General features: G+C 38.5%; 2 protein-coding genes across 2 annotated transcripts; both read right to left on the bottom strand.

Moving 5' to 3' along the window:
• Window positions 1-211,003: 211,003 nt before the first annotated feature.
• Window positions 211,004-212,905, bottom strand: sty (sprouty signaling antagonist). The gene has a single exon (XM_090370554.1). The coding sequence runs from the start codon at window positions 212,505-212,507 to the stop codon at window positions 211,602-211,604; it is 906 nt and encodes a 301-aa protein (XP_090226680.1). The 5' UTR covers window positions 212,508-212,905; the 3' UTR covers window positions 211,004-211,601.
• A 326,898-nt stretch (window positions 212,906-539,803) lies between these two features.
• On the bottom strand, window positions 539,804-1,149,634 carry eIF5B (eukaryotic translation initiation factor 5B). Its single transcript, XM_090369319.1, has 23 exons — window positions 1,149,383-1,149,634; window positions 1,108,593-1,108,709; window positions 1,089,806-1,089,902; window positions 1,075,914-1,077,041; window positions 1,061,950-1,062,031; window positions 1,057,885-1,057,982; window positions 1,039,374-1,039,490; window positions 1,020,596-1,020,746; window positions 995,081-995,188; window positions 962,586-962,992; window positions 931,952-932,059; window positions 928,799-928,909; window positions 915,776-915,843; window positions 893,877-894,018; window positions 879,860-879,991; window positions 865,574-865,756; window positions 805,261-805,422; window positions 790,379-790,510; window positions 770,740-770,871; window positions 661,914-661,990; window positions 611,797-612,100; window positions 561,221-561,382; window positions 539,804-540,512 (listed from the first exon to the last, which is right to left on the bottom strand). Exons 1-23 carry the CDS (start codon window positions 1,149,427-1,149,429, stop codon window positions 540,405-540,407), a joined length of 4,173 nt encoding a protein of 1,390 aa, XP_090225445.1. The 5' UTR covers window positions 1,149,430-1,149,634; the 3' UTR covers window positions 539,804-540,404.
• Window positions 1,149,635-1,153,433: the final 3,799 nt, after the last annotated feature.

Below are 1,153,433 nucleotides of genomic sequence, written 5' to 3'. Positions count from 1 at the left end.
TGCCGACAGAGGACGACCAAGATCTACGACTCCTGAAGTAGAGGAGGAGATTTTGGATGTTATGCATGCCACTCCTGGAATCAACACACGCAGAACAGCAATGCAACTAGCTGTTCAACGTTCGACTATTTGGAGAGTGTTGCGAGAACACCAACTGTATCCTTACCATCTGCAACGGGTACAGGCTTTGTCACCAGCAGATTACCCTGCGCGTGTAATGTTCTGCCAGTGGTTCTTCCAGCAGTGTGGTACAACTCCTCACTTTCGTGCCTTAGTGATATTCACAGATGAAGCACAGTTCACACGAGACGGAATCCAAAACTTTCATAATCAACACGTATGGGACAATACGAAACAAGCCAGGAATTTGGCATCGCCTTCGCGAGTCCATGGGACGTCGATGTGAGGCCTGGTGGACATTTTTAACAATTACTATAAGGTGATATAAACAGTTAAGTGTCATAGACAAACCTTCAAAATTCGAAAACCAAGCATTTCCGGGACTATGTTGATATAAAATATTTTTATTGTCTACATATGAGGAACTCATTCCTGAAGTTATGCCGTGTATTTTTGAGACACACTGTATAATTTGTATTATGAAATGTAATTTTTATAATTATATTATTGTAATAAATATAATATAACATACCTATATATTTTTTAATATTACCGTATTTCCCCATGTATAAGACGCACCTTAATTATTAGGCCCGAAATTTGCAAAAAAAAAAATGTAGTTCATAAAGTTATTGAACTCAAGTTTTATTCATCATAAAATTCATACAACTCATCACTGTTAAAACTCCCATCCATTAGCTTGTCCTCATCTGTGTCTGATGACGAATCACTGTCTTCATATATTGCCTCGTCCTCAGTTCCATCTATGGCATTTTAAATGCCACACTTCTTAAATGACTTGACAACGATCTCAATCTTGATATTATCCCAGGATCTTTTCACCCAGGTACGAACTTCTCCTATAAATGGTTTCTTCATTCTTCCTGCTGGTGTCAAATTGTCCCCAGAAGACTTCATCCATTGGTTCCATTCGTCTCTCATGTCAGCTTTGGAGGGTTTGTTAATGCTGACATCAAGGGGTTGGAGCTGGGATGTCAAAGTATGAGGCAAGTTTTGTTTTTTGCTCTGCAGCAATCTTCTTTGTATTTTTTGTTATGTGTGCCCTGAACTGATCAAGCACCAATAGGGCAGGTTTACATAAGAGCCCACCTTGTCTCCCGCTCCAAACTTTCTCAAACCAGATCTTCATCCCATCCTGATCCATCCAACCCTTGTCATGAACGTGGACAATCACTCCTCGAGGAATGTCTTCTTTTGGCATTGTTTTGCGTTTGAAAATCAGCATAGGAGGCAGCTTGGTTCCGTCGGCACAACAAGCTAGAACAACTGTATAATGGCTCTTTTCATGTCCACTTGTCTTCACAGTTACAGTTTTCAACCCCATTCTTATCAACAGTTCTGTTACTTGGGACATAAAATTGAAGGGGGACTTTGTCCATATTTTCAATCTGTCCCAACTCAAACTGATGTGTCTTCCGACATTGAATGACAAAACGATGAAATTCAAGGACCTTCTGCTCATAGCTTTTAGGCATCTTTTGGGCAAATCTGGTGCGTGTACGCATGCTTAGTCCATTCCGTTTCATGAACCTGAAGCACCAACCGTGTCCTCCTTTGAAATCAATAACTTCTTTTTCATCAGCAATTCTTCTTGCCTCTTGCTGAACCATCTTTGTGGATACAGGAATTCCAATTGCCCTTTGCTCCTCAATCTATATCTTCAATTCCCTCTCTAAATTAGACCATTTTGCTGACTTGCCTCTTATGGCCTTCTTCTGCCGTTGCGTTTTCAGTAGGGTTTCTTCTTTCCGTAGCCAGTCTCGGATTGTTTTCTCAGTTGGAGGAGGACCAAACTTACGTTCAGCAGCACGATTTCCATTCACTTTTGCAAACTGGATCACTTTTAACTTGAATTCAGCACTGTACGAAAATCTTTTCTCAGCCATTTCTGGGCAGAACGTGGCAAAACGTAACCTAATATACCGGTAACAAGTGCGAAACACTGAGCGCAAAGACAACAAGCGCGATAAAACGGAAATGCAAGTAAAAAAAATCTACAACCACTGTATAAGACGCACCCAGTTTTTATACCCCAAATTTTTCGAAAGAAAGGTACGTCTTATACATGGGGAAATACGGTATATATATATATATATATATATATATATATTGAGAAAATTGAGTAGGGGTGCCGCAAAATAAAATAAATTACTTAGGGGTGCCGTTATTAAAAAAAGGTACTGTATACTGTACATTAATTTGGTCAAAAGTACAAGATCATTAAAATAATGATAAAAATACAATATATAAAAAGTTAATGTCACTTTAAATAGAAAGCATACGGTGATGAAATTAGCTGTAAAATGTCGAAAAGCACTAAGTTTCAGTTACTTGTTTTTCCATGCTCCCTTTTTTTTTTTTTTTTTTTTTTTTGTAATAAACATTTTACATGAGCGGACAAACAACTGGAGATATTACTAGAAATACAGTATTTGAACGCATTGAAGAGAAAGAGAGAGAATCTTTATTGCAACTAGATAAATACAATGTAGCTAAATAAGTGAAGTTACAACTGTCCCGTATTTTCCCTCCCATTTGTTAACAGAATTCATTTTTCTTTTGATTTCTGGCTGATGGCAAAAAGTTTAGTAATTAATAATTACTAAATTATTAAAATTATTATTTGGCCGTCACGGACAAAGGCTACTAGGGACTTAAATCTGAAATGTGCCCCTTCCCCTTTTAATAGCCGCATTGTTTACAATGTCCAGCCCAGTGAATTATATCTCCAAAATATCTAGAATCTAAGTATTTTAGAGATACTGTACTGTATACATAATTATTCGATAATCTAGCTTCTCTCAATCACCTTGGATTTCTATTGATTTACTTTCTTTCAACTCTCCACTCCCTATATTATTTACATGTATTTATTAAATCTGTTTGTTGCTCTGCTCAAGAGCAACCCCCTGGACAGCGGTAAGCTAGGTGGGGGGTGATATATACATTCAAAGGTTAAGGCAGGGACATGTGTCCGGCGGTTACATGGACCACATGTATGCTTAACCCGAAATGGTACAGGGTTTACAGTGTTTATTATTTTACAAATTTAAAGTTGTGTAATACCGAAGTGTCCCAAATTAAATAATATTAATTTATCAAAAGTGCTGTAAATTACAAAACATGGGAAATCGGTACAAAAATACAAACGATTGAAGCAGTCCATCACCGGTTGTTTCCCGTGGTATCTCTTCAATGTTCACTGTCTTAGTGCTCACAGTCAGTTGTCTTTGGAGTAAAAGATGCCAAGAGAGAGGACAAGTGACGTCTCCACTTACTTTTATTTTAAATTAATCGTGTCATGGGAATCATTGTCGTGCCAATTTTCGTTCTGGTGATCTGTCATAACTGTAAGTTTGTATATGTGTCCGTTAGCTACTGGCGTCTGTACATATGCTGCTCGCAGAATTTGTCCAGGTCGATCGCTAGATTGTTGATCAAATCTACCACGTTTCCTGGGAACATGCGTCTCAAGCCTTTCAAGTTGTTGAAATTGATTCTGAGTGGGAGCCTTGGGTCTATTTGATTTCTTCCGGCGATTCGGGGAGTTTTTATCAGATCAGTGATGTCAGGGGCGTCGAGTAGTCCTGTGATTAGTCTGGCAAGTGTAAGAAGGTTTGCTGCCATAATCTGTTGTTTCCATGGGTTGACTTCCAGATTTATGTAGAGTTGGGCCCTAGAAATGGTGTATTGGTTGCCAGTTTGCCAGTTGAGCCATTTCAGGAACCAGTATTCCAGGCTGAGGAACTTGTTGAAGTGTGTTGTGGAGGCAGAGGATCAAATTGTAGCTGCATAAAGAGGTATGGGATAGACACATCGGACAACATATTTCTTTACCAGTTCGGCGTCATGAATTCCAGTTAGTTCCTGGCGGATCGCCCACATAGCGGAGTACATTTTGGTTTTTGCGTTCAGGAGGTGAGCCTGGAATGTTAGCCACTCATCCCAAACTAATCCGAGATCCTTGTGTGTTTTAAGATTCTGAATGGGTGATCCATTGACGGTAAGATTGATATCATTGCGTGACTTCTTCCAAGTGAAAGACATTTGAGCTGTCTTTGCTTGATTAATTTGTAATCCGATGGAAGCCAGTATTGTTGAAGGTTATGGATAGTTTTACTTGCCTGCAAGGTAGTGCTAAGAGCCTGAGTTTGGTCGGAAGATGTGATGTAAAGTTTCATGTCATCAGCATATGATTGGAAGTCAGTTTTGGATGCCAGGAAGGGCTCCAGCGCTGTGGCAAATAGGGTTGATGATAGGATCCCCCCCCCTTGTGGGACATCTCAATTAGTAATGCAAGTTTTCCTAAAGTTGCGATGTGAGATGATGAGATGTCTATGCTCCAGGATTGATTTAATGATGCTGAGAGTTCTTTCTGTGATGTTGAAGTAATGCTGGAGAATGGAGATTAGAGTTGTTATGTCTATTTTGTCATAGGCAGCTTTTATGTCAAAGAAAATAACATCAAGCCGTGTCCTGTCGTTGAGGGCTTTCTGGATTCTGGTAAGGGTGTCCAGGAGATTGCTATTAGTAGATCTCCCCTTAATCACGGTGTGGAGGTACGGAGGTCTGTGATTGAAACAGTGGTCTGCAATGGTGGGCTGGATTGCTTTCTCAAATATCTTTAGGAACCCACAGCTGATGGCAATAGGCCTGAAATCTTGAGGGCGCTTGGGGTCCCTGCATTTAGGGACTGGCCGAACAAATTATGTGTTCCATATATTTGGAACCTCTCCACTTTCTAAGATTTTATTGAAAATATGGACTAAGGCGTCTATAATATATGAACTATAGATTTTGATTAGAAACAGAGGAAACCGGTCGGGACCCACTACAGCTTTCAGTGGAAGTGTTTTGACGATCTCCATCAGATGGCTTCGGGTTATGGTTAGGAGTGATATTGGAGGTTTGCAGGAGTGACAAAAATGTAAACGGGGTTGTTCATGTGTCTGGTTGGTCTGTTGAAAAGTGAGCTCAGTCCATTCTTTAAATATGTCTTCCTTCATAGTGATTTGCTTGTGGTTCGGTTTCTGGAGTATTTTAGATCTTTTCAGCTTATCCAGAGCAAGTTGGTTGCAGACAAGTCGTTTTTGTCTTAAGAAGAGAGCCCTTGCCTTTTTATAGGCGCTGAAGTCTTCGGCATCAGATGATTTTCTCCATCTTTGGTAGGCCTTCTGCTTCTGGAGGAAAGTTTGCTTGATTGTTCGATAAAACCATACAGAGTTTCTGGAGGTGATGCGTATTTCTTTTGCAGCTCCCTCTTTGGCTATTCCATAAAGCTCTTCGGCTATGTGGCTTAGGGCTACGTCACGAGGGACAGTAAACAGATGTGTCCAATTGAATTATCTGAGATGTCCGAGGATGATTTCTGGTTTCAGGAATTTTGTAGAAAAGTTTAGTTCTCTCTCAGGTTGGTTTTCTTTCCTGGGCAAGTGATGATTGTGATTTTTTTGTAAGGCGATTTCACATGTGATAGGGCTGTGGTCAGAATAGAATTTAAAAGAAAAGGCGATCATAGAGATGCTGTCAAGATTATGGAATACGAGGTCGAGTGTGCTATTACCTTTGGTTGGGCTCGTAACAATTTGCACGAGGCCCAGGGAAGCAAATATGGCGTCCACTTCTTTCCTAGCTTCTTCATGGCGTGGTGTAGGCATGTTGAAGTCACCTGTCACTATGGTTTTGAGGCTTGTTTCCAAGTTTGTTGCTATCCAGTTGCGTAGCTCCTCTCTTGAATCAAAGTATAATCTGGGGGAAAAATATTACACAGTCTTGAATCTGGGTATCTTTGAACGATAACACTGTGGAAAGAGCTTCAAAGTTCGGCGTTTGGCTGGTTTTAATTTTTTATTGGGTTGAAAATGTTCTCTGAAGACCAGGGCGACTCCACCTCCTCGTCTGACTTCTCTGGAATTCTCTAGAGAGCTATACCTTGTCGGCTGCGTGAGTGTATCTAGGTGATTGCTCTTGGGTAACCACGTTTCTGTAATACAAATGATTTCATAGTCTTCCATGAGGAGCAGGGATTGAAGTGTATTTAGTTTATTGGTTAGACTTCTGACGTTTTGGATGAAGCAAATGAGCTGAAGGTATTTTTGGTTCATATGTTCCTGGTCTGTTGGTTGCTGTGTTTATTAGGTGTCTAGTCATATGGGCATCATGTCTTTGAGACTGGAAAACTCGCGGGCGTGTGTGTGTTCATAGTAGAGACGAAAATATATATTCTGGTACCTCCACCCGCCAGACTGCTGAACGAACTCCACATAACCTTTAACAACTAACCATATAGAATGGTCGGTCGGATTCCCCGCAAGCGGTGGCGGACATGGCGATGTGTTAGAGTCGCCATTGGTTCACGGGCAGATATGTATGCTGAGCGTGCAGAAAACACGAATAACATATGAAAGCTCTGCTCCATCTATCTTGGATCGGCTAATTACAGTCAGATTGAAGAGACTTAAAGAACGCCTCCAGTCACATGTGGGAATCAGATAGAGTCCTTTACGAGGACATGCATTATAATCAATTTAGAGAAAGTTTGTTAGGTGTGTGTTAAGCACCAAAGCAACTCGTAAGGTTATGACAGTATATTGTTCTTTTAATTGCATGTACGTGCTGTCGGTGGGTTTGCTGTTTTGATGACCATGCAACCTTTGCCTGAAACCGACTAAATCAGCCAAGTTGTGAAAACAGCCCGTAAAAATTCCAATGTCATTGACAGGATTCAAAGGGGCTATTTTTCGCACAGTGTGGGAAGGACGGTGATTATACTGGATCCTCTGCAAGGATGTGATGGGCCAAAAGAGAAAATTTGCACCAACTGCTCTTGCAAAACGAACATAAAGATGAAGTATCTCCTCTAGAAACGCCACTGCCCTAAGACTTACTTGCGGGAACACAAGGAAATATTTTCTGCCATTAAGAGTGAATAAGCCCACACCATTAGATCACCACCTGCAAACGTCCTCTTTATGCTATTTTAGAAGGCAGATGTTTACTCGTTCCCTCCAGTTGAAATAGGTCCGAGTCTGACTGAAGGCTGTACTCTGTTCATCAGCGAAGTGCATTATTGCCCCTGGTTTCAGGGAATACAGTATACTGTCGACACTAATTCAAACTGGTTGTTTTGTGTATAAGGGCAAAGATACCACACAGTTGGTATTTTTGGATAAAGACTCCACTCACTAGTTCAGCGGTTTTCAACCGGGGTGACACGGCACCCTAGCCGCCGCAACAACATTCCAGGGGTGCCACGTAATTTGGGTTTAAGTTACTTATACTTATTATTATTTTTTAATTTATATGTTTGTTTCATTATAAAAAAGGTATAGATTATCTTTTTAATTTTGTGATGATCTATAATTAATGTTTACTTAGTACCTCTATATAAAGAATAAAATTATATACCGTATATATATAATTTGTATTATGAAATGTAATTTTTATAATTATATTATTTATATTTTATATATATATATATGAGAGAGAGAGAGAGAGAGAGAGAGAGAGAGAGAGAGAGAATCGGATCTAACAGGCAGAAAATTGAGTAGGGGTGCCGCAAAATAAAATAAATTACTTAGGGGTGCCGCAAAATAAAATAAATTACTTAGGGGTGCCGTTATTAAAAAAAGGTTGAAAACTACTGCACTAGTTCTGTAGATAAATTTCCTAGACGCAAGCTCCTGTAAACAGTATGCCTAGATTAGGGTTACCTGACCTAGCTAGGACAAAATTGGAAAAAAATATGACTTCTTTAGTGTCAAAAACGAGGATTCTGGAAAAAATAGAAAATGTATACATACTGAGCAATTTTTAAAAGCTGGGAACATACTTCGGAACTCTTGCATTGATTAAAATATATACAGCCCACTTCCTAAGGGCTGATAAGTTTTCCCAATTATTATCTTTCTTTTTCTCAGAAACAAATTCCGTAAAATTCATAAATTGGTCAAATAATCTACTATCATCGATTTTCAATTAGACAAATGATGATAGTACAATCTACTTGTGTAATTTTTGGATAATGATAAAAAAAATGCAAACTGCAGCCATTATCAATCGACTGCAGGATGGAAGCCTCCTCAACAATTCATGTTGAGGGAAATGAACCATAATCTGCCACTCTGATCCAGTGCGGGTTGGCAGATCGACCGTATTTAGCAGTCAGGGGCTTGAACCCAGTTCTACCCAAAGAACGTGTGCTGCTGCTGCCGCAGTCCACTAAATGCAACCAGCGCATTGGTTTTATTTATTCTGTTGTATTATCTTCGTAGAGAAACAATGTTCTGAATTTAATGAATTTACTTCTAGCCGAAGTTTCTTGAAGTATTAGCATTAGAATTGGCAAATGATGCAAGAAAGCAAGCTTATACAGCACCGCCACAAAAAAAAAAAAAAAGTCTCCCATTTCACCTATTCATTACCTCCAATAGTTTCTCTAGTTTTCATTGAATTCATTTACGCTATCGATTTTCACAATAATGGAAGTTTGTTCCAGCAATCAACCACCTGCTGGCTTTTGCCTTAGGCAAAGTCAGCATTAAACTTGCTTAAGGTTCAAGCCTTAAACACTTCAATCAGATTATCTGGCAGGTGCCTAGTCTCCAGACTCTGCAATTTGCAGAACTTCAGCCTTTCTTGGTAAGACCATCCCTTTGTTCCCCTCGCCAATCTCGTTGGCCTTCTCTGTACTCTTCCAGCAGCTCTGTATCCTTCCTAAAATGAGGCCTCCAGACCTGTATGCAGTACTGAAGGTGTGGTCTGACCATTGCCTTATACAATGGAATAATCGCCTACTTATCGCTGCTAGCGAAATTCCTGTATATCATTGACAAAACCGCGTGAGCTGTCCTGGCAGCCTGTCTGCATTGCTCAGAGAACATTATATCGGGATGCACAATTACCTCCAGGTCTTTATCATTTTCCACTTCTCTGAGTGTAGTTCACACAGTTTGTTCGTTATTCTGGGGTTACTGCTTCCCATATGTAGTACTTTGCATTTATCAGTTATTCAGCAAGAAAGGATTGGGAATTATTTCGAAGAAAGCTATAACTTATCGCTAAGTTCATAAATACGAAGACCTCATTTTCGTTTTTATTTTATATTTCCTTCTAGTATTTAAAGTTGTAATGAACCGTATATGATTTTAAAGATATCTGGGTAATTTTCAGCTCTGTGGAGTAGAAAATAATTATAATTATAGTAATATAATTACATAATTATAGTAATATAATCACATAATTATAGCAACAAAATGATTAAACTACTGTATTAGATTTAGAAATTTCGGTCTAGTTGCATCAGAGCCAATGAGATATATATGCATTTCTTTTTGAATGCAATGTTCTTTTTATTTAACAAAATAGCGAGAAGGGAAACACTTGTTCCTGCCCTAATATTGGATATACGTACTAATATCTGAGTTTCCTAATAGTGGATATATCCGATACCTCTAAGAGGCTGAATTGGAAAAGATTAGTTATTCTCCTACTAGGCTGTATAATGTTGATGGCACAGGTATTAACAAAAGTACAAAATAAATATCCAACAACATGTTCCAAACAACCTTGACATCCGCAGAGCATGACTCTTAGTAACTGTAGGTTTTTTGTTGTTTTGTTGTTTTGTTTTCCATCTATCATTATGTTTCCTAGAAAAAATCATGAAAGCAGAGCGGGTGGGTTTTTTTTTTTTTTAATTACTATGATAAAGGTCTTTAAAGTAGAATGATATAACTTCAGTATAGTTTCAGAAACTGAATCCGATAATAGGTTACTTTTATTTATTATACTAAATTACGAATTTTAATCTTTTGATTTTTTTAATCCTGAATTATTATACATCCCATGAATTTTGATGAGCTAAGTCCAAATCTGAGATCAGATATTGCCTAGCATCCACAAATATAGAGAAAAATTCAGGTTACACAGAATTTTAACAAATATTACAATAAACGTCGTAAAAATATAGTCTTTTTTTTTTTTTTTGTTTGTTTGCTTTTTCTGTGTTCAGGAGCCTCTCTGATCAATGTAGAGCAATTGTCTACCAGTGCATTGGTTCTACCTTCCTTGGTAACATTTCTGTGTGCAGAAATATTTTGATTTTTAAGCTTTCAGTTCCAAAGAATTTAATACCCTTTCAAACTTTTAATTTTCTGTAACTCTGATCTGTGGACCGATGAATACACCTTTGAATTTGGTATCACTGTGAGGAAGTCTTTGTGTTAAAGTTTGAAAGCCATCTCCATTCCTGTCCGAGCCTTCGGTCTTCGTGAGGAGCATAATGGTTATATAATCACCGTTCTCCCCATGACGAGTGGAAAAGGGCCAGGACGAATTTTTCTGAGCTATTTTTCACTCCGTGGCTGAATTATTCGGTCTCAGGCATGAATAATAAGGGTACTTTGGTATCCTTATTATTATGCCTGAATAAGGGTACCTCCCCCGGAAATTCGAATTTTTTCGTTCACCAAAACAGGCAAACCGATCACAGAACGTATGCAATTTACAGACATAATACAAGCGTGTAGATAATTCTCGGTTGGCTCTAATATGACAGTTTGGCCACAGCTTTTATGAAATTCTTCATTAGACCTAACTTTATGTGAAGCGATAGTAAAAATTTTGTGTTAGTACGATCCACTAGTGGTTTATAGATCACATTTTTCTTTACAGGTAAAGGATTCATACGGGAAGGGTAAATCTTAGCTTCATAATGAATGGTTTTGGCTCGACTATCTATCCTACTCGCACAAAAAGCAACAAAAGTATTTTGTACTGCCAAATTCTAGACATAAAGTATTCCAGTAACTCGGAAATCTCCGCAGATATGCCATTTGAATTTATGTACTGTACTTAAAAGAAAATTCCATGTTCTCATAGGTTTCTTTCATGTGTACAGCATGTCCTATTGATAGAGATCGATGTTTATACTCAACGATCACTAAATTTTGATTATCTACCTAATGTTGGACAACTATTTGCAGGATAACAGTCGTTATTCGCCTAGCCATTAACTCCACTAGATGCCTGAAGACGTCAGTACGGATCTGAAGCCATGCTGCCTGCAAGGCATTAGCATAGTTGAGGCATATGATGCAAGAAAGCAAGCTTATATAGCATCTTATATATAGTTTGTTCCAGCAATCAACTACCCGTTGGTTAAAAGCAAATTTCTGCACATCTATTCTACAACGACGGCCTCCGTAGCCGAGTGGTCAGGAGCGGGAGTGGAGTAGCACACGCTCTTTGAGTAGACCGGAGTTCAAGTCCCTGACTGCTGAATACGGTCGATCTACCAACCCGCACTGGACCAGCGTGGCAGATTATGGTCCAATTCCCTCAGCATGAATTGTTGAGGAGGCTTCCATCCTGCAGTGGGTTGATAATGGCTGCACTTTACTTTTTTTTTTTTTTTTTTTTATTCTACAACTGTCTTTCCTCAATTTGAATCTATGCCCCCCAGGTTCTTAGTCTGAGCAAGCGGAAGTATCTCGTCAGCATTAAGCCTGCTCAAACCATTCAAGGCCTTATACACCTCAATCAGATCACCTCGCAGGTGCCTAGTCTCCAGATGCTGCAACTTGCAGAACTTAAGCCTTTCTTCATAAGCGCACTCCTTTGTTTCTCTGACCAATCTTGTTGCCCTTCTTTGTACTCGTTCTAGCAACTCTACATCCTTCCTAAAATGAGGCCCCAGACCTGTATACAGTACTCAAGATCGGGTCTCACCATTGCCTTATACAAAGGGATAATCACCTCCTTATCTCTGCTAGCAAAATTCCTATATATATCATAGACAAAACTCCATGACCTACTCTGGCCGCCCGTCTGCACTGCTCAGAGAACTTCATATCTGACTGCACAGTTACCCTCAGGTCTTTTCCATTCTCCACCTCCCATGCGTAGTACCACACAGTTGCTACGTTTCTCTTGGATTACTGCTACCCATATGCAGTACTTTGCATTTGTCAATGTTAAACTTCAGTTGCCACTTCTCAGCCCATCTGCCTAACTTTTCTAGATTCTGGTGCAGTAGCATACTGTCTTTAGTGTAATTAATAACCCTGCTAACCTTTGTATCATCTGCAAACTTGGACATTAAACCTGATATACCTTCATCGATATCATTGATAAATACACAAAACAAAAACAATTCACCCAGCACCGAACCCTGGGGGACCCCGCTAATAACATTAATCCACGTAGAGCAGTGTCCATTTATTACCACTCTCTGCCGTCGCCCACTCAACCATCCCTTTACCCATTGCAGTAACTGGCCATAATGCCATACCGCTCCAATTTGTACAACAGTCTTCCATGTGCAACGGTATCAAAAGCTTTCCTGAAATTCAAGAATATGATATCAAAATTATTTTTTGCATCCAGTTCCTTTGTGACCACATCGTAGAATTCAATCAAATTGGTCAGACAAGACTTCCTCTTAACAAACCCATGCTGTGTCTGAACTATTCCTGCTGTTTTGTCTAGGTGATCCTGTATCACATCTTTAACCCGTAACTCCATTATTTTACGCGGAACAGAAATTAAACTAACAGGTCTATAATTATTTGTGTCACTCTTTGAACTCCCTTTGTGAATTGGGGATACATTTGTACATCTCCAGTGGCGCCTCCGTAGCCCGGTGGGCAGGAGCAGCAGTATAACACACGCTTCTTGATTAGACCGGGGTTCGAGCCCGTGACCACCAAATTTATTTCTTGAAAGCTTATAGATTATACCCCAAGGGTCAGCATTTCCTGTTTCCTTCACCAGACGTTGTCATCCAGTACTAGGAGTAGTACTGGATGACAACAACTCTTTCATACCGCATTGTGACTTCATCAAGAAAAAAATCAAGAATATAACTGGGAAGATGGCTAGAATCACGTGGAGGGATTGGGGGTCTTAAACCCTGTACTCTCCGGATCTACTACGAATCTCTTCCTGCCTGTTCTGGCCTTTTGTGCTGGTGCATGGGGACACTGCATTGAGAACAAGTCTATTCAGAAAAAGCTAACTCAAGCACAAAGGATAATCCTCCTAACAGTGTCCAGAGCCTGCAGAACTGTCTCCGCCCTGGCATTGAAACCTATTTGTGGAAAATTGCCCATCCAACTAAAGATCATGCATTCATATCTCAAAATATCACCTGAGAATTGGAAATCCAGCAGAAATAAATGGTGTCTCTTTGGACATGACTGTAACACTGGCAACTGAAATGAGGAGGATCCGTGCCCAGTTTGTCAGAAATTTGGCAACAGAACTGGAACAACAGCCTACTGGGTAGAACCACATTCCACTTCATCTCTTCAGTCAGGGAGCTTAATAAACAGTTCCTCTCCTTGTTCAACCCAGGACTATATGCGACGTATATCCTCACTGGACGCGGTAGCCTGAATGCCAAGCTGCATAGCTTCTACCTCTCTCAAACCCCCTATAGCACATGTGGTTCCCAAGACACGGCAGAGCACATACTACTAGAATATCCACACTATGCTGATCTTCGGCCACCACTTCAGTTTCTAACTGAAGTTTATTCACTTCAAGAAGCTGTTTGTTAGACTCCAGGGAAAGCTACAATGCTTTCCCATACTATGCCAACAAAGTCTTCAAAGGAAGTCATCTGATGCTGAACAACACCACATAACCCTGAATGAATTCTCATGGATATTCTGTGTCTTTACAGAGGATATACATGCCTTCTCCACACGGATTGACAAATACTATCCGAAGAGACCCACCTGGACTGGATTACATATGGCAAACTTCGATATCCACATAGACTGCCTTTGCTATCCATTTTAATTGTGCTTACCAACCAGCACACTCCACTGTAAACAATGATCCAAAAAGATACTGACCTGAGACTTCACCACCTATAATGACACACCCAGAGAGACTTCTCACTGAACTGAAATTTTGATCCACTTCAGTTCACCTGGACTTGTCAACTGACCCCTACCTCCACAGGTGGGAATTCTCTCCTGTTTATCCAGCTGGGTTGGGATCTTTGCTGGTTCTGACGCTCGGCTCAGAGCGGGAATATAGACAACCCTCTTAGAGACCAGCTCACCTCGGTAGCCTGAAGGGACCCTTCTGCGGACCCCTTCGGGGGTGGGATTAACGGACACCACTGTCCAGACTTTCTTTGCTTTTACTTTCTTTCATTAATCTTGTAACTTCTACTTTTCTTGGGGATGTCTCCTCCTTTCTTCCCGTACCTTTCTGTCTACTCTCTCCCCCTTCCATTTTACCCCACTCTTCACCAATTATTTCCTCTTCTGTTCAATGTTTCTTTTGGACTTCTCTAGAATTTTCTGGAAAGTCCGATGCGAGACCCGTTCTGGATAGTTTCTGGCGCGCCTCCACGTGGCTGAAGTTGGGAGGCAAGGGGCAGACGAACCAGGTGTCTGCTGCCCCCTGGCTGTGAAGTCGCCAGGTGCCAGCACACAACAAATATAACACTTGCAAACCTACATTACACTTACACAGCCGGCTTTGGAATTTGCCTAATACAAATAAAGCGGTGTATGGGGGAAATCCTGGAGACCGCAAAAAAAGAACAAGAAACGCACAAAAAAAAAAAAAAAAAAAGACCTCACCAGTGAAACATTGGGCCATACGCACTAGGGGTATTAGTTCTTGCCAGCAAAACATGTCCCATATTAAAATAACCACCGCCACCTGCCTGGATAGTGGGCGCCATGGACTCGTGTTGCTTGCGCCACACACGAAGGCGTCCGTCCGCCTGTTGCACCTGGTATTTGGGCTTATCCGACCAGCACACTCGTTTCCAGTCCTCCAGTGTCCACGACACCAGGTTGTTGAAACCACAGTATTCGCCGTCGACGATGATCAGGGGTGTGGAGCGGATGTCTCTTGGGTCGTCTGCTGTGGAACCCCATACGTCTGAGTGTGGCAATTACGATTTGTATTGCATGTTACACGCATTGCAGAAAAGTTTCGGCATTTTGTGAACATGATTGCTAGTCAAGAGAAAGGAGTATGGAAAGGAATGCTATATGACTGTGTCTTCCTAACAACTGTCACCAATGCAACGCATGTTTGGTTAGACTGTGCATTGCAAAAAATAAATATCATGAAAATGTGCTCTCTCTGTACATCGAAAGATGTTATTGAAGCTGTCCATGTCGTGCCGAACTGTATCAAATGATGCGCTGCAGATTGTAATTGGACGTGTGCCTATAGATTTGATTCTTATTTTTAAAGGTATGTATTACAGATTGATGAATAAATTTAAATACATTCGTAAACCTGCGGCGACAAATCCCCTATGAAGGAATATGCATTGAGATAGACTGCAAGGCGGGTTATAAACAGGGGAAAAACCGTATCTGGACCTTAGTGGTGTCTACTTGATAGGACTGATGGAATGATAGTACAAAAGGAAATATCACTAAAAAATTCGTTCCTGCCGTGAACACAGAAGATAGAGGAATGCCACGTTGGTTCAGCCCACCTCTACAGACTACGTTCTTTCTTAAGGTCATAAGTTACATGAAATAGGGCTATATGAGTGTATAGCGCTGCGTTTGTGGACTTAGAAAGGATTGGGAATATGTCTTATATGTGTATCAGGAATGGAATTTATTAACTCTTGAATGAAATAGATAAAAAGGCTTTGTTGAGCAGACCTCACACTTGAAATTCTTGGAGCCTTGCCTTCCCTTACGCTGATATGGATCGCCTCCATATTGCAGATAGATTCCTGCTTGCCTAAATGCTATAGGCAGCACAAGGCCTGGATGCAGATCTGAAACGCTTTGTGGAGTATCCTGGCATAATTTCTGCCAGGATAGGAGAGCTATCCTGGCAGAAATGATATGATTATGTGATTCCCCCCCCTCCACCGTATAATTGTGTGCTATGTCCAAGCCGAATTTAAAAGTGAGTTGTACTTTGTAAAACACCTAGGTGTACAGCTGTGAGGGAATATTGTGTATTGTGTATACTATAGGAACTATACAATAAAGATATCAAACTAGATATCCTGTTTAGAAACGGGTGGGGGAGTTAATGAAAGTACTGAATATCGTTACAATATTCAACAAATAGTGCTTCGGAATAGATGCAGAGGTTAAGCGATAGTCATTAGAGCTCGAGTGGATATCTTTACAAATTTTGGATGAGTTTTTAATAATTATAGATTTGGAAAATTATCTAGAACAATCAGCAGTCACCACATTTCCAGAACAGGAATGTAATTTATTAACTCTTGAATGAAATAGATAAAAAGAAAACGAATTAAGATTACATTGGTTGCATTTAATAGGGTTTTATATTCTTTATTCTTTTACAGCTAATGATGCTGCTTGAAGTTTGCTTGCGTCATTTTGTTAATAAAAAAAGAATTCGAAAGGAAAATGTCTTTTATTTGTACAGTAATGCACTCCGTGAGAATTTGAATGCCAATATTGAAAAATATTTTTGTTAGTGAGGAAAAATTCTGTTACTATTAACATTTTTTAGATGTAAAGGTTCTGAAGCTCTTCTAATTTAACCCATGTTTTTTTAGTACAAATCAAATGGAGAGAGAGAGCGAGAGCATATCCTACCATGAATGCGCCCGAGTCATGAACGAGACCCCCCAAAGAGAAAATTCTATATTCTCCATTGTGATTCACCTGAATGTCAAATATGTCGCCTTCTTTATTAACATGTGAAATATCCGTAGTAAAATGAAATGCCTAAAATAGCGACCCAAGTTATTAATAGAAAATACTGCAGCTCATTTGCTATTACTCTTACTGCAATTCATAGTTCCAGCAGCCGGAGACCTCCACTCCCGCCAAAATGAGACGTTGTGCCTGCGAAACAAGTCAATGTCCTGTTCCCGGCAGGGAAATTTAGCAACTGGCTTTATGAGAGATGGATGGCATCATCCCGTTTTCTTGAACATGTGGCTCTCTTTCTGTGGAATGCATAATAGTTAATGGCGTCCTGCAGCCGGCATTAATTTTTCTTATGGACAGTTAGGATCACAGAAAATTTTCCTCCAAAAAAAAAAAAAATAAAAATAAATAATAATAATAAATAAATAAAATAAAAAAACAGTTTCTGAAATTGCTAATTTCAAAAAAGCTGCTCACATGGGGATTAATATCATTAGCTACTTGTATATTAATTTTAACTGTCGATATAATATTGTTAATGTTAAAGTTCCATTAAGTAGCGTATTTTATGGAAATGCTAATCGAAAATGTTCATGTAGACATTTTCAATGTTCAGTCAATTTTCAGTGTTCAATCGGAAATGTTCATGGATGGAAAATAATATACCTGAAGTCAAAACAACAGACAAGCATTATTTTTTAGCTGAATTATGATTACGATCCAGTGGAACTCAGTGTTAATGTGAAAAGCATGACTTGATTTGAATAATATTTTAATTTTATGAGAACTGACGCTGTAGTATTATCTGATCGATATATATATATATGCACGCCATAACCCTTTATCACAGCAGTTCCGACTTTTTTTGGACTTGCGATATTCTTATCGCTGTCCGAGTTCGCGACATCCCACCTCGGCCTAATTACAATAAATACATTTGAAATTATATGTAATATAAGTCCAATTTCTTTGTCGATGACCTGAAATTTGTAGTCAAGCGCAAAGGTACAGTAGTACACCCAATTGAGCTGACCGTGGTTTAAGCTCAAGTGAATGCGAAATGCAGCGATGTTTTTGTATTCTATGTATCTAGCGAACTCCTCCGATCTTATCTGGTCGTGTCGGCGTATATATATATCTTTCTTTACAGCTAATGGGGGAACTCCTGGGGTACGCTTCGCAACACTTGAAATATCTTTCTTCAAGTGATAGCGCTGCACTATAGCATTGCTTGGTTGATCACATAAAAACTCGTATCACTAAAGTTTGCTAAATAATGTATTTGGTACTAGATCTAAGCAGAATTCTTTAATGCGTTCTAATTATTTCAGTCATGGTAAAGCTATAAACTACATCGACTTCGTTGTTTCCTTAGATATATGTTTCAGATTTGATCACCATGATTCTCTTCAAGTCTCGCTTGTAGCCTTGCATGCTTTCAACTTCATGAGTCTAAACAAACCAATAAATCTGATCATAGAGTGTATTTTTTCTATGGCTGTTTCTCTTATTCTCTACAAGCAACCGGAACTCCCCCACCCCCGATCCTCACTGTTATGACGCAATTTGGTCTTCCCATCTCAATTAAGTAATAAACAACTTAGAAGAAAATGTTAAACACAAACTTGTAAAATATTTGTATTTTTGCACCCATTTCGCTTACCATTGTTTTGAATATTTACACCTCTCCAAGCGCTTTAGCTTACGATCCCCTAGCTGCCTGTAGAACAACTCAGGAAACTCATTTTATATACGTACAAAATACTGTACTTCATTTAAACTTTATTCTTCTAATTTGCTTCTGTCTCAAAAGATGACACACATAGACGGGTTACTTTCGACAAGTTATTAATAGAAAATACTGCAGCTCACTTGCTATTACTCTTACTGCAATTCATAGTTCCAGCAAATTCCAATTTGTTGCTTGTTGTGGAAGTTCCACAACTGGCGAACCTCAGGGATAGATAATTTTCCAACTCCTGGTACAAGAAATTAAGCTGCACACACACACACAGGCACATAGTAGAACAATTTACTCAGATGATACCTTGACACACTTCCAGAGTCTCTGACTCAAGGAATCAGTTATCTGAAAGCTAAGAACAGTGACACCACAAACCCGGCGAAGTATAGACTAATCACCTATCTTCTAACAATGTACAAGATCCTGACAAGCTGCATAACCAAGAAGATATCAGACCACTTAGCCAGAACATCATGGCCAAAGCAGTAGAGAGGATATAAGCAGATGAACAAAGTACGCAAGGAACAAATTGACCATGTACGCTGCAGTTATGGAGCGGCTTACCGCAACCTGTACACGGCGTACATCTACTACCTTCGACTCCATGTCCCATAGCTGGCTGTTAGAGACAGTGAAGATTTACAATGTTAACCCGACACTGACACATTTCCTAAAAAGAAACCGTGGTGGTCCTCCATTTCACTACTCCATTTCTGGTCGAGAATGTCACGACTAGACCGATCCCAATCATTAAAGGAATCTTCCAGGGAGATGTCCTGAGCTCATTACTGTTCTGTCCAGCACTCAGCCCACTATACACCATGCTCAATAACAGCAAGTACAGACATACCCTAAAAGAAGAGAGGAAGAACCTGTACATACCTGTCTTTCACCTGATGTTCAGGAATGACATGAAACTCTACGCTGCAACCGAGAATTAACTCCAACAGATACTCCAATCACCGAAGAGTTCAGCACTAATATCAGAATGCAATTTGGCCTAGACAAATGCAAGAGTTTTGGATTGCATCATGGAAATTCAGTTGGCCAAAACGACATAGCTGAAGATCGGTGAAGGGATTGAAGCCATGACAAAGGGAGAGACCTGCAAATATCTGGGGATGATGCAGGCTCACCAGATAGAGTACAAGAGATCAAGGCCCACCTGACTGAGAAATATAATCACAAACTGAGGAGCCTGCAAAAATAAGCTGAATGGCAAGAACATGGTCAGAGCCATAAACACCTACCCAGTCCCAGTACTAACGTACTCCATTAGGATCATAATTGGATCAATACCGAGCGGGAGGATATGATGACCAAGAGCCAACAACACCACCCGAAGTCGGCCATCGAGAGACTGACCATAGCCCGGAAAGAAAGAGGGACGGGTTTGACTGACTTCATTGAACAAGAGGAAAAGAAGGCGATTAAAAACGTGTGCGATTACTCTGAAGAAAACACGCATTATTATACTAAGCCCTAATAAAGATATACAAATGATTTGCCAGGCTTTCTAATGAGTCGCAGCAAGGCCACTTTCCATGCCTTGGAAAAAACTCCCTCGAGTAGGCATTTGTTGTAGAGCAGCTGGAGATGTAGAGGCCTAAGCTTGAACAAGCGAAGGACAAAATCGTAATCAGTGAGGTCCATTCTTGGACATTTATGAGGATTGATCCTGTTTGGGACTGTTATAAGCTCTTCCATTGCAAAGGGATTGGTTTTTTTTGTCTCAGAACCATAGGTTTGATTAGCTGATCGTATCGCTGTGTGCTCAGGTAGATAGTCTGCTGGGTTATCTTCAGAAAACAGTCTGTCAAGTGTGGAGTTGATGTAGTCTGTCGAGTCCGCTATATACATACATACACTGGTGTTCAAAGAAAGTGCATCGCTCCTTAAAATTATAACTGTCGTCCGAATAACGTAAGTATATGGCAATATTTCTTACAGATTGCATCAGATAAGATTGACACGCGTAAGTAATGACGTAATATTGTATCAGCTGTTACTTTCAGCTATATAAGCACGCTGCAAGAGTTACAGTCATTCCTTGTTTGTGTCAGGATTGCGAGTTACGTGCAGTTGATGCCACGAAGAAACAGTGCTATTGTTGCTTTACGTGAAGAAGGATGTTCTCCCCTTCATATTGCTTATAGAGTGTCTTGTAATCAGTCGACAGTGAGTAGATTTCTTTCCAAACTTAAGAATACTAGTTCTGCTAATAGGAAAAAAGGAACCGGATGCAAACGAGCCTTTGCGCCAAAACAGGACCGCGTTTTGAAGCGCTTATGCCTTAAAAACCGTAAAGCTTCTTCGTCTGGGCTGAAAAGAGAATGGGAAGAACATACAGGAGTGGTAGCAAGTGCAGTAACAGTCAGAAGCCGCCTCTTCAAAAATGGACTTGTAGCCCGTCGTCCTAAGAAGAAGCCCCTCCTCACACAAAAAATGAAAAGGCCCGATTAATTTGGTGTAAGGAGCATGTCAAACGGACCGCCGAGCAGTGGAAATCAGTTATTTTCTCTGATGAGAAGAAATTCAATCTGCATGGCTCTGATGGGAGACAAACGATTCGCCGTAGACGTGGAGTAGGTCACTTGCAGTTTATAAAAGGTTCCGTAAATGCCAATGGATACCTGGTTATATTGGAAGGCAAATTGCTGCCAACCATTTCAACCTGCCAAGTAACTGCATCTTTCAGAACGACTCTGCTCCTTGTCATCGGGCGAAAAGTGTAAGTAAGCACTTCTATAGTTACTTTAGCTTCATTTCTGCATTAGAGGTTCGACAGTAATGTGTTTACATTTGTTTCAGGTGAAAAATGGTTGGAAGAACGGTCCATTACAACTGTTAGCTGGCCAGGAAACAACCCGGACCTGAATCCTATAGAGAACTGTTGGCATCATGTGGAATCTGCAGTTGCCAGAAAGAAACCAAAGACCCTTCGTGAACTTCAGGAAGCCATAATTCGTGTTTGGAACCACGAACTATCAGTTGATTATCTCCAGAAATTGATCTTGTCAATGCCTCGACGGTGTGCTGCTTTCATCAGGGCAAGAGGCGGTTCAACTAAATATTAAGTTGCACCTGGTGAACTTTTCATTTTGTTTTCCATTTAAAAGGATAAACTAAAGCAAATTGAGGGCTTCTGATAATATTTAAACCATAATTGTCGTGTTTACCAAAACTGTTGTATAAAGGTTGCAAATGCTCGTTTTGGAACATTTTGAGAGCACCTATCAAATATTACTTAGCTTTACCTTAACTATTAATAAATATCTTTTGTTTATATTTCTATTTGTGATGCTAGTCATTAATGTTACAAACATCGCGAAAAAGGGTTAGAAATGTGAAATTCCTAGGTGATGCACTTTCTTTGAATACCAATGCACATGTATATAGCGGAGTTGCCAGTTTCTGGCTAGGGGCCGCTTGCTAATAAAAATGAAAAAATTAAAATGAATGTCGAGGTCGAGTTAGAGGTCTCGGCATTCTCAGTGGTTACAGTGCCAAAGATGTCACGCATGAAAGTCTTTTTCCTCCCTATTTTATATAGAAGACCCCAGCGGTTGGAGTTTCCCTTGTCTCGGACAAACTCTGACCAGGTGATTTTCTTCTTGACGGCAATGGCTTTGGTGTATTCGTTCTCTTTAGCGATATAATTGCTGTGGAGTCTAGCTACTTCACAGGGGACTATTCAAGATGTCGTTGATAAAGCCGGCGGGCTCGATGGATCTCTTTGCGGAGCGCATTGTGTTCTCGGCATCACCAAGAGCAGGCAGCGGGATGGATAGATTTTTTCCTGGCCGATCTGTAGGAGGCCTTCAACAACACTTGCTGCATCATGTCTGCATTTCAGTGGCTGTACAGGAGGTCAGGTGGTTCTGTTCGCATGGAGTAGTCTTTGAGTACAGAGTCATAAAACGAGGACCAGTCAACGCTCTTGATATTTCATTTAATTTTTTTTTGTTATTTACACAGAAAATACAGCCTCGAGATCAAAATATATACAAGATATATTTACATATAATTAAATGCTCTGGACATATCTATTAACCTGTGTGTGTGTGTGTGTGTGTGTGTGTGTGTGTGTGTGTGTGTGTGTGTGTGTGTGTGTGTGTGTGTGTGTGTGTGTGTGTGTGTGTGTGTGTGTTCTTGATTCCAGGCATATAACCCCAACTCCACCTTTGATAGTGTAGAATCTTTACAGAGTGGGCCTGGTAAAAGTATATTGTGTGACTTTGGTCTACTGTCACTGTATTGCAATTCGCACGTGAAATCCCACACCCACCAGAAGTAGTGCAATAATGGTGTGTGCCAGCAATCCCGTTCCCTGGTTGCTCATTCCAGGGAGCCAGAAAAAAAAGAACTATTATTCTGCTATTATAATTATTAACTATAAAAACTATTGTAATCATTAGTCTATTCTTCTATGGAGGGCACAACCACACACTTCAAGTTGAATCCCCCAGAGCCATGATCGAAACTCTAAAATATATCTTCATTTTCTGTCCCGCAATCACTGGAATAACAAAGTCAAATAAAAATACCATCCAGCAGTTGTCCAAGTGTCCACCGTTGAAAACAGAACCACTAGAGCACCAGATCCGATACAATGAATCAGGTCCAGCACCCCAAAATCCGGAAGTATTCCTGTTCGTAGCACAAAAGACAACTAACCAGAGCACTAGACCCAACACCGTGAATCAGATCCAGCCGCCAGCCAGAATTAGAATCCAATAAGTGAAGGCAATGTTCTTCAAAATGTCAGATTTGAAACAAGGAATCAAGTCAACAAGATGCTCCATAAAGACAATCCATTCATCAGGTTAGCCCCTCAAAGAAAGGCTCTAAGAACAGTTCTTTTAGCGAAAACAGCAGCTGAAAAATCCTGAAACACATTAAGGCAGTCTCGATTTGCAATAAGTATCACACCCTAAAAAAAAAAAAAAACTAACTATTATATTAGCCCCCCCCCTCCGAATATTTAGATTCATGTGCCGTGTTGTGTGTCTTATGTCTATTAATTGCGTGTGTTCTATGGCCGATTTGCTCTTTTGCTGGACGAAAAAATCGCATTTTCTGGGAGAAAAACCTTGCTATCTGCGCCTGAGATTGACTAACTCAGCCACGGAGTGGAAAAAGCCCTTTAAAGTTCCTCGCATCATCGATGGGATTCGAACCCGGTGTGGGGAGGACGGTGACGATACCACTGTGCTACTCGCGCAGAGTGTATCACACGTTAAGCCAGGAATGTGTTCCATCAATGTCTACCTCTGGTGTTCATACTGCCGACATAAGAAAATTACTTGCATCCAAGTCTTCTATGCGCCACATGTACAAAAAGGATCAGTTTCCTATCCTCTTTAATATAATTTGGCTCTAAATGAACCATGTCTTGTTATCAAAAAAGGAAGTAGGCACAAACCAAGATACCACAGATTGTGACAATACATAGTTCACCTGGTAAATTTATTTCCTCATGACAACTCCAACATCACTACTTTTCCATCTGGTCTCCCAGAGTTCCATTAATTTATTCCATATTCGTTCTTTGTCTGTTTTAATATTATTCTCCAGATAAATTGTGATGTCCAAAAACGTTAACGACATACCCTTTTTCAATCTGTACAAAAAAAACCTCTGCAAACAATAAACAAATCCAATGATATGGTTCCAGAAATTACCTGTAGGACATTTGTAGAAGCAGTTCTAAGTACTGATAGTAAGGTTAATAATATAGAGCGCTGAGGTGACAAATGTTTCAATTGAATCTTGGTTTTAGTTACCACAGTAAACCAAGCAACAGCTGCATATGCCACTATCGGGAGAAAAATAGTCTTATAACACAATGACAACACTTTCTTATACAATCCCACTCCTTACGAGAAATCCTAGCAAAGGAGGGAGTAAATTTTCTTTTTCATTCAGATGTGAAACTTGTGGCAAAAAGGAAAGCTTGTCATCTATGATTAATCCCAAATACTTAGTCCTAGACACATAAGGAATCTGAACTCCAACTAAAAGAACTCTAGGTCTGCCATAATGAAATTGTTTCTTGAAAACCATAAAACAGGTCTTACTTGCAGAGATCTTCCATTTGTTCAACTTGGCCTACTGCATTAAATCATCTAAAACTACCTGTATGTTTCCTCCCATATATGTCTGGAGTGCCCAGAAACTCCAATCACAAGGTCATCAGCATAAGCTATCTTAACAAGCTCTGTACCCTTCTTAAGCCAATGATCCAAGACTGCATTCCAAAACAGAGGTCCCAGAACCGCGCCCTGAGGACAACCTCTAAAGACACCGGCACTATATGACAGTTGATGTGCATGCACCTTAATAAATCTGACCTGAAAATAAGATCTCATTTTATTAAATATATAACTATTACACTGTGCAAGCACAAGAGATCTTAGGGCACTTTCCCACCATACTGAATAAAATGCTCCATCAAAGTCTATAAAGACCATAAGAACATATTTATCAGAAGAATCCTTGATGTACAGTGTGCTGCAACTTTATTAGGTACACCTTCCTAGTGGCGTGTTGAGCCTTCAAAACAGCCTCAATTCGTCTAAGCATGGATTGAACAAGATGCTGAAAATGTTGTGCAGGAATGGAATACCATGCAGACATGAGTGTGTCACGCAGTTCCTTGAGATCGGACGGAGGAGTACGCCTGCAGTGAACAGCCCTTTCCAGCTCATCCCAAGAATGTTCAATAGGATTGAGATCCACAGACTGGGCAGGCCACTGCAGCAAAGAAAAGTGATTGTCATGTTCCTGGAATCATTCAATAATGATTCGGGATTTGTGCAGCGGCGCATTATCCTGCCGGAACCATCTGAATGAGGATAAACTGTCAACATGAACGGATGCACTTGGTCAGCAACGATGCCTTGAGTGACCGGGGTTCAAACCCGTGACTGCTGAATACGGTGACCGTTTGGTCGTCCCAGAGTATAAACAGAAAAATTATTTATTATTTATTATGTTTAGGTACGATATGGCATTCAGACGTGAATCTGTGGGTTTCAATGGATCCAACGTGTGCCAAGAAAACATTCCCCACACCATAACACTACCCCGACCACCTTGCACTGTAGTCGTCAGACATAACGGGTCCATGGATTCATGTTGTTTTTGCCAAATTCTGAGCCTTCCATCAACATGATGCACCAGGAACTTTGACTCGTCAGACCAAGCAACTGTTTTCCAATCGTCGATAGTCCAGTGCTGGTGTTGCTGTGCCCACAGGAGGCGTGGTCTCTTGTTCTTCATTGATAACAAAGGTACGTGATGTGGCGGTCGGCTGTTGTAGCCCATTCGCGACAAAGTACGACTATTGGTCCGTTGCGATATTTTGTTCTGCGCACCAAGGTTGTATTCTGACGTGATGTGCGACATTCTGGCCCGTCTGTTTGCTTGCACAATTCTAGCCATCCTCCCCGGGAGCTGCAGACCCTTAGGAAGGAGGTCACAAATAGAAGGAAACAATTCCAAAGAGCCCGCAGGTCTTGGCCGCAGGCTGAGGTAGAGGCCTTAAGACAACGCTATAGGGAGGCAAGAAATCTATACACAGACAAAATCCAAAAGAGTAAAAGAAAATCCTGGGAGTTACTTGTCTCCACAGCTGGAAATGCGGATCCCTGGGTGGTTATATACAAAGTAACTACGAATAAACTCCCCAGGGGAGAAGTCCTCACGACGACTCGAACTCCACAAGGCACTCTAACAACAACGTGGGAGGAATCAGTCAACAACCTCCTAAACGCAATACTGAAGGAACCAGCACAGCCAACCAGTGAACAACAACTCAAGCTGTGCAAAGAAAATGAAGAATACCTCACGGAACAGATAGAACAACCATTTACAATGGAGGAACTTCAAGAAGCGACTGCCCGGATTAGGCCCAAAAGATGCCCTGGAAGAGATATGCTTGAACCTGAAATCATAAAGAAGGTTGCTGACCTAGAACCCGAACTTCTCTTAAGGCTGTACAATTGCTGCCTGGAGGCTGGCTACTTCCCTATGGAGTGGAGAACAGCAAATGTCAAATTAATTCTCAAAGCCCCAAACAAAAATCCGGCATTCCCGGAATCATATCGACCCATAGCGCTCCTAACAGTTTTAAGTAAGCTATATCAACGGTTCCTTCATAGACGGATACAACACTACTACTCCACTGCCAACCTTGAGGCAAAAAACCAATTCGGATTCAAGCCAGGTCACTCGACTGTCGATGCGATGAGAAACCTACTGATATCAGTGAATGATTGCCAACAGAAGTACTTTCTCGCTATTGCAGTGGATTTTGCCGGGGCGTTCGACTCACTTTGGTGGCCGAGCGTCCTGGGCAGGCTCAGAATGGCACAGGTCCCAAGCAACCTTTATAATAATATCAAAAGCTACCTCTCACACCGAAAAATAGAAGTGAAAGTACCATACCAACAGATCAGCAGGAACATCCACAGGGGGTGCCCCCAGGGTTCCGTGCTCGGTCCACTGCTGTGGAATATAGTATTTGATGATTTTCTGAACACCGGCCTTGGGGAGGTGGTAACCCAAGCATTTGCGGATGATTTAATTCTCACTGTTACGGCAGATAATAGGACACAACTTGAGATTCGAGCAAATCAAGCTCTGTATACTCTACAGCGGTGGGCTACGGAGAACTTTCTACAGATCTCACCTGCCAAAACGACTTCCATCTTGCCTAAGGGAACATTGGACATAAGGAGGCCACCGCAAATTAAAATAAATTGCGCTACAATCAAATTCGCCCAACAAATGAAATACCTCGGGATCATTTTTGACAGCAAGCTCACATTCCAACCGCATCTCAGGCAACTCAGGACGAAGATTAGGAACTACTCAGGCCTGATTGCGCGAGTCTCACGCAAGGACTGGAGACTGAGTAAACAAACCATGTTGCTATACTACAAGACTACTTTTCTCCCAGCGATCACATACGGTGCACCAATATGGTACCATAGAACCAGACTGACCACCAACAAAAGAATACTGGACTCAACACAACGAACAATATTGCTCAAAACAACCCGAGCCTGCAATACTGTGAGCACGGAGGCGCTCCAGGTTCTTACTGGATCCTTACCCCTGGATCTCGAAGTGATCAGATGCGGACTAGCATACTACATATCAAAAGGAATCTCTGTGACCTACTCGGGCTTTACGATTGAACCCACACACAATATAAAAATGGAAAAGGCTCGGCTCTTGGCACACTTAAAACAGGAATGGCAAAACAGGTGGACAGACTCAACCAAAGGAGAGGTGACACGACGCTTCATACCTGATGTAGACAGGTTTTTCCCAAAACGACCTGTATGGTTCCACCCAGGCCTATATGCCACCTACTTATTGACGGGTCACGGCCCCTTCAACGAGAAACTAACATCTCTGGGCCTCCTCCAAGACCCCAACTGTTCATGTGGCGAACCGGAAAGCTGGACCCACCTCATGCACGAATGTACAAACTACGAGGACCTACGTGGAAATCTAATAACAAGATTGACCTACGTGCCGCGAGGCCAGGAGCATCATCTCTTGGACACAAGCGAAGAATATAAGAACCTCACCAGATTTGCACAGGAACTCTTTGCCAGAAGAAGAACCTGTTCTGCGATCAGGAACTAAGGGCACAGTATGCCTTGTAGCAGACATTAAACTTCCACAACACCGGACTATAAGCAGCACTAGACCACCCTTCCTGATGATGGAAACAGGATCAACGGACCAGACCCATCCGGGATGCAAAAGAGACACTCTACGAGATTACCCTGGTCGTGTATATAACCCATAAATGTGACTGGCCTCAACTTACCTGGATGGACACATAGCCAATGAATGACATCGGGGAACTGGTTCCGACTGCTTCGTTGGACCCATATCTTTTTCCCCACCTTGAACAGCAGATTTGCTGCCAGTGCGCCAACTAGCGACCGAGCTGGGCACTCTTTCCTGGCTTTCTTTCCACTCCACTTCCCTGGCAGAGGGGGAGGTGCCTGTCCTATTGTCTCCTCCCTTCCTCGCCACCGCCATTTTCCCTTCTGGTGGGGCATGGGCATGCCTCACTGACACCAGTTTTCTGTCTCTCCCCCCCTTCTTCAGTCTCCCTCCCCTACTCTATCTGTACACAAGCGATTGCCCTACACGTCCAAATTTAATCATGTCCAAATTACTGTTTGCCAATAGTTTCGGCCTTTCAAATCCTAGCGCTCTTAATGCCCCCCCAAGCGAAAGATCAAAAAAATTTTTTTTTTTTTTTTTTTTTTAGGTCCTAGCCACTGAAATCTCAGGAAATTAGGTGGCAGGACCTGCCAGAGTAATTAATTATAATGCTGATATACCTGGCCTGCCTCCACGGGGCTGAGTGTGGACAACGTTGGGCCTCAGCAGGGGTCCAGCGGCTAAATGGCCAGAAGAACAACGGTACATAGCACTATACATATACAATATCCACACACTTTTAAATCTCTGGCCTTTCCAGTGAACTGGCACACCTACAATGAAAGGAACGCGGAGATGGGGGAAACCCCTGGTGCCGCTTGACACTAAATACACTCTACACTCTACACTCTCATCAACAAGCGATTTTATTCCACAGGAGTGCCGTTGAGAGGATGTTTTCTGTTCGTTGCACCATTCTCGATACACCCTTGAACTGTTGTGCGTGAAAAGGTCAGGAGAACTGCCGTTTCAGAGAAGCTTTGTCCAGCACGTCTTGCACCTACTACCATGCCATGTTCGAAGTCCGTTACATCACTCCTTTTCCCTATTCTTGCTACGGTTTGTACGCTTAACCGATACTAGAAAGCTTGTTCTGCTGCATTTATATCCACAACTGTGGTCATGTGACTTGCAACGTTGTGGGGCACACCATTTGTGTGCACAGCAGGGATGTACCTAATAAAGGGGCAGCCCAATGCAGTTTAAAAGCGATGTTATGGCGTTCTCTCTAGAGTGTCCCTTCTTAAATCCATGCTGATTTGTGTTTTGCTGGTTTAACATCTCTTGAATTCTGGGAGCAAGTAGCCGTTCATAAACCTTACCCATGTTTGCCAAGTGAGAAATTGGTCTGTATGCTCTGAGATCAGTGTTCGGCTTACGTTTATGCAGTATCTTTAACAGTACCAGCTTACACGGCCTTGGAAAAATACCCTCAGTGAAACATTTATTAAATAAATTTAACAGAATTTGAGGAAAATAATCAAAAAAATTAATGATTACTTGATTTTCAATTAGGTCCAAACCCGGACATCTGAATTACCGATCTCATTAACCAAATTTTGCCAACAAATTCTCTTGCTCTCGGCTATAGCCTTATGAAAAGTGTTTCTTTGTGTGCATTTTTAAGATTCCACATCAAAACTAGAGAAATGGTTATTTCTTTGATATACTTTCCTAGCCTGGCATGCTTGAGATCTAAGAGCAGACAAAATTGGAGGCCACCACTGGACTGACAATTTCTTAGTCTTTTTCCTCCTGGTGGAATGCATAGAAGCCTGGAAAATATGATGCTGTACATAGTTTACATATTCATAAGCTGGCATCAGAGGCGTATTCAGGGGTGGGTAGAGAGGGCAATGCCCCCCCTAACCAAAAATTTTAAATTAAAGAAACAGACCGCATGAGGCGTTCTAAAAAAAAAAAAAAAAAAGCCTGGTCGCCCATTCCCTCTTACGATGACACCCGCATACGCCACTGGCTGTCATAGCATTTAAACTCTCACCAGGTTCCATGCTATTATCACTATAGAAAGCTGTATTCAATTAATTTTTAAATCCATACAAATTCTAGAGAGATCACTCATAGCCAAACCCTGTTGCCCACCTCCCAAACATAGACCAAACGAAATTGCATGGTGATCACTATTTACTAAGCCAGATTGACTTCCCATTTCAAAATAGAATCGCACATACGAAAGATGTCACAGTAACATAAATATTAGACTCTCCATTCACAGTTGAAAAAGTAAATGGCTTATTTGGAAGGTTTTGGACAACAAGATTATGAGACAATATGAGGTCTTCAAACTGGATTCCTCTCACACTAGTAAAACCACTATGCGAAAAATGTGATTTTGCGTTAAAATCAGCAGTCAAAATTAGGTTATGGGATGCATATCTCAAACAAATACATGTATTTTCTAGTTTATGAAGAGCTATCTGAATCACAGAGAACCGCACTAGTGCAGGTGGTCTGGGCATCCTGGATGGATTAAAGCGAATGGCCAGATTTTTGTAGTAGACGTCATCTAAAACTTCATTAAACCAATCCTTGGGAGTATCATAGATGAATACTGATGGATTAGCTTTCTTTGGTGGCGCTGCCAGGACACCAGCAGAGGAAAGGGAACTACTGGAAGAGATGTTGTTCAGGTCCTATTCAGTCGTAGTTTCAAGGATGACTCCCCGTTCCTGATGGGTCTAAGCGATTTGACTTTGACCTTTCGATTATCAGTCTTTAGCGTGTTAGAAACCATCTCCTTCACTTCAGCACTGGTCTTGAGGTTCACTTCACTAGCACGGAGTAGTAGCACATGCTGCATCTTCCTATCAGCATTTGAGGGGCGCAGCAGTTGCTACTTTTCAGCCTTCGCATGGGTTACTGTCCTAGCTTTCACTACTTCCGCATAAGAGAGGGGCGTGGGAGTAGGTGTACCCAGAGTCAGGCCATTCATCCCGAGATAGGAAACCAGGTCAGGAGATGGCGAGAGTTTGGAAAGGGTATCCACCACCTTCTCAAGTATAGTTGTTCTTGTCTTCAGCTCGGAGTTTCTCGTTATCTATTATTAATCCTGTCCCTATCGATTACAATTTAGTCCAGAATTCCTGGACATAATTACCAGCCATTTTAGTAATCCGGTTGGTGTTGTAATTCATGAAGAAGACAAGTATGGAGCGGAACTTGGAGGTAGTTTGATATTCTAGGTTTATCAGAGGTTTCGCAGTCAGTTGGCCGCAAAAAGGATGGGATGCCAGTCGGTCAGAAGATTTTAGACCCATTACAACCATCTGGTCAAGGGCTGAAGGTGGGAGCGTAGGGATTGATAGTTTGGGTGAGGAACCGTGAATGTGGAAGCTGTCAAACCTGCAGTACCACATTGGGTCTCATCAGGATCTGAGTCAGGGGAATTATGAACTACAGAAAATACATCGGCAAGGGTCCTAGAGTGTAAGATGATACGTGTTGATGATGCCACCTGGCCTCAGAAACAAACCAGCACGTCACCACGGGATGCAGGGTGATCTAGACGGGTACTCTCATAGTGGGCTTACAAGTAGAACACAGGTAGCCGCTTACCGAAACAAGCAGCGACATGCAACTGAAACTTCTCACTGGCTATGAACACACAGAAAGCAGTTGACCAGTACAAATTCTCGGTATGCGATGGGGATACGTTTTGCACTACTTTCTATGTGTTGTTCATAGGCAGTGAGAAACTTCCGCTGCATGTCGCTGCTAGTTTCCGGTAAGCAGCTACCTGCGTTCTACGTGTAAGCACCCGTAGACACTACTAGGCCGCCAGGATAATACAGTACATCAGAAGCTAGCGTAAAAATACCAGGCGATCAAAGAAAGTGTACCGTATTATAAGTACGAATCACGCTACACAAGAGACCCCTACTCACAAACTATACTGAGACCACACCATAATAACGGACAAGACAAGCCCGAAAAACAGAGCAGACATAACCCTCAGCGACAAGAAAGAAATTGCTAACTTTCTGATCGACAGAGCGATGATCATCGCCAGCAACTTTCAGAAAACCTATGAGGAAAAGATCAGGAATTATAAAGACCTAAGACAGGAAGTGAAAGAAATGTGGTATACGGAACAAGTAATGACCATCCTGATTTCCGTGTCAACCACTTTCATAGTGCCAAAGAGCCACCATAAGAACCTAGTAGCAATGGGTCTCCCAGATAATAGGTACTTATGGAACCGCAGAAAGCTGTGATCCTGAACACCTGTAGGATAGTCAGAGAGTTCCTCAAACAACGACAATAATAATAGTTACCGGACACAGCCAACCAGCCCTCGTGGGTAGTACAGTTGGTAGGATCGTCATCCTCTCCGATACCGGGTGAAAAAGACCTGAGTTAGTTGGTCTAAGGCAAGGTAGCATGGTGTTTTCTCCCGGAAACTCGAATTTTTCCGTCCAGCAAACATTTGTTGTTATTATTATTGGGATTTTATGAGCATCAGCGACTAAGGCCATGCTACCCCATGTGTATTGTCTGTGTTCTGCGGTCGATTTTCTGTTCGCTCGACGAAAAACCCGATTTTCTGAGTAAAAAACCATGTTACTCTCATCTGAGACCGACTATTCAACCAAGTTGTGAAAAATACCCATAAAAATTCCTCCCGTAATCGACAGGATTCAAACTCAAGTCTTTTCCACCCGGTGTGGGGAGGATGGCGATCCTACCAACTGTGCTACCCCACAAGGGCCCATCAAACAGAAAATCAACCTCAGAACACACGCAATTTATAGATAATATATCGGGAGCAATATGGCGTTAGCTGCCGATGCTCCTAAAACCCTACTACAGCAAAAACAAACAACCACCCCATTCACTTGGTACCACCCGTCATGGGGTAGAAAAAATCTCATAAGTGGAAAAGTTATAATAATATGAACTCAGGCGCGCGGGTGCATAAGTACACGTGCCTTGAGTGTTTTGGGTTCAAGGCCGTGACTGCTGAATACGGTGCTGTTTCTTGTATTCTGTCTATCTTGTGAACTCCTCTGACCGTTTGGTCGTCCTGCAGTATAAACAGAAAATTTATTTATTACAATAACAGAAATGAGGATACATCAATGTGCCCAGAGGCACTGGCGGCGTAGACAACTCACAAGCCTAGACTAAACTATAAATTCTCACCGCCCCCTCCCTGCTAGATTGTATATAAGATATGTATTAAAGCATATTTCACATCGAGCAAAATAATACACATATATTTTATAATGGATATAAAATTTGTGCTATCTGATACAATAAAACATACAATGCAGTACACACTATATCAACAAAAGCATTCGGAGACACATACGGATACTGTAGCTTTTAATAAAAATACCTATTACATAATGGGGCCTATTACAAAAACCTATTACATTACTTTGGCCTCAACATTACTGTTGAGGCCAAAGTAATGTAATAGGTAATACTTTTTACCAAACTCTAATACTTTTTACCAAACTCCGGCAGGTGGCGGTTAGAATTCCTCTCCATTCTTCTTATTAACCAGCTTACCATAGCTAGTCCGGGAGAAGGCCGTTTTGGCCACAACTTAATTCACTGCTCCAATTTATTTGGCATTGTTCTTTGGGATTGAAGTGTGGGCTCTGACGTGACCAGTCAATTTTTGATGTCCTTGTTCATGAACTAGTAATGTATGGCAATTGCAATATTACATGGAGTATTGTCTGGTAATACTAACAGTGCTTGTTTCCACAGTACTCTTAGTGTAAGATAGTGTATAATCGTCCAAAATCCAAGTATAAGGTATAAGGTATAAGGTATGTTAGTGTCTAACGGCTCCTGGGATTTCTCCCATCTCCGCGGGTGTACATTGTATCGGGGCCAGAGATTTGAAGTGTGTGGGGGTCATGTGCTGTATATTGTGTTGTGCCCTTTGTTCCTCCGGTCTATTAGCCGCCGAGCCCCTAGTGGGACCCGACGCTACCACACCATGCCACGGGGAGGCTGACCGGGTGTACCACTGTAGCTAGAGTACTCTGGCGGGTCCTGCCACCTACTTTCCTGGGATTTCAGTGGCTAGGACCAGATTTGAGAATGAGATGATCGCTGTTTCTTGAGCAACGGTTGTAATTTTAACAGAGCGTAGGGTTGTTCGCTGATAACTTGTTCTAGGGCCAAATAGGTCGGGCAGTAATTTTGATGTTTTTAGATTTAGACCTGTGGGGCATGCGTGTGCGTGTATATATAAATATATATATATATATATACACACACACGCACACACACACACATATATATATATATATAAACTAAATTAAAAAAAAAACAAAAAAAAAAAAACGTTGTGCAAGAGAAAAGTAAGGGAGGAAGGCAGAAAACTGGAGGGTAGGAAACAGAAGAAAGGGGCCAATAGGGAAGATGGCCCCTGATGATAGTGTGGCATGCCCAGTGCCTCACCAGAGAGAGGAGTGGGGTGGTGGGTGGACGAAAACCACCACCCCATAAAAAAAAAAATCATTCTGTAAGAGAAAAATAGGGGGGGGGGAGTAAAAGAACGGATGGCAGGAAACAGAAGAAAGAAGCTGGGGAAAAAAAAAAAAAATGAGAGAGAGATATACCCCGCAAGTTCAGGGTAGGTACAGCTAGCACGGCCAGTCAGTTGGAGCCAACAACTTGCTGGAAATCCAGCAGTGTGAGTGCTGCTATGGTGGATGGGTCATGTTCAGTAAGGTCTAGTTCAGGTGCTGTCATTGGGACTCCATTTGGTGAGTCTGTGTCGCATCCAGACTGAAGGCTGGTCCAGTAGTCCATCAGAACGAACAGTGGGGGTGGTCAAAACCGGGAGTCCAAGATTGATGGTCAAGTCCAGGGATCGATGCTAGGCCTCTTCTTGATGAGATGTGTCACATCTGGTCGAGAGAAGTTTGTCCAGAAATCAATGATGAGAAATTTGTCAAGGTATGTGCGGACCCTGTCTTTTATTGCGCTGCTGGTCAAGTCTTGTGCAAGTTGGTCCAAGGCGTTAGCATCCATGGCTCAATGATGCGTAGCAACAATTGGCAGTCATGGTTGTTATGACCTATTGATTCGGATACTAAGGTGGTGGTAGCGCTTTCTGCCTGGTAAATAAGTCTATTGCAAATTGAGTCAGAGCTCGGTAAGTTTCTTCATTCTGTAGGGTGAGGTATTCTTCATTTTGGTAGTTGAAGCGTAGTTTTGTTATTAGGATCCTCCTGAAGTCCTCGTAGATTTCACAGCTGTGGGCAAGGTGCTCCCACGTCTGATCCTCTCCACAGTGGCAGCGGGGTGAGTCTGAAATTCTGAAGTCATGTAGTTTTTTCTGGAAGGAGCCATGTCCAGTGAGGAGGTAGGTAGCATAGAGTCCTGGTGAAAACCAGACAGGTGTGAGGGGGTAGGAGGCCCTGACATCAGGGAGGAATCTTTTGGTGACAGCGCCTTTAGTTGATGTCTGTCATCTTTCTTGCCAGGTGTCTGTTAGATGTTCATTAAGTCTCTTCTTTTCAGCGTTTCTATTATTTGCTGGGTCAGTGGTGAAACCTGCACAAGTAACTGCTCTTCCTTTGGCTATTTGGTAGAGCAACCCATGACGAACAATCTCCAGGTCCAGTGGAAGAGATCCAATGAGGACCTGGAGCGCATGGGTGCTGACAGTGCTACAGGCACGCGACGACAGGAGGAGAAGAGAGCGCTGGATAGTTCCTAGGCGCGATCTGTTTACTACGGTATTGGCCTTCTTGTACCAGACTCCAGGAGCATAGGTGATAACCGGGATGAAAACTGCCTTATAGAAGAGTGACAGCGTTCTCTTCTTTAAGCCCCAGTCCTTCCGGGCAACTCTTGAGTCTTGGGCAGCATACTTACTGATCTTAATCCTGAGTTGGTCTAGATGAGGAGTGAAGGAAAGGTTTTGTCTAAGATCAGACCTAGATATTTAAGCTCTGTTTTTAGTTTTACTGTAACACCATTGACCTTGATTTGGGGTGGTCTTCTCAAATCAAGGGTGCCTTTTAGTAGGATCGAATTGGTTTTCTCTGGGGAGATCTTTAGGTTGTTATGCTCTGCCCAAGCTTGAAGGGTGGAGATGGCCTGGTTGGCAGTTGCTTCTAGTTGGGTTCTGTTATTGGCAGAAAAGAGCATGACCAGGTCATCTGCATAGGCCTGGGTTTGTACATTGTTGAGTTTGGTGTTCAGGAAATCATCCAGCACCAGATTCCAGAGGAGAGGCCCCAGGACAGATCCCTGAGGGCATCCCCTGAAGACTGGTCTGGAGACACTGCAGTGGGGAGCAAACACGACAACTCGCCGGTCCTGGAGATAGGTCTTGATGCATCTATATAAGTTTTCTGGGACATGCGCTCTTCGGAGCCTGCCCAGGATGCTGGGCCACCAGAGGGAATCGAAGGCACCAGCAAAGTCAAAGGAGATTAGTAGAAAGTATTTGGAGTTGCAGTTGGTAGCAGCTTCAGTGATTGTTTCCAGTGCATCAATCGTGGAGCGTCCTTTCCAGAAACCGTACTGCTTAGGTGAGGAGAGACCAGCGTCATTATAGTGGGCTTCTATTCTATGGGAGATCATTCGTTCGAGAAGTTTGCTGAAGACTGTCTGTAGTGCAATGGGCCAGTAAGATTGTGGCAGATCATGTGGTTCGGTTGCATTCTTCAATATAAGTCTAAGGATTGCAGTCCTCCATTGTGTGGGGAAGAATCCTTGCCAAAATCCAAGTAGGTCATGACCTGAATTCTGATACAACTACCAATCGATCAGATCGGACCAAATGAAACATCTCCATACCATCAACCGACCACCTCCGCCAAATTCCATGGTCAAGATGATACACTCTTACAGGAAATGCTCTCTGGGCAGCCTACATACCCAAACACGTCCATCGAAGAAAAAACATTGTTGGCGAGATTCATCACTCCATAGCACACCTTTTGCCACAGTTCTACTCTGTGAACGCTGGAAAAGACACACCATTCCAAACACCGTTTTGCATTGTGATCGCGATATTTCTGTTTTAATGCCATTTCTTTGTCACAATGACAAAGTTCACAATACTTGTAACTTCCTCTTCCATTATATATCATATTACCCCCCGGTCATATAGTGCGGTTTAGAGAACTGCATACTTTAGATTGATGTGCATAATTTAGACTCAATGGTAGAACAACTGCCCTAACATTGAATCCAAGGCCATTGAGCTCATTAGTCTGCGCCGTAGCACAGTGGTATCGTCAACGTCCTACCCACACCGAGTGGAAAAGGCCCAGGTTCGAATCTCGTCAATGACGCGAGGAACTTTTATGGGCTTTTTTCACTCCGTGGCTGAGTTAGTCGGTCTCAGGCGTAGATAGCAAGGTTTACGCCCCATAAACTGGGGGTTTTCGTCCGCAAAACAGGCAAATCAACCAGAGAACACTCGCAATTTACAGACACGATACACACGGGTATATGTGATAACTTACCACGTGACTCTAATGTAATAGTTTATAGAGCTCAACAGATGGTTAGCAATACTGACAGATATTTCTGAAACCTTAGCCTGGTCTGCGATATTTTCTGCAAATGATATGTATCGGGCACAAACCGTCCTCCTTTATATCTTTGAATAGGATCAGCTACAGTAGATTTATGAGGTTCAGACCGGCGGCAATTGCTTGAAATGTCGCATCAGTAACATTGCACAGAAATGTTACTGATGTCAAATTAAACAATGACCTCACGTTAAGAGCCTGTGAGTTCCGATCCACTACTCATCATCATCATCATCATCAGCCATTTTCAATCCACTGCAGGATGAAGGCCTCTCCAGCAACTTTCCAGTTCCTTCTGTTTTGAGCACTGGCCATCCATTTACTACCCAAAAACTCATGAATTTCATCTATCCATCTCGGCCTTTGTCTTCCAGGTTTTCTTCTAGCTCCTCTTGGGTACCATTCTGTTATTTTCTTAGTCCATCTGTCATCATGTCTTCGAGCTATGTGTCCTGCCCAAGACCATTTTGGTTCTTTAGTTTTGATAAGAATGTCCTCTACTTGAGTTTGCTGCCTAATCCATGTGTTTCTCTTCTTATCTAACAGTCTGATTCCCAATATAATTCGTTCCATTCTTCGCTGTGTAGTTCTCAGCTTCTCTTCCATTCTTTTGGTGAGTACCCCAAGTTTCACTTCCATAAGTCATGGTGGGGAGTATATATTGGTTCATTATTTTACGTTTCAGACAAACTGGGATATTGCTCTTCAGTATGTGACTATATTTCCTGAATGCTATCCATCCAAAATTTATTCTTCTCTTGACTTCCAGCCATTTATCATTATTACAGCTAATAACTTGTCCCAGATAAGTATATGACTCCACCTTTTCAATTACTGCTCATTCAATCATTATTTCCCTTTCTGTGGCATACTTGTTCATCATTACTTTTGTTTTAGCCATATTCATCTTTAGTCCAAAATCCTTACTAACTGTGCATAACTGATTAAGATTTTCCTCTAATTCTTTGGGATCGTGGCTTATGACCACAATGTCATCTGCAAGTCGTAAATGGTTTAGGTACTCTCCGTTCACATTGACTCCTTTCTGCGACCACTCTAATCTTCTGAAAGCTTCCTCAAGGGCATCAGTAAACAGCTTCGGAGATATTGTGTCTCCTTGTCGAACTGCTTTCTCCATTTTAAATTTCCTACTGTTTTTGTCTAGTCTAATAAAGGAGGTAACACTCTCATATATTTTCTTCAAAATCATAATATATGGGGTATCTATGCCTTGTCTTTCCAGTGCCCGAAACATTGCCTTATGCTGTATGGAGTCAAATGCCTTTTCATAATCCACAAATGCCAGGCATAATGGTGTTTTTCATTCATTTGCTTTCTCCATTAGCTGTGATATTACGTGAAGGTGATCCATAGGTGAGAATCCTGTCCTAAAGCCAGCTTGCTCTTTCGGTTGATTCTCATCAAGTATTCTTTCTAATCTGTTAGTAATGACCCTTGTGAACAACTTGTAGATGTGGGATAACAAGCTAATTGGTGTATAATTTCCAATTTCTGATTCATATTGACTTCTAATGTACTGGTTCTGCATAGGCAGCTCCCGGGCATATAGTGCAGTTTCGAGCAGGGCCGGTCCGAGGTATATTGCCTTTCTATCTGGAAGGGGAAGCAGGAATGCCTCCTCGGGCTAGGAGGCATTCCTGCTCCTCCTAGATGGAAAGAAATTTAAGAAGGTGTTTTTATTGAGTTAATATTTTTATTTTTGCTAGAGAAAAGTTAAAAAGAAAAAGACAAAGATGCTTACAGAATAAATATAGATTTTACATTACATTACAAGTTACATCGAAGCTTTTTAAAAATACAAAACAAAAATTTAAGAATTTTTTGCTATTAACACCCAATGTCATATTTTTATCGAGTGTCAAACGAAATTCCTTTAATGCATTCCTTTCCTTGATTTTATATCAGAAAATTTATTAATGATATTGGCAAAATCCAAATTTGCAGCTACATCATTTTCAATCGATAGTATTTCTAATGAATTTAACCTTGCCCACGACATTGATGATCGCAGATATGTTTTAATTAGCTTTAATTTGCTGAAACTCCTTTCCCCACTTGCTACAGTTAGTGGAACTGTCAGCTTAACTCTCAATGCTACCCATAAATTTGGCAACGTATCTTATAATTTATTGTTATTTATAACTTTCAAAATACTCAAGTCTTTATCAGGTGTCAATATTGATTCTTAGCGGTGAAAGAATATGACGTTTTCACTGTAGACTACTAAACACAAACCAAAAAAGAGCGTTTCCTTCTTGCTGACAACAAACACACTTATAGTTAGAAGCTTCTTGAACGAATGCACGGAAATAAGTGATCGCTATTTCAGCAAAAATGTAAACGGAAATGCAAGAAGGGAGCAATAAACTCTAGTCCGCAGTAAGGATACTTGAAAAATAAAATCCTCGTGGCTACAAATAGGTTGAGATACGAATGTAATAATGGACATATGTTTTTCTCAAGACATATATATTAACCAGCCTGTTCCCTGATACCTCTTTCAGAGTAGAGCCTGAAAGAACGCAATAAAAGCGCTCCTTTCAAGGGAACTGCCATTGTTTCGCAAACTTAGTCCATCTCTGGGGGGTGTGAGAGAAAATTTTCGGTTGTCTGGTATTCCCGGGTTCTCTATCCGTTTTCGCTAAAATCTTTGAAAGGCGGAGGGCCTTTGCATCGGACGCATGCCAAGTGGCTGATGCATTTTCGACTGTTTACTGCACTATAGAGAAAGGGCCTCCACATCTTTCCCCAAATCTTTCGTTTTCCCCCCTCCACGAAGCAGATGCGCCCTTTCAAACCTTCGACAACCCCAATGTCATGCCCCCAAAGCGTGAGCACCCCGGGGGGGGACACCGCCTGGTTCACTCGTAAGTCGGGCCGACCCTGGAACTTTCGAGAAGTGCATACTTTAGATTGATGTGCATAATTTAGACCCAATGATAGCACAGCTGCCCTGTCGCATAGATTTATATTGGTATATCTGAGCCAGTATGCATGCTTGTGGGACTTCTTGTACTTCATACGATATTCATGGAGGAACGTCCATATGTTTTGGCCATATAGTGTATGTTCCTTATTTATTTAACAACTGAATCATCCAGAATTGCAATCTCCTGTGGAACCAACATCTTCTTCCCCTGGTGATCAACCTGCAAATTCCTGCGTGGGAATAGCCATCCGTGTTAATTAAATAAATTTTATTTATTCTCTAGACGACTGAGGCCAGAAGAGTCTTCAAATTCATTGTGACTACTACATATTGAATTATTAAGGGCAACCTGATTCTCAGTTCCAAGACGCAATGGTTCGTGCATTTTTGTGGCAGTGTACGAGCTCGAACCTGCGACCTCCTCCTTGCTTGTCATGGCCGTAAATAGTGGGTCCCTCCCTCTACGAGTACCTGATGAGTCTCTGGTTTAATTTTCCTCAGGGAATCAACTCTTATCCTTGGGAATTCAGTCTCGTCCATCAAAACGCGCGAAATTTTAAGTTAATTTCCTTACTTACTTTGCGCCCACGCACATAGGGGTCTTTTATGTCATCTTTACACCCTGCTACAGGCAGCCCCAAATAGATACCACAATCGATACAAAATAAGATCTTTCCCATAGGAGAATTGTCTGCAGAAATTCAACCCTGAGTCACGGCACCATGAGGTATGCTAACTTTTTGCTGTATCTAGTTCCAAACCATAATTATAACTAAAATATGTAAACTAAATTTACCAAACACTGCAGTGTACTATACTGTGATGCGATATAGCCAATAACACATATTAAAAATACGATGAAGTACTTTTTAACATGCGACACTACAATTTGAAATACGTATAGATATGCGACACCGATCAGAATATACCATATATTATCGCGCAACTTTTTAGCTATTTCTCTAATTAACTGTTCAAAACTATAAATGTATAACAATCTATAAACAAATTACAGTACTAGTTAAGTAAAATATGTTATTTACTGCAAGTATTTGTACTTCTTAAAAATTCGCAAAACTAGCAAGCAAATACTGTATGTACTTAGCTAATACGTTAAAGGTCTAAAGCTCATGCATGAATTTCAATTTTAATTTTAATCTAACTTTTGAATTACTCTTGATATAAAAAATTAAACACAATTCCAGGGCCCTAAGACCTGAAAGAAATGCAATTAGTATTGGTCGAGGGCCCCCGCATCCTTAGTTTTAGGGCCTCTAAAAATATGGGCGCTTGGGCTCCAGACCATTTAAATCCGACAGTGTCCCACCATTCGGGAGAACTGGGTATCCCCGGATATTTATTTTAATATATAACTAGGGGGAGGAGCCCCCTAGTTATAGAAAAGTCAAATCTTTTCTCCGTAAAAGACACACCTGTCGAAACGCAATGATCGATATCTAATCTAATATATAAAAGAAAGTAGAAAGTGTAAGAAAAAACTATAAATATTGAAATTGTGTAAATGAAAGTTATTATTAATTGCATGTTCTATCTTAGCTTCTTCACTGGACAGAGTGATGGCTATGCAGGCCCTCATGGTTATCCAAGCTGACACATGCTGTAGCTTTTCCTAGCTGGCATGGTGTGGGATGCTGACACTGGCCATTATGGTAACCCCAGGCCAGTGTGGGACAGAGCTGCAAAACCACGCTTCACCATAGGAATCTCTTTCCCTATCTTCTGTGTTCTTTTATTCCTACACCTGGGGTGGTTGAGTCTCCCTCCCCAATCCCCTTCCCCCCACCCTGTGTGGCCCTATCCCCTTTTGCCTGGTGGCTCACCCCACCACCTACTTTCAACTTCCACCCTCTGGACCAGGATGAGCATCCTGTACCAGGGGTACTCTTACTGTCTCCCCTTTTAAATCAGGCGAGTGCCTTAACTACTGCCCCCCTCTGTTCTCTACTCCTTTTATCCCACTCTCTTCCTATACCCCCATTATCTCCTTTCCAATATATATATATATATTTTTTTTTTTTTTGGGCTCTCCATGGATGCCTAGGCAACCTCAGGATTTTCCCCGCCAGAGCTTACTTCTCTCCTAATGTGTCCTGGCCTGTCTCCCTAAGGCAGTGATAGAAAGTGAGGGTGTTAGTGGCTCTCCACAGGCCCCCAGGCTAAGTGGCCAGAGGAACAACACAACCCACACTAATACTTCACAAAGCACACACTAACACGCACCCTGCCCTTATGCAGAGTATTGTATTGTATACAGAGTAAAAATGCGGAGTTGGGAGACCCCCGGTGCCACCAGACAAAAAACACTATGTCACTATGATCGATATATAATCAGGAAATGACCTATGTAATTATTTACCTGTGCATTTGTAGTGTGCGGTATTCTCAGTCGGATAAATATCACTATGTAATTATTTACCTGTGTTTACATAGGTTGCTTAGGAAAATGTCTTTTGCTTCGGTTTTCATAATGCATGAGGAATATCGTTGCATCCCAAAGAGCAGGACTAAAATATTTAACTGAAATATTTACAAACTATACAAATATTTAACTGATATATTTACAAACTATACAAATATTTAACTGAAATATTTACAAACTATACAAATATTTAACTTTTACAAACTATACAAATATTTAACTTTTACAAACTATACAAATATTTAACTTTTACAAACTATACAAATATTTAACTTTTACAAACTATACAAATATTTAAAATATTTACAAAATACTAAACTATTTACAAACTATACAAATATTTAACTTTTACAAACTATACAAATATTTAAAATATTTACAAAATACTAAACTATTTACAAACTATACAAATATTTAAAATATTTACAAAATACTAAACTATTTACAAATATACAATATTCATTAATATACAAAAACGTTACAATGGAACATCAAATAGACAGTGAGGCACGTGGACGAGGTTGATGAACGTTATAGAGGCAGTTGTCAATAATTAATTGCATTTGTAGTAGTAGTAATAGTAGTAGTGGCACATGATGCAAGAAAGCAAGTGTAGGAGCTTATGCAGCATCAGCCAAAAAAAAAAAAAAAAAAAAAAAAATCACACCATTCCCTCCAAATGCCTGTCCAGTTCCTCCTTAAATTTATTTAACCTATCAACTTCTACAACGACAGATGGAAGTTTGTTCCAGCAATTAACCACCCGCTGGCTAAAGGCAAATTTCCGCACATCTATTCTACATCTGTCCTTTCTTAATTTGAACTTATGTCCCCGTAGGTTGGTAATCTGAACAAGTGGAAGGATCCCATCAGAATTCAGCGTGCTCAACCCATTCAAGGCCTTATAGACCTCAATCAGATCACCGCGCAGGTGCCTAGTCTCCAGCCACTGCAATTTGCAGAACTTAAGCCTCTCTTGGTAAGAGAATCCCTTCATTCCCCTCACCAATCGTGTTGCTCTTCTCTGTACACGCTCAAGCAAATCTACATCCTTCCTAAAATGAGGCCTCCAGACCTGTACGCAGTACTCAAGGCGTGGCCTGACCATTGCCTTATACAGAGGGACAATCACCTCCTTTTCCCTGCTAGCAAAATTCCTATATATCATTGACAAAACCCCATGACCCGCCCTAGCAGCCTGTCTGCACTGCTCAGAAAACTTCATATCTGACTGCACAATTACTCCCAGGTCTTTTTCATTTTCTACCACCTTAAGTGTAGTACCACACAGTTGGTACGTTTCTCTGGGGTTACTTCTACCCATATGCAGTACTTTGCATTTGTGAAGGTTGAACTTCAGTTGCCACTTCTTAGCCCATCTGCCCAAATTATCTAGATCCTGTTGCAGTAGCACACTGCCATTACTGTCATTAACAACCCTACCAACCTTTGTGTCATCTGGTTAGCAACCAACTTAATGCCTAAAATTCCAACTGTTGTAGCAGGTGACTTTAACTTGCCACTGCCCAGGCATGGGAATGCTCTCGAGGGCCTTGAGGCCACTCTTCGGGCCTTTAACCTTACACGGTTAGTGACGCAACCAACTAGAGCGTGTCAAGCGCTGGACCTAATCTTCCACAACTTAAAAGATATCAAACTCCTACTTGGCAACTTTCGATTCCAAGCTGATCACTCGCCAATTGCATGTAAACTATCCTTACAGAGCAATTCCCTTGGGTTACCTGACAAGTACTCTGCTGAACTGCCTAGGATAACTTTCTCTACCAAATACCTGAAGCCAGAGATCATTCTCCAATGCTTGATTGGGTTTGACTGGGGGCGTCTCTATTCTGAGCCGTTGGAGGATGCCATTATGCTCTTGTCGGAACAAATGAAGTTAATTGCACTACATGGTGCAGCCAGAATCACCAGGAGTGGTAACAGGTCGAATCGGGGTTTCAATAAGGAAACTAAGATGGCTTTCATCAAGAAGCAGAAGGCCTACCGGAAATGGCAGAAAACTCAACTTCCCTCAGACCATTCCATCTTTAAGAAAGAAAGAGCTTGCTTCTTGAAAAAGAAAAGGCTGGTCCTTAACCAAGCTGTTCTCAATAGGTTGAAGAGTGGTAGAAGGATCCTTTCGAATCATCATCCTCTAGCCATTGACAAAAAGCTTGTCCAGGAATGGGCACAGTGCAGCTTACAGCAGGCAGATTTTCCTGACTCTGATTCCTTTCTCTCGCAGGAGGACTGGTTACCTAGGGCACACTTGTCTGAAATAGAAATAACTAGAGAGACCCTAATTGATGTCATCAATAAACTACCCAACAAAGCCACTGTAGGTCCGGATGGTTTCCCACTCTTTATTATCAAAATTTGCAGCCCATATATAGTCGACCTTCTCCTTCACCTTTTCAGACAAATCCTGCAATCTGGAATAGTTCCTTCAATTTGGAAAACTTACCATGTTAAGCCCATTCCAAAGATCAAGAAACCGAAATCTCCTAAAGACCTGAGACCAATATCCATCAGCTGTTCTTTACTCAAAATTTTCGAAAAAGTAATTCAGCCAACAATTGCCCAGCATTGCTTTGCACACAGGCCCGAGTACCTCCATACCGTTCTACAAAGGAGATCGACAACTACCAATCTTCTTGATACCCTCTTCAGAATTCAGCACACTCTTAACAACAAATCACAGATTGACATCATATTCCTCGACATAAAATCGGCTTATGACAGAATACACCTCCCAGCTCTTTTTACCATTCTGAAACACTACTTCGGCCTGGCGGAAATCTTACTTCAAATTTTGAAGTCTATTTTACTTCCTAGACATCTGTCTGTGACCCACAATGACTTTCAAGTAACTATTGACGTCTCAAGAGGCATTCCACAAGGAAGTGTACTGTCAGCTATCCTGTTTGCAGCAGTTTTGGAGCCTTTCCTTGCTCAAAATCCGAACTTTGTTTCTTATGCCGACGATCTGAAGTTCTACGTGAGCTCAGATCATAATCATCAGACTCATTATATCAACCAACAAGCTTCTAGGCAGATATCGAGCTTGGAAAGTTATCTGGCCACAATAGGACTGCATCTGAGCCCTTCCAAATCAGCACAACTGACGATAACCAAGAAGAAAGCCAAAAATGATATCCAAATCTTTGTGAGTGGGGAACCAGTGCAAAAGGTGACCTCTCATACTGATCTTGGCCTCACCTGGGACGTTGGGCTCACATTTCAGCCTCACTTTGCCAGGATGAGGCAGAAGACGTACGCTGCTCTTTGGGCAGTGCGTCAAGAGCTCGTTGGTGTGCATCAGCCAGCGCTGCTTGTTCGGCACACCCTGAGGTGTATTACGCCGATTCCTCTCTATGCTTCTGAAATTTGGTCATCTGCCCCTGCCTCATACCTTCATTATCTTAGTTTAGCGTACTGGTTGCTTAGATGGATGAACAGGGTGGTAGGCCATCCCCTAACTATCTCCAGATCTATCCTACAAGCAAATCTAGGCACCACTCCCTGGAGACATATCATCATGACAAAAAATGTTCTCACGCTTGTACGGCTTATAACGAGGCGAATTGATGCTCCATCAGTATCCGCATTAATCTCTGGCCCGAGAAGGGCAAGGGGGGAGCACCCCGACTCCTGTTTCCCTCTACGTCTTATGCTGTCAAACATCGATTCCCTGAGGAACATGTTTCCAGCCAATTGTCTTCGGATCTTCAATAAATTTAGGATCCACCCTGATAGGTTCTGTGAAGACAAGCCCTACAGGAAGGAAATAATCAAGAACTGTTACCAGATTATGAACCTATAATACTCACCTGCTCCTGGACAGACCTTTTTTTTTATTTATTATTATTTTATTTATTATTTTTTTTTAACTTGCCTCTTTGTATATGACAAAGACTTTCTGTCTTCAAGTAATCATGTATATTACTGTATATTTTGTACATTTTTGTTTATTTAATCTGTAAAAGTCTCGGGTCGAGCACGAATGTACCCTTGTTTATTGTACATTGTGTTCCTCGCACCTTAGTCTGTATTCACACCCTTCTGGCATAGAGCCGTCCCGGGGTGACCCAAGGTTTTTGGGAAATAAACTGATTTTAATAAATAATAATAATAATAATAATAATCTGCAAACTTCGACATTAAGCCTGATATACCTTCATCAATATCATTGATAAATACACAAAACAACAGTGGACCCAACACCGAACCCTGTGGGACTCCACTAATAACATTAGTCCACGAAGAGCAGCACCCATTGATTACCACCCTCTGTCTTCTCCCACTTAACCATCCTTTTATCCATTGTAGCAACTTACCCTTAATACCATTCTGCTCCAATTTGTACAGTAGTCTTCCATGCGCAACAGTGTCAAAAGCTTTCCTGAAATCCAAGTATATGATATCAAAATTATTTTTTGCATCCAGTTCCTTTGTGACCACATCATAATAACCAATCAAATTTGTCAGACAAGACTTTCCCTTAACAAACCCATGCTGTGTTTGAATTATTGCTGCAGTCTTGTCTAGATGATCCTGCAATGCATCTTTAACCAGCGACTCCATTATTTTACCCGGAACAGAAGTTAAACTAACTGGTCTGTAATTACTCGTGTCACCCTTCGATCCACCTTTGTGAATTGGGGACACATTTGCACATCTCCAGTCCATGGGAACCTCCCCTGAGTCCAAAGATGCTCTCATAATTATGGCTAAGGGTTTGCTTAGTTGCTTTGCCGCCTCCTTTAAAATAACTGGATAGATCCCATCCACCCCAGGTGCCTTTCTTATGTTTAACTTCAACAATTTCTCCTCCACTTTGCTCTCAGTTATTACAAAATCATTAAGCACACTGCTACAATTTGATAACCTTCTTCCATTTTCAAATTGTAATAATTCCTCACGTGTGAATGTAGATGCAAAATACTCATTCAGTTTGTTTGCTATCTGAGCAGGATCATCAACAGTCGAACCATCGATGTCAAGTGGACCAATCATATTCATCCCCTTCCTTTTAGAGTTTATATAAGTAAAGAAATCCTTGCTGTTTTTCTTAGCATCTTTTGCCAAAGATTTCTCGTAATCTGCCTTCGCCTGCCGAACCTCCTTTGTGACCTGATTACAGACTAGCTTATATCTGCCACAGGCTTCTGCGTCACCTGATAATTTATATGCATCCCATGCATTTTTCTTCTCTGTCACGAGTCTCATTAGTTCATTTGATAACCATTTAGGCCTAAACCTTGAACGATATTTCTTAATCGGTATATAAAGTCTAGTAGCTTCCACGATTAATTCTTTGAATGCTTCCCACTTAGAATTTACTGTTTGTAACATCGTCAGTTGATCCCACTGTACAGAATTTAAAAACTGTCTGAGACCACTGTACTCCCCTTTACGGAAGCAAAAACCCTTTCCTTTACCCCTGACGGTAGTTACCTCTTTGAGTAAATCCCACTTCAGCACACTGTGATCACTGCCACCTAGTGGTTCCTTTATCTGCAAATTCTTAATACACGAATGATCACTGCTGATAACCAGATCAAGAGTGTTACTTTCTCTGGTTGCCTCTCGAACATGCTGCTGCAGAAAACAAAGTGACGAAATTTCCTCGCTCTCTTCTCCCATTGGCTCGAATAAATATCACTAGGAGGAAAACTTTTTTAATGTACAAAGAGATATACATAACAGGCATGCACCCAGTTAAAGTGTATAACAGAACAAAAATTGTACAAAACATAAAAATAAATAGACCTTCTGTCTATTTATTTTTACGCATACACTTTGTACAGTAAGTGTAAGTGTGTTTAGGGTCAAGCGGCACCAGGGGCTTCCTCCATCTCCGCGTAGTTTACATTGTGGTGTCTGTAAATGCCAGAGATTTAAAAGTGTCTTGGATCGTTTAGTGTCGTGTGCCGTTGTTCTTCTGGTCATTTAGCCGCTAAAGTGAACTTTGTACATTTAAAGTTCATTCAAACGAGAAAAGTCCAATTCAAGGAAATAAAAAAATCTTTATGACATCAAGTGCAGGTTTCAGAGAGCAGGTAGCTGCAGAAGACATCATCACACACACACACATGAGGACATCTTTAACCCGGAACTCATCCACCGGCCAGTCAACTTACTGCAAATAGTTCTGTGAAACTCTTTCCTGTTCACAGCCATATCCAGATCAAACTTGTTCATGAGTGCCAATGTGCTTTTGAAGAAGGAGTTCCTGGATATCTCTAGTCTGGAGTTACCGATGTGGAATGTAGTCTTCTGTCTGGTAGCCACCGCTGGAGCGTGAAGATCAATATGGCATAGAAGATACGGCAGGTAAGTTGAACCAGCGAAGATATGGTACAACGGTTTTAGATCGTAAACAGTTCGTCGAGTTTTCAAAGATTGAAGCTTGAAGTAGGACTATTTATAACCTATGTAAAAAGGTGGTAAAATATGAGATTACGTCTGGAAAGATAGTGGATGAATTTAATCTGCAGCGATTCTATTTTCTAAATCAAGTATGCATAGTGTAGGTTTCATATAGGAGAAGCAACCTTCAGTATAGGGAGTATTGTTTTGAAAAGGAGCACAGAGAACTGAGGATCTTGAAATCTGTATGTCTGTTGTTTAATGAAGCCAATTTGTTTTTTCGCTTAGTTTAATATATTTCTAACATGTTTATCAAACCCGCATCCAGGGGTAAAAGTAACTCCCATACCTTTAACTTGGACAACTCTGGAAATCGGACATGGACAAAGATGGTACTCCTCTAGATGGAAAAAATTCACTTGAGATTTCCTGTCCGATGATCACCCTATGTTTTCGATAGGAAATATAATTCATCAGTCAGGACAGTAGAGAGTCAAGTATTCCATAGCGGCTTAGTTATTTAGCAAGTTGATTGCGCTGGATACTATCAAAAGCCTTATTAAGGTCTGTGGAGATCATATCAACTTGTCCTCCACAATCGCCGGTGTCTAGAACCTGCTGCCCGATAGTGAGAAGATTAGTGATAATTGAGCGGCCTCTGGTGAAGCCATGTTGGCTGTGGCAGATGAAGTGCTGAAAATATTTCATTAATCGGTTGTGAATGTTGGTGTCCAGAATTTTTGCCAGCGAGTTCAGAAGGTAGATGGAACGGTAATTCTCTAGAGAGTGGATAGCATTGACTGGTTCGAAGTGGGGGGGGGGGGAAATACCAGTCTTAACAGAAAGATTGAATATATGCAATATTATATATTTTAAGTTGTGGAAAGCATTTCTTCTACAAGATAAATGGAATCTTATCTGCGCCAGCTGAAAAATCTTTTGTAAGTTTCCAAAGTGCTTGAATGATATCGGCTGTGTCCACCGAGAGATTATTGAGTGTATCATCCTTAATGACTTGAAATTGATAAATTGAAGCAGCCGTAGCTACAGTTTTCTCGGAAAACGAGGAGAAAAAGGTCGCAAAAAGATCTGCTTTAGTTTTGTCACGGGTTGTAGGCCCGTGACAAAATCGGAATCAGAATCAATGATAACGATCCTGGTTCCTGTTGAGCAGTTATTAGAATATTTAAGGATGTTCCAAAATGACTTCAGGTCTCCATTCACGGTAAAACTGCGTTGAACTGATTGATTATAACGCGTGTACTGATTTCTGATCATCCTTTTAATTTTGCTTCTCTGTTCCTGGAACAGTGACATATATGCGTCATCATGTGTCGCCCTGAAGTGTTTTCTGCACTGCTCTTTGGCTCGGATAATCGCAATTATGTCTGTCGTGAACCAACGAGGGAATCTGTTCCTGTAGTTTTTACTGAGAGGTACGAAGTTTTGAATAATAGAGGAGATTGTGCTAATAAGATGATCGGTGACTGCGTCAAGATCAATCTGTGGGAATGAGAACCAATCAATGTAATCAAGTTCACGTCCTAATAATTGCCAGTCTGCTCTCCTAAAGTTCAGCATGGTTGGGACAAGGGTAGTGCACCTACTTTTCTGTGATATGTTTATTGGACAGCTTGAAACCTTGTGATCAGACGGCAGAAATGAAACTACTTTTAAATAAGGATCTGCTTGGATGCAAAAATGAGATTCAGCAACGCCTTGCCTCTAATACAAGCATTGTTATACTGCTTGAAGCCCAGTTCAGGCATGATGTCATATAGTAGCCTAGTAATAGCGGATGACTTCTCAATGCCTAATGTTGAGTGTTGAATATTGAAGTCTCCAAACAAGTAAACCTGGTCCGACTGGTGAAAAAACGTTTCAAACTCACAAAGCGCTTGCGACAGCCTCTCCATAACAAGAAGATCGACTGGGGGGGGGGAAGGTAGATAGCAGCAATGAGAACCGTTTTTTTATTATTATTATTATTATTGTTATTAATAACAAGATACACAACAAGTAACCATTAACAGTGTATCTGAGATCAGAACAATGAACACAAAACAATAATAAGAGATCCAACAGGAAGATAAACATTGATATAGATTCAAACATTAAAATCATGTGTACAAAAGAGGATTGCATTAAGTTAAGTTACCGGTAAAACAAGTAATAATTAATCAGTTAGAGAATAGAAAAATAATAAAACAAATAATAATAATAAACTACAATAATTAGATCAGAGCTAGTCACTTTGCAGTTTAAGAGAAGAGGCAAACTTGTGGATGGAGTTCATCAGTGGTTCGGAATTGTCAAAGAAATCAATGAGAGAGTCATTTCCTGATTCTGTTTAGTGGACTGAACTTCATAAAGTTCGTGGTGGCATTGTCAAGGCGAAACAGTTTAAGGTTCCTGACTTGTCTACAAGGAGCATTGAAGTTGATTTTACGAAGGATATCAGATGCTTCATAAGTCCAGTGATTACTTTGGCTAGAAGGGTGATGTCAGCAATAACTCTTCTAGTGCACAGAGGCCTCAGATGAAAGTAATCACACAGAGATTCATAATACACTGAGTGATAGAATAGAGGATTACGGTACGTAAGGTAACGGACAAACGTTTTTGGACTGCTTCAGTTTTGTTAGTTAGTCTTTGTGTGATGATTCCAGATGGGTGAACTGAATTCAAGGATTGGCAGAACAATAGTTTTAGAAAGGATTACCGTATATCTATAGTTTTTTTTTTAACTTGTAAGTGTTCCGTTTGATGAATCCCAGTGTTTTGAATGCTTTGCTGGTGATTTTAAGGACATGGGCATCGAATTTAGCACTGCTGGAGAAAAGAATCCCCAAGTCGTTAACTTGGTCACACCTTTCGATGATCACAGAGTTAATAGTGTACTCCGTATTTATTAGTTGTGGAGATCTGCCGGATGAGAAAGAGATTACTTTGCACTTCGAGAGGTTAGCACACAAGCCATTCAGAGATAGCCACAGAGAGAATTTATTGAGAGCACATTGAAGCTTTTGAGAATCGGTAATCTCCTTCACTGCTGAGACGATTTTAAGATCATCTGCATAGAGAGCAACTTGAACATTGGAGGTGTAGATGAAAGAAGGAAGATCATTTACGAAAACAATGAAAAGTAGAGGACCTAAGGGGGAGCCTTGAGGTACTCCACTTAGTGGTATAAAACTGCCTGAGTTCACTTGATTGATGATAACGGTCAAGGAACGATGCTTAATATAGCTGCGTAGCCATGAGAGAAAAGGATCACGGATACCATGTAGCTTAAGTTTTTCCAGAAGTTGTTCGTGCGGGACTTTATCAAATGCCTTAGATATATATGTGTAGACTGCATCAACTACATCATGTTATGAACCTTCAGCTGACAAAAAATTCCTTCTATATTGTGGAAAGGCCTGTGCATTGTTACTACAAATTGGTTTCAGATAATGATCGCGACACCATCTCCCCTAGATCCCCTGTCTCTTCTGAGGACAGTATAGTTCACTTCCGAAAAATGTATGTACAGTATATGTATTCATTTCTAGGGTGGCTCTCAGACTTTCGTTTATCTACACCTGTATATCCTGTATTTACGCAGAACAGCTGCGAAGCGGGCCTGAAAAGTGTTAGTATAGTGTGTGATATGTTGTTCTGTTGTTACTATTCTGTCAGTGCGTAATGCACTAAAATCCCGCACCCACCGGAGGTAGTGCAATATCAGTGGGTGCCAGCAATCGCGCTCCAGGCTGCCCAACCCTGGGAGCCATAAAAAAAATAAATAATAAACAGTAAAAATAAATAGAATAATTAATATATATATATGGTATATAAAATAAAAAAAATAATAATAAATAATCCCGCACTCATTCATGGGAGGCCTGAGCGCCAGCAAAAAAAAAAAAAAAAAATAAAAATAAATATAAATAAAAATAAATAAAAATAATAAAAATTAAAAATCATCCCGCACCCAGATCCTAATCATAAGAATAAGACTGGGTGCCTGCAAAAAAAAAAAAAAAAAAAAAACCCACTCCAGAGCGCAAATCAAGATTCTAAATTTGTCACTTTTATTTACTAGACTCCTACAGTTCTGATAATATATATGAAGAGATTGCTGATAGCCATTATCGCCCGTCCCTGTATGGACAGAAACAGTAGAAGCCTGCAAAAGAGCAAACAAGAGTTGTTTCTGCACCATGATTGCTAACTATCATTCTTGAAATCTAACGTCTGATAAGATATGACAGTACAATCCCAACTTAAAATTTAGTTCATCGTCTCTAGCATACCATTTGCGAACCTTTGGAGAAATTTCATTTAACCGTCTAGTTGTGGCATTTAATTTTAGTGTTTCAGCCTCTTTGGCAGACAGAAGTAAAACTTTAGTAGCTTGGTACGTCAAATTTGGTAAATGAAATTACATAGAGTAGACTTTCTGAAGAGCGGCACCTTCGGGGATTCAAGGTGCCGTTATTTTGATTTTTACATTGTCTAGAAAGTTTTATTTTTAATGTATTTAATGCAGAAATAATGAGGCCAAATAAGAAATAGGAAGAATAAGAACGCAATTTTATTAACTGCACATAAAAAAAGAAACGTGTTGACGAACCAATATAATTTTCTGCCATTAATACATTTCTGTTTACGCCCAGTTCTATTTTCTTTATTATATCAAGTTTAGTTTTCGCCTGTAGCACAATGGTATCGTCATCGTCCTTCCCATAGTGGGTGACGAAGGCGCGGATTCAAATCCCGTCGATAACGCGAGGAACTTTTATAGGCTTTTTTTTCTCTCCGTGACTGCGATAACGGGTCTCAGGCATACATAGCAAGGTTTTTTCATCCAGCAAAACAGGCAAATCGACCAGAGAACACGCAATTTACAGACTCAATATATGAATTAACATTCCGGATGACTCTAATGTAATTGTTTGTCACGAAGCTTTAATGTTGTTTTTCTTTTCTGCATGAGGTTTATTAACTTTAGGAGACAGAGTGAGGGGTTTTTAATTTAAAATAAATGTAAAACAGCGGCATAATCCGTAATATCAGTACAGAATTCGTTTTGAAAATGGCGAACGTAAACAAATGCAATAATCATGTGACTTGCCGTTTTCTTTTTTCGGCACTGCAAGACATCTGCGCTATATGTATACATCCGATCTCAATGTGCCGTTATTTCGAATATGCCGTTATTTGGGGTGCCGTATTTCGACAGTCTACTGTAATATATTTTTATAAACGAGTTTTTATAATATTTTGTGTTCGCAGCGTTAATAATTCTGCCATTCACTACTTTATGTTAATGGTGTTCAAATAGGTAGCATCTGACAGTTCAAAATGTGGTAGCCCACAGAGAGGAAAAGGTTTAACTTATTATCTCAATTTATGGATATTTTACGTATTTTATTTATTGATGCAGGTAAAAAGTTCAGAAGGCTTAAATTCAAGGGAAGGTTAACCATCAGGCGTTCCTTGAGGTGCATACACCATGAAAAATGCATTATATAATGTTTTACCTCTGAGATTAACTTAGGTCTAACAACATTACATAATCAACTTAAACAATAAAGAAAATGATGAGAGGCTCTAAGAATAAGTGCATTGAAGAAATATTAAAGAATTTATCTACACTGTGTGAGGCTAGCAATAGAAAGAGCACAGCTAGAAAAAGGAAAGCTCTAAAAAGTGAAATCCTGACTTAATGGTATAATTCTAGCTTGAACTGATATAATTCTAGCTTAAAGTAAACACCTGTAAGATTTTTTTTTTTTTGGTAGTTGTTGGCGCATCGGCTTCTGTGGCCATAATGCACCTCCAAAGGTTTTTGCAGTACTTTGATCCAAGCCCGAGGCGGGATTCGAACCCGCGACCTTTGAGTTGCCAGTCAGGCACTTCACCCACCTGGCTAGCCCGGTCGGCTCACTTGTAAGAACCAGTGGATTCTGAAAACTCAGAATGTATTGCTGTATTGTTATATAGCGATAACAATACAGCAGAAAATTTAATGACAAGAATTTTAATGACAAGACTACATTAGATGTGAAGAAGAAGATGAATCCTGTCCCTTTCCCTGAATCCCAGCACCTAAACGTTTATACGAGACAGTTCATTATTTGAAGAGAAATAGTTGCAGAATAAAAATGGATTCAATACTGCACTTGCAAATACTGAGCACATAAAGAACGTGCTGATTCTGAACCAAATGATCTTTATTACCACTGCGAATACTGTATTGTGAAAACGAATGATTTAAAATAATTAAATTTACAGTGTCCAGGAGAAAACCCTCTCTGCCTTACAAGTCAAAAAAAAAAAAAAAAAAAAATTGTAATTTATCACTCAACACAAATTTATTGTTCTATTATTGTTTAAGTGTTCTAAACTCACTGGCCAAAAAATAATTAGCAATTGGCACGGTCAAAAGTTCCTTGATATTAGATAAGCACTGTACGCTTTCCTAGTGCTTCTTAGTCGATCCGATCTTAGGTAAGACATGTGATCTTTCCGATTTTCAGAAAGTTGTTATCGTTGTATTATGTTTAGCAGGAGCCACTATTGAGAAAACGAAGGAAATCACTGGTGTGTCGAAAGCGACTATCAGAGAAGTACATAATGAGGAGAACGCAAAAGGAGAATACATCTCTAAAAGGAAGAAATGCAGCAGAAAATCGATTCTCCAAAAACGATATTGCAGGAATTTAAAGCGAATTAGGCGTCAGAATAGAAGGTCCAATGTCCAGCGAATGACTGAAAATTTTAATTTACGCAAACAGAGACCCATTTTAAATCGAATTTGGTAGTCGTGCGCCTATACGAAAGCTACTTCTTTCTGTAAAAAATCGACAGATTCGACTGGACTACAACTCCATATTGGAGTTGTAGAGCCAACGCCAAGACTGGACCACGGAACAAAATGTGTTAGTTGTCTCACGGCACCAGGGATTCCCCCCCATCTCCGCTTGGAACAGCGAAAAAAGATCACGAACTGATGAGTCTCGATTTTCATTTTTTACACCAATGGTAGGGTGAAAGTGGGGCATGAACCTCATGAAGCTAGCATCCAGACTGTCTCATGTGCACTACTCACGCGGCTGGAGGTGGTATCGTGGTATGGGGTATGTTCCGTTGGTCCGGATTGAGTCCAGTCATACCGTGAGAAGATCATTTCACCTCCAGTGAATATCTTTGTTATCGGACCAATTTCATTCTACAATGCTACATTTCTACCCAGATTGGGCTGGGTTCTTTCAAGGCGACAACGCAATTAAAATTGTATGAGTGGATCAAGGAAAATTCCCAAAATTTCTAATATCTACCCTGGACGTTTAATTTTCCACATCTGAATCCAGTTGAAAATGTCCTGGATACGTTGGAAAGGGCACTTCGGCTCTAGCGATAACAATACAGCAACTGACATATACCCTGATGGATAAATGGTCAAATCTAAAGCTAAAATCCCTTAGACGCCTATTGGAATCCATGCCACAACATGTACTAGCTGTAATTCAAGAAATAAAGGAGGCTCTACTAGATATTAAATAAAGATTTCTAATGTTTTGGTCAGTGAGTGTATTTTAGTTTCTCATGCGTTGACTATTATTTACTTCTTTATTAAATATATTTTTGAAGGAATAATATAAATATTTCTCTGAGTGTCCGGGCTACCAAGTTCTTCTCTAATATGAATGATAAAAACTAAAACTGTACAAAGTTGTACAGTTGTAGTGTTCTGAAAAAGAAATGGCGATTGCAGTCTAGGTTATTCCTCAAAATGTATATATTTATGATACGTTTTTTATCTTTACTAACTTCTCATGCGATTTGCATTTTGGGAGAATGTAGCAGCATGGATTTCGTCTTGAAAATTCAAATCGTAATTGAGTGAATTATAGATATCCCTGTTTATTTATTTATTTCGTATGGCAAAATGAGGACACATTTGTAACAGACAATATCAAAAAATATAAAAAAAATTACAATAAGCCTAAAAACAATATTTACAGAGAAAATTATAGATAACATTTTGATGAATTAAAATGTAATGTCCAGTTTATTCAGCCAGTTGATAACATCGTCAGTAACACTATGTAGATCTTGAATGGGTCCTTCAAATCTCCTCTTTGGGCACTCCGAGACGACATGCTGGATAGTCTGAGGCACACTGTCACAGTCACAGAATGGGTTTTCAGTTTTTACCCACTTGTGCAGCCAGAACTTGCGGCGCCTCCGTAGCCAGGTGGGAAGGAGCAGCAGTGCGTAGCACATGTTTCTTGATTAGACCGGGGTTCGAGCCCGTCACCACCAAATACGGAGGATGCGGAAAGGTCAGGAAATGACCACCGCATATCCCGGAGCAATATGGCCTTAGTTGCTAATGCTCCTAAAAACCAAATAACAACAACAACAACCAGAACTTGCATCTTCCGTGGCTTGTTCGGATTCTGTTCAGGGATGTACATTCTTTTCTTGGTAAGTTGAAACCAGGTACAGCTCTGCATGGATCATTGCCTAAGCCCAGGTGATCGGGGTTTGAAGTGGTCCATTCTTCACGCCAGGTCTGATCATTGTTATTGTTATTTGGTTTTTAGGAGCAGTAGCAACTAAGGCCATATTGCTCCGGGAATATGCGGTGGTCATTCCCTGACCTTTCCGCATCCTCCGTATTTAGTGGTGACGGGCTCGAACCCCGGTCTAATCAAGAAGCGTGTGCTACGCACTGCTGCTCCTTCCCACCTGGTTACGGAGGCGCCAGATCTGATCAGCATTAAAACGTGACTTAATAAGTTTCTCACCTGGGTTCCTGGATTTCAATCTCTCCGGCTTCTGGGGTTTGCAGTCCTGATGTATAGGCAATTGAGGTTTTCTGTGACATTTTTGCCATTCTTTCAGCAAAGCTGTTTCTCTTCTTATATGAGGGGGATGGATGTTAGATAACACTGGTAACCATTTTAAAGGTGTCGATTTAATGGTACCTGATATTGTCCTCATTGTGTCATTCAGTTGCGCATCAACTTTTACAGTGTGTGCACTATTAAGCCATACGGGACAGCAGTATTCTGCAACTGGGTAGACTAAGGCAAGGGCTGATGTTCGTAGCACCGTTGCGTTTGCTCCCCAGCCTGTTCCACTGAGTTTGTGCAAGATGTTATTCCTAGTTTTTATCTTTGCTGCAATATTACAAAGGTGTTTATACGTCAGTGTTCGGTCCATTGTGATTCCCAGATATTTTGGGCAGGGGTTGTATTTCAGTCGTTGGCCTTTATATTCCACTGGAGGCATATAATTAGCCCTTTGATTATCCAGATGAAAGCAGCTAACTTCAGTTTTATTTAAGTTAGGTTTAAGTCGCCATGTATGAAAATATTTATTCAGGTTATGAAGATCCTTTGTAAGTACAATTTCGGCTGTTTTGAAGTCAGTAGACTGGGCAGTCAGAGCTATGTCATCTGCGTACATGAATTTCCTAGAAGCAGTTGCTGGAAGATCTGCAGTATAGATATTAAATAATAATGGAGCAAGAACTGATCCCTGTGGTAAACCATCATTTAATATATAAGGCTTGCTCACTCTGCCGTTTAAATGTACTTCAAACATTCTATTGCATCATATTGTTAAGTAGGATCACGAGGGTCTTAAAAGGACTTGCATCTCGTGCAAGTCCTTTTGCCGCTAGTGTCTCCACTAGCCGCCCGTGAGTTGCACGGGCGGCTAGTGGAGACACCATTAAATAAATAAATAGTGCTGTAACTACTTTTTGAGTGTAAGGCAGCATATATTGGAAAGAGAAGAGGGGAATATTACTGGAAATGCAAGAGAAAGCTGATTAAGAAAACAAATCTGGTAATTATGATGCAAATGATGAGGAACATCTTTTAAGATGTTCACAAAAGTTTGTGGAGAAGAGAAAAGTGAGGAAAAATGTAAACAGGCTGGCAGAAAGTTAAGGATTAAAAGATCACATAACAAGAGACTACATTCGCATTTTAAACCTGATGTAATCTCAGCTTAATTACATTTTACATTAGGATTATAAAATCGCTTCACGCGGAAAAGATTCTTGCAAAGAGAAGAAGCTATGACCTTCCAAAATAAGACGGTACTTGCGATTAGACATATTTAAGTGAGAGGGGCAAACTTTAATGTGTCTACTATTTCGCCATTGCTAATAGATACTATATTTATATCCACATTTGCCATATCTCTGAAATTACTTATTAATACACGGTAGTCTATTTTGCTATGGCTTGTTCAAGAAGACCTTGGTATCAGACCGTGATACGAATGTGTAAAGAATGAATGGATCCATTCACCAAATGCATTCAGCTGAACGGTCGTAATGTAATAACTTCTCCCAAGTGACCTTCTTTGAGGTCTCTTCTCCATGAAAATTGGAGTAACCTAACTTTCTTTAATATTATGATCGGTAGCTTGTTCACCAGCGTGCTGCAAGTGCGCGCTTCCAGCTGTCACGTTGTTTTAGAACATCCACTGTAATTTATTACACGCTTCACGGGGAAATCGTCACAGGTTGCCTGGCAACAGAGAACGGATGTTCGCGAACTTGGGCGACAATTCTTGGAAAGGCCCAGTTCTCAATGTGGGCACGGCTTGCACTACAGGGTTAGGCCTAACCCACTACGTCCGCCCGCCCGCCCGCGCGTCTCATGCCCGCTTCAGCCTTGGCGTTTCTGCTGCCTCGGGCAAGGCAAATTCTGGTAATTATCATAAAGCTGCTAGACCATGCTATAGCTAAGCCCTGTCTCTCGCACGCGTACCTACCTGTTTTTTAAACTGGCTGTTATTTGGGATAGGCCTAACGGTTGGGAAGGCCAGACAACGCAGGGGTGAGGTTAGTGTCGCGTTCCAAGCTCGTGCCTGCCTGTGATTAACGTGTTATGTGTTTTACGCCCCCACACCCCTCACTTAAAGTTGTATCAAGAAAAGAAATACAACAATAACAAAATTAAAAAATAAATAAGAAAACAAAATTTGAAAAAGCTAAATTTCATGAAGAACGCTTTCCCTTCCTTACCTAGAGGAATAAAATAAGAAATGTATGATAGTGTTGAGATAGCTTTTGAGGCTCTCTCTCACACACACAGGGTTTTTTTAACCAAATTCGTGTTCGGTTATTAAAACAGTATAAGAAAGTAAGAGAAGCAGTGTGAAAGGATACTGTGCAAACATTAAAATAACAATAAAAAACAAAATAAAATGAAAACAGGGAGAAAACAGATTAGGTTGGAAGCAGAAAATTAAAATGTCACAAGAACGAATTAAACCGAAAGAATTCTTCAAATTCATTTTATTTCTGTTAATAAAAAGATAACATATTTTATCTTAAATCTTTTAACGATTTACTTTCGTATCTTACGAAAGACAGAAATATGGTTCAAGCCCGTGACTGCTGAATACGGTGCTGTTTCTTGTACTCTGTGTATCTTGTAAACTCCTCTGACCGTTTGGTCGTCCCGGAGTATAAACAGAAAATTTATTTTATTTTATTTATTTATAAGGAAATATTCATAGACAGAAATTATACGGAAATTTATATTTATACCATATTTACACTATATTTACAAATTACATAATTTGTCTGTAGAAACCAAAGGAGTCCTCAAAGAAGGTCATTTTGGAGAAGTTATTGCATTACGACTGTTCAGCTGATTGAATCTGCTGAATGAATTTATTCATTCCTTACACATCCGCATCACGGCCTGATACGTTCAAGGCCTTCTTGAACAAGCAGTAGCAAAATGGACTTGAATTAAACTGTTTTTTGCAATGAATGGTGTTTTCATTACTTGTTATCTTCAAGATATATTCGTGACTGCTAAGAAAGTCCAATTAAATAAGGCTGGGAATGTTAGCGAACTGAAGTACTATACTATATATATACAGTACTTCAGAAATCTTGGCGTATTTGGCAAATCTTGGTTTCATTTATCCATGCTACATAATACCATTTCGCGTTTGCCAAGGACAATGGAACAGCTTCCGTTCTGCCAAGAACAGAGGCTGCATCGTTGACTAATAAAGTTTCTCTTGGGAAAAACTTTTTAAATCGCACGCATAAATTATATTTACATTATTTCAATTTCATGTAAAATATACTAATGTCTCATTAAAGTCAATCAGAATTAGAATCATGACATTCCATCCCCCCCCCCCAGTATTAGCTAATTACAGACATATGCAATAAGAGAGTAATTGCTTAGTCATATGTTTCTCTCATATGAATAGTACTACAAGAATTGGTAAGGAAACCTATTTGAGTTTCAGTGCTGTTAGATATATTTCTCTACAGCAGACTAGAGCACTGTTTCAGTTATTCGAATACCAGTTGTCCAAAATTTCATTTATCCATGCTACATAATACCATTTCGCGTTTGCCAAGGACAATGGAACAGCTTCCGTTCTGCCAAGAACAGAGGCTGCTAACTTGCTAACCTTTCTGGAGAAGTCCGGGTTAGAGTTCCACTGATAACACAAAAGTTTTATTGAGTCCCTTCTGAAATAGAATTGAGTTAACCAATTTCAGAGGAAGGTGTAGAAGAAGCTAGCATTCTGAAATGTAGTTAAAGGACATGATGACTAACGCAGAAAATAAAAAATTGCTGGGGAAAAAAAAAAAAGAAAAAAAAAAGCAATTACATTAGAAAAGTACATTTAAATAGTTTAATAAATTAACAATTAAATTAAAAAAAGCATAGTTTACATAGTTTCTGAGGGCTGTGGCCGCTCCTGTGGTAACATAAGATAAAACAGTAATGACATTATGTGCCATTATTCTACACAAATTACCATTTTACTAGCCGTGCTTTGTGACCCTGACCGTTCTTGATACGTTGTTACCTATGCTGATTATGGTAACAGTTCGTATGCTGTTATGCTTTGGATAGGGGTAGTATGGCTCTATCCAATCCAAAGAATTTTTATCACTGGAAACTAGTGAAACAAGTCCAAGCCGCTTGAAATAGACCAGTGGTTTTCACCTTGGGTGCCGCGGCACTTTAGGCTGTCGCAACAACATTCTTGGGGTGCCGCGTAATTTCGGTTTAAGTTACTTAAAGTTATTATTATTTATTTTATTTTTTTGAAATTTATACATTTATTTCATATAAAAAGGTGTACGGTTTCCATTGTACCGTATATTTTTAATTTTGTGGTGATCTATAATTGATCTTTATTTAGTACCTCTATATAAAGAATAAAATTATTATATAGGTATATATTAAAAGGTCGAAAACCACTGGTATTAAACCACTGTGTTAAACCACTAGGTATTTCTTTAGGCCTAGGGGTGCCGTAAAAAAATTACTGGGACACAAAGGGCGCTGTGAACCGAGAAAGTTTGGGAACCTCTGAAATAGACCCATACCATTATACTACTGCTGCCGACCTTCATTGTTGGTGCAGTACAATCGCCTTCGTGGGTAGCACAGTTGGTAGAATCGCCGTCCTTCCCACACTGGGTTGAAAAGACCCGAGCTCGAGTCCCGTCGATGACGTGAGGAATTTTCACAAACGTGGCTGTGTCAGTCGGTCTCGGGAGAGGGTAGCATGGTTTTCTCTCCCGGAAATTCGGGTTTTTCGTCCAGCAAACAGAAAATCGACCACAGAACACACTCAATTTACAGACAGTATACACATTGCAATATGGCCTTAGTCGCTGATGCTCCTAAAACCTTACAACAACAACAGCGGTACAAACAGGATGAAACCGATCTTTGGGCGTACGGTATCCTCAGGTGCGTAAATCTGATTCCTGGAATGTGGCATTACTCATCACTCAGTCATGTTCTGACACTGAGAAACGTATGTGGTACTATTAAAGAGAAACGTACCAACTGTGTGGTACTACACTCAGGGAGGTGCAGAATGAAAAAGACCTGGAGATAATTGTGCAGTCAGATATGAAGTTCTCTGAGCAGTGCAGACGGGCTACCAGAGCAGGTCATGGAGTTCTGTCGATGATATATAGGAATTTTGCTAGCAAGGACGAGGTAATTATCCCTTTGTAATCTTGTATTTGGAATCTTGTTTTTGACTCTTGGCTTAACAGAAGATTTGAAGCAATCAAATTGATTCCATATGCTGATGACCTTACCCTTCTTGTGCAGGGAAACTCAAGGACAGCTTTGGAGGTTATGGCCAATCACGTACTGTAGGAACTTTCCACTTGGTCTGAAATACACAAACTGCAGGTCTCAACTTCCAAAACACCTTAGACGTTGCTGAAGGGTAAGCTAGATGGGGGAGGGGGCGTCCTCCATTGACAGTTTCGAGGGCAGTTTATTAAGTATAATTCCACAACTAAGTACTTAGGTATCTATCTTGATGATACCTTAAGCTTTCTGCCCCATGTAAGGTACATAAAGGAAAGATGTAAATCAATTCTAGCAAGATTATGATTAGTAACCAGAAAGGAGTTGGAGTCTGAGAGGTCATTCTCTCAGACTATATTACAATTGTGTCTTTTTGTCTATTATTACCTATGGTGCCGGTGCATGGGGCTATAGAGCTAATAAATCTGCTGTGATTAAACAGTTGTTACAGGCCCAGTGTGCTGCCCTCCTGATGATGTCTAGAGCACATAGAACTATATCTACTGTAGCTTTACAGGTTCTGTTGGGAAAACTACTAGTACATTATGAAATCCAATACAGATACATGAATTATCATCTCAAGGAAGCACACCCTGTTTCCTTGGAAGATGTGCAGCTTCATTTGAGTGTTTTTTTGGCTTCTGAAAGGAAAAGACTGCATTCTATCTACATTGCAAAGAGATTGGAATACCTCAGATCTTGGTTGTGTAACGAGAGAAATTTTACCATTAATTAGAGAGTTTAAGAAGAAAGAATTTTTATGGTTTTCTCCAGGATTGCACTGCACATTCCTGCTGTTAGGTGATGGCAGCATTAATAGTAAACTGTTTAAACTAGGACTGCCTCCTATTACACTTTTCCTAACATAGCCGAGTGGTAAGGAGCTCGAGTGCAGTAGCACACGCTCTTTGAGTGGATTGAGGTTCAAGCCTGTGATTGCTAATTACGATTAATGTTTGTGTTGATGAGTTACTGTAAATCCCACTGACCTGGTGGTCGTGCCGGAGCATAAACAAGAACATTCTTGTCAGTGTGGTGCTGAAGGGAACGTGGATGATATCTTATTTGAATGTCACTACTATTTGGACTCTTGACAAGAACTTCAACTTATTGCAGGACACTTCACTAGTAAAAATAAACCTTTACTTATTCGATCTCAGATTGTATTTAATGCTCTTAATACATTTGCTACACGTGTCTTCAAGAGGGGAGATGAACTTCGATCAGTTAACTCAAGATAGACTGTTGTTCTTGTGACTCTTTGTACTTCAGGTGTGGTGTATAGAAAAGTGACTTCTAACTACGAGTTCTCACAGTGATTACTTGTATTAGAGGGTAACAATATTATTATTATAAATTAGAACTGTATTTCTACTACCTCTGAAGATTCTTCCTTTTGATCCTTGGAAATGCTACTCCAGTGGATTATCCTTTTGGACCTGTATTGTTTGGTGAACTGTTGAAACCAACTTGGACTTGCTATTGATTGTACATAGTACACATATTTGTTAATGATAAATCTTTCCCTATTAATGGAGCTTGATGGGGTAAAAATTGGTCCATGATATTTAGACTCTTTCCTCAAAGAATACAGGAATGTCCTTGAGGAGCTTCCTCTGTTTGCTGATCCTGGTACTAGGATAGGACTTTTGGTAAAGTGCCCGGTGCCAGTCACAGAACATAACAGCAGAACAGAGCACAAATTTACACACAAAACATTACACGCGCGTTACCGGTTGTGGCTCAAGCCTCAGCACGAGAAGTATAAAAGTGGCTAAGGGGGAAACCCTGGGGTCCGCAGCAACTACATTTAAATATTTCATACTTAATTCTATTTTTGCGGAATTTTTCTTCAGGCTTAAAAAAATGATTCTATGGCTGATACAACAGCTTCATTTTTTAAATTTTTTTTTTGTCCAGCTAAATGACGTAGCTGAATGGTGGAGCGAGAGTGCAGTAGTGCATACATTTGGTCGTGCCGGTGTTAAAACAGAAATTCAAGTTTGAACAAAAAGAAATCTATTGGGGAAAGAGCTCATTAATAAGATGGGTGCGGCAGCAATTCGTGCTCATGCTGATGTATTTTATTCATTGAGACTGCTAGTATGTGAGCAAGAGTAGGATCAATAGGAGTAAAAGGTGTCTAAATGAAACACCTTTTGCATCTCTCAGTTTTCGTAACAGGTTAGCATGCTATACTTCTGTTGCAGTTTGACGTTTTTTTTTTTTTTTTTAATTTATTATACTAGGCGTTCTCTGTGAAAAACTGGCATCCCCACCCTATTATACACAGAGTGGACAGAAATCAATGGTTGCCTACCTAGTAACGGGTAGGCCCACCTTTGGCTCGGATAAGGGCAGTCACACGGCGAGTTATCGAGTCCACTAGTTCACGCAAGCGTTCTACAGATATTTCCATTCATGCGTGCTGTACTGCTGTCCATAATTCCGTTGCATTCCTGGGTGGAGGATCCAAAGCTCGAACAGACCTTTCCACAGCATCCCAAATATGCTCCACAAGGGGTTCATGTCCGATGAACGGGAGACCATTCTAGGTGGTAAAAATCTGCGGAATGCTCTTCGAACCATGTTCTAGTCACCACGGCTCTGTGGGGAGGCGCATTGTCCTGCCGGAAGAGTCTATTACCCTGTGGGTGCACGATGACGTGACGGGATGCAGATGGTCTGCAAGGATGGACACGTAACCTGGACCGTTCAGAGATGCGTGTAGATGTACCAGAGATCCCAACTTGTGCAAGTTAAACACACCCCAAACCATTATCGACTGTCCACCTGCCTTAACAGTTCCTTGAGGACATAACGGGTGCATAGATTCGTGTGGTTTCCGCCAGATAGGCACCCTCCTGTCTGCTCGAAATAACTGAAAACTGGCTCATCGGACCAGGAGACCCGTCTCCAATCATCCAAGGTTTAGTGCCGATGTTCTTTCGCCCAGTTGAGGAGTAGAGTCCTCTGTCGTGATATTAGCACTGGGACTCTGGTGGTTTGGCGGCTCCCATAACCTATTGCAGCTAATGATCGCCTGATCGTTGTGGTGGAGACGTTTCTAGCACCTCCCTCGTGAAGTGGGCGGTAATGAGATGTTATTCCGGATGTGGCGTATTCCCGACACACACTCTTGATACTTTCGAACGGCCATAGTGCAATTTCTGTACCACCTCCGCGATATAGCGACCCATGCGTCCGGCACCCACTATCATCACTCTTCCAAAGTCGGTTAACTCACGACTTTTATCCATACTCACATACTCACATCGAATTACCGTCTACGTGAATGCAGAGTACCTATATACCTGCCAAGCGGTGGGTTCTTCCACTAGCGAGAGGGGTGACAGCGTCGCGTTGCCCACGAACCAGAATGAATTCTGTCCTTTCAGTGTACAACACCCTACTTAATGACATAGATACACAAATCCACTTATACAATACATGAATACATAAATCCATATATTTAGTATATAGATCCACTTAGTCCATTGTCCAGTAGGCAATGTAGTGAATGATATTCCAATAAGTCTCAAAGACCCTCAGGAACTACAATCCCATTAGAAAGGAAACGCATTACAAAGGCATCAGGCCATCAATTATAAAAAAGTTCACACTGATCAAGTTCAGATTTAAGGAAGATGCCACCAGAAAGAACAATCCGCGTTAGTTGACTTCATTTAATGAAGTCTAAAAGAAGTAGATTCACCAAAGATATGCTTTCCAAACTGTAGACTGCAAACATTGTTAGCAGCAAATTCAGGTAAACCAAATTAAGTGCACCCGACATCTGCAGTCATCAAGTACGTGTGATCACTAAATCAGAACAATGGAGTGCAAACTGAAAGTCTTGGAAGCATACAGCTCGACAGAGGTGAATAGCAGACATTGGGAGTTGGAGAAGAGAGCAGAAAAGACTTCCACCAATAATCAGAACAGCGCTCACATCCTACGACTACTCTGCTAGTAAATATTAATCTGTTCTGTTGCACAGCCTGTGATGCGCAGCTGCTCTAATTGGAGCATTTTTTAAATATATTTATTTATTTATTGTACTAGGATCCTGCGAAATTTGGGCAACCTCGCCGTATATTACTTTATTTGTTTTTTTTTTTTTTTTTTTTTTTAGGAGCATTAGCAACTAAGGCCATATTGCCCCGGGATATGCGGTGATCATTCCCTGACCTTTCCGCATCCTCCGTATTTGGTGTGACGGGCTCGAACCCCGGTCTAATCAAGAAGCGTGTGCTATGCACTGCTGCTCCTTCCCACCTGGCTACGGAGGCGCCCCGTATATTTCAATACCATACAATATAGTGTTACAAATACAATTCATAATATTGTACAGAGAATGAGGTACATTCTCTGTACGATAATAATGTCCAAAGTCTGTCTGCACAATGTATACTCCCACCTATAATTAGAACGGTACCGCATACCCTATTGAAATACTGAAATCCTTTCTAACGATTAACCAACCTTATTGATTTCCAGTCAGCCACAAGGCCTCATTACATCATTACACACTGTTAAAAAAAAAAAAAAAAAAAAAAACCCTTCAAACTATTATATCTATAATTTCATATATATACCCATATATACTGTATATACACCGATGAGCCAAAACATTATGACCAGCGAGTCGTTATGCAAATCGAAGCAACTGCAGGTGAACTGCGGCGCGTGCGCGGGTCGGGACACGGTATAAAAAACACCTGATACTGAGCTCCGTTAATCAGTGTTACTCTTGTTCTTCAGATGGGAAATGCAGCGGGTTAAAGCGAGTTTGACAAAGGCCAAATTGTAATGTCCAGACGACTGAATCCAGAGCATATCTGAAACGGCATGGCTGGTGGGATACACACGGTGAGCTGTGGTTAGTAACCTACCGAAAGTGGTCCGAGGAGGGGGAACCCACGAACCGTTGGCGAAGTGTTGGACAAGCACGGCTCATCGATGCTCCAGGTGAGCGAAGGCTCTCACAGATGGCACGTGGCAACAGAAGGAAGGGCGACTGTGGTGCTACTATCCGGTAATTGGAATCCTGCTGAGGGGAGTAATGTGTCATAACACATAGTACATCGAACTCTGCTGAAAATGGGGGTGCATGTCCGTAGGCTGCTCCGAATGCCCATTCTAACCACGGTTCACCGGCGACAGCGCCTACAATGGGCATGCGAACATCGAAACTGGACCTTGAGTGATTGGAAACAGGTTGTATGGCCCGATGGATCACGTTTCCTGTTGCACCATGTGGACGGCCGGGTACGTGTTCGTCATTTATCTGGGGAAGTGATGGCGCCTGGATGCACCGTGGGACGAAAAGAAGCCGGTGGCGGCAGTGTCATGCTTTGTCAGTCATCTATGTGCTGCGCACTCTGACGTCTACCACCTACCTAAACATCATTGCTGACCAGGTACACTCTTTCATGGCAACAGTCTTTCCCTCTGCTGGTGCCGTCTTTCAGCAGGATAATGTACCATGCCACACCGCCCGATTTGTTCGAGACTGGTTCGCGGAACATGAGGAAGACTTCCAGGTATTGCCCTGGCCTCCATATTCCCCAGACATCAATCCCATCGAGCATCTGTGGTTTATTTTGGAACAGCAACTTCGATCTGCGGCGTCTCAACCACGGATCTTACAGGAGTTATAGGAGATGCTGGTTACGTGTTAGTACCAGATACCACAAGATGCATTTAGAAATCTTGTAACGTCCATGCCTCGCCCGGTACGAGCTGTTTTGGCTGCACGTGGAGGACCAACATCATATTAGGTAGGTGGTCATAATGTTTTGGCTCATCGATGTATATTATGTCTGTAAAGCGCATGTATTCTCTGGTCGATTTGCCTGTTTTACAGGATGAAAACCCCCTGTTTATGGGAGAAAAAACCTTGTTATCTATGCCTGATTAATTCAGTCACGGAGTGAAAAAAGCCCATTAAAATTTCTACCATCATCGATGGGATTCGAACCCGGGCCTTTTCCACCCGGCGTGGGGAGGAAGGTAACGATACCACTATGCTACCCGCGCAGACAATGCAACAATTAATTTCTTTGCTCCTCTGTTTGTAACATGATTAACCATCTTGAAATATCTGGACAGCAAACTCTTGAAGGATTTGAAATCTGCCTCTGTTCCTACCAGAAGTTGTTCACATCCAGGATTCAACGCATGTAGATTCGGCGACCCTGCTGTTAAATCTTCCATACGATCGGACTAATCATAACAGTCATATAATATATGTCTCAAGTTTCATCTTTCTCACAGACGCAAGCAGAACGGTCCACAATATCTAACTTGTGTAACTTTATAAAAAATTATCTATGTCCTGTCAAGAGGAAGGTGTCGTGTAAATTTGGACTAAACCATGTGGACCAAACTTTACCATTAATATTTACACTCGGAAGGAATTTATTTGTAATGCGACCCTTAGTACTAACATTCCATCTCTCCTACCACTGATCACGAAGAGAGCCCAGATATGATTCTTCTCTTCTTTGTATGCACCAGCGCAATCAATTGCAATTCATAGACGCCCGTATGGTACGCTTCGCTTTAGGTGTAAACGCATCGACACGAAAACTATATGTAAGTCTAGAGGTAGCCATCTCGTCACGATCTGCGATGCGTCGTTTGAGACAGTTCTGCAAGCCGCACTTAGCTTCAATAACATTGCACGCTCTATTGCAAACAGCTTCCTGACGTTCGCTTTTTGCAGCTCAGTGTCTAACCATACATATACATAACAATTGGTAAGAAAATGCAGTCATAGAACAAATTTAGCGTTCTTCCTTTTATTCCCCATTCCTTTCTCGTTATCCGTGCAATCATTAGAAGAAATTTCTGAATCTTATCTGCTATGTAAGTATGGGAGAAGAAACGTAGCTACCTATCAATTAGGATCCGTAAGTATTTTATCGTTTTCGCAGACTGGAGATGATTCTACCTAAAGAATCCACTTGGTTCCTGGTCACTGACAGGTGCCGTTTCAATAACACAGTTTTACTTTTTTGGTGTGGACACTGTCTGTATGCAGTTTGCACCATTGATGTAGTTCCGATAGAATCAACCACACACCTGACAGGCAGGGTGCCAGTAATGGACAGCGACTGGAGGAGTTCATTCCGAGCGCTTCCATAGCTGTACTAAACAGACCAACCCAAATGCCAAAATTTTGTAATCTGAGATGGGAAGCGACCATCAGTGTCTCCCTCGCCACTCGAAATATAGCGGGTAACATTTCTGATTGGACGGTGCAGAATGCCTGGACCACGTTCGACCACAGGGTACTCACCTTCCAACTCAATAGGAACCTCCACAGGCAGCCAACAGCAGGAAGAATTCTCCACCGCTACACGCTCCATACTGCAAACTGGGATCTATTTAAGGAGACCCTAAATGCTAACAAAAACAGAAGACCAATGGACCTAGAAAACGCCAGAAGCCAGATGAATTGCAAAGGGCAATCACAGGTTTCATTGCCGACGCTGCCAACACTGCAATAAAAAGAAAACGACCTACACCTAGCGCTGTGCCGTGGTGGACCCATGAGTTTCAACGACTCCGTAAAGAAGTCTAAAACAGGAGGAAAAACTTCCAAAGATCGAGACGGACTTGGTCCGCAAAGGAAGTGGAGACACTCAGAGAACTCTATAGAGAGGCACGGAATTCATACACTGCTCTCATACGGAAAAATAAACAAGAATCATGGGAACGATTTGTGATTAACATGGGGAGTGCTGCCCCCTGGAGCGCTGTTTATAAAATCGTCACGAACAAATTCCCCAGGGGGGGAGGTAATAACAATCACGATCACACCACAAGGTGTTGCAACGTGTTGCTGAGACGCATCAACAAACAACATCCTGGATAATGCCTTCCGCCTTCATAAAAGGTAAAGTGCAGCCATTATCAACCCGCTGCAGGATGGAAGCCTCCTCAACAATTCATGCTGAGGGAAATGGACCATAATCTGCCACGCTTGTCCAGTGCGGGTTGGCAGTTCGACCGTATTCAGCAGTCAGGGGCTTGAACCCCGGTCTACTCAAAGAGCGTGTGCTACTGCACTCCCGCTCCTGCCCACTCGGCTACGGAGGCCCTTCATATGGACCCACAAACAGAGAAACAGATTAGGACCTGTCGGGAAAATTACGCTTATCAAACTGACGATGTGGAGCCACAATTTTCTAAAGAGGAGTTCTTCCACAGGCTGCATCACATATAACTGCTAGAAAATGCCTGGGCCCGGACCTCCTGGAGCCAGAGATCATTAAGAAGGTCATTGAAATTGACCCTGATCTATTGCTCCAACTGTTCAACCAATGCCTGCTAGACGGATCCTTCCCACTCGACTGGAAGATAGCCAATGTAAAACTTATAATCAAAAATCCGAACAAACCACCTGAACATAAATTCAAATTGAGGAAAGACAGTTGTAGAATTGATGTGAGGAAATATGCTTTTAGCCAGCAGGTGGTTGATTGCTGGAAAAAACTTCCATCTGACGTTGTAGAAGTTGACAGATTAAATAAATTCACGTAAGAACTAGACAAACATTTGAAATGAATGGATGGGGAAACGGGAAGGCTTTTTTTTTTTTTTTTTTTGCTGATGTTAAATAAGCTTGCTTTCTTGCACCCTTTGTCTCTACTAATACTAATGCTAATTTAGGCTTCGTTTTTCCAGTCTTTTTTATGGTTGTTGCAACGGGATTTACGAGTTGTTGATAACCACTAATTATAAACCATAGCTACGGCCCCCATCCCTTAATACATTTCCTCTAGAACATCATTAATGATGATACTATGCAGCTCTACTTATAACTAAGTGTAGTTTTTATGCATTCCTATGACAGCACTTAGTGACCAAGTATTTGATTAAATAGATGCTCGCATATGGGGCTCTCCAGTTCTCTAATAGTTTGGTAAGGCAGTGTACAAATCATGTATTTATGGATATAATATTATAAAAAATGTATATTCATCTGCTACGATAAAATTTCCATCGATATTAAAACGAGGCTTAATTTCCGTATTCGGTTCAGGCACTGAAAGCACTGTGTCTAATTATTTGGATTATCGTTCTCGCAGTTTTAACAAGCGGTTTGTGTTACATACATATATGAATTCTTTAGGAAACCTAAGCTTTCTTAATTAACGAAACTGTGTATGTGTGAGCGAGAGAAAAAGAGACGCGAGTGTTAACCTGCACGCATATTTTTTTTTTCTTTCACTCAAGACTCTTAAAACCCGGTTACGCGATAGCTATCAAATACATTTCGACACGCAGACTTAGGCAACACGCAAAGTCACTACAGTAATAATGATTATATATCACGCAATCAGATGGACTTCGATTCGAACCTTAGTTAAATAACCTTAACACTTACCTTTCAACAAAAACAAGGTACTCTGATACAGAACAGAGACTTCAGAACATGGTGACAATAGTCTTCCAAGCACATCTTATCGCTAACCTGGTTTTTACGGTATTTATCTATTAGCGCAAATAATATAATATGTTATTAGAGGAAAAGACAGCTGTCTACCTAGTTCACTATTTGTTTGCAGTTTGTCGATGAAAGAATCGATACATATACGAGTAGATAATTTTGGTAAAATAATTCACTGATATATGGGCAGGAATATTTGAGGAGTGGAAATGAAAGAGAGAAAAATAATAGGAAAGTGTTAATTGTCTGGCGGCACCGGGGGGTCTCCCCCAACAATAATAGGAAAGTGTAAAGTGCGTTTAGGGTCTGGCGGCACCAGTGGTTTCCCCCCCCCCATCTCCGTGTAGTATACATAACATATTACACACACTTTACACTGCAGGCCCATTAGTAGAATACTTGAACACAGAATATACTGGTGGACATGGACGTTAGTCTGGGTGCCACCATAGACAAGTACATATATAATGAATAATGGAAATGGAAATGTAGTATACATTGTCGTGTGTTACAGTACACTGTGAGGCGCCTCCGTAGCCAGGTGGGAAGGAGCAGCAGTGCGTAGCACACGCTTCTTGATTAGACCGGGGTTCGAGCCCGTCACCACCAAATATGGAGGATGCGGAAAGGTCAGAGAATGACCACCGCATATCCCTGAGCAATATGGCCTTAGTTGCTAATGCTCCTAAAAAAAAAACCAAATAACAGTACACTGTACAGGCCAGAGATTTAAAAGTGTATGGATATTGTACCGTTGTTCATCTGGCCATTTAGCCGTTGGACCCCTATTGTTGCCCACACTTGGCTCTGTGGAGGCAGACCAGGTATACCAGTATTTTAAGTAAGTACTCTGGCAAGTCCTGCCACCTAGTTTCCTGAGATTTCAGTGGCTAGCACCTATATATAAAAAATAAAAAAAAACGCGGTAGGATTGAGCGCTGAAAGGGTTAGAGGCCGAGAGGAATACTTGTACTGTACAATGGAATTTGAAAGTTTTAAATTTAGACGATGCTGTGAAAGTGAACAGAGTAGGGGATAGATTGAAGGCTGGGGTCGATAGAGGAGGTGACCCCTGTGGCCAGTGGGACAGGCCCATGTCCCACCAGGAGGAAAAGGGGGAGGAAAAGGGGATGAAAAGGGGGAGGAAACCATCTCCTCCCCCCGGGGGAAGTGGAAAGAAAGTACCGTGCAAGAGAGCTCAGGTATAGGATCGCCTACGGCATTGGCAGCAGAGATGCATTGCGGTCAAGTCCGTGTAGTTCTATTTATAGGTTGGTCGTTGGCAATGGTTCTCGATGGCTAGGGTTGAGGGTCACTCCTGAGACCTCATGTGGACCCACAAACAGAGAAACAGATTAGAAAATGTCGGGAAAATTACGCTTATCAAACTGACGATGTGGAACCACAATTTTCTCAAGAGGAGTTCTTCCACAGGCTGCATCACATATAACTGCCAGAAAATGCCCGGGCCCCCCGGGCATTTTCTAGCAGTTATATGTGATGGATCACTTACTGTCGTGTTCCTGTCCAGGGTAGGTTGTTGTATGGTGGTGGATAAAAGAGTAGCTTTTCCCAGCACGCAGTGCTATGGGTCGCTCGTGGGACAAAGTCCTGTCCAGGGTAGTTATAATCATTGAGTCTCATCAAGGGTAGTTGTGGTCACAATAGGTTTGTAAGTAATGATAGGCTGTTTTAGTGGCAGTTTTGATGCTATTTAGGTTGCGGATAGGTCCGTCTCCTGATGAAGAGGTCCTGAGCATATTGTGCGAATACTTTATAGTTTCTCCTCCATAAGGATTAGGTGTTCCTGGTTTCTTGGGTTATCAGGTGGCAGCGAAGGTCGTTCTACAGGCTGCAGTTGTACATTAAGTGTTCCCATGATTCGAGTTCACCACAGAAGCAAAAGTGGGGTTTCACTGAGCCCAAATCCCACTAGTTTTTCCCTGATAGCACTATGCCCTGTAAGTAAATACGTGACTAGGAGCCCTGGTTAAAACCAGCTTGGATGCTTGGGATACGTCATCTGTACGTTGGGTAGGGATTTTTTTGTGATTGCCCCCTTCATTGATGTTTCCCAGCGTGTCTGCCACGTGTTTTGCAGATGCTCGAATAGGCGTCTTTTCTCTAGTTTTGGTTCATTTGCAGAATTTGCCGTGAAATCTAGAAAGTCGGTTTCCTGGCCTCTAGAGAGACATAAGAGCAGCCCTCGATGGACAATCTTGAGGTCTAGGGGTAGGGCCCGGCCAGAACCTTGAGCGCATGGGCGCTCACAGTGTTGCAGGCTCTTGAAGTTGTTAGACGCATGTAACATTGGATTGTTTCAAGCTTTGCTCCATTTACAGCGGTGGTGGCCTTCCTGAACCAAACCCCTGCTGCGTAGGTGATAACGGGTAAGAAGGCGGCCTTATAGAAGAGTTCCAGCGTTCTTTTCTGAGACCCCATTCCTTGTGGGTAATCCTCACAAATAGCGCAGAGTAGCTCCTGACTTTCTTTTGGAGGTAGGCCAAGTGTGGTGTGAAAGACAGGTTTTTGTCTAAAACAACGCCGAGTTGTTTAAGTTCAATCGCAAGCTTTATTGTGGTTCCTTGAATACGGATCTGGGGAGGTCTCCTAATGTCCAGAGTTCCCTTCAGTAGGATGGAGCAAGTTTTGTTCGGGGATATTTGTAGTTATTTTGTTTTGCCCAGCTTTGTAGTATGGCGATTGCATGGTTTGTCGAAGTCTCCAACTGTGCTCTGAATCTTCTGCAAGCATCAGGACCTGATCATCGGCGTAGGCTTGTGATACGACGTTACCAAGGTCCAGCGTGAGAAAGCCGTCGAGGACCACGTTCCAGAGGAGTGGACCAAGGACAGACCCTTGCGGGCATCCTCTGTGAATTCGGCGCGAGACTGTGCAGTGAGGAACTTGGACCATGACAGCTCTGTCAGAGAGGTATGTCTTGATACAGTTAAACAGATTTATAGGCAGGTTAGCCTCCCGGAGTCTTCCGAGGACGCTTGGCCACCACAGGGTGTCAAACGCCCCGGCGAAGTCAACCGCTGCGAGAAGGAAATATTTGAGGTCTGTGGTTGTTTCTTGGTTGAGGATATTTTCTAGTGCATCTTGAAATAAATCCTTACTGATTTTATGTTTGTAGGCCAGCATTTGAGTAATGGGTTCCAACCCAATTACAGAGGAGGTGTTCCAGTAATTTACTTAATACTGAGAGGAGTGCAATAGGTCTATCGACCCCGGGATAAGACCCCAGGAGGTCCTGTTGTTTAGTTGGGCTCTTGAGGATGAGACGCAGTTTTTCCTTTCTCCACTCTAGCGGGAAGAAACCTTCTCTAAGGCAGTGGTTGAAGAGATTGAGAATCTCCTCTGGAATGGTCTCGACGGATTTTTTAATTATCTCGAGTTCAAGGTAGACGGCTCCCGGAGTCTTTTTGTTCTTTAATATTCCAGCAGCAATGTCCAGTTTAGTTTGAGTGAAGGGGTTCTCAGTCACAGTTGTGTTGTAAGCATTGTTTAGTTGGCAGAGTACATCTTGGTCCGGGGTACGTGGAGCGAGATGTCCGAGAAACATGGTGTCGAGAATATTGGTGGTAGTTTCTTGCCATGTTTTCGTGCAGGAGTGACCTCCCCCCTGGGGAAGTTATGGTAGCCTGTATACAAGTGCCGACCGGGCTAGCCGAGTGGGTAAAGTACCTGCCCGGTAACCCAAAGGTCGCGGGTTCGATTCCCGCCTCGGGCTTGGATCAAAGTACTGCAAAAACCTTGGGAGGTGCAATATGGCCACAGAAGCCGATGCGCCAACAACTACCAAATCAAAAAAAAAAAAAAAAAAAAGTATACAAGTCCCCAGGGATCATCATTTCCGGTTGTGGAGGAAACTATAATAGGAAAGTGGAAGAAATTACAAGTCAACTGTTTAAAGCGAAACAGGTAAAATTAACTGCGATGAAAAACTAAAACGATGAAAAGGAACTGCGCCAGCTATACAGATACAACCGAGATGTCACTTGATTGCCATTAATGACAACAATATTTGTTGTTTTTAAATGGTAAGGAAACCCATCAGAGGCGGTCTCAGGATTTTTCTAAAGGGAGGGGCTAAGGCTTAATAAGCTTTAATCGTCATAGGGCAGTAAAAAGTCCACATTATTTTGATCACGTGGGGGAGATTAAGCCCTTTTAGCTCCTATCTGGACTGACCCTGAAGCCCATTTACAAAAACACGATGAATATGAAGTGATTACTATTTTCAGAATATCTCCAGTCTCCAGATGAATAATGTTTTAGTAAAGCGACCTCACAGTTCTTTAAACTGCAACCGAGCCGGTGAATACTAATTATGGAACTCGTGTAAGTGCACCTCAAGACGGTGATTAACTGCAGCTGAATTTTCGTTATCAAAGCACAAATACAGACGAATGCGCTATTAAAAAAAAATTGCTGAATTTGTACCACAAGCATTCATCATATGAAACACCTGTCCTCTGCGAAAACTCCAAAAGATCAAATATAGGTACCCCTCCTTCTTTTCTCTCTGGATTCAGTTGGTACAGTATTATTATTCTTTTGACAAGTGTTAAATTTCGATGTATATCAATTTAATACACTGTAAAGATAGTGTATCGCAATCGTGCTAAACCGCACAGATTAATATACACACGCTGTGGCATCTACGTAAGGGCATCTACATTATGTTCAAACAAGTTCGTAATGTATGTAATGTTCTAATGCTTGAGAATAAGTAACAATAGTCTTCTCCTATGGTGAAGCGTTACTTATTCGATACCTCGAATAAGTAACGCTTAATGATGCCAATTTATAACTAATTAACGATGCCAATTTATAACTAATTAACGATGCCAATTTATTTCTGTACGTAGCCAACTTAAGTAGTGGGCTACGTACAGAAATGATTCAGTTGCACTAACTTTACGTTCGTAATGTATACAGTGCGTTAGATCAGTGGTTTTCAACAGGGGTGCCGCGGCATCTGAGGGTGCCGCAACAACATTCCACAGGTGCCACGTAATTTTGGGTTTAAATTACTTAAACTTATTATTATTTTTTAATTTATATGTTTATTTCATTATAAAAAAGTGTACAGTATCTTTTTAATTTTGTGGTGATCTATAATTGATGTTTACTTAGTACCGCTATATAAAGAATAAAATTATATACTGTATATATATATAATTTGTATTATGAAATGTAATTTTTATAATTATATTATTGTAATAAATATCATATAACATATATTTTTTTAATATTATATATATATATATACAGAGAGAGAATCGGATCTAACAGGCAGAAAATTGAGTAGGGGTGCTGCAAAATAAAATAAATTATTTAGGGGTGCCGTTATTAAAAAAAAAGGTTGAAAACCACTGCGTTAGGTTAAGCTCATGTGTTACAGCATATTTAATCATAGTGCATACACATATTGCATATTTAATCATAGTGCATACACATACTGCATATTTAATCAAAAATTAGATAGCATTTCATCCTACAGAAGTATTTAGTTCAATTACGTTTGTATCGTTTATTTATGATGTGGAAAGAGGGGGTTGGGTCATACGCTCTTAAGTGTACCTTTTTCCATTTATTTATTTCTGATTCATATCCATTCATATCATATCAGATTTTTTTCTAATTTATTATCCCAAATCCAAATATTGTCCTTAATTTTAATAATCTTTGGTTCTAATGGTTGTTCGTTTCGGAAAACAAATAGGTTGTTTGCTTGATTGCTACGCAGTTCTTATCTCTGTAGCAACACACACACACACACACACACACACACACACACACACACACACACACACACACACACACACACACACACACAGCTGTTTTGGCCCAACTTCCACAAGCTAAAAACTACTGGATTAGTCAAGGACAGAAAAAAAATTACAAATTAAAAAAAATACGGACAACAGCCTTGTCGAGATCACGTTTGCTTCTCAAGTACCGCCGGATGTTACCTCGGCACGCGGGCTGTGGTGGCTCTGTTTGCTCAAGCCGCCCTCTTGATAAGTGCTCTCCCAAGACAGATAACGTCAGCAGAAAGTATGACGATGGAACTCTAAACTCCAATCTCATCGCTAAGTTTTTTTTTCCCCGTGTGTGCCTCAATGTCGACTGTCTTTTGGCCTCTCTGCACTCTTTTGGTTATCATGAACATGAAACTAGCTTCTGGAACAACGTCTACAGATATCTATAACCACAGTAATTCATTTCATTGCCACATGAGCAATTACGGTAACGAATAACAGTATATGTGATTTTTTTTTTTTTTAATACAAAGATGAAATAAATTGTTCAAGGATGAAACATGAACGCAAAACGGAAATATTTAAGAAATCCACTCACAACCACCGTAGTTAAATGCATTTATCAGTTTCGATTTTGTGAAGCGCCATAAGAGTTCTATTTTACATTATAAGTGTTAGAGGTTGATTCAAAACGATGGAATATGGTACGAAGCATTCCTTGAAACGAAAAGAGAAAGAGAGAGAAAGAGAAATGTCCTGATCAACTGCAAAATGTGGAGATAATTGGCATAAGAACGATATTGATTCGGCGGTTGGTTTAAGATTCTTTTTTGGTTTTTTTTTGGCACTTCAACTACTCTGCTCATGCGCCAATGATATAGTGCAGTACATTGAACTTGGCTGCTCCTGTTTAATGAAATTAGGAGTTCTTTGGACATCTCATTGTGCTTTATACTGATTTTATGCATTCGCTAACGTAAACTTTTTTTCTATATTTATGTTTTTCTGTTCGTGACTTTTTTATATATTATGTACTTGATTTTTTTTTTTTTTTATTATTAGCTTATTCTTATGTATACTGTTTATTCCCATACACTAATATTTATCATTCCAAATACTATCCTTCATAATTTTAATAATATCCTTCCCATTTAAAAATGTGCTGTTGTTTGTTAGTTTTTGTGCCGAGGAAATTAAGGCCACGAGGTGTTAGTATTATGTGTTTATGAACTGTGCATTCGGTGGCAGGTTTGCCTGCTTTACCGAATGAAACCCATTTTCCGGAACAAACTATGCAATCCTCGTCAGAGGCTGACTAACAATGTCCACGCTGTGACCGTTAACTCAGTGGTATTGCACTACCTCCAGTGGGTGCGGGATTTCATGCGCGAATTGCGCTACAGTAAAATCAGACCCAGAGTAATTTAACATACTTTTCCAGGCCTGCTTTGTAACGAATACATATTTACAAGTTTTCAAGGTAGAGTTTGGCTTATGCCTGGGAGCTACCCTGATTAAAGAACACACTTACACACACACACATACACGAGTGTTTAATTATATGTACACAGCATATAATTATTGTAAATATATCTTGTATATAAATCATCTATAAACTTTGATGTACATAATCTTGAGACTGTATATTGTATGTAATTAATAAATGAATGGAAAGAAAATGTGGCCGTTATTAGTCGGCCTCTGACATCGAAGTAAAAGCCTATAAAAGTTCCTCCCATCTAGATGTGATTCGAACTGAGGGAGAACTCGAACGGTGCAGAAAGATAGTGATCGTAACCGCTGTTAGCAACAAGGGTTATAAACATGCTTTTTATTCAGAAATAGATGCCCCTATGAAATGTTTCTGCATATGTTTATATTGATGAATTCAGAAATTGTATATACAATATATGCATATAAATATCTCTTTTCTTATATAATAACACTGTTGCTCAAAGCAGAAAAGATTCCTTAATCTATGCTTCGTTTTGCTTTCGTAGGGTTGAAGTGGCTCATTTTAGTACCTTCCACTTCACCGTAATCTCCAATGTCCTGACAATGACTGTCAATGACGATGTCAATGATGTTCAACAACTGATATCAGGTATCACCAGTTCAAACTTATCTAAATGAAAAGTGGATGGATGCTCTCTCTCTCTCTCTCTCTCTCTCTCTCTCTCTCTCTCTCTCTCTCTCTCTCTCTCTCTCTCCGTATGTGTTATTTGTGTTGCAAGTATTACATCATTAATGCACACTGAAACCTCATAATAATTTTAAAAAACCAGAAAACTAGTGGAAAGTTTTTAATTGTAAAATGGTCATTATTAACAAGCAACAGAAACACCAAAAGAGATATTCCTTACATGAAAATATCACTCTAAGTATTTATCTGGACATGACTACAGCTAAAACTACAATTATTATCTTATAACTAATTTTTGATTTTTGTTTTATTTTGCGTCTGACCTTGATTATGGATATTTATTAAATATTTCAAACATTTCCCAGCAGCATATGAGGAGGATTCAAATTTCACAAGGACATTCGAAATACTGCGAATATACAGAGGAACGTGGTTTCTGTTCTTTCCTCAAGAAAAGCTGCCAATTGAGGTAGAGTAATTTAAGGAGTAATTTACGTAGTAATTTAAGAAGTAAAAATTTAAGTAATTACTGTAAGAGGTACAGTAATTTGATTTGTCAAAATATTGTACTCCAAATTTGCTTGGATTACAAATTACTTGGTTACACGTTTAACAGTCTAACCAAGTAAAATTGGAATACTGTTTTAAATCTTCCAATTCTAATGTTTACTCGGATCTACGCCACCGTAGCTGAATGGTCGAAGTCAAATACATTAATTTTAGTTGTTTTAGTTGAGACCCGCTCAACTAAAACACGCGTTTTAGTTGAGCGGGTCTCAAGCCCGCTTGATTTCTGCATAGTGATGTTATTGAATTCCTCCGTCTTGTGAGCTCCTGATCCTATATGGCCATCCCGGAGTATAAAATAAAGATTTATTTTATACTCCGGGATGATGTTTCTTGTAGGGGATATCCTTTATTACACATTCCACTCTAAAATAAAAATATCTTCCTTTATCTAAACCTTGGTTTTCCAATAAATGTGCTGACTATTTTTAAGATAAGAATGCAGCATATCGCGATTGGCTTCTATCCAAATCTCAAGCTTCATTTTCTGCTTATACTAAAGCTCGTAACAATTGCAAAGAAAGGTTTTAATCAATCCAAATTCGATTTTGAACGGTTAAGAGTAAGAAACTTCTTTCTTTCCCAAATGGTAGTGGAACCTTTTGGTCTCTGGCCAGAGCTATTGGCTGCAACCTCTATCCAACCATACTTTCACATCCTTACAATCTGATGGTTCTGTTGCCTTCTAATTTAAAGATAAGGCTGAATTATTGGCATCCTACTTTCCCTCTAACTCTCACATTAATGATCTTGGTAAATCACCTCCTACCATGCCAAGTACATTCCCCATTTAATGCCTCCAGTAGTCGGCCAAAAAAGAAATTAGAAAAATTCTGGACTATTTTGATGCAGGAAGTCTCTCATAGCTTGTCCTGTTTTACGTCGCCTTTAAAAAGTCAAAATTCCTTATACCAGCAGTTCCTAAAAAGAGTGATAAATATTTCCTTTCAAATTATAATCCCAAAGCATTTACCACTAGTCTCTCCAAATTAATGGAGAATCCGACAATAGCCAACTCTTACACTCTCTTAAAACCTTCCATCTGATCAATGGTCACAATATCATTCAGTCAGTGTCAATCCATTGATGATCTTGATTCATCTTTGGACAGCTCCTTTATCGCTGTGAAGATTATGACGAATGCCTCTACAATGGGCTCACAAGTACGAATTCCTTATGTGAGTGTTCAGTTTATCTCTTTTTTATTGGAACAAGAGGGAGGCAAAATTTTTAAATAACTAGATAATCAGTATTTGTATCGTATGTTAGGGAAAATACTAGAGGCGAGTATATTCTAGATCTAATCATTACTTACTAAACAGATGACATCACAGGTATGACAGTACAAGAACTACACTGCTCGAGAACACGTAGAAAACGTGTTGTAACTCGTTAACTCGTGCAGCTTGCGATGATGCAGGACAAAATTTGGTATGGTAGTACCATAGAATAACGATGAATTGAGGGAACAGCGAGAAACTTCGGACAGGTATAAGGGTATAAGGGCATTTATAAGAATTACCAAAACGGTCACATTACAGAAGTCGATACAAAATGCTCGAAAATATGGCCCTATGACATCAGTAAGGCGTATAATCCCCTCCAAAGTCTGACATCACAAAGTGTGTGATGTCAGAATTTGCAGATGATGGTGATGTCAAGATTGGAAGAGTGGTTAATGATCAGTACTCCTTGGGGTAGACTTGTACAGGATTCAAGGATGACCAGAAGAGAAGCGACTATATTTTGATGCAACAAATGCATAGTTATTATACTTGGGAACAGTAGCCCCAAAATAACTTATATGGGTTTTATTTCAACATCTGGACTGCAAAACCAGGAACATCTCATCCTGGAAGAAGAAGACGGACCTTCCCCCAGCCGCAACCACCGCAATGAAGAGAATGCAAGTGCCCATCAAAGCTGCCAAAATCTGAAAAAACAATTTGACCACTAAGGACCACCAGAACAAATCAAACCCGCAGGGATCCGGCCTCATAGCAGAAGGACCAAAACAAAATAACAAATGTACATCCAAACTGACTGGACTAAATAACTTCAGACGGGACCCTAACCCATGAATGGCTACAAAATAAACTGGACTTTTGGAAACCTCGGACGGGACAATGTCGCAGAAATGACATTCCACCAACTGAAGAAACTGCAGAGACTCTCTGCACACTAGCATTATTAGCGATCTGAGCCGGCGCCCTTGCCTGGCCCACTTTTTCTTCCCTTTCCCTGGCCGGGGGGAGGTGACGGTCCTTCTTTCTCCTCCCCTCCTTTCCACCCACACTTTCCCTTATGGTGGGGCATGAGCATGACCAACCAAATCTTGGAGTCACCCTCCCTATCGACTCCATTCTTCTGTCTGTCTCCCTCCCACTCTACCTGCACGTAAGCGAAAGCCCCACATCCAAATTTAATTACAGCCAAATTAGAATCGCCCACAATTTTCAGCCTCACAATTCTAGCGCCACCACCATGCTTCACTTCTCAATATTTTATTTATTTTTTTTAATTTATTATTTATTTTTTAGTTCTTGGCCACTGAAATCTCAGGAAACTAGGTGGCAGGACCTGCCAGAGTACTTATTTAAAATATTTGTGTACCTGGTCTGCCTCCACGGGACGAAGTGCGGCAACGTCGGGCCTCAGCAGAGGCCTGGCGGCTAAATGGCCAGAATAACAACGGTACATGACATTACACACTACAATATCCATACACTTTTAAATCTCTGGCCTTTACAGTGTACTGTATCACACGACAATATAAACTATGCGGAGATGGAGGAAACCCCTGGTGCCGTTTGACCCCAAACACACTTGACACTTTTACCTGGAGGGTAGACCTCCCCACAGGTACACCTCTGCACTAAAATGAGAAACTATACTTCTATCATTGCACCGGTGAACTGACGTGATTTTGGACTGAACCGGCGCACTCTTGAACTTTTGTATAAGTTCATCTTCCTTCTCTTCATAACGTATGGATCTGAAGTGTGGTTCCACAGGGTAACTCTCTACAACAACCAATGTAAACTAGGAACCATCTAGCTCACCATCCTTCTCACTATTACCAGGGCCTCTGCCTGGTTAGTATCACAGCCCTTCAGGTCATCGAGGCCGTCCTTCTGCTCGACCTGGCGATTATTCGCCGGGCCCTCATTACTGTTTATCAAGGGGCACACCACCAACTATCCTCGACACTTCATCAATAACTTAAACGAAATCAAACAGGAAAGGCAACAAATTGCCACTCTACTTCTTCAGACCTGGCAAGAAAGATGGGCTGCTACGACAAGGGCCCCATCACTAAGAAATTTATACTTGATGTAAATTCTGTAATACCCAAGTCTACAAATTGGTTCTCTCCCGATCTTTATCCTACTTACCTCATTACTGGGAACGGATCAATAAACCACAAGCTAACATCCATGGGAATCAGAGACAACCGCTACTGTGCATATGGTGAAATAGAAGACTGGAACCACTGGTATATACCTGTTCGTTACGAGGACCTCCACAGCATCCTTTTTACACGTACAAGACATCCCTTAAGGAAATGAACACTTACACATCACAAAAGAAAACTACTACAGTACTACTAGTTTACTAAGTTTACGCAAGCATTTTTCTCCATTTAGCCTGGCGGGTTGAACTGAAAACAGTTGATAAAGAAGGGGATTTGGGTGTCACTATACAACGGATATGATTTTTATGTGATTTGATTCAATGGCGCTTTGGCAGCTAAGCCAAAATGCGCCAAGTCGAAGGCGGATATGACGTTCTTTATGTGCAGTGTAGACAGGCAGCAAGGATAGCCCATGTTGTTCTCTCAGTGATTTATCGAACATTGGTTTGGAAAGATAGAGGAGTCACAATCGCACTGAATAAGGCAGTTACAAGACTGAACTTTGGTGCACACATATAATTAAAACTACGAATATGTGGGTTACGGAATGGTTACCAAGTAACTTAGAGGAATTCAGCTTTAAGATTCTGAGAGGGTATAATAAAATGAATGAAGACAAAATTTTCGCTGATATAAATGATTCCAGAACTACAGGCCATATATTCAAATACGAGGAAAGAGTTTTACGCTGAATTATAGGAAATTTTCTTTCAGCTAGCAAGTTGTTAATTACTGGAATAAGTTATCTCCGTGGGTTGGTTGGTCTTTGTATGGTTTGAAGCTCATCAGTAACTTTAGTCTATATTGCACCGTATATAATTTCTGTAAATTACATGTGTTCTATGGTCTGTTTGCTGGACGAAAAGCCCGAGTTTCCGGGAGAAAAAAACATGTTACCCTCGCCTGAGTCCGACTAACTCAGCCAAATTGTGAAAAAGACCCATAAAAATTCCTTGCTTCATCGACTGGATTCGAATGCCGGTCTTTTCCACCCAGTGTGAGAAAGACGATGATTTTACCAACTGTGCTGGTTAAGAGCGCCCTCCGTGGGTAGTTGAAGCAGACTGGGAGTTTGAGGAAATTTGAACGTCAACCGGACAGTTGTGATTTCCTTCTCATATAGGTGACGTTCATAAGGAGGGAAGTAATTTATTTTTTAACTTTACTTTTATTATTAATTAAGTAATTTATTTATTTATTATTATAATTTTGTACTATTTAGCTAATACTAATACAGTGATGTGCAAAACTTAGTATTTCTAAAGGTTACAACGACAAAATCTTTACTTAAGGTACTTTACTGATGAGAGTAGATTCAGTCTGCAGCGATTCTGGACGTCAGCTAATCTGGCGAGAGGTTGGCACACGGTATCACCCCTCAAACATCACTGAAAGGGATCGATATGGCGGTCGAGGTGTTTTCGTCTGGGGAAGCGTTATCGTGGATGGACGTACACAACTCTAGATACTGGAAGGCGGTATTGTAACGGGTGCACGCTACTGTACTGGGGAAATCCTTCCCCATGTGCGTCTGTTCCGAGGTGCCATTGGTGCCGAGTTCGTGTTTATGGATGATAACGCCACACCCCATCGCAATGCAGCTGTTGATATGCTTTTGGAAAGTGAGGACATTGTTCGTATGGATTGGATTTCCCCTTTTCGCCCGATCTAAACCCTCGAACACACATGGGACGCTCTGGGGAGACGCCTAGTGGCACGTCCACACCCACCAGAAAATGTTCACCAGCTGAAGATGGCGCTGACAGAGGAATGGACGATGTTACCGCAAGAAATTATCAACAACCTTGTTCTAAGTATGCACAGGCGGTGCAAAGCCTGCATCGACATTAGGGGTGGCCATATCTGCTACTGATGACCACCTTTTCCCTTTGTTACATTTTTGGCAGTGATGCATCTGTATCATGGCAGCCAGTACTACGTTGCCATTTTTGATAAAGTCCCTCTGTACCGTTTTGTTTCCGTTGTTGCGTCGGTGTTGTTTCCTTTATCATTTCTGTACGTCGTGAGGTTCCTTTGGTATGCTTTCCCCATAACCAGGCCACTCTGACAGAATCTCAGTTATCAGTTGATTCAACTACTGCTCATCTCAGATGCCCAAATTATTCGCTGTATGATTCCTGTTTTCTGACAGAATCTCAGTTATCGGTTGATTCAACTACTGCTCATCTCAGATGCCCAAATTATTCGCTGTATGATTCCTTTCGCCTCAAAGGTGGTACTTGTGCATATGTCCGTTCTAATATTCCCTGTCAGAGACTTCGCAATTTGGAATCTCCTCTCTTTGATCTTCTCAAGCTTAAAATCTCTCTACCTCATTGTGTCAAATTCATCTGTTGTCAAATTCATCTGTTGTCTACCGTTCTCCCAACTCCACTAATCACTTGGAGCTCTTTGACTTCCTCTCTTTGCAACTTGACTTTCTCCAGTCCAACTTTCCTAACAGTGAGGTAATTTTCCTTGGTGATTTTAATGTTCACAACTCCAGCTGGCTTCCGTTTTCTAGTCACACCGACCCAGCTGGTCGAGATGCTGAGGCTTTTGCAATTACTAATGACCTACCAAAGATTGTTCATTCACCTACAAGAATACCGGACAATCCTAATCATACAGCCAATACGCTTGATCTTTTTCTTACAAACAACCCTTCTAAGTACACGGTAGAAGTGAGAGGTCCTTTAGGCACTTCAGATCACAACTTGGTGATCGTCTCTTTTCCAATGGAGCCTTTATCTCATGGCTATTCTCAACCTCGTGTTGTTTGGCATTACAAGAATGCAAAATGGGATGACCTGTGACTCTTCTTTTCTTCTTTTCCTTGGTTGGATTACTGTTTCAAAACTTCTGATGTCAACGTTTGCTCAGATCGTGTCAGTGAAATTATTCTTGCAGGAATGGAATCCTTTATCCCACACTCCACTTTAAAATCTCGTCCTTTATCTAAACCTTGGTTTTCCAATAAATGTGCTAAGGCTGTTCTAGAGAAGAATTTGCATATCGTAATTGGCTTGCTTCTAATTCTTCAGTTTCATTTTCTGCCTACACCAAAGCTCGCAACAATTGTAAAGCAGTTATTAATCAGTCCAAACTTGAGTTTGAACAGGCTAAGAGTAGAAAACTGGCTTCTTGCCCTAATGGTAGCCGAGCATTCTGGTCTCTTGCCAAAGCTATTGGCCGCAACTTTTGCCAATCTCTGCTCCCACCTCTGTCCAAACCAGATGGTTCTGTTGTCACTTCAGCCAAGGATAAAGCTGACCTGCTAGCATCCCATTTTTCTTCCAGTTCATGATAAAGCTCAAGATCTTGGTAAAACACCTCCCACCATTCCCAACACGCTCCATTCAATGCCTCCTGTGGTCTTCCGTCAAAAGGATATCAGAAGGATTTTGATGAAAATTGATGCTAAGAAAGCTCCAGGTCCCGATGGTATTTCTCACTTGTTCTCAAAACCTGTGCTCCTGAACTTACTCCTATTCGTTGCCGCCTTTTTTCACTTTCTTATTCCAAAGGTGTTTTTCCTTCTGCTTGGAAATTTGATCATATCCAGCCAGTTCCTAAAAAGGGTGACAAGTCCCTCCCATCTAATTATTGTCCCATTGCAATTACTTCTACTCTTTCTAAAGTACTGGAGAAATCAATTAACCACCAACTCTTAAACAACATAGAAACCTTCCGTCTGATCAACGATCGCCAGTATGGATTCCGTCAGTGTCGATCCACTGGTGATATTCTCGCTTATATTACCATTTATGGACTAATTCAATGGAAAGGTTCGGTGAAACACAAGTAGTTGCTCTTGACATCTCAAAGGCTTTTGATCGTGTTTGGCATAAAGGTCTTCTAAACAAGCTTCCATCTTATGGTTTGCCAACTGTTTTTAGTAATTGGTTATCCAGTTTTCTCTCTGATCGCTCACTGAGGGTGATGGTAGATGGCTCTCTGTCTTCTAACTTCTCCACTAATGCCGGTGCCCCCCAAGGTTCAGTTCTTTCCCCCACTCTTTTCCTGTTGTATATTAATGACCTTCTTCTGTTGACCGGAAATCCAATCCATAGTTTTGCCGATGATAGCACATTGAATTCCACTTTCCATTTTGAGAAACCTTGTCCTGCTCAATCAGCTTCAACTTCTCGAAAATCTGCTACCAATTCCTTAAATGCCGATCTTCAGGTAATTCTCCAGTGGGGCAAAGACAACTTAGTTGATTTTAACCCTTCTAAAACTCAGTCTTTTCTTATATCTCGCAAAAAGGATTCTTCTGCTCCTATGCTTATCTTTAGTGACACTCCGATTTCTAGGCAAAATGATATATCTCTTTTGGGAATTACCCTGACTTCTAATCTCTCTTGGCACAAGCACATTACAAATATTGTTTCCTCTGCATCTAAAAAAACTTGGTTTTCTCTTTCTCTCTCGGTGTCACTTTTCTTCCAAACAGCTGTCCACTCTGTATAAATCGCAAATCCGCCCTGCCATGGAATATTGTTCCCACATCTTGGGTGGTGCCCCCAAAACCTCTCTCTCCCAGGCTTCTTGATTCCATTCAGAAGAGGGCAGTTAGGTTAATTAATGATTCATCTCTAACAGAGTCTCTCCACTCGCTTTCTCATAGACGTACTGTTTCTGCTGCATGCCTCTTCTACAGATACTTCCATGGGCACTGTTCTTCTGAATTGGCTTCTATAATTCTCGCTCTCTCTTTCAAAACAGTCCGAACACGTGCCGCCACCAGCCAACATCCACTTACTGTCCAACTTCAAACCCACAGAACCAACTTTTCATCTTCCTCATTTATTCATTCAGCTACCGTTTTCCGGAACAACCTTCCTTCATACGTATTTCCTGAAAATTACAATCTACAGAAGTTCAGGTCCAATGCCAACAAATATCTTCTTTCGTCTTCTCAAACTCTAACCCAAGCACGGTACAAAATACTATAGGTTTTAAAACCTCTCGTGTTTGGGGTTCACATAAAAAAAAAAAAAAACACTTGTATCAGAAGCTACAGGTAAGAACCTGACTGGTCCTTGAATTTTGCACACCAGTGTAGTAATACAAATTTGATGGAAAAATCCCGTAAAATCCACGTAGCCCCGGCAGTTGCTATTGACATTTCGAAGTGGCGTAATTTGGTTTAGGTCGGTGATGCACCTAACACCCAACAAGAACAAGAAAGAAGGCTTCTGATCATGTTTAGCATAAAGAAGCTTCCTTCTTATGGTTTACCTTCTGCTTGTTGCAAATGGATAGCCACTTTTCTTTCCAGCCGCCGTTGTGCATAATGGTAGATTGCTCTCTATCAACTAATTTCTCAAACGAATGCCGATGTGCCCTCGTGGGTAGCATATTTGGTTGAATCGCCGTCCTCCCCACACCGGGTGGAAGAGACCTGAGTTCGAATTGTCAGTGACGTGAGGAATTTTTATGGGCCACCTTCACAACATGGCTGAGTCAGTCTCAGGCGAGTGTAGCATGGTTTTTTGTTCATTAAACAGCAAATTGACCACAGAACACATGCAATTTACAAACATTATACAGGGTGTCTCAAAAATATTGGCACAAACGTTTAGGGGAGGTAGGTAACATCTAAAGGAACGTGAATCGTATAGAAACCCATAACCAGAACCGTCACCGTAAGTCGGTAGACGGCGCTGTTCATCAATTCGCGTGAGGGAAAATTTCTGGTTTACTCATTCAAGCAGTAGTCGCCGCACGAAGAGCATGCATCGATATACGAACTATGAGCTGGCAGACATGCACCTAGTGTATAGATTAGCAGAGGGCAATGGACGAGCCGCTCAACGAATTTATGGAGAACGCTTCCCAGACAGACATGTACTGGACCACCGTTTGTTTGCGCGTGTGCATCAAAATTTGTGCGATCATGGGTCATTTAGAGGCAACAGGAGTAGTGCGGGCAGACCACGTTCGACGCGAACTCCCGCCATGGAAGAAAGTGTGTTGAATGCCGTCCAGAATAATCCTACTACCAGCACACGTGCCGTTGCCTCTGCATTAGGATTGTCTCGTTACAGTGTACAGCGTGTTTGGCACGACGATTCCTTACACCCCTTTCATCTGCAAAGGGTTCAGTTACTGCTCCCCCAAGATCATCCTGCACGTGTGGCTTTTGCGCAGTGGTTTCTCCAAGAAAGTGTTCAAGACTTGAAATTTCCAGCCTATGTTTTGTTCACGGATGAGGCTTATTTCACTCGGGAAGGCTTATTCAATCAACACAATGCTCATGTGTGGGCTCACGACAACCCATACGGTGTGCGCCCCCATGCGGCACAACATCGCTTCGCAATAAATGGGTAGGTATGGTCGGTGACTGCTTAGTCGGCCCATACCTGTTACCATCCCGCATGAACTTCGCTAAATATCGGATCTTTCTTGAACAAGTTCTACCAGGGTTACTTGACGATGTTCCAGCAAATGTGAGACGCAACATTTGGTTTCAACATGATGGGGCGCCTGCCCATTATGGAAGGTGTGTTCGTGACCATTTGAACAGGCGTTTTGGGCGTTGATGGATTGGCCGTGGTGGACCCGTTGCCTGGCTCCCACGCTCACCTGATTTATTGAGCCTTGATTTCTTTCTGCGGGGGGGGGGGGCTCTCGTGTATGAATCACATGTGGAGATGGAAATGGATCTCGTGGCGAGACTCGTCTGCGGTGCTGCTACTGTCAAAGAAACTCCAGGTGTGTTCGACCGTGTCCGCCAATCCATGCTGCGTCGGTGTCACGCATGCATCGCGTCTCATGGTGGAACCTTCGAGCATCTGTTGTGACATCATGAAATGCATCATCCATCTCGTACTCCGTTGTTAATATTGTGTCAAATAAATGTTTGCCACTAATTACTGTCTTGTGTCCTTTCTGCTTCTTGTGCCTCTACTACTTTCCCGTGACGTTTCCGGTTATGGGTTCCTATGCGATTCACATTCCTTTAGATGTTACCTACCTTCCCTAAACGTTTGTACCAATATTTTTGAGACACCCTGTATACACGGCGCAATATGGCCTAAGTTGCTGATGAGCTTTAAAAAAAAAAAAAAAAACAGGGTGTTCCCTACTTTTACTCTTGGCTATTGTTGACCTTCTTCCAATACTTACTGGAACCTACCCATCGTTTTGTTGATAATAGCACTCTACATTCTAACCTTGCCCTGCACAAACAGTTTCGACTTCTGGAATATTCCCTGCCAATTGCGTAAAAGCCGATCCCCTGGTAATTCTTCAGTGGGGCTAAGATAACTTAGTTAACTTCAATCCTTCAAAAACTCGGTCCCGTCTTTCTCGCAAAGTAATTTTTATTGCTGTCCTGCTCATCTTCGACAAAATCACGTATCTTTGTTGAGCATTACCGTAACGTCTAATCTCTTTAGCATAAATGCATCACAAATAATCGTTCCTCTGCATCAAAAACCTGGGTTTTCTTTTTCGCTCTGGGCATTACTTTTTCTATAAACAGTTGCTGATTCTACAAATAACAAATCCGTACGACCATGGAATATTGTTGTCACATCTTGGGCGGTGCCATGATAACCTCTTTCAAGCTTCTAGACTCTGTTCAAAAGAGGGCAGTAAAGTTAATTAATGACCCGTCTCTTACGAAGGCTCTCCACTCTCGTTTTATAGACCTTCTATGCTGCATGTCTTTTCTATTGATATATCCATGGGTACCGTTTTTCTTATATGGCATCTGAAATTTCACTGCTTTCTTCTAAACCATACTGAACATGTCTCTACCAGTCAAGATTCATTCACTTTCCGTCTCCAAATTCACACAACTAATTTTCTTCTTCCTTATTTATCTCTTCTACTTCTTCCCTCTGATTTGTTTCAGAGGACAGAAGTGTAAGAGATACTCCTTCTTTCATGTATTTCCGAGAAATTACAACCGGCAATTAATAGGTGGTAGATGATTTTCATCAACCGGTGAAATACCACCACTTTGCTTATTGGAGGCTTGAAGTGGCGAAACCCATGTTTAGTCTCTAAAACAAAGTTTCCGGCACCCCACTTCCCCCATATTTCTCCTTCAACCCATGCACGGTACTAAGTACTATAGGTTTTGATACCTTTCGTGTTTGGGGTTTTCATTTAAAAAAAATCAAGTCTAATGTCAATAAGTAACTACTATCCTCTCAATCTTCAACCCAGACACGGTACTAAAATAATATAGGGTTATATACATTTCGTACTTGGGACTATTGTATCTTAAATTAAAGAAAAAACAAACAACAAAAAATAAAAAGATGGCATGATTGATTGTCGGGAACGTTGTTGCCGAAACAAGTCAAGCTCGCTTCTTCAGAATGATTTCTACAAATTGTCAGAGAAACGGCAGTTGCGTTTTATTCCTGTGAAATGTCAAGTTAAAAAGTTGAGAAACAACGTGAAACGATACCATCAGATAGTATCTGATCTGATACACCATATCTATGGTGATTATATCATATATACAGGACCACTCGATAAGAATGGTATTCCTAATGGATCACAGCATAAGTTCGTGAAGGGGAAGTTTTGCCTGATCAACCTGGATTAGTAATGTGACGAATAAAAACAAGTATACATTAAATTCTTCATATATCGTATAAAAATGTTTAATTTGAGACATTATTATAAAGCTGTCATAAAACGCTTGGATCCATGAAACAACTTTGGCATTATTTACTTTAGTAAAATTTTTGATGCGGTTCCGCATGAAAAATATATAAACTGGAACTAATCGGAATTGTTGATATGGTCCCTGAGATCAGGGGTTACCTGAAGGATGTGGTCATAAATGGACGCTCTTTAGGATGGACCAGCAAGCGGAATTCCTCAGGGAGCAACGTTAGGGTTTTCCACCTGTTTCTAATGTTCCTAATAATATTCAAGAGGGAGTGCAGGGGAAGCTGTCAAACTTTGCTGATGATTTGAAGGTAAGAAAGATGGTTAGCGACCAGAGCAAGGCTATGTTGCTTCAAAATGACATAGATCGGTCAGATATGGTCTGAAAAATGAAAAAATATAAGGTTTTGCACTTGGGGAACAGAAATCCAGGAGTTACTTATAAGCAAATGGGAGAGGAGTTAAAAGTAGTTCGAGATGAAAAGAGTTGCAGTTTTGATACAAACTAGGAAAAGTAGGAATGATGGGGATTTTTCCTCTTTTTTTGGCAGATGCAATAACGCCAATTTCTTTGCATCATTTGATACTAATAAAAACATTACATTTATCAGAAGAAGCAATGTAAGTTACAACATGCTGTTTTAAGATTGTGATTGACAGTTTTAAATCAAGCAAAGTCTCCTGTGAGCAAGAGTTTCTCAGCCGACCACTTTGCCAACTTAAGGTTCAATGAAATTGTCGACTTTTGCAGTAGGCGAGATGCTCCGGGTTTTCATTTTGCTTTTTTTTTTTTTTTTTATGGATGAAGCATATTTCGTAAATTGGGGGTAGGGTAAATTAACATTTGCTGAGACAATCTGAAATTTTTGGAATAGAAATCTTTCACCATTTTGAAAAACTTTTGGAGGATAGGAAATATAGAAAATAATCCGCATGGGAACATACATCATGAAAAAATAGTGTCAAAGGTGTTAGAAAACATTATAAACTTCACAAGACACAAAACTACTTTACTTTTAAAATTGCCTTCTATAGAACTTTTGAGTTGCTAGAAAAGTGAAATTTCTCACCACTAGCGCTATATTATTCTAGAAGGCAAAGGAAACTTTACACTTCTGGAAAGACTTTATCACCAAAAATGGCATTCTTTTATAAATATTGTAACTGTGAATTGTTAGCACAGCAAGTTAAAACTGCTTTTCACATGCTTTGCATTAGACATTAGTTTAATATGAGTCAAAGAGACACTTTTCCCAGCCATAGCTGGGAAATATGATCTGAAAAATATAAGCTGAGTTACATGATCCGGTAGTGTGTGTGTGTGTGTACAGGAAACATTGATCTAATGTACTACAGGTATTGCAATATGGATCTTAGACTGGGTATTGCGCTCCAATTACTTTTATAGTGTAATCAGTTTCATAACTAGTACGCTTATCGATTGTGATCTGGTACTGAATTGCACTTTCAAAACGTTCTATAATGTTCAACAAGCGCTTTTCTCCGATTGATAAAGTTTTTCCACATTCAAACCTCAGATCTGATTTCTGCGTGTGTGTGCGTGGGAACACAAAACTGGCACCCTTCCCTGCACAGATGACGCATTCGCGTCATTGTTGGCGCACCCATTGTTGTAAATGGATTATCCATTTTGAACGACTAACAGACGTAGTTATTTCTGTTTGCTATGAATTTTTACACATAATGATTAATTACTGTCTGTAATTAAATTAGTGAAATGTTATTGACTGTAACTCAAAGTGATTAAATAATTGTCACTGGAAATAAATATCGAAATGCACCAATGGTAGCTTCAAAGGCGGAAAAGCTTATCTTTGGTCGATTTGAGGGAAACACCCTCCAATGCTTCCTTACTTCAGTTGTTACTCTGGGTGCGATAATGATTGAAGGAGTTTAAGGAAGCAGTTTAATCGATTCCTACATTTCCAGTCACCTACACGCGGTGCTGGTCAACTGAGCAATTCTGAGACAAGAAGAACATTTCTCATTTGGCAGAAGTAATGCTAACCTGAAGGTTACGAACCAGTGAGAAGGGCGGAGTGACATTTTCCAGCTTAGCGGGTGTAGCACAGCAGTAGTAGTGTGGGCTGATCAGCACGTGCTTTGTATGTAACCACCAACTTTAAGATGGCGTGGACGTTTTGTGCGTAGTATCTTCGCAGTTTCCTTAAGACTGTTACGGTATTCGTCATTCACAGTCCCACCCATTGGAAGGTGTAATACCCTCTGTACTCAAAATAAAAAGAGAGTATGCAAAAGGCATTTTTGTTGAAGATTCGAAAGTTCGTGTTGGGCGGAAATCATTTGGAAGTCGTCTTGTGGATAAAACAGCCGTTTGTAAATCTAAATATGGAGAATGCCATTTTATACTTGTCTTAACAATCATAAAGCGAAATTCAAACCCTCTATAATACTTGATATCTAATAGGTACTAAATCTACCATCCCCTTTAATCACGCACCATTTGCACTTCAGTTATTTCTTGGTATGAAGTTATCAATCTTATCCAAATGTTTTCCATTTTTTTTTTCATTATAATTTAACGCTTTTATTTATCTTCGTTCTATTCTTTTAACATTGTTTTCTCTCATTATCTAGTCATTCCAATTCGACAGAGAGAGAGAGAGAGAGAGAGAGAGAGAGAGAGAGAGAGAGCGAAATATAACGATTTTCTACTAGGTGCTTGCTTTTGTTCAGGTTTGCCTATTCCTTTCGAATTGTCCTAAAAGTGAATGAATTCAAATCCAAGAAATAAATAAAACCGTTAACCTGAACAGAATAAATAAATTGTCAAAAGCGGGCAGGCTGAATCCAGAGTTCTCATCCGACCACTTGATTTCTAAATTAAAGATCAAATGACGATGCACTATGGTTTGCTATGGATTGCTCAGTACTTGTGGGCGTGGGGGTGGGATGAACACTAGTCTTAGACCAGCGATTGGGAACCCGTGGCTCCTGAGCCGCATCCGGATCTTATTTTGTATGCTGAATAGGATAAAAAAAATCAAATATTTTCTCTCAGCCATTGATATAATTAAACAAAATAAAAAGTCATATTATAACAAATTATCTTGTGTTGTTATTATCTTGTTTACTTCTTTTTAAATAATCCTGAAGGTCCCAAAATCTCCCGATTTCGTTTTTCGCTGATTTGACTCTTTAATCATAAAAAGGTCCCGACTCCTGCTCTAGACCAATGGGTGTGCGTTTAATAACCTTCTTTCCTGCTTTCACTGTCCGATTACAGTCCAGTTCCAAATAAATGGTGTTTATATTTTGACTTGCCAGCTGGAAGCAAGATAGCCGCCACTTAAAATTATAAGCGGCATTCAAATACAACTATCTGTTTACAGTTTAGATTCAATTAATTCTAAGTAGAACTATGGATTCTAATGATTTATTTATTATTATTATTAGTAGTAGTAGTATGGAGGCATGTGATGCAAGAAAGCAAGCGTATCAGCTTATGTAGCATCAGCCAAAAAAAAAAAAAAAAAAAAACCCCAATTTTACACATCCATTCCTTCAAAACGTTTGTCCAGTTCCTCCTTGAATTTATCCAACTTACACAACGACAGATGAAAGTTTGTTCCGGCAATTAACCACCGGCTGGCTAAAGGCAAATTTCCGCACATCTATTCTACAATTGTCTTTCCTCAATTTGAATTTATGCCCACTCCGTTTCGTAATCTGAGCCAGCGGAAGAATCCCATCAGAATTCAGCGTGCTCAACCCATTCAAGGCCTTACCGCAGGTGACTAGTCTCCAGCCGCTTCAATTTCAGAACTTAAGCCTTTCTTGGTAAGACCATCCCTTCGTTCCCCTCATCAATCTTGTTGCCCTTCTCTGTACACGCTCAAGCAAATCTACATCCTTCTTAAAATGAGGCCTCCAGACCTGTACGCAGTATTCAAGGCGTGGCCTGACCACTGCCTTATACAGAGGAATAATCATCTTCTTTTCACTACTAGCAAAATTCCTGTATATCATTGACAATACCCCACGATCTTCTTTGATAGCCTGTCTGCATTGCTCAGAAAACTTCATATCTGACTGCACAATTACTCCCAGATCTTTTTCATTTCATACCACCCTAAATGTAGTACCACACAGTTAGTACGTTTCTCTGGGATTACGTCTAACCATATATATGCAGTACTTTGCATTTGTCAATGTTAAACTTCAGTTGCCACTTCTCAGCCCAACTGCCCAACTTTTCTAGATCCTGTTGCAGTAGCACACTTCCATTACTGGAAAAAAATAATAATAATAAATAATATATATATATATATATATACAGGGTGTCTCAAAAATACACAACTTCAGGAATGAGTTCCTCATATGTAGACAATAAAAATATTTTATATCACCATAGTTCCGGAAATGCTTGGTTCCCGAGTTATCAACTGGAATGTCTTATCTCCCGCAGGTGATTTCCTTCATCATAAGGTACTGACAGAATTTGGTGGTTTTCCATTCCGACCACGTACTCAAATCAGGAGCAAGCGGATATGCACTTTATGTACGGTTTGGCGGACGGCAATACTCTGGAGGCTCGTCGTTTGTACCACGAAAGATTCCCAGAACGAAGATGTCCAGACAGGAAAACGTTTGAAGGTATCCATCGCCGCCTTTGTGAACATGGGACCTTTACACCTCGTGCTGCCGACAGAGGACGACCAAGATCTACGACTCCTGAAGTAGAGGGGTGGGCCACCTGCCTGGCCTCCACACTCAGCTGAGTGTGGAGGCCATATCTAGATTTCTTCTTATGGGGTTATTTAAAGTCATTGGTGTATTCGACTCCGGTAGCTGATGTGGAAGCTCTCTGCAATCGAATTGTGGCAGGTTGCGAGACAATACGAAACATGCCAGGAATTTGGCATCGTCTTCGCGAGTCCATGAAACGTCGATGTGAGGCCTGTATTCAGGCAGAAGGTGGACATTTTGAACAGTTAAGTGTCATAGATAGACCTTCAAAACTCGGAAACCAAGCATTTCCGGAACTATGTTGATATAAAATATTTTTATTGTCTACATATGAGGAACTCATTCCTGAAGTTATGCCGTGTATTTTTGAGACACCCTGTATATATAATAAAATTGTTGGTATGTTTATTTTTTCTGGTTATATATTTTGGGCTGCAGTAGCAGTCCCATGCTACAATTTTGCACTGCAGATGGAGAAAGAAAACAGTTATTATTATATTATTGAAGAAGATACAGTATGTATTACTGATAATCTAAATATTGAATGACAATATTCGTAAGCATATTCCTGCGTGGATGCATTTTGTTAGACCCGCACCTGATTCGCACTCGCAGTAGCCGTTACTGCATCCGAATCGCATTGTGTCTACCCGCAACTTGACCCGAAAGTAGCAAAACTAAAATAAAAAAGGACATATTAAAAAAATGGACTTAAATTTGTGTCCAAGTATGGACACAATATTGTATGTCTAAGACGGGGCAGAATATTGTCTGAAACGGGACACAATACAGTCCATTGGCTAAAGCGAGACTCACCAGAGAACAGAACTCTACCCCATTTGTTAGTCTTTCAAATTACATGTTCATGGCACCAGTGTCGACGAGTTCTGCGGTGGTTTGTGGTTAATGAGACACAACCCATTGGCTTCCTTGCGTAGAGTCCACTTGAATTGAGCCTTCTTAACACGGTCCGGTCGGAAATGTTTTCAGCTGTAGCCGCATCAACCACAAAGAAACAGTTGATGACAGGACATCGTAGGGTTCCGTCTTGTTGTTAGAGCCAGATATCGGTCTGTTCTGGTTGACGTAACCATCGGGCGATCTTGGCCAGCTCTTTTAATAACGGTTACTGTCTTCTAAAACTTCTTCCTTAGTGCCGAGACGACACTGCGTGATACATTAAGCCAATGTGCCACTCCGCCTGTGACTGCCCGGTTTCAAGTCGTCCAACAGCCTGCCATCTCGAAGAATCATCTAAACGACAATGACTTGCCATCCTGAGTACTGGAGATGTGGCTGTCCCAGTGAACAAGCCAAAAAATGGGAATTAAGTAATGTGGTCACAACCCGTGTTTTTATAGTGATGAATAATTTGCGGCTCTGTAAGGTGGTAGATCGATTTCTATTGGATACTCGCAGTTTGCATGCCAGGATGCGTATTATATCAAATATTCGCCTTCGGCAACACTGTTCACAATAAAATATTCATGAAAAACATTTTATTCGGTTAATTTTGTCGAGTAATGTATATGTGTGAAATTTAACTTCAGATGACACTTGTATTTGTGTGCATCGGTCAGGAGAACAGAAATTATCTGCACATTAATCATCAAAAAGAATGGCAAAGTTTTTGGTTTTGGAAATCGGCAACAAAAAGCAAATTGAAATTCTATATAGATACCACCATGAAAACGTCGACCAAGTTGGGACTTCACTCTAATCTGACAAGTACAAACTTTAAAATACTTTTCTTGATGTACGAAGTATAAGTAATTTACTCTTCATATGCAATGCTACTAGCTGCATCTCCGGTCAATTTGGATAGTGTAATGAAATTATACTGTTGTCATTATTACCATAATAATAACAATGATATTTAGAATGATATTACATTGGCGCAACAACAGTAAAACAGGATATTTCAAAGAAATGATGCTCCCAGAAACGAAATCTTGCGTATAACGATTTTCTGACCGCGGGTATGGCGAAATGTCGGACCAGCCACAAAAAAATCGAATTTTTCCTAGTCAAAACGCTGTCCAACACCCAATACCACTTTCCATTGTGGATAGAGGACTGGAATTTATGTGTATCTGGCAATATACTGTATGACTTCACTACTTAAGAGGCGACGAGTACATTCTTCATTCTTGCGGGAAAGTGGTTACATCACACTGGATATCATGTCACCTCCCTAAGTATGGAGTTATTGTATGGCGTCATACTTAGGGAGGAGCACATAATTACTGTTATATGAATTTGTCGTGTGCGACCGAGCTGATAGTCTTTTTCTTGTAGGCTTTCTTGGTAAAAAACGTACACTGAGTGGACAGATATCATGGGATACCTACCTAGTAACGGGTAGGCCCACCTTTCGCCCGGATAAGGGTAGTCACACGGCAAGGCATTGAGTCCACTACTTCACAAAAGCATTCCACGGATATTTCCATCCATGCTTGCTGCACCGATCTCCATAGTTCCGTTACATTCCTGGATGGAGAATCCAAAGCTCGAACGGACCTTTCCACAGCATCCCAAAAATGCTCCACAGGGTTGATATCCAGTGAATGGGAAGGTCATTCCGTGGTGGTAAAATCTGTGGAATGCTCTTCGAACCATGTTCTTGTGACCACGGCTCTGTCGGGAGGTGTATTGTCCTGCTGGCAAAGTCCATTGCCCTGTGAGTGCACGATGACCATCAAGGGATGCAGATTGCCTGCAAGGATGGACACAACCTGGACCATTCAGAGATGCATCTAGAGTCTCAGAGGTCCCAACGTTTGCCAGTTGCACACGTTCCAGACCATTACCGACCGTCCACCTGCCTGAACAGTTCCTTGTTGACATGACGGCTGCATAGTTTCGTGCTGTTTACTCCCCCAGGAGTAAACAGCACGAAGTTAAACAGGTAGCTGTTTGCTACATGTTTACATGTAGCGTTGCTGTGTTTCTGATCGGAACGATGTTCAGATATGCTATGGCATTCATGGCGCCGCTTCAGCGGCGCCATGAATCAGGAGACCAAGAATATGTCAGGAAAACATTTCCCCATCGTTACATCTCTTACAGCAGCTGTACCGTCAATATACATGATCTGCGCGGGTTTCACAGTGGTATCGTCACCGTCCTCCCACACCGGGTGGAAAAGGCCCGGGTTCGAATCCCGTGGATGACACGAGGAACTCTAATGGGCTTTTTTCACGCCGTGGCTGAGTTAGTCGGTCTCAGTCGTAGATAGCAAGGTTTTCATCCCAGAAACTGTAGTTTTTCTTCCAGCAAAACAGACAAATTGACCATAGAACACACGCAACTAACGGACATAAAACACACAGCATGGCATATTAATTTAATTATTGGGGTGGCCTAAAACTAATATTGGGGATTAACAACATGTTTCAGTGCCCTGTGCTGTTTATTACACATGTATACTCTTCGATCTTGGCTGAAAAGCGTAAATCAGGAGTCGTCGGACTCTCCTCCTGTGTCAAGCCTTTATGTTATTGGTACCAACACAGCCATATTTTCCAGTTAGTGTTCGAGATTTGTGACTTTCGTGAAGATTATCTACTCCCGTAGTATATTATTTGTAGGCTTCTTTGTATAGCGCGGTTACTGATGATGCGACGTTTGCTCATTAAATGGAGACATTCATTCTTCTGTTGTTTGGCGATGATTATACTTAATTCACTCCAGACATCGGACACTGCGCTCCGTCACCTTACATTTTTGGCATCCATTCACGTTCTCTGAAGCAGTTTCATCCATTCACATTCTCAAGTTTCTTGCGCTTAACCATTCGTTAAAGACTCAGATGACGCTGGTCTTTGTACACAAGAACTGTAATCAACGAATGGCTTGCCCAGTATATAACTACTATATAACGGCTGTACAGAGTCGGGACCAAATCTTTGTCTCCAGATTAAATTCAAAAACCACTATTCAGTCAATCATAGAAATGTATTGGAAGGAATACTCCATCAAAGTAGATGTAAGACCACTACGTACGAGGCACGCATATTATGCCTCTTTCATTATTTCAAAGCCAGTCGATCCCAACCAACCGCTAATCAGCTTGGACCCGTGGCTTCGAAACACCTAATCAAACCTTTCGAAGACAAAAAAGCTCGTCTGCTCCAGAGGGGAAATAATAATACTCATGCATAGCAACTACAGTGCCCCAGCCACACCCGCATTAATAATTATCAGATTCATAACATAAGGGGCATAAGTTGCAAACTCAATACACTGCAGGCTATTATTCTCCTTGCTGCAGAATATGATATTGTTTGTTTAATGGAGACATGGCTGAACCACAACAGATCTATCGACACCATTTGCCTCCCATTAAACTATGCTGCTCAATGTAATGGACGGTCCATTCGCCGCGATAGTGGAGTTGCAACAATATTTAAAAATTTCTTTGCTCTGCATAGGACCGAGTCAAGTACCTCTGAAAACTTTGAAGCCAACTCTGTAAACCTTGACCTGGAGAAAATTAGAACACAGGCCTGCAGTGTCTACCTGCCTCCAGAACCCACTCTAGAGGTTAGAACGGAACTAGGAGCCTAGATTACTACTAACCTCCAACCCAACGTCTCTACTATTCTCGTAGGGGATTTCAACATGCCTTGCCCAGGTACTCAATGGATCGGTCTTCTCTGGTATACATGCTATATATGCTCGCCCTTCATCCCCTTCAACCCCCCCCCCCACCAACTCGGGGAAATTAGCAACTGACTTCATTTTTCACATCCCTCATGCCAACAGTCTCTTTCAATTCAGACCCTCAACCATTGCACTGTGAATTTTATGCCCACTCTAATCTCTCTAGTCCCACGGTTGAAGGATGTGACCCGCAGCATACGAGAAGAATCTTTTCAACCAAGTTCATAAAGCAAGAAATAATCCTCCACTGCCTCACTTGGTATAAATGGAATTTCTGTTAGAAAGGTCAGGGCCTGAAGCCACTTCCATCCTGACCGAAGAATTATTTCAAATAGCTTGTGTCGGTGCGTCTAAGGAGTTCGGATCACACATCTGCCTAACTGGTGATTTAACAAAAACATCAAGGTAGTCTTTGTAAGAAAACAAAAGGCTCACAGAAAATGACAGAAAACCAAAACCCCTGAAGACTACATCGCTTACAAAAAAAAAGAACGGGCTTGTTTCTTAAAGCACAAACGCTAAGAGTACAACTTCGCTGTTTCTAAGCTTAAACAGTCTAAAAGAATCAATAACCACAAAAATTCCAACTTCACCATGGACGAAATCTTATTTAGGGAATGGACGAGCAGTACCTACGGAACCTCTACAGATTCTAAACTAAAGTTTAGAATCTTAACTCTCCCGGAGCAGCAATACCAGTTGGCTGATAAATTGCATCAACAGCATGACTCCATCCGAATCCAACCTTGATAATAGACGTCTCCTTACAGAAATCACCATAACCAAAGAAAATGTAATTCAGACATTAAATATTCTCCCAAATAAATCTACTTCTGGCCCTGATTTGGTCCCCCTCTTCATCATGAAAGTAAGCACTCCATTTATCATTGAGGTCTTGATACATATTTAGAAAAATCCTTCATACTGCAGTTATCCCTGGAATATGGAACTAAAGTTTATATTGTAAAACCAGTGCCTAAAGTCAAACAAAAAAGACCAGAACTTTCGCCACATCTCTATAAGCTGCCGTCACCACCAAATACGGAGGATGCGGAAAGGTCATTCAGGGAATAACCACCGCATATCCCGGAGCAATATGGCCTTAGTTGCTAATGCTCCTAAAAACCAAATAACAAACAAACAAACAAACTATAAGCTGCAATTTATTAAAACTGTTCGAGAAGATTCTGCTGGCAATTCTTGTCATGCATTGTTCCCGGAAAAGATCTCCTTATTTACACACTGTGATTCCAAAGAGATCGACTGTCACAAATTTAATAGACACCCTATTTCGGATTCAACGACTCTGAATGCCAAAGAGCACATTGAAGTAATCTTTTTAGACATTAAAGCTGCCTTCGACAATGTCCCAATCAATGCCCTGATGACAATTTTTGAAAGGAATTTTAAAATTCAGGGAGGCATATTAAAAGTCTTCCTCTCCATTCTCAAACAGAGGCATTTGGATTGAACACAGGACCTTCCAAGAGAACCACAGCATCTACAGAGGAGTCATGAAAGGTGGTGTCCTTTCTGCTCTATTTTTTTGCTGCCGCTCTAGACCCCTTTCTTTCTACGCATCCTGATTGCAACACTTACTCAGATGATATAAAACTGTTCATCTCGTCCAAACATGGAGACAAATCTGATGCTATCAAAGCCCATGCCACTGCCTTAATAGAACTTAACCTTTATCTTCAGAATATTGGCCTATCCATAAACCCGACGAAGTGAGCTCAAATATTTTTCACCAACTTGAAGAAAAAGATGAACATAGACATATTCATCAACGGTGTTAGGGTGCAGAAGGTCTCGCATCACACTGATCTAGGGCTTACATGGGATGAAGGCCTTACATTCCAACAGCACTTCGACAACACTAAGACACAAACTCTGTCAGCAATGTGGACGATAAGACAAGAAATTACTGGTGTAAACAATCACAAACTTTCTACTCACTATATACAAACATGCCAACATGTCTTGTTCCGATTCCCATGTATGCCTCAACGATCTGGTCCTCTGCTTCCCTCACTAACATCGAAAAAATCATGGGTATTGAGTACTGGATTTTGGATTTTAACCGCATTCCTGTCCTATTCTGTGGCTGTACCGTCTTAATGGCCACCCTTTCACCATCTCGCGATCTATAAAAAAAAATTCTGATATTAGGGTTACCCGTAAATGATTATTTGTACCCATATATTTATTTTGTCTGTAAATCATGTGTGTTCTCTGGTTGATTTGCCCGTTTTGCTGGACGAAAATTACCCTGTTTCTGGGGGGGGAACCTTGCTATCTACGCCTGAGACCGACTAACTCAGCCACTGAGTGAAAAAAGCCCATTAAAGTTCCTCGCGCCATCGACGGGATTCGAACTCGGGCATTTTCCACCCGGCGTGTTCTACCACTGTGCTACCGCGTAGATTCTTGCGATCTATAATGTATGCAAACCTTGACTGCATCCCTTGGAATCAGTTGCTCATGGCAGAACGTGTGTATGTGGACATGTGTTTTTGTAAAGGGCAGCACCTAGAACGTCTGTTCAACTCCGCCTCGTGTCACTGTGAAGAGCAGAATCAACTGTAAAAGGGCCAGAAATGTGTTGGTGTAGGTTTGTGTGTATTATGTGTGTGTTCTGTTCTGGCCGCTTGGCTACCCAGAAGCATCAATCACCTGGAGAGATGATTCTGGGTACTCGTCCACACCACGGGAAGGTGGGCCAGTCCCAGTAAAGCACGTACTGTCTTAAAAGAGACTCTGGCCCACCTGGTGTTGCCAGCAGGTGGGCCAGGATCCTCTGGGGGCCCATTCCAGAGGGACAGACAAAATAGAGAAGAGGAAAAAAAAAACCACCCGTGGTGCAGGCTATGAAAAAATAATAATAATAAATAAATAAAACTACACTGGAGTGGCTGACTCCAAACAGAAAGGGGAGGGGGAGAAAAATTTACACGAGAGAGAGAGAGACGGAAAAATAAAAGAAAAAAAAAATAAAATAAAATGACATAGCTACACTTGAAGGGGGGAAAGATAAAACAAAGGAGGAAGAAGAAGAAGAAGAGAGAGAGAAACCCTTTATCTAATCCATTTCAGGCCCAATAATGGGAGTGTTGACCACTCTATATGATCTCCTCCTTCGAGCAAAGACTTCCGTAGCAAAGTTGTGAACAGCAGATAAACGTTCAGGGGTTGGGAGTAACTGATCCAATTGATTTTCAGATATTGGGATGGTGTTCACTAAACCTTGCCTCAGATCTTCGTACAGAATACAGTCAAAAAGGAGGTGCCTCCAGTTTTCCTTGCCTCCGCAATAGCACAGGTCAGTCATGCAGAGGTCTAGTTGGTCAGTTTTTCATTAAGAGAGCCATGCTCTGTAACCAGGAAGGAAGTCTCCATGGTGAGGGAAAGCCAGGATTGGACAGAATTAGAGGAGGTAAAGGTGACATCAGGAAGGAATCCTCTGGTAACCATCCCAAACGGGGATGTAGTCCAGATGTTCACTAACACATTGTAGCATCTGGCTTTCTCAGCTTTTGGGTCGGCGTCAAAATAAAGCTCGATGTCGAGGAACTTAGTGGGGATGTTTTTTTTTTAATTCTAAATACTAGTCCTCTGTAGGTGGCATACAGATCCAGAGGAAGAGTTCCAGGTATGACCTGGATGGCTGCTGTTTATACTGTTCTGCAAACTCTAAGGGTTGCCAGTAGCAGTGTATGTTGGATGGAACTCAATCTGTCTCTCATCTTGACCGAGTCAACTCGGTGAAACCAGGCACCGGCCGCATATATATCGATTGGCAGGAAGACTGCTTTATAGTAGAGACGAAGCGTCCTCTTGGAAAGGCCCAGTCATTCCTGGAGATACGAATAATGGAGCCGGAGAGCTTCTTGCCTTTTGATCTAAGATGGGTGAGGTGTGGCAGGAAGCTCAGTTTGTGGTCAATAACTACTCCGAGAATTTCAGTTTCAGTAACTATGGATTCCAGAGATTTTAACCTGTGGTGGACGCCTGAGGTCTAGCTTGTGCTTAAAGAGCATCATTTTGGTTTTACTTGGGTTAATGCGGAGTTTGTTCAAGGCTGCCCAAGAGGAAAGATCGGACATACCAGATTGGTATTATGTTCAATGGCACTCCTAGATTTTCCAGACACAACGATCGTAAGGTCATCGGTAAAGGCTATAACTTTGGTGTTCTCAAAGGAGAGGGGAAGCCAATCCTGTAGAACCATATTCCACACTACAGGCCCCAATACCGACCCCTGGGGGTATACCCAAGAGACAGCCCTGAGGACATGTTGATACTTGGATTTTAGGATAACAGTTCTTTCAGAGAAGTAGCTAAAGAAAAGTTTATATAGTTGATGGGAACAGGAGTCAGACCGGAGGCGCTCCAAGGCGTTGTCCTACCGGACAGTGTCGAACGCTCCCTCAAAATCGACAAAAATTGCCAATTCAAACTTGGCCTCGGAGTTTTCTATATGTAACACCAGGTAGAAAAGGGCCTCTTCACAGGAGCGTCCTGGTTTTAAGCCATATTGATGTGGAGAGATTAGATTTTTTTGCCTGGAAAAGCGCCGAGACTCTTAGGACCCTGAAACGTTCGAGAATTTTCCCTAGATTTGCCAAGAGTGCAATGGGATGGTAGGCGCGAGGATCTGAAGGTGGCTTATCAGGTGCAGAAGAGCAGTTTTCCAGGCCTTGCTCGTGGCAGGAGAGCTATGCAACTTCTGTCAGCTGCCCCAAATGTCCACAAACTTATTGCGGACCCTAGGCTGTCCCGCGTCCTTTGCAATGACGCGTGGATTCCCCTAAGAAGCTCACTACAGAATTTAACCATGATTCGAAGATTTTTTCCGGCTAACATCCTCCAAACGTGAAACACCCTGAAGATTGACCCCTACAAGTTCTGTGATGATAAAGTACAGGTCTTAGAAGATACAGGACATGTACTATCACATACAACTGTAGCAGTTTCCTGATTATCCCTTTCACGATGGAATCTCTGTTTAATTAACCCTACTTTGCTCCTCTGCTGAGGAGAATTAATTTGTTTTAAATTATTTGTATGTATTATTATGTATATGTATGTTAGTTGTATATATTACGATGCGTATGTGTTTATATGTCTATCCTTTTGTTTGTGTCACTGTATATATCTGTATGTGCTATATTTACTCGAATTGGATGTTACTTGTATTATTTTATAGAAAGTAATGTTTATGTATGCGCGACTTGTATGCTTACTGTCTAAGTTATATTGTACAACTGTATATAGGCACCTTTCTAGCTGAAGACTGTTCAGGGGTGAAGCATAAGCAATAAATTGAGTAAATAAATAAAATAAAAATAAACTGTCCCGTACTCTCTTCTGGAACCTGCTGAAAGTACACTGGCAATCATACCTCTTTGAAAGTTCATCAGATCATGTCCATTTCCCACTGCCAGTAAGCGGATTTAAGTCCTAGTCGGTTTACCCGCCGTGATAACGCTTTTCATGTGTCACACACACCACATGTTCACTTCGATTTACTCTACATATTTTTGCTCAGTTTTTGCATATAGCCCAAACCTGCACAGTTTAAAGTGGCCAGACTGCGTACATATGCGACCTCAGTATGAAATTCATATTGAATCGTGCAATATGTAATTCAAAATAAATACTTATATTAAACATATAATGGAACTATATGTTTTTAACACTAGAAAGAATATAATGTTTTTAACACTAGAAATTTCTGTAACGTGGTATAGTTTTATTTATTGCAATGCTAGTGACAATATCTTTTCTTCTCTTGGAAATTGTATTATGTAAGTTTCAATTTAATTGTTAGGTGTGTGTGCGCGCGGGTGTTAAGCGCCAAAGCAACTAAGGCTATAAGTCTATGCATTCAGTATATTATGTCTGTAATTGTATTCTTCGGTCGGTTTACTCTTTGCTGGACGAAAAATCCGAGTTTCGAGGTGGAGGGGGGGTCACACAGGTGTATTGTTAAAAAAAATAGTACCGTAACGCTCGTCGTAAAAAAAATAGTACCGGAACGCTCGCTCTCCAGAAGACTACAGTGAAACTTCCCTTTAAGGGACAGCCATGGGGAATGAAAATCTGTCCGTTAGAGAGAAGTGTCCGCTAACAAGAAGTCTGAGGGAGAAAAAAAAAAGAAAGAAAGAAAAATCGTTAAATCGTTAAACGTTTAATGTAAAATTAAATTAAAATATATACAAATTTTGAACAATATTTTTGTAAATAATATACAATTACATACACAAGAGATAAAGAAAAATCGTTAAACGTTTAATGTAAAATTAAATTAAATTATATACAGATTTTGCACAATATTTTTGTAAATAATATACATACAATTGTGCTATGCATATTATGACTTTATCTTAAGAAAAATACATACAGTAATCACTTATTTTCTTCTGCACCTTCTTCCGGCTGATAATTTTGTTTTCAACATTTGTTTGGAGTGAAGAAACCATCGAAAGTACTGCAGTATCTTCTTCAGTGGCGAAAAACATTTTTAAACGATTGATTTGTATGAGCGCTTCTTCTATTTTCATCGGTGGTTCGTCGTTAATATGTTCTTCGACAGAATGACCTCCTTCCATTTCTTCATCCTCATGAGGAACTTCTTGAAAATTATCGATGATAATGTCGTTGATATCTAGAGCACCATCTTTTGTAGTGAGGTTCGAGTCTATATCTTTGTAGCCAGGGTCACTTGTAACTGAAGTATCGTACATTACCAATAGATGTTGAAGTTCTTGCTCTTCTTGGTGCTCCACATTGCTGTTCACAATTTCAATTTTTGCGTTTGAGAAGCCAGACTTTACAAAACAGTTCACGACAGTTTGTTTTCTAATTGCGTTTACTGAAGAGGAAATCCATTGAATCCCATCTAGGATGCCGAGTTTCTTTGCAAGGTCACTCGCACGTTACATCGTTCATGTTTGCAATGAGATGTCTTAAAACACGTTTTCTGTAGTGAAGTTTAAATTTTTTTATTATCCCTTGATCCAAGAGCTGACACTCTGCAGATGTGTTTGGTGGCAGAAAAACGATTTGAATGTTGGACAATTCAATGTGCGGGTGAGATGCAGCATTATCCATGAAAAGAATAATTTTTCTGTTTTGACGAATCATGTTTTGGTTAAAGTGACTTATCCATTCGCTGATGATATCTCGTGTCATCCACGTCATTCAAAAGATTCAACTTTATGCCCTTGAAACAACGAGGATTTTGCGGTTTTCCTATAACAAGAGGTTGTTCAAAGTCTCCCAGCATATTTGTACACAATAGTACAATCAAGCGTTCCTTAGAAATGTTTCCGCCCTGGCACTTTTCGTTTTTTAGACTCATTGTTTTTTCAGGAAGAGCTTTAAAAAACAACCCTGTTTCGTCACAGTTGTAAATATCCTTAGCTTCAAAATCACGACATAAATTTTCCAATTTGACGGTCCATTCTGTTACAACCCCAGTATCAACAGATCCACCTTCACCACTTACGGTTTTCCAAGAAATTTTATGCCGAGTTTTGAACTTGTCTAGCCATCCCGCAGAAGCTTTGAACTCATTTACTCCCATAGATTTTGCAACCTCCAAAGCCTTTTCCCTAATAATAGGCCCATTAATGGGAATTTTTTTTAGCACGTGCGCGACGAATTTGAAGTCCAACAGTTTTCGGGAATGATTTTTGAACCTGATCATTTCCGTGTTGCCAAAATTGTTTAAGCAGTTCATTTTTTTTCTTTAGGATGTCGCTTACCTGCGTCTTCCCGATTTTGAATTTTGCAGCGAGATTGAGAACACTTTTGCCGATCATACGCATTAATGAGTTCGACTTTATCTTTTAAAGTTAAAATGTTTACGAGAAGACATTGTGCACTTCACACGACACTGAACAAAACTGAAAACTGAAACTGAAAAGACGAAAGGCCGACCATATCCCCCCCCCCCCGTGCACACACCGAATTCATCAGAAGTTTTACACGTGCTTTAAAATTCTTGAAAAAGGGTTTAGAACCGCGACGTAAACCTTGATAAAATTCAGAGAATCCGAAATAGAAAATAAACACACGATTGAGGCAATATGTGGAAGAAACGTTTCTAGAAAAAGGGCCGTGAGCTCGCCCGCTGTCCGTTATGGGGAGATCAAATTAAGTGCTAACCTAAACGAAACAGTGCAGATTGCCTGTTCGCGTCCGTTACAGAGAATGTCCGCTAGACAGAAGCTGAAAACACGTTAAAACCAATGGAGGTGAGTTGGGGAATTTGAAAATATCCGTTGTAGAGAGATGTCCGTTAACGAGAGGTGTCCGTTAGGAGAAGTTTCACTGTATATGATAACGCCACATCGACTGTACAGTAACTGAATCAGACTTCAAACTCACGGTTCATAGAACAACCAGTTCTAGCGTTCAGCTCATGGCGAATCAAAATGAAGCGTTTGCACGCATCACAGTATATCTAATTCGTTGGATCTCTTTATCTGAAGTGAAGTGGGAAATTATCGACCTGTCAGTCTGACTTCAGTAGTAGGGAAAATCATGGAGGCATTGATCAAGGGTGGAATTCAGGATCATTTGGATCGAATTGAAATTCTCAAGGATACTCAGCATGGTTTTGTAAAGGGAAAATCATGTTTAACAAATCTGGTTCGCTATTTCGAAAGGGTCACTCACGAGCTGGATTTAGGGAATAATTTCGACATTGTTTATTTAGATTTCAGCAAAACTTTTGACTCAGTCCCACATGAGCGGTTGCTTTATAAGCTGGAACAGGTTGGAATCACTGGGAAAATCCTTAGATGGATAGAAGGATGGCTTCAGGGCAGGAGGCAGAGGGTTGTGATAAATAGCTATTCCTCAGATTGGGTTGATGTAAGAAGTGGGGTTCCACAAGGATCAGTATTAGGACCACTGTTGTTTTTAATTTTCATAAACGACATTGATGAAGGGATAGAGGGCGTGATGTCTAAATTTGCAGATGATGTTAAAATTGGTAGAGTAGTTAATGATCACTGTCAAGCTGAGCTTCTTCAGAGAGACCTCGATAGACTTCAAGAATGGTCAGAAAAATGGCAGCTGTGCTTTAATCCAACAAAGTGTAAGGTATTACACCTGGGAAACAGTAATCCCAAAATAACTTATTCACTTGGTGGAGTTCAACTAAACCCAGTACTGGAGGAAAGGGACTTGGGTGTTACGATACGGTCAGACATGAAATTCTCTGAGCATTGTAAACAGGTTGCAAGGAAGGCCCATGGTGTCCTATCGATGATCTATCGAACTTTTGCAAGTAGAGATAGGGACGTGATAATCCCATTATATAAGGCCTATGTTAGACCACACTTGGAATACTGTGTTCAAGTATGGAGACCGCACCTAAAGAAAGACATCGAGCTTCTTGAAAGGGTGCAAAGAAGGGTAACTCGCCTGGTGAGATCGGCAAAAGGGCGTCCTTATGAAGAAAGACTTCGAATATGTGGGTTGCAGAGTTTGGAAACTAGACACCTTAGAGGAGATTTGATTGAGGTGTTTAAGGCTCTGAGAGGCATCAGTAAAATGAATGAGGACAAAATTTTCAAGATTATAAATGATGCTAGAACTAGGGGACATAAATTCAAGTTACGCGGGGAAATGTTTAGATTGGACTGCAGGAAGTTTTATTTTAGCCAGCGAGTTATAAATTACTGGAATAAGTTGCTTTCATGGGTGGTAGAGGCCGACAGTTTGGGGAAATTCAAAGGTCATCTGGATAGTACTTTCGGGTAAGGGAAGCGCATAGGATGATAGGATTAATTTCCTTTTTATTTAATTTTTAATTTCATTTTATTATTTTTATTTATTTATTAATTATTATTAATTATTTATTTAATTTTTGTTTTTATCATTGTTTTGTTCGGATTTTTTTTTTTTTTTTTTTGGCTGGGGCAGCATAAGCCATAGGCTTTCTTGCACCATACGGCCGTTACTAATACTAATACTAATCTAACACATTGTACTTTGGTAAGAAACGTTCAAGTTTCATTGCGAAATTTATATTTTTGTGTTTAAATAGATTTTTAAAGAAATCTATTAATTTTAAAGATTACTATTAATGTATATTTTTAGTAGAAATGGGTAAAACAGATATTTCTCCCTCCCCTTTGATTATGCCATTGTTTCATAATATTAGGTGTATAAATTTAATAATTTCCTATTGACATTTAGAAAAAAGTACCGGAATATCGTTCCGGCTCGAATACACCACTGGGGGGGGGGGAAGACTATGCGACTTTCAACTGACTGACTAACTCAGCAAAGTAGTGAAAAAAGCCATAAAAAATTCCACGCGTCATTGAAGGGATTTAAACCCAGGCCACCGTTTCTATCCAGTGTGAAAGGCCGGTAATTATAACCACTGTGCAGTTCAATGTGTGTGTGAGAGAGAGAGAGAGCGAGCGAGTGGGGCAGGGGGAGGGAGATCTGCTTAGGATATACCTCTTCCCCCCGCCCCTCGAAACTCGGATTTTTCATCCAGCAAAGAGTAAACCAACCGAAGAATACAATTTGTAACGCATTTTATTTTATTGATTTCCTTAAATATGGAAATAATACCCTTGATAGATTTTTAGATTTATGGCTAATAGATAGATTTCTATACTGAATATCAATTTCAAATTGCTGAGAACAAAATCCTTTTGCAACAAATCTTTAATAAATATATCTTTCGTTTAAAATATGAATATTTTTATTTCCACTTTTATTTACAAAAGCAAAGAGTACCGAAATTTCATATTTAGGATAATGATGTAAGATGTGTTTGGCATACATTAGACTTGTTCGCTATGAAATAAGTTTCTTTTTCATTTAAATATATCTGAAACAAAACTACTAAAGCAAAGGGTGGGGGGGGAACCATTTTCGATGTCATTTTCCGGTTACAATTGAAAAAATATAGGCGACCTCAAACACACATCAATATTGTCATCGACAAGGACGTTACTCCGATGGTTTTCACCGAACACCGCTGCCTCCGAAAATAAAAACATACTTTAATGAATCGCAGCCTTCGCTGTCGAGGCCGTACGAACATAAAAACTCCGGAAGTGAAAGCGTAAGACGCCATATGTAGTACTCCACTAAGATAGAAAAGTCCACCAACAACAAAAGCAACCAGTCGTACAAAAACAGAATGAAGAGCCAATAAGAAAGAAAGGAAAAAAAAAAAAGTTGTATTCTCTAGTGTAGCATTAGACTGCCAAAAACAAGTAGCGAGAGGAGTGACTCTTTCTGTATGCAATTGTCGGCCAGTTTGCTGCAGCTGGGCTATTAATGGCGCAAGTTCACATCTAACAATACACAGACGTTAGCATGAATGAAACTACAGGTTGGGCTATGAATGAGAGAATAACTCTATTGTTTCTGCTTCGCATTTTACATACACAGACATACCAGTTTGCTCACAAAAATGCACGTGCACGCTCCAGGAAGCAATCTGTATGCGCCAATCTCTAAGCTTCATCTATACACAGGAATCCTGTGCGCCAGATGTAGCCAAGCATATTTCCTGTTCACTAATAAGTACCGTCTTTCGTGCATACCTCCTAGGGTGTGTGACGACCGGAAATGCGGGCTCGGCTTTGGCGGGAAGGAACGTGAGAACTGCTACGTGGCCTTAGTTCGACTACGCAGTCTTATACAGAATGATATGCACTATATAATTTTGTATTTATGTGGTGTTTAAACTGTGCGTAGATCAAGTTTAATGAAACAGTGGCGAATGGCAACTGATTAATGTATACATTTCAGTTTCATTGAGATCTGAAATTACTTCAACAGAATAAGTGCGAAAAATCGTATAACACTTACGTTATAATAATAATCTCGATCCACTCACAAACGACTAAGTAAAAGAAAGGCGCAATATCTCAACACAGATTGTTAGGCAATAGATTTGCTCAAGAGAAAAAAAACCTTTTACGCACGTCCCATGGAATACTAATGGTGCATAGAATGACCTTCTTTTGTATTGAAACGAGAGGTTTTTCATTTCAACAGTTACTTATCCTGCACTGATTAACACATTCCTTACCCATCCCCTACAAAGAACTATCACGCATTGAAAAGTCAGCTGCGTGGGGGATAGAGACCACCTGGGTGTATTGTTTAATCTCCGCTAGAAAATTCTGTAACTAAAGGCTGAAGACACCGTGATGAAATACTAGTCTGTGATGTTGCCTTTGGCAAAATGGCTGGTGTTTGAACAAGACTTTTTTAGTGTGTGTTTTACTCCCTTCTTCACATATAAGAAGTTTGAAGATATAAAATCCTAATAGGGTATATTCAAGTTTCTCTCTTTCTCAAAAAATCTAATATTAAAGTTATATTTATAAGTTAATTTTAACTGATTTGCGCCTTAGTTTAAGCAAAAAAGACTATGAAATGTCAGTGTAAATTCTATGGCTAGCTTGCCTGCTTTTCTAGATGGAGGGAAAAAAAAAAAAAAAAAGAAAACTCAACTTTCCCGGAAAAAATCACGCAATGCTCGCTGAGAAACTCAGCTGCGGTATGGAGAAGGGAGAGAGAGAGAGAGAGGAGAGAGGGGGGGGGGATAAAAAGAGTTCCTACCGTCGAGAAAAAATTCCAAACCTTTCCACAGTGTGGAAGGAAGAAGATTATAACCACTGTGCTAATCATGAGGGCTCCATATTTGAGAAAGAGCCGTCATATTTGTTTAAGTTTAGGAGAAGAAAAGCTGTTTGCGTTTCTTCAATTTTTGTATGCATTTTATATACAGAGAAATTTCCGTTTCTTACAAAAATTTGAAATTAGAGTACATTGTGGATATGAATGAAACAGCTTCTATTTATATATGAAATGGTATTACTATCCATGTAATGTATAAATGTTACGGGTACTTTTTTTCAGTACATTATGCTAGTCTGTATTTTGTACTGAAGTGATTAAGACATACGGAAAGGCATCAACAAATTCAACATAAAAAATTTATTGCAATTACCTTCGATAATTCTGATGCCTCTTTGGTACAAATTAAAACAAAACCATATCTCAGGCAATAGTTATATACACTAAATTTAAAACACCTAAAAAAGTTCATAAATTGTACAAATACATACTGTGTATTTATTTTTCAGAGCCAAGTGGGTATTAATCCGCACTGTAAAGCTCTAAAATGGGCTAAATATACATTACGTATAAAGTTATGCAATGCATTATAATACTGCCCATTCTTGCCCAATAGCCAGTACGCTAATATACTATATTTGGTAAACTTTTCTGTCATTAAATATTTGAGTGCAAATACTCTTTTGAGTTTGACACCCCTCAAAAAAAAAAAAAAAAAAGAAAAAAAAGAAAAAAGTGCTCTTTATTAAATATACTACGCATACTGGTCAAGACAGGTGAAGGTGGGGGGCAGAGAAAATGATGGAAATCTGTGACATGTTCTCCGCACTATTCTTGCACGATGCACTGTTCCATTGTCATCCATAAAGGGGCCATCACCTTCGGGATAAAAGTGTAACATTGCAGAAAGCAGTAGATCTGATACAAAATTCATGTACTCCCTGGATGACGTTCGACCTTCCACCCGTATCAATGGATCCAGTCCGTGCCGACAAAACATTCCCCGTACCACGATACCACCTTCAGATTCTTGGGTTCTCTTAACAAATCAAGCAGAGTTCCTCGCTTTGTGAGGTTCTCGCCACACTCTCTGCCTGCCGTCAGTGCAAAACAAAGTGTTCTCGATTCGTCTGACCATATGACTTTCTTCCATTGTTCCACTGCACTCTTCCTCCAGGCTGGGGACTCCTTCCGATTCTGGGAATGCAGAAAATAAGTCTTCAGGATGTTCCCCACCGCCACCGGATCATCTCTAAGCTGTATAAAGAACTGATATCTTTTATTAATTGCAATTCTAACGGATTCACAGAAACAGCAGCGAACTACATCCATAACTTGTGATCAAACCTGGAGAAAATTTTCACGGAGCTGCTAATCGACAACGAGAAACTACGCGCCGTCAACGATGAGCTACGATCCAGAGCAATCATCCTCGAAAAAGTCTTAGACACTTTCACTATAAACCCACCTTCATCTTCATATATCCCAGATCCCACTCCATCATTTGCAGAAGGTCTGAGGAAGGGCATCTCCCCATCTTCTTCTGGTACCAACAAATCTTCCACAGCCTCGGCCTCAAACAGCCTTCAACTTGGCCCCAAAACCCAAACAACACAGAATGTCCTTCTCCTGGGAGCCAATGACACCAGCGAACTGAAAACTAACCACGAGGTGAAGGAGTTTGTTCAAAACGCTCAAAAGCGTGTTCAAGATGGTTAAATTAAAATATCTCAGAGTGATAAGGAATCTAGACAAATTTGAGTGATAAGGAATCGCGGAGTCATCATGGAAACCGCGTCCAAGCAAGATCTCAATACTATCTACTCATCTGCGTCATTCTCTGCTGCTGGCGTCACCACTTCTGCTCCAAAAAGATCAGATCCTGCAATTATATTCTATGGCGTTCCAAAGGACTACGCAAATGAGGACTTCTTAGAGGACCTTTTCTTTAAGAACCTCATTGATTTAGGATTCTCATACGAGGTTTGTTGTTTGGTTTTTAGGAGCATTAGCAACTAAGGCCATATTGCTCCGGGATATGCGGTGGTCATTCCCTGACCTTTCCGTATCCTCAGTATTTGGTGGTGACAGGCTCGAACCCCGGTCTAATCAAGAAGCGTGTGCTACGCACTGCTGCCCCTTCCCACCTGGCTACGGAGGCGCCTCTCATACGAGGAAATAAAGAAGGGCACTACGTTCCGGTTCAAGACCAAGTCAAACTCATCCTCAACTAATCATGTGGTGGTCAGCTTTATACCAAAGATCTATAAAGAAGTACTACCCCGTGAACGGGTGTCCCTTGGCTATGCCCCACAAGTTTAGAGCATTCACAATAATAACTAAATGTTTTCTTTGTCTAGGCTACGGGCACACCACACATTGCACTCACAGCTCTCCAACCTGCAGTCACTGTGCTCATAGTGGGTACGTCATTGCAGAGTGCCCACACGAAGAGGAGCAGCCTGTCTACATTAATTGCAAGAGGCGCAAGAGGGCTTCACAGCACTCGATGAGAGATACCTGCCCTGGAAATGATACGGCTCAGAACTACTGATGGAGAGTAACCCGAAAACCTCTGCATTTCAGGTGAATCAGAATAAAACGTCTTCTGATTATTTTCACTCTCATTCTTTCTCTTGCACTCCACAAAACCTTAAACTTAAAGTTCTTCAAATCAACGGCCATAGGTCACGAATCGTCGCGGATGAGATTCGGCTGGCTGCAGAACAAAACGCTGTGGACGTCATCTCTATCCAGGAGCCCTACTTCTCGAAGGGGCAGTTTGGGCATATCTCCAAGATTATGGAGATTATGGGCTATTCCATTTATGCTCGAGTGGTACAACCTGTGCCCCAATACCCTAAAACATGCAGCATCGTTTTAAACAGAAATTTAGATGTTGTTGTTGTTCATGGTCTCTGCAAGAAACTGGTGAGTTGTGTGCAAATCACCTCATCTCTCTCCTTCTGTCTTTTGTCAATCTACTATCCTCCTTCTGCAGACTTCAACGACTTATTAAACTTGGAGTTCGCACTTAACTTCCTTGGCTCTAGGAATATCCTCATTACCTCAGGTGTCAATGCAAAATCCAATTTCTGGTTCAGTGCTGTTTCTGACGCCCGAGGTCTTCTTCTTGAGGACTTTATTTTAAGTCATAATCTTGCAGTCCATAATCGACCAAGCCAACTCTCCACCTATTGCAGTCGAACATTGACGTTACACTCACCAGTGTGCCATTCTTAAATTCACGCATCAGAGACAGGGTTACAATCCCAGACTGGACACTCAGCGATCACAGAGACATTGTGTTCCACATCTCTGTCGATGCATCTACTAACTGCAACTCATCTAGAACACCAGACTTCGTCTGGTTGTGCACAAAAGCTGTTGACTGGGACTCTTTTGATGCCTCCATCACTACTGACTTTCCATCAAACCACCCAGACAGCTTCAGCTTAACTTCTGCAGAAAATCTAGCCAAACTTATTCAACAGTCTCTTATAAAAGCCTCCTATAAATCAGCAAAGGAAGAAAACCATCCTCTCTAAAGTCCGTTTCTGGTGGTCCCAGGACCTTACTGCTCTTCGTATATCAGTTCACCGCGCTCGACGGTTATATCAGCGACACCGCAACTGGCCTGCTAACGACGTTATGCGATTATATGATGACTACGTGGTCAAAAAAATGCCTTTAGTAAAGTAATTGGAACGAGAAAAAGAAAAACCTGGACCGTCTTTGTAAAATAATCCAACAGTAAAAATCCATGGGGCCTCATGTACAAGATAGCTCGGGAGAGAACATTTACCTCTGATGTCCTCGACACAGTTATCACCAAGACTCATGAAACCTCTGGACAGACTCTATCAACCAAATTCTTGACAACTTATTTCCTATGGATAATCCTTCCGAATATTCTTGAGCATACGGCAATTCGGGAGGCAAATAACAAGTACACCACTGAAGAACGTACCGAACCATTTACTTTAGAGGAACTTACCTCGGTGGTCAAGAAGAGCAACGTGAAGAAGTGTCCAGGGCTGGATATGATTGAATATGTGTTCATTCTCTGGCTGTTAAAATTATGACCTCTCTACTTGCTCTTGCTCTTCAATAAATGAATGCCTCATGGAAGGTATCTTACCTCTGTTTGGAAGGTTTCTTTGCTCCGTCTTATCAAAAAGCCAGATAAGCTTGCCTCAAATCCACGTACCTCTTGGCCAATAGCGCTGCTTGCTAATTTTGGGAAGATCTTGGAGCAGCTTATGTCTCTTCGACTAACAGCTCTGTTTCAACAGCACAATCTCTTTTCCGCCTGTCAATATGGCTTCACCCCCAGGTCATTCTTGCGAGGAGGCCTTGTCCAACTTTGTCTGGCACATTGTAAGTTCTAAATACAAATTTGAACTAGCTATTATGGTCGACTTCGAGGGCGCCTTCGACACTATCTGGTGGGGCAGCACCGTTGAACGTCTCTGGTCTGCCAGATGCTCCTTTCATATGTACAAATTATTTCAAAGCTATTTCTCTGACTGCTCAATAATTGTCAAATCTAAATTTTTCGAAATCTCTAGGAAGGTCTTTCGAGGGTGCCCCCAAGGTTCAGTCTTGGGGCCCCTTATCTGGAACATTGTGCTTCAAGACTGGCTCAGCCGGTCGCTCCATAATTGTAAAATTTTTGCTTTCACCGATGACCTGACAATTGTGGTCCAGGCAGTTCTCGTGCGGTGTTGGAGGTGAATGCAAACCAGATTTTAACTGATCTTTCCACCTGGTCATTGGCTAACAAACTCAAAATCAATCCAGCAAAAACAAAAACGATGCTTTTTAAATCCAAGTTGGATCTCAGGCGGCCTCCCCAAATCAAAATGTTTGGCAAGCGGCTCCCTATACTCATTGAGGCAAAACTCCTTGGGGTCATTATTGACCATAAGCTTTCCTTCTATCCTCATCTGATTCACATAAGTACTAAAATCAAAAAATTCACAGGGTCAATTATTAGAATTTCCAGACGGTTGTAGAGTCTCTCTAGGAAGTCACTCTTTCTCTACTATAATACTGTTTTCCTGCCCATAGTCATTTATGCGACAGGAACTTGGTTTCACAGGGCCACCAATTCGAAAATGAGGTTAAAACTGAATTCCATTCAGCGGAGCATGCTGCTCTCTATTCTCAGAGTCTGTAGAACAGCTTCCATCGCTGAAGTGCAAGTTATTGTGGGATCCCTTCTGTTGGATCTATTTGTCATCTATCGTGGCCTCTGCTTTCGACACAAAAAACAAATATCTTCAGAATTACTTGGCATCCAGCTAAATTTAAATGAAGATTCTAAAAAAGAGAAATTCAGATGCTTTAACGAGCTGATTAGCATCTGCCAGATGCTAATTATCTCGTTAAAGCATCTGGACCAATTTTAATGGGACACTACCCCACTTAGAGAGGCCACAAGAAATTTCCTGCCTAATGTGACCTTCTTACTCTCTAGATCGATTAAAACCTGGTGCTCCTTAACTATGGAAACTTCCTTTCTGGTAACTGGACATAGCTCTCTAAGTCAAAACCTCATCAGTTTCGCTTGCATCACACCGATCTCTGCAGCTGCGGAAATACAGAAGATTGGGTCACCTACTCTTTAACTGTGCAATCTACGACGATCTTAGGGGGGGAAGCTCCGAATTGACGTTCCAAAACTCTCCGGGGCGGGAGGAATTGCTTCTGCAGAATAAGAACCATTTCTCAGCTCTTCAGAACTTTGCCTCCGAGATGTTTGCTCGCAGAAAGAGAATCAACGCCGGAGTAGCGAACCAAAACAATCCACCAAATACACCTGTGTAAACGGGACAATAGTTTGCTTCTCTGCGATCCTGGATGACAAAACATGTACTTTCAGGGAACACTCAGATATTTCTCTGCAGTGCTGAGCTGCTCATGAATTAAGCATAATTGCATAAAAACTCGATGTATTTTCTTCTATGGTTGTACACAACAATTGTCTTTGCACTGATCCTAAAGGTCACCAGTTCCAGATCTGAAGTATCCTGGATACAAGAGTACTTATTGAAGACTACTTTTCTCTTCTTTATTTTAGTCAACTAGCACCGTGTTTTTTTTTTTTTTTTTCCAGCACCACTCTCTCTCTCTTTTTATTTTATTTTACCAGCACCAGCCTCTTTTGTTTTTGTTTTTTTTTTTATTATTTGTTTATTATTATTATTTTTTTTTATCCCAACTATCACCAGTGTGTATTTTTTCCCTCTCTCTCTCCCTCCCCTTCCTTTTCCTCTGGAGTGGGTTCCAGAGGATCCTGGCCCACCTTTTGGCATCACTAGGTTGGTCAGAGTCTCTTTTGAAACATTACTTGCTCTACTGGAACTGGCCCACCTTCCCGTGGTGTGGACGAGTACCCAGAAGTCCAGGCGACTGATGCTTCTGGGTAGCCAAGCAGCCAAAACATAACAACAGGACACACACACACACAGAATGCACACAAACCTACACCAACATATTTCTGGCCCATTTACAGTTGATTCTGCTCTTCACAGAGACACGAGGCGGAGTTGAACAGACGTTCTAGGTGCCGCCCTATACATATACACATGTAGTGGATATTGCCATCATTCTCTCTGCTATGTGTAAAAGGTTCGTTGTGGTTAACAGCCGAAGTCACTATGGCTGAGTTACTCGGTCTCCAGGGAGTCACAGTTTTTTGTTTTGTTTTTTGCCCAGAAACTCATATTCTCATTCCTCAAAAACACAGACCAACCATACTGATGCCTTATTACCTCGGCATAAAATTCTAAACTGAACGAAAAATCTCTCTCTCTCTCTCTCTCTCTCTCATGGTTTTATTGTCCATCTACCTGAGACATAATATTCTAAAACGAATACCAAAGTGCATGGCTACTTACTGGTAAAAAAAAAAATAAAATAATAATAAAAATATATCTGAATCTTTGAAACTCAGTCTTATCGCCAAAGGAAACGATTCTTTTCATCGTTAATAGAAATTGACACAAAATATTATGACAATATATTAGAAAATATATTGTCATAATCTCGTCAATAAAAAGAGAAATTTTTATGGATATTTTTCATAACGTGGCTGAATTAATCGGTCTCAGGCGAGAATGGCATGGTTTAACGTCTAGAAAATATAAAATCGACCACAGAACACACACAGTTTACAGACAAAATATACTGCACAATATGGTATAAGTCGTTGATATGCTCAGATACCAACAACAATGACCATTTCTCAACGTTTTGCCTTTTTTATTTTCTGTAATTGTTCTTCTCTGTAAAGTGTAAAGTGTGTTTAGGGTCAAGCGGCACCAGGGGTTTCCCCATCTCCGCGTAGTTTACATTGTTGGTGAACCAGTTGACTGGAAAGGTCAGAGATTTAAAAGTGTATGGACTTTGTATATGTGTGATGCCTTTTACCGTTGTTCATCTGGTCATTTAGCCGCCAGTCCCCTACTGAGGCCCGACTTTGTCCCACTTTCGCCCCGTGGAGGCAGACCAGGTACTCACTAGTATATAGTTCACTCTGGCAGGTCCTGACACCTAATTTCCTGAGATTTCAGTAGCTAGGACCTAAAAAAAAAAAATCGCGTACACGTCGCGGGAAGCGCTAGGAGAAGTCCAAAATGTTGGGCAAAATTAATTTCGATTGGTGATTTTAGATTGTGTGGGGCGTGTTTACGTTGCTCTCAGATAGAGTGGGATGAAGGCTGAAGACTGGGGGGAGATAGACAGAAATATGGAGCCGAAAGGGAAGGCAACTCCAGTTTACAGTGGGGCATACCCATGCCCACCAGAGGGAAGAAATAGGGTGGCATGGGGCAGCAAACTGTCCCCTCCCCACCCTGCCAGGAAGAGGTGAGATAGTGAGCCGGCTCAGGTTGCCAATGTGGCCTGTGTGCATGGGTGGAAGCAAACCAAACCGCAGGGTCAAGTCCGCACCATCCAGAAAACGTGAGGCCCAGCAGAGGCGATCCAATGTTGGTTTAGCTGAATAGGTTGTGCAAAATGTCATAGTTGGGAGTCATTCATGGGACTGTTGTCCCGTCCGGTAGTCAATGTTCTGGGAAGTGGAGTTTTGTCACTTCTCAGAATTCCAGTTTTGTCCTGCATGAAGGATCAAGCAGTCAAACATGACGTCTGGTTGGGGGTCTCTGAGAAGCTTTGTTTGACACGTCTATTCGAAGTTTGCATGCAGAGGAATGGTCAATCGTCTGGCATACAGATTCTGGGAAAACTTGGTGAATGCTATATATGAGACTTCATCTTCCAGTAAGTAGTGTTCCCGGTTTTTGGGATTAAAGCGCACTTGGATGATTAATTCAACACGAAGATCTTCATAAAGTTCGCAGTCATACATCTGGTGTCCCCAGGTCTCCACAGAGTGGGGCATACCCATGCCCACCAGACCGAAAACAACCCAATGCATACATTGGGTTGTTTTCGAGTCCGAAAAGGTGTAATTTCGGATTGTGGCGGATCGCTCCATGTCCTGTTAGGAGATACGTGCTGTACAATCCAGGGCAAAGCCATGCCGGATACTGTGGGTATATTTGTTGTAGATCGGGGAGGAACCTCCGCGTGACTTCCCCTTTTGTGGAGGTCATCCAGCGCTGCTGCCATATTGATCGCAAATAGATCTAGAGTCTTTTCTTCTCCACTGTCCGATTTGCAGTTGGGTCTGTGGTGTGATCCTGGAAGGTAGTTGGATTTCCGCGTCTGAGCTGCTGTAACATGCCGTTCTTCTCTGTAATGTAATTTCAAATATTGAAACAGACAACCGCTTAAATTATAAAATGGACATTTAATTATTTTACCCTAAACACGGAGTTGCGCCGAATACCAGTGCTTATAATTTCGCTCTGTACACTGGTACGTTCTCATGGTGAAGTCATATACTTCGGGAAGCTTTTCAACTTTCTCCTTTATTGCCCGACGTAATTTTGGTATTAATTAGTTGAAATAATCTAACTGCCGTGTTTTGGATTGTTAGCTATAAATATACCTTTAACGTCACCCAAAAAAATATCAACTGATATTCAAGCTTGTGACTTTGTACCAATTTTCTTGGGTAAAACAAACTAGTATGAACCCACTGCCTTGACTCATATTTGGTTTCAGATGCAACAAACCACAGTCGAGCATTCAGCGTAAAAGTATAGGGTCCTCATGGGTAAATGGTTAAGATCATCGAGTCACACAATGTGTTAAAAAAAGCTTGGATTGGATTCCAACCCAGGGAGGAATTTTTATAGACTTCTTTTATAAGTGTGAATGGGTGAGTTACTCGATCTCGCGCAGAGAGATCGAGTAAGTTTCCGGAAGATAGAAAACTGCGCGAGCCCTCGGGCAGTTTTCTATCTTCCGGAAACTCGGATTTCCCGTCCAGCAAAGCAGGCAAACCGATCGAAGAATGCGCGCTATTACATATACAATATCGAGGCTCGGAATAGACCGAAGTACACCGAAATGCCGTTCCTATTCGCCACATGCATCAGTAATGTCATGTGCATACTGTATTGATTATTAAAAATAAGATACTGTACTTTATTAGCGTTCCGTTTCGTAAAATTTTCCATTTTGACTCCTGTTCAGTATACTGATGCTTCTGGCCTTAGTTGCCTTAGAAACACGCACACAGCGTGTTTCAGATCCGTAGTCCGCGTAATACTACAAAATACATTAATGTTCTCGTGGTTATCTGTCCGCTGACCCTATTATGGCCGTTCCGGAATAAGGGATATGGACAGAATTTTTTATGTTATCTCGATTTTCATTGCCAGTAACTACATGACAAATTCGTCTAAATGGTTATAAGATTTTCCAATATTTCCTTGATGTATTGATCCTCTGATGTCGTTCATGAATTTTCACGAATTTATCTTGCAGCCACTCTGGAGGTGATATAATGATGATAAGGGATGATATTCTCATTACTGAAGTCTCGCATATCTTTCAGTCTCTGCCACCGTCATTCGACCGTCAGCCATGTGTGTCTAAGGACTAAATGTGAGCATAACTACAAGGCTGTTTGGTTCAGTACAGATCCATGTTCACCTAGAAGAACCCTTAGCAACAGAAAATGAAACCAGGCATGACACATTTCTGCCACAGATGCGTAGGCTACCGGTGGAAACTTATTATAAAAACTTCTGGTCGTCTTTGATTCATTCTTAAAAATCAATGCTTCTTCTTGGGGAAAATTTTAGTTGATGAAAAAAAAAATTGGGGTGGGTTGTGTACGGGAACACAACCGCAATCGAATCGTTTAAGGCGTGAACCCGTCTTTGTGTTATTAGAGGAAGGGTAAGATGTAAATGAATAAAGTCTTGGTGGTTATAAGTGAAGTATAATTTTATTTATCAAAGGCCGATGATAGGAGAAGTAAGATACATATGGCATAATAGTAGTAGTGGCACGTGATGCAAGAAAGCAATGTGTCTTACAAAGGTTAAAGCTATACAAGTGTTGCCCAGAGTAGTGGGCGATGTAGAAATGTACTTCAAGTTGAACTTTTGAATTTTTTTTTCAATGATATAAGTTTCTTACATTTCTGTTCATATTTCCTTTGAAATTTTTTCGACATTATGAAAATTTTCTTCAACTCAACACATTATCGGCTTATAACTTTACAAATTTTATTTTATCGATTATTATTGCTAAATCCTGTTATTCTCTACAAATCGACACCAATTTCAACGTCCTATCTCTTCGCAATCCAAAGTTACACTACCCAAACGCCGCGCAGCGTCGCCATTTTCAGCGTTCACGCGCAAGCGTTACCCCCCACTCACCGCTGCTCACCCCCACTATCCACCATTTTAGATATGGACATAAACCCTGTATCCAACAAAATTTAAATTATTAGATTATCATTTATAGTTTACGAGATATAAGCGCGACAAATCTTGCCATTTTTTTGGTCGCTAGAGTTTTCGTAGAGACCCCCTATACCGGACCGAATTTAAAGACGTATTCACGTCAAAAAAACAACGACTTCAAAAGTTGAAAGAGAAAGAAATCTAAAAGTACGAGATGCAAACGAATGGGATGCATTCGGAAAATTTTCAAAGCCACACTGGCTTGCCACCCGTGTTGTAAAATGTGAATTGTATGCACCAGCATAATCGTATAATGATAATGTATGGATTTTGTTGTGTGAGAGTGTGTAAACTTAATTGTAAACTCAACAGTGACTATATTCAAGAAGCAGCTTGAGGAGTTACTCGGACCTCAATTGGACTACCTGTATGTTTGGGGTAATACGTTACTGATCAGAAACTATCTTTTTTTTTTTTTTCTTTCTTTTTCCTTTTCTCCGTATGATTTTGTAAATACGGCGGGTTTGCCAAAGGTTGGCTTACACCGCCTAATACAATAAATAAATAAATAAATATATATATATATATATATATATATAAGCAGTATTATCATGGAGTGACAGAAAACCTTTGATCAGCGTCACTCACCGTTTTTCGTTAACAACTGCACACAAACGGAACAGTCTGTTGCAGTGGTATATTCTGGTGATAACAGTTGGCATTTAAAATTATCTAGTGTAGATCACACTGATCCCAGAAAACCGACAATATCATCTTTCAGGGCAGTGGCTGAAAATATCTCCGCTGTTTCGAACTGTAAAATAAAACAATTCTGAATTTTTATAATATTCCAATTTTTCTGCACACCTCGGAAGAAATATCTTCGATTTGAGACCACTTTCAGCCCAATCGGTTAGGCCTATCATTCACAATGGCCATCTCAAGAAAACGGCTTCCGTATTAATATATAGATAATTTTAAGAGCATTTTCCCATAAATTTAAAAATAACGTAGGATACGAAGTCTAAAATTTTTGATATATATTCAATGGACTTTTCAGGTTGGGACGAACGGGTAGGGGATATCCCACCGGGCTCAAACTCAAACAGACCCCCATCAAACTCCTTTTCATATTTTGATATTTGATATTCACATAAAAATATGTTGTACATGTACACCCGCGAGATAATCCAAAAAAATAAAAATAATAATAAATAAATAAAATATAAAAAAATAAATAAACTTAAAAAATAATAATTGTTGAAACGAGCAGCTCCAAGCTGACATTAAAATAAACAAATTTCAAAATCCGATTTCATAATCAATCATCACATTTACGTCACTCGAATCTAGGAGGTGAAAACAAGACTTGAAACGGTTATATGCACTACTCTCCAAAATTGAAAATTATCTGGATAGACATCGGTTTCCCAGTGATTGTCATCCATTCGTCACTCCATAGAACCGGTTTACACTGCTCAATGGACCAATCATGGCGTTTTTTGCACCATGCAAGGCGAGACCGCTGATTACAATTAGTCATTTGGCTTATGAACTGCGCTCTTCTATGAAATCTGAAGCTGTGGAGTTTCGTGCGTAGTGTGTTCGTACAGACCACGAACCCCGTTGCCCCTTTGAAACTCCTGGTTGATGTTTTTGCAGGGATATCTGAAGGAATTGTCGTACTAACCTTCGAGTACCCTCTGGTCACGTTTGTTGAGCATCGGTCGTCTTCTATTGGTGGACGGTAGTAGTACAGTCGCACTTACATATGATAACATCACCGACAATCAACTTTGGATGTTGTAGAGTAGACTGTCAGCAATTGCACGAATCGAAAAACTAGCAGTGGGACATTCGACAATAACATCCCTTTTCAAATCATTCAACTGGGTTCTTTGTGCCATGAACAGAACAATTGACTTGGCTCTCAGTATACATTTCCTATTTCCTAAAAATTGATTCACAGTAGTCCAAGTGCGATGTCAACAAATTTCTTTTAGCTTCTCAAGCTTGAAGTGGAGTTATCCCCGCTACAGGTTTGATACAAAGTTACGTGTAACGGTACGACTCCTGGGGCAGGGTGTTAGATCGAATTGTCTCTAGTTCATTAAGAAATTCATATTGCTAATATTTAGACATATAGAAAAGGTATGTCTTACCGAATTGTTTGGGAACGAAATGAGCTCTGCCTCCTGCTTGCTTAGCGTTTTTATTTTTATTATTTTATTTCGTTCACCTACCAAAGGCTGGGTTAAAACGCATTTAAATAGTATAAAAATAAACAAAAGAAACAGCGTTAAAAATTGTCTTTGGCGAATCAACTATTGATTTCATTCTTCTCCTTCCCGAAATTACCCCCCCCCCCAAAAAAAAAACCGGCTGAAGAGTTCAAAGTATCTTCGTGACATAACCAAAGCAGAAGCTATTATAGAAAATATATTTGCACAAAAGTCCATAGAAATTCTCTTTGACGGAATTCAAAGTAACTACTGGGGCTGTTGTCTTTTTCTTTAACAAGCGGTGCTTCCAATATATATATATATATATATACATATATATATCTGATAATTAAAATAAATATGATATTTAAAATAAAAAACATCAGCCAGTAGTACGGCAAAAATGCAGAGCGAAACAAAACGCAAAATAATATAAAATAAACAAACAGAGAAGGGAAAGTAGAGATAATAAGACAAAAAGTAGTCGATAATCCCCTGTATAATTTAGTCATTAAACCCAATTAATAAAAACGATGTAAATTTAAAATAATACCAATTATATATAATTTAGCCGTACCCCCCCCCCCCCCATTGAAGGTACCAGTTCCAAAAGACGTGAAATATCACCAAAAAGAGGTTAAAGAAACTACAAAAACTCAAATATCAAAATAATAGACTGACCATTATGCCCCATATCGACAGAAGGCGGAAATATCGAAGAACCAAACCACCCTTCCATTCTCAGATAGATAAACCAATGCAGAGGATTTGTATATATATATATATATATATATATATATATATATATATATATATAAAATTATCCAATAGCTTTGTTGTTGTTATTGGCTTTTAGGAGCATCGGCAACTAGGGCCACATTTCTCCGGGTATAATTGCGTGTTCTGAGATCGATTTTCCGTTTGCTGAACGAAAAAACCATGTTCCCTCGCCTGAGACCGACTAACTCAGCTATTTGTGAAATAATACCCATAAAAATTCCTCCCGTCATCGATGAGATTCGAATTCAGGTCTTTTCCACCCGGTGTGGGGGAAGACGGCGATTCTACCAAGTGTGCTACCCACGAGGGCCCAATTGATTTACTTCGATGTTACTAAAGGGACGTACAATATCAAATAGTTGAATTTTTGAATAAAATTATTAATCGCTACCGTTATTATAAATCAGTTATTATGCCTTCCTACCTTTAAAAGTGTGATCTTGACATTGCAAACTGAAGTCCTTTTATAGCAAAATATGCATCCGAATTACGGAAGACATTTCAAAATTTCATGGCTGTGAATACTTTGATTATAAAAAATTTAATTAATTTTTATGTAATTCATAATACTGCTAGAAATGCATGTCAAGCATTTTCTGAATTGTCAACAGTGAAAAAAAAAAAAAAAAAAAAAAAGAAAGAAAGAAAAATATTATAGGTTTCAACGGCTTCTGCTGTTGAGGGCGTGTAGGTGGTCATAAAATCTAATGAACAATATATTTGATAGCCTTTATTATATTCGGAGAGGAAGAGATAATTTTAAATATGTTCACAAAATGAAAGGGACATTTGATGCTGTAACAAACGTTTAAAACAAAAAAAAAAAAAAAAAATTAACAAAAATTGTGGAAACTAAATGTAATGCACACTACCACTCGTCGTGTGGTAGAGTGCATGTTCAAAGATACGCACTGTTGAAATCAGCAATACGCGCAAAAGGAAATATGTGCTTGTCGTCGTATGGCTGTCCTGAAATATAAACAATAAACAAACTTTTTCCTTTAATTTTAATAATCATTTCATTATTCCATTTTTAAATGCGTTTTAAGTAGTATTTTATTACTTTAGTACTTTTTATTGACTATACCAAGTGTAAACAATAAAGATAAATTTTAACATATAAAATTGAGTAAATTTGATGAAATATACATTAGAACTATAACGTGTGTACAGATACACGATAAAGCGAGAATAAAAAATTAATGCAAAAATTAACGGGACAGGAAAACAAGTTGTATAGTCTTAAAACTTTCCGATAATTCCCTTCTCTAATAATAATAATGCTTATGTAAAGTTTATTTCCTATATGTTGCTTTTATTTTATCACTCAACATATGCAATATGCTGGCCCTCTGAGTATGGAGCTAAGATGGATTTTATTCAACATTTTATTCAAACGTGGACTTGATTCAGCAACGCATTATATACTGTATATTCAAAAATAAAAGACAATTATATTATTAACAGTTCAACCGAAATATAAAACTTCAAAATAATCTAAAATCTTCACAATTAGTGATTCCTGCAAGTGAAGATGTAACTCATTCTCCTCAGGTTTTGAATGAGGCATTTCGTGCCAAAAAATATTTTTAACTTAGGCAACTACATTAAATGAGTTGTAGTAATTATGGTGTGGAAATTGTACAGGAATGAAAATGAACTATACATGAAGAAAGAAGGAAGGGGAGAAAAACGTAGACATAAACGCCCTACACGCGCTTGAAATCACGCTTGCCATCTCGCGCGAGAAACTAAAGTGGAAACCAACGCTACTGCTTACTGGTTTGTCTTTCAGAATGACCTTCAGGTGACTTTGAGTAGAGTAGCTCGACTTGATACGACGTTGATGTTTGCTAACCATCTAGGCTCACTGCACGTGTTTGAATTTAACGCAGTCATTCAAAATTTTGTTTCACGTGCGCTCATCATTAAAACACTTTAAGAACCCATCACTGATTTATTCATTTCTTCCAGGCATGAAATTACAAAATTCTAATCTCACTAAAATTCTAGAAACGTTGCATCCCCGCTGGAACGTACCTGCCGTGCGTGAATGGGAATTTCTAGCTGCTATAACTTATCTAACTGTACAAACTTATAAAAGGGTAAATGTAAAGATGTTAAAAGGCTAAATGTATAGGGAGAGATGAAATATATAATAATAAAACTTAAGGTTAAATCCAAAACCTTGTCTCTAATGGTTGCTGTAACCATGGTAACGCAGACTTTCAATAATATGAAGCTTACGTGTGCCTTTTTTTCTTGACTGCAGCGGCGAAGCGACAGTGAATGAATGAATGATGTAATTGTAATTAACGTGTTGTATGAAGTTGTGTGTGTGTGTGTGTGCGCGCGCGTTTTATACTTATCAATAATGTCAAGTAACACTCGTATTTCTAATTAGATAGCAACAAGTTTAACTTAAGCAGTTAACTATAACCACAGTTCATAACTCATAAAAATAAATCAGGCATACCTCGATTAACGAATAGGATGCGTTCCACGAAATTACTTCGTTAAGCGAAACTTCGTTTTCAGAGGTAAAAATACTATGGCCAGAATAGGGATACGTTCCTACGTAAAGAAAATGAAAAGCTTTTTTTCGAACAAAGAAAAGTTTTATTAAATAAACAGTCAACTTACATACAAAGTGAAATCACATTTTAAAATATGAGGTTAAAGTCGATTGTTTATGCTTTTTTTCTCTTTCATAATTGCCTATACGGAGTTATTGCATTTAACACTGATCGCGTAACAATAACACTTCTTCCTAAATCAGGATCATTTTCACTAAAAAAATTTAAAACGTTTTCAATATCATTTAAGCACCTTTTTAAATCTTTGGTTGTTAACACTTTTTCGGCAGGAACTTCTTTAACTTCGCATTCATTATCTTTGTCTTCGTTGCTAACAAGGCTTTCTAAATCTTCCACTGAAAAACCATCATCTTCTACATTCAATAAATTTCTAACATCCTCTTCATCGACATTTTCGAAACCTATTGATTGAGCCATCTGGATAACTTCATTTCTAATTTCTTGGATGTTATTTTCTTCTTCTAGTACAACTTCTGGCCATATCATATTTTGCGCCAAACTCCATTTAAGCATTTCTTAGTGACTTCTTTCCAAGAACTATCAATGCTTTCTTGCGTTTTTAATGGTGTAGTTTTTCCAAAAAGCTTTAACTGTCATTTCCTCTTTATCCTCTAGTTCAGTTAAATTGCTTAAAGTTCGACGCAGATAATAAGCTTTAAATGATGCTATTACTCCCTGATCCAATGGTTGAATCAGGGAAGTTGTGGTTGCTGGAAGAAACACAACTTTGACAGGAATGCATGTGTCCAACGTGTTAAGATCAGTAGGATGTCCCGGAGCATTGTCTAACAACAAAAGAGCTTTTTCTTCAAAGTTGTTTTTTTGACAATATGTACTGTTTTACTCCAGGACAAAAGTGGTTAACAAACCAATCAGTAAATAACTCCTTGGTAACCCACGCTTTTCTATTTGCTTTCCATATTACAGGTAAATTCATTTTTATGTTACCTTTTAACGCCCTCGGATTTTCTGAATGGTAAACTAATAACGATTTTAATTTATAATCGCCAGAGGCATTTGATCCAAAGAGTAACGTTAAACGGTCTTTGGCTGCTTTGAACCCAGCAGCTGATTTTTCTTCAATAGAAATGAAGCTTTTTGTTGGTAGCCGTTTCCAGAACAAACCGCTTTCGTCAACATAACACCAAATTTGGTGGAAAATTTTCACGTTTAATTGTTTCCTTTAGTTTTTCTGGAAACTTATTTGCAGCTTCAACATCTGCACTTGCAGTTTCTCCTGTTAATTTTACACTATGAATCCTGGCCCGTTTTTTAAATTTCTCGAACCAACCACGAGAAGCCCCAAATGTTTCCGTAATTTCTTCAGTTTGTTTAGATTTCAGGTGATTAAACAAAAATGGAATATTTTTTATGTTAAATGGGGCTTGAAATTGCGGACTTCGTTATAGCGAGGCTTCGTTATCAGAGGTAACGTTAACCGAGGTATGCCTGTATATTATAAACTTCTATTAAAAGGTGCAATTTTCGACGAAGGCTATTATGCCCTTTACCTTCATTCACTGCAAACGTCAGCTGTCAAGAATATATATTATTATTATTATTTTTTATTTGCTAAATTTGCCATATTCTTCTTATTTTTTTATATATTATTTTTTATTACTTTTACCTGCACAACTAGCTTTTTCATTATTATCATTTATTATTATTATTTTTAATTAACTAATTATTTATTATTATTATTTTATTTATTTATTTTTTACCTACACTGTTTTCCCCCCTCCTCGTCTCTCTTCCCTCTGGAATGGGCTCCCAGAGGATCCTGGCCCACCTGGCAACACCAAGTGGATCAGCGTCTCTTTTTGGACGGTACGTGTTTTTCTAGGACTGGCCCACCTTCCCGTGGTGTGCACGAGTATCCAGAATCATCTGTCCAGGTGACCATGCTTCTGAGTAGCCAAGAGGCCAGAACGTAACACACAAATAGTACACACAAACCTACGTCATTCACACATCTGGACCATTTGTAGTGATACTGTTCTTCACAGAGATACGAGACGGAGTTAAACAAACGTTCTAGGTGCCGCCATTACATATACACGTTTACTTGAATATAAAAACAACATTCGGTCCAAATACGACAATTGTACTTCCTATATAAAGGTCAATATGTCATGGTATCATTCGGAAGTGTTTTATTTATTTATTTTTTGAATCTGATTTTTGTATGAAAACGAGATCTCCTTTTCTCACCATAAACTGTAAAAAATTCACATTTTCTCTTTTGAAACTTATTTTACGAAAATAGTAATAAAAAAAAATACTGAATTGTTTATACGTTTTCATTATTAGACGGTTTGTACTGTTTCTGAAAAAAGATGAAGCTTAATTATATATATATACAGCCACTCCCCGGCTTACGGAAATTCGACTTTACTTAAGTTTTTGCCGGCCGGTGCAAATTTAAAAAAAATCGTGGAAACGTATTTTGCATCCCGTAGGAATAAATGGAGGTATCGTGAAAATATCGTAATGTGAACCCAATAAGACATTAGTTTTTTTAATAATTCGTTCCAAGACCTCGGAAGTCAATTTTCGCTATGTAACTAAGCTATTTATCTCTAAAAGGTCATTTTTATAATGGAAATTGCACACTTCATCGTTATCATATTTTCCGTTATAAAAATCAATTTTGAACGTCTTTGTGATATTTTTCTAAAACCATTTCTGGAGGTCACTACCATAAAACAAAAACAATTTTCACTTTCCGGTTTATCGGGCTTTTCTGTTAGCGAACTCGATCTTGTTGCATTTGCGATAATACAGATAACTGGAATTCTGTGAGTGGGTTTTTACGTTACGGTATTATGGTGCAATGAGTTCCCCTTCACTGAAATCTTCAATCATATAAAAAACATCAATCAATTTTCAGAATCTTCTCTTCATTCCTCTTTACTTAGTTGGTCCCTTTCCCTTCACCTTATTAGAATGGTGAAGGGAAAGGGACCAACGGAAAGTGCAAGTGCTGGCAGTGCTAGGAAACGAAACAAAATTGATTTAGTAATGAAGATGATTAAGAAGTACGAAGCAGGCCAAAGTTTGTCATCCATTGCACGGAATTAGGTCTCGCTGCTTCAACAGTGAATACTATTTTAACTAAGGGACAGTGCGCGTATAAAAGAAAATGTTAAAGGATCAACCAACGCATTTAAGATCAACAGTGATCACAAAACAGCGTTCATATCGAAGATGAAAAGGCTATTAATAATATGGAATGAAAATCATTTTCAGAAGCGAGTGCCCCTGAGTCCAATGGCCATTCAAGCAAAAGCAAGAAGTATTTATGAAGATATTAAGGATAAGTACGGCGAACCCCAAGCCAAGCTCGTGCCAAGCAACGGGTGGTTTAATAGGTTCAAGCTGGTTTCCAAAACATTAAAATATGCGGTGAAGTCGGCAGTGCCGATGCTGCAGCTGCAGAGAAATTTTGTGATGTGTTGAAAAAACCCCCCTTTTAAATCTGCACAGCCCTCAACTTCCACAGCGGCATGCTTATCAGCTAGAGAGTTAATTCTGGCAACGATGCTCGAAAGGTAAAACTTGCTGACGTTATGCCTGCCTCCTCTCTCTTTTTGTAATTTTATAATTTTGAAATTTTTGTAATTTTTCCTGCGCATGAGATAAAAAAAAAAAAAAAAAAAAGAATAAATAAATTTATTTACATGTTCATCGAACATTTCTTTTTTGCTTCAATCAAATTTGAGAGTGCTGCATAAGCATTTATAGAAATTCCGACTCCGCAGAACGCAGAGAAATATATATATAATCTGCAGCCATTGCAGGATGGAGGCCTCCACACACACACTCTGCATTTCTTTTTTCTTTATTGATTCCTTTCCAGAATGTCAGTATGATATATTGCAGAGAAATAATTTTCTATTGGTAGACCGAATGCGAATGGTAGACCTAAGCAGTACATCTACTACCAAATGAAACTGCTTTTGTTACGCCCGAAAAACCACGTCATGTCCCTTTTGGAAATTTAATAGACGTTTGCTACTTGTCTTAAATCCTTTGTGTTAAAATCGTTAGCAAACTATTTGGCCAAATACCTATTCCACTTAAAGTTTAAAAGAACTTTTTTTTGTCTGCACTGAGAAAACCATTTGGACATACACTGGCCTATATTTAATTAACCTGCACCTCTCATCTTACTTCTAAGGGATTGGGTGTGTTCTGTTCTGTCCACTTACAAATTGCTCCTTTCTTTCTTTCCGAAATAAGCTGAGAATGTATTAGGAGGAATCCCAAATGTAGTCTGACAAATTTGATTGGAGACTGTGGTGTGGTCACAAAGGAACTGGATGCAAAGAATAATTTTGATATCATATACATGGATTTAAGGAAAGCTTTTGATACTGTGGCACGTGGAAGACTACTGTACAAATTGGAGCAGTATGGTATTAAGGGCAAGTTGCTACAATGGATAAAAGGATGGTTGAGTGGGAGAAGACAGAAAGTGGTTATCAATAGACACTGCTCCTCATGGACTAATGTTATTAGTGGAGTTCCCCAGAGTTCGGTGCTGGGCCCATTGTTGTTTTCGGTATTTATCAACGATACTGATGAAGGTATATCAGGGTTAATGTCTAAGTTTGCAGATGATACGAAGGTTGGCAGGATTGTTAATGACAGTAATGATAGTACGCTACTGCAACAGGATCTGGAAAAGTTAAGCAGATGGGCTGAGAGAGATGGCAACTGAAGTTTAACATTGACAAATGTAAAGTACTGCATATGGGTAGCAGTAACCCCAGAGTAACGTAGCAACTGAATGGAACTACACTTAGGGTAGTGGAGAATGAAAAGGACCTGGGGATAATTGTGCAGTCAGATATGAAGTTTTAGAGCACTGCAAAAAAAGGCTGCAAGAGTAGCTCATGGTGTTGTCAATGATATACAGGAAGTTTTCTAGCAGGGATAAGGGGGTGATTGTCTTGCCCCCTTGTATAAGGCAATGGTCAAGCCACACCTTGAGTACTGTATACAGGTCTGGAGGCCTCCTTTTAGGAACGAGTACAGAGAAGGGCAACGAGATTGGTGAGTGGAACAAAAAGTTGGTGCTACCAAGAAAGGGTTAAGTTCTGCAAATTGTAGCTTCTGGAGACTAGGCACCTGCGAGGTGATCTAATTAGGTGTATATGGCCTGGAAGGGATTGAGCAAGCTCAATGCTAATGGGATTCTCCTTCTTGCTCATATTACTCACCTGAGAGGGCATAAATTCAAATTAAGGAAAGACAGTTGTGGAATAGATGTTCGGAAATTCGCCTTTAGCCAGTGGGTAGTTGATAGTTGGAACAAACTTCCATCTGTTGTAGTGGAGATCAGCAACTTAAATAAGTTCAAGGCAGAACTAGACAAACATTTGGAGTGAACGGATGGGTGAAATGGGAAGGATTTTTTTTTGACTGATGCTATGTAAGCTTGCTTTCTGGCATCATATGTCTCTACTAATGCTCATGCTAGTAGAGTAGTTAGAGAGTTCTTCTTATCACCCTTTTCTGTAGCCTGAAGGACTAATATTTTCCGCAGTTGAAGAATCTACTCCAAAAACGAAATTGAATCCAAAACAGGCTAAATTGAAAACGCGCTTGCAGCACTCATTGTGTCAATGCACGTATGTGTGTGTGTGTGTGTGTGTGTGTGTGTGTGTGTGTGTGTGTGTGTGTGTGTGTGTGTGTGTGTGTGTGTGTGTGTGTGTGTGTGTGTGTGTGTGTGTGTGTCGTGAACTGGTGTAAGGAACGTACTACTGACATGTTTCCTGTCCACTTCTGTAGAGAGAGAGAAAACGCAACTAGATCTTAAGCTGGAGTTTCTAATTCGACCCATTGAGTCGAGTTAGAGTTCTGTTACGTTGGGATTTTTTAAGGGTTAGTTCGGTGGTGATTGTTCTATAGGCTTAATAAATAAATAAATAAATTTTCTGTTTATACTCCGGGACGACCACACGGTCAGAGGAGTTCACAAGATCGAAAGAACACAAGAAAAGCATCGTATTTACTAGTCACGGGCTTGAACTCTGGTCCCTCAAAGCACGTGTACTTATATACGCTCTGGCTTGACCGGCTACGGCAATTGTAAAAGGAAAGGAACACTGGAAATGAAATTAGTCGTTCACAATAGTATGACAACTGTTGTTTAGAATAAAGTTTCATCTTAACAGATAACTACGACACTGACCACAAGTTTAACCGAGGGCTAACTAAGAGTTTTAAATGTTATATTCGTTTTTCTCATGCTGAAATTAAGAAGAATTGACTATTTTCAAGCCAGAAACATTTTTGGTGTTGATCAGTGTAATTTGTGTTAGCATCGTATTTATTTTAGAATTATTATTTTATTTATTTCATGTTAATTCTCTAATCTACAATTGTCTTAAAACAAAATTTTACAGAATTAAATTTGATAATTACTAGCTGATTGTGCACAAGAACCCTGTTCATAAAGCAACTTGGTAAAAATAATGAAATACAAATATAAAATATCTACTGCATATAATTAAAAAAAAAAAACCAAATGCAATATTTAAGCAAATATCCAGTATAAGCCCAACTATCCTGTACCATCTATCCATTATTTTAAAAATCATATATTATAAATGACAGTTGCACAACCTACCTACTTACCCGATATCAAAAATTAGACTGTGGATGATGTTAATCAAATAGACTGTGAATTAAACATATATCAAAAATGCATTAAATTAAAATAATAATGTTTAACGAAACAGTATCTATATGATAAAAATTGGAAAGTAATTTATTGTTATTAATTATTTACATTGATCAGAAGCACTGTCGCCATCCGTCTATACAGAAAATATCAGAAAGTTGGTGAAAAACGTAGAAGTGTTTTTAATCTTTTTTTTTTTTTTGTTAGCGCATATATATATATATATATATATATATATATATATATATCTTTTTATATATATATATATATATATCTTTTTATATATATATATATAAAAAGATATATATATATATATATATATATATATATATATATCTTTTTATATATATATATATATATATATATATATATATATATATATATATATATATATCTTTTTATATATATATATATATATATATATATAAAAAGAGAGAAACTGGATATTGTAGAACACTAGAAAACACGGTGAAAGCAGTAATGTATTTATATGGAATGGGCATGATATTTACTCTTCAACAATTTATGATATAAAAGCACGATCAATGCTAAGTTTTCAGTGATAAAGAAACGTTTTAAAATTAAGCCAAAGGAAATAAAGTATAGTGTATGCCAGAGGTTACCTTTCTTCGCGGTCCGTATAATAAGAAAATATGTAACTCATGCTGTCGAGATCAATTTTAGCATAAAATTGATCTCGACAGCATGAGTTACATATCGATCTCGATCAATTTTAGAATAAAATTGATCTTGTAATGAAAGGAAATAAAAATGTTATCATGTTATGATAACATCTTGTAATGAAAGGAAATAAAAATGTTATCATGTTATGATAACATCTTGTAATGAAAGGAAATAAAAATGTTATCATGTTATGATAACATTTTTATTTCTTTTCATTACAAGAACACTTAGTTATTATCACAAAATACGAAAAAAGGTACTAGAAAATGAAATGCACAATTCCTTATGGGTTTTGATAAGTAACTATATAAAATCGGTGTAGATACACCATAGTTAACCCATAAATTTGAACTACGTATGTAGTTAATTACCAAAATCCATAACGAATTATGCCTTGTGCATTTCGTTTTCTAATACATTATTACCAACACCCTTTGGCATCTCTCATATTTTGGAAATAACTTCGCAACTGTGATGGCATGTTGCATTACCTGGGTATCTGCCCGCCCACTGATGATAGACCAATAGTCTTGAAACATGTCTGGGGAGCCTGATATTCACGGAGTTTCAGAGAATGGGTAACAACAGTCTTCTCTACTGGGGAAGCGTTACCTATTGGAGGAATTTGAGTTTTTGAGTGGTGTGAGTTAAAGAGTTACTGTCCCTTTCATTCTTCGACATATTTCTTTTCCTCTTCCACTACTACTACTATTACTTTCCCTCTACCTTTTTGCTTTTCTAAGTCTAATAGGGACAAATGGTTTGAATTTTATAATTCATTTGTTTGATCTGGTCCAATGGGTTTTTTTCACATTAAATTCACAATAGTCTTGAAACGGTCGCCAGGGGAACCAGATAATCACGGAGTTTCCGAGAATAGGTAACAACAGTCTTCTCTACTGGAGAAGCGTTGCCTATTCGAGGAATTTATGAGTTTTTCAGTGGTGTGAGTTGAAGGAGTTACTGTCCCTTTCATTCTTCTGAATCGTTTCGTTTCCTCTTCCCCTCCTACTATAACTTTCCCTCTACTTTTTGCTTTTCTAAGTCTAATAGGGACAAGTGGATAATCGAGTAGATATTCACATACATACATACACTAGCTTCGAAACGATCGTCTGGGTGGTGGTATCCCCTGAAAATAAATAACAGTAGTCTTCTCTACTAGAGAAGCGTTATTTATTTGAAGTAGTGCAATACCAGCTATCTCGTTGCGAAGGCAACCACAATATGAGATACTGTACAATTAAAACGATGCCCTTTACACTACATACGTAGTTCAAATTTATGGGTTAACTATGGTGTATCTACACCGATATTATATAGAAAAAAGGTACATTCGATATAGGGCGTGAAAAATCGTTGGGGGAGGGCTTCCGCCAGTTCTCTAATTGACGATCCCTGGTTGTGTATAACCAGGGGTCGTCAATTAGAGGTTATTGGAGTGTATAAAGCTTAACTGCATATTACGTCATTTCTTTTTATAGTGCAAGTACCTATATGAACAATGTTAATCAACTGGCATCACCCAGTCCGCGCAGATGGATAACTGGGCTTATACTTACTTGTATATATATAGAGTGTGTGTGCGCGCATATATATATATATATATATATATATATTTTTTTTTTTTTTTTCATTGAACATCTGTACTAAAGTTCCCGTAAGTACTGCATTAGGCTGAACAGTCCAGCATTATCATATACTGTCCAGCAATGGAGAATGTCCAAGAAAATGTCCAGCATTCTAAATTTGTCAAAAAAAGGTATGAGAAATACGTGTAGTTAAATTTATCCATTTACGGAATTGTACACATTTCAGTGGTAATGTTTAAAAATTGCAAATCATAGCAGTAGGTTGAGAAAGCATCATAGGGACTTCATTTTTCATCTCCCAGAGGCCATGATTTAGAAGAAATCGAGCTTTTTCCATAAAATTTATGTAAAAATAAATAAATAAATAAATTTTATTCCAAAAATACAATGGAGAAAAACTGCCTACAGGTGTGAGATACGTTGAAGTATACGAGCAATTTTAATTATGATAATGTGTCCTACAAAAATGTTTTAAAAATTAGTCGAATTTTGCTCTGCAGTTACCTCAAACGAATACCGTCGTCAAAAAACTAGTTTCGTTAGTAATGAACCATAAAAAACTCAGAAACGACACAAGAGAGGCCATTCTTGTTGTTAAATGCAATTTGGCCAACTCTTGTGAAGAGTTTCTCAATGAAATATCGAACAAGGACGATATATACAGTAACTAAAACAATCATGTGTCGACAAATATATTTAATTTTTTATATTGATTAAAATTATTGTTGTTTTTCGGAACTGTTATTTGTTTCAGCGAAATGTTTGTTTCTGTAAAAAAAGAAAAATAATAATAAAAAAAAAAAAAAAAAGAAAAACAAGGACGATATATACAGTCAGTAACTAAAACAATCATATGTCGACAAATATATTTAATTTTTTATATTGATTAAAATTATTGTTGTTTTTCGGAACTGTTATTTGTTTCAGCGAAATGTTTGTTTCTGTAAAAAGAGAAAAATAATAATAATAATAAAAAAAAAGAAAAATAAAGAAAAGAAACAGAATACGTCCCCCCTCCCTCATTTCGTCCAGCATTGAGATTTTTTTAAAATCTGGTCACTTTAAACTGTTCGTGATGAATTTTGTAAATGGTCTTCTCTTCGATTTCATCTTTAACCAAGAACCTGCAGTACGGTTTGGAACATTTTAAAAATAGCTTTAATAAAATAATTAATTATTTTACACCGAGAGTACTGAAAACCGTTGCATAAACTTTCTCTTGTGCATGACCTCCCCATCACAAGTTTGCATCCCCACATTCCAGACTTAATTATCTACAGCTTAGTGAAACATCTATCCTAAGACTGGTTGTGATGCTTAAGATTCATGAAACGTTTATAACTGTGCCAACGGCTGTATATTCCCCTCTATCTCCCCCCCCTCTCTTCCATACAGTTGTTTCACGTCCAGCATGGCGCACAAGCAACAGGCGTACAGTGTCTTATTTTCTTACTACGATTACTTGAGCCAATCACAACGATCAGGAAGTAGCACATAATTTTATCAATGATTCTATATAAGGAACTGCGGGAAGCAACTATTCGGAAACAAAGCTAGTTATAGGACATTCTGGATAGTAGTTCAGGCCTCATGTCAGTGACCCAGTAGCTGAAACGTGTAGGCAGGCATGACTGCAAATCAAAAGAGCTATTACCGATATGTAAAAGAAGTAAAAACTATTCTGGAGGAAGCCCAAGATACTTGGGACAAAAAAAAAAAAAAAAACTCCTAACTTATTCCATAGTGAAAGCGAAATATGTTCAGCCGACTAGAACACAAAGTGTGAACGAATCACACACCCAAAGCGAGAAGTACAATATCGATAAAATCTCTAGAAGTTATCCCAGAGAGATAGAAATTTGCGAATAGAAAACAAATTTACTCAACAGTAAAGTTTTCTATTCCATTAAGACGAACTGATATCTAACTATATTTAGTTTTGAAGCGAAGGTCACACTCGTCGTTGAAACGAAGGTCAAAACCGTCGAGCGATGCAGCCGCATCCGGTTTTATGTTCTGAATGAGTCCCACTGTTTTACGATTAGCTTTAATTTGCTATTTTTTATTAGTTGTAGAATAATATTTCAATGATCTCAGGAGTGATACTGTTTTGAACTTGTGTACCGGAAGGCGCATTTCTAAAGAAGTATTATTCCCATTTAGTTTTGTAATACTGATTCTAGTTACTTATTTAAAATATTCTTCTTAAAGTCATCATGTATTGATGGGAATTTCAAAACCTACTGTTTATATAAAAATTGTTCATCTGTGTCAGTTGAGTGGGTACGGTATTCTACCACTCGGATTCGTGTGGAGAGGTCTGGGTTCGCCTGGAGGAATTTCTAAAGGCTTCTTCAATCGAGGCTAAATTAACCGATCTTAGGCGAAGGAATCTGACAAAACAACAGAATACCCGTGAGGTATTCTGTTGTTTTTTCAGCATACAAATCTGTCTCAGAACACACACACGGACTGTAGAGTAATAAGATACATAAATCTATGTGAAGCTCGGCAAGCCGGTACCAAATATTAAAAGTGCTAATAACACAGCTGACTCGAGCTTGGTTGGAAAAAGACAACAGTAATAGACTTTTTCAACAGGAATTGTTTTTATAAAAACTATTTTTTTCTACAGGGTGTTCCATAATGAATTGCGTTTTTGAAAATATCATAATGGGAAAAAAAAAAAAAAAAGTGTCGGCGCGTCTTAATGGAAAATTATTTTCTAAAAATCAGATCATCGAGATGACGTCCCTCACGACGAGGACACTCTTCAAACCTAACCCTCAAATTTTGGAAGACGCGCCAACACATTGCCGGCGGAATGCTTGCGATTCCGTGGTGGATATTTTCTTTTAATTGATCCCTTGTTGTTGAATTATTGGAGTAAACACGGTTCTTGAGGTATCCCCACAAACAAAAATCAGGACTTCTTGGAGGCCAGTTGATGTCACCTCTAATGAAATGAGTTTTTCTGGAAACAGCGAACCACTAGTAATGTTGCATTCGATGTGTGACAAGTCGTCCCATTTGCTGGAACCATGTCCTAGTATTGTATCCTGGAAATTCCTGCAGTTGTGGGGTCAGAAAATCTCTCAGCATTGGAACATAGCGTCCAGAATTAAACTTGTGCATTACAGCGTGGTCGCGCCAGTCCTCAAAGAAGTACGTGCCGATTATTCCAGAAGCTGACATTACAGCCCAAACAGTAGGAAAATTCTTCCCAAACTTTAGGAAAATCCAGTGCTCTCTGGTGTTTCAGTCTTGGATTATTCTCACTCCAATAACGACAGTTTTGTTTGTTTACGTGTCCATTCAAATGAAAATGAGCCACATCAGCGAACGAAATGTTGCCAAATTCGGTAAATCTTTCGAACATTTCATTGGCGTAATTTACCCTTGCAATGAAGTCAGACTCTTAAATCTTGAACCAATAGGATTTTGTAAGGGTGCAGAGTCAAATCTTTCTTCAATATTCGGTGTACAGATGTTCGGGGCAAGTTTAATTCTGCAGCATGCTTCCGAACTGATTGGCGGTAGTGATCACGAAATCTACGTCTAACGGTAATGATCGAATTAATTCTTTTTGTAAAACGGACGTACACAAAACGCGTGCTCTGTCCCGTAAAGCGATCCATTGCTACTAAATTTCCGAGAACTAGTCTAACGGTAGGGACTAGCCGCGCGCTCTCCCCACCACTCGTTTTCGAGTTATAAAGAAAACCAAAGTGCAGTTCATTATAGGACATCCTTTATATCCAAAAGAGGAGGTAATATGCACCCTAAAATCGGAACTGAATGCCTTCATCTATTTTTATCTGTGTATACACTGCATCATAGTAGTCGACAGTTCAGCATCAAAGTAGAGTTACTCACGTTGTGTTCGAATTCACGCCATACCATAAAAATACGGAGATATCTTGTAGTTATTTACTATTTGCGTATTGTAACAATAAGTAAGCAAAAAGAAAATCATTTGAATCAATTACAATGTTTGCTCGGATGGTGTCCAGTGAAATTACTGTTGTAGGGATGAAATCCGTTATTCCACACTCCACCTTAAATTCTTTCCATTATCTAAAACCTTGGTTTTCCAATAAATGTGCTAAGGCTGTTCAAGATAGAAAACTGCATATCGCAATTGGCTCGCTCCAAATCTCCAGTTTCATTTTCTGCCTATACTAAAGGTCAAAAAGAAGTTATTAATCAGTTAAAAAGCAATTACAACAGATCGTCGATAATCCGAACTAATTGGGACCGGGGATTGTTCGGACTTCCGATTTGTTCAGGTTTTCGAACTTATCAAAAATACTGTTTTGGAGACAAAAAAAGTTTAGCAAGTTTAGAAATAAAAACGCCAAGTTGTACTTACGTTTTTTTTTTTTTTTTTTTCATAGATGACAAAACAAATGGAACTTTCATCCACAATAACACATATGTATAGGCCTTTTAAGAAAATAATTACTTATTTTTTACTATATAATATTGGTGTAAACACACCATAGACAACTCTTAAACAAAAAAACTACATCGATAGTTTGAAGGGCATGTACTTATAAGTAACAATAGTCTTCTCTTTTAGTGAAGCGTTACTTATTCGAGGTAGTGCAAGACATGGCAACTCGTTGTGAAGGAAGAGCACAATATGAGATACAGATAAAATGATGCCTTTCAAACTACTAATATAGTTTTTTTTTTTTTTTTAAGTTGTCTATGGTGTGTTTATACCAATATTATATAGATTATTATACTCTTAAAGATGTGATGCCTTGTTGCATTTAAGTTTACTTAAATATTATTTTTTACTGTACTATTTTCTTCACTGCAAAATCTCTTACTATTTTCAGCAAGAGTAGTTGAGTTGGACAGCATTCAGTTTGTTGATCGTTTGTCGATTCAGCATCCAGTTTGTCGATTTTCATGTATCATTTAATTTTGTTAATTGGTAAGGTAATAAAAGTGCAAATTTGTGCTTTATATCTTCATTTTTATAGCCTGTGGAAAATATTCCTCCGATTTTCGCTTATTAGAATTGCAGTTGAATAGAATCAACATGAATTGTTGAGGAGGCTTTCATCCTGCAGTGGGTTGATAATGGCTGCAGTTCACCTTTTTAGAATCAAAATTCAATTCGCAAACGTGATCACAATATCTGGCGTTTACAGTAATTATTTTATGGCACCAACATAAAAAAAATTAAATGCTGGCACGTTCGGATTTTCGACACTCTACTGTATTATTTTATTTTTTTTTATTTATTTACATAAATACATAAACAAACTCTATTTACAATCATTCGAACCTGTGTAAGAAACTCCAGCAGAAAATGGGGCTTCCCTTAAAGTTGTAAAACGCAAGAAAACTCTTAAAGACGCAAAAGTAAAAGAAACGCAGGTTTGCACACTCAATGACATTTATGTATGTGGCGGCTCCAGGACATGGATCCATCTTCGCAAATTGTCTCTGTCTTTACTACAGAATCTGTGTAAACAGGGCCTCAAATGTGAGCAGCCAACACCTGAGCAACTGCTGCCTGATGCCCGTCCCAAGACACGTGGAGCCGAGCATAATCTATTATCTGCGCCTCCAATAGTGCGTTAAAGTCAAGCATCCACTGGAGGTAGTGCAATACCAGTGAATGCCAGCAATCCTGTATTCAGGATGTCCGGCCCTGAGTACCAGCATAAAAAAAAATAAATAAATAAAAATGATAAATAAATAAAATAAAATTAATTAATAATAATAAAAAAACCAATAAAAAAACACCACCAGTGGTTTACATCTCAGAACCTCAGATATGAAAAGAATTCAAGTCCAGGATGGCTGGTAGGTGACACAGGGAACAGCTCAGCAAGAACTTGTTGAATTATTCAGTGTGGTCAAACATCTGCATTCTTCTGCTGAAGACGTCGTTGGTGAAGATTTGAAGGGCTTGAAAGTTAGTCTCATTTTCAATTGTTGTTTGTTGTTTGGTTTTTAGGAGCATTAGCAACTAAGGCCATATTGCTCCGAGGATATGCGGTGGTCATTCCATGACCTTTTCGCATCCTCCGTGTTTGGTGGTCACGGGCTCTACCCCGGTCTAATCAAGAAGCGTGTGCTACGCACTGCCGCTCCTGCCCACCTAGCTACGGAGGCGCCCCCATTTTCAATTAAGGCTTTAAGATTGACTTCTGAGATGTACTGAACCTTACTTTTAAGTATTGTCCGTTGTTCTTTGTAGCTAGGGCAGGACAATAGGATTTGGTTCCAGGATTCCTCTTGCCCACAGGAGCAATCAGGATTTGTCGCCAGTCCGAACTGGAACTGTTTCACTTTAAGAGCACCATTCCTGTTAGGATGTAGGACGTGCTCATGGATGGGTAGAACCAATTATAATGCAGCTTATTCATGGCAAAAGTGACATCCGGGATAAAAAGTCTGGTGACCTCGCCAGTAAGACTTTCATCCCATCTGACCTGCCAAAGGGAGAGGAGTTTATTCCATAGGTTTTTTTCCCCCGTTTGATATTTGTATCAGGATTGCAGTCTATTCCAAGGAGTGAGGTTGGTAGGCTTTTCTGTGTTTGTAAATGCAGCCTCTACAAGCTATGTATAGGTCCAATCAGCAGCAATAAAAGGAACAGCATCAGAACGGCGAAGCATTTTCGTATAGTTCCGTTATCTGAAAAAGAACAACAAGTTAGCAGATTACAACCCTCGTGTAGTGGGTAGTTTCAGTAGTGTTAATGCATTGCAAAGATACAAAGTTACCCCGACATATCGTGAAAGAGTACTTGGGTAGTCAGCTGACATGTTTGGAATAGGCCGCAAAGAGTTAATTTTCCGAGGAACAAAATTATAGTTCCAGGATTTCACCATACAGTTCAGTGTGATTTAGCAGAAGTTTCCAATCTATCTAAAGAGAATGGAGGTACAGTATATGTTATCTTCTTGTTTGTATCGATTGCTTTTCGAGATACGTCAGGGTAAGAGCTATTAAAAATAAGACTTCAAAAGAGATGGTAAAGGCATTCAAGACGATTTTCAAAGGAGAAACACCCTTCAATGTCAACACCGATCAAGATGAGTTTACAAATAAAGATGTAAGGGCTTTATTTAAGTCTCTTGATATGAACTTCTACACAACTAGATCGGAAAAAAGGCAGCTATAGAAAAACGCTTCACCAGAATCCTGAAATATAAAAACTTTAAATGGATAACTTATTCTAAAAGCAAGAAATGTTTACAAGGGCTTCCCAATACTGTCGACACTTATAATCGAACACCACATTGTACCATTGGGATGCTGCCTGTTTAAGGAAGACTGTATCAAAAATTGTACTTGAAAAACCCAAACAACAGATTCCTAAATTTAAAGTCAGTGATCATGACGTGCTCAGCAGAAGTTCTCATCCATTCCACAAAGGATTCTGGGGTACCCGGAGTCGAGAAGTCTTTAAAATTTCTCAAGTTTTGAAACGAAGACAGCCAGTAGTGTACAAAAACCAATTATATTAGGGTCCCCTCTAACTGATTACATCTACCCATATTTATTTTGTCTGTAAATTGCGTGTGTTCTCCGGTCGATTTGCCTGTTTGCTGGACGAACCCCCCCCAAGTTTTTGGGGGTAAAAACCTTGATATCTACACCTGAGACCGAATAACTCAGCCACGGAGTGAGAAAAGCCCACTAAAGTTCCTCGCGTCATCGAGGGGATTCGAACCTGGGCCTTTTCCACTCGGTGTGGGGAGGGTGGTGACGATACCACTGTGCTACCCACGCAGACAGCCAGTAGTGTACAGAGTAAAAGACCGTCTAGGCAAAACAATCAAAGGAACATTCTATGAACAGCAAATGCAGAAAGTTAATCTCAAAGACTTAACTGCTGTCAGATGTTTTCCTGATCGAGAAGATGCTTAAGGAGCAAACGAGAAGTGGTCAGCATCAATTGCTCATCAAGTGGAGCGGATATTCAGTCTTGTATAAATTCTGGATTAGTGGCAACGATGTTCTTCATGACGATTCCAAGTAATGTTTGTATGGATTTATCCTGAAAACATTCAGTGAAATTTTACTGTTGTTTAGCCTACTGCTAGTATGCTAATCGGTAAGTGGGAAGTGCGTTAGCAGAAATCCAGGTTCCTAATTTTGGAATAATATTTCCGAAGGCTGGGCCGAATTTACAGTTTTCCAGAATAGTTTTTTACCCCAATGAACAGAATTTTACATTTTGGATCCAGAGTACAAAAATTCTTCCAAACTGACTGAACACGTGTAGTCTTAACAACAACAGAGCTGAAAGTTGTTCAGACCGAGTTAAGAGAAAGATTTATATTGTAGGTCAAGAAAGGAAGTGAGTTGGTGATTCCCTTACGAAGGATATGCCTCCGTAGCCAGGAGCAGAAGTGCGTAGCACACGCTTTTTGATTAGACTGGGATTCGAGCCCATGACCACCAAATACAGAGGATGCGGAAAGGTCAGGGAATGACCACCGCATATCCCCGGAGCATATGGCCTTAGTTGCTAATGCTCCAAATAACAAACAAACAAACAAACACCCTTACGAAGGGCCAAAGTTATAGGTTCGGGCTGGAAATCAAAGATGAGGAATGAGATCGATACCAAATACAGAACTTTTTGTATGTCACATTGGAAAATGGATTCCTAAAGGTAAAATTATGCTTTTACCGAAACCAGACTGAAAAGGAGAATAGTGCTTGGTGGGCCTTCGAGCAAGTGCCCAAGGAGAGTGTAAAATTCTTCACGGCAATTACGACAGTGTTCCGAAATCCTACAGGCTATGATGATTATTGTTCGCAAAATTAAGGAAAGTGTAAATAACCATGGTTTTGTTTCTCTCAAAATCGAAAGTAGCGTGTATCTTTGCTTCCCAAAGGCAGGATTAGGGAAGTTAGTAGGCAAACTCGGGCTGCGACTTTGAAGGAACTGTGTTCTAGATATCCGAGCAATATAAATAGGGGCATCAACTCATACTTTGTATACAATAGCACGATTGAAGACCAGATTGTTGGCAATACCAAGGCGCCCCTCTTGCGAGTTGTACCATTCGGAAACAGAGGTGAATTAATCTATTTAAATATGCACAGCAGCCACCTTTTTCCGTTCAGAGGAGGGAAAACGCTAATTAAGCTATCCATAAGCTATCGATGAATGCTTATGGTCAATACTACAGTGTACAGGCAGGTGGAACTCCATACTTCGCTGGGCCCCTGATCCAGAGAAGCCGCGGGCTAGGAAGTCTTTTCTGTTCTGCCTATATATTTTTCTCCTCTTCTGGAACCTGCCGTAAGGTTCATCAGCCACCAGGTGCTGTCCGCAGGGCATAATATGGTCCACAATGTTATTTCTGGGGTGTCCAGAAAGAACATCTGTCCCACGGGGTGTCCAGAAATAACATTTCTGGACACCCCGTGGGACAGATGTTTTCCCAGACACCGCAAAGCAAGCATTTATAAATCGTGCGTCCGAAGTTGGTCAAGCCATTAAGCAAAAAAGTCCCCATTCAGAAAGGAGGTAGACATCGGAAATACTAAGATATTTTTCAGTAATTGAGCTCGTGATGTCAGAACTGCATCCGTTTGCCCAACCTGCAACTAATCTCTGTGTTCATCATTTTTCCTACATGACGTTTCTACCTATTACTACGGTAGACACGACAGGGCCGATTGAATTTTCCATGCTGGGAACGTCGAAGGAATAGACCCAGGAAAATGTTATTTGCTGCATCTCAAAGTACAGGTTTCACAGATCGATGGTAAAGACGTGCAAGAGAACGTGGGAGTTGTTAATAATTTCCTCCACTCTGTTTGTCCACAGTGATCTTTTTGTGCAAGGCAAACTTGTTAACCCTGCCTCAGGCACGCACACTTATAGAGCTTATTTAGAAAAGCTTCTGAACTTTGACAGTGTTGCTAAAACTCCCAACTTAGTACAGAGGTGTTTGTTAAAGACAATGTTTTGATGTGGGACCGTCTAGGCAAAAGTGATAGTCTTGCCTAGACGGTCTGATAAACTGATAGTTGTATGCATAAGTGGATAAAGTTCTTTTCAAACATGAAGACTGTATAACTGCTGGGTCGTCTCAGACTAGATTTGTACCATCAAGCCAAATGTATCATTAACAACTTGTCACTTTGCCTGAGAATGGTTTGCAGTTTCCCGAAATTTTGCCTACTATCTCTAGTCTGTATGGCAAAAATACAATTGAACACTCGAGAAGCATGTCTTTTTGTGTGCAAAGTTACAAACTTAACCCTCAGATTCAGCTAGCCCACGGGAGTGTTCTAGAAAAGCACCCACTTGTGTATCCAATTAAGAGTAAACGTTACTTATTTTTGTGTTCCCCAAGGGATGAGTGATTTGACCCGAGACAGTATTTATCTGGGCCAGATTCCAGCAAGTCTAATCATAGGTATTGTGTCCAGTGAAAGCTTCAATGGTTCTTTTAAAATCAACCTGTTTAATTTTTCCCACTACAACTTGTGTTACTTGTGTCTTCTGACTGCCGACAGTGTTTAGTATCCTTCCATACCACTTATTCCCAATTTCAAACATGGGCAGTAAACAAGACTCTATCTGTCGCTTTTTACAGCTCTAAACAACTGGAACTTAGAGTCTGGGAATGACATTTCATATTTGCAATATTTCTTGTTGTCAGTGAGATTCATCGTATCAAAGATCGGCTCGATGCACTCTCGATTTGCGCGCGAAACAACACGCTGCTTCGGTCAGCACATCGTGCACAAAAGCATCAGAATTGGCATTTCATGCCGTCAATGAAGACCACGTGTTCTAATTTAATGAAGCAGAAATCTTAAACATACAACATAAAATTATTAATTACTGAGACCCTTGAAATGAAGCATCATTCAAGTTCTATCAACGTGCGCCATCCTTACCTAATTTCGGATTTCTGGTCTTCTTTTATGCATTCGCCAATACAAATCTCTCCAATTAAGAGCTTAAGACACACACACACAGTTATTTCCAACCCGTGATTAAGACGAATAGTCGAAAAGCGTTGTCTGCTTAAGGAGGAAAATACAGTAAATTTCATTTAATTTGTATGTCTATGTGTTTATCCGAATTTTATAAACATATTTTACAATCCATTTTTATTATTTATTCTCGTATACAGTTTTCCAACTTAAACAATTTTAATTATTCTGACAGAATGTCTTTTCACACTCATGGTTTTTTCTGAGTTAGTTTGATGTGTTTCAGGGTTGGGCTGGGCCTCTCCGCTTTCCATTCCATTGTGCATTTGATTCTACATGTCTCTATGAGTGAAAGAATTCTTTAAAATCATTTTATCCATTTATTTTATGTTTTACATTTGGAGTGCACTGACTGGAAGCATTCTACGCAAAAGATTGAGGTAATCTCTTACTCTTTTAAATATATTGTTAGAACATAGAAGTTAGTTATTGAGCCTAGTAGCTCTGTTTTTCACAAATATTTGGAATACATAGAAGGCAATGTTCTTTATACTTTCGATTTAACTCTGGATCAGAATGCAGTTTCCAAGCATGTGAGCTCTATGCACCGCAGAAATTTGTGCATTAAAATGAAATTTGTGCATTTAAACGAAATTTGTATCCCCTCTTCATGAGAACATAACTGTGATTTTGTATTCAGAGTTTGAAAATATTCTTTTTGTGACTAAACACCGATCCATACTCATTGACTATGAACAATGAACAGATCGTAAGTCTTAGAAGCTGACAGCGGATTGGGGAAACTTTTAATTGGTGTGTGTGTGCTCGTGACAGTCAAGAATACGCCGAAAGCCAGCCCTACTTGGTGAATATGGACTATTCGGACCAGCCAGGAACCCACTGGGTGTGTATATTCCTAGGTAAAGCTGAAAGCCAATACATTGATAGTTTTGCTCTTCCTCCACCAGTGAATATTGCTGCCTTTCTAAACAAACAGAAGAAGAAATGGACTTATAACAAAGTGTTAATTCAACATCCAGAATCTATGGTCTTCACTGTATATTTTTCTTAACGGATTGTTGTAGAAGCATATCTATGCCAAAGATTGTAAACCAGTATTATTGTACAGAATTGTGGGCGAAAGATGTAATCACTTTAGATATAATTCATCATTTACTACCCAAATAAAAAATGTTAAAAAACAGTCTTTATTGAAAATCATACTTACATTCCAATCCAGCTGTATTTGCTTCTCAGGTGGCAAGGCGAAATGAGTTTACTGTTTTTCCTTTTTCTCTCCGTTTCATTTCTATAACTTGTGACTGTTGTTGCTCCTCAGCAGGTATGTTGGGTAGCAATATGGACTTCTGTATAGCCGTGTTGTTTACAGGTCTAAATAAGATTGACGAGTCTGGATATACATTTTAATTTTTGACTGCGCAGGTAGTTAGGTCTTGCCTTTTTACAATCGACGACATCTGTTCGTCTAAAGGCACGAGTTGCTGCTGTTCGGGTGTGATTGTAACAAGCAGGAATTTGTGGAAAGACTCGTTCAACTTCTTAATAAACTCACAACAAGCAGTACTATCAGGCTACCCAAAAGAGGAACCAAGTGCTGCCTTGCTGGTGAATTAATCTCTGCCAGGTTTTAAACGCTGCTTTTTTATCTGGAAGTTTCCCAAGAAGATTTTTCTTGCATTTCTCTCGAGGCATGACAGGGATGTTTCCACGAATCACATTCTTGCAAATTTCACAATGCAAAGTAAGCTGAGCTGAGCTGGCAATGAGGTCTTCAAAAGAGCTGTGGCTTGCTGGGCATTCGCTTCTGAGAGATATTTGATGAAATTAGTGTTACGCTTTAATCTACTAGTTGCGAAGGTAAATATACAATTGTGTCCCCTTCATTGGGTAAAACGTGTATGCACAAGTGTAATATATCGTCGATGCTCTGACAGAAGTCAAATAGTAGGTACCAATGCAGTTCTCGTGTAGCCTCTTTAGAAATATATATACAAGGACACGATCAGCCTGGGAACACCTGCATAGCCAAATGCGTGATCTGCCTGGAGTCTCGTGGGTTTTTTGAACACTACCAAAAGTGCGAATTCAAACTGATGGTTCTAAACTGTGATCCCTGATGAACAAGTTTTGATTAAGTAAAATAATGCTTAGATTTCTATGGCGAGACCCTTTATTGAAAACTTTGGCCAATAGGGTGCCATTCTTTGCCTGGGGTCATCAAGAAGTAGTAAATTGTTCACTCGTGTTAAATTCGGGTATGTTTAAACCTACTACGAACTCGATTTGTGGGTACCATATGAACCTTTCCTGATGTTCTGAAAAACAATATACAATTCTTTGAGGAGGTAAAATTAAAGTTTGACTCTACTCAAATAATGGACAAGACAAACGTTTTTCCTAATTGGGTTGCTCTGGATGCTATGCAGGTGAACAGTTGAGTAAACATTGTGTGCTCGTGTGAGTTTGGACTCAGTATTTATGCAACTATGGGTGGGCTAGCATCGATAAAGACAGAAGGTGATGTCTCCTAAAAAATAATGTGTTGTCCCCGATTTAAACGTTTCACCTAATTTTATATACTAAAATTTTTAGTCTGTGGCATTTGGTTCCATTTGTTTTTAAAGTTTTAAGTTTTACATCCATTCTAAATTTCCACTTCCACATAAAAAAGAGTGTGGTTTGACATTAAAGTTCTTACTTCTTAAGTTTCTAAACAAGCCCATAGAATTAGCTTTTGTAATGGCTTTTTTGATTTTTAAAAACCACTCTTCCTTCCTGTCATCACTTTGTGATGGAAAGGGTAAAGGTAAAGGGTAAAATTACACTTTCCCTTTCCATCACTTCATGATGGAAAGTGTAATATCAGGTGGTTAGCCTATGCTGGGTATTGTGGAAATTTCCATATGGGAAGGTGTGTGTGTGTGTTGTCTCCAACCACAAGTTTAGTAAAGGTATAGCTAAACCTCTGTTACGGAGCTCCCAAGGAGATTAGAAGTTCGTTTGTCTCTTCGGACAGAAAACAGTACATAAATGGAGACATTTACAGGTTGGCCTTTTGCTGCAGCTGTCATAACACCCAAATTGACTAACCTGGCATTTTGGGCATTCAGTCATACCCTTGCATTTTGTCACCATTCTTCCTCATTGGGTACTGAAGGAGTAAGACTTGGGACCAGTGGAAGTGAACTCGACAGTGTGGTCACCATCTAGTTGGTCTGCGAGCTCCCCAAGTGAGTGAGTGATCAGTGGACTTTCGTTGCCCAGTTTACAGGTGAATATCATACTATCTGTATCACAATAAAGTAAGCGGTGGCATAGAGTGCCCATGGCCTTGTGGAGTGTTATCTGGTCATAGGAAACAACAACAGCAAGAGAATCCCTACTAGCATGGCCTTGTGAATGGCTTTAGTGTCATCTAAGAAAACCTCTACAATGCTTTTGTATGTCACAAACTTTAGTGCTATTCCTGTTTGTTCTGATGGCGAGGTGCCCCTCCACAGAGAATTCAAACATAATTTACCAAGTGCAACCCTTGTGGGGTTGGCCTTTATTTGGTGGCTGTCCATACATATATGATGCCATCTTTTTTCTCTGTCTTCGATGTATGCATTTGGGTCCACCCCTCAGGCCATCCTGATGCTTTCTGCTTAATTTTCAAGGTGCCTATAGAGCCACCAAATAAAGACTCGTGCCTCTCTTTGAAATGTCAAACTTCATAGTTTTGTATCTGCTCTCGATTTCTAGGTAAAACTTGGGCATACAACAAATCCCTGAAAAGCTTGTCCTTGTGGTTAAATTTGGGCAACATCTCCTCCGCACAAGCACTGCATAGCAGGAAAACAAGCTTGCCATTGGTTGATATTGCAAGGACAGGCAAAAAAGCTTCTCTACCACAAGCACCCTGGCATGGATGATACCAAGATATGTCTCTGAATGGTTGAAAAAAGTTGCTAAGGATCACTTTAGGGTGCCCACGAGGAAAGATGTCGTATTTACAAACTCAACGGTACAACGAACAGAAATCGACATAACGAATCTCTTTGTTACCTGCCACCTGGTGGTACAGTTTAAAGCAGTCAACTCTACCACCACTGAGAGCACTACGGGCTGTAATTGGTTTGTGCATTGTAAAAGCTGCAACAAACTCTTTCATGGCAGTATTGTCTTTCTCTTGAGTGTAAAAATTGGCATTCCCAGATAGAAACTTCTTCGCACCTTTTGAGCCTTGATGAATGACTCACAGTCCATAGTTTCTTCATACAGGTCACCCATCATCTTATTTCTTTGTGTCTATAGTGTTAGGTCGGAAACATTTCTTGCACACGTGACAGTAACATAACTTGTAGGTAGTGTTACCATGCACCCCATCTATCGAAAAAGGACCCACCCAAACTTCCCCTCCCTGTGAATACAAGTGTTGATTTTTACTGCTGTTCTGTTGTTCTTGCCATGAAAGCCAGGCCAAGGCTTTACAACTCTGTGTTACTGCCCATGTACCCACCTTGGGGGTAGGACTGCCATTGTGTTTGGCTCTAAGAGGTTGCGGGCAAAGACCCTGTTACAGGTCCCAGATAGTTATGTCATGACAGAATGGATCAACTCCCATCACCACCAAATACGGAGGATGCGGAAAGGTCAGGGAATGACCACTGCATATCTCGGATCAATATGGCTTTAGTTGCTAATGCTCCTAAAAACCAAATAACAATGGATCAACTTGCAAGATGGCACAAAGAGAGATCGAAATTTGTTGCATGATTCTCACAATACTCTACATCATCAATGGCATATCAAACGCTTCAACTTGAGACTATGTTTCACATGACTTCTGGTATCATAACTCGAATTCTGTTCGGGTCTATTTTGTCATGAATTCTGGCTTAAAATACTTTTGGTCTGGAATTGCACCCATGTATCTTAAACATTGCCGGCAGTTTTCGGCCTGGCTCTTAAAGGAAAGAGTATGAATCCAAGAACATGTTTTACAACCAAGAAAAATGCACAAAATCTTCAACCATTCATAAATCACATGGTTTCATGATTTGAGAAGAGATAAGAAATTACGAAGTACCCGTCAAAACTGCGGAGGTTATGCGCCATTACTTGTATATTCTTATAGCTTGCTTCGATATGGCAAATTTTTTGGCTATCACTGGCACGTTTAATTGTCTCTTGGTCCCCAAACATCTCGTCCAAAAACTCGGTCACGCAAGATCCGCCCCAGTACATAAATTTTTTATCCCCAAAAGAAGCAACACAAAGTACAGCCACGTGTTCGCCATTTAATAAGATTGTTTCTGTATCTAAATAAATTACAGAAACTGAATTTTTTGGTTCCTCCAGTTTTTTAATATAAGTGTTGAGACTTGTACAGTCTTGCAGTGGCTATAAAATTCGGGAAATCTCGCAATTGTCCCCTTTGTTCATGGGAAATGTGCAGGGCAGCGATGCAGGGCAGCGCTGCAGATAAACAGGGCAGCGATGCAGTTCCAAGCAAGTTTTGTTAGCCTGGTGACACTCCAAGAACTTGCTGTCTTTGAAATACCTGTTGAAGTCATTGCAAAAAAGAAGGTTGCTTTTACTATGATGGGTATGGGCCCTGCACCTATTACATCTGAATGAGCATGTGTGAGTGGAGAAGGTTAGTGATTTCTAAAAATTTTCAAACAGAGTGGACAATTATAATTGGCACCTAGCAGGGCCTTCAGAGAGTGCACCATATCATAATGTTCATCATGATGGAGAAGGAAAATCTGCTTGTGGCCTTGGGCCCCAATAAAATCGGTACAAAACCGCACTCGGCAAAAATAACCGCATAATAAATAAACAATCTGAAAATCGGGGTTGAGGACACGCTGAACCATTTCCACTTCGGCCAGACCACAGATTCCTAAAGGAACCCCTGAAACTCTATATCCCTTGTTTGTTTGTTATTTGGTTTTTGGGAGCACTAGCAACTAAGGCCATATTGCTCTGGGGATATGCGGTGGTCATTCCCTGACCTTTCCGCATCCTCTGTATTTGGTGGTGACGGGCTCGAATCCCGGTCTAATCAAGAAGCGTGTGCTACACACTGCTGCTCCTGCCCACCCGGCTACAGAGGTGCCTATAGCCCTTGTAGTTTGCATACTGTGTTTATCTTCCCACTTTTTTTTTGGCGCAGTATAACCGTAGTCGTTTTTGCACAAATAAAATCAAAATCAACCAACCATCTTCCCACACTTGTTGGGAGGTTTGGGACAATATTAGAGTTTTAAATAAACTCGACGGTGGAAGTACACAGCATCAAGAAAAAACACGCATATATTTTTATTAAAAATATACACGTGTATATTTTTAATAAACGCATGAGCACATCTGTTTTCTGTGAGAATCAAAATTGTTAAATGAACAGACTTGTTGATTTTATTCTAGCTTTACACAAAGCCAAGTGAATTTTATATTTTCAAAAGCTAGCTACAGACAATAAGTGAAACGAATGTAAAAAATTTCCCCATAATGTGTTTTTTTCAATGGAAAAAAAAATCTATTTCATTCTGAAGAACGAAAATATGTATATCGATCCACGTTCCAATCAGTCAGAAACCCTTGTCTTTGGAAATAAATGGATGTTTACAGAGAGAGATCGAATGTGGGTTATCAGGCGAGGAGAAAGTTCCAGAAGCATGTATCGTCAGGTGGAAGTGCCAGAGGAAATGAGTCATGTGTGGTCAGTTTAATTTTATCACTGAAAAGACATGCCCGGGCTTGTTTTGCTTGAACGCTAGAATATACACATATGAGCCTCAACTGGGAAAGAGGTCAAATTAATCACAAATATAGTCATGTGGGGATCGAGACTGCTGTGCATGTCACATCCGACGTTTGCTCTTAGTCGGTTAAGAAAGTCATTGATCTCTGTTTGTGCGGTTGATAAGATGGTGCTGCTAAGTACGATGTGTCCTGCTCAGGGAAGAAAAATGTTTTTTATAGATACTTGGGTATGCACTCAATGCTCTGAGTTACCTTTTTCGATTTCCAATCTGATTGAACACTCTAAAGCTTACATAAGGCTGTCCAAAAGGCAGGAGCTGAAAGAAAAACTTAAAGAAAATTTACTTAACTTTACATCTTTACAGTCGAAACTGGTAATTCCAACACAACTTTAGGATGGTTCACTGACATTGGTAAGGCTGAAGTGAAATTAACTCTTGATATTTCAGAATTGGAACTTTTATCAATTAAAAATTCCATTTATTGATGATTTCCTACACACATTGGAATCAGAAAAACCAATATTTCACTTAATGGAAACCACTGTGATGGAAGATCTAGGTGAAATGCAAGAGCGACTGAGAGCAGAATATTTTCCGGCATCATTCGAAGTTCCGTTTTACCCTGTCTACGAACACTATATTAGGAAAGTGGTAACTTTTAATACGGTGAAATTTTTTTTTTAGCTAAATGTAAGAGGGAGGATAGACCTCCATATTCAATTCCTACGGTATCTTCCAGGCTGCCGTTGCTATGATCCGAGAGTTAGATGCTGGCTTTTCTCTCAAATATAGCGCATTTCCATCCAACTAATTGAAAAGGACAGAAAAAATGTGTCTCGGTAAAAATTATGTGCGTAGTTATATATATTGAAATGAATTTCACATTCTGTTGTTAGCTTAGAAATAATTTTTGTATGCTTACTGCTACATATGATATGGCAAGTGAGATGGAATTCTTCGACCAAAGGTACAGTGACTAAATGTTTATCCCTGATATTAAATTCACTAACTCAAAAAGCAATCAACTTTGGTTCTACCCAAGCCTTCTTACATCATACATTTTAACTGGCCATGGTTCTTTGAAGGCTAGTCTTTTTCAATTCAATCTAGCTACATCAGATGCCTGTTTCTGCGGAACCTCTGAAGACTGGAGTCATGTCTTAATCTTTTGCTCAGTTTATCAAGATTTAAGACAAACATTATCTAGTACAGTACATAATTTTTCTCCTGAAAATGAAAGCTATCTTCTTGCAAAGCAAAATGCCTCGTCAGCTCTACAGGAATTTGCTACACAGGTTTTTTAACAGACTACGTGGATTACTGAATTACTTCTGTACTCAATAAAACTACTTTTACAGCCTTTCTGTGTTGAATTTCAGCTTTATTTACTTGTGCTTCATTACTTCCTTAGGGTAGTGTTAACCTTTATTATCTCTCTTTTTTTTCTTTAGTTTTTCTTTAATAATAATAATTATTATTTTAGTAGTTTATTTATTATTATTATTTAAATATTTAAAAAATTAAATAAAAATTTTTAAAATTTTAAAATATATTTTTTTTAATTTAAAATAAAAAAATTAAAATAAAAAAATTGAAACTAATTATTATTTTATCCATTTAAATATATTTTTTCCAAAATTGTTAATTATGCTGTCCCTTTGGAATTGGGTTGCTTTTTTTTTATGCTAGACCCTTCGAGGGCAGGATTCACTGATCTGCAGGTTTATTAGAGACGGCATTTTCACCCGCAGATTTTTAGGCTTCTTGGGTATGGGAACTGCTGGCATCCACCGGTACTGCACTATCTCCAGTTGTTGCAGGATTCTTTGTGATCTTCACCACCTTACTAGAATATAGGAGACTGCTGCACCTATACGACTTGCACTTTGTCTTATGGGTGCTGGTAATAACACATTTAGTTTAGTACATGTATAGATGAGCCCCCCTCTCTGTGGTGTGGATGGGTGTTGGGAAGCAGAGATCACCAGGCAGGCTACTTCCCTGGTAGCTAAGTGACCAGAAAGAACTAAACACACTGCACAAACATTGCATTATACTCATTTCCGGCCATTGTACAGAGTTTTGTATGTCATCACAGAGAACCATGGCGAAGTTGAACTAACGTTTAGGGGCCACCTTACATAAGACACAACGCATGTCCAAATGTCTACATATTGCTGGTGTTCCCACAATTCAATTCCTTCTCCCACTCCCACTCTTTTCCTCTTGTATATCAATGACCCTCTTCCACTGAGTGGAAATTGCATCCATAGTTTTACTGACGACAGCACATTGCATTACACTTTCCAGTTTGAGAAACATTGCCCTGCACAAACAGCTTAAACTTCTCGAATATCCACCATCAATTCCTTAGGAGGCGCCACCTCAGATGTTCCCACATCTGAGGTGGCGCCTCCAGAACCCCTCTCAGGCTTCTGGACTCCATTCAAAAGAGGCCGGGGTGTTAATTAATGACCTGCCTCTTACAAGGTCTCTCCATTCTCTGTCACATATACGTTCTGTTTGTGCTGCAGGCCCTTTTCTATAGATACTTTTATGGGTATTGTTCTTCTGAATTGGTTTCTGTAATTCCCCCTCTCTTACAAACCAATCCAACACTTGCTACAACTAGTCCACATCCATTTACTATCCAACTTCAAACTCACAGAACCAACTTTTTTTATTCCTCATTTATCCTTCAACTTCAGCTTTCTGGAACAATCTCCCTTCACATGCACTTCTGAAAATTATGATCTACAGAAATTCTAGTCTAATATCAACAAGTACTTCTGTTGTCTTCCCAACCTTCAACCCACGTATGGTACTAAAAACAGTAATGTAGGTTCTAACATCTTTCGTGTTTGGAGTTTCATAAAAAATTCAAGTTAATTTGCTAATAACAATAGTAATTGTCACTAAAATGAGTTGCAATATAAGGAAGATAATTAGAATTTTATTATTCCAAGTCTAAGTAACTCTGACCATTTCAGACTGTTTCTAAAACTTACGACTTCTTACCTTTCCATTAAAGTATTGTATTCTCTCTCTATCGTTATAAAAAAGTAATCTTTTTATTTTAAAATATTTTTTTATGGTGCAATAGCAATTGCTGTATTCTGAGAGCTAACCTTTTTTTTTTAGTAGAGAGGCAATTATATTATCTCATTTTTGATAGTCTTCTGTTCTATAATACATATAAACAATTCAAATCAAAAACAGTGTTAACTCTCAAGGGGAAATATACTCTTTAAGGTTCCACATATAGCTGTGAAAATCGTAAGTGTAATTATGCTCAATATTATGCAGCAACAATGTTCTCATTAAAAATTTTCAATGCAGTACTTGAAAGCTTCTAATGAGAACTTTGTGGCATGCATTTTATAATTTTGATACAAACTGTTCACTAATTTGATTCAATGTTTCTCTTACGGCACACCAAAATTGTTATATTTTTGTTTTAATTGATTTTTGGCACGCAGGCCGAAAAAGTTAAATTTTTATTAACCCTTTTTACGCTTTTACCTTTAAGATTTTTTCCTTCTTTTATAACTTTAGAAATATTATCTTGAGAGTATATGTTGGGTGTGGGAGGCTTTACCGGATTTGTAGTGGGTACTTGTATACAGCATAAAATTTGCGTTTTTGTCTTCGTTTGAGATTCTTCAGAAAATTTTCTGCATTAGATTTTCTGCAATTGCTGTATTCTGCCTGTTAACATTTTTTTTTAGAAGAGAGGCAATTATATTATAGCATTTTGATAGTCTTCTGTTTATAATACATATAAGCAATAATTAAAATCAATCAGTCTTAACTCTCAAGGGGAAATATACTCTTAAGATCATCCGCAAATTATCTAAAGCAAAAAGTGGGAGGTTCAATAAAACGAATGACACTTTACGAACGTTGGACAACAGGAATTTTCATAAAAATAGATGCAACTTGAACTGGAGTACTGTATTTCGCTTACTTAATAATTGGTTGTGGGGGGAGGACAAAACTGTTTTTATGATCATATAGGAAGGTAGGGTATTAAAAAAAAGTTTTAAAAAATCGTACTACCCAATTACAGAATGGTCCCTAATGAGCTTATTAGGGCATATGTATACTTATTATTTTCCCTTTATATTTCTTAAAACAAATATGACGTTTCGTTCTGCTAATGTGCTCCGCATTTATCAGTATTTACTTATATATTGTTCTTTTCATTATCTATTAATTTATCATGTATAAATCAATAAGAAGTTAATTACAAATTTACCTTGATAATTATTCAGAAAACCGCATTTTACATGTTAAATATGACTAATAAACTTACAAAATTAACTTTACAAAAATAAAATTACAAAATAAAGAAATAAACAATGAATTCTCCCACCGATTAGTTTTTCATTCCGCATTTATTTCTGTTTTAGTGAATCAAATTCGTACTACATATAAACTTGTTAGTGAATCAATTAGTAAGAAAAGTTCCTTCTATCAATATATAGTCTTCAGATTTAGGGATCAAAATTGCCTCATTTCTAAACTAGATGTTTGATGGTTTGAGCTCCAGTCTAGAGATTGGAGCTCAAACCATCAAACGAAATCTTTGAGCTCCGATCTAGAGTCAAAACTCTAGCCTTTGCATACATGATGGAAATTGTACTGATTTCTCTGAAAATAACGGTCTTAGTAGAAATGCAACAGACGATCATCCTAATTCCCTTAGGTGTCTAAGGGAATTATATTCATTAAGATAACTTAATGAATATACGAGTAAATCCCATGTGCTGAAAAATATATGAGGGCTTTACCTGATTTATAGTACATACTTGTATAGTATAATTTTAAGTGGTTTTTTTTTTTTTTTTTTATTAGTTTGACGTTCTTCAGGAAGTTTTTGGAACGTTTGATGAAAGTGAATTGTTTTGCATAGAAATATAACGAGAACATTTTACATTTTTGATATGAGCTTCCAATGAATCTTTATAACTACTGTAATTTGTAAACTGTTTTGGCCTCGGCCTCTAAAAAATAAACGAAAAATTTAGTTATATTAGTACATACAGAAAGAGGTAGGTTACTAATTTTTTATTATTATTTTTTTTATTTCAAGGTTCTTTCAATGAAGGCAAAGATCGAATTTCACACAAAGTATAATAATGACATGTAAATAAAAAATGACATGAAAATAAGCTTCATTCCGGATTTATTTTTTAATGTTCCTCATAAATTGGAGCGATTCTGCGCGCAGCGAGCAGAGCTAAAAAAAAAAAACACAGGAAGATGGCATTCTTCTCCTTTACACCACTGGTTCAATCTGACACACACACACAACTCGTAACGGATAATTTCTTTGTCGATATAATTCTTATAAACAAATATATTTAGACAACTTCTTGTAAAATTAACTAATTACTAAAGTGAAAATTGCACTGAATGTGCAATTTTCACTTTAGTAAATAAAAAAATATATATATAATAAATCAAAATTCTGAAATGAAAAAAAATGCAGAACTTTCATTTGTTCTGTGTTTTTGAAACTGTAGCTAATACGCCATTTAACGAGTACCGTATTTTCGAAGCATTCTTCGAAATACTACAGAATGAATGTAAAAATGGCAGAAGCTAGAGAGGATGGGGAGTTTTAGTCAATCAGCCAACGATGTCAATAGGGCTTGGCACAGTTACGAAGCAAGTAGTGGGTAGTGTCGAGGGATATCTTGCAGGAAACTGGCACAACAGGGCTGTCACCTGATAACAACCCGCAGGAATCCCACCTACACTACAAGGCTGCTGCATTAGCTATCTCCATGAAGCCCCCACATCATTAATATTGCACAACTGAAATAATATTACTCCACATTTGCTAGAATGTGGACGAAAGGGGCCTCGGTAGGAGGACCACCTCCTACTTATTACACGAAGAAACAAGTTAATAAAATCATATATTTTTGGACAAGGAAAGAAAGATCCAGCAAGGTAAAAAGTAGGTTAAAAACCAAATCTTGTCTTCACATACGTAAAGGAATTTGAGTCCTTTTAAAGTGTTGAACAATGTCACTGTCACGGAGATCACTACATTTTTATTGCCTTTTCAAGGAAATGGAATTCGCACATTAATCGTAGACGATAATGCTCGAATTCAAAAGGTGCTTGAGTGCACCACACAAATTTCATCCAAACTATTTAAAATAAACTATAATTTCTTTCTTCTAAGTTTAACCATATCCTGATAGAACCGCTGCTGAGAGACCAGAGATTTATGTAATGTTACACTTAAACTTGCTGTTAGAGGATCTCTTTATATCTGGCAAAACAACATTCCGGTAGTATCGCTACTTTATTCCTGCACTCCGCCTCGGTTCCTCTTTCTTCCTTCTCTCCTAAACTGAAAGCTCGGCTTTAAGGAAGATTTGAAAATAGGGAGGACATTATTGAAAACAAAATTCTAAGCGCTGTTCTGAAACAAGAGTTCCAGGTATATTTCAGTTAGTGGCAGAATCATTTACCATTTCTATATTCGTCTTATATGCAACATAAGATACTGCTTCCTGGACTATGTCGTAGTCACCAGTAATATTCATACGATCTCCCAATTGGTAAAGGGTTAATGATGCATCATCTCTTGAAATATTCTAGACAAGAACACGCAACGACATGAACTTGTTCTGGAAACTTGCGATGAAAAACATGCTGATACTAAATAGGATGTATCCCCATTAACACAATTAAACTAAGTAAGGTTATGTGTGTGTTAAGCGCCAAAGCAACTGAGGCTATAAAGCATCAGTATATTGTCCCTAACTGCATGGGCGGCGAAAAAAAAAAAAGTTTCCAGGAGAAAAAACATCATACAACTGAATAATTTGGCCACATTGTGAAAAAAACTCGCAAAAATTCCTAGTGTTATTGATGAGATTCGAACTTAGGTCTTTTCCACCTGTTCTGTAAAAGGCCTAACCGTGATGCAGAAGCATATGTCGGTCTGCAATTGTGAGGGAAGGCATTGGACAATGAAGAAGTTCGGCTGAGGCAGAACTATATACAGGATGTCTCAAAAATACAGCATAATTTCAGAAATGAGTTCCTCATATGTAGACAATAAAAATATTTTATATCAACATAGTTCCAGAAATGCTTAGTTTCCGAGTTTTGAAGGTCTGTCTATGACACTTAACTGTTCACATCACCTTATAGTAATTGTTCAAGATGTCCACCTTCTGCTTGAATACAGGCATCACATCGACGTCTCATGGACTCGCGAAGACGATGCCAAATTCCCGTTGGCATCGTCGTACCCGTTGCAGATGGTAAGGATACAGTTCCTTGCCATCTGCAAAGGGTGTTCATAATACAGTTGAACAGCCAGTTGCATTGCTATTCTGCGTGTGCTGATTCCAGGAGTGGCATGCATAACATCCAAAATCTCCTCCTCTATTTCAGGCGTCGTCGATCTTGGTCGTCCTCAGTCGACAGCACGAGGTGTAAAGGTCCCATGTTCACAAAGGCAGTGATGGATACCTTCAAACGTTTTCCTGTCTGAACATCTTCGTTCTGGGAACCTTTCGTGTTACAAACGACGAGCCTCCAGAGCATTGCCGTTCGCCAAACCGTACATAAAGTGCTTATCCTCATGCTCCTGATTTGAGTACATGGTCGGAATGGAAAACCACCAGATTCTGTCAGTACCTTTTGATGAAGGAAATCACCTGCGGGAGATAAGACATTCCAGTTAATAACTCGGGAACCAAGCATTTCCGGAACTACGTTGATATAAAATATTTTTATTGTCTACATATGAGGAACTCATTTCTGATGTTATGCCGTGTATTTTTGAGACACCCTGTATATCTAACATCTCATTCATGAAATTTGCTAAAGAACCGAACATCGAACTACTCTTTCGAGGTTCTGCAGCAATGACTATGATATAGTGTGAACTCAAAAGAAGATAACATGAAATACGTCTATAAGTTACACTAAAGGGGGATACATTTGAATAGCGTAAGTATCTCTTTTTATTATTGAATCAGTCTTAGAACTTGATAGATTCTCGAAATATAATAAAACTTGTTTAAGTATCGCATAATTTCTAATAGATTTATATATTTGCAGATAGAAAGGAGGGTAATGACGAGTCTTTCCCAATAGGAAAATGAGAATACTTGCTTATTATTTCTGAATACAAAGTACATAAAGGGATAAGACGGTAATTATCCCAGTGTATAAGGCGGTAGTTAGGCCACATGTTGAGCACTGCTTACAGGTCCGCAAGCCTCGTTTTAGGAAGGATGTGGATTTTTTTAAACGGGTGCAGAGAACAGCAATGAGATTAATGAGGGGAACAAAAGGGAACTCTTACCAAGAAAGGCTTAAGTTCTGAAAATCGCAGCATATGGAAACTAGGTAAGTGAGAAATCTGATTGAGGTATTGAAGACTATGAATGGTTTAGTTCTTGAGTAACCTAAATGCTAATGGCATCCTTATAGCCGTTGTGGGTAGCACAGTTGGTAGAATCGCCATCCTCCCCACACCGGATGGAAAACACCCGAGTTCGAGTCCCGTCGATGACATGAGGAATTTTTATGGATCTTTTTCACAACGTGGCCGAGCTAGTTGGTCTCAGGTTAGAGTAGTATGATTTTTTTTATCCCGGAAACTCGGGTTTTTCGTCCAGCAAACAGAAAATCGACCCCAGAACACACGGAATTTACAAACAATATACATGGAACAACATGGCCTTAGTCGGCCATGCTCCTTACAAAAATAAATAAATAAATAAAAAAATTAAAAAAAACCAATCCACCATCTTTATTTTTCCTAAACACATGGAAAGAGGCATAAATTTAAACTGGGGATAGATGGTTGAAGGACAGATGTTCTGATAGTTGCTTTCAGACACCTGGTAGTTGATTCTTGGAACAAATTTCCATCTAAGCCAACTCCATTGTCTATCAACAAGATAACGCGCCATGGCACAAGGCCCGGCAGGTTGCTAACTGGCTTTAGTTATATGACAATGAATTCTCCCAACTCACTAGATTTTAATCCAATAGAGCATATTTAGTACCTAATGAAAAAAAAAAAAGGACATCAGATGCTACGACCATCCACCCGATAATGTACGGGCATTACTGGACATACTATACAACGCATGGGTAGCTCTACTACAGAACACCCTGTAACAACCTCGTGGAGTCCACGCCAAGATGTGTATGGCTGAATTAGGTAGGCGTTGTTAATGAAAAACAATTCAGTGTATATAGTCCGTTTTTTTTTTTTTTGTTTTTACAAATATAGAAAAACTAGAAAATAAAGTGCTTAAAAATATAAAATAAACTTAAAATAGTTATATAAGTACGGTATAATTTGAGTTTAATTCATTTGCGGGTTATTGTGTGACACGTGTGTCAGCGATTCGCCACTACAGGATATCAAATACAGTATTCGTGTAGAAATGATGAGACCTTATAAGTGCTCTTCTGTTTGCTTCGAGGAAGGAACAGAGGAGGCGGATAATCGTTTGGCAATAGATGTCCATGCCAAGATGGAGGCAGAATAATTCTTTTATGAATGAATGTGCATTTGTATATATATCTTGGGGCGTATTTCTGATCAAAGGGACTTGATCTATGAGGGGTGGTCGAAACAGTTCTGAAAACGGAATATATCAAACATATGTAACATTTTTTTTTTTTAATTTATTCACCCCGAAGTTCGATACACTTATTGTAGTTAACCTGCAAAGAATCCAATCGTTCAAAAAAAAAAAAAAACTAGGTCGGGATCAGACGAGGCTTCCACAGTTGCTTTTGGCTCCATCTTTAAAATGAGTTCCGTGAAGATGAGAAGCGAGGTTTCTGAACAAATAGTAGTCACTCGGGGACTAAATCTGGGCTGTACGGGGAAGGTTTAATTTTTCAAATCCATATTCATGAATTTTAGCAACTCTACCTTTGTGCACTGGCGCACTGTCATGGAGAAGTAAAATCCGATGACCAAACTTGACTCGTACTTTTTCTCGAATTTAAACTTGTAATTTAGGCATAAGACTGGCATACGGTTCCCCTGTTATTATAGTTTTAGGTGCAAAGTAATCAATTAACAACAGTCGTTTTGTATCCCAGAAAATTAAGGGCAAAGGTTTCATCTTTCCACCTAAGTATTTCCAAACAATTTACTGATATTAGTATTGGAATTAGTATTACCACATCACAAGAATTCGAAACCAGCAAAGTAATCATAACAGCTTAATCCTTTGAATTTCAAAACAACCTAACATTTTTTTATCAACTATTCAGTTCAGCAGTAAAGCTGATCGCAGTTATGAACACCCTACAATTGATTATTTCATGGAAGAAAGCGATCTTTCAGTAAGAGTGTCACTTGTTCGTACCAATCTTTCGTCTTGCCCATTCATTGTGAGAATGGGCAAGACGAAAGATTTAAGTGATTTGAAAGTAGCATAGTAGTTGGAGCCAGACGCAGGTACGAGTATTTCGCAAATTGCAACCCTGCTTAGGTTTTCGCGTTTCGAGTGCATCCAGATTGGTCCAATAACCAAATAATATCCAGTCAACGACGATCCTGGGGTCGGAAACAGCTCATTGATGCAGGTGGCCAATGTAAGCTGAGAGGACTTGTGCATGATAACAGAAAGGCCACAGTCATTCAAATAACAACCCAATACAATACAACAGTGGTAAACCAAAGATTCATCTCAGAACGCACAACTCGTACTTTGTCATGGATGGAATATCGCAGCAAAATACAATTATAGTGGGTTGACGAACACTAACCTTCATGGGTAGCACATTTGCTAGAATCGCCGTCCTCCCCACTCCGGGTGGAAAAGACCTGGGTTCGAATCCCGTCGATGATGAGAGGAATTTTTATGGGCCTTTTTCCCAACGTGGCTGAGTTAGTCGGTCTCAGGCGAGGGTACCATGATTTTTCCTCCCGGAAACTCGGGTTTTTTGTCCAACAAACAGAAAATCGACCACAGAACACATGCAATTTCAGACAGTATATAAGGAGCAATATGGCCTTAGTCGCTAATGCTCCTAAAACCCAACAACATCACGAACACTAACAGTGGAGTGTAAAAATTTCCTGCGAATATCCTAGTTCCTGATAATTTCACGCTGATGGGATGCAGGTGGTAACGATGCAGGTCAGTGTAATTGTGTGCGCGGGGGGGGAGTTCATAATGAATGAACTCCCCCCCTTGATATTAACAGAATAAATTATCTTAATATTCACGTAGTATAAGAGCGGTCATCACTAAAGGCACAGTATTATCTTTTTATAATGTTGTACCTGTTTGTCACACTAACATTGTTATTTGGCATTTGCATTTTAATTAGCGCATCATTTGGATACCATAAGTTATCTGGAAAATTTTTCTGAGCAGTTGCATCCGTTCATGGCTGCGGTATATCTATCTATCTGTGATCGGCTTCTTCCAACAGGATAATGCGCCATGTCATAAGACCACGAATGGTTCCAGGAACACGAGAGTGAATTTGGCCTACTGCAGTGGCATTTTCAGTCGCCAGATCTCAATCCATTTGAGCACTGTGGGAGGAAGTGAAATGCACTCTCCTTATTTCAGTTAGGGCATTTGCATTTTAAGCTTATTCTTTTTTTAATATAGTTCGGGAAGGACGTTACGTTGCGATTTTCCATAAAATTATACTTTTAGACTATGTATATAAAGTGCTTAGCATCATAATACACAGCCATTTCTGAATAAACAGAAAATTTTTAAGGTGGCATCGTTTTAGGTTATATCTCATATTGTGAATGCCTTCACAACGAGTTGCCATGATATTGCACTACTTCGAATAAGTAACGCTTCACCTAAGGAGAAGACTAGTGTTACTTATTCTCAGATAGGTACCACCACCCAGACAGCACTGTTTCAGGGCTATTTATGTATGTATGTGAATATCTACTCGAATATCCACTTGTCCCTATTAGACTTAGAAAAGCAAAAAGGTAGAGGGAAAGTTATAGTAGGAGTGGAAGAGGAAAAGAAACAGTGTAGAAGAATGAAAGGGACAGTAACTCCTTCAACTCACACCACTCAAAAACTCATGAACTCCTCGAATAGGCAACGCTTCCCCAGTGGAGAAGGCTGGTGTTACCTATTCTTGGAAACTCCGGACATCATCAAGCTCCCCCTAGCAGCACTGTTTCAGGGCTATTTGGCCCTTCGTCAGTGAGTGGGTAGGTACCCAAGTGATGCAATGATGGCAAAAACAGTTATGAAGTATAACTCCACAATATGAGAGATGCCTGATGGTGTATGATGTATTTAGACTAAGGCGCATTTAGGGCTAGAGCCTCAAGCTGCGAACAAATTTAGACTATGTATATAAAGTGCTTAGCATCATAATACACAGCCATTTCTGAATAAACAGAAAATTTTTAAGGTGGCATCGTTTTAGGTTATATCTCATATTGTGAATGCCTTCACAACGAGTTGCCATGATATTGCACTACTTCGAATAAGTAACGCTTCACCTAAGGAGAAGACTAGTGTTACTTATTCTCAGATAGGTACCACCACCTAGACAGCACTGTTTCAGGGCTATTTGGCCCTTCGTCAGTGAGTGGGTAGGTACCCAAGTGATGCAATGATGGCAAAAACAGTTATGAAGTATAACTCCACAATATGAGAGATCATACACCATCAGGCATCTCTCATATTGTGGAGTTATACTTCATAACTGTTTTTGCCATCATTGCATCACTTGGGTACCTACCCACTCACTGACGAAGGGCCAAATAGCCCTGAAACAGTGCTGTCTGGGTGGTGGTACCTATCTGAGAATAAGTAACACTAGTCTTCTCCTTAGGTGAAGCGTTACTTATTCGAAGTAGTGCAATATCATGGCAACTCGTTGTGAAGGCATTCACAATATGAGATATAACCTAAAACGATGCCACCTTAAAAATTTTCTGTTTATTCAGAAATGGCTGTGTATTATGATGCTAAGCACTTTATATACATAGTCTAAATTTGTTCGCAGCTTGAGGCTCTAGCCCTAAATGCGCCTTAATTATACTTTTAGTAATGACGACTCTTATACGTCACTTGCATATTAAGATAGGTTATTCAGTTAATAACTATTCCTATATATTAAGGTGACGTTTCAGGAACATTGACCTTACCCATCATGAGACTGTATATTGGCTCTCCAGAGGTCGAAACGCTCGGCAAGCAAGGGGCTGACAACAGCCAATATATATAGTCTGATGATGGGTGCAGTCAAGGTTCACGAAACGTCACCTTAATGTATACGAATTTAGTTATTAACTGAATAAACTATCTTAGTATTCACTTGGTATAAGTGTGGTCATTACTAAGAATATTCTTTTTATAATACTGTACCTATTGTCATATTCTAACATTGTTATTTATATATAGTTCATCAATACTACCTGTGAGTCGTAGAATATATTATAAATAACATGACGTAATTGAACATTGCCTATAATTTTGTAAATATTTAGCTGATTCCTACTTCATTTTATGTGCTCTGCTCTCCATGTAATTATTTGTATGTACAATGGCAGACTAAAAACAGCATCACTTGTGAATTTTGAAAATGTGTTTTCCGCTGCATTGTGGGTTGCACAAATGTTCGAAATGCATTTGTTAGATGGGATATATATCTCTGAATGAAATCCAATAAAAAAAGATTCCCTGATATACCTAATTGCCATAAATATCTTCCCAAAGGTTACCCTTTGGGAAGATATTTATGCGTAATTGATGAAAATATGGCAATCACAACAACAAAATATACATTTTATTGTAGTTACATGTACAAACTGAAATGACAAGTTAAAGTAATAGTATTATATACTATAAATCAGCAAAATAAGTACTCAATATTTTGTTGTTCCTCCTCGAGCTACAATTACAGCCTTGCAACGATCTGGCATAGAGTTAATCAGCTTCTGGATATGCGGTTGCCCAATTTCGTGGTACCACCCTTACAGTGCTCTCCTGCAACTGAATCTTACTTGTTGGCTTCTTCTAAGCAATTTTAGATGACATTATGTACCAGCAATTTTCAATAGGGTTCAAATCTGACTGTTCCCGGGCCAGTCCAGCACTGTAATGCCAGCATGTCTGAGGTATGACTGCACCTTAAGGGAGAAAAACGAAGGAAAACATTGGTGTAAGTATGTTGTAAGCCTTGTGAGACAAGAAGACAAACTCATCATTAAATTTAAAAGCATAAAACTTACCAATTTTGCTGTGTGGCAAGGTGCTGAGTCTGTTGAAAAATGCAGTTTTGGACGTCTGCGTGGTGATCCCTAATACCGGGTTTCAGGCATTCCAAGATAGCAGCTTAGGTTTCTGCATTCACCGTTCCGTTAATAAACTTAATTCGCCCCGCCCGTTCGCTTGTTATGCATCCCCAGACCATCTGACCGCAGGGGAACTTTACAGTCGGTGTTATGCAGTCAGGATGGTATGCCTCCGATTTTCGTCTTCTGACATATCACTTCCCATCCGAGCCATGAAGGTTGAATTTTGATTCGTCAGAAAAGATGACTGTGTCCAATTACTCTTTTGTCCATAAAACATTCCGAAAGCCGTCTTTGGAGAGTTCGTGCACTTGTTTCAACACCAGAGGCCATCTCAAAGTCAAGTTTTAGATCAGCATGACGATTACGAAGGCATAGCCGTTTCAAATATTGATCTTGGGAAGGCATAGTCAATCTCTTACGGCCTGATCCAGGTCTTCTCTTCACATCACCGGTTTCACGCTTTAATTTCAGCACCCTGGGATACTGTTGACTGGTGGCAGCATACTTTATCAGCGATAGCACGCATAAAAAGTCCTTCCTGGGACAGAGCAACAGCTACACTTTTTTTCTTGGTGTCAACTAAACATATGGAGCCATGCTTACACCTCCACAAAACAAGATACTAATGAGCGTGTATACCCTTCCAACGCCGTATTTATAGAAACGGCTGATGCAATACCTTGCAATTACTGTCTGATGCAATAGAAGAGTTATCTGACGCAATACATGTGCTTTTCGACAAACAAAATGACTGTAATCAAACAATATCTTACACATTTGACTACAAATGTTACTTTTTTTTAAGGTGATGCAGTTTTTTTGTCCGCCACTGTAAATTTGATATTTGGTTGTTAATACGCGCAGTGTAATGAAAATTTTATTTGTGATGATTGCATGGGTATACACACAATACATTTCACTACACAGTGAATGTATTGAAATCTGAAGTCATTAACTATGAATGTGCTCCTTGCTTATAACCTCCCTTAACATGTCAGTGCGTGTGAGAATATTATATGCATGCCACACATTTCCCTCCATATACAAGTTCGTTTACTGTAATTGCTGCAAAACCTCTAACATCTGCTTGCTGTAATGGGAAATATTGTGTGAGGCTTTCGTCCTTCAGACAATTAAATACAGTAGTTTTATTAGTGTGATCCATATGGGTGCTAGAAAGCCACTGGCTTTTGCTGCAGAAACCATAAAAAAAAAAAAAAAAATACCTCTGTATTTCTCTCACCACATAGGCGTCAGTTCAGCTGACCTCTGAATTTCCTCAAGCTGTTAGCCTTCACTACCTATGAAGGTAGTTGTGGCTAAGGGTACGGTTGAAAGAAGAAAACTTTCTACAATCCAGTGTAAACTGCTTCTGTAATTTGAATTTGTGGCCCCTAGTTCTGGAATCATTTATAACAGTGAAAACTTTGTCTTCATTCATTACTATTTCCTCTCAGAACCTTATAGACCTCAATCCGGTCCCTCCTCCCCCAGGTTCCCGAATACCAAGCTCTGAGTCCACATAATTCGAAGTCTGAAAATTTGGGCACCCTTTTGCCAATGTCACAGGGCATTGCCCGTGCATGGACCTTTTCAAGAAGCTTGAGATATATATATATATATATATATATACAAATTTGTATTTTTTTTTGTGCGGTTTCCACACTAGACAAAGTATTCCGAGTCCAATCTTACTACTGCCTTATACAATAGGATTATTAAGTCGAGGACTGTCTCTGAAGACAATCCCTGACTTACGTAAGGGTATTGTCCCCCCCCCCCCACAAGTGTTGGATTTACATTAGTCAGGGATCGCATGAAATCATATAAATATGCACTAGTGTGCTAATATGATGGCCAATGAAGACTAATACATTTCTTACATCAACCAGAAATATGAAATACATAAAATACTAATAAAAATCATAAAGCTGCAGCGAACATTGCATACCTTAATTTGGAGAGAGTTAACTGCGTAGTAGTTTTTTTTTTTTTTTTTTTTTTCCATTTTACATAATGTAGATGGCCTTATAAGAAGCGAGACCATCTTGGATAGCTCTGATGACTTTGGCAAATCTGGTGGCATTCAGGTCCAGCTTGCCAAGGGCTGCATTACCTTTGTATTGCAAAGTGCTTTGCTGGTTTCAATTCGTCATCATTTTCCCATCACATTATCACCAAGGGGCAGAGTGTGACGATTCCTAGCCGCCTTAAAACGTATCACTATCTTTTATTCTTTAGCAATGTACAGACGGTAAGCCATGCTTTTCCAAAGTAAGCGTTTCATCAATATTAAACACTTTTCCCATCAAATTCGGATTTGCCCGAACTTTAAATGGGCTTAATCATCCACTGCTCGCAACAAAACACCTCTCTATTTCACCCATATTCACTTTCAAATGTTTGTAAAACTTTTATCATTTTCCTTCATTGCCAGATGCATCGTTGAATTTGAAACTACATTCCACACAATCTGAAATTTTTCCATCTCGGCTACTGCAACAGAATCTTCCTTACTAACGACAGTCATCTTCAGTGGTACTGAACCTTTCACTTGTTCTTTAGCCCTCGTGAGTGGCACAGCTGGTAGAACGCCGTCCTCCCACACCGGGTGGAAAAGACCTGAGTTCGAGTCCCGTCAATGACGGGAAGAATTTTTACTGCCTTTTTTTCACAACATGGCTAAGTTAGTCGGTCTCAGGAAAGGACAGCATGATTTTTATCCCGGAACTCGGGTTTTTCGTCCAGCAAACAGAAAAACGACCTGAGAACACATGCAATTGTTTACAGACCATGTACACTGAGCAATATTGCCTTAGTCGCTGATTCTCCTAAAACTCTACAACAACAATTCCACAGCAGTGTAATTAAACAAATTGTTGTTTAATTACACTATGGAAACGCAGTATAATTAAACAATAATTAATGCAGAAATGAGGAGACAGCGAGAAACTTCGAACAGATATGAGACATTTATAGGGGTTGTATAATTCCCAAAAAAGGTCATATTACGGAAGTCGATAACAAGATACTGTACTCGAAAATATGGTCATATGACATCAGTATGGTGTATGATCCCATCCAACGACTAATTAGGCCTGGCAGCGTTGAACCATGCTCGATATAAGGGCGTCTATGAGATTCTGTGGCAACAAATCCCATTCTTCCACCAGCGCAGACCTTAGTTAACCAAATGACCGAGGAGTTGGCTGTCGGTGTGCAATGCGACTCCCAAAGGCGTCCCATGTATGTTCGATCGGATACAAGTCTGCTGATCGTGCTAGCCACGGCAATCGTTGGATATCTTCAGTTTCAAGATATTCCTCCACCACTTGAGCTCTATGTGCAGTGGCGTTGTGCCCGAAAAGAAAATCTGGTCCAACCGCACCCCTAAAAAGTCACACATAGGGTTCGAAGATCTGTTCTCGGTACCTCTGCTCAGTTACGGTCCCCTTCTCAAAAACATAAAGAGGGGTACGGCCGTTGATCATTAATTCGCCCCACACGAGAACACCGCCTACCCACCTTTCATCTGTAGGTAAGGACGAATGGTAACGCATTCGTCGTTACCTACAGATGAAATGGCGTCTAGAATCTGTTTATAGGCTAAAACAGGACTCATTAGAGAACAGAACCGTATTACATTTGTCAAGGCTCCAAGTCACATGTTCACGGCACCAGTTTCGGTTAATGGATATTCTTCAGTGATCTATGGGATCCCGCTTCTGATATTATACCACTCTGAAGAATATCCATTAACCATAACCTTTTCCCTTCTGCCCTGCAGCCACCCTGCGATCCATCTTAACATATTTCCAGGAGTCCCAACATGCTCCAGCTTATATAGTAACCTCTCATGAGGAACTGAATGAAATGCCTCGCTAAAATCCAAATAAATTATGTCGAAATTGTTCTCTACGTCCGGCTCATGAGTAACTGTCAAAATAGCTTGTCAGGTCAGTTAAACACGATTTTGCCTTAACAAAACCATGTGTGTCTTTAAGAACGCCATTTATATCTAAATGTCCCTGGATTGCACTCTGAATCGTCACTTCCAAGATTTCCCTACCACTGGTCTGACTAACCGGTCTGTAGTTACTGACTTCCCTCTTAGAACCGCCTTTATGTATTCGCGAAACGTTGGTACTTCTTCAATCCACAGGAATCTCTTTCGAGTCCAACCACGTCCTCATAATTAACCTCAATGTGCTCTGGTCCCCTTCCTTGGCTTTAGGTTCGAAAGTTTTTCTAATAAACAGTCATCTGTAATTTCGAAGTAATTAATTTAATGTCTCAATCACACTCACATAACTTCTGATCTGGTGGTGATCTTTCGCTGTGGTGTTTATTGAAGATGCATAAAACCCAAGAGCACATAAGTGCTGGACTCACCGCTGTCATGCCTTTGTATCATATGATAATTCTCTTAAAGACTAATGGTCCATAATTTTTAGCAGCATTAGCACCTTTAGAATCACTGCGTTATTTCTCCGCCATGGTTAGAACACAGGAAATGCACCTTATCTTGAAATAAAAAAAAGCTCTCGTAGTTTGCAAATGCCTTACCTTGAAATTTAAAAACTGCTGTCTTATGATGTGTTGTCTATTTGTGATGTTCTTCGGGTATCTAGACCTGATCTTTATTGGTTTCCAGAGAAGTTGTGAGCCACAATGAGACACACATATATTGAATTCTTTCCCCAATGAAAGAATTCCGTGGTTTATTATTATTGTTGCTCTTATATTATTTCTCCCTGACTGTGGGGTTCCAACCCATGACAGGTATTGCTACTAAGTACACAGTGGTTGTTATGCCTGGTCAAGGAACTCTGACTATCCTACAGGTGTTCAGGATTGCAAAGTTCTAGAGTTTCTCGTAGATGTTCTCCGAGAGACCTATTGCTCCTAGGCTGTTATGTAGGGTCTTTGGCACCATATCGGTGTTTGACACGATGATCGGTACTTATTGCGTATGCCACATCTTTGATCTCCAGTCTTAGGTTTGTGTACTTCCTGATATTTTTCCTCGTGAGTTTTCTGGAGGTTGCCAATGTTGGGCACCGCTATATCAATCAGATAGGTAGCCTTTTCTTCTTGTTGACAAGGATTATGTCCGGTCTGTTGTTTTGGATTGTCTTGGCCGTTATTATGGCACAGTCCCAGTACAACTTGTGGGTTGGGGTCTCTAGTACTGGCTGGGGTTCATACTGGTAGTACGATACACTTTCTTTGATCAACTGGTATTTCCTCGCTAGCTTCTGATTTATTTTCGTGGCTAACTGGTCGTGTCTGCGATTTTATTCAGTGTAGGTGATCGATTACCTTGCATCCCGCAGTGATATGTTGAATCGATTCTGTCGCATGTCGACAATGCCACCTGTTGGATCGACAGGTGGCATTGTCGACATGCGTCATCTGACAATCTGGACTCCTTGGTGATGTATTTTCTATAGTTTCTCATGTTGATTACCTAGTGTTGGACGGCACACTTGAATCCTTCAGTCTCGGGGAAGAGCGTAATGCTCGTGAGCCATGCATTGGAAGCCATTTTATCTATGTGACCTGGATGGAGATCTTTCTAGCTCCGTTTGTGCCGTCTGTGCGGGAGAGGACTCCTCGCTTAGATTAAATGGGGTATGCCACTTGACTATCTTGTGGAGAGCTGCTATGTTTTTCTGGAATTACTTCCTTCAGGTTAGCTATCGCTATTTTCTGTTGCTCGATGAGGTCTATCAGGCCTTATCCTCCCACTTTCCGAGCTATTATCAGTCTCTCCACTGCTAACTTCGGGTGGTGTTGGCGGCTCTTGGTCATCATTGTTCTTTTCTTTCTCATGATATTCTCCAGCTTGATGTTAGTCCAATTTATGACCCGAAATAGTATGTTAGCACCGGGAACACAGTTAAAGCAATAAACATAGGTTTTTATTGCTTTAACTGTGTTCCCTCCGTTCAGCTTTCCTTTCAGCAGGCTTCTGAGTCTCTGGTGGTATTTCTCGGTCAGGCAGGCCTTGATTTCCTTGAGCTGTAACTGCTGAGCCTGCATTATCCCCAGATATTTGTAGGTCTCTCCCTCCGCCATGGCTTCGATGTCTTTACCAGTCTGCAGCTGGTAGTTTTTCATGACTAATTTTTCTCTGATGCAATCCGTGGATCTTGCATTTATCTAGACCAAATTCCGTACTGATATCACTGCTTAATTCTTCGGTGATCCCGAGTAGTTGCCGCGTAGAGCTTGATATCATCCATGTACATCAGATGGGTGGGGTGTACAGGTTTTCCTTCCTTCTTTGAGGTTATATCCATACTTGCTGCTGTTATCCACCGTCTGCGCGGGTAGCACAGTGGTATCGTCATCGTCCTCCCCACACCGGGTGGAAAAGGCCCAGGTTCGAATACCGTCGATGACGTGAGGAACTTTAATGGGCTTTTTTCACTCCATGGCCGAGTTGGTCGGCCTTAGGCGTAGATAGCAAGGTTTTTTCGGGGGTTTTTCGTCCAGCAGACAGACAAATCGACCATAGAACACCCGCAATTAACAGACATAAGACAGCACGGCAAATGAATTTAATTATCGGGTGGCCTAAATATATTAGTTTGCTGTTATCCACCATGCTCAGCAGCAGCATCGTGGATATTAATCAGAAGTGAGTGGGCAGGAAAGGTACCAGAAGAATCAGAAGGCCTGGTAGATCCTTGTTGTTTATGATCATGAAGGACCATTCTATATTCTCGCGGGGGAGGCTGCGTAGTTACACCTTTACTGTTGCATCTGATATACCAGGGCTGCAGCTAGAGAGGTAACCTACGAATTCTGAATTCCCCCCACGAGAACTGCTAAAGAATATAAAATAAATAATATGTTCTGGTTATATTCGGGTGACATGGTCAGAGTTATGATGGGCATAATCAAGTCATAATCGAAATATTTGATTATGGCATTTTCATAATTAGTTATTTGCAAATTAGGGGATTACATAATCGAAGAAGAAAGTTGAATAAGCAAAAAAAAAAATATATATATATATATTGAAACTAAGTTGCTGTTACTCGGGCGTTCATTCTATATAAAATATATAATATTTTTCCAACTAATTTGCATATAATCGATCATTAATCATTCAGTAATGAAAATCATTCGACTATGCCCATCACTAGGTCAGAGTAGTTCATAAGATGGAGAGATACTGCAAGCAACAGCACCGTATTAGCAGACACGCGAGGTTGAACTGCATGTATAGTACTTATGCACCTACGCGTCTGACCACTACATTTCAATTTTTCATTAACATATATACAAATATACATGCGCTTTTCTTATACAATCATCCGGTTCTGCAGGGATACTCCTGATTAGAGATCATCTCATACCAATCCATGAATAAAAATAAAACACTCAGACTAAAGAAAAACATGTAAGTGTGTATACATGTAACTATTCAGTGTAGCGGTGGCACCTGGAACAGAGTTCAACTCCGCCAGTTACCATCGTATTGTTTACAGAATGCTGCAGTTTGGCCAAATAAATCATATGTGATTTTTATGTGTCACCTTAACCGGGGGCAGCAGCAAAGCTGTACCCATTCTCAGCACGAGGAGGTGGGCCTGTATTAACTTCATTGCCCAAAAAAGGGGCTGATCCTGCACCCACCCAAGGCAGTGCTAAATCGGTCAGTGCCAGTAGATTTCTCTAGTTGCCCAAACTAGAGGCAAAAAAAGAAAAAAAAAAGAAAAAGAAATAAGTCACTGAAGGCTTCGCGAATACTACTAAGTACCTCAGTACTACTAAGGATTATGTTGAAAGGCAAGCAGGATGCGAGATGAAAGTATCCATTCTTAATTATGCGTCGTTGGAAGTCGTGGAAGTTGTCAGTGACTTCCTTCTGTCGAAAACTTCAATAGAAAATGGTTGAAATTGGAGACAGTTTCAATCAAAACCTTTTCATTGTCAAATGGGAACTACAGAACTTTTTTCCAGTAAGGAATTTCTAAAGTCACAGTAATAAGGACAGTGGAAGACAACGTGCGTCCACTCTTCTCGCTGCTGACAAAAGCAAGTGTCATTTTCTAAACCCAACTTAACAAGTTTCGATTTGATAGAACCGTGCCCAGTGATGAGAAAAGACGTGTAGATATTTGGAGAGAACCAAGATGAAATTTGCCGATCAGAAGCAAACAGTACATTATCGAAAATCTTGCATGTGATTCTATCATTGAGTGACATGGTCCAACGATCTTGCCAGATGTTGATAAGCTCCGACTAGATACGACGTTTTTCCTGCCTTATATCATTCAAAGAGTTTTCGGTAATACCGGCAAATTCCATTGGCAATGCATGCTTGAGATGATAACAGAACGATCTAAATATAAGATGAAGATCTAACGGCAATGTCCCACCTATTAAAAAAAAATAATAAATTTTCTCGGGACGACCAAACGGTCAGAGGAGTTTGCAAGATAGATAGAATACAAAAAACAGCGCCGTATTCAGTAGTCACGGGCTTGAACCCCGGTCACTCAAGGCACGTGTACTTATTGCACCCGCGCGCCTGACCACTAGGCTACGGCGGCTTGTACGGTATCCGTAGAAACTGTCCTGCAGGTATGTCTGACCACTACAGAAGCAGCAGTTTAGTCCTTCCCAAGCTGGAATTTGTTTCCGAAATCTGGAATCCTCACCGATCTTAATAAAACAATCAGGAAAAAGAGCAGAAATGATTTATAAGAAACTTAACCGTGGTGTTATGTTGTACCACTCTGAAAATACTTCGAGCTTCAACCATTAGTGGAACGTAGACATCAATGTAGAACATAAAACGTAGACGTCCTCGACATCAGAATCGTCAGTGGCATCGTTAGCATTCCATTGCTTCTATAGCTAATCCAATTCTATACCTTACCATTCTCAGGCAAACAACAAGAAACGTTTAACACCAGTAAAGTACACTCGGACTATGAAAACCAACTTTCTCAAAAGAAGTACGAAGATGACTAAGACTTCAGATTCTTCTTCAGAAGAAATACTTAAATGCTTTGTCAAAGACATTACTATTTTACAAAGTATTTGAATAATTGACTATCAGGCCTAACAAGCAGCTTACTCGTACCTCAGCAACAGCAGTGATTTGTATTTTTACTTGATTTAGAATTTTTATCTTAATAAAATCAACATTGTTATTGGACATTCCTGTTTAACTAAATAGAAAAATAAAATAGTTACAGTGAAGCTGCCCAACTCCTCTGGCTGCATGCAATATATAAATAAAAATATTTATTTTATTTTAAAATGTGAAAAAGATTCATATAAAAAACGAGATATTGGAAAGAACATTGCTTAATTTTCTCTCAGTGATTTGAGTCCATCTTCTCCGTTTTATCCAGATTTATAAACTCCCCAGATCCCCATTGGCAAGATAATTATACATTCAACATTAATTTCTTTAAAATACTACAGACACACACACCAGTAAAAAAAAACAAAAAAACATGAACCTTTCTATTAGGACAGTCAGAGATAGAAGAAATGCAAATAATGCAAAGAGAACTGTGATGTGGAGTGATGACGTGTTGTCTCGTTGAGAATAAAGACCACGCAGGCTGTTCGACTGCAGTAATCTGAAGCCGGAACGGGAAAAACGCGCGATCTATCAGACTTTGAAAAAGGACTTATTATGGGTTCAGCAGGAGCCACGATTCAAGAAACGAAAGACATAACTGGTTTCTCGAAAGCATTCATCTCAAAGGCTTTTAAAGACTGGAAAGAAGCGGTTCTTCCACATTTCAAAGTTGTAAATGTAGCAGAAAAACAAAATTTCAAGAGCGAAGCCGTCGTACTCTAAGGAGGACTGTATGGAAAAATAGAATGTCCAGTGTGCAGAGGATAACATCTGAACAGAATGTTCTATTTCAACAGCTACCACACGCAGGGAACTGAGGAAATTCGGCATTGACAGTCGCCTGCTATTAGGAAGCCACTTGTTTCAGAGAAAAATAGAAATATACGTTTGCAGTGGTGCCGAAAACGTTGTGATTGGACAGTGAAACAATGGGGGGGGAGTCGTGATCAGACGAATCACGATGCACTTTGTTTTGCCTTCTGGTAGGCAGAGAGCATGGAGAGAACCTCACTAAGCGATGGACCCTATTTACCTTATTAAAACACCAAGCATCTGGAAGTGCATGGTTTGGGGAATGTTTTTTGGCATGGATTGGATCCGTTGATACCGGTGGAAGATCGAATGCTATCCAAAGAGTAACTAAATTTTGCATCAGATCTACTGCACCTCGCATGTTACACTTTTATCCAGAAGGTGATGGCCACTTTACGGATGACAATGGAACAGCTCATCGTGCCAGAATGGTTCGGAGAACACGACACAGATTTTCACCCCCCCCCCAACATTTACCCTGATCTCAGTCCTGATGACCATATGTGAGATATGCTGGAGAGAGCTATTCGGCAACGAAGTCGCAGCCTTCGTTGTCGCAGCTGCACGATATTTTTCCGGAAGAATGGTTACAATTAGACCAAAACACCTTATACAATCCATGCCTCGCTGCACACTTGTTGCTATTAGAAACAAAAGGTGGTCCGATTCGATACTGGATAAAGGTTCGTATTTTTTTGGCCAGTGTGTGTGTGTGTGTAGTTCTCAACTAGAGGCTCGAAACCTCTCATCAAAAAGGCTTTTTGAAGCGCCAGTGTGTCCTGTTTCCGTGAAGAGCAGAGGTGCAACTTATTGTTCAGAACATCTGAAGAAACTTTCCTAGTGATTGTAAACCTTTAGGGATGAAATGTACTAAAATACTCGCATTACATCTGAAAAATACATATTGAAACTACCAGAGAAACATTTTATCCATGAAACATTGTGAATCTTTATTACTATCTGTCAGACTAAAATCAATAACTCTCTCGGTAATCTTGGAATTTGTGACTCTTGTTTACACTGTGTGATAGTGAGATCCGAAATATCCGCCCCCACTCTGTGCACATACCCTATTCATATACGGGTTCATATACAAAATATCAAATTGGAAACAAAACTAAATGGAAAACTGTTAAACACAATCTTAGACACGGCCTCGAAGATACATACTGCAAATCAAATTCTGTATTCACTATATGATAAATGGTCTAATTTATGTTCACTTTTTGTTTTTCTCTCTTTTGACTTGAAGTCTGAATATCAGACTTAAAAGGAAACTAGCTTTTCCTAATAACGATAAAACAATCAGACTGTCACTGTCAGCGTTTGGCATACGATTGTTATAAATGCTATGGGTAAAATGCTAATTTACGTTCAACGATTAAGGATTTTAAAAAATTCAAAGTAGAACTATTATTTTTGGATAAAAAAAAGTATACATGCGCACAGTATCACCTTTGAAATATCTTAACCTTAACAGTTAATAATCACCATGAAAAGCCTCGCCATTTAAAATTTTATGTAAATGATCTTCGTGTCACGTGTTAAGAAAACGATACTCCCATCTGAAGCATTTCCGGTCGGGGAAAGACGGGATGTCACGAAGCCTAACGACAACTGACGACAGAAGCCTTGAAAAGTCTCACTTGGTCAGCAGCATTGCCATTCATCATGAAGAGGGGGAGGGGCAATTTGAGCCCTTGGCTACCGCGGTAATCCGCAGCTTCCTGCTAGAATTATCTGCCATTAGGCCTCGCTGGAGACCGGAAACTAGCACTGGCTGCTCGAAATAATATCGCTCTGCAGCAAAAACATATGTGCGCCCGCACCCACCATCGCCTGACAACGCAGCCGACATTCGGCGTCAGAACGCCACTAGAGCGTTTCTGCAGCCACAGCCAAATGGCAGCATCTTCAGGACATGGAACCATGAATCATTCAAGCACAACCAATTAATTTTTCTTTTATATCGTAATGTAAGATTACTACAGCTGATGGTAGCAGAGTAATAGCGATGAAACATTACTTGATTGGAATAGCAAGTTCTGTTCTTCAGCATCACCGAATAACGCCAGTTTCTCGTTTTATGAAATAGTAAATCTTCGAAATACACAAAAGAGGAGTATTTTTAAAGATATAATGCAGCGTTTTTTTGAATTAGAGTCAACAGAGGTTTCATAGTCCACAAATAATGGAAAAATATCTTAAAAAGTATGAATATTTACAGCATAGAAACAGTTTCGTTACAGTGAACTATTTATCAAGAATTTTCATATAAAGCATCTCAAAGCGCACTGAATTCAAGTCCTATTATATTCAAATTAGTTTAAACCCTTAAGAGAAGGCCTTTGACAGCAATATCGAATTTATAGGAAAGTTTCGTGCAATGAATAACAACAGCAATTCTCTCAACAAAATCGTTGGTTCAACGAGGCGATTTTCATATCAAGTGGACATATTGATCTGCATAATTAGGTATAGGCTGGAAATCGTCATGTTCAAATTGTAAAAAAAATTAAATCTGCCGTAATTGTTTCAGAAGGAATATCATCTGAGGAAGTATCTAACCCGTTTTCTTCGATGCATTACGTTTACTGCAGACGCGTACTAAGCATTTATTCACAACTTCAAGGATACATACACAGGATAGTGTCCTTCCAGCGGCTGAAACTACAAATTCTGCCCTCCTCCCCTCCCCTCCCACGAGATTCACAAACGGGTATTCCTGTGCTCTTTAACAACTATGCCAAACCACCCCTCCGGTCCCACTGCGGTAGCGGACTTGGTGGTGTGGTGGTTTTGCCACTGTCTCTAGTTATACAACAATATATGGACGAAATATTTTCTGAAAATGGGCTATTTTACGTCATGGACCTATCGGCCGTCTACCAGGGTCCCCATATTTAACCTCTGCAGTATTTTTGGGGTAATCTGAAAGGTAAAATGTAAATCTATGAAAATTAATATGGCCCGACATTAAAGTTTGCCAAAAACATGCATTAATCATACTAATACTTTGAATCATTAAATTTTAGTGTGTTTTATTGCACTGTCATAGTTATGTAATCAATTGCTTGCACATTAAAAAGAATAAAAAGAAAGTGTCATGACCAGCATCCCCCTTCCCCAACCTCTGTAACGAGTATTGTATTTAAAATATTCAGTGTTTGAAACATTTTACTTATAACAAATTCATAGATAAAATTGCCGGCATCTTTATGATTTTCTTAGTCCATAAACATACAAATTTCTTCTGACTGAGCACATGCATTGTAGATCATTCATTATTTACAAACGAGATAGAGACTTCTTTACAAAGTTAACTCGCCTTTTGATTATGCTTATTTAAATTCCACATGGACGGCATTATTTTCTTCTCCTAATTTCAACCTTCCGTATGGAATTTAAATAAGCAGAATTAAGAGATGTGTTGTCTTTGTAGAGTATCTCATTTGTGATTTGGATAATTAGAAACCATTTTATGCTAAAATTATCGTGTTCATTATTTACTTAAATCTCATATAAAAACATAGCTATCATTCGTTATAATTAAAATTCAATAATTGTTACACATTCATAAAGAAATAAAATTACCAGAAACTACTTACATATACTCAAATCACAAAGTGGGGAGTGGAGTAATAAAGGAGTGGGGAGGAGTAGCGAAAAACAACATAACGCTACGGCAGAAGTTGATGGGTTTGTCCAGATACATTGTATTTGATACGTCAGCAATCCCTTAACAGAATATGATCTGCTGCCGAGAAGTGTGTGGAGGAGGGGGATAATTATATAAAAATTTAATTACAGCACAGTTCGTCTGTTTTTTAAAGTTGTAACTCAGAACAGTAAACGATAATCAACGTATAATATGCATTATCGACTAAACTCGCCATCTTATTAAAAAAGTTTAATATGGAAAGTTTGACAGGGCAGCATGCACAGACGTGCATGCTGCCCTGTCCATAGATCATAGATCTATGGACAGGGCAGCTAGTACTAACATCGCTGTGGATTCGCCATGAGGTATGTTTGCTCTGGTATTGCACTGCAGTCATAACACGATTTTATGGTGAGAATTGAACTGATTATAAAATTATAAAAAATGTAAGCACTTTTCCTAAGTTTCTTTGGCAGGTTATTCGGCGATCAATTTACAAAAACGTTTATAAGCAACTTATATCTCCTCCGAAGACGGTCACTTAAAAAAAATGAATAAAAAACTACGAATAATAAACATAACATCGTTCATGGTTACTTATATAAAGATAATTAAAAATACCTTTCAAACTAAAACAAACTAATTTTGTTTTATTTCGATTGGCGAAATTTTTAATATAAAAATTAATTTATATTAAAGGAGTTCAGTTCAGGCTGCGATTATAATATAACTTCTTTAGAAAACGCATGTTCTGCAAATAGTAATAAGAACACATGCTACAACAGTTCCCCCCCCCCACACTATATATATAACCGGGTTAGGTAGATTAGATTAATAGATTTAAACACACAGCCTACAGCTGTATACTGATAGGTGTAATTTTATTCCCGACGCTAAAACGGTCAGCAAGTTAACTTCGAAGAATAAGTTATGTCGGGATGGGTGATGCGTAAAACATACAAATAACCACGCACGTTTCAGTGAGTAATGCTGTTCTTACATATTTTGCTATAAGCTAAACACCATATTAATATCAGGAATGTATTATCCCTCCTGAATTAAAATGAGTGGGGGGAATAATAATAACAACATAGCATATTACAATTAATGTCAATTCAAAATAGTATTAAATTAAAGCAAACCTCACTGACAAGAAATGAATATTAGCAATCTTCAATATTTTACAAGATAAAATGAACTAATAAACGTTACCGATGTGAGGGTAACTATAATTAATTTACTGGCATATTTGAAGAGACAGTTCTACACAGGAATACACATACTATCGGGCAGGAAATTCCAATGAATTCTCACCACTTCTAAGATAATTATCTTACTTAACACGCTTTCAACTTGGGAAAAATTTGTATGCTACATTAAGATAATAACTCCTCCGTCTAACGCAGACAACAGTCAGTCCTAGAACGCATTTAGCTGGTGGCCGTCAGCTGTGACACCTAGAAAAAGTTGGCCCAGCTAATAACTTCCTGTGCACCAATGACCTCGCGTTCTTCACTAGGATTGCTAGATCCAGTCATTAACCCCGGGATGGCCAAATTTTCTCTCCACCCACGTGACTTGCCACGATATCGGTTTGCAACCCATAACACAAAAATGTGCAATATTTATCTACTTTTGTGGATATCAATCAATGATTTGCGTACCTATCTAAACACTTAAACTAACAAAACTTTTACTGCTCCCTTCCCCCTTCCCTAGTCTGCTCACGAGAGAGAGAGAGACCTGAAAATAATCAAGACGCTGAGGCATAGCAAGATCAGTGACGAATTGATGTTATTCAAGGACATGGCTTGGTAGCTTGGCTCAACTAGGTTTTTTAACCACATGGCATATATTTTTAGATTATCTGTAGTCAGTGTACTCTTTATGTCGTTAGCCAATTATGTTTCACGTGCATCTATTTATATAATGAGAGTATGATTGTGTAAGAAACAGATTCAATCGCCATGATGGATCGCAGTGGCAAATGCTAATATTGTTAGAAGATCAAATTAGTAATATCAGTATTAATACATGAAAATATTATCATAATAATAATAAATCGTAGTCTACATCCACATAAAATTTAAGGCTTTATAATATAAGAAGCACTGAATCATGTAACGTATACTCAAAAAATTGCTACATATTAATAAGTGTGGATTATAACCCTATTTCAACACAAAAGTATTCCATTAAGTACGTATATAGAACTTAACATTTGTATTGGAACGATGTTAACATTTTTGTATTCATATCGGAGAAATATTTTGACTAATATATGCGCGCAATTAGTGCTTAAATCTTATCTCAAAAATCATTACCACTTGCTCTGAATTCACAAACTTTAAATTTTACTATCGCAAGAAAACAATTTCAAAGAATAATATAAGGTTATATTATAGTATTAGTGTTTGAAATTTGTTACAAGGAGGAAAGAGCGTCATCAGCGAGTGTGATAGTGTTTTCTCATATAACACCTATTCTTTTCCCTCCTTCCAACATATTTCACTAAGAATTAAAAATTATTTTAAAATAGATTGGATCTTAAATCTATAGCCAAACTAAAATAAACCACAATAATCTCGCAGATTCACTCCAAATTTATCGAGATTCTGTTCGAAAATGGAATATACTACCTTGCAACTAGCGCCATGTTTAAAAAAAAGCCTGCAATATGCATATATTATTTGCTTTGTCTAGTAGAAATACGCTTAAAAAATGCGGGTTGTTTTTTTTTTTCATTCTTCTAATCTATGTGCAAAGAAGATAGTACATTGCACCGAAGACGTATAAAACTGTATAAACTATGGCGTCACTTGCACTTTTTTATTCTTGGACAAGTAACAGTTTGTTTTGCTTCCCTTCGCTATCTATATTGTAGTACGCATGTTTTGTTTACTTTTTATGATATTCTGTAAGCAGAATATGAATTCCACAATGGATAAAGACATCTGCAAAATCATCAGATTTCCATTCCATTATAACATAGTATATAAAGGAAACAAACGCATCTGGAGGAAATGACATCCAGCGACGACTGATGTAGTCAGGATGGTATAAAAGGAGGATCGCCCAGAATTTTAGACACAATTATACTGTATATTACGTCAAACCTTTTTATCATGTTAAATTTAAATAAATTTTCTGTTTATACTCCTGGACGACCAAACAGTCAGAGGAGTTAACAAGATAGACAGAATACAAGAAACAGCACCGTATTCAGCAGTCACGGGCTTGAACCCCGGTCACTCAAGGCACGTGTACTTATGCACCCGCGCGCCTGACCACTAGGCTACGGCGGCCTTGGTTGACAGGCACGGCTTAATAATACATCCCCTTCACCAAATGTCTGCTTATCTTAAAGAAAGTAATTGTAAAATTAGAAACGTATCCCACCATTTTTTAAAATAAATATAATTAATTCAAACTTTAAAAAAAAAACAAAAAAAAAAAAAAACTAGACTATAAACTATTCAAATTCTATACTTATAAATTGTACTGTTAGAATACCATAAATATTATCTTTCTGGTCTTAACCAGTATTTTTTATTTTATATTTTGTCGTCAGCTTTCGAAATTCCACTGTTCATTCTTCATAACATAACGGATCAAGTAGCCAAATATATTATCCTTTTAAATAACAAATTTCCTTAATCACAGATAAGGTCATAAGTGCTGCCAAAACGAAAAACAAAGCTCTAAGTGGTTTAAAATCACAAAAGAGATTAAAGAAAAAACACTTAAGTATAAATTTAATGAAATCTGACTTTTCGAAAGATCGGATACAAAGAAAGTTCCGACATTTAGTGCATATCGAAATACAGGGTAGCGTATCATCTTTTAAATTACTCCCACATAATCATAAAACTGTGGGGAATTGAAGAGTAAAGAGACAGATAAAGAATAAAGACAGGTGTAATACTGTAAATCTCACACAGAAAAACATGATAGAAATTTTATTCGGCTTTTCCTTCAATTTTAAGTGATGTATAAATACAAATTTTCGCATAATTATAAGTTTTTTCTGTTCGACTCTCGAATTCTGAACACAATATTTAACCATTTTATGATTTATGAACGTATTCTATTAAAAAAATAATTTTGAATGTGAAGGGGAGGAGGAACTATTCTAGTGTTTTTCTTTCTGTGATTAATGTAAACAGAATAAATATAAACATGGGTTGAACAAAGTGCATTCATTCCTAATGAATTAGTGCATAATTCCAATTCTTTAAAGTCTTCATCCCTACAGAGGGCGCATTTTAATGCACGTTTGCTATTCACATTATTATCATATTCTTCAGAAGTACAACACAACTACTTATATTAAATCAGAACAACTCGTTGCGAACCACATGACGCCTCACATTACAGCCACTGCTGTAAGGGTTAAGGTGCATCAAGCCACCGCTCTTTTCAAATGTACCACTGAGCAGGCGATCGGTTAGTCTCGCCAGGCAAGCCACAACCCCTAACCCACCTTTCAAGGACGAACTGGGATGTGGTCGCGCGTGTACTCTCCCCATCCCCCACTGGCCCACAGCAGCAGCAGCAGCAGCAGCTACCGTACATTGACACGTGCGTCTGCAAATCCCCCTCCCTGTTTCAACCCCTCCTCGTACGCCAACTGGCTCAATTCTACAACACCCTTAGTCCGTCATTTAGTCCGTCGCACATGGCAACTCGCAGCCTGAGTCTACTTGATTACCACGTGGCCTGCCGTCACAGTGAAATTCTATCTGTGCCGACCACTGGAAATATCAGGTCGTTAGGATTTGCCATGTTCAGTAACAAGGCCACAATAAACAGTGAAGGCAGCTTATCGCCAAAGGGTCGGTAGCGGGGCCACTAACCTGAGAGATGGTCATTCATCTACCTAACAGACCTCAGGCTGTAGTAAGAAAACTACACATTTCTGGCAAGAATCTTTGTAACCTATTTCACTTTTGTGGGAAGGGGGATTAGCAGCACTCTTCCCCGTTTCTGTCTTTATTTTCTGGTTTTGTTGGTTACTTGGGATACAATTTATTTATTTTTAAATTGTCTCTTAAATTATTAAGACTAACGTACAACTACATAACATATTCATATCGACGATTTACTCCAGAAATATATTTCATTTCAATTAAGTGAAACTTCTTGTCACTGAGTTGGACTATACGAAATATCACGATTCACATCACTGGAAGTAAGGCATTAAAATCAACATTAACTATCACGATGACAGTTAAAATGAGTTGAACAAACCAAGAAAGTAATCTAAATTGTACCAACACAAATATTGAAGCTGACAGAAAATCTAGTAACATGCAAGCTCACGAGACAAAAGCCAGTCTCTGCCAAATTTCCAATGACTATTTTAAAATTTCACATTAAGACTGGTGAAAAATATGTCTGAACTCAATTTTAATAACCTCAGTTCCTGATGCCAATTTTATTGTGGAGCTGCTTTACCTTCAACAAAAATTTATATATATATAGCCCAAACTATTGAATCACCAAAGGCGTATATAAGCATTAAGATGAGGATAGAAATGCCATGAGCAAGAACCGCCCTCAGCGACAGGAAGTTGTGATGAAAACGCCTAAGCTCTCACACCTTCTCCACCCAAAGGAAGGTTGCCTTACGCACACTATTAGGACGGCTGCTTTTCCACACTAGCGACAGACAGAATATTATGTGTATCCACATTGAACCTGTACAAATCATAAACAGAATAGAAATTGATAATATCATAAGTTTTCCATAGGAATATTGTCTGAACTAAAAAAAAATCCTTCATCTATTTGTGGCATTCAGTGGTACATTTCCGTTTTTACTCTTTCAGTCTCTTTAATTCTTATTCTAAAGATTAAAAACAGGAAAAATACTATACGACCTTCAAAACCATGGTTAGCGCAAGCCTGAAGCCAACTAAAGAGCCAACTTTCAAATCTTTCTCTTCTTTATCACTGCCGAGAAGCGCTCCTGATAAACCCCAACAAGCCTTGGAAAGATTTGAAATTCATAATAAATAAATAGTGATGCAAGATTCTCATAATTATTATATGTATCAAGATCATACAACTTTTATAATTCGGGTAATCAGATGTATAGATACCAGCGATACAACAGCTCCATATTGAGTTTATCAAGTTAAAAATCGAAATAGACACAAAAAAAAAAAAACAATGTATATATTTATTTGGACAACTGTTGTAAACAATATCAATATTGCTAATAAGTGGGATGCACAGCAGCTAGGTTCTCCTCCTGCATCCCGTGAGTAACCTTTTTTTGGTGAAACGGAAGCTGCTATTAGCAAGTCAAATCCAAGTGATCTTGGCTAGAACAAAGATGTGTGCTTTACGTATTCATTTTATTTTGTAAATTTTGTGCACGCATCTTTGTACTTAATGCACTCGAAATAAATAAATTGCTAATAAGTCTAGTAATTTTGCGAACGTTGTTTGGTAACTGAGTGGTTCCAAAGTTATGTTTATTTAGACACGTGTAGTGACAGTGTGTCGACTACAGGGAGCAAAGGGAGCCTCCCCTTCCGAAAAATGTAAACTGCATGACTCAGATAGATTAAACTTATTCTGAAAATTGTACTGCTTTTGGAAATGGCAGATAAAAGTGAATGAAATCGAATTTGAAGAAGTGCGCCTCCGTAGCCAGGTGGGAAGGAGCAGCAGTGCGTAGCACATGCTTCTTGATTAGACCGGGGTTCGAGCCCGTCACCACCAAATACGGAGTATGCGGAAAGGTCAAGGAATGACCACCGCATATCCCGGAGCAATATGGCCTTAGTTGCTAATGCTCCTAAAAACCAAATAACAACAACAATTTGAAGAAAGGCAAACTTTATGGGTTCAAGCCTAGCCTCGACCCGAAGAATTTCTCATGGCCTTTTCACTTGGAGTTTGTGTTAGCCAGTCTCCGCAAAAAGTTTTCTTTCTTTCGTTTCTCCTTTTCATAAGTTATTCCCTTTTTTTTTTTTTTTTTTTTTCGCCCTTGAGAACGAGCCTTGAAACACACGGAACTGCAGGCCTGTAGTCGCGAAAGGCCATAACATATAGTCTTGTATAATCCTCAGGGTTACGAATCTGTGCTCGAGCGGCAAAATATTTATTGTCATATATTTATTTATATAAACTAATTTTTTATATAAATATAAGGTAGGTAGAATTTTCTGTTTATAACTGAAAGGTGTGATACTATTTGAAATCACCGTTTGGATTAGTTACAATGCCAGTTCTGTGATCTCGCGATTTTTCTCTTCTTTATTATATATATATATATATATATATATATATATATTATTTTTATTTTTTTTTTTTTGAGGACCAGAATTGTATAATTCTATAACTTTTTAAGTCTGTGTGTTTATGCATATTTCAGATTTAAATTTAATTAAAACAAAGTTAAAGTAGAAATTCAAATAACAGCCAAAATTACTTAAAGCATTATTCGTACGAGTTGGAGGTGTTGAGACGACGTCCTATACGGTCGAATAGCTGCTATCTTGAAATTTAACAGTTTACACATTCTGAGAGTTACTTCTCTGGATTGGGGGAAAATAACAAAAAGGATAGCACGTAACTATTTTTCGGTAATAGAATCCGGATCTTGATTATTTCTGATTAAGCTAGTTTTCAGATTAAAAAAAAAAAAGAAAATCTGAAAGTACTATTTTGGAAATATTTAAAATAATCTTAATTTAATTTAAGTTTTTATAATAAAATAAAAATAATTAAACAAACAAATTTATTACTTTTTATGACTGCCGATGAAACCTGCATCCAGTAACACACGGTGAAATGGCAGGCCATAGGTCAATATCTCTGCGTGAACAGTCTTCTGAAAATCAATTACCACTTCGGTTAGGTTCAAAAAACACCTTTCCTTATAGCTTGAAAATGCCAATTCGTAGGATCCAACTGATTATCAGAGAGTAAGCAAAATAAAAAAGCGATATAAAACCCACATATGTAACCATGATGTATTTAGACTAAGGCGCAGATGATGCTAAGCACTTTATATACATAACCATGATGTGTAAAAAGCTGTTGGAAAACTATGTGCCATATTAAAGTGCCGCAGAAGAGAGAGAGAATACAGGATATTAAATTGGTTGCACGGAAGAGAAATTATATATATATATTTATTTATTTATTAGCACCGTCATTATGTAAACAAAACTTTACCCAAACACTTTCAAGATGTATACCGCCATGTATTTCGTTTCGCCTAGTCCTTGTGCTATTATTGTATACAATTCATACTAGTTTTTAAAAATGTTCTAATTTTAATATCACAAAAAAAATTTCCAGTTACCAACTACATTTGTTGGAGAAGTAAGTTTTTAATACTAAAAACGTAGTATTATAAAATGAACAGTACGAAATTATTTAAAAAAACTAAGTAGTACAAGAAATTGCATTTTTAAAATATTTTATCAGTTAAGAAAGAAGAGACCCTGACGTAATAATAGGTTACCTGAAGGATCTATAAGGAAAGCAGTATATGAAACTCACTGAATTTTTTCTGGGTGTCAGCGTACAGGTTAGCAAGTGAGGATTCAATCTTGTAAAACCACATTATTAAATAATTACAGTGTGTTGTATCTGTGGTGTGGAGAAAAGATTGAGCTATATTTGATTAGCCAGCACTATATATTGTTGACAGTCATTCCAAATATATTACAATTCCAAATATATTACAACATCTAATCAGTTGTGAATGTGCCATAACAAATATACTACAGTAGTTAGTCATTTGCTTTTTAAGTAATTTTGCAAGAAATATAAAATGTTTACAAAGGCGATGAGTAGTTAACACGTCAGCCATTGAGGAGAGAGAGCAGTATGAGTAGACCATATTAAATTGGAGGTCCACCTATTATAAGCATACTCTAAAATACAATTATTTTGTTGCTGATTATTTTATTTTTATTTTTTTTTTTTTTTGCAGAAACGCAAACTGAAATGCAGGTCGCCTGATTATGAGAATGGTAAATCGTACTATGAGAAGTTTCAAACTGGGTAGTTAATTAGAAATACGAGTTCTAAGCTTACAGTCATAAAATAACATTTAAATAAATATTATTTAAATGCAGAAATTTGAAGTTCGAAATAGCAATATCAACTTATGCATGTACTAAGAATTTCTGAATCAGTTTTAAAGGTTCAGTCTGGATATCAATTTTGCAGCATATCACATGAAATTTTGATAACATTAAATACTTTATAATCGAAGGAAATATTGCACTCAATATTGCATTCTTTTTATCCCCTTTTATTCCTACTTGCTGGGGAAGTTCACAGCCACTGGATGCCACTGTCATTCAAAATGTAATTGAATGTTTCCCATGCTATATAGGGTTTCAGTAAAATAAGTTTTTTCAATCGATATATCAGTAAATTTTAAGTGTAACTTAGTTCAATTCATATATAAACTTGTATAGATAAAATATTTTGTTTTTGGCTTTACAATTTCATAAACGTAAAACATTAAGTTAATAAGAGTACATGAAAAAGAAATGACTATAAATTGTGAGTAACTTTTTAAGAGAAATAAATATTTTGTGACTTGATTTATAAAATAAAATACTAACCTCTTATCCTTTTAAAAATGTTAAGTATTTTAAATATAATTATCAAATACCAGTGGTTTTCAACCGGGGTGCCACGTAATTTGGGTTTAAGTTACTTAAACTTATTTTTTTTTAAAATTTGTTTACTTAGTACCTCTATATAAAAAATAAAATTATTATATACTGTATATATATATATAATTTGTATTGTGAAATGTAATTTTTTTAACTATATTATTGTAATAACTATCATATAACATATATATATTTTTTTAATATCACACACACACGGAGAGAATCGGATCTAACAGGCAGAAAATTGAGTAGGGGTGCCGCAAAATAAAATAAATTACTTAGGGGTGCCGTTATTAAAATGGTTGAAAACCACTGTATTATACTTATAAGAAAATTAATTAATAATTATAATTCAGTTAAATTCTTGGCTAATCAGCCTTATAAGGATTCAATGATAATCATTAACATTATATATTTCAATCGCTTACTGTAACCCCATAACTAAGCATTGCATGATACGTATTAAAATTTTAAATTTCTATTCCCTAAAATGCTCATGAACATCTTTAAACTTCTGCATTACAGATGTCAATAACTTTTTGAAACATTTGTCGTTGAACGGAAGAGTGAAGATAAGGGGAAGAAGGGAAGAGAAACAGACGAGGGGATTTGATGCCATCTGTTAGTCTTAGGCGGAAGGGGATGGGGGAGTGCACCATACATCCGCAGTTGAGGAAGGAGAGCAAACACGACGATGAGAGATAAAATTAGCAAGGAGGTCGGTGCCAGCAGTTGGCATGCGGTCTCCTGGCAACGATATTACGTCTGTCTCCTAGCCCCTTTCGGTACCTTGTCTACCTCCACAACTGTTGCTTATTCTCAACCTCACTTCAATTGAGAAATAAGATTGGCCCTAAATGCACGCAAAATTTAGGTTCAAGTAATTCAAAGTAATTCCAAAATAAGGGTGTTTTACGGGAGAACAGCCACCCTTCCGCGGAAATTGGGCGGGGAGGAATAAAATACAGATAGTTTATACTGTGCAATTTAATATTTATCAATAAATACTCCATATGTTGTGAAATTTTAATAACAAAACACGTTTCTTCAGGGTTTATTAAGCAGTGTAATTTTTGGTTTACTTCATCTAGTTTTTTTTTTTTTTTTTTTTTTTTTGTGGATGTCCCGCGAGGAACATTTAACAAAAGGAATACGGATGAAAATTTAAACTTAGTTATAGTGCTCTTAGTAAATATTTCTTAGTTCTTGTGGAATCTTATAACCTATGTCAGACTTTAGTTATATACATATTTCAAGTGTTACCGAACTTTCTTTTAGTCTGTTTTATTCAATTTTACTTTATTTCAGCTAGCTTTAACTGCATTGCAAATCTGCTAAGGGTGCTGTTTTTTCTGTTTTATTTATTATTTTTGCCCGACTTGTGACTGGTCTTGTTTTTTTTTTAATTGCATGAGACATAAAAGAAAAGATAAATACTTTGTCAAAGTTTCGCGTGAATGTTTTGTGCATAAGTTGGAGAGGTGTGGAACTGAAAATAGGCACATACAGTGAATAAATGGATAATTCACTGGTAGATGGAAGGAAAAAAAAAAAAAAAAAAAAACCTGATTATAACAGAAGATTCGGAAAGGATGAATGTTATGAGTAAGGTCTTTTGGGGTTCTATGCTAGAACCTTTGCTTATAATTTCGTTACTGAGATGGTATTGCAAGTTGCATGTAAAAAAATTGACGATTTTAACATGGCCATGGTTGTTAATGAGAACTGGGGAATACCGCTACATCTAGACATATAAAATAGGGTTTTGCACGTAAGTTGCAGTAACTCAATTTAAATTATCAACCTATGGCCAGGAGGTGGGGGAAAGAACACATTCAGTAATGTTGAAGACGAAAAGGATACAGTCTGGTGTGAAGTTTAGTGTAGTAGAGCTGTTAGGAACATAGGGTACTGACAATGATATATAGGAATTTTCTAGTAGAGATTATGAGTTAATTTATCTTACTCTGCTGCAAATCAGTGGTCAGAATACTGGTACATATTAATTATGTATAAGGAACTGCACAAAGATCTCATTTCAGAAAAATTGGTAGTTTATTTGAAAGATACAAAGGAAGGGAAGCAAGGTTAGTTGTGAATGCAAACAAATATTTTCTAAGAAGAAACTCTAGTTCAGTAAACTACAAAGTTTGGAAACTGAACACCTGCATGGGGATCTGATTGAGGTGTTTAAGACCTTAAAAATCTTAGCAAATTCATGATGGAGGATGTTTCTATTTCTGGGATGACACAAACGAAATGGAGATAGATTCAAATTACAGAAAGATAACCACAGACTGAATAAAGGAAAATTCTTTTAGTCAAAGAGTAATCAACTATTTGAACGAGTTACCACATAGCCTTGTAGAAATAGAGGGCTTGTGCAGATTTAAAGAGAGGGTAGATAAAGATTTGGAAGAAGCAGATAAAATGTAAAACTAGGGAGATATTTTATTTATTTCTTGATGACAGATGCTACCAAGTTTGGCTTCCTGGCATTTTTCTATCAATAATTGCTTGCTGTGGTCACAGCAGAACTGAACAAAGATCACAGAGAATCCCTTTTACTGTTCAGAGAAAAAATTAAACTGCACTGGTATGAAATCTAAAATGAGTTAAATAGAATATCATTTTACAGAGCAAGATTCTTCTGTGTGCTTATAGCATACCATAACTACATGACATGTTATGAAGTTAATTAAAACTTTGTAGTGTACGTCAAAATCAGAAGTAGGAGATACAGGTCGTGTCCATCTTGTTCTATGTTGTCAGTAACATATTAGGTTATTAGAATAGAAACTCATAATTCAATAATTTCAGAAATGGAATGGTTAAAGCGTTGAGGAATAAACTTGCAGAATCACTGGAGGAGTATAAAGAAAAAAGGCGCCTCCGTAGCCAGGTGGGCAGGAGCAGCAGTGCGTAGCACACGCTTCTTGATTAGATCGGGGTTCGAGCCCATGACCACCAAATATGGAGGATGCGGAAAGGTCAGGGAATGACCACTGCATATCCCCGGAGCAATATGGCCTTAGTTGCTAATGCTCGTAAAAACCAAACAACAACAACATAAAGGGAAAAAAAAAAAATTACTATTTTATGCTAACCAAACAGATGGCTTCAAATAAAATCAGTAAAATAGGCAATAGAGTGAACAGCTCCCGCTGGAAGAAATATCATTAGGACCTATGTTACACTCCAAAATTGAACCGAGAACATCTTTTTGTGAAAGTAAAACTGCAGCAGCTAATATAAAGTATAATAAACATTCTTATGTGATAAATAACGTTCAGCATGTATTTTATGAAAGATGTGAAAATTTTAAATATCATAACTTTAAAAAAATAACGGCTAACATACTATTTGACAAATAGTATGTTAACAGTTACAAAGAACTATAAAAAACATGAAAAACATAATGAAAAGAGCTTTATTACGAGTGAATATATTGTAAATAGTAGAAAATGAACTGCCAGTGGACCAATATTAAAATAAAGAGTAAACAGAAGAACAGAAAAACAAGTTGCCTTAAACTAAATCCGCTAAACAAAACAAGCAGAGCTTGCACACTCACCCTCCCATCCAGATGTGTCTAAAATAAAGAAAAAGTGTAGCCACATTTACTTATCTAAAATAATTACCAGTGGCAAAGTCAATCTTGTTATAACTATATTTCAAAAACCTGATGAAGAACAATTTTTTCTATACAAATGGCAACCACATGAAAGTACACAATGCAACACTGAAATTCATGTTGTATACAGAATTTCTGTTCTTTGATCAGGTCAAAGTTGAAAATCTCAAAAATTAAAAGAACTAAACTGTTTTTTTTTTTGTTTGCTGGTATGTGTTAAGTTTGTGCAACAACCAGTTTGTTTGCTGGATGAAAAACCTAAGTTTCCATCAGATAAAAACATGCAACCCTTTGCCTACCACTAACCACCAAATTTCTTTCCACCTAGAAGGTATTCAAACCCATGCCTTTTTCATCAGAATGATGGCTGCAATCAGTATGTTAGTGATGAGGAGAAGGACTACATGGAACCTATCCAAAACAAAGGCAAGTCTAACCACCAAATTTCTTTCCACCTAGAAGGTATTCAACCCATGCCTTTTTCATCAGAATGATGGCTGCAATCAGTATGTTAGTGATGAGGAGAAGGACTACATGGAACATATCCAATGCTTCTAAATTTTAAGTCTTTCCAACTGACATTTGGCAGGTGTATCTGCATTTATTTTTTAAGTACAAAACAAAGGCAAATCTCTTTCAAATAACAGATGAAAGCTTCGGCAGGCTTCGCAAAAGAAATATTTAATTAACCTATTACTTATCAGGTTGCATTGTGTATTAATTTTAAAATTATTTAGCATTTTTCTGATGAAAAGGATGATATTTTGATATTGAAAATAATTCTTCATAAAGTGAAAATTTTCACTTGTGCAAATAATGTAAAGGACATACTTTTATGCAGGAATACACATATTAAGAGCATAATTCACCAAGTAATATATATGATACATTTTTTAATGGGATGTGGAGTTATAAGATATACTAATTAAATTAAAGACTAAGAGGAAATAACCAAAGAGGTTCTGGAAGTGTTTATTAGTGTAATAATTAATTTTTTAAACTATTTTACATTAAAGTTAGAATAATTAATAACAATGCATGCAACTATATTGAACTGTATGGAGGCTGCTAATCTGAATATACCATATATAAAATAGTGTAAAAGTTTTATTCATTCCCGCTTAAGGAGGCCCCAGCAGGGGGTTCTATATATAGCCTTTCCAATTTAATTTAATTTAATTCAATTTAAATTAGAATATTAATGTTGCAGCATAAAATCTCATTAAATGCAGCTGCATCTATATTTGCAATAAAGTCTGGTTTCTTATCATTAATCTTTATTTTCAACAGATTAAATTTAAAGTTAAATGTTCATGTGTATTCTTTTTTCTATTATCGGTCCCACTAATTATTCTTCATCATATTACATTAATGAAAGTATGTGCTATCAAAATTTCATCAGCAGTTCATATAATTTTTCTTAATTAGTTTAGCAAAAGCAATTTTTTTTTTTCAAATGCTTCCTAATCTTGCTGCCTGGATCAGCTTAAGCTTTATGAAGCTTATACATTTTTATACAATATATACTTATACATTCAATGTGCATAAATATTATACCATAAAGCATAATGACATACACACTGAATGTTGGTAGCCTCTTCATTATTTGCAACATATACTTAAGGGAATACAAATAGTGTTAGTTGCAGTGTTCAGCTATTCATAAAACAATTTATGGGCAAGAGATGTTAAAATATTTTTGAAGGTTTGTACATGTATGGCTGAATGGCAGTTTGCTCCCATTTCAAAAAAAAAACAAAAAAACTTGATAACATGGTTGATCTTACTACACTCACACAAGTTACATGAAAAATAAATGCCTTTAAATCATCTAGTTGAAGCACTATAATGGATAAATTTACTGCATGTGTGCAAATAAACTTGTCTCTTACATATTACATGCAAGAAACGTGAAAAGTTTCACCTCTCTTACATACTTAAAATTGTAATGGAATTTTTTTTTAATATTTGGTAAAAATATAATAAGGAGATATGATTCAATTCCTGTTGGTAGAAGCAATTTGTTCTGCTAAAAAACTTATTTGGTAAATTCTATATTTTCTCTTAACTTATACAGAATCATTAGAAACCGAAAACTGGTAGGAAAATCGGTTATAATTCTCATAACAACAACAACAACAAAAAAAGGTATTTACACTGCATATTTTGATGCTTTAAATGTGCTTTTGCACAAATTTATTCATATAAATCAGCAAAATAAATTACCTGATGGAATTATAAAAAATAAAATAATTTAGGCAAGGTCTTAATTTACATTTTAAATATAAATAGAAATACAAAATGAATATGACCTTGTACTGGAAATGATGTGTCCAGATCTTCTGCCATTTTCACACATCATTTAAAAAAAAAAAAAAAAAAGAGTTCTTTTTATACTCCGGCAAGACCACCAGGTCAGTAGAGTTTACAATAAATCAATCAATACAAATATTTAGCAGTCACGGGCTCGAACCCCAGGCCACTCAAAGAGCATGTGCTACCACCCTCGCGCTCCTGACCTCTCGGCTACGTCAGGCCTCACATGCAAATAAAATAAGATATTTTTTTCAGACTAGAGTAAGAGAAAGGAGAAATTTGAAGGAAAAAAATTGTTCTCCGCACATGAAGGGGAGACATTGGTTAGGGTAGTAAAACGAATCTTTGAATGCACAGTAATGGAACACAAGGCATAGCCATTGATGAATAAGGAACTGCAGTAATACTGTGGTAAAATAAAAAATGAAAAGTACCAGAACAGGTGTTTTATGGAATACTTTAGTTTTTTTTAAAAGGCATGGGGGACAAAGGAAAAATAATTAAACAGTTTCTAATGCAAATTCTAGCCTAAATTACTTCTGAGATGCAAACTGGGGACTTACTATCTTTTATTTAGACAATACTGCCCTCCAAATACTTCAAAATACTTGTTTCTTGCTAGAAAGTACATTTGTAATTAAGAAACAAGGCTTCCTCTCTATCATCCTTTCAGAAACACTGTTATGATACTGTGTTATATGAGTGAAACAACACAGCAAAATTGTAACTTAAAAAGCATTTATGTTAGTGTGCATAGTTCAACTATGTTGCTGAAACTGAGATGTTCATGAATAGATTACTGAAATCAGTAATATTCATTTTAAGTGTTTATAACAATTTTGTTTTTTCATTTATTCAGATAGCTGCACTGATAAAATCTTAGTTTCTCTACTCATCACTTTGGAAAAGTATGCACTGATTCCTATCATAGATTTAAAGAAACTAATAAATGTTTCATTTCATTTTTAACTTAAAAGGTGCAGTTATCTTGGCTCATGTGAAAGTTTTAGAGTTTTCCCATAGTTATTCTGTTTTTCATCCCACAGACATGTACACCTGTACTGTGAACTCATGCTTTGCTAAAATGATTGCAACAGACTTCTACTTACACCCATATTGGAACTGCTATTTCGCTCTTTAGGTAGAGAAATAATAGTAATAAATAAATGATGAGTACTGTTATCAGTAGAAAAGTATAATGTTCTCAGATGATTTAGATGTAGTGAACTAAACAAATCCAGTCAGCAATCCATTTTTAAGATTATAACTAGGTGTGTTGCCACATTACAAAAAAATTCCCTTCCAACAATATTAACAAGTCATTAATGAATTATAGTAGTCATTCATAAAATATCACTTAAAAATAATTAACTTATAAAATTAGTATTTATATGATTAAACAATAGTGAAATATTTCTTAAAATTATAAAAAAATATTAAATTATAAAACTTTATAACTATTTATATTTTTTATGATATATGAGAATCATATGTTGTAATTAATAGGCAATAGTTATTGATAATATCTTAGAGAGATATTTAAATATTATTTCTTCACGATAATATTCCAAAGAACATATACATACCAATTCTCTTACACCCAGTCTGATTAGTAAAATAAAATGAGTTTGACCGTGAAAGATGCCTTGATAAGGCCAATCAGCAGTTATGCTTTTAAATGTCAAAATAATTCTAAATATACTCATTTTATACTAAACTGCATTGAGACTTGAAATTACCTGACACTTGAATATAATCAAATTACCCATTTTTGCATATTATTTAAACATGCACTTCTAAGAAAGTTGGTAGCCACTTCCATTTTTTAATGCTAATAAATTGGCCTGACTTAAATTATTCCCTTTATTGATCTTCAATACTGAGAGATAAATAAAGGGAAAGAATAAATAAAGACAGAATATACAAAAGTTATTCTTTAAATTATTCTAACTAATTAGATTTAGTCCATACTATGATATTCCTGGCACAAGTATTTTATCCAGCAAATCTGCTAAAAATGAAAATATATTGAAAAAACAGAAATTTTATTGTGTAATACAAGGATGGCTAACAGCCTAATGTGAATTGCATGGAACCCATTTAAGAATTTCTCGTTTTGTCTACTTTCTGATCAGAGATCTGGTGACAGGGGAGAAAAATCTCATATGTCGGATCAACATTTCAAATATTTATCTGACAATTTCCCCTTCTTCATGGAGTTTGCTTATTTATTCACTAATCATTAAATTTTGTTGGCTTTCTTTTTCTTTATATTATATGTAAAAATTTCTTTTTCTTTATATTATATGTAAAGCAGTAATAACTATCAGAAACAGATAGGACAGGGGAGAGAAAAAAAACAACCTTCTCAAAACTGGCTTTCAAATATATCATGTACTACTTTCAATAAGTTTGAACGATCTCAAGATTATCATTACATATTTGTAAATTTTTACAGTATCTTTGAATCGGGCTATATCTGATAATGGTTTATAGAGAAATATCTACATAAACCTTTCAAAATTTGATTGATATATAACATGAGCCTACATAAGATAATAACAACATAAAAAAAAAAACCAGAAATGAAGTGCTGAACAGTACTGACAAATCCAATTAGTATCTTTGTAAACTTCTGCTGACAATTATTACTAACCAAGTAAAACCAGAGGAGAAATTCATCTTATTAACAGTATATTGTTCTTAGTAGTTAATATTAATGTTTAATAAACTTATAAAGACTGTTGAGAAATACATTTAACTCAATTTAAAAACTATGAACTTTTGCATATTTCTTTATATGCAAAATTCACATAGAAATTAACCAAATATACCTATCATATTATGAAGGATTTCTGAAGTTAAAAACATTTAGCAAAATAAGATTTAAAACTCCAACCAGAAATATATAACTATATGTATAAAAGTATGGCAAAAAAACTGTTACATTGATATTTTATATTATATTTATGTTCCAACTGTACCCACATTATTAGCAGAACTTACTAATTATAACTGAACCACAACCAGAACTGATTAAATTTCCTTTAAAATTATTAACAAAAATTTTCTGTAAAACATTTAGTCCAATACATCAAAAAAAGGACTTTTGAAAGATCTCTTTACATGACTTTTTATGATGGCAACAATATTAAATTCTTTCAATGAATAGGAATGAAAGAAACTGTTAATCAGGAATTTATTGCCAGTTAAGTTGCTAAGGGTGAAAGAAAAATCCTTGATGGGGGTATAAGGGGAAAAATATATAAAATTTTCCCATAATTTCCAAGTAGCTCAAAACCTTTTCCCAATCTTTATTTAATCTGGTTTTTTTTTTTTTTTTTTGACTGTCTATTTTCAATTTATTTTTAGGTATTTCAAATAAACAATGTTTGGATGAAATAATTATATCTTCCAAACGTTTATGTTTATTACAAATTTTTAATCCCGTACTAATTTCCTTAGAAAGTAAAGGCTATATTTCGGTTTTATTTTAGTTTGAAAAAAAAAAAAAAAAAAAAAGAATTACAATACTAATTTAGTCCATACTATACTATTCCTGGCACAAGTGTTTTCTCCAGCAAATCTGCTAAAAATAAAAATATATTGAAGAAACAGAAATTTTATTGTGTAATACAAGGATGGCTAACAGCCTAATGTAAATTGCATGGAACCCATTTAAGAATTTCTGGTTTTGTCTACTTTCTGATCAGAGATCTGGTGACAGGAGAAAACAATCTCATATGTCAGATCAACATTTCAAATATTTATCTGACAATTTCCCCTTCTTCATGTAGTTTGCAATCTTTTAGAACAAATTCCACTTTGTAATGTTAAATGCCTGTCGTTGCTACAGCATCCACGTGGAAAGTAACCTTGTTCTTAAATTATGAACAACCCTACTGGGGCTATGCTCGGCGTTTTATACTCGAATCGCTAATATTTATTACACAACGTGAATTTGGAGGAATCACTTAAATTTCAAACGTTGACTTCTTTTCAAGTTAAATTTAATATCGCTGCATGAGAAAAACATCAAACATTTGAGATTAAATTCACTGAACAAGTAATATAAATTCCAGGTATGATTCAAGTGAGCGATCAACATAAGCTTCCAGTTAACAGGACAGGCTTGCCTCACCTGCCAACCACGCCATCAGTCTACATGAAATAGCCAGCAGCTATCCAGACGCCATTTCCACTCCTTGCGTACAAGTCATTGGCTCCGCGTGGACTCGCCAAGGTCCTTCCAGCCCCTACTCACTGAATGGAGTAGCCTAATTGGCCCAGGCTTACAAATTCTTGGCCATCATCACCACTTCCTGTCCCTCAGGCCAGCGGCTGTTTGGAGCCACTTTCTAGAAATTTATTTTCTTAAGTCTGCCTTCCAACCAAAACAAATAACCTAAACAGAAATTAAAGTCTTGAATAAAATGAATTAAAATTGCCTGGTAGAGAAACCTTACACTACAATCATTTATTGGCGGTTAAAAGTAACCTAAGCCATCATCACTTTTGTTATTACGTTTCGCTTAAGCTGGTAACGTCAGACTCCCGCTGACAAAATGAAAGCTTCTTTGAAAAAAAAAAAAAAAAGAAGAAAAAAAAAAAAAGACATTAAAAATGTTTATGTAATATAATGTTCATGAGTTTGTTTGTTTTTGTAATGTTCAGTTAATTCAATCTACAGTATTTAATATGCCAAAAGCATATTAAAAAGCGAAAGTTTCATTTTGGATGGAATTTTTTGTTGGCAGTTACATACTTAATTTTGTTCTATATATTACATGTTTCGTTAGGAACACTGCTTACTTTTTTTTTCCAACCCTTTAAATGGGATGAAAATCAGTTTTTGAGAAATTATATCATAAATGTATTGAGCACATTTCAAAACCTCAATTCTGTTAAATTATCACTTTAAATAATGCTCATTCTAATTAGACTTCTTTAGAAAAGATTTTACTTCTTTTCTATATACAAAATGTCAATTTATTTCTTTAAAGTTTAGCAATCGCACGTCAATAATGATAGGGTCCTACTTTCTTCCCACGCACGAAGCTTGAATCAGCCGCAGATGGGGCGTCCAAACCTGCACAATAGGGCTATGCAACGAAGCATACCAGGCCATGACGATTCAAGTCGGACAATTGGTTCCGCTGGCTTGTGCCGAGTTTGAAGCTGTTGTTCAGCCTCCAGGGCACACTGCGAGAGTCGCAAGAATAGTCCTATAAGCGGGTCCCCACCTACAAGAATGGGTTTCTCCCCACCCCTTCTTTCTTTCTGTCTTCTGTCTTTCAACAAAATATCTTCTGCCAATCCTTGCCTACGCACAATAAGCAAACGTGAATGAATGACGAATGAATGAAAGTTTTTATTATGGAAATTTCTACACATAGATTTAAATACGATTTTAAACAGAATTTATTTCTGTAAAATGTTCTGGTGATGGTCTCTACTGCAAAATGCATCCCGTTCCTAATATCAAATTAATAATAAACACTTTCAAAGTCATCGTGCGATGATTTTGAAAGTGTTTACGTATTGTATTTTCGGAAACAAGGTGGGGAAGTAACGATACTTTTCAAAAGGGAAGAACAATTTTGCATCTTTTTAAATGGGAATTTAATGACTGTAAGTGTATGATAAATGATTTAATTTGGGGAGACCAAATATTGACACTCTTTTAACTAACCTAACTTTATTAAATTTTAATCTAACATTACACTTTAATCTACATTTTAACCTCACTTTAATCAAAAAGTTTAATATAATGCTGACACATAATTTTCTAGGAATTTAATAACAACGCTTTATGTGAGAATGTCAAATTGTGGATTTTCAGATTCTTTAAAATAGTCTTTCTAATCACAAAAAAAATTAATATTAATTATTTAAAAAGTTCGTTTGCTTAATTTGTAACTCACTTAGAGCAACTAAATTTTATTGATATATGGGTTGTGATAGAGTTTATAATAAACTAGTTTATATAATAAACGAGCATGTCACTCAGTTAAATCAAATTCTGCCAAGCATGTGCACAGTACAACAGAAACACAAAATATAAATTTGCTCATGTTTTGTGGTCATACTTGAATACCAATTAACTACTGACATCGCGCATGATATAATATGAATATCTCGAATTACGTATTTGTTATTTATGATAATTATTATATTTATTATTTTTTGTTAAGAACAATTAAGTGTATAAAAATTAATATGTCATATATTAAATTTTGTTTAATTAAAAAAAGACAGTTCACTATACAGATTCTTCAAAGGCTTAATTTCCACATATTTTTGTTATTTACTAACAGCTTGCATATTTATGAAAACTGGATAAAAATTTTAAATTAAAAAAAAAAAAAAAAAAACTAATGAGCATAATAAATATATTATGGACGTATTTATATATTGCATCATTTGCAATTCTTGGTTCGGTTATTGTTAGTATTCTTTGAATTCTAGCTTGGTTATAGAAAATAGCGAATTAACTACTATGAACAGATTAGTTAAAAATTGCACAAGTGGCCCCGTTACGCACGCTAAAATTTCATATATTGTTTGAATGCAGTTCATGAAATATAATACCTGAATATGAAAATGAAAGTAATTTTATTTTAAACCATGGAATATTAAAATCACCTCATTTCTCTGTACTGTGTTGATCAAAGTGCATCATAATTAAGTGTGGAGCAGCGTAAAGTGAGTTTGTAATATTCCTTTTGTGAATTACTAGAAATATGCATGGATATTCTGAAATTTTTGGAAAGTTGGAAAATGAAGGGAAAAAAAAAAACAAATTTCATGTGAAGATGAAGGCGACTGTTTGTATACAGTGCTCAGTTCATTGAACGCAGAAATCATATTCCTATATATAAGAAGAAATAGTAATTACTATTTATTTAGGTATATTATTTGTATGCTTCTGTATAATAGGAATGTATATATTTAAAATTGAGTTAATGCATAGTCACCTTGTGTGCTACGCGAAATAAATCACAGCACACGGGCCTATTTCGAGACTACAGTAGACTTTATTGACAATTCGGTTATTTTTTACCAGCAACATTTTTGTACCTTTGGAAATAAATAACATACTTTCTTATATAAAATAGTCTGCCATATAGGTGAGATATCAAACAATAAATACCTTTCCACAAATACACAAGTCAGTAATTGGCTAGGTCATGTCAAGCTACATGTATTATATACAAACTTAACCTGAAGCCAATTTTCAACCTGACCATGACATGACCACAACGGCACAATTAGTTCGTCTGTTGCTGTTCAGCAAAATGCAAGATTTTACAGAATAGCATAAGTTTAGCCACTATACAAGTACTCAAGTATACACATTTTAACTACGTACCGATTTTTACAATTGAGTTACAATTCTTCGTCATTTATTATTATTATTCAACGAAAATACAGAATGAACGATGAGGAAAATTTTAATTGAAACTGAAACTTTATTACATTGGAGGTGGGGACCACGGTCACACTCACAAAAATGGAACGTCATCAGCGTGAAATATTTTATAATTATATAGATATTTCAGCAACGATAAGCAAACTATATAGTTCTGCAAAATATAATGATCTGTATTTTTCACACTGCCTTATTCGTTATTTATCATTGATTCTAATGTGTCCCGTACTTCCAGGAGTGAGAAGCTATAACCATCTTTTTGATTGATAAGCATACTAAACCAGGTAAAGAGATTATCATGAAGAGAAATTACTAAAATTATTCCAAGTGAAGATGATCATTAAGTTCAACAACAGTTTGCTCAGAATCACTCACTCCTCCCTGTATCAGATTCATTGTACTAGAAATTTCTAAATTAGCAAACTAATGAAATGATATAATGTAATATATTTATATATATTTTTAAGCTCGTTCGAATTTCATCTGTTATACACAGATGAAATTCTGTTATACACAGATGAAATTCAAACCATCAACAGCTACTAAAGAAAAGAAAAAAAAAAAAAAAAAAATCCAGATACAGTAAATTCACTGCTATATTAATGAAATATCATTCATAATAAAGAGTAGAAAAAAATATATTCGTCCTGAGCAAACTGCCTCTTAATAATACATAAAATTAAGAATGGATTGGCGAGGCCAAATTAACAGTAAATGGGATGAGACATAATTGAATAATGTCGTTTCTTGAAATCAAACTATTTTTCAGTTGGCTTTTAGTATAGAACAAAATGCCCCATTAGCAATCATCTGCCTATAATAAACATAAGCGCTAATAAGAATTACAGAAAAGAACTTAACAATATCAAGTGAAATTAATTTATTCTTAATCTTTTAAATAAAAATGTTTGATTTGTTATAAACTACACATTTGATACATCACTGTCTTAAATATTAACAATTAGTTCAGTTATAAACTGAAAACATTGGGCAGAAAGAGCGTGAATTTTTAGTCTGAATAGGCCTACGAACAAGAAAAAATCGCATCTTATTGAACTGGTGGTGTAAATGTATTACATCAATTATGAGGAAGGTCCAAAAGGATTTAAGAAAAATATCTCAATTTAAAACGGCATCTGAAAAAATGAATACTAAATAAGAGCATATATATACATATATACATAATATATATATATATATATATATATGAAAATAAAGTTCGTAGGCCTAATGCTAAGTAACTGATACGTATAATGAAGCGTTGTCCTATTTATCAACCATGTATGACTGCAAATTTAATACAGAAAACTTACTCTTGTGAGCTATTAGCGAAGGTACAATGGCTCAGAAAGGTAATATGCTTGGTTATGCTTGTTTAGCCTACTGCCGAAAGGAAAAAAATGAAATGGAAAGAAAAAAAGAAAGAAAACACTGATTCTTGCACCGTTCTTCGTCGTTTGGCCCCACTCTTCAAGCCACAGACAGCATGGGCGGAGGAGCCAGTGATTTGCGCTTCACACACATATATATATATATATATATATACCCTATTTCCCTCCAAGACTTTCACCTCGCTTTACCACGACACTGCTGGTCAAACCAACCGACGTTTCTCCTACCTTCCGTACACAAACACAACACGAGACGGTTAACATCCAAATCGTCTTCTTAAGGTAAAAGGTAACACCGGTTGCGAGGCACACGTTGAAAGTGTCGTCTTTGGTACGAAGCTGCTCCGCCAGAAGTGTCATCCGTGATGTAAGGTGACTCCAATTCTGACTGTTCCACGATGACTCTGATCCTGACTGTTCAGCAGTCAGAATTAGAGTCAAGAAGTCTTTTGTCGGGCGCCTGTTCAGCTGGCAATGCAGTCCGCCTTTGAGAACACCGACAACCGTGTCCGGAACATTCCGAGTAGCACACTTCGCAAAGTTTCACACAGCCTCGCATTGGCCAGTAACCACAGAGACAAGGTAAGACCAGAGACAGCAGCCCTAAGCATCCCCACCTCAAACAACGCTTATGAGGGACACAAGAACAAGGTTGATCTGCACAAGAAACATCACTGTCCATTTCGTAGTCTTTAGCCCAGTGATAAAACATACCTTTCACGCAACATAGACACGAACAATAATCCACAACAGACTGTGCAGAGCACAGGCATTTATCATTGCAAATCCACTTTGATGGCAGCGACCGTGGATTCCGACAAGCCTCACACTTGCACCTGCCACACTGTTGGCATATTATAGAATCACTGTGAGAATCTTCTACGATATCTGATCCGTCACTGTTTGTGTCCGAAGATTTCTCCTTTTTGAATGTTGCGACGGTAGGTTGTGCAGTGATAGGCAGTTGAGTATTAAAACGACTGATGTTGCTTCGAGCAGTTCCACTGCGACCATACGGTCGGTGAATGCCGGGCAGAGCTAAGCCTGGCGCCGAATTGGGAGCATCACCGCTGTTAGTGGATATTGTATGGGTTACATCTTTTAACCTCGGCTTACCACCACCTTTACAAGCCGGCAACTGTGGCCTGAGAGGTGTTTCGATGTATTCATTCTGTTTACGAGCACCTCCTGGCCTCGGCTGTGCCAACGTTATGAAGTCACTACGATGAATAGAAGCCGGCGGTGAAGTCTCTGTTCGTGCCGCCGGCCTCGCTGGTTGGGTAGCCACAACACGCACTGATAGTCCTCCGCCATCTTGAGCCATCAAGGCAACTGGGAGTTCTCGCTGCTGTGAACGAACACTTTTACATCGTCTTTCTTCACAAATATAAATCAGTTATCCATAAAGCAGTACTCCATCTATCCTCTTCAACTCTTAATGACGTAAGAAGAATAAAAGCAGAAAATATATTTCGGAATGTACGAACTTATCTGCAGCACTTACAACGATCTTATCACAGCACTTCCAACGGTCACTAGAAGCGAAAGCACACTTTCAAGTATTCACAATAAAGCTTGTAAATAAAAATCAATCGAAATAACCAGATATACACATCACCGAACGCCGAATATATATAATAATGTGCGTAATCTATCCATAGGTGAAAGGAAATTCTAGCACAGAGCACATAACGCTACCAAGCGCGCCAGTAGACTGGCTCGAATGGCTACAGCGCCCAGAGTCCTTACGATCGTGCGCAAGAAATGGACCAACGAAAATCGCGCGTTCCTGCTGACGTTTTTATGAATGGATGACATGTTTAGTGAATGAAATCGTCACTCACGTTAGTAAATCCCTACAGTACTTACCCGTACAACGTTAGGCAGGTTCTATACACATGGCTTGGTATATTTTGTGATTTTAGATCGCAATGTATATAATAGAAACAGTATATTATCGCCACACACACTTAATATAACTTCTAAAATGCAGATAACCACTACTAACTGCAATCAATGGTTTGCCTAAAATGGCAGTGCCGTTGTAATTTGACACTAAAAGCCAACCTTCCCATTTCGACTTCCGGAAGAGTTCATTTTAAGTTGTAAGGTAGGTACGGTTACGATGAGAAGATAATTAGAGGAATAAAAGCTATTGCAACAAATGTTTATAAAACTTTGCATAATACGTGTCTTGACACGTATTATGTTCCAGCGAACTCAAAAGTCCAGCATAAATATAAGTAAATTTTTAATTTCACTTATATTTATGCCTTTCGGAATATCACCTTTATTCTAAAATTTTTATATAGGTCTATATATTAAATAAGTGAGAGCAGACATGTGCTCAATAATATCCTACGTTGTATTAGTATTTAAGAATAAACAAGGAATTATCTTTTATTCCGTCGGAATAAAAGGTAAGGAATTCTTCTTGATCAACTCTCCTTTTTGTGAATTATAAAATAATAAAACAAATTGTCGTTAAATTAATCTAAAAATAATTAAAAACTCATAACGTGTTCCATACTATGAGTCCACGAGTAATCCAACACCCCCAGGAATATCAAACCCCCATGTAACCGCTAGTACTGGAAAACATTTTGTTAAAATCGCGAATCTAAATAGAAGTAAAATATTCTTAAGAGCGATAAAATTGACGAGATTAGTATGTACGGGAATTTATAAATCGGAGACTAATCTTTGGTACGCATGTGTTCAAATGACCACGAATCAGAAATGAGGAATGGCCGACGGATATTCATAGAATTTCTTTGTAATTTCATTCCAAGGTTTCGGCAATTAATAGCTTAGTATAATCATGTTGTATATTTAAAATTCTGGCTTCGTTGAAAAGGAATGTGTGATTTTCATTCACGCGATATATGAAAATCACACATTCCTTTTCAACGAGGCCAGAATTTTAAATATACAACATGATAATACTGCAAAAAAATAAAATAAACGTTTATGATAAGTTCAAAAACAAGTTTTCAAAAACTAATTAATACTAAGCTATTAATTGCCCAAATCTTGGAGTGAAATTACAAAGAAATTCTATCAATAGCCGTCGGCCATTCCTCATTTCTGATTCGTGGTCATCTGAACACATGCGTACAAAATATTAGTTTCCGATTTATAAATTCCCGTACAGACTAATCTCGTCAGTTTTATTCCGCACTGTGAACACGACGCTTGTCGAAAAGTTTTGGTCCGCTTAAGGTTTTATCGCTCTAAAGAATATTTTACTTCTATTTAGATTCGCGATTTTGAAAAAATGTTTTCCAGTACAGTATTAGAGGTTACATGGGGGTTTGATATTCCTGGGTTCGGTTTGAGGTGTGCCGTGCCGATCCTGGGGATGTTGGATTACTTGTGGACTGATAGTATGGAACACGTTAAGAGTTTTAAATTATTTTTAGATTAATTTAACGACAATTTGTTTTATTATTTTATAATTCACAAAAAGGAGAGCTGATCAAGAAGAATTCCTTCCGACGGAATAAAAGGTAACTCCTTGTTTATTCTTAAATAGGTCTATATATAATTTTCTCGTTGGACTGTTTATTAGAATACTGTATATACATAAACATATAACAATTCAAACTATTGCTCATAACGGCGTGATATTTATTTATTATATAAAGCGTAAATACATACCTGGGATGATATACTCGTAAGAAAATATTCAACCAGTATAACAGCCACTGCAAAAAAATAAAATAAACGTTTACGATAAGTTCAAAAACAAGTTTTCAAAAACTAAGAGCCAAATCAAGACAGCTTAGAAAGATAACTGATATAAACTAGGAGTGAAGATGACAAATAAATATATATTGCTATATTTTAATTTACTGTTTATTGAAAAAGTTGATGCTCAGTGGGTTTTATATATACGTATAGTGTTTCAGTATAGCTAGATGAATGGTCCTACGTAGCAGAGTGGGCAAACAAAAGAATGCAGAGGCGTTTAAATGAACCGGGATTTAAACACGCGTGACTGCTCATGATTTTAATATTTTGTAAGAAAGACATTACATACGAACTTAAGAAAGTAATATAATAATAAAAAAATAATAATAAATATATATATATATATTTTTTTTTTTATATATATATATATATATATATATATATATATATATATATATATATATATATATATATATATATATTATAGTTTTATTCCATTTTACTTGTTATTTGAATCCACTTTTACTTGTTATTTGAATCCACTACTCTTATTATAGTAGTTTCAAGAGAATTATAATATTTATACAATATGCAAAATATAAATACATGAGTATTCCTACTCAAATACAGTACTTACTAACTAGTTGAATAAATGAATGAATATTCCTTTACAATCTAGGTCCGCAACATAGAGTCAGAGGAATTTTTTTTTTCTATGAATCTCCCAAGCCTGAGAGGTTCCAAAACCTATAGTACTTAGTATCCTGCGTGGTTTGAAGGTTGAGAAGATGAAAGAAGATACTTGTTAACGTTAGACTTGAATTTCTGTGGATTTTAATATTCAAAAAATGCGTATGAAGGGAGGTTGTTCCAGAAAACGGAAGTTGAATGAATAAATGAGGAAGAAGATAAGTTGGTTCTGTGAGGTTGAAGTTGGACACTAAAAGGAAGCTAACTGATTGCGGCATGTGTTCGGACAGATTTGGAGGAGAGAGAGCGAGAATTATAGAAGCCAATTCAGAAGAACAGTGCCCGTGGATGTATCTACAGAAAAGGCATGCAGTAGAAACAGATCGTCTATGAGACAGAGAGTAGAGAGACTTTGTTAGAGGAGTCAATAATCAATCTAACTGCTCCTCTTTTGAATGGAATTTAGAAGCCTGACAGAGGTTGTGGGGGCTCCGCCCCAGGTGTGGGAACAATATTAAATCGTAGGACAGATTTACGATTTGTACAGACTGAACAGCAGTATGAAAGAAAAGTAACACCAAGAGAGAAAGAGAAAACACAGTGTTTCAGATGAAGAGAAAGCAATATTTTATGTGCTTATGCCAAGAGGGGTTAGAAGTCAGGTAATTTCTAATAGATATGTGAGGTCATCGAAATTAAGCACAGTAGCAGAAGAATCCTTTTTTAGCGACATATAACATAGGGCTGAGTTTTAGAAGGATTGAAAGCAACTAAGTTATCTTTGCCTGACTAGAATTACCTGGAGTCAGCATTTATGGAAAGGTAGTTGTTATTCGAGAAGTTGAAGCTGTTTGAGTAGAGCAAGGTTTCTCAAACTGGAAGGCGAAATGCAATGTGCTATCATCAGCAAAACAGTGATAGGATTTCCGGTCAATGGAAGAAGGTGGTTAATATACAAAAGGAAAGGAGTGCAAGAGAGAGCTGAACCTTGGGAACACCTGCATTAATGGAGAAGTTAGAAGACAGAGTGGCATCCACGATCACCCTCAGTGATCAGTCAGAGAGAAAACTGGATACCCAATTACAAAAAAACAGTTGTTAAACAGTTGGTTTTCCAAATAAGCTTATTAAGAAGACCTTTATGCCAAACACGATCAAATGATTTTGAAATGTCGAGAACTGCTTCAGTTTCACCAAACTTTCCCACTGAATTTGTCCATTGATGGGTAACTTGAGCCAGAATATCACCAGCGGATCGACACTTGCGGAATCCATACTGGCAATCATTGCTCCAATGGAAGGTTTCTAGGTAATTTAAGAGTTGGCGGTTAATAGATTTCTCCATTGCTTTAGAAAGAGTAGGAGTAAGTGCAATGGGATCATAATTGGATGGGAGGGATTTTTCACCCTTTTTTGGAACTGGTTGGATATGCCCAAATTTCCAAGCAGAAGGTAAATGTGGAATAAGAAATTGAAAAAAGGCGAAACAGAAAGGGAGCAAGCTCAGGAGCGCAGGTTTTGAAAACCAGTGGAGAAATACCATCAGGACTGGTGCGTTCTTAGCATAACGACTGCGCAGAATTCTTCTGACATCCTTTTGATGGAAGACCACAGGAGGCATTGAATGAAGTGTACTGGGAATGGTAGAAAGTGGTTTACCAAGATCATCAATACAACAGTTAGAAGAAAAGTATGATGCTAGCAGGTCAGCTTTATCTTTGGCTGAAGTGCCAATCGAACCATCTGGTTTTGAAAGAGGTGGAAAGAGAGAAAGGCAAGAAATGTGTCCAATAGCTTTGGTAAGAGACGAGAATTCTGTCATTTGGACAAGAAGAAAGCTTTCTACTCTTAGCCTGGTCAAAATAAGTAGCCACTAACCGCTTTACAATTGTTGCGAGATTTGGTGAAGGCAAAAAATGAAGCTGGAGATTTGGATATAAGCCAACTGCGATATGCAATATTCTTATCTTGAACAGACTTGGGATATTTAATGGAAAACCAAAGTTTAGATAAAGAACGAGGTTTTTATTTGCGAGTATGGAATAAAGGATTTCATCCATACAAGAATAATTTCACTGATACAATGTGAGAAAATGGAAAAAGAGATATGACCAAGGTAAAAAAAAAAAAAAAAAAAAAAAAAAACTTTGCAGATCATCCCATTTTACATTCTTGTAATGCCAAACAACACGAGGTTGAGAATGGCCACTAGAGATGGCCTCCATTGGAGAAGAGACCATCACCAATTTTGATCTGAGGTACCTAGGGGGGCCATTCATCTCGACGTTTGTGAGGAAAAGAATAAGCGTGTTCGCTGTGTGATTATGATTGTCTAGTATTCTCGTAGGTAAATGAACAATCTGTGTGAAGTCATTAATTGCAAAAGCCTCAGCATCTCGAACACATAGATCGTGTGACTAGAACTTGGAAGCCTGGAGTTGTGAACATTAAAATCGCAAAGGAAAATTACTTCACTATTAGGAAAGTTGCAGTGGAGAAAGTCAAGTTTCAAAAAATCGAAGTCAGAGTTCCAAGTGATTAGTGGAGTTGGGATGTGCTGATGCTGTAGTTGGGTTCTAGAAGCATTGTCGACTAAGGCCATATTTCCATATAAAACCCGAGTTTCCGGGAGGAAAACTATGCTGCCCTCGCCTGAGACCGACTAACTCAGTCATGTTGTTAAAAGGCCCCATTAAATCTCATCACGTCATCAACGGAACTCGAACTCGGTCTTTTCCACCCGGTGTTGGGAGAACGGCGATTCTACAGTCTATGCAACCCACGAGGGCATTGGGTGAAAGATTGAGCAACAGATGAATTTGACAGAATATGGTAGAGAGGTGTTAAACCAGAGAAGATCGAAAAGAAAAGATTCCAAATTACTGCCTTTGCAGGTTATATCAGAGCAGACTTATGCACAAGTACTACCTTTGAAGCAAAAAGAATCATACCCCGAATAATTAGGGCAACTGATATGAGCAGAGATTGAATCAATCAATAATTGGGATTCTCTCAGAAATTAAATATTTGAGGTTTGGCAGATCGTATGTGGAAATGGACATGATTGAGATTGAAACTGATAACGCGTATATATGTGTAATGCACAAGGAAGTTTTAGAGGAGGTTTAGATCTTTTCTAAGTAGTGTGTATGCGGTGGACATTGTTGAGGCTACGTTATGTCAAGGAGCTGGGTATATTCTTGCGGTATGTACGCCATATCTAAAAATTTCATTACTTACATACGACATGGCCTCCTCACGGTTTCTAACAACTGAATACATCAAGAATAGTCAAACTAATAGGAAAAAACTTATCTGAGGGAGTAAAACTTATCTTATACACTATTTGATCCGGAAGCCTCCCAGAGCAGCGTTTCCCAAACTGGGTTCCACGGACCCCTGGGGTAGACCAGTTCCAGAGGGGCTGCGCGTTTAGCACAGTGGTATCGTCACCGCCCTCCCCACACCGGGCGGAAAATATCCGGGTTAGAATTCTGGCGATGAGGCGAGGAACTTTATTGGGTTTTTTCTACTCCGTGACTGAGTTAGTCGGTCTCAGGCGTAGATAGCAAGATTCCCCCCCCCCCAGAAACTGGGGTTTTTCTTGAAGCAAAACAGGCAAATCGACCAGAGAACACACGCAATTTACAGGCACAAATACAGGTTTATGTAAGAAATTATGAGTGATCTTAATACAATAAATAATAGTTCAAGAGGGTCCGCGAAAGATTCAGAAGGTATCAAGTACTGTAATGTGTTTATTTTCTTAAAAAATATATTGATAGAATCACAACGAATGTCGTTAGAGCACATTATTTATTTTCGATACGACTAGTATATATAATCGTATACATATTTCAAATTATATATAATATAATTTGAAATATATACACTGCCCTACCATTAATAACCGGACACCTGCCTTTAGACAAAAAAAAAAAAGAAAAAAAAAAAAAAAGAGCTTTTCTTGTGTCATATATTTTGTGCTGAAACCTTTTGTTTTTGATGGCCTTCAATCTTAGCGGCATACTCTCAACCAACTTTTTATAAATGTCAGGCGATATGTTCCTCTACTCGGCCTTTAAGGAAACCACCAGTTAAGCCTTGTTCTTTGGGCGATCTCGACGTGCACGTACCAGACGATCCAATTAATCCTAAAGGTGCTCGATAGGGTTCAGATCACCACTCTGGGCTGGCCAGTCCAACTTTTCCGCACCCATGTCCTCAAACCACTGCTACAAACCGAGCAGTATGGCAAGGCGCGTTGTCATGCGGATATAGGTATGGGCCTTCCCCGAAGTATTGCCATAACGTTGGAAGTGCATAATTTTCCAGGTTGTCTTCGTATTGCATAGCATTCATGGTTTTGTCGATAACAACTAATGGGTCCAAGCCAAACCATGAAAGTAGCCTCATGCCATGACACTGCATCCACCAAACTTCATTGTTGTGAGGATAGGATACAATCAGGAAGGAACCGTTATCCTGGCATCAGCCATACCCCGGAACGGCCATCAGACTGGTAGAGTGCGAACCTCGATTCGTCTGTCCATAGGACTGTTTTACACTGTACTACAGTGTAAATTTCGGGCTCCTTACACCATGTTAATCAGCGTCTAGCATTTTTTTAGGTGATCAATTCTGTTGAACCGTTGAGGTAATTCTGTTGAACATGTCATCTTGCATGCCCACTTTTGCAATTGTCTGTTCGAAGCACAGTGTGCATATTTATAGCAGGTTCTGTGACGTCTTGAATGCATAGGACCTGTTTTCCCATCCATGGTGGGGCGTCCGGATATTAATGGTAGGGCAGTATATATATATGCACTGAGTGATCACTGAATTATGACCACCTACCTAATGCTTCGTAGGTCCTCCTTTTGCCCTCAGTACAGCAGCTGTCCAACGTGGCATTGATTCAACAAGATGTCGGAAGCGGTATGCGGTCAGAAATGCAGGTATGGAGGTGACTGGTGTATCCAAACGCCTGATATGCCTTTCCATAGTGTTCTAAAAGTGCTCTATGAGATTGATATCGAGGGAGTTCGGAGGCCAATCGATATGCTGGAAATCAGAACTGTGTTCCTCAAACCATTCCTGCACATCACGTGCCCGATGGCTCGGCGTGTTGTCATCTTGAAAGACACCATCGCCATTCGGGAAAAAGTGTAATATAGCCAGGTGTATACAGTCAGCAAGCAGTTGACGATAGCGAACACAACTGATACGTTGTTCTACATACAACAGGGGTCTAAGTTGCTGCCATTGAAACATGTCCCACACCATACAACCGCCTCCAACGGCCTGCACTTTTGATACCATGCATGATGGATCAAGAGCCTCATGTTGTTGACGCCAAATCCGTACACGGATGAGTCACGTTATTTACTCCACGGTGCGGAGTAAATAACGTGACTCATCCGACCAGCACACTTTCTGCCAGTCTCCTAACGTCCAACTTGCATGCTCTTCGCACCAGGCGAGTCTTTTGCGCCAATGAACCTTGGTTAGCAGATGATGCCGTAGGGGTCGTCTGCTGGTATAGCCCATTCGTGCGAGCGTGCGACGCAGGGTCATGCCAGATATTGTTCCGGGTTGGCCCATGTTGTATTGGGTAGTCAACTCTTCAACAGTGCCGCGTCTGTTCGCCTGTAGGAGTCATCGGAACCGGCGCTCACCTCTAATATCAACCTTTCGCTGACCTTTGCAGTTTTGAAGTCGGGTCGTTGTTTGACCATTTTGACGCCAGTCCTGGTACACTTTACCTACGGCGGCTCTCGAACACCCCACCAGTTCGGCCATTTGGGGAATCGAGGCACCAGCTTGTCGAGCACCCACAATCTGTCCTTTATCAAAGTCCGATAAATCCTTCCTTTTACTCATCAGGCGCTGAATTTTACTACCTGCTGAAACTTATCTAAGCTACGTAGGTCGACGAACTGCGCACTCTTGTACCTCACGTGGTCAACGGTCGCATTCAGTTTTCATAGAACCCCTATATATATATATATTTTGTATATATATACAGGTCCGCAAACTTGTTTTGATTTTTGAAAGGGTCCATAAATCTCAGTAGTTCCGTGAAATAGGTGAATTAGGGTTGAATTTGAAAGTATCTACAATTCTGCCCAGACACGATAGGAGGAAATATATGATCAGAGCCTTGCCGATTAATTCAGCCCTGGAAAGACTGTGCAAGGGGTAGAATTTTTCTCAGCCTGGTCTGTACTTGTTAACAGGAGAGACTGCTTCTACAGGGATGGGATACACTTAAATAGAAAGGGTGCAAGAATATTTGCTGATGGTATCGAGGCAGTGTTAGGTGGGTCGTAAAACTGCTAGCTTGGGGGGGGGGATACAGGGACTAATAGATTAACAGTAGCCACTGGCAGAAGTGAAAGTGATTCTTGCACTGCTTCTATTGGAATGAGCAGAAGCCTGAAAAACAAGATGCAGGATATTTCAGAGACTGCTGGGAGTCATTGCGGTACACGTAAACACATGGGTTGTGTTAGGGTAGCTAAGAATAGGAACAGGCGCATGTATACTTGAGTGTACACCAATGCTAGGAGTTTGGTAAATAAATTTGATGAATTTGAGGTATTGCTCAAAGCATCAAAGGCGGATATTGTTGGGATATCAGAGACGTGGTGTCACACAGATATAAGGAATGCAGAACTGGAATTTGGGGAGTACAACGTCTACAGAAAGGATAGACAGGATAGGAAGGGAGGAAGGGTTATGCTATTAGTTAAGAAGCACATAAAATCCAAGGACGTGAAGCCAGTCGACGTCGCTGGACAGTGCAGTGTCGAGTCAGTTTGGTGTGACATAAGCATTGGGAGATCAAAATTGAGAGTAAGAGCGTGCTATAGGCCTAATGATTCTGATGAGTATAATAAGAAACTGTACAGGGAAATTGAGTGGGCCAGTAAATCAGAGCGTCTTATAATGGGGGATTTTAATTTCCCAGATATTGTCTTGAATTTGTGGGTTGGTCACTCACACACTAGCAAGGCTTTTGTGGATTTATTGGATGATTGTTTTCTACATCAGCATGTTCGGGAGGCCACTAGAGGGAGTAATACTCTTGATTTGATTATAGGTAGTGATTCTTCATGCATTTAGAATCTGCAGATAAATGAACCACTAGGTGGCAGTGATCACAGTGTGCTGAAGTGGGATTTACTCAAAGAGGTAACTACCATCAGGAGTAAAGGGAAGGGTTATTGCTTTCGAAAAGGCAACTACGATGGTCTGAGACAGTATTTAAATTCTATACAGTGGGACCAACTGATGATGTTACCAACAGCAAATTCAAAATGGGAAGCATTCAAAGAACTTATCTTGGAAGCTACTAGGCTTTACATACCAACTAAGAAATATTGTTCAAGGTTTAGGCATAAATGGATGTCAGATGAACTAATGAGACACATGAAAGAGAAGAAAACTGCACGGGATACATATAAATTAGCACGTGACACAGAAGCCTATGATAGATATAAGCTGGTCTGTAACCAAGTCACAAAGGAGGTTAGGCAGGCAAAGGCAGATTATGAGAAATCTTTGGCAAAGGATGCAAAGAAAAACAGCAAAGAGTTCTTTACTTATGTAAACTCTAGAAGGAAGGGGAAGAATCAGATTGGTCCACTTGATATCGATGGTTCAGCTGTTGATGATCCTGCTCAGGTAGCTAACAAACTAAATGAATATTTTGCATCGACATTCACACATGAGGGGTTATTCAACGAGGGGAATGCCAGAGGTGTATTCAACTCTGGCAGTAAGCTAGATAATCTTGTAATAACTGAGAGTAAAGTGGAGGAGAAATTGTTGAAGATAAAAACAAGAAAGACACCTGGGGTGGATGGGATCTATCCAGTTATATTAAAGGAGGCAGCAAAGGAAGTAAGCAAACCCTTAGCCATAATTATGCGAGCGTGGACTCAGGGGAGGTACCCATAGACTGGAGTTGTGCAAATGTGACCCCAATTCACAAAGGAAGATCAAAGGCTGACACAAGTAATTATAGAACTGTGAGTTTAACTTCTGTTCCAGGAAAATTAATGGAGGCACTTGTTAAAGAAGCACTGCAGGATCATCTAGACAAGACTTCAGTTATAGCTCGGACACAGCATGGTTTTGTTAAGGGGAAGTCTTGTCTGACCAATTTGATTGGATACTATGATGTGGTAACAAAGGAACTGGATGCAGGGAATAACTTTGATATCATATATTTGGATCTTAGAAAGGCTTTTGATACTGTTGCACATGGAAGACTGCTGCACAAATTGGAGCAGTGTGGCATTGGAGGCAAATTGCTGCTATGGATAAAGGGGTGGTTGAGGGGGAGAAGACAGAGAGTGGTAATCAATGGACACTGCTCATCGTGGACTAATGTTATTAGTGGAGTCCCTCAGGGTTCAGTGTTGGGTCCATTTTTGTTTTCTGTATTTATAAATGATATTGATTATGGTATATCAAGCTTAATGTAAAAGTTTGCAGACGATACAAAGGTTGGCAGGGTTGTTAAGGACACTACTGACACTATGCTGCTGCAACAGGATCTGGAAAGGTTGAGCAGATGGGCTGAGAGGTGGCAAATGAAGTTTAACATTGACAAATGTAAAGTACTACATATGGGAAACAGCAACCCCAGAGCAACGTATCAACTATGTGGTACTACACTGAGAGTGGCAGAGAATGAAAAGGACCTGGGGGTAATTGTGCAGGAAGATATGAATTTCTCTGAGCAGTGCAAACGGACTGCAACAGTAGCTCATGGTGTCTTGTCAATGATATACAGGAATTTTTCTAGTAGGGATAAGGAGGTGATTATCCCCTTGTATAAGGCAATGGTCAGGCCACACCTTGAGTACTCTGTACAGGTCTGGAGGCCCTATTTTAAGAAGGATGTAGAGCTGCTGGAACGAGTACAGAGAAGGGCAACAAGATTAGTGAATGGAACAAAGGGGTGCTCTTTCGAAGAAAGGCTTAAGTTTTGCAAATTACAGTGTCTGGAGACTATGCACCGGCGAGGTGATCTGATAGAGGTGTATAAAGCTTTGAATGGTTTGAGCATGCTCAATGCTGATGGGATTCTTCCTCTTGCTCAGAATAATCATCTGAGAGGGCATAAATTCAAATTGAGGAAAGAGAGATGTAGGATAGATGTGCGGAATTGCCTTTAGCCAGCGGGTAGTTGGTTGGTGGAACAGATTTCCATCCCTTGTTGTAGAAGTTGATAGCCTAAATAAATTTAAGGCTCAGCTGGACAGGTATTTCGTACGAACGGAGGGGTGAAGTGGAAGTTTTTTTCTTTGGCTGATGCTGCATAAGCTTGCTTTCTTGCATCATATGCCTCTACTAATGCTAATGCTAATGTTAATGCTAGTTTGGGAACAGCTGTCCTAGTGCTTTATCAATAGATTCGGTACAGTGAGCAGTCTAATGGCCTGCGAACACCGTTTTAGAGCTGTTCCTTCGAAATGTAAGCAAGATTGAATCACCCATGATGTTCATCATAACCTCAAAAGAAATCAATCATATTGCATGATGGAAGAGATGGTTGTTGCTGGTGCTTTGCTCTGGAGACTAAACATGAGTTCGATCCCTTCAAGCCTCCAACGAGCAAAGTGGTGGTACGCGACCAGTTGATGATAATCATCTACCACCTACTATTGCCTGGAACACAGAAGGGCGGCATTTCTCCGTGTGGTATGGGCACTACAGCTCGTCCCCTGTTTACGTTGGTTCGTACCTAGGTGATCATCTCCAGTATACTAGGTCCGTATTGAAGGAATGCACATGGGTGTTATACCCATAGCTACTAACCGTCCTACCATCGTGAATGTGTAAGAAGATGATTTGTCAGTGACAGAACGACCGGACTTCGCTGAAATTCAGTCCATTTGACTTGAGTGTCTCCTGCATATCAGTTCCATTACTGTTTTAGATTTCCAGGTAGCAAGCTCAGCTTGACATACCTTAGAGAGCATGTGACGGTCTCAAGAAACTTGTCTTACACGACAAGTTTACAAGAGACTACAGGACCATACCCTATTTTGTGGCGGTACATATCCGCAAGTTTATACTATGGCCTTATCACGGTGATATTGTGTTTTTGTGATATGATTTATGGTGATATTGTGAAAAACTTCTTTTCCCCATTAAGCATTTTGATTGTTGGATTTAGGACTAATAGGTTGCATTAATAGGTTGCATTGTACATTGTTTCCTAATTTCCTCACTTTTAACTTTATATATTGTTTTATTTGTTTAACATTTTCATTTCAATAGTTTCATTTGCTTCTTTTATTTATGCTATTCCTCTTGTTACTGCTGCATAGTTATCATAGGTCTTCCTATAATTTTTACACTGAGTGGCTGAATTATGACCACGTTCCTAATACCGCGTTGGGCCACCGTTCGCAAGGAAAACAGCTGCTATTCGCCTAGGCATTGACTTCATTAGATATGTGAAAACGTCTGTAAGGATCTACAGCCAAGCTGCCTGAAAGACTTTCCACAGTGTCCAAAGAGATGACAGTTGCTTGTTCATATTTATTTATTTATTTATTTATTATTCAATTTATTCCATATGCTTCACCCCTGAACAGCCTTCAGCTAGGAGGGTGCCTATATACATTTGTACATTTTGACTTAGACAGCAAACATAGAAGTCGTACATAAATTACACATATTATTATTATTTCTGTTTTATAGAAACAGTTTCTATATAATATTATGAACATTAGTTTCTTTATCCAACAAACATCTAAAGTGAGCAAATATAGCGGATAAAAATATATACAGTGACACGAGCAAAAGGTAGAGACATATAAACACATACGCGTCCTAATGTGTGCACATACAGCCAATACATATACATACAAAACACATAATGATTTAAAACAAATTAATTCTTCAGCAAAGTAGAGTTCATGGGAGATTCCATCCTGAAGGAGATAATCAGGAAACTTCTACAGTTGTATGTGGTGGTACATGTCCTGTATCTTCTCAGATCTGTACGCTTTCTCATCACAGAACTTGTGGGGATCAATCTTCAGGGTGTTGTACGTTTGGAGGATGTTAGACGGAAAACATCTAAGCATAGTTAAATTCTGTAATAAGCTTCTTAGGGGAATCCATGAACTATTGCAAAGGACGCGGGAAAGCCTAGGACCTGCAACAAGATTATGGACATTTGGAGCGTCAAAGCGATCGGTGAGGAGTTGACAGAGATTACGCAGATTTCCTGTAATCAGCAACTGATTCCAAGGGGTGCAACCGAGGTTAGCATACATGATTGATCTCGAGATGGTGAAAGGGAGGCCATTAACACGGTTCAACCACCTTAAAATCCAGTACTCGATACCCATGAATTTTTTGATGTTAGTGAGGGAAGCAGAGGACCAGATCGTCGAGGCATACATGGGAATGGGAACAAGACATGTTTGTATGTAGTGAGTGGCAAGTTTTTGGTTGTTTACTCCAGTAAGTTCCTGTCTTATCGCCCACATTGCTGACAGAGTTTTTGCTTTAGTGTTGGCAAAGTGCTGTTGGAAGGTCAGGCCTTCATCCCAGGTGAGCCCTAGATCAGTGTGATGAGAAACCTTTTGCACTCTAATACCATTTATGTAGATGTTTATGTTCATCTTCTTCTTCAGGTTGGTGAAAGACATTTGTGCTGACTTGGTCGGATTTATGGATAGGCCAATATTCTCAAGATAATGGACAAGTTCTTCTATTAGGGCAGTGGTATGGGCGTTGATTGCTTCAGATTTGTCACCGTGTTTTGACGAGATGAAGAGTTTTATATCATCTGCGTAAGAGCTGCAGTCAGGATGCGTAGATAGGAAGGGGTCCAAAGCGGCAGCAAAAAATAGTGCGGAAAGGACGCCACCTTGGGGGACTCCTCTGTAGACGACGTGGTTCGATTGGAAGGTTCTATGTTCTACTCTCAAATGCCTTTGTTTGAGAATGGAAACGATGACTTTTAATAGGCCTCCCTGTATTCTGAAGTGCCTTTCAAGTATTGTCATCAAGGAATTGATTGAGACATTATCGAAAGCAGCTTTAATGTCTAAAAATACTACATCAATCTGTTCTTTGGCGTTCAGAGTCATTTGGATCCGAAATAGGGTGTCCATTAGATTAGTCACAGTTGATCTCTTTGGAATCACAGTGTGTAAATATGGTGGTCTTTTATGGAAAAAATGCATAACAAGAATTGGCAGCAGAGTCTTCTCGAACAATTTTAGTAAATTGCAGCTTATAGAGATTGGACGAAAATCCTTCTTGTCTTTCGGATGTTTGACTTTAGGCACAGGTTTACAATATAATGTTTCCATATTTCAGGGATAATTCCAGTGTGTAGGGTTTCTCTAAATATGTGTAGCAAGACCTCGATGATGAATGGACTGCTTACTTTCATGATGAAGAGGGGGAACATATCAGGGCCAGAAGTGGATTTATTTGGGAGACTATTTAATGCCTGAATTACATTTTCTTTGGTTATGGTGATTTCTGTTAGTAGAGGTCTGATATCAAGATTGGATCCGGATGGAGTCATGTTATTCATGTAATTTACCAGCCAACTGGTATTGTCTGGTGCGAGAGAGTTATTCTTTAAATTAGGGTCTGGAGAGATTCCGAAGATACTGTTCGCCCATTCCCTAAATAAAGTTTCATCCATGGTGAAGTTGGTATTCTTGTTGTTATTGATTCTTTTAGACTGTTTAAGCTTTTTAGAAATTGCAAGGTTGTACTCTTGGCGTTTGTGCTTTAAGAAACAGGCTCGTTCTTTTTTGTAAGCGATGTAGTCTTCAGCGGTTCTGGTTTTCTGCCATTTTCTGTAAGCCTTTTGTTTTCTTACAAACACAACCTTCATATTGTTGTTAAACCACCAGTTAGATCGATGTGAGATCCGAATCTCCTTAGACGCACCAACACAAGCTATTTGAAATAATTCTTCAGCCAGGATGGAAGCGGCTTCAGGCCCTGACTTTTCTAACAGACAGTTCCATTTATACGTAGTGAGGCGATGGAGGATTATTTCTTGCTTAATGAACTTGTTTGAAAAGACTCTTCTCGTATGCAGCGGGCCACATCCTTCAACCGAGGCATTAGAGAGGTCGGAATGGGCATAAAATTCACAATCTAACGGTTGATGATCTGATTTGAAGAAGATGGTTGGTTGGATATGTTCCGCATGAGGTATGTTGTGAAAAATGAGGTCGAGCTGCTGATTTCCGCGAGTTGGGGGAGTTTGAAGAGGATGAAGGTCGAGCATATGTAGCATGTTTTCCAGAGAAGACCGAGCCGTTGAGTACCTTGGCAGGGGCATGTTGAAGTCCCCTACGAGAATAGTAGGGACGTTGGGTTGGAGATTGGTAGTAATCCAGGTCGCTAATTCCGTTCTAACCTCTAGGGTGTGTTCTGGAGGGAGGTAGACAGTGCAAACCTGTATTCTAATTTCATTGAGGTCAAGGATTACAGAGATGGCTTCAAAGTTTTCGGAACTACTTGAGTTGGTCCTATGTCGAGAAAAGGAATTTTTATAGATAATTGCAACTCCACCACCGCGGCGAATGGCGCGTCCATTAACTTGAGAAGCATAGTTCAAAGGGAGGCAAAGAGTGTCAATACATCTATTGTGGTTCATCCAGGTCTCCATTAAACAAATAATATCGTACTCTGCAGTAAGGAGAATAGATTGAAGTGTATGGAGTTTGCAACTTATGCCTCTTATGTTATGAATGTAGCATCTGATAGTTACAGATGCCAGTGTGGATGGGACACTCTGTAATTGCTATACCTGAGTATTATTATGCCCCCTCTGGAGCACGCTAGCTTTTCTGTTTTCATAAGGTTTAATTAGAGTATTTTGTGGCCATGGGTCCAAGCTTATTAGGGGTTGGCAGGGGTCAGCTGGCTTTGAGACAATGAAAGAGGCATAAGATGCGTGCCGCGTACGTAGTTGTCTAACATCTACTCTGATGGAGTATTCCTTCCAATACATTTCTATGATTGCCTGAGTAGTGGTTTTTGGATTTAATCTTGATACAAAGATTTGGTCCCCAGTCAGTACAGCCGTTATGTTATAGTTATGTGCTGGGCAAGTCTTTCGTTGATTGGGTTTCTGATTATGTCTTATGATACCCTTTTCATTGATGTTTGTTAGAGATGGAGGGATATACGACACAGCGCTGGGATTAAGAGGTTGGTTCTCTTCGTGGGTGCTGTTTTGATTGTCTCTACCTTTGGGTCGGATGCCAGTTGGGCTGATAGCGGTAACGTCGGCATAAGACCGCCAAAACGATTGTTTTTGCTGTGGCGGGTTTGGGCAGCAGCCGACTACCTCATTGACTGTATCTACTGAATTAGTGCCAGCAAGTGTTACACCCCTTATCTTCTGAGTATCCTTTTTCAACGTATGCTCTGTTGTCTTTTTTTTCACTGTATGAATTTCAGATGAGGAGTTTTTATGCATTGAGATGCAGCTCTGAGAGGAAACGGTTGCACTGTTATGCGGATGCTTATCGATTTTTTCCTGTTCGAAGGTGACAAAACATTCTTCAGCTTGCGGTATGTGTCCATTTGTTGCTGAGGTCATCACTGGGAACTGTTTGCTACACGTGGATACTGGTACTCTCTCTGGCTCTAGTGTGATACTGCTATCAGTGACCCGTTGTCGAGTTTCTGTTGAGATCGCGTCTGAATCATGATATTCATTATCCTGTTGTTTGTACTTGCCATATGCTGTACTTTCAGGTCTCCTTGTATGTTCTGATAAATTCATTATGACTTGCTTGAGGGTGAATAGCTCTTGAGAGATTTCTATATTTTGCCCTCGAAGTATTTGGTTTTCGTCAATCAAAACCGCTAGATTTTCTTGAACGTTCTTCAGATTCAGAGCTATACTTTCTATTGCTGCTGAGAGTTGTTCAGGGGCTTTTCTTGTGTTCTGAAAATCCGTATTTACCGTTAGCAGTGCATGACTACTCTCGGCATTGCTTATACTTTCAGTTTGAGTACTTTTATTCAGAGAACGTGTACTGATTTCCTGATTGTCGGAGGCCCGATAGGACTCTAGATCTGAGTAATCTTGAGTGCTCAGAGGAAATTGTGTAAAATTATCATCATCCAGCGATTCATTTGTTTCTTCATTCATTTTTGAAGCTATTTCTAACGTGTGGTCATTCTCAGGAGTATCGGCATCGATATCCGTTAGAGTTACAGGGTGTTTATTTTGTGGTTCTTGAATGAGAGCTTCATCTGGCGCCTTATAGGAAGTTATTTGTTTCGTATTTTCTTTACACTGATCGCAAATAAATAGCCGTCTTTTAGCTTTGGGCAGTTTAGTTAGGTTTATCTTGGTACAAGAATTACATATCAACCCGAGGCATTTAATGCATTTGATAATCGTTTCTTCATTATGTCCACAAATTTTACATATTAATAGACCCGGAATGATTTCTTTCTGATCCATAATGTGGACTAAATATGCAATTCTGTATAGTTCTGAAATTCCTCCGCTGCCTTTAGTGCACTTTTAAACTTACTAGTACTTTCAGTGATTAAGAGATTATTGTGCCACCTGTGGGGTGGTACATTGTTTGACCATTATTGCTTGCGGCATTGTCTTGAGATTATCTGAAGCACTCGTCTTACTTCTTAGTTGACTACCTACGTAGGCAGCATTTACACGTGGTGAATCCCAAGGGGTTTATCCCGACAGCGATATATCCTGAAGGTTCTTGTTGTTGGTAATTAATGTGCACAGCTCAGAGAACTGCCTATTTTCATCTTAAAATACAAATAATATATTACCTGGATAAATCCAATATTTGAGTGATGTATCCTCTTGTTCAGCTCACAATGATGAATCCAACCATACTAAATTATAAGTTAAACTTTACGGAAAAGTTAGTAGAAATACCTGAAAAACGAAGAGCACTAAAATCGGGCGACTGCATATGCCTCACTTCCCGTTCCAAAACATCCCATAAATGTTTAATTGGACTGGTCAGGTGAATTTAGTGGCCAATTAAGATGGATGATATCTTCACTATGTTTCTCGAACCACTTGTGCACAGTGCGGGCCCGATGACAAGGCACATTATGGTTTTGGAAGATCCCGTTTCTATCCGTGAAAAAATGCAACATGGCAGTGTGCATGTGGTCTCGTAAGAATTGCCAGTAGATCTCCGGCACTGCAGGCTATCTGTTGAAAATTGCCCATCAACCTTGAGATCATGCATTCATATCTCAAATATCACCTGAGAATTAGAAGTCCGGCAGAAATAAATGGAGTCTCTTTGGACCTGACTCGCCCCTAGGTCTGAGATGAGGATCAGTGTTCAGTTTGTCCGAATATGGCAGCAGAAATGGAACAACACCCGTACTTGGCAGAACCACGTTCCACTTGATCTGTACAGTCAGAGAGCTTAATAAACAGTTCTTTTCCTGGTTCACCCAGGATTATATGCAACGTATATCCCCACTGGGCATGGTAGCTTGAATGCCAAGTTGCACAGCTTCCACCTCTCTCAAACTAACTCTTGCACCTGTGGCTCCAAGGAAATGGCAGAGCACATACCACTAGAATGTCCACACTATGCCGATCTTTGGCAACAACTTTAGTTGCTAACTAAAGTTTGTCAGATATAATCCAGTCCAGGTGGATCTCTTTGGATAGTGTTTATCGCGTCCATGTGGAGAAGGCACACTTCAAGAGGCACCCTCTTTGTTAGACTGCAGGGAAAACTACATTGCTTTTTCACACTATGCCAACAAAGTCTCCAAAAGAAGTAATCTGATGCTGAACAACACTACATAACTCTGAATGAATTCTTCTGTATTCTGTGTCTAAACAGTGTGCCTTCAGCAGATGGACGCGACAAACACTATCCGAAGAGACCCACCTGGACTGGATTATATCTGATAAACTTGCTACCCACATAGAGAAACTTCGCTCCCCATATTACTTGTGCTAAATGTGCATACCAAAGCGGTAGACTCCACTACCAACATTAATCCACAAAGATACTGATCTAAGACTTCACCTATAATGACACCCCCTGACTTGTCAACTGCTGACCTCTACCTCCAGGGATGGGAACTCTGCAAGAACTGTTCGCCCCTGTTTACCCAGCAAACCAGCTGGGTTGGGATCTATGCTGGCTCTGATGCTTTGCTCAGAGCGGGATGATAGACAACCCTCTTGGGGATCTGCTGACCTCGGAGTAGCCCGAGGTGGGACCCTTCTGCTGACCATATCAGGGGTGGGATTAACGGACTCCTGTCCAGACTTTCTTTGTTTTTACTTTTCGCTGATATTGTAACTTCTACTTTTCTTGGGAATGTCACCTTACTTCCCCTATCTTTCTGTCTACTTTCCGTCCTCCATTTATCTCACTCTTCACGAACTATTTCCTCTTCTGTTCAATGTTTCTTTTGGAACCTCTCCAGAATTTTTTGGAAAGTTCGGTGCAAAACCCGTCCTTGATAGTAGTTCCACGTGGCTGGGGTTGGGAGGCTTGGGGCAGCCGACCAGATGTCTGCTGCGAAGTCGCCAGGACCGGCACGCAACACTCAACACAATGAACATAACACTTACAGACCTACATTACACTTACACAGCCGGATTTGGCATTTGATAAGTACAGACAATATAGCGGCATATGGGAGAAATCGCTGGAGACCGCAAACATCGTGCCTGGTACCATGCATGATGGGTCCATGAACTCGTGTTGCTTGCGCCATACACGAAGGCGTCCGTCGGCGTGTTGCACCAGGTATTTGGACTCATCCGACCAGCATACTCGTTTCCAGTCCTCCAGTGTCGATCAGCGTGTTGTTGACATCACAGCATCCATCGACGATGATGAGAGGTAAGGAGAGGATGTCTCTTGGATTGTGTGCTGTGGAGCCCATACGTCTGAGTGTGTGGCGCATCGTCATTTTGGACATTGTTCTTGCATTTTCCCATATTGTATGGCGATGTCAATTGTCGCACAGTGACCTGCTGTTGAACCTGTACAACCCGCTGCACCCTTCGCTTACTACAAACATCCTTGCATCATCCTTTACAATTCTGTCGGCCGGAGGTGGTTTGTTTGATATAACTAAAGAAAAAACTCGGTGTTTCAACGAGCTCGTCAAAGTGTGGCAGACCAGATGGGATACCTCGAACCCCGGGACTGTGACTAAAAGATTCCTCCTAGACGTAATATTTACAATGAATAAAGTAGTGGGAAGGTGGTTCTCACTGAGCCTTGAAACGTCTTAACGGGGCACGGCTCCCTTAATGAGAAGCTATTTCATCTGGGACTCTCAAATACGGATCGATGCAGGTGTGGGGGAAAAAGAGAACTGGTTCCATACAATCTTCGACTGCACTCAATATGAAGAGCAGCGAGCACAACTAAAAACTATTGTGACAAACCTTGACCCTAGCCATATTGACCTACTTATTACGATGACTGACGGCCTTCCAAACATTTGCTAAGGAAGGTTTCTCCAGACGCAGACACCTAAACCTGACTAGAACTAATGACCACCAAACTAGGACATGAGCTGACTACAAAATGATAAATGTCCTATCATAACTTTTTTTTTTTTTGCTCTCTTTTTCTCTTCGCGTTCTGCTTTGGGTCTGGGACTAGTTCCTGGATCCGGAGTAGCAATAGCACTTTCCTGCTACTCTTTCCCTCTTTATCTCACACGGGATGAAAAATTTTTCTTTTCTTTTTTTTATTAGTATTATTTATTTATTTTTCTCCCTATCTACCTGTTGCTGGCACCTGATCGATTCTCCCTTCCTTTCCCCGATCGGGATGCGGCATTTAAAGATTTTTTTTTTTGTTTTCGTGTTCTGCCCTGGTTTGGGGCTCCCCAGGTCAGGCTAGCAACCTCTCACCCTCTCTCTCTTTTTTTTTATCATTATTTTTTTCCCTAACAATTTATCCTGGACTGGGACTCTCCTGGGCCGGGGGAGTCCCTCTCCTCTTTCGTCTTTCCCCCTCTTCACCTTACTCTAGTTTTCTTTACCTGCCTGGGAAACTCGTTCCCCAAGGAGGAGGGCAAGCAGATAGTAGAGAAGGCCTTGCCTTCCCGTGGCTAGGGACGAGTACCTGGAAGCGGAAGTCTAGGTGAGGACTGCTTCCAGGTAGTCAAAAGGCCAATACACAACACTACACTACAGAACACACACAAGCTCACAGACAAAATTTTTCTGTCCTATCACTTTCTCCCGTGCGGGATGAAAAACGTTTCCCCCCTCCCCCTCTCTTTGCTTCCTTTTCTCCTATCCCAGTTCAACTGGCACAGAACCCTCCGTCCTGTGCGGGATGAATTTTTTTTATTTATTATTTTTCTTTTTATTACACGACACACACTGGCTTTACCTTGACAGAGTCTGTAAAAACTGAACAGAGCAACGAGGCAGAGATGAACTTCTGTTCTAGGAGGCACCCATACAAAAATACAAGGCGCCTCCGTAGCCAGGTGGGCAGGAGCAACTCTTTTTCTCTCTCTCTCTCTGTTTCCTTTTCTCCTATCCCAGTTCAACTGGCACAGAACCCTCCGTCCTGTGCGGGATGAATTTTTTTTATTTATTATTTTTATTACACGTCACACACTGGCCTTACCTTGACAGTGTCTGTAAAAACTAAACAAAGCAATAAGGCGGAGATGAACTTCTGTTCTAGGAGCCACCCATACAAAAATACAAGGCGCCTCCGTAGCCAGGTGGGCAGGAGCAACAATGCGTAGAACACGCTTCTTGATTAGACTGGGGTTCGAGCTCGTGACCACCAAATACGGAGGATGCGGAAAGGTCAGGGAATGACCACCGCATATCTCCGGAGCAATATGGCCTTAGCTGCTAATGCTCCTAAAAACTAAATAACAAACAAACAACAAAAATACAAAATAGACAAAATATAGTATCCAGTTGAGATTTAACGGTAAGAAGGCTGGTCCTTTGAAACCAAATACAAGAGGCATATGATAGAATTGGGATAAAGACGGTACGATACAAGATACGGAGAATATTTTTTGTTCTCCCCACTCTTTCCTAGAAATTCTGAAGAGCACTGATGTAAAGTTCTTAATCTTTTTAGAGAGATGCTGTAAGTGTGACGAGAAGGCTAGACGGTCATCTAGGAGAACACCAAGGTGTTTGTGTGGACACTAGAGGAAGTGAATTTCCTTGATATTTTATTACTGGTGGCCTACCATAATTTAGTCTTCCCTTAAAGATCATCATTTTTGTTTTTGTCACTTAAACGGTGAGCTTGTTTTGAGTGGCCCAGTCGGATAGTCTGGAGAGAATATTATTTGCAGAAGTTTCTAGATCCCTTCTGGATTTCCCGTGGACAAGAATGGATAAGTCATCGGCGTAAGCTATTGTATTTATATTAGTCAGGTCATCATTGAGGAGAAGCCAATCATTAAGGACTAAGTTCCATACTAGGGGTACAAGAATAGACCTTTGAGGGCAGCCACGAGTAATATGTCTGGAAAAAAACTGGTCTTTAGTTTGTATCAAGACAGAGCGATTACTAAAATAGTCCTTTATGAGAAGGTATACTAAATGAGGGCAATTTGCAACTCTAAAACAACGAAGGATATCCCCCACCATAGTGTATCGAAAGCACCTTCGAAGTCTATAAATAAAATTAGAGTATATTTAAATGTGGATTCATCTATGAGCTTTTTCATTTGAAACAGTGCATCTTCACAGCTCCGGCATGGTGTAAAGCCAAAATGAAGAGATGAATTTAAGTTGGCCTCCGCAAGCAGGGAAGTAAATAAATAAATTTTCTGTTTATACTCCGGGACGATCAAACGGTCAGAGGAGTTCACAAGATAGACAGAATACAAGAAACAGCACCGTATTTAGCAGTCACTGGCTTGAACTCCCGTCACTCAAGGCACGTGTACGTAACACCCTCGTAGTTGACCACTCGGCTACGGCGACCATTTCAATTATGACTGATTAAACGTTCAAGTAGTTTTCCTAAGAGAAAGAGCAAGGCAATTGGCCTGTAAGGTTTTGGGTGAGGTTTTCCTGGTCTTGGTAAAATTTTCAATAAAGCTGACTTCTAGTTAACAGGAAAGGTACTAAATTCTATTCATTTCTTAAACAGGAAAAGCATGTGATTTGGTCGTAGCTCATAGAAGCGTTTAAGAAAAATACATTCCAGTAGATCTAGCCCAGGACATTTGTTCTTTTTCATTAAATTAACTGCGGATTTTAATTCATCAATTGAGAAAGGCAACGTTGAAGTAGGAGTGAAATATGATTCATTTAAATTTCTGAATTCAGCCTGCACAGGGAAACAAGGATAGGATCATCCAGCAGGAAGAGCCTGTCTAGTATTGGTCTAGTTTAAAGAGTCTTCAGTATTTGTTATAACTGTATTAAGGATATCTTCTGGATTTATTTTGTTTCTGCAGATTTTGTAAATCAAACCCCATGGATCCGCGTTACCAGCAGTTTTTGCCAAAATTTGCCAGGATTCCAACTTATTTTTTGACATATAGTTTTTTAGTATTTTTAAATTCTTGGTGTAGTCTTGAGAGGTCTGATGGTAAGATGTTGTTTTTTCGGGCTTTTTGAAAAGTTTTTCTAGCTCGATGAACTTTACGTCTTAGTATCGTGAGTTCCTGTGACCACCAAGGAGTGGTTTTGGTGGTCAAGAACTTCATCCTTGTTGATTTGGAAGTCTGTTTCAGAACTGTCTTTTGAATGAGAAGTGCTAATTCTTCAGGATTATAGTCAGAAATATCGTCTGAAGAAAATTCCTGGACTATTGATTTTTCAAAGTTGCTCCAATGAATATTATAAAGCGAATATCTCACGTTGGAGGTTGCCTCGAAACTTTAGCTGTTTTTTCTAATAGGAAAGAGTTGACCCTATGTTCAGATGTAGTCAGATCAGTGTTTACCTCCCAGTTATGAATAAGTGAGAGTAGGTTGTTAGTTACCAATGTAATGTCTACATTTGATTGTCCTAAAGAGTTGGAAAAGGTAAAAATTAAAAACAGTAGTGGAGGAGGAAAAAAATCTGGGAGTTACAATACGGGCAGATATGAAGTTTTCCGAGCAGCGACCTCGTGGGTAGCACAATTAATAGAACCGCCATCCTCCCATACTGTGTTGAAAAGACCTGAGTTCGAGTCTTGTCGATGAAGTAAGGAATTTTTATGGGCCTTTTTCAGGAGGTCGCTTAGATAGTCGGTCTCAAGCGAGGACAGCATGGTTTTTTCTGCCGAAAACTTGGGTTTTTCTTCCAGCAAACAGAAAATCGACCACAGAACACAAGCAATTTACAGACAGTATATACGGAGCAATTTGGCCTTAATCGCTGATGCTCCTAAAACCTTACTACCACATAACACATTCTGAGCAGTGCAGCCAGGAAAGCCCATGGTGTCCTACCGATGACTTATCGAATGTTATCCTGTACAGATTGGGAGGTCATAATCCCATTGTATAAGGCAATTACAACACCACATTTGGAATAATCTGTTTACGTATGCAGAATACATCTGGAAAAAAAACCACATTGAACTTCTTGAAAGGGTCCAAAGACGGGCAACTCGAATGGTGAGATCGGCAGAAGGACGACCGTATGAGGAAAGACTATGTGGGCTACAGAGCTTGGCAACCAGGCACCTCAGAGGTGATCTGATTAAGGTTTACTAGGCTCTGAGAGGAATTAGCAAAATGAGTGAAGGTGGTATTCTCACTGTTATAAACAATTCCAGAACTAGCGGTTCATAAATTCAAATTACAGGGGATGAGGTTTATATTAGATTGTAGGAAGTTTTCTTTTATCTGGCTAGTCATTGATTGCTGGAACAAGTTGCCTTCGCACGTAGTTGGGGCTGACAGTTTGAATACATTCAGAGGTCAACTGGATACTTACTTATGTGACGAGGGAAGCATACACCGATGAGTCAAAACGCTATGACCAGCGAGTCGTTATGCAAATCGAAGCAACTGCAGGTGAACTACTGCGCGTGCGCGGGTTGCGACATGGTATAAAAAAACACCTGATATGAGCTCTGTTAATCAGTGTTATTGTTGTTCTTCAGATGGGAAAGGCAGCAGACTTAAGCGAGTTTGACAAAGGCCAAATTTTAATGACCAGACGACTGTGCCAGAGCATATCCGAAACGGCACGGCTGGTGGTGCTCACGGTCAGCCGTGGTTAGTATCTACCTAAAATGATCCGAGGAGGAGAAACCCATGAAGCGCTGGCGAGGTGTTGGGCGACCACGGATGCTCGAGGTGCGCAAAGGCTCTCAAGGATGGTACGTGGCAACAGAAGGGCGACTGTGGCGCAACTAACCGGTAATTGGAATGCTGGTGGTGGGATTAATGTGTCACAATACACTGTACATTATGGAATCCTGCTGAAAATGGGGCTGCTTAGCCGCAGGCTGCTCCGAATGCCCATGCTAACCACGGTTCACTGGCAACAGCGCCTAAAATGGGCACGCAGCATCGAAACTGGACCTTGAGTGTTCGGAAGGTCGTCTGGTTCAATGAATCACGTTTCCTGTTGCACCATGTGGACGGCAGGGTACGTGTGCATCGTTTACCTGGGGAAGTGATGGTGCTTGGATGCACCATAGGACAAAAACAAGACGGTGGCTGCAGTGTCATGCTTTGGGTAATGTTATGCTGGGATACCCTAGGTCTAGTCATCCATGTGCCAGGCACTCTGGCATGTGTATATGTACATGTTACACACACACACATATATATTTTATATTAGTGTGTGTGTGTATTTATATATAAATTTTTTTTTAAGTCCTAGTTGCTGAAATCTCAGGAAATTAGGCAGCAGGACCTGCCTCCATGGGGCAATGTTGGGCCTCAGCAGGGGGTCTAGTGGCTAAACAACCAGATGAACAATGGTACACGACATAACACAAATTCAATACCCACACACTTTTAAATCTCTGGCTTTCTCAGAAAACTGGCACACCCACAGTATAAACAACGCGGAGGTGGGGAAACCCCTGGTGTCGCTAGACATCAACACACTTTACCTAAGAGTGCAGGAAAAATCTATTAGTCATTTCAGTCGATTTTGCCGGGGCGTCCGACTCCCTTTGGTGGCCAAGCGTCCTAAGCAGACTGAGAGAAGCTGCAGTACCCATTAACTTATACAAAGCAATGGAAGACAACCTTTCAGGTAGAAGAGTGCAAATAAATACAAATTATCAAAAGATCACAAGAAACGTACATAGGGGCTGTCTGCAGGGGTCTGTCTCGGGGCACTCCTTTGGAACATGGTCTTGGACGAATTCCTGTGCCAGGACCTGGGGCTGGCCGAGGCCCAGGCCTTTGCGGATGATCTCATTGTTACTACTGAGGCAGATTCCAGAGATCAACTGGAAAACATCGGTAATCAAGCAATGCAGAAATTACAATACTGGGCCACCAAAACCAGCTAAAAATTGCACCGACAAAAACCATATCCATCCTGCTGAAAGAAACCCTTCAGATATGACACACGCACCAAATAAAAATAAATGGCCTGACCATCAAACTCACCAACCAAATAGTAGTAGTAGTAGTAGTAGTAGTAGTAGTAGTGGCACTTGATGCAAGAAAGCAAGTGTAGGAGCTTATGCAGCATCAGCCAAAAAAAAAAAATAAATAATAAATAAATAAATAAATAAAAATAAAAAAATCACACCATACCCTCCAAATGCCTGTCCAGTTCCTCTTTAAATTTATTTAACCTATCAACTTCCACAACGACAGATGGAAGTTTGTTCCAGCAATTAACCACCCGCTGGCTAAAGGCAAATTTCCGCACATCTATTCTACATCTATCCTTTCTTAATTTGAACTTATGTCCCCGTAGGTTCGTATTCTGAACAAGTGGGAGGATCCCATCAGAATTCAGCGTGCTCAACCCATTCAAGGCCTTATAGACCTCAATCAGATCACCGCGCAGGTGCCTAGTCTCCGGCCACTGCAATTTGCAGAACTTAAGCCTCTCTTGGTAAGAGGATCCCTTCATTCCCCTCACCAATCGTGTTGCTCTTCTCTGTACACGCTCAAGCAAATCTACATCCTTCCTAAAATGAGGCCTCCAGACCTGTACGCAGTACTCAAGGCGTGGCCTGACCATTGCCTTATACAGAGGGACAATCACCTCCTTTTCCCTGCTAGCAAAATTCCTATATATCATTGACAAAACCCCATGACCTGCCCTAGCAGCCTGTCTACATTGCTCAGAAAACTTCAAATCTGACTGCACAATTACTCCCAGGTCTTTTTCATTTTCTACCACCTTAAGTGTAGTACCACACAGTTGGTACGTTTCTCTGGGGTTACTTCTACCTATATGCAGTACTTTGCATTTGTCAAGGTTAAACTTCAGTTGCCACTTCTTAGCCCATCTGCCCAAATTATCTAGATCCTGTTGCAGTAGCACACTGCCATTACTGTCATTAACAACCCTGCCAACCTTCGTGTCATCTGCAAACTTCGACATTAAGCCTGATATACCTTCATCAATATCATTGATAAATATACAAAACAACAGTGGACCCAACACCGAACCCTGTGGGACTCCACTAATAACATTAGTCCACGAAGAGCAGCACCCATTGATTACCACCCTCTGTCTTCTCCCACTTAACCATCCTTTTATCCATTGTAGCAACTTACCCTTAATACCATTCTGCTCCAATTTGTACAGTAGTCTTCCATGCGCAACAGTGTCAAAAGCTTTCCTGAAATCCAAGTATATGATATCAAAATTATTTTTTGCATCCAGTTCCTTTGTGACCACATCATAATAACCAATCAAATTTGTCAGACAAGACTTTCCCTTAACAAACCCATGCTGTGTCTGAATTATTGCTGCAGTCTTGTCTAGATGATCCTGCAATGCATCTTTAACCAGTGACTCCATTATTTTACCCGGAACAGAAGTTAAACTAACTGGTCTGTAATTACTCGTGTCACCCTTCGAACCTCCTTTGTGAATTGGGGATACATTTGCACATCTCCAGTCCGTGGGAACCTCCCCTGAATCCAATGATGCTCTCATAATTATGGCTAAGGGTTTGCTTAGTTGCTTTGCCGCCTCCTTTAATATAACTGGATAGATCCCATCCACCCCAGGTGCCTTTCTTATGTTTAACTTCAACAATTTCTCCTCCACTTTGCTCTCAGTTATTACAAAATCATTAAGCACACTGCTACAATTTGATAACCTTCTTCCATTTTCAAACTGTAATAATTCCTCACGTGTGAATGTAGATGCAAAATACTCATTCAGTTTGTTTGCTATCTGAGCAGGATCATCAACAGTCGAACCATCGATGTCAAGTGGACCAATCATATTCATCCCCTTCCTTTTAGAGTTTATATAAGTAAAGAAATCCTTGCTGTTTTTCTTAGCATCTTTTACCAAAGATTTCTCGTAATCCGCCTTTGCCTGCCGAACCTCCTTTGTGACCTGATTACAGACTAGCTTATATGTGCTACAGGCTTCTGCGTCGCCTGATAATTTATATGCATCCCATGCATTTTTCTTCTCTGTCACGAGTCTCATTAGTTCATTTGATAACCATTTAGGCCTAAACCTTGAACAATATTTCTTCATCGGTATGAAAAGTCTAGTAGCTTCCACGATTAATTCCTTGAATGCTTCCCACTTAGAATTTACTGTTTGTAACATCGTCAGTTGATCCCACTGTACAGAATTTAAAAACTGTCTGAGACCACTGTACTCCCCTTTACGGAAGCAAAAACCCTTTCCTTTACCCCTGACGGTAGTTAGCTCTTTGAGTAAATCCCACTTCAGCACACTGTGATCACTGCCACCTAGTGGTTCCTTTATCTGCAAATTCTTAATACACGAATGATCACTGCTGATAACCAGATCAAGAGTATTACTTTCTCTGGTTGCCTCTCGAACATGCTGCTGCAGAAAACAATCATCCAATAAATCCACAAAAGTCTGACTAGTGTGTGAGTGACCAACCCACAAGTTCCAGTCAATATCTGGGAAGTTAAAATCCCCCATTATAAGACATTCTGATTTACTGGCCCACTCTGTTTCTCTGTACAATTGTTCATTGTACTCATTCGAGTCATTAGGCCTATAACACACTCCTACTCTTATTTTTGCTTTCGCAGTGCTTATGTCACACCAAACTGACTCAACAGTGCACTGTCCATCTATATCAACTGGATGCACTTCTTTTGATTTTATGTTTTTCTTAATTAACAGCATAACACCTCCTCCCTTTCTGTCCTGTCTATCCTTTCTGTACAGATTGTACTCCCCAAATTCCAGTTCTGCATTCCTTATATCTTTGTGACACCACGTCTCTGCTATCCCAACAATATCCGCCTTTGATGTCTTGACCAACACTTCAAATTCATCAAATTTATTTACTATACTTCTAGCATTGGTATACATGCAAGCATACATGCTCCTATGCCTATTCCTTGTTACCCTAACACATCCCATATACCCAACTATTCCAGGATGACTGCCATCCGTCCCTGAAACCCCCAACACCCCTCGCTCCAGGTCGCTTCTTATTCTAATAGAAGTTGTGCAAGAATCACCTTCACCTCTGCCTGCGGTTACTGTTAAACTATTAGTCTTTGTATCCCCCCAAGCTAGCAGTTTTCCGACCCACCTAACACTGCCTCGATAGCATCAGCAAATATTCTTGCACCCTTTCTATTTAAGTGTATCCCATCCCTGTAGAAGCAGTCTCTCCTGTTAACAAGTACAGTCCAGGCTGAAAAAAATTCTACCCCTTGAGCCTTGCACAATCTTTCCAGGGCCGAATTGATCGACAAGGCTCTCATCATATACTCCCTCCTATCGTGTCTGGGCAGAATTGCAGACACTTTCAAATGCAACCCTAATTCTCGGCTTTTTTTCAACAGTGACCTGTACTTGTTGAGTAATTCTGCCGGTCTCCTACTCTTAATATCATTAGTGCCAACGTGTACAACTATATCACCTTTTGTGCCCTTGAAGTACTTAGGAGTTATCTTAGATAATAACCTATCCTTCATAGCCCACCTAAAATACATAAGAACGAAAATAAGAAGATACTCAGCCCTAGTGGCTAGGATTACGAGGAAGGACTCGGAAATGGAAAAAAAAAAAAAAAAAAAACACGAACTCTAATGCTATATTATAAGCCAACCTTCATCCTAGCAATAACCTATGCAGCTGCAGTATGGTACACCAAAACATCACTAGTAACCAAGAAGAAAATCTTGGATATGACACATAGGACCATCCTATTGACAACCACATGAGCTTGCTTCATGGTAAGCACACCTGCGCTGCAGGTGTTTGCTGGCGTGCTCCCCCCTGCTTTAAAAGCTGTGAAAGCAGGACTGCTCTACCTGCACTCAAAGGGAGTGGCCACAAATCATCAGGACTTCACAATCAACCCAGCAAGCAGTCAAAAAACGGAAAGAGCCCGACTACACACCTACCTTCTTCAGGAGTGGCACAAAGATGGACAGAGAAGACAAAAGGCGAGATCACTCATAATTCTATCCAGAACTGAACAAAACAGACCCAAAACAACTGGGCTTGCACCTGACCTCGTTACTCACAGGACATGAACCCTTCAACCAGAAACTGTTCGGCTTCAGCCTCACTGATGACCCAAATTGCACGTGCGGGGAGATCGAAAACTGGCACTACCTGCTTTACGACTGCCCACAATACAAAGATCTCAGATGCACCCTCATCACGAAAATCCATTACCTCCCCAAAGAACTTGAACATCACTTCATTGACACGGAAGAGGAGTACTGAGCGCTTTCCCAGTACGCACAGGACCTCTTCACTAGGAGAAAGGTTTTAATTGCCATACATTGAGACTGATAGTACAATATCATAAACAAATCGCATAAGACAGAGAAACCACAAAGACAACTCTTGGAAAAAGAAAATTGTGGAAGAACAAGAAAGGAAAGGGAATGAAGGGAAAAAGGGATAAAGAAATGAAAAGAAGGAAAGTAAAGAAAAAAAAAAAAAAAAAGAACGGGGCTTGTCCCATGTGCGTCCCAACCTGAATTAAGTGGACAAGAATAGGGAGAACAAACCGCAGCCAAGCTGCCAAAGCCTTACGGCAGCCTGAAGAGAGCACCCTAGCCTCCTTCACCTTTAAACCCTACTTCCCAGGGGGGACGTTTCTTTCATCCTCACCCTCATTTCTACTCTGGTGGGCTATGGGAATTCCCCACTGAAACTTGGCTGTCTTCCCTATTGGCCCCATACTTCTGTCTTTCTCTCCCTCAGTCTTCAGCCTCCCCGCTTCTATCTTCACGCTAGCGAAGCCCTCACACACCTAAATCTAAACACATCCAAAATATCTTCACCCACGTCCCGGCCTATCAACTCAAGCGACATCAACCCCCACGATTGAAGTTGGTATGTGTATGCACGTTGTGTGTGTGTGTGTGTGTGTATATAATATAATATAAAAATACCTTTTTTTTTTTTTTTTTAGGCCCTAGCCACTGAAATCTCAGGAAATTAGATGACAGGACCTGCCAGAGTGAAACTAAAACTACTGGGTTCCTGGTCGGCCTCCACAGGGCGAAGGTGGGGCAACATTGGGCCTCAGCAGGGGTTCAGCTGCTAAACGACCAGATGAACAACGGTACACGACACTACACATATACAACTTTAAATCTCTGGCATTTCCAGCGAACTGGTACACCCAAATAATAACTACGCGGAGATGGGGGAAACCCCTGGTGCCATCTGACACTAGACACACCTTACACCTTACCTAAACATCACCCATCATCTGAAAATATTATCGGACAAAACCTCCTCAATCCTGCTTAAGGGATCCCTGGACCTCAGGCGGCTCCCACAAATAAAAATAGAAAACAGGACTGGCAGGTTGAGAAACCAACTTAAATATCTGGGAGTTATTCTGGATTCAAACCTTTCCTTGAAACACCACTTGAGCTATATTAGAGCCACACTTGTGTCTGGAATAACAAGAGGGAATTGGGGATTTAGCAAGTGCACTCTGTCTCTATACTACAAAACGACATTCCTCCCAGCAATAGCCTATGCCTCTCCGATTTGGTTTCGTAAAACCATAATGGCTGTCAACTGGCGAACCTTGGACGTCATCCAAAGGACAGTACTACTCACCATCACCCATGCCTGCCGTACGACCTGTACAAACGCTCTCCAGGTCCTGGCAGGGTCCCTCCCTCTGGATCTGGAAATCATCTGCTGTGCCATTTCCTACCACATTACCAAAGGACTACACCGCACCTTCATGAACTTTTCAGTGGACTTTACAGCTAACCCAAAAGCGGAAAAAACCAGACTCCAAAGATATCTGCAGCAGATATGGCAAGGTCGACAACACCTACGGGAGAAATCACAAAAAAGTTCCTATCCAACCTTGACAGGGTGTACCCTGAGCTCCCAACTTGGTTCAAACCCGGCCTCTATACGACCTACCTGCTAACGGGTCACAGTGCATTCAATGCGAAACTGAACTCCTTTAGGATCATGGACCAACCACGCTGCATTTGTGGCGAGGCTGAAACATGGCCTCAGATCATGCATGACTGTACACACTACGAAGACCTCCATTGCAGGCTAATAACGGAAATTACACATCTCCCGAGGAACCAAGCGATGCATCTACTGGACTCACTGGAGGAATATAAGGCTCTGACCAGATACGCGCAAGAACTGTTCACTAGACGCAGAACCCTAAACGCAATCAAGAGGGAACACTAACTAGAACCTTCTGAGCCAACATCTAGGCTTTTGACAGTGACAAAACTAAACGACAAAGCTACACCGAGCACATACCACCTACCTGCACCTGAAAGAATAAACCTGCACAGGTCAGAAAACCATGCTTGAATAAGTCCCTGAAGAGACACAGACTACCTGACAGACTCAACCTTGTACTTTGCACGGTCTTGTACCCAAGAGTAGCACTGGATAGAGCCTACCTGGATTGGACATTTCTTTGATCATGACTGTAGCACTGCTGCCACATTGCCGGCTGGCGATCTGGACTGGACACCTTGCCTGGCGCACTTTCTTTCCCTATCCTGGAGGGGAGGAGACGGTCTCTCCGTCTCCTCCCCTCCCCTCCCCGCTGCCCCCGTATTTTCCTTCTGTTGGGGCATAGGGCTAACCCATTTAGGCATATAGAAAATACCTGAGGCATGCCCATGCCCCATAGGTGATATACCTGAGGATTTCTTTATTGAACCCATATGGCTGTCTTTCCCCCCCCCCCCCCCACAGCCTTCAGTCTCTCTCTTCCCACTATTTCTAAACACCACAGCGTATGCCCCACACAACCAAAATTTAAATTCAAAATTAAACTGCTTAGCCGTGCATCACTCTTTTGGACTCCTAATCTCATTAACGTCTTAGCTAAACATCTTTCCTAGCATTTTCAGCCGAACGCGTCCAATTTTAACAACAGAGTTGTTAAAATTAAAGTATCCCTATGTAGAGGGCTCTGAACCGAATTCTAAGGCTTGTACTGAAGAGAAATTTTGACAATACGTACAATAAAGAATGCGCTCGCCATTAATCGAAAAAAAAAAAAAAAAAAAAAATTAGTTACAAAATTTGTCACTGTATGGCGCGTAACTATCTTAGTTACTATTATGCAAACCACAGCGCCACTACTCAGTTCTACTGTACTGTATAAAAGCAAAGCAATCTCTTCAAAATCATACAGTAGAAGTTTGCCTGCCGCGATGTCAACAACGTTGCAGGAAGAGGCGCTATTAGTGAAGCTGTACTATCAGAACAGCAACAATGCAGCTGGGACTATGACAGGATTCCGGCATCAGAAGGCCGACGTGAAGCTATCACTGTTTGTGCTGTCCGCAAAATGATTGCGAAATTTGAAGCGACAGTACATCTTGGTGTTCAACTAAAAACAGGTCGAAAACGAGTGGACTCCTCTCATGTTGAAGATGTGGCTATGGCTGTCGTGCATTTATCAAGTCAATCTTCGTGTGGTAGCGCAAGTGTGCCATCTGTTTCTCGTGAAGTGGACATGCCGTATTCCACTGTAAGGCTAGTAATGCGTCAGGTGTTGCGGTAATATCCTTATAAGATGCACATGCTACAGCAGCTAAAGCATGGTGATGCAGATATTCGTTTCACATACGCACTTCATTTTCTGGCGCGAATTACAGTGGCTATCACTTGGCTATGGAACATCCTTTGGAGTGATGAAGCCCACTTCTGCTTAAATGGACAAGTGAATACGCACAACTGTCGCATTTGGGCAACAGAAAACCCTCGAGTTATCCAAGAAGTCCCGTTGCATTCTCTAAAAGTAAGAGTGTCGTGTGGATTTACGGCCACATTCATGATTGAGCCATATTTTTTTGAACAGGTAACACCGACTGGATCCAGCATCTTTTCCGTCAGTGGAGAGCGATATAATGAAATGTTGGCAAATTTGGCAATACCAGAGCTGCAACAACGTAAATACAATATTCATGCAAGATGGTGCGCCACCCCACATCCACCGATGTGTACAAAGATTGCTAAGGCAACACTTTACAGACGAACGGATCATCAGCCGTTGTTTCCAGACATCTTGGCCACCTCGATTACCGGACCTCACCCCATGCGACTTCTGGTTTTGGGGTTTTTTTAAGAACCAGATGTATCAGGAAGGATGTCAAACTCTGGCAGATCATGTGCTGGCTGTTCCAGTTGACATGTTACGTTCTGCTGTAGAAAATGCTGTTCTTCGCATGGAAACTGTTGTTGACCAAAATGGAGGACACATTGAACAATGGTAACTCTGCTCAAGCGATTTGTATTGCCACAGCGCCATATAGTGACAAATTTTGTAATTTTTTTTCCCAAAAAATGGCGAGCGCATTCTTTATTGTACCTGTCGTCCAAATTTCTCTTCAGTACGAGCCTTAGAACTCGCTCCAGCGCCCTCTACATAAGGATACTTTAATTTTAACAACCCTCTATCTTTTTTCATCTTCTCAACCTTCAACCTTACTAAGTACTATAGGTTCTAATATCTTTTGTGCATGGGATTTTCATATATACAGCACAGTCCCGACCAGTTTATTCTTCATTTCCTGCATTCTCTTTTGTTTCCCTCAGTTGAGTGATGCCGACTGAGGGAAACAAAAGAGAATGCAGGAAATGAAGAATGAACTGGTCGGGACTGTTTTTGCTCCTGTTATGTTTATATTGGACGTCTTGTCTTTCTGTGAACTCGCTGTAAATAGTGCTGTAGATGTGAACATTCTCTAATTCCTTGTAAAATTGTAAATTATGTTTGTGCTCTCTTTCTATCTGCCAGTCATGTAAAATAAGGCAATGATGTGTATAATATAATTAATTAGACAATGTATGATTTAGAAATGTATAATTTAGACATTGTATAATTTGTATAATTTAGACATTGTATAATTTGTATAATTTAGACATTGTATAATTTATAAAGACTGATTTGTATAAATTATAAATAGATAATTATGTATATAAATTATATTTGCATATATGAATGTGCATCCCCTGGTTAATAGCTGTAAGCGAGTGTCTCTTAGGAGAAAATAAAGATAATAATAATAATTGTATACGTAGGTTGTCATTACATTTTTTTTTTTTTTTTTTGTAATTATTACATTTCTACATTTTCGGCTATCTTCCTTCTGGCTTTCCGGACGTTACGTACTACCATTATCTTTATTTCCTATAATATCCTTATATATATATATATATATATATATATATATATATATATATATCCAATATTTCAAAATAAAATAAAATAAAATATAAGCCAGTAGTACTGCAAAAACTGTAGAGCGATAATTAACATAAAAATAACCAAAATAAAACGATTGCTGCCTCTAATGAAAGCTCGATATTTATTTTATTATATTTTAACTTTTTTGTCATTATTTAAATATATATATATATACTATGAAAAATTAACTTGCCTTAACAACTGTTTCCTTTGCATGCTCGGATGTACCTGAATGACCACATATACAGTCCATCTTTACAATTCGCGAGGGTTCGTTCCTGGGATAGAGAAGAAAAATAATGAAATTCGCGAATAAGGTTATGGGACCGAGATATTTCCTTTAAATGAATTACTTACACACTAAGTAGTACTGCAGGCTCTTTAATAAAATTGCGTTTAAAATAAAATGCTATCTTCAAAGATAGGCTTCGCTTGCCACTAGTCATATGCCTTGTGTTCAGCATACGACTTAAAAATTAAATTTACACAAAGAAACCCTTCTCAACTGAATTTTGCGGCGAGAATTGAAGAATCTGGCATTTGGTAGAGTTGTCCCTAAAACGTATCCACTTCTTTCTGTAAAAAAAGTGAAAAATTCGATGGAATGGTGCCGTTAAGAGTGTGGTGTGGACTGGACTGTGGAAAAATGGAGAAAGATCATATGATCTAACGAGTCTCGATGTACACTTTTTTTGCACCGATGATAGGGTGAAAATGTGAAGTGAACCACATGAAGCCACGCTTGGTTGGTTGTAGTTGGGTTTTAGGGGAATCGGCAACTAAGGCCATGTTGCTCCGTGTAAATTGTCTGTAAATTGTGTGTGTTCTGAGGTTGATTTTCTGTTTTCTGGACGAAAAACCCGAGTTTCCGGAGAAAAAACTATGCTACCCTCGTCTGAGACTGACTAACTCAGCCACGTTGTGAAAAAAACCCATAAAAATTCCTCCCGTCATCGACGGGATTCGAACTCAGTCTTTTCAACCCAGTGTACGGAATGAAGCCATGCATCCAGACTGTCTTGTGTCCACCACACAATCGGCTGGAAGTGGTATGTTCCGTTGGACGCAATACTTCTCAGCAGTATGAACAGATTGGGTCTGCTCACATCGATAGAAGGTAGAAATTCATCCAAGGAACATCTTTCCTTTCTTTCTTGTCGCACCCTGCAATGCATCATCTTTACACGGATTGCGACGGATTCTTTGAAGACGAAAACACAACTATCCATGGTGCAAAATTTGTATCTGAATGGTTCGAGGAACGTTCCCAAGATTTCCAACATCTTCCTCGGGTGCCTAATTCTTCAAATCTGAATCCAATTGAGAATGTCTGGGATATGTTGGAAAGCCATATAGCTATGCAGTTCTGTACTGATTACAATGCAACAGCTGGCAAATATCCTAATGGAAGAGTGGTCAAATCTGGAACTAGACTTCCTTAGACACCTAGTGGAATCCACGCCACAACACACACGGGTTCTAATTTGGGCAAAAGATTGTCCTACTTGATACTGAATAAAGTTTTCTAATATTTTGGCTAGTGAGTGTACATTTTTAAAACCGTTGAATGTATGTTTCTTCACACAATTGGTTTCGAGTTTTGCAACTACAAAGATAAATGATATATCATTAGAAACATCTCCTCCAGGAATCGGGTTCATGATATTAAACAATTTAATTTTTTTATTACGGTTTTAGGAGCATCAGGGACTGAGGCCATAATTGCTCCGTGTGTATTGTCTGTAAATTGCGTGTGTTCTGTGGTCGATTTTATGTTTGCTGGACGAAAATCCGAGTTTCAGGAAGAAAAACCATGCTACCCTTGCTTGAGACCGACTAACTCAGCTGCGTTGTGAAAAAGGCACATCAAAATTCCTCCGTTATCGACGGTAATCGAACTCAGGTCTTTTCCACCCGGTGTGGAGAGGACAGCGGTTCTACCAACTGTGGGCAAACAATTTAATGAGTTAAAATTTAAATAACTATTTGAGTAATTGATGTGTTTGCGCAAATGAGTAATCAGCATTGGAAATCAGGATATTATAAGCCCAATGATAACAGGTGGATGAGTAAAGAGTAAAAGGCTATGACTCGTCAGTAAATCTATCTATATTTTTGTGTATTCTTCAGTCGGTTTGCTGGATGAAAATTTCGAATTTTCGGGAGAAAAAAACATGCAACCCTCGCCTGAAACCGGTAAAGGTCTTTTCAACCCAGTGTGGGAGGATGATTATAAACTGTGTACCGAGTACAGAGAAATACTTTAAAAATCAGTGGTAGTAGAATGCATAAAAATCAAAAATAAGTACTGTAAATCTCAAAACAAGTAAAAAATAAGAGTGTATATAATAACCATGAAAAACGCATTTAGGACCGTATTCAGAAAAGAATGCATCATTATTGTATAACATTACTGTTTTATGTGCAGCCGGGCTAGAACAACTTCGGCTTTACGATTCCTGTGCAGACTAGGCTGCCGTATTTTGACTACAGGCTGAATCTTGTATAATTTTTTGAAAACTGCGCAAGCAGTTTTCAAAAAAAAAAAAAAAAAAAAAAGACATGAATGTTGCTATTGAAAAAACAATTTCTTATTACTTGAGGATAGTCTGTATTGGTGTAACATTCAGGGGTTATTTTGGAACATTCCTGATTTGGCTATGATGTCGCTCAAATCATTTTCTCTGTTATCAAGGTAACACTATCTGCGCGAGTAGCACAGTGGTACTGTCACCGTCCTCCCCACACCCGGTGGAAAAGAACCGGTTCGAATCCCGCGATGACACGAGGAATGGGCTTTAATGGGCTTTTTTCACTCCGGGGCTGAGTTAGTCGGTCTCAGGCGTAGTTAGCAAGGTCCCCCCCCCCCAGAAACTGAGGTTTTTTCGTCCAGCAAAATAAGCAAATCGACCGTAGAACGCACGCAATTAACAGTCATAATACATAAATAGGTATATAGGGTGTCTCAAAAATATTGGTACAAATGTTTAGGAGAGGTAGGTAACATCTAAAGGAATGTGAATCTCATAGGAACCCATAACCGGAAACGTCACGGGAAAGCAGTAGCAGAGGCACAAGAAGCAGTAATTAGTGGCAAACATTTATTTGACATAATATTAACAATGGAGTACGAGATGGATGTATTTCATGATGTTACAACAGATGCTCGAAAGTTCCACCATGAGACGCGATGCATGCGTGAAACCGACGCAGCATGGATTGGCAGACACGGTCGAACACACCTGTAGTTTCTTTGACAGTAGCAGCAGCGCAGACGAGTCTCGCCATGAGATCCATTTCCGTCTCCACAGGCGATTCATACACGATAGATTTGAGGGCCCCCCCACAGAAAGAAATCAAGGCTCGATAAATCAGGTGAGCGTGGGGGCCAGGCAACGGGTCCACCATGGCCAGTCCATCGACGCCCAAAACGCCTGTTCAAATGGTCACGAACACACATTTCATAATGGGCAGGCGCCCCGTCATGTTGAAACCAAATGTTGCGTCTCACATTTGCTGGAACATGGTCAAGTAACACTGGTAGAACTTGTTCAAGAAAGATCCGATATTTAGCGGAGTTCATGCGGGATGGTAACCGGTATGGGCCGACTAAGCAGTCACCGACCATACCTGCCCACACATTTATTGCGAAGCGATGTTGTGGCGCATGGGGGCGCACACCGTGTGGGTTGTTGTGAGCCCACACATGAGCATTGTGCTGATTGAATAAGCCTCCCCGAGTGAAATAAGCCTCATCCGTGAACAAAACATAGGCTGGAAAATTCGTGTCTTGAACACTTTATTGGAGAAACCACTGCGCAAAAGCCACACGTGCAGGATGATCTTGTGGGAGCAGTAACTGAACCCTTTGGAGATGAAAGGGGTGTAAGGAATCGTCGTGCCAGACACGCTGTACACTGCAACAAGACACTCCTAAGGCAGAGGCAACGGCACGTGTGCTGGTAGTAGGATTATTCTGGACGGCATTCAACACACTTTCTTCCATGGCGGGAGTTCGCGTCGAACGTGGTCTGCCCGCACTACTCCTGTTGCCTCTAAATGACCCATGATCGCACAAATTTTGATGCACACGCGCAAACAAATGGCGGTCCGGTACATGTCTGTCTGGGAAGCGTTCTCCATAAATTCGTTGAGCGGCTCGTCCATTGCCCTCTGCTAATCCATACACTAGGTGCATGGATCTGCCAGCTCATAGTTCGTATATCGATGCATGCTCTTCGTGCGGCGACTGCTGTTTGAATGAGTAAACCAGAAATTTTCCCTCTCGCGAATTGATGAACAGCGCCGTCTACCGACTTACGGTGAAGTTTCCGGTTATGGGTTCCTATGCGATTCACATTCCTTTAGATGTTACCTACTTCCCTTAAACGTTTGTACCAATATTTTTGAGACACCCTGTATACAAGAAATTATGTGTGGCCCTAATATAATAGTTTAAGTTTTTTTTTGTTATCAATATAACAGGAGATCCAGTAAAATCGTATATGGAAATCTAATTACAAAAGATGATGTAACCTCTGCTATACCAAAGACAGTCTTGGATAACGATTATACCTCATCGTTGATAAGGCATGCATTGAAGGGAAAGTTGCAATACTTAACCTTGTAACCAGTTACAGTCAAATGTTGCAATAAAGACTCCTCTCTCTCATTTGTGTATGTAATAAATTGTTTGTAGTGGTGGGTTTGAACGTTATTCAAAGCTAGTTCTATAGTGTGCAATTTTGCAGTGTATAAGCTGCATTTAGGGAGAATCTGCTCGGATATGGTAGTGTCGGAAAGAAGCATTAGATCCCACAGATAGTTCTGACTTCGAACCATCTGTGTAACTATCCAGAAGTCAAAATGTTTGTGCTATTTGCTGAGTAGAGCTGCAGGTAGACAGAATATGGGGTATCTGCCTTCCTCCAAATGTTAAGAAGGAACTCACATGCTGGTACATGAGTATGCCAGAGTGGAGAGGGGTGCCTTGATGATGGGACAATCTTGTCCCATCATCTGTCGTGATATGTATATCCCTGAATAACTCTTGGACACGAATATCTAAAAGGATGGTGACAGTCTGATGGATGCTATGAAGATTTTCCCAGCATGGCTCAAAAAAGGATATCCTCGTGGGGTGGTCCGGCAGGGGTTTTAGTTTGAAAGCATACTGTAGGTTCAAAACAAAATATGGATGGTTCATTGGCTTTCACATGGACATTTGTTGTGCCTTATGTAGGGTGACTCGTGAACGTTTATTCAACTCTGCAGTGGTTCATTGTGACGATACATGATTCTGTAAACGCCAGAAATGACTATAGTGTTGTATTTGTGCTGTGTCTTGTATTGTTTAGCTGTTTCTGGATAACTTGTTACCAGGACTCGTGATCACCAGAAAGTGTGCATCCATTCACATCATAAGGAGGCGGACCACTACGGTTCATGTAATGTACTACTAAACGGATTGGACTAATGCGATTCCGCACTTACAGAAAGGCAGAAGCTAAACCAGCAAGCCCGTGCCCAAGGAGGCATCACGGAAAGAGGAGATGTAAAATGAATACAATACTTGGGAAAATTCGTCCAAGTAATCCAATTTCAACAGGAACAATTCAATCAAAATGAAGCAGATCGGCCATCACAAAGAAACCTTCCTGGAAGACTGGAACAAAATATCCGTGGTCGGCAAAAACAATCAAGTCAGTATTTATGTCAAGTCAGAACCATAATATCAAAATTGGGGTATGATGTTCGGTATATAGCATCAGTAAGAATTCCTTAAAGACGGCAATATATACTAAAGAGTCTGTATTAAAACTCTTGGAAGTTAATGTCTTCAGTACTAGGAAAAATCATTCAAGTTATCCAAAATTAACAGGAACATGCCCCGCCATCACAAAGAAGAGTTCCTGGAAAGCTGGAAATAAATGTCCGAAGCCTCCAGATCGTCAAGTCCAGTTCTTATTATCTATGTCAAATCCAATTCATATTTTCAAATTTTGGGAGTCAGTCTCCGGTAAATACCTTCAGTTCGGATTCTTTAAAGATAAAAAACCTTTGAAGAATCTCAACATCATGAAAGATTCTTAATAATTCTGAAACTGCAGCACTAATGTGCTGTAGTTTTAGCATTAATAATATTATATTACTGTTACCATTTGGTAACTACCTGAATATAACAGTAATATATGTTAATAGTAGTAGTTACCAGTCAACAGTTACCTGAATACGTTATATGCTGTAGGTTCAGCATGATTAATTTCGCATAGTTCAAGAATGATTACAGTACTTTAATTAACTCTGTATTTCTCGGTTGTCATGTTCATTATGTAACATCAGTAACATCAGTTCTTGGTGGGAGGTAACTGGAACGTATTATTTAAAAAAATAAATAAATAAAAAAAACATGCAAAAACCCTACAGTTTCCAAGTTACTGTTCAGTGATATTTGTTGGGTCGGAAATAGAATAGAACAGAACAGTATAAGATGAATACAATTAAACCTATCACGACATGGTGGTGCCGGGGGTTTACAAATACATATATAATTTAATAATTGCAATAAATTAATAAATAATTACATAAACTGGCACTGATATATTATTGTAGTGGAATAAACTGGCAATTATATATTGTTGTAGTGGAATAAACTGGCAATTATATATTATTGCAGTGGAAAGTAGCTGTTCACCATGTGTGCTGGGCTCACCGTTCTCTCTTTACGGAACGTTGTACGGTGCAGATGTATGGGCAACATTCGGGTTTCAGATAAGTTTCCTGCAGACAGAGAAAAACCTGCTGATACGGCTTATATTTCTGTATAAATAGATGAACGTCATCCAGATTTTTATGAAAATTTTGCAATTTCACCGAACTACTATAGTCATTATTTGGATTTGGTTTATTATCCTTCGGTTTATTTCCGAAGAAGAGTGGAAATAAACCGAATTTTTTTTTTTTTTGCGCTTTTCGGTTTTGGTTCCTCTTTCTTTGGGAATTATGATTTATAATTTGTGGAAGTTCTCCACTAATAATTCACTTGTTGGTACCCACTGGTATTACACTACATCCGGTGGGTGCGGGACTTGTGCATTCGGCACAAAGAGATAACGTAAACCCGGACCTAGAGAAGGGCTAGCTTTGTAGAGTTTCTACGCCAAAATAGGTATCTTCTTGTAACTAGGTGGAGATGGGCTTTTGCCTAGGAGCCACCCTTGATTCTGGGATACACCTCCGCAATGCACCAGGAGGTCAAATATAAATGCTTATATAAAAATGCGTATATATGTGTAACGAGAATGTTAATGTATATAAAACTGGGCTGCAAGAGTAGCTCATGGAGTATTGTCAATGATATACAGGAATTTTTCCAGCAGGGATAAGGAGGTGATTATTCCATTGTATAAGGCAATGGTCAGGCCACACCTAGAGTACTGTATACAGGTCTGGAGGCCTCATTTCAAGAAGGATGTAGAGCTGCTGGAACGAGTACAGAGAAGGGCAACAAGATTAGTGAATGGAACAAAGGGGTGCTCTTACGAAGAAAGGCTTAAGTTTTGCAAATTACAGTGTCTGGAGACTAGACACCAGCGAGGTGATCTGATAGAGGTGTATAAAGCCTTGAATGGTTTAAGCATGCTCAATGCTGATGGGATTCTTCCTCTAGCTCAGAAAAATCACCTGAGAGGGCATAAATTCAAATTGAGGAAAGACAGATGTAGGATAGACGTGCGGAAATTTGCCTTTAGCCAGCGGGTGGTTGGTTGGTGGAACAGACTGCCATCCCTTGTGGTGGAGGTTGATAGCCTAAATAAGTTTAAGGCTCAGCTGGACAGGTATTTTGAACGAACAGAGGGGTGAAGTGGAAGTGGGGTTTTTTTTTTTTTTTTTTTTGGCTGATGCTGCATAAGCTTGCTTTCTTGCATCAAATGCCTCTACTAATGCTAATGCTAACTGTATGTACACTGGTGTGCAAAATTTAAGGACCAATCAGGTTTTCACCTGTAGCTTCTCATAGGAGTGGCCTGGATATGGGAAATGCATACCAAAGGAACCTCGTGAGTTACAGAAATGATGAAAGAAACAACACCGACACAACAACGGAAACAAAATGGTACAGAGGGACGTTATTCAAAAATGGCAACATAGAACTGGCTGCCATGATACAGATGCATCACTGCCAAAGATGGAACAAAGGGAAGACTGGTCCTCAGTAGGAGATATTGCCACCCCTAATGTCGATGCAGGGTTTGCGCCTGCCTGTACTTAGAAAAATGTTGTTGATAAGTTCTTGCGGTAATGCGGTAACATCGTCTATTCCTTCGTCAGCGCCATCTTCAGCTGGTGAACATTTTCTGTTGGGTGTGGACGTGCCGCTAGGCGTCTCCCCAGAGCGTCCCATGTGTGTTCAATAGGATTTAGATTGGTGGAACAGCCAGGCCAATCCATACGAACAATATCCTCACTTTCCAAAAGCATATCAACAGCTGCAGTGCGATGTGGTGTACCGATATCATCCATAAACACGAACTCGAGGCCAATGGCACCTCGGAACAGACGCACATGGGGAAGGATTACCTCAGTACAGCAGCGTGCACCGGTTACAGTACCGCCTTCCAGTGTCTGGAGTTGTGTACATCCATCCAAGATAACGCCTCCACAGACGAGAACACATCGACCGCCATATAGATCCCTTTCAGTGATGTTTGTGGGGTGATACCGTGTGCCAACCTCTCGCCAGATTAGCTGACGTTTAGAATCGCTGCTGAGACTTAAGAGTACCTTAAGTAAAGATTTTGTGGTTGTAACCTTTAGAAAAGTGGTGGTCCTTAAGTTTTGCACATCAATGTATATCTTCTTGTAAGTATTGTATATATATATGTAATAATTGTGTGTACAAATAAATGGAAATGGAATGGAATGGGAGACCTATTGCTGCCAGACTCTTAGGTAGGGTCTTTGACACTACACCGGTAGTTGACATGGTGATCGGGACAGTCGTTACTTGTTCCGTACGTCACATCTCTTTGATCTACTGTCTTAGGTCTGTGTACTTCCTGATCTTTTTCTTGTAGGGTTTCTGGAAGTTGCCAGTGTCGATCACCGCTAAGATATGTCGATCAGATAGGTAGCGTTTTCCTTCTTGTCGACGAGGGTTATGTCACGTCTATTGTACTGTCATTATGGCGCGGTCCCAGTACAATTTGTGGATTGGGGTCTCCAGTACAGCCTGAAGTTCGCACTTGTAATACGATACATTTCCTTTGATCAATTGGTATTTCTTCGCTAGCTTCTCATGTATTATCTTGGCGATCCGGTCATGCCCGTGAGCTCACTACGTCTGGATGAGCACTCTGCATGCTGCGGTGATGTGTAGGATTGTTTTTGAGGACAGGTGGCATTGTCGACATGTATCATCGGACACTCCAGGTTCCTTGGTGATGCCTTTTTATAGTTTCTGATGTTGACTAAGTCTTGGATGTCGAGCATGAATCCTTCAGTCGTGGGGAAGAGCATCTTGCTCATGAGCCATGCCTTGGAAACCATTTTACATATGTGGATTTGATGGAGGACATTATAGTCTGCCCTGGTGTGTCTGCTTTGCCTGTCTTTCTTTCTTCGTCTGTTCCATCTGGATTGGAGGAATTTCTTCACTCAGGTTGAGTAGGATCTGCCTCTTGTCTATATTCCGAATCGCCTGGTAGAGTGGCGCTGTGTTTTTCTGGAAGTAATACTTCAGGTTCTCTATAGCTTTCTTTTGTTGCTCGATGAAGTCTATCAAGCCCTTAACTCCTTCTTTCTGAGCTATAGTCAGTCTTTCTCTATGGTCGATTTCGGGTGGCGTTGGTGGCTCTTGGCCATCATTGTCCTTATCTTTATCATGATCTCCTCCACTCAGTGTTAGTCCAGTCTATGATTCCGAAGGAGTATGTGAGCGCTGGGGCTGCATGCGTGTTCATGCCTTTAGCTGCGTTCCCTTCATTTAACTTTGCTTTGAGCATACGTCATGGTATTTTTCAGTCAGGCAGGCCTTGATCTCCTTGTGCTCTACTGCTGAGCCAGCATCATCCTCCGGAATTTGTAGGTGTCTCGTTCTGTCATTTCTTTCTGTCTCACATTATTCGCTCACATCCTGCATGATTTTTTTCAAGATTACAGCAGCTATCAGATTCTTCTTGACGATGGTCCGTCTCTGGTCTGCTGTTCGCTGTTCGGTAACCTGAACAGTGGGATTCGTTCCAATCACATGATGTGTAGTTTCGCCCTGTTCATTGTCATGTCTGTCTCTAGCTTCCTTCGTAGGACGCGTGTATTCATTTCGTTGCTTCACTTCATGCGTTGGCTTCTACCTTCCTGGGTGGCTACTAGCACAGTTATGTAGGAAGCACTTCTGATTATTGGGTTTGATGGTCTTTTCCTTGAGTTGCGGTAATCATATGAGAGACAGCATCACGCTCTCCACTATCCGATGGGGACTGTCTCCGACCTTTCGAACAGTACCCTCTGCCTAAGGAGTGAACGCGAGTGACTTTATCCTGCGGCACACTCGATGCAGTATGTTAAATTTTTCTACTTCTCATCTTAATCCAGCTCTGTAGGTGGATTTGTTTTAGTTTTGGCTTTTGCATCCAGCGCGTGGTATTTACGGGAGCAACACCAAATGGTGACGCACTTTCTGCCTCAGCTGTCACTTCACCTCGGGGGTAGTAGATCCGATTAAGCAACTTTCGCGATATATTTTTCTCTCGTGGCAATTTTTCCCCCTTCGCTATGGGATTCGAACCCCCGGTCCGTGACATTGCGGTCCGGCTTCGTAACCACTGGGCTAATCATGTTCCTTATTATTATTAGAACCACTGGGCTAGTCATGGCCCTAATTATTATTAGACGATTTCTAAAAACCCTGCAATCACTATCTTTCACACCAGCAGTCAGATTTCACCAATGCTATTTTAGGTATTTATTTAAAAGATTTTGTGTCAGTCTCAAGAAAAGTTCTCTATTTTCTTTCTACACAGAAGAAGAATCATCTTTATTTTATAGCAAGGAATAAAACAGTAAACATCACAACACAAATACCCACGATAGCATGACGCGAGCGTTTTTTTTTTTTTTTTTAAATGAAAACTCCTCGCACGAGAGAGGTATTAGAACCTATAGTATTTAGTAACGTGAAAGGGTTGAGCAGATGAAAGAACATACTTTCACCAGACGAAAGGTTGACTTTAGACTTGAATTTCTGTAAATTGTAATTGACAGGAAATACGTATGAAAAGAGGTTATTCCAGAAAGTGGAAGCTGAAGGAATTAATGAGGAAGAAGAAAATTTCGTTCTGTGAGTTTGAACTTGGACATAGTGTACAGTATTAATTGTAACGCGGCTCCGGGGGTTTCCCCAACTCCGCATCGAGCAATGTGATGAATACAAAACTCTGTAAAGGCCAGATTTATGTAGGTTAGTGAGTGTTAATCTAGTGTTGTGGTGTTCATCCAGCCTCTTAGCCAGTGTTTTCACACAAAAACCCTCTAGTTCTCTAGTTTACCCTCTAGCGCCACGAGGAGGCGGGTCGAGTAGTAGGGAGGGTAAAGCACTGGCGGGGCGAACCCTGTGGCAGCCAAGGTTACAGACAGGGAGAGCCCAGTTAAAAAAAAAATGAAAGTTAGAAGATAGGAAGTGGGGAAAAGCGGAATGAAGTTTGAGGGGGGTCAGCAGTGGAGAACCCGCCAAGTGAAGGGAGGGGTGCAGAAGGGCGTCTCCAGGTCAGGATGCTCAACCTGCTCTGGGAGGGGGATATGATGGCTGGTAGGGGAGAAACCCACCAGGTGAAGGGGAGAAGGCGCCACCCAGATTGGGGGGGGGGGTGGAAGGGGATGGATAGTAAGAGATCAACCAACCCAGATGGCAGGAATGAAAGAACATAGGGAAAGAGTCCCTATATAGAGCGCCTGCATTGGCGCTCTATCCCACACTGACAGGGGCAAGCCACCAGCCAGTGTCAGCATCCCTACGCCACGCTGGCTGAGTAGACACGGGATGTGTCTGTTTGGATGGGCAGGGGGCCTAGGCCATCCGCCTATCATCCTATCTAGAGGGGGGGGGAACACACACTTGCTGCTTCATTCATATCCACATTTACACTCTACTTTCATTCTGTTTTGTTTTTTTTTCTTACATTTTACGCAAATTTTTTAAACTTTTTTCTTATATTTTGTGCTAAGTTATATGTTTTTTTTCCACTCACTCACTCATTCATCCTTTTCACACATCCGGGGGGATGCAATGGTGTGTAATGTAATTTAATATACTAATACATAAGGTTATTATTAAATTAATACTACTCTTATACCAAGTAAAATTAATAATACAGTTTATTAGGCTGTTCGTCTACGTTACTATACATTAAAGTGACGTTTCGGGTATCTTACCGAAACCCATCATCAGACCATACTAATACATAATTAAGCTGAATAAGTAAGAATATTAAAGATTAAACTAGGGTTAGTGTATACCTAACTGTAACATTTATGGTTTGTGTTCTTTCTCTCACACATTTACACTCATCATTTATTCTTCTGGCTTTCATTTCACTTGTTTTACTCTTGGTTTCTGCATTGCACTCTCTGAGCCCTCAACTTACTATTATTTTTCAGTTATAGTACAGGCACAGCTGTAAGTTTTGCAGGCCAGGGGAAAATGCAGTGAGTGTGTTTGTGCTGTTAGTAAATATTTGTTACTATATATAAACTAATGTGAGTTATTATTAAGTTTGTATTCATTCAGCCAATTACATTCGCTCTTTCACTCATTCCAATTTACCATAACACTCATTCACTCTAGCTTTCCCTCATACTGGGTCACTCTCCTTCACCAGAACTAACATTTATTCTCTTTTATCATATTTCCAATTCACTCTTTCACTCAGTGCCCATTCTTCTTTCTATCTTTCATCATTCTTCTTTCATTCTAGCTTACTAATATTTTTAAGCTAGTGTGCTTCCCTGGCTGCCTGTACATTTCCCTCCACTATATGGTTACTTATTTGGTGAGCCCCCAGGTTCCTACACAAAACAGGGTAGTCCTGCGGGGAGCTATCCATGTCAATCCGGTTTTGTCATGTCAGGGCGCTGAATACAGCTATCCTGACAGTTTTTAAAGTCATCATCTGGGCGTGGTGACAGACATGGGCAATTTTAGCTATTGGTTATTGTTTAACTGCTGGGGGTGCTGAATTGCCCTTCTTTGGACAGTTCGAATACTTTATGTGTGAAGGTTGTGAAAGCTTTATAACTTTCCTCTTCTATTATGAATAGATGTTCTTCTCTCCTGGGAAGGGGGCAATCTGTGCTATTAACTGTGTTCTGGGGATGTCATAAATTATATATTCATGTTTGTTTGTTTGTTTTGTTTGGTTTTTAGGAGCATTAGCAACTAAGGCCATATTGCTCCAGGATATGCGGTGGTCATTCCATGACGTTTCCGCATCCTCCGTTTTTGGTGGTGACGGGCTCGAACCCCGGTCTAATCAAGAAGAGTGTGCTACGCACTGCTGATATATTCATGTAGAATGTGTGCCCAGTCATCATTCTCGCTACAGGTGCAGTTTGGATCTTCAGTCAGCCCTAAGGTGGTTAGTTTTGCCTTTAGGGAGCCGTGACCTGTCAATATAAATGTTGTGAAAAGTCCAGTCCAGGGGCATACCATTTAGGTGACTTTGGGCTGACCACTGCCACCAGTAGCAGAACCCTTTCAGTAACCAGATCTCTGGTTTCCTGCACCCAATTCGTTTGCCCTAGCTCACTGACTTCTGTGACTATTCTTTTTCTTTCAGCCTTGATGGTGTTGGCTGTATCAAGGACTATTATTAATTATTAAATTATTATTTTAGGGTTGCCCGTAATTGCATACATTAACCCGTATTTGTGTCTCTAAATTGCGTGTGTTCTATGGTCGATTTGCCTGTTTTGTTGGACGAAAAAACCTGGGGAGAAAAACCTTGCTATCTACGCCTGAGACCGATTAACTCAGCCATGGACTGAAAAACCCCCATTAAAGTTTCTCGCGTCATGGACGGGATTCGAACCCGGGCCTCTCCCACCCGATGTGGGGAGGACGGTGACGATACCACTGTGCTACCCTATCCCCAGGAATTCTGGGGGTATGCCCTTTTGTAGTCTGTAATATAAGCCTTTTTTTCGCTACTTCCAAGTAAAGTGGGACGGCGCCAGCCAGCCAGCAACTGCAGTGCAGGTGTGCTTACAGTGCAGCACGCTCTGGTAATAGTGAGAACTATATTCTTCTGAATTGATTCTAATTTATTCCTGTTTCTACCATGCCGAGCGAATGAACGCACCGGCTCCAGTGCTCGGTATATGATTGCAGGATCCTTCTTTAACCCAGTCAGCTCGACCGATCGTGGCAATCATGCCTGCTTAGTTTCTCACTTTTTTTTTGCGAAGTACAGTTGTGCCCCCCTATCCGCTGATTAACCGTGGTATACGTGGTTAACTACGAAAAAAAAAAAAAAACAAACGAAAACATTTAACACGTACTAGTCGCGTGTCCAATATAACGCTTCCCTTTCTTCCCTTTATTTTTTACGATGTCGATTTTAAATCGAATAGCTTCCCTTTATTTTTTCCAATGTCGCGTATGGTTTGGTCACCAACATTATAATGTTTCTTTAAAGAGTGCATGCTAACATATGCATCGTTTTCCAACTTTTGAATAATTTCAAATTTTTGTTTAATTTTAAAGCACAACTCTTGCGGTTGCCCATCATTTTCGCGATTTCTGAACAAAAAAAAAAAAAAAAAAAAGGAAAGAAAAGTTGCTATAAAAAAAAAAATAATAAAAATCCGACATCCCTTACATAAATGACGAAACAAAATTTTTCGCACTAAATCAAACTACATGTAAACATTTGGTCTTTTTTGTTTGTTTGTTTTGAGCGGTAGGCGTGAAGACAGCGGGGGTTGCAAGATAATAGGTACACTAATCTCCGAATGACGACTGGTTCTTGTCGTTTATTTACGACTTGCAAAATATCTGTTTATACCTATTCTAGTTATTACTTGAATTTTATGATTTCTGGTCGATTTTTTTATTTATTTTTTTTTTTAAATTTGGAGTCTTGAAGTTTCCCGGTAAATCGAGAGTCTACTGTACTTTATTATTACCGTATTTAATATTGGTAATGTCGTACTGTGTGTTTAATTTATCAATTAAACTTTATTATACGCATGTATGTACAAGAAAATCACATAGGCGCCTCCGTAGCTAGGCGGGAAGGAGCAGCAGTGCGTAGCACACGCTTCTTGATTAGACCGGGGTTCGAGTCCGTCACCACCAAATACGGAGGATGCGGAAAGGTCAAGGAATGACCACCGCATATCCCCGAGAAATATGGCCCTTAGTTGCTAATGCACCTAAAAACCAAATAACAACAAGAAAATCACATTATATATGGGGTTAGCAGGTGTTCGCTTATATCCGCGTTAGGTCTTGGAATGTATCCCCCACGGATATGGTGGTCTTAAAAAAAAGGTAAACTGCAGCCCTTATCAACCCAATACAGGATGGAACCCTCCTCAAATTCTGAGGGGAAATGTACCATAATCTGCCACGCTGGTCCAGTGCGGATTGGCAGATCGATCGTATTTAGCAGTCAGAGGCTTGAACCCCCAGGCTACTCAAACAGCGTGTGCTACTGCATTCCCGCTCCTGACCACTCGGCTACGTTTTTGTTTGTTTTGTTATTTGGTTTTTAGGAGCATTAGCAACTAAGGCCATATTGCTCCGGGGATATGCGGTAGTCATTCCCTGACCTTTCCGCATCCTCCGTATTTGGCGGTCACGGACTCGAAACCCAGTCTACTCAAGAAGCGTGTGCTACGCACTGCTGCTCCTGCCCACCTGGCTACGGAGGCGCCACTTGGCTACGGAGGCCAGTGGTCTTACTGTACACCAAATGGGAATAAAAGTTAATTTTGAGTGAAAAACAACCCTTAGGCATTTTATTTCTGATACCATTTTTACGGTTTATCCATTAATTTTAATTTGAGGGGATCTCCTTAGGTTTCCTTTCAAAAGTATTGATTTAGTTTTAGCATGTGCATTTGTGCCCACTCCTGTAGTTGCATTAGGGTGCACTATCTTTGCTCTACTACCACTCTAGTGTTTCCTTTTACTAGGATAATCAAATTGTCCACAAAACGTTAATGAAATCGTCTGTCCAACGGGCCCAGATTTGGACCAAGGCCAGAAATTTATCCAAAACAATTGTCCAGAAGAATGGGCCAAGGATTGAGCCCTGTGGGCATTCCTTTTGTACAGGGCGTGTCAACTCCTGGAATCTTGTGCGAACAGAGACATTTCTGTCAGTGAGGTAGTCTTTAATTACCTGATATAGTTTTTGTGGGACATTTGTCTGGCGGAGCCTCCTACGGATGTTATACCACCAGAGTGAATAAAATGCCCCAGCGAAGTCAATGGATAGGGCCAACATGTATTTTTTTTATTCCGTGTTTCGTTTTTTATTTATTTTTTTATCATTATTTATTTACTTATTATTATTATTTTTAATTTTTATTTTATTTTATTATTATTTGTTTCTTTTATTTTGTTTTTTGTTATTATTATTTTTATGATTATTTTTTAAAAATTATTTTTATTTTTATTTTATTTATTTATTTATTTATTTTTTTTTTGCTGGCTCACAAGGTATGGACAACCTGGGAGCGGGATTGCTGGTACCCGCCGGTATTGCACTACATTCGGCGGGTGCGGGATTTTATTGCGCTGAGCATTGACAGTGAATAATGGACCCGGACCTGGCTCCTCGAGCTTGGGACGGGCAATAGGCGGCAGCTGCCCAGGTGTTGGCTGCTCGCCAGTTCGAAGAGGCCGGACACTTTTTTCAGGCCGTTTCACAGAGATTTTGTGTTGTCGCAGGTGTTCAAGGTGGAGATGGGCATTTGCCTAGGCTCAAGAACATATATAAAAAAAAAAAAAAAAAAAAAAATTCGTGTTTCGTACTTACACACACTTGCCGGCCTTGGCCTTATGCCTTTTCAGATGCTACAACGGCATATAGGGGAAACCCTGCAGACAGTAATTAAAACAAACACACCTTGTTTTTTTTTTTTGGTAGTTGTTGGCGCATCGGCCTCTGTGGCCTTGGATCAAAGTACTGCAAAAACCTCCCAAGGTTTTTGCAGTACTTTGATCCAAGCCCGAGGCGGGATTCGAACCCGCGACCTTTGGGTTGCCCAACAGGCACTTTACCCACCCGGCTAGCCCGGTCGGCAACAACACACCTTGTGTTTTGTACTGTAGTCAGAAGGTGGTGCATGGCATGCTCTGCAGAGTTACCCTGCTTAAATCCGAATTGATTGTCTGGTTCGCTGTAATAGGTAGACATCCTGTTGTATATCACTCTTTCATATATTTTGCCCAGTACAGGGAGAAGAGCTATTGGCCTGTATGACTTGGGTTCTGTAGATGGTTTTTCAGGATTCCTAAGCCTGAAAAACCACCTGAAAAAAAATAGAAGTACTGCTATTTTCAATGTTTGGGGAATTTGCCTTCGATTAAACAATGGTTATACTGTTCTGTGCGCTTTTCTGGTGCGATTTATACGAATTGTTTAAATAATTTATGCCTCTAGGAGATCATGCCCAGTACATTTATTATTATTTTTTTTTTTAGTAGGGCAGTTTGCAGTTGTTCTGTTGTGAATAATGGTACTATGGTGGCATTTGTATTCAGCATTTTCCTTGATTATTACACTCCGAGTAGGGTAGTAATCCCCAGTCTCAATCTGGATGATATTATCTTGTATATTATTGACAGTCTGCTCAACACATGTTTGTGGTTCCGATTCCTCTTATTGTGGTCTCAATTACATCTCTTCTTGGCAGCTTATTCTGTGCACGACTTCCCATGGATCGGTGTTTGCAGAAGTCCCTACCAAGTGCTGCCAGGATTCTTTCTTCTTCTGTCTTATGAGGGCAGTTATGAGTTCCTGAGGGTCCTATAAGTATCTCTCATTTTTTAGTTCCAGCAAAACAAGTAAATCGACCAGAGAACACACGAAATTCACAGACAAAATACATATATGGGTATATTGATCAATTACGGATGACCATAATATAATAATTTGATTTTTTGTAGGTATCTCTCAGGGCGTCAACCTCATTTTGGGGCCAAGTTGTTCGGGCCCTTTGAAAGTGTTTTTTGCCTCGTGGACAATTTTCCTGAGTTTCAGGTCGGACAGTAAAAGGATGCTGACTAGCTGTGGCACGTGTTCGGACGGTTTAGAAGAGATAGCGGGAATTATAGAAGCTAATTCAGAAGAACAGCACCCATGGAAGTATCTAAAGAAAAGACATGCAGCAGAAACACAACGTCTATGAGAGAGAGAGACTGGAGATAATTTGTTAGAGATGGGTCATTAATTAACCTAACTACCCTCTTTGGAATGGACTAGAGAAGTTCTCTTTTGAATGGACTCTAGAAGCCTGAAATCGGAAATCCGCCCTACCATGGAATATTGTTCCCACATTTGGGGGAACAGTATTCCATGGTAGGGCGTATTTGCGATTTGTACAGAATGAATATTTGTTTTTAAATGTAATGCCGGGAGCGGAAGAGAAAACCCATTTTTTTAGATGCAGAGTAAGCAATATTTGTGAAGTGCTTATGCAAAGAGAAAGAGAGAGAGAGATTACGGCGCAACCACTCACTAATGGTGTGGGCAGTGTGTGGAGTTGCGTTGTCAACCCCTTGGCGACCCCAGAACACTGTGGCCATGACTTTCGGACACTGGGAACAGTTTTGAATTTTTTTCGCACAGGAGATTGTGGATGTTTCCAGATCATGGAGTCTTGTTTGCTCTCCGGGGTAAAGTGATAAACCCACGTTTAGTCTGCTGTGACTATGCGAGCGAGAAAATCCTCTCCTTTCTCGCTGTATCGCAACAGGTTCTCCAGACACATCCCCATGCGTTTTGCTTTGTCCTCCTCTGACAATTGTTGGGGCACCCAGCAGCAGCACACCTTTCGAAAGCCAAGGACATCGTGAACAGTTGACTTCCTCACGTTCACTATTTGTCCAATTTCACTCGCCTGTTTTTAAGAACGAGGCCCTTAATGCGCAATGATGTCTTCTGTCTTGCTCGATGAAAGCCTGTCTGCCCGTGTCAATCTTCAATGTCAACACGACCCGCTTTAAAGATTCATTGCACCAAAAACACACCTGCTTCTTTGTCATCACCTTTTCGCCACACACAGCAACCAGTTCACGGTGAATGTCACTTGGTGAAGACCCTTTTGCTTGAAAAAAGCGAATAACTCACGAACGTGTGTTTTGGATCACACTCGCACATTTTTCAACCGGAAACTGCTAAACCGGTAGCCGCCATTTTGCAACTGGAAACTGCTGTGAGGCGACAGTACTGCACTGGCGGTATTTTTGAACGTCATTAACAGGTCTCTCTGTCCACCGCATTCCCTTTCACCATTATTAAGAAAAAAAATGTGTTACCTTACTTTTCGGAAACCCGTCTTAAGACTCAGTTGTAGAAGGATTTAAATCAGGTAAGTTATTTTTGCCACACTGGAAAATTACCTGAAGTCAGCATTTATTTAGCTTGTTTAGAAAACCTTTAATCCAAACATGAACAAAAGCCCTTGAAATGTCAAGCGCAACTGCTTGAATTTCACTAAACTTTTCCATTGAATTTGTCCACAGATGGGTAACATAAGCCAGTATACCACCAGTGAATCGACACTGTCGGAATCCATACTGGCAATCATTGATCAGATGGAAGGGTTCTAGATAGTTTGGCGGTTAATAGATTTGTCCATTACTTTAAAAAGAATAGAAGTAAGTGCAACAGGACGATAACTGGATGGTAGGGATGTGTCACCCTTTTTAGGAACTGGCTGCATATGACCAAATTTCCAAGCAGAAGGGAAAACAACTCTGGAATAAAAAAGTGAAATAAGGTGTTTCAGAACAAGAGTAAGCTCAGGAACATAGGTTTTGAGAACAAGTGGAGAAATACCATCAGGAACTGGTGCTTTCTTGTGTTCCATATTCTTCTGACATCCTTTAGATGGAACACCACAGGAGGTATTGAATGGATTGTACTGGGAATGGTAAGAGGTGGTTCATCAAGATCATCAATACACGACTTAGAAGAAAAGTAGGATGCCAGCAGATGAGCTTTATCTTTGGCTGAACTGGCAATAGAGTCATCTGGTTTGGACAGAAGTGGTGAGGTGACAAAGGCTGAGGCTGATGTCAACGTTTAAGCAGACATTTGATAATGATAAATATTTAAGGGATTACGGTACTATTATAATATAAAATACTTTCAGAAATGCATGATTGATTTATAGCTAGGCTGGTGAAACCGCAAAAGAAATGAACCTATTTGCTCTTTGGAATAGTAAGGAACCAATCAGATTAATTATTTATCCTGAAAGCTATTTGATTGTGAGCCAAGGTAATTGCAACCAGCATGATATAATCGGATATAGACTAAGATATACACTGCTTGACCACCGAATTATGATCACCTACCTAATACTTCGTAGGTCCTCCTTTTCCCTCAGTACAGCGGCTATCCGACGTGGCATTGATTCAACAAGATGTCGGAAGCGTTCGGGAGGTATGGCCAACCAAGCTGTGTAATGCGGTCAGCAATCCAGGTATGGAGGTGATTGGTGTATCCAGAAGCCTGATATGACTTTCCATAGTGTTCTAAAAGTGCTCTATGGGATTGATATCGAGGGAATTCGGAGGTCAATCGATACACAATCGGGCACTTTATGTGCAGGAATGGTTTGAGGAACTGTGTTCCTCAAACCATTCCTGCACATAAAGTGCCCGATGCTCGGCGAATTGTCATCTTGGAAGATACAATCGCCATTCGGAAAAAAGTGTAACATAGCAGAGTGTACACTGTCGGCAAGCAGTTGAAGATAGCGGAGACCACTGATACGTTGTTTCACATGCACCAAGGGTCTAAGTTCCTGCCAGTGAAACATGCCCAACACCATACAACTGCCTCCACCGGTCTGCACTTTTGATACCATGCATGATGGATCAAGAGCCTCATGTTGTTGACGCCAAATCCGTACACGACATCCACGGTGTGGAGTAAATAACGTGATTCATCCGACCAACACACCTTCTTCCAGTCTTCTAATGTCCAACTTGCATGCTCTTTGTACCACGTGAGTCTTTTATGCTGATAAACCTTGATTAGGAGAGGATGCCATAGGATGTAATAAATATGAACCAAACAATACTGAAGCAAAACACTGAGAACCCCTTTTGTGCATTGATGTATTCTTTGTAGAGATGCATGTCTGCGCGGGTAGCACAGTATCGTGCCCAGGCCTTTATCGTACCCGCACAGTGATATCGCACCCGGGCCTTTTCCACACCTGGTGGAAAAGGCCCGGGTTCGAATTCCGTCGACGACGCGAGGAACTTTAATGGGCTTTTTTCACTCCATGGCTGAGTTAGTCGGTCTCGGGCGTAGATAGCAAGGTTTTCCCCCCAGACTCTGGGGTTTTTTCGTCCAGAAAAACAGGCAAATCGATCAGAAAACAGACACAAATACAGGTTCATGTAAGAAATTACGGGTGACCTTAATATAATAATTTGAATTTGAATTTGTACACATGCATCACTATTGAGTGAACGGCTCCTTATCTTGGTGACTTAGCTTTCAAGTTTGCTCTTGGATAACCCTTTTTAAAAATTGTTTTTTTGCCATCCCCCCCCCCGCCTAAAAAATGTATACAAAAAGAACATGACGTTCTGGTGAGTCAGAAGATGCTATTTTTATAGCTGATTGTTTTGTATTCTCCATTCTTGAAGTGATACAATTTTCCGTTATTGCTTTGGTTGTTTTGTATATACTTTTACATAATTGCTGCCATTATATGTTTTGCTTGAAACTGTCAGCTGTACATTATTGATTGTGTTGGCTGTCTACCCCAGATTCTGTGGGCTAGATACAAAATAATTATATTATTGGACACATGGGCGGCTGCACATCGTCGGGGTGCACATTTCGGACTTATTGACGGCCTGTTTCGTGGCCTGGGAATTTTTTTCTGTAACATTAGCTTTATGCGGAATACAATGGTCTTAATGGTTAAGACTGCCATCTTGCCTTCTTCATCAGTTTCAACTGTAATGCCGTAAACGCGCGGCGTACTTTTGGTGCAATTTTACTTACAGGAGGCTGCCATATTGTCAGGACATCACAGTGAATGTGAAATACTATTGGCCAAACTTGTATATTGTCTTAACATATTTTGAGTTCTGGTTTTGCAAATATGGACTCATATTGTCTTGGCGTCTCTGCGCGTTAATTCTGGCGGGTTTTACATTTAGGAGGCTGCCATATTGTCTCTGGAAGCTGCCATTTTGTGTGGAGGTCCAATTGTGTTGAACTGATATTCAAGTTAAATATATAGCAATAGAGAAAATATTAGCTTTGCATTAAAGAATGTTTATTATGGATATAAATGTGTATTTTATGGTTATATGGCCTAGGTTAAGGGCCCTGGTACCCGTTCCTATGTAAAAATATCAATAATTATTGATTTTTAGCAATTTTGAGCCTTCTGTCCAGTCACAGGGTCTACTTGGGTTGGACCTCGCAATCTGTTAAAGACTACACCATCGTGGCTAGGTGCTTCAAGTGCCTAGGTAATGGACATTCTGCACGCATTTGCTCTCAGGAAAAGCAAATATGTGGTCTTATAGGTCATAACTTTCATGAATGTACCACCAAAGATAAGATAAACCGCCTGAAGGTTCAAACTACAGAAAACGTAAGAGAAATTGTACCCATTCTTACCGAGATACTAAATGCCAGGAGTACTTGAAAGCCTTGGAGGTAATTAGATCAATAACTTGTTATGAATAACACACCAATTACTGGAAATTCTACTGGTGGTGTTAATACTACAAAGATTAAATTTATGCAACAAAATTGCATGAGGTCTATCTCGGTAATGAACGCCTTAACAACCATCATCTTGGGGCATGGAATCCAGGATCTTGCCATATAAGAACCGTAGACCTTTAAAGGTCTGGTTAAAGGTCTACCTTTGTGGTTTAGAGTTGTTCTCTCGAGCCCCATTGTTACAGGAGCCTGCAGGAATGCCAGAAGAGTATGGGCTGCAGTTGTTATCCGTGACCAATCGATTACTGTTACTCGGTTATCTCATTAGTGCTCTGGACATGCGGTGTGTGCGTCCATTGACGGCGCCTTTGGACAATTGTATGTGGTTTCACTTTACTGCCATTGTGCACAATATCAAGATCCTATCCAGCCCTTTGTAGAGTATATTGAAAAAGTGCTTCAAATACTTCAAGGTAAGAAAATTTTAATTCTTATGGATGTAAATGCCAATTACATCTTCTGGAACAGTTCTCAGACAGACTGATGAAAAGGGTTTGCTGCTGGAGGATTTGATCCTTGCTCGCCGTTTGAAAGTGTTCAATATGTATGGCCGTATTCCAACAGGCGTTACTCCTCGAGGTTCTTCCACATTGATGTGTCCTTGGTAACCTCCTCTGTTGCTTCTGATATTATTGACTGGTTCGTTCACTCTAGCTGGTCAACGAGTGACCATAACGCAATTACATTCGCCTTTTGTAGTGACACTCTTCCTTCAAGATCTGACCACCTTGACTTTGCCAGATTCCACACTAGACGCAAATTGGAGTTCATTTGAGGCGTAACTGAAGCAATCTCTTTCCTCATTTAATCTTGCTGGCTTTGACTCTCTTAGAGTTGAAGATCAAGTCAAATTTCTCCAAGGCAGTATACTTCAGGCCTGCGACGACCACATTCCTTTCAGGAGAAAGAAATCCTACCATGTCCGTGGTGGTCCACGGACTTGTCTCGTCTGAAGTCATCTACTCGTTTGGCCCGGCGTGAATATCAAAAGGCTAAGCGAGATAGAAATCGTAATCCTCTGGATGTCATTACCTTGCAGAACCGATATAAAAATGCTCGAAGAGTCTATCATCAAAAGATTTACAACAGTAAGAAAGCATCGTAGGAAAATCTTGTTAACACTCAGGGAAACAATGACCCCTGGGGCTTGATATGCAAGTTAATTAACAACAAGCTTTTTCTAGGTGAAGTTTTTTATTATCATTAAACTGGATAATGGATTGGAAACACTTTCCTGTTCTTCTTCTCTAAATAAAATCCTGGATGTTAATCATTCATCAGATGAAGGTTCCATCGAATATGAAGATCAAGCTGCTATTGTTGATGGTAATTGTTCTTATGCTGATGTGGTGTACATGACTCCCCCATTGAGCCGCCTTTCTCTAGAGAAGAGGTTGATTTAGCTGTCTCCATGTTGAAATCTGGGAAATGCCAAGGTATCAATGGGCTGGAGGTTCATGTCTTAAAGCGTGCTTGGCGAATCGTTCCTGATGCCATACTTCTTATGTTCAACTCACGTCTTAACACCGGTGTTTTTCCAAAAACTTGGACGCATGCTCTACTGAAAATCCTGATAAAAATTCATAACAAACCTGCTAAGGATCCCCTTTCATACAGGGCTATTGCCTTGCTGCCTGTTATGGGAAAGGCCTTTGAGAAATTGATTGCTACTAGGTTGCTTACAGCGTATTCTGTCAGTGAACTTCTTCTCAGTTTAGATTCGTTAAAGGCCGTGGAACGAAAGATGCTGTCTGCCAACTGCTTAGTTACTGTAACCAGAGTTCTTCTAGATGCCTTGTGGGTCTTTTCGTGGACTGAAAAAGGGTCCTTTGACACCTTTTGGTGGCAAAGCGCCCTGCCGAGGTTCCGAGAGGTCCAGGTATCTCTTCCTCTATATAAAATTCTGAAAAGTTATTTCTCTGACCATAATGGTTAGATGTGGTGTACATGAAATCTCGAGATCTGTTACAAGAGGTTGCCCGCAAGGGTCTATCTTAGGACCCATTTGTTGGGACATTGTGTTTGACGTTTGGCTTGGTAGGAACTTTCCAAACATTGGCATGGTTACTTATGCCAAAGACCTTACCATCTTAGTCAATGGAAACTCTAGAAAGATGTTAGAAGATATTGCTAATATGGTACTCTGTGATCTGTATAAATGGACTCAAACTCATAAACTGCAAGTCTCAATTAATAAAACATCAGATGCTATTGAAAGGAAGGCTTGACCCAGGACGTCCACCCATTATCAAGTTCCGTCAGTTCTCCATTCGATACTCGTCAACGGTCAAGTATTTTGGCATCCTTTTGGATGATCACGTAAATTTTATCCCACATGTAAAGTTTGTAAAGGATAAAAGCAAAATCTTATTAGCCAGACACAAACAAATCTAAACAAGAATGGGGCTTAAAAGCTGATGTTGAGATATTATAGTTGTATTTTCTTAGTTGTTGTAACATATGGTGCTGGAGCTTGGGGCAGCTCCCACTCCATTATGAAGTCCAGTTCAGATTTTTGAAATATCGATTGAAGAAAAATATATCTGCTTCAATTGGAGAATTTCATCTTGATCTCAGTGCTAACCTAGTGCAGGAAAAGAAAAGAATCCGTACCTTTCTAATCTCTAATTGGCAACAGGACTGGAGCTCGTCCAACGTTGGATCTGTTACTAGAGAATATTTCCCAACAGTCAAAGAATTTATTCAGGATTCCCTCTGGTTGTCACCTAGTCTTTATGGCATGTTCTTGCTTACAGGGCATGGTAGCTTGAACTCCAAACTTTTCAAGCTTGGCATATCAACAACTTATTTGTGTCACTGTGGGGCTGAGAAAACAGCAGACCATGTACTTTATGATTGTCCCACGTATTCTGATCTTAGATTGGATCTGGAGGTTAACATTGAAAATTTTTCTTGTCGGAGCAAATTGGCCTTAGTTCAATCACAGAACAACTTTGTTGTCTTCAATGCTTTTGCAGGCAGAGCTTTCAAAAGAAGATATTGATTGGCCCCTGCACAATAATGCGTTAGTTGTATGCTTGATTGATCTGTTTGGCAGTCTTTGTGAACCAACAACTCTGATTTGTATAATTGTAAAATTAGTTTCCTTTATACCTCATGAACTTTTAAATTTTGGAAGACATGGGGTATGTTACTCTCTCTCTCTTTATGTGATGATTATTGTATTATTGTTTTTAGATTAATTTTATTGCTTTGCTGCTTTAATAGCATATTTTCTTTAATCAGAAAAAGCCTGATTTAATTTAAACTGTATATGTTGTATACTTTTATGTTGTTTTGACTAGATTCCAACGATCGTTCTGGTCTTAACTGCTTAATCTGTGTTTATTACCTTGATCTGTAGATTTTGTTTAGATTTGTGTTTTTGCGTTACTCATTCTTCCGGATCTATGATGCTTTAATTTATTATTTTGTAGTGTATATTCTGTGCTAAATTGTGCACTATATTGGGCTTTTTGTAACTTGATGCCTTTTTGTCGTTGACCTGATGAAATAGAATCTGTATTAGTTAACTGGAGTTTAAAGATTTTAATTGTATCTATTACTAGGTATTGCCTCTGGCACTTGAATGTTTGTGAATAAATTAAAATTTTATTAGTTAAAAAGTTTTTAATACTGTTGTATATACTGCTTGGATTGATATTGGAAATTGAAAGTTTCTGATTGTTAACTTATTTAATTTTGTTTATAGATTTTGATACCTGTTGCTGTAGAAATTCATTCTTTTACACATTGGTGTTTAAGCTTTTGTTAATGATTTAAGTTTAAACTTAAATGTTTAAAATTTGCTAATGTTAGGGTATTTTATGGTTTTAAATGCTTATAATCTCACGGTGTATATATATAGCATGATCTTGGTTTTCTGTACAGTTGTTTTAGTGCTAAAATTGATACTGATTTTCTTTTTAGCACTTTGTAACTTCTGGCATGAAGTTTTTCTAAATTGCTGGAAATGTTTTCTCCACACTAGTATTCTTTCTTGCTATATTCTTACTTTTACTCTTATTTTTCTGATTCCTGCTGGACCCCTCTGTCGGTCCTTCACTTTACTTTATTTCCAACCACGTCCAGTTCCAATTCCCTACTTCTCCTGTCTAATCTTCCTTCTTTTCCTCTATGTACATCTACTCAGGTTTTCCTGGGTTGATGTAGCATGATGCAATAGATCCTGGCCACCTCCACGTGGCGGGGATGGGAGGTGGGACGTGGTGACCAGGTGTTGCCACTTCCCACCTGCTAAGAGCCAGGTACCGGCCGAGAACATAACAACAGAAAACATCATAACATTTACACAACCAACACACTATATACAAATGACCGTTTTGGCATAAGCTTCAACATAAGAAGTACAATAACGGCTAATGGGGGAACCCTGGGGTCCGCCGCAACAACACATGAATATCCCTGAATATCCCCCCCCCCTGTACAAATGCATCAAACACTAAGAAAAAGTGAATGCACGTCCACACGAGCAAGTTGAACACGTCCAACACATTCTATAACTAATTATTTCGTTTGCTTTAATTAAATTCGTTATTTGTTTTTAATAAGATTTTGTTGTATTGAAAGCTGGATTGCAATTTTTTAATTATTTGCCCATTATGGCAAATGGGTTGCATTTAGTGAGGGGCGGTAATAAATGTCCAGATGAAGAACGGCTTTGAAGATATGGTTGTAAACTTTGCATGTGGACATCTCAGGGATGTGTGCGTTTGTGTGGGGCGGTGGGAACCTAATAACAGAAGACCGAATCTCATAACATTTACTTTCGGGTGTTACAGCGTGTTTCACGGCTCATGGATTAAATTGCCTGTCAATCTATGCTAATAAATTACTAGCCACGGTGGAGAGCTTGGTGAAATTCAATGCGAATTGGATGATCGCATTTTTTGACGATAGGGACAGTACCAGTGAATGGAGGTTTTTTAATTTTTATCTATTTATTGCCTGCAGCATAATTTTTTATTATTTTTTGGCAGGGAAAAGCCCGCGTCCAGGCATTATTTAGATTTAGCCCTTCTAATATTAATACTAATTTTATGTGGATAGCCTTATATAAATAATTTGATTTAAAGATGAAATGCACAAGGCATAATTATATATGGGTTTTAAATAATTAACTATATAATATCGGTGTAGATATTTACCCATAAATATCTACATACCCAGAGCTTATCCATAAATTTAAACTACGTATGTAGTGTAAAAGGCATCGTTTTAATTGTATCTCACAATGTGGCTGCTTTCACAACGAGATACCAGGTATTGCACTACTTTGAATAAGTAACGCTTCTCTAGTAGAGAAGACCACTGTTATTTATTCTTATTGGATACCACCACCCAGACGGCACCGTTTTGAAATATGGTATGGGATAAAGTTCTCGGTTATCCTCATACTATCCCTATTAGACTTAGAAAAGAGATAAAGATGATAGTAGGAGAGGTAGAGGAAGGAAATGCCGTAGAAGGAAGAAAGAAAGGGACAGTTGCTCCCTCAGCTCACACTCAAAGCTGATATATTCCTCGAATAGGCAACGCTTCCCCAGTAGATAAGACTGTTGTTACCTATTCGAGGAAACTCAGTGGCCATCAGGCCCCCCAGACGGCACCATTTCAAAGCTAAATGCCTATCATTGGTGGGTGGGAAGGTACCCTGGTAATACAACATGCCATCATAGTTGCGAAGTGATTCCACAATATGAGAGATGCCAAATGGTGTACAGATAATGTATTTAAGGATGAAATGCACAAGGCATAATTATATTTATGCTTATTTTTTCATATAATTATTAAGTATCAGCGGAATTTTTTTTTTTTTTTTGAAGCGTTAAGTCAGAGTGTCCTACCAGTTTTTTGTAGCCGATTTATTACGTAATTTCCGTGTGCAAGCGTCCGGTTTAAGCGTTTCTTAAATAGAGGTAACAGAATGGAGACAAGCAAGGAAGCACACACACAAAATAGCGAATACCTCTTGTTGGTGTTATTGAGCAACAGCTCTTTCACGGATTTTCAGTGTCTGACTACAACGCAAAAAAAAGACTGTCAGTAATACTATACAGTTTTTCAACGACTTTGTTGTCATGCTGATAGAAGGCAAAAAGTTAGTCCTTAATTAGTATCGGATTTAAAAACGCCAAAATGTTTCTCTTTTAATGATATAAATAACTTTCATCGGATGCAGTATAAAGATGAACGTTACGAGTACCGAAATAAGGATTTAAGAAATAAGAAAACTGTCACATTTTCATTTTTATTCAGAACAACTCTAGCTAGTGCGGTTTATGTTTTGGAAAAAAAAAAAAAAAAAAATCAACATAATAAAATTATAGTTCACAAAATAAATAAATAAGCATATATGCATATACAGAACCTCATAAAATATGCACAAGTTACACAACCACTAACTAGAATGCAAAATGTTACAAGCGGAGTGACCATTTATGGTCAAGTTAGGAAAGGATCTTAAGGATATTATAATTTTAATATAGGGATCAATTTAATCTCTCTCGCCCTTTCTATTAAAGTTGGGGGATTTTAAGGGAGGGTGAAATGGTAGGTTTAGTTTAGCATGAGTTTACTAGTTGATGCAGAAATATATCTATTATTAAATTTATATATATACTCTTATATATATCTGTTTGTATGTATGACTGTACTACTCCGTTGTCCTGATAGCCACTGCTATTCAGGGACATGTGCCATCTACTAAACTGAATAAATAAATAAATAAATATATAATATCTTTGGCAATGTTTCTGGGGTCGTAGCTGGGACAACTACCACGTGCCTGCTATTGCTTTTTCAATGAGGATATCCACTTTGCTAAATGAAATAAAATAAATAAATTTTCTCGGTATATTGCGGGATGGCCACATGCGGTTAGAGAAATTTACCAGATATAAGAATATTGTCGTATCTTGTGGCATCGCGTGAATTCGAACAAGCGGCATAACTAATTCGGTATAGTCATACTGATCACGTGGCCATCTACAGTCGTGTGAAGTAGAAATTAACTAAATCGACAAGAACACCAATGTATGTATGTATTTAGGTAGGGGACTCCTAGAAAGTCCATTCAAATCCGTCTCGTTTCCTTGTAATTTTTAACGGTCTCTGCAAAATAGATCAGACATGTAGTAGTGTTATGTTTGTGTATTTAGTGCGTGTTGTGTTGTTGTGCTGTGCTGTGCTAGCCTCTTGGAACGCTGCTTCCAAGTACTCGTCGATACCACGGGAAGGTGGGCCAGTTCCAGTAGATGGGACGTCTATGGTCTCAGTTTATAACACAATAAAGAAAAAAAAAAAAAAAAAACTCCCTCCACCACAATCGTTCAAGAGCAGCCAGCATCCATCAGGTCTACATATACAAAATAAGATTAATTCAATACTCATTCTAACAAGCTACTTCTGTGTGTATGTTTTCGAAAACTCCTGGAATGCACGAAAGATACGTTCATTAGAAAGGAGTAATATTCTAAGAATATGCTCCAATATGCTAAGAATAATCAGAGGTCGGAGCATAGCACATTTCTGATAGTGAATGAGGAATCGAATATTGATATCGCACTTTAAATTATAAGAGGCTCCAAGCCCATAACGAGCTGGAACGTTGAGCCTGACTAGGTCTCCAGTGATCATAGTGATCAGGTTTCAGATAACGGAAAATATTACTCGTCAACCTAGGTATATGCAGGGCCAATTGCGACGATTCTCTGTCCGTACTGCTAACTGGGATCTGTTTGGCTGAGAATTACGCAAACAGAAGGCTGCAGCGTCAGCCCATGTGTTAAACGATTTGGGTGGAATGCACGAGTTCAGCTGGTGCAGGGTTGCACCAGCTGAACGGCATAATACACGGCATAACTTCAGGAATGAGTTCCTCATATGTAGATAATAAAAATATTTTATATCCACATAGTTCCGGAAATACTTGGTTTCCGAGTTTTGAAGGTCTGTCTATGACACTTAACTGTTCACATCAGCTCATAGTAATTGTTCAAAATGTCCACCTTCTGCCTGAATACAGGCCTCACATCAACATCTCATGGACTCGCGACGACGATACCAAATTCCCGGCATGTTTCGTATTGTCTCACAACCTGTCACGGGGCGCCTCCGTAGCCAGGTGGGAAGGAGCAGCAGTGCGTAGCACAAGCTTCTTGATTAGACCGGGGTTCGAGCCTGTCATCACCAAATACGGAGGATGCGAAAAGGTCAGGGAATGACCACCGCATATCCCGGAGCAATATGGCCTTAGTTGCTAATGCTCCTAAAAGCCAAATAACAGCATTAACTAACAACAACCTGTCACAATTTCGATTGTGGAGAGTTTCCACATCAGCTACCGGAGTCGAATACACCAATGACTTTAAATGGCCCTACAAGAAGAAATCTAGTGAGTTTAAATCAGTGAGCGTGGAGGCCAGGCAGTTGGTCCACCTCTACCTATCCACCGACCAGGAAACCTTCGATTCAGGTAATTGCAGACTAGGTGGCTGAAATGTGCGGGACGGCTATCGTGCATGAAGTGTGCTTGTTGACGAATGATCAGTGGCGTGTCGTCCAAGAAATCAGGCATGTTGTTTTCCAGAAAGTTTCTGTACGCCTGCTCTGTGAGTTTGTTCGGAAGTACATGGGGCCCAAATAACTTATCACCAAAAACACCCGCCCAGATGTTGAGGCTGAACCGCTGTTGGTGATGTGATGAAAGAATTGCATGTGGATTTTCCTCAGCCCATACATGCTGATTGTGAAAGTTTTGGATTCCGTCTCTTGTGAATTGTGCTTCCTCTGTGACACTAAGGCAGGAAAGTGAGGAGTTGTACCACACTGCTGCAAGAACCACTGGCAGAACATTACTCGCGCAGGGTAATCTGCTGGTGACAAGGCCAGTACCCGTTGCAGATGGTAAGGATACAGTTGGTGTTCTCGCAACACTCTCCAAATCCAAATAGTCGAACGTTGAACAGCCAGCTACATTGCTATTCTGCGCATGTTGATTCCAGGAGTGGCATGTACAACATCCAAAATCTCCTCCTCTACTTCAGGAGTCGTAGATCTTGGTCGTCCTCTGTCGGCAGCACGAGGTGTAAAGGTCCCATGTTCACAAAGGCGGCGATGGATACTTTCAAACGTTTTCCTGTCTGGGCATCTTCGTTCTGGGAACCTTTCGTGGTACAAACCACGAGCCTCCAGAGCATTGCCATCCGCCAAACTGTACATAAAGTGCATATGCGCTTGCTCCTGATTTGAGTACATGGTAGGAATGGAAAACCACCAGATTCTGTCATTACCTTGTGATGAAGGAAATCACCTGCAGGAGATAAGACATTCCGGTTAATAACTCGGGTACCAAGCATTTCCAATTACGACGTTCTCGTAATTGGTCGTCGTAATTGGTCTAATTACGACGTTCTCGGCACCACTGGAAGCCGATTTTTCTGTTTTTCTCTGAAACAAGTGGCTTCCGAATAGGCAGGTTACCCAATTTCCCCCAATACCCAATGTCTTCAATTCCCTGCACATAGTCAGGGTTGAAATAGGCCAGTTATGGGCTTGGTTGAATTCAGATGTTATTTGCTGCACACTGGATGTCCTATTTTTATGTACAATCCTACTTAGAGTATGATGGCTTCGTTCTTGAAGTATTGTTTTTCTGCACATTTACGCCTTTGAGATGTGGAAGAACGCTTGCTTTGCAGTCATTAAAAACGTTTAAGACGGATACTTTTGAGAAACCAGTTGTCTTTCGTTTCTTGAATCGTGGCTCCTGTTAAACATGCAGGCACGATAAGACCTTTTTAAAAGTCTGACAATCGCGCGTTTTCCTCATTCTGGCTTCAAATTACTGAAGTCGAACAACCAGATTTTATACTCAACAAGGCAACACATCACCCCACGTCACATTTTTTTTTTTTTATCTATTTGCATTTCTTCTGTCTGAATACAAAGATTAGTATTTTTTGGGCAGTGTGCGCAGAATGTACATTAAAAAACGAAGGTGATAGCATGCTCCATCAAAAATATCACGAACGGTATCATGATCATTAAGCTCACTATTTGCAGCAAGGTCTATTAAAACTTTGCATTTTCTGTTTTGCTTTGCCATACCCCGAAAGCTCCCAAAGAATTCACCGAATCGTCGTACTCACTGAATTGTCGTATCCGCCAATTGTCTTTCACCAAATTGTCATTTAGCAAAATGTCATTTACTAAATTGTCAAACAGCAAACTGTCATTCATCAAATTGTCAGGCACCGAATTGTCGCATACAGCGAACTGCCGTACAACGAATTGACGTGATCTCCGTCAATCCTCATCGATACTGCCAATCAGGAGTTCAGCTAGGCCACTAGAACTGATATACTGCAAGGACGATACGTAGGGAGCCGCACAGTTCAATTTTAAGGAAGAGCTGAAGAGCACAAACCAAACATTAGAGCATAGAATGCACAGCGTCGATTTGCCCGCTGCACAATCCATCGTGATTAGCTCCTGAAACGCTTGGAAATCTGGGTCATTGAGTGATGAATCACGGTACACAGTTTCCAATCTGATGGGCTTGTTTAAGTTTGGTGGATGCTCTGAGAATGTTATTTTACTAGAGCCGCTTCATTCCAACTGTGAAGTTTGGTTGAGGTGCTGTCACTGTCTGAGGTTGTTTCTCGTGGTTTGGGCTTTACATCACTGGTCATCGTTCCTGAAACAATAGATGTCATGCGGTACTTTCAAATTGCGAACAGTTCTGCTCTTCCCACACTGCAGCAGAAGGGCCCCTTTTCTGTTATTTTCGCTGCATCTTGTCATATTGTATTGTCTGTAGTTACTTGGTATGAAGACATGAGCAAAAAAATCTCATTGGTTTGCCCTGAGCTCCGATCTTAATCCCAATAAACACCTTTGGGATGAACTGAAACACAGGCTTCGAGCCAGGCCAACGCGTCTGCAATCAGTAACTGAATTGACAACCGTGCTGAAGAAGGAATGGACCAAAATTTCGCCTTCCTGTTATCAAAAATTGGTTGGAAGTCTACTGGCAAGGATACGGTGTGTAATTATAGCCGAAGGTGGGCCTACACGTTATTAAGTGTTGTACCATTCAAAGGTTCTTTGCAACATGCAGGCGTCCAGTTACTTTTGGCAATTAGTGCATATTGCCATTGAACATAATAAAACAAATTTTGCGTATATATGGGGAAAAATTATTTATTTTGACAATTTAAAATCATCGAAAATGTATATAAATTATGTTAAACTTTACTACGTATTCCTTTAAGAAAACAATCTGTTTTCATAAAGGAATACGGTTCGCATGATTATTATTTTCCAAATGCTGTATATTTGTACACTTTGCCATGCAATATATTCTTTCTTTATTAAAATTCCCCTGTTACCTTATACCTTGAAAATATGCAGTACCTATGCATAATGAAATTATCAAAATTTATATAAATGGAAGTGCCTTGACATTAAATTGTCTTGTAATGTCATCACACTCTAGAAATTCTAAAAACGACTGCTCTTTATTTGCAGAGGAACGCGTAACAGATCGGACATTAACAGCAATGAACTATGAAAACCGGATTTTCCTTCCTTTCGTCGTTTTCCTCCTTTGAAGCCGGGCTTAGTACATGATGAGTGTCATGAATTATTTCTTCCGTGAATGAGTGAGCCTTTATGAATGAAAATGGCAGTGCTCATGAACCGTGCGCTGTGCCGTGACGTACGTTGTCAATGAAAATGAATAACAAAACATCTACGACTATTGGCTGCAGAAGAGCCATCTTGTGGCAGCATAAAATTAATTCCGTGTATTTGAAATTCGTTAAGTAAACAAGCAGTGGAAACAGCGAGTGGAGAAATTTAAATAGTACCGCAAAATATTTAACAGAAATTAGGGACTTGTATCATCCTATTGCATTCAACTCATTAATGTATTTAAAAGCCATATTGAAGCGATATTTTGTAACATACAGCAAATGTGTCAGAATGTTCTGAATGGTTTTCTTATCAGGGATAATAAACGTTAATAAATGCTGAAAAGTCTTATAGTTGAAAAATGTATTGACTTCAAAAACAAGCTGCGAAAAATGCTAATGCAAATGGTAAGCAAAAGAAGAAAAAAAAAAAAAAAAAAAAAAACTAAAACAGAACCGAAACGAACACTGTACTGTAATTTGAAAGTTCAATTAAATAAGTTATCAAGTGACATAAGAATATGGACAGATTTTTTTTTTTTACTCCCTGCAGAAACATCCTCTGTAATTGGAAATCATCACGGATACAATGAGCGACTTGAATATAAAAAGTAAAGTGCAGCCATTATCAACCCACTGCAGGATGGAAGCCTCCTCAACAATTCATGCTGAGGGAAATGGACCATAATCTGCCACGCTGGTCCAATGGGGGTTGGCAGATCGACCGTATTCAACAGTCAGGGGTTTGAACCCCAGTCTACTTCAAAGAGCGTGTGCTACTGCACTCCCGCTCCTGCCCACTCGGCTACAAGCACAGAGCTCTCATATTTTTGATTTCTTCAAAGAGCGTGTGCTACTGCACTCCCGCTCCTGCCCACTCGGCTACAAGCACAGAGCTCTCATATTTTTGATTTGTACGAAACAACTCCGGTTTTGAGCTCTTGTTTCAATGTCCCAGATAGTTTATAATCCTGCCCAGGAGATATGGTTAGTTTACTTAAAAAGAATAATGAAACTGGAAGTACTATTAATGAGACATACAGATAGATTATAGTAGATATTAGCAGCTTATTTTTGATGAATTAATTTTTGCAAAGCGATTCAGGTCCAATTGCATGAGTAAAAAAGACTGCATATATATGGGGAAGTGAAACTGGATACACGGAGAGGAAATGAACAGTTGTGAAGACAAATGAGTTCAACTTTTAATCACTTTAAAGAATAAAACAGTTTAGTTATTAGGGTCTACTCTTATCGCGAGTTACTAATTTATTTTTTGTATACTTCATACTACAACTACGGCAGAACGATTGTTAACTGTGAACACCGTTTAGTCACTAGTTCGAAGATACACTGGAAGAACACTACTGATTATCAGTAGTGATTCTTCATGCATTAAGAATCTGCAGATAAATGAACCACTTGGTGGCAGTGATCACAGTGTGCTGAAGTGGGAGTTACTCAAAGAGGTAACTACCATTAGGGGTAAAGGGAAGGGGTATTGCTTTCGTAAAGGCGACTACAATGGACTGAGACAGTATTTAAATTCTATACAGTGGGATCAACTGATGATATTGCCAACAGCAAATTCAAAATGGGAAGCATTCAAAGAACTTATCGTGGAAGCTACTAGGCTTTACATACCAACTAAGAAACTACGAATCGAGCTACACTCACGGAATTTTGTGAGAGAATTAAGAATGAGACAAAATTTATAGATATTGTACTTTCTAATGATAAACCAAGTTGTCAGGCGTAGATACAAAGTTATCACCTATGGACGATTGATTCGATGTGATATCACAAAAATACGGTAAAAAATTCGCATGACAAGAAACAATGGTTCAGGAGAATCAGATATCATTCAAATACGCTTTTAAAGAAAAAAAAAAAGACAAACAAAATATAAAACAGATATTGGTCAAATGTAAAACTGATAAAATACAGAGAAAAATTTAGGAATGCAAGAAACAGATTTTACAATTGTGATAAAAATAATAAGACTATCCTACCATATAATAGAAGCATTGAACATCAGACTGCCTCAAGGAAGGAGGGAAGGGGATGCCTCATGTATTCAAAAGCGATATGACCCTTCTACATCTAATATTTATAGAAGAGAAAGCAATCATGTAGGAAGGATTCTCTGGGTTAAATGTAGCACGTGCACGGTGTACAAGGTGAGTTAGATCGAGGCCCAAGCAAGGGCAGGACTCTTGCAGCCAACTATTTTCCATATATCTAAGGCAAATAATTTGCCTCAGATATATGGGAGCAAGCGAGCCACTTCTGTCTGATCATATCCGGGAGCCTTTTCAGCCAAAGAGCACGGGCAATGGTCATCCTGAGTTGATTGGGGGAAGTGGGGAATTCTTCGAGATGGTCTATTTTAACAGCCAGAAATCGGCGAATAGTGGCTTTAATGTGAAAATCGAAGCAGAGATCCAGATTTCTAATCCATAGAGGATAACTTGATAAATTTGCATGTTAACGTATTTTCTATTTAAAGTTGTTTTTTTTTTTTTTTTTTTTCACGTAAAGGAAGTGTTCTTTAGTTAGCCACCTGTTTCTTTTTCAGTTGCACTTTTAACTGGTTAATGTGGTAGGTGAAACGAAGCTTGGTGTCGAACAAGATGTTTATTATGCTGGGGATTTGGATACCGTCGTTTTCACGCATCATAGCAGTTGTTTTTGTTTGAGGAAGCAAACCATGTAGGTTAATCCTAGCGCATTATAATCTTTGATGGATGTTTTTGCACCATTAAAACCAAAAATCAAATCAAATCCATGTTGGTTGATTTGCTGGTCATAAGTTTTTAATCCGCAGTCATAAGTTTTGGAGGTGCCTATCTGTGTTAGTAATTCTTATATTGATCTCATATACGGAATTCGGTTACTACCTTAAGGTCATCGACATACGTGACAATGTTCCCTCGATTGTACCCAGGGGGCGATGATGACTGCAAATATAATTCCAAAGAGAGAGAACTCGTTTTTGTATCACCTGAAATTAATTTTCCCTGCATAGATTTTGCACCTGTCAGTTGGATGCTTCAAATATTAAGTAGCTCCTTCAAAAAATCGAGCATTTGGTCATTAATTATAAAATTACAGACGTAGCTTTAATAGTGATAAAATGCGGATGCTATCAAAGGTTGCTCCAATGCCCAGATACGTAATTATGATTTCAGATTGTTTTCTATTGTAGTGAGGATAGTGCTGGTGTTCACGGGCAGATTGTAATGGTGGATTTATCTTTCATGGCATAGTGGCGGCATCGCAGCTAGCACAGTGGTTTAATCACCGTTCTTTCACAACATGCGGAAACGGTCTAGGTTCGAATCCGTTGAGAAAGAAGGAATTTTTATGGGCCGTTTTTCACACTGTGGTAGAGTAAGTTGGTCTCAGGCGATGCAAGGTTTTATCTCTCGGAAACTCGGATTTTTCGTCCAACAAACATTCAAATACAGACAAAATACGCTGACACGTTGTGGTCTTAGTTGTGTTGGTATTTAACACACAACCAGATGAAAGCTTATAGATGATGAACAAGATGAAAGCTTTGGCATAGCGACACAGGTGTCGCTAGGCCAAAGTATATCTAAATCCATATCGGCCTATATAAAATATTAAATAATCTGAAGAGCAGAAAAGTTTATAACGAGTAGAAGAAAACATAGTAACATAATAATAATAATAATAATAATAATAAAACAGGTTCGCCATACAGAGCTAGCGGAGATTTAATTTAATGTATAACCTGGCACCCTTGCTATTTTAAGAGTAGATTGATATAACTATATAGTCAGTTCAGTACATGAGAATGGACTTACCATATATCTTTCTATACATTAAAATAATTTTCCTCTTAGTGATATTTATTCAGCCAATGGGAGAAGAGAGATGCGGGTTACGTGGTAATATGTAAGAAATACAAAAATACGTTTTACCACAGTAAAACAAGCTTCTGTTTAGGCGTGGTCACGCGCGCTATGTTTATCTAACATGACCACGCGGTACCATTCTTGATTTCCATATGTAACGTATTTATTTAAATAAACCAAATGCAACGAGGCATAATATTTTAAGAGTGTAAGGTTGTACATCTATATAATATCAGTGTAGCTACACCATAGCCAACTCTTAAAGAAAAACTACAATCGTAGTGTGAAAGGCACCCACCCATGAAGAGCCAACTAGCTTTGAAACGGTGCAGTCTGGGTGATGATGGCCACCGAAAATAAGTGATGGTCTTCTCTATTAGTGAAGCGTTACTTATTCGAGGTAGTGCAATACATGGTAACTCGTTGTGAAGGATGAGCACAATATGGGATACAGATGAAATGATGCTTTTCACACTACGAAATGATCCTTTTCCTTTAAGAGTTGTCTATGGTGTATCTACACCGATATTATAAAGATATCATATTTATGTATTCATAGCTGAGGAAGAGACACACACACAGTCGAAAGCTTCTTGGGTTTTTTATTTTATTTTATCAAAAGAAGTGAGCGCAGCCCCCTAGTATAGTATTAAAGAAGCATTTCCCCCTCGGCCCTGCAGTTTGCAGGACAGAATGGAAAATAACTGCGCGGGGTCTCAATTAGTATCCAAAAAGATATTTAATAAATCAGTGAAATAACAGCATACTTGTTATCATTAAGGTAAGGTAAAATTATAAACTTAAAAACTGAATATACAAAATAAAATACAACCCTTTAGAGTAGTAGTAGGAGCAGTAGTAGTGGCATGTGATGCAAGAAAGCAGATTATGCAGCATCAGCCAAAAAAAAAAAAAAAAAAAAAATTACAAAACAATCCCCTCTAAATATTTGTCCAGTTCCTCCTTAAATTTATTTAACCTATCAACTTCCACAACGACAGATGGAAGTTTGTTCCAGCAATTAACCACCCGCTGGCTAAAGGCAAATTTCCGCACATCTATTCTACATCTGTCCTTCTTCAATTTCGATTTATGCCCCCTTAGGTTCGTAATCAGAACAAGTGGAAGAATCCCATCAGAATTCAGCGTGCGCAACCCATTCAAGGCCTTATGCACCTCAGTCGGATCACCTCGCAGGTGCCTAGTCTCCAGCTGCTGCAATTTGCAGAATTTAAACCTCTCCTAGTAAGAGGATCCCATCATTCCCATCACCAACCTTGTTGCCCTTCTCTGTACACGCTCAAGCAAATCTACATCCTTCCTAAAATGAGGCCTCCAGACCTGCACCCAGTACTCAAGGCGTGGCCTGACCACTGCCTTGTACAGAGGGACAATCACCTCCTTTTCAAAATTCCTGTATATCATTGACAACACCCCATGACCTGCCCTGACAGCCTGTCTGCATTGCTCAGAAAACTTCATATCTGACTGCACAATTACTCCCAGTATTTTTCATTTTCTACCTCATTAAGTGTAAAACCACACAGTTGGTACTTTTCTCTACGGTTACTTCTATCCATATGCAGTACTTTGCATTTTTCAATGTTAAAACTTCAGTTGCCACTTCTCAGCCCATCTGCCCAAATTTTCTAGATCCCGTTGCAGTAACACACTGCCATTACAGTCATTAACAACCCTGTCAACCTTTGTATCATTTGCAAACTTCGATACTAAGCCTGATATACCTTCATCAATATCTTGATAAATATACAAAACAACAGTGGACCCAACACCGAACCCTGTGCGACTCCACTAATAACATTAGTCCATGAAGAACAGCACCCATTGATTACCACCTTCTGTCTTCTCCCACTCAACCATCCTTTTATCCATTGTAGCAACTTACCCTTAATACTATTCTGCTCCAATTTGTACAGAAGTCTTCCATGCGCAACTGTGTCAAAAGCTTTCCTGAAATCCAAGTATAAGATATCAAAATTATTTTTTGCATCCAGTTCCTTTGTAACCACATCATAATAACCAATCAAATTAGTCAGACAAGACTTTCCCTTAACCAACCCATGCTGTGTCTGAATTATTGCTGCAGTCTTGTCTAGATGATCCTGAATGCATCTTTAACCAGTGACTCCATTATTTTACCCAGAACAGTAGTTAAACTAATTTGCCTGTAATTACTCCTGTCACCGTTCGATCCCCCCCCTTTGTGAATTGGGGATACATTTGCACATCTCCAGTCCACGGGACCTCCCCTGAGTCCAAGGATGCTCTCATAATTATGGCTAAGGGTTTGCTTACTTCCTTTGCCGCCTCCTTTAATATAACTGGATAGATCCCATCCACCCCAGGTGCCTTTCTTATGTTTAATTTCAACAATTTCTCCCCCACTTTGTTCTCAGTTATTACAAAATCATTAAGCACCCTGTTACAATTTGATAACCTTCTGGCATTTTCAAACCTTAATAACTCCTCGTGTGAATGTAGATGCAAAATACTCATTCAGTTTGTTTGCTATCTGAGCAGGATCATCAACAGTCGAACCATCGATATTAAGTGGATCAATCAGATTCATCCCCTTCCTTTTAGAGTTTATATGAGTAAAGAAATCCTTGCTGTTTTTCTTAGCATCCTTTGCCAAAGATTTCTCGTAATCTGCCTTCGCCTGCCTAACCTCCTTTGTGACTTGATTACAGACTAGCTTATATATATCATAGGCTTCTGTGATACCTGATAATTTATATGCATCCCATGCATTATATATAGGAACATGCATTATATATAGAGTATATAGAACAAGCGTTAATTTAGAAAAAAAAAGGGGGGGGACAATTATAACCGACGCAAAATGCTTCATGGACGAAGCCGTCATATACGTTATGTTCGTAGAGAGGTGCGGTAACTTTTCGCATTCGTTTAGAACCGTCCCTACCGACGCATGGATGCCATTGAGAGGGAAGGATTTACTTAATACATTTGCGCCTCTATCCGCCTCCGCACACTTCCTCCCTAATACATGGAACCAGTACATACAAATACTGCAAGTAAATACTGTTTTACAGTATCAGAGAAAAACCCAGCCCCCCCCCCCCTTCCAAAGAAGACATGTGACTGACACTTGATTACTGAAATCCGACAACCGGAAATGGCAGCTCACTTGGTCAAAGGCGGAAATGTCACCCACTCTCGGTAAGAACTTCGGATACCAGCTGGCGAAACGTGACTTGAGATAGTTCACAGATTACGCTACTGACATTAAACAGATATATAAATACTTTTCTCTTTGGGGGAAGGAAAACAGCTAATTAAGAAATTTACGAAACGTTGGACAGCAAATAGGTGAAACAAATTGGGTTACAAATTTTCATTTCAAAGATGCAAAGGAGGCATGTGGATTTTCAATTAAAACCAAATGACAGTTAATGGGCACGAATATTCCACCACAAGACAGAATCACATCATTCGGAATCAACTGCTACAATAAAAATATGCGGTTATAACTGGCATAGTTAAAACTTTTAGAACAAGCACTTGTAATGATATAGTAATTCAGAACAATGAGGATCATTTACAAAAATACACTACTCGGCAAAATTAACAGAAAATGTAGAAAATGCGTGTAACTGGTAAAGCTTGCAATGGAGCGAAACAAAATTTGGTACGGTGGTGTACCATAGAGTAACCATGAAATGAGGAGACAGCGAGAAACTTCGGGCAGGTATAAGGGATATTTATAGGGGTTGTATAAGAATTACTAAACAGGTCATATTACAGACAGTTGATACAACATGCTCGGAAATATGGTCATATGACATCAGCACGGCGTATGATCCCCTCCAATCGCTAAATTGGGCTGAAATGGTAAGTTCACCAAGTGACCGAGGGGTTGGCTGTTGGCGTGCAATGCAACGCCCAAAGGCTTCCCACACATGTTCGATCGGATTTAAGTCTGATCGGAAATCGGATTTAAACAGTACTCGGCGACACAGTTCAAAATAAAATATTCATGAAAAATATTTTGTTCTCTTAATTTTGTCCAGCAGTGTATAATGAAAGACGAAGCACAAATAACCGAAATATTCATTTAAGAAATTCATTAATTTACGAAAATATAGGGAAGGCCAGTCCACAAATAATCAAAAATATTAGGCAGAATTAAAGATCTGTATTATTAAAGGACCAATCAGTATTCCATGATTGTGGAAAAAAAAAAAAAAAAAAAAAAACCTAAGGGAAAGATTTTTGCATGGATTAACTTCTTTCAATATGATGCTATCACTTTAGAAAAGTAATTGATTTGAGCAACTTTAAAATAAATAATTCTCCCCAAGTGAGACAGAACTGCTATTTATTTATTTAAAAGTGTGCCCTCACTCGGTCGATCAACTGTTTCAGTGTTATGTCAAGGTCCAACTATGGAAAGGAAAAAAGGGGAGAGTTCCCATCGCCTGGTTGGTCAGAAGTGAAGAAGGGAGCCAAAAAAAATTTGCCTCCTTTAAAACACAAGTCTTTAAGAGCGCTTTAATGTGTGCTTGTATCTGCCAACCCGCACTGGACCAGCGTGGCAGATTATGGTCCATTTCCCTCAGCATTAAATGTTGAGCAGGCTTCCATTTTGCAGTGGGTTGATAATGGTACTTTACTTTTTTTTTTTTTTTTTTTGTACCTGGACCCATAAATTCATGGTTGAGTCCTGATTATGTCATCATATCAAAAAGTAGTGCTACACTGTTAGTACTGTTAATATCTTTCATTCACTGGCTTATCTTTTCTTTTATTTTCATACGTGTATTTCGAGGACCACTTGTTTTCTCTAATAATTTTTTGTGAGTAGATTTATTGGATTATTTGCTAGTTCCCGTGGTGTTACGTCTCAACAATCTTGATGAAGTCTCAGGGTCCTGATGGCTTTTCTCCTCTTGTTCTTAAAATGTGCTTTAGAACGCTCTCAACTGAAGTCATAACCAATGTATGTAAGAAAGCAAGGTTATACAGATTCAGACAAAAAAAAAAAAAAAAAACTTTCTCCTGTCCGTCCCCTCTCGAATTCTTCCTTAAATTTATTCAAACTACATCTTTCGCAATACCAGATGAAAGTTAGTTCCAACAATCATCTGATCTCTCGGTGAATAAAAATTTCCGCACATGTATCCTGTAACCATTCTTCCTCAATTTAAATGTATATCCCCTTATGAATGATGTCTGAATAAGAGTATGGATGCCATCAACATTAAGCTTACTCAAATTTATTTATTTAAAGCCTTAAACACCTCAATCGGATCTCTTTATGTTACCCATCTTCAAGCTAGTCGAACAAGTTCGTTGGAAAGTTTGAAAACCAAACAGTTGCTCTTGATATTTCCAAGCTTTTCATCGTGTTTAGCAAAAGTTTTCTAAACAAGCCTCCTATAATTTGCCTTTCTGTTTTTTGCAATTTAGCAGTCAGTTTTCTTTCCAACTTTATTTCCTTTTGTATATTAATAATCTTCTATGCGGAGATGGGGGAAACCCCATCTCCGCATAGTTCACATTCTGTGGTGATACAGAGGTGAGAACCTCTGTATCACCACACATTATTTTCAGTGAGAGCGATTGTCCCTCGCTCCAGCCGAACTGTTATATCCGTATAATACGGACACACCAGCAACAAGCGGAGACCAGTCTCTGGTTCTCCACAAGCACATTGCTCCCTCGAAGACAACCCCAAGTGAATCAGCCTTGACCCCAGGCCATGCCCAGTGAAAACAGCACAAGCTAAGAGCCCAAATCGGAGCTAGGAGCGTCGCTCTTGGCTCAGGACTCTAACTGAAGGCATGTAAATGCCAACCTTTCTCAGAATTGGTCCACTGCAATTCTAGATGACCTCCAATCTATCATTGATTCACCTTTGTTCCGCTGACAAATCGAGCATCACAGCCGCCTGCCCCACCGGCCACGACCAGATGCCAAAAATCATTCTAGAGATCCCTCTCTTCAAGGCGAACCGCAAAGAATACTGCGCCACCACGAGCTCAGATGGCATCTTACCAGCGAGCACGCATAAAACGTCAGTGGCCACTTTCTTGCAGGCTCTAGTGATTCCTAGGAGAGCAAACATCTGTGCAGAAGATGATCCTTCGGATGTGAGAATGTTCAATTGACCCTCCCCAAGCCCCAGCTGCATAAGGCAAGATTGGGATAAAGATGTTATCATAAAGGAGGTGGGGGGCACTCCCCTTTATACTCCAATCTATACGACTCCCTCGCTGGAGCTTGGCATACAACCATTTCACTTTGTCTTTGATATATGTAGCATGTGTTACAAAGGTCATATGCTCTCCCAGGCAAACACCCAGGTACATTGTTCTCTTCGCTACTCTAAGAGAAACCCCCCCCCCAGAGCGACAAACAGGCGGCCTATTCCAACTAAGGCGTCCCCTCAGCAAAACGGCAACAGATTTTTTCTCATAGACCTGCAGCTTATGCAGACCCGCCCAACTCAAAAGCTGGGCCAGGGAAGCTTCGACTCGCTCCTCTAAAGTCCAGCGTAAGTCTCCACTGACCAGAAAAACTAAATCATCTGCATAAGCCACAGCCCCAGTGCCTTCCACTCAATACAAACTAAGGTACTCATCTAGTACCCAGTTCCAAAGAGTTGGCCCAGGACTGAACCCTGTGGACAGCCTCTTGACACCTCCTTAACACATTCAGTGAAGGAAGTTCTTACCATCACTTGCCTTTCCTGAAAATAGTCTTTCAGAAGGCGATAAATATTTCCCAGACAGAGATATGCTCTACCCTGTTCAGAACACTGGCCAACCACAGAGCATCAAACTCCCCCTAAAGTCAATGAACAAGACCAGGATATATCGGCCAGGCTGTTCATTAGTCCACTTCATCAGACCACTAATGGCATCCTCCGAAGAGGACCCCACTTTAAATCTATACTGGTTGCTGGCCACCAGTCTTTTTTTTTTTTTTATGAAAACCCTAAACACGAAAGGTATCAAAACCTATAGTACTTAGTACCGTGCATGGGTTGAAGGAGAAGTATGGGGGGAGGGGGATGCCGGAAACTTTGCTCTAGAGACTAAACATGGGTTTCACCACTTCAAGCCTCCAATAAGCAAAGTGGTGGTATTTCACCGGTTGATGAAAGTCATCTACCACCTCTAATCTTGCGCACCATAGTGGGCCACCAGGTGCGCCAAGAACCAGCCTCTCCAGCAACTTACCCAATACGGGCAATAAAGCTATAGGGCGATATGAACAAGACTCATTCATGGGCCTCTCGGAACTTTTGAGGATAACCCTCAACACCGCCTTCTTCCAGACAGAATGGAAATCCCTTCTGAAAGGCAGGAATTATATAGGTCAAGCATTATGTCAGGACTCACTCGACACACTTGCTTCACAACTGCCGTCTCAATTTGATCTAGCCCCGGAGCTTTCCCATCTTTGGTCTGCTGTATAGCATATCCCAGCTCAACGGGAGTCTGGCTCTCTTCTGTATCATAATTTTCATTTAAATTTGCAATTTATGTTTACTGTACATTGTTCATGGAATCCTCCATGAATAAGTTGTCTAAAACACATGAGACAGAATCCGCCCATCCCACAGTCTCCATCTCTGATGTCACCACAGTGGAGATCATATCACCACTGAAGATTTTATCCATGATCAGCTTATAGACCGCAGACCAGGGATCAGCCGATCTCCTCTCACTCACAAAAGCCTACCACGATGCCTTCTTTAATTGAGTTATTCTCTTGGCATAATTATTTCTCTTCCTCTGGTACTGTCTCTTCAGTTCGTCCACGAGTCCGGAGAAGAAATTTCTTCTCTCCCTCTGGAACATCTTTCGTGCACTTTGACCATCACGTCTCAAGTTGGTCAACTCGGCAATCCATCAAGGGACAGCCCTCTGAGGCCGACGTTTCTTTCGAAGACACACACCATTTATATGTGTTAGCACATTTGTAACTACATTGGCCTTTCTTGGGTCACGCCATAAATCCCATTCTCTTATTGAAGAATGCCAGAGGGCGAGAAACCGCACCCAGACCGCACCTTGCATCCGTAATCTCCCGGTTTTGTTCCAACATCTCGATGGAGCTTCAGTTGTTACACTGTAGGTGATCGCTCTGTGATTACTGGTCGTTAAGTGCTCATGCACTGTCCACCATTTAACCGCTCTTAATATGGACTTCGAACACACTGTGACATCAATATATGACTCCCTCACTACTGACGAGAAGGTAGGCAGCTGCTCAGGATCATTGATGACAACCATCACCAAAGAAGCCCGGAAATCTTTCAGATTTTGTCCTCTTTCATTAGAGCCCTGACCTCCCCATAGAGTAGATCCTGCATTTGCATCCATGCCCAGTATTTTATGAGTTTGACCCGCGCGTGCACCACCTGTTAAAGGTACCGCACCATTACTTCCATGTATTCAGAAGGGCGACAATACAGAGATACAAAATATATTCTTCCTATCACCCCCAATGACCTCAGCACGGACACCATGCTCAGTACATAGTGATGAGACCACAGTAACCGTTAGGTCTGGGTCTGTTATTATTGCTGAAAATGGGGTTCTAGGAGCAGCCAGCAACCCGATTCTGTGGTACATAAGGCTCTTGCAACAACACTAGGTCAACTCCCATCTCATCAATAACCTGTGCCAACTGCGAGGCCACATTTATAGCCCTCTGACCATTAATCTGCATTATGGAGTAAGTTGTGTTAATACTCATAATCCGTTCTTCGCTTAACGATATCCAATGCCCGAGCAAACTCAGTGCAAATCTTGTCAGCTGCAGAATGGTCAGAAGGAAACTTCCTCCTCCAGCAATTGACACATTTGGAAGTCATCACGATTCTCACAGTCTCTGTAAGAGTGTCCTTTCTTGGAGCAATTACCACAGAACGACTCATTCCTACAGTGCTTCGCCACATGACCAAAAGCCATGCATCTATAGCACTATGTCGGAGCGTGAGATCCCTCACCCTGTGGGAACTCCAATTTACAAAAATTCTCGTCCAGGAGATGAGGATTCTCCTGATCTCAACAGATGTCTGAATAATGAAATTAAAACCTGGTCTACCCCTAGCTTTATTTCTTGTCAATATAACAGTGTCCTTATGGAACCGTTCCTCCGTTACCTCAGAGTCACTCGGGTTATGAGTCCAAAGTTCGTCCATAAAATGTTCTTGGACTACTTCCTGCTCAAGGTCGAAGACCACCATTTTAGGCTTTCATTTCAGCACTTTTTCGACTTCTAGGCCCAACTCGCCTAGTTGTCGACAGTTCATGATTTGATCCATATCTCTCAGATGCGGCTTCCAATGCGACCCACTGATATCTAATTGGCCTTATGCCAATAACTTTCATGTCTCTTAAGGCTGAACGTAGGGTCTTCATAAGCCCAGACTTCACATCCTCGTTCGTTTTGAACTCCTGCGAGACTGCCTTTATGATTACCGTCTTTGACTTTTCTTTAGACTCTGATGCCGACTTCGCAGCTTGAGAGTATGATCTTACCACAGATTGACTGTCTGTCGTTCTGGTCTCAAGCTTAGCCTTCAACATAGAATTTTCCAGAATCTTATCTTGGAGAGCATTCTCCAAGCGGTCCCACAAGGACAAAACCTCTCCAATGACCCTACAGGCAGTCCCTGCCCTAGGATCAAAGTTCATAAACTTGCTTTAACTTCACGAAGTTCTTCAATCCCACTCGGGGGAGAAGCATAGTGTAAATCTTTCCGAACCGTATCTATCGATACCTGTTCTTGAATAACACCATCAGCGTCAATCGCCGCACCAGTAGTTCTAGTCCTTGAAGATCTTTTAGAACGATCACCACTCACGCCATCATCTTCCATCGCCTTCTTCACTGTCCTCGCCAGCGGTTTAGGTCTTACTTTAACTTTCTTCTTCTTCTGGTCTTCTACACTGGGCCCAGAGTCATTCTGTTCTTCCCGTGAAACCAAATCTTGTAACACGACTATCGGTGAACCACGTCGTGGAACATCAGTCACCATCTCTAATTTCTGCTCTTCCTCTGAATCTCCCATCTGGGGATCAGAGAAGGTAACCCTCTTAGTGGCAATAAGACAAACCCAAAAACTACACCACTAATTAACTAACTTAACACTAACTTATAATAGTAATCATATTATTAATAGAATGATATGAAAGCTCAAACAAATATATGAAACGATAATAATCGAAAACCAAAACCACAAATATGAAATTTAGATAGGTCAATCTAAAAAGCTCACTCTGCCCGTTGGGGTTGCCCCCAGCTGCTCGGGCTAAATGACCTCTAAAAAAGGGCTAAATGACCCCTAAGGCCAAGATTATGGATATTTTTTTAGAATTCCAAATCTCGAAGCCGTGTCATACGCTTTTTCCATATCAAAGAAAATTGACACCTGGTGCTCGCCTTTCAGGAAACCATCTCGGATTGATGTTTCCAATCGTATTAGATGGTCGAATGTTGACCTGTTCCTTCGGAGCCCCATTGTACTTTGGAAAGGAGGTCATTTGCATCTAAATACCACAAACCGTGCATTGACCATCCTTTCCAGGATCTTGAGTAAGCAGCTTGTCAGAGCGATAGGACGATAGCTATTCGGAATTTTGAGATCCTTTCCTGACTTAGGAAAGGCAGGAACGATTGCCTTATACCAGGAGTCCGGAAACTGGTCTTCCAGATAGATTCTATTGTAAAGAAATAGCAGCCGATCCACAGAATGAGATAAAAGATGTTTAACCATCTCATAATGGATATCATCTGGCCCAACGGCACTCGCTTAGGACATAGATATTTCCACTTTCAGTTCATGTTTTGTAAATGGTTGGTTGTAGGCCTCAGAGTTTTTTGAAGATAACTTCAACGGCAATCTTTCAGCTTTTTGTTTAAGGGCCAGGAAATCAGGAGTGTTAGAGGTTTTTGCAGATACTTTGGCAAATGCCTCCCCTAGTGTTTGCAATTGCAGTTGGAGCTGCAAGTACGTATCCATTATGTTCTAGGATCGATATATATTTTTACGACGTGTATCTGCCCTTCATTTTCCGGACTTTATCCCAGACGACTTTTGGTGACGGCATCTGGGAAACAGAAGTAGTGAAGCGGATCCAAGATTCCTTCTGGTTCTGACGTCTAACATAACATGCTTTTGCTCGTGCACATTTGAAGGCTATTAGGTTATTTGTAGTGGGGTAACGGCGAAATATACCACATGCTTTGTTTTGAGCCTTTTGTGCTGCTGTACAATCTCCATTCCACCAGGGTTTAGTAAGTCGTGGAAACTGCGACGCAGTCTTTGGAATTGCAATTGCCGCTGCTTGGACGACTCTTTCTGTGATGTACATAACTGTGTCATTTATAGGTTCTTGGCTGACTGTGATGGTATTAAACGTTGCCAGATGTCCGAAGGCAACCCAGTCAGCATAATCGAGCTTCCACCATGGTATCCTACACGGATGGCATTGTCTCCCACTGAAGAGGGTAGATAATATGGGGGAAGTGATCACTACCGTAAATGTTATTATCCACCTCCCATATACAAAGAGGAAGGATTGACGGGGAGCATACAGACAGATCTATTGCAGTAAATGTACGGGTAGACATGTGGAAGGTGTTAGGACCCACATTTAGGAGCGCCAGATCATTATCTTCAAGCATATGCTCGATAATCTGACCATCCTATTGATGTCAGTGCTACTCCACACACAGAGTATTGTGTCCATTAAAATCCACTAATAATAAAAAACGGGGGTGGCAACTGCTTAATGAGATCAAGGGCAGCCTGAGATATATCATTCCCAGCTGGCAAATAAATGGAACAAACAGTTAGGAGGAACCTTACTCTAATACGAATTGCTACAACTTCTAAGGTGGTATTAATTGGCGTAGCTTGGAAGGGGACATGGTTGTTATTTGTTATTATGTTTGTTTGTTATTTAGTTTTTAGCAGCATTAGCAACTAAGGCCATATTGCTCGGGGGATATGCGGTGGTCATTCCCTGACCTTTCCGCATCCTCCGTATTTAGTGGTCACGTGCTCGAACCCCAGTCTAATCAAGAAGCGGTGCTACGCACTTCTGCTCCTGCCCACCTGGCTACGGGGGGGGGACATGGTTGCCCACAAGGATAGCGACTCCTTCATGGGCAGGTCTATCCCAGCTCTGTCTCTGTGAGTAATTGAAAAATTACGCAAGTACGGGTCCTCATTTGCCTTTAAATATGTCTCCTTCAAGCAAAAGCAAATTGGCTCATGCTTAAGCAGAAGTGCCTTGATGTCATCGCTATTCCGACAAAATTGACGACAGTTCCATTATAGAAATTTGAATGCACCCATTACAGATTCAGGTTTATTGGGTCCATCCGGTGGCTTCCAAAGGGCTGAGGGCTTGCTTTTCTGTCCTAGCTTTAGGAAGAAATTACGTTGACCTGTGTCCATATCTTCTTCCGATGTAAAGAGTTCCAGGACTGAGTCATCCTGTATCTCCTTTTCCTCGACATCCGTTGTTTCTTGTATTGCAGGTGGCAATTCCGATATTTGTGCCTTTTCTTTACCACTTGGTTTTGGTGGTGGTGGAGCATTAGGAGGTACAGAAATAGTGGCAGCTGACTGTGTTTTTTGGGTGGGCTTTTGTGAACGCAACAAATAGCGTGCAATCGGAGTAAATTACTCCGATTGCACGCTATTATACAGTCATCTCAGTTTGTGTACCGATGGTGCACTTTGCAAACCTTCTGGGCGTATGAAGATTTCCTGCTATTTATTAGTTAAATGCGTTTTCTGGCCTCCTGACAGGATATGTTCAGCTCTGTTTTTATTTTTTGAATTTCCTTTTCAACCTTCCACTGCTGGCATGTTCTTGAGTAGGCGGGATGCTCTCCTTGGCAATTTACACAGTTTGGATTGGAAACTGAACATTCCTTGCTCTCATGGTCCTTTGCACCACATCAAGCACAGGCAGGATTACCACGACAAGCTGTTTGTGAGTGGCTGTATTTTTGACATCTGAAACACCTCAGTGGGTTTGGGATGTAAAACCTCACCGGGCAGTTTAAGTAGCCTGCCTTGATGGAACTTGGAGCCGTGGGGTATTGAATGTTAGGATGAGAACTCGGGTAGGGACGAGATTCCTATCCTTCCACATTGATATTTTCTTGACAGCCGTCACTCCTTGGTCTTTTAGTTTAGGGCAGATCTCTTCTTCAGAGACACGAAGTTCCCACGCTGAAATGGCACCTCGTGAAGAGTTCAGAGCTTTGTGGGTGTTACACTCATCGGTATTCCCCCTATGGATGTCACTTTCAAATTTCTTTCCGCTTACTTTATGCTTGAAGCTTCGACTAAAAGATCGCCAGAACGCAGCCATTTTAAGGATTTTGGTGATCCTGCCAACCCTTCTAATCCTTTCTGGATGAAGAAGGGTGACATCTTCCCGATCGACTTCTCTCCGGTGGAATAGAGAATGAGGAAAAGCGGTGTTATAGATGGTGTTTTATCCTCAGTTCTGGCTCTTTTGACAAAATTAGTGTCATTCTGATCTGATCGATTAGGTAGGGGCCTTGTTGGGGCCCCAGAAGTAGCATTTAAAATACTCATAGGAGTAAAATAAAAATTTCAGATGCCCTAAGTACATCATCCACCACGGAGCCCTATGAGGGGATGCCCACTCGTGAACTAGCAGGTACTGCGTTCACGAATGGGACGCCAAGTTTGCTCATTTGCATCATACCCACGTTTCCAATAAGCCTTGATCCTGTCCCACGACCAAAGGGAGGGAGATTTATTGGAACGCAGTTAACCCTAGCAGTAAGAACCACCTGCCGACTGATCCCATGCGGGCCGGTCTGGGACCACCGGTCTTGTCGAAGCAGGGGCCGAAGTGGTGTATTAAGGCTTGGCCTCTCAACCACCAGGATCCCTCTTTGGGTCGCTGAGCACAGCTGCAGACGCCGGATGCCAACGATGTAACCCTGGAACCAAGGTATGAACGTTACATCCCAGTGATGCTAGTCTGGAAGGCCAGCAACATCACTGGGAGGTCCCCCTCACCATACACAGGTGCCCATGTCGAGGGGCTGCTGTCGCCGGTGAACCATGGTTAGCATGGGCACTTGGCACGACCTGCGGCTACACAGCCCCATTTTCAGCAGGGTTCGATGTACTGTGTGTTGTGACACATTACTTCTGTCACCAGCATTCCAATTACCGTCGAGTTGCACCACAGTAGGCCTTCTGTTGCCACGTACCATCCGGGAGAGACTTCGCTCACCTCGAGCATCGATGAGCAGTGGTCGTCCAACACCTCGCCGGCGGTTCGTGGGTTTTCCCCCTCCTGGGACCGCTTTCGGTAGGTAGTAACCACGGCTCACCATGAGCATCCCACCAGCCGTGCCGTTTCGGATATGCTCTGATCCAGTCGTCTGGTCATTACAATTTGGCCTTTGTCAAACTCGCTTAAGTTCGCTGCCTTTCCCATCTGAAGAACAAGAGTAACGCTGATTAATGGAGCTCATTATCAGGTGTTTTTTATACCATTCCCGACCTGCGCACGTGCCGTAGTTCATCTGCAGTTGCTTCGATTTGCATAACGACTCGCTGGTTATAATGTTTTGGCTAATCGGTGTATATAAGCGTGCACCGACTTTCTAATGTTAATAGTGCTGCTTTAAAACTAAGTTTTATCTATGAATTTCCTTTTTCCGTACAAATTTTACGGCGAGAGAGAAAGAGAGGAGGAGGAGGAGGATTAAGTTCTATGGAAAAGAGACAAAAACCCTCTTTTCACAGGACCTAAACCAAGTTAGAATAATTAATATGCTGCTCTCAGGTGTCTAGAAGAGTGAATTTCGACCACTGGAGAACACTTGCAGCACTGTATCTGTGACCTTGTGTATTTGGTTTCGATACACGTTCAAGTCTTATCACTGTCGCAAAAAGAACATTAACTTAAGTCATCGTGAGGATAAGGACACGCAAATGAAGCAATACAAACAATCTCTGTTCCTCATCAGTTTCATGGTAACTGCAGTGTGGCAACTACAGTTCAAAACTCCTAGTGCAGAACAGTCGGACGTGACTAACAAGCGTGTAATTTCCTTCCTGGTTCACTAAGGAAGAAGATCTGATGAGCTACTGAATGGCATGGCAACGCATTGCATATTAAGGTATTAGAAAAATGATCGATCCTATGGACAATATTTCGGTTTTGCATAAACACGAAAGTTTCAATAAAGATTTGAACAGATATAGCTGTAGGAAATTCTAAGTATGCTTGTCTTTTAAATGATTTTTCAGGTTGAAAGACTGCTAGGAAACGTCAACGTTTTATAGCAGAGATAGAACACGTTTTGCATGTCGTGGCCCACATAGACATCGTTTGTGGGCAACACTGAAGATTATTAATAATCGGTAATTAAATAATAATAATAATAAGAAGAAGAAGAATTAATATAGTTGAAGAAGGATGCTACGTGGTCGTTTTCTACAGAATCTAGATTCTATAGCTAAATAAACTATTAAGTAGTTTATTTAGGTATTAACTAAATCACTATACATTAAGGTAACATTTCGGAAACTTGCCGGAACCCACCTTCTGGAGATAAACTATCTTAATATTCACGTGGTATAAGAGTGGTCATTATTGAAATCTAGATTCCAAAGAAGAATTAAATTACGATTAATATTTTCAAAATTATAAAATAATGATTTTCAAATAAAGAAACAAACAAAATTTGGTACGTTTCATTCGTTTGACAGACACATTACTGCGTGAAGCATATCACTAGGAACGTTCTGTTCCCTCAAAAGATGCCGCCAAAACTTGGTGCTAAGCATTCGCCTATTCAGGTGATACTATACAATTTTTTTAAAAAAATATAGACGAAACCGTGGATAACGGTATATGTCGAGAATACATGTGTTGGTCAGATCACAGCCTGAAAGACGAGATCTTTTTGTTTCTAGTCCAGCATGAAGACCAGGTCAAAGGAGTTCACAATAAATCATGAATAAAATCGTTAATCGTACTTATCAGTCATGGCAGTGGTTTTCAACCGGAGTGTCCCAACAACATACTAGAGGTGCCATGTAATTTGGGTTTAAGTTACTTAAACTTTATTTGTTTTTTGAAATTTATATATTTATTTCATTATAAAAGGTGTACGGTATTCACTGTACCGAATCTTTTAAATTTTGTAGTGATCTATAATTGATGTTTATTTATATAAATAAACATCAATCATAGATTTTATGAATCTCTATATAAAGAATAAAATTATTATATAAGTATATATAATTTGTATTATGAATTGTAATTTTGTTTATAATTATATTATTATAATAATTATTATTTTTTTTGGTTATTTATTTTTTTTTTTTTTTTTTGGCTGATGCTGCATAAGCTTGCTTTCTTGCATCAAATGCCTCTACTAATGCTAATGCTAATGCTAATGCTAATTATCATATAACATATTATGCACTGAGTGATCACTGAATTATAACCACCCCTATGAAAACTGAATGCGACCCGTTAACCACGTGAGGTACGAGAGTGCGCAATTAGTCGACCTACGTAGCATAGATAAGGGGTCAGCGGTTCAGTAGGTAGTAAAATTCCGAGCGTGATGGGTAAAGGGGAGGATTTATAAGACTTGGATAAAGAACAGATTGTGGGTGCTCGACGAGCTGGTGCCTCGATTTCCCAAACGGCTGAACTGTTGGGGGTGTTCGAAAGCTGCCGTTGTTAAAGTGTACAGGAGTGGCGTCAAAATGGTCAAACAACGACCTGACGGCAAAACTGCAAAGGTCTGCGAAAGGTTGATGTTAGAGGTGAGCGCCGGGTTCGACGACTCGTACAGGCGAAGCACTGTTCAAGAGTTGACTACCCAATACAATATGGGCCAATCCGGAACAATATCTGCCATGACTATGCGTCGCACGCTCGCACATATGGGCTATACCAGCAGACGACCTCTACGGCAGTGTTTCTCAATCTTTTTACTCTCGTGGCACATTTTTCAAAGAAGAAAAATTCTCGCGGCACACCTACGTAGTCATAGAAGAAGAAATTTCTAAATTTCGCGGCACACTTGGAAAATTTTGCGGCACACTAATGTGACGCGGCACACCCTTTGAGAAACACTGCTCTACGGCATAGTCTCCTAACCAAGGTTCATCGCGTAAAAGACTCGCCTGGTGCAAAGAGCATGCAAGTTGGACGTTAGAAGACTGGAAGAAGGTGTGCTGGTCGGATGAGTCACATTATTTACTCCACACCATGGATGGTCGTGTAAGTGCAGGCCGATGGAGGTGGTTGTATGGTGTGGGGCATGTTTCACTGGCAGGAACGTGGACCCCTGATGCATGTGGAACAACGTATCAGTGGTCTCTATTTGCTGACTGTGTACATCCCGCTACGTTACACTTCTCCCTAATGGCGATGCTGTCTTCCAAGATGACAATGTGCTGAACCATCGGGCACTTGATGTACAGGAATGGTTTGAGGAGCACAGAACTTCCAGCATATCGATTGGTCTCCGAACTCCACCGATATCAATCCTTAGAGCACTTATGGGACACTATGGAAAGGCATATCAGGCGTCTGGATACACCAATCACCTCCATACCTATATTACACACAGCTTGGTTGGCTATACCTCCCGAACACTTCCGACATCTTGTTCAACAAAGCTACTTCGGATAGCTGCTGTACTGAGGGCAAAAGGAGGATCTACGAAGTATCAGGTAGGTGGTCATAATTTAATGATCACTCAATATATATACACACATTTCCATTTAAGTAATTCATTTAAATCTGTCATTCCCTAGGCTGCCCCCTATCCATGGCTAAGATCTGAATGAGGTTCTACGTATCAGCGTTGTTATAAGTTCAATTATGTTAATTAAATAAATACAACTAAACACAATTAATTTTGCAAAGTAATTTTTCGGCCACTTAGCCTCCCATGAGAAAAATTCCGGTTAAACTTCTATGTTCCGATCTTAATCATGGGAGTTACCGCCCTTGCCGCTTGGAGGCGGGCCACTACTATCTAGCAGTAATCTTCGTCTCTTAAAAACTTTATTGACGAATTCATTAAAGTATACAAACATTCTTTTTTCTGAAAACAGAACCCAGAGACTGCTCATTTCCAAAAGATATCCTATAGATCTTTCTAAGTAAGATCTTATATCTACATAATTAGGACAAAAAAACATAATATGCTCAGAGGTCTCCAGAGCTCAACAATTACATAAACCATTTTCTTTAAGCCCCAACTGGTGCAATCTTAGTGCCAGACCATGTCCTGTTATTAAAAATGCAGCATTAAGTCCGAATTGCAACCACACCTTTTTCTTAACATCTACCATATCAATTTGGAGGCCTCTGTAGCCGAGTGGTCAGGAGCGGGAGTGCAGTAGCACACGCTCTTTGAGTAGACCGGGGTTCAAGCCCCTGACTGCTGAATACGGTCGATCTGCCAACCACGCACTGGACCAGCGTGGCAGATTATGGTCCATTTCCCTCAGCATGAATTGTTGAGGAGGCTTCCATCCTGCAGTGGGTTGATAATGGCTGCACTTTACCTTTTTTTTTTTTTTTTTTTACCATATCAATTTTAGGAAGAAACATATAAGTTTGCCTTCCTTTTTCACTAGCTTCCCAACTTTCTTGCCATTTCAAATATATTTCTTTTAATATTCTTAATTTCTCATTTTTTAAATCTAAACAGCTATGCTCCCTATTTTCAGGACAAGATGTAATCCCTAGGGAAGACTTTCTTATATTCCTTTTGGTGTAGTATAACAATCCAGACATCAGAACAGCATAATACACTGGCATCCTACCAGAGATCACCTGTAAGGCCTCTGAGGACACCGTCCGACATGCTCTTGTTATGCCTAATAAGGCAAGTATTTGTGACTGAATAAGATATTTTTGAATCATTACATTTGAAATTCCATGTATCCAAGCCCCAGAAGCATAAGTGACTATGGGAATATATAGACATTCATACAACAAGTTCAAGGATCGTCCTTTTATACCCTAATCAACTCTAATTACTCTCCGGAGCTTGGCATACAATGTCCTAATTTTTTCTTTAATATACTTTACATGTTCAGTAAAAAATAACTTTTGCTCTAGTTTTATTCCCAAATATAATGTTACTTTAACATATCGAACGCAGACCCCAGAAGTCTCACCGTGGGGGCTCGGTTCATACTTAGTCTTCCTTTTAGGAGCATTTGTACCGTCTTCTCTCTAGAGATCTCCAGCTTATATCTCACTGCCCAATTTTCTAATTCTTACAAAGCTATCTCTGCTCTTTTTTCCAAAACAGATCTAGCATTTCCTTGGACTATTAAAACCAAATCATCAGCATACGCAATTTTTTCCACATCACGTATGTTCATATTTAGAAATTCATCTAATACAATATTCCAGGCAAAAGGGCCAACAACCGAGCCTTGAGGACACCCTCTCTGCACATCTTTTTCTACTTCAGTATACGTATTGTTAATCAACATTCTTCTATTATTAAAATAGCTTCTAAAAACTTTATACAATGCTATAGAACAATTTGTAACCCTTATCCGAGCCATAATACCCTCCCACCAAAGTCGGTCGAAGGCTCCTTTAAAATCAATAAATATTCCTAGAACATACCGCCCATCACTCTCCTCTACCGTCCTGACTAATTTGCATACTGCGTCCTCGGTAGAAAAGCCTTTCTTGAAACCAAACTGACTACCTGACGACAGCTGCATTTCTTCATATCTAATCATCAATCTATTTATAATTAGTCTCTCATAAACCTTAGCCATTACCGGCAGGAGAGCTATAGGCCTATATGAACCAGTTTCATTCAATAAACGATCTATTCCTTTAATTAAAAGTTTGATTCTCGCCCTCTTCCAACATGATGGGAAGGTACCTGCTTCCAAACATTTATTATACATATCTAAATACAAATCAGATTTTAATTTAAATGTCCTTTTCATAACAATAACTTCTATTAAATCAAGGCCCGGCGATTTACCTACTTTTGCCCGGTCCATTGCATCACTTACTTCACTCAAAGTGAATTTATCTTCAACATTTATAGAACTATACCCAATGTTATCTGCCACAATTTGCATCTGATCTGACCTTAACTGCCGCACATCCTGTGGAAAGAGCTCATCCAGTATCCTGTCCACAGAATCCTTCCAAGTAATTGTAAAATTAGACTGATTACCAATGGAGCTTAAAATATCCAAGTGGCTTCCCTTATCATTAATAATTTTAAATATTGACCATGGATCTCGTGATCCCTGCTCCCTCACATATTCTTGCCATTTCAATTTTTTAGTTTTATTGACAGCACGAACGAAGTCACATCTAGATTCTCTATATAGTTCCCTATATATTTCAACTAAGTCACTATCCTGATTCCTTATTGATGTTTGCAAAAGTCTTCTATATCTAAACATCACTTTTCTGAAGTTTGTCAATTGAATGTTCCACCAAAACACTGGCCTTTCAAGACACTTTTTCTTTTTCATACTGGCACAACAGGAATTTACTATTATCTGCGTAAACTGGTCCACATACTCATTTGCAGTTAAATTTTTCCAATCCACCTGGTCCACACTTGTCACAAATAAACAATCAAATTTTGGCCATACCGCCTCATTAATTTTAAACCTATCAATATCTTTACAATTTCTATCATTATTATAATTTGATATTACAAAGGAGATACCATTATGATCACTTGATGTACTATTCTCAATAACCTTCCAATCTATTATTTTCCTATATATTGCCCTAGTTACAATCGTTACATCAATATACGACTGCCCATGCACCGAAGAATAAGTCGGTGGGTGCTCCAAAACATTTGCCACCTCCAATCCGGATGAAGCAAGAAAATCTTCGAGTATAATCCCTCGAAGGAGATACCATTATGATCACTTGATGTACTATTCTCAATAACCTTCCAATCTATTATTTTCCTATATATTGCCCTAGTTACAATCGTTACATCAATATACGACTGCCCATGCACCGAAGAATAAGTCGGTGGGTGCTCCAAAACATTTGCCACCTCCAATCCGGATGAAGCAAGAAAATCTTCGAGTATAATCCCTCTCTCATCAGATCCATCACTTCCCCAGAGCGGAGAATTGGCATTTGTATCTATAGCTATAACTACCTCACAAGAGCCTATAATTCTATGCAGTCTCTCCAAATAGTCTCTCCGGATGAAGCAAGAAAATCTTCGAGTATAATCCCTCTCTCATCAGATCCATCACTTCCCCAGAGCGGAGAATTGGCATTTGTATCTATAGCTATAACTACCTCACAAGAGCCTATAATTCTATGCAGTCTCTCCAAATATTGAACGCATGGTTCTATATCTAATGACGGCTGACAATACAATGTCACAACATAACATTTCCCAAAACTACCAATTAATTCTAGACATAGATATTACTCACTACATAGAGGTTGAATTTTTGTTACCACAATATCCCTATCTCTAACAATAATTGCTGTCATAGGCCATTTTCCTTCACTTATTACCCTATAACTCAAGGGATAACCTCTAACTTGATTCTGCACTGAATACGGCTCCTGCAAGAGAGCCACCGCCACATCTTCTTGTTCCATATATTTATTTATTTCGGAAGCAACCGCCTTTGCTCTTTGGGCATTAATTTGAAAAATTTTAATTCGTCTACTCATATCTTATCTTCTTTTTATATAGCTCCAAAGCCCTTTGATATTCCGAGCACTTCTTATCCACGGCAGCATGGGCAGCATCTATACCTTTCTTTTTACAATTACAACATATAGGCTCTTTATTTCGATTGGGACAATTTTTATAAGAATGATTAACTTCAGCACAGTGACCACACACTATCTCCCTTTTACAATACTTAGCGATATGTCCATACAGTAAACATTTATAACATTGAGTTACTGTATAAATTTCCTTAAATTTACAAGCGGACCATCTAATAAATAACCTTGATTTATTACAAATTAAACTCCACAAGTATGGTGCAACTTCTATTACCCAGTTATTCATTTGTGTAACTTTATTTTTATTCATTGTTAAAATTTCAATTCCTTCTTGTACTTTCTTTTCATTAACATTATATTCCTTAAAATTCTTCTGCCAGATTTGCTTCATTAGTTCTTCTTTTTGCACATCTTGTTCCACATCGAAAATCACTATCTTCGGACTCACAGGCTTTGGTATACTCGTTTGCAAACCTAATTCTTGCAACTTGGAACATGCCTTGATTTTTACCAAGTCATCAACTGTCTCCGCCTCAATCAACACCCCACGATCTCTTATCGCTCTTATGTTTCTAACTTTTACCGTTGAAAGCATAGGTCTTACTTCCTTAAGGATATCCAACTTAACTTCCTCACTTGTTTTATATTTATCACTTACAGTTTTTATTAACATAACTTTGGAAGTTTTCCTTTCACTTTCTTTTTGGACTTTTGTCACTGATACATATGTCTTTTCATGTTTATCTTCTTTTCTCTTTAATCTATCTCTTAATACTTCATTTTCAACATAAACTTCTAATGCTTTCTTTTCAACTATATCCCACATATCCATAATCATATTGTCGTAGGAACTTTACTATTGGTATCCCACAATAAAGCCTTTAACCTATTCCTGGTATCATACACATAATCAAAGCCTTCCTTGTTTGATTTTCCAACGGTATTTTCTTCCTTCCTTTTTCTTTTCTTACTTCTTCCTTTACTATAATTACCACCATCTGAGCGATTATCAGTCTTATCAGTCCTATCACCTTTACTTTTCTTTTTCTTGGAGCCTTTATGAGAACCTTGTGTGATACTTAATTGAGGCACAGACTTAACCGGTGTCCTTTGCAAAGCATTTCCAGAAAAGATTCCAATATCAAATTCAATTAAATCCTGAGCTTGAGACAACACTCCTTTTGAAATTTCTTTTCTTTCTTCTTCTGTGACTCCACTCGATACTATCATCAACTCTTCATCCAGAATTTCTTCTGAAGAAGACATTTGTATAATTATAAAAACAAACTATTTACAATAAAAGTTGAGAAACTAACAATGGTAATCAACAACTATATACAATATATACAAAGATATACTGTAAGGGACCAGGGAGCACTCAATCCCAACGCAACTTAAACAGAAAGTTAAAATTTGTATTAGGAAATCTATCCTTAATACTTTAAAAACAGCTCTACCCAAGTCTAACGAGTAGAGGTCCCAGAAGCCTTTAACAAAAACGCTAGGATTATTGTAAGGGCACAAGTGCACTTCAACAATTATTAATTTGGAGGGCACGTAAATGCTCCTCAACAAGTTCAATTTTTAACTTTAAGAGCACGGAAATGTTCAAAAACACTCAAGAGAGGAAGATATATACCCCCTCTTGAGATCAAAAATTAACAAAACACGCCTCCTCCTATCTACAGTTATGCTCAGTTTAGCCAGGCAAGGGGTTTTCCCCTTACCTTCCCACCCCGGACCACTTGGAGGTATGAGCAGCAACTAGCCTTCGGCCACAAGCAAAAGAAGAGTCAACAACTCCTGTGTATCTCACAGAATTGGCACTTACTTATCAGCAAGAAAACTCATTCAATTGCCCCAGCGTTGCCTCCGGGGCTGTATACACACACACAGAGAGAATCGGATTCAAAAACCACTGTGTTTTTGGCCCAGGGGCGCCGTGAAAAAATTACTGTGACACTAAGGGCGCCGTGAACCGAGAAAGTTTGGGAACCTCTGAGTCATGGACTTGAACCACAGACCACTCAAAGAGCGTGTACTACTGCACTCTCGCCCCTGACCACTTGGATACGTCAGGCTTTTTTTAGTGTCGATCTTTTGTAGAAGCAAGATGTTCCTCGTGATCATACACCTCACTCAGTAATGGGTCTCGTATTTGTTGACTTATACCTTGCAGTCCTATACCATTATACTGCTATGTTAGCAGCCCACTTTTAGAAAGAAATGCATACATAAATAATAATAATTTTTTGTTTATACTCCAGGACGGCTACACGGTCAGAGGAGTTCACAAGGTAGCGAGAATAGAAGAAGCAGCACCACATTTAGTAATCACGCGGGCTCGAAACCAGTCACTCAAAGCACATGTACTTATTATTATTAGCTATATGGTGCAAGGAAGCCTGAGGCTTATGCTGCAAAAGCCAAAAAAAAAAAAAAAAAAATTCTGAATTACCCTGAGAGAGAGAGGGAGAAAGAGAGGGGGGGGAGTAGAAGCGAATCACCAAAAAAGAGAAGAATGGTGATATTCAGCTCTGGGTGTGCAAAGCCCATACTCACCACATGTGAGCCCCTGGGAGTTATGTACCCTCGCGCCTGACTACTAGGCTACAGTGGCGGTTGTCATGTTTATATGGAAGTTTTTCTTCCACCCACTGCTTGGCTGTTGATTTCTACAAGACACATTATTCACGCAGTTCGAAATACACTGCTCGACAAAATTAATACATGGAGCACCACAGAATGACGATGAAATAAGGAGACAGCTAGAACCTTCGGACACGTATAAGGGACGTTAATAGGGATTGTATAAGATTTACCATAAAGGTCTCATTACAAAAATTGATACAAGAGAAGATACTCAAAAATATGGTCACATGGCATCAGTACGACGTACGATCCCCTCCAACAACTAAACAGCTGTCACAGCGGTGAACCGTGCTTGATTTTTTTTTTTTTTTTTTTTTTATTATTATTATTTATGTGAACCCCAAACACGAGAGGTATTAGAACCTATAGTACTTAGTACCGTGCTTGGGTTGAAGGTTGAGAAGACGAAACAAGATATTTGTTGACATTGGACTTGAACTTCTGTAGATTGTAATTATCAGGAAATACATATGAAGGAAGGTTGTTCCAGAAAATGGCAGTTGAATGAATAAATGAGGAAGATGAAACGTTGGTTCTGTGGGTTTGATAGTTGGACAGTAAATGGATGTTGGCTGGTGGCGGCACGTGTTCGGACTGTTTTGAAAGAGAGAGCGGGAATTATAGAAGCCAATTCAGAAGAACAGTGCCCATGGAAGTATCTGTAGAAGAGGCATGCAGCAGAAACAGTACGTCTATGAGAAAGCGAGTGGCGAGTCTCTGTTAGAGATGAATCATTAATTAACCTAACTGTCCTCTTCTGAATGGAATCAAGAAGCTTGAGAGAGGTATTGGGGGCACCACCCCAGATGTGGGAACAATATTCCATGGCAGGGCGGATTAGTCATTTTTATACAGAGTGAGCAGCTGTTTGGAAGAAAAGTAACGCCGAGAGCGAAAGAGAAAACAAAGTTTTTTAGATGCAGAGAAAGCAATATTTGTAATGTGCTTGTGCCAAGAGAGATTAGAAGTCAGGGTAATCCCCAAAAGAGATATATCATTTTGCCTAGAAATCGGAGTGTCACTAAACATAAGCATAGGAGCAGAAGAATCCTTTTTGCGAGATATAAGACAAGACTGAGTTTTAGAAGGGTTGAAATCAACTAAGTTGTCTTTGCCCCACTGGAGAAATACCTGAAGATCGGCATTTAAGGAATTGGTAGCAGATTTTCGAGAAGTTAAAGCTGATTGAGCAGGACAAGGTTTCTCAAAATGGAAAGTTGAATGCAATGTGCTATCATCGGCAAAACTATGGATAGGATTTCCAGTCAATGTTAGAAGGTCATTGATATACAAGAAGAAAAGAGTGGGGGAAAGAACTGAACCTTGGGGGACACCGGCATTAGTGGAGAAGTTAGAAGACAGAGAGCCATCTACCATCACCCTCAGTGAGCTTTCAGTGAGAAAACTGGATAACCAATTACTAAAAACAGTTGGCAAACAATAAAATGGAAGCTTGTTTAGAAGATCTTTATGCCAAACACAATAAAAAGCCTTTGAGATGTAAAGAGCAACTACTTGTGTTCACCGAACCTTTCCATTGAATTAGTCCATAAATGGGTAACATAAGCCAGAATATCACCAGTGGATCGACACTGACGGAATCCATACTGGCGATCGTTGATCATACGGAAGGTTTCTAGGTGGTTTAAGAGTTGGCGGTTAATTGATTTCTCCATTACATTAGAAAGAGTAGAAGTAATTGCAATGGGACGATAATTCGATGGGAGGGATTTGTCACCCTTTTTAGGAACTGGCTGGATATGAGCAAATTGCCAAGCAGAAGGAAAAACACCTTTGCAATAAAAAGTGAAAAAAGGCGGCAAAGAATAGGAGTAAGTTCAGGAGCACAGGTTTTGAGAACAAGTGGAGAAATACCATCGGGACCTGGAGCTTTCTTAGCATCAAGATTCATCAAAATCCTTCTAATATCCTTTTGACGGAAGACCACAGGAGGCATCGAATGGAGCGTGTTGGGAATGGTGGGAGGTGTTTTACCAAGATCATTAATACATGAGCTGGAAGAAAAATGGGATGCTAGCAGGTCAGCTTTATCCTTGGCTGAAGTGACAACAGAACCATCTGGTTTGGACAGAGGTGGGAGCAGAGATGGGCAAAAGTTGCCGCTAATAGCTTGGCAAGAGACCAGAATGCTCGGCTACCATTAGGGCAAGAAGCAAGTTTTCTACTCTTAGCCTGTTCAAACTCTAGTTTGCACTGATTAATAACTGCTTTACAATTGTTGCGAGCTTTGGTGTAGGCAGAAAATGAATCTGAAGAATTAGAAACAAGCCAATTACGATATGCAACGTTCTTCTCTTGGACAGCCTTAGCACATTTACTGGAAAACCAAGGTTTAGATAAAGGACGAGATTTTAAAGTGGAGTGTGGGATAAAGGATTCCATTCCTTCAAGAATAATTTCACTGACACGATCTGAGCAAACGTTGACATCAGAAGTTTTGAAACAGTAATCCGACCAAGGAAAAGAAGAAAAGAAGTCTCGCAGGTCATCCCATTTTGAATTCTTGTAATGCCAAACAACACGAGGTTGGGAATAGCCATGAGATAAAGGTTCCATTGGAGAAGAGACAATCACCAAGTTGTGATCTAAAGTGCCTAAAGGACCTCTCACTTCGACTGTGTACTTAGAACGGTTGTTTATGAGAAAAAGATCAAGCGTATTGGCTGTATGATTAGGATTGTCCGGTATTCTTGTAGGTAAATGAACAATCTGCGCTAGGTCATTAGTAATTGCAAAAGCCTCGACCTGCTGGGTCCGTGTGGCTAGAAAACGGAAGCCAGCTGGAGTTGTGAACATTAAAATCACCAAGGAAAATTACCTCACTGTTAGGAAAGTTGGACCGGAGAAAGTCATGTTGCAAAGAGAGGAAGTCAAAGAGCTCCAAGTGATTAGTGAAGTTGGGAGAACGGTAGAGACAACAGATGAATTTGACACAAGGAGGTAGAGAGATTTTAAGCCAGAGAAGATCAAAGAGAGGAGATTCCAAATTGCCAAGTCTCTGACAGGGAACATCAGAACGGACATATGCACAAGTACCACCTTTGAGGCGAAAGGAATCATACAGCGAATAATTTGGGCATCTGAGATGAGCAATAGTTGAATCAACCGATAACTGAGATTCTGTCAGAAAACGTACATAGCGTTTGGCAGACTGCAAGTGGAAATGGACATCGTTGAGATTAGAATTGAGACCACGTATACAGGGTGTTTCAGTTAAACGTTTCAGAACTTCTAAGAGGGGTAGGGTACATCCTGACAACTCGAAATCATATAGCAATGTGGGGTTGGAAATGCTTTCGTGAAGCGGTCTTGTACCCAGAAGCACCATAAAGAAAAGAGACCGTAAGTGAGAAATCGTTTTAATAATACCTGAAAAGAAGCAAAAGGTACAGGGATTAAAGTAAGTGTTCGAAGTTTCTTCCACGGGCTACAATGCACGCCTCACACCTCCGACGCATGGACATCCGAACATTCTGGAATACTCCAGGCGAATTTCGAATTTCTTGAACAAGAACGCCAAGTTAGTAGGATGGATGATTACACGAACGCAGAGTTAGCCGATATGCATTTGGCGTACGGGGCTGCAAATTGTAGTGGGCCAGCCGCACAGCGTTTGTACGCGGAACGATATCCGACGAGACGTATTCCCAGTCATAATTTCTTTGCAAGACTGCACCAGAGGTTAGCTGAGAGAGGTTCATTTGAAAGAGCTGACAGGGACAGGGTAAGAACAGCACGGACTCCAGCCGTTGAACAGAATGTGCTGCAGCATTTACAGGGGAATCCAAGAACGAGTACACGAAGTCTAGCAAACGCAGTCGGGGTTTCCCATTGCAGCGTCTGGAGGATTCTCCGAGAACAAGACATGCATCCGTTTCACGTGCAGCGTGTCCAGACACAGCATCCGGAGGATTATGCACCTCGTATTGCTTTCGCACAGTGGTACCTTGGAAAATGTGCTACAAATCCCCTTTTTCCTGCTGAAGTGTTGTTTTCCGATGAGGCATCCTTCACAAGGGAAGGAATTTTCAACACGCATAACGACCATATCTGGGCGGTCGAGAACCGGCATGCAATACGACGTCGTGCAGCACAGATTCGATTTTCGGTCAATGTATGGGCCGGTATTATGGGAGATCACCTCATCGGACCTTACCTGTTACCGTGTCGTCTAACCGGACCTATCTACTTGATCTTTCTGCAGCAAGTATTGCCACAACTTTTGAGAGATGAACAGATTTCTGCATCGACGCAACAGACAATGTGGTTCCAACACGATGGAGCCCCTGCCCATTATAGCGGAGATGTTCGTAACTACCTGGATGTCACATTTGGTCAACAGTGGATCGGACGTGGTGGTCCCGTGCGTTGGCCTGCTCGGTCACCCGACCTATCATGTCTTGATTTTTATTTCTGGGGTCATATGAAATCGCTAGTTTATGACACCCCTGTTGACAATGCTGAGGAGCTGGTTGCAAGAATCGCAGTAGCTGCCGAAGAAATTCGAAATTCGCCTGGAGTATTCCAGAATGTTCGGATGTCCATGCGTCGGAGATGTGAGGCGTGCATTGTAGCCCGTGGAAGAAACTTCGAACACTTACTTTAATCCATGTACCTTTTGCTTCTTTTCATGTATTATTAAAACGATTTCTCACTTACGGTCTCTTTTCTTTATGGTGCTTCTGTGTACAACACCGCTTCAGGAAAGCATTTCCGACCCCACATTGCTTTTTTGATTTCGAGTTGTCAGGATGTACCCTACCCCTCTTAGAAGTTCTGAAACGTTTAACTGAAACACCCTGTATTTGTGAAATGAATTAGGAAGTCCTTGGGAGGTTTAGATCTTTTCGCAGATAAGCTTGCTCTATTAGTTTGACAATTCATTGTGTATTCAATAGTAAGAAAAAGTGGTGGGACATGCTGTATGAAGTAATGAAATTTTTGGATATGGCATACATGTGGTAAGAATATACCCAGATCCTTGACATGACGTGGCCTCGACAATGCTCCCCGCTTACACACTACTCGGACTCCCTCCAGTCACTATCTGGCAGAGTAGAGGTAGCAAGATTATACACTAGCTGATCCGGAAGCCTCCTAGAGAGTTACCAATAGGTTCGGTCCGGTGTACTAACTAGCGGCCGGCCTGCGAACACCGTTTTAGAGCTGTACCCTCGAAATGTAAGGAATATTGGATCTCGCCACGACATTCATCATAACCTCAAAAGTCATCAATCATAATGTATGATGGAAGAGATAGGGAAGGGTTGACCGGAACTTAGCTCTAGAGACTAAACATGGGTTCCACCACTTCAAGCCTCCAATAAGCAAAGTGGTGGTATTTCACCGGTTGATGAGAGTCATCTACCACCTAGTACTGCCTGGTAACATAGAGGGACGGCGGTCTTCCATGTGGTGTGGGCGCCACACCTCGACCCCTGCTTACGTTGGTTCACACCTAGGTGGTCACCCACCATGTACTTGTGCATGGAGGTTATACCCAGGATTACTAACAGTCCCACCATCGTGAAGGTGCAAGCAGAGGATTTGGCTGTCACAGACCGTCCGGACTTCGCCGAAATTGGGTTCACTTGACTTGAGTGTCACCCGAATATCACTCCCAGGTAGCATAGTACAGCGTGTCTGGCATATCTGAGAGAATGTCTGTGATAACCTCAAGGACCTTGGGGTCCTTGAGGTTATCAAGGGTGTCTATAGGATTCTGTGGCGACAAGTCCCATTCTTCCACCAGCGCTCGCCAAGTGACCGAAGAGTTGGCTGTCTGCAAGCAATGCGACGCCCGAGGGTGTCTCACATATGTACGATCGGATTTAAGTCTGTCATCGTGCTGGCTACGGCAGTCGTTCGATTTCTTCAGTTCCTCTGCCACATGAGCTCTATGTGCAGTATCGTGTCGTGCATTAAAAGAAAATCTAGGCCAACCGTATCCCTAAAAAGTCTCACATAGGGTTCGAGGATCTGTTCTCGCCACCTCTGGGCAGTTACGGTACCCTCCTATCAAAAACATGAAGAGGGCTGTTGATCATTATTCCGCCCCCACACGAGAACACTGCCTCCACCGTAAGCGTTCCTTTTTCAGGTGCTTGAGGGATGGTTTAGCTCCCTGTTAGACTTTGATAAATTTCTTGCCTCCGCTTCCCTAAAGAATTCCTCATGTGTGAATGTAGATGCAAAATTTGATTAATACCCTTCCTTCTAGAGTTTACATAAGTAAAGTTGTTTCTGTTTTTCTTTGCATCTTTTGCCAACGATTTCTCGTACTCTGCCTTCGCTTGCAAATGCAACATTTTCGGGTGGATCTCATGAAGTTTAATTTTGGGCAGCAGGATGTAGATCATTGAAATGAAATGCCCACCACCCTGGCACAGCGGCCAGGGTTGCAATCATTTCAAAAGGGTGTCATTTACCCATTCTTTTACTAACACATAATAACACTGGTCAACACATAAAATGTTACGAATATTAGTGAGTTACTCGGCATTACCAACTACTGCTCTCGGCAAAATGCATGGGAATACCGAAGTTTCAGTATCGCCACGCTCTTATCATGGAACGGCAATTGTCACCTCGCTCTGCATCACGTGATAAGTTGTGTTCGCCTAAAACGATTTGTGTCGTGTATGATTTAATATACCCCATAATTGCGTGAACAGTCCGGATGACTTTTGTTACGTAAGGTGGAGAGGTTACGTTAGTTTCAAGAAAGCTTCCCTTAACTCGAGCCATAAAAAAAGGCATACTTTTTCTACTTTGGGTGTAAAGTAGGCGATCAGGATAAGAATTGGGCTCCACACATGCTGCACTACCTGTTCATCAAATTTCAACACGTGAGTGAATCTAATGGGAAGTTTTAAGCCTTTTGCAGTGCCAGGATTTGGAAGGGGTCAAAAAAACCGCGTCACAGACTGTAACTTCTATATGGTGCCTCCTATTAGAAAAGGGATGACAATGAAGAAAAAGTGGAGGGTGACGTACCCAAATATGTCATCTGCAATTTGTGCAGTGCCTCACAGTGAAGTACAGTGCTACTTATTCCTGAACCACCCGACCATTTTTCTGTACACTATGATGAAGATACCGATGAATATATCATCTTGATATACACGAAGAAGTACAGTAGCTGTCTACATCAAGGGATCCACCATTTTGTCCAAACCTTTATCCTTCTGAACCACATAACATCACAGAAAGTGAGCCTAAATACTCACTTTCTGTGAGTCACAGGGGAAGAGCTTTTGGCTTCAAGGCTATAACATCCCGGCAGGGATGTTATAGCCTTGAAGCCAAAAGGCTATAACATCCCGGCAGGGATGTTATAGACTTGAAGCCAAAAGGGCCCATTGTTGTTTTGTATATTTATCAATGAAGGTATATCATGTTTAATGTCCAAGTTTGCGGATGATACATAAGTTGGCAGGGTTGTTATCGACAGTAAAGACAGTATGCTACTACAACTGGATCTAGATAAGCTCGGAAAATGGGCTGAGAAGTGGCAACTGAAGTTTGACAAATGCAAAGTACTGCATATGGGTAGCAATAACCGAAGAGAAACGTACCAACTGCGTGGTACTACTCTCAGTGAGGTGGAAAGTGAAAAAGATCTGGGGGTAATTGTGAAGTCAAATATGAAGTTCGTGAGCAGCGCAGACTGGCTGCCGGGGCAAGTCATGGAGTCTTGTCAATGATATATAGGAATTTTGCTAGCAGGGAAAGGGAGGTGATTATCCCTTTAAACAAGGCAATGGTCAGGCCACACCTAGAGTACTGTGCACAGATCTGGAGGCCTCACTTTAGGAAGGATGTAGAGTTGCTAGAACGAGTACAAAGAAGGGCAACAAGATTGGTGAGGGGAACAAAGGGGTGCTCTTACCAAAAAAAGGCTTAAGTCCTGGAGAGTAGGCACCTGCGAGGTGATCTGATTGAGGTGTATAACGCCTTTAATGGGTTGAGCAAGCTTAATGCTGATGGGATTCTTTCTCTTGCTCAGACGAAGAACCTGAGGGGTCACAGTTTCAAATTGAGGAAAAATAGTTGTAGAATAGAGGTGCGGAAATTTGCCTTAGCTAGCGGGTAGTTGATTGGTGGAACAGTCTTCCCTCTTTAGTTGTAGAAGCTAATAGCCTAAATAAATTTAAGGCTGAGCTGGACAGGCACGAATGGGAGGGTTTTTTTTTTTGTTTTTTTTGGGCTGATGCTGCATAAGCTTGCTTTCTTTCTTAAGCTTGCATCGTATGCCTCTACTATTGTTAATACTAATTCCAATTAATAAATACAGAAAACAACAATGGGTCCAACACTGAAACTCAGAGTACTCTAATAACATTAGTTCACGAAGAGCAGTATCCATTGATTACCACTCTCTGTCTACTCCCACTCAACCAACCTTTTATCCATAGCAGCCATATGCCCTTAATGCTATACTGCTCCAATTTGTACAGTAGTCTTCCATGTGCAATTATATCGAAAGCTTTCCTAAAATTGAAGTACTGTACTGTATATGATATCAAATCATATTTTGCATCCAGTTCTTTTGTGACCACATAATAGTATCCATCCAATCATATTGGTCAGACAAGACTTCCCTGTCTGAACTATAATTGCAGTTTGTATAGATGATCCAGTGCTTCTTTCACCAGTGCCACCATTAATTTCCTCCGAACTAAAGTTAAATTAACAGGTCTGTAATTACTTGTGTCACCCTTTGATCCCCCTTTCTGAACTAGGGATACATTTGCACATCTCCAGCGCGTGGAGACCCTCCTTAAGTACAAGGAAGCTCTATAATTATGGCTAAGGGTTTGCTTACTTCTTTTAATATAACTGTATAGACCCCATGCACCCCAGGTACTTTTCTCGTGTTTAACTTCAACAATTTCTCCTCCACTTTTCTCTCAGTTATTACAAAATCATTCAGCTCCCTACCGGAGTTGGATAAACTTCTGGCATTCGCCTCCCTGAATATCTCATGTGTCAATGTAGATGCAAAATACTCATTCAGCTACATGAGCAGGATCATCAATAGTCGATGATCAATACCATGTCGACCAATCTGATTCATCCCCTTCCTTCTAGAGATTACATAAGTAAAGAATTCTTTGCTGTTTTTCTTTGCATCTTTTGCCAAGGATGTCTACTAATCTGCCTTCGCCTGTCTAAATTCCTTTGTGACTTGATTACAGATTATCTTATATCTACCAAAGGCCTCTGTGCCATCTGATAGTTTATATGCATCCCATTTGACATCCGTTTAGGCCTAAAATGGAACAATATCTCTTAGTTGGTATGAAAAGTTTAGAATTTGCTGTTGGTAACTTCATCAGTTGGTCCCACTGAATAGAATTTAAAAACTGTCTGAGACCACTGTATGGTCACAGACACTTTGTTGGTCACTCGCACACTATTGCTAGTGTGCGAGTGACCAACTCATCAGTTCCAGTCAATTTTCTAGGAAGTTAAAGTCTCCCATTAAAATACAATCTGATGTACTCCTCCACTGTATTTCCCTGTGCAGTTGGTCATTGTACACATCAGTCATTGGGTCTATAACACACTCCTACTTTCAATTTTCCTTTTCCAGCGCTTATGTCACACCAAACTGACTCAACACTGCACTATCCACCCATGTTAATTGGATACACTGCCTTAGATTTTATGTTTCTTAACTAATAGCATAACCCCTCCTCCCTTCCTATTCTTTCTGTACACATTGTACTCCCCAAATTCCAATTATGCACTGCTTATATCTGTGTGACACCACGTCTCTGATACACCAACAAATATCAGCCTTTGATGTTTTGACCAGCACCTCGAATTCATCAAATTAATTTGCTAAACTCCTAGCATTGGTGTACATGGAAGAATACACTGGTGTTCAAAGAAAGTGCATTACCCCTTAAAATTGTAATTGTCGCCCGAATAACGTACGTATATGGCAATATTTCTTACAGATTGCATCAGATAAGATTGACACGCATAGGTGATGACGTAATATTGAATCAGCTGTACTTTCAGCTATATAAGCACGCTCTGCAAGAGTTGCAGCCATGCCTTGCTTGTGTTAGGATGGCAAGTTAGGTGCAGTTGACGCCACGTAGAGAGAGTGCTATTGTTGCTTTACGTGAGGAAGGATGTTCTTGCCGTCATATTATTTATAGTATCTTGTATTCAGCCGACAATGAGTCGATTTCTTTCCAAACTCAAGAATATTGGTTCTGCTGATAGGAAAAAAGGAACCGAACGCAAACGAGTCTCTATGATAAAACAGGACCGCGTTTTGAAGCGCTTATGCCGCAAAAACCGTAAAGCTTCTTCGTCTGTCTGAAAGAGAATGGGAAGAACATACAGGAGTGGGAGCAAGTGCAGGTCAGAAGACGCCTCTTCAAAAATGGACTTGTAGCCCGTCGTCCTAAGAAGAAGCCCCCTCCTCACACAAAAAATGAAAAAGGCCCGATTAATTTGGTGTAAGGAGCATGTCAAATGGACCCCCGAGCAGTGGAAGTCAGTTATTTTCTCGCATGAGAAGAAATTCAACCTGTTTTATATCTCTAATGGGAGACAAACGATTCGCCGTAGACGTGGAGTGGGTCACCTGCAGTTTATAAAAGGTTCCGTAAATGCCAATGGATACCTGGCTATATTGGAAGGCAAATTGCTGCCAAGCATTAGAGACCATTTCAACCTGCCAAGTAACTGCATCTTTCAGGACGACTCTGCTCCTTGTCATCGGGTGAAAAGTGTAAGTAGGCACTTCTGTAATTACTTTAGCTTCATTTCTGCATTATAGTGACAGTAATGTATTTACATTTGTTACAGGTGAAAAAATGGTTGGAAGAACGGTCCATTACAACTCTTAGCTGGCCAGGAAACAGCTCGGACCTGAATCCTATAGAGAACTGTTGGCATCGTGTGGAATGTGCAGTTGCCAAAAAGAAACTAAAAATCCTTCGTGAACTTCAGGAAGCCCTAATTCGTGTTTGGAACCACGAAGTATCAGTTGACTATCTGCAGAAATTTATCTTGTAAATGCCTCTACGGTGTGCTGCTGTCATGAGGGCCAGAGGCGATTCAACTAAATATTAGTTTGCATTTAAAATGATAAACTGAAGCAAACTGAGGACTTCTGATAACATTTAAGCCATAATTGTCGTGTTTACCAAAACTATTGTATAAAGGTTGCAAATGCTGATTTTGGAATATTTTGAGAGCACCTGTCAAATATTACTTAGCTTTGCCTTCACTATTAATAAATATCTTTTGTTGATATTTCTGTTTGTGATGCTAGTCATTAATGTAACATACCATCGCGAAAAAGGGTTAAAATATGAAATTCCTAGGTGATGCATTTTCTTTGAACACCAGTGTACCAGTTCTTACTCTTAGTTACTTACTCTAACACATCTCATGTATTTACTTATTCCGCGATGACTCCCAGCAGTCCTTGAAATCCTCAGCACCTTGAGAATCCTTGACATAAAAGAATTGCTCTGTAGCTGCCCATCGAAGAAAGGCTGCTCTGGATCTGAGCTTGTCTACATGAGCATAAAAGCGACGTTTTCGGTCAAATACAATTCCCAAATCTGCTTGAATAGGAGTGGCAGATATTACAATTGCGTCGAAATTATGTCGTCTGCGTACGTGATGATTTTCTCATTATTACGGACAAGAGATGCGATGATGGCTGTAAATAACAATCCGGCTAGGACTCCTCCTTTTGAACACCAGCAGATATCGCCTTCTTGTGCGATTTTCCATGGGGCATCCATCTGTAAGACCCTGTCGTGGAGGAGTGATGCTATGAACCAGAGGATATTCCTTCTGATTAGATAGTGGCATAGTATTTAGGTTCAGGCGCCACCGGTGGTTTCCCACATCTGCACGTTCTGATTAGATAGTGTAAGTGTTTTTAGGGTCAAGCGGCACTAGGGGTTTCCCCCATCTCCGCGTAGTTTGGAGACTGTAAATGTCAGAGATTTAAAAAGTGTATGGATCTTGGATCGTGTAATGTCATATACCGGTGTTCTTCTGGCCATTTAGCCGCTAGCCCCATGTTGGGATCCAACGTTGCCCCACTTACGCCTCGTGGAGGCAGGCCAGGAACTCAGTAGACTTAGTTTACTCTGGCATTAATAATGGGCTTCAAGTAAGGGAGTGCCGGCACGTTGATGGCATCAAAGGCAGCTTCTTTATCTAGGTATGTGATTGCGAGTTCCTCGCACCGTTCAAAAGCGGACAATATAGTACGTGTGGTTGCAAGGAGGGTCGTCACTGTGGACCGGTTTCGGATGGCGTAGTGGATGTGTGTCTGCTTGTCTCTAAGAATGTGATTCATTAAGATGGACAGCATATTTTTTTTCCAGGATTTAGGAGCGTTCAGGGATTAGATATCGGCCAAAAGTGCTTAAGTAGAGTGGGGTTTCGAACTTTTCTTTTGGATGTGGTCTGACAAGGTTCCAGGCTTTAGGAAAGATTCTTGTGGTCAGAATTCCGGTTAAAATAGACCTGAGTGGTTGCAGAATGAAATGGATGACACATTTTATCATGAATTGTGGCACTTTGTCGGCCCCAGCGGTTGCAGTCGTGAAAGTGAATTTATCACTGCTATCATCTGGTGTGTGGAGATGGTAATGGAATGTAAGACGTCTTGTTGTAATTTACGGTCGGGACATAAAAGAGAATTTGATTTTCCTGCTGGTGTATTGAATCTGGTGATATGATCTAGGCACTGAGCTGGGTTCATCTGATTAGGGAAGCTATGCGATCTGGAGTAGCATGGGATTTTCCCTTTTTGAAGTTTGGCGTCCAGGTCTGCTGTTATTGCTCTTGACTTCTCCCTGTTAAATTGCGCTCGTGCTTTTGAATAAGATATATGGTCAGAAACCTGTTGAGTAGTTTTCCAAATCTGGTGCAGCTGTTGCTTTAATTGAAAAGCCATGTGTACTTCTGGATTCCACCAGGCTTAGGAGTGAGACGGGATCCTTATCATCTTTGATGCGGCGTATTGTACAATGGTTACCAGCTTGCTAATAGGGTTACGTTTCGAGAATATGCCAAGGTATAAGGGTCGCAGCTTGCAGGCATTTTTGGTTGTTAAGGAACTTTGGGGCTGTCGTGAAAGTGAATTTATCACGACGAAGGTGGTTTGGACGTTTTTTCGGGCAAGTGGTCCCGTCGTAAGTATAATTAATTTTGCATTGATAGGTTGGTGATCCAGTTTGTAGTGTGTTTCAGGTGGTTCTTCCATCATACGTGATAAGGAGCAAAATAGCAAGTCAAGATGGTTTTCTCCTCTGGTAGAGCAATGATTCATTAGCTGTATATTTGCGGACCTCAGGTAGTCAACAAGAACCTTCTTGTGGACTGTGAGCTGTGGAGTGAGGTTGAAATTTCCGATGACGAAGTGGTGAGCTGAGAGGTGTAAGTGGTTTACAGCCTAGTTGGCCGTTTCTGTAATGATATCAATAGTGGGTACGGGGGGATACACATTAAGGAGATATCTACTGTGGATGCGTTTCTGAGCAGTGTGATGGCTAGGGCTTCGAAATTCGGTGTCACTGGAGTTAGTGTTGATCAATTTAAGGCCGCCTATCTGAAGAACATAACACCATAACCTCCCCTTCTGTTGATGGTCTAATGGAAGCAATGAACATGAGGCATGGTCCCAAAAAATGACAACTATTTATAGATGCTACTAAGGTTAGCATTAAGACTGTATTAAGATTGCAAAAAAAAAAAAAAAAAACCTACATACTTCATCCATCAATACCTAGTTAGCCTATATGGATGGGTGATGACCGCTTGAAGTAATTTCAGACACTGCTGTACACTTACATTAAAATGCTTACAGAAGCTTTCGACTCTGTGTGTGTCTCTTCCTCAGCTATGAATACATAAATACGTTACCATATCTATATAATATAGGTGTAGATACACCATAGACAACTCTTAAAGGAAAAGTATCATTTCATAGTGTGAAAAGCATCATTTCATCTGTATCCCATATTGTGCTCATCCTTCACAATGAGTTACCGTGCATTGCACTACCTCGAATAAGTAACGCTTCACTAATAGAGAAGACTATCACTTATTCTCGGTGGGCACCATCACCCAGACGGCACCGTTTCAAAGCTAGTTGGCTTTTCATCGGCGGGTGCCTTTCACACTACGATCGTAGTTTTTCTTTAAGAGTTGTCTATGGTGTATCTACACCGATATTTTATAAATATAGAATCTCAAACTCTTAAAATATTATGCCTTGTTGCATTTAGTTTATTCAAATAAATACCTTACATATGTAAATCAAGAATGGTACCGCGTGGTCATGTTAGATAAACATAGCGCGTGACCACGCTTAAACACGTTTCTTTTATCACAGTAAAACAAGCTTCTGTTACGTATTTTTGTATTTCTTACGTATTACCACGTAACCCGCATCTCTCTTCTCCCATTGGCTGAATAAATATCATTAGGAGGAAATTATTTTAATGTATAGAAATATAATAATAATACACTTTATCCTAGCGAGTTTTGAATTAGGCTGTCTTTCTTCATGGGCCACTCACACCAGGAGCTTCAAAAATTAAACTTCTTATTCCTTTGACCTATATCAATGTTATCAAAAGGGTTTCAAGGGTTCTGGGTGCTGGGGGATCTAGGTTATATTATCATTTCTAATGTCTATATTATTGCTAATATATATATATTATTTTGTATTAGTGCTAATGAACTCGCCTTTATCGCGAGCCTATTAGCAATAAATACGAAACTGATACGTTTGATGTGTTTATAAATTACACACGCATTAAATTTTTTTACTTAAAAAAATAATAAAGGATATATTAAGGAATACATGTTTAGTCTAGCAATGCAGACTGACATTTGCAATTTTACCTACTCTAATTTCTGAATAAGTAAAGCCGATAGTTCTTTTTTTTTAATTAATCAAAGTTATCTTATCATATATCGTTTATCTTATACTATACTTTAATGTATTTCCACTTCATTTTGCCTCTAGAGCAGGCCTCAGCAAACTTTTGGGCTGAAGGGCCACAATAGGAATTCAAAAAGAAGGCGGGCCGCACGTAAAATACTATTTTTAGATATATGTTATTTGTTATCATGAAGAAGAAATATAACATAAAAAAATTATTCTCTAACAATCAAGAATTTAATGAGATGAATGGAACTGTTTTACATCTTTTAACATTTTTTTAAATTTCGGGTGTTAATTTTGTAGTTGAGATTCTTAAAACTGCTTGTAAATGTTCATCGGTGATGCTTGATCGTAAAGAATTTATATTTAGATTCATGATGGCAAATGTTTGTTCACATATGTAGGTTGTTCCAAAAATAACCCAACATTTTTCGGGCAAAATCTTTGTAAGTGCGTCGAATTTGTCCGAATTAAGAGTATTGTAAAATTTACAGATTTCCTCACAACGGTGCAATTCCCTTAAATCGGTATCACACTGCAGATATATAATCTAAAGCTGTAGTTCACTCGGTACACTATCAATTTCTATTGAAAATGGGTCGCACACTATTGCCAAACTTGTCTAAAATTTTCGGAATTCGCCAAATCTTTGTGAAAAGTCGTCATTCAAAGCGTTGATAATTTCACAATATTTTTCAAATTTATTTTCTGGAATCTTCAGCAATTTCATGGTTGGAAAGTAGTATACCTTGTTAATGAATAAATGTCGAAGGAACAACTGGAGTTTTAATTGAAATCCATTCAAACTTTTTGCCATATCATGGGCGTATAAATTTTTCCCTTGTAACACGGTGTTGAAAGTATTTAAGTGTGTTACGATGTCCAGGGTAAAGGCAAAATCGCAAATCCAGTTATTATCAGTTAATTCGGAAAAGTCTTATGTTTTTCAGTTTTAAAAATAGAACGATGTCATCTTTAAGATCCCATACTCGCCGAGGAACTTTTTCTAAGCTAAGCTAAGCCATCGAATTTGGCTATGATAAGGAATATCTGTATACTCGGATTCAATATCTTAAAGAAAATTAAGGAACTGTCTGTTTCAGGCCCCCTCGATCGTATTAAATTTACTAGTTTAACAATACAAGATGTGACATGTTCAACTTTTAACACAATTTTACATAATACTTGTTGATGTATAATACAATGAATTGTAATTAAATTATAATCAGGATAATTTTCACAAATTTTATCCTGAATTTTCTTTAACGCTTCAACATTTTTACCTGTCAAACTTGGGGTGCTCCGTCAGTTGTTACGCTTACCATTTTGTTCCATTGTAAATTATATCTTGTTAAGCATTTTTCAACTTTTTCAAATATATCAGCTCCCGTTGTTTGGTCTTTAAGAGATTCCACTGAAAGAAGCTTTTCAATAATTTAAAAATTAGAGGTACATCCACGTATGAAAATTAATTCTTTTGGTCGTTATTTTCGTCCACAGCTATCGAGTACCATGTTATGGATTCTAATACTGAAAATAATTGCTCATTCAAATTTGTATCGATAGATTCAATTCTTCTTACTACGGTTCGCCGAGATAAACTTATATTCTCAAATTTGTGTTTAATGTCAGGACATATAATTTTTTTTTTTACGTAAACCCCAAACACGAGAGGTATTAGAATCTATAGCACTTAGTACCGTGCTTGGGTTGAAGGCTAGGAAGACGAAAGAAGATATTTGTTGACATTGGACTTGAACTTCTGTAGACTGTAATTTTCAGGAAATACGTATGAAGGAAGGTAGTTCCACAAAACGGCAGTTGAATGAATAAACGAGGAAGATGAAAAGTTGGTTCTGTGAGTTTGAAGTTGGACAGTAAATGGATGTTGGCTGGTGGCGGCACGTGTTCGGACTGTTTTGAAAGAGAGAGGGGGAATTATAGAAGACAATTCAGAAGAACAGTGCCCATGGAAGTATCTGTAGAAGAGGCATGCAGCAGAAACAGTACGTCTATGAGAGAGCGAGTGGAGAGACTCTGTTAGAGATGAATCATTAATTAACCTAACTGCCCTCTTCTGAATGGAATCAAGAAGCCTGAGAGAGGTTTTGGGGGCACCACCCCAGATGTAGGAACGATATTCCATGACAGGGCGGATTTGCGATTTATACAGAATGAGCAGCTGTTTGGAAGAAAAGTAACGCCGAGAGCGAAAGAGAAAACCAAGTTTTTTAGATGCAGAGGAAGCAATATTTGTAATGTGCTTGTGACAAGAGAGATTAGAAGTCAGGGTAATCCCCAAAAGAGATATATCATTTTGCCTAGAAATCGGCGTGTCACTAAAGATAAGCATAGGAGCAGAATAATCCTTTTTGCGAGATATAAGACAAGACTGAGTTTTAGAAGGGTTGAAATCACCTAAGTTGTCTTTGCCCCACTGGAGAATTACCTGAAGATCGGCATTTGAGGAATTGGTAACAGATTTTCGAGAAATTGATGCTGATTGAGCAGGACAAGGTTTCTCAAAATGGAAAGTGGAATGTAAGGTGCTATCATCAGAAAAATTATGGATAGGATTTCCAGTCAATGGAAGAAGGTCATTAATATACAAGAGGAAAAGAGTGGGGGAAAGAACTGAACCTTGGGGAACACCGGCATTAAAGACAGAGAGCCATCTACCAATCACCCTCATTGAGCGATCAGAGAGAAAACTGGATAACCAATTACTAAAAACAGTTGGCAAATCATAAGATGGAAGCTTGTTTAGAAGACCTTTATGCCAAACACGATCGAAAGACTTTGAAATGTCAAGAGCAACAACTTGTGTTTCCCCGAACCTTTCCATTGAATTAGTCCATAAATGGGTAACATAAGCCAAAATATCACCCGTGGATCGACACTCACGGAATCCACACTGGCGATGGTTAATCAGACGGAAGGTTTCTAGGTAGTTTAAGAGTTGGCGGTTAATTGATTTCTCAATTACTTTAGAAAGAGTAGAAGTAATTACAATGGGACGATAATTGGATTGGAGGGATTTCTCACCCTTTTTAGGAATTGTCGGGATATGAGCAAATTTCCAAGCAGAAGGAAAAACACCTTTGGAATAAGAAAGTGAAAAAAGGCGGCAAAGAATAGGACTAAGTTCAGGAGCACAAGTTTTGAGAACAAGTGGAGAAATACCATCGGGACCTGGAGCTTTCTTGGCATCAAGATATGTCAAAATCCTTCTGACATCCTTTTGACGGAAAACCACAGGAGGCATTGAATGGAGCGTGCTGGGAATGGTGAGAGGTGTTTTATCAAGATCATTAATACATGAGTTGGAAGAAAAATGGGATGCTAGCAGGTCAGCTTTATCCTTGGCTGAAGTGACAACAGAACCATCTGGTTTCGACAGAGGTGGAAGCACAGATGGACAAAAGTTGCGGCCAATAGCTGTGGCAAGAGACCAGAATGCTCGGCTACCATTAGGGCAAGAAGCAAGTTTTCTACTCTTAGCCTGTTCAAACTCTAGTTTTGACTGATTAATAACTGCTTTACAATTGTTGCGAGCTTTGGTGTAGGCAGAAAATGAAACTGGAGAATTAGAAATAAGCGAATTACGATATGCAACATTCTTCTCTTGAACAGCCTTAGCACATTTATTGGAAAACCAAGGTTTAGATAAAGGACGAGATTTTAAAGTGGAGTGTGGGACAAAGGATTCCATTCCTGCAAGAATAATTTCACTGACACGATCTGGGCAAACGTTGACGTCAGAAGTTTTGAAACAGTAATCCGACCAAGGAAAAGAAGTCTCGCAGGACATCCCATTTTGAATTCTTGTAATGCCAAACAACACGAGGTTGGGAATACCCATGAGATAAAGGTTCCATTGGAGAAGAGACAATCACCAAGTTGTGATCTGAAGTGCCTAAAGGACCTCTCACTTCAACCGTGTACTTAGAAGGGTTGTTTGTGAGAAAAAAAAGATCAAGCGTATTGGCTGTATAACTAGGATTGTCCGGTATTCTTGTAGGTAAATGAACAATCTGTGCAAGGTCATTAGTAATTGCAAAAGCCTCAGCATCTCGACCAGCTGGGTCGGTGTGACTAGAAAACGGAAGCCAGATGGAGTTGTGAACATTAAAATCACCAAGGAAAATTACCTCACTGTTAGGAAAGTTGGACTGGAGAAAGTCAAGTTGAAAAGAGAGGAAGTTAAAGAGCTCCAAGTGATTAGTGGAATTGGGAGAACGGTAGAGACAACAGATGAATTTGACACAATGCGGTAGAGAGATTTTAAGCCAGAGAAGATCAAAGAGAGGAGATTCCAAATTGCCAAGTCTCTGACAGGGAATATCAGAACGGACATATGCACAACAAGTACCATCTTTGAGGCGAAAGGAATCATACAGAGAACAATTTGGGCATCTGAGATGAGCAGTAGCTGAATCAACCGATAACTGAGATTCTGTCAGAAAAAGTACATGGGGTTTGGCAGACTGCAAGTGGAAAAGGATATCGTTGAGATTAGAATTGAGACCACGTATATTTGTGAAATGAATTAGGAAGTCCTTGGGAGGTTTAGATATTTTCGCAGATAAGCTTGCTCTATTAGTTTGACAATTCATTGTGTATTCAATAGTAAGAAAATATGGTGGGATATGCTGTATGAAGTAATGAAATTTTTGGATATGGCAAGAATATACCCAGATCCTTGACATGACGTGGCCTCGACAATGCTCCCCGCATACACACTACTCGGACTCCCTCCGGTCACTATCTGGTAGAGTAGAGGTAGCAATATTATACACTAGCTGATCCGGAAGCCTCCTAGAGAGTTACCAATAGGTTCGGTCCGGTGTACTAACTAGCGGCCGGCCTGCAAACACCGTTTTAGAGCTGTACCCTCGAAATGTAAGGAATAATGGATCTCGCCACGATGTTCATCCTAACCTCAAAAGTCATCAATCATACAGCATGATGGAAGAGATAGGGAAGGGTTGACCGGAACTTAGCTCTAGAGACTAAAATGGGTTCCACCACTTCAAGCCTCCAAATAAGCAAAATGGTTTTATTGCACCGGTTGATGAGAGTCATCTACCACCTAGTACTGCCTGGTAACATAGAGGGGGCGGCATTCCTCCATGTGGTGTGGGCGCCATACCTCGACCCCTGCTTACGTTGGTTCACACCTGGGTGGTCACCCACCATGTACTTGGGCATGGAGGTTATACCCAGGATTACTAACAGTACCACCATCGTGAAGGTGCGAGCAGAGGATTTGGCTGTCACATACTGTCCGGACCTCGCCGAAATTGGGTAAACTTGAGTTGAGTGTCACCCGAATATCAGATCCATCAGCGTTTTAGACTCCCATGTAGCAAGTACAGCTTGTCTGGCATATCTGGGAGAATGTCTGTGACAACCGCAAGGCCTCAAGGCCTTATGAATACTTCCATAATTCAAAAGCTTGGTGATATATTCCAAGGTTAGATTCTGACAATAGAACAGTGAATGAAAGCGAAAATTTCTGCCTTTAATGACCAATTATTCAGTACAATAAGCTGTGGCTTAATGTAAATCTTTTGGAAGCTATGAAATGTTAGGTGCAGCACAGAAGACGCTAAATGTGTTCCACAACTGCAAACTCTTTTCACAAAGCCAGTATTGAGCTACAAGATGCTGCAGAATGTGAAATTGGAAATGACTTTGATTCAGATAATTACAACTGGCAAAATTTATGCCAAACATTAAATATTCTTTCAGAAGTATCACTGAACGTTTATACTGCCATGAACAATGATTCCATTGCTTCTCACAAAGTGACTGAGTACAACATTGTGTCCAAATTACTGATGAAAGGGGGTGAAGGACTGGTTACCAACATTGTAGAGGATGACGAGGAAGAGGACAAAGATTGCAGCCGATGATGTTACTAATTGCTTTCTTGTAATAACCCCCCCCCCTGGGAGAAGCAAATGCGGTGCAAAGTCTTCACTATTTCTTAATAACATGGAAAATTTCTTGTTGAAACAGACAGTGCATAAAAAAAATATAGAACTTTTTTGAGAAGTGAGTTTAAGGAATTTTTGAAGTGTTTTTGAAGGGGAGTAATTCATGGTAAATTTCTTTAGTTGATTATTTTGTAATATGCAACTGACAAGTTTAACTATAATGAAATTTCAGTATAATGAACATATTTTGGTTGCCTGAAATGCTTATACTTTCACTGCATATATATATATATATATATTTTTTTTTTTTAAACAAAATTACAAACAATAATTAATTTTACAAACAGTTAATAACTTTACCTGAAATAAGATTGCAGCTCATAAAAACTAGTGTCAGTTCTTCAGGATATTTGTATTCACAAAACCAGCTAGAATAATTTTCTTTGTCAAATTTATTGCAAAAATATTCCACAGATACATCTTCTGGTTCATTAGAATATACCCTTTTAAACTCATCCATTATAAAATTCCTAGACAAAGTTTAATTTCAATCAGTAACAGTTCTAAAATAAAATGAACTTCTTACTACAATAAACCATAGTCTACCATAGTTTCTTACCATTCCAATTTTAAACTAATAAAAATGCAAAGGGAAACCGCATAAAATACTAAAAATGCTATATCATCATATAGGGCCAAAGATGTCACATATCAACTAGAGAAGAACAGTATCTGGGTTCTCTCAGTTGGTCAATGGCAGGAGATATGGGCCGACCGGGCTAGACGGGTGGGTAAAGTTCCTGCCTGGCAACCCAAAGGTCGCGGGTTCGATTCCCGCCTTGGATCAAAGTACTGCAAAAACCTTGGGAGGTGCATAATGGGCACTGAAACCTATGCGCCAACAACTACCAAAAAAAAAAAAAAAAAAAAAAAAAAGGAGATATGGAATGATAGTGCTAAGGGTTGCATTACAAATAAATTCCTTTCACATGTAAATATTAATGTTAAATTTGGTCCAGATGGTTTAGTCCAAATTTACACACCACATTCTTCTTGACAGGATATAGATAAATTTTTGCAAAGTTACATGAGTTAGGTACTGTAAATAGTTCTGTTTGTATCTGAGGGAAAGATGAAATTTAGGAACATATATATATTATTTGACTGTTATGAGTACCCCAAATCTTAGAGAGGAATTAATAGCAGGGTCACCAAATTTACATGGGTTAAACGTCTGGTAGGAACAGAGGCAGATTTCAAATCCTTCCAAAGGTTTGCAGCTCAGGTATTTAAGATAGTTCTAACCTAACTTAAAGGTATTTAAGATAGTTTGTAACCATGTTACAAATAGAAGAGCAAGTTAATTAATTGTTGCATCGTGTAATGAGGTGTTGTGGTTGACTGGAGAACAACCAGGCTGGCAGATCATTAGAACAGTTTTCAATATTCCAACAAGGTAGGTGCAGAATATGCAGTACTGCCCCCTAATTATAGGTAAGAGCTATAATACAATCACTTGTAGCTATTTGTGTTGCATTTCTTGTTATGAAATGCATCAATCTTCATGCAGTTATGATCGCTGTATCCCTCTCTCATCTCTACTATAATACAAAAGCCCCACAATAATTCTTGAAAATGCTACTACATTTCACACCTCTGGAAGAAAGAGGAAATTTATTATCATCTAAGCATCTTCTTGTATTGCTGGGTGTTGTTATCAACTGGATTGGATAGTCCCTAGCCCCTCTTGTGCTGTCTGTCTCAGCATCTTCAACTGAACAGCACCGATCTGTGCTGTTCTGTTCTGGACTAGCTTTCCACAAGCTTCAGTCATACATTCTTTAATATAGTCTCCATCAGAAAAAGGCTTGTTGCTTTTTGCAATTATATGAGAAATAACAAAACTTTCCTCTATAGTAGCTTCTTTTTCCTTAGTTAGCCGCGTAAACATATTTTGTTGTCTATAGATAAATTTTGAATCAATCCATCAGCAGTTTTCTTTCTCGCTTCCGGTGTTAAATTGGCACCATATTCGGAATGTTTAGATGAGATTCGATGAGATGAATTCAGATGAGACCAATAGTCTCGTTATTTATGTTAGCAAAAAAATATTTTGTGTTCCACTCTTCATTGAAGACACGATGCTCTTGTTGAATTTTTCGTTTTTTATTCATTTTTAAAAGGGCGTAAATATTATTTTTATCGCTACTGGCTCCAAGATGATAACCGAAGATAACGCAAAAAACTAACTGCGGAATGACCGTCAGAGAAAACAGATTGGAACTGCGGCCGGTCAGCAGTCCTATCCTATTACTCCGCCACCGCAGCAAAGCCGTTGTCGTCATCACCGGTTGTCTGTTACCGTAGTTTCGCGCGGTTAGTTTATAATCGCAAATTATACCGTTATAAAAGCGCCCGTTGGCTCGCTCCGATTCGCGCACAATTTCAAATTCTATCTCAATTTCAGCAATACAGAGATGATAAAACAATTTACAAGTCGGACAAATTCTATAATGTATTACATATACAAATTTATTTTTCAAAAAGCGTCGCAAAAGGCATAAAATAAGTAAACTTTTATCAATTAAAGCTCGAAAAAACAATTAAAGCTCGCGGGCCGCATGCGGCCCGCAGTTTAGGTACACATCCTATTATATAAACAATTGGAATACCCAGTTTGAATTTCTAAAGGCAGTATTACAGTAATTAAAGAATACCATCAGAATACGGTGATCTATTGATAAAAGCATTCAATCAGGGCTTTCATCCTTCCACTACCTTGCTAGTTCTGTGGAGTCTAGTGGTATGTTCAACGTGTTCGGCGTAATTGTTGCTTTGTTAAGGCGTTAGTCACGAAGCAGTCGTTAAACTCTTGAACTCTTTGGTGCGTAGGTGAACTGTCTTCCTTAATGCCGACATCACTTCAATATTCTGTCTTTAAAAATGATAATAAATAAATGAATTTGTTACTTATCACTTGAACGTTTCTCTAAGGTCAGAGAAGTTTACAAGATAAAGACTATAAGAATATTACAGTATTTTGTAATATTGTAATTCCACAGTTTAGCTCACATGTGGTAATGCAATCTAACGACCTGATTTTTTCAGTACTCGTTTACGAACCCTAACTAAATTTTCCGTTTATACTCTGGAACGACAACCAAGTCGGTAGAGTTTACAATAAATCGTCAATACAAATATTTATCGTATTTAGTAGTCACGGGCTTGAATCCCGGTCCACTCAAGGAACGCGTGCTATGCACACTCGCTCCTGACCACTCGGATACGTCACTACCAAATCTTCTTTCTCAAGCACTACTCAAATGAAAATTTAGTCCATAATATCAACTGATTAAAAGCACTTTTTTGGTGACAGAATCATACCGTGATCCATGGAAGCCATTATTGGGTTTTCCACTCATATCGGTTATGATATGATTAATATATTAACATATTGGTTATGATTAATATAGGAGCTCGTATATTCTCTCTTCTTGTTCGACAGCAATGCAAAAATAAGATATTGTGTATAACTCTTCAGCACTATTGCCGATGCCTATATAAATCTGAGAAAAATGTTCACAAAAATTTTAAATGTGCTTTCCATTAAACAAATGAAGCTTAGAAATTTCTAAGAGCATCTCTTCCCTTGCTGTTAGAAATGCAGCGATTCTGTTATCTGCTTCGTCGTTCAGTAGAAAATTTCTATTGAACGACGAGGTTTTACGTCTTCCACGTAAAACTATTTCTTGAGTGATTTAGGTTAGCTTGTATCCGCTCATTACGAATTATACAATTTCACGATTCACAGACGTATATAGTGGGACTCCCCTCACCACAGACTCGTATTCTGTGTTGAAAGGTGAATCTATTTCTTCTTTACATGTTTGCTACCGGCACTGTTTCTTTTCCAGCTTGTTTTGCAATGAAAATATGTTGCTCCACCTCCGCCTTGTTGATATCCGGTGTTTGTAAACGTGTGCGGATGTCCTCAAAAAAAAAAAAGTTTTGTGGTTAGTCATGCGACTTCCCGACTGTAGGCAATGCCATGTTAACCACAATTACAAATTTCTTAGAACTTTCAACAACTTTTTCATAATCCTTGCCATCTTTGCCGTCATGAGTAATTATTATGCCTATATGTCTTCCTCAACGTACAAAAATATGAGATAATAATTTGAATTCAATAGTATATATAAGAACAAATAACTAATAGCACACACGAGCATCCAACTGATATGTAATAGGTCTTGTGACGAGATGTAATGGTCATAAATTAAATCAGTGTCCTCTCTGACTTTTGTGTCGTTTTCGATTATTTCTAAACACCGCTGTTTTACCTTCCCACTTCCGTCAGTGTGTGGTGATGAGGGGAGATCAGACAGAAGCCATCTGGATGTCACTAGATTCGCATCTACAGCTATCATTTTCTGTCCCAAGGAGGTCCATTGTTTGCAGGTGCCCAGACTCCGACCCGGCTAGCCAACGCGACAAAGTGTGGTTCCTTCCTGTTTGCTCTCGCTTTTCCCCATTGACGGTTTTACTTGGGCTACTACGGAAGGGCGTGGTTTTCTAAAGACGGACGTCTCCCGTGAACGGCTACTTGCAAAGTATCCAAGTGTGTCATCCGCCGCGTTCACCCGCCCTGCATCCGGTCCCTTAACAATTGCCTCGCACATGAGTGATCGCGCGTTGTCCGGCGTTCAGCTGCGCGCGCTCCAAGTCGGTTCTGGTTGGCGTGGCGCACCTGCAGTGCTATGAACGCGGGCAGCGCGCAGGATGTTCGCTGCCTTGCCCCTTCCGCACGCGCGTGCATTAAGGAAAGCAAAGTCTCCAGGGGGTATTTCCAGCACTCGCTAGGAACAAAAGAGTACTCTGATACGTCCTTCTCTCTCTCTCTCTCTCTCTTCTTTTTTTTGAGCTTGTGGAAATTAATGTTCAGTTTGAATGTACTCTAACAGTGCAATCCCTCACGAGACAAATTATGTACTTTTTATTAGCATTTCAATTGTATCCTGTCAATCAAACGCAGGAAAGTAAACGAAGTTGTAAGTATCCTCTAATGATCTTAAATATTTCTTCCTGTCGAGTTCTTGTCGTGCTCTTTCTTATACTACAGTTCGTACATATTTTTCCAGCAGAGATATGGAGATAAAATAAAAATCTGTACAATGTGCAGAGGAAGTAATCCAGTTTGAAAGGTTCAACTGGAGCACATATTTAAATAAAGGAATCTTCCTTGCGAATCGGCGTGTAGTTATCATGTATGGCTGGAATTCCAGCCATATCTGATAATTATATACCGATTCGCAAGGAAGATTCGATAATCGGTGAAAATTAAATCAAATTCTTTGAAGTAATGTGCAGATTTTCTTGGGATAGAAATGAAAATTCAGAGTATGCATTTGATATAAGGCGAAAACAGTTATTTTAAGGTGCAATGCAAGGAGGCATATTTCACGTGGGAAAGGCAGATAGAGTTAAAATAGGTAAATTAGTAATTACCCTTAGCCTGAATGACGCCTGAATATATGTCGCCTGAATATCTAAGAGCAAACACTTTTGTTAATAAAAATAAGAAAATTGATGTATTCAACCTCAGTGGCATGTGGCAATTACCAGACAGAAAGTAGATAACCGGAAGTATGAGGATTAAAAAAAAAAAAAATGGAATTAAAGTTTAATGAATGAGTGCCCAGGAAAGAATGTTACCTGGAAAAAAGCCGACTTATTTAACCAGTTTAAAATAAAATAAAGAAATTTCAAAGAAGAAAAAGCGTGTAGAATGTACATATGTAGGGAAACATACACAATTATATAAAGAAAAACGAGAAGCGCAAGCTATTCAGAATGTAATTTGGAATAAGTGGTCGCAGGAAAACGTTTATGAAGGTACAACACAGCAGTGAGCAGAAGCTCAGAAGTGCTTCACGACTGATCCACGAGAAAGCCACAGGTTCCAGGAAAAGAATTAGTGGAAGTTAAGTTTTGAAGATCTTATAAAGGTCTGATTAGATGAATAAAAGCTAGGATTATTAACGAAAGTAGCGAAGGAAGAAACTCTGATAATTAAATAATTGTTAAATATTAAAAGACAAACACTTTTAATTCTGTCTTAATTAATTAATTTAATTAATTGATTTAGAACTAAGAGAAATAATGCTTATAAATTTCAAAAAATTATAGAAATAACGTTTAAGGACAATACAAGAAGTGTAAACTAAAGGTTTTTAATAAAAGGACTTAGTATAAGCTATAACTGTCTTGAGTCCTTTTTTTTTATATCCAAAGTACATGCAGGCTGCAGAGAGTATATGTGTTTCAGCTATACAGGTTTCTCGCAAATGATTGTAAAGTAGACAGAATTATAAAAGTAGAAATTTGTAATTATGTATGATGCACCATCCTAGCTTCTACGGGAGTATCAGAGGGATATCTAATAAACAGATGAAATAAATAAATTTTAATCAAAAATCGTCTTTCTTACACACACACACACACACTTTCTTCTTCAGACACAGCAAAGAAGCTAGTTGATTAAATAATAGAGAAATCTACTATAGAGCAGGGCGTATGTTCCCAAGTGATTGTTCATAAGAAAATTTTGGCAGTGGAATCTTTTTCACTTTCCTGGTTCTGCAATTATTATTATTATTATTATTACTCTGCAAGGAAAGTCAAATTAACATCAAGATTTAAATGTCTTTTTTTAACCTTCGATTTATTAAAATATGTGCAGAAGGAGATAAGAAAACTGTATGCATTTTATAAGAAAACAAGGTTGTACGTTTATTAACAGATCCCCCAATGAATATTTTAATTGCTCGCGTAGCATGAGCGGTCCATCAGTTCATCTTCCGTTTGGTAGATTCAGCTCACTGTTAGGAGACATGGCGACCATGCAGGCTGCAGAGAGTATATCATTACTCATTCATTTCAAACAGCTATATCAAATCCATTGCTGGTACAGAAGCAATAAACCTGCTCCTGTTTTGTGCAGAATTAAAATTTTATTAGGCGCGTTCGATTATGCATAAAGCAGCTATCATCCTCACTGTGTTCCTCCGTCCGCATGAAACAACCCTATTCCTACCGAAGGACAGATTTTCGGAAATTTTGAAAGATTTGTGGAATTGTCCCAAATATAATTAAAATCGGAATGGTAGAAATTCGACAATTTTTTTTTTTTTTGTCCTCATGAAATATTAAGTTATTTCTGTATCCAAATAGAAGCATGTTTCAGATGTTGGGGACATTGCTCTGCAAGGAAAGGTAAATTAACATCAAAAATTAGATGTCTTTTTTTAACCCTCGAAAGGTTTAGGATCAATTTCCATTTGATATCCTCTATTCCCCCTAATCCTCTACAGAAATCTGTACAGTTTCCGATGTCCAGCATTATTCGAGAAGAGAAAGTCATATCAATACAAAACCTTCAAGGTGATTCGTTGGTCCTTAGCTTTTTCAGGACCGGCTGTAATTCCACAGCCCTCTGTCCTCCCCCATATCGAATATTACTCAAGAGGGAAAAGTCGGACCAAGACCCAATTTTCAGCGTACGTTTCGTTCATCCGTGGGAAGATTCTAGATCCAACTGCCATTCGATAAACCCCCTCCCGGCTAATTCTCCCATAAACAAAACATTCTGTAAATTTGGAACAACTCTGATCCTTTTCAAATTTTCAGAACTTATTTAAAACATTCTTACAAATCTTTGTATAAAATTCCACGTTGATGGCATAACTCATATTCCCTGCCCTCCCCCCCCCCCCCCCCCCCCCCACGGCAAAACAAAACTGTAGAACAAACTTCATGGCTATCCATCACGTGATGAAATTTTAGTAAACACTCCTTGAGTACTCAAGGAGTGTTTAGTGCAGTATTCAAGTTTTTAATCTTCCAGATACATTATTTGATAATTAAGCGCACCTGAAATGTAACTCAATGCATATATGTTACCTAACTTGTTTTTCATGTTTAAATATAAATAGTTTGCATTTGTTTTTTACATGGACCATTGATTAAAAACTAGAAGTGTTAAGAAGACATTGACACACTAAATGAGAATTCAGTGCTAAGACCTTACGATAATGTTACAAACTCGTCAGAAGATGCACACGACGAATCCAATAAAACATGTTCATTGCAATCACTCATTTCTAACTCTAATTATTGTACTGTATAATGCAGTGGTTTTCAACAGGGGTGCCGCAACAACATTCCAGGGGTGCCACGTAATTTGGGTTTAAGTTACTTAAACTTTATATATATATATATATATATATATATATAGTTTATATGTTTATTTCATTATAAAAAGGTGTATAGTATCGCGAGTGCAGTAGCACACGCTCTTTGGGTGGACCGGGGTTCAAGCACGCGACTACTAAATACAATTAACATTTGTATTGATTGATTTATTGTAAACTCCACTAACTTGGTGGTCGTGCCGGAGTATAAACAAGAACATTTTTAATTTTGTGGTGATCTATAATTGATGTTTACTTAGTACCTCTATATAAAGAATAAAATTATTTTTATATACGGTATAAATATAATTTGTATTATGAAATGTAATTTTTATAATTATATTATTGTAATAACTCATATAAACATATATACTTTTTAATATTATATATATATACAGAGGGAGAATCGGATCTAACAGGCAGAAAATTGAGTAGGGGTGCCGAAAAATAAAATAAATTACTTAGGGGTGCCGTTATTAAAAAAAGGTTGAAACATTGGTATAATGTTATCAAAAAAAGCGCTGTATTTCCAGAAACAAATATCAAGAGAAGAAAACATTACAATGATTATACCACGTTTGATTTTTCATTTAACAAAGCATTTAATAAATTGCATTTTCAACTGCAGTGTGTTACGGCGACGAAGTAGTTGCAAACGGCAGCAGGAAACATCTGTCTTTTCATTAAATTTCTTATCGCTTTGTCAACTACAAATGTGAACGAGAAAGCATTTTCAAGTTGTGCCTTGGTAAATACAAACTATCTCAACAAGACCGATGCAGAGCTAGATTTAAGACTATACTTAATCTCCTACTGAATCGCATTTTAAAGTTCCTTGTTCTTCGAAACAAGCTCGGGCGTAAACAGTTTTAGTTAAATGGCTTGGTTTCCAATTATTAATATTTAAAAATATATTTTAATATTACTGTGTACTTAATTACAGACTAATTGTGGTATCAGAATTCAAATTTTATTGTCAAGTTGTTACAAACAGGAGCTTTCTTTTTATAAAATTACTATATTCACAAAGTTTTTAAAAATATTTTTCGGTGAATAAAAGGGATTCGTTGCAAAAACCATTATTACTGCAGAATATATATATATATATATATATATATATAGTCATATAAATTAGAATAAGGTTTAAAATAATAAAATAATGCCAGCAGTACGGCAAGACAAGAGCGAAAAAACAAAATTAAAAAACAAAATTAAACCTAGATTCAAATCTAACAGGAAGGGAAGAGAAAGGTAACAAGAATAAAAATATATTGCAACGGAAACTCTAAATTAATTTACAAAATCTAATTATACGAATAATAATTCATTGAAATTTAAAGCCAATTAAATAGAAATTTAGCGGTGCCCCTCTGATGGGCACCAGGTCCAAATTTATGTGAAATATCACCAAACAGAGATTTAAACCATTCACAATAAAACAGAACAAAACAAAAATAAAAAATAGACTGGCCATTATGCCTCATCTCAACAGAGGCCCACAAGGCCAATAATAGTCAGGGAATCGCTGCATTTCGAATGCTAAACAAATCGCCGCAAAGGCGAAACGATCGCAAGATCAGTCCGCCACACCGATTCCCAGATCGAACCGCCAATGCAGTGAATTGAACAGCGGTGGTCCTGATGCAGCGAAAATCAAAAATAGAACATTATATATATATATATATATATATATATATATATATATATATATATATATATATATATAGTATGCATGAATAGGAAATGTGAAGAAAAAGAAAAACAGGAATTGCACCTGAACGCGCAAAGCTGCAAAAACAGGATACAAAAGTATATGATTAAATTAGAATTAACAGAAAATACAAAAAAAGATGGAGACGTATTTAACACAAGGTGCCGAGCCTAATAGAAAAAAAGTAAGAAAAAGAAAAGAATGAGAAATATAAAGAAAAAGAATATTAAAAACCTACAAAAAAAAAAAGTGCAAAATTATATAAAATTAAAGGCTGAATCAACGAGCCAATGAAACGTAGATAAGCTGAAAGGTAAAGAAGAAACATATGATTAATTAACACAAAAAAATAGCGAGCATCAAAAATGGGAGGACGGTAAAAAAGGAGAAAAAAAAAAAAAAAGGTTGATGCAAACTAAACAAAATTGGTACATAGATCAGTCATTTCATCAGGGGGCTACACCTGATCAAGTACCAAACCACTGCGTTTCTATACAAACTTATGTTAATGGAGGAAAGATTAATAATAATAAAAAGCAGGGAGAAAACGATAGTCTCCCCAAAAACATAAGTGAGGTAGCCCCAACGAAGTGTATGTAATTACGTTCAGGAAATTAAATTAAACAAATTAAAGTATAAATGAATTAAAAAAGAATAATAAATGCCTTGATTTCATGAACATAACATGAGAATATATAATGTAATGTAAAGGCGGAGAGAAATGAAAAAATAGTAAAAATAAAAGAGGTGAAAATTCTGAATCGCCCAAAGGACGAAAAATAAAAAAATAAATAAATAAATAGAAATGAGTGTGTAAAAATGTTGTGAAAAAGAGAGACGAAATCATGAATGTATTAAGTGTGACAGGCAGTGGTATAGAAATGGGAAATAAAGCAGGGCAAGGGAAGGATAAAGGTAATAAAGGAGGAGAAAATAGCAAAGTTAGTAAATAGTAAAGATAAAGGAGGAGAAAATAGCAAAGAATAAGAAAAGTAAGAATGTCCGAATCGCCCTCGTATTACACGAATAGTTCAACGGACGGAAGAAAGAAGAATAGAAAGTAGAAAGATAAAAAGAAAAAAGTTTAAAGGATATTAGGCAAGCTGGGTGCGTAAATACCCAACCTCTTAGAGAGAGCCCTGGCTGAGAGAGTGTTAGTTAAAGTAGAAACTAATACCACTAGCCTGTGTTATATTTTAAAATGCCAAAAAATACAGAACGTCGAAAAATAAAAATATATAAGAATTTAACAAAGTAAAAATGATGAATAACGTACAACAATTAAATACTTGTTATTCGTTATGTTACATCAAGGTAGGCAAAAATGTATTACTACGAAAGGCATAAATAATTTATCAAGTAAGTATAACGGAATATAAACAGAAGAGCTATGAAAACTGTGGAGTTGCTCAGTAGAAAGCTGAGTAAAAAAGCACTAGTGCCCTCTATAGCTATTAAAATAGAATTGAGTGAGTTCAGTTATCGAAAAGAAATAAAAATGAATGTGAAACTAATATTGTGGATATTAAGGCTGACTGGATAAAAAAATGTGAAAGAGCAACATGCCATAGACGCTAAGAAGAAAAAAAAACATACCGTTACGATTGTAGATGGTTATTAAAAGTAATAAAGAAAATAAACTTAGAGGGTGAAAAAGCATAAATATCGTTCAAAGTCATGTAATGCGTTCACTTTCAAAGTAGTTGAACTACCACCATTAAAATATACATTTGTACAACTATACAAGTATCAAGTTAGCGCTAACCAAAATGAGACATAATAAATCCAAATTTTTGTTTGATGAATGATGACAAATTTTTTATGTTATAATTGATAAAAAGTTAATTGGAATATCTTTATTGAATAATTTAGCACAAAGGCCATTTAAGGCATCAGTGAAAAGTGTTTGATTACTACTTAAATTTGCGTGCCGAATAATCTGCGTACAGATGACGTTTTTATGAACTTTAATAGAAATATTAGAATTCCAATTAGTTAGATAAATAATGTTAAAATTAAATTTATTTCTTTTGTCAAATAATTCCACATTATGATGAAGAGGGGACTATTTAAAGTAATACTTAAATCAAGGAAGTTGGCGTATTGATTACCATTGTTTTCTTTATTCAAGGTAAGTTCGATAGTTTTAGCAATATTCTCAAAATGAACATTCAAAACAAGGATGTCATCGACATAGCGAAAAGCATAGAAATTATGGTTTGGGTTGTTATGTATACAAATCTTCATAATAATTTAGAAATAAATTAGAAACTATGCTTGAAATCTGTGAGCCCATGGGCACTCCTACAGTTTGTCTATAAGTAAATTTATCATCATAATTGAAATTGTTGAGAATACATAGGTTAATATAGCTATTTCAAACAACCTCATCTACGTGTAAAATGTTCTTATATTTAGAGTATAATTGATTAAGTACAAAAATAATCAGATGATGTGGCAGAGAAGTAAATAGGTTTGAAAAGTCATGTTTCAATGCTGAAAACGTTAGTATTAGAATTAATGGTTTTTGATGACGTTTTGATTATTATTGATGATCCAGGTAAATGGAAGATTAATAAAGATAGTATTTAGCAATTTAAAAAATTGCTTACCTGGAAATTAACAGCACTTTTTTTTTAGCGCGTGTGATGAATCTGAAGCCAACAGGTTGCTTGTGGAACTTGGCTATCATATATAAAAATGGTAGTGTAGAATTTCGAATTTTAGTGTGCAACTTTTTATATAGGGCCATAAGTTTTTTAATGGTAGTGTTAATGCTAAAATAACAACGTAGAAAAATAGTGCTGCTATTAACTTCCTTTTTTAAGAGTGGTATAATAGAACTGTTTGAAAAAAATAGCCAAGTTGTTAGAAGCTTTATACACTGGGGTGATGATAAAGTTCTGCTGTAAATCCAAAATAGGTTTTTTAAGATAAGAATACTTCATGTGCGGATTATTATAAAGATTATAAGCCTCAGAAACTGTTTTTACAATGTCTTGGTATACAATGTTTATCCAATTTTGAAATGCTTCATGAGGTATCCTATATTTATATGCTAACTTATTGCAAAAATGCAAGGTATTGAAATACAGATCTTTGTAGATGTTATTTAAATAGGCTTTATGGATTGGCCTGAATTTGAATAATTTTTTCATGCAATCTTTGAGTGAGATGTTATGGACAATATCAAGATCGCCGGTGATAATATGTCCATAATGTTGATCTACGAAAGTAGCATATATGGGATTACTGCAGTGACATGGAAGGCCTGAAAGTTGCAAATTGCCTAAGATGGTAGCAAATGTTTTATAGTTACATATTTTAAATCGAATAGGCGATTCATAGCTGAAACAATGATGAATATTGAACCTAAAATTGCTATTCAATTGAAAAAAACTATTGCGATTATTAAGCAAATGATGCTAAGGAATTTTATCAAACCAGCTATGCGCAAATTTAATGATGCAATATTCATTGCTGTACGTGGTGATGTTACCTATTCTAAAAAGAGAGATATCCTGAATGATATGTTTAAGCTGGACATTCTTGAATTTAAAATTATTAATAAAAGAAGTTAAGGTACATAGTTATTAATGTTGAAAAGAAAAAGAGTAATATTGTGTACATTCAGAAATTTGGTCATCTGCCTCATACCTTCAGAAATATCTCAGTTTAGAGTACTGGTTGCTTAGATGGATGAACAGGGTGGTAGGCCACTCCCTAACTATCTCCAGATCGATCCTACAAGCAAATCTGGGCACCACTCCATGGAGACATATCATCATGACAAAAAATGTTCTCACGCTTGCACGGCTTATAACGAGGCGAACTGATCCTCCATCGGTATCCACATTAATCTCTAGCCCTAGGAGGGCAAGAGAGGAGCACCCCGACTCCTGTCTCCCTCTGCGTCTTACGCTGTCAAGCATTGATTCCCTGAGGAACATGTTTCCAGCCAGTTGTCTTCGGATCTTCAATAAATTTAGGATCCACCCTGATAGGTTCTGTGAAGACAAGCCCTACAGGAAGGAAATCCTCAAGAACTGCTACCAGATAATGAACTTATAATACTCACCTGCTCCTGGACATGACAGACTGTTTTTTTTTTTTTTAACTTGCCTATTTTTATATGACAAAGACTTTTTGTCTTCATGCAATCATATATTTTGTATATTACTGTATATTTTGTACATTATTGTATATTTAATCCTGTAAATGTCTCGGGTCGAGCACGCATGTACTCTTGTTTATTGTACATTGTGTTCCTCGCAACTTAGTCTGTAAATATTCACACCCTTCTGGCACGGAGGCGTCCCGGGGTGACCCAAGGTTTCTTGGGAAATAAACTGAGATTTTAATAATAATGATAATAATAATGTCATCCCAAGAGCTTACAATATTGCTGAAATTATGACGAATATGCCTGCAACGGCGGAACATTTTATTACCACGCTTGTATCTATGTTTGGTATCATTGAGGAAATGACTAAGATGAAATAAGTTGTAAATACAACGGTTAGTGTTTAAACATCCATTACTTAAAAAGATTTTATTAAAAAATTGTTATTAAGACATGGATATAAAGACTAATGTGCACACATATATAAATTTTCATAATAATCACGAAGGATATCATCATTAATGATAGCAATGATTTTAATTTTGACGTTGTTAAAACCATGGTGGTGGAAGTGTAAAAGTTCTAGATCTGTATCATAATTTTTGCCAAAGGAAAGATTTTTGCTCTTGGATCTATGTCCACTAATTCTAATATTGAGAGAGTTAGAAGTTTGGCCAACATATTTAATATTGCATATATTGCAAGTAAGCAAATATATGACATTATTAGTTTTACAGAAAGGGGTTGAGTCAGAATTAAAATTCGCCTCAGAGAACATTTTCTGGTGGGTGTGGACGTGCCGCTAGGCGTCTCCCCAGAGCCTCTCATATGTGTTCGATGGGATTTAAATCGCCCGAAACGGGCAGGCCAATCCATACGAACAATGTCCTCACTTTCCAAAAGCATATCAACAGCTGCAGTGCAATGAGGTGTGGCGTTATCATCCATAAACACGATCCATAATCACCCATAAACATCCATAAACACTCAGGGCCAATGGCATCTCGTAACAGACGCACATGGGAAAGGATTCCCTCAGTACAGTAGCGTGCACCGGTTACTGTACCGCCTTCCAGTGTCTGGAGTTGTGTACGTTCATTCAAGATAACGCCTCCTCAGACGAGAACACCTCGACCACCATACGGATCTCTTTCAGTGATGTTTGCGGGGTGATACCGTGTGCCAACCTCTCGCCAGATTAGCGGACGTCCAGAATCTCTGCAGACTGAATCTACTCTCATCAGTAAAGAGTACCTTAAGTACAGATTTTGTGGTTGTAACCTTTAGAAATAGTGTTGGTCCTTAAGTTTTGCACACGAGTGTAGTTTCTACCTCAACTAACCCTCTCTCAGCCAAGGCCCTCTGTAAGAGATTGGGTATTTACGCACCTAGCTTGCCTAGTATCCTTTAAACTCTTTTCATCTTTCTACTTTCTATTCTTTCCTTCCGTCCGTTGAAGTATTAGTGTAATACGAGGGCGATTCGGACATCTTACTTTTCTTATTCTTTTGCCATTTTCGCCCCCTTTATCTTTATTACCTTTATCCTTCCCTTGCCCTGCTTTATTTTCCATTTCTATACCACTGCCTGTCACACAATACATTTATGATTTCGTCTCTCTTTTTCACATTTTTACACACTCAGTTCTATATATATTTCCCCCCCCCTCCGCCTTGACATTATATTATGTATTCTCAAGTTATGTTCATGAAATCAAGGCATTTATTATTCTTTTTTAATTCATTTATACTTTAATTTGTTTAATTTAATTTCCTTAAGTTAATTATACATTGCGTTGGGGCTACCTTATTTATGTTTGTGGAGATTCTATCGTTTTCTCCCTGCTTTATTATTATTATTAATCTTTCCTCCATTAACATAAGTTTGTATAGAAACGCAGTAGTTTGGTACATGATCAGGTGTAGTCCCCTGTTGAAATTCCTGATCTATGTACCAATTTTGTTTAGTTTGCATCAACCTTTTTTTTTTTCTCCTTTTTTTACCGTCCTCCCATTTTTGATGCTCATTATTTTTTTGTATTAATTAATCATATATTTCTTCTTTACCTTTCAGCTTATCTACGTTTCATTGGCTCGTTGATTCACCCTTTAATTTTATATAATTTTGCACTTTTTTTTTGTAGGTTTTTAATATTCTTTTTCTTTATATTTCTCATTCTTTTCTTTTTCTTACTTTTCCTCTGTTAGGCTTGGCACCTTGTGTTAAATACTTCTCCATCTTTTTGTATTTTCTATTAATTCTTTCTAATTTTGTACTATATATATATATATATATATATATATATATAGTACAAAAATTTCTACTATTCAGGGGCGGGATCATAAAGAAAAAAGGTTTGAAGATTAAAAATAATTCACAGATAACAACGTAAAATGTGTCAGCAATTCACTATTTCAATAGTGGGCTTCAAAGTAGGCTGTAAAAGAACACAAATGAAGTAAGAACTATATATAGTTCTGAGAATGTTAATTTTAATAACTGTAGACGCACAGCAAATAGTGGTTGTTAACAAGTGCCAGAAAGGAATGATTTTCATGAAGTCGGTGGCGGGAGAATGAAATTGTAACCCGTACAATGTTTCGAATTAAGGATTTGGAAACGCTTGATTAAATCCACTGTTGAATCTGAGGCAACACGCACATTACATTAAAAAAAAAAAAAAAAAAAAAATCTACATGCTAATGGCAGTGATGCTTTTCTTTTGTGTGTGAATTAATTCAATAAATAAATCAAGTCTCCTAGTGAATAAAAGTTTCCTCACTGAGAGGGCCAGTGATTAAATCTTCACCGATTAATCTACTGCATGTACACATAGCAATAAGACATATTTGTGTTTATTTGTCGTTACCTAGAAAACTACAGCAGCGCCTCTAATGGCAAATCGTAGAACCAATACGGTTTGCTGTAAGGGAGTGTTAAGTTATTCGATATCGAAAGTAGGGATTGTAGAGTGAGGGATGAAAATAAGAATTCAAAAAAAAAAAGAAAAAAAAAGTTGAATAACAGAGGTAAGAGGAGTTGGAGGTGGAAGATAGTAGTACAGAATGTCGATTCTATGACAAATAAACAAAAAACGATAATTTTGAAAAAAATTCCCCTTCTAAAAAACACCCATATTTTCATAGAAATATCCATTTTACTAAAGTAAGCTAATTAAAAATTGCTTACAAATTTTAACATTTTTAGCAAAATAATGTAGGTCCTAGTTCAAATGGCAGAAAAACGTAAAAACTCACCCATTGCATAAAATACCCCATTTTTAATTGAAATACCGTAGCCGAGTGGTCAGTAACACACGCTCTTTGAGTAGACGGGGTTCAAGCCCCTAATTGCTAAATACGGTCGATATGCCAAACTGCACTAGACCAGTGTGGCAGATTATGGTCCATTTCCCTCAACATGAATTGTTGAGGAGGCTTCCATCCTCCAGTGGACTGATACTGCAGTTTACCATTTTTTAATGTCTTTTATCACAAAAAAACATTATTGTATTTATGCACATATGAAATTTCATGTGATTAGAGAAAATAAAGTGTGCTATACAGGAAAAAAGTTATTTCCCTGTATGATGTCTATTAAATACAGATTTAAATTAAACATTTACTACCTATAGACTGTTTTTAGACATTGTATTCTTTAAAAGAGACATTACCCTTAAAAAATTATAACAAATTCTTAAAAATAGAATCTATTTTTCATTCCCTTATCATTAGATGAAATTTTATTTATTATTCTTTTCGTATCATTATATGAATTTGCGACTAACACATAAAACTGATTTTCCGATAAAGCCATGATAAATTTTCCTTTATGAAAAGGAAAATTTCAACTCCAATTGTTATTAATGATAAAGCAAGTAAAGTAATCGAGTCTTCGGTATTTATTCCTTATATAATTAATATTCTGTTGCAATATCATAAAGTAAATTTAAGAGTAATATATGAAACTGATCTTTTTTTAAACAAAAATGAATTTATTATTTTCAGAATCAAAAGCTGAAATATATTATTCCCATATTTTTAACTCTTAAAAAAAGTAAATTAATCAATAAAGGATTTTTGTTACATTGAACAAAATGATTTTACATCTATTAATAAATATTTTAACAATAATTTTTAATCATTAGTAAACGCAAAAAAGCTAAATGAATATAAAGAAAATATACGCTAATTTTATAAGGAATAAAAAATTTATTAAACAGGCATAAAATTTTAGCTGTTCATTTTAGCTGTCGTAAACGTTTTAAAAATTTCAACTCTAAAATATTTTAAACGCTATTTAAATTAAATAAATTTCAATTAAATGTTTAAAATAAAGTATTTTAAAATTGAAGTTTATAAAAATCAATGAGAAATGAAAAAAGTTTATAAAAATCAATGAGAAATGAAAAATAGTTTATAAAAATCGATGAGAAAAAAACAAACGTCAATGAGAAATTATGGGGGTGAAGTTGAAAAAAATTTAATTAATGATGTTTAAATTTCACATGTTTAATTAATAAAAAGCTTTCGAGCCTACAGGCTAGTAAGGCTCCTGAGGTTAATGGCATATACCCTATAATATTAAGGGAGGCGGCAAGTGAGTGCATTGAAGCATTGTGGCTAATTATGCGAGCATCACTGGACTCGGGAGTGATTCCGTTGTATTGGAATGTGCCAATGTGTCTCCAATACATAAGGGCAGTTCTAAGAGTGAAGTGGAAAATTACCGGTCGGTTTGTCTAACTTCATGGAGACTATGATCAAAATTGGAATTCATGATCATTTTAGATATAAATGGAATTCTGAAGGAGGCTCAGCATGGTTTTGTAAAGGGAAAATCATGTTTAACTAATCTGGTTAGCTATGTTGACAGGGTCACTCAAGAGCTAGACTGGGAATAATTTCGACATTGTTTATTTGGATTTTAGCAAAGCATTTGATTCAGTCCCACATGAGCGGTTACTTTATAAGATGGAACAGCTTGGAATCACAGGGAAAATCCGTAGATAGATAGCTGGATGGCTTCAGGGCAGGTGGCAGAGGGTTGTGATAAATGGTTATTCCTCAAATTGATTTAATGTAAGAAGTGAATTCCCCAAGGATCAGTATTAGGACCACTGTTGTTTTTGATTTTCAAAAATGACATCGATGAAGGGATAGAGGGCGTGATGTCTAAATTTGAAGATTGGTAGAGTAGTTAATGATCGCCGCCAAGCAGAGCTTCTTCAGAATGACCTAGACAGACTTCAGGAATGGTAAAAAAAAATGGCAGCTATGCTTTGATCCAGCAAAGTGTCAGGTATTGAACCTGGGGAACAGTAACGCCACAAGAACTTATACACTTGGCGGGGTTGAACTAAAGCCGGTAGTGGAGGAAAGGGACTTGGGTGTTACGATACGGTCAGACTTTAAGTTCACTGAGCATTGGAGACAGGTTGCAGGGAAGGCCAATGGTGTCCTATCGATGATGTATCGAACAATTGCTAGTAGAAACAAGGACGTCACAATCCCATTGTATAAGGCTATTGTTAGACCATACTTGGAATACTGTGTTCAAGTATGGAGACCGCACCTAAAGAAAGACATTGTTCTTCTTGAAAGAGTACAGAGACGGGTAACTCGCCTGGTGAGATCGACAAAAGGGCGTCCATATGAGGAAAGACCGAATATGTGGGTTTGCAGAGCTTGGAAACTAGGCACCTTAGAGGAGACTTGATTGAGGTGTTTAAGGCTATGTGAAGCATAAGCAAAATGAATAAGGACGAAATTTTCACGGTTATAAATGATTCTAGAAGTAGGGACCATAATTTCAAGTTATGGGGGGGGGGAGATGTTTAGACTGGATTGCAGGATGTTTTATTTTAGCCAGCGAATTATAAATTACTGGAATAAGTTGACTACATGGGTGGTAGAGGCTGACAGTTTGGGGAAATTCAAAGGTCAGCTGGATAATTACCCATGAGAGGAGGGAAACGCTTAGGCTGTCTATTTCCTTTTCTCTTATTTATTATTATTATTTTTTATTTTCTTCTTATTATTATTATTTTAATCTTATCATTTTATTTCGTTTTTTGTTATTTTATTATTATTGTTTTAATTTTTATTATTATTATTTTTTATTTTAATTTTTATTATTATTTTTTATTTTTATTTTTATTATTTTTTTTTTTTTGTTTTGGCTGGTGCAGCATAAGCCATAGGCTTCCTTGCACTATGTTGCCATTGTTAATACTAATACTAATACTAAATCTTTACCTAATGCAAGGGCCTGACACAGCCCGGTGGTCAGGAGCGAGAGTGCATAGCACGCGTTCCTTGAGTGAACTGGGATTCAAGCCCGTAAATACGATATGATGTAAACTCTACTGACTTGGTTGTCGTGCCGGAGTATAAACAGAAAAATAACTTTTTTTTTAAAGAAAAAGATGAAATGAATTTAATATATCTCACGCATATTGTAAAGAATGTAATAAAACATAGGATGAAGAACCTAGATGGGAAAAAAAAATGGATAAATGTAGAAAAACTGTTTTATGTCAGTGTGCAAGGTATGTAATAATAAAAGCGAAACTTATTTAGAATTTCAAAAAATATTTAAAGGAAGATAGATATCACGCAGTATAAAAAGAATGTGCAAAAATTTCTCATTAACAAATACACTCAGTGAAGTGATCACTGAATTGTGACCACTCAATCGGTAATGGACTATGCCGCATAGCTGGCAGAATAAAAGCCAAACCAAACAGCTTCGTACGCTAGAGCAGTGGTAATTTGCATCTGGTCGTGCTAGTCAAAGTGAAAAAGTAGCAGTTATAGAACGTAGTAAAGATATCATGGAGTTTCAGAAGCATATGATTGTGGGAGATCATACGTCGATTGCTTACATATCGGGAACGTCACGTCTTCTCAGTTGCTCCTGGCCCACTGTGGTTAAGGTGTACAAAAAATGGTGTTGAACCACCTCCTGCCGACACAACTGTAAAGGATTACGCAAGGTGGATGTTTTCATGGTAAGTGAAGGGTGCAGCGCATTGTATGGAATCAGCGACAGGTCACTGTGATGGTTGACAATGAAATACAATATGGGGAATGCAAGAACAATATCCCAAATGACAATGCGGCGCACAAGAGAACCCCCTCTTCTCACTGCTAATCATCGACGACGGCGAATGCTATGCTGTCAACAACATGCTGCTGTTAGAGACTGGAAGAATGAAAACGAGTATGCTGGTCAGATGAAATACCTGGTGCAACAAGCCGACGGACGTCTTTGTGTGTGGCACAAGCAGCACGAGTCCATAGACCCACTGTGAATGATGCCCACTATCCAAAAATGGTGACAGGTTGCTTAATATAGGGCATGTTTTGCTGGCAAGAACTAGTACCCCTAGTGGGTATGGACCATCCTTTCACTGGTGAGGTCTACCCGGCAACTGTTAGGAGACTATGCGCACCCTGGCATATTGCATGTTTTCCTGGGCAGAAACGGGATCTTCCAAGACGATAATGTGCTGTGTCATCGGCCTGCACTGTGCATGAGTGGCCTCCAAATTCACCTGACATCAATCAAATTGCACATTTGTGGATGTTTTGGAACGGGAAGTGAGGCGTATGTTCTTGTTTATACTCTGACCACCATTGTCAGAGAAGTTTACAAATTATGAATACAATGGTTAATCATATTTTGTAGTCACGGGCTTGGACCACAGTCCCATGGTAGTTTCTAGGGCATGTGGGGGTATGGGTTATTATAAACAAATCGAAATTTGGCGCCCCCTTTAAATTTTTCTTCATATGTATGCAAGTTTCAGGTTTTCAGGCGCCCCTTGAACGTTGGCACCCGGGTGCAGTGCACCCCTGGCATCCTCTGGACGGCCGCCTCTGCACGGCCCACTCAAAGAGCGTGTGCTACTGCACTCTCGCCCCTGACCACTCGGCTACATCACGCAACCGTCATCTATTATGACACTGATTCCCAAGGGATCTGCAGACATATAGTGGAGTATAATGCCTAGGTGAATAGCGGCTGTTATCCGTTCAAACGTTGGCCCAACATGGTATTAGGTATTCGGTCACAGTTCAGTGATCACTGTGTATACGAACATGAAGTAGAATGTGACTGTGGTTTGAAAGTCTGAAATTAAGCATATAAGAAATCAAAAAAAAAAAAAAAAAAAAAAAAATAGCATTAATCTTGAAAAAAAAAAAAAAAATTTCTATTTCATTTTTATTATTTAGAAAATAAACAGATCAGTTGAATTTAATTACTCTTAAACCATGTGAAATAATGCTGAAACTATACCACACATTTAGGTAACTACTACTGTTATCATATTAAAAAAGAAAATTAACAAACCAAATAAACTATAAAATATTTAAGGGCAAAGGCCTCGTGCTACGAGGTAATTTCATTAAAAAAAAAAAACGATGCCAATTTAATTAATTAATTTAACTAATTTGGTAGATGAATTTTTTAACTAATTTGGTAGATTAATTTAACTAATTTAGTAGATATGTTAGTCATTCTACCTCGTAGCATGAGGCCTTTGCCCTTTAATATTTTATAGTCTATATCACTGCACACCATCAGGCATCTCTCATATTGTGAAGTTATACTTCATAACTGGGTTGTCATTATTGTAACACCAGGGTATCTGCCCACTCACCGAGGAGAAGCCAACAAGCTTTGAAACGGTGCCGTCTGGGTGGTGGCCGCTGAGAATAAGTAACAGTAGTCTTCTCCACTGGTGAAGTGTTACTTATTCGAGGTAGTACAATACCATGGCAACTCGTTGTGAAGGCATTCACAATATGAGATATAACCAAAATGATGCTAATTTAATTAATTAATTTAACTACTTTGGTAGATAGCTACGTTAAAATGCTACTTTTGGTTTGACTAACCTATATGTTAGTCAAACCAAATAAATTAATTAAACAATGAAAACCTACGTACAACAGGGGAAGAGGAGCTTAGGTCTTTGGAGGTCGGCGCGATGTAACGCAAAAGGACTAAAGAAATCTATTCACAAAGACAGCAGCAGTATCCCAAATAAGAAATTAACTGAAGTCAAAAAAAATAATAAATAAGTAAAATAAAATAAAATAATAATAAGAAGGAATTGAAAGAACAGGGCTATTACAGGCATGATTTCTTCAAGGAATGCCCACACCTGTCGAAATCAAAAAGTCGTATTTCCATAGTGAACTACTAAAATGTAGCCAAGAATTCATTATCAAATACAGTCAGCTCTTTCAGGCTAACTTAAAAAACCAAACATGATATTTGCGTCGAGGAATGGCGAATCGAAGGAGCCGAAGCAAATGCAAATATGCAAAATAAAATTACCAAATCAAACATAATTAAATAAATAAAATAAAGGAAACAATATCAATTAATACCGATTAACTAAATGACAGCTGTTACCTTAATACTGCTAATGGAATAAAACTGTGAAGATTCTCTTAGCCCTTCACCAACTTCGCGAATTGCTAAGGGATTCTTCCTCCAATGGTGAAAGTATATTTTGGTTGTTTAATTCATTTGCTTGCTTTATTAATTAAGTTTTTTTTTTATATGGTAACAGCAGTAATTACCTAAATATATAATGCGCTGTAGTTTCGGCATTATTAATCTTACATGGTTTAAGAATGATTAATTCCACTGAATTCTTTATTTCGTTAAATATCCCAAATAACTTCTCATTTTCCCTTTCTTATTTAAAAGTATTTTGATGATGTCAGAAAACCACGACTAATTAGTGAAATTTTTAATCATTTTGTTGATAAAAATGTGACAAAACTGCATGTAAATTAATCAATTTTTAAATAATTTCATTGATATATTTTTCTTAATAAATGGTTGCTGATTTATCAACATTGAAAGTTACACAATTAAAATATATTTATAAGTTTAAAATTTAAACGATATCCTAACTAAAATAAAATTTTAATTAATTTTATATTACATTAGGTAATTATGAAAAACTAATAAAGTTAAATTTATTATTGAAAATAAAATTATTAGTGAATTGAAAAATTATTGTAATATAAATGGATTTTGTGGTTACACAGGAATAAGAAAAGTAGCTTTAATTGAGATTATAATGAATGAAATTGAAAATGAATAAACAAATAAATTATAAAAGAACTGAAAGGGAAAAACGAAGAAGCTGATGGGGAAAGATCAAATAAAATAAAAATAAAAAATAAATAAAAAAAAAGAGATGACAAAAAAAAGTAAAAATTTATAAATCTTGAAAAATGTAAATGTGAAATCTGCAAAACGTTAAAATCCTAATAATGCTAATGAACACGATGATAATTATATATATATAAATATTCCATAGATTAATGTAATAACATTAATGAAATTCAAGAAATAGAATCATTTATGAAGACATATTAAAACTGCTCTTATTAGAAATTTTGAAGATCCTTAAAATCTCATGATTCTTAAAAAACAAAACAACGTACAGATGCATTAAATATAAAGATGAAACTATTAGCCACAGCCATTTTGTAATTTAAAAAACATTAAACACGGGAAATATTAAACGTGGGCATGCATATATATTTCTGATTATTATGTGTATAAATATAAATAAAAATAAAAATATAAATAAAATATTAAATTATAAATACGTAGCTATTATTCTCTTCCATTTTTGAGTTTAAAAACCGATAATCGGAAAGTATTCATGTTTAGTAAGTGTAGGGGCAGTATGTAGTGTTAACCCCAAATATATATATATATACTGTACATAAAGTTTTCCAAATACATGTATATTTCAAATTTGGCGCACCGTGAAGTGAAATAATATCCAATTTGAATATTAGGCATGATGTAACTCTGTCCTGAGTAAATATCCACTTCCGTGTTTTCCTGTTTATTATTTAGAAATAATAAATCTCTCAAAATCCAAGTAATATTTAAAATTTTATGAATGGATTGCAATAGTTATTATATGTATTTTTTCTTTTTCAATAAAAAAAAATTAAAAAAAGCATTTTTTAACACCTGTCTTTAAAAAAATATGAATTCTGCTGAAAAATAAAGAACATTATAGACTTAAAATAAAAATAAAAATATAAATAAAATATTAAAATATAAATACGAAACTATTATTCTCTTCCATTTTTGAGTTTAAAAACCGATAATTGGAAAGTATTCATGTTTAGTAAGTGTAGGGGCAGTATGGGAGTCGTAAACAAACTAAAACTAGTGCCAAAAGTCACTACCAGGGGAACATATATTGTCAATCGCATGCAAATGTGACATGCTCAAGTATAAATGGAAGGATTCACTCACCGTATCCTTAGGGTCCTTCTGCAAGAAATAGTTCATATGTACAAAAAATACAGAAAAGTAAACAAAATTCGACGTAATAATACGAAAAACAAGTTAGTTAATTTAAGCAGTGCGATACATATCAGCAATGAGAGCAAATTGTAAAACGTTGCGATTTATAATTTATAACAAAAACAAAAAAAAAAACAAGTTAGGGAATGTAGACGGTGAGTTATATTTCAAGCGCATTAGCAAACAAAAACTAAACTATTATATTAGAGTGGCCGGGTAATTTCTTACATTTACCCATGTGTATTGTGTGAGTTCTCTGGAGGAACCTTGCCATCTATGCCTGACAACGACTAACTCAGCCACGGAGTGAAAAAGCCCATCAAAGTTCCTCGCGTCATCGACGGGATTCAAACCCGGGCCTTTTCCACCCGGTGTGGGAATGACGGTGACGATACCAAATCATGAATTATTACTTTGCTAACGCGGACCGCATTGGTTCATTCATGATTTAGAATAAAAAAGGGCTAAAAGTAACGACTTTATGCGCTTTTGCGCGTTTGGCAAGGTGGAGGATGCGTTTTTGTCCATTTATTACTCCAACCAGTGCAAGACAGCAAACAAACATAATATCCAATGCTTCAGCCACAATATACGTTATATGGATAGCTATGTTATATGTATGAAAACTACACCAATAATTGCCGGATACCTATTCGCCATCTAGTTTTAATTAAATCTGGGATAACTCAACAAATCTTTCTAAAATTGCCAAATATAAAAGAGCCTTAATATCTTTACTGTGTCTGTCATGTAACTTGACTCCCTCGCTGCAAGTCAAGTTATTACATGTGGACGGATGGACATGGAGAATACAATATGTGCTTACGCACATACGCTAATGTGGCTAAAAGGAGAAAGAGATCGATTGATTAGTTTACACAGCGCACGGCATGACATGAAATGAATACATGATTTGGTTGAATATTTTACTTCATTCGGCAGTGCAGGGATTGAATAACTGTATTGACTCTGTCTTTATTTCGAGAAAGTTAAGACGACTTGCTTAAAGAAAAGATACACATAAGCATATCACTGAAAGGAAATAGATTGTAAATGAAGTTCCAGATTGTGCTTCGAAATTTTGCATCAATCATTCTGCTGGAAGAAACACTCGGGTTTCCGGGAGATAAAACCATGCAACACTTGCCAGAAATCAACTAACCTGGAGAGGTTAGTTGGAGAGGTTAGTTGATGTGAAGAGGCTTACAAAAATTCCTCCCTATCGATGGATTCAAATTCAAATCTAGCCTTTTCCACACCGTGTGGAGAACAGTAATTGTGCTGCCCACGATTAAATCTGTATATGAACAAAACAGACAGGATTGTCTTTAAAGAAACAAAAGTATTTCTTATATCCCACACCCATTCACTAAACCTGCACGTGAATCAATAATAAACTTCTAAGCTATAAAAAACTTACTTCCTTTTTACGTTATTCTTATGTATCCATTAGTACAGCTGTCACTATAAATGAAACTTTCAATGATACATCAGACGATACATTTTTACCTATTATTAAAAAAAAAAAATTTTTTTGATACCCTTACTTATTATCAATAAGTATTTTTACCTATTTTACCTATTACCTATTATCAATAAGTATTTTTACCTATTTTACCTATTATCAAAGAAGATCCTGAGTTACGCTAAGTTACCTACAGATGCTCTTCCACGGTTTTCGTAATCATTTGGCACTGATGATATGTATCATGCAATAGCTGTGTCATTAAAGGTTCACGCACTACTAATGAAACTCTTATCGGAATAACAGCAGCGCACCAGCAGCAATAATAAATAATAAATTTTCTGCTTATACTCCGGGGCGACCAAATGGTCAGAGGAGTTCACAAGATAGACAAAATACAAGAAACAGCACCGTATTTAGCAGTCACGGGTTTGAACCCCGGTCACTCAAGGCACGTTTACTTATGCACCCACGCGCCTGCGTAGCCGAAAGCGTCGCGACGAGACACCTGATGTGTGAGAATAGTGCCAAGATAATGCTGCCTAGGGCTTGCAAACCGGTTTTATAAACCGGTTAAATCCGGTTTTCATATTGAGTTGTTAAAACCGAAACCGAGCTTCTAAACCCGGATTCGAATATTTTTTTAGTTAGCTCTCGAATATAGTTTTTTGTTACGCACATTTTCTTTTGTTTGTTCGTTTGTCTGGATCGTTCAACTGCTTTATGTTTTAAACATGTTTTTTATTTTATTTTATTTTATTTTATGTTTAGGTACGAATCTCATGGGCAAGTGGCCCAAATCTAGGAGGGGTACCTTTTATCTTCCCACCTGTATCATGGCACGATGCAGGTGTATTCATTTACGACTGAAAGTGAAAGTTTGTTTAGGGTCAAACGGCACCAGGGGTTTCCCCCATCTCGGCGTAGTTTACATTGTGGGTGAACCAGTTGACTGGAAAAGCCAGAGATTTAAAAGTGTGTGGGAATTGTATTTGTGTGGTGTCGTGTACCGGTGTTTATCTGGTCATTTAGCCGCTGGACCCCTGCTGAGACCCAACGTTGCCCCACTTTCTCCCCGTGGAGGCAGACCAGGAACTCACTTGACTTAAGTTACTCTGGCAGGTCCTGCCGCTTAATTTCCTGAGATTTCGGCGGCTAAGTCCTAAAAAAAAAAAAAAAAAAAATTGAAGATATACATATATAAGTGTATATATACATCCATGCAGTTGTAATTACTTTGAATATTTGCATACAGCGCATAGCGTCCATGCAGTCAAACGGCAGGAGTAGGGCAATGCGTGTGATAGACCGAGACTGGGAGAAAATTATTTTGGATTTGATTAATTTAGGATGTAGAGCGTTCGCGTCGTGTATAGGTAGAGTGGGGGAGGGGAGGCAGAAGGCTGGGGGGTAAAGGTAGAAGTATGGGGGCGACAGAGTAGATGTCCCCAGGTGGTCAGTGAGGCATGTCCATGCCTCACCAGAAGGAAAAGGAGGGTCGGCGGAAAGAGGGGGGACAGGGTGTCTCCCCTCTTCCCGCCTGGGTTTGGGTTTAAAGTAATCGAGTCAGGTGCTCGATTTTGTTCGCCAATATGGCTTGGTGGCAGCGAACTGCACGGTCCAGGTCGGTGTTCCTTTGACAAGTCCAGGGTTGTGGTCATTCAAATGGTTGTAAGCCGTGTCCTTTATTCTTAGTAGAGTCGGTTTCCTTGTGGGTTCCACGATGCGGCAGTCATGACACCTAGTCGTTATCAGTTCTCAGCTTGAATTTGTTTTATTGCTGTTGGTCATGGTTTGGTTGTTGTACGATGAGGGTACTACTGAGTGAGTCGGAGCGATAGCGTAAAAGAAAATGCTCAACATTTCTCCTTTCCATCTATCTTGTTCGCCAGGCAAGTTATGGAACGCGCCTTATTGATGGTTACCCACTAGAAACAGATTCGCTGAATATTGGATCATTCAATCTTAGAAAGTTTTTTCTTCTTTATTCCTATTAAATTTGCGATCAAATGTTCTCCAAAAAGCAGCTTCACCAAATTTAGCTTTTATGTAATTTTGAAAATGCAACAGATTTAATTGGGGAAAAAAAAATTGCAAGTAAATAAATAAAAAATTTCTTTCGTGAAAATTTTGAAACTTGCCTCGTTTAGACTCTTCATTCAGTGCTTGCGGGAGTGACGCATAGTATTGTGCTCTTGTTATCTTCAATATTTTTATTTAAAATTGTTGGTGATATAAATTCCTACTAATTAATATTTATTACTCTTAATATGTCTAAGATGAAATCAAATGTATGGAATTATTTTGCTCGAAAAAGCAAAGATGAAGCACAATATTCGAAATGTCAGAAGATAATGAAGTCGTCTGGAGGATGTACATCATCTTTGATGTTGCATTTAAAGAAAATGCATCAGATTGATATTAAACAAGATAACAGTGAACCTCTCGTAAAAATGGTAAGAACATTAGAAAACTTTATCGTTAAAAAATCTATGGAAGAAGAGATTTCAAAATTAGCTGCTTCAGATGGATTTTCTTTTAATTCAATTGCCAAGAGTGAGTTTATACAATCAAGCCTTCACCTTCAGAGAAATAAATACGATAAATTACCACCAGCCTCAGTGAATGGAATTAAAATATGGTTCTGAATTATTATAAAACTAAGAAAGAACTCATTCAGCATTTCAAAAATTCATTGGTTTTGGGTGCACGGTATTCATTGACTCTAGACGAATATACGTCTAGAGAATAAAAGGTATATGAATATAAAAGTGCATTCAAAAGACAACATTGGTCGTTAGGTCTTATTGAGATTAATCTTTCACTTGATAGCAGAAGAACTGAGCAAATTGTGAATGGACACTTGAAGGATTTGGTTTGAACTTGGATGAGGATATTGTTGCCTGTACCACCGATGGAGCAGCAGTGATGATTAAGTTTGGGAAGCAAATTGCGCCTAATCATCAACAATGTATAGCCCATTGTATACATCTGTCAGTTATAGATGTACTGTATACTCTAACTTTCCACTGCATGAAAAACTTAGTACGAACATTACATTTAAATCTGACCACAAAAGTATAGAACTGCAAGCAACAATTTGCTGCGGGAATCCTCGCCCCCCTCCGGAAATTACTAAAAGAATATCATCAATTAAATTCCTTCAGAAAGAAAAGTTTTTGCAGCTCTTAAAATATTATCCATGGGATTCTCTCAAAAATATTCCTACACAGGACGCCACCTTTCTTCTTATAAAATGGACGCCACCTTTCTTCTTATAAAATGAATCAACTGAAAACAGAGTCGGCATCCAAACTTGTTAGAATATCTTCTCACTCCAAACCTTGGTTCAAATCCCACCTGAAACCTTATTTTAAAAGTAAGCAAAAATACCACAGACAGTGGAAGAAATACGGCACTTCATCAGCACACATAAAATATAAAAAGAGCAGAGCTTTGTTTCAACTCAAAAAAATTCAGTCGTACAAAAATTATGTTATGTCCACACTAAAGCACAATAAAAGAGCACTTTCTACAAAAACAACAGCTACCTTACAGCACGATCTAGTTTCTGAATGGATAAGATGCAATACGGAAACAAGCAGATCTGACATTTTCACTGAAGGTATACAAAACAGATTTATAGCATTTAATTCGTATGAACAAGCAGACAAAGTGCAACATGATGTGTCTCCGGATCAAGCCCTGCTAATTAACCAACTTGTGAACAAGAATACAGTTCAGCGTGCAGTTAACCAAATACGCCCTGATAGTAGTGAAGGTCCTGACGGCATCCCTGGCTTTATTATTAGATTGTCCAGCGTATATATCATTGATTCGTTAGTGCATATCATTTCCAGGTGCATCTGCCAGCCATTCCTTCCAAGACAGTGGAAAACTTTCAGGATTACGCTGATTCCTAAAAAAGCTTGCAGAAATAACCATCCCGGCCATCGGCCAATTGCTGTTTCGTCAATAATTACTAAAATTATTGAAAAAATCATGCTCCCATATCTTCAACATGCAATCTTCGCTAATGCGCCTGTGAATATGCATTTTGGTCCTAGAGGGCGCTCCACAACAACAAGCCTAGCTGACACCATTGTACGCATCCAAACTGCGTTTCAAGATAAGGCACAATGCGATATATTTTATTTTGACATCAAAGGTGCTTTCGACAACATAGATCTCAAAAAAGCTTTTGAAATACTAAAAAAATCATTTTCCCGTTGACACAATGATTATTTCCTATCTTCAATACAGCCTAAATCGCAGACTTCTCCTCTTCCCCACTAGTACTGACAATATTCTCGTCACAACCTCAACAGGCATTCCCCAAGGAGCCGTTCTCTCCAGTACTATATTTTCAGCATCTCTTCAACCACTTCTACAAGAAAATCCAAATCTACTGGCATATGCCGATGATTTAAAGTTATTTATAATCTCCAAAGCCACTAATGATATTCGCAAAGTTATCAATGATGCGAATTCACAGATTTGTGAAATCATCAAGTACCTGAAAGATCTCAATCTGAATATAAATGCGAGCAAATCTGCTCAAATTACTTATTTCCTTCAGAAACAACCCAACCACATAGAAATAAAAATTGCAGATGTCCCAGTCCCAAATGTTTACGCTCACAAAGACCTTGGAGTTGTTTTTGATAAAAATCTCTCCTTTAATGCCCACTATTTATATGTTGCTCAAAAAATTCAAAAAGCAAAATGGTTAATCAAACAAGAAACAGCAGCGATTCAAGACAGAAAAACAGTCATTAAGCATGTTCAAAGATGCATCTTTCCCATTCTGTCCTATGCTTCCGAAATCTGGTCTGGTGCTCCTCAAGTAACCGTCAACAAATTCCTTGCCCTAGAATATTGGGTTCTTAGATGGCTCAATAGTAAGCTTCGTTTTCCCCATACAATATACAGGCAACAGCTTTATAAAAACCTAAAAACAAAGCCTCTGCAGATGATCAACGAGTCTGGAGTCATGCTTCTTGCAAAGTTAATCACATCTGCATGCGATTCACCAAACTTAGCCAATATAATAGCTGTCTCCAACAGAGAAAATTCAAGAAACCAGCAATTCAAATCCAAACTCTCCAGGCTCAAACAAATGGACAGAATGTTCCCCAATGCATCTCTTCACCTCATAAATCATCACAACATTGATTGCAACAGGTTAATCAACTCTAAAGCCTACAGGAGTCAGATCTCCGATAAAATGAAGAAAAATAATCCAACCCAGTAATTGCAACTGAAAGCCAAATGTCCTGTTCTGCAATGTTTTTAAATTCATAACTGTTCTGCAATTTTTTTAAATCATAACTAAAATTCCTAGCTTGTTAATATCTATATAAAATCTACTATGTACATATACTTTTATATCATTCCCTTTGTATTTTTACCTGCCCCTAGCCATGTGCTGTGATGGGCTTGCTGTATTTGCAATAAATGAATATTTATTTATTTATTTATTTATGAAAAAGCAATTAATTACGGTGTCACAGTCTCTGAGTCTCCCAAAGACAATGAAGAAAGTAGTGATGATGAAGAAGTTGAAGAAAGACAGCAAGGCATGCTTTATCAAACCGACTTTACCGACGAGCTCAATTATTTCTTCAATCCAATGGTCAATATTGCACAAACTATTAACAAAGTCAGAAAAATTTGCAAGCTTTTTCGCAAATCGCCTACCAAAAATGACAAATTACAAAATTTTGTTAAAGCAAAATTTAATGGGAAAGAATATAAACGTATATTAAATTGCAAGACTAGATGGGATAGCACCTTCTATATGATTGAGAGATTTTTGAAATTGAAATATTGCATCAAATGCTCTATGTGCAGTACTGTCAACTGAAGCCTGACGATGACTGGAAAACACTTGAATTGCTATGTGAAACTTTGCGACCAGTTGAAATGATTCTGAAGATACAGACTTACTTAAAGCAGAGTCTTCAATAGAATTTCTGCTTGCTAAGCTCGATACAGCAGAAAACCCATTTGCTTTAAAGTTTCACCAAAGCCTTTTGCAGCGTTACAATGCAAGACGAAATTGCCAAACTGTGACTTTGCTGAGCTATCTACACAACCCCAAAAAGTTTAGGAAAGAAGATTCAGGTTCAAGAACTTTTGATTTTCCAAGTAAGCAAGTTTTGAGAAAGCATGCTGAAGAGATTTATCAGAGATTATTTGCAAAACATTCCGAAGGAGTTTTAGCGTTGAATGAAGAAACTGAAAATAAACGAACTGTTCTTTTAGAAGAAAACAAAGACTCGTCTAGTTCCGATGTTGGAGATACACTCATGCGAGAGTATGATAGTGTAAAAAAGAGATTAACCGAACAGCCTTTTAAAAATATCCGAGTGAATTGGAAATCAGCAAAGAATTTAAAATTTTGTAGGCAACTAGCAGTAGAAATGAAAACTGGAGAAAGTTTATAGAGCACTGCTGACCATTAAACCAACAAGTGTCCAAACTGAGAGAGTGTTTTCGATCACTGGTCTCTTTAACATAAAAATAAGGTCAAGTCTTTTTTCACATTATTTTTATTTATTTATTATTATAGGGCTTATTATTTTTTTGTTTACTATACGAGAAGATAGTTTTTATTCAAAGGATTTCAATACAATTTGTAATTTTGTATAATCTCAAGCTGGTTACTTTTTTGGAGAATTTTAATTTTTTTATTTTTTTTACTATAAGAGGTGATAGATTTTGTTTAAAATATTTGATTACGATTTGTACAAAATACCCAAGATAAAATAAATACCTGTGTTATAAGCTTTTAATTATTTTCCCTAAGTCTGAGAAAATCGGTTTTAAAACCAGTTTTAAGGGTAAACTTCGGTTAAACTCGGTTTTGAAATTTCTCGGTTTTATGCAAGCCCTAATGCTGCCCAAGTTCGTAAAAACAAGTGTACTAGTCAGATATAAACACAGGCGGAAATTCACTTCCGATGATAAAAAACAGCAGTGGTTATCAAACTGTGAGGAGCGAAGCCATTTCAAGTGAGGCACACTATGCTAATACAATTATATAGTGTATTTTCATTTTCATAAGAACTTAAATGTAATTCTCTGTCTCTGTGTATCTCTCTCTCTCTCTTTCTCTCTCTCAGCGGCTAAGTAAAAACAAAAAAATCTTGCTATGTGTAAGATGACACCATTTTCGAAAGTTACTCTTTTCGAAAATCTCGGAATTACTGGTAGACTTTAACACATTTCCAGCATTTCGTTAAAGAGTGGGGAGATAGAAGTATGGAGTAAATAGGGAAGGCGACCCCAGAACAGCAGTGAGGCAGGCACTTGCCTCACCTGACGAAAGAAGGGGGAGGGGGTAGAGGGGAAGACTGTCTCTTCCCTTCTCCCCACCAGGGATATGGAATAAAATTTATTAGGACTAGGGTGCCCTATTCAGATCGCCCCACACCGGGTGGAAAAGGTCCAGGTTCGAATCCCGTCGATGACGCGAGGAACTTTGATGGGCTTTTTTCATTCCGTGGCTGAGTTAGTCGGTCTCAGTCGTAGATAGCAAGGTTTCACCCCCCCCCAGAAACTGTGGTTTTTCGTCCAGCAAACAGACAAATCGACTATACAGCACACGCAATTAACAGACATAAGACAGCACGGCAGATGAATTTAATTATTCGGGTGTCCTAAATATAATAGTTAGTTTCTTTATTCAGATCGCCAAATGGCGTTTAGCAGCAGAGCTGCGGCTTGGTGGTCTCAGTCCAATCCCAGCAGGGATCTGGCCAGTTGTGGGTTGATTCATGGGATGAAATTTCATCCAGTATTTAATGTTCCATTTCCTAATCTGGATAATTTCTGGGTCGGTCCAGTCTCAATTTGGCCTATGGATAGCATCGAGTGTTCGTCTCCTGGAAAACAACTGTAGGGCAAAGCTCGTGAGCGCTCTGTATTCCTCCTCGGTGTCAAGAAGGTGTGCCTCTTGGTTAACTGGGGAGTATGTGATCTTCGTTATGAGTAGGCATCGTAGGTCGTCGTAGTGGTCGCATTGGTGCATTAGGTGGTTCCATGTCTCTTCCTCCACACAGATGCACAGTGGGCTATCCACCAGACCAAAAGTCATTAGGTTGGCTTGGAATGAGCCATGTCCTGTAATTAAGAATGTCGTGTTCAGTCCTGGGAAGAACCGGAGGGGAGGGGCTTTTAGGTACACCCTGTCAGTCAATGTGTGGAAGGAATTTCTTCGTAATTTCTCCTTTGGTGGAGATTGCCCACCTGTACTGCCATGTCTGCTACAGGTGTTGCGTTAGTCTGGTTTTTTCCTATTTTCGGGCCATTTGCAGGGTTGACGGTGAATCCAGCAAAGGTGATGGCGGTTTCTTTGGCATAATAATATATGAAGGCAGTCTTAATAACCTCAAGGTCCAGGGGAAGGGCTCCGGCTATGAGCTGTACGGTAGGCTCTTTTTTTCACTCCGTGGCTGAGTTAGTCGGTCTCAGGCGCAGATAGCAAGGTTTTCCCCCAGAAACTGGGGTTATTTCGTCCAGCTAACAGGCAAATCGACCAGAGAACACACACAATTTACAGACAAAACAAATATGGATAGATGTAATCATTTACAGGGATCCTAATAAAAAATTATGATATTAAAAAATTAATATCATAATTTTATTTTTTCGTACTGCACGCTCGGCTGATGACAAGGAGCGGGATGGTTCTTTAGATTGAGTCTGGTTGTCTTCTATTTACTGTCATTGTGGTTTTTTTGTACCAGATCGGTGGGGCGTATGTAATTACGGGAGTAAATATAGTTTTATAGTATAATGACAGGGTGGGTTTGTTAAGCCCCCAGTCCTTTTTGGTGACTCTTGCAACGAGTGTTGAATACTTTCTTATTTTGCTTCTTTTATACTGGAGGTGTGGTAGAAAAGACAGGTTTGTGACCAGTACAATTCCTAGATATTTGAGTTGCGTGGCGAGCTTCGAGGTGGTTACTCCAATCTTGATTTGTGGCCATCTTCGTAGTTGCAATTTGCCCTTCAAGAGGATTGTGCTGGTTTTTGCAGAAGATATTTTTAAAAAATGAGTCGAAGCCCATTCCTGGAGTTTTATCAGTGCTGGGTTTGCAATAGCCTCAAGTTGGGCTCTAGAGTCAGCCATCATCGTTATGATGAGATCGTCCGCGAAGGCCTGGGAGCCGGCTTCACCCAAAGTCGAGAGTTAGGAATTCATCCATGACCATGTTCAACAGGAGCGGCCCCAGAAGCCTCACTAGACCCATATGCAGGGGCTTCTACATGGCATTTTCACTGTGATTTTCCTTCCAGAGAGGTAGAACTTCATGATGTTATATAGGTTTCCAGGTATGGATACCTGTCTGAGCCTTGCGAGGACCCTCGGCCACCAGATGGTATTTGGTATGTTGAGGGTCTGGGATTTCTCCCATCTCCGCGTATGTTCTCTGTATCGGTCAAGCCAGAGATTTAAAAGTGTGTGGGATATGTAGTATGTTGTGCCCATTGCTCATCCGGCCTGTTATCCGCTGGGCCACTAGTGGGGCCCGACGTTACCAATACCAACCACGGGGAGGCCGACTTGGTGTTACCAGTGATTGAATCAGTACTCTGGCAGGTCCTCCCACTTACTTTCCTGGGATTTCAGTGTCTAGGACCAAAATAAATAAAATAAAAATTAGAAAAATAAATAGTCGCGAGGATGTTTTATTGCGAATTTGGGGTTTTGCTTTAGGAGCACTGTTTGGGGTTTTACGCTGAAGGTTTTGATAAAGCCTAATTGGGTCGAGCAAGAATTTTGGTGTGGCTTAAAATTTTGATGTAGGGCTAATCGCTGTGTGAGATGACAGATTTGGGTGGGGAGGCAGAAGGCTGGGAGGAAATAGGAAGCAGAGGGGTCGATAGGAAAGGTGACCCCCCGTTTTTCAGTGGGGCACGCCCGTGCCTCACCAGAGTGAAATAGGGTTGGCAAGGGGGAAGGGAGCGTGTGTCACCCCCCGCCATGGATTAGGGTTTTAAAGAAAACTCGCAGGTGCGAGATTTGATAGCCAGATGGCACTTTAGTTCTGATGTCATTCCAGTTTTCATCATTTTCAGGAACTTCGTAGTGGCGCGTTTGTGTCAAGTCCGAGATGGTCGGCCGCAGGATTCTTGCTTTGGTCTCTCCCAGGAGGAGTAGCCCTGCGTAGGTCTCTTGAGGCTCAAATGGCGTGTCTATTTCTTCATGCGATTTTATTCTTTTCCTCTTGCTTTCACTCTTCTGTGTCTCTCCTTTATTTTTAGTTCGTCCATAACATTTGGTTTGTGATATATCTATTGGGTGTTATTGTCCTCCCGAGGATCAGGCTGCATTGCGATAATTGTCTTCCTTCTTGTGAATAATTGTATTGCGAAGTTAGTTAGTGCTGTGTACTCTTCCTGAGTGTCCAATAGTCGAGACTCTTGGTGGATTGGGTTGTACTGAATTCTTACAATAAGACTTGCACTTATATCTTCATAGTTGTCGCAGTCATGCATGACGTGACTTCAAATCTCTGGGTCTCCACATGGATAATTCCTGTCTTCTATTATGCCCATTGTGTTTAGTATCTTTGAAGGGGCTATGGCCTGTTAATAAGTAGGTAGCGTTGCGGCCGGGTAGATACATGCTGGTGCTTTTGGGTATATTTTTGTTACTAGGGGAAGGATTTTGTATGTTATTGCTCCTTTGGTGGTGTTATTCCACCTTGTCTGCCAAATGTGAGTTAGGTGTGCATTAATTCTTTTTTTGCTCCTGCTTCCAATCATTGGTAACATTGAGGGTTAAGCCGTTAGTTGTGATTGGTATTGCCTTTTGGTAATAATACATTAATTCAGTTCGTACTACCTCTAAGTCAAGGGGCAATGCACCAGCAATAACCTGAAGCGCTGCCGCAGTAGTTGTATTGCTTGCCCTAGTGATGGTTAGTAGTATGTTCCTTTGTACTGTTTCTAATATTTTCCTATTTGTTTCTGTGCTGGTCTTCGTCATCCATACAGGTGAGCCGTAGATAATTGCTGGTATAAATAAGGCTTTATAATATAAGGAAAGGGTCCTCTTGTTTAGTCCCCAGTCCTTTCGCGTTATTCTTAGTATGAGTCCTGTGTATTTGCGTATTTTCTTCCTGAGGTAATTTAGATGGGGTTTAAATGAGAGGTTGCTATCCATAATTATCCCTAAGTACTTTATCTGGTTGGTTAGTCTGACAGTGGTACCTTCTATTTTGATTTGTGGCGGCCTGTTTAATTTAAGCTTTCCTCTAAGAAGGACGGAGCTGGTCTTTTCCGGTGCTATTTTTAGACTGTTTATTTTGGCCCAACCCTGTAGGGTTTGGAGTGCTTTGTTTGGTTGCTTTTCCAGATTTGCTCTTGAGTCCATTGCTGTGGATAAGATCAAATCATCAGCAAAGGGCTCTGCCTCCACATCGCCCAAGTCCTTGCAGAGAAAGTCATTTAGAACAATGTTCCACGGGAGAGGCCCCAGGACCGATCAGTGGGGGTGCACCTGCGGACAAGACGGGTGAGGCTAGCATAAGGCGTGAGAATCTGCACTTTCCTGTTCGTGAGATAGGATTTTAGGCTGTCATAAAGATTTTGTGGCAAAGATGCAGCACGGAGCCTTGCGAGGACGCTTGGCCACCAGAAGGTGTCGAACGCCCCAGCAAAGTCCACTGCAATCACTAGAAAATACTTGTTACTGTTTGGTGCATTGCATGGCTTTGTTGAGAAGATCCAGAATTGCATCTGTGGTTGAAGAACCCTGTTTAAAGCCGTATTGTTTTGGAGTGCTGAGATTTGCTTCTGTGTAGTAGTGTTCGATTCTCTTGTATAGCCTTTCGTAAATCTTGCTAACTGTCGATAGCAGGGCTATCCGTCTATACCAACGGTGGGCAAATGCGGCTCTTCGTTGAGTTAAGTGCGGCTCCCATTGAAAATTTAAATCCGTTTTTTTTTTTTATTATTTCAGAACTTTTTTCACTGAATCTTGTTAAATTAATTAAGTAACTAATATTTTGTTATACGGATTTTATGTTGTGTTTATTTTTTTTTTTTATGCCTAGATATTTTGCTATTTTTATTTTGATTATAAATAAATCCGCGCGCATTTACACTGCTGGCGCCATCAGCAGACTTGTGCGTAAAAATTACGAGTGTAATTTTTCCGTAAATTAATTTAATTATTTTGTTTCAATTTCAGACTTTGGAATTAAATTTATTTAAATTTTTTGATAACATGACCTCAGAAAATATCAAAAAACGAAAATACGAACAAGAAAATAGAATATTTCAAGAAGAATGGGTAGAAAATTTTGCTTTTATTGACAATAATGGAAAGTCGTTGTGTCTTATTTGTAAAGTTACAACTGCAAACTACAAAGTAAGCAATTTACATCGACATTAAGAAGTAAGTCATCCCCACTTTTCAACTCAATATCCACTCAATTCAAAATTGCGAACAGAGAAACTTAAGTACTTGCAATCTGGCCTTCATAAGCAACAAGGACTCTTGTCTTCTTTTAGTCGCGAAGATGACAGAGTAAACGAAGCTAGTTTTTTGATAGCTTGGAATATTGCTCGTGCCAAACGACCATATGGAGAAGGAGAATTTATTAAAAGAAACTTGGCAGAAGTGGTTAAAGTTTTGGATCCAGATAATACAAAACTGCATAAATTGATCGCACAGGTTCCTATGTCACGCCGTACAACTGAGCGACGTATTGGTGCAATTAGTAAAAATGTTGAAAATAGCTTGATGTGTGATTTGAAAAATTGTACAGCATTTAGTTTAGCTCTCGACGAGTCTACAGACATTCGGGATGTTCCACAATTGGCCGTTTTTGGCCGCTATGTATCTGCAGACGTAAATGTGAACGAAGAAATGTTAGACCTAGTAGCTCTTATCGAAACAACTCGCGGTATCGATGTTAGAAATGCGCTTGATGAAGTAATGAACAGGTTTGAATTGTGTCGTGATAAACTTGTAAGTATTGCTACTGACGGAGCGCCTGCAATGATAGGGAAAAACCAAGATCTCATTGGTCTTTTAAACAACGATCCTAAAATTCCAAGTTTCTTACCTCTTCACTGCATAATTCATTCACCGCGAGCATCTCATAGCGAAGTACAGTACTGTACTTCAAATACGAAAATGTGTGGAAGATTGTTTTGCAGATTGTGAATTTAATTAGAACAAATGCCAAAACACATCGTCAATTTAAGAACTTTTTAGAAGGGTTGCAAGTGAATGACGAAACAGATGAATTGCCCAGTGATTCATCTGTTTCGTCATTCACTTGCAACAGATGAATTGCCCAGTGATTTATCCCTATGGTGTGTTGTAAGATGGCTGTCAACTTACAACGTTTTGAGCCGTTTTGTGGAACTCCTAAATCCTATCATAACATTTACAAAAAAAAAAAAAGGAAAAAAAATTACCCAGAATTAGAAAATGAAACTTGGCTTTCTGACTTAATGTTCCTTACAGACATTATAGAACATTTGCAAACACTTAATTTGGCTTTACAAGGAAAGGAAAAAAATTATTATTGATTTGTCACAAACTGTATTTAGTTTTGAAGCTAAACTTCGGCTTTTTGTGTACGATCTTAAGAACAAAATATTTAATCATTTTCCACGAGTAAAAGCAAATATAATTAATATCAAAGAAGAAAAGTTAGACGAATACAAAGAAGAATTGGAAGAATTGCAAGCAGATTTCAAACATAGGTTTGAAGATTTGAAAAGTTTGAAATCTATATTTGCATATCTTGTGAACCCATTTATTTGTGATATAATTGAAGATGGATTTCTAATTTCTGAAATAATACTTGTTGAAAAAGCGGCTGGGGAGTTGGAGTTATTAGAGATGAAAGAGGATCAGGCATTGCAAATGCAGCACAAATCTACTTCTATAATTGAATTTTGGAAACCAGTGCCAGAATCAAAATATCCACATTTAATATGTACCAAAGATATTAGGAAAGGAAAGGTTTTAGGAGTGTCAGCGACTTAGACCATATATTGCTCCGTTGTGTATCATCTGTACAATTGTGTTCACGAGCACATTTGCACGTTGCGCAGACTGATAAAGCTGGAATAACTCAAGAGGAAAACCCTATACCCCCGTTGCCTGAGATCGGTAACTGCAATATCTAAGGGCCTCACTTACGAGGCCTTTAGAAATTTCTCCAGTCATCTACAGGAACAGAATCCAAACCTCTCTAAACGAATGACAAATGGCGAAACCGCTATACTGTCACGTTGGATGCAAAGAAATGAAGTCATTGAAATCTCAATAACTGTTTAGAAAACCTTTTAAAGGCGTAATAACAAAAGGAAGGATATGAATGAAGATTTTACTACAATCCTTATTCTAAACGAAAATCCGTGACATGGAGGTCATGGTTCCATTGGAACGAGAGGAACACTAGAATTTTAGAATGAAGTTAGAAAAACGTGGTACCTGCATTTTGGAGGAGAAAGGAGGAGGTTCATTTTTGGATTTAATACAGCGTGATTGCACTAATACACTGTTGACAAACCTTAACCAAGTCAGCACCCCCATCCCATTATGACAATGTCTGACCTCTATTACGCAACTGACAATGAGAAAAATTTCTAAATTAGAGCGAACAATATGTCAAGATAGGACGAATTTTTATGGACTTTTTTCACATCGTGGCCGAGTTATTCGGTCTCGATGTGAAAAACACACACACACACACACACACACACACACACACACACACACACACACACACACACACACACACACACACACACACACACACACACACACACACACACACACACACACACACACACACACACACACACACACACACACACACACACACACACACACACACACACACACACACACACACACACACACACACACACACACACACACACACACACACACACACACACACACACACACACACACACACACACACACACACACACACACACACACACACACACACACACACACACACACACACACACACACACACACACACACACACACACACACACACACACACACACACACACACACACACACACACACACACACACACACACACACACACACACACACACACACACACACACACACACACACACACACGTGTGTCTATTGAGCAGTATTTATTAAGATGTATAAAGATCATGTCCATAATAACACCAAGATCTTTGAATCAACAACTGTTGTATGATCAACAATTGATCAACAAATGCTGTATAATTCCTCTTGCCTCAAAGGTGGTACTTGTGCATATGTCCGTTCTGATAATCCCTGTCAGAAACTTGGCAATTTGGAATCTCCTCTCTTTGATCTTCTCTGGCTTAAAATCACTCTACCTCATTGTGTCAAATTCACCTGTTGTCTCTACTGTTCTTCCAACTCCACTAATCACTTGGAGCTATTTGACTTCCTTTCTTTGCAACTTGACTTTCTCCAGTCCAACGTTCCTAACAGTGAGGTAATTTTCCTCGGTGATTTTAATGTTCAAAACTCCAGCTGGCTTCCGTTTTCTAGTCACACCGACCCAGCTGGTCGAGATGCTGAGGCTTTTGCAATTACTAATGACCTTGCACAGATTGTTCATTTACCTACAAGAACACCGGACAATCCTAATCATACGCTTGATCTTTTTCTCACAAACAACCCTTCTAAGTACACTGTCGAAGTGAGAGGTCGTTTAGGCACTTCAGATCACAACTTGGTGACTGTCTCTTCTCCAATGGAAACTTTATCTCATGGCTATTCCCAAACTCGTGTTGTTTGGCATTACAAGAATGCAAAATGGGTTGACCTGCGAGACTTTTTTTCTTCTTTTCCTTGGTCAGATTACTGTTTCAAACAAACTTCTGATGTCAACGTTTGCTCAGATCGTGTCAGTGAAATTATTACTGCAGGAATGGAATCTTTTATCCCACACTCCACTTTAAAATCTCGTCCTTTATCTAAACCTTGGTTTTCCAATAAATGTGCTAAGGCTGTTCAAGAGAAGAATGTTGCATGTCGTAATTGGCTTGTTTCTAATTCCCCAGTTTCATTTTCTGCCTACACCAAAGCTCGCAACAATTGTAAAGCAGTTATTAATCAGTCAAAACTAGAGTTTGAACAGGCCAAGAGTAGAAAACTCGCTTCTTGCCCTAACGGTAGCCGAGCATTCTGGTCTCTTGCCAAAGCTATTGGCCGCAACTTTTTCCCATCTCTGCTTCCACCTCTCTCCAAAACCAGATGGTTCTGTTGTCACTTCAGCCAAGGATAAAGCTGACCTGCTAGCATCCCATTTTTCTTCCAACTCATGTATTAATGATCTTGGTAAAACACCTCCCACCATTCCCAGCACGCTCCATTCAATGCCTCCTGCGGTCTTCCGTCAAAAGGATGTCAGAAGGATTTTGACGAATTTTGATGCTTAGTAGGTGGTAGATGACTTTCATCAACCGGTGAAATACCACCACTTTGCTTATTGGAGGCTTGAAGTGGTGAAACCCATGTTTAGTCTCTAGAGCAAAGTTTCTGGCACCCCCCCCCTCCATACTTCTCCTTCAACCCATGCACGGTACTAAGTACTATAGGTTTTGATACCTTTCGTGTTTGGGGTTTTCATAAGAAAGCTCCAGGTTCTGATGGGTATTTCTCCACTTGTTCTGAAAACCTGTGCTCCTGAACTTACTCCTATTCTTTGTCGTCTTTTTTCACTTTCTTTTTCCAAAGGTGTTTTTCCTTCTGCTTGGAAATTTAATCATATCCAGTCAGTTCCTATAAAGAGTGACGAATCCCTCCCATCCAATTATCGTCCTATTGCAATTACTTCTACTCTTTCTAAAGTAATGGAGAAATCAATTAACCGCCAATCTTAAACTACCTAGAAACCGTCCGTCTGATCAACGATCACCAGTATGGATTCCGCCAGTGTCGATCCATTAGTGATATTCTGGCTTATGTTACCCATTTATGGACTAATTCAGTGGAAAGGTTCGGTGAAACACAAGTAGTTGCTCTTGGCATCTCAAAGGCTTTCGATCATGTTTAGCATAAAGGTCTTCTAAACAAGCTTCCATCTTATGGTTTGCCAACTGTTTTTAGTAATTGGTTATCCAGTTTTCTCTCTGATCGCTCACTGAGGGTGATGGTAGATGACTCTCTGTCTTCTAACTTCTCCACTAATACCGGTGTCCCCCAAGGTTCAGTACTTTCCTCCACTCTTTTCCTCTTGCATAATGACCTTCTTCCATTGACTGGAAATCCTATCCATAGTTTTGCCGATTATAGCACATTGCATTCCACTTTCCATTTTGAGAAACCTCGTCCTACTCAATCAGCTTCAACTTCTCGACAATCTGCTACAAACTCCTTAAATGCCGATCTTCAGGTAATTCTCAAGTGGGGCAAAGACAACTTAGTTGATTTCAACCCTTCTAAAACTCAGTCTTGTCTTATATCTCGCAAAAAAGGATTCTTCTGCTCCTATGCTTATCTTTAGTGACACTCCGATTTCTAGGCAAAATGACTCCGATTTCTAGGCAAAATGATATATCTCTTTTGGGGATTACCCTGACTTCTAATCTCTTTTGGCCCAAGCACATTATAAATATTGCTTCCTCTGCATCTAAAAATCTTGGTTTCTCTTTCGGTCTCGGCGTTACCTTTCTTCCAAACAGCTGCTCACTCTGTATAAATCGCAAATCCGTCCTGCCATGGAATATTGTTCCCACATCTGGGGTGGTGCTCCCAAAACTTTTCTCAGGCTTCTTGATTCCATTCAGAAGAGGGCAGTTAGGTTAATTAATGATTCATCTCTAACAGAGTCTCTCCACTCGCTGTCTCATAGACGTACTGTCTCTGCTGCAAGCCTCTTCTACAGATACTTCCATGGGCACTGTTCTTCTGAATTGGCTTCTATAATTCCCGCTCTCTCTTTCAAAACAGTTCGAACACGTGCCGCCACCAGCCAACATCCATTTACTGTCCAACTCCAAACTCACAGAACCAACTTTTCATCTTCCTCGTTTATTCATTCAACTGCCGTTTTGTGGAAAAACTTTCCTTCATACGTATTTCCTGAAAATTACAGTCTACCGAAGTTCAAGTCCAATGTCAACAAATATCTTCTTTCGTCTTCTCAACCTCCAACCCAAGCACGGTACTAAGTAGTGTAGGTTCCAATACCTCTCGTGTTTGGGGTTTACATAAAAAAAACCAAAAAAAAAAAAAAACCTCTTATCTGTTCCTGAGAAATGTAATACTTCGCAAATACTAAAGGTTTTAACCCACATCTGGGAAAATTTGACGCAGCTCACACTAACCTGTATTAAAAGCATTTGCTTGTATGAAATGCCTGTATTTAGAGGCATTTGCTTTCATCAAGGCAAATGTGATGAAGTCGTACAAGATTGTAAAATATGAACATTGGAGGTAGAACCCATAACCTTGTAGACTTTAAGGTCATCAGAAAATAGTTGCCATTTGGCATGAAAAGTTTGGGGAACTGTTATAAGGTGAGTAAAGTATATGATGAAAACAGCAGAGGGCCCAGAGCAGAGCCCTGGAGCACTTCGCAAAATTCAAAAAAAAAAAAAAAAAAAAAAGTTGGACTCCTCGAGAATAGCGTTTGAATTGTTATCTAACAACTGAATTATACAGTCAAGTAGCAACAGTGCATAAAATATGGTGAACAGATTCAAAAGCTTTAGGTGTACCTAAGAATAGTATGCGTGGTGGCACAGTGGTATCATCACCGTCCTCTCCACACCGGGTGGAAAAGGCCTGGGTTCGAATCCCGTCGATGACGCGAAGAACTTTAATGGGCATTTTTTACTCCGTGGCTGAGTTAGTTGGTCTCAGGGGTAGATAGCAAGGTTTTTCTCCCCAGTAACTGGGGTTTTTTCATCCAGCAAAACAGGCAAATCAACCATAGAACATATGCAATTTACAGACACAAATACGGGTTAATGTATTTAATTACGAGTAACCCTAAAATAATAATTTAATTTTGTACCTAAGAATAGAGAGTCAACTGATGATCCATATCCAAATTAACACAAAATTGAAATGCAAAAACAAGGCGAAATTTGAGGCTGCAAGGAATAAACCTAAATTGAAATTCGTAGATAAAAGGAAGAATGTGCACTCAAATTCTTCAGGATAGCGATGTTCCAAGGATCCTGACTAAAACGTTAATAATCCAGATGGTCAGTCATTACAGGGATCAGATTTATTTTCACAATTTTTGAAAATAGACATGTTTTGAGCTTTTGAAGCGCTAGAAGTTCAGAAATTGAATAATTTCTACATATTTTTCGAGTGATTCTACCATTAATCCATTAATGGTAAAAGGACGATCAACTGAAACCTGTATTTCGTATTTAGTTTCCAAATTTATCAAGGTTGGAATAAAAAGATAAATTTATCCATACTTTCTGTTATCTGCTGCTTTTGACACGGTTAGTGTTGTTTTGTTAACTCTACTTAATTAAAAAAAAATTTTTTTTTTTTTTTTCAATATTCAGAGAGCTTGGAAAATTTAGAATTTTATTTTAAATAATAATATTTATTGAAAGAAATAGTCCTTTCAGTTTTATAGTCGTCGGAATAATTTCCCAGAGGAACCCTTTCAGCAATATTATTTACAAAAATATTTGTCCACTTTATTGCAACGTTCAAATTTTATCGCATATGCTGTTGACGTGCTTTATACTTTGGAGAATCCAAATAGTAGGAATTTCGAGGTTGTAACCCCCTTTATACAATAGGGCAGCTTCAACTGGGTAGTTTCGTGCAGATATGCTACGTATTTTCTTATGAATAGTTTATTAATGCAGCAAAACACAAGTATATTATTTTTAAATTGCCGAACTTCCTAAAGTTCTTTATGCCAAATTGAAAATTGAAAATTTCATATCAAAAATTGTTTGATATGAAATTATGTTATAATAAACTCATTAATCATTTAAAGCAGAAATTAACTCTTACCTTTTGAGACATCTAGTATGATTTGTTGTGAGGGAATAATAAAAAAAATTAAGTATTATAATGCCTATTTCGTATTTTTAAAGCTGTATGCTTCGAATAGAAGGTCCTATGTTGGATTTCAATAACTGCACCTCTTCTAGGCTTAGAATATTGGTATTGGATCAATGTCAATATTGATCTCATGAAGATTAATGCAGAGAACTGGAAGTTGTTCTAGCCTTGCATAAATGGAGTAGAAAATGTTAAATTCCTCTGTTAATTTATTAACTGGCAGCACCTGTGTTCAAATCTGGTCGCTGATTTAGCAAGATTTGCCTTCTATATTATATATATATATATATAACTGGCCGACATGCCCCTCGCGTATTATAAGACAGTTTCATCCCAGCAATCTCATATGCTTCGGCCATATGGTACGATAAGACCACGCTAGTAGTGAACAGAAGAATGCTGGATTCTACCCAGCGATCCATCCTCCGCGCCATAACCGGCGCCTGCAGTACAGTGAGTACACCAGCCTTACAAGTAATAGCAGGAACGCTCCCATTAGACCTAGAAATCGTTAGAACTGGAATGCTCTATTACCTTTCCAAAGGAGTCCCAGTTATCTTCCTGAATTTTACAACTGATCCCACTAATAATAGGAAGGCAGAAAAAAGTACGCTTACAGAACCACCTGCTACAGGAGTGGCAAAACAGATGGGCTGGTACCACCAAAGGAGAGATCACCCGCAAGTTTTTTCCACACACAAATAGAGTATACCCGAAATCACCATGATGGTTCTTCCCAGGACTTCATACAACGTACTTAATAACAGGGCATGGCCCCTTCAATGCAAAGCTCGCTGGCTTCAGACTCACAGACAACCCAAATTGCACTTGTGGAGAAATAGAAGACTGGAACCATCTTATGTTTGACTGGCCCATATATGAAGACCTAAGATGTATTCTAATTGCAAAAGTGAGATATCTTCCAAGAGGACAAGAATTTCTCCTCCTTGAAACCGAAGAGGATTATAAAGCATTGTCACGATTTGCACCTTTCTTCTCGCGAAGAGAAGAAAGGTGCAAATTGCCATTCACTGAAGAAAAGAGGAAATGCCACTTAACCATGACAACGCAAAGACAAAACTTATCACCAACCAGCATTTTTCTTCTTTAAATGAAAGAAGATTAAATCCGAAAAACTTGATGATAGACTTGATGCAAGCACAACCTCAACAACCTGAACTGCAAATACAGGACTTGTCCCAGGAATGACCTACAACCCTAGAAGTTGACATCTCTTTAGAAGAAGTAGAACTCAAATAGAAGACCTACCATTGACTTGACCTCATTGCAGCTCTGCTGCCAACGCCACAGGCTATACCTGTGCTCTCTTGCACGGTACTTTCTTTCCACTTCCCTGGGGGGGGAAGGAGATGGTTTCACTGTCTCTTTCCCTCCTCGCCCTCCTTTTCTTCCTGGTGGGACATGGGCCTGCCCCACTGACCACAGGGGTCGCCTCCTCTATCGACCCCTTACTTCCTATTTCCTCCTCCTAGCCTTCAGTCTCTTCCCGACTCTGTTCACTTTCACAGCGTAACCCCACATATGGTAAATTTATTTCCCATAGACATAAGGTTAAAAATATGGGTTACGTTCACAACAATGAAATTAGTTAGCTAATTAGCTTATGTTTAAACAATGATTAATTTATCGAAAGAAATGAAAAGGTAATCTGTAAAATCAAGCAAATTATAATAATAGAGAAATTATTTACGACTTAAAAATGTTAAAGAATGTTTATTCTTCATCATCATCGACTAAATGCACACTCGTTGATCACTCATTATTGGCTCAGCACTCGTTGGTTTGTTGCACAAGGAGTCATCTTCTTCAGAAATGTTTCAAGAGGCGTTTGTTTCCAAGATAATCTATTTTAATTATAAATTTCACGATTGCATGCATAAGCATTTTTTAACGGCACAGGCAAATTGCAACTAACACGATTCGCGTGGAGTAACAAGTTTAAAGCTTTAAAAAAAAAGGAATGTAGAGAGGATTCTGAAAATTTATTTATGTTCTTTATACGATTGAAGATTTCACTTAATAACGTAAAAAACCACACAATTCCAGCTATCGGTACTTCGCAAATACAAGAAGATCGAGTTTACTACCCGTTTATAATTGCTTGCAGTAACAGAAAAGCATAATAAACCGGAAAGTGCAAATTGTTTTTATTGTTTTATGGTCGTGACCTTCAGAAATGACGTAGCCGAGTGGTCAAGACCGCGAATGCAGTAGCACACGCTCTTTGAGTGGACCCGGGTTCAAGCCATGTCTACTAAATATGATTAATATTTGTATTGATTGATTTATTGTAAACTCCACTGACCTGGTGGTCGTGCCGGAGTATAAACAAGAACATTATAAGCCTGACGTAGTCGAGAGGTCAGGAGCGAGAGTGCATAGCACGCGTTCCTTGAGTGGACCTGGGTTCAAACCCGTGACTACTAAATATGATAAATATTTGTATTGACGATTTACAAGTCAGTAGACTTGGTTGTCGTGCCGGAGTATAAACAGAAAAATTTGATTTTAGGCATGAGGGCGAGTGCCGTAGCACACACTCTTTGAGTGGACCGGGGTTCAAGCCCGTGACTACTAAATACGATTAACATTTGTATTGATTGATTTATTGTAAACTCCACTGACCTGGTGGTCGTGTCGGGAGTATAAACAAGAAATGTGCTTTAGAAAAATATCACAAAGACGCTTAAAATTGATTCTTATAACGGAACATATGATAACGATGAAAGTGTAGTGCATTTTAATGATTTAAATTGGTAACTAATACAATTTACAAACCACGCTCGTGACCTTAAAAATGACATTTTAGAGAGATGAATAGCTTAGTTATACAGCGAAAATTTCATCTTACGAGATCTTGAAACGATTTACCAAAAAACAATGTGTTACTGGGTTCACATTACGATATTTTCACAATACGATGGTGTCTCTGGAACTGAAAATGGCTATACAATTCTATTCGTTTTAGGAAGGAGAAGAATACACTGAGGAGGATCATTCTCTGACAAAAGAAACAGATGGGTTAAATGAGTATGACCGATTCTGGCTCTGGCTAGAATTACTTCTTCTTGTCTGTTTGCAATGAGGCTGGAAGCCCATAATTTTGGTACAGGTTTAATTTGAAGTAGTTTATTATGAATCTGCGCTTGCCATTGAAGAATCCATTGTCCTTTATATATACTTTGTATATTCATTTTATAATCAGTGAACGGTACTAAGGAATTCGTTGGGGCTGAGCTGCAGGGATTTTTGGCCACATCATCCGCAATTTCATTTCCTGGTACATGTATTCCGATATGGCCGGGGATCCAGCAGAAGATAACCTTTGCTGATACTCTCTGAGGCGTATCAACTGTGTTGTGATGAGCTTTAATAACGAGTGAGTAGGTGGGGAATTGTTTTGCAATGCTAATATGGAACTTTGCGAGTCTGTGTATATTATGCTTTTTTGAATTGACATTTGGAAAATATTTTCTAATGCAAGCTTTATGGCATATAATTCATCACTAAGGTGGAAACGTGGACTAACAACATTACGTGACCAAATAAACTGAAAATAATAATTAATAAAATGAAATAAAATGGACTGACCATTATGCCCCATCTCGACAGAGGACCACGAGACTAATAATAGTCAGGGAATCAATGCAGTGATTCTGGCTGGCAGTTTTCGCTTGTAGATGGTAGCAGGCCGAAGGAATTCCATGACGAGATGCCGAAGAAGATTCCGGCTGAGAAGGCTTTCAGAAATGCACCCCATAGCGTGAAGGATGCACCGTCCACAGGAAAACGTCTATTCTGAAGAAAGCCTGGTGTGCAGTGGTAGATCGTAAATATTATATAATATTAACTAATTCAAGAACTGCGATGATGACTGAGTCCACTAATTCTTGCTAAAATGTCTCGGTTCTTACATCGATGGAATGTCTATCTTGTGAGGCAATTAGCAGAAATTTGCACTACCACACATGTGAACCACCACATATCGATCGGCAATATCTCCAGTCTTCTCAAATTGCTAGAGTAGGTACTTTTCCGTTCTCACCAAGAAACTCACCTCCGCATTACTACATTCCAAAGAGATTCAATGTCACTAGCCAATCTTTTACTTGGTACCTTAAAAATTAAGTTTCGAAACTATAAGCAGCTTGAAAACACCTGAAATCAATTCAGGAACTAAATGTTGTTACTACACTTTGATCTTAGCCGAAAGGTTTGGTTTTTTATGGGGGAAAACACCCGAAAGGCAGAGAAGCGATAAATGCTGTTACTGCAATCACATTCAGTAACAGAATTTTAGAACATATTTAAGACGTAGTAACACAATAGATTCACTACGGTAGCAAGGAATCTTTCCGCCAGAAAATACTACTGTCAAATTATAAAGTGGATCTGGATCTAACATCAGGATGGTTCTACTTAGTTTTGGTGATCCTTGGTTTCATACTGATCTCCCTCTTCTTCCTCTTGTGATTTCATCGAGTATCTGGAGTCCATTCTCACTATCGTGACTGGTTTCTTCTTTATTTTCTTTTTTTTGTTGTTGTCGTTGTTGTTAAATAAAATGAAGTTGCAATATGTGAAATCAGGCTTTAGTTTCGGAGAAGACAAAAAGTAAACGAAAAAAAAATAATAAAAAAAACGCAGGAAACTGAATGTAAGCTATCCAACACTCCTACAGTTCTCGAACTAAATTCAACAGTGCAAAATTTGTGCTTGAAACCAACTTGCACGATGATTTAACTTACATTTTAATTTAAATACCTGTTGTACCAGCGTCTACAATTAAATGGAACAAATAACACAAATGCAAAAAGTTTTACATTATTTGTTATAGGAAGAATCGGCATAAATTTCTTCTAGATTTCGAAACAGGTTGAGGGACTTTTTCATTTCAGTGGTGAAAAATTAAAGCTATGTTCAGTAAGATTTTTAGTAATGACTTAACCCTCATAAGTATTCTACAATAGCGTACCTAAGGATTAGTAAATAAGTGTACGTATATCGTGCTGCTGAACGTGAGTGGCGATATTTCCCTTACCACTTCCTCTCTCTAACTTCAACGGAAGCTGTAAATGACACAATTGAAGATGACCTCAAAGTAAATTAGGAAGTCGGTCGCACAAGATGCTCGCGCCACTACTACTCCCCTGCCAGTGAAAGTTGCTGTCTTACAGATGGCGTTTTTTCTACTTCTTTGTCTTTTATTTTTTCCTTCACGGTGATCACTCTTTCCTCTAACATCTGCCACCTTCCGGTGGAGTGTCAAGGACAATGGTGAGGCGGCGGTCCGAGAAGCTGGAAGGTTGTAAGAAAGGGAGTGATGCTTGACCAAGTAACAATCAAACGTTAGAGTGACGCTCGTTACTTGTGATAAAAGTGGGCGACAACACCTTTTACATGCGAAACATTCAGTAAAATTATACTCTTTGTCTCCACACTATGACTCTTCCGTTTCTTTGTTTCTTCTTTCTTTCAGTTTCCACTTAATCTTTTCTCCGTTTCTTCCCTCCCAAATTACTGGCTTTCTTATTAATTAGTTTCCTGTGGGTATTACTGCTTGGATGTACAAGAAAGTGACTGTCCTCAGTCGATCGCAACGCGGAGGCAACATTTCCCACACACTAATCAGTGTTCTCCCTCCCCACAACCCTTTTTACCCTTATTAAGATTCAACCTGAAATAATGATTCTCTAAATTGAAATTTGTGTAGTTCTGTGCACCAACATAGGTCACAAACTCATTTTGAAGAAATTATTTCAGTTTTCTATATAATATAAAAATACAAAATTAAAATATCTGATGAGTAAATAATAATAATAAATAAATATCGAGTAACTGTGTGTGTGTGTGTGTGTGTGTGTGTGTGTGTGTGTGTGTGTGTGTCAATAAATGTTAATTGCGCAAATAATTATTTTATCTACTTGCTATGATCCTTATAACAGTAGCTAACCACGAATTAATAACTCGTATGTTGTTGAGCGTGTCTGCAACACCTACAGAACTGTATATTTTTTATGTTAAATGTAAATAGATTAAAAAAAAAAAAGAAATGTATAATTTTCTATTATAAGTTGGATTTAAATTATCTGAAATTTGTATATATGTAACTCCTTCCTAGCTGATAGGCTATCCCAGGGGGTGACACCAGCGATGATGAAAAAACGGATTTTGATTCAAATGAAGGTATCTTTTCGATGGTCGGGAGTTAATCAATAAGGAAATGTGGATCAACATAAAATTTTCAGCGTACGCGCTGTTACTCCCTCGCCAATTCCAAAGTATTCCCTCAGCACCTCCAACTACAAAAACAATTATACATTTGGAGACAGCTCTGATCCTTTTTAGAATTTTGTGTGTTTAGAATCTAACAGATCAACAATTACGAACCTCCTTAAGGTGCAAACCACGATACCGAACGCTTTCCAAGCCCGAAATGAAGTTGCAATAATATAGGCTGACATAAAGGCCGCCTTCGATAGTGTGAATATATCTGCCCTACTACGTCTGCTGCAACACGCCTTCCAAATAACAGGAAACTTGCCGAAGTTCCATTTACTTCCATACAGACAGTCTGATCCTCCAATGACCAGTCCATGCAGGAGTTTCATATGGTGGCATCTTATCCGGACTCCTCTTTACCGCATTGATGATCTCGTTCTGAGAGAGCAGGGACGATATATACACGTACGCAGATAACATTAAGATCTTAACGACCATCCAACCGTCCTTGTTTAATAGTGCATTGTGTGACCACATTAATCATAAGCTTATGGAGTTATTCATATACTTAGATAAATTTAGCCAACTGTCACTACTCATAGGGATCTGGGGATAATATTTGACACCAAACTTACGTTCACGTCGCATACTGATTTACTTAAAATCAGTATGCGGCGTGAGACGCATACTGATTTTAAGACGTAAAGAGAATGAACTATCTACATTGAACATCCAAACAACACCTTTTGCACGTGAGATAAGCTGCGTCAACCGCACGGTACATAAGAATAACGGTGCATTCGGCCATCTAACCCCGGGGGGATCACCTTTAGTGAGTATGGGCTTGGCACACCTAGGGTCCTGGGTGTATCCCACCTAGATGAGACTCAACGGCCAGCTTTTTAGGGCCTGCAAACTGATGGAGACGACATACGGTGGCACTCTCCCGCCGGAACAGCCTATTGGCGACCCAAATCCGCACTCTCTTGAGCGGATCTTTCTTTCCAAACTCCTGGGGAGGAGAGGCTTGCCTCTCCTTGCCTCCCCAATTTTCTCACTCTGGTGGGGCACGGGCATGCCTCACTACCTGCAGGGGCTATCTACTCTGTCGGCCCCTTATTTCCAACTTTTTCTCCCCCAGTCTTCATCCTTCCCCCAAACTTTTGTCTTGCACAGCGTTTAGCCCTACATTTCAAAATCAAAAGAGACCATCAAAATTCTTGCCCGAACCTATTTGGTTTTTAAAACTCACTTTCACCGCACAGCTCCACGTCGCGTACTATTAATACTAACTTGCTAAGTATCGCCTCGATTTATTTATTTATTATAATTATTATTATTTATTATTATTATTTTTTTATTTTATTATTATTTTTTTATTATTTTTTTTGGTCCTAGCCACTGAAATCCCAGGAAAGTAAGTGGCAAGACCAGCCAGAGTACAAATATTGGTAACACCCGGCCGGCCTCCCTGTGGCAGGTATTGGTAACGTCGGGTCTCACTAGGGGCCCGGCGGCTAACAGGCCGGATGAACAATGGGCACAACAAACTACACAGTACATATCCCACACACTTTTAAATCTCTGGCTTGTCCGATACAGAGAACATACGCGGAGATGGGAGAAATCCCAGGTGCCGTCAGACCCCGAACATACCTAATACCTAATACCTAGGGTCCTGAGCTGGATATCATCATTCTTCTCTTTCTTGGTGATTCCTCTCTCTCTCTCTCTCTCTCTCTCTCTCTCTCTCTCTCTCTCTCTCTCTCTCTCTCAGGGTAACTCGGGAATTATTTTAGCTGGTGCAGCATAAGTTTCAGGCTTCCTTGCACCATATGGCTAATAATAATAATAATAATAATAATAAAATAATAAATAAATTTTCTGTTTATACTCCGGGACGACCAAACGGTCAGATGAGTTCACATGAGAGACAGAATACAAGAAACAGCACCATATTTAGCAGTCACGGGCTTTAACCCCGGTCACTCAAGGCACGTGTACTTATGCACTCACGCGCCTGACCACTGGGCTACGGCGTCTATGGTGCTGAATTGTGGGCGTCAGCCACACCTACAGTGGCGGACTAAGGAAAAATCGGGCCCCAACCTAGGGTTGCAACCTTTCAGAATTGTAATGGAGGACACAGTTGAAATGGGTTAAAAAAGGTCTTCTATTACTAAATATAAAAATACAGGTCTTGTATTATGTTGAAAGATAAAGAGTCCTCTGCCTATAAAAATTTATACTTTAAGTCAAAATCTAAAAAATGGAGGGCATTTTCGTTGCAATGCAGGATGGACGACATCATTAGGCTAATCGAGGATTGTCATGCACAAAGGAGGCCAGCTGACAAACCTAGCCCTACCAGTACAACAAAACATTCACTCAAAAATATTTAATTTTTATTACAATACCTATGTAATTAAATAAATTAAAACTATACAGAGTGTCTCAAAAATATTGGTACAAACATTTAGGGGAGGTAGGTAACATCTAAAGGAATGTGAATCGCATAGGAACCCATAACCGGAAACGTCACCGTAAGTCGGTAGACGGCGCTGTTCATCAGTTCGCGAGAGGGAAAATTTCTGGTTTACTCATTCAAGCAGTAGTTGCCGCTTGAATAGCAGGTGAAAACCGCGTGTTAACTCCGTTCCAAGCTCATCTCCATTCAAAGGATTATGCTGCTTGCCATGCTCCGGGCCTGCAGGACAGTGTCCTCTGCTGCTCTGCAGGTCCTTGCTGGAGTCTTACCACTAGACCTGCATGTAAGCTTCAAAGGACTATGCTATCGTCTAAAGCACGGAGTTCCCGGCGAGATTCTCGGCATCTCATGCAACTTAACTGCTAACATCAAAGACGAGAAACAGAGAATCTGGAATGAACTTATCAGTGTGTGGCAATCACGATGGGATTCCAGTACTACTGGTCAAGTCACCCGCTCTTTTGTTCCTGCAGTTACCTTCCCTCTCAACAAGAATGTCCGCCAATGGTTTTCTTCTAGCCTAACAACATCGTATATACTTACTGGGCACGGCTCCATCAACTCCAAACTATTTCAATTTAGCTTGTCTGACACCAATCTCTGCTTGTGTGGTGTTGAGGAAACCTGGACGCATATTCTGTATCGCTGCAGCCTGTACCACGATGGCAGATCTACACTACAAGCTGCTGTCAGCAACTTCTCTGAAGGAAATGAAGTGGCGCTGACTGAAATTCTCAATCGTTCTCAGCTCTACAAGAGTTCTGCTCTGCTGTTTTCACCCAAAGAAAGCAACTCTTCTCAAGTTTATCAACATATCAAGAACAAGGAACCAACCCAACACCTGCAATGTCTATCTTTATGTTCACCTGTTGTGGCAGGTGAAACCGCCACCTGCCAGAATTTCACAATAGACCTGACGAACGACCCTAAAACAGAGAAGCAGAGACTTACCCAGCATCTCCAACACACCTGGCAGACACGTTGGGAAAAATCGACAGAAGAAGAAACAACTAAAAGGACAAATAAACACTGGTTCTCCCCAGGACTCTTAGTTACTTATCTGCTCACTGGCCACAGTGCAACTAGGCAAAAAATATCAGGTTTTGGACTTAGTGACACTCCTCTCTGTTACTGTGGACAGATCGAAACATGGGAACATCTCGTGCATCACTGCCAATTATATGAAGATCTATGATGCCACTTCATCATGGAGACCCAATTTGTACCACAAAACCAGGAAGATCGTATTTTAAAAGAAGAGAATAGCTACAAGGCTTTAACAAAATACGCACAAGACCACAACCACAGCTACCACGACCTGCCCATCTCGTCTCTTGCCCTCACTGGAACCATGCAATCTGACACCATCATAGATCATCAGAATATATCAACTCGTCGAACCCGTGCCCACGAACAACTTGACTAAGCAAGATAAACACTGAACTTCCACGGACTGACCGAACTGAACAACCTAGGATGCCACTACATCCCAGGAATGGATAAAATACAGACTGGACAACTAAACACACAATCAGAATTTCACAGACCTGACAAACCAGCAGATACCCTACTCTGCAAACATCCAGTTGACCGGGCTAAGCAAACTTGGACGGGACTTCATTCCAGGAATGGCTAAAACACTGATTGGATAACAAAGCACAGCGTGAAGCTGTCCCAGACAAGAAAATCCACGGACTCGACAAAATAACAGATACACTGCTTTATGGACATCTAGCTGACCTCACTAAACAACCCAGAACGGAACTTCATCCCAGGAATGCTTAAAATACCGACTGGACAACTAAACTCACCGCCGGGATCTGTCCCAGTTGTGAAAACCCACAGACCTGACAAAATAACAGACATACTGTTACTATGCCTTACTACAACCCAGGATGGGACTTCATCCCAGGAATGCTTAAATTACTGATCAGACGACTGAACTCATGTCACTCATGTAAGTGAGCTGTCCCAGATGTGACAATCCATGGACTTGACAAAACAGCAAACATACTGCTACCATGCCTTACTAGCGATTTGTGACGGCTCCCTTGCCCGGCCCACTTTCCTCCTCTCCCTGGCGGGGGTGACGGGCCACCTGTTTCCTTCCCTCCCTGACACCCCTCTTTTCCCTTCTGGTGGAGCACTGGCATACCCCACTGTCCTCAACCTGGGCTTTACAGTAAACACAGCTGCGAATCAGAAAGAAGAAAAAATCAGACTATAAAGGCACTTAGAGCAGGTGTGGCAGGACCGACGGACTGCCACAACCAAAGGCGAAATTACAAAGAAATTTCTGCTCGCCACAGACAGGGTGCACCCCAAGCCCTCACCCTGGTTTCAACCAAGCCTCTTCACAACCTATTTGCTGACAGGCCACGGAGCGTTAAACGTGAAATTAGCATCTTTCAGAATCCTAGAGGACCTACGTTGCTCCTGTGGGGAGCCAGAAACCTGCACACACATAATCTATGAAAACCTACGCTACAGACTTATGACAACAACCACGTAATTCCCAAGACATCTCGATTCGCGCCTACTACATTCATGCGCAGGAGTTGTTTACCCGGCGCAGAACACAAATTGTTGTACACAGGGATCCACAATAATAAGGAGAAACTCGTGCAAGAGCTGCTTTCCCCCTCCAGCGCAAAACACAACTGCTGCATATAAGAAACTTTAATAAGGAGGGACCTCGCGGACTCTTAGTACAACGACCTACCTGATAGAGACGCGGAAATATGACTGACGCGTATGAGGATACCCGCTCGTGCATCGCCCGCACAAAAATGCATATATGCGAACAACTGGACGGGACTGTCCCAGGAATGACAAACTTTCACGGCTTGGACACTTCAACTACTGTGACTATACGCAGCTTTGCTGCTGACGCCATAAGACGATCCTACACCTGTGCTCACTTGGACAGGGCTTTTACTCCTCTTCCTGGGTGGGGAATGGGCATGCCCAACTGACCTTCTCTGGGTTCGTCTTCCCTATTGACCCCATATTTCTGACTTTTCCCCCCAGCCTTCAATCTCCTCCCCACTCTGACTAAACATAATAGCGTATTCCGCACACTACCAAAATTTTAATTGTTCAAATCAAGTCACGCATGCTCTTTTGGCCTCTTACCCCGAAAATCGTCTTGTGTTGCATTATCTTTTTTTTTTTTTTTTTTTTTTACATAGGCCCTAGCAGCTGAAATCTCAGGAAACTAGGTGGCTGGGTCTGCCAGAGTAAAAGCTTCATACTACTGTGTACCTGGTCTGCCTCCACGGGGCCTAGTGTGGGCAACGTCGAGCCTCAGTAGGCGTCCAGCGGCAGCTAAATGGCCAGATGAACAATGATACACAACATTACACTTATATAAAATCTATACACTTTTAAATCTCTGGTCGCCTTCCCTATTGACTCCGTACGTCTGTCTTTTCAACCCCAGCCTTCAGTCTCCCTCCCCTTTTGTACCTGCCCGTAAGCGAATGGCCCAGACGTCAAAAATTAAATTGCGCCAAAATTAAATTGCGCATCATTTTGGCCTCTCAAACTCTAGCGACGCTTCCCGCACGCGATTTTTTTTTTAGGTCCTAGCCACTGAAACTCAGGAAATTAGGTGGCAGGACCTGCCATAGTAAATATCTAAACTACTGGATGCCTGGTCTGCCTCCACGGGGCTGAATGCGGGAAACGTTGGGCCTTAGCAGGTTCAGTGGCTAAATGGCCAGAAGAACAACGATACACAACACTATACTTACAAGATCCACACATTTTTAAATCTCTGGCCTTTCCAGTGAATTGGTACACCAACAATGAAATCAACGCGGAGATGGAGGAAACCCCTGATGCCGTTCGACCCTAAATACACTACACGTAAACATCATTGCTGACCAGGTACACCCTTTCATGGCAACGGTCTACCCCTCTGCCGGTGCCGTTTTTCAGCAGGATAATGCGCCATGCCACACCGCCCAGATTGTTCGAGACTGGTTCGCAGAGCATGAGGAAGACTTCCAGGTATTGCCCTGGCCTCTAAATTCCCCAGACATCAATCCCATCGAGCATCTGTGGTTTGTGTTTAAACAGCAACTCCGACCTGCGGCGTCTCAACCACGGACCTTACAGGAGTTAAAGGATCTGCTGGTTACGTTTTGGTACCAGATACCACAAGACACATTTAGAAATCTTGTAGCGTCCATGCGTCGTCGGGTACGAGCTATTTTGGCTGCACGTGGAGAACCAACATCATATTAGGTAGGTGGTCAATGTTTTGGCTCATATATATATATATATATATATACCGATTGAGGATCCGCTAGGTGGCGGAGATGACAACAGTGTGATTATCATGCTTCGTATTTTTTGCTGTTTTCAGTTTAATTATTTAATTATGAGTCATGTACTAGGTACATTTAGTATTAATCGAAAGTTCAGAAGTGCCTCTGTCTAAATATTCCAACTAAGGAAGAATACACAGTCGGGTAAATTATGATTATTGTTTTTTGACCTCATGCATGAACTTTGCTATGTGGTACGGACATAGATAAGTTTTCTTGTCGGCGGAAAATTCAACTACAGTACTCAGTTTTCCCCACCCCACCACCAATTCTCCCTCAAGGTCGCTCATTCCATTAAGTTCTCCAATTTAACCGTAACTGGGTGTGGAGTGTATAGCTCTCCCCACTACCGCACCTTTCATCGAGACATAAGGGAAATATCTGGCCAACGCTCGAGAATTAAGTCTAACCTATAAATAACGCTTCTACGGTCTCAATCCTTACAAATATGGAAAAGAAACCATCTGATATGACGGAACAAGTATGCAGCATATGTAACGTTGCAAATAAATGCTCGCGATGTGGCAGCTTCATTAGGAGCTGCTGTTTCCAAGTTGACATCGTGGGCTTAAACCAAAGCAGACGAAAGAACTTCCTTTGCTCAAAATGCAGGTCCCATAATGAAAACAATAGCACAGAACAACGGGAAGAAACAAATGACAACCTCACGGTAACGGAGCTGAACGGTAAGCTTACTGACTCATTAACTGATATCTTAGGTTGTGACGCATGCGCAGATGATTGCGAGCACAAGAAAACATGAAGTTGGAAATGATACTCTTACTACATGAAAGAAATAGGCTGTAGTGGGGCTCAGAATGATCACGAAAACAAAACAAATCACGATTTGTTTTGTTTTCGTGATCATTTTTGTGCCTCATGCTCTCTAAGCATGAGGCACAAATGCTAAAAGAGTTACTCGAGGAACTCCTTCCTATCTACAAAACTGTAAGAAATCCAAGAGGAAAACCATGAATTGCATGAACAGAATAGAACGTTAATAGCCAATCAGAAACTAACTGATGATAAATTAGACACAATCCTAACTCAACTACGTGCAATTAACGGAAGAATCGGACGAAATATCCCGATACTCGAAAACCCACAGGCTTGCCCAGCTGCCATTTCAAAAGTTGCAAGAGGGAAACCGATGGAGAATCCACACATTAAATCACAACGGACGACTACCCTCAAAGGTAGGGCAGAGTTTCAAGATACTGATCCCTGCAAAGAGCAGTTACCCCCTCAAATTTTTGATAATTCAAAAAATCAACCCTCCAATAAAAGCTATGCAAACTCCAGGTCGGAAAACGATCCAGCGACCGCTATCCACAGCTCTACTTCCTCTGAAAACCAAGATCGAAAAAGAAATCAATCCCTCCATCAGAGTCACACATGAATCAGAAATCTACTTTTCTCAGGTTGTTTCTCTATCGACAAAATCGGCCCCTCAAAATTCCATTAAAAAGGACCCCCCTCACCTAAATGCTCATCAGCAACAACATGCCATACGGACAAATGGTGAGCCTACTGATCATCCTCCAACATCCCAGCCATCTGATTATCACCCTTGTCTTGCAGAAAGATACAGCATCACCTCAGTTCAAACAAGAGGAAAGCTATTCGTTTCGCGGATTGAACCCAGTATCACACCGAGCGTCATCAAAGATATGTGCGTAGAGGGGATGGTTATCGACGTACAAGTACGAACAAGACAGCCAGCGTATTCTTCCATTACTATCTCATGCCCTATAAATTGCGAAGCATGATTACTAGACAAAACCATTTGGCCCAGTGGCACTCTGGTGAAACGCTTCAAGGCCCTCAACTAGAGTAGCGCAGTAGCAATTAAGGAATTCCTCATCCGACTCGAAAGAAAATATGCAAGTGTCTCTTTTCCTTCAAAATGTACGCAGCATAGCCTTCACACCTTGCAGAACCTTCTGTTAAGCTCGGAATATGAATTTATCTGCCTGACAGAAAACTGGCTTCAAAATAATAGACAGCTAGATGCACTGGCTGACAATTTTGGTTTTAAATGCGTTACAAGAGGAAGAGAAAACAAAGGAGAAGGAGGAGGAGTAATGATACTCTATAACATGGGGTGGCCAACAAGTCGATCGTGGCTTTAATTTCGGTCGATCAAAACGAATTTTGAACATACATAAAAAATAGATTAGTCAAAATCTATATGTTATTATGCACCCCACTGCATACGCTTATTACAAATCCGTTGAACCACGTGACTACTCTTGTCGCCGCGCAGCAGCTAGGCTTGTCTAGTGCACAGAGTACTACTCTGTGGTCTAGTGAAAATTCATGCAGTTATGTTGTGGACAGCATAGTGTATGTGTCGAATTCTTATTCAGCTTACTTAATATTAATAACCGGACAGTACTTATATGTTTATTCAATATCCCTTGATTTAAAATGAATACTACCAAAAAGAGTAAAACGTATCGTTTTCATCAAGAGTGGGAATCAGAATACTTTTTTGTAATGATAAAAGAAAAATGTTGTTTGATTTGCAATGCTTCCGTGGCTAGACTGAAAAAAGGAAATTTAGAAAGGCACTTCAACGCACTCCTGGGCCCCTCTTACCGCTTTCAATATTTATTAATGATATTAATATCTTTATGGTAAATACCAATCGGATTTTCCGCCTAATAGTGACCTTAGAAAAAATAAAAGAACTTAAATCCAGATTATTCGCGCAACAAAATTTCTTCATGACACCTAATTTACAAGTTAAAGCAGTAACAGTAGCATCATTTAAAGTGAGTCATCTCCTTGCAGAAAAATGCAAACTATTTTCTGATGGTCAATTCATCAAAGACGCATTTTTAGAAATAAGATTCCCTTTTTGAAAATTTTAAGAACAAAAATGAAATTAAAAGTGTTCTTCAAGATCTGCAATTATCTCGAAATACTGTGATGCGAAGCATCGAAAAAATGAGTGAAAATGTGAGCAATGCTCATATTGCTAGTGGTGCGTCCTTTTCTTTACAACTGGATGAATCTACAGACGTCAGTGATACAGCTCGATTTTATTCGAATGGTTTTCGATGATTCTACCACTAGAGAAGAACTGCTGGATATGGTTTCGTTAAAAGAAAGAATTGGAAGTCTTGATATATTTAACGCATTCAAAAATTTTATTGAAAAAATTAAATTACCACTATTTAAGCTTGTATCAATAACAACAGATGGAGCCAAAGCAATGACAGGGCATCTTAACGGATTCATCGCATTGTGCCAAAAGGATGGTGAATTCCCAGATTTTTTGAGTTACCACTGTATCATCCACCAACAACTGTTAGCCAACAAAAGATTAAATTCTAAGTGTTATGGACATAGCTTTCAATATCGTGAATTCCATCAGAGGACAATCTCTTCAAAGGAGACTTTTCAAAATGCAACTCAATGAAAATGAACCAGATTTGATATTACACAGAAATGTGAGGTGGTTGAGTCGGAGTAAGTTTCTACAGATATTTCGAAATTTGTTGAATGAAATTAAAAAAAAAATTGTCAGTCAAGGGGGAGGAGATGATTATCAGCAGCTACAAGATACAGAGTGGTTGTGTGGTCTGGCGTTTTTGGCAGATTTTAGCAGTAAATTAAGTGATCTAAATTTGGAATTACAAGGAAAAAATAAAAATGTGGGTGGCATGATAAGTAATATTTCTGCATATAAATATCAATTTTTGGCAATGGCTAAGGATCTCAAAGAAAAAAAATTCGATATTTTGCAAATATGCAAGTTCATTTGCAAAAATATTCTGTTCTGGAATTTAATAGTAAGAAATATGTTTCTGAAATTGAGGAAGTTGTGGATGATTTTGTAACAATTGAAAACATTGTTCAATATATTTCTTATCCATTTAATGTCGACTGAGATACGAAACAACTTGAAGAAAAAAATCGCTGAGATTTTTTAAATGGAGAAAATATTACTTGAAAATGAAATTATTACATTGCAAAACAATATCTTCCTAAAAGCCAGATCATCAGAAAAAGACTTTTGGAAATATGTTTGCCGAGAAAAGTACCCAAAATATAAAAAAATGCTGTGAACTTTTAAATTCCTGTTTTGGTTCCACATATCTATGTGAATCGGCTTTTTCGTATTTTGAAAAAAACAAAAAAAAAAAAAAAAAAAGGGTGAATCGCTCTATTCTTACGGATTTGCATACAGAAGGTTCTTTACGGTTCGCCTTATCACAGTATATTGCCGATTTTGAAAGCTTAGCAGATGACATGAAGACACAAACTTCGCATAAATTAAAAATTTAAATACGTATGAATTTAAAATAAGAATTCTGAATTTTATTTAAATTTAAAGACAACGTTTTTCAATATGTGTTGATTAACTTTTTTAACCATGTGCAATGAAATTCTTGAGATGGTAGATCGCGGCACATTTTGAAGAAAAAAAGTAGATCGCGTCACAAATTAAGTTGGCCACCCCTGCTCTATGTATAAGAATAATTTCTCAATAATTAAAAACCAAGTGTCACACTCGGAAAATTTTGAAGCCGTCTCAGCAACCTTTAGAGAAGGTACAAAGAATGTACAAATTTGTATTCTATACCTTCCACCCAACCATGACAGCGAAGCCAGAAATGAACTCCTTACTTGGCTCATCGCAAACTTGAACCCAAATGTAGAATCTATCGTGATGGGAGATTTGAATATGCCTCTTCCTAAGCACAAAGATGCAAAGAGCGAATTGAATGATACTACGGAAACCCTCTCGATGAAACAACTTGAAAAGCCCCCCACACAGCCCCTTGACCTGGTATACTACAATACTCTAGACATCACATTAACTGACAATACGACTCGCTTCGCTTCTGACAATCCAATCCAACCTAAGAAGTCAAACTTGTAGACAAAAAGAGAACTGGAGGTGGGAAAACAACACTGATGTTATCTTCTCAACCAAGTACTGTATATAAAAACAGACGTAATTTTGAAATGGCTCATGAATTTCAACTGGCAAAATCTCTTCCAACTCCCAGTAGACGATGCCTTAGAAGCACTTTCGGATACATTTCACTTTATTGCTCTTGAGGGAGCATCAAATCGCATTAAAATTTCCGATCGAGCAAATCGGGTTTAGTCCTCAAGTAAAATATTCGTTCAAGAACAGCAAAAACTCTTCAGAAAATTGAAAAAAAACTGAACACCCACCTGATTATATTCAATATAAACAAGCTAGAGCACGGTTCATTCGATTGAAACGTCAAGCTCACTATGATATCGTGCGATCACATTTAAAGAAAGGATGTAGAATATCTAATAAGAAAAGGCGTACGGATATAATGCCCGAGCACATCTTCTCAAAATGGATCCAAGCCACCTTTGGAACTCCTCTGGCAGAAAATCAAGTTGATAGTGAAGCCAACACAGAGAAAATCCGTGAAGCAATCAGCAAACTGAAGTCTATGCTGAACTGTCTCAAATCAATATCGCTAGAGACCAATATCGTTAAAGTCGCTGTGAATAGCTTCAGGAATAAAGCCACAACTGGGCCTGATAAATTCCCGCTCTTCATGATTAAGATCAGCAGTGTGTACATTATAGATCTGCTCCTTCACATTTTCCACAAAATTCTAAGTGAAAACCACTTTCCGAGGATAGGGAACACATACTTCGTTAAACCTGTTCCCAAAAATAATAATCCTAAATCCTCCAAAGACTACAGGCCTATTGCAATTGGATGTTCGCTTCAAAAAATATTTGAGAAATCTATTTTAAATACCATCAACCATCACTGCTTCGGGCATAGACCAGAGTACCTTCATTCAGTGATACCACAAAGATCGACTACCACGAATCTTATGGAGACTATTTCGAATCCAGCACGCCCTTAACTTCGGACAGCAATTAGATATTGTCTTCTTAGACGTTGCATCCACTTTCGACAGAATTTCCATCTCGGCTATTACTATCACCATGGAGGAATATTTCTTCCATATAATTGGGCACGTATTAGCAATAACAACAAGTTCTTTGAGGGAGAGACACACATCACTACCATAAATGAAATTTCCAAAGAGACCTTCCAAGTTAACAGGGGAGTCCCGCATGGTGGTGTCCTCTCTGTTACGCTCTTTGCAACAGCACTGCATCCTTTCTTGACCCAAAATCAAAAACAATTTGTCGTATATGGTTTTTGAAATTTTTCATCACTTCGAGTGACGAAAATTTTCATCACTTCGAACCAGGGCTCCCACTCACAAATTTAAAAAAAACTTAGATTGCAACTTAAATAAACCCAAAAAAAAAACCTAGTTTTCATCATATAGTATAGCAACACAAATAAGATAAAACTTACCATGCATAAATATCTTTTATTTAATTGTAATCAGAATTTTCATCCCATTCAGTTCCCCCCACATTTATTTTTTGAAGTTCTTTCATTTTTTTCAAACGTTCTTCGTATCTTTTATGAGAAGTTCCTTGTATGACTTCTTTTACCAATTCTGATTTAGGTTTCCATGTATAGCAATTTTGATTAGATCCATTTATCGTATGTTTTGCCATTAGTCGATCTTCCGCAATTTCTGGTTTAAGGGAGTTCGTGGGTTTTGTTTTTATATGGTTTACTTGGGAGAAGATTCTTTCTACGCTTGCCGAAGAGTGAGGTAAAATAGTTAGACTGGTCATAACGTTAGATTAAATCTCATATTTAGAATTATTAAAGTCATCTTTTACATTATGTAACAGATACCAAAACTCAGGGATGGTTTTGTAAGAGAGATCTAAATCTTGATTTAAACGAAATGATCTCCATTCATCATCTAGAAGATCTATTTTGTCTTCAGAAACAAGGTGAGGGAACTGCATTGCTAAATGGAAAATTGAGGATGGCGATTTGGCACGATCATGTATCACTGCTGGGTCAAGAACATTGAGACTGGCGATAATTCCATCGTCATTTAGAGGAAATCTTTTTTTGATTTCCATACAAAATTCAACAAGAAATTTTAAATAATCATTTTTAAACCTGCTTTCACTGTCACCAAGTGGTGTTGAATTTAATAAGGCCATACAACGGCCTCCCAAATATATTTTATTCAGAGGCTTATGATTTATTGCATTGCTTGGATCAATTTAAACCAGCTTGCACGAAGTAATGATTTCTTCTTTTATGAAAAAACTAAGAATATTTTTATACTCAATTGAAACTATTGAATGAAGTAAGTGCAATCTGAAATGCTCAGATTGAAATTCAATATTCAGGCAGTTTATTTTCTCCAGTACATATCCTAAAAACAACAACATATGCTTAGTTCCTTTGGTGATCATAGTACTGTATTGTAAATAAATATTCCCTCCACCATCGATTTTGTCAATTTTTGATTGAGACTGAAAAAAAAGAACTAACGCATCCCACTGCTCAATAATAATTTTTATTACATTGCCACGGGATAACCAACGTGTTTGTGCTAATTTGGGGATTTTATGCTTGACAGTATCTACAACATCTTGAATCATTTTGAACTCGTTTAATCTTTTACTACTACGGGAAAAATAACAAGAGATATCTTTTATAAATATTTCTAGATATGATGGTAGTACCTTGACTGAATGACTAGCACATAATGCAAAAGAATGGTAAACACATCCCATTATAAATACTGATGGTACATCCTTTTTTAGCAGTGACTGGAACCCACTCTTAGTACCCATCATAGTGGCACAATTATCACTTCCAAAGCCAACGAGATTACTTATTTGAATGTTTTTTTCTATGAAAAGATCTTTTACAGCTTGATAAATCCCTTCTGAAGTACCATTTTCGACACAAGCAGTATCAAGTAACACATCTACAACATCAAGTTTGTGAATATCAAAATATATCTAACAACAGCTAGAACTTGCGATAAAGATAAATCTGTACGTTCATCTATTATCATCGAAAACTTGTTTCTGCATATGTTAGAAATGTATATTTTTTCATGATAGGCTATGCCATCTTGTATAAGATAAGAGACTTTAGTCGCCTTCATCTGAACTTGTTTTGCAATATTGCTATCATGAAATGCTTTCTTACATGCTTCTATAAGGTGATCACATTGCGCAAATGGATATTATGCTCAGAAATGAGTGCAGCAATTGTTAACTCTGCCTTTGCTAATTCTTCATTCTCCGTAGGTTTACTTTTTGTGAAGAACGTGTCTAACGTTGAACTTGTCTTAGCAATATTTGCACTTTTTTTTATGTTTAACTCTATTTTTATGCGCTAGTAACATCGATTTGTTGGCATTTTTTAATTTCATTTCACAACAAATACAGTAAGACGCACCTTTAAATGTATTAACCTAAATGTATTAACGTTGTCTAACGTTGAACTTGTCTTAGCAATATTTGCACTTTTTTTTATGTTTAACTCTATTTTTATGCGCTAGTAACATCGATTTGTTGGCATTTTTTAATTTCATTTCACAACAAATACAGTAAGACGCACCTTTTTCATTACTGTCTTCTTTCAACCAATCCTTTAATTCCGGATCTTCTAACCATCATTTCTAAAATTTTGAGTATACCACCGTTTACTCATCTTTCTCTGTTGGGAACACGTTTCAGACATTGTGGGCAATTTGTGGGCATGGCTAGTTAGCAGTTATCTTATTTAAAAATGTTCTATAAAATACAAAAAATAAAAATAAAGCACTAATCCATTAACATAAAATACAAATAGTCACTACAATTTAAATTTATTATATCACTGTATGTAGTACACGCATAAATGTAAAAATCACACCAAATAATGCAATAATACCACGAAAGATCACGAAAGACTGTGCAGACCGCCTTCAACCTGCTCAATAGGCTGAACATACATGTTAGTAACACGAACGAAAACCATAGTGTAGAACCCTGCGAAAACTTTGAAATCCTTTTACATTTGTAGTATTTTGTACAAGCACTTGAGATATTACAAATTATGATCAGTATTGTTAGAATATACAATTAAGAAAATTGTAAACTGTTATTAAATGTATTAAATTTTATTGTATTTTACAAGAAATAAAAATAAATTTTGACTTAAAATTAAAAATTACCGAAAAACCCCAGATAATGAGATATTTTTATGAAAAAAACCTATCACCCAGATGACAATCAAAAAACCCAGATCTCGGTGGAAAAACCCAGGCGTGGGAGCCCTGCTTCGAACGACCAAACCACATCCTTACAACGCAGATAATAAAGAACCACATATCAATATGCGTGAATGGCAGCGTGGTCAAAAAAGTCCAGACACATGTTGATCTTGGTCTGAAATGGGACGAAAACCTAAACTTCACACCGCATTTCGGACATGTAAAGAAGAAAACTTATGCAGCACTATGGACCTGTAAGATATAAAATCTTACAAGAAAAATATTTTATACACACGAGAGATTAATTAAACGTAAAGCTTCTAGTATAACAATATGGGGCAGCGAAACCTTACCAGTCACAAATATTATTTAAGATAATGGGTCACTCGCTAGGGATTAAATTAGACAAGGTTACAAGAAGGGAGGGGTAAGCATGAGAAAGACTAGTAGCAGACGTGCACTTCAGCTCCGAGTACACGGGAATAAACCAAAACATCAAGAAAGGTAGCAACGGCTGTTGGTAAATAGGGTGCAAGGGGTACTCTGGAAAACAATAGTGCGGAGGACCGTATTGTCGGATGTTTGTTTTGTTTGTTTGGTTTTATTGGCGCTTTAGCTACTAAGGCTATAATGCGCCAAGCTAAGGTCATATATAAAAATTTCAATTTTCACTGACCTAATTACTTAGGCCAGCATTTTCAGGCCTATTGCACTATTGGCTAACCTTGGAAAAATATTAGAGCGGCTAATGGCCCAAAGAGTTACCATTTTGTTTCTTTCACAGGATTTAATCTCCCCATCCCAGTATGGCTTCACACCAGGCCGCTCCTGTGAAGAAGCCCTATTTGATCTGGTCTTGCACCTGGAGAACTCAACCTCCAAATATGAATTAGCTATTTTTGTGGACTTCGAAGGAGCCTTCGACACTGTATGGTGGGAAAGTGCCCTTGAACGTCTCCGTGCCGCCAGATGCCCTTCCAATTTATACAACCTGTTCCAGAACTACTTTTCAGAGCGTTCTGTAGTAGTTAAATCAAAATTTCTTCAGATCACAAGGCCTGTCTACCGGGGTTGTCCTCAGGGCTCTGTCCTGGGGCCTCTGGTCTGGAACATGGTTCTCCAAAATTGGCTTGGTAACTCCTTTGACAACACAAAAATTGTAGCATTTGCGGACGATCTCACCATTATCGTGTCTGGAAACTCACGCTCTGCTCTGGAAGCTAATGCTCAGCACGTTTTGTCCAATCTCTCCATCTGGACCAGGTTAAACAAGCTGCACATAAATCCAACTAAATCCAAAATGATGATCTTCAAGAACAAGCTTGACCTGCGGAGACCCCCGCAAATCAAGATCTCTGGTGTGCAACTGCCTTTAGTTATGCAAGCAAGGGTCCTAGGAGTCACTATAGACCACAAACTCTGCTTCTTCCCACACCTCCAACACCTCAGCACCAAAGTTAAAGGTTTTTCTGCCTCCATCCTCAGAGTCTCTCGAAGTGATTGGGGTTTGTCTAAGAGAACGTTATCGCTATACTACAAAGCAGTATTCCTACCCATTGTAACTTATGCTGCCGGAGTGTGGTTCCACCGTGCAGTTATCATAAAAATGAGAAACAAACTGAACTCCATCCAAAGAGGAATGATTCTGGCCACTCACCGTATATGCAGGACTGTCTCCACGGCAGCTATTCAGGTAATTGCGGGAACTCTCCCGCTTGATTTGTTTACAATCTTCCGTGGGCTCTGCTTCAGAATCAGAAAAAAAATACCAACCTGTATTCTGGATATTGAGCCTAATCTCACTGCAGATGATAAACGTGAAAAATCAAGATGTTACAATGAACTGATCAAAATCTGGCAAACCAGGTGGAATACGTCGCCACAAGGCGCAGTAACCAAAAGATTCCTCCCCGAGGTAAAGTTTGCGATGACTAAAACTACAAGACCCTGGTTCTCTCTCAGCCTTGAAACGTCCTTCTTGGTGACCGGCCATGGCTCCCTGAATGAAAAGCTGCACCAACTGGGGCTTCTCGCTACCGACCTATGCTTTTGTGGAGGCAAGGAAAACTGGTACCACCTTCTTTTTGACTGTGACCTGTATGAGGATCTCAGAGATCAACTTCGGATAAAAATTCTGAACTTCTCCCCAACCAACGTGGATCAACTAATCCAGACTCCAGACAATCTTTCCTCCCTGCAGGCCTTTGCATCCGGCATATTTACCCGGCGAAAGACCTTGTATGCCAATGCCAATCAAAACCAGATAAGCAATTCTGCAGCCTAGATTTCACTCTTGTGAAGGGAAAGGCTAAATTCTAATTTTTTTTTTCTTTTTCTTTCTTTTTTTTTTTTCTTTATTTTACTTTATTTTTATTTATTTCTTTTTTGCTAAATTTGCCATACTATCAATTTTTATTTTATTTTATTTTTATTTTATTTTATTTATTTATTTTATTTTATTATAATTTTTTTTATTTATTTTATTTTATTATTTTTTTATTATAATTTTTTTATTTATTTATTTCTTTTTTGCTAAATTTGCCATACTATCAATTCTTATTTTATTTTATTTATTTTTTTCTCATACATAAATATATTACTGTATTATTATAATATATTACAATGGATTACTTTTATTATTATTGTTATTTTTTTTACAACTTGCACCACGGGTAGTTTTTTTTTTTTTTTTACAACTTGCACCACGGGTAGTTTTTTTTTTTTTTTTTTTTTTCTCTCCTCTCTTCCCTCTGGAATGGCCCCTCAGAGGTTCCTGGCCCACCTGCTGACAACAGCAGGTGGGTCAGAGTCTCTTTCGAGACGGTACGTGTTTTACTGGGACTGGCCCACCTTCCCGTGGTGTGGACGAGTACCCAGAATCATCTGTCCAGGTGACTGATGCTTCTGGGTAGCCAAGCGGCCAGAACAGAACAACACAACACACACATAATACACACAAACCGACGTCACACACATCTGGCCCATCTGTAGTGATACTGTTCTTCACAGAGATACGAGGCGGAGTTGAACAAACGTTCTAGGTGCCGCCCTTACATATACACATGTCCATGTCAGTATATAAAATAACCCGTATTGTCGGAACATTCCTTTGATCGGTAACATCTGGAGACGAGACGAGAAGTAAGTATTTGACAAATGCTCGGATTAGAATTAAGACTGGCGTCTGGCTGTCGGTGATGGCAAGTTTTGTGGATCTTGTGGAGTAAAGGTGCTAAGTATAACCAGAGGGTTGCGGAAATGGCGACGGACTTCAAAGGGGCAGACAGCCTGGGAAATTTACAAATTTATTAAAATGAGAGGTTGGATCGAGCACTGAAGGGACCGCATGGGAAAGGATAACAATGGCGAATAGGACAGTGAAAAAGGTTTGATAAAATGAGAAGATTGGTTAAGACCCGAAACTAGGGCGAGCCTCAAATATGGGGGCGGTACAGAATTGAGAGAAACAAAACGAGAGAACCGGGGGAGGAGAGGGAGACAAAGTTGAGATATTTGTCGGTGTTAGTGAAAATGGGTTAATGTGAGACAAAGTTGAGGTTTTTTGTCGGTGTTTGTGAAAATGAGTTAGTCAGAGAAAAAGTGGAGATATTTGTCGGAGTTAGTTAATATGAGTTAGAAAGAGACAAAGTTGAGATATTTGTCGGTGTTAATGAAAATGAGTTAGTCAGACAGAGTTGAGATATTTGTCGGAGTTACAATGAGTTAGTAGAGACAGAGTTGAGATTTTTGTCGGTGCTAGTGAGAGAAGCGCCCTGTAAAATTTTCTGCTTGTGAATCAGTTTTTTTGAAAAGGCGGAGCGGAGAAGTTGAAGAGAGAAAAGTAACCGAGAAAGTAAAGGAATGGAATGATAGAAATCAGCGAAGGCAAAAGTGCCTGGAAAAGGAGGAAGCCCCTTTCAATGAAGGCATCGAGTTCCGATGTCCCAGACGGAATGAAGCAGCCCTTGTATCGAAACTAACAGGCGGTGAAGGCAAAGTGCCAAAATTAAGTAAATGACTAGTTATATAGTATTCTCCCTACAAGTAAAGGACTGTAGGAAACCTAGCATCAAATAAGTAGAACGTTTAGAAAGATACTGTGAGATATATATATATATATGTACATAATGTAGAGATAAGTTAGATAATAGTTGCAGTTTGACAGAGGTATAACTACATAAATTGAGAAAAGGACTCAAGGGAAGGAAACGGGTGCTTAATGATAGTAATGGCTTTGATTAATGTATAATTAGACATATGTAGAAAGGTAAAGGAGAAAAATTTGATAATTGTTATTAGTTATTGTCTAACATATATGTATGATAAATTTTGGAAGGGAGGGGTAGAGAAATACAGAGAAAGGAATAGCCTTCTAACCCTGGGACAAGCGTTAGTCCAGAAATTGATGTCAAATGTACGATTTATCTTGATTAGAGAAAGTTTGTGAAATTATATTCCCCAAGACAAAAATGGGCACTAAATAAATCAGAAGTTAAGAGTAAAATTCCTAAATCAATTTATAAAGTAAGAATCTGACTTACATTGGAGAAAGGGTGTTAACTAAACCTCTTAAGTATTTATTGATCATATGTGAGGAAAGAAGAAACTATGGCAGTTTTCTATAAGGATATTAATTATGTTGTATAGAAAGAAATAACCCTTCTAGTGTAAACTCAATGTACTCAAATTGCATATATATTTGATGCTACATAGGCAAATTTGGATAATATTAGCCTGAGTTTTGATCACTTTATCATGTTGTATATGGAAATAAACTATGTTATTTATTAATTAGTGAGTTTGTTATTCTTGAACACAGCCTTTCCGAAGGGAATTATACATAATTGAGAAGTTCCTTGAACCTGAATTCTCCTGTGAATCCAAAGTCAGATGTGTACGTGGGGATATAGACAAGGGGTCTATATATCTATTAGGGAACAAAACAAGATATTTAAAATAAATTTTTAAATTAAAAGAAAAGAAACCCCCCCACAGACCTCCAGACAGGAGCTGGTAGGTATCAGGGACCCTGACCTCGTTAAACAATATATTTTAAGATACGTCATCCCCATCTCTACGTCATCTCTACGCATCTCAGATTTAGTCTTCTGCCCCAAATGCTACCATCAAGGCTTTCCTGGGTTTAGAGTACTGGATGCTGAGATGGTTAAGTAGGATCACTACGCAGCCATTTACAATCTCAAGGGCTATTTTATATGCCAACTTGGATGTCACGCTTTGGTCTCACATAATTGTCACCAAGAACATTCTCACGCTTGCAAAACTGCTGTTACCAGGAGACACGACTCGCCTAAAACGGACTACCTGCTGACTCGGCCCCGCACGACGCAAAGGTGGGCGATTAGGATACCATCCCCTCCACTCAGTAGCGCGCTCACGCAGCTGGGAAGTCTTCTGCGATTTTTTCCTTCTAACACCATTAAGATGGTCAACGATCTTCAAGCAGACCCAGAAAAGCTTTGCACAAAGAAGAGGTACAGAACTGAAATGTTTCAGAATGCATTACTCAACCTATAAATGTTGAGTGAAGCTCACAGTTGAAAACAAAACAGAATGCAGGAAATGAAGAATGAACTGGTCGGGACTGTTTTTGCTCCGCACTGGTGCTCCTGTTATATTTACATTATATGTCTTATCTTTCTATTTTCTCACTGTAAATATTGGTGTAGATGTGAACATTATCTAATTCCTTGTAAAATTGCAAATTATGCTTATGCTCTATATATCTGCCTGTCACGTAAAAATAAGGCAATGATTTGTATAATATAATTAATTAGACAATGTGTCATTTGTGTGATTTATTAAGACAATGATATGTATAAATTATTAGCATTAGCATTAGCATTAGTAGAGGCATATGATGCAAGAAAGCAAGCTTATTCAGCATCAGCCAAAAAAAAAAAAAAAAAAAAAACACACACCACTCCCATTTCACCCCTCCGTTCGTTCGAAATACCTGTCCAGTTGAGCTTTAAATTTGTTTAGGCTATCAACTTCAACAACAAGTGATGGAAGTCGGTTCCACCAACCAACCACCCGCTGGCCAAAGGCAAATTTCCGCACATCTATCCGACATCCGTCCTTCCTCAATTTGAATTTATGCCCTCTGAGCTGATTATTCTGAGCAAGATGAAGAATCCCATTGGCATTGAGCATGCTCAAACCATTCAAAGCCTTATACACCTCTATCAGATCACCTCTCCGGTGCCCAGTCTCCAGACTCTGTAATTTGCAAAACTTAAGCCTTTCTTCGTAAGAGCAACCCTTTGTTCCATTCACTAATCTTGTTGCCCTTCTCTGTACCCGTTCCAGCAGCTCCACATCCTTCCTGAAATGAGGCCTCCAGACCTGTATACAGTACTCAAGATGTGGCCTAACCATTGCCTTATACAAGGGAATAATCACCTCCTTATCCCTGCTAGAAAAATTCCTCTTTATCATTGACAAGACACCATGAGCTACTCTTGCAGCTCGTCTGCACTGCTCAGAGAACTTCATATCTGCCTGCACAATTATCCCCAGGTCCTTTTCATTCTCCACCACTGTCAGTGTAGTACCGCAGAGTTGATACGTTGCTCTGGGGTTACTGTTTCCCATATGTAGTACTTTACATTTGTCAATGTTAAACTTCATTTGCCACCTCTCAGCCCATCTGTTCAACCTTTCCAGATCCTGTTGCAGCAGCATAGCGTCAGTAGTGTCCTTAACAACCCTGCCAACCTTTGTATCATCTGCAAACTTGGACATTAAACTTGATATCCCATCATCAATATCATTCATAAACACCGAAAACAAAAACGGACCCAACACTGAACCCTGAGGAACTCCACTAATAACATTAGTCCACGTTGAGCAGTGTCCATTGATTACCACTCTCTGTCTTCTGCCACTCAACCATCCCCTTATCCATAGCAGCAATTTGCTTCCAATGCCACACTGCTCCAATTTGTGCAGCAGTCTTCCATGTGCAACAGTATCAAAAGCCTTTCTAAGATCCAAATATATAATATCAAAGTTATTCCCTGCATCCAGTTCTTTTGTGACTACATCATAGTATCCAATCAAATTGGTCAGGCAAGACCTGCCCTTAACAAAACCATACTGCGTCTGAGCTATAACTGAATTCTTGTCTAGATGATCCTGCAGTGCTTCTTTAACCAGTGCCTCCATTAATTTACCTGGAACAGAACTTAAACTAACAGGTCTATAATTACTTGTGTCAGCCTTTGATCCTCCTTTGTGAATTGGGGTTACATTTGCACATCTCCAGTCTATGGGTACCTCCCCTGAGTCCAAAGAAGCTCTCATAATTATGGCTAGGGGTTTGCTTACTTCTTTTGCTGCCTCCTTTAATATAACTGGATAGATCCCATCTACCCCAGGTGCCTTTTTTATGTTTATCCTCAACAATCTCTCCTCCACTTTCCTCTCAGTTATTACAAAATCATCCAGCTCACTGCCAATGTTTACTTTACCTACATCATTCTCCTTCCTGAATAACTCCTCATGCGTGAATGTTGATGCAAAATACTCGTTTAAATTGTTAGCCACCTGAGCAGGATCCTCAACTGTTGAACCATCAATATCCAGTGGACCAATCTGATTCATCCCTTTCCTTCTTGAGTTTAAATATGTAAAGAACTCTTTTCTGTTTTTCTTTGCATCCTTTGCCAAGGATTTTTCGTAGTCTGCCTTTGCCTGCCTAATCTCCTTTGTGACTTGGTTACAGACCAACTTATATCTATCATAGGCTTCCATGTCACCCATTAATTTGTATGTATCCCATGCATTTTTCTTCTCTGCCACATGTCTCATTAGTTCATCTGACAACCATTTAGGCCTAAACCTTGAACAATATTTCTTAGTTGGTATGTAAAGCCTGGTAGCCTCCAAGATTAGTTCCTTGAATGCCTCCCATTTTAAGTTTGCTGTTGGTAACATCATCAGTTGGTCCCACTGTATAGAATTTAAATACTGTCTCAGACCATCATAGTCGCCTTTACGAAAACAAAAACCCTTCCCTTTACCTCTGATGGTAGTTACCTCCTTGAGTAAATCCCACTTCAACACACTGTGTTCACTGCCACCTAGTGGTTCATTTACCTGCAGTTTCTTAATGCATGAAGAATCACTACTGATAATCAGATCAAGAGTATTGCTCCCTCTTGTTGCCTCACGAACATGCTGATGTAGAAAACAATCATCCAATAAATCCACAAAAGCCTTGCTAGTGTGCGAGTGACCAAACCACAAATTCCAGTCAATATCTGGGAAATTAAAATCCCCCATTATAAGACTCTCTGATTTACTGGCCCACTCTATTTCCTTGTACAATATCTTATTATACTCATCAGAGTCATTAGGCCTATAGCACACTCCTACTCTCAATTTTGATTTCCCTATGCTTATGTCACACCAAACTGACTCGACACTGCCCTGTCCATCGATGTCAACTGGCTTCACTTCCTTGGACTTTATGTGTTTCTTAATTAATAGCATAACCCCTCCTCCCCTCCTGTCCTGTCTATCCTTTCTATACACATTGTATTCCCCAAATTCCAGTTCCGCATTACTTATATCTGTGTGACACCACGTCTCTGATATCCCAACAATATCTGCCTTTGATGTTTTGAGCAATACCTCAAATTCATCAAATTTATTTACCAAACTCCTAGCATTGGTGTACACGCAGGTATACATGCACCTGTTTCTATTCTTAGCTACCCTAACACAACCCATGTGTTTACTTGTACCGCAATGACTCCCAGCAGTCTCTGAAATATCCTGCATCTTGTTTTTCAGGCTTCTGCTCATTTCAATAGAAGCAGTGCAAGAATCACTTCCACCTCTGCCAGTGGTTACTGTTAATCTATTAGTCCTTGTATCCCCCCAACTAGCAGTTTTCCGACCCACCTAACACTGCCTCGACAGCATCAGCAAAAATTCTTGCACCCTTTCTATTTAAGTGTATCCCATCCCTGTAGAAGCAATCTCTCCTGTTAACAAGTACAGTCCAGGCTGAAAAAAATTCTACCCCTTGAGCCTTGCACAATCCCTCCAGGGCCGAATTGATCGACAAGGCTCTCATCATATACTCCCTCCTATCGTGTCCGGGCAGAATTGCAGACACTTTCAAATTCAACCCTAATTCACGGCTTTTTTTCAACAGTGACCTGTACTTGCTAAGTAATTCCGCCGGTCTCCTACTCTTAATATCATTAGTGCCAACGTGTACAACTATATCACCTTTTGTGCCCTTAAAAGATGATATCCGCTCTACAACGTCATCAACCTTTGCCCCTGGCAGACATACCCTGGTCCTATTCCACCTGTTATAAGTGGATAATTATGTTGTTGTTATTTAGTTTTTAGGAGCATTAGCAACTAAGGCCATATTGCTCCGGGATATGCGGTGGTCATTTCCTGACCTTTCCGCATCCTCCGTATTTGGTGGTGACAGGCTCGAACCCCCGTCTAATCAAGAAGCGTGTGCTGCGCACTGCGGCTGCTGCTCCTTCCCACCTGGCTACGGAGGCGCCTGGATAATTATGTATATAACTTATATTTGTATATATGAATGTGCACCCTCTGGTTAATAGCCGTAAGTAGGTGTCTCTTAGCAGAAAATAAAGATAATAATAATAATAATATATATCTATCTATATCTATATATATATATATTATGTGAGGTAAAAGTTAGGTAACAGTAATAAAAATAAATAAATATGACTATGTAGCTATCATTAGAGGCAGCAAATGCACATTAGAGGCAGCTGATGATTTTATTTAAATATCATATTTATTTTAATTATCAGATATATATATATATATATATATATATTATTGATAAAATAAGTTAAATGAAATTACTGAAAGTGTTAACAAAACAAGAAAAGGTATTCAAAAATTAAAATTAAAAATATTAAACTGGGTTATGGATCCGGAGTACTTCATACGTGTACATCATAACAGAAACAGAGACCCAGCTTATTGCGGTGGCTCCTACGATTTTCGCTGCCGACCCTATTGACGAAATTAGTTAAAGGCCCAGGACACACGGCTTTAGGTATTATAATTTATTTTTATGTTAAACTTTAATTTAATTTTATTTTATTTCAGGTAATCTGTTTTTACCATGCATGTGTTCTCAATTTTTCCATGGTAATTACACCTGACAATTCAGCACCTGTACCTAATACACTGATAATAATATACAACAGACTCTCGATTTAGCGGGATCGGATTAACCGGAACACTTCAAGACTCCAAATAAAAAAAAAAAAAAAAAAAAAAAAAAAAAATCCAACCAGAAATCATAAAATTCAAGTAATAACTAGAATAGGTATAAACAGATATTTTGCAAGTCGTAAATAGTGGCGACTAGAAGTGGCGTTATAAGTCATCACTGGGAGATTAACGTGCCTATTATCTTGCAACCCCCGCTGTCTTCGCACCGCCGCACAAAAAAAAAAAAAAAAAAAAGAAAAAAAAGCGACCAAATGTTTAGTTTGTTTTAATGTGTCGCGTCGATTGTTGTGTTCCGTCGCACCGCAAAAGGGCAAATTATGTTTCGTTATTTATGTCAGGGATGTCGAAGTTTTTTTTATAGTAAATAATTTTTATTTATTTATTTTTTTATCAGAAATCGCGAAAATGATGGCTAAATGCAAAAGAGTTGCGCTTTCAGTTAAACAAAGACTTGAAATTATTCAAAAGTTTGGAAACGGTGCATCCGTTAAATCTCTAATGAACCATTATAATGTTGGTGACCAAACCATATGCGACATTGTAAAAAATAAAGGGAAGCCATTCTATTTAAAACCGACATCGAAAAAAATAAAGGGAAGCATCGTATTGGACACACGAGTACTGTAGTACGTGGTAAGATTTTTTTTATCTATCGCCATATTTTTTACGTAGGTTGCTGAACATTTTTCGATACAGTAAAACCCCGGTTTACGCAACTACGGATTTACGTAAATTTGTTTTCACTCAATTTTTTTATTTTTTTATTTTGTTTTTTTTTAGATTGTAAAATTTTAAACAACAACAAAAAAATAATAAGCAATCAATAACGACGATCACAGCAGGCACAAATTGCACGAGTGTGATCGGAGTAACAAGCAAAAAAAAGGGAAAAAAAGAGAAGATTCTTACAATTATTTATAGTTTTTTTCTTTTTTTTTCATATATGAGTGAAGATTTCAGTGAAGGGGACATACGGTTCACCATAATAACATAAAAACCCACAGAATTCCAGCTATCGGTATTATCACAAATGCAATAAGATCGAGTTTACTACACGTTTATAATAGACTGCGCTAACAGAAACGCCCAATAAAACGGAACATGCAAATTGTTTTTATTGTTTTTTGTTGACCTCCAGAAATGTGCTTTAGTAAAATGTGGGCTCGCGCGGGATGATAATACAATACTGTGGTGAATTTTCGTCTTAACCCTGTGAAGCTCATTACAGAAAATTTCATTTTGACCGTGAATAAGTGACAGCGGGACTAGTACATCTACCAACAAAAGGAAAGCAATCGATTTGGATCAGAAAATTAAACTAAAGTAATAAGAATCTATGAAAATGGTCAAACATTAACAAGTATCGCGCTGAATTCAGATTTGTCAATAATATTATAGTAGCAATATGTTACTAGTCATTCCCGAGTTACGTAAAACTCGACGAAGTAAGAAGTCCTGGAACGTATCTCTTACGTATGTCGGGACTTCTGTATTTTTGGATTAACCGGGAAATCGATTATCCGGGATTTGTTTTTTACCATTCATCCCGGAAAATCCAGGGTCTACTGTATTTGTTTCTCTCTCTCTCTCTCTCTCTCTCTCTCTCTCTATACAGGTTGTCTCAAAAATATTGGTACAAACGTTTAGGGGAGGTAGGTAACATCTAAAGGACTGTGAATCGCATAGGAACCCATAACTGGAAACGTCACCGTAAGTCGATAGACGGCGCTGTTCATCAGTTCGCGAGAGGGAAAATTTCTGGTTTACGTCATTCAAGCAGTAGTCGCCGCACGAAGAGCATGCACCGATATACGAACTTAGCGGAGGGCAATGGACGAGCCGCTCAACGAATTTATGGAGAACGCTTCCCAGACAGACAGTGTTAAATGCCGTCCAGAATAATCCTACTACCAGCACACGTGCCGTTGCCTCTGCCTTAGGAGTGTCTCGTTGCAGTGTTTTTTTTTTTTTTTTTTTGTAGTTGTTGGCGCATCGGCTTCTGTGGCCATAATGCACCTCCCAAGGTTTTTGCAGTACTTTGATCCAAGCCCGAGACGGGATTCGAACCCGCGACCTTTGGGTTGCCAGGCAGGCACTTTACCCACCCGGCTAGCCCGGTCGGCTCGTTGCAGTGTACAGCGTGTCTGGCGGCACGATTCCTTACACCCCTTTCATCTCCAAAGGGTTCAGTTACTGCTCCCCCAAGATCATCCTGCACGTGTGGCTTTTTGCGCAGTAGTTTCTCCAAGAAAGTGTTCAAGATTGAATTTTCCAGCCTATGTTTTGTTCACGGATGAGGCTTATTTCACTCAGGAAGGCTTATTCAATCAGCACAATGCTCATGTGTGGGCTCACGACAATCCACACGGTCTGCGCCCCCATGCGGCACAACATCGCTTTGCAATAAATGTGTGGGCAGGTATGGTCGGTGACTGCTTAGTTGGCCCATACCTCTTACCATCCAGAATGAACTCCGCTAAATATAGGTTCTTTCTTGAACAAGTTATACCAGGGTTACTTCACGATGTTCCAGCAAATGTGAGACGCAACATTTAGTTTCAACATGAAGGGGCACCTGCCCATTATGGAAGGTGTGTTCGTGACCATTTGAACAGCCGTTTTGGGCGTCGATGGATTGGCCGTGGTGGACCCGTTGCCTGGCCCCCACACTCACCTGATTTATCGAGCCTTGATTTCTTTCTGTGGGGGGCCCTCAAATCTATCATGTATGAATCGCCTGTGGAGACGGAAATGGATGTCGTGGCGAGAATCGTCTGTGCTGCTGCTACTGTCAAAGAAGCTCCAGGTGCGTTCGACCGTATCCGCTAATCCATGCTGCGTCGGTGTCACGCATGCATCACGTCTCATGGTGGAACCTTCGAGCATCTGTTGTAACATCATGAAATGCATCCATCTCGTACTCCATTGTTAATATTATGTCAAATAAATGTTTGCCACTAATTCCTGTCTTGTGTCATTTCTGCTTCTTGTGCCTCTGCTACTGCTTTCCCGTGACGTTTCCGGTTATGGGTTCCTATGAGATTCACATTCCTTTAGATGTTACCTACCTCCCCTAAACGTGTGAACCAATATTTTTGAGACACCCGATATATATATATATATGTGACTTCTGTGACTACGGCTTTTAAGATATTCAAAATTCTGATGTATCCCCCCCCCCATCCCTTCTAGTGATATCTCCCCAGTTAATAGAAGCCATGCAGCACCTTAAGCTGTCATAGTTACCTTTCCTGAAATTTAACCCATTCCTTTGCCTTTAATAACTTTTACCTCTCTTCTCATCATCCACTTTAGAACTCCATAATAACTCCCCGACAGTTCTGGTGCTACACTGGTGTGCAAAACTTAAGGACCAACACTATTTCTAAAGGTTACAATCACAAAATCAAACGAAACAGCCTGTGGCAATTTGCATAACTGTGGCTGTTCAGTAGAAAGCTGTTGCCCATGCAAAAAATTTGAATCGTGATGAGGCTCACATAAATAGATAAAAAGCAGAAGTTCAGCAGTTATATGCAAATTACCGAATGGTGAGCACGATTGTTACAGATGTTCGATTAGTTTCATACAGTGCTACAGACAACGAAATGGCCAGTAGACAACATCTGGATGACTTTACTTGGGGTCGAATAATTGGAAAGCCCGAGGAAGGTCGAAGTGCGAGGGGTGTGGCTGCAGAGTTCGGTATCGCCCATAGCATCGTCTCACGTGCGTGGTCGGCCTTCACAGGTACAGCTGTTCAAAGGACCAGTGGTGGTTATCCACGAAAAACAACGCCCAATGATTGGTTGGTTGGTTGGTTGGTTGTTTAAGGATTTTATGGCGCATTAGCGTTCGCCCAATGATCACCGCTATATACTCCTAAGGCTAAGAGGGACCGACATCAGACAGCGAGATCCGTTGCGAACCAGCTACACAGGATATCGCAGTTTACTGTGGCCAGGTCACTGCACAAAGGTAGACTGTTTGCCCGACCGCCAGTACGCTACGTCCCTTTAACACCTGCTCACTGTAGACACCGTTTACAGTGGTGCATCGAACACAAGGACTGGACAGCGGCGCAATGGGATCAGGTACTCTTTACTGATGAGAGTAGATTCAGTCTCAGCAGCGATTCTAAACGTCAGCTAATCTGGCGAGAGGTTGGCACACGGTATCACCCCGCAAACATCAGTGAAAGGGATCGATATGGCGGTCGAGGTGTTCTCATCTGGAGAGGCGTTATCTTGGATGGACGTACACAACTCCAGATACTGTAAGGCGGTACTGTAACCGGTGCACGCTACTGTACTGAGGTAATCCTTCCCCATGTACGTCTGTTCCGAGGTGCCATTGGCCCAGAGTTCGTGTTCATGGGTGATACGGCCACACCCCATCGCACTCAGTTGTTGATATGCTTTTGGAAAGTGAGAACATTGTATGTATGTATTGGTCTGCCCGTTCCAACGATCTAAATCCCATCTATCGAACACATATGGGACGCTCTGGAGAGACGTCCAACGGCACGTCCACACCTACCAGACAATGTTCACCAGCTGAAGATGGTGCTGACAGAGGAATGAACGATTTTACCGCAAGAACTTATCAACAACATTGTTCTAAGTATGGACAGGCGGTGCAAAGCTGCATCGACATTAGGGATGGCTATATCTCTCTCACTGAGGACCACTTCTTCCCATTGTTCCATCTTTGGCAGTGATGCATCTGTATCATGGCAGCCAGTGCTATGTTGCCATTTTTGAATAAAGTCTCTCTGTACCATTTTGTTTCCGTTGTTGAGAACAAATGAGTTATATAGGAATGACCGATTCGGAGTCTTGCCAAAACGACTTCTCGCATGCTTCTTCTGAAACTAGAAGTCCACAGTTGAGGTTCTTTTTAAATTTGGAAAAGTTTATTATTGACTTGAATTTACCACAGTTCAGACCATTGATTCCTACATGCTGTTTTAACAATGGATCTATAATCAGTGTATGGCACTTTTAGATGGCAGAATGATCCATTACCAGAATGTTTAGCAGCACGATCCGCACATACCTTAAGTGTAGTGTGGTACTACACTTAAGGTGGTAGAAAATGAAAAAGACCTGGGAGTAATTGTGCAGTCAGATATGAAGTTTTCTGAGCAATGCAGACAGGCAGCCAGGGCAGGTCATGGGGTTTTGTCAATGAAATATAAGAATTTTGCTAGCAGGGAAAAGGAGGTGATTGTCCCTCTGTATAAGGCAATGGTCAGGCCACGCCTTGAGTACTGCGTACAGGTCTGGAGGCCTCATTTTAGGAGGGATGTAGATTTGCTTGAGCGTGTACAGAGAAGGGCAACAAAACTGGTGAGGGGAGTGAAGGGATCCTCTTACCAAGAGAGGCTTAAGTTCTGCAAATTGCAGTGGCTGGAGATTAGGCACCTGCGTGGTGATCTGATTGAGATGTATAAGGCCTTGAATGGGTTGAGTACGCTGAATTCTGATGGGATCCTTCCACTTGTTCAGATTACGAACCTAAGGGGGCATAAATTCAAATTAAGAAAGGACAGATGTAGAATAGATGTGCGGAAATTTGCCTTTAGCCAGCGGGTGTTTAATTGCTGGAACAAACTTCCATCTGTCGTTGTGGAAGTTGATAGGCTGAATAAATTTAAGGAGGAACTGGACAGGCATTTGGAGGGTATGGTGTGATTTTTTTTTTTTTTTTTTTTTGCCTGATGGTGCATAAGCTCATACACTTGCTTTCTTGCATCACATTTCACTACTACTACTACTACTACTATTACTACTATTCATTACCTGGAATGCCGACATTAGCATTAGCATTAGCATTTGATGCAAGAAAGCAAGCTTATGCAGCATCAGCCAAAAAAAAATAAATAAATAAAAAATAACCACTTGCACTTCACCCCTCTGTTCGTTCGAAATACCTGTCCAGCTGAGCCTTAAACTTATTTAGGCTATCAACTTCCACGACAAGGGATGGAAGTCTGTTCCACCAACCTACCACCCGCTGGCTAAAGGCAAATTTCCGCACGTCTATCCTACATCTGTCTTTCCACAATTTGATTTTATGCCCTCAGGTGATTATTCTGAGCAAGAGGAAGAATCCCATCAGCATGCTCAAACCATTCAAGGCTTTATACACCTCTATCAGATCACCTCGCTGGTGCCTAGTCTCCAGACATTGTAATTTTTAAAACTTAAGCCTTTCTTCGTAAGAGCACCCCTTTGTTCCATTCACTAATCTTGTTGGCCCTCTCTGTACTCGTTACAGCAGCTCTACATCCTTCTTGAAATGAGGTCTCCTGGCCTGTATACGGTACTCTAAGTGTGGTCTGACCATTGCCTTATACAAGGGAATAATCACCTCCTTATCCCTGCTAGAAAAATTCCTATATATCATTGACAATACACCATGAGCTACTCTTGCAGCCCGTCTGCACTGCTCAGAGAACTTCATATCTGCCTGCACAACCACCCCCAGGTCCCTTTCATCCTTTACCACTGTCAGTGTAGTACCACAGAGTTGATACGTTGCTCTGGGGTTGCTGTTTCCCATATGCAGTACTTTACATCTGTCAATGTTAAACTTCATTTGCCACCTCTCAGCGCATCTGCTCAACCTTTCCAGATCCTGTTGCAGCAGCATAGGGTCAGTAGTGTCCTTGACAACCCTGCCAACCTTCGTATCGTCTGCAAACTTCGACATTAAGCTTGATATACGTACCATCATCAATATCATTTATAAATACAGAAAACAATAATGGACCCAATAGTGAACCCTGAGGGCCTCCACTAATAACATTAGTCCACGATGAGCACTGTCCATTGATTACCACTCTCTGTCTTCTCCCCCTCAACCACCCCTTTATCCATAGCAGCAATTTGCCTGCAATTCCACACTGCTCCAATTTGTGCAGCAGTCTTCCATGTGCAACAGTATTAAAAGCCTTTCTAAGATCCAAGTATATAATATCAAAGTTATTCCCTGCATCCAGTTCTTTTGTGACTGCATCATACTTTCCAATCAAATTGGTCAGGCAAGACTTCCCCTTAACAAAATCAAGCTGTGTCCGAGATATAACTGAAGTCTTGTCTAGATGATCCTGCCGTGCTTCTTTAACCAGTGCCTCCATTAATTTTCCGGGAAAAGAAGTTAAACTCACAGGTCTATAATTACTTGTGTCAGCCTTTGTCCTCCTTTGTGAATTGGGGGTCACATTTGCACATCTCCAGTCCATGGGTACCTCCCCTGAGTCGAAGGAAGTTCTCATAATTATGGCTAAGCATTAGCATTAGCATTAGCATTAGTAGAGGCATATGATGCAAGAAAGCAAGCTTATTCAGCATCAGCCAAAAAAAAAAAAACAAAAAAAAAAAAAAAAACACTCCACTCCCATTTCACCCCTCAGTTCGTTCGAAATACCTGTCTAGTTGAGCCTTAAATTTGTTTAGGCTATCAACTTCAACAACAAATGATGGAAGTCGGTTCCACCAACCAACCACCCGCTGGCCAAAGGCAAATTTCCGCACATCTATCCGACATCCGTCCTTCCTCAATTTGAATTTATGCGCTCTGAGGTGATTATTTTGAGCAAGAGGAAGAATCCCATTGGCATTGAGCATGCTCAAGCCATTCAAAGCCTTATACACCTCTATCAGATCACCTCGCCGGTGCCTAGTCTCCAGACTCTGTAATTTGCAAAACTTAAGCCTTTCTTCGTAAGAGCAACCCTTTGTTCCATTCACTAATCTTGTTGCCCTTCTCTGTACCCGTTAAAGCAGCTCTACATAATTCTTGAAATGAGGCTTCCAGACCTGTATACAGTACTCAAGATGTGGCCTAACCATTGCCTTATACATTTGTACAAGGGAATAATCACCTCCTTATCCCTGCTAGAAAAATTCCTGTATATCATTGACAAGAAACCATGAGCTACTCTTGGCTCGTCTGCACTGCTCAGAGAACTTCATATCTGCCTGCACAATTACCCCCCCGGTCCTTTTCATTCTCCACCACTGTCAGTGTAGTACCGCAGAGTTGATACGTTGCTCTGGGGTTACTGTTTCCCATATGTAGTACTTTACATTTGTCAATGTTAAACTTCATTTGCCACCTCTCAGCCCATCTGTTCAACCTTTCCAGATCCTGTTGCAGCAACATAGCGTCAGTATTGTCCTTAAAAACCCTGCCAACCTTTGTATCATCTGCAAACTTGGACATTAAATTTGATATACCATCATCAATATCATTCATAAACTCCGAAAACAACAACGGACCCAACAGAACTCCACTAATAACATTAGTCCACGTTGAGCAGTGTCCATTGATTACCACTCTCTGTCTTCTGCCACTCAACCATCCCCTTATCCATAGCAGCAATTTGCCTCCAATGCCACACTGCTCCAATTTGTGCAGCAGTCTTCCATGTGCAACAGTATCAAAAGCCTTTCTAAGATACAAATATATAATATCAAAGTTATTCCCTGCAACCATTTCTTTTGTGACTACATCATAGTATCCAATCAAATTGGTCAGGCAAGACCTGCCCTTAACAAAACCATGCTCCGTCTGAGCTATAACTGAATTCTTGTCTAGATGATCCTGCAGTGCTTCTTTAACCAGTGCCTCCATTAATTTTCCTGGAACAGAAGTTAAACTAACAGGTCTATAATTACTTGTGTCAGCCTTTGATCCTCCTTTGTGAATTGGGGTTACATTTGCACATCTCCAGTCTATGGGTACCTCCCCTGAGTCCAAAGAAGCTCTCATAATTATGGCTAGGGGTTTGCTTACTTCCTTTGCTGCCTCCTTTAATATAACTGGATAGATCCCATCCACTCCAGGTGCCTTTTTTATGTTTATCCTCAACAATCTCTCCTCCACTTTCCTCTCAGTTATTACAAAATCATCTAGCTCACTGCCAATGTCTATTTTACCTACGTCATTCTCCTTCCGGAATAACTCCTCATGCGTGAATGTAGATGCAAAATACTCGTTTAGATTGTTAGCCACCTGAGCAGGATCCTCAACTGTTGAACCATCAATATCCAGTGGACCAATCTGATTCATCCCTTTCCTTCTTGAGTTTAAATAGGTAAAGAACTCTTTTCTGTTTTTCTTTGCATCCTTTGACAAAGATTTTTCGTAGTCTGCCTTTGCCTGCCTAATCTCCTTTGTGACTTGGTTACAGACCAACTTATATCTATCATAGGCTTCCATGTCGCCCATTAATTTGTATGTATTCCATGCATTTTTCTTCTCTTCCACATGTCTCATTAGTTTATCTGACAACCATTTAGGCCTAAACCTTGAACAATATTTCTTAGTTGATGTGTAAAGCCTGGTAGCTTCCAAGATTCGTTCCTTGAATGCTTCCCATTTTGAGTTTGCTGTTGGTAACATCATCAGTTGGTCCCACTGTATAGAATTTAAATACTGTCTCAGACCATCATAGTCGCCTTTACGAAAACAAAAACCCTTCCCTTTACCTCTGATGGTAGTTACCTCCTTGAGTAAATCCCACTTCAACACACTGTGATCACTGCCACCTAGTGGTTCATTTATCTGCAGATTATTAATGCATGAAGAATCACTACTGGTAATCAGATCAAGAGTATTGCTCCCTCTTGTTGCCTCACGAACATGCTGATGTAGAAAACAATCATCCAATAAATCCACAAAAGCCTGGCTAGTGTGTGAGTGACCAACCCACTAAGGGTTTGCTTACTTCCTTTGCTGCCTCCTTTAATATAACTGGATAGATCCCATACGCCCTAGGTGCCTTTCTTGTGTTTATAGTCAACAATTTCTCCTCCACTTTACTCTCAGTTATTACAAGATTCTCTAGCTTACTGCCAGAGTTGAATACACCTCTGGCATTCCCCTCGCTGAATAACTCCTCATGTGTGAATGTCCAGGGATCGAGCAGAAGGTGACCATCTGGTTGGATATTTGATGTTGATATAATTGAAACTGGATCTGTTTCAGAATGGGATGGTGGGAAGAAGTAGTAGATTGAATGGCAGTACCTGCACTTAGGAGTCTTTGTATATAAGAGCTTGCTTCAATTGCTGCTTGGTTATATTATATAAGGCTAGTTTTAATGCCTATAATTAAGCAGTAGGAATACTGCATTCGGCAGGAAGATACACAGCTATTGAGGAAGTAGAACAAATTGCTGCAGCACCTACAGCTGCATCTGTTTTGGAGCCATTGGTATTAATATGTAGGTTTGATGAGTTTTCTAAGGCGAGGATTCATGTAGTTGCAGGAAGTTGTTGTTTGGCAGGGAGCCTTTTCTCCATCTCAGAAAGAAATTAGAACAAAGAGGTGGCAATTGAATCCAGGTATATACAGGAGGAGCACAGTGTCTTCGAGGATATGCTGGAAGTTAATATCCCAACTAACCATGAGCTCTTGCAATCTAAGACCCGCAGTACGGTTTTCATTAGGTTTATTATGGTATAGCATTAATACTGAAGGTCGAATAGGCAGTCCCAGCTAGGATGAGTTGGAATACTTTTAATTTTTGCAGCATAGCTACATAGTAAGGATTTTCGTCTGAGGTGCAATAAAGGTTCGTTTGACTCAATATATAGGCTGTGGACTGCGCACATTCTGAAGACTTCCGTGGCTATCCTTAGGGCACTAAGTTGAATAGTATTCGGACGTAACAAGGAATCGTTTCTTGCGGAGTCATAGACAGATTGCAACTTTACTTAAATCTATATATGTATTAATCTAGTTGCAATAAAGATGTTCTCTCTCTCTCTCTCTCTCTCTCAGATGATCCGTAATCAAAGCGGGACCGCATTAAACTTTTATAAAGATGTAAGAGGGAGTTTCTATTAACACCCCAGGAGCTAGTGGAGACAGCTCTTAAGACGTTCAATTTCTTTAGACCGGCCGTTCTAAGGTAGGCTATATGATTGGAAAAACCAAGTTTATTGTCTAGATAAGGGTGATACACTACCAGTGCGACAAACTTGCAGTAGGTGTAGGGGGCACAAAGACGAATCGGAATCACATAGCATTGCAGGGTCCGAAATGCCTTCGTCATGCGGTAGAGGACGTTGAACGAGAGGTCGCGTGAACAGCGATCCCGCTGGAAGTCAGCATTTGCGAACCGGTTCCCGAGGCAGTAGGATGGACGAGTATTCAAACGTTGAACTGGCCGACTTGCACCTCGCGCATGGAGCTGCGGACTGTAACGGGTGCGCCAGCGCGTGTACCAGGAACGTTTCCCGCACAGGCGTGCTCCTCATCATACGATTTTCGCACGTGTGCACAGAAGGTTACGTGAGACTGGTTGTTTCACGAGAGGTACCATGAATCGAGAGCGAACGACGAGGAAGCCAGACAATGAGGAGAATGTCCTACGTCTTGCAGAAGGCAATCCGAGTACGAGTACTCGAGCGATAGGCCAACGATTGGGTATTTCCCAATCCACTGTATGGAGGATACTGTCAACAAACCAAATGAGTTCATAAATCTGCAACGCGTCCAATCATTGGAGCCTGCGGATTATCCACTCCGGAGAACTTTTGCTACTTGGTTTCTTCAACAGAAACGGTTTGCAAATGCTGACTTCCAGCGGGATCGCTGTTCACGCGACCTCCCGTTCAACGTCCTCTACCGCATGACGAAGGCATTTGGGACCCTGCAATGCTATCTGATTCCGATTCGTCTTTGTGCCCCCTACACCTCCTGCAAGTTTGTCGCACTGGTGGTGAATCACCCTGTATAAACCCAATAAACGAAAATTGTTGGTAAGAGGAATCGGGTTATTTTTTAAATATATTTCAGGATCCGGATGTAATTTGCGTATTTTACAGAAATTAACTGCAGTCGATTTATTTTCAGCTAAGGAATAGCTATTTCGTTGCGCCCACGATTCAATTCTGGCTATGGATAGTTGAAGTTGCCTTTCAATGGCATTCATAGTTTGTGATTGACAAGAGATAATGAGGTCAGGAATCATTTATGATTCAACTGTTTTTGGTATGTCTCCTGTCATATTTGTAATTCTTAGTGAGAATAATATTACGCTTAGGATGGAATCCTGCGGTACACTGATGACTTCATTTATTTGTAGTCTGTCTATTCCACGAATCCTCCACTGGGAGTTAATCTTTTGGCGTATTATTTGCCTGTAGTCTGTATAGGGGACTGACAGGCAGCAATTATTATTGGGAATTGCTGATTTGGTTGCATGTGTTAGATGACTGTCCTATGCGGGTCCGAGCAAGAACAACTTCCTCGTTGCGATTCCTGTGCAGACTAGACTGCCACGGTTCAACAGGCTTTATCTAAATATACTGTCTAGGCTTTGTCTAGATATAAACCCAATAAGCGAAAATAATTGTTGATAAGAGGAATCGGGTTATTTTTTTAAAATATATTTCAGGATCCGGATGTAATTCGCTTATTTTACAGAAATGAACTTCCCCTAATCCCAATGTGGCTGGGAATCCAACAGAAGCGGATATCGTATTCACGTTCATGAAGAGAGTGGATCTTCTGCTGGACTTGAGACAGAACTTGGGTGGGAGAAAAATATAGATACGTATAATTATAACCCAGTTTAATGAAATAATATAATATATAACAATAAGTAACAGGCAGTAGCTTCCAAGACTAACGAGTCTCTTTTTCAACTGAATTCAAATACAAATACAACGGATCAGTGCAATGAATTTGTATTTGAATTCAGTAATTTGAATCCGTTGTATTTGTATTTGAATTCAGTTGAAAAAGAGACTCGTTAGTCTTGAAAGCTACTGCCTGTTACTTATTGTTATATATTTTATTATTACATTAAACTGGGTTATAATTATACGTATCTATATTTTTCTCTCAACCATGGACCCCAGTACACCAGACCCCTTGGTTACAACTTGGGTGGGATTATATTTCACTGTAAGATGCTTACTTACTTTGTAAAACGCTCAAAGAATCTGAAATAAAAAAGAACCGTTGGTTTTGACATTTACTAATGTGATTCAAGGCTAACTCTGTAGCATGCAACTCTGCAGTAAATATGCTACGTTCAGGGAAGTGCTATAGTGGTGTCCAGAAAGACAGAAGCAGATCCCACATATGATTTCGAGTTCGAGCCATCTGTGTAGACTGGCGCGAAATCAAAATGTTCAGCTCGGTATGCTGAATAGAGCTGCAGGTAGACAGATGGAGTCTCTGACTTTTCCCAGTTTTTAAGGGAAAATTGCATGCCGGAGCATGAGCATGGCAGGGTAGGAATGGGCTGCTTTCGTGTTTGGGCAACCTTGTCTACCTTAATTTTAAGTTCTTCCAGTAGCTCTTGGAGACGAATACCAAAAGGACGATTTTCAGTCTTACGGGCGTTGTATAAGCTTTCCCACTGTGGCTGGAAAATGGATGGCCACGTAGGTATTTCAGTTTTAAAGCATACTTTAGAGACAACTGATTACGTCGGTGCGATAACGGTGGTTCACGTGCTTCAGTAGCGAGACGGATAGCCTGATGATGAATAGGGTCCAGCCATTGAAGTACACTGCTTCTGGCTGATGCGTATACTTGGGACCCGTAGTGTAGTTTGGATCGTACTAGTGCACCGTAAACACGTAACAGAGTACATCGGTCCGCACCCCAAGATGTAGAGGAGAGAGAGCGGAGAATATTCAGGCCTCTCGTGCACTTTGTATGGAGTTGACTGATGTGTTTCAGGAAGGTCAACTTTTTATCAAATACGAGTCCCAAGAATTTTGTGTCTTGCACTGGAATAGCATTTTGTCCGAGCTTCAATTCAGGTTCAGGATGAAGATTTGCGTTTATGACGAAAATATATGCAAACGGTCTTCTGTGGCGAGAACCTGAATCCATTAGCAAGTGCCCAGGAATTAAGGCGATCAATTGCTTGTTGCAGTTGTCTTTCAATAACCCTCACATTGCATGACTGACAGAATATGCTAACTTAATCAACATAGAGGGCGCTGTTTACAGTTGGAGGAATTGTTTTGTTGTTCGAGTCAGATTTAATGGCGCAAGTGCTACTTTGGCCAAACTACGCCTATTACTTGGGAGTGTTTATTAGTACATGAAAGGAAATTGGTCTAGAAGTGACTGCATTCAAAAACCGAGAAAACCTAATACCAACCCAAGAGCGTACCGCCCAATCTCTCTGTTAGACAACCTGTGAAAGCTATTTGAAAGACTGATTGGTCCCAGAATGCAAACTATCCTAAACTCACAAAACCTTTCATCCAACTCGCAGTATGGCTTCAAGAAAGGAAGATGCCATTGCAGCCCTTGCACCATATGGCTAATAATGATAATATAAAACACTGTACACATTCCACAGCAGTCTATGAGATAGCCATCTTTGTGGATTTTGAGGGTGCCTTTGACACCCTTTGGTGGGAGAGTTCCCTCAGGTGCCTTAGACTGGCAAACTGCAATCAATATATTTACAAAGTCATAAGATCCTACTTCAGTAATAGATCAATTCAGGTCACTGCCCAACACCTGTCATATTCAAAATTTATAAACAGAGGTTGCCCACAGGGGTCAGTGCTAGGACCACTCCATTGGGACTCCGTACTTGACCAGTGGCTCACCAGAAGCTTTGACAACTGCATCAATTTCGCCTATGCAGACAACTTGGTTATTTGCATTGCAGGTAGTTCCAGAAGAACCCTTGAGGACCGTGCAAAGATTGTCCCGGATGATCTGGTAAACTGGACCCTCACAAATAAATTAAAAATATCAAACACAAAAACAAAGCTAATGATCTTCAAAAACAGGTTGGATTATTGCAGACCCCTAAAGTGCTTATTCACGGGAAGCAAATTCTATATGTTACACAAACTAAACACCTTGGCATAATATTGGACGACAGACGCAGTTTCCAACCACACGTGAATAGTTTAGCAAACAAAACCAAAGCCTTCACTACAGCCGTCATCAGGATCTCCCGTTCGGGCTGGGAACTCACTAAAAGAACCCTGTCTCTCTACTATAAAGCTGTGTTCTTGCCAATTGCCTCCTATGCTGCTGGGGTCTGGTTCCATAGGGTCACTAACAGTAAAATCCGGGCCAAACTCCTTTCCATGCAAAGAACTATGCTGCTTGCGACACACCGAGTAACAAGAACAACATCAACTAATGAACTGCAGGTTCTGTCTGGGGCCCTTCCCCTGGACCTATATATAGATTATAGAGGTTTCACCTACAAACACAAAAAAGGCCTACCAACCTCACTCCTTGGAATGGACTGCAATCCTGCTACAAAAATCAAACAGGAAAAAATAAACCTATGGAATAAACTGTGAAAGTCCTACTGGAGAGGTCACCAGACTTTTTATCCAGGATGTCACCTATGCCATGAATAAGCCACATTGTAATTGGTTCTACCCATCCATGAGCACATCCTACATCCTAACAGGACATGGCGTTTTTAAAGCGAAACTGTTCCAATTCGGACTGGCGACAAATCCTCATTGCTCCTGTGGGGAAGAGGAATCCTGGAACCACATCCTATTGTCCTGCCCCAACTACGAAGAACAACGGACAACACTTAAAAATAAGGTTCAGAACATCTCAGAAGTCAATCTTAAAGACTTAATTGAAAATGAGACTAACTTTCAAGCCCTTCAAATCTTCACCATCGGCATCTTCAGCAGAAGAATGCAGATGTTTCACCACACTGGATAATTCAACATGCTCTTGCTGAGCTGTTCCCTGTGTCACCTACCAGTCATCCTGGACTTGAATTCTTTTGATCTCTGAGGTTGTTCAGAGATGTCAACCACTGGTGTTTTATTTATTTATTAATTATTATTATTTATTTATTAATTATTATTATTTATTTATTTATTTATTTTTTTTTTATTATTATTATTATTTATTTTTTATTATTATTATTATTTATTTATTATTATTATTATTTATTTATTTTTTTTTTCCTGCTGGTACTTAGGACTGGGCATCCTGAGTACGGGATTGCTGGCATCCGCTGGTATTGCACTACCTCCAGTGGATGCGGGATTTTAACGCACTACCGAAGCGCAGATAGCAGATTATGTCCGGCTCCACGTGCCTTGGGATGGGCATCAGGCACTCAGGTGTTGGCTGCTCACATTTCAGCGCTGATTACACAGATTCTGTAGTCAAGATAGAGACAATTTGCGGAGATGGACCCCGGTCCTGGAGCGGCTACAAACAGGCCACATACATACATACATACACACACGTTGTTCATTTTAAGGTAGATAAAAAAGTGTGCCGCCCAAAATCCCGACATACCGATTGTATTTAAAAAAGCAAAGTTAAATTCCATATCTCAGAAACTGTTTGCGATAAAAAATGTTTTTCATATACAGCAGGCCCCCGTTATAACGCGGTTCACTTTACGGCATATTTAACGAAATCGTTTCATTTGATGGAGTCGATAGCTTGAAAATGAATATCAAAACGGCATTAAAACGTTTCGCACGCCGACTTGAGAAATTTTCTCGCACGCTAATTTAATTGTAGTACAGTGACTTGTTACGTAGTTCCGAGATCAACATTTTAAAAAAATGATCAAGTATATTGCTTGTAATATTTGCGTTATATGCATTTATCCGAAGTCTAGTCATCATAACATATCATATTAGTCATCATCGTATTAGCCATCGTGCGAAACCGACAGTTTACTTGAACATTGTATCATAATTAATGCAACCAACGCAGTTACATTTTCGAAGAGTTAATAATGGCCGATAAGAATGAAAAAGCAACAACGTCTGAGCGCAGTACGAAGACTATAAACATAAGAAAAAGACTGAATTTGAAAATCAAATTAGTCGTTTTGAAGCGAATCGATTCCGGTTCCGGAGAGGATGTGTGCCATAATTTAGGACTTGCAAGTTTAACTGTAAGAACAATTATAAAAAAAAAATAAATAAAGAATTAATTTTAGCAGCGGGAAAGATAGCTGTTCCACTGCAAGCAACTAGGGTTAGGCCGGCTATTAGGATTAGTAGTAGTAGTAGTAGTAGTGGCACTTGATGCAAGAAAGCAAGTGTAGGAGCTTATGCAGCATCAGCCAAAAAAAAAAAAAAAAAAAATCACACCATACCCTCCAAATGCCTGTCCAGTTCCTCCTTAAATTTATTTAACCTATCAACTTCCACAACGACAGATGGAAGTTTGTTCCAGCAATTAACCACCCGCTGGCTAAAGGCAAATTTCCGCACATCTATTCTACATCTGTCCTTTCTTAATTTGAACTTATGTCCCCGTAGGTTCGTATTCTGAACAAGTGGGAGGATCCCATCAGAATTCAGCGTGCTCAACCCATTCAAGGCCTTATACACTTCAATCAGATCACTGCGCAGGTGCCTAGTCTCCAGCCACTGCAATTTGCAGACTTAAGCCTCTCTTGGTAAGAGGATCCCTTCATTCCCCTCACCAATCGTGTTGCTCTTTTCTGTACACGCTCAAGCAAATCTACATCCTTCCTAAAATGAGGCCTCCAGACCTGTACGCAGTACTCAAGGCGTGGCCTGACCATTGCCTTATACAGAGGGACAATCACCTCCTTTTCCCTGCTAGCAAAATTCCTATATATCATTGACAAAACCCCATGACCTGCCCTAGCAGCCTGTCTACATTGCTCAGAAAACTTCATATCTGACTGCACAATTACTCCCAGGTCTTTTTCATTTTCTACCACCTTAAGTGTAGTACCACACAGTTGGTACGTTTCTCTGGGGTTACTTCTACCCATATGCAGTACTTTGCATTTGTCAAGGTTAAACTTCAGTTGCCACTTCTTAGCCCATCTGCCCAAATTATCTAGATCCTGTTGCAGTAGCACACTGCCATTACTGTCATTAACAACCCTGCCAACCTTCGTGTCATCTGCAAACTTCGACATTAAGCCTGATATACCTTCATCAATATCACTGATAAATATACAAAACAACAGTGGACCCAACACCGAACCCTGTGGGACTCCACTAATAACATTAGTCCACGAAGAGCAGCACCCATTGATTACCACCCTCTGTCTTCTCCCACTTAACCATCCTTTTATCCATTGTAGCAACTTACCCTTAATACCATTCTGCTCCAATTTGTACAGTAGTCTTCCATGCGAAATAGTGTCAAAAGCTTTCCTGAAATCCAAGTATATGATATCGAAATTATTTTTTGCATCCAGTTCCTTTGTGACCACATCATAATAACCAATCAAATTTGTCAGACAAGACTTTCCCTTAACAAACCCATGCTGTGTCTGAATTATTGCTGCAGTCTTGTCTAGATGATCCTGCAATGCATCTTTAACCAGTGACTCCATTATTTTACCCGGAACAGGATTGAAATGGAAAGACTAATTTTATTGAAGATAATATCCAATGCAGAATTCAGTTAAGTTGAATATTATTAAAAAAAAAAAAAAAAAAAAAAGAGAGAGAGAGAGATTAGCTAATATGATGATCTGAAGAAAACTCACCTAAAAAAAAAAAAAAAAAAAAAAAGTATAACCATTTAAAACTAGTAAGGGCTGTTTGAATAGATTTGAAATCCAGAGAGAAGCCGCACGTGCAGAAGGAGCCGAAACTTTCAAAAAAGAACTTGTTAAAATTATTTAAGAGGGCCATTATGTGTTATACTTCTCAACAAGTTTTTAACATAGATGAAGCAGGACTTTTGTGGAAACGAATGTCTAAAAGAAGTTTCATATTGAAAGAAGAAAAAAACATGCCAGGTTTCAAAGCGGCGAAGGATCGGCTGACTTTTGTTGGGTGGTAACGCTGCGGGGGATTTAAAATTAATACCCTTTTATTTTATTTGGAAGAGGACCAAAGTTCAATCCAAAATCGACACATTTTTCATGATTAAATTCATCAATTAAATTAAATCAATTTAGATCAATTAAATTCATGATTTTAATTGGAATTCGTAAGTAGTTGCCACATAATTATATAGGTGTGTAATGCAGAATATTTTATATGTACGAATATTTGAATATTAAATATTTTGACCGACATTTGTGCATCTTTTCACTACCGTTTATTATTGATTAGGAAATATCCTATGGCACCGACTGCAACTCACAAATACCTATGTTACCTTATGGGAATGCGGCGCTCGCTTAGCGCACTGTTTTTATGGAACCAATTATCAGCGTTAAGCGGGAGTCACCTGTAATCAAAATGACCGCTAAAAAGATTAAAATTTTATTCGAACACATGGAACATATACATTCCAGTTATGCAAACAGTATATGATAATGTTAATATTTTATGTTATATTAATGAATAAACAACACACATTATATATATATACAAAGGGTACTAGGAAAGTTTTGCAATACAGCTTTGTTTATTTAATTTTTTCAAAGTAATTTCCTCTACATTCAATACACCTCTCCATCCTCCGAAACCAATCTTTAAACCAGTTCTGCCAAGTTTCACTAGGGAGTAAAGCACACTCGTTGTCCCAAGCCCGTAGAAGGGCCTCATCACTGGAAAACCGCCTCCCTTTTAGCTTCATTTTCACATGCGGGAACAGTGCAAAGTCGCAGGGAGCAAGGTCTAGACTGTAGGGAGGGTGCCGAGAAGTTTCAGTCCTGTCGTGGTCAAATATTCGGTGCAGGCTTTGGCGCGGTGACTGGAGCATTATCGTGATGGAGGTACCAGGTGTCCATTCTTGACTTTGGCCGCAGGTTCTTCATAGATCCAATGACTTTAGGCAGGCATTGTTCAGTATACCACTTAGCTGTGACTGTCTTCTGCATGGCCAAAACGACACGTTCCACAATTCCACTCGATTTGAAAAATACAGCTATCATTTTCTTCTTTACAGATCGGGATTTTCTGACAATTACGGGTGTGTCGTCATCATCAAAGACCCAAACTTTGTTTTGAGCCTTGGTCGGCAGATCGTAATAGTACAGCCAAGTCTCGTCACCTGTCACGATGTTGTTCACATACCGAGATTGTCCCTTATCAAACTTTTTTAACATCTCCCAGCACCAAGTCACACGTCGTGGCATCTGCTCTTCAGTCAGTTGATGCGGCACCCAGAGAGAACAAAGTTTCTTCACGTGCAAATGATCTTGCAGAATCGAACGAATTGCTGGTGCATTTAGGCCCAAAGTATCCTATATCTGTTGGTAGGTCACTCGCCTGTTTTCGTCAAGCATTTTCCTCACAGCAGTAACGTTTTCCTCCGTAACTGACGTTCGTGGCCTTCCCGGCCTCTCAGAATCCTCCAGAGTGAAATTTCCCCTTTGGAATTCTCTATACCACCTGAATATCGTTGTACGATATGGACAATCATCATCTAGTGCAAGAGTCATTTCTTCTAAGCACTGGTCTATGGTTAAACCACGCACGAAATTATACCCCAAAACTGTCCTTATCTCATTTCGTGACCACGATGCCATCACAAGCACTTTACACTCTCACTACTAATGAATAACTGAGCCCATCGACTTGGCGCGGCGGCTACTATGCACGTATGAACATGTCTCAACATGCAGCAACAAGCAGCTTCCTGTGATTCATTGTTGCGTCATATTGCAAAACTTTCCTAGTACCCTTTGTATATATATATATATATATATGGGTCTGGCCCAAAATCCCGAAGGCCAGAATCCCGACAGCCCAAAGTCCCGACAGTATCTACTATATTGTGAAAACATGAATATAATTCTATATATTTATGGTTGTTTAGTAAGTAAAAATTTACCTTATTAGATTAATTTTGTAGAAAACATAAAAAATAACAAAAATTTTAACGACAAATACTTCTCTCAATTTGAAGATCATGTTTTCTGTTACAGAAACAAATAGTTTTAAAATACGATCAGAAAATAAAAATGACTTAATAAAAATGACCCATTATAATATTGCATTTAATTGGTAATTTTTCTAGTCGAATTTTGGTATTTGTATAGGGCATTTGAGTAATAATTATAGGTATAGCATTGAAATGCTAAAGATAAAAAACTTTAAATAAGAATACTTTCAGAATATGAAAATTTAGACGAAATATGAAAAAAATATCTCCGGAAAAAATATCTAATTTTCTTCTTCTTCTTATTATTATTATAAGAAAATTGGAAAATAAAAATTGGAATTTCTTGTTAATAATTCTGCAGTGCGAAAGGAAAGAATTCTATTTACAACAAAAGTAAATATTCAACGCCTATCGTGTGCTCAATAGTAGATTATGGATGCTACATTTAAAACAGTGCCCAGAATTTTTTATCAATTATCTACAATACATGCGCCCGTCGGTAATGAAACCTATCGAATTATTCTCTTATTTATGTGTTGATGACGAATAAGAGTGAAGATAATAAACGTTTGTTTCAAGGTATGATTGCCTTTGCCGAAGAAATTGAATTGAGACCACAGGCCATATTAACTGACTTGGAATTAGCTGCAATAAATGCCTATAAAGGTGAGTTCCCTAACGTGTCTAATTAAGGACTATGTTTTCCACCTGGAACAATATGTTGGAGAAAAATTCCAGCAAGTGGACTGGCATCTCAGTACGGCACCGAAGAAGAATTTAGTTTGTTGCTTCGACATTTGTGTGCCTTAGCATGTATTCCTTCTGGTGAGATACCACAAGCATTTAATGTTCTGAAGCCCCAATTAGCGACTGGAGCTAGTGATGTGATACAGTGGTTTGAAAACAATTATATGTATGGAAGAATTAGACGGTATATGCGTAATGATACGGTAATTCGCGCTCCACCATTATTTCCACCAACGTTATGGTCCGTACACGATTCCATTCAACTGGGAATTCCACGCACCCAAAACAGTGAATTGGCATAGAAGATGGGAGTGTTTAGCTGGATGAGCACATATTGGCGTATATAGGATCATTGAGGAATTTCAGAAAGAACAGCAACAGGTGGCATACAGTTCTAATATGCCATCGTCTGAATCATGCTGTTCATCAATGTCTATTCCGGTGGAGAGTGATGATTGCGGTTTCGTAGTTTCTGTTACTTTTGGTTTTATTGTTGAGGAAGCATCGGTTGGTATGGTAATTGGGGTATTGCTGGCTTGTTCAGTTGTTTGTTGCGAAGGAGACTGTTTCGAAATAGAGAGCAACGAACGTTCTCAATTAGCAACAGATACATTCGGAGGAACTGATATATCAGTTTGAATCCCTACTGACTGGAAATGTTGAGCGGCTGTGCATCGTACGCTTTGTATCTGTTTTCATAATTTGTCTTCTCGCCTCTGAGTGTGTCACTTTGTTTTCTACTTTATATTTTCAAAATTTCACCCTTGCTCCCACAGTTCACATGTTTCTGTGAAAGCTGGGTGGTTGCCCTTACAATTTGGGCAATGTGGAGTGGTAATTGTGCAATCAGATTGGTTATGATCTTTTGTCCCACAGTTAGGACATATTGCCTCTCCTCGACATGCAGTCTGGGAGTGTCAGTATTTTTGGCATTTGTAGCACCTGATGGGATTTGGGACATATAGTCAGACACGGCAATGTAGATAGCCTGCTTTGACAGATGTTGGTAAGTTAGGTGAGCTAAAGGTAAGAATTATGTTCCTTGTTGGAACCAGATTATCATCTTTTCGGGTCATGATTCTCCTTGCTTGGATGACTTTTGTTCCTTTAGCTCTTGGAACGTATCGGATCTAAAACGGAATGGGGGGGGCTAATGGCCACGGGGTTTCCGAGAATAGGTAATAACAATCTTCTCTACTGGGGAAGCGTTGCCTATTCGAGGAGCTTTTGAGTGGTGTGAGTTGAAGAAGTAACTGTCCCTTTCTTCCTTCGACGGCATTTCTTCCTCTCCTACTATCACTTTCCTACATCTTTTTTGCTTTCTTAAGTCTAATAGGGACAGTATGAGGATAACAGAGATCGATATCCCATACCATATTTCAAACGGTGCCGTCTGGTTGGTGGCATCCGCTGAGAATAAGTAACAATAGTCTTCTCCTATGGTGAAGAGTTACTTATTCGAGGTAGTGCAATATCACGGCAACTCGTCGTGAAGCTATTCAAAATATGAGATATACATTATGATGCCAATCTTAAAACTATTTAGTAGTTAGCTGCGAGCAGAATGATGCATTTGCACTAACTTGTAAGCATAATAATTATTATTTAATTCTGCCCACACAAATACAGAATTATATATGTTTATTTTCGACGCTCCTAGTTTTGAAGCCATTTTGTCCCCAGACTGGAAGGAGAATGGTAACCAAAGTTCAAACTTCGATTTCCTTTAGAATACAGGAACTTCCCTGCAGATTGCCAAATCACACTAGTTTTATACCCAAGACTTTTTTATTTTATTTTATTTTTTTAGGCTCCGATCCATGTGACATCTTCATATTTACTTTAGAGAAATCCTTAGCCTCTACTGAAACTGCAATGACAATCAGACAACTGTGCGGGTGGTAAAATACTCCTATTAATAAAAAATGAAATAAAAAATTTGGGAAGCTCAAGTAGCTGTGATCAAGTTGGCCAAGGACTGAAACTTTTGTTCGCGTTTAGCTTGGAGAAGGCAAAGAATTCTGATCAAATCAGACTATACTGCATTTATTGGAGGAACACTTTCACTTAACACAGATTTGCGACTGGACTGAATAACTGCATAACGAAGGGAGAATCTAGGAAAAAGTTCACTATAAGGAGCTAGAACACAGACTTTCCAAATAGCAATATAACGTCTGCATAAAGATAAAGAGCGTGATAAGATAGTATGCTGGAAATTCAAATTTATAATAAAAAAAAAAAAACATTATTTGTTATTGTATATTACGTTACCTGTTAACAAGTTAAATGACGTGAATAAATTGGTAGAGTGAACCATCTACAATTGACATAGTTAAGGTTTCCACTTTACTTGGGGCGTTAATATTTTATCTTGACCTACAGTACCGCTCGTTCAACTTGTGCGAGGAGTAGTTGTTAAAAACCTGCCTTGTACAAGAAGGTAGTATTATTAATGAGCTGTGGTGTGGTTTCTTTGTCCAAGTTAATAATATGGTGTGCTTGTGACAACATTCCATTGCTCTATAAAGCTACTTAATTCTATTCTACTCTACTATCTAGTATACAAATAAGGTTTTAACCATTTAAACTTTTATGAAGAAATATGACGTGACGCCACTCAATTTCACAAAACAAATAGTATGATTAGATTTTGAGATTGAAATGCTAGTGCCTGAAAAGTAGTGCAAAAATCTCTCATTCTTTTATAATAAAATAAAACGAAATAATTCCAGTGACTGGAGACCTAACATGTACAGTGTCTTATCTCAATAAACCATAGCCCTCGTGGCCAGCGCAGTATAACACTGTCCTCCCCACACCGAGTAAAAAAAAAAAAAAGACTTGGGTTCGAATCCTGTCAATGACACGAGGAATTTTTATCGGTATTTTTCACAACATGACTGAGTCAGTCGGTCTCAGGTATGGTTTTTTCTCCGAGAAACTGGGGTTTTTCGTCCAACAAGGGAAAATCGACCAGAAAACACACGCAATTTACAGATATATTATATATCTGTAAATATGGCACAATATGGCCTAAGATGCTGATGCTATTGAAATCCTATAAACCTTCAGAACAAATAGCCGCTAGAAAAGATTAACAGGACACGTAGAAAACGTGGTGTAATTCGTGCAGCTTGCGATGAAACGGAACAAAATTTGGTATGGTGGGGTGCTATAGAATAACAATGAAATGAAGAGACCGAGAAATTTCGGACGGCGTAAGGGACATTTATGGGATTCTATAAGGATTATCAAAAAGGTCGCATTACAGAAATCGATATAAGATGTTCGAAAATATGGTCACATGACATCAGTACGACGTATGGTCCCCTCCAACAGCTAAAAAGGTCTGACAATGGTGAATCATGCTTGATATAAGGGTGTCTATAATATTCTGTGGCAACAAATCCCATTCTTCCACCAGCACAGACCTTAGCTCGCCAAGTAACCGAGGAGTTGGCTGTCAGCATGCAGTGCGACGCCCAAGGGTGTTCCACACGTTCAATCGAATTTAAGTCTACTGTTCCTGCTGATCACGGCATTCATTGGATATCTTCTGTTTCGTTGTTGTGCATGAAAAGAAAATCTGGGCCAACCGCACTCCTAGAAAGTCGCACATAGGGTTCTAGGATCTGTTCTCAGTACCTCTGCACAGTTACGATATCCCTATCAAAACCATAAAGAGGGGTGCGACCTTTGATCATTATTCCCCCCACACAGAAAAACACGGCCTCCACTGTAAGTGTCCCTTTCGGTGTAGGTGTTGTAAGACGTTGAAGAGATGGTAACGCATTCCTCGTTGTTTTCAGATGAAATAACGTCTAGAATCTGTTTACAGGCGAAAAAGGGACTTATCTGAGAACAGAACTGTACCCCATTTGTCAGGGCTCCAAGTCACATGTTTATGACACCAGTTTCAACGAGCTCTACGGTTTCCTTTCAACCGGCTTCCTTGCGCAGAGTCCACTTGAACTGAACCTTCTTAACACAGTCCATTTGGAAATGTTTTCAGCGCTGGCTGCAGCAATCTCAAGAGACAGTTGATGACAGGACATCGTAGAGTTCCGTCTTGCTGTTAGAGCCAGATAGCGGTCTGTACTGGTTGACGTAGGGCGACCTTGGCCACCTCTTCTTGTAAGTGTGTGTAAGTGTAAGTGTTTTTAGGATCAGCGGCACCAGGGGTTCCCCCCATCTCAGCGTAGTTTACGTTGTGGTGTATTACAGTACACTGTAAATGCCAGAGATTTAAAAGTGTATGGATCTTGGATCGTGTAATGGCGTGTACCGTTGTTCTTCTGGCCATTTAGCCGCTGGACCTCTGTTGGGATCTAACGTTTCCCCACTTACGCCCCGTGGAGGCAGGCCAGGAACTCCGTAGACTTAGTTTACTCTGGCAGGTCCTGCCGTTTAGTTTCCTGAGATTTCGGCGGCTAGGACCCAAAAAAAAAAAAAAAAAAAAAAACTTTGGGTGGCATATTCCAATGGTCATCAAGAAAATAAAATAAAGCGATTTTTGTTATTTGCGTTGACGTGGGGATATTATCGCTTTAATTTCTTAGGCCGAATGCTGGGCATATGGCGGTTTTGATGTATTAATTTTGATGTGTGGAACTTCGCTAGCGTGAAGATAGAGGGGAGGGAGACAGAAGACTGGGGGGGAAAGGCAGAAGTATGGAGCCAATAGAGAAGGCGTCCCCAGTTTCAGTGGAGCATGCCCATGCCCCACCAGAGAGGAAACAGGGGATGGCGAGAAGGGGGGACCGTGTGGCCGTGCCCTCCTCCCGGGGAGTTAGGAATTATAGGTGAAGAGGGCTAGAGTGCCCTCTTCAGGTGGGCGCCTCCGTAGCCAGGTGGGAAGGAGCAGCAGTGCATAGCACACGCTTCTTGATTAGACCGGGGTTCGAGCCCGTCACCACCAAATATGGAGGATGCGGAAAGGTCAGGGAATGACCACTGCATATCCCGGAGCAATATGGCCTTAGTTGCTAATGCTCCTAAAAACCAAACAACAAACAAACCCTCTTCAGGTCTCCAATATGGCCTTTGTCTCACGTCTGTTTCTCTTCATTGTCACTCATGGGGCAAGCCGCATCCTTGTGTTCCTCTTTCTTTGGTTGGTTCAGCATCCTTCTCTGATTGTGTGATAGCTTTTTTTTTTTTTTTTTTTTTTTTTTTACTTCCCTATCAGGTGGGTTCTGTTATCTTAAACTGGTGGCGTTCCGTTCTCAACTTTGTGTGGCCCATTCCAATGGTCATCATTGGTTGATATCCCCGTCCTTAGTTTCTCGTATTCCTTGGTGTCCATATTTGGTTTCATTTCTCCTGTTGGCCTTGGTGGATGGCTATTTGTAGTTTTCTTCTGGAGAAGACGTCCTGGGCAAAGCGACTAAAGGCCGCAAATTCTTCTGGTGTGTCCAGGAGATGGTGTTCCTGGGTGTTAGGGATGTATTTAATTCTCGTGATCATTTGACATCTGATGTCTTCGTATATTTCACACTGATGCATAACGTGATGCCATGTTTCTAGTTCGCCGCACAGACAGTGTGATTCCTCGATTATGCCCATGGCATTTAATTTGGCCTTGAAAGGCCCGTGGCCGGTGAGTAGAAAAGTAGCGTTTAGGCCTGGGTATAGCCATGCGGGAGCCTTGGGATACAACTTGGTTACTTGGGGAATAAATTTTTTTGTTACCGCTCCTTTTTCCGCGTCTGTCCATCTTCTCTGCCAAATTTGTACGAGGTGGCCCACTATTTTTTGTTTCTCGTTTTTCCTGTTATTGGTGATGTCAATGGTAAGACCGTTGTAGGTGGTTTGGGTTCCTTTGGCTAGTAGATACATAAGTCCGCAGCGGGTTACCTCTAAATCCAAGGGTAGGGTCCCCGCAAGGACCTGTGGGGCACTCGTACTAACCGTGTCACATGCTCTTGTTATTGTTAATAGTATGTTGCGTTGGATCGTATCCAGTATCCTTTTATTCACTGCTGTTCCTGCTTTCTTGTGCCATATGGGAGATCCATATGTTATTATAGGGATGAAGATGGCTTTATAATACAGGGACAGGGTTCTCCTGTTTAGACCCCAGTCCCTGCGTGTAACTCTGGCAACGAGCGCTGTGTATTTCCGCAGTTTCTCTTTTAGATAGATTAGGTGCGGTTTAAATGATAAGTTCTGATCGATGATCAGACCCAGATATTTAATTTGCGTTGACAGTTTGATTGTTTGTCCTGCCAGCTTGATTTGTGGTGGTATTCTAAAATTTAACCTCCCTCTCAATAGTATTGAGTCCGTCTTCGTGTAATGGTTCTTGTAAAGCTCTTCTTGTAATGGTTCGTCTTCTGAAACTGCTTCCATAGTACCGAGACTGCGTGACACATTACCCAATGTGCCATCTCCGCCTGCGACTGCGCCGCTTCAAGTTCCAACGGCCATATCAAAGAATCATCTAAACCAGGGGTGACCAACTTAATTTGTGATGCGATCTACTTTTTTTCTTCAAAATGTGCCGCGATCTACCATCTCAAGAAGCACATGGTTAAAAAAGTTAATCAACACATACTGAAAAATGTTGTTTATAAATTTTAAAATTAAATACAATTCAGAATTCTTATTTTAAATTCTTAATTTATGTGAAGTTTGTGTCTTCATGTCATCTGCCAAGTTTTCAAAATTGGAGATATACTGTGAGTAGAATCTTCTGTGCCCAAGTCCGTAAGAGTAGAGCGATTTTTTGTTTTTGTTTGTTTCAAATACGAAAAGGCCGATTCACATAAAGATGTGGAACCAAAACAGAAATTTAAAAGTTCAATTAATTTTTTTACATTTTGGTACTTTTCTCGGCAAACATATTTCCAAATGTCTTTTTCCGATGATCTGGCTTTTAAGAAGTTATCCTTTCGCAATGTAATAATTTCATTTTCAAGTAATATTTTCTGCATGTGAAAAATCTCAGCGATTTTTTCTGCAATTTGTTTCGTATCTAAGTCGACATTAAATGGATAAGAAATATACTGAACAATGTCTTCAATTGTTTTAAAATCACTGAATCTGGTTTTAAAATCATCAACAACTTTCTCAATTTCAGAAACATATTTCTCACTATTAAATTCAAAAACAGGATATTTTTGCAAATGATCTTGATATTTGCAAAATGATCGATTTTTTTTTTCTTTGAGAACTTTAGCCATTGTGAAAATTGATATTTATATGCAGAAATACTACTAATCCACCCACATTTTTATTTTTTTCCTTCTAATTCCAAATTCAGATCACTAAATTTACTAGTGAATTCTGCCAAAAAAGCCAGATCACACAACCACTCCGCATCTTGTAGCTGCTGATAATCATCTCTTTTGATCAACAATTTTTTTAATTTCATTCAGCAAATTTCAAAATCTCTGTAGAAACTTGCTCCAATTCAGCCACCTCACATCTGTTTGTAATATCAAATCTGATTCTTTTTATTCGAGTTGCATTTTGAAAAGTCTCCTTTGAAGAGATTGTGTCCTCTGATGGAATTCATGATATTTAAAGCTATGTCCATAACACTTTTAATATTTAATCTTTTGCTGGCTAACACTTGATGGTGGATGATACAGCGGTAACTCAAAAAATCTGGGAATTCATTTGGCACAATGCGATGAATCCGTTAAGGTTCCCCGTAATTGCTTTAACTTCATCTGTTGATATTTTTTATATATATTTAAAATTCGTCGTGATCGACTGAAATTAAAGCCGCGATCGACTGGTAGATCGCGTCGTTTAGGTCAGGGGTGACCAACAAGATCGACTACGATCTTGTTGGCCACCCCTGATCTAAACGACGACTTGACATTCTCAGTGCTGGAGATGTGGCTATCCAATTGAGCAAGCCAAAAAAAAAAAAAAAAACGGTAATGAAGTGATGTGGTCGCAACCCGTGTTTTTATAGGCATGAATAATTTGCATAAATGTGCGGTTCTGTAAGATGGTAGATTTCTATTGGATACACGGAATTTTCAAGCCAGGATGCGTATTATATCAAATATTCGCCTTCAGCGACACTTTAACAAAAATATAATCATGAAAAATATTTTGTTTTGTTAATTTTGCCGAGCAGTGTATATGAACAAATAGAACAAATATAAACCTTTAGAACTGAATATTACGTTCACAATGTAATATTCAGTTCATGACGGTTTTAAGCTATGAAAGTGTACATTGCGGCCACAGTCCTTATCGATTTACGCGACACCTACCTGCACGAAACAATTCACATTGCAACAGAATTTGCAGTCTAATATTCAATTTAATGATTGTATTAATTTTCGGTCTTTGTCGCTTTCCTCTTTAAACGTCGTTTCCCTACATGAAATAATTCATATTTCAATAAACGTAAATGGCTAACAAGGAGAAACATTTACAGAACAGTGAAGTTTCAGGGCCATTACTGGCCCTACGAAAGGCTATTGTACGTCAACAGCAATTCTGATGTAGCAGGTTGCACTTTATAGTGTAACCAAGGAAATGCATAAATAACAATTGTCATAACATCCTGTTTAACATCAACTTCACTGAAACAAATCCTGTCACTAGCGGTGAAATGTAAAAGTTTAAAATAAAACCTTATTAAAAATATACAGTAAAAATAAACTATAACATAAGGAAATTCATTAAGAATAGTAATAAAAAATTCACAGACAAATGCTAAAAGCACTAAAAGCAATAAGAACAAATTACACATTAAGAAGCTTTCGGAGCGATGTGCTCCTTTATCAATTTAGAAAACAAAATGTACGACATAGCATCGTTATATTCTGTAGAGGAGCAACATATATGCATGCAGGCGCAACAATGTACCACCCCACAGGTGGCACAATAATCTCTTAATCACTGAAAGTACTAGAAAGTTTAAAAGTGCACTAAAGGTAGCGGAGGAATTTCAGAACTATACAGAATTGCATACTTAGTCCACATTATGGATCAGCAAGAAATCATTCCGGGTTTATTAATATGAAAAATTTGTGGACATAATGAAGAAACGATTATCAAATGCATTAAATGCCTCGGGTTGATATGTAATTCTTGTACCAAGATAAACCTAACTAAATTGCCCAAAGCTAAAAGACGGCTATTTATTTGCGATCAGTGTAAAGAAAATACGAAACAAATAACTTCCTGTAAGGCGCCAGATGAAGCTTTCATTCAAGAACCACAAAATAAACACCCTGAAACTCTAACGGATATCGATGCCGATACTCCTGAGAGTGACCGCACGTTAGAAATAGCTTCAAAAATGAATGAAGAAACAAATGAATCGCTGGATGATGTTAATTTTACACAATTTCCTCTGAGCACTCAAGATTACTTAGATCTAGAGTCCTATCGGGCCTCTGACAATCAGGAAATCAGTACACGTTCTCTGAATAAAAGTACGCAAACTGAAAGTATAAGCAATGCCGAGAGTAGTCATGCACTGCTAACGGTAAATACGGATTTTCAGAACACAAGAAAAGCCCCTGAACAACTCTCAGCAGCAATAGAAAGTATAGCTCTGAATCTGAAGAACGTTCAAGAAAATCTAGCGGTTTTGATTGACGAAAACCAAATACTTCGAACGCAAAATATAGAAATCTCTCAAGAGCTATTCACCCTCAAGCAAGTCATAATGAATTTATCAAAACATACAATGAGACCTGAAAGTACAGCATATGGCATAATACAAACAACAGGATAATGAATATCATGATTCAGACGCGATCTCAACAGAAACCCGACAACGGGTCACTGATAGCAGTGTCACACTAGAGCCAGAGAGAGTACCAGTATCCACGTGTAGCAAACAGTTCCCAGTGATGATCTCAGCAACAAATGGACACATACCGCAAGCTGAAGAATGTTTTGTCACCTTCGAACAGGAAAAAATCGATAAGCATCCGCATAACAGTGCAACCGTTTCCTCTCAGAGCTGCATCTCAATGCATAAAAACTCATCATCTGAAATTCATACAGTAAAAAAAAAAGACAACAGAGCATACGTTGAAAAAGGATACTCAGAAGATAAGGGGTGTAACACTTGCTGGCACTAATTCAGTAGATACAGTCAATGAGGTTGTCGGCCGCTGCCCAAACCCGCCACAGCAAAAACAATCGTTTTGGCGGTCTTATGCCGACGTTACCGCTATCAGCCCAACTGGCATCCGACCCAAAGGTAGAGATAATCAAAACAGCACCCACGAAGAGAACCAACCTCTTAATCCCAGCGCTGTGTCGTATTTCCCTCCATCTCTAACAAACATCAATGAAAAGGGTATCATAAGACATGATCAGAAACCCAATCAACGAAAGACTTGCCCAGCATATAACTATAACATAACGGCTGTACTGACTCGGGACCAAATCTTTGTGTCAAGATTAAATCCAAAAACCACTACTCAGGCAATCATAGAAATGTATTGGAAGGAATACTCCATCAGAGTAGATGTTAGACAACTACGTACGCGGCACGCATCTTATGCCTCTTTCATTGTCTGAAAGCCAGCCGACCCCTGCCAACCGCTAATAAGCTTGGACCCATGGCCACAAAATACTCTAATTAAACCTTATGAAAACAGAAAAGCTAGCGTGCTCCAGAGGGGGCATAATAATACTCAGGTATAGCAATTACAGAGTGTCCCATCCACACCGGCATCTGTAACTATCAGATGCTACATTCATAACGTAAGAGGCATAAGTTGCAAACTCCATACACTTCAATCTATTCTCCTTACTGCAGAGTACGATATTATTTGTTTAATGGAGACCTGGATGAACCACAATACATGTATTGACACTCTTTGCCTCCCTTTGAACTATGCTTCTCAAGTTAATGGACGCGCCATTCGCCGCGGTGGTGGAGTTGCAATTATCTATAAAAATTCCTTTTCTCGACATAGGACCAACTCAAGTAGTTCCGAAAACTTTGAAGCCATCTCTGTAATCCTTGACCTCAATGAAATTAGAATACAGGTTTGCACTGTCTACCTCCCTCCAGAACACACCCTAGAGGTTAGAACGGAATTAGCGACCTGGGTTACTACCAATCTCCAACCCAACGTCCCTACTATTCTCGTAGGGGACTTCAACATGCCCCTGCCAAGGTACTCAACGGCTCGGTCTTCTCTGGAAAACATGTTACATATGCTCGACCTTCATCCTCTTCAAACTCCCCCAACTCGCGGAAATCAGCAGCTCGACCTCATTTTTCACAACATACCTCATGCGGAACTTATCGAACCAACCATCTTCTTCAAATCAGATCATCAACCGTTAGATTGTGAATTTTATGCCCATTCCGACCTCTCTAATGCCTCGGTTGAAGGATGTGGCCCGCTGGATACGAGAAGAGTCTTTTCAAACAAGTTCATTAAGCAAGAAATAATCCTCCATCGCCTCACTACGTATAAATGGAACTGTCTGTTAGAAAAGTCAGGGCCTGAAGCCGCTTCCATCCTGGCTGAAGAATTATTTCAAATAGCTTGTGTTGGTGCGTCTAAGGAGATTCGGCTCTCATATCGATCTAACTGGTGGTTTAACAACAATATGAAGGTTGTGTTTGTAAGAAAACAAAAGGCTTACAGAAAATGGCAGAAAACCAGAACCGCTGAAGACTATATCGCTTACAAAAAAGAACGAGCCTGTTTTTTAAAGCACAAACGCCAAGAGTACAACTTTGCAATTTCTAAAAAGCTTAAACAGTCTAAAAGAATCAATAACAACAAGAATACCAACTTCACCATGGATGAAACTTTATTTAGGGAATGGGCGAACAGTACCTTCGGAATCTCTCCAGACCCTAATTTAAAGAATAACTCTCTCGCCCCAGACAATACCAGTTGGCTGGAAAATTACATGAATAACATGACTCCATCCGGATCCAATCTTGATATCAGACCTCTACTAACAGAAATCACCATAACCAAAGAAAATGTAATTCAGGCATTAAATAGTCTCCCAAATAAATCCACTTCTGGCCCTGATATGTTCCCCCTCTTCATCATGAAAGTAAGCAGTCCATTCATCATCGAGGTCTTGCTACACATATTTAGAGAAATCCTACACACTGGAATTATCCCTGAAATATGGAAACATTATATTGTAAAACCCGTGCCTAAATTCAAACATCCGAAAGACAAGAAGGATTTTCGTCCAATCTCTATAAGCTACAATTTACTAAAATTGTTCGAGAAGACTCTGCTGCCAATTCTTGTTAATCATTTTTTCCATAAAAGACCACCATATTTACACACTGTGATTCCAAAGAGATCAACTGTGACTAATCTAATGGACACCCTATTTCGGATCCAAATGATTCTGAACGCCAAAGAACAGACTGATGTAGTATTTTTAGACATTAAAGCTGCTTTCGATAATGTCTCAATCAATTCCTTGATGATAATACTTGAAAGGCATTTCAGAATACAGGGAGGCCTATTAAAAGTCATCGTTTCCATTCTCAAACAAAGGCATTTGAGAGTAGAACATAGAACCTTCCAATCGAACCACGTCGTCTACAGAGGAGTCCCCCAAGGTGGCGTCCTTTCCGCACTATTTTTTGCTGCCGCTTTCGACCCCTTCCTCTCTACGCATCCTGACTGCAGCTCTTACGCAGATGATATAAAACTCTTCATCTCGTCAAAACACGGTGACAAATCTGAAGCAATCAACGCCCAAGCCACTGCCCTAATAGAAGAACTTGACCATTATCTTGAGAATATTGGCCTATCCATAAATCCGACCAAGTCAGCACAAATGTCTTTCACCAACCTGAAGAAGAATATGAACATAAACATCTACATAAATGGTATTAGAGTGCAAAAGGTTTCTCATCACACTGATCTAGGGCTCACCTGGGATGAAGGCCTGACCTTCCAACAGCACTTTGCCAACACTAAAGCAAAAACTCTGTCAGCAATGTGGGCGATAAGACAGGAACTTACTGGAGTAAACAACCAAAAACTTGCCACTCACTACATACAAACATGTCTTGTTCCGATTCCCATGTATGCCTCGACGATCTGGTCCTCTGCTTCCCTCACTAACATCAAAAAATTCATGGGTATTGAGTACTGGATTTTAAGGTGGTTGAACCGTGTTAATGGCCTCCCTTTCACCATCTCGAGATCAATCATGTATGCTAACCTTGGTTGCACCCCTTGGAATCAGTTGCTCATTACAGGAAATCTGCGTAATCTCTGTCAACTCCTCACCGATCGCTTTGACGCTCCAAATGTCCATAATCTTGTTGCAGGTCCTAGGCTTTCCCGCGTCCTTTGCAATAGTTCATGGATTCCCCTAAGAAGCTTATTACAGAATTTAACTATGCTTAGAAGATGTTTTCCTTCTAACATCCTCCAAACGTACAACACCCTGAAGATTGATCCCCACAAGTTCTGTGATGAGAAAGCGTACAGATCTGAGAAGATACAGGACATGTACCAACACATAAAACTGTAGAAGTTTCCTGATTATCTCTTTCAGGATGGAATCTCCCATGAACTCTACTTTGCTGAAGAATTAATTTGTTTTAAATCATTATGTGTTTTGTATGTATATGTATTGGCTGTATAGGCACACATTAGGACGCGTATGTGTTTATATGTCTCTACCTTTTGCTCGTGTCACTGTATATATTTTTATCTGCTATATTTGCTCACTTTAGATGTTATTTTGTTGGAAAAAGAAACTAATGTATATAATATTATATAGAAACTGTTTCTATAAAATAGAAATAATAATAATATGCGAAATTTATGTACGACTTCTATGTTTGCTGTCTAAGTTATAGTGTACAAATGTATATAAGCACCCTCCTAGCTGAAGGCTGTACAGGGGTGAAGCATATGTAATAAATTGAATAATAAATAAATAAATAAATAAATATAGCCTGAGCAGCCCTTTCGCCAAAAATAACAATAACAATATATGCATGCGCTACAACAAACCAATGCGGACCGTGAACAGTGAAAAAAAAAAAGGTGGGGGGGGGGGAGAGTTACAAAACTTCACTGCTCAGACTCCAGTAGGGCGAATGACATCTGCCACATCATAACTCACCACCTTTCATCATACTGTGAAATAACCGCTTCCATAATAAGGTGTATGCGGATTCCACGACTGCGATTAATATTGGGAACCCGCCACAGCTATATCGAGCGCTTCCAACCAGGAGCGATGACGAGAATCATGTGCGCGGTTCCAAATTTCAACATTGGAATGTGGGCTACAATTAACTTATTGCAGGAATTCAATTCAGTTACCTTTAATGGAATTAAAGGTAACTGAACCTAATAATTCCACGAAGACAGATAAGTCGACGTCCCTGTCAAGAGCCAACGAAGAAAACAGTAGTCTCAAGCTTGCTACCCTATGCAACTCAGAGGACCACGTAGCTGTCAATGAGAATGAAATCCCGTGTGAGGTGCTAATCAGCAACAATGAGAATGAAATTCCGTGTGAGGTGCTAATCAGCAACAATGACGCTATGTATTGCGTCGTACGTTCAGGTCATAAAACACTCGGAGAGCTTGAGATTCCGAAAATAGCCTGCCAAAGCAGTTCACCTGTCACTGAACGGCCTAAGAGTGGTAGGCACTCTGTCGAGTCTGAGAAGAAGAAGAAAAGCCCCACGCAACTCCATAATAACGAAATATCAGAGCGAAACCCCTCCACCCAAACGGGCATTCCCAGTGAACAAGCTCTCGCGCAGGATGACATCGACATCGATTCGGATAAAGCGTCAGGTGAAACAATGACTATGGGCGAGCCTCAGCTTCTCTCTACAGAACAAGGAACGGGAATGAAGCCAGCTAGTCAGACATGCTACCTCGAAACTCCTATTGTTAGGGAAGAGCTGAAAACTGTCTCAACCACCCTCCCTCTCGCATCAACCATTCATCCCACACCGGAAATTACCTACCAGGATCCTCCTCCTCACAACTTTAGTAGGTCTCCTCAAGGGCACAATCTTGAGGATATGGTGAAACCAATGAAAAAGAATCTGGCAAAACTTCTGAGCGATAATTATCGACTCAAAATTCAGAATGCGGAAATTAGAGATGAGCTACTTCTGCTCAGACAACAAATTAAGGATCTGACATTTCTGGTCACGGATCTAGTTAACCTAACAGAGCTCTCCAAACTAGGTGATGCCTCGGTCATTGCCAACATCCTATCGTCACAGGAACTTGTTAAGTTATACAAATGCAAGGCTGATGCGGAGAGAAGCGCACAGATAGAGCCTCACTCCAGACAACAGAGCAAGTCCAAGGTACCCCACCAACCAAACTATAGAGAACCAGCAAAATCACAATGACCAGACGCCACCCAAACGGGCACCTCGGTCCCCTCCCGAAACACGCATTCACAGGGAGACCAATTACCCAGCTCCCCTTTAACAACTACCTCTTCGACAGAACTTGGACGAGCCTTCGGCTGTCACTGTAGAGACCCTAACTCAGCCCTCTCTTCCCCTGCCAAGCGAGCAGCACATGAACCACGGATTGACGCCAAGGGACTCACCAGATCTTATGCACAAGTCGTTCAGACAGCAGTTGCTAGCACAAATGTGGATAGGTCTACCAGATGCACCATACCAGATCCAGTCGGAACGGACGCCCTTAATTCAGCCACTAAGCGTACTCAACAACGGACGGAAATGTCTTTCCTCACGGTTGAAGTGAGTGGTGCTTTAGGCACCTCAGATCACAACTTGGTGATTGTCTCTTCTCCAATGGAGCCTTTATCTCATGGCTATTCTCAACCTCGTGTTGTTTGGCATTACAAGAATGCAAAATGGGATGACCTGCGAGATTTCTTTTCTTCTTTTCCTTGGTCGGATTACTGTTTCAAAGCTCCTGATGTCAACGTTTGCTCAGATCGTGTCAGTGAAATTATTCATGTAGGAATAGAATCCCGTATTACACCTTAAAATCTCGTCCTTTAACTAAGCCCTGGTTTTACAATTAATGTGCTAAGTCTCTTCAAGAGAAGAATGTTGCATATCGCATTTGGCTTGTTTCCAATTCTTCAGTTTCATTTTCTGCCTACACCAGAGCTCGCAACAATTGTAAAGCAGTTAGTAATCAGTCCAAACTAGATTTTGAACAGGCTAAGGGTAGAAAACTTGCTTCTTGCCCTAATGGTGGCCGAACATTCTGGTCTCTTGCCAAAGCTATTGGCCGCAAATTTTGCCCATCTCTGCTCCCACCTCTGTCAAAACCAGATGGTTCTGTTGTCACTTCAGCCAAGGATAAAGCTGAATTGCAAGCATCCCATTTTTTTTCCCACTCACGTATTAATGATCTTGGTAAAATACCTCCCACCATTCCCAGCACACTCCATTCAATGCCTCCTGTGGTCTTCCGTCAAAGGATGTCAGAAGGATTTTGACGAATCTTTATGCTAAGAAAGCTCCAGGTCCTGATGGTATTTCTCCACTTGTTCTCAAAACCTGTGCTCCTGAACTTACTCCTATTCTTTGCCGGCTTTTTTCACTTTCTTATTCCAAAGGTATTTTTCCTTCTGCTTGGAAATTTGCTCATATCCAGCCAGTTCCTAAAAAGGGTGACAAATCCCTCCCATCCGATTATCGTCCTATTGCAATTACTTCTACTCTTTCTAAAGTAATGGAGAAATCAATTAACCGCCAACTCTTAAACTATCTAGAAACCTTCCGTCCGATCAACGATCGCCAATATGAATTACGTCAGTGTCGATCCACTGGTGATATTCTCTCTTATGTTACCCAACTATGGACAAATTCAATGGAAAAGTTCGGTGAAACACAGGCAGTTAGTCTTGACATCTCAAAGGCTTTCGATCGTGTTTGGCATAAAGGTCTTCTAAATAAGCTTTCATCTTATTTTTTGCCAACTGTTTTTTGTAACTGGTTATACAGTTTTCTCTATGACCGCTCACTGAGGGTAATGGTAAATGTCTTTCTGTCTTTTAACTTTTCCACTAATGCTGGTGTCCCCCAAGGTTCAGTTCTTTTCCCCACTCTTTTCCACTTGTATATTAATGACCGTCTTCCGTTGACCGGAAATCCAATCCATAGTTTTGCTGATGATAGCACATTGCATTCCACTTTCCAGTTTGAGAAACCTTGCCCTGGTCAATCAGCTTCAACTTCTCGAATATCTGCTACCAACGCCTTAAATACCGATCTCCAGGTAATTCTCCAGTGGGGCAAAGTCAACCTCGTTAACTTCAATCCTTCTAAAATTCAGTCCTATCTTATATTTCGCAAAAAGGATTCTTCTGATTCTATGCTTACATTTTGTTACACTCCGATTTCTAGGCAAGATGATATATCTCTTTTGGGGATTACGCTGACTTCTAATTTCTCTTAGCACAAGCACATTACAAATATTACTTCTACTGCATCCAAAAAACTTGGTTTTTTCTTTCGCTCTCCGTGTTACTTCTCTTCCAAACAGCTGTTCACTCTGTACAAATCGCAAATCCACCCTACCATGGAATACTGTTCCCACATCTGGAGCGGTTAAAACCGCCCAAAACCTCTCTCAGGCTTCTAGATTCCATTCAGAAGAGGGCAGTTAGATTAATTAATGACTCATCTCTAACAGTGTCTTCCACTCTGTCTCATAGACGTAGTTTCTGCTGGATGCCTTTTCTAGATACTTCCATGGTCACTGTTCTTCTGAATTAGCTTCTACAATTCCCGCTCTCTCTTTCAAAACAGTCCAAATACGTGCCGCCAACATCCATTTACGGTCCAACTTCAAACTCACAGAACCTACTTTTCATCTTCCTTGTTTATTCATTCAACTGCTGTTTTCTGAACAACTTTCCTTCATATGTATTTTCTGAAAATTACTGTCTACACTAGTTCAAGTCTAATGTCAACAAATATCTTCTTTAGCCTTTTCAACCTCCAACCCACGGTACTAAGTACTATAGGTTCTAATACCTCTCGTGTTTGGGTTTCCATAAAAAAATAAAATAAAAATAATATAAGTTACCACGTTCTCATTCTACTACGCCTATGATTCCTATCTATTATTAGTTCCCTTATATTTTTTTATTTCTTTACCCCTTTAGTATTCTTACATCATTTCATGGTCATTAACATATCTATAATCTAACACAACTGAATAACTTAATTGTACATTACAGAAAAATATTTCTTTGAAGGACTATGAAACACTATCTTAGAGTTCAGCATCGCGGATTATCTCTTCTTCGCGGGCTCGTGGACTGGACACTGCTTACGTACATTTCTCGGCTCTCATATCTGCATCCCTAGCTCATTCTTGACGGGCCGGACCCTAGAAGCACTTGAAGATTTCTACATGAAATTTCTTCGGAAATACAGCATGCGATTCCGTTGCTAGACACGCCGATTGCGGGACTGATGGCCAATTCTATCTTTACTTTATACTTCAGAATATATGCTTTCCACTCGTCCGAACTTCCCAAAAATGACAACTCTCCACGCTCTTTCCCCAACTCTCTCGTTTCCTTCTTTATTTCCCCTCATATCTCACTATTTACAAACTCCTTATTTCTGTCTAAAATTGCAATTCTAGAAACTCTTCATGTCCTCATCTCTTCTCACTCCACTCCTTTTTTTTTTTCTTCATCTCGCTTCCACGATTTTCGAACTCTGAAACAACTCTCACTCCCGCACACACCTTCAATCCGCAACCCACAACTCTCTCTCTCCCAAACTCGCATCCGAACCCTTTTGTCTCAGCAGTTTTAGAATACAGTACACTCTCGATTTTCCATTTTCACGGAAAATCAAGAGTCTACTTTATTATTAGTTTAATTTTCTGATCCAAATCGATGGCTTTCCTTTTGTTGATTGATTTACTAGTAGCGCTGTCACTTATTCTCTTAGTCGGCACTATGATAACGGTGAAACTGAAATTTTCTGAAAAGAACTTCACAGGGTTAAGGGGAAACACTATCATCACCTCACACGAACTCACCTTTTACTAAAGCACATTTTTGGAGGTCACTGCCATTAAACAATTTGCACCTTCCGGGTTACTGGGCTTTTCTGTTTGTGCATCAAATTATAAACGGGTAGTACACTCGATCTTATTGCATTTGCGATAATACCGATAGCTGGAATTGTGTGGGATTTTACGTTATTGTGGTGAAATGTGTCCTCTTCACTGAAATCTTCAGTCATAAAAAAAAAAAAAAAAAACCATAAACTGTAAGAATCTTCTCTTCTTTCCTATTTTTTTGCCTGTTACTTCGTATCTCACTTGTGCAACTTGTGCGTGCAGTGATCGTCGTAATTGATTGCTTATTTTATTTATTTATTATTGTTGTTTGTTTTAAATTTTACAATCCTAAAAAAAAAAACTGAGTGAAAAAAATTTACGGGGACTTATTGTATCGAAAAATGTTCAGCAACCTACGTAAAAAATATGGTGATAGATAAAAAACCTTACCACGCACTACTCGCGTGTCCAATACGATGCTTCCCTTTATTTTTTGCGATGTCGATTTTAAGTCTAATAGCTTGCCTTTATTTTTTCTATGTTGCGTATGGTTTGGTCACCAACATTATAATGGTTCATTAGAGATTTAACAGATGCACCGTTTTCAAACTTTTGAATAATTTAAAGTTTTTGTTTAACTGAAAACGCAACTCTTTTGTGTTTACCCATCACTTTCGCGATCTATAAACAAAAAAAAAAAAAAAAAAACTATAAAAAATTCTGACACCCCTGACATAAATAACGAAACAAAATTTGTCCTTTCGCGCTGCAACGGAACACAATCGACGCGACACACTAAATAAACAAAACATTTGGTCTCTCTTTTTTTTTTGAGCGGCGGATGTGAAGACAGCGGGGATTGCAAGATAATAGGTACACTAATCTCCCAACGACGATTTATGTCGTCGTTGGGAGAATGCCGCTCGTCGCTTATTTACGACTTGCAAAATATCTGTTTATACCTATTCTAGTTATTACTTGAATTTTTTGATTTCTGCTTGATTTTTTTTTTTTTTTTTTTTTTTTAATTTGGAGTCTTGAAGTGTCCCAGTTAATCGAAAGTCTGCTGTATCTTCCCACAGGACTGTCAATCAATCTCGATACTTTGCTTAATTATCATTCTTTCCTATTTGCTAAGAAAACTGACCCCAACCGTCTCCCTCGTGCAGAAACCAAACCCTTCAATTGTAAATTTCCTGTTTATTTAACACCCCAGCATGACAATTCTTCATTTATGCCGACGTCTCCAAAAATACCTATTTTCGTGTTTACACCTTTGCTAACACGTTTCCAACTTACCGAATATTCCCCCACAGTGGTTCTGTTTTTCCGACCCGGACACGCCAGACAGTCCCACGTATTTCGGTTTCCGTCTAAAAAGCTGCTTAGATCAAAACGCTTCTTAATAGGGTCCCATTGTTCACCGCTCATTGCAACTCTTTCTCGCTCGTTTGCAAATAATCACTGCTTCCCAAGTACAGGCCACTGTTTTGTTTACTCTCAGTTTACCTTCTTTCCACACATTGCATATACAGTACTTATTATTCTTGTCTCCATTTAACTGCCATTTAATTCACACCATTTGTAACCCCCCAATTTCTAAATGCAGTATTTTCCAACCTTAATATTTATCATATTCAAACTTAATATTTACCATATTCAAATAAAACATTCGAGCCTTAATATTTACCATATCCATATTAAACATTCAAGCCTTAATATTTACCATATTCAAACCTTAATGATTATTCTCACTTTCCATGCCTTTCAAGAATTTAATTCATATAAAATAATATATTTCCCTTATTGTAAGAGTGTACTCCTACACCAGCAGCTCTTAACACCATACGTTTTTCTGCCATCATTCACGAGAGAAGACTTGTCTTAACTGTCAAAATGATGGTTCGGAAATAATGCCAATTATTTCCGAACCAGACTTCTGGGCTAACTGCGGATGGAGGATACCAGTCCCAAGCCTTAGGGCCAACCCAGTCCTTCAGGCCACCCCGAACAGGTCAAAGTTATCTGATCGGTGCAAATGCTGCAGGATATACACTCACTGGACGGCGACCTCCACAAATTCGCAGTCGATAAAAAATATAGACAGAACTTACTCCATCGGCTTCCTTTTCAGAACCACGTCACAGGACATTAGAACTTGCTCCCGAGGCCTCTCCATCACTGCTATGGATCCATCACTCCAGTGTTCAAACCTTTCTGAGCCTGGTCAGATGACTGTCCTACACTACAGGACTTCTCCCTAGAAAATTTTTAAACTTGCCAACAGGCTGTATTTTCATATGTAAATGTGTCATTTTTTTGTGCTCCCATCTTTAATCATATGGTTGTATAATTGGTATTAATGTTTTGTTTTGTTTTTTCTCATTCTTGTTTATTATGTTGCATTATCGTTTCGTGCAAACTCCTGGCTTGTAGCCGTGAAGGATATGGTATACGCAGGTGTGCTTTGTGTATAGAATAAAGAGTTCTTCTAATTTAAACAGTAACAGTGCAAAATACAATCCTGTGCATATAACTCTTTGTAGATTGTAAAATGTAAAAAGTAATAGTCTGAAGTGGAATTGATGCAATGCTTATAGACTCCATATAAATTTCAATGCATACACAGTTAATTTTTTAATGATGAACAATGTATGTATAATCGATGAAATGTCTTTGGAATGTATACGGTTCTGTGCAAATGTCACGACAGTATTTACGGTTCTGTGCAAATGTCACGACAGTATTTACGGTTCTGTGCAAATGTCACGACAGTATCTTATTTGTGTAAAACAAATAAGAGTTTAGTCTTCCCAGACAGTGAAATTTCACTGATTTTAATGAGACGGTATCCTGAAAATGCAAAAATCTCGTATTTATTAGCAGCAATTTAGCTGCTTACATAAAATTTCATTTGAAATCTCAACACGACTTTGTCGTATAGCATATGAGCGCTACTCTGACAGTGAAGCTATATTTATAGGGATATGTTGCAGAATGTGGTGGGTCATATAGAAACAAGAATCCACGATGAGTTTTGTCTTGAAATGAATAATGGAACACCAAAATGTGAAAACAGCTGCGAAGAATGGTGTGATGACTGTATCGTCTGTAAATTTATACAGCTTTTTTGTTTCGAGAATTATAGAAATTGAATTAAATTGATTTGAATGGCACACTGAGTGGTCCATTTTATTAGGTACACCGACCTTTCCGAACTTTTTCATGAAATGGAGTGCTCCTTAAATAACAGCATCATGTGCTCATACATCCAATATAAAGTAGGTGAAGAAATACGTGGGGATGCTGAATATGTGCGCGAATTCACAAAAGTGACTTTGAACGTGGCATGGTAGTCGGCATCAGATACGCACGTCACGTTAGCATCTCGGGTGTATCGAGATTAGCGCGATAACAAAATACATCTAGCCAATGGCGTTCCTGTGGTCGAAAACATTTTGTTGATGCGAGAGGTCAACGGAGGATGTCAAGATTTGTGCAGGGTAACAAAAAGACTATTCAGTCAAATTACAACCCAGTACAAGCATAGTAACCAAAGAGGCATTTCAGAAATTACAACCCTTCTTACCTTGTTACGGATGGAGTATTGCAGCCGACGAACCAGGTTCCACTCTTATCAGCAAAACTTCAAACTAGAAGGTACGATTGCAATGGACTCATAAATACCAACAACTGGAAGGTGGAGGATTGGAAAAACGCTGCCTGGTCTGACGAATCCCGGTTCCTGTTGTTTCACGTTTATGGACAGGAATATTAGCAAAAGAATCTTGAGTCCATGGAACCATTCAGTCAAGTGTAAACAACGAAGGATATTTAATGGTGTGGTGGGGATTTTCGAGGTGCACATTGGGCTCCTTGATACCAGAGGAGCAACATTTGGCTGCAACAGGTTATTTGAAATTTGCTGTCGCCCAGATACATCCCGTCATAACTGCGAATGGGTTCTTCCGACAAGATAATACACCATGCGAACATAATACACCATTCCGACAGAGTAATGCTCTGTGGGGGGTGGAATAAAAAGGATGATTTATATTTGTTTGGTTATTTATTTTATTTATTTATTCTTATTTCGTTTTTCGTTTTGTTCCCTATTATGTGTTTGTCCACTTTATTCTTATTTCCCCCACTTACGCATCTGACTTTACTTCCTAGGAGAATTCCAGATTCAAGGGAACTCTCAATTAATTATAATTCCCTTCGGAAAGGCTGAGTGTTCAGGAATAACAACTCACAAATTAACAAACAACAAAGTTTATTTACATACATATATACAGCATAATATACAATTGAATAAAAAACATGTAATATGCATACAAGGTTAAGTCAAGGATACCTTGCATATATTATTCTTATATTAACCATCAATATGCTTTTTTCATCATTATAATCTGTGTTCCATCATTATAATCTGTGTTCTCGCCATTCTGTTACAATACACTGAAGACTAATCTTAACTTTCCTAAAGTCTCTATTTGTTATTAGTCTTTCAGTTAGATCAACAATTCTTCATCAATACAAACACTATATTCAATTATCTATCCTTAGAACATTCAAATATTCTCACATAAAATTTACTATATTCAATTATCTATCTTTAGAACATTCCAAGATTCTCACTATAAACTTTATTATCCTTCTAACATATTATAATCATTTGAACAACTATTTAATCTATTACTTATCTTTCGTTTCTCTTGCATTTTACAATAACCTTTTTGAATTAATTAAACTCTGTTAGTATATATAATTTACTTAAGAGATAATTTATCAATCAATTTACTTCTAGTGCTATCCTTTTTTTCATTAATTAATCACTATACTGTTTCACTTACAGTACTTACTATTATCCTTTTTCTTTCCTTTGCTTTCCGGGGCGGTTCCAAGCTTTCCTGGCTCTCAGGGTACCTTCTGGGGATGTCTTTCATCAGCTACACCTGAATTTGCTACAGATGATTTTTTTTTTTTCCCAGCATTGTTCTGTATTTTACTGTTCAGGTGTAACCGATTAAAGAAATGTCCCGACAGCACATGGTCCACCGCGCTACTGTTTACCAGAGTTGACACCTTTTACTCATAATAGTTGCAACCAGTTTCCATTGTTTTGGATGCTCCTGTGCGCTGGGAACAGAAGTACACCCCTTCCTTGCCATTAGCCTTTGTCAAGCTTAACGCTGACCTTCATAAACGTTGTCTAATTTAATCCTTGCCAGTGATCTTAGTAATATTCTTAACTTGTAATGTTCCGCTCCCCCATATTGCTTTATTATAAGTTTTATAAGCTGTAAGATTTTACATCTTACAGCTCCATATCACAAGAACAGAATTGTACACAGCTGGTTCCAAGAACATGGGAATGAATTCAGCCTACTGCGGTGGCCTCCTCAATTACAAAGACTCAGTTCAATGGAGCACCTGTGGGTGCTCCATTGAACTGAGTCTTTGTAATTGAGGAGGCCTTTGTAATTTGCTCTTTGGAATAGAGATTCACAACAATTCAAAACCACTGTTTCTTCTGTTTCCTGACGATGACTACTCTCTGTCTGGATTATAAGTATATATGACGAATGATCGCTATGTACATAGTCAGAACCAACTTCGGATTTTTTTTTTTTTTTTATACCACGGTATTTTTTTCTTCTCTTTTGGCAACATCGGGTGAGTCAGAGTCTCGAACTGAGACGGTACGAGCTTTATTGGGACTAGCGCCCTTTCCCATTGTGTGGATGAGTACCCAGAATCATCTCTTGAGGTGACTGATGCTTCTGGGTAGCCAAGTGGCCAGAATACAACAGAACACACAAACCTACACTACTCACATTTCTGACCTTTTACAGCGGTGCGTAGTGTCACAGAGCTACGAGGCGGAGTTGAACTGATGTTCTAGGAGCTGCTCCTTACAAAAACACAATGGTATCATCACCGCGCTCCCCACACCGCGTGGAAAAGGTCCGGGTTCGAATCACGTCGATGACGCAAGGGACTTTTATGGGCTTTTTTCACTCCGTGGTGAGTCAGTCGTGCCCAGACGTAGATAGACGGAAAACTCCCCGGAATACGGAGTTTTCCGTCTAGCAAAGCAGGCAAATCGACCAGAGAACACGCAATTTACAGACACAATACACATGAGTAGATGAAATAACTTTCCGGGCGAGCCCTAATAAATATATATTTATCCAAATTGAAATGGAGGGTGCTGCTCTTCTGTTGTACGGCTGTGTATTTTTGTACCTCCGGTTAATCAGTAAAATTAATAGAGTTATGCTTAAGTTTATATGATGATTTTAATGATGTATTCCTCAAATCACGCTGACCAAGATGACACTCAAGGTGACTAACGCATTCAGGTATTTATTATTTATAGCTTTTTCATACTGCAAAATAAGCTGTTTTACTGCTCACGGCTGACCAGCACTATCTACCGCTTCCGGCTACAGGTCAAGCTCAGGCAAAATGCGCTATGGGTTAGTACTTGCGGTCAGGCGACCATGGCGACATGCGTAAATTACACTGAAAGGACAGAATTCATGGGATACCTTGTTCCTGGGTAACGCGACTGTCACGCCTCGCGCTAGTGGATGAAACTACCACTTAGCAGGTATATAAGTACATTGCATTCACGTAGACGGTAATTCGATGTCAGTATGAATACATGTCGTGAGTTAATCGACTTTAAAAGAGGGATGATAGTGGGTGCCCGACGCATGGGTCACTCTAGATGGTACAGAAATTGCACTATCCCCGTTCGACAGTATCAAGTGTATCGGGAATACGCCATTTCCGGAATAAAAAAACTCAGGTGGTAGATGACTTTCATCAACCGGTGAAATACCACCACTTTGCTTATTGGAGGCTTAAAGTGGTGAAACCCATGTTTAGTCTCTAGAGCAAAGTTTCCAGCATCCCCCTCTCCCCATACTTCTCCTTCAACCCATGCACGGTACTAAGGACTATAGGTTTTGGTACCTTTCGTGTTTGGGGGTCTCATAAAAAAAAAAAAAAAAACATCTCATCGTGGACACCGCTGTAGTCAGAGAAAGCTGGTGGATGAACGTGGCCGTCGACCTCTGTCTCGCATTGTTTCAGACAACCGGAGAGCGAAAGTGGCACAAATCACAGCCGACTTCAACGAGGTAAGTGCCAGAAATGTCTCCACCAAGACCACCAGAGTCCCATTGCTAACAGCACGACACAGGACTGTGCGCCTCAAAAGGGCGAAAGAACATCGGCACTGGACCTTGGATAATTGGAGACGGGTCCCCTGGTCTGATGACTACCGTTTCCAGTTATTTTGAGCAGACGGGAGGGTGCGTATCTGGCGGAAACCGAAGTTATCAGCCATCATTCAACAAGGAACTGTTCAGGCAAGTGGACTATTGATAATGGTCTGGGATGTGTTCAACTGGCACACCTCGGGACGGTACGTCTAGACACATCTCTGAACGGTCCAGGTTACATGTCCATCCTTGCAGATTATCTGTATCCCTTCATGTTCATCGTGCACCCACAGGGCAATGGACTCTTCCAGCAGGACAGTGCACCTCCTGAGAGCTGTAGTGACTACAGCATGGTTCGAAGAGCATTCCGCAGATTTTACTACCATGGAATGGCCTCCCCGTTCACCAGACATGAACCCTGTCTTTGCTTTGTGTGGAAAGGTCTGTTCGAGCTTTGGATCCTCCGCCCAGGAATGCGAAGGAATTATGGACGCCGGTGCAGCAAGCATGGATGGAAATACCTGTGGAACGCTTTCGTGAACTAGTGGATTCAATGCCTCGCCATGTGACTGCCCTTGTCCGGGCAAAAGATGGGCCTACTCTTTTTTTTTTTTTAGGAGCATTAGCAACTAAGGCCATATTGCTCCGGGGATATGCGGTGGTAATTCCCTGACCTTTCCACATCTTCCGTATTTGGTGGTCACGGGCTCGAACTCCGGTCTAATCAAGAAGCGTGTGCTACGCACTGCTGCTCCTGATGGGCCTACTCGTTACTAGGTAGGTATCCCATGATTTCTATCCACTCAGTGTATACGAACGTCATTTAAAATGGATCATTTTACCTGCTTAAATAGACTTCTGAATGTCAACCGGTAATCGGTCGCAAATTATGTGAAAACAATTCATAGCAGAATGTCTGTTAAATGTTTCTCGAGTAAATTTATACAAATACTGCACACATTCCAGATTAGAACATCAAGAACCCCTCTTCAACTCTACGATTGCTTCAGCCTTTTATACGTTCGACTCGGTTTTATAAATTGTAATGACATTAATCTTTACAGATTTTTCCCACGTCTATTGCACAGATCCTCCGTAACAGTATAGCGGGCTTGCCACCTTGCTTGTTTGGAAGGTTTGGTTTCCAATTCTACCGTAGACTATAGGAATCCTTAAAAGGTCTCTTCAATGGAGGGTGTAGTTAGTTGATCTCAGGCAGAGAAAATAGGATTTCCCCACGATTTATTCTGAAATTTCCACCGCATAGTGTAAGATGTAAAATCTTACAAGTATAATATTTTATAGAAAAGTGAGATTAATTTAAAGTAAAACTTATAATATAGCAATATGGGGGAACGAAACCTTATAAGTCAAGAATATTACTAAGGTCACTCGCAAGGGATTAAATTAGACAACGTTTATAGAAGTTGAGCGGTAAGCTGAAAGGCAATAGGGGTGTACTTCGGTTCCCAGCACACAGGGACAAACCAAAACAATGGAAACTAGTAGCAACGGCTGTTGGTAATAGGTGGAAAACAAGGAGAAAGAGACACAGAAACCCGAGTTGAGTTTACGTGGGTGTTTATGGAAATGAGTTAGGGGAGACAGTTGAGTTTTTTGTCGTGTTAGAAATTATGGAGACACAGAACCCTGAGTTGAGTTTTATGTGGGTGTTTATGGAAATGAGTTAGGGGGAGAGAAAGTTGAGATTCTTGTCGGCGTTTGGGAAAATGAGTTAGGACAGACAGTTGAGTTTTTTCGTCGGTGTAAGTAAAAATGAGTTAGTAACATGGACAGCTGAGTGTTTGGTCGTGGTAGAAAATATGAGTTGGTAACAGTTGACAGTTGAGTTTTTTGTCCTGTTAGAAATTATGGAGTGTAAGGAGAATAAGCCTGTCCGTCATTGGAAGGCAAGAGCAGTGGCCGTATGGTATAGTCTAATCCACATCGGAAGAAAGGCAAGGGTAGTGACCCGTACGCAAACGAGCGCTGCGAAATATTTCTTAATTTATTAAGAAGTTTTTAAAAGGTGGGGCGCAGAAGCGAGGGTGGCACCCTATGAGCTATCTCCTTGTGGATGAGCTGTAAAAAGTGGAGTAGAGAAGGAGTTAGTGTGAGATGCCCTGTGAATTTTCTTTTTGTGAATAAGGTGTATGAAAATATTTAATAAGGTGGAGAGGGAAGGAGCGAAGCCGAAAAATTAGTAGCTCGATGAGAAGGAAGGAAGCAGCGAATGGAAGGTAGCCCGAATAAGGTGGAGAAAGACGCCAGTCCCATGCAGCCAAGAGTTCTTGAAAATTATCTGTAGCAGATTCAGGTGAAGCAGATGAAGATCCTCAGAGAGCCAAAAATGGAAGGTTGAAACCTCCCCGGAAAGGAAAGAAAAAAGATAGAAGTAGGTGAGAAATATAGTAAGTACTGTAAGTTAACAAGGACTGTTAGTGAAACAGTATAGTAATTAATTTAAAAAAAAGGGGTAGCACTAGAAGTAAAATGATAGATAAATTATCTCTGACGTAAATTATATATACTAACAGAGTTATTATGTCAAAAAAGGTTATTGTAAAATTCAAGGGAAACGAAGGATGAGTAATATATTAAATTGTTGTTCAAATGATTATAATGTGTTAGAAGGGTAGTAAGGTTTATATGAGAAGTTTTATGTTTTAAAGACAGATAATTGAATTATATAAGAAACTTTGAATATGTTTTAAGGATAGATAATTGAATTATATGAGAATCTTTGAATGTTTTAAGGATAGATAATTGAATTATATGAGAATCTTTGAATATGTTTTAAGGATAGATAATTGAATATAGTGTTTGTATTGATGAAGAATTGTTGGTTCATCTGAAAGACTAATAACAAATAGAGACTTTAGGAAAGTTAAGATTGGTCTTCAGTGTATTGTAACAGAATGGTGAGAACACAGAGTATAATGATGAAAGTAGCATATTGATTGTTAATATAAGAAACACAATTGTATCCAGGAGTAAGTGAAATAGGTATGGTGAATGTGTATAAGTGTTAGGAGTTAGTTAGGGCAAGAAGAATGAATCAAGTGTTTTCATATAATGGTCAACTCAGATTAGCTAATGAAGGGAAATAGGAATAAGAATAATATATGTAAGGTATCCTTGATTTAACTTTGTATGCATATTACATGGTTTTTTATTCAATTGTATATTATGTTGTATATATATATGTAAAGAAACTTTGTTGTTTATTAATTTGTGAGTTTGTTATTCCTGAACACTCAGCCTTTCCGAAGGGAATTATACATAATTGAGAAGTTCCCTTGAATCTGGAATTCTCCTGTGAAGCAAAGTCAGATGTGTACGTGGGGGTGTAAGGAATAGAGGTCTATAGTTATAAGGGAACAGAACAAATAAGGAATATTTAATAAAGAATGATTATTATTACTATTAATATTAAAAAAATAATAAAATTAAAGCATTCACATATTTCCCCCCCCCCCCCAATAGCATGCAAATCGGCCTGCGAACGCGTGCTTATACAGACAAACACGATAATCCATATTAAGGGCATGGCAAGTGAATCAGCGCCAAGAAACTACAGGGAGACTGAATATCACGAAGATGACCACTATTACATTAGTGAACATACGAGTATGTTAAAAAATCCTAACCAGTCAAGAATAATATACAGTATGTACACTTTTTTTCCTTTTGTTATTTATTGTATTAGGCGGTCCAAAGCAACCTTTGGAAACCCCACCATGCTTACCACACAGATAAAAGCCGGTTAAAAAAAAGAAATAAGACAGTTTCTGTGGTGACTATGTTCAGATTACACAAAAAATAAGATAGTCGCTAATTCAGTAATCGTCATAATATTCATTCCCCTCTCTCTTTTCTACTATAAGATTTGTTTCACAGGATACGTTCCTGAAAAGCGGAGGAGGATACGTTCCTGAAAACCACTGTATTATCAAAATATATGAAAAACAGTAAATTTCATTATTAGTTTATACAACATAAAAATGCCGACAAGATTGGCAATATAATAAAAAAAGAAGTTAAGTAAAAAGGTGACACACACACATTCACTTTTCGCACTTATTGGATGTTTAGCGGGCATAATAAAGGAAAAAATAAATGTATCACTGTTTTTTTAATTTATATTACTGTATAAATAAACACTGCAAAGCGTTACGGAAAACCCAAAATACGTCTGGGAAAGATGTAAATATTAGTCATAAACACGAAAATCTACATAGGGGCTACACGTCCACGCTCAGTACTGTTTATTATCAAATATATTTTTTAAGAGAAACCTTCAGTCTTTATCACACGTATTTTTTCCGTTTTGCAAGGTGCTGATTTTTACTTATCTAAGCTGATCATTTTTGGTTTTTACCAGGACCTTTGCCGATTGGCTGATTGCCCAGATTTCTCAGTACTTCAGTCATGCTACTTTCTAAGGACGCACTGATATCATCGTAAAGTTTCATTCAGAAGTTTCAGACAACATTAGAAAATAACGGTAGTGAAGTCACCCTTTGGTTTCCTTCTGACGCATTTCCTTATTGCTTTCTCGCGAAGATCGTTTTGCATAGTTGAAAAAAAAAAAAAAAAAAAAAAAAAATTAAATAAATAAAAAATAGAAAAAGGCATGGATTGAATATTTCTCGGCGGTTTGACTTATTCGAATGAATCAACTTCTTTCTTTCTTTCTTTTTTTTTCTTATGAAAATTCTTTTAGGTCAATTGGTGGACCTGGACATACTTTATCCACGTTTAAAACGTCAGCAATGTTATCATACACGTGACGTACAAGATCGGATTCTCAAGGACCTACGACTCTACGATAAGCAAGTTAGTGCGGTTTGTTAATTGCTAAATATTAAAGCTAAACAGTTGTTAACCGTCGTTTTTTACTACCACTCCTGAAATTTTCCACGATGAGTGTTATTCTTGAACACCCAACAAATGAAGTAACACAACACTCATTCAAAATGACCCCCACCCTTGTTTTTTACAGAAGACGTCATACTCATTCATCCAGGCTATCATATGCCAGATAATTGCGTAATTTTTACCTAATTATCATATCGAGGTCATCCCTGAGTAATGCTAGGTGGAACAGCCGAGCCCAATTGACCATCATCAAGGAAATGATGGATAAACAATGCTATGTTGTATAATTATTGTGTAAAGCTGGTCAGTAGTTATCGAAATCGGCGTATTCAGATGAAGAAGAAACTGAAGTAGATCGATATTTACAATAATTTTTTTTGTGACTCTAAGAGCATTGTCACTCATTTGGAAATTCCAGATTCGATTCCCATCAGAGATTGTAACAACTTTAAAGAAACTTTTTCACCGGCCGTTACAGTTTCAGTCTGAGATGGCAGTTTACGATTTTGCCAGTGAGCTATTCTGCCCTTCATATCAACGATATGAAGGGCAGAATATTTGTATGATACAGTTCACGGTATCATACAAACATGATATGAACAGACACTTCTACAGACGTAATATGCACAAACTTGGGTACTTAGCTCTAGTTTGGAGCTTCTATATAATGCACAAATTTGTGTTGAAATAATAATTTAAGAAAGAAATTATTTAGTAGATCAGGTTTTTGAAATACCACTTCTGGGAAATAAAGATGATACTGGTACCATGAACACCAGGCCACACCAACATTTACAGTTAGAATATTTGTATGATACCGTGAACAGACACTTCTACAGACGTAATATGCACAAACTTGGGTACTTAGCTCTAGTTTGGAGCTTCTATATAATGCACAAATTTGTGCTGAAATAATAATTTAAGAAAGAAATTATTTAGTAGATCAGGTTTTTGAAATACCACTTCTGGGAAATAAAGACGATACTGGTACCACGAACACCAGGTCATACCAACATTTACAGTTAGAATATTTGTATGATACCGTGAACACACACTTCTACAGACGTAATATGCACAAACTTGGGTACTTAGCTCTAGTTTGGAGCTTCTATATAATGCACAAATTTGTGCTGAAATAATAATTTAAGAAAGAAATTATTTAGTAGATCAGGTTTTTGAAATACCACTTCTGGGAAATAAAGATGATACTGGTACCACGAACACTAGGCCATACCAACATTTACAGTTAGGTATCTTACGTGATCTAAGAAAAGCCTCCGTAGCCGAGTGGTCAGAGCGGGACTGCAATAGCACACGCTCTTTGAGTAAACCGGGGTTCAAGCCCCTAAATACAGACAACCCGCCGCACGAGACCAGCGTGGCAGATTATGACCCATTTCCCTCACCATGAATTGTTGAGGAGGCTTCCGTCCTGCAGGGGGCTGATAATGGCTACAGTTTATTTATTTATTTTTTTATCTTACGTGATCTATGTTGGGGTTATAGTTAGACCTAATATACATGCCAATTTTCCTGGACGGTCCCGGTGAAATCAATTTGCTTGTTATGAAGTTAGTATCAGCATGAGCAGTGGCAAATGACGCAAGCATATACAGCATCAGACAAAAAAAAAAAAAAAAAAACAGATCTACCATTTCACCTATTCATTTTCTCCAGTAGTTTCTGTAGTTCTTCCCTGAATTTATTTAAGCTACCAACTTCCAAAACAACAGATGGAAGTTTGTTCCAGCAATCAACCGCCCGCTGGCTAAAACCGTCCTTTCTCAATTTGAATTCGACTCTTTTTTTGTGTGGTCTGAGCAAGAGGAAGAATCCCATCAACAACGAGCTTGTTCAATCGATTCAAACACCTCAAATCGCCTTAAACACCTCAATCAGCTCACCTCGAAGGTGGCTAGACTCCAAACGCTGCATATCAAGTAAGGCAGAACTCATATCAAGAAAGGCAGAATTAAAGCCTTTCTTGATATGAGTACCCTTTGTTCCCTTCTGCTCGCAAATCTCGTTGCCCTTCTCTATACTCGTTCCAGCAGCTCCACATCCTTCTGAAAATGAGGCCTCCAGAACTGTATGCAGTACTCAAGATGTGCCCTAATATTAACCTCCTTATGCCTGCTAAGAAAAATTCCTGTATACCATTGACAAAACGGCATTAGCTACTCTTGCAGACTACACACTGCTTAGAAAACTTCAAATCTGACTGCACAAAACTACCCTAGGTCTTTTTCATTCTCCACTAACCTAAGTGTAGTACCACACAGTTGATACGTTACTCTAGGGTTACTGCTACTCATATGTAGTACTTTGCATTCATCAACGTTAAACTTCAAATGTCACCTCTCAGCCCATCTGCTCAACTTTTCTAGATCCTGTTGCAATACGGTACTGTCATTAACAACCCTGCCAACCTTTCTATCGTCTGCAAACTTGAACATTAAGCCTGATATACCTTCATCAATATCGTTAATAAGAAGATAAATTTTCTTCTATATTATCATCTATATTAATTTTAACTTCAGTTAATCAAAGAAATAAAATTCAATTAATTTTAATGAAAAAAAAAAAAAAAAAATAGAATGCACTTGAAATGTAATGCACTGAGTACATTACCCAACTTATAACGGAAGTATGTTAACGGATGTTTAGACATTCCTTAATAAAAAAAAAAGTTCAATCGATATCACATTTTCAGCGTACGCTTCCGTTGGGCCCTGGAAAGCTTTTAAGATCAACCATCAATCACAGCTTCTCTTACTTTCCCCGACCACAGAAATCTATTCATATAAATGAAAGTACATGTATATTTTACGTATTACCCTAGAATGAAAAATCGGAACCAGGCCAAATTTTCAACCTATATTTTGTTGGTCCTTAGGAAAATTTCAGGTCCAGTTACGATTTCAGAACCCGCGTTTTCAACCCCCTACAAAAATTAGCATAAATGAAACTATGTTTTTGCATTAATTGACAGAAAAAAAATGTGAACTGCTACCAAATTTTCAGCATATGTTCCGTTGGTTTTTCGGATGGTTCTAAGTTCAATTGTGATTCCATATCATTCTCTCCACAGTTTACCATACAGAAATAATACTATAAACTTGGCACAGGAACTCTGATTAATTTCAACTTTTCAATGTTTACATAGAATATTTCAGGAATCTTTTTTAACAAATTTTCATGTCGATGGGTTGACTTATTTTGTTATAAATCATGAATTATTACTATTTGCTAACGCCCCCGAAGTGTAACGCTCTGCATACTGTATACGGCTGAAGGGATCCATTTTACCACGAAAGCCACATTCTAGTCATTTGTAATTAAATTTATTACTGGATATATACAGTATCATTAATTTCCTTACACAATGAAATCCAGTACAACAGGCCCATTTGTATTTATTAACTAACTTCTTAAATTTTATAAACACAGCTGCTTGTTGTTTGGTTTTTAGGAGCATTAGTAACTAAGGCCATATTGCTCCGGGAAATGCGGTGGTAATTCCCTGACCTTTCCGCATCCTCCGTATTTGGTGGTGACGGGCTCGAACCCCGGTGTAATCAAGAAGCGTGTGCTACGCACTACTGCTCCTTCCCACCTGGCTACGGAGGCGCAAAAAAAAAAAAAAAAAAAAAAAAAAAAACACAGCTGCAATTAAACTTTTTGACACTTTGAAGTCACTGTATTGTACACTTTTGTTTCCTTTTCGCGTTTAGGTTAAATGAAAGAGGTAGCCGTTACGGAATGTTTGTTACAAAGATACATCGATTTTTTTTTTTTTTTTTTTATGTTTACTGATACACAATAGAGAGAGAGAGATATTAAAAAAAGTTATCAGAAATGAAATAATTTTTAATTTCATTTCAAATAACTTTTAATGTACTTTTTGTCTTGTTAATTTCCTATATTATGCAAGTAAAGTTTGTAGGAAATGTGCAAATTAGCAGTGATAGTATGGAGAATGCGGGCTCCATTTGCCCTTTTGGCACGTGGTGCAATTTTCCGCTACATAAACTTGCTCCTGTTGACAGAAATGAGGGGAGCAAGCACGTACTGTTTCCTTATTAACTGAGACGGACGTATAATTTTTAGCTTGCCGGATACACGTCTAATATAACAATTATACTAGTTTCCCGACCTCGTTTTGTCACATTCTTTCTCAAAACTTGCCTTTTTCCCCTCATAAAACCATTTACGGAAAGTACATACAATTCATTCAAACAATGACAGAACTACCTTTTTTTTTTTTTCATTTCAACTCCATTTTGACTGCTGAACTACACCTTATTTTCTATTCTAAAAAATTCTAGCGTCGCCAGAAAGGACTTTGCCCAATTGCAAGCTGCAACAATGGTCTTCCCCTTAAGGCGGTGTTTCTCAGCTTTCTTTTTTATAAGAATGCAACCCCCTTTTTTTTTTGAGCTGCACATAGCTAAAAGTGTTCTGTTGTCCCATTGGCTTGTTTTTAATCCCCTTTATAATAAAACTTAATTCCCGTCTTCGTATGAGACTGTGCTTCGTGATTTTTTTTTTAAATCTATAACAATGAAAATGAAAAGAATTAAAAAATGAAAAGAACTAAACAGTGAATATGAAAATAATAATTATTATTATTGTTGCTTTTATATTATTTCTCCCTCATTGGGAGCTTACATCCCGTGACAGGTATTACTACGGTAGGACGAGGACCTCTCACTATCCTACAGGTGTTGAGGATTTCGTCTTTCTGGAGTCCCTAGTAGTTTCTCTGGGAGCCTATTGCTGCTAGGCTGTTATGTAGAGTCTTTGGCACCATACCGATGGCTGACACGATGATCGGCATGGTCGTTACTTGTTGCATATGCAACACCTCTTTGATCTCCAGTCTTAGATTCGTGTACTTCCTGATTTTTTCCTCATGGGTTTTCCGGATGTTGCCAGCGTTGGGGCACCGCTGTGTCAATCAGATAGGTAGCCTTTTCCTTCTTGTCGACAAGGGTTATGTCCGGCCTGTTGTGTGCAACTGTTTTGTCCGTTATTATGGCGCGGTCCCAGTACAGCTTGTGGGTTGGGATCTCTAGTACTGTCTGGGGTTTGTACTTGTAATATGGTACACTTTCTTTGATCAATTGGTATTTCCTTGCTAACTTCTGATCTATTATCCTGGCTATCTGGTCGTGTCTACGAAAGTACTCAGTCTGATTGATCACCTTGCATCCGCGGTGGTATGTTGGATCGTTTCTGAGGCAAAGTGGCATCGTCGACATGTGTCACCTGACACTCCAGGCTCCTTGCCGATGTTTTTTCTATAGTTTTTGGTGTTGACTACCTAGCCTTGGATGGCGAGCATGAATCCTTCAGTCTCGGGGACAAGAGTCCCGCTTGTGAGCCATTCATTGGAAGCCATTTTAGCTATGTCATCTTCATGGAGGTCATTGTAGTGTCTGCTATGGAATGTCTTCTTTGCCCATCTTTCTAGCTTATTATTATTATCATCAATAGCTGGTACTTGTTTTTTTTTTTTAAATCTCGACCACAGTATGGCACTCATTACACATGTACACTGTGCTGCCACTTTATTAGGTACACCTACCTAGTAGCGTGTTGCGCTTCCTTTAACTCCAAAATAGCCTGAACTCTAGGCATGAATTGAACAAGATGCTGGAAACATTGTGTAGGAATGGAGTACCATGTAGACATGAGTGTCATGCAGTTCCTTGAGATTCGACGGAGGTGTAGACCTGCAGCAAACAGCCCTTTCCAGCTCATCCCAAAGATGTTCAATAGGATTGAAATCCGCAGACTGAGCAGGCCAATGCAGCAAAGAAAAGTCATTGTCATGTTCATGGAACCATTCCATAGTGATTCGGGCTTTGTGCAGATGGTTACTTCCTGCCGGAAGTAACCATCTGACGGGGATAAACGGTCAACATGAACGGATGCACTTGGTCAGCAACGATGTGGCATTCACATATGAAGCTATGGGTATCAATGGACTCAACGTGTGCCAAGAAAACGTTCCCCATACCATAACACTGCCCCACCACCTTGCACAGTAGTCGTCAGACATGACGGGTGCAGGATTCATGTTGTTTTCGCCAAATTCTGAGCCTTCCATCAACATGATGCACCAGAAACTTCGACTCGTCAGACCAAGCAACTGTTTTCCAACCTTCGATAGTCGAGTGCTGGTGTTGCTGTGCCCACAGGAGGCATACTCTCTTGTTCTTCATTGATAACAAAGGTATGCAATGTGGCTATTGGCTCTTGTAGCCCATTCGAGAAAAATTTTGGGCACCACATTGTGGCCCGTCTGTTTGCTTGCACAATTCTAGCCATCCTCCTGTGACTTCTCTCATCAACAAGCGATTTTCTTCCAAAGAAGTGCCGTTGAGAGGATGTTTTCTGTTCGTTGCACAATTCTCGAAAAACCCTTGAAACTGTTTTTTTTTTTTTTTTTTTTTTTGTTAGTTGTTGGCACGTCTCCGTAGCCGAGTGGTCAGGAGCAGGAGTGCAGTAGGACATACTCTTTGAGTAGACCGGGGTTCAAGCCCCTGACTGCTGAATACGGTCGATCTGCCAACCTGCACTGGACTAGCTTGGCAGATTATGGTTCATCTCCCTCAGCACGAATTGTTGAGGAGGCTTCCATCCTACAGTGGGTTGATAATGGCTGCACTTTACTTTACTTTACTTTACATCGGCTTCTGTGGCCATAATGTACCTCCTAAGGTTTTTGCACTACTCTGATCCAAGCCCGCGGCGGGATTCGAACCCACGACCATTGGGTTGCCAGACAGGCATTTTAACCACCCGGCTAGCCCGATTGCCCCTTGAAACTGTGGGTGCATGAAAAGTTTAGGAGAACTGCCATTTCAGAGATGCTTTGTCCAGCGCGTCTTGCACCTACTACCATGCTGCGTTCGAAATCGGTTAGATCACTCCTTTTCCCCATTCTTGCTACGGTTTGTATGCTTCCGTAGCAAGAAAGTAGTAGTAGTAGTAGTAGTAGTAGTGGCATGTGATGCAAGAAAGCAAATGTATGAGCTTATCCAGCATCAGCCAAAAAAAAAAAAAAAAAATCACACCATTCCCTCCAAATGCCTGTCCATTTCCTCCTTAAACTTATTCAACCTATCAACTTCCACAACGACAGATGGAAGTTTTTCCAGCAATTAACCACCCGTTGGCTAAAGGCAAATTTCCGCACATCTATTCTACATCTGTCTTTTCTTAATTTGAATTTATGCCCCCTTAGGTTCGTAATCTGAACAAGTGGAAGGATCCCATCAGAATTCAGCGTGCTCAACCCATTCAAGGCCTTATATACCTCAATCAGATCACCGCGCAGGTGCCTAGTCTCCAGCCACTGCAATTTGCAGAACTTAAGCCTCTCTTGGTAAGAGGATCCCTTCATTCCCCTCACCAATCTTGTTGCCCTTCTCTGTACACGCTCAAGTAAATCTACATCCTTCCTAAAATGAGGCCTACAGACCTGTACACAGTACTCAAGGCGTGGCCTGACCATTGCCTTATACAGAGGGACAATCACCTCCTTCTCCCTGCTAGCAAAATTCCTATATATCATTGACAAAACCCCATGACCTGCCCTGGCAGCCTGTCTGCATTGCTCAGAGAACTTCATATCTGACTGCACAATTACTCCCAGGTCTTTTTCATTTTCTACCACCTTAAGTGTAGTACCACACAGTTGGTACGTTTCTCTGGGGTTACTTCTACTCATATGCAGTACTTTGCATTTGTCAAGGTTAAACTTCAGTTGCCACTTCTTAGCCCATCTGCCCAAATTATCTAGATCCTGTTGCAGTAGCACACTGCCATTACTGTCATTAACAACCCTGCCAACCTTTGTATCATCTGCAAACTTCGACATTAAGCCTGATATACCTTCATCAATATCATTGATAAATATACAAAACAACAGTGGACCTAACACCGAACCCCGTGGGACTCCACTAATAACATTAGTCCAAGAAGAGCAGCACCCATTGATTACCACCCTCTGCCTTCTCCCACTTAACCATCCTTTTATCCATTGTAGCAACTTACCCTTAATACCATTCTGCTCCAATTTGTACAATAGTCTTCCATGCGCAACAGTGTCAAAAGCTTTCCTGAAATCCAAATATATGATATCAAAATTATTTTTTTCATCTAGTTCCTTTGTAACCACATCATAATATCCTATCAAATTTGTCAGACAAGACTTTCCCTTAACAAACCCATGCTGTGTCTGAATTATTGCTGCAGTCTTGTCTAGATGATCCTGCAATGCATCTTTAACCAGCGACTCCATTATTTTACTCGCAACAGAAGTTAAACTAACTGGTCTGTAATTACTCGTGTCACCCTTCGATCCCCCTTTGTGAATTGGGGATACATTTGCACATCTCCAGTCCGTGGGAACCTCCCCTGAGTCCAAGGATGCTCTCATAATTATGGCTAAGGGTTTGCTTAGTTGCTTTGCCGCCTCCTTTAATATAACTGGATAGATCCCATCCACCCCAGGTTCTTTTCTTACGTTTAACTTCAACAATTTCTCTTCCACTTTGCTCTCAGTTATTACAAGATCATTAAGCACCCTGCTACAATTTGATAACCTTCTGCCATTTTCAAACCTTAATAACTCCTCATGTGTGAATGTAGATGCAAAATACTCATTCAGTTTGTTTGCTATCTGAGCAGGATCATCAACAGTCGAACCATCGATGTCAAGTGGACCAATCAGATTCATCCCCTTCCTTTTAGAGTTTATATAAGTAAAGAAATCCTTGCTGTTTTTCTTAGCATCTTTTGCCACGGATTTCTCGTAATCTGCCTTCGCCTGCCGAACCTCCTTTGTGACCTGATTACAGATTAACTTATATCTGCCATAGGCGTCTGAGTCGCTTGATAATTTATATGCATCCCATGCATTTTTCTTCTCTGTTACGAGTCTCATTAGTTCATTTGACAACCATTTAGGCCTAAACCTTGAACAATATTTCTTAATAGGTATGAAACTTTTAGTAGCCTCCACGATTAATTCCTTAAATGCTTCCCACTTAGAATTTACTGTTGGGAACATCGTCAGTTGATCCCACTGTACAGAATTTAAAAATTGTCGGAGACCACTGTATTCGCATTTACGGAAGCAAAAACCCTTTCCTTTACCCCTGATGGTAATTAAATCTTTAAGTAAATCCCACGTCAGTACACTGTGATCACTGCCACCTAGTGGTTCTTTTATCTGCAAATTCCTAATACATGAATGATCACTGCTGATATCCAGATCAAGAGTATCATTTTCTCTGGTTGCCTCTCGAACAGGCTGCTACTAGAAAGGTGGAGAGTGGTGGAGCTATTGGCTGCTGTCTATACTGAAAGCAGTTATATGCTCCTGAATTTTATCTCGAAAATGTGGTATTAAGAAGAGATATTTGATTTTCTTGGTGATCATCTTGTTAACGAAGTTATATTGTAGTATGATTGAGTGTTTTTTCACGATATCAGGTAATATTTAACTACTTAAAGACATTAGGTTATTTTGACAGTTGGAACGTTCTTTGTTCTAACCGTCAGTTGATTGTTTACTTATGCTACAGCATAGGTAAATACTTAAATTTTAATTGCCTATAATTTAAATCCTGATGTTTAGAGAAGGGAAGACCTTAATTAATGATAACGGTCTTACTGTTCTGTGTGCCAAGGTTTAAATCTAAGGAAATAATGTAAACTGTAAAGGAGATTTCAATAAGCTTTAGGTAGCGTAAGCTGTACTACCGTTTACTTTGCTCAAAGTTTACATATGCGGATTCTCACCAAAGGATAATGGCTAAGGGTTCAGAAGGCGCAAGGGACAAAGGTAAGATTAGAGAAAGACATTTGGATCATAAGTTAGGGGACAAATGTATGGGTTTAGTTGAAGATATGGAAACACGGGAAAATACAGTAGTTATAGAAACAAAGGACAATAAAATTGTGTTGGGTGGAAAAGAGTGTGATTTTGGTGTCAATGGGACATTGATGAATGAGTTTTGCTCTCTCTCACACAGCAGGGAATAATTAAGACATAGTGACGGGAAGTAACGATTGCTTAGGATCATCAAATGACAAGGTTGTTCTAAATGCAATCTGTTCAGGCGCTCAATAATATTGGAGAAATTAGGGAAGTTATAAATAGCGAAAGAGATATCACTGGATTTGGGGATGAGGAAGTTGATAATGGAGAGGATGAATATAGCGAAATCTACATGTCTGTGGCGAGGCATGAGAAAATAACAGATGCAGTATCCGCTGGAACAATGCAAAGAAGTTCTTGAAAGGGTAGTAGTAGTAGTAGTAGTAGTGGCATGTGATGCAAGAAAGCAAGTGTATGAGCTTATGCAGCATCAGCAAAAAAAAAAAAAAAAAAAAATCACGCCATTTACTCGAAATGCCTGTCCAATTCCTCTTTAAATTTATTTAACCTGTCAACTTCCACAACGACAGATGGAAGTTTGTTCCAGCAATTAACCACTCGCTGGCTAAAGGCAAATTTCCGCACATCTATTCTACATCTGTATTTTCTTAATTTGAATTTGTGTCCCCTTAGGTTCGTAATCTGAACAAGTGGAAGGATCCCATCAGAATTCAGCGTGCTCAACCCATTCAAGGCCTTATACATCTCAATCAGATCACCGCGCAGGTGCTCCAGCCACTGCAATTTGCAGAACTTAAGACTCTCTAGGTAAGAGGATCCCTTCATTCCCCTCACCAATCTTGTTGCCCTTCTCTATACACGCTCAAGTAAATCTACATCCTTCATAAAATGAGGCCTCCAGACCTGTACGAAGTACTCAAGGCGTGGCCTGACCATTGTTTTACGCAGAGGGACAATCACCTCCTTCTCCCTGCTAGCAAAATTCCTATTTTTTTTTTTTTTTTTTTTTTTTTTGGTAGTTGTTGGCGCATCGACTTCTGTGGCCATAATGCACCTCCCAAGGTTTTTGCAGTACTCTGATCCAAGCCCGAGGCGGGATTCGAACCGGCGACCTTTGGGTTGCTAGGCAGGCACTTTACCCACCCGGCTAGCCCGGTCGGCACAAAATTCCTATATATCATTGATAAAACCCCATGACCTGCCCTGGCAGCCTGTCTACATTGCTCAGAAAACTTCATATCTGACTGCACAATTACTCCCAGGTCTTTTTCATTTTATACCACCTTAAGTGTAGTACCACACAGTTGGTACGTTTCTCTGGGGTTACTTCTACCCATATGCAGTACTTTGCATTTGTCAAGGTTAAACCTCAGTTGCCACTTCTTAGCCCATCTGCCCAAATTATCTAGATCCTGTTGCAGTAGCACACTGTCATTACTGTCATTAACAACCCTGCCAACCTTTGTATCATCTGCAAACTTCGACATTAAGCCTGATATACTTTCATCAATATCATTGATAAATATACAAAACAACAGAGGACCCAACACCGAACCCTGTGGGAGTCCACTAATAACATTAGTCCACGAAGAGCAGCACCCATTGATTACCACCCTGTCTTCTCTCACTTAACCATCCTTTTATCCATTGTAGCAACTTACCCTTAATACCATTCTGCTCCAATTTGTACAATAGTCTTCCATGCGCAACAGTGTCAAAAGGGTAGGACAAAGAACGCTAAGAATAAATCCGATAGAACATTAACTAAACTAGATACTGAAGAGGAAAGCAGAAGTGAAGGTTTGCAGATGACTGGTGGTGACTTGGGGATGGTTACTCCATTATCTTCCAGAAGTCGGTCTCCCGGATGTTTTAGAGCAGTTAGGCTTCGAAATAGATCTAATAGAATGGATGACATTTCAAGGGGCACCCCTACCTCGCGGGGCACGGCTACGTCTTCACGCAGTAGATCCCTCAGCCTAGGAAAAGTGCCAAAGGTAAACGTGTGCAACGTTCCAAAGTAAGTAACAGTTTGAAAAATACTATGCACAATGTTCAGAAGGATCTTGACTTAGCCAAGGCAAATAGGAATTTGGAGAAGTTGATGAAATGCACACAAACTGTTTCATTTGGTTTGGCTCCATGCGATGGAACACAGAGTATGCTAGATCAAGGGGATTTTTACCTGGATCGTGAGAGAGAACCTGTAAATTTAGCTGAGAAAATATCTTTTAAAACATTTAGTGAGCTTTCTCTCTGCTTGCGCATGGACCTGGAGGAATTTCTCTTTCAGGAGAAAAAAGGTGTTATTATGAGGATTGTAAATGGGGTACTTTCAAGATAGTGCACATTTGAAAGTGCTCTACATGATGTTGGCATTGAAAATGAACGTCTATAGGAGAAGGTCACTGGCTTAGAGAGGGTACTAGATGTAAATGAGAAACAACTGAGAGGGATCCAGATCAAGGAAGACTGGCTTACTAAGGAACTGTTTAATGCTTCCTTGTTGGGAGCAGAAAATAAATGCTTAAAGGATAACATTACATCCTTGGAGGTGAAATTGGAGGAATACAACAAAAAATTGAAGGACTGAAAAATAAAGATAGTGATATGGTAAGAGAACTATATAGTATGGTAATCCAGCATAGAACACCTCAGAATCAGGTGAACATCGAGGGACGAGGGCAAACTAAGGGCAGAAATGAAAGTCAGGTGTGCTTTTCTTCCTCGTCATTGGATGGGACAGGAGGACATGTTCTGATAGTGAAAACAGCTGAGGGATCAAGATTGAAAAATAGTGATGAGGTGCGTTTAGCAGTAACTAAAGAGTTTAAAAGCATCTTAAAGAAAATTAGGATAAGGAAGCTTTGGAAGATTAGAGATAATGGCGTGGTATTGGAGATGTAAACAGAAAAGGAGCTACAAGTGGTAAAGGAATGGGAGAGCATTAAACGATTGGGCATGATTCTCTCGACTCCAAAAGAGCTAGGGCGAAAAATAATATTGTATGATGTGTAAAAACGATCAACAAGAAAGACCTCTTAGAAGACTTATACAACAAAAATTTACTAAATATGAACATCTCTAGGGAGGAAGTGAAGACGGAGATATTTGTCCGTTTTTGTAGTATTAATAAAGCAAAAACAGGAAATAATTGTCTTCCAGGTGTCAAGGTGTATTAGAAGTCATTTGTTACTGCATGGTAGGATTTTCATTGGCTTCATGTCGTATAAGTTCAATGACTTTCATTTAGTTACATCGTGCTACAATTGTCAGGGATTTGGTCATACAGCCAGAACATGTTATCGCACAGACTCTGTCTGCAGTCACTGTGCAGGTATAGGACACTCCTACACATTCTCTACTCATCAGCGAGAACAACCGATCTGTTCCAATTGTAAGGCAAAGAATCGAGCCGCAAATCATTCTGTAAGGAGTAAACAGTGTTCATAATACTTGAATGCACTAAGTTGGTCAAAAAAAGAGCACGGCAATTTGATAACGTTAATGGCAGATATTGATAATTACTTAAATCTTAATCAGTACAATGCAAAATCGAATGGTAACCTACATATACTACAGATTAATGCTCAGTGATCAAAGTCTATGAAATTAGACTAGTGTGCAGCAGAGAGAATATTGATATAGCCAGCACACCGGAACCATACTTAGTGAAAGGTCGGCCTACAGGATATCCACTTTCAGCACTCTGTGCAGATGAACCAGACTTAAGAGCTGCAATTGTAGTGTTTAATAAGGACATTGTTATTACTGTTATAAATTCGTTGTGCTCTTCACAGATGGTGTGCATAGGGGTAGAGTCAGATCTTGCGTCTTTTTTTTTGTTGTTGTATGTATTGTCATCACTCAACAGACATTAATTTTTACATCAGGTACATGGAACTGGTTCAAAATTGCTTGGATAGTAATTCAGTAATATTTACGATAGATTCTAACGCAAGATCAGCATCGTGGTTTGATATAATTACAAATGATCGTGGTCGTCGACTAGATGAATTCTTGGCTCGTTGTGGATTGTTTATACAAAATCTACCAAGTTCAGTTAGTACTTTCTTCACTGTTAATGGAGAATCAAATATTGACTTGACAATCTGTAACATAAGGGCAGCTGGTATCGTGAACGATTGGCGATTAAGAGCAGACTGGGTCTGCTCTGATCATCGGGCCATTGTATTTTCTGTCAGGGACATAACAAAATTAGCTCCGTCTCAGGAACAGATTTGCTGTCGAAAATGCAAAGTGGAATAGGTTTGACGAATATATTCATATCCGACTTGGGAATCTGGGTATTTGGGCACTCAGTCAGATGTCTGGAGAGAATGCAGTGGAGTTATTTCAGCGCTCTCTCTTTGAGGCTTCCAGCACATCTATGAAGCAAAAGTTCATAAAGCGCAGAAAAGGTACCAAAGAAGTAAGTGTAACAATGAGGAGGAGGAAGTTAAGGTACTTAAAGCAGAGTATCAGAGGATACGAAGTGCATACGTGCGTATGATATCTAAATCAAAATTAACTGCCTGGAGAACGTTGATAGAACCATGGGCAATGAGAACCCATGGGGAATTGTATATAAGCTATGTACTGGCAAGACTAAAATACAGAATGGAGATACAGCATACTCTATTGGAGGTGTTGACCAGGAAAGTACGAGTTGGAGAGAAAGTATGTCTGCGATTTTGGACCATCTGATTGGAGATACTATCTCTGAGCAAGATAATGAGGAACAGATGTTGATGAAAAGGCTTAATCATGCTTACTCTGGGATACATGACGAGAATCCCTTGAGCCTGATTGAATTCTGTAATGCAGTACAACGCATAAGGAACAATAAATGCTCAGGGATGGACCTCATTGAAGGAGAGATCATTAAACGGGCTCATCGACTGATACCAGGGATCCTTCTTGAAGCTTTTAATAGCTGCCTGCATGACGGAGCCTTTCCATCGGCATGGAAGGATACCCTATTAAAGCTGATACTGAAGGGACCATCTAGGCCAAAGAATGATCCACGATCTTATCAACCTATTTCCCCCTCCCTGGATTAGGAAAGGTGTTTGAAAGGATGCTGGCGAGACAGATTACTGACTATACTGAAAAAAACTTAGGCTGGTCTGGCAGACAATATGGTTTTACTCCAGGTCGTGGATCAGAAGATGCGCTTCGGGCATTGCGAAACTACATATTAGGCTTGAACAGTATGTCCTTGGAATCTTTATTCACTTTGAGGGAGCTTTTGACTCCATTCAATGGAGCAGCGTTCTTATGATGTTGAGACTTGCAGGCTGTTCATATAAGGACTATTTCACGCACCGTACAGTGACTGTTAAGTAGTCGGTTGATTCTATTGTACGAGAGGTGACCAGGGGATGACCACAAGGATCTGTTTTTGGACCACTAATGTGGAACTTCGTTTTGGAGGACTGGTTGCGTAGGGACTTCGAGCATACAGAGTGACATATGCTGATGATCTTGTGTTGATTATTGAAGGAAATACACGGATGCAACCAGAAACCAGGTCACAGCAGGTTTTGTTTGAACTTAATAACTGGTGTAGGTTACATAAACTGACTGTAATTGTAGGATAATGGTATCCAAAACAAGGATAATGGGTCTTTAAGGATCAATTTTCGAGTAGAAGACCCCCAGTTGTTAGAATGAATGGGTTGAGCCTAAAATTGGCGATGCAATTAAAATATCTAGGCATTATGTTTGCTGGATCTTTGACTTTCAACTCACATGTTACTTATCTATCAGAAAAGGTGAGGAAATTTATTGGGATGATTACTTGAATCACTAGAGTTGGCTGGGGAATAAAAGGTAACGCGCTGAACTTGCTATATGAATGTGTATTTATCCCCATGGTAACGTATGGTGCACCAATTTGGTTTGAACGTGTAAGTGTAAAAGTATTTACTAGAAAGCTCAGTTCCATTCAAAGAGTAATGCTCCTTAGGATGTGCATGGCATGCAGAACTGTGTCGACCCCAGCTGTGACTGGAAAATTGCCTCTTGATCTGCATTTATTGTATTGTGCATTGGCTTACTTCATCTGCTGTGGCATTCCCTGTTCTTTTCTGAATATATAGGTGCACATTTTGGCAGATCCCAGGAAGGAAAGGACAAGAATCTGGGATCATTTGGTAAACGTCTGGCAAGAGCGTTGGAGTGTTTGTGATAAAGGACAGATTACACAAAATTTTTTCCCAGATTTAAGAAATGCAGCCTCGATAAAATTCAAATGGTTTGCCCCAAACTTACAAGCTATGTTCTTATTAACTGGTCATGGTTCAATTAATGCAAAGTTGCATGATTTAGGAATTAATGAAAAATCTGGTTGATATTGTGGCCAAAGAGAATCATGGAAACATATTATGCCTAAGTTTTTTTCAGTATAGTCAGTAATCTGTCTCGCCAGCATCCTTTCAAACACCTTTATGTATAACTGTGAGGAGTACTGCGATCTACAAATTGAATTGGTATCTCGGGTTAGTAATCTTAATCTTATGGCAGAAGGCCGCGAGACGATTCTAGTTGATAAACAGAAGAACTTCTTGGCTTTCCAAGCCCTTACAACTGCAATATGTTTTAGGCGGAAGACTCTTCTGCATCTGGAAGCCTTGGATTTGTAATGTGGTATGGTGTATGCCAAATTCCTAGAATTCTGTGAAATCGTGGAGGCTTAAGTCTGCTATATCCACTGCAACTCCAGCTCCTTGTGCTGGAATTTCTGCTCTCGGCAACTCCTGGCGCTGGTATTTTTCTTCTCAGCAGCTCCTAGCGCTGCTGGCTTTCCAATAGACTGTGAACAGATGCAGATCTTTCCAATGAAGTTTGGAGTTTGTCTGAAATTTAATTGTATGTATATTTTATTTTTTATGTAATTTGATTATTTTTCAATTTGTTCATATCAATCATTTTTGGTCATGGCAGGTTTTTTACTCCCTGTACTTGGGCAAACAGGAGAGGGAGTATATAAGAGTACTGCTAAATTATATGTAACTGACAGCGAGGTTGCCATTGGTTGGCTGGGACCGCTTTAAGTAATAATTATCAACGATACTAGAAAGGTTCTTCTGTTGCATTTATATCCACAACTGTGGTCATGTGACTTGCAACGTTGTGGGACAATTTGTGTGCACAGGGGGTGTACCTAAGAAAGTGGCAGCACAGTGTATAGCTGATATTCTGTTCAATAATCTTTTGGCCACTGGTCGTACCACTGTTTGTTAGCTTCCTTCAATTCATTGTCAAATAAAGTGTCCTATCTGATCATTTTTTATTCTTTCAGAAACATGAAAATCGCAAGGCATCAAGCTTGGACTGTATGACATATATTCAAAATAGCTTCCAGTGCAGTATCTGGATGGTTGTCATCTACGAGGTGAGCCACGATTGGTAGCACACTGTCGGGTAACAAAGTGATACTGTCAGTCAAATGTTTGGGGATTCGTAAAGATTCGTGAGTAATTTTGTGAGTTAACGGTTTCTCCTTTTAATTATAACATAGAATAACAGTTTTTGTGAGTCGAAGAACAGTGCGAGTATAATTTTCCCAGCTCTTTTGAAAGTCTATGAATTTCTTCAACCATGGGGATGACTAAAGGTTGCATGCAGCATTGATTCCTTTTTGGTTCAAAGTACCTGCACTATCTGATCCGATGAATCATTTCCTTTCTCTTCATTTGTAGGTGTTTATGTTCGTCATTAAGATGCTAGGTTACAATAAAAACTCATTAATTAAGACTGACTAGCATTAGTGATCCATCAAGGGATTTGAGTGTCGTTTCTCTTACCAGAATAGAGATTATACAGGGTGTCTCAAAAATATTGGTACACGTTTAGGGTAGGTAGATAATTTCTAAAGGAATGTGAATCGCATAGGAACCCATGACCGGAAATGTCACGGGAAAGTAGTAGTAGAGGCACAAGAAGCAGAAATGACACAAGACAGTAATTAGTGGCAAACATTTATTTGACACTATATTAACAATGGAGTACGAGATGGGTGCATTTCATGATGTTACAACAGATGCTCGAAGGTTCCACCATGAGACTCGATGCATGCGTGACACCGACGCAGCATGGATTGGCGGACACGGTTGAACACACCTGGAGTTTCTTTAACGGTAGCAGCAGTGCAGACGAGTCTCGCCACGAGATCCATTTCCATCTCCATCTCCACAGGCGATTCATACATGATAGATTTGAGGGCCTCCCCCACAGAAAGAAATCAAGACTCGATAAATCAGGTGAGTGTGGGGGCCAGGCAACGGGTCCACCGAACGTCCAAAACGCCTGTTCAAATGGTCACGAACAAACCTTCCATAATGGGCAGGCGCCCCATCATGTTGAAACCAAATGTTGTCTCACATTTGCTAGAACATCAAATAACTCTGGTAGAACTTGTTCAAGAAAGATCCGATATTTAGCAGAGTTCATGCGGGATGGTAACAGGTATGGACCGACTAAGGTCACCGACCATGCCTGCCCACTGTGTGGGTTGTCGTGAGCCCACACGAGCATTGTGCTGATTGAATAAGCCTTCCCGAGTGAAATAAGCCTCGTTGGTAAACAAAACATAGGATGGAAAATTCAAATCTTGAACACTTTCTTGGAGAAACTACTGCGCAAAAGCCACACGTGCAGGATGATCTTGGGGGAGCAGTAACTGAACCCTTTGGAGATTAGAGGGGTTTAAGGATTCGTCGGGCCAGACACACTGTACACTGCAACGAGACACTCCTAAGGCAGAAGCAACGGCACGTGTGCTGGTAGTATAATTATTCTGGACGGCATTCAACGCACTTTCTTCCATTGCGGGAGTTTGCTTCGAACATGGTCTGTCCGCACTACTCCTGTTACCTCTAAATTACCCATAATCGCACAAATTTTGATGCACACGCGCAAACAAACGGTGGTCCGGTACATGCCTGTTTTGGAAGCGTTCTCCATAAATTCGTTGAGCGGATCGTCCATTGCCCTCTGCTAATCCGTACACTAGGTGCATGTCTGCCAGCTCACAGTTCATATACTGATGCATGCTCTTCGTGTGGCGAGTACTGCTTGAATGAGTAAACCAGAAATTTTCCCTCTCGCAAACTGATGAACAGCACCGTCTACCGACTTACGGTGACGTTTCCGGTTATGGGTTCCTATGCGATTCACATTCCTTTAGATGTTACCTACCTCCCCTAAATATTTGTACCAATATTTTTTAGACACCGTGTATTTATATGGAGGATGGAAATTTTTCCTTAACGAGAATTTCTGATAGTTCCAATCTTCTTTACAGAATGGTTTTTCAATCACTTTGTAACAAAAGATGTAAAACTGAGGGGTTGAAGGCTCTGAACAGAATGAGGTATAAGTGAACGACATATCTGCTCTTGCACAGACACACATCAAGGGAACAATTTTAAATCGAGGAAGAATGACTGCAGGATATAAGTGCCGAAATTTTCTTGCACGCAGAGGGTAGTCGACCCTCGGAAGAAACTTCTGTCTTGTGTTGTGGAAGTGGGTAGTTTGAACGAATTTAAGAAACAATTAGACAAATTATTACAGGGGATGGACAGGCAATGTGGAAATTGTTTTGTTTTTCTTCTTCAGCTGATGCTGTTTAAGTTTGCTTCCTTGCATCATTTGTCACTATCAATACTAATACCAATATTTCAAATGGAAAAGATAAATGTAAATGAAGACATCGTTATTCTTGGACTTGCACTTCCTTCCAACCAAAGCATTATGTGATCATGTGAACAAAGTTAGTTTGTCTCAGTGTAGTTTCTCCCAAAGTTAAATAAAAAGAAATTTCAAAAGTTTCTCACCGGTGAAATCAACAGCCAGTTCATGAACATTTTATATCCTTCCCTGAATGTATTCACCTATTGGAGTAATGGTTACAGAGTTAGGTGATATCCTATGGGACTCTTTGAAAAGTTGAAAATAAAAACTAACTACAGTGGTGATGAAAGGTTAAGGAACAAATACAAAAAACACGAATATGCAAATAAAAACAGAACCAAATGCAGTACTCGTCTTCATGAAAAAAAGAAAAAGAAATGTGTGTTTCAGTATACAAAGGACTGCTTTGTACAAATAGGTTGCAAATTGTTCTATTCTATCAATTTCAAGACAGGTCATTGTCAAAATGTCACAATAACATCTAGATGAGACTTAAAGTGCAAAGTAATAAAGAAAACAGAGGCCGAACAAAATCAAGCCAAAGTGGTTAGGAAGCTTCGATTCACAGTATTGTAAGCAAACTGCGGAACCAGTTCCAAAATATGCAAATGGTCCCTCGAAGACCTACTGAGGCTGTTCTTGTGTCACCTATACACAAGATGATCCACAATTATTATTATTGTTGTTACTGTTATATTATTTCTCCCCAATTGGGGGGCCAACCCTGTAACAGGTATTACTACCAGGTACACAGGATGGCTATTATGTCTGGTGTTACTGCTGGTCGAGGAGCTCTATGACTATTCTAGAGGTATACGGGATTGCTATGTTCTGAAATTCCTTGTAGGTGTTCTCCTTTGATTCACCACATCTGATTTCCAGCCTTTGGTTCGTGTACTTCTTGGATTTTTCCTGATGGGTTTTCTGGAGGTTACCAGTGTTTGGACCACTATGTTAATCAGATAGGTAGCCTTTTCCTCCTTGTCGAAAGGTGTTATATCCAGTCTGTTCGGTGGAATTGTCTTGTCCACTGTTATGGCACAGTCCCAGTACAGCTTGTGGTCTCTAGTACTGCCTGGAGTTTGTACTTGTAATATGGTACATGTTCTTTGATCAACTGGTATTTGCTTGCTAGCTTCTGATGTATTATCCTGGCTACCTGGTAGCGTCTATGAGTGTTCTAGGTCTGCATGATCACTTTGAATCCCAGTGATATGGTGGATCATTTCTGAGGCCAGGTGGCACATCAACATGTATCATATGACACGCGGGGCTCCTTGGCAATGTATTTTCTATATTTTCTGGTGTTGACTACTTGGCCTTTGATGGCGAGCACAAATCCTTCAGTCTCAGGAAAGAAAGTCACGCTCGTGAGCCATGCATTGGAGGCCATTTTATCTACGTGATCTTGATGTCATTCTACTGCCTGAGTAGTATCAGGATAGGGTTTGAGCTAGCGTAAGGGAAGACAGGGGACGGGGAAATTTTGTTTCTATACTGCTGCTGGTGGCGCTGTTTTAAGTCTTTATTGTTTATTTTTCTCACTTTGTGCAATTTTCACAAAGTATTTTTCTAATTATTTTTTCCTCAGGTGGCCTTGATCCTGGGTTTGCATGCTTGTTGGGTGGCGGTGTATCCTCACAGCTGACAAGTCCCCTGGTAGTTTCAGGTTAGAGATGTCATTTGAATGTAGCAGTTGTGTGCGTCAAAAGCAAAATGTGTATATTTAATTAGGCTCGTGCTGTTAATTGTGGGATTTGGTTGCTGTGGAGGTCTGCTGCCGCCATTGTGTTTGTAGGCATTAAACAGAATTTTCACAAAAACAGTTAAAATCCCCTGTGGTTCCATATGTTAGTAGTGGTTGAAAGCTGAAAAAGAATCCGATGTGTGTGTGAACCATTAAATATTTAACTTGGAATTATTCTCAATAATAAGTAAGCATATCTTTCCTTTGGTGGCTCGATCTGTTGATTGAAAGTTGAAAAAAAAATTAACTTGTACAAATCTGTATCCTTCCGAAGATATAAATAGTACTTATTTAAATCAACATATAAGAGTGTTTTATGAAACTAGTTAAAATTTCCAATGTAAAAGTTTGAAATTAGACAATTAAGTTTACTTTTAGTTATTCTGTCAACAGTTAACTTCTTTAGCAGTTAATTTTAAAGTTTATTTTCTCAACAGTACGTATCCTAAAAAATAAAGAAACACAGACACTGAAAATTTACAAAAGCATAGTTTATTGTTAGCGAAAAACATAAAATTATTTTCAAGTCAGCAGCAGGATGCAAATTCATATCGCCACAAGTACTCATTTTTTGCCCTTTTCTGTTAGTTGAATGGAAATGAACTTGAGTTTGTACACTCTCCCCAATTCACATACCATAGCAATGAGTGCCGGGAAACCTCCATATGAATTGAACACTGAGATTTCTCTCGTCATCTTATATTTTGCTAAAAAGGTTTTAAATTGTATTAAAAGGCACTACACTGCATAGGTAATATTCAGTGTAGCGCCTTTAGAAACTACTGGATAGAATGGTACTTCAACCAATCTTAAGAAATATTCCTCTTTCAATTGTACTTGCACTAAATGCTGCTGCAACAGGATCTGGAAAGGTTGAGCAAATGGGCTGAGAGGTGGCAAATGAAGTTTAACATTGACAAAAGTAAAGTACTACATATGGGAAACAGCAACCCCAGAGCAACGTATCAACTCTGTGGTACTACACTGACAGTGGTAGAGAATGAAAAGGACCTGGGGGTAATTGTGCAAGCAGATATGAAGTCTCTGAGCAGTGCAGATGGGCTGCAAGAGTAGCTCATGGTGTCTTATCAATTATATATAGGAATTTTTCTAGCAGGGATAAGGAGGTTTTTTTTTTTTTTTTTTTGATTTAGTAGTTGTTGGCGCATCGGCTTCTGTGGCCATATTGCACCTCCCAAGGTTTTTGCAGTACTTTGATCCAAGCCCGAGGCGGGAATCGAACCCGCGACCTTTGGGTTGCCGGGGATAAGGAGGTGATTATTCCCTTGTATAAGGCAATGGTTAGGCCACACCTTAAGTACTGTATACAGGTCTCGAGGCCACATTTCAAGAAGGATGTAGAGCTGCTGGAACGAGTACAAATAAGGGCAACAAGGTTAGTGAATGGTACAAAGGGTTGCTCTTACGAAGAAAGGCTTAAGTTTTGCAAATTACAGTGTCTGGAGACTAGGCACTGGCGAGGTGATCTGATAGAGGTGTATAAAGCCTTGAATGGTTTGAGCATGCTCAATGATGATGGGATTCTGCCTCTTGCTCAGAATAATCACCTGAGAGGGCATAAAATCAAATTGAGGAAAGACAGATGTAGGATAGATGTCTGGAAATTTGACTTTGGCCAGAGGGTAGTTGGTTGGTGGAACAGACTTCCATCCCTTGTTGTGGAAGTTGATAGCCTAAATAAATTTAAGGCTCAGCTGGACAGGTATTTCGAACGAACGGAGGGGGGAAGTGGAAGTTTTTTTGTTTTTTTTCTGGCTGATTCTGCTGTTTGTTTTGGGATTTATTGGGCGCATCGGCAACTATGACCATAGTGCTCCATACATATGATAATTATGCATGCCATTTCTTCTCAAATAGAGAAAATGGAAAAAAGAACCAGAAAGTAATTTTTTTTTTTTTTTTTTTTTAGCTAACTAAAGGAGGTGATATACTTTAATCATCTTGAGAAAGTTATAAATGTTTGAGACATTTGTTTCATTATTTAAAAGTGAAGTAAGTGTAGGAGGATCTTCTCTTGTGGCTGAAGTGCAAAGATTCTGGCGTTCTCTTTTATATTTTGTGCATTCAAACCAGAATGTGTTTCACTGAGAGCATTGTATTACAGTGATGACATTGAGGGGGTATCTTGCCTCTTAAAAGATAACCATGAGTGATATTTGTGTGACCTATTCGCAGACGAGCCAATATTACCCTCCTGATGTCGGATTGAACTAAAGCTGGAAGGCCATCGCTCAAGGTTTGGCTTGATACTTCGAAGTTGATTATTAGGCTGATTTTCTTATGATAATTGCCATTGGCACATGCAATTTTCCTGGATTATTGGTCAATAGTCTTGATGGGGCACTTTCCACTTGTTCTCGGGTGGTAGGTGAGCTAATTTGGCAGCATTGTCCGCTATTTCCATGTCCTGGGACCCAGCAGAAGTGTATGTTTTTCCCAAGTTCTGATAAGGTATGTAAAGAGCTGACTATTCTTTTCACGACTGGGTGGGTGATGTTCATGGTGTTTTTTAGTGCTTGAAGTGCACTTAGCTGATGCTGCATAAGCTTGCTTTCTTGCATCATATGCCTCTACTAATGCTAAATCATTGATAATACTGCTTTCCATCAGGCGGAATATTGCTCTTTCGGATTCCAAAATTTGAAATTCATCAATAAAGGAATTTTCAGCACTAAAAGTTCCAATTCTGAAATGTCTATATTTAAATGCTTGTCAAGCTTAACCACTGCTGTCATCCCACACAACAGTAGCAAGAGAATTTCCTGTTGTAGAGTGTCTGTTGTATGACTTCGAAGAAGAATATCATTCACCTTTGTTTTTGCTTTAGAATTCTCCAGCATTATCACAGGTTCAAAATCATAATATGTAACATGATGTTGTTTGGTTCCCCAATCTTCGATAGAATACAGAATCCTTTTTTCCGGCTTTAGATGCATCGTAATTTGAACCAGACATTTTGAAAAGTGACCGTACAGTCATAAACCAAAATTGAATTGACTTACCAAACCAGACCCAGAGCATTTGGGCAATCAAAGTTAAGGAGTAGTGTCTTCAGTGACACATGACCATATCGAAATTAAGCTTTCTGATTGGTGACATTTCAGCTCCGTCAAATCTGCAACAGGCAGTGATGTAAAGTTTTTCAATATATTTTTTTCAAGCCCTTTTACAAAAATGCAATTGCTGTTCCCAATTTTCAGCCCTAACCACACAAGAATATTATTTTGCGATAAATTGCCAGCATCTCATGGAATTCTGTGGTTCTTCTGCAACCAATGGTTTGTCTTCAGATTTTAAAATGCAATTTTCCCCAACCACAAACTGGAAGAACCAATGCAAAATATATGCCTGACTTATTCGATACGGCGATTTATTTCCTTCCAAAGCCTTTTCTTCTCCCTTTTAAAGTCACTGGCTGGGTCAGTCGTAATTCCAAGCATTGCCTTAGACTGTCCTTTTTTTAGGTAGTAAATCAAACCCCGAAAAGCAACATATAGTGGGGCCGATCATGTGTGGCTGAGTTTTTATATAAGCTGTTTGGGGTAAAGAGACAGTGAAATGTGCCCATGATGAGTGAAAAATTCAACACGCCAAACCGAAATTTAAGAATGTAAGAGCAGGGGCGCATAACCTTCGTGGTTTCGACAGGAACTTTGTACTTTCTTACCTCTTCGGAAATCACACGGTACCCCATGTGATTAATGAAGGGTCAAAGATTTTGGGCATTTTTCTTGGAATGTTGAACGTTGTCTTCTTGGATTCGTATTCTTTCCTTTCAGCACCCCTCCGAAAACTGCCTGCCATGTTTGAGCTGCCTGAGGCCAGAAAGGGATTTTTTCCTCACGAATTCCACACTTCAGAAACATTACATTACGAGGGTACAATTCCAGATCAAAAATATTTTAAACCAGAATTCATGACGAAAGAAACTCGTTCGGAATTAGAGTTGTGATACCAAGAGAAATCACACGAAATGTGCAGTCTGAAGTCAGGGTTTTTGACGTATGCCACTGATAACAGGGTATTGTGAGATTCGTGCAAAAAAATTTCGATCTCTCTTCATAGACGTCATGCAAGGTGACCTCTTTTGTTAGGACATCACTATTGCTGGGGCCTGTTCCAGGATCTTTGCCCGTAAGTTTTTACAGCTAAACATAATAGCAATCCTGCCCCAGGCAGATACATGGGCACCAACGTTCAGAGCTGCAAAGCATTGGCTTGGCTTTCATGGTTGGAACAACAGAACATTAGTATTCAACACACTCATTCACAGGGTGGGGAGGTAAGAGTAATACCTTTTTGATAGATTTTTTTTTTTTTTATGAAAACCCCAAACACGAAAGGTATCAAAACCTATAGTACTTAGTACTATGCATGGGTAGAAGGAGAAGTATGGGGGGGGGGGATGCCAGAAACTTTGCTCTAGAAACTAAACATGGGTTTCACCACTTCAAGCCTCCATAAATCCCCCAAGGTGTTCATTAGCCAAATATGTTTGAATTCTCTGATTCAATCTCGCGATTGAAGCTTTCACTGGACACAATACACAAGATCAGACATGCAGGGATCTAACACAAATAAATATTGTCTTGGGTAGAATTGCTCATGCCTCTAGGAATGGAAAAATAAGTAACGTTAATCCTGTTAATCAGGTAAAGAATGGATGCTTTCCTAGACGTCCATATGTGCAAGACGAATCTGTGGGTTCAGTTTTAACTTTGCAAACAAAAAGACACATTTCTCGTAAGTGTATTTTTGCTGTGGAGCTGAGAGATTGAAGTAAAAATTCTGGGGAAATGCGAACTATTCTCAGGTGGAGCGATAGGTTGCTAACGATGTATTTGCCTTGATTGCAAATCTTGTCTGAGAAGCCCCAGTAGTTCTACAGACTTTGACTTTGAAAAGAACTTCATCCACTGATGCATCTGCTGTCAATACTGGAAAACATCTGTCCTAAATCACAAAGATTGTCTTTAACAAACAGTGCTGTACTAAGTTGTGTTTTTATCCCCATGGTCGAAGTTCAAAAGCATTTATAAATAAGCACAATATGTATGTCTGAGGCAGGGTTCGTGAGTTTATCCTGCATAAAAAGATCGATGTGACTAAACAAGGAGTGGAAGAAATTATTAACAACGTATGTTTTCTTACGTGTTTACCGTTGCTCTAGGAAAGTTTAACTTTGAGATGCAAATGTTTTTCCTAGGTCTAGATATTTTTCCACGTTCCTGGGATGAAAAATTCAATCAGACCTGCCATATCCATCAAAGCAATCAGGAACAAAGGTGGTGTATGAAGAACATTTGATACACAGATTAGTTGTGGATTGAGCAAATAGATCCAGTTCTGACCTCTTAAACTGCATTATTGGCTTAAACGCTTAAAGGCTTCCCCACTTTGGATGCACAATTTATAAATGCTTGCTTCACTGGCACTCCAGAAACGACATTGTCAACCATATTAGGCCCTGTGGACAAACCTTGGCAACCGATGAAGCTAGCGGTGGGTTTCAGAAGACGGGAAACAAATGCGTACATGGAATGGAAAAGACACCCAGCCCGTGGCCTTTCTGGATTGGGGGGCCCTGTGAAGTACATACTTCCTCCAGCCTAAACTGAGCAGTATTGAACATGATCGGAACAGGATCATGATCGGAAATGCAGCTTAATTAAGGTTTTTCTTTTGAATGGAAAAAGCTGGCTGCTGTCTGTGCAAATTTGAACAGATATCGAGTGGAAACTTGAAAGTAACAAGGAGTAATAATCTAAATGCAAGAATTCACCTTTGTTTCCTAATGGTACTATTCGCAAAGGAAGCACCTTGGTATTGTCGACAATCTTGTCTTCGATCACATTGCTGTATACGAAGCAGGAATTGATGCCTATTTATATCGCTCGGATATTTAGAATGTACAGTTCTTTCAAAGTCGGTATCCAGCTTGTCAAAGCCTAGCAGCTCACCTAGTCCTCTCTTAGGGAAGTTAAGACGTACGTTGCTTTCTATTTCAAGAGAAACAAAAACCATGGGTATTTACACTTCCCTTAATTTCAGAAACAATATTCATCATAGCATGTAGGATTTCTGAAAGTGCTGTAATTACCATGTGGAATTTTACGCTTATGTTGAGCCCCACCAAATAATAAATAAATAAATTTTCTGTTTATACTCCGGCACGACAACCAAGTCAGTAGAGTTTACAATAAATCGTCAATACAAATATTTATTGTATTTAGTAGTCACGGGCTCGAACCCCGGTCCACTCAAGAAGCGCGTGCTATACACTCACGCTGCTGACCAATTCTCCTTTTGTCAGTGTTCGACAAAAGCACAATTTTATCAAAAGGTATCCACTTTCCAATGTGTACTTCACTGAAAGTTCTGTATTTGCTGTGATCTTGTTCTTTGTTTTAATTTGCGGTCCATACCTATAACTTCAGGCATTCGAAAGGGAATCCCCAACTCACTTCCATTCTTCACATACAATGTCAATCTTTCTCTTAACTCAGTCTGAACTCTATGTTGCTATTAAGACTACATGAGTATTTGATCAGTTGGAAAAATTTTTATACCCTGGGCCCAAATGAAAGGCTTTTCTGGAACACTGTAAACTCTGATCAACCTTTGGAAACGTTATTCCAAGAATTAGGAACTTGGATTTCTGCTAATGCAACTTCCTACTTGACAGCGAGTGACATAGTGTCAGGCAAAACAACAGTAATATCACACTGCGTGTTTTCTGGATTTAAATCCATGCACGCATTACATGGAAGCATTATGTAGAACATGGTTGGCATCAATCCAGGAGTTATATGTTGCCAGAAATGTGGTCCACTTAACAATGGCATCTTGTTCTTTCCTTAAGTACTTTTTCAATCAGGAAAACATCTGAAGGTAATTTGTCTTTGAGATTAACCTTTTGCAGTTGGTGCTCGTAGAATGCGCCTTCAATCATTTTGCCAGTACAGTCTTTAACTCTATACATTACTGGATGTCTTGGTTTTAAAACTTGAGAAATTGTAAACATCACACCAGGGCAGAATCACTATGATATGGTGAACTGTTTGGTTACGAGTGTTGACAATACTGGGGACGACACGAACATATTTCTTACTTTGAGAATAAATTATCCATTTAAAAATTTTTTCTTTCAGGGTTCTGACGAAGCATTCGGTTATGGTGGCCTTTTTTTCTGATCTAATCATATAGAAATTAATGTTAAGAGATTTAAACAACACACGAACAGCTTTATTTGTAAACTCCTTTCCTTGGCCAGTGCTAACATTAAACGGTATTTCTTCTTTAAAAATTGACTTCAATGCCTTAACCATACACTATGAAGTCTTATTTTTAATTGGTAGTGCCCACACATATCTCGAAAAGGAATCTATACACACGAGAAGAATATATCCTCATTCTCTTTGGACATTGAATACTTTGGTTAATCACACTGAAATGTATAATGAAGTCTTGGAATTATTATTTTGCTCCTCAGAAAATTAACTGTTTGGGGTTTATGTTGCACATAAGTTGGCCGACTGACCAAGTACTCTTTCATGATACATCGGTGTACCTTGGTTTGTTTTTGTAATATCTTAACAGCACCAAAACAACCCACTACATGAGGGTCATTGTAATCTTCTAACATGTTCCTTTTTAGATATTGGAACTACAAGAAAACGCTTCGTCGTCCTAATGCTGGTCCTTATATTGCTTGTCATCAGGAGTTTTATGATGTGCTACTAGACAAACTGCAGAGACGTGTGAATGGCACGGGGGATGTGTCCATGGGGCCATTAAATGTCATCGGCCAATTCCCTTTAATGTAAAAAAAATTATATTGCTTTTCAATAAATTATGCTTTTGTAAATTTTATCAGTGTCTGTGTTTCATTATTTTTTAGGATAAGTACTGTTGAGAAAATAAACTTAAAAATTAACTGCTAAAGAAGTTAACTGTTGAAAAAATAAACTTACTGCCTAATTTCAAACTTTTACATTGGAAACTTTAAGTAGTTTCAGAAAACACTCTTATTTGCTGATTTAAATAAACTATTTCTTGGGAAGGATTCAAATTTGTATGTCAGATTTTTTCAGCTTTCAACCATCAGATGGAGCCACCAAGGATAGATACATTCTTAATTATTACTGAGATTAATTCTAAGTTAAACATTTAATGGTTTGCACACATTGAAAATTTTTCAGCTTTCAATCACTACCAACAGAGGAGCCACATGATACTTTAACTGTTTTTGTGAAAATCCTGTTTAATGCCTACAAACAAGATGGTGGTGTGGGGAGTGGAGCCCATCTGCAATGCAGATGGGCTCCACTCCCCACAGCAACCAAATCCCACAATTCACAGCATGAGCCTAATTAAACATGCACATTTTGCTTTTGACGTCACAACTGCTACCTCTAATCAGAAACTACCAGGGGAACCTGTCACCTGAGGGGATACCTTGCCACCTAGCAAGCACACTAACCCAGGATTGAGACCGCCCCAGGTAAAAATAATTTGTGAAAATACCACTAATGGCATCCAGTGAGGAAAAAAAAAAACAAAACACATGGCACCATCTAGCAAGCAAATAAACAATAAAAAAAAACTAAACAGCTCCACCTAGCAGCAGAAAATAGAAACAAAAAATCCATTCCCCCTCCCTCCAAATCCTATCCTGATACTACTTCTCTGCCATGGAGCGTCTTTGCCCATCTTTCTAGTTTCATTTGTACCATCTGGGCAGGAGACTCCTCACTTAGGCTGAGTGGAGTATACCCCACACAACCTAAGCATGTCGTATAATTGTAACTGTTGCACTATTGCAAATTTTCTGTCATATCTGTTAGAAATGATGTAATTGTTATAGTGTAAATATTGTATTGTTGTTGACTGTCTTGGTTTTAACTTACTGCTTGGGAAACTCATCCCTGTGAACTTTCATCTTTATTATTATTATTAGCCATATGGTACAAGGAAGCCTGAGGCTTATGCTGCACCAGCAAAAAAAAAAAAAAAAAAAGTTCCGAGTTATCCTGAGAGAGAGAGAGAGAGAGAAGTAGAAAGTAATCACCAAGAAAGGGAAAAATGATGATATCCAGCTCAGGACCCTGGGTTTGCCAAGCCCATACTAACCAGCTGGAAGCCACAGGAATATGATGTATTTCCAATTGTTATTGGTCCCTGAGAGCTGGATTTAATGTGTAGTTGTACAGTGTGTATTGTATATATTGTTTGGTTGATCTAGCTTATGCCCCGACTGCATTAAGTGTAAATATGTGTAATCATTCATGTCTGCTTTCTTATGAACTTTCATTCTGGAAGACACAAGCGAGTTTTTTATTTGAGAACTTTCACTTCTGGAAGTTGCAAGTCGACTGCGAAGAATAAGTTTTAAATTCCTGGGTATTAGTTGGAGGCTGATGTAGTTCCTCTGCTGTCACTTAATCCTAAAGTCAATCATTCTTTGGCTTAGTAACTCTGCTGGTAATGTCACTATTATTATTACTGTAGATTATGCCTTTTGTGTAAGTTTTGAGTGTGATATATGCATATTTAACTAATTAATTGTGTGCATATGCTTTGATAATGAATTTGGCAGTTATGTTTAATTAGCTTTGATGTTCTAATGTCTAATTACACTAAGATTGTTGTAATAAAGTTGCTATTGAGATTTCAGTAATATACTTTTATTTTTAACTTCTTGCTCTACCTTGTCTTTGACCAGAAAATGCATTTACAGTTAAACTCTTTAATACAAACTCAGTTTACACAAAGTACTCGTTTATATGAAGTACACATCATGCCCTGCGAAAGGATAGGCTTTTCTGTGTAAACATATTTGTTTATTACAAAATTTGGTTAATATTTACTACAAAGTTCTTTTTCACCCATGAGAAATAAATATTATAGTAGTATAAATAATAGTAAAATAAATATTATACACTTGATTTCTTGCATCACATGCCACTACTACTACAAGTAGTAGTAGTGGCATGTGATGCAAGAAAGCAAGTGTATGAGCTTATGCAGCATCAGCCAAAAAAAAAAACACCATTCCCTCCAAATGCCTATCCAGTTCCTCCTTAAATTTATTCAATCTATCAACTTCCACAACGACAGATGGAAGTTTGTTCCAGCAATTAACCACCTGCTGGCTAAAGGCAAATTTCCGCACATCTATTCTACATCTGTCTTTTCTTAATTTGAACTTATGCCCCCTTAGGTTCGTAATCTGAACAAGTGGAAAGATCCCATTAGAATTCAGCATGCTCAACCCATTCAAGGCCTTATACACTTCAATCAGATCACTGCGCAGGTGCCTAGTCTCCAGCCACTGCAATTTGCAGAACCTAAGCCTCTCTTGGTAAGAGGATCCCTTCATTCCCCTCACCAATCTTGATGCCCTTCTCTGTACACGCTCAAGTAAATCTACATCCTTCCTAAAATGAGCCCTACAGACCTGTACGCAGTACTCAAGGCGTGGCCTGACCATTGCCTTATACAGAGGGACAATCACCTCCTTCTCCCTGCTAGCAAAATTCCTATATATCATTGACAAAACCCCATGACCTGCCCTGGCAGCCTGTCTGCATTGCTCAGAAAACTTCATATCTGACTGCACAATTACTTCCAGGTCCTTTTCATTTTCTACCACCTTAAGTGTAGTACCACACAGTTGGTATGTTTCTCTGGGGTTACTTCTACCCATATGCAGTACTTTGCATTTGTCAAGGTTAAACTTCAGTTGCCATTTCTTAGCCCATCTGCCCAAATTATCTAGATCCTGTTGCAGTAGCACACTGCCATTACTGTCATTAACCACCCTGCCAACCTTTGTATCATCTGCTGTTGTTGTTGTTTGGTTTTTAGGAGCATTAGCAACTAAGGCCATATTGCTCCAGGATATGCGGTGGTCATTCCTTAACCTTTCCGCATTCTCTCTATTTGGTGGTGACGGGCTCAAACCCCAGTCTAATCAAGAAGCGTGTGCTACGCACTACTGCTCCTTCCCACCTGGCTACGGAGGCGCCGTATCATCTGCAAACTTCGACATTAAGCCTGATATACCTTCATCAATATCATTGATAAATATACAAAACAACAGTGGACCCAACACCAAACCCTGTGGGACTCCACTAATAACATTAGTCCACGAAGAGCAACACCCATTGATTACCACCCTCTGTCTTCTCCCACTTAACCATCCTTTTATCCATTGTAGCAACTTACCCTTAATACCATTCTGCTCCAATTTGTACAATAGTCTTCCATGCGCAACAGTGTCAAAAGCTTTCCTGAAATCCAAGTATATGATATTAAAATTATTTTTTGCATCCAGTTCCTTTGTAAACACATCATAATATCCTATCAAATTTGTCAGACAAGACTTTCCCTTAACAAACCCATGCTGTGTCTGAATTATTGCTGCAGTCTTGTCTAGATGATCCTGCAATGCATCTTTAACCAGTGACTCCATTATTTTACCTGGAACAGAAGTTAAACTAACTGGTCTGTAATTACTCGTGTCACCCTTCGATCCCCCTTTGTGAATTGGGGATACATTTGCACATCTCCAGTCAGTGGGAACCTCCACTGAGTCCAAGGATGCTCTCATAATTATGGCTAAGGGTTTGCTTAGTTTGCTCACCCTTCGATCCCCCTTTGTGAATTGGGGATACATTTGCACATCTCCAGTCAGTGGGAACCTCCACTGAGTCCAAGGATGCTCTCATAATTATGGCTAAGGGTTTGCTTAGTTGCTTTGCCACCTCCTTTAATATAACTGGATAGATCACATCCACCTCAGGTGCTTTTCTTATGTTTAACTTTGACAATTTCTCCTCCACTTTGCTTTCAGTTATTACAAAATCATTAAGTATCCTGCTACAATTTGATAACCTTCTGTCATTTTCAAACCTTAATAATTCCTCATGTGTGAATGTAGATGCAAAATACTCATTCAGTTTTTTTTTGCTATCTGAGCAGGATCATCAACAGTCGAACCATCGATGTCAAGCGGACCAATCAGATTCATTCCCTTCCTTTTAGAGTTAAGTAAAGAAATCCTTGCTGTTTTTCTTAGCATCTTTTGCCAAGGATTTCTCGTAATCTGCCTTCGCCTGCCTAACCTCCTTTTTGATCTGATTACAGACTAGCTTATATCTGCCATAGGTTTCTGAGTCACTTGATAATTTATATGCATCCCATGCATTTTTCTTCTCTGTTACGAGCCTCATTAGATAACCATTTAGGTCTAAACCTTGAACAATATTTCTTAATAGGTATGAAACTTTTAGTAGCATCCACGATTAATTCCTTGAATGCTTCCCGCTTAGAATTTACTGTTGGTAACATCATCAGTTGATCCCACTGTACAGATTTTAAAAACTGTCTAAGACCACTGTATTCACCTTTACGGAAGCAAAAACCCTTTCCTTTACCCCCGATGGTAATTATATCTTTAAGTAAATCCCACATCAGTACACTGTGATCACTGCCACCTAGTGGTTTATTTATCTGCAAATTCTTAATACACGAATGATCACTGCTGATAACCAGATCAAGAGTATTACTTTCTCTGGTTGCCTCTCGAACATGCTGCTGCAGAAAGCAATCATCCAATAAATCCACAAAATTCTGACTGGTGTGTGAATGACCAACCCACAAGTTCCAGTCAATATCTAGGAAGTTAAAATCCCCCATTATAAGACTTTCCGATTTACTAGCCCACTATTTTTCTGTACAATTGTTCATTGTACTCATTCGAGTCATTAGGCCTATAACACACTCCTACTCTTATTTTGCTTTCGCAGTGCTTATGTCACACCAAACTGACTCAACAATGCACTGTTCATCTATATCAACTGGATGCACTTCTTTTGATTTTATGTTTTTCTTAATTAACAGCATAACACCTCCTCCCTTTCTATCCTGTCTATCCTTTCTGTACATATTGTACTCCCCAAATTCCAGTTCAGCATTCCTTATATCTGTGTGACACAACGTCTCTGCTATCCCAACAATATCCGCCTTTGATGTCTTGACCAACACTTCAAATTCATCAAATTTATTTAGTATACTTCTACCATTGGTATACATGCAAGCATACATGCTCCTACTCCTATTCCTAATTACTCTAACATATCCCATATACACACCTATTTCAGGATGACTGACATCCATCCCTGAAACCCCCAACACCCCACGCTCCAGGTCGCTACTTATTCTAATAGAAGTTGTGCAAGAATCACCTTCACCTCTGTCTACGGCTACTGTTAAACCTATTAGTCCTTGTATCCCCACAAGCTATCAGTTTTCCGACCCACCTAACACTGCCTCGATAGCATCAGCAAATATTCTTGCACCCTTTCTTAAGTGTATCCCATCCCTATAGAAGCAGTCTCTCCTGTTAACAAGTACAGTCCAGGCTGAAAAAAAATTCTACCCCTTGAGCCTTGCACATTTTTGTCATTTTGTATGTTTAACAGGAATCTTGGCAGAGCGAATCAATTATTGCACCCCAGCCACCTGGCTCCCTACTTCCCAAAGGATGGCACTGACTTGGTAGAAATTAGCTTTGTGTAAACAGAAGCAGTTTATGGTAGCTACAATGTCAAGTGCACTCTGAGAAACATCTTTCTGAAGGATTAGTTGTTAAATTAACAAAATAATAAAGTTTTTCTAAGTTGTTTACATGTACTCCCTTGCTCTCCACGGAATAAGGTCAGTTGCAATTGTTACCCCAGTTCAAAGAGTCTTTTGCTATCGTATACAGCAATCTATTTTTTGTGCCATTTTATCAGAGCTGATATCTTTTGCAGAACTTGTGTCTTTTGTTTCTATTAAATCTTATTTAACAGTGGTATGGTGACAAAATGTAGATGGACAGAATTAAGCCTGGAAATTAAACTAAAAATTATATAAGAGGCTGATAGCATGGAAAGAAGCAAAATTTCCACCGCGGAAGGTACAGTGTAGAACACTTACTTGACGATTGCTCCTTAAAGCTCTTCAAACAGAGAAGTTTTTCCTGATTTATTTTCTGCTTTATTAGTTTAAATTGTCATATTAACTTATTTTCTACAGTAGCTTTATAATCCTAGTTACGATACTTAGTTTAAAGTTTAAATTAGACAGAGATTTCGTAGATATTACTTAGTATCGGTAACGGTATCAAATCCACGTGTCACAAATTGAACGAGAGGTCTTTTAACCAAATTTAGTCGATTTATTAACCAATTGTTATATCAAATTATCTTCTATAAGTAGATTATAGATCTAGTCAGGATCCTTAGTTTATTCTAAATTGAGATAGCGAGATTTCGAAGCTAATCAATACTTACGAGTCCGTAGAAATACCGTTCGTGAATTCCCGCCATTTTTACACAATAGCATAAGCTTAGTGTAGTATACTGCATAATATAATATTGTCAATTAATCAGTAAATCTATTAATCTTGATAAACTTTATTGTCAGTTAAATTGTATTTTTAACTCTATATATATATAACGACTTAATCGTAACAAATAAGTAATACATAACTATAGTGGTACACGTGATACGGAAGTTGTATAAAGGGAACACTAGATACCGAAAAAAAAAAAATATATATATATATATATATAACATAACTGTTTTGGGATATAACTTAAGGATTTAATTTTTGTTTTAAATTTTATTGAATTAAATTGGAATCATGACTCTGAACAGAGCAGCAAAGCAAAAGGCTCAAGCTAATGGGAGTGCTGTGGTTCAGGGGAGAACTGAGGGGGGCAGTTGCCCTCTGAATCACAGTCTATTAAAATGCACTGTTTGCTTGATGTTTGCGGAGCAGTCGGGTACGGGACATGATACTGCCAAGGGGGATGTCTTTGTGTGTGCACGATGTAAGGAGTGCAAGGAAATCAGGCGACAACTCAGCGTTGTTATGGGCCTTTATGAGACCTTGAAGGACAGGGTGGATGCCCTCGAAGGAAATAAATTGAGGGGCCCATCAAGCTCTCAGCTGCCCACATCAACGCCAGAGCTTGCACTTGGTCATCAGGCAACACAGGGGCAGCCCCCTAGGCAGAATGCGCTGGTCCCACAGGAACTAGTAGTTGTTGGTGACTCTATTGTCAGGGAAACGGGGAACATGCTTTGTAAAAAGGATAGGTGGAATAGGACCAGGGTATGTCTGCCAGGGGCAAAGGTTGATGACGTTGTAGAGCGGATGTCATCTTTTAAGGGCACAAAAGGTGATATAGTTGTACACGTTGGCACTAATGATATTAAGAGTAGGAGACCGGCGGAATTACTTAGCAAGTACAGGTCACTGTTGAAAAAAAGCCGTGAATTAGGGTTGAACTTGAAAGTGTCTGCAATTCTGCCCAGACACGATAGGAGGGAGTATATGATGAGAGCCTTGTCGATCAATTCGGCCCTGGAGGGATTGTGCAAGGCTCAAGGGGTAGAATTTTTTTCAGCCTGGACTGTACTTGTTAACAGGAGAGATTGCTTCTACAGGGATGGGATACACTTAAATAGAAAGGGTGCAAGAATTTTTGCTGATGCTGTCGAGGCAGTGTTAGGTGGGTCGGAAAACTGCTAGTTGGGGGGGATACAAGGACTAATAGATTAACAGTAGCCACTGGCAGAGGTGGAAGTGATTCTTGCACTGCTTCTATTCAAATGAGCAGAAGTCTGAAAAACAAGATGCAGGATATTTCAGAGACTGCTGGTAGTCATTGCGTTACAAGTAAACACATGGGTTGTGTTAGGGTAGCTAAGAATAGAAACAGGTGCATGTATACCTGCGTGTACACCAATGATAGGAGTTTGGTAAATAAATTTGATGAATTTGAAGTATAGCTCAAAACATCAAAGGAAGTTATTGTTGGGATATCAGAGACGTGGTGTCACACAGATATAAGTAATGCGGAACTGGAATTTGGGGAATACAATGTATATAGAAAGGATAGACAGGACAGGAGGGGAGGAGGGGTTATGCTATTAATTAAGAAACACATAAAGTCAAAGGAAGTGAAGCCAGTTGACATCGCTGGACAGGGCAGTGTCGAGTCAGTTTGGTGTGACATAAGCATAGGGAAATCAAAATTTAGAGTAGGAGTGTGCTATAGGCCTAATGACTCTGATGAGTATAATAAGGAACTGTACAGGGAAATAGAGTGGGCCAGTAAATCAGAGAGTCTTATAATGGGGGATTTTAATTTCCCAGATATTGACTGGAATTTGTGGGTTGGTCACTCGCACACTAGCAAGGCTTTTGTGGATTTATTGGATGATTGTTTTCTACATCAGCATGTTCGGGAGGCAACAAGAGGGAGCAATACTCTTGATCTGATTATCAGTAGTGATTCTTCATGCATTAAGAACCTGCAGACGAATGAACCACTAGGTGGCAGTGATCACAGTGTGTTGAAGTGGGATTTACTCAAGGAGGTAACTACCATCAGAGGTAAAGGGAAGGGTTTTTGTTTTCGTAAAGGCGACTATGATGGTCTGAGACAGTATTTAAATTCTATACAGTGGGACCAACTGATGATGTTACCAACAGCAAACTCAAAATGGGAAGCATTCAAGGAACTAATCTTGGTGGCTACCAGGCTTTACATACCAACTAAGAAATATTGTTCAAGGTTTAGGCCTAAATGGTTGTCAGATGGACTAATGAGACATGTGGCAGAGAAGAAAAATGCATGGGATACATACAAATTAATGGGTGACATGGAAGCCTATGATAGATATAAGTTGGTCTGTAACCAAGTCACAAAGGAGATTAGGCAGGCAAAGGCAGACTACGAAAAATCCTTGGCAAAGGATGCAAAGAAAAACAGAAAGGAGTTCTTTACATACTTGAACTCGAGAAGGAAAGGGATGAATCAGATTGGTCCACTGGATATTGATGGTTCAACAGTTGAAGATCCTGCTCAGGTGGCTAACAATCTAAACGAGTATTTTGCATCTACATTCACGCATGAGGAGTTATTCAGGAAGGAGTGTGCTATAGGCCTAATGACTCTGATGAGTATAATAAGGAACTGTACAGGGAAATAGAGTGGGCCAGTAAATCAGAGAGTCTTATAATGGGGGATTTTAATTTCCCAGATATTGACTGGAATTTGTGGGTTGGTCACTCGCACACTAGCAAGGCTTTTGTGGATTTATTGGATGATTGTTTTCTACATCAGCATGTTCGGGAGGCAACAAGAGGGAGCAATACTCTTGATCTGATTATCAGTAGTGATTCTTCATGCATTAAGAACCTGCAGACGAATGAACCACTAGGTGGCAGTGATCACAGTGTGTTGAAGTGGGATTTACTCAAGGAGGTAACTACCATCAGAGGTAAAGGGAAGGGTTTTTGTTTTCGTAAAGGCGACTATGATGGTCTGAGACAGTATTTAAATTCTATACAGTGGGACCAACTGATGATGTTACCAACAGCAAACTCAAAATGGGAAGCATTCAAGGAACTAATCTTGGTGGCTACCAGGCTTTACATACCAACTAAGAAATATTGTTCAAGGTTTAGGCCTAAATGGTTGTCAGATGGACTAATGAGACATGTGGCAGAGAAGAAAAATGCATGGGATACATACAAATTAATGGGTGACATGGAAGCCTATGATAGATATAAGTTGGTCTGTAACCAAGTCACAAAGGAGATTAGGCAGGCAAAGGCAGACTACGAAAAATCCTTGGCAAAGGATGCAAAGAAAAACAGAAAGGAGTTCTTTACATACTTGAACTCGAGAAGGAAAGGGATGAATCAGATTGGTCCACTGGATATTGATGGTTCAACAGTTGAAGATCCTGCTCAGGTGGCTAACAATCTAAACGAGTATTTTGCATCTACATTCACGCATGAGGAGTTATTCAGGAAGGAGAATGATGTAGGTAAAGTAAACATTGGCAGTGAGCTGGATGATTTTGTAATAACTGAGAGGAAAGTGGAGGAGAGATTGTTGAGGATAAACATAAAAAAGGCACCTGGGGTGGATGGGATCTATCCAGTTATATTAAAGGAGGCAGCAAAGGAAGTATGCAAACCCCTAGCCATAATTATGAGAGCTTCTTTGGACTCAGGGGAGGTACCCATAGACTGGAGATGTGCAAATGTAACCCCAATTCACAAAGGAGGATCAAAGGCTGACACAAGTAATTATAGACCTGTTAGTTTAACTTCTGTTCCAGGTAAATTAATGGAGGCACTGGTTAAAGAAGCACTGCAGGATCATCTAGACAAGAATTCCGTTATAGCTCAGACGCAGCATGGTTTTGTTAAGGGCAGGTCTTGCCTGACCAATTTGATTGGATACTATGATGTAGTCACGAAAGAACTGGATGCAGGGAATAACTTTGATATTATATATTTGGATCTTAGAAAGGCTTTTGATACTGTTGCACATGGAAGACTGCTGCACAAATTGGAGCAGTGTGGCATTGGAGGCAAATTGCTGCTATGGATAAGGGGATGGTTGAGTGGCAGAAGACAGAGAGTGGTAATCAATGGACACTGCTCAACGTGGACTAATGTTATTAGTGGAGTTCCTCAAGGTTCAGTGTTGGGTCCATTGTTGTTGTTTTCGGTGTTTATGAATGATATTGATGATGGGATATCAAGTTTAATGTCTAAGTTTGCAGATGATACAAAGGTTGGCAGGGTCGTTAAGGACACTACTGACGCTATGCTGCTGCAACAGGATCTGGAAAGGTTGAACAGATGGGCTGAGAGGTGGCAAATGAAGTTTAACATTGACAAATGTAAAGTACTACATATGGGTAACAGTAACCCCAGAGCAATGTATCAACTCTGCGGTACTACACTGACAGTAGTGGAGAATGAAAAGGACCTGGGGATAATTGTGCAGGCAGATATGAAGTTCTCTGAGCAGTGCAGACGAGCTGCAAGAGTAGCTCATGGTGTCTTGTCAATGATATACAGGAATTTTTCTAGCAGGGATAAGGAGGTGATTATTCCCTTGTATAAGGCAATGGTTAGGCCACATCTTGAGTACTGTATACAGGTCTGGAGGCCTCATTTCAAGAAGGATGTAGAGCTGCTGGAACGGGTACAGAGAAGGGCAACAAGATTAGTAAATGGAACAAAGGGTTGCTCTTACGAAGAAAGGCTTAAGTTTTGCAAATTACAGAGTCTGGAGACTAGGCACCGGCGAGGTGATCTGATAGAGGTGTATAAGGCTTTGAATGGTTTGAGCATGCTCAATGCCAATGGGATTCTTCATCTTTCTCAGAATAATCACCTCAGAGGGCATAAATTCAAATTGAGGAAGGACGGATGTCGGATAGATGTGCGGAAATTTGCCTTTGGCCAGCAGGTGGTTGGTTGGTGGAACCGACTTCCATCACTTGTTGTTGAAGTTGATAGCCTAAACAAATTTAAAGCTCAACTGGACAGGTATTTCGAACGAACGGAGGGGTGAAATGGGAGAGGGTTTTTTTTTTGGCTGATGCTGAATAAGCTTGCTTTCTTGCATCATATGCCTCTACTAATGCTAATGCTAATGCTAAAAAATGGACATTGCAAAGGAATGCAACATCCCTTTACCTACTTTATCTACAATACTGAAAAACCGAAAGACTTGAAGAAGTGCATAACGTTGGAGCACAGGTGAAAAACAGGAAACTAATTTGTGGTGCAAAACACGAGGAGCTTGAAACAAAACTTTGAGTGCCTTTTCGAGTATCAAAAAATGCGTGTACAGTAATACCCCGAAGTTACGCGATAGGTGGGTCCGACAAAAATTGCTTAAGACGGGGTACAACTTTGCATATAAATACGTATAAATTTTGTTTAATTGGGACCAACGACTAACAAAAACACTAGTTTAGAAGAAAAATATTAATAAAGTTGCAGTTCTTTATACATATTAATACAAAATATGTATTAAAAAAATAAATGACTTACGTAAAAAAGTTATTTCAATGTCTTCATAAAATCTAACAAATTCGTCTGACGACACAGAGACGTCTTTTTTTCACGCAGAATTTCTTCGTAGCAAGGTAATAATTTTTTATTCCTTGCTTTGTAACTATAACGCGTTCTTCGTTGGAGTCTATGTTTTCTAAAATTTTTAAGCCCTTTTCAATTCAGCTGAGACCTTCTGTCAAGTTTGCAATTGTCATGTGCTTTTCGCCGTTGCCTCATTTAGGCCTGTAGCACGTGCAAATCACATGGTCTTTCATTTTGCTCAAAGCGTTTCACAATTTCATATTTTTTCTCTATCAACAGAGGCGGACTGGCCATAAGCCTTACCGGGGAAACCCTGGTGGGCCGGTGTGATTTTGGCCATAAACCATAGTATGAGGCCACTATAAATTTTTGACCCAGTCCGCCTCTGTTTATCGATAATTGCTGTTCTTTTTCTCTCTGAATCTGCAGTGTCTTCACCAGGATGCTTCCTTTTCACACCTTTTAAGTATTTTACTCATTTTTAGGGAATAAAGCACAATTACAAAATGAGGGAGCACACTTGATACGCATAAACAAAGCTGCGCGCATGTAGCAACTGAATAAACAACACTGCATAGGCAGAGATACACTATTAGCACCTCACATTTCTAGGGGTTACTACCATAAAACAATAAAAATCCAGTTGCGTTTCTGCTAGTGGAATCTGTTATAAACTGGTAGTAAACTCGATCTAATTGCATACCGATAGCTGGAATTGTGATGGTTTTTACGTTATTATGGTGAAATGTGTTTCCCCTAAAACCGATACATTTTCAGAATCTTCTCTTCATTCCTATCGTGTTGCGTTCGGTTGGGGTGATTCTGCATTCGACTGCCATTTCTTGTAAACACAAAGGCGCATCGTGCATAAGCCAATTCGGTTCGTGTTATATTATAAGATATCATTATCGTATTTATAAATAGTGTATGATCGAATTTGTGTAGTGTAAACACGTGTTATACGAGGACTGACTGTATACGGCTCGACCGATGCGATCCATTTCTCTCGTGAAAACGATGTAATTTCCGACAAACGTTGAGCACGAATTCGAATGCACACATATAAATATGACAGTTGGAATACAAATTCTTGTATATGTGTCAGCTCATGTGCAGCAAAGTTGAATTTTGTTCATCTTTCGCTCTCACTCTCCGCCGTCGCACCGTATATCGATAACATGAAAAACGACCTTGAAGATAGTGGGCGGCAGTGTTGCCAAACGAAAAAATCAAGAACCGCGTAACTCCAAGTTCGCGTAAGTCGGGGTATTACTGTATCTAATTTGCCAATATCGGGTCCGATTTTGCAAGAAAAGGCGAATTATCTAGCTCAGCAACATGGGATTAGCGACTTCAAATGCAGCAGTGGCTGGCTCCAAAGGTTTAAAGACAGGAATAACTTGGTTTCGCAAAATGTTTGCAGTGAGTCTGGATTAGTCGACAAAGAAAAGGCTACAGACTGGTGGTGTTCCTTACGGTCCATCCTTGAAAAATATGAGGCAACGGATATTTTTATTCTTGACGAGACAGGTTTATTTTATAATTTCATGTCAAACAAAACACTTACTGTTTGAAGAGATTCTTGTGATGGTGGAAAAATAAGTAAACAAAGACTCACTGTTCTGTTATTCTGCAATTCAGATGGCAGTACAAAACTACGCCCACCTCTGATTGGTAAGTTTTCCAAGCCAAGATGTTTTAAAACAGTTAACCAACTTCCCTGTGATTATGAGGCCAATAGAAGTGCTTGGCTTAAGGTCAAAATTTTTCAGTCTTGGTTATCAAAATTGGACAGAAGAATGGCATCAGAAAAAAGGAACATTTTGATGATTCTAGACTGTTGCACAGCACATTCTGCCACGACACTTAAGTTTACAAATATATGGCTGTTGTTTTTAACCCACCAATACTACCAGTTTAATGTAACCACAGAATCAAGGCATTACTGTATTTATAACCTCAAGAGAGCATATAGAGCCTGCCTGAAAAGGCAGGCTTTATATGGTAGGTCGTCAGGACCTTTAAGTGTGCTCATTGTTCACACTCTTCAATGATGAGTTCAAGTCATTCTGTATAAAGAAGTTGTTGAGGATATATGTGACTGGTGCAGAAGCAGATCACATTGCAGTGTTATACACTGGAAGAACAGAATTCAAAGGATACCTGGTTCCTGTGCAATGCGACGCTATCACCCCTCTCGATAGTGGACAAACCCACCACTTGGCATGTATATAGGTACACTGCATTCACATAGATGGTAATTCGATGACAGTACGGATAAATGTCATGAGTTCACCGACTTTGAAAGATGACAGTGGATGCCTGATGCATGGGTCACTCTATTGTGGAGGTGGTAGAGAAATTGGACTATCACCGTTCGACAGTATCAAGAGCCAGACTACGCCATTTCCGGAATAACATCTCATTGTGGGCAGCACTGTGCGCGGAGAAAGGTGGTGGATGAATGTGGCCGTCGACATGTCTCGCATTAAGCCAACCGGACAGCGACCGTGGCACAAATCACCACAGACTTCAAGGAGGGAGGTGCCAGAAATGTCTCCACCGAGACCATCAGGCGATAATTGGCCACAATAGGCTATGGGAGCTGCTGACCCACCAGAGTCCCACTGCTAAAACCATGACACAGGAATCTACGTCTCAACTAGGTGAACAAACATTGGCACTGGACATTGGGTGATATCAGATGGATCTCCTGGTGCAATGAGTCGTTTCCAGTTATTTAGAGAGGATGGGAGGGTGCGTATCTGGCATAGACCACATGAGCTATGGATTCATCATGTCAACAAGGAACTGTTCATGCAGGTGGAAGTTCAGTAATGGTCTGGCGTGTTCAAATGGCACACGTTGGGACCTCTGGTACATCTAGATGCATCTCTGAATGGTCCAGGTTGTGGAGCCTCTTTGGGATGCTGTTGAAATGTCCGTTTGAGCTTTGGATCCTGCACCCAGGAATGCAATGGAATTATGGACAGCGGTGCTGCAAGCATGGATGGAAATACCTGTGGAATGCTTTCGTCAACTAGTGAACTCAATGCATTGCCGTGTGACTGCCCTTATCCAGGCAACAGGCAGGCCAACCCGTTAATAGGTAGGTATTCAATGATTTCTGTCCCCTCAGTGTGGTTTGAAATCCTCAAGAAATGTTTGGCATTCGCTAAATATTTCTCTCAAAATTTAGAATATCTTCAGAGTTTGTTAAGTTTGTATAAGTTTTCCGTTAACTACTGTCTGGCCCTTCAGGAGTGGGTGAAGCAAAATCAAATTAGAATATCCCCTGCAAACATGAGCTCCATCCTCCTCAAGGATTGCCTCAACCTCAGGCAGCCCCCAAAAATCAAGACTGACCAGAAAACAAATTCTCAAAACAGCTGAAGTACCTAGGAGAGATCCTAGATCCAAACTGATCATTTCAGGACCACCTGAAATACTTATGTACAAAAGTCAGATGGTATACCGCATTGGTTGCCAGAGTCACTCGCAGAGACTGGGGCAAAGACAGCTGTGTGCTACATCTTTTCTAAAAAATAATCTTCACCCCAATAGTTATGTATGCATCTGGTGCGTCACATCACAAAGCCACAACTGTTGTCAATAAATGAATCACTGGCTCAATTCACCGATCAATCCTTCTGACCATTACTCAAGCTTGAAGCACGGTGTGCATGCATGCCCTGCAAGTCCTTGCTGGTGACGTTCCACTGGGGGCGCCTCCGTAGCCAGGTGGGAAGGAGCAGCAGTGCGTAGCACACGCTTCTTGATTAGACTCTGGGTTCGAGCCCATCACCACCAAATACGGAGGATGTGGAAAGGTCAGGGAATGACAACCGCATATCCCGGAGCAATATGGCCTTAGTTGCTAATGCTCCTAACAAACAAACAACAAACAACAATCCCTTCCACTGGACTTAGAGATTATTCGACAGGGACTCGAACACCACCTGGACAAGAGAATCCCACAGACATTTTTGGGATTCATCACCAATAGCGAGACCATGGAGAAGATAAAGCTGCATGCTCACCTGCTGCAGGTGTGTCAGGATAGAGAGGCTACCTCACAAAAAGTGATTTGGCAGAGTGCAAGTGGACATTGTTGAGATTACAATTGAGACCACGTATATTTGTGAAAAAAAAAAAAAAAAGTGTTTGGGAGGTTTAGATCTTTTCTCAGACAAGCTTACTCTTAGTTTGTCAATTCATGGTGTATTCAACAGTAAGAAAAAATTGGGGGGGGGGGGGGGACATGCGCTATGAAGTAATGAAATAGTCCAGTGGTGGTGTTGCTGTGCCCACAGGAGTTGTGCTCTCTTGTTCTTCATTGGTAACAAAGGTACGCGATGTGGTCATCAGCTGTTGTAGCCCATTTGCGACAAAGCGCGACTAGTGGTCTGTTGCGATATTTTGTTCTGCACACCAAGGTTGTATTCTGATGTGATGTGCTACATTGTGGCCCATCTGTTTGCTTGCACAATTCTAACCATCCTCCTCTGACTTCTCTCATCAACAAGCAATTTTCTTCCACAGGAGTGCTGTTTTCTGTTCATTGCACCATTCTCGATACACCCTTGAAACTGTGGTGCTTGAAAAGTTCTGAAACTGCCATTTCAGAGATGCTTTGTTCAGCATGTCTTGCACCTACTACCATCCTACGTTCGAAGTCCGTCAGATCACTCCTTTTCCCCATTCTTGCTATGGTTTGTACGCTTAACTGATAGTAGATGAACCACTAGGTGGCAGTGATCACAGTGTGCTGAAGTGGGATTTACTCAAAGAGGTAACTACCATTAGGGGTAAAGGGAAGGGTTATTGCTTCCGTAAAGGCGACTACGATGGACTGAGACAGTATTTAAATTCTATACAGTGGGACCAACTGATGATGTTACCAACAGCAAATTCAAAATGGGAAGCATTCAAAGAACTTATCTTGGAAGCTACTATACTAGGCTTTACATACCAACTAAGAAATATTGTTCAAGGTTTAGGCCTAAATGGATGTCAGATGAACTAATGAGGCATATGGCAGAGAAGAAAAATGCATGGGATACTTACAAATTAACACATGACACAGAAGCCTATGATAGATACAAGTTGATATGCAACCAAGTTACAAAGGAGGTTAGGCAGGCGAAGGCAGATTACGAGAAATCCTTGGCAAGGGATGCAAAGAAAAACAGCAAAGAGTTCTTTACATATGTAAACTCTAGAAGGAAGAGGATGAATCAGATTGGTCCACTTGATATTGATGGGTCAACTGTTGATGATCCTGCTCAGGTAGCTAACAAACTAAATGAATATTTTGCATCGACATTCACACATGAGGAGTTATTCAGCAAGGGGAATGCCAGAGGTGTATTCAACTCTAGCAGTAAGCTACAGAATCTTGAAATAACTGGGAGTAAAGTGGAGGAGAAACTGTTGAAGATAAACACAAGAAAGGCACCCGGGGTGGATGGGATCTATCCAGTTATATTAAAGGAGGCAGCAAAGGAAGTAAGCAAACCCTTAGCCATAATTATGAGAGCTTCCTTGGACTCAGGGGAGGTACCCATAGACTGGAAATGTGCAAATGTGACCCCAATTCACAAAGGAGGATCAAAGGCTGACACAAGTAATTATAGACCTGTGAGCTTAACTTCTGTTCCAGGAAAATTAATGGAGGCACTGGTTAAAGAAGCACTGCAGGATCATTTAGACAAGACTTCAGTTATAGCTCAGACACAGCATGGATTTGTTAAGGGGAAGTCTTGCCTGACCAACTTGATTGGATACTGTTTGTTGTTTGTTTGTTTGTTATTTGGTTTTTAGGAGCATTAGCAACTAAGGCCATATTGCTCCGGGATATGCGGTGGTCATTCCCTGACCTTTCCGCATCCTCCGTATTTGGTGGTGAGGGGCTCGAACCCCGGTCTAATCAAGAAGCCTGTGCTACGCACTGCTGCTCCTTCCCACCTGGCTATGGAGGCGCCTATTGATTGGATACTATGATGCAGTCACAAAAGAACTGGATGCAGGGAATAACTTTGATATTATATACTTGGATCTTAGAAAGGCTTTTGATACTGTTGCACATGGAAGACTGCTACACAAATTGGAGCAGTGTGACATTGGAGGCAAATTGCTGCTATGGATAAAGGGGTGGTTGAGGGGGAGAAGACAGAGAGTGCTAATCAATGGACACTGCTCATCGTGGACTAATGTTATTAGTGGAGTCCCTCAGGGCTCAGTGTTGGGTCCATTATTGTTTTCTGTATTTATAAATGATATTGATGATGGTATATCGGGCTTAATGTCCAAGTTTGCAGATGATACAAAGGTTGGCAGGGTTGTCAAGGACACTACTGACACTATGCTGCTGCAACAGGATCTGGAAAGGTTGAGCAGATGGGCTGAGAGGTGGCAAATGAAGTTTAACATTGACAAATGTAAAGTACTACACATGGGAAAAAGCAACCCCAGAGCAACGTATCAACTCTGTGGTACTACACTGACAGTGGTAGAGAATGAAAGGGACTTGGGGGTGATTGTGCAGGCAGATATGAAGTTCTCTGAGCAGTGCAGACGGGCTGCAAGAGTAGCTCATGGAGTATTGTCAATGATATACAGGAATTTTTCCAGCAGGGATAAGGAGGTGATTATTCCATTGTATAAAGCAATGGTCAGGCCACACCTAGAGTACTGTATACAGGTCTGGAGGCCTCATTTCAAGAAGGATGTAGAGCTGCTGGAACGAGTACAGAGAAGGGCAACAAGATTAGTGAATGGAACAAAGGGGTGCTCTTACGAAGAAAGGCTTAAGTTTTGCAAATTACAGTGTCTGGAGACTAGGCACCAGCGAGGTGATCTGATAGAGGTGTATAAAGCCTTGAATAGTTTGAGCATGCTCAATGCTGATGGGATTCTTCCTCTAGCTCAGAAAAATCACCTGAGAGGGCATAAATTCAAATTGAGGAAAGACAGATGTAGGATAGACGTGCGGAAATTTGCCTTTAGCCAGCGGGTGGTTGGTTGGTGGAACAGACTGCCATCCCTTGTGGTGGAGGTTGATAGCCTAAATAAGTTTAAGGCTCAGCTGGACAGGTATTTTGAACGAACAGAGGGGTGAAGTGGAAGGGGGTTTTTTTTTTTTTTTTTTTGGCTGATGCTGCATAAGCTTGCTTTCTTGCATCAAATGCCTCTACTAATGCTAAATGCTAATGCTAACTGTGGTCATGTGACTTACAACTTTGTGGGGCAAATCATTTGTGTGCACAGCAGGGTACCTAATAAAGTGGCTGCACAGTGTATATTATGCAAAGATGGGGGAAACCCCTGGTGACGTTAGACACGAAAACACTTTACACTGACTAGTGTCCCAGACCAGTAATGAAAGGAGCCTCCACAGTTGTTAAAGGAAAAATAAAATGTTTTCTTTTTAATCAACGGTAAATACAAATTACTAATGACAATTGGTTTCACACATATTAATGATCTGTTATATTATTTTAATCAATTAGTTTCTTTAGCTGTATGCAACAAATTGGTTTACTTTTTAATCTGCTTTATTATTAATTTAATTTCATTTTTTAAAGTATATTGACATAAATAAAATCTGAATAAACCCCTGAGAAAGAGTTCTTTATTCTCAAGTCTGGGTGGAAAACCTACTGTTGAAACCCTAATATGATTTAATTATTGTTTCTTTGGAGAAAGACATACGTGGGAATTAACTAATTCTAATAAGAGATTAAACACTGCATACCATGTAAATTTTAAGGGCAAAAATGATCAAGTTTATTGAAACAAGCTAGTAAGAAAACTTTGCAGAAAATATTCCATAACCCAATGATTTAGAGGCTAATTTTGATGTTTCAAAATCCTAGTGGATATCGTTTTCATGTGCAGAAGAAGGAAAAATAAAGTTATTGTAAGAACTACGTAGTTATACAAAGCGGTGCACATTTTTAAAATTTAACGAAAGTGTGTGAATAATGAGGAAAAAATTACAGAATTAAAAAAGGTTACTCAGATCCATTTGCGATTCTTCAAACCACTCCATACCAAGGATTTCTTGGATCTCATTGACCTTTCAATAGGAGAAGCTTACTTCATCTTCCTGAATAATTTCTGCATAAAAAAAAAAAAAACCTGGCCTGAGCATGGGCAATCCTTTGTCCAAACTTTTGGCACAAGTCTTTATGGAAAACTTTGAAGATCAGGTCCCTCGCATTTTCCGCCTCAAAATTCTGAGGCAGATATGGTGATGACGTCCTTGCAATCTGAAGCAACTACCAAAATAGCTTACAAGCATTCAATACTCTCATCTAATAACTCCAAAATAGAAGTGACCAACAGAAAGCTCCCTTTGTGACCTTTTAATTATGGTTGAAAACAACTCCAAAGTGGTTTACAGAAAGCCTACTGATACAGGCATCTTTCTGAATTTTAAATCATCCCACCCTCATTCAACCCAAGTTGGGATAATTAAGTCCTTTGTTCTTAGGACCCTTAAAGTTTGCAAGGATCTGATCTTCAGGAAGAAATAAAAAGCAAACAAAAATCTTCAAATCTCTAGTTACCCAAATTATAAATGCCACCACTAAATTTCTAAACAGCATAGCAGAAAAACCCCTCATCATTCCATTCATTCCAGTAACCAGCAATAGGACTGCTAGGATAGCCAAATCCTCAACCTCTCGACATTCTATACAGGTACGACTTCATTAAAAATCATTTTGAATGCCAATCAGGAGAATTACAATACAACCCAAGACCTCTATATATAGATTAATCAGCAACACTGCAAACAGGTCTTCATAGGAGAATCTTATAGAAGACTCAAAAAGCAATAGATAAATCTGAATCAGCCATACATATCTTGGAATGTGGGTAGTCCTGGGATTTCAAAAAAACCATAGTGCGGTCCGCAGTTCTAATTATAATAAAAGGATGTCCAAAGTAGGCTATTTCATTAAATGTCACAGAGACATGGCCATCAACAGGCAAAAAGGTTCCAACATCAGGCAAGAATATCTCCATTGGGAAAAAGGTTCCGACATCAGGCAAGAATATCTCCATCGGCAAAAAGGTTCCGACATCAAGTAAGAATATGTCCATTTCTTCAAGGAAGAGATCATTGCATAAACAAGAAGGTATTCTAACAATAGGCCATACGAATCAAATTCCAACAACCTCCAAACCGATGATCCATCACAACCAACAGTAGAGTATTGAAAATCATGTCGCACCTGCTACCATCACTATTTCCTTAGAACCTGCTGTAGAACCCAAGAAGTCTAATAATCCAAGTAATTTAACAGAAGTTCAATTCATAAATGTACAATCAATTTTAAATGATTTATTAAAATGTATTTTAATGTACAATTTATTCCCTAGCTGTCAGGCATAACATTTTCAAAAATTGGTTGCCTTTGTTGATAATTTTTCTTCTCATCCAAAAGCATTATTACCTAGGCTGTATACAACTAAATTATATCTCAACATTTAGTTATGTAGTATTTGATGTTTAAAGCCTAGTCTCTTATTTGTTGAACGTTTCTTTATCATATTTTTCGTAATTGTTTTTAAAACCCAAACGTTCAATCTTCCTTTGGGTTCGAGTTATCTTTTGCCAGTTCTGCAATACCATGTGGAAGCACAGGTCAGCTCTGTAATTTAGACAAGATTTTCCAAATAATTTTCAATAATTATTTTAATTAAATCAAAATATCATAACCTTATCATATCCAAATTTTAATTTTTTATTTTCACATCTCCATTTATATCTTAATTGTAGTAGCTAGTTAGATAAAGCAGTTTTAGTTTCTGTAAGTAAGCGCCGTTTGATCTAGCTAGACCAGTGGTTTTCAAATAGGGTGCCGCAACATTCCAAGGGTACCACATAATTTGGGTTAAGTTACTCAAACTTATTTTTTTTTAAATTTAAGTATTTATTTCATTATAAAAAGATACGTACTTATTGTGCTCCATAAACCACAATGATAGTATTTACGTATGTCAACTGTCATTCCATTTACAATTCCAAAAAAAGAAAAAAACAAAACAAAACTCTCATTATAAAAGATAATTATTTTTTGCTTCCCTTTGCCCTAACTAGTCTAGCACTCATGAAACACGATACTCCATTTGTTTGTTTTTTTTAGGCGTGCTCTCTCTGTTTACAAAATCGAGTTATGTTTACACTGGGTTTTGAATGCTTTGGCACTGCATCACAGTTCTTCATAAAGCTTTATTGAGAAGGGAAAAAAAATGCACACAACTGTTTCTTGGCATAAGAAACAATAAGGCAGACACACACTATTATCACCTTGCGGGAGCTCACCTGTAAACATGTCAAATTTGTGGGAGCATTTAATTTATTGGTTGCAGATAGACCATTGTCGTTGGCTGTATTCGCAAGATAAAAAGCTACAAGGCCGACTCATGATTTCATGAGCTCACATTTTTCTGTGCAAACAGAAATTTTGTGAGGTGCGATAGTGTGGGCAGAGGAAAAGGAGCAAATGCTAACAGAAAAAGTCAGATTGCACAAGGTGCTATATAATATCAAATTCCTGAGATCAACATATGCAACAAGAAAGAGGAAGAGATTTCAAAACAACACAAATTTATTTTTATTAATTAAGCTATGTACACTTACGTATATGGCTTAATTAATACAGCCACTCCCGACTTTCTGCATAAGCATTTAGGGAAATTGTGACTTATGTAAAATTCAACTTGCGTGGAGTTTTGGAACGCACTGCCTTACCTAAGTCGGGGGGAGTGGCTGTATATACTTACTAACTAATTGATATTTCTGTTCACTAATTTTTTTTTTGGCATAAAATTAAAAACAGTAAAAAAGATAAACAATCAATAATGACGAACATGGCATGCACAAATTGCACAAGTGACATAAAGTGTAAAAGGTCTATGAAGCATAAAAAAATAGGAATGAAGAGAAGATCCTGAAAATTTATTTATGTTTTTTATATAATTGCTATAGTACGAACACTTTTTGGAAGCAAAGCAGAAAATGAAGTTAAACAAATTCCTCTTTCCGATAATACCATTAGCAGACAGATTAGTGATATGGCGGCAGACATAGAAGAAAGTGTATGTGAGTCTGTGAAGAAAAGTGAAATTTTTGCACTCTAAAATATGAATAGTTTGTTATTTGGTTTTTAGGAGCATTAGCAACTAAGGCCATATTGCTCCGGGGATATGCAGTGGTCATTCCCTGACCTTTCCGCATCCTTTTTGGTGGGCACGGGCTCTAACCCCGGTCTAATCAAGAAGCGTGTGCTACGCACTGCTGCTCCTATAGATGAATCAACTGATATTGGAGGAAACACTCAACTATTCATATTTATTTGCTTTGTCCATAATGCTAAAATAGTAGATCAGTTTTTTTTTTTTTTTTGTTCTAAAGAACTTGAAACAATGACAGGCCAAGATATTTTCAATACATTAAGTACCTACTTGGAAACTCATGGTTCGTGCTGGAAATCTTGTGTGAGAATTTGCACAAATGATGTTCCATAAATGGTCAGCTCAGTGAAAGGTTTGTATCTTTAGGGAAGAAAGTTAACAGTGATGTCATAACAACACATCACTTTCTTCACTGTGAAGTGCTGATTGGGAAAACACTCAAAAATGATCTGAAAAATGTGCTAGACACAGTTGTCAAAATGGATAACTATATAAAAAATAGGCCTCTTAAATCACATCTTTTTGCCAAACTTTGTGAAGAAGTTGGGGCAAAACATGTTAATCTTCTCCTTCATACAAAAGCAAGATGGCTTTCTAGAGAAAGTATTGTCAAGAGTACTTGAACTGAAGGATGAGATTCATTCTTTCTTTGCCATTGAAAAGCAAGAAGAATTTTGTATGCTATTTGTAGATGATAATTGGTATGCCAAATTGTCATATTTAGTTGATATCTTTGAAACTTTAAACAAGGTTAATTCCAGTCTGCAAGACAATTTTGAAAATATCTTATCTTCAACTGACAGAATCCAAGCGCTGAGAGATAAGTTAAGATTGTGGATCACCATGGTGAAGGGAAGCAATGTAGATATGTTTCCACATGTTGCTACAACTGAGAATAAACAAATAATAAAATTGATTTCTGAGTATCTTGTAGCATTGGAAAAATAAAACATTTAGCACTATCTTCCAAACTTATGTACCGAAGACTATGACTGGTTGAGAAACTCATTTATTACATCAGTTTCAAGCCTTTCTAAGTTCAGTGTCATATAACAGGAGTTAACTGAATACGCAATGATGGCAGTTTGAAATTAAAAAATAAAGAAGCATCTATCGAAGAATTCTGGATAGAGATGAAGAATGAATATCCTCATATTGCGAAAAAAAAAAAAAAAAAAAAGTGGTAATTCTGTTGCAATTTTTTCTACATCTTACTTATGAGTTAGGATTTTCTGTGATAACCACTATAAAAACTCACAAGAGGGAAAGATTACAAATGATTGAGGAAGAAATAAGAGTATGTCGTTCCAATATTCCACCTAATATCAAAAATATCTGCAAATCACACCAGGCACAAATATCACATTAAAAAGTTACATAAAACAAATGGTTGAATACCTTTCATTGTGTGGTGTTTTTAATTTTGTGGTGATCTATAATTGACGTTTTTTGGTACTCCTATATAAAGAATAAAATTATTATATAAGTATATATAATCTGTATTATGAATTGTAATTTTGTTTATAATTATCTTATTATAATAAATATCATATAACACATTTTTAAAATATTATATGTGTATATATATATATATATATATATATATACACACACACACTCACACACAGAATCCGATCTAACAGGTAGAAATTTGAGTAGGGGTGCCACAAAATAAAATAACTTAAATTACTTAAGTGGTGCCATTATAAAAAAAAAAAAAAAAAGGTCGAAACCCACTGAGCTAGACTTTTAAATCACCTGAGCGGTTACTAACGGTGATTTCCACAATCTTGACAGTTTCTTGGAACATTTTATTAATTACAATAGCAACCAATCTGTACAATTTATTTCTAAATAAATATATAACGTTTCCTTGTAACTAGTGTTCTTTCTTAATTTGATTAATTTTTAATTCATAAATTTTAATTTTCCCTCATAATTCACACAATTTCTTTAATTAGCACAGAGTTTTATATAACCTTAATTTTCTTTCTTCTAGACTAGTGGTTTTCAACCGGGGTGCCGCAACAACATTCCAGGGGTGCCATGTAATTTGGGTTTAAGTTACTTAAACTTATTATTTTTTTTAAATTTAAGTTTATTTCATTATAAAAGGCGTACAGTATCTTTTTAATTTTGTGGTGATCTATTATTATTATTAGCCATATGGTGCAAGGAAGCCTGAGGCTTATGCTGCACCAGCCAAAAAAAAATTTTCTGAATTACCCAGAGAGAGAGAGAGAGAGAGAAAAGTAGAAGGAAATCACCAAGAAAAAGAAGAATGATAACCAGCTCAGGACCCTGGGTGTGCCAAGCCCATACTCACTAGATGTGAGCCCCTGGGGTTAATCTATAATTGATATTTACTTAGTACCTCTATATAAGGAATAAAATTATTATATACTGTATACATATAATTTGTATTATGAAATGTAATTTTTATAATTATATTATTGTAATAAGTATCACATATATATATATATATATATATGCAGAGAGAGAATAGGATCTAACAGGCAGAAATTTGAGTAGGGGTGCCGCAAAACAAAATAAATTACTTAGGGTGCCGTTATTAAAAAAAGGTTAAAAACCACTGTTCTAGACATAAAAACAATATTCACAAGGATTTCGAAACGTTGTCAAAATTGTCCTCTAAATGTTTGGATTATTGGTATATTTTCTGTAAAATTTTCTCAGGAACTTATTTCGATAAACTCGTTAATTTTTTGCTTTTAAAATTTACGTATACAATCTACCAACGGATAGGTCTATTATTATTGACTTATTACAAATATGCTGCATACTTGTAAAAATAACCACCCACGCTGTTTAGAAAAGCGAAATTGATTTAGAACGCACGCGATGTCATATGTAGCTTACGTATTCTGTATATGATAAATAATATATTTATGCATAAGACATGATAAATAATAATTATATAATTAAAAATACTCTACCGGGAAGAAATGTTAGGGTGGGGAATAATCAAATATTCACGGATTTTCAAATAATACATGAAAATACAAAAATTATATGAAATGTGAAAATATATATAAACAAAACAGTATGACAGATATTAGCTGAAGTAGCAGACGATAAACGCCAAAAGCGAAACTTTGTACAAAATTTTTAAAAATCAATGAAAATCGTTAAATATTAGGAAACAAACTTTTTACTTACTTACAGACTTAAAGGCAGTCTTCCTAGTCATTATCATTTGATTTTCACGGCGTTTTATATATTAAAAAAAGCAAAAAAACACTATTTTCCATTAGGCACTTTGAAACTTGGAGTCAATAAATATATATATAGGGGGCAGCACATTGTTTCAGTTTTTATATTATTTTTAGAAAACTTAGATTTTTTAACAAATTTGTAAATTTTGATAAAATTAATATTATTCTAAATAATTCTACACTCATTTCCATCCTTTCAATATTACTTTACAAAATGTTTTTTTTTTTTTTTTTTTTTTTTGAAAGACTATATAAACAGTAATTGTACATAAGTAGAATCTCTCTTTGATTGTAATTAAAGTTTTCATATTCTGAAGGCCCAGCCGACCTAGGAATGGGCATATTGCAATCAAATTTCGAAATCTAGAAGGATGCAGAAGAGGCTTGGGGCTAATCGGAAATTACGTAAAACAAGGAGAGGAGGGTAGTCAGACTATTATATTATAATCCAATGGGTTTTGTGGGGGGGGCCATTTGTAAGAATATCATGAAACAGGTTTTCCATAAAAAATAATGATTTGAATTGGAGTATTCGGACTATCATGTGGGAGAAAGAAAAAAAAACGATAACTCATCAAAAATGATGAGTTATCGTTTTCATCGAGTACTACCAGGCCTATTGTCGAAGAAATATCATGAGAGCTGGTAATGTGGCCTTTGTGAATCTAACTAATTATACACTAATGCTCAAAGCTAAGCAAACAATAAATAAAGAAATTAGAAACATTTTATTAGATTATAATAAAACATTAATGAAGTATTCGTTTTAGTGTGTCTTAATAATGCACAAATACCGGAAAAATTTCAATCGAAAGTTACCGTCATGTAAATGAGCTGCCAAAAATATTGCAAAAAAAAAAAAAAATGCATGATCTCTGTAGGTAGCAGAGATCAGATACAGGTATAATATCGACTGCTACTGCAGAGAACGTGATGTCAGCTAGAGGGAATATCAATTCCCCTTCTTCTATGAGAGCTGACACAAACTTAGTGAGGTTTCTGGCAATTCGGCCGCTTAGTGAATCAGAACATTCTCTAAGGCCAGTAAGCTCTGGTTTACCATTCCATATGGGCTATACTCTTCTTCAAAATGCATGGATTTTCTGTATTATCATATATTAAAAGAAAGTCTGGACCAACTGCTTCTGTAAAAGATAAACATAAGGATCAAGTGTGTAATCAAGAAACCTTAGTTTTCGAAAATCCGACTGAACACTATCTCGCCGTGATTTCATCAGCGAGTACCATGGTGCATTGCTCCCGGATCAAATCAATGCCACGAAGTTAACACTTACAGTTTCCAAAAACAGGCTATTTTTATCTTTTATTTATAAGCTAACCAGCTTGTAAAAGGTAACAGGTGGTGCACGACTTTGGTTCAATTTCTTTTGTATTTAAAAATGGTTTAAAATTTGACTGTTGTATACAGCTGGATTAGCACGTTCACGACCATAAATGGCTAACTTGTCCTAACTTTTCATTCATATTGTATATGTTAATGCATGTTAAAACGAATGCTTTCAACCACGCTCCAGCTAAGTTATAGTAATAGCAATGGAGGCATGTGATGCAACAAAGCAAAATCAAGTACAGGAGCTTATGTAACATCGGCCAAAAAAACAACCCCCCTCCAATTTCACACATTCATTCCAACCTCTAAAAGTTTGTCCAGCTCCAACTTGAATTTATTTAAGCTTTCAACTTCCACAGATGACTACAGATGGAAGTTTGTTCCAGCAACCACCCACCCACCCAAGTGGCAAAAGACAAATTTCTGCACATCTATTCTACAACTGTTTTTCCTCAATTTGAATTTGCCTGTTTCGTAATCTGAACAAGTGGAAGAATCCCATCAGAATTCAGCGTGCTCAACCTATTCAAGGCTTTATACACCTCAATCAGATCACCTCACATGCACCTAGTCTCCATCCACTGCAATTTGTGGAGCTTAAGCCTTTCTTCGTAAGAACACCCCTTCGCTCCCCTCATCAGTGTTGTTGTCCTTCTCTGTGCACACTCAAGCAACTCTACATCCTTCCTAAAATGAGGCCTCCAGATCTGGCCTGCCTTATACAAAAGGATAATCACCCTTTCCCTACTAGCAACATTCCTATATATCATTGACAATATCCATTGAGCTGCTCTGTCTGCATTGTTCAGAAAACTTCATATCTAACTGCACAATCACTCCCAGGGTGTTTCTGTGGGGTTACTTCTACCCATATGCAGTATTTTGCATTTGTCAATGTTAAACTTCAGTTTCCATTTCTGAGCCCATCTGCCAAAATTTTCTAGATCCTGTTGCAGTAGCACACTGCCATTAACAACCCTGCCAACCTTTGTATTTTCTGCAAACTTTGACATTAAGCCTGATATACCTTCATCAATATTATTGATAAATATACAAAACAACAGTGGGCCCAACACTGAACTCTGTGAGACTCCACTATTAGTCCACAAAGAGCAGCATCCATTTATTACCACTCTCTCTTCTCCCACTCAACCACCCTTTTATCCATTGTAGCAACTTACCCTTAATACTATACTGCTCCAATTTGTACAGTAATCTTCCATGTGCAACAGTGTCGAAAGCTATCAAAATTATTTTTTGCATCCAGTCCCTTTGTAACCACATCATAGTATCCGATCAAATTTGTCAGACAAGACTTTCCCTTAACAAACCCACGCTGTGTCTGAATTATTACTGGTCTTGTCTGGATGTTTGCCAAGTTCTTAAGGGTCTTGAGCTGGATATCATCATTCTTCTCTTTCTTGGTGATTCCATTCTAATTTTGACACTCTCTCTCTCTTTTAGGGTTTTTTTTTTTCCTGGTGCAGCATAAGCCTCAGTTTTAATAGTTTCTCTCCCGTGCAATAATAATTATTGTAGTTAGTCAAGTTGAGAGAAATAGGAGGTTCAGTTTTTCCAGTTCCTTCTCAGCCGTTATCTAGAATTTACACAAAGAGGGGACTGGCAAGGTTCTCTGCAGCCTGTGTTATCAATCGAAGTAGCTGAGTGCCTAGCAGCACATGCCTAGTACCTCTTCATAGAAGCATGTTGTTAATCTCAGATAATTTCACAGAAAAAATTGGGCATCTCAACTGAAAAATCATTACATCTTTAAAGATCCCTTTCCTAGATATATTCTAATACAATAAATACTGAATGAACATGAAGGAGAAAATGCCCTTCAGTTTCACACAAGTTGAAGTTGATTATAAAAATTCATTTTTATATTCTTATTTGTTTTAAAGTACAGATTGTCCATAATTCTGGAATGGTTCCAGAATTAGGCACTTTATTAAGGTAGGGAATAAGTTACATATAAAATTCTTACTACCACAGACCAAATGAGGAAACGAATTTTGACAAAAGTTAACCAAAATTATATCTATTTGTTGACTGAGCATTTGATAATAATGCTAATTTAAGTATATAAAGGAAAGCATATATAACACATAAATATAAAGAATGACTGGAAGAAATTTCAAAATTAAATATCTTTTATTACACGATCAATTCTGAGATGTGTTTCAACCAGATTAGCATATGACTTGGAATAATCAATGATGCATTTCTACTTATGGAGGAATAGGGTTATATAGGTTAGACAAGCTGTAGCATACACCAAAAGGTCCTGCTGTCAGTGTGCTGTTGCCTTGAGTCAAAAAAACTAAGGCCAAGTCTGACTGTAGGCAGTGAGATCACATCATCATCTACCTTAGCATTCTTAATAATTCCCTGCTCTGGGTTACTGTACTGTCAACCCTATACTATCTTGATCCATAGAAAATGATCAGGTCTAGGATGTTTTACCCAAATACTTTAACATGTTAATATAGGTAATGATCTAATTGATTAACCGCCCCCCCCCCCCCTGTGAGTTTTCTTCCCAATTGCTCCAATTAATAAGGGGCAGATTGAAATCTATATCAAGACACTCACATTTATCATTTCATCTTTAAATTTTAAAAAATGAATACAGCTCTCATCATACTTTTCTGGTCTGCAGTTCCCTTTGCTTTTTGCCACCTCATGCCATAGATTCAAGCTGGCACATTAGTTCTGAAGCCCTCGTGGGTAGCAGTTGGTAGAATCATTGTCCTCCCCAGACTAGGTGGAAAAAACCTGAGTTCAAGCCCTATCGATGACATGAGGAATTATGGGCAATTTTTACAACATGGCTGAGTTAGTTGGTCTCAGGCAAAGGTAGCATTTTTTTTTTCTCCTGGAAACTTGTGTTTTTAATCCAGCAAAACAGAAAATCAAATTCAAAACACACAATTTTGACAATATACACAGCATAATATGGCCTTAGTTTCCGATGCTCTTAAAATACTATTACAACAACAATTAGTTCTGAAGCTGTGGATTACTTGTCATGCTTGAGGTGCTAGTTACAAATGATATTAGACCCCACCAACTTGAGCTTGCTTAATCCCATTACACATGGAGAGGGCATAAATTCAAATTGAGGAGAGGATGGTTGCAGAATAGATGTGCAGAAGTTTGCTTTTAGCCAGTGGGTGGTTGATTGCAGCAACAAACTTCTATCTGTTGTGGAAGTGGATAGCTTGAATAAATTCAAGGAAAACGTAGACTACTGAAGAGGATGGATAGGTAAAATGTGAAGTTATTTTAATTTTTGGCTAATGCTGTGAAAGCTTGCTTTCTTGCATCATTTGCCACTGCTAATACGAATACCTTTCCCTGTGTATCCTTTATATAGCTTTCTCTGATGAGAACTGCTGACAATAGGACTAGTAGAACTTAATAGTTCTACCAGGTCTATTCTCAGACTGTACATGTGTCATAGACAAGGCTATTATTCCCTATTTCTGGTTGACAAGAAGTTTCTGTTAGTCCTAGTAAGTCAGCATTAGTTTATCTCTAACCAAGGGTTAGAGATAAACTAAATAAACTCACCTATATTAATTAGAAGTACCCCTAACATTGACGTATGTACAATCTAGACCAGTGCTTCTCAACCTTATCATTCACGGACCACCGGGTTGGTCTTCTTATCATCTATGAATTTTTCTGACAAATTTATAGTTTTTTCTTTTATTATCAGCTCTGCCAAATAATGAATCAGTGGTAATAATGTACAAATGGTAAGGGAAATTTTTTAAAAAAGAAACATTTATGTCATATTTTTTATTGAAAAAATAGAAGTGAAAAAAGGCTTTAAAAATGTTAATGTGATGATTGTGCCTGCTTTCTTTTAAAAGGTAAACAGTTGATTGCCAATTTTTATTTGTGATTATATTTTATACTTACAATAAAATTTACCTTACCACGGTGGTCCTGCAGCACAGGTTGAGACACACTGATCTAGATTAAGCATTTTTTACATTATTTAACCTGAACATATCCCTTAAAGTTTTAAGTTCATAGATTTTTTAGCTTCATTTGAAATGTCACTATCTTCCACACATCCTTCTAATGCAAGAAGGCTCAGTAGTTTATGGCTGCTTCACACAAGAACCCTTGATATATGTTCAAGTGTTAATTTGATCCTTGTCACCGAAAAAATGCCTCATCAATAAAATGTCTCTCCACAGTCTCATAGACATTGTTTCTGCTATATGCCTATGCTGTAGGTACTTCCATGAGCACTCTTCTTCTGAATTGGCTTCTATAATTCCCGCTCTCTCTCTCTCTCTCTCTTCCAAACCAGTCCAACAAATGCTGCAACCAGTCAGCATTCTTTCACTATCCAACTTAAAACTCACAGAGCCAACTTTTCTTCTTCCCTATTTATTCCTTCAACTTCTGTTTTCTGGAATAACTTCACTTCATTCATAGTTCCTGAAAATTACAATCTACAGAAATTCAGGTGTAATGTCAAGTATCTTCTTAGCCTTCAACCCATACACAGTACTAAGTATTATAGGTTCTCATACCTTTTATGCTTGGTGTTTTCATTAAAAAAAAAAAAGAAGTGTACATTGACTTGGCAAATACCAATGCACCACTTGTGTTCATGTTCTCTTAAAAAAAAAAAGATCTACCTAAAAAACCTTCCCACCACCTCACCCAAAAGCCTTTCAGATTCTTGTCTTGTGTTAATCCAAAGGCTTTCATTATATGGAAGCTCCTATTGTGAGTACAACTATATTTTGATTTAAACTGCAGAATTTTTAGGTGCTCTTTGTATTCATTCAGCAAACTGTCACTTTTTGCATAATTAACATAGTTAATTCCCATACGAATAACATTGTTCTCTTCTTTAGGGCACTTACATTGATAACCTGTTGATTACATCAATTTTGTTTCATAAACCAGATTCCAATACATCTACATTCATTAAAAAAAATAAATAAAAACAATACACCTGTGTAACTTTATAAGAATTCCCTATAAAACTATATCCTTTTGAACTAGTTTTTGTATTTCATGACAATTTTTTGTAGATGCCTGAGTCAGGAGTGCAGCACCTTGCAGTCTAGTGAATATGTTAATCAATGGTGAGTACTCGGTTTCTTTCTAGGTGCATTTCAATCTCAAAAAGAATCATCAGTTGAACTAAGGTTACTTAAAAGAGTGACTTTGGAACATATGCAATATATTATATAGAAATGGACTTTTGATTCATAAGGCACTGTGCATACAGCCTACAAAAAAAGGACCATAAAAAGTATAATTTAATAATTTTATTCAACAACAAAATGCTACAAACTAATTTTTAAACAAAAATTTAAGATAAATTCTTTCATTAGCTTTTTAAAAAACTGTTATCAAAAATCATTTACATCAAAGTTCATATTGTGAGTGCTGCAATAAGTGTTGTTGAAATAGCTTCAAAACAAAGAATCATATTTAAAGCAAAGGCATTTATGTATGATATAATGTAGAGATGCCTCAAAAGACAGCCCCTGGACAGCCACATTCATGTGAGTCATGTATTCCTGTGTTGCAGCATTATGACTTGCTCTTGTATTTAATCATTAAAGTAAAAATTACAACGTATTCAATGCAATATTAATTATAATACAATTATAATTAATAAAGTATCATATTTAATTTTGTGGTTTTTGCAGCTAATTCAATTTGAAACAAAGAGCTTAGGAAAGTATATTTGCACCCCCATCAGAAGCTAAAGGAAAAAAAAAAAACAACAACAACAAAAAAAAAACCCTGAAGTACGGAATAGTTTCAAAAATGATTTTTTTTTTTTTAACTTGGTTGTTTTGAAAGTTATAATTTATAATTATTTATTTTTATTTGTTACAATTAGACAAATATATCTATAAAGTACTATGCGGGGAAAAAAGCACTATTTACCATGAAAGAAGTAAATGCTAAAATTATGTTAAGTTCCTAGGAAGGTGCAATATCACTACCTGCATGCTAAGACATCCCAATATCCAAATAAAATAAAACCATAAAAAAAAAAAAAAAAAGTGGAGATAGATGCACCACCCCTAATAGTGCAGGCCCAATACTCCCAACTTAAAGATGCCCCTCCAACCACCACCAGCCTCTGACTTTGTGAGTTCCTTCCTTGTCTTTAGTTTATATTTTTAAAGATAAGTGGCACTCATGCTTTGGTGGTTATCAAACATGTCTTTCTTCCCCCCTTCCTCAATATTGAGGAGTCTTTTTTTTTTTTTTATTTATGTAAACCCCAAACACAAGAGGTATTAGAATCTATAGTACTTAGTACTGTGCTTGGGTTGGAGATTGAGAAGACGAAAGAAGATATTTTTTGACATTGGACTTGAACTTCTGTAGACTGTAATTTTCAGGGAATACGTATGAAGGAAGGTTGTTCCAGAAAACAGCAGTTGAATGAATAAACGAGGTAGATGAAAAGTTGGTTCTGTGAGTTTGGAGTTGGACAGTAAATGGATGTTGGCTGGTGGCTGCACGTGTTCGCACTGTTTTGAGAGAGAAAGCAGGAATTATAGAAGCCAATTCGGAAGAACAGTGCCCATGGAAGTATCTGTAGAAGAGGCATGCAGCAGAAACAGTACGTCATGCAGCAGAAACAGTACGTCATTGAGACAGTGAGTGGAGAGACTCTGTTAGAGATGAATCATTAATTAACCTAACTGCCTTCTTCTGAATGGAATCTAGAAGCCTGAGAGAGGTTTTGGAAGCACCACCCCAGATGTGGGAACAATATTCCATGGCAGGGCGGATTTGCGATTTATACAGATTGAGCAGCTGTTTGGAAGAAAAGTAATGCCGAGAGCGAAAGAGAAAACCAAGATTTTCAGATGCAGAGGAAGCAATTTTTGTAATGTGCTTGTGCCAAGAGAGATTAGAAGTCAGGGTAATCCCCAAAAGAGATATATCATTTTGCCTAAAAATCAGAGTGTCACTAAAGATAAGCATAGGAGCAGAAGAATCCTTTTTGCGAGATATAAGACAAGACTGAGTTTTAGAAGGGTTGAAATCAACTAAGTTGTCTTTGCCCCATTGGAAAATTACCTAAAGATCGGCATTTAAGGAATTGGTAGCAGATTTTCGAGAAGTTGATTGAGCAGGGCAAGGTTTCTCAAAATGGAAAGTGGAATGCAATGTGCTAACATCGGCAAAACTATGGATAGGATTTCCAGTCAATGGAAGAAGGTCATTAATATACAAGAGGAAAAGAGTGGGGGAAAGAACTGAACTTTGGAGGGCACCAGCATTAGTGGAGAAGTTAGAAGACAAAGGAGAGCCATCTACCATCAACCTCAGTGAGCAATCAGGGAGAAAACTGGATAACCAATTACAAAAAACAGTTGGCAAACCATAGGATGAAAGCTTGTTTAGAAGACCTTTAGGCCAAACACGATCGAAAGCCTTTGAGATGTCAACAGCAACTACTTGTGTTTCACCGAACCTTTCCGTTTAATTAGTCCACAAATGGGTAACATAAGTCAGAATATCACCAGTGGATCGACACTGACGGAATCCATACTGGCAATTGTTGATCAGACAGAAGGTTTCTAGGTAGTTTAAGAGTTGGCGGTTAATTGATTTCTCCATTACTTTAGAAAGAGTAGAAGTAATTGCAATAGGACGATAATTGGATGGGAGGGATTCGTCACTCTTTATAGGAACTGACTGGATATGAGTAAATTTCCAAGCAGAAGGAAAAACACCTTTGGAATAAGAAAGTGAAAAAAGACGACAAAGAATAGGAGTAAGTTCAGGAGCACAGGTTTTGAGAACAAGTGGAGAAATACCATTGGGACCGGAAGCTTTCTTGGCATCAAGATTCGTCAAAATCCTTCTGACATCCTCTTGACGGAAGACCACAGGAGGCATTGAATGGAGGATGGTGGGAGGTGTTTAACCAAGATCATTAATACAGGAGTTGGAAGAAAAATGGGATGTTAGCAGGTCAGCTTTATCCTTGGCTGAAGTGACAACAGAACCATCTGGTTTGAACAGTGGTGGGAGCAGAGAAGGGCAAAAGTTGCGGCCAATAGCTTTGGCGAGAGACCAGAATGTTCGGCTACCATTAGGGCAAGAAGCAAGTTTTCTACTCTTAGCCTGTTCAAACTCTAGTTTGGCCTGATTAATAACTCCTTTACAATTGTTGCGAGCTTTGGTGTAGGCAGAAAATGAATCTGAAGAATCAGAAACAAGCGAATTATGATATGCAACGTTGTTCTCTTGAAGAGCTTTAGCACATTTATTGGAAAACCAGTTTAGATAAAGGGCGAGATTTTAAAGTGGAGTGTGGGATAAAGGATTCCATTCCTGCAAGAATAACTTCACTGACACAATCTGAGCAAACATTGACAGAAGTTTTGAAACAGTAATCCGACCAAGGAAAAGAAGAAAAGAGGTCTCACAAGTCATCCCATTTTGCATTCTTGTAATGCCAAACAACACGAGGTTGGGAATAGCCATAAGACAAAGGCTCCATTGGAGAATAGACAATCACCAAGTTGTCTAAATATACAGGTTGAAATATTGCACCAACTAAGAATTTAGCCCAACTGTGGCATTTATTTCATGGTAAATGTTTTTTTTTTTTTTTTTTTTATAATAGTTTTGTAGATATAACCCATGTTTGTCTAACGTTAAGTTACTTTTGATTTTTTCATAACAGTATATTCATTCTCTTTTGTTTCCCCCTTTGACTTCTATCTCATATTTCTTTAGTTTGAATGCTTGTGACCATCTCTTGCTTTCTTCCTTATGTTTTAAATTATTCTGTCATTTGGTTAGTGTCAATTAATTGATTTGAATTTAATTTATATTAATTTTGCTTATTATTTGGTTTAATATTTATTTGTATATTTGTGTTTACTTTAGTCATGTTGAATGGCTGGGTCAACATTTAAATTTACAATTTGTCTGTTATGTTTATTTAATCTACAGAGGGTATTGACAATAGAGTTACTTATGATTTCATCACTTCTTGTGTTTGGGATTGTACAGGGACATCACGTGGGTGGCTAGCAGTCAATGTCTGAAATATGATCCTTTTTGGAATTCACAAGTGCTGATGTCCCTTGAAAGAGGTGGTGCCTGCCAGTTTCCTGTCTTTGGTTTTTATGTTTAATAGGTAAGTGGTATTAATGGTTTGGTGGTTAGTGGGGGTGCACTCCTGTGTGCTTGCACTACTGGGGGGTGCCATTTCCCCCCTTTTATTTGAATATTGGAGTGTCTTAGTAAACAGGTAGCAATATCATATCATCCTAAGAATTCTCCCTAATTGTAGCATTTATCTGTTTCTTGGTAAATACAAAGGGTACTAGGAAAGTTTTGCAATATGATGCAACAATGAATCACACGAAGCTGCTTGTTGCTGCATGTTGAGACATGTTCATACGTGCATAGTAGCCACCGCGCCAAGTCGATGGGCTCAGTTATTCATTAGTAGTGAGAGTGTAAAGTGCTTGTGATGGCATCGTGGTCACGAAATGAGATAAGGACAGTTTTGCGGTATAATTTCGTGCCTGGTATAACCATAGACCAGTGCTTAGAAGAAATGACTCTTGCACTAGATGATGATTGTCCACATCATACAACGATATTCAGGTGGTATAGAGAATTCCAAAGGGGAAATTTCACTCTGGAGGATTCTGAGAGGCCGCGAAGGCTACGAACGTCAGTTACGGAGGAAAACGTTACTGCTGTGAGGAAAATGCTTGACGAAAACAGGCGAGTGACCTACCAACAGATAGAGGATACTTTGGGCCTAAATGCACCAGCAATTCGTTCGATTCTGCAAGATCATTTGCACGTGAAGAAACTTTGTTCTCTCTGGGTGCCGCATCAACTGACTGAAGAGCAGATGACACGACGTGTGACTTGGTGCCGGGAGATGTTAAAAAAGTTTGATAAGGGACAATCTCGGTATGTGAACAACATCGTGACAGGTGACGAGACTTGGCTGTACTATTACGATCTGCCGACCAAGGCTCAAAACAAAGTTTGGGTCTTTGATGATGACGACACACCCGTAATTGTCAGAAAATCCCGATCTGTAAAGAAGAAAATGATAGCTGTATTTTTCAAATCGAGTGGAATTGTGGAACGTGTTATTTTGGACACGCAGAAGACAGTCACAGCTAAGTGGTATACTGAACAATGCCTGCCTAAAGTCATTGGATCTATGAAGAACCTGCGGCCAAAGTCAAGAATGGACACCTGGTACCTCCATCACGATAATGCTCCAGCTTACCGCGCCAAAGCCTGCACCGAATATTTGACCACGACAGGACTGAAACTTCTCGAGCACCCTCCCTACAGTTCAGACCTTGCTCCCTGCGACTTTGCACTGTTCCCGCATGTGAAAATGAAGCTAAAAGGGAGGCGGTTTTCCAGTGATGAGGACCTTCTACGGGCTTGGGACAACGAGTGTGCTTTACTCCCTAGTGAAACTTGGCAGAACTGGTTTAAAGATTGGTTTCAGAGGATGGAGAGGTGTATTGAATGTAGAGGAAATTACTTTGAAAAAAATTAAATAAACAAAGCTGTATTGCAAAACTTTCCTAGTACCCTTTGTATAGTGCTTTTTTTTTTCATAGTAGTTTTACAATAGTATTACACATATCAGTTTTAAACTAGCCGTATACCTGGAAGAATGCCTCTATAAAAAATTCTTAGGAAATCAAAGGACCAACCTACGTACTGCTAAAGTCTAGAAAAATTTTATAAACAGGCCAAGGTCATTCACTAGTCTCTTTGAACTGGACTCATTCCACAATGCCACCTCAAGTTCGGCTACGAAATGCAATGCTTACTTTAAAGCAGTTGGTACAACAAATTATGGAGTGAGAGAGAAGAGGGGGCTAGTGAATAATCCTCAACTGGTTGTACACTTTCTCTTAAAGATAGTTAAGATGGTCCTTCACGTTCCCTACACAAATGTTTGTGGAATGCATCTATTACAGCTCATTTTTTCCATTCTTCACTTTGATCTTGAAAGATGCTGCTGCTGTTGTTATTTGGTTTTTAGGAGCATTAGTAACTAAGGGGATATGCGGTGGTCATTCCCTGACCTTTCCGCATCCTCCGTATTTGGTGGTCATGGGCTCGAATCTCGGTATAATCAAGGAGCGTGTGCTGTGCATTGCTGCTCCTGCCCACCTGACTAGGAGGGGCCCTTGAAAGATGTAATAAGATTTTAAAAATGTTTTTAGCAATACAAAAGCAAGCAATCTTTTTCTCCATATGGCATGCTTTTACTAAATCTGAGAGCCTTGTGATGACATAAAATCTATTCAATCACTTATAAAAATGAAAAATTCCCTTAATCCATAAAACGATTATAACAATAGAACAAGAAATTTGAAAATGACCATGAGCATTGGGGAAAGGGAGGGAAAAAAAGCTGAGATATTAGGACAACCCAAGACCAAACTTATAAGCCCATATTTAAATTGCATCAGTTCTCTGGTTGATTTGCCTGTTTATTTGGATGAAAAACCCAACTTTCTGGTGGCAGCCTATCTACATCTGAGACTGACTAACTGAACAGGGATTTGAACTTGGTCTTTTCTATCCAGTAGGGATTACAATACCGAGATTCCGGGATCCTGGTCATTTTTTTCAGGTATTCAAATCCTGGTATTGATACAAAAATACCAGTTTTTTTGGTACTAATTAAAAAAATAATTATCCACGATTTATTCACATAAAGGTTATAAAATCAACAACAATAAATCATTAATACTACTGAATTTGCAAATGAGGGATTGTTATACACAGTACAAATGCAACGGAAACCTGAAAACGTCATGAAACTGTAAGACATAAAAATCTTACAAATATATTTCTCTTAGTAAGTATAGTGTGTGTGGAAGTAAAGCACTTAAGGAATAACGAAAACATCATTACGGAAATATTTCCATAAGTGGCAGTAGGCCTGGTAGTGCAATTAAGGTATATGGTGAACAATGGTATGGCAGGTGTGGAGGGTTAAAATTAAAAGCTTCTGAACAATAGTTTAATCCCTCTATTACACCGCTACTTGAGGATGAGACACTTAGTGCATTTCAAAGGTATTGTGAACAGTTGGTCTTGAGGTAAAAGATGAAAGTGTTTCGTTGTGTGGGAAAAATATTCTATTTTTCCCGCTAAAGGAAGAAGAGTGAGTTTAAAGAATAACACCATGATTGGGTCAGGTTTAAATTAGATAGGGAGGAGATATGTAAATGCGTGCAAACCCCTCTGGGGTTTGCACATAAGCTTGCATATAAAAAAGTAGTACAAGGGGCAACTGTAATTTGCAATCAATTCAACAAATAAATAAATGAGAAGGAAATAAATAAGGTGATCACACCAAAAGGTTTGTGGGTTTGTGGTTGCAGACTTCCAGTGGTAGTACCTGGCTTCTACCACTGCTGTAGTAATTTCCTTCAGTATTAACAGAGAACTGTTCTTGAAATCCCATAATAAGACAGTACTGGATGAGCTATACAGCAGAGATGCAGAGTTCAACTGAGAGAGAGAGAGAGAGAGAGAGATCACTGCACTGCACTGCACTCCGTGGAAGAAATCCCACCATGAAAGAGAAGGAAGTTAAGTCCTCTGAACTATGTTGTTTTGGAAATGGAACTTAGATAAAGTTGGAGATTATTTTAGAGTAAGGTTGAAGTTGAAGAAACATGAGAAATAAGGAAATGTTTAGTGTTGAGTTGGTTTATTGGTTGAAGTTGGAAAGAAAATTGATATTGCTGAATTAAGAGAGATTACATGGCATTGTTAGCAATTGCTCTTGTGAAGAGAATTGATATTGGTGATTAAGAGAAATATGAGGAAGTGATTAAGATTGAATTAGTTTAGCATTTGAAGCTGTAGAGAGAGAATTGAGAAATTTAACGGAAATGATAGCATGTATTAACAGATTAAATGAGAAAAATGGAGATTATTTTAGAGTAAGGTTGAAGTTGAAGAAACATGAGAAATAAGGAAATGTTTAGTGTTGAGTTGGTTTATTGGTTGAAGTTGGAAAGAAAATTGATATTGCTGAATTAAGAGAGATTACATGGCATTGTTAGCAATTGCTCTTGTGAAGAGAATTGATATTGGTGATTAAGAGAAATATGAGGAAGTGATTAAGATTGAATTAGTTTAGCATTTGAAGCTGTAGAGAGAGAATTGAGAAATTTAACGGAAATGATAGCATGTATTAACAGATTAAATGAGAAAAATGAATAGATTAAATGAAATGAACACCAGTTATGTATTGTAAGTAGATTTGTCATTGCTCTTGAGAAACTGACAGCTCACACATAATATATATACTGGTGTGTGTCGGGGGGACATCCTCCAGCAACTGGAAATTCTCATTTTTTTTAATGCAGTCAGGTAGGTTGTGGGGCTTAGTGCTTGAGGGAGCTTTGCTGTATGAAAACCATAACAATGGCCGGCCACTGATGGCAATACTAAGGTACCTGGGAAATAAAAATTAATAAATAAATAATCCCCACCCACAACTTAGGTTTGGTTTCCTCACCAAGCTTAACCGTCAGTCCTTTTCTTTTGTTAATATGGATTAGTGCCATAAAAAGTCAAAAAGGAAATATTTTTTATTTTTGATAAAAAGGAAATAAGATTTTTTGAAGGTGAGGGAATAAGGGATTAAACAGTAACTCGTCTATGACTATCTCAGTACAAAGCACCAACCAGCACAGAATCCAAAAGGACATTTTCTGCCACTAATTAAATGTGTATCAAAATTAGATCCAGTTTAAACGATAACACTATTGAGTTTCTTAAGAGTTCACTTTATTCGGACAGGTAGTGTGGATTCTTAATTTTTTGTTTTTAGAATAACTGTATATTTAATAATTTTTGCTAGAATATTTATTATTGTAAAAAAGTTTGATTTAAAACGTGAATTCAAGTAATTACTTGTTTTTTTTTTTATTTTTTTGCACCTAATTGTCATCAAAATTTATTGCGAAAAATGTTTTTTTTTTGGAATACCGGTTTCATAAATTAAAAATACTGAAATACCGGTATTGTGAGCCCTACTACCCAGTGAGGGAAGGGTGGTGATTATAGATAGCCACTGCACTGTGCTACCCACACAGAAATAAAAGGGGCAAAAAGTAATCTCATATAAGATGCTGGTGAAACTGTACATGAAATTATATATCTAGGTTCAGAGAAGTGTTACCTGATTTGGTGGGGGGGGGATGTGTTAATGTACATACAATCTGGGGATATGTGGTGGTCATTCCCTGACCTTTCTACATCCTCCGTATTTGGTGGTCACGGGCTCGAACCCCGGTCTAATCAAGAAGCGTGTGCTATGCACTGCTGCTATGTTATGTTATGTTGGTTTTTAGGAGCATTAGCAACTAAGGCCATATTGCTCCGGGAATACGCGGTGGTCATTCCCTTGACCTTTCCGCATCCTCCGTATTTGGTGGTGACGGGCTCGAACCCCGGTCTAATCAAGAAACGTGTGCTACGCACTGCTGCTCCTTTCCACCTGGCTACGGAGACGCCTGCACTGCTGCTCCTGCCCACTTGGCTACAGAGAGAGAGTAAGAACCAGAGAATACAAATATAAAATCTTAGGGAGTAACAGAAGGATAGAGCCCATAAAGTTTACCTTTGGGCAAACTTCACGAGATCCAGCATCTTGCAGATCATTGGAATAAATTAACATCAAAAGGTGGTCAAGGTGTAGAAGTTTTGTAAAGTTCAAAGTAGAAATGCAATGGGGAAAGTACGAATGATTCAGGATTTTTTTTTTTGGTAGATGCAGAAAGTATGCATCTCTTATCATTTAGCTATTCAAATACTAAACTGAACCCACACCCCTCTCTTTCAACCCTTGCTCAAAGAGTGCTTAGAACAAAATAAGTGAATAATTTTCTCTTAAGTCTGAGTCTTAAAGCCTATGGTTGGTCTTCTACTAAAAAAAAAAAAAAAAAAAAAATTTATGCTTCTTTGCAAGATCAAATATCACTGGAGACTATAAAAATGTTTTATGCCTTTTGACCATGGTATGCTGTCAGCGTGCGTGCGCGCGCGCGCGCGCACACACACACACACACACACACACACACACACACACACACACACACACACACACACACACACACACACACACACACACACACACACACACACACACAGAGGTGGTTCAAAGGGCATGAAGACAGTGTACCAGGGTCAAAGGTTATTAAGATATTTGATCTGCACTATCAGCACATACAAGCAGATTTTAATGCTACTAATTCAAATCTCTTCATATTTGAAAGCAGCCAAGGGTTTGGCAAAATCAGACTGTCAATTTGGAGAGAGAAAGTATTTCTAGCACTGGATAAACCACAATCACATGTTCCTGCTGATGGATAAAATGATGCTTATATAATTTATCAGCCTGGAAGAGAGACATGAAAAAAAAAAAAAAAAAAAAAAAATCAATCTACACCATTCTGAAATGTAAAGAGAGTAATTTAATGTTTTTTTTTATGATTACTTCCTCACCTATCCACTCAATCATATTTCCCCTCTCTACTTACACACGTACACAAATCCAAAGCTTAGCAAATGAACCTTGGGTAATATCTGAGCAGAGATAAATGACATTAATTGTGCTTTAACATTAAATGTTTATTTGCATCAGCAAATTGCTTATTTTTATAATACTGTAAAAAGGGTAACATTTCTGCTTACGGATCAATACAATAATGTAATATTAGTATTCCAATTAAATGAACAGAGGAGAAATTCTTGGAGGCCTTTAGATTAAGACTTTTCAAATATCCTATAATATAAATGAAGATTGCCCATACCTAATCATACACAGTCGACAATTAAATAACGAGACTGTGTTTAGTGTTAACGTAAGAGGCCAAAATAGTATATGGTTAGATCCACTAGAGTGTGCTCTTTCCAACGAGTGCAAGTTGAAACTTATCCGGTCAGTAGTTCGTGATTTATGATGGAAAAAGTAATAGTAGGTTTGTGCAAGTTGTCAAAAAATTTAAAATGGAGCAAAGAGCAGTTATCAAATTTTATTGTAAATGGGGGGAAAAAAAAAGTGATATGGAAACTTTTGACAATTTAAAAAAAGATTTATGCTGATGAATGTTTGTCTTGACCAAGAGTGTTTAAATGGTTTTCTCATTTTCGTAAAGGACGCGAGTCCTTAGAGGATGATGCCCGACCTGGCCGACCGTTCTCTGTTTGAACACTGGAGATTGTCACAAAATTTAGAAAAATTGTGACTGAAGACAGATCAATTTCAACGAGGTTGCTTGCTGAGATGATCGGTAGCAATAAGAAATCTGTACGAAAAATTCTAAAAGAAGATCTGGGTAAGAGAAAAATTTGTTCCCATTTTGTACCGCATTTGTTGAGTTCTGAGCAAAGAGAAAAGAGTCGAGTGTTTTTGAAACTCCCATATTCCTCAGATTTGACTTTGGATTATAGATTACTTTTTGTTCCCCAAAATGAAAACAGCCATGAAAGGAATGTGATACGGGACAATAGAGGACATCCAGGCTGCAGTGACCGACCAGCTGAAAGCAGTACCAGAAGAGGAGTTCCAGAAGTGTTTTCAAAACTTGTATAAAAGATGTAAACAGTGTGTACACATCGGAGGCAATTACTTTGAAAATACATAACCTTACTTTGTATTATTCTTTTTTTTTTTTTTTTTTTTGTAGTAGCGTCGGTCTTGTTATTTAATTGGCACACTGTGTACTTGGCCATATACCCAAGAAACTGAGATATTTTTACAGCCAGCAGTAGCACAATTATGAGAGAAGAAGCTTCATGCATATGCAAGCAATTAATATAAGTTGAAGATGTATAAGGCTATCTGATATATCCTGTTATGGTCATGTACAAAAATACTATGTAAATAGCAAAATAATGATGATAAATGTGTCCTTGGCAGCTATTCATTGAAAAATTAACAGCAAAGGGGGCAAATTTCTTATTATCATTAAGAGAATGATGAAACAAGTCAGATATTTTTCCATTAGGATTTCATTACATGATTTTTCTGTTAAACAGTCAGAGAATGTTAATTTAATTTTATTTTAAAATTATATTTACTGTTTGAATTGTCAGTAAATACAAATTCTTACTAGTACTTGGACACCACCAACAACTTTTTGAAGAAACATTTTATATTTATTATGAATCAATTACATATAGAATTTTGAAAATATTTCACAATGTTCAGATAGGATGTGTGTACTCATGCACACACAAGCATATACACATGATGCTCATATTCAAGTTGGATTTAAAAAATATTTTTTTTCTCCCTTGTAATGTGCAATGAAATGCCACGATGCATTTGGGTAATAACTGATTTAATTTTGACAGTGGGAAGCAGGTCTTAAAATTTTTTAATTATCATTGTCAGGAATAATGTTTTCATATTTTCTCTTTGAGATAATATCCTCCACCCAGACACAAAGGCTGCATTTGCTGAACGGTACTGCAGTAGCATTATAATACAGAACAAAGTTTGACACAACAAAAATATATATAAAAGTCAATGTTTAAACCATTTCTACTTTTTAAAAAGTAATTTATTTCCCGCACAATGTTCACAAAGCACCTTCATCGTGCCGGTTAGTGAAGTACATGCTATACACGATTTGTTTCAGTCTTCATCACCTACGCCAGCTTTGCATAGGGCAAAGTTCACGGGCATTTAAATGGAGAAAGATAACTACAAACATAAGTTAGTTGCCTTTCTCATCACACTATTTGCAACAGTTTCTTCAATTCCACCATTACCTGCCAGTCTGACTTTTCTAAATCATCACGGAAGTATTCCTTACAAACATCAATAGATTGACGAGTTATCTGTAAATAAAAACAAAATTCCCATATCATTTCCAGAAAAGTGTGTATGTAGGACAGAAATAAAATCTGTTTTAGAATTTCAAAAAATACAGCTATAATAAATGTAACTGCTCATAGACAGAATACTAGGGTATTTTATTGAAGCCCATTCTAATTTCATTTTAGTGAAATGGAATTGTTCAGTGAGGTGGGAAAATTAAATTTTCCCACCTCACTGAACAATTCTTTCTTTCACTGACTTAGTGTATGTATCTATTCCTACAATTATAGCTGAGTCAAGCCGTTTTGAGCAAAAACAAAAAATGTCACACCTTATCCAATATATAAAAAAGTCCCACTGATATTATTCATTCTGCCACCCAAGGGATAACAGATGGATGCAGTTGCTTCCGGGCATACAACTTAATATGGCCTTACCTACAATATATTAATAAAATAAACTTATATAAAAACAATACTTCAAGAGCAAAGCATTTGAAGTATTGTTTTTTGTACTCCTTAGGGTTTTGTAGTATTGTTTTTCGTACCCATCATACCCTAAGGAGGACTGCATGGAAAAATAGGACATCCAGTGTGCAGCAAATAACATCCGAATTCAACAAAGCCCAGAACTGCTCTATTTCAACCTGTACTATGTATACGGAATTGAAGAAATTTGGTATTGGCAGTCTTCTGCCTGTTAAGAAGTCACCTGTTTCAGAGAAAGAACAAAAACCTGCTTGCAGTGGTGCTGAGGATGTCATTGGGCAGCAGAACAATAGAAGAAAGTTCTGTGGTCAGACGAATTACGATACACTTTGTTCTGCACCGATGGGTAGGCAGGGTGTGGCGAGAACCTCACAAAGCAATGGACCCTGCTTGCCTTGTTAAAACAACCCCCAAGCATCTGGAAGTGGTATCATAGTTTAGGAATATTTTGTTGGCATGGACATGTCTGCTGATACTTGTGCAGGGTTGAATATCATCCTGGGAATAAATGAATTTTGTATCAGATCTTTTTTTTTTTTTTTTTTTTGATTTGGTAGTTGATGGCGCATCGGCTTCTGTGGCCATATTGCACCTCCCAAGGTTTTTGCAGTACTTTGATCCAAGCCCGAGGCGGGAATCGAACCCGCGACCTTTGGGTTGCCGGGCAGGTACTTTACCCACTCGGCTAGCCCGGTCGGCGTATCAGATCTACTGCACTGCAATTTCACATTTTTGTCCCAAGGTGATGGCCACTTTATGGATAACAGTGCAATAGTGCATCATACCAGGATCGTGCAAGAATGGTTTGGAGAACATGACATGGATTTCTACCATTTTCCTTGGCTCCCAAATTCATCTGATCTTAATCCTACTCAGAATGTGTGGAATATGCATAAGAGCTATTTGGCAACTAAGTCCTCTTTCTTTAACTTTGTCACAGCTGCAAAAATGGTTACAATTAGACCAAAATGAACTAAAACACCTTATAGAATCCATGCATTGCAGCACACTTGCTGTTATTCAAAACAAAGGTAGTCTGATTTGATAATGAATAAAGTAGGGTTTCCCAAAGTGTGGTCCGCGGCCCGGTACCAGTCCTTGAAAAGAAAATACCAGTCCGCGAACACCTTATTTGAAATATACCTATATAAAACTATCAGAAAATTTCCTTATTTTCTTTCCTAAAATATGTAAATTTTATGCAAACTTTTGATAGTAAACAAAGAAATGAATTACCTAATTGCATTATTACTGGAAAGTTAAATGTCCTAATAGTCATTATTTCCTGAACCTACGAGTATAATTATTGAAAATACATTAATTTATAGCTACAGGTGGGCGGCGAAAAAAAAAAAAAAAAAAAAAAAAAATCTGCAAATACCAGTCCGCGCTTGAAAAAGTATGAGAAACCCTGGAATAAAGGTTTGTATTTTTTGGCCTGTGTGTGTACTAAGAAAAGAGAAATGTATTTGTGAATTTTTATCATAAATTTGAAACTTAAACATAGTATATTTGGGTTTTGCATAACCTGGGAACAGTGTAACTTATTACACTTATATCTCTTAGTTTAGTGTGGTTTTTAAATTTAATTAAGACTAAATCTTGCCTTGACTAGAGTAGCACAGCAAAAAGTTCAAAGTAGCAGAATACTTGGGCTTTGGAGAGACCTGCCAATAGCAGTTCTCTTTCACTACTTGTTGCTTGTTTGGCTAATCATCTGTAGAGGCACATAATACAGCCAAAGGAGATGTCTTTGTGTGTTTTCAATGCAGAGTGTAAGGAGATGGGCACAAATTGAGCATTCTGATGGGGCTATATAAAGGCTTGAAGAACAGGGTTGATTTACCTCAAGGGAATTAAAATGATGGAACTTCAAGTACTCAGCTCAACACTATAGCTTATACTCATGCATCAGGCAACATAATTTAACCCCAGGGGCTCACATCTGGTGAGTATGGGCTTGGCACACCCAGGGTCCTGAAATGGATATCATTATTCTTCTCTTTCTTGGTGAGTCCCTTCTACTTTTCTCTCTCTCTCTCTCTCTCTCTCTCTCTCTCTCTCTCTCTCTCTCAGGGTAACTCAATTTTTTTTTTGGCTGGTGCAGCATAAGCCTCAGTCTTCCTTGCACCATATGGCTAATAATAATAACGACATCCTCAACAGCTTAAGTGTTGGTTCCACAGGAAAGTGGTTATGTCAAGGAAATACATTATGTAAAAAAGAATAAGAGGAATTAGGACAGAGGTATATATCCCACAGATAAAGGTTAATGACAATGTAGATATCATTAACTTTTGTCTCTGGCAGACATACAACAACATGTATAATATTATCAATAATATATAACATTATTGGTGATATTATACATGTTTACTAATGATATTAAGAATAGATCTGAGGCTTTACTTTCCAGGTACAAAGTTGAGAAAAGTTGTGAGTTAGAATTAAATTTGAAAGTGTCTGTGATTACACCCAGACATGACAGGAAGGAATACACGATGACAGCCTTTTCGATCACCTGAACACTGGGAGAGTAGAGCAGGATAGAATGGTTACACAGCATGGTCTGTGCTTGTTAACAGGACAGAGTTTTTTTTAAAGGAATGCACGAATATATGCTGATGCTACTGAGGCAGTGTTATGTGGTTAACAAAACCGTTAGCTTAGGGGGGGGGGGGAATACACAGACTAACAGTTTAACTTTGTTGCCCACTCACAACAACTGTACAAAGTTGACATCCTGAAACCAATCATATATCAGACAGGCAATTCACAGAAATTCGTTCACATGCCCAGTTATGTACAAATCCAAATATTCATGATATTTGGATCCCTCACCTGCTCAACACCAAGTTGGATCTAAGCTGTTATTGGAGAGGCAGATACTCTCTCAGATTTAAATGGAGTGCTGTATCCAAGCCTACCTCTAACTAAGCCAAACCTTCATTCTCAGACAAAGATAAGTTATCACCCTAGTCCAGAAGTTCCCAAAGTGTGGGGCATACCACTTTTGGGGGGGGGGGGGAGGTTGTTTTCATTTAGCAATTTTAATGAAATATTGACAAACCATCCCACTAATTCAGGTATGAAGCATTTTTTATATTTATTTATATTATTTGTATTTTATTTCTTTGAGATTAAATAGATTGAAGTATATATTAATTTATAAATTTATCAGTGTATGTATATTCATAGTTCAATTATGTCAAATCTGTTTATTTGCACTTTCTGGAACTTGGAGTGGCAAGTGAAATTTATGAAAACTTTTAAGGGACTAATGGTATAAAAGTTTGGGAACTTCTGTCCTAGTCCATTACTTAAAACCAGGAGTTCTATAGGTGTTTCCATTCTAATTAAATGGTCTTAAAGGGATCTGTATCTTCAGAAGCCACACAGCATTCTGGAGAGGAGGTGATTTGCTTCTAAATCCCATGTAAGATGAGTACTGACCATTTGCTTTTGTTCAAACAGCTAGTCAGAATGATAGGATAACAGTTAGTAACTCTGGGAGGCTTTGTTGGCTTAGCAAAGACAAGGACTATTGCCTCACACCAAACATCAAGAAAGTGCTCATTAAAGAAAGATTTTGTTGTATAATGAAGTAGTTGCTCCAGATTTTGATGAAAGGTGCTTGATCATTTCATAATGGATGTCATGTGGTTCAATAGCACTTGTCTTTGTAAGGGGTAAGGCTATTTTTGATTCTTGTATGGTAATTGGCCTTATAAATGTGTGATTTTCATTAATCTGTTTTAGGACCACGAACTTCAGGAAGAAAGATGATGTTACAGAGATGTTAGAAAATGTTTCCCCAAGAGCACTGGCTATTGCAGTTTAATCTGCAATAGTTAATCCATTATATTTCAAGTCAACTGGGTAACAAAGGAAGGAAAACAGATCAACAATTCCTTTTGGCTCTAGTGTTATATACAGGGTTATTCAAAATGAAGTCCAGGGTTTCAGAATTTTTTTTTGAGAAAGCGCATGTGTCATAATCATTTGTAGCCATCTCGAAAGAACGCATAATATCTCAAGTTTCGTTCACACGCTCGCGATGTTCAGTATGCTGCACGGTTAACCACCAGATGGCTTGGACGCATACCGCCGTGCAGTCATTCGTTTGCCTGTGACAACAGTTCTGCTCTGTTGCGACATGGCTTCAGAATGTAATGAGAAAGCTTTTACTGTGTTGGAGTTTCATGTAAGTAAATCTGTTACCATTGTGCAACGCCACTTTTGGACAAAATTTAAGAAAGATCCGCTGACGGACAAGACAATTAAACGATGGTATATGCAGTTTAAGGAGACAGGATGTCTGTGCAAGGGAAAAAGTCCCAGTCACTCGCCCATATCAGATGCTAATGTGGAACGCATTAGGGAAACTTTTCTAAGGAGCCCTAGGAAATCCACTATGAGGGCAAGCAAAGAACTTCACATCCCACAAACTACAGTTTGGCATGTTTTGCGGAAGTGATTACTAATGAAACCATATCGTCTAACCCTGTTGCAGTCTTTGAAACCAGATGATCTGTGTGCAAAGAGTAACCTCTGCACTGCACTGCAGAGCCGCATGGAACAAGATGACACGTTTGCTAACAGAGTGATTTTTTTCTGATGAATTGACCTTCCATTTGTCGGGGAAAGTGAATAAGCAGAATGTGTGATTTTGGGGGACATCAAATCCGCATACGCATGTGGAACACAAGCGGGACTCTCCAAAAGTAAATGTATTTTGCGCCATATCTCAAAGGAAAGTTTACGGTCCATTTTTCTTTTTTGAAAAGATTGTAACTGGGAAGATTTATCTGGATTTATTACGCTTATGGCTTCTACCCCAACTACAGGATGATAGTGCGAACTTCATCCTACAGCAAGATGGTGCCCCATGTCACTTCCATTACATAGTCCGGAATTTTTTAAACCGCCACTTGCCGCAGTGATGGATCAGACATGGGAGTGCTGCAGATCAGCAGATCAAATCCTGGCCGCCTCGGTCTCCCGACCTAATGCCATGCGATTTCTTCCTGTGGGGTTTCGTAAAGGATAACGTTTTTGTGCCTCCCTTATCTGCAACTATACCAGAACTGAAAGATCAGATCACCAAAACCATTGACAGCATCACTCCTGACTTACTAAGCTGTGTGTGGGAAGAATTCCTTTTCCGAGTTGATGTCTGCTCGATCACTAAAGGCTCTCATATTGAACATTTATGAGGTATGTAAAAAAAAATTCATTGCTATACTTGCATTCTGGAAATATTTCTTTCTTCCTATGTCTGCTTATGTGTGTACAGGAATTGTCTGAAACCCCGGACTTCATTTTGAATAACCCTGTATAATGTGATTTGACATATCCATGTTTAAAGGCTATAAGAATAGCTGTAGTAGGTTACCATTGTAATTCTCTTAAGCTTTGTTTTGTGCTATTTTTTTTTTTGCTGCTGTTTATTATAAATTCCACAATGGTTTTGGAAATGGTGGAAAACAGGTATATGTTTTTGGGAATTGCAATTCAACTACATGGACAGCATTTTCTGTGATCTGCACCATGATGGGCTCTTGAATGACTACAGTGATATCAAAATCTGCCAGATAACCTAAACGGGACACATTACCTGCCATTAAGCAGAGTAGTAATGACAAGCAAGTGATCACTTCCATATGATTTCTCCTCAATGTCCCAAGTAAGTAAGGCAGGAGATGGTAAAATCAATGGCAGAAGCCACAGTAAGCATGTGGAAAAAAGGTGTCAGTTCCCATATTGAAAAGGAGAGGTCACTGTTAATAAGAGTGTGCTCTGTGATACAGCCTTACCCATTAATGTCAGCACTATCCCATGGGGTGGTGTGTTCCAGTGAAATCTCCAAGAAGTAAGACAGGGAATAGTCAGTCCCAAATGTCAAATAGATAGGGCAGACTGTTAAATAAAAACCCTACCTGCAATTTGTTACTATGTCTGTGATGGTACATCCAGCCCCATTTCTGTCCTTTCAGATAACAGTAATGTTATGCAATGTGGGATCATAATTTGTCTTCAATTTGTTTGTAAGCAAATTCAAACTGACTTGTGTTTCTGGAGGACGACCTCGATGTCACCTATATTTGGCTGGAATTCACGACAATTCTACTCTAGGAATTTAGCCATTATTTGGGCTTGGTGGATCTGTGAATCAGGTTTCGAAGTGCTGAGGGCTTATTCTTCTGTCTCCGGTTTACCCTTTATGGGGGAAAATGGCCACAGGCTGGCACCCACTTCTTCCTCCACAAAGAGTTCCTAAATCATCTGGTACCTCTTTCATTTTGAAATCTATTTTTTATTTTGTTACTGGATTACTTTAGGTTCACGCAGCTTCCGTTTTCAGCTGGGTTTTGGTAGAGGGGAGGACATAGTAGAAAGTACAGATGTAGGAGTGGAAGCAGATTGGTTTTGCTGCACAGCTTTTTTCAAGCTTAATAAGTAGCGTGCAATGGGAGTAAATGATGCTTTGGGTAGGACAGTCATTTGAATTCCAATGGAACAATTACGAATTGATCTGTAATAGTGCCACAGAAAAGGCTGGCAGAGACAGATTATGAGAAATCACTGGCAAAGAGAACAAATAGTGGGGATAAGGAATTATTCACACATATAAATGCAAAGAAGAGAAGGACAAACCAGATCAGACCCTTATATAATGGATGTGGGATAATATTAATACCCCAGCTGAAGTTGTCGATGAACTCAACGGTTACTTTGCATCAATATTTACAGAAGAAAAACTCTTTTTGTCAATGAGAAATTAGGAGTGAAGTTTAAAAGAAAAATGTAATTAATGATGTTGACATTTCACATGTTTATTTAATGAAAAAAACTTGAGCCTACAAGCCAGTAAGGATCCTAGAGTTGATGGCATATACCCTATAATTTTAAAGGATGCGGCAAGTGAGTGCATTGAACCATTGAGGCTAATTATGAGAGCATGACTGGACTTGGGAGCGATTCAGTTGGATTGGAAAAATGCCAATGTATCTCCAATACATAAGGGCAGTTCTAAGAGGGAAGTGGGAAATTATCGGCCAATCAGTCTAACTTCAATAGTAGGGAAAATCATGGAGACAATGATCAAGGGTGGAATTCAGGATCATATAGACAGAAATGAAATTCTGAAGAATACTCAGCATGGTTTTGTAAAGGGAAAATCATGTTTAACTAATCTGGTTAGCTATTTTGACAGGGTCACTCAAGAGCTGGATTTAGGGAATAATTTCAACATTGTTTTTTGGATTTCAGCAAAGCATTTGACTCAGTCCTGAGCTACTTTATAAGCTGGAACAGGTTGGAATCACAGGGAAAATGCTTAGATGGATAGGTGGATGGCTTCAGGGCAGGAGGCAGAGAGTGGTGATAAATGGTTATTTCTCATATAACCATTTAGTTTATGTAAGAAGTGAGGTTCTCCAAGGATCAGTATTAAGACCACTGTTGTTTTTGATTTTCATAAATGATACTGACGAAGGGATAGAGGGCGTAATGTCTAAATTTGCAGATGATGTAAAGTAGTTAATGATCACTGCCAAGCAGACTTCTTCAGAGTGACCTAGATAGACTTCAGGGATGGTCAGAAGAATAAGCAGCTATGCTTTAATCCAGCAAAGTGTAAGGAATTACACCTGGGGAACAGCAACTCCAAAATAACATACACTTGGTGGAGTTGAACTAAAGCCAGGAGTGGAGGAAAGGGACTTGGGTGTTGTCAGACAGGAAGTTCTGCAAGCATTTTAGACAGGTTGTAAGGAAGGACCACGGTCTCCTATCGATGATTTATCGAACAATTGCTAGTAGAGATAAGGTTTAAACAATTGCTAGAGTTTAAGGTTTAAACAATTGCTACTAACAATAGCCTTTATAAGGTATAAAGGCTATTGTTAGACCATACTTGGAATACTGTGTTCAAGTATGGAGACTGCACCTAAAAAAAGACTGAGCTTCTTGAAAGGGTCCAAAGATGGGTAACTCACCTGGTGAGATCAGCAAAAGGGCTTCCATATGAGGAAAGACTTCGAATATGTGGGTTGCAAAGCTTGGAAACTAAGCACCTTATAGGAGATTTGATTGAGGTGTTTAAGTGCTAAGAGGCATAAGTAAAATGAATGAGAATTTCGTGGTTATAAATGATTCTAGAACTAGGGGATATAATTTCAAGTTGGGGGGGGGGGAGATGTTTAGACTGGATTGAAGGAAGTTTTATTTTAGCCAGCGAGTTATAAATTACTGGAATAAGTTATCTACATGGGTGGTAGAGGCCAACAGTTTGGAGAAATTCAAAGGTGAGCTGGATAATTATCTATGGGAGGAGGGAAATGTATAGGTTGTCTATTTCCTTTTCCCTTATTAATTATTGTTATTTTTTTAATTTTATTATTTTATTTATTTATTTTTATTTTTGGCTGGTGCAGCATAAGCCATAGGCTTCCTTGCACCATGTGACCATTGCTAATACTAAAACAAGAAGGTTTTGTTGTTTTTAGAGGTTTCATTTTTGAGTGCTTGATCTACCACAACACCATATACTTCACCTGGTTTACCCTTTATGGGGTAAACCAGGTGAAGTATATGCTCATCTCCACTGACCTCTTTGGGGATACCTACACTTATTCTCCTTATCCTTCTACCTGTTTTCCCTCAGTCTCTCCCTCACTCTAACTAAACTGACCGAGTACACCCCCAACAATGCCGCCAAATTCTAATCAACATCTAAATTCTACCGCTTTCATAAATCTCTGGCCTCCAGAGAGTTTCTGTGTCACTTACAAAGAATACTATGCAAAGATGGGGGAAACCCCTGGTGCCGTCAGACAACTAACACACTTTACACGGAGCCTAAAGGGATGCCAACTATGTGGGGAACAATAAATCTGCTAGGGAATGGGATGACAGGGCTATCCAAGTACCATATCCATATCACTGTTAGCCTAAATCCTGTCACTAAGACCACGAAGGTAGGGGCGTGGCATTGATACATTTGTCCCTTGTGGGCAACCCACTAGCTGCATGATCTTGGGAAAGCCATCCCAGGACCACCTGTCTTGTCTAAGTAGGGCAAAAGTGTTATGTTCAAGCTGGGCTGCAACACCATAAGGATACCATACCCTCTCTGGGTCCTGTGGTTCGTACATGGAAAACACATCATATTCCTTGTTTGGCTGTGGCTACTGGACCTTACATACAAGGATCCACATACAAGTGACCAACTGAGGGGAAAAACTGCTGTACTAATCGGAATGTGGAAATTGGAGACAAGTTACTGCTATGGACAAAGGGATAGTTGAGTGGCAGACAATAGGGGGTGGCAGTTCACTGGCCTAATGTTATCAGTGGAGTTCCTTGGGGATCAACACTGAGCCCTCAAACTGTTTTCAGTATTTATTAACGATACTACTAATGGTGGCATATCAAATTTAATATTAAAGTTTGCAGATAATACAAAGGTCAGTAGGGTTGTTGTTATTTGGTTTTTTTTAGGAGCATTAGCAACTAAGGCCATATTGCTCCAGGGGTATGCGGTGGTCATTCCCTGACCTTTCCGCATCCTTCGTATTTGGTGGTCACGGGCTCAAACCCAGTCAGTGGGGTGAGTAATGACAGGAATCCAGGGGTATGCTATTGCAACAAGACCTACAGATATTATGCAGTTTGATTGAGAAGTGGCACTAAGGTTTAACATTGATAAATGCACAGTACTGCAATTGGATAGCAAAAACCTCAGAATAGCAACCGGGTAGTAATATTAGATGGTACCATAATCAAAGTGGAGGGAAATGAAAGAGAACCCCAGGGGTAATTGTACAGTTAAATGTAAAGTTCTCATAACAGTGCAGAGAGGCTGCTAGGACAACTCATGGGTTAATTCAATGATATACAGGAATTTTGCAAGCATGGTAAAGGTGATTATCCAATTACATAAGGCAAATGGTTAGGCTGTATCTTCAGTACTGCATACATGTCTGGAACTCTCTTTAGGAAGGATATGGATCTGATGGAACAAATGCAAAGAAGAGCAACAAGGTTAGTCAGGGGCACAAAAGGATATTCGTACCAAGAAAGACTTGAGTTCTGTAAACTGTAGCATCTAGAAACTAGGCAATTTCAAGAAAACCTGACCTTGAATTAAACTGAAGAGTTTAATCCAACTACATTCAAGTCCTATCATATCATAATAGTTTATCAGGTTGGTTAAACATGATTTTTGCTTAACAAAGCCTTGTGATCCATTTAGGATATAGACCATACCCATTTTTGAAATCAGTAGTTTTTTGTGTCCTTCTTCTGTAATGTATTAATATCCTATCGTGCTTGGGTATATTAGTGCAATATTCCCCATCCTGAAAGGGACTTGCTATTGTGAGAACTGATACAAAGTGTCTATGCAACTGAACGACATATATCTTCTGGATTACGCTTTCCTCTTCATATTTAAATATAAATAACGCACTCCATGTCCCTATTCTTGGCTATCATGGCTAATTATTTCTCACACTCAAGACTTTGTTAAACTAAACTTCTCTACAGTCTTGTTACAAATCAATTCATAATTATTGTGTGAATTTGAGATGTCCTACTCTGTAATTAACTCATACTGCCTTTATTCTGTTCTATCAAGCTTGATAAATCCATTTTCAACAATTTCGGTATCCTCCTTGTATGGTACTTCCTTAACAGAATAAATGCACTAGTGGCACCAACGATGACTATCTTGCAAATATCACACAGTTCAACTGTACTTTTACATATTTACATTTCATCCCAAATGATTGAGCCCAAGAAATTAAAACTCTTGTCCTTACTCTTATAATCTTATTTGTTATTCTCCACTTTAGGATACTATAATCACTTGCTGCTAATAGTTTCTGTAATATCATATTTATGATATTTTAGGACACTCTGATTGTCAGATAAGGCACCTGCGCCTTATACTATCCATGACATGTTGATTCAGAAAATTGACCTCATAGGTTGAGCTGCTAATCAATAATTTCCAATTAGTGAGTAGTAAGCTGAAATATTCCATAACAAAGCACCCAAGACTTACTTTCCCATGCTGTATAGATTATTGTACTCACTGCTATCATGCAATCTTTAGCACCCCCCACCCAACTTTCCTTTATTTCCTGCTCACACCACACATTCTACACTCTCCTGAAATTGTTTAATACAATTTCAGGAGAGTTTTGGACAGTTTTTGATCAGAAGCATATTCTCCCCCCCCCCCCCCCAATCTACAATTCTTCCAGCACACACTATGTTCCAAAATGAAACTCATCTCCTACATCAGGATGCCACCAAGTCTTAGTTCACCCTATTACATCAGCATATGTAAACTTGATTGGTAGTTTAAATTACAAACATTTTATTGACAATATTCCTAACATATATGAACAGTTCAACCTTTGTATTTTCTCATCATTCATTTCCCAAGATATATCTCCTTGTAATTATTGAAGTACACAGTACCATTGTCAGTCTAGTGGCTCATGTTTCACTTGTTGATTATGTCAATTATTCAAAGGCTGCATTCAAGTCAAGATTTCATTTCCCATGTTTTTTAGACACAGAAATCATTTGTTATTTAAAGGATTTTTACATTTTATTTAGACACAGAAGTGAGAAAAAACATGGCAGCAAGGTTAATCACTGTCAGTTTTCCAATAGATCCTTTAATGTGGTGCATCTAATTTTTTTGTAGTGGGGAAGTTAGCATGTTGGTATTTTATATCAGAATATTTGTAGTTTGAAGAACAAATTCAATACATTGTCTATGGAATGTTTCTACATTACTGTGATTTCTTGCATAATGTCTGGGTATATGTTTTCATTGCAATTTTAAATTGGCTGGAGGTGTCTGTGTTTTTATCTGATATGTTAACTGTTCTCAGATAGAGGCGCCTCCATAGCCAGGTGGGAAGGAGCAGCAGTGTGTAGCACACGCTTCTTGATCAGACCGGAGTTCGAGCCCGTCACGACCAAATACGGAGGATTATGATGAAATATTCTTTCCCTGATGCCAGATTTGACACATTTTCTAATTGTTGGATATTTAATGCTGGAACTTCCAGACTTTCAATTCAACCCTGACCATACACCACATTCTTTTTCCATCAGTGATTGCATACATAGTAGTAGTAATTGCAAATGAGACAAGAAAGCAAGTATATATAGAATAAGCCCCCCAAAAAAAAAAAAAAAAAAAAACCCACCTCCTACACAGTTCAACCATCCAATACCCTCCAAGAATTGTGTAGTTCTTTCTTTAATTTATTCAACCCATCTGCTTCCACAACAGTTGGAAGCCTGTCCCAAAAATCAACCACCCACTGGCTGAAGGCAAACTTCCACACATCTATCCTGCAACCATCCTTCCTCAACTTGAATTTATGGCCCCCTCATGTGTGTAGTCTCAGCAAGTGGAAGGCCATTAACATTCAGCATACTCAATCCATTCAAGACTTTAAACATCCCAATCGGATCTCCCCCGCAGGTGCCTAGTCTCGAGACACTGCAATTTGCAGAACTGACACCTTTCTAGGTAAGAGCACCCTTCCTTCCCTTGCCTTCACCAATCTCGTTGCCCTTCTCTGCACTCATTCCAGCAGATCTATATCCTTCCTAAAGTGAGGCCGACACACCTGTATACGGTACTCAAGGTGCAGCCTAACCATGACCTTATACAAAGGGATAATCACCTCCTTATCTCTGCTAGCAAAGTTCCTGTGTATCAGTGACAAGACTGCAAGCTGCCCTGCTCATTATTATTCTCCAGTACCCTGAGTGTAGTATCACACAGTCGATAAGTTACTCTGGGGTTCCACTACCCATATGCTGTACCTTGTATTTTTCAATGATAAACTTCAACTGACATTTCTCAGCCCTTAGACCAAATTTTCCTAGATCTTGTTGTAGTAGCTCACCCTGCCAACTTTTGTATTATCTACAAACTTAGACATTATGCTTGACATACCTTCATCAATATCATTGATAAATATTGAAAACAACATCAAGTCCACACTGACCCGGAAAACTCAACTAATAACATTATTCCACAAAGACCAGTGCCCACTGATAACTACTCTGTCTTCTTCCACTTAATGATCCCTCTATCCATAGCAGTAACTTGCCCTTAATGTCACATTGCTCCAGTTTGTACAGCAGTCTTTTATGTGCAATGGTATCAAAAGCTTTCCTGAAATCCAAGTATATGATGTGAAAATTATTTTTGCACCCAGTTCCTTGGTCACTGCATATAGTAACTTATCAGATTGGTTAAACAAGACAACCTCTTAACAAAGGGGTGGTCTTGTCTAAGAATTCATGAACCCAAATCCATGCTGTGATTGTGGTATAACTGCATGCCTATCCAGATGGTCCTGCATTATTTTTTTTAACCACTGATTCTATTATTTTCCCTGGAACATACATTAAGCTAACAGGTCTGTAATTACTTGTGTCACCTCTCGATACCCCTTTGTGAATTTGGGACACATTCATACATCTCCATTCCATAGGTACCTCTCTTGAATTCAAGGATGTTCTTATAATGATGGCTAAGGGTTTGCTTATCTCATTTGCTGCCTCCCTTAATATAACTGGATAGAATCCATCCACCCCAGGTGCCTTTTTTTATGATCATCTTCAACAATTTCTCCTCCACTTTCCTTTCAATTATCACACAGTCATTTAGCTTCTTGTTAGAGTTTGATAAACTTCTGGAATCCCATTCCCTAAAGAATTCCTCATGTGTGAATGCAAAATACTCATTCAATTTTCTGCAACCTGAGCGGGGTCATCAACGGTTAACCCGTAGACATGAGGTGGATGAATGTGATTCAACCCCTTCTGCTGTTAATAAATATAGAAGTCATTGCTGTGCTGTTTTTCTTTGCATTCTTTGCCAGAGACTTCTCATAATCTGCCTTGCCTAACCTCCATTGTGACTTGATTACAGACTAATTTATATGCATCCCATGCACTTTTCTTCTCTGCCACATGTCTTTCAATAGTTCATCTGACACTCATTTAGGTCTAAGCCTTGAACAGTATTTTCTTCATTGGTAGGAAAAGTCTAGTAGCTTCATTGATTACTTCCCTGAATGCTTCCCATTTAGAATTTGCTGCTGGTAACATCATCAGTTGGTCCCACTGTATAGAATTTAAAAACTGTCTGAGCCAATATTGTCACCCTTACAAAAGTAAAAGCCTTTCCCTTTACCCTTGACAGCAGTTATGTCTGTAATTAAATTCCACACTAGTACACTGATCGCTGCCACCCAGTGGATCTTTTATGGTTTTACCTGCAGATTCTTAATGCATGAAGAATCAATGCTGATAACCAGTTAAAGAATATTGTTTCCTCTTGTTGCCTAACACATTGCTGTAGAAAAGAGTCATCCAAGAAATAACCACCCCTTCTTGTTTAAGTCTCAGATACAGGTGTTCAAAGCAGCAGTGGTGGAGAGGCACCTTAAAGGTGCCTTTCAAAAAATCATTCTGGCATTAAATGTTAATGATTAAATTTCTGAAATTTTTCTACCTTCCTAAACAGTCAAATTTCTATTGAAATAGTTTCTGAAGCAATTTTCTTATGATCTTTTTATAGAAATTGGGTGTGAGAATCTGTCAGGTACCCCATCTCTGCTGCTTCTGCAACTATTTGGATTTTGCTTTCCTGAATTGACATACTTCCAAGAGAAATTCCCAAGACTTAGTGCAGAGAACATTAAAGCTGGCATTTTCATTGATCCACAAATAAGGCAACTTTCCAAACACAAACAGTTCAAATGTGTCCTTAGTGATAGCGAGAAATCAGCATGAAAAACTTTTTGAAATGTTTTGACTGGCTTACTAGAAACTGCTAAAGCTGGAAGCTTGTGGAAGATCTCATTACTTCTTATGAACAAATGGGGTGCAACATGTCATTTAAGATGCATTTCTTGCACTCACACCTGGATTTCTTCCTGCCAAATTGTGGTGCCTGCCACCAGCGACGAACATGGTGAGTTCTTATATCAAGATACCATAGCAATGGAACAAAGATACAAAAGCAAATGGAGTGCTGCCACATTAACCGATTATTGTTGGATGTGGAAAAGGGATGCTCAATAAGGTGAATACAAGTGAAAAGGTCCCATGTTCGATACAGGTATGTTCGTAGCCGCATCTTACTGCCATATAAATATAAAAAAAAAAAACTACTTTTTTCGAAAACAAGAGCCAATATGCTATTTTAAGCACTATTTCCATGTTTAACAGCTCATAATCGAGAAAGTAAACTTACTTTCATGCCCGTAAGAAGATATGACCCAATATAATCAGCCAAAACACATCTCCCCTTCCAGACCAAGAGTAAGCTCCTATTCTATAGGAATACTCACCACCTCTTGGCTCCAAGCAGTAACCACTACAGCAGGTTCCCGACCGGTGGTTCGCAAAAGTGTTCCGGGGTTCACACTAACAATTCTATAATGGCACATGCTTAGATTTACACAGGTACATTGTTGTAAACTACAAAATTTAACTAATAATAAACAATAATGTAAAATAAAATTACCATATTTCCCCATGAATAAGACGCACCTTAATTTTGGGACACAAAATTTGAAAAAAAAAAAAAAGGTATTACATAAAGTTATCGAATTCAAGTTTTATTCATCATAAAATTCATCCAACTCCTCATCACTGTCAAAACTCCCATCCATTAGCTTGCCCTCATCTGTGTCTGATGACGAATCATTGTCTTCATATATTGCCTCATCCTCAGTTCCACCTATGGCATTTGAAATGCCACACTTCTTAAATGACTTGACAATGATCTCAATCTTGATATTATCCCAGGATCTTTTCACCCAGGTATAAACTTCTCCTATAGTTGGTTTTTTCACTCTTTCTGCTGGTGTCAAATTGTCCCCAGAAGACTTCATCCATTGGTTCCATTCGTCTCTCGTGGCAGCTTTGAAGGGTTTGTTAATGCTGACATCAAGTGGTTGGAGCTGGGATGTCAAGCCTCCAGGTATGATGGCAAGTTTTTTTTTTGCTCTGCAGCAATCTTCTTTGTATTTTTTGTCATGTGTGCCCTAAACTGATCAAGCACCAATAGGGCAAGTTTGCGTAAGAACCCACCTTGTCTCCTGCTCCAAACTTTCTCAAACCAGATCTTCATCCCATCCTCATCCATCCAACCCTTGTCATGAACGTGGACAATCACTCCTCGAGGAATGTCTTCTTTTGGCATTGTTTTGCGTTTGAAAATCAGCATAGGAGGCAGCTTGGTTCTGTTGGCACAACAAGCTAGAACAACTGTATAATGGCTCTTTTCATGTCCACTTGTCTTCACAGTTAGTTTTCATCCCCTTCTTATCAACAGTTCAAATTGGGACATCAAATTGAAGGGAGACTTTGCCAATATTTGTAATCTGTTCCAACTCAAACTGATATATTCCAACATTGAATGACAAAACGATGAAATTCAAGGACCTTCTGCTCATAGCTTTCAGGCATCTTTTGGGCAAGTCTGGTGCGTGTACGCATGCTTAGTCCATTCCATTTCATGAACCTGAAGCACCAATTGTGTCCTCCTTTGAAATCAGTAACTTCTTTTTCATCAGCAATTCTTCTTGCCTCATGCTGAACCATCTTTGTGGACACAGGAATTCCAATTGCCCTTTGCTCCTCAAACTACATCTTCAATTTGCTCTCTAAATCAGGCCATTTTGCTGACTTGCCTCTAATGGCCATGGCGTTTTCAGTAGGGTTTCTTCTTCTTCTTCTTCCCGTAGCCAGTCTCGGATTGTTTTCTCAGTTGGAGGAGGACCAAACTTAAGTTCAGCAGCACGATTTCCATTCACTTATGCAAACTGGATCACTTTTAACTTGAATTCAGCACTGTACGAAAATCTTTTCTGAGCCATTTCTGGGCAGAACGTGGCAAAACGTAACCTAATATACCAATAACAAGTGTGAAACAATGAGCACAAAGACAACAATTGTGAAAAAGCGGGAAATGAGAAATCACTGCTTGCTAGTGATTTCTCATAAACTGCCTTTCCTGTCAAACCTTTTCTGTGGCTCTACTACACATCACCTTGTAGCTGTTATAGGCTTCAGTACTTTTTATTGCTCTGTAACCCTTTACATGCCACCTTTTTCTGCTCAAGTAACGTGGCAACTTCACTATTCATCTAACCTGGAACCCTCCTCGTGGAGTATTTTTTTTAACGGTATATACGCATTCAAGGCATCTGTGGTTGGTTCATGGTTGGTTCACTGTATGATCAAATCACTTTACGATGGACTCTCCATAAAATACCGTTCACTGCATGATATGTAAAAGCGCCAGTCATTGCGATCACGTTCGCGAATTGAATTTTAATTCTATTAAACAGCGATTCTAATAAGTGAAAATAGGAGGAATATTATACACAGGCTATAAAAGTAAAGATATAATGCACAAATTTATACTTTATTATCTTACCAATTAACAAAATTAAATGATATGTGAAAATCTGAAGAATATTTTCCACAGGTTAGCAAAATAAAAATAAATTTACACTTATGTGCATAGCATTTATGCTTATGTGCCCTCTTTATTATATTAAGATATAATAAAGAGGGCGCTGACTCTCTTTAAAAATTACAGCTGTGAATTACAGGCTCCTGTTACTTTATATTGTACTTTATACGTAGTCTTATAGTTACGCTGATTATTTTTATTTTTAATTTAGATAAAGTTTTTGTAGATTACTATTTAATATACGTAAAACCGTTATTTTGTTCGAATCTTGCAGCCAATGTTTTTGTATAGAGTAGTAGGGAATTCAAATTTTAATTGTGGTAACTAGGCAGCTCTAACGTATAATTATATAGCGTAATACGCATCACTGCATTTAGGATTCTATTAGATAGTGTAGTATTGACTATTAATTAATAAAGATTTATTGATCTTATTAATTTAAAATATCATGCCCCAGACTACAACAGCAAATCAATGGGCACAAAGTGGCAGGAGTGCCGGGACTCGGACGAGAACTGAGGGGGGCAATTCTCCAACGCATCACAGCCTAAAAAAATGTGCAACTTGTAAAATGTTTGCCGAACTCTCTGGAACAGAACATGACTTAGCCAAGGAGGATGTCTTTGTGTGTGCTAGGTACAGAGAGTGTCTAGAAATTAAGCATCAACTCAGTCTTCTACTGGGCATCTATGAGAGCTTGAGATGTAAGGAAGATGCCCTCGAAGAAATTAATATGAGGGGCCCGTCAACTTTTCAGCTGCCCAACTCAATGCCAGAACTCACTCCTGGGCATCAGGCAACACAGTGAGAATCTCCAAGTCAGAATGCGTGGTCCCAATGGAACTAGTTATTGTTCGTGACTCTATTGTCAGGGAGATGGGGAATATATTGTGTAAAAAGGATAGATGGAACAGGACCAGGGTATGTCTGCCAGGGGCGAAAGTTGATGACGTTGTAAAGTATATATCATCATTTAAGGGCACAAAAGGTGATATTGTTGTACACGTTGGCACCAATGACATTAAGAGTAGGAGATCTGCAGATTTACTTAACAAGTACAGTTCAACGTTGCAAAAAAGTTGTGAATTGAGGTTAAATTTGAAAGTGTCTGCAATTCTTCCCAGACACAATAGGAGTGAATACATGATGAGAGACTTGTCAATCAATTCGGCCCTGGAGGGAATGTGCAAGGCTCAATGGGTAGAATTTTTTTCAGCGTGGTCTGTGCTTGTTAACAGGAGAGACTGCTTCTACAGGGATGGGATACAATTAAATAGAAAGGGTGCAAGAATATTTGCTGATGCTATTGCGGCAGTGTTAGGTGGGTCAGAAAACTGCTAGCTTGGGGGGGATTCACAGACTAAAAGTTTAAAAGTAGCTGCAGGCAGAAGTGAAGGTGATTCTTGCACAACTTCTATTAGAATAAGTAGCAACCTGGAGCGGGAGGCGCTTGGGGATTCAGGGACTGATGGCAGTCATAGTCAAACAGATGGGTATATGGGATGTGTTAGGGAAACTAATAATAAGGATAGGTACATGTATACTTGCATGTATACCAATGCTAGAAGTATAGTAAATAAATTTGAAGTGTTGGTCAAGACATCAAGATGATAGATAGCAGAGACGTGGTGTCACACAGATATAAGGAATGCAGAACTGGAATTTGGGGAGTACAATGTGTACAGAAAGGATAGACAGGATAGGAAAGGAGGAGGTGTTATGCTGTTAATTAAGAAATACATAAAATCAAAAGAAGTGCAACCAGCTGATATAGATGAACAGTGCACTGTTGAGTCAGTTTTGTGTGATATAAGCACTGCAAAAGCAAAAATAAGAGTAGGAGTGTGTTATAGACCTAATGACTCGAATGAGTACAATGAACAATTGTACAGAGAAATAGAGTGGGCTAGTAAATCAGAATATTTTATAATGAGGGATTTTAACTTCCCAGATATTGACTGGAACTTGTGGGTTGGTCATTCACACACTAGTAAGACTTTTGTGGATTTATTGGATGATTGCTTTCTGCAGAAGCATGTTTGAGAGGCAACCGGAGAGGGTAATATTCTTGATCTGGTTATCAGCAGTGATCATTTGTGTATTAAGAATTTGCAGATAAAGGAACTACTAGGTGGCAGTGATCACAGTGTACTGATGTGGGATTTACTTTTTAGAATAATACTTTTGAGTAACCTTGTGAAGGCTTTGTGGGATTTCCAAGTTGTTAGATCTGCAATATTGATAAGTATTGTGGACAGTTTGATTATGTGGGATTATATACACTGGAGAGTTCCTTTCAGTGTTCTCAAGGCAGTCCTGTTCTTTGTTCAACCTTTACAAGAAATGTGTGAACTTGCTTACCCATTTCAGAAAAAAAGAAACTAAGACTGTAAACACAACATTTTCATATTAAATAAGTATGAGGTCCCATACACCTTAGATATTTGCAATTCTATGGCTTTTTTCCCCCAGATGTGTTGTTTGAAGGTGGTCCATACATAAGAGAACTAGGAAAATGTTATATTCTACATTAGGGTTCATATAAGGAACATAGTGTAAAGCAATCTTTGCTTCCCCATTTTTTTTTATAACTTAAATGGTATCAAAGAAATATTTAATTCGAAAAGTTTTCATTTTAAAGATGCACATCTTATGAATACATAAAGTACAATAAAACAAAACAAAGAGATACACTAACCTTGCTAACTAAAATATCAGTGTGATCAAAATGTCGGCCATACATCTTGGGTGCCTCACCTGGAAGTGGTTCTATCTTAATACAAACCTCTTGGCCTTTTCTTGCACTATCCATTGACTTATGGTTAACCTCTATAGTTGTTACCACTCCAATGTCCAAAAACTATTAAAAATACAAAATATCCTCAGTAGTTCCAAATTTTTGATAGGTATCATAAAACATTAATCAACATACAATTAAAAATGGAAATAAATGAAATTAACAACTGTAGCCAAACTAATGCAATAAAGCATTTTACGTTTAAATGCTATATAAATATTTTCAGGGCAATAAGACCAGTGCCAAATTAAGGCACGATTTATATATATATTTTTAGATAAGGCTATATATTTTTATAACTATATTTTTATTTTTTTATTTATATATATATTTTTAGATAAGGATATATATAAATATATATAAAGTAAACCCCCGCTATTCGCGGGGGTTCCGTTCCTGAGAAATGTCGCGAATACCGAAAACACGAATACTGAGTCATTGCTCCCATAGTAATAAAGGGGTTCCATTCCAAAGTATGAAATATATAAAAAAAAACTAGTCTAAAATTTTGTCTATGTATGTATTATGACAGTACATAGTGAAATGCAAGCATATGGCATCGAAATGAAAATAAGAAACAATTTAATAATAAATGTAATATTTATTAGAAATTTCAAACAAATCTTTCAATCAAGCGCCTTTGCTAGCTAAAAAACTTATCCCACCAGTGTTATCACCAGTTTTGCTAAAGTGTTGATAAAGGAGTTTTGCTTTTTCACGAATAATGAGTGAACTTAATGAAATTTTATTTTGAGTTCGGTCTTCTATCCACAGATTTAAACTTTTTCCATTTTTTCTAATTTAACATCACGAGTTACAGAGCAAATTTTTTAAGCAATTAGCGCGTTTTCACGGACACTACGGCGGATTTTTTCTTCCGATTTTTTGATTGATCGTACTGTTGACTCATTGATTTTATAATGTTTTGCCATTGAGGAGACACTTTCACCATTAGAAAGTTTGTCTAATAACTCAATTTTATTCGCTAATGTCATCACCTTCTTTGATATTTTCACATTTCTCTTGTTATTCATAGCCATATTTTTGTACGGGTTAGAAAGAACTTGTACACAATAAAGTCACTTTCTTCCGTTAACACACTTGAAAAAGTCTGTTTTACACTACAAAACGGTAGATTTATCACTTTTGTAAGCATATCAATTTATAAATTGATAAATTTATTCAATTGATAAGCATATAAATTAAAAGCAAATGAGGAAACCTTCCAACAAGTGCATAACACATACTGAACAAGGATTAGCAAGAAACATCCACACTCGCGATTTTGTCACCCGTCTCCCCCCACCCACTGAGCGCTGTTTTGACCGGGAAAGATAATTTTAGCCACGCCCATGTTTTTTTATGGGGGAAAATATTCACGGCGCTTTAAATTTCAGGTTTCATTTTAGGTTTTTTTTTTTAGGTTTCATTTTATATTAAATCAGCGATTGCGAATACGCGAATAGCGGGGGTTTACTGTATATATATATCCTTAGTAAAGGGGCACCAAAAAATCTTTCTGTCTGGGATGCAGAAATACCTTGGTTCAGGCCTGCACAAGACTTTCAGAAGGCAAATTTGGGGAAAAAATATTTCACTGCACATATTTGAAACAAATTCATAAGTGTTTAACTAAACAAATGTCAATGCCCAATGAAGCTTTTACAGTTTGAGCTTTCACTTTCTTCAAAGAATGCATAATTTTCAGTGTCATTAATGTATTGATAATTCTACATTTATTTTGAAACACCCTGCAGCTATCTCATAAAGGTCAATGTTTTTCATTAACTTCTACAACTTTGTTTTTACCAATTTGCACTTCACTCACCTGTGAAATTATTGGATGCTTCATTTCCCTGTTGTTGTCAAAGGGCAATTTGGTGCCTCCATCCATTTTGTCCACTCCTCAAATGCTTCGAAGTAGTAATTTTCAAACTTTAGTGATATGTGAACCATCTTTATTTTTTATTATTATTTTTTTATGAAAACCCCAAACACGAAAGGTATCAAAACCTATAGTATTTAGTACCGTGCATGGGTTGAAGGAGAAGTATGGGGAGAGGGGGATGCCTGAAACTTTGCTCTAGAGACTAAACATGGGTTTGACCACTTCAAGCCTCCAATAAGCAAAGTGGTGGTATTTCACCAGTTGATGAAAGTCATCTACCACCTTGAACCCTAAATTCTTCCAGTTTTGAAATGTTTATAAGAAAGTTCAGATATTACTCACAGACCCCAGGGGCCTGCAGACAGTTTGAGAAATGCTGCTTTGAAAGCCTTTTAACTGAAACATCCAGATTGCAGCTGACCGTGATTTCCTGGAATCACAGCTGGTTATGTGTTTAATTCAGCAACCATCCCTTTTGTTGCTTCCATTACATGTGATCTGGACAGATCACACACTAAAAGAGCTTGCTTTTTCAGAAGGCCTCCTGGATGTCTGATACTTTCTTTAGGCACAACTAGATATAAAAACATCACTGCCTGCACCATAAGATGAGGAGAAATTTTAGCTAACACTTTCTAGGAACAAAGCGCATTAAGATTATTACTAAATATAATACCACTCTTATACCATGTGAAATTAATAATATAGTTTATTAAGATATTCGCCTAAACTACTATACATTAAGGTAATGTTTCAGGTATCTTACTGATACCCATCATCAAGCCCATGCTGTTGGGGGTTAATTGTGTGTTACTCTTATTCCTGTGAACATGACGCTTCGAAAACGTCTGGTCTGACTTAAGGAATGAAGAGAATAATAATCGCCCCAAGATTCATTAAGCTTTTTAGACCCCCAAAAGGGTTATAAATTTGAATACAATTACGATTTGTAAATAAACAATTCTAAGTTTGGATTATTGTTAGAATCAGTTATTAAATTAGGTAAATACAAAGAGATTAAATTCTTACCTACTGACAGACTCCTCTTGCCAATGGTCCCAGAAACGTGATGTGCATACAGGCAAGAGGCCTGCCAGCAGTTAATTTATAGGTGAGGACCATGGATCAAGAAGTAATTGCCTGTTTTAAAAAACTTTACACCAAGGCTTTGTTTTCACAGCTTTTTGACATGAGTCATTCTTCTGATAAGACACTGAAGGAGTTCTGGAAGACTGAGTTCAATATTCTTCATGCCATTTCCTTTATTAAAACTGCCTGGGAGGGAGTGACACAGAGGACCCTTCGTGCATCATGGAAGAAACTCGTTCCTTCCTTTTTTCGGGATGACAACAATGCAGTCCAAGCTGCTGAAGAATCAGAAGCAACTGCGACCATGCAAGAAATCATTTTGACAGTGGAGAACCTTGACATAAGAGAAGTTGATGAGGCTGATGTGGAAGAGCTTGTGGAGGATCACGATGACGAACCAACCGTGGAAGAACTCAAAACACTCAGCGAACAGGAAGCAAAAGAGAGAGAAAAGGAAATTTCACTTGAAGAAGAAGAAGACAGGGGAAAAGGGCCGATGCCAAATAGCTGCCATTAAAGAAATTTTATTCCATTGGGAGAAAGTGCAGTCTGCTTGTTTAAAATGGTACCCCAACACTGCTGTTGTAAATAGAATGACAGACTTGTTTAACAACACTACTATGCATCACTTCAAGGCTATCTTGAAAAAGAGGGAGACAATCCACCCTTGATCAATTCCTCATCCCCATTCAAGCCAAGAGGAGAAGAGAAAGGGTAGAACAAGATAAATAAAACATCCTTCCAACATCTAAGGCTCAATGAAATGTATGTACTCATTATGTATTTTGTAATTTCGTTTGTTATATGGTAGAATATAGTAAAGTCAATAATACTGTGTATTTCTCTCCGACAACGAATTAATCAATTTTCCATAAACTTATATGGAAAATATTGACCCGCAATTCGACTCTAATTCGGCGACGGATTATAGTCGAATTGTGAGGCGCCACTGTATTGGTAATTGTAATCATAATATTGATAATTGTATTCAAATTTGTAACTCTTCCTATTTTTGTTCCTCCAACAGCACAGCACGGTCTGATGATGGGTATTGGTAAGATACCTGAAATGTTACCTTAATGCATAGTAGTTTAGGCGAATAGCTTAATAAACTATATTATTAATTTCACGTGGTATAAGAGTGGTATTACATTTAGTAATAATCTTAATGGAGGGCAACTATGTAATGTCCTTCCCTAACTATATTAAATGTAATACCAAAGTGCATCTTATGGATCAGAAAATATGATATGTATTGTATATTTTCGCAGAATAGATTAGCCCATCAAAAATAACTTTGAGAAAAGCATATTTCCCAGATGATTTGGAATAAGCTGAAATCCTAAGAACGATAAAATAATTTTGACATTTGCCAAACAACTCAGTAAATGGTCTGTTTGATGCACTATAAAAACATTACAACCATATAAAAAGAACATAAAAAAAATGTAATAAAACATTGAGTGAAACCTTAACAATAACTTCCAATTATTATGTGTCATTTAAAAAGTTTGCATTTTCATTCCTATGGAATTAACATACTGATTTTAGCATTAGCATTAGTAGAGGCATATGTGCAAGAAAGCAAGCTTATTCAGCATCAGCCAAAAAAAAAAAAAAACACACACCACTTCCATTTCACCCCTCCGTTCGCTCGAAATACCTGTCCAGTTGAGCCTTAAATTTGTTTAGGCTATCAACTTCAACAACAAGCGATGGAAGTCGGTTCCACCAACCAACCACCCGCTGGCCAAAGGCAAATTTCCGCACATCTATCCGACATCCGTCCTTCCTCAATTTGAATTTATGCCCTCTGAGCTGATTATTCTGAGCAAGATGAAGAATCCCATTGGCATTGAGCATGCTCAAACCCTTCAAAGCCTTACACACCTCTATCAGATCACCTCGCCGGTGCCTAGTCTCCAGACTCTGTAATTTGCAAAACTTAAGCCTTTCTTCGTAAAAGCAACCCTTTGTTCCATTCACTAATCTTGTTGCCCTTCTCTGTACCCGTTCCAGCAGCTCTACATCCTTCTTGAAATGAGGCCTCCAGACCTGTATACAGTACTCAAGATGTGGCCTAACCATTGCCTTATACAAGGGAATAATCACCTCGTTATCCCTGCTAGAAAAATTCCTGTACATCATTGACAAGACACCATGAGCTACTCTTGCAGCTCGTCTGCACTGCTCAGAGAACTTCATATCTGCCTGCACAATTACGCCCAGGTCCTTTTCATTCTCCACCACTGTCGGTGTAATACCGCAGAGTTGATACATTGCTCTGGGGTTACTGTTTCCCATACGTAGTACTTTACATTTGTCAATGTTAAACTTCATTTGCCACCTCTCAGCCCATCTGTTCAACCTTTCCAGATCCTGTTGCAGCAGCATAGCGTCAGTGGTGACCTTAACAACCCTGCCAACCTTTGTATCATCTGCAAACTTGGACATTAAACTTGATATCCCATCATAAATATCATTCATAAACACCGAAAACAACAATGGACCCAACAATGAACCCTGAGGAACTCCACTAATAACATTAGTCCATATTGAGCAGTGTCCATTGATTACCACTCTGTCTTCTGCCACTCAACCATCCCCTTATCCATAGCAGCAATTTGCCTCCAATGCCACACTGCTCCAATTTGTGCAGCAGTCTTCCATGTGCAACAGTATCAAAAGCCTTTCTAAGATCCAAATATATAATATCAAAGTTATTCCCTGCATCCAGTTCTTTTGTGACTAAATCATAGTATCCAATCAAATTGGTCAGGCAAGACCTGCCCTCAACAAAACCATGCTGCGTCTGAGCTATAACTGAATTCTTGTCTAGATGATCCTGCAGTGCTTCTTTAACCAGTGCCTCCATTAATTTACCTGGAACAGAAGTTAAACTAACAGGTCTATAATTACTTGTGTCAGCCTTTGATCCTCCTTTGTGAATTGGGGTTACATTTGCACATCTCCAGTCTATGGGTACCTCCCCTGAGTCCAAAGAAGCTCTCATAAATATGGCTAGGGGTTTGCTTACTTCCTTTGCTGCCTCCTTTAATATAACTGGATAGATCCCATCCACCCCAGGTGCCTTTTTTATGTTTATCCTCAACAACCTCTCCTCCACTTTCCTCTCAGTTATTACAAAATCATCCAGCTCACTGCCAATGTTTACTTTACCCACATCATTCTCCTTCCTGAATAACTCCTGATGCGTGAATGCAAAATACTCGTTTAGATTGTTAGCCACCTGAGCAGGATCCTCAACTGTTGAACCATCAATATCCAGTGGACCAATCTGATTCATCTCTTTTCCTTCTTGAGTTTAAATAGGTAAAGAACTGTTTTCTGTTTTTCTTTGCATCCTTTGCCAAGGATTTTTCATAGTCTGCCTTTGCCTGCCTAATCTCCTTTGTGACTTGGTTACAGACCAACTTATATCTATCATAGGCTTCCATGTCACCCATTAATTTGTATGTATCCCATGCATTTTTCTTCTCTGCCACATGTCTCATTAGTTCATCTGACAACCATTTAGGCCTAAACCTTGAACAATATTTCTTAGTTGGTATGCAAAGCCTGGTAGCTTCCAAGATTAGTTCCTTGAATGCTTCCCATTTTGAGTTTGCTGTTGGTAACATCATCAGTTGGTCCCACTGTATAGAATTTAAATACTGTCTCAGACCATCATAGTCGCCTTTACGAAAACAAAAACCCTTCCCTTTACCTCTGATGGTAGTTACCTCCTTGAGTAAATCCCACTTCAACACACTGTGATCACTGCCACCTAGTGGTTCATTCGTCTGCAGATTCTTAATGCATGAAGAATCACTACTGATAATCAGATCAAGAGAATTGCTCCCTCTTGTTGCCTCACGAACATGCTGATGTAGAAAACAATCATCCAATAATTTAAGCTATGCACAGCTAGCATAATCTTCTTACCACTGTGAATCAAATGATGTGGTTTGTCTAAGCTATTGCTATTCTATATACATATTTATTTTATATCCTACACTAGAAACAATGCAAGAGGCACTGACTAGATCCTTTACCGCCTCCACACCTCACCAACAAAAATTGTCTGTGGAGATTTCAACCTTTCACTATGTCTAAACACATGAAAAGATTGCTCCTGTCAGCTTAGCGCTGCTGGCTTTACTATAAAAAACGAAGGCCCCCACAAGGGGTACAAACCAACTGAACCTGATTTTTACATCTATTGCCTGTATGCTCGAGACTCCTCAAGATGGTTACTTTAACTCTGACCATGATCCAATCCTAATACAACTGGAACGACCAATCACAAGTTTCAATGCAAAAGGACAGGTGATACGAAGAACAATCTAATCCAAAATACCTGGATGTTTTCAGATGCATTACAGCAGCATCTCTCATCCCATGAGAAATGCTGCTTTATCTCGTCCTTGAATCCTGTGACACCCTACTAGCGGTCGACCTGTTAACTCAATAGATTATTACGGTAGCTCAATGTGCTGCCTCAAAGATGTTCACTATCACTCCCCATTTACAGCATGGTGGTCTCCACATATAAGCTCCAGCTTTCAACTAAAGTAGCAACTCCATTAGCAATGGAAGCAGTGAGGCAAAATTAATGATAGGACAGCCTTTTCAAGAGCTATTTTGAACATTTGCTAATAATTGGGAAAATACCATACACAGAACAAACCACCAGTTTCCCAGAGCAACTCGACCTCCAGAGATTGACTGACTTCATAACCAGATTTGAAGATGTCGGGGGATCTAGCAGTAACGACAAACAGGACTCTCTGATATCTATCACCATATCTAAACACCAAACCTTGGCAGCCTTGAATTCAACCCCGTCCTCTACAGCTGTGGGTGCTGATGGGAAAAAAAAAGCCGTGAATTAGGGTTGAATTTGAAAGTGTCTGAAATTCTGCCCAGACATGATAGGAGGGAGTATGTGATGAGAGCCCTGTCAATCAATTCGGCCCTGGAAAGATTGTGCAAGGCTCAAGGGGTAGAATTTTTTTCAGCCTGGTCTGTACTTGTTAACAGGAGAGACTGCTTCTACAGGGATGGGATACGCTTAAATAGAAAGGGTGCAAGAATGTTTGCTGATGCTATATAGGTGGGTCGGAAAACTGCTAGATTGGGGGGATATAAGGACTAATAGATTAACAGTAGCCACTGGCAGAGGTGAAAGTGATTCTTGCACTGCTTCTATTGGAATGAGCCACAGCCTGGAAAATAAGATACAGGATATTTCAGAGACTGCTGGGAATCATTGGGGTACAAGAAAACACATGGGTTGTGTTAGGGTAGCTAAGAAAAAGAACAGGTGCATGTATACTTGCGTGTACACCAATGCTAGGAGTTTAGTAAATAAATTTGATGAATTTGAGGTATTGCTCAAAACACCAAAGGCAGATATTGTGGGGATTTCAGAGACGGGTGTCACACAGATATAAGGAATGTAGAACTGGAATTTGGGGAGTACAATATCTACAGAAGGGATAGACAGGATAGGAAGGGAGGAGGGGTTATGCTATTAGTTAAGAAATACATAAAATCCAAGGAAGTGAAGCCGGTCAACATCACTGGACAGTGCAGTGTCGAGTCAGTTTGGTGTGACATAAGCATTCGGAGATCAAAATTGAGAGTAGGAGTGTGCTATAGGCCTAATGACTCTGATGAGTATAATAAGAAATTGTACAGGGAAATAGAGTGGGCCAGTAAATCAGAGAGTCTTATAATGGGGGATTTTAATTTCCCAGATATTGACTGGAATTTGGGGGCTGGTCACTCACACACTAGCAAGGCTTTTGTGGATTTATTGGATGATTGTTTTCTACATCAGCATGTTCGGGAATCAACTAGAGGGAGTAATACTCTTGATTTGATTATTAGTAGTGATTCTTCATGCAGGTAAATGAACCACTAGGTGGCAGTGATCACAGTGTGCTGAAGTGGGATTTACTCAAAGAGGTAACTACTATGAGGGGTAAAGGGAAGGGTTATTGCTTTCGTAAAGGCGACTACGATGGACTGAGAAAGTATTTAAATTCTATACAGTGGGACCAACTGATGATGTTACCAACAGCAAATTCAAAATGGGAAGCATTCAAAGAACTTATCTTGGAAGCTACTAGGCTTTACATACAAACTAAGAAATATTGTTCAAGGTTTAGGCCTAAGTGGATGTCAGATGAACTAATGAGACATATGGCAGAGAAGAAAAATGCACGGGATACATACAAATTAACAGGTGACACAGAAGCGTATGATAGATACAAGTTGATCTGTAACCAAGTTACAAAGGAGGTTAGTCAGGCGAAGGCAGATTACGAGAAATCTTTGGCAAGGGATGCAAAGAAAAACAGCAAAGAGTTCTTTACTTATGTAAACTCTAGAAGGAAGGGGATGAATCAGATTGGTCCACTTGATATCGATGGGTCAATTGTTGATGATCCTGCTCATATCGCTAACAAACTAAATGAATATTTTGCATCGACATTCACACGAGGAGTTATTCAGTGAGGGGAATGCCAGAGGTGTATTTAACTCTGGCAGTAAGCTAGAGAATCTTGTAATAACTGAGAGTAAAGTGGAGGAGAAATTGTTGAAGATAAATACAAGAAAGGCACCTGGGGTGGATGGGATCTATCCAGTTATATTAAAGGAGGCAGCAAAGGAAGTAAGCAAACCCTTAGCCATAATTACGAGAGCTTCCTTGGCTCAGGGGAAGTACCCATGGACTGGAGATGTGCAAATGTGACGCCAATTCACAAAGGAGGATCAAATACTGACACAAGTAATTATAGACCTGTGAGTTTAACTTCTGTTCCCAGAAAATTAATGGAGGCACTGGTTAAAGAAGCACTGCAGGATCATCTAGACAAGACTTCAGTTACAGCTCAGACACAGCATGGTTTTGTTAAGGGGAAGTCTTGCCTGACCAATTTGATTGGATACTATGATGCAGCAACAAAAGAACTGCATGCAGGGAATAACTTTGATATTATATACTTGGATCTTAGAAAGGCTTTTGATCCTGTTGCACATGGAAGACTGCTGCACAAATTGGAGCAGTGTGGCGTTGGAGGCAAATTGCTGCTATGGATAAAGGGGTGGTTGATGGGGAGAAGACAGAGAGTGGTAATCAATGGACACTACTCATCGTGGACTAATGTTATTAGTGGAGTCCCTCAAGGTTCAGTATTGGGTCCATTATTGTTTTCGGTATTTATAAATGATATTGATGATGGTATATCAAGCTTAATGTCCAAGTTTGCAGACGATACCAAGGACACTACTGACACTATGCTACTGCAACAGGATCTGTAAAGGTTGAGCAGATGGGCTGAGAGGTGGCAAATGAAGTTTAACATTGACTAATGTAAAGTACTACATATGGGGAAACAGCAACCCCAGAGCAACGTATGAACTCTGTGGTACTACACTGTCAGTGGTAGAGAATGAAAAGGACCTGGGGGTAATTGTGCAGGCAGATATGAAGTTCTCTGAGCAGTGCAGACGGGTGGCAAGAGTAGCTCATGGTGTATTGTCGATGGTATATAGGAATTTTTCTAGCAGGGATAAGGTGGTGATTATTCCCTTGAATAAGGCAATGGTCAGGCCACACCTAGAGTACTGTATACAGGTCTGGAGCCCTCATTTCAAGAAGGATGTAGAGATGCTGGAACGAGTACAGAGAAGGGCAACAAGATTGGCGAATGGAACAAAGGGGTGCTCTTACGAAGAGAGGCTTAAGTTTTGCAAATTACAGTGTCTGGAGACTAGGCACCAGCGAGGTGATCTGATAGAGGTGTATAAAGCCTTGAATGGTTTGAGCATGCTCAATGCTGATGGGATTCTTCCTCTTGCTCAGAATAATCACCTGAGAGGGCATAAATTCAAATTGAGGAAAGACAGATGTAGGATAGACGTGAAGAAATTTGCCTTTAGCCAGCTGGTGTTTGGTTGGTGGAACAGACTTCCATCTCTTGTCGTGGAGGTTGATAGCCTGAATAAGTTTAAGGCTCAGCTGGACAGGTATTTTGAACGAACAGAGGGGTGAAGTGGAAGTGGTTATTTTTTATTTATTTATTTATTTTATTTTTTTGGCTGTTGCTGCATAAACTTGCTTTCTTGCATCAAATGCCTCTAATAATACTAATACTATAGTTAATGCTGAGATGCCTGGGACCATATATCATCCAGCCCCTTGTTATCATTTTCAATGCAGTGATGACAAGACGCATCTTCCCCCATCAATGGAATTATCTTTATCTTGTAAGGCCACATCTGAAAATAAGAATGCCATCATTAGAGAAACACTTCAGACCCATCTCCAATTCCTCATGTCTCTTGAAACTACTAGAAAGGACCCTTCTTCCAACACTAAAAACTCACATACTTCCAGTTGCTCTACTACAAATTCATTCTTCATTACCAAATAGGTCCACCATTAGCGACCTCCTTGCCACCACCCACAGCATCCTTACAGCATTTGAGAGAATAGAACTCCTCATAACCTACCTTGACATTGAAGCAGCTTTTGATGCAGTTCTTACCTACCCTTCAACGACTGCTTGAAGACCACTACTCCATAGGCGGTTATGTATGCACTTCCTCTCATCACCCTTTCTCGACCATACTATCATACTCCATTATTCAAAAGAAACCTATACCAAGCAAATATCTACAGGAGTTCCACAAGTGGGAGCCCTCTCTAGCCTCTTTACTGCCATTATCTCCCCTTTTATAAGCTAGAGACTAGATGTATTGTCTTATGCAGATGATTTAAAAATACTGACCACCATCCAAGCGAACACAGACCCCTCTAGGATCAGAGGAAATTAACAGTGTGCTCCTTGCACTAGCGGGCTACCTTAAATAATTTGGCCTTAACTCAGCAAAGTCTAAGTGCATTCTCTACTCCCTGAAGAAAAAGACAACCATCTCACCCATCAGTGGAGTTTCTATCCCGGTTGTTCCATATCATTTAGATTTAGGGGTTGTCTTTGACACAAAATTTCAGATTCAACCAGCACATTGACAAACTCATCAGCTGTGCGACACAGCTGAAATGGAGAGCAAAACAACACCTGCATTATATCTCAGACAGCATCACAGCAACAAAATATGTCAGGACTATTATATATTCCCTGCTACTTTATGCAGCTGAAATCTGGGCATCAGCAGCACCAATTAGAAAACCTATCTGGGCAGCAGAATATTGGCTCTTCAAATGGGTAACCTACAAGCATAGGTTACTACCCCATGTTCATATGACTGAAATGGCCCAGGCCCAGGGAATCAAAGCTGCCCTCTCTCACTGATGAAAAAAAGACTGGTAATCATAGTAAAGATGTTGACCGGTCTGATCACATCTCCTTCATTCTGGGATCTCTGTGGCTGGAGGATTCCACCTGCCCAGTTCAGAGCCACCACAGTTATTTGCCCTCTTCATTCACGCCTCCACCTATCTAATCGTTTCGTACCATACCAGATGCTCGGATGAATCCAGGTCGTAAATGTCGACCTTCAGAAATTTGCTGTCAACGGATGATATAGACGTGGGATACTTGGCCCCACACACCCCATAAACTGTCATCTGCATATCACCAAACCCCTTAACTAAAACAGAGAATGGAGACCACAAGGAGACGTGGTGCTACCATCTCTTGACATAGCATCACATTACAACCCATCACAAACATCTAGACAAAAGTGAAACTGCCCTGGTTGCTCCCAATAAGGAATACTCTACGTTTGTCCAGACAGTGTGCACAATGAAAAGCCTTCTTTCTTCACATTCAAAGACAGCATACTCTTCATCACCACTTGGAGATGCCTCTGAATTAAATAATGAGCATAATGCAAAATGAGCCTGGCACTGCTCTTGCTGCTCTCTCCGATGAACTGTGAGCACAATAGTCACTATTGTAAATTGCATATGTATCAGTTGTCATTTGGTTTATTTAAGTTAATGTTCTAAATCTCATGGTACACCATATTTGTAATGTAATTTGTTTAATGCCAGTTCTTGCCACCTTAATGTCTTATGTAAATTAACGGCACCCTATATCATTTAATGTCATCTTGTTTTGTTCTTTAATGTCTTATGTTATATAATGTTTTTTTAACACCCCTTATCTCTAAACCCCTGGCCTTTTGGCCATGAAGGGAAAGTGCAATACTATTTAACCTTGTAACCAGTTACAATCAAATGTTGCAATAAAGATTCTCTCTCTCTCTCTCTCCAATGCATATCAGCTGAAGATAGAAAATGGAAATAAGAAATGTGCCAAATGCAACTTTTTATAAGATTATTACATTACCACAAAGGAAACATGGGAGTCATAACTTAGATACCAAATACAAGAAAAGCACTGTTCGAAAACATGCATCACCACCATCCGAAAGAAATTTTCAGTCACTTCCTCTGCAGACAAAGTCATGACAAATTAGATTCCTATATTTATTTCTTTAACTTTTTATTATGGTTACATAGAAAACATTGTTTTAGGAGAAAATTAGTGCAAACCCAAAGTTGCAGTAGAAGTAATGATTACAATTTGATATGATTTCCAGCAGTAATACAATACACATTATAATCAACCTCTTGCCAGGCATGCTGTAACATTGCTGGTGTTACTGTGTCAATTACGGTGGTGATAGGGGAAGGGGTTCTTATATGTCTGGTCCTTAACATAACCCCACAAAACAAGTCCAACAGTATGAGGTTTGGCAAGTGAAGCGGTCACAGAATTGGACAGGTTTGTCCTACTGCTCTGGAAAGTAGACCCAAAGAGCTTTGAACATCCTTCTAGAAGTGAGACTGTGTGCCATGATGTTAGAAGAGCACATTGCTGAGATTATCCTGAAAAATTTGAAGGATCAGGAAATTGTCTAGCATGTCTTGATACACAGGACCAATTATTGTTGTTTGGGGTTTAGGGGCAAAAGAGACTCTTGGGCCAAACTATGCCTGTTCATGATATATTTTTTTAATGCCTTTGGCTCAAAAAAATGGTTTAAATTCAGTCATACAGATGGATGCACTTTAAGTATCAGAATGGTTCACCAAGGCTAGCATGATTTCCAAGAATATGTCAGAGATTTAATGGTTCCTGAAGGTTAGATAGGCAGTCAATGAGGATATGTTTGACTGTTTGCTGAATCTGACAGTTTGAGCACTGAGAATGGCTTTCCTTCATAAGAAAGAAAAGATGAGTTTGGAAGGAATGATTGTTATTAAGTCTAACTGGCACAATGCCTCCCCATTTATTAAGCCTGTAGCTTGATTCCCATAGTTGAGACTAGTGGTTTCTGCATAGTGCCTGTATAAGCATTTTATAATCTGTACAGTGCACTTGAAAAGGTTATAGGGTTCCATCATGGGGCTTGTGGCAAGATCAGTTTTTCATTTATAGCAGTGTCAGGGTGGCCTGAAATACAGCAAAATGTTACACTTTGATTGGAATCACTGCAAGAGAGTAACTGAGTTCAGATATATTTTTTATATAGGATATGAAGGGAAGAGGTTACTTTTTATGGAGACTGTACTGAGAGTGTATATCATGGTGGATGAAACCTGATCTGTTGCAAATTTTATGGCATACAATTCAGTGGTGAAAATACAATGGTAAAAGAAGGGAGGACTGCCACAACACCTACATGAATATCAGTTTTCGAACCACAGCTTCCAAAGGCATCTCATTTTAGACCCACTTATTTTATGAAGCTCCACTCAGTATTGCTAGTAGGAATTATTAAAATGCCAAGCATTTGGATATTTGTTATATTTCAAGCTTCCTTGTGCATCTGTCAGTTTCCAAACAAGGATTACTGCATAATGTCTTTCTTCCTTTATAATATATAAATAAATTTTCTGTTCATACTCTGGGATGCCCACATTGTTAAGAGTTCACAAGATAAAGAAAACACAAGAAACAGCACCATATTTAATAGTTGTGCAGACTCAAACCATGGTCACTCAAAGAAAAAGTACTTGTGTGCTTTGAGTGACTGCTTTAGTTACTTTATCATTAAAGATATAATGAAATAGATGAAGCAGTAGATGTTTTGTAACATCAGTACTGTGGACAGAACTGATGCTACAAAACATCTATTTCATTATCTTTAATGATGCCAAGAACTACTGGAAACTTGTGCCGCCTTAGTCACATGCAGCAATAAAGTACAAGTAGCCCTTGACTTACATCGGGGTTAGGTTCCTGGTGGGACAGGTGCAAATGCAACCCTTTATATAACGGAGTCAATCAGAAATCACAGGGTTAGGTTCCAGGCACCAAAAATTTTATCTACCATTTTGCATTGATTGTTTTATTTTATTAGCATTCTTAATAGTTGGAGTAATAGTCTATGGAGGCATATTCAAAGCCCTACACACATTAGGGCAGCTTTCACCAGATTCCATTCCGGAATATTGCACTAGAATTCAATGACCTACTTTCACCAGACATGGCGTGTATTTATTCTATTAAATTAAAAACTTTATAACATGATTGGAAAAAACTGCACAAAGCTATCACTATCATCATCTATCATCATTATTTAATTTATTAATAGCACAATTAATAAAAAAATGTTAGCGTAATAAATTTCCAACACGCATAAATAGCGTAAACAACCACTGAATGCTTCACCGCATGTACCTTTACCAGCTGCATTCACGAATGGCTACTTTGATAGTGGGAATTTTTGTCTCTAAGAAGGATGCACTAATTGCTGATTGGCCCAGATTGCCCTAAATCATGTGAACAGTGCATGATACTTAAGCATTAGTAGAGGCATATGATGCAAGAAAGCAAGCTTATGCAGAATCAGTCAAAAAAAAAAAAAAAAAACCACGCTCCCATTTCACCCCTCCGTTCATTCCAAATACTTGTCCAGCTCAGCCATAAATTTATTTAGGCTATCAACTACCACAACAAAGGATGGAAGTCTGTTCCACCAACCAACTACCCACTGGCTAAAGGCAAACTTCCACGTATCTATCCTACATTTGTCTTTCCTCAATTTGAATTTATGCCCTCTCAGGTGATTATTCTGAGCAAGAGGAAGAATCCCATCAGCATTCAGCATGCTCAAATCATTCAAAGCTTTATACACCTCAATCAGATCACCTCACAGGTGCCGAGTCTACAGACCCTGTAATTTGCAAAACTTAAAAGCCTTTCTTCGTAAGAGCAACCCATTGTTCCACTAACTAATCTTGTTGCCCTTCTCTGTACTCGTTAAAATGAGGTCTCCAGACCTGTATACAGTACTCAAGGTGTGGCCTGACCATTGCCTTATACAAGAGGATAATCATCTCCTTATCCCTACTAGAAAAATTCCTGTATATCATTGACAAGATACCATGAGCTACTCTTGCAGACTGTCTGCACTGCTCAGAAAACGTCATATCTGCCTACACAATTACCCTCAGGTCCTTTTCATTCTCTACCACTGTCAGTGTAGTACCATAAAATTGATACGTTACTCTGCGGTTACTGCTTCCCATATGTAGTACTTCACTTGTTAAACTTCATTTGCCACCTCTCAGTCCATCTGCTCAACTTTTCTAGATCCTGTTGCAGCAGTGTACTGTCATTAGTGTCCTTAACAACCCTGCAAACCTTTGTATCGTCTGCAAACTTGGACATTAAGCTTGATATACCATCATCAATATCATTTATAAATACAGAAAATAACAATGGACCCAACACTGAACCCTGAGATAATCCACTAATAATATTAGTCCACGATGAGCAGTGTCCATTGATTATCACTCTTTGTCTTCTCCCACTGAACTATCCCTTTATGCATAGCAGCAATTTGCCTCCAATGACACACTGCTCCAATTTGTGCAGCAGTCTTCCATGTTCAACAGCATCAAAAGCCTTTCTAAGATTCAAATATACGATATCAAAGTTATTCTCTGCATCCAGTACCTTTGTGACCACATCATAGTATCTAATCAAATTTGTCAGACAAGACTTTCCCTTAACAAAACCATGCTGTGTCCATGCTATAACTGAAGTCTTGTCTAGATGATCCTGCAGTGCTTCTTTAACCAGTGCCTCCATTAATTTTCCTAGAACACAAGTTAAACTAACAGGTCTATAATTACTTGTATTGCTTTTTTAATTCTCCTTTGTGAATTGGGGTCACATTTGCACATCTCCAGTCCATGGGTACCTCCCCTGAGTCCAAAGAAGCTCTCATAATTATGACTAAGGGTTTGATTACTTCCTTTGCTGCCTCCTTTAATATAACTGGATAGATCCCATCCATCCCGGGTGCCTTTTTTATGTTTATCTTCAACAATTTCTCCTCCACTTTCCTCTCAGTTATTACAAAATCATCTAGCTCGCTGCCAGAGTTTAATATACCTCTGGCATATCCCTCCCTGAATAACTCCTCATGTGTGAATGTAGATGCAAAATACAGTAAACCCCCGCTATTCACGGTATCTGTATTCGCGGTTTCGCGATCGCTGATTTAATATAAAATGAAACCTAAAAAAATGTGGATTTTAAAGCGCCGTGAATATTTTCTGCCATAAAAAAACATGGGTGTGCCTAAAATTATCTTTCCCGGTCAAAACAACGCTCAGTGGGTGGGGGGAGAGGGGTGACAAAATCGCGAGCGTGGATGTTTCTCGCTAATCCTTGTTCAGTATGTGTTATGCGCTTGTTCATGGAAGGTTTTGTCGTTCGCTTTTAATTTATATGCTTATAAATTGAATAAATTTATCAATTTATAAATTGATATGCTTAAAAAATGATAAATCTACCGTTTTGCAGTGTAAAACAGACTTTTTCGAGTGTGTTAACGGAAGAAAGTGACTTTATTGTGGACAAGTTCTTTCTAACCCCTACAAAAATATGGCTACGAATAACAAGAGAAATGTGAAAATATCAAAGAAATGTGATGACATTAGCGAATAAAACTGAGTTATTAGATAAAATTTCGAATGGTGAAAGTGTCTCCTCCATGGCAAAACATTATAAAATCAATGAGTCAATGGTACAATCAATCAAGAAATCGGAAGAAAAAATCCGCCGTAGTGTCCGTGAAAACACGCTAATTGCTTCAAAAATTTGCTCTGTAACTCGTGATGTTAAATTAGAAAAAACAGAAAAAGCTTTAAATCTGTGGACAGAAGACCGAACTCAAAATAAAATTCGTTATGTTCACTCATTATTCGTGAAAAGGCAAAACTCCTTTATCAACACTTTAGCGAAACTGGTGATAGCACTGGCAGGATAAGTTTTTTAGCTAGCAAAGGCGCTGGTTTGAAAGATTTGTTTGAAATTTCTAATAAATATTACATTTAATATTAAAATTTTTCTTATTTTCATTTAGATGTCATATGCTTGCATTTCACTATGTACTGTCTATGTACATAGTCATATTATGAAGGTACATATAATACATACATAGACAAAATTTTAGACTAGTTTTTTTTATATATTTCATACTTTGGAACGGAACCCCTTTATTACTATGGGAGCAATAATAACTCAGTATTCACGTTTCCGGTATTCGCGACATTTCTCAGGAACGTAACTCCCGCGAATAGCGGGGGTTTACTGTACTCATTTAGTTAGTTAGCCACCTGAGCAGGATCATCAACAGTTGAACCATCAATATCGAGTGGACCAATCTCATTCATCCCTTTCCTTCTAGAGTTTACATAGGTAAAGAACTCTTTGCTATTTTTCTTTCCATCCTTTGCCAAAGATTTCTCATAATCTGCCTTTGCCTGCCTAATCTCCTTTGTGACTTGGTTAAAGACCAACTTATATCTATCATAGGCTTGCATATCACCCATTAATTTATATGTATCCCATGCATTTTTCTTCTCTGTCACGAATCTCATTAGTTCATTTGATAACCATTTAGGCCTAAACCTTGAACAATATTTCTTAATAGGTACAAACTTTTAGTAGCATCCACAATTAATTCCTTGAATGCTTCCCACTTAGAATTTACTGTTGGTAATATCGTCAGTTGATCCCACTGTACAGAATTTAAAAACTGTATTAGACGACTGTGCTCACCTTTACGGAAGCAAAAACCCTTTCCTTTACCCCTGATGGTAATTATATTATTATTATTATTAGCTATATGGTGCAAGGAAGCCTGAGGCTTGTGGTGCACCAGCCAAAAAAAAAATTCCCGTGTAACCCTGAGAGAGAGAGAGAGAGAGAGAGAGAGAGAGAGAGAGAGAAAGTAAAAGGGAATCAAGAAAGAAAAGAATGATGATATCCAGTTCAGGACCCTGGGTGTGCCAAGCCCATACTCACCAGATGTGAGCCCCTGGGGAATATCTTTAAGTAAATCCCACATCAGTACACTGTGATCACTGCCACCCAGTGGTTCCTTTATCTGCAGATTCTTAATGCATGAAGAATCATTACTGATAATCAGATCAAGAGTATTACTTCCTCTAGTTGCCTCCCGAACATACTAATGTAGAAAACAATCATCCAATAAATGCACAAAAGTCTTGCTAGTGTCTGTGAGTGACCAACCCACAAATTCCAGTCAACATCTGGGAAATTAAAAGCCCCCATTATAAGACTGTCTGATTTACTGGCCCACTCTATTTCCCTGTACAGTTTCTTATTACACTCATCAGAATCATTAGGCCTATAACACACTCCTACTCTCAATTTTGATCTCTCAATGCTTATGTTAGACCAAACTGACTCTGTACTGGACTGTCCAGCAATCTCAACTGGCTTCACTTCCTTGGATTTTATGTGTTTCTTAACTAATAGCATAACCCCTCCTCCCTTTCTATCCTGTCTATCCTATACACATTGTACTCCCCAAATTCCAGTTCTGCATTCCTTATATCTGTGTGTGACACCATGTCTCTGATATCCCAACAACATCTGCCTTTGATGTTTTGAGCAATACCTCAAATTCGTCAAATTTGTTTACCAAACTCCTAGCATTGGTGTATACGCAAGTATACATGCACCTGTTCTTATTCTTAGCTACCCTAACACAACCCATATGTTTACACTTGTACTGCAATGATGCCCAGCAGTCTCTGAAATATCCTGTATCTTATTTTCCAGGCTGCGGCTCATTCCAATAGAAGCAGTGCAAGAATCACTTTCGCCTCTGCCAGTGGCTACTGTTAATCTATTAGTCCTTGTATCCTCCCAAGCTAGCAGTTTTCTGACCGACCTAACACTGCCTCGATAGCATCAGCAAATATTCTTACACCCTTTCTATTTAAGTGAATCCCATTCCTGTAGAAGCAGTCTCTCCTGTTAACCAGGCTGAAAAAAAATTCTACCTCTAAATTCTACCCCTACTTAGCACAGTAGGATGCCAATACATTTTGTCTGTTGATATTAAACTTTCAATTTATAAAAATAAAACAAAAATAAAAAAAAAATTTCAAATATAAATAAATAAAAGTTGCATTGTGGTTAGTAATCAGTGCTATTGCAAATCTGCACAAATTGGACAGTGCAAAACAAGGGTTACCTGTTCTTTCCCAATGGGGGTGGGGGGGGAGGAGAAACAGATTTATCTCCTCTTATTTATTGAAATAATCGTTCTAGTGTAGGCCAATTGGTAAGCAACTTGAAAAATGGAAGTGGATGATTTAAAAACTGTTGGTAAAACAAATTTCAACAAAATATTCTTCCACCCATCTAGGAGAAATGATCTCAGTAACATGGATGTGATGTTCATTGGAGTGATGAGCTATGTTCAGATTTTAAAATGTTAGCATAACGTATAAATAGAACAAATAAATTTCTTTATTCAATCTAGAAGGGAGAAACAAACAGATTTTCTGCTTGAGTGAGAATAACATGCCTAGAGCTTTCAACTTTCACAGCCTGTTTAGGATTTCTTTCACCAGAAGTCTGTAATTAAGTTCTTTTTCTCAAGGAGTTCATTAACTTGTCTTCTTTCAAAACTTCCTTCAGATCACAAACTGGATCGGATACGAGCCAGTGGCTGCTCACTAGTAATTACTCGTAGTACTTTTCGATTTGGTAATTCTGAAGCATTCTTATATTTATTTTTCCACCAATTCTAAATAGATACGTCAGAGGTTGCCACCGTTCTATCAGTCTAGTTAAACATTTAACCAAAAGACAACCAACATGTACACATATGCTTAAAAATCTTATTTACTTCAGTGCAGAGGTGGATTTATCATAAAGCTAATGAAGCTTAAGTTTCAGGGCCCCTTCCAAGACTCTGGGAGGGGCCCCACAATATGTTCACATTGTCATATGTGTTTGGTAAATTTGCAAAAGTACAATATTTTAACTACAATCGGTTAAAGCCACTGTCTCTTTTCACTCTGACTTCCCCTCCGTCACACCAGTGACTATTCAATGAAGTTAAACAAGTTCTAGACGATTGTAACTTGCCGTTGAACAAGATTTGTGGCCAGTTGTATGACAACGCAACTGTTATGAAAGGTGAGGACAAAGGGCTGCAAGCACGCTTTAAAAACATTATTAAGTACACAGAATATGTGCTGTGCACAGCTCCTTCAGGTGCTGTGGAGGCAGTACCTGAAACTGTTAACTACTTCAGTATTTTGCAACAGTTATATGTTTTCTTTTCGGGGTTCGTCTTGTAGATGGAGTATTTTAAACACATGTGCCAACTTGGCTTTTTCTTTAAAGAGTCTAAATGTAACGAGATGGTCTGCCCATTATAAAGTTGTTCAAGTCTTGCAACTTCGGTAGAACGATATTTTAAGGACTCCTAAAATATATTTTCAAAGACTCGGAAGAGAAACTTAAACACAAATGAAATTCAAAAAGTTGATAAAGCTTGAATATGCCATTTTAACTGCAATTTCGAAAGACATTTTGGAACGTTTTAATAAAAAAAGTGAGAAATTACAGACTCCTAATTTGGATGTATATGAAGGGTACCTACTTTTTGTCATCTTTAAATTTATTTATTAAAGAACTGAGAGAAAATGCAAATAAAAAAATTAATGAAATATGAAACAAAAAAATTTTCACAGTAATTCATGAGGAAGAGATAAATTTCGAATAGAAGTAATGCGTAATGAATTGGACTGTTTGATAATCCAATCAATGTAGAGGACTGAATCACATGAACACATTGAAAAAAGATAGCATAAAACTCATAATATGCCACTACAACAAGGAATGGACAACAAACCGGTTAATGAGCGTCATCAATTCAAAGAGTATTTAAGATTAGTCACTGCATAAGAAAGCTTGAAATGCCCTGAAATCTTACAGCTCATATATGAAAAAAAAAAAACTTTACAGAGGTGAAGAAACTTCCCAAATTTGACAACAATCCTAAAAATTTACATGACGTTACCAATAACGAGTTGTGAAGCTGAAAGAAACTTTTCTAAACTACCAATAATAAAAAACAAATTTTGATCAACCATGCTAGAGGAAAGGCTGAATTATCTTTCTATTCTCTCTATAGCAGTTTCCCAACCTTTTTCGAGTTGCGATCCCCCTTTTATAATAGCCAAGTAACCTGTGACCCCCACCACATTCGCATAAAAAGGCATTTTTACTAGGGCAATGAAAACACATTAAAAAACAGATTTTTCAGAATATAATTCTAACCTAATATTTAATGCAATGGTTGTACTTCCATCTGGGCAATAAAGCTTCAAAATTCGTGGGCGAGTGTTTGTTACAGCCAACCTCATGTCATCCTCAACATTCAGTCTGTTTCTTGCCTTTGTTTTGATATGAAGGAGTGTTGAAAATCCACTCTCACAGAGATATGTAGAGGCAAATGGATGTAAAACTCAAAAGGATAACGTGGTGACATTTGGATATGACTGATACATAGCATACCAGAACTGAGTCAGCAATTTTTCATAAAACAAATTACGTGCCGAGGAATCGTTCTGCAGATCCAAGAATTCATCTTGTACTTCATTGGGAATGCTGGCTACTTTCAGGGAAGCAGAGAATGGGTTTCGTACCAGTGCAGCTTCTTCTGTGAGCTCAGGGAAGTACTGCTGAAATTCCTTTCCAAGGTGCCCAGTAATCTCCTCCTTCACATTCTCATCCAGTTCACCTTAGATTCCTCTACCAACACTGCAGAGTTTTTCAAACATGGCAATGTTTCCAAGATTTACTTTCCGACGCCAGTTTTGCAGCTTGGATACAAATTCTTCAAATAGGCCTTTGGGGTTGGGTATATTCATACTATGATTTTTTAGTGTTTCACACCAACCATTGAAGTAAAAACGAAACCCAAAATCTTAATAACCTTGTATTTAAATTTATAATAGATTTACAGTAGAGCAAACAAAACAAATACAATTAAATTTACAGTGGATATACAAATAAAATACTGATAATACAATAAAATATACTAGATTAAAAGCGCTAAGATAACTGAAAACAAGTATAATTACATTTACAATGAATATACAAATAAAATGATAAAATACTGACAATAAACTACTGAATTAAAATACAATAAAATATACTGAATTAAAATACAATAAAATATACTAGATTAAAAGCACTAAAATAACTGTAGCTTTCGAAGGCTTCCACCTTCTTCCTCAAAAGTACACTTCTGTTCTGCAATGCCTCTTTAAATACCAGCAGGTTCACTGTAGGTTCACGGTACATCTCACGTGATTCTATAGCACATATACTGTTCCCATGGGTGTTGGAACCGGAAGTGGCTCTGGAGCGCTCCAGGCGGAAACGTTCCTCCCCTCCAAGGATTACTGCCTCAAAGAGGGGATGAATACGTATACCCGTCTCTATTTATATTATTATTCTCAATAGAACTAATTCGTAGGCTCTCGAGCCACTTGCGGTCCCAAAACCTATGTGCCCGATCCGTGATGACTGCTTCTTCCGGGGAGATCTCACGCTGCTTCTCCCAAAAATGTTCTGCTACGGTGGTTTACCATAATCCGCATTTCTTATCGCGTTTGTGTGCTCCCCAAGACAATCTTTGGGGCGCCGTTTCGTTTCCCCCACACTCTGGGCATTTGATGCTATATACGACCCCACTTGTATATTTGTTTAAGATGGGGTCTTTCACCTGTGACACGACCGTGTGCAGCTTCCGACCTGGGAGCTGCACACAGCGCGTCTGGTAATTCCTTAGTATACGAGCTATACACTCGGTTAAATTTAATCCACTGTAAATTTAATTGTACTTGTTTTGTTTGTTCTAATGTAAATCTATTATAAATTTAAATACAAAGTTATTAAGATTTTGGTTTTCTTTTTTACTTCAATGGTTGGTGAGAAATGCTAAAAAAATCATAGTTTGGATACAAATGCCTGAAGATTCAGGTTCAGCTTATTTAGCTGGTCTAAAATGTCTGCTAAGTAAGCAACTCTTTTCTTCCAAGCTTCATCATTAAAGTAAGCCACAAGATCAATGTTTCCTTTGCACTTCCAGAAACAATTTGATTTCATCTTTCAACTCAAAGACACGATTGACAACATTTCCTCTTTCAACATTTCATCTTTCAACTCAAAGACACGATTGACAACATTGACAACCAGTGTACAGCAGTGTAGAAAAGAAGAACCTCGTAATCAGAATTTATGTCTCTACAGAGTTCTTTAAACAGACGAGTGTTGAGGCTCCAGATTTGATGTAATTCACAATTTGATCAGAGAATCAAGTACCTCTTGCAGAGGAGCTGGAAGAGTCTTACTGGCAAGAGCATATCTGTGAATCGTGCAGTGAATGCCATTTGATGGGGAGCAAGTTCTTTCACTTTTCTCTGAAAGCCTAACTTTGACCCTAGCATAGCTGGTGCTCCATCTGTACAAACCCCAACAGATGTTTTTCCACTGTAGTCCTCCAGTTTCAAAAAAGGTATTTATCTTCTCCATAATATCTTCACCTTCTGTAGTAGTTTCAAGAGCACTACAAAACAGGAACTCTTCATTGATGTCATCTGAATGAATATATTTCACGAAGACAAGCAACTGAGAACATGAATTTACATCCGTTGATTCATCAACTTGAAAAGAAAACAATGGAGAAACTTTGATTTCATTCAAAACCCGCTCTTTCACGTCTACAGAGATATCTGAAATGTACCTCTGAATAGTGTTATTGGACAGGATATTAGTCTTATCTTTATCTTGCTGGCTTCCCCAAGTATTAACTTCATCATCTTCAACATGCAGGGTTTGATGACCGTTTCTCCAATCATGTCAGGTTTTTTTTTTTGTTTGGCAATTTCCAATGCGACTTCGTATGATGCTTGCACTGCTGCTGGAAACTTCATGTAAGATCAAGTCTCTGATGTCTGAGACTAGTTTCATGGCGTCGAAAGAACTCCATATCCTTTTTTAGTATGTTCTGAATGCTTTGTCTCTAAGTAATGTTTCAGTTTTTAGGATTTCATAGATTCAGCACTGAGAACGACATTGCACAAAATGCATTTGGCTTCTCTATGCCATTGCTGATCAAGCCAAATTTTAGACAGTCTTCTGAATATTTACGTTTTTTTTCTCCATGGGTACGGATATAGCACAGACAGCACGGACTGATGACGACCTACTGATGCTCTTTAGATTTTAGAAAGTGCAAGCAGTAGCTAACCCGTGCTCAACAGCGAGTGACTGGTTTCTGCCATGGCGTGAACTAAAGGTGGTTGACTACTAGCAAACTAAGTTCATGCAAGTTTGCATTAGATGGCCCATCACAGACATCATTGCAAACATGGTGGCATCAGCAAAACATACAGGGTGAGCAACCCTGTATGTTTTGCTGATGCTACCATCGAATAAAGGTGAGCAACTCACCTTTATTCGATGGTCCATACTCGACAGTCAGTGTCTCATTTTTAATCATTGTCTCGATGTGTTATTCACACATTGAGACACTGATTAAAAATGAATTTTGATATTGAATTTTGCATCATAGTAAATATTTTTTTCAATTTACTATATGTAACATACAAGTTTATTCTAATGATAACACTGCATTTGTACATTTTATTTTTAGGGAGTGAATCAAGGTCCACTGCAGCAGAAATTTGAAAACATTAAAGGCCCGCCATAGCAAATAATTAAAATAATATGAAATGTCTAATATGTATGAACACGGCAGGCTTTTAATATTTTTGTAGGTATCCACTGCAATGGACCTTAAATCACTTTTTTTCATTCAACAAAAATCAGTGTTACAACCACTAGTAGAATATTGCAGTGTAGCCGTATGCCATATTGAAATAAATAAGTGTTGAAAATCTTTGTGATGAAATTTCCTTAAAAAATAATTGCTATAAATAACCTAAATAACCTAATTACTAAAAATAACCACAGCAACCCTCATGGGGTTTGCGACCCACAGGTTGGGAACCTGGGCTCTACAGAATATGATATAACAAAATCGTATGAAGAGGCGTTCCAAAAGGAGCAGCCAAAAAATGTGGGAAAAAGGTATTGTAGGGTGTGTCAGGCAGTAAATTAATAAAAATATGTTATTTTTCTGGATTTTGTGATGTTTGCGGTATTTACCAGCTTTTTAAATTTGTAATCTGTTGTGATTTCTTTTCTCATTCTAAATAAATATTCACTTTCGTTCCTAATTTTGCATTCTTTTTCTTAAAGAGTGCCCCAAAAAATTACATAAGCTTTAGGGTCCACAAAACCTGGCTCTACCCGTTTTGGTGGCATACAGTAATTGAAATCCTTCTGGCCCTCCTTTATAAATATCAGTAAAGGTGCACTGAATATTCATTCACTTTCACAGGAAGGTATGTAATCCCTTTTTTCAATACAAAAAAATTAATAAGTTGACAAGGACAGCTTATTACCACCAGGTGCTCAATCCCCTCTTTTAACATGTTTGCTACTTCATTTTTTTGGCCCACCATAAATGCAAGACAGTTTTTTAAAGGAATTCACATGCTTTCAGGTTGTTTGGAAGATGTCCAATTTAAAATAAGGTGGCTGAAGAATGGAGTTATGTATGTATAAATGACTAATTTGATTAAACTATATACTGCACTACACTGAACTGAATTAACATAATTTAAAAAATTATGTAATAACTGAACGTTACAAGAAATCCTTATGTTTTGGAACATTGTTTTTCCTTCATTTGTGGAGAATTGGTAACATATGCAGAAAGGTCAGGTAGTCAGTTTGTTCCTTCTTAACTATGGAAATGAAATGCTAGGTCACTTTGGGTTAGGTTGCCTTGTGAAGGTGTTCGGGGGGAAAAAAAGTTTTCTTGTAATGTTCAGTTATTAATTAAATTTCAAAATTTTGTGAATTCAACAGAAACACTGCAACATTTCATAATCAAAGATGCCTAATATACCCTTTAGAATCACCTTCCAATGCTGGCACTGAGAGCAAGCTACATTTGATTCCATTATTTTTTTAATATATAATATCGGTGTTTAGATACACCATAGACACTCTTAAAAAAACTACAAAGTAGTTGTTGTGGGCATCATTTGCTCTTTCTCATATTGTGCTCTGCCTTCACGACGAGTTGCCATGATACTGCACTACCTCAAATAAGTAATGCTTCACTAATAGAGAAGACTATTGTTACTTATTCTAAGTGAGTACCACCACATAGACATGTTTCAAGGCTATTGGCCTATCATCAGTGGGTGGGCAGGTACCCTAGTATTGCAGACATGACGACCCAGTTGTGAAGTTAATCGCACAATATGAGAGATGCCAAAAGGTGTACTAGGGTACCTGCCCACCCACTGATGATAGGCCAATAGCCTTGAAACATGTCTGGGTGGTGGTACTCACTGAGAATAAGTAACAGTAGTCTTCTCTATTAGTGAAGCGTTACTTATTTGAGGTAATGCAGTATCATGGCAACTCGTCGTGAAGGCAGAGCACAATATGAGAAAGAGCAAATGATGCCCACAACAACTACTTTGTAGTTTTTTAAGTGTCTATGGTGTATCTAAACACCGATATTATATAGATATTAAACTCTAAAAGTATTCTACCAAGTGCATTTAATTATTTTAAAAATTATTTTTTTAAATACGAGGGTGGTTCAATAATTTGGTCCTGCAGGTTGTCACAGACATTCTCTCAGATATGCCAGACAAGCTGTACTTTCTACCTGGGAGTCTAAAACGCTGATAGAACTGATATTGGAGTGATACTCAAGTCAAGAGGACCCAAATTCTCCGTGACAGCCAAATCCTCTGTTTTACCTTCACGATGGTGGGTCTGTTAACCCCATGCACAAGCACACGTGGATGACCACCCAGGTGTGAACCAGCATAAGCAAGGGTCGAGGTGTGGCGCCCACACCACATGGAGGAATGTCACCCCTCTGTATTACCAGGCAATACTAGGTGGTAGATAACTCTCATCAACTTGTGCAATACCACCACTTTGCTTATTGGGGGCTTTATGTGGTGGAACCAATGTTTAGTCTCCAGAGCTAAGTTCCAGTCAAGAGATGGGGAAGTTCCTTCCCCATCTCTTCCATCATGCAGTATGACTCATGACTTTTGAGGTTATGACGAACATCGTGGTGAGATCCAATCTTATTTACATTTAGAGGGTACGGCTCTAAAACAGTGTTCTTAGGCCGGCCGCTAATTACAGGACTAAACCTATTGGTAACTCTTAAGAAGGCTTCCAGATCAGCTAGTGTATAATCTTGTTACCTCCGCTCGGCCAGAGAGTGACTGCAAGGAGTCTGAGTAGTGTGTATGCGGGGGACATTGTCCAGGCCATGTCATGTCAAGGATCTGGGTTTATTCTTACCATGTATATGCCATATCCAAAAATTTCATTACTTCATACAGCATGTCCCCCCCAACACATAATTTTTCTTACACCATGAATTGACAAACTAACAGAGTAAGGTTGTCTGTGAAAAGATCTAAACCTCCCAAACACTTCCTAGTTAATTTCACAAATATACGTGGTCTCAATTCTGATCTCAGCGATGTCCATTTCCACTTGCAGTCTGCCAAACCCCATGTACTTTTTCTGACAGAAACTCAGTTATCGGTTGATTCAACTCCTGCTCATCTCAGTTGCCCAAATTATTCGCTGTACGATTCCTTTCACCTCAAAGGTGGTACTTGTGCATATGTTTGTTCCGATATTCGCTGTTAGAGACGTGGTAATTGGGAATCTCTTTTTTTCAATCTTCTCTGGCTTAAAATCTCTCTACTTCATTGTGCCAAACTCATCTGTCGTCTCTACCACTCTCCCAACTCCACTAATCACTTGGAGCTCTTTGACTTCCTCTCTTTGCAACTTGACTTTCTCCAGTCCAACCTTCCTAACAGTGAGGTAATTTTCCTTGGTGATTTTAATGTTCACAACTCCAGCTGGCTTCTGTTTTCTAGTCACACCGACCCAGCTGGTCGCGATGCTAAGGTTTATAATTACTAATGACCTTGCACAGATTGTTCATTTACCTACAAGAATACCGGACAATCCTAACCATACAGCCAACACAGTTGATCTTTTTCTCAAAAACAACCCTTCCAAGTACACGATCGAAGCGAGTGGTCCTTTAGGCACCTCAGATCACAACTTGGTGATTGTCTCTTCTCCAATGGAGCCTTTATCTCATAGATATTCCCAACTCTTATTATTTGGCATTACAAGAATGCAAAATGGATGACCTGCAAGATTTCTTTTCTTCTTTTCCTTGGTCGGATTACTGTTTCAAAACTTCTGATGTTAACGTTTGCTCAGATCCTGTCAGAGAAATTATTCTTTTAGGAATGGAATCCTTTATTCCACACTCCATTTTAAAATCTTGTCCTTTATCTAAACCTTGGTTTTCCAATAAATGTGCTAAGGCTGTTCAAGGGAAGAACGCTGTATATTGTAATTGGCTTGGTTCCAATTCCAATTACATTTTCTGCCTACAACAAAGCTCACAACAATTGTAAAGCAGTTATTAATCAGTCCAAACTAGATTTTGAACAGGCCAAAAGTAGAAAACGTGCTTCTTGCCCTAATTGTAGCCGAGCATTCTGGTCTCTTGCCAAAGCTATTGGCTGCAACTTTTGCCTCTGACAAAACCAGATGGTTCTGTTGTCACTTCAGCCAAGGATAAAGCTGGCCTGCTAGCATCCCATTATTCTTCCAACTCATGTATTAATGATCTTGGTGAAACACCCCCCACCATTTCCAACATGCTCCACACAATGCCTCCTGTGGTCTTCCATCAAAAGGATGTCAGAAGGATTTTGACTAATCTTGATGCCAAGAAAGCTTCTGATGGTATTTCTCCACTGGTTCTCAAAACCTGTGCTCTTGAACCCTTTCCTGTTTTGTGTCATCGTTTTTCACTTTCTTATTCCAAAGGTGTTTTTGCTTCAGCTTGAAAATTTGCTCATATCCAGCCAGTTCCTAAAAAGGGTGACAAATCCCTTCCATCCCATCCAATTATCATCCCATTTCAGTTACTTCGAATCTTTCTAAAGTAATGGAGAAATCAATTAACCGCCAACTCTTAAACTAACTAGCAACCTTCCGCCTGATCAACGATTGCCAGTATGGATTCTGTGAGTGTCGATCCACTGGTGATATTCTGGCTTATGTTACCAATTTATGGACAAATTGAATGGAAAAGTTCGGTGAAACACAAGCAGTTGCTGTTGACATCTCAAAGGTGTTCGATCGTGTTTGGCATAAAGATCTTCTAAACAAGCTTCCATCTTATTGCTTGCTAACTGTTTTTTGTAATTGGTTATCCAGTTTTCTCTCTGATCGCTCACTGGGGTGATGGTAAATGGCTCTCTGTCTTCTAACTTCTCCACTAATTCTGTTGTCCCCCAAGGTTCACTTCTTACCCCCACTCTTTTTCTTTTGTATATTATTAATAACCTTCTTCCATTGACCGGAAATCCTATCCATAGTTTTGCCGATGATAGCACATTGCATTCCACTTTCCATTTTGAGAAACCTTTCCCTGCTCAATCAGCTTCAACTTTTCGAATATCCGCTACCAATTCCTTAAATTCCGATCTAAGTGTAATTCTCCAGTGGGGCAAAGACAACTTAGTTGATTTCAATCCTTCTAAAATTCAGTCTTGTCTTATATCTCGCAAAAAGGATTCCCCTGCTCCTATGCTTATCTGTAGTGACTCCGATTTCTAGGCAAGTTGATATATCTCTTTTGGGGATTACCCTGACTTCTAATCTCTCTTGGCACAAGCACATTACAAATATTGCTTCTCTGCATCTAAAAAACTTGGTTTTCTCTTTTGCTCTCGGCGTTACTTTTCTTCCAAACACCTGTTCACTCTGTACAAATCGCAAATCCACCCAGCATGGAATATTGTTCTCACATCTGGGCCGGTTAAAACCCCCAAAACCTCTCTCAGGCTTCTAGATTCCATTCAGAAGAGGGTAGTTAGGTTAATTAATGACTGCTCTCTATCAGTCACTCCACTTGCTGTCTCATAGACGTAATGTTTCTGATGCATGCCTTTTCTACAGATACCTCCGTGGGCACTGTTCTTCTGAATTGGCTTCTATAGTTCCCGCTCTTTCTCTCTCTCTTTCACAACAGTCCAAACACGTGTCGCCACCAGCCAACATCCATTTACTGTCCAATTTCCTACTCACAGAACCAACTTTTCATCTTCCTCGTTTATTCTTTCAACTGCTGTTTTCTGGAACAAACTTCCTTCATACGTATTTCTCGAAAATTACAGTCTACAGAAGTTCAAGTCTAATGTCAACAAATATCTTCTTTTGTTTTCTCAACCTCCAACCGAAGCATGGTACTAAGTGCTATAGGTTCTAATACCTCTTGTGTTTGGGGTTTTCATAAAAAAAAAAATAAAATAAAGAATCACCCTCACCTACTTCCACATATCGAAGAGTCATGGTATTTTGTGTGTAGCATCATATATATCTCTGTATTAAAGGTGTAAAATTTCAGCCCTGTGTCTTAATTTGTTTTTCTCTTACAGAGCTGTAATCTGGTATCTGTTCGTGAAGGGGAAATCTCCTACAGCAATCTATGAGAAGATGATTGCTGTATATAAGGATAAAGCCCCATCCTATGGTATTGTGAAGCACTAGCATAGACAGTTTAGGTGTGGTTGGACATTGGTAAAATCTGAGCCGATTCCAGGTCATCCCCATTCAGCCATTTATGACAGCTCGATATCATGCACAGATATCACCGGATATCTGTGCACGAATTGTCCCCGGAGGTGAAGATTAGTGTGGGCTCTGTTGAAACAGTCCTTCATGACCAACTCCATTTACGGAAATTGAGTGCAAGATGGATTCCCCAATTATTGAGTAGTTTCCAGAAGGCTGATCGACAACAGAAATCACAAGAGTTGTTAGCCCTGTGCCAAAAAAATGAGAAAGACTTTTTCTCTCCTATAACACTCATGATGAAATTTGGACACATCCTGGTTCCCCACCCCCCCAAGAAGGTAAGGGTCCAAGCATCAGCAGGAAAGGTCTTGCCGTCAGTGTTTTCGGATGAGAAAGGCGTAATAATGACTGATTACCTGCCAAAAGGTAGAACAATTATAGGTGCCTATTATGCCAACCTACTCACAAAATTACAGGAGAAAATCAAAACATGTAGGCATGGCATGCTGTCCAAAGGTCTGAGAATGCTTCAAGACAATGCCCCAGTTTACACTTCTGAAATTGCAACAACACAAGTGGCCACTTGTGAATATGAAATGCTGTCCCATCCAGCCTACTCACCCGTCCTTGCACCATTGGACTTCTTGTTTCCTTCCCTCAAATCATTTCTTTGGGGGACCCAATTCTCTGACGACAAGACACTCATTTCTGCAACACAGTCATGGTTCCAAGACCAACCTCACCATTTGTACAAAAACGGCATCCGTAGCCTCATCTATTGACGGGAAAAATGTGTAAATCTGCACAGTGGCTATGTAGAGAAGGACTAAAACCTGTGCCAAGAATCAACAGGCTAGTACTTCTGCAGCTAGGTCAGGGCAATTCTTTATTGAACCACCCTTATAAAAGGTCAACACAATGGGATACAGCTTGGAACTACTTTGATTACTGTCTATAGCAACAAAAAATGTAACATTTTTCAGCGCCATCACAACTTCTTTCTTTATTTGAGCAATTTTACTAGTAATGCCTGTTGTTTTTGTTTTTCCACAACTGTATTTTTTGCTACGTCACTATCGGGAAATACATTTATGAACAATGTGCCTGAATGATCAGCACAACTCACAAGAAGATTATATTATGTGCTATGATAAACAAAGCAAATAAACAGTTGATTATTTGATTTTTTTTATGGTGCACTGGCTACTTAGACCATAATGCACCAAGTAAAAGTGAAAATAAATGTTTGGCACATATCACGGTAACATCACCACTGTGAAATGATATAATATATTTTTTCATTTATTTTACTTTTATAGAGTATATGCTGTCCTTATGTTTATTTGTTTTCAAATTTCCAATTATACAACATTTCCCATTACGTTAAATTGAAAAATCACATCTACTTACGTACATAGAGTAGATGTACTATCTCTTCCAGATATTACAATACATGGAAAATCTTTACATGGAAAATCACATGAATAATGCAAAATTAGTTTATTAATTGAGTACTCTTTCCTAAATCCTAAACTTGCTATTTAAGGATATGTTTCAAGATACTTGCTGGATGTTGATGACATCTGGGAAGTTTAGGAATTATGTCAAAGCATTTTTATTAAATGCTTTGACATAATTTATTAAATGCTTATTTTGCACTATCCATGTGGGAAAAGAGTGATTCATTTCAAAAGTAAATCCATGGATAATCACCGACTAGATCATTTTCAAATTACATGAAGGGTGGCAATAAAAAGCACACAAAGTGAAGGAGCTCAAAAGTGGTTTTATTGTTTTATTTTTGTTCAAAGTAATCACTACATGATTGACTGCACTTATTACACCATCCTAAAAGTTTCTAAAAAGACTCGGCAAAGGTGTCCAAAGAGATGATTTTCAATTTGTCAGTTATATTTTCTTTAGGTTCTCAACATCCTGAAATCACTTTCCTTTGAGGACAGTTTTATTTATGTTTAGCTAGTGTTAGATTGGAAGTGTAGGGTGAATGGTTGATCTGTACAACACCATGTTTCACCAGAAATTTCTTCACAGCAAGTGTGGAATGGGTGAAGGCATTGTCATGCAACAAGAGCCAGCTGGCTTATTTTCGAAATTGCAGCCTCATCCAGGACATGGGTTTCAAGCCTTGATTCTTTCCCTTTCAGGTACAAATTCCTTCTCCATCACACCGTTTGTCAAAAAACATGATCAGCATTGTCATGACTTTGAGTAAACAAAACATTTTGGGCCTTGGTGAAGATTTTGAAGTCCACTGCATGGTCTGATGCTTTGGTTCTTGGTCACACTGAAACAAAAAAAACTCAGCTCCAGTGGCAATACAGTTGAGGAAATTAGGATTGTCTTGACAAGTCTAGATGAAGCCTTCACATGACGACACTCTTCGTTGCTTCTGCTCATCTGTGAGGCACACAAATTCAAATTAAGGCTGATTTGTATAACTTTGCTTTCTTGCATCATTTGCCACTACTATTGCGGCTTGGTGCAATCATTAATTTTTGTGAAAACAGAAAGATGGAGAATAACTACATTCCTGCAAAAAGACAGAACAAAACTATGCTACGACAGTGACATGAGAAAAGTTCAAATAGAGTTAAAAAGATGGATTCTCCACTGTAAACCTGGAGAGCTGGCAGCTATGGAGTCAGTTTGAGCTGTTAAGCATTTATCTCTGTTGTTGGAAAATCAAGGAAGAATGTTTGTGCAGCAGTGGCTCACTGATCTGATTCTGCATCCCTGATCTTTTTGTCTTAATCATGTTCAAAACCTCATTCAATACAGGAGGTTAATGGTGGATGGATGGGGGGGTCCAATGCACTGCTACCTCAGCAGAGTTAAATATGTATGAGATAATGTATGTGATAATAATACAGAAAACCTCAAAGATCTGCATTTGAATATTTCTGAGTGAATTTGACTGCAGAAGGAAGAGGGGGAAATAGGGCAGCTGGACTTAAGCATTATCTTCCATTAATAATTTTCAAACACCAATTTTTCTGTTTTAATATATATTTTCTAGAATATGCCATTGTTACCATTGTTACCATTTGCAATGCATAAAATCATTCATTTTGTGAGATTCTAAATGTTTGTCAGGTTCTGCCTTGACTCTATGTAAGCTATCAACTTCTACAATGACAGATGGAAGTTTGTTTAAACAATCAACCATCCGCTGGCTAAAGGCAAACTTCCGCACATCTATCCTACAACTGTCTTTCATCAATTTGAATTTATGCCCTCTCAGGCGATTATTCTGAGCAAGTGGAAGATTCCCATCCGCATTGAGCATGCTCAAACCGTTCAAGGCTTTATACACCTCAGTCAGATCACATCCCAGGTGCCTAGTCTCCAGACACTGTAATTTGCAAAACTTAAGCCTTTCTTTGTAAGAGCAACCCTTTGTTCCATTCACTAATCTTGTTGCCCTTCTCTGTACTCGTTCCAGCAGCTCTACATCCTTCTTAAAATGAGGCCTCCAGACCTGTATACAGTACTCAAGGTATGGCCTGATCATTGCCTTATACAAGGGGATAATCACCTCCTTATCCCTGCTAGAAAAATTCCTGTATATCATTGACGAGACAGCATGAGCTACTCTTGCAGCCCGTCTGCACTCCTCAGAAAACTTCATATCTGCCTGCACAACCACCCCCAGGTCCCTTTCATTCTCTACCACTGTCAATGCAGTACCACAGAGTTGATACATTGCTCTGGGGTTGCTGTTTCCCATATGTAGTACTTTACATTTGTCAATGTTAAACTTCATTTGCCACCTCTCAGCCCATCTGCTCAACCTTTCCAGATCCTGTTGCAGCAGTGTACTGTCATTAGTGTCCTTAATAACCCTGCAAACCTTTGTATCGTCTGCAAACTTGGACATTAAGCCTGATATACCATCATCAATATCATTTATAAATATAAGAAACAACAATGGATCCAACACTGAACCCTGAAGGACTCCACTAATAACATTAGTCCACAAAGAGCAGTGTCCACTGATTACCACTCTGTCTTCTCCCACGCAACCATCCCTTTATCCATAGCAGCAATTTGCCTCCAATGCCACACTGCTCCAATTTTGTGCAGCAGTCTTCTATGTTCAACAGTATCAAAGGCCTTTCTAATATCCAAATATATGATATCAAAGTTACTGTTTACATCCAATTCCATTGTGACTACATCATAATATCCAATCAAATTTGTCAGACAAGACTTCCCCTAGATTATCCTGCAATGCTTCTTTAACCAGTGCCTCCATTAATTTCCATGGAACAGAAATTAATCTAACAAGTCTGTAATTACCTGTCTCCTTTTGATTGTGCCTTGTGGATTGGGGTCACATTTGCACATCTCCAGTCCATGGGTACCTCCCCTTAGTCCCGGGAAGCTCTCATTATTATGGCTAAGGGTTTGCTTACTTCCTTTGCCACCTCATTTAATATAACTGGATAGATTCAATCCACCCCAGGTGCCTTTCTTATGTTTATCTTCAACAATTTCTCCTCTACTTTACTCTCAGTTATTACAAGATTATCTAGCTAACTGCCAGAGTTGAATACACCTCTGACATTCTCCTCCCTGAATAACTCCTCATGTGTGAAAGAAGATGCAAAATATTCATTTAGTTTGTTATCTACCTGAGCAGGATCATCAACAGTTGAACCATCGACTGCTTTGGTCTGCCTAACCTCCTTTGTAACTTGGTTACAGACCAGCTTATATCTATCATAGGCTTCTGTGTCACACGTTGACATCTGACATCCATTTAGGCCTAAATCTTAGCATTAGCATTAGTAGAGGCATTTGATGCAAGAAAGAAAGCTTATGCAGCATCAGCCAAAAAAAAAAAAAAAATAAAGTAAAACAAATAAATAAAAAATAACCACTTCCACTTCACCCCTCTGTTCATTCAAAATACCTGTCCAGCTGAGCCTTAAAACTTATTTAGGCTATCAACTTCCATGACAAGGAATGGAAGTCTGTTCCACCTACCAACCACCCACTGGCTAAAGGCAAATTTCCGCACATCTATCCTACATCTGTCTTTCCTCAATTTGAATTTATGCCCTCTCAGGTGATTATTCTGAGCAAGAGGAAGAATCCCATCAGCATTGAGCATGCTCAAACCAATCAAGGCTTTGTACACCTCTATCAGATCACCTCGCTGGTGCCTAGTCTCCAGACACTGTAATTCGCAAAACTTAAGCCTTTCTTCGTAAGAGCACCCCTTTGTTCCATTCACTAATCTTGTTGCCGTTCTCTGTACTCGTCACAACAGCTCTACATCCTTCTTGAAATGAGGCCTCCAGGACTGTATGCAGTACTCTAGGTGTGGCCTGACCATTGCCTTATACAATGGAATAATCACCTCCTTATCCCTGCTGGAAAAATTCCTATATATCATTGACAATACACCATGAGCTACTCTTGCAGCCCATCTGCACTGCTCAGAGAACTTCATATCTGCCTGCACAACCACCCCCAAGTCCCTTTCATTCTCTACCACTGTCAGTGTAGTACCACAGATTTGATACGTTGCTCTGGGGTTGCTGTTTCCCATATGTAGTATTTTACATTTGTCAATGTTAAACTTCATTTGCCACCTCTCAGCGCATCTGCTCAACCTTTCCAGATACTGCTGCAGCAGCATAGTGTCAGTAGTTTGTTTGTTTGTTTGTTATTTGGTTTTTAGGAGCATTAGCAACTAAGGCCATATTGCTCCGGGATATGCGGTGGTCATTCCCTGAATGACCTTTCCGCATCCTCCGTATTTGGTGGTGACGGGTTCGAACCCCGGTCTAATCAAGAAGCGTGTGCTACGCACTGCTGTAGTGTCAGTAGTGTCCTTGACAACCTGCCAACCTTCGTATCGTCTGCAAACTTGGACATTAAGCTTGATATACCATCATCAATATCATTTATAAATACAGAAAACAATAAAGGACCCAATACTGAACCCTGAGGGATTCCACGTGGACTAATTCCACATTAGTCCACGATGAGCAGTGTCCATTGATTACTACTCTCTGTCTTCTCCCCCTCAACCACCCCTTTATCCATAGCAGCAATTTGCCTCCAATGCCACACTGCTCCAATTTGGGCAGCAGTCTTCCAAGTGTAACAGTATCAAAAGCCTTTGTAAGATCCAAGTATATAATATCAAAGTTATTCCCTGCATCCAGTTCTTTTGTCACTGCATCATAGTATCCAATTAAATTGGTCAGGCAAGACTTCCCCTTAACAAAATCATGCTGTGTCCGAGCTATAACTGAAGTCTTGTCTAGATGATCCTGCAGTGCTTCTTTAACCAGTGCCTCCATTAATTTACCTGGAACAGAAGTTAAACTAACAGGTCTATAATTTCTTGTGTCAGCCTTTGATCCTCCCTTGTGAATTGGGGTCACATTTGCTCATCTCCAGTCCATGGGTACCTCTCATAATTATGGCTAAGGGTTTGCTTACTTCCTTTGCTGCCTCCTTTAATATAACTGGATAGATCCCATCCACCCCAGGTGCCTTTCTTGTGTTTATCTTCAACAATTTCTCCTCCACTTTACTCTCAGTTATTACAAGATTCTCTTGCTTACTGTTAGAGTTGAATACACCTCTGGCAGTCCCCTCGCTGAATAACTCCTCACGTGTGAATGTCAATGCAAAATATTCATTTAGTTTGTTAGCTACCTGAGCAGGGTCATCAACAGTTGACCCATCGATATCAAGTGGACCAATCTGATTCATCCCCTTCCTTCCAAAATTTACATAAGTAAAGAACTCTTTGCTGTTTTTCTTCGCATCCCTTGCCAAGGATCTCTCGTAATCTGCCTTCGCCTGCCTAACCTCCTTTGTAACTTGGTTACAGATCAACTTGTATCTATCATTTAGGCTTCTATTTATTTTGTATCTATTTATTTAGGCTTTTGTGTCACGTGATAATTTGTATGTATCCCATGCATTTTTCTTCTCTGCCATATGCATATTAGTTCATCTGACATCCATTTAGGCCTAAAACTTGAACAATATTTCTTAGTTGGTATCTAAAGCCTAGTAGCTTCCAAGATAAGTTCATTGAATGCTTCCCATTTTGAATTTGCTGTTGGTAACATCATCAGTTGATCCCACTGTACAGAATTTAAATACTGTCTCAGTCCATCGTAGTCACCTTTACGAAAGGAATACCCCTTCCCATTACCCCTAATAGTAGTTACCTCTTTGAGTAACTCCCACTTCAGAACACTGTGATCACTGCCAACTAGTGGTTCATTTATCTGCAGATTCTTAATGCATGAAGAATCATTACTGATAATCAAATCAAGAGTATTACTCCCTCTAGTTGACTCCCGAACATGCTGATGTAGAAAACAATCATCCAATAAATCCACAAAAGGCTTGCTATTGTGTGAGTGACCAGCCCCCAAATTCCAGTCAATATCTGGGAAATTAAAATTCCCCATTATAAGACTCTCTGATTTACTGGCTCACTATTTCTCTGTACAGTTTCTTATTATACTCATCAGAGTCATTAGGCCGATAGCACACTCCTACTCTCAATTTTGATCTCCCAGTGCTTATGGCACACCAAACTGACTCGACACTGCACTGTCTAGCGATGTCGACTGGCTTCACTTCCTTGGATTTTATGTGTTCCTTAACTAATAGCGTTACCCCTCCTCCCTTCCTATCCTGTCTATGCTTTCTGTAGACATTGTACTCCCCAAATTCCAGTTCTGCATTCCTTATATCTGTGTGACACCATGTCTCTGAAATCCCAACAATATCTGCCTTTGATGTTTTGAGCAATACCTCAAATTCATCAAATTTATTTACTAAACTCCTAGCATTGGTGTACACGCAAGTATACATGCACCAGCTCTTCCTCTTAGCCACCCTAACACAACCCATGTGTTCACTTGTACCCCCATGATTCCCAGCAGTCTCTGAAATATCCTGCATCTTATTTTCCAGGCTGCCGCTCATTCCAATAGAAGCAGTGCAAGAATCACTTTCTCCTCTGCCAGTGGCTGCTGTTAATCTATTAGTCCTTGTATCCCCCCCAATCTAGTAGTTTTCGGACCCACTTAACACTGCCTCGACAGCATCAGCAAACATTCTTGCACCCTTTCTATTTAAGTGTATCCCATCCCTGTAGAAGCAGTCTCTCCTGTTAACAAGTACAGACCAGGCTGAAAAAATTCTACCCCTTGAGCCCTGCACAATCTTTCCAGGGCCGAATTGATCGACAGGACTCTCATCATATACTCCCTCCTATCATGTCTGGGCAGAATTGCAGACACTTTCAAATTCAACCCTAATTCACGGCTTTTTTTCATCAGTGACCTGTACTTGTTAAGTAATTCCGCCAGTCTCCTACTCTTAATATCATTAGTGCCAACGTGTACAACTACATCACCTTTTGTGCCCTTAAAAGATGATATCCGTTCTACAACATCATCAACCTTTAACCCTGGCAGACATACCCTGGTCCTGCTCCACCTATCCTTTTTACAAAGCATATTTCCCGTTTCCCTGACAATAGAGTCACCAACAACTACTAGTTAATTTGGGACCAGGCATTCTGCCTTGAGGGTTGCCGCTGTGTTGCGCGATGACCAAGTGCAAGCTCTGGCATTGGTGTGGGCAGCTGAGAGCTTGATGGGCCCCTCACTTGTAATCCTTCGAGGGCATCCACCCTGTCCTTCAAGCTCTCATATAGGCCCATAACAACGCTGAGTTGTTGCCTGATTTCCTTACACTCCTTGCATCGCGCACATACAAAGACATCCCCCATGGCAGTATCATGTCCCATACCTGACTGCTCCGCCAACATCAAGCAAATAGTGCATCTTAAAAGGCTGTGATTCAGGCAGCAGCTGGCCCCCTCAGTTCTCCTCTGAGCCACAGCATTCCCATTAGCTTGAGCCTTTTGCTTTGCTGCTCTGGTTTGAGTCATGATTTCGATTTACTTTCAATAAAATTTCAATTTCAGTACAAAATTAAATCCTAAACTTGTATCCCAACACAGTTATAACGCTATATTTATGTTTCAGTAACGAGTGTTATCTACGAAATCCCTTTATATAACTTCCGTATCAAGTTATGTATTAATTATTTATTTTTACTAATTATTTATGTTACGTAACCTAAGTGGTTATATGTATAGTTAAAAGTACAATTTAATTGCCAATGAAGTTTGACAAGATTAATAGATTTTACTGATTAATTTTCCCGTTACAATGGCGGCTATTTACGAACGGTAAACACGTGGATTTGATACCCTTTCCGATACTAAGTAATACCTACAAAATCTCTATCTAAGTTACTTTAAACTTAAGTACCGTAAATAGGAATATAAAGCTACTCTAGAAAATAAGTTAATATGTCAATTTAAATTAATAAAGCAGAAAATAAATCAGAAAAAACTTCTCTGTTCCAAGAGCGGCAGAAAGGCACGTCCACACCGGTAACTCTCGTCCTCAGAAAGCTGAACAATCTTGAACAATATTTCTTTGTTGGTATGAAAAGCCAAGATTAATTCTTTGACTGCTTACGATTTTGAATTTGCTGTTGGTAACATCATCAGTTGGTCCCAAAGTAGTCGCCTTTACGAAAGCAAAAATCATTCCATTTACCCTTGATGTTAGTTACCTATTTGAGTAAATCCCACTTCAGCACACTGTGATCACTGCCACCTAGTGGTTCCTTTATCTGCAGATTGTTGATGCATGAAGAATCACTCCCTCTAGTTGCCTCCCCATATGCTGCTGTAGAAAGCAATCATCCAATAAATCCACAAAAGCCTTGCTAGTGTGTGAGTGACCAACCCACAATTTCCAGTCAATATCTGGGAAATTAAAATCCCCCATTTTAAGACACTGATTTACTGGCCCACTATTTCTCTGCACAATTGCTCATTATACTCATCAGATTCATTAGGTCTATAAACACACACCTACTCTCATTTTTACTTTCCCAGTGCTTATGTCACACCAAACAGACTCAACATTGCATTGTCCACCTATATGAATTGGATGCTCTTTCTTAGATTTTATGTGTTCTTAACTAACAGCATAACCCCTGCTCCCTTCCTGTCCTGTCTATCCTTTCTGTACACATTGTACTCCACAAATTCCAGTTCTGCACAGCTTATATCTGATTAATTTTCCATTAGCATTAGCATTAATAGAAGCATATGATGCAAGAAAGCAAGCTTATGCAGCATCAGCCAAAAAAAAAAAAAAAACACCACTCCCATTTCACCCCTCCATTCGTTCAAAATACCTGTCCAGCTGAGCCTTAAATTTGTTTAGGCTATCAACCTCAACAACAAGTGATGGAAGTGTTCCACCAACCAACTATCCGCTGGCTAAAGGCAAATTTCCACACATCTATCCTACATCTGTCTTTCCTCAATTTGAATTTATGCTCTCTGAGGTGATTATTCTGAGCAAGAGGAGGAATCCCATCGGCATTGAGCATGCTAAACCAATTAGGGCCTTATCTATCAGATCACCTCGCAGGTGCCTAGTCTCCAGACTCTGTAATTTGCAAAACTTAAGCCTTTCTTCGTAAGAGCAACCCTTTGTTCCATTCACTAATCTTGTTGCCCTTCTCTGTACTAGTTCCAGCAGCTCTACAGCCTTCTTGAAATGAGGCCTGCAGACCTGTATACAGTACACAAGGTGTGGCCTGACCATTGCCTTATACAAGGGAATAATCACCTCCCTATCCCTGCTAGGGAAATTCCTGTATATCATTGACAAGACACCATGAGCTACTCTTGCAGCTCGTCTGCACTGCTCAGAGAACTTCATATCCACCTGCACAATTACCCCCACGTTCTTTTCATTCTCTACCACTGTCAGTGTAGTACCGCAGAGTTGATACGGTGCTCTGGGGTTACTGTTTCCCATATGTAGTACTTTACCTTTGTCAAGGTTAAACTTCATTTGCGACTTCTCAGCCCATCTGCTCAACCTTTCCAGATCCTGTTGCAGCAGCATAGCATCAGTGGTGTCCTTAACAACCCTGCCAACCTTTGTATAGTCTGCAAACTTGGACATTAAGCTTGATATACCATCATCAATATCATTTATAAATACAGAAAACAACAACGGACCCAACACTGAACTCTACTAATAACATTAGTCCACGTTGAGCAGTGTCCATTGATTACCACTCTGTCTTCTGGCACTCAACCATCCCTTTATCCACAGCAGCAATTTGCCTCCAATGCCACACTGCTCCAATTTGTGCAGCAGTCTTCCATGTGCAACAGTATCAAAAGCTTTTCTAAGATCCAAATATATAATATCAAAGTTATTCCCTGCATCCAGTTCTTTTGTGACTACATCATAGTATCCAGTCAAATTGGTCACGCAAGACCTTCCCTTAACAAAACTATGCTGTGTCTGAGCTATAACTGAATTCTTGTCTAGATGATCCTGCAGTGCTTCTTTAACCAGTGCCTCCATTAATTTTCCTGGAACACGTTATCAACCTTTACCCCTGGCAGACATATCCTGGTCCTGTCCCATCTATCCTTTTTGCATATGTTTCCCGTTTCCCTGACAATAGGGGACCAGCGTATTCTGCCTTAGGGGTTGCCACTGTGTTGCGTGATGTTCAAGTGCAAGCTCTGGCATTGATGTGGGCAGCTGAAAGCTTGATGGGCCCCTCAATTTAAATTCTTCGAGGGCATCCACCCTGTCCTTCAAGCTCTCATATAAGCCCATAACAATGCTGAGTTGGCGCCTGATTTACTCGCACTCCTTACATTGCACACACACACAAAGACATTCCCCTATTCCCCTTGGCAATATCATGTCCCATTCCTGATTGCTCCACAAACATCAAACAAGCAGTGCATTTCAATAGACTGCAATTCAGAGGATAACTGCCCCTCTCAGTTCTCCCCTCAGCTACAGCACTTCCACTAGTTTGAGTCTTTTGCTTTGCTGCTCTGGTCTGAGTCATGATTTCTATTCAAGTTCAATAAAATTTCAATACAAAATACTTTTATTTTGTATTGAAATTTTAATTTTTTAGGTTTTATATGTTTTAATGTTTTATATAACCCTAAACCTATAACCCAATGCAGTTATAACACTATATATGTGTATTCCGGTATCGAATATTATCTCTGAGTTACGTTATGACTTTATTATCCCCTGTCAACTTATATGTATTAATTTATGATGTTACGTTTGTAATATAACTAGGTTGCTATATTTATTTAGTTAAAAAAGTACAATTCAATTGACAATGATCTTACGCTAGCACACGTTGTATCTTATAACAATGGCGGCAAGTTACGAATGGTTAATCTACGGACATGAGGTATTATTTACTTTCCAAATCGCGCTATCGAAATTCAAAATAAACCACAGAACTTGACTAGGTCTATAAGCTACTTATAGAAAATAATTTAATCTAACAATTAAGTCAATAAAGCGGCTAAGTATAATTAAAAACTTTTTGTTCACGGGAGCTGCAAAACCTGTCCACTTAGTAGTAAGAGTATCAAATCCACATGTGGATTTGATACCCGTACCGATACTAAGTAATAACCTACAAAATCTCTATCTAAATTCAATTTAAACTAAAGTATTGTTACTAGGAATATAAAGCAACTCTAAAAAATAAATTAATATGCCAATTTAAGTCAATAAAAAAGCAAAAACTGCTCTATTTACTGGAGCCATAAAAACTTGCCTATTCACATGTACTCTCGCACCCACTCTCCAATTCAATGCTAGTTCACAGTATAGTGCAATTCACTGCTAGTTCACAGTATAGCAGAACAGTAGCTCAGTATAGTGGTATTAGTAGTATTTAGTTTTCAGGTGATTTGTTTCTGCACTATTTATACCTAACATTAAAAAAAAAAAAAAAAACTGGGCAATTGAATCACTACCAATTTATTTGTAGGCATGAGGAAAACAGCAAAGTTCACACACTAAAAATTAAATTCACTGACAAAATATATATTTTATATTAAAATACAGTCATATGATCGTTTACTGGTACAGTATTCTTTTAAATATTAGAAAAATGCTACCTAACATTTTTCTGCATGTTGATTTCTGTTTGGTTCGACTGTTAGATATCAACTGATTATGATTGCTTCAAAAAAGATACTGTAACAGACTGAGTGAGCCAAAGTTTTGTTTGTAATAATGGCACTACTAGTTTGGCTGTTAAGGGCATTTCCAAGCTTCACCAGAAAAGAGATCTGAATTCACCCCCCCCCTACCTGTTTAAGTATCTCTGACACTCATCATTACTATGAGGAATTATTAAAACACCAAGAGTGACTTGTGATAATTTGTTATATTTCACACTCGCTTCTTTGTGCACTTGTTGATTCCCCAACAAAGGACCACCTTACATTAATTCTTTCTTCTTTGAATGTAACTTGCCAAAATATGTTCCCAAAGATTGCAAATAATTTGATTTTTTATGCATATATTTTTCATCAATTCATATTTTCTAAGGACTCTCGATTTTTCCATTATGCTACTACACACACACAAGTGGAAGTAACTGGCTCTTTATCCTTGACTATCAAACTTACTGTTCAATAGAGCTAACTTGAACTCATGGCTGATCACTCTAACCCAACGTTTCCCAAACTTTTTTAGTCACGAAACACTTCTCATCTCGCAGTATATTGACAGAACACATATATTTACGGAACACTTACGAAACAAGTTTAGTGGGAGCCAAAGAACTGTTTGGAATATTTTATTACATATGACGCACCGTGCATCAGGAGCATCTTTATTTCCAACACATGTAAAGCCGAGATTCAAATAACTGTCATCATATTTTCATTTTGGTCTTTTATTAGTTGGTTCCTGTTTTTTTTTCACTTTGAATTTTTGGGGAACAAAAGGCTGCGATCATTCATCCTCACTTTGAAGTGTGACAATATTGTGTTCCTTTTCATCGACCACAGTTGCAATACTAGAAGTATTTGCTTCTCATTTTAAAGTTCCTTTTTTCAACCACAAATCCATGGTCATTTATTTTAATAATAGTCTTTTGAAATACTGATAATTATCAAAAAATAAAAAATAAATAAACAAGGAAGCGAGTTTAATTATGATATTGGTTCGCTTCCCTATCTCCTTCAACCCGTATACTCCAGGCTAAATCGCATATGAATGGCATATTAGATCACTACATTGCTACTTTTTAGTAGATGTCATTGCCTCAACGCATACTTCTCTATGCAAAAGCCCGCCAAAATAAAGTGTACCACAGTCTATTTGATTATTAGTCTATGCCAACATATTAATAACCAAAAAACAATAAAGTTAAAAATTATAATGATACAAAAGTGGTGTCCGCACAAATATGCAAAAATTTTATTTTTTAAATTATTAATTATGATTTTTTCGGAACACTAGTGTTCCATGGAACACAGTTTGAAAAATGCTGCTCTAACCCATGCCTTCACCACTTTCGGCTCTTATTATTTTCACTTTTTCTTCAGAAGTAAATGCATGTCTTTTCTCTTTTTCATCCTACCAATTCCAGGAGCATCCTCACTGTGTTCTCATTTCATTCATCTCAACCACAAGGTAAAAAACACTTCTACAAGTTACTGTTAGGCTAAAACCATGAAAACTGAGAATACATAACAGCAACAGTAATACTTGGGGTTATAAAACCAAACCTTTGTTTCAGTTTCACTTTCAGATTTATAATACACATTAGATTCTAATCGGATAAATTTTCTGTTTATACTGTGAGGCAATTGCAAGGATCAGGGGAGTGTACAATTTCAGTAGCTGATTCAAGAATATAGTTGTTTCAAGGATAATGTTCTAGTGAAATGAGTTTTCTGTGGTATTCTATACTTCTGTAATATAATAATGATATATTCTCTGCAGGGGCTACAGATAATATACCATTATTGATAAAGAGGTGGCCAGGGTGGCAAAAATTACTTTCTATTGTGATGAGTGTCATTGGATGCAGGTAAGATTATTAACACAGTTTTGATTTAAAGGCATCTGGGTGTCTTGGAATGTGCTCTATCCAAGTGGACCATGAAAGTATTATTGTAGTTTCATAGTATTTCAGTATTATTTAAGTCCAGTTTGGGTGGCTGGGCAGTAGCAGTAGCTCTGTGTAGATAAAATTCCGATGTATTGAAGTAGGCAAACAAAAGAGAGAATTTAAATTAGAATGTCAGAGCTTTAAATTAGAATGTTATAACAAAATCAATTTTTAATGGGGGGGGGGGTCACGACAACACTGCTCTTACTTCTTTCTACCAGAGTCTGCAAGGCAGATGATGCAAGATGGCATTGGACCCTGTAACTCCAAGTATAGAACAACACTGTATTGTCATATTTTTAGTGAAAAAAGAACATGAAACACACTGAACTTCCGTGAATGTTACGTGCACAGTATGTCGGAACTCCTACCATGTATGAGATCAATGACAAGTTTTCAGAGGCCAGAAAGCAGTTACTAAATGCCCACATGCTCAGGTTAAGCTGACAGGTGTGAGCATTGTGAACACTTGTTTCACTGAGGAACTGATTCTGGAAATCAAGAACTACATCTATACTGCACATATGCACTGAAAGTGTGCAAATAATTATTTGTGGCTGGTTACTTGATGTTCAAAAAAGTATGCGTGCAATGGGTACACGTACTTTTTTGCACTGCTGTATTTATACATTTTTGTTATTTGAATCAGAAAATAAGATGGATGCAGTCTTCAGTAAATATTTGACGATTTCACTCCTGAGTAAAAGCAATCCAGCATAAAGTGGTGCCACACAGACTCCCCACCATCCAGAAAATTCAATAGTCATAACCAGTCTTTTGGTTTACAGAAGTAATGCACATCACTTTTCTGTCATGAGATCTGAAAATTAAAGCATAGTACTACAACCTGCTAGGGAATGATGTGCTCTACACAAATTGCAAAAAGGCCAGGGAAACTGTTAAATCATCCTACTGCAAGAAAACAAACAGTGCATTCTGTTTTACTCTGAGGACTGACTCTGACAACCGTGGGCAATCTACCTGTGACTTTCACTTGTTTCAGTCAATGAAAGAGCATTTGAGAGGACAAATTCCAAATAGATAGAAAATTGTCTTGTAATCAGTTTACATCTTCCTGTACTAACAGTATCAGTACTTTGAAATGATGATTGAATAAATGCATCAAGTATATAGGAAAGAATACAGTCTGGCATTCCCCTTTCAGCAAGTGGAATGCCAGAGGTGTATTCAACTCTAGCAGTAAGCTACAGAATCTTGAAATAACTGGGAGTAAAGTGGAGGAGAAACTGTTGAAGATAAACACAAGAAAGGCACCCGGGGTGGATGGGATCTATCCAGTTATATTAAAGGAGGCAGCAAAGGAAGTAAGCAAACCCTTAGCCACAATTATGAGAGCTTCCTTGGACTCAGGGGAGGTACCCATAGACTGGAAATGTGCAAATGGAGGATCAAAATAAAAAGGAGGATCAAAGGCTGACACAAGTAATTAGAGACCTGTGAGCTTAACTTCTGTTCCAGGAAAATTAATGGAGGCACTGGTTAAAGAAGCACTGCAGGATCATTTAGACAAGACTTCAGTTATAGTTCAGACACAGCATGGTTTTGTTAAGGGGAAGTCTTGCCTGACCAACTTGATTGGATACTATGATGCAGTCACAAAAGAACTGGATGCAGGGAATAACTTTGATATTATATACTTGGATCTTAGAAAGGCTTTTGATACTGTTGCACATGGAAGACTGCTACACAAATTGGAGCAGTGTGACATTGGAGGCAAATTGCTGCTATGGATAAAGGGGTGGTTGAGGGGGAGAAGACAGAGAGTGGTAATCAATGGACACTGCTCATCGTGGACTAATGTTATTAGTGGAGTCCCTCAGGGCTCAGTGCTGGGTCCATTATTGTTTTCTGTATTTATAAATGATATTGATGATGGTATATCAAGCTTAATGTCCAAGTTTGCAGACGATACAAAGGTTGGCAGGGTTGTCAAGAACACTACTGACACTATGCTGCTGCAACAGGATCTGGAAAGGTTGAGCAGATGGGCTGAGAGGTGGCAAATGAAGTTTAACATTGACAAATGTAAAGTACTACACATGGGAAACAGCAACCCCAGAGCAACGTATCAACTCTGTGGTACTACACTGACAGTGGTAGAGAATGAAAGGGACTTGGGGGTGGTTGTGCAGGCAGATATGAAGTTCTCTGAGCAGTGCAGATGGGCTGCAAGAGTAGCTCATGGAGTATTGTCAATGATATACAGGAATTTTTCCAGCAGGGATAAGGAGGTGATTATTCCATTGTATAAGGCAATGGTCAGGCCACACCTAGAGTACTGTATACAGGTCTGGAGGCCTCATTTCAAGAAGGATGTAGAGCTGCTGGAACGAGTACAGAGAAGGGCAACAAGATTAGTGAATGGAACAAAGGGGTGCTCTTACGAAGAAAGGCTTAAGTTTTGCAAATTACTGTGTCTGGAGACTAGGCACCAGCGAGGTGATCTGATAGAGGTGTATAAAGCCTTGAATGGTTTAAGCATGCTCAATGCTGATGGGATTCTTCCTCTTGCTCAGAAAAATCACCTGAGAGGGCATAAATTCAAATTGAGGAAAGACAGATGTAGGATAGACGTGCGGAAATTTGCCTTTAGCCAGCGGGTGGTTGGTTGGTGGAACAGACTTCCATCCCTTGTGGTGGAGGTTGCTAGCCTAAATAAGTTTAAGGCTCAGCTGGACAGGTATTTTGAACGAACAGAGGGGTGAAGTGGAAGTGGGTTTTTTTTGGCTGATGCTGCGTAAGCTTGCTTTCTTGCATCAAATGCCTCTACTAATGCTAATACCTTGAAAGGAGTAATTGTGTGTATGTGTTTCCTGTATAAAAAAAAGCCTGTAAAGTCCAAGTCAACCTTGAACCACCATCATAATTTGATGGTGATTAATAAAGTTAGCAAATCACCAATCCTGATTTAGAGGATATAAATGACTGATCTGCATCTACATTCAATAAAATAACATAAGCAAGTCTCTCAACTGATGACTTTCAATTTATTAGGAACTTGTAAACATCAGTAACACCTAATGTTTCTAAATATACATATTTGTGATAAGTTCTAATACTAACCAACTTATAAATAAATACTCCCCTCCCCTGCCATTACTTTTCTTTAGGCTTAATTTAAATCAAAACACCTTTCTTAATGAATTTTATATACGTTTACTTGCTCTGGCTTCATTTGCTCCTAAAACATAACTTAGAAATATATTATTAATACCTTTCCAGTATCAGTTTATTTTACACATACCCACACCCAAACACAATTTTCCAAAGCTCAAATTTTATTTAAGATGCATTATAAGAATATAACAACAAATACTTACTTCTCGAGAAGGAACGCATAGAGGTGTGCCTTCTTTTATAATTCCTGCTTCTATTGTAACTCCCATAACAATGGGATCTCTACTGTTAAAGATATACTGAGGAAGAACTTTTAACTTGCAGGGAAACACAGCCATATGTTTTACTTCATCACGTTTTTTCTGCTTTAGTTCTTTTCTATATGCTGTGAATTTGTCAAATAAATGGTAGATTATATCAGCTTGGAAAATTTTTACACCTTGACTGTCAGCCAGTTCTTGCGCATCTCTTTCCACTTTAACATCAAATGCTAATATTACAGCATACCTGATAACGATAAATATGAGAAAAAATATGTCCAGCTAATAAGAAATGAAAGTTATATTTATTTATACATTCATTTTTTTTTTATTGAACAAAGAAAATTTGCAAGTTTAAGCATTTTTTAAAATTACAACTGCGGATTGTATGAATGACATCTCTCAAAAAAAAAAAAAAAAAAAAAAAAGTGGTCAAAGTTCAGGAGTTTAATCCTCAAAACTCTGCCTCTAGGATGGCTCCAGCAACTATTGTCTTATGCTATGACAACTTTAGTTGAAAAATTTTACCGCTGGTCAATAGGGTCATATGTTTTGGTTCAGACATTGGTAGGCGTATTATTGGCACAAAGGCTACTGTGGCTATATTATCCATTTCAGTTATACTGGATGCAATTTTGCTATATCAAAGAGAGGTTAGACATGTTACCTTTAGAAATAAGATTTCAGACAAATCTGCATTGTCTCCAATAATCCAAGCACATTTATATCATTGAAGTGTAATGGGTCCTTGTATCTAGTATTACAGCAGAATCTTGTTAATACAAAATTCAGAGGAACTAAATTTTGAGGTTTTGTAATAATGCTAAAAATGTCAAAACTTAGCCATTTTAAGTGTTATATATCTATTAATATTAACTTAAGCTTTGCCTAACAATAACATTTTGTTTAGCTTTTGTTTGATTTAAAAGGGAAGATATGAAAAGAAAACAATATAATTGAAATGAAAAAATTAAATAATTAACCTAATAAATTATTTTAAAGAAAGAATTAAATATCATTTGCCCAGTTTGTCCTACATGCATTTTTCAGTACAGTACAAATATTATTTTAACTTTTGTCTATGGGAACAAAAACTTCATTTTGCTCGGTGGTTAGCAGCACTTCTGACATTGGCATTGCTGTAGTAGCAACATCATCCATCCACCTTAATAAAATCCCCAGATTCTTCAACAAAATCCACATGTTGCTAGCATCCATATGGATCATAAGTCCCATCCTATCATTTTGCTGTGTCATGCTTTTCAATGATATTCTTGCCAAAACTAATCATTATGAAGTAGCTGATGCAATACTATCCCAAGTAACAGCATTATGAATAACAAAGTCATTCCACTTTGGCTGCAAACTATTTTCTCCTCCTATGATGAGGATCAAATAACTTAGCAGGTAGGCTTTATATGCTCTTTTTAAGTTATAAATAATGCCTTAATCCAGTTGCTGCATGAAACCGGTGGTAGTGGAAGATATGTTATTCAACTTGTCCAAGAAAAAATAATCAGCTTTTCTTTTTCTTTCTTTTTTTTTTTTTTTTTTTTTTTTTTTTAAAACAAAAACCCCAAGCACAAGAGGTATTAAAACCTACATTACTTAGTACCATGCATGGGTTAAACTCATTTTGTTCACTAATCTTGTCTACTAATGTAAAGAATCAATTTTTGTTTATTCAATCCATTTAAAGCCTTAACATCTAAATTAGATGTCCTTCCATGTGCTTCCAAGGTTTCTGAGTGCTTCACAATTTGCAGAACTGAATTATTTCATGGCAAGAATACCCTTTTGTGTCCCTGGCTTGGACACAATCTTGTTGTTCTTCCCTGCACACATACCATATCCTTCTTAAAATAATGCTTCCAGACCTGTATGTAGTACTCAAGATGTAACTTCAGGATTTTTTTTATACAGTGGAATAATCTTTCTCTACTGGCAAAATTTCTGTATATCAATGACAAACTCCATAAGCTGTCCTAGCAGCCTATCTATACTGCTCAGAGAACTTCATGTCGTACTGTACATTTATCCCTAGTTCTCTTTTGTTTTCCACCAGATGGAGTGTGGTACCACTCAAATGGTATGTTATTCTGAGCTTACTGTTGCCCATATGCAGTATCTTGCATATGGGCAACTGTAATCTAAGAAACTCTCAGCCCATCTGCCAAATTTTTTTTAGTCTAGCTGCAATTAAACCTTGATTCCTGTAATTAATCCATTGCCAACCTTTGTATCGTTTGCAAACTTAGAAAATAAGCTTAACATGACCAACAATATCATTAATAAATACTGAGAACAGTAAGGGGTACAACACTGAATACTAAGGATGCCACCAATAATATTAGTCCAATAAGAGCAGTGCCTATTAATAACAACCCCGTGTCTTCTGCCACTCAGACATCCCTTTAACTATAGCAATTGTTGTTGTTGTTGGAGTGGGATTTATTAGCACAAGGGCTGCTATGACCATATTGCGCCTGTTACTTTGGAGTGTTGGTCAATATAGGAAAGGAGACTATTCTAGAAGTGATTGTATGCGTTGATCATTTTTAGATAAGTGAACAGTTCTGATAAGGTGGCATCATCTCCAAGTATATGGCTTAGTTGCACAGGTTTTTGTGAGCTAATTAAAGATCTGAAACATGCGATTCTAGCTGAATGATAATGTGCACACTCAATAATAATATGTTTCACGGTAAGCATGGAACTACAATGCAGGCAAAGTGGAGGATCTTCTCCTAGCAGTAAAAATAGGTGTGTAAGATGTGTATGGCCAATTTGTGCTCTTGCCAGCACAACCTCTTCCTGCCTGTTTAATCGGGAACTGCATCTCCATAGCTGTGGATTCCATAGTTTTATTTCAAGAAGTTTGTTACCTGTTTGATTATGCCACATTTCCGACCACGTCTCAGTACATATCCTCCATATGATTGGTTTATAGTCAGAAAAAGGAACTGGGATGGAATCGAAACAAGTAGGGTGTTTTGCTGCTTCGTCTGCACGCTCATTTCCTGGAATTCCAACGCGGTTGGGTGTCCAGCAAAACGTGACAGTTCGCTTATTTTTACTGAGATGGCATAACTGTGACCTGATTTGTGAGAGAAGTGGATGCAAATGTTGTGATATATTCTGTAGGGCATTCACAGCACTTAAAGAGTGTGTATATATTATTACATGGGTGTTTGGAACATCGTTGTTGTTATTATGTTATTTGGTTTTTAGGAGCATTAACAACTAAGGCCATATTGCTCCGGGATATGCAGTGGTCATTCCCTGACCTTTCTGCATCCTCCACATTTGGTGGTGACGGGCTCAAACCCTGGTCTAATCAAGAAGCGTGTGCTATGCACTGCTGCTCCTTCCCACCTGGCTACGGAGGCGCCTTGGAACATCGTTAATGAGATTTAAAGCTATTTTGATTGCATATAGTTCAGCCGTAAAAACACTGCATTCAAGTTGTAATTGGACAGAGACAGTGGATTGTAGGACTCATTACTGCAGCTCCCACGGATATATCAGTTTTGGAGCCGTCTGTGTATATCTGAAGACTGTGAGCATTGGTCAATGCATGATTTGCATGTAACTGTCTAAGATTGTGGTTCGATAAGGAGTGTTTTCCCCACTGAAGAAAATAGTTGTTGCAATGAGGTATATACATTGCCCATGGTGCTTGTACTGCGTCTGTAACTTGAAAGATATTTCCAAGGTAGATGTTCCAATTTTGAGTTACCTCTTGTAGCCGGATACCAGCAGGTTTGTTTTCGTTGGGTTTATTTCTATATAAGTTTTCCCACTGCGGTTCAAAAAGATATGTCCAGATGGGATGAGATGGGTGACTACGTAATTTGACTGCATAACTAAGAAGCAATACTTTTCTCCTAAAATGTAGTGGAGGTTCATTGGCATCTATATACATACTTTGCACTGAGGATGTCTTAAAGGCCCCTAAGGCAATCCTGAGAGCACTAGGCTGGACCGGATTGAGCCAAGCCAATGCTGTCTTACATGCAGAATCATAAACTGGGGCTCCATAATCTAGACGAGATCTTATTAAGGTTCGATATAGGTGTAGACGAGTGACGTGATCGGCTCCCCATGGCATGGAAGAGATAACTTTGAGGATATTTATCTTTTTCATGCACTGAGTTCATGTTTGTCGTATATGTGCCTGAAAGGCAAGTTTAGTGTCGAGTATAAGGCCCAAGAACCGGATACTTTTGCTAAGTGGTATTTTTTGGGTTCCTAATATTAGCTCCGGATCTGGATGGAGCTGACACTTTTTGCAAAAGTGGATAGCAGTTGTTTTTGTTGCAGAGAGATGACAGCCATTGCGGGATGCCCACAACTCTATTTTGTTTATCGAGAGCTGCAATTCTGGCTCAATGGAGGGCATGCTTTGTGAGTGATAGAATATAGTAAGGTCGTCTGCATATAAATAGGTGTCAACATTAGCCGGAATATCTTCTGTTGCATTATTTAGTCTAACTGCAAAGAGTATTGCACTTAGAACTGATTCTTGTGGGACCCCTTCTTCTTGGACAAATGTATGGGATAGTGAATTGCAGTAACGCACTTGAAAGGTCCTGTTTTCTAAAAAACTCTGTATGATTAGTGGTAGCTGACCCCGGAGTCCTGTGGCATACAGATTTTGAACTATGCCATACCGCCAGGTAGTATCAAAGGCTTTTTCGATATCCAGGCAGATCATGACTAGATGTTCTTTATGGATAAAAACATTGCGTATGTTGGATTCTGCCTTGACCATAGGTCTTGAGTTGACCGATTTTTTCGAAATCAATACTGATTCTTATTCATCACCGAATGAGATTCTAGAAACCATACTAAAAGAGCGTGAATCATTTTTTCTAGTGTCTTACCAAGGCAACTGCTGAGAGATATTGGCCGATAGTTTCATGGATCTGATTGATCCTTTCCAGGTTTGGCAAAGGCTAGAACTATTGAGTGGTGCCAAGAAAGAGGGTAGTAGCCATCTGAGAATATCCGGTTGAAGTATATCCCATCAGGGCCCTGGTGCACTATCACCCGACCTATTTAGAGAGCTCTCTAGTTCAAATAGTGTAAAAGATCAATTATATGGAGGAGATGCCCTTGTATCGAAGTTCAGGTTATGCTTTTCTGCATTAGTTTTTAGCTGTTTAAAAGTAGACTCATATACTGATGTTGCAGAGATTTGAGAAAAGCAATCTGCCAGGGCATTTGCAGTTTCTATTGGAGAGGAGAAGTCTACTTTTCCAGCTTATAATGGGCATTGATTCGGAGAATGATTTACCATTCAGCTTTTTGATTTTATTCCAGATTTTTCTACTCTCTGTATTTTAGTAATAGTGGAAGCGAATCGGACCCAAGTGTATTTTTTCGCTTTTTTCTGCGCATAACGTGCCTGTGCTTTAAGTTTCTTAAAATTAATCAGGTTGTCACTTGTTTGATACTTGCGAAATCGATTCCATGCTTTATTCTTTTCTTTTTTGGCATCACGGCATGCATCATTTCACCAGATATTGGCATGTCTGCGAGGACCGGCTGTGATTTTTGGTATAGCACAGGTTGCAGCTGTTATTATCTGTGCAGTAATGTGGTCGGTAACTTCATCTATGGACTGGATTTTGATGACTTGATTATCAAAGGAAATTGAATCTGCGAACTTGTTCCAATCTGCTTTTGAAAATTTCCATTTTATGCGGCTGGCTATATGTGTGGTTCCGTTTGTTTGTAATTTGCAAATAATTGGGTAATGGTCACTGTTCAGTGGGTTACTTGAGACTAACCACTGAATGATTGTGAATAGTTTTGGGGAACATATTGATAAGTCTATGGCAGTAGATACTCCGGTGGGAAAGTGAATATAAGTGTCAGCACCAGTGTTTAATAACGTGAGATTCTGGCTGTCAAGAACTGTTTCAATAAGTTTTCCTCGTTTGTCTATCTGGGGAGATCCCCACATAGTGTGGTGCCCATTGAAATCTCCTAGTAGAATGAAAGGAGATGGAAGCTGCTTTATAAGGTCCTCCAGTTCTTTCGCATTGAATTCTTTGTTTGGGGAAAGGTATACAGAGACTATGGTTAAAGTAAAATTTAAAACGATATGTACTGCTACAGCTTCTAATATGGTCTGCAGCGAGATCTGTTTTGTAGGAACTCTGTTGTCAACTAGTATGACTACGCCTCCTCTGGTTGAGTTAGTATTGCTTCTGTCTTGTTGATAGATACTATCATTTTTAATCACCGGAGTCACCTGCAGGGTTAGATTGGTTTCTTGCAAGCAGAAGCTTATTGGACTGTGCTGTTTGATTAGTTCATAATCATCAAATATATTGCTTCGTAGACCTCTACAGTTCCACTGTATAATATTCTGCATTATTTAGTTTTAGAGATTGTGTATGGTTCTGTCTGTTTTTTATACCCAGCCTGCTTGTGTCGTTCTAGTTTCATCTTTTCTTTTTTTTTGGGAAGTTAGGGCGCCCAATGTCCATATCCTCTTCTGCTTGTAAATCTAAGATTGTCTCATCCTGCAGGGTGCCAGCATCAATGTCCATATTTCCTGAGCATGGTTGGTATGCAATATTTGGGGGTGATGCTTTCAATTTCACAGTTTCTGGTAGAGTATCAGTTGCAGTTGGTGGGACTGTTAGCGGAGTATTGCTAGCACAAGTCACTTTACATTGTTCTGTAGGTGGCTGCTGTGGGGACGACAGCACTGATCAAGGCCAATCGGCAATTGAGATGGATGGAGGTACTGTGACTGCCATTTGTGTCGCAGCTGACTGGTATTTTTTGGCTGCAGCATAGGTAATTTTTGGCATACTGAGCATAACTTTCTTCCAGCTTCCTGGTAGGTGACCTTTTGTTTAACTTTGTATTTCTGAATCTCTTTTCCTACCCTCCAGAGTTCACATGCTTTTGAGTATGCTGGCCTTTACAATTTGGGCATCTGCATTGCAGTCCGTTTGTGCATGAGCTTTAGAGCCACAGTTTGGGCAGATGGTGTCTCCTCAACACACTGTTTGCGAGTGTCCCAATTTTCGACACTTGAAACATCTGATTGGGTTTGGAATGTAGGGAAGTATTCGGCAATTAAGGTATCCAGCTTTGACACACGATGGTAAGGTTGGTGTACTAAATGTGAGGATAATATTCCTAGTGGGAACAAGTTCACCATCTTTTTTAATTATTATCCGCTTTGCTTGAACTACTTTTTGATCTTTTAGTTCTTCCACTATCTCATCTTCAGTGACATTCATCAGGTCCCACTCTGCTATTACTCCTTTGGAACTATTTAAGGTAGCATGAGGGGGTGACCTGTACTGGTATTCCACCGTAAGTTGATAATTTTAGTAGAGCCTGAGAATGCTGGTGCTTAGTTGTTTCGACTAGCAGATCTCCAGATTGGAGTCTTTTCACCATTTTGAACCAGCCACACTTTCCAAACATTTCTGGATTAGAAATAGTGAAAGTACACTCATAGGTTTGGCAGAAAGAGAATGTAATATGAGGAACGTTGGATATTCCTGCTGATTCTCATTTTTGCATAGTCTCTTAGATTGTGATTCGTCACGTTCGGGTTCATTTAAGTCATGACATGAGCGTCTAGGCTCAAGTACTGGATAATTGTCATAATCCATGGTTGCTCCTTTTAGCCCCAGAGGATAACTTTTCCTACAGCTTACCGGCCCCGCCACGTGGAGGCAGGAGCAGTGCCACCAGTGACCAAGCGATTAGAGATTAGTAGTTAGTGTGTTATGTAGGTTAGTTCTATATACAAGAAGAAGAACGGTACCTTTCCTTTCTTTTTGGAAAGCTTACTTCTTTATTTAGAAGAGCTGAAAAAAAATAACTTAGTTAATAAACACTTGAAATTTCTCTGAAATCTATTAATTCTAGAGAAGGCAATTTGAAATTTGCTTTGATCACTCGCTTGGCACTCAGGGACAACTATAGCAATAACTTACCCCTAATGCTACACTGCTCCAATTTGTAGTCTAGTGAAACAGTGTCAAAAGCTTTGCAGAAATCCAAATATGTGATGTCAAAATGATCTTTTGCATCCATTTCTTTTGTTATTGCATCATAGTAGCCAATCAGACTCATCAAACAAGATCTCCCTTTAATAAATCTATGCTGTGATTTCAGTATAACTACATTTCTGTCAAGATGATCCCATAATGTTTCTTTAACCACTAACTCCATTATTTCATGTCTGTATAGTTGTTCATTACAGTCATATGATCTATAACAGGGGTGGCCAACAAGTCGATTGCGACTTTAATTTCGGTCAATCACGATGAATTTTAAATATATTTAAAAAATAGATTGGTCAAAATCTAAATATTATTATTATGCACTCCACTACATATGCTAATTATAAATCCGTTGAACTATGCTTGTCTATTGAAAATTCATGCAGTTACGTGATGGAGAGCATAGTGTATGTGTCGAATTCTTATTTAGCCTACTTAATATTAATAATTGGACAGCATATTACGTTCTTAGCTGTTTTTTCACCAACCTTTCATGGAGTAAAATAAAATTAAAATAAAATAAAACAAAACAAATCTTGATAACTATATTTACAATAACCTGTATTTACAAAATTAATATACGTATTACAATATTAAAAGTATTAAAACACAAGATTAAAATGCATTAAAATATACTAAGTTAAAAGCGATAAAATCCCGTAGCTTTCAAAGGCTCCAGCCTTCTTCTTCAGCAGTACTCTCTATTATTCAGTACACCTTTAAATATCAGCAGGGTAATGGTAGGCATCACATGTTTCCATTCTCACGTGTTCCGCTCTCTTGCATTGTGGAACCGGAAGTGGCTCGAACGGAAGTCGTACGGAACCGTTCATCCTTTTTTAGGATAATAGTCTCTAAAAGGGGGTGAATCCGTACACCCCTATCCCTATTAATGTTGGTTGTAGAGCTGATCCGCAAACTCTCGAGCCACTTACGGTCCCAGAACCTATGCGCCCGATCGGTGATAGTGGCATCGTCTGGGGAGATCTGGTGCTGCTTCTCCCAAAAATGTTCGGCCACGGCGGACTTGTCATATTCCGCATTTCTTATTGCTTTTTTGTGTTCCCCCAGACGATCTTTGAGACGACGTTTTGTCTCCCCTACATAACATTCCCCACAATCCGGGCATCTAATATTATATACGACCCCACTAGCATCCTCTTTTTGAATGGGGTCCTTAACTTGAGACACAACTGTGCGCAGTCTTTGTCCCGGAAGCTGCACACAGCGTGTCTGATATTTTCTTAATACTCTAGTTATATAATCCGTCAAGCCCGGATAATAGGGAATGTATGCAGTGGATACTGGTATAAAAGATTCATCTCTCCTCTGATTTTCATTAATAAATTTATCTATAATCCTCTGGGGGTAACCACATTTAGTAAGATCCGCCGTGACACGTTCATACTCTGCTTTCCTATCATCGGAGTTACTGCAATGTGATTTCGCTCTATTAATTAGCGTTCTTATCACACTGTTCCTATGATGGCTGGTCAGGGCTGAATTATAATGCGTATATTGCCCTTTACACATCGTTTTTCTAAAGACTTTTGTCTTTAACTGCTGGTCTTCCCTACAGACCAACACATCCAGGAACGGCAGAACTCCTCCATCTTCAACTTCCGATGTAAATTGTATGAATTGGGAGAAGCCATTTAAGATATTCAACACATGATCTTCACTCCCCTTCCGAACAAATGTAAACGTATCATCCACATACCTTTTCCAGGGGCGCATAGGGAGAACACTAGCATTAAATATTCTGGTCTCGAGCTCCTCCATAGCTAGATTTGCTATAATTGCGCTAATGGGGGATCCCATAGCTGTACCATTAACCTGCTTATATATAATGTTATCAAAAACCATAGTGTTACTTGAGAGGCACAATTCTATACCCTTCCTAATATCTTCTGGATTAAGTTGCATCCTAGTATTTAGGGTGGTATCCCTCTGTAAAACTATGTTTGCACACCACACTCCATGGTCAATAGGAATACAAGTGAATAACGATTTTACATCAAATGATATCATAATTTCATCCTCTTCTATACGCTGGCTCCTAATAAAGTGCACAAATTCTTTACTATCCTTGATACTATATTCAGAGAGTCCTACTAGTGGAGACAATAGTTTGGCTAGGAAACCCGAAAGTGCATACGTCGGACTACCTATAAATGAGACTATGGGTCTGAGTGGCACGTCTACTTTGTGGATTTTGGGTAAGCCATAAAACCTTGGCATTTGGCTACCTGTAGCATGTAGTGTCCAATATTGTTCTTTAGAAATCTTATTAGATTTAAGCCAACTCTGCAACATTCCGTTCACTTGTCGCTCCAAACTAAGAAGTGGACTCCTTCTGGATAACCTTATAGGTTGTCTGATCTTCTAATAAGCTCAACGCTTTATTCTTATATACTTCTTTATTAAGAACCACCGTTGCTTTGCCTTTATCCGCGGGTAAAATGGTGAAAAAACGCTAAGAACGTAATATGAATATACCCAACCTCAGAGGCCTATTTGAGGAGTAATTGGACAGCACTTATATGTTAATTTAATAATCTTTGATTTAAAATGAATACTACGAAAAAGAACAAAACGTATCATTTTCATCAAGAGTGGGAACTAGAATACTTTTTTTTGTAACGATAAAAGAAAAATGCTGTTGTTTGATTTGTAATGCTTCCGTGGCTATACCCAAAAAAAGGAAATTTAGAAAGGCACTTCAACTCACCGTTTAGTAGTATTTTTGCATATAAATATCAATTTTTGGCAATGGCTATGGATCTCAAATGAAAATAAATATGATCATTTTGCAAAAACATCCTGTTTTTGAATTTAATAGTGAGAAATATGCTTCCAAAATTGAGAAAGTTGTGGATGATTTTGAAACCAGATTCAGAGATTTTAAAACAATTCAAGCCATTTTTCAATATATTTCTTTTCCATTTAATGTCGGTTTAGATACGAAACAAATTGTAAAAAAAACTGCTGGAGATTTTTCAAGTGGAGAAAATATTACCTGAAAATGAAATTATTGCATTGCGAAACAATATCTTTCTAAAAGCCAGATCATCAGAAGGAGACTTTTGGAAACATATTTCCCAAGAAAAGTACCCAAATGTAAAAAAATGCAGTGAACTTTTAAATTCCTGTTTGGTTCTACATACCTATGTAAATTGGCCTTTTCGTATTTGAAACAAACAGACAAAAAAAAAAAAAAAAAAAACCGCTCTACTCTTACAAACAAGCACACAGAAGATTTTTTATGGTGGGTCTTATCACGGTATATCCCCGATTTTAAAAGCTTGGCAGATGACTTGAAGACACAAACTTTGGATAAATTAAAACTTTAAATATGTCTAAATTTAAAATAAGAATTCTGAATTGTATTTAATTTTTAAATTTATAAACAACATTTTTCAATGTGTTGATTAACTTTTTTAACCATGTGCAATGAAATTCTTGAGATGGTAGATCGCGCCACATTTTGAAGAAAAAAGTAATTGCATCACAAATTAAGTTGGCCACCCCTGATCTATAATATACACTCAACTCTCATTTTTGTTTTCCCATTGTTGGTCACTCAGTTCTACTGGGTGGTGGTCATAGTAGTAGTGGCATGTGGTAGATGACTTTCATCAACCGGTGAAATACCACCACTTTGCTTATTGCAGGCTTGAAGTGGTGAAACCCATGTTTAGACTCTACAGCAAAGTTTCCGGCATCCCCCCCCCCATACTTCTCCTTCAACCCATGCACGGTACTAAGCACTATAGGTTTTGATACCTTTCGTGTTTGGGGTTTTCATAAAAAAAAAAAAGAAAAAAAAAAGTGTATGAGCTTATGCAGCATCAGCCAAAAAAAAAAAATCACACCATTCCCTCCAAATGCCTGTCCAGTTCCTCCTTAAATTTATTTAACCTATCAACTTAATTGGTTAATTGTTCCAGCAATTAACCACCCGCTGGCTAAAGGCAAACTTCTGCACATCTATTCTACATCTGTCCTTTCTTAATTTGAATTTATGCCCACTTAGGTTCATAATCTGAATATGTGGAAGGATCCCATCAGAATTCAGTGTGTTCAACCCACTCAAGGCCTTATACACCTCAATCAGATCACCACGCAGGTGCCTAGTCTCCAGCCACTGCAATTTGCAGAACTTAAGCCTCCCTTCATTCCCCTCACCAATCTTGTTGCCCTTCTCTGTACACGCTCAAGCATCCTTCCTAAAATGAGGCCTCCAGACCTATACGCAGTACTCAAGGTGTGGCCTGACCATTGCCTTATACAGAGGGACAATCACCTCCTTTTCCCTGCTAGAAAAATTCCTGTATATCATTGATAAGACACCATGAGCTACTCTTGCAGCCCGTCTACACTGCTCAGAGAACTTCATATCTGCCTGCACAATTACCCCCAGGTCCTTTTCATTCTCTACCACTGTCAGTGTAGTATCACAGAGTTGATACGTTGCTCTGGGGTTGCTGTTTCCCATATGTAATCCTTTACATTTGTCAATGTTAAACTTCATTTGCCACCTCTCAGCCCATCTACTCAACCTTTCCAAATCCTGTTGCAGCAGCATAGCATCAGTGGTGTCCTTAACAACCCTGCCAACCTTTGCATCGTCTGCAAACTTGGACATTAATCTTGCAGACGATACAAATACTTGCAGATATACCATCATCGATATTATTTATAAATACAGAAAACAATAATGAACCCAACACTGAACCCCGAGGGACTCCACTAATAACATTAGTATACGATGAGCAGTGTCCATTGATTACCACTCTGTCTTCTCCCCCTCAACCACCCCTTTATCCGTAGCAGCAAATTGCCTCCAATGCCACACTGCTCCAATCTGTGCAGCAGTATCAAAAGCCTTTCTAAGATCCAAGTATATAATATCATAGTTATTCCCTGCATCCAGTTCTTTTGTGACTGCATCATAGTATCCAATCAAATTGGTCGGACAAGACTTCCTGTTAACAAAACCATGCTGCGTCCGAGCTATAACTGAAGTCTTGTCTAGATGATCCTGCAGTGCTTCTTTAACCAGTGCTTCCATTAATTTTTCTGGAACAGAAATTAAACTCATAGGTCTATAATTACTTGAGTCAGTATTTGATCCTCCTTTGTGAATTGGGGTAACATTTGCACATCTCCAGTCTATAAGTACCTCCCCTGAGTCCAAGGAAGCTCTCATAATTATGGCTAAGGGTTTGCTTACTTCCTTTGTAGCCTCCTTTAACATAACTGGATAGATCCAATCCACCCCATGTGCCTTTCTTGTGTTTATCTTCAACAATTTCTCCTCCACTTATTTAATGAGTGTTCATTCCATTTTAACTAGCATTAGCATTAGCAGAGGCATATGATGCAAGAAAGCAAGCTTATTCAGCATCAGACAAAAAAAAAAAAACCCACTCCCATTTCACCCCTCCGTTCGTTTGAAATACCTGTCCAGTTGAGCTTTAAATTTGTTTAGGCTATCAACTTCAACAACAAGTGATGGAAGTCGGTTCCACCAACCAACCACCCGCTGGCCAAAGGCAAATTTCCGCACATCTATCCGACATCCGTCCTTCCTCAATTTGAATTTATGCCCTCTGCGCTGATTATTCTGAGCAAGATGAAGAATCCCATTGGCATTGAGCATGCTCAAACCATTCAAAGCCTTATACACCTCTATCAGATCACCTCGCCGGTGCCTAGTCTCCAGACTCTGTAATTTGCAAAACTTAAGCCTTTCTTCGTAAGAGCACCCCTTTGTTCCATTCACTAATCTTGTTGCCCTTCTCTTTCTCGTTCCAGCAGCTCTACATCCTTCTTGAAATGAGGCCTCCAGACCTGTATACAGTACTCAAGATGAGGCCTAACCATTGCCTTATACAAGGGAATAATCACCTCCTTATCCCTGCTAGAAAAATTCCTGTATATCATTGACAAGACACCATGAGCTACTCTTGCAGCTCGTCTGCACTGCTCAGAGAACTTCATATCTGCCTGCACAATTACGCCCAGGTCCTTTTCATTCTCCACCACCGTCAGTGTAGTACCGCAGAGTTGATACGTTGCTCTGGGGTTACTGTTTCCCATATGTAGTACTTTACATTTGTCAATGTTAAACTTCATTTGCCACCTCTGAGCCCATCTGTTCAACCTTTCCAGATCCTGTTGCAGCAGCATAGCGTCAGTAGTGTCCTTAACAACCCTGCCAACCTTTGTATCATCTGCAAACTTGGACATTAAACTTGATATCCCATCATCAATATCATTCATAAACACCGAAAACAACAACGGACCCAACCCTGAGGAACTCCACTAATAACATTAGTTCACGTTGAGCAGTGTCCATTGATTACCACTCTGTCTTCTGCCACTCAACCATCCCCTTATCCATAGCAGCAATTTGCCTCCAATGCCACACTGCTCCAATTTGTGCAGCAGTCTTCCATGTGCAACAGTATCAAAAGCCTTTCTAAGATCCAAATATATAATATCAAAGTTATTCCCTGCATCCAGTTCTTTTGTGACTACATCATAGTATCCAATCAAATTGGTCAGGCAAGACCTGCCCTCAACAAAACCATGCTGCGTCTGAGCTATAACTGAATTCTTGTCTAGATGATCCTGCAGTGCTTCTTTAACCAGTGCCTCCATTAATTTACCTGGAACAGAAGTTAAACTAACAGGTCTATAATTACTTGTGTCAGCCTTTGATCCTCCTTTGTGAATTGGGGTTACATTTGCACATCTCCAGTCTATGGGTACCTCCCCTGAGTCCAAAGAAGCTCTCATAATTATGGCTAGGGGTTTGCTTACTTCCTTTGCTGCCTCCTTTAATATAACTGGATAGATCCCATCCACCCCAGGTGCCTTTTTTATGTTTATCCTCAACAACCTCTCCTCCACTTTCCTCTCAGTTATTACAAAATCATCCAGCTCACTGCCAATGTTTACTTTACCCACATCATTCTCCTTCCTGAATAACTCCTGATGCGTGAATGCAAAATACTCGTTTAGATTGTTAGCCACCTGAGCAGGATCCTCAACTGTTGAACCATCAATATCCAGTGGACCAATCTGATTCATCCCTTTCCTTCTTGAGTTTAAATATGTAAAGAACTCTTTTCTGTTTTTCTTTGCATCCTTTGCCAAGGATTTTTCATGGTCTGCCTTTGCCTGCCTAATCTCCTTTGTGACTTGGTTACAGACCAACTTATATCTATCATAGGCTTCCATGTCACCCATTAATTTGTATGTATCCCATGCATTTTTCTTCTCTGCCACATGTCTCATTAGTTCATCTGACAACCATTTAGGCCTGGTAGCCTCCAAGATTAGTTGCTTGAATGCTTCCCATTTTGAGTTTGCTGTTGGTAACATCATCAGTTGGTCCCACTGTATAGAATTTAAATACTGTCTCAGACCATCATAGTCGCCTTTACGAAAACAAAAACCCTTCCCTTTACCTCTGATGGTACTTACCTCCTTGAGTAAATCCCACTTCAACACACTGTGATCACTGCCACCTAGTGGTTCATTTATCTGCAGATTCTTAATGCATGAAGAATCACTACTGATAATCAGATCAAGAGTATTGCTCCCTCTTGTTGCCTTACGAATATGCTGATGTACAAAACAATCATCCAATAAATCCACAAAAGCCTTGCTAGTGTGAGAGTGACCAACCCACAAATTCCAGTCAATATCTGGGAAATTAAAATCCCCCATTATAAGACTCTCTGATTTACTGGCCCACTCTATTTCCCTGTACAATATCTTATTATACTCATCAGAGTCATTAGGCCTACAGCACACTCCTACTCTCAATTTTGATTTCCCTATGCTTATGTCACACCAAACTGACTCGACACTGCGCTGTCCATCGATGTCGACTGGCTTCACTTCCTTGGACTTTATGTGTTTCTTAATTAATAGCATAACCCCTCCTCCCCTCCTGTCCTGTCTATCCTTTCTATACACATTGTATTCCCCAAATTCCAGTTCCGCATTACTTATATCTGTGTGACAGCACGTCTCTGATATCCCAACAATATCTGCCTTTGATGTTTTGAGCAATACCTCAAATTCATCAAATTTATTTACCAAACTCCTAGCATTGGTGTACACGCAGGTATACATGCACCTGTTTCTATTCTTAGCTACCCTAACACAACCCATGTGTTTACTTGTACCGCAATGACTCCCAGCAGTCTCTGAAATATCCTACATCTTGTTTTTCAGGCTTCTGCTCATTTCAATAGAAGCAGTGCAAAAACACTTCCACCTCTGCCAGTGGCTACTGTTAATCTATTAGTCCTTGTATCCCCCCCAACTAGCAGTTTTCCGACCCACCTAACACTGCCTCGACAGCATCAGCAAAAATTCTTGCACCCTTTCTATTTAAGTGTATCCCATCCCTGTAGAAGCAATCTCTCCTGTTAACAAGTACAGTCCAGGCTGAAAAAAATTCTACCCCTTGAGCCTTGCACAATCCCTCCAGGGCCGAATTGATCGACAAGGCTCTCATCATATACTCCCTCCTATCGTGTCTGGGCAGAATTGCAGACACTTTCAAATTCAACCCTAATTCACGGCTTTTTTTCAACAGTGACCTGTACTTGCTAAGTAATTCCGCCGGTCTCCTACTCTTAATATCATTAATGCCAACGTGTACAACTATATCACCTTTTGTGCCCTTAAAAGATGATATCCGCTCTACAACGTCATCAACCTTTGCCCCTGGCAGACATACCCTGGTCCTATTCCACCTATCCTTTTTACAAAGCATGTTCCCCGTTTCCCTGACAATAGAGTCACCAACAACTACTAGTTCCTGTGGGACCAGCGCATTCTGCCTAGGGGGCTGCCTCTGTGTTGCCTGATGACCAAGTGCAAGCTCTGGCGTTGATGTGGGGAGCTGAGAGCTTGATGGGCCCCTCAATTTATTTCCTTTGAGGGCATCCACCCTGTCCTTCAAGCTCTGATAAAGGCCCATAACAACGCTGAGTTGTCGCCTGATTTCCTTGCACTCCTTACATCGTGCACACACAAAGACATCCCCCTTGGCAGTATCATGTCCCATACACACATATAGTCATTTGTGCATATAGGTTAGGTTAAGCAACACCAGATCTCCCTGGATGAAGCTATCATCACTGATCGGGGGCATAGGTTCTGGGACCGCAGGTGGCTCGAGAGTTTGTGGATTAGTTCGACAGAGAACATCAATAGAGACAAAGGTTTGCGGATTCATCCCCTCTTTGAGGCTACTATCCTCAGAAAAGAGGTATGATTGACTACATATGATGCGCTCCCGAGCCGTTTCCGGTCCCAGTACACATGGCGATGAAACACGTGATTTAGACCGTGAACCTGCTGGTACTTAAGATGCACCGCAGTACAAGGAAGCTACAGCTGAAGAAGAAGAAGGCAGGAGCCTTCAATAGCTACGGTCGGTTTTATCGCTCTTAACCAGGTATTTTAATGTATTTTATTTATTCAATGTATATATATATATATTTTATCCTTTTTAGTTGTATAGTTATTTTAATTGTAAATATATAGAAGTAAACACAGTTTTTTAAAATTTCAGTTTCAGTGTCTTATTTTAATACATGGTTGGTGAGAAACATTTAAAATCACAATATTTGTGCATATAGTCATGGTTGTCATTATGATTTCCACAGGACATTTTGTGGCCTGAAATCCAGCAGAACACAATGATGTGGTGATTTCACTGAGTATGAAGGACCTTAGCAAGTTTGTTTTTAATTTTGATCAAATGGATGATGGAACATTTTTTTTTTTGGCTGATGCTGCATAAGCTCATACACTTGCTTACTTGCATCACATGTCACTACTACTACCACTACCACATCTTTCTTGCTTTGAAAGGCCTGAAGTGCACCTAGTGAGCTAGTGCAAATGATGTTTTGTTGTATCGCTCTTTTCTACATTCGATGGCTTGAGATATTGTACAGATTGCATGATTTGGCATATAGATTACTATATTTAAATGGAAGCAAGACTGAAGTTGTGAGGGAGGACTATATAATAGCTGCCTCAACAGTGGAATCTTGTTTAGAGCCATCTGCATATATTTGAGAAAATGGGTATAACTGTGTTAATGTGCTATGTTTAGCCGTCTCCTATTATTATTTGGCACAGTCTTTTCTACAGTGGCAGAAGTAATGATCAAAAATTATTGCGGGAAAGCAATTGCTTCTGTACAGATTTTCTTCACCTTCCATATACAAATAGGCAGAAGTGAAGAGAAGCAGAAGAAAGATCAAGGGCAATAAACATACAGGTAGGCATGTGAAAGACGGTATTTGAGCCCACATTCATAATGGCTGGGTCATTGCTTTGTGCATCTGCTCAATAACCTGATCCCTTCCTGTCGAGTATTATGTCCATTAAAATTCCTTAGAAGTAGAAAACTGGGAGGCACCTGCTTAAGGAGATCATCAAGGTCTGCCTGGGGGATGTTGTTTTCCAATGGCAAATAAACAGAGCAAACAGTTAAGGGGACCTTTACTGTAATTTGAATTTCTACCACCTCTGTTGTTATTTGGTTTTTAGGAGCATTAGCAACTAAGGCCATATTGCTCTGGGGATATGTGGTGGTTATTCCCTGACCTTTCCGCATCCTCTGTATTTGGTGGTCACGGGCTCGAACCCCGGTCTAATCAAGAAGTGTGTGCAACGCACTGCCACTCCTGCCCACCTGGCTACGGAGGCGCCTCTACCACCTCTATATTGATAGTAATTAGCGTAGGTTGAAAAGGGGATATGGTAACCCACAAGAATTTCCCCATGGGCAGATATATCTTCAGTTCTGTCACTCCAGTTAATTGTACAGTTATGCAAGGAAGCGTCCTCATTTGCCTTTAAGTATGCCTCCTATAAGCAGAGGTAAACTGGTTCAAGCTTATGAGGAGGGCCTTAATGTCACCACTATTTCAACAGAATCCATTGCAATTGCACTATAAGAATTTGAATGTGGCCATTATTTAGATTTACCTGTGGTCTACTAAAGAGCTGAGGGCTTGCTTTTGTGAACTTGGATTTATCCTTTTTGGCAAGTATGAACGTTGTCTGGTGTCCATTTTTAAATTGGACAAAGTTCCAAGAGTGAGTTCCAAGGGGAAGAATGTTGCCCCCTTCCCCTTTATGTTCATTTGTTCTTGTGATTCAGAAGGGAGCAATTTTTGTGGCTTTTCCTTACCACTCACTTTTGGTAGAGGTGATGCAGCAGGCAGCATCACTACAGGCATGGCAGTTGATTGATTCCTCGGAGTTGGTTTTAGCAAACTCGGTAAATTATGCGCAAGATGTGTAAATATTCTGATGGTGGTATTGTCATTCCTATTTGTGTCCCAATGGTACACTTCCCAGAAACCTTCTGGGTGTATGAGGACTTGCTGTTATTTACTGGTCAGATATATTTCCAGGCTTCTTGATAGGAAATGTTCAGTTCCATTTTTGAATTTCTTTCTCTTCCTTCCACTGCTAGCATGCTTGAGAGTATGTAGGGAATTTTTACAAATTGGCTTCAAAGCTAAACATTCCTTGTTCTCGCAGCCTTTGCCACTACATTGAGAACAGGCAGGGAACCCATGACAAAAACTGTTTGCAAATGGCCATACTTTTGGAACTTAAATGCCTCAGTAGATAGAACTGGAATATAAATCCATACTGGGAAATTTAAGTAGCCTGCCATGATGAAACTTGAAGGTTGTGGGGTGTTGAATGTGAGGATGATAACTTGGATAGGATTGAGCCTCCCACTCTTACCCATCAGCATTTGCTTTACAACTGTCAATACCTTAATCTTTTAGTTTGATACAGATCTCTTCCTCAGAAATATGAAGATCCCACTCTGTTATGTGATGAATTAAGTGTTTTACTGGGGGTAACAGTGGTGGGTATTTTCCCTATCAAAGCAGCTTTGAGGATTTTCTCTGAATGTTAGGAGCATTATGCTTCTACTATAAGATATCCAGAATGCATTTTTTTTTTTTTTTTTACTGATTTTGGGAACCCTGCTAACCCTTGTTGAATAAAAATCTGTGTCATTTTCCCCGACTGCCTGTTCTCCAGTAGAATGGTGATATTAGTAATGGTGTGTCCTCAGTTCTGGGTTCTCTTTGCCACAGTGTTTGCTGGTATTACTTTGTGTAAGATAGAGGCCTCGGGCCCTATAAGAAGAAGGATTTAAATTACTCATAAGAGTAAAAAAAAAGAAGTTTAGGATGCCCTAATACCTTATCCACCACAGAAACCTATGAAGTAATGGCTACTTGCAAACCAGCAAGTATTACATAAGCAAACAGGATAATAAGTTCACTTAACACATCACATCTGTATTTCCAATAAGTCTTGACTCTATTCCAAAACCAAAGTTTGTTTGTTATTTGGTTTTTAGGAGCATTAGCAACTAAGGCCATATTGCTCTAGGGATATGCGGTGGTTATTCTCTGACCTTTCCGCATCCTCCGTATTTGCTGGTCACAGGCTCGAACCCCAGTCTAATCAAGAAGCGTGTGCTATGCACTGCTGCTCTTGCCCGCCTGGCTACAGAGGCACCCAAAACCAAAGGGAAGGGAACCTATTGGAATACAGTTGACCCTAGCAGTAAAAACCACTGAATGATCCCAGTCAGGCTAGTTCAGCACCTCCTGTCTTTTTGAAGCAGAGGCCAAAGTGGAGTATTAGTGCTAGGCCCCTCACCCACTAGGATACCCCTTTCGGAGTTTCCACAAGTTGCTGCACATGCCAGATTCCAATGATATAAATCTGGAACCAAGGTATGGGTGGTGAATATAAGTGATGCTAATATGGCACATAGAGGAAAGTCAGTAGCATCACAGGAAGTCTCCTCCCTATACAAAAAATCCCCTCTATCATCACGTCTGACAATCGCCTCAAAAAGGGGGTGTAATCCCCTGAAGCTTTCATCCTGAAAAGTTCTGATTTGAGGATCCGCAATTCCTTCTTTCACTTTCAGGGCACTGATCCTTGGGAATATCTCACTTACATAATGAAATATTTCCAAATTCACCTTACCCACTGCTTTCACAAAATTCTTCACTGGCTACACTAAATGGAACATACTGCACACTACTCATTCCTGGTTCATATATATGCTTCTTTGAGGCCAGTCACACCTGATGTAATGGTCGCCCCTTAGGCATAGAAAACAACAATGTTTTGTGAGTCCTTGCATTCCATTAACATACCACTCACTCTGAAGTCACCCATATGTTTCATTGATGAGTGTGTTATTTAGAGTCTTCATGCTGTAGTATGTCTGCCTTAGATTAACAGAGTGAGCAGTTAAAGAGGCACCATTCAGATGTAATAAATATATGACAATTCCCTTAAAACTCCACTGATATCATTACAGTAGCAAAGCAGACCTTTTACTAACAGGAATATTACCAAAACTGTATTCAAGAAAATTAATACTCAAACACCAGCCAAGTATTTAATAAAATAAAATAAAATAAGATGATACAGTAAACTGGACTATTACAATAAGTGCTAAAAAAATATATAAAATCTGTATCATAAAACAGTTAAAAACAACAATACTAAAATTGTTAAAATACCCGAAATCTGAAGCTTTCGGAGACAGCTGTCTCCTTTGTGCTACATTGTATTGTTGCTACAATGACACATCCTTAAGTAACAGGCCCATGGCACTCATTGTGACTCACCAGAAACATCGTCAGTATTCTCTATTTGCGCACCGGAGACGGAAGTGACCCAGGAGCGTGCCGTGTGGAACCGATCATCACGTCTGACAATCGCCTCAAAAAGGGGGTGTAATCGCACACTCCTGTCCCTGTTAATGGTATGACAGGATGAATCGATTCGCAAGCTCTTGAGCCACTTGCATTCCCAGAACCCATGTGCACGGTTAGTAATGACCACATCCTCAGGGGAGATCCGATGCTGCTTCTCCCAGAAATTTTCCGCCACAGCAGACCAAGCATAGTTCGCAGTCTTGGTGGCAGTCAAATGTTCCCCCAGACGGTCTTTTAGACATCGCCCTGTCTCCCCCACATAACAATCCCCACAATCCGGGCACTTAATCTCATAAACTACACTACTGGTGGAATCCCGGGTTACGGGGTCTTTGACCCGAGACACCACTGTGTGCAACCTCCGCCCCGGAAGCTGCACACAGCGGGTCTGACACCCCCGCAGTGCCCGCGTCACATGCTCTGAAAGGCCCGGATAGTAGGGAATGTAAGCAGTAGCCACTGAGGGAGGGTTCCCGGCGATTGGACCCAGTCCTATAAACATATTTGTCTAAGACCCTCTGGGAGTAACCACACTTACTAAGGTCTGCCGTGATCTTACTAACTTCCATTTCCCTGTCGTCGGGGGTACTGCAGTGGGACCACACCCTATTTATTAATGCCCTGGCTACGCTATCTTTATGTTGATAAGCCTGTGCTGAACTGTAATGGACATACTGACTACGACACATTGGTTTTCTCATCATATACTCCCTCCTATCGTGTCTGGGCAGAATTGCAGACACTTTCAAATTCAACCCTAATTCATGGCTTTTTTTCAACAGTGACCTGTACTTGTTAAATAATTCTGCCAGTCTCCTACTCTTAATATCATTAGTGCCAACATGTACAACTACATCACCTTTTGTGCCCTTAATTAGATTGTAATTAGTTAATTAATGTAATTAGATTGACACTTGCTTTCTCTTGTTACCTCTTTAACATGATATGGTAATGTTCTGCTAATGAGTGAATGACCAGCATCATCATCATCATCAGCCATTTTCAATCCACTGCAGGATGAAGGCCTCTCCAGCAACTTTCCCAGTTCCTTCTGTTTTGAGCACTGGCCATCCATTTACTACTCAAAAACTCATGAATTTCATCTATCCATCTCCGCCTTTGTCTTCCAGGTTTTCTTCTAGCTCCTCTTGGGTACCATTCTGTTATTTTCTTAAATGACCATCATACAAGTTCCAATCCAAATATGTAAATTTAAAATTCTCCACAATGAGGCATTTAGATCTACTGGTCCACTGTTTGTGTGTGTAATTTTACAGCCTTATTGTACTCATCTCAGTCAATTGGCCTACAGCATACTGCCACTCTTGTATTTATTTACCTAGTGTTTACTGCACCAGACTGACTCAACTTTACAGTAGCAAAGGAATAACATGAACTATCAACAAAGTTGCTTTCAAATTTGTTTGAATACGCAACTGAAATATTTTTGAAAGGTATCATAACTGAAGATGAAACATGGGTTTGTACAGTCAGACCCCTCTTTAATGAACTTCCATATAGCAATTTTTTTTTTTTTTTTTTTAAATTTCCCCCTGGTCATTACACTGAAAATAGTTTCCGTATAACAAAGAAAGTTTCCATATAACGAACTGATTTCAAGAGACCTGGGCATACATTGTTTGCGCCTCTGGCCTTTAGGCAATAGAGCTGATGCTGTAGAAAGCACGAATTAAGAGCTAAAACAATTCTACAATTTAGTGGTGCCCATAAAACCTAAACAACTGCCTCTACTGTACCGAGAAGTCACGCTTTCTGTTTTTTTTTTTTTTTTTTTTTTTTCGTTAGTTGTTGGCACATCGGCTTCTGTGGCCATAATGCACCTCCCAAATTTTTTGCATTTTACTCTGATCCAAGCCCGAGGCGGGATTCGAACCCGTGACTTTTGGGTTGCCAGGCAAGCACTTTACTCACCTGGCTAGCCCGGTCAGCTAGTCACCTGTTATCTATGAGTCCACAGCCACTGGCAAAAATTAAGGCATATTCCCAATGCAGACCTGTTTTCTACTGTAAGCACTCTGTTAGAGAATTACGATAGTGATTTTCCTCTATCCCAAAAATTCATCTGTTGTTTCGCAAAAATGAGCCATCCACACTATCACTAAATTTCACCTGTCTCTGTTTACATGGTAGGTACGAGTGGTCCCTAAATCAGTTTTGTTTTAGCTGTGCAAAGTAACCCCACAAAAGAAATTCCTGAGTGTAGTGGAAAATCGGGGCGTTAAAAAATAGAAAAGAAAGAAATCGCTTTAAAATTTGGTATTCCTGTCAGTACTGTGTCACCCATTCTGAAAAACTGCGTTTTCATTCTCAAACTGTTTGAGGTTGATATTAGGAAGTTGATATTAGGAAGAGTTACTTAGGATTTCATATATGTGAAATGTAAACAGTGTGTGTGTGTGTGTCAATCATCACTCCAGGATATTTTAGAGTTTTAATTGATTGAAGACTGGCTCCTCCTAGCACAACCCTTCGATTCCTTTTCTCCATCAGTTACCAGAACTGTTCATATGGGATGTCTGCAAAAAGATCTATTTTTCAGCCTACAATGTATGAAAGATTTACTAATTTTGACTATATTACAATAACAATTTCAATTACTTTGTAAAAACTTTGTAATTGTAATAATTATAATTGTTATTGCAATATAGTCAAATTTGTAACTCTTTCTACTGTTGTCCACAACAATGTGGTCTGATGATGGGTATTGGCAAGATGCCTGAAACGTCACCTTAATGTATAGTGGTTCGTGCGATTGTTTAATAAACTATTATTTTCATGTGGTATAAGAGTGGTATTAAATATAGTAATAATCTTAATTAAAAAATCTGATGCACTGGAAATGCTCTCAGAACATGATCCACGTTTTGAACAAAATTATGTCATCAAGCAGGCTGTTGTGAATGATAATTATTATGTCAATTTTAGAATGCATACAAAGCCAACAGTTCACACTTTTAGAAAAGAGCTCTTCGTCAATAAAGACCTCAACCTGGATCATCTTTATCAATGCTACAAATTTGTAGCATCAATGCTACAAATTTATGACTTGTAAGACTACAGACCATTGATAGCGAGTGTAAATATGCTTTACAATCATTGTTTTTTTTTTTTTTTGTTTTTTTTTTATTTGTCATTGTCAAAATTTTAATATTGTACAAAAGTTTTTCACTTTTTTATTTACTAACAGACTACTAAATCTATATAAATTTTATTTGATTCATTTGCTTTCAGTACAGAATAATAAAGAAAAAATAATTCAAATTAATTACATCACTAAAATTTGTTTTTAGTACAGCTATAGTGAAGTATATTTCGTATAGATATATATATTTTTGGCAGAACACTGGTTGAAAAACTGCTGTACAGAATAAAATATTTTATTTTCAATATAAATAGCATTTGATTACAATGTGAATGATAACGAATTCTTGGAACGCATCCTCGTAATACTAATGTTGCAGGTTATCCAATATACGAGCGAAGCCCCAGTAACGTGCCTACTTCAGATATTGAGGTATGCTATATCACAGAAACGTGTAAATGCATAATTTGTGCTTTTTCGATAATAGGCCTTATAGAGAAAGGCGGACTTACTTTTCAGCGAGAGCCCGACTACAGTTCGCAAAATCACATTTCTTTTTATAATTAAAACAACTGTTATATAATGCCTGTGCGGTCACTGTTCCCCCGCCATCCCGCCCCACGCAGTAATATCTTGGCTCATCCCCTCTGCGTTACGTAATATGTGAAGAGTCCATAAACAGCTTTAAGTTGGGGAAGCTTGGCTTAATTTCCTTAACCAGTTTCAGAATTATTCGAGTGTACTGAATAGGTAAATTTTGTTGACAATAGAACCTCAACAAACGCAGCTCGCATTGCATCGCAGACTTCGTGTGCGTGTTCGTCAGCACCAGGCTAAACGTTGACAATTACTGCCACACTCCGTGCTTCAGTAAAGTTGGCAAATGATCGTCAATTGCATAATAACCGGAATATCTAGTTCACTGGCCTCTGTCAGGCATTTGAATGCCGCAAAAAGATTGCCTTCCTCTCTTATGTGTGTACATAAGTAGGATCGATCGTTGCAATGGAATAATCATAAACCACATGTCAAATTTAGAATATTAATTACAGATATGAACTCCTTTTCAGAGGTATTATAGGAACCTTAAAGAATGTTATAGGCATTATTTAAACAATGCTTGTCTGTCTTACTGTAGTTCTATTTTTAAAATTGTGGTCAATGCAATAATGCTCATTTTTTATCTACCTGCCGGCTTATTGGTCTATTAAAAAAATATCGGGCGCGACAAGAAAATACTAATTAAGTGATTCTTTCTATATTTGTAAATATGTTTTGAGAAGTAAACTTCATTAAAGTCATCGTAAACTCAGATTTTTACTGATATACGACTGCAAAGAATCAGCAACTTCTGAGTTCCTTTAAATCACAGCGAATTTTACGAATCCCCCCCCTTACATCCAACTCATTTTATATCTTATTAGGAGCAGTTGACTTTTTGAACTAGGGGAGGTTTTGAATATTCTGGTTCTTTATGACGTTTGCAATACACGAGCAAAGAAAACCCCAGCAGCTGTTTTCACAAATTAGTTATTTCTTCTCAAAGAATTAATTACTGAAGCCGAAACTGCTGACAGAATGAAAAAGATTAAAAAATAGAACCGGCATAAAGAAACCGTTACGTAAAAAGACTTTTGAAGATTATGGACGATGAGGATGTCTCTGTAGAGGATTTCACAACAAATCAGATTCCCTTTCTGTGGGACAGAATGAGAATGATGTTAACCAAATCAGGGTAAAAAGTGAAGTTCGATGATGCTGAAATAAAAGCCTATCTCTTCGTTAAATTTATAAGCAAGAAAGAAGACCTGCATTATAAACACATAGAAAGCCTGAAAACTACAGTATAAACTAAACCAAATTGAAAAAAAGGACGGCTATCACGCCACCCCTTTACATGTCGGGAATAAAATACAATAAATATTCTTGTGAACACCGACCAAGCAGGAAATGTAGCTAAAAAAATTTAAAATAGCAAAATGAAGTTCGCCCATATAGAAAAAGAAGGCGAACGCCAAAACCCAGAGTGAATAGTATAAAAGGCGTTTTCTTTCTTTTCCTACACGGGGGAATTTTTTTAAATTATTTAAAAATTTTTCACCTGTATCACCGGTGAAGACGTCTGCCCATACAAAAAGTGAACGAGTTGATCAAAAATAACCATGAGTTGGAGGGAAATGTGAAGACAATTATGGATGGCGTTGTTACCAATATTCCAAAACTACTATTAGGAAGTAGTGATAAAGCAAGTCACTGATGTCTTTTCCAGTTGATTTTGCAAAGTTTAAAATTGGGTTAAACCTTCAATGAAAGTAATTTTAAACTTTTGTTCTTTAATTCACTTGTATGTACTTTGTTTATTGCATTACTTCTGCAATGCTCAGTTGACTCTAAGACTAATCCTCCTTTATAACTTCGCATATTCATAAGAGTACTTTTTAATGAGGAACAGTTACTCTGAAGGTAGTTTCACCTCATGAGGTAAGCACAATTTGAACAAAAAATAAAATAAAAAAGTAACATTTTGCTACTTATTGGGTTTTGAGTAAAAACAAATAGAATTTTTATATTTTTATTAATATCTAGAATAAATTTGACTTCTGAATATGTAAACACTGTTTTCCTTCTTTCCTTCATTTTACACAAGATAAAAAAATGTTAAAAAAAAAGTTTCCCTAATATTAGAGACTATACTCAAACGAATATACTTTTTTTTTTTTTTTAAAGGTCTATATATTTTAAAATATTTATGCGACTAGAAAATCTTAAGAACTAATACAAATAACCATCAGCAAGTTACCCGTGTAACTTTCTTTTCCACCAATTTCCTTTTGACAACTGGATTTTTAGAAACAATATTGAATCTTGTTAATCCATTCCCGAATAACGCAAATAATTTTTAATCAGTTTTAACTTTGAAAAACTCTGTTCGGTTGAAGTGCAGTTGCAGGAGGTATTAACTTATTTTTAATATCATATTTTGGATGCTCGTTCTACATTTGTAAAAACAAATTGTTTTTAAGCATTCTTCTACTCACACTTTAGGAACAATAGTTCGAAAAAAATTCAGTTCCTCAAGCAGATAATGTTCGCCAATATTAGAAAAATCATATAAATATCTTTGCAATATTTCATATTCATATTTGTAAAAATCCGAAATTATAAATGTAAAAATATGATATTAATGTAATCTTCGTATGTTCAAATCGTATGCAATTCATAACGATATGAAGTAAACGTTGACAATAACGAAATGGTATAATACTTCTTAGCAAGTGCACAACTGCGGCAATAAATAACATTTATATTACGTGTATTTACGATTGTAATTTTTATGACTGTTTCCTATTTGTTAATTCTGCGTACTGTATTACATTTGCGGAAGAAACTCGTTTTCCAGATTTTTCTTACTTGCAATGCGCTGGTTTTGGGTGACTGCTGATGTTACCCATCTTCTAGGCCCAATCTGCATTTCGTAACACTTCTGAACCTATCCCAATTACTAGGTAAAACAATAATATAATTCGTCAATTTCTTAATGTTAAAATACGTAATACAGTGTATTCGTGTGGTCGTGTTCGCCCCCTCCCACCCCTTTTAACCACTGCTCTGGTTAGTCTGGTATTAAGTACGGTGGAATCTCTTTTACGCTGAAGCAAGGGACAGATTTTTAACTTTTTTTTTTTTTATGAAAACCCCAAACACGAAAGGTATCAAAACCTATAGTACTTAGTACCATGCATGGGTTGAAGGAGAAGTATGGGGGGAGGGGGTGCCGGAAACTTTGCTCTAGAGACTAAACATTGGTTTCACCACTGCAAGCCTCCAATAAGCAAAGTGGTGGTATTTCACCGGTTGATGAAAGTCATCTACCACCTAGATCTTGCACCTTCATGCCAGTTAGAGTGCACTCACACACACACACTGAAGCAATTAAGTAAGCTTGTCGGTTGTTCAAGAACGCTCATCGCAGTCGGAGGACTCGCAAAAGGCTTAAGTTTTGCAAATTACAGTGTCTGGAGACTAGGCACCAGCGAGGTGATCTGACTGGGGTGTATAAAGCCTTGAATGGTTTGACCATGCTCAATGTTGATGGGATTCTTCCTCTTGCTCAGAATAATCACCTGAGAGGGCATAAATTCAAATTGAGGAAAGACAGATGTAGGATAGACGTGCAGAAATTTGCCTTTAGTCAGCGGGTGGTTGGTTGGTGGAACAGACTTCCATCCCTTGTCGTGGAAGTTGATAGCCTAAATAAGTTTAAGGCTCAGCTGGACAGGTATTTCGAACGAACAGAGGGGTGAAGCGGAAGTGGTTATTTTTTATTTTTTTATTTTATTTTTTGGCTGATGCTGCATAAGCTTGCTTTCTTGCATGAAATGCCTCTACTAATGCTAATACCCCGTCGTACACCTCGGATGCTAGTGATGACGGCCATAATCCTACCTTTATGGAGAGCAGGCCCGACGGGGGAGGTTGGGGGATTAAGGGCCAGAAATTCTTCAAGGGAGCCGGGCCGAAACCTGAATATTACATTTAATTAAGTAATTAAATTCATTTTTAATAATCGGCAAAACATATACAAACTTAAAATAGTAAAAGTTTTTATTTTATTATTTTTTCATCTTTATTCATTTATTATGTTACGTTTGACTTGCTGCTTTTAACCTTTACATTTGCATGTGGATATACGCGCTGACAAAGCCAAGGGGCCGTCATGCACTCTGCATCGTGGCCAATGTCCCTCGACCTACCTGATAGAATCATAATTACGAAATCGAAATGATGACGAGGAATACAATCATTAACCATATTTGCAGTCACGCGGATCGAACCCTGGTCCATTCAAAGCAAGTGCGATTCTGCACCCTCGCGCCTGACCACACGGCTACGACGGGCGTTAAATCGAAAACAACGTTTACGAAGGGGGAAAAAATAAAAATAAAATGATAGTAGAGGGATGCAATTTGATATTATTAACACTAAAGCTCAAGTGCTGCTACCACTCGAGCAATATTATATACACATATATAAACAAAGTTATAATAATTAAGCGAAAGAAAGAAATGACAGATGGATATGTAAAGAGAAAAAAAAGGTGCCAAACTAATAGGGAAAGGATAGAAACAAAGACGTATTAGGGTTGGATGAAAGGGAAAGAAGGCGACAGAGGACCACGAGGCCAATAATGGCCTCGTGGTCCTCTGTCGATATGGAGCATGATGATCAGTCTATCATTTTGATATTTTAGTTTTTTGGTAGTTTCTTTAACTTTTTTTGGTGATATTTCACGTTTTTTGGAACTGGTACCTTCGAGGGGGGTACCGCTAAATTATCTATAATTGGCATTATTTTAAATTTACATTTTTTATTAATTGGGTTTAATGACTTAATTTTACAGGGGATTATCGACTACCTTTTTGTCCTATTATCTCTACTTTCCCTTCCCTGTTTGTTTATTTTATATTATTTTGCGTTTCGTTTCGCTCTGTATTATTGCAGTACTACTGGCTGATGTTTTTATTTTAAATATCATATTTATTTTAATTATCAGTTATAATTAGGCATCATGTGGAGGATGTGCATTTGCTGCCTCTAATGATAGCTACATAGCCATATTTATTTATTTTTATTACTTTTGCCTAACTTTTACCTCACATAAAATATTTTTTTTTTTTTTTTTTTTTTTTTTTTGGTAGTTGTTGGCGCATCGGCTTCTGTGGCCATATTGCACCTCCCAAGGTTTTTGCAGTACTTTGATCCAAGCCCGAGGCGGGAATCGAACCCGCGACCTTTGGGTTGCCGGGCAGGTACTTTACCCACTCGGCTAGCCCGGTCGGCCAACATAAAATATATATATATATATATATATATATATATAAGGCAGTATAAGTTTAAAAGTAAGTGATCCAATTTATATATGTGTATATATTTTAATGGCTTGTAAAAACTTAAAAACTGCTGACACAGGATTTTGATGAAAAAAAGAAATCTAAAGATCTGAGAAAGTAATGAAAAGCAATGTAATAAATTTGATGCATGCTATAAATAATTGATACACGAAGTGTATCAATGTGAATAATTGATACACATTGAAACTGCGTTTCTATGCCTACGTATAGCTATGAAAGAAAAATAATTAAAAAAAAAAAAAAAAGGATACCCAGACCGGAGTGGGATAACCCCCCCCCTAGAACATCGTGGTTGTTGTTTGGTTTTTAGGAGCATTATCAACTAAGGCCATATTGCCCCGGGATATGCGGTGGCCATTCCCTGACCTTTCCGCATCCTCCGTATTTGGTGGTGACGGGCTCGAACCCCGGTCTAATCAAGAAGCGTGTGCTACGCACTGCTGCTCCTTCCCACCTGGCTACGGAGGCGCCTCCCCCAGAATAACACAGACAGGTCCATGCTTACCCGATTAGGGTAGGTTAATTTAATGCTAAAATATGAATTTTCCCAACTTCAGAGGCCTTTTTCAGGATAGGGTAGGTTATATTGCAGGCACCATCCAAGGTGCAGAATTTAAAAGATATAGCAAACCCGAAATGGATAGGATATAGTGCTGGTACCAATCTAAGTGCGGAATCTACAAGTACTATGCCAATGGCGATCGCCTGCCCCTGTGACTTTTAAACCCTCACCTTTCCCTTACTTCGCCTAAACTAGGGTGGATTAATTCTCACCTGTCAATCGGCCGAAACTCATCCCCCTTTCAATCCTCTCTTCTTCTTCTATACCCCACTCTTCATGCCCATTTTTCCCCGCAATTTTTTTTACTTGGTCTCCGGCAACTCTGGCGGAGGCCAGTCAGAGTATGATAGGCAGCCTGGCTCACCTCCCAGTGGTGGCAGAGGGCAACGCGGGGTTCCACTAGGGGGAACTGGGCCCAAGAAGCCAGAGACAGAACATAACAATACTCTGTCACAAACATTGCACTTTTCTGGTTTTTACAGAGATTCTGTACTTCTTCACAAAGTACCTTGGTGCCTTCCACAAAACACTATGCCTTGCGGAAAACGGTCACGAGATAGATATATTAGGGATTGTATAAGGATGTCAAAACGTAATAAATATTGGTAAGGTGTATGTATGTATATATGTGTATATATATTTCTTGAATATTTGAAATTAATCTAAACAAGTCAACTGATTTAAAGAAGTTAAAAACTGCTGACATATGGTGATTGTTAGTATATTACTGAGTGTACAGGGCTTACATACTAAAAGCGGTAAAAGATACACGAAGTTCATTTCTAAACCACGGACACTCGTACAAAACGTGACGGTTAATTAAAATGGTGTCACAGTTCTCACACAGGGAAGGTCATCAGCCCTCAGCAAAAAGAAATACACAACATCAGTATGTCCTAGGCGGAAGCGAGCAAGAACAACTTCCTCTATGGTTCCTGAGTAAACTAGATTTCCAGAGTTCGATTACAGTCTTAATCTGATATAACTTGTTTGTGACCTGTCCATGCCATAATTGTTGCCATTGGGAATGGCAACTATTACGTATTAGCTGTGTGTAGTCTGTATAGGGACTAACAAGCCGTGACTATTCTCGGGGTGTGCCCATCTGTCGGCAGCATCCGCAATCTCATTAACTCTGATTCCAAGGTGGCTTGAGATCAAGCAGAGGTGGATGTCAAATGTAGTCAAAGTAAATATAACTTCTGCTGTACCCTGGACAGGGTACATGAGGATTACATCTCATCATCGATAGAGGCTATAATGCATTTAATAATCTATGCGTACCATACACCCTTGACAATTATTAGTGTTAATGTGGTCCAAAGCTAGCCAAGATTAACCAGGAAATATACAGATCAAGGTTCTACTGCTGGAAGGCGACTATCATAATTTGCAGACTATTTCTTTGGCAGATATTATCAATGTGTCAAAAAAAGATATAATTAATGTTTGTGAGTCGTTTCACTCTTATTTTGCTCTTTTACTAACGTTTAATTAAATTAAACTAACGTTTAATTAAATTAAACGTTAGTAAAGATTCGCAGCATTCACACCTCTCTTCCAGCAAATTAAAAAGAGAAATATTGCAAGAGTACTGAATCTGAGTTATAATTAGTCGTCCACAGTTCGTTCAAATAATGTCACACTTCCGTCAAAAATAGAATATTTCATCCAGTCTGTATTTATATAAAATCAGTTTCTATAATTTAATCTCTGTTAAACTTAATAAAATCAAAAAACAAAAAATACATATAACAATACATATACAATTTCAAAAAATACATATGTATTTTTTGAAATTTTAGTTCTTACACTTTTAATCTACCAATGCTAAAATTAGTGCAATTTTCAGAATAATTTTAATCTACCTGAATATCACAAACCGCAGTTCACACGAGTTATGACTTCTACTGACTACCTGGATTAAGAGACAGTCCCCACTACCCCACTCGGCTACGTCAGGCCAACGAACAGATATGCCATGGTGGTCTCACCACTCTTTTTGACAGTGCGCAGCAAAAAATTTAATACATTCTTCCCAACATCGTAATTTAAATTAGCTACTTCTCGACAGAGTCAGCTCTAACCCCTAAGAGGCCTGTGCGATGCAGCGCTATTTTTCAGCCACACGCTACTTCCCTGTATTTTTTTTTTTTTTAAATTGTTCAGCCCTCTGGTTTCGTTATATACAGTACACATATTACGCTAAAAAGTTGGGAAAAACTGAAAGTTCTTCGTCCTGTCTATGTCAGGGCCTGACAGGAAAAGTGAATGAATCAAAAAGGTTATAAGCACTTCTTTTAAGAATACATTATCAATATTCAAATCCTAACTATTCCGCTATCATATTTTCTAATCTTATTCTCGATGATTTATTCATCAAAGGTTTATTTCTATGCAAACTATTCCACTACGGAATGAAGAAGTGTCATAGTGCCGTGGTGGTATGGTAGGAGAGCTTCGCCTTCGTGCGAATTATTTAATTTTATGGGTAATCTATATGCTCTATAGGCCAGGGGTGGCGAACCCATGGTACGCGTGCCCAAAGTGGAATTCGTACAAATTGTTTGGGCACGCGAAATTGAGAGCGTCCCAAAAAATTCCATCAAACTTCGTGCAATGATTTATTTGCTTGAAGTCGGAATGGTGAGGCGTACTGATGAAATTAATTGTGAAACGAAATTAAAAAAAAAAAAAAAACATTCACATATTTTACACATTTATTCAGAACATAAGTATTGTACCTGGTAGAGCTATGCGAGATATATTATCCACATTCAGTATTTAATGCAGCCTCCATTGCCAATTACGGTTTGTATGTGGCATGGAGATCTTCATTAATTCTCATAAATATTTGAATTGTTATTTGCCGTTTACAGATTAGAATGTCAGCTCAACCAGCAAAGAAACAAAAACGTTCAAATGAAGTGGGAAGTAGTAGTAGAGAATTTTAAGAATCTTGGAGTGAAAGATTTGGTATGATTAAAAAGGTCTTGAGTGATAAAGCAGTATGCATTTTGTGTTCTTAAGCGCGAGGATAGTTTTTAAAATATTTAGCACACGATTTAATCACTTGTGTTCTGGGCACGCGAGGGTAGTTTTTAAAAGATTTAGCCAATTTTGGCACGAAGTCTCAAAAAGGTTCGCCACATATATAATGTGCGAGGCCAGCTCCCCATATCACTATAAATAACGAGCTGAGAAAGTTTAGTTTTATTTTGTACAGATATTTTATTATTATTAGCCATAAGGTGCAAGGAAGCCTGAGGCTTACGCTGCACCAGCAAAAAAAAAAAAAAAAAAAAAAAGAAAAAAAAGATGATATCCAGCTCAGGACCAGTGTGCCAAGCCCATACTCACCAGATGTGAGTATGGGCTTGGCATACTCACATCTGGTGAGTATGGGAGCCCCCTGGAGTTTTTCCAGGGGGCTCACATCTGGTGAGCCCCCTGGAAAAACCATCAGTATTCCAGAATTAATTTTACTATCAAGAATTAGGTCACGAAAGTGAACACTATTTGTAAATTGTGTTCACTTTCCAATTACGTCTAGACAGACCTTAGTATTCATGGTTTTGTCCAATACAATCAATGGCCCCAGGCAAACCCATGAAAAAAAAAAACAGTGACAGACGCCGTAGCCTAGTGGTCAAGCGCGCGGGTGCATAAGTACACGTGCCTTGAGTGACCGGGGTTCAAGCCCGTGACTGCTGAATACGGTGCTGCTTCTTGTATTCTGTGTATCTTGTAAACTCCTCTGACCGTTCGGTCGTCCCGGAGTATAAACAGAAAATTTATTTATTTACCTCGCCAAACTTCATATTGTTGGGACGGTCCAGTCCGGCAGGTAGGCATCCCTCCCACCCAGGCACAACCGTGAGACTGATAGACCATGTATTGTGACCCCAAGCTTTCTATGGTACAAGAACGGCAGGGCTTACACCAAGGTTGATGGCGTCTAGCATTAGTCGGAGTGATTCGTAAACTTGTGGATGGCTGCACGACTGTGTAACCTGTATCATACGTCCTTAGCACTGTACTGGTGACACGTGCCCTAATCGTCCCACTGAAAGCCTGCTTGTGCTGCGATAACATCGACCTGCGCCGGTGATTGCAGAATTCTCCCCTATCACATTTCGTCAGTTTCGGAGGGTTTTCAGGTCGCTATATTTGCAGGTCACATCATCAATCGTCAACCTAGGGATCCTCAGTGATTTTGAAATATCACATACAGACTGATTGATTATGTGGTACCCTATTATCATACCAAGCTGGAAGTCTGTTAACACCATCGATCGTGACATCTTACGTTCACACTACTGTCTGTCTCTTCGAAGGCTTAGGAGAATATTTACAATTGTGTCTGATACATGGTGTTGGGTTGAACATGACCACCTATCAACTGAGGGCTGCCCAGATATTAATGGTAGAGCAGTGCATATATACAAGGTGTTTCACAATTGTACTGAATAAATGTATAAGCATATTCTACAGCTAAAAATAACAAAAAAAAAAAAAAAAAATAAATAAATAAAATAATAATAAAAAAATAAGTACCTACAAACATATGACTCAAAAGTTTATTTCGGAGATATTAAACATGAATAATAAATTTCAAAACCGCTTCAGTTTCGGGATCTATGATAACTGCCCCAATGTTTACAGAATGACATATGTTAATCTGATATTATGGAAGACACTACAAATCGGTTTACTTTTGTCAATTAACTGATGTGATTTTAATTTATGGCGAGGTTCATAAGAATTCTGCAGATGCTGTTTAGCAGATATGCCGAAATTTCTCAAACTCGAGGAGTACGTAAAATTTACTTTTGCGGAAATAAGTCTGTGCGTGTAGCACAGTGGTATCGTCGCCGTCCTCCTCACACCGGGTGGAAAATGCCCGGGTTCGAATCCCGTCGATGACGCGGGGAACTGCAATGGGCTTGTATCACTCCATGGCTGAGTTAGTCGGTCTTAGGCGTAGATAGTCCCCCCTGGAAACATGGATTTTTCTTCCAGCAAAACAGGTAAATCGACCATAGAATACACGCAATTTATAGACATTATACCCAATGCACGGCCGATGAATTTAATAATTCGGGTGGCCTAAAAATAATAGTTTGTTTTTTTCAGGGAAGAAACAACTTAGAGAAACATGTATGCTGAAACCACTACGAGTAAACTGCGGGGGAGGTTTCGACAAACTGCAAATGTTGAAGAGCAAGCACTTCGTGATGTTCAAGAATTTCTTATCTAGTACATGTATTAGAAATTTGTCAGGTCCCGTAAATGCTTCATCTGCAAGCGCATGGAGGCTATTACAGAACAGAAATTTAACAGCAAGTAAAAGAACTGTTCCCACAAGCTATGAATAAACGCACAAATTTTTGTCAGTGGCTCATTTTGCGATATAGCCGTGATCCTCGATTTTTCATCCATATATATATATTTTTTTTTTATTACAGATGAATGCCATTGTACAAGAAATGGAATTCTCAGCTCTCGAAATGCTCATGCCTAGACCAAAGGAGAAAATGTATTTTACGATTGTCAGTACTCTTTATCAGCATACCTTTTTCTATAATGTTTATTGTGATGTTCTTGGGGACAATCTCATTGTAGTGTGTGTGTGTGTGTGTGTGTGTGTGTTTTCAAATTAGCAAAGCTCTTAGAAACAGCACATCTACAATTTTTTGTGGAAACCTTTGAAAACCGGCAGATGATTTCGGACAGGCTGTGGTTTAGATAGGACGATACATCAGCCCACTTTTCCCGTAATGTCTCTGACTTTATTTTTTTTTTTATTTATTTTTTTTTATGTAAACCCCAAACACTTTTTACGGAGTACAATAACCAAAGGATTGGTCGGAACGACTCTGTGCAATGGCCGCCACGATCATCCGACCTCACACCTTTAGATTAATTTATGTAGGATAGTATGAAATCCGTGATTCAACACAAAGTTATTCTACGCGCATTAACATGAAAGACGAACTGAAACATCAGTCTGGAAGCTGTTGAAACGATAAATACGCCAGGGAATTTGGATTCATCGCGCTGAATGTTGCATTGAATAAAATGGAGGCCATTTTGAACATCTGCTTCAGATTATATCTCGTTATTTGTTTATAGGAACTTTTTCTCGCCATATTTAAAGAAGTACCCCATCACAACTGGTTCATACAGTCGGACCTCTATTAAATGAATTTTTTTGATTTACCCTGGTCATTACATTTAAAATTGTTTCCGTATAACGAAGAAAATTTCCATATACCGAACTGATTTCGAGAGACCAGGGTAAGCATTGTTCGCACCTCTGGCCTTTAGGCAATAGAGCTGATGCGGTAGAAAGCAGGAATTAAGAACTGAAAGGATTAAGAATTAATCCCTTTAGATTTTATGAACTAAAGCATTCCACAATTTAGTGATGTGATTTAGAATGTCAACCATTCAAACATAACAACCACCGCCACCTTAGAAACAAGGTGACGGTGACTGTATAAGTTTTTACGGGCAACCGCGTTTACTGTACCGAGGAGTCCCACTGGTCAACTACTACCTATGTGTCCACAGCCATTGGGAAAGGTCAAGGCATATTCCCGACACGGACATTGCTTCTATTAGAGAATTAGGTGAGAGTGCTTTTCCTTTATCCCGGAAATTCATCTGTTGTTTGGCAGAAATGAGTAATCCGCACTTTCAATAAATTTCACCTGCCTCTGTTTACATGGCAGGTATAAGTAGTCCCTAAATCAGTTTTGTTTTAGCTGCGCAAAGTAACCTTACCAAAGAAATACATACTTTAGTTAGTGTAGTGGAAAAAAAAAAATTGGAAGCGCTTAATAGCGTAGATCATGGAAGTTAAAAAAAAAAAAACACTTTAAAATTTGGTGTCCCTGTTTTTCTGCGAGTAGTGTGTCAACCATTCTGAAAAACTGTTTCGAATCTCAAACTGTTTGAGAAAACTGAATCCTGTTGGAAGCGTGCAAAATTATGCCTGTATGAAGATGAAGCCGATTTTAAGTGGGTGAAGTTGATTTGAGACCAAAACAGGCCTATATCAGGGCAATTAATAAAAGAAAAGGCTATGGTGCACGCATCTTTTCTGGGGTGTGAAACATTCCAAGCTAGTTCAGGTTGGGGGGACAAATTTAAAAAGCGCCAGGGCTTACTAAAAAGTTATTTTCTTGTGAAAGCTGTTTGTTGTTTGTTATTTGGTTTTTAGGAGCATTAGCAACTAAGGCCATATTGCTCCGGGGATATGCAGTGGTCATTCCCTAATCTTTCCGCATCCTCCGTATTTGGTGGTCACGGGCTCGAACCTCGGTCTAATCAAGAAGCGTGTGCTACGCACTGCCGCTCCTGCCCACCTGGATACGGAGGCGCCAACTGGTGAAAGCGGGTTTATAATCAAAGACTATACCCATCGGAAAGAAACAGTTTTGAAATAAAATAAAATAATAAATAAATAAGGATTACCAGCCCAAAGACAATCAACGGTGATGAAACAGGTCTATTTTTTTAAATTTTTGCCGAACAAGACACTGACTTTTAAAGGTGATGTTTACGTGGTAAGAATAGCAAGGAGAGAATTATAGTCTTGGTTGGTGTAAATATGGCTGATAATGAAAAACCCCAGGGACTCACATCTAGTGAGTATGCGCTTGGCACACCCAGGGTACTGAGCTGGATATCATCATCATTCTTCTCCCTTTTGGTGACACTCTCTCTCTCTCTCTCTCTGTACTCAATTTTTTTTGGCTGGTGCAGCATAAGCCTCAAGCTTCCTTGCAACATATGACTAATAATAATAATAATAATAATAATAATAAACTGAAGCTTTTGGTAATAGGCAAAAGTAAACAATTTCGATGTTTCAAAGGAGTAAAGTCGTCAGAGCTGGACTGTAACTGCAACAAAAAATCTTGGACGACCAGTGAAATTTTTGAACAATGGATGTTAAATTTCGATAGAAAGATGAAAGAAAACAGAAAAATCGCGCCAACTTTCACTCGGTAATTTCGAAACTTACAATGTGAAGCTTGTTTTCCTCCGACTACCTCGTCTAAACTGCAGTCAATGGACCAAGGCATTATCAAGAATTTGAAAATGCGCTACCTAAGGCTTATACTGAGAATAGAAACCAATCAATCTATAGATTTTGTTATAGATTTGCGGATGTGCATATCAGAGTTAGCGAAAGTGTGGAGTAAAGATGTGACGGAAACAACGATTAAGAATTGTTTTGCAAAAGCAGATTTTGCCAATTAACAGCGATGAATTACTACACTATACTGAGAAATCTTGGAAAGAACTCCAAGCGAGAGGTTTGATCAGTGGAGAAATTGTTCTTGACAAATTTTTAGTAGTCGTTAATGATGTCATAGTAGCTGAATATCCGAGTGACTCCAAACATTTTGGAGAGTATTCAAAGAATCAGTGACAATATCAACGATGAGTTGGATGAAAATGGGGGCAATATTTAACCTTCCAAACATGTTGGCAGCATTTGAAACTTTGCGTCGAGGCCTTCAGTGTGAAGAAAATGTGCCAGAAAATAATATATATGAGTGTTTAAACTTTAAACAAATGCGAACTTTTTATGAACGATGTAAAGTAAAAACCAGTGAACAACAAAAAATAACCAAATATTCTATTCAATAACTCTTAAAAGTGTACTAATGTATTGTGAACATCATGTAAGTAGCCATTTCTTAATATGTATGTATTAATAAATTAATTGTTTTAAAATGCTAAAAAAATTATTCATTCCCATCTTTTACTAAATTTCTGAACGTTGAATTACGATGTTTTTCAATGTTGAAAAGTTATGTTTCTTTATAACGAAATTTCTGTTTAACGAATTTTTTCAATTTGCAAATTGATTTTGACTTCAAGCAGTATCATCGGCATTCCGATGATATTGCTTCTTCAAGTTCATCAATGTTTCTTGGGCGGTTCTGGAAAACAGCAAACTTCAAAGGAAAAAATCGAGGGGTGTGCGGACTAATTACCTGGGTGGCCTTTCAACAGAGCTTCTCCAGGAGTCTATGCGGTATCACAGTGTATCGTCACCGTCCTCCACACACGGGGTTGTAGAGGCCCGGGTTGGATTCCCATCGAAGACGCGAGGAACTTTAATGGGCTTTTTTCACTCCGTGGCTAAGTTAGTCTCAGGCGTAGATAGAAAGGTTCCCCCCGCCGAAACTGGTTTTTTTTTTTTTTTTTTTTTTTTCGTCCAGCAAAATAGTCAAATCGACCAGAGAACACACGCAATTTACAGACATAAATACGGGTATATGTAAGAAATTACCGGGTAACCCTATATAGTTTTGGGCTCCCCCATGCGACCCCGACTACCTCCTAGCGGTGCGCGCGCGGGCAACGTGGTAATCCACCAGGTGCCCTCCGGCCAAAAGCACAACGCTTTCTAGCTTTCAACAGTGATACTGTTTTTCTCTATAGAGTTCATATAGCATAGGTGTGGGAAAGTAACGGGAGCGCTTTTCCTCTAACACTATGGGCCTCGTCGTCCTATCCGCCTGTTGCGGTATATTCACTGGGGTAGTTTTGCACAACCAGTGAATAATGCGGTGATATTCCATCTTGTTGGAAGAACATGTTGATTCTTCGTTGTAAAGGATCATCATTCAGAAAATCCATCAGGTAATTCTGTAGCATATGTAAGTACTTTTCGAAGTAACGCTGTTGTCAAGGAAATAAGGCCCAATTATTTGATCATCCCATATTCCAGCCTACACCATAACTAAAGTGCAAAACTACCCGTTAATAATTTTGCACGTTAGTCACTTCCATCCAATTAGGATTACTGTCTGACCAGTAACGAAAATTGTGTCTATTGACGCTAACACTAAGATAATGACAAGAAGGTTTTAGGAGCATCCGCGACTAAGGCCATATTGGTCCGTGTATATTGTCTGTAAATTTTGTGTTCTGAGGTCTTGTTTTCTAGACAAAAACCATGCTACCCTCGCCTGCGACCGACTAACTCAGTCACGTTGTGAAAACTGACCATAAAAATTACTGCCGTCATTGACGGGACTTTAACTAAGGTCTTTTTCACCGATGCGGGGAGGTCAGCGATCCTACCAACTGTGCTACTCACGAGGGCAATACATCCACTCACAAAACGTGCCGTCACCATGCACATCCTGAGCAAGTTGCACTTTAATGCGGTGGAAATAATTTTTTTGAAGAATGTACACTACTGACCTTTGGCTAACTCCCAAGCTGTGCCAATATCATCACCGATGTGTCCTCATCAGCTACACTTTTTGGTCTCTCACATAGAGGGTGATGAGCAAAGAACACTTCAGGTTTCTTTAAAACCGTTTATCAGTCCAATGATCAATTGGAGGCCGGTGTTGATTCTGCCTGTTAAATTCGCCGGCAACTGATCGGTGTGCAACATCTGGTACCCCATACATAAACACTAAGCTCACTCTGTCATCAGATAATTCGTCAGCCATTTTTTAAACTAATATTAACAATTGCACTTAAAAGGATCACGTCTTTCTGTGTTAAACTGTGGTGCCACATCCCAAATTCAATTTGGATTTTGTACCTTTTTCTTTTCTTTTTATCTGGTGTGTGAAACGTTCTCTGCACTATATTCCCACAAGGTTCCACTGTACTAGCAACCCGAAAAAAAAAAAAAATAATAATAAAAAATAAACACACTGGTGTGTTCAAAGAAAGTGCATCAACCTAGGAATTTCACATTTCTAACCCTCTTTGGCGATGGTGTGTTACATTAATGACTAAGCATCACAAATAGAAATATGTATAAACAAAAGATATTTATTAATAGTTAAGGCAAAGCTAAGTAATATTTGACAGATGCTCTCAATATATTCCAAAATGAGCATTTGCAACGGGTTTGGTAAACACGACAATTATGGCTGAAATGTTATCAGGAGCCCTCAATTTGTTTCAGTTTACCATTTTAAACGGAAAACAAAATGAAAAGTTCACCAGGTGCAACCTAATATTTAGTCGAACCGCCTCTACCCTGATGACAGCAGCACACCGTCGAGGCATTGACAAGATCAATTTCTGAAGATAATCAACTGATAGTTTGTGGTTCCAAACACGAATTATGGTTTCCTGAAGTTCACGAAGGGACTTCGGTTTCTTTCTGGCAACTGCAGATTCCACACGATGCCAACAGTTCTCTATAGGATTCAGGTCCAGGCTGTTTCCTGGCCAGCTAAGAGTTGTAATGGACCGTTCTTCCAACCACTTTTTCATCTTAATAAATGTAAGCACATTACTGCCAAACCTCTAATGCAGAAATGAAGCTAAAGTAACTACAGAAGTGCCTACTTACACTTTTCGCCCGATGACAAGGAGCAGAGTCGTCCTGAAAAATACAGTTACTTGGCAACTTGAAATGGTCTCTAATGGTTGGCAGCAATTTTCCTTTCAATATAGCCGGGTATCCATTGGCATTATGGAACCTTTTATAAACTGTAGGTGACCTACACCGCGATAAGAAATGCACCCTCTATATCATTTGGCTGGTAATTTCACTAATCATACAGTCTGGACGGTATCCTTTACCATGTCTACGGCTAATCGTTTGTCTCCCATCAGAGCCATGCAGGTTGAATTTCTTCTCATCCGACAAAATAACTGACTTCCACTGCTCGGGGGTCCGTTTGACATGCTCCTTACACCAAATTAATCTGGCCTTTTTCATTTTTTGTGTGAGGAGGGGCTTCTTCTTCTTATGACACGGGCTACAAGTCTATTTTTGAAGGAGTCTTCTGACTGTTATTGCTCTTGCTACCACTCCTGTATGTTCTTCCCATTCTCTTTTCAGCTCAGAGCAAGAAGCTTTACTGTTTTTATGGCGTAAGCGCTTTCAAAACGCGGTCCTGTTTTGGCGTAGAGACTCGTTTGCGTCCGGTTCCTTTTTCCTATCAGCAGAACCAGTATTCTTGAATTTGGAAAGAAATCTACTTACTGTCGACTGATTACGACACTCTATAAGCAATATGGCGGGGAAGAACATGCTTCCTCACGTAAAGCAACAATAGCACTGTTTCTTCGTGGCGTCAACTGCACGTAACTCGCCATCCTGACACAAGCAAGGAACGACTGCAAGTTTTGAAGAGCGTGCTTATACAAAGGGTACTAGGAAAGTTTTGCAATACAGATTTGTTTATTTAATTTTTTCAAAGTAATTTCCTCTACATTCAATACACCTCTCCATCCTCCGAAACCAATCTTTAAACCAGTTCTGCCAAGTTTCACTAGGGAGTAAAGCACACTCGTTGTCCCAAGCCCGTAGAAGGTCCTCATCACTGGAAAACCGCCTCCCTTTTAGCTTCATTTTCACATGCGGGAACAGTGCAAAGTCGCAGGGAGCAAGGTCTGGCCTGTAGAGAGGGTGCTCGAGAAGTTTCAGTCCTGTCGTGGTCAAATATTCGGTGCAGGCTTTGGCGCGGTGAGCTGCAGCATTATCGTGATGGAGGTACCAGGTGTCCATTCTTGACTTTGGCCGCAGGTTCTTCATAGATCCAATGACTTTAGGCAGGCATTGTTCAGTATACCACTTAGCTGTGACTGTCTTCTGCGTGTCCAAAACGACACGTTCTACAATTCCACTCGATTTGAAAAATACAGCTATCATTTTCTTCTTTACAGATCGGGATTTTCTGACAATTACGGGTGTGTCGTCATCATCAAAGACCCAAACTTTGTTTTGAGCCTTGGTCGGCAGATCGTAATAGTACAGCCAAGTCTCGTCACCTGTCACGATGTTGTTCACATACCGAGATTGTCCCTTATCAAACTTTTTTAACATCTCCCGGCACCAAGTCACACATCGTGTCATCTGCTCTTCAGTCAGTTGATGCGGCACCCAGAGAGAACAAAGTTTCTTCACGTGCAAATGATCTTGCAGAATCGAACGAATTGCTGGTGCATTTAGGCCCAAAGTATCCTCTATCTGTTGGTAGGTCACTCGCCTGTTTTCGTCAAGCATTTTCCTCACAGCAGTAACGTTTTCCTCCATAACTGACGTTCGTGGCCTTCCCGGCCTCTCGGAATCCTCCAGAGTGAAATTTCCCCTTTGGAATTCTCTATACCACCTGAATATCGTTGTACGATGTGGACAATCATCATCTAGTGCAAGAGTAATTTCTTCTAAGCACTGGTCTATGGTTAAACCACGCACGAAATTATACCGCGAAACTGTCCTCATCTCATTTCGTGACCACGATGCCATCGCAAGCACTTTACACTCTCACTACTAATGAATAACTGAGCCCATCGACTTGGCGCGGCGGCTACTATGCACGTATGAACATGTCTCAACATGCAGCAACAAGCAGTTTCCTGTGATTCATTGTTGCGTCATATTGCAAAACTTTCCTAGTACCCTTTGTATAGCTAAAAGTAACAGCTGATGCAATATTATGTCATCATCTACGCGTGTGAATCTTATCTGATGCAATCTGTAAGAAATATTGCCATATACTTACGCTATTCGGAGAAAAATTACAATTTTAAGGGGTGATACACTTTCTTTAACACCAGTGTGTGTGTGTACACACTGGTGTTAAAGACACACTTCGCACCTTTATATCCTTGGGCTTGGCGCATTCTAAGTTGTCCATGCGACATAATTCAAATCAAATCAGGTCAAACCTTTATATCCACATTTATATTTGTTTAATGCCATTTACTACCTCGAAGGGATATGGATATAATTTTGTAAAAATAATTTTAATAAATAGTAAAAAATTTAAATGATTTACTAATCACCATAAAGCTAGTTAAATTATAGAGTAATTTTTAATATCCCACGATGAAGAGCTAGTTAATGAAAAGCTGGTGTTCTTTTTTAGCTGAATTTTTCAGGAAAATTTTAATGATGTTATTCTTTCAGTTTTATACTGAAAGATTTCATTTTTAGTGTAGATTCAACTCCAAGTCTGCAGAAATAACAGCAACTTCATAATCAGAAGCGCCATATGGCTTAGTGCGCTAGGTAATAAAAACAGCAACGATAACATCATAATCAGAGAACTCGGAAATTCAGATAGGAGTATTCATCTAAATTTCGAATCTGTAAACGCGATAATATAATAATTTTAAAATTAGAAAGTAATCGTACTTTTTAGGCGTACGTACGCCATTCATCAAGATATCAATAGCAAAGTGGTGTAGCGTGTAATTCAAATTACACAATAAAAAATACGGTATATACATTTGAGTACTTGGGGAGAGACTAAAAAAACAGTTACTTTAACAGTTATACTGTATATTAATTTTTGGCATTACTATAATAAATTATTTACATTCAAAAACTGGAACTGCAAAGTTTCCTTCTCTCTTACTTTGGTTGTCATTGTGGCCCGGGGGAGAGGAAAGAAAAAGAAAAAAAAAAAAAAAAAGCATAGCTGCATTTGCCAATAACTTTGAGATAAGGAACCAAAAGAAGGGGGAGCGTGCAATGGTATCTGGGAGCATGCTTGGTCTCCCCATCCCACTTCTTTTGTTATAGCTGTGTTATACCATCAAGAAACGCTTTGGGGGCCTCTTTTATGTCCCAATCCAGCACAGCACCAACCTAAAGACAGAGGTTTCTAAATATTGTATTTACAAAATTCTAGGTGGCGAGTTACTTTTGGCATTCGTAGTGTATCAGGATAATGTAAAAAAAAAAAAAAATTTGGAAAATACTGCGTTAGGCTATAAATGTAGGTATGGCCATAGCTCACCAATGGAAGGTATTATGGTGGAAAAAAATCTAAAGCAATTTTGTCTTATTTTATATCAATATACTGTCATGTATTCAACGTGTTTTTTTTTTTTTTTTTTTTTTTGCAACGAGTATCTCACCCTCCGGCATCAGTCTTTAGTTAATTTTGTGGTTAGCGGGTTAAGTGCGTTTTCAGTTTTAAATGCAAATGATTTAATACAGTAACATCAGAGATTAATACTCTCCATAAGTGTCGGTTTTTATTAGTGTTTCTAACTAACATTATTTGATAAATTATCAGGCGTGTTGTATTTTTTTTTTTTTTTTTTTTTTAATTTTACTCCAGCACTGATTTTTCTAAATTATGTATGCCTGTTTGTTAGATTTAAACTTATTTTAACTTCCCACCCTTCCTTCTAGATCTCAATATTCCATTGTCAAAAGGTGAAAGGCTGAAAATGTATACATCTATTTTCGATTTACAAATTAATTCTGATTATGATGTTACTGTTTAGACTGGGTGGCTACTTTATTAGGTACACCTACCTAATAGCAAGAGGGCTCCTTTAGATCTCAGAATACGTCGGATACGTCGTGGGGGCTGGGACTCAACGAAATTACGAAAGCGTGACACATCCCGATTGAAGTTGACTCAACTGCTTCCCAAAGTTGTTGCAAATAGCAGTTATGATGTGGTGACCAGGGAAGTCAACGCAGTACGTTGAATTCATCCTCATGTTCCTGGAACCAGTTCTGTGCAATTCTGGACTTTTGACATGACGCACTATTTGAAAGAACTAATCCGCAGATGGATCGTTAGCTTCGTATTATTCGGGTTCTCCCATTAGCACAAATGAGCAGGAAGGAACCGGGATTTGCCAGAACAGGCAATCCCGAACCACGGGTGTGCTTGAAAATTTCAACAGGGTTATAGTTTGCGAAATACACATACCGGAGCATCTGGTGGGACTACCATGCCAACGTAAATCATTTTTCATTTTTGTAAATGAATTTCAGAGATATAATAAGTATCATTACGGAACTGTCCGATACTTTATATCGCATGTTACGAATACGTGATGCTGTTACTGAAGGAATGCTTCATTTCTGAAAAGAGATGTTGTGCACGATACACTCATTATATTAGCCCATGACCATAATTGACCTACAGGTCAAAGAAATTTGCTCATATAAATGATAAATGGAATAAAAATGTTAATTAAATTATTATATGTTAATGTAATATGTAATGGTAATATGTTAATACGATAATATGTAAATGTAATACGTTAATTAAATTTATGAAAATTTCATATAAATGAATATATACTCGAGAACAAAAAATCGATTTGAGGCCAAATTTTCAACCTATGTTCTGTTGGTCCTTGGGAAAATTTCAGGCCCAGTCATGATTTCACTGACCCTCGTTCCATCTCTCCTACAAAAATCGGCATGAATGAAAGTAAGCTTCTGCGTTAATCGACAAGAAAAATTTAGATTGCTACAAAATTTTCAACAAAGTTTTTGGTACCTGGGATGGTTCAAGTTTAATTTCAATTTCCCAGCATTCCTCACAAATTCCCCTACAGAAATATTACTATAAATTTGGAACAGAAGCTCTGATCCATTTCAAAATTTACTTATATATTTTAGGAATTTTTGTAACAAATTTTCATGTTGGGTTGGTTTATTTTATTATGAATTATTACTATTTGCTAACGAGCATGCAATGTAACGCACTGATTACATTAACTAATGTCTTGGTATGTTAACAATTTTTTTTATGTTGTTAAATACATGTTTAGCCATAGCAATTCTTTTTATTTCTTCCATCACTGGATTATTATATATCCAAGGTAGGTAAATTTATCAACCTGCTCTATTTTTCCTCCATTATTTTTATTTTTGGGGTATCTTCTTGTATATCTTCATGATGGCTATCACTTTCGTTTCCTTCACATTTATGTTCATTCCCCAGTCCTCTTTTCTGTTCAGAGCGCCTACAATTAAATGCAGGTCATTTCCTGCTGGTAGAGCAGTGTCATCAGCATGCTGTAGGTTATATTTCTTTCACCTACGTTGATCTGTCTGCCAAATCTTCAATTTCGCTATACTGTATATCATTTCCGTGTACAGGTTGAAAAGGCGTGGTGCTAGGAAGCATCCTTGTCTAACTCCTTTCTTTTTCCGAAATTCTGCTGACATGTGATTGATCTCCGTTTCTTATGGGTTCCACGAAGGTTAACAATTATTTTCTTTGGTTCCATAAAAGTTAGCAATTATTTTCGAATCTTTTCTATCTATTCCTATATCTTGAAGACATATCAGCTTTTCATGGTTGACTCCATCGAAGATTTTTTTTTTTCTTTTTTCATAATCTTAGAAGATCCTTTTTCATAATCTCGGAAGCAGGTTAAAAGATCTTTTTCATGATCTTGGAAGCAGGTTAGATCTTTTTCATATATCTTTTACAATTCTAATCCTTATAAATCCCAGACCCAAATAAGTAAGTGTGCTACAGAGCGAATAATTTTCTATGTAAACACTATCCATGATGTTGTTTTTAGTTTTGTATATTCGTTATTTACTACAAGAGCTATTCAATACAGAATTATCATAATTTTTCATAAACAACCGTACTGCTTGCTATTTCTAGCTGAGCTGCAGAATTTAAGATCAAACCAAGCTGCATCACATAGCAACTGCGCCGTTGACTGGTGCGCACGGTTTCATCATTTTGACTCCGAGAGTAAGCAATAAAGCTCTGTCTGAAAGACTACGTCATTGCCAACACCGGAAAAAAAAAAAAAAAAAAAGTCGTGGCTTCTGCAAAAGGTTATGGTCAGTTTTTTTTTACATTCAAGGAATACTTTACCAGCATGTTGTGCCACGTCATACCACTGTTACGGGACCTTACTACAGAACTGTACGGCACACTTTGCGGGATCATTTCGTCGCAAACGACCACAACTGCGTGCAGGTGGATGGATGCTGCATCACGACAATACGAGACCTCACACTGCTCATAATTTCATCGAGTACTTAGCCAGCATTAATATCAAATGTGTTCGTCATCCGCCCAACAGCCCTGACCTTGCACTTTTGAGATTTTTTTTTTATTATTATTTCCAACGTTAAAGGAGCTGCGAAGAAAACGTTTCGTGTCGTCAGAAGACGTTGTAAAGACATCGGAGGCGATTCTCAAATGAATGTCAAAAATGGCTCCCACCATGTTTTTGAAGAATGGCAGAAATGTTGGAGTAAGTGCATTCATCAAATGGGGAATATTCTGAAAAGGATTATCAAAATATGGATGCTCAATAAAGGTATGCTGTGAAAAAAAAATTATAACTCTTTATTGAACAGTATTCGTATTTTTTTAACTTAAAATTCTTTATAAGTGCTTTATAAAATTCTTTATAATAAGATTTCAAAATATGACTCTGAAACGAGTAAGTGCTTTAAATAAGCAGAATAATGCATTAAATGGAGAGGGGGGGGGGGGAGAAATGGAAATACAGTAAAACAAAGGCCTGAATGCCTTCAAAATTCGGCGTGCCTTTTTATTAAGAAAAGGCATTTTATCAAAAACTATGTAAAGGCGTGCTGCTTAGTCAGTCGTATGTAGAACTGAATTGAAATTTAATGTTATATTTCGTGTCTTAAATATTTAGAGGTCGAACGGCCTCTAAATAAGTTTGGGAGCCAACGAGCTTTCGAATTATGAGTTAACGAACTCCAATACCAAAAACTGTTCAAAATAAGAACTCTCCTATCAGTTCTCTTTATTTGGAATGTTATATAAATGTGTGTATATTTGATTATTCAACGTGAGAATAATCCCTTTAATAATATTTAAAATTTATGTCACTTACTGATTGTCATGTTCCAGCATGATGGAAGCTTTCATGACGTCCTTTTTCACCACAGGACCTATCCGTACGCCAGAATACTATAAAAGAGAAAGCAAAGAAAAAAAATATATATAACATCCCGGATATAAGTGGTAACAATGTTATTCGCTTACAACTACTATGGAGAGAAGGCAATAAGGATGTGGTTAGTCTAAAGCAGGATACGAGAGGATGAGACAACATCTTCCTCGTTACATCCGCTCCTCGAAAGCGGCCATCCCTCTACCCCCATGCAACGTGAGGCCACTACTCGCAGCAGAGGATTTCCTGATTTCAGCCATCAATCAGGCTGCCTATTCACTACGATTCGACCAGATGCCAGCGTGTTGTCTGAAGGTAGCCTTGAAACCTGAACGACCGCAGTGAATTGTAACACTCCCCAATTATAAGTGCAATGTTGCCGTAGATTATTGATAAGTTTCTTCCGCTATCAATTTCTTGATTCTAGTGCTGCTAAAGAGGACGGCATATTTATCAAGGGAGGCCAGCAATAATATTTAATGAAAACAAGTTAGTCTCGGAGCCATTACATTTTTACTATAACTGCTTTGATTGGTATAGCTGTCAACAACCTCAGACGAACAAATTCGTACTGAGCAGTCTACACGTTAATATCAGTATTAAACTTTTGATTTTACAATCAAAATATTGTAAAATCAAGTTCATGCAAATATAAAGTTAGAGCGGTACCAAATAAATAAATGAACTAGATAAAACAATTTGTTAAATTCAATAGTATTATTATTTCATTTTCTTCTCTTCTTTTTTCAATACTAATACGTACTTAAAGTACTAATTTAAAGCATTACGCATGCAATGCAATCCAAAAAGCCATAAACTCTAAGAAACAACTTGTTTCTGGACATACAAGTAACTGTCGACACACTTCAGCATTAATAGAGCTAGTTGAAATTTTGAAGCATTATCTCAGAATCGAAGGTAACCTTCTTGCAATCCTCCCTGAACTCCTCATTAACAGACAAATTTTTATTAAACATGACCATAGACTGGAGAGGGCCACCACGACCTCTGTCGGCATGCCACAAGGGAGAGTTCTTTCATCATGTTTTTTTTTGCTGCAGCATTAGAGCCCTTTCCTTGCGAAGTACCCAAACTTCATTTCATACGCTGATCTTAAGATGCTGGTCACATCCAACGATCCAGCAAAAGTTGAGGCAGTTGAAAAGTTGAGGAACCCCTTGTGCCTATGAAAATCAGACAGTACTGTTTGAATTCCAGGATTATCTAGGACGCCTAGATAATCCTGGAGTTCAAACTGAATCCACAGAAAGCAGCTCAGATGACCTTCACAAAAAGAACTATTAATGAAATTATGCTTACAATAAATGGAACCGCCATTAAAAGGGTTCACTCCACACACATTTGGGGTTGAAGTGGGATGAGGGGTTTACTTTCAAAGATCACCTCAAGATGGCCAGGCTAAAAACGCTTGCGGGCGGTCTGGGCAATCCGGCAGGAGTTGGGTCGGTCGTAGGCCTCGAGGGTTTCTTTTGGAATATGTTCGAAGGAATTTGACACCCATACTGCTCTACGCTTTGCGGGGATGGGGGAACCCCTTGTGCCGTGAGACACGAATACACTTTACTGTTCTATGGTTCGTGTCACACGGCACAAGGGGTGAGACACGAATACACGAATTTACTGCTCTATGCTTCGGTACTCTGGTCAGGAGTCTCCTCTACTCAACTAAAGAGATTTATTGGCTTCTGAGATGGCTAAACAGGGAGATGGGCTACAATTTTACCATCTCAAGGAGTGTGCTCTATGCAAACCTTGGCATGAAACCCTGGGAAATCATAATCAAAGAGAGGAACCTTCACACCTTGGCACAACTTCTATGCCAACAAATGGATTCGCCTGACATCTGGGAAGTCGCGACAAACCCTCGAACCTCAGAACGAACCCAGTGCAGTTCAACACCTTGTCCACAATGTTTCCTGCAAAACGTGCACTACCTTAGATCAGTGTTTCCGGCGAATACGTTCGGAATATATAACTCCCTGGAAATTGATGCCTAATCTTTCTGCAGTTTGAAGCGCTATAGACAGGGCACCCTGAAATAAGCCTATAAACATGAACAATAATCGTTATGTGGAAAGAATTCCCTGATAAGACTTCCTTGGATTCAGAGTTTTATTTTTTTATTATTATTTTATTTATTTATTTGTTTTGTATTTTCAATCTGTTTTGATTTCTTGTAATTCCAATCAATGTAATCAACTCGAATTTGCACAATGTACAACCTTATAGCCGAACCAGGCTGTTCCGGGGGTGGCCACTGATGTGGAAACAAAATTATCTTAATAATTAATAATAATAATAGATAAAAAACATGAATCAGGCTAAGACGAGGGGAGGGAGTGAGTTTCCAGCATTTCTGGGGGTTTTAATTTCACATTTCCTTCAACCAACAATGCCCCCATCCATTCGGAGAGGTTGTAAACCTGTGCAGTGCTAAACCTCGCTACAAGTAAATTCAAATCTGTTGCCTGAAATCAGAAAACTTGTGTGTGCGTGCACAGTTATTTTAGTTCGTTTATTTGGAAGAGAGGATTCCATCATTCAGGTAATATTGTGCAGTGCCGTAGAGGTCCCATGTAGCGGAGTGGTCAAGCACGAGAATGCAGAAGCATGTGAATTGAATGAACTGTTATTGAAGCCAGCATGACTGCTAAACACGGTCAGCGATTATATTCATTACTGAAATGACTATTTGTGAATTCCACTAACCTATTCATCATGTCGAAGTATAAACAGAACATTACTTAGCCGGAATTATTAAAGTGTATATGGCTGCATCTGTGTTCATGGGCCAATCAGCATGTTGCGTTGGCAGGCTAAGAACAATTCCTCAACAAACGGATGGAGACTAAGAATTTCCCCAGTCCCCGACGAGATTCCGTGTGTCCATACAGTAATATTCTTGTACTCACTCTCTCACACCACTACGATTTCTAAGTGGGCGTCACGGAGTATAAACAGAAAATTTAGTTTTCATTTATTCGAGTAATGACTCGCAGTAAAACAGCTGTTCATAGGCACAGGAAACGACAATATTTTGTGAATCCTCCTTGCACGTCTGTTAACATACCAATGCCTTTGAGATCACTGTAGATATTCTAATGATGTATTATGCTTCAAGAAGTTTCTTCGTGCTACAGTATGTCTTTTAGATGAACGAAGTAGGCAATGGAGATGGCTGGATGGCATTAAGTTCCACTTATGCAAGGGAACAGCTTTCAAACTTCGCTGCAAGGATCCGGTGAAGTAGCGCATTCGGATATCATGAGGGTACAGCTCTAAAACGGTGTTCGCAGGCCGGCCATTAGCTAGTACACGGGACCAAACCTATTGGTAACGCTCTAGGAGGCTTCCGTATCAGCTAGTGTATAATCTTGCTACCTCTACTCTGCCAGATAGTGACTGAAGAGAGTCCGAGTAGTGTGTATGTTGGCAAGTGTATACGGGAAGCATTGTCGAGGCCACGTTATGTCAAGGATCTGGGTATATTCTCACCATGTGTACGCCATATCCAAAAATTTCATTACTTCATACAGCATGTCCCACCCACTTTTTCTTACTATTGAATACACCATGAATTGTCAAACTAATAGAGCAAGCTTATTTGCGAAAATATCTAAACCTCCCAAGCACTTCCTAATTCATTTCACAAATATACGTGGTCTCAATTCTAATCTCAACGATGTCCATTTCCACTTGCAGTCTGCCAAACCCCATGTACTTTTTCTGACAGAATAACAGTTATCTGTTGATTCAAATACTGCTCATCTCAGATGCCCGAATTATTCGCTGTACGATTCCTTTCGCCTCAAAGGTGGTACTTTTGCATAAGTCCGTTCTGATATTCCCTGTCAGAGACTTGGCAAGTTGGAATCTCCTCTCTTTGATCTTCTCTGGGTTAAAATCTCTCTACCTGATTGTGTCAAATTCATCTGTTGTCTCTACCGCCGTTCTCCCAACTCCACTAATCACTTGGAGCTCTTTGACGTCCTTTCTTTGCAACTCGACTTTCTCCAGTCCAACTTTCCTAACAGTGAGGTAATTTTCCTTGGTGATTTTAATGTTCACAACTCCAGCTGGTTGACCTTGCACAGATTGTTCATTTACCTACAAGAATACCGGACAATCCCAAACATATAGCCAATACGCTTGATCTTTTTCTCACGAACAACCCTTCTAAGTACACGGTCGAAATGAGGTGTCCTTTAGGGACTTCAGATCACAACTTGGTGATTGTCTCTTCTCCAATGGAACCTTTATCTCATGGCTATTCCCAACTCCGTGTTGTTTGGCATTGCAAGAATGCAAAATGGGATGACCTGCGAGATTTCTTTTCTTCTTTTCCTTGGTCGGATTACTGTTTCAAAACTCCTGATGTCAACGTTTGCTCAGATCGTGTAAGTGAAATTATTCATTTGGAATAGAATCCTTTATTCCACCTTAAAATCTCGTCCTTTAACTAAGCCCTGGTTTTCCAATAAATGTGCCAAGTCTCTTCAAGAGAAGAATGTTGCATATCACATTTGGCTTGTTTCCAATTCTTCAGTTTCATTTTCTGCCTACACCAGAGCTCGCAACAATTGTAAAGCAGTTAGTAATCAGTCCAAACTAGATTTTGAACAGGCTAAGGGTAGAAAACTTGCTTCTTCCTAATGGTGGCCGAGCATTCTGGTCTCTTGCCAAAGCTATTGGCCGAAACTTTTGCCCATCTCTGCTCCCACCTCTGCCCAAACCAGATGGTTCTGTTGTCACTTCAGCCAAGGATAAAGCTGACCTGCTAGCATCCCATTTTTCCTTCCAACTCATGTATTAATGATCTTGGTAAAACACCTACCACCATTCCCAACACGCTCCATTCAATGCCTCCTGTGGTCTTACGTCAAAAGGATGTCAGAAGGATTTTGACGAATCTTGATGCTAAGAAAGCTCCAGGTCCCGATGGTATTTCTCCACTTGTTCTCAAAACCTGTGCTCCTGAACATACTCCTATTCTTTGCCGCCTTTTTTCACTTTCTTATTCCAAAGGTGTTTTCCTTCTGCTTGGAAATTTGCTCATATCCAGTCAGTTCCTAAAAAGGGTGGCAAATCCCTCCCATCCAATTATCGTCCCATTGCAATTAACCGCCAACTCTTAAACTACCTAGAAACCTTCCGGCTGATCAACGATCGCCAGTATGGATTCCGTCAGTGTCGATCCACTGGTGATATTCTGGCTTACGTTATGGACTAATTTATGGCCCATTTATGGAATAGCCCATTTATGGACTAATTCAATGGAAAGGTTCGGTGAGACAAGTAGTTGCTCTTGACACCTCAAAGGCTTTCGATCGTGTTTGGCATAAAGGTCTTCTAAACAAGTTTCCATCTTATGGTTTGCCAACTGTTTTTAGTAATTGGTTATCCAGTTTTTTCTGTGTTCGCTCACTGAGGGTAATGGTAGATGGCCCTCTGTCTTCTAACTTCTCCACTAATGCCGGTGTCCCCCAAGGTCTATAAACATGGTCTATTACTTCTTTTTCCCACTCTTTTCCTCATGTATATTAATGACCTTCTACCATTGACTGGAAATCCTATCCATAGTTTTGCCGATGATAGCACATTGCATTCCCCTTTCCATTTTGAGAAACCTTGTCCTGCTCAATCAACTTCAACTTTTCAAAAATCTGCTACCAATTCCTTAAATGACGATCTTCAGGTAATTCTCCAGTGGGGCAAAGACAACTTAGTTGATTTCAACCCTTCTAAAACTCAGTCTTGTCTTATATCTCGCAAAAAAGGATTCTTCTGCTCCTATGCTTATCTTTAATGACACTCCGATTTCTAGGCAAAATGATATATCTCTTTTGGGGATTACCCTGACTTCTAATCTCTCTTGGCACAAGCACATTACAAATATTGCTTCCTCTGCACCTAAAAAACTTGGTTTTCTCCTTCGCTCTCGGCGTTACTTTTCTTCCAAACAGCTGCTCACTCTGTATAAATCGCAAATCCGTCCTGTCATGGAATATTGTTCCCACATCTGGGGTGGTGCCCCCAAAACTTTTCTCAGGTTTCTTGATTCCATTCAGAAGAGGGCAGTTAGGTTAATTAATGATTCATCTCTAACAGTCTCTCCACTCGCTGTCTCATAGACGTACTGTCTCTGCTGCAAGCCTCTTCTACAGATACTTCCATGGGCACTGTTCTTCTGAATTGGCTTCTATAATTCCCGCTCTCTCTTTCAAAACAGTTCGAACACGTGCCGCCACCAGCCAACATCCATTTACTGTCCAACTCCAAACTCACAGAACCAACTTTTCATCTTTCTCGTTTATTCATTCAACTGCCGTTTTCTGGAATAGCCTTCCTTCATACTCTTGGTATTTTAAGGAGTCCTTATGTGCTGTAATGTAATAACTAGATTGAGGTGAGTGCTGAAAATTAAGCTAAGCTATACGTACGATCTAGCCTTCCTTCATACGTATTTCCTGAAAATTACAGTCCACAGAAGTTCAAGTCCAATGCCAACAAATATCTTCTTTCGTCTTCTGAACCTCCAACCGAAAGCACGGTACTAAGTACTATAGGTTCTAATACCTCTCGTGTTTGGGGTTTACATAAAAAAAAAAAAAAACTTGTAACAATTCCTTGAAGAGAGTAAGGAATGCCACCAAACCTTTTTTGTTTCTTTTTCCACAGTGAGACACTGACATTCTTCTTAAACAAGTGTTTCTACTTTAGTTTCGAGGCGATAAGTTCGACTTCATAATCGGAGAGGGCTAGATCTCTAATGAGGTCATTCAACTCATCTTAGGTAAACAGTTCTGGCTCTGATGTCTCTTCTTCGGATATGTACTCAGGATCAGCCGAAGTTCTCAGGTCTCCGCATTCCATTTCATCTTCTAACGAATCTAGTCTACGCTGTGAAGATATCCGAATGAGCATACTGTCATCGTGAGGGAATTGTTTTATCGCTGAACCCAGTTTCAGGTTTAGCAATGTACTTATTCGTCACTGAGAATCCAGTTAAAAAAGTAACAATCACCATGGTGGTATTTTGGCTACCGCCATGTATGGTAAGCGGCATCGATTTTTTTCTTTTGTTCAAGCAGTCAGGTAATCCATTCGAACAAGCAGTACAAATAACATGTGGTGCCCACGCCTTATTCTGGTTACCCAAAGCATAACTGGTAAATTTTTCGAATTCCGTTGAGTTTAGTTAAGAAAGAGCCTCACACAGAAAGCTGGGGTGATTTTACACTTTCAAGGCATGACGATGAATGTATTTCAACAAGTCACCGTTATCTAACCTGAAATAATTTATAATCAAATAATAAGAAATATATATATATATATATATATATATATATATATATATTCAAAATTAATAAATACGAATGTATAGACAATAATAAATAATTATGTAGGTTTGCTTGAACAGGTATGCGAGTGGTATAATCAAGCTATGTTTATGTAATTGGTCTCATTAGAAAATCTAGACACGCTAAAGGAAAATCAAAAACATCTGGAATCAGCTCCCACAATCTATCTAGTCGACACACAAAACACGCACAAACATGTGTGTGTGAGATGAGCTGACAAAATCTTAACCGGTTTCCCATAAAAATTTCGAACTTGAATTCGTATCGCAGCTCTGCAAAAATAAAAAAAAAGCGCACGCGCATAGTAACAATTCTTGACCTATCTGTTACAGAAACGGACTCTAACTACTATAAATTCGCGTTTCTTTGCGTTTGAAGTTATTTTGTACACCATCATAATTTTCTAGCCCGTTTTTATAAGATTGGGATTATTCGGTTTTGAGATCATGTTATTACATTTGTTTACGTAAACAATTTTTAATAACCGGTTCCAGTTCACTGCTGTAAAATTAATATTTTATATCTACATATTCTCTATTGAAAAATGCTTGTTCACCAGCGTAATTAAAATAAATTGTACTTTTACAGAATGAATTTAATATAGGTCAACCAACAACTTTAAATTTAGTTCTTTATGGAATCGATGTTCATTAAGACTATACTTTTCTAACGCTAAAAGGCGTTAAATATGAACAGTACGGCTCCGTAATGCTAAAAAACCGAGTTAGTAATAAGGGTGAATATAAATTGAGCTTAACTTCATTTCTACTTCTTTCACATTGTAGCGTGCCACAGGTTGATCATCCGTGCTCTACATCAACAGGACAATGCTATTTTAGAAGTAACGCAATATCATGACAACAAGCAGTGAAGAGCAAGGAATCTTAGGGAAAAAACTTTTTACCACTTTTTTTTATAATTTTCATATATGATTGCCTCATTATTAAATAATCTAAGGCAAGATCTTTAAATTGAGTTTGTAACAAAGACCATTTAACGATGAGTAACTCAATTACTGATCGGTGATAATTTTATTTAAGTACTGTAGTTCAATACTGAGACAATTCGTTGTACAGGTAGAGAACACTTACTCACCCTCTAACTGTGACTAATTCATTGCAAAATGTAAAAACAATTCACTGTATGAAGTTATTTTGCCTCTCTGCTCAAATACTGATGCAGACAGTTAACCAATAAAGTTCACGTCCTTCAATGGTGAAGTGAATAAACAAGCATCAATGAACGAAACCATATTAGCGTAACCTATAGCTCGTACCAGGGCAGGGTTTCATTGCCAACATTTAAAAAATAAGCTTTATCGAATACATGAAATGTGCAATGCATGTACAATCTATGCACAGTAGAAACAGCAATTTTCAATCCACTGCAGGATGGAAGCTTCAACAATTCATGGAGGAGGAAAATGTACCATAATCTGCCACGTTGGTCCAGTGCGGGTTAGCAGATCTACCGTATTTAGCAGTCAGGGACTTGAACCCCGGTCTACTCAAACAGCGGGTGCTACTGCACTCCCACCCCTAATCACTCGGCTATGGAGGCCTCTATGCACAGTACATACACCCAAATAGCCAACAATTGTTAGGAGAAAACGTGGCACGTACCTTTGCTTAATATGCACAGGGAAGTACTATTGAGAGCTCAAATAATCACTGGAGCATTTCAAAGGCTTTCAAACAACTCAAGCGACCCATTGCACCATTTATAACCACTCATTACAAGACGAGCTGTCGGTAACCAAAAATTACTCAAGCCACTTGTTCAGAATTCACGCTAGACTAGCGGTTCTCAACCGGTGGTTCGCGAAAGTGTTCCATGGGGTTCGCACTAAAAATTTGGTAATGACGTCTGCTTAGATTTACATAGGTAAATTATTGTAAACTACAAAATATAACTAATAATAAACAATAAAGTAAAATAAAATTAAATAAAAAGTAACGAATTGCCAAAGAAAGAAACCACATCTCCCACAATTCCTTACCATCTTACAGGATATCATGTTAAATAAATAGGTTTTCCATACTAATTTTTTTTTTTTTCTCATTCTCAAGGATCATTACTATGTATAGGTACTTATTTTTTATTTATTTTTTTTTTTTTGTAGAATCTACAGTACTTAGTAATGTGCATGGTTTGAAGGTTGAAAAGATGAAAGAAGATACTTGTTGACAATAGACTTGAACTTCTGTAGATTGTACTTTTCAGGAAATACGTATGAAGGAAGGTTGTTTCAGAAAACAGAAGCTGAATGAAAGCTTAAATGAAGAAGAAAAGTTGATTGTGAGTTTGAACTTGGACAGTAAAAGGGCGTTGACTGGTTGCGGCACGTGTTCGGACTGCTTTGAAAGAGAGAGAGTGGGAATTATAGAAATCAATTCAGAAGAACAGTGCCCATGCAAGTATCTATAGAAAAGGCATGCAACAGAAACAAAGTCTATGAGACAGAGATTGGAGGGAGACTGTTAGAGATGAGACATTATAAACCTAACTGCCCTCTTTTGAATGGAATCTAGAAGACAGAGCTTTTGGGGGGCACTGCCCCAGATGTGGGAACAATATTCCATGGTAGGCGGGATGTACGATTTCTACAGATTCAATAACTGTTTGGAAGAGAAAAGTAACGCAGAGAGCGAAAGAGAAAACCCAGTTTTTTAGATGCAGAGGAAGCAGTATTTGTAATGTGCTTTATGCCAAGAGAGATTAGAAGTCAGGGTAATCCCCAAGTTCTGGCATAGAAATAGTCATCGAAGACGAGCATAGGACAGAAGAATCAATTTTGAGAGCAATAAGACAGGACTGAGGTTTTAGGAGGATTGAAATGAATGTGTCTTTGTAAAGGGAGATCAGCATTTAAGGATTTGGCAATGGATACTCGAGTTGAAGCTGTTTGAGTAGGGCAAGGTTTCTCAAACTGGAAGGTGGAATGCAATGTGCTATCATCAACAAAACTATGAATAGTATTCCCGGTCAATGGAAGAAGGTCATTAATATACAATAGGAAAAGTGGGAGAAAGAACTGAACCTTGTGGAATACCAGCATTAGTGGAAAATACATAGCCGTCTACCATCACCCTCGGTGAGTGGTCAGAGAGAACTGGATACCCAATTACAGAGAACAGCTGGCAAACCATAAGATGGAAGCTTATTTAGAAGACCTTTATACCAAAAATGATCAAAAGCTGTTGAAACGTCAAGAGTAATGGCTTAAGTTTCACCAAAATTTTCCCCTGAATTTGTCCATAGATGGGTAATATAAACCAGAATATCACCAGTGGAGCGACACTGACGGAATTCATACTGGCGATCGTAGATCATATGAAAGATCTCCAGGTAATTTAAGAATTGGCAGTTAATTGATTTCTCCATTACTTTGCATAGAGTAGAAGTAATCGCAATGGGACGATAATCCGATGGAAGGGATTTGTAACCCCTTTTTAGGAAATGGCTGGATACGAGCACATTTCTAAGCAGAAGGAAAAACACCTTTGGAATAAGAAAGTGAAACAAGACGACACAAAACAGGAGTACGTTCAGGGAGACAGATTTTGAGTACAAGTGGAGAAACACCACCAGGACCTGTAGATTTCTTAGCATCAAGATTTTTCAAAATCGTTCTGAAATTCTTTTGATGGAAGATCACAGGAGACATTGAATGGAGTGTACTGGGAATGGTTTGAGGTGATTTATCAAGATCATGAATTGAAAGAAAAACAGGATGCTAGCAGGTCGGCTTTATCTTTGGCTGATGTGGCAACAGAGATGGGCAAAAATTGCGGCCAATAGCTTTGTTAACACCAGAATGCTCGGCTACCATTTTGACAAGAAGCAAGTCTTCTACTCTTAGCCTGTTAGAAATCTGGTTTGGACTGATTAATAACTACTTTACAAAGTATAAATAATACTCAATAATAATTTTTATTATTACGCAATGTCGCTTATAAAAACGTAGCACTGGAAATATTTTATAATAAAAATTCAGAAATATTATACGATTTCAGAGAATATAGGCTTAATGGTTTGCTAAAAAATATATTACTTTGAAAGAGATTCGCGATAAAAAATATTATGTTGAAAGGGGTTCGCGAGTCAGAAAAGGTTGGGAACCGCTGCTCTAGACTATCGGCTACGGCGTTAAATCATATTAACTATTCAATCTTTTAAGGTGGATGCACACTCAGATCGTGTCATAGGACATGCACTTATAATCATAAGACTGTTCACTTTAGATTTTAAATCAGGTACATGAATGATTCTCCTACACAAAGGACCGGAGGAATCGTACCAAAAAAGAACTAAAGAATAAAAATACAAACATTTAAACAAATTGCATCATGATCAGATGGCAATAAAATAGATTAAGCTAACGAATAAAGTTAAAAATTCATCCAGCTATGACGAAAAATGGCAAGGCCCCACTCAGAGTCAAGAATGTCATCCCAACAATGTTTATCGATGAACCATGAGATCCGGGTGGATGTTGAGTGAGTCCAGAGTCATTTATGGAAAAAATGTCTACTGTATCTTTGTAACCTCTTAGGTGATTTCCTGGCAAACTCTACCTCACCGTGTTCCAAATGTTAAGCGATCCTGTTTATTCGAACACGGTGGTTGCTCCAACGGTGAGTATGGTTCTTTGGTTGGTGGATGTACTCAAAGTCGGAACAGAGCACTGTCTCAGATGTGGTATAAGGCAGGACCACCCGTTCGCTCTCTTCATAACCCAGAACTCTAGCTTCCTAAGAGTCTTGTGGGTGCGGCAGATCAAATTTCTACAGTTTAACACAATACTGAATTAGACTGAGGTGATCTCTCTTTATAATAACTTTTTGAACACTGTTGTTTGCTGTCTTGATACTCCAGAGCTCTTTAGGCTTTGGAGTACTGGAACTGTGATTATGTCTCCAGGACTGCTGAAGAAAAAAATATGAACATTAATTGCCACAACACTAATTCGGAATTAATTTCCCGAATTAGTATTCTTTTCTCTACAGTAGTCCTAGCTAAGTTAAGCTTCCAAAGGAAACAATCCTACTAGTTAAGAAATCAAGCCTGCAATCGTCCAGCCTACCTGTCAGCCAGAACCATTATTCACATGTAATCTTAAAACCCACAGCATACTCTATGGGTTATAAGACAGCCTGCGTATAGGAAGAGCTAAGCATGCATCACATGTGAAAAGATTACAGTTTACTGCAGTGCAACGAAAGCTAGAAATTTTCTCGAGACTCGGACCAGAAACCCTGTTTGAACACGTTTCTATAAGATCGGCAAAGAAATCACCATTGGTAAGAGCTCTACAGATCATATACAGATACTTCGTTCATCGTGACGTGACGTGTGTTGTGATGTTCATATGGATCATCTGATTCTGAATAGAGTATTGCAGCCCAGGAAGACACCCTGGTGTCCTCGTGGGCCGCACTAGTGTACACACAACACACCTGTGAGAGTGAGAGAAATATACATTACATAATTTTTACACAAGAGGAAACACGAAAATAAAATATTTAATCTTATGATCATGAAAATTTGTTTGTCGTAGGGTTTTAGACGCATCAGTGATTTGATGCCATTTTGTCATCCCGACAATGTCATCCCCTAATATATTGTCTGAAAATTGCTTAAGTTCTGTGGTCGATTCACCCGTTTGCTGGACAAAAAACCCGAGTTCCCCCCCGGGACAAAACCATGCTACTCTCGCCTGAGACCCACTAACTCAGGCACGTTGTGAAAAAGGCCCATAAAAATTGCTCATGTCACCGATAGGATTCGAACGGCGATTCTCCAATTGTGCTACCGTGAGGGCATCATCAACATATATTTATAACTTACGAATTTTATTTAAATCATACACTGGTGTGCAAAATTTAAGGACCAGTCAGGTTTTCACCTGTAGCTTCTCAAAGGAGTGGGCTGGATATGGGAAAAGCATACAAAATAAACCTCTTGAGGCACAGAAATGAAGGAACAACACCGACACAACAACGGAAACAACACGGTACAGAGGGACTTTATTCAAAAATGGCAACCAAGCACTGGCTGCCATGATACAGATGCATCACTGCCAAATATGGAACAAAGGGAAGAGGTGGTCCTCACTAGCAGATACTGGCCACCCCTAATGTCGATGCAAGCTTTGCACCTCCTGTCCATACTTAAAACAACGTCGTCCATTCCTCTGTCAGCGCAATCTTCAGCTGGTGAACATTTTCTGGTGGGTGTGGACGTCCCGCTAAGCACCTCCCCAGAGCGTCCCATATGTGTTCGATGGGATTTAGATCGGCATACGGGCAGGCCAATCCATACAAACAATGGCCCCACTTTCCAAAAGCATATCACAGCTGCAGTGCGATGGGGTGTGGCGTTATCATCCATAAACACGAACTCAGGGGCAATTACATCTCGGAACAGATGCATATGGGGAAGGATTACCTCAGTACAGTAGCGTGCACCGGTTACAGTACCGCCTTCCAGTATCTGGAGTGGTGTACGTCCATCCAAGATAACGCCTCCCCAGACGAGAACACTTCGACAACCATATAGATCCCTTTCACTGACGTTTGCAGGGTGATACCGTGTGCTAACCTCTCGCCAGATTAACTAGCGTCCAGAATCGCTGCTGAGACTTTCATCAGTAAAGAGTACCTTAAGTAAAGATTTTGTGGTTGTAACCTTTAGAAATAGTGTTGGTCCTTTTAAGTTTTGCACACAACTGTATATAAATGTACCCCCTTTAAATACTACCATTTACTGTTATTTTCATATGTTTATCATTGTTAACCTGTGAAGACTGATGACACATTGTGGGGCTGCACGTATCCCGCCAGTTCGACCTATCATTAATATCCGGACACCTATAGCTCGTAGTACAAATGACACCATTCTGCACGGTTTTAGATGTTTGTAAACTAATAGTTGTTTTTTACCGCTGATTTCAGAAATGTTATTCCGGAACACTGGTCTAGATCAGTGGTGCGAAATGATCCATGGGATGCGCGAGTAACCAGCAATAAATAAATATTAATTAATTATAAAAATTTTAGTTTTTCGAAACGTAATTGAAAAGAAAAATTATAAATACAGTAAATGTTTTTTTAATACTTCAATATGCGGCTTTGTTTAATCATGTCGTCGGGTTCGCCCATGTCAGAAACGAAGCAGCCACGTGCTCGGAGTATATCTTCCATCCTATGGTACAGGTCTGGAGGCGTCATTTTAGGAAGGATGTAGAGTTGTTTTAGCGTGTATAGAGAAGGGCAGCAAAGTTGGTAAGGGGAATGAAGGGGTTCTCTTACCAAAAAAGGCTTAAGTTCTGCAAATTACTGCGGCTGGAGACTTGGCACCTGCGAGGTGATCTGATTGAGATGTATGAAGCATTGAATGGGTTCAGCACATCGAATTCTGATGGAATTCTTCCGCTTGCTCAGATTACGAACCTGAGGGGGAATAAATTCTAATTGAGGATAGACAGTTGCAGAATGTGGAAATTGTTGAATGAATGTGAAAAAAGTGCGGATAGACTTCCTGCTGGAATAAATTTCCATCTGTCGTTGTGGAAGTTGGTAGCTTAAATAAATTCAAGGAGGAACTGGACAAACATTTAGAGGGAATGGTTGTGTGAATCTCTCCCCCACTTTTTTTTGTTGGCTGAAGCTACATAAGCTCATATGTAGCTTGCTTTCTTGCATCACATGCTTCTATTACTATCCTTGTCTAACTTACTGAACAAATAAAGATCAAGCACACAAATGATTCATAAATAAAAAAATATATATTAAACTTATATATTTATTTTTTTATTCCGGGGTGCGCGACCAAAAAAGTTTAGAGACCACTGGTCTAGATAGATAGGCATCGACATTCATAGTTTTGTAAAATGCAACGAATGTTTTTTTTTTTTTTTTTTTTTTTTTTTTTTTAAGGCAAAACCATGAAAACAGCCCCAGGCCATCGCGCTGCCTCTGCCAAACTTTGTTGAGGAAGTACAGACAGAAAGCTTTCTCTGGGCATCCGCCATACCCAGACACACCAAGTACCGCGACTCGTTACTTCAAGGCACAATCTTCCATTGGTCTACGGTCCAACAACGACTAATGCCACCACGCTATATGGCGTGTGGCATTAGTCGGGGTAATTAGTGGCATATGGACGGTTGCACGACTTGGGTAACCCATACAACTGTAGCGCCCTGCGCACTGTATTGGTAATAACATGCGTCTCAGTCGTCTGACTGAGGGTGTGTGCGAGCGTGACAAGTTCGACCTGCGTTCCGGGCAGGCAATTGTTTGCAGCAATCTACTGCCACGTTCCGTCAGCTTCTGAGGTTTTCCGGGACGTTCAGTGATGGAGGTTGCAGCAACTGTCCATTTACATTAGCGGATCACATCACCAATCGTCGACATAGGGATTTTCAGTGCCGTTGAACTGTAACGTATAGCCCGGATGTTTGTTTGGCTCCATATTATCATTCCGCTCTGGAAATTAACTTCTTCGATCGCGGTACTCTATTTACAATAGTACCACTGTCTCCTCGAATGCCTAAGAGCATATCTATGTTGGTCGGGCACGTTATGCTGGGGTAGAGCGTGACCAACTACAAATGGAGAAGGTATCCAGATATTAATGGTAGGGCAGTGTACTTGCCCTACAGACACAAAAGGCGCAAAGTCAGAATAAAATAAATACGTTACAGCAACGAATTCCTCCGGCTACCATGTCAATGCAAGAAAACACATAGTACGTGATACGCATGGCTAAAAACCACACACTCTTCAAAGTATGAGACTGGGTTTGGCTTTTAAACATGGCTTCCAATGAAAGGGAAAGTGAGTTATCAGCAATCTTCCTCTTACATACGTTACAGCAACGAATTCCTCCAGCTACCATGTCAATGCAAGAAAACACATACTACGTGATACGCATGGCTAAAAACTACACACTCTTCAAAGTATGAGACTGGGTTTGGCTTTTAAACTTTGTAACTTGATTAAAGACTAGCTTATATCTACCATAGGCTTCTGTCACCTGATAATTTATATGCATTCCATGCATTTTTCTTCCCTGCTACGAGCCGCATTAATTTATCCGACATCCATTTAGGCCTGAACCTTGAACAGCATTTCTTAGTTGGTATGAAAAGCCTAGTAGCCTCCTAGATTAAGTCCCTGAAGGCTTCCCATTTATAATTCACCGTTGGTAACATCATCAGTTGATTCCACTCTATAGAATTTAGAAACTGTCTAAGACCACTGAGTCACCTTTAGGAAAACAAAAACCCTTCCCTTTACCCTTGATGGTAGTTACATCTTTAAGTATAACCCACATCAGTACACTATGATCACTGTCACCTAGTGGTTCCTTTATCTGCAAATTCTTAACGCATGAATAATCACTGGTGATAATCAGATCAAGGGTATTAACTCCCTCTGGTTGCCCCTTGAACATGTTGCTGTAGAAAGTAATCCTCCAATAAATCTACAAAACTCTTTCTAGCATGCAAGTGGCCAACCCACAAGTCCCAGTCAATATCTGGAAAGTTACAAAACATTCTGATTTACTGGCCCATTCTATTTCTCTGCATAACTGTTCATTGTACTCATCAGAGTCACTAGGCCTATAATATACTCCTACTCTCATTTATCCTTTCCCAGTGTTTAAGTCACACCAAACAGACTCAACATTGCACTGTCCACCCGTGTCAACTGGATGCACTTCCTTAGATTTTGTGTTTGTTAACTAACAGCATAACCCCCCCCCTCCTCCCTTCCTACCCTGTCTGTGCTTTCTGTACACATTGTACTTCCCAAATTTCAATTCTGCACTGCTTATATCTGCGTAACACCATGTCTCTGATATCCAAACAATATTTGCCTTTGATGTCTTGATCAGCACTTCAAATTTATCAATTTTATTTACTATACTTCTAGCATTAGTCTAAATGCAAGTATGCATGCACTTGTTCTTACTCTTAGTTAACCTAACACAGCCCATGTATTAGGGCAACTTGTTTTTTTTTTTTTTTCTTGGTAGTTGTTGGCGCATCGGCTTCTGTGGTCATAATGCACCTCCTAAGGTTTTTGCAGTACTTTGATCCAAGCCCGAGGCGGGATTCGAACCCGCGACCTTTGGGTTGCTAGACAGGCACTTTACCCACCCGGCTAGCCCGGTCGGCAGGGTAACTTGGGTGTTAGGGTAACGAACGATAACCGCTGACCTTCCATTCAAGGAATATCGTTAAATAAATAAACTACGTTACAAATACCTTTATCGTATATTTTAATAAATGAAATTTTTATAATGCGGGACAAATAGGTACTTCAATCAGGTAGGTAAAAAGCAGGACTGTCCCGCCTAAATCGGAACGTCTGGTCACTTTAGTCCTACAGCTTCTGTTGCTAACTTTGTTGGTGCATCAGCAACTGTGGCTATAATGCACTGATTTCGGACTAGTATATCTTTGTTGTTGGTGCTGATTCTGATAAAAATTCAAACAAGGTGATATTTATCAATCGATTTTAGGAAAACAAAAACGTCATCCATATCCTGACGATCTTCTACATCAGCCAAAAAAAAAAAAAAAAAAATCACACCATTCCCTCCAAATGCCTGTCCAGTTCCTCCTTAAATTTATTCAACCTATCAACTTCCACAACGACAAATGGAAGTTTGTTCCAGCAATTAACCACTCGCTGGCTAAAGGCAAATTTCCGCACATCCAATCTACATCTGTCTTTTCTTAATTTGAATTTATGCCCCGTTAGGTTCGTAATCTGAACAAGTGGAAGGATCCCATCAGAATTCAGCGTGCTCAACCCATTCAAGGCCTTATACACCTCAATAGTGGACATGAACAGTTACTGCATTGCGGGGCATCTTTCTTTCTTAATAAATAACTGTGAGTGAGGTATGTGTTACCAATGCCCAGTCACGCTAGTACAGTTTCTTCTTTTCTATTTCCTCTCAGACTGGATCGCCACTGTTTGGGTTCTTTCTTTATTTCAAAAAGTTTATTATTTGTTTCTTTTTCCCATATACGTTTCCACTGTTCTTTAAAGGTCTGCTGTATAATGCATTTATAGTTAACATAGTTAACTATATTAACATAGCATTTATAGTCCTGAAATTGGAAGAGATAGGATTTGAAGCATTTTTGGTAGCTAAATCCCTGTTCATTTCCTGGGATTCCAGAGTGTCCAGGAATCCAACAAAAAATGTGGTGACCACGTGCATGAATTGCCATTAACTGAGTCCAGATTTGCTATACCAGAGGATGACTGTTGGGGCGTTTACATTGTATACAATTCACGGCACTTGATGAATCGGTATATATTATGGATTGAGTATATGAGGCTTCTTTTATTTTCTCCAGGGCTAATAAAATACCATACAACTCAGCAGTATAATTACTACATTCCGAGGGGAGCTGTTTGGCGATGATAGCATCCGGGAGGACTACAGCTGTACCTACTTTACTGGCAGTCTTGGATCTCTGTATATAAAGGTAAAGTGCAGCCATTATCAACCCACTGCAGGATGGAAGCCTCCTCAACAATTCATGCTGAGGAAAATGGACCATAATCTGCCACGCTGGTCCAGTGCGGGTTGGTAGATCGACCGTATTCAGCAGTCAGGGGCTTGAACCCCGGTCTACTCAAAGAGCGTGTGCTACTGCACCCCGCTCCTGACCACTCTGCTACGGAGGCCTGTATATAGCTGCACGTAATTCCTAAACAGAGTGGAGTGGGGCAGATGTAATTGTCTGATGTTAATATCTGGAAGATTATTCTTTCCCCATTTCTGATAGTGAGCTAGTGTTTAGAGCTTGAAGCCTAATGGTTTGTTGAGACGTGATTTAGTTCGATAGAGGTTTTCCAATTTTGGTCTGAAGAGATATTGCCATATCGGATGATGTGGAAGGCTGGTGATTTTAGCGGCATAATTTAGGAGAAGAATTAGTCGTCGAAGGTCTAGCGGCGGTTCATTGGCTTCCGTATATAGACTTAAAATGGGAGATGTACGAAAGGCACCCAGTGCTATTCGAAGTGCACTATGATGAATGGGATCAAGCCATTTCAGTACACTTGGCCTGGCTGAGGCATATGCAGGAGATGCATAGTCAAAGCGGGATCTAATTAATGAGCGGTATAAATGTAGCAACATGTAACGATCTGCACCCCATGACATAGAGGAGATCTCTTTTGATTTGGTAGTTGTTGGCGCATCGGCTTCTGTGGCCATATTGCACCTCCCAAGGTTTTTGCAGTACTCTGATCCAAGCCCGAGGCGGGAATCGAACCCGCGACCTTTGGGTTGCCGGGCAGGTACTTTACCCACTCGGCTAGCCCGGTCGGCGAGGAGGTTACTCTGAGAATATTTAGTTTCTTAAGACAGCTGGTACGAATATATTTTATATGTTCAAGGAAGTTTAGTTTTTTTTTTTTTTTTCAAGTATTATACCAAGCAAACGAGTACTTGGCTGAAATGTAATACAATGAGTCTAACTGAAGGTTTGGATCAGGATGCAATGTACTTTTACGACAGAAGTGTACTGCAGTTGTTTTCGATTTAGAAATTCTGTAGCCATTGTTTTTGGCCCAAAAGACTATTCTATTAATGGTGCCTTGTAGTTGTCTCTCAATAAGTCGCATATTTTGAGAATGACATGAGATGGCAAGGTCATCAGCATACAGGTATGCATCAACTGTGTTAGGTATACAATTGGTTATAGAATCGATCCAGATGGCAAAAAGTGTTGCACTCAGCACTGAGCCCTGGGGAATTCCCTCTTATTGTATATATGTTCCAGAAAGTGACGAGTGGAAGAGGACTTGGAAGGATCTGTTAGGAAGTTCTGAATTAATTTCGGGAGATTACCCCGAAGACCAGATTTACGTAAGTCACGAAGAATCCCATAACGCCAAGTTGTTTTTTTTTTTTGACTTGGTAGTTGTTGGCGCATCGGCTTCTGTGGCCATATTGCACCTCCCAAGGTTTTTGCAGTACTTTGATCCAAGCCCGAGGCGGGAATCGAACCCGCGACCTTTGGGTTGCCAGGCAGGTACTTTTACCCACTCGGCTAGCCCGGTCGGCACGCCAAGTTGTATGAAATGTTTTGTCGATGTCAAAGCATATCATAACAAAGTGCGTTCGTTTCTTAGAAAGGCGTTCCGAACATTTGCTTCCGCTTTGATAATGAGATCAAGCGTCGATCTACTTCTCCAAAAACCATACTGGCTTGGACTCAGAATGTTTTGAGCCTCCAAATACCACGTTGGTCAAGTGTTAAGTATTTTTTCCATTGTTTCCATTGTTTTTCTCAAGCAACTTGTTAGGGAGATAGGTCGATAGTTTGTTGGATCTGTGTGGTCTTTTCCTGGTTTCGGGAAGGCTAGCACATAAGAATGGCACCAGCTGGTGGGGTAATGTTCCTCTAAGAAAATTCTATTATAGAGTAGTAAGAGAGCACTTAATGATCTTTCACTTAAATGGGAAATCATTGCGTAATAAATTCCAGCAGGACCTGGAGCACTGTTTTTCACTTTTGTGAGCACATTAAGCAATTCAGACATGATAGATTGTATGAATGTTGGAGAGCGGTATTAAAATTCAGTTTATACTTTTCTGTACTGCATTTTAGCGTCTGAAAGGCTGGTTCATATGCGGAAACAGCTGAGAGTAATTCAAAAGACGAGCCGAATGCATTAGCAAGTTCCACAGGTTCAGAAATTTCCTTTCCTTTCAGAAATAGAATCGGAGTAGTAGCAAGTGAGTATTTGCCATTGATACGTTTGATTTTTTTCCAGACTGTAGCAGTATCTGTGAATCTGTTTATTGTGGCAACATAGCGTGCCCATGCTTATTTTTCACTCATTCGTCTTACATGACGAGCCTTAGCCCTTGCTCTTTTAAACTGTAGGAGGTTGGATGTTTTCTAAACTGATTCCAGTATTTATTTATTTCTTTTTTAACAAAGCTACACGCTTCATTCCACCACATTTTTGGATGGAGTCGGATTTTAAATAATGATTTCGGGATAGCGGATTCAGCTGTTGTCATTATTTGTTGTGTAATATAGCTTACTGCAGAATCAATCTTGTCAGTTGCAATGATAGTGGAATCTAAATGATCTATTTCTTGATATTTAGACCAGTTGGCCTTGTCAAATTTCCAAATTGTTCTAATACTGTTGAGCGGAGGACAACTTCTACAGAAATTACAGATGATCGTAAAGTGATCACGACCAAGAGGGTTGTCAGTAACTGTCGTCTATGAGATGAAATATTGTTGGAGAACATACTGTTAGATCAATGGCAGAGCTTGAACCAGATGGTACATGAACACGTGTGATCACCGGTGTTTCAAATAATTAGATTGTGTTTATCCAAGAATTTCTCAATTATTTGTCCTCTGCAGTCAAGTTGTTGAGAACCCCATAGGGGGTTATGGCCATTCCAGTCACCCAAAATACAGAAAGTAGCGGGTATTTGTCCTACTAGGTCATCTAAATCAGCAAGGGTGTAAGCGTGGTTTGGTGACAGATACAATAAGACTAATGTTATCGTTATGCCAATGGTGATACGGGCTGCAATTGCCTCCAAAGGTGTTTGCAAGGGAAGAGACGAGTTTACTAACAGCGTTACTCCTCCGTGTGCTGCATTAGAGCAGTTTCTATCTTTTCTATACATAGTGAAGTGTTTGATTGTTATAGATACTGCATTCGTCAGTTTTGTTTCTTGTATGCATGCTGCGACAGGCTTATATCCACTTAGGAGATCATAGAGGTCATCTAAATTAGCAGGAAATTCGCGACAGTTCCACTGAATCACTGTGTGCATTGTTTGGTTTTAATTGGCCTACATTAAGGTATGTCAATCAATGTCATACATCAATGCCATCCTTTGGATGAATCTCAAGAATTGAATCATCCGCATCTATCTCTTCATCAATATCCACGGTATCGGATATAAATTTAGTAGTGTTGCTTCTTTCAGGGGTCTTGGCTCGTTCATTTGGTTGCTCATTAGGCTTCTTATCCGGAGGTACTGTTACAGGATTATTTGCTTCTCGAGTAGCATATTTAGAAATAGGTTTTTCCTTTGATGAGGAGAGGAGTGATTTAGCCCAAACAGATATTGAGATATTTGGAGGTTGTGAGCAGTCAGTCTGAGTTTCTACTGAGCGTAGCCATTGGGTAACTGAAGCATATGTAGGTGACTTAGCAGGTACTGCAAAATGTTTTTTAGCTTCTTGATATGATACTTTCTGCTCAATCTTATATTTTTGAATATTCTTTTCTCTTTTCCATTGAGGGCATTCCTTAGAGAAGGCAGAGTGGTTACCATGGCAGTTAGGACAAATTTGCATTTCAGTGTTACAGTTTGTGTGTGTATGCTCTTTTGATCCGCAGTTAGCACAAGTGGCTACACCTCTGCAGACAGCTTGAGAATGACCAAATTTTTGGCACTTAAAGCACCAGACTGGATTTGGAATGTATGGTCTTACTTGGCATCTAAGATAACCAGCTTTAATAGAAGTAGGTAGATTTGGTGTTTTGAATGTTAGTATCACTGTCCGTGTGTGGGCAGGCTCTCCATCTCTTTTAATAACAATTCTTTTGGCTTGTACCACGTTTTGATCTCTTAGTTCATGCACAGGCTCATCCTCTGATATGTTTAATAGATCCCACTCTGATATTACCCCTTTAGAGGAGTTTAAGGTGGCATGTGGAGTAACCTTCGTGGGAATTCCACCAAAAGTAGATACTTTCAATAGCCTCTCAGCATGTCTATGTTCGGTCATTTCGATTAATAAATCTCCGGATCTTAATCGCCGAACCATTTTTGGAGGGCCAGCCACATTTTCGAGACATTTCTGTATCAAAAATGGGGACAGCTTACTCAATGGTTGGTCTGTGGAGAAGTGTAGTATTAGAAAGAGAGGAGTGGTATATCCGTTCCTTCTTTTTTTTTTTTTTTTTTTTGTCTCTTAGCATGGGATATATTTGTGTCGTCATGATCTGGATTATGCTTGTCTAGTTCTGAATCATAAGATCCACACGAGGACTGTTTATTTTTGTCCATCGTTGCTCCTTTTTGCCCTGGGAGGGTGTCTTTCTTCTCCCAGGTTTCGAGCCCCGCCACGTGGAGGCAGGAGCAGTGCCACCAGTGACCAAGCGATAAACTAAGGTTATTTGTTAGTGCGTTAGTCCTATGTACAAGAAGAAAGGTGTCTTTCCTTTCTGTTAGGTACGCTAGCTTCTTTACTTTAGAAGAGTAAAATTAAATAACTCTGTCAAAAATGAAAAATAATACTATAAGTATCTGCCGCTCTTTACGAAAAACGCTTGGAAATCACTCAGAAATCGCTATAATCACTCGCTTGGCAGTCGGGGCCCCCTTCAGCTTCTGCTTTGAGTATACAGTATTAGTTAAATATTTGAAGTTTTAAGACTTCACTGACTCGTATCACTAGATCATCTCGAAGACAAAGTTTGTAGTAATGTACTAAGACTTTTAACCATATGTATAAAACACCTACATTAGAATTTTCCACGAATTTTATGGTACTACTGATCAGTTCGTCATCAACCTGTTTTCACGTCCATGCTGTATACTCTTCTCTCATGGTCTTCTGTAATTGTGATTAACACATGGAAAGTGCCTTCAAGGCTCGTATTTCTAGATTTCATCGGCAACGGGAGTTAAGAGTTTCCATCTCGTCCATTTGTTTCTTTGAAAAATTAAATCTTTAAAATCTGCTTTTTATGGCTAACTGAACAATTATGTCAAACCATGGCTGTATTCGTTAACGAAAATTAGTACTTCACAGATTTACTTCTTATTCTTACAGAATTCAGATTTTTAACGTAAGTTTTTCTTTTTAAGGTCTGAGAAACAGTGCGACAGAGAGGGGTGAAATAAAAAAAACATAAAAATATGGAAACTACAAGGAGCGTTTGAAAAGTTCGTGGCCTGAATATGAAGTGAATCTGAAAACTCTAGTAACACGATACTTTTCAACATTAGCAGAGGCATATGATGCAAGAAAGCAAGCTTATGCAGCATCAGCCAAAAAAAAAAAAAAACAAAAACACCACTTCCATTTCACCCCTCCGTTCGTTCGAAATACCTGTCCACCTGAGCCTTAAATTTATTTAGGCTATCAACTTCCTCAACAAGGGATGGAAGTCTGTTCCACCAACCAACTACCCGCTGGCTAAAGGCAGATTTCTGCACGTCTGTCCTACATCTGTCTTTCCTCAATCTGAATTTATGCCCTCTCAGGTGATTATTCTGAGCAAGAGGAAGAAATCCCATCGGCATTGAGCATGCTCAAACCATTCAAGGCTTTATACCTTTAAGATCACCTCGCCGGTGCCTAGTCTCCAGATACTGTAATTTGCAAAACTTAAGCCTTTCTTTGTAAGAGCAACCCTTTGTTCCATTCACTAATCTTGTTGCCCTTCTCTGCAATAGTTCCAGCAGCCCTACATCCTTCTTGAAATGAAGCCTCCAGACCTGTATACAGTACTCAAGGTGTGGCCTGACCATTGCCTTATACAGGGGAATAATCACCTCCTTATCCCTACTAGAAAAATTCCTGTATATCATTGACAAGACACCATCAGCTACTCTTGCAGCCCGTCTGCACTGCTCAGAGAACTTCATATCTGCCTGCACAATTACCTCCAGGTCCTTTTCATTCTCTACCATTGTCAGTGTAGTACCACAGAGTTGATACGTTGTACTGGGGTTGCTGTTTCCCATATGTAGTACTTTACATTTGTCAACGTTAAACTTCATTTGCCACCTCTCAGCCCATCTGCTCAACCTTTCCAGATCCTGTTGCAGTAGCATAGCGTCAGTAATGTCCTTAACAACCCTGCCAACATTTGTATCGTCTGCAAACTTGGACATTAAGCTTGATATACCATCATCAATATCATTTATAAATACAGAAAACAATAATGGACCCAACACTGAACCCTGAGGGACTCCACTAACAACATTAGTCCACGATGAGCAGTGTCCATTGATTACCACTCTGTCTTCCCCCTCAATCATCCCATTATCCATAGCAGCAATTTGCCTCCAATGCCACACTGCTCCAATTTGTGTAGCAGTCTTCCATGTGCAAAAGTATCAAAAGCCTTTCTAAGATCCAAATATATAATATCAAAGTTATTTACTGCATCCAGTTCTTTTGTGACTGCATCGTAGTATCCAATCAAATTGGTCAGTCAAGACTTTCCCTTAACAAAACCATGCTGTGTCCGAGCTATAACTGAAGTCTTGTCTAGATGATCCTGCAGTGCTTCTTTAACCAGTGCCTCCATTAATTTTCCTGGAACACAAGTTAAACTTACAGGTCTATAATTACTTGTGTCAGCCTTTGATCCTCCTTTGTGAATTGGGGTCACATTTCCACATCACCAGTCTATGGGTACCTCCCCTGAGTCCAAGGAAGCTCTCATAATTATGGCTACGGGTTTGCTTACTTCCTTTGCTGCCTCCTTTAATATAACTGGATAGATCCCATCCACCCCAGGTGCCTTTCTTGTATTTATCTTCAACAATTTCTCCTCCACTTTACTCCCAGTTATTTCAAGATTCTGTAGCTTACTGCTAGAGTTGAATACACCTCTGGCATTCCCCTCGCTGAATATATCCTCATGTGTGAATGTCGATGCAAAATATTCATTTTGTTTGTTAGCTACCTGAGCAGGATAATCAACAGTTGACCCATCGATATCAAGTGGACCAATCTGATTCATCCTCCTTCCTTCTAGAGTTTACATAAGTAAAGAACTCTTTGCTGTTTTTCTTTGCATCAATTGCCAAAGATTTCTCGTAATCAGCCTTCGCCTGCCTAACCTCCTTTGTAACTTGGTTACAGACCAGCTTATATCTATCATAGGCTTCTCTGTGACATGGTATTTTTTATGTATCCCGTGCATTTTTCTTCTCTGCCATATGTCTCATTAGTTTATCTGACATCCATTTAGGCCTAAACCTTGAACAATATTTCTTAGTTGGTATGTAAAGCCTAGTAGTTTCCAAGATAAGTTCTTTGAATGCTTCCCATTTTGAATTTGCTGTTGGTAACATCATCAGTTGGTCCCACTGTATAGAATTTAAATACTGTCTCAGACCATCGTAGTCGCCTTTACGAAAGCAAAAACCCTTCCCTTTACCTCTGATGGTAGTTACCTCTTTGAGGAAATCCCACTTCAGGAGACTGTGATCACTGACACCTAGTGGTTCCTTTATCTGCAGATTCTTAATGCATGAAGAATCACTACTGATAATCAGATCAAGAGTATTGCTCCCTCTAGTGGTCTCCCGAACATGCTGATATAGAAAACAATCATCCAATAAATCCACAAAAGCCTTGCTAGTGTGTGAGTGACCAACCCACAAATTCCAGTCAATATCTGGGAAATTAAAATCCCCCATTATAAGGCTCTCGGATTTACTGGCCCGCTCTAGTTTCCTGTACAGTTTCTTATTATACTCGCCAGAGTCATTAGGCATATAGCACACTCCTACTCAATTTTGATCTCCCAATGTTTATGTCACACCAAACTGACTCGGCACTGCACTGTCCAGCGATGTCGGCTGGATTCAATTCCTTGGATTTTGTGTTTCTTAACTAATAGCATAACTCCTCCTCCCTTCCAAAATTCCAGTTCTGCATTCCTTATATCTGTGTGACACCACGTCTCTGATATTCCAACAATATCTGCCTTTGATGTTTTGAGCAATACCTCAAATTCATCAAGTTTATTTACCAAACTCCTAGCATTGGTGTAGACGCAAGTATACATGCACCTGTTCCTATTCTTAGCTACCCTACACAACCCATGTGTTTACTAGTACCTCAATGACTCCCAGCAGTTTCTGAAATATCCTGCATCTTGTTTTCCAAGCTGCTGCTCATTCTAATAGAAGCAGTGCAAGAATCATGTTCAACATCTGCCAGTGGTACTGTTAATCTATTAATCCTTTTATCTCTCCAAGCTAGCAGTTTTCCGACCCACCTAACACTGCCTCGATAGCATCAGCAAATATTCTTGCACCCTTTCTATTTAAGTGTATCCCATCCCTGTAGAAGCAGTCTCTCTGTTAACAAGTACAGACCAGGTTGAAAAAAATTTTACCCCTTTTTTACGATCAAAGGGCCGAATTGATCGACAAGGCTCTCATCATATACTCCCTCCTATCGTGTCTGGGCAGAATTGCAGACACTTTCAAATTCAACCCTAATTCACGGCTTTTTTTTTTTTTTCAACATAGTCCCATTTGGATTCAATACATTTCTGCTACATGGTGCAATGATTTGATTACAGCTGGGAAGGAAGTCTTCTCTTGGAGTTCCAAGAATGCACTCACTGTAGCAATGTTCACTGTCGGTGAGAAAATGGATGCCAGCCAGGTAATTGAAAAATTACATTCAATGAAAAATTACAATTAGCATCCAAGAAATAGGTGAAACTCCGATGGTGCTAGATCTCGTGAATATGGGTGATGTTCCAGGATTTCGCAGCCGCATTCACACAGTGCAGCAATGATAGACTTGTGAGAATGTGCGTTGTCTTCGTAGAACAAGACTCCTTCGCTGAGTTTTCCTCAGCATTTGTCTTTAATGCTTTCATGCAAATCCTCAAAATATCTGCGTAATATGCCCCTGTCACTGTCTGGCCTTTTTGAAGGTAATTCACTGGCATCATTCCGCCAGGGCTACCCTCCCACAACCTGAAATAGACGCGCTTGGGAAAGAAATCAGGAGTCCTGGCGAAGCCTTGTCACCACATCAGGCAATGAAGACCCTTGGGGCAACGTATTTCGTGTAGTTACCAACAAGTTGCTTGGGGTTAGGTTGTCAACAGCACCCTCACTGACTGGTACTTACATCACGACCTGGACCAACTCTATGGCCGATACTTGACGCCCTTTTTCTAGAAACGATGTTGTTCGTACTCCAGACCAACTTGTAGAGAACCAATCCTACAGCAACTGGCAGGTTGATGCCTTCTCACCTGGTGATCTCAGGGCTGCTCTCGACAGAATGAGAGATGGGAAACGTGTTGGACGTGAGCCGATCGAATTCCAAAGAAACTGGCCTCCATGCGCCCAAACATCCTCTCATTTTTTAATAAATGCCTCTCCGAGGAAATTTTTCCAATTGCATGGAAGCTAGCCAACATCAGGCTCATCTTGAAGAATCTCGAAAAGCCGCCTCATCTAAACTATCGCCTCATTACCCCCCCCTTCCCCCATTTAAACTTCATTCTCCGTCCAGGAAGCTGGCACAGACCAGCCAAAAGAATAATGGGAAGCCTGGATTACCTCCTAGCAGTGTGCACGGGCAAAGTGGATTTCCGCTAGAGGCCCTGCGGCCAAAACTCAGAGCACAATAATAGAACCCAAACCAATGCTATACACATACACACTTTTTCTGGCATTTACAGTGGTACTGTACTACTTCACAACAGTACCTATGGCACAGATGTGGGAATCACGGGTGGCACCCGACCCCAAATGCTACGTACACTAGCATCATTACATCAGCATCTCAAAAAACAGATGCCATTATCTTGTCAGAAGTAGGAATCGAGTTGGCTTTCTTTGGAGGGGAGAAGAGCTTTGTTTCCACTGTTTGGGCTACTCTTATCTGTAGCTGAAAGTTATGGACTCACATCTCATACATGGTCAGAAACCTAGCAAGAAAATTTGCTGGATCTCCTTGAAAACGATGAAAATGTTCACTTGCTTTGACAAACTCTTGTGCGTTTTTGATCTCCTGTCAACTTTGGGATTCATCATGCCGACACATTTTTCATAGCGAGAACCTGTTATTTTGTCGCAAACACATTCAGACGAAATGCCCAAGGCACTGGCAATGTGCAGAACTGTCACTCTTCGATCACTCACCACCAGATCATGTACACTGTGAACAGCTTCTGGAGAGGTGAATGTTGTCGGTTTTCCACAGTGTGGGTTATCCAGACTTCCTCCCTCCTTTAAAGTTTGTTGCCCACTTCTTAACCATGAAATAGGAAGGGGCATCCTCCCCCCAGTGTTGTAACCATATGCTCATGAATTGCCTTTGGCGTTAGTGTCCCCCCCCCCTAAATATTGGATGACTGCACAATGACTAATTTTGTCCATCTTTCGTCATTCACACAACTTCGTTGACTTTAGGACCTCTAATTTAAAAAAAAAAAAAAAAAAAAAAAATCGTTATTGAAATTGCATAAAACTTGGTGGGTTACTATTTGAAGTGTTAAACACAAGTAAAGAAAAATTTTACCACTACTTTCTTTCTTTCTCAGACTATGAACATTCAAACGGGTTGTCTTCAGAATATCATATTTCAGAATGATTTTTCCCCTCGTATAGGGCAAAATCATATTCTCAATTTAGATAAGGATGCAAACAGATAAAATTCTTTTATACTAAAATTGTTTTACAGATCACGATTTTCGTTACATAACTAAAGTAATCTAAAGTACAATTTAGTACAAGCAACTTATAAAATAAGGCACATAAACAGCTCATTAGATAAAACAAAATAATAACCAAAGATGAACAAACTATGAACATACAGTGTGCCAATTAAATAACGACAAAGTAAGGGTATAATATACGAAGGGTTTCCGAAAAGTAAGGTAGTAGAGTGTAGAGTGTGTTTAGTGTCAAACGGCACCAGGGGTTTCCCCCATCTCCGCGGGCTATACGTTGTGGGTGTGAAACAGAACACTGTCAATGCCAGAGGTTTAAAAGTGTATGGATTTTGTACATGTGTAGTGTCGTGTACCGTTGTTCCTCTGGTCATTTAGCCGCTGGGCCCCTAATGGGACCCAACGTTCTCCACGCTCTGCCTCGTGGAGGCAGACCAGGTACACCAGTATTATAGTTATTTACTCTGGCAGGTCCTGCCACCTAATTTCCTGAGATTTCAGTGGTAAGGACCTTATAAAAAAAAAAAAATTAATTAGGGTAACTCTTATTTTTCTTAATAATGGTGAAAGGGAATGAGATAAAACGCGGTGGAGAGATAGACCCCTTAATAATGTTCAAAAAGACCGCCAGTGCAGTGTTGCGATACTGTCGCCTCATAGCAGATTCCAGTTGCAAAATGGCGGCTATCGTGCGAGTGTGGTCCAAATAAAGTGTTCGTGAAGTTATTCGCTTTTTGCAAGCAAAAGGGTCTTCACCAAATGATATTCACTGTGAACTGGTTGCTGTGTATGGCGAAAAGGTGATGACAAATAAGGTGTGTGTTTGGTGCAATGAATTTAAAGCGGGCAGGACTTCACAGAGCAAGACAGAAGACAACATTTCGCGCATCTTTCTTGAAAATAGGCGGGTGAAACTGCCTAAACTGCCTGAAATTACACAAATAGTGAACGTGAGTAAAAGCAAAACGCACGGGGGTGTATCTGGAGAACCTGTTGCGATATAGTGACGAAGGAGAGGATTTTCTCGCTCGCATAGTCACAGCAGATGAAATGGGTTCATCACTTTACCCCACAGAGCAAACAAGACTCCATGACCCGGAAACATCCACAATCTCCTGTGCGCAAAAAATTCAAAACTGTTCCCAGTGTCCGAAAAGTCATGGCCGCAGTGTTCTGGGATCGCCAAGGCGTTCTGTTGGTGGATTTCTTTGCGAAGGGAGGAACAATCAATGTACAGCTTTACTGTGCAACGCTGGAAAAACTGAAAGCCAACATGCGACAAGATCAGGACCTCTGACAAGCGGAATGATTTTCTTGCACGACAACGCAACTCCACACACACTGCCCACACCACTCGTGAGTGGTTGCGCCGTAATCGTTGGAAAACTCTGTCACCCCCCCTATAGCCCAGACTTAGCGCCTTGGCCCTCTGAATAAACACCTTTCAGGAAAGCATTTCACCATGGATGAGGAAGTTCATCAGGCGGTGCGATTTGGTTACTGCACGGACTTCTTCAGTACTGGTATTGATAAACTGATCCATCGTTGGGACAAGTGCATCAATAAAACTGGAGACTTTGTGGAGAAGTAGCGCATGTTCACTTATTTCTTGGTGTGTAATTTCAACTTAGTATAATTAAACATCATCGGTAGAAAAAATGTGTTACCTTACTTTTTCGGAAACCCCTCGGATTTTTGAACTAAATCACCTCCGATGTGTACACACTGTTTACATCTTTTATACAAGTTTTGAAAACACTTCTGGAACTCCTCTTCTGGTACCGCTTTCAGCTGATCGGTCACTGCAGCAGCCTGGATGTCCTCTATCGTCGAGTATCGTTCCTTTCATGGCTGTTTTCATTTTGGGGCACAAAAAGTAATCTGCGGGAGCCAAATTCGAAGAATATGGGGGGGGGGGGGGGGTTGCTCAATCACTGGAATCGATTTTTTTTTTTTGCCAAAAACACTCGACTCTCTTTTCTCGTTGCTCGAAACTCAACAAATGCGGTAACAAAACGGGAACAAATTTTTCCCTTACCCAGATCTTTTAGAATTTCTCGTATAGATTCCTTATTGCTACCGATCATCTCAGCAAGCAACCTCTTTGAAATTGATCTGTCTTCAGTCAATTTTTCTAACTTTTGTGACAATCTCCGGTGTTCGAACAGAGATCGGTCGGCCAGGTCGGGCATCATCATCTAACGACTCTCGTCCTTTACGAAAACACCATTCAAACACTGTTGGCCGAGACAAACATTCATCAGCATAAACTTTTTTCAAACTGTCAAAAGTTTCCGTAACACTTTACCAATTTACAATAAAACTTGATAACTGCTCTTTGCTCCATTTTCAATTTTCTGACGACATGCACAAAACTACTACTGTATTACTCTTACCGTCATAAATCACGAACTACTGACCGGACACGTTTCAACTGTATGACACTGTATGATAAGTAACCCTGATATTAGGGAACCACTATTTTGGAATCGAGTAAAAAGCGCATCTTTAGTGTTGAATGAAACCATTTCATAAAGTATATGCGACTACACTGTTATTTTTCAAACAAGTGCATAAGGTTATATCAAAATCTTCGACAGACAGTTCAACACCTCGATAATTCTTCATCCTGTAAATGAGTGGCATTATTAGGTGTCTATCCGTTCTGCTTTAATTGAAGTTGGCTCTGATGCAGAAGAGGCAAACGAGATTTATCACCTATTAACACCGAAGCTGTGGTGACGGCGATAAAAATTGTCCTTCAGCTTTCCCACGGCCACATACCAATTTGGGCTGTCGGCCACAGTTACCCATACAACAGTGACATCATCTAATCTGCAGAGGGCAACGATCCCAATACAAAGGCCTGCTAGAACCTATTTGTATTACACTGTATAGTGAACCCCCCCCCAGTAAAATAGATAAAATTTCACAGATCAACAATTACTCTTTAATTTCACTTGAACACTAATTGCATCAAATAACCATTTCATATAATTGCAGATATGCCTTTTTATTTTTTTTATTCTGAAAGCATTAAGGCACATTCTTAGCTACAGTTCAATAACAATTATGCAAAAACGAGAAGAAACAACTAAAGGTTGTTTTACTCTAGGGCATCCGGTATCAGAAAACTAATTCTATCCCTATAAGTGAACTACGTTCTTGATACTGTGGCTTGCCCAAAGCAACCCTATTAATCCTGTTTTACATTCCCATCTGATCAATTATATGAGTAGACCATATACACCACATACTTTTATTAGCAACATTTGAATAAGGAACTTCTCTGTATTCAAGAAGATAAAAAACAAACCTGACTGCTGTAAGAGAGTCCTAAACGGATATGTGCGTGATTTCGATAATGAAATGGACGAAGACGATGGTTATCATTATCATAACCTGCCTTTTTACTTTCCATTGCAGTACATCCGTACTGCAATGTAATAAAAAATGAAGGCAAAGGAATTCAAAGGGAAGCGTTAAAATTATATATACAGTATTGTTAAATATATGACATAATATACGGTCTGATCCAATTTAAGCCTAACCCATTAGTGTTTAACCTGTGTTCCGCGACCACTTAAAAGGCGGTCAAGTGTATCGATCTTCAATAAACTGATTCAATTAAAAAAAACTGAAAAGCTAGTGTTATTTATTTTTATAGGGGCCATATTTCCAGTCAATAATCACTCCGAATCGATGGTAATAATATTTCTAATTAATAAATTCAGATTAATTTTATTAGTTTCATAAAAATCAAGGTGCAAAAAGAAACTACTGGACCGCAAAAAAAACTGTTCTACTGAAAACGTCGGAAACGTTAAGAACAACCAGTGACATAGCAAACTCTTGTGGAACTCCAGTGCAAAATTCAACTTTGGGGAACCCTGTCATTAATTTTATCAGCTCGATATTAGAATGTCAGCTGTATTTAGGGCCTCCTTTTCGCTTGGGGATCCGGCGAATTGCACGGTTTCGCTACGCCATCGAGACGTGGAGAAACAATAATTCAGTTTTCACCACTCCACTTCCCACTGAACTCAATAAAAGACATGAATATAATTTTTCTTAAATGAACGTTTGTTATTTGGTTTTTAGGAGCATTAGCAACTAAGGCCATATTGCTTCGGGGATATGCGGTGGTCATTCCCTGACCTTTCCGCATCTTCCGTATTTGGTGGTGACGGGCTCGAACCCCGGTCTAATCAAGAAGCGTGTGCTACGCACTGCTGCTCCTTCCCACCTGGCTATGGAGGTGCCCTTAAAATGAACGTGAGTAAGGTACTATTAGCCAAATAAAAATATTAACTCTATAAATATTTCAAATCTCTCTCTCTCTCTCTCTCTCTCTCTCTCTCTCTCTCTCTCTCTCTCTCACATTCTACATACATGCAAAGTCAATAAAATTTGATTAAACAAATACAATTAAGATATTCTAAGAAAGGGTGTTAAAAGTAAAATAAAATAATGAAGTATACTGACCCCAGAAACAAATTTTCCTAAATACAATAAAAACTAATAAACAATAAAACAGTAGGGGAACTAGACAGTAATTCACGATAAGAATATAATTGTTGTTATCAAGCAGTGCTTTCTAAACTGTAGTTGAGTTTAAGAAATGGCCACAATAAATATTTTTTCCCCTCTCTTTCTGTTCTTCATACATATCACACAAAAGCTATCCATATATCATATCATATATATTATGTATATATTGTAACTGAAACACTGGACGGAAATTTTACATTTAGCTAATTTAAAAAGATTTTTCGACCCATTCCGAATTTAATTAAAATAGGACAAACAGAATTAGACCAATTCTTATTTATTATTAAAGTATCACATAGGCTATCCATATACCGTAATTATAATTAAGGTACTGGGATGGGAAATATGACAAATGTGCAGAAAGGAAATGTTCTCGGTTCGTGTATAAAAGTTCTGAGAATCTCATTCTTTTGTTACCAAATTACTAAAATACAATGCATCATTACTTAATGTTATTTTATTAATCGCAACGGAAACGTGAAATACGTGTTATATTTCATTTGTTATTTAAATCCAGGAAGAAATAAAGTGCATTACGAAATCGTAGATTCGGCATGCTAAGCCTGCGGTACACTTAATTTAGTTAATTTAATTTATTACATCAAAGAGGTGAAATGCGTGTTGCATTTCACATATTCTGAGTGCAGAGTATTACAAAACATTGAGTGAATATTAGCGCAATGGAGTTAAAACAATTACTTTTATATAGTTGAAGCTCTTTATAGAGACCCTCTTATGGGCACGTTTTCGTCCTATGTGGTTGGTCCCGGTATTTTTTTATTTTTTTATTTTATTAACCTAATACTATTTTACATTAACCTAATACTATTTTACATTCATTAATTTCAACCTTGAAATTAAATGGATTTCTTTATAACGACCATAAATTTGCACCCCCTAATCAGAATTTATACTTTATTTATGCGCGTTTAAAAATAACAAAACGCTTGAAATATATTGAAGTAATGGACTAGCTTGCAGCCTGACCGTGAGAAATCATTCCTTTCCCACGCTCTTTTCTCTCAGTGCGGTAATGAAATGAAGATCGGCTAGAGTTCATTTCATTAGTTCGAGTGTATGTTTATTGGTAGGGATACAAGAAAGCGGATAGCTTTGCCAATCGGAGATAAAATTTGGATTTTGCATGGTGTAAATAATTGTGCGCATTCAAAGACTGACATCGCCAAAAAGTTCGGCATTCCTAAAAGAGTACTCTGTTCACTATTCTGAAAGATCAGAAAAAGATTGAAAGTTTAGAGAGATCTGCTTCACCGGATAGGATTCGAGCACGAAAGGGGAAGTATCTGGATCTTGAAAAAGGTACTTTTGGAATGGATGATGATGATACGTGCAGAAAACGTTCCCGTTGATGGTAATCTTTTAAAAGCAAAGGTTAAATCGTTTTCACAACGAATATATATTGAAGAATTTAAAAGTTCAGATGGATGGTTCCAGAAATTCAAGACTCGCCATGGCCTATCTTTCAAGAAAAAAAAAAAAAAAAAAAAAAGTAGCGAAAATGCATGCATCCATGGACATTGACGCTAAAAGCGAATGGAAGGAAAATCGTTTATTAAGAAAAACTACCAAAGAATGCAATTAAACAAAATTGTGCTGTCTTTAAGGCAAAATTGAGTGCGAAATCGACATCCTGCAGGCAATGTTGTTGTTGTTGTTGTTGTCGTCGTCGTTTGTTGGATTTATTGGTGCAAGGGCTACTAAGGCCATAATGCACTTATTACAATCTTATTTGCTACATGATTGCAGCCAATGTGTTTCAGCATGGGATGATGTTGATGACAAAGTGATCGCAAACTGCTTCAAACGTGCGGGATTTACCGCCTTGAATGATGCAATGTGTGAAGTTTCGCACGCTTCTTCCTCTATTAATTGTGAAGAACAGTCCGCTAATAGGGAAGAATTATTTGAGCGTATGCGTCATCGCCTAAACTTAGAGGAAAACTTAAGCTTCAAAGATTACACAGAAGTGGATGCGAACATTGAATGTTTCAGGATATGCACGAATGAAGAGGAACTCATTGCAGACGTAAATGGAATCTTCTGAACTGTGTAGTGATAAAGACGTGGAACCTACTGATGCCCAAAATGATTAGAACTTCTACATCGATTTTTTTAAGCGCAGTCTAACTACGAAAGTTAAATAACTGCTATTGCGCGCCTTCATAATTCTCTTTTAAAAGATGCTCTACCATTGAAACAGCGGGTGTTTTGACAGATTATTTTAAAGTATGAAGCTGTTTGTTTGTTATTTGGTTTTTAGGAGCATTAGCAACTAAGGCCATATTGCTCCAGGATATGCGGTGGTCATTCCCTGACCTTTCCGCATCCTCCGTATTTGGTGTGACGGGTTCGAACCCAGGTCTAATCAAGAAGCGTGTGTTACGCACTGCTGCTCCTTCCCACCTGCTACGGAGGCGCCAAAGTACGAAGCAATTTCTTGTTGGGCCTTAATAGGTATGTAGCCTGTGTATTGGAGTTTACAATTTAATTGCAACCTTGATGCGCTCTACAATCAATTTTCTTGTTTCGCTCTAACAGGGTTAGAGAATTGCGGAAAACCTCGGATAACACGGTATTTTTGAGCTTTTTTTCGGAGAAAACCCTGCTATTATGTTGGATGTAAGTTTTCAACATTTTTTTTTTTTAATTCCCTTTAATTCTACAATGGCAATGGTTAATCCAAACATAAATACCCACATTCCAGACTACATACAGGGGAATCACATAGTTAAACATTGCACTCAGTTATGTCTAACCATGGTCATTCGCTGATGAGCCTCCCCCCCCCCCCCAGCAGCTCAATGTCCCATGCAGTGCCCGGACTGCCAATATATTTAAATCGGCCGATGTTATCCCTATTGTACGGAGGAGGGTTGCTGAAGTGCGACACCACACCCCTTTATAGGAGAGAGTAATGGTTGAGACAACAGGTTGGATGTTATCAAACTCCAAAGCTATTGCATTCTTTAAACTAGTATTTCTATTTTAATACTCTTTCTTCCTTCTATGTAATACCTCAAGTTCCTCTCCTGTTCCCATCACTTGCACATTTAAAATGAACAGGGTTCGTAGTTGGGTTTTATTGGCGCATTAGCAACTAAGGCTATAATGCGCCAAAATTAATGAAAAGGGACTCACCTCTTGCACACACAAGGTCCGGTTTCCGAATACCTTCCCCAGTGGTAAAGCGTGGTTCTTTTCTGACTAGCCATCCTTTCTGCTGGAGTTTATTTTCCACAATGGCATTATGTCGCACCTCTCAAATCGTGTGTACAGATGCACTATGTGATATGTGGGAGAGCGACTCGACCGCATTGCATCCAGCCTTGCACATTCTCCCGTAGTACGTCCTCTTGATGTTCTGGAGAGGGTAGGAAGAGCGTTAATCCTCGTTCTTATGAGGTCAATATATGCATGGCCAGACAACAATTTGGTTCTGTCACCCACCCACTGGTGCTGACAGCGACCCTTTCCTGATTCTCTTACACCCCGACCATCAAAGGACTCGTGTAAGAGGCGGGTCCACCGCCTCTTCACTGATGCCTTAGTCTCCAATCAAACTGCCCCATCTTGTTGTAACTTCTGGATGTTTCTGAACTCTACCATAATATGTGGCAGATTTACAATGTCTAATCAAGGTTGAAGGTGAGTACTGGAGCTTCTCCAACCTATTCTTCTTCAGGAGAGGGATGGTCCATCGATAGGACGGAATCCCCAAAACCCCCCCTCCGAGATATCAGCATGGATGTAAGCCGAGACCGTATCAAATGGTAGGCAGAGCCATTCTCTGAACGCAGACTTCACGTGGGTATCTAAAGTATTCAGCCTTCTGGCTGTAACTCTACCCAGAACTAAGCTATGAAACAGCCTTGGTATTACATACGTTCTGAGGAGAAATGTCCTTTGCTGTGGCTTCAGCGGAGCTTTCCTCAAACGCTTGAGCATATCCACCAAGGAGGCCCCAGCAGTTGCTCTCCCCGAGGTAATGCCACGCAGAAGTTATTTGTCCGGTTGGAAGGCGACGGTCACAGGCAAAGAAGCCCCTGTCATCAACCTACAGCTTTTCCGATGGGATCAAAGACACAGTCCAACATTTAGATAAGAGGTCTGCAACCTGCAGACCCCTTATTCAAAAATTGGTTCGTTCTATCCAGTAAACATTGTAGCCCAGCGGACGTTGAAGCAACTAGGACGAAATCAGCAAATGCCATGGCATTGACTTTAAATTTAACTACATCAAAGCCGATGTAGGCAGGGAGATTCCTCACTAACATGTCAATAACAAGATTAAAAAAGACTGGTGATAAAGGATCTCCCTGCCGAACGCCATTACTGGGGTCAATAACATAGCGCTCACCAGCAAATCTCATCTCAGTTGTACATTTATTTTGCAGAAGACATATAATTTAAAAAGGAGACCGGAAACTTTTTCCGCTTCAGCGCCTCCAGAATTGCACCAGGGCTCACACTGTCAAAAGCCTTCGCTAAGTCAATAGATGCCAAATGAAGACTTCATAAATTCTCTTTTGATGACCCAAGTAAGGAGTGCAATATAAAGACGTTTTTTGCAACTCCGTCGACGGGAAGGAATGCCCTTTGCTTTGGATCGATTTTCACAATAGATGTAATCCTCTTGACCAAAATTTTATGATACGTCCTCAATAATATTTAAAATAACTAAATGCAACAAGGAATAATACGTTAAGAGTAAGAGTTTAATATCTATATAATATCGGTGTAGATCCACCCCAGATAACTTTTAAGAACCTACGATGGTAGTGTGGGAGGCATCATTTGCTCTGTATCTCATATCGTGCTTTTCCTTCGCAAAGAGATGCCATGGTATTGCACTACCTCGAATAAGTAACGCTTCACTAATAAAGAAGACTATTGTTACTTATTCTCAGTGAGTACCACCACCGAAACGGCATCGTTTCAAAGCTATTGACCTATCATCGGTGGGTGGGCAGGTACCCTGGTACTGCAGACATGACAACCCAGTTGTGAAGATAATCACACAATATGAGATGCCAAAAGGTTTTTACATGATAATATTTAAAATAACTGAACGCAACAAGGCATAACGTTAAAGAGTAAGAGTTTAATATCTATATAATATCGGTGTAGATACACCACAGATAACTCTTAATCAATTACGATAGTAGTGTGGGAGGCATCATTTGCTCTGTATCTCATATTGTGCTCTTCCTTCACAACGACCTTTTGGCATCTCTCATATTGTGTGATTATCTTCAACAACTGGGTTGTCATGTCTGCAATATCAGGGTACTTGCCCACCCACCGATGATAGGCCAATAGCTTTGAAACGGTGACGTCTGGGTGGTGGGGTACTCACTGAGAATAAGTAACAATAGTCTTCTCTATTAGTGAAGCGTTACTTATTCGAGGTAGTGCAATTCCATGGCAACTCGTTATGAAGGAAGAGCACAATAAGAGATACAGAGCAAATGATGCCTCCCACACTACCACCGTAGATTCTTAAGAGTTATCTATGGTGTATCTACACCGATATTATATAGATATTAAACTCTTACTCTTAACGTATTATCTATGTTGTATATCTACACCGATATTATTCATAAAATGCCATTTCCATCTCTCTGGTGATGAAGTGTTTCGGCTCCTTATTTAGTTCATCTTGAGCTTAGTCAGCATTTTCTTCTTTCACTATCGCTGCCTGCAAGTCAACAAATTCTTCGTTAGATAATTCCTTCTCTTATTCCTCTATTAACTCCTACACGTCTTTGGCATCAACCTCCTACTGAAGTAGCTCTGCAACCTTTACAATCTTATCTGTAACCTCTTCATGTGATTAGTCTTTTTCAAATCCTTCGAAGCCTTTTATATGCCGTGGGCATATTTTCTTCCATGCGCAATTACACAACTTTTAGTAATTTCCGCCCAGGCCTTATTAATGTTTAAAATGGTATGGTAAATATTGTAAAATTTCCAAAAGTCTCTTAACATCGTCTGCATACAATGCCTGAGCAAATGGACGTAAATAGTATGCTTTTAAATTCGAAATAACAACCTGATCCTTAGGTTGGATGAGTGAAGTGGTGCTTGGCGGTAGAATTATGACCCTCACGTTCGAATTGAAATCATCTAGATGCGTAGGATGTCCAGGAGTATTATCTAATAAAAGCAAAATCTTGAAAGGAACGTCGTTGTCTTTACTATATTTTTCAACCTCGGGAATGAAGCAGCATTTAAACCAATCCTCAGAGAAAGATGTTATCTATGCAATCTGGTTCGATCGGAAATGCACGGGTAGGGTGGCTTTATTGATGCCCTTAAATGCACGAGGATTTACAGAATGGTACACAAGCAGTGGTTTTAATCTGTAATCTCGCGCTTCATTAGCCTCAAGCAAGAGCGTGGACCTATCTTTTGACGCCTTGAAACCTGGCATTGTATTTTCCCCTTTGGCAATGTATGTTCTATCCGGCATTTTTTTCCCGATACAGAGCAGTCTCGTCAACGTTAAAAATTTGAGGCGTTGAATAGCCACCTTCATCAATAATTTTTCCAACACATCACAAAATTTCTCTGCAGCTACAAAATCGGCACTGGTGACTTCACTGCATACTTTAACGTTGTGGAAACCAGCGCGATGCTTGAACCTATTAAACCACCCGATGCTTGCCACGAACTTGGGTTGGGGTTCGCCTTAATATCTTTATAAATACAGGGTGGCCATAATTTAAGTATCCCTATTCAGAGCTCTCTGTAGCTCTAAGTAATAAGAGGAATGCCACCAAAATGAGTAAGTAAACTATTCAAGGCACGGGGAGAAGGATCCTGCGAAAATAAAAAAAAGTTACAAAATCTGCCGGTATGGGATAATATAGCGCTGTACAAGAGGAAAGACATGACAAAGTACCAACAAATAAATAACTAAGATAAACCTTAATAAAATTTAAATTTTATTTGTGCTATTTGCAAAAAAAAAAAAAAAAAAAGAAACTGAACTAAACTGCCAGAGGAAATGGTTTCACAGCTACAAACTCGCTCAGTTTCCTCCCGATGGTAGGGTTGGTTTTCGATGTGATTGCCATTGTTCTGGACCATAAATTGCATTCGATGCACATTGTGCTCTCCTGCGGAATGCAACATCTCTGGTGTAATATTTCGCACATGTTGCGTTACGTTGTCCTTTAAGACAGCCAGGTTAGGGACACTTCCTCGACAGACATTGGCTTTGAGGTGACCTCACAGTTAAAAATCACACGGTGTAAGGTCAGGTGAGCCCCATTACCCATTTTTCATAAAAATTGTCTCATCCAGGCATCCTCTTTGCAGCAGTTGAGGAATAATGTTAACAGTAAACTTAGAGAATACGTTGCAACGTTCGCGTTGTGCCTGTATAGCTCTCTGCTGCTGGGAACATTAAATTAACTCAGGTTTATGCAAATTTTCTGCTCTCTTAGGTGTCTTATTTTTTAGTTTGGATTTAAAACTTTAGTGCAATTCAGTGTCTTTGTTTTTTTGCAAAGAGCACAAATAAAAATTTGTAATTTCATTAAGATTTGCCTAAGTTATTTATTTGTTGGTACTTTGTCATGTCTTTCCTCTTGTACAGTGTCATATCCTATCGGCAGGTTTTGGAACTATTTTTTATTTCTTTTTTTTTTCCATGGGATCCTTCTCCCCATGCCCCGAATATTTTGGTAGCATTCCGCTTATTATTTAGAGCTACAGAGAGCTCTGAATAGGGATACTTAAATTATGGCCACCCTGTACTTGTTGCTTTTGCTTGAATGGTCATTAGACTGAGGGACACTTGCTTTTGAATCTGATTTTCCATCCAAATTATTAACAGCTGTTCCATTTTCGATATAGCACCGCACCTGAACGCTGTTTTGTGACCATGAGGGTTTTGAGAGTTAACAGGGTTGTTGTTCACTGTTGATCAGGGTTAATAGGGTACGTTGATCCTTTGACATGTTCTTTTATACGCGCACTGTCCTTTAAAATAGTATTCACTGTTGAAGCACGAGACCTAATTCCCTTGCAATAGATGACAAACTTTGTTCTGCTTAGAACTTCTTAATAATTTTCATCTTCATTTCTAAATCAATTTTGTTTCGTTTCCTAGCACTGCCAGTATTTTCACTTTTCGTTGGTCCCTTTCCCTTCATCATTGCAATACGTAAATAGGAATGAAGAGCGAAGTTTATGAAATTTTGTTTTTTATATGATTGAAGATATCAGTGAAGGGGAACAGATTTCACCATAATAGCGTAAAAACCCACAACTGCAGTTATCGGTATAATCGCAAATGCAATAAGATCGAGTTTACTACCCGTTTATAATTAGATGCACTAATAGAAAAGACCAATAAATTGGAAAGTGCATATTGTTTTCTGGTCGTGACGTCCAGAAATGTTATTTAGAAAAACATCACAAAGGCGTTCAAAATTGATTCCTATAACGAGAACATATGATAACGATGTAAGGGTAGTGCAATTTCCATTATAAAAATGACCTTTTAGACAGATAAATAGCTTACTTTTATATAGTGAATTTTTCAACTTCCAAGGACTTGGAACGAAAAAAAAAAAAAAAAAAAAAACACAACGTGTTATTTTTTTGGGTTCACATTACGATAGTTTCATGATACCTCCATTTATTCCTACGGGATGGAAAATACTTTTCCACTGGCTGGCAAAAACTTACGTAAAGTGGAATTTCCGTAAGTCGAGTATTACTTAAGTTGGGGAGTTACTGTACTTAGATTTCAGTAAAGCTTTTAACGCAGTTCCATATTGAATTAAACAATTATTGTATAAGCTGGAGCAATTAAGGCCTAGTTACTAATATGCATAAGTGGTAGATTAAGGAGTAGTTATAAATGGCTATAATCTTTAATGAACTAACGTTATTAGGTGGGGTCCACAGGGTTCTTATCCTCTTACAGTTTCCTAATATTAGCAATGGCATATGATGGAAGAAAGAAAGCTTACAGCATCAGCCAAAAAAAAAAAAAAAAAACACCTTTCCAGTTTACCCTCCAATAGTTTGTTGTCTTGTTCTTTATTTAAGCTTTCAACTTCCACAAAGATAGAAGTTCGTCCTAGCATCAACCACTCGCTGGCTAAAGGCAAACTTCTGCAAATCCGTTCTGCACCATCCTTCCTCAATTTGAATTTATGCCCCCAACCCTCACATGTGTAGTCTGAGCAAGAGGAAGAATTCCATCAGCAATGAGTTTGCCCAATCCATTCAAATCCTTAAACACCTCAATCACATCACCTCGCAAGTGTCCTCGATACGCTGCAAACTGCAGACCTGAAACCTTACTTGGAAAGAGCAGCCTCCCCACTCTCTCTCCTCTGTATTCGTTCCAACACCTCTACATCTTTCTTAAAATGAGGCTTCCAGACATATATGCAGTACTCAAGGTGTGATTCGATCATTGCCTTATACAATGGGATAATTACCTCCTTATGCCTGCTAGCAAAATTCCGGGTTATCCTTCCTGTAAATAAAATTCCACATCCTGGCAGCACTGAATATACACCATGAATTGTCAAACTAATAGAGCAAGCTTATCTGCGAAAAGATCTAAACCTCCCAAGGACTTCCTAATTCATTTCACAAATATACGTGGTCTCAATTCTAATCTCAACGATGTCCATTTCCACTTGCAGTCTGCCAAACCCCATGTACTTTTTCTGACAGAATCTCAGTTATCGGTTGATTCAACCACTGCTCAACTCAGATGCCCAAATTATTCGCTGTATGATTCCTTTCGCCTCAAAGGTGGTACTTGTGCATATGTGCGTTCCGACATTCCCTGTCAGAGACATGGCAATTTGGAATCTCCTCTCTCTGATATTCTCTGGGTTAAAATCTCTCTACCTCATTGTGTCAAATTCATCTGTTGTCTCTACCGTTCTCCCAACTCCACTAATCACTTGTAGCTCTTTGACTTCCTCTCTTTGCAACTTGACTTTCTCCAGTCCAACTTTCCTAACAGTGAGGTAATTTTTCTTCGTGATAAAATGTTCACAATTCCAGCTGGCTTCCGTTTTCTAGTCACAACGACCCAGTAGGTCGAGATATGAGGCTTTTGCAATTACTAATGACCTAGCACAGACTGTTCATTTACCTACAAGAATACCGGACAATCCGAAACATACAGCCAATACGCTTGATCTTTTTCTCACAAACAACCCTTCTAAGTACACGATCGAAATGAGGTGTCCTTTAGGGACTTCAGATCACAACTTGGTGATTGTCTCTTCTCCAATGGAACCTTTATCTCATGGCTATTCCCAATCTCGTGTTGTTTGGCATTGCAAGAATGCAAAATGGGATGACCTGCGAGATTTCTTTTCTTCTTTTACTTGGTCGGATTACTGTTTCAAAACTCCTGATGTCAACGTTTGCTCAGATCGTGTAAGTGAAATTATTCATGTAGGAATAGAATCATTTATTCCACCTTATCTCGTCCTTTAACTAAACCTTGGTTTTCCAATAAATGTGCTAAGGCTGTCCAAGACAAGAATGTTGCATATCGTAATTGGCTTGTTTCTAATTCTTCAGTTTCATTTTCTGCCTACACCAAAGCTCGCAACAATTGTAAAGCAGTTATTAATCAGTCCAAACTAGAGTTTGAACCGGCTAAGAGTAGAAAACTTGCTTCTTGTCCTAATTGTAGCCGAGCATTCTGGTCTCTTGCCGAAGCTATTGGCAGCAACTTTTGCCCACCTCTACTTCCACCTCTGTCCAAACCAGATGGTTCTGTTGTCACGTCAGCCAAGGATAAAGCTGACCTGCTAGCATCCCATTTTTCTTCCAGCTCATGTATTAATGATCTTGGTAAAACTGCTCCCGCCATTCCCAACACGCTCCATTCAATGCCTCCTGTGGTCTTCCGTCAAAAGGATGTCAGAAGGATTTTGATGAATCTTGATGCTAAGAAAGCTCCAGGTCCCGATGGTATTTCTCCACTTGTTCTCAAAACCTGTGCTCCTGAACTTACTCCTATTCTTTTCCGCCTTTTTTCACTTTCTTATTCCAAAGGTGTTTTTCCTTCTGCTTGAAAATTTGCTCATATCCAGCCAGTTACTAAAAAGGGTGACAAATTACTCCCATCCAATTATCGTCCCATTGCAATTACTTCTACTTTTTCTAAAGTAATGGAGAAATCAATTAACCGCCAACTCTTAAACTACCTAGAAACCTTCCATCTGATCAACGATTGCCAGTATGGATTCCGTCAGAGTCGATCCACTGGTGATATTCTTGCTTATGTTACCCATTTATGGACTAATTCAGTGGAAAGGTTCGGTGAAACACAAGTAGTTGCTCTTGACATCTCAAAGCTTTATTCGTGTTTGGCCTAAAGGTCTTCTAAACAAGCTTCCATCTTATGGTTTGCAAACTGTATTTAGTAATTGGTTATCCAGTTTTCTCTCTGATCACTCACTGAGGGTTATGGTAGATGGCTCTCTGTCTTCTAACATTTCCACTAATGTCGGTGTCCCCCAAGGTTTAGTTCTTTCCCCTTGCATATTAATGACCTTCTTCCATTGACTGGAAATCCTATCCATAGTTTTGCCGATGACAGCACATTGCATTCCACTTTTCATTTTGAGAAACCTTTTCCTGCTCAATCAGCTTCAACTTCTCGAAAATCTGCTACCAATTCCTTAAATGCCTGTATCAGGTAATTCTCCAGTGGGGCAAAGACAACGTAGTTTATATCAACCCTTCTAAAACTCAGTCTTGTCTTATATCTCGCAACAAGGATTCTTCTGCTCCTATGCTTATCTTTAGTGACACTCCGATTTCTAGGCAAAATGATATATCTCTTTTGGGGATTACCCTGACTTCTAATCTCTCTTGGCACAAGCACATTACAAATATTGCTTCCTCTGCTTCTAAAAAACTTGGTTTTCTCTTTCACTCTCGGCGTTACTTTTCTTCCTAACAGCTGCTCACTCTGTATAAATCGCAAATCCGCCCTGCCATGGAATATTGTTCCCACATCTGGGGTGGTGCCCCCAAAACCTCTCTCAGGCTTCTTGATTCCATTCAGAAGAGGGCAGTTAGGTTAATTAATGATTCATCTTTAACAGAGTCTCTCCACTGGCTTTCTCATATACGTACTGTTTCTGCTGCATGCCTCTTCTACAGATACTTTCATGGGTACTGTTCTTCTGAATTGGCTTCTATAATTCCCGCTCTCTCTTCCAAAACAGTCGAAACACGTGCCGCCACCAGCCAACATCCATTTACTGTCTAACTTCAAACCTATAGGACTAACTTTTCATCTTCCTCATTTATTCATTCAACTGCCGTTTTCTGGAATAACCTTTCTCCATACGTATTTCCTGAAAATTACAATCTACAGAAGTTCAAGTTCAATGTCAACAAATATCTTCTTTCGTCTTCTCAACCTCCAACCCAAGCACGGTACTAAGTACTATAGGTTCTAATACCTCTCGTGTTTGGGGTTCACATAAAAAAAAAAAAACTGCTCAAAGAACTTCATATGTGACTGCAAAGTTACCCCCCCCCCCCGTTATTTTTCATTTTCCACTATCCTGAATGTAGTACCACACAGTTGGTACGTTACTCTGGTTATTACTACTCATGTGCAGCACTTTATATTGGTCAACGTAAAACTTCAGTAGCTACTTTTCAGCCCATCTGCCTAACTTTACTATATCCTATTATAGTAGCATACCAATGTTACTATAACAGGATATAGTAAATAATCATCCTTCCACATTTGTATCATCTGCAAACACATTAAGCTTGATATGCCTTCATCAATATCACTGAAAAGTATAGAAAACAACGGGCTGAACACCGAACCCTACGGACTCCACTAATAACATTAGTCCACAAAGAACAGTATCCACTGATTACAATGAACAACAAATTTTGGGTCATATCTTGTTACGGGAATGAAAGTAAGTTTACTTTACAGATTTGGGGTGCTAAACACTGAAAAAAATGCTTCAAACGGCAGAATCGCTCTTGTTTTCAAAAAGAGTAGTTTTTTTTTAAATATTTACACAAGATTTTTTTTTATTTATATGGCAGTAAGATGTAGTGATGAACATACCTGTATTACCTGTATCAAACACGAAACCCTTTCGCTTTTCCCTTGTATTCAGCTTGGAGCATCCCTTTTCATCCTCCAACAATAATCGGCTAACATGGCGGCATTCCATTTGTTTTTGTATCTTCCTTCCATCGCTGCGATGTCTTGATGGAAGCGTTATGTTCGTCGCTGACGGCAGGCATCACAGTTTGGAGGAGTTGAACTGATGTGGGACGTTCAGGTGCCGTCCCACATCACACACACACAAAAATATATATATATATACACACCACAGTTTGGCGGAGATGGGGGAAACCCCTGGGGCTGTTAGACAACGAACACCACAGTTTGGCTGAAAGAAATCCTGGTGTGAGTGCAAGAAATGCATCTTCAATGACATGTTTCATCCCAGTTTTTCGGGTTTTTTTTTTTTTTTTTTTTGTTAGTTGTTGGCGCATCGGCTTCTGTGGCCATAATGCACCTCCCAAAGTTTTTGCATTTTACTCTGATCCAAGCCAAAGGCGGGATTCGAACACGCGACCTTTGGGTTGCCAGGCAGGCACTTTACCCACCTGGCTAGCCCGGTCGGCCCAGTTTTTCGTAAGAAGTAAAGTGTGTTGTCATACGGCACCAGGGGTTTCCCCCATCTCCGCGTTGCTTTCATTGTGGGTGAGCCAGTTCGCTGGGAAATGCCAGAGATTTAAAAGTGTGTGGGAGTTGTTCATGTGTGGTGTCGTGTACCGTTGTTCATCTGATCATTTAGCCGCTGGGCCCCTGCTGAGGAAGCCCCACGGAGGAAGACCAGGAACCCAGTAGTATTAGTTTCACTCTGGCAGGTCCTGCCGCTTAATTTGTTGAGTTTTCGGCGGCTAAGGCCTAATAAAAAATAATAATTCGTAAGATCATCCACAAGTGCTTCTAGTTTCCGGCTTTATCATTTCCTAGAAAAGCAGTCGAAACATTTTAAAAGACTTTCCACGTTGATTTCTCGCTAATCACTAAGGACACATTCGAACTGTTCGTCTTTGAAAAGTTTCTTTATTTGTGGATCAACGAAAACGCCTGCCTTAATCTTCTCTCTACGAAGTCTTGGGAATTTCTCTTACAAGTATGTGAATGCAGAACCATTCACTTCAGATAGGCAGAGGAGACTCCAAATTACTAAATCCTTGACAGCGAATATCAGAACGGAGAAATGCAAAAGTACCACCTTGAAAGCGAAAGAAATCAAACAACAAATAATTCAGACAACTAATATGAGCAGCAGTTGAATAAACCGATAACTGGGATTCTGTCAGAGAAAGTACATGGGGTGTGGCAGACTAAGTGGAAATGGACATCATTGAGATTGAAAGCGAGACCAGACCACGTATATTTGTGAAATGGAAGAGGAAGTGTTTGGGAGGTTTAGATCTTTTCGTAAATAAGATTGTTCTATTAGTGTGACAATTCATGATATATTCACTTGTAGGAAAAGGTAAGGATGACATGCTGCATGAAGAAATGAAATTTTTGGATATAGCGTACACACGGCAAGAATATACCCAACTCCTTAACATAAAGAAGACTTAATGTCTTCCTCCGGCATGCACACTACGCTGACTCCCTCCAATCGCTACTGGAAAAGTTGTTGTAGTAGTGTTTTAGGAGCATTAGCGACTAAGGCCATATTGCTCCGTGTATACTGTTTGTAAATGCCGTGTATTTTGGTTAGTTTTCTGATTGCTAGAAAAAACTCTATACTTTCTGAGAGAAAAAACAAAGCTAGCTTCGCCTGAGACCGACTAACTCAGCCACGTTGTGAACAATTCCTCACGTCATCGACAGGACTCGAATGACCCGGTGTAGGGAGGACAGCGAGATTATATACTAGCTGATCCGGAAGCCTCTTAGAGGGCTACCATAGGTTCGGTCGGGTGGACTATCTAGCGGTCGGGCTGTGAACACCGTTTCAGGGCTGTACCTTCGAAATGTAACGAAGATTGGATCTCGCCATAATATTCAACATCATAACCTGAAAAGATATCACCATGACAGGCAGAAATTAGGTCCATTTGATTTGAGTGTCACCCGAATATCAGTTCCACCAGCGTTTTAGACTCCCAGTTAGCACGCCCAGTTGGCATACCTGAGAGAATGCCTGTGACAGCCTCAAGGACCAAATATGTAGTCCTCGTGGGTAGCACAGTTGGTAGAATCGATGTCCTCCACACACGGGGTGGAAAATACCCGAGCTCGAGTCCCGTCGATGACGTATGGAATTTTTATGGGTCATTTTCAAAATGTAGGTGAGTTAGTCGGTTTCAAGAGAGGGCAGCATGGTTTTTCTCTGCCGGAAACTGCGTCGTTTCGTCCAGCAAGTAGAAAATCGATCACAGAACATGTATTTACAGACAGTATACACGGAGCAACATGGCCTTAAATTGATGCTCCTAAAAACCCTACTACAAACAACCACAAATATATAATTTGTGTATATATTTATGCAATCTGTTGGACTAGCTATTATTCTGCCGGGATACTTCTAAATTTTAATAATTTTAATTTTTAACACCTTTTTAACTCATCTTTCTAACTCTGGGCTTTTGGCATATTATTAGTTCTTTTAGTTACTGTCAGCTAACAATCAGAAAAATCAGGTAGCTGCTGATTATACTATTATTTTTATGTGGTGCTAGCCTTTTATAAAGTACAATGCAATGCATCCTAACATGAGATTAGATATAATAATTTTAGTATTATTTGATATTTGTATTATTTTTTAGGCCTCTGTTTTGTTTATAACTTAGTGCTCACGTACTTTTCATTGCGGTATTAAGTAATCTGTTTTCCAATTTTTTTAATAGCGTAAATTTTCCACATTCTACAGAGTGTCTCAAAAATATTGATACAAACGTTTAGGGGAGGTAGGTAACATTTAAAGGGATGTGAATCGCATAGGAACCCATAACCGGAAACGTCACCGTAAGTCGGTACACGGCGCTGTTCATCACTTCGCTAGAGGGAAAATTTCTGGTTTACTCATTCAAGCAGTAGTCGCCACACGAAGAGCATGCATCGATATACGAATTGAGAGCTGGCAGACATGCACCTAGTGTATGGATTAGCAGAGGGCAATGGACAAGCCGCTCAACGAATTTATGGAGAACGCTTCCCAGACAGACATGTACCGGAGCACCGTTTGTTTGCGTGTGCATCAAAATTTGTGCGATTATGGGTCATTTAGAGGTAACAGGAGTAGTGCGGGCAGACCACGTTCAACGTGAACTCCCGCCAGGGAAGAAAGTGTGTTGAATGCCGTCCAGAATAATTCTACTACCAGCACACGTGCCGTTGCCTCTGCCTTAGGAGTGTCTCATTGCAGTGGTACAGCGTGTCTGGCACGACGATTCCTTACATCCCCTTTCATCTCCAAACGGTTCAGTTACTGCTCCCCCAAGATCATCCTGCACGTGTGGCTTTTGCGCAGTGTTCAAGAAAGTGTTCAAGACTTGAATTTTCCAGCCTATGTTTTGTTCACGGATGAGGCTTATTTCACTAGGGAAGGCTTATTCAATCAGCACAGTGCTCATGTGTGGGCTCACGACAATCCACACGGTGTGCGCCCCCCATGCGGCACAACATCGCTTCGCAATAAATGTGTGGGCAGGTATGGTCGGTGACTGCTTAGTCGGCTCATACCTGTTACCATCCCGCATTAACTCCGCTAAATATCGGATCTTTCTTGAACAAGTTCTACCAGGGTTACTTGACGATGTTCCAGCAATTGTGAGACGCAACATTTGGTTTCAACATGACGGAGCGCCTACCCATTATGGAGGGTGTGTTCGTGATCATTTCAACAGGAGTTTTGGGCTTCGATGGATTGGCAGTGGTAGACCCGTTGCCTGGCCCCCACGCTCACTTGATTTCTTTTTGTGGGGGCCCTCAAATCTATCGTGTATGAATCACCTGTGGACACGGAAATGGATCTCGTGGCGAGACTCGTCTGCGCTGCTGCTACTGTCAAAGAAACTCCAGATGTGTTCGACAGTGTCCTCCAATCCAAGCTGCGTCGGTGTCACGCATGCATCGCGTCTCATGGTGGAATCTTCGAGCATCTGTTGTAACATCATGAAATGCATCCATCTCGTACTGGATTGTTAATATTATGTCAAATAAATGTTTGCCACTAATTACTGTCTTGTGTCATTTCTGCTTCTTGTGCCTCTCCTACTACTTTCCCGTGACTTCTTTTTTTTTTTTTTTGTTAGTTGTTGGCGCATCGACTTCTGTGGCCATAATGCACCTCCCATGGTTTTTGCATTTTACTCTGATCCAAGCCCGAGGCGAGTTTCGAACCCGCGACCTTTGGTTTGCTAGGCAGGCACTTTACCCACCTGGCTAGCCCGGTCGGCTTTCCCGTGACGTTTCCGGTTATGGGTTCCTATGCGATTCACATTCCTTTAGATGTTACCTACCTCCCCTAAACGTTTGTACCAATATTTTTGGGACACCACGTATATTCTCTAATATTGCAGCCTGGTGTAATGTTTAATCGATAACATTAATCAGTTGTGTTAAGTTTAAATTTACTTTACAAATTATTCTTCATTTCTTGAACTATTGGTTTAACATTTGTTTAATTATTGTATTTATATATAACTGTAGTTTTATCATACTCTGTCATAAATGTCTATGTTATTTGCGCAGGTCTAGCTCACTACAGTGAAGTGTGGAAGAATTGGAAAGTTTAAGCCGCCAACTCAAAGAGAAAAATTTTAATCGCGCCGTCATCAAACTTTTAACAAAAGAAGGGAATGAACCAAAACTTATTCATGAACGCATGAATTCATTCGCTTGTATGGAATATCAGATCGATATTCCATACAAGATTATCCTTGTTCGGAACCACAAGCAAAGTGAAAACTCCACAGCGTTCCAAAAAATTGGAAGACCTGGTTATGTACAATAGGTGTAACAGAATTTTTAATGCGAATTTAATTTTAAAATACCCAATGAGACCAAACAAATCGAATTTGTAGAAGAAATGTGTTGATTTTTAATTTATTCTAGTTTTTTTAAAATAACAGACAAAAAAAAAAAAAACAAACCGCATTAGCTGAGCTGTTGAAAAAAATTTACAGGAAAAAAAATAAACAAGATCTACACGAACATCTATGGGACTAAAGGTGGTCGTGTCATAAGCAGCAATGACCGTAAGTAGTAGAGAGCGATGTAAGATTTTTTTTTTTTTTTTTTTCGAAGCGACCTTCCCCATGCTCGGCCGAGCATGTCTCCTTCCCCAGGGCGATCATCGCAAGGCACAAAGGCAGTGGACTGTGACATTCCGTCGTCGCGGACCAAACCCCACGTGGCTGACTACCTCCTCAAGCTTGCTTCCTGTCTAGTTTCCGGTCGGAGACGACCACCGTAGAAATCTTACACCAAAACACAAGCTCATGACATATCCTGATGAAGCTACAGTTACCGACAACTCGTGAAAAATTCGTTTGGATACTTGTTAGTACAAGCGATTGAGAAAATTGGAGCAAAGACATAGGGCAACGAGGATTTATAAACAAGTCGACGGTGCTGAATGTTTGTTTATTTTTCAAAGACCGACATGTAAAATAAAACATCCGGTTGCGCACTTTTGCTTAAGTGTTAGGAGCAAAATGCAAGAAAAAATAACTACAGGAAAGGGGGGAGGGGAATATATATCTAAACATGGAGAATGAAAAGCAGACGTTAACTTCCTGCGTGAAAGAATACACACTCAAGCTTAATGGTCCAAATCAAGAGTTCACTGCAGAGATAATAAGCCTAAGACGGTGTGTTCCGGAACCTCGTTTATACAGCTTAATTCTAGGACTCCACCAAACGTGATAATAACCGGAAGTGTTATTTCTCGACTTTAGAATTGGAGCTAGGGAGTTCAGAGCCCCCTTTATCCTATACTAAGTAAGAGATAAATTGAACTAATTCTCCAGATTTTAACATAGCAAGGTTTCTGGTCGTCTTCCCTTTTGGAAACTGAATTAAATTAAAGAAATCTTGATGTGATATATTATAAATTTGTGGCTTCTTTGCTCTAAAAATAGCAAAATTGCAATGCTGAGGTAATTAAAAAAGAGGAAATTTATTGCGAAGGCGGAATCTGTGCAAAATTTCCATTTGTCTATTTTGGATTGTATGCTTATTGGACTAATAAGTACAGTACAGTATTATTAGTTAGCATTTGTAGTAGGATTCAAACAAGAACCCAGGCTTCTGCTGCAACCAGCCAAAATATAAAATTAAATAAACTACACGTGTGTTTTTCTCCTAATGTAGATACCCGTCCACTTGACTTCTGAATATCCCTAAGCTGTCAGGCTTAACTATCAAAGGAGGCAGCTTATCTTAGTCATTAACCGACTACCTAGTTAAAAGAAAACTTTCCTACAATCCAACTTCTTCCCTTGTGCAATGCAGAATTTAGAATCCGGGATTCTTGCGTTTATATTTTTATACGCCGTAAAATATGATCATGGGGACCCTGAACCAACAGTAATTGTATTGCTGCGAACCTCCGCAAATAGGAGGGGTCAAGAAAGTGCGCCACTTTCTCGAGGCTCGCCCACTTTGATAAATCAGGCCTTGACTCTGCGATATGGATTTATATCCACATAGTTCTGGAATCAAAACAATAAAAATTTAACCTTCATTCATTTTATCTCCACTCGGATCTTTGACAAACCTCAATCAGGTAACTAAGGTGCCTCGCTATCAAGCTGTTGCAGCTCACATTATTCGAAGTCCTTCTCATATAGACGCCCTTTTGCAGATCTCACGAAGCGGGCTGAGATATATTCCATGTATTTTTATTTTTTTAGGTGCAGTCTCTCCGTACATGGTCACAATATTTTAAGCACAGTCTTACAAATGCCTTATACAGTGGTCTGTGACCTGCCTATCTCCATAAGCATCGTTCGATAAAACGTCGGCAGGATACTACGGGCCCGCTTGCCGCCTGCCCACGTTGCGATACCTGAAATCTGCGAAATACTTGAATTTATGTCCACCAAAGGCCTTTCTTCCTCTACTGATTTTAATTCAATCCCACCAAGTGTTACGTGATTTCGGGACTTCTATTCCCCAGTTAAGACACTGCATTTCGCATCATAAAAACAATGCCTCTACTTTCCTCACCATCCTTGAAGCCCATCCATCGTTCTGAAGGAGCGCTGCTTAGCGCCAATTATATGCACTCCCATCCCCTTCATCGATATCATTTAAGAAAATCAGAAACAAGTGATATCAGTGCTGATCCTTGGAGACCACATAACTAATGAGAAGTGGGATCCCCCCCCTCAATGGGGACCTTTAGTCACAAACCTCTGCCTCCTACTTCCCTGCAATATATCTAAAGATCTTACTGTGATCCCGACATGTTCTAACTTATATAATAAATTCTCGTCAGGACTGTCAAATTTTTGGCTAAAATCCAAATAAACAATGTCGAAATTGTTTCCTATCATGAGCTGTCAAAACAGCTAATCAGGTCAATTAAACATGATTTTCCCTTAACAAAACCCCTATTATCATTTAGAATCCCATTTATATCTCCATATCCTCTATTGTGATCTTGGTTCATTTGCCACCATGATTTTATTCATAATTTAAGTCAGACTGACTGGTCTGTAGTTTAATCTCTTAGAACCGCTTTTATGTATTGGCCGTATGGTAGCTGTCTGATCCAAATGAATTTCTTTTGAGTCCAATACGTCTTAAAAACAACCTTTGGCATCTCCCTCAAAATTACTGGGTATATGAACTCTAGGAGCCTTACATGCCTTTAGTTTTTAAAGGTTTTCTAATAATCATCTGTAATTTCAATATTGATAATTTCTTGCTGCTCAGCATGTCCTCACCACAAAGATTTTCTTCTCTAAAAATCGGCGCCAGTGCAAGTGTGCAAGTTTAATTCATTAGTTGGGTTATCTAAGACCTTCCCACACCATTACAATAGGGTCCGATCTGATTCGATTCTTTTCTTCTGTTTTCTTCTTTGTCACATCTATGAAAAACCTTGTTCCCATTCTTTGCTCTCTTGGGCAGTAATTGCTCATATTCTTCGCTAACCTCCTCTGTGCTAAGTATTACAGATCAATTTATAGCAGTTATAAGCTTCAGTACTTCTCATCGCTCTAAACTTTCACAAGCCAACTTTTTCTGCTGTATTAAAACGGCTAGCTCTGTATTCCTCCTGGTGCTATATTTTCTTAATTATATATATATACTGTGTGTGTGTGTATATATATATATATATATATACACACACACACTGTTGTTCAAAGAAAGTGCACCACTCCTTAAAATTGTAACTGTCATCCGAATAACCTAAGTATATGGCAATATTTCTTACAGATTGCAACAGATAAGATTGACACGCTTAGGTGTTGACGTAATATTGCATCAGCTGTTACTTTCAGCTATATAAGCACACTCTGCAAGAGTTGCAGTCATTCCTTTCCTGTGTCAGGATGGCGAGTTACGTGCAGTTGACGCCACGAAGAAACAGTGCTATTGTTGCTTTACGTGAGGAAGGATGTTCTTCCCGCCATATTGCTTATAGAGTGTCTTGTAATTAGTCGACAGTAAGTAGATTTCTTTCCAAACTCAAGAATACTGGTTCTGCTGATAGGAAAAAATGAATCGGACGCAAACGAGTCTCTACGCCAAAACAGGACCGCGTTTTGAAGCGCTTACGCCGTAAAAACCATAAGGCTTCTTCGTCTTAGTTGAAAAGAGAATTGGAAGAACATACAGGAGTGGTAGCAAGTGCAGTAACAGTCAGAAGATGCCTCTTCAAAAATGGACTTGTAGCCCGTCGTCCTAAGAAGAAGCTCCTCCTCACACAAAAAATGCCCGATTAATTTGGTGTAAGGAGCATGTAAAATGGACCCCCAAGCAGTGGAAGTCAGTTATTTTGTCGGATGAGAAGAAATTCAACCTGCATGGTTCTGATGGGAGACAAACGATTCGCCATAGACGTGAAGAATACTATCCAGACTGTATGGTGTCTACAGTGCAATTCCCTATTAGCCAAATGATACGGGGGTGCATTTCGTATCACGGAGTAGGTCACCTGCAGTTTATAAAAGTTTTCGTAAATGTCAAAGGATACCTGGCTATATTGGAAGGAAAATTGCTGCCAACCATTAGGGACCATTTCAACCTGCCAAGTAACTGCATCTTTCAGGACGACTCTGCTCCTTGTCATCGGGCGAAAAGTGCAAGTAGGCACTTCTGTAGTTATTTTAGCTTCATTTCTGCGTTAGAGGTTCGACAGTGATGCGTTTACATTTGTTATAGGTGAAAAAAATGGCTGGAAGAACAGTCTTACAACTCTTAGCTGGCCAGGAAACAGTCCAGACCTGAATTCTATAGAGAACTGTTGGCATCGTGTGGAATCTGCAGTTGCCAGAAAGAAACCAAAGACCTGTCGTGAACTTCAGGAAGCCATAATTCGTGTTTGGAACCTCGAACTATCAGTTGATTATCTTCAGAAATTGATTTTGTCAATGCCTCGACGGTGTGCTGCTGTCATCAGGCTAGAGGCGGTTCGACTAAATATTAGGTTGCACCTGGTGAACTTTTCATTTTGTTTTCCGTTTAAAATGGTAAACTGAAACAAATTGAGGGCTCCTGATAACATTTCAGCCATAATTGTCGTGTTTACCAAACCCGTTGCAAATGCTCATTTTGGAATATATTGAGAGCATCTGTCAAATATTACTTAGCTTTGCCTTAACTATTAATAAATATCTTTTGTTTATATTTCTATTTGTGATGCTAGTTATTAACGTAACACACCATCGCAAAAAAGGGTTAGAAATGTGAAATTCCTAGGTGATGCACTTTCTTTGAACACCAAAGTACATGACTTCTGTGCCTATTGTGCTTTAAAGATATTTTATAATTCTAATGAATTCGCCCTCCACTCCTGCCTGCCTGCCCGGTTGGCACAGTAAAATTTACCTCAAACCGTCACAGCTGCCTTTGGTGAAATGAAAATCCCTTCCACTGCCTTTAACTGCATCTCTCTCTCGTCCAGCTTCGTCCCTCGAGCAGTACCATTACAATAGGGCTATGATGTCCGCTTGTTCATGGGTGATAATCAGATCAAAATTATTTTCGCCCATAGTATTTTCCATATCATACTGATAACGATCATATAGTCTAGAGATTTACAAACTTTCATAGTTTACTCATTCACTTAAAATTTAGGTAAAATTTATGCTGTCCTTCCAGAACAAGTGCAAATAAACAGATCATAAGATTTAGCTATGACCGCACATTTTTATAAATTAATATGTACTTCAATGCACTTGATTATTGTTCCCACATCAAAATCTATAGTACTTAGTACCGTGCATGGGTTGAAGGAGAAGTATGGGGGGGGGGGGTGCCGGAAACTTTGCTCTAGAGACTAAACATGGGTTTCACCACTTCAAGCCTCCAATAAGCAAAGTGGTGGTATTTCACCGATTGATGAAAGTCATCTATGGTAGGCCGGATTTGTGATCTATGCAGAGTGAATAGCTGTTTGGAAGAAAAGTAACGCAGTGAGCGAAAGAGAATAGCCAGTAATTTAGATGCAGGGAAGCAATATTTGTAATGTGCTTATGTCAAAAGGGAGTATAAGTCAGGTTAATCCTCAATGGAAATACATGAGTGTCATTGAAGATAAGCATAGGAACAGAAAATTTCTTTTTGCGAGAAGACAGGACTGAGTTTTAAAAGGATTGAAATCAACTAAGTTATCTTTGCCCCACTGGAGAATTACCTGGAGATCAGCATCATTTAAGGAATTGGTAGTGGATATTATAGAAGATGAAACCGTTTGTGCAGGACACAATTTGTCAAACTAGAAGGTGTGGAATGCAATGTGCTATCATCAGCAAAACTATGGATAGGATTTCTGGTCAATGGAAAAATGTCTTTAACATGCAACAAAATGTGGAAGAAAGAACTGAATCTAACACCAACATTAGTGGAGAAGTTAGAAGACAGAGCCATCCACCATCACTCGCAGTGACCGGTCAGAGAGAAAACTGTATAACCAATTACAAAAAACAGTTGGCACACCATAATATGGAAGCTTATTTAGAAGACCTTGAAATGCCAAGTGCGACTGCCTGAGTTTCAAACTTTTCCACTGAATTTGTTCACAGTTAGGCAACGTAAGCCAGTATATCATCAATGGATGGAAACTGACGAAATCAATATTGACGCTCGATTAGATGAGGGTTTCGAAACTATAAATCCCACCCTCTGCACAAGATGGCCTCTGACTTCTCGGAATCCCTGCGGTGGTGGACCTGGTGGTATAGTAGCTTCGAGCAGTGCTTCACGATTAACAAAGAATGGCAATGATTCACCATTAACTTTTTACAAATGCCCCAGAACACACTTCACTAGACAACAGTGCTATCCGAGAGCTTTTATACGCTCCCTGAAGAATTCCAATCTAAGAATGACCTTTTTTGAAATTGAAATAAAGGCTTTTTTACGCGCGCATACAGGATCCGCATTTTCAAGAGAAGTTGATTATTTATCAAAATAGCGAAAAGTGAAAGTAAATCACAAGTTTCCAAAATACCAAAGTACGAGTGGGAGGGCGGTACAAAAAAAATTTGTATTCACTCAGAAGTAAAATAAATAAATAAATAAATTTTCTGTTTATACTCCGGGACGACCAAATGATCAGAGGAGTTCACAAGATAGACAGAATACAAGAAACAGCACCGTATTCAGCAGTCATGGGCTTGAACCCCGGTCACTTAAGGCACGTGTACTTATGCACCCATGCGCCTGACCACTAGGCTACGGCGGCCTTTTGTCTTTCTAACACAATAATTCATTCTAACACATAATTCATCTTTCTAACACAAGTAGTTGTGTTAGAAAGATGAACTGTTTGTTTGATACCTTGAGATTTGTATGGCAACCACACATATTTTGGTTTCGATTTGACAATTCATTTTTTATTCTTTGCAGCGTTGAAATGAAGTATCACAATGGATAGTGGTATACAGATCAGTGATCGGTTCCTCTTTCTGCATGGGAAAACGCCCGAAACAATCCACAAATAAATGGTCGCTGTTTTTTGGAGAAGACTGCCCAGGTTTCAGTGTTTTTGCACATTAGTATAAACAATTCAAACGTGGAAGAATCTTAGTGCACGATGAAGAAATCCCAGCAACTGCTGTAACAGAAGACAATGTCGCAAAATCTGAGGCATTAATCGTGAAAGATCGTCGTAGTTCCGAGAAGTCAGAGGCCATCTTGTGCAGAGGGTGGGATTTATAGTTTCGAAACCCTCATCTAATCGAGCGTCAATATTGATTTCGTCAGTTTCCATCCATTGATGATATACTGGCTTATGTTGCCTAACTGTGAACAAATTCAGTGGAAAAGTTTGGTGAAACTCAGGCAGTCGCACTTGACATTTCAAGGTCTAAATAAGCTTCCATATTATGGTGTGCCAACTGTTTTTTGTAATTGGTTATACAGTTTTCTCTCTGACCGGTCACTGCGAGTGATGATGGATGGCTCTGTCTTCTAACTTCTCCACTAATGTTGGTGTTAGATTCAGTTCTTTCTTCCACATTTTGTTGCATGTTAATGACATTTTTCCATTGACCAGAAATCCTATCCATAGTTTTGCTGATGATAGCACATTGCATTCCACACCTTCTAGTTTGAAAAATCGTGTCCTGCATGGGAAACGATATTATAGAAGATGAAACATCCACTACCAATTCCTTAGCATCAAAGAACTAGCTGCAGAGATCCAAATTAGTGTGGGGTCTGTGGAGAACATCATCCATCAACAGATGCATATGACTGAAGTGTCTGCTAGATGGGTTCCCACACTTCTGATCTCTTACCAGAAGGAAAGAGCACAATGTGCAAATGAGAAAGAAGGAAAGCAAAACAGGAGAAAAATACTTGCAATTCATGATAAAGTTTAAGAATGGGTTAAAAGTGTGGTATTATTATTATTATTATTATTAGCCATATGGTGCAAGGAAGAATGAGGCTTTTGATGCACCAGCAAAAAAAAAAAAAAGTCACCGCTCCTGTTTCTGAATTTAACCAATGTTTTCATTTATCGTCACATCAACTGCAAAATTTGCAGATAAGTTCGGGAGAGTGGTTAATGATCAACGCCAAACAGCTCTCCTTCAGGAGAAGTACCGTTAGGTATCAGGGATGATTAGATAACTGACAGTTGTTTTCATGCTGAAAAATGCAATGCGAAATAATTTCAAAAGAAGTCCTACACATACTTAGTAGAAAACACGAATCATTAATAGAAGAAAGGGATTTGGGGATTACAGTCCAAGAAGACGCGAAATTATCTGTGTGGCGCAGCAGATGGGCTCTTATCTTCTCAAGATTATAATTATGGTTGATTTGTAGTTTTATGGCACATGAACATCTTGATGAGATTTATCAGACAACTGTGCACTGATATGTGAAGTGGTATTGGGAGAGCAAATTATTATTGCCTACAACAAAACTGGTCAATCTAACGCATGTGTAAAATTCGGCAGAGATGAGGAAATTAAAAAAGGGGAAAATATTTTTGAATATTATTTAAAAAAAAAACGTTAATTACTTCGTATGCATCCGGAAACATCATTACATTTACATATTATATTACCGCATTTTCTAGAGGGGAAACCCAGCACTGAGACAACGGTTAGCTTCTCCTGCATGTTTGCTCTTTCGGCCTTTTCATGAAGAAAATTCAAATTTGCTTATCCATACACTTCGAAAACATAGACGAGATTCCGCCGAGTTACATTGTGGAGCGATCCACGGGAGCGAATGAAGGCAGAACAAAGTATCACAAAAAGGCAAGTTTTATCGTGTTATTTGATGGGTGATGTCAGATGTACAGTAGACTCACTTTTTATATGTAGGTGATGAAATACAATTTAAAACGATATTAGACAAACAAACCTTAGCGCCGAGTACTCGAACGCGGTCTTCAGTGGAAGAAAAATGATCAACCATGATCAAAAATCGGAGTAACACACGTGAATTTTGATTTCAACTACTGCGCTGAAATGTTCCGCTAAGAGCACTACAAGGGAAACATCCGATGGTTCAAAATATCCCCAATAAACCTTTTCCAAAGGAGTGGGGGGTATAATAGTTCAGGCTAATGAAAACAGGTGGATGAATGAAGAATTCATTGAAAAAAGTATGGAGAAGGTGGGTTTTTCAAGGCAACTTCCCTTTTAATGATGAACTTCAAAACTCATTTAACCAAAGAAAGTGAACTGCTGTTTAAGTGTTCTGAGTTGGCAATCATACCCGGTAGTTTCACTTTGCAATGCAACGAGATCATATCGATTTTAATAAATCATTTAAAATCACTTCTGAGAAAAGTGGGAGCAAGGGATGATTAACGGATGCCATGTATATACTAGAAATGGACAAATAAAACGAATTTTATATGGTGAAATTTGTCAGTGAATAGTTGACAGGTGGCCATCCATTGCAGTTTCATGGGTAAAAAAGTTTTCACAAGTGAATCGCCGGGCACTAAAATAAAGCGACTGGAAATGAAATAGAAGTATCATTTATATCTAAAGTGACCAGACGTCCCGGATTTCAGTCGTTTGCCCCGCACTGCAAACTGTCCCGGATTGGACATCTAGCCTCCATACTTAATGGCAAACATAATGCAAATCAATCACAACGGAAAGATTTTTTTCGGTAGTAAATAAGTTGTGGACGTCAACAAAATATAAAATATATTTTGTTGTGTATATACTTAAAATATAATATTTCAAAATTTTAATATTTCTTAATATCCCTATACATTATATTTATTATCCTATTTTTATTTGGTCAAACATCGTTTTAAATTCAAAATGAAGACATTCTCTACAAGGGAAAAATCACAAGAAGTTAGCATTTGTCCGATTTTATGAATATTAGCGAGTCTCGATTACAAGTCCTGTCCAACATGAGGGGTATCTATACCGAATTTCAGCCTTTCTGTGAGTGAGTGAGTGAGTGAGAGAGAGAGAGAGAAAGCTCGAAAATATAAAAAATATTTTCCTCCCTTTATATTCCCGGTATATCCGCACAGAGGAGGATACAAGTCGAAAGGCTATGAATTTCGTGTTAGCACATGAATTCGAACATAAGGCATGCCTTACTCTATGCTTCAAAATGGCCATTCTGCTCCGTCAAAGCCTGCATATTTGGCGAAGTTTACAATTAGCACAAACAACCACAAATTGGGGAACTTCGGAAATCTGAATAGTTTGTGAGGGCAGCTACCTCTGAAGCCCGACCAAATTACCCCATCATGTACGATCTCAATTTATGCTGTGAAGATCATTAGTATATGCATCCTTCCGCCTTCTAACAATTCTAATCCTCCCCCCCCCACACCACCACATCCACTGTGTACTCGCTAACAAGTGAAAGCAAACAAAAAAGAAAGAACAATCGTGGATAACCAGACTTATCATGCTACACTATCTGTAACTGTCTACACTCTAGAGTAAACAGGATATCAACGACAAGCTTGAAGTCGTTGGGCGCGGCGGCCAACAATGACGTACGGAACGCGTGTAGCACAAGTCGGCGCGCGAAGAAAACAACAATAGCCTATTTCCGCTGGTTGAGTGCTGAAGCCTAGTAGACGTATTCCTTACTAGTAGTTTAATTGCAGCGTCATCGGAAGTTGCCTTGCCCAAAGCACAAGACGGTTCACTGGGTGTGGAGGGGGGTGGAATTGTGGGCAGGAAAAGGAGTGTAGACTACCGTAGGCCAAATATAATAGGGATGAGGAAAAGAATTCCCCCATTTAAATGAAAGTTATCAATATACAGAGGAGAAACAGTCCAATTAGTATCAAATCTGAATTCATGCTTACATAACGCAGCGAGGTAACACGTTAGTAGCAAAAAAAAAAAAAAATAAATAAATAATAAAATTTAAAAAAATAAATGATTATAAAAGAAAATGACAAACTTATATATATATAGTTATTTTTATAGTTATATATTTTATAGTTATTTTTATTTTATTTTATAAAATGACAGAATAACAACTATATATTAGTTATTTTGTCATAATTGTGCAGTCGAATATGAAGTTCGCTGAGCAGTGCAGACAGGGCATGTCACGGAGTCTTTATCAATGATACATAGGAATTTTTCTAGCAGGGACAGGGAAGTGATTATACAAGTCAATGGTCAGGCCACACCTATAGTAGTGTGTACAGGTCTGGAGGCCTCATTTTAGAAAGGATGTAGAGTTGCTAGAACGAGTACAAAGAAGGGCAACAAGATTGGTGAAGGGGAACAAAGGGGAGCTCTTACCAAGAACGGCTTAAGGTCTGCAAATTGCAGCGCCTAAGGCAGGCACCTGCGAGTTGATCTGATTGAGGTGTACAAGGCCTTGAATGGCTTGAGCAAGCCGAATGCCAATGGGATTCTTCCTCTTGCTCAGATTAAGAACCTGAGAGGGCACAGATTCAAATTGAAGAAAGACAGTTGTAGAACAGATATGTGGAAATTTGCCTTTAGCCAGCGGGTAGTTGATCGGTGGAACAGACTTCCATTTGGAACGAATGGAGGGATGAAATGGGAGGGTTTTTTTTTTTTTTCCTGATGCTGCATAAGCTTGCTTTCTTGCATCGTATGCCTCTACTAATGCTAATAAATAAATAAACTTTCTGTTTATACTCCGGCACGACAACCAAGTCAGTAGAGTTTACAATAAATCGTCAATACAAATATTTATCGTATTTAGTAGTCACGGGCTTGAACCCCGGTGCACTCAAGGAACGCGTGCTATGCACTCTCGCTCCTGACCACTGGGCTACGTCATACTCCATGAGGAGGATTCCAAGTTGGATGTATAATTAAGCTGCCAGATTACTTGAGCAGAAAAAGACGGCATGGAAAAGTTACATGCAATAGTTACAACAATAAGAAGTACTGAAGCCTACAAAGTGATCTGTAATACTGCCACAGAAAAGATTAGGCAGGCAAAGGCAGATTATGAGAAATCACTGGCAAAGAGAGCAAAGAATGGGAATAAGGAATTCTTCACATATATAAATGCAAAGAGAAAGACAAACCAGATCGGACCCTTATGTAATGGAAGTGTGATAGTATATAGGGCCGCCGTAGCCTAGTGGTCAGGCGCGCGGGTGCATAGGTACACGTGCCTTGAGTGACCGGGGTTCAAGCCCGTGACTGCTGAATACGGTGCTGTTTTTTGTATTCTGTGTATCTTGTAAACTCCTCTGATCGTTTGGTCGCCCCGGAGTATAAACAGAAAATTTATTTTTTTATTTTTATTAGATACCCCAGCTGATGTTGCAGATGAATTCAACAGTTACTTTACATCGATATTTACAGAAGAAAAATCCTTTGTCAAGAGAAATTACGGGAGTGAAGTTTAAAAATATGTAATTAATGATACTGAAATTTCACCTAAGTATTTAATGAAAAAACTTTCGAGCCTGGGGTTGATGACATATACCCTATAATCTTAAGGGAGGCGACAAGTGAGTGCAATGAACCACTGAGACTAATTATGACAGCATCACTGGACTCAGGAGTGAATCCCTTGGAAGAGTACCACAATGCATCTCCAATACATGAGCAGTTCTAAGAGTAGTAGCAAAATTACCCACCGGGCAGTCTAACTTCAGTAGGAGAGGAAAATCATAGAGGCAATGAGCAAGGGTGGAATTCAGGATCATTTAGATAGAAATGGAAATCTGAAGGAATAGCAGCATGGTTTCGTAAAGTCAAAATCATGTTTAACAATTCTGGTTAGCTATTTTGACAGGGCCGCTCATGAGCTGGATTTGGGGAATAATTTTGATATTATTTGGATTGGAGGTGTTAAAGCTCTGAGAGGCATAAATAAAATGAATGAGGATGAAATTTTCAGTTATGATTCTAGAACTAGAGGCCATAAATTCAAGTTACGGGAGGAGGTGTTTAAACTGGATTGCAAGAAGTTCTGTTTTAACCAGCGAGTTACAAATTACTGGAATAAATTACCTACTTGGGTGGTAGAGGCTTACAGTTTGGGGAAATTCAAAGGTCAGATGGATAGTTACTTACTGGAGGCAGGAAGTGCATAGGTTGCTATGTTATTTTCTTATGATTATTTTATTCTTCGTTGTTGTTTTTTTTTTTTTTTTTTGCTGGTGCAGCATAAGCCATAGGCTTCCTTGTACCATGTGGCCATTGCTAATAACCATTATTATTATTTATTTATTGTTATTTGTCTCAAAGATTTGTGATTACTAATATATCTTAAAAGGTACTGCTTCTAATATTTAGACAATTCGCTTCTAATTCATCTTGATTTAACACATCTTATTTAATGCATTAAACCAATCGGAATTTGAGGTGAGTTTGCTGTCTAATATATCCTAAAAGGGCGAACTTTCCTCGAGAAACATGTACAGTTTCTCTCGAATACAGTTGAACTAACATTGGGAAATTCATTATCCTACGCCACCAGTTTTTGGCTATTTTTAATTAAACTGGCAAATCCACTCGAGAATAGTCAATTTCAGTTTTCCGGTTGCTAGACAGTAATTTACTAACGCCATGCGCTCCTGAATTGGAGCAGTAATAATTTATTTATTTTTTTAACAGCATTAAAATAAAAAATAATATTTTCTGTTTATACTCCGGGACAACCACACGGTCAGAGGAGTTCACAAGGTAGAGAGAATAGAAGAAACAGCTCCGTATTCAGCAGTCACGGGCTTGAACCCGGGTCACTCAGGGCACATGTACTTATGCACCCGCGCGTTTGACCACTCGGCTACGGCGGCTTACTAAAAAAATCCCACTGAACCTAAATGATACAGACCTATAGCTTTATTGCCTGTTCTAGGAAAAATAATGGAACGCCCACTCCACTTTGGAGTTGAAACCACCAAAGGGCAATAACCCATAAATTTCTTCCACTAGTGACAAAAATGCACCCGAAAGCCCCACTCTGGTTTTTCCCGGGCCTTAACACTACGTATCTACTAACGGGCCATGGCCCGTTTAAGGAAAAACTAAACATGCTAGGCATAACAGAAGATAGAAATTGTACTTGAGGAGAACCCGAATCATGGACTCATGTCATGTATGAATGTGAAATTTATGACGACTTAAGAGCGAGCCTCATTACAAACATCCAGTACAATCCAAATAACCAAGAATCCCGACTACTGAATACACAAGAAGAGTTTGTAGTGTTTACCAACTTTGCAACTCAACTATTTACAAGAAGAAAAACAATTATTGCACTACAACCTGTCCAGTAGGAAGACAACAACACTCAATAGAAAAGCCTAAACTTAGAACGAATGGACGAACCAGAACAAGGGAGAAACTCAAACAAACCAGAATCAAAGAAGAAAATTCAACAGTAGAGAAAAATGCACCATTAGTTCCTAAAAGACTAATCAAAGTTGCTCACAGGAAAAGGAGAAAACAACTATCTTCAGGAAAACTACCACAGATAAGACAAATTCTCGTCCACTGACGAATTTCCTGAAAGAGACCAACACTGAAGCGTCCCAGAGCTAGAGTAGAGCGCCATCTGGCTCTCAGATCCTGCACCTTCAGGATCTTCTTTAAACCCGATTTTCTCGCAGGGGGAGAACTCTCTTGCCACCCTTCTTTCCCTCTGGTGGGGCATGGGCATGCTCCACTGAAAAACGGGGGATCATCTTCTCTATCGACCCCTTTGCTTCCTAGTCCCCCCCCCCAGTCTTCTGCCTCCCCACCCAAAACTGTCATTTTACATAGCGATCAGCCGAACATCAAAATTTAAGCCACACCAAAATTTATGCTCAACCTTTTAGACCTTACAGACTTTCAGTAAACCCCAAACGATGTTTAAAAGAACCTTAACTAACTAAACTACTTCTATATAAATATATATATATATATTTTTTTTTTTTTTAGGTCCTAGCCACTGAAATCTCAGGAAAGTAAGTGACAGGACCTGCCGGAGTAAAAGAGCCTCACTGGGTACACCCGGCCAGCCTCCCCATGGCAGGGTGTAGAAACGTCAGGTTCCACTAGGGGCCTGGCAGCTAATAGGTCGGATGAACAAAGGGCACAACACATGAACCATACATTAAAAAAATTTCAGGCTTGCCCGAAACATAGAAAATACGCGGAGATGGGGGAAACCCCAGGAGCCGTTACACCCTCAATACACTTTACACCTTCTCTTTGGACTGACTCAACCAAAGGCGAAATAACTCGAAAGTTTCTACCTAATCTCCAACAGGTCTACCCACAATATCCGCAATGCTTCAATCCCGGACTCCACGCTACTTACCTCCTCACAGGACACGGAACGATCCGCAACAAACTGAACCTCCTTGGCATCACAGATAATCCCATGTGCACGTGTGGCTCCCTGGAGACATGGGCCCACATAATACATGAATGTGAGCACTATGAAGATCTACGTGGACACCTGATCACACAGATACAATTCAACCCCAAAAACCAGGAGCATTATCTATTGGAGAAAGAAGCAAATTACAAGCTATTCTCTAAATTTGCCCAGAGCCTCTACACCAGACGGCAAACCCTCCCGCCACCAGCAAACCCTGAGCAACCAGAACCAGCACAGCACACTGCTTGTATGACCACACCAAGCCGTACTGACCTGCGGAATAACCAGCACAACAAAAACAGGAGTCTCGAATTCCTATTTCCCCATTGTCACTGAATCCAAACATCCCGACTTTCACTCCCAGACAGGCTGTAGGGCCCACGGAGAAACCATGGCTACCAAAGACAAGTCCAACATATAGCGTGCAAATGACTCTACACACCCAGGATGGGACCAAAGCACAGAAATGAACATGTAAAGACTGCCACTATGACGAGAACACATCCCACAAACAGTGATCATAAAGATCTGACTTTATAGATTAGGCAACACCCACAGCTGGGGTGTTGCCCAATCTATAAAGCCTAATGACCAAGCAGCTGCCGCACTGCACAGACACCAAATGGACATGGTTGGACCTTCAACCCTGATGAAAATCCTTCCCAACTGACACATGGATGGGACTCAGTCCCATGAGGGACTCTCACCAAAAGATGAAGAACCTGCACAGTTGTTGTAGGGACCTGACAAGAAGGTCTGAACGAATTCTTTTAGCCCTGGATGGTAGGCCACTGATGATAGACTACCACTTTGCAGCCACAGGCGTTCATGCCCTATTGGCAATCTGGGTCAGCTCCCTTGTCTGGCCCACTATTCTTCCCCTTCCCCAGTGGGGGAGGGAGACTGCTTGCCATCTCCTGCAACCCCCACCACCCTTCTCTTCTTTCTGGTGGCGCATGGGCATGCCCCACTGTAAGCTGGAGCTACGGCTACAGCTTGCAGTGGGGCATGCCCTTCCCTATTGGCTCCTTATTTCTGACTATATCCCTCCCAATCTTCAGTCTCCCTCCCCCATCCTAACTATAAGCAAGCAAAAGTCCCACAAAATCTTAATTTAACAATCAAAATAAATTTTGCCCAAAACTCTCGGCTTCTCATCCTAGCACCTTCACTACACGAACTAACCCATACCAATTGATGTGTATGTATATGCATTTTTTGTATGTACGTATTATGTGCACTTTTTTTTTTCTTAGGACCTATCCACTGAAATCTCAGGAAATTAGGAGGCAGGACCTGCCAGAGTAAATAATTATAATACTGGTGTACCTGGTCTGCCTCCACGAGGTGAAAGTGGGGCAACATTGGGCCTCAGTAGGGATCCAGTGGCTAAATGACCAGATGAACAATGGTACGCTACACATATACAATATCCATACTTTTAAATCTCCGGCATTTCCAGCAAACTGGCACACCCATCACAATGTAAACAATGTGGAGTTGGAGGAAACCCCTGGTGCCGTATGGCCCTAAATACACTTTCCACTTTTTCCTCTATAGACTTAATTTATATTATACTGAAGCCAACCGAAATTCTGAAAAGCAATTTGGTTTCAAGCAAGGATCCTGAACTGAGGACCATGCACTATATCCTAACAACAGTAAACAATAGTGATCAAAAGTACATGCTGGCAATATCTATTGACTTCGCTGGTGCATTTGTTACCCTCTGGTGGCCAAGTATCCTCAGAAGACTCCACCAGAAAAATGTACAAAAAATCTATATCAATGTATAAACACATATCTTGGTAACAGACTTGTAGTAGTTCACACACAGTTCCAAGAAAGAAAATGCCTAGTTACAAACGGTTGCTCACAGGGTTCAGTACTAGGTCCATTCTTTTGGACCTGTGCACTTGATGAATTCCTGACAAAAGATTTAGGCCCTACAGACAGGGTTACCTTTGCTGACAACCTTCTTATTGATAAAAGGTAATACCAGAAGGGTGGTGGAAGAAAGAGCAACATCGCACTCAAACAACTGCAGGAATGGGCGCCAACCCACATGCTCAAAATCTCGGCAGAAAAAATAAGTGTATCCTACTGAAAGGAAATCTAAATACAAGATGACCACCAGTGATAAAAACAGGCAATACCTCAATTCACATGGTCCAAGAATTGAAATACTTAGGCATAATTCTAGACTCCAAATTAACATTCTATCCACACTTGTCCTACTTGACCAAAAAATTCCAAAACTATGCTGGAAAGATTGTCAGAATTAGCTGAGCTGATTGGGGTCTCAAGCGCAGAACCCTGGCACTCATTCACAGAGCAGTGTTTTTATCTGTAATCTCCTATGGTGCTGGCGTATGGTTCCATCGCACAGCCATAGTTAGAAACGGAGCAAAATTAAATAGCATTCAAAGAACGATCTTATTAACAATAACTAGAGCATGCTGTACAGTTAGTATTCCAGTCCTGCAAGTTTTAGCCAGTACCCTACCACTGAACCCAGTGGGGTAGCTATTGGGGGGGATCCACCCCAGGCGGCACTTTACACGCGAGACAATTTTATTTTTCAACGATTCTTTTATTTATGTTAACTTAGTAATTTTTATTACTTAATTAATAATTAGCTTTTAACAACTATACTTACAACTAAAATAAATAAAATATAAATATAACAAAACCGTTACATTTCCCTATCATACTATAATTCAAATTTTTAAAAATAAAATGCATGGCACAGTGATTGCTTTATTGCTTATACTGCGGCAGCTGCGTCTCAGCAGCAGAGAAAGCAAGAAAAATAACATTTTAGAATGTCGGAATTAAAGTTTTACTTCAAAAATAAAGTTTTTATTTCCCTATACGTTGTTTTGACTTTTTGTGGGGGAGAGCTTTTGTCGCCCCTCTCCTGTATTGAGAGGGGCGACAAAAGCTCTAGCTACAGTACTGACTGCACCTTGAAATTGCAAAAAAAGGGCTATATTATAGACTTAAAAGGAATCCCCATGGGTTTCGCAGGCATAATCCCAAACCTTGCCAATATCATCAAGGCAGAGAAACGACAATTTACCACACGACTACATCAGATATGGCAAACTGAACGGGAGCAAGGGACCAAAGGTGCAACTACCAAAACGTTTTTTCCACAGGTGGCCATAGTTAGCCTAAAACCACCTAAAGTGGTATGCTACAGGACTTTATACAACATTTCTATTGACAGGTCATGGAATCCCTTGAAGCTAAATTGCACTAATTTGGGACTGGCCGATGACCCCCATGGTACCCGTGGCAAAAGTGAGGATTGAGCACACGTTCAATGACTCTGTAATCTATGAAAGTCAACGCAGACAGTTAATCACAGAAACCGGACCCCTTCCTAGGGGCCAAGAACACCAATTTATCATGGAGGAGGTCTTTTACAAGGCCTTCACCAAGTATACTCAAACCATTTTTGAAATCTCCTGAACCTTGCAGAGACTGGCTCTTCAATCAGTCCCTGTAGCAAATCAATAGACCAAATATATAACCGGCCCATTTCCCTCCCCATACCCAGTGAATGACAAAATCTATACGACTGAACATACCTGAAATGACTCAGAAATTACCGGGACTTTACCAGAGTTGACGCCCTGCCCCTGGGGACTCCTTTGGCTCATTGTCAGTGTACCATAGAGGTAGGAAAATAACCAAATGTGACTGATGGGAATAAAGGCAGGCTGGTACTGCCATCATCATAGCATACATCCAACCAAAACAGACTAAGTTCCCAAACATGACAACACTCACGGAAAGGACTTTAAAGAGACTGGTATAGACATGCAGCCAGGGTTTACCTGTCAGCTGGAAAAAAGTAGTACGCTGCAGGTTTCTGAAGTATGCTAGTATGAATGAATGAAAACTGGAGTGAATGTAAAGGTGAGAGTATGAAAAGAAATGCTACAAAGGGTAAGTGAATGACAATTTATGCCTCTGGGTGTGTAAGTGATGAATGTGTGAGAAAGAGTGCTGAAAGAGTAAATGTGGAAATTGAGTAAAATTAGCAAATAACTGCGAGTCTGAGTGAAATGGGCTGTGTGAATGCAAGGGTATAAAAGAGTGTGCCTGGATGAGTGACTGAATGCAAGAAATAGTGTCTTGAATGTATAAATGTCGAAAGCAGAATGTACGACAGGAAATTTGTTTAAAAAAGAAAAAAAAAAAAATTTTAGCATTAGTATATTGTTATATAAATGTGTGTTCTTTTTTTTCCTTTTTTTCTTTTATTATTATTTGTATGTCATTTAAATGGTGTTAGTTTTGTTTAATTTGTTGCTTCGTCTTTAAAGCTATTTAAACAAGCATTAAATTATTTTAAAAGCAATAATTGGACAGGCAGGATGGGCAGCTTGGTGTCAGTTTTTCTTGTTTAATAAGTCACCACTTCCTGGTGTGAATGAGAATGATGGATGAATGGGGGGAAAAGTATAAAAAAATTTGTAAAATATAAAAACTAAAATGTTGCCTTGAAATATAGGGAAAAAGAAAAAAAAAATTTTTTCTTTTTCTCCAGCCTCCACCAGATGGACAGATGGCCATGGGAACATTATGGACCACAAGGTCATCCATGCTGTTGACTGTCCCTAGCCGGCATGCTGTGGAATGCTGTCCCAGGTGGGATACAACCACCAGCACAGCTCAGCTCAGCTGCTGCCATTAGGCATTCCTAGCCATGCTCCCTTGCATGGTCCTTTGCCTCCACTCCCCCGGGAAGGAGGGGGAGGTTACCTCTGGTCTCCTCCCTGCCCCTCTTTTCGCTCTGGTGGGCAGGCCTGCTCCACTGATTTGGGGGTCATCTTCTCTATGGACCCCAATTTTTTTTTTGTCTTAGCCACTAAAATATCAGGAAATTGGGTGGCAGTATTTGCCAGAGCAAATAACTATAATACTCGTGTACCTGGTCTGCCTCCATGGTGCAGAGTGTGGGCAACGTTGGGTCCCATTAGGGGCCCAGCGGCCAAATTACCAGAGGAACAACTGTATACACCACTACAAATATACAAGATCCATACACTTTTAAACCTCTGCATTCACCGTGTTCTGTTTCACACTTACAATGTATACTACGCGGAGAGGGGAGAAACCCCTGGTGCTGCTTGACACTACAACACTACAAAGCGCATCATTGATGTTGTACTCTTCTTGGGAGAATGCGGTCTGGCATTTACTGGTTCATCCCATCGAATTGGTAATTCAAACAATGGACACTTTTTAGGACTCAATTAACTGCCCTCCAGGTTCGACCCTATCCTTCAGGAACATGTGCTAAGTGTAGAGGAGTCACAGAAAAGGAGCGAGCAGCTTCAAGTTCATTATCTGTCCCGACTCACAAAATGAATTTATTGCAGAATGCTCGAATTTTGTTTGCTGGAGAGGCAATCTGCAAAGTACTTTGCAGTAATCGTAGATGCCACACCACATTCCTCCCATATTGGCAAACATTTCTTTTGAGATATGTACTTTTAAAAGAAATGCAATATGAGTCAAGAAAGATTTCTCAAGTTTGCAGATTGAAGCAACAAAACAAGGGAAGAAATTTCTCAGTTGATAACTGATACATTGAAAGAACATGCTATTCTTCTCAGCGATTGTAGAGCTCAAGCCTAGGATAATGGGGCAAATATGGCTGGAAAATACAACGGCACACAAGCAAAAATACAAGAACAATGCTCAACAGCAATTTTTTCATCTTGCAGTTGTTACACACTCAACTTATGTGGATTTGATGCTACTGAATGCATAGCTGAAGCAGTAACCGTTTTTCGGAACAAATCAAATTGTGTACCACCTATTCAGTTGCGGTCCTAAGCGGTGGGAATTACTACTAAACAGTACTGGTTGTTCTCTTCATGGAATGTCTGAAACAAGATGGTCAGATTGTATTGAATGTGTAAAGCCTTTTGCAGCTCACTTGCCAGGCACTGGAAGACCTCCTAGAACTAAATTTGACGGCCAAAACAAGAAATAAAGTCAATGGAGTTTTATTATATGTGACATTAGCATTTAGCATTAGTAGATGCATTTGATGCAAGAAAGCAAGCTTATGCAGCATCACCCAAAAATAAAAAATAAAAATAAATAAAATAAAATAAAAATAAATAAATAAATAAAAAATAACCACTTCCACTTCACCCCTCTGTTCGTTCAAAATACCTGTCCAGCTGAGCCTTAAACTTATTTAGGCTATCAACTTCCACGACAAGGGATGGAAGTCTGTTCCACCAACCAACCACCCGCTGGCTAAAGGCAAATTTCCGCACGTCTATCCTACATCTGTCTTTCCTCAATTTGAATTCATGCCCTCTCAGGTGATTATTCTGAGCAAGAGGAAGAATCCCATCAGCACTGAGCATGCTCAAACCATTCAAGGCTTTATACACCTCAATCAGATCACCTCGCCGGTGCCTAGTCTCCAGACACCGTAATTTGCAAAACTTAAGCCTTTCTTCGTAAGAGCACCCCTTTGTTCCATTCACTAATCTTGTTGCCCTTCTCTGTACTCGTTCCAGCATATCTACATCCTTCTTGAAATGAGGCCTCCAGACCTGTATACAGTACTCTAGGTGTGGCCTGACCATTGCCTTATACAAGGGTATAATCACCTCCTTATCCCTGCTAGAAAAATTCCTATATATCATCGACAATACACCATGAGCTACTCTTGCAGCCCGTCTGCACTGCTCAGAAAACTTCATATCTGCCTGCACAACTACCCCCAGGTCCCTTTCATTCTCTACCACTGTCAGTGTAGTACCACAGAGTTGATACGTTGCTCTGGGGTTGCTGTTTCCCATATGTAGTACTTCACATTTCTCAATGTTAAACTTCATTTGCCACCTCTCAGCCCATCTGCTCAACCTTTCCAGATCCTGTTGCAGTAGCATAGTGTCAGTAGTGTCCTTGACAACCCTGCCAACCTTCGTATCGTCTGCAAACTTGGACATTAAGCTTGATATACCATCATCAATATCAATTATAAATACAGAAAACAATAATGGACCCAATACTGAACCCTGAGGGACTCCACTAATAACATTAGTCCACGATGAGCAGTGTCCATTGATTACCACTCTGTCTTCTCCCCCTCAATCACCCCTTTATCCATAGCAGCAATTTGCCACATTGCTCGCTCCAATTTGTGCAGCAGTCTTCCATGTGCAAAAGTATCAAAAGCCTTTCTAAGATCCAAATATATAATATCAAAGTTATTTACTGCATCCAGTTCTTTTGTGACTGCATCGTAGTATCCAATCAAATTTGTTAGGCAAGACTTCCCCTTAACAAAACCAAGCTGTGTCTGAGCTATAACCGAAGTCTTGTCTAGATGATCCTGCAGTGCTTCTTTAACCAGTGCCTCCATTAATTTTCCGGGAACAGAAGTTAAACTAACAGGTCTATAATTACTTGTGTCACCTTTTGATCCTCCTTTCTGAATTGGGGTCACATTTCCAGTCCATGGGTACTTCCCTGAGTCCAAGGAAGCTCTCATAATTATGGCTAAGGGTTTGCTTACTTCCTTTGCTGCCTCCTTTAATATAACTGGATAGATCCCATCCACACCAGGTGCCTTTCTTGTATTTATCTTCAACAATTTCTCCTCCACTTTACTCTCAGTTATTACAAGATTCTCTAGCTTACTGCCAGAGTTGAATACACCTCTGGCATTCCCCTCGCTGAATAACTCCTAATGTGTGAATGTCGATGCAAAATATTCATTTAGTTTTTTTAGCTACAGGATCATCAACAATTGAACCATCGACATCAAGTGGACCAATCTGATTCATCCCCTTCTTTCTAGAGTTTACATAAGTAAAGAACTCTTTGCTGTTTTTCTTGCATCCCTTGCCAAAGATTTCTTGCAATCTGCCTTCGCCAGCCTAACCTCCTTTGTAACTTGGTTACAGATTAACTTGTATCTATCATAGGCTTCTGTGTCACGTGTTAATTTGTATATATCCCATGCATTTTTCTTCTCTGCCATGTCTCATTAGTTCATTTGACATCCATTTAGGCCTAAACTTTGCACAATATTTCTTAGTTGGTATGTAAAGCCTAGTAGCTTCGAAGGTAAATTCTTTGAATGCTTACCATTTTGAATATGCTTTTGGTAACATCATCAGTTGGTTCCACTGTATAGAATTTAAATACTGTCTCAGTCTATCGTAGTCGCCTTTACAAAAGCAATAACCCTTCCCTTTACCCCTAATGGTAGTTACCTCTTTGAGTAAATCCCACTTCAGCACACTGTGATCACTGCCACCTAGTGGTACATTTACCTGCAGATTCTTAATGCATGAAGAATCACTACTGATAATCAAATCAAGAGTATTACTCCCTCTAGTTGCCTCCCAAACATGCTGACGAAGAAAACAATCATCCAATAAATCCACAAAAGCCTTGCTAGTGTGTGAGTGACCAGCCCCCAAATTCCAGTCAATATCTGGGAAATTAAAATCCTCCATTATAAGACTCTCTGATTTACTGGCTCACTCTATTTCCCTGTACAATTTCTTATTATACTCATCAGAGTCATTAGGCCTATAGCACACTCCTACTCTCAATTTTGATCTCCCAATGCTTATGTCACACCAAACTGACTCGACACTGCACTGTCCAGCAATGTCGACTGGCTTCACTTCCTTCGATTTTATGTATTTCTTAACTAATAGCATAACCCCTCCTCCCTTCCTATCCTGTCTATCCCTTCTGTAGATATTGTACTCCCAAAATTCCAGTTCTGCATTCCTTATATCTGTGTAACACCACGTCTCTGAAATCCCCACAATATCTGCCTTTCATGTTTTGAGCAATACCTCAAAGTCACCAAATTTATTTATTAACCTCCTAGAATTGGCATGGCGAGATCCAAATTCCTTACATTTCGAGGGTACAGCTCTAAAACGGTATTCGTAGGCCGGCCGTTAATTAGTACACGGACCGAACCTATTGGTAACTCTCTAGGAGGCCTCCGGATCAGCTAGTGTATAATCTTGCTACCTATACTCTGCCAGATAGTGACTGGAGGGAGTCCGAGCAGTGTGTATGCGGGGAGCAGTGTCGAGGCCACGTTATGTCAAGGATCTGGGTATATTCTTACCACATGTATGCCATATCCAAAAATTTCATTACTTCAAACAGTATTTCCCACCCACTTTTTATTACTATTGAATACACGAAGAATTGTCAAACTAATAGAGCAAGTTTATCTGCGAAAAGATCTAAACCTCCCAAGGACTTCCTAATTCATTTCATAAATATACGTGGTCTCAATTCTAATCTCAACGATGTCCATTTCCACTTGCAGTCTGCCAAACCCCATGTACTTTTTCTGACAGAATCTCAGTTATCGGTTGATTCAACTATCGCTCATCTCAGATGCCCAAATTATTCGCTGTATGATTCCTTTCGCCTCAAAGGTGGTACTTGTGCATATGTGCGTTCTGATATTCCCTGTCAGAGACTTGGCAATTTGGAATCTCCTCATTTGATGGTATTTCTCCACTTGTTCTCAAAACCTGTGCTCCTGAACTTACTCCTATTCTTTTCCGCCTTTTTTCACTTTCTTATTCCAAAGGTGTTTTTCCTTCTGCTTGGAAATTTCCTCATATCCAGCCAGTTCCTAAAAAGGGCAACAAATCCCTCCCATCCAATTATCGTCCCATTGCAATTACTTCTACACTTTCTAAAGTAATGGAGAAATCAATTAACCGCCAACTCTTAAACTACTTAGAAACCTTCGGTCTGATCAACGATCGCCAGTATGGATTCCGTCAGTGTCGATCCACTGGTGATATTCTGGCTTATGTTACCCATTTATGGACTAATTCAATGGAAAGGTTCGGTGAAACGCAAGTAGTTGCTCTTGATATCTCAAAGGCTTTTGATCGTGTTTGGCATAAGTCTTCTAAACAAGCTTCCATCTTATGGTTTGCCAACTATTTTTAGTAATTGGTTATCCAGTTTTCTCTCTGATCGCTCACTGAGGGTGATGGTAGATGGCTCTCTGTCTTCTAACTTCTCCACTAATGCCAGTGTCCCCCAAGGTTCAGTTCTTTCCCCCACTCTTTTCCTCTTGTATATCAATGACCTTGTTCCATTGACTGGAAATCCTATCCATAGTTTTGCCGATGATAGCACATTGCACTCAACTTTCCATTTTGAGAAACCTTGTCCTGCTCAATCAGCTTCAACTTCTCGAAAATCTGCTATCAATTCCTTAAATGCTGATCTTCAGGTAATTCTCCAGTGGGGCAAAGACAACTTAGTGATTTCAACCCTTCTAAAACTCAGTCTTGTCTTATATCTCGCAAAAAGGATTCTTCTGCTCCTATGCTTATCTTTAGTGACACTCAGATTTCTAGGCAAAATGATACATCTCTTTTGGGGATTACCCTGACTTCTAATCTCTCTTGGCACAAGCACATTACAAATATTGCTTCCTCTGCATCTAAGAAACTTGGTTTTCTCTTTCGCTCTCGGCGTTACTTTTCTTCCAAACAGCTGCTCACTCTATATAAATCGCAAATCCGCCCTGCCATGGAATATTGTTCCCACATCTGGGGTGGTGCCCCCAAAACCTCTCTCAGGCTTCTTGATTCCATTCAGAAGAGGGCAGTTAGGTTGATTAATGATTCATCTCTAACAGAGTCTCTCCACTCGCTTTCTCATAGACGTACTGTTTCTGCTGCATGCCTCTTCTACAGATACTTCCATGGGCACTGTTCTTCTGAATTGTCTTCTATAATTCCCGCTCTCTCTTTCAAAACAGTCCGAACACGTGCCATCACCAGCCAACATCCATTTACTGTCCAACTTCAAACCCACAGAACCAACTTTTCATCTTCCTCATTTATTCATTCAACTGCCGTTTTCTGGAACAACCTTCCTTCATACGTATTTCCTGAAAATTACAATCTACAGAAGTTCAAGTCCAATGTCAACAAATATCTTCTTTCGTCTTCTCACCCTCCAACCCAAACACAGTACTAAGTACTATAGGTTCTAATACATCTCGTGTTTGGGGTTCACATAAAAAAAAAAAAAATTGGTGTACACGCAAGTATACATGCACCCGTTCTTTTTCTTAGCTACCCTAACACAACCCATGTGTTTACTTGTACCCAATGATTCCCAGCAGTCTCTGAAATATCCTGTGTCTTATTTTCCAGGCTGCGGCTCATTCCAACATTGCCTGTGTGTTAATGTCAGCTGTATAGTACAAAATATTAGCTAGCATAGATATTTGCAACAAGGTCATCCAAACTAGAGATGCCACACTGGATGTTGAAGTAGCAAACATAGAAACTCTCCTCAAAGATCTGACAAAACTTCGAAACAATTTGAAATGCATGTGGAATAAAGCCAAATTGGTTGCGTAAAACCTAAAGATAGAAATAAAACTCCCATACATGTGGCAGAGTTAGGTGCAAGAGGGCAAGGCCGCATGATGATAACCTGGTGGAAATTAATAACACATGATGCAAGAAATCAAACATTTGATTTCTTGTGGAAATATCTCACCATGTCTGAAAGTGATGTGGAGAGAAAAGCTTTATCTTTATCAGAGTAATATCCTGCTGACCTTAAGGTTGATGATTTTGGAAAAGAAATGCAACATTTACCCTCAGTACATAAAGCAAATTTTGTAAACGCACAGTTAAAGCCATTAGAACTTGTTAACATCTGTTGAACTTGTTACAGAGTACAGACTTGGTGACCTGTTTCCAAAAGTTTGTGTTAGTTTAAGAATACTATTAACAATTCCAGCATTCCAGCAACAGTAGCTTCCGCAGAGAGGTCATTTAGCAAACTTAAACTGATTAAGAACTCCATTCCACCCCTCTCTCATCTTCCGTACCCTTTTTGGCTACAGGTCCTGGAATAAAATCGTAGTGGATAAAAACAGGATGACTAATGGAGAAGGGAAGAGGCACTGAAAGAAACTTTGTACCACCTGATAAAATTGCTCTCAGACGCCATGGCTCTTTTTTTGTTGTGACATGATTAAATTTTAAAATAGGAACAGCACTTTATGGACCTTGTATACTGAATTGGAAACTTAATTCTATTGCCTGAATTTTGAAGACGTGCATGTGCATGCTCAAGACCCCCTCCCTCCGGAAGTCAAGGCTATGGTGCTGGATTACTTTATACTTGTGCCATGCAGTGGCATATCCAAGTATCATTGTAAGTGGGGGAGGGGGGCATGGTGACCAGGCTTTTGAGGGTTTTTTTAGAATGCCTGCTGTGCTCTCCTATTTCAAATTTTTGGTTAAGGGAAGCATATGCCCCCTGGTTCCACAAGAGAGAGAGAGAGAGAGAGAGAGAGAGAGAGAGAGAGAGAGAGAGTAGTTCTTACTACTGCCTACACAATGTATAGTAGTATTGCAGCTTGTTACCTCCTACATTTACTGGCACATTTATTGATTTTTTTGTCATATCCTGTGTACATCTAATTTTACACAAATTAATCAAGGTACGCAGTGTGCTACATTTCAGGCACGAGCACGAATTATTACTGTTTGTTAACGCATATAGTAATAATTCATGATTTATAACAAAATGAGGGAACTCATCGACATGAAATTAGATCAGAACTGGCCCAGGTCTACCAGTGCTCTGTGTTAGATTTTTTGGTGCGTGCTCTCCAACTTGATGAGTATAATCAAGCAATTGTGCAGAGAAATAAAGTGGACCAGTAAATCAGAGTTCTAATGGGGGATTTTAATTTCCCAGAGATTGAATGGAATTTGTGGATTGGTCACTCACACAGTAACAAGGCTTTTGTGGATTTATTGTATGATTGTTTTCTACAGCAGCATGTTCGGGAGACAACTAGAGGGAGTAATACTCTTGATCTGATTATCAGTATTGATTCTTCATGCATCAGGAATCTGCAGATAAAGGAACCACTAATTGGCAGTGATCACAGTGTGCTGAAGTGTGATTTACTCAAAGAGGTAACTACCATCAAGAGTAAAGGGAAGGGTTTTTGGGTTCGTTAAGGTGACTATGGTTGTGTGAGACAGTATTTAAACTATACAGTGGGACCAACTGATGATGTTGCCAACAGCAAATTCAAAATGGGAAGCATTCAAAGAATTAATCTCGGAAGCTACTAGGCTTTACATACCAACTAAGAAACACTGTTCAAGGTTTACGCCTAAATGAATGTCAGATGAACTAATAAGACATGTGGCAGAGAAGACAAATGCATGGGATACATATAAATTAATGGGTGATATGGAAGCCTATGATAGATATAAGCTGGTCTTTAACCAAGTCACAAAGGAGATTAGGCAGGCAAAGGCACATTATGAGAAATCTTTGCCAAGGGATGCAAAGAAAAACAGCAAAGAGTTCTTTACCTATGTAAGCTCTGGAAGGAAAGATGAATCAGATTTGTCCACTGGATATTGATGGTTTAAATGTTGATGATCCTGCTCAGGTGGCTAACAAACTAAATGAGTATTTTGCATCTACATTCACACATGAGGAGATATTCAGGGTGGGGAATGCTAGAGGTATATTAAACTCTGGCAGCGAGTTGGATGATTTTGTAATAACTGAGAGGAAAGTGGAGGAGAAATTGTTGAAGATAAACATAAAAAAGGCACCCGGGGTGGATGGGATCGATCCAGTTATATTAAAGGGGCGGCAAAGGAAATAAGCAAACCCTTAGCCCTAATTATGACAGCTTCCCTGGACTCAGGGGATGTACCCATGGACTGGAGATGTGAAAATTTGACCCCAATCCACAAAGGAGGATCAAAGGGGGACAGAGGTAATTGCAGACCTTAGTTTAACTTCTGTTCCAGGGAAATTCATGGAGGCACTGGTTAAAGAAGCATTGCAGGATCATCTAGACAAGACTTCAGTTATAGCTCGGACACAGCATGGGTTTGTTAAGGGGGAAGTCTTGTCTGACTAATTTGATTGGATACTATGATGTAGTCACAAAGGAACTGGATGCAAAGAATAACTTTGATATCATATATTTGGATTTTAGAAAGGTCTTTGATACTGTCGCACATGGAAGACTGCTGCACAAATTGGAGCAGTGTGGAATTGGAGGCAAATTGCTGCTATGGATAAAGGGATGGTTGAGTGAGAGAAGACAGAGTGGTAATCAACGGACACTGCTCTTCGTGGACTAATGTTATTAGTGGAGTCCCTCAGGGTTCAGTGTTGGGTCCATTGTTCTTTTCTGTATTTATAAATGATATTGATGATGGTATATCAGGCTTAATGTCCAATTTTGCAGATGATACAAAGGTTGGCAGGGTTGTTAATGACACTAATGACAGTACACTGCTGCAACAGGATCTAGAAAAGTTGAGCAGATTGGCTGAGAGGTGGCAAATGAAGTTTAACCTTGACAAATGTAAAGTACTACATATGGGAAGCATTAATCCCAGAGTAACGTATCAATTCTGTGGTACCACACTGACAGTGGCAGAGAATGAAAAAGACCTGGAAGTAATTGTGAAGGCAGATATGAAGTTTTCTGAGCAGTGCAGACGGAACAAACTTCCATCTGTCATTGTAGAAATTGATAGCTTAAACAGATTCAAGACAGAACTTGACAAACATTTGGAGTGAATGGATGGTTGAAACGTGAAGGGTCTTGTGCGTTTTTTTTTTTTTTTTTTTTTTTGGCTGATGCTATATAAGCTTGCTTTCTTGCATCATGTGCCCTTGATGCTGATGCTACTTCCTATTAAGTTTATGCATTCTATTTTTAGTATAAACCGAAAATACTTTATTTTAAAAAAGAAAGTATGTATGAGAGCCCCAAGAGGATATAATCAAATATATTATTTAGGAAATAAATAAACCACATTTTGCACCCCCTAAATTTTGATGCCCTGTGTGGCCACATCGCTCAATCGCCCCTGATGCAGGCCCTGTGTAAATTGTTACAAAAGATTTCTGAAATTTCCTAAGCAAGCATTGAAATTTTGAAGGGATCAGAGCTCGTGTTCTAATTTCTTTGTGAAACCTGGGGAAGGAATGCTATAGAATTAGAATTAAACTTAGAACCATTCTAGGGGCAAGAAGTTATGTTGATAATTTAATAGCAATCAGCATTTTTATTGTTAATTAATCCGAAAACACACTTTCATTTATGCCAATTTTTGTAGGGAAGGGAACGAGAGCTGTAAAACTGTGACTGCACCTGAAAATTTCCCAAGGACCAGCAGAACATAATTATGTTGAAAATTTGCCCTCAATCCAACTTTTTGTTCTGGAGCAACACATGAAATATACTTTCATTTATATGAATAGATTTCTGTGGTCAGGGTGGGCTATGATTGATCTTAATTAAAAGTCATCCAGGGAGCAATGAAATGTACTCTGGAAATGTGATATCGATTGAACGTTTTCTTATTAAGTAATGTGTAACAATCCAATAATATACTTCCATTACAAGTTAAGTAATGTAATGTACGCTTGGCGGTTACACTTCAGGTGCATTCAATTTCTATTTTTTAATTAAAATTAGTTTTTTCTTTTATTGTGATTAACTGAAGTGAAAAGCAAATGTAATTATCTTATCAATGAATTAAGATTATAACTTTATAGAACACTTAACACACTATAGTTTTACATTTTCTAAATGAAGCTGTTCAGATTTAATTACAGCTGTATAATATTTACAACTCTCCTTTGGTATGCTCCCCCTCCCCCGCAAGTCCCTTTCTTCTCTAGCTACATAGGCATCTCTTCACAAGCGACACCACTCTCAAGATAACAATATACGCGATGCATACACGGACTATAAGAGTACTGCATTAAAACTACATTTTAATCTATGATTTTCCCTTGTACAAACTGTATGGAACATAACAGGCAATTATGCCAATAGGTGCTTTTGCATATACGCTAACTTGCCTAAAAATTGATTGGATGATTGTTTTCTACATCAGCATGTTCGGAAGGCAACTAGAGGGAGTAATACTCTTGATTTGATTATCAGCAGTGATTCTTCATGCATTAAGAATCTGTGGATAAATGAACCACTAGGTGGCAGTGATCACAGTGTGCTGAAGTGGGATTTACTCAAAGAGGTAACTACCATTAGGGGTAAAGGGAAGGGTTATTGCTTCCGTAAAGGCGACTACGAGGGACTGAGACAGTATTTAAATTCTATACAGTGGGACCAACTGATGATGTTACCAAAAGCAAATTCAAAATGGGAAGCATTCAAAGAACTTATCTTGGAAGCTACTATGCTTTACATACCAACTAAGAAATATTGTTCAAGGTTTAGGCCAAAATGGATGTCAGATGAACTAATGAGACATTGGCAGAGAATTAAAATGCGTGGGATACATAAAAATTAACACATGACACAGAAGCCTATGATAGATACAAGTTGATATGCAACCAAGTTACAAAGGAGGTTAGGCAGGCGAAGGCAGATTACGAGAAATCCTTGGCAAGGGATGCAAAGAAAAACAGCAAAGAGTTCTTTACTTATGTAAACTCTAGAAGGAAGGGGATGAATCAGATTGGTCCACTTGATATTGATGGGTCAACTGTTGATGATCCTGCTCAGGTAGCTAACAAACTAAATGAATATTTTGCATCGACATTCACACATGAGGAGTTATTCAGCGAGGGGAATGCCAGAGGTGTATTCAACTCTAGCAGTAAGCTACAGATTCTGGAAATAACTGGGAGTAAAGTGGAGGAGAAACTGTTTAAGATAAACACAAGAAAGGCACCCGGGGTGGATAGGATCTATCCAGTTATATTAAAGGAGGCAGCAAAGGAAGTAAGCAAACCCGTAGCCATAATTATGAGAGCTTCCTTGGACTCAGGGGAGGTACCCATAAACTGGAAATGTGCAAATGTGACCCCAATTCACAAAGGAGGATCAAAGGCTGACACAAGTAATTATAGACCTGTGAGCTTAACTTCTGTTCCAGGAAAATTAATGGAGGCACTGGTTAAAGAAGCACTGCAGGATCATTTAGACAAGACTTCAGTTATAGCTCGGACACAGCATGGTTTTGTTAAGGGGAAGTCTTGCCCGACCAATCTGATTGGATACTATGATGCAGTCACAAAAGAACTGGATGCAGGGAATAGCTTTGATATTATATACTTGGATCTTAGAAAGGCTTTTGATACTGTTGCACATGGAAGACTGCTACACAAATTGGAGCAGTGTGGCATTGGAGGCAAATTCCTGCTATGGATAAAGGGGTGGTTGAGGGGGAGAAGACAGAGAGTGGTAATCAATGGACACTGCTCATCGTGGACTAATGTTATTAGTGGAGTCTCTCAGGGTTCAGTATTGGGTCCATTATTGTTTTCTGTATTTATAAATGATATTGATGATGGTATATCAAGCTTAATGTCCAAGTTTGCCAATGATACGAAGGGTGGCAGGGTTGTCAAGGACACTACTGACACTATGCTACTGCAACAGGATCTGGAAAGGTTGAGCAGATGGGCTGAGAGGTGGCAAATGAAGTTTAACATTGACAAATGTAAAGTACTACATATGGGAAACAGCAACCCCAGAGCAACGTATCAACTCTGTGGAACTACATTAACAGTGGTAGAGAATGAAAGGGACCTGGGGCTGGTTGTGCAGGCAGATATGAAGTTTTCTGACAGTGCAGACGGGCTGCAAGAGTAGCTCTTGGTGTATTGTCGATGATATATAGGAATTTTTCTAGCAGGGATAAGGAGGTGATTATTCCCTTGTAAGGCAATGGTCAGGCCACACCTAGAGTACTGTATACAGGTCTGGAGGCTTCGTTTCAAGCAGGATGTAGAGCTGCTGGAACAAGTACAGAGAAGGGCAACAAGATTGGTGAATGGAACAAAGGGGTGCTCTTACGAAGAAAGGGTTAAGTTTTGCAAATTACAGTGTCTGGAGACTAGGCACCAGCAAGGTGATCTGATAGAGGTGTATAAAGCCTTGAATGGTTTGAGCATGCTCAATGCTGATGCGATTCTTCTCTTGCTCAGAATAATCACCTGAGAGGGCATAAATTCAAATTGAGGAAAGACAGATGTAGTATAGACGCGAGGAAATTTGCCTTTAGCCATCGGGTGGTTGGTTAGTGGAACAGACTTCCATCCCTTGTCGTGGAAGTTCATAGCCTAAATAAGTTTAAGGCTGAGCTGGACAGGTATTTCGAACGAAGAGAGGGGTGAAGTGGAAGTGGTTATTTTTTATTTATTTATTTAATTATTTATTTTATTATTATTATTTTTTTTTTTTTTGGCTGATGCTGCATAAGCTTGCTTTCTTGCATCAAATGCCTCTACTAATGCTAAAATTTCTAAGTAGCACAAGTAGGTTTCGATTAAACTGTTTAAAAATTTAAATGGTTTTGATTCAAGAAGACAACAATCACTTCAACAAACAACAATCACTTCTTGCAGTAGTTTTTGGTTATGACATCATGCTAGTCTGCAAATGGATTTCACTAACTACTGAATTGCAAAAATACCAAATCCCATTTCAGTTAGCAACCTATAAGATATTCTAAAGATGGCTAAAACACCATCTGAGCGAAATTGAGAAAAGTATGCAAGAATAAAAGCTTCAAAGCTACCGAAGAAGCCACCCATGTTGACCAAAGAATAACAAGTTCAAAAACATAGAGAATGGGAAAAATGGAGTTTAATAAAATATGCTTCTCAAGATTTCGATCAACCTTCTATGTCAACTTCTCATCAAGAAGCTGGACTGTCGACATCACGAAATTATATTCAAGAACTTCCTGAAACCAGAAGATTTGAGTTCAAATGAGGATTTTTAATTTGATTCCTGAACCGGCTAGACAGAGTATAAGGCAACAACCAGCTTCGATTGCATCATCCAAAAAGAAACAATCATATTTCAGCTCAATCGCGTGTTGTAGGTCCTCCACAGGTTTCAACAGTAGTCGAGCTTGAAATCATTTACAAGAACATTGAACATGACCATAACTCCTATAAAGAATTTGAACAACAATTTCTGAAAAATACATTTAGAGCTGTTTGTGATATCTGCAAGTATTGTATGAAAATGATGTAAAATTGTGCACTTCAGGACTTCTCCAGTTACCTCTCCTAGAATTTCAAACTGCAGACGTAACGACTATGAAGGCTTATAGTACTTGTCGAGCATCTCTCAAAAATGATTCCATTCCAACATTTTCAAAGAGCAACGGTTTCGTTTATCCTGCTATTCCACCTCATCTGCCTTGATTGGATTTAGTAACCAAGTGACTAATTTCTCCTAGTATACCATTCATGCAAATTAGAAGACTAAGATATGGTTCTGGCCAATGCGGAATTTTGGGGAAAATTATAAATGTTCCTGTAAATGTCAATTCGATGGTCAATCATCTGCCTCGGAGAATAGATGACGATTATTGCATTAATATTCGTATCAAGTGTACAAAAAAATACACAAATCGTCCAAGCCAAGGAAGTTTTCACATAAAATATCTTTCGTGTGTACAGGGTACACACGCTGCTTTTTTTTAAAATTCAAATTTAATTTAAATTAATTTAAATTTTTTTTCAAAAATTGTTTGGCTTCAATTTCTTTTCTGCTTTTTTCTCAGTTATTACAAAATCATTTAGCTCCCCGTTAGAGTTACATAAATGTCTGGGCATGCATTTAAAATTGGTATTACAGTATATAGTATATAACAATAATTGCTGTGTTTTCGGTTATTGTCATTTGTTTAATGCACTGAACTGTTATTTACAGTTTTAACCACCAGCACCACCTTTTAATCACTATTAATGCTTACATACGTAAGAAAGTTCAGTTTTGAATGTTTAATATTCATTGAAATGTGCTTGTCCAAAACTACCTCACTACTAAGTATACCCCTCTAAAATCAAGCATTTCTCAATCCTCAAGGGCACTGTATTTTAAAGTACTAAAAAAATATATTTTTGAATTGATTTCAAAAGTGAACACTAATTTAACCACGTGAGCTGTTATCAGGTACATTTTATTGCGTATAAAGTAAGGTAAAATTCGGTTACAACCAACTTCTCAGGAATGCACTAATTATTTTGTTGTACCAAAATTACATCCACAATGAATATAGCCAAAAAAAAAATTTTTTTAGAAGAATCAATTTTCTATAAATGAAGTCTGCTACACTTTTCTAATATGTAAATATAATAATTTCCACCCAAGATACCAAATAGATTATTTAACAATAAAAAGAAAGAATAGGAATAATGGAAAAAAATCAACAATAAATAAACAGAATGACAAAATGTGTACTACAAAAGTAAAAATATTTTGAGCTGCAAGTGTCATTTCAAAAACATTCTATTTATAAGAAATACCATACATTCAGAAATATGTTCTTGTTTATACTCCGGAACAACACCAATGGGTCAATAGTGGAGTTTATAATAAATCATCAGTACAAACATTAATCATATTTAGTAGTCCCGAGCTTGAAACCTGGTTCACTCAAAGAGTGCATGCTCTTGCACTCTCAGCTACATCAGGCATTGTATTGTTACTGTTCACACATTAATACATCAATTTTGTTTTCAATGTTTATAATTTCCCCCACATTAATGCAAAATTCAATATTGCAATTGAAAATGTGAATATTGCCGGGGTGAAGAAAAAAAAAAGATCATTCAAAAATGGTGTGATAATGAATTCTTTTGTTGCTTTTAAAAACTTCCCCCCTGCACAAGTAAATGCTTCTATAGCCATATTTAAAATATAGGCTATACAATGTCATTCATAATTTTCAAATGAAGTTTCTTTCATTGTATGCTACCATATTTTAGGGATAAGTAGATTTCAAAAATAATTCACTGTACTGAATTTTTTGTTTGTCAGAAGTAGTTTAAACCTTGTCAAGACAAGTACAAATACTGAGAAGTCAGCCAGGACATAGGAATATTACAGTGAAATTTGTTGTCGTGATTTTACTGTATTACATTAAGCAAGTTAAACTCTCACACAATAGAACTACTTAATAATTGATGTTTATAAATTCCATGTTGAATACTGTTACCAGGCCAGGGTCATCAGAAAAGATTTGGAGTTGGTTACTTACTGTACAAGTGTCTTCTGCTCTGTCTAATTAGCAAGTGTAACAAAAAAAAAAAAAAAAAAAAATATCCATAATAGTGTTTGAACTAAAGCAAAATCAGACTGGTTGGGGGAGAGGAACCAGCAGAAATCAGATTTATCATAGCATAGTTTGAGCACCTCTGTACCAAAATAAGCAATAAAAAAAAACTAATATTAAAACCACACAGTAGGCATGCAAAAGAAGGGAAATTGAGGCACTGAAAAACCATTCCCTCTACAAAGAAAGTGGGTCCTAAACAGGAAAGCTATTGATCCTAATGCCTTCCCCCCACTTCCGCAAAAAAATTTGTCACTTGAAGGACATAATCAGATGAAATAGTAGTATTAGTGTGACACAGTAGTATTAGTGTACTGTGTAGTACTGATCAAAATGTACTAAAATGAAGAAAATTTACTAACTACAGCAACTTATCTGGTTAATTTTGAATGCATATGGTGTGGGTTCACAAGCTGATCCACATGTTCAGAAGACTAAAAAAACTTGCAAAATAACCCATGGGGAAAAGACCCTACTCTGTCCACCTGTTATTGGCTAACTATAGCTTTGAGTAGGTGAACCAATGTGAGTAGGTGAACAAATTTAATTTTTTTAATGCAAAATCGCTATTAACATCACCAAAGCCAATGTGTCTTGCAAGCTGGCTCTCTATTGATAGCATCTGTTTGTTTTTTGCTGTTGCCATCCTGCTGTTCTTTATGAATGGCATTTTGCAGGAATTGATTTTGCCTTGGCAGTAGTCACTTGATAATGTTTACAAGATAAAACTCAAAAGTGAACAATGATGCTGAGAATCATAACAATCTATACAAATATTCTCTTGGGTTAACTTATTATTTCCAATTTTTTAAGAACTACTGCTTTAATTTAAGTTGTCAATTAATTCATTTTTAAATTAACTGATTTTGTAGGGCAGGGGACAACCCACTGTATGTGGATTTTTTTTTAAAATTTAATTTTCACTTTAATTTACTCGACTTTCCACTATTTCAATTAAGAGATTTGTATAGTTTCTCTAATTCTATTTTCCTTTTTCTCAGTACTCAGTTTTCTGTAGTAATTGCTAGTCACTTTTCACATTTACTCACGTTGCACAGTTCCCAGTTTTAATGCTTCCTTCTAACAGAGCAATTTCTGCTCGACTCTAAAAATGTGCTTTGTTTACCCAGCTTATATTGAATTCTTGTTATTCTGTGTCTATCAGATGGATTTATGACACTTTGATTACTGTAAAAAGAAGGATATTCAGGGTTGCAAGTTGAAACCCTGAATATTCTCGAGTCACTCTTAGGATGGAAATATAATTTTCTGAAACTGTTATTCATAACAAATTATTGCTTTCTTAATAAAGAAGTTTAATTTGTGTATCTTTCTATCAACACGTAGTGCCTACATAATGTCTTGGAATAATTTTATGTGAAATCTATACACACCCAATGCACACTTAATGATAAAAACACTAGAAAAAGTAGGGTTTATGTATGTCCATTTATTCTAAACAATTTCTCTCAAGTAGTGTAGGGTGCACAATCATAACATAATACCCTCATGTGAATAACCAACAAGTCCTCTTCCTAATTCTGAATTATGGGATAAGTTATAGAATCAATTCCAGTATCAGCAAGAATCAAGAACCTTATTAATCAGCAATTATTAAGGATGCAAAAAATTTAGCAAAAGAGGACTTGGCATTGGGAATAAACACACTGAAACAAATCTTGAAACTACTAACAAAACAAAAATATAAGATAAAACTTTATTAAAAATAGAGCAAAAAATAAAGTACAGTAATACCCCGACTTACGCGAACGCGGAGTTACGCGGTTTTGATTTTTTCGTTTGGCAGCACTGCCGCCCACTATCTTCAAGGTCGTTTTTCATATGTTATCGATATACGGTGCGACGGCGGAGAATGAGAGCGAAAGATGAACAAAATTCAGCTTTATTGTGCATGAGCTGTACACACGTATACAAGAATTTGTATTCCAACTGTCGTATTTATGTGTGCGTTCGAATTCGTGCTCAACTTTTGTCGGAAATTACATCGTTTTCACGAGAGAAATGGATCGCGTCGGTCGAGCCGTATACAGTCAGTCCTCGTATAACACGTGTTTACACTACACAAATTCGATCATACACTATTTATAAATACGGTAACGATATCTTATAATATAACACGAACCGAATTGGCTTATGCACGATTCGCCTTTGTGTTTACAAGAAATGGCAGTCGAACGCAGAATCACCCCAACCGAACGCAACACGATAGGAATGAAGAGAAGATTCAGAAAATGTATTTATGTTTTTTATATCAGTGAAGGGGAAACACATTTCACCATAATAACGTAAAAACCAACACAATTCCAGCTATCGGTATGCAATTAGATCGAGTTTACTACCAGTTTACAACAGATTCCACTAGCAGAAACGCAACTGGATTGTTATTGTTTTATGGTAGTAACCCCTAGAAATGTGAGGTGTTAATAGCGTATCTCGGCCTTTACGGTGTTGTTTATTCAGTTCCTACATGCGCGCAGCTTTGTTTATGGTATCAAGCGTGCCTCCTCGTTTTGTAATTGTGCTTTATTCTCTAAAAATGAGTAAAATACTTAAAAGGTGTGAAAAGGAAGCATAGTGGTCAAGACACTGCACATTCAGAGAGAAAAAGAAGAGCAATTATCGATAAACAGAGGCGGACTGAGTCAAAAATTCTTACCCGGGAAAATTTGTAGTGGCCTCATACTAGCGTTTATGGCGAAAATCACACCGGGGTTTCCCCTGTAAGTCTTATGGCCAGTCCGCCTCTGTCGATAGAGAGAAAAAAAAAAAAATGAAATTGTGAAACGCTTTGAGCGAAATGAAAGACCATGTGATATTGCACGTGCTACAGGCCTAAATGAAGCAACGGCCAAAAGCACATGACAATTGCAAACTTGACATGTTGAAAATTGAAAAGGGCTCAATTGTAAAGGGCTTAAAAATTTTAGAAAACAGACTCCAACGAAGAACGCGTTATAGCTACAAAGCAAGAAATAAAAAAATTATTAGCTTGCTACGAAGAAATTCTGCGTGAAAAAAAGGCGCTGTGTTGTCAGACGAATTTGTTAGATTTTATGAAGCCATCGACATCGAAATAACTTTTTTACGTAAGTCATTTATTTTTTAATACATATTTTGTATTAATATGTATAAAGAACTGCAATTTTATTAATATTTTTCTTCTAAACTAGTGTTTTTGTTAGTCCTTGGTCCCAATTAAACAAAATTTATATGTATTTATATGCAAAGTTGTACCCCGACTTAAGCGATTTTCGTCGGACCCACCTATCGCGTAACTTCGGGGTATTACTGTACAGCATTACAAAAACTTTATAAAGAATAGAAGCTAAGACAAATAGAAATAAAATTTACAGATCAACGCTAAAAGTGGTCAAAGTGATATAAAACAATGTACACTAAGAAACTTTTGAAGTATGTGCTTTTTTATTAACTTTGAAGACCAATAGTATGATATAACATTATATCATGCAGAGCGACGCATACACATGCATTACAACATGCCAATAAAAAAGATTGGGGGGGGGGGGACAAAACATCAGCCATTAGTCTCTGCAGAAGTAGGACAGTATACTTTTGCCACGTTTTAAGCTTGCCATCTCCCATCATGTTATGAAATAATTGCTTCCATAATAATGTGTATGGGGGTTCCACAATTACGAATTATGTTTAAATCCACCACAGCTGTGTATAGCTGTGGTGGATTCTTTATTGCTTCCAACTAGAAGCGATAAAGAGAATCATGTGCATGGTCCAAGATGTGAACATTGGAATGTGGGTTAAATTAATATGTTGCTCGCACCAATAATGCTAAGTAAAAGAAGAGCAGGTGAAGTTGGTCTGACGAACAGCCCTCATGCTTTGAGCTGCAATCACAATATCAGTTGATTCACCAGTATAACACCCTACACTTTAGGGTGTTGTGATTCACATTATATGTTTTGGATAGATTTCAGTTGCATGGGAATAATTCAGTTTCCCATTTGGATTTCAATAGTGAGTTAACTATCACAGCTTATAATATTACCCACTATCCAGACATTTCTGCACATCTTGCTAGGGTGTTGTGACACTACCATATTGATTGTGTGCAGCTCCATGGCAGGAAGTTGCAGTCAATGGTCTCCAGAGCTAAATCTGTCATTCCCTTGCTGAAACGTGCAAATTCCATTTATTGGATCACATGCTTGGACTGTGGGGCGCTATAATGGCAAGTCAGACCATAGCCATTGCAATCGCATCTCAGAGCATCAGGTAGGCTATTCGTTTGGCCAACTTCATCTGTACTGTTGGTGCTGAGCATTATTGGTGTGAACAGGGTGTTAACTAGAACCCACATTCTGGAGTTGAAATTTTGGACCACACACATGATTCTTGTCATCACACCCAGTTGGAAGCACTTCACATAACTGTGGCAGGTTCCAACAATTAATCACAATCGTGGAACCCATATACACCTTATTATGGAAGTGATTATTTTACAACATGAGATTGAAGGGCATTCAATTTATCCTTGATTTATCAAAGATAAACTGAATATCCTTCTCCAGGTAAAAAGCTATCTCAAGATCTCCACATTTAAAGCATTCCGGTTCTTAGAGCCCCATTTTATTTGATAATATCACAGTTCAAAGATTTATTGCCAAGAAAATTGGCAGTATTCTACAACACTTAATGGTAGATCTAGCTGATCCTAACAGATGACATTCTCTCTTTTTTCAGGAGGATTTTCTGGTGAGTTTTGACATTGAATCAATGTTTAATAGAGAGTTTCCTTCCTGGATGAAACTTTAAATATCCTAAGTAGGACTTTAGATCCTCTTGTACACTTCAGCTCTCTAAATTCACTTTCCTATGAAGGAATCTTTGAACTTATTGAACTTGCAACTGGTCATCTGTATTTCACTTAAAATGAAGGAATATAAACAATAAAACTAGTGGCCTCAGTATAGGTAACCACCTTTCTCCTCCCTATTAGAAATTGTTCCTAATGTTGGGGACAATACAGAAACCAAGCCCTTAATTTTTAACTCTCATGACAAGCAGTATTCACCCAGGTATTAAGTTTAGACTTTAAACGAAATCCAACTACTAGCCTCTCTTTTCAGATGTCAAAATTACCAAACAATTTTTGGAAATATCTTTTATATAAGAAACTCAAACACTTGTGGCACTCACTATGAATTTTTTTATCTAATTAACATCTCTCTTTCAAACAAAGATGGATGTCAGGTGTTCTTACATCAGATGAATTCCCCATATTTGTAATGACAATTCTAGACAAAGTGCATGACATTCAGAAAACTGTTTATGTTTAACAGATAGTCTCAACACAATCCTAATGGTTACAGAACTCATATATGGTTCTCGGGATATTTTCAGAGAAATCAATCAGGATTAACAAGATGCATATAAAATCTTATTTTAAATCAGTATTGTCCCTTAGAACCAAGCTTTACTTTATGCCACTGATCCCTCCAATAACAGAGGCCATCTACTGTATCCCATGAGTGGCAAAAATTATATATTTGGCAAATCTCCCTTTCAGATGTTGGTTGCATGGGGAAGGTGAAGCAGATTTCATCGGGAGGCCCAATGTAGTGGAGTCCCCAACTCCTATAATATCAGACATGCCATCTATTATATCCCACCTATAGTAACTATATATTGTGCATCCCAACATCAATTGTTCATCTTGAATTATGTCACAAATCAATCCAAAGTCTCATGTTACACAGTTCCTACCTTTCTCTCCACCTTCCAACAGTACAATTTTTGTGCAATTATTATACAGTTTGTTTACCCAGTTTATATTGAATTTTTGACATTCTGTATCATATATTAGTCTGGTGTTGAGTTGGGAGATCACTGATTACTATAATACAAATGCATGTTGGAATAAGGAATACACTAACATCAACTCCAGTGTAGAAAAGTACAATTATTTCCAAACTGTCAGTAAATCGGCAAATCTGCCTTACCATCGAAGTGTTTCCACATCTGGGATGGTGCCGACAGAATTTCTCTCAAGTTTCTAGATGCTCTTCAAAAGAGGGCAGTTATGTAATTAATGACTCATCTATAATGCAGTCTCTCCATTCTGTCTCATAGATGTTGTTTCTGCTGCATGTCCTTTCTATAGATACTTCCATGGACCCTGTTCTTCCGAATTGGCTTGTATAATTCCATTTCTATTACAAACTAGTCTGAACACGTGCTGCAACCAGTCAGCTTCTTTTTACTGTCCAACTTCAAACTCACATTACCAACTTTTCTTCTTTCTTCTTTATTCCTTCAATTTCCGTTTTTTGGAACAACCTCCCTTCATACATATTTATTGAAAATTACAATCTATAGAAATTCAAGCCTTGGCAACAAGTATTGTCTTTCATTTTTTTTTACCTTAAACCCAAGTACAAAGTATTATAGGTTCCATTATCTCATGAGCTCAGAGTTTTCATTTAAAAAAAAAAAAAAAAAAACTATTACTGCCTTCTTTACATAGTCTAATCAATTTGACAGTGTTTGTTTTCTGATAAAGCACTGCCAATAGTACTCATAACTGTAAAGAATTACTTTACTGCAGGTATGAGGAATAAAAGATTCCTTATCCCCCAAACTGACACTGCCAGTTTGGGGGATAAGGGTAATATAAATTAGCATTAGCAGTGGTAGTAGAGTTGTACAATGCTAGAAACCAAGCTTATGCCATATCAGCCATAACAAAAAAAAAAAAAAAAACCACTTCACCCCTCCATTCATTCCAAATGGCTGTCCAGCTTAGCCTTAAATTTATTTAGACTATTGACTTCCACAACAAAAGATAGAAGTCTGTTCCACCAATCAACTACCTGCTGGCTAAAAGGAAATTTCTGCACATTATCTTTCTACAACTATCTTTCCTCAATTTGAATCTATGCCCCCTCAGGTTCTTAATCTGTGCAAAAAGAAGAATCCCATCAGCATTCAGCTTGCTCAACCCATTAAAGGCCTCAAACACCTCAATCAGATCACCTCACAGGTGCCCAAGTCCCCAGGTGCTGTAATTTACAGAACTTAAGCCTTTCTTGGAAAGAGCACCCCTTTGTTCCCCCTCATTCAGCAAACTTCATATTTGACTGCACAATTACCCCCAGGTCTTTTTCACTTTCCACTTCCCTGAGTGTAGTACCACACAGTTGGTATGTTTCTCTTCAGTTATTGCTACAATATGCAGTACTCTGCATTTGTCAATTTTAAACTTCAGTTGCCACTTCTCAGCCCATTTGGCCAACTTATCTAGATCCAGTTGAAGTAGCATACTGTTTTTACCGTGGTTAACAACCCTGCCAACCTTTGTATCATCTGCAAACTTGAACATTAAACCTCATATACCTTCATCAAAGTAGTGTCCATTGATTACCACTCTGTATCATCTCCCACTAAACCATCCCTTTATCCATTGTAGCAATTTACCCTTAATGCAATACCTCTCCAATTTGTACAGCAGCCTTCCATGTGCAACAGTATCAAAAGCTTTCCTGAAATCCAAGTATATGATATCAACATTATTTTTGACATTAAGTTCCTTTATGACCACATCATAGTCTCCAATCAAATTGGTCAGACAAGACCTCCCTTTAACAAACCCATGCTGTGTCTTAACTATTACTGCGATCTAGCCCAGATGATCGTGCAATGCTTCTTTAACCAGTGATTCCATTATTTTCCCCGAAACACAAGTTAAACTAACAGGTCTATAGTTACTTGTGTCACCTTTTGAATCCCCTTTGTGAATTGGTGATATCTGCACACCTCCAGTCCATGGGGACCTCCCCTAATTATGGCTAAGGGTTTGCTTACTTCCTTTGCTGCCTCCTTTAATATAACTGGATAGATCCCATCCACCCCAGGTGCCTTGCTTATGTTTAACTTCAACAATTTCTCTTCCACTTTGCTCTCAGTTATTACAAAATCACTTAGCTCTCTGTTAGAGTTTGATAAACTTCTGGCATTCCACTCATTGAATAACTCCTTGTGTGAATGTAGATACAAAATACTCATTCGGTTTATCAGCTACCCGAGCATGATCATCAATAGTCAACACATTTATGTTAAGTGAACCAATCTGATTCATCCCTTTACTTCTAGAGTTTACATAAGTAAAGAACGTTTGCTGTTTTTCTTTGCATCCTTTGCCAAAGATTTCTTGTAATCTGCCTTTGCCTGCCTAACCACCTTCGTGACTTGATTACAGACTAGCTTATATCTGCCATAGGCTTTTGTGTCACCTGATATTTTATATGCATACCATACATTTTTCGTCTCTACCAAGAACCTCAATTCATCTGACATCCATTTAGGCCTAAACCTTGAACAACAATTCTTAGTTGGAATGAAAAGCCTAGTAGCCTCCAAAATTAAGTCCCTGAAGGCTTCCAATTTAGAATTCAACATTGGTAACACCATCAGTTGATCCCACTGTATAGAATTTAAAAACTGTCTGAGACCCCTGTAGTCACCTTTACGAAAGCAAAAACCCTTCCCTTTAGCCTTGATGGCAGTTAAATCTTGAAGTAATTCCCACATCAGTACATTGTGATCACTGTCACCTGGTGGTTCCTTTATCTGCAAGTTCTTAATGCATGAATAATCACTGCTGATAATCAGATCAAGAGTATTACTCCCTCTGGTTGCCTCTCCTCTCGAACATGTTGCTTAGAAACATGTCATCCAATAAATCCACAAAAGTTTTGCTAGTGTGCGAGTGACCAACCCACAAGTTCCAGTCAATATCTGGAAATACGTGTTTATCTGATAATACTGGTCTGATAGGTAATCTGATAAGTAATGCTTGCACATACATTCAGTGCTCTTATAACATGAACTGAATTTGCTTATGCACGATTAGCCTTTGTGTTTACAAGAAATTGCAGTCGAATGCAGCAGAATCACCCCAACTGAACAGAACACGGTAGGAACAAAGAGAAGATTTTGAAAATATTTGTTTTTTATGATTGAAGATTTCATGGAAGGGGAAACACATTTCACATAATATCGCAAGAACCCACAGAATTCCAGCTATCGTTATTATCGCAAATGTAATTAAATCTACTTTACTACCCATTTAACAAATTCCACTAGCAGGAATCCCCAATAAACCAGAAATAACAAATTGTCTTGATTGTTTTTTTGTGTGCTTTAGTAAAATGTAAGCATGAAAATGTGAGCATAGTGTCTTTCCATCTTTACTGCATTGTATATTTAGTTTCTACATGGACACTGCATTGTTTATGTGTATTATCAAGGTTGCTTCCTCATTTTTGTTCTTTTTATATTTTTGCTCTATTCCCAAACAAATGAGTAAAATAATTGAAAAAAGTGTGAAAAGGAAGAATCCTGGTGAAGATACTACAAGTTCAGAGAGAAAAAGAAAAGCAATATCAATAGAAGAAAAATATGAAACTGTGAAATGCTTTGAGTGGAATGAAAGAACATGCGATATTGTGCATGTGACAGGAATAAATGAGGCAACGCTGAGAACAACCGGAAAGAATGTAGAAAACAAAGCAACTTTCATAGCAGGAATAACTCAAAGTGTAACAGAATCAACTAGATCAAGACACAAAGAATTGGAAGAGATGGAACGTCTGTTATCTATTTGGATAGAAGTTCAAACAAAGGAGAGACCAGGAACAAGTTTGCTTACGATAAAAGCAAATATATTGGCAATATTTGAAGACCTCAGAAATAAAGCTGGAAACCCTCAAGAAGTGCCTCCCTTTACTGTCAGTAGTGGCTGGTTTAATAATTTCAGGAAACGTCACACTTTTCATAATGTGAAATTATCAGGTGAAGCTGCGAGTGCAGTGAAGAAGCAGCAAAGGCATTTCCGCTGATACTGAAAAAAACTAGTTGAGGAAGAGCGCTATACACTGGACCAAATTTTCAACTTTGATGAAACCAGACTGTATTGGAAAAAAAATGCCATCGTGAACATATATCTCAAGAGAGGAAGCACGAGCTCCAGGCTTCAAGGCTGCTAAGGATAGACTGACTATTATGTTAGGAGCAAATGCAAGTGGTGACTTGAAACTGAAGCCTGTTGTTATTTATCATGCAGCCAATCCAAGAGCATAAGGTCTACCCTAGGTGTTTACTTTAGGAACAGCAAAAGAGGGTAGATGACAGGGCAGATCTTCACTGATCTTCTACTAGATGTGTTTCAAAGTTACTGCAAAAAGAAAAATTTGGATTTTAAAATTTTAATTGTTTTTGACAATGCACCAAGTCACCCTCCAACCTTTGCTGAACTGTCACAAAACATCAAAATCCTGTTTTTACCCCCTAACTCAACCAGATTTTATTCATGATTTTAAAAGCTTTGATTCCGTAAACGAGCTTCCTAAATTAAAAGCACAATGTGTTGCCCTTGCAAAGCAGGTTGGCTTTGAGGAATTGGAGGAATAAAATTTAGAAGAGTTGCTTCTGTCTCATGAAGAAGTACTTTCAACTGAAGAACTGCAACAACTTGTTGCTGGAGGGCAGGTGGAAGGTGAGGAAGATGACAAAAATGAATGCCTGAAATCCACCATAAAACAGAATGAATTTAAAACTGAAGAATTATCTTCAGTTTTAAATTCATTTGAGAAAATGAATGCAATGGCTAGAAGATAACGATTACATTACAGAAAGAAGCAGAAGAGCACTTTGCACAATTTGATCTGCTCTGGAGCCATATAAGCAGCTGCTTTGTAAAAGGAAGATAGCGAAACAACAGTAACTAGATGTCTTTTTTATGAAAAGATCCAAGAAAGAGACAGAAAATGAGTCAGAGCCCTGTAGTTCTAGTGTGACCACATTTCGTCCAAAGCCCTCATCTGCATCTCCTTCACTTCCCAGTTTTGATGATGATAACCTGCTGCCACTTTCCCCACAATTCCACTGCTTCAACCCTTTCCTGCAAGCTGTCTTAATTTATTTTTAAGGTAGAAATCTAAATTTAAATGATTAAATTATTAATTTTACATTTTTCAACTGTGTAAGTGTTTTATTATGATTATTTATTGTGTTTAGTAATGTTTTGGTTACAAATCTGTGTACAATCTTAGGCGGTCAGCACCCAATCCTATTTTTCCCATAAGGCCTTTTATTTATATTGCACGATTTTGCATTGCACAAAGGTTTCTAGGAACAAACTATCGTTGCACATAAGGACTGACTGTACCTCAAGAGTTCTTATTTCTTACCGCAAAAGAACATATTAGCAAGGTGTTCTGTGGGCAGAAACATTTCAAATGAGTGGGTAACCAATGACAGGGAAGCAAGCTTAAATAACTTCAAGGGGTGTGTCATGGTAGTTAATTATACAAGAACACCAAGTCTTAATTGTTTATACAGTAATGCCAGGAGTGTCGCCCATAAAATGAGTGAATCTGAACTGTTGGTTAGGACAAGTAATGCTGACATAATAGGACTTACGGAAACATGGTGCCACCCAGAAATAGGGGATGATGAGTTTCAGTACAGTATGTACAATGTATTTAGGAAGGACAGAGCAAATTGAAGGGGTGATGGGGTCATGCTTCTTATCAAAAGCAGCCTGAGTGTGACGAAAGCTTTCCCCGATTCAGAAGCCTTGCATATTATAGAATCTGCATGGTGTGAGACAGTTAAGTGAAGGTATAATTAGAGTGGGAGTAATCTACAGGCCAGGTGATTGGGAAGATTATGATGAGAGCCTTTACATGAAAATGGAATGGGCAAGTAAGCATGAATGTCTTATTATGGGTGATATTAATTTGCCTCTAATTGAATGGAGCAAATGGGAAGGAAACTCGACATGGGGACAAAATTTTTAAATCAATTAGATGATTGACTGTCATTTGTATCAACATGTCAGGGAAAGTACTAGGGAAAAGAATATTTGAGACCTGATCATCATCCATGAACCAGATGACATAATGGGGCTAAGAGTACAGAGTTCTACAGTGGACAACAAAGAGAGAGATGGCAATAGTTAAAGGCAAAGAAATGGGTTCAGAAAAAAAAAAAAAGAAAATTACAATGCTTTAAGATGCAACATGGCCTTCATTAAATGGATAAATATCTCACAGAGAGAAAAATACAATTGAATTATGGTATACCTATAAAAACATTAGTCATAGACGATTTGAATGTATATATACCATTAAAAAACATATTCCGTGAGGAAGATTCCAAGTTGGACGAATAATAAAGTTGCCAGATTACTTGAGAGAAAAAGATGGCATGGAAAAGTTAGCAAGCAATAAAAAGTACTGAAGCCTATAACAGCTAAAAATTAATCTGTAATAATGCCACAAAAAAGGTTAGATAGTCAAAGGCAGATGAGAAATCGCTGGCAAAGAGTGAAAAGTAGAGATAAGGAATTCTTTGCATATATAAAAGCAAAGAAAAGAAGAACAAACCAGATTGAACCCTTTTGTAATGGACATGGGACAGTATATACCCTAGCTGATGTTGCAGATGAACTCAACAGCTACTTTGCATCAATATTCACAGAAGAAAAAACCTTTAGGTCTATGAAAATTATGCAAGTGAAGTTGAAAAATAAGTAATTAATGTTATTGAAACGTCACATGATTATTTAATGAAAAAAAATTTCATGCCTACAGGCAAGTCCTTGAGGTTGTCACAGACATTCACTCAGATATGCCAGACAAGCTGCACTAGCCACCCGGGAGTGTCACCTGATATTCGGGTGACACTCAAGTCAAGTGGACACCAAACCTCGCAACAATTGTAAAGTAGTTATTAATCAGTCCAAACTAGAGTTTGAACAGGCTAAGAGTAGAAAACTTGCTTCTTGCCCTAATGGTAGCCGAGCATTCTGGTCTCTTGCCAAAGCTATTGGCCGCAACTTTTGCCCATCTCTGCTCCTACCTCTGTCCAAACCAGATGATTCTGTTGTCACTTCAGCCAAGGATAAAGCTGACCTGCTAGCATCCCATTTTTCTTCCAGCTCATGTATTAATGATCTTGGTAAAACACCTCCCACCATTCCCAACATGCTCCATTCAATGCCTCCTGTGGTCTTCCGTCAAAAGGATATCAGAAGAATTTTGATGAATCTTGATGCTAAGAAAGCTCCAGGTCCTGATGGTATTTCTCCACTTGTTCTCAAAACCTATGCTCCTGAACTTACTCCTATTCTTTGCCGCCTTTTTTCACTTTCTGATTCCAAAGGTGTTTTTCCTTCTGCTTGGAAATTTGCTCATATCCACAGTTAGTTCCTAAAAAGGGTGGCAAATCCCTCCCATCCAATTATCGTCCCATTGCAATTACTTCTACTCTTTCTAAAGTAATTGAGAAATCAATTAACCGCCAACTCTTAAACTACCTAGAAACCTTCTGTCTGATCAACGATCACCAGTATGGATTCCGTCAGTGTCGATCCACTGGTGATATTCTGGCTTATGTTACCCATTTATGGACTAATTCAATGGAAAGGTTCAGTGAAACACAAGTAGTTGCTCTTGACATCTCAAAGGCTTTTGATCGTGTTTGGCATAAAGGTCTTCTAAACAAGCTTCCATCTTATGGTTTGCCAACTGTTTTTAGTAATTGGTTATCCAGTTTTCTCTCTGATTGCTCACTGAGAGTGATGATAGATGGTTCTCTGTCTTCTAACTTCTCCACTAATGCCGGTGTCCCCCAAGGTTCAATTCTTTCCCCCACTTTTTTCCTCTTGTATATCAATGACCTTCTTTCATTGACTGGAAATCCCATCCATAGTTATGCCGATGATAGCACATTGCATTCAACTTTCCATTTTGAGAAACCTTGTCCTGCTCAATCAGCTTCAACTTCTCAAAAATCTGCTACCAATTCCTTAAATGCCGATCTTCAGATAATTCTCCAGTGGGGCAAAGACAACTTAGTTGATTTCAACCCTTCTAAAACTCAGTCTTGTCTTATATCTCGCAAAAAGGATTCTTCTGCTCCTATGCTTATCTTTAGTGACACTCCGATTTCTAGGCAAAATGATATCTCTTTTGGGGATTACCCTGACTTCTAATCTCTCTTGGCACAAGCACATTACAAAAAGTCCTTCCTCTGCATCTAAAAAACTTGGTTTTCTCTTTCACTCTTTCTCTTTCTTTCTTACTTTTCTTCCAAACAGCTGCTCACTCTGTATAAATCGCAAATCCGCCCTGCCATGGAATATTGTTCCCACAACTGGGGTGGTGCCCCCAAACCTCTCTCAGGCTTCTTGATTCCATTCAGAAGAGGGCAGTTAGGTTAATTAATGATTCATCTTTAACAGAGTCTCTCCACTCGCTTTCTCATATACGTACTGTTTCTGCTGCATGCCTCTTCTACAGATACTTTCATGGGCACTGTTCTTCTGAATTGGCTTCTATAATTCCTGCTCTCTCTTTCAAAACATTCCGAACACGTGCTGCCACCAGCCAACATCCATTTACTGTCCAACTTCAAACCCACAGAACCAACTTTTCATCTTCCTCATTTATTCATTCATTCATTCAACTGCCGTTTTCTGGAACAACCTTCCTTCATACATATTTCCTGAAAATTACAATCTACAGAAGTTCAAGTCCAATGTCAACAAATATCTTCTTTCGTCTTCAACCTCCAACCCAAGCACGGTACTAAGTACTATATGTTCTAATACCTCTCGTGTTTGGGGTTCACATAAAAAAAAAAAAAAAACATGAGTAAGGCTCCTAGCATTGATGACATATACACTATTTAAGGGATGTGGCAAGTGAGTGCATTGAACCACTGAGGCTAATTATGAGAGCATCACTGGACTCAGGAGAAATTCCATTGAATTGGAAAAGTGCCAATGTATCTCCAATACATAAGGGCAGGTCTAACTTCAGTAGTAGGTAAAATCACAGAGGCAATAATTAAGGGCGGAATTCAGGATCATTTGGTCAGAAATGGAATTCTGAAGGATACATAACATGGTTTTGTAAAGGAAAACTCATATTCAACAAATTTGGTTAGCTGTTTTGACAGGGTCACTCATAAGCCGGATTTAGGAAATCATTTCGCCATTGTTTATTTGGATTTCAGCACAGCATTTGACCCAGTCCAACATGAGCAGTTACTTTATAAGCTGGAAGGTTGAAATCACAGGGAAAATCCTTAGAGCAGGAGGCAGAAGGTTCTGATAAATGGTTATTCTTCAGATGGGGTTAATGTAAAAAGTAGGGTTACTGCAGGATCAGTTCAGATCAGACTGCAGGATAAATTTGCAGATGATGTAAAGATTGGTAGAGAGTTAATGATCACCCAAGCAGAGCTTCTTCAGGGTGATCTAGAGAAAATTCAGAGTTTGTCAGAAAAGTGGCAGCTATGCTTTAATTCTATAAAGGTCAAGGTCTTACACACCTGGGGAACAGTAACACCAAAATAACACTTATACACTTGGAGGTGAACTAAAGTGGTAGAAAAGGACTTGGGAGTTATGATACCATAAGACATTAAGTTCTCCAAGCATTGTAGGCAGGTTGCAAGGAAGGCCCATGGTGTCCTCCCGATGATTTATCGAACATTTGCTAGAAGAGAAAGGACATCATAATGCCATTATATAAAGCCACACGTGGAATACTGTTTTCAAGTATGGAGCTGCACCATGAAGAAAGATATTGAGCTTCTTGAAACAGTACAAAGATGGGTAACTTGCCTTGTAAGATCGGCAAAAAGGCGTCCACACGAAGAGAGACTTTGAATGTGGGTTGCACAGCTTGGAAACTAGGCACCTTGACTGAGGTGTTTAAGGCTCTGAGAGGCAATAGTAAAATGAATGAGGATGAAATTTTCAAGGTTAAAAATGATTCTAGAACTAGGGGTCAAATTCTAGTAACGAGGAGAGATGTTTATATTGGATTTCAGGAAGTTTCATTTTAGCTAGCGAGTTAAAAATGACCAGAATAGTTATCTAAATGTGTGCTAAAGGCTGACAGTTTGAGGAAAATCACAGATCAGGTGGATAGTTAGTTACGAGAGGAGGGAAATGCATGGGTTGTCTATTTCCTTTTCTTATTATTATGTTTTCTTTTTATTTATTTATTATTATTATTTTTTTTTGGCTGGTGCAGCATAAACCTTAGGCTTCCTTGTGCCATATGATCATTACTAATTTCTCTCAATTCCAGTATGATGAGGCATCCACCAAAATTGGATGTCATATTTTGTTTCAATTGGAGGGTAAGATGGGTGAAAATCTTGGTTATCATTAATACTATTCTTAAGGCGTGTGTATATTATATACTTTTGATACTGTTTTGACTGAAGATTATTCAATGCTTATTAGTTCTATTGCAAACAGTCTGCTTTATACACGTCATCTCAGTCTCATGGGCTGCAATTACATCTGAAAACAGTGCTATTGATTCAACTGAAAAATCAGAATTTAAGCCATCTGCATAAATTGACTGAAAATCCATATATACTGATTGCAGTGGGTAGCATATAATTGCTGGTAAACTAATTGTGAGGTAGTATTTTCTTTTTCAGTACTGAAAAATAAAATCACAAGGTGAAATGTGGAAATGTGATTATTACATGGTGCTATTGGGTAAGCAGGTTATATTATTTGTTTTTAGTTTTATTGTTTTATTTTTAGATTCAAATTAAATAGTAATTTTTGAATTTGAATAGGCACTATGAATTTTCACTTTATGGTGAAAGACCACAAGCCAGGTCAGCAGACTTGGTAAAGACTAGTTTAAGTACATACTATAATGCATATTTTTGTCTCTGAAGAGGATAAAGACAGTTCACGTATTTCTACATAGAAGCTGTGTACGCTGATACCCAAATGCTCCTGTGGCTATGATAATGACATTCCAAGTGCACTGGAGCTAATCATCAGAAGGTGCTTTTCCTAGTTGAATCTTACACTGGGGCTTCGCAGCACTTTTGTATTACAGAATTGAGATAAGCAAGGCAACTAAGCACATGAAGAGTCAAGTATACCATTTGTAAATCATGCATTTCCAAGAAGAAAAACCTAAGTTGCTGGGAAGAAGAAACAATGAAACCTATACTGAGACCAACCAACATGGCAAAGTGCGGAAGACCAGTCAGTGCAAGATATATGCCACACAGGTATTAAAGAATACAGGACGGCCTTGATTAACGCGATTAATTCGTCCCACGAGCGCATCGCGCAAAACGGAAACGCGTTAATCGAATATCATAACCAATAGGAAAAATTATAATTGGTACTTGACCTTCTGGAATGTCCATAAAGAATTTTAAATAACTTTTAAATAATACCTTTTAAATAACTTTTTAACTGCATGCCATGTAAAAGATAATAAAAATTATAGAATTAAATGTTTATTGTTCAAAATATATAATGGAGAAACTAACTATTTGCTACAGAAATATTTGAACACAGTCGTTTGAACAGTTTTGGCTTTCGTTTTTTCATCATACAATTTCCGATAGCTGACAACAAGCTTCTCTAGGCCCTGGCGAAATAACATGCTTCTTTCGATGTTAGGATCAACATCCATTACCTTTTGTTTAAGGTTCTCTGCAATACGAAAGATTTCGCCTAGTTCTTTTACCGTTATCTCCTTTGAGGTAACATTTTCATCTGGCTCACACTCTTTTTCTTCAGCTTCTTTGTGCGCACGCTGTTGCTCTATTTGAAGGAGATCATTGTCCCTTAGCTGTTCTAAATGCGAATTCAGTGATTCTCGAACGTTAGCTGCATCCAAGCCTTTGAAACCAAGTTCATTACCAATATTAGTTATGTATTCAATAATTTTTTGAACTGCATCTTTGAAGCAAGTAAAATCGTTTGCGCGGGGTAAAAGATGCTTCCAAACTGCTCTCATATTGCTGGCTGTCACTTCTTCCCATGCTGCATGAATGTTTTCAATGGCCAATCGTATGTTATATTTTTTCCAAAATTCTGGTACAGAAATTGCATTATCTCCTGTTATAGCTTCAAGTGCCTGTGCAAAGGTTCTGCGGAGATAGTAAGCCTTGAAAGTTGCAATCGTCCCCTGGTCCATGGGTTGCAATAACGAAGTCGTATTCGCCGGTAAAAAAACAACTTTCACATTTTAATTTAAGTCACCAAGTGCAGAAGGATGTCCAGGTGCATTATCTAAAAGCAACAGAGCTTTAAAAGTAAGATTATTTTTCTTGCAATAGGCTTCAACTGTTGGACAGAAATAAGACGTAAACCAGTCTTCAAATAGGGCTTTGGTCATCCATGCTTTTTTATTTGAACGAAAAATGACTGGAAGAGTGCGATGGCTGTATCCTTTTAAAGCCCTAGGATTTTGTGCACGGTACACAAGCATGGGTTTCAATTTAAAATCACCTTCAGTGTTACCTCCTAATAAAAGTGTTAGTCGATCTTTTGAGACTTTATACCCAGGTTGTGATGCTTCATTTGCAGCCAAATAAGTTTTAGTTGGCATCCGTTTCCAAAATACGCCCTTCGTCCAAAATACGCGTTTCGTCTACATCAAATATTTGCCGATTGTCGTATTCAGCATCCTGAATGATTTTTTGCAATTCTGCAGGAAATTTGGCTGCAGCATCTTCATCAGCACTAGCAGCTTCCCCTGTTACTTTAACATTATGTAGTCGTGCTCGATTTTTGAAACGTCCAAACCACCCTGAACTAGCAACACACATTTCAGTCTCCCCTTGATATTTTGTTTCTTTGAGCTTAGTAAAAAGGTTAATAGCTTTGCTCTGAATATTGTCCTTAGATAATGGAATTCTTTTTTGATTGCAATCTTCTATCCAAATTGATAAAAGACTTTCCATTTCAATCATTATTAGAGTTCTGTTTCTGGTATTTTGTAAGACAAAAGAAGATGATGAAACTTTACCTTTCTCTTTATATTCGTTCTTCCGGCTCAAGATAGTTCGTACGGTAGACTCACTGTATCCTAGATCTCTTACGATTTTCGCATGGTTTGCACCACGTTCATGTTTTTTAATAACTTCAAGTTTATCAGCTAAAGTAATAACTTTTCGTTTTTTTTATTACAATCACGTTGTTTTTCACTCTTTCTTTTATCCATAATTAACAGGGGTAGAAAATTAGAATTTTTAAATACGTCTGCACGTGACTTTATTAGGTGGAGACAAACAAGTAACACGTCTACTTAGTTGATGGAACACACTGAGGCGGGAAGCGGACAAACGCTTGTTTATTGGCAGTCAGACATTTAGTGCGCGATTCGAATCTTTTTCAACTATCAGAAATAAAAGATCGCGTTAACTGGAAATTTGAATTGCGTAAAGTAAAAAGTGGTATCATTTTTTCCAATCGCGGTAACTGAAAACCGTGTTAATCGAACTCGCGTTAAGCGAGGCCTGCCTGTATAACACCCATCTCAACACACTAATAAAATATATGGAAGTAATAAATTACATGCCACTCTTTCCTCATGAACATAATGTGTTGTTGTAGTGTTACATATCATGGATAGATTCATGATATATTACTATCAAAATAAAACATAACAAGTGGCATATATCTACAGTGAGTTGCAAAATAATGAAGTGCTTACAATAAAACCACAGAAAACTTTCAGAGTATACATAAGTAAAACTATATCATACTTACTGGTATTTTAGAAGTCTTCAGAAACTCTAATAATGCTTCAAGAGAACCAAGTGTTGAAGCTTGTACATAAACACCTCTCTCTGCAAGCTTAATAGAACTCATAGCTTCTTTTAATGTACTATTAACTTCTTCCTGAAAGAGACAAAATAATAAAAATAACAAAATTCTATTTTATTTCTCATATTGATGTTTTATTTAAAAAAACAATGGGATGTTTCAAATTTTCATTACAGATATTTAATTCAGTATTGTTAACATTTATGTTTTGGTTAAATTACAGAGAAATCATATCACACTTAATACACAGACAAACACTATTTAAACAGACACAAGACAAATATATAAATTGCCTAGAAAATATAGTGCATCCAAAAGTATTAAAAAAAAAGTTTCCAAAATATGCCCCTGTGACTGACTGGCCTTTGTGAAGGTAATCCACTAGCAACAATCCATCAGCATCCCAGAAAACTGACACCATGAACTTGTCAGCAGTAGGAATCAATTTGTCTTTCTTTGGAGGGGGAGAAGAGCTCTGTTTCCACTTTGGACTGCTCCTTTATCACTAGCTAAAAATGATGGACCCATGTGTCGTACATGGTCACAAACTTTGCAAGAAAATTTGCAAATGTTCACTTGACTTCACAACTCTTGTGTGTTTTTGATCTGCTGTCAAAAACTTGGGGACCCAATGTGCTGATGCCTTTTTCATAGCAAGAATCTGTGTATTATGAGGTGCGTACACATTCAGATGAGATGCCAAAGATGTTGGAAATGTACCAAACTGTCACTTGTTGATCATTCATCACCAAATCATGCACATTATTAAAAACTTCAAGAGTGCTGGACGCTACAGGTCCTCAAAAGCAATGGTTATCTTCCAGGCTCTCCTTTCTCATTTAAATTCTGCTGCCACTTCTTAACCATGGAATAGGAAGACACATCCTCCCCCAATGTTGTAACTATATCCTCATGAATTGATATTGGCATTATTCCCTTTTTATCCAAATACTGAATGACTGCATGGTGACTGATTTTGTCCATCTCTCCTTACTCACACAACACTGTTGACTTCATGACCCAACCTGTAATTAAAAAAGGCATTACTGAAAACTGTACAAAACTTGGTGGGTTACTATTTGAAGTATTATAGAAGTACAGAAATTTTTTAACACTGTACTATTATCCTTTCATACTCAGGCCAGGAGTTTTTCAAACGTCCCTTGTACCCAAGGTCTCTGACTTCCAGTGACTGTAATTCATCTGTCTTTGAAAATAGCTGATGCAGTATCAATAGTCATGTTTTGTGCTAGTTCTTCCACCTGTGAAATACTCAAGCTTTCTAATTACAGTGGATCCGGGCACAGCAGATTTCCTACAGGCTTTTTTTTTTTTTGCAAAAGTTCGGTTTCTGTTGGTGTTATGTTCAGTAGGGCACAGAATTTCACAGAACTTGCTTTCTGTTCATCTTTCTCATGAGTGTAGGATAATCCCTCTGCATATAAAATTGTCATTACACACACACACACACACACGAGGTGCTACCCAAAAGTTCCGGAATTGTATTTATAAAATAAATTAAGACTAGCCCTAGGTCTTATTCCCCACAGACACCTTCGAAGTAGTTCCCTTGAGAGCGCAAACACCAATCCCAGTGCTTCTTCCATGATTTTAATGCGTCCTGAAAGTCCTTTGTTATAGTGATCAGCACCACCTGCGATTCGGTTCAGATATCCTCTATGCTGCCAAATCTTCAACCCTTCGGCTTGATTTTCATTCTTGGGAAGAGGAAGAAGTTGCAGGAGTCTAAGTCTGGCGAATAGGGGGGGGGGGGGAACAAGATGTTGGATGCCAAAAACTGCACCACAGCGAGAGATGTGTGGGCTGGCACACTGTCACGATGAAGGACCCAGTTCTTTGGGCAGCACTTCTCTGGATGTTTCCTTCTGATGGCTTCCCTTAACCGCTTCAGGACGTCGCAGTAGAACTCTGCGTTGACGTCTAGCCAGGAGGGATGGATAATCCAGTCAATGTTCAAAAAAACAGATCAGCATGGACTTCACATTGCTCCTCACTTGTCAAAGTTTCTTTGGTCGGGGCGAAGATGGATTGTTGCTTGGTTTCTGGGTCATACCCAACTCTCATCATCTGTGATGACTGTAGAAAAAAGTTTTCATCACTCCTGGCCTGTTCTTGAAGATCTTTGCTAACGTCCATGCGATGCTGCTTTTGTCTTCACTCAGTAACCATGGCACGAACTTGGCCGCAATCCTTCTCATGTTCAACTCATCTGACAAAATCCACTGATATGTGCTGTACGATAGTCCTGCAATGCCACAAATATCGTGGTTGATCCGCCTGCGATCTTCATGGATCGTCACCCGAACTTTTGCGACAGTTTATGTGGTGGTGCTAGATGACAGACACCCAGAGTGATTGGCATCATCAACCGACATTCAACCATTTTTAAAATGGATAAACCAGTAGTGGGTCTGCATCTAACCTAATGCACTGTCACCAATAGCTTGTTTCAACTCCTTATGGGTTTCTGCTGCTGTATTTGCATGCACGTTGCTCTCTCACATCAGCCATCGCAACAATCACAAACTATCAAAGAGCTGCACATAAATATTCAATGACTCTATCCAGCCTGATGCCACGTGGCACACTGATTCACAAAAGATGCATGCAGTGTTACCTAGCACCAGAAATCCACACTAAACGTAGTTCATGGGCAACATTCAAATTTCGGGAACATTTGGGTAGTAACCTTATATATATACAGGCTCGCCTCGATTAACACAATTAATTCGTCTCGTGAGTGCATTGTGCAAAACAGAAACGCGTTAATCGAATATAATAATCAATAGGAAAAATTATAATTGGTCCTTAACCTTCTGGAATGTCTATAAAGAATTTTAAAAATACCTTTTAAATAACTGGTTAACTGTATACAATGTAAAATATAATGAAAATAATTATGGAATTAAATGTTTATTGTATAAAACAGCGGTTCCCAAACTGTGCGCCGCGGAATATTTAAAATTTTTGATGGAAGCACAACGATACTCGACATCTGTCATCAGACGCCGCGTGAACTACTAGCTTGAGGTAGTTCGGTTTCAACAGTTCTTATTAAGTTGTTTGGACCTAACTACTACTACTAAACGGAACTGTTAGGTATTTCTTTTGGTCTAGGTGCGCTGAGAAAAAATTATTGAGACACTAAGGGCGCCGTGAAAAAATCGAGACACTAAGGGCGCCGTGAACCGAAAGTTTCGGAATCTGACATAAAATACACAATGAAGAAATGACTGTTGGGGAAATATTTGAACAGTGTTGACTTTCTCTTTTCCTCAATCAATTTCTGATAGCCGATAATCTTCTCTGGGTCCTGGGGAAATAAATATCACAGAGAACCTCACACCTTTTGTTTGAGGTTCTCTGCGATACGAAAGATTTCATCTAGTTCTTTTATCGTTATCTCCTTCATGGTAACATTTTCATCTGGCTCATTTAAAAATTAGAATTTTTAAATGCAAGTCTGCATTGACTTTATTAGCGGATAGAACACACTGAGGGGGGCAGCAGGCAAACGTTTGTTTATTGCGCGTCCGACGCGCGATTCAAATCTTTTTCAACTATGGCATTAAAAAAAAAAGATCGCGTTAACTGAAACGCGCATTAATCGAACTCGTGCTATGCGAGGCCTGGCTGTATATATATATTAAACTTTATAAATATATATTTATATTTTTAAATATAAATATAATATATTTTATATATTATATTTATATTTTAAATATATATTTTAAAATAAATTTATAAATTTAATAAATATATATGTATATATTTATTAAACTGAATACGAAAGGGAATTATACAACTGATGAAATTTAACAAGAATTTGGAATATAAGTATTAGGGGCGAAAAATATACAAATAAGACCCCTGTATCGATGGGGGCTACGTTCCAAGATCTACCGTGGATGGCTGAAACTGCAAATATAAGCGACCATGTACTAATATAATAATATAAGCGACCATATATAATGGGATTTTCTTGTACATAAAAAATATAATAAAGTTTAATTGATAAATTAAATTAAACATACAGCAAGACATTAAATATGGTAATAATTAAGTACAGACTTGATTTACCAGGAAACTCCAAGGCTCAAAATTAAAAAAAAAAAAAAAAAAAAAAAAAAAAAACCAGAAATCATAAAATTCAAGTAATAACTAGAATAGGTATAAACAGACATTTTGCAAGTCATAAATAAGTGAATCGGCATTCACTTAAATGTCGGTTGATGATGCCAATCACTCTGGGTGTCTATCATTGAGCGCCACCACAGAAATAAACAAGAACCGGCGTTATAAGTCGTCATTGGGAGATTAGTGTACCTATTATCTTGAAACCCCCACTGTCTTCACACCTACCGCTCAAAAAAAAAAAAAAAAAAAAACTCCAAATGCTTAGTTTGATTTGGTGTGTCGCGTCGATTGTTGTTTTCTGTCGCACCGCAAAAGGACAAATTTTATTTCGTTATTTGTCAGGGATGGATTTTTTTTTATAGTAACTTTTTTTTTTTTTTTTTTTGTTTTGTTTTGTTCAAAAATAGCAAAAATGATGGGCAAATGCAAGAGTAGTGCTTTCAAAGTAAACAAAAACTTGAAATTATTCAAAAGTTTGAAAACAGTACATCTGTTAAATCTCTAAAGAGCCATTATAATGTTGGTGACCAAACCATACGTGGCATTGTAAAATATAAAGGGAAGCATCATATTGGACACGCGAGTAGTACATGTTAAAGTTTTTCCAGTTTTTTTTTTCTGTGGTTAACCGTGGGTAACTGAATCAGCGGATACAGGGCACAACTGTATCTATGAGACCACACGGCCAAGTATTTTGGTAACCTAAATTGGATTTCATTGCTGTACCCTATAAATAAACAAAGATTATAATATAATAGTAAAATTAAAATGATGATGTAGCAAATTATTGATTACTGGATACATTGAATGGAACGTTGACAAGGGCTAGCTCCATTCAATATATCCTATCAATAATTGGCTGAGGCTATCTGTTTCTGTTTGCCAGTTTGTCTGGAAAATGGCACATGCACACTATTAACTTATAGTATTATATGTTATAAATCTAAAGTTTCATGATAGAGATTTTTTTAATGAGTTATATCAATTCATCGCTGAAGTTTATTTTAATTATAGCTTGTTAAAGAACAGTCTTTCTGTTATTGATGAAATGTTATACTCTTGAATAAAGTACACGGCTTACATCATAAAGCTTTTTTACTGAAAATTAGTATCATTTCGATAAATGACACTGCCAACAGTGTCAGTAACTCCAACAGATACTGAGATATCAAAAGCTTAAACGCATAGCAGTTCGGGAAATTTTGGGCTGCTAAGCCTTTCAGCCTATTCCAAAGCTCGTTTGGACAAGGGTAAGTTTTGTCTAAGTGAGGAATTGAGACAAGACAGTTGGTGATTACAAGGACTGGTTATTTTCAATGTATTTTAAAATGAAAGTTTATGAAAAAAATAATTCTTCAATTCAATTTTCTAACGGGACTTCTTGCCTTTATTTCATTCAAATAAGACAGGATTACAGTTTATTCCCCTGCCCCAGATACATACTGTGCAGACTCCCTCCAGTCACTATCTGGCAGAGTAGAGGCAATGCAATTATACATTAGCTGATCTGGAAGTCTCCTAGAGAGTTACCAATAGGTTCAGTCCAGTAACTAGCGCTGGCCTGCGAACAGGCCAAACGTTTTAGAGAATCACCCTCGAAATGTAAAGAAGATTAGATCTTAGCATGATGTCATCTTAAAACATCAATTGTGCTGCATGATGGAAGAAATGGGGAGGGTTTACCAGAGCTATGCTCTACAGACTAAACATGGGTTCCACCACTTCATGCCTCCGATAAGCAAAGTGGTGATATTGCATCAGTTGATGAGTGTTATCTACCACCTAGTATTGCCTGGTAACACAAAGGGGTGGCATTCATCCATTAATGTGGGCCCCATACCTCGACCCCTGCTTACATTGGTTTGCATCTGGGTGGTCGCCCACAGCGTTCTAGGTTGACATATTTCAGGACTTGCACATGGGGGTTATACCCAAGGTTACTAACAGTCCCACCATCGTGAAGGTGCAAGCATAGGATTTGGCTGTCACAGACCAACTAAACCACTAAAATTAGGTCCATTATTACCTTTCTTACCTTAATATTAGTGACTTTTTTGGTTTCTCAGAATGATGCTTTAAAGATGATGTTTAATTAGAAGAGAATGGAGAGGGCAAAAATAGAAAGCATACTTGATGAGAATCAACTGAAACAGCAAGCTGGCTTTAGGACAGGATTCTCAACTATGGATCACCTTCATGTAATATCACAGCTAATGGAGACAGCAAATGAATACAAAACACCATTATCCCTGGCATTTGTGGATTATGAAAAGACATTTGAACTCCATACAGCATAAGGCAATGTTTTGGGAGCTAAAACAAGGCATAGCTACCCCATATATTATGATTTTGAAGAAAATATATGAGAACGCTACCTCCTTCATTAGACTAGACAAAGACAGTAGCAAATTTAAAATTGAGAAAGGAGTTTGACAAGGAGACACTATCTTCGAAGTTGTTTACTGCTGCCCTTGAGGAAGCTTTCAGAAGATTAGACTGGTTGCAGAAAGGAGTCAATATGAATGGAGAGTACCTAAACCATTTACGATTTGCAGATGACATTGTAAGTATTTTGGACTAAAGTTGAATATGGCTAAAACAAAAGTAATGAACAAGTATTCCACAGAAAGGGATATAATGATTGAAGGAGCAGTAATTTAAAAGGTGGAGTCATATACTTATCTGGGACAAGTTGTAATAACTTATAACTTATAATATACTTATCTGGGATTAGCTGTAATAATGATAAATGGCTGGAAGTCAAGAGAAGAATAAATTTTGGGTGGACAGCATTCAGGAAATATAGTCACATACGGAGGAGCAATATCCCAATTTGTCTGAAACGTAAAATAATGAACCAATGTATACTTGCCACCATGACTTATGGAAGTGAAACTTGGACATGCACCAAAAGAATGGAAGAGAAGCTGAGAACTACACAGCACAGAATGGAATGAATTATATATTGGGAATCAGACTGTTAGATAAGAAGAGAAACACATGGATTAGGCAGCAAACTCAAGTAAAAAACATTCTTATCAAAACTAAAGAACTAAAATGGTCTTGGGCAGGACATATAACTCAAAGACATGATGATAGATGGACTAAGAAAATAACAGAATGGTACGCAACAGGAGCTAGAAAAAAAACGTGGAATACAACAACGAAGATGGACAGATGCAATTCACCAGTTTGTGTGTAGTAAATGGATGGCCATTGCACAAAACAGAAGGAACAAGAAAGTTGCTGGAGAGGCATTCATCCTACAGGATTGAAAATGGCTGATGATGATGATGATGAAAAAGAAATCCAAAGAAGAAAAAATTAGTCAAGAAACACTTGTCATGATGAACCGAAGACGACAAATGAAGAGCAAGATAAACACTGACAAGGACAAAATTGAGTATACTAAGTTAGCAAAGCCATTAGAAAGAGACTCAGAGAGAACATTGCATGTACAGCCACATTACAGTAAAATTTCAATTTAATGGACTAAATGGGGATAAAGCAAGTCTGCCAAATCAAACTCTGTTAAACTTGAAAGGCACCAAAGTTGCCAGAATATTATGAAAAATTATTATACTATGAAATACATAACATTAAATGTTGTAATACTGTATTTTACTGCATAACAAATGCAGTAAAATACAGTATTACAAGGGTTCCCAAGTACCCTCTCACTGGCAGCTCAGATGGCACATCTACCATTGTCTAAGACTCTCAGAACGATGATAGGAAAATCCTTATGCCCTCGCACTCTAAAGTACCAATCTTGCAAATGATACAGCAAGGATTTGGTTTTACTTAGTTTCTTCATAACAGTAGAAACAGCAAATATGACTTAGGTACAGCATTTCAACAAACAAGTTATTTAAATAGTAATAAAAGAGAACAAAAATACTTCATACAGTAATTTCTTTTTAAGTCCGATTGTGTAGTGATAAATGAAAGCAAGGCCACCTCATTAGCTGTAAATTTGTTTATTTGTTAATTTGAATGTTTAAACTGATGATAAATTACAGGATTGAGGCAGTTACACGACTGAGTCCCACATACAAGAAGTCTGATTCAGTAGGAATTGTCCGTTATTCAAAGTCTGTTAAATCAAAGGATATACTATATATTGGTTTAGATGTTTTGCTTTGGGTTCCATATTTTAAATTACTTTAACTTTAGTAGTGTGGTAGTTAATTTCAAGTAAAGGAACTCCCCGACTTACGTAAGTTTTTGCTGGCCGGTGCAAACTTAAAAAAAAATCGTGGAGACGTATTTTGCATCCCATAGGAATTAATGGAAGTATCGTGAAAATATGAACCCAATAACACTTTTTTTTTTTTTTTTTTGTAATTCGTTCCAAGCTGAAAATTTTGCTATATTACTAAGCTATTTCTCTCTCTAAAACAGTGGTTCTCAACCTCACCCCCCCGCACCCTTTTCACCATATGTCAAAATATCATTCCCCCTTTCCAAGACTGTCTGACTCAAAGGCTGCATTCCAAAAAGACAAAAAATTTGAAATATTTATCTTTATTTTTAATTTAAGATGACATTCAATAAAGTGGGATGTCCTGTAGATTATGTACAATCTGTAGAATTGTAGTTTGTAGAAAGATCAAGTTTGAGTCTGTCAATCCAATCCCCCCCCCCGGTTGAGAACCCCCTGCTCTAAAATGTCATATTTATAATGGAAATTGCACTACACTTTCATCATTATCATATGTTCCTGTTATAAGAATCAATTCTGAATGCCTTTGTGATATTTTTCTAAAGCACGTTTTGGGAGATCACGACCATAAAACAATAAAAACAATTTGCACTTTCCAGGTTATTGGGCTTTTCTGTTAGCGCAACCTATTATAAATACTATGTTCATTGTTGAGAACTTAACTCCTGTTTTTAACGTTCATGGGAAATAAATTCCCGCTTTACGAGTTTTCGTTAGGAACAAATTAACTCGTAAAATCAGGAACTACCTGCATGTATGTATATAAAACATATTAAAAATAATAGAACTACAATTATTGCCTAAGAATTATATTCTAATAATTTATTTTTAATTTTCAGTAAATATTTTAATAATATTTGTTTTTTCAAGTTTATAAAAACCAGAAGGTATACGTTATTCACCTAAACAAATCCAGAGGATATATGGCATATATCTACATATTTTTTTTTTTTTTTTTATGTGAACCCCAAACACGAGAGGCATTAGAACCTATAGTACTTAGTAACGTGCTTGGGTTGGAGGTTGAGAAGACGAAAGAAGATATTTGTTGACATTGAACTTGAACTTCTGTAGATTGTAATTTTCAGGAAATATGTATGAAGGAAGGTTGTTCCAGAAAATGGCAGTTGAATGAATAAATGAGGAATATGAAAAGTTGGTTCTGTGAGTTTGAAGTTGCACAGTAAATGGATGTTGGCTGGTGGCGGCACGTGTTCGAACTGTTTTTAAACAGAGAGCGGGAATTATAGAAGACAATTCAGAAGAACAGTGCCCATGAAAGTATCTGTAGAAGAGGCATGCAGCAGAAACAGTGCGTCTATGAGAAAGCGAGTGGAGAGACTCTGTTAGAGATGAATCATTAATTAACTTAACTGCCCTCTTCTGAATGGAATCAAGAAGCCTGAGAGAGGTTTTGGGGGCACCACCCCAGATGTGGGAACAATATTCCATGGCAGGGCGGATTTGCGATTTATACAGAGTGAGCAGCTGTTAGGAAGAAAAGTAACGTCGACAGTGAAAGAGAAAACCAAGTTTTTTAGATGCAGAGGAAGCAATATTTGTAATGTGCTTGTGCCAAGAGAGATTAGAAGTCAGGGTAATCCCCAAAAGAGATATATCATTTTGCCTAGAAATCAGAGTGTCACTAAAGATAAGTATAGGAGCAGAAGAATCCTTTTTGCAAGATATAAGACAAGACTGAGTTTTAGAAGGGTTGATATCAACTAATTTGTCTTTGCCCCACTGGAGCATTACCTGAAGATCGGCGTTTAAGGAATTGGTAGCAGATTTTCGAGAAGTTGAAGCTGATTGAGCAGGACAAGGTTTCTCAAAATGGAAAGTGGAATGCAATGTGCTATCATCGGCAAAACTATGGATAGGATTTCCAGTCAATGGAAGGTCATTAATATGCAAGAGGAAAAGAGTGGGGGAAAGAACTGAACCTTGGGGGACACCGGCATTAGTGGAGAAGTTAGAAGACAGAGAGTTGTTGTTATTTGGTTTTTAGGAGCATTAGCAACTAAGGCCATATTGCTCCGGGATATGCTGTGGTCATTCCCTGAATGACCTTTCCGCATCCTCCGTATTTGGTGGTGACGGGCTCGAACCCCGGTCTAATCAAGAAGCGTGTGCTACGCACTGCTGCTCCTTCCCACCTGGCTACGGAGGCGCCTAGAAGACAGAGAGCCATCTACCATCACCCTCAGTGAGTGATCAGAGAGAAAACTGGATAACCAATTACTAAATACAGTTTGCAAACCATAAGATGGAAGCTGGTTTAGAAGACCTTTAGGCCAAACATGATCAAAAGCCTTTGAGATGTCAAGAGCAACTACTTGTGTTTCACTGAACCTTTCCATTGAATTAGTCCATAAATGGGTAATATAAGCCAGAATATCACCAGTGGATAGACACGGATGGAATCCATACTGGCGATCGTTGATCAGAAGGAAGGTTTCTAGGTAGTTTAAGAGTTGGCGGTTAATTGATTTCTCCATTACTGTTACATATCTAACAGAAAGACTGCATTACAAAATCATTAACCACCCTGTTACAATTTGATAACCTTCTGCCATTTTCAAACCTTAATAACTGCTCGTGTGAATGCAGATTCAACATACTCATTCAGTTTGTTTGCTATCTGAGCAGGATCATCAAAAGTTAAATCATCAATATCAAGTGACCAATCAGATTCATCCCCTTCCTTTAGACTTTATATAAGTAAAGAAATCCTTGCTGTTTTTCTTAGCATCCTTTGCCAAAGATTTCTCGTAATCTGCCTAATCTCCTTCGTGACCTTATTACAGATTAGCTTATATCTGCCATAGGCTTCTGAGTCGCTTGATAATTTATATGCATCCCATGCATTTTTCTACTCTGTCACGAGTTTCATTAGTTCATTTTATAACCATTTAGGCCTAAACCTTGAACAATATTTCTTAATAGGTATGAAACTTTTAGTAGCATTCACGATTAATTCCTTGAATGCTTTCCACTTAGAATTTACTGTTGGTAACACTGTCAGTTGATCCCACTGTACAGAATTTAAAAACTGTCTGAGACCACTGACTCACCTTTACAGAAGCAAAAACCCTTTCCTTTACCCCTGATGGTAATTATATCTAAGTAAATCCCACATCAGTAGACTGTCATCACTGCCACCTAGTGGTTCCTTTATCTGCAAATTCTTAATACACGAATGATCACTGATGATAATCAGATCAAGAGTATTACCCTCTCTGGTTGCTTCTCGAACATGCTGCTGCAGAAAACAATCATCCAATAAATCCACAAAAGTCTTACTAGTGTGTGAGTGACCAACCCACAAGTTCCAGTCAATATCTGGGAAATTAAAATCCCCAATTATAAGACATTCTGATTTTCTAGCCCACTATTTCTCTGTACAATTGTTCATTGTACTCATTAGGCCTAGAACACACCAAATTGACTCAACAGTGCATTGTTTATCTATATCAACTGGATGCACTTCTTTTGATTTTATGTTTTTCTTAATTAACTGCATAACACCTCCTCCCTTCCTATCCTGTTTATCCTTTCTGTACACATTGTACTCCCCAAATTCCAGTTCTGCATTCCTTATATCTGTGTGACACCACGTCTCTGCTATCCCAACAATATCTGCCTTTGATGTCTTGACCAACACCTCAAATTTATTTACTATGCTTCTAGCATTGGTATACAAGCAAGTATACTATCCTTATTATTAGTTACCCTAACACATCCCATATACCAATCTGTTTCACGATGACTGCCAACAGTTCCTGAAACCCCCAGCACTCCTCGCTCCAGGTTGCCACTAATTCTAATATAAGTTGTGCAAGAATCACCTTACCTCTGCCTGCGGCTACTTTTAACCTTTTAGTCTGTGAATCCCCTCAAGCTAGCAGTTTTCCGACATATGTAACACTGCCTCGATAGTATCAGCAAATATTCTTACACCCTTTCTATTTAAGTTAATCTCATCCCTGTAGAAGCAGTCTCTCCTGTTAACAAGCACAGACCACGCTGAGAAAAATTCTACCCCTTGAGCCTTGCACATTCCCTCCAGGACCGAATTGATTGACAAGGCTCTCATCATATACTCCCCCCTTTCGTGTCTGGGCAGAATTGCAGACACTTTCAAATTTAACCCTAATTCACAACTTTTTTGCAACATTGACCTGTATTTGTTAAGTGAATCTGCAGATCTCCTACTCTTAATGTCATTTGGTGCCAACGTGTAGAACAATATCACCTTTTGTGCCCTTAAAAGATGATATATGCTTTACAACTTCATCAACTTTTGCCCCTGGCAGACATACTCTGGTCCTGTTCCACCTATCCTTTTTACACAATATATACCGTCTCCCTGCCAGTAGTCACCAACAATAACTAGTTCCTTTGGGACCAGTGCATTCTGCCTTGGAGATTGCCACTGTGTTGCCTGATGCCCAGGAGTGAGCTCTGGCGTTGAGTTGGGCAGCTGAGAGCCTGACGGGCCCCTCATATTAATTTCTTCGAGGGCATCTACCCTACAACTCAAGCTCTCATAGACGCCCAGTAGAACGCTGAGTTGATGCCTAATTTCTAGACACTCTCTGTATCTAGCACACACAAAGACAACCTCCTTGGCTAGATCATGTTCTGTTCCAGGGAGTTCGGCAAACATTTCACAAATTGCACATTTTTTTAGGCTGTGATGCGTTGGAGAATTGCCCCCCTAAGTTCTCCTCTGAGTCACAGCACTCCTGGCACTTTGTGCCTGTTGGTTTGCTGTTCTAGTCTGGGGCATGATATTTTAAATTAATAAGATCAATAAATTTAATTAATTAATTGTCAATACTACGCTATCTAATAGAATCTTAAATGCAGTGATGCGTATTACGCTATATAATTACACGTTAGAGCTGTCTAGTTACCACAATTAAAAATTTGAATTCCCTACTACTCTATACAAAAACAATGGCTGCAAGATTCGAACAAAATAACGGTTTTAAGTATATCCACAAAAACTATCTAAATTAAAAATAAAAATAACCAGCCTAACAATAACTATAAGACTACGTATGAAGTACAATATAAAATAACAATTAGGTTCTTGAAATAACTTAACACCTGATCTTCAAATTTGCGGGTCATCAATATCTGGGTTTTTTCTTACTTTCCTCTTCACAATATCCCATGCAACAAACATGTCCTTAATTTCTTGAGTTGTTGCTACACAGTTATCCTCCTCATCTCCACTGTTATGCTTGCCCATCTGATCTAATTCCTGGAGCCCCTCTGTTGTCAACTCCTTTCCGCTGTCCACAATTAACTCCTCCACATCAACTCTAGAGCTAAGGACTCACCAAGAGTGATAATTTCCTGCTCTAGAACAACCTTCAGCTTCAAATACTTCAAAATCATGGATGACTGAGGGCCATAAATTCTTCCAGACTACATTGACGCACAGAGCTGAAACTTCATTCGAACTGACAATCATTTGTACACAGTCCAAGATGTTAAACCTGGTCTTCAAAATTCCTTTAAGATGATGGCTCCAACTCCTGAAGTCTCTTCAAAGCACTTCGTAAGCTTCTTCTTTGTGTAAATTTTTTTAAAAATCCACAATCACTTGCTGATCCATTGGCTGAAGCAGAGGGTTGGTATTGGGTGGGAGAAATTTGACAGTAATGAAGTTAAATTGCTACTCCAGAGATCGGGCAAGTTAGGGATCATAACCTGGAACATTATCCAAAATTAACAGTGCCTTTAAAGGAAGTTTATTTTTTTTTCTAAGTAAACTTTGACTGAAGAACAAAACACTTCAAATATCCATTCAGAGGTGTCTTGTCACCCAGGCCTTCTTGTTACACTCCCAAAAGACATTGAACCTGCTTTTGATGACCTTTTGCTGTTTAAACACACTGGGAGTTTCTCAGTGGTAAACCAACATTGGCTTAAGTTTAAAATCACCACAGGCAATGGACCCAAATGGTAGAGTAAGCCTATCCTTCATAGCCTTATGACCAGGCAATGAGGCCTCTTCTTTTTTGATGTATGTTCGCCTAGGCATCCTTTTCTAAAAGAGGCCTATTTCATCTGTATTAAAGACTTGTTGAGGAAGGTAACCCTCCTTCTCGACAAGCTCTTGAAATTTAACCTTAGTTTTCGGCTGCTTCCTGATCAGCACTGCAAGCCTCTCCATGCCTTATAACACTTTTAATATCGGACCTTTTTTAAAACGGTTGAACCAACCTTTGCTGGCTTTAAAGTCCCCATATTGCGTATCACTATCACTAGCTGAAGGTGTTTTAGTCTTTAAATCCTCAAAAATCTGCTTTACACATTCACAAATATATTGTCCAGGAACTGTATCACTCTTCAATTGTTTTTCTTTTATCCACAGCAACAAAAGCCTTTCCATTTCTACAATCAGTTCTCTGCCTTTTTGGACTGTGATAGATTCATCGCTTACTTTAACTTTTTTTAAGGTTTTCTTTTTGTTTCACTATGGTAGAAATGGTTAACTGTGAAAAACCATATTCGCGCACCAATGAACTAATTTTAGCACCATCATCATGTTTTTCCACTATTTCTTGTTTAATTTTAATTGAAATTTTCTTTTTACTGCTGTACTCTTTAGGGGCTATATTATGCAAAGTTGTACACTGAAGAATCAATACAGTAAGTTTATGGAAATTAAGTACAAAAAAAATCACTTGAACTAAAGGATACAAAAACAAAACGTGCCCAACAGGCTTACAAATGCTGCTATTGGCTGAGACAAAGGACCACGTGGCCCGGTCGGAGACAATTGTAACCAGTGATTACTGGTTTCCATACTTACTATATCAGCTGCTCAAATCATTAAAATGCACTACACTTTCATCATTTATTGCTGTTTTGTTATAAGAATGAATTTTGAACACATTTGTGATATTTTTTTAAAGCACATTTCTGGAGGTCACTACATAAAACAATAAAACCAATTTGCATTTTCCAGTTTATTGGGATTTTCTGTTAGTGCAATGTATTATAAACGGGGAGTAAACTCTATCTTATTACATTTGCGATAATACCGATAACTGGAATCCTATGGATTTTTACCTGATAGTATTATGATGAAATGTGTTTCCCCTTCACTGAAATCATATAAAAAACAAAAATAAATTTTCAGAATATTCTCTTCATTCCTATTTTTTAAGCTCCATTTAATAGAATTAATTAATTAAAATTCAATTCGCCAATGTGATGACAATATCCTGCGCTTACTACATATTGTATAGTGAAAGGTATTGTATTATGTAGAGCCCATCGTAAAGTTATTTGATCATATAGTGAGCCCATCGTAAAGTGGGGGTCCACTGTATAGAGGTCTGGAGGCCTCATTTTAAGAAGGATGAAGAGCTGCTGGAACGAGTACAGAGAAAGGCAAAAAGATTAGTGAATGGAACAAAGGGTTGCTCTTACGAAGAAAGGTTTAAGTTTTGCAAATTACAGTGTCTGGCGACTAGGCACCTGCAAGGTGATCTGACTGAGGTGTATAAAGCCTGAATGGTTTGAGCATGCTCAATGTTGATAAGATTCTTCCTCTTGCTCAGAATAATCACCCGAGACGGCATAAATTCAAATTGAGGAAAGATAGTTGTAGGAAAGATGTGCGGAAGTTTGCCTTTAGCCAAAGGGTGGTTGATTTCTGGAACAAACTTCCATCTGTCATTGTAGAAGTTCATAGCTTAAATAGATTCAAGGCAGAACTAGACAAACATTTGGAGTGAGTGGATAGCTGAAATGAGGTTTTTTTTTTTTTTTTTTTTTTGGCTTACGCTATAATAAGCTTGCTTTCTTGCATTATGTGCTTTTACTAATTGAATGCTAATACTAATTCACTAAACCTTTTTTTTTTTTTTTTAAGTCTCCAGAAGTGTATTTCTGATAATTTTGAAAATCTCAACAAATCGGAAGTCCACAACTGCCCACGGTCCAAATTAGTTCAGATTATCAATGCTCTACTGCAGTGGTTCCCACACTAGTGAGATCAACGGACCCTGTCAAAAATCAAAAAAGTTCACGAACCCATATAAAATGTTATGTGGTTATTACATTTAGATGTATGTATTCTTTTAGATTTGCGAGTTCTTCTGTGCTGCGTTAATGCCATTGTATTTTTGCCATAGGCCAATTTTACATTATATGTGCCAGTATATATTCGTTTAATTGTAGATTGTTACCGATTATTGGTGTTTTTCATATAAGTATTAGTGTTCATACAAATTTGTAATCAAGTCAATCTAGTTTGGTTATCTTCATTCCATATGGCCTATACATTTTGAGTTAAGATAAAAAGGACAATGCTAAATGATAATGATTTTTCATAACATTTTACTAATGAAAACATTTTATCTGTAGCAAGATAATTATTAAATCTTAATTTCTGTATAAATTTATATAATAATACTAAATCTTAATTTCTGTATAAATTTATATAATAATACTAAAATCTTAAAGACTGTACAAATTTATATAATAATATAACGTATTGCATTACACCATGTGGCCGTCAATCCCCTACTTCATCGGGGGCTTTGAGTGGATTGACAGCCCTTTTCGACGTAATGCCTCATACTTACTCGTTTCTGTCTGTACCTATACCAGTTTTGCTATTTTAGTTTATATTTTCAGGTTCATTTTCTTAATTTTTTTTTTAAGGGCTGTTCCTTTAACCCTCTTTTGGTGATATTTCACGTCTTTCGGAACTGGTACCTCTGGGGGGTACCGCTAAATTAATAAATAATTGGCATTAGTCTAAAATTTTGTATAGTTTAATTGGATTAAAAGTTCGAAATTATATAAGGGTTTACGGGCCACTATTTATATCTATTCTTTCTTTTCGTTCGATTGTTTATTTGGGTTATTTTTATGTTAATTTTCGCTCTACAGTTTTTGCCATACTACTGGCCTATGTTTTATTTAATTTAACATATTGGATATATATTTATATATATATATATATATATATATAAAAAATGTAAATAAGATTTAATCCACATGTTAACACAACCTATATAAAGTTTAAAAATTCATCGATCCAACAACAAACCTCCATAGAATGCACTGGCATGAAAATCGGGGACACAGACCAATGTGCCATCAGCACAGAGTAATTAGTTAGTGCGACTGGGCTGTAATAATAGCTACCCATAAAAACAAATAGAAGGCGGGAAAACCCCCTTTTTACTCAACGGCCTCCACCGGAGTACAACACTACGTAAGTAGTAGTATTACAATATAGAATACTTACTCGTTGGGCTTTGTGTACCCTATCACAGTTTGCTGAAGAGATTATTTTTTATCAAACTAGTAACATTTAAATAAATAAAAATGGAAGAAATTGAGAAAATAAATAATATTTAATTAAAAAAAAAAAAAAAAAAAAACAAAAAAAAAAAAAAACAAAAAAAAAAATTTAAGAAAATGAACCTGAAAATATAAACTAAAATAGCAAAACTGGTATAGGTACAGACAGAAACGAGTAAGTATGAGGCATTACGTCGAAAAGGGCTGTCAATCCACTCAAAGCCCCCGATGAAGTAGGGGATTGACGGCCACATGGTGTAATGCAATACGTTATATTATTATATAAATTTATACAGAAATTAAGATTTAATAATTATCTTGCTACAGATAATGTTTTCATTAGTAAAATGTTATGAAAAATCATTATCATTTAGCATTATCCTTTTTATCTTAACTCAAAATGTATAGGCCATATGGAATGAAGATAACCAAACTAGGTTGACTTGATTATAAATTTGTATGAACACTAATACTTATATGAAAAACACCAATAATCGGTAACAACCTACAATTAAACATGTATATATATATATAAATATATATACACGGTTGACCACCATTTCGCGGACCCCCTGGAACTGGTCTGCTGCATACAGAAATTCACGTCTAATGTCAAATATCTTGTGTCTCTGCCTTCAACCCATGCACAGTGCTCTAATACCTTTCATGTTTCGGGATTTCATGAAAACATGCACTAACTGATGTTAGTTGTAACAAAATTATATCAATTATTGATAGAACACACAGAATGGCTCTTTTCAAGGGATAACCAGTCACACAACTAATCATTAGCTACAAACATCCATTTCTGATTGTATTCTACTGGTAATAGCTAGGCTTGGAGGTTTGCAACATGGCCTATCAAATTTAATAAAAATTTAGCAGCCAAGTAGTAGAAATACAAGACACCCAATCAACAGCTAAATAATGCATGATCCAATCCAGGGTGATCATTTTAAATGAGAACCAAAAAAATGCAAATAACTAAGTATAGGAGAGTTAGTGATACAAAACTTACATGTAAAAATCTTTATCCTCTGATGAATTTGTTACAGCAAAAAAAAAAGTAAATAAATAAATAAAATAAAAAAATGATAAATGATCTTAACATAACTCAGCACAATGAAACACATTTGAAAACTTACCTGCAGCATGTTGGGAGTGATGTTGCTTTTAATTTCTTCCAGGATGTGTGGATTGTTGTAAGCACTGACTTTAACACAGCTTCAAAAAAAGAATTCTAATGCAATAGATATGATGAGTGTAGAAATTATGCCATCTCCACACAAGAGAAATAGCTTGGCCACACACATGCAAAGCTTGACTTATACTGCTATTTATCCAAAACCACAATTAAACAATATTAACAGCATTCTCCTCAATGAGATGTTTTAGGGATTTGTAGAATATGTCAATCCACTGGTAAGAGGTTATGGTACTGCGAAAAAATATGTACACAACAATTCCATGGCAGGACACTGCACTTCAATCTTCACAGGTTCATAGGACTTCAGTTTCGTGTGTTGTATAGGGCTTTCCCATACAATAGATTAGTATTCTAAAAGTTCATATACCCCGGTCAGACGAAACCAGGGTTGCTCATCACATCTGAAGGGCTTTATTCACTTTATTTATCCAGTATATACAAAATCTCTATTTGTAGTGAGAAAGAACATTACATTCTATACTGAAATTTTATCTAAATTTTATTTTATCTTACATTAACCAAGATGTGTGTGCGAAAGAAAGAAATAATTTGTATATGATCAGAAGTGGTTTACAGTATATATACAAATATACTTTTTTTTCCCCTATCATACAGGAAGCCAATTTATCAAAAATACAACAGTACAATACCTTCAAAATTTCCACTTCATCTGGATGATTTGCAACAACTAACTGTAAGCCAGCAATGGATTTCTCTAAGTCTTTGCCAGCAATTTTTACACCCTGGGCTCCTTCTACTTCCTTGAATTCTTGATATGGATTCTAGAAGATATAAATATATAATTAGGATGTAGAAAACTATAAGCCTAAAATATATTTTAAAATATTTTACTAAATATAAACTTATATATTCCTTCTCCACTAACTGATAAATCTGAAATCAATCAATATCAAATATCAAAGGGCATAAAATCTAGCACATGCCCTTTTAGTATTAAAAAAAAAAAAAAAAAAAAGTCTGAACACATTTAATACCAAAACTATTTGGTTCCATCATCAGAACACAGAATAGCACTATTCCCAAACTATTCAATAACTATACTACAATAGGGACCTGCTTCTTTACTAAATCAGATATTTAAAAAATGTCTATCATACTGTGCTAGCCCTTCACAAAGGTTCTTTATTCTGTATGTAGTATCAACATACTCTGTGCTGCCACTTTATTAGGTACACCTACCTAGTAGCATGTTGAGCCTCCTTTAGCCTTCAAAACAGCCTGAATTCGTCTAGGCATGGATTGAACAAGATGCTGAAAACGTTGTGCAGGAATGGAGTACTATGCAGACATGAGTGTGTTACGTAGTTCCTCGAGATTCGACGGATGTGTATGCCTGCAGCGAACAGCCCTTTCCAGCTCATCCCAAAGATGTGCAATAGGATTGAGATCCGTGGACTGAGCAGTCCATGGCAGCAAAGAAAAGTCACTGTCACGTTCCTGGAACATTTCCATGATTCGGGCTTTGTGCACCGGCGCATTATCCTGCTGGAAGTAACCATCTGACTGAGGATAAACTGCCAACATGAACGGATGCACTTGGTCAGCAATGATGTGGCATTCAGACATGAATCTATGGATATCAATGGACCCAAAAGTGTGCCCCAAGAAAACATTCCCCAGACCATAACACTGCCCCCACCACCTTGCACAGTAGTCATCAGACATGACAGGTCCATGGATTCATGTTGTTTTCGCCAAATTCTGAGCCTTCCATCAAAATGATGCACCAGGAACTTTGACTTCTCAGACCAAGCAACTGTTTTCTAATCTCGATAGTCCAGTGCTGGTGTTGCTGTGCCCACAGGAGGCGTGCTCTCTTGTTTTTCATTGATAACAAAGGTACGTGATGTGGCTGTCGGTTGTTGCAGCCCATTCGCGACAAAGTGCGACTAGTGGTCCAAAAAAGTGTAAAGTGTATTCGTGTCTAGCGGCACCGGAGGTTCCCCCCAACTCCGCGTTGCTTTCATTGTAGGTGTAACAGTTCACTGTAAAGGCCAGAGATTTAAAAAAGTGTAGCACCGTGTATTGTTGTTATTCTGTCCATTCAGCCGCTAGACCCCTGCTGGGGCCCAACGTTGTCCACACTTAGTCTCGTGGAGGCAGACCAGGTACCCAGTAGTTGATATTTTACTCTGGCAGGCTCTGCCACCTAGTTTCCTGAGATTTCAGTAGCTAGGGCCTAAAAAAAATATTACAAAAAAAAAAATAAAAAATAAAATAATAAAAAAAAAAAAAAACGCAGAAAAAGGTTTAAGCCGAAAGAGTTTTGCGTGTGCGGTTTGAATTTGGACATTTTAATTTTTAACATTGTGTTTTTTTTTTTTTTTTTTTCTTGGTAGTTGTTGGCGCATAGGCTTCTGTGGCCATAATGCACCTCCCAAGGTTTTTGCAGTACATTGATCCAAGCCCGAGGCGGGAATCGAACCCGCGACCTTTGGGTTGCCAGGCAGGCCCTTTACCCACCCGGCCAGCCCGGTCGGCTTAACATTGTGTGGGACATGTGCTGGTGTATAGACAGAGTAGGGGAGGGAGGCTAAAGACTGGGGGGAAAAGCCAGAAGTATGGGGACAATAGAGTAGGTGTCCCCAAAAGACTATTGGTCCATTGCGATATTTTGTTCTGCACACCAAGGTTGTACTCTGACGTGATGCGAGACATTGTGGCCCATCTGTTTGCTTGCACAATTCTAGCCATCCTCCTCTGACCTCTCTCATCAACAAGTGATTTTCTTCCACAGGAGTGCCATTGAGAGGATGTTTTCTGTTTGTTGCACCATTCTTGACACACCCTTGAAACTGTGGTGCATGAAAAGTTCAGGAGAACTGCCGTTTCAGAAGTGCTTTGTCCAGCACATCTTGCACCTACTACCATGCCACGTTCAAAGTCCGTTAGATCACTTTTCACCATTCTTGCTAAGGTTTGTATGCTTAACTGATACTAGAAAGGCTGTTCTGCTATATTTAGATCCACAAACTGTGGTCATGTGATTTGCAACGTTGTGGGACAAACCTTTTTTTGTGCACAGCAGAGGTGTACATAATAAAGTGACAGCACAGTGTATATGGTGCTAGCCCCCTTGACAAAGGTCCATATGATGTATTCATCCAATTCTATTTTGACTTGTGATTTGGGCCATCTCCTTCAGGTGGTACAAGAAACTGTGTGAAATTCAAAAAACTTTACAAGTCGAAATATTAGAAAACAATTCAGCATCGGTATCAACAATCAGATACAGTCAGTCCTCATATAACACGTGTTTACACTACACGAATTCGATCATACATGATTTATAAATAGGGGAACGATATCTTATATAACATGAACCAAATTTGCTTATGCACGATTCGCCTTTGTGTTTACAAGAAATGACAGTCGAACGCGGAATCACCCCAACTGAACGCAACACAATAGGAACGAAGAGAAGATTCTGAAAATGTATTTATGTGTTTTATATAAGTGAAGGGGAAACACATTTCACCATAATAACGTAAAAACCAACACAATTCCAGCTATCGGTATAATCGCAAATGCAATTAGATCGAGTTCACTACCAGTTTGTAAGATTCCACTAGCAGAAACGCAACAGGAAATTGTTTTTATTGTTTTATGGTAGTAACCCCTAGAAATGTGCTTTAGTAAAATGTGAGGCGTTAATAGTGTATCTCTGTGTATCAAGCGTGCCTCCTCGTTTTGTAATTGTGCTTTATTCCCTGAAAATGAGTAAAATACTTAAAAGGTGTGAAAAGAAAGCGTCCTGGTGAAGACACTGCAGATTCAGAGATAAAAAGAAAAGCAATATCAATAAACAGAGGCGGAAAATTTGTAGTGGCCTCATACTATGGTTTATGGTCAAAATCACACCGGCTTCCGGCCCACTGGGGTTTCCCAGGTAAGGCTTATGGCCAATTCACCTCTGTCAATAGAGAAAAAATATGAAATTGTGAAACGCTTTGAGCGAAATGAAAGACCGTGTGATATTACACATGCTACAGACCTAAATGAGGCAATGCCGAGAATTAGAAAGAATGCAAAGAAAATAAAAATAACTTTCATAGCAGGAACAACTCAGTGTAATTAAAATCCATTAGATTAAGACACAAAGAATTGGAAAAGATGGAACGGCTGTCATCTGTTTGGATAGAAAATCAAAGTACAAGTTTGCTTACGATAGAAGCAAAAGCATTAGCAATATTTTATTACGTAATGGTCGTAATAAAATACGTAAGTATTTTATTACGATTATTTATTGTGTTTGGTTATGTTTTGGTTTCAAATGTGTGTTCAATTTTGGGTGGCCGGCACCTAACCCTATTTTTCCCATAGGGCCTGTTGTTTATATTGCACGAGGGTTTCTAGGAACACAACTATCGTGCTATACGAGGACTGACTGTATCTTTAAAAATACATGAAAAAATATCATTTAAATATACAGTTGGTCGTCGACTTACGACCGACTTCTGTTCTGACTGACAGGTTGTAAGTCGATCTGGTCGTATGTCGGCCATATATTTATTAACAGTATTTTTTAACCTTTCTAATCTTTTTATTATCTTTTATTTTTCATTTTAAATACAGTAATGCTTTTATCTTTTACTTCGTTTCTGCGCCTAGGCTATCTCTCTCTAGGAAGTTAAATTCAAACGCTCTGTACATTTTAATTGGTTTATTATTCATACTGTTTATAAAAAATACAAAACTACGATCTATAATTACATATACAGTATTGTCATAATTGAAAAATAATACTGTACATAATGTACTGTAAACACAAAAATACAATCTAAAATTAATGTAAAAATTAATACAAATGAAATTTACAAAATCAAATTTTTTGTGGTCGTAAGTGCGGCCGGTCGTAAGTCGACGACCAGGTGTACTAGGAAATCTCTTTTAGCCATATTATTTATTCAGCATTCCATAAATCGGCACAAATGTTCTTGTAAATTACAGCACATAGCTGTAATTTGCAAGCATGTTTATGGTGAGCTCATACAGTGCTTGTGTGAGCCTAGAACAGCTGAGAGCAAAGATAGACAGGTGTACAGTGTGGGTACATCTGGAAAAATGTATGCTTCATTAAATCTAGTTATTCTCTTCCATAAACAGTGACTAACTTCCACCACTCAAGAATAAACTGCAAATGTCCAGGAAATTATGGATGAAAACAGAAGTATTGTGCTCCATCTGCTAACAATGCTGTATGGCAGTCCACACAACTATTGCAAGTCACTGGCCACAGATTACCGACATTCTTTAATGTGAATGTGCCATGAAATTGCAGTTTTCTTCAAACACTTGTTTCCGTAAGCCTCTAGTTTTTTTTTTCTTTTCATTTTAGTATGAATGTTACAGATAACATTCATGCTATATCCAACACAACAGCATAAAAGAAAACACTGTCCAGTTAGCAAATCTTCAACTTAAAGCACATAACTCAAGGCCACTTTGCAACTCTGGACACATCAGAACTTTCAACTGTGTCAGCTGCAAGTTCTGACAGGTCTGATAGTTGCCAAGTTGTATTCTTTTGTGTAAAAGAATAAAAAGTTACAGATAAAAAAAAAACAAACAAACAAACAAACAATCCTATATATATCTAAAGTATTAAAAGCATATACAAAGCTCAGCTATTACACTATTTTGTGGGTTTGGTTATAATATACTGATTTTCAATTAATTAAATTTTTTTTTTTTTAAATTAACTTGTTAAATTCTGGTTTTTATCAAAAACTCAATTCCCAGTTGAAGCCTATACACTTTATCTTTGTATATAAAAGACACTTGAGACTAATACCATGAACCAACATACATTCAAGAATGCTATGATCATGTCATCTATAGAACTATATTTAACCTTCCACAAGTTCAATGGGACTTGTCAAGTGCCTTGAAAGAAAGTTTGGTTCATTAATAATTGTTGGTTCCAGATTTAATGACCGAAACTTTCTCTACATTCCTAAATATATATTTAATTTTATTCAGGTTATTTTATACAGTTTGAATTGTTTGTTACTATGTCAAAAACATGAATGTAACATTGTGTTTTTCACATAGTAATAGCATTAAAGAACCCAACAGGTGCAGTATGACCGTTTTTGGAACATTTACACCAGGGGCTCAAGAACTGGTGAGTATGGGTTTGGATATCTGAGCTGGATATCATCATTCTTCTCTTTCTTGCTTTCTTGGCGATTCCCTTCTACATCTGACACTCTCTCTTTCTCAGGGTAACGCAGATTTTTTTTTTTTTTTGGCTGGTGCAGCATAAGCCTCGTGTTTCCTTGTCCTCAAGGAAACACGAGGAAACACCTCAATAATAATCCTCAAGAGAGACAGCGTCCACAGCAAACATGAGACAAAAAAATCAGAGAATAGGAGAGTACTTGGACACATTGAAGGAGAACCTCCTTGCACTTAGCAAGAGACTATGCCGAGAGGAAAATAAACAACTGAATCTTCAATAAAGACCCAAGAGGTTTCTACAGGAATCTCGGAGAAGACGGGGAAAAAAGGGAACGGACCACCTGAGAAGATGCCGATTGAGGATTTCTGGGGAAACATATGGAGTAGGGAAGCAAAACATAACAGCCTAGCCACCTGGATAGAACTAGAATGCAAGAAAACCAAGGACGTACAAGAAATGAGAGGATGGGAGATTTGGGAAGAAGTAAAACAGAAGATCAATAACTCTCAAAACTGGCGAACTCCAGGAATAGATAACGTCCACAACTACTGGTACAAGAAGCTCACTTGCACACACAAGCACCTGGCAGAGCAGTTCACCCAAATTATAAGGCACCTAGAGACAATCCCGAAGTTTCTCACTCAAAGGAATCACATATCTGAAGCCTAAAGACAAAGGTACAAGAAACCCAGCGAAATATAGGCCAATCACCTGCCTCCCTACACAATGTACAAGAGCCTGACCAGCTGCATAACCAGGAAGATAACAGACCACTTGGAGAGCCCGAGCATAATGGCTAAACAGCAGAAAGGATGCAAGGAGCAATTAACCATAGATGCTGCAGTTATGGAGCAAGCATACAAGAAGCGCAGCAACATATACACAGCCTACATCAATTACCGCAAGGCCTTCGACTCCGTGCCTCATAGCTGGCTAATAGAGGCACTGAAAATCTACAAAGTCAACCCGACAGTGAGAAACTTCCTAGGAGAAATGATGGCGAAATGGATTACCACCGTTAAGGTCGAAAACATCACAACCAGGCCAATCGCCATCAGGAGAGGAAGGAATCTTTCTGGGAGATGCCCTGAGCGCATTGTGGTTCTGCCTAGCACTTAACCCGCTATCTACCATGCCGAAGAGTAGCAAGTACGGATATAACCTCAAAGACGAAAGGAAGAACCTGTACCCTTCACTCACCTGATGTATACGGATGACATCAAGCTCAACGCGGGAACCGAGAAGCACCTTCAGCAACTACTCCAGATCACCGACGAATTCAGCAAGGATATTAGGATGGAATTTGGTCTAAACAAAAACAAGACCCACAGACTGCATCAGGAAATATTAGTCAACCGAAACTACCAGCTGCAGAGTGGTAAAGAGATCGAAGCCATGGCAAAGGGGGAGGCCTACAAATACTTGGGGATGATGCAGGCTCAGCAGTTACAGCACAGGGAAATCAAGGCCTGCCTGGCCGAAAAATACCATCAGAAACTCAGAAGCCTGCTGAAAGCAAAGCTGAACAGAGGGAACACAGTTAAAGTCATAAACACCTATGCAATCCTAGTGCTAACATATTCCTTTGGGGTCATAGATTGGACTAACACCGAGCTGGAAGATATCATGAGAAAGACAAGGACAATGATGACCAAGAGCCGCCGTGGAGAGACTGACAATTGCCCTGGAAGAAGGAGGAAGGGGCCTGATAGGCCTCATTGAGCAACAGAAGACAGCGATAGTTAACCTGAAGGATTACTTCCAGAAATACACAGCAGCACTCCACCTAAGCGAGGAGTCCAACACCCCCAAACTAGGAGGTACAAACGAAGCTAGAAAGATGGACACAGTAGACACTCCATGGCAGACACTACAATGATCTCCATCAGGGTCACATAGATAAAATTGTAACGAATGGGTCTGGTGTACTGGGGTCCATGGTTAAAATAACATACACATATAAGTTATAAATCCAGTTTAATCTAAAAAATACAAATATATACTAACAGGCAATAGCTTTTGAGACTGGCATGTCTCTTCATCAACTGAAATTCAAATACAACGGATAAGTGCAATGAGCTAAGTGAGGCACGTTAATCATGTGCCATTGTTGTTGCACGGACTAGCGCTGCTTTTACTCCACTGATCATCTAGCATGGGGTGTAGACGTATGCCTTTGTGGCGGTTTATTGCCTTTGGATTGTTTAATATATTAAGTGACTCTAGCCATAGGCGGTGGCGAAAGTGTCGTGAGTGGTCTACTACTTCAAAGTCACGTTTGGGATTAAGATCGTGGTTGGTGGCCCAAAAATGTTCCGCGACTGCGGACTGGTCAGTTTCGGCAAGCCGGATTGCTCTGTCATGTTCCGTAAGGCGATCTTGGAGACACCTTGATGTTTCTCCTATGTAGCAACTGTCACAGTCTCTACAGGTGATGCGATATACTACATTGCTGCGTAAGACAGGTGTGACAGGGGTCTTCACACTGGAGACAAGTGAATGTGGGTTCCTGCAGGGTAACTGCACGCATTTGATGTTGTAATTTCTAAGGAACTTCGAGATCTGTCCTGACAAGCCTGGATAATAGGGAATGTAGACGGACGATATACAGTCTTGGTTCGGTGGTCTTGGGTGGGATGTGAGTTCTTGTGCCTGTGATGGGTAACCACATTTGGTTAGGTCCGCCTTCACACAGGAGATCTCGTTATGCCTAATTGTATCAGTGCTATTGAGATGACTTGGTGCGTGGCCGGATCTGTAGTTAGTGAATTGACCGCACCACATAGGTTTGCGGTATACTGAAGTCTCTAGATGTGGGCCTACGCGATGCACTAGGACATCCAAGAACGGGAGTGCATCGTTGACCTCCAAACTCTATAGTGAACTTGATGAAATTAGATAGGGAGTTGAGGTATTCCAGTAGTGCTGTTTCAGAGCCACGTGGTATTACGGTAAAAATATCGTCAACGTATCTACACCATGTTGTAATAGGTGTAGGTGGGTTCCGTTGTATCCGCTCTCCAGATCTTCCATGGCGATGTTGGCTACTACGGAACTAACAGGGGCACCCATAGCAGTGCCATGTACCTGCTGATAGACTGATACCTCAACTCCCTATCTAATTTCATCAAGTTCACTATAGAGTTGGAAGTTAACGATGCGCTCCCGTTCTTGGATGTCCTAGTGCACCGCGTAAGCCAACATCTAGAGACTTCAGTATACCACAAATCTATGTGGTGCGGTCAGTTCACTAACTACAGATCCGGCTACGCACCAAGTCATCTCAATAGCACTGCCTGCACCCTATTCTCCAGTGCTTGGAGCCATTCCAGCACTGATACAATTAGGCGTAACGAGATCTCCTGTGTGAAGGCGGACCTAACCAAATGTTGTTACCCATCACAGGCACAAGAACTCACATCGCACCCAAGACCACCGAACCAAGACGGTATATCGTCCGCCTACATTCCCTATTATCCAGGCATGTCAGGACGGTTCTCGAAGGTCCTTAGAAATTACAACATCAAATGCGTGTAGTTACCCTGCAGGAACCTACGTTCACTTGTGTCCAGTGTGAAGACCCCTGTCACACACAGCAATGTACTACATCGCATCACCTGTGGACTGTGACAGTTGCTACATAGGAGAAACATCAAGGAGTCTCCAAGATAGCCTTACGGAACATGACAGAGCAATCCGGCTTGCCGAAACTGACCAGTCCGCAGTCGCAGAACATTTTTGGGCCACCAACCACGATCTTGATCCCAAACGTGACTTTAAAGTAGTAGACCACTCACGACACTTTCGCCACCGCCTATGGCTAGAGTCACTTAACATATTAAACAATCCAAAGGCAATAAACAGCCACAAAGGCATACATCTACACCCCAGGCTAGATGATCAGTGGAGTAAAAGCAGCGCAAGTCGTGCAACAACAATGGCACATGATTAACGTGCCTCACTCAGCTCATCGCACTTATCCGTTGTATTTTGTATTTGAATTTCAGTTGATGAAGAGACACGCCAGTCTCGAAAGCTACTGCCTGTTAGTATATATTTGTATTTTTTACATTAAACTGGATTTATAACTTATATGTGTATGTTATAGATAAAACTGCTTCCAATGCATGGCTCACGAGCGGGACGCTCTTTCCCGAGACTGAAGGATTCATGCTCGCCATCCAAGACCAGGTAATCAACACCAGGAACTATAGAAAATACATCGCCAAGGAGACCGGAATGTTAGATGATACATGTCGACAATGCCACCTGGCCTCAGAAACGATCCAACATCAACACGGGAGGCAAGGTGATCACCCAGACTGAGTACACTCTTATACATGACCAGGTAGCCAGGATAATACATCAGAAGCTAGCAAGTAAATACCAGTTGATCGAATAGTGTACTATACTACAAGTACGAACCCTAGGCAGTACTAGAGACTCCAACCCACAAGCTGTACTGAGACCGCGCCATAATAATGGATAGGACAATCCCGACAGACTGGACATAACCCTTGGTGGACAAGAAGGAAAAGGCTACCTATCTGATTGACATTGTGATACCCAATATTGGCAACCTGCAGAAAACCCATGGGGAAAAAATCAGGAAGTACACGAACCTAAGACAAGAGATCAAAGTGATGTGGCATATGCAACAAGTAACAACCATCCCGATCATCGTGTCAACCACAGGTATGGTGCCAAAAGACCCTACATAGCAGCAGTAGGTCTCCCAGCAAACACCTACAAAGAACTCCAGAAAGTGGCAATCCTGAACACCTGTACGATTTTCAGAGAGTTCCTCGACCAACAGTAACATCAAACATAACAACCACCCTGTGTACTTGGTAGCAATACCTGTCACGGGGTGTAACCACGAAGCAGGGAAAAATAATATAAGAGCAGCAATAATAATAATAATAATAATAATAATAATTCTGTGCTCTCTAGTTGCATGGCACTTCACAAGTACTGCTGTGGCATTTTGATTAGACATCAAATGATCACCACTCTAGCTCATGATTACCCACGAGTAACACTTGCTAATTTAAATATAACATGGTCCTACTAGTTTCAGAAGGAACGTTTTAGGGCTTCTGCAGAGTAGTTGAAAACAAGTGATCAGAAAACACATGAGAACTCTCGATAGAACTGTTACTTGCAACCCTTTGCGCAATTTTTTGTTCAAAAAAGAATTTGTTGAAGTCACCAATAACCATAATTATCTTTATTGGTGCAACTTCATGGATTCTCTTCTGCTGGCTGTAAATGCTGGTCATTTTGGAGGTTGTTGGGATCAGGTTCAGGTGGCCTATTTTCAGGTGGATAGAATAGTTTGTCATTTGTTTGTTGAATGTGTCTCTCTGTAGAATTTACTGAAATAGTCTTCTTTTAGCATCCTTCTATTATAGTTAGAACTAATATTTGCTATTTTGTATCTTATCCTTTTATATCTTACTGGTAAACAAATCAAGTAGCTGAAATTAATTATTTTGTAACTAATTTAATCACATTTAATTTAAACATTTTTTTTTTTTTCACAACTGGATATAGCTGCTTATCATAATGACAATCTTTCCTTCCTCTAGACTCAATAATAATATCCAGATTGATTTCGAAATGTCATAAAAATTGGTGTTAAATAGTTGATTTGCTGGAATATTTTCTGTAATGTTTTCTTTCCAGCTTTTCAATAAAATTGATAATTTTTTGCATATAAAAAATTTCTGTATAGTGCAATGTTGTTTAATCTGTTAGTAGAATTAGTTGTTTTTTATTTTAATTTATTTATTTTAAAAAATTATTAAAATAAATTGACATGCAATATTACTGCAACATCACTTGGCTATTCTGAGTTAATAAGATTTTGATTTCATAAATCAAACATTAATTGCCTGACTGAATGATTTGTGTATTTTATAGTCATTTACCACATTTCACTGAACATGTATTTAATTTCGTACATATATAAAACAGACTGTTTTCTTATACATTGTTGTGTATTTGATCTGCATTAAGGTTTATTTAAAGACATAAGGATAATGACAGGGACAAAAACAAGGTTTTCCCCCAATGATGGGGCCACAAAAATAAACTGTGTCCAGAGCTGCTAACAGCCTTACTGCAACATCACTTGGCCTCTGATATTCAGGGATAGTCCTATATCAATATTTCTCTCAGAGAGAGAGAGAGATCACACACACTGGTTTCAAAAACTCGTTTTTGTAAAGTAGAGGCCCCGTTGGCAAGAACAGAGAAAACGGAAGCATCTGTTATTGGCACAAATTGTTACCAAGAGATGTGTTTTGCACTCATCTTATGATAACAATTATATTGTTTACACTTTAACCATCACAACCCTCTGTTTTGCTACCTGAACGAGGTATTAAGCTTTAAAAGGATTAACTAAACTAAATAATGGAGTCTGCCTCTACTCTGAGAGAGTTGAACATCTATTGCACTAGCCAACAAAAAAAATTTCTTTGTCATAACTCCACAATGAAAATGTGATTCTGGAGAAAATAAATGTGCCGATTCCGACAATCACCATAAAAAGTCTATCACATCTACATCAAAAGATGTATCAATGTTTAATGTTAAAATAAAGGGATATACAACTTAAGTTCGTAATACAAGTGTAAAAATAATATTATATGTTCTCTATAATTCTAACTTCCAAAAAAATATCATAAATCATTGCAAAATAGTTATACTTCAATAATATATAATCAGCATACCTGTAATTGTCCTTAATGTTTGCTACTAAGGGATTTTTTCTTATATTCCTGCTTACTCTCCCTCGCAAGGAACCAGCAGCAATCCCCAATCATTATAGGATCCCAGCAACCTTGGTACCGCTTTTCCATTGTGGAAAAATATCTTCATGAAACCACTCCCCTTGTTCATCACTTGCATTACTCTGTATAAGGCAATGGTCAGGCCACACCTTGAGTACTGCGTACAGGTCTGGAGGCCTCATTTTGGAAGTGAAGATTTGTTTGAGCGTTTACAGAGAAGGGCAACAAGATTGGTGAATGGAATGAAGGGATCCTCTTACCAAGAGAGGCTTAAGTTCTGCAAATTGCAGCTGCCGGAGACTAGACACCTGCGAGGTGATCTGATTGAGGTGTATAAGGCCTTGAATGGGTTGAGCACGCGGAATTCTGATGGGATTCTTCCACTTATTCAGACTACGAACCTAAGGGAGCATAAATTTAAATTGAGGAAAGACAGATGTAGAATAAATGTATGGAAATTTGCCTGTAGCCAGCGGGTGGTTAATTGCTGGAACAAACTTCCATCTGTCGTTGTGGAAGTTGATAGGTTAAATAAATTTAAGGAGGAACTGGACAAACATTTAGAGGAAATTGTTTTGTAAATTTTTTTTTTTTTTTTTGGTTGATGCTGCATAAGATCATACACTTGCTTTCTTGTATCACATTCCACTACTACTACATCTCCTAGATTTTCGGAGAAAAATTCGAGATCGGAATGAAGAAAACGAATTTTCAATGACATTCAACAGCCCATGTTTTTGTAGCACTCGAGTAAATTACATGCCAACATTTCATAGTTTTCTTCTTTCCTATTACCCAAAAAACCAATGTACTACCTTAAATGATCGCCAAGCTGCCAATTCAACCTCCTTTAACTGGGTTTCAAACATATAGTCTTTCAAGAGATGTCTAATTTGGGGTCCTACGAAAATTCCTTCCTTAAGTTTGGCATATGTTAAATTAGGAAACACTTCTCAAGTATGCAAATCTGTTACATTCTTTATCTAGCCTTTTCACAAAATTTTTTCATCAATCTAAATTTGATGTGCAGAAGAACTTTGTCTGATTGCACTAAAGGAATATATTTTACATCACATTGTCCTGGTATGAACTCTGAAACTGTCCTGCTTGTCTTAATGTTGCTCAACATAATTTTCTTGTCGCATGGCTGTCCCACAAACAAAAAACAACGTTTTGTGAAACCCCCCTGCAAACCAATAACTTTACGATCACTGCATATGTTCCAACCATAATCCTGGTATTTTATAGCATGTAGAACCTTATACATACTTTCATGACTTTAAGTCCAACTGAATGAAACACAGGAACTGATAAAAATTTGTTGTAATTATGAAGCAAAACTGCTTTTAAACTTAATTTTGAGGCATCTATGAATAAAACCATTCATCTGACTAATGCACAGCACCTAGTTCTTTCAGAAGTCCGATAATGTCTCTGCAAAAACACATACTTGTCCTCCGTAGTAAAATACTTAGAAAACCTTTCATGTCTTTTTCGAAACAATGAAATCGTTGTTCCTGCTGCAAGTATATTCCACTGCTATAACCTAGAACCTAACAGTTCAGCTTGTTCTTTTGGCAAATTTAAGTGTCGAACCAAATCATTCAACTCAACTTGTTTGATTAAATGTACCTCATTACCTGAACTTACTGGCTGATAGTTGACATCTTGTGAAGTGGTAGTAGGGCTGAATCCATCCTACTCTTGAGGGGCTGTTTATGTTTGGAGGATAGATTTACAACCCTGAGAATATGTCATGATAAGTTAATACTTGGAAAACTTTGGCACAGCCTACAAAACTCCTCACCAAAAATGCCAAGTGTGCTTTCTTCAAATTGTAAATTGATGCATTGGAATTTTAACCTAAGCACCATAGGTAGAAGTCTCATTATGTTTATTAGCATTAGCAGAGGCATATGATGCAAGAAAGCAAGCTTATGCAGCATCAGCAAAAAAAAAAAAAAAAAAAAAACACAAGAAAACTGAGGCCAGAATCGATTGCTAAAATTAAGAGAATTAGCTTATATCTGTTAAAATAAAGCAGTATGCCATACACTACTGGCTAGATTATACAAAATTGGCATAGTTTGGTAAAATGTAACTCCCTGTATATATAATAATTGTTTGTTTGTTATTTGGTTTTTAGGAGCATTAGCAACTAAGGCCATATTGCTCCGGGATAAGCTGTGGTCATTCCCTGACCTTTCCGCATCTTCCGTATTTGGTAGTGACGGGCTCGAACCCCGGTCTAATCAAGAAGCGTGTACTACGCACTGCTGCTCCTTCCCACCTGGCTACGGAGGCGCCTATATATAATAATTGTGACGTGACGTGGAACTAGCATGGTTAATATCGAAATTTAAGAACAAAAACTATTTAAAAACAGCATTTAAGTTCTTGGAGGAAAAAATCGTGTTGGCTAGTGTCATTGTCTGCATTTAGTGATACTCATGAACTAATGCTGTTATATATAATTATTTTAACGAATAAATTTGTTCTTATTCAATTACTTTTCAACAAGCCATACCTTTACTCTTAATTCTTTTAATGGCTGAGGCATAAGCAATGACCGAATCTGAGTAACCACTGGACCATCATGACCAGCTAGTATAATGGTGTCCCCTTCTTTTAGTCTTCCATTGACAAGAATGACATCGATAGTAGTTCCAAGACCAGGAATTGCTTTCACCTTAAAAACAGTATGCACATATCACCAATTAAAAAATTAAACAGTAATCAGCAATTAAAATTTTCATGATTTTTAATTCATGAAAAAGTTGTATTATCAATACAACTTTTCTATCCTTTATTTTATCAGCTTTATTATTATGAAAGGCCTTCTCTGGTTCTTAATCCTTTTTGAATTAGAAATTTGGAAGTTTTACAAAAATTGGAAAACACATACATATTTTTAAATATTAATTGTTTCCTATTTTGACTTTATAGCCAAACATTAGAGGGACATTATCATCAAAATGAAATCAAGGTCAAAATTTAAAATAATAAAGACAAAAATAGCTCACAAGTAGATTGAAATTCAAAAATAAGTGAAAGTACACTGCTGGAAAAAATACAGAATAACTGTTATGGTAGAACTAATAATAATAATAAAAGTTAGGTAACATATGTAGCACATTACATTTCCAGCACATTCAATTTTTTCGTTGTTTAATTGATTTTCTTTTTCTGTGTTCATAGAAGTGAAAAGTATATATGACCATCCCATATCAATTACTGAGATAACTTTATAGAACGCTTAATAAAACTATAGTTTTATGTTCTCTGAAATTAACTGTTTAATTGGCTTAATTAATATTGTAGAAGAGTGGTATATATAATATATACTACAGGTGACCCCCGCTTAACGCTGATCATTCGTTCCGGAAAAACAGAGCGCTAAGTGAATCCGCGCTAAGCGAGCGCCGCTTTCCCATAAGGTAACATATGTATTTATGAGCTGCGGTCGGTGCCATAGGATATTTCCTAATGAATAATAAACAGTAATGAAAAGATGCACAAATGTCGGTCAAAATATTTAATATTCAAAAATTTGCACATATAAAATATTCTGCATTGCATAAGTATAATTATGTGGTAACTACTTGCATATCAAAATTAAATTTAAAATTCCAATTAAAATAATGAATTTAATTTAATTGATGAATTTAATCATGAAAAATGTGTGGATTTTGAGTTGAACTCTGGCCCTCTTCCAAATAAACTAAAAGGGGTATTAATTTTAAATCCCTCCGCAGCATTACAACCAACAATAAAGTCAACCGATCCTTCGCCGCTTTGAAACCTGGCATGTTTTTTTCCTTCTTTCAATATGAAACTTCTTTTAGGCATTCGTTTCCACAAAAGTCCTGCTTCAGCTATGTTAAAAACTTGTTGAGAAGTGTAACACATAATACCCCTCTTCAATAATTTTAACAAGTTCTTTTTTGAAAGTTTCGGCTCCTTGATCTGCACTTGCGGCTTCTCCCTGGATTTTAAATCTATTCAACCAGCCCTTACCAGTTTTAAATGGTTCCACATTGTTTTTTTTTAGGCGAGTTTTCTTCAGATCATCATATTGGCTTAATCTCTCTCTCTCTCTCTCTCTCTCTCTTTTTTAATATTTAACTTAACTGAATTCTGCATTGGAATATTATCTTCAATAAAATTATAAAGTCTTTCCATTTCAATCCTAATAGCCGGCCTAGTCCTAGTTGCTTGCAGTGGAACAGCTATCTTTCCTGCTGCAAAAACTAATTCTTTATTTTTTTATAATTGTTCTTACAGTTAAAGTTGCAAGTCCTAAATTATGGCACACATCCGTTTGTCGTTGACTGGAATCGATTCGCTTCAAAACGTCTAATTTAATTTTCAAATTCAGTCTTTTTCTTACATTTATAGTCTTCGTACTGCGTCCAAACGTTGTTGCTTTTTCATTCCTATCTGTCATTATTAGCTCTTCGAAAATGTAACTGCGTTGGTTGAATTAATTATGATACAATGTTCAAGTAAACTTTCTGTTACGCACGATGTCTAATACTCTACTGAGTGATGACTAGACTTCGGATAAATGCATATAACGCAAATATTACAAGCAATATACTTGATCATTTTTTAAAATGTTGATCTCGGAACTACGTAACAAGTCACTGTACTGAAACTAAATTAGCGTGCGAGAAAATTTCACTGAGCGTGGGAAACGTTTTAACGCTGTTTTGCTATTCATTTTCAAGCTATCGACTCCATCAAATGAAACGATTTCGTTAATATGTCAAAAATGTAATCTGTAAAAGAGCGTTATAGTGATCTGTGACAGCGTTATAGTCAGATACGGGTTATAATATAAAAACAGCGTTATAGCGAATCAGCGTAAAGCGAACCGCGTTATAACGGGGGCCTGCTGTACTCTTCTACCATATACTTTTTTTAGAGTCTCTCTCTAAAATTAAAAAAAAAAAAAAAACACACACACACATATACAGTAATAGACACTCCAGCCCTTGTATTGCACTAATAGCTCAGAGTGTTGAAAAATTTTAGGAGCTGTTTTGCTATTCATTTTCAAGCTATCGACTCCATCAAATGAAACGATTTCGTTAATATGTCAAAAATGTAATCTGTAAAAGAGCGTTATAGTGATCTGTGACAGCGTTATAGTCAGATACGGGTTATAATATAAAAACAGCGTTATAGCGAATCAGCGTAAAGCGAACCGCGTTATAACGGGGGCCTGCTGTACTCTTCTACCATATACTTTTTTTAGAGTCTCTCTCTAAAATTAAAAAAAAAAAAAAAAAAAAAAACACACACACACATATACAGTAATAGACACTCCAGCCCTTGTATTGCACTAATAGCTCAGGGTGTTGAAAAATTTTAGGAGTAGGAAAGTAAAAAGAATATGATTGAAGAATATAAAGATGGTGCTCAGGTAATTCTGGGGTGCAAGTTGCCATACATACAGACCGGGTAGGTTACTGCAATTTGGAAGTGGTTGTCTTTGTATTTCTGTATATCAATTAACAATACTTTGTTAATGTCTACTCTTATACTTAAATTAAAACTAACGCTTTTAATTAAAAAAAACAAAAAAAACAATAAACATTAAGAATTAAAAAGAAATTATTTAAATGCATGTTGTTACAATTAGCAGTCAACGTCTGGCTATTTAGCTAATGGGAAGCAAAGTTAGGAAGGTACTTAGGATAGTAATAGACACTCCTGCACTCGTATTGCACTAATAGTTCATAGTGTTGAAGAATTTTGGAGGTAGGAAAGTGAAAAAAAAAATGGCTGAATAATCCGGGAGTGCAAGTTCCCGTCCGTATTAGTAACGGCCCTGGACTGGGTAGGTTACTGCAATTTAGAAGCGGTTGTCTTTGTATCTCTGTATATCATCTGCAATTCTATGTTAATGTCTGCTCTTATACTTAAATTAAAACTAAAGCTTTGAACTTTTAAAATAAAACAAACATTAAGAATTAAAAGGTAACTGGCAAATATGTGAAACGGTATCTCTTCAGGATACCACACCATTTCACTATTTCAGCAAATTGTGCTGAAAAAGTCCATATATGCCTCCATTAACATTTCAATAGCCTCCTGTACATATAATTGTGTTGAGGACAAAAAATTTTTAAAAACAAAATTTTTATCAAATGTACAGGAAACTGTGGCATCTACATTATGTTACATGTACTTTTAAGCTGTTGACAAATGCTGCTAATTAGAAATTAACAATTACTGATCGAGAACAAATATAAAATTGCTGCAAGGACTTACCGAACTGCATGTGGCCGACAGAACCAAAAAGTGAGAGATTGTTTGAGTCTGCCCTAGTCATGGGCATAGGTGGACCTCTTACGGTTCATGATAAACCAATGTAATGTAGGCAAACTACAGTAATGCTTGCAGGGGGAGAAAATGTACACTAGCTAATGTAGCTAAAATAACACTATACTATACAAAGATATAAGCCTATCAAACAGCTGCCCTACCCAGAGGGTGTTTTTTTTTCACACTACTCTTTCCCTGTAGTGTGTAAGTTCTCTTTACACACTACAGGGAATGAACAGCCCATGCATGCAGAAATTATATTTATTTACATAATTATACAAAATTGTTCTGTCGATATTTGCTATCCTTCCTTTGTTGTTTCATTTTTTCAATCAAAGTCTAATGCTACAAATTCTTATTCTTATTGCTTGGGAAGTTATGTTTCTCTGTATTTTAATTGGTATATTGGAACTCCAATGGCTAAGGTGTATTATTTTGAAGTTATAATCTTCTCTTATCGTATATTCCTATATATACTTGGTTAATCACACTGATATTTATTTTAAGGTCTAGAAACATTACTTTTGTGTTGTCTATGTTTGTTTTTGTCAAGGTTAGCCCACTGGAATAGATATCTGTTTTGACCTCTTCTAAGTTGCTGTCAAAATAAATTATTGTCAGAATATCTGTATGGCTTAATTTAATTTTTTTTCTTTTGTTGTATTCATTTTCGTAGTGATGTAGGAAAAGGTTTTCTGCTAGTACTGAAAATTTAGATCCCATAGGGACTCCTATCTTTTGTTTATATATGTATTTGCCATTGTACATGTAGTTGTTGAATGGGCAGAAATCTGTATACACTGCCCATTTTACTTAATGATCTCTATTTTACTTCATGATCTCTAAAGTAGGTGTCTAGTACTATTTTTAGTTTGTCTAATGGGATGACAGTTAATAGCTTGGAAAAATCATGTGTTTCTATATTGAACATCATTATAATATGATGTTCTTTGATATATTGTATCACTTCAGCATTACTATTTATTATCTTTGTTTCTTCTATGTTCATATACACATTTGTTTTAGTATTTTTTCAAACTTATTGGCAATAATACTGGTGTAACAATTTCTTCCACTGGTGATATATCTGAAACTAACTGGTGTTTTATGGAATTTGGGTATCATATATAAGAATGGTAAATTAGTATTGTCTATTCTTGCTTTTAATTTTTTGTTTAATGCCAGTATCTTGTTCACTGTGCTTCTTATGTTGTTACCGAGGCAGTAGGATGGACGAGTATTCAAAACATTGAACTGGCCGCCATGCACCTCGGCCTTGGAGCTGCGGACTGTAACAGGCGCGCCGCTCTGCGCTTGTACCAGGAACGTTTCCCGCACAGGCGTGCTCTTCATCATACGATTTTCGCACGTGTGCAAAGAAGGTTACGTGAGACTGGTTGTTTCACGAGAGGTACCACGAATCGAGAGTGAACGACGAGGATGCCAGACAATAAGGAGAATGTCCTACGTCTTGCAGAAGGCAATCAGAGTACGAGTATTCGAATGATAGGCCAACGATTGAGTATTTCCCAATCCACTGTATGGAGGATACTGTCAACATACCAAATGAGTTCATACCATCTGCAACGCGTCCAATCATTGGAGCTTGCAGATTATCCACTCCGGAGGACTTTTGCTACTTGGTTTCTTCAACAGAAACGGTTCGCAAATGCTGACTTCCAGCGGGATCGCTGTTCACGCGACCTCCCATTCAACGTCCTATACTGCATGACGAAGGCATTTTGGACCCTGCAATGCTATGTGATTCCGATTCGCCTTTGTGCCCCCTACACCTCCTGCAAGTTTGTCGCACTGGTAGTGAATCAACCTGTATATACACATTGCATCGAAAAAAAAAAATAAATAAATAAAATAAAATAAATAAATTAAAAAAAAAAATAAGTGCCGGATTTCATTTCATCTGATTTTAATGAAATTTGGAATGGCTCGACAAACAATTTTAAAAATGGCCAAACATAAAATTTCATGAAAATCCATCTACTGGAAGTCGAGTTGTTACAAGCAGATGGGCATGAAGACGATAAGTGCTTTATCCATATATGCTAAAATGCCTAACAAAAGTACAGAAACTGTGAAATAAATGGCAAAAGCCAGAAATAATTTTAAATGTATAGGGATAAATTAAAAAGCCACTTCAGGGACTGGCTATAAATCAGGGACAGTAAAATATCACAAATTTCAACAGTAAAACAATAATCATATAATTTTTGATATACATTAGCTTCAATGAATCACAAGCCATAAAAAACAAAACTTCATTAAATGTAAGCAGTAAACATAATGCAATTATAGATACTCTGAATACAGCTACATGGTAAATCTAATTCTTCACAATCACTTTTCTCCCCCACATTTCCTAATCTATGAATCTATGGATTCATAGATTCATATCTTATTCATAGATTCATATTCATGAATTCATAGATTTCCTAATCTATGAATTAGACTTCCTAATTCATTTCACAAATATACGTGGTCTCAATTCTAATCTCAACGATGTCCATTTCCACTTGCAGTCTTCCAAACCCCATGTACTTTTTCTGACTGAATCTCAGTTATCAGTTGATTCAACTACTGCTCATCTCAGATGTCCAAATTATTTGCTGTATGATTCCTTTCGCCTCAAAGGTGGTACTTGTGCATATGTCCGTTCTGATATTCCCTGTCAGAGACTTGGCAATTTGGAATCTCCTCTCTTTGATCTTCTCTGGCTCAAAATCTCTCTGCCTCATTGTGTAAAATTCATCTGTTGTCTCTACCGTTCTCCCAACTCCACTAATCACTTGGAGCTCTTTGACTTCCTCTCTTTGCAACTTGACTTTCTCCAGTCCAACTTTCCTAACAGTGAGGTAATTTTCCTTGGTGATTTTAACGTTCACAACTCCAGCTGGCTTCCGTTTTCTAGTCACACCGACCCAGCAGGTCGAGATGCTGAGGCTTTTGCAATTACTAATGACCTAGCACAGATTGTTCATTTACCTACAAGAATACCGGACAATCCTAATCATACAGCCAATACGCTTGATCTTTTTCTCACAAACAACCCTTCTAAGTACAAGGTTGAAGTGAGAGGTCCTTTAGGCACTTCAGATCACAACTTGGTGATTGCCTCTTCTCCAATGGAACCTTTATCTCATGGCTATTCCCAACGTCATATTGTTTGGCATTACAAGAATGCAAAATGGGATGACCTGCGAGACTTCTTTTCTTCTTTTCCTTGGTCTGATTACTGTTTCCAAACTTCTGATGTCAACGTTTGCTCAGATCGTGTCAGTGAAATTATTCTTGCAGGAATGGAATCCTTTATCCCACACTCCACTTTAAAATCTAGTCCTTTATCTAAACCTTGGTTTTCCAATAAATGTGCTAAGGATGTCCAAGAGAAGAACGTTGCATATCGTAATTGGCTTGTTTCTAATTCTTCAGTTTCATTTTCTGCCTACACCAAAGCTCGCAACAATTGTAAAGCAGTTATTAATCAATCCAAACTAGAGTTTGAACAGGCTAAGAGTAGAAAACTTGCTTCTTGCCCTAATGGCAGCCGAGCATTCTGGTCTCTTGCCAAAGCTATTGGCCGCAACTTTTGCCCATCTCTGCTCCCACCTCTGTCCAAACCAGATGGTTCAGTTGTCACTTCAGCCAAGGATAAAGCTGACCTGCTAGCATCCCATTTTTCTTTGAGCTCATGTATTAATGATCTTGGTAAAATACCTCCCACCATTCCTAACACGCTCCATTCAATGCCTCCTGTGGTCTTCCGTCAAAAGGATATCAGAAGGATTTTGATGAATCTTGATGCTAAGAAAGCTCCAGGTCCTGATGGTATTTCTCCACTTGTTCTCAAAACCTGTGCTCCTGAACTTACTCCTATTTTTGCCGCCTTTTTTCACTTTCTTATTCCAAAGGTGTTTTTCCTTCTGCTTGGAAATTTGCTCATATCCAGCCAGTTCCTAAAAAGGGTGACAAATCCCTCCCATCCAATTATCGTCCCATTGCAATTACTTCTACACTTTCTAAAGTAATGGAGAAATCAATTAACCGCCAACTCCTAAACTACCTAGAAACCTTCCGTCTGATCAACGATCGCCAGTATGGATTCCGTCAGTGTCGATCCACTGGTGATATTCTGGCTTATGTTACACATTTATGGACTAATTCAATGGAAAGGTTCGGTGAAACACAAGTAGTTGCTCTTGACATCTCAAAGGCTTTTGATCGTGTTTGGCATAAAGGTCTTCTAAACAAGCTTCCATCTTATGGTTTGCCAACTGTTTTTAGTAATTGGTTATCCAGTTTTCTCTCTGATCGCTCACTGAGGGTGATGGTAGATGGCTCTCTGTCTTCTAACTTCTCCACTAATGCCGGTGTCCCCCAAGGTTCAGTTCTTTCCCCCACTCTTTTCCTCTTGTATATCAATGACCTTCTTCCATTGACTGGAAATCCTATCCATAGTTTTGCCGATGATAGCACATTGCATTCAACTTTCCATTTTGAGAAACCTTGTCCAGCTCAATCAGCTTCAAGTTTTCGAAAATCTGCTGCCAATTCCTTAAATGCCGATCTTCAGGTAATTCTCCAGTGGGGCAAAGACAACTTAGTTGATTTCAACCCTTCTAAAACTCAATCTTGTCTTATATCTCGCAAAAAGGATTCTTCTGCTCCTATGCTTATCTTTAGTGACACTCCAATTTCTAGGCAAAATGATATATCTCTTTTGGGGATTACCCTGACTTCTAATCTCTCTTGGCACAAGCACATTACAAATATTGCTTCCTCTGCATCTAAAAAACTTGGTTTTCTCTTTCGCTCTCGGCGTTACTTTTCTTCCAAACAGCTGCTCACTCTGTATAAATCGCAAATCCGCCCTGCCATGGAATATTGTTCCCACATTTTGGGTGGTGCCCCCAAAACCTCTCTCAGGCTTCTTGATTCCATTCAGAAGAGGGCAGTTAGGTTAATTAATGATTCATCTCTAACAGAGTCTCTCCACTCGCTGTCTCACAGACGCACTGTTTCTGCTGCATGCCTCTTCTACAGATATTTCCATGGGCACTGTTCTTCGGAATTGGCTTCTATAATTCCCGCTCTCTCTTTCAAAACAGTCCGAACACGTGCCGCCACCAGCCAACATCCATTTACTGTCCAACTTCAAACCCACAGAATCAACTTTTCATCTTCCTCATTTATTCATTCAACTGCCGTTTTCTGGAACAACCTTCCTTCATACGTATTTCCTGAAAATTACAATCTACAGAAGTTCAAGTCCAATATCAACAAATATCTTCTTTCATCTTCTCAACCTCCAACCCAAGCACGGTACTAAGTACTATAGGTTATAATACCTCTCGTGTTTGGGGTTCTCATAAAAAAAAAAAAAAAAAAAATTTCCAAAAAGAAAAATAATAAACTAATAACTAAGAATAAAACAAGTTTAATTGCATCTTTTTCATGATTAGGAAGAAATGAGCTAATCTGTTTTTTTTAACTTTTATTTATTAAGGGAGTAAAATCTTTACTTATTAAAGCAAGCAAGCAAGACCCCTATGATGCCTTCAATTGCATTACCTTCTATTATTTCCACACTCACACTTATATGATTTGCATTTACCCCTACAAACACACTACCCTTGACCTCCTGTTATTGACTTGAACATTCCTGCAAAGACACGGAAAAGTCAGGAACATCTTGAACTGCAAGCAATTCACAATTTCTCAGAGCAAACTAAGAATGAATTTAACCCAAAACCGACTAAGAGAATAAGTGACAATGATACTAGTACATCTACCAACAAAATGAAAGTGATCGATTTGGAAAAAAAAAACTAATAAGAATGTATTAAAATGGTCAAACATTAACAAGTATCACGCTGAATTCAGATTTGTCAATAATAATATAGTAGCAACATTCATTCCTGAGTTACGTAAAACTCGAAGTAAGAAACGGATTGAAAATGGCTGATGATCATGATGATGATATGAAAATCCTATCGCCAAATAGTCATCATCATCATCATATTTACGACGTTTTATTTTTTGATGCTGATGGTTGCTCATTTTTGTTTTTGTCATTTTCTCCAAGTTCGTTTGTTATCAATTTGCCTCTTCTGATTTCCTTTAACTAAAAATTTATCCATTGCTAATAATTTCGAAAAAAGTTTAAGTTACTTCTAGAATGTACTGATACATTTAACTGAAAATACCTGTTTGTTTGTTTTAGGAGCATTAGCAACTAAGGCCATATTGCTCCGGAGATATGCGAAGGTCATTCCCTGACCTTTCCGCATCCTCCGTATTTGGTGATCATGGGCTCGAACCCCGGTCTAATCAAGAAGTGTGTGCTACGTACTGCTGCTCCTGTCAACCTGGCTATGGAGGTGCCCTGAAAATACCTGTTCTATATGAATTAACTGAATATGGTGTTTTAGAGAGATGAAAACACAAAGGAAATTTCTTACCATGCTGCTTACAAGTTGCATTTATACAACTGCAAGGCATCTGGGAGAGTGTCTCAAATGATAATGGCTGAATAAAGGTGAACAGGTCTACTAATAGGAATCAAAAGGTGAACAGATCTAGTACTAGGAATCAAAACACGTTGACCACTAGAAGGGGCTGGAATCGGTGCGGTGTAAAGAAAGAAATTTTTTATTTATTTGCCTTTTCCGCAGCACACCTGAAGCATACAGGTTGAGAAACACTGATCTAGGCGATTTATTTTTGCCTGTAACTAACAGCTTCATCTTGATTGTTCCTGTCACGTTGCATGTTAAAAGATGAATTTTTAAAAATCATGCAATGGTCTGGGATAGCCCTGTAGTATAACCCTGTTACATCTGTATTAAAAATGTTTTCAGGATTATAAGTGCTTAACACAGTTTGCCAAGAGGTTTTCAACCAAGTGTCAGCTGCAGAACCATCGGAATCCTGTTTTTCCGTGTGAAGTTTTTTTGTAAACAATATCATAACTCTCCTTCCATCTTGTCAGCCCTCCGTCCATCGTCTTAAACTCTTCATGTAGTTTTTCAGCAAAATCATTACCTTTTGAAGAAGAATGCTACGATTGATCGATGCACTAAATGAGCTGGCTTATTTGAACCAAACAGAGCATCTACTGTTTGGCAGTTCCCTTCATGCTTCCTTTTTCTGGTTTCGCTAATCACATTAGCGATTCATGTGTGACGTGATTTTAATAATTTTGATAAAAGATGACTGAGGCACTCCCAATTTTACTGCCACTTCCCTTTGAGACATATCGCCCAAGTTTAATTTATTGTGCATTTCTATAATTTGTAAGTTCTTTTACACTCATTCACTCTGTTTTTGTTCACTGACTATTTTTTTTTCCATAGTAAAATTTAAAACACAGTAAAAAAGGTAAGCATCAATGAATAACAAAGCACACACAAACTGTAACTAACATGACACACATGTTAGTTCCAACTTGACACAAATTCCAATTCAGATATAGAAATGAACAGCAGATTTCAGTGAAGGGAAAACATTTCACCATAATAACGTGAAAATACAGAATTCCAGCTATCAGCATTATCAAAAATGCAATAAGATCGAGTTTACTACCTGTTTATTGCACTAACAGAATTGCATTAACAGAAAATGCCCAATAAATCTGAAACTGCAAATTGTTTTTACTGTTTTATGGTTGTAACTTCTATAAATGTGACCTCCAGAAATGTGCTTTAGAAAAATATCACAGAGGCATTCAAAATTTATTCCTATAATCATAATAGATTCTAATAAACAATGCAAGTGTAGTTCCTCAGTCCAGGTTCATTTTTGCACTAGGTTTTTCAAATTCTTTCACCTGTTTGTTATATGGTTTTTAGGAGCATTAGCAACTAAGGCCATATTGCTCCGGGATATGTGGTGGTCATTCCCTGACCTTTCTGCATCCTCTGTATTTGGTGGTGACGGGCTCGAACCTTGGTCTAATCAATAGGCGTGTGTTACGCGCTGCTGCTCCTTCCCACCTGGCTACGGAGGCAACTATTCTTTCACCTATTTAACCACTACTTCACTTCCACTTTCTACTATCCCTTAAACATCTTAGTTCTGGCACTTTGTGTACTTTTCATTTCAAATTTTCTCAGACACTAATTCTACAAACCACACATTTATATTTACACACACACACACACACACACACACACACACACACACACACACACACACACACACACACACACACACAGTCCATTCCGGTTATTTGGGACTAGTGCATTTTGGCCTGATTAAGCGGCAGCCCCAATTATCTGAAGTTTCACATAAACAGTTAAAAATACAATGTACCCACCTTTTACAATTGGTTCACCGTACAACCAAATCACGTTATGACGAACTCGACATAGTAAAGTACCGTTCACTGTACGATGTGCAGTAAGCGCCAGTAATTGTGATCACATTTGCAAATTGAATTTTAACAGCGATTCTAATTAGTGAAAATAGAAGGAATATTATCCACAGGCTATAAAAGCAAAGATATATTAAGCACAAATTTACCCTTTACCTTACCTTACCAATTAAAATATTAAATGATACAGGATAATCGGAATAATTAATACGTACTGTAATATGTACATACTAACTAGTTGACATTTCTGTTCACTGACATTTGTGGATGGGGGTTAAAATTTAAAACAGTAAAAAGATAAGTAATCAATAACAAAGAACACGGAACACACAGATTGCAAGTAACACAATACATGCAAGTGAGAATGGAGTAACGAGTTACAAAGCTTTAAAAACAGGAATGAAGAGAAGATCTGAAAATAAATTTTTTTATATTACTGAAGATTTCATGGAAGTGTAAACTCATTTCACCATAATAACCCACAGAATTCCAGCTGTTGGTATTATCGCAAATTCAGTAAGATCGAGTTTACTGTCCACTTATGAGATTTCCCTAACAAAAAAGCCAATAAACAGGTGACTGCTAATGTTTTTATTGTTTTATGGTTGTGACCTCCAGAATTTCGACTGAACCACGTGGTACCGTTGGAGACAATCGTAGGATAATCTCCAGTGCTGCGGTCTCCTGCCTTGATCAAATGGCATGCTGTCCCAATTAAGCGAAGTAAACCCTGGCTATTTTCTCGATTGGTTTCTGTTTTTTAAGATTTGCCCTGATAACTGGAATCCACTGTATATATAACTGATATTAAATATTAAATCAAAATTAATGCCAGTATCATGGCAAAACTGTTGAGCGAAAAATAATAAATTAAACAATGATTAATCAACAGGGAGGGAGAGAAAAGGTGAGACTAAAAATTGTAGCAGAAAATCTCCAAACAATTTAGAAAATCCAATTCAAAATAATAAGTCAATTTTAAAATTTAGAGCCAATCACCTAAGAATTTATCGACCCCCCCCCTCGTAAGATGCCAGTTCTGATTTACATGAAGTATCACAAATAGACTAAACTAACTACAATAAAATAAAACCAAAATAACAAAAATAGAGTGACCATTATGCCCCATATCAACGGAAGCCCACAAGGCCAATAATGGTCAGGGAATCGTTGCATTTCAATCGCTAGACAAATCGCTGCAAAGGGAAACTGATCGAACCACGAATGCAGAGGATTTGAATAGCGGTGGTCCTTATGCAGCAAAAAATAAAAATATAGAACAGACAGTCAGACAGACTAACACTCCAGCACAGAGGCACACCACTGACAATGTAAGCTTAACCAGCTTATATAGACAAATAAATAAAATACTATAGATGGCGGTATGGGCGCAGCATTAGCACATCAAACCCACTGCTACCATTTTATTTACATATATTAGCATAATGAAGTAGTTAAAAAATAAAATATGGTACTAAATATAATACGAAAATCAAGAAATTAAATATAAAGCTATCATTAGAGGCAGAAAAATGCACATTCCTCCACATGATGCTCAATGTATAACTGATATTAAATATTAAATCAAAATTAATGACAGTAGCATGGCAAAACTGTTGAGCGAAAAATAATAAATTAAACAATGATTCATCAATAGGGAGAGAGAAGAATGTGCTAATTCTGCGCCCATATCGCCAGCTATTTTATTTTATTTATTTATTTGTCTATATAAGCTGGTTAAGCTTACATTGTCAGTGGTGTGGCTCTGTGCTGGAGTGTTAGTCTGTCTGTTCTATATTTTTATTTTTCGCCGCATAAGGACCACCGCTATTCAAATCCTCTGCACTGGCGGTTCGATCGGGGGGATCGGGTGGCGGACTGGTCGTTCGATCAGTTTGCCTTTGTGGCAATTTGTCTATAAGATAAAATATTTTAACATCACTTTTCAATCTAACCACTGTGCACATATCCACTCTGAATGCCTGGTAAGCTTTGAACAGCTTGAATCTCATCATGTCAAATGCTCCATGGAGATTGGTCTATGAGTTCACAAGTAGCCCAAAGACATTCCATTGTGGGTGACAGATTTAGAATATCAATGCAAAATGGGGTGGGAGTGTACAGAAGACTAGAGATAATACATTTTGGCTTTCTGGAATTAGCATAGAGGCTAAATAAATAAGTTAACAGATCCAAAACAGCTTTTTGACTGTAGTATTACACATGGAACTCAGATAATGATTAGCCAAAGAATGAACTATCAGAACTAAATCATCAGGATAAGATAAAATTAGTTTTTTTTTTTTTTTTTTTTTAAACCAAAAATGGAACCAAGAAAGTAGAAGAAAGTAGTGTGCACAGGATACTGCTGTGTGCAACCAACAAATGAATAAAAAACTTGGTCATTCAAATCATCAGAAAAGATTTGTTTGTTTGTTTGTTATTTGGTTTTTAGGAGCATTGGCAACTAAGGCCATATTGCTCCGGGATATGCGGTGGTCATTCCCTGACTTATTCGCATCCTCCGTATTTGGTGGTGACGGGCTCAAACCCCGGTCTAATCAAGAAGCGTGTGCTACGCACTGCTGCTCCTTCCCACCTGGCTACGGAGGCACCCATCAGAAAAGAGACTCCTTAGGACTAACTGTTCTGGTAATGGCAAAGCATATGAGGAAAACTACAATTAGGGTGTGCAGACAGAATCAAAAGCAAAGGAGACATCAAGGAAAACAGCATGCAGTGTCACCAGTGCTACAAGCAACAACTGTATTACTGGGGCATCTACTCATCCCATAATGAATGGTTTATAATTTATTTACAAATATCTCATTCAGTGATGGATTTTAAAAGTACGCATTGACACAAAAATCTGACAAACGGCACAAGGCATTTTATGAATTACTAAATTTTTCATACCCATGGAACAGACCAAAAACATCTATGGTGGTCTGGCTTCATTGGGACTTCCTTTGAGAAGAATAGTCTGTTTTGGGTGCAGAGATGGTGAGGTTGTACTTGAACACAGTATTTCAAACATTGTCTTACAATTCAAACTGGGAATTACTTAAATACATATTTACCATCAGGGGTAAAGTTTTGCTTCCGTAAAGGTGACTACAGTGGTCTTAGACAGTTTTTAAATTCTGTACAGTGGGACCAACTGATGATGTTGACAACAGCAAATTCTAAGTGGGAAGCATTCAAAGAATTAATTGTGGGAGCTACTAGACTTTTCATACCTATTAAGAAATATTGTTCAACGTTTGGGCCTAAATGGTTGTCAAATGAACTAATGAGACTCTTAGTAGAGAATAAAAATGCATGGGATGCATATAAATTATCAAGCGACACAGAAGCCTATGGCAGATTAGGCAAGCAAGGGCAGATTACGAGATATCTTTGGCAAAGGATGCTAAGAAACACAGCAAGGATTTCTTTACTTAATATAAACTCTAAAAAATGTTCTTGTTTATACTCCGGCACGACCACCAGGTCAGTACAGTTTATAATAAATCAATCAATACACATTGTTAATCATATTTAGCAGTCACGGGCTTGAACCCCAGGCTACACAAAGAGCAAGTGCTACGACATTCGTACTCCTGACCGCTCGGCTACGTCACGAAGGGAATGAATCAGGTTGGTCCACTTGATATCAATGGTTCAACTGTTGATGATCCTGACCGGATAGCAAAACAAACCGAATGAATATTTTGCCTATACATTCACACATGGAGTTATTAAGGAAGGAAATTGCCAAAAGTTTATCAAATTGTAACAGGGTGGTTAATGAAATTGTTGAAATTAAACACAAGAAAGGCAACTGGGGTGGATGGGATCTATCCAGTTATATTAAAGCAGGTGGCAAAGGAACTAAGCAAACCCTAAGTCATAATTATGAGAGCATACTCGGACTCCAGGGAAGTCCCCATGGACTGGAGATGTGCAAATGTGTCCCCAATTCACAAAGAGGGATCGAAGGGTGACACGAGTATTTACAGACCAGTTATTTTAACTTCCATTCTGAGGAAAATAATGGAGTCACTGGTTAAAGATGCATTGCAAGATCATCTAGACAAGACTGCAGCAATAATTCAGAAACAGCATGGGTTTGTTAAGGGAAAGCTTGTCTGAAAAATCTGATTGGATACTATGATGTGGTTACAAAGATGTGTTTTACTATCATGTGGATGCAAAAAATAAATTTTGATATCATATAGACTATTATATCATAATAGACTATTATACAAAGTTATATTATACAAATATAATAATATTATACACTGTTGCGCATGGAAGACTATTATACAAATTGGAACAAAATGGTATGAAGTATAAGTTTCTACAATGGATAAAAGGGTGGTTGAGTGGGAGAAGACTGGTAATTAATGAATGCTGCTCTTCATGGACTAATGTTATTAGTGGAGTGCCACAGGGTTTTGTTTTGGGCCTGCTGTTGTTTTGTATACAGGTAGTTCTCGACTTTACGAGTTATTTCGTTCCTAGCAAGCGCTCAAAGCGGGAATTCATTTCCCATAAACATAGTGCTAAAATTGGGGCTATGTTATCAACAATGAAATTAGTTAGCTAATTAGTTTGTTTAAATAATGATCGACTTACCCAAAGAAATGAACACGTAGCCTGTCAAATCAAGCAAATTATAATAATAGAAAAATTATTTACGACTGACAAATGTTAAAGAATGTTTATTTATCATCATCATCGGCTAAATGCACACTCGTTGATCACTCATTATTGGCCTAGAACTCGTTGGTTTGTTGTGCCAGGGGTTGTCTTCAGAAATGCTTCAAGATGCATTTATTTCCAAGATAATCTTCTCTTTTCTTTATAAATTTCGATAGCATGCATAAGCATTTTTTAACGGAACGCACAAATTGCAACTAACACGATTTGCACTGAGTAGCAAGTTTAGGAAGCTTAAAAAAAAAAGAAATGAAGAGTAGATTGTGAAAATTTATTTATGTTTTTTTTATGATTGAAGATTTCAGTAAAGAGCAAAAACATTTCATCATAATAACGTAAAAACCCACACAATTCCAGCTATTAGTATTTTCACAAATGCAAATAACATAGAGTTTACTACCCGTTTATAATTGATTGCAGTAACAGAAAAGCCCAATAAACTGAAAGTGCAAATTGTTTTTATTGTTATGGTTGTGACATCCAGAAATTTGCTTTAGAAAAATATGACAAAAGTAATTCAAAATTTGTTCTTATAACATATGATAATGATGAAAGTGTAGTGCATTTCATGGTTTGAATAGGTAACTAATACAATTTATACTATAAAAACAACTTTTAGGGAGTTACATAGTGAAAATTTGAACTTCCGAGGTCGGGGAATGAATTGCTAAAAAACAATGTGTTATTGGGTTCAAATTACGATATTTTTGTGATACGATGGTAATGGATTAATATCACAAAGCAGGGTACACTGTATTGTATAGCTACGCACGTGGTTTGAAATGCAGTTTTATGAATGTTTAACATTCATTTTTTGCAATTAATGTTGATACTTGATTTAAAAAAAAAAAACTCATACACCTGGGAACTTGTAAAGTGGGAACTGCCTGTATTTATCAATGATATTGATGTACTAGTAGTAGCATGTGATGCAAGAAAGCAAATGTATGAGCTTATGCAGCATCAGCAAAAAAAAAAAAAAAAATCACACCATTCCCTCCAAATGCCTGTCCAGTTCCTCCTTAAATTTATTCAACCTATCAACTTCCACAACGACAGATGGAAGTTTGTTCCAGCAATTAATCACCCGCTGGCTAAAGGAAAATGTCCGCACATCTAGTCTACATCTGTCTTTTCTTAATTTCAATTTATGCCCCCTTAGATTCGTAATCTGAACAAGTGGAAGGATCCCATCAGAATTCAGCGTGCTCAACCCATTCAAGGCCTTATATACCTCAACCAGATCACCGCGCAGGTGCCTAGTCTCCAGCCACTGCAATTTGCAGAACTTAAGCCTCTCTTGGTAAGAGGATCCCTTCATTCCCCTCACCAATCTTGTTGCCCTTCTCTGTACACGCTCAAGTAAATCTACATCCTTCCTAAAATGAGACCTCCAGACCTGTACGCAGTACTCAAGCCGTGGCCTGACCATTGCCTTATACAGAGGGACAATCACCTCCTTTTCCCTGTTAACAAAATTCCTATATATCATTGACAAAACCCCATGATCTGCCCTGGCAGCCTGTCTGCATTGCTCAGAAAACTTCATATCTGACTGCACAATTACTCCCAGGTCCTTTTCATTTTCTACTACCACCTTAAGTGTAGTACCACACAGTTGGTACGTGTCTCTGGGGTTACTTCTACTCATATGCAGTGCTTTGCATTTGTCAAGGTTAAACTTCAGTTGCCACTTCTTAGCCCATCTGCCCAAATTATCTAGATCCTGTTGCAGTAGCACACTGCCATTACTGTCATTAACAACCCTGCCAACCTTTGTATCATCTGCAAACTTCGACATTAAGCCTGATATATCTTCATCAATATCATTGATAAATATACAAAACAACAGTGGACCTAACACCGAACCCTGTGGGACTCCACTAATAACAATAGTCCAAGAAGAGCAGCACCCATAGAGGCAACCAGAGAAAGTAACACTCTTGATCTGGTTATCAGCAGTGATCATTCGTGTATTAAGAATTTGCAGATAAAGGAACCACTAGGTGGCAGTGATCACAGTGTGCTGAAGTGGGATTTACTCAAAGAGAACTACCGTCAGGGGTAAAGGAAAGGGTTTTTGCTTCCGTAAAGGGGAGTACAGTGGTCACAGACAGTTTTTAAATTCTGTACAGTGGGATCAACTGACGATGTTACAAACAGTAAATTCTAAGTGGGAAGCATTCAAGGAATTAATCGTGGAAGCTACTAGGCTTTATATACCGATTAAGAAATATTGTTCAAGGTTTAGGCCTAAATGGTTATCAAATGAACTAATGAGACTCGTGACAGAGAAGAAAAATGCATGGGATGCATAAAAATTATCAGGTGATGCAGAAGCCTGTGCCAGATATAAGCTAGTCTCTAATCAGGTCACAAAGGAGTGTCGGCAGGCGAAGGCGGATTACGAGAAATCTTTGGCAAAAGATGCTAAGAAAAACAGCAAGGATTTCTTTACTTATATAAACTCTAAAAGGAAGGGGATGAATATGATTGGTCCATTTGACATCGATGGTTCGACTGTTGATGATCCTGCTCAGATAGCAAACAAACTGAATGAGTATTTTGCATCTACATTCACACGTGAGGAATTATTACAGTTTGAAAATGGAAGAAGGTTATCAAATTGTAGCAGTGTGCTTAATGATTTTGTAATAACTGAGAGCAAAGTGGAGGAGAAATTGTTGAAGTTAAACATAAGAAAGGCACCTGGGGTGGATGGGATCTATCCAGTTATTTTAAAGGAGGCGGCAAAGCAACTAAGCAAACCCTTAGCCATAATTATGAGAGCATCTTTGGACTCAGGGGAGGTCCCACGGACTGGAGATGTGCAAATGTGTCCCCAATTCACAAAGGTGGATCGAAGGGTGACACGAGTAATTACAGACCAGTTAGTTTAACTTCTGTTCCGGGTAAAATAATGGAGTCACTGGTTAAAGGTGCATTGCAGGATCATCTAGACAAGACTGCAGCAATAATTCAAACACAGCATGGGTTTGTTAAGGGAAAGTCTTGTCTGACAAATTTGATTGGTTATTATGATGTGGTCACAAAGGAACTGGATGCAAAAAATAATTTTGATATCATATACTTGGATTTCAGGAAAGCTTTTGAAACTGTTGCGCATGGAAGACTACTGTACAAATTGGGGCAGAATGGTATTAAGGGTAAGTTGCTACAATGGATAAAAGGATGGTTAAGTGGGAGAAGACAGAGGGTGGTATTCAATGGGTGCTGCTCTTCGTGGACTAATGTTATTAGCGGAGTCCCACAGGGTTCGGTGTTGGGTCCACTGTTGTTTTGTGTATTTATCAATGATATTGATGAAGGTATATCAGGCTTAATGTCGAAGTTTGCAGATGACACAAAGGTTGGCAGGGTTGTTAATGACAGTAATGGCAGTGTGCTACTGCAACAGGATCTAGATAATTTGGGCAGATGGGCTAAGAAGTGGCAACTGAAGTTCAACCTTGACAAATGCAAAGTACTGCATATGGGTAGAAGTAACCCCAGAGAAACGTACCAACTGTGTGGTACTACACTTAAGGTGGTAGAAAATGAAAAAGACCTGGGAGTAATTGTGCAGTTAGATATGAAGTTTATGAAGTTTTCTGAGCAATGCAGACAGGCTGCTAGGGCAGGTCATGGGGTTTTGTCAATGATATATAGGAATTTTGCTAGCAGGGAAAAGGAGGCGATTGTCCCTCTGTATAAGGCAATGGTCAGGCCACGCCTTGAGTACTGCGTACAGGTCTGGAGGCCTCATTTTAGGAAGGATGTAGATTTGCTTGAGCGCGTACAGAGAAGAGCAACACGATTGGTGAGGGGAAATGAAGGGATTCTCTTACCAAGAGAGGCTTAAGTTCTGCAAATTGCAGTGGCTGGAGACTAGGCACCTGCGCGGTGATCTGATTAAGGTCTATAAGGCCTTGAATGGGTTGAGTACGCTGAATTCTGATGGAATCCTTCCACTTGTTCAGATTACGAACCTACGGGGACATAAGTTCAAATTAAGAAAGGACAGATGTAGAATAGATGTGCGGAAATTTGCCTTCAGCCAGCGGGTGGTTAATTGCTGGAACAAACTTCCATCTGTCGTTGTGGAAGTTGATAGGTTAAATAAATTTAAGGAGGAACTGGACAGGCATTTGGAGGGAATGGTGTGATTTTTTTTTTTTTTTTTTGGCTGATGCTGCATAAGCTCCTACACTTGCTTTCTTGCATCATGTGCCACTACTACTACTACCCTTAATACCATTCTGCTCCAATTTGTACAATAGTCTTCCATGCGCAACAGTGTCAAAAGCTTTCCTGAAATCCAAATATATGATATCAAAATTATTTTTCGCATCCAGTTCCTTTGTAACCACATCATAATATCCTATCAAATTTGTCAGACAAGACTTTCCCTTAACAAACCCATGCTGTGTCTGAATTATTGCTGCAGTCTTGTCTAGATGATCCTGCAATGCATCTTTAACCAGCGACTCCATTATTTTACCCGGACAAGAAGTTAAACTAACTGGTCTGTAATTACTCATGTCACCCTTCGATCCCCCTTTGTGAATTGGGGCTACATTTGCACATCTCCAGTCCGTGGGAACCTCCCCTGAGTCCAAGGATGCTCTCATAATTATGGCTAAGGGTTTGCTTAGTTGCTTTGCCGTCTCCTGTAATATAACTAGATAGATCCCATCCACCCCAGGTGCTTTTCTTATGTTTAACTTCAACAATTTCTCTTCCACTTTGCTCTCGGTTATTACAAAATCATTAAGTATCTTGCTACAATTTGATAACCTTCTGCCATTTTCAAACCTTAATAATTCCTCACGTGTGAATGTAGATGCAAAATACTCATTCAGTTTGTTTGCTATCTGAGCAGGATCATCAACAGTCTCAACCATCGATGTCAAGTGGACCGATCAGATTCATCCCCTTCCTTTTAGAGTTTATATAAGTAAAGAAATCCTTGCTGTTTTTCTTAGCATCTTTTGCCAAGGATTTCTCGTAATCTGCCTTCGCCTGCCGAACCTCCTTTGTGACCTGATTACAGATTAACGTATATCTGCCATATGCTTCTGAGTCGCTTGATAATTTATATGCATCCCATGCATTTTTCTTCTCTGTTACGAGTCTCATTAGTTCATTTGACAACCATTTAGGCCTAAACCTTGAACAATATTTCTTAATAGGTATGAACCTTTTAGTAGCTTCCACAATTAATTCCTTGAATGCTTCCCAATTAGAATTTACTGTTGGTAACATCGTAAGTTGATCCCACTGTACAGAATTTAAAAACTATCGGAGACCACTGTACTCGCCTTTACGGAAGCAAAAACCCTTTCCTTTACCCCTGATAGTAGTTAAATCTTTAAGTAAATCCCACGTCAGTGCACTGTGATCACTGCCACCTAGTGGTTCTTTTATCTGCAAATTCCTAATACATGAATGATCACTGCTGATAACCAGATCAAGAGTATTACTTTCTCTGGTTGCCTCTCGAACATGCTGCTGCAGAAAACAATCATCCAATAGATCCACAAAAGTCTGACTTGTGTGTGAGTGCCCAACCCACAAGTTCCAGTCAATATCTGGGAAGTTAAAATCCCCCATTATAAGACATTCCGATTTACTAGCCCACTCTATTTCTCTGTACAATTGTTCATTGTACTCATTTAAGTCATTAGGCCTATAACACACTCCTACTCTTATTTTTGCTTTCGCAGTGCTTATGTCACACCAAACTGACTCAACAGCGCACTGTTCATCTATATCAACTGGATGCACTTCTTTTGATTTTATGTTTTTCTTTATTAACAGCATAACACCTCCTCCCTTCCTATCCTGTCTATCCTTTCTGTACACATTGTACTCCCCAAATTCCAGTTCGGCATTCCTTATATCTGTGTGACACCACGTCTCTGATATCCCAACAATATCCGCCTTTGATGTCTTGACCAACACTTCAAATTCATCAAATTTATTTACTATACTTCTAGCATTGGTATACATGCAAGTATACATGCACCTATTCTTATTCTTAATTACTCTAACACATCCCATATACCCACCTGTTTCACGATGAATGCCATCCGTCCCTGAAACCCCCAACACCCTTTGCTCCAGGTCGCTACTTATTCTAATAGAAGTAGCGATTCTAAGAGTATTAGAATATACTTACATATATTGTAATAGTAGAATATATGTAAGTATATCATTCTTTCTGTAGGTTTGCCGATGATACAAAAGTTGGCAGGGTTGTTAATAACAGTAATGGCAGTGTGCTACTGCAATACGATCTAGAAAAATTGGGCAGATGGGCTGAGAAGTGGCAACTGAAATTTAACATTGATAATTGCAAAGTACTGCATATGGGTAGAAGTAACACTGGAGGAACGTACCAACTGTGTGGTAGAAAATGAAAGACCTGGGAACAATTGTGCAGTCAGATATGAAGAAGTTTTCTGAGCAATGCAGACAGGCTGCAAGAGCAGGTCATGGGGTTTTGTCAATGATATACAGGAATTTTGTCAGCAGGAAAAAGGAGGCAATTATCCATTTGTATAAGGCAACGGTCGGGTCATGCCTTCATACCTGTACTGTGTACAGGTATGAAAGCCTCATTTTAGGAAGGATGTAGATTCGCTTGAGCATGTACAGAGAAGGGCAACAAGATTGGTGAGGGGAATGGAGGGATCCTCTTACCACGAGAGGCTTAAGTTCTGCAAATTTCAGTGGCTGGAGATTAGGCACATGTGAAGTGATCTGATTGAGGTGTATAAGGCCTTGAATGGGTTCAACCCACTGAATTCTGATGGGATTCTTTCACTTGCTCAGATTACAAACCTAAGTAGGCATAAATTCAAATTGAGGAAAGACAGTTGTAGAATAGATGTCTGCAAATTTGCCTTTAGACAGCGGGTGGTTAATTGTTGGAACAAACTTCCATCTGTCATGGAAATTGATAGCTTAAATAAATTCAAGGAGGAACTGTACAAACTTTTAGAGGGAATGGTTGTGTGAATTTATTTTTTTTTTTGGCTGATGCTACATAAGCTCATATACTTGCTTTCTTGCCTCTATTACTATTACTAATTGTCTTATACAGTGGGACTACAATCTCCATCTCTACAGAATAATGTTTGATAAATCATTGATAGGACACTGTGGGCTTTCCTGTCTGCCTATTTACACTGCTCAGAAAACATCATATCCACCCATATTATAAGTTCCAGAAACTCACTTCCTCCACTGTTTTTAATTCAACCACACCAAGTGTGTGTAATTTATTTTGGGGTTGCTATTCCCAAGTGAAAGACCTAACATTTTTGCTGCATGAAAACAAAACTGACACTCTTCTGACCATTCTTTAGCATTAGCATAGGCACACAATGCAAGAAAGCAAACTTATTCAGCATCAGCAAAAAAAAAAAAAAAAAAACCCTCCCATTCACCCATCCATTTATTCCAAATGCCTGTCCAGCTCAGCCTTAAATTTAAAATCTGCTTAGAACCTGTTCAGGTCATCCTGAAGGAGTGCTACTTGCTACTGATCATTAACTACCAATCTTTATGTCATCTGCAAATTCTGATATCAAGCCTTCTATCCCATTGCATCTATAGTTTATGAAAATAAGAAACAAGAGTGGCCCAAGAACCAATTCTTGGAGAACTCCACCTCCAACTTCACACCAATCTGAAGAATATCCTTTAAACACAATCTCTGTATTCTATGCACTGCAGCCACCCAGCAATCCAAACATGTTCCAACTTATACAATAAGCTCTCATGAGGGACTAAGCCTTACTAAAATCCAAAGAACCTATGTCAAAATTGTTCCTTACATTCAGCTTGTGAGTAACTGTGTTGAAATAGTTACTAAGTTAGTGAAACAATATTCTCTTAACAAAACTATGTGTTGCATGGTTTAGAATGCCATACCTATCTAAATGTCCCTGGATTGCATTAATCATTGCTTCTAAGATTTTTCCTACCACTGAAGTCAGACTAATCGGTCTGTAGTTACCAACTTCACTCTTAGAACTGCTTTTACTTTTTGGCAATACATTGACACTCCTGCAATCTAAAGGAATCTCCCTTGAGTCCAAAGATGCCTTCAATGGTTCAATACACTCCCTAGTGCTCTCCCTCAAAACTACAGGGTATATGGCATCGACTCTGGGAGCCTTACTTGCCTTTATGCTTGAAAGTTTTTCTAATGAACAGTTGTCTGTAATTTTGAAATCATTAATTTCCTATAACTGTGCCTTACTTCCATAGCCTCTTCTCAGCATGAAGGGTCTTTCTTCAGTAAGGGCAGATCCAAAGTACCTGTTTAATTCGTCCACATCAACTTGGTTACCTAAAACTTTCCTCACACCCAGTGCACAAGGGTCTGATACGATTCATTTTTTGACTTCCTTGTATGCATATACATAAAAATTTTGTCCACATTATTTGCTCTCTTAGCCAATGCTTTCTTTTGTGCAGCCTTGGCCTCTCCAACCTTATCTATGATACTATTACAAATCAACTTGGCGCCTCCGTAGCCAGGTGGGCAGGAGCAGCAGTGCGTAGCACACACTTCTTGATTAGACCGGAGTTCGAGCCCGTGACCACCAAATACGGAGAATGCGGAAAGGTCAGTGAATCACCGCATATCCCCGGAGCAATATGGCCTTAGTTGCTAATGCTCCTAAAAAAAAAAAACAAAATAACAACAAATAACAAATCAACTTGTAGCTGTTGTAGGCTTCAGTACTTTTCATCGCTCTGTAACTGTCCCATGCTATTTTTTTCTGCTCTATTTCACCAGCCAGCTCTGTATTCATCCATTTCAGCATCCTCCTCCTCCTGCAATATTTTCTTAATGGTCGGTATGCATTCATGACTTCTGTGATTTTCAGTTTAAAGGTATTCCATAATTCAAGTGCATTTACCCTCACTCTGCAATCCGGCCAATTAATGGATGTCATGCAGCGCCTTAAAGTTAAGTCCTCTCTTCTGAAATGAAAACCCTGTGCCTTTACCTTTGACTACTGCAACATCTTTCTTCATCTTCCAAACGATGACTATGTGATCACTACCTGCCAATGATTCTTGTATTTTAGGCCCCGTGATATAATCTAATTCATGAGTAATGATGAGGTTAAGAATATTTTCACCTCTAGTATTACATCTGACATGCTGGTACAAATAATAATCTAGTTATTTAGAAAAAATTTTTGCCAATGCTAAGTTTCCCTCCCATTTATTCTAATCAATCTGGAGCAGATTAACTCACCCATAAGACATTCACGCTTGCCTGCCCATTCCACCTGCATATGCTTGTCATACTCTTCACAATCTTCTGGTCTGTAGGTTACCCCACTTTCAATTATACCTTTGCTTCCAAATAACTCACATCACATAGATTCTATGTTGGCAGAAGTAACTTCAGACTAAGCAAACTTTCTTTCTGCACTCAGGCTGCTTTTGATAAGTAGCATGACACCACTAGCCCCCCCCCCATATCTTCCCTAAATACATTATACTTAACATAGTGAAAGTAGTTTTCCCCAATTTCCAGGTGGCACCACATTTTTGTTAGCCCTATTATATCAGCATTAGTTGTCCTAACCAGGAGTTCAAAATCAGCCATTTTATTGGCAATACCCCTGACATTACTGTATACATACTTAAGACTAAAGATTCTTCTACCCTCCCAGACCAGTTTGTTTTCAAGGACCAAGGGTTTCCGTATAATTATTACCATTAGCACACTAGCAGAGGCATATCACCAGCCTAAAGTCTTGACATGGTCATTGGAGGTACCAAACTTCAACATCCCTGACAACAAAATAGTCAAATACGTTTCAGCACCTAAATACCTTAATCCTCAACTCTGTGTATAAGCAGCATCCTGCATTCCTTGGGATGTCCTCATTGACTGTGACCTCAGCCTCGCAGTGACACTCTTGTCCAACTGGATTAAATCCGTCACCGACTATGCTGCCACCAAACGAGTAACAGTGACTCCCCATTCCAGATCGTGGTGGACTGCTGACTTCAACAACAGCTTCAAAAACAAATAAGTCCTACATAAGAAATGGAAGCTTATGAATGGCAGTCAAGATGGAAACAGCTTTTACCATGCCAGGGCCAACTTTAATCAGAAGAAAGCTGCTGCAATCCACGTAAATCTTGACTGCACTCTGAGGAAAGGAAAGCCATTCTATGCTGCCCCACATGGTGGATTCAGTGAAATGCTTGATCCTCAAGAATGGCTCAAATACATTGCCAGGTTTTCATATACAGCCACAGGCCCATCTACAGCTGTCCAACCTGATTATGAAAACCCTTCAGATCCTAGGGACTATCCAGATCACGAAACAGGAGCTCATACGTACTATCAATTCCCTTCCAACAACAGTCACTACTGGGGAGGATGGAATCACACAATTTTGTCTGTTAAAAACTCTCAAAAAGGCTTTGCTACCCACAATTACACAACAAATCCTCCAGAAGAAACCACCTGAAATCCACTACGCCATTACAGGAAAATCAATCACTAACTTGGCAGCTACCACAGAACGCATCCTCTCAGCATTTGAACAAAGAGCTGAGCTGGCAACCACATATCTCGACATAAGCGCAGCCTTTGATGCTGTGTCGATCCCAGCCTTACTCCTACTTAAGGAGAAATTTCATATTTGAGGTGATATGCTGTGCTTTTTGGAATCTCCGCTCTGTCACAGAATACTTATTCTCCATCGGTAACAATACACTATCCAGCAACATTAATGCTAGAGTACTGCAGGGGTGTGGGGGGGAGGGTGCCTGTTCATGGCTATCATCATGCCCCTTACTGCCTCCATGAATGGTCGCTTATGCTATGCTGATGACCTCAAACTGCTGATGCAAATTAACCCTGGTGACAACCTGTTCAGCTCAGCAATAGGATCAATTCCCTACTTAAGGATCTTGAACCCGGCAAGCTTCAATCTAAAAATCAATCCACAGCAGTCTGCTCAGTTTATATTCTAACTTAAATCCATGACAACACTACTCAATGTGTCACTTGCAGGCATGAATACCAAAACGCACCCTCGCACACAGACCTTGGCATTCTGGTTAATCAAAAGATGTCCTTTGTCAACCAGATGACAAAATCAGTACCAAATTTTTTTGTCTACGGTGGATCTCAAAGCAGCAGCTGCTACACATCCGACATCCTCTAACTGTTAACAAGTTTATAACCCCCATGATATAGCCCACCATTCTCTATGGGCCTCTGCTGCACCTACAAACCTTAAGCAGGTGTACACCACTGAATACTGATTATTGAAATGGACCAATAACAAGCTTCGTCTACCTCCCGCTACCACAACCACCATGATGGCACAAGCATTCAACATCCCGAGGATGAAGTTCCTGATCGTGGAAAAGAGGCTGGTCTTCACATCCAAACTTATCACAGGTGAGATATCATCTCCAAATATTTCGAATGCTTGCTCTTGGAGGATCTCACAGCCAAGCCCAAGGTCAGCACCTGCATTTGTGGCTCACCACAACAGGCTTGTACTCACTGAGAGATTTCTCCCCAAGCAGAGGCTCGCTGCCATGAACTGTGTGGACGCCAACATCAACAGGATAATAAGTAACAAGCAGGACAGACAACTTTATCAAAGCCCTTGAAACCTGAATCATTGCCAAGTTGTATTTGTGTTCAGCTCTGTGTTTTTATGCTGCATTTGTATTTCTTTTTGCATCTGTAATCATTATTTTGTAGTCCTTTGTATTTGTATGCTGTATTCTGCTTTTCTCTAACTGCTATATGGTGACCCCTGGTGCTCATTGCTGTGATGGGATATTGTGCAGTAACTATACTTCAAAATAAAGATTTATTTTTTTTATTTATATGATTCAAGAAAGCAAGCTCATTTAACATCGGCAAAAAAAAGTCCTGTTTCACCCATCCATTCACAATCCAGAAGTTTGTCTAGTTCAGCCTTGAATTTATTTAAGCTGTCAACTTCCATAACGACAGATGGAAGTTTGTTCCAGCAATCAACCACCCGCAGGCTAATGGTAAATTCTCACACATCTACAAACACCTTTCCTCAATTTGGATTTATGCCTCCTCAGGTGCAGAATCTGAGCAAGAGGAAGGATGCTATCAGCATCGAGCTTGCTCAAACCCTTCAAGGCCTTATACACCTCGATCAGATCACATTGCAGGTGCCTAGTCTCCACAAACAGCAATTTGCAAAAGTTAAGCCTATCTTCGTAAGCAAGCTCATTTAGCATCAGCAAAAAAAAAAAAAAAAAACTTCCCGTTTCACCCATCCGTTCAATCCAGAAGCCTGTCTAGTTCAGCCTTGAATTTATTTAAGCTGTCAACTTGCATAACAACAGATGGAAGTTTGTTCCAGCAATCAACCACCCGCTGGCTAAAGACAAATTTCTGCACATCTACTCAAAAACCACTTTTCCTCAATTTGAATTGATGTCCCCTCAGGTGCGGAATCTGAGCAAGAGGAAGGATGTTGTCAGTATTGAGCTTGCTCAAACCTTTCAAGGCCTTATACACCTCAGTCAGATCACCTTGCAGGTGCCTAGTCTCCAGACACTGCAATTTGCAGAAGTTAAGTCTATCTTCGTAACAGCAACCCTTTCTTATACTCACTAAACTCGTTGCCCTTTTCTGTAATCATTCTAGTATCTCAACATCTTCCTAAAATGAGGCCTCCAGACCTGTATGCAGTATTCAAGGTGTGGCCTGACCATTTCCTTATACAAGGGGATAATCACCTCCTTATCCCTGTTAGCAAAATTCCTATATATATCGTTGACAAGACCCCATGAGCTACCCTTTCAACCTGACTGCATGTTCAGAAAATTTCATATGTGACTGCAACAATTACTGCCAGATTTTTTTTTTTTATTCCCTACTGCCCTGAGTGTAGTACTGCACAGTTGGTTACTCTGGGATTACTGCTACCCATATCTAGTACTTTGCATTTGTTGATGTTAAATTTCAATTGCCACTTCTCAGCCCACCTGCCCAAATTTTCTAGATCCTGTTTCAGTAACACACTGCCATTACTGTCATTAACAACCCTACCAACCTTTGTATCATCTGCAAACTTCGACATTAAGCCTGATATACCTTCATCAATATCACTGATAAATATACAAAACAGTGGGCTCAACACCGAACCCTGTGGCACTCCACTAATAACATTATTCCCCGAAGAGCAGCGTCCATTGGTTACCACTCTGTCTTCTCCACTCAAACACCTTTATCCATTGTAGCAACTTACCCTTAATACCATTCTGCTCCAATTTGTACAATAGTCTTCCATGCACAACAGTGTCAAAAGCTTTCCTGAAATCAAACTATATGATATCAAAATTATTCTTTGCATCCAGTTCCTTTGTGACCACATCATAATAACCAATCAAATTTTTCAGACAAGACTTTCCCTTAACAAACCCATTCTCTATCTGAATTAGAGCTGCAGTCTTGTCTAGATGATCCTGCAATGCATCTTTAACCAGTGACTCCATTATTTTCCCCGTAATGGAAGTTAAACTAACTGGTCTATAATTACTCGTGTCACCCTTCGATCCCCCTTTTTGAATTGGGGATACATTTGCACATCTCCAGCCCGTGGGACCTGCTCTGAGTCCAAGGACGCTCTCATAATTATGACTAAGGGTTTCTTTAGTTCCTTTGCCACTTCCTTTAATATAACTGGATAGATCCCATCCACCCCCAAGTGCTTTTCTTGTGTTTAATTTCAACAATTTCTCCTCCACTTTGCTCTTAGTTATTACAAAATCATTAACCACCCTGTTACAATTTGATAAACTTTTGGCATTTTCCTTCCTTAACCTCTCATGTGTGAATGTAGATGCAACATATCTTAATATTATACTTCTATGCATGAGCCCGCCTAAATAAAGTGTTCTGCAGTCTATTTTTTTATTAGTATGATGATAGTTATTTGAATTTTGGCTTTACATGTGTTGGAAATAAAGATGCTGCTGATGAAGAGTGCATCGTATGTAATAAAATATTAGCAAACAGTTCTTTGGCATACCACTGAACTTATGTTTCTTTAGTGTTCTGTAAATATATATTAAGGCAATAGAGATTTCCAGGACTGCTGGGTGTCATACTGGAACAAATAAATACATGGGCTGTGTTAGGGTAACTAAGAGTAGAAATAGGTGCATGTATACTTGCATGTACACCAATGCTAGGAGTATAGTCAATAAACTTGATGAGCTTGAAGTGCTAGTCAAGACATCAAAGGCAGATATTGTGATATCAGAGATGTGGTGTCACACAGACATAAGCAGTGCAGAATTGGAATTTGGGGAGTACACTGTGTACAGAAAGTATAGACAAGACAGGATGGGATATGCTGTTAGTTAAGAAACACAAAATCTAAGGAAGTGCAACCAGTTTATGACATAAGTTCCAGGAAAGGAAAAATGAGAGTAGGTGTGTGTTACAGGCATAATGAATCTGATGAGTATAACGAGCAATTTTGCAGGGAAAGAGTGATCCAGTAAATCAGAATGTCTTATAATAGGGGATTTTAACTTTCCAGATAGTGATGAACTTTTGGGTTGGTCACTCGCACGCTAGCAAGGCTTTTGGGGAATTATTGGATAACTGTTTTCTACAGCAGCATGTTTGAGAGGCAACCAAAGGGAGTAATACTCGATCTGATTATCAGCAGTGATTATTCATGCATTAAGAATTTACAGATAAAGGAACCACTGGGTGACAGTGATCACAATGTACTGATGTGGGAATTACTTAAAGATGTAACTACTATCAAGGCTAAAGGGAAGAGCTATTGTTTTTGTAAAGGTGACTACAGGGGTCTCAGACAGTTTTTAAATTCTGCACACTGGGATCAACTGATGATGTTACTGATGTTGAATTCTAAGTAGGAAGCCTTCAGGGACTTAATTTTGGAGGCTACAAGGTTTTTGATTCCAACTAAGAAATACTGTTCAAGGTTTAGGCCTAAATGAAAGTCAGATGAACTAACGAGGCAGAGAAGAAAAATGTATGGGAGGCATATAAAGTATCAGGTGACACAGAAGCCCATGGCAGATATAAACTAGTTTGTAATCAAGTCACAAAGGAGGTTAGGCAGGCGAAGGCAGATTATGGGAAATCCTTGGCAAAGGATGCAAAGAGTTCTTTAATTATGTAAACTATAGAAGGAAAGGGATGAATAAGATTGGACCACTTAACACAGATGGGATGACTATTGATGATCATTCTCGGGTAGCTGATAAACTGAATGAGTATTTTGCATCTACATTTACACATCAGGAGTTATTCAATGACGGGAGTGCCAGAAGTTTATCAAACTCTAACAGGCAGCTAAGTGATTTTTTAATAACTGAGAGTAAAGTGGAGGAGAAATTGTTGAAGTTAAACATAAGGAAGGCACCTGGGGTTGATGGGATCTAATCAGTTATATTAAAGGAGGCAGCAAAGGAAGCAAGCAAACCCTTAACAGTAATTATGGGAGTTTCCTTGGATTCAGGGGAGGTCCCCATGGACTAGAGGTGTGCAAATATATCACCAATTCACAAAGGGGGTTCAAAAGTTGACACAAGTAACTACAGACCTGTTAGTTTAATTTGTGTTCCGGGGAAAATAATGGAATCACTGGTTAAAGAAGCATTGCAGGATCATCTAGACAAGACTGCAGTAATAGTTCAGACACAGCCTGGGTTTGTTAAATGGTGGTCTTGTCTGACCAATTCGATTGGATACTATGAAGTGATCACAAAGGAACTGATGCCAAAAATAATTTTGATATCATATACTTGGATTTTCGGAAAGCTTTTGATAATGTTGCACATGGAAGACTGCTGTACAAATTGGAGAGATGTGGCATTGAGGGTAAGTTGCTACAATGGATAAAGGGATGGTTAAATGGGAGACGGCAGAGAGTGGTAATCAATGGACATTTCTCTTCGTGGACAAATGTTATTAGTGGAGTTCCCCAGAGTTCGTTGTTGGGCCCATTGTTGTTTTGTCTATTTATCAATGATACTGATGAAGGTATATCAGGTTTAATGTTCAAGTTTACGGATGATACAAAGGTTGGCAGGGTTGTTAATGACAGTAAAAACAGTATGCTACTCGAACTGGATCTAGATAAGTTTTGGACAAATGGGTTGAGAAGTGGCAACTGAAGTTGAACATTGACAAATGCAAAGTACTGCATATGGTAGCAATAATGCAAGAGAAACGTACCAACTATGTGGTACTACACTCAGGAAAGTGGAAAAGACCTGGAGGTAATTGTGCAGTCAAATATGAAGTTTGCTGACAGTGCAAACGGGCTACCAGGGCAGGTCATGGAGTCAATGTCATTTTGTCAATATATATAGGAATGTAAAAATGATATATGTCTATATATCATTTTGTCAATGATATATAGGAATTTTGCTAGCAGGGACATGGAGGTGATTATTATGTTATACAAGGCAATAGTCTGGCCACACCTAGAGTACTGTGTACAGGTCTGAGACCTCATTTTAAGAAGGATGTAGAGTTGCTAGAACAAAGAATGGCAACAAGATTGGCGAGGGGAACAAGGGTTGCTTTTACCAAGAAAGGCAGCTGGAAATTGCAGCACCTGCAAGGTGATCTGATTGAAGTGTATAAGGCCTTAAATGGATTGAGCAAGATGAATGCTGATGGGATTCTTCCTCTTGCTGAGATTAAGAAACTGAGGGGGCATAGATTCAAATTCAGAAAAGAGAGTTGTAGAATGGATATGTGGAAGTTTACTTTTAGCCAGCGGGTGGTTGATTGGTGGAACAGAATTCCATCTCTTGCTGTGGAAGTTGATGGCCTAAATAAATTTAAGGCTGAGCTGGATAGACATTTGGAACGAATATAGGGGTGAAATGGGAGGGTTTTTTTTTTTTTTTTTGGCTGATGTTGCATAAGTTTTCTTTCTTGTATCTACTAATGTTAATATTAAGTGTTAGGTAAATATACAGTAATATGAAAAGTGTTCCGTGACTAAAAAAGTTTGGGAAATGCTGGACTAAAGTCTTGAATGGGATTCTGTCTGGGGTCCCTTACTATTTCTAATATTTATTAATGATGATGTAGATATACTGGTGTGGAGGGCTCATTTTAGGAGGTAGAATTGCAACAGATACAGAGAAGAGCAATGAGACTTGTGAAGGGAGAAAAAGGGGTGCCCTTACCAAGAAAGAACTGCAGTTCGGCAAATTCTGACTGAGGTGTTTAAGGATTTGAATGGTCCGAGCAAATTGAATGCTGATGGGATTCTATCTCTTGCTTAGACTATGCACACGAAGGGGCATAACTTCAAACTGAAGAAGGATGATTGCCAAATAGGTGTGCAGAAGCTTGTTCCACCTTTTTTGATTTTGATTGGCGCATTAGCTACTAAGGCTATAATGCGCCAAGACCATGTCATTTATAAAAAATTAAAGTTTCAGTGACCTAATTAGTTAGGTCAACTATGTCAAGAGGTTACGCACAAGCTGTCTTTACCATCAGACGGGCAAAGTTTGCTGAACTTAGAGCTGCTCAGAACAACGACCCTCATGTACAAACACAAACTGGGGTCGGATAGCATTTTCCCAACTGATAAAAGAGTAAGACTGAAGATTAAAATACTATGCTGGCATCATTATGGTTGGCACTCCTTGAAAAGCTGACCCCCAGAGAGTGCTTGGCCTTTGGCACTCGCACAGTGGCGCCTGCCCCTGTGACTTTTGATCCCTCTACCCATCCCCTATTTCTCCTTACTCGGGTGGACTGCCTTCTCTACCTGTCCACTTTAGCTTGTTCCTCACATTCAGATCCCTCTTCCTCTTGTTCCCCAGGCCTTCTCTTCTCTTCCTCTCTCTCTCTCTTTTTTTTAACTTGGTCTTCGTCCAGGACGCTCAGGCGACCCTGGCGGAGACCAGCCGGAGAATAAAGGGCAGCCTGGCTACCTCCTAGCGGTGTGTGCGGGCAACGTGAGGTCCCACCAGGGGCCCCGCGGCCAAATGCCAGGACAGCCAACAAAACCTAACGCAATATGTCATATACAACAGACAACACTTTTCTGGCATTTACAGTAGTTCCGTATTTCTTCACAGCGTACATATGGCGCAGATGTGAGAAATCACAGGTGGCGCCTGACCCTAACACTATGCACACTATGTCAAGAGGTATAAGAAAAAGGTAAGTTTTATAAACGAGCAAAAATATTTATTGATTTTAAAAATCAAAAATAGCAGACACATTGTCATTGTCGGATAAAATCTGACTGAGTGTACATGGCTCAGTCAGATGATTAAAAGCAGTAAAACGGATATTACTAAAATCTGGACAATCAATTAAAATGTGTCTGATAGTTAAAATTGTGCCACGGGACACACACATAGTAGGGTCATCAGCCCTCAGCAAAAACGAATGAGTTAAATGACTGTGTCCTATGCGGGTCCGGGCAAGAACAACTTCCTCCTTACGATTCCTGCGCAGACTAGACTGTCACGGTTCAATTACAGGCTTTATACAATATAATTTATTCCCAGTCTGTCTATTCCACGAGTCCTGCCATTGAGAGTGTATGTTTTGGTGTATTATTTGCCTGTAGTCTGTATAGGGGACTGACAGGCAGCGATTATTATTGAGAATTGCTGATTTGGCTGCGGCGTCAGCCAAATCATTTCCCCTAATCACAATGTGGCTGGGAATCCAGCAGAAGCGGATATCATATTCACGTCCAAGGAGGAAGTGAAACTTCTGCTGAATACTAGACAGGACTGGATGAGGATTATATCTCACAGATATTAAAGCCTGTAACACGCTGAGAGAATCGGAATATAAAATGAACCGTTGGTATTGGCATTTACTAATGTGATCCAAGGCTAACTCTATAGCATGCAGCTCTGCAGTAAATATACTGCATTCAGAGGGAATCTGCTCCGATGTAGTGCTGTCTGTAAAGACAGCAGCAGATCGCACATATGATTCCGACTTCAAACCGCTGTGCAGACTGGCGCGAAATCGGAATATTCAGTTCGGTGTGCTGAATGCAGCTGCAGGTAGACAGATGATGGAGTGTCCGACTTTCCCCAATTTCTAAGAGACAAGTCACATGCCGGGACATGAGCATGCCAGGGTGGAAATGGTTGCTTTGGTGTTTGGGCAACCTTGTCTACCTTGATATTAAGTTCTTTGAGTAGCTCTTGGAGACGAATACCAAAAGGACGATTGGCAGTCTTACGGGTATTATATAAATTTTCCCATCGTGGTTCAAAAACGAAGGGCCACGTAGGATGGTCTAGCAGGGATTTCAGTTTTAAAGCATACTTTAAAGACAACTGCTTACGTCGAAGCGATAACGGTGGTTCGTTTGATTCGACATATAAGCTCTGGACAGGAGATGTGCGATATGCTCCAGTAGCAATACGTAGGGCCTGATGATGGACGGGGTCCAGCCATCGAAGGACACTGTCTCTGGCTGAGGAATATACCTGGGACCCATAATCTAGTTTGGATCACACAAGTGCACGATAAAGCCAAAGAAGGGTCCATCGGTCTGCTCCCCAAGATGTAGAGGAGAGCGAGCGGAGAATATTAAGCCCACGTGTGCACTTTGTGCGGAGTTGACGAATATGATGCAAAAAAGTCAGTTTTTTATCGAATATGAGTCGCAAGAATTTTGTGTTCGCTGCTACTGGAATAGCATTTTGTCCAAGCCTTAATTCAGGTTCAGGATGAAGATTACGCTTGCGATAAAAGTGTACGCAAACGGTCTTTTCCGGCGAGAACCTGAAGCCATTAGCAAGTGGCCAGGAATTCAGACTATCAATGGCTTTCTGCAGTTGTCTTTCAATAACCCTCATGTTGCACGACTGACAAAAAATGCTAAAGTCATCAACATAGAGGGCACTGTTTACAGTTGGAGGAAGTTGTTCTGTGATTGAATTTATTTTGATGGCAAAAAGCGTGACACTTAATACTGATCCTTGTGGTATTCCCTTCTCTTGGCTAAAGGAGCGAGAGAGTGAGGATCCCAAACGAACCTGGAACGATCGATTGGCTAAAAAGTTTTGAATAAAAAAGGGGAGATGCCCTCTAAGGCCTAGGCTATGTAAATCTTTTAAAATGCCAAATCTCCAAGTTGTCATACGCTTTCTCCATGTCAAAGAACACCGACACCAAGTGTTCGCGTTTTAGGAAAGCATCCCGGATGGACGCTTCCAATCTAATAAGATGGTCCAAAGTGGACCAGTTCCTTCGGAAGACGCACTGGATGTTGGAGAGAAGGCCATTTGATTCGAGATACCACATTAAACAAGAATTAACCATTCTCTCCAGGATTTTGCACAGACCGCTAGTCAGAGCAATACGATGATAATTGGTGGTGACTTTTGGATCCTTTCCTGGCTTAGGAAAGGCAAGAACGATTGCCTTTCGCCAGGAGTCCGGAAACTGCCCTTCAGTAAAGATTCTGTTATACAGAAGGAGCAGACAATCCATAGATTTTGGTGAAAGATGTTTAATCATTTCATAATGGATGCCATCTGGTCCAACGGCACTTGCTTTGGAAAGAGCGAGGGCTCTTTTCAGTTCCTGAATAGTGAAATCCCCGTTATAGGGATAAATGCTCTTAGATTTAAAGTTAAGTGCCTGTTTTTCGATTTTATATTTCAGGACCAGGAACTCTGGGGAATACGAAGATGTTGCAGAGATGTTAGAGAATGTTTCCCCAAGAGAATTGGCTATTGCAGTTGGATCTGCAATAGTGCATCCATTATAATCTAGGATTGAAGAAGGGTGGGATGTATATTTTCCCTTCATTTTCCAGATTTTATCCCAGACTACCTTAGAGTTGGTAGACTGGTTAATAGATGATGTAAAACGGATCCATGATTCCTTTTGACTCTGACGGCAGATATATCGTGCTTTGGCTCGTGCACGTTTAAAGACTATAAGGTTGGTCGTGGTAGGATATCGGCGGAATATCCCCCTCGCTTTGTTTTGAGCCTTTTTTTGCTGCTGTGCATTGTGAATTCCACCAAGGTTTGGGAAATGGTGGAAACCGGGCAGATGTTTTTGGAACAGCATTCGCAGCTGCTTGGACAATATTTTCTGTGATGTACTTAACTGCATCATTGATAGGCTCTTGACTGACTGTGCTAAGATCAAAATTTGCCTGATATTGGAAGGCAGTCCAGTCGGCCTGATCAATCTTCCACCATGGTAACCTGAAGGGAAGACATGGGCTCCCACTGTGTAACGAGGTTATCACAGGGAAGTGATCACTTCCGTATGGATTCTCCTCCACTTCCCAAGTGAGTGAAGGGAGTAGATAGAGAGATCAATGGCAGAAAAAGTACAGGTAGGCATGTGGAAGAAGGTATTTGTTCCAGTATTTAGAAGGGAAAGGTCATTGTCATTTAGCATATGCTCTATGACTCATCCCCTTCCATTGATGTTAGCACTACCCCACAGGGTAGTATGTCCATTAAAATCCCCGAGAAGTAAGAAAGGGGGAGGCAACTGCGTTAGAAGATCAAGGTCTTCCTGGGAGATGTCAGTCCCAGGTGGCAAATAGATAGAGCAGACGGTTAATAAAAATACCACTGTAAGGCAAATTGCAACAGCTTCTATGCTAGTTGTAATTAGCAAGGGCTGCACTGGGGTCTGGTTACCCACAAGGATAGCCACTCCCCCATGTACAGAGCCATTCGCAATTCTATCCTTTCGAAAAAAATGTGATGTTGTGCATGGTGGGATCATCATTTGCCTTTAGATATGTCTCCTGCAAGCAAAAGCAAACTAGCTCGTGCTTTTGCAGGAGGGCCTTGATGTCATCAATATTTCGCCGGAATCCACGACAATTCCATTGTAGGAATTTAGCCATTATTTTGGCTTGGTGGGTCCATCAGGCGGCTTCCGAGGTGCTGAGGACTTACTTTTATCAGTCTTAGGTTTATCTTTTTTTTTTTTGGGGAAGAATGGACGCTGTCCCGTGTCCATTTCTTCCTCCGCAAAGAGTTCCAAGACTGAATCTTCGGGTACCTCCTTCTGTTCGACATCCATGTTTTCTTGGGTTCTAGGGGGGGGACTTCCCCTTTCTTATTCTTTTCTTTCATAATTTCTTTTGTTGCTTGTGGAGCATTAGGAGGTACTGATATAGGAGTGGCAGCTGATTGGTTTTTCTGTGCAGGTTTTTGAGAACTTAAAAGATAACGCGCGATGGGAGTGAAAGACTCCTTTGGAGGAATGGTCATGTCCGTCTGAGTTCCGACGGAACATCTCCCTGCTACCTTCTGGGCGTAGGTAGGTTTGTTGATATTCAGGGGTTTTACGGATTTCCTTGCCTCCTGGTATGATATATTTAGCTCTGCCTTCAACCGTTGAATTTCTTTTTCTTCTTTCCACCTCTGGCATGCTCGTGAGTAGGCCGGGTGTTCGGCTTCACAGATAATACAGGTGGGTTTTGCGGCTGAACACGCTGTTGTTTCGTGGTCCTTTGCACCGCATCGAGCGTGTGCAACGACTCCACAGCAGGCCATTTGAGAGTGTCCATAATTCTGGCATTTAAAACACCGTAAAGGGTTCGGAACGTATGGACGCACTGAACAATTGATGTATCCAGCTTTAATCTCGTCAGGAGGTTTAAGAGAGTTAAAAGTCAGGATAACACTCCTGGTTTTAACAAGTTTTCCATCCCTTCGCACAGTAATTCTTTTGACGGCAGTAACTCCCTGTGGTTTTACTTCGGAGCAGATTTCCTCCTCGGTTATGTCGAGAAGGTCCCACTCCGAAATGACACCTCTCGATGAATTGAGTGTTCTGTGTGGTGTCACTGTTATAGGTATTCCTCCGATTGATATTGTTCGGAGTAGATGTTCAGATTGCCTGTCATTTTTAGTTTCAATTAAAAGGTCTCCAGAACGAAGCCTCTTAACTGATTTGGGTGAACCTGCTAACCCATCTAACCCTTTTTGAATAAAAAAGGGCAACATTTTACCAATCAGTGTTTCATTTGTAGAATGCATGATTAAGAACCTTGGGACAGGCCCTGATGGTAATTCGGTTTGCTGCCTCTTTTTAGCAATAATGCTATCTGCATCTTTTTCATTGATTTCTGATAGGGACCGGGTTGGGGCCCCTGAAGAATAAGTTTATCAGGATTCATAGAGTTTTTATATGGTTCAGTGCCCGGGCTCCCCACCCACCACGGAGCCCAAAGGGATGCCCACTACCCAGCATGCAATAAATGCGCTCGGGAGTGGAACGCCAGGGCTACCCAGACACTATACCCGCACCGCTGCCAGCCTGAATCCTGTCCCTCGGACCATGAGGGTAGGGGCGTGGCATTGACACGGTTGACCCTCGCAGGCGAGCCTACTAGCCGATTGATCCTAGCCGTGCCTTCCAGGACCATCCGTCTTGTCGAAGCAGGGGCCAAAGTGGTGTATTGAAGCTGGGCCCCTCAACAACGAGGATCCCCCTTTCCGAATTTCCACGGGTCACAGCGCACAGCAAACACGCCAGATTCCATTGATGTAAGCCTGGAACCTGGGCTGTGGGCGTTGGATCCCAGTAATGCTAGTCTGGAAGTCCAGCAGCGTCACTGGGAGGTCCCCTCACCACGTACAGGTGCCCACGTCGAGGGGCTTGTTCCAGCAGTCAACTGCCTGTTGTCTTTAGCTAACAGGTGGTTGATTGCTGGAACAAGCTTCCATCTGTTGTTGTGAAAGTTGCTATTCTGAATAAATTCAAGGAGAAAATAGAGAAACTACTGGAGGACGTGGGTAGGCAACTTTTTTTTTTTTTTTTTTTGCCGATGCTATATAAGCCTTCTTTCTTGCATCATTTGCCACTGTTAATATTAATGCTATTTCAGGTTTAATCCTTTAAGCAGTAACGCACATGTACTTTTTTTGATGCTGAAGATCTGAAGTAAACATAACTATATTAGTAATGGTGATATAGTGCAAGGAAGCCTAAAGCTTATGCTGCACCAGTCAAAAAAAATAAATAGATAAAATAAAAAATAAATAAATAAAGGAGGAAAAAGAAATGAAAGGAAAAAAAAAAAAAAAAAAAAAAAATTGCAAAATAATAATACAAAAATAAAATAAGTAATTATTAAATAATAAAAGGAAAGGAAATAGACAACCTATGTGTTTCCCTTCCCCCCATACAGCTGATATTTGAATTTCCCCAAATTGTCAGCATCTATCACCCACGTAGGTAACTTATTCTGGTAATTTATAACTTGCTGGCTAAAATAAAAGTTCCTGCAATTCAGTCTAAACATCTCCCCCGTAACTTGAATTTATGGCCCCTAGTTCTAGAATTATTTATAACCGTGAAAATTTCATCCTCATTTGTTTTACTTTTGCTTCTCAGAGCCTTAAACACCCAAATCAAGTCTCCTGTACAGTGCCTAGTTTCCAAAATCTGCAACTGACATATTCAAAGTCTTTCCTCATAGGAACACCCTTTTGCTGATCTCAAGCAAGTTTCATGTCTCTGGGCCCTTTCAAAAAGTCATATTTCTTTTCTTTTTAAGATGTGGTATCCACACTTTACCACAGTATTCCAAGTGTGGTCTGATAGCCTTATATAGTAGTATTATGACATCCTTATCTCTACTAGCAAATGTTCGATAAATCATTGATATAGGGCACCATAGGTTTTCCTTGCAACCTGTCTACAATGCTTGGAAAACTCCAGGTCTGACAATATTGTAACTCCCAAGTCCTTTTCTTCCACTACTGAATTTAGTTCTACATCACAAAGTGTATTAGTTATTTGGGGTTACTGTTTCCCAAGTGTAAGACTTTGCTGGATTAAAGCCGTGATCATTAACTACTCTACCAATCGTTACATCATCTGAAAATTTAGACATCATACCCTCTATCCCCTCATTGATGTCATTTAGGAAAGTCAAAAACAACAGTGGCCCAAGTACTGATATCTGGAGGCCCCACATCATCATCATCAGCCATTTTCAATCCACTGCAGGATGAAGGCCTCTCCAGCAACTTTACAGTTCCTTCTGTTTTGAGCACTGGCCATCCATTTACTACTCAAAAACTCATGAATTTCATCTATCCATCTCCGCCTTTGTCTTCCAGGTTTTCTTCTAGCCCCTCTTGGGTACCATTCTGTTATTTTCTTAGTCCATCTGTCATCATGGCTTCGAGCTATGTGTCCTGCCCAAGACCATTTTAGTTCTTTAGTTTTGGTAAGAATGTCCTTTACGTGAGTTTGCTGCCTAATCCATGTGTTTCTCTTCTTATCTAACAGTCTGATTCCCAATATAATTCGTTCCATTCTTCGCTGTGTTGTTCTTAGCTTCTCTTCCATTCTTTTGGTGAGTGCCCAAGTTTCACTTCCATAAGTCATGGTGAGGAGTATACATTGATTCATTATTTTACGTTTCAGACAAACTGGGATATTGCTCTTCAGTATGTGGCTATATTTCCTGAATGCTATCCATCCAAAATTTATTCTTCTCTTGACTTCCAGCCATTTATCATTATTACAGCTAATAACTTGTCCCAGATAAGTATATGACTCCACCTTTTCAATTACTGCTCCTTCAATCATTATTTCCCTTTCCGTGATATACTTGTTCATCATTACTTTCGTTTTAGCCATATTCATCTTTAGTCCAAAATCCTTACTAACTGTGCATAACTGATTAAGATTTTCCTCTAATTCTTTGGGATCGTGGCTTATGACCACAATCTCATCTGCAAATCGTAAATGGTTTAGGTACTCTCCGTTCACATTGACTCCTTTCTGCGACCAGTCTAATCTTCTGAAAGCTTCCTCAAGAGCAGCAGTAAACAGCTTCGGAGATATTGTGTCTCCTTGTCGAACTCCTTTCTCGATTTTAAATTTGCTACTGCCTTTGTCTAGTCTAATAAAGGATGTAGCACTCGCATATATTTTCTTCAAAATCATAATATATGGAGTATCTATGCCTTGTCTTTCCAGTGCCCGAAACATTGCCTTATGCTGTATGGAGTCAAATGCCTTTTCATAATCCACAAATGCCAGGCATAATGGTGTTTTATATTCATTTGCTTTCTCCATTAGCTGTGATATTACGTGAAGGTGATCCATAGTTGAGAATCCTGTCCTAAAGCCAGCTTGCTCTTTCGGTTGATTCTCATCAAGTATTCTAATCTGTTAGTAATGACCCTTGTGAACAACTTGTAGATATGGGATAACAAGCTAATTGGTCTATAATTTCCAATTTCTGATTTATCTCCTTTCTTATTCAGCAAAATTATGATTGCATTATTCCACTGCTTAGGCATCACATCTTTTCTAATGCACTTTGTGAAGAGCCTTGCCAGTTTTTGTGTTATGTCTCTTCCTCCCAATTTTAACAACTCTACAGTAACTTCGTCTTCCCCCGGGGCTTTCCGATTCTTCATTTTCTTCGATGCATGTTCTACCTCATCAGGAAGAATATCGGGTATGTCGTATGTGTTGCTACTTTGCAATCCATCTTCCCCACTGCTGGTATCATTCCCTCGCTCCTTGTATAATTCTCTATAGTAGTCTTCTGCTATTTGAATTATGCCTTCTCTGTTGTTTATAAGTACACCATCGCTATTCTTCAGTTTCAGTATCATTTGTCTTTCTGTATTACTGCTCATGGCTGCTGATTTAAATCCTTTGTTTTCCCTTAATGCTTGTTCTACTTTTCTTGTGTTGGGGCTTAGAGGGGAACAGGTATCCTGTGTGTTATCAGACACTCAGCCTAAAACACTGATGGATCCAATATCTCTCTATTACAGAAGATTTAGGAGAAGTCCGGTTGGCCTGCCTCCCTAAAATCCACTCATGCACACCTTCTCGATGGTAAGCCCTGTTACGTCACTTAGGTGGCAACGAACGTGTAGAGTGGTTCTCTTCAAGACGCCTGGTCAGCGTGAAGAGGAAAAGACCAAACCCTCCAGCAATGAGAGCACAACAATACAAATGGCCCTCAGTCCCCAGCAGCTTTCACTCTCCCTCTTACAGCAGCGAGAGGATCAGAGTGGAAGCAGAGGGTGCTAAGAATCTCTGGGTACGACCAGGCTGCCATGCACGGAAATTGAACTTGGCCTGTTATAACGTACGATCACTCGTCGGTGAAGACAGGATATTAGAGCTGGAAAAGGAATTAGAAAATGTGAATTGGAATATCATCGGTTTGGCTGAAACAAGAAGAAGAAATGAGTCACTTATAAGTCTATCAAGTGGAAATCTGCTGTACACCAATGGAAACAGTGAAAGGAGTGAAGGTGGAGTTGGGTTTCTGGTCCATAAAGATTTAAAAAACAACACTTTGGAATTCAAAAGTACATCACCAAGGGTGTCAAGACTAATACTCAAGATTTCTAAGAGGTACAAGCTAAAGATTATAATGATTTATGCACCAACATCGAGCCATGATGATGAAGAGGTTGAAGAAATGTACACTGAAATTGAGTCTTCTAGATGAGCAGAAAACCCACTACACTATTATTATGGGGGACTTCAATGCTAAGGTTGGAAAAAGGCAAAACAGCGCAGAAAGAGGAACTATAGGAAATTTTGGAATTGGTGAAAAAAATAAAAGAGGTGAAAGACTTGTGGAATTTGCAGAATCTCAAGGACTGTCAGTAATGAACACTTTTTTCAAGAAAAGGGTGAACAGAAAGTGGACATGGAAGAGTCCAAATGGATTAACAACTAATGAAATCGACTTCATCCTCACTAACAGAAGATATATTGTGAATGATGTTACCGTCCTGAATAAGGTAAATGTTGGAAGTGATCACAGAATGGTAAGATGTACACTTGATATAGATGTAGGAAAGGAAAGGAAAAAACTGACTCGAGTAAATAATACAAAGGTCTTTGAAATAACAGAGGAGGAGAAAAAGCAGTATGTACTGGAACTTAAGAACAAGTTTGAGCTTCTGCAGACTGCTCAGGACCAAGATATCGACGAGGAATATTACAACTTTCTGAAAGTGATAAAGCCCAAGAAACCTATAGGGAAACAGAAATCCAAAGAAGAAAAAATTAGTCAAGAAACACTTGTCATGATGAACCAAAGACGACAAATGAAGAGCAAGAAAAACACTGACAGGGAGAAAATTGAGTATACTGAGTTATGCAAAGCCATTAGAAAGAGACTCAGAGAGGACATAAGAAGATTTAACACAAGAAAAGGAGGCCCCACATCTTACATTAATCCAATCAGAGGAATAACCATTTACCAAAAACCACTGCCTCCTGTCCTAAGGATTTTCCCTGTGATTCCAACCTGTCCCAGCTTATAAAGTAACCGCTTATGTGGGACTGAGTCAGATGCTTTGCTGAAATTCAAATAAACAATGTCGAAATTATTCCCTGAGTCCAGCTCATGAGTGACCCTATCAAAATAGCTAACCGGATTTGTTAAACATCATTTTCCCCTTTACAAAAACTATGCTGCTTATCTTTCAGAATTCCATTTCTATCTGATCTTGAATTCCACCCCTAATCATTGCCCCCATGGGTTTACTACTACTGAAATTAGACTGACAGGTTGGCAATTTCCCACTACACTCTTAGGATCACCTTTATGTATTTGCGATACATTGGCACATTTCAATCCAACAAAATCTCTCCTGAGTCCAGTGATGCTCTGATAATTAGCCTCAAGTTCAATGCACTCACTTGTTGCATTCCTAAAAATTATAAGGGATATGCCATCAACCCCAGGAGCCTTACTTGCCCGTAGGGTCAAAAATTTTTTCATTAAAAAAAAAAAAAAAAAAACATCTGAAATCTCAATATTATTAATCACATTTTTCAACTTCATTCCCATAATTTCTCATTGGCATAAAGGGTTTTTCTTCTGTAAATATTGATGAAAAATAACTATTGAGTTCATCTGCAATGTCTGCTGGGGTATCTAATACTATCCCAAATAATGGTCCAATCTTTTGCCCTTCTCTTCTTTGCATTTATATATGTGAAGAATTCCTTATATTCCCCACTCTCTGCTCTATATGCCAGCGATTTACCATAATCTGAACCTTTAAGGTATTCTCAATGATACTGGCAAAAACACTTGCCTCACCTTTGTTTAAATGTATACCATCTCTACAAAATAGTTTCCTTCTACTCAAGTGTGAGCCAAGCTGATAAAAATTCCCCCCCCCCCCCCTCCAAAAGTCTTGTAGAGTCAGTCTATCCACAAAGCTTTCAGCATATATTGCCTCCTATTGTGCCTGGGAAGAACTGCAGAGTCTGATTTAACTTGCGGCATTTCATCAGCTCAGTTCTATATTTGTCTAACAAATCGCCAGATCGTGTGTGCATAATATCATTAGTCCCCACATGAATAATGATACAGTAAACCCCCGCTATTCGCGGTCACTGATTTAATATAAAATGAAAACTAAAAAAAAAAAAAAAAAATGTGAATTTTAAAGCGCCATGAACATTTTCCGCCATAAAAAAAAACATGGGCAGGGCTAAAATTATCTTTCCTGGTAAAAAAGCGCTCAGTGGGTGGGGAGAGAGGAGTGACAAAATCGCGAGCATGGATGTTTCTCGCTAATCCTTCAGTATGTGTTATGCGCTTGTCATGGAAGGTTTTGTCGTTTGCTTTTAATTTATATGCTTATAAATTGACTATATAATATCGGTGTAAATACACCATAGTTAACCCATAGATTTGAGCTACGATTGTAGCGTAGAAGGCATCGTTTTAATTGTATCTCATAATGTGGTTGCCTTCACAACAAGATAGCTACTATTGAATTACTTCAAATAAATAATGCTCCTCTAGTAGAGAAGACTACTGTTATTTATTTTCAGCGTACCACCACCCAGACGATCGTTTTGAAGCTTTTTGGCTTCGTCATCAGTGGTAGGTAATACAACAAGCCATCTCAGTTGTGAAGTTATATCCACATTATGAGAGATGCCAGAAGGGTATGGTGGTAATGTATTTGGAAAATTAAAAAAAAAACTTTGGAAAACTTCGCAACTGAGATGGCTTGTTGTATTACCTACCCGCCCACAGATGACAAAGGAAAAAGCTTCGAAACGATCGTCTGGGTGGTGGTACGCTGAAAATAAATAACAGTAGTCTTCTCTACTAGAGAAGTGTTATTTATTTGAAGTAATTCAATAGTAGCTATCTTGTTGTGAAGGCAACCACATTATGAGATACAATTAGAACGATGCCTTCTACGCTACAATCGTAGCTCAAATCTATGGGTTAACTATGGTGTATTTACACCAATATTATATAGTTAATTATCAAAACCCATAAGGATTATGCCTAGTGCATTTAATTTTCCAAATGCTTATAAATTGAATAAACATCAATTTATAAATTGATATACTTAAAAGTGATAAATCTATCATTTTGCATATAAAACAGACTTTTTCTAGTGTTTTAATAGAAGAAAGTGACTTAGCATTAGTAGAGGCATTTGATGCAAGAAAGCAAGCTTATGCAGCATCAGCCAAAAAAAAATAAATAATAAATAAATATAAATAAAATAAATAAATAAAAAATATCCACTTCCACTTCACCCCTCTGTTCGTTCGAAATACCTGTCCAGCTGAGCCTTAAACTTATTTAGGCTTTCAACTTCCACGACAAGGGATGGAAGTCTGTTCCACTAACCAACCACCTGCTGACTAAAGGCAAATTTCCGTACGTCTATCCTACATCTGTCTTTCCTCAATTTGAATTCATGCCCTCTCAGGTGATTATTCTGAGCAAGGGGAAGAATCCCATCAGCATTGAGCATGCTAAAACCATTCAAGGCTTTATAAACCTCTATCAGATCACCTCGCTGGTGCCTAGTCTCCAGACACTGTAATTTTGCAAAATTTAAGCCTTTCTTCGTAAGAGTACCCTTTGTTCCATTCACTAATCTTGTTGCCCTTCTCTGTTATCGTTCCAGCAGCTCTACATCCTTCTTGAAATGAGGCCTTCAGGCCTCTATACAGTACTCTAGGTGTGGTCTGACCATTGCCTTATACAAGGGAATAATCACCTCCTTATCCCTACTAGAAAAATTCCTATATAACATTGACAATATACCATGAGCTACTCTTGCAGCCCATCTGCACTGCTCAGAGAACTTCATATCTGCCTGCACAACCACCCCCAGGTCCTATTCATTCTCTACCACTGTCAGTGTAGTACCACAGAGTTGATACGTTGCTCTGGGGTTGCTGTTTCCCATATGTAGTACTTTACATTTGTCAATGTTAAACTTCATTTGCCACCTCTCAGCCCATCTGCTCAACCTTTCCAGATCCTGTTGCAGCAGCATAGCGTCAGTAGTGTCCTTGACAACCCTGCCAACCTTCGTATTGTCTGCAAACTTGGACATTAAGCTTGATATACCATCATCAATATCATTTATAAATACAGAAAACAATAATGGACCCAATACTAAACCCTGAGGGACTCCACTAATAACATTAGTCCACGATGAGAAGTGTCCATTGATTACCACTCTGTCTTCTCCCCCTCAACCACCCCTTTATCCATACCAGCAATTTGCCTCCAATGCCAAACTGCTCCAATTTGTGCAGCAGTCTTCCATGTGCAGCAGTATCACAAGCCTTTCTAAGATCCAAGTATATAATATCAATGTTATTCCCTGCATCACATTATCCAATCAAATTGGTCAGGCAAGACTTCCCCTTAACAAAACCATGCTGTGTCCGAGCTATAACTGAAGTCTTGTCTAGATGATCCTGCAGTGCTTCTTTAACCAGTGCCTCCATTAATTTTCCGGGAACAGAAGTTAAACTCACAGGTCTGTAATTACTTGTGTCAGTCAGGCTTTGAACCTCCTTTGTGAATTGGGGTCACATTTGCAAATCTCCAGTCCATGGGTCCCACCCCTGAGTCCAAGGAAGCTCTCACAATTATGGCTAAGGGTTTGCTTACTTCCTTTGCTGCCTCCTTTAATATAACTGGATAGATCCCCATCCACCCCAGGTGCCTTTGTGTTTATCTTCAACAATTTCTCCTCCACTTTACTCTCAGAGATTACAAGATTCTCTAGCTTACTGCTAGAGTTGAATACACCTCTGGCATTCCCCTCGCTGAATAACTCCTCATGTGTGAATGTCGATGCAAAATATTCATTTAGTTTTTTTAGCTACAAGATCATCAACAGTTGAACCATCGACATCAAGTGGACCAATCAGATTCATCCCCTTCCTTCTAGAGTTTACATAAGTAAAGAACTCTTTGTTGTTTTTCCTTGCATCCCTTACCAAGGATTTCTCGCAATCTGCCTTCGCCTGCCTAACCTCCTTTGTAACTTGGTTACAAATCAACTTGTATCTGTCATAGGCTTCTATGTCACGTGTTAATTTGTATGCATCCCATGCATTTTTCTTCTCTGCCATATGTCTCATTAGTTCATCTGACATCCATTTAGGCCTAAACCTTGAACAATATTTCTTAGTTGGTATGTAAAGCCTAGTAGCTTCCAAGGTAAGTTCTTTGAATGCTTACCATTTTGAATTTGCTGTTGGTAACATCATCAGTTGGTTCCACTGTATAGAATTTAAATACTGTCTCAGTCCATCGTAGTCGCCTTTACGAAAGCAATAGCCCTTCCCTTTACCCCTAATGGTAGTTACCTCTTTGAGGAAATCCCACTTCAGCACACTGTGATCACTGCCACCTAGTGGTTCATTTATCTGCAGATTCTTAATGCATGAAGAATCACTACTGATAATCAAATCAAGAGTATTACTCGCTCTAGTTGCCTCCCGAACATGCTGATGTAGAAAACAATCATCCAATAAATCCACAAAAGCCTTGCTAGTGTGTGAGTGACCAGACCCCAAATTCCAGTCAATATCTGGGCAATTAAAATCCCCCATTATAAGACACTCTAATTTACTGGCCCACTATTTAACTGTACAGTTTATTATACTCAGAGTCATTAGGCCTATAGCACACTCCTACTCTCAATTTTGATCTCCCAGTGCTTAGGTCACATAAAACTCTGACTCGACACTGCACTGTCCAGCGATGTCGACTGGCTTCACTTCCTTGGATTTTATGTATTTCTTAACTAATAGCATAACCTCTCTTCCTTTCCTATCCTGTCTATCCTTTCTGCAGACATTGTACTCCCAAATTCCAGTTCTGCATTCCTTATATCTGTGTGACACGTCTCTGAAATCCCAACAATATCCACCTTTGATGCTTTGAGCAATACCTCAAATTCATCAAATTTATTTACCAAACTCCTAGCATTGGTGTACATGCAAGCATACATGCACCTGTTCTTTTTCTTAGCTACCCTAACACAATCCATGTGTTTAATTGTACCCCAATGATTCCCAGCAGTCTCTAAAATATCCTGCATCTTATTTTCCAGGCTGCTGCTCATTCTAATAGAAGCAGTGCAAGAATCACTTTCACCTCTGCCAGTGGCTACTGTTAATCCATTAGTCCTTGTATCCCCCCCCAATCTAGCAGTTTTCCGACCCACCTAACACTGCCTCGATAGCATCAGCAAATATTCTTGCACCCTTTCTATTTAAGTGTATCCCATCCCTGTAGAAGCAGTCTCTCCTGTTAACAAGTACAGACCAAGCTGAAAAAAATTCTACCCCTTGAGCCTTGCACAATCTTTCCAGGGTCGAATTGATCGACAGGGCTCTCATCATATACTCCCTCCTATAGTGTCTGGGCAGAATTGCAGATACTTTCAAATTCAACCCTAATTCACGGCTTTTTTTCAACAGTGACCTATACTTGTTAAGTAATTCCGCCGGTCTCCTACTCTTAATATCATTAGTGCCAACGTGTACAACTATATCACCTTTTGTGCCCTTATTGTGGACAAATTCTTTCTAACCCGTATAAAAATATGGCTACGAACAACAAGGGAAATGTGAAAAAATCAAAGAAGGTGATGACGTTAGTGAATAAAATTGAGTTATTAGATAAAATTTCTAATGGTGAAAGTGTCTCCTCAGTGGCAAAACATTATAAAATCAATGAGTCAACAGTACGACCAATCAAGAAATTGGAAGAAAAAATCCGCCGTAGTGTCCGTGAAAACGCGCTAATTGCTTCAAAAATTTGCTCTGTAACTCGCGATGTTAAACTAGAAAAAAATGGAAAAGACTTTAAATCTTTGGATAGAAGACGGAACTCATAATAAAATTCTGTTAAGTTCTCTCATTATTCATGAAAAGACAAAACTCCTTTATCAACACTTTAGCGAAACTGGTGATAGCACTGGCGGGATAAGTTTTTTAGGTAGCAAAGGTGCTGGTTTGAAAGATTTGTTTGAAATTTCTATAAATATTACATTTAATATTAAATTGTTTCTTATTTTCATTTCGATGCCATATGCTTGCATTTCACAATGTACTGTCTATGTACATAGTCATATTATGAAGGCACATATAAACATACATAGACAAAATTTTAGTCTAGTTTTTTTATATATTTCATACTTTGGAACAGAACCCCTTTATTACTATGGGAGCCCTAACTCAGTATTCGCAGCATTTCTCAGGAACGTAACCCCCGCGAATAGCGAGGGTTTACTGTATTCTCTTTACCTCCCCCACTTAAAATCTGATAATTTGTTGGTGACATTGTTACTTGCTGCTCCCAGCAGACATACCCTGGTTCTAGTCCACCTATCCTTATTACAAAAAATATTTCGTGTTTCCCTGACAATGTAGTCTCCTAATAGAACTAAGTCCTTCTGAACCAGAGCAGTTTGCATTTAGGTATTCTGCACTGGGCCCAAATTGGGAGTGCATAATTTGGTAGGTTACTAGATTATTGAGTCCCTGATGAGCTCCCCATTACATTATTCTCTAGGGCAAGCACCTGTTTTTTCAGTTACTCAAATTCTTCTAACAATGCATCAAATTTAAACACACAAGTACACTTAGAAAGTAGTATACAAATAATGTTAAATAATACTTGGTTGTGTACAAATTTGTTTTGAAGTCTTTCAGTACTTGATACCATCTCATATATGCTTCCAATTGATAGTAGACAAAGAAATTATCTCTAATTCAGATCTAGAAATTAGAAAAATTAAATAAAATGAAATAAAAGATGTATATAATATTCATTACATTAAAAAAAAAAAGTTTTTCTTTGCAAATTTTTTGTTAATGTTTAAAAAATTCTTCTAAATATTTGACAATAATTTCACTCTAATGTTCTGGCAGCTAATTCAAAATAAGAACATAATGTATAAAATTATTTATGCTTTATGCATAATAATACATAAAGTTTATTTTTATGAAACTATGAAATTCAAAAAACTTACTTCAGATGCCTCCAGGCATCAGAACTTTCTGTTCTAGATCAAGTATTCAGATGGCCTAAAAATAGCTGCAGCAGAATATTTACAATGGAAGTTACTGCATTTGAGTAGAATTAAGTTCAAGGTGGTCAATAACACTAACAAAAAACATTTAGCTATTTCTTCTATGTATCTTGTGCACTGAATCCCTGGTTTTACTAGTTTTCTCTAGCGTCAGTATTTTTGCAGCGACTGAAGGTTGTGTTTTTGAAAATTTACAAGTATACATAAATAGATACACTTACGTATACATACAAATGTAACAGCATTGTCATAGATGAGCCTGCAGCATTTGTATAATAATGCTACTTTTGTTATTTATATATATATATCTATATATATATATATATATATATAATATTGATAAAAATAATTAAGTTACCGAATGACAAAGTAAACAAACAAAGTATTAAATCAAAAATATTAAACTGCGTTTTAATATTTTTGATACAGACATGTTATAATGTGATATAGACAAATGTTTATATTTAGTGTATAGGGAAGGGACGTTGACCTGTAAATTGTAATTACCATGGAAAAATTGAGAAGGCCTATAAGGTGAAGGAGATAACCTGAAATAAATTGATTAACATAAAAATAGAAATAATAATGAAGATAACAATGTTACCTAAAGTAGTGGGTCCTAAAGCTTTAACTACTTCTTCATAGGATCAGCAGCCAAAACCATAGGGGCCACAACAATAAGCAGGGCCTCTGTTTCTGTTATGATGTATACATGTAAAATGTATAAATCATAGCCGACCCGACAGAGACCAAAAAGAAAAGAGTAAAATTTAAAAAAAAAATTGAAGTCAAAAGGATAGATACATTACATTTCAGAACTTACTCTGGAAAAAACAAATAATAATGATTCTTCAGCCAATTACTTAGACTTAGATAATAATATTAACAACCCTCATACCACAAACAGCATATAGAATAAAAGAGCTGCTTTTACTTTTAATGTAGTCAGGTTTATCCACTGGCCCTCTAACATTTCTAAAAAAGTACATGCTAATATAATACTCTCCCAATGCATCGGAACTGCAACAATATGCAGTAGCAACAGTCTCTTTGCTGACAACATTAAACAACTCCATGATAAATTGCAGTGCAATAATTTCCTTACAGTATTCCTTTACCATCATTTCAAAAAAAGCAGTAAATATAAAATTCACAAAAAACTTAAACTACAACTTGGATATAAACAACATATTTACTGTTTGATTACATATTACTTTCAGGCTTGTACATAATGTATAGTCATATACTCCATAGCCTCTGTCATGTCTCATGGTGTAGAAAGCTTGTGCCCACAGATTGGCAATACATGGGGGTATAGTGTTCTGTTATGTCCCATTTTTTTTTTTTTCCCAATAACAATACCAATGACAATAACAATACTGACTTTGTCCAGACATCTGTCCAGGGATTAACTATGGTATGGGTCCAGCAACCCCGGACAACCCCAGCACAACTATATTACTCTTCTTCAAATTACTTTCTGCTTTTCTTAATAACTACATTTTATTTCTCGTGCGCAATTAAACTGGCCGAAAGCAATATTGAGATATCATTACTCTGCAACCGTTCCTTTTTTCCTCTGATACAAAGTTGTCTTTCTACACTACTTTGTCAGTCATTAATAATCTCCCTCTGCTGGCACTGTGCCTCATTTGTTTATTTACCTACTTCCCCGTAACACGGTACATTTCACTTTGATGACTCCACTTCCTCCCTCACACATGGTTGCTTCAACTGATATAAACACTCTGGACAGTATCGGCTTTATCCTTGGTTCTCCAACGTTACTTTGTAAACACCACAGGCAACTATTTCACAGATTCTGTTCCAAACACACAGTAAGTTGAAGTACAAATACAAAAAGTAAAAATGAACCCACAAGACCAGTATCTAATCAACAATAGGAAACTCAACTATTTCCATAGTTCAACATATAAATCATAATTTAATTTATTATAATTTTTGTAATGTATCTATCCTTTTGACTTAAAAAAAAAAAAAATTTTTTCCCCTCCTTTTTTTATTTATTTATTTTTTTAATTTGGTAGTTGTTGGCACATCGGCTTCTGTGGCCATAATACACCTCCCAAGGTTTTTGTAGTACTTTGATCCAAGCCTGAGGCGGGATTCCAACCTGCGAACTTTGGGTTGCTAAGCAGGCACTTTACCCACCTGGCTAGGCTGGTCGGCTTTTCTCCTTAAACTTCTATTCGCAATTTTTTTAAAAAAATCTCACTTTTCTTCTTGGTCTCTGTCGGGTTGGCTATGATTTATACATTTTGCATGTATACATCATAACTGAAACAGAGGACCTGCTTAGTGTTATGGCTCCTATGGTTTTGGCTGCCGACACTATGAAGAAGTTTTGTTTGTTTATTTGGTTTTTAGGAGCATTAGCAACTAAAGGCATATTGCTCCGGGGATATGTGGTGGTCATTCCCTGACCTTTCCGCACCCACCGTATTTGGTGATCACGGGCTCGAAACCCAGTCTAATCAAGAAGCGCGTGCTGTGCACTGCTGCTCCTGCCCCCCCCCCCCTCTGTCTTCTCCCACTCAACCATCCTTTTATCCATTGTAGCAACTTACCCTTAATACCATTCTGCTACAATTTGTACAATAGTCTTCCAACAATAGTCTACCATTTGTACAATAGTGCAACAGTGTCAAAAGCTTTCCTGAAATCCAAATATATGATATCAAAATTATTTTTTGCATCCAGTTCCTTTGTAACCACATCATAATATCCTATCAAATTTGTCAGACAAGATTTTCCCCTTAACAAACCCATGCTGTGTCTGAATTATTGCTGCAGTCTTGTCTAGATGATCCTGCAATGCATCTTTAACCAGTGATTCCATTATTTTACCCGGAACAGAAGTTAAACTAGCTGGTCTGTAATTACTCGTGTCACCCTTCAATCCTCCCTTTGTGAATTGGGGATACATTTGCACATCTCCAGTCCGTCAGGAACCTCCCCTGAGTCCAAGGAGGCTCTCATAATTATGGCTAAGGGTTTGCTTAGTTGCTTTGCCGCCTCCTTTAATATAACTGGATAGATCCCATCCACCCCAGGTGCTTTTCTTATGTTTAACTTCAACAATTTCTCCTCCACTTTGCTCTCAGTTATTACAAAATCATTAAGTGTCCTGCTACAATTTGATAATCTTCTGCCATTTTCAAACCTTAATAATTCCTCATGTGTGAAAGTAGATGCAAAATACTCATTCAGTTTGTTTGCTATCTGAGCAGGATCATTAACAGTCGAACCATCGATGTCAAGTGGACCAATCAGATTCATCCTCTTCCTTTTAGAGTTTATATAAGTAAAGAAATCCTTGCTGTTTTTCTTAGCATCTTTTGCAAAAGATTTCTCGCAATCTGCCTTCGCCTGCCTAACCTCCTTTGTGACCCGATTACAGACTAGTTTATATCTGCCATAGGCTTCTGAGTCGCTTGATAATTTATATGCATCCCATGCATTTTTCTTCTCTGTTAAGTCTCATTAGTTCATTAGATAACCATTTAGGCCTAAACCTTGAACAATATTTCTTCATAGGTATGAAACTTTTAGTAGCATCCATGATTAATTCCTTGAATGCTTCCCACTTAGAATTTACTGTTGGTAACATCGTCAGTTGATCCTACTGATGATATCAGATGGACTACTGAGAAAAGTGGTAGAGGTGAAAAGTTCATGGGATGCGTATAAATTATCAAGTGATTCAGAAGCCTATGGTAGATATAAATGTCTGTAATCAAGTAAGGAGGAGGTTAAACAAGCTAAGATTATGAAGAGTCACTAGCAAAGAATGCAAATAAAAGCAGCAAGGACAGCAGAAGGAAGGGACTGAATCACATTTGGCCACAATGTCAATAGATTAACTGCTGATGATCTTGCCCAGATTGCTGACAAATTTAATAGGAATTGTGCATCTGCATTCGCACATGAGGAATTATTTAGGGGAGGAGGTGTCAGAAGTTTATCAAACTCCATTGGGAAGCTAAATGACTTAGAGTAACTGACAGGAATGTGGAAGAGGAATTGTTGAAGCTGGACATAAGAAAGTAACCTGGGGTGAATGGGATCTATCCAATTATATTAAGAGAGGCAGCAAAGGAGGTAAGCAAACTTTTAGCCAACATTATGAGAGCATCCGTGGATTCAGGAGAGGTCCCTATGGACTGGAGATGTGCGAATGTATCCTCAATTCATGAAGGGGATTAAAAAGCGACATGAGCAATTACACCTGTAAGCTTGATTTCTGTTCCTGGGAAAATAATGAAGTCACTGGTTAAAGAAGTAATGCAGGACCACCTGGACAGGAATGTAATTATACTACAGTCACAGCAGGGAATTATTAAGGGGCAGTCTGTTTAACCAAGCTGATAGGTTACTATGATGCAGTGACCAATGAACTAGATGCAAAAAATAATTTTGATATCATATACAGGCAGTTCCTGCTTTATGAATTTTTGCTTTATGAGCTATTTTTTTCAATTGAAAATATGAACATTAATTGCAATAAATAAATGCTAAACTTTCATAAATACAGCATCTTAAACCTCGTGCATAGCTATACAATACAGTACAGTACTACTGTGAGTGCATGCATTTATTTGTTTGTTTGTTTGTTTAGGCAGAGATAAGGAGGGAGGTCCAACTCTTAAAGAATTTCGAAAAGAATTCCATATTTTAGATGCAATCAAAATAACAAAATGAGTGTAGGACAAAATTACAGAGAAGAACATGAAGTGCATTTGGAATAAACTCTGTCATCAGTTTATTGAAAGGATTTCAAGAACCAGAAGTGATTGTACAAAATGTAACAGAAACAGTCGTAAATGTTGCCAACCAATTGCAGCTTGAGGTTTCAGCAACTGACGTCACTGATCTGCTTCAAATACACAATGGAGAGCTCTCAAATGAAAACCTCATTGAAATGGCAAAATGTATAGGAGCTGAGGAAGAAGATTTAATAGCTGAAACTCTGGTTCGTTCCTTCACTCTCAAGGGGCTTTTACGAAGCTTTTCAACAAAGAAAAAGCAATTGAGATCTTCGAGTTACGAGATCCAAATTTAGAGCACACTGGAAAAGTTGCTACAGAGTTAAAAAAATGCTTATGCATGCTATTGTGAAATTTATAAAGAAAAGAGAAGACTGTCTTGGAAAGAAACGACTCGTGAAGAATTTCCAAAGAAGGTGAGTCCTTGTGCTTCCAACAAACCAACAACGAGTGCTGAACCATCAACGAGCGTGAATTTAATCGATGATGAAGAATAAACATTCTTTAACACTTGTATGACAGAATTTATTTATTATTATAATTTGCTTGATTTTAAAGGTTATGCTTTCATTTCGTTGGATAAATAAATCATTGTTTAAGCATAAACTATTGTTTTGTTGACCTTTATTTACCATTACTACAGTCAAATTTCATTGATAAGAATGTTATTATTAAGAACGTTATTTAATAATTTCATTATTAAATAATGATCAAAACAGCAACCGGAAAACTGCTGAAGAATATTCCCTGCAACAGTATAACTAATGTCAGCGTTAACAAATGAGAATCACGTGCCCTCTTCTTCCAAAGCGAATTTTGAACCTTTCATTTCAAACATAACTTTGGTGTCTTTTTTTTTTTTTTTTGAAAAGTATTTTGTGAAAGGCAATGAAAGCATGCAGTAAGCCACAAAGTACAGAGTCATTGCCAGCATGATACAAAAAAATAAATAAAATTAAATAATGCACGCAACTGTTTCTTGGCATAAAAACATAACCGAAAGAACTGTTTTTGAAAAACGAAAAGATCATACTTCATTTCTTCAATTTGCATTGCATCTACCAACACAAAATTGAGGAAATTCATCCACTGGAAGCCACACTGGACGCGAGAAAAACTTGTGTAAAACTGGCAACACTGCAATGTGCATTTGATTAAAAAAAAATGTTTGCTTTATTGTAATTGTTTTTAGAGATCAATATTGGTACAGCACTTTTTCTCGATGTATATTTGATCTTCTAATGAAATTTCAAGAAAATGTTTCTATCGATAGCTGTGTTACGAACTTCTAAAAATGGTGTCTTCTCGTGAGCATTCGTAAAATCAAAAAACACTAATCCTTTATTGCACAAAAAGTACTCAGTTACAGTGTGGGTAGTAGAGAATGTTTCCTGCTCTGAAGGGTGGAAAGTACTCTTCAATATTCCGTCTGGAAATAATGTTGAGTGGTGGAAAGATAGGAACACAGGTGTTTTATTCTGAGAAGTCCCGTGCAATAAAATCAAACAGGAAGTTGCCCTTTATGTTACCAAAAGTAATTCTGTCAGACACGAGTCTTACAAATATCTTAATCTCCGGATAACAATAGCGGGTTGAAATAAAAAAAATTTACAAACAAAGAAAACAGCATTTCAGAAATATTTAAATTAGTGGGAGTTGGCCTGTTGGTATGGCACAAAGCACAGATGCAAACATCGGTATTGATTTCTGCATCACGGTATCAAATTTTGCAGTGTTTTTCAATAATTAACATTAGAAGTTCATCAAAATTCTGTAAAAAAAAAAATTTCTCAGGAGAAATGCTGTGTGTTTCAAACATAATAACTTCTTTTTTTTTTTTAACCCATTTGAATTTGCTGGATGAATCCACCATCATCATTTTCTCTTTCTACTTGCAATCAACGCTATACATGTACATAAATGCACAATACATCCAACTTGAACAACATCCATCTTGAAACTGGGAATAGAAAAAGTGAGTCGCTGGTGATATCCAATGAAGTGTTAGAAGCACTACGTGTAGTTTGTTCTTTTAGAGGCATTCACGACACCAGCTTACACTCGCACTTCAAGCTCTCATCTAGCATAGCCCTAAGAGGAAAGAAGACCACTCTTCAGCTAGATAGCTAATTCTGGAGTGAATAGATGATAGCTTACATCAAGTTGTTAGATGCTGTGCAGTACTTTAGGACTGACCTTTTCACATGTGGTAGAGTGGGAAGAGAAAGCACTGAGGGTTATTAACAGCTCTACTAGTTGCTAAAATACATTGCACTCAACTCATAAGTGGGACTTGAATATCAGCTTCATAAAAATTTCAATCTTTCAAACAATTGTCAGAAAGTGGCCTATCCGAAAACCCTAACTACCTGGATCTGTCAAACCCTTACTCCTCACCCCTGCAATTTAAAATATTACGCGACTCCTGTTAACCTTTAAGGAGTAATTTCCATGAACATGTGTGGGGCCCTTAGTTTCAATAAGCAGATGGCTTCATTTGAACATAAACTTGTAAAAAATTTCATGAAATAATAATAATAAAAAAACAACTTAAGTTTTTGACGAAATAATTTTATACATTTACGTATCATTTAATTCAATTTTATCAACTGTATCAATAATTTTCAGATAAATTTGCTTTTTCTAGGTCGAACAAAAGAGGCTGATAGGCATGATCTCGTCCTCAGACGTAAAAATTATTTTCCATGCCGGCATAAAATATAAACTGTCTACAAATAATCTGAAACACATAAGCGATGGCGGCGCTAACCTGAAGATCAAGACATTTCATAGATAACCTGAAATATTATTCGAAATGCACTTAAAATGATCTTAAATGTGTATGTATATCCTCACCATAAAATATTCACACTTTTAAGATTAAAATATGAAAAATAAACGGTAAACTTTAATGTAAATAGTCACTTTCATTTTTAAATGTCATACATCTTATGTTATGTATGCATTAGTAATAAGTCAGAATATTTTGAAAAGTTAAAAAAAAAAAAAAAAAACTTTGAAGTTTAACATTCAGCAGGTACTCCAATTCACTGAATGCATTCCAGTTGGTTTTGAACCTTATGCCAAAAATTAATGAGCACACATGTTAAGCAACTGAGCTACTAGTCATTTGCACATTAAAAGAATGAATAAATAAACTGAGTAGAAGGCAACTAATATTTTATTATATTTCTCACCTCAAGAACAGTTGCCTGGAGCTCTTCAGTGAAAGCTAGCCGTTTGGCCATCATACCCTGTGTAAGTTCCACAATAAGAGACATTAAGTTGCCCATTCCATCTCCAGAAAAAGCTGAAGTTGGAACCATGGAGATATAAGCACGAGGATCTTTATTGTCATAAAACAATGTTGCATTCAAACCCTATAAACGTAAATATAAAAATTCAGTCAATGATGAAGCATCAAAGAAGCTAGTCAAAAGTATTCCCCCCCCCCCCCACCAAATATTATTCATCAGCAGAAATAAACAAAATATTTGGCATGATGTGCGCGTGCACACAGTAAAGATTAATAGAAGCAGCATGAAAAAGAATTTGATCATGGATAAAAAAAATGATAGCCAGAAAGATCCTAACAACCATAATAGTATACCAAGTAAATAAAAGTTGCACAGATAAGAGAAGTAAAAAGCAAGAAGGAAGAAAAAGGGGGTAAAAAATTAATTCATATATACAGAAATAAGTCAACATAATATACAAAATATATATATGATTATATTGTCGTATATCACATAATCCTGGTGTCATTCTCAAGTGTCAATCACCAGAATTGCACAACAAGACAAGTGTCCTCTGTTTCTAACAAAGTACATGTCATGGCCAAATAGAATAACATCAGAATATAGCATTAGCATTAGTAGAGGCATATGATGCAAGAAAGCAAGCTTATTCAGCATCAGCCAAAAAAAAAAAAAACCCTCTCCCATTTCACCCCTCCGTTTGTTCGAAATACCTGTCCAGTTGAGCTTTAAATTTGTTTAGGCTATCAACTTCAACAACAAGTGATGGAAGTCGGTTCCACCAACCAACCACCCGCTGGCCAAAGGCAAATTTCCGCACATCTATCCGACATCAGTCTTTCCTCAATTTAAATTTATGCCCTCTGAGGTGATTATTCTGAGAAAGATGAAGAATCCCATTGGCATTGAGCATGCTCAAACCCTTATACACCTCTATCAGATCACCTCGCCGGTGCCTAGTCTCCAGACTCTGTAATTTGCAAAACTTAAGCCTTTCTTCGTAAGAGCAACCCTTTGTTCCATTTACTAATCTTGTTGCCCTTCTCTGTACCCGTTCCAGCAGCTCTACATCCTTCTTGAAATGAGGCCTCCAGACCTGTATACAGTACTCAAGATGTGGCCTAACCATTGCCTTATACAAGGGAATAATCACCTCCTTATCCCTGCTAGAAAAATTCCTGTATATCATTGACAAGACACCATGAGCTACTCTTGCAGCTCGTCTGCACTGCTCAGAGAACTTCATATCTGCCTGCACAATTACCCCCAGGTCCTGTTGCAGCAGCATAGCGTCAGTAGTGTCCTTGACAACCCTGCCAACCTTCGTATTGTCTGCAAACTTGGACATTAAGCTTGATATACCATCATCAATATCATTTATAAATACAGAAAACAATAATGGACCCAATACTAAACCCTGAGGGACTCCACTAATAACATTAGTCCACGATGAGAAGTGTCCATTGATTACCACTCTGTCTTCTCCCCCTCAACCACCCCTTTATCCATACCAGCAATTTGCCTCCAATGCCAAACTGCTCCAATTTGTGCAGCAGTCTTCCATGTGCAGCAGTATCACAAGCCTTTCTAAGATCCAAGTATATAATATCAATGTTATTCCCTGCATCCAGTTCTTTTGTGACTACATCATAGTATCCAATCAAATTGGTCAGGCAAGACCTGCCCTTAACAAAACCATGCTGCGTCTGAGCTATAACTGAATTCTTGTCTAGATGATCCTGCAGTGCTTCTTTAACCAGTGCCTCCATTAATTTACCTGGAACAGAAGTTAAACTAACAGGTCTATAATTACTTGTGTCAGCCTTTGATCCTCCTTTGTGAATTGGGGTTACATTTGCACATCTCCAGTCTATGGGTACCTCCCCTGAGTCCAAAGAAGCTCTCATAATTATGGCTAGGGGTTTGCATACTTCCTTTGCTGCCTCCTTTAATATAACTGGATAGATCCCATCCACCCCAGGTGCCTTTTTTATGTTTATCCTCAACAATCTCTCCTCCACTTTCCTCTCAGTTATTACAAAATCATCCAGCTCACTGCCAATGTTTACTTTACCTACATCATTCTCCTTCCTGAATAACTCCTCATGCGTGAATGTAGATGCAAAATACTCGTTTAGATTGTTAGCCACCTGAGCAGGATCCTCAACTGTTGAACCATCAATATCCAGTGGACCAATCTGATTCATCCCTTTCCTTCTCGAGTTCAAGTATGTAAAGAACTCCTTTCTGTTTTTCTTTGCATCCTTTGCCAAGGATTTTTCGTAGTCTGCCTTCGCCTGCCTAATCTCCTTTGTGACTTGGTTACAGACCAACTTATATCTATCATAGGCTTCCATGTCACCCATTAATTTGTATGTATCCCATGCATTTTTCTTCTCTGCCACATGTCTCATTAGTCCATCTGACAACCATTTAGGCCTAAACCTTGAACAATATTTCAGAGAGGGACCAGGATATAATATCAGAGAGGGACCAGGAAAAAATAAAATAAATAAATGCGTGCGTGCGGGTGGGTGGGTGGGTGGGGGAATTAACGGGTCTGATAATAGTGCAAGGATGGAAGTGAATTTTACACAAAGTGCCAAAAACTAATAGGGGAAGGATAGTAAACATCAGAAAAGACATAGTAGTGAAAAAGAAAGAATGTGATTATCCTATATGTTATAATGAATTTAAGAGAATTAAAGGCTGTATTGAAAAGCCAATTAAAGAGGGGGGAGCTGCAAAGTAATTAAACCAACAAAAGGAAAACTAGCCAGCATCAGAAATGGTGGGTAAATTTAGCTAAAAGTCGAAAAAAAGGGGGAAGCAAATATGCAAAAATCTGATGTAGCTAAAGTGAATATTGATACATGATCAGGGATTTCATCAGGGGAAAACACCTGGCCATGTATCAGGAACTGCATTTCTATACTTGCCCATATAAGTGAAAGAGAAGTAAATTAAAGAATAAAACTAGGTGGGATAAAACAGCATTACTCTTTCAGAACATGGACAAGGTAGTTCCAAGCAGTGTCAGTAATATAAAAATAAGGTAAAATAAAGATAAAGCTAAAATAAAATATAAATAAGTGTTTCAGAGTAGTGAATAAATAAATAAAATAACAATTTTATGTAATTTTGGAAAAAATATTAGTGTTAAAATTTGGTGGGAAAAGTATATAAATTTGATGAAATAAATTTGAACAAGAAATGGTATAGGGTAAGGTATTAAAATTGAGAATGGAGAAGGGATAAAGGAGTAATTAAATAAAGATGAAAATAGTGATAGAATGAGGATAGCTGGAACGGTTGTATCATCCTCATATTGCAGCTTTAGGAATGGGAAAAATGGTAGAAGTAGAAAGTATAGAAAAAGATATTAAACGTACTAGGCTAGCCGGGGGCGTATAGCCCAGCATTTTAGTAAGGGCGCTGGCCTTGTAAGTGTTAGTACAAAAAAGTATATAAAAAGGACACTAATACCAAATGCCTGTGAAGAAGGGAAAACAAAAGTTAAAATCAAGAGCCGAAAAATGTAAGTCAAAACAGGCTGAAAGTATAATGAGAAATACAGAATAAAAACAATACCTGGAATTTTCAAGTAATGCATTGCAGAAGGAAGAAGGCAGGAAAATATAGCAAACATATTTGGTTGAGATGATAAATGTACCTAAAGCAGTAACACATTAGGGACTGTGCTTCAAGCATATAGTTATTTATACCAGGAAAAACGGACTTAATAGAGAGCTGTGAAGAAAAGGAATTAGTGACCTCTATATTCGTATTTTGATAAAATATGTGCATAGAGATACATAAGTGTAGAATTGGCAAAGAGAAAGTATATCAATAACGTAGAAATGTGGTTGGAATAAATGGGACTTTACAGACAAAGTCATAAGATATGTAGAAAAAAACCATAGAACAGTCCACAAATAAATAAATAAATAAAATATATATATATATATATTGAACAAAACAGTGACCAGCTCAGCAAATCAGAAAGAAATAAAATGAATGTAGATCAAAATTAATAGAAAGTAGAGCCCAGTGGATAAAGCTTCCAACAATTTTGCCACTAAACTTAAAAATTAAATATTTTCACTTGTACTCCTTGTAATCTCAATCCTGCTTCAACACAAAAAAAACTGCATACTAGACTACAAGATTCAACCCTACCCTTTCTGTATATGATAGCCAAATTCCATAAACAACCTGTCAGCTTCAGATTCATTACCAGTTCCAAAAACAGTGGCTGCTACCTTTCAAGTAAACCATTCTTTAAGTTACTCAAATACTATTTTTAGCAATCTTTCATCTACATGGATCATAAACAATAACCAAGCTTTCATCAACACTTTCAAATCAGATAACACCATATCTAGCACAGAAACTTATGATTTCACAAACCCCTTTACAATTCCACACAACCTACTTGTATTTGTGCTAAAACAGCTTTATTAAAGCTGTTTTATATATATGGAACAATTATGTCAATATAGTGAATTGACAAATATGTTAATTAAGTGAATATATATGGAACAATGTCAAACTCTGTTTACTTAATACAGGGAACTCGTAAAGCAGGAACTTTACGAGTTCCCGGGTTTGAGTTTTTTTTTTTTTTTTTTTTATCAAGTATCAACAAATTCAAAAATATGAACATTAATTGCAAAAAATGAAAGTTAAACATTCATAAGTTCCACATTTCAAACCACACATCTAGCTAGAAAATACAGTGCACCCCGCTTTACCATATTAATTCGTTACCATCGTATCATAAAAATATAGTAATTTAAAACCAATAACACATTGTTTTTTGGTAATTCGTTCTGCGACCTTGGAAGTTGAAATATAACTCTCTAAATGGTCGTTTTTATAGTGTAAATTGTATAAGTTACCAATTCAAATCATTAAAATTCACTACACTTTCATCGTTATCATATGTTCTGTTATAAGAACCAATTTTTAAAGGCTTTGTGATATTTTTCTAAAACACATTTCTGGAGGTTACGACCATAAAACAATAAAGACAACTTGCACTTCCCGGTTTATTGGGTTTTTCTGTTATTGTAAGCAATTATAAATGGGTAGTAAACTCGATATTATTGCATTTGAGAAAATACTGATAGCTGGAATTGTGGTTTTTTACGTTGGTGAAACGTGTTTCCCCTTTACTGAAATCTTCAATTGTACAAAAAAAAAAAAAAAAAAAAAAAAAAAAAATTCAGAATCTTCTCTTCGTTCATTTTTTTTAAAAACTTCGTAAACTTGTTACTCCATGCAAATCGTGTTAGTTGCAATTTGTGTGTTTTGTTAAAAAATGCTTATGCATGCTATTGAAATTTATAAAGAAAAGAGAAGATTATCTTGGAAATAAATGCCTCTTGAAGCATTTCTGAAGAGGACAACTCCTTGTGCATCAAACCAACGAGTACCGAGCCAACAATGAGTGATAAATTAAGAATGCATTTAGTCGATGGTGGGAAATAATTTCCCGCTTTACAAGTTTGCTTTACTAGAGCGCGCTAGGAACGAATTAACTCATAAAGTCGGGAACTACCGGTAACTATATTTTCGATGGCAAACTAACATATAAGCAAACCATTGGGGTACCCATGAGTTCTCACATTTTCAGTTTAGTGTCTGATCTATTTTTACACTATTATAAAGAAATATACACCATAAACAACAGTAACCATAATTTTTTAGCATTCAGATATGTAGATGGAATCCTGGTTTTAAATACTAACTTTTGGAACTAATAGCCAAAGCAATATACCTACCCCAGTGAAGTCATAAAATAAATAGAACTTTGTTAATCATACAGCCAATTTCGTTCATCTTAATATCACTCTTAGATTATCTTTCTCTTCATATAATATAGATATATTTGATGTAAGAAATAAATTTAACTTCAATATCATCTACCCCACCAATTGGAACTCCAATATTTCTAACAAAGAGCATAAAAATATAATCTGTACTCAAATTATTAGACTTGCCAACATTTGCAGTAACCATTTATTGTTCACCAATACCCTACAACTACTTTACAATAAACTAATTAATAACAACATCCCTATACATTTGATCAAATACAGTTTCAATATTTTCGACCATTTTATCAGGCATAGGTTAGGTTATAATGTACTTTGCAATTCTGCCCAGACACGATAAGAGGGAGTTCGATCAATTTGGCCCTGGATAGATTATACAATTCTCAAGGGATAGAATTTTTCTCAGCCTGGACTATGCTTGTTAACAGGGAGATTGCTTCTACAGGGATGGGATACACTTAAATAGAATGAGTGCAAGAATTTTGCTGATGCTATAGAGTCAAAGTTAGGTGGGTCCGAAAACTGCTAGCTTGTGGGGATACACGGAACAGTAGATTAACAGCAGCCGCTGGCAGAGATGAAAGTAATTCTTGCAATGCTTCTATTGAATGCAATTGAGCAGCAGCCTGGAAAGCAAGACAATGGGGATTTCCAGGACTAGTGGGAGTCATAGTGGAACAAGTAAATACATAAGCTGTGTTAGGGTAACTAAGAGTAGAAACAGGTGTATGTATACTTGTGTGTACACCAATGCTAGTAGTATAGTTAATAAATTTAATGAGGGTGAAGTGCTAGTCAAGACATCAAGATATTGTTGGGATATCAGAGACTTGGTGTCACACAGACATAAGCAGTGCAGAATTGGAATTTGGGAAGTACAATGTGTACAGAAAGGATAGACAGGAAGGGGTTATCCTGTTAGTTAGGAAACAAAACCTAAGAAGAGCATCCAACTGATGTTGGTGAACAATACAATATTGAGTCTGATTGGTGTGACATAAGCACTGGGAAAGGAAAAATGAAAGTAGGTGTGAGTTATAAGCCTAATGAATCTGATGAGAATAGTGAGCAATTGTGCAGATAAATTGCGTGGGCGAGTAAATAAGAATGTCTTATAATGGGGGATTTTAACTTTCCAGATATTGACTGGAACTTGTGGATCGGTCACTCATACGCTAGCAAGACTTTATAATTTTCATGGAGTATTACTCTTAAAAGCAAAGAATTATAATTTACAAGGATTCAAGGTCTTTACATCACTGCTTTTCACAGCAGTGTAAAATTTTAATTTAAGTTAACCTTAAAATAATTCTCCAGCTTTAAGTACTTACCACAGTAAAAGAATAAGTTATATTAATAACTTCACTAATATTAAAGTTTAATGAAGGAGATGGAAAAACTGGACTTTTCTGTAAAGAGTACTTTTTTTGCCATGACTAATCCTGTTGCTTTTTTCTGCATCCATTAAAACAAATTCACATTTTCTAAAATGAAGCTTACAGACCTATATGCAGTACTCAAAGCCTAACTACCATCTCATACAATGGAATAATCACCTTTTCAGGGTTGCCAGATTGGGCAAAAAGTCAAAAATTGAATTACAAAATGATATCCCCCATACTAACTCAAAACTAAATCAAAGCAGTGAGCTATATACAAATTTTTGAGTGAGCTTAATTCAGTTTTATGCACTATTTTACACCATTGTGCAATTTTTTTCCATTGAAGGAAAAAACAATCCACATTTATTTACATATTATTTTAAAAATTCATATGGAAATAACTTTGTATACACTAATATTTATAACAAGGGGTTGAAATCCAAGCCAACACACATAGTAGTAGTAATAGCAAATGATGCAATAAAGCAAGCTTAAATAGAATCAGCAAAAAAAAAAAAAAACTACAGTTCACTCATCCATACCCTCCAAGAATTTTTCTGGGTCTTCCTTGAATTTATTCAACCCATTCATTTCCACACCAACAGATGGAAGCCAACCTATTCATTTCCACACCAACAGATGGAAGCCTGTTCCAACAATCGATCACCTGTTGCTGAAGGCAAACTTCTGCACATCTATCCAGCAACCAACCTTCAACTTGAGTTTATGCCTCTTCATGTGTATAGTCTTAGCAAGTGGAAGAATGCCATTAACTTTCAGCTTACTCATTCTATTCAAGACTTTAAACACCTCAATCAGATTTCTGCGCAAGTATCTAGTTTCAAGATGCTGCAATTTGCAAAACTGAAGCTTTTCTAGGAAAGAGCATCTTTTGTTCCCTTTACCAGCCTTGATGCTCTTCTCTGCACACATTCCAGCAAATCTACATCCTTCCAAAAGGGAGGCCCAACCGTGGCTTTATGCAAAGGGATAATCACCTCTTTATCCCTGCTAGCAAAATTTCTGCATATCATTGACAAAATCCCGTGAGCTGTCCTGGCGGCATTGTCTGACTGCACAATTACTTCTCAGTCTTTTTCATTCTCCGCTATACTGAGTTAGTTGATAAGTTACTCTGGGTTACCGCTACCCATGTGCAGTATTCACATCAATTTTAAACTTCAACTTCCATTTCTCAGCCCACTGACCAAATTTTCATAGATCTTGTTGCAGTAGCTCAGTTACTTTTTATTACAAATTCAATGAAATAAATGTTATCAAAAGTATTGGGACACCACAAAGCACTAACTGAAAAAAATATCATCTGCAGTTCAAATAAATCACACTTGTAAAACCTGAATAATTCATTCTAATTTCAGAAGAGAAGCAGCATGAGATTACCTACTGATGAAATTATGTAGAAATTAAATAAGACATTTGTCTTTTCTATTTCTCTGAACACTGACTATAATGCTTTGTTCAATACCTTTGTTATGCATTCATTCCAAATTTACTGAATATTTTTCTATTCAGATATACACTATCCTACCAAAATATTCAGAAATTTCATTAGCATTAGTAGAGGTATATGATACAAGAAAGAAAGCTAATGCAGCATCAGTCAGAGAAAAAAAAAAAAAAAAATTCCACTTCACCCCTCCGTTATGTTCGAAATACCTGTCCAGCTGAGCCTTAAATTTATTTAAGCTATCAACTTCCACGACAAGGGACGGAAGTCTGTTCCACCAACCAACCACCCGTTGGCTAAAGGCAAATTTCCGCACGTCTATCCTACATCTGTCATTCCTCAATTTGAATTTATGCCCTCTCAGGTGATTATTCTACGCAAGAGGCAGATTCCCATCAGCATTGAGCATGCTCAAACCATTCAAGACTTTATACACCTCTATCAGATCACTTCGCTGGTGCCTAGTCTCCAGACACTACAATTTGCAAAACTTAAGCCTTTCTTCATAAGAGCAACCCTTTGTTCCATTCACTAAACTTGTTGCCCTTCTCTGTACTCGTTCAAGCAGCTCTACATCCTTCTTGAAATAAGACCTCCAGACCTGTATACAGTACTCAAGGTGTGGCCTGACCATTGCCTTATAGAAGGGAATAATCACCTCCTTATCCCTGCTAGAAAAATTCCTGTATATCATTGATAAGACACCATGAGCTACTCTTGCAGCCCATCCTTAACAACCCTGCCAACTTTTGTATCGTCTGCAAACTTGGACATTAAGCTTGATATACCATCATCAATATTATTTATAAATACAGAAAACAATAATGGACCCAACACTGAACCCCGAGGGACTCCCACTAATAACATTAGCCCACGATGAGCAGTGTCCATTGATTACCACTCTGTCTTCTCCCCATCAACCACCCCTTTATCCATAGCAGCAATTTGCCTCCAATGCCACACTGCTCCAATTTGTGCAGCAGTCTTCCATGTGCAACAGTATCAAAAGCCTTTCTAAGATCCAAGTATGTAATATTAGCATTAGCATTAGCAGAGGCATTTGATGCAAGAAAGCTAGCTTATGCAGCATCAGCCAAAAAAAAAAAAACCCACTTCCACTTCACCCCTCTGTTTGTTCAAAATACCTGTCCAGCTGAGCCTTAAACTTATTTAGGCTATCAACCTCCACGACAAGGGATGGAAGTCTGTTCCACCAATCAACCACCCGCTGGCTAAAGGCAAATTTCCGCACGTCTATCCTACATCTGTCTTTCCTCAATTTGAATTTATGCCCTCTCAGGTGATTATTCTGAGCTAGAGGAAGAATCCCATCAGCATTGAGCATGCTCAAACCATTCAAGGCTTTATACACCTCTATCAGATCACCCCAGATGATCAAAGATCAAATATCAAAGTTATTCCCTGCATCCAGTTCTTTTGTGACTGCATCATAGTATCCAATCAAATTGGTCAGGCAAGACTTCCCCTTAACAAAACTATGCTGTATCCGAGCTATAACTGAAGTCTTGTCTAGATGATCCTGCAGTGCTTCTTTAACCAGTGCTTCCATTAATTTTCCTGCAACAGAAGTTAAACTCACAGGTCTATAATTACTTGTGTCAGCCTTTGATCCTCCTTTGTGAATTGGGGTCACATTTGCACATCTCCAGTCTATGGGTAACTCCCCTGAGTCCAAGGAAGCTCTCATAATTATGGCTAAGGGTTTGCTTACTTCCTTTGCTGCCTCCTTTAATATAACTGGAGAGATCCCGTCCACCCCAGGTGCCTTTCTTGTATTTATCTTCAACAATTTCTCCTCCACTTTACTCTCAGTTATTACAAGATTCTCTAGCTTACTGCCAGAGTTGAATACACCTCTGGCATTCCCCTCGCTGAATAACTCCTAATGTGTGAATGTCGATGAAAAATATTCATTTAGTTTGTTAGCTACATGAGCAGGATCATCAACAGTTGAACCATCGATATCAAGTGGTCCAATCTGATTCATCCCCTTCCATCTAGAGTTTACCTCAATATCTAGAGTTAGATATTGAGGTAAACTCCTCTTATTATTTTACTAATCTAGAGTTTACATAGGTAAAGAACTCTTTGCTGTTTTTCTTTGCATCCGTTGCCAAAGATTTCTCATAATCTGCTTTCACCTGCCTAACCTCCTTTGTAACTTGGTTACAGATCAACTTATATCTATCATAGGCTTCTGTGTCACGTGTTAATTCATGTATCCGAAGCATTTTTCTTCTCTGCCATGTGTCTCATTAGTTCATATGACATCCATTTAGGCCTAAACCTTGAACAATATTTCTTAGTCGGTATGTAAAGCCTAGCAGCTTCCAAGATAAGTTCTTTGAATGCTTCCCATTTTGAATTTGCTGTTGGTAACATCATTAGTTGGTCCCACTGTATAGAATTTAAATACTGTCTCAGACCATCGTAGTCACCTTTTTGAAAGCTATAACCCTTCCCTTTACCCCTAATGGTAGTTACCTCTGAGTAAATCCCACTTCAGCACACTGTGATCACTGCCACCTAGTGGTTCATTTACCTGCAGATTCTTAATGCATGAAGAATCACTACTGATAATCAAATCAAGAGTATTACTCCCTCTAGTTGCCTCCTGAACATGCTGATGTAGAAAACAATCATCCAATAAATCCACAAAAGCCTTGCTAGTGTGTGAGTGACCAACCCACAACTTCCAGTCAATATCTGGGAAATTAAAATCTCCCATTATAAGACTCTCTGATTTACTGGCCCACTATTTCCCTGTACAGTTTCTTATTATACTCATCAGAGTCATTAGGCCTATAGCACACTCCTACTCTCAATTTTGATCTCCCAATGCTTAGGTCACACCAAACTGACTTGACACTGCACTGTCCAGCGATGTCGACTGGCTTCACTTCCTTGGATTTTATGTGTTTCTTAACTAATAGCATAACCTCTCCTCCATTCCTATCCTGTCCTGTCCTGTCTATCCTTTCTGTACACATTGTACTCCCCAAATTCCAGTTCTGCATTCCTTATATCTGTGTGACACCACGTCTCTGATATCCCAACAATATCCACCTTTGATGCTTTGAGCAATACCTCAAATTCATCAAATTTATTTACCAAACTCCTAGCATTGGTGTACACACAAGTATACATGCACCTGTTCTTTTTATTAGCTCCCCTAACACTAATCATGTGTTTACTTGTACCACAATGACTCCCAGCAGTCTCTGAAATATCTTGCATCTTGTTTTCCAAGGTTCTGCACATTCCAATAGAAGCAGTGTAAGAATCACTTTCACCTCTGCCAGTGGCTACTGTTAATCTATTAGTTCTTGTATCCCCCCCCAAGCTAGCAGTTTTCCGACCCACCTAACGCTGCCTCGATAGCATCAGCAAATATTCTTGCACCCTTTCTATTTAAGTGTATCTCATCCCTGTAGAAGCAGTGCCTTCTGTTAACAAGTACAGACCAGGCTAAAAAAAATTCTACACCTTGAGCTTTGCACAATCTTTCCAGGGCCGAATTGATCGACAAGGCTCTCATCATATACCCCCTCCTATCGTGTCTGGGCAGAATTGCAGACACTTTAAAATTCAACCCTAATTCACGGCTTTTTTTCAACAATGACCTGCACTTGTTAAGTAATTCTGCTGGTCTCCTACTCTTAACATCATTAGTGCCAACGTGTACAACTATATCACCTTTTGTGCCTTAAAAGATGATATCCACACAACGTCATCAACCTTTGCCCCTGGCAGACATACCCTGGTCCTATTCCACCTATCCGTTTTATGAAGGATGTTCCCCGTTTCGACAATAGAGTCACCAACAACTACTAGTTCCTTCGGGACCAGCGCATTCTGCCTTGGGGATTGGCGCTGTGTTGCGTCATTCAGCAGTGTACACAGGAAATGTGCAGAGAGCAGCAAATATTGTATCCAGCCTAGAAACAATAAAGATTAATTAATTTTTATTTATTTATTGATATTAAATGAAAAACCATTTTGGGTAAGGGTCTTAGATTCAGCATTTTGGGTCTTAGATACAGCAGACAGAATATACAAAAATTCTTTCTACTAGTTTTTGGCAAATCTCAGTGAAAACATTTTGACCTACTCCCCACACACACAGGAAATCTTTTAGTCTAATACAAGTTGTATTTCTGGCCTCCAATGACTGATCTGGCACAACACCTCTCCAACTCATTGCACATATGCTTGATTTTGGAAATTTTTGGTGCATCAACTAAATCAGGCAATGGTACAACTGGTAATATGATTGATACAATTTATCATTCTGGTTGTTTGTTTAGGTTTTAATTTTATAACACACCAGCTTATTTAAAGACCATAATACACCAAGTCAAATAGCATAACAAAATAATTAATGTAGAATAAATTTAATAATATAAAGTATAAAGCAGTTGTAATTGGTAAAATGGAGGCGCTGCACTAATTAAATTATATAGATTAACAAGTTGCAAAAATTTAAATATACCTGACACAATTTCACTGACGACATATCAGGTATATTAAAAGATCCATGTTTGGCTAAAATGTGCCAATCAGTTAAGAAAGTGACAGTATCTACATAGAGGATGATCATCAGCCCTCAACAGATAGAAATGCATCAGGCAAAAATGTCCTATGCAGAGCTGAGCAAGGACAACCCACCTAACAAACCCCACCCTGACTAGACTACCATTGCACAATTATAGGCTTCATTTGGTACAGCTTATTGGGAGCAGTCCATGTGAAGATTCTTGCCACTGTAATAATAATTTGTTATTAATTAAATGATTGGTGAAGTCTGCACATGGGGATAACAAGCAGATGTGGTTCTTCTGTGCCACTGCTGACTTGACTGCTGCATCAGCCAAGTCATTGGCTGTGATCTTGATGTGACCAGGGATCCAACAAAAGCGAATATCAAAGTTTGACTGATAAGCTACTCTTCTTGCAATATTTTGCATATTTTCATTTCCAGGTAAGCTACTTTTATTCTTCTATTTATTAAAAAAAGGCAGGACATTCACACAATATAAGATTCTGATTGCTACTTGTTAGCATTTAAAAATTACCTGTATATATATCAGGATTTTTTTTTTTTTTTTTTTTTTTTTTTAAATGGTGAGTACATGCACACTCATGTATCAGTTCCTGAATAAAAGAAAGTATTATGTTATTTTTAAGGACAAGGTATTCCAGAAAACAGTGAATCTGGGATTTATGGTGCATAAATACAGAAAAATGAATTTTTACAACTCCACCCAAAACATTTTTCTGAACTATCTAAAATAAATAAGAAACTTTCCCGAAACTACTACCACCACTTTATACTTTCAATTCCAATTGTTAAAACACTGTTTGGAAACACTGAGAGTTTCTTTAAAATATTAATCAGTACACTTTCTTGTTTTAATTAACTATAAAAAAATCCCCTTCATAAAAATATTTCTCTTTCTGATATTCACTAGTTACGTATTACATTCCTCATTCTTCGAACTACTTTAATTCTTACCTGCTCTGCAAACTGAACAACAACTTCTTGAGTCCTTTCTTCAAATTCCATCTTTGTGTTTTTAGCTTGGGCTTTAATAACATCCTGAACATCTTTATTTTTAATTGTCTTCCAGTCATATAATCTATCTATCTACAAAGACAGAGAGAAAAAAAAAAAATCCACACTTTATTCATTAACTATGAAAACAATGAATTTTGAATTTTGGTATAAATTTAAAAATTTTGTGAACATAAAAATCTTTCTAACAGTTCTATTAATATCAGATGTTTGGAAGGTGTGTGTGTGTGTGTGTGGTTAGGAAAAAAAAAAAAAAAAAAAATATATATATATATATATATATTTTAAAGAAATTCATTAATTTAATTGAACTGGTGATTTGCTATTAGCATTTAAATATTTCATAGCTGAAAATCAGATTGGAATCAAGTTTACTGCTTCTGGTTAAGCATTTACTTTATCATTAAGTAAAGAAAAATAAACTAATAAGAGTAAATCTAATAAACAATGAAATGACTGTAGGCTAATTTAGCTTGATATAAAGCTTAATGTGATAACATTTTATTCTCAATATTTAGATACTGAAAACTTTCATTCTGAAATATGAAAACATTAATCATACATACTCATAAAACATTAATCATAATACATCACATACTTCAAAATGCTATACTGAGATCAATCCCTTTCCTCAGAAAATAACTGGGAAAGGGATCCACTGGATTATGGATGTATTTATACATTTAAAAAAAAATGCCAGTTTTTCTATGTAAGACTGAGTGTTTGAATAGCATTAATGTTTCATTTGTATATGTGGTATTAGTTGTTATGCTTTAACTTTAACTTGAAATTCAGATCCCAATGTCATGGATTACTCTAACTATTGTCTCAGTGTTCTATGTTATGCTTATTTATTTGACTATCCTTTTTTCCCTGCAAAGTAAAGTACAGCAGTGTTGTCTTGCTTGCAGGCATTTGGTCATAGCCTTTTACTTGATTGGCTATCAAGAAGAAAATTTATTACAGGAAAAATAGGAGGGAAATCAAAATTAAAAGTGAAACTGAATTATCTCTGGAGTAGCCAGCCTTTAACTTACAAAAAGCAGATCTTATAATTGTTATTGGAAAAAAAAAAACAAGAGAAAAAACTGGAGTGTTTCTTTTCCCATCTAAAATTAATCTTAGGACTTGAAATTAAATTACGCACACACAATCAAGATACCCAATAGGGATGTTTACCAGTAAGTATGCTTTCAAAAAACTGGCACGTAACTAGAATTTTACTACTGGTGGATTTCTGTTTGGATAACTCTGACAATACACACCAATTATGACTGCACTGTGGAGGAAGATACTGTTGCAGACATCATCCTTCAAATATGCTCAGTCAACATATTTTATTTATAACAGTGGTCCTGTTGGCTTCATATTTGACTATCAAGAACATTTCTAACAAAAGTACCCTTCTGCGCCCCCTTACCAATCTTGCTATTCTCTGCATCCATTTCAACAGATCCACATCCTTCCTAAAATGAGGCTTATTTGCAATATTTGTGTTACAAGGCTTATAATGAGGCTTATTTGCAATATTTGTGTTAAAAGAATTTAACGCAAGTACAAGCAACCCCCATATAACACAGTACTTCTACAACACGGTTTTGCTCTAAAACGATTGATAAATTGCAGCAATCCTCATACAACACTGTACTTCTACAAGGTTTCGCGCCGACCGGGCTAGCCGAGTGGGTAAAGTACCTGCCTGGCAACCCAAAGGTCGCGGGTTCGATTCCCGCCTTGGGCTTGGATCAAAGTACTGCAAAAACCTTGGGAGGTGCAATATGGCCACAGAAGCCGATGTGCCAACAACTACCAAATCAAAAAAAAAAAAAAAAGGTTTCGCTCAAACACGGTTTGAGATTTTCTGGAAAAACCCTGCTATTATGTTAGATGTAATTTTCAAAAGTTTCCATTCCTTTTTTGTGAATCCCTACTGTTGACTCACTAGTTATTGCACACCCTTAGAAAAATATCGCATCCGTGATATTTTTCTAAAGCACATTTCTGGAGGTCACTACCATAAAACAATAAAAACAATTTGCAGTTTCTGGTTTATTGGGCTTTTCTGTTAGTGTAATCAATTATAAAGAAGTAGTAAACTCGTTATAGGTTATAATGATTTATGCACCAACATCGAGCCATGATGATGAAGAGGTTGAAGAAATGTACACCAAAATTGAGTCTTCTAGATGAGCAGAAAACCCACTACACTATTATTATGGGGGACTTCAATGCTAAGGTTGGAAAAAGACAAAACAGCGCAGAAAGGGGTACTATAGGAAATTTTGGAATTGGTGAAAGAAATGAAAGAGGTGAAAGACTTGTGGAATTTGCAGAATCTCAAGGATTGTCTGTAATGAACACTTTTTTTCAAGAAAAGGGTGAACAGAAAGTGGACATGGAAAAGTTCAAATGGATTAATAACTAATGAAATTGACTTCATCCTCATTAACAGAAGATATATCGTGAATGATGTTACCATCCTGAATAAGGTAAATGTTGGAAGTGATCTCAGAATGGTAAGATGTACACTTGATATAGATGTAGGAAAGGAAAGGAAAAAAACTGAGTCGAGTAAATAATACAAAGGTCTCTGAGATAATAGAAAAGGAGAAAAACATAATGTACTGGAACTTAACAGTTTGAGCTTCTGCAGATTGCTCAGGACCAAGATATCAACGAGGAATATTACAACTTTCTGAAAGTCATAAAGCCCAAGAAACCTATAGGGAAAAAGAAATCCAAAGAAGAAAAAATTAGTCAAGAAACACTTGTTATGATGAACTGAAGGTGACAAATGAAGAGCAAGATAAACACTGACAAGGATAAAATTGAGTATACCGAGTTGTGCAAAGCCATTAGAAAGAGACTCAGAGGACATAAGATTCAACACAAGAAAAGTAAAACAAGCATTAAGGGAAAACAACGGACTTAAATCAATAGCCATGGGCAGTAATACAGAAAGACAAATGATACTGAAACTGAAGAATAGCGATGGTGTACTTATGAATAGCAGAGAAGGCATAATTCCAATAGCAGAAGACTACTGTTTGTTGTTTGTTATTTGGTTTTTAGGAGCATTAGCAACTAAGGCTATATTGCTCCGGGTGGTCATTCCCTGACCTTTCCGCATCCTCCGTATTTGGTGGTCACGGGCTCAAACCCCGGTCTAATCAAGAAGCATGTGCTACGCACTGCTGCTCCTGCTCACCTGGCTACGGAGGCGCCTCAGAAGACTACTATAGAGAATTATACAAGGAGCGAAGGAATGATGCCAGCAGTGGGGAAGATGGATCGCAAATTAGCAACACATACGACATACTCAATATTCTTCCTGATGAGGTAGAACATGCATTGAAGAAAATGAAGAATCAGAAAGCTCCGGGGGGAAGATGAAGTTACTGTAGAGTTGTTAAAATTGGGAGGAAGAGATCTAACACAAACTGGCAAGGCTCTTCACAAAATGCATTAGAAAAGGTGTGATGCCAAAGCAGTGGAACAATGCAATCATAGTTTTGCTGCATAAAAACGGAGATAAATCAGAAATTGGAAATTATAGACCAATTAGCTTGTTATCCCACAACTACAAGTTGTTCACAAAGGTCATTACTAACAGATTAGAAAGAATACTGAATGAGAATCAACCGAAAGAGCAAGCTGGCTTTAGTACAGGATTCTCAACTATGGATCACCTTCATGTAATATCACAGCTAATGGAGAAAGCAAATGAATAAAAAACACCATTGTGCCGTGCCTGGCATTTGTGGATTATGAAAAGGCATTTGACTCCATACAGCATAAGGCAATGTTTCGGGCACTGGAAAGACAAGGCATTGATACCCCATATATTATGATTTTGAAGAAAATATATGAGAACGCTACCTCCTTTATTAGACTAGACAAAGACAGTAGGAAATTTAAAATCGAGAAAGGAGTTCGACAAGGAGACAATATCTCCGAAGCTGTTTACTGTTGCTCTTGAGGAAGCTTTCAGAAGATTAGACTGGTCACAGAAAGGAGTCAGTGTGAATGGAGAGTACCTAAATGATTTACGATTTGCTGATGACATTGTGGTCATAAGCCAGATCCCAAAGAATTAAGAGGAAAATCTTAATCAGTTATGCACAGTTAGTAAGGATTTTGGACTAAAGATGAATATGGCTAAAACAAAAGTAATGATGAACAAGTATGCCACAGAAAGGGACATAATGATTGAAGGACAGTAATTGAAAAGGTGGAGTCATACTTATCTGGGACAAGTTATTAGCTGCAATAATGATAAATGGCTGGAAGTCAAGAGAAGAATAAATTTTAGATGGATAGCATTCAGGAAATATAGTCACATACTGAAGAGCAATATCCCAGTTTGTCTGAAATGTTGTTGTTATTTGGTTTTTAGGAGCATTAGCAACTAAGGCCATATTGCTCCGGAGATATGCGGTGGTCATTCCCTGACCTTTCTGCATCCTCCGTATTTGGTGGTCACGGGCTTGAACCCCGGTCTAATCAAGAAGCATGTGCTACGCACTGCTGCTCCTGCCCACCTGGCTATGGAGGCGCCAGTTTGTCTGAAATGTAAAATAATGAACCAATGTATACTCCCCACCATGACTTATGGAAGTGAAACTTGGGCACTCACCAAAAGAATGGAAGAGAAGCTGAGAAATACACAGGGAAGAATGGAACGAATTATATTGGAAATCAGACTGTTAGATAAGAAGAGAAACACATGGATTAGGCAGCAAACTCAAGTAAGGGACATTCTTATCAAAACTAAAATGGTCTTGGGCAGGACACATAGCTTGAAGGCATGACAGATGGACTAAGAAAATAACAGAATGGTACCCAAGAGGAGCTAGAAAACCTGGAAGACAACGGTGGAGATGGATAGATGAAATTGATGAGTTTATGGGTAGTAAACGGATGGCCATTACACAAAACAGAAGGAACTGGAAATTTACTGGAGAAGCCTTCATCCTGCAGTGAATTGAAAATGGCTGATGATGATGAGTATAACTTGATCTTGCATTTTCTATAGATAGCTGGAATTCTGTGGGTTTTCAACATTATTAATATGAAATGTATTTCCCCTTCCATGAAATATTCAATCATATAAAAAACAAAAATAAATTTTCAGAAACTCATTACTCCATATGTGTTTGTTGCAACTTGTGTGAGCCGTGTTCTTCACTATTAATTGCTTATCATTTTTACTGTTTTAAATTTTACAACAAAAAAAAAAAGTCAGTGAACAGAAATATCAATTAGTATGTACATATTACAGCACATATTAATTAAGCTATGTATGTAAATGTAAATTTATTTTTATTTTAACTGGAAAATATCCTTCCGATTTTCATGTACTATTTAAGGCTGTATTTTGTTGGGAGATCCCTGGGTTAGGTTCTGTGCTATTGAACTTGTGCTTGTTTGAGACCATAAAAAATTGACTTCGAAGCGTGCAGTTCATGACTTTTAAAGAGAGCAGAAGGGACAAAATCTAGATGCTGCAGAAGAGATTGTGCTTAGCAATGATGAAGAGGAAGGAAATTAAATGAATGTACATTATCTGACATATAAGTATCACAGTTTGTAAGGTAAGATGTTCGTTCAGTTATTACTATTTAAGTTACTATTATAAAAATAAATTTAAAATATTAAGTTATTACTACTTTAAAAATTAAGTTTCTGATAGTTATATAAAAAAAAAAAGGCATATTTTTGTTAGCTTTTGGAACAAAACCACCTTTTTGTACTGGTTCTTAGTCCAGTATAACACAGTTTCGCATTACATGAGATTTTGTAGGAACCAACCTACTGGGTTATACAAGGGTTACCTGTATTGCAAAAGAATCTTTCTGCAATATTTGTATTAAATTCTTTTAATCCATTTTTAATTGTGTTCAATTGATTTTTTATTGTTTTCAAAATTATTTTTTACTGTAATGTTATATTCGTTTTAATTTCTGGAGAGTATCATACGGAAGTGTTCTATGTATCACATTGAGATAAACTTCTTTTATTCTTTTACAAATATTGAAATCAACATAGAACATACTGAGCATCCATCACAGCTCTGGTTTATGCTATCAAACACTAACTATATGAAAAAAAAAAAAAAAAAAAAAAAAAGCATAAAAACTGCATACAATTTTCTGGATGGTTAGAATTTTTCAATTCAAATATGGAGGTATTTTAATATTTCTATATCTCCACCTTTTAATTTGGCTTAGCAAAGTAGGATTGTAAATGAGGAAAGGCAGCTTACATGGTAATCTTTTCTGTAAACAGCTACTTAATTTATGTGCACAAAACAATTACTCACAAGCAAGGTAAAATTTCAGAAATATAAACAGTACATTTTTATAGATAAAACCAAACATTGGGCATTTTTCCGTCTCTACTCTCGGCTTTTTATGACAAACGTATCATTGTTGGTTCATATATTGGTACAAACTGCAGCTATGTAAGCTGGTCATAGAGTACTGTGACCATCTTACCTAGCTGCAATTTGCAAGAACAGTGCACTAAGTCACAAAGTTCACTAAGTGATAGTGATAAAAGAGAAGAATGCAATTTTTTTCAAGAATTACACAGCAAATAATATCCCAAAATATGGATGCTTTCTCTTTAGCAGCTAAGTATAATTATACACAGTAAACACAGCTTAATCATGTCTTTAAACGAGACATTCTTAGTGGATAACATCCACCAAGGAAACTATTCTAACACTTTATACACTGTGATAAATATTTTAATAAATGAACATCAATGTTGCCAACTCTTCACAAGGTTCTTGTTCACATGCGCAATGAGTAATCCTTGTTATTACCCACTGTGCACACAACAAGAAACTGGTAAAGGGCTTATAATGTGATGCTCATTTATTAAAAAATATCGCGGTGCATAAAATGATAGTAGTTTATTTCTGAACAAATGAAAATTACATAAAACATAAGGAATCTGTTAATTTACACATTTTGAAATTTGTCCAGAAAGATTGTGTGCAGATGGGTGACTAGAATCATTTAGGACAATAAAAAAATTCAGATTCTATTGGTTTTTTTTTTTTTTTTTGGGAGCATTAGCAACTAAGGCCATATTGCTCCGGGATATGCGGTGGTCATTCCCTGACTTTTCCGTATTTGGTGGTGACGGGCTCGAACCCCGGTCTAATCAAGAAGCATGTGATACGCACTACTGCTCCTTCCCACCTGGCTACGGAGGCGCAGACTCTATTGTGATGCAGTCGACTTAAAAGCAGCAGGTGTGGAAGTCAAAACTATTTATGAAATGTATTGAGTGAATACACCTTCCTAAAAACTAATTCAATGCAAAAGGGCTATTTTATAAACAGATTCTCTAAAAAAAAGTTAGGATTAGAAAGGAGACAAGAGAAAAAGTGGGAAATTTGCTAGAGAAAGGCTAAGTAGTGTGAAGTGATCTGTGATGTTATAGAACCATGTCTGTTGGTGCTCCAATAAGGATACTGTATGACCACAATATAAGAATGACTTTAAAAAAATTGTGAAATAGCACATGGGGGGGGGGGGGGCAGAAAGAGAGAGAAACAGCAAATTCTTTTGCTTTTTAATAATGTCTGTCATCATAAAGGCAACAGAAGTAAAGATCAACTAATTATCCTTAACAACAAAGTTTAATTATGAGATCAAGGAATAATAAGCTGTTAAAGCCCATTACTGCAAAAAGATGATAGAGCTGTTTGTTACAAATTGAGTTTAATTTCTGATTTTATATAATATTATATAGTATTATATGACTTTAACATAAAATTTATATAAGTAATCAAATTAATATCATCAAAATTCATAAACTGAAATACCATATCTTTTACATATTCATTTCAGATTCACCAAATCATTAAATCATGCCCCAGTATTCATAAGGTCAGAAACAAAACAGTGCTTCAATAACCTTAACATGCTTTGTACACAATACAACAGTTAAATTTGTGGTCACTTGGACACAAAAATTAGATATATTAACAGTATTTTTATAAACTGGCCACGACTGAGAGAAATCTCAACTGGCCAATAATGCATAAAGTACAATACAATTTCACTGTATAAAGAAAAGAGCAAGTTATGTATAAAAGACATTAAAAAATTTTAAAGAGTGTTTAGGAAAGATGAAAAACAAGTAGTGGGAAGTTGGATTTTCTAAACAAAGGAACTGAAGACATCACTGAAGGAAAGGAAAAGACTGAAAAAGGGAATTTTTGGGTTTTCTTTGGTTAAAATTTGCAATTTACACTTTCAAATTAAAAAAAAAAAAAAAAAGTCATTGGGGATAATCTTTTAAAGGAAATAAGGGAATAAAAAGTTTATATAAAAATGACAAAACTGAGGTGAGTACCAAAGGAAGCATGGGAAAATAGTTTAAACTTAAAGAAGTGAGACTGGACTCACCCTATTTGTCACTGCTTGTTATAACTTGACTGAGCATTTAATAAAAGAATGTAAGCTACTAACAAAGTTTAATGTGGGCGATGTAAAAATAGGATCTTTATTACATGAGGATGACATATGCTCTTAAATAGTAACTTCCGACATCTTCAAGAATTTAGGAAAAAATTAGATATAAAAAAATAAGCACAGGGAATTTGGCATGAAATTTGGGAGAGGGGAAAAATTTAGTGTATAAAGGTAGTAATTTTCTGTATTTAGGAATAGCCTCTACTGAAAATGGAAGATTAGACAAGGGAATAGAATATTTCCTACATTTCCTGCTTTTGCTGTATGATTTTTTCTCTTCAAAAATGGTACTTGTGCACATGTCCACTCTAATATTCGCTGTCAGAGACTTAATAATTAGCTTGTTTCCAAATCTTCAGTTTCATTTTCTGTCTACACCAAAGCTTGCTACAATTGTAAAGCAGTTATTAATCAGTCCGAACTAGATTTCAAACAGACTAAGAGTAGAAAACTTGCTTCTCGTCCAAATTGTTGCCAAGCATTCTGGATTCTTGCAAAAGTTATTAGCTGCAACCTTTGCCCATCTCTGTCAAAACCAGACAGTTCTATTGCCACTTCAGCCAAAGATAAAGTTGACCTTCTAGGATTCTATTTTTTTTTTTCAAACTTACTTACTGCTGTTGCCTTTTTTCACTTTCTTATTCCAAAAGTGATTTTCCTTCTGCTTAGAAATTTGCTCATATCCAGCCAGTTCTTAAAAAAGGTTGAAAAATCCCTCCCATCCAATGATCATCCCATTGCAATTACCCCTACTCTTTCTAAAGTAATGGGGAAATCAATTAACCACCAACATCTCTCTGACCACTCACTGCAGGTGATGGTAGATGGCTGTCTTCTAACTTCTCCACTAATGCTCGTGTTCCCCAAGGTTCAGGTCTTTCACTCACTCTCTTACTCTTATATATTAATGAACTCCTTCCACTGACCAGAAATCCTATCCATAGTTTTGCTGATGATTGCACATTGCATTCCACCTTCCAGTTTGAGAAACTATCTAGAAACCTTCTGTCTGATCAACAATGTTACTCTTGACATTTCAAAGGCCTTTGATCATGTTTGGCATAAAGGTCTTCTAAATAAGTTTCCATCTTATGGTTTGCCAACTGTTTTTTTGTAATTGGGTATCCAGTTTTCTCTCTGACCACTCACTGCAGGCCGACAGGGCTAGCCGGGTGGGTAAAGTGCCTGCCTGGCAACCCAAAAGTCGCGGGTTCGAACCCTGCCTCGGGTTTGGATCACAGTACTGCAAAAACCTTGGGAGATGCATTATGGCCACAGACGCCGATGCGCCAACAACTACAAAGAAAAAAAAAAAAAAAAAACTCACTGCAGGTGATGGTAGATGGCTGTCTTCTAACTTCTCCACTAATGCTAGTGTTCCCCAAGGTTGAGTTCTTTCACTCACTCTCTTACTCTTATATATTAATAACCTCCTTCCACTGACCAGAAATCCTATCCATAGTTTTGCTGATGATCACACATTGCATTCCACCTTACAGTTTGAGAAACTCTCTAGAAACCTTCTGTCTGATCAACGATCGCCAGTATGGATTGTCAGTGTCGATCCACTGGTGATATTTTGGCTTATGTTGCCCATCTATATACAAATTCAATGGATGAGTTTGGAGAAACACAATCAGTTACTCTTGACATTTCAAAGGCCTTTGATCGTGTTTGGCATAAAGGTCTTCTAAATAAGTTTCCATCTTATGGTTTGCCAACTGTTTTTTTTGTAATTGGGTATCCAATTTACTCTCTGACCACTCACTGCAGGTGATGGTAGATGGCTGTCTTCTAACTTCTCCACTAATGCTGATGTTCCCCAAGGTTCAGTTCTTTCACTCACTCTCTTACTCTTATATATTAATGACCTCCTTCAATTGACCAGAAATCCTATCCATAGTTTTGCTGATGATCGCACATTGCATTCCACCTTCCAGTTTGAGAAACATTACCCTTCTCAAACAGCTTCAACTTCTCGAATATTCACTACTAAGTCCTTAAATGCTGATCCTTCAGCCAAGCAAAGATAACTTAGTTGATTTCAATCCTTCTAAAATTCAGTCCTGTGTTATATGTCGCAAAAAAAGGGGTGCTTCTGCTTCTGTGCTTAATTTCGATGACTTCAGATACCTAGACAATATCAGATATCTCTGTTACCACATTGGGGCACTGCCCTCAAAATCTTTCTCAGACTTCTGAATTCCATTCAAAAGAGGACAGTTTGGTTAATTAATGACTCATCTCTAACGGCATCTCTCTCCACTGTCTCATAGATGTTCTGTTTCTGCTGCATGCCTTTTCTATACGTACTTCCATGATCAATGTTCTTCTGAATTGGCTTCTATATTTCCAGCTCTGTCTTCCAAAGCAATTTGGACATGTGCAGCAACTAGTGAACAGCTTTTTACCGCCCAAATTCAAACTCAGAACCAACTTTTTTTCTTCCTCATTTATTCAATCAACTTCTGTTTTCTGGACTAACCTTCCTTCATACATATTTCCTGAAAATTACAATCTACAGAAGTTCAAGCCTAATGTCAACAAATATCTTCTTTCACCTTCTCAACCTACAACCCATGCACATTACTAAGTACTATTAGGTTCTAATACCTCTCAAGTTTTCGTTAAAAAAAAAAAGAAAAAGAAAGTAATAATTATCTATAATGATTGTGTAAACATGCAATTTAAATAAGTATGTTTTTGAAATGAAATATATTAAAAATAAATATATATTCTCTGTATAACAGAATTTCTCTAAAAGAATTTTCTTGCTGGATTTACCAAATTGCCATTTTTAAGAATATTTTAAGCAAAAATGAATGGATGGGCTCAGAGGGAAGGGGGAGGGGAGGTGGATTGATGATTTCAAGAAAGCATTAAAAGAAAACAGTAACTCTGGCTAAGGCTAGAGATGTAAGTGATATAGAATAGCACAGAACCAAAGAATTGACTAATACCATAGTGACCTGTACACCAACTGCGTATAACAGATTCAATGATGATACATTACAGAATGCAACACTTTGCTGCATCATTATTAAAAATGTATACAAGAGGTTTTTTTTTTTCCCCATTTATTACCTTTTTTATAGTGAACCCCTGCTTCATGACATTAATCCGTTCCAGAGACACCATCATATCATGAAAATATCGTAATGTGAACCCAATAATACATTGATTTTTGGTAATTCGTTTCAAGACCTCAGAAGTTTAAATTTGCCTGATACAGTAAACCCTCGATTTAATGAACTGGACAAATAATAATACAGTAATGTACATATTAATCTCGACCATATTATTTTTTTTAGGTTATACAAAACTTCAGTGTTATTAAAAATTAATAATAATTACCTATTTCCATTACTGTTTTGATAATTACCTACTTTTATTTTTATAATCAAATTCAGGAAATTGTTTTTTATTCTTTCTGAAAATGTGTTCAAATAGCTGTTTTCCCAGATTACAGATAAGAGCAGGCAGTGACTTGTGAGCTGAATGCGACTCAGGACACTAAACTGCAGGTCTACCGACTCGCTTTGTTTCGGTCTCAGTCTGCCTCAAGCTATGGTGCAGTCAGGTTGTATACTGAGTGTTTCTGTGATTTCTGAATTGTGACTTTATTTTTTAAATAATTTTGCAATCCTTACAGTTTAAAATGGCATCAAGTGATAGAGGAATTAAAAGAAAGCGTGAACTTAAATGTGGCTCAGAAATTAGAGCTAACTGAGAAATTAGAACAAGGCATCTCAGTAACACATGTGTTTGTAAAATTTATTTCTGATATCCGTAAATCAAAGGCCAAATTGCAACATATTTACATATTCTTTATTATAGTTTAATAATTTTATATTGTACAGTACTGTATATTGTATTAAAGCTTCTTTTTTTTTTTCCCATTAAGAACAATAAAAAGTGCCAAATGTAAGTCCTGTAATGCCAGTTAGTCTGTTAAGTCGAGTTAAGTAGGGTTTACTGCATAGCTAAACTATTTATCTCTCTAAAATGTCATTTTTATAATGAAAATTGTATTAGTTTTATATAAATTTATGTCAAATAAGCACAACACAAACAATAACTTCAACTAAAGGATGTAAAAACAAACATGCAGCCAACACGTTTATACTGCTACTGGCTGAGAGGAAAGACTGCGTCGTCCAGTCGGAGACAATCATAAGCCAGTGAAATAAGTAGGCGATGATTAACGTGATCTCTGGTTAGTGGAATCAGCCATTTTATAGAATCAAATCTGCACAATACTTTAATTGTTATCATAGCTGGTTATAAAATCAATTTTGAATGCCTTTGTGATATTTTTCTAAAGCACTTTTCTGGAGGTCACTACCATAAAATAATAAAAACAATTTGCAGTTTCCATAATAAAATACCATTCGTATAGCAAACAGTATTTTATTTTGGAGAGTCCATCATAAAGTGATTTGATCATACAGCAAACCAATCACAAAGCAGAAGTCTACTGTATTATTATTTATTTAATTTTTTTTTCCCCTATGGCAAATGAGGTATCTGTATATTCTGTTTTTAAATTCTACCTTTTCTGTGGTTGGTTGCCTGTTTTGCCAGATGAAAAATTCAAATTTTCTGGAGCAGGGCTTTTTTCTATATATATTATGTAATAAATAAGGCCTTGAATGGTTTGCACAAGCTCAATGCTGACAGGATACTTCCGCTTGCTCAGACTAAGAACCTGAGGGAGCATAAATTCAAATCGAGGAAAGGCAGTTGTAGAATAGTTGTGCAGAAGTTTGCCTTTAGCCGGTGGGTAGTTGATTGCTGGAACAGACTTCCATCTGTTGTTGTGAAAGTTGATAGCTTAAATAAATTTAAGCTGAACTAGACAAACATTTGGAGTGACTGGATGGGTGAAATGGGAAGGTTTTTTTTTTTTTTTTTTTTGGCTGATGCTGTATAAGCTTGCTTTCTTGCATCATATGCCTCAACTAATACTCTAATGTAACCACTGTGCCCTCGCCAGTGGCAAATACTGCTATAAATTAGGATTGTACTTTTTTAAACTTTAAACTCAATTTTCTTATTTGTTTTGTTAAATGATTTTTGCAATATATCATGTGTGAAGAAGGCAATGATAACTTCATGGTTCATTGACTTTTTTTCCATTTTTGTAACAAGGACATAGGAGGATATATTTTCTAACCCTTCAAGGTTAGGAAATATGTCACTAAAAATTGCTAGTGAAGCAACAGGGTCTAGGGTCATGTAAACCCCAGAAGGTACAAGGAAAGGGAAAGAAATATTAAGGAGGCCCCATCTTTACTCTTAAGGTAGAGTCCTCAATCAGTTTGAACTAGTTATTTCAATCTTTTCCCATTACATCTTCAGCTGTAATGGCAATGCGAATCTCTTGTCAGAGAGGCATCTTAAAAAGTCTAGAACATTGCAAATAAGTAAATAATTAAAAGAACAATAGGGTATTTGAACCTCACCTTGTTTAGAGCAACAACAAAGGGTGTTTTTTTCTGTTTTAGAAGAGTTATTGATTCTATAGTTTGAGGTTCTAGTCCATGCATTATGTCTACTACAAGAATTGCGATATCACAAAGAGAAGAACCTCGGGAACGTAAGTTACTGAAATGAAATAAAAATACAAAGATTACAATTGGAAAATATATGTGGTGAGTATAACGATAATTTTGAAATAACTATATAATCTGAAACTGAATGAAACAGATGTGCAGAAAAATTATTTAAATCTATAAAAAATAAATAAATAAAATAAATAATAATAATGGAAAGTAAAGCTATCATCTAAAAACAAAATAAGTAATAATACTAATTGCATGATATACAGTATATTATCAAGACAACATTAACAGAGATATAGACATTTTAATGGCAGTAAGAAAGTATGGCCATTCTATTCCATAATTAACAACCATTTGTCCAAGGCAAATTCTATAGCAGACTACTTTTTATGTTACTTAAAAGCCCAAACTCTAGTAAAATCTTAAGATTTAAATTTGCTTTTGTAAAATACTGAAATTTAAACTTTTCCAAAGCAAACTGATAAGTCTGTTCCATTATCAGACTGAAGTATTTTATATTAGATGCTCTGAATATAGTGATATATTCAGGATGAATTTACAGGAACTGGAAAGATCTTCCTATGCTGTTGTTTAAAAATAGAAAAGTGAACAAACAAGGAAATTACCATTGCTTCCCTTTATGCACTTCTGATTTTCATTTGTTCAGTTTTTAAAAAGATATATTTCCTATTTCTGAAAGATTCTTGGTAATACTATGAAGAATTCGATAATAATTTACCAGTTCATTCATTCTTGATTATTAACACGGGCACGGGAGCCAAGTGTTTGCTTTGAAGTTTGAGGGCAATGCAACAACAAAAACTAAAATGAGTGGAAAAATTTTATTAAAATCTTTATAAGAATAGAATAAAGGACAACTGGAATCACAACACCAGATGCAGAAGCTGTACCAGAAATTTTGGAAGAAGTAGAAGGTGCTTTAAAATCAATGAAAAATGGTAAAGCAACAGGACCCGATAAAATCACTGTTGAAAAGTTGAAAGTCAACAGCTAGCTGGTGTGTAACTATAGCCAAACTATTTTCGAAATGCCTTCTACTTAACAAAGTACCTGTAGCATGGAAAATGCAGAAGCCACCCTACTGTACAGAAATTGTGATATGGCAGATTTAAAAAACTATCAACTAATAAGCCTATTGCCCATGTCTACAAGTTTTCACAATGATACTTTCAAGAAGAATAGTCACCATATTTGATAAGGCCCAACTCAAAGAACAAGCAGGTTTAAGAAGCAGCTTCAGTATAAGGGATCACACCCAAACAGTGCAGCAAGTTATAGAGTAGAACAATGAACACAATATTCCATCATGTATAACCATAATCGACTATGAAAAGCATCAGACTCGTCACAAAAAAGCAGTATTCAATGCCATAATCAATCAAGGTGTAGACAGAGCTTACATCGATATTTTCCAATCAATACATGAAAAGGCAATCTCCCCCAAACTATTTTCTGCCTGTGTAAAAGAAATTTTTTGTAAGATAAACTGGGATAATAAGGGGCTTTTGGGATAAATGGAGCTTACCTGAATCACTTACGATTTGCAGATGGTATCTATCTCCTTGCCAATAACCTGGAAGAATTGCAGCAAAACATTGAACTGTGGAATGAAAGCAAGAAGTTCAGTTTGAAGATGAATAAAGAAAATACTGGTTAGGTTCAACAAATTTACCATACCAAAAAAAAAAAAAAAAAAAAAAAAAAACCATGGCTAATGGACAAGTAATTTCAAAAGATGTAAACTTGTTTTCCCTAACCAAGAGTTCAGATCAACTCAATTCACTGACAACAACATTATGGTAAACACCAACTGTTTGTGTACCGTTTACTTCCATAACCAGGGGTGGTGGGTCACCTGAGAGGTGCTCGCTCCTGAAAAATAAATGTTCCCGCATTAACCATTAATCAATGGCTAAAAATCTGAAATATTTTCTGCATTCTTAAATGTAAATCAATCATCTACTGCAAAAGTGATATTTTAATGGTTTTTGTACAAAAACTGCATATGGGAACCTTTGCCTATTTGGCTTTTTGCTTGAAGAGTGGCATGATATGGACAAGCACCAATGCTCCGTTACAGTCTCCTTTTCTGAAATTAAAACCTATATCCTGGTCTTTAACGACTGCACACTCTTGCCTCACTATCTAACTTACAATTCTATAATTTCTCTTGGTTTTTGTTTGTTTGTTTTGTTTTTTAGGAGCATTAGCAACTAAGGCCATATTGCTCCGGGATATGCGGTGGTCATTTCCCTGACCTTTCCGCATCCTCCGTATTTGGTGGTGACGGGCTCGAACCCCGGTCTAATCAAGAAGCGTGTGCTATGCAGTGCTGCTCCTTCCCACCTGGCTACTGAGGCGCAATTTCTCTTGGCTAATAGTATCTGAACTGTCAGTCCTATTATGTTGTTATAGAAAGTTTTGTTTTGTTATGTTGTTATAGAAAGTTGGTAATAACCAGGTCTCAAGTATCCTTATTCAAAGTACTTTGCTATCATGGCGATACAAACAAAAAGGTCTATTTGATTAAAAAAAAAAAAATTTTTGCCACAATGTTGAGTTACTTTTCCACTTGATACAATCACTACAAACAAATCAAATTACTCATAAAAAAGTATTCACACTTAATCACCAAGTCCATCTCTGCACGTAGAGGCTATTGTTATTCTCTACAACTGAGGTCTCTACACTTTAGAGAAGCGGGTTGGCAGGCAAGAGAAAATTCCTAGTTACTGAAACGACATTCGATTAAAGTTATGCAGAGAAACAAATTTTATGCCTACCTATACAGGGTGATTCACTACCAGTGCGACAAACTTGCAGAAGGTGTAGGGGGCACAAAGACGAATCAGAATTACATAGCATTGCAGGGTCTGAAATGCCTTCGTCATGCGGTAGAGGACATTGAACGAGAGGTCGCATGAACAGCTATCCCGCTGGAAGTCAGTATTTGTGAACCATTTCTGTTGAAGAAACCAAGTAGCAAAAGTCCTCCAGAGTGGATAATCTGCAGGCTCCAATGATTGGACACGTTGCAGATGGTATGAACTCATTTGGTTTGTTGACAGTATCCTCCATACAGTGGATTGAGAAATACCCAATCGTTGGCCTATCGCTCGAGTACTCTTACTCGGATTGCCTTCTGCAAGACGCAGGACATTCTCCTCATTGTCTGGCATCCTCATCGTTCACTCTCGATTCATGGTACCTCTCGTGAAACAACCAGTCTCACGTAACCTTCTGTGCACACGTGCGCAGAAAATCGTATGATGAGGAGCACGCCTGTGCAGGAAACGCTCCTGGTATAAGCGCAGAGCAGCACACCCATTAGTCCGCAGCTCCATACGTGAGGTGCATGTCGGCCAGTTCAATGTTTGAATACTCGTCCATCCTACTGCCTTGGGAACCGGTTCGCAAATGCTGACTTCCAGCGGGATTGCTGTTCACGCGACCTCTGTTCAACGTCCTCTACTGCATGACGAAGGCATTTGGGACCCTGCAATGCTATGTGATCCCGATTCGTCTTTGTGTCCCCTATACCTCCTGCAAGTTTGTCGCACTGGTAGTGAATCACCCTGTATTTACAGATTCAAAAATAAATCGATGGGTATGTAATAAAAAATATATCAGTTTGTTCATATCAAATTTTAATTATTTATTGTACTAATCACAAAAATACAGTTAGTAATACAACAAATTATAATTATTGCAATGAATGTGGTAACAGAATATGACTGAGTTTCGTAACAAAGTTGTAAAGTACAGCAGACTCTCGATTTACCGGGACACTTAAAGATAACCCCCCCCCCCAAAAAAAAAAAAAACAGATAGCATAAAATTCAAGTAATAAATAGAATAGGTATAAACAGATGTTTTGCAAGTTGTAAGTATATAAGCAACAAGAAGCAGTGTTATAAGTCATCACTGGGAAATTAGTGTACCTATTATCTTGCAACCCCACAGCTGTCTTCACACTCTCCACTTAAAAAAAAAATAATAAGTTTAGTTTGTTTTAGTGCATTGCATTGATTGTTGTGTTCCATTGCACTGCAAAAGGACAAATTTTGTTTTGTTATGTATGTCAGGGATGTCTGAATTTTTTTTGGTTTAGAAATCGCCAAAATGATGGGCAAACGCAAGAGTAGTGCTTTCAATTAAACAAAAACTTTAAATTATTCAAAATTTTGAAAACGATGCATCCGTTAAATCAGTGGTGTCCAACCTACGGCCCACAAATAATTTTTATATGGCCCAAGCGGAAAGTGAACTAAAACAGCATCGATCGCCACTGCATGTACAGGCATGCAAGCATCCAGCTCAACTGTATCAAATATACACATGTGGTTCAGTGCAGTGATATGTACGCTAAATACAGTTAAGTATTTTGATACACCTCTTTCATTGCATTAAATTAATTATTAATTTGCATCGAATTAAAAAAAAAAAATCATTCTTAAAAATGTTCCAAAAGGGGAAAATCGATTTGGAGTGTTGTGTTTTTGATCCAAGGTGGACTGAACACTTTCTTCATTGATTACTACGAAAAAGCAGTGTGTTTAGTCTGTGAGGAGACTGAGTTTTTAAAGAATATAATTTAAAATGACACCGATTCCAATCATAAGTCTTATGATCAACATAAAGGAGTGCCGCGAAAAGAAAAGTGTTAAAGTTACAAAACAAATTAAGAAAACAACAAAACATACTGAAAATGTATCGGTCAAGAAATTTACTTGCTGTACGTGCCAGTTATCAAGTTGCACATTTGATCACTTTTGAAAGTAAACCGTTCAATGATGGTGAATTTGTTAAGCGTTGGAAGAAATTTGTCCGGAGAAACGAAAAATGATACAAGACAGTTTGTCTCGACAGACAGTTATGCAAAGAGTAGAAGATACTAAAAAGAATTTGTTTGAACAACTTTTGGAAAACATAAAACAAAATATTTACATGTGCCACTGGATGATAGTATTTATGTAAATGACACAGCCCAACTCCTCATCTTTATTCAGGGAATTAACGATAATTTTGTACCAGTTGAAGATTTAGCTGATCTACAGAGTATGCGCGGAACAACTACAGGTGAAAATCTTTTCGAAAATTTAGGATTAAATATTAAAAACCTGGTAGGAGTCACAACTGGCGGTGCAGAAAATGATTGGTAAAAACAATTGAGCTCATGGGTAGAATAACCAAGAAAGTTATAGATATCGAAGCTGAAACTATGATCGGAATTCACTGCAATGTGAATGAAGAAGCTCTTTATGGGATAGTATTGGATCTCCAACACGTTATGAATGTGGTTACAGTAATAACCCGAAGTTATGCGATAGGTGGGTCCGACGAAAATCGCTTAAGTCGAATTTGCATAAGTCGGGGTACAACTTTGCCTATAAATACATATAAATTTTGTTTAATTGGGACCAAGGATTAAAAAAAAAAAAACACTTAGTTTAAAAGAAAATATTTAATAAAATTGCAGTTATTTATACAAATTACGTATTAAAAAAATAAATGAGTTACGTAAAAAAGTTATTTCGATGTCGCTGGCTTTATAAAATCGAACAAATTTGTCTGACGACACAACCGCTTCTTTTTTTCACGCAGAATTTCTTCGTAGCAAGCTAATAATTTTTTATTCCTTGCTTTGTAGCTATAACGCATTCTTCGTTGGAGTCTTATGTTTTCTAAAATTTTTAAGCCCTTTTTCAATTGAGCTGAGACTTTCTGTCAAGCTTGCAATTGTCATGTGCTTCTCTGGTGGAACTGGGTCTGAAGTGTTGGATAATTCAGTGACGTTTTGCTCACGCATCTCTGAGCTCATTCACTGTCAGCTCCTCAGCTCGTTGACATCATTACCATTGACTTCCAAATCTAATTGCCTGGCAAGATTAACAACTTCTATCATATTGGCGACATTATCAGTTTCTGGCGCTGTTTTTGTCTCGGTTTTGAAAAAAAAAAAAAAAAAAAAAAAAAAAAAAAAAATGGACAAAGTTACTTCCAGACACCATTCAATGTTTTTTTGTGAATTTCATCCCAAGATTCTTCAACGATTCTTACGGCATCTAAAACATTGAATTGTTTCCAAAAGTCTTTAACATACCTCGCTATTTTGTCTCATAGCTTCATTCAGACGTGCAAATGAACGCCTCGTGTAATAGGTCTTGAATGTTTTGGTGACTCCCTGGTCCATCGGTTGAAGCAAGCTAGTTGAAGGCAAAAACAACTTGTTTTTGTTGAAGGTTGTTTGGAGGCAAAAACAACTTTTACAAGTGGGTCAAAATTAATTAGGGTGGCAGGAGGGTGACCAGGTGCGTTGTTAATAAAAAGGATCAATTTAAATGGAATCTGTTTAGACTTGCAATAACGTTCGACTTCAGGTACGAAGTGGTGACCAAACCAGTCCTCAAAAATGGAAGCTGTCACCCAAGCTTTATGATTTGACTTCCAAATCACTGGTAAGCTAATTTTAGATATATTTTTTAAAACTCTTGGGTTTTCAGAGCGATAAATTAAGAGAGGTTTTAACTTGCAGTTACCAGCAGCTGCATTCCCGCCGACCATCATTGTCAATCGGTCTTTGGAAACCTTAAAGCCTGGAAAGTTTTTTATTCGTGAAAACGATGTAATTTCCGACAAAAGATGAGCACGAATTCAAGCGCACGCATAAATATGACAGTTGGAATGCAAATTCTTGTATATGTGTGGAGCTCATGCAGCAGCAAAGTTGAATTTTGTTCATCCTTCGCTCTCACTCTCCGCCGTTGCGGACAGTGAGAGTGAAAAACGACCTTGAAGACAGTGGGCGGCAGTGTTGCCAAACGAAAAAAATCAAGATCCGTGTAACTCCGAGTTCACGTAAGTCGGGGTATTACTGTATTTCAACTGTAAATTTTACAAGATCACATGGCCTTAATGTGGTTGTTGAAACATCACCAAATGTTTCAACACAGAAAAAGGGAAACCAATAAAACAACTATCAAATATGGAGTGGCTGTTTGATCTTGCAATTAATACATGCATTTCTAGTCATTTAAACTACAAGGGAAAGGAAAATTGGTCTGATTTGTTTGGTGACATCAAATCATTTCAGAATAAGTTATTATTTAAATCCCAGTTGAGCAAGACAATTTATTCCAACTTGAATGTGGTACTGAGCTCAGGGAGAAACACATTTCCAAAGAATCGTTGCTTTTCGTTATTACAATTACTTTTTGTCAAGTTTGAAAGTCGATTTTCTGATATAAAATCCCATGAAAAAAACACAAGCTTTCCTCTGTGAACCCATTTACTTCTATGGCTGAAAACTACAATCCCAGATTGCAACTTGAAATTATTGATCTTCAAGCCAAAATATGATATAGGTATATCAAAAATAAGTATATAGACTGTAAAAATAAACTATTTGAATTCTACAAGGCTTTCCCGTCTGAAGATTTTCCGCTAATAAAAGAAAAATGCCATGAAACCCGAACATATGCTTGCCAGCAGATTTTTTTTTCACTCGTAAAATCAAATAAATATTTAAAAAGAAACAGAATAACAGATGAGCTTTTTTTTTTTTTAATGAAAACCCCAAACGAGAGGTATTAGAACCTATAGTACCATGCATGGGTTGGAGGTTGAGAAGAAAAAGAAGATATTTGTTGATATTAGACTATGAAGGAAGGTCGTTCCAGAAAATGGCAGTTGAATGAATAAATGAGGAAGATGAAAAGTTGGTTCTGCGAGTTTAAAGTTGGACAGTAAACAGAGGTTTACTGGCGGCGGCACGTGTTCGGACTATTTTGAAAGAGAGAGAGAGAGAGAGGGAGAGAGCGGGAATTATAGAAGCCAAATCAGAAGAACAGTGTCCATGGAAGTATCTGTAGAAAAGGTATGCAGCAGAAACAGTAAGCCTATGAGACAGATAGTGGAGAGACTATTAGAGATGAGTCATTTATTAACCTAACTGCCCTCTTCTGAATGGAATTTAGAAGCCTGAGAGATGTTTTGAGGGCACTGCCCCAGATGTGGGAACAATATTCCATGGTAGAGTGGATTTGCAATTTGCGTGGATTTGAAGTTCTAATACCTCAGAGTGAACAGCTATTTGGAAGAAAAGTAACATTGAGAGCGAAAGAGAAAACCAAGTTTTTTTAGATGCAGAGAAAGCAATATTTGTAATGTGCTCATGCCAAGAGAGTTTAGAAGTCAGGGTAATCTCCAAAAGAGATATATCATTTTGCCTAGAATCAGAGTGTTACCAAAGATAAGCACAGGAGCAGAAGAATCCTTTTTGCGAGATATAAGACAAGACTGAGTTTTAGAAGGATTGAAATCAATTAAGTTGTCATTGCCCACTGGCGATCGGCATTTAAGGAATTAATTGCTGATATTCGAGAAGTTGAAGCTGATTGAGCAGGGCAAAGTTTCTCAAAGTGGAAAGTTGAATGCAATGTGCTATCCTCAGCAAAACTATGGATAGGATTTCCAATCAATGAAAGAAGGTCATTAATATACAAGAAAAAAAGAATGGAGGGGAAAGAACTGAACCTTCGGTGACACCAGCATTACCATCACCCTCAGTGAGCGATCAGAGAGAAAACTGGATAACCAATTACAAAGAACAGTTGGCAAACCATAAGATGGAAAGTTGTTTAGAAGATCTTTAGGCCAAACACAATCGAAAGCCCTTGAGATGTCAAGAGCAACTGCTTGTGTTTCACTGAACTTTTCCATTGAATTTGTCCATAAATTGGTAACATAAGCCAGAATATCACCAGTCAATCGACATTGACGGAATCCATACTGGCGTTTGTCGATCAGACGGAATGTTTCCAGATAGTTTAAGAGTTGATGGTTAAGTGATTTCTCCATTACTTTAGAAAGAGTAGAAGTAAATGGATGGGAGGGATTTGTCACCCTCTTTAGGAACTGGCTGGATATGATCAAATTTCCAAGCAGAAGAAAAACACCTTTGGAATAAGAAAGTGAATAAAGGTGATATAGAATAGGAGTAAGTTCAGGAGTGCAGGTTTTGTGAACAAGTGGAGAAATACCATCAGGACCTGGAGTTCCATCAAGAAATCTCCATCAGAAAGCTCTATCAGGGAATAATCTTCATTATGTATTCAGATTTGCATCACAAATTTGCAACAAATTGACAATTATTTAAAAATATCCATCCTCAATCATCTCATTAAATGTCAAGTTATATCCAGTAAATGTTATTGTGTATTATACTTAATAAAATTTTCAAATATTTCAATTTTAGGTTTATCATTATATTTATTTATTCACCTTAATATTGAAAAGCAGTGATCCTTTTCAGATGGTAAATTTTCTAAAATGAGCATTTAAAAGCGAAAGTAAAGTATTTTTTTTAAAAACAAAACTAAAGTATTTCAAACAGAAACAAAAGTAAAGTTTTAAAAAAAACAAAAAATTAATTTTTATAATTTTAATAAAATTTAAAAAATAAATCACTGACAGATTTGTTGCACATAGTTCTGGAAATTCGCATTTTTTTTAATAAATAGCTTGAAAAGAAAAAAACGGTAATATGAAAATAGAAACTTCCTCTTACGAGTAACAAGATTAGAAAGTGTGACCCAAATTTTTCTCGAATCACGCTGTGCGGCCCGAAACAAATCTAATTTTGAATACGGCCCCCATATGGGAAAAGAATGGACACCACTGCTTAAATCGTTAAAGAACCGCTATAATGCTGGTGAACAAACCATAGACAACACTAAAAAATAAAGGGAAGCCATTATATTTTAAATCGACATCGTAAAGAATAAATGGAAGCATCGTATTGGACACGCAAGTAGCGCGTGGTAAGTTTTTCTTTTTATCTATCACCATACTTTTTACATAGGTTGCTAAACATTTTTCGATACAGTAAGTCACCGACTTACGTAGCTTCAAACTTACGTTACATTATTTATATATTTTTTTATATGACTGAAAATTGAAGAAGGGAACACACATTTCACCATAATAACATAAAAACCCACAGAATTCCAACTATCGGTATTATCGCAAATGCAGAATTGCACTGACAGAAAAGCCCAGTAACCCAGAACGTGCAAATTGTTTTATGGCAGTGACCTCCAGAAATGTGCTTTAATAAAACATAAGCTTGCATGGGGTGATAATAGTGAGTTTTTGCCTTAACAGTGTGGAAGTTATTTTAAGAAAATTTAATTTTGGTTGTTATCAGGGTGCCGACTAAGAGAATGATAGCGGTACTAGTAATTCTATCGAGAAAAGTAAAGCAATCCAGTTAGATCAGAAAATTAAAATAATAAGGATGTATGAAAACGGCCAAACATTAACAAGTATCGCATGGAATTCAGATTTGTCAGTGGCAACGGTAAACAATAATAAAGGAGAAAGACAGAATACGAGAAGTGGTGAAGCGATCGGCACCAATTAAGGTCAACTGTAATAATAACCAAGCAAAATACATATCAGTTTTTACACTTCAATAACATGTGGTTTTTCTTCCTTTTATGTTTTCTTATATGCCACTTCGGCTACTTCAACCATTAAAGATTTTAAAAGAACTAATTAAAAATATATAACTATTTTTCTTCATTCTTCTGAGGATATTATGTGGCTTTTGTAATTTAGGCATATCAAGGATATAGTAGCAATATACTGTTAGTCTTTTCCGAGTTATGTAAGAAGTCCTGGAATTAGATAGTATGAATCAGAGCTGTATTACACAATAATCGACCTATTGTTTCCTACAGGAACTCGGCATTTTCATCCTTAGCCACACATGTATATAAAACATTATAAAACCCTTTAGACAGGTAATACAATTTGGGATTAAGAACTACGATACATTATTTAATAAGCTTAAAGACTGTAGACTCGGCAACAATGACAATTTATTCTACTAGATGTTACCTCATTATATAAGAATGTAAACGTTGAATACACATTAGACATTATTTGGGATATGTTAAATAAAAACTCGACACCGATTAATTATACGAAGCTACCTATTAAGGAAAATTTTCACTTAATTAAACTGTTAGTTGAGGCTAACTACATCACCTTTCGAGACAAGGTGTACAAACAAATTTTTGGATTACCAATGGATTTGAGCCTGAGTGGCTTAACGTCAGAGATATATCTCTCAACGATTGAGCAGATACATTTCACACCTTTTCGAACCCGTATCACATACTATGGGAGGTATTTAGACGATGTTCTAGTTATTACCGATAGTAGTACTATCCAAGACATTTTACATTTGTTTAATAATATTCATTCTAGACTACGGGTGGGCAACTTTTTTCGTCAGCGGATCGAATGAAATTTTCGTATCATGATGCAGGCCGAATGAAATTTTCGCATTATGATGCGGGCCGAATGAAATTTTCGCATTATGATGTGGGCTGGAATAGATTGAACAATTCAATAAAAAAAAATCAGAACCTAAAAAATGTTATATTACTTGAATTACCAAATTATTAATGTATTTTTAAAAAAAAATAAATACAATATTTAAATTTGTCAGAGCTCTCTGTTTTGACAAAATTTTCAAAGTATTTTGTTGCTTACGCAAAATACATTTTAAATTTTCTGCTTCAATTTTCATTTGTTCCGGTGAAAATAGTTTATATTTTACGAAATGTTTTTTTTGAAAAATGCCTTTTTAGATTATATTCTTTAAAAACAGAAATAGTTTCGTTACAAACCAAACAAACAGCTTTATCGTCTATATTTGCAATTAAATATCCGAATGTCCAATTATCATTGAAAGTGTGGCATTCGGCATCAATTTTTTTTTTTTTTTTTAATTGGCTCATTTTATGGGCTATAAATTATATTAAATTAAAAAATTGTAATAATTAGAAAAGGCATAAAACATAAAATATCTCGCACCAATATTATTTTTTTCAATAAGAAGTCAAACCCAAAGGAACTTCGTTCGATCGATGCTACAATAATAATTAGGAAATAACTCTTTGATGCTGCGTAGAATCACTTGATTACTGTTGTACTGGCCGCGATTCTCGATTCAACCGAATTAAGCCGAACATAGTCAGGTATGGATTTTCTATATTTATGCATTTACCGAGGGGGCCGGATTCAACATCGTCGTGGGCCGGATGTTGCCCACCCCTATTCTAGACTCAAATTTACATTGTAAAGGGAGGATATGAATACAAAGTCATTAAACTTTCTAAATTTCACGCTTACCCGGGACTCGAATAAAATACAATTTAGAATCTATCGAAAACCTACAAACACTGGAATGGTTCTACATTATAATAGCTATCACCCGTTCACCTACAAAAGATCGACTATCTTTAATCAATTTTTTAATGCCTATAAATATTCAACGACGGAATCTGCTCTGGACTCAGAAATACAAATATTAACTAGCAGATTCTTAAACAGGGGTTATTCCATTACCACAATAAACCGAATTAGACTACAAGCTAAGGATAGGATACAAAATACTACACCAATCAACAATAGTAATATCAAAAAATACTTTATTTCTGTCCCATATGTTGAACAGTGGCACAAACAGCTTAACGATTCTTTAAAGATACCGAATTTAAAATTGTAGCTAGGCCAATACGGAAGTTACACACTATACTGAACAATCGCTCAGTTCTTTCAGCGTTTGCAACACAAATTAATGAACTGGTATACAACATTTCTTGCGGTGATTGCGACTCGTCTTACCAAGGTTCGACCCAATTTTCTTAATATTCGTGTAAATCAACATGAAGCCTCAGTTCGTGCTTCTTGTTCAGCAGCATCAGAATTAGCCTTTCATGCCATTAACGAAAAACACACTTTTTTATGTAACGAGGCCAAAATACTGAACATTCAACGTAATTATAAATGCGACTATTAATTGCAGAAACCGTTGAAATTAAATTGCACGAGAATTCTGTTAATGTTCGGCGGCCATATTTGATCTCCGATGCGTGGACCTTTACGCGCATGCGCGAAGACAAATAATCTCTATTTAAGTGTCAGGGTTAACCCGATTCGGTTATTATCATTCCTGTGATCACGACATACGGTCGAAAAGCGTTGTCAGCTTCAGGAAGGAAAATCGTTTTGAATATTTTCGTTAGATTCTTTTAATTGCGTTAATTTGATTTTTAATTGTTTTAAATTGATTTGAATTGTGTTAAATTGATTATTTAATTATTTATATTTTACTCTAATGTACCAGTAAGTTGTCGATTTTTTCGTTTTTTCCGTTTTAATTTCTGGAGGGTATCATACGGAAGTGTTCTACGTACTATATTGAGGTAAACTCCTCTTATTATTTTACTAATAATACACTAATGAAACTATGCCTTGGCTCAGGATCTCAATGAGTACTGGCACGAGATGGTAATGCTGCACATTCCATTTGGCAATGAGGAAACAGAGATACTGTCAGAGATGAAATATGTCAAGATCTACGACAACAACGAAGAGCTCGTACTAGAACATTGGAAACTAGACACCTTAGGGGAGATTTGATTGAGGTGTTTAAGGCTCTGAGAGGCATCAGTAAAATGAATGAGGACAAAATTTTCAAGATTATAAATGATGCTAGAACTAGGGGACATAAATTCAAGTTACGCGGGGAAATGTTTAGATTGGACTGCAGGAAGTTTTATTTTAGCCAGCGAGTTATAAATTACTGGAATAAGTTGCCTTCATGGGTGGTAGAGGCCGACAGTTTGGGGAAATTCAAAGGTCATCTGGATAGTACTTTCGGGTAAGGGAAGCGCATAGGATGATAGGATTAATTTCCTTTTTATTTAATTTTTAATTTCATTTTATTATTTTTATTTATTTATTAATTATTATTATTTATTTATTTATTTAATTTTTGTTTTTATCATTGTTTTGTTCGGATTTTTTTTTTTTTTTTTTTTTTTGGCTGGTGCAGCATAAGCCATAGGCTTTCTTGCACCATACGGCCGTTACTAATACTAATTGCAAATTGTACGAATCAGACTTGGACATTCACAAAACGATTAAAATAAATAAGACTGTCAATAAAACGACTACAGTGACCCTGACATAACGTGTGGTAATGACTTGCATAGCCTTATAACAAGACTGCGAGAATACTCCTTTCAAAACTTTTACAATCATCCAAACAATGAGATGAACGAGGATTTAAAGTTCACCATGCTCAACCAACTCGGCACAATTGCAAAAACTTGATGACCAACAAGGACTTCTGCAACTTAATTAGAATGGCCAATGACAAGCAAAAGATTCTACCTTTCCCATGATGGTTTGCACTGGTTGAACCATGGGAAATGCAAAAAGAATGGAAATAACATCATTGATGTCACTTCTGGAAAGTAACTAAGTTAGGTCAGACTCTACCATCCGGAAAGTACTGACACATTTTCAGAAATAACATCATTTGAAGTCATTTCCATTTCGTAAAATCGTGACGAGTTGGTTTTACTACCGTCCGAAATTTGGTAGGTGTTGCCAAAGATGTTTACACATTAAAAACATGACACTCAGCATCAACTTTTATTTTTTTCAACATCAATTTCGACATTTTTATGAGGTCGATAAAATAATAATAATAAAAAAAAAACTCGTAAATAATGAAGCAAGCAAGAACTGACGTGTCTTAATTTTATGAAAAAGATTTTAACATAAATTTATTTACAAATTTGAAATAAATTTTAAGGTTCTTTACAAAAAAGTTATTTTTTAGCAAATTGTTTCCACGGCTTTTCATATGACAGGGAATGTGGTTTTAATTACTACCAAAATTTAACATCAGATAAAAAGTAGTCAGGTAAGTACCTACTTACCTGATTGTCTTTATAGTTGCTTCAATTTTATTGTGATCTAATATAAAGGTTAATTTTTATGATCTAACTGAAATATCCATGGGACAAATGAAATTCTTTCGCAGGCCATAGTTTGGGGAGCCCTGCTCTACACAATCTTTTGGACTATAGTATACCCCTATTCTCAATTTGTCATTGCTTTCCAGCTACCTAACACCAAACAGATTTAATGCTGGCATGCACAAGTTCTGAGCCTGGAAACAATTTTGTAGATGACTCGTCAACTGGTGCAATACCACCACTTCACTTATTGGAGGCTTGAAGTGGTGGAACCCATGTTTAGTCTCCAGCACTAAGTTCTGGTCAACCCTTCCACATCTATTCCATCATGCAGTATGACTGATGACTTTTGAGGTTATGATGAACATCATGGCGAAATCCAATCTTCCTTACATTTCGAGGGTACAGCTCTAAAACAGTGTTTGCAGGCCGGCCGCTAGTTAGTACACCGGACCGAACCTATTGGTAACTCTTGAGGAGGCATCTGGATCAGCTAGTGTATAATCTTGCTACCTCTACTCTGCCAGATAGTGACTGCAGGGAGTCTGAGTAGTGTGTATACAAGGGATGGCATTGTCAAGGCAACGTTAGCATTTGTATGCCATATCCAAAAATATCATTACTACTTCCACTTTTTCTTACTATTGAATTCAACTTGAATTTCCAAACTAATAGAGTAAGCTTATCTGAAAAAAGATCTAAACCTTCCAAACACTTCCTAGTTCATTTCACAAACATATGCAGTCTCAGTTCTAATCTCAACACTGTCCATTTCCACTTGCAGTCTGCCAAACTTCCGTGTACTTTTTGTGACAGAATCTCAGTTATCGGTTGAATCAACTCCAGCTCATCTCAGTCGCCCAAATTATTTGTTGTACAGTCAGTACTTGTATAGCATGATAGTTGTATTCCTAGAAACCCTCGTGCAATATAAACAACAGACCCTATGGGAAAAATAGGGTTAGGTGCCGACCACCCAAGATTGAACACACATTTGTAACCAAAACATTACCAAACACAATAAATAATCGAAATAAAATACTTACGTATTTTATTACGTAACAAAATATTGCTAATGCTTTTGCTTCTATCGTAAGCAAACTTGTTTTTTGTTTGATTTTCTATCCAAACAGATGACAGCCATTCCATCTCTTCCAATTCTTTGTCTTAATCTAATGGATTTTAATTACACTTTGAGTTGTTCCTGCTATGAAAGTTGTTTTTATTTTCTCTACATTCTTTGTAATTCTTGGCGTTTCCTCATTTATGTCCGTGGCATGTGCAATATCACATGGTCTTTCATTTCGCTCAAAGTGTTTCACAATTTCATATTTTTTCCTCTATCGACAGAGTCTGACTGGCCATAAGCCTTACCGGGGAAACCTGGGTGGGCTGGAGACCGGTGTGACTTTGGCCATAAACCATAGTATCAGGCCACTATGAATTTTCCCGGGTAAGAATTTTTGACACAGCCCGCCTGTTTATCGATATTGCTTTTCTTTTTCTCTCTGAATCTACAGTGTCTTCACCAGGACGCTCCTTTTCACACCTTTTAAGTATTTTACTCATTTTTAGGGAATAAAGCACAATTACAAAACGAGGAGGCACGCTTGATAGACATAAACAAAGCTTTGAGCGTGTAGCAACTGAATAAACAACACCATAAAGGCAGAGATACACAATTAACACCTCACATTTTACTAAAGCACACATTTAGGGGTTACTACCATAAAACAGTAAAAACAATTTCCGGTTGCCTTTCTACTAGTGGAATCTGTTATAAACTGGTGGTAAACTCGATCTAATTGCATCTGCGATAATACCGATAGCTGGAATTGTGTTGGTTTTTACGTTATTGTGGTGAAAAATGTGTTTCCCCTTCACTGATATAAAAAACAAATATATTTTCAGAATCTTCTCTTCGTTCCTATCGTGTTGCATTCGGTTGAGGTGATTTTGCATTCGACTGCCATTTCTTGTAAACACAAAGGCGAATCGTGCTTAAGTGAATTCGGTTCGTGTTATATAAGATATCGTTCCCCTATTTATAAATCGTGTATGATCGAATTTGTGTAGTGTAAACACGTGTTATACGAGGACTGACTGTATGATTATTTTCACCTCAAAGGTGGAACTTGCGCATATGTCCGTTCCAATATTCCCTGTCAGAGACTTAGTAATTTTGAACCTCCTGTTTTTGATCTTCTCTGGCTTAAAATCTCTCTAACTCATTCTATCAAATTCATCTATTGTCTCTACCATTCACCCAACTCCACTAATCACTTGGAGCTCATTGACTTCCTCTCTTTGCAACTCTACTTTCTCCAGTCCAACTTTCCTAACAACGAGGTAATTTTCCTTGGTGATTTTAATGTACACAACTCCAGCAGAGCTGGTCAAGATGTTGAGGCTTTTGCAATTACTAATGACCTTGCACAGATTGTTCATTTACATAAAAGAATACTTGACAATCAAATCATACAGCCAACACGCTCAATCTTTTTATCACAAACAGCCCTTCTAAGTACACGGTTGAAGTGAGTGGTCCTTTAGGCACCTCAGATCACAACTTGGTGATTGTTGCTTCTCCAATGGAGCCTTTATCTCATGGCTATTCCCAATATCGCATTGTTTGGCATTACAAGAATGCAAAATGGGATGACCTGCGAGATTTCTTTTCTTCTTTTCTTTGGTTGGATTACTGTTTCAAAATTTCTGATGTCAACGTTTGCTCAGATCGTATCAGTGAAGTTATTCTTGTAGGAATGGAATCCTTTATTCCACACTCCACTTCAAAATCTCGTCTTTTATCTAAACTTTGGTTTTCCAATAAATCTGCTAAGGCTGTTGTTCACAAGAGAAGAACGTTGCATATCGTAACTGGCTTGTTTCCAATTCTTCGGTTTCATTTTCTGCCTACACCAAAGCACACAACAATCATAAAGCAGTTATTAATCAGTCCAAACTAGATTTTGAACAGGCTAAGAGTAGAAAACTTGCTTCTTGTCCTAATGGTGGCCGAGCATTCTGGTCTCTTGCCAATGTTATTGGCCACAACTTTTGCCAATCTCTGCTCCCACCTCTGTCAAAACCAGATGGTTCTGTTGTCACTTCAGCCAAGGATAAAGCTGACCTGCTAGCATCCGATTTCCCCCCCAACTCATGTCTTAATGATCTTGGTAAAACACCTCCCACCATTCCCAACACGCTCCATTTAATGCTTCATGTGGTCTTCTGTCAAAAGTGTTTTGACGAATCTTGATGCTAAGAAATCTCCATGTCCTGATGGTATTTCTCAACTTACTCATTGAAGCAGTAGTCGCCGCACGAAGAGCATGCATCGATATACGAACTGTGAGCTGGCAGACATGCACCTAGTGTATGGATTAGCAGAGGGCAATGGACGAGCCGCTCAACGAATTTATGGAGAACGCTTCCCAGGCAGACATGTACTGGACCACCGTTTGTTTGCACGTGTGCATCAAAATTTGTGCGATTATGGGTCATTTAGAGGTAACAGAAGTAGTGCGAGCAGACCACGTTCAACACGAACTCCCGCCATGAAAGAAAGTGTATTGAATGCCGTCCAGAATAATCCTACTACCAGCACATGTGCCGTTGTCTCTGCCTTAGGAGTGTCTCGTTGCAATGTACAGCATGTCTGGCACGACGATTCCTTACACCCCACTTTCATCTCCAAAGGGTTCAGTTACTGTTTCCCCAAGATCATCCTGCACGTGTGGCTTTTAAGCAGTGGTTTCTCCAAGAAAGTGTTCAAGACTTGAATTTTCCAGCCTATGTTTTGGTCACGGATGAGGCTTATTTCACTCGGGAAGGCTTATTCAATCAGCACAATGCTCATGTGTGGGCTCACGACAACCCACATGGTGTGCGTCCCCATGCGGCACAACGTCGCTTCACAATAAATGTGCGGGCAGGTATGGTTGGCGACTGCTTAGTCGGCCCGTACCTGTTACCATCCCGCATGAACTCCGCTGAATATCGGATCTTTCTTGACGATGTTCCAGCGATGAGACGTAACATTTGCTTTCAACGTGACGGAGCACCTGCCCATTATGGAAGGTGTGTTCGTGACCATTTGAACAGGTGTTTTGAGCGTCGATGGATTGGCCGTGGTGGACCCGTTGCCTGGCCCCCATGCTCACCTGATTTATCAAGCCTTGATTTCTTTCTGTGGGGGGGACCTCAAATCTATCGTGTATGAATCTCCTGTGGAGACGGAAATGGATCTCGTGGCGAGACTTGTATGCGCTGCTGCTACTGTCAAAGAAACTCCAGTGTTCGACCATGTCCGCCAATCCATGCTGCGTCAGTGTCATGCATGTTACGTCTCATGGTGGAACCTTCGAGCATCTGTTGTAACATCGTGAAATGCATCCACTCGTACTCCATTGTTAATATTTTATCAAATAAATGTTTGCCACTAATTACTATCTTGTGTCATTTCTGCTTCTTGTGCCTCTGCTACTACTTTCCCGTGACGTTTCCGGTTATGGGTTCCTATGCGATTCACATTCCTTTAGATGTTACCTACTGCCCCTAAATGTTTGTACCGATATTTTTGAGACACCCTGTATAAATATTAATTTTTTAAAAGTATTTTTACATGCACTGAACAGAAGTGTATGTAAATATGCACATTAAAATTTTTGAGTTTAGCTGTCTTTAAACTGGGAAAAGGGAGAATTTAGATTCATGTTTATATTTAATCTAAAAAACTTCTTTTTTTAAAAAAATTTTCATCAGAATATATTTTTTTGAAAATAAAAGGTGTAAAAACTTTTAAATAATCTTATCTTTTAATTACAAAAAAAGTTGCACAAAATAAGTGCTGTAATCCATTAAAAAAATGAAATATGCTATCACCCAAGCAGAATTCAAAAAACCACAAAATATTTTCCAGAAATTAAAAAGAAAGTTGATCATCTATCAAGTAAGTTGCCACTGTTTGCTACATTTTGGACACCACAACCACTAATGTCAACAACAAATATCTTCTTTCATCTTCTCAACCTCCAACCCAAGCACAGTACTAAGTACAGTAATACCCCGAAGTTACGCGATAGGTGGGTCCGACGAAAATCGCGTAAGTCGAATTCGCGTAAGTCGGGGTACAACTTTGCATATAAATACATATAAATTTTGCTTAATTGGGACCAAGGACTAACAAAAACACTAGTTTAGAAGAAAAATATTAATAAAATTGCAGTTCTTTATACATATTAATACAAAATATGTATTAAAAAAAACAAATGACTTACGTAAAAAAGTTATTTCGATGTCGATGGCTTCATAAAATCTAACAAATTCGTCTGACGACACAGCGCGTTCTTTTTTTCACGCAGAATTTCTTCGTAGCAAGCTAATAATTTTTTTATTCCTTGCTTTGTAGCTATAACGCGTTCTTCGTTGGAGTCTATGTTTTCTAAAATTTTTAAGCCCTTTACAATTGAGCCCTTTTCAATTTTCAACCTGTCAAGTTTGCAATTGTCATGTGCTTTTCGCCGTTGCTTCATTTAGGCCTGTAGCACGTGCAATATCACATGGTCTTTCATTTCGCTCAAAGCGTTTCACAATTTCATATTTTTGCTCTATCGACAGAGGTGGACTGGCCATAAGCCTTACCGGGGAAACCCCGGTGGGCCAGTGTGATTTTGGCCATAAACCATAGTATGAGGCCACTATAAATTTTCCCGGGTAAGAATTTTTGACCCAGTCCGCCTCTGTTTATCGATAATTGCTTTTCTTTTTCTCTCTGAATCTGCAGTGTCTTCACCAGGACGCTTCCTTTTCACACCTTTTAATTAAGTATTTTACTCATTTTTAGGGAATAAAGCACAATTACAAAACGAGGAGGCACGCTTGATACGCATAAACAAAGCTGCGCGCATGTAGCAACTGAATAAACAACACCATAAAGGCAGAGATACACTATTAACACCTCACATTTCTAGGGGTTACTACCATAAAAAAATAAAAATCCAGTTGCGTTTCTGCTAGTGAAATCTGTTATAAACTGGTAGTAAACTCGATCTAATTGCATTTGCGATTATACCGATAGCTGGAATTGTGTTGGTTTTTACGTTATTATGGTGAAATGTGTTTCCCCTTCACTGATATAAAAAACATAAAAGCAGCAAAGTTGAATTTTGTTCATCTTTCACTCTCATTCTCCGCCGTCGCACCGTATATATCGATAACATATGAAAAACGACCTTGAAGATAGTGGGCGGCAGCGTTACCAAACGAAAAAAATCAAGAACCGCGTAACTCCGAGTTCACGTAAGTCGGGGTATTACTGTACTATAGGTTCTAATACCTCTCATGTTTGGAGTTTACATATATATAAAAAAAAAAAAAAACAGGTCAAGGTTGTTTACCTGTCATTAGCTTCCCATTTCTTTAAAATATTACTGCCACTGCAGAGATGTGGGAACCACCGGTGCTGTCAGACAACTAACACTTGCCCTTAGAACATTAAAATATCACTGCCCTCAGTACATCCTAACCTGCCTCCTTGGGGCACCATGGGGTTCCACTAGGGGGGCCAACGGCTAAACGGTCAGAGGAACAACACAACAAGACATTACACAACACTTTTTAGTAAAATCTCTGGCCTTCAGAGTTCTGTGTTATACAGAGTATGCAACATGAAGATGGGGGAAACCCCTGGTGCTGTTAGATCCAAAATACTTTACACTTTGCCCTCAGTACATCCCGCAAATACTGCTTATCTGGCTATATAGAACTCTTGAGATATGACTGCTAACCACAGTTATTGCTACCCCAAAGCAGTAACCATGCATTTACAGGACAATAATGAATAACTCCCAAGGATAATAAAAAGATTATTACTCTTAAAAAAAAACATGCCACCAATAATTTTTTTTAAAAAAATGAGATGAAACCAACCTGAAAGATTCATGTCCTGGTGTATCGATGATTAGCAACCCTGGGACTTTCAGCTCAATCTCAGAAAACTTAAAATAAATAAATATAAATTAAAAAAATACAATTTATTGCTGTTTATTAAATTCATAAGGTATTTATGAAAGTTATAATTTTCTCAAATTAATTACATTATTGTCGAACAACTTTTCAGATTAATTATATTATTGCTAAACAACACTACTTCCTTGCTAAACATTTTGTGGAGAAAATATTCTGCATAGCACATACAGGAACCAACTGATTTTGTCAACTTATCAGTGAAGTTCAGTTAGATACAGATCAAGAACAAAGTCAAAAGAAAAATTCCTCAGGGGCTGACATCTGGTGAGTATGGGCTTGGCACACCAGGGTCCTGAACTGGATATCATCATTCTTCTCTTTCTTGGTGATTCCCTTTTACTTTTCACTCTCTCTCTCAGGGTAACCCAGAAACATTTTTTATTATGGCTGGTGCAGCATAATCCTCAGGCTTCCTTGCACCATACAGCTAATAATAATAACTTTCTTAGTTCCATTACATACAGGGGCTTTGCCCTTGTGTACATTGGCACACATAGTTGAAGGTCTCTTCCAACAACTTCCTATAGGCTACAATGAGAATATTTTCTTTCTGATAAGTAGCAGATCCAGAAAAGTGAGAGACTTATTCAAGTTTAAAGCTGATGACCTAATGTAAGTTGTTAATATTGCTAACAAAAAGCAACTATAATTTTAAATTAATTTAACACTTTGCTATTGAAAATTCAACTTATCAAATTTTATTGCTTTTCCATTACAAAATAATGTTACTTTATAATGTATCTGGGAAAGATCTATGCTTCAGTTCAACCCAATCCACCAATTCCAACATCACAATCAACTTTTGCAAAGCAAAAATAACCGCATTCCAACCTGAAACATTTACATTCTTCCGCTTATAGAACAGAACTCAAATTTGGAAATTCAACTAAAACTGAAGCCATTAACCATTTGTAACTGTGATTTACAAAATTAAACACTAATATGATACAAGTGACTGACTCCCTGGTGGCGTGGTTTCACAGTGTACCGATTCTCGCACTTATGTGGTAGAAGTCTGTGCAACATGGTTCGTGCCATACACAGCCAAGATTCACAGTAGCACGGTGTATCTGACTCAGCTGTGCTACCTTATTACATAGTATGTAGATGCTTTAGCATGATTGAATTTATAGTGTCATCAATTTCATTCTAATCAACTTTGTTATTAGAGACAGCTGTTTCGTGGTACTTTACAGTTTCGCAATCAGTCAAAATTTAGCCTCTCTACATTGTACCTACTTTTTTATTACAATATATTTTTTTTTTATGTATCTTTCAACGCAGCAGTTCTCAGAAACAGCGTGACGTAATACTTGAACAACCTCTTAGTTGGCTTGAGTCTTTGTTAGTGACCATATCAGTGTGTTTTCTGAGTTAAGTGAAAAGTGACTTCATTGTGTGTGTTGCCATTGAGTGAATTTATATTTTATTTCAATAGCAACCCTAACATAATGGTTTCAAAGTATGCCTCTACATCCAAAAGTGATTCTGGGAAGGAAAAAAACCCAGTAAAAATTCTGTATTGCATGAGAAAATGATTAATTTGGGGAAAATAGAGCAAGGAAGAACATATGCAACTTTAGCATCATCGATATGAACAATTAAAAAGTGTGAGGACAAAATTAAAGCAAGCATTAGGTTGGTAACAAACTCTGCAAGTGTAAAATAAAAACTTTTGTTAGTCAACATTATTATTATTAATAGCCATATGATAAAAGGAAGCCTGAGGCTTATGCTGCACCAGCCAAGAAAAAAAAAAAAAAAAATTTCCGAGTTACCTTGTGAGAGAGAGAGAGAGACAAAAGCAGAAAGGAATCACCAAAAAAGAGAAGAATAATGATATCCAGCTCAGGACCCTGAGTTTGGCAAGCCCATATTCACCAGATGTCAGCCCCAGGGTTGATGATATGCTTATTGAAAAAAATGGTACATTTTGAATGTTTAGATTGAAGACCAAAGGAATAGAAATGTGCCCCAGTTATAATATGATCAGGTGCAAGGCCCAATGTATGTATCATCAAAAAAGTCTAAGGCTGCTAGTACAAATGGTGGATCAAGTTTCAGTGCATCCAAGGGATAGTTTGATAGATTTAAAAAAAGAGCAAAATCTACACAATATTAAAGTTGTTGGTGATATTGCTTTTGCTGATGTGGAGGCAGTGGAAGATTTTTTACCACAATTGAAAAATGTAATAGAAGAGGGAGGATACGTGGCAGATCAGATTTTTAACTGTGATGAAACTAGACTCTACTGGAAAAAGAAAAAAAAAATGCCTGACATTTATCCAAAGAAAAACAAGTTGCACCTGGATTCAACGTGTCAAAGGACACAATCACTCTCCTAGTGATTATAAATGGAGGCTGTTACTAGTGTATCATTCAGAATTTTAAAGGGGGGACAATGCTTTTCAAAGGCATTTAAAGGCTCTATGGTTTTGCAAACTTTTCCTGTTTTTCTTCTTAAATGAATGTGTGTCATGAATTTGCCTATTGGGTTAGGTGTGGTGGAGGGGGTCCCTTCCTTGTTTCAAGCAGCAGCTGCACCATTCTTTAAACAGGAGACTGTGCCCCTCTGCTTGCTTGGAAGCCCCTGCTTATCTATTCTATATTTTTAATAAATTTATTTTATTTGGTAGTGATTTTATTAAATTTTTGTATGAATGAAAGTGGCAGTTGGCACATATTCAACATTACCTGTTGCACTTTGGAACAATTCCTTTAACACTTAGTTTTTGATTTTGTAAAGGACATTTATTTACACTTTAGTGAATTTGCAACTGAGTTTTTAGTAATAGAATGTCATGCTTAGGCTTAATGTCCAAGTTTGCAAATGATACAAAGGTTCGCACGGTTGTAAATGACAGTAAAGGCCGTATGCTACCGCAACAGGGTCCAGAAAAGTTGGGCAGATGGGCTGAGAAGTGGCAACCGAAGTTTAACATTGACAAATGCAGTTTAACATTGAAATGAAATTGACAAATGAAGTTAACATTGACAATTTTCTGAGAGTGCATTTTTGCTACTAACATTGTCAAAACCTGTTTTTCCTATAATGTAACTTAAATGTTCGAATGAAACCCTGGTCCAAAGGTTGTAGGACATTTGAAGTATTAGGTGGTATAAATAGCAACTAAATATTTGACAATACGGCATTTTTTGGATGGCATGGACCATTACCTAAGAAAATGAACATTTTTCTATTTCACCTTTTCTTAATCTCATTAGGATTTTCTAGCCATTGAGCAAAAATTTTACTATCCATCCAAGCATATGGGTAGCAGTAACCCCAAAAGTAATGTACCAACCATGTGGTACTACACTCAGGGAAGTGGAGAATGAAAGAGAAAAAAAGTCAGATATGAAGGACAAATTATTGTCCTTCATATCTGACTGCACAATTACCTGGGGTTAATTGTGCAGTCAGATATGAAGTTCTGAGTAGTGCACATGGGCTGCCAGAGCAGGTCATGGAGTCTTGTCAACCATATATAGGAATTTTGCTAGCAGAGACAAGGTGATTATTCCTTTGTATAATGCAATGGTCAGACCATGCCTTGAGTACTGTGTACAGATCTGGAGGCCTCATTTTAGGAAGGATGTACAGTTCCTAGAATGAGTATAAAGAAAGGCAACAAGATTGGTGAGAGGAACAAAGGGCTTAAGAACCCTTAAGAACCAAGAAAGGCTTAAGTTATACAAGTTGCAGCATCTGGAGACTTGGCACCTGCAAGGTGATCTGATTGAGGTTTATAATGCCTTAAATGGCTTGAGCAGGCTCAACACTAATGGAATTCTTCTGCTTACTCAGATTACGAACGGGGGGGGGGGGGGGGGGGGGGCATAGATTTAAACTGAGGAAAGACTGTTGTAGAGTAGACGTGCAGAAATGCCTTTGTCCAGTGGGTGGTTAATCACTGGAACAAACTTCCATCTGTTGTTGTGGAAGTTGATAGCTTAAATAAATTCAAGGAGGAACTGGTCAAACTTTTAGAGGGAACAGTTGTATGAATTTTTTTTTGGCTGATGCTACATAAGCTCACACTTTCTTTCTTGCATCACATGTCTCTATTATTACTACTGCTACTAATAATTTTCAAAGGTTAAATTTACTTGGAAAATTTACCACTAACTGCATTAATTCTTTTTTGAGATCTTTTATGTCATTTTACATATTTCCCATAATTCCACACTTTCAAAACATTTTTTGATAGTTGCCATGCCTCTGACATATTCAACAAAATCAAAGATTTGCTTTATCAGTTGTTCTAAATTTTCTGCAGAGTCCATTTTTGCTACTAACATTGTCAAAACCTGTTTCCTATAATGAAAATTAAATGCTTGAATGAAACCCTGGTCCAAAGGTTGCAGGGCACCTGAAGTATTAGGAGGTATAAATGGCAACTAAATATTTGACAATACGACATTTTTTGGATGGCATGGACCATTATCTAAGAAAATGAACATTTTTCTATTTCCACTTTTCTTAATATCATTTCTAGGGTTTTCTAGCCATTGAGCAAAAATTGTACTATTCATCAAAGCACTTTTATCTGTATGCCATTCAACCCGAAGTTTGGACATATATTTTTGTTTTTTGAAGCAGCGAGGGCTCAGTGCATTATTTATAATTAGTGGTCTTTCTTTTTTACCCAGTCGATTTACAACAGAATTGTGAGTGTGTTTTGCTTTTTTTAAAATCACAACATTTAGACCTTAAAACCAATGATTTTGAGCAAAGTGAGCAAAAATAAAAAGCACGGTTTCATCTACATTGAAAACATTGTTTGGTCCACAGCTTTCAGTCAACTCCATTAATCTTGAAATCCGATTCTCAACTGTGTCTGTGGATTATCTGTCTGGACATACTTTCTCCACAAAGCGTTGAACTCAATATTATGTTGATTACAAAACTTTTCAAGCCACCCACTACTAGCTGTAAAATTATCAAAACTCTGCTTTCTCTTTTAACATTGGTCCACTTATTGGAAAATTTCTTGTATGAGCACAGTCAAACCACGAACGAGTCAAATCACTAATCTCCTAGAAGGCTTGATGAGAGTCCCTCCAAAGATTTCTGTTGGCATTTACAAACCATTTCTTCTTTATCACCTCCTTATTTTTCGAAGTGACCTGGACTATCTTGTAAAAGTGGAATTTTTCAGGAAGTCTTCTCTAATACATTCCTCATTCAGCATCTTCTATCACTTTGATTTTTGTTTGTAACTGTGTTCACTTTCTTGTTCAGACATTTCTGATGTCTCCTAATCCAGTGGTTTAGCCAAAAACTGAAAAGTGAGTCAGCGAAGCAAATGCGTAAATTGCAACGAACAATAGGAAGTCTTGTCCCTCACCACTTGTAAATTGCAACGTAACTATATTATTACTGGTTTTTTTCCTTTTTTTTCTTTTATTGTTGCTAACTGGGGCTCAGCCAAAACTGACACAAGTGAGCAAGAGAAGGGCACCTGTAAATTGCAGCATAAACAAAAGGTCATGACCCCCACTTGTAAATTGTGACATAACTTTAATGAGAAGTACAATGCAGTTATTAATCCTCGTCAACAGTCAGGTTTTTTTAAGACATTCCTATTCGTGCTGCAATTTACAAGCCCTCTCATTGCTTACACAGCACAATTTACATGTATTGGTATTGGTGTTTAAGGGCACAAGGGCAGCTAAGGCCAAAATGTGCCAGGTCCTATATTATTATCCTAAAGTAATATGATGTGTTCCATTTTTGCATCAGAGGAATTCATATATATATGTATTTGCTTCAGAAAGGTATAGAGTGTAGCTAGATTAGCACTATTGCCAATCATGTGGTTAAGGGATAGTGGTTCTTGCAGTTGTGATTGAGTGTGGAAAGTACTTCTGAAATGGGAATAGTGAGGACAATCTAAAGGTATATGCCTGACTGAAAGCGGTAGTGTACAATGTGTGCATCGAGGTGGGTCATCCCCCATGAGTAGAAACATATGGGTTAGGTGCGTATGTCCAATTCTTAGTCTTGCTAGTATAACTTCTTCCTGTCTATTTTGTTTGAAGCTGGAAATCCATAAGGCTGGTTCATCTTTGATTTGGAGCAACTTGTTATTACTTTGTGCCTTCCATATTTCTGTCCACTGAAACATACAGACTTTTTTAATATGCTTCAAATAATCTCTATATGGTACTTGGTAATTTGCTGGTGTTGTACTGCTTGGTTTTTTGGCTGCCTGATCTGCTCTCTCATTGCCTAAGATACCAGAATGCCCTGGGATCCAGCAGAATTTCACTGAATGATTCCTACTTCGTAGATGGTTTAAACAGCAAATGATTTGTTTTTTGATTGGTTGTGATGTTGAAAATTGATTGCCCAAAGCAGACACTGCACTCAATGAATCAGTGTATATTACACTGCTAGCATTGTGGAGAGTGCTAATATTCTGTAAGGCTAGTTTGATTGCATATAACTCAGCAGTATAACTGCTGCATTCAACTGGTAGTGATATGGAGACTGTAAAGGACGGAAAGACAGCTGCTGCACCAACGGCAGAACCTGTTTTTGAGCCATCTGTATATATTTGGTAGCTTTGTATATTGTTGAGGGCATGTTTTTTATGTAGTTTGATATTTTCTTCTGCCAGGGAGTTTTTTCCCCACTGCAGAAAGTGGGTATCACAGTGAGCGAGATTTACAGACCAGGGTAGGTCAGGAATATCACTCTCTTGAAGTATGTTATCAAAATCAATATTCCAGGTGTGAATCAAATCTTTTAATCTGATACCAGTTGGTCTATTTTCAGTTGGTTTACTGTTATAGAAAGCTGTCCACTCAGGATTGGAAAGCAACGGTTGAACGGGATGGTCTGGAAGGCTTTGAATTTTAGCTGCATAATTTAGAAGCAACATTTTCCTTCAAAGGTGAAGTGGAGGTTCGTGTGCCTCTACATACAGACTCTGAACAGGGGATGTTTTAAATGCGCCAAGAGCAGTGCGAAGGCCACTGTGTTGGATGGTATTAAGTCTGATTAATGCACTTTTCCTAGCTGAATCATATACGATAGCACCGTAGTCTAAACGAGATCTGATAATAGCATGATACAAATGTAACATACAAATGTATCTATCTGCTCCCCATGTCATAGCAGAAATGGACCTAAGTATATTAAGTTTCTTTAGACAGACAGTTCGGAGGTATGTGATATGTGGAATGAAGTTCAGTTTGGTGTCCAATATTAAGCCTAAGAAACGAAGATTACTGGTGAGAGGGATCAAATGGTTTTTTAATCTGAGTTCCAGTTCCGGGTGTAGTTTACATTTTTTGCAAAAGTGAACTGCAATTGTTTTTTGATCTGATAATCGATATCCATTCTGCATTGTCCATGCCTCCAACTTATTTATGGAGAGTTGCAGCTGTCTTTCAATGGTATGAATATTTTGTGAACGGCAAGATATAGTTAGATCATCAGCAAACATATATAGTTCTACAGTATTTGGGATGTTGTGTGTTATGGTGTTCAGTCTAAGTGAAAAGAGGGTAGAAGGGTAGAGCTCAGTACTGATCCCTGCGGGACACCCTCCTCCTGAGTGTAGGACCGAGAAAGTACAGATTGATAGCGGACCTGAAAGGTTCTGTGTTGAAGAAAATTTCTAATGAATTCTGGTAAGTGCCCTCACAATCCTATGGAATGAAGTTCTCTCAATGTGCCATTCCTCCAGGTAGTGTTGAAAGCCTTTTCTATATCGATACTTACCATTACAAGATGTTCATTTTTGACGTAACCATCACGGATGTTAACCTCGGCTTTCACCATTAGATCCAAAGTGGCTCTGTTTTGTTGGAAACCGAATTGATTGTTGTTCATCAGTGCTTTAGTTTCAAGAACCCAGGTAAGCCTTCTGTGTATCATTCTTTCTAGGATTTTACTTAGGCAGCTGGTTAGAGAAATAGGTTGGTAATTTTCTGGAAGTGAGTGATTTTTCCTGGTTTAGGAAAGGCTAAAATGATGGAATGATGCCAGGAAGATGGATATGTACCTTCAAGAAAAATCCGATTATAGAAAATTAATAGTAAATTCAATGCTGTACTGTTTATATGTTTCAGCATTGCATAATAAATACCATCAGGTCCAGCTGCACTGTTGGGTGATCTATTTAATGCTGTTTGCAGTTCAAATAGGTTAAACGGTGGATTATAGGCAATATATTGGCTAGTACGGAATTTTATTTTGTACCTTTCCGCCGAAGCTTTGATTACCAGAAAGGAGTTGTCATATGCTGACGTGGCAGATGTTTGGTAGAAGTTCTCTGCAAGGGCGTTAGCTATTTCTCCAGAAGAAGAAATTTCCTGTCCATTTTTGATTAAGATGGGAGAAGGAAGAGGTAGATATTTCCCATTTACAGTAATACCCCGACTTACGCGAACTCGGAGTTACGCGGTTCCTGATTTTTTCGTTTGGCAACGCTGCCACCCACTATCTTCAAGGTCGTTTTTCATATGTTATCGATATATACGGTGCGACGGCGGAGAATGAGAGCGAAAGATGAACAAAATTCAACTTTGCTGCTTTTATGTTTTTTATATCAGTGAAGGGGAAACACACTTTCACCATAATAACATAAATACCAACACAATTCCAGCTATCGGTATAATCGCAAATGCAATTAGATCGAGTTTACTACCAGTTTATAACAGATTCCACTAGCAGAAACGCAACTGGATTTTTATTGTTTTATGGTAGTAACCCCTAGAAATGTGAGGTGTTAATAGTGTATCTCTGCCTTTATGGTGTTGTTTATTCAGTTGCTACATGTGCGCAGCTTTGTTTATGCGTATCAAGCGTGCCTCCTCGTTTTGTAATTGTGCTTTATTCCCTAAAAATGAAAAGGAAGCGTCCTGGTGAAGACACTGCAGATTCAGAGAGAAAAAGAAAAGCAATTATCGATAAACAGAGGCGGACTGGGTCAAAAATTCTTACCCGGGAAAATTTATAGTGGCCTCATACTATGGTTTATGGCCAAAATCACACTGGCCCACCGGGGTTTCCCCGGTAAGGCTTATTGCCAGTCCGCCTCTGTCGATAGAGAAAAAAAATATGAAATTGTGAAACGCTTTGAGCGAAATGAAAGACCATGTGATATTGCACGTGCTACAGGCCTAAATGAAGCAACGGCGAAAAGCACATGACAATTGCAAACTTGACAGGTTGAAAATTGAAAAGGGCTCAATTGTAAAGGGCTTAAAAATTTTAGAAAACAGACTCCAACGAAGAACGCGTTATAGCTACAAAGCAAGGAATAAAAAAATTATTAGCTTGCTACGAAGAAATTCTGCGTGAAAAAAAGAACGCGCTGTGTCGTCAGACGAATTTGTTAGATTTTATGAAGCCATCGACATCGAAATAACTTTTTAACGTAAGTCATTTGTTTTTTAATACATATTTTGTATTAATATGTATAAAGAACTGCAATTTTATTAATATTTTTCTTCTAAACTAGTGTTTTTGTTAGTCCTTGGTCCCAATTAAGCAAAATTTATATGTATTTATATGCAAAGTTGTACCCCGACTTACGCGAATTCGACTTACGCGATTTTCGTCGGACCCACCTATCGCGTAACTTCGGGGTATTAGTGTAATTGCCGAATCTTTTTCCAGATTAGACGACTGCTAGTATCCTTTGTGATAGTGGAGGCAAACTGTATCCATGATTCCTTTTTGGCTTTTTTTCTAATTTGTCTACCTTTTGACTTTAGCCTTTTATACTGAATTAGGTTGTTGGTAGTTGGGAACTTCCGGAACAGGTTCCAAGCTTTATTTTTTTCCTTTTTGGCATTTGGTACAAGCTTCATTCCACCAGTGTTTAAGGTTTTTGTGTTTACATGTGGAGGCTTGAGGTATCTTCAGAGGCAATGGTCAGTATTTGCCTGGTAATATGCTCTGTGACATCATCAATGGGTTGTAGTCTGATCAATTGGCTATCAAAAGAAAGACGGTTTGAAAACTTTTCCCAATCTGCTCTGGAGAATTTCCATTTTGAGCGATTATCAGGGTATGATGTTTGAAGCGTTTGGATTCTGCATATGATTGGAAAGTGATCACTATTATGTGGGTCGTTTAATACTGTCCATTCTATACTGGGATATAATATGGGGGAACAGAGTGTTAAATCAATTGCTGACATAGATCCAGACGGAAGGTGAGTATAAGTATTTTCACCAGTGTTCAGTAATGTTAGATTCAGTTGGTCCAGTATCGTCTCGATCAAGTGTCCTCTATTGTCCATGTGGTCTGATCACCACAATGGATGATGAGCATTGAAATCACCAAGGATACAAAAAAGGTGGTGGTATTTGTCTTATAAGGTCTTCTAGTTCTTTAAACGTGCACATCTTATTAGGTGGAAGGTACAGAGATACTAGAGTTAGAATTTGCCTAACTGATACACGTACAGCAATAGCTTCTAAGTGGGTTTGAAGCGGAATGTTTCTAGAAGGTATTTTACAGTCAACTAGAATAGCGACGCCGCCACGTGCAGATAGTGAGGAGTTTCTATCTTTTCTGTAAAATGTAAAATTTCTGATTGATGGAGTTACTTGTGGAGTTAGATTAGTCTCTTGTATACAAACGGCTATAGGACCATATCGGGAGATTAAATCATAGATGTCATCGGTATTGCTGCGTAAACCTCTACAATTCCATTGAACAATGTTCTGCATTATCGGGGTTTGAGGAGGGAAGGCGAGTCTGTCTGTTTCTTGTGAGTGGTTTGCTTTTGACGGTCATATTTCATTTTATCTTTTCTAGGAAAATTGGGACGTCCGGGATCTGTACTCTCTTCTACGTCATCAGTTTGACCTGATGAAAATCCAGTCTCCATATCATCTTCTGCATGAAGATCAAGGACTGTTTCATCGTGCGTAGCTATATTTTCAGAGTCCATTCTATTTGAGTTTGTCTTTTGTAATTCAGTGGCTTGTTGCCTTCGGGATTTATTAGACATTTTATCACATGATTTTATTTTAGGCGGAACTGTGATAGGGGTATTACTTACTTCATCAACTAGAACGGGTTTGGTGGTAGGTTCAGATGTTGATAGCACAGATCGTGCCCATTCTGCAATGGATGTATTGGGCGGAATTGATACCTCAGTTTGCGTTGAAACAGCTTGGCACTTTAGTGTAACGGAAGCGTACGTGGTTTTTACGATAGTTGACTTTATTTGCTTTCTTGCTTCTTGATATGTGACCTTATTCTCGATCTTGTACTTTTGTATTCTTTTTTCAATTTTCCAGAGTTCGCATGATTTTGAGTATGCTGGATGGTCATTCTTGCAATTTGGACATTCCGGAGCCTTTGCAGTACACTCTGTTTGTGAATGGTTTTTTGATCCGCAGTTAGGACAAGTAGTTTCGCCTCTACATGTTGTCTGGGAGTGACCAAACTTTTGGCACTTGAAACATCTTAGAGGGTTTGGAATGTATGGGCGTATACGGCAGTTTAGGTAGCCTGCTTTAACTGAGGTCGGCAAATTCGGTGTACTAAAGGTCAGTATAATATTACGTGTGGGAACAAGTTTGTCATCCTTCTTTATCATAATTCTTCTTGCTTGAGTTACTTTCTGTTCTAGTAATTCCATGACTATCTCCTCTTCGGTTACGTTCAACAAATCCCACTCACTTATTACTCCTTTTGAGGAGTTCAAGGTGTTATGTGGTGAGACTTTGATTGGTATTCCGCTTATAGATGACATTTTTAATAAAAATTCTGAATGACTTGCTTGAGTGGTCTCAATTAAAAGATCTCCTGATTGGAGCCTTTTCACCATTTTCGGTGTACCTGCTGCATTCTCGAGACAACTCTGGATGACAAAGGGAGAGAGTCTGCTTAGTGGCTGAGTCGATAAGGAATGTATAATCAGAAAAGCTGGTGGTTCTGATTTGTTAGAATCCCTTTTCATTCTTTTTGGAAGATTGGGATCGTCTTCCATTCCGCGGGTCTCAACATGTTGAGAGCCTGTTGGCTCTAGTGGTGGACATGTACCACAGTCCGTTGTTGCTCCTTTTAGCCCTGGGAGTGAGAGCTTTTCCTCCCAGATTTCCGGCCCCGCCACGTGGAGGCAGGAGCGGTGCCATCTAGTGGGCAAGCGGTTGGAGAGGTTAGTTTGTTAGTGCAAAGATTAATAAATATACTAGGAAAAGAAAGGTAATTTTCCTTTCTGGGTTCTTACTTAGGATCCGTTAAGTACAGAACCACTTACAAAGAAATGAGGATGCGAAAAGCACTAGAAAGTAAATATAACCAAATCACTGAGAAAGAGCACTATATCTCACTTGGGAAAAATCGCTTGGCACTCAGGGCCACAATTTACATGTGCTCCCCACACTATTGAACAGCATGGTGCCTTCGTAGCCAGGTGGGAAGGAGCAGCAGTGCGTAGCACACGCTTCTTGATTAGACCGGGGTTCGAGCCCATCACCAGCACCAAATACGGAGGATGCGGAAGGGTCAAAGGAATGACCACCGCATATTTCCGGAGCAATATGGCCTTAGTTGCTAATGCTCCTAAAAACCAAACAACAACATTGAACAGCATGGTCATTCAATATGTTTTTTATGAAAACCCCAAACACTAAAGGTATTAGAACCTATTAGTACTTAGTACTGTGCTTGACAATCAATAGTAACAAAATAATTAACAACTTCCCCACACCTTATATCTGGAAAAATCCCTGAAATTATACCTCCATACAAACTTTTTCATCAACTCAGTTGTGAGAATAGTGGTCACTAGGTCAGCTTAGAGAGGATAACTGGCATGAATATGGTATCTTTTTAAACCCTTCCATCAAGTTTTCGTCAGAGAGAGGTGGTTGCTACTATATGCATATTAACTCTTAATTACTGTGTAACTATTGCCTATTATCTATTGTCCTAAAACTTACATTTTTAACCATCTTACACTGTTCTTTTATAGCTTCTTGGGGTACCATTGTTGCTCCAATCTGCTGAGTAATACCGCCTGCTTCACTGTCCTGTACATGAGTTCGTCGAATCTGTAAAACAAAATTTTCTATACAGGCTATGCAAAATAATTAGTACTATTTACTTTTTTCTTCTGTTCCAAATTGAAATTTGACAAGTACACGTAATTTCCACTTAAAGTAGGGGATGTGTTTTTTGGCAACTCCATGTTAAGCAAAACAATAATTTTGTGTGAAATTGTGTAAAAATAAAAATACCACCACCATGATTGTCAACAAAAAAAGAAAAGCAATACGAAAATAGCTTTGCAGATAACAAAAATGTATTTTATTTTGTTAAATGTATATATTATGTACCTTAGAAATATGGAGTCGCACAGGGCCCTAAAATAAAAAGTGATTCTACGGTGGACTAGTTGGCTAGTGAAAGTGCCTCCTCAATGACTTAGAGAATAAAATCCTGAGAAGGACAAGCTCCAACTTTGTGTTTCCTCTATGGTAACAAAGAGATCTAATCCCTGCAGTTCCCTGTTAGTAAGGTACTACCAATGGGAAGTCAGCAACTTGTCTGAGTTACAGACTCCTTCAATCCCTGCAATGGACACCATGTGACTGATATCTTTAACTGTATTCAGTAGCTTATCTTCAAAACCAAGAGGGGCCTGCATTACACCAAGTGGACAGAAATCATGGGGTACCTACATAGTAATGGGTAGGCGCACCTTTCCCCTCGATAAGGGCAGTCACACAGTGAGGCGTTGAGTCCACGGGTATTTCTATCCATGCTTGCTGCACCGCTGTCCATAATTCCGCTGCATTCCTGAGTGGAAGATCCAAAGCTCGAATGGACCTTTCCGCAGCATCCCACAGATGCTCCACAGGGTTCATGTCCGGTGAACGAGAAGGCCATTCCATGGTGGTAAAATCTGGGGAATGCTCTTCAAACCATGTTCTAGTCACCATGGCTCTGTGGGGAGGTGCACAATGACCATGAAGTGATGCAGATGGTCTGCAAGGATGGACACATAACCTGAACCATTCAGAGATGCATCTAGACATACCAGAGGTCCCAACGTGTGTCAGTTGAACATGCCCCAGGCAATTACGGACCATCCACCTTCCCGAAAAGTTCCTTGTTGACATGGCATTTGCATAGCTTTGTGTGATTTCCACCTGATATGCACCCTCCCATCCACTTGAAATAACTGGAAATGGGACTGACCAGGAGACCTATCTTCAATCATCCAAGGTCCAGTGCTGATGTTCTGTCGCCCAGTTGAGGTGTAGAGTCCTGTGTCGTGGTGTTCGAAATGGGACTCTGGTGGGTCGGAGGGCCCCATAACCTACTGTGGCTAATGATTGCCTGATGGCCTTGGTGGAGATGTTTCTGGCACCTCCCTCATTGAAGTCAATGGCGATTTGTGGTTTTAGGGCTGAAAGCCCTAAAACCACAAAAGGGTGAAACTTCGAATAAATTAAGTAGTTACCTATACGGGGTGTAAGCATATAATTTGTATTTTATTTGCTTGTGTTATTGTGGGTTTTTTTTTTTTGGTCAGTGCAGCAAAATCCTGTGACTTTCTTGCACTATATGACGAACACTATTACTATTCACTGATTTCAGAGCCACTTGTTCCACGCATTTGAGTCACTGATTTGGTATGTTTGTTCTTACCACCAGCTCCTTTGATTCAGTGTAATTGACAAGTGGCCAGGCAGTCTTTTTGAGCTTAATCAGTCTCAGCTTTTTTTTTTTTTTTTTTCATGTACTACTTTGACATTAGGAGACACGAGCTACACTTTTCACCAATTAGCTCATTTTTCTGGTCGTGCTTCAGGACTATTTTTGTCTGCTGGACTCATTTTAACAATTAAGGTGAGGCAAGGAAGGAAAGATGAGAAATACCAAAACAGAATGGAGAGGTTTTTGTAATGTAGAATTAAAAAAAAAAAAAAAAAAAAGGCATATTCCAAAACCTAACAATTAGTGTTCTTTATGTCATTCAGTGAATCACTGAATTCAGACAGACTAAAAATATCACGAGTCTTGGCCAACCTGTCCTTAAAAGAATAAATGCTATGTTAGTGAACAGTCTGATTTTGTATGGATGTTAACCAGCTTCATATTTCAACATCATCTGAATATCACTGAGTTAAGGACTGTTTTTCCCCCACCTAAAATGAAGAATGATGGATCTGTACACAAAAAAAAAAAATAATAATAATAATAATAAAATAAAATAAATAAATAAATAAATAATCATAGCTTTAAATTTCAAAGAAGCAGCCAACTTCTGATTATCAAAGATTACTAGATACTGAACTAGTTACCCAATAAAAACTAAAACAGGAAAAAAGGGAACAAAAAACCATAAATTCATAAAAAAAACAACATCATCAACTTGAACTGAAATTACTTTGCCGTCATAGAAGCAATCTTTAGCATTAAATGCTATCTCTGATAAAGCTACTTCTTCTATGAACAGTCTTGCTAGTATTTTGTGCTAATGGTATTTACCTATTCTGATGAGATACAAGTTAATGGGAATAAAACAGATATTTCTTTTATTCCCAGGACCCTGAGCTCTCATTTGATAAGTATGCAGCTACAGTAGCTTTAAAACTGCTAAAAGAGTAGTCACACTTAAATAAATGGGGGGGGGACTTAGCAATATAATAACCGGCATACTTATACCTTTTAGGAGTATCACTTACTTGAAATCAGCACAATATGTATCATGTAACTTTAATATTTCACAAAATGCTTCACTGAAGTTTAATCTTTTGCTACCACACAGATATGTACAAGCAGATCTAACAAATGTTATAATACAACACACAGGGGAATGGAGCCAAGGACAGAAAATTGCTTTCCACTACTTAAAAAGAACCTGCAGTTGGGGAAAATCACAACATATGAAGTTTAAAATCACAAACAGGAGGTACCGAAATAAGGGTAATGGAACAAAACATTAACATATGATTAAAATAGAAAATTTGAAAGTCATCACTAGATATCAATCATTTCAAACAAAGCAACAAAAACTTATTAACAATAGTATTAAAATTTAAAAACAGGAATATACAAGAGCATTTTCTGCAATAATTTCTTACCTTATCTAGTATTTTTGTTTTTCCTGTATCTACATGCCCAAGCACACATACCACGGGTGATCTTAATTTATCTGTCGTCCTTGCCTTCTCTGCTTCCTCTCTACGTTTCTACAAATGAACATTCTGCTTTTTAAGTACAAGCTTAAGAAACTTATACTGAAAAAATAGTATAATACAGTACAGTACAGACATAACATAGAGCAATGACTATAGCACATTCAAGTGCAACTTCAGACGTAGGGAAAAAACAGTTAATATATCGAAACATGGTAAGTAATAAAACAACTATGCTGTTTTAATTACTTAATTTATCTTAATGTATATCAGATTTTTCATGGTTATTTTCAAAATTGTCTCCATTACATGTTAAACTATCCAACATTATTGCATTCTCCAAAAATTTGCTACAATCCATTCAATTTTCTTTTCTATGTTTAGAAGTGGGGGCAAGCAGGAAAAAAAAAGTTATGGTCTCAGTATGAAAGGGTAATGGTACAGTGTTAAAAATTGCTGTTCTTAATGTATAACACCTCAAATAGCAATCCAACAAGTAATGGATTTTTTTTTTAATTACAAGTCTGAATTAACAAAGTTGTGTGAATAAGGAGGGATGTACAAATTCAGTCACTGTGCAATCATCCAATATTTTAGGGGAGGGAGAGGAAATAATGCCAAAAGACAATTGTGTAGAACACCACTTCCTATGCCATGGTTAAAAAGTGGGCAGCAGAATTTAAATGATGGAGGAGGCCTGGAAGATAACTCACATTGTGGAGGACATGCAGCGTCCATCATATCAAGAAGTTGTCAACAGTGTTTGTGATTTGGTGAAGAGATCTATAGGTGACAGTTTCGTATGTTGCCTGAATCTTGGGCATCTCATCTGAACCACATAATAAACAGAGATTCTCTGTGTGAAAAAGGTGTCAGCACAATGGGTCCTAAAGTTGTTGACAGCAGATCAAAAACACATAAGTTGTTAAGGGAACATTTGCATCATTTAAGCAGATCCAGCAAATCTCCTTGCAAGGTTTATAACTGTGGATGAGACTTGAGTCTATCACTTCCCAGAGACAAAGGAGTAGTCCAAACAGTTGAAACACAGCTTTTCTCCCCATCCAAAGAAAGCCAAGTTGATTCCTTTTGCTGGCAAGGTGATAGCATCAGTTTTTGGGATGCTGATGGAGTATTGCTAATGGATTACCTCGAGAAAGGCCAGATAATCACTGGGCATATTATGAAGATCTTGCAAGGTGTTTGCATGAAAACATCTTGTTCCACCACGACAATGAACTTGCTCATAATGTCATTACCATGGCTGCACTGCATGAATGCAGATTTGAAATCTCGGACCATTTGACATGTTCACCAGATCTAACACCATTAGACTTTCACCTATTTCCCAATTTGGAAAAAATACCTGGCCGGCTTTCATTTTGCTACTGACAGTGATGCAATTGCTGAAAGTGGATGAATTCCTGAAATTCCAAGAGAAAATTTTCTTTTGAGATGGAAAGCATCAGTAGCAAAAGATTTTGACTCCAAAAGGGACTATTGTTCAAAACTAACATGTTACCAGACTCCTAAAATAAACCCTTCATACTCAGGCCACAAACTTATCAAATGCCCTTGTAAGTCAATTTCCATGCAGAAGGAAAAACCCCAGTGGAAGAAGAGTAAAAAGTACTGAATAAGAGTAAGAACTCTGGAGCACTGGTTTTAGGATCAAGGATGCCATCCACCATCAGACCCAGAGATTTGTTGGCACTAGTAATATTCAGGATTGTAATCCTTTTTTTCTGTCTGAAAACAAAAGGATGCACTGAAGAAAATTTTTTAAGTACAAAGGATGAGATTTAACAAGATTATCAATGCAAGAGTTAGAGGAAATAAGATATAATGGTTATCTTTAATATGATGATGAAATAGATGGAATGGAAAGTGCAACTGTTAATTTTAAAATAATTATTAATCTCTGCAACTATTCACTGTCACAGCCCATGTGAACTAGGGTACTGGGATATTTACTGCTTTAAAAGCCACAGATTACAGTTAACTTGTAAAACACCTGCAGTCATCCTGGGGTTCTAAACAGTGTGTAAAAAGAAATTCAGTTATTTAAAATTACATTTTTCACAAGCATTATAATTCTGGCTTTCTTATACATGGCCAAACTAGTATAGTTATTTAATGACTGTTGCCATAAATGCAGTTTAAGTATGAAGAATTTTAAGTATTAAGAGACATGGCTACTGATTCATTTCTCCTTGAAAAGAATATCATTACACCAAATGCACCATAGCTTTAAATATATTGTCCCTATAATTTTAACTATTCATTTAACTAAAATCTGCCTAATAATTGTCTAATTAATGAGAATACAATTAGTTACAAAAAAAACATTTCCATTAATTGTGTTAAGGTATATAAAAAAAAAATATATATATATATATATACACATGAACTTCACACAAAAAAAAATTAAGGAGTGCAATCACTTTTATACAAGCACATGCAGAAAAAAATGCAGGAAAACTTATATTTAAATATAGCAGCATGGTGAGCAGACAAGTGTTTCTGACAAAAGTAAGGCTATTACACATAATGATCCACTTTGATTATCTACTTCACACCATCTAATAAATAATTACTCAATGTTGTAAGATAGCCAAACCAATTTCCACTACATGCTATGTTCATGAAGTTCTGGAACTGAATTTTCATTAAACCAAAGATATTTTCCAAAAATTATACAATGAATTTTTCCAAATAATGACCTTGGCTATTTCATATTTTTTGCATTAGATATGTAATTGCAAAAAAAAAAAAAAAAAATTCTTCAATTTTTTTTTTTTTTTATATTCCTTGATTACATTTTTATAGTCAAACTTCGTTATAATGAGCATCAAAATTTCCTTGTTATAACCGTTACTCGCTATATCAGTGATGAGTTAAATCTACCTCCTATTTTTTTTTTAATTCTCAATAACTTGATAAAAAGAGATTCAAAAAACAAAAGAAATATTAGAGAGAGAGAGAGAGAGAGAGAGAGAGAGAGAGAGAGAGAGAGAGAGAGAGAGAGAGAGAGAGAGAGAGAGAGAGAGAGAATATCTAAGTATATACCTGCATATTATTTGTATTAATATGCTTGTATAAACTACAATAAGCTTAATACTAAACACAATTTATTTCTCTGTAATTAAAAACAATACTATTTAATAATAAACATGATTTCAATTAGTGTTTATTTATGAATCTTAAAACTGCTGTTTGTTTTAAAGATTTCGCTTTGATATTTAAGTTTGCCATTAAAACGCCGAACACGTTAAGTCTCATTATTTGCCTCAGTTACTTCAAAAAAATTGACTGATGTGTCTATTGCACCTTGAGCTTGTGAGATTACACTGATTTTGATTCACTTTCACTTGCCATCAGTCTTTATCATCGTCATTATCGGGAACAGCATTTACAACACCACTCTCTATAAGAAGACCACTAGTTAATAAGTTGCCATTGACTCGTAAAAATTCAATGTTATCTGTAACCTACAATGTTGTTACATAGCAACCATTCGGATAATGGTAAGTTGTTTTCTTCATTTCCATCATCTTCATCTACAACTGAAATTTCATTTGAATTTAATTTCAATTTCTTGAATAAATCTGATATGGTTGTCGAAGTAATGTTGTTCCACATATCATTCAATAAATTTATAGCATCCAATATCAATATGGACTCTAAGTTTCTGTTCTCTTTGACTGATCAGATGTAGAACTAGAAATCTTTTATAAAATCTTTTCAAACTCTTGATTACATCTACGTCAACTGGTTATAAAATTGATGTTGCATTGGAAAGCAGAAACACCAGCTTAACGGTGGACAAATTTTGAATCTGGGGATGTGCAGGACAGTTATAAACTAACAATAAAATTATTTTTCTTCTTTTTTGAATAGTTCCTTATACCAATCATTAACATATTGCCGAAAAATACCCGAAGTCATGCAAACTCTCTTGTTTGAAATCCACAGGAAGTTTCCTTACGTTTTTTAAACATCGAGGTTTTAAAGATTTTTCGATGGCGTTTTTTTTTTTTTTAATCAGTTCCTGTCATATTTATGCATATGAGTACAATCAAACGAGCCTTTGATTTTTTTCCACCAACACATTTTCTCCCTTTGAATTTAATTGTATTGTCAGGTGTCAAATTATAAAAAAGTTCTCTTTCATCTGCATTCTAGATGTCTTCGTCATTGAAATCTCCTGATTTCTGCCCAAACACAGCCAATCCATTCATTTGCCATTATTGGATCTGCAGATTGAGATTCTTCACTAATTTTTGCATAAATGATGTTATGTCGGTTTTTAAATCGATCCAGCCAACCACTGTTACACACAAAATTGTCACCTCCAAATTGTTGAGCAAATTTTTCCGATTGAGTCTTAAAGATCAGACCATCCATTGAAAATCCAGCACTTCTTTGTGTGGTGAACAATTGAAGTAAAGCTTCATCAACGTTTGTAACCTCGCACTTTCTAAATTTTTTTTCCTTCTGGTTATGCTCTTTTCCAGTGCCGATATGTAAACAACTTTATTCTTCCACAATGTCAATACACTTGAAAAGGACAAAAAACTTTTCACGCACTTCAACATTTTTTTTGCACCATGTTCCAACTCACAAATAATTTAGACTGTTTCGCAAATCGAGAGACACCTTCTTTTGTTAGTTTTGTTTTCAAAGGAAGGGTTCATTTCTAATTGATTTTATTTTAAAATTATAGTAACGTGACCTACATACAAAATTCTTAGAAGTCCCAAAATGCATACGGCATTCTTAGAGGTCCCAAAATAAATTTATAGTTCAGTGAATACAAGACAATTGTAAATGCAACAAGCGGCAATGCACTATAGCCCCCTGTCCCCGAAAGGGCAAGATCAAAAACCAGCTGCTAATCCGATGCAATGCAGGTGGTCATAAAAGCTTAGTCGCCCTTTTCATTTTTGTCTATTCCAAGAATTGGATTTCTTTTGACTACCTAAGTTACCAAAATTTGTTCAGTTTATCCACATAGTACGCTCGTTATCACGGTGAGCGACTTATGGGAATACAAGTAAATTAAAATCATTATGGCTTTTTGCTCATTATAACCAAGTCCGACTGTCATCATCATCATCATCATCAGCCATTTTCAATCCACTGCAGGATGAAGGCCTCTCCAGCAACTTTCCAGTTCCTTCTGTTTTGAGCACTGGCCATCCATTTACTACTCAAAAACTCATGAATTTCATCTATCCATCTCCGCCTTTGTCTTCCAGGTTTTCTTCTAGCTCCTCTTGGGTACCATTCTGTTATTTTCTTAGTCCATCTGTCATCATGTCTTCTGTATATATCATAAAGTCCGACAGTATATATCATAAATTCTAATTCAATGGAAAACTGTCCCTTTTGGAATAAAATAAAAACCACAAAGTGAAAAATTGGGTGGATAAGGTAGAGCATTGCCACAGAATAATTTCAGCTTACAAAGGAGCCATTTTGGATTTTCTTTGCCCACAGATCAGATATCTTCCCTTCTGATTGCAGCTCCAAAATGCACAATCTTATTAGTAGTATGACCACCTGGTTAAGTTATTTTTAGATTATAAAAGTAATTATATTTAAATTATAATTATAGCATAATTATTTCTAGACTATAAAGGCATAATTCACAATGAATTATGCTTTTGCTGTAGTTATAGGGCGTTCTCCGTGGCAGCTTAGCCAGCACGATGCACCTCCAAACAAGTCTGCCACACACCCTGAGACCTGGGTTCAATTCCTATCAAACACTAGAGGAATTTCTAAAGTCCTCTTCAATCAAGACTATAGTTAAACAATCTCAGGTAGTCTGAGTAGAGTTTACCCTGTCAGTTATTCCAGGTTTTTCAGCAAACACAACATGAAAATCAGCCCATGAACACTCACTTCTACAGACAACTGCACATATGGATGTGACAGACAAGCTCGAGTGCCATTAAAGTAATAATCTGAATTTTTAACTGGACATAATTAGTGTTATTTATTAATAACACTAATAAGTTAATTTTTAATTAACTTTTCAATATAAAATTCCCTTTAGACACATCAGAAAGAGATATGCAAATCAAAAACTCATGCACTTCAACTAACAAATGCAATTGGTTGCCAGCATGCCAATAATGCAAGCTTTATGCTTCATGCAGTGGTATGAAATGCAAAGTAAGCATCAACAGTGTGATTCCAGATAAACAGGACCAGGGTATGTCTGCCAGGGGCAAAAGTTGATGACGTTGTAGAGCGGATATCATCTTTTAAGGGCACAAAAGGTGATATAGTTGTACACGTTGGCACTAATGACATTAAGAGTAGGAGACCGGCGGAATTACTTGACAAGTACAGGTCACTGATGAAAAAAAGCCGTGAATTAGGGTTGAAATTGAAAGTGTCTGCAATTCTGCCCAGACACGATAGGAGGGAGTATATGATGAGAGCCCTGTCAATCAATTCGGCCCTGGAAAGATTGTGCAGGGCTCAAGGGGTAGAATTTTTTTCAGCCTGGTCTGTACTTGTTAACAGGAGAGACTGCTTCTACAGGGATGGGATACACTTAAATAGAAAGGGTGCAAGAATGTTTGCTGATGCTATCGAGGCAATGTTAGGTGGGTCGGAAAACTGCTAGATTGGGGGGATACAAGGACTAATAGATTAACAGTAGCCACTGGCAGAGGTGAAAGTGATTCTTGCACTGCTTCTATTGGAATGAGCCGCAGCCTGGAAAATAAGATGCAGGATATTTCAGAGACTGCTGGGAATCATTGGGGTACAAGTAAACACATGGGTTGTGTTAGGGTAGCTAAGAAAAAGAACAGGTGCATGTATACTTGTGTGTACACCAATGCTAGGAGTTTAGTAAATAAATTTGATGAATTTGAGGTATTGCTCAAAACATCAAAGGCAGATATTGTGGGGATTTCAGAGACGTGGTGTCACACAGATATAAGAAATGCAGAACTGGAATTTGGGGAGTACAATGTCTACAGAAAGGATAGACAGGATAGGAAGGGAGGAGGGGTTATGCTATTAGTTAAAAAACACATAAAATCCAAGGAAGTGAAGCCAGTCGACATCGCTGGACAGTGCAGTGTCGAGTCAGTTTGGTGTGACATAAGCATTGGGAGATCAAAATTGAGAGTAGGAGTGTGCTATAGGCCTAATGACTCTGATGAGTATAATAAGAAACTGTTCGGAGAAATAGAGTGGGCCAGTAAATCAGAGAGTCTTATAATGGGGGATTTTAATTTCCCAGATATTGACTGGAATTTGGGGGCTGGTCACTCACACAGTAGCAAGGCTTTTGTGGATTTATTGGATGATTGTTTTCTACATCAGCATGTTCGGGAGGCAACTAGAGGGAGTAATACTCTTGATTTGATTATCAGTAGTGATTCTTCATGCATTAAGAATCTGCAGATAAATGAACCACTTGGTGGCAGTGATCACAGTGTGCTGAAGTGGGAGTTACTCAAAGAGGTAACTACCATTAGGGGTAAAGGGAAGGGGTATTGCTTTCGTAAAGGCGACTACAATGGACTGAGACAGTATTTAAATTCTATACAGTGGGATCAACTGATGATATTGCCAACAGCAAATTCAAAATGGGAAGCATTCAAAGAACTTATTGTGGAAGCTACTAGGCTTTACATACCAACTAAGAAATATTGTTCAAGGTTTAGGCCTAAATGGTTGTCAGATGAACTAATGAGACATGTGGCAGAGAAGAAAAATGCATGGGATACATATAAATTAATGGGTGACATGGAAGCCTATGATAGATACAAGTTGATCTGTAACCAAGTTACAAAGGAGGTTAGGCAGGCGAAGGCAGATTACGAGAGATCCTTGGCAAGGGATGCGAAGAAAAACAGCAAAGAGTTCTTTACTTATGTAAACTCTAGAAGGAAGGGGATGAATCAGATTGGTCCACTTGAGATCGATGGGTCAACTGTTGATGACCCTGCTCGGGTAGCTAACAAACTAAATGAATATTTTGCATCGACATTCACACATGAGGAGTTATTCAGCGAGGGGAATGCCAGAGGTGTATTCAACTCTAGCAGTAAGCTAGAGAATCTTGTAATAACTGAGAGCAAAGTGGAGGAGAAAATGTTGAAGATAAACACAAGAAAGGCACCTGGGGTGGATGGGATCTATCCAGTTATATTAAAGGAGGCAGCAAAGGAGGTAAGCAAACCCTTAGCCATAATTATGAGAGCTTCCTTGGACTCAGGGGAGGTACCCATTGACTGGAGATGTGCAAATGTGACCCCAATTCACAAAGGGGGATCAAAGGCTGACACAAGTAATTATAGACCTGTGAGTTTAACTTCTGTTCCCGGAAAATTAATGGAGGCACTGGTGAAAGAAGCACTGCAGGATCATCTAGACAAGACTTCAGTTATAGCTAGGACACAGCATGGTTTTGTTAAGGGGAAGTCTTGCCTGACCAATTTGATTGGATACTATGATGCAGTCACAAAAGAACTGGATGCAGGGAATAACTTTGATATTATATACTTGGATCTTAGAAAGGCTTTTGATACTGTTGCACATGGAAGACTGCTGCACAAATTGGAGCAGTGTGGCATTGGAGGCAAGTTGCTGCTATGGATAAAGGGGTGGTTGAGGGGGAGAAGACAGAGAGTGGTAATCAATGGACACTGCTCATCGTGGACTAATGTTATTAGTGGAGTCCCTCAGGGTTCAGTATTGGGGCCTTTATTGTTTTCTGTATTTATAAATGATATTGATGATGGTATATCAGGCTTAATGTCCAAGTTTGCAGACGATACGAAGGTTGGCAGGGTTGTCAAGGACACTACTGACACTATGCTGCTGCAACAGGATTTGGAAAGGTTGAGCAGATGGGCTTCGAGGTGGCAAATGAAGTTTAACATTGACAAATGTAAAGTACTACATATGGGAAACAGCAACCCCAGAGCAACGTATCAACTCTGTGGTACTACACTGACAGTGGTAGAGAATGAAAGGGACCTGGGGGTGGTGGTGCAGGCAGATATGAAGTTCTCTGAGCAGTGCAGACGAGCTGCAAGAGTAGCTCATGGTGTATTGTCAATGATATATAGGAATTTTTCTAGCAGGGATAAGGAGGTGATTATTCCCTTGTATAAGGCAATGGTCAGGCCACACCTAGAGTACTGTATACAGGCCTGGAGGCCTCATTTCAGGAAGGATGTAGAGCTGCTGGAACGAGTACAGAGAAGGGCAACTAGATTGGTGAATGGGACAAAGGGGTTCTCTTACGAAGAAAGGCTTAAGTTTTGCAAATTACAGTGTCTGGAAACTAGGTACCAGCGGGGTGATCTGATAGAGGTGTACAAAGCCTTGAATGGTTTGAGCATGCTCAATGCTGATGGGATTCTTCCTCTAGCTCAGAAAAATCACCTGAGAGGGCATAAATTCAAATTGAGGAAAGACAGATGTAGGATAGATGTGCGGAAATTTGCCTTTAGCCAGCGGGTGGTTGGTGGGTGGAACAGACTTCCATCCCTTGTCGTGGAAGTTGATAGCCTAAATAAGTTTAAGGCTCAGCTGGACAGGTATTTTGAACGAACAGAGGGGTGAAGTGGAAGTGGGTTTTTTTTTTTTTTTTTTTTTGGCTGATGCTGCATAAGCTTGCTTTCTTGCATCAAATGCCTCTACTAATGCTAATGCTAATGCTAACTTTAATGTTATAAAACTATATATATAGAGAGAGAGAGAGAGAGATACCACTGGAGGAAAGCACTCATCAAAATAGCCAGCTACTTGTCAATAATACACGACGACACATACCACTCAATACAAAGGGTACTAGGAAATTTTTGCAATCAATACAGCTTTGTTTATTTAATTTTTTCAAAGTAATTTCCTCTACATTCAATATACCTCTCCATCCTCCGAAACCAATCTTTAAACCAGTTCTGCCAAGTTTCACTCGGGAGTAAAGCACACTCGTTGTCCCAAGCCCGTAGAAGATCCTCATCACTGGAAAACCGCCTCCCTTTTAGCTTCATTTTCACATGCGGGAACAGTGCAAAGTCGCAGGGAGCAAGGTCTGGACTGTACGGAGGGTGCTCGAGAAGTTTCAGTCCTGTCGGGGTCAAATATTCGGTGGAGGCTTTGGCGTGGTGAGCTGCAGCATTATCGTGATGGAGGTACCAGGTGTCCATTCTTGACTTTGGCCGCAGGTTCTTCATAGATCCAATGACTTTAGGCAGGCATTGTTCAGTATACCACTTAGCTGTGACTGTCTTCTGCGTGTCCAAAACGACACGTTCCACAATTCCACTCGATTTGAAAAATACAGCTATCATTTTCTTCTTTACAGATCAGGATTTTCTGACAATTACGGGTGTGTCGTCATCATCAAAGACCCAAACTTTGTTTTGAGCCTTGGTCGGCAGATCGTAATAGTACAGCCAAGTCTCGTCACCTGTCACGATGTTGTTCACATACCGAGATTGTCTCTTATCAAACTTTTTTAACATCTCCCGGCACCAAGTCACACGTCGTGTCATCTGCTCTTCAGGCAGTTGATGCGGCACCCAGAAGAACAAAGTTTCTTCACGTGCAAATGATCTTGCAGAATCGAATGAATTGCTGGTGCATTTAGGCCCAAAGTATCCTCTATCTGTTGGTAGGTCACTCGCCTGTTTTCGTCAAGCATTTTCCTCACAGCAGTAACGTTTTCCTCCGTAACTGACGTTCGTGGCCTTCCCGGCCTCTCGGAATCCTCCAGAGTGAAATTTCCCCTTTGGAATTCTCTATACCACCTGAATATCGTTGTACGATGTGGACAATAATCATCTAGTGCAAGAGTCATTTCTTCTAAGCACTGGTCTACGGTTAAACCACGCACGAAATTATACCGCAAAACTGTCCTTATCTCATTTCGTGACCACGATGCCATCGCAAGCACTTTACACTCTCACTACTAATGAATAACTGAGCCCATATCGACTTGGCGCGGCGACTACTATGCACGTATGAACATGTCTCAACATGCAGCAACAAGCAGCTTCCTGTGATTCATTGTTGCGTCATATTGCAAAACTTTCCTAGTACCCTTTGTATATACATATAATTAATTGCCGAATTCATGTTTTTAAAATAACATGAGATTTCTGGAATTTTTACTAGACAGACAATAAAGAAAATATTTCAAAATAGTTATTAGATAAGGAGTAATAACATTTTTAGTTGTATGGATGGAATAGATGAATAAATATTGTCCAGAGTCTCATTGATCCAACACATGCCCAGCTGTTGGTTAATAATGTATTGCCAGACATGAAAAATATTAAAAACATGCATCCCTTTTCAATTTCCAAATTAATTTTAAGTGTAATGTTATTATTGTTGCTATTATACACCACATTAGTAGCAAATGACATATTGCACTTCCAGTTATGAAGTTTGCACACAGTGCAGCAGAATTAAAAACTGAATCAACACTGATAATATTTCAATACAAAATATCATTAAAAGTTTCCTAAAAAGTTAGTGTTATTTTAAGGAAAACTAAGATTTCCTTAAAATAACACTAACTTTTTTGATTGGCATTCATAAGAAAAGTTCAAAATTAATTTGTATAATTTGTACGTATCGTCATTCATACAGATCATGGTCATTTTCATACAATTAATAAAAATGGACTATATATTTTGAGTTTGAAATGGGGCTGGAAATTGATTGGGGGGGGGGGTTGGAGGAGGAAATGAGTGCAATCCTAAGTTGATATGAACAGCAACTGTAGTTTCACTGATTAAAGTGATTTTGATAAATTATTTCATAATTTCATCCAGGTCAAGATGATAGGTGACATACAAGGTATAGTTTCATCAAATCTTTTTAAAGTACATCCACGTGTTGAAATTCAACCTTTTACCAAAATAATTTGGTAAATCCTACAGGATTTACCAGTTTGTGTTGATAAAAGTCTGAAGTATCAACACTTTATTTACAACTTTTGCTGCTCTGATTCTGCAAATATGTTTTGGTAAAGGATGATGGTAATTTTAAAAAAATCAGCAATTCAAAACAAATATTTATTTTTATATTTTAGGAAAGTTGTCTTCAAAAATTGTAGTGTATTATAGAAATATAATACCATAAACAGATATTATTTGTTACATAGTAAGCTTCCATGGCACTCTGAATTACATATGATCTGCACAAACATTTTCAAGTGCAATTAATTACACATTTGGAATCTTTGTCCTCCAGATAAAGGCATGCCTCAGCCCCTGTTAAGCTGATTTCTTTGGATACTACATCAAAGATCATTAGTAAAGTTACAAAAAAGGAAGCAACAATTATTTCCAGGTTTATTTGCTCTTCTAATTTTTAAGCAAGTGCACAGGTGACATATCTGCTGTCCTACAGTTCTGAATATAAGATACAGCTATATTTAAAAATTGAAAAAGTGAATGAAGCAAGAAATTATTATTGCTTCCCGTTTCTTACTGTCTGATTATTGATTTTCCAATTTTTACACAAGGGCATGGGGAGAAATAATCATATCTAAAATATAGTGAATATTTTACCCAGACAAGCAGATATATCCTTCATGCCCTTGTTTAGAAAGTGGAAAACTGATAATTGACCTTGCAAAAATGACTGCAATGATAATTTCCTGCTTCATTTACTTTTCTAATTTTTATGAACAAAGGCACAGGGGGGAAAGATATCCTATCCTAGCAAGTTCTCTTGGGTAGCATATTCACTATATTCCAAATATAGTCAGTCCTCGTATAGCACGATAGTTGTGTTCCTAGAAACGCTCGCGCAATGCAAAATTGTGCAATATAAACAACAGGCCCTATGGGAAAAATAGGGTTAGGTGCGACCACCCAAGATTGAACACACATTGGTAACCAAAACATTACCAAACACAATAAATAATCGTAATAAAATACTTACGTATTTTATAACGATTAAAATACGTAATAAAAAATAATATTATAATTTTTTATATTTTTTATTATTATTATATTATATTTTATTATAATATAATAAAAATACTTAAGTATTTTTTACGAATAAAATACGTATTTTATTACGACTATTCCGTAATAAAATATTGCTAATGCTTTTGCTTCTATCGTAAGCAAACTTGTTTTTTGTTTGATTTTCTATCCAAACAGATGACAGGTGTTCCATCTCTTCCAATTCTTGTGTCTTAATCTAATGGATTTTAATTACCCTTTGAGTTGTTCCTGCTATGAAAGTTGTTTTTATTTTCTCTACATTCTTTGTAATTCTCAGCATTGCCTCATTTATGTCTGTAGCATGTGCAATATCACATGGTCTTTCATTTCGCTCAAAGCGTTTCACAATTTCATATTTTTCTCTATAGACAGAGGCGGACTGGCCATAAGTCTTACAGGGGAAACCCCGGTGGGCCAGAGGCCGGTTTGATTTTGGCCATAAACCATAGTATGAGGCCACTATAAAATTTCCCGGGTAAGAATTTTTGACCCAGTCCGCCTCTGTTTATCGATATTGCTTTTGTTTTTCTCTGTGAATCTGTAATGTCTTCACTAGGACGCTTCCTTTTCACACCTTTTAAGTACTTTAAAGGAGACCGGCAGAATTACTTAACAAGTACAGGTCACTGTTGAACAAAAGCCGAGAATTAGGGTTGAATTTGAAAGTGTCTGCAATTCTGCCCAGACACGATAGGAGGGAGTATATGATGAGAGCCTTGTCGATCAATTCGGCTCTGGAAAGATTGTGCAAGGCTCAAGGGGTAGAATTTTGTTCAGCCTGGACTGTACTTGTTAACAGGAGAGATTGCTTCTACAGGGATGGGATACACTTAAATAGAAAGGGTACAAGAATATTTGCTGATGCTATCGAGGCAGTGTTAGGTGGGTCGGAAAACTGCTAGCTTGGGGGGAGACAAAGACCAATAGATTGACAGTAGCCACTGGCAGAGGTGAAAGAGATTCTTGCACTGCTTCTATTAGAATGAGCAGAAGCCTGAAAAACAAGATGCATGGTATTTCAGAGACTGCTGGGAGCCATTGCGGTACAAGTAAACACATGGGTTGTGTTAGAGTAGCTAAGAATAGAAACAGGTGCAGGTATACTTGCGTGTACACCAATGCTAGGAGTTTAGTAAATAAATTTGATGAATTTAAGGTATTGTTCAAAACATCAAAGGCAGATATTGTTGGGATATCAGAGACGTGGTGTCACACAGATATAAGGGATGCAGAACTGCAATTTGGGGAGTACAACGTCTACAGAAAGGATAGACAGGATAGGAAGGGGGGGGAGGTGTTATGCTATTAGTTAAGAAACACATAACTAAGGAAGTGAAGCCAGTCGACATCGCTGGACAGTGCAGTGTTGAGTCAGTTTGGTGTGACATAAGCATTGGGAGATCAAATTGAGAGTAGGAGTGTGCTATAGGCCTAATGACTCTGATGAGTATAATAAGGAACTGTACAGGGAAATAGTGGGCCAGTGAATCAGAGAGTCTTATAATGGGAGATTTTAATTTCCCAGATATTGACTGGAATTTGGGAGCTGGTTACTCACACACTAGCAGGGCTTTTGTGGATTTATTGGATGATTGTTTTCTACATCAGCATGTTCGGGAGGCAACTAGAGGGAGTAATACTCTTGATTTGATTATCAGCAGTGATTCTTCATGCATTAAGAATCTGCAGATAAATGAACCACTAGGTGGCAGTGATCACAGCGTGCTGAAGTGGGATTTACTCAAAGAGGTAACTACCATTAGGGGTAAAGGGAAGGGTTATTACTTCTGTAAAGGCGACTACGATGGACTGAGACAGTATTTAAATTCTATACAGTGGGACCAACTGATGATGTTACCAACAGCAAATTCAAAATGGGAAGCAATCAAAGAACTTATCTTGGAAGCTACTAGGCTTTACATACCAACTAAGAAATATTGTTCAAGGTTTAGGCCAAAATGGATGTCAGATGAACTAATGAGGCATATGGCAGAGAAGAAAAATGGATGGGATACTTACAAATTAACACATGACACAGAAGCCTATGATAGATACAAGTTGATATGCAACCAAGTTACAAAGGAGGTTAGGCAGGCGAAGGCAGATTACGAGAAATCCTTGGCAAGGGATGCAAAGAAAAACAGCAAAGAGTTCTTTACTTATGTAAACTCTAGAAGGAAGGGGATGAATCAGATTGGTCCACTTGATATTGCTGGGTCAACTGTTGATGATCCTGCTCAGGTAGCTAACAAACTAAATGAATATTTTGCATCGACATTCACACATGAGGAGTTATTCAGCGAGGGGGAATGCCAGAGGTGTATTCAACTCTAGCAGTAAGCTACAGAATCTTGAAATAACTGGGAGTAAAGTGGAGGAGAAACTGTTGAAGATTAACACAAGAAAGGCACCCTGGGTGGATGGGATCTATCCAGTTATATTAAAGGAGGCAGCAAAGGAAGTAAGCAAACCCTTAGCCATAATTATGAGAGCTTCCTTGGACTCAGGGGAGGTACCTATAGACTGGAAATGTGCGATTGTGACTCAAATTCACAAAGGAGGATCAAAGGCTGACACAAGTAATTATAGACCTGTGAGCTTAACTTCTGTTCCAGGAAAATTAATGGAGGCACTGGTTAAAGAAGCACTGCAGGATCATTTAGACAAGACTTCAGTTATAGCTCAGACACAGCATGGTTTTGTTAAGGGGAAGTCTTGCCTGACCAACTTGATTGGATACTATGATGCAGTCACAAAAGAACTGGATGCAGGAAATAACTTTGATATTATATACTTGGATCTTAGAAAGGCTTTTGATACTGTTGCACATGGAAGACTGCTACACAAATTGGGGCAGTGTGACATTGGAGGCAAATTGCTGCTAGGGATAAAGGGGTGGTTGAGGGGGAGAAGACAGAGAGGCCTCATTTCAAGAAGGATGTAGAGCTGCTGGAATGAGTACAGAGAAGGGCAACAAGATTAGTGAATGGAACAAAGGGGTGCTCTTACGAAGAAAGGCTTACTTTTGCAAATTACAGTGTCTGTAGACTAGGCACCAGCGAGGTGATCTGATAGAGGTGTATAAAGCCTTGAATGGTTTAAGCATGCTCAATGCTGATGGGATTCTTCCTCTAGCTCAGAAAAATCACCTGAGAGGGCATAAATTCAAATTGAGGAAAGACAGATGTAGGATAGACGTGTGGAAATTTGCCTTTAGCCAGCGGGTGGTTGGTTGGTTGGTGGAACAGACTTCCATCCCTTGTGGTGGAGGTTGAGCCTAAATAAGTTTAAGGCTCAGCTGGACAGGTATTTTGAACGAACAGAGGGGTGAAGTGGAAGTGGGTTTTTTTTTTTTTTTTGGCTGATGCTGCATAAGCTTGCTTTCTTGCATCAAATGCCTCTACTAATGCTAATGCTTTACTCATTTTTAGGGAATAAACCACAATTACAAAACGAGGAGGCACGCTTCATACACATAAACAAAGCTGCGCGCATGTAGCAACTGAATAAACAAGACAACACCATAAAGGCAGAGATACATTATTAACACCTCACATTTTACTAAAGCACACATTTAGGGGTTACTACCATAAAGCAATAAAAACAATTTCCAGTTGCATTTCTGCTAGTGGAATCTGTTATAAACTGGTAGTAAACTCGATCTAATTGCATTCGCAACAATACCGATAGCTGGAATTTTAAGTTATTATGGTGAAATGTGTTTCCCCTTCACTGATATAAAAAACAAATACATTTTCAGAATCTCCTCTTCATTCCTATCGTGTTGCATTCAGTTGGGGTAATTCCGCGTTCGACTGCCATTTCTTGTAAACACAAAGGCGAATCGTGCATAAGCAAATTTGGTTCGTGTTATATAAGATATCATTCCTTTTTTTATAAATCGTGTATGATCGAATTCGTGTAATGTAAACACGTGTTATACGAGGACTGACTGTACTGTATTTATTTTCTGTACTGTATTTTTTTCTCTTCCTTATGATTTTCTTAATAAGATTTTCTTTTCTCTAGCTTACTTTATTGTAAGAATACAGTGTATAATACATATAACATACAAAATATGTGTTAATGGACTGTTTATGTTATCGGTAAGGCTTCCAGTCAACAGTAGGCTATTGGTAGTTAAGTTTTTGGAGAATCGAAAGTTATATGCGGATTTTCGACTGCGTGGGGAATCGGTGCCTCTAACCCCCACATTGTTCAGGGGCCAACTGTATATGGGATATATCAGAGTTATTAACAACACAAAAAGACACATACAGTCAGTTCTGCTATAATGTGCAACGTGAATTTGCTCCAATGCGACTGATATATTAGGGAACAATGCAAGTATAACGCAATTTTCACATTAGCTCATGCGCAATTTCATCTGTGGGTAAACACTAGGGGAATGCAAAACTCGGCACCAAGCTGAATGCACCAAGCTTGCACAGCAATACATACAAGTTTACGAAGCTTAAAAAATGTCAAACGTGTGAGAGCTATATTTCCCATTTATTGTGGTTGTATTGGTCAGAGACACACAGTTGTCATTGCTGTGTGTCTTTTTTTTTCTGTTTCAAAATTTTTCAAACAGAAATCATGTGAGATGTGACAGAGTGAACGGAGGAGCATATTTCTGGAGGTCAACTACCACAAAAGAAAAACAATTTGCAGTTCCCTGTTTATATGACTTTTCAGTTAGTTCAATCTAATTACAAATGAGTAGTAAACTCAATCTTACTGCATTCAAGATAATACTGATAGCCAGAATGTGTTTACGTTTTGGGGAAATGGGGTTTTACGTTATTATGGCGAAATATGTTTCCTCTTCCATGAAATCTTCAATCACATAAAAAACTAATAAATTTTCAGAATCTTCCCTTCTTTCCTATTTTTAAATCTTCATAAACTTGTCTCACTTGTGCAATTTGTGCATCCTGTCTTCATCGTTATTGATTGCTTATCTTGTTTACTGTTTTAAATTTTGCAATAAAAAAAAAAAAAAAAAAAATATATATATATATATATATCAGTGAACAGATATACCAATCAAGCAAACTTTATATCTTGTCGAAGTAACATGCTATATTTACTGTAATATTTATTTAATTAAGAAATTTAAGTTGTGAATTAAACCTGTGTTAGCAATTTTATTGGGCTTTATAACTTTTTTTTTTAGTGCTCTGCCCCGTTCCTATTTTTCCCATAAGCCGTGTCGTTTTTAATGCATGAAATTCTATAACGCAGAAATTTTTAGGAACACATGTACCGCGTTAAAGCAGAACTGACTGTATACACTTGCTTTACACAAAGGCAATGGAGAATAATAAATAAATTTGATGAATATGAAGAGAGGGCACTTATTGTCTTTACAAGTTCCAGCTGTGAATTACAAGCACCAAAAAATATCAGTGTTTTACTATTTTATTTACTTAATTGTCATTATAATGTACTTTACAGTTCTAGTTACACTCGTTATTTTTATTTTTAATATAGATAGTTTTTTGTATGTAACTACTTAATATACGCAAAACCGCTGTTTCATTCCAATCTTGCAGCTATTGTTTCATTTAGAGTGAGTGGTAGGGAATTCAAATTTTTAATTGTGATAAATAGGTAGCTCTAACCTAAAACTAGATAGCTTAATACATATCACTGCATTTAGGAATCTATTAGATGGTGTAGTATTGATAATTAATTAACTTTATTAATCTTATTAATTTTCATTGTTAATTTCAATATCACGCTCCAAACTAGAGCAGGAAAGCAACTGGCACAAAGTAGGAGTGCCATGACTGGGGGGAGGGGCAGAGAACCAAGGGGGGTAATTCTCCAATGCATCAATAGCCTAAAATGTGCAACTTGTACAATGTTTGCAGAACACTCTGGAACAGGACATGATCTAGCCAAGGAGGAGGAGGAGGTATTTGCATGCACTAATTTCTTGACAGAGTGTCAAGAAATTAGGTGCCAACTCAGCATTCTGATGGGCGATTATGAGAGTTGGAAGAGTCCGGTAGATGCCCTTGAAGGTATTAAGATGGGGGACCCATCAAGCTCTATTGCCCAACTCAACACCAGAGCTCACTCTTGTGCATCAGGCAAAACAGTGGCAATCTTCAAGACAGAATGGTCCCACAGGAGTTAGTTATTGTTAGGAAGACAGGTAACATATTGTGTAAAAAGGATAGGTGGAATAGGACAAGGATATGTCTCCCAGGGGCAAAAGTTGATGATGTTGAAGAACATATCATCTTTTAAGGGCACAAAGGGTGATATTGTTTGTACATTAGTGCCAATGTGTACAAAGGTTGTACACACTGGCACTAATGACATTAAGAGTAGGAGACCTGCAGATTTATTTAACAAGTACAGCTCAATGCTGAAAAAAAAAAAAAAAAAAGTAGCAAGCTACTGCTAAATTTGAAAGTGTCTGCGATTCTGCCCAGAAACGATAGGAGGGAGTATATGATGAGAGCCTTGTCAATCAATTTGGCCCTGCAGGGATTGTGCAAGGCTCATAGGGTAGAATTTTTCTCAACGTGGTCTGTGCTTGTTAACAGGAGAGACTGCTTCTACAGGGATAACATACACTTAAATAGAAGGGGTGCAAGAGTGTTTGCTGATGCTATCGAGACAGTGTTAGGGTGGATCAGAAAACTGCTAGCTTAGGGAGATTCACAGACTAAAAGGTTAACAGTAGCCGCAGGCAGAGGTGAATGTGATTCTTGCATTCTTTTATTAGAATGAGCAGGGGCCTGGTGGGTAGGTTGCTAATGATTTAAGAACTGGTGGAAGTCATCATGAAACAAATAAATACATGGGCTGTGTTAGGGTAACTATGAATAAGAATAGGTGCATGTACACCAATGCTAGAAGTACAGAAAATAAATTTGAAGAGAGCAGGTCAAGACATCAAAAGGCAGTATTGTTGGGATATCAGACATTGTGTCATACACAGATATAAACAGTTCAGAATTGGAAACTGAGGAATACAATGTGTACAGAAAGGATAGACAGGTAAGGAAGGGAGGAGTTCTGCTGTGAATTAAGAAATACAAAATCTAAGGAAGTGAATTCAGTTGGCAGATGAACAGTGCAATGTTGAGTCAGTTTGGTGTGACACTGGGAAAGCAAAAATGAGGATAAGAGTTTGTTGTAGGCCTAACGACGAATGAATACAACAATTTTACAGAGAAATAGAATGGCCAGTAAATAAGATTGTGTTATTTTGCGAGATTTTAACTTCCCAGATATTGACCAGAACTTGTGGGTTGGTCACTCAAACACTAGCCAGACTTTTGTGCATTTACTTGATTGTTTTCTGAAGCAGCATGTTTGCAAGGCAACCAGAGAGTGTAATACTCTTGATCTGTAATAATGGGGGATTTTAACTTCCCAGATATTGACTGGAACTTGTGGGTTGATCACAATGAACAATTGTTCAGAGAAATAGAGAGGGCTAGTAAATCAGTATATCTTATAATTGGGGATTTTTACTTCCCAGATATTGACTGGAATTTTTGGGTTGGTCACTCGCACACTAGTAAGACTTGTGTATTTATTGGATGATTGTTTTCTGCAGCAGCATGGTTGAGAGGTAACCAGGGACGGTAATACTCTTGATCTGGTTATCAGCAGTGATCATTCGTGTATTAAGAATTTGTAGATAAAGGAAATACTAAGTGGCAGTGATCCCAGTGTACTGATGTGGGATTTACTTAAAGATATAATTACCATCAAGGGTAAAGGGAAGGGTTTTTGCTTCTGTACAGTGGGACCAACTGATGATCTTAGCAACAGAATAATTTTAGTTGAAAGCATTAAAGGAACTAATCGTTGAAGCTACTAGGTTTTCATACCAATTAAGAAATATTATTCAAGGTTTGGTGGTAGTAGTAGTAGTAGCATGTGATGCAAGAAAGCAAGCATGAGCTTGTGCAGCATCAACCAAAAAAAAAAAAAAAAAAAAAAATTTTTCGCACAACCATTCCCTCTAAATGTTTGTCCAGTTCTTCCTTAAATTTATTTAACCTATCAACTTCCACAACAATAGATGGAAGTTTGTTCCAGCAATTAACCACCCGCTGGCTAAAGGCATTCCACACATCTATTCTATAGCTGTCTGTCCTCAATTTGAATTCATGCCCCTGTAGGTTCGTAATCTAACCAAGTGGAAGGATCTCACCAGAATTAAGTGTGCTCAACCCATTCAAGGCCGTATATACCTCAATCAGATCGCCTCACAGGTACCTATTCTCCAGCCGCTGCAATTTACAGAACTTAAGCCTCTCTTCTTAAGAGGATTCCTTCATTCCCCTCACCAATCTCATTGCCCTTCTCTGTACACTTTCAATTAAATCTATATCCTTCATAAAATGAGGCCTCCAGAACTGTACGCAGTACTCAAGGCATGGCCTGACCATTGTCTTATACAGAGGGGACAATCACTTCCTTTTCCCTGATAGCAAAATTCCTGTATATCATTGACAAAACCCCAAGACCTGTCTTGTCTGCATTGCTCAGAAAACTTCATATCTGACTGCACAATTACTCCCAGATCTTTTTCATTTTCTACCACCTTAAGTACAGTACCACACATTTGGTACTTTCCTCTGGGGTTACTTCTACCGATATGCAGTACTTTGCATTTGTCAATGTTAAACTTCAGTTGCCACTTCTCAGCCCATCTTCCCAAATCTTCTAGATCCTGTTGCAGTAGCAACTGCCATTACTGTCAATAACAACCCTGCCAACCTTTGTATCTTCTGTAAACTTCAACACTAAGCCTGATATATATCTTCATCAATATCATTGATAAATATACAAAACTACAGTGGACCTAACATCAAACCCCGACTCCACTAATAACATTAGTCCACTTAAAGCAGCGCACATTGATTACCCCCCCTCTGTATTCTTCCACACAACCATCCTTTTATCCATTGTAGCAACTTACCCTTAATACCATTCTGCTCCAATCTATACAGTAGTCTTCCATGTGCAACAGCATCAAAAGCATTCCTGAAATCCAAGTATATGATATCAAAATTATTTTTTGCATCCAGTTCCTTTGTAACCACATCATAATATCCAATCAAATTTGTTAGACAAGGCTTTCCCTTAACAAACCCATGCTGTGTCTGAATTATTGCTGCAGTCTTGTCTAGATGATCATGCAATGCATCTTTAACCAGTGACTCCATTATTGTATTCGGAACAGAAGTTAAACTGACTGGTCTGTAATTACTTGTAGTAGTGTCTTACTTGTAATTACTTGTAGTAGTGACATGTGAAGCAGGAAAGCAAGCGTATGAGCTTATGCAACATCAGCCAAAAAAAAAAAAAAAAAAATTACAAAACAATCCCCTCTAAATATTTGGCCAGTTCCTCCTTAAATTTATTTGACCTATCAACTTCCACAACGACAGATGGAAGTTTGTTCCAGCAATTAACCACCCACTGGCTAAATGAAAATTTCGCGCATCTATTCTACATCTGTCCTTCCTCAATTTCAATTTATGCCCCCTTAGGTTCGTAATCTGAACAAGTGAAAGAAACCCATCAGAATTCGGCGTGCTCAACCCAGCCTTATACACCTCAATCAGATCGCGTCACAGGTGCCTATTCTCCAGCCGCTGCAATTTGCAGAACTTAAGCCTCTCTTGGTAAGAGGATTCCTTCATTCCCCTCACCAATCTTGTTGCCCTTCTCTGTACTCGCTCAAGCAAATCTACATCCTTCCTAAAATGAGACCTCCAGACCTGCACGCAGTACTCAAGGCGTGGCCTCCCCATTGCCTTATCCAGTGAGACAATCATCTCCTTTTCCCTGCTAACAAAATTCCCGTATATCATTGACAACACTCCATGACCTACCCCGGCAGCCATTCTGCATTGCTCAGAAAACTTCATATCTGACTGCACAATTACTCCCAGGTTTTTTCATTTTCTACCTCCTTAAGTGTAGTACCACACAGTTGGTACATTTCTCTGGGGTTACATCTACCCATATGCAGTACTTTGCATTTGTCAATGTTTAACTTCAGTTGCCACTTCTCAGCCCATCTTCCAAAATTTTCTAGATCCTGTTGCAGTAACACACTGCCATTACTGTCATTAATAACCCTGCCAACCTTTGTACCATCTGCAAACTTCGATATTTAGCCTGATATACATCAATATCATTGATAAATATAAAAAACAACAGTGGACCCAACACCGAACCCTGTGGGACTCCACTAATAACATTAGTCCACAAACAGCAGCACTCACTGATCACCACCCTCTGTCTTTTCCCACTCAACCATCCTTTTATCCATTGTAGCAACTTACCCTTAATACCATTCTGCTCCAATTTGTACAATAGTCTTCCATGCATAACAGTGTCAAAAGCTTTCCTGAAATCCAAATATGTGATATCAAAATTATTTTTTGCATCCAGTTCCTTTGTAACCACATCATAATATCCTATCAAATTTGTCAGACAAGACTATCCCTTAACAAACCCATGCTGTGTCTGAATTAATGCTGCAGTCTTGTCTAGATGATCCTGCAATGCATCTTTAACCAGTGACTTCATTATTTTACCCAGAACAGAAATAAAACTAACTGGTCTGTAATTACTCGTGTCGCCCTTCGATCCCCCTTTGTGAACTGGGGACACATTTACACATCTCCAGTCCGTGGGGACCTCCCCTGAGTCCAAGGATGCTCTTATAAAAAGGTTTGCTTACTTCCTTTACCACCTCCTTTAATATAACTGGATAGATCCCATCCACCACAGGTGCCTTTCTTATGGTTAACTTCAACAATTTCTCCTCCACTTTGTTCTCGGTTATTAAAAAATCCTTAAGAACACTGTTACAATTTGATAATCTTGTGGCATTTTCAAACTTGAATAACTCCTTTTGTGTGAATGTAGATGCAAAATACTCATTCAGTTTGTTTTCTATCCGAGCAGGATCATCAACAGTCCAACCACTGATATCAAGTGGACCAATCAGATTCATTCCCTTCCTTTTAGGGTTTATATAAGTAAAGAAATCCTTGCTGTTTTTCTTAGCATCCTCTGCCTAAGATTTCTCGTAATCTGCCTTCGCCTGCCTAACCTCCTTTGTGACTTGATTACAGACTAGCTTATATATATATCATAGGCTTCTGTGTCGCTTGATAATTTATATCGTGTAACTCTTCGATCCCCCATTTTGAATTGGGGATACATTTGCACATCTCCAGTCCGTGGGGACCTCCCCACGAGTCCAAGGATGCTCACATAATTATGGCTAAGGGTTTGCTTACTTCCTTTGCCGCCTCCTTTAATATAACTGGATAGATCCCACACCCCAGGTGCCTTTCTTATATTTAACTTCAACGATTTCTCCTCCACTTTGCTCTCAGTTATTACAAAATCATTAAGCACCCTGCTACAATTTAATAACCTTCTGTCATTTTCAATCCTTAACTACTCATGTATGAATGTAGATTGAAAATACTCATTGTTTGTTTGCTATCTGAGAAGGATCATCAACAGTCAAACCATCGATATCAAGTGGACCAATCAGATTCACCCCCTTCCTTTTAGAGTTTATATAAGTAAAAAAAATCCTTGGTGTTTTTCTTAACATCCTTTACCAAAGATGTCTTGTAATTTGCCTTCGCCTGCCTAACCTCCTTTGTGAGTTGATTACAGACTAGCTTATATCTGCCATAGGCTTCTGTGTCCCCTGTAATTTATATGCATCCCATGCAAATTCCTTCTCTGCCAAGAGTTGCTTCTCTGACACAGAAACCTATGGCAGATACTTCATTTGACAACCATTTAGGTTTAAATCTTGAACAATATTTCTTAATAGGTATGAAACTTTTAGTAGTATCCAAGATTAATTCCTTGAATGCATCTCACTTAGAATTTGCTGTTGCTAATATCATCAGTTGATCCCACTGTACAGAATTTAAAAACTAAGACCACTGTAGTCACCTTTAAGGAAGCAAAAACCCTTTCCTTTACACCTGATGGTAATTATATCTTTAAGTAAATCCCACATCAGTACACTGTGATCACTGCCACTTAGTATTTCCTTTATCTACAAATTCTTAATACACAAATGATCACTGCTGATAACCAGATCAAGAGTATTACCCTCCGTGTTGCCTCTCAAACATGCTGCTGCTGCAGAAAACAATCATCCAATAAATACACAAAAGTCTTACTAGTGTGCGAGTGACCAACCCACAAATTCCAGTCAATATCTGGGAAGTAAAAATCCCGCATTATAAGATATTCTGATTTGCTAGCCCTCTCTATTTCTCTGAACAATTGTTCATTGTACTCATTCGAGTCATTAGGCCTATAACAACACTCCTACTCTTATTTTTGCTTTTGCAGTGCTTATGCCACACCAAACTGACTCAACAGTGCACTGTCCATCTATATCATCTGGATGCACTTCTTTTGATTTTATGTTTTTCTTAATTAACAGCGTAATCCCTTACATATCCTGTCTGTACACATTGTACCACAAATTCCAATTCTGCATTCCTAATATCTGTGTGACACCACATCTCTCAACAATATCCACCTTTGATGTCTTGACCAAAACTTCAAATTCATCAAATTTATTTTCTATACTTCTAGCATTGGTGTACATGCAAGTATACATGCACATATTCTTATTCTTAGTTACCCTAACACATCCCACATACCCACCTGTTTCACGATGACTACCATCAGTCCCTGAAACCCACAACACCCCTCGCTACAGGCCGTTGCTTATTCTAATAGAAGTAGTGCAAGAATCACCTTCACCTCTGCCTGCAGCTACTTTTAACCTTTATTCTGCAAATCCCCCCAAGCTAGCAGTTTTCCGACCCACCTAACACTGCCACGATAGCATCAGCAAATATTCTTGCACCCTTTCTATTTAAGTGTATCCCATCACAGTAGAAGCCGTCTCTCCTGTTAATAAGCACAGACCACACTGAAAAAAAAATTCTACTAAATGAGCCTTGCACATTCTCTCCAGGGCCGAATTGATTGACAAGGCTCTCATCACGTAGTCCCTCCTATCATGTCTGTGCAGAATTGCAGACACTTTCAAATTTAACTCTCGACTTTTTTGCAACATTGTCCTGTACTTGTTAAGTAAATCTGCAGATCTCCTACACTTAATGTCATTTGTGCCAATATGTACAACAATATCACTCTTTGTGCCCTTAATGATATATGCTTCACAACGTCAACTTTTGACCCTGGCAGACATACCCTGGTCCTATTCCATCTATCCTTTTTACACAACACATTCCCCATCTCTCTGACAATAGACTCACCAACCATAACTAGTTCATTTGGGACCAGTGCATTCTGCCTTGGAGATTGCTGCTGGGTTGCCCGATTCCGAGGAGTGAGATCTGCCATTGAGTTCAGCAGCTGAGAGTTTAATTTTAGGCCTAAATGGATGTCAGATGAACCAATGAGACTCGTGGCAGGGAAGAAAATGCATGGGATGCATATAAATTATCAGGTGACATAGAAACCTATGGCAGATATAAGCTAGTCTGTAATCAAGTCAGAAAGGAGATTAGGCAAGCAATGGTAGATTACAAAAAATCTTTGGCAAAGAATGCTAAGAAAAACGACTTCTTTACTTATATAAACTCTAGAAGGAAGGGGAGCAATCAGATTTGTCCAATATTGGTGAAATATTTATTTGTCTTGATATCAATGGTTCGACTGTTGATGATTCTGCTCAGATAGCTGATAATCTGAATGAGCAATTTGCACCCCCATTCACATATGAGGAGTTGAGGAAAATGCAGGAAGTTTATCAAACTGTAACAGGGTGCTTAATGATTTTGTAATAACTGAGACCAAAGTGGAGGAGAAATTGTTGAAGTTAAACATAAGAAAGGCACCCGGGGTGGATGGGATCTATCCAGTTATATTAAAGGAGGCGGCAAAGCAACTAAGAAAACCCTTAGCCATAATTATGAGAGCATCCTGGAACTCAGAAGTCCCCACAGACTGGAGTTGTGCAAATGTATCCCAAATTCACAAAATGGAATTGAAAGGTGACACGAGCAATTACAGAACAGTTATTTCAACTTCTGTTCTGGGAAAATAATAGAGTCACTGGTTAAAGATGCATTGTGGGATCATCTAGACCAGTGGTCTCCAAAGTAGGGTGCTTGGATGATCCATGGGGTGATCTGGTAAGCAGAGCGAGCGTTGCAATCCTTCCATTTGGATCAAGGTACCTACGTGAGGCAACTTTCTCTGCAATGACTATTATTAAAATCACATTTAGAATAAACTTAACTTGGAACCAGATCTTCGTGTAGCTCTCTCCCAAAATATTAAACCAAGATAAACAACTATAATGAAAAATATTCAAGCACATTTTTCCCACTAAAAAATGCTGTTGATTTGATTTATATCACTTTGTACTTTAATTTCAATTTTGTTTCGAATTAGATTGCAATCTTTTCAAATTATATGTGATTCTAGATATAATGCATACCATGTAAATTATTTATAAATAAAACAAACAGTTACAGTACATTTATTACACTTGTTACATGAATGATTTCATATCATTTTGTGCTTGAACTTCAATTTAAATTTGTTTTATATTTTTTTCATTTGTGATCTTTTAAAATTATGGGATTTTAGATATAATGACTTGTATGTAAATGATTTATAAATAAAAATATTAAACTTATGTATTTAATTTTTTATTCTGGGGTGTGCAATAGCCCTTTTAAGTTAAATAAGTGCGCACAACCAAAAAACATTTAGAGACCAGACCACTGATCTAGACAAGACTGCTGTAATAATTTTTACACAGCATGGGTTTGTTAAGGGAAACTCTTGTCTGACAAATTTGATTGGATGCTATGATATGGTTACAAAGGAACTGGATGCAAAAAATAATTCTAATATCATATTCTTCGATTTCAGGAAAGCTTTTGACACTGTTGCACATGGAAGACTACTGTACAAATTGGAGGAGTATGGTATTAAGGGTAAGTTGATACAATGGATAAAAGGGTGGTTAAGTGGGAGAAGACAGAGTGGTAATCAATGGATGCTTCTCTTCTTGGACTAATGTTATTAGTGGAGTCCCCCCCCCTCCGGGTTCAGTGTTAGGCCCACTGTTGTTCTGTATATTCATCAATGATATTGCTGAAGATATATCAGGTTTAATGTCAAAGTTTGCAGGTGATATAACATCTGCATTTCCAAATAACAAATAACAAATTTGTTATTTGGCTTTTTATTTTAGGAGCATTAGCAACTAAGGCCATATTGCTCTGGGGATATGCGGCGGTCATTCCCTGACCTTTCCGCATCCTCTGCATTTGGTCTAATCAAGAAGCATATATGCTATGCACTGCTGCTCCTGCCAACAGAGGCGACTGATGATACTAAGATTGGCAGGGTTGTTAATGTCAGCAATGGCAGGGTGCTACTGCAACAGGATCTAGAAAATTTGGGCAGCTGGGCTGAGAAGTGGCAATTGAAGTTTAACATTGACAAATGCAAAGTACTGCATATGGATAGAAATAACCCCAGAGAAAAGTCGAAAGTAATGATGAGGCTGGTCACTTAGGGTGGTAGAAAATGAAAAAGACCTGGGAGTAATTATGCAGTCAGATATGAAGTTTTCTGAGCAATGCAGACAGGCTGCCAGAGCAGGTCATCGGGTATTGTCAATGATACACAGGAATTTTGCTAGTAGAGAAAAGGAGTTGATTATCCCTTTGTATAAGGCAATGGTCAGGTTATGCCTTGAGTACTGCATACAGGTCTGGAGGCCTCATTTCAGGAAGGATGAGAAATTGTTTCAGCATGTACAGAGAAGGGCAACAAGACTGGTGAGGGGAACGAAGGGGGTCCCCTCTAACCAAGAAATGCTTGTTCTGCAAATTGCAGAGGCTGGAAACTAGGCACCTGCGAGGTGATTTGATTGAAGTGTATAACGCTTTGAATGGGTTGAGCATGCTGAATTCTGATGGGATTCTTCCACTTGTTCAGATTATGAACCTAAGGTGGCATAAATTCAAATTGAGGGAAGATGTGTAGAATAGATGTACGGAAATTTGCCTTTAGCCAGCGGGTGGTTAATTGCTGGACCAAACTTCCATCTGTCATTGTGTAAGTTGATAGGTTAAATAAATTTAAGGAGGAACTGGACAAACATTTAGAGGGAATGATTCTGGGAATTTTTTTTTTTTTTTTTTTTGGCTGATACTGCATAAGCTCATATGCTTGCTTTCTTGTAGTACATGCCTGCATTATTACTACCACTGGCTAAATCATAAAACAGAGACATTATAGAAATATCAGAAACATAGTCCCACTTTGACACAAGGGATGCATAAAACACAGAGCATGGGGTTGTGGGGAAGTTATGCTCTTGGTTAAGCCCACTGATTCTAAAACAGTTGGCCTAATTGACATAGGTTTTCCAAGTAATGGAGAGTATGGTGAGAACAGGAAAAAATAACGACAGCACTGTAATGAGTATAATAAACAAATACAAATATAGAATGGACCAGTAAATCCGAATGTCTTATCATGAGGGAATTTTAAGCATTACACTACGCATGAGTTGGCCACTCATTCATTAGGTTTCAGGATTTACTGATAACTGCTTACTATACCAACATGTTAGAAATTCTATAACATAATGTAATACTCTTAATTTGTTATCAGCAGTGACTCTTCATGTACCAAGAATCTTCAAGTAGACTAACCATTAGCTAACAGTGATGATATAGTATTGATGTGGAATTTACTCAAAGAAATAATTGTCAAGTATAAAAGGAAGTAGGATGTTTACACAAAGGTGATTATAATGAGCTCAGACACTTTCTAAACTCTTTTTAGTAAGGCCAAATAATATACTCAAATTCAAATAATAATTCAAATGGCAACCATCTTTCAAGATGGAGGACTGAAAGACAAGTAACTTTGTCATGGTGCATGCTCACCCATCCCCTTAAAGGATTGTACACCACACTGGAAAAAAAACACCACATTGGATCATAAACATGAGTTCTAAAAAGGAAGTGCTTATATTGAATAATAGCCATTCTGTTTGAAGATGAATAGAAATTAAATTACCTGTTCACCATAAGGGTGCTCAAATAACCCCAACCCCCAGACATGGGCATAGTGAATTTAGTTTCGACTGTATGCAAACAAAAATATCAGGGCGAGAGCAGATACACAGGTTTCAGAAAGTACACTAAAAACTCTGACAATTTTTGGAGATAGATTGGAATTACATAGCTAAATAAGTACTACAGTCATGGATTTAAATTAAAAACCAATTAAATTCATATAATAAGAAATATACAATTGCTCTTTAAACTCCTAACAGCAGATGGGAACTTTGAGCACTCATTTATGGTTTTTAAAGCGTACATGGCTGCTTACTGGTTACGAATGCACTACAGTGAGATTAGTCCATAAAAAGTGATTATGCATGAATAAAACATTTATCCCTTTAATTTTATAACTGTATGTGTTACAATATATTAATTTTTTTCTGTTAATGTTACCTGAATTCTTTGGGTCACTTTTTCTCTAAGTTTTTCTTCTTGTTTACTCTTGTTTTCATCACTTTCATCACTACACTCTTCTTCTGATTCAGAACCTTCAGAACTTTCTTCTTCCGATTCAGACTCTGTTTCTTCTTCTTCTTCTTCCTCATCCTCACTTTCATCTTTCACTGCAACCTCCTTTGTGAGTTTAACAACTTTTACCTCTTTTTTTGGAAATTTTTCTTTATCCTCTACATGTTCATCTTCTGATGTTTCATCCCAAGCATCTTTTACATCATCTTCATCTTCCCATGACTCCTTAACTTCTTCTTCTTCTTCGGTTGCTTTAGAATCATCACTGGGGGAACCTTCTTTAGTATCCGTAGGACCAATTATTTGAACTTCTACTTTTGGGGGTTCAGATTCTTTAAAAAAGAAAAGCATACATAGTTCAATATCTAAACAAAAACCTCCTTAGGTTTAAGGAACTAATAAAATTAACAAATTTAATGAACATTAATTCAACTTAATTTAAACTAAATTCTATAATCTAGAAGTCTTTTTCTGCACGGCATGTGGATGTTGTTGTCGTTATTTGGTTTTTAGGAGCATTAGCAACTAAGGCCATATTGCTCCGGGGATATGCGGTGGTCATTCCCTGACCTTTCCGCATCCTCCGTATTTGGTGGTCATGGGCTCGAACTGCGGTCTAATAAAGAAGCGTGTGCTATGCACTGCTGCTCCTGCCCACCTGGCTACAGAGGCGCTCGTGGCATGTGGAAGATCAACTAATAACTATGAAATGAAAGTAGAGAACGAAGTAATCTACTAATAGCAGTTTAACATGTTCTCTGCCTATATGCATATAAGTTCAAAAGGCACCCAAGCACTATGCCATAACACATACGAGCAGTCGATAAAACAAGTGTGCCAAAAGTAAAAACACACGAAATTAACAACTACTCAATATTGGCACAGTAATTGAACTCTTTGCAACACTTGGTTTTTGTTTATAGACTTGCCACAGTTTTATTTATTCTCTACTTGTGTTGATGTTAGTTTATGTACATGCATAACCTGCTTATAAAATTAAAATTTGTTCTAATTTATGGCTCAGCATAAAAGTAAGGGTTTGCTTTTAGTTATGAATTCCAAACTTTTTACTTTTCAATCATTATTTACAAATTTTCAGAATGCTGAGGGTTGGAATGATGACATTTTTCTACATTCCAAAAATTATGACACACTGGACGCACTCTCTCAAAGACAGGTGGCAGCATTTCGTCTTAAGTAAATATTACATAATAAATTTTTTAAAATTTAAATAAAATAAGAAATCCTTCATTCTAAGCACACAGTACAATGTACTGTCAGGTGCAAGGAAACATTTTGACCAGGTTAGCTGGAGTTATTGATATACACTCGGTGATCACTAAATTACAACCACCACATTTGCAATTGACTGTGTCACACGCAGCTCACAGTATAAAAAGCTGAACAGATTCCTATGCTAGAGCAGTGGTAATTTGGATTTTGCCAAGCAAGTCAATGATAAACTAGTAGTTATGGGATGTAGTAAAGCTATGACAGTTTCAAAGGAGCATGACTATGATAGGTTATGCGTCAGGTGCTTCCATGTTGGAAAAGGCATGTCTTGTCAGTCGCTCACAGCCAACTGTAGTTAAAGTGTACAAATGGTGTCATACATGTGAAACCATCTCCCACCGACAGAACTATAAAGGATTACACAAGGTGGATGTTTAGGGTGAGCAAAAGGTGTAGCTCATTGTATACAGGCTCAACGACAGGTCACTGTGCAACAGTTTACATCACAACAGAATATGGGGAATGCAAACAATATCCTAAATGATATGCTGCACACTCATGGGGTTCTCACAGCAGATGACCCAAGAGACAGCCTCTCTTAACTACTATTCGTCGTCGACGGAGAATGCTGTGGTATCAACAACACACTGGTAGGACACTTGAGGACTGGAAACAGTAAGGCCAAATGATGCTAAAAGAATTAGGCTGTTTATCAAGTGATTCAGGTGGTTAGGTATGCCTTAATATACTCAAATTCACATCATAATTAAAATGTGAATTTGAGTATATTAAGATGGGTCCAAATACCTGATTCAACATGCTGATGGATGGCTTCATGTGTGGCACAAGCAACATGAGTCCACGTACCCAATGTGCATGGTGCCCATTTTGCTGGCAAGAAGCCCTGGTGCATAGGACCAACGTTTCAATGGTTTGGTCTACTGGCAGCTCTTTGGAGGCCACATGCACCTGGCCATGTTGCATTTTTTCGACATCCAGAAATGGGATCTTCCAAGACTATAATGTGTCATCGGGCTCGCACTGTATATGAGTGGTTCAAGGAACAGTTAAGATGTCATCCATCCTGATTCACCTCCAAATTTGCCTGATCTCATTCCAATTGAACACTGTGGGATGTTTTGGAATGGGAAGTAAGGCATATGGACACGCAACTGTCATCTATTCTGATAGCCTTGCAGGCAGCATGGCTGCAGTTCCCTACAGACATCTAGTGGGGTCATTTCCTAGGCAAATAACGTGCCTGTTATCCATGCAAATGGTGGCCCAACATGGTACAGGCAACCCCCGTATAACACAGTACTTCTATAACATGGTTTTGCTCTAATACGATTGATAAATTGCAGTAATTCTCACAAAACACGGTTGGAGAAATGCGGCAAGCCTCGCATGACAGGGTATTTTTGACACTGGCTTTTGTGTGGGGAAAACCCTGCTATTACGTTGGATGTAATTTTTCAACAGTAATTCTTTTTTTGGGAATCCCCACTGTGGACTCACTAGTTATGCAAAAAAAAAAAAACCAAAAAAAAAAAACCAAAAAAAAAAAAACTGGGAAATCCCCATGTTAGGTTTTGTTCTACTGAACTTGTGCTTGTTTGAGATCATAAAAAATTGTGACTCTGAAGCATGCAGTTTGTGACTTTTAAGGTTATTTTGTTTTTTATTTGATGTTTTATAAATTTTTCTGGGCATGTTACTAAACTTTGTTCTTAAGAATCTCATTGGAAGAATTTTTGTTTTCAATTAAATTCTAAGCCCTAAATTATGCCTAAGAAATTAAAAAAGCACTGTTCAAAAGAAACTATTTCTCTAAAATCAGATATAAATTTTGCATTGTCTTAAAAAAGGGGGAAGGTATCATAGGTTGCAAAAATTTTAAATTTAAATGAAGCAACAATCTGGACAATAAAGAAAAATGAAGAGAAAATTAGAGCTGCTGTTGCTGCAGGATCTTTCATTTCCACAAATATGACAGATCGTTCCCAAGTGCCAATAATTGAAAAAATAAAAAGCACCCAGTATTTGGATTGATGATAGCAGTAAAAAACGGATCCCATTAGATGGCAACGTAATTAAACAAAAGGCACTAAAAATTTATAATCATTTAAAAGAAATTAGAGAATCTTCTGTTAACCCAGAGTTTGCTGGTTTGTAGAGGTTTGTTTGAACAATTTAAAAACCACTTCTAATTACATAATGTAAGAATTCAAGGGGAAAATGCATCAGCTGATAATGAAGCTGCCAGGAAGTATGCAGAGGAATTTCAAAAATTTATTGAAAAGCACAGATACACGCCACATCAAGTTTTCAATGCTGATGAGACAGGTCTTGGGTGGGGAAAAAAAAAAAATATGCCCAACAGAACGTTTATTTAAAAAAAATTGAAACTCAACAGGTTTTAAGGCATCAAAAGATCATGTAATGTTACTTATATGCAGTAATGCATCAGGAGATTACAAGATAAAACCTATGTTAGTTTATAGTTCCTCTAATCCTCGTGCAATGAAAGGTGTAAATAAGAATTCATTACCGGTATTATTGGAAAGCAATAAAAAAAGCTTGGGTAACTTGCCAATTTATTTAATGAATGGTTTCTAAATTGTTTTGTGGCAGCTGTGGAAAAAATCTAGATTTCAAAAGTTTTATTACTATTGGATAGCATGCCAGACCATCAAAAAAATTTAAGTCATCCAAGCATTGAAGTAATGCTCCTACTGCTTAATACAACTTCTTTAATTCAGCCATTAGAACAAAGCATTATCTAACTTTAAAACTAATTATATCAGAAAATCATTACACCAGACATTGGAAAAAATTGATTCCAAATATACTGAAGTGATGGAGGCATGGAAACATTTTTTCAATTGTGGACTGTTATCAGAATCATAGCTTTATCGCTCAGAAGTAAAACTGTCGATATTAAATGAGTGTTGGAAAAATGTATGGCCAGAGTCACTTCAATCAGGAAATACGATTGAACCAGCTGAAAACAGAATTGGTGTGATAGTATAACTTGCTTAGCCAGTAGGAGGGGAAAGTTTTGATGATATGACTACTGAAGACGTTTAAGAATTAACATTAGATACTGCAGAAGAAAGTTCACTAGGTGAAGATATTCTGCAACACAGAATGTATTCTTTTTTTTCGTGGCACATGAACCATGTTTGCTCTAGCAAACAATCACGTGCTCTCTCACTCTCTCTTCCCAAGTCAGAGCTTGGAGCCAGAAAATGTTTGTTTCACAGTGAATTTTGCTGCCGTGAGAGCATTTCCTTTTTTACAAAAAGCGCACAATTTTTATGCAAAAAGGGATTAAACAAAACACTTCTACAATTGTAAAGATACTATAAGAATAACATTATTCTTATACATTATAATACAACTTCAACAGCTAAAGTGCTATCTTTATATAATATAACAAAACAAAATACTATAATGGGTAACAGCACTATCAATTTTAACTTGTGGAAGAAATAATTTTATTTAAACTTCAAGCGTAACATTTAACAATTACTATTTTTTTGACAACAAAGTTTCTTAAACTGGAAGGTGGAATGTAGATTGCTATCATAAGCAAAACTATGGATAGGATTTACAGTCAGTGGAAGGTTGTTAATACACAAGGAGGAAAAGTGGCAGAAGAACAAAACTTTGGAAAACAATAGTATTAGCGAAGAAGCTGGAAGAACAGAGAGCCATCTAATGTCGCTCACAACACGAATTTAGAGAGAAAACTGGATACACAACAAAAAACAGTCAGCAATTCATCAGATGGGAGATCGTTTAAAAGACTTTATGCCAACCATGATCAAAAGCCTTAGACATATCAAGATCAACTGCTTGAGTTTCCAACTTCTCCACTGAATTTGTCGAAAGATTGAGTAACATAAGACAATATATCATCAAATGATCAACACTAACAGAATCCATATCAGCAATCGCTGATCAGACGGAAGGCTGAAATAGTTTAAGAGTTTGCAGTTGGATTTCTCCATTACTTTAATAGAGTACAGGTAAGTGCAATAAGGTGATGATTAGATGAGGGATATAACACCCTTTTCAGGGAATTGCTGGATATCAGCAAATTTGCAAACAAAAGGAAAAAGTGGCATTTCTCCACTTGTTCTCAAAAGCAGAAGTAAAGATTTTAAAGAACAAGTGGAGAAATTCCATCAGGATCTGGAGCTTTCTCGCCAGAATTTCGTTCCCTGTGGTCTTCTGATAAAAACATTCTTGTCAAAGCACCACAGGAAATACCAAGTGGAGTGTACTGGGTATGGTAAAAGAGGTTTACCAAGAACATCAAAACAAGAGTTAAAAGAAAAGTAAGATGCTAGTAAGTTGGCTTTACCTTTAGCTGAGAATGCAACAGAACTAACAGGTTTTAAAAGAAGTGGAAGTACAGATGGACAGTAGTTGATATCAATAAATAACTTTGACAAGAGACAAGAATGCTTGACTACTGTTTGGACAAGAAACAAGCATTCTCCTCTTATCCTGTTCAAAATCAATTTGGACTGATTAATAACTGTTTTTTTTCAAGTGTTACAAGCTTTGGTATAGGCAGAAAATGGTGATGGAGATTTGAGTGGTGAAGTATGGAATAAAGGATCCCTACAAATTCCCACAAGAATAAGTTCACTGATGTGATATCGAAGCAAACAATGGGATAAAAAGTAATCCAACCATAGAAAGGAGCAATACAAATCTCACAGATCATCCTATTTCACATTCTTGTAACTCTAAACAACATGAAGCTGAGAATGGGCCTGCAAGAGGCTCCACTGGGAGCCACTACCAAATTGGGATCCAAGGTGCCTAGAAGACCACTAATATTGACTGTGTACTTTGAAGGGTTATTTGCGAGAAAAAGATCAAGAGTGTTGGGTGTGTGGTTACGATTGACTGGTATTCTGGTAGGTAAATGAACAAGCTGAGTGGTTATTAGTAATTGCAAAATACTCAGCATGTTATCCAGCTGGGTCTGTGTAAATAGAAAACTGAAGTCAGCTAGAATTGTGAACATTAAAATCAACAAGGAAAATTACTTTATTGTTAAAAAAAATTAGACTGGAGAAAGTTTAATTTCAAATAAATGAACTGCAAGAATTTGAAGTGATTACTGGAATTGGGAGAACAAGAGCAGAAACAGATAAATGACAGAATGGAGTAGAGATTTTAAATCAGAGAAGATAAAAACAAAAAATATAAATTAGGAAGTTTGACAAGGAAAATCAGAATGGATACATTCATAAATATATCTACTGCCTTCGAAGCAAAAGGAATCAAAGAGAATAAATTAAGGAAACTGAGGCAAGTGGCTGAAGCAAATGATAAGTGGCATTTTGTCAGAAAAGTAAGTGGGACTAGGCAGACCATAGGTGAAAATGGATATCACTGAGACTGGAACTAAGACCATGTATATTTGTGAAATGAGTGAAGAATTTTGTGGTGTTTAGATCTTTTCACAGATGTCTGTTCTGGCTATTCATGATTCCTTCAGTATATAAAGTAAAACACAGAGGAGAGGGGACCATGTGTGAATTAATGAAAATTTTTGATATAGAATATACATAGAAAGAATATAGCCAGCTCCTTAACATAAAGTGGCCTCGACAATGCTCCCTGCATAACATGATGTTGCAAGCTTGTTCTACATTTAGGTAACTTTCAATAGTTACAGTAGACCATAAGCCTACTGGTTAGGTGTGCGGGTGCATAAGTACACATGCCTTGAGTGACCGGGGTTCAAGCCCGTGACTGCTGAATATGGTGCTGTTTCTTGTATTCAATCTATCATGCAACCTCCTCTGACTGTTTGGTCGTCATGGAGTATAAACAGAAAATTTATTTTTTTATTACTCACAGGACCTAACATGTTCAATCAGACACAGATGGAAAAATGTGAGAAATGTCAGTCTGTTTCAACATTGTCTTCTTTCTGGGGATATAGCACAAAGTTCAGAACAGACTGGCATGATGGAATTTTTGGCTTCTCAACAGGTTAGTTTCTTCTCAATTTTGCATGTCTGGATTTCTGTTTCTCAATCGTTCAATGCTCAGAAGACCTTGAATAGGCTGAGTGATTTCCTTTGCATTCAGGCATTTCATGACTTGATGCACAGATCTGATTATGATACATGGAGCCACAGTTTAGGTAAGCCAGGACTCCCTGGCAAGCTGTCTCAAGTAGCTCAATTTCTGACATTAATAGCATTTCAGTGCCACAAAAACTGGATTTACTAGCAGGAAGTTTTAAGTCCAAGATGCTCCCTCAGCCCAGGCAGTTATCACCTTTAACAGATGGCTAAACCTTTTAGGATATTAATTGTAAGCAAAAGGAAATTTTATATGTATCTTATAATGAGATACAAACTGGATAAATGTAATAGGATATATGAATATGATAAGCACATAAGCTGTAGTTAGCCTGCTGGAAAACATTTTGTATAGATCTTAATGGTCATTCATAATTTAACATTGTAGTTAGGAACTTGTTCTTTGATGAAGCTCAAAGAGATTTCTTCTGGGTTTGGAAGGCATTTTGGAAATCAGCAAATGGTAATTTAGTTTGGGTCCAAACCAAACTAATTTAATTCCCTACCTGAACTGGTGCCCTATCTTTTCTTATTTTTAATTAAGAATCCTGTATGTAACCGAACGCCTTTCTTTTTACATGAAAGCACAAAAATCTAGGTAAAAACTGCCACAAGTATTTTTATATAATTATGTAAGTCAACCATGAATCATTTAAAGTAAACAAATAATACTCTATTCATTTCTTTTTAATTTTCACACATGAATATATATATATACTCTCAGAACTCAAGGGTTCCATAACATTCTGGTTTCATAACTTTCTTGCATAAGGGCTAAGATAATGAATTATTTTTAATTTTCAGCAATTGGGCACTGGGAAGGATTTTGTTTTGCAAAGGCTCATGTTAAGGCTCAGTTATTTTTAAAATTCCTTTCAGTGGGAACAACTCAAAAGTTAAAAAATGTCGATGACCAATGGGAAGTACTCAGGGGGTAACCAGAGACTACTAAATGAAAAAAAAAGTGTTCAACATTTATACCAAAATGGATTTCACATAAACAAACAAATGAGTTTAATGGCAGAGAAGACAAAAGGAATAGGATAATTAGGAACTGTTGAAAGAGAAAAAGCCCTGTATATAGTGTTTAGGATCAAGTGGTACCAGTAGTTTTCCACAACTCTGCAATCTCTTCTCTTGTGTTGAACAAGGTACGCTGTAAAAACTAGACAGTGTGAATGGTATGTGGATTGTGTAGTTTGTCTGTTTGGTTTTTTTTATTTATTATACTAAGCAGTCCCGGCCAACTTTTCTGGCATCCCAGCCACGTTTATATGCTGTACAGATAAATACAAACTGCTCCAATATAACACTGAAATTCTGCACTTCATGTGCCCACTCCATTATAGGGTATTGAAGCCCTACAGTTCATGTCATGCAAGTTTGTCTCTGCCAGGAAAAACAACAAGTGAGAAAATCCTCGTACTAGCTCTCGAGTCATTTCATCTTTTATGTTTTCTGCAGCTGAAAGAGACACAGGCAGTTTTATCAAGATTGTTTTTGCTCCTTTTGTAGCAGGACTTGTCTTCTCTTGAAAACCTGTACCACAAAATTTTGGAAAACACCCAAGTCTGTCCTTGTCTTCAGCAGAAGGGCCTCACTTTAAGAGGTTTGGTTGAAACCAACTTGGCATACCCATTCCACAAACTGTTTATAATTCTTGGAAAAAACTTTTTAGTTATTAAATGCTTGGTACAACTGTTCCATCTGTCTTGCCACAGAAGAGTCCATAATACTTTCCTCTCCTCATTATAACGGCTGTCACAACGAATCTCAATTGATATTCACTTGTATGGCTGTCCACACCGCAAATAGAAGCAAGTTGATTTAAATACTAAGACCAGATATAGCAATAGCCGTCCTGTTATCACCTGCATGTCATTTGACACAGTCCTACAGGCCATACTGAGTTGTAACAACATTACCCATTGATTTGAAAATATTTCCTAACATTTGCTTTTTGCAATGCACAATCTAGCCAGAAATGCACACCATAGCTCACAATTAGCAACGAGAAACAGTCACAAAATGGTTTAATGCCTTGCCTTTTATCCCCTACTCCTTCCTAGTTATAAGCCCAATCATACCAACAAATTTACAAATCCTCTCAGCAGTGCAATTGATGTGTGAAACAAACTGTAACTGCCTATCAATCTTAACTCCTAGATATTTGATTGTCTTTATGCACTGCAGACTGTCACCTACTTGACATTGTGGATTTCTTGTAATAGACAGGTATTCTTTTACCAACAAAAATGTGATTTGTGTAGTGTTATGTTGTTCATCTGGCCTCAGCCTAAGACGTAGAATGTGTTAGTTGTCTGATGGCACCGGGGGTTTTCCCCCCATCTCCACATCATATTTTTTGTAAGTGACACAGAACTCTGTGGAGGTCAGAGATTTAAAAAGTATGTGGGGAATGGTTTGCTGTATAGTGTTATGTTGTTTCTCTGACCATTTAGCGTTGGTCCCCTATTGGGACCCACTGTTGCCCACACTTTGCCATGAGGAGGCAGGTGAGGCACCCAGTAGATTATTTACGTACTCTGGCAGGCCCCAACCACCTATTTTCTGAGAATTTCAGTAGCAAGACCTATATATAATATTGTAAGTAGAACACATAAAGGAGATTTAATTGGTTTAAGGCTAATGAAAATACGGTATACACTGGGAGCGATATATGGAATGAAAAAGAGGAAGAAGTGGACTGAAGATTAAAATAAAGATAAGTGAAAAAGCGATTATACATACACATATACACACACAGAACAGAGCACAGCAGCATCTAATGCTTCTAACTTGGATAAATATGGGATCTATAACTTTAAATACAACACAGGTAATAATAAACTATGTTTAACCTGTCCTCGCATGCACCCACAACACATAACAAATTTTGTAAATCCAGTAATGTTATATCTTAATAACATGCAATACTTGTAATATAAAATACATTGGACAAACAAGTAATAAACTACGCCTGAGACTAAATCTACACAGATCAGACATCAACAACTACAAATATAGACATAGTAATAATATAGAACAAGAAATAGAATATATGCACTTTCAAACACACAGCTTCACCAATATATACATATCCATACTAGCGCACATCAAAAACACCGACATTAGAACTAAACAAGAACTATTAATGTTAAAATTAAAAACCTTATACCCATATGGGCTCAATAATAAATTCAATCATAAAATTATTACTAATAACATAGCAGACTGTTGTATATATGACAAATTCAATGTAATTAAATTCAACAGCAAACCACACAAACGTTCTAAAAAATCTAAGAATACTAATGGTAAACATAAGCTGTTTTTGGCAATTTTGATGCAATCCTTAAAGACTGGGACAAAAATAACACAGATGTACAATATATACATAACTTACTTTTCAGAAACACAGTATACTGAAAGCACTGCACAAGTTCATACACACATTCAACTTAGAGTCCAAACATCTTTCATATAATAGACGATATCCGTAAATTCAATGTAAAAAACCCACACAATATAACTGATACAAAAGAATCCATCATAATCTTAAATTTCCATAGCAAAATAATGGATAACATCAACATTAATAAATATATAAATCATCATAATGACCTGCTTCCTATCTAACATAAGATTTATATCTAACATAAAAGTTAGATACAAATATAAGAAACCCTTTGTAATATTTGCATCCATACATAGCAACTAATTTAATATCCTATAATACAGACTTTAACGACTGCATATGCAAACAAAGTAACATGCAACAATATATTGATCCTGATCATAGGCACATCATCACAGGAAATTTAAACATTGTGCTAGTATATATCTGAGTGTTGCAGACCCAACACTCAGATATATACTAGCACAAGGATTCAAATTCAGACCATGTACCAAAATAAATCTAACTGCATTCAATAAACAACTGTATCAAGACCTATTAAACTACTGCTTTTGACTAGCATATAAACATAGCACACCTACAGAGACATACCACATGTGGATTAGCTATACCTTCAACCTATTAAAACATAAATATGCATCACTAAGTTCAAATATACAGGGTGTTTCAGTTAAACGTTTCAGAACTTCTAAGAGGGGTAGGGTACATCCCGACAACTCGAAATCATATAGCAATGTGGGGTCGGAAATGCTTTCCTGAAGCGGTGTTGTACACAGAAGCACCATAAAGAAAAGAGACCGTAAGTGAGAAATCGTTTTAATAATACATGAAAAGAAGCAAAAGGTACATGGATTAAAGTAAGTGTTCGAAGTTTCTTCCACGGGCTACAATGCACGCCTCACATCTCCGACGCATGGACATCCGAACATTCTGGAATACTCCAGGCGAATTTCTTCGGCAGCTACTGCGATTCTTGCAAACAGCTCCTCAGCATTGTCAACAGGGGTGTCATAAACTAGTGATTTCATATGACCCCAGAAATAAAAATCAAGACATGATAGGTCGGGTGACCGAGCAGGCCAACGCACGGGACCACCACGTCCCATCCACTGTTGACCAAATGTGACATCCAGGTAGTTACGAACATCTCCGCTATAATGGGCAGGGGCTCCATCGTGTTGGAACCACATTGTCTGTTGCGTCAATGCAGAAATCTGTTCATTTCTCAAAAGTTGTGGCAATACTTGCTGCAGAAAGATCAAGTAGATAGGTCCGGTTAGACGACACGGTAACAGGTAAGGTCCGATGAGGTGATCTCCCATAATACTGGCCCATACATTGACCGAAAATCGAATCTGTGCTGCACGATGTCGTATTGCATGCGGGTTCTCGACCGCCCAGATATGGTCGTTATGTGTGTTGAAAATTCCTTCCCTTGTGAAGGATGCCTCATCGGAAAACAACACTTCAGCAGGAAAAAGGGGATTTGTAGCACATTTTCCAAGGTACCACTGTGCGAAAGCAATACGAGGTGCATAATCCTCCGGTTGCTGTGTCTGGACACGCTGCACGTGAAACGGATGCATGTCTTGTTCTCAGAGAATCCTCCAGACACTGCAATGGGAAATCCCGACTGCGTTTGCTAGACTTCATGTACTCGTTCTTGGATTCCCCTGTACATGCTGCAGCACATTCTGTTCGATGGCTGGAGTCCGTGCTGTTCTTACCCTGTCCCTGTCAGCTCTTTCAAATGAACCTCTCTCAGCTAACCTCTGGAGCAGTCTTGCAAAGAAATTATGACTGGGAATACGCCTCGTCGGATATCGTTCCGCATACAAACGCTGTGAGGCTGGCCCACTACAATTTGCAGCCCCGTACACCAAATGCATATCGGCTAACTCTGCGTTCGTGTAATCATCCATCCTACTAACTTGGCGTTCTTGTTCAAGAAATTCGAAATTCGCCTGGAGTATTCCAGAATGTTCGGATGTCCATGCGTCGGAGATGTGAGGCGTGCATTGTAGCCCGTGGAAGAAACTTCGAACACTTACTTTAATCCATGTACCTTTTGCTTCTTTTCATGTATTATTAAAACGATTTCTCACTTACGGTCTCTTTTCTTTATGGTGCTTCTGTATACAACACGGCTTCAGGAAAGCATTTCTGACCCCACATTGCTATATGATTTCGAGTTGTCAGGATGTACCCTACCCCTCTTAGAAGTTCTGAAACGTTTAACTGAAACACCCTGTATATAGCCAGTACAAAACCAACTAATATAACTTAGCTAAACTAAAACTACTAGACATACACAAAAACTTTATCATTACACCTGTGGATAAAGCATCAAACAATTATGCCTTTATTTGCAAAACTTTTTATGCACACACCTTGAGAACTGAACTTAACTCCAGCAACACATACAAACCAATATCCAGTGCCTGCAATATTATTATAAAGAAACTCATAGCTTTCAACAAAAAAATTAAAACTGAACATTAACAATTACAACTTACCATATATATATATATATATATTTCATTCCAAAATTCCACAAAAAACCCATAGGATTCAGATTTATAACGTCCTGCAAGAATAGTTATGTACACAAACCAGGCAAAACACTTGAACAGCTACTGCAACCGCTGTTAAACATTATACAAAATAGCAGAATCATAGGCAACACCTACCAGTATTAAATTTCTTACAGAATAATAATGTTACCAATATACAAACCTTTGACTTCCACAGTTTATTTACAAGCATTAACCAAACCAAACTAAAAACAGTACTCAAAGATATTTATGTTAAATATAGAGAGAATATAACCTGCAATACCAATTACTGGAACAACCTACTGAACCTGTGTATATCCAATAACTTTGTATACGACAGAAAAACAGTATATCAACAAACTAACGGAACACCCATGGGAAATCCTGCTTCATGCATTATAGCTAAACTATATCTATATTGGTCTGAAAACTCATTTCCAGAAAACCTTAACTTCTACAGATATATAGATGACCTCATAGTTATTAACTGCCCTAATTTCATCATAGATTATGGACACTTATACCCCAATGAACTCATACTAGAAAAAACAAACAACAGTGATACTAAAGCCCATTTCCTAGATCTAGATATTACATTAATAAACAACAAAGCTACCATCAACCTATACAAGAAACGTGACGCATTCAACTTTAATATAGTCAACCTCACACAGTGGAACTCCAATATTTCTAGAGGAGTACATGCCAACGTTATACTAGCGCAAAGCATCAGAATAGCTACCATTTGCAACAATAAGGAAACAACTATCGATAACATCAAGATACTATACAATAAACTAATTAACAACCATTTTCCTAAAGCATATCTTCGCTACCACTTCTGTAAAGCCCTTAACATCTTAAAGCATAAAAAACTATGGGCATTAAAATAAACAGCGTAATCTTTAATTAATAACTAAACCCATACACGCCAAGTATGTATATAGTGTATATACAATACACTAGGCCTCTGCGGTGTCTTACAGTCTAGAAAACTTGTACCCACCAATTGGCCTAACACAGTGTATTAAACTGTGTTAGGCCAATTAAACAATGTATATATTGTAATCATATTTAATTTTATTTTTACCTTACTTCATATCATTCCTATCTATACAGACACCATAACATATATATATATTTTTTTTGCACACCTAACGATAGGAGCCGCTAGCGTTCCCCCACATAAATACACCGGCACCCAGCCATCTTGTTCTTTTGGTCAGTTTTACAAAGTAATGGTAAGTCCCTTTCTTCTGGCCTATACTGATATTCCTTACTATAGTTTATCCAGTTTTTTCAATTCTTTTCACTTGCTTCTGTAAGGTCATCCATGAACTGTATGCACTACATATTATAACCGCTTTTATTGGCACATCCCCTATAAACTTAAAAATGCAAAATTCATATCAAAATTTGCCTTCGCAGCATGTGGCAACTACACACGTGCACCATAGCATACAGATCATGTTGGAAACAGAAGCAAGAACATTGCTGTCTTTTTCATAATTTCAGTGGATGACCTCTGATGATGACACTGAAATTGTGAAAGACACTGCAATGTTATTTCATTTTGGTCGCTTTTTCGCTTCTTATCTTGATTTTAATCTTCAGTCCATTTCTTCGTCTTTTTCATTCCATATATCGCTCCCAGTGTATACCGTATTTTCATTAGCCTTAAACCAATTAAATCTCCTTTACGCATTCTACTTACAATATTATATATGTACACATTATGGCTGTAGGGTACGTTTTGCTAATGCAGTGTCCCTGATCCATAAGCTATATTACTATTATTATCTTTTTCGTACAGGCACTCCCCCTTTTATATATATATATATTATTATTCTTTTGTCTTATCTTTGTGGTTTGTTATTCTTTTGTATTAATTTTGTTAATTACAGGTGTTTTTTACACATAGGTATTTTAGTAAATACATAACTGTTCTTTACGATAGCCTAATCTACAAAAGAATAATAATATGTACTCTGTTTGTACCCATGCATTGCTAAAACAGCTACTGGGACAACAGAAAAAGCTAGTAAGAAATTAAATTAAATAAAACCACTATAATTATAAATAAAATACGGCATGAACTATCATATTACAAAAGAATAATATATATATATATATATATAAAAGGGGGAAACACTAGAATTTGGAAAGGCCGAAAGAAGTTTACTAGAAAGTGGTTGAATTTTTAAACATTGATTAGAATTTGGCAGCATTGTTAGGGACATACTTGGTCGGTTTAATAAGAGGGGGAGACTGGGGAGAAAAAGGTAGAAGGATGGGGACAATACAATAGACATCCCAAAGAGGTTAGTGGAGACGAGCCCAACCAGAAAAAGTATGGAGAGGAAGGGAGGGGAGGAGACAGACTCGTCTCCTCCCCCCATCTACCTGGTGACGGGGTTTTAAAGAGAACCGGGTTGGAGTATCCAGTTCAGATCGCCAAATGGCATGCTGGCAGCCAAGCTGCAGTATGTCTTCGTCTGTGATGGTTGTCAGGTCCATGGCCTTGTTGAATCTGGTAGGAAGGTCAAACTACCCATCCTGCTCCGGGGGTGGGATATGTTAGCTGGCATTGGGGAACCCACCAGGCAAGGGGAGGTGGGGAGAGACATTTACTTCATTCATAATCCACATTCTCACTCTACTTGCATTCTATTCTGTTTTTATACTTTTTTTTTATAGTTTATAATAATTTTTTTTTATCCCTATTAAGTTTATATATATATATAGGGTGTTTCAAAAACGGTCAATAATTTAAAGGTGAAAAGTACAACTAAAATAAGCAAAAAAATCCCAGTGAACATCAGGCCGCAAATTAACTGTTTGAGATAATGCACATTTTCTGTTAAGATCCACCACTGACTACAGGAGCACTAGTTTAGCAAAAAGCTGTGAATCCTTTGCTAATGGTGGTTTTATTAAACAAAAGATAATACATTTTTAATTTTTGGTTTCAACACCACAGGATTTTACAGATGTTACATGTTACAGGATGTTCTTTCTAACACCCTTTCCTCAATATCAGGTGTTATTCTTCTGGGCCTACCTGCTCTTACTCCATGTGTGAAGAGCCCATGCTCTATAAGGCATTGATGTACCCTGATGACTTTGCACCTGCTGGGCTGCCTTCGCAGGGGAAATGCTTCTTGGTACAAATGTGCAGCCTCGAGTGCATTGCCATTGGCTTTACCATACATGAAGTGCATGTCCACATACTCTTTGTTGCTGTAACCTCTTTCCATGTTGACTATCCTTTGGCAAGTACTAGTATGCTTGCTGTCTCAGAGCATTGAGAGAGTGGAAAGAGAAAGAATGAACATAACATAACCTAAACAAACAAGTCAGTGGTGGATCCCAACTATAAATGAGCAATATCTTGAAAACGATTCACTTAAAGACCCACGTTTACAGGGCTTTTTTTGCATAATGTAGTCTGTACAGTTCACCTTTAAATTATTGACCATCACTTTTGAAACAGTGTGTGTGTGTGTGTGTGTGTGTATACAGGGTGATTCAATACCAGTGCAACAAACTTGCAGGAGGTGTAAGGGGCACAAAGACGAATCGGAATCACATAGCATTGCAGGGTCCGAAATGCCTTCATCATGCGGTAGAGGACGTTGAACGGGAGGTTGCGTGAACAGCAATTCCGCTGGAAGTCAGCATTTACGAACCGGTTCCCGAGGCAGTAGGATGGACGAGTATTCAAACATTGAACTGGCCGACGTGCACCTCACGTATGGAGCTGCGGACTGTACTGGGCACGCCGCTCTGCACTTATACAAGGAACATTCCCCGCACGCCGTGCTCCTCATCATACGATTTTCGCACGCGTGCACAGAAGGTTACGTGAGACTGGTTGTTTCACGAGAGGTACCATGAATCTAGAGTGAACAATGAGGACACCAAACAATGAGGAGAATGTCCTACGTCTTGCAGAAGGCAATCCGAGTACTCGAGCAATAGGCCAACGATTGGGTATACCCCAATCCACTGTATGGAGGATACTGTCAACAAACCAAATGAGTTCATACCATCTGCAACGCGTCCAATCATTGGAGTCTGCAGATTATCCACTCCGGAGGACTTTTGCTACTTCGTTTCTTCAACAGAAACTGTTCGCAAATGCTGACTTCCAGCGGGATCGCTGTTCACGTGACCTACCGTTCAACGTCCTCTACCACATGACGAAGGCATTTCAGACCCTGCAATGCTATGTGATTCCAATTTGTCTTCGTGCCCCTACACCTCCTGCAAATTTGTCGCACTGGTAGTGAATCACCCTGTATATACAGTAAACCCTCGCTATTCGCAGGGGTTACGTTCCTGAGAAATGCCACGAATACCGAAAACGCGAATATTGAGTTATGGCTCCCATAGTAATAAAGGGGTTCTGTTCCAAAGTATGAAATATATAAGAAAAACTAGTCTAAAATTTTGTCTATATATATGTATTATATGTACCTTCATAATATGACTATGTACATAGACAGTACATAGTGAAATGCAAGCATATGGCATCGAAATGAAAATAAGAAACAATTTAATATTAAATGTAATATTTATTAGAAATTTCAAACAAATCTTTCAAACCAGTGTCTTTGCTAGCTAAAAAACTTATCCCACCAGTGCTATCACCAGTTTCGCTAAAGTGTTGATAAAGGTGTTTTGCCTTTTCACGAATGATGAGTGAACTTAACTGAATTTTATTTTGAGTTCGGTCTTCTATCCACAGATTTAAAGCCTTTTCCGTTTTTTCTAATTTAACATCACGAGTTACAGAGCAAATTTTTGAAGCAATTAGTGCATTTTCACGGACACTACGGCGGATTTTTTCTTCCGATTTTTTGATTGATCGTACCATTGACTTTATGTTTTGTCACTGAGGAGACACTTTCACCATTAGAAATTTTGTCTAATAACTCAATTTTATTCGTTAATGTCATCGCCTTCTTTGATCTTTTCACATTTCCCTTGCAATTCGTAGCCATATTTTTGTACAGGTTAGAAAACTTGTCCACAATAAGTCACTTTCTGCCGTTAACACACTCGAAAAAGTCTGTTTTACACTGCAAAACGGTAGATTTATCACTTCTGTAAGCATATCAATTTATAAATTGATAAATTTATTCAATTTATAAGCATATAAATTAAAAGCAAACGACGAAACCTTCCATGACAAGCGCATAACACATACTGAACAAGGATTAGCGAGAAACATCCATGTTGAGATTTTGTCACCCCCCACGGGCTGTTTTGACCGGGAAAGATAATTTTAGCCACACCCATGTTTTTTTATGGCGGAAAATGTTCACGGTGATTTAAAATTCATTTTTTTTATTATTATTTTTTTATATTAAATCAGTGACCGCAAATACAGATACCGCGAATAGCGGGAGTTTACTGTGTGTGTGTGTATATATATATATATTTCCCCCCCCCCCTCACTCACTCACTCAACTCAGTCATCTCTTTCTCACACATCAGGGGGGGGGACGCAATGGTGTTTAATGCAATTTAAATACTAATGCTTAATAATTAAGCTAAATAAGAAAGAATATAAAAGATTAAAACTAGGGTTAGTGTGTACTTAATTGTAACATTTATTTGTGTTCTTTTTCTCGCACACTTACACTTTCATTCATTTGGCTTTCATTTTATTTGTTCGACTCTTGCTTTCTGCACTGCACTCTGAGCATCTCAACTCACTGTTATTCTTCAGTTGCGGTGCAGGTCTAGCAGCAAGTTTTTCGCAGGCCAGGGGAGAAGGCAGTGATAGTGTTTGTGTTCTTAGTAAATGTTTGTTAGTATATATATATATAAAGTAGTGTAAGTTATTAACTTTGTATTCTTTCATTTAATTGTTTGTTATTTGGTTTTTAGGAGCATTAGAAAGTAAGGCCATATAGCTCCGGGGATATGTGGTGGTCATTCCCTGACCTTTCTGCATCTTCCATATTTAGTTGTCATGGCTCGAACCCAGGTCTAATCAAGAAGTGTGTGCTAGGCACTGCTGCTCCTGCCCACGGAGGCGCCTTTCAGTTAATTACATTTGCCACTTCCACTCATTCCTATTCACCACAACACTCATTCACTTTCTTTCCATTGTGCTGAGTCACTTTCTTTCACCAAAACTGACAATTATTCCCTTTTACCATAATTTCTAATTCACTCTTTCACTCAGTGATCAGCCTATTCATTCTGCCTTTCATTCTACATTTCATCCCCCTGCTACTCACTGATATTTTTCAGCTAATCTGCTTACCTGGCTGCCTGTACATCTCCCCCCCCCCATACTGAGACACTTCTGTCTCAGTATGCACAAGGTAGCTGTTTATTACCTTATAGAGGTTTTTTGGGGCATTTGCTGGTGAAGTCTCCAGAGTGAATCAAATTCCACAGCAAAGTCAATAGAGATTGCCAGCATATATTTTTCCTCCAAGTTTTTAACTGTTGTCAGTAGGTGGTGCATGGCATCCTCCATAGAGTTACCCTGCTTAAAATCATAATTGTTATAATGTAAACCTCCTTCTGTGTAGTATTCAGCTAGTCTGCTACATATGTCTTTCATATATTTTCCCTAGTACAGGGAGTAGGATTATTGGTCTATCTCTTTTGGGGATTACCCTGATTTCTAATCTCTCTTGGCACAAGCACATTACAAATATTGCTTCCTCCGCATCTAAAAAACTTGTGTTCTGCACAAGCACATTACAAATATTGCTTCCTCTGCATCTAAAAAACTTTTGAGTGGTCTTCTCTTTCGTTCTTGGCGTTACTTTTCTTCCAAACAGCTGCTCACTCTGTATAAATTGCAAATCCGCCCTGCCATGGAATATTGTTCCCACATCTGGGGTGGTGCCCCCAAAACCTCTCTCAGGCTTCTTAATTCCATTCAGAAGAGGGCAGTTAGGTTAATTAATGATTCATCTCTAACAGAGTCTCTCCACTCACTTTCTCATATACGTACTGTTTCTGCTGCATGCCTCTTCTACAGATACTTCCATGGGCACTGTTCTTCTGAATTGGCTTCTATAATTCCTGCTCTCTCTTTCAAAACAGTCCGAACACGTGCCGCCAACATCCATTTACTGTCCAACTTCAAACCCACAGAACCAACTTTTCATCTTCCTCATTTATTCTTTCAACTGCCGTTTTCTGGAACAACCTTCCTTCATATGTATTTCCTGAAAATTACAATCTACAGAAGCTCAAATCCAATGTCAACAAATATCTTCTTTCATCTTCTCAACCTCCAACCCAAGCACGGTACTAAGTACTATAGGTTCTAATACCTCTCGCGTTTGGGGTTCACATAAAAAAAAAAATATATATTTTTTGAGATCGGTAGGGGGTTCCTCAAGACTTCTGAGAATTAGTCTTAACACAGCTTTTTTCCATATCTTTGGGAATATATCTTCTGTCATACAGTTATTATATAATGCTATTAATTTATCTTGTGCTATTTCCACTAATTTTTTGATAATCTCAACCTGTAACAGGTCAAAACCTGGGCATTTATTGTTTCTGGTTTTATACAGTAAACAGAGGGGTTCAATATTGACACTGTCATAATCAGTGTTTTCTTTTATGATGTCTAGCAGGGTGGGGGAATGATCCCCAGTTTCAGTCTGGATAATACTGTCTAGGATGTTATTTACAGAATCTGCCCAATCCATCTTGTTTGACAGTAGCATTAGTAAAGGCACACAATGCAAGAAAGCAAGCTTATATAGCATCAGCCAAAAAAAAAAAAAACACCCCACCCCTTCTCATTTCACCCATCCACTCGCTCCAAATGTTTGTCTAATTCTGCCTTGAATCTATTTAAGCTATCAACTTCTATGACAGATGGAAGTTTGTTCCAGCAATCAACCATGAGCTGGCTAAAGGCAAACATCCACACACATTTATCCTATAACTGTCTTTCCTCAATTTGAATTTATTCCCTCTCAGACAATTATTCTGAGCAAGAGGAAGAGTCCCATCAGCATTGAGCATGCTCAAACCATTCAAGGCTTTATACACCTCAATCAGATTACCTTGCAGGGGCCTAGTCTCCAGACACTAATTTGCAAAACTTAAGCCTTTCTTCATAAGAGCAACCCTTCGTTCCATTCACTAATATTGTTGCCATTCTCTGTACTCATTCCAGCAGCTTCTTCCTTCTTAAAATGAGGCCTAATCTCAGACCCGTATAGAGTACTCAAGGTGTGGCCTGACCACTGCCTTATACAAGGCAATAATCACCTCCTTATCCCTGATAGAAAAATTCCTGTATATCATTGACAAGACACCATAAGCTTCTCTTGAAGACAGTCAGCACTGCTCAGAAAACTTCATTACTAACTTCATAATTACCCCCAGGTGCAATTCATTCTCTACCACTTTCAGTGTAGTACCACACAGTTGATATGTTACTCTGGGGTTACTGCTTCCCATATGCAGTATTTTACATTTGTCACTGGTAAACTTCAGTTGCCACCTCTCAACCCATCTGCTCAATTTTTCTAGATCCTGTTGCAGCAGTGTACTGTCATTAACAACCCTGCTGACCTTCATATCATCTGCAAACTTGGATATTAAGCCTAATATACCATCATCAATAAATACAGAAAACAACAATGGACCCAACACTGAACCCTGCAGGACTCCACCAATAACATTTGTCCATGAAAAGCAGCGTCCACTGATTACAACTCTGTCTTCTCCCACTCAACCAATTTGCCTCCACTGCCACACTGCTCCAATTTGTGCAGCAGTCTTCCATGTGCAAAAATATCAAAAGTCTTACTAAGATCCAAATATATGATATCAAAATTATTCTTTGCATCCAGTTCCTTTGGGACCACATCATAGTATCCAATCAAATTGTTTAGACAAAACTTCCCTTTAACAAACCCATGCTGTGTCCGAGCTATAACTGAAGTCTTTCTAGATGATCCTGCGATGCTTTATTACAAGTTACTCTTTGATCCTCCTTTGTGAATTGGGGTCACATTTGCACATCTCCAGCCCATGGATACCTCCCCTGAGTCCAAGGAAGCTCTCATAATTATGGCTAAGGGTTTGCATACTTCCTTTAATATAACTGGATAGATCCTACCACCCAAAGTGCCTTTCTTACGTTTATCTTCAACAATACAGAATATAGGTGAGCCACGCACATACTCACATCTGGTGAGTATGTGCTTGGCTCACCCAAGGTCCTGAGCTGCATATCATCATTCTTCTTTTTCTTAGTGATTACCTTCTACTTCTGACTCTGTCTGCACCCCCCAGGTTAAAAAAAAAATTTTTTTTTTGGGCTGGTGCAGCAAAAGCATCAGGCTTCCTTGTGCTATATGGCTAATAATAATAATTTTTCTTCCACTTTGCTCTCAGTTATTACAAAATCATCTAGCTCACTACCAGAGTTTAATTCACCTCTGGCATTCCCCTCCCTAAATAACTCCTCACGTGTGAATGTAGATGCAAAATACTCAGTTTGTTAGCTACCTGAGCAGGATCATCAACAGTAGAGCCATCGAAATCAAGTGGACCAATCTGATTCATCCCCTTCCTTCTAGAGTTTACATAAGTAAAGAACTCTTTGCTGTTTTTCTTTGCATCCTCTGCCAAAGATTTCTCATAATCTGCCTTTGCCTGCCTAAACTCCTTTGTGACTTGGTTACAGACCAGCTTATATCTATCATAGGCTTCCGTGTCACCTGCTAATTTATATCTATCCCATGTATTTTTCTTCTCTGCCACATATCTCATTAGTTCATCTGAAACCCGTTTAGGCCTAAAATTTGAATAATATTTCTTGGTTGGTATGAAAAGCCTATTAGCTTCCAAGATTAATTCTTTGAATGCTTCCCATTTTGAAGTTGTTGTTGGTGTCATCAGTTGGTGCCCCTTTTGGAATTTAAATACTGTCTCATACAACCATAGTCACCTTTATGAAAGCAAAAACTCTTCCCTTTACCCCTGATGGCAGCTACCTCTTTGAGTAAATCCCACTGCAGCATACTGTGATCACTGCTACTTAATGGTTCCTTTATCTGCAGATTCTTAATGCATGAAGAATCACTACTGATAATCAGATCAAGAGTTACTCCCTCTACTTGCCTCCCAAACATGCTGCTGTAGAAAACAATCATCCAATAAATCCATAAGACCCTTGCTAGTGTGTGAGTGAACAACCCACAAATTCCAGTCAATATCTGGGAAATTGAAATCCCTCATTATAAGCCACTCTGATTTACTGGCACACTATTTCTCTGTACAGTTGTTTATTATACTCAGAGACATTAGGCCTATAACACACTCCTACTCTCAATTTCTCTTTCTCAGTGCTCATGTCACACCAAACTCGACACTGCACTGTCCAGCCATTTGACTGGCTGTACTTCCTTGGATTTTGTGTTTCTTAACTAATAGCACAACCCCCTCCTCCCTTCCAAATTCTAGTTCTGCATTCCTTATATCTATGTGACACCATATCTCTGATATCCGAACAATATCTGCTTTTGATGTTTCAACTAACACCTCAAATTCATCAAGATTATTTGCCAAACTGCTAGCATTGGTGTACACGCAAGTATACATGCACCTGTTCCTATTCTTAGCTACCCTAACACAGCCCATATAGTTACTTGTTCCACAATGACTCCCAGCAGTCTCTGAAATCCCTTGCATCTTGTTTTCCAGGCTGCTGCTCATTCCAATAGAAGCAGTGCAAGAATTACTTTTGCCTGTGGCAGCAGCTGCTTTTAATCTAAAACTGTCCCCAAGCTAACAGTTTTCCAACCTCACCTAACACTGCCTCGATAGCATCAGCAATATTCTTGCACCCTTTCTATTGAAGTGTATCCCATCCCTGTAGAAGCAGTCTCTCCTGCTAACAAGCACAGACTATTCTGAGAAAAATTCTACCCCTTGAGCCTTGCACAATCTCTCCAGGGCCAAATTGATTGACAAGTTTCAATAGTTTCTAAGATATCTCTCTTGGCATCTTGTTTTGTCACTATTTTGTGGACAACTCCCCAAGCTTACTGTTTCCAGTAGTTCCCACCAAGTGCCTCCAGCAATCCTTTTTCTTGTCTCTTATGAGGGCTGTATACTGATTCCTGAGAGTTCTATATGAATCTCTCAGTGGATCCACCTCATTTTGTAGCCAAGATTTTCTGGCTCTGGAAATTCTCCTCGCCTGGTGCATCCTTCTCCTTAGTATGGTCAGTTCAAAGCATCACCAGGGGACTACCTGCTTCTTCGGTTTTTTCCGTGGGATAGACAGGTTTGTATGTTCTGCGAAAATCTGCCAGTTTGCCTTTTTAAGGTTATACCTTTTGATACCCAACATGGAGTGTTGTGTTGTTTGTAACTGCCTGTTTAGTCTGATGGTGATGGCTCTATGATCTAACATGGTCCAGACTGCCTGGACACACCAGTCTGTGATTTTATAAGCTATTGACTTGGTGGCAAGAGTATAAACAATGTCACTCTCCCACATGGCACAACTAAAAGTTGGGAGGTTATATAACCATATAACCTCCCAACTTTTAGTTTGGCACTTGAAAGGGTGAGGTAGCTATATAGTCTGAAAGTTACGTGTGCCATTATGTGTGCCACCTGTCTTCCGTACAGCTATGCAATAAGGCTGACCGGCAATTGACATTAGTACACACTATGATATTTGCTGTAGGTAGCAAGTCTATGACTGTTTGTAGGTATTCAATATTTATTTTCACTGACTGCAATAAAGATATTATATAGTTGGGTTTATATCTTCACCTATTCTGGAATATAGTAAGATAGTACTGGTGATATGGGCACACACTGCTATTGGGGAGCAGAGGTGACCCACCATTGTGACTGTAAGGTCAGTATTTTTAACCACTATTGCTGTAGAAGGGACACCTGAGGGGTATTCAATTATTTTATAGCCTTTGATCTGATCAATAACAGCTCTTGCTCTTTGAGCATTCAATTGGACGAGATTTAGAGCCCTAGTCACATTCATGTTATCAATCTGGCCCATAATTGGTCCTAGATTGTACAAGTTTTATCATTTTTTTATATAACAGGAGCATTTATTATCCCTGATACTGTGGCCATAGTCAGTCAGCCATGCTGCCTTATAGGTAGCACATTTCAGCTGTTGATTTTTGTTTTGGCAGTTATTGTAGTCATGGCCAGTAACTGTGCAGTGACCACAGACAGGGGTTTTCTGACTGCAGTCCCTGGCAGTGTGACCATATCTATGACTAGTCCAGCCATAGATTCTTTGCTGTCCTTGTAGGTGCTTCCAAATTTTGGGGGAAATCTCCCCTATGATATTTAACTGGCAATTTATTTAGTTTTTTGTAGCTCCTTTAAGTTGAAACTCATCTATATTCATTATTTCTTGGAAGTTATCTGTCATTAGTTCTTTCTCAAAAGGTGTATTTTGTATGACATCAAATAGCAGTATATGTGAATTCTTTCCTTTTGGTTTTTCTGGTTTTAAACCAAGTTTTAAGATTTCAAGGTTTGCTTCTACCTTTTTCAGATCTTCTTTGTTTGCTACTTCCAGCAGCATACCATTTTCTCTCACTTTTCTCATGCTATTTATTTTAATTTCTTTTAGGTGGGGCTTTAGTTGGGTCATTACAGCTTCCCTGACTGCCTCACTAGATTTGTAGACCGAGTCAGGTTTTGCTTTCAAAATAACTATATTAGTATCTTTACTCCTGGGTGTTTCTTTAGATTTATTAAGTTGCTTGGGTTGGGTATACTCTGTTTTGCCTGCTCTTGCTACTTGAGCATAACTTAGGGTGTTTATTTCTTTATAATTGTTTCTTTCCTCAGTCACATTTTTTATTTCTCTTAATACTATTTTCTGTGTTTAGTTCTACACCGATGAGCCAAAACATTATGACCACCTACCTAATATGATGTTGGTCCTCCGCGTGCAGCCAAAACAGATTGTACCTGGCAAGGCATGAACACTACAAGATTTCTAAATGTGTCTTTTATACGTGTCGGTATCTGGTACCAGCAGAATCTTTAACTCCTGTAAAGTCTGTGGTTGAGACGCCGCAGATCGGAGTTGCTGTTCCAACACAAACCACAGATGCTAGATGGGATTGATGTCTGGAGAATCTGGAAGTCTTCCTCATGTTCCGTGAACCAGTCTCAAACAATCCGGGCAGTGTGGCATGGCACATTATCCTGCTGAAAGACGGAAATGCCAGATCAGAAAACCGTTGCCACGAAAGGGTGCACCTGGTCAGCAATGATGTTTAGGTAGGTGGTAGATGTCAGAGTGCCCGGCTCACGGATGCCTGGACTTAGGGTACCCCAGCAGGGATACCATAGGTCCAGCCATCGCTCAACACATGACACTGCCGCTACTGGCTTGTTTTCGTCCCATGGTGCGTCCAGGTGCCATCACTTCCCCAGCTAAACGATGCACACGTACTTGGCCGTCCACACGGTGCAACAGGAAACGCGATTCATCGGACCAGACGACATTCTTCCAATCACTCAAGGTCCAGATGTGATGCTTGCATGCCCATTGAGCCAATTCACTGTCGCTGGTGAATGGGCACTTGGTGGTCTGCGGCTATACAGCCCCATTTTCAGCAGGGTTTGATGTACTGTGTTGTGACACATTACTCCCGTCACCAGCATCCCAATTACCAGCTAGTTGTGCCACAGTCGCCCTTCTGTTGCCGAGTACCATCCGGGAGAGCCTTCGCTCACCTCGAGCATCAATGAGCCGAAGTCATCCAACGCCTTGCCGGCAGTTTGTGAGTTCCCCCTCCTCAGACCACTTTCGGTAGGTACTAATCATGGCTGACCATGAGCACCCTACCAGCCATGTCATTTTATATATGCTCTGACCCAATCGTCTGGGCATTACAATTTGTGGCCTTTGTCAAACTCGCTTAAGTCTGCTGGCTTTCCCATCTGAAGAACAAGAGTAGCACTGATTAACAGAATTCAGTATCAGGTGTTTTTAGCATTAGCAGAGGCATTTGATGCAAGAAAGCAAGCTTATGCAGCATCAGCCAAAAAAAAAAAAAAAAAAAACCACTTCCACTTCACCCCTCTGTTTGTTCAAAATACCTGTCCAGCTGAGCCTTAAACTTATTTAGGCTATCAACCTCCACGACAAGGGATGGAAGTCTGTTCCACCAACCAACCACCCGCTGGCTAAAGGCAAATTTCCGCACGTCTATCCTACATCTGTCTTTCCTCAATTTGAATTTATGCCCTCTCAAGTGATTATTCTGAGCTAGAGGAAGAATCCCATCAGCATTGAGCATGCTCAAACCATTCAAGGCTTTATACACCTCTATCAGATCACCTCGCTGGTGCCTAGTCTCCAGACACTGTAATTTGCAAAACTTAAGCCTTTCTTCGTAAAGGCACCACTTTGTTCCATTCACTAATCTTGTTGCCCTTCTCTGTACTCGTTCCAGCAGCTCCACATCCTTCTTGAAATGAGGCCTCCAGACCTGTATACAGTACTCTAGGTGTGGCCTGACCATTGCCTTATACCATGTCCAGACCCACGCATGCGCCGTAGTTCATCTGCAGTTGCTTTAATTTGCATAACAACTTGCTGGTCATAATGTTTTGACTCATCAGAATATGACTCTTTGCTCCAAGACTGTCTAGCAACTAGCTATCTGCAGTCTAGTTGCAGATAGTATTGAGATCATCTGGTTGTGGAGGAAGTCTTCTGGGATAATCTGTGTTTAAGTTATGATTTCCATATTTTTGCTTTTTATCATCCAGATTTTGTTCTTTATCAGTGATTTTATCCATTTTGTTTTGTCCCTTACATTGAGGGGAATAATTTAACATGCTTATTTTCAGTTACACCTATAACTCGAGAATCCCCCTTTGCCAGTTTTGGCGGGAAAATCGCTACGAACAAAGAAAACTATCTCAATTTCTAAAGATATGTTAAAACTACTGTTAGAATAGAGTTTCCCACCGAAAATAAGTTTATTGGAAGTGGTTTTAACTTTAATATACTCAAAATCTGAGTTTTTGAGGTGCAAGCAATCCAGTGACTGTAACAGTGCACAAAAGCACACTCAAAGACAAAAAAACGTATAACCAACAAAACTCTTACCTGGATTAAATTACTTAAATCCATCACAACTGCCCTCTGAATGAAACAATCCATGGTGAAATTCTAGTAGCAATACAAATCCAGCAACTCGATCACTGTCCGCTGCTTACATCAAGTGCAGCTTCGTGCTGATGCTTCTGTTCACACCTGCGACCGCAGCGCCACTCCAGCCTAAAACCTGTGAGACACTACTAACCCCTAGGTACCATACAAGGCACAGGGAGCCAAATCAGACCAGTAGTAGAGATTAAATGATCTGGTAGGACAAACTCTGGCATTGCCTGAGATTACCAAGGAGGGCACCCCCCCCCCCCAAAAAAAATTGTTTGAAGGGAGCACAGGGGAGACAGCATAAGTTAAGGAGTATAGGTGAAGGCGGAAGGTAGGAAAACCTTCATGCATAATTTAGAAGTTAAAGGTATAGAAGGGTGCTCTATGCCCAGGATATTTAGGGGGAGAATGGCCATATATGATGGGGGGAAAGAAAGGCTGCTGTAGGGCTATCCAAACACTGAAAATTGCCACACTGGTCAGATTAGCTGAAGCAAGTGTCAGTAAATCCCAAGCCACCCAAGGATGGACATAGCATCAACAAGACAGGGTGGGCTTTCCTGGGTAGGTTACCCTTACTGCACTCGTGTCGGAAGGCAAGGACCTGTCAGGAAATGAAAACAATCACTCAGTCGCACACTTGTCATACCTGCCGGGTATAGCTGAGTGGTCAAGAATGAGAGTGCATTAGCATGCATGTTTATGCTAGTGTGTTTTGCATGTGAACTGGCAATAATGCTGGCCAGGCAATGTTGAATACAGGAAGCTGCCTTCTCATGTTCTGATGGCAGCCATGTCATAGAAGCCCTATCACTCAGAAGGTGAATACAGATGTTAGCTGCCCTCCACCTATTCTGCATAAATCAGGAGGGATCATTGTTATAAGTACAACACTTAATGAGTTTGAACATTCTGTGATAGATCTCAAGATTTTTGTCATTAGTTAATATACAGGGTGTCTCAAAAATATTGGTACAAACGTTTAGGGGAGGTAGGTAACTTCTAAAGGAATGTGAATCGCATAGGAACCCTTAACTGGAAACGTCACGGGAAAGTAGTAGCAGAGGCACAATAAACAGAAATGACACAAGACAGTAATTAGTGGCAAACATTTATTTGACATAATATTAACAATGGAGTACGAGATGGATGCATTTCATGATGTTACAACAGATGCTCGAAGGTTCCACCATGAGACGATGCATGCGTGACACCGACGCAGCATGGATTGGCGGACACGGTCGAACACACCTGGAGTTTCTTTGACAGTAGCAGCAGCGCAGACAGGTCTCACCACGAGATCCATTTCCATCTCCACAAGCGATTCATACATGATAGATTTGAGGGCCCCCCGCACAGAAAGAAATCAAGGCTCGATAAACCCAAAACCCAAAACGCCTGTTCAAATGGTCACGAACACACCTTCCATAATGGGCAGGCGACCCGTCAAGTTGAAACCAAACGTTGCATCTCACATTTGCTGGAACATCTTCAAGTAACCCTGGTAGAACTTGTTCAAGAAAGATCTGATATTTAGCGGAGTTCATGCGGGATGGGCCGAGCAAGCAGTCACCGACGATACCTGCCCACCCATTTATTGCGAAGCGATGTTGTGCCGCATGGGGGTGCACACTGTGTGGGTTGTCATGATCCCACACATGAGCATTGTGCTGATTAAATAAGCCTTCTTGAGTGAAATAAGCCTCATCCGTGAACAAAACAGGCTGGAAAATTCAAGTCTTGAACACTTTCTTGGAGTAACCACTGCACAAAAGTCACACGTGCAGGAAGATCTTGGGGGAGCAGTAACTGCACAATTTGGAGATGAAAAGGGTGTAAGGAATCGTCGTGCCAGACACACTGTACACTGCAACAAGACACTCCTAAGGCAGAGGCAATGGCACGTGTGCTGGTAGTAGGATTATCCTGGACAGCATTCAACACACATTTCTTCCATGGCGGGAGTTTGTGTCGAACGTGGTCTACCAGCACTATTCCTGTTACTTCTAAATGACCCATAATCGCACAAACAAACAACGGTGGTCTGGTACATAACTGTCTGGGAAGTGTTCTCCTTAAATTCGTTGAGCAGCTCGTCCATTGCCCTCTGCTAATCCATACACTAGGTGCATGTCTGCCAGCTCACAGTTCGTATATCGATGCATGCTCTTCGTGCGGCGACTACTGCTTGAATGAGTAAACCAGAAATTTTCCTTCGCAAACTAATGAACAGCGCTGTCTACCGACTTACGGTGACGTTTCTGGTTATGGGTTCATATGCAATTCACATTCCTTTAGATGTTACCTACCTCACCTAAACGTTTGTACCAATATTTTTGAGACGCCCTGTATAAAACTGCAACCATTATGAATCCACTGCAGGATGAAAGCCTCCTCAACGATTCATGTTGAGGGAAATGGACCATAATCTGCCACACTGGTACAGTGCAGGTTGGATGATCGACCATATTTAGCAGTCAGCTTGAACCCCAGTCAACTCGAAGAGTGGGTGTCGCTGCACTCCTCCTGACCACTCTGCTATGGAGGCTATTTGTTAATATATATAATATCCCATTAAAAGTATTAGGGAGATCACATTTCGAGAAAACTGGTTTTGTTGTAATGTGGGGCACTTTCAAACCAGTTCCTTGTCAAGTGGTAAGAATTTGAGTCCATTCCTCTCCAGTGCAGTCCAAGTTCAGTTGTAAAAGGTAAGCAACACTGGCTGTGCCCTAATCCAGCGTTCCAGTACAAATTCTACTGGCTGGTGGAGACTATGACCTGAACAGTAAAATTGATGTACTTAGTTTTTCTCAAATCAGGATTTTACACTGCTTGCTGTTTGGGATGGGGCATTTATTGTGCTGAGGACATAGAGAGCCCAGTTTCACAGAACTGCTATTCTATGTCAGTACATTACTCAGCATTGATGGTTTTTTGGCATTACAACCAACAGTTCAAGTCTGAACCACAAAAAGTGGTTCATAAACCTATAAACCTATAGGTTCATAAACCAAATCATAAACCTATCCATTCTGAACTTCATTATGGGAATCACATACTGTGGTAAAAGATTTTAAGCATTCTCCATACTCACCCACACCTGTCCACTGATCTAGGGTCTACAAACAATACAGCTAAGGACCAGTCCAAATGCCTTGCATTCATCGGTGTGGTGTGATGTGTGGGTTTATGAGCAGCAGCTATGCTATAATTTTAACGTTCTGCAGATCTCTACAGATTGTGGACAATTTATAAATATTTCTATGGATGGGGCTCCAGTGTGATTTTTTTCCAGGGTATCACTAGTTTTTCTCTTTCACCAGTTTCATCAGCATTCAGGAATTTTACAATTTCCACCCTAGCTGACCATTCATGCAACCATTTAAAATGCCCTTGTTTTTCTACATTTTCACTACATTAGCTCAATTAAGCTAATGATTATGCCTTATTAAAACACTTTCTTTCAAGCTCCTTTCATTGACCCATTCTACTTGTCTGTGATATCACAGCTATTGCTTGCATACTTCTGAACCCATTCTTGCTATGTACATATCTTTCTCTTGCCTTTCACTACAATGGGAGGAGGGTAAGCACATTTTGGTAGGGTAGTGTATATACATATTTGTTACTCTAAAATAATGAATATTATTGCACAAGAAAGCGGGAATAATTACCAGCAAAAACATCTGCTTATATTTATTATAACTTCTTATTAAATATATCATTATACCAAGTTTATCCAAATCATTGTTCAAGCATGAAATGTGTGTTCTATTCAAGATAAGTCTTTATCCTGTTAATGTTTTATCAAAATTTAAAAAATTAAACTTAAAAAAAATTTTTTAAAAATTATTCATGTTATAGATTCCATACTTTTTCTCTCAAACTGAGTAAAAATACAAAAGTGACACCTTTTTCTTGTTCCTGTAGCTCTTCAGCTTTCTTCTTAGTTGTTCTTCTGCGATCACCTAAGCGAGGTGCTCTCTCTCTCTTTTCTCCGATTTGAGGAACCTCAACACCTTAATTGGAAATATTAATAAACATGAAATATCAGCTAGTTGTTAATATATAAAACTGCAGTAATTATACATTTCTAATATTACAATTAGATACAGTATGAATATGCAAGTTCATTTGCCAACTTTCTGCAAAAGAAAGCTAAAACAGAACATGGTTTAAAGAAATCATCTCAGATTAGAGCAGTGAAACAAAGACTCAAAGTGGTAGAAATGTTTTGGTTCAGGAGAGAACTACCAATGGCAGCACTCTTACAAATCAGGGTTTTTGTAATTTACCCAGCTTGGTGTCTTTTTGCAAAACTACCTTTTGCCCGTCATGATGCAGCCAAAGGAGTTGCCTTTGCATATGTGTTCATAAAGAGCATGAAAGGTTAAGCATAAATTCAGAGATCTGGTAGGCTTATATGAGGAAAGTGAAAAATTGAGCTGATGTCTCCAAAGGAATTAAGGTGAGGGACCCATCAAGCACTCAGGTGCTCAGCTCAATGCTAGATCCCATGCTCTAGCAACAAACAATATCTTCAAACAGAAGGTAACAGTTGTTGGTGATGGGGCATGCTGCTGGTAATGGAAAACATATTGTGTAAAAAGGATAGGTAGAATAAGACTTGAGTATGTCTGTCAGGGGTTAAAATTGATGACATTGTACACACTGATATTAAACGCAGAGGAATCTGAAAATTTACTAAAACAAGTAAAGGGCAATGCTGAGGAAAAGTTATGAATTAGGAATAAATTTGAAAGTGTCTGCAATTCTTTCTAAAGATGACAGGAAGGAGTGCATGAAAGCCTTGTCAATCAATTCAGCCATGGAGAGACAACAAGACTCACATGGTGTAGAATTTTTTAACAGCATAGTTTGTTCTTGTTAACAAGAGACTTTTTACAGAGATGGGACACACTTAAATAGAAGAGTTGTAAGGATATTTGCTGATGCTCTCAAGTAGTGTTGGAAAACTGTTAGCCTGGGGGAGGAGGATACACAAACTAATGATTAACAGCAGCTGGAATAGAGGTGAAAGGCATCCTTGCAGGACATACAGCAGCCTGAAAACTGAGGTGTTAGAGATTTCAAAGCATCCTGGGGGTCATCATGTGACAAGCAAATACATGGATTGTGCTAGGGTTACTAAAAGCAAAAATAGATGCATGCATAATTTGCTTGTACACACACTAGGAGTATCTGAACAAAAAAAAAAAAAAAAAAATTGAAGTACTGCTAAAGTGAACAGAGTAGGGATAATGGAATTGGTGCCACTCAGATATAAGCAATACAGAATTTAAATATAGTGAGTACAATGTGTACAAGCAAGATGGGAAGGGGGTTAGTAATGATTCTGGTTAAGCACAAAACCTAAGGCAATGCATTAAGATGACATGGAAGGCAAGTACTCAGTTTGATGCCACTTAAGCATTGGGAAAACTAAAATGAGAATAGCATTATGCCATACGTCAAATTAGCATTTCAGCATTAGACAAAAAACCATTCATTCCAAATGTTTGTCTAGTTCTGCCTAGAATTTATTTAAGCTATCAACTTACACAACAACAGATGGAAGTTTGTTACACAACAACAGATCTCTGCGGTTACTGCTACCCATATGCAGTACTTTGCATTTGTCAATGTTAAACTTCAGTTGCCACTTCTCAGCCCATCTACCCAGCTTTTCCAGATCCTGGGAGCAGCATACTGTCATTACTGTTATTAACAACTCTGCCTTCCTTCGTACTGTCTGCAAACCTGGATATTAAGCTCGATATAACTTCATCAATATTATTGATAAATAAACAAAACAACAATGGGCCCAACACCAAACCCTGAGAGACACCACTAATAACAATAGTCCACTTAGAGCAGTACCATTGACCACCACTCTGTCTACTCCCACTCAACCATCCTTTTTGCTATTGTAGCATTATAGCATTTTATCCATTTTTGCACTTAATGCCATACTGCTCCAATTTGTACAGTAGTCTTCCATGTGCAACAGTATCAAAAGTTTTCCTGAAATACAAGTATATGATATCAAAATTATTTTTTGCACCCAGTTCCTTTGTGACCACATCATAGTATCTAATCAAATTGGTCAGACAAGACTTCCCCTTGACAAACCCATGCTGTGTCTGAATTATTGCTGCAGTCTTGTCTAAATGATCCTGCAATGCTTCTTTAACCAGTGACACCATTATTTTCCCTGGAATAGAAATCAAACTAACAGGTTTGTAATTATTTGTGTCACCCATTGATCCCCCTTTATGAACTGGAGATACATTTTCACATCTCCAGTCTGTGGGGACTTGCCCAAAGTCCAAGGATGCTCTCATAATTATGGCTAAGGGTTTGCTTACTTCCTTTGCTGCCTTTCTCATGTTTAAATTCAACGATTTCTCCTCCACTTGCTCTCAGTTATTACAAAATTACTTAGCTTGCTGTTAGAGCTTGATAAATGTCTGGTATTCTCCTCATTGAATAACTCCTCATGTGTGAATGTAGATGCAAAATACTCATTAAGTTTATCAGCTACCTAAACATGATAAAAAAGGTAAACTGCAGCCATTATCAATCCACTACAGGATGGAAGCCTCCTCAACAATTCATGCTGAGGGACATGGACCATAATCTATCACGCTGGTCCAGTGCGGGTTGGCAGATCGACCGTATTTAGCAGTCAGGGGCTTGAACCTCGGTCTACTCAAAGAGCGTGTGCTACTGCACTCCCGCTTCCGACCACTCGGCTACGGCAATGCTAGCATGATAATCAATAGTCAACCCATCTATGTTAAGTGATCCAATCTGATTCATCCCTTTTCTTTTCTTTTCAAAAAATCTTTGGCAAAGGAAGTAAAGAAGTCTTTGCTGTTTTTCTTTGCATCCTTTGCCAAAGATTTTTTATAATCTGCCTTTGATTGTCTAACCTTCGTGACTTGATTACAGACTAGCTTGTATCTACTGTGTCACCTGTGTCACCTGACAATTTATGTGCATTTTTCGTCTCTGCCACGAGTCTCATTAGTTCATCTGACATCCATTTTGGCCTAAACAGTATTTCTTAGTTGGAACAAAAAGCCTAGTAGCTTCCAAGATTACTTCCTTGAATGCTTCCCATTTAGAATTTGCTGTTGATAACATCATCAATTGGTCCCACTGTATAGAACCTAAAAAATCTGAGACCACTGTAGTCGCCTTTACGAAAGCAAAAACCTTCCCTTTACCCCTGATGGCAGTTACATCTTTAAGTAAATCCCACATCAGTACACTGTGATCACTGCTACCTAGTGGTTCCTTTATCTGTAAATTCTTAATGCATGATAATCAGATCAAGTGTGCTACTCCCTCTTGTTGCTTCTCTAACATGCTGCTGTAGGAAAACAATCATCCAATAAATCCACAAAAGCCTTTCTAGTGTGCAAGTGACCAATCCACAAGTTCCAGTCTATATTTGGGAAGTTAAACTCCCCCATTATAAGAAACACTGATTTGCTGGCCCACTATTTCTCTGTATAATTGTTCATTGTACTCATCATTAGTCATTAGTCCTATAACAAACTCCTATTTGCTTTCCCAGTGCTTGTGTTGCACCAAACTGACTCAACATTGCACTGTCCATCTATGTCAACTGGATGCACTTAGATTTTGTGTTTCTTAACTAACAGCATAATTCCTCATCCCTTCCTATCCTGTCTGTACACATTGTACTCCCCAATTCCAATTCTGTATCCCTCATATCTGAGTGGCACCAAGTCTCTGATATCTGAACAATATCCACCTTGGATGTCTTAACCAGCACTTCAAATTCATCAAATTTGTTTACTATACTCCTAGTAAATGATTGTGATGAGTACAATACAAAACTACACAGGCAAGTGACCAGTAGATCATAATGTCTTATTAGACTAACTTTCCAGATATTGCTTGGAACTTTTGGGTTGGTCACTCACACAGCAGCAGAATTGTCTAGATTAATTGAATGACTTTTCTACAGCTGCACGTTAGAAAGTTAAAACAATACTCTTGATCTAATTATCAGCAGTGACTCACCATGCATAAAAGAATAGCCAGATATGTTATTCCTAGGGGAACCACTAAGGAACAATAATCATAATATATGAGGGGGGGTATCAAAAAATTCGTACCCTTACATAGAAATAATAGCTCTAGAAAGGTGAAACTTCACAGGAACTTGAATCCTTTTCTATGTACTCTCCATGTAAAGCAGTGGTTTTCAACCTTTTTTTGATAACAGCACCCGTAGTCAATTTTTTGCCTGTTAGATCCAATTCTTTCTGTGTTTGTGTATATATAAATATATATATTATTATTAGTATGCATAATCGGTTAGATTTTAGCATATAGTTTAATGAATACTTGAGTGCAATGTTAATGTCATTGTAAGTATGCCAAGTGGACATTATATGTGCCTGTATGTGTGTTTCCACATAAGTATTATTGTGCATACAAATCTGGTAATCAAGTTAGCCCAACAAGGTTATCTTAATTCAACATGGCCTATATATATTAATTTTAAGAAGTATATTACTATATGATAATGAATTTTTCATTAAACTTTACTGATGAATTTTCATTACCTTCAGCTAAAATTATATTAAAACTAATGGTTATGTTTATGTCAATACTAATTTTAAATAACAATACATTTACATATATTATAATATTATAATATAGAACATTCCATCACGTGGCGTCAATCCCCTACTTCTTTGGGTGCTTTGAGTGGATTGACAGCCCATCTCATGTAATGTCTCATACCTACCCATTTCTGTTGTCCCTATAACAGTTTTGCCATTTTGCTATATTAATTTTACTTTCAAATGTACATTTTAAATTTAAAATATTTTGTTTACTTAATTTTTTATATTAGTTTAAATTTTTATAATCGTTCTCTACAGCAAACTGTGATGGGGAACACAAAACCCAATGGGTAAGTATCCGATATTGTGAATGCTCTTACTCACTGCTACTGTCCTGAGGAAGTTGTAGATTAGAAAGAGGTTGTTTCCCGCCTTAATTGTTATATAGGTAGCGAAGCTTTTTACTGCGCAGTCTCACTTACTTTATACTGTGTCGTGATGGTGCATTAGCCTCAGGCCCCGACATCCTATGCTAATGTCTGTGTGTGTGGGGGGGGGGGGGGGGTGTTTCTTTGGTTGTTTGTTGGGTGGTTGATTTTAAGTTTGTCTTATTATATTGTATTTATATGAGTATTTACATTGTTTTAATCTTTGTATTCACATATGTTTTTACCGTTATTTGTACGTTTGTTTCTGCCTTACTTCGGACTGCACTGGTAATGCTTTTCTAAGGCATAACAGCACGCATATGTCCAGGACATAAGGTATGGCTATATACATATATACAGCCTCTTACTAGGTGATATTTTCTAATACTTTTATAACATTTTTATCTTATTTTTTATCGGGGAGGGGGGGGCATTTTTGCTGAAGGTTGTAGTGTGGGCAGACAACGAGCCTCGTCTGAGCGCAAAAAAACGTATAAACACGGGGATTAAATTTATTTATTGCTGTGGTATTTTTAGATTATTTTCAATGAATGTATGGCTGCTTTTATATGATACCTACTGTATTGGGTGGGTATTATATTTATGTTGAGAGCTTTAATGAGTTTTTGAATGGCTACCTTTATGCTATTTATATTGTTGCATATTTTTAACAACCTGTTTGTTTGATTTCTGATTGTGTTTCCATGTATGTGTTTTGCTATATTGCTCTCCCAGTGGGCGAGTTTTATTGTATTGAAGTCAAAGTGGTCTCTCTTATCATAGTGATGTGTATATATTTTGTTATGGTTGATGGTAATTTCGCTGTCTAGTAGGTGGTAGATGACTTTCATCAACCAGTGAAATACCACCGCTTTGCTTACGGAAGGCTTGAAGTGGTGAAACCCATGTTTAGTCTCTAGAGCAAAGTTTCCGGCAGCATCCCCCTCCCCCCATATTTCTCCTTCAACCCATGCTCGGTACTAAGTACTATAGGTTTTGATACCTTTCGTGTTTGGGGTTTTCATAAAAAAAAAAAAAAAAATAGACAGCTTGCTGGTTGTTATCCGGGTTTGTACATTCAATGGTTAGGTCTGTTGGGTAAATATACTGTGCTACTGTTCCAATATTGTCTTGGTTGATCACAAGGATGCCATCAATATATCTGTAAAATGTAATATTGTCTGTGATGCTGCTTTCATAGTAGTGCAGGTAAAGGTTAGCTATGGAGCATGAACTGCTAGAATCCATAGCTATCCTCCTGCATTGCACGTATATCTTATCTCCCATTAGTACATAGTTGCCTTTGACACAGAGTTTGACAAGGTAATCCAGGGGTTCACATCTGGTGAGTATGGGCATGGCATACCCAGGGTCCTGAGCTGGATATCATCATTCTTCTCTTTCTTGGTGATTCCCTTCTCTCTCTCACACACATAGTGGCTCGGGAATTTTTTTATTTTTTTTTTTTTTGGCTGGTGCAGCATAAGCCTTTGGCTTCCTTGCACCATATAGCTAATAATAATAATTGTTGCTGCATTTTATGATATTGTGATATTTTTGGTAGTATAACAGGAGTACTATTAAATTGCTGTGTGCTATACTAGTCAAGAGGTTTTTGAAGTCTTATGTGTATATACTTTTTTTGTTATTGTTTTTTTTTTGTGATATATTCCAAATATTTTTTGTTGTCGTTGATAATTCTGGTGTTCTTTATTTCATTAGTAATGTCTTTTAATTTGTCTTCCATTATCTTACTAGAGTACTTTCTATAACTATTTTTGCCCGATGTAATAAATCTTTTTCTCGTTGGCACTTTGTGATATTTTTGGTATCCAATATATGTAAGGATATTGCATCCTGTCTAATTTTATTTTAAGTTTTTTATGCTGATGCTGGTTGGTTTGGTGTCTATATATTTGTATGTGTCATTGTGATTCAATTCCTCTTTGATAGCTTCTACGTAGTATTTTTTACATATAATGCTGAAGTTATTATTTGCCTTGTCTGTGCTTGTGATCACGAATTTGTTTTGTATTTCTTTTATTTTGCTGTTGAAGTGTCTTAGTTTAATTTGTTTATCATTTTTATGTATTGCTATGTTTTCTCTGAAATTGGTCTTTCAGTGGTCGTATTTATCCAGTTTTGGAATGATTCTATTTGTGTTTGTATGTGGCTTTAAATGCAAATTGTAATAAATCTGTGTATACTGATTTTTGTATGTTTTCCAAATTGACTGGGGTGTTCGGTCTGAATTTTGTACCTTTTTCCATGGTCTCTCTAAGTGTTATCTTCGATAATGTTGAGGTCGCCTGTAATTATATGGTTGTAATGTGTATTAATGTAGTCTTTATATTTACTTTCTTGGCAGTGACACGGTTGGTCTTCTTCATTCATATTATCTATCGTATTTTTGTAGTTGCAGATTGTTAATCCTATGTTAATCCTGGTGTAGCTGTATCTAACTTTAATTTGAGTGTTTTTAATGGGCAGGTAATTCTTATTTTTATTTATGATGTTACTTATGCTTACCTTGTCGTATGATCGGTTTAGGAATTTGATTAAGCAGTATTCTATTTTGGTGTGTTCGGCATAATTTATGCCTATTCTGAATTTAAATGTTTTCTAGGGCATTGTTGAGGTTTTATGCTTTTGGTATACTTTATTTAGGACTTTTAGCTTGCTTGTTTTAATAGAGAATAAAGTATTGTGTATGTTTTTAATATTTATGGGATCAGTGTCCCATTCTATTAGGAGTTTTTCAAAGTCTTTGATATTTAGTGGGTTTTTATAGTTGTCTTTATTATACTTTTGTAAAATTTTACCGTTTTTAATTCCATTATTGTGCCAGTTTTTGCTGAGCTGAAAAATGGTGTAAGTACATTTATCGGTGTAAGTGTGTAAGTACAATTTGCATTTTAAGGCCGCATACAAACACAATGAACCAATAGAATCATTCCAAAATGGGATAAACACCACCACTGAAAGCATATTGACCAGTTTCAGAGAAAACATAGCAATACATAAAAATGATAAACAAGATAAACAAATTAAATTAAGAAACTTCAATAGCAAAATAAAAGAAATGCAAAACAAATTTGTGACCACAAGCACAGACAAGGCAAATAACTTTAGCATTATATGTAAAAAATATACGTAGAAGCCATCAAAGAGGAACTGAATCACAATGACACATACAAATATATAGACACCAAACCAAACAGCATCAGCAAAAAAATCTTGGCTATGCATAAAAAACTTAAAATAAAAATAGACAGGATGCAATACCCTTACATATATTGGATACCAAAATATCACAAAGTGCCAATGGGAAAAATATTTATTACATCAGGCAAAAATAGTTATATAAAGCACTCCAGTAAGATAATGGAAGACAAATTAAGACATTACTAATGAAATAAAGAACACCAGAATTATCAACGACAACAAAAAATATTTGGACTATACCACAAAACAAAGCAATAACATAAAAAGTATACACACATACGACTTCAAAAATCCCTCTACTAGTATAGCACATGGCAATTTAATAGAAGTACTCCTGTTATACTACCAAAAATATCACAATATCATAAAATGCAGCAACAATATTGGATGACTTCGTCAAACTCCGTGTCAAAGGCAACTATGTACTAAATCTTACTAATGGGAGATAAGATATACGTGCAATGCAGGGGGATAGCTATGGGTTCTAGCAGTTCATGCTCCATAGCTAACCTTTACCTGCAATACTATGAAAGCAGCATCACAGACAATATTACATTTTACAGATATATTGATGACGTCCTTGTGATCAACCAAGACAATTTTGGAACAGTAGCACAGTATATTTACTCAACAGACCTAACCATTGAACATAGAAACCCAGTTAACAACCAGCAAGCTGTCTACTTAGACAGCGAAATTACCATCAACCATAACAAAATATATACACATCACTATGATAACAGAGACCACTTTAACTTCAATACAATAAAACTCACCCACTGGGAGAGCAATATAGCAAAACACATACATGGAAATACAATCAGAAATCAAACAAACAGGTTGTTAAAAATATGCAACAATATAAATAGCATAAAGGTAGCCATTTAAAAACTCATTAAAACTCTCAACATAAATAAAATACCCACCCAATACAGTAGGTGTCATATAAAAGCAGCCATACAAGCAAATCTTAGAACGAACCACCCTAATGTCGACCCACATACATTCATTGAAAATAATCTAAAAATACCACAGCAATAAATAAATTTAATCCCCATGTTTATATGTTTTTTTTGCGCTCAGACGAGGCTCGTCGTCTGACCACACTACAACCCTCAGCAAAAATCATCCCCCCCAGATAAAAATGTTATAAAAGTATTAGAAAATATCACCTAGTAAGAGGTTGTATATATGTATATACGTGCTGTTATGCCTTAAAAAAGCGTTACCAGCGCAGTCCAAAGTAAGGCAGAAACAAATGTACAAATAACAGTAAAAACATATGTAAATACAAAGATAAAAACAAATGTAAATACTCATATAAATACAATATACTAAGACAAACTTAAAATCGACCACCCAACAACAAAAGGACCCTCCCCCACACACAGACATTAGCATAGGATGTCGGGGCCTGAGGCTAATGCACCATCACGACACAGTATAAAGTGCGACTGCGCAGTAAAAAGCTTCGCTACCTATATAAAAATTAGAAGGCGGGAAATAACCTCTTTCTAATCTACAACTTCCTCAGGACAGTAGCAGTGGGTAAGAGCATTCACAATATCGGATACTTACCCATTGGGTTTTGTGTCCCCTATCACAGTTTGGTGTAGAGAACGATTATAAAAATTTAAAATAATATAAAAAATTAAGTAAACGAAATATTTTAAATTTAAAATGTACATTTTAAAGTAAAATTAATATATCAAAATGGCAAAACTGTTATAGGGACAACAGAAATGGGTAGGTATGAGACATTACATGAGATGGGCTGTCAATCCACTCAAAGCCCCCAAAGAAGTAGGGGATTGACGGCCACGTGATGGAATGTTCTATATTATAATATATGTAAATGTATTGTTATTTAAAATTAGTATTGACATAAACATAACCATTAGTTTTAATATAATTTTAGCTGAAGGTAATGAAAATTCATCAGTAAAGTGTAATGAAAAATTCATTATCATATAGTAATATACTTCTTAAAATTAATATGTATAGGCCATGCTGAATTAAGATAACCTTGTTGGGCTAACTTGATTACCAGATTTGTATGCGCAATAATACTTATATGTCCAAACACCATTAAAAAGAGGAAACACACATACACACTATTAAAAAATATGTTATATGATAGTTATTACAATAATATAATTATAAAAACTACATTTACATAATGCAAATTATATATATATATATATAGTATATAATAATTTTATTCTTTATATAGAGGTACTAAGTAAACATCAATTATAGATCACCACAAAATTAAAAAGATATGTACACCTTTTTATAATGAAATAAACATAATTTTAAAAAAATAAGTTTAAGTAACAAATCCAAATTACGTGGCACCCCTGGAATGTTGTTGAGGCACCCTGAGGTTCCACGGCACCCAGGTTGAAAACCACTGATGTATAGTAAAACATTTCTCCCATCTATGGATCAACTGTTTAATGCCTTGATCATAGAAGTCTGCACTTTTTGCCTGAAACCATGATTCCACTTCACTGATGACTTCCTGAGACAAACAAAGCAGCGTCTATGCAATGGTTTCTTCATTTCTCAAAGCAAGAAATTTGATAGTGCTAGGTCAGGAGAATAGGGTGGGTGCTGCAATAGCAAAATCCAACAGTTGGTGAGAACATTGCATTCTACATTGCTTCTGCAAAGGCATCAGCAACCTTGGAACCCATCGGGTGCAGACCTTAGACATGAGCAGATGGTCATGGAAAAAGGTTTTGGGCAAACCCATAACTAATTCCCACTGCACTTGCGATGAAATAAATTGTCACACGTCTGTCACTCAGCACCAGCTGCTCAACCTTTGCAACTGTCTCACTGTCTGTGGATGTTGATTGCCTTCCCTCCCTTGGCTTGTCAAAGACACTTGTATGACCACACTGGAACTTCCGTTTCCACTTTTTTACAGTGTCGTAGGATGGACAATTCTGCCCATACACTGCTTTCATTTCTTCATCAATTTCTTGAGCTTCCTTGCTCTTGAAATGCAGGAGCTTGATCACTGCTCGATACTCCACTTTGTCAGCCATAGTGTCCTTCCTCAGATTCAGAACTCTACCTCTGGTGTACGATCACCTACAGGAATGAAATTTAACACGTTAGTTATTGAATATGTAGATAACTTATATTAAAAATGGCATCTCCTTATTGATGTTTTATCTAGATCAGAGTAGGAACTTTTTGATCCCCCCTCGTTCTAATAGGGAATACACTTAAGATAACTACTGCCTGAAGTAAGGGATTTTGCTTTCGTAAATGTGACCACAGTGGTCTCAGACAGTCTTTAAATTCTATACAGTAGGCCTAACTAATGATGTTACCAAAACAAATTCTAAATGGAAAGCATTCATGGAAGTAACCATAGATGTTAAGCGTTTTATACCAATTAATAGATACAGTTCAAGGCATCAACCTACATGGATGTCAGACAAACTGATGAGACTCATGGCAACAAAGAAAAATGCATGATGAAATAGATGCATATAAATTACCAGGTGATGAAGATGCCAAAAGTAGATATAAACTAACCTGCAATCATTTCACAAAGGAAGTTAAGCAAGCTATGGCAGATCAAGAGAAGTCTGACAAAGGAAAGCAGCAAAGACTTCTTTACTTATGTAAATAGTAGAAGGAAGGGGTTAAATCACACTGATCCACTGGATATGAATATATTAACTGTTGATGATTCTGCTCTGATCATGTTGCAGACAAATTGAATGGGTACTTTGCATATACATTCACACATGGGGAATTTTTTTGGGGGATGGGGATGCCAGAAAGGAGTAAAATTCTGGCTGAGAGAGCTGAGTGATTTTGTGATAAATGAGAGGAAAGTGGATGAGAAATTTAAGCTAAGCATAAAAAAAAAAAAGGCACCTGGGGTGGATGGGATCTATCCAGTTAAAAGAGGCAGCAAAGGAGTTAAGCAAGCCATTGGCCATAATTATGAGAATATCCTTAGTTTCAGGGGAGGTGGGAGTTTCTATTCACAAAAGGGTGATATGATTAATTATAGACCTGTAAACTTCTCTTCAAGGTAAAATAATATGAGTGGTTAAAGATCATCTTAACAAGAATGGAATTATATGGAAATAGAGCATGTTTGTTAAGGTGGTCCTGTCTGATCAATCTGACTAGTGAAAATGCAATAACAAAGGAATTAATTTTTAATTTCTATTATTATTAACAATGCAAATAGTAATTTTAACATCATATATTTAGATTTGGGGGCCAGGAGGATGTGCATGCGTTATACATGAACCCACCAAGAATTGAGTTGGAGAAGCTTGGGTTCACCAAGCTTCTCCATCTCAATTTCACTCTCACCTCCACACGGTGGTCTCTAGGACTTGAACAACCTAGAGGAAAGTTGGATTTCAACCCCAATGGGAATTTAGGTCAGGTGCAAACGAGAGAAGGAAGGATATATATAGGGCCTCTCTTCCAACATGCTTTGAAGACAGGACCTACATACCTGGTTACCAGTTTTTGTTTGTTTGTTTGTTTGGGTTTTTTTGGCGCATTCCTGGTTACCAGTAGGTAGGCTGGTAAGCCGAGTTTTGGTGGAGAAGGAACCTAAACAGGTCAATGGCAGCAAATGCAGCATCAGTTAGAGGAAGTTACTACTGACAGGGAAAGCAAAACTGGAAACTACCCTGTAAAGAAAACATCTCATGTAATCCAATGATGAGCAAACAAGAGAATCTTGAAAGTACTGGCAATGTAAAATCATCATAATGCAACAGAATTCTGATGGTGATGGTGAGGACTGGCAAGGGAAGTGACATGGCTTTCCAGGAGTCAACATGCGAAATTCCTGCTGTGGAATCGGGACATGGAACTTACAAACCATGTAATGGTTTGTGAGATGTGGTAACTGAAGAGTTTTTGACAAAGGTTCTACATGAAAGATTGACAAAGGTTCTACACAAAATAATGCTGGAGCACTGTGGCATTAGGGGCAAGTTAGGCACCGACTCAGCATTCTGATGGGTGTCTATAAGTTTAAAGAGTTGGGTACACGCCCTCAAAGGAGTTAAAATGGGGGCCCAGCAAGCTCTCAGCTACACAACTCAATGCCAGAGTTCACTCTTGTGCATCATGCAACACAGCGGCAATCTTCAAAGCAGAATTCACTGGTTCCACAGGAGCTAGTTACTGTCGGTGACTACTATCAGGAAGACTGGAAATAAACTGTAAAAAGAATAGGTGGAATAGGTCCTAGGTATGTCTGCCAGGGGCAAAGGTCAATGGCATTGTACAGCAGATATCTTTTAAGGGTGCAAAAATTTATATTGTTGCACACATTGCCATTAATGATATTAAGAGTAAGAGTTGTAGAATGGCAATCCCTTTAGCTCTCTTAATTTGTGCTTAACAGCAGTGCTAATTGTCTAAATTTCCTGAAGGCCACAAGTGCGAACAGCACATACTCTTAAGTTTCTCATAATTCATTCATTACACAATTTTCTTCGCTCAATGAAAACTACAGTAGAGTGTCAGTTATCCAGAATAATTGATGTCAGACCTCTTTCGGATAGCCAAATTTTCTGGATAAACAAACGTAAGGTAAGATCGCAATGTAAGATTATATAAAATTAAATAAATGTAATCGTAAGGTAAGATTATATAAGATTAAATAAATTTAATCTTACCTTACGATTAAATTAAATAATTAAAATTAATTGAAATTAAAAAATTATAAACCAATCTCGGAAAACAGAAAACATCCATCCAGGCATTTTTACGATTTTTTCGAATTACCGATAACGAGCAAGGAACAATCAGTGTGTCCCAGAAGCATTCGCACACAGAAATTGTAATTCGCTCTTTTCTTATCTTAAAACCTGGTACAGGCATTTTTCGTTTAGTGGCTAGAGTTGTTCTCGGTAATGCTTTCCATAATAAACCCATCTCATTAACATAACGGCCAGTTAGTCTAACTTCAGTAGTAGGGAAAATCATGGAGACAACGATCAAAGCTGGAATTCAGGATCATTTAGATAGAAATGGAATTCTGAAGGATACGCAGCATGGTTTTGTAAAGGGAAAATCATGTTAACTAATCTGGTTAGCTAGTTTGACAGGGTTACTCAAGAGCTGGATTTAGGGAATAATTGACACTTTTTTTGGATTTCAGCAAAGCATTTCGCTTAGTCCCACATGAGCAGTTACCTTATAAAGCTGAAACAGGTTGGAATCATAGGGAAAATCCTTAGATGGATAGCTGGATGGCTTCAGGGCAGGAGGCAGAGGGTTGTGATAAATGGTTATTCCTCAGATTAGGTTGATATAAGAAGTGAGGTTCCCAAGGATTAGTATTAAGACCACTGTTGTTTTTGATTTTCATAAATTACATCGATGAAGGGATAGAGGATGTGATGTCAAAACTTGCAGATGATGTAAAGATTGGTAGAGTAGTTAATGATTGCCACCAAGCACAGCTTCTTCAGAATGACCTAGATAGACTTCAGGGATGATCAGAAAAATGGCAGCTATGCTTTAATCCAGCAAAGTGTAAGGTGCACCTGGGGAACAGTAATCCCAAAATAACTTATATACTTGGTGGAGTTGAACTAAAGCCGATAGTGGAGGAAAGGAACTTGGGTGTTATGATACAATAAGACTAAGTTCTCTGAACATTGCAGACAGGTTGCAAGGTCGGCCCATGGTGTCCTATAGATGATGTATCAAACAATTACTAGTAGAGATAAGGACATCATTATCCCATTGTATAAGGCTTTGTTAGACCACACTTGGAATACTATGTTCAGGTATGGAGACCGCACCTAAAGAAAGACATTGTTCTTCTTGAAAGGGTCCAGAGACGGGTAACTAGCCTGGTGAGATCGGCAAAAGGACGTCCATATGAGGAAAGACTTTGAATATGTGGGTTGCAGAGCTTGGAAACTAGGCACCTTAGAGGAGACTTGATTGAGGTGTTTAAGGCTCTGAGAGGCATAAGCAAAATGAATGAGGACGAATTTTTCTAGGTTATAAATGATTCTAGATCGATTTCAAGTTACGGGGAGAGATGTTTAGAGGATTGCAGCAAGTTTTATTTTAGCCAGTGAGTTATAACTTACTGGAATAAGTTACCTACATGGGTGGTAGAGGCTGACAGTTTGGGGAAATTCAAAGGTCACCTACAGGAGGAGGGAAACGCTTAGGTTGTCGATTTCCTTTTCTCTTATTTATTCATTATTATTATTTTTAAAATTTTTTTCTTATTATTTTTTTGTTATTTTATTATTATTGTTATTTATTTATTTTTTATTAATGTTATTTTTTTATTTTTACTTATTTATTTATTTTTGGCTGGTGCAGTATAAGCCATAGGCTTCCTTGCACCATGTGGCCATTGCTAATACTAATACATTATGTTTTCTTTCTCGTAATTTGCTATAACTAAAGCAAACTTACTTTTAAAGGACACCGCTGCTGATTCATCTTCAGAAAGTTTCTCACCTTGAATATCTAGTTCGCGTATACTGTGTCTCAGTTTAAAGTTTTTCAGCCAACCTGTGCTTGCCTTAAAATCTTCATTACCTCTTAATTTTTGATTAAAATCCAATGCTTTTTCCCACAACATTGGGCCAGACACTGGTTCGCCTAAACTTCGCTTCTGAAGAAACCACAAATAAAGTGCTCTCTCTAAAGCGGCATTTTCAGGTTTCGGCATAGTCTTATCTTCTAGATCCTTCTTCACTATCCATAATCGACAAATTCTGTTATAGCATTGGAATTTTTCTTGATGTCGTAAATTGTTGAAGTCCCCACATTAAACCCTTCGGAGAGATTTCCTAAAATTTCACCTTTTCTAATTCTGTTAATAATTTCTGTTTTACGTTGCAATGTTAAAACTGCGTTTTCATTTCGTTCACCCTTTATTGTAAAAAAATTGAGAAAAATAATAAACTGCTAGTTTCGGATCAATATTATTCTTACTGAAGCTGGAGCTAAACTAATCTGAAATTCAGTCATGGTTTCCGAGAAAATCCAGGTCTGTGATATTTTTCTAAAGCACATTTCTGAAGGTCACATAGAATTCTAGAGGTCACAACCTCTAGATTCTATATATAAAACAAACACAATTTGCAGTTTTCGGTTTATTGGGCTTTTTGTTTGTACAATCTGTTATAAACGAGTAGTGAACTCGATCTTTCGCTTATTAGAATCAAAATTCACTTTGCAAACGTGATCACTATAATCCATGCTTACTGCACTACCGTTATTAATAAAAAAAAAAAAAAGACAAAGGATCAGCCTTTCAAATTTATTCTGAATAACCGACGTTTTTCTGCATTTTAAATATAATTACCAAGAGGAATTCAGAAAAAAAAAATTTGTTAAACAGAAAAATTAGCTATAAAGGAGTTTGTTAAACAGAGGTCCGATTGAGTTATTTAAAATTCTAAAAATGGTTATACAGTTTTATATAGCAAATATCTTAACACCAGACAATGAAAAATGCAAATTTAGTTAAATAACTATAAGCTCATTTGAATAAGTAGGTAAACATGTGAAAAAAATTTACTGAATATTACAAATCTCAAAATGTACTGCATCCAAATGTCACATGCCACTGTTAATAAAGGCACCTGTATGCCATAGCACTGCATACAATGCCAAAAAAAAAACCACTGACTGTAGCTATCGCTGTAGTATATTTATGTCATTGTAGATAGTGAAAACCTAACAGTACAATAAAAAATAAGAGATTTTGTATTTGAAGTAGAGAGAAAGTAGAAATTTGATACTAAATGAAAAGCATATTTTATTAACGGCACAGTGCCTGTGGTAAGTGCCTTACTTGCACAACCTAGGTGGCCCTTGCTGGACTTGACTTTTGGTAATATAAAGAGTAACTTCCTGTTTAATTTTACTGCAAGGGCCTTTTCAGAATAAAAACACCTACAGTGACTATGAAGAGGGAATTATTTACAGTTAGAAGTAACCTTGCAACAGTTTCAAATAACATAGCAGAAATTTCATGCCAATTGACATTATTTCCAGATGGAATACTGACCAGTACTTTCCATCCAATTTAAGCCGGAAATATTCTCCACTACCCACACTCCAATGGATTACTTTCTGTGCAATAAAGCATTACTACTGTTCAGTGACGTGACCAGGGTAGGGTCAGCAGGTACATTGTACCCTCCTGATACTGAAATGTGGTATTGTGGTGCATTTTTATAAAATGTAATATCGCGATATACATTGTACAACTTTAAGTATTTATTCAATGTTTTTAAAAATAATTTTTAAATCTGTAATTCCTTGTTCATGTATTATTTTAGCAGTTCATTTTGTTTGAACGTTAATTTTCGTAATTGTATAGGTACTGCTTATTTTATACAACATATCATATATATGTAATGAATAAAAATATACTAAATATATTAATAAAATAATCATTTATAAAATAGTTTATCATTTACATGTTTAATATGTTTTTGTAATACCAGGTAGATTAGCATTAGATAATTGGCACCTTTTTGTGAACATCTGACAAATATTCCTGGTTATGCCACTACTACTATTTGATTTTATGAATGTTAGCATTAGTAGAGGCATATGATGATGCAAGAAAGCAAGCTTATGCAGCATCAGCCAAAAAAAAAAAAAAACACTTCCATTTCACCTCTCCGTTCTTTCAAAATACCTGTCCAACTGAGCCTTAACTTTATTTAGGCTATCAACTTCCACAACAAGGGATGGAAGTCTGTTCCACCAACCAACTACATGCTGGCTAAAGGCAAATTTCTGCAATATCTATCCTACATCTGTCTTTCCTCAATCTGAATTTATGCCCTCTCAGGTGATTATTCTGAGCAAGAGGAAGAATCCCATCGGCACTGAGCATGCTCAAACCATTCAAGCCTTTATACCTCTCTATCAGATCATATCGCCGGTGCCTAATCTCCAGACACTGTAATTTGCAAAAGTAGGCCTTTCTTCATAAGAGCAACCCTTTGTTCCATTCACTAATCTTGTTGCCCTTCTCTGTACTCGTTCCAGCAGCTCTACATCCTTCTTGAAATGAGGCATCCAGACCTGTATACAGTACTCAAGGTGTGGCTGACCATTGCCTTATACAAGGGAATAATCACCTCCTTATCCCTGCTAGAAAAATTCCTGTATATCATTGACAAGACACCATGACTGCTCAGAAAACTTCATATCTGCCTGCACAATTACCTGCAGGTCCTTTTCATTCTCTACCACTGTCATTGTAGTACCACAGAGTTGATACGTTGCTCTGGGGTTGCTGTTTCCCATATGTAGTACTTTACATTTGTCAATGTTAAACTTCATTTGCCACCTCTCAGCCCATCTGCTCAACCTTTCCAGATCCTGTTGCAGCAGCATAGCATCAGTAGTGTCCTTAACAACCCTGCCAACTTTTGTATCATCTGCAAACTTGGACATTAAGCTTGATATACCATCATCAGTTTCATTTATAAATACAGAAAACAATAATGGACCCAACACTGAACCCTGAGGGACTCCACTAATAACAAACATTAGTCCACGATGAGCAGTGTCCATTGATTACCACTCTCTGTCTTCTCCTCCTCAACCATCCCTTTATCCATACCAGCAATTTGCCTCCAATGCCACACTGCTCCAATTTGTGCAGCAGTCTTCCATGTGCAACAGTATCAAAAGCCTTTCTAAGGTCCAAATATATAATATCACATTTATTTACTGCATCCGGTTCTTTTGTGACTGCATCATAGTATCCAATTAAATTGGTCAGGCAAGACTTTCCCTTAACAAAACCATGATGTGTCCGAGCTATAACTGAAGTCTTGTCTAGATGATCCTGCAGTGCTTCTTTAACCAGTGCCTCCATTAATTTTTCTGGAACAGAAGTTAAACTCACAGGTCTATAATTACTTGTGTCAGCCTTTGATCCCCCTTTGTGAATTGGGATCACATTTGCACATCTTCAGTCTATGGGTACCTCCCCAAGTCCAAGGAAGCTCTCATAATTATGGCTAAACGTTTGCTTACTTCATTAGCTGCCTCCTTTAATATAACTGGATAGATCCCATCCACCCCAGGTGTCTTTCTTGTGTTTATCTTCAACAATTTCTCTTTCACTTTACTCTCAGTTATTACAAGATTATCTAGCTTACTGCCAGATTTGAATACACCTCTGGCATTCCCCTCGCTGAATAACTCCTCATGTGTGAATGTCGATGCAAAATATTCATTTAGTTTTTTTAGCTACAGGATCATCAACAGTTGAACCATCAACATCAAGTGGACCAATCTGATTCATCCCCTTCCTTCTAGAGTTTACATAAGTAAAGAACGTTTTGCTGTTTTTCTTTGCGTCCTTTGCCAAAGATTTCTCGTAATCTGCCTTCGCCTGTCTAACCTCCTTTGTAACTTGTTTACAAATCAGCTTATATCTATCATAGGCTTCTGTGTCACATTTTAATTTATATGTATCCCATGCATTTTTCTTCTCTGCAATATGTCTCATTAGTTCATCTGACATCCATTTAAGTCTAAACCTTGAACAATATTTCTTAAGTGGTATGTAAAGCCTAGTAGCTTCCAAGATAAGTTCTTTGAATGCTTCCCATTTTGAATTTGCTGTTGGTAACATCATCAGTTGGTCCCACTGTATAGAATTTAAATACTGTCTCACGCAATCGTAGTCGCCTTTACGAAAGCAAAAACCCTTCTATTTACCCTGATGGCAGTTACCTCTTGGAGTAAATCCCACTTCAGCACACTGTGATCACTGCCACCTAATGGTTCCTTTATCTGCAGATTCTTAATGCATGAAGAATCACTACTGATAATCAGATCAAGAGTATTACTCACTGTAGTTGCCTCCCGAACATGCTGATGTAGAAAACAATCATCCAATAAATCCACAAAAGCCTTGCTAGTGTGAGTGACCAACCCACAACTTCCAGTCAATATCTGGGAAATTAAAATCCCCCATTATAAGACTCTGTGATTTACTGGTCCACTATTTCCCTGTACAGTTTCTTATTATACTCATCAGAGTCATTAAGTCTATAGCACACTCCTACTCTCAATTTTGATCTCCCAATGCTTATGTCACACCAAACCGACTCGACACTGCACTGTCCAGCGATGTCGACTAGCTTCACTTCCTTGGATTTTATGTGTTTCTTAACCAATAGGATAACCCCTCCTCCCTTCCTATCCTGTCTATCCTTTCTGTACACATTGTACTCCCAAAATTCCAGTTCTGCATTCCTTATATCTGTGTGTGACATTCCTTATATCTGTGTGTCTCTGATTTCCCAACAATATCTGCTCCTTTGATGTTTTGAGCAATATCTCAAATTCATCAAATTTATTTACCAAACTCCTAGCAATGGTGTTTATCAGGTGGTAGATGACTTTCATCAACCGGTGAAATACCACCACTTTGCTTATTGGAGGCTTGATGTGGTGAAACCCATGTTTAGTCTCTAGAGCAAAGTTTCCGGCATCCCCCTCCCCCCCATACATCTCCTTCAACCCATGCTTTTTTAACCCAAGCACGGTACTAAGTACTATAGGTTCTAATACCTCTCGTGTTTGGGGTACACATAAAAAAAAAAAAAAAAAAATATATGCAAGTATACATGCACCTGTTCCTATCCTTAGCTATCCTAACACAACCCATGTGTTTACTTGTACCGCAATAACTCTCAGCAGCCTCTGAAATATCCTGCATCTTATTTTCCAGGCTGCTGCTCATTCCAATAGAAGCCGTGCAAGAGTCACTTTCTCCTCTGCCAGTGGCTACTGTTAAGTCCTTGTATCCCCCCAATCTAGCAGTTTTCCGACCCCCCTAACACTGCCTCGATAGCATCAGCAAATACTCTTTCACCTTTTCTATTTAAGTGTATTCCATCCCTGTAGAAGCAGTCTCTCCTGTTAACAAGTACAGACTAGGCTGAAAAAAAAATTCTACCCCTTGAGCCTTGCACAATCTTTCCAGGGCCGAATTGATCGACAAGGCCTCATCATATACTCCCTCCTATCGTGTCTGGGCAGAATTGCAGACACTTTCAAATTCAACCCTAATTCATGGCTTTTTTTTCAACAGTGACCTGTACTTGTTAAGTAATTCTGCCGGTCTCCTACTCTTAATATCATTAGTGCCAATGTGTACAACTATATCACCTTTTGTGCCCTTAAAAGATGATATCCGCTCTACAACGTCATCAACCTTTGCCCCTGGCAGACATACTCTGGTCCTGTTCCACCTATCCTTTTTACAAAGCATGTTCCCCGTTTCCCTGACAATAGAGTCACCAACAACTACTAGTACCTGTGGGACCTAGTCCCACAGGAACTAGTAGTATGTTCATGTAAAGTTCCTTTGACACAAGTTTTTGAAGTTTATAATGCAGCTATCAATAGAAATGTTTTCTGGAAATTTCATTAGAAGAAAAAATATATGTCCAGAAAACACACTGTGCCAATATTGTTCCTTGAAAACAATTACAATAACGCAAACTTTACTTTTATTTAATGCGAACTGCAGCATTACCAGTTTTCCCCATTTCTAGTGTGGATTCCAATAGACAAATTTCCTTGATTTTGTGTTAGTAGATGCAATACACATTAAAGAGAGGAAGTACGATCTTTTCGTTTTTCAAAAAAAATTCATTGCAATTCTTTCAGTTATGTTTCTTATGCTAAAAAGCACAAAGGTATAAGAGGTATAAGAGATGATCAACAATGACAGGGATGGCCTCTAGTGAAGAATTTAAGGAAATGACAAAAGAACAAGAGTTTAATTGAGGAAAAGGATAATCAAGACCTACAAATGAAGAATCGATAAAGTTGCTGACTGCAAAAGGACTTAGTGAGCTTTCGGACATTGAAAAAATGTGTGATTATTTCATAGGGAGAATGACTCTGATATGGATCGAAGCTCAAAGGTAATAAGAAGTTTAAAGAAAGAAACAAATCCCTACATGACTTTGTACAATGAGAGGAAGAGGGTCAAAATACAACTCAAAAATGGACATATTTTTCAGTCACCAAACATAAGAAAACGACAGCCCTGGACCATCAGATTAATAAATTCATGATTTTAATTGATATTTTAAGTTTAATTTTGATATGTAATGTAGTTATTTACCACATAATTATAAACATATGTAATGTAGAAAATTTTATTTGTATACAAATTTTTGAATTAAATATTTTGACTGGACATTTGTGCATCTTTTCACTACCATTTATTATTGATTAGGAAATAGTGCTTGTCCAATATCCCGTGGTGTAGACCACAACTCAAAGACACATATGTTCACTTATGGGAAAAAACGGCACTCGTTTAGCACTGATTCACTTAGCACTGTGTTCACACCTCTATCCTGCAATCTTTTTCCAATTTAAATTTGTTCCCATGTATTCTGCAACCACCAAACAGCAAGGATGCCATTATCATTTACATTACTCAACCCATTCAAAGCCTTAAACACCTTAGTCAGATCTCTTTGCAGGCACCTAGTTTCAAGATGATACAATTTGCATGTTCACATAGAAATATAATTTTGTGCCAAAATTATATTTGTAAAGTTTCACAAAATTATATTTGTGAAACTTTGGATTACTTTGTATTACTGCTACCTGAATTTTCACTTATCATTGTTAAACCACCCCTATAGCCCATTTGCCTAATTTATCCAGGTTTTGTTGCAGTTCTCTATGCTGTTCCAAAACGTATACACCCTTCCTGAAATGCCACTTCCAAACCTTGCGGGCAGCATTCAAGATGCTGCCTAACCATTGCTTTGTACAACAGGATAAACACCCATTTCTTCTTGCTTAGTGAAATTCCTATATGTAACCAACAAAATTCCATGAACTGCCCCAGCAATCTGCTTGTTTAGAGAACATCATGTCAGATTGTGCAATTACACCAAGGTACTTTCTTTCTCCATTACTTTAAATGTAGTTATATATCAATTGCCCAATTGGTACACAAATCTGATTACTGCAACCCAAATTTTCATTTATCAGTGTTAAATCTTAATTGACACTTGCAGCTCACTGCCTAATTTATCCAGGTCTTCTTGGAGTATCATATCTTTGAAGTATCATATACTCTTGGAGTATCATATATACTCTTGGAGTATCATATCAGCACACTTTGACAATAAACTTGATATTCTTTGATCAATATAATTAATAAATAGTGAAAACAATAACAGGCCCAACACTGAATCTTGTGGGACTGCACTAATAATATTAGTCTAGGAAAATGTTTCCATAAATAACCACTCTGTCTCCTGCCAACTCAACCATCTTTTCATCTGTAGTAGTAACTTGTACCTTAATGCCATGTTGTTCTAGCAGTCGTTCGTGTGGAACAGTATCTAAAGCTTTACCAAAATCTAAGTATATGACATTACAATTACTTTTTGCATCTAGTTCCTTTTTGATTACCTCATAGTAGTTAGCATTAGCATTAGTAGAGGCATTTGATGCAAGAAAGCAAGCTTATGCAGCATCAGCCAAAAAAAAAAAAAATAAATAAATAAATAATAAATAAAAAATAACCACTTCCACTTCACCCCTCTGTTCGTTCAAAATACCTGTCCAGCTGAGCCTTAAACTTATTTAGGCTATCAACTTCCACAACAAGGGATGGAAGTCTATTCCACCAACCAATCACCTGCTGGCTAAAGGCAAATTTCCTCACGTCTATCCTACATCTGTCTTTTCTCAATTTGAATTATGCCCTCTCAGGTGATTATTCTGAGCAAGAGGAAGAATCCCATCAGCATTGAGCATGCTCAAACCATTCAAGGCTTTATACACCTCTATCAGATCACCTCGCCGGTGCCTAGTCTCCAGACACTGTAATTTGCAAAACTTAAGCCTTTCTTCGTAAGAGCACCCCTTTGTTCCATTCACTAATCTTGTTGCCCTTCTCTGTACTCGTTCCAGCATCTCTACATCCTTCTTGAAATGAGGTCTCCAGACCTGTATACAGTACTCTAGGTGTGGTCTGACTATTGCCTTATACAAGGGAATAATCACCTCCTTATCCTTAAGTTAATCAGATAGGATCTTATTTTAACAGATCCATGTTGTGATTTTCATGTGAGTTCATTCCTATCAAGGTAATCTTGCAGTGCTCCTTTAACCACTGGCTAAATTACTTATCCTGGCACTGAAGTCAAAATTACATGCCTGTAATTACTCACTTCATCCTTAAAACACTTGTTGAAAGTTAAATCAATCAGTCAGTTGATTAGTGCTTGTCCAAATTTTATATTTTTGAATAACAATATTGTAACCAATACTTTCGAATTTTCTTTGCAAAATTCCATTATTCAACAATTATAGGCATTTTTCAGGGTCAACATTAGAACATGAGCAGCTGAAAGAGCATGTATTTTTACAGGAATCTCTCTCTCTCTCTCTCTCTCTCTCTCTCTCTCTCTCTCTCTCTCTGGCTTTATTTCTTCTAAACTGGGCAAGATGGCACCTTTTCATCATAGCCTTTATTGTGCAGTTCACAGCAGTGGTGGCTAAGAAGAGCCACAGCAGTAACTCTTCTTAGCCACTGTTGCAATCTTGCAACAGTTTCAAATAAGATAGGAGAAATACTCTGCTGATATAGCACACATATTACAAAAATGTAATGGGGATAAACATTGAAAACAAACTGAGCCATAATCATATACGCTCATATAACATGGAACAATATTAATTGCAACTTTACAGTTGTAAACAACTTCAGCTGTGAGTGTTTAATATTCTCCGAAATGGGTCTCCAAATTTGCTTAGCCACTAAGTATGCTCTAATATTGGCCACCTCTCAATACCCAAGATGCCCGATTTTAAAGCATTTTAATATACTGATATTTCCATTTTTGTGGCTCATTCTTCCTATAGAAACAAGTGGAAGAACTGTTAGGATTTGCTTCAGAATATTCTGATGTAAGCTAAGACAGTTTGGATAAATCAAAGAATAAGCTCTAATGTGTTTGTGTGTGTCGGGGGGGGGGGGGATTAAATGCTATGATATGACTAATATTCTCTGATTTTTCATCAATATGAATACACATAAAAATGTGGCAAAACCAAACTGGAAAAACAAAAAAACTTGAATTTAGAAAATTACCTTGTTGTCTTAAAGCAAGTAATGTGGCCTCTGCTCGAGCTCTTGCTTGTTTCTGTGTCCTTGTTAAGAGTTTCCCTTCTGCTTTTAAACGTTCCCGCCTCTCCTTTTCTTTTTGTTTCCTTCGTTCCTTTCTTTCTTGCTCTAATCTAATCTAAGAGTAAGAAAATTTTATAAAGAAATAACTGTACAGAAAAATAGCAAGAATAAAGTTTCAAATAGATGACAGTTTACAGTAAATGCTTTAGCCAGGTTGCAGTACGACAGTTCTGTAATCAGTTTAGCTTTGACAAAAAGAAATAATCAGAGAAACAAAAAATGTATAAAATAAGATGACAATGGAAAAAAGTGAAGTACACAAAAACAGATATTTTCAAAACATCACATGCAGAAAATTTCACAATCAAAATCAGTTTTCAGAAAAATTACAACTTTGTTTCTTAATGAATATTAGTAGCAAAGAAAGTGATATTTTCAATTATTACATATAGAAAACAGCAATGTTTTTGTAACCCTCACACTCATTATGCTGTCAGTGTATATTTTTATACACTGACAGCAGAAATTGATGGCTTTCAAAATTATTTCAGAAAAATTTCAGAAAAATTCACATAATAGCAAATACTTAGAAAACCTTTCCTCAACTTCAACCCACACAAAACTGATTTTGTAATTACAGGATTAGAAAGCAACAACAGGCTGCACACAACATACTCTACTTTTTTTTTTAAATAACTAAAGTTTTTAAACTGAAGCACATAAATAATGAAATTAGCAATGATACCACATCACATGAATTTTTACGAATCATAAGAACAAAAAATAATAAAACACTGCACGCTCTTAAAAGAAATCAAGGATTTTCCTAGTGAACAGAAAAAAACAACTTACAAAAGAAAGATAAATCAAAATTAATCATGCTGACAATCAAGCTGACAATCAACAGAAAATCAACTGTTAAAAAATTCAAAATTAAAACTGAAAATGGACATTTTACATTTTTATACAGAAATTTTTAAATGTGAATCGTGATTTGAAAGTCGTTGGCAATGTTGCCTATATCTTTTGACTTATTTATTAGTATTATTTTTTCTAAATAATGAGAAAAAAGCAATAGCATTAACAGATGAGATTGATTCAATTCTGCCAACAGTGTGTGTGTATATATATATATATATATATATATATATTTTTTTTTTTTTTTTTATAAATTTTCAAATAAACTGCTTTTGTTTAGTTCATTGTACACAATTACTCAATCTAGTAAAAGAAACATGGATACACTTGCTAAATATCTCAATTCATCCTGTGAGGAAGATGAGTTGAGGTATTTAGCAGACTGATTTAACTAATTTTCTGGTGGAAAATCAGTCATTGAGTTCAATATAATGCACCTGAAAATTCGCGTATTTTTTTATTTCATCATCATTCCTTTTAGAAACCAAAGCTGTGTTGTATGAGTTAGTCAAAAGCATAGGAACAATGAGAATGGGAGCAAATTAGAGAACAGAAGATTGTGAAGAATATGACAAGAGCCTTTACATGCAGATAGAATGGGCAAACGGGCAAGCAAGCATTATTGTCTTATTACAGATGACTTTAATATGGCCCAGATTGATTGGAATTAGTGGGAGGAAAACTCACAATGGGGAAAATTTTTTTAAATAAACTAGATGATTATTATTTGTACCAGTATGTTAAAGTACTAGTGACAAGAATATCCTTGGCTCCACCATTACTAACAAATGAGATGACATCACAGGGCTTAAAGTACAGGAACCATTTTCAGCAAGTAATCATGCAATCATCAGCTGGAAGATGAAGAAAGATGCTGCAGTAGTTAAGGTAAAGGCAGGAGTTTTAACTTCAGAAGAGGGAACTTTTACAGTTTAAGGTGGAATATAGCATCTGTGGACTGAGAAAAATCACCAGAGGAGGGCAAATACACTTGAATTATGGAATACTTTTAAAACAAAAATCAAAGAAGCAACGAATGCATGCATACCTTTAAGAAAATATTGCAGGAGAAGGATGCCAAAATGGATGATTGCAGGACTGGTTGGTCAAATAGAGCAGAAAAAGACAGCACGGGACAGTTACAGAGTGATGAAAAGTACTGAAGCCTACAACAGGTACAAGTTGATCAGTAATAGTACCACAAATGAGTTCAGGGAAGCCAAGGTTGCATATGAGAAAGCATTGTATAAGAGAGCAAAGAATGAGGGATAAGGAATTTTTCATGTATGTGAATACAAGGGGAAAAAAAGGCAAATCAGATTGGACCATTGTGCACCAGGTGTGGGAAAGTCTTAGAGAACCCAGCTGATTTGCCAATGAATTGAACATGTACTTTGCATCTGTCTTTACTGATGAAAGACTCTTCGTGCTGAAAAAAGGTTGTGCAACTGAGGCTAAGCCATATGAAATTAGTGAGGTTCTAATTACAGATGATTGTTTATTAGAAAAACTTTTGAGCATAAAGGCAAGCAAGTTCATGGTCATATACCCTGTAGTTTTGAGGCAGAGCACAAGTGAGTGTACTGAATCATTGAGGTTAATTATGAGGGCATATTTGGACTTACTGGAGAATCCTTTGGATTGAGAAGTACTAATGTATCACCAAAAAATAAAAGCAGTTATAAGGGTGAAGTTGGTAACTACAGACTGGTTAGTATGACTTCAGTTGAAGGAAATCTTAGAGGAAGTGATTAAGAGTGCAATCCAGGAACATTTAGAGAGTTATGGCTTCTGAAGGACACACCGTATGGCTTTGTTAAGGGTAAATCATGCATAAATAAATTAGTAAGCTATTTTGACACAGTTCCTCATGAGCTGAATTTAAGTAACAATTTCAACATAGTTTATTTGGATTTTAGCAAAGAATTTGATTTTGTCCCTCACGAGAGGATACTGTATAAGCTTGACCAGGTTGGGATTACTGGAAAAATTCTAAGATAGATTGCTGGGTGGCTGCAGGGCAGAAGGTTGTAAATAATGGATATTCTTCAGAATGGTATAATGTCAGGAGAATGGTCCCTCAAGGATCGGTTCTTGGACCACTGTTTCTCATTTTCATAAATGACATTGACAAATGGATAAAGGCGTGATGTCAAAATCTGCAGATGATGTTAATCTGGGCAGAGTCATTAATGACCAGTGCCAGGCAGCACTCCTGAAGGATTACTTGAACAGACTTCAGAGATGGTCAAAGAAGTGCCAGCTATGTTTTAATGCTGCTAAACGCAAGGCCTTACACTTGGAGGACAGCAAAGCACAAATAAATTATACACTTGGTGGGGTTCAATTAAAAACATTGGAGGAGGAAAAGGATTGGAAGTTACAATACGGATACATGTGAAGTTTTCTGAACAGTGTAAACAGGCCGCCAGGAAAGTCCACCTGTCCTATCAATGATTTATTAAAAACGTTATCCTGTAGAGATAGGGTGATCAAAATCACACTTTATAAACTAATAGTAATAGCCATATAGTCCAAGGAAGCCGTAGGCTTTTCCAGCACTGGCAAAAGAGAAAAAAAAAAGAACAAGTAGATAAGAAAACAAATTATATACTTCCCTCCTCATGCATGTAAATATCCAGTTGACCTTTGAATTACTCAAACTGTCAACCTCAGTTTGAGTAATAGCTCTATCAACAACTCACTGTCTAAAAAGAAAACTTCTTACAATCTAATCTAAACCTGTAATTTGAATTTATGACCCTAGTTCTGGAATTGTTTAGAGCGTTGAGAATTCCACCAACTTCATTCATTTTAATAATCACTCTCAGAACCTTATAAACCTCAATCACATCAACTCTGAGGTGACGTGATTGCCAAGCTCTGTAGCCTACAAGAATATTTGCTGATGCTATCGAGGCAGTGTTAGGTGGGTCGGAAAACTGCTAGCTTGGGGTGGGGGGGGTTTCACAGACTAAAAGGTTAAAAAGTTTGTTTGTTATTTTGTTTTTAGCAGGATTAGCAACTAAGTCTATATTCCTCCGGGATATGTGGTGGTCATTCCTTGACCTTTCCGCATCCTCCGTATTTAGTGGTGACGGGCTTGAACCCCGGTCTAATCAAGAAGCATGTGCTACGCACTGCTGCTCCTTCCTACCTGGCTACGGAGTCGCCAGGAAAAAAGAAGCCACAGAGAGAGGTGAAAGTGATTCTTGCACAACTCCTATTAAAATAATTAGTGACCTGGAGCAAGGGGTGCTGGGGGTTTCAGGGACTGATGGCAGTCATCATGAAACAGGTGAGTATATGGGATGTGTTAGAGTAACTAATAATAAGGATAGGTACATGTATACTTGCATGTATACCAATGCTAGAAGCTTAGTAAATGAATTTGATGAATATGAAGTGTTGGTCAGGACATCAAAGGCGGATATTGTTGGGATAGCAGGGACGTGGTGTCACACAGATATAAGGAATGCAGAACTGGAATTTGGGGAGTACAGTGTGTATAGAAAGGATAGACAGGATAGGAAGGGAGGAGGTGTTATGCTGTTAATTAAGAAAAACATAAAATCAAAAGAAGTGCATCCAGTTGATATAGATGAACAGTGCACTGTTGAGTCAGTTTGGCGTGACATAAGCACTGTGAAAGCAAAAATAAGAGTAGGAGTGTGTTTTAGGCGTAATGACTCGAATGAGTACAATAAACAATTGTACAGAGAAATAGTGGGCTAGTAAATCAGAATTCTTATAATGGGGGATTTTAACTTCCCAGATATTGACTGGAACTTGTGGGTTGGTTGGTCACTCACACACTAGTAAGACTTTTGCGGATTTGTTGGATGATTGTTTTCTGCAGCAGCATGTTCGAGAGGCAACCAGAGAGGGTAATACTCTTGATCTGGTTATCAGCAGTGTTCATTCGTGTATTAAGAATTTGCAGATAAAGGAACCACTAGGTGGCAGTGATCACAGTGTACTGATGTGGGATTTACTTAGAGATATAATTACCATCAGGGGTAAAGGAAAGGGTTTTTGCTTCCGTAAAGGTGATTACAGTGGCCTCAGAGAGTTTTTAAATTCTGTACAGTGGGATTAACTGACAATGTTACCAACAGTAAATTCTAAGTGGGAAGCACTGAAGGAATTAATCGTGGATGCTACTAAAAGTTTCATACCTATTAAGAAATACTGTTCAAGGTTTAGGCCTAAATGGTTATCAAATGAACTAATGAGACTCGTGACAGAGAAGAAAAATGCATGGGATGCATATAAATTATTAAGCGACTCAGAAGCCTATGGCAGATATAAGCTAGTCTGTAATAAAGTCACAAAGGAAGTTAGGCAGGCGAAGGCAGATTACGAGAAATCTTTGGCAAAAGATGCTAAGAAAAACAGCAAGAATTTCTTTACTTATATATACTCTAAAAGGAAGGGGGATGAATCTGATTGGTCCACTTGATATCGATGGTTCCACTGTTGATAATGCTGTTCAGAGAGCAAACAAACTGAATGAGTATTTTGCATCTACATTCACGCATGAGACATTATTAAGGTTTGAAAATAGCAGAAGGTTATTAAATTGTAGCAGGGTGCTTAATGATTTTGTAATAACTGAGAGTAAAGTGGAGGAGAAATTGTTGAAGTTAAACATAAGAAAGGCACCTGGGGTGAATCGGATCTATCCAGTTATATTAAAGGTGGCGGCAAAGCAACTAAGCAAATCCTAAGCCTTAATTACAGAGCATCCTTGGACTCATGGGAGGTCCCCACGGACTGGAGATGTGCAAATGTATCCCCAATTCACAAAGGGGTATCAAAGGGTGACACAAGTAATTACAGACTAGTTAGTTTAACTTCTGTTCCGGGTAAAATAATGGAGTCACTGATTAAAGATGCATTGCAGGATCATCTAGACAACACTGCAGCAATAATTCAGACACAGCATGGGTTTGTTAAGGGAAAGTCTTGTCTGACAAATTTGATAGGATATTATGATGTGGTTACAAAGGAACTGGATGCAGAAAATAATTTTGATATCACATATTTGGATTTCAGGAAAGCTTTTGACACTGTTATGCATGGAAGACTATTGTACAAATTGGAGCAGAATGGTATTAAGGGTAAGTTGCTACAATGGATAAAAGGATGGTTGAGTGGGAGAAGAGAGAGGGTGGTAATTATTAATGGGTGCTGATCTTCGTGGACTAGTGTTATTAGTGGAGTCCCATAGGGGTTGGTGTTGGCCCTACTGCTGTTTCGTATATTTATCAATGATATTAATGAAGGTATATCAGGCTTAGTGTCAAAGTTTGCAGATGATAAAGGTTGGCAGGGTTGTTAATGACAGTAATGGCAGTGTGCTACAGCAACAGAAGTTTAACCTTGACAAATGCAAAGTACTGCATATGGGTAAAAGTAACCCCAGAGAAATGTACCAACTGTGCGGTACTACACTTAAACTAGTAGAAAATGAAAAAGACCTGGTAGTAATTGTGCAGTCAGATATGAAGTTTTCTGAGCAATGCAGACAGGCTGCCAGGGCAGGTCATGGGGTTTTGTCAATGATATATAGGAATTTTGCTAGCAGGGAAAAGGAAGTGATTGTCCCTCTGTATAAGGCAATGGTCAGGTCATGCCTTGAGTATTGTGTACAGGTCTGGAGGCCTCATTTTAGGAAGGATGTAGATTTGCTTGAGCATGTACAGAGAAGGGCAGCAAGATTGGTGAGGGGAATGAAGGGATCCTCTTACCAAGAGAGGCTTAAGTTCTGCAAATTGCAGTGGCTGGAGACTAGGCACCTGTGCAGTGATCTGATTGAGGTGTATAAGGCCTTGAATGGGTTGAGCACGCTGAATTCTTATGGGATCTTTCTACTTGTTCAGATTACAAACCTAAGGGGGCATAAATTCAAATTAAGAAAAGAGAGATGTAGAATAGATGTGTGGAAATTTGCCTTTAGTCAGGGGGTGGTTAATTGCTGAAACAAACTTCCATCTGTCGTTGTGGATGTTAATAGGTTAAATAAATTTAAGGAGGAACTGGACAGGCATTTGGAGAGAATGGTGTGATTTTTTTTTTTTTTTTTTTTTTTTTGGCTGATACTGCGTAAGCTCATTCACTTCCTTTCTTGCATTACATGCCACCACCACTACTACTACATACTTGGAGGCTTTCCTCATACTGTCATTCTACTGCCAATCTAACCATTTGAGTTGCCCATTTTTGGACCCTTTCAAGAAACTGTCTTTTTTCAGATAAGGTCTCCACACTTGAATGCAGTATTAAAAAATGTGGTCTTACATTTGCCTCATACAGTGGAATTATGACATCCCTATCTCTACAGGATAGCTATGCTTTTCTATTCTTTTGAGTATTCTTTTCTCTGTCTCAAATCAGGAGTGCATCACTTGGCAGGTTAGGAGATACTTGAGTCCCTGACAAGATCACAGTTACATTTTTTTCTAGGGCAAGATCTCTTTTCTTCAGTGACTCAAATTCTTTCATAACGCACCAAGTTGTAATTTCAGGTCGGTACATTCCTTACATCAGTTGCAAAGAAAAGAATCACCAGATAAGCTATGTCTGTCTACTAGACCAGGCTTAGAATATATTCCACATGCTATACAAACAATGAAGTTACGACTTACACCAGACATACCTGCAGGCATTTCCGTTTGAGTCTCAATGTCCCTGGACTTTGTATTGTAAGTGGATCTTGTAGCAACCACAATTTTAGTTAAATTTAAATTTCACAAAGATTACGAAATTAAAATTTACAATATATTACAGAATTTATGCTAACAAAACATTGCAGAAATTAAACTATTGACAAAATTTAAATTACTAGAGGTTAAATTTAAGCTACTAAACGAAAGTTACAAAATTCCCACCAAAATATCGATAACAAAGGCTACCTGAATATTAAGCTGTAGCTTTCCAAATAGTAAGGGAAAAATCCATGAGTCACCAACACTAATAATGACTTTCTACTTTCATTCTTTTCTACTTCACTGGGAAAGGAAAAATGAGAGTAGGTGTGTGTGTTATAAGCCTATTGAATCTGATGAGTATAATGAGCAATTGTGCAGAGAAACAGAGTGGGCCAGTAAATCAGAATGTCTTATAATGGGGGATTTTTAACTTTCCAGATACTGACTGGAACTTTTGGATTGGTCACTCGCACACTAGCAAGACTTTTTTGGATTTCTTGGATGACTGTTTTCTACAGCAGCATGTTCGAGAGGCAACCAGAGGTAGTAATAATCTTGATCTGATTATCAACAGTGATTATTCATGCATTAAGAATTTGCAGGTAAAGGAACCACTGGGTGACAGTGATCACAATGTACTGATATGGGAATTACTTAAAGATGTTACTATCATCAAGGCTAAAGGGAAGGGCTTTTGCTTTGGGAAAGGTGACTACAGGAGTATCAGACAGTTTTTAAATTCTGTACGGTGGGATCAACTGATGATGTTACCAATGCAAATTCTAAATGGAAAGCGTTCAGTGACTTAATCTTGGAGGCTACTAGGCTTTTCATTCCAACTAAGAACTACTGTTCACAGTTCAGGCCTAAATGGATGTCAGAAATAATGAGACATACTGCAGAGAAGAAAAATGCATGTATACATAAATTAACAGGTGACACAGAAGCCTATGACACGGAAGCTGGTCTGTAACAAAGTCACAAAGGAGGTTAGGCAGGCAAAGGCAGATTACAAGAAATCTTTGGCAAAGGATGCAAAGAAAAACAGCAAAGAGTTCTTTACTTATGTGAACTCTAGAAGGAAAGGGATGAATCAGATTGGACCACTTAACATAGATGGGTTGACTATTGATTATCATGCTCAGGTAGCTGAGCATGATAGCTGAATGAAATACTCATTCAGATATACTGAATGAGTATTTTGCATCTATATTCACACATGAGAATACCAGAAGTTTATCAAGCTCTAACGAGGAGCTAAGTGATTTTGTAATAACTGAGAGCAAAGCGGAGGAGAAATTGTTAAAGTTAAACATAAGGAAGGCACCTGGTGGATGGGATCTATCCAGTTATATTAAAGGAGGCAGCAAAGGAAGTAAGTATACTCTTAGGCATAATTATGAGAACTTCCTTGGACTCAGGGGAGGTCCCCTTGGACTGGAGGTGTGCAAATGTACCACCAATTCACAGTGGGGGTTCAAAACGTGACAAGTAACTATAGACTTGTTAGTTTTACTTGTGTTTTGGTGAAAATAATGGAGTCACTAGTTAAAAAAGCATTGCAGGATCATCTAGACAAGACTGCAGTAATAGTTAAGACACAACATAGGTTTCTTAAAGGGAGGTCTTGTCTGACCAATTTGATTAGCATTAGCATTAGTAGAGGCATTTGATGCAAGAAAGCAAGCTTATGCAACATCAGCCAAAAAAAAAAATAAATAAATAAATAAAAAATAACCACTTCCACTTCACCCCTCCGTTCGTACAAAATACCTGTCCAGCTGAGCCTTAAACTTATTTAGGCTATCAACTTCCACGACAAGGGATGGAAGTCTGTTCCACCTACCAACCACCTGCTGGCAAAAGGCAAAAATTTCCCCACATCTATCCTACATCTGTCTAGATGTAGGATAAATGTGAATCTAATTTGTCTAGACCTTGTTAAGTATAGAAAACAGTAATGACCCCAGCACTGAAACCTGAAGAACTCTGCTAATAACATTAGTCCAGGAAGAACAGTGCTCATTGATAACCATTCTCTGTCTTTTCCCACTTGACCATCCCTTCATTCATAGCAGCAACTTTCCATTAATGCCAGAATGCTCCAATTTGTATAGCAGTCTTTTATGCGCAACGCTATCAAAATCTTTTCTGAAATCTATGTACAGGTCGATCTCGACTTTACAAGTTAATTTATTCCTAGTGTGCGCTCATAAAGCGAAAACTCATAAAGCGGGAATTTAATTTCCATAGACATAAGGTTAAAAATAGAGGTTATGTCTCAACAAAGAAATTAGTTAGCTAATTAGTTTATGTTTAAACAATGATTGATTTATCCAAAGAAATGAAAATGTAGCTTGTAAAATCAAGCAAATTATAATAATAGATAAATTATTTACAACTTACAAATGTTAAAGAATGTTTATTCTTCACCATCATCATCGACTAAATGCACACTCATTGATCACTCATTATTGGCTCCACACTCGTTGGTTTGTTGCACAAGGAATCATCTTCTTCAGAAATGTTTCAAGAGGCATTTGTTTCCAAGATAATCTTCTCTTTTAATTATAAATTTCACAATTGAATGCATAAGCATTTTTTAATGGCACACACAAATTGCAACTAACACGATTCACGTGGAGTAACAAGTTTATGAAGCTTAAAAAAAAAACGGAATGAAGAGAAGATTCTGAAAATTTATTTATGTTTTTTAATACAATTGAAGATTTCAGTAAAGAGGAAACACATTTCACCATAATAACGTAAAAAAACCACACAATTCCAGCTATCGGTATTTTCTCAAATGCACGAAGATAGAGTTTACTACCCGTTTGCAGTAACAGAAAAGCCCAATAAACTGGAAAGTGCAAATTGTTTTTATTGTTTTATGGTCGTGACCTCCAGAAAATGTGCTTTAGAAAAATATCACAAAGCCGTTCAAAATTGGTTCTTATAACATATGAGAACAATGAAAGTGCAGTGCATTTTAATTGGTAACTAATACAATTTACAAACCACGCTCACGACATTTTATATGGCTTTAAGGTCACAAACGTGACCTTAAAAATGACATTTTAGAGAGATAATTAACTTATTTATACAGAAAAAATTTCAACTTCCGAGATCTTGAAACGAATTGCCAAAAAACAATGTGTTATTGGGTTGACATTACGATATTTTAACAATACGGTGATATCTCTGGAACTGATTAATATCGTAAAGTGGGGTACACTGTATTGTATAGCTTGTATTATTTATGAATGTTTAACATTCATTTTTTGCAATTAATGTTCATATTTTTGATTTTGTTGATACTTGGGGGAAAAAACTCGTAAACCCAGGAACTCATAAAGTGAGAACTGCCTGTATATGATGTTAATTCTTTTTTTTCAATCAGTTCCTTTGTTACTGCGTCAGAGTAGCCAATCAGATTGGTCAGACAAGATTGTTCCTTAACACATCCATGCTGTGCCTGGAGTATATTCTTTTTTCCTTCTAGTGTTTACATAAGAAGTCCTTGCTACTTTTCTTTTCATTCTTTGCTTGAGACTTTGCATCACTTGCCTTAGCTTGCCTAACCACCTTTGTGACTTGATTTCAGACTAGTTTATACCCACTATGGGTATCTGTATATCATGATAATTTATAAGCATCTTATGCATTTTTCTTCTTTGTTACTAGTCTCATGAGGTCATCTGATGCCATTTAAGTCTAAACATTGAACAGTATCTCTTAGTTCATATGAAGAATTGATAGAAGCTACCAAAAAGCTTGGTAGTTTCTTTCATTACTTCAGTGGTTTCCCATTTAGAATTTGCAGTTGGTAACATCATCAGTTTGTCCCACTCATAGAAGAAAGGAATGAAACGCTTTTAAATTCCTTTCAGGAAGCATTCCTGAAAGGAATTTAAAAACTATCTGAGAATAGTGCAGTCACTTATATGGAAGCAAAATCTCTTCCCTTTACCCTTAGCAGTAGTTATTTTTAAGCAGATCTTATATAAATAAATTCAGTGAAACTTCCCTTTAACGGACAGCCATGGGGAACGAAAATGTGTCCTCTAGAGAGAAGTGTCCGCTAACAAGATACGGTACTCCAACTGGATCTAGATTAGATATGATGTGGTCACAAAGGAACTGAATGTCAAAAATAATTCTGATAACATATATTTAGATTTCAGGAAAGCTTTTGATACTATTGCACATGGAAGACTGCTGTACAAATTGGAGAGGTATGGCATTAAGGGTAAGTTGCTCCAATGGATAAAGGGATGGTTGAGTGGGCAAAAGTGGAGTTCCCCACTGTTCCGTGCTAGGCCCATTGTTGTTTTGTGCATTCATCGATGATACTGATTAAGGTATATCAGGATTAATGTCAAAGTTTGCAGATGATACAAAGGTTGACAGGGTAAAGACTATGGTACTCCAACTGGATCTAGATAAGTTGGGCAAATGGGCTGAGAAGTGGCAACTGAAGTTTAACAATGACAAATGCAAAGTACTGCATATGGGTAGCAATAACCCACAGAGAAACGTACCAACTGTGTGGTACTACACTCAGGGAAGTGTAAAGTATACCTAGAGGTAATTGTGCAGTCAAATATGAAGTTTGTTGAGTAGTGCAGATGGGCTGCCAGGGCAGGTCATGGAGTCTTGTCAATGATATATAGGAATTTTGCTATCAGGGACAGGGAGGTGATTATACAAGGCAATTGTCAGGCCACACCTATATTACTGTGTACAGGTCTATAGGTCTCATTTTAGAAAAGATGTAGAGTTGCTAGAACGAGTACAAAGAAGGGCAACAAGATGGTGAGGAGAACAAATGGGTGCTCTTACGAAGAAAAGCTTAAGTTCTGCAAATTGCAGCACCTGGAGAGTAGGCACCTACGAGGTGATCTGATCGAGGTGTATAAGGTCTTGAATGGATTGAGCAGGCTGAATGCTGATGGGATTCTTCCTCTTGCTCATATTAAGATTCTGAGAGTGCATAGATTCAAACTGAGGAAAGACAGTGGTAGAATAGATGTGTGAAAATTTGCCTTTAGCGAGCAGGTGGTTGATTGGTGGAAGAGACTTCCATCTTTTGTTGTGGACGTTGAGAGCCTAAATAAATTTAAGGTTGAGCTGAATAGGCGTTTGGAACGAATGATGGGGTGAAATGGGAAGGGGGTTTTGACTGATGCTGCATAAGCTTGCTTTCTTGCACCGTATGCTTCTACTAATGCTAACATCATTCATTTATTGACTGACATGTCCAATAAGAAATACCAATTTCACTAGGAACTTCACACTTAGTTAATCAATGACCATTCCTGATCAGATCATGAATGAGCAATTAAAACATTGGTTTTGAAGTTAAACGGTAGCCAGAGTGAAAATTATCTTCAACAGACAGGAAAGTCTTGAAACTCTGTGAACCACTTAAATATCTTAAAAATGACACAAAGGAAATCTGAAATTGTTTTTCAGAAAAAAGGTATCTTCTTTGAAAGAAGGTGATGCTTTAAATATTGAACTAAAAGTAAATTGAGTTAAGTCTACCTTTACTCTAATTTGAAATGAAATTATGTGCAAATTTGCTGCTCAGTAAAATCATTCATTTTAAAATACAACAAATCTTCTATTCAATATGTACTAATTCAGAATGACTGCAGATAACTGGGTGATGTGTTGCTATGTCTAGATGAGCCATAAACATGACAAGTTACAACTTAATACAATGGCACAAAGTTTTTGATTACAGCTTGAAACTTTCTAGCTTGTTAACAAACACCAACATGGATTCCATCACTGTTAATCTACTGGTTAATCCATTGCTTGTATTACTAATCTCTGGACAAATGCCATAGAAATGTTGAAAAAAAAAATTCAAGCAGTTCCTTTCCTTTCAACATTTTTGTGGCCTTTGACCATATTTAGCATATAGATCTCCTAAGAGAGGTTTCATCTTATGGTCTGTTTTCTGATTTTTACAACTGGGGAGCCAGTTTCATCTCTGACTGAGATGGCTCTCTTTTTAATTTCTTAACTAATGCTGTAGTTCCAAGGTTGTTTTTTCACACTATCTCTTGGCAGAGCATACTGCTACCGGGTGCGTCCACAGGTGGCAGTTAGTGGAACGACCTTCAGATATGGAGGTCAGCTGTGAATAACCAATAAACAGCCGCAGACCAAACCTGGGCTCAGCTGTCAGTACCCAGCAAGGCCCCTGCCTAGGGTTACAGGCTCCCATACTCAGGATAACGAGTGATGGCCATGGCAGGATCCACAATTAGTAAACTGAGCAAGAAGGAAGATGAGCTACGACCTCAGTAGACAACGGTTGTTTCAAGTGGAGGAACTTCTGGGAAGATGGGAAGAGAGATGGTGTTCTCGGTAAATACACCCGGCAGAAGGCAAAAACCACTGCTGTAGAATGCCAAGAATGCCATGGTCATGCACAATTTAAGAAAGGAAGACGGGTGAAGGGGATCTCAGTGTCGTCCGATGCAGATGCCTTGCTCAGTATAGATAACCATGGACTGCAGGTGGTGCCGGATCGTCAACAAGAAACTATAAGCAGAACTAGCAGCAGCAGAAACAAAGAAACACAGGTGCGTGTTGAAATTGGCTACTTGGAATGTGAGGACTCTTTTCCAACGTGGCAAACTTGATAATGTAAAACAGGAAATGGAACGATTACAAATTAACATACTCAGGTTATGTGAGATCAGGTAGAAAGAGAGCGGAGACTTCAAGACAGGGCAACAAAGAATGATTTATTCAGGTGGAGATGGAAAAGTCCAGGAGACAATGTAAGAAATCAAATAGACCATATCACTATAAATAAACGCTTTAGGAACGCCATCCTTCAAGGCAAAGACATATCCAGGAGCAGATTGCAGAAGCAACCATGTATCAGTTGTAGCCAAACTCCTGATTAAGCTGAAAAAAACTGAAACAAAGCACAAGAACGGAATTTTTTTAATGTGATCTATTGCAGAAAGATGATGGCATTAGGAATGTACATGCTGAGGCGGTTAGAGGCAGGTATGAGATACTTGCAAATGAAGGAAACAGCAAATGGCACGCACTGAAGGAAGCCTTGACCAACACAGCATGTGAGATCATTCCAAAGAAAGAAAGGAAAAGTAAAAATTAATGGATGACGAGCAAAATCCTGAGACTGATGAGGCAAAGGCAACAGATTTTTCCAAGACGTAGTGAAGAATATCAGAAGATGGACAAGGAATTAAGAGGGAATGCAAAGAGGCAAAAGAAGCATGGTTAAATGAGCAGTGCCAAGAGATTGAAAAATATGAACGTTCAGAGTCAGCTACAATGTACGGGAAGATCAAGGAGTTGGAGAGATATAAGATCTGTCCAGCATCAGGCTGTATAAAAGTGAAGGACAGAACAGTAATTGGGGAAAAAGGCAAACTTATGAACAGATGTACAGAATACGTCGAAGAACTCTTTCAGGGTGAACGTGGGGAAAAACCAACAAGCCGTAGGACCCCGAAAGGTCCGTAAATACTGAAATCGGAAGTCAGAGCAGCTGTATCCCAATTGAAAAGTAGTAAGGCAGCCTGAATAGACGCCATCGTGACAGAAATGATAAGGACTTAGGATGATTTTGGCATTGCAGTAATAGCTGAGGTGTTAAATGAGATATATGAGAGTGGCTGATACCAGAAGAACTTAGTAAATCCATATTCATAGCTCTGCCAAAGAAACCAGGGGCTATTGATTGTGAACTACATTGCACCATAGCTTAATGAGTAATATTACTAAAATTCTTTAAGAATAAGATTGATGAGAATAAGGAATAAAATAAGGCCGGAGATAGGAGAAGAACAATGTGGATTTATGCAAAATACTGGAACAAGAAATGCTATCTTCATGATAACGATAATGTTGGAAAGGGCTATTGAAATGCAGAGAGACCTGTTATGTTTCATTGATCTTACGAAGGCATTCGACAGGTTGGAACATGAAGAACTCTTCAACATTCTAGATCGTTTAGACATAGACGGGAAAGACATAAGGATACTCAGGAACTTATACTGGGAACAAACAGCCAGCCTGACAACTGGAAAAGATAAGGGTTGTTGTTGTTATTTAGGAGCATTAGCAACTAAGGCCATATTGCTCCGGGAATATGCGGTGGTCATTCCCTGACCTTTTCCGCATCCTCCGTATTTGGTGGCTCATGGGTTCGAACTCCAGTCTAATCAAGAAGCATGTGCTACGCACTGCTGCTCCTGCCCACCTGGCTACGGAGGCGCCAAAAAGACAGGGGTGAGAACATAAGAATTCTGAAGGGTGTAAGACAGCCCTGTCTTACACCCCTCAGAATTATGTTCTCACCCCTGTCTTTTCCACCTCTACAACAAGGAAATTATGAGAGGAACACATGGAATTGGAGGTTTTCCATTTGGCGGACAGAATGTAAACAACATCGCTCTCATTGCCAAGACAGAAGAACTATAGGAACTTCTAGACAAAGTAGTGGAACAAAGTAGAAGGAAAGGCTTAACAATAAACATTAAAAAAAAAAAAAAAAACAGAGTGCATAGTTTTCAGAAAAAAGAAAATTGTGCCCAAATGCATACTGAAAATAGGGAACAACATCATAAGACAAGTAGAGAAATGTAATTATCTAGGGAGTTGTGTACAAAAGATGGACAACCAGATAATGAAATCAAAAGACAGATTGGTATGGCCAAGGCCAAACTGGCCAACATACTAAACAATAGGAAATTGTCAATGAAAACGAAAAACAGAATTTTGAACTGTTATACCTGTCCTTACGTACAGCAGTGAATGCTGGACAATCTCCAATGGCAAAGCATTTGGAGGCGCCAGAAATATGATTTTATAGACAGATGCTCAGAATATCCTGGACTGAACATATCACGAATGTAGAGGTACTACAATGATGTTCCTGCTCTTTGCAGGGGTACAAGAGCAGGAACACAAAGATCATTACAGAGGAACATAAGAGAAAAGCAGCTGAAATTTTTTGGGCACATCATGAGGAAGGTTTGGAGGAGATTATCATGACAGGTAAGGTGAATGGAAAGCGAAGCGGAGGAAGACAAAGAATAAACTATATTAGTAATCTGACCAACTGGAATGTACAGAGTCTAGACCTGCTAAGAACAGCAAAAGATCAAGAGATGTGGAAGACCATGATCACCAACGTCCTAACGAACACGGTACAGAGAGAGAGAGAGAGAGAGAGAGAGAGAGAGAGAGAGAGAGAGAGAGAGAGAGAGAGAGAGAGAGAGAGAGAGAGAGAATCTCTTGTATATTAACCCAGCAGTGGTAGCAAGCCAAAGTGTAGCAAAAAGGTGACAAGTCACATGATAGGTGTCCAACTTTCTTTTTAATTTGAGGAAATTGTTTTGTTTCTTTGAATTCTGCTTGAACAATGCCAATATCTTTTCTTAATGGACTGCTATGCTTATTGCATGAAAGCTTTGTTTTAATAAAAAAATTTTTAAACATGCTATTTTTCACATATTTTTAATAAAATAAAAAATATTAATTCTACTGAAAATTGCAAAAAAAAAATTTTAAACTTAAAATAGAAACTGTTCCTTATTATTTTCAAATTTCTAGTTTAAAAGACCATTATGTGCATGAAATTTCAAAAGTGCGCATATGCATATATCTCTGCTTATTATGTATGAATGAGAAATGTTCATATTCTGCCTTGTTATAATGATTTTGAGAGTTGGATATCTAAAAATTTCATTAAAAATGACTACTTCTGATATCATATTGATATCTTTAAAAACAAATAATGCAGAAATGTTTATTTCTGCATTATTTGTTTTAAAAGATATGTAAAAGTCACAGAAAACCCACCTTCCTTTACAAAACTGAATTCTCAAAAAGCTGCTAGTAAAAAATATGAAAATGACATTTTGTCTATCAAGTCCATAGAGTACTGGTAATCAAAGAGAAAAAAAGACCAATTTTTTTTTCTCTTTGATCTCACCAAATGAGAAATTCTGAAAATGGCTAAACAGAAAGTGTTTAAATGTAGGTGACTGAAATGATTCCCAACATTTATTATTACTACTTGCATTGCAAAAACAAAGATGTTGTTGTTGTTGTGGGGTTTTCTGGCACATAAGCTGCTTTGGCTATAATGCGCCTATTCCTATATTGTAATAATATATGAGAATTTCTTGTCACGTCAGAAGAGGTAAGAATCAGAAATGACTAAGAACTCCAATTTTCTTCAGAAAGTTAAAAAAATTCAGGGATATTTGCATTGTCACCAATGACATTCTCTAGAGTTATTGGTTTCCGAAGGTAAACCAAATATAGCAGGGTTGTATTTCTGTCTTGATTATAGTGTGGGCATTCAATGAGAATGTGTTTCACAGTCAAATTTAGAGAACAATGTGGACACTGTGGTGGATCATCTCCTGTGAGTAAATGAAGGTGAGTCAAATGTGTATGGCCTATTCTTGACCTTGAAAGGAGTACTTATTCTCGTCTTGATGAACGGACACTGGAACACCAAATTCTAGGATCCTGTTTAAATTGAAAAGGTTTGTTATTTGTTTGAGAGTGCCAGAGTGCTGTCCATTCTGTTAGGCATGCACCACGAATGATTTGTGGAGTCTGATACTGGAACATGGATATTGATTAAATCTAAGGTAGATGGATTTTTTGCAGCTTTATCGGCCAGTTCATTACCAGAAATTCCAGAATGTGCTGGAATCCAGCAGAAGGTGATCATTTGGTGGCGCTCTTCAATCTGCAGTAATAATCTTCTAATTTCATTTAGAAAAGGGTGAAAACAAAGATGTAATTAAGAGGGCTATTGGAAAAATGCAGCTTGGAAACTTTTGAAGATATGGTTTTCGAAATTTGAAGATTAACTTGGCAGCTGGCTGAAGTTCAACAATTAACTTTGACACCTCTATTATATTCAATAAATTGTTTTTTTTATTTCCCCAACACGTTAAAACCACTATTATTCAATTCTAAACATTCACATATTGAATTAATCAAATTATCACTGTTTAAGCCTTTAAAAAAATAAACATTTCAGGTGTTGATTATGCTTTGCTCACTACTGCATACACATAAAAAATGCATACCTTTTCTAATCTTTCCTTTTCAGCCAACTCTGCAGCTCGCTGTTTTTCTGCTTCCTCGATTCTCCTTTTTTCTTCTTCCTCTTTTAGTTTTAATAAAGCTTCTTGCATAGCAGCAATCTAGAATAAAATAGAATCTTTATATACAAACTATTTAATGTAAATTTCAATTCTAAAAAGAGAGAGTGAGAAGGGAGAGAGGGAAAAAAAAAAAAAAAACAGTAACCAGTCATACAAAAAAAAAAAAAAAAAAAAACTATACCTGACATCCAGAAAGAATTTCTCACTCGTGCACACACTCAAATGTATGACTTTTTTGGTTGTGAAATTCTGTAATTACTATCTGCCATTTACAGCTGCCAACTACTGACTTCCCAATAAAGATAGAGATCATGTAACGATAAACAGGAAAAAAAACACAGCAAACTTTTTGGTCAAAAGATCCAGAAAACAAGTTTTTTTTTTTTTTTTTTAAGACTTTTTTTTTTTTTTTGCAACAGGATATTTTTACACTGTACTAGAAATTAAATAATTTCATTGACATATGCATTTTTATTAAAGCTACAGGATTGTTTAGCAGTACAGTATACTTTAAAACATTAGCCTTAGCTATGATTTCCCTGTTTGTGGATATCTGTTTGGACTGTTTGTTAGAAATCAACCAATAATGACTGCTTCAAAAAAGGTAGTTGTAGACTTCACCCTCTTCAAAAATATTAAAACAAAGTTTTGTTTATAACAATCGCCCTGCTGTCCAGACTCAAAAGCTATACCAAAGAGAAAATCCAAACTCAGTTTGTGCTTTTTTCACCTAGTTGAATATCCTTTCATACTCAGCATCGTTGTGAAGAAATTTTAAAATACCAAATATGACTAGAGATAATCTGTTATATGTATTAAGATTCCTTGTGTACCTTTAAGTTCACCAACCAGGAAACACCATACATCAATTTTTTTCTTATTTCATAATATCATCTGGTAGATTCTCAAACTGACCGAGTTGAAGTTTCAGAATCTTCAATCACAGAGAGAAGTAATGGAAACTTTTTTTTTTTTTTCTTATGAAATCCATTTATTTCACAACTTGGTTTAATAGTAAAAAAAAAACCTTCATTGAATAGCATATTTGGATAATGAATTGGTTCTCCAAATATGATTATATTTAAATGATATTTAATTAAATGTCTCAGAAAACCCAACTGACAATCTATAAATTTTATTTGGAATCAGTAGGCTTCTCACTGCTGTTAAGAATTCATAAAAGAAAGCCAGTATACAGACAAAAAGTCCACAATTAATTTTATTCATAAATCATAAACCCATACAGCTTTTGTTGACTGTGTTAAACATTTGAAGCTGTGACCCTTTACTGGATTATATGAGCATGCTTTATTTTTACCATATGTAAAAAACACAGTAAAGCTTGCTGCAAATGTAGTGTGTAATACTGATAAGTAAGCCACCCATCAACCTGTTTTGATGGATGACTAATCTCTCATTGATTTTTTTTATAATTGTGATTTACAAATAAGACAGCCTTTACTAATTCAGTGACAGAAAATTCAGTGACTATTCAAGTCACTTTATTTTCTTGTTCACTGGATTCAGAATTTTCTGCAAAAGAATATCAGTAACTAATGCAAGTCGGAGGGCCTTCCAACCTATACATATTCAATGAAAATAAATCTTTAACGATATTAGTTTTAATAAACTTTAAATCATTTTACTAATCTTTATTGCCTTCTAAACAAGAGGATATCATCCCTGGGCTATTGTATGTATTGTGTTGAAAATTAAACGTCTGCAAGATAAAATTTTCCTTTTTCTAAGGCTAACTGAATAATTAAACAATTTTTTTTTTTTTTTTTTTTTTTTTTATGGGAACCCCAAGCAACAGATGTATTAGAACCTATAGTACTTAGTACTGTGGATGAGTTGAAGGTTGAGAAGTTAACTGTTGACATTAAAATTGAATTTTTGTATTTATATTGTAATTTTCAGGAAATACATATGAAAGGAGGTTCCTTTCATATTTCACAAAACAGAAGTCGCTTTGAAGTTTGGAAGTAAAAGGACACCAACTGGTTGAGTCAAATGTTCGGACTGGTTTGGAAGAAAGAGAGAGAATTAAAGCAGCCAATTCAGGAGAACAGTGCCCATGGAAGTATCTATAGAAAAGGCATGCAGCAGAAACAGAATGTCTGTGAGACAGAGCAGAGAGACTCTGTTAGAGATGAGTCATTAATTAACCTTACTACCCTCTTCTGAATGGAATTCAGAAGTCTCAGAGAGGCATTGGGGGCACAGCCACAGATGTGGAAACAATATTCCATGGTAGGGCACATTTGCAATTTGTATAGAGTGAACAGTTGTTTGAAAGAAAAGAAACTGGAGGCAAAAGAGAAAATCCAGTCTTTAGATGCAGAGGAAGCAATATTTGTAATGTGCTTATGCCAAGAGATTAGAAGTCAGGGTAATCCACAATAGAGATATACACAATAGTGCATAATGCGCCAGAGCATAGGAGCAAAATAATCCTTTTTGCAAGATTCAAGCCAGGGCTAAGATTTAGAAGGATTGAAATCAACTAAGTTATCTTAGCCCCACTGGAGATCAGCATTTAGGGAACTGGTGGTGGATATTTGAGAAGTTCAAGCTGTTTTAGCAGGGCAAGGTTTCTCAAACTGGAGGGTGGAATGCAGCGTGCTATCATCATCAGCAAACTTATGGATAGGATTTCTGGTCAATGAAAGGCAATTAACATACAAGAGGAAAAGAAGGGTAAAAAGAACTGAACCTTGGGGAACACCAGCATTAGTGGAGAAGTTAGAAGTTTTCTCTCTGGCCGGTCACCTGCAGGTGATCGGCCAGAGAGAAAACTGGATAACCAATTACAAAAAACAGTTGGCAAACCACCAGATGGAAGCTTATTTAGAAGACCTTTATGCTAAACATGAACAAAGCCTTTGAAATGTCAAGAGCAACTGCTTGAGTTTCACCAAATTTTTCCATTGAATTTGTCCATAGATGGGTAATATATAAGCCAGAATATTACCAGTGGATCAACATGACAGAATCCATACTGGCTGTCATTGATCAGATAGGTTTCTAGATAGTTTAAGGTTTGGCAATTAATTGTTTTCTCCATTACTTTAGACAGAACAGAAGCAAGTGCAATGAGATGATGGATGAAAATTAGATGAGGGATTTGTCACCCTTTTCAGGAACTTAATGGATAAGAGCAAATTTCCAAGCAGAAGGGAAAATGCCTAAGGAAAAAGAAAACTCAGGAACTCAGATTTTGAGAACAAGTGTAGAAATACCATCAGGACATGGGACTTTCTTAGCATATTGTTCAAAATCCTTACGACATCCTTTTGGTGGGAGACCACAGGAGGCACTGAATGGAGTATAGTGGAAATGGCTTACCAAGCTCATCAATACATGAGTTAGAAGAAAAGCAGGATGCTACCAGGTCAGCTTTATCTTTGAGTGAAGTGGCAATAGTTTGGTTTTTAAAAAAGGTAGGAATAGAGATGGGCAAAAGTTTCAGCCAACAGCTTTGGCAAGAGCCCAGAATACTCAACCACCATTTGGACCAGAAGCAAGTTTTCTACTCTTAGCCTGTTCGAAATCTAGTATTAATGGTAAAAAAAAAAGTAAAGTGCAGCCATTATCAACCCACTGCAGGATGGAAGCCTCCTCAACAATTCATGCTGAGGGAAATGGACCATAATCTGCCACGCTGGTCCAGTGCGGGTTGGCAGATCGACCGTATTCAGCAGTCAGGGGCTTGAACCCCGGTCTACTCAAAGAGTGTGTGCTACTGCACTCCCGCTCCTGCCCACTCGGCTACGGAGGCCGTATTAATGGTACTGATTAATAACTGCTTTACAATTATTGAAAGCTTTGATGTATGCAGAAAATGAACCTGGAGATTTGGATACAAGCCAATTGTGATATGCAACATTCTTATTTTGAACAGCCTTAGTACATTTATTGCAAAGCCAAGATTTAAATAATGGATGAGATTTTAAGGTGGAGTGTGGAAAAAAGGATTTCATCCCTATAAGAATAATTTCACTGACACAATCTGAGCAAACATTGACAGAAAATTTGAAACAGTGATTTGACCAAGGAAAAGAAATCTTTCAGCTAATCTCATTTTGCATTCTTGTAATGTCAAATAACACTAGGTTGAAAATGGCCACAAGAGAAAGGCTCCACTGGTGAAGAGATCATCACCAAGAAGATACCTAAAGAACCACTTACCTAGAGTACCTAGAGAACCACTCACCTAGACCACATACTTAGAAGGGTTATTTGTAAGAAAAAGATCAAGCTTCTTGGCTGCATGTTAGGATTGTCTGGTATTCTGGTAGGAAAATGAACAATCTATCACGGTAATTAGTAATTGCAAAAACCACAGCATCTCGACTAGCTGGGTCCATGTTACTAGAAAATGGAAGCCAGCTGGAGTTCTTAACATTAAAATATCCAAGAAAAATGACCCAACTGTTAGGAAAGTTGGACTAAAGAAAGTCAAGTTTAAAAGAGGAAGCCAAATTAGTGGAGTAGTGAGAACGACAGAGGTGACAGATGAATCTGACAGAATGTAGTAGAGAGATTGAAGCCAAGAAGATTCCAAATTACTAAGTCTCTGATAAGGAATATCTGAGTGGACTCAGTTGTCCAAAAAATTGCCCATCTCAGTTGTCCAAAAAATTTGGACAACTGAGATGGGCAGTGGTTGAATCAACTGATAATTAGGATTATGTCAGAAAATGGGATTTTGAAGACTAAGTGGAAATAGACATCATTGAGATTGGAACTGTGACTACGTATATTTGTTAAATGAATGAGGAAGTGTTTTGGAGTTTTAGATCTTTTTGCAGATAAGTTTGTTCTATTATTTTGACAATTCATGATGTATTCAGTAGTAAGAAAAGGTGGAGGGGAAAATGCTGTATGAAATGAAATTCTTGGATGTGGCAAAAATGTATACCCACACACACGACAAGAATGTACCCAGTTCCTTGACATAACGTGGCCTCTACAATGCCCCTGTATACACAATATTCTGACTCCCAGTCTCTACCTGGAAGAGTACCGTCAGTGAGATTATAAACTATCTGATCTGGAAGCCTCGTAGAGGGTTAGAAATGGGTTCAGTCCAGTGGACTATCTTAGTGGCCAGCCTGCAAACACCGCTTTAGACCTTTGCCCTTGAAATGTAAGGAAGATTGGATATCTCACCAGGATGTCCATCCTAACCTCAAAAGACATAAGTCATACTGCATGGTGGAAAAGATGGGTGGTTGTTGGAGCTTTGCTCTGGAGACTAAACATGGGTTCCACCACTTCAAGCACACTATTGCACCAATTGATGAAAGTTATCTACCACCTAGTGTTGCCTGGTAACAGAGGGGCAGCATTTGTCCCTGTCGTGTGGGTGCCACGCCTCAACACCTGCTTACATTGGTTCACACCTGAGTGGTCACATCCCGAATACCAGGTGCTGTATTTCAGGACTTGCACAGGGGATTATAGCCAGAGTTACTAACAGTCCCACCATCATGAAGGTGCAAGCAGAAGATTTGGCTGTCGCAGACCAACCAGCCTCCACTGAAATTAGGTCCATTTGATTTGTGTGTCACGAATATCAGTTCCATCAGTTTTAGACTCCCAAGCAGCAAGCCCAGCTTGATATACCAGAGTGAATGTCTGTGACAGCCTCAAGAATCAAACTGTTCTTATGTATTCATTACTGTTGTATTTGTAAATGAAAATAAAGAAATAAATTTGCAAAATCTAAAAAAATTAATTTTAACATAGTTTTACTACTTTAATAGGAAAAAACAAAGAAAAATTGTTACTACAAAAAAAGGCAGGAAACTATGTTACAACAGCGAGAAAGAGAAGAACTCAAAGTGAGTCAAAAATATGGGCTTCTCCATAGTGAATCCAGAGTTAGCAGCTATTGCTGTTCTTTCCCTAACAATGCCTGTTGTTTTTGTTCTTCTACAACCATATAATTTCTGCTATTTTACTATCAAGAAATATTTCTGAACAACATATATGGATGGTTAGCATAATGTAGAGAAGAAGGATACAGTGGTAAATGATGCAAGTAAACAATCAGCACAAATGCCACTGTGAAATATTGCATTTCTTTCTATGCACTGCATATTGTCTTATGCTTATTTGTTTATGTCTTATTACATCACATTTCCTGCCATTTGAAATGGAAAAATCAAATCTACATACCGTAGAAAAACATTATATTCTCCAGAACTTTATAACACATGCAAAACCTTCTGTACACGTCTCGTGAAATATTTAATTATTTCTTTGACAGAAATTAATTAGTTTTGTACCATACAAGTACAATGAAACTGTTGCTCATTATGGAGAACAATGCCATTATCCCATATGCCAATTTTGCAGTGTAAACTAGCGCATGTGAGAGTAAATTTGTTAATGTAAATTAGCATAAATATGCATATTTTTTAAAAAAAAATTCCTATTTTAATATAGTTTCACTATTTTTTTTGTTGAAAAAATGGAGAAAAACTACGTTATGACAGTGAGACAGTAGTCAGACTGATTTTTGAAAAAGACAAATTTGCCAATACAAATCTACAGTAATTAATACTGTTATAGCACTGCACCACTAAGACCTTGATCTTTGAATTTAAAATAAGCCATTAGTGTTTAGTTGCCACAGCATCCAGTAGTTTTCTTCCACAGAAAATTCTGAGTAGTATTTACTTATGTATTTTGTGCATCTATGTCTATTGTACTATTATTTGAGGCAAGTAATATTTAATATGCATTTAAAAGTCTGACACTTTATTCTGTAATATAGTATTATTATTAATCTCAAGTAATTTAACCTTTTAATTTCAGTAACCCTCAGCACATTAAAGAAAGGCAAATGGAGTGATGTCAATGTTCCCTATGGTTTCACTTGTATGACAGAAGGATGGAAATCAACAACCACAATGTGTATTGTGTTGCTCATTATTTTTAAATTTGAATCTCAAAACCACAAAAGCTATCTGAACATTTCAACAAACAGAATGGTAGTGAAGCTGGTAAACATACTCTGATGTCCAAGATGGCACAATTCAATATTAGCATAACCATCAGCATGTTTGGGTTCGCATCACTTGAAAAGACTTTGTTATGAGCATCCTATCAAGTTGCATCAGCAATGTAACAGGCATTTTTTTTTTTCTTGGCAAGAAGCCTTGTACAATTGCTGAAGAATTAGTGAAACCTTGTGCACTAGAATGGCAGAAATAGTACTGGGTTCAGAACCACAAAAGAAGCTTCAACAGGTTCCCTTATCAAATGACATAACACATTCTAGGATTCATGAGATAAGCCAGGCTATCTTACAGCAATTTATAGAAGATATCAAAGCTAGTCCACTTAAAGTGGATATTCAGCTAGACAGTTCGCCGATATTGATAGTTGCAGTTGGCTACTGGTGTTTATACAGAAGTAAAGGGAAAAGAAATTTTACAATTCTGGTTTTGTGAACCATTGCAATTAACTACAAAAGAATCAATGTATTTAATCACATCAAAGACTTTCTTTGAAACATGTGCTATTGATCAACATAAGATCAATTTATACTGATGGCATCCCTGCTATATTAGGTAAAAATTTAGGGTTTGTTGCATATGTAAAAAAGAGAAGTATCGTGTTATGATTACCCATTGTATATTGCAATGACATGCACTTGCTGCAAAAACATTGCCAGCAAAATTAAGGATTACTATAGTCACAGTAGACAAAGTTAACTTTATCAGAGAATGTGTGCCAAATCACTGCCTCTTCCATGCTCTTTTCAAAGAAATTGGTGTTGAACATACGACAATTCTTTTCCACACAGAAGTGAGATGACTTTCCTGCAGACAAATGCTAATGTGTATTTATGAAATGCACAAAGAAATAATAATTCAGTTGCTTTCTAACAAAAGCAGTAATTTAGTTAGTGACTTAAAAAATAGTCTATACTTTGCCTGGCATACATGTCAGATATAAACAAACATCTTAACAAATTACACACATGAATGCAAGGATTTGGGATGAAGATGGAAAGAGCCAGAGACAAGTTGTGCATTTATCTGAACACTTCCAACTTGGATAAAACATGTTGAGATGAGAAATTTTGCTAACTTTCCTTTGCTCAAAGAAACTTGTCAGAAAATGAGGAACTCATCATTGCACCTGAAGTTACAGAGCATTTGCAACAGTTAGGTGACTCTTTCCAAGAGTATTTTTCCACAGGGAAAAATATCCTCAGAAAGAGTTGCATTTGACATTAAAGAAGCACAGAAATTGATACTGGATCCATTTCTTTTTAACCTTGATTCCATCAATGATAGCGATTTAATGAAACATGATCTCACTGAATTACAAGCTAATGGACAAATTCAAATGGAGTTGAAATAATGAACTTGGAAAATTTCTGGTGTCAACTAACACCAATTTCCATGACTGGCCAAGACAATGCTGGAGATTCATGTCCCATTTAAAACAACCTATGTGAGATGGTATTTTCGTCACTCATAATACATGTAAAAACAATGGCCAGAAACCACTTAAATGTGAGTGAATGACATGGCCATTTAAAAAAAGTCACTCGCTTCATGAATATTATTGAATAGAAGCAACAGCAGAACAGCCATTTAGCTTGTAATTTAATTTTAACAGCAAATTAAAATAAATATATAATTCCTCTGTCATTCCAGAATTTTTTTTTTATTTTTTTTATTTGGTTGTTCTAAGCTTTAGAGAGAAATTACCTGGTTTGTATCTCCTCCACCAATTTATCTAAAATTAGTATGTTTATATCATGTTTAAAGGACTTATCTAACTGAACAATTTTTAGTAAGGGATGCAAGAACATATTTTGAGAACAAAAAGGAGTGCTGCTTGCTATATAGGTTTAAGAACCACTGATCTAAGGAAAAATCCTGAGACTGACTGCAGAGTGGCTTCAGGGTAGGAGGCAGAGGGTTGTGATTAATGGTTCAGATTATGTCAATTTAAGAAGTGGTAATCCCCAAGAATTGTTGTTGTTTTTATTATTTGGTTTTTAGGAGCATTAACTAAGGTCATATTGCTCCGGGAATATGCGGTGGTCATTCCCTGACCTTCCCGCATCCTCTGTATTTGGTGGAGACGGGCTCAAACCCCGGTCTAATCAAGAAGCGCATGCTACGCACTGCTGCTCCTTCTCACCTGGCTACAGAGGCGCCCCAAGAATTGTTACTAGGACCATTGTTATTTTTGATTTTCTTGATAACATCAACAAAGGGATACATTGTATGATTTGAAAATTTAAAGATGTTAATATCTGTACAGTAGTTAATGGCCAGGGCCAAACAAAAAATTGCTCAGGATGACTAAGCATTAAGGAGTAGTCAGAAATGTGGGAGCTAGGTTTTAATGCAGCAAAATGCAAGATCTTACACTTGAATGGCAGCATCAAAATAACTGATACAGCAGACTCTCAATTTCATCATCATCAGCCATTTTCAATCCACTGCAGGATGAAGGCCTCTCCAGCAACTTTCCAGTTCCTTCTGTTTTGAGCACTGGCCATCCATTTACTACCCACAAACTCATGAATTTCATCTATCCATCTCCGCCTTTGTCTTCCAGGTTTTCTTCTAGCTCCTCTTGGATACCATTCTGTTATTTTCTTAGTCCATCTGTCATCATGTCTTCGAGCTATGTGTCCTGCCCAAGATCATTTTAGTTCTTTAGTTTTGATAAGAATGTCCTTTACTTGAGTTTGCTGCCTAATCCATGTGTTTCTCTTCTTATCTAACAGTCTGATTCCCAATATGATTCGTTCCATTCTTTGCTGTGTAGTTCTCAGCTTCTCTTCCATTCTTTTGGTCAGTGCCCAAGTTTCACTTCCATAAGTCATGGTGGGGAGTATACATTGGTTCATTATTTTACGTTTCAGACAAACTGGGATATTGCTCTTCAGTATGTGACTATATTTCCTGAATACTATCCAACCAAAATTTATTCTTCTCTTGACTTCCAGCCATTTATCATTATTACAGCTAATAACTTGTCCCAGATAAGTATATGACTCCACCTTTTCAATTACTGCTCCTTCAATCATTATTTCCCTTTCTGTGGCATACTTGTTCATCATTACTTTTGTTTTAGCCATATTCATCTTTAGTCCAAAATCCTTACTAGCTGTGCATAACTGATTAAGATTTTCCTCTAATTCTTTGGGATCGTGGCTTATGACAACAATGTCATCTGCAAATCGTAAATGGTTTAGGTACTCTCCGTTCACATTGACTCCTTTCTGCGACCAGTCTAATCTTCTGAAAGCTTCCCCAGGGGCAGCAGTAAACAGATTCGGATATATTGTGTCTCCTTGTCAAACTCCTTTCTCAATTTAAAATTTCCTACTGTCTTTGTCTAGTCTAATAAAAGAGGCAGCACTCTCATATATTTTCTTCAAAATCATAATATGGGGTATCAATGCCTTGTCTTTCCAGTGCATGAAACATTGCCTTATGCTGTATGGAGTCAAATGCCTTTTCATAATCCACAAATGCCAGGCATAATGGTGTTTTATATTCATTTGCTTTCTCCATTAGCTGTGATATTACGTGAAGGTGATCCATAGTTGAGAATCCTGTCCTAAAGCCAGCTTGCTCTTTCGGTTGATTCTCATCAAGTATTCTTTCTAATCTGTTAGTAATGACCCTTGTGAACAACTTGTAGATGTGGGATAACAAGCTAATTGGTCTATAATTTCCAATTTCTGATTTATCTCCTTTCTTATGCAGCAAAACTATGACTGCATTATTCCACTGCTTAGGCATCACACCTTTTCTAATGCACTTTGTGAAGAGCCTTGCCAGTTTTTGTGTTATGTCTCTTCCTCCCAATTTTAACAACTCTACAGTAACTTCATCTTCCCCCGGGGCTTTCTGGTTCTTCATTTTCTTCAATGCATGTTCTACCTCATCAGGAAGAATATTGGGTATGTCGTATGTGTTGCTACTTTGCAATCCATCTTCCCCACTGCTGGCATCATTCCCCTGCTCCATGTATAATTCTCTATAGTAGTCTTCTGCTATTTGAATTATGCCTTCTCTGCTGTTTATAAGTACACCATCGCTATTCTTCAGTTTCAGTATCATTTGTCTTTCTGTATTACTGCTCATGGTTGCTGATTTAAATCCTTTGTTTTCCCTTAATGCTTGTTCTACTTTTCTTGTGTTAAATCTTCTTATGTCCTCTCTGAGTCTCTTTCTAATGGCTTTGCATAACTCAGTATACTCAATTTTATCCCTGTCAGTGTTTTTCTTGCTTTTCATTTGTCGTCTTCGGTTCATCATGACAAGTGTTTCTTGACTAATTTTTTCTTCTTTGGATTTCTTTTTCCCTATAGGTTTCTTGGGCTTTATCACTTTCAAAAAGTTGTAATATTCCTCGTCGATATCTTGGTTCTCAGCAGTCTGCAGAAGCTCATACTTGTTCTTAAGTTCCAGTACATACTGCTTTTTCTCCTCTTCTGTTATCTCAAAGACCTTTGTATTATTTACTCGAGTCGGTTTTTTCCTTTCCTTTCCTACTTCTATATCAAGTGTATATCTTACCATTCTGTGATCACTTCCAACATTAACCTTATTCTAGATGGTAACATCATTCACAATATATCTTCTGTTAGTGAGGATGAAGTCGATTTCATTAGTAGTTAATCCATTTGGACTCTTCCATGCCCATTTTCTGTTCACCCTTTTCTTGAAAAAAAGTGTTCATTACTGACAGTCTTTGAGATTCTGCAAATTCCACAGTCTTTCACCTCTTTCATTTCTTTCACCAATTCCAAAATTTCCTATAGTTCCCCTTTCTGCGCTGTTTTGTCTTTTTCCAACCTTAGCATTGAAGTCTCCCATAATAACAGTGTAGTGGGTTTTTTGCTCATCTAGAAGACTCTCAATTTCGGTGTACATTTCTTCAACCTCTTCATCATCATGGCTCGATGTTGGTGCATAAATCATTATAATCTTTAGCTTGTATCTCTTAGAAATCTCGAGTATTAGTCTTGACACTCTTGGTGATGTACTTTTGAATTCCAAAATGTTGTTTTTAAAATCTTTATGGACCAGAAACCCAACTCTACCTTCACTCCTTTCACTGTTTTCATTGGTGTACAGCAGATTTCCACTTGATAAACTTATAAGTGATTCATTTCTTCTTCTTGTTTCAGCCAAACTGATGATATTCCAATTCACATTTTCTAATTCCTTTTCCAGCTCTAATATCCTGTCTTCACCGATGAGTGTTCTTACGTTTTACTCTCGATTTACCAGGACACTTCAAGACTCCAAATTAAAAAAAAAAAAAAAAAACAACCAAAAATCATAAAATTCAAGTAATAACTAGAATAGGTATAAACAGATGCTTTGTAAGTTGCAAATAAGCGACAAGAAGCAGCATTATAATAAATCGTCATTGGGAGATTAATGTGCCTATTATCTTGCAACTCCCGCTGTCTTCGCACCCACCGCTCAAAAAACAAAAAAGACACCAAGTGTTTAGTTTGTTTTAGTGCATCGCATCGATTGCACCGCAAAAAGACAAATTTTGTTTCGTTATTTATGTCAGGGAAGTAAAATTTTTTTTTATAGTAAATATATACAGTACACACACACACACACGCACACTGGAACTTCTCTATTATGAACTTCTATTTAACAAATTTCTCTTTAGTACGAATTTTTTCACAGAATATTGCACCTTGATTAACCCCATATAGTGAAATGTTAGTCTCTCTATAACGAATTCTTAAAATTAGTAAAAGCACTTTTGAAGATTTTCAAGCATTTAGTGCTAAATAGCCACTCAAATATATGGCCTCCTTCCCTCCGATATTGCGCATTAACATCTGGAATTAATCATCCTTTTAGTGACCACTTGTGGCCATTGATGTCCGTAGAAGGGTCTTTGTTTCATTTTTGTTACAGTTATAAAACCAAATGAGTTTTCTTAAAAGTGGTCATAAACTTTACAATAAATAAGGTAGATTTGTAAATTGATGTTGGCTTAGGGGAAAACGAAATTCGCTGCGATAAACCTTTAGCGTGCTGCGGCGGCAATACATAGAATGCTACCCTAGTCGGATTTTAGTAACGCCTACTGAGTGACATTTGCTTCTCACCTCAATCATACCATGTGACCTTCCTGTCAATCATTATATGATATGTCCGTTCTCACCTAACTGGACTCCCAGTAGATGGTTTTCATGAATTTTTAAAAATTTTTTTTTTTATTTCGTTCTTTTAGAACAATTTGTCATCAATCACATAGGTTATATGCTCTTGTATTTTATTTTTTTTTCTGAAAATTAACATACAGCATACATTAACCGTAAATTTTCTCTCATGTATATATGAATTAAAGTTGCATATTTCTTCAAAGTGATTGACAGGCAAGGTTATGTGATACTGTTGAATTGGCAACCGAACATCGAGTAGGCAGTACTAACAATTCACTATATGGCCAGGGCAGCAAAGTTTGCAGTGTATGTATCGGCAAGAGTCGCAGTCCAGTAATTTTTACAATTGCGAAAACAATGCCGAAGAGAAAGTGTTTAAGTATTAATGATAAAGCAAAGATTCTTCATGATATTGACCAGGGGTTTAAGAAAAAAGATATTGCGGAGAAATATGGCACACATGCAAGCAGCTTATCTATGATTTTAAAAAATCGAGAATCAATTTTAAATGCAATTGACAAAAAGCGAATTAAGTTGTGTATATATGAAGATGTTGATAAAGCTGTTTTAAAATGGGTGCAAATGATACGTGAAAAGAATATACCAATATCGGTCCAATAATTAAGCAAAAAGCTCTGAAATTTGCACAGTCCCTTGGACATAGAGAATTTAATGCAAGCACTGGGTGGCTAGATAAATTTAAGAAGTGCCACAGAATTGTGGAAAAGGTTATTTGTGGAGAAAGTGTTAATGTAAGCGAAGAAGATTGCAACAGTTGGAGAAACAATACCTTAAAGAAGATTTTGGAAGAATCAGCATAAGGATGTTTTTACTGCTGACGAAATGGGTTTATTCTTTAAATGTTTACCGAATAGAACACTTGCTTTTAAGGATGATAAATGTTTTGGCAGAAAACAAAGCAAAGAAAGAATCACTGTGCCAGTTGGAGCAAATATGACAGGAAGTGAAAAATTAAGACTTTTAGTCATCGAAAAATCAAAAACCCAAGATGATTTAGAGGCACAAAATCTTTGGAAGTTGCCTACACCTTTAATAAAAAAGCATGGATGACAAGTGGTATCTTTGAAGACTGAATATTAAAACTAGACAAGCGTATAGCAAAAGAAAAAAGGAAAATTGTGTTGGTAACTGAGAACTGTCCGTTTGGCACATCCTGTCAAACGTAAGTGTGAAGTTGTTGTTTTTACCACCAAACGTGACGTCAAAACTCCAGCCAATGGACCAAGGCATTATTAAAAATTTTAAATTTCATTATTGAAAGAGAATAATAATGAAGATTGTCAATGCGTCATCAGAAAATAGAAACTTGGAGGTTACCTCAGAGATTGCAAGTCTGAACTGGCAAGTTTGAACAAACAATGTCATTGAATGCACTATTCAAAACTGTTTTTCGAAAGCGGGATTTGCACTGAATACAGAAGTCGAACAACAACTGGACGAACAAGATGAATTGCCCCTTTCACAACTGAAAAACTTTTGGACATTATTAGAATCGTCCGGAAACATCGAAAATGAAATAACACTGGATAGTTATATTTATGTAGATCAAGATCTGACTACAACAGAACATCCAAATGAAGATGAAATGCTGCTGAACAGTGTTAAACGCGACCGTGATCACAAAGAAATTAACGATGACGCTGAAGATGCATCAAAACAACCCGTAGAAAAGTCAACTCCCGAAGAAATGGTTAACTATTTTAAAACGGTTCGTATGGGTCTACAGTTTTGTGAAAATGTTCCTGATAATGTTTTTAATGCTCTGAACAAAAGTGAGGTTTTCTTTGAGAATCAGAATTTTTTTAATTGTACTGTGCAAACAAAAATTAATTTTTTTTAATTTGTGATACTTACTGGCGAAAATTGTGTAAACGTAATTTAAATAAGTGTTTATGAAACAAAATACATTAAAAATAAATGTGGATTCATTTTCTAATTAAATAACAATTTCTAATAAAAAAGATTCTCTGTATAACAAGTTCTCTATAACAAATTTTTTCGCTGGATTTATCAAATTCGTTATAGGGAAGTTTGACTATATATATATATATATTTTTTTTTTTTTTTTTTGTTTAGAAGTAAACACAAACAAGTTCCACTTTCAGTTAAGCAAAAACTTGAATTATTCAATAGGTTTGAAAACGGTACATCTGTTAAATCTTTGATGAAATATTATAATGTTGGTGACCAAACATCATAAAAAATAAAAGGAAGCTATTAGATTTAAAATCGACATCGAAAAAATAAAGGGAAGCATCGTATTGGACACGCGAGTTGTACGTGGTAAGTTTTTTTTATCTATCGCCATAATTTTTACGTAGGTTTCTGAACATTTTTCGATGCAGTAAGTCCCCGACTTATGCAACTATGGATTTACGTAAATTTTTTCGCCCAATTTTTTTTTTTTTTTTTAGGATTGTAAAATTTAAAACAACAAAAAATAATAATAATAAGCAATCAATAAGGACGATCACGGCAGGCACAAATTGCAGAAGCGAGATCGGAGCAACAAGCAAAAAAAATAGGAAAGAAGAGAAGATTCTTATACTTTATTTATGGTTTTTTTTTTTATATGACTGAAGATTTCAGTGAAGGGACACACATTTCACCATAATAACATAAAAACCCACAGAATTCTAGCTATCGGTATTTTCACAAATGCAATAAGATCGAGTTTACTACCCATTTATAATTAGATGCACGAACAGAACAGAAAAGACCAATAACCCGGAAATTGTTTTTATTGTTTTATGGCAGTGACCTGCAGAAATGTGCTTTAGTAAAATGAGAGCTCGAGAGGGGTGATAATAGTGAGTTTTTGCCTTAACTCTGTGAAGTTCTTTACAGAAAATTTAATTTTTGACTGTTTTGGTGCCTACTAAGAGAATAAGTGACAGCAGTACTAGTAAATCTATGAAGAAAAGGAAAGCGATCGATTTGGATCAGAAAATTAAAATAATAAGAATGTATGAAAATGGTCAAACATTAACAAGTATCCTGCTGAATTCAGATTTGTCAATAATAATATAGTAGCAATATGTTACTAGTCATTCCTGAGTTACATAAAACTCAACGAAGTAAAAAGTCCTGGAACGTATTCCTACATGTCAGGGACTTCTGCATTTTTGGATTAACCGGGAAATCGATTATCCGGGATTTGTTTTTTTACCATCCATCCCGGAAAATCAAGAGTCTACTGTATTTGGTGGGGCTGAATTAAAACAGTACAAGGGAAAAAAAGGATTTGGATATCACAATTTCATCAGACATGAAGTTCCCTGAACAGTGTAGCCAGGCATCAACGAAGGCTTACGATGTCTTATCAATGATTTATTGTACATTTTCTTTGGGAAGGGAGAAAATGGAGAGAGACAGATGGGGACATCATAATCCTACTGTATAAGGAAATTTTAAGACTGCACTTGGAATACTGTGTTCAAATGTGGATACTGCACATTAAGGAAACAGAGCTTCCTGAAAAGTCCAAAGCTAGGCAATGTGCCCGGTGAGACCAGCAGTGAGATGTCCATATGAGGAAAGACTTCAAATAAGTAGACAGCAGAGTTTAGTAACTAAGCACCTTAAAGGAGGCCTGACTGAAGTATATATGGCTCTGAAGAGAGAAACAAATGAATGAGGGTGGAATTTTTCACTGTTAGAAATGATTCCAGAACCAAGGGCCCAAATGGAAATTAAAAGGAAAGAGGTTTAGACTGGACTGCAGAAAATTTTCTTTTAGCCAGCTAGCTGTTGATTACTAGAATAAGTTACCTGCATAGATGATTGAGGCTGACAAGCTTGAGGAGATTCAAAGGTCAGTTGGATCATTACATATGTGAGGAAAGAGTCAAATAGGTTGTTTGTTTTATTGTTCTTATTTTTATTTACTTTATTTTTTTGGATGGTGCAACAAAAGCCTCATATTTTCTTGCACTATGGCAAAATACTAATATTTCGTGGGTCTTTGATGAATATGACACAGATATCACGAAGATTGCCAAGGCATAAAACAGCTGAAAACTTTGAGGTTTCATTCAAGAAAACCAAAACAAAACAGCCTTCTCCTCTCCTCTGGCTTCCTTCCATTTCATCTGTCATTCAGCTGCTGGAGAGCCTACTAGACCTGAACCCCCATTACAGTTACATCAGCAATTGTAACAGGCATTTTTCTTTTTCTTGGCAAGAAGCCTTGTACAATTGCTGAAGAATTAGTGAAACCTTATGCACTAGAATGGCAAAAATAGTATTGGGTTCAGAACCTCAAAATAAGATTCAATAGGTTCCCTTATCAAATGACATAACCCATTCTAGGATTCATGAGATAAGTCAGGCTATCTTACAGCAATTTATAGAAGATATCAAAGCTAATCCACTTAAAGTGGATATTCAGCAAGATAGTTTGCCGATGTTGATAGTTGCAGTTGCTGCTGGTGTTCATACAGAAGTAAAGGAAAAAGAAATTTTATTGATGCAACTGTACGCTCTGGGAATCGAATGAACTTAGTGTCTGTTCTTCTTTCTCCACTTTCACTGGTGCTGAAATCATCTAACTGATATTCCAGCTGCTCAATAGAATGAAATCTTAAGCAAGGTTCAGCTACATTTATAATCCAGATTTATTAATTCTATTACAATACCATTTCATGATTTATTTATGTTCTATATACTTATTAAATGATCTGGTATTTTAATATAGCTACAATGATATAAAAACTACAATAAATATGTTGATAATTTTAATCCTGAAAGGTTGAAATCTTGAGCATTTAAGAATGCTATTATTATTAATATTTAGAAAAAGCAATTATCATTTAAGGCCACAGTGTACTGCTTTTGAGAATGCAAACTATGTTATATTTTCTATTTTACATAGATATAATACATTGTAATTGATAGTTAATTGTTGTTATATGTTATATAACATAACAAGCCAGTTATACATATTTTCTTTTGTAACTCAAGTCTTTCCAACTAGTACAAATAGAGTATGACAGGATATTATCACAAAAAAAAAAAAAAAATTCAAATAAATGCAAAAAAATGCTATTAAACACAAAATGTATTATTAATTAACCTAGCAACCATTAACTCAGAAATAGTATGTTTTCAAGTGGTCCTACTTCACTTAACTAAGCATAAATCCCTAAATATTTATTGTGCAACTCAATGCAAACTTTTTACACATGCATATTATGAATAAACAAAATTTTTTACCTGTTTCTTGCCTGGCCTCTTATGTTCCTTTTTTGTCTCCTCCTCTCCTTTTTTTTTCTTTTTATCTTTTTTCCTTTTTTTTCCTTCAGGATCATCTTCTAATAAGAAAGTCAAATAATGTTAAAATGGTATTTTGTAAATTATAAACATGTTTTTATATTTCGCATGTCTTAATGAAATGAAAGTATTCAAGGTGTAAATCAAAAAGTTCAGGGACTGAACTAACATTTTGGAAATGACGCTGTTCAGGTGAATCTTCTCCAAAATATTTTCCTTAATAGTGTATACACATATATCATTGCTTCTGAAACTTCTGGAAGCATTTCAGATAGGCCTCTTTTGGAATTGCTGATAGTTTGAGTGTCACTCAAATAATTTCCTCAGTCATTCCAAATCTCTAACCTCTAAGGAACTTTTAAATTTGGGAAACAAAATCAAAATCAAGGGGAGCTAAATCCAGTGAGTACAGAAGACTGGCATTTTGGTGTTTTCACGACAGTGATGGAGTGCTTCCTAAGAGAAATTTTTGAATTACAGTGCAGAGTGCGCATGGACCTGTCATTCTGCATGTGCCAATGAAGCCTACTTTTGCAACTGTTTTCTCTGAACTACACTGTGCAATCATCAGAACTGTTGCAGTATACCTAGTCAATGTTTAACCATGAACTAAAATTCTTAATGAACAATGTCCTGCTAATCACAAAATAAAATAAGCATGATCACATTTGATCAAGATTGTCTTGTTTTTTTGTATACTGCTACAAATAATACAACAATCAAAAAGCCCAATTGATAACCTCAGGGTTGTTGTTGTTTGGTTTTTAGGAGCATTAGCAACTAAGGCCATATTGCTCCGGGAATATGTGGTGGTCATTCCCTTGACCTTTCCGCATCCTCTGTATTTGGTGGTGATGGGCTCGAACCCAGGTCTAATCAAGAAGCATGTGCTACGCACTGCTGCTCCTTCCCACCTGGCTACGGAGGCGCTCATAACCTCAGGGGACCTCAAAGAATAGCCCCGAGGCAATTCAGAGCCAAGAGTACAGCCATTTTCAATCCACTGCAGGATGAAGGCCTCTCCAGCAACTTTCCAGTTCCTTCTGTTTTGTGTAATGGAAATCCATTTACAGCCCACGAACTCTTGAATTTCATCTATCCATCCAAAATTTATTCTTCTCTTAACTTCCAGTCATTTATCATTATTACAGCTAATGACTTGCCCAAGATAAGTATATTGCCTCCTTTCTGCAAACTCCAAACTTCTGAAAGTTTGTTCAAGGGCAGCAGTAAACAACTTTGGAGATATTGTTGAACACCTTTCTCAATTTTAAATTTGCCACTGTCTTTGTCTAGTCTAATGAAGGAGGTAGCATTCTCATATATTTTCTTCAAAATCAATGTATAGCACATCTATGCCTTGTCTTTCCAGTGCCCAAAATATTGTCTTATGCTGTATGGAGTCAAATGCCTTTTCATAATCCACAAATGCCAGGCATAATGGTGTTTTAAATTCATTTGCTTTCTCCATTAGTTGTGATATTATGTGAAGGTGATCCATAGTTGAGAATTCTATCCTAAAGCCAGCTTGCTCTTTCAGTCGATTCCCATCAAGTATTCTTTCTAATCTGTTAGTATGATGCTGGTGAACAACTTCTAGATGTGGGACAACAAGCTAAATGGTGTCTAATTTCCAATTTGTGATTTATCTCCTTTCTTATGCAGCGAAATTATGATTGCATTATTTCACTCCTTAGGCATCACACCTTTCCTAATGTACTTTGTGAAGAGTCTTGCCAGTTTCTGTGTCATGTCTCTTCCTCCCAATTTTAGTAACTCTACAGTAACTTCATCTTCACATGGAGCTTCTTGATTCTCAAATTTCTTCAATGTATGTTCTACCTCAACAGGAAGGATATCGGATATGTTGTATGCTGCTAATTTGTGATCTTTCTTCCCGACTGCTGGCATCATTCCTTGCTCCTTACATAACACTTTATAGCAGTCTTCTGCTATTTGAATTATGCCCTCTCTGCTATTTATAAGTACACCATCAGTATTCTTCAGATTCAGTATCATTTGTCGTTCTGTATGACTGCTGATTTAAGTCCTTTGTTTTTCATTAATGCTTGTTCTACTTTTCTTGTAGTAAATTTTCTTATGTCCTCTGAGTCTCTTTGTAATGGCTTTGCATAACTCAGTATATGTTTTTTTTTTTTTTTTTTTTTAAATACCTAGAAATAATAACTAATGGAGGAAAGAGAAAAAACCCAGTGAGAGAAGTTGACAAATGAAAAGTAAAGGAAAATAAAAAAACAAGCGATGAAAAGTAAAATGGAAGCAGTAGTCATTAATTGTTATTGTTTGTTATTTGGTTTTTAGGAGCATTGGCAACTAAGGCCATATTGCTCCGGGATATGCGGTGGTCATTCCCTGACCTTTCCGCATCCTCCGTATTTGGTGGTGACGGGCTCGAACCCCGGTCTAATCAAGAAGCGTATGCTACGCACTGCTGCTCCTTCCCACTTGGCTACAGAGGCGCCCAGTCATTAATTAAATTACCAGTTAAGTGAGGAGACGTTGATTCACCTCCCACAACAGCAATAATTAAAAAATAGGTTATGCACGTAATCATTATCCTTATTAATTTTAAACCTAGTACTGCAGATTATAACCAGTGCCAGACTTTACATAATACATAGCCATCACCAACTAGGAGAAATCAACTTTCTCTACAACATTACAGTGTTCTTCGAGTATTACAGTAATCTTTCTGTATTCCAGATGCCAAACAGCCTCAGTGATGCAACATGCATTATAGAGAATACAATAACACCACCTCTTTTCATTGGCAGTGCAAATTTTTTAGGTGTCGGGAGAAGAGGGAATATAGAGTCGGCAGTTTTCTTCCAGGTGTTTCTGTAGCACTGATGTTATAACTTCACAGAATCCTGGACATTACAATGTTCCTGGGTAAAAAAGAATGCAAGCAACTAAAGGAAAGTGATGGACCTCAGCATCTGGAGGATGTATAGTGATGCATGTTCAGTGGCATTAATCAGGTCAAAAGTAGTTCCCACTAATCTAAGATTTGCTTGGGGTGGTCACATTTCTCAAGATCAGCTGACTACTGATTGCTTTATCTTTTATCCAAATCCTTAAAGCAATAGGACCATACCCCTACTCATTAGCAGATAATACCATGTCACTACAAGGATGCATGAAGTAACTTATAATTTGTATTGTCACACACACGTTTACAGTATACAGATGGTAACAGGTGTGAACCCAACCTTCTATTATTATTATGTCCAGGAAGAGTAAGGATGATCATTTTCAGTTTTGATTTTATAAATTTCACTTGTAATCGAGATAAGCCAAGAATGTCATTTTTCTGTCCCATGGGAGAAATATAACAATATTATCTTCTCCGTAATATACTGGGGAAAAGAGAATTTGGAAGGGTATCTGATTCAAAGTCTTCCATAAAGGTCTGCCAAATTAGAATGCAGAAGCTCATAGCCAGGCTGCAGGTCTGTCTATACACAAAATAAATCTTCAAGCACAAATTCAGATTTGTTCAGGTGTGTGTGTGTGTGTGTGTGTGTGTGTGTAATAATTTGGTTATTTTTCTTTCTTTGATGGTACCCTCAAAAATATACAAAATCACCCCGCCACCCAAAAAAATTGGACAGCAGTGTTCTAGGTGACCAACTCATTTTCCCAGATTCAATCTTGTCTGAGAATTGAAAGTCTGTGAATCCCAAATTCACAGACTTTCAATTCTCTGAAGACTAAAGCAAGGCATTAATTGTACCAAAGAAGTCCTTAGTATACCAGATTATTTCATCCGTCTCCTCATATCCCAGGTAAAATTTATGCAAGTATTTTAGAAGAGACCATGGCCAAGTTCAGGCCAAGCAAGGAAAGCCACAATCAAATATTTGTGCTAAGACGAATTTATATAAAAGTCAGGGGATCATAATAAACTCTGTATTTAAGACCTGGCTGACCCTGTTAATCATAGCAGTTAAAAAGTGAAGTTTCATAAAGAGTAAAATATCTTACCTTCTTCATTTTCTTCATCTTTCTGATCTATTTTTTGAGCCACAGTATCTTCAACTTTACACTCATTACTTTTCTGAGGCTCCTTAAATTACATAAGAGAAAACATTTTATATATACAGCAAGTATCTCATCTGAACTACAATTCAGATAATTATTAAAAGTATCAGTACATGTAACAGAATTACATAACTATATTATGTAAAACTTGTTAACAGAAGGGACTGCTTCTACAGGGATGGGATACACTTAAATAGAAAGGGTGCAAGAATATTTGATGATGCTATCGAGGCAGTGTTAGGTGGGTCAGAAAACTGCTAGCTTGGGGGGATACAAGGACTAACAGATTAACAGTAGCCACTGGGAGAGGTGAAAGTGATTCTTGCACTGCTTCTATTGGAATGAGCAAAAGCCTGGAAAACAAGATGCAGGAGATTTCAGAGACTACTGGAAGTCATTGCGGTACTAGTAAACACATGGGTTGTGTTAGGGTAGCTAAGAAAAAGAACAGGTGCATGTATACTTGCGTGTACACCAATGCTAGAAGTTGGGTATATAAATTTGAGGTATTGCTCAAATCATCAAAGGCGGATATTGTTGGGATATCAGAGACGTGGTGTCACACAGATATAAGAAATGCAGAACTGGAATTTGGGGAGTACAATGTCTACAGAAAGGATAGACAGGATAGGAAAGGAGGAGGGGTTATGCTATTAGTTAAGAAACACAAAATCCAAGGAAGTGAAGCCAGTCGACATCGCTGGACACTGCAGTCAAGTCAGTTTGGTGTGACATAAGCATTGGGAGATCAAAATTGAGAGTACGAGTGTGCTATAGGCATAATGACTCTCATTAGTATAATAAGAAACTGTACAGGGAAATAGAGTGGGGCAATAAATCAGAGAGTCTTATAATGGGGGATTTTAATTTCCCAGATATTGACTGGAATTTGTGGGTTGGTCACTCACATACTAGCAATGCTTTTGTGGATTTATTGGATGATTGTTTTCTACATCACCATGTTCAGGAGGGGAGGCAACTAGAGGGAGTAATATTCTTGATTTGATTATCAGTAGTGATACTTCATGCATTAAGAATCTGCAGGTAAATGAACCACTGGGTGGCAGTGATCACAGTGTGCTGAAGTGGGATTTACTCAGAGAGGTAACTACCATCAGGGGTAAAGGGAATGGTTATTGCTTTCGTAAAAGCGACTACGATGGTCTGAGGCAATATTTAAATTCTGTACAGTGGGACCAACTAATGATGTTACCAACAGCAAATTCAAAATGGTAAGCATTCAAAGAACTTATCTTGGAAGCTACTAGGCTTTACATACCAACTAAGAAATATTGTTCAAGGTTTAGGCCTAAATGGAGGTCAGATGAACTAATGAGACATATGGCAGAGAAGAAAAATGCATGGGATACATATAAATTAACACGTGACACAGAAGCCTATGATAGATATAAGTTGATCTGTAACCAAGTTGCAAAGGAGGTTAGGCAGATGAAGGCAGATTACGAGAAATCTTTGGCAAGGGATGCAAATAAAAACAGCAAAGAGTTCTTTTCTTATGTAAACTCTAAAAGGAAGGGGATGAATCAGATTGGTCACTTGATATCGAAGGTTCAAATGTTGACGATCCTGCTCAGGTAGCTAACAAACTAAATGAATATTTTGCATCGACATTCACACATAAGGAGTTATTCAGCGAGGGGAATGCCAGAGGTGTATTCAAATCTGGCAGTAAGCTAGATAATCTTGTAATAACTGAGAGTAAAGTGAAAGAGAAATTGTTGAAGATAAACACAAGAAAGGCACCTCGTATGGATGGGATCTATCCAGTTATATTAAAGGAGGCAGCAAAGGATGTAAGCAAACCCTTAGCCAAAATTATGAGAGCTTCCTTGGACTCAGGGGTGTACCCATAGACTGGAGATGTGCAAATGTGACCCCAATTCACAAAGGAAGATCAAAGGCTGACACAAGTAATTATGTTTCACTTCTGTTCCAGGAAAATTAATGGAGCCACTGGTCAAAGAAGCATTGCAGGATCATCTAGACATAGTTCGGACACAGCATGGTTTGTTAAGGGGAAGTCTTGCCTGACCAATTTGATTGGATACTATGATGTAGTCACAACAGAACTGGATGCAGGGAATAATTTTGATATTATATATTTGGATCTTAGAAAGGCTTTTGATACTGTTGCACATGGAAGACTACTGCACAAATTGGAGCAGTGTGGCATTGGAGGCAAATTGCTGCTATGGATAAAGGGGTGGTTGAGGGGGAGAAAACAGAGTGGTAATCAATGGACACTTCTCATCGTGGAATAATGTTATTAGTGGAGTCCCTCAGGGCTCAGTGTTGGGTCCATTATTGTTTTCTGTATTTATAAATAATATTGATGATGGTATATCAAGCTTAATGTCCAAGTTTGCAGACGATACAAAAGTTGGCAGGGTTCTTAAGGACACTACTGATGCTATGCTGCTGCAACAGGATCTGGAAAGGTTGAGCAGATGGGCTGAGAGGTGGCAAATGAAGTTGAACATTGATAAATGTAAAGTACTACATATGGGAAACATCAACCCCAGAGCAACATATCAACTCTGTGGTACTACACTGACAGTGGTAGAGAATGAAAAGGACCTGGGGGAATTGTGCAGGCAGATATGAAGTTTTCTGAGCAGTGCAGACGGGCTGCAAGAGTAGCTCATGGTGTCTTATCAATGATATACAGGAATTTTTCCAGCAGGGATAAGGAGGTGATTATTCCCTTGTATAAGGCAATGGTCAGGTCACACCTAGAGTACTGTATACAGGTCTGGAGGCCTCATTTCAAGAAGGATGTAGAGCTGCTGGAACAAGTACAAAGGGCAACAAGGTTAGTGAATGGAAAAAGGGTTGCTCTTACGAAGAAAGGCTTAAGTTTTGCAAATTACAGTGTCTGGAGACTAGGAACCGGCGAGGTGATTTGATAGAGGTGTATAAAGGCTTGAATGGTTTGAGCATTCTCAATGCTGATGGGATTCTGCCTCTTACGCAGAATAATCACCTGAGAGGGCATAAATTCAAATTGAGGAAAGACAGATGTAGGATAGATGTCCGGAAATTTGCCTTTAGCCAGCGGGTAGTTGGGTGGTGGAACAGACTTCCATCTCTTGTTGTGGAAGTTGATAGCCTAAATAAATTTAAAGCTCAGCTGGACAGGTATTTCGAACGAACGAAGGGGTGAAGTGGAAGTGTTTTTTTTTTTTTTTTCCCCCCCTTGGCTGATGCTGCATAGGCTTGCTTTCTTGCATCATATGCCTTTACTAATGCTATCTACAGTAATATACAGATTCAGTCAGGACATGGAGTTAAAAAGGTGGTTAGGCAGGCGAAGGCAGATTACGAGAAATCCTTGGCAAGGGATGCAAAGAAAAACAGCAAAGAGTTCTTTACTTATGTAAACTCTAGAAGGAAGGGGATGAATCAGATTGGTCCACTTGATATTGATGGGTCAACTGTTGATGATCCTGCTCAGGTAGCTAACAAACTAAATGAATATTTTGCATCGACATTCACACATGAGGAGTTATTCAGTGAAGGGAATGTCAGAGGTGTATTCAACTCTAGCAGTAAGCTACAGAATCTTGAAATAACTGGGAGTAAAGTGAAGGAGAAACTGTTGAAGATAAACACAAAAAAGGCACCCGGGGTGGATGGGATCTATCCAGTTATATTAGAGGAGGCAGCAAAGGAAGTAAGCAAACCCCTAGCCATAATTATGAGAGCTTCCTTGGACTCAGGGGAGGTACCCATAGACTGGAAATGTGCAAATGTGACCCCAATTCACAAAGGAGGATCAAAGGCTAACACAAGTAATTATAGACCTGTGAGCTTAACTTCTGTTCCAGGAAAATTAATGGAGGCACTGGTTAAAGAAGCACTGCAGGATCATTTAGACAAGACTTCAGTTATAGCTCAGACACAGCATGGTTTTGTTAAGGGGAAGTCTTGCCTGACCAACTTGATTGGATACTATGATGCAGTCACAAAAGGACTGGATGCAGGGAATAGCTTTGATATTATATACTTGGATCTTAGAAAGGCTTTTGATACTGTTGCACATGGAAGACTGCTACACAAATTGGAGCAGTGTGACATTGGAAGCAAATTGCTGCTATGCATAAAGGGGTGGTTGAGGGGGAGAAGACAGAGAGTGGTAATCAATGGACACTGCTCATCGTGGACTAATGTTATTAGTGGAGTCCCTCAGGGCTCAGTGTTGGGTCTATTATTGTTTTCTGTATTTACAAATGATATTGATGATGGTATATCAAGCTTAATGTCCAAGTTTGCAGATGATACAAAGGTTGGCAGGGGTTGTCAAGGACACTACTGACACTATGCTGCTGCAACAGGATATGGAAAGGTTGAGCAGATGGGCTGAGAGGTGGCAAATGAAGTTTAACATTGACAAATGTAAAGTACTACACATGGGAAACAGCAACCCCAGAGCAACGTATCAACTCTGTGGTACTACACTGATAGTGGTAGAGAATGAAAGGGACTTGGGGGTGGTTGTGCAGGCAGATATGAAGTTCTCTGAGCAGTGCAGACGGGCTGCAAGAGTAGCTCATGGAGTATTGTCAATGATATACAGGAATTTTTCCAGCAGGGATAAGGAGGTGATTATTCCATTGTATAAGGCAATGGTCAGGCCACACCTAGAGTACTGTATACAGGTCTGGAGGCCTCATTTCAAGAAGGATGTAGAGCTGCTGGAACGAGTACAGAGGAGGGCAACAAGATTAGTGAATGGAACAAAGGGGTGCTCTTACGAAGAAAAGCTTAAGTTTTGCAAATTAGAGTGTCTGGAGACTAGGCACCAGCGAGGTGATCTGATAGAGGTGTATAAAGCCTTGAATGGTTTGAGCATGCTCAATGCTGATGGGATTCTTCCTCTAGCTCAGAAAAATCACCTGAGAGGGCATAAATTCAAATTGAGGAAAGACAGATGTAGGATAGACGTGCGGAAATTTGCCTTTAGCCAGCGGGTGGTTGGTTGGTGGAACAGACTCCCATCCCTTGTGGTGGAGGTTGATAGCCTAAATAAGTTTAAGGCTCAGCTGGACAGGTATTTTGAACGAACAGAGGGGTGAAGTGGAAGTGGGTTTTTTTTTTTTTTTTTTTTTTTTGGCTGATGCTGCATAAGCTTGCTTTCTTGCATCAAATGCCTCTACTAATGGATTCTTAACCTTTTTGTACAGTCACCGCCCAAGATTTCCCTGCCACTTTACCTCCCTTATTCTAGTTTCAAAAGTTTTAAGTGAAATAGGAGGCTTCTTAAAATTCATTTTTAAGAAGCCTCCTCATCTCTCTGGTTGAGAATGTCTGATACAAAGGGCATTTATGAAGTTCATGCATGGCCCAAGTACAAAAGGGTAGTGATACAGTTATGTCGTAGTTAAGGAATATGGAGGTGTGAATAACATGAATACCACCTGATGTGAATCACTCCCCCCCCCTCTCCATGGCTATTATAGGCTAGTTGCATAGTTTGTAATTTTCATTTGATGTTTGCTCCTGCCCACAGTTTTCCAAAAATAGGCATTGTTGTATATCATAGCTCTGCAACATCCAGATAAATATTTGAACTGGCTTTGAAAATAGTGTTTTACATTTCACAATACTCCTACATCTCCTGTTATTCAGTATAGGTTAATATTATAATTTTGGTTTACAATGTTTGCTGTTAACTGTCTCATATAACTGAGTGTTGGATGATTTGTGCTGTTCATCTGTTACAAAGCTTGGACAGCTAGATTAGTCACTGGGAGAAATGGTCACTAACAAAGCATATACTGGCTGATCACAGCTGCACAAAAATAAGTATAAAAATACACATTAAAAAACAATTGGAATATTCCATCAAAAATGAGTTTTCATAGATACTGCTAAATTTGCAAATTGTCATAAAATATAATACTTCCATTATATTTTACTTTTTGTCTGTAAAAAGTTCAAACATGTCTGTAAAAAATATTGTGACAGGTCAATAACAACACCTGCTAATTTTTAAGGTAGTTCATATGAGTGGGGGGGAAGAGAGATTTGTCACTTCAGTTCTATTAGGAATAGTTGAACTGGTGTGCAACTGCCATTTTTGGACTGCAATTAGCTCTGAAGTTGAACTACATTTGTGGTGTGGAAATTTGTATGACAAGGTGAACACGCTGAAGACTGCTACTATTTCTGCATGGTGTTCCAATTTAACTGACATATACTGGTATGCATAAAATATAAGTTGTATGATACAGATTTTCTGTTTATTCTGGTCATGCAAAGAGAAATTAAAAGAAATATCAATGCTATCAAGAATGCTAGTAATTCACACATTGGAGTCATACTAAATATCTACAATATCCCAACAAAAGTCTTGTAACATTCCATCTAATTACAGAAACTGACTATGAAATATGACAATATCTGGCCTATAAAGGTAATCACAGTTAATCTGTAATTCATTTCAGATGTGTATCACTGAGCACACAGAAAAAGCTAAGAGAGTTTTAAAGAGAAATGATAGTCCGATATCACATGAGGAAAAAGGGTGTGATTACCACTGTTCAGGAATTAAACATGCCATGGTTGACAAATTGGTGATATGCTAAAGAAAAGAAATGCAAGATGTGCTACTGAGCACAAGAAACAGCCACATAAGTGTAAAATAATGAATGATAGCAGATGGTATATCTAAGACTGCCAGTTACCTCTCACTTCAGACACCACAACCCTTCAATTTATTCAGACTACGCAATTCCAATACCACATGGAGGTTTAGACCACAATCAGTTGCCCTGCATGCAAATTTCCACATATTATTCTCCAAACATCCTTTCTCAATTTAAAAATGCCTCCTATGAGTAGGTTCAACTCAGAAAGAGTAAAGATGCAATCAGAATTTAGTTTACCCTTTTAAATCCACATGCACTTCACAGTTGGGTCACCGCTGCCTAGTAGACTGAAATTTATAGAACCCCCAGCCTTTTTTTGGTAAGAATATCTTTGTGTCCCACAACTAATCTTAGTGCTCCTCTTCTCTGCCCCTTTCCTACAGTTTTATGTCACTCTTAAAATGAGATTTCAAAACATTTATGCAGTATTTCAGATGTGGGTCTAATTATTGCCTTATATAACAGGATAACCCAAATTTGGTACCACCAAAAACCTAGGGGTTTCTGCTACCCAAAAACAGTATTTTGCCCATTTGTCCATTTGTTGGTTTAACCAGAACTTCTTGAAATAGCATACTCTGGTAACCGGCATTAACCAATATGCCCATCTTTTTAGCACAGCAAAATTAGATATCAAGCCTCAAATATCTATCATTAATAGATACAAAACACAGTAAGGTACTCAACATCAACCTCTGTGTTATAACATCACATTAGTCCATGAAGAGCAGTGACCAGTTGTAACTGCTGTTTTCTACCATTTGACCAAACCTTTATCCACAATTTTCACCTGACAGCACACTGCTCCAATTTTCACAACAATCATATGTGTGCAGTATCAAAGACTTTACTGAAATATTAATATCATAACTATTAAATGTAGCAAATGATGCAAAGCAGCAAGTTCATACAACATTAGCAAAAAAAAAAAAAAAAAACCACCAGATAGAAGTTTCTTCAGACAATCAACTACCTACTGGCTGAAGGCAAATTTCTGCACACCTGTCCTGTAACTACCCTTCCACAATTTAAATTTATACTCCCTCATGAGTGCTGTCTGAACAAGAGGAAGCATGCCATCAGCATTTAGCTTACACAATTCATTCAAAGCCTTAAACATCTCAACCAATATCTCCTTGCAGCTGCCTAGTTTCTAGATGCTTTAATCTGCAGAGCTGAAATCTTTCTTGGTGAGAGTATACTTCTGTTCCCCTCACTAATCTCAATGTTTTTCTCTGCACCTGTTCCAAAATATCCACAATCTTCCTAACTGGCACTGTCCAGAGCACATTGTCAAGAAGCTGGGTTCTTGCTGTGTGTATGCCATATCCAAATGAATGTCAAATTAATAAAACAAATTTATCTACAAAAAAGATCAAAACCTCAAAAATTTCCTCATTCATTTCAAAAATATGTGGTCTCAGTTCCAATATCTCAATGTCTTTTTCCACCTAGAATCTGCCAAGCACCACTTACTTTTTCCTGACAGTTTCAATTACCAGTTGTTTCAACCACTACTTATCTCAGTTGCCCTAAATATTCAATCTGTTTCCCTCTGCTTCAAAGGTGGTATTTGTGCATATATCTGCTCAGATATTCTTTCTCAGAGACTTCCTAATTTGGAGGCCCATTGTTTTAATCTCCTCTGGCTTAATCCCTCTACTGCATTCTATCATATTCATCTGTTGCCTCAACTCCACTTTCACCTCCTTTCTTTCAACTTTCTCCAATCAAATTTTTCTAAGTAATTTTCTTCAGTAATTTTAACGTCTACAACTGCAGTTGGCTCAGTTTTCTAGCTGCAAAGACCAAACGGGTCAAGATGCAAAGGCTTCAGCAATTACTAATGACCTCACTCAGCTTGTTCATTTACCTGCAATAATTAAACAATCTTAACACCATGCCTAACACTGCTCTTTCCCACAAGCAACCCTTCAAAGTACACAGTCAATGTTAGTGGTCTTCTAAAAACATGAAATTGCAAGGTACTTCATGTTGGGATCAACAATCCCAGATTAAAGCACCAGCTGTGTGGTATCACACTCAGAGCAGTGGAGAATGAAAAAGACCTGGATATAATTATTCAGTTGCACAGAGCTATAGGTTTTGTGAATGATATCTAGGAATTATGCCAGCAGGGATAGGGAAATGATTATCCCTTTATATAAGGCACCAGTTAGGCCCCACCTTGAATACTGCATACAGGGCTAGAAGACTCATTTTAGGAAGGATACAGATCTGTTGGAACAGGTGTAGAGAAGAGCAACAAGACTGGTCAGGGGAGCAAAAGGGTGATCTTACCTGGAAAGGCTTCAGTTTTGTACACTGCAGCATCTATGAGGAGATTGACTGAAGTGTTTAAGGCATTGAATGGATTGAGTAAATTCAATGCTAATGGAATTCTTCCTCTTGCTCCCACCACATACATGAGGGAGCACAAATTCAAATTGATGGTTACAGGTCAAGTGTGCTGAAATTTGCCTTCAGCCAGAGGGTTGATTGTTGAAACAAACTTCAAACTTCCTATTATGAAGGTGGGTAATCTGAATAAATTCAAGTTAGAACTAGCTAAACTGTTGGAGATGGACAGTTGAAATGGAAAGGGTTTTTTTTTTTTTTTTTTTTTTGCCGATGCTGTATAAATTTGCTTTCTTGCATCATTTGCTACTACCAACATTAATAGTAATAAAAAAATAGAGGTATACCATGTATGAAAGATATCCTTTAGGCTATTCAGTGAGCTATTCAATAAATTCAGTGAGATAAATTTGTGTTTTACATAAAGTTATTCACACTGATACTCAATTTTACTTGATAACAATATCCAAGATTCAAAACAGAAACTGTCCATTTTAAGCTAGATTATTTTAGTGTGCTGAAAATTCTGGTTGTAGGGCCACACTCAATATTTAGATAATGATAATATCTAAACTAATTTGCTTAACTTACAATTAAGTATTATTTCATTCAGTTATTAAGTGTTAGAACCTATAGTACTTAGTACCGTGCTTGGTTGGAGGTTGAGAAGACGAAAGATATTTGTTGACATTGGACTTTAACTTCTGTAGACTGTAATTTTCAGGAAATACGTATGAAGGAAGGTTGTTCCAGAAAACGGCAGTTGAATGAATAAATGAGGAAGATGAAAAGTTGGTTCTGTGAGTTTTAAGTTAGACAATAAATGGATGTTGGCTGGTGGCAGCACGTGTTCGGACTGTTTTGAAACAGACAGCAGGAATTATAGAAGCTAATTCAGAAGTACAGCGCCCACGGAATTATCTGTAGAAGAGGCATGCAGCAGAAACAGTACATCTATGAGACAGCGAGTGCAGAGACTCTGTTAGAAATGAGTCATTAATTAACCTAACTGCCCTTTTCTGAATGGAATCAAGAAGCCTGAGAGAGGTTTTGGGGGCATCACCCCAGATGTGGGAACAATATTCCATGGCAGGGCAGATTTGCAATTTATACAGAGTGAGCGGCTGTTTGGAAGAAAAGTAAGGCCGAGAGCGAAAGAGAAACCCAAGTTTTTTTAGATGCAGAAGAAGCAATATTTGTAATGTGCTTGAGCCAAGAGAGATTAGAAGTCAGGGTAATCCCCAAAAGAGATATCATTTTGCCTAGAAATCGGAGTGTCACTAACGATAAGCATAGGAGCAGAAGAATCCTTTTTGCAAGATATAAGACAAGACAGTTTCAGAAGGGTTGAAATCAACTAAGTTGTCTTTGCCCCACTGGAGAATTACCTGATACAGGCATTTAAGGAATTGGTAGCAGATTTTCAAGAAGTTGAAGCTGATTGAGCAGGACAAGGTTTCTCAAAATGGAAAGTGGAATGCAATGTGCTATCATCGGCAAAACTATGGATAGGATTTCCAGTCAATGGAAGAAGGTCATTAATATCCAAGAGGAAAAGAACTGAACCTTGGGGACACCGGCATTAGTGGAGAAGTTAGAAGACAGAGAGCCATCTACCATCACCCTCAGTGAGCAATCAGAGAGAACACTGGATAACCAATTACTAAAAACAGTTGGCAAACCATAATGTGGAAGCTTGTTTAGAAGACCTTTATGCCAAACACGATCGAAAGCCTTTGAGATGTCAAGAGCAACTACTTGTGTTTCACCGAACCTTTCCATTGAATTAGTCCATAAATGGGTAATATAAGCCAGAATATCACCAGTGGATCAACACTGACAGAATTCATACTGACGATCGTTGATCAGACGGAAGGTTTCTAGGTAGTTTAAAATTTGGCAGTTAATTGATTTCTCCACTACTTTAGAAAGAGTAGAAGTAATTGCAATGGGACGGTAATTGGATGGGAGGGATTTGTCACCCTTTTTAGGAACTGGCTGGATATGAGCAAATTTCCAAGCAGAAGGAAAAACGCCTTTGGAATAAGAAAGTGAAAAAAGGCTGCAAAGAATAGGAGTAAGTTCAGGAGCACAGGTTTTGAGAACAAGTGGAGAAATACCATCAGGACCTGGAGCTTTCTTAGCATCAAGATTTGTCAAAATCCTTCTGACATCCTTTTGAGTAAGACCACACGAGGCATTGAATGGAGCATGTTGGGAATAGTGGGAGGTGTTTTTACCAAGGTTGTTAATGCACGAGTTGAAAGAAAAATGGGATGCTAATAGGTCAGCTTTATCCTTGGATGAAGTTTTTTTTTTTTTTTTTTTTTTTATGAAAACCCCAACACGAAAGGTATCAAAACCTATAGTACTTAGTACCGTGCATGGGTTGAAGGAGAAGTATGGGGGGGGGGGATACCGGATACAGAGATGGGCAAAATTTGAGGCCAATAGCTTTGGTAAGAGACCAGAATGCTCGCCTACCATTAGGGCAAGAAGCAAGTTTTCTACTCTTAGCCTGTTCAAACACTAGTTTGGACTGATTAATAACTGCTTTACAATTGTTGCGAGCTTTAGTGTAGGCAGAAAATGAAACTGAAGAATCAGAAACAAGCCAATTACGATATGCAACATTCTTCTCTTGAACAGGCTTAGCACATTTATTGGAAAACCAAGGTTTAGATAAAGGACGAGATTTTAAAGTGGAGTGTCGGATAAAGGATTCCATTCCAGCAAGAATAATTTCACTGACATGATCTGAGCAAATGTTGACATCAGAACTTTTGAAACAGTAATCTGACCAATGAAAAGAAGAAAAGAAGTCACACAGGTCATCCCATTTGGCATTCTTGTAATGCCAAACAACACTAGGTTGGGAATAGCCATGAGATAAAGGTTCCATTGGAGAAGAGAATCACCAAGTTGTGATCTGAAGTGCCTAAAGGACCTCTCACTTTGACCATGTACTTAGAAGGGTTGTTTGTGAGAAAAAGATCAAGCGTATCGGCTGTATGATTAGGATTATCCGGTATTCTTGTAGGTAAATTAACAATCTGTGCAAGATCATTAGTAATTGAAAAAGCCTCAGCATCTCGACCAGCTGGGTCGGTGTGACTAGAAAACGGTAGCCAGCTGGACATCGTTGAGATTAGAATTGAGACCACGTATATTTGTGAAATGAATTAGGAAATGCTTGGGAGGTTTAGATCTTTTCGCAGATAAGCTTGCTCTATTAGTTTGACAATTCATGGTGTATTCAATAGTATGAAAAATTGGGAATTCATGGTGTATTCAATAGTATGAAAAATTGGGTGGGACATGCTGTATGAAGTAATGAAATTTTTGGATAAGGCATACGCATGGTAAGAATATACCCAGATCCTTGACATAACGTGGCCTCGACAATGCTCCCAGCATACACACTACTCGGACTCCCTTCAGTCACTATCTGGCAGAGTAGAGGTAGCAAGATGATACACTAGCTGATCCAGAAGCCTCCTAGAGAGTTCCCAATAAGTTCAGTCCGGTGTACTAACTAGCTGGCTGGGCTGTGAACACCGTTTTAGAGCTGTACCCTTGAAATGTAAGGAATATTGGATCTCACCATGATGTTCATCATAACCTCAAAAGTCATCAATCATACTGCATGATGGAAGAGATGGGGAAGGGTTGACCGGAACTTAGCTCTAAAGACTAAACATGGGTTCCACCACTTCAAGCCTCCAATAAACAAAGTTGTGGTATTGCACTGGTTGATGAGAATCATCTACCACCTAGTACTGCCTGGTAACATAGAGGGGCAGCGTTCCTCCATGTGGTGTGGGCGACATACCTCGACCCCTGCTTACGTTGGTTCACACCTGCATGTGTCATCCACCATTTACTTGTGCATGGAGGTTATACCCAGGATTACTAACAGTCCTACCATCGTGAAGGTGCAAGCAGAGGATTTGGCTATCACAGGCCGTCAGGCTGTCAATTTTGTCTCATCTTCACCAAAATTGGGTCCACTTGACTTGAGTGTTACCCGAATATCAGTTCCATCAGCGTTTTAGACTCACGAGTAGCAAGTACAGCTTGTCTGGCATATCTGAGAGAATGTCTGTGACAACCTCAAGGACCGAATTATATTGTTATGAGAAAATACTGGAAACAATGCTGAATAGAGATGTTTTGAATTAGCTGCTGGATAGAATCCTGTGGTCCAGCTGATGAATTAAAATTTAATTCAGAGCATACATTAACAAATATCTTCTGGAGCAAGAAATTCAATATTACATGAATGAGGAGAAAGACAAGTTATTTAGGAGGGGGGTTTCATTTTTTCAATTCCTGAAAAAAATGAAACTATCTATCTACTTCAGTTAGGCCAAATTCTCTTAACTTATTTACATGTTAAAATTTAAAATACTGAATGTTAAAATTTTAAAACTGCTGAAGCATTAATTTAAAATGACAAAAAAAAAATTAAAAGCAAGTATTAACCAATACAAATAAAATTACTAAGGTAACAGCTCTTCAAAATTTGAATTCCTATTCTAGTCAACCTTGATATTGACTGGCAATTTTTCCCCATAATCATTTATGCACATCTCATTGCAATAATTATCTGTATTTCATAGTATGTTGATATATAAATTGTGTTCTTAATAAACTGTGGGTTATATGGAAAAGAAGGAATATTCACAGAATGTAGGAAATATTCTGTTCATTAAGGGAATGCACATTTTAATAGAATATTACAATATGATCCAGAAAATGCTATAAGAAATAAGCCAAGTTCAAATTTTCAAAGCTAATTTCTGATTTATTATAAGCTATTTTCCCAAAATTAAAGGTGGGGAAAGAGGGGTGAATCAACAGCAGCAAGTATCTTACCTGAGAACTCTGAGATTTCTTCTGTCTTTCTTTCTTTTCCTTTTTCTTCTGGGCAGCCGTCTTAACAGTGTGTTCTTCATTATCACCTTCAATATCTAGATGTGGCTCTTTATTTTCAACTTTTTGGTCAATTTCAACTTCAGCTTTCTTTTTCTTCTTCTTTTTTGTTGTTTTCTCAGAAATTTCTTCAGATGCAGCTTCTATCTCTTGAGTAGGAGTTACTTCATCTTTAGCCTTTGGTTTTTCTACTGGTTTTTTCCCTTCAATTTCTAAGGCTAGCTCCTCTAACATTTTGTCAACTTCATCATCATCATCTTCCTGTTTCTTCCTTCGTTCTTTTTTTTTTGATTTTTTCCCCCCCTTTTCTTCCTTTTTTGTCTGATCAGTATCAGGAATATTTTCATAAGACTTCAATAAATGACTTTTCTTTTTATCACTTTTCGAAGATAATGTTGTTGTTGTTCTTTCGGTTTCAAAGCTTACGTCTTCATCATCACTTCCAACATCAAGATCCATTTCTTCTGTATCAAGTAAATGAAAACCAGATAAAGGAACAGATGACTTAGTTTGAACTATACTATTACTTTCCTTATGTTTGACTTCATCGTCATTGAGACTTGTTTTGCTTCTTTTACCTTTCAATTTCTTGACTTCCTTAGTACTTTCTAGAATATCCTCTTCATTTACTTGATTTTTAACCTTTCCAGCACCATTTTCTTTCTTCTGGTCTTTAGATTCATTTGTTTCCTTCTTTCCTCTATTTTTCTGGTGACCTTTGATCTCTTCCACATCTTCCTCTTCATCACCACGTCCCTTTTTTTTACCTCCTTTGGGTATTTTCTTTAGTTCACTCTGATTATCTTCACCTAACTCAGATTTTGCTCTTCGCCCTTTCTGCTTTTTTTGGTGAGATGCTTTAAACTCCTCACTTTCTTCATCGCTCTCAAGTGTTTCTTTATTTGATTTATTTTCTTTAGGCTGATCTTCATTTTCATCATCACTTAATTTAACTTTTCTGCCTTTTCTTTTTGATTGCTTTAATTTGCTAAATTCTTCCATATCATCATTATGTTTTCCTTTCCTCTTGGAAGTTTTACTTGATGTTGCAGTTTCATCATCATCATCTTTCTGTTAAAAAAAAAAACCTTCATTAAAGATATTTTCCTAAATTAAACAATTACACATTTGTTTTTCACTAATCCATATAAATAATCAATAAACAAAAACACAATCAATTCACAAAATAAGAATTATTTTAACATTAAAATAATTCTTGTTTTTTAGCTAATAAATTAGCTAAAAAACATGGAGACTTAAATGCAGATGCATACAAATAATCAATTATTTGTGTGACAAAGTGATTATAATGCCATTTCTTATTCTGAAGTAACTTAAAATGTGTTTTGCAGGGGGCTAATTAATTTCTTGAGCTAAAATTACGCTATTTTAAATTAGAATGATGCACCCTTTGAATCATGCAAGAAGAATAATTCCATTCAATAACACCTATCAAAGAAAAATGAAGCAGCACTTACATTCTTAGTTACACACTAATAGCAAAAGCAATATTTGGATATAAGAACTATATGAGATAACTTAAAATTTGTGATATTTGATGAGCCTTTATATTAGTAATAGTGCTCTACACACGTTGTCAGTTATAAATACAAATCAAGGAAAGTCTCATTACCCAACAGCAAATGTTGTGGAGCAACAATAAATATCTCAGAATTGCCCAGGAGAAACTAATGTACCACAGAGCTTACTGTTTGATGAGCACACAGATGAGCTGTCCTTTTTCGGCATTTATCTTGGACAAGTCGGAACGTTCAGAAAGAATTTGTGCAACTCCATTCATGTTGGCAACGAGAGAGCTCGGGCGATCTGACCGATGCGGCGTTACTCCATATCATCTCCTTCACATAGCAATGAAGAAAATGAAATTGAGAATGAGATATTCTTTGACAGTGGCTTTCAAATACATAGATAAATATACTAAACTGACATGCAAACAAGTTCAATCCAAAGAATACATTAACAACTGCATTGAAAACTATCTGGCCTTCTTAAGTCCAATGGCTTTCCTTATCCCAGGAGATTTATACTATTCTACCAGGCTCACCAACTAGGCAGGGCCAACAACTTGGGCAGAATCAGTAGAAGCTATCCTTGAAACCATAGTCCATCAAGACTGCATGAGAGAACACTTTCCAGACCAGCCTAAGATTTGACCACCTAGCTTATGCAATCACACCACAACAGGAACCCTTCACCAGAGAGGAAATTGGGGAGGTCATCCAGTCAACCAAATCTGGAAAATGCCCCAGCCTAGACATGCTTGAAGCCAAGGTCATAAAAAGAATATGGATTGCGAGACCAGAGATCACAGAGAACCTGCTAAATGCTTGCATCAGGGATTGGGTCTTTCCAGCCCGATGGAAAAGAGCCCTTCTTAAGATAATCATCAAAAACGTGAAAAGTCCGCCAGACCAACCACTCATGTGTGTGTGTTATGGAGGTTTAATGGCGCATAAGCTGCTGGGGCTATAATGCGCCTCCAACCACTCATATAGACCAATTGCACTTCTATCCATTAGAAGTAAAGAACTGGAAATGCCATAACCAAAAGATTCCTCGCACTATCATTCAGAAAGCTAAAATATAACAATATTCAGACTAACAGTATGGCTTCAGGAAAGGAAAATGTACTGAAGAAGCCATCTGGGCCATGATACTATCCAGTAACACTACGAGGAAATAGGTCCTTTGCCTCTTTGTGGATTTCAAAGGGGCCTTTGACACTCTTTGGTGATAAAGCATCCTGGAGAGATTCCGATAGGCAGGGTGTGTCTGAACCAATGTATTGCCTAGTTGTTGTTCATTGTTTTGGTTTTTAGGAGCGTTAGCAACTACGGCCATATTGCTCCGGGATATGCAGTGGTCATTCCCTGACCTTTCCACATCCTCCGTATTTGGTGGTGACGGGCTCGAACCCCGGTCTAATCAAGAAGCTTGTGCTACGCACTGCTGCTCCTTCCCACCTGGCTACAGAGGCACCACTGTATTGCCTAGTGTCCAGTTACCTGAACAACCGCAATCTTGTGGTCAAAGCACCTAGTGAAGTTACGGGACCAATGATTATAGGGGTTGCCTGCAAGGATCCATACTGGGCCGCCCTTGCATGGAACGCATTGTTTGACACTTGGCTATCAACCCTCCCCCAACATCACAAAGGTAGCCTACAGCAATGATTTGGCCATGGTCCTGCAAGGAAATTCCACAGGCAACAACTGAAAGAAGCAGCCAACAACATTCCAGAACAGTGCTACTCAAATTGTGGTCTGCAGACCGGTGCCAGTCCACAAACAGTTTGTTACCAGTCCACAGCGATTTGGAAATTCGTCATAGATGCTACTGTCTGCGAAAATTGTATTTAACAAAGTACTGATCCGCGACGGATTGAAAATAAAAGGAATGGTCCTTCACCACAGATAGTTCGAGAAGCATTGTTCTAGAAGATCTCTCTCAGTGGCTTGAAAATCTCAAGCTCTCAGCTGTAAAAATTCAACAGATGTTCCTCAAAGGACACCTGAACCTAACCATGTCCCCCCCCCCCCAGATTAAATATCTAGCATCAACCAATAAAACTTGTCTCTACTTACAAAATCTTGGAGTCCTGCTGGATGAGAAGCTATCCTTCAGAGAACATGAAAAATACATCGAGGAGAAGATCAAGAAGTACGGTGGCAAATTCCTGAGGGTCACCAGGAAGAACTGGGGCTTGAAGGGACAAACCTTAAAGCTATACTATGAGTGCATCTTCCTCCTAATAGCCACCTACAAGGATGGCAATTGAGCTGGTAAGTTACCACTTCACCTCGAGGCAGCATACCATTATTTAATATACCACAGAAGATGGAACCTCCCATGCAGAAGTAACAACATAATTTTGAGCTTGAACAATACTATCCAATAAGAGAAGAAAAGAATCGGATGTGAACTGATTTCCATCTGGCAGACTGCCAACCCAATGGGTAGAACCACCCATAATTACATGCCTATGTTACAGGAACACTTCAAACAGCTTAACAAATGGTTCATGCCAAGTCTATTTCCAACTTTCCTATTAACCGGACATGGAAACCTAAATGCCAAAGTCCACGCATTGGAGCTAACACAAACCCCTGGTTGCATCTGTGGAATGCCGGAGACAGCCCACATTACTTTTATCTATCCTATCTACCAGGACCTGCAAACGCCTTTTCAAATTCTCTGAAGTATATGCACAGGAGCAGGCACCACTGCTCACACAAACAAAGGAAAACTCTAGCTTTCAACGACTTTGCAGAACGTGTTTTTAAGCAATGACGACACCTGATGATGCACCCAAACCAGAGCCCTACCCAGACATGGCCTCCTTGCAGGCTCCACCTATATCTTAGCAAAATTCCAAACAGAATGAACCCAAGGTAATGACAACCGAACTCTGAAGACACTACAGATCATGACTGCTGATCCCATGATTGAGTGGGATTGCACAAGCTGACTCAGCCAAGAATCAAGCCTAGTGGGTTCCCCACCAGGAATCCACTTGCTAACCCTTTGAGGGTAGGATTTCAACCCCTGCGGGTACCCACCATGAGGTGAACCTGCTGATGCCTTTTTGAGGTGGATCAACCCACTGGCCTTCTCAAATCTTTTGTCTGGCTTTCACAACTTCCTGTTCCAGGGGGATGCCTGTTACTTTCATCCCCTCTGACTACTTTTTCCCCACACAAGCTCCCATCTCAAACTTCTCTCATATCTACGCTCTCCTTTCAACACCACTCAGCACCCACAGATACCCTGTGGATGCTAGTAAGAGCCACTGGCAGCAGAAACAGGCATGCCTCCACATGACTGGGAATTGCAGTCAAGGCGTGCCTGACTAGGTGTTGTTTGTATGGAAACATACAACTGCTTCAGCAATACAGACAGCCATTGTAACGCCTACATTACACGTGCTTCAACTGGTAAGGCTGCTGTTGCGATAGAACCACTGTGCACACTGCCCTCAAGATATCCACTTCAAGACATCTACTTCTGTTGGTGGAAGTCACACAATACAGATCACTGTTTAAGTGTGTCAGAGCACTAATAATCAATGAAGTCATTATGATCAGTGCAAGCTATTATTGCAAATGGATGCGGGGCTAAAACAGATAACTGGAAATGTTGAAACGAGCTATGCTGGGGCAGGATACTTCCATCAGGGACTCAGGTGAGCTGCCTCTGGTTCCACAAACCCAGTCTATAAATAGACAAAGCAGCATATCTCTGGCCCCACTCTCCGGAGCAGCCTCAAATATTAAGAGCTCGATCAAGTTATGCAGCAGTCGAATGTTGCATTCTTGTCTGTTTTAACCAAAATCAGTAATGGATCTAAATTAGATCTGAATGAACAAGAACTTAGAATCATGTTTCTTCACTTGGGAGGAAGCTGATCGCCTCTGCCCAAACGGTATATGTCTAGTTGCGAAATGATTCTGAGTACAACTGCATGACCTTCAGTGTCGCAGAGGAGAAAGTGGAATCAGTCACGCATAACATCTTCATGGGTGCGCAAATGCAGAACAAGAAGTACACGTTCCCAGAAACTCTATAAAATGTCAGTTATCGACACTGGCAGATTACCTACGAGCTCCCACTGGTCATCAGAAAGCCATATATTGTCACTACCAACATGGACATTACTGATGGGCTCGCTAATGGCACTGTGGGTAAATATCCAAGATAGAATACAACAAAGAGCAACAGATATGATTGTGGCTCAAATTTACCACCTCACCTAAGATTGGAAAGTTAGATCGTAAGAAGGTGGCGAGATATATGCCAGTAAACAACATCAATTCCACAGTCGTGTTGCTCGCAAGACGAAACACGAGTATATAGTTGAATAAAAACTGCACAATGTGTGCCAAAAGAATCACTTTCCTTTCATACCAGCTTATGGAATGATGTACACAAGTTGCAAAGCAGCACGTTCAATACAGTGATTTAGAAGTATGAAAAAGGGGCATGAACAACAACTGGTTATTGTCACTGTTGCGCGTAACTGACATCAATGGGCTTGACATCATCTCACTGATTGGTAACAAGAGCTTCTACTATGGCCTGAGAAACACTACATCCACCCTTGATCTACAAACTCAGTTCTCTCACTCAACTAACAAAGCCTATGGGCACACCACCATGACCTCACAAACACTGTTACACAGCAATAACAAATCTTGCTGCTATGCGAGGCTTGGTTAGACAATAATGAGAGTGTCGCCATCCCGAACTTTGATTGCATGGTTCAATTCAAGCATGAGTTGCAATATATCAGAAGATGGACGAGGTACACATTGTTATGCCATACTTAGATGTCATCAATCAACTGGTGCAGAAGTCAGTGTTTGGCTCATTGGCAAAATATGTACAGCAGAGTGCTTGTTGTTAACACTTGTTTCAATGGTAGTCTATATTTCTCTTAACAGTGACATACAGGATATAACTGACTTCATTCATTTTGTTTTGCTGCTGTACTCAATTCAAGGTGCAACGCTATTAAAGAAAGATTTACATAAATACCCATGATCAGGAGTGACAATTTCAAAATGAACTTTGGATTGGAAGAAATTAAACCATTACTTTCTTGCAAGAAACGTTCACTCTAACTCTAAACCCTAATCCAGTGGTTTTCAACCGGGGTGCCACGGCACACTAGGGTGCTGCAACAACATTCTTGGGGTGCCGTGTAATTTGGGTTTAAGTTACTTAAAGTTATTTTTTTTTAAATTTGTATATTTATTTCATTATAAAAAAGGTGTACAGCATCTATTGTACCATATCATTTTAATTTTGTGGTGATCTATAATTGATTTTTTATTTAGTACCTCTATATAAAGAATAAAATTATTATATAGGTATATATTAAAAGGTCGCAAACCACTGTGTTAGGTATTTCTTTTGGCCTAGGGGTGCCATGAAACAATTACTGGGACACTAAGGGTGCCGTGAACTGAGAAAGTTCGGGAAACTCTGCCCTAATCCCTCAATTTCAATTACAAGATCAGGTACCTCAATCAATATTGTTTTCAGAGACATTTAGCTACATTGCAACTGCAAGTGAACATCTCTTACTTTAGTTAAGATAAATCCATTGTATCTTGTCTTCCAGTTTAAATTATGGAAATTTGAGAATGATCAATAAAATATTTACAATACAAAAGTTCTGTTATTTCTTAATTAATATATACAAATCAAAATACCTAAAAGAAACAAAAGATGTTTCACATAAAACCATCTATTGCATGTGCTGGCACATGCGCCACTTTTTTTTTTTTTTTTTTTTTAACAGTTCCTTTCCTTAGTGGTTTTCTTTCCAAACAGTTCAACAACTTGAACAGAGACAAAGGAATGAACACAGATTGTGCTTGAACAACAATTTTTCAAAGATGGCTCACATCAGAAAGCACCTTTGAAAAATAGTGATCCAAGTGCAATCTACAAGTTCAGAAAGCATAACCCACATCTGCAGTCAATGCTAGCAACTGAAAGCACATTGCATGTTACCAATTCTAGATCTGTTGCCACTGCACTAGAAAACAGTTCTCTTCCACTTCTCAGACATCTGGATGTTTCAGTTCCTGTTACATATCTTCTGCCAAAGTCAGAAAAAAAAAACTTTTCAGCTAACACTGCCACAAACTACATAATGAACTATTCAGTCATCCATTCTGTGGTGAAGTGCCTGTGTGTAGAACTATATAGTGGCATCCACCACACTCAATTGGGACACTTCTGATTATTTGTGCAACCAGGATTACAAGAGAACCTTCAATCCCAACAGAATAGCAGTGTGCTTTCCTCCTATACAAATAAGTTTGCTGTTCTCCTTCCAATTCCTAAGATATGATGTTACTACTACCAAAGTTAAATGGTTTCCAACCAGAAATTTCTAGCCTAGGGAGCAGAACACAATTAACCTGATTTCTCATGTGATGCAATCTACACCTGAGCACACATTTGCTCATACTCAGAGCACACTAAGAATTGAGTTTCAGTTTTTTTCAAGAGTAAAAACATAGTATAAAGAAAGTGTTATGTCACCAGTGTAAAATCACATTTTCAGAACTACACATATATTTGTTTTTTTTTTGTAATTTACCACTTTCCAACATAGCCTCTATTCTCTATCTCTTTGAATGAGGAAAGCATCAAAAGAGAGGCTAAAACGTTGTCTTCAGGTACTGCAGTCTAAGTACTTCATTTTTCTTTATAAGCTTTTACAAAATTAAATATCAGAGTACATGAAACAAAATGTAGATTATCTATGAACCACATTCTTCTTGATGCCAACTAGACAGGAAATATTGCTTAAAATTTAAAATAGTAAAATGAAGCTTTAATTTTTGCTTATGTAGAGAGAAAAAAAATGGGGGGGGGGACTCTGAAAGCAAGTGAAACAGTACATCTCTTAAAAAAAGGTTTAAGGGTTCCTAAAATAAAAAACCAAAATAAATATTAAAAAAAATTCGAAAGTGAAAATTCCAGAATGGAAAAAAAAAAAAAAAAATTCATTCTACCTTCATTTTTGGAAACTAAATCTGCAAAAATACATACCTTCCACTGTTTTTTGACGTTCTTCACCTGTTATTCTTTTTTATGCTTTAAATTCTAAGTCATTTTCTATATGGTCAATGTCAACAAAAATACGGTTCTTATTTTTCACTCCCAACCTCTAAAAAAGACCATTATAGTTACATTATCTACTTTCAAAATATCTTAATTCTGAAGTAAAGAACTATTAACAGAAATTGTGCAGAACAGAGAGAGAGAGAACAGCCAAGGAAAACTGCCTGTTAACTTTCACTCAAAGAAAACACTGAAATGAGACATGATATTGTGCTATCAGCTGAACTACTATTAATAAGATGGGTATATCATAAGCCCATATTCTAAGGCAACGGCTTTCAAACTACAGAAATCTAGACCCTTTCAAAAATCAAAAAAGTTTGCAGCCCCCTGTGAGAGAGAGCACTGTTTTCTGAAAATAAAATTCAGTTGTGTGAAAAAACTTTCTTATTTTTAAATAGATATATAATAATAACTTTATTTATCATCGATTTGCTATACACTGAGTGAATAATTTGAAATGTGCATACAATTAATTTTTAGAAAATAAAATAAATTACATATATAAAAATTATATACCAAAGGTTCGCTTCAGTCCGCAATGTCTGAAAGTTACGGAACAACTCTGCAAGCGGTTTTCTATTAACTGACCATATCAATGATTCATAAGTGTAAATGCACACTACTGGTAGGGATTGAACATGCACTGTTAGGGAAGCAACTTATATACATACTAATTGTATCGAAAATAAGTAATGTTCTATAAAACTCACTGATTCTATCAGTATATTTTTAGGAAATATAAACACATTACTTGATACCCCTTCTGAATGTCTCGCAAACCCCAGTTTGAGAAAAGCTGCTCTAAGACATGAGAAAACTTTAATCCACATAGGTTCTAACTTTTGAATGTGTACTGTTTGTGAGCCAGGTTCAAGTGCTCACAGACAATCACTATGTTTAATGAAGTTGATTTTACAAAAGGATTTGTGACCACAAAATCTGTTGTCCCAAACAATAAATGCAGTAGATAAATAGCAGTTTCCCTTTATACAAGGTTCAAGCAATCAGATCAGTAAGAAAGGTGTTAGCCTGTCTTACACACAAGAATGATGGACTTCCTTAAAAAAGGAAATACTATCAGGGGAGTGTACTATACCAGTCAAATATGGCTACTTTCAAACTAAAAATCAGGAAACATACCAAAGGAGTTCTATTTCATAAGAAAAATATACCATCTAATAAGTCATACATGCTTCAATAACTTTATTCCCTCATCCTGGTTTTGAGTTTTTGTCCCCTCTTCCCTTTTATTCCCCAGATTTAGCATGCTAAAATCTGTTTGTTCAGATTAATGAAAAATTACCTAAAAGGAATAAAATCTGAAAGCAATAATGACATAATTAGTACTAAAACTGAACTAAAATTTCCTAAAAAACTACTCAAACATAAATTAAATGTTTTCACTTGCCATAAAGTTTACAAAAGGATAGTTAATGAGGAGAGAAGACTGTGGTTGGAAGAAAAGAGTGAAACTATACAACAAGATATCGACATTACACCCACAATGAAAGCAACACGAAGATGGGAGAAACCTCTATTGCCGTTTGACATCAATACAGCAGGCCCCTCTTATAATGCGGTTCGCTTTACGCTGATTCACTATAACACTGTTCTTATATTATAACCCGTATCTGACTATAACGCTGTCACAGATCACTATAACATTCTTTTACAGATTGCATTTTTGGCATATTTAACGAAATCATTTCATTTGATGGAGTCGATAGCTTGAAAATGAATAGCAAAACAGCATTAAAATGTTTCCCACGACAACTTGAGAAAATTTCCCACACTCAGCGAAATTTTCTCGCATGCTAATTTAATTGCAGTACAGTCACTTGTTACGTAGTTCCAAGATCAACATTTTAAAAAATGATAAAGTATATTGCTTGTGATATTTGCGTTATATGCATTTATCCGAAGTCTAGTCATCACTCAATACAGTATTAGACATTGTGCGTAACGGACAGTTTACTTGAACATTGTATCGTAATTAATGCAACCAACGCAGTTACATTTTCAAAGAGTTAATAATGGCCGATAAGAATGAAAAAGCAACGTCTGGATGCAGTATAAAGATTATAAATGTAAGAAAAAGACTGAATTTGAATATTAAATTAGGCGTTTTGAAGCGAATCGATTCCCATCAATGACAAGCGGATGTATGCCATAATTTAGGACCTGCAAGCGGGAAAGATAGCTGTTCCACTGCAAGCAATTAGGGCTAGGCCAGCTATTAAGATTGAAATAGAAAAGACAAACTAATTTTATTGAAGATAATGTCCAATGCAGAATTCAGTTAAGTTAAATATTATAAAAAAAATAAATAAATAAAGAGAGAGAGAGAGAGAGATTAGCTAATATGATGACCTGAAGAAAACTCACCTAAAAAAAAAAAAAATTTGGAACCATTTGAAACTGGTAAGGGCTGGTTGAATAGATTTAAAATCTAAGGAGAAGCCGCAAGTGCAGATCAAGGAGCCGAAACTTTCAAAAAAGAACTTAAAAAATTATTGAAGAGGGGTATTGTGTGTTATACTTCTCAACAAGTTTATAACATAGATGAAGCAGGACTTTTGTGGAAACAAATGCCTAAAAGAAGTTTCATATTGAAAGAAGCAAAAAACATGCCAGGTTTCAAATCGGTGAAGGAGCGGGTGACTTTATTGTTGGATGGTAACGCTTGGGGGATTTAAAATGAATACCCCTTTTAGTTTACTTAGAAGAGGACCAAAGTTCAACCCAAAATCATCACATTTTTCATGATTAAATTCATCAATTAAATTAAATCGATTAAATTCATGATTTTAATTGGAATTTTAAGTTTAATTTTAATACTTAAGTAGTTACCACATAATTATATACGTATGTAATGCAGAATATTTTATATGTACAAATATTTGAATATTAAATATTTTGACCGACATTTGTGCATCTTTTTGCTACCATTTATTGATTTTCACTACCATTTATTATTGATTAGGAAATATCCTATGGCACCGACCACAACTTACAAATACATATGTTACCTTATGGGAATGCGGAGCTCACTCAATGCGGATTCACTTAGCACTCTGTTTTTCCGGGATGAATTATCAGCGTTAAGTGGTGGTCACCTGTATACTTTACACTTTTTTACTTCGTGCAGTTATTCGTTTAAAGCCAGAGTGGTGTTTGCTGCTAAGATAAATGCCATAAAGATAAATGTGAGATGTACTGACAAACCGTGAAATGAAATTAAGAAAACAATTCGCATATTTCACACATTTATTCAGAACATAAGTTATTGGTAAAATTATGTGATATATTATCCACTTTCAGTATTTAGTGTAGCTTCCTTCACTGTCAATTATGGTTTGTATGTGGCATGGAGATTGGAGATTATTCTTCATTAATTCCCATAATTATTTTAATTGCTATTTGTCCTTTACAGATTGTTTAGGATATCAGCTCTACCAGCAAAGAAACAAAAACATTCAGATGAAGAGGGGAGTAGCAAAGAATTACAAGAATCATGGAGTGAAAGAGTTTGCTTTGATTAAGAATGATAATAAAGCATTATGCATTTTGTGTTCTGAAACAGTAGTGTGTAGGTTGTACACACAACTGTTTCATAACACAAAATGCATAATTTTGTATTCTGAAACGCGAGGGTAGTTTTTTAAAAGATTTAGTCAATTATGGCACGCACCCTTAAAATGGATCGCCACCCCCGAATTAGTGTGTTACATTTTCCATATCTTGTTACATGTAAAAGTAAAATTGAAATTATTTGAAAATTATTAAGTACATACACAACTACATTTACTGAACAAAACATTTAATGAGGAGATTTTTTTTTGATAAATAACAAAATTTAAAATGCTATTTTAGTTCACTTTCCACGTGGGCCGTAGATTGGACACCACTGTGAATCAACTGTAAGAGAATTAGGAGAGAGTGATTTTCATTTACCCCAATCATCTGTTGTTTTGCGATAGTGCGTTATCCACATTTTCCTGTAAATTTCTCGTCTCTTTTTACACGGTTCTATTAGTACAAATAAACACATACTACACTGATGTTAAAAAAAAAATTCATTAGTGAATCACTGAAATAAATATACAAATGAAAAATATACTTCATTAAAAAGTAGTCCTTTCCTTTTAGAGAAAACTCAGTTTTTAACCCTCAAGCAGCAGCACGGGCATAATGGTATACGTTTGCAACCAAAATAATAAATAAATAAAACTAAAATTAAAACATCTATTATTGATGACTACATGAATTTTAATAGTCTATTACATGTTTGACTTGCAATCTGCACCATTTAGAAGGCATTTCCATAAGAAAAATGGCATCTCTTGCTGTTGATCAGTGCAACTGCTAACTTTTTTCATGATACCAACTTTATTAAAAATTTTAAATAAAATATTAAATAATTTAAATAACATTAAAATAAGGAAAAAACAATTGCTTTTATTTCAGACTGCTTTATTGCTTTCTCAGAAAGAGATACTGAATGGTGTACAGAGTACATCACTTATATAAGACTTTGTATCCACAAAGACAACTATCATTATTAATGTTGTTACATTGCAGGAAAAACAGAAAGAAGGAAAAAAAAAAAAAAAAAAAAAAACAGCTCCATTTCTTTGTTTTTGACAAGCCTGCTTAACAATTAAAACAAATTTTTATCTGTCATTACAATGACAGCAAAGACATCAATAAAACCTAGTAGCATAATATATTGTCATCTACCATCAATTGGAGAAACCTGGATTCGATTCTTATCAATGACTGGAAGGATTCCTGAGCTGTCTTTAATTGAGGCTGTAACCTCAACCAAAAATGACTTCAGAAATTCCTGTGCTGTTAGCACTGATCTCAGATGGAGGGAGTGGGTTTCCCGATGAATTATATAGTGTTTTATAGCCAGCACAACCAACAAATCAGCTTGTAAATAGACTTCTACAGACATATATATAAAGAGATATGAGCAACAAATTCGAGCACCATTAAAATAATAATTCGAATACATCCGAATTAATGTCACTCATCTGCAACTTTTTGTTAACTTTAAAATGAGAAAAGCTTGGCAAGCTAAAAGCACAGAAGTACTGATAACATCACCAGATTAAAAAAATAATGAACTGTTTATTACATTTAAGATTATGCTGCTACAAAATTACCACAAAATGATCTTGAACAACTTTGCCTGATTTCTTTGTAGATTCAGGCTGGTCTTCCAAAGACAGTGATTCTATCTCTTGTGCCACTTCATCCTCCCTAAAATAATTTTTCAAAAAAAATGTTTTAGTTATCTTCATTATTTTAACTTCTAAAGGTTTGAAAGGATATTATTTTTAAAATAGAAAAGTACTGAACATAAAGATAAAAAATAAAATAAATAAGCTTATATACTTTTCTGTAAATATCACTGGCCTAAAAATTAAAACTTTTCTTCACATAATAAAATATATTATTTATATATATATATATTTTGTAGTACTGAATATTTTAAGGCTTTGAGAAAATTAATGTTTTCATTTTACTAGTTCCATGTGCTTAAAATGTTTGAGCTGATTTTCATTTGTATGTAGATCATCCCTCCCTCCAAGCCAAACTCCTAAGGCTTCCCCAATAACTGTCCAGCAATAATCTGCAAGCATGTTTGGGCTCTGAAAATGGGTCTGTTTGAACTCTGAATAGTTTTCTATGCAAAGTGAAATCTTTCTCCATTCATTGCTACTCCCTGAACACTACTCAAGTTCAGGGAGGGATTAAGATTCTATATGAACTAAAGATGTAGAAACTAAATATTTCTAAAGCTCATAACTACAACCTAGTTCTTTATACACTTACAGCAGGTGGTCAACATATTCCTCAGAATTATTGATTTTTGATTCAATAATTCCCCAGAATTCTTAAATCTTTGATTTTCTGAACTGCTTTGGCAGGATGACTCAAAGGCATTCCAAGCTGCTTTTTCACATATACTGATAATGTCAAAAGGACTTTTGTTCATTAACATATTAATCTGTCAACCAATAAAAATCCTCTATGTCCTTATGCCTATATTTTTGTTTCTAATAGAGTGAACCCTCACTTTATTACGGATTCACTGTACAATCAAATCACTTTACGATGGACTCTCCATAATAAAATACCTTTCACTATACGATATGTAGTAAGTGCAGGATACTGTGATCATGTTTGTTAATTGAATTCTAATTCTATTAAATGAAGCTGAAAAAATAGGAATGAAGAGAAGGTTCTGAAAATTTATTTATGTTTTTTATATGAGTTCAGTGAAGTGGAAACATATTTCACCATAAGTTAAAAACCACAGAATTCCAGTTATCGGTATTATCGCAAATGCAATAAGATCGAGTTTACTACCTGTTTATAATAGATTGCAGTTTATAATAGACTAACAGAAAAGCCCAATAAAATGGAAATTGTAAATTGTTTTTATTGTTTTATGGCAGTGACCTGCAGAAATGTGCTTCAGAAAAATATCACAAATGCATTCAAAATTGATTCTTATAACCAATCATAGCAATAAATGGTGAAAGTGTAACGAATTTTAATGATTTGAATTGGTTTTTTAAAATTTGACTCTATAAAGCAGCTGATTCTACTAACCAGTGATCACTGGTGCCTACTTATTTCACTTTACAAAGTCTCTGACAGGACCACATGGTCCTTTCTCTCATTTGTCAAAGTATTGGGCACATGTTTTGTTTTTGCAGTTGAAGTGATTTTTTTGTGTGGTGCTTACTTTCCATAAATTTACTGTATTGAATTCTTGAACATACAACATTGTGTAAACTGATAATATGGTCCCTAAAGAGGGCAGTAAGAAAAAAATTAATTAAAATTAAACAAGAAATAGTGAAAAAAATGATGGTGCTAAAATTAGTTCATTTGTGCACGAATATGGTTTTTCCTAGTCAACCATTTCTACCATAGTGAAACAAAAAAGAAAACCTTAAAAAAGTTAAAGTAAATGATGAATCTAACATAGTCCAAAGAGGTAGAGAACTGAGTGTAGATGTTTGCAAATGTATTGTCCAGTTCCTGGACAATACACATTTGCAAACGTGCAAAGCAGATTTTTGAGGACTTAAAGACTAAAACACCTTCAACTAGTGATACGCGATATGGGGACTTTAAAGCCAGCAAATGTTCGTTTGTTTGACCATTTTAGAAAAATGGTCCGATATTAAAACTGTCATATAGGGCATGGAGAGGCTTACAGTGCTGATCAGGAAACAGGTGAAAACTTTATAAGGTGGAGGTTCAAGAGCTTGTTGGGAAAGAGGGTTACCTTTCTCATCAAGTCTTTAATACAGACAAAACAGGCCTTTTTTGGAAAAGAATGTGCAAGAGAGTATACATCACAAAAGAAGAGGCCTCATTGCCTGGGCACCTATGAAGGATAGGCTTACTCTGCTATAGGGGTTCAACACGTCTGGTGATTTTAAACTTAAGCCAATGATGGTTTATCACTCAAAAACTCCAAGAGTGTTTAAAGAGCAAAATGTCATCAAAAGCAGGTTGGTGTTTCCTGGCAGTGTAACAAAAAGGCCTGGGTGCCAAGACACCTCTTCAATGAATGGATATTTGAAGTGTTTTGTCCTTCAGTCAAAAGTTATTTAGAAAAGAACAAGCTTCCTTTAAAGGCACTGTTAACTTTGGATAATGCTCCAGGCCATGATCCCAAACTTGCCCAAATTCTGGAGGAGCAATTTGACTTTGTTACTGTCAAATTTCTCCCACCCAATACCATCCCTCTGCTTCAACCAATGGATCAGCAAGTGAATGCCAACTTTAAAAAAATTTAAATGAAGAAGATGCTTACCAACTGCTTTGAAGAGACTTCAGAAGAGAGAGCCATCACCTTAAAGGCATTCTAGAAGACCAGGTTTAACATCTTAGACTGTGTAAAAGGGGCTTAGAGGGGAACAGGTATCCTGTGTGTTATCAGACACTTAGCCTAAAACACTGATGGATCCAATATCTCTCTATTACAGAAAATTTAGGAGAAGTCCAGTTGGCCTGCCTCCCTAAAATCCACTCATGCACACCTTCTCGATGGTAAGCCCTGTTACGTCACTTAGGTGGCAACGAACGTGTAGAGTGGTTCTCTTTCAAGACGCCTGGTCAGCGTGAAGAGGAAAAGACCAAACCCTCCAGCAATGAGAGCACAACAATACATATGGCCCTCAGTCCCCAGCAGGTTTCACTCTCCCTCTTACGGCAGTGTGAGGATCAGAGTGGAAGCAGAGGGTGCTAAGAATCTCTGGGTACGACCAGGCTGCCATGCACGGAAATTGAACTTGGCCTGTTATAACGTACGATCACTCATCGGTGAAGACAGGATATTAGAGCTGGAAAAGGAATTAGAAAATGTGAATTGAAATATCATCGGTTTAGCTGAAACAAGAAGAAGAAATGAATCACTTATAAGTTTATCAAGTGGAAATCTGCTGTACACCAATGGAAACAGTGAAAGGAGTGAAGGTGGAGTTGGGTTTCTGGTCCATAAAGATTTTAAAAACAACATTTTGGAATTCAAAAGTACATCACCAAGGGTGTCAAGACTAATACTCAAGATTTCTAAGAGATACAAGCTAAAGATTATAATGATTTATGCACCAACATCGAGCCATGATGATGAAGAGGTTGAAGAAATGTACACTGAAATTGAGTCTTCTAGATGACCAAAAAACCCACTACACTGTTATTATGGGAGACTTCAATGCTAAGGTTGGAAAAAGGCAAAACAGCACAGAAAGAGGAACTATAGGAAATTTTGGAATTGGTGAAAGAAATAAGAGGTGAAAGACTTGTGGAATTTGCAGAATCTCAAGGAATGTCAGTAATGAACACTTTTTTCAAGAAAAGGGCGAACAGAAAGTGGACATGGAAGAATCCAAATGGATTATCAACTAATGAAATCGACTTCATCCTCACTAACAGAAGATATATTGTGAATGATGTTACCGTCCTGAATAAGGTAAATGTTGGAAGTGATCACAGAATGGTAAGATGTACACTTGATATAGATGTAGGAAAGGAAAGGAAAAAACTGACTCGGGTAAATAATACAAAGATCTTTGAAATAACAGAGGAGGAGAAAAAGCAGTATGTACTGGAACTTAAGAACAAGTTTGAGCTTCTGCAGACTGCTCAGGACCAAGATATCGACGAGGAATATTACAACTTTCTGAAAGTGATAAAGCCCAAGAAACCTATAGGGAAACAGAAATCCAAAGAAGAAAAAATTAGTCAAGAAACACTTGTCATGATGAACCAAAGACAACAAATGAAGAGCAAGAAAAATACTGACAGGGAGAAAATTGAGTATACTGAGTTATGCAAAGCCATTAGAAAGAGACTCAGAGAGGACATAAGAAGATTTAACACAAGAAAAGTAGAACAAGCATTAAGGGAAAACAAAGGATTTAAATCAGCAGCCATGAGCAGTAATACAGAAAGACAAATGATACTGAAACTGAAGAATAGCAATGGTGTACTTATAAACAGCAGAGAAGGCATAATTCAAATAGCAGAAGACTACTATAGAGAATTATACAAGGAGCGAGGGAATGATACCAGCAGTGGGGAAGATGGATTGCAAAGTAGCAACACATACGACATACCCGATATTCTTCCTGATGAGGTAGAACATGCATTGAAGAAAATGAAGAATCGGAAAGCCCCGGGGGAAGATGAAGTTACTGTAGAGTTGTTAAAATTGGGAGGAAGAGACATAACACAAAAACTGGCAAGGCTCTTCACAAAGTGCATTAGAAAAGGTGTGATGCCTAAGCAGTGGAATAATGCAATCATAGTTTTGCTGCATAAGAAAGGAGATAAATCAGAAATTGGAAATTATAGACCAATTAGCTTATTATCCCATATCTACAAGTTGTTCACAAGAGTCATTACTAACAGATTAGAAAGAATACTTGATGAGAATCAACCGAAAGAGCAAGCTGGCTTTAGGACAGGATTCTCAACTATGGATCACCTTCACGTAATATCACAGCTAATGAATATAAAACACCATTGTGCCGTGCCTGGCATTTGTGGATTATGAAAAGGCATTTGACTCCATACAGCATAAGGCAATGTTTCGGGCACTGGAAAGACAAGGCATAGATACTCCATATATTATTATTTTGAAGAAAATATATGAGAGTGCTACCTCCTTTATTAGACTAGACAAAGACAGTACGAAATTTAAAATCGAGAAAGGAGTTCGACAAGGAGACACAATATCTCCGAAGCTGTTTACTGCTGCCCTTGAGGAAGCTTTCAGAAGATTAGACTGGTCGCAGAAAGGAGTCAATGTGAACGGAGAGTACCTAAACCATTTACGATTTTCAGATGACATTGTTGTCATAAGCCACGATCCCAAAGAATTAGAGGAAAATCTTAATCAGTTATGCACAGCTAGTAAGGATTTTGGACTAAAGATGAATATGGCTAAAACAAAAGTAATGATGAACAAGTATGCCACGGAAAGGGAAATAATGATTGAAGGAGCAGTAATTGAAAAGGTGGAGTCATATACTTATCTGGGACAAGTTATTAGCTGTAATAATGATAAATGGCTGGAAGTCAAGAGAAGAATAAATTTTGGATGGATAGCATTCAGGAAATATAGTCACATACTGAAGAGCAATATCCCAGTTTGTCTGAAACGTAAAATAATGAATCAATGTATACTCCCCACCATGACTTATGGAAGTGAAACTTGGGCACTCACCAAAAGAATGGAAGAGAAGCTAAGAACTACACAGCGAAGAATGGAACGAATTATATTGGGAATCAGACTGTTAGATAAGAAGAGAAACACATGGATTAGGCAGCAAACTCAAGTAAAGGACATTCTTATCAAAACTAAAGAACTAAAATGGTCTTGGGCAGGACACATAGCTAGAAGACATGATGACAGATGGACTAAGAAAATAACAGAATGGTACCCAAGAGGAGCTAGAAGAAAACCTGGAGGACAAAGGCGGAGATGGATAGATGAAATTCATGAGTTTTTGAGTAGTAAATGGATGGCCAGTGCTCAAAACAGATGGAACTGGAAAGTTGCTGGAGAGGCCTTCATCCTGCAGTGGATTGAAAATGGCTGATGATGATGACTGTATAAAAATGATTGTCAGTTCTTGGAATGCAGTTTCAGCTCGTGCCTCAATGCAGCCCTGGAAGAACTTGTGGCCTTCAGTCATGCATTATTTTGAAGGATTTGAAGCTGAAGGTGTTCTACAGCAAGAAATTATCACTCTTAGTGAATCCTTGGCTCTTAAGATTGATGTGGAGAGTTAACTGAGGACCAAGGAATGGAGTTGACAACAGGGGAGCAGATAAGCAAGTGCGACGTTGGAGACGAGGAACATGAAGAGGATGGCCAACAACTCAAGAAATTAAGGACTATGTGGGACATTGTGAAGAGGACAGTAAGATAAAACCCAGATATTGAAACTACTGAATTGATGACCTGTAAATCTGAAGAGTAGGTGTTAAATTATTTCAAGAACTTTCCAAGAAAGTGCCAAAAGCAAACCACTTTGGACAGTTTTTATACCACAGTAGCAAGAGGTAGCAATCGGAAATAACACCAGATCATGAAGGTTGTCCTGATATCTTGATGGTAAGGTTCTCTTACCATCGAGAGACAGCTTTTCCAGTATAAGTTAAATGAAAATTACTGTTCTTGTTTCTTTTAATGTTTATAATTATCAATTATCATTTTAAACATTTTGGGGGGAAGGAAATAAGTAAAAATGTGGCACCATCAGCATTTTTTATCATTTTTCAAATTGGTATCATGTTCTAATGTTTATTCCGGTGTATAAGATGCACCACAATTTTAGGGTTTTTTTTTTTTTTTTTTTTTTAGATAAAAGGTGCATGGTATACACCAGAAAATATGGTGTTCAGTATTCTATATAAAACTAATACAATTTCCATTATAAAAAATCATCTTTTAGAGATATAAATAGTTCAGTTATATAGCAAAAATTTCAACTTCCAAGGACTTGGAACAAATTACCAAAAAACAATGTGTTATTGGGGTCACATTACGATATTTTCATTATATGATGGTGTCTCTGGAACGAATTAATATTATAAAAGCGGGGGTCCACTGTATTGGAAACTACATCCTTCTTTGTCCAGTACTTTTACAATTTTGCATAGCGCCAATCTAATATGAAGTTGGTGCAAATAAAAATCCTCTTATATTAAATAAAAATCCTCATATGCTTGCAGCTTACAATTAAGCCATCAATATCACTGCAGAAAGTGAGATCACCTTTTAGAGACTTGGTGTCACGCAGATATAAGGGATGCAGAACTGCAATTTGGGGAGTACAACGTCTACAGAAAGGATAGACAGGATAGGAAGGGAGGAGGGGTTATGCTATTAGTTAAGAAACACATAAAAACCAAGGAAGTGAAGCCAGTCGACATAGCTGGTCAGTGCAGTGTGGAGTCAGTTTGGTGTGACATAAACATTGGGAGATCAAAATTGAGAGTAGGAGTGTGCTATAGGCCTAATGACTCTGATGAGTATAATAAGGAACTGTACAGGGAAATAGAGTGGGCCAGTAAATCAGAGTGTCTTATAATGGGAGATTTTAATTTCCCAGATATTGACTGGAATTTTGGGGCTGGTTACTCACACACTAGCAGGACTTTTTTGGATTTATTGGATGATTGTTTTCTACATCAGCATGTTCGGGAGGCAACTAGAGGGAGTAATACTCTTGATTTGATTATCAGCAGTGATTCTTCATGCATTAAGAATCTGCAGATAAATGAACCACTAGGTGGCAGTGATCACAGTGTGCTGAAGTGGGATTTACTCAAAGAGGTAACTATCATTAGGGGTAAAGGGAAGGGTTATTGCTTCCGTAAAGGCGACTACGATGGACTGAGACAGTATTTAAATTCTATACAGTGGGACCAACTGATGATGTTACCAACAGCAAATTCAAAATGGGAAGCATTCAAAGAACTTATCTTGGAAGCTACTAGGCTTTACATACCAACTAAGAAATATTGTTCAAGGTTTAGGCCAAAATGGATGTCAGATGAACTAATGAGGCATATGGCAGAGAAGAAAAATGCATGGGATACTTACAAATTAACACATGACACAGAAGCCTATGATAGATACAAGTTGATATGCAACCAAGTTACAAAGGAGGTTAGGCAGGCGAAGGCAGATTATGAGAAATCCTTGGCAAGAGATGCAAAGAAAAACAGCAAAGAGTTCTTTACTTATGTAAACTCTAGAAGGAAGGGAATGAATCAGATTGGTCCACTTGATATTGATGGGTCAACTGTTGATGATCCTGCTCAGGTAGCTAACAAACTAAATGAATATTTTGCATCGACATTCACACATGAGGAGTTATTCAGCGAGGGGAATGCCAGAGGTGTATTCAACTCTAGCAGTAAGCTACAGAATCTTGAAATAACTGGGAGTAAAGTGGAGGAGAAACTGTTGAAGATAAACACAAGAAAGGCACCCGGGGTGGATGGGATCTATCCAGTTATATTAAAGGAGGCAGCAAAGGAAGTAAGCAAACCCTTAGCCATAATTATGAGAGCTTCCTTGGACTCAGGGGAGGTACCCATAGACTGGAAATGTGCAAATGTGACCCCAATTCACAAAGGAGGATCAAAGGCTGACACAAGTAATTATAGACCTGTGAGCTTAACTTCTGTTCCAGGAAAATTAATGGAGGCACTGGTTAAAGAAGCACTGCAGGATCATTTAGACAAGACTTCAGTTATAGCTCAGACACAGCATGGTTTTGTTAAGGGGAGGTCTTGCCTGACCAACTTGATTGGATACTATGATGCAGTCACAAAAGAACTGGATGCAGGGAATAACTTTGATATTATATACTTGGATCTTAGAAAGGCTTTTGATACTGTTGCACATGGAAGACTGCTACACAAATTGGAGCAGTGTGACATTGGAGGCAAATTGCTGCTATGGATAAAGGGGTGGTTGAAGGGGAGAAGACAGAGAGTGGTAATCAATGGACACTGCTCATCGTGGACTGATGTTATTAGTGGAGTCCCTCAGGGCTCAGTGTTGGGTCCATTATTGTTTTCTGTATTTATAAATGATATTGATGATGGTATATCGGGCTTAATGTCCAAGTTTGCAGACGATACAAAGGTTGGCAGGGTTGTCAAGGACACTACTGACACTATGCTGCTGCAACAGGATCTGGAAAGGTTGAGCAGATGGGCTGAGAGGTGGCAAATGAAGTTTAACATTGACAAATGTAAAGTACTACACATGGGAAACAGCAACCCCAGAGCAACGTATCAACTCTGTGGTACTACACTGACAGTGGTAGAGAATGAAAGGGACTTGGGGGTGGTTGTGCAGGCAGATATGAAGTTCTCTGAGCAGTGCAGACGGGCTGCAAGAGTAGCTCATGGAGTATTGTCAATGATATACAGGAATTTTTCCAGCAGGGATAAGGAGGTGATTATTCCATTGTATAAGGCGATGGTCAGGCCACACCTAGAGTACTGTATACAGGTCTGGAGGCCTCATTTCAAGAAGGATGTAGAGCTGCTGGAACGAGTACAGAGAAGGGCAACAAGATTAGTGAATGGAACAAAGGGGTGCTCTTATGAAGAAAGGCTTAAGTTTTGCAAATTACAGTGTCTGGAGACTAGGCACCAGCGAGGTGATCTGATAGAGGTGTATAAAGCCTTGAATGGTTTAAGCATGCTCAATGCTGATGGGATTCTTCCTCTAGCTCAGAAAAATCACCTGAGAGGGCATAAATTCAAATTGAGGAAAGACAGATGTAGGATAGACGTGCGGAAATTTGCCTTTAGCCAGCGGGTGGTTGGTTGGTGGAACAGACTTCCATCCCTTGTGGTGGAGGTTGATAGCCTAAATAAGTTTAAGGCTCAGCTGGACAGGTATTTTGAACGAACAGAGGGGTGAAGTGGAAGTGGTTTTTTTTTTTTTTTTTTTGGCTGATGCTGCATAAGCTTGCTTTCTTGCATCAAATGCCTCTACTAATGCTAATGCTGTTTAACGAGAAAATGTATTAAATTCTTTTCTGACTGTGATAGTTTTATCCCTGTAGTCTGTAACACAAGAATTCAGCTTCTATCTTACAGTTGTCTTGAATCAAGTCATTTAATTCTGCTTCAATAATCAAATGAGGTTAACTCTCTTGGGTTGATACATATTCTTCATCCTTGTTGGACACATGTTTATCATCTTCACAAGATGATGCATCTTAATCCATAATCCATGTTTAAGGAGGCTTAGGAATTGGCATGTCAACCTTTAAACTGCTAAAAATCATCCAAAATTTGAGGGTCAGCTTATATGCCAAGTATAAAATCTTCATCTTAAGTAAACTTGTATCGAGGCATGCCAGTGATTTTCTGTTCCTCAGACGTGTACTCAATTAATGGAATAAAAAATTACTCAATTTACAACCTTAAAAATCACAAGAAATAATTCAAATTGCTCAATCATTGTTCATCACCTTTATTTTAATCTTATATTAAAAATGAATATATATTTAATTATATTCCTCATTATAATGAATTTTAATCAACTCCTCACTTATTTAAATATTACTTCCATTATTAACTTTGACTTATAGAAAATCAAACGTCAATTAAAAAACCCATGTGCTTCAATAATTGGAGCCACTCTTATATAAAGCAGATGGAGTGTAATAATCGACAAGCTGCCAACAAGTGTTAAGAGCACTTTCTGGCAGCTTGTCCTTACATGCACTTTAATAATTGCACACAAAAAGATGTGCTAATTTTAAATTGATGTTTTGAGCATGTACATATAATTATTGAGGATAGGTTTAACTTGGTCTTGCATGTTTACTTTTTTGTGTGATGACTAAACAAAAATTTATGGAATTTTGAATGGCAGAATCAAAGAAAACACTTTCATTGAAAGGAATTGACAATTTCAGCTATGTGAATTATGGAGCAGACTTTTGTCTACTAGTGGGAGTATGATATGAGACTGAAGATCATGTGGAACCTCAAAGATCCCACAAGCAAGCCTCCACATTAAGGCACACACACACTTAGGGTTAGAAAGACATGAATTAATACCAATATATTGACAATTCATTACACATATTACACAAATATACATTGTTACCACTTTTTAAAACCCAAAAATTTGTTCATATTCCTCCACAGCCCAAAACAATTATTCAAATTTACTGAGCGTTATGTTTTCGAGTTTACTTTCAGTGAGACCAACTGATGTTGCCAATGGCAAATTCTAAATAGGAAGAACTATGGGAAATAATTGTAACAGAGGCATGTGATACAAGAAAGCAAGCATATGAGCTTATATAGCATCAACCAAAAAAAAAAAAAAAAAAAAAAAATCACACAAACATTACCTCTAAAAGTTTGTACAGATCCTCCTTGAATTTATTTAAGCTATCAACTTCCACAACAGATGGAGTTTGTTCCAGCAATTAACCACCCGCTAGCTAAAGGAAAATTTCCGGGCATCTATTCTACAGCTGTCTTTCCTCAATTTGAATTTATGCCCCCTCAGGTTCGTAATCTGAACAAGTGGAAGAATCCCATTAGAATTCAGTGTGCTCAACCATTCAAGGCCGTATACACCTCAATCAGATCGCCTCACAGGTGCCTAGTCTCCAGCCGCTGCAATTTGCAGCACTTAAGCCTCTCTTGGTAAGAGGACCTCTCCGTTCCCTTCACCAAGTGTGTTCCCTTCATTGTACATGCTCAAGCAAATCTATATCCTTTCTAAAATGAGAACTCCAGACCTGTATGCAGTACTCAAGGCATCGCCTTATACAAAGGAATAATCACCTCCTTTTCCCCTGCTAGAAAAATTCCTGTATATCATTGACAAAACCCTATGACCTGCTCTGGCAGCCTGTCTGCATTGCTCAGAAAACTGACTGCACAATTACTCCCAGGTCTTGTTCATTTTCTACCACCCTAAATGTAGTAACCACACATTTGGTACATTCCTCTGGAGTTACTGCTACAGATATGCAGCACTTGACATTTGTCAATGTTAAGCTTCAGTTGCCACTTCTCAGCCCATCTGCCCAAATTTTCTAGATCCTGTTGCAGTAGCACACTGCCATTAACAACCCTGCCAACCTTTGTCATCTGCAAACTTCAACACTTAAGTGTGATATACCTTCACCAATATCATTTATAAATATACAAAACAACAGTGGGCTCAATACCGAACCCTGTGGGACTCCACTAATAACACTAGTCTACAAAGAGCAGCAGCATCCATTGATTACCATTCTGTCTTCTCCCACTCAACCACCCTTTTAACCATTGTAGCAATTATCCTTAATACCATTCTACTCCACTTTGTACAGCAGTCTTCCATGCACAATAGTGTCAAAAGCTTTCCTAAAATCCAAGTATATGCTATCAAAATTATTTTTTGCATCCAGTTCCTTTGTAACCACATCATAGTATCCTATCAGATTTGTCAGACAAGACTTTCCCTTAACAAACCCATGCTGTGTCTGAATTATTGCTGCAGTCTTGTCTAGATGATCCCGCAATACATCTTTAACCAGTGACTCCATTATTTTACCCAGAACAGAAGTTAAACTAACTGGTCTGTAATTACTAGTGTCGCCCTTCGATCCCCTTTGTGAATTGGGGATACATTTGCACATCTCCAGTCCGTGGGGACTTCCCGAGTCCAAGGATGCTCTCATAATTATGGCTAAGAGTTTGCTTAGTTCCTTTGCCACCTCCTTTAATATAACTGGATAGATCCCATCCACCCCAGGAGCCTTTCTTATGTTTAACTTCAACGATTTCTCCTCCACCTTGCTCTCAGTTATTACAAAATCATTAAGCACCCTGTTACAGTTTGATAACCTTGTGGCATTTTCAAACCTTAACTCCTTATGTGTGAATGTAGATGCAAAATACTCATTCAGTTTGTTAGCTATCTGAGCAGGATCATCGACAGCCGACCTGTCGATATCAAGCGGACCAATCTGATTCATCCCATTTCTTTTAGAGTTTAAGTAAAGTAGTCCTTGCATGGAAATTCATTACTGGAAATTCTTACTAGTCTGCAACGATTCATCCAATACCTGTCCGTATTGATCGTATTTTACAAAAGTACAGTCCATTGATGGATTGGAAATAAAAGGAACTGGTCCTTCATCACAGGACAGTTTGAAAAGCACTAACATATGTGCATTTTCTATTCAGTCATCCCCCACCAAAGTGTCATCACTCAACATGTGGGGCACAAAGTTTATCTTGATCTCGTATTTTGCACCCAGAATAGAGATCCTAAACCTTCGTGATCTCAGAAGAAACTGTTCTTTTGTGCTGTTCAATTATACTTTCCAAAAACTGTCAAGGTTTATTAATATAAGAATGCAATATTTCAGTTCTCACAAATATTTCATTTGTAAACAAATCGTACAAAACATAGAAATAACTGGACTTTTATTAATTTCACATGCAGAATCTAACATAATACTGTGCCAGTTTGCATTATATTATAATATAACACAGATGGTCAGAATGTCTGGGTCATATTCTGACCCCTGACATATATCAAACTATAATGAGCAGCACCTAGTAATTAATAACTCTTAATGACACTACTGGTCAGATGGTAATCTGCCATTCTTTGAGAAAATGAAATTTATTTTTGATTAACACACACTCAGTGATCACTGAAATATGACCATCTACCTAATACAGTGTTGAGCCTGCATTTGCACAGATAACAGCCACTATTTGCCTAGGTATTTACTCCACTAGAGGTCTGAAGACCTCTGTAGAGATCTGCAGCCATGCTGCCTGAAAGGCTTTCCACAGTATAGATGATAGTTCTGCCCATATGCCTCTCACTTCCCATTCCAAAACATCCTGCAGGTGATCAAATGGATTGAGTTCAGGCAAATTTGGAGGCCAATCAAGATAGATGATATCTTTAGTGTGTTCCTCAAAACTCTTGTGCACAGTGCGGGCCTGATGACACAGTGCATTATCTCTTGGAAAATACAGTTTTCATCTGGGAAAAAAATGAAACATGGCAGGTTACGCATGGTCTCCTAAGAGCTGCCAGTAGACCTCACCAGTGAAACACTGGTCCATAAGCACCAGGGATCCTAGTTCTTGCCAGTAAACCAGCCCCATACGAAGCAACCACTGCCACCTGCCTGGATAGTGGGCATTATGTACAATGGGTCCATGGACTTGTGTTGCTTATGCCACACATGAAGGAATCTGTTGGCATGTTACCCCAAGGATGTGGACCAGCTCATTCAACCAGCACACTCATTTCCAGTCCTCCAGTGTGTTGTTGTTGACACCACAGCATTTGTCCTTGACAATGACCAGTGGTGAGGAGGTGTCTCTTGGGTCATCTGCTGTGGAACCCCATACGTCTGAGTGTGCAGTGCAACATTATTTGGGATATTGTTTTTGTATTCCCCATATTTTATGGCAATTTCAACTGTCACATAGGGACCTGCCGTTGAGTCTGTAGAATGTGCTGCACTCTTCCCTCACCAAAACATCCATCTTGCATAATCCTTCTTTACAGTTCTATTTGTGGGAGGTGGTTTGACCTGTTCAACACTGTCATGAGCAACCAAACATGCCATTGATAATAAAGCACCCAACGAATGAGCTTCCGTAATCATGCGCTTTTGAAACTTCGTGATATCTTTACTACATCCCACAACTACCACTTTATCATTTTAACTTGCACGACCAGATGCAAATTACCACTGCTCTAGCATATGAAGCTGTTCAGCTTTTTATGCTATGAGCTATATGGCACAGTCCATTACAGATGGGGTGGTCATAATTCAGTGATCACAGTGTATGTACAGCTTATATAAAACAAGTTTTTCAAATAATCTGACATCATAGGAATATCTTGAAGTCCTATTCATGATCAGGGAGAAAAAAAGTACACTTAAAATTGTCTTTATCAGAAAAAAATTTGTTCAATGGAGTAATTAGCAATTAAGCTATTAATTACTGATTCATTATTACTAGGGAGGATTTTGGAAAATGCAAATGTGCTGCAACGCATATTTTGTTTTTTACAAGCATAATAATTTGAACAAAAATGCATAACATGGAATATTTTTCAAACTTTGTTTACAAAGGGAAAAATGATCCTCTACAAAGCTGATCAATTAGTAGTAAGTCACTACCATCTGATCAACAGATTCCTCCCAAGAACTAAACAGATGTTTTTGTTTCATTTAAAAAAAAAAAAAAAAAAAAACGCCTGACTGAATATCAATTTACCCAAATCTTCAGCTTCCATACTTTCCAATTCAACCTCATCAGCTACTGTGGCAATCATGAATAACTGCAGTTGATGGGCACAACTGATTTGATTAACAAAAATCATTTCATTCGATTAACAAAAAATCATTCAATTATATTCATATCATTCAAATGATGAAATTTCATATTTGGATCTTTTAGAAAAGATTTGTTCAGCCATCCCAAATTTCCTTAAAATCACACAAATAAAATACAGCAATTATTTTTTTTTTCATAAAATTGACTTCAACCAGACCTGAAAGCTCGGAACTCGTTGTGACTAATATACATCGGACTGGATACATGATGTACAGTCCCAAGTGTGACCACAAGAGCTGACATATCAGACTCGCCAGACTCTGAAAAAGAAGACAGGATGGCACCGTTGTCCCAAGTGTTTCTATTCATAAATAGAAGCATGTTCCAGCTGTTTGACCAGTGCTCAACAACAAAATGTCAGCTTGACACAAAATTTTTAGTATATGTTCTGTTAGACTCTGGGAAGGTTTTAAGACCAATTCTGATTTAACACCTTCTCTCCCTTCTTCACCCTACAGAAACTTCTTAGTTTTGGATGTTGGAACATTACTTGAGAAGGAAAAGTCAGACTGATACCAAATTTTCAGTACGTTTCATTGGTCCCTGAGAAGCTTTCAATATTAATGTTTTCATAAGCCCTTCCTGTCCTCCCTCCCAAAAAGAAATCTATATTCAAAACAAATGTTACTTCAGAAGCAAAAGTTGGATAGACACTAAATTTTCATTCCATTTGTTGGTCCCTGGGAAAGTTTTAGGTTAAATCCTGATTTCATAACACCCTCCAGTCCCAGTTCCCCCCCACACACACACACAGAAATGCGATAAATCTGGAACGCCTTTGATCCTTTTCAAATTTTAGCACCTATGTAGAATATTCCTCTGGGCCATTGTACCAAAGATCATGCCAATAAATTAACCAATGTCCTCTGTGCCCACAAATCCCCCTTTAAAAAACTTCTATGCAAATTTCACATGAACATTATGTAGTGAGGTTTTAATAAACACTTCCTGAGTACAACAAAAAAGTTTTTAAACACTGAGTATGTAATCTGATAATCAAATGCACCAAAAATGTTAAGCAACACATGCATTACCCATCTTGTATTTTTAGGTGTTTGCATTAGCATAAAGTGTCCACTGTCTATACCATGTTTATCCTTATGTAGTAACTCTGCACCCAGTAGACAGATTTTGATTAATTTTATATTTGGGTAGTTTAGAAAGTTTTTGTGAGGCATTCCAAATATCATTAAAATCAGACCAACAGAAATTTTGTAATTTTTTCAAAAAAATCTGAAGTAATTTTTGTAAATAAATTTAAACATTTCAGATGTTCAGGCAGTTCTCCATTAAAAAAAAGAACCATCAAGGTTGTTCTCACACTTAACCAAAGTGACATGCTTTGGTGGTGGTGGTCCCCTCCCCACCAAGTTACAAATGGAATTTTGTTTCAGAGTCAGTCGTATGTCCAAGTTTCTCCACTATTAACAATGCAACTGACAAAAATCGAGTGCTTTCGATCCCTTGTTTTACAGTTCAACAGTGAGCCTTCTGTCATCATTCAATGATATTGGAATAAATTCTGCTGATACTTAATGCACAACAAGGTTAAAACCACCAGACACAATCCAAACGAGATTACTAGTTCAACAATTGCTCAGATGGTTAAATGCTGATCAGATTGAGTTTTCATGCACTTTAGCAACCATTTCATTGCTATTTGAAGTTCCTATATGGTGGCCACTTCAACCAACATTCAAGTAGAACTTCATCATCAGTCGTACACAAGCACCACCAAATAGTTCTTGATATTTGTGGGGAGGAGAGATTTCTGCTCTGTTTTTCCTATTCTTCACACAAAACTTGATGATGCACACACATTCTGCTTTCATATCCATTACAAATAGAACAGATATCTAATACACATCTAAACTTCAACGCGTTGAAATTGTCCTACATTCATCTCATTCACAACTGCGTAAAAATAGCTAACGCATCCTGTAATAGGCAAAGAATGTCAAAAAAATATATGCTCTATACCATTACACATACTCCAGTGGCTGTAGTTTGTACACCACAGGATGGTTCTAGAACCCTGTCCAGTTTCCTCTGTATATGAACTTTTCCATCAACAATGAAAAACGTAACTTGGGAACTTGTTCAGACCACATGACTTGTCTCCAATCCTACATCCATATATATATATTCCAGGTGGTGTCTGAGATCAGTAGCTTCCATAAAGGTCTCTCACTCTCAAAGGAATTATTTATAAAGTTCTTCACAATAGCATAACAAACTCTGATGGGAGCTTGACTGCAAAATTTGATTTTGGGGCTCCAGATTCATGACCCTTTTGTTAGACTGCTAAAGTTAACTTTGTTGCACCCCTCTGAGCCATTCTTGAAGAAAGATATCTTATCAATTTTGTAGTCCAGAAAAAGATCACAATGAATTTCTGAGAATGTGATTATAGGGAACACAAACTTGTAACAATTTGTCTTTAAATCTCATTTAAGCAAAGTATTAAAAGTGGATTTTGAAAGTGCAAGGAATAGTGCATTATGCACTTTTGTCTGCACTTATACATCCTTTTGATAAAAGGATGTTGGGTAGTGCAGAGCCCTTTGGCTGGATGCCTTGGTGTACTGCACTGGTTCACCACATATGAGTTACAACTCCGGTTCTTTAAATTATGTGGGTACTGATGTCGTGATGTTGCTACATTAAATGCAGTTAAATGTTCCATCGCTTGGCAAAATTACACTTGACAATCAGCTCTAGATGTCAGGCTCATAGACCATCATGTTATATTTTTAGTCACAATTGCACTTGTGATTGGATGTTTTAGCAGCATTTTTTCATTCTTTAATGACCTGAGTGGCAAGTCTTTGAATATCCAAGCAGTGATACCATCCTTTGTGCTGTAATACTTGCTAAACTCACATTAATAATCATAACTCTTTGGCAGTCTGAGACATCCAGTCCATTTCCCATTGTAGGTGAACTAATTTGAACACTAGTCACGTCAGTTTTACAATTCTACTTTACATATCACATTCATTTCCTATTCAATTTATATATTTTTTCACAAGTTTTTACATGCCTCCAATGTCCTGATAAAGTGGCCTGCATAATCTAGTTTAATAAGTGCTTTTTAATCAACACAGTGAAGTGTTTTTGTTAGCAGTTCTAAATCCTGTGTACAGTCAATGCCTTTCAATGACTGCATATAATGAGAATGCTGTCCCAGATTATAAAAAGAAAACTATAACAATAATAAAATTCTTTATTCCAAAAATTATATATGACAATTCCCATTATAGAAAACGAGGAGAATCTAACCTCACTGGGAATATGAAATAAAATTATATACATATATACAACCTATTACAATAAAATTTAATTATCGTATGTCAGTATTAAATCAAAACTAATACAATATGAATTACTTCATCTCTAGTAATATAATATCACACGACAAAAGGTAGTTTCATTCTAGTAATAATGAATATCATTTACTTATTTTAATGAAAAAATACTGACGTTACTCACCAGTCATCATCTTTTTTTCTAGATTTCTTGCCTTTCTTGCCAGCTTTTGTGGCAACAGCTTCATCACTTACACCTCTGACAGTGGTTGATGGTTCAATGTCAACCTCCCCCTCGCCACTAGATATTAAACAAGTTCATAAGTCACTGTATAACCCTTCATCAGATTAATTAAAAAGAAAATAATAAAATATTAATATCCATATAAAAAATTATTAAGAGGATGTGCTGGATACTCCCATTTAGTACAGTATTAATCCTTAAAGATGAATCCTGCAATTCACCATGATCTAATAACTGTTCAAAAAACAAATCAACTAACGTAATACTGATTCCAATGAAATGCACACGTGTGCCAGTTAATTATACATTATCATGAGGATTCCAAGTTAGTCCCTTTTCAAGATGTATTCTAATACATCTTGAAGCTTACTATTTTGACACACTTACTCGTGGACTGGATGTAGGAACAATTTCAACATAGTTTATTTGGATTTTAGCAAGCCTCAGGAGAAGTTATTGCATAAGTTGGAACATGTCGGGATTACTGGAAAAATTCTAAGACGGATCGCAGAGTGCCTGTAGGACAAAAAGGTAGAGGGTTGTGATTAACGGATATTCTTAATTTCATTTCTGCACATCCACTACAATGTCCATTCATTCCTCCAACCAGCACATGGCAACAAACATAATATCCACTGCTTTGGATACAATATACAATGTATAGCCTATGTGATATGTATGAAAAACAAACCACTTTAAATTAAATCAAATTTAATTAAAAGTAACCAGATTTTAATGAAATTTGGGAAGGCTTGACAAATCATTCTAACATAACGAAATATAAAATTATTTTGTTATGTTAGTATATTTATCTTACTAACCACTTATCTTACTAACTACTCTGTATCTTACTACTCTGTGGGTTGGGGGGGGGGGTATCCAATCCATGTGTTTTACAAGTTTTGCAGCTCTGGCGAATAGAAAGGGTTTTTAGCTATATTTACCCGCTTTATTGACTTAATTGTTATATTAAATTATTTTCTATAAGTAGCTTATAAACTTAGTCAAGATCCTAGGTTAATTCTGAATTTAGATAGTGAGATTTTGAAAGTTCATTAATACTTAGTGTGCATAGATTTACCGTTCGTAACTTGCTGACATTGTTACATGATACAACGTTACATCCTGTACTAGATAGCGTTAGCTTAGTATAGTATATAATACTATCAATTAATCGATAAAATTTATTGATCTTGTTAAACTTCATTGTCAATTAAATTGTACTTTTTTAACTAAATACATAACAACTTAGATTTTACAAACATAATATAATTAATTAATACATAACTTGATACGAAAGTTATAACGAAACTCTCAGATAATACTCAATATTGAAAAAAATACATACACACACATACACACACACACACACATATATATATATATATATATATATATATATATATATATATATATATGTGTGTGTGTTATAACTGAATTGGGATATAAGTTTAGGGTTATAATTTTGTACCGAAACTGAAATTTTATTGAAATTGAATTGAAATCATGACTCGGACCAGAGCAGCAAAGCAAAATGCTCAAGCTAATGGGAGTGCTGTGGCTCAGGGGAGAACTGAGGGAGACAGTTACCCTTTGAATCACAGCCTTTTAAAATGCACTGCTTGTTTGATGTTTGTGGAGGCTTCAAGTGGTGAAACCCATGTTTAGTCTCTAGAGCAAAGTTTCCGGCATCCCCCTCCCCCCATACTTCTCCTTCAACCCATGCACGGTACTAAGTACTATAGATTTTGATACCTTTCGTGTTTGGGGTTTTCATAAAAAAATCAAGTCGGAACATGATATTGCCAAGGGTGCGGAATGTCTTTGTGGGTGCGTGATGCAAGGAGTGTGAGGAAATCAGGCAACAACTCAGCATTGTTATGGACCTACATGAGAGCTTGAAAAATAGGGTGGATGCCCTCGAAGGATCTAAATTGAGGGGCACATCAAACTCTCAGCTGCCAACATCAACGTCAGAGCTTGCATTTGACCATCACACAACACAGCGGCAACCCCCAAGGCAGAATGCACTGGTCTCACAGGAACTAGTAGTTGTCAGAGAAAGGGAAACATGGTGTGTAAAAAGGATAGGTAGAACAAGACCAGGGTATGTCTGCCAGGGGCAAAGGTTGATGATGTTGTAAAGCAGATATCTTTTATGGGCACAAAAGGTGACACTGTTGTACACATTGGCACTAATGATATTAAGAGGAGGAGACCGGCAGAATTACTTAACAAGTACAAGTCGCTGTTGAAAAAAGCTGTGAATTAGGGTTGAATTTGAAAGTGTCTGGAATTCTGCCAAGACAGGATAGGGAGTATATGATGAGAGCCTTGTTGATCAATTTGGCCCTGGAAAGAGATTGTGTAAGGCTCAAGGGGTAGAATTTTTTTCAGACTGGTCTGTACTTGTTAATAGAAGAGACTGCTTCTATTAACAAGTACAGACTGCTTCTATTAAGGGATACGCTTAAATAGAAAGGGTGCAAGAATATTTGCTGATGCTATCGAGGTAGTGTTAGGTGGGTCGGAAAACTGTTAGCTTGGGAGGATACAAGGCCTAATAGATTAACAGTAGCTGCTGGCAGAGGTGAAAGTGATTTTTGCACTGCTTCTATTGGAATGAGCAGCAGGATGGAAAACAAGATGCAGGGTTTTCAGAGTCTGCTGGGAGTTATTGCGGTACAAGTAAACACATGGGTTGTGTTAGGGTAGCTAAGAATAGGAACAGGTGCATGTATACTTGCGTATACACCACTTCTGGGAGTTTGGTAAATAAATTTGAGGTGTTGGTCAAAACATCAAAGGCATATTGTTGGAATATCAGAGATGTGGTGTCACACAGATATAAGGAATGCAGAACTGGAATTTGGAGAGTACAATGCGAACACGAAGGATAGACAGTATAGGAAAGGAGGTGAGGTTATGCTATTAGTTAAGAAACGCAAAATCCAAGGAAGTGCAGCCAGTCCACATCACTGCACAGTGAAGTGTGGGGTCAGTTTCGTGTGATATTAGCACCAAGAAAGACAAACTGGGAGTAGGAGTGTGTTATAGGCCTAATGACTGATGAGTATAATAAAAAAAAACTGTACAGGGAAGTAGAGTGGGCCAGTAAATCAGTCTTATAATGGGGGATTAATTTCCTGGATACTGACTAGAATTTGTGGGTTGGTCACTCACACACTAGCAAGGCTTTTGTGGATTTATTGGATGACTATGTTCGGGAGGTAACTAGAGGGAGTAATACTCTTGATCTGATTATCAGCAGTGATTCTTCATGAATACCAATTAAGAAATATTGTTCAAGGTTTAGGCCTAAATGGATGTCAGGTGAACTAATGAGATATGTGGCAGAGAAGAAAAATGCATGGAATACATATAAATTAATGGGCAACATGGAAGCCTATGATAGATATAACCTGGTCTGTAACCAAATCACAAAGGAGATTAGGCAGGCAAAGGCAGATTATGAGAAATCTTTGGCAAAGGATGCAAAGAAAAACAGCAGAGTTCTTTACCTATGTAAACTCTGGAAGGAAAGGGATGAATCCGATTGGTCCACTGGATATTTGTGATGATTGTGATGATTCAACTGTTGATGATCCTGCTCAGGTGGCTAACAAACTAAATGAGTATTTCGCATCTACATTCACACATGGAGTTATTCAGGGAGGGGAATGTCAGAGGTGAATTAAACTCTGGCAGTGAGTTAGATGATTTTTAATAACTGAGAGGAAAGTGAAGGAGAAATTGTTAAAAATAAGCATAAAAAAAAGGCACCCGGGGTGGATGGAATCTATCCAGTTATATTAAAGGAGGCAGCAAAGGAAGTAAGCAAACCCTTAGCCATAATTATGAGAGCTTCCTTGGACTCAGGAGAGGTACTCACGGACTGGAGATGTGCAAATGTGACCCCAATTCACAAAGCAGAATCAAAGGGCAACACAAGGGGGCACCTCCATAGCCAGGTGGGAAGGAGTAGCAGTGCGTAGCACACGCTTCTTGATTAGACCGGGGTTCAAGGCTGTCACCACCAAATATAGAGGATGCGGAAAGGTCAGGGAATGACCACTGCATATCCCGGAGGAATATGGCCTTAGTTGCTAATGCTCCTAAAATCAAATAACAACACAAGAAATTATAGACCTGTTAGTTTAAATTCTGTTCCAGGGAAATGAATGGAGGCACTGGTTAAAGAAGCACTGCAGGATCATCTAGACAAGACTTCAGTTACAGCTCCGACACAGCATGGTTTTAAGGGGAAGTCTTGTCTGACCAATTTGATTGGATACTATGATGTGGTCACAAAGGAACTGGATACAGGGAATAACTTTGGTATCATATATTTGAACCTTAGAAAGGCTTTTGATACTGTTGCACAAATTGGAGCAGTGTGGTATGGGAGGCAAATTGCTGCTATGAATAGAGGGATGGTTGAGTGAGAGAAGACAGAGTGGTAATCAATGGACACTGCTCTTCATGGACTAATGTTATTAGTGGAGTCCCTGAGGGTTCAGTATTGGGTCCATTGTTGTTTTCTGTATTTATAAATGGCATTGATGATGGTATATCAAGTTTAATGTCCAAGTCTGCAGAGGATATGAAGGTTGGCAGGGTTGTTAAGGACACTAATGACAGTACACTGCTGCAACAGGATCTAGAAAAGTTGAGCAGATGGGCTGAGAGGTGGCAAATGAAGTTTAACATTGACAAATGTAAAGTACTACATATGGGAAGCAGTAACCCCAGAGTAACGTATCAACTCTGTGGTACTACACTGACAAAAAGTGTAAAGTGTATTCGTGTCTAGCGGCACTGGAGGTTTCCCCCAACTCCTCTTTGCTTTCATTGTAGATGTAACAGTTCACTGTAAAGGCCAGAGATTTAAAAGTGTATGGATTTTGTAAGTGTAGTGTTGTGTATCGTTGTTCTTCTGGCAATTTAGCCACTAGACCCCTGCTGGGGCCCAACGTCCACACTTAGCCTCGTGGAGGCAGACCAGGTACCCAGTAGTTGATATTTTATTCTGGCAGGCCCTGCCACCTAGTTTCCTGAGATTTCAGTGGCTAGGGCATTAAAAAAAAATAATAATAAAATAATCGCTGAAAAAGGTTTAAGCCGAAAGAGTTCTGCATGCGCAGTTTGAATTTGGACATATTTTAATTTTTAACATTGTGTGGGACATGCGCATCTCCCACACAATGTTATTGACAGAGTAGGGGAGGGAGGCTAAAACTGGTGGAAAAAGGCAGAAGTATGGGGACAATAGAGCAGGTGTCCCCAAAAGCAGTGGGGCAGGCCCATGGCCCACCAGAGGTAGAGAAGCGGGGAGTGGCGGGGGAGAGACAGGAAACTGTCTCCCCCCTGCCTGGGGATTGGGAATTAAAGGTGAATAGGACTAGGGAGTCCTATTCAGACCGCCATATGGCGTAATGCAAGTAGTTCTTGCATTTATGTCCAGTCCAGGCTTTTTGTCACTTGGTTTGTTTGCATGTACTCATCTTCGTCGGTTAGTTCCTATGGCTGTGTCTGACCAGGTTCCTTGTCACTTTGCTATTTTCTTGATCTTTGTAGGATCCTGTTGGGTCCTTTGATCCATTTATGGCCTCACTTTGGTCGGGGTTGTCTTCTTCCACGCTCATTTTGATTTCCTCCTACTCTTTGCAGTCTTGTGGGCTGGTCGATTTTCTTCAAGCATGTAATTTACTTTCATTCATTGTGGATGGCAATTTCCGTTCTTCTTCGGTCGAAGACTTCTCGTGCAAATTGGCTGAAAGCTGCGTAGTCGTCTTCTGTGTCCAAGAGATGGTGTTCTTTGTTTTTTGGTATGTACTGTATTTTAGTTATTAGCACGCTTCTGTGTTCCTCATAGCACTCACAGTTGTGCATTATATGATGCCATGTTTCAGGCTCACTACAGGTGCAAGTTAGCTCCTCCGTTATACCCAGCATGTTCAATTTTGCCTTGAATGGGCCATGGCCCATTAGTAAGTAGGTTGCATTTAACCCTGGGTTAAACCACGGGGGGGGGGGGGGGGGGGGGCTTTTGGATACGTCTTGGCAACCAGTGGTATGAATCTCTTCGTCACTTCGCCTTTGTTTGATGCTGTCCATCTGTCCTGCCACAGCTGTAGCAAGTGAGCCACGATTCTATGCTTTTCTGCTTTGCGGTTGTTGTTTGGTTCTAGGGTGAGTCCATAGATGGTAGTGGGTGTTCCCTTAGACAGGTGGTACATGAGCCCGCAGCGAGTGACCTCCAGGTGCAGTGGGAGGACTCCTGTCAAGACCTGGAGGGCGTGCGTGCTCACTGTTCTGCATGTACAAGAGATGATGAGCTTAATGGTACGCTGGATTGTGTCCAGGTGTCTTTTATTTACTACTGTTCCTGCTTTTTTGTACCATATTGGGGATCCGTAGGTAATGGCTGGGATGAAAATTGCTTTGTAATACAGGGACAGGGTTTTTCTGTTTAATGCCCAGTCCCTGCGTGAGCCTCTTGCTATTAATGCTGCGTAATTCCTTAGTTTTTCTTTCAGGTGGACGATGTGAGGGGTGAAGGATAAATTACTGTCGATTGTAATTCCTAAGTATCGTATTTGTTTTGCAAGTTTGATGGTTGCTCCTGCTATCTTTATTTGCAGTGGTCTGTGGATGTCAAGCACTCCTTTCAGTAGAACAGAGTTCGTCTTCGTGGGTGAGATCTTCGACATGTGTAGCTTTGCCCAATCCTGTAACACCTGTACTGCCTGGTTTGCATGAGTCTCCAGGCCCGATCTGGAGTCCGCCTCCACCATCAGGACCAAATCGTCAGCAAAGGCCTGGCAGCTCACTTCGCCCAAGTCCTGAGCCAGGAAGTCGTCAAAGACAATGTTCCACATGAGTGGACCCAGGACCAAGCCCTGGGGGCAGCCCCTGCGGACCCATCGAGCCACTTTTCGAAAAGGTGTTACCACCTCAATTCTTCGGTCAGTTAGGTAATCCTTTATACTCTTGCAGAGTGTTTGTTGGGAGCGCTGCCTCCCGGAGTCGGCCAAGGACGCTCGGCCACCACAGGGTGTCGAACGCCCCTGCGAAGTCCATTGCAATGACTAGGAAGTACTTCCTGTCGCATTAGGTTGCTTTGAATATAAGGTTTTGGACTGCTTCTATGGTGGATAACCCCGGTTTGAATCCATATTGTTTTGGTGATTCTAGGTTTGCAGCTTTGTAGTGGTTCATAATTCTTTTATGCAACAGCCTTTCGTATAGTTTACTCAGGGTAGTCAGTAAAGCTATCGGTTGGTAGGAATCCGGTGGCTTGTTAGGGTTCTTCAGGATGAGTTTCAGATTTGCGGTTTTCCAGGACGTCGGAAATTTCCCCACTTGCAGGCAGCAGTTTAGAAGTTTGAGCAGGAGGCCAGGTATGTGTTCCACAGCCTTTTTGATCAGCTCCGGCTCCAGGAGGTCCGGTCCCGGGCATTTCCTATTTCACATCTGTGCCGCAGCATTTTGTAGCTCCTCCATGGTGAAGGGCAGCTCCATTTGTTGCGATGCGTATGCCTCGTTTGCTTGGGAGATTTCTTCTTGCTTGTCACTGAGGTTGTCTGGGGGTTCTACAATGATTGTATTTAGAATGTTATTAATTGAATCATCCCATGTTTTAATGAGGGATCCTTGAGGCGTTTTTATTGCAGTCGTTATTTCCCCCCTGGGGAGCTTATTTGTGGTTATTTTGTATACAACCCCCCAGGGGTCCTCATTTCCGGTCGCAGAGACTAGTCGCTCCCAGGAGGCTTTCTTATTTTTCTTTATTTTTTCAGTGTAGGCATTGCGTAGCTGTTGGTATTGATGTCTTAGATAGGCTACCTCTGCGGGTGGCCAGGTTCTCCGCGCCCTCTGGTATTCTTTTCTCTTTATTTGAACTTGCTTTCGTAGTCTTTGTAACTCCGGGGTCCACCACGGCATGGCTCCTATGGAGGGTGTCTTCCTTTTCATCGCCATTTCCGCTGCAGTGGTTATAATGTGGGTGACTTTCTCCTGCATCCTGTCTACGTTTTCCATCCTGTCACTCTCCCATCCAGTCACTTCCTCTTGTGCTTTGCGGATCAATTGTTCTCAAAAGAGCTCCCAGTTTGCCTTTTTGGTGGCGAACCTGTTCGCCATGTATTTGCCATTTGTTGGTCTTGGCATCGTTCTCTTGATATTGAAGGTGATTGTGCGGTGATCCGATGTGGTCCAGGCGTTTTGCACAATCCAATCGGTCACATGAGCTGCTATGTTTCTTGTGGTTAGCGTGATATCTATGGTTGATTCCCATAAGGTGTTGCAGTATGTCGGTAGATTGAAGGGTTGATTCTTTACAGTGAAGATAGAATTTGCTAGGAACTCCTCAAGCCTCTGTCCATTCCTGTTACCTTGTCGGTCTGGTGTAGTGCTGTGCCAGACAGGGGAGCGGCAGTTTACATCGGCGCCGATTATGACTCTTTGTCCTGCTAGGGTTTCTTGCACTGTTTGTAGGTAAGTGATAGCGAAATCTATTTCTATTCCGGGTCTGCAGTACAGCGAGATCATATACAGGCTGCCAACAGATCTAAGTACTACACTGACAGTGGTAGAGAACGAAAAGGACCTGGGGGTAATTGTGCAGGCAGATGTGAAGTTTTCTGAGCAGTGCAGGCAGTCTGCAAGAGTAGCTAATGGTGTCTTGTCAATGATATACAGGAATTTTTCTAGCAGGAATAAGGAGGTGATTATCCCCTTGTATAAGACAATAGTCAGGCCACACCTTGAGTACTGTATACAGGTCTGGAGGCCTCATTTTAAGAAGAATTTAGAGCTGTTGGAACGAGTACAGAGAAGAGCAACAAGATTAGTGAATGGAACAAAGGGTTTTTCTTATGAAGAAAGCCTTTAAGTTTTGCAGATTACAATGTCTAGAGACCAGGAACCTGCAAGGTGATCTGATTGAGGTGTATAAAGCTTTGAATGGTTTGAGCATGCTCAATGCTGATGGGATTCTTCCTCTTGCTCAGAATAATTACCTGAGAGGGCATAAATTCAAACTGAGGAAAGAGTTGTTGGATAGATGTGCGGAAGTTTGCTTTTAGCCAGCAGGTAGTTGATTGGTGGAACATACTTCCATCTTTCGTTGTGGAAGTTGATAGCCTAAATAAATTTAAGGCTAAGCTGGACAGGTATTTGGAACGAACAGAGGGGTGAAATAGGAGCAGGGTTTTTTGTTTTGTTTTTTTTTGGCTGATGCTCCATAGACTTGCTTCCTTGCATCGCATTCCTCTACTAATGCTAATTATGAAAATTATCTGCTGGGAGTCGAGTTGTCACATGAAGATGGACAAGAAAAAAAAAAAACTGCTGGATTTCTATTGGTCTTACTTTAATGAAATTTGAGATAGCCTGACAAATCTTTAGAAGGCTCATATGTGCTAGCAAACCTAAAAACAGGCCAAACATCTAGAAGGCTGAAGTAATATGTTCAGGCAAAGTAACTACATCTAAAGAATTGCAAAAATAGGAAAATTCAAATCTCTAAACATATTCAGACCCAAAATCCATTCTGCCTGCTAAGACAGTATTCAGGTTGGCTGAAAATCAGTCCCAACAGTCCTCAAGACAATGTCCTCTATCTGTCTCAATGTTGACTGTTCAGGAAGAGATTTGTTTGCATGGTGGTGGTAATCAACACATATCTGTCACAAGATGTTGACCAAAGCCCTGGATAACTTCAATACTTTGTTAGCAATTTGAAAGGTTGTGATGGATCAAATGAATAGTTACAATTCACGATGCTTCCATCTTGTAGTTCAGTCATAAATGAAACTTATGTATGACTTACCACCAGGTAAAGATTACAGTAGTAGTAGTGGAAAATGATGCAAGAAATTAAGTTTATATTGCATCAGCCAAAAAAAAAAAAAAAAAAGAAGCACTACACACTTCTCCCATCCATACCTTCCAAGAACTTGTTTAGTTATTCCTTGAATTTATTCAAACTGTCCACTTCCACAAAAAAAAAATGGAAACCTGTTCTAACAATCAACCACCCACTGGCTGAAGTCAAACTCCTGCACATCTATCCTGCAATCATGCTTCAACTTAAATTTATGGCTGAAGTCAAACTCCTGCACATCTATCCTGCAATCATCCTTCAACTTAAATTTATGCCCCCCCCCCCCCAAAAATGGAAACCTGTTCTAACAATCAACCACCCACTGGCTGAAGTCAAACTCCTGCACATCTATCCTGCAATCATGCTTCAACTTAAATTTATGCCCACTTCTTCTCCCATCCATACCTTCCAAGAACTTGTTTAGTTATTCCTTGAATTTATTCAAACTGTCCACTTCCACAAAAAAAAAATGGAAACCTGTTCTAACAATCAACCACCCACTGGCTGAAGTCAAACTCCTGCACATCTATCCTGCAATCATCCTTCAACTTAAATTTATGCCCCCCCCCAAAAAATGGAAACCTGTTCTAACAATCAACCACCCACTGGCTGAAGTCAAACTCCTGCACATCTATCCTGCAATCATCCTTCAACTTAAATTTATGCCCCTCCCCCCAAAAAATGGAAACCTGTTCTAACAATCAACCACCCACTGGCTGAAGTCAAACTCCTGCACATCTATCCTGCAATCATGCTTCAACTTAAATTTATGCCCCCCCTTCAACTTAAATTTATGGCTGAAGTCAAACTCCTGCACATCTATCCTGCAATCATCCTTCAACTTAAATTTATGCCCCCCCCCCAAAAAAAAATGGAAACCTGTTCTAACAATCAACCACCCACTGGCTGAAGTCAAACTCCTGCACATCTATCCTGCAATCATGCTTCAACTTAAATTTATGGATATTATCTTCAATAAAATTAGTTAGTCTTTCCATTTCAATCCTAATAACCGGCCTAGCCCTAGTTGCTTGCAGTGGAACAGCTATCTTTCCCGCCGCTAAAATTATTTCTTTATTTTTTTGTTTATAATTGTTCTTACAGTTAAACTTGCGAGTCATAAATTATGGCACACATCCGCTTGTCTTTGACCGGAATCGATTCGCTTCAAAACGTCTAATTTGATTTTCAAATTCAGTCTTTTTCTTACATTTATAGTCTTCGTACTGCGCCCAGACGTTGTTGCTTTTTCATTCCTATCGGTCATTATTAGCTCTTCGAATATGTAACCGCGTTGGTTGAATTAATTATGATACAATGTTCAAGTAAACTTTCCGTTACGCATGATGTCTAATACCGTACTGAGTGATGAGTAGACTTCGGATAAATGCATATAACGCAAATATTACAAGCAATATACTTGATCATTTTTAAAAATGTTGATCTTGAACTACGTAACAAGTCACTGTACTGCAATTAAATTAGCGTGCGAGAAAATTTCACTGAGCGTGGGAAAATTTCTTAAGTCGGCGTGGGAAACCAAACATTTTAATGCTGTTTTGCTATTCATTTTCAAGCTATCGACTCCATCAAATGAAACGATTTCGTTAAATATGCCAAAAATGCAATCTGTAAAAGAGCGTTATAGTGATCTGTGACAGCGTTATAGTCAGATACGGGTTATAATATAAGAACCACGTTATAGCAAATCCGCGTAAAGCAAACCGCGTTATAACGGGGGCCTGCTGTATAGGAATTTTGCTAGCAGGGAGAAGGAGGTGATTGTCCCTCTGTATAAGGCAATGGTCTGGCCACGCCTTGTGTACTACGTACAGGTCTGGAGGCCTCATTGTAGGAAGGATGTAGATTTGCTTGAACGTGTACAGAGAAGGGCAACAAGATTGGCGAGGGGAATGAAGGGATCCTCTTATCAAGAGAGGCTTAAGTTCTGCAAATTGCAGTGGCTGGAGACTGGGCACCTGCGTGGTGATCTGATTGAGGTGTATATGGCCTTGAATGGATTGAGCATGATGAATTCTGATGGGATCCTTCCACTTGTTCAGATTACAAACCTAAGGGGGCATAAATTCAAATTAAGAAAAGACAAGTAAAATAGATGTGTGGAAATTTGCCTTTAGCCAGAGGGTGGTTAATTGCTGGAACAAACTTCCGTCTGTCATGGAAGTTGGTAGGTTAAATAAATTTAAGGAGGAACTGGACAGGCATTTGGAGGGAATGGTGTGATTTTTTTTTTTTTTTTTTTCTGGCTGATGCTGCATAAGCTCATACACTTGCTTTCTTGCATCACATGCCACTACTACTATTACTTCTTTAACCAGTGACTCCATTATTTTCCCTGTAACAGATGTTAAGCTAATAGGTCTGTAATAATCATGTTACCTTTTAATCGCCCTTTATGAACTGGAGATACATTTTCACATTATGCTAGTTCTAAAAACTAGTCTCTATTTGATTCTTTTTAAATGAAATATACATTGCATTTCTGATCACTTTGTTTCCACCTTTGTTCTATTTTTGGCATGCATTACAAAATGCTGTTGTTTTTAAAAATCTCGTGCCTCAAGGTTACTGTTTTCTATTGTGGCAATATGGTTCCTTTTGAAGTATCTTTCAAGAGACAAGGTTCTGTAATATACGTTTCCTTATATTTTATATATACACTGGTGTTCAAAGCAAGTGCATCACCCCTTAAAATTGTAATTGTCGTCCGAATAACATAAGTATATGACTATTTCTTTCAGATTGCATCAGATATTGACACATGTAGGTGATGATCAGTATTGCATCAGTTGTTACTTTCAGCTATATAAGCATGTTCTGCAAGAGTTGCAGTCATTCCTTGCTTGTGTTTGTATGGCGAGTTACGTACAGTTGACGCCACGAAGAGTGCTTTGCTTTATGTGAGGAAGGATGTTCTTCCCATCATATTGTTTATAGTGTCTTGTAATCAGTTGACTGTGAGTAGATTTCTTTCCAAACTCAAGAATACTGGTTCTGCTGATAGGAAAAAAGGAACTGAATGCAAATGAGTCTCCGCCAAAACAGGACTGTGTTTTGAAGCGCTTTTGCCTTAATAACCATAAAGCTTCTTTGTCTGTCTGAAAAGAGAATGGGAAGAACATACAGGAGTGGTAACAAGTACAGTAACAGTCAAAAGACTTCAAAAATGGACTTGTAACTGGTTATCCTAAGAAGAAGTCCCTCCTCACACAAAAAAATGAAAAGGTCTCAATTAATTTGGTGTACGGGGCATGTCAAATGGACCTTCGAGCAGTGGAAGTCAGTTATTTTCTAGGATGAGAAGAAATTCAACCTGCATGGCTCTGATGGGAGACAAACGATTCGCCGTGGACATGGTGAATAACACCATCCAGACTGTATGGTGTCTACAGTGAAATTCCCTACCAGCCAAATGATATGGGGGCATTTCGTATTGCTCAGTAGGTCACCTGCAGTTTATAAAATGTGCCGTAAATGCCAACGGACACCTGGCTATATTGGAAGGCAAACTGCTGCCAACCATTAGAGACCATTTCAACCTGCTAAGTAACTGCATCTTTCAGGACGACTCTGCTCCCTGTCATCGGGCAAAAAGTGTAAGTAGGCACTTCTGTAGTTACTTCAGCTTGAATTCTGCATTAGAGTTTCAACAGTAACGTGTTTACATTTGTTACAGGTGAAAAAATGGTTCGAAGAACGGTCTATTAACTCTTAGCTGGCCAGGAAACAGCCCGGATCTGAATCCTACAGAGAATTGTTGGAATCGTTTGGAATCTGCAGTGCCAGAAAGAAACCAAAGACCCTTCGTGAACTTCAGGAAGCCATAATTCGTGTTTGGAACCACAAACTATCAGTTGATTATCTTCAGAAATTGATAATGTCAATGCCTCGACGGTGTGCTGCTGTCATCAGGGACAGAGACAGTTCGACTAAATATTAGTTTGCACCTGGTGAACTTTTCATTTAAAATGATAAACTGAAGCAAACTGAGGGCTTCTGATAATATTTCAGCCATAATTGTCATGTTTACCAAAACTGTTGTATAAAGGTTGCAAACTCATTTTGGAATATTTTGAGAGCACCTGTCAAATATTACTTAGCTTTGCCTTAACTATTAATAAATATCTTTTGTTTACATTTCTATTTATGATGCTAGTCATTAATGTAGCATACCATCGCTAAAAAGGGTTAGAAATGTGAAATTTTTAGGTGATACACTTTCTTTGAACACCAGTGTAAGTATTATTAATATCTCTCTATACATTAAAAAAAGTTTTCCTCCTAGTGATATTTATTCGAGCAAACGGGAGAAAAGGGTGAGGCAATTACATCACTACAAATGCAATTAATTATTGACAACTGCTTCCATAATGTTCACCAACCTCGTGCACATGCTTCACTGTTTAACATTTGATGTTCCAATAACGTTTTTTGTATATTAATGAATATTGTATAATTGTAAATAGTCTTAGTATTCGTATAGTTTGTAAATATTTCAGTTAAATATTTTAGTGCTGCTCTTTCGGATGCAACAATATTCCTCATGCATTATGGAACCTGAAGCAAAAGTCCTTTTCCTAAGTGACTATGTAAAAGCAGGTAAATAATTACATAGTGGGCTAAAAGCTATTATTTGGGTATCACATGTCTCCGTGCAGTGGGCATGGTCGTAGAACAGAGTGATTGTACAGTCAAGTTCTGTGATTGGGTGATTATTGTGAATGCATTTGGTTTCTGATTATTTTGTGTTGTTAAGGAGGGGGGGGGGTGTTTGGCTTAGGTAGGGTGTTTATCCCCTGCATCTCACTGTTTTAAAATCGGAAAACAAGTTCCCAATTTTAAAACAGTAGCAAGTGGGGGGTTAAGACCCTAGGCATGTCAACCTAGGAGGAAAGGGGCAGGGCTAAACCGTGAGTGGCACCTGCTAATCACTGCCCTCTTTCTGACTTTAAGTCCAAGTATGGAGTGGTACCCAAGGTCTGAATTCTTACCAGGTCTTTTCCTAAGTGACCAATGTAAACACATGTAAATAATTACATAGTGATATTTATTCAACCTTGAAAATGCCATGCACTACAAATGCACAGGTAAATAATTACATCAGTCATTTCCTGATTAGATATCAATCAATGCATTTCGACGGGTGTCTTTTACGTAAAAAAGTTTGCACAGGAGTTGCCGAGCAAAGCAAGCAGGGGGTCGAGCCCCCTAGTAACTTATTAATATATAAGTTTCATACATATTTGAATTAGTGTTAGCCATATAGTCAAGAAAGCCACAGACTTTTGCTTCACCAATCAGAAAAAAATAAATAAATAATATAAATCAAAAATAATAAAAATATACAAAGAAAACAAACAGGATAAGGAATTAGACTAATTTATGCTTCTCTCCTCACATAAGTAACTATCCAGTTGACCTTTGAATTTCTCCAAGTTGTCAGCCTCACTACCTGTAGAGGTGATTTGTTCCAGTGATCAACAACTCACTGGCTAAAAGAAAACTTTTAACCAGTGAGTTGTTGCAATCCAGACTATACCTCTTCCCCTGTAATTTTAATTTATGGTCCCTAGTTCTAATATCCTTAATAACAGTAAAAATTTCTTCATTCATTTTACTAACTCTCTCAAAGCCTTATAGACCTCAAATGCAAACCCTCTGAGGTGCCTGGTTGCCAAGCTCTATAACACACAATCAAAGTCTTAACTTATATAATCATCCTTTTGCAGATCTCACCATGCAGGTTGCCCTTTTTTAGAGGCATAACACAACAGATTTTGAGACAACAGATACCATCAATTACAAAAAAAAAAAAAAAAACTTGTTTTATTATATATGTGGGTTTCAACCAACTTTTGTCTTCAGAATACCAACTTGCCTTCTGCTGCTGTGGCATCTGAAACATACCACCTCTTTAAATTTGCAAATGAAATCAAATCCTCCAATGGACCTTTCCCCACTAGTATTCTCTAGTTGATTATTCAGTATTTTCTGTTTTCACTTTGGCATACCATGAATTGTGAGAAATCAATTTTCTGCTTAGCATTTACTCCCAAGCAAGTAAATGCTTATCTTTCTTATATGTAATTTCCAAACTCACATGACACCGATGAGAGCTATCTAATCTTATTAACATAAATTAAAAATTAATTAAATGTAGAGCTTTTGTTTCACTGGCTTTGTAGAAACTAAACATGAACAGCTGACAAAAATACAGAGGCTCAACACTGCATATATCAGATGCCATGCGAGCATCAATGTTTCATTTCAGATGAGGTATCTTAAATTCTAAAACATAAGATAGAAACATTATTATTGATTTCTGACATTTATTTTTAATATTTTGCAATTGAGTTTAGTGAATCATAATAGAAAAGTTTTCAATTCAGTAAAAAGAAAAAAAATTGTATAATTAAAACAAGAAAAGATGTCTCTCAGATGACACACCGGCATATTCTATTTATGGCATGGGCAACAGAAGGCTAAATGTACTTAAAAATGTCAATTTTTCACAAAGATCAACATTCAATCTTTAAATTGTGTACTAAAAAACTTAAGTGGTGGCGTCTGTATCATTTTCTCACTTCTCCATGCTATAGTGAAGCAGAAATAACTGGTAGCCAAGAATTCTGGTCTCTTGGCAAAGCTATTGGCCGCAACTTTTGCCCATCTTTGCTCCCACCTCTGTCAAAACCAGATGGTTCTGTTGTCATTTCAGCCAAGGATAAAGCTGACCTGTTAGCATCCCATTTTTCTTCCAACTCGTGTATTAATGATCTTGGTAAAGCACCTCCCACCATTCCCAACACACTCCATTCAATGCCTCCTGGGGTCTTCCATCAAAAGGATGTCAGAAGGATTTTGATGAATCTTGATGCTAAAGAAAGCTCCAGGTCCTGATGGTATTTCTCCACTTGTTCTCAAAACCTGTGCTCCTGAACTTACTCCTGTTCTTTGCCGCCTTTTTTCACTTTCTTATTCCAAAGGTGTTTTTCCTTCTGCTTGGAAATTTGCTCATATCCAGCCAGTTCCTAAAAAGGGTGACAAATCCCTCCAATCCAATTATCGTCCCATTGCAATTACTTCTACTCTTTCTAAAGTAATGGAGAAATCAATTAACCGCCTAGAAACCTTCTGTCTGATCAACGATCGCCAGTATGGATTCTGTCAGTGTCGATCCACTGGTGATATTCTGGCTTATGTTACCCATTTATGGACTAATTCAATGGAAATGTTTGGTGAAACACAAGTAGTTGCTCTTGACATCTCAAAGGCTTTCGATCGTGTTTGGCATAAAGGTCTTCTAAACAAGCTTCCATCTTATGGTTTGCCAATTGTTTTTAGTAATTGGTTATCCAGTTTTCTCTCTGATCGCTCACTAAGGGTGATGGTAGATGGCTCTCTGTCTTTTAACCTCTCCACTAATGCCGGTGTCCCCCAAGGTTCAGTTCTTTCCCCCACTCTTTTCCTCTTGTATATTAATGACCTTCTTCCATTGACTGGAAATCCTATCAATAGTTTTGCCGATGATAGCACATTGTATTCCACTTTCCATTTTGAGAAACCTTGTCCTGCTCAATCAGCTTCAACTTCTCGAAAATTAGCATTAGCATTAACTTCGGATATCGCAGAGGGAGAGATGGAATGCCTTGATCCCCAACCCTGCTGGCAAAATCTTCTACCAATTCCTTAAATGCCGATCTTCAGGTAATTCTCCAGTGGGGCAAAGACAACTTAGTTGATTTCAACCCTTCTAAAACTCAGTCTTGTCTTATATCTCGCAAAAAAGGATTCTTCTGCTCCCATGCTTACCTTTGGTGACACTCCGATTTCTAGGCAAGTTGATATATCTCTTTTGGGGATTACCCTGACTTCTAATCTCTCTCTTGGCACAAGCACATTACAAATATTGCATCCTCTGCATCTAAAAAACTTGGTTTTCTCTTTCGCTCTCGGCATTACTTTTCTTCCAAATAGCTGTTCACTCTATAAAAATCGCAAATCCGCCCTACCATGGAATGTTGTTCCCACATGTGGGGCGGTGCCCCCAAAACCTCTCTCAGGCTTCTAGATTCCATTCAGAAGAGGGCAGTTATGTTAATTAATGACTCCTCTCTAAGAGAGTCTCTCCACTCGCTATCTCATAGACATACTGTTTCTGCTGCATGCCTTTTCTACAGATACTTCCATGGGCACTGTTCTTCTGGATTGGCTTCTATTATTGCCGCTCTCACTTTCAAAATAGTCCGAACATGTGCTGCCACCAGCCAACATCCATTTACTGTCCAACTTCAAACTCACAGAACCAACTTTTCATCTTCGTCGTTTATTCATTCAACTGCCGTTTTCTGGAACAACTTTCCTTCATGCGTATTTCCTGAAAATTACAGTCTACAGAAGTTCAAGTCTAATGTCAACAAATACCTTTTTTCATCTTCAACCTCCAACCCAAGCACGGTACCAAGTACTATAGATTCTAATACCTCTCGTGTTTAGGGGTTTTCATAAAAAAAAAAAAACTCACCAGCATCACCCATATTGCCATGTGTGGCTATTGCAGAATGTGAATGCAGCTTTCTCAGACTGTGTTCAAGTATTGTGATTAGGATAATGTCAAATGATCAGGCAATATGTATGTAGGAAATCGTGCTAATGTTAAGCCATTAGAAACTGATGGCATGAAATTCCATTAACACTAGTGTTTGGCATGGGGTTTAAAACTCACCACATCTTAAAATACTCATAGCATGGTCAGTTTAGACTACTAATATTTGTTGAGAAAAAAAAATTGTGGTCAATATCATAATAATTATAATGGTATTTTTACCCTTTTTTCTATCTCACTATTTCTGAATGAATATTTTATCTTTTAGAGTTGCTAAACATTATGACTAATTTAAAAGCTAAACTGTTATTTAAAAAAAAAACAAAACTTATTTTTAGCTAACTACAGGTCCTCTAACACGCGTACCATCCCAGATAGGTTAATGCAACTGCTTTAAATATTTCACATGCATCTATATTTAATTTGAGCTTTTGATCAATAAAGTTATTTATTTTCCCACCCTTTTAATTACATTCTTACCAATAAAACTCAAACTGAGCATCAAACACATACAACCTTCTCAAATAAAGTTGAAATGTTCAAAGGATTAACTTCACTAGTGTCAAAGTCAAATATTTTACTGCTGCAAGAAAAATGCCTTGCAGTTTTTTGTTCCCCCCCATGTGGCTTATGTTATTGAAGGATAGCATAGCACTGCCACAAACAATCCACTGCACAAGCAGGGAAACAACCTGAATTCTGTTCACAAAAAGGTGCACAACTTAAGTCAAGGAGGAAAAATCCATTCTGAGGATTTAGACTAGTGATATCCACAACTGCTTACTGCTATTGACACATTATTAAGAATTTCCTTGAAATGTATTGAAGGGTGCAACATGACTGAATTTTTTTTTTTTTTTTATAGGCCCGACACTGCCAAGTGATCACGACAATAGCACATGTGTTAGAGTTGATTAAGGTTAGAATCCAAATGCCTGCTAAAAATGATTAATCACTGTATTTCATTTTTAACAGTGATAAAAACAATTATGTTCAAGTAATCAAACTGATCCTTCAAGTTCCTTTGACCTATGTGGTCATCCTTGAGTCTAAACAGAAAACCTCATGTACACAACAGGTTTTTTAAACTGAAACATCAATAAGTTTAAAATCTTGATAAGTCTTTGTTATACATATAAAATTTCATATCAAATTTACGTTGTTTTTCATAACTGAAAAACAACACTTAGCGTTGTTTTTCTGTTATTATTTGGTAAAGTAAAATCAGGTCAACACTGTTTCTATGGGAGTTAAATCCAAGCAGAGTGGGCAGGGAACACACTATGGTATATTCATTACATTATTAATGAGATAGATGGATGCTCTCTCTCTCTCTCTCTCTCTCTCTCTCTCTCTCTCTCTCTCTCTCTCTCTCTCTCTCTCTCTCTCTCTCTCTCTCTCACACACACACACACACACACACACACACTGGGCCATTGATAAAATTACATGATCATCTGTCATTAAGTCTCATATGAAATGTACTTGTGCTGTATCAATTGTTTAGAATGAACAGTTTCAGCAGTTAAAGCATTAAGTAAAGTTCAAAGTTACAGTATTGTAATGGATGATTCAAAATTGGTGCAACACAAATTGTAAGAGTTAATTCATGATGGGCCACTTGATAAAATCTGATACAGTAGCAGCCCTATCAACTCCAAATGTCCAACAATTGTAGTAATACATTACCTTTCGGTCACTAACCAGTAATGTTTGTTTAAACAAAGTTCAGCGTGTTATTTTCCCAAAAATAGCACATATTCATAATTGCACTTTCAAGATCACTGGATTTTTATTTTCCACATTGCTTTTAAGCAATGTGGAAAATTCAATATGTGAAGATAGCATACACTACCTTCACATATTGAAAGAATTAAAAGTCTAAACTGAATCAGAAATATGAACAATAACTGTATCAATGTTATGCAAACTAGGTCAAATGAACAATAACTGTTCAAATGCTTTGGGAAGAAACAGTGTTTGAACATTTATTGTTAAAACACTATGCCTCTTCCCAAATGTAAGTATAAACTCTTTTCATCAAACATGTAAAGAGTGTGCTTACATTTGAGAAGAGGGCACGTCCAATTTACCTGTTCAATGCTTTTTTTATGTAGTTAGATATATAAAAAATATCAATAGTAACATTATTGTGAATAATTTGTTTGTATCAATTAAGCTAACCCAAAAGAAAAAAAATTGCAATCATCAGTACCAGGAAAACTGAAAAGCTGCATATCCCAAAATAATTCTATTATTTTCATATCATTCCAAATTCTTGAATAATTAAGTCTGTTATAATCATCAAATATCATCCACATGGAAGTTTTGCATATCTGGACACCACTCTGTAGATAGCTGGTCACTACCAAAACACCACACATCAAACAACTTAAATATGCTTGTAGGCCTTCAAAGAGACAGTACTATGATGGTGAATACAAAATTCTGCAGTCAATGGAGTTAACACTTCCATATGTAATGATAATAGGGTACCATATAAGCTATCGGTCTGTATATAACATTTCAATGGTAAGGATGATCCCTAAGTCAATGACTGGTGAAGTGATTTGTAAATGGAAGAACTGTGCTGAAGACTGTCAAGAAATGAGCCAGAAAACCTTTAAATCTGATGCAATGTGATACGTATATGAACACACACACACGCGCACACATTCAAAGAAAGTGCATCACCCCTTAAAATTGTAATTGTCGTCCAAATAACGTAAGTTTTTGGCAATATTTCTTCCAGATTGCATCAGATAAGACTGACACGCATAGGTGATGACGTAATATTGTATCAGCTGTTGTTATTTGGTTTTTAGGAGCATTAACAACTAAGGCCATATTGCTCCGCGGATATACAGTGGGCATTCCATGACCTTTCTGCATCCTCCGTATTTGGCAGTCACAGGCTCGAACCCCGCTCTAATCAAGAAGCATGTGCTACGCACTGCTGCTCCTGCCCACCTGGCTACGGAGGCGTCTCAGCTATATAAGCACACTCTGCAAGAGTTGCAGTCATTCCTTGACTGTCAGGATGGCGAGTTACATGCAGTTGATGCCATGAAGAAAGAGTGCTATTCTTGCTTTATGTGAGGAAGGATGTTCTTCCCGTCATACTGCTTAGAGTGTCTTGTAATCAGTCGACGGTGAGTAGATTTCTTTCCAAACTCAAGAATACTGGTTCTGCTGATCCAAAAAAAAAAAGGAACTGGATGCAAATGAGTCTCTATACCAAAACAGAACACGTTTTGAAGCACTTACGTCTTAACCGTAAAGCTTCTTCGTCTGAGCTGAAAAGAGAATGATAAGAACATACACGAGTGGTAGAAAGTGCAGTAACAGTCAGAAGATGCCTCTTCAAAAATGGACTTGTAGCTCTTCGTTCTAAGAAGAAGCTCCCCCCTCTTCACACAAAAATTGAAGGCCCGATTAATTTGGTGTCATGTTAAATGAACCCCTGAGCAGTGGAAGTCAGTTATTTTCTCGGAGAAGAAATTCAACCTGCATGGCTCTGATGGGAGACAAACAATTGGCCGTAGACGTGGTGAAGAATATCATCCAGACTGTATGGTGTTTACAGTGAAATTCCCTACCAGCCAAATAATATGGGGGTGCATTTCGTATTGCGGAGTAGGTCGCCTGCAGTTTATAAAATGTGCCGTAAATGCCAATGGATACCTGGTTATATTGGAAGGCAAATTACTGCCAACCATTAGAGACCATTTCAACCTGCTAAGTAACTGCATCTTTCAGGATGACGCTGCTCCTTGTCATCGGGCAAAAAGTGTAAGTAGGCACGTCTTTAGTTTACTTTAGCTTCATTTCTGCATTAGAGGTTCGACAGTAATGTGTTTACATTTGTAACATGTGGAAAAAAAAATTGGAAGAACGGCCCATTACAACTTTTAGCTGGCCAAGAAACAGCTTGGACCTGAATCCTATAGAGAATTGTCGGCATTGTGTGGAATCTGCAGTGGCCAGAAAGAAACCAAAGACCCTTTGTGAACTTCAGGAAGCCATAATTCATGTTTGGAACCATGAACTATCAGTTAATTGTCTTCAAAAATTGATCTTGTCAATGCCTCGGCGGTGTGCTGCTGTCATCAGGGCCAGAGGCAGTTCAACTAAATATTAGTTTGCACCTGGTGAACTTTTCATTTTGTTTTCCATTTTTTTGTGACGGTATGGCATACCGTCACCTTTATTAACAGTGACGTATGACATTTGGATGCAGTGTGCTTTGAAATTTGTAATATTCCATAAATTTTTTTCACATGTTTATTTACTATTCAAATAAGCTTAAAATTATTTAACTAAATTTACATTTTTCACTGTCTATTGTTAAGATATTTTCTATATAAAACCGTATAACCATTTTTATAATTCTAAATTACTCAGTCGTGCCTCTGTTTAACGAAGTCCTTTTATAGCGAATTATTTTGACTTCCCCTTGGAAGTTACATTTAAAATAGTTTCCGTTGAGCGAGAAAATTTTCATATGACGAATGGATTAAGAGAGAATTAACTCGGTACCCCCTGTTCGCTTTTCTGGCCTTCAGGCAATTTAGGCAATTAGTGCTGCAGCGCGAATTAAGAGAGCTGAAGGGATTACCATTCTACAACTTAGTGGTACCTGGTAAAACTATCCAACCACCCGTCCCACATAAGGAGAAGTCGTGCTGGTCTGCAGTGAGTAGATCAAGGTGTATTCCCAATGGGCTCTGGTCCACTTTCTACTGCAGTGGTGTCCAAACATTTCCCGTACAGGGGCCATATTCAAAAAAATTCAAAGTTAGATTTCTTTAGTGTGTTACATTTTCCATATCTTGTTGCTTGTAAAAGTAAATTTGAAAATATTCGAAACTTTTATTAAGTACAATACACAATTACATTTACTGAACAAAACATTTAATTAGAAAATGTTTTTGATAATTAACAAGATTTAAAATGCTGTTTTAGTTCACTTTCCGAGCAGGCCGTAGGTTGGACACCTTCATGAATCTACTGTAAGCGGCCCCGTTCGAGAATTAGAAAAGTGATTTTCTTTTACCACAACAAATAATCATCTGTTGTTTCGCGGAAGTGCATTATCCACATTTTTCCGTAAATTTTCTCTATCTCTGTTTACATGGTCACAGTACCTGAATATCCGAATGACACTGACATTTTGGACAGTTTCAAAAAAAATTCAAATTTAAGAACTAGTGACAATACCGATGACAAGAGAAGGAAAACGAAGATAACGAAGTTATTAAACCTTCTAAGCATGAATTGTTGGCATTTGGTGAAAATGAAGTTAGAAAATTGTCAATTAGGTTACAGTTCAATGCAATTCGTGGATACCTAACTGAAAAGACGGTTTAGGAAAAATTGAAGAATTTGATGGATGCTCTGTGTATGATACCAATTTCATCGATTGAATATGAACGAGGATTTTCACATATGAATCTGATTGTCAGAGCCCAACCAGAGCTTTGTTGATGACAAAAACAGTTTCTTCACTACTGTTTCTTAAAATTGTATGCCCACCGCTCACCTGCTTCGATCCAGAAAATGTTGATTCGTGGCTTCTTCGGAAATGTCATTCAGCAACCGACACACACAAAGAGGTCGGCATAGGGTGTCGGATGAAAACTTAATAAAAATTTGGAATATTCTACAAAATATTTATTATAAAATTATTTTTACTTATGTTATTTATTTTTACTTATTATTTTTAGGAGTCATAGTCTAACGAAGGACCCTTAAAATGTCACTCGGTTGTCTGTCTGTCCATCCGTCTGTCACGGCATTGTATCTCTGGAACCACTCAACCTGTTGACTAGAAATTTTGCATGGGTTTGCAAAATTCCAACATAATGCCGTATTGATCATTGTTGACAAAAATTTGTCTGAGAAATGGGGGGGGGATAAAATGTCGTGGACAACTTATAGCTACACTGCTGGAATGAACTCAATGAGTATGTTTAAAATATAATATTAAAATTAAAAATGGTGGCGCCAGACAGGAAAATGTGAGTAATTTTCGTGTCCCCCCCCCTCTATTTCCGTCGCTAACAGAGCTAAAAATTTAAAAATCACATTAGCTATGCGTTATTCGATGCCTATCGAGAGAAAACTATTCCGATTGAAATCTATAATTTATTTTTGTGTTAAAATTTAAAAAAAAATTTTTATTGCACTTCGATAGCACGCTTCTTTGTACTAAGAACTCTCCTTTTGGTGACAAAAAACATTGCTAAATAGTTAGTTAATAATTCTATAAAGGTCATTTATAAATTTTGCGACCAGAAGTATTTTTAACAATTTTCAAAGCTGGAGTTGTCCCGGCAAGGAGATACTCAGAGAGCCAGTGTTGAGGCAGTGGGGGTGGAGAGGCGCCTGCGTGGAGTCTTGCACGGCTCTCACCTGCCAGTTGCTTCTCCCCTGAGATTTTAATTGCTTCTCCAGGAAGAAGTCTGAGTCCCTTCTCCCACCCTTGGCATTCATAACAACTGGAAAGACTCAAATAGACGTTTTCGTTATTTCCTAAGTTTTAGGCCAAGCCAGGGTACTAGAAACGTTTTTCAGTTACCATAAAAATCTCTATTTGAGATACTACACTAACGACCATTCTTGTCATTCTGAGTGCCAGGCACTCAGTAGTTGACCGATTTATTTACTTATTTTATTCACATTTTATATATTTTTCTATATATACTTGAATAATTAATTTATACTTAATAAACTGTGTTAATATACTAAATTTGTTGTTCTTATTCCAAAAACATTACTACAAAAGTAACAATATCGGGAAAAAAGAAATTTGAGTACTTTTCATATGCTTTTATTTTCAATTTTTCCTGATAGCAAAGAATGAGCACCGGCACCTATTTTTTTTTTTACAAAAAAAGCATTGTCCATTTAAAATGATAAACCGAAGCAAATTGAGGGCTTCTGATAACATTTCACCCAAAATTGTCGTGTTTACCAAAACTGTTGTATAAAGGTTGCAAATGCTCATTTTGGAATATTTTGAGAGCACCTGTCAAATATTACTTAGCTTTGCCTCAACTATTAATACTTCTATTTGTGATGCTAGTCATTAATGTAACATACCATTATGAAAAAGGGTTAGAAATATGAAATTTCTAGGCGATGCACTTTCTTTGAACACCAGTGTACATAAAAAAACTAAAAAAAAATGTTTAATATTAAAAAATAAAGAATATTTAAATAAAGAAAGAATTAAAAAATAATTCTGTCATTGTTATTTGTTTCTTTGCTCATTTTCCCCTTTTTATTCCCTCATTGCTTCTATACAGAAAACTTGTAAAAAAAAAATTTGCCCAATTTTGGTACAAATTATATTTTTAATTGTATTGTTACTGCTTATTATATATTGCATATTACTTTAAATTTTTGAAATAAAATAATTTATTAGCATTAGCATTTAGCATTAGTAGAGGCATTTGATGCAAGAAAGCAAGCTTATGCAGCATCAGCCAAAAAAAAAAAAAAAAACCCACTTCCACTTCACCCCTCTGTTCGTTCAAAATACCTGTCCAGCTGAGCCTTAAACTTATTTAGGCTATCAACCTCCACCACAAGGGATGGAAGTCTGTTCCACCAACCAACCACCCGCTGGCTAAAGGCAAATTTCCGCACGTCTATCCTACATCTGTCTTTCCTCAATTTGAATTCATGCCCTCTCAGGTGATTTTTCTGAGCTAGAGGAAGAATCCCATCAGCATTGAGCATGCTTAAACCATTCAAGGCTTTATACACCTCTATCAGATCACCTCGCTGGTGCCTAGTCTCCAGACACTGTAATTTGCAAAACTTAAGCCTTTCTTCGTAAGAGCACCCCTTTGTTCCATTCACTAATCTTGTTGCCCTTCTCTGTACTCGTTCCAGCAGCTCTACATCCTTCTTGAAATGAGGCCTCCAGACCTGTATACAGTACTCTAGGTGTGGCCTGACCATTGCCTTATACAATGGAATAATCACCTCCTTATCCCTGCTGGAAAAATTCCTGTACATCATTGACAATACTCCATGAGCTACTCTTGCAGCCCGTCTGCACTGCTCAGAGAACTTCATATCTGCCTGCACAACCACCCCCAAGTCCCTTTCATTCTCTACCACTATCAATGTAGACCACAGAGTTGATACGTTGCTCTGGGGTTGCTGTTTCCCATGTGTAGTACTTTACATTTGTCAATGTTAAACTTCATTTGCCACCTCTCAGCCCATCTGCTCAACCTTTCCATATCCTGTTGCAGCAGCATAGTGTCAGTAGTGTCCTTGACAACCCTGCCAACCTTTGTATCATCTGCAAACTTGGACATTAAGCTTGATATACCATCATCAATATCATTTGTAAATACAGAAAACAATAATAGACCCAACACTGAGCCCTGAGGGACTCCACTAATAACATTAGTCCACGATGAGCAGTGTCCATTGATTACCACTCTCTGTCTTCTCCCCCTCAACCACCCCTTTATCCATAGCAGCAATTTGCCTCCAATGTCACACTTTTAAATTTTAAATTATTTTAAATTTTATTTCAGACTGCAGTTAATTGAACACTGTTTGAACAAAGAATCACAGCTGTTAAATGTTACTACCAATGTGGTCAAATGGTGCAGAAGCAATTTAGCATCTAAGCTGAATTTAATAACTAAAATAATTTGGAAAATAAAACTGTCCTCTATGCATTCCAATTATACTAAAATAATAGTAATAATGATAAAACTAGAGTTCGGCTTTTATTCTACCAATTGGTTAATAATTTGTACCAAATTCACGCAAAACTTTCTGGACACCTGTGTGTATATATATAAATAAAATAGCATAATCAGTAATTTCAATTATGACACTCTTATGTCCATCGGTAACTGAGTTAAGACATGGTTACACAGCACGTAGGGGCAAGTACCAGTTTTAAGATTTGGATGAGCATGAATATATAGGATTAGTATTAGCATTACATTAAAATGCAAAAGTTTAAACAGCATCCATAAAAAAATATTAAAATTACCCCAATTTTCTCATTCCTTTCAATAATATTTTCCAAACTCTCCTTAAATTTATTCAAACTACCCATCTCCTCAACATTAAGTATCAGTCAATTCCTTTATTCCATTATTCACTTTCTTTTCCTTTATTCTACTACTAAAATATAATACAGAAAAATTCTAGACTGCTACACTCCACACATACTGCATTCTTGAATAAGTGAGATTTAATATCTAACAATATAATTTATTAAATATTATATCTTTTAGTACTGTAGTTAACATTTATGAATTCAAAACAAGTAATTAATGCTAATTCAGACAAACAAACATCAACTGCAGTGTGCCAAATAAGACTGTGCAGTAAGCAATTTTTTTCCATTTTTTTTGAGTAGTGCACACCACTCTGACTCAAACTAAAACAGAACAAAATAAATATCAATGTAAGAAATCCATTTGAAGACTGAGATAACCTACAGTAGATAAATTATTGGATGCATATAAAGTATCAGGTGACATAGGCAAAGGCAGATTACAAGAAATCTTTGGCAAATGATGCAAAGAAAAACAGCAGAGTTATTTACTTATGTAAACTCTAGAAGGACAGGGATGAATCAGATTGGACCACTAACATATATGGGTTGACTATTGATGATCATGCTCAGGTAGCTGATAAACGGAATGAGTATTTTGCATCTACATTCACACGAGGAGTTATTCAATGAGGGGAGTGCCAGAAGTTTATCAAACTAACAGGGAGCTAAGTGATTTTGTAATAACTGAGAGCAAAGTGGAGGAGAAATTGAAGTTAAACATAAAAAAGGCACCTGGGGTGGACGGGATCTATCCAGTTATATTAAAGGAAGCAGCAAAGGAAGTAAGCAAACTCTTAGCCATAATTATGAGAGCTTCCTTGGACTCAGGGGTGGTCCCCGTGGACTGGAGGTGTGCAAATGTATCACAAATTCACAAAGGGAGTTCAAAAGGTAACACAAGTAACTATAGACCTGTTAGTTTAACTTCTGTTCCGGGGAAAATAATGGAATCACTGGTTAAAGAAGCATTGCAAGATCATCTAGACAAGACAGCAGTAATAGTTAAGACAGCATGGGTTTGTTAAAGGGAGGTCTTGTCTGACCAATTTGATTGGATACTATGATGTGGTCACTGAATGCCACTAATGACACTGAAGGAACTGGATGCCAAAAATAATTTTATTATCATATACTTGGATTTCAGGAAAGCTTTTGTTACTGTTGCACGTGGAAGACTGCTGTACAAATTGGAGAGGTATGGCATTAAGGTTAAGTTAGTACAATGGATAAAGGGATGGTTGAGTGAGAGACGACAGAGTGATAATTAACGAGCACTGCTCTTCGTGGTCAAATGTTATTAGTGGAGTTCCCCACGGTTCGGTGTTGGTCCCATTGTTGTTTTGTATATTTATCAATGATATTGATGAAGGTACATCAAGTTTAATGTCCAAGTTTGCAGATGATACAAAGGTTGGCATTGTTGTTAACAACAGTAAAAATAGTTTGCTACTCCAACTGGATCTAGATAAGTTGGACAAATGGGCTGAGAAGTGGCAACTGAAGTTTAACATTGACAAATACAAATTACTGCATATATATGGGGTAGCAATAACTGAAGAGAAACATGCCAACTGTCTGGTACTATACTCGGGGAAAGTGGAGAATGAAAAAGACCTGGGGGTAACTGTGCTGTTGGATATGAAGTTCTCTGAACAGTGCAGACAGGCTGCCAGAGCAGGCCATGGAGTTTTGTCAATGATATATAGGAATTTTGCTAGCAGAGACAAGGCAATGGTCAGGCCACACCTAGAGTACTGTGTACAGGTCCGGAGACCTCATTTTAAGAAGGATGTAGAGTTGCTAGAACAAATACAAAGGGCAACAAGATTGGTGAGGAGAACAAAGGGGTGCTGTCTTGTGCTCTTCCCAAGAAAGGTTTACTGTATTTTCCCATGTATAAGATGCACACTTTTTCGAAAAATTTGGGGTCTAAAAATTACATCTTATACAATGGTTGTAGATTTTTTTACTTGCATTTCCCGCTTTTTCGCGCTCATTGTTTTGCACTTGTTACCAGTATATTAGGTTACGTTTTGCCACTTTCTGTCCAGAAATGGCTCAGAAAAGATTTTTTTACAGTTCTGAATTCAAGTTAAAAGTGATCCAGTTTGCAAAAGTGAATGGAAATCATGCTGCTGAACGTAAGTTTGGTCCTCCTCCGACTGACGGGAAGAAGTAACCCTACAGAAAATGCCACGGCAGAAGAAGGCCGTGAGAGGCAAGTCAGCAAAATGGCCTGATTTAGAGAGGGAATTGAAGATATGGATTGAAGAACAAAGGGCAATTGGAATTCCTGTGTCCAAAAAAGATGATTCAACATGAGGCAAGAAGAATTGCTGATGAAAAAGAAGTTATTGATTTAAAAGGAAGACACAATTGGTGTTTCAGGTTCATGAAACGGAATGGATTAAGCATGCGTACACGCACCAGACTTGCCCAAAAGATGCCTGAAAGCTATGAGCAGAAGGCCCTTGAATTTCATCATTTTGTCATTCAATGTCAGAAGACACATCAGTTTGAGTTGAGACAGATTGCAAATATGGAAGAAGTCCCCCTTCAATTTAATGTCCCAAGTAGTAGTGGCATGTGATGCAAGAAACCAAGTGTATGAGCTTATGCAGCATCAGCCCAAATAAAAAAAAAAAAAAAAAAAACACACCATTCCCTCCAAATGTCTGTCCAGTTCCTCCTTAAATTTATTTAACCTATCAACTTCACACAACGACAGATGGAAGTTTGTTCCAGCAATTAACCACCCGCTGGCTAAATGCAAATTTCCGCACATCTATTCTACATCTGTATTTTCTTAATTTGAATTTATGCGCCCTTATGTTCGTAATCTGAACAAGTGGAAGGATCCCATCAGAATCCAGCGTGCTCAACCCATTTAAGGCCATATACACCTCAATCAGATGGCCTCGCAGGTGCCTCGTCCCCAGCCACTGCAATTTGCAGAACTTAAGCCTCTCTTGGTAAGAGGATCCCTTCATTCCCCTCACCAATCTTGTTGCCCTTCTCTGTACACGTTCAAGCAAACACCTCCTTCTCCCTGCTAGCAAAATTCCTATATATCATTAACAAAACCCCATGGCCTACCCTGGCAGCCTGTCTGCATTGCTCAGAAAACTTCATATCTGACTGAACAATTACTCCCAGGTCTTTTTCATTTTCTACTAACTTAAGTGTAGTACCACACAGTTGATACATTTCTCTGGGGTTACTTCTACTCATATGCAGTACTTTGCATTTTTCATTTTCATTTGTCAAGGTTAACTTCAGTTGCCACTTCTTAGCCCATCTGCCCAAATTATCTAGATCCTGTTGCAGTAGCATACTACCATTACTGTCATTAACAACCCTGCCAACCTTTGTTTCATCTGCAAACTTCGACACTAAGAATGATATACCTTCATCAATATCACTGATAAATATACAAAACAACAGAGCACCCAACACCGAACCCTGTGGGACTCCACTAACAACATTAGTCCACGAAGAGCAGCACCCATTAATTACCACCCCCTGTCTTTTCTCACTCAACCATCCTTTTATCCATTGTAGCAACTTACCCTTAATACAATTTTGCTCCAATTTGTACAATAGTCTTCCATGTGCAACAGTGTCAAAAGCTTTCCTGAAATCCAAATATATGATATCAAAATTATTTTTTGCATCCAGTTCCTTTGTAACCACATCATAATATCCTATCAAATTTGTCAGACAAGACTTTCCCTTAACAAACCCATGCTGTGTCTGAATTATTGCTGTAGTCTTGTCTAGATGGTCCTGCAATACATCTTGTCTAGTCTTGTCTAGATGGTCCTGCAATACTAATCAGTGACTCTATTATTTTACCCAGAACAGAAGTTAAACTAACTGGTCTGTAATTACTCGTGTCACCCTTCGATCCCCCTTTGTGAATTGGGGATACATTTGCATATCTCCAGTCAGTGGGGGACCTCCCCCCAGTCCAAGGATGCTCTCATAATTATGGCTAAAGGTTTGCTTAGTTGCTTTGCCACCTCCTTTAATATAACAGAATAGATCCCATCCACCCCAGGTCCCTTTCTTATGTTTAACTTCAACAATTTCTCCTCCACTTTGCTCTCAGTTATTACAAAATCATTAAGCACCCTGCTACAATTTGATAACCTTCTGCCATTTTCAAACCTTAACAACTCCTCATGTGTGAATGTAGATGCAAAATACTCATACAGTTTGTTTGCTATCTAAGCAGGATCATCAACAGTCGAACCATCGATATCAAGTGGTCCAATCAGATTCATCCCCTTCCTTTTAGAGTTTATATAAGTAAAGAAATCCTTGCTGTTTTTCTTAGCATCTTTTGCCAAAGATTTCTCGTAATCTGCCTTCATCTGCCTAACCCTCTTTCTGACCTGATTACAGACTAGCTTATATCTGCCATAGGCTTCTGAGTCGCTTGATAATTTATATGCATCCCACGCATTTTTCTTCTCTGTCACGAGTCTCATTAGTTTATTTGATAACCATTTAGGCCTAAACCTTGAACAATGTTTCTTAATAGGTACGAAACTTTTAGTAGAATCCACGATTAATTCCTTGAATGCTTCCCACTTAGAATTTACTGTTGATAACATCATCATCACTTGATCCCACTGTACAGAATTTAAAAACTGTCTGAGACCACAGTACTCACCTTTACGGAAGAAAAAACCCTTTCCTTTACCCCTGATGGTAATTATATCTTTAAGTAAATCCCACATCAGTACACTATGATCACTGCCACCTAGTGGTTCCTTTATTTGCAAATTCTTAATACACAAATGTTCACTGCAGATAACCAGATCAAGAGTATTACCCTCTCTGGTTGCCTCTCGAACATGCTGCTACAGAAAACAATCATCCAATAAATCCACAAAAGTCTTACTAGTGTGTGAGTGACCAACCAACCCACAAGTTCCAGTCAATATCTGGGAAGTTAAAATCCCCCATTATACAACATTCTGATTTACTAGCCCACTCTATTTCTCTGTACAATTGTTCATTGTACTCATTCGAGTCATTAGGCCTATAACACACTCCTACTCTTATTTTTGCCTTCGCAGTGCTTATGTCACACCAAACTGACTCAACAGTGCACTGTTCGTCTATATCAACTGGATGCACTTCTTTTGATTTTATGTTTTTCTTAATTAACAGCATAACACCTCCTCCCTTCCTATCCTGTCTATCCTTTCTGTACACATTGTACTCCCCAAATTAGAGTTCTGCATTCCTTATATCTGTGTGACACCACGTCTCTGCTATCCCAATATCCGCCTTTGATGTCTTGACCAACACTTCAAATTCATCAAATTTATTTATTATACTTCCAGCACTGGTATACATGCAAGTATACATGTACCTAAGTAACAGAACTATTGATAAGAAGGGGGGGGGGGTGAAAACTGTAACTGTGAAGACAAGTGGACATGAAAAGAGCCATTATACAGTTGTTCTAGCCGATGGAACCAAGCGATGGATGGATCAGGATGGGATGAAGAAAGTTTGGAGGAGACCAGGTGGGCTCTTATAACAATCTCTTCAAAGCTGCCAAGAGAGACAAATGGAACCAATGGATGAAGTCTTCTGGGGACAATTTGACACCAGCAGGAAGTGAAGAAACCAACTATAGGAGAAGTTTGTACCTGGGTGAAAAGATCCTGGGATAATATCAAGATTGAGATCGTTTTCAAGTCATTTATGAAGTGTGACATTTCAAATGCCATAGATGGAACTGAGGACGAGGCAATATATGAAGACAGTGATTCGTCATCAGACATAGATGAGGACAAGCTAATGGATGGGAGTTTTGACAGTGATGAGAAGTTGTATGAATTTTATGATGAATAAAACTTGGGTTCAATAACTTTATGTAATACACTTTTTTTTTTTCAAATTTCGGGTCCCAAAATTAAGGTGTGTCTTATACATGGGGAAATGCAGTAAGTTCTGCAAATTGCAGCACCTGGAGAATAGGCACCTATGAGGTGATCTGATTGAGGTGTATATCAGATATCAGGCCTTGAATGGATGAGCAAGCTGAATGCTGATGGGATTCTTCCTCTTGCTCAGATTAAGAACTTGATTGGGCATAGATTCCAATTGAGGAAAGACAGTTGTAGAACAGATATGCAGAAATTTGCCATTAGCCAGCGAGTAGTTGATTGGTGTAACAGACTTCCATCCTTTGTTGTGGAAGTTGATAGCCTAAATAAATTTAAGGCTGAGCTGGACAGGCATTTTGAACGAATGGAAGGATGAAATGGGAGGTTTTTTTTTTTCATAAGCTTGCTTTCTTGCATCGTATGCTCTACTAATGCTAATCTGACAGGAGACAAGGTTTTGAGAAAGTATTGGGTATTTTTAACTGTGCTTATATTATACTTATGTCTGATCTTTTATTCATTATTAAAAAATAATGAATAATAAACTTAAGTATTGAAATCTATAGCATAATCAGTTATTTCAATTATGCAATACTTAAGTTTGTTATTCATTATTTTTTTAATAATAGTTCAACTTTTAAATGCTGTGTTTTTTGGTCACTAGAAATGTTCATTAGTTTTAATGAAACAAAGGCTTATGCTTAATTTTAAATTATTGGTACCACAAAACAGAAATATGATACTATTAATCACTGTCTAATTTAAATTTGCAGAGATGTTTATCGCAACAAAACTTTGACATTATTCTAGCTATAAATTAATCCTATAAGCAACAGATTAATCCAAAAAAAAAAAACCTTGAAATTAACATTTTCCAAAAATGATAATAAATTATTATTTATTCCTATGTTGAACTAAATTGTAAAAGTGAAATAATTACAGAACATCATTCATCTCTATTCTTTACAACGTTCCTCTGACATACATTGCATGACATTATTTGTATAATAATAATTTTATCAGTATTTGTATAATGATAAACAAAAAGATCCATTATAATTCAAACATGGCTAAAAATATATAAATTGCCATAACAACAAACTGTATGTGGCCAGCCACAATGTGATAACAAGGGTATGGCAACCTCTCAGAAGGGATCAGGATTTATAAGTGAACAATAACAGTCCACATTGCAGCAAATAAAAGACTAAAGACACCAATAAGAAAGTACACAAAGTCACAGAGTAGTAAGATAGAGTCGTCACTTGCTCAATCACTCCCAGCGCCATCACTGTATGAACATGGAACTAATGCGGCCATCAAAACCCACAAAGTGCTAATGCACGTGCCCAATGCTAATAAAGTCGTTACTGTACTTGGATTTGATTAGTGTTAATTAAGTGTAGCAAGTCCAATTTACATTGCTTTTTTTGTTATTATAATTATTTGTGTAGTTGTCTACTGACATCAGGGACAGAAAGAAGTGTTTCTTTTGTAACAAATCTGGATTGCAATTCCACCAATTTCCGAAAGAACATTTAAGGTAATTTATCATAATTGATAGAACCGGGCAATATTTAATGAAATGTTAAAAAAAAAAAAAACAATAGCTAATTAATAACTAATTCATAACTTATTACATTAATTAATATGAACAGTATATTGATATTAAATGAAGTAATGGTTTATCAAATAATTGAAGATGACAGCTCCCATCTGTTTCAGTCTAGTGAACTGTCCACAAGAAAGTCATAAGCATGTTTCAATCTTTATCTAAATCTTTCTTACAACTCCAGTATCAAAATTATCTGAATTTTGATGCTCGAGTTGCAAGAAAGAAACTGATAATTGCATTAGCAAAGGAAGCTAAGCTTATCTCTCAGTAACAGCATAAAATATGTCATAGCATCTTTATAGTTTATGAAATCAAGGATTTTATTAAAGACTGACACAGTACTTTATTATTACTATTATTAATTTATTTAGTTTCGTTGCTTGTACTGGGCATATGTCTTTAATAGTCTTGCTTTTAATTTTATGACAAATCAACATGCCTTTTCTTTTTTATACATTATAGGACAGTTCACATGATATTACTATTTCAATTTACAGAAGACTACAGATAATTCAAATCTTTCATACGTAATGAGAAACTTCATAAATTAAAAGAATCAATTATATATATAGCATGGTTTTTTTTTTTTTTTTGTTGTAATGCAAACTCAAATAAATAGTGATCTAAATTAACGAAAGCTAAATTACTTTTGTTAAAGAAAATAACTAACTCAGCAATAAAGCAGGCAAAATTTAGTCACAGATAATTGTCTTCCAAATTTTTCATTGATTCCAGATTTTGTATTTTTGTGTAGTATACAAAAAAAAAAAAACAAAAAAATTTCGTCATTAGGCACTAGTTAGCAGCTAAATGATGCAGTGTTTGTTTCATAGTGTGTGCTATGGGAGTTTAGGGGCACATAAGCTGCTGGGGCTATAGTGCACCTATTCATAGAAAAAAGCTAAATACAAAGTTCGTTTCATAGGATGCCAAGCCTAAAATAATAAATAAATAAAGGAAAAGAATTAAATAAAAATTAAAACTGAAGTCAATTCATTAAATTGAATCCTAAAACAAGAGTTGAGATTAGTCAAAGTGACCAGATGTAGATTTATGGAGTTAAGGTCAAATAAGTAATATTTTAAAATATAAGCCAGATACTGGCTAAAATGCAGCTTAGGAGTTTAAGATGACAGTCATGTGTGCCAGTTGCAATAAACATTAATAAAGAGAATTTTATATATATACACTTCTGGGTTCAGGTGAGTAATTATAGCATGTTTCAGTACAGTGAGACCAGTGCACCTGTCTCACACTGTACTGAAACTTTTCATTACCATCGACCTGAACCCAGTAGTGTTTACATAAAATTCTGCATTTATTAATGTTTATCGCAAATGGCACACATGACTGTTATCTTAATCTCCTTCTAGGCTACATTTTAGCCAATGTGTGGCCATTATATTATAAAAACCATTCAAAAATATTACTTATTAATATTAAATTATTATATTTATGTGTGAAAACATAAGTAAATTACCATATTACACTGGAGAATTGAATTTAAAGGAGAAAAACTGGGGAGAAAAAGGTAGAAGCAAAAAAAGGAGGATTTGAACTGAGGAAGGAGAAAACAGCTTTGCTCGGCATTACCACACGGCTACTGTAACTGTTATGTTCTACTCAAAATCTTTACTTATGTTTATATTTTCTATTCTTCTGTCTTTCATAGTCTTTTTTTGTATTGGAATAATAATTAATTGTGAATATCTCATACTAATAATCATTGAATCAACATATTGTCCATCCCAATTACAAGTCTATAGAAAATTTTACAGGAACTTTGTTCCAGTCTGTTTCTATGTTCATACAATGGTGGCTCCACTTTCTATGCATTTTAACGTATAAAATGAATTAACATTATTTGATTGGATACTATGATGCAGTCACAAAAGAACTGGATGCAGGGAATAACTTTGATATTATATACTTGGATCTTAGAAAGGCTTTTGATACTGTTGCACATGGAAGACTGCTGCACAAATTGGAGCTTTGGAGGCAAACTGCTGCTATGGATAAAGGGGTGGTTGAGGGGGAGAAGACAGAGTGGTAATCAATGGACACTGCTCATCGTGGACTAATGTTATTAGTGGAGTCCCTCAGGGTTCAGTATTGGGTCTATTATTGTTTTCTGTATTTATAAATGATATTGATGATGGTATATCAAGCTTAATGTCCAAGTTTGCAGACGATATGAAGGTCGGCAGGGTTGTCAAGGACACTACTGACATTATACTGCTGCAACAGGATCTGGAAAGGTTGAGCAGATGGGCTGAGAGGTGGCAAATGAAGTTTAATAACACTGACAAATGTAAAGTACTACATATGGGAAACAGCAACCCCAGAGCAACGTATCAACTCTGTGGTACTACACTGACAGTGGTAGAGAATGAAAAGGACCTGGGAGTATTTGTTCAGGCAGATATGAAGTTCTCTGAGCAGTGCAGACGGGCTGCAAGAGTAGCTCATGGTGTCTTATCAATGATATATAGGAATTTTTCTAGCAGGGATAGGGAGGTGATTATTCCCTTGTATAAGGCAATGGTCAGGCCGCACCTTGAGTACTGTATACAGGTCTGGAGGACTCATTTCAAGAAGGATGTAGAGCTGCTGGAATGAGTACAGAGAAGGGCAACAAAGTTAGTGAATGGAACGAAGGGTTGCTCTTACGAAGAAAGGCTTAAGTTTTGCAAATTACAGTGTCTGGAGACTAGGCACCGGCGAGGTGATATGATAGAGGTATACAAAGTCTTGAATGATTTGAGCATGCTCAATGTTGATGGGATACTGCCTCTTGCTCAGAATAATCACCTGAGAGGACATAAATTCAAATTGAGGAAAGACAGATGTAGGACAGATGTCCAGAAATTTGCCTTTAGCCAGCGGGTAGTTGGTTGGTGGAACAGGCTTCCATCCCTTGTTGTGGAAGTTGATAGCCTAAATAAATTTAAGGCTCAGCTGGACAGGTATTTCGAAAGAACGGGGGGGTGAAGTGGAAGGGGTTTTTTTTTTTTTTTTTTTTTTTAGGCTGATGCTGCATAAGCTTGCTTTCTTGCATCATATGCCTCTACTAATGCTAATTTAAAAAGAACTGAGGTGGGCATGTGAATGCACTGATGGAGCAATACACTGAATGTAGAGAGAAGCCTATCCATCTTCAAAGAGGTTCAAGTAAAATATCAAAGAAATGCCACCAACAAAAGTAACAATCTATAAAGTAAATATATTGCATAAAAAATAAAAAAAAACCTCCTAAAATTTAATCTATCCTTTCCCAAAGTCAGAAATCAAGACAAAGAACAATTATAATTTTGGATATTCCTTCTTGGAATCTTAAAAAAAAGTGATAAGTTGGTAAGTATTTAAATGGGAGCACTATTGCCATTAGAAAATACATGTCACTTCACACGATTGACCCATAGCACCTAAAGAAAATAATGTTAAAAGCGGGCTAGCACTACAAGCAGAAGTGTTTTAATGGGAATATTATGTTACTGTTAACAAAATAATACAAAAGAGATGTGCTTGGCCTACACATATGCCAATTTGAAGAAAGTTCATTTGAGATCTTTACAGGTTCAAAAGAACAAAACAGTAATGTCTGACATATCCTCAATTTCTCTGAACACAACATTAGAAACGCCTATTACTACCATCACATTCAATTTAAGAAAGCAATATGAAGGCAGATATGAAGTTTTCTGAGCAGTGTCAACAGGCAGCCAGGAAAGCCCATGGTGTCCTACTGATGATATATTGAACAGATAGGGAGGTCGTGATCTCACTGTATAATGCAATTGTAAAACCACATTTATAATTCTGTATCCAAGTATGGCAACCTCATCTGAAAAAATACATTGAGCTTCTTGAAAGGGTCCAAAGATGCTCAACTCACATAGTGAGATTGGCAAAACGTGAACCATACAAGGAAAGACTGATTGTGTGGGCTACAAAGCTTGACATCCAGGCATCTTAGAAGAGATTTGAAGTTTATAAGCTGAGAGAAGTTGGTAAAATGAAGGCAGAATTTTCATTGCTATAAAGAATTCCAGAACTAGGAGCCATAAATTCAAATTACATGGGGAGGAGGTTAGACTAAATTGTAGGAAGTTTTCTTTTAGCCAGAGAGGAATTTATTACTGGAACAAGTCACCTCAACAGATAGTTGGGGTTGGTTCACAGTTCGAAGAAATTCATTGATCAACTGGATAGTAATTTCTATAGTTACAGTATATTCTCTAGATTTAACTTGTTCTAGGTTCTCAACCTTAATAAATGCCCTGCTCTGTAATAAACACAAATTGGATAGAATATAGTAACATCATTATCATATACCATTATAATGCAAACCAAAACTATTTCACAACTAGCCAGCTCTGCTTAAATAGCTTAATTTGTGAGGAGAATCAAACAGTTTATTTTATTATTTGTTTATTATTATTTTTAATTAATTATCATTCTGAGCTGGTGCAGCAGAAGCCTAGGGTTTATTGCACACCATACAGCTAATACTACAAATATGAGCAACCATGTCACTTGTTAGAACAGCATGTTGATAGGCTGATTTGCATGCTCTGTGAGTCAAAACTATACTCCCTCTGACTAAGCTATAGCACCATTTGAATAAATCTTAAATTCTTTCACTCACTGATGGGATCTGAACCCAGACCTCTCCAAACACATGACAAGAAGTAAAACCATTATATTATCACGGAAATCGCTCTTCTTCATAACAGTTAATATAAGTCAATACACTTGGCTCAAAGTATACTTCATTCTATTAAAAAAAAATTTTAAAAAAAGGGAGGGCTGCATTATAAACTAAAACATTTTTTTGTTTCATGCCAATGTGTTGCTTCTTTTTTTATTTAATATGCAGTCAATAGTAATTAACAAGGCCACAAAGTATTTATTTTTATTCTCTTGTCAAAACTGCTTTGGAGTCCAGGATCTGACATTTAATGCTAATGAAATTAGTAATTTGTGTGTAACACCAATGTCTGGTGGAGTTTATATATATATATATATATATATATATATATATATATATATATATAGAGAGAGAGAGAGAGAGTCAAAAGTAAAGGATGATGATATCCAGCCAGGACCCTGGGTGTGCCAAACCCATACCAGATGTGAGCCCCTGGGGTATCACTGAAATGAGAACGAACGAATTTTCAGATGCTTGCCAGTATAGATGCTTAGAAAATAAATTTAATATGAAAATATGTAAGAATTTGTTATTAATTAAAATATGGGGATTTGTTTTATTTATTTTTATATTTATTTTGTTTTATGCTGCATTAGATATAAATTTGTATTAATATGACGATTGTATAAATTTGATAACACGATATAAATTTGTATCAGTTCTTTCCACAATGAGGAGACTATTTCACTTCCAGCCGCAATATGTGAAACAGCACTATTTTATTCAATGTATCTGGGATAGGGGCAATAACAGTTTTAAATTTAAAAAAGAAAAATCAGAATGATTAAACACTTCCCATTAAAAAAATATTGTAAATTTCGATCTCGCATGGGTGAAGTAAAGCCTTCTGATCGAGCATATTATGCAATATACTTACATGTCTTCCTCTTGTCTTCCCTTCCTTGATTTCTTGTCTTTTCCCATCGGGCTTAAGTTTCATAAGTTATCTAAAATAGATGGGAATTTAGCTTCCCGCTTCTGTATATCTAAAGAATAAATTAAATTTAACAGTAAAATGGAGACACACAGTAACCAGCTGCGTGCGTAAGAGCGCAACTGAGCTCTAGTTCAGCAATATAACTTAAACAGGTATAATGAAAACCAGCACGCTCAAACGTTGTTGCAGGACCATGTGGCGCTTTACTTTCTACGTAACGCAAAGCCGGTGTGATAGAGGTCAGGAGAGTCATCCCACAATTCCAAAAGAAGTCGCCATGAGGGAACTCAATTAAATGCAAAGGTCTGAAGCTTTGAATGAATTGGTTCAAATGCGCTACTATTTCTAATGAAATAAGAGACTGTTCGATTAAAACACGTTTAAGGGTTTTTTTTTTAAAGGTTTACACTTGAATTTTCTTAAGTCACTATCATGAGAAGTACTCATGGCTTCACTAATAAAGAGGTGTACTTGATCCTTTAATGGGAATGAAGCTATGATAAGCCGATCAGAAATTGGATTTATTAAGGGGAACTCTGAGTCGCTTGCAACACTTGTGAGGGCCTAATTAAGAAAGAAAAACTCTGACCACGTCAAAAAAAAAAGAAAAGTTGATTGAGTATTTTTGGCGAATCCAATATAATCCGACTATGACGAGAAGACCCTTTACATTAGCATTAGTAGAGGCATTTGATGCAAGAAAGCAAGCTTATGCAGCATCAGCCAAAAAATAAATAAATAAATAAATAAAAAATAACCACTTCCACTTCACCCCTCTGTTCGTTCGAAATACCTGTCCAGCTGAGCCTTAAACTTATTTAGGCTGTCAATTTCCACTACAAGGGATTCAAGTCTATTCCACCAACCAACCACCCGCTGGCTAAAGGCAAATTCCCTCACGTCTATCCTACATCTGTCTTTTCTCAATTTGAATGTATGCCCCCTCAGGTGATTATTCTGAGCAAGAGGAAGAATCCCATCAGCTTTGAGCATGCTCAAACCAGTCAAGGCTTTATACACCTCTATCACATCACCTCGCTGGTGCCTAGTCCCCAGACACTGTAATTTGCAAAACTTAAGCCTTTCTTCGTAAGAGAACCCCCTTTGTTCCATTCACAAATCTTGTTGCCCTTCTCTGTACTCGTTCCAGCATCTCTACATCCTTCTTGAAATGAGGCCTCCAGACCTGCATACAGTACTCTAGGTGTGGCCTGTCCATTGCCTTATACAAGGGAATAATCACCTCCTTATGCCTGCTAGAAAAATTCCTAAATATCATCGACAATACACCATGAGCTACCCTTGCAGCCAGTCTGCACTGCTCAGAAAACTTCATATCTGCCTGCACAACCACCCCCAGGTCCCTTTCATTCTCTACCACTGTCAGTGTAGTACCACAGAGTTGATACGTTGTTCTGGGGTTGCTGTTTCCCATATGTAGTACTTTACATTTGTCAATGTTAAACTTCATTTGCCACCTCTCAGCCCATCTGCTCAACCTCTCCACATCCTGTTGCAGAAGCATAGTGTTAGTAGTGTCCTTGACAACCCTGCCAACCTTCGTATCGTCTGCAAACTTGGACATCAAGCTTGATATATCATCATCAATATCATTTATAAATACAGAAAACAATAATGGACCCAATACCGAACCCTGAGGGACCCCACTAATAACATTAGTCCACGATGAGCAGTGTCCATTGATTACCACTCTCTGTCTTTTCCCCATCAACCACCCCTTTACCCATAACAGCAATTTGCCTCCAATGCCACACTGCTCCAATTTGTGCAGCAGTCTTCCATGTGCAACAGTATCAAAAGCCTTTCTGAGATCCAAGTATATAATATCAAAGTTATTCCCTGCATCCAGTTCTTTTGTGACTGCATCATAGTATCCAATCAAATTGGTCAGACAAGACTTCCCCTTCACAAAACCATGCTGTGTCTGAGCTATAACTGAAGTCTGGTCTAGATGTTCCTGCAGTGCTTCTTTAACCAGTGCCTCCATTAATTTTCCAGGAACAGAAGTTAAACTAACAGGTCTATTGATCCTCCTTTGTAAATTGGGGTCACATTTGCACATCTCCAGTCCATGGGTAATTCCCCTGAGTCCAAGGAAGGTCTCATAATTATGGCTAAGGGTTTGCTTACTTCCTTTGCTGCCTCCTTTAATATAACTGGATAGATCCCATCCACCCCAGGTGCCTTTCTTGTATTTATCTTCAACAATTTCTCCTCCACTTTACTCTCAGTTATTACAAGATTCTCTAGCTTACTGCCAGAGTTTAATACACCTCTGGCATTCCCCTCGCTGAATAACTCCTCATGTGTGAATGTCGATGCAAAATATTCATTCAGTTTGTTAGCTACCTGAGCAGGATCATCAACAGTTGACCCATCGATATCAAGTAGACCAATCTGATTCATCCCCTTACTTCTAGAGTTTACATAAGTAAAGAACTCTATTGCTGTTTTTCTTTGCATCACTTTCCAAAGATTTCTCGTAATCTGCCTTCGCGTACCTAACCTCCTTTGTAACTTGGTTACAGATAAACTTGTACCTATCATAGGCTTCTGTGTCACGTGTTAATTTGTTTGTATCCCATGCATTTTTCTTCTCTGCCATATGTCTCATTAGTTCATCTGACATACACTTAGGCCTAAACCTTGAACAATATTTCTTAGTTGGTATGTAAAGCCTAGTAGCTTCCACAATAAGTTCTTTGAATGCTTCCCATTTTGAATTTGCTGTTGGCAATATCATCAGTTGATCCCACTGTATAGAATTTAAATACTGTCTCAGTCCATTGTAGTCGCCTTTACGAAAGCAATAACCATTCCCTTTACCCCTGATGGTAGTTACCTCTCTGAGTAAATCCCACTTCAGCACACTGTGATCACTGCCACCCAGTGGTTCATTTACCTGCAGATTCTTAATGCATGAAGTATCACTACTGATAATCAAATCAAGAATATTACTCCCTCTAGTTGCCTCCCCTCCTGAACATGGTGATGTAGAAAACAATCATCCAATAAATCCACAAAAGCATTGCTAGTATGTGAGTGACCAACCCACAAATTCCAGTCAATATCTGGGAAATTAAAATCCCCCATTATAAGACTCTCTGATTTATTGCCCCACTCTATTTCCCTGTACAGTTTCTTACTATACTCATCAGAGTCATTAGGCCTATAGCACACTCCTACTCTAAATTTTGATCTTCCAATGCTTATGTCACACCAAACTGACTCGACACTGCACTGTCCAGCAATGTCGACTGGCTTCACTTCCTTGGATTTTATGTATTTGTTAACTAATAGCATAACCCCTCCTCCCTTCCTATCCTGTCTATCTTTTCTGTAGACATTGCACACCCCAAATTCCAGTTCTGCGTTCCTTATATCTGTGTGACACCACGTCTCTGAAATCCCCACAATATCTGCCTTTGATGTTTTGAGCAATACCTCAAATTCATCAAATTTATTAACTAAACTCCTAGCATTGGTGTACACCCAAGTATACATGCACCTGTTCTTTTTCTTAGCTACCCTAACACAACCTATGTGTTTATTTGTACCCCAATGATTCCCAGCAATCTCTGAACTATCCTGCATCTTATTTTCCTAACACAATTAGCGTTACATAATTAGCGTTACCTTGGCAATAGGCTGGCTATAATGGGGATAAAGAATATACTTATATATCCTTATTTCTAATATAAAAGTATACATTCCAAATCACTTTTAGCGTTCCTTGAAGCAGATATCACGATTAATATCCTAAATTTTCAATTAACAATCCCGACAATAGCAAGTCAGTGGCATAATGATATCAAGCAACAGAAAAAAGGCAAAGTGAAATAATAACTGCATATACTTCCCTACCAACCTAGCACATATTAGGATGTGAACACCATGGACTTACATTTGGTGAGTATGTGTTTAGCACACCCAGGCTTCTGAGCTAGATATCATCATTCTTCTCTTCCCT

The sequence above is a fragment of the Mastigoproctus giganteus genome, chromosome 3 (assembly GCF_048544385.1).
Source record: "Mastigoproctus giganteus isolate SK-2022 chromosome 3, ASM4854438v1, whole genome shotgun sequence".
In the NCBI taxonomy this organism is placed as follows: Eukaryota; Metazoa; Arthropoda; class Arachnida; order Uropygi; family Thelyphonidae; genus Mastigoproctus; species Mastigoproctus giganteus.
This window is presented reverse-complemented; position numbering and strand designations above follow the sequence as displayed.

Excerpts from the sequence above, each read along its gene's own strand:
- sty (XM_090370554.1), bottom strand. The coding sequence starts at position 212,507 with ATGGCTCAAGATGGCGGAGGACTATCAGTGCGTGTTGTGGCTACCCAA.
- eIF5B (XM_090369319.1), bottom strand. The coding sequence starts at position 1,149,429 with ATGGGAAAAGACAAGAAATCAAGGAAGGGAAGACAAGAGGAAGACAT. Across the intron at positions 1,020,747-1,039,373 it reads AAAAGGAAAGATTAGAAAAG|ATTAGATTAGAGCAAGAAAG; the intron begins GTATGCATTTTT and ends TCTTACTCTTAG. Across the intron at positions 661,991-770,739 it reads TGAAGACTTCTAAAATACCA|TATTCTGGCGTACGGATAGG; the intron begins GTAAGTATGATA and ends TCTCTTTTATAG.